Source organism: Geotrypetes seraphini, chromosome 1 (assembly GCF_902459505.1).
Source record: "Geotrypetes seraphini chromosome 1, aGeoSer1.1, whole genome shotgun sequence".
Taxonomy (NCBI): domain Eukaryota; kingdom Metazoa; phylum Chordata; class Amphibia; order Gymnophiona; family Dermophiidae; genus Geotrypetes; species Geotrypetes seraphini.
Window position 1 is genome coordinate 299,453,644 of NC_047084.1, and position 1,074,888 is coordinate 300,528,531.

At 43.3% G+C, this 1,074,888-nt stretch overlaps 7 protein-coding genes and 2 long non-coding RNA genes across 33 annotated transcripts; 4 read left to right on the forward strand and 5 right to left on the reverse strand.

The window, feature by feature from the left end:
* Positions 1–1,152: 1,152 nt before the first annotated feature.
* LOC117364830 (rho-related BTB domain-containing protein 1-like) lies at positions 1,153–195,152 on the reverse strand. 5 transcript variants are annotated; one of them, XR_004540322.1, is made up of 12 exons: positions 194,687–195,152; positions 180,738–180,939; positions 177,730–177,833; positions 112,428–112,613; positions 110,259–111,313; positions 108,443–108,561; positions 42,965–43,115; positions 34,942–35,030; positions 31,779–31,884; positions 27,152–27,412; positions 2,660–3,328; positions 1,153–2,571 (listed from the first exon to the last, which is right to left on the reverse strand). XR_004540322.1 is itself a non-coding variant. In XM_033954491.1 (11 exons), exons 2-11 carry the CDS (start codon positions 180,927–180,929, stop codon positions 3,150–3,152), a joined length of 2,442 nt encoding a protein of 813 aa, XP_033810382.1. In that variant the 5' UTR covers positions 180,930–180,939; positions 194,687–195,152; the 3' UTR covers positions 1,153–3,149. The 5 variants fall into 5 exon arrangements, 3 of the variants coding, with proteins under 3 accessions (XP_033810382.1, XP_033810395.1, XP_033810404.1); XM_033954491.1 differs by having other exon boundaries at positions 1,153–3,328; XM_033954504.1 differs by lacking the exon at positions 27,152–27,412 and having other exon boundaries at positions 1,153–3,328.
* Positions 195,153–284,855: 89,703 nt separating this feature from the next.
* Positions 284,856–524,693, forward strand: LOC117364847 (drebrin-like). 4 transcript variants are annotated; one of them, XM_033954529.1, is made up of 14 exons: positions 284,856–285,110; positions 421,419–421,471; positions 454,594–454,706; positions 458,716–458,790; positions 474,081–474,215; positions 479,455–479,532; positions 493,474–493,625; positions 499,731–499,785; positions 502,529–502,603; positions 505,044–505,167; positions 508,831–509,850; positions 516,644–516,795; positions 518,045–518,093; positions 522,164–524,693. In XM_033954529.1, exons 1-14 carry the CDS (start codon positions 284,989–284,991, stop codon positions 522,232–522,234), a joined length of 2,274 nt encoding a protein of 757 aa, XP_033810420.1. In that variant the 5' UTR covers positions 284,856–284,988; the 3' UTR covers positions 522,235–524,693. The 4 variants fall into 4 exon arrangements, with proteins under 4 accessions (XP_033810420.1, XP_033810450.1, XP_033810441.1 ...); XM_033954559.1 differs by lacking the exons at positions 284,856–285,110; positions 421,419–421,471 and adding an exon at positions 450,855–450,925; XM_033954550.1 differs by lacking the exons at positions 284,856–285,110; positions 421,419–421,471 and adding an exon at positions 450,927–451,030.
* A 10,924-nt stretch (positions 524,694–535,617) lies between these two features.
* On the forward strand, positions 535,618–583,262 carry LOC117364859. Its single transcript, XM_033954570.1, has 6 exons — positions 535,618–535,719; positions 555,776–555,972; positions 556,507–556,559; positions 567,450–567,547; positions 571,478–571,640; positions 577,090–583,262. The coding sequence occupies exons 2-6, from the start codon at positions 555,825–555,827 to the stop codon at positions 578,080–578,082; spliced, it is 1,455 nt and encodes a 484-aa protein (XP_033810461.1). The 5' UTR covers positions 535,618–535,719; positions 555,776–555,824; the 3' UTR covers positions 578,083–583,262.
* Positions 583,263–604,271: 21,009 nt separating this feature from the next.
* RTKN (rhotekin) lies at positions 604,272–850,888 on the reverse strand. 7 transcript variants are annotated; one of them, XM_033954591.1, is made up of 13 exons: positions 770,146–770,162; positions 762,663–762,736; positions 650,519–650,718; positions 646,098–646,159; positions 641,599–641,652; positions 634,684–634,801; positions 631,075–631,305; positions 625,761–625,855; positions 620,910–621,016; positions 617,908–618,039; positions 611,657–611,822; positions 607,987–608,091; positions 604,272–605,039 (listed from the first exon to the last, which is right to left on the reverse strand). In XM_033954591.1, exons 3-13 carry the CDS (start codon positions 650,677–650,679, stop codon positions 604,498–604,500), a joined length of 1,773 nt encoding a protein of 590 aa, XP_033810482.1. In that variant the 5' UTR covers positions 650,680–650,718; positions 762,663–762,736; positions 770,146–770,162; the 3' UTR covers positions 604,272–604,497. The 7 variants fall into 7 exon arrangements, with proteins under 7 accessions (XP_033810482.1, XP_033810514.1, XP_033810474.1 ...); XM_033954623.1 differs by lacking the exon at positions 770,146–770,162 and adding an exon at positions 767,773–768,090; XM_033954630.1 differs by lacking the exons at positions 762,663–762,736; positions 770,146–770,162 and adding exons at positions 606,917–607,022; positions 850,655–850,888 and having other exon boundaries at positions 604,899–605,039.
* A 3,060-nt stretch (positions 850,889–853,948) lies between these two features.
* Positions 853,949–867,932, reverse strand: LOC117364934. Of its 2 annotated transcripts, none has more exons than XR_004540331.1 (2): positions 867,850–867,932; positions 853,949–854,499 (listed from the first exon to the last, which is right to left on the reverse strand). It is a non-coding gene; the product is annotated as an uncharacterized LOC117364934 (long non-coding RNA). The 2 variants fall into 2 exon arrangements; XR_004540332.1 differs by having other exon boundaries at positions 867,778–867,917.
* Positions 867,446–900,819, forward strand: MOGS (mannosyl-oligosaccharide glucosidase). Of its 5 annotated transcripts, none has more exons than XM_033954646.1 (5): positions 867,446–868,009; positions 871,191–871,547; positions 891,967–892,187; positions 895,159–895,352; positions 896,730–900,819. In XM_033954646.1, exons 2-5 carry the CDS (start codon positions 871,199–871,201, stop codon positions 898,474–898,476), a joined length of 2,511 nt encoding a protein of 836 aa, XP_033810537.1. In that variant the 5' UTR covers positions 867,446–868,009; positions 871,191–871,198; the 3' UTR covers positions 898,477–900,819. The 5 variants fall into 5 exon arrangements, with proteins under 5 accessions (XP_033810537.1, XP_033810565.1, XP_033810555.1 ...); XM_033954674.1 differs by having other exon boundaries at positions 871,191–871,288; XM_033954640.1 differs by lacking the exon at positions 867,446–868,009 and adding an exon at positions 868,010–868,091.
* A 36,215-nt stretch (positions 900,820–937,034) lies between these two features.
* On the reverse strand, positions 937,035–998,841 carry WBP1 (WW domain binding protein 1). Of its 6 annotated transcripts, XM_033954703.1 has the most exons (6): positions 998,681–998,745; positions 994,913–995,000; positions 994,145–994,332; positions 986,374–986,476; positions 944,493–944,654; positions 937,035–939,433 (listed from the first exon to the last, which is right to left on the reverse strand). In XM_033954703.1, the coding sequence occupies exons 3-6, from the start codon at positions 994,205–994,207 to the stop codon at positions 938,712–938,714; spliced, it is 1,050 nt and encodes a 349-aa protein (XP_033810594.1). In that variant the 5' UTR covers positions 994,208–994,332; positions 994,913–995,000; positions 998,681–998,745; the 3' UTR covers positions 937,035–938,711. The 6 variants fall into 6 exon arrangements, 5 of the variants coding, with proteins under 5 accessions (XP_033810594.1, XP_033810601.1, XP_033810608.1 ...); XM_033954710.1 differs by lacking the exon at positions 994,913–995,000 and having other exon boundaries at positions 998,681–998,824; XM_033954717.1 differs by lacking the exon at positions 998,681–998,745 and having other exon boundaries at positions 994,145–994,328; positions 994,913–994,935.
* A 17,047-nt stretch (positions 998,842–1,015,888) lies between these two features.
* INO80B (INO80 complex subunit B) lies at positions 1,015,889–1,057,862 on the reverse strand. The gene is made up of 5 exons (XM_033954746.1): positions 1,057,733–1,057,862; positions 1,057,036–1,057,231; positions 1,047,794–1,047,912; positions 1,028,700–1,028,866; positions 1,015,889–1,019,353 (listed from the first exon to the last, which is right to left on the reverse strand). Exons 1-5 carry the CDS (start codon positions 1,057,758–1,057,760, stop codon positions 1,018,856–1,018,858), a joined length of 1,008 nt encoding a protein of 335 aa, XP_033810637.1. The 5' UTR covers positions 1,057,761–1,057,862; the 3' UTR covers positions 1,015,889–1,018,855.
* A 13-nt stretch (positions 1,057,863–1,057,875) lies between these two features.
* LOC117364980 lies at positions 1,057,876–1,062,371 on the forward strand. Of its 2 annotated transcripts, XR_004540338.1 has the most exons (3): positions 1,057,876–1,058,035; positions 1,059,634–1,059,892; positions 1,061,117–1,062,371. It is a non-coding gene; the product is annotated as an uncharacterized LOC117364980 (long non-coding RNA). The 2 variants fall into 2 exon arrangements; XR_004540337.1 differs by lacking the exon at positions 1,061,117–1,062,371 and having other exon boundaries at positions 1,059,634–1,059,903.
* The last annotated feature ends 12,517 nt before the right edge of the window (positions 1,062,372–1,074,888 follow it).

Sequence of the window (1,074,888 nt, forward strand, 5' to 3'; positions counted from 1 at the left end):
TGAGAAAGATGGCCCTGGAGGTAAAGCTAGATGACTAACAATGGGTCCAGTTGCAGTATATTTATTAGCATCTTCCTTCAAAGTCTAGTGAAATTTCAGTTCCTGTACCACTGGACCTCTGTCTTAGGCAATAAGCATTCTTGCTATATCAAAAAGTAAAGCTGATTCTCAAAGATCAGATCCAGACCTATACTAAAAGTAAAACCTGAAGCAGGCATCTATTAAAAAAAATAATGATCAAGAATTAAACCTCAGCTGCCAAGTGTACAACCTACAACAAAGAATTAAACACTTGCAGCTTTAAACCAGAAACAGAATCTAAAAACATCAGAAGAGAGTACTTAAAGCTCATCTTTGATATGAGAAAATCTAAATTATTAAAGGAGCTCGCCTTCTAAGTGCAGAGCAAATGTATCTTTTGAATCCAGAAATGAAAGAAACAGCAATTTCACTCTGTCTCTCAGAATCCTAGAAAAGCCACACAGACCTGATACTAAGAATTTATAGTACAGTACTATCAAGTTTAGACTGAAGATTTCCATTTCCTCAAATGAGGCACTGGCAGAGGCGTACCTAGGGTATGTGACACCTGGGGCCCATTGTTTTTTGACATCCCCTGCCATCATTTTTGACACCCCTCAATGTAAAAAAATATTTTTAGTGATGTTCCCCCAGGTGCAAGCCATGAGGGAGATGTTCCCGGCCTGGGAGTCATGGTCTGGGAACTTCCCTTCTCACGGCCCGGTGCCAAGGCTCTGGATAGTCCCCGTGGCCCAGCATGTTCCCAGTCTTCTCTCCCTTTACCTTCCGTGAAGCTGAAAAAACTGCCGGCCTCGACAGTGATTCAGCTACGTCGGCCGCGGCTCCCCTTCCTGCTTTCCGCGTCTGCCTCTGCAATCCACCCGGGCGGAAACAGGAAGTTGTGTCATTGGCAGACGCGGAAAGCAGGAAGGGGAGTCGCGGGCGACGTAGCTGAATCACTGTCGAGGCCGGCAGTTTTTTCAGCTTCACGGAAGGTAAAGGGAGAGAAGACTGGGAACATGCTGGGCCACGGGGACTATCCAGAGCCTTGGCACCGGGCCGTGAGAAGGGAAGTTCCTGGACCATGACTCCCAGGCCGGGAACACCCCCCTCATGGCTGGCACCCAGGGCGGACCACCCCCCCAACTCCCCCTTGGTACGCCACTGGGCACTGGTACCTTCTATGTCTGAGCCAGATGTATGAGATGTTTTCCCATTCATCACCAGGGCTGAGAATTAAAAAAAGCTAATTTTTCAAATATAAATGAAAATTTGAAAAGGCTCAAATTTCAATACCAGAAATAGGATCTGAATCCTCATAGATACTTCCAAAATAGGGTACAAGATAGCACCTTCACAATTTTTTTTTTTCACAATCGAGGCATGGGGTGGAGGAGGAAAGGAAACTTGGGACAGTTAAAGGAGTTTAGAATAACAAACTCTCCACCTTTGATCCTGTCTTCATCAAACCCATTATCTCACATCCCTGTACACGTTTTCTCCCTTCTCTCAAATCCAACAGTAAATGTCCTTAAGATGTGCCAGTTAACAAAGCCCTGTTAAACACATTTGCAAGGAGTTTGCTGGGCAGGCTTAGGATGTGAAGAGACGGATCTGGGAGAGTGCTTGCAGATTCCACAGCTCCTCAATGCATAGCATTCTCTCTACCTGCTCTAAAGGCACTATGAGGTCACAAGGAGGTGACAGGAAGAAAAGGGCTATGGGCTTGCTTTGTAAACGAAAACCGGACTGGTAAATACCTGTAAACAAATGATACCAGGTTTAAATTGAAAAGGTCATCACAGAGTTCAAAATTTAAGTTCATACTGAGGTTGGAAGTTTTTGCTCTCACGTTTGTATTCCATATAAACAAAAAAACCCACTTTCTTCCTGCTCTGGAAGCCCCTGCAGCGGTTTTTGTAGGTGTTTTGGCATTGACATAATAGAGGCGACCCTTGATAGGACTGAAGAGAGGTACTTATATTGTATGTGCGACTTTAGTATGTGGAGCTTAAGCATAGCAGTGTGTAATTATTTTGTACTGTAAATGTTTGTAACACTGACTTTCTTCCCTGTTTTCTAGTATACCATTCCAAGGAAAGTCTAGCTACGGGCATTCTTCCCTTCCTTTCTCAGACATGTTCAGGCCAGCATGAGGCATTTTTTTCCCAGTCCTCAAATAGAGGTGCAAATTTTAGAACTAGACACTGTCCTATCCACCCCTCCAAACCTCCCCCCCACCCCGAAGAATCCAGATACTAACCCTTCTACTGGATATCACACATTTTCTAATTAACACTATCTTTCTTCATGTTTTATAAAACATAACATATCCTTGATACTGGATAACCTTACTTTTTTCTCTACATACGTAATCAGAGTGCCTACTGCTCAGCAGGAAATCCAACTCTTTGAAATAGACTGGGACTGTCCAAGTCTGGCGAGTGAAGGCTATCCTGGTGTATAGTGTTCATTGTCTTAGATGTTCCTGCCAGTGAGGACAGCCCTTTGGTCCACATGATCCCATCTTCATCTTGTGCTTTCTGTGGACTAAAGAAAACATTGATGAGTCCTGAAGAAATAAGCATAAAAGAGGAGGAGAAGGTACAGTTCAAACCAGTCAGTCAAAAGAACGTACTGATCACTGAAAATGTCTGCGTTCGCTTGCTTTTCGGAGAACGTCGATTCCTTAATTGATTCTTCCTTTCTAATGCTGCCATCTTTTAAAGACTGACGATCTGGTTCCAAGGCCTGGACATCTATGTGTCTTTAGTTACCAGACACCTTTTCAATATGCGCTTCTTGTGCTCTTCTAGCACATCGCTGGAAAATAACTGAGCAGTGGCGATCTCTGTCATTTAAGTAGAATCCAGACGTTTGCTTTCACAGTATGGAGAGAAGTCATCGAAACTGGTTCACTCTAAATCCAGACTCAGTCACAGCAGATGAAATGTACAACTGCAGCTGCTGGCTACAGGATTCTGCTGTCCCATCTTCTTTTTTGATCCTTATCAGTAAAGGCACAAGCGACTCATTGCCTGATTTAAATCTTAAAAAAAAAAAAAAAAAAGCTTCCCCTCACCCACATGAGTCGTTCACCTTATCACCATCATCTTTCTCTCATGGGCTCAGGATACATGGGAGGAGGAGGAGGACGGTCGCCAGAAGCACCACTTGTTCTTGCTGTGCTGCTTCTGAAGCAGCTCCTCTTCCCGCTCTCGTTCTTTCTTTGAGCGCAAGTAACGGTCCTCTTCTTTCAGATACCAGACAGGGGGCCAGCGATACTTCTCAAAATGAGCTTTATTCTCTGGAAAAAGGAAGGAAGGAAGCAAAATGTTAGAGGAACAATGCTATTCATGTGATTTCTCATATTCCATGTTGCCAAAATTATACAGAAAGTTTATTCTACATGTTATATATTCAACATCCCAGAAAGTAATCAAAATCTGAGCTTCCATGCTCTAAGGATGTTAGTTTGAGGTCTACATGGCTCCTAAAAATACTGCCTTATAAGTCTTTGCGCCCTTGTACATTTTTCATATTCACATTAAAGTGAATATTCAAAAAGCAATCTAAGACTAAAGTCCCTCTTTTATCAAACTGAATAGCAAGGGCCGGCGTGATAAATGCACCAAAGCCCACAGTGATTGAATGGGCTTTGGTGAATTTGCCATGTGGCACTTGCTACCGCAGATTCATAAAAGAGGTCCTAAGAAACCAAAAAGTCTCAACTGCATAAGTATTCAAACCCTTTGACACAGAAAACCCAAATCACTTCAGTTTTCAAGAACTGTCTTAACATCACCTATAATAAGTTAAATAAAGTTCACTGAATCTGAAGCAAAGGTCTATATATACGGAACATACAGTTTCTCTCTTTTTTAAATTTATTTATGCATTGTAAAGAAATTTGGAGAAAAATATACTTTAGAAGGAAAATATACAAATTAACAAGAAACACAAATCACATATATAAACCCAAGTCCAAAACTACAAAAGGGTGAATTGCATAAGATCATATAGAATAAAAAATAATCAAACAGAATTACATTGGGTTAGAGTACAATTACAAGATTTTGAATAGAGAATGACCATCTCCACAGGATCTCCACAGGATCCATCTCCATCCCTATCCCGTCCCCATGAGTTCTGTCCCCAACTGCACAAGCCTCAAAACAGTGGACATAGGAAAGAGCTTGCAGGGACAGAACTTGCGGGGCAGGATGGGGATGGGAGATAGAACCCGAGGGGGATGGGGACAAATTTGTCCGTGTGCCATTCCCTAATTTGGAACTTACTGAGATTACCCTACAATTACAACAAGTGCACCAAGTACATTTTGAGTTTGGAAATAAAGCTAGTAGACAACTAGCTTGGAAACTTAAAAAAAAACTTTGAGAAACCATAGCCCTATGATTTATAATGCCAATGGTTCTCCTTTAACAGAGGACTTACCGTATTTTCACGCAGATAACGCGCACCCGTGTAAAACGCGCACACGGGTATAGTGCGCAGAAACCACGATTTTATGTACAAAAACTTTTGTATACCGCGCTCACGGGTATACCGCACATGCTGCCCGACTGTCCTTTCGCCCGCCCCGACTCTCCTCTGGCCACCCCGACTCTCCTTTCGCCCTCCCCGACTCTCCGTGCGCTGTCCCGACTATCCGTTCACCCTCCCTGACTTTCCGTGCACTGCCCCGACTCTCCGCGCCACCAGGTGGGACCTAAGGCTCCAGGGCCTATTCTGATTGGCCCACGTGCCTTAGGACCCACCAGTAGGTGGAGCTTTGGGACGGATGGGCCAATCCGGCCTCATTCCGTCGTTGGCTGCCTGCTGGACAGGCGGGTTTGGCTCCCGTCTGTCTGGCCAACTACCAAAGGTACGGGGAAGGGGGGTGGGGGTGTCGTGGGGGTCGGCCAGGGGGGTCGCGGGTCGGCTGGGGGGGCGGTCGGAGGTTCTTGGGGGGGGGCGGTCGTTGGAGGGAGGGGGGTTTGCGTCGAGGGCAGGAGGGCCTGGGATCCCTCCTGCCCGTAATGTAGTGCGGGGTGGGGGTAGGGGGTCGCCGTGGCCAGGAGGGTTTGGGCTCCCTCCTGGCCCGATATTGTCGGGGAGTTGGGGAGTCGGCCGGGCAAGAGGGCTTGGGCTCCCTCTTGCTCCGATCGTGGATGCGGGTGCGGGTGGGAGCGCGTGCGAGCGGTCGTTCGGGGTAGGGGTGCGAGCGGTCCTGCTGGGGGGGTGAATCGGGCGTCGGGCGGGGTGGGAACTATGTAAAAAAAATTTTGTATACCGCGCTCACACGTATAACGCGCGAGGGGTATGCGCGGTAGGTAAAAAACGCGTATAACGCGCGCGTTATATGCGTGAAAATACGGTAGATATCCAGAAATAATTTTTAGCTTATTACACCAAATTATACATACCTGAACATAAGATATCCTTATCCCATAACAATTAATACATGGACCAGATATCCCTATCACATTTGGCAATGACAGCGATTCTCCATTTATCACAACCTATAGCTGTGGGGGAAACACTGCAAACTATTAATCGAGGCCATAGAACTCCCACTCTCTTGGAGACTCGCATCTGTTACTATGGGCTCCTTTTACAAAGGTGCGCCAACATTTATAGCGCACGCATAGGATTAGCGTGCACGAGCTGAAAAATTACCGCCTGCTTAAAAGGAGGTGGTAGCGGCTGGTGCGTGCGGCATTTTAGGGCATGCTAAAACCACTAGCGTGCCTTTCTAAAAGGAGCCCTATATTACCTAAACCAAATAAGGATCACCCTAAATGTAGTTCACATCGTCCAATATCCTTATTGGGAACCAACTATAAAATCTTCACTAAAATCTTCGCCACAAGATTACAGGATCACATGCCCTTTTTAGTCTATTCTGATCAAACCAGATTTATATGGCGTAGGCATATCTTTTACAATATGAGAAGGGCTCTACATGTAGTGGAGGGAACGTCCCAGTCAAAATCTTCAACTTTGATACTTTATTTAGATGCAGAGAAAGTGTTTGACTGGGTCTCCGGTTTCAAATTCTTAATAAATTGGGAAAACAGGGCCAATTTTAACTTTGATTAGCTTAACAATTAATGGCTAATACACTGAAAACTTTGAATAGGGGAACATGCCAGGGATGTGAATTGTTACCAATTCTATTTGCTTTATTCATGGAATCACTAGTTCAGCAGATTCAGGTTAATGAGATCATGAAGGGTGTTCACTATAGGAGTGAGACTCACAAAATTATACGCTTTGCAGATGATATACTTTTGACATTATCTAACTCTATAAACTCTCTACCAGAGGTGATAGAAGTATTACAGCAGTTTGGTCAGATCTCAGGTTTCCAAATTAACATGACTAAATCAGAAATTTTAAACTTTACCACCAACCATACATTTCGATGGGTATCTCATAATATAAAATATCCGGGGGTCCATATTTCTAAAATATTGCTGATTTATATCATTTAAATTTATCCCTTTTGATTAAGGAATTATTTACAGAACTGGAAAGATGGGAGGGTCTTAACTTCTCATGAAGAGCCCTCTGGAGAAGAAGGAGTTGAAAACCTGGAATGGATTCCTTTTTCATGGCTTACGAGCATGGGGAGAATACCCTATTGTCTAGAATGATACACCTATTGCACTAGAAATGATAATACTGCCTAAACTGTTGTATTCATTTGTACCACTAGAAATAACTTTTCCAAAGTTTTGGTTTTTTTTTTATTTTTATAAAACACTTACTTAAAAAGCATTTCACTTTATTTGTTAACAGAACCCACCCAAAGAAAAAAAAGGACAACCTTATATCAACCAGTTCAGGTGGCATGGGGATACCACATTTTGACTATTATCATAAAGCTGCTTAATTGAAAATGGAAGTAATTTGCTAGAACTTTCAGCATAACATATAACATGTTGCCTATGAGACAACCAAAGAACTGTGGATGGGGATGTCCTGAATGATGATTTTATTTATCACTCTTCACAATAAACAAATAAAAACAAATACAAATCCGAGTTTATAGTTCACATATATTTGTCTTACCGGACCCTACACAGTCTGTGTTTCAGCGAACACGCCTTCCTCAGGACCCCTGAGGAAGGCATGTTCGCCGAAACATGGACCGTGTAGGATTTGTATTTGGTTTTATTTGTTTATTGTGAAGAGTGATAAATAAAATCATTATTCAGAACATCCTCATCCACAGTTTTTGGGTTTTATCGTTTGGATTGTTCTCACTGTGGAATATTGGGTCTTCTTTTTGTTTTTTGGTTGTTTTGCCTATGAGACAACCACATGACTCTGGATTTGTCTGCATTCAAAATCAAATCATGTTTACACAACCAGTCAGAATTTGAAGTATCGACTTCCGGTGACGTCACCACCCTGAATGGCGGGTTAGAGCCGGAGCTCTGATCCTCGAGCGAACGTTCCCCCGATCAGGAGCAGGCAAGCCGCGGTAGCGAGCGGGGCACCCGGTGAGCTGTGCGAGTGCAGCGGAGCGGCTTCAGAATATGCCGTCTAAAAAGAAACCCGACGAAGGGAGACCGCACGAGAAGGCGCCAGAAAAGAGTGGCCTGCGCCAATCGCGCGGAGCCTCGTGCGCGTCCCAGCGTGAGTCCGGGGAGAGCGGGTCCGATGAAGAGTCGGAGAGGGGGTCTTCTCCGAGACTGCGGAGAATGGATTCATCTTCCGCAGCTGTGACTAAAGCAGACCTCCAGCAATGGGTCTGCGACATTAAGCAGGAAGTTGCTGGAGTCAAAGGGAAAATCCGGGATGCAGTGAAAGAAATCAAGAGGGACATAGCGGTGGAGGAACCATGTGGAAGAGGCGGAGCGGGACCTTCCAATGGCACTGGCGAGTGAGCAGTGGCGAGTGAACAATGGCGGATCCTGCTTGGCTGCACTTGGACAATTGGGACTGTCAATGCCTTGACTGGGCAGATGTGTGGCTGGGACTGTGTGGGGGGTTGGATGTGAGGGGTTTTCTTCATGGGGGTGAGTGTGAGAGGGTGCCTATGGGAGTGAGACTGAGGATGAATGCTTGTTGGGGGGCTGGGGAGGGGAGGGGGAATGGATGAGGGGTTCATGAGCTGGGGGGGGGTCACCCGGAGTCATGGAAGGGCTGAGGAGCAGGTGGATATGGGTAGGGTTGGGAGGGGGGGGGGGGCTGGTGGGGGGTGGGGATAGGGGGATGGGTAGGTGACAGCATGGGCTTTTGGATCTGGAGTGGGGGGAAGGGGAAGAGGGGTGCAGGGTGTGGGGCAGGATTCTTGGGTCATGGGACCTGATTCTTTGAGATTGGGCAGTTTCAATGTTAAGGGCCTCAATATGCCACGTAAACGCCAGCTTTTGTTGAAGGAGTTGAAAAGGCTGCGTATTGATATCAGCTTCATTCAGGAAACGCATTTTGTGCGTCCTGGGGAGAAGCTGGTACAATATAGAGAATATCCGGGAAGGGTCTGGGCCTCTAATAGGACAGAAAAGAAAAAGGCAGGGGTGGGCATTTTGTTTGCTAAACGTCTTAAAATCGTGCCTGAACGGGAATGGAGGGATGAGCGGGGGCGCTGGGTGATTTGGGTGGGGCAGATAAATGGGGAGGTAGTCACCCTGGTGAATTTATATGCCCCGAATTCTAAACAGGGTTCTTTTTTCGATGAGGTATTGGCCAAGGTACTGCAGGTTAAGAAGGGGTCGGTGATTGTGGGAGGGGATTTTAATTTAGTTATGAATCCCAGGTGGGACTCTACGGGGGTTGGAGGGGACCGGCTTAAGTCCGATAGGAAACGCCTTAGACATTTGGTTGACGTACTCAATATTGTAGATGGGTGGAGATCTCAGCATTGCCTGGATAAAGATTATACATACTACTCCCATGTTCATGGGGTCTATACTAGAATTGACATGCTATATCTGGATAAGGGATGGGGGGGTAGACTACTGGGGTCCTCCATTGGGGACATTGGCTGGTCAGATCATGCTCCCATTTGGATGGATGTGCGATGGGGAGCTTCGAGAGTAGGGGATCACTACTGGAGATTGAATGATAGTTTATTGAAAGATCCGCAGATGGTCCGCAAGGTGGAACAGGTTATTGAGGACTTTTTGGAGCATAATAATGTTGATTCCTACTCTCCGATAACAATATGGGAAAGTTTGAAGGCCGTACTGCGGGGGGAGCTTATTTCTATGGCCGCTCATAAAAAGAGGCTTCAATTGCAAAAGGAACGGAGTCTGAGAGAGACTTTACGTCAACTGGTAGATCAACATAAGAGGGGCCAGGGGGGAGCTCCCCTTGGGCTTCGGATAAGGGAAGTTCGGGCGGAATTGGGGAAGATGGAGGATGAGGAGATTCAATTCAATCTTGAACGTCTTCGTTTAAGGTTCTTTGAATCTGGTAATAGAGCGGGGAAATTGCTGGCTCATCGTCTGCGCCTGCAGCAGACGCAGTCTAATATTATGGCTATTAAGGATGGCTCGGGACAAACATTGACAGCTGAGGGGGCTATTCATGCACGATTTCGTGAATTCTATCAGCAGCTTTATACGCCAGAGAGTCAGGGGTCGGGGGAAGAAATTGGGAAGTATCTTCAGGATTTGGGCTTAGCATCCCTTACGGCCTGTGAAGCGCAGGGGCTGGATGAGGACATTACGTTGGAGGAGGTACATACTGTGATTAGACAATTGAGACCGGGGAAATCACCGGGCTTAGATGGGTTCACGGGGTTGTTTTACAAGAAGATGTCTACATTGGTGGCTCCATTGTTGGTGCGTTTATACAATAATCTGAGAGAGGGAGCCCAATTGCCCTTTTATATGCGGCTGGCTGGGATCACGATTTTACCAAAGCCAGGGAAGGATGCCACTCAGTGTGGGAGCTACAGGCCTATCTCACTGTTGGGTATTGATACCAAAATTCTGGCTCGAGTGCTGGCTGATCGTTTATCCCCTCACATGCCGACACTTATTCACCCAGATCAGGTGGGATTCATAGGGGGAAGGCAGGCGGCAGATGGAATCCACAAAGTCTTGAACTTGATTTGGCAGGCCCGACGCAGTGGAGGTCCTTGGGTAGCAGTGGCGGTGGATGCCGAGAAGGCCTTTGACCGCGTGGATTGGCGTTTTATGGAGGCAGTTCTTCACCATGTAGGTCTGGGGGCCAGATATGTGTCTTGGATTCTGTCTTTGTATAACGGACCTCTGGCGTGTGTGAAAATTAATGGGGTATACTCTGCTCCTTTTGAGCTCAGGCGGGGAACGAGACAGGGTTGTCCGCTCTCACCTTTGCTTTTTGCTTTGGTGATTGAGCCTCTTGCGCAAAAGATCCGACTAGCCTCTGGGGTGAAGGGCGTACGGGTTCAAGGGGGTGAGCATAAATTGTCCTTATTTGCTGACGATATTTTAGCAATTGTGGAGGGCTCGGCGGAGTCCCTTAGATCCCTTCAGGATCTTATGACAGACTATGGGGCTTTATCAGGCTTTAAAGCCAATATGACAAAAACGGAGATACTTAATATATCGGTCCCGGTAGTGGATATTCCGTGTATTCAGAGGGTGGTGCCCTTTCGATGGGTTAAGGGCCCTATACGATATCTGGGTATTCAGTTGGGGGTGGATTGGACATCCCTATTTCAGCTTAACTATATTCCTTTGGTAGCATCCCTAGCTAGGGATATGGATCGGTGGGCCTCATTATATGTGTCTTGGATGGGGCGAATGGAGGTTATTAGGATGTTGGTACTGCCGAAGTTCTTATATTTTTTTCAGGTTTTGCCTATTGAGGTCCCTAGACAGTATCTTCTCCGATGGCAGCGGAACCTTTTACGATTCGTGTGGGGAGGTAGACGACCCAGGGTGGCTCAATGGGCCATGTTCAAGTTTAAAGCGGAAGGGGGTCTGGGACTCCCCCATTTGGAGCATTACTACCGCGCGGCTCAACTCCGAGCGGGAGTGGAGTGGCATGCGCCATCTTTGAAGTTGTGGGTGCAGGTAGAGCAGGGAGTTTTGAGTGGCTCGGGTGGGGCTCGTACCCTAGGGTCGCTTATGTGGGGGGACTTGGGGGCACGGGAGTTGGGAAGCATTTCTAACCCGTTTACTAATTGGACAATGAGGGTGTGGAAGGGAGAGGCTGGCAAACTCTTGGGTCGTAGTAAGGGGTTGCATCATTTACCATTGTGCACTGCCTCTGATTTCGTACCGGGCAGAGATGGGGGGATATTTGTGCGGTGGGCAAGGAAAGGGTTGCAGTACTTTGGCCAATTTATAGAGGGAGAGTCCATTCGTGCTTTTCCAGAGATCCAAAAGCTTTATCAGCTTGATTCTAAGGACCTCTTCCCGTATCTACAAGTGAAAAGTTATTTGCAGAAGGCTAAAAGGGCAGATGTTGCAGCTTATAGCTGTTCTGACTTTGAGCAGCTTTTGGGGTCCCCAGTGCGTAGAGGTTGCATTTCGCTGCTGTATAAATGGGTGCATCAGGATAAAGGCCGGAAGCCTTCGTATTTACTGGCTTGGGAAGGGGACTTGGGGCAGGTGTTTGAGGCATCTCTGTGGGAAACTATCTCGTATAGGATACATCATTTAGCTGTAGCCCCTATGTTGGTGGAGAATGCGCTTAAAATGCTGGTGCGCTGGTATCTCACCCCAGTGACTCTGAGCAAGATGTCCGCTACGGGCACAGCCTTCTGTTGGAGGGGATGTGGGCAGCGGGGAACATTCTTTCATATGTGGTGGAGTTGCCCCTCCATTCAAGACTTCTGGAGCCAGGTGTTTAAGTATGTGGGGGCTCTCCTTCAAGTGCCTCTCGCGAAAAGAGCTGAGGTGGCCTTGTTGGGGTTTCCCTCTGGAGGGGTAGATGACACCCAGGATAGATTGGTGCGCTTGGCTTTTACAGCGGCTAGGCTGACTGTGGCTCAACACTGGCGCAGTACTGCTTCACCTACTTTGGCTCTGGTGCGAGAGAAATTGGGATGGGTGTGTGAGAAATATCGGCTCTCGGCCCTGTTGACTAGAAAATGGCAGCAATATCACGATATTTGGGGGAGATACCTGGCAATGGAGGGTTTGGGGATGAATAGTTCTGTTGTCAGCTGAGTTATTGGCTTCGGCCGGATGGGTTTTGTGGGGGTGTGTCTTCTTGGGGTTCTTACTGGGGGTCTGTGACCTTAGGTCCACTTCTTTTCTGATTTTTCTACTTTTCCTCACGTTGGGGTGTAATTGTGCCTATTGGTGGTGTTCTTGGGTTTTTGGGGGGAGCAGGGGGCTGTCACTAGGGGGGGAGGGGGGGAGGGGGTGGGGGGGTGACATCAGGAGATTTGTTGATCTGCAGATTGTCTGCCTGTATTGTAGTTGGATATTCCTGATGTTTTGCTGTGATGTTTTTCTCTTGTCATAAATAAACAGTTACAAAAAAAAAAAAAGAATTTGAAGTATCTGATTTAATTTAAATATGTCATCTTCTGGTCACCCTTCATAAAGATGATCAGCTGAATGTCATCAGCAAAATTTTGTTTCCCATGTACTCAATAATTTGGCTAAAGGAGCCAAATACAAATCAAAATGAGTGAATGAGAGGAGAAGACCCTAAGATACCCCTCTCACCAGCTCCCTTTTTGATGAAAGTTCCTGATTCCAACACACCAATCCCCAAATTCTAAATACACTTTCCCCTCAAAATCTGTGGGAGTTAGGGACAGAACCAGCTCACGAATATGGAAAAATCATGAATAACTGTAGCGCCGACTCTGACCCACCCCCACCTCCCTCCCGCCTCTCGAACCTCTCCACACCTTACCTAGCAGTGAAGCGAGGCAGGAACAAATTTTCCTATGCTCCTGCCCCATGCAGAGCCGTCAACAAAAATGGTTGCCACAAGTTCCCGTGGTCTTACGAGACTGCAGCGAGAACTCACAACAGCCATTTTTGTTGACAGCTCTGTATGGGGCAGGAGTGTAGGAAGATCGCTCCTGCCCCGCTTCACCATTAAACCTGTAAATTTAGAGGGAGAAGTGTATGGCGCTTTGAGTCAAGCACCCAATTTGCAAGTGCAACTTAATTGACTAATGAGCTAATTAGCACTGTTAAATGGTTCCTTAACAAGCAATTATCAGCATTAATTGGATTTAATTTAAATGTGTAAATTTAGGCATGTGATCTATGCTTAAATTTTATGCACAGTGCCAAAAAGGGGACATGGATATGGGAGGGTTATGGACATCTGGAGGGTGCTGCTCACACACACGTAATTATAAAACAAGGGGTATATGCACCTAACTTTAGGAACAAGGATATGCACCATTTTCTGTTGGTTCAAGTGGCTGCACCTAAACGCAGTTCTATAAACCACAGCTTACTTTAGGTACTGCTTATAGAATAGCACTCAAGCGAGATTTTTTTGACATCAATTTTTTTAGGCATAGTGCATAGAATTCAGCCCCAAATGTGTGCATTTTTCAAAATAAGAAGACTTAGTCCCAATAGAGGTCTCCCTCCATATTCGCGGGTTTGGCATTTGCAACTTTGGTTATTTGAGAGTTTCTAACACAAGCTAGGTCTTGGAGAAATACCATAATCTGTAATAAATAAATAAATAAACAAAAGCATTTGATGTGAAATACTGAAAATGGAAAGGAATCACTGTGTTCCAAGCCTCTTTCTGACCAGTACCCAACCCTGCCTACGCGCCCCCCCCAGTACATCTACTTCTCAAAATGAATCTAAGGAGAGACTCCGCCTTCTTTTTCTTAGCTTTAATGACTTTCAGGAGACGAGCAGATGTTGCTGTTTGAATCAATGGGCATTAATATTTGAAAGTTGATATGGTTGGCTTGTGTAGAGCAGTGATTCCCAACCCTGTCCTGGAGGATCACCAGGCCAATCGGGTTTTCAGGCTAGCCCTAATGAATATGCATGAGAGAGATTTGCATATGATGGAAGTGATAGGCATGCAAATTTGCTTCATGCATATTCATTAGGGCTAGCCTGAAAACCCAATTGGCCTGGTGTTCCTCCAGGACAGGGTTGGGAACCACTGGTGTAGAGGTATTGTGAGTTAGTGAAGTTTTTCTCATGGGGGCCACTGAAAAGTGGGGAAACGGGGGTCAAGATTTGCACTGGAGCGTATGGCTGCTCCTAAGCCATGCTACAAAATGGACGCAAGATGGACAGCAGGTCCAGAATGGCTGAGCAGTGCTGCTCTGCGCTGATGGGAGGATTGTGTCTTAGCTGACCCACTGCTGCTACACAGACTTAAGTGACTGGGTGGAAGAGCAAAGAAGAGTGAAGCAGGCTATTGCCATGGTTGCCTCTATTGTAAGGCGTTAAAATTCCTCATCAGCTCCTGAAGTAAGCTCTAGGATGGTGGCTGGAAGTTTCTCTTATTTACAAGTTCTTGAACTTTGATACAATATCAATCTGCATATAATATTTGCAAATTTATGGTATTCGTGAGAGTATTCGTGAGAGTGAATATGGAGGGAGACTGTTGATTCAATAATTTATCATATGACAATGTATCGAAGGCAGCAGTCAGGTTAAGTTGTTTACATAACGCATTGAAAACCTGATGAGCATTTACCAATCTCTCATCTACAATTGCCATTGGTATGGTGGGATCTATATCCAGATTGACAATTATGTAGTATATGATTACTGTCCTAAAAATCATTTTGTTTGTTTAATACAACTTTTTCCATGACTATAATCAACAGAGACAAATTTGGAAGTTATCAAAAAGCTGTGTAACTATCACTTAGGCTTTTACCTTTCTTATGAACGGGTGTAATAGTCTCTTTAAGAATCTTGAATTACTCCAGCCGTCAATGAAAGGTTCACCAAATGAGTTCAATAACAAAATGGTGTCTGATCTAGTAATATTCCAGATGATTAAAGAGACCAAAAATGTCCCATAACCTCAGTCCTGTACAGATACTACTTGAAACCTGATCCATTCATCTAGAAAATTACTGCTCAATTTTGCCACTTTTCAATATCCTCAACAACACTTGATGGAAATAGATTATTTATTTTGCCTTCAAAGATGTCTGCAAAGCCAAAACTGGTGATGCTGCTTCCTCAGAGGAGAAAAAAGAGGGAAGAAAACATTCTCTTTTTAAGAGGACAGGAGAAGAGGACACATCTTTCTGAGAGGAGAGGCGTAGAGGACATATCTCTGGTTAAGTATACATTATTTTTCTCTAAGCTTTGATAAGTTTGGGGATAAAAGCTAAATTGAAGGTTCCTTTATTTACAGTTTAGATCTTAAAAAGAACAAACTTTATTTAGCTAGTCTCCATAGTTTTTAAACTTGAACTTTCTGCTAAAGATAGTCTCTGGCAGGCAAAGCAGGATCTGGCTCATTCCCTCCCATGCCCCCAACCCTAGCACATTTCTTTACTTATAGTCAATTATTCTAATTAAGACAATAGAACTCTATTACATATTCTTACTATATTTCATTACCTGCTAATCAAACACTAAATAAAGCATACAGGCTCTCTATACTAGTCTAATATATTCCCAGTTGCTTAATAAGGTTTAATTAATCAAACACTAAATAAAGCATACAGGCTCTCTATACTAGAGGAGACCTACAGGGATGTTGTAGAGAAATCCCTCCTCCAGTCTGGAAGCCTCTGTGCTGCCTTGGAGGAGGGCGGTCTCCTAATAGGAGATCACTCTGGTGAAGTAGGAAATAATCCTGTAGCCAGGACCTGCCCACCAGGGGATGCAATATCCTCTTGCACCAAGTATGTGTCTCTAAGGGCTTCTGCTTAATAGGGAAGGATTAGGACATCTGTTGTAGTTGGTGATTTGATCGTTAGTCATATAGATAGCTGGGTGGCCGGTGGGCGTATCGCCTGGTCACTTGCCCACGTGGTATGAAGGTGGCGGACCTCATATATCACTTAGAAAGGATTTTAGATAGTGCTGGTGAGGAACAGGCTGTCTTGGTACATATAGGTGCCAATGACATAGGAAAATGTGGGAGGGAAGTTCTGGAAGCCAAATTTAGGCTCTTAGGTAGAATGCTGAAAACCAGATCCTCCAGGGTAGCATTTTCAAAAATGCTCCCAGTTCCACACACAGAGGCAGACAGAGTTCCGAAGTCTCAATGAGTGGTTGAGATGATGGTGCAGGAATGAGGGATTTAGATTTGTTAGGAAATGGGTAACCTTTTGGGAAAGGGGGAGCTTATTGCAAAAGGATGGACTGCACCTTAATCTGAATAAAACCAGGCTGCTGGCACTAACATTTAAAAAGATATAGAGCAGTTTTTAAAGTGAGATGGGGGGAGCCAAGTCACCCAGGAGCAGACGGTTCGATGTGGAGTATCCTTGAAGGATACTAATGAAAGAGGATATTTAGGAAGTCCCAACAAGTCAAGGGGCATGGTCCTCTGATTTTTCAAAGGAAAAAAACCCTGTCTATCCTTCTCTCTCAGGGTTTCTGTGACTGTTACAAAGATTGTTTTGCTTTATTGCTATTTTGAAGATAAGTTAATGTTTATGAAAACAGGTTACCAATCTATAGCTCAACTCTCAATTTGGAAGATCTGTGGCTCAATTTTTGGGAAGTTGCTTAAGACCCGTTAGCCAAGGGTTTCTATACTGGAGTCTACATTACAGCAATATAGATCTCAGGATAATCTTGAGTACACAAGTCTCCTAACCAACATCAAGGTCAAGATTCCAAGGGGACTATATGAGAACTCACTAGTACTAAAAATAATATAATTAAAGTCACTATGGGAGCTAGTGGGGAGATGCCCAAAATGCAGTCCCATTAATGGAAGCATGAGTGAGACTGAATAAGCAAATGTGATTTTCATTAATGTGGTATGCTCAATATCTGGCTGTAGGAATGGAGGGAAGTGAGAGGAAGTTTAGGTGCTTGTAAAGGTATAACAGTTGCAAGCAGAAGAAAAATGTTGAGAGGTTTGGTCTTGGAGGAGGACTGTCTCTCAATCTCTCAGTCATCAACTGAACTGGAACTTCCTGCACAGGTGGAAGGAATATGGTATATTAAAACAGAAGGAAACTGGTGATGCAAGGTAGTAAAGGAGTGAAACAATTAGTTTTAATCTTTTATGTTAAAATTGTTATTGTATAAAGAGGAAGCTTGTCACAAAGCCACAACTATTATTTAGTTTGTACTTTTGAGTCACTCATCAGTGACACAATAAAAAAAAAAATTATCAAGATATGGAGGGGCATTTTCGATAGGGCGTCTAAGTTCAACTTTGGATATATCCCTCAAGACGTGCAAATATCTGGGCAGAGAAACATCCATTTTCAAAACTACTAGACATCCAAATTTTTTTTTTTAATGATCTATTTGGACATCTTGGCATTTAGGACATCTAACTTTTTTGGGCCATTTTTGAATACCAAAATGTTCATGTTCAAAATGTCTTAATCCAGACCATTTGGACTTGAGAGAGGTCAGCATATTAATGGATTGGCCACACAGGCATTCCAACAGAGTAATGGGGCACATTAAAGGGAATGTAAATTATCATGTCTGGTGGAATAATGTTTGTCTGATAGCTAAATTTGAACGTATATATGCTGAGAGAACTGGTTCCCTGATTCGTTTTGAACGGATCTGGGCTCTCCTCATTGCCTTTACCAAACTACCACTAGACACGGCCCTTTGAGTTTCTTGCATATACTCTGGTCATGTATTATTGTACGATTGCTTATTCGGTGTTGTTGTCAAACTGTACTCTTTCTTTCTACATGCTGTGTTTGTTTGACATCCATGGTATTATGTTACCTAACATGCAGATGCTGCTTTATTTTCAATAGATGTATCGAGTTTGGATTCTTTCTCCACATTTCTTTTATACCGTTGTCCTTTTAACTGCCTCATTACTGTACATTGAATTTGTAAAAAACGTTTTCATTTCCTTGATTTGTATTGAAATTTCAATAAAAAGTTATTGAACTTAAAAAAAAAGGGCACTGCTATGAACTTCAAATAAAGGGTGTCAAATGTATCGCACCATAATGCCCTTATAATTTATGGTGAGCCCTCCAAAACCTACTATACCCACCTGACTACCACCCCAATAACTTTTCTGGTTGCAAGTGGGTCCTATATGGCAGTATGGAAGGGTTTGAGTGGGTTTTGATGGGTCCATACTTAATACCATAGATCAGGGGTGTCCAATCTGCGGCCCCGTAAAGTATTTTGTGCGGTCCCGGTCGAGGGCAATGCAGTGTTTTCCTCTGCTGTCCCTGGGTGTTTACCGTCTTGACGGCTCCCTCCTCTGTCTTGCTGCAGCGTTTGTGCAGCCCCAGAAATTTTTTTTTCGGCCAATATGGCCCAGGAAAGCCAAAAGGTTGGACACCCCTGCCATAGATGATGTGGTTAAAGTGCCTTATGGGTCCTCCTCTTTATGGTTCACTAGCCTACCCACCAGTTTGTTTGTTTGTTTATTTCTCACCCGCCCTTATCCAAGGCGAGTTACATATTAATATACAAAATAAAAGATTTACATTTATCGTACAAAACACTTCAGAGCCACACTATAACAAATTACATACTTACATATCAAATCAAAATACATACATGTTGCATGAACGACAAATTTAATTTAAGACCAAAACTGGCCAAACCCACACATACATCAAAATATAAGATCCATAAGTCATACATGATGCCTCAATAACAGACATCAATAAATCAAATAAAACAAACCAGACCATTGAACATCTTCGTGACCAGCACTCAAGAGTCATCACTCCTTCACCCTCAACCAAACTCAAACCCTATATTTCATTTTACAGAACAGATGTCTTTTCAGCAGTTTCTTAAAGTTCTGAACATTTTGCTGCTGGCGAATCTATCCTGGAGGACTGTTCCACTACCAGGGGCCGATGCAGTGAAAGACACTGTTTCTGGAAAAGGAAAGCCTTAACTCCCGCACAGATGGTACAGACAGATCACAATGCTCAATTGAGCGGAGCAGTCAAGCCGGCTCATGTGGCAAGATGCTCTGGACCAGGTGTTTAGGGGCCAACTTCTGTATGCACATAAAGACATTCACCAGTAGCTTGTACCGGATCTTATTCTTTACTTTCAGCCAATACAACCTTATAAAATATTCTGTTACATGCTCACGTCTGTCCAATTTAAACGGAAGCGAACCACTGAATTCTGGGCCACATGAAGCGCCCCCAAGACTTAGTACTCCCAAGAACACCAGACTGCAATAGTCAAAAATGGACAAAACCATCGACTGTAATACCATACTAAACAATGTGGCCGCTAGATAAGGTCTCAATCCATTAACTAACCGAAGATGAAAATATACCTTCAGAACTACAGCAAGCAAACCCGATGCTCTACAAGGCTTCCCCATACCAGATGCTGCTGTTCTAAAGTCAGGTATGTACCTCTTTGATCTCATTTTTGTGTGGTAGAAGGGGGTCACTGAGCACTGGGGAAATGTGGGAGTGTCTTATCTTGATGCATGCAGTGGTCATCTGGTCACCTTTGGGCACCTTTGTGGCACTAACGACACTTCTAAAACAGGTCTAGCTCCGAATATCAAAGTTCCATCCAGGACATCTTGCAAACGTTTGATTATCACTGCAGGATGTCCAAGTCTACCCCCCCCCCTAATGTATGCCAAAGCCCGCCCAAAACACGCCTTCACTATGCCCATCTTGAGCTCTAGACACACAGAATGGGCCGGACACCCCACAAGACGTCCAGAAAGGTGGTTTTGATTATCAGCACTTGGACGTCCTGGCAATTAGGACATCCAAGTGCAGATTTTGGTTGCTTTTTAAATGTTTATATTTTTTGATTATGAGTCCATACAGCACAGTTACTTACCATAACAGATGTTATCCAGGGACAGCAGGCAGATATTCTCTACATGTGGATGACATCATCAACGGAGCCCTGAGCGGACAGTCTCACAAGCAAACTTGCTTGAAGATCTTCAAGCTTACGAGTGTACCGCGCATGCGTGTGTGCCTTCCCGCCCGAGTCACGGGGCATGTCTCCTCAGCGTGGCCTCAGTTCAGATAGCTAGCAAAGAAGCCAACCAGGGGAGGTGGGTGGGTTGTGAGAATACCTGCCTGCTGTCCCTGGATAACACCTGTTACGATAAGTAACTGTGCTTTATCCCAGGACAAGCAGGCAGAATATTCTCTACATGTGGGTAACCTCCAAGCTAACCAAAAAGGGAAGGTGGGAGAGTTGGCAATTTAGGAGAACAGATTATGCAAAACAGACTGGCCAAACTGGCTGTCCCGTCTGAAAAAGGTATCCAGACAATAGTAAGGGGTGAATGTATGAACCGAGGACCAAGTGGCAGCCTTGCAAATTTCCTCAATAGGAGTCGATCTGAGGAAAGCCACAGATGCCGCCATCACTCTTACTTTATGCCCCATGACCCGACCCTGCAGAGGGAGACCAGCCTGAGCATAGCAGAAAGAGATAAAAAGCAGCCAACCAGTTGGAGATGGTTCGCTTAGAAACAGGATGCCCCAACCTATTCGGACCAAAAGATATGAAAAGTTGAGGAGCATGCCGATGAGCCTGAGTGCGCTGCAAGTAGAAAGCCAATGCACGCTTACAGTCCAGAATGTGAAGCGCCACTTCTCCAGGGTGAGAATGAGGCTTAGGGAAAAACACTGGAAGAACAATGGATTGGTTGAGGTGGAAATCTGAAACCACCTTAGGCAAGAATTTAGGATGTGTACGGAGAACCATCTTGACATGATGAAAAACTGTAAAAGGTGGATTCGTAACCAAAGCCTGTAACTCACTGACCCTGCGAGCGGATGGGAGAGCAATAAGGAACACCACTTTCCAGATGAGAAACTTCAAATGAGCCTGATCGATCGGCTCAAAGGGAGGCTTCATTAACTGAGCAAGGACAACATTGAGATCCCAAACCACCGTAGGCGGCTTGAGAGGAGGATTGACATTGAAAAGACCTTTCATAAAGCGGGACACCACCGGATGGACCGAGAGTGGTTTCCCCTCTAACGGCAGATGGAAAGCAGCAATGGAACTGAGGTGGACACGAATAGATGTAGATTTGAGACCCGACCGAGACAAGTGCAGCAAATAGTCCAGCACAGAAGACAGGGAGGCGGACTTCGGCTCCACGTGTAACGTAGCACACCATGAAGAAAATCTGGTCCACTTTTGGGAATAGCACTGCCTAGTGGACCATTTCCTGGAAGCCTCGAGAACATCCTGAACAGATTGAGAGAACTGGAATGAAGCAGTCAAGTGACGAGGTACCAAGCTGTCATGTGCAGAGGCTGCAGGTTGGGATGAAGAAGAGAGCCTTAACTCTGAGAAAACAGAGAAGGAAAAACTGGCAAAAGCAGAGGTTCTCTGGCACTGAGTTAAAGTAGCAGGGAGAACTGGGGTTGTCTGGGCCACCAAGGAACGATCAAAATCATGGTGGCATGGACGGACTTAAGCACCACGAGAGTCTTCAGAATCAGAGGGAATGGAGGGAACGCATAGAGAAACAGGCCCGTCCAGTCCAGAAGGAAAGCATTCGCCTCAAGTTGATGAGGAGAATAAATCCTGGAGCAGACACGAGGCAACTTGTGGTTGAGGGGGGATGCAAACAGATCTACTTGCGGGGTCCCCCATCGAGCAAACATCTGACGCAGAATCGACAAATTAAGGGACCATTCGTGAGGTTGTAGAAGGCGACTCAGTTTGTCGACCAAGCAATTCTGCTGTCCCTGAATGTAAATCGCTCTGAGAAAGATGTTGTGACGGATCGCCCAATCCCAATTCCTCAGAGCTTCCCGGCAAAGCGACAGGGAACACGTACCTCCCTGCTTGTTGACGTAATACATGGCCACCTGGTTGTCTGTACGAACGAGAACCACGTGATCGGAAAGCAGATGAAGAAAAGCCTTGAGTGTTGAAAATGGCTCGAAGCTCCAACAGATTGATGTGACAGCGCCGCTCCTCCCTGGACCAAGGGCCCTGGGTCCGGTGGCCATCAAGGTGAGCCCCCCAAGTGTAGGCGGACGAGTCCGTCGACAGGATCTTCTGCGGAGGAGGCGCGTGAAACAGAAAACCTCTGGAAAGGTTGGAAGAGAGCATCCACCAGCAGAAAGATTGTTTCAATAAAGGAGTCACCGCGATACGGCGAGAGACCGGATCGCAATCCTGTCGCCACAGTGAGGCCAAGGTCCACTGAGGCACTCGAAGGTGAAATCTGGCAAAAGGCATCACATGAATGGTGGAGGCCATGTGCCCCAGCAGGACCATCATGCTCTTGGTCGAAAGAAGAGACACACTCCGGCAAAGGCAGAGAGCCTCCTGATGAGGCCGAGGCAGAAACGATCGAAGACGAAGCGTATCCAACACCGCTCCGATGAACTGGAGAGACTGGGACGGACACAACTGGGACTTGGGGAAGTTGATCTCGAATCCCAGACGTTGAAGGAACAGAATAGTCTGTTGGGTCGCTGAAATAACCTTCGGTCGAGACGATGCTTTGATGAGCCAGTCATCGAGATAAGGGAAAACCTGAAAACCCTGCGTCCACAGTGCTGCAGCTACCACCACCAGATACTTCGTGAAAACCCTCGGAGAGGACGCGAGCCTGAAAGGGAGAACACGATACTGAAGATGGAGATTCCCCACCCGAAATCTCAGAAACTGACAAGGCCTGATGAATTGGGATGTGAGTGTAGGCCTCTTTCAGATCCAGGGAGCACAACCAGTCCCCCTTGTCCATCAGAGGGTACAAAGTCGGAAGAGAGAGCATGCAAAACTTTTCCCGGACCAGACATTTGTTGAGAGCTCTCAGGTCCAGAATGGGGCACAAGTCCCCGGTCTTCTTGGGAACCAGAAAAAAACGGGAATAAAATCCCGAGTTCTGCTGGCACGCCAGAACCTCCTTCACTGCCCGGAGACGGAAAACAGCCTGAGCCTCCCGAAGCAGAAGAGGAAGATTCGACCTGTCGGAAGGAAACTCTCTTAGGGACTGAGCTGGAGGCATGTGCCAGAAGCAAAGAGAATACCCCTCCCGAATTATGGTGAGAACCCAGGAGTCCGAAGTGATCAACTCCGACTGATACTAAAAATTTTGGAGCCGACCCCTGATGGGCAGGGGGGAAGGTTGGTGGACGAAAGCAACCGGCGAGCTCCAACTGGAATTGTCAAAAAGACGGCGATGGCTTAGCCGCCACAGGCATCTGAGGTTTAGAGGGACACTGCTGCGGCCATCGGGGAAGCAGCCAGGAGAGAGCCAGCTTAGACTTCTACGGGTAGCGCCGTGGAGGCTTTGCAGTGGGGGCTCGCGCCTTAGGCCACACCAGAGAAGTGAAGGACTGTTCGTGTTCCAAAAGGCGTTTCGTGGCCGCCTCAATTGAGTCATCAAAGAGCCTGTTCCCCACACAAGGAAGATTCACCATACGGTCCTGCAAATTAGGATCCAAATCCACGATGTGCAGCCAAGCCAAGCGGCGCATCGCCACCGCAAAGGCCATGACCCGAGATGACAGTTCAAAGGCATCATAAGTGGCCTGGAGCATATAGAGACGAATCTGGGACAGCGTCTCCAGAAGGTGACGGAAGTCCGTTCGTCGGTGAATGAGCAAGTCAGGGAGAAAAGACTGCAAGGACTTCAGGCAGTGTTTGAAATAGGAAGTGAAATTAAAGTTGTAATTAAGGACCCGGTTCTCCATCATTGAGTTTTGATAGAGATAGAGGCCAAATTTGTCCATCGTCCGGCCCTCCCTGCCCGGAGGGACAGCAGCGTAGACCCTGGAGGGATTAGATTTCTTCAATGAAGATTCCACGACCAAGGACTGGTGGGAAAGCTGCGACTTCTCAAAGCCCTTACATGGAACCGTGCGATAACGAGATTCCATCTTGGAAGGGATGGCAGGAATGACATAGGGGGGTCTCCAGATTCCTGAAGAAAGTCTGTTTCAACTCCTGATTCAGGGGAAGACGCAAAGACTCCCTGGGTGGATGAGGGAGCTTCAACTCATCCAAATATTCCTGGGTATACTGGGATTCAGACTGGAGATCCAGCTGAAGAGCCCTACCCATGTCTGAAACAAACCTCGCGAAGGAGGCAGTCCAAGAAGAAAGGTCCTTGTGCGGTGAGGAAAAACCGGAACGTTTAGCCGAAAAGGAAGGGGACGCTTCCCGTGAATACAGAGCAGGCAAATCAGAGTCTCGAGAAAAGGACAACATTACATTACATTAGTGACTTCTATTCCGCCTGTACCTTGCAGTTCAAAGCAGATTACGGTATAAGATAGCTGGACATTTCCAGGAAGTTACAATTTAGGGGATGCTTACAGTTTTAAGTGGATTATAGTATAAGATAGCTGGGCATTTCCAGGAAGTTACAATTTGGGGGACGCTTACACAGTAGATGCAGGGGAATTACAATTTAGGGGACGCTTACATGGTAGATGCAGGGGGGTTACAGTTTAGGGGAGGTTAAATAGAGGAGGCAGAGGGGAGAAGTTGGGGAATGGAGGAGAATTGAGGAATACTAGTAGGGAAGAAGAGTTTAGGGTTGGTTACTTGTTAGGGTCCCTAACGAGGAAGTCCTGCTCCGCGGCTTCGGGGTGGGGGGCGGTTGAAGAACGCCCACGCCACATCATGCTGGGAGAAGATCCCAGAGTTCGAGGAACAGGAGAAGAAGGATACCTCCCAGACATCTTCGACGGAGGTGTGCTCGACCTCGACAAGCCGCGCCCCAGTGAGACAGGAGGGGAAGGCGGCCGTCAAGAATGAGACCCCTGCCGAGGCAGCACAGAGATCTTGAATGACTTTGAGGCATGCGAGATCGGAGATCGTCCCCGCCGAGGTAAGCCCCTCAGCCGCTTAGGCGGTGGGTGCCTCAAGATCGAGGCAGATGGAGGCTGGTGCTTCGATCGATGCCCATGGGCCGGGGACCCAAGCCTCGAAGCAACAGGAGAAGAATCACTGGAAGACAACCGGAGAGACCTGCGAGACCGACCTCGAGGGGATGCTCACTCTGGCCTGCCAAGAGCAGGGTTAAGACAGGGGCCAGTTGACTCAGGGCCGACGAGAGCTGAGTCTTCAAGATGGCCTTTAACATGTCCTCGAACATTGGCACCGAGACCATAGGGGCTGATCAGATTGGTGCAGCAGTGCGCTCCAACGAGGGCGACCTTGAGGAAGAGTATTCCCTATGTATGGAGGCATGCTTGGAGAAATGTCTCGAAGAAGACTGTACCACCGTACTCGCTTGGAATCCCGTGGAAGGCTTCTTTGCCAGCGCACCTGAGGGAGGAAGAGGAGACTTACCCGAAGCAGGTGTCTTCGCCAGGGCAGTCACCGAGGCCTTGGAGGTTGAGGCGACTTCGAGGCCTGTGAGGCTGAGGCCGCACCGACCGGAGGATCCTTAGCTCCGAAGAGTTCAAGGATCTTCGCTCGATGCCGACAAAGGGCCCGCGGCTGAAGAGTAGCACAATGCAGGCAGGATTTGGTCCTGTGGTCGGCTCCCAGGCACTCCACACACCAACGATGAGGGTCGGTAATGGAAATCACCCGACCGCACTTTTTAAACCCGGTAACAGGCCGGGACATAGGACAAGACTACCGCCACAACCGCACGAGGCCTGGCCGAGACCCGGGTCTCCGGGTCAAACGAAGGAGAAAATTAAAGCTTGTTTTTTTTTTTTAAACGCATTGTACAGCGACTCACCCGATCCTTGAAAAACAAAAAAAGGGAACAAGTCACGGTGCAAGAGGCACATAGAGATTGTGCAGAGCAGAGGAACAGGGCTTCTTCAAGCAAGTTTGCTTGCGAGACTGTCCGCTCGGGGCTCCGTTGATGATGTCACCCACATGTAGAGAATATGCTGCCTGCTTGTCCTGGGATAAAAAGTGGAATTGAGAAATACAGGTCGGGGTGACTTGTATTCCACTAGCATTTTAGAATAAGATCCGATAAGCCTGTTCCAAAATACAACCAAGAATAGTTGTGTACGCACATTTATATGCAGACACAGTGCCCTCTTCACAAGCATCAACATCTAAAATATCAATGGACACAGAACAGCGACACTATAATTGTGCTTGCACGGGTTGGCACATTTACGGGTATGTCAGCTAATTTACAAACATACACATCTATATTGCCACAGCTGTCAAGACCCCAATATTCTTTGCCAACATCACTTTTGGGGAAATAAGAAACATTGTGGGAGTGAGGGGGTAACCTCCCCTAATCCTCCAGTGGAGAACCATTACATTACATTGATATTTTCTATCCCGCCAAAGGTCCATCAACCCCCAGTATTCTGTTTCCAACAGTGGCCAATCCAGGTCAAAAGTATCTGGAAGATCTCAAAATGTAAAATGGATTTTATGCTACTTGTCCTAGAAATAAAGCAGTGGATTTCCTCACATCTATCTTATTAATAGCTTAGGGACTTCTCATTTAGGAAGTTAGCCAAACCTTTTTTAAACCCTGCTAAGCTTACTCCTTTCATCACATTCTCTGGCAATGAATTCCAGAGTTCAATGACGAAATATTTTCTTCTTTTAGTTTTTAAATCTATTACTTAGTTCTGGGAAGCAGGTGTAAATACTGATGTTGAAGTTTCAGGCATATGCGTGCATCCCCCTTCTGAAATAGGGAACTTGGGTTTTTTGTTCACCCCAATCCTGTTCAAAATACACCCAGACCATGCTCCTTTTGCCATCTGCACATTTCTGAATTTTAGATGTGTATATCCTGGCTTTGTAAATTCAGGATTTAAATGTGTATACAACATTTACGTATACTGTAAATACCACTTTACAGAAGTCTAAAACACATAGGGCTTCTAAAGTAAGTACCATAAAGATAATTACTAACATACATAGTACAATATTTGACAAATTTATTCCTCTCCTATAAAAAGAATATTGGTCTAGGCATGGTTGCCAGACTGAAAACTCTGTTGATGCCATTTGTATATATTTTCCGGAATATTTATAGTACCTCTGGAGCCAGTAGAATATCCACTTCTGACTGTATTTCTTCTTTTGGGTAATTCTATTATTCCTTCTTCATCATTAGAATTCTTTTAAATAAATGGAGAATAACGGTGGATTCTATATACCTGTTCCTATAAGATATCCACTGCTTTCAACAACTCCCAACAAGTTCTCAGCAACTTCATCCACCCAGTTCTCTGAGCTCTCTGCTTGCTCTTTTCCAGAACTTTCTTCTTCTTTTATCCTTCTTCCAGAATGCTCTGCCTCTTTAATCCTTCTAGAAGTCTCTGGCTCCTTCTCCATCCTGTTCTGAGTCACACAGCTGTGTGCTTCTTTTGTCCATTCCATCTCTATCCTCACCTTTGATCTTGGTGGAAAATCTTCTTCTAAAGCAAAAGGGAAAATTTAATTTCCATTGTCATTCCATGCAGGGCTTTTTCATACTGCTTTAACTCAGGACCCCAGAGGCAGCCTTCTCCTGAGTTAAGGAGAAAAATTCAATGCCCATGCTTCATGCAGGGTATCACACATACTGCTTTACTAGCTTAGATGTTTACTGTGACCTGGACAATTCACCATCTTCTGGAATTCATGAGCAATTTAGAATCTACTACATTCTTTAGATGTGGACTTCAATAATCTACCAGCAAAGCTCACTTCTGCCTTGGAGATCAACCGTTGTCTGGGGTGAAGAGAAAAACTAGTTTCTGCAGCGAGTTAATCCCAGACTTGCCTCCAGTGGTTCAAACCATGTACCTCAACCCTTTTATTAAATGAAGGTTCCATGCTCATGCCATCCTGAATTTCACCACATTTGCCAACTAGAAGATTGCAAAGCTGATCCAAAATAGCCACCGATTCTGAGGCCTGGAGCATAAACTAATCTTAAGTTCATCCACCAAGCATTTATTCATATGCTACATCAGGAGACGAAATCACAAACCAAAATGGACTGTCTCTTCCTATGAAGCCTGAAATCAGTTCCTATGAATGCCTTGTCAAATGCCTCTATAATTTGCCTCTAGTGATACCATTAACATCAGATATTTATAATATAGCAAATGAAAAACATGCTCTATTCAGAGCCTTATAAATTAAACTTCCATAGAGGCTTTGCTGTATAAGTTAAAAAAAATCTCCATCTGCTATACTGGCATAAAAAATACCATATTTTAAGCTTCTAGCCTTTACAGAAGCTGCATCACACAATTGCTCATCACATGACACGCAAATCACATAGCAGATACCACAGCCAAATCAGCAGGTACATGCATCTGTCATATGTAAACACTATATATTATTCCCAGCACATATCAGGAATTTGGACAGAATCTATTAGGGTATTTGAGGCCCCTAGTAGAATTCAAACTGGATATCTCCCATTCCACAGTCAGGTAACTATGCCACTTATGCTAACCAAAAATCTTCATTTATTGCAGTTACAGTAACACTAATATTTAATTTGAAACCTCCAGATGATTGGTAGGGGCTCTATCACTCCAAACACTTGAAAATGCATGAATGAGAACTCCCAAACTGTCTAGATTGTACATGCAAGACAAAATGTAAGCAGACACCCTTTTGGTTGTAGCTATTATCTCTCAGGCCTATTCATACATGTCTTTTAGGAAACTATTGAAAAGTGATTTATTTGAAAAGTTTATAAACTGATGTTTCAGAATATTGATGGGAAATTTGCACATTGATTTTACAGTTGAACTTTTTAAAGAATATCTATCAATTTTCGTGAATGCATTTTATTTAATTATTGTATAATCTTAGTTATTCTTAGATTTTGTATTTTTTTTTCACTGTTTGTATACTTTTAGTATGCGAACCACCTGGTAGGGCGGTATATAAAAATAATAATTATTTCCAGATGGGAATGTGCATTCATGTCTTTTCAAGCATTGGCAGTAATAAAATCTCTAATAATCGTACACACTAATGACTCTGAGAACTGTGCAATGCTTTCAAATTCCTGAGAAGTGCCCTCTTATCATGGAACCACACAATCTGGTGACCAGTTGTGACCATCTCTGAGAAAAGGTGACTAAAGCCTCAGATCCAAAATGCTGAGAATGGCCAAATCTTCATGTCATGGGTTCATAAGCAGTCTGAAAAAGTTACATTTTTGAACTTTATAATTTTTTTTCACATGAAAGGATGGGGGTTTGGTCAGTTGTATTACAAATTTGTTAGCTCCAACATAATTCATTAAAACTACTTTTTTTCTGGAGACTTTAGTTTCCTTTTCCCAGAGACTGATACATCTTTGCTCTTGTAAAACAGGCTAATAGACTAAAGAAAAAAAAATTTCAAGGCAAAAGTGAGCTAATATTTATGGATTCATGAAGGGCCTTCAACGTTTGTACTCCAACGAGAAGAAAATCACACATTGGATTCCTTGTACTTAAATCCCTCAGCTTCCTGTCCGGCTCAAGGCTCAGGGGTGGATTTGGTACCCAAGCTTTTGAAATTCTGTGGTACATATAAATTTGAATTGTTTTATATATTGACTAAAAATGAGGCAAGTTTTCCAACCTGTTTTGTGTTTGGATAATGTATCTTGGGAGTTGAGTGAGCAGTGACATCCAGATATTGATGTGTTGGGAGTAGAGCAAGACAAGATTTCAAAGATGGAGAAGGATTGTGGATAGGGAAAGGAGAGAGAGAGAGGATCAGAGATAAGAAAAGAAGAGTACTCTTTTCCACCCCTTACACTCTCTTCCTCTCACCAACTTAGATGCCCTCCCTCTCTGTCATTCTGTGTTAATATAACAAAACCATACTCTTTTTATCATACACCCCCTAGTCCCCTTTTCACACACACATATCCACCCCTTCTTTCAACCAACTTCTGGCTCTCCTTAATACAACTTAACCATCCGGCAAAAGCAATCTTGACTTGACTCCCTCTCATGTCATCAAGAGCCCAGGGCCTGTTGTGCACCATTCTCCTGTCTGTTGGGAGTGAAGACGGTTTGCTGGAGTCTATGAGTCTTGGCATCGGGAGATCTTTTGTGGCCAGCCTGCTCTCCTGTCTTCGGAGATCGGATGATAGTCACTCTATATGGACTGAACTAAGCTTTTATTTTTCCCATTGACTGGAATTATATTTTCTTTGAGCTTATTATAGTTTGATAATTTACACTGAATTCTCACATTATTTTTCTTCGTGTTAATCTTTTATACCTTTCCCTCTCAGGTATATTTCACTTTCTACCTGTTTGGTGTTTTAATATATAGTTTATACCACTACTTCTTAGGCACTTTAGCTATATTGTAATCCCAATTTGGGACAGATAGGGAAATCCTACATACCTTAATAATAATAATAGCAGCTTATATACCGCAGGACCGTGAAGTTCTATGCGGTTTACAAAGATTAAAAGATGGTACAAAGATTAAAAGATGGTACAGGTTGAATGAACTTGACAGAGGAGAGAGATCGAGTTCAAGGTAACCGATATTGAAGAGAGAGAGTTGTATGGGTCAGTTGTTTAGATACTTACTACTTCTTTAGATACTTACTACTTCATACAAATGGTTTCTATTTATTATTATTGTCAAAATTCTCTTCTTGTTGAATTTACATTTTTGAAACTGCATCGAACCAAAAGGCATTTTGCGGTATATAAAGTCTTATGTTATGTTCTTTCAAACCTCCATCCCATCTTCACTTTTTCAATCCCTGATCCTCTTCCACTCCTCTGCTTCCAAGAAGTGGATAAGGCCCCAATCTGCTGTCAATCTCCTCTTCCTCCTTCAGCTACCAAATCAACACATTGACTGGGGTAGGAGGGAGTAATTGTCTCATTAAACAGCTTTGAGCTGTGTGGGAGTCCTCCATATGTATTCCTGTCAGTTGGGGGAAGAGGTGGGGTGCGATGCAATAATGTAGTACCATCCCCCACCAGCAGGAGTGCTGGAAGAAGACTTCCACACAGCTTAAAACTGCATATTTATTTATTTATTCAATTTTCTATAATGTTCTCCCAGGGGAGCTCAGAACGGTTTACATTAATTTATTCAGGTACTCAAGCATTTCTCCCTGTCAGGAACAGAGTTTGAATAGGCTGTGGGATAGTCTCATAGGCGCCCCATATAAGAGTCTTGGGGAGGCTAAGTCTCCCCGGCCCCCAAGCACTAACTTCCCTTTCCTGCCTGAGTCTGTGATGAAAAGAACAAATAGGAAGGGTGATCATCATTTTCTCTTCTCTGCTGATGTTTACCTGATTCCGAAGGCTGCAAAGAATATTAAATCACGTGTGAGGCCAGAACCCTGTGCATGCCACTGCTGGCTCTGTTCCTGTTGGATGTGCAAGCAAATGGACACATACTCCAGCAAGTCCTAAGTAGTTTACAAAATGCTCCGTATTCATCAGAACCTTATGCAAAATAAAAAGAGAACTGTGCACATCCTTACCTGGATGTCTCAATTCCCCTCTTCATGACTTACATAAAATGAGTCTTTTTTTTTCTCATGTTACCCTTACCAGAAACTTGAAACAAACTCACCACTGGTAACATCTCTATCCATTGATTTTCACATGGCTCTGCACCATTTATCTGTCTTTTAACACTTCAAAAGTGTCCAGGGCCTCATATCACATAAATATCCAACAGAACAGAATCTCACAACTTGTTTTCTAAGCAGCCACGTGAACATGCACCAGTGCATGCAAAGGCAAACATGTCAATACTGCCTAATCCACTGACTGCAAACTTGTGTACTTAGATCCAAGTTACCTGGCGCCATGTACTTCATATCCCGAGGGAATTTGCGGCAGACACTGTTGTAGTTGGTGCAAATGTAGTGCAGGCACCAGTCTGCAAGCTGCTTGGCATTATGGAACTGGAAGAGATAAACAAGTGAAGAATAAAAATGATTTCCAGACAGCACACGTATCATCAAACAAAATCCCCTCCTCCCACCAAAATCCTTTGTACTACATTGCTTTCCGTCCACTTTTAGACTGATGAATGAGGCAAAAATGCAGAGATACATATACCCAAATGATTGGTAACAGTATGGCTATCTCCATTTCTAAGCCAGCAATGCCCAAATTGGTCTTCATGCATTCAGTAGCCTGTTAATTTAATGGATGAGATATATTTGCATACACTGTAGGGCTCATAATCAAAACAGAAATACATCCAAAAACCCGCCCAAATCGGCACTTGGACGACCTAAAAGACAAGTCGCCCAAGTGCCAATAATTGAAACGGGGTTTTAGACTTATCCAGAGACTTTTTAGGCCTCTGAATCCTACTGTGTGCCCAGAGCTGAAAGGGGCATTTTTGAAGGAGTGGATAGGGCGGGATATGGGCTGACTTAGACTTAGTTATCCTTTAGGAATAGTCAAAAGTTTTATGAGGCTGCCTGGACGGAACTTATACATTGTGACTTAGGCGATCTAAAAACAGGTCTAGTGCCCAAAAGGTATCAAAAGTCACCAGATAACCACTGTAGACACAAAGTACAGACCCCCACACACTCCCCCCCTCAACACCGCCATAAAAATCAAAATCAAAACGTGCATACCTTCCTTCAGAACATCAGCACCTGGTGTAGGAAAGCCTAGTAGTGCTGCAAAGAGGTGGCTTAAGTAGTCTGGGGGTGGGTGGGCTAGTGAGAGGAGGACCCAGGCACATAAGCCACTCTAACCACTGCATTCATTATGGAAAATGTGAGTCCACCAAAACCCTATTGTACTGCCATATAGGTGGTACCTACCGCCATAAGGGCTATTGGGGTTGTAGACAGGTGGGTATAGTAGGTTTTGGGGGACTCACCATGACTTGCAAGGGAGTTGTGGTGAGATGTTTATGTGGCTCCCTTTTTGTGAAGTTCGCAGCAGTGCCCTGTAAGGTGCCCCACTACTCTGTTGCCATGTCTGGGTTGCCAGTCCATCACTTTGCTGGCCCCTCCCATGTCCAAAAGGTCTTGTTCTAGAGACATTTGGGATGTGGATGATTTTTTGGACAAGAATGTAGTATAAAGATAGACGTACTAGCAGTCTGGATGTAGAAGTAGACAATTAAAAAAAAAAAATTTTGGATGTATTTTTCGAGAATGGACTTTGGGTGACTAGTGCCCTAGGCCCAAACAGACTAGTTTGTTTTGATTATGCCCCTCTGTGTCTTGTGTATGCAAATATATGTTGTACATCTTTCATTAGGGATATCCTGAAAAACTGATGGTTTAGAGGTGGTCTGAGGAGCTATGTAAACACCACCAACTTAAAACTAGTACTTCTCAACCTGTGGCAGAGACAGGTAGGGAGAAAAACGGGAGCAGGATACCTGTCCAAAGTACAGAGCAGGTGTCATACACAAGCTTAGGGAGGAATGGTAGAAACCTTCCCTGAAGCAAGAGATTTACAAATGGTCATAAGCTGAAGGAAAATTAAGATATAGGGTTGCTTGACAGTAATACGCTAGATTTTACATTTTTGTTATAAACTGAACGTGAAGGAAATCACTCGTGGTATGCGCCGAACGCCTCTTCCTGTAATAAAGTTGGGCCTCACCAATCAGGAGCTGCGTGTCAAAGCAGCTCCTGATTGGTGAGGCCCGACTTTAGTACAGGAAGAGGCTGTCGGAGCATACCGTGAGTGATTTCATTCACTCGCCAGTGCTCCGGCTGCCTTCTCCTGTCTCCCCTGCTAAAAACGGTATTCGCAGAGGTTCCTGGAACGGAACCCCTGTGAATATCGGGGGAGTACTGTACATACATTATACATGCATCACATCATCACAACTGAGCTGATGGTTCTCTCTCTGATGCTGCGGGAATGTAGTGACTGTTCTAAACAAGTGAGGTCTTGCTATACAAATACATACAGTATGCTATCACAATGATAGGATACCAGAATGGATTTCCATCCGTGAGCTGGTTGTAGAACGAATCATCTGAGTTTCCATTATTTCTTATGAGGAAATTCACTTTGATACAGTAGGTCTTGAGTGGGTTTTAGAGGGCTCACCATCCTCTATAATAAAACCGTAAGCACGCATGCGCACTTACAATGCCATGATCTCCAAAAGAGAGCGAGAACTAAAGGCCTTGAGCATGCACAGATGCTCAAGGCCCAGCCCAAGCAAGAAGGAGGATCTTTGGGCACTGGCACTGGCATGTCCTGTGCGTTGGTGCTGGTGCCAGATCGGGGTAAGAGATTGTGTTTGGGTGGGTGAGTGGGGGATGCCGGATTGCTGCCGGGGGGGGGGGGGGGGCTCGCAAATCCTTTACTGCAGCTTTGTAAAAGGAGCTCTAAGTAAGATAAAAATATGCATTGAAAGCCACTGAATTAGTAGATGTAGAAGGCCCCTTTTAAACATTTGAGTTCTAGACATGTACATAGGCTGCATTTGCCTTAATCCTGGCTTGGTAAAGGTACTGAGTCAGCTGAATTGTTTTTCTACTGTTGAGCAACACACATCGATTAGATTATATGCATGTTGAATTTTGCTGATGAAAGAACATATGTTTAAACTTGCTGCTACATAATTAACAAGGTCATAAAGCCATTTAATTTTGCCAAGAACAAAAACCAACATTCATATAGACAAAGTGGAACACCAGTGGCAAATTTCTGGAGTCTGGCCAGCAAGACATCTTACAAAAGTAACAAGGCAGGCAAGAAGAAGCAATGCTACTGCCTCTATGAAAATACAATTACGGGTGGGAAAAGAGAGGCCCTGGGAGATAGACAGACCCGATAGCCCTCACAGAGAATTGACAGCAAAGGAAATGGTACATTTTAAATCCCAGGATTACCACCCCCCCCAAAAACACACACACTAGAGTATCACCTTCCCAAGAAATGTTTCTTCTCCTCCCTTTGTAATTCATCTCAGGCCTGCTACTCTAATCGGAGAACAATTACCCCTCTTATGTTCCCATTTTTACCTGGGCCATTTCCAGGTATAACAGCACTTGCCCATCGATATCCACTCCTTGTACATAGGCCCTAAGCAACTCATCCACTGCATGCTGCTCTAGAAAATCAAAAAGAAAATGCCAATTAGCATGGTACTCATTTCATCGCAGGGATAATGGAGAGACAGCACTGGAACAGTACCAAAATATCACCAGCTGACATGGTAAGATGGCAGTTGAAAGGCATTAGCTATTCAAACCACAACAGAGCACATATTGTATTTATAAAATCAACCTTCAAGTTTGGTTTCAAAAATTTAAGCAGCGACCTGTAACCAATGATTTAAAATTGGGGAATGTAATTTCAGATGAATACACATCCCATGTTATTTTTTCCAAACTTTTCTCTATGTTATAAACCCTATTTGCATCTTTAGTACCCATGTCCGTTTTAATCATTATCACAATAAATAACTCCCTAAATCCCTTCTTTGTCCCTCCTTGGAAGGGGCCTGAGGTGCCTGAGCCAATCTGGGCATTAGGCTTCTCCCTGTGCATCACATGATGCACCAGGGCGGGGCCTAAGACCCAGGCAGATGAGTTGGGAGGAGTGGGAGGGACTGAGCATCCCTCCTGCTCCCAACTTGGAGGTACGGGGGGCCAGGCAGGGGGTGGGCCGGGCTGCCTACGGAGCAGGAAGGACTGAGCACCCCTCCTGCTCCCAACTTTTAGGTAGGGGGTGAGTAGTGTGCCGGTCAGGGGTGACTCGGGCCGGTCGGGAGGTGACTCGGTTGGTGGAAGGAGGGAGTTGACAGGGGAGGGCAGCATCGGGTGGTGGCAAGAGGGAGTGGGCATACCTCCTATTTGTGCCGGGGGGGATCACATTTGTTGGGGGGGGGGGGCCCTTGGCTGTTTTTTGACAAGTCTGCCTTTCTTTTCATTTTTTTTTTTTAATGGGGCAGATATTTTGCATGTGAAACACATGCAAAATATCTGTGCCATGGAAAAAAATGAATAAAAAAAAAGACAGGCAGGCCTGTCTAAAAACCTGCAGACCTGTTGGTAACTCAGTTACCGACAGGTCTGCTGCAGTCGGGTTTGCCAATAGTAAAACCCGATTCAAAATAGCCAAGCAGTTGTTAGTGAATCAATCGCTTGGCTATTTTGCATGGGGTTTTACTAATGTGCATGGGAGGAACGGGATCAGATCGCTACGCGCGTTAGTGAATTGGGTTGGAGGGAATTCAGGTCGCAAAGGGCTCGCATACCGATCGGCTTGCCTAGTGAATCTAGCCCTATAAGCTCTGTCAAGCAGGAACCATTTCTTCCATGTTTACCCCCAAATGATGCCTTCAGTTGTGCACACAAATTGATGCACATTGCCGACTTGCATGCGCAACTTAATTGATCAAATAACCTAATCAGTGCCAATTACTGGCCATTAACACCTCATAATTGACACCGACACTAATTAAAGTTATACAGACTTGGAAAGTGCAGTTCTATAAAAAGTATGCGCCAGTTTTAGTGTACAAATTTGAAAAGAGGGTGTGATCAGGGTAGAGGCATGGTTGCATTGTGGGTGTTCCTACAAATTATTCACATGGTTATAGAACATGGCTGACCCATGCACAACTTAGGCACAGGCATTTAAGCCTGTTTTTATCTGGGGTGCACCTAAAAGTTATGTGATGCACAGACACTTAGCACAATTATATAAAAGGTACATGCATCTTGTAGAATCAAAGTGGCCAACCCAGGTTCCAAGCACCTAGCTAGATCCCAAGTAGCAAAACAGATTTCTATGCTGCTTAATCTAGGAGTAAGTAGTGGATTTCCCCAAGACATCTCAATAATGGCCTATGGACTTCTGTTTTAGGAAATTATGCAAACCTTTTTTAAACCCCAGTAAATTGATTTTACCACATTCTCCGGCAACGAATTCCAGAGTTTAATTACACGTTGTGTGAAGAAATATTGTCTCCAATTTGTTTTAAATCTACTACTTAGTAGCTTCATCGCATGTCCCCAAGTCCTAGTATTTTTGGAAAGAGTGAACAAGCAATTTACATCTATCCTTTCCACTCCACTCATTATAGACCTCTATCATATCACCTGAGCCACCTCTTCTCCAAGGTGAAGAGCCCTAGCCGCTTTAGCCTTCCTCATAGGGAAGTCATCCCATCCCGTTTTCGTCATCCTTCTCTGTACCTTTTCTAATTCCGCTATATCTTTTTTGAGATATGGCGACCAGAACTGCACACAGCATTTGAGGTGCGGCAGGTACCATAGAGCGATACAAGGACATTATAACATTTTAATTTTGTTTTCCATTCCTTTCCTGATAATTCCTAACATTCCATTTGCTTTCTTAGCCACCGTTGCACACTGAGCCGAGGGTTTCATCGTATCCTCAATGATGACTCCTAGATCCTTTTCCTGGGCAGCGACTCTTAACATAGAACCCAGCATCATATAGTTCGGGTTCCTCTTTTCCACATGCATCACTTTGCACTTGCTCACATTAAATGTCAACTGCCATTTTTAATTGAAGTCTGAACAAAAAGTATAAAATGATAAATTTACCATCGTATCATAATGCTGTTTTTATTTTGAAGATGGAATTGGACTTGATATATTTTTAGCAACTGACTCCACATCCATGACTCAAACTCCAACTTCACAGCTCTGCTTAGACTGACATTGTTACCCAGTCCAGGAGGCAAATGCCTGCTTATAGCACAAGACTATGATCAATAGGAACCGATGAAAACATTAAAAACTTGCCCAATATAAAGATGTACCCTTTATGACTAGTGCTGTAAGGATATTCCCTGATGTATCTCGTACTACACAAAAGAGAAGGAAACAATTCCTCAGCTTGAGACCCCAAGCATTGCAGTTGGGCGCAACATTTGTCCTGAGGTACCCTGTAAATGTGTTATGGTCTATCAAGACAATCGATATGTTTTCTATGAACCGCAGTAACTTTCTAGATTTATATCTGCACATTTGCAATCTGTAATTACTAAGTGAACCTGTTTCATCTCAGTATAAGCTCAGAGAGGATATGCTCTGACACCTACTAGCTCCATCTTAATTTTCCTTTGTCAAAGTTTCCTTTTAAATTTTCAGTCTATTTACAGCTCCTCCACCTTTATCAAGGACTAACTATACATTGCGATTTATTATTTCATTGTTTAAATTTCTAAGAAATTTTTCTTGTAAGAAATATTTCTGTTAACACTGTATTTTTTCTTATTTGACTGATGATAATGTCAAAATCTAAAACTTTATAAAGAATTAATTATATTAAAAAAAACTTGCCCAATGAACCTTGTCATCCTGCTGACAGTTTACATAACAGGCATGTGCACATCTAGCCAGAGGGGTGATCACATAGAGCAAAATGCAGGAAACCCTTCTAGGTAGTGAGCTGCTGTACATATTCACTTGATATTATTATTTTTGTATGTTTTGCACTTTTCACACTATATGCATAATAGAAGACGCTATGATGGTGTGGTGTTTGGGCTGGGGACCATACACAGGTTGAGGTATTAAACGTTTTACGTTTGTCTGACTTTTCAATTAACTGAGTTCTTTTTATTAAATTGAATGTGACAATTTCTTATAAGTCTCATAAACATATTTTTTGGGTCAAATGGGTATGTGCCATCCAATTTGTTAAACTTCCATCACCTTGAACTATTGTTGATGATTACATATGAAAGCAACAGATGTCCCGTGAGGAGGGCAAAGTCTGTCTCTTGTTTATCCATCAGTAAAAGCTGGCTCATTGCATTAGTTCAGAATTGGAAGAGAATGTCTTAGTACAAAAGTAATAAAAACCCAGAAATTGATATTTTTACAGCGCTTTTTATTTAATCATGATCCCTAATGCACTTTACTTCTTACATCACTTCAAAACACACTCAGATATCAGTGGGCTGTGTGGAAAAATGATCCTTTTCAGTAAATGAACTGCATAACGACCTTCAAAAGGGAACAGTGAGTATTACATTACATTACATTAGGAATTTCTATTCCGCTATTACCTTGCAGTTCAAGGCGGATTACAAAAGAATTATCAAGGAAGTATTACAAAAAGATCTTACCAAAAATAAATTTGATCATTTTCAAAGAGAGTAAGAAATGAGTATGGCTATTTGTTTAGGGTAGTTGGCTTTAGTGAGAGGCGGTGTTTGATACTTGCGGTGTTATTTCTTTTTCAGGGATTTCTTGAAGAATATGGTCTTTATTATCATTATCCAAATTTGTTCAAGGCTGTCAGGCACATAGGCTATGGATTTAGATGTATGTCTGATTGGCTCAGACACCTAAGGCTCTTCGAGGGCCCCTCCCCGTGTTTCACCTTGGTGAATGTGCGGGGTGCTGTTGCCAAACCAAAGGGGACTGATAATGTCTCTCCAGCACATGGAATCTCAGGAATATCATGTGTTACAGAAATATGGGAATGTGCAAGTAGGCTTCCATCAAGTCTAGGGAAGCTAGAAATTCCCCCAGATCTATTGCTACAATGAATTACTGCACAGTTTCCATGTGAAAGCATGGAACCTTTAGGGTCTCGTTGACAATGCGAGATCCAGAATGGGTCTCCAATCTTCTGAGCCATTCTAGGGCACTATGAAGTATATGGAGTATCTGCCCGAGCCTGATACTTTAGGCAGCACTGGCTCTATGGCCTGAATTTCTACAAATCTCTGTATTGTTGCTAAGACTCTGTATAACTTTTCTGGGCACCTCACTTGTGTGTCCACAATCATCTGTTAAGGGATGTGTGAACTCTAGCTTGAATCCTCCCCAAATGATTTCCAGCACCTAGCAGTCTTAAGAGATTTGCGCCCAGACCTTTGCAGATGCTGAGAGCCTTCTTCCTATTCTCAGAGGGAAGACTTTGGCCCTGGCATCATTGCGCTTTCTTGAGAGGTTGATGTGGAACAAGAACTGGAGGCTTCACTTCGCCTAGGTCCTGTAAATTTCTATCATGATCCCTGATAGGATCTCCAAGATGAGGCTCCTTCTGAGTACTGTCAAAAGCACTTGGAATTATGAAAATTAGACCACCCAGAACCTCTAGAGGTTCACGGTATGCTGCTAGGCAGAAATTTTTGCTAGCAATCTGCCACACTGGCCATCAGATCATCCAGACCCCAGGAATATATCTGCTATATGTGGATAGAGCTATATATGTTGCTGATTCCAAATGAACTTTTACCAGGTTAAGTGGACAATTTTCATTCAGTCAACGCATCCAGGTGGCTGGCTTTTGAAAATTTCCCTTGCCACGTGTGCATGCTGTTCATACACGTGAAAGACCTACATTTGAGGGAACAGGGGACTTAAGTATATGTATAACAAAATCTCCCACATTCCCAGGTCCAAAATACAAGGGGCTCTGTTTGTGCTGTCTGAAGGGGGATAGCAAGGTCAGAATAGATTTGAAAGGAAGAACAGTGAGCTCAGCTAAAAGGCTCTAGAGCAGGGGTGTCAATCACATAAGGGGCCGAAATCTGAAAACAAGTCTAAGCCACGGGCTGAATTTTTAATTAAGATAATTAGGGGTCCTTTAATTAAGGTACCCTAAACGATTTAACATGCACTAAATGCAGAAGTATAGGGTTACACTGTCTTCAAACCCACACCAGCTCTGTGGTGTAAACAAAATAAATATTGTAATCACAAAACAGAAAATAAAATTATTTTTTCTATCTTTTGTTGGTCCCAGGCTCTGGTTGTCTTCTGATAACTCACTTGCCAGGGTCTCCTACCCATTTGTCGTTTTCTTCTTTCTTCGTGCTAACTATCCATCTTCCATCTCTGTTCTCCCCTTCCATTTCCCTTCCCTTTCCGCCCCGGAGGTCTGACATCTTTCCTTTTTTTCGTGTCCATATCTGCAGCTGCAGCAATGGACCCCACCATCCCCAGATCCATCATCTGTTATTTTCTCAACTACCCTTTCATCCAGTATCTCTCCCTTCTTCCCTACCATCCCAGGGTCCACCATCTCCTCCTATCCAATATCTCCTATCCAGTCCACCAACTACACTCTTATCCCGTATCTCTATCCCCCCCTCCACACCATCTCTTGTGTCCAACTTCTCTCTCTTTCTGTTCCTTCCTTCTCTCCCTCTCCTCTGTTTTATTTCTTCCCCACCCCACCCTCCACTCAGTTCGGCATATGCACATCTGGACCCCTTCTTCTCTCCCTCTGGGTACTTCTACACCAGGGCCGGCCCCTGTCCCGAATGCCTGTAGGTTTTCCCCCTTCTTCTTCCCGGTCTCACCTTCAGATTTGGCCTGCCATTCCTACTCTCCCTCCATCCCAGCTTCCTGGTCTCCTCTGGCCTGCTGGCATGAACCGCTGCTGCTCTTCATTTGCGTCTGCCTTCACCTGGCCTCCTCTTCAAAGCAGTCTGATAAGGATTGTCGGCCGGCTGTAGCATGTTCCCTCTGACGCGATCCTGTCCCTGCTCTGACGTACGGGATCGCGTCAGAGGGAACATGCTACCGGAGGTGGACAGCGGCCTGCGAGGTTCGCTCCAGTCGGCCAGCAATCCTCAGCAAGCTGCTTTGAAGAGGAGGCCAGGTGAAGGCAGATGTGAGTGAAGAGCAGCAGCGGCGGTAGCGGTTTATGCCGGCGGGCTAGATTTACTGTACTATAAAATGTCTGGCCGGCCAATTTTTAACACACCGCGGGCCAGAGTTGGCCCGTGGGCCAACGTTTGACATGTCTGCTCTAGAGTAAGAACAAATCTTTAAGTTAGGATCATAAACAGAAAAGAAAAAAATAAAGAGACCAATACAGTTTTCAAAAGAGGTAGCAGAAAAAGTAAAGGCAAAACAATTACCACTTGTACCACTGAAAGGTAAAAGAGATCTTTAAAAAAAAAAAGTCAACAGGGAGAAAGCTGAAAGAAACAGGAAGGTAGGAATACATGAAGAGAAAAAAAAGTAGCTAAGGAGAATGTAAAATCAAGAAGGCAAAATCTTTTTTCAGGTATAATGATCAAAAAGAGAAGGGATTTTAAGACAGAGCTGCAAAGCAGAAACTTTAGGAACATGATAATAATTAGCTAAGCAGTTTACACTATTTATATGCAATATACTAAATAACTTAAACCTATAATTCATAAAGGACACACTGGACGAATACTTAAGTGCTCACCAGGAAAGGGAATGAAGGAGGACTGGTAGTTGGCAGGAATATATACAGTACATTCCAACTGCAAAAACAAAAACGTTTGCATGGAGCTGGCAAAATTGAAGCTGGACAAGGTACTGGGGCCAGATGGGATACATTGTAAGATATTAAATGAACTCAGAGAGGTTCTGGCAGCTCTGGCTCCACAGATGGTTCTGTTAATTTGATCTGTGGAAACGGAAATTTTTCTGGAGGACTAAAGAAAGGTAAAATTGATCCTCTTTATTAAGAGTCACAATACAAAGGTTAGTAGCATCAGAAAATACAGTATTACTTCAGAGAGCGTGGTGTAATGGTCTATTCAAAAGAGCAGAGACAACTACAATGATAGGGTTTAGGAGGGTAAGGGATTCACAGAGAGGGTCCCTAGCCACAAAGAAGTGAAGGGAATCCTGAGAGCAAATCAAGATTACAGCAAATAAAACCTTTTGGGCAGACTATTAAGGGCCCTGTGGAAGTCCAGGAATTGGTTTCACACAGTTTGCTTGTGGACATCTGTTCTTTTGTGGTACCCAGGTCCATTGCTGTGGGAGTCTGGACCGTTCTTGTGGTGTCGACCACCCCACAGTGTTGTTTGTTTCTTCAAGAAGGCCTTTATCTGCAATACCATTCTATGAGACAGTTTAAACCAAAGGTGAAATCTAAGCAGAACACAAAGTTGATGCTACCTTCTTGCAATCTGCTCATTTTAGAGAAGTCTTATCACAATGACACTTGATCATGGAGTTTTCACATCAGTCATACTAAAAGAAAAAAATAACTATACCAGCAGAAATTATGCAATTTTCCAACAATCAATTCCATAGACGACATCAGAAAGTGACACACCTGTTAGAGCTTGCAGGCGAGGCAGACAAAGACGGTTGGTCAAGATCAAGAGCTCCATGGCATCAAGATCTGTGGCTGGGCTGAGGAGCCCTGTATACAAATACTCAAGCACAGCTCCCAAACAGGAACGACTGGTACCCGGGAGAGAAACCTGAAGAAAACAGAAGAGAGATCTAGTATACTGTGACCCGAGTGTGTCAGCTCACTGCTATCAGAAAGAGCTCTCATACAAAAAAGCAAAGAGGATTATTCTACTACGCCCCTTTTAAAGGGATTCTTAAAATTACTAGTGTTTCCACTGTTAACAAGGTAGTTCTAAGACATTTCTTTTTCTGCATTTTATTTATTGTATGGAAATTATAAATGTATATCTACTTTTATTAGTTAAGGGAGGGAGGGGGGAGAAAATGAGTGGTTTTTTAATTATTTGCATATTTAAAGTGCGTTTCTTGATTTGTTTATGTTTAAATTCATTGTATTGCACTATTTATATTTTAAAATTAATAAAGATTTACAAAAAAAAAGAAAAAAGAAAAGAAAACACTATCAGTTGAAAAGAAACCAGGACTGAAAGCAACATAAAACCTAACAGACAGAGAGGAGGTAAAAGTATTCCAATTAAGGCTGTAAAATCAACCCATAATTCCCATGTTCAGCCAGGAATGGACTATTTAACTTTTAACATTTATCCCCCAATTTTTTTGCTTTCTTATCAAGAGAGAAATCCCTTTTCTACAGGTGCAGTAACAATCATAATTTTCTGACCAATCAGTACCACAGACAAATGATATAGCATCTCTTTGGAAGAGCCAGATAGATAGACAGATTTCTCTAAATCAGGGGTTTTTGACCCAGTCTTCAGGACACACCCAACCAGTAAGGTTTTCAGGAGACCCACAACGATCAGGCATGAGATAGATCTACATACAAAGGAGGCAGGGCATACAGATCTGCCTCATACATATTCAATGTAGAGATTCTGAAAGCCTTACTGGCTGTGTATGTCCCGAGGATTAGGTTGAAAGAGAGACTTCAAATGCCTATTTGACAGTGCTCACCAGTATTATAGTTCCACCACATAGTTTTCAAAATATGAGTATAATTTGAAACTGTTCACTAAATAATACAAGCTATAAAAAAATGAACTAAAATGGTTTAACTTTATTTATAGTGTTTTGATCCCAGTGACATAGCCAGGACTGAATGGGCTCTGAGCTGAAAATTTAAGATAGGAGGTCCCCCCACCCTAACACCATCTCACCCAAGATAGTGGTTTGGGAGGGGGAGGGGAGAAAGGGAAAATCCTTCAGAGTACCAGTAAGTAAACCCTACAAAACACAACACATTCCAGACCTACAGTATATTGAAAACTTGTCATAGTAAGACAAATAGAAACTGAAATGTAAGTTATGTATCAAGAGATGTGAATACCACAAGAAAACTAGGCATGAAGTGAGAAAATCAATCAAAAACAAGAAAACTTCACTCAAACGTTTCTTTGTCACAAATCAAGCTGACATTAATAAGAAAATTTTTCAGGAAGGAAAAGCCTCAGAGTATGAACCAATATTATCGTGCTCACATTCAAATAATCATAGCAAAAAACTTTCCTTTGTTTTACTAATCAAAAAAATGTATAAAGTTCATAAGAGTCACTTAACTTAAGCTGCTGTATCTGTATCCAATGTTTTCCCAAAGCATTTGTGCTATCTCCTTTCATATGGGCATTATTTTCACCTTTCTAAAAGCTCATGAAAGATTTCTTTGAACTGTCCTGATTCTGAAAAATTCCACACATCCCTCCTGAAGGGACTTTTCCATCTTATGAGCCTGATTTTTTAAGGTTTGTTCTCCTGACAGAGGCAGACTGGGAAAACCGCTGTATTTAATCAGAGCCTGTGAGTTGAACAGGAGTATACAGTACAGTTGAAAACTTCCCAATTAAAAAAACGAATTTAGCATCCTGTCAAAAACAATAAATTAAAACAGTATGCTCCTTAAAGCCTGCTACCATTTGGTGCAGTGGTAGATAAAACCAGCCTAAGAGGACAAGCTCTCAAATTGCTGCTTCTGGCCAGCTTACACTAACTCTCTGACTGCCCCAATGATATCATAATGAAGCTGCTCAATGAAGCAATCATTTTGGGCCTCTGATGATATCATCAGGGCAGCTGTGGAGCTAGAAGGGGTTTCTCCTATATTTTGGCAATGAATCTCAAAAGAAGGGAGAGCAAGTCAACCTGTAGCTGAAGCTGATGGTAGCTCATTGGCTAGAAAGAAGGAAGGTCGATTAGTGCTGTCCAATTCACGATTTGAATCAATTCACCAATTCAGTTTGGCTTAACTGATTCGAATCAATTTGTTAAAAAAAAACCAACAAAAACTCACCACCATAGATTCACAGATTCAGGCCTACTCTTGGGCTTTCCCTCTGCCAGGGTCCTTCCTTCTGATGTAACTTCCTGTTCCGTGAAAGGCAAAGGGAAAGCTCAAGAACAGGCCTGTGAGGATTGGTGGTGAGGGCTGAGAAGGTAGTGGGGTAGGATGTTGTGCTGCCTCCTCTACTGCTGTCAGACCTGCAGGGATGGGCTCTGCTGCTGCCTCTATTGGACAGGGGAGGGGTTGCTGCTTTCAGCCTCTGCTACCGCTTATGGACCCAGGGGGGAGGGGAGCTGGAAACTGGAGGGAAGAGAGAGAAGATGCTTGACTCGCGGTGATGGGGGGTGATTTGACTGGTTGAGGCTGGAGCTGGTGGGAAGGAAAGAGAAAGAATGCTGGCCACATGGGGTGGAGTGGGGGCTGCAGGGAAAGGAAGAAACAGGGTGCTGGCAATATAGAGTGGGAGGGGCTAGAGGAAAGGGAGAGTGTATTGGCCATATGGTGTGCGTGGGGGAGGGTTGGAGGAATGAGAGAGTATGCTGGCCATATTTTTTTTTGGGGGGGCGGAGGAAAGGGAAGAAAGAGAGTATGCTGGTCATATGGTGTGGAGGGGGCTTAACTATTCATTGAATAAGAACATAAGAACATAAGCAATGCCTCCGCTGGGTCAGACCTGTGGTCCATCGCGCCCAGCAGCCTGTTCACGCGGCGGCCCAACAGGTCCAGGACCTGTGCAGTAATCCTCTATCTATACCCTTCTATCCCCTTCTCCAGCAAGAAATTGTCCAATCCTTTCTTAAACCCCAATACTGTACTCTGCCCTATTACATCCTCTGGAAGCGCATTCCAGGTGTCCACCACACGTTGGGTAAAGAAGAACTTCCTGGCATTTCCTTCCATTTGTTTTATCTCCATATAACTTCATTGAGTGTTCCATAGTCTTTGTAATTTTTGAAAACATAAAAAATGGATTCCCTTTTATTCATTTTACACCGCTCAGGATTTTGCAGACTTCAATCATATCTCCCTCACAGCCATCTCTTTTCCATGCTGAAGAGCCCTAACCTTGTTAGATTTTACTCATTAAGAGTTCCCTCTCCTTCATCAGTTTTGTCGCTCTTCTTTGAACCTTTTCTAATTCTGCTATATATTTTTTGAGATATGGCAACCACAATTGAATGCAATACTCAAGGTGAGGTTACACCAAGGAGCAAAAGATGCATTATAATACTCTTAATTTACCATCCCTTTTCTAATAATTCCTAGCATCCTGTTGCTTTTTTGGCTATCACCATTCACTGAATGGAAGATTTCAGCGTATTGTCTACGATGACACCTAGATCTTTTTCTTGAGTGCTAAACTAAACTAAAACTTGGCTTTATATACCGGGTCATCAACCAGAGGAAGCTCGACTCGGTTAACAATAATTAAAAAAGATAAACTAAAAGAAAACAACAAGAATTAAGAGAGGATTAATTTCCAAAATGTTTAGCGAATAAAAAAGTTTTTAAAGATTTACGGAAGAATAAGAAAGGGCTTCTCAAAGCTAAAGGGAGTTCGTTCCATAACTGAGAAAATTTAAAAACCAAAGAAAGACTGAAGTTCTTGATTCCTTTAATTCCTTTTATAGATGGAAGAGAGAGAGTTTGAATTGTTGAGCACTTCTAGCATAGGAAAATCTATAAATGTTCCATAGCAGAGGGACAAGAGGAGCGAAAATACCATGTAAAATTTTGAAGGTAATGCATGCACATTTGAATTGAATCCTATGATAAACTGGGAGCCAATGAAGTGCTGACCCTTAAGGTGGACCCTAGTATCTGTGAACTATAATTTGGATTATTCTTCCTATTTGGGTGTCCTGCTATATGTTCTTATGTTCTTAAAGAAGAAAGAGACTTGGTCTGAAATGGGGGTATTAGAGAAAATGAAAGGAAGACAGGGATTTGTAAGCCGTTCAGACATGGACAGGGTTAACTCTTAATAAACTTGGAAACTTGGATAAAGAGAGGACCAAAGTTGATGGGGATAATAAAGAAGGATGTCACATCATAAAATCTGCAGCTAATAAATTTGCTATTTCATATCCCAATAAGAATCTATAAATGTATAAAACATAAGATTTCATCAACTAATTAGTTCAAATGTCAATTTCCAGTAGTTCTATTAGATTCTGAGACAGACTCCAGGATGTTAAGGAACAGATGCATACTGTGGAACTTTACAACAACCATGAGCTCATATGGCAGCTCCTCCTGCCTGTGTCTGGCAAGAGTCGCCACATGAAATATTTTACTCCTGTGTACTTGAGCCACGATGGATTAGCACTTCCTTTAAAAAAGGTCTGAGCCAATTCAAGTTTCCAAGTTCACACAAAATTTAATATATTGCCCAATGCCACGAACTTCTAAGTGATTTACAAATGTTATTATATGCAAAAAATAAAATAATGAAAAATAAAAATAGTAGTTAACATTCTAGACCAGGGATGAGCAAACTTTTTGACTCGTGGGCCACAATGGGTTCTTAAATTTGCCAGAGGGGCCGGGTGACCGGGGGGTGGCACCGGGCGATTGGGGGAGGGGAGGGCGGCGCTGGGCGACTGGGTTCTGATGCACCGCAGAATGATTATGGTAAGAGAGAGGGCTAAGGCAGAAAGAACCCCCCCCAAAAAAGGGCAGACTGTTGTCTCTGGTTTCTGCTTTCATCTTCTTTTCACTCTCTTCCTTCCAGTGTCTGCCCTCTCTGTCTCTTCAATCCAGCATCTGCCCCTTCCATCCACTGTCTGCCCTCTCCCCCTTCCATATGGTATCTGCCTTCCTTCTATGCCCCTCTCCCCTTTCCATCCAGCCTGCGCCCCTTCTCTCCTTTTTTCATGATTCATTCCAGCTTCACTGCTCTCATTTTTATCTCTCCTACACCAGATCTAGCATCTTTGTCCCTCTCTCCTTATTTCTCTGCTGACCCCATTCCCAGCATCAATCTCTCTCTACTTTCTCATTCCTTTGTCTCTCCCCTTTCCCTCATTTGATCTCTCCATTCCACACTGACTCCTTCCCCTCCTCTAATCTCCCTGCCAGCTGTTTCCTTCCTTTTTTCCTCCTCCCTTGTCCAGCAGTACCCCATCTCCCTTCCCTCCTCCCCCTATCCAACAGTAACTCTCTTCCCTTCCCTTTCCCTCCTCCCCTCCCAGCAGCATCTCTCCTTATCCCTCCCTCCAGGTCCAGTAGCAGCTCTCCCTTATTTTCCTTAGTCCATCAGCTTCCCAGCCTCCAACCCTTCCCTCCTGGTGCAGTAGCAGCTCTCCTTTATTTTCCTTAGTCCAGCAGCTTCCCAGCCCCCTACCTTCACAGTCCAATAGCAGCTCTCCCTTTATTTTCCTTAGTCCAGCAGCTTCCCAGACCCTTTCCCTCCCAGTAGCAGCCCTCCCTTTATTTTACTTAGTCCAGCAACTGCCCAGCCTCCACCCCTCCTGGTCTAGTAGCAGCTCTCCCTTTATTTTCCTTAGTCCAGCAGCTTCCCAGCCCCCTCCCCTCCCAGTAGCAGCCCTCCCTTTATTTTCCTTAGTCCAGCAGCTTCCCAGCCCCCAACCCTCCCCTCTCAGTTCTTGCCTGGACTAGCAGTGCTGGTGCTTTGCACGGTGGCCTCACTGTGCAGGAGGAAAACCAGGGAGCATCTCCTCTAAAGCGTTGCAGCTCGCGCCTTCCACAAGTGCTTCGTCCACTCAGGCGCAAGGCCTCCTCTCAGCAATGCAAAGATTGAATCCCTACTCAAGTCTAAATGAATGTGCCTGAAAGAAGGTATCACAAACAAGTTTAGGAAAACTTTTATTTCTATTTCATAGACCTAGAATAAAACCTTATAGGAAATGCAGTAATGTATGTGCTTGTACAGGTAAAGGTGTAACATGACCAAACTTTTTCACTCCTAACAGGAATACATTTATTATAAAATGTCCAGGCACCTAACTTACACAAGAAAATTATATTGTTTTCCTCTTGGGTGGACTCCTTACTTGGTTTTGTTAATTACAAATCACTTAATTTTCCAGTTAACTAATTTCTTATTATAGGAAAATAGACTATGGGACATGGTTCTCTAGCAAATAGCAAAATTAGAATGTAGCTATCACACTGCAGTTCTAATCTCAATATAGTCCATAGGCTATGTGTAGGAAACTGCATCCTTGTTAAGAGGGGGGCCCCTTCCACTTGGCACAAAAAGTAGACTGTGGATGATATGATGTGGGAGCATTTCCCCCTTCACGTGCAAGTACATGGATTATCTTCCATAGAAAAGTGCCCTCTAGAGCAGTCCTTGGGATATACCTAACCTGTCAAATTTTCAGGATATCCACAATGAATATGCATGAGATATATTTGTATATAGTGGAGGCAGTGCATATAAATCTATCTCATGCATATTCATTGATATGAAAACCAGACTGGCCAGGTGTGTTCCAAAGACTGGGTTGAGAACCCCCTGCTCTAGAGTGAGAGTTTAGCAGAAAGCACTACAAAGCTGAAAATGCAGTCAACATATTGGCAAGGGTGGGGTGGAGGTGCTAATTACAGAATAGCTTTTCTTTGCATGTAAAAGGCCTCCTATACCCCCTCCCCCACATAAAAGTATGAATGATGACAGATAAGTACATACAAATGTGACATGAATATAGACATATCAGGGGGTATAGTTTGGACAGAAAATGGTTGGAATTGTGATTCCTGAGCAGGTATAAATGGACTTGGTTCATCTTACCTGCAGTTTCTACAAGTTAACATAAGAATTGCCATAGTGGGACAGACCAAAGGTCCATCAAGCCCAGAATCCTGTCAACAATGGCCAACCCAAGTCCCTAGCAAGATCCCAAGTAGTAAAAAAGCTTTTAAGCTATTTATCCTAGGAATATGAAGTGTATTTCCCCAAGCTATCTCAAAAATGGCTTACAGACTTCTCTTTTAGGAAAATATAAAAAAAGTTTTTAATCCTAAGCTAACTGATTTCACCACTTTCTTTGGCAATAAATTCCAGAGTTTAATTACACGTTGTGTGAAGAAATATTTTCTCCGGTATGTTTTAAATCTACTACTTAGTAGTTTCATTACATGCCCCCTAGTCCTAATATTTTTGGAAAGAGTAAACAAGTGATTCACATCATTCTCAAGCCATCCATGCTGAAGAGCCCTAACCGCTTTAGCCTTCCTTATAGGGAAGTTATCCCATCCCTTTTATCATTTTCGTCACCCTCCTCTGTACCTTTTCTAATTCCACTATATCTTTTTTGAGTTATATTCTGATATTTTATAAAGATACATAGGCACCCATATGTCTTCATAAAATAGATATCTATTTGGCCTCCCCACCTAGGCAACCTGTCATATTATTCCGAGTATATAAAAGGGTCAATGTTAGAAAATCTTAGAGGTCTTTACCAAATATTTGTATTAACAGAAAGATAAATCACATTTCAACAAGGGTCTCAGCCGAGTTGTTAAAGCAGTATATGCCAGAACACTGAACTAGAACTTTGAATAATGTTTAACACAGATTCATCGATGGAAATATGTTATTAGACAAATCAATGGAGCATGATGACTCAGAGTGAAAGTTACAACGCTGCTGCTGATGTACTAAACCTGTTCTAAGTTTCTGTCCCTAGGATAGAGTTTAAAGTGCCACCACATAACCTACAAATCCAAAGCAAGTAACTGAAAAAATAAAATTTATAAGGCATCAGAATCTTGAGTGTCATTTTAACTGAAGCCTTTGTAAGAATGCAAATTAATCAAAACAGATTTGCATTTGAATGTTGTTCAAAGAGCACTTGAAAAATTAGCTCACTTGCCATGAAACTTCTAATTCAAATAGGGTGCCCTGAAATTCTTGAACTCTGTAACATGTGATCTTGAATACTTCAACATTGCAAACCATTCTTTTTTATGCCTCTTATTGGAAAAGGTCTACCAGTCAAGGTCTACATCAGGGGTGCCCACACTTTTTAGGTTTGCGAGCTACTTTTAAAATGACAAAGTCAAAATGATCTACCAATAATGAAATTAAAAAAAAACAAAACACAAAGCACACTGAAAGGCAGAGAAAATATTAATTATCATTCATATTCCGGGGTTTTTTCAAAGAGGTCACGGCAGATGACTCTATGCAATGTCACCTCCGTAACAACCATACAAAAATAGACAAATATACCACCCTCCCTTTTTACTGAACCACACTAGCAGTTTTTACCACAGGGAGTTGAATGCCCCGCGCTGCTCTCAATGCTCATAGGTTCCCTGCGCTAAAAAACGCTATTGTGGTTTAGTAAAAGGAGCCATAGTGCAAAATATAGACAGCAGATATAAAATTCTCAAAACGGACCCATTTTGATCACTAAGTTGAAAATAAAATAATTTTTCATGAGTCTCTGGTTGCACTTTCTTCTTCTGACTGTGCATCCAATCTTTCTTCCCTTCTTTCAGCCTCCTTTATGTTTCCTCTCCTCCAGAGCTCATTCTCTCCCCCAACTTTTTTTTTCTGTTTCCTTGCCTCCCTTTCTTTCCGTCTCCCTGTTCCCCCTTCTTTCTGTCTCCCTGCCTGTCCCCTTTCTTTCCTTCTCCCTCCTCTCCCCCCAAGCCACTCAGTTTGCCGCCATCAGGGAACAGCCCCCAAGCCACCGCCACCCCAAGCTCTCCCTGCAAAAGCGTTGTGCTGACCAGCATTCTGCTCCCCGACGTCAATTATGACGTAGGAGAGGAAGTTCCGGGCCAACCATGCATTTCTCCCCATTCCATCCAACCTGAGCCCCATCTCTCCTTGATCCAGCATTTCCCTTCTGTGTCTGTCAGAATTACCATTCCACCTATTTTCCAGCATCACCCTTCTTTGTGTCCATCTCACCTATATCCCTATCTCACCACTTTTTCAGAATCTTCATTTGTCTCTGTCCTTGTTTTTACCCCATGTTCACCATTTGTCCTTTCAATGTCTTTATCTCCCCCCCCCCTTTTCAGCATTACTTCTATGTCTCTATTTCACCTCCTCTTCATGTCCCCTCTGTATCTCTATCCTTATTCAGTAGGTCCTGCTTACCCTTTCTCTTCTTTGTGTCACTATCTCCATTTTCAGCTTTCCGCCCTTTTCTTGTAGCCAGAATTTTTCCACCCTCCCTCCACTCCAGCCCAGCCCAGCCCGGTATGAAATATTTCCTTTTGTTTCCCTCCCCTCTCTCTCGTTCTCCTCCCTCACCCACGAGTCCTGCATCTGGCCCTCTCCCTTCCACCTGCATCCAGCCACACACCCTGCCCTGCGGCCCTCTTCAGCAACGGTGTTCAAGACAGGCTGCCGACATTGAGGCCTTCCCTCTGCGAATCCCGCTTTTGTAGAAAAAGGAAGTTGAAACAAGTGGGACTTGCAGAGGGTAGGCCCCGACGTCAGAAGCTTGTGTCAATCGCTGCTGCTGAGTTGCCGAAGAGAGCCACGGAGCAGGGAGTGTGGCCGGATGCAAGTAGAAGGGAGAGGGCCAGATAGGAAGAATGTAGAAGCTCCGGAGCATGACACCGACCCCAGCCAGGATGATTTCTTTTTCAGGCTGCTGCTGCCGCCACCACCCCCCCTCCCGAAATGACAAAAAACAGACTAAACTGGATGCCCGGCGTCATCGTCTTTGATGAAGAAGGCTGATCGGCCGGTAGATTGGGACGGCAACATGAGTCTATCATGGGAAGGGCTCCGCGATCGACTCACGTTGCCTTCCCGATCTACCGGTCGATCGTGATCGACGTATTGGGCACCCCCGGTCTACATCATAGTCACTCTGGAGACCCAGCTATATTTATGCTTTTAAGATTTATTTGCTGCCTTTAACAACAACAACAACAAAATTCACCCAAGGTGCATGTACAGCAAGTATAAACTGGATATAGGCAATTTACAGTTATCATAAGAGCATGTCTATTACACCGGTTTTGTCAGTGGGTGAATTAGGCATTCAGCTAGGGCTATAATATTTAGGAGTGAAGCCATGGCAGGCAAGCATCCTCATATTTTCTCTTCCTTACATTGGTCATATGGCCAGCATCTCCCCCCTCCTTTCTCTTGCTGCTGTCACCCTAGCTCCTCCTGAGCCCTCCAAAAGCACTTCCTGTAGAGGTCTGTGCTCAAGTGCTGCTGGATCTTATCCTCTCCCACCCAACAGGGGAGATTGAGATGTGTCAGTGCTTGAACACACACCTACACTAGTGACGAGAACCTTTGGAGCAGCCTTTGGAAGAGGTATGAAGACAGCAGCCGGTTGAAAATTAAGGAGCTAGACATGGGATCGAGGGAGGGGAGGGGTTAAGGAAGGGAATGGGAGATGCTGGCCATCTTGGATGGATAGGAAGGGGGAAGGGTGAATGCCAGTCACCTGAGAGGATAAGAGAAGGGAAAGGAGATTACTGGCCACATGGGGGGGGGGGGGAGAAGGATGCTGGCTACTAAGATGGGAGGTAAAAAGGAGATGCTGGACTATAGTGGGGTGGGAGGGGATACAGTCAAGCTCTAAAGCTGTCCCTGGGGGCAGGGGCGAGATGCATGTCTGAAATTTCACCTAGAGCAGCAAATGAAACCCTGGGGATGGTCCAGATGACCATAATAAAGGCTCAAACAACACATTATAGTTAGAATAGGAATATAAAATTGGAAAAAGGCATATTAAATCTTAGTATTAACAATACTATGATATGATACACATTAAAATAACAGTAAAACATTCATATAAATAGAGCATCACTATTGAAGGGGACAGACAGAAGTGTAACATGTAGACAGAGAAAACAGTATAATAATTGAGTTAGGTGACTAACCTAAAGGGAATGTTGCATACTTAAGGTGTGCACAGCTGAGCTCAGAGTGCGTGCCGTATGCTGGTCCTGCTTTGGTGTTTGCAGGGTGTGTGATACGGGTTAGTCAAATACCTCACCCACTGAAAGCTTTTATATCTCCTGCAAATTCAACTGACTTTGGGAACCACTGAATTAAGACATTACTCACCAAAAAAGCTACGTGCCTCTTTGCAGACTCTTCACTTTAATGCGTTTCATGAGTGAGGCTTTGGACTGATTCTGAATTCATAGAAGCACAAGTAATAAGCATATTCCAAAATTATGTCTGCCAAAAGCAAAAAAAATCTTTTCTATGGCTGTTCCAGGAAATATTTTGCCAGCAAAGCCACGTTTCACTCCATGACTGCTCCCAGGATTTATTGTTTTGCTGTTGGCACAGGATCTGTCCTACTTTCCATGTACCCGGTAGATATAGAAATACAGAGCAATACAGTTTGATGAAGTCAGCAACCAATAATTTAATTTTTTTTTTTTTTTTTTTTTTTTGAAAGTTCCCATATCTGCTTCCTGTTCCTTAACTGCAATATCAAGATATTACAGAACCTAGGTTGTGAGTTTGATTCCCACTGCAGCTCCTGGTGACTCTGGGAAGTCACTTAACACTTCATTGGCCCAGATACAAAATAAGTACCCATCTAAAATATGTAGAAGAATGAGGGTGAAAGAGCCCTAGTGTACGCCAGTAACTGCTATAAAGTCAAGGTGACTGATCGAACGAGGTATTAATGGAGGATGGCCAAAGCAGATGTTTAACTGTAACTTACCTGAAGTTCTTACAAAGTAATGTGACTACTTAGATGGCCTTGGCCCTGGGTCAGCGTATTAAATTTTAATAAAACTTGAAACTTAATTCTACAAGAAAGATCATACACACAAAAAATATCTTTGTAGCGTAAAAGAGCCTGGAAGACATGCATATAAAGAAAGATTAGGTTCTTACTTCAATAATTTTCTTTCTTGTAGATGTGCCCATTGATCCTGAACATTAGGGTTATGCAACTGAACCCAAAAGTTGCTGTCAATCATCTTTTGAATTCTGCCTTTTTCCCAGGGAGCCACTCCTGCACCAAAGCAATCAAGTAGCACTGTAATGACAAACATAATTGGAAGGAGGCAAACGAGGAAAACCCCGACACTACAATTCTGTTCTGCTCTATAATAAACATATCCATTAACCTTATAAAATTCAAGTAACAGATCAGCAGATAAAAACCTGTGTGCAACCAGCACTAATCTTAAATAGCAGGACATGCGAGTAGCTACAAGCTCTATCAAGCAGAGACTTAGACCAGACTTTACTCTCCTGAGTGTTTTCCTTTTTTTTAAAACCCTCTCAGTTCATCTGAAAGACATAGAATTCTCCAAATTTGGACTGATCTCAAGGCAGAAGGCAGGCAAATCCCATGGAGCCACAGGGCGGGGCTTCAGGACCACTAGATACATCTACAAAAGATTATTATTAAGGTAAGAACCTAATCTTTTCTTTCAACTGCAATGTGTCTAGTGGTCTTGAATGCTAGGGATATACCAAAGCAGTCCCCGGAGTTCAGGACGGGCTCACTGAGCTTGCCTTCAAAACGGAGGACCCGAAAATGACATCTTTCCTGGTTGCTATGTTCACCCTATAAGAACCTGGCAAAGTTACGAGGGGTAGACCAAGTAGCTGCTCTACAGATTTCCTCAGGTGAAGTTTCTGCTCGTGAGATAGCAACTCCTCTAGTGGAGAAAATAGCCATTTAAATCCATCTGGAAATTGAAGCTTTAGACGCCGTCCTCTCTTTCTTGGCATGACTGATCAGAACAAAAGGGTGATCTGATATGCAAAACCCATTGGTAACTTTGAGATATTGGAGAAGCACTCGTTTGACATCCAGCAAATGCAGCAGGCAAACGGACTTCCTGATTGATATGGAAGGCTGAGACTACTTTCAGTAAAAAGGACGGAACCAGGCACAAGTAGAGCCCTGCTTCTGTAAACTTAAGGAATGGTTCCCTGCAGGACAGAGCTTGTAACTTGGAAACTCGTCTCGCAGATGTAATTGCCATCAGATACACTAAGATCCAGAAGGGAAGCATCCCATAAAAGCTTTCAATGCTGTACTGAGACCTTGTAATATAATGTTAAGATTCCAAGAAGGGAAAGGGAGATGCACCAGAGGGCACAACTGAAGAGCCCCTTTAATGAACTACATAAGAACATAAGCAATGCCTCTGCTGGGTCAGACCTAAGGTCCATCGTGCCCAGCAGTCCGCTCACGCGGCGGCCCAACAGGTCCAGGACCTGTGCAGTAATCCTCTATCTATACCCTCTATCCCCAATTCCAGCAGGAAATTGTCCAATCCTTTCTTGAACCCCAGTACCGTACTCTGCCCTATTACGCTCTCTGGAAGCGCATTCCAGGTGTCCACCACACATTGGGTAAAGAAGAACTTCCTAGCATTCGTTTTGAATCTATCCCCTTTCAACTGGGTGACATCTGGGTGAGAGGACAGCCTTTCATCCCCCCTAAGCTTAGAAAAAGGAAAAGCCTGCTATCTGCACCACAATCCGACTGACAGACCCTTCTGAAGTCCCCTCTTGCAAAATGTCCAGTACTAATGAAATCAGAGCTCATAAAGTCTCTACATCAACCACAGCACACCAGTGCTGAAAGGACTTCCAGGCCTTGGCACAGGATGCTTCTGTTAACAGTTTCGTAGTTCTAGGCAGAGTTGAAACGACCACGTCTTGAGTAACCTTTGCCCATCAGGGCCATCTGCTCAAGAGCCATGCCACAATACCAGTGTGCCGAATTTTTGATATGGACTGGGCCCTGAGTGAGAAGATCCACTTCTACCAGCAATCTGAGGCCTTCATCCCTCTGGAGGTGAAGTAGGTTCGCATAACATGGTCTGCAGGGCCAATCAGGTGCCACTAGAACTCACAATCCTGTGGATGGCTCGCTCTAACAAAGGGCCTTGGGGGAAACATGCACAAGAGCCCCTTCTCCGGCCACAGTTGGATTAACACATCCAACCCAGCACTTCCAGGCTCGTATCTTCGGTTGTAAAAGCAATTCACCTTTGTGTTTACAGCTAAAGCTATCAGATCTATCTGTGGATGCCCCCACCGCTGAAATATGGAGGTACATGCCTGGGGGCACAGAGACCATTCCCCCGGGTTGAGAGTCTGCAGACTGAGAAAGTCAGCATGCACATTTTCCACTCCTGCAACATGTGCAACCGAAAAGGTCTGCAAATGAGCTTCTGCCCATTAAAAGAGGAGTTGAACTTCCAGGTATAACAGGGCACTTCTGGTGTCTCCCTGCCTGTTGATATAGGTCACCGCTGTTGCATTGTCTGAGAAGAATGACTGCCTTGCCTTCCAGAGACTTCTCCAGTGCTTGAAGCGCTAGTTGACTTATAGACCACTTTTGCTGAGCCATTGTTCAATGACCCAGAACTGGGTGTCTGTTGCAATGATCCCCCAACCATAAAGGCATCGGTTGTTAGAATCTCCTAGAAGGAAATACGGAGAGGCATGACCCTTAAGAGGGCATTTGGCTGAAGCCACCACCGCAGACTACTCTTCGCTTCCCTTAACCAGCGAAGCAGTTGCTGAAGCAAGTCAATCTGAGGCGACCATCGAGAGAAGAGAGTCTTGGAGAGGCCTCATGTGCACTCTTGCCCATAGGATCTCCTCTATGGTTGCCGCCATCGACCCAAGGAGTTGCATATAATGCCACACCATGGGAGTTGGACTCTGTAGCAGGTTCAAAATCTGCTTCCGGAGTTTCAATCTGTGAGGCCCTGGAAGATCTGGCCCAAGGCCATGTCAAATAAAATTTCCAGGTATTCCAGTCACTAGGTCGGCTCTAGCTGGCTCTTCTTGAAATCAACGATTCATCTCAAGTCCTGGAGGAGTTGGACTCCCAGTGGTCTATGTCTAGCTTTGTGATGTTCAGATGCAAGGGAAAGAATGCAGCTGGAGCAACCAAGCCACTCATAATTGAGCACTCTGACAAGGGGACTGGAGGAACTTACAGCTTCAATTCTCTTAGCAAGGTAGAAATAATGCTCAGAAGTGCAGAGGTTTGGAACAGCAGGTGAACTGTAGGGTCTTCTCCCTGGTTAAGGGCCACTACTGCATCCTGGGACAATAGTGGCATTGAATCTGACTTTCCATCCTCCCAGTCTAAGTCAGACTGAACCTCCTGGTCAGTCTCTGTACCCTTGTCTGGTTGGGTCACATGCTGAGGAAAAGTCCTCTGCACCACAGTCACTGTCAAACTAAACGCAGACGCTAAGGACCCTTGTCAATTCAAATAGGAATTCCACACAAGGCTCATAAAATCTAGGGTGAAGCCTTGTACTGGGGGTCTCGAAGACCCCAGCAGGGACCCTGCTGGTCCTCCTGGGCATCTCTGCTTGGCCAATGCACCATCAGAGGGTTCTGGAAAGGGTCTCTTCCCCTTGGAATGTGCCCCCTGCAGATCCCCAGCCCTGGAGGACTGAGAGAAGACTGAGCACAAGGATCCTGCCCCTCCCTCACACGTTCTGTGGCATGTGAGACTTGGATTCTCCTCAGCCAGCCAGCACAAACTTAGCATGATATAGGGGTAGGAAGGTCTGAGGGGTCTATTCCTATTGATTTTAAGTAGAATCAAGGGATTTTGAGGCAGATGGAAACTTTAGAAAAAAAGATTGTTTAAAATCAAAGATGGCTGCCACCTAAAAATTGCACCAAAAACGGCCCATGGGGACTTTCCTAAAATACAAAAATTGCACAGAAAGGGTTTTTAGAGATGGGAGAGCTTGGCTCAGGTTGCAGAAACCTTTAAATTTCAGTTTTGAAGACATTCCTGCCCCCCTCCCCTGATTTTCCCTATAGGCTATAATAACCTTATTCATTGTGCCATATGCCTGTCTCAGCTTAGGAATGCAGATGAGAGAAAAATTCTGCCTCACAGGTTCTCTAGACCACTGTTCTTCAACCGCCGGTCCGCAGGAAATTTTTGCCAGTCCGCGCAGGGCCGGCAAGATCAACATCTGAAGTCTGCGCTGGGCCGGAGAGATCTTGGGGAGCCTCAGACAGTGGCTTTCTCCCCTCTCTGCAGCTCTCCTTTACTTCCCAGCGCAGCGATTCACGAAGGCAGCCTCGGGGCTTTTGCTGAGTCGCGGCTGCCTCTGATGATGCAACTTCCTTTTTCCTCAGAGGCGGCGCGATCCAACAAAGAACCCGAGGCTGCCTTCCTGAATCACTGCACTGAGAAGTAAGGAGAGCTGCTGGGAGAGGAGAAAGCCACTATTGGAGTCTGGGAAGCTGCTATGCAAGGGGAAACAGGGACAGCTACTACTGGAGAGGGAGAAGGAAAGATGCTGCTAGGAGGGGAGGAGGGAAAGGAATCTGGGAAGCTGCTGGGTAAGGGGAAAAAAAGGGACAGCTGCTACTGGAGAGGGAGAAGGAGAGATGCTGCTGGGAGGGGAGGAGGGAAAGGAGTCTGGGAAGCTGCTGGGCAAAGAAAAAAAAGGGACAGCTGCTACTGGGGAGGGAGAAGGAGAGATGCTGCTGGGAGGGGAGGAAGGGAAGAGAATTACTGCTGGACAGGAGGAGGAGGGAAGGGAGAATGAAAAAAGGAAGGAAACAGCTGGCAGGGAGATTAGCGGAGGGGAAGGGGAGACACAGGCATGAGAAAGTAGAGAGATTGATGATAGGAAGGGGTCAGCAGAAAAATAAGCAGAGAGGGACAATGATGATAGATCTGGTGTAGGAGAGATAAAAATGAAGAGAGCAGTGAAGCTGGAATGAATCATGTAAAAAGGAGAGAGGGGACGCAGGCTGGATGGAAAGGGGAGAGGAGCATAGAAAAAAGACACATACCATATGGAAGGGGGAGAGAGGACAGACAGTGGATGGAAGGGGAAGATGCTGGATTGAAGAGGCAGAGAGGGCAGATGTTGGAAGGAAGAGAGTGAAAAGAAGATGAAAGCAGAAACGACAAAAGGTAGAAAAAATAATTTTATTTCTATTTTGTGATTAGAATATATCGGATTTGAAATATATATCCTGCTAGAGCTGGTGTTAGACATAACTGGGGACTGCAAAGCCCAGGCAGTGGCTTAGGGCTCTCTCTGACCAGGGGGCAGTTGCCCTAGTTACACTCCCCTAACACTATTCTGTTAGCATGATATTTCTGTGTAGCATTCTGTAATAATTTGGCTTGTTCAGTTTTCTTGATAGTTGAGGGGATATATGTGAAGGGGAGGGGAGACAGGGGTTTTGTTGATCCTTGCTCTGTATTATTTGTAGTTATAAAATGACAATTGTACAGAATATTGTTTCTTTTTATACTTTAATAAAATACAATCAATATAAAATCATAACTGAGGCTTGTGTGGATGGGATCAGATGATTTGTGGGGACGAGCTCGTGGAGATGGGGCGGAAACGGGGTTTTTAAATTTTAGTCCTAGTAGTTTGCCAGTCCACAAAATAATTTTTTTATTTCTGCCGGTCCATGGGTGTAAAAAGGTTGAAAAACACAGCTCTAGACAAACTTGATCTTTGGGCTGCCAGTTGGACCAAGGTAGGACTGAGCCTCAACTTCCAGAAAACCTTGCGCCACGAAGGAAGAAAGGACAAAGCAGCAGGCCCATTATTAATCCCGGCCAAGCTGGGAAGGAGCACAACAGTCTACGCTCAAGCTCCTGATAAATCAGGGATGTGAGCAGAGGACAGCATCTGAGCTCAAAACATACAAAAATACAAAAGCAGGCTGGCTAGCTAGGTGTCCCTGAGGGATGATCCTGTAGCAGCAGACTTCCGCAGTGCAAGTCTGCATCTTCTCCTAGGCAGAGGTCCCAACAAGTGTAAACCTCTGGACACTGAGCCTCCGACCAAAAGCTTAGAAAAAAATACTCCGAAATAATAAAACTACAGAGCAAAGCAGAAACGCTTCTGAGCAACTTGCTTGCAGAAAAACAACAACTGAGGAGCAGCTCCCTGAGAAGGAGGTGGAGTTGAAAGGATGATTGACAGCATTCTACAAGCAACTTGCGGGTTCAGATGCATAACCCTAGTATTCATGACCACTAGACACATTGCACTAGAAATCTTCATTTCTGTTGGGGGGGAGGGCACCGATTAAAGGAACTGTGTGGATATAAAGTAAAAGGTTGCTGCAAGTAGAATGAACTGCAGTCGAATTAAATGTATTCCTTTCTTCAAAGTACAGTATTAGCACAAGCATTCAGAAACACAAGCGCTGTATCTGAATTTAGGAAAGAAAGGGAAAAGCATAACTCAGAGGGAAAGGGATTGTAGGACTGAACAGTTTTATTTTTTGATTCACCATTTACTATACCGCTACAACTGACTTGCAGAACTGAGCGTTTTTCAGGCTAGTTGACTCTGTGTGCCAGAAATAGTGTTTCTAGTTTGATATCACCAGGAGTCTGCATTCATGAAAGCAAATATTTGCTGTTTCAGAGTCTGGATCGTCTAAACTATTTATTCTTCTGTGAAGAAACTGTGCAGCTCATATGTGACTGGAACTCGGAGCCACAGACACATACACTTGTTTCTGATGAGACTATGCCACTTACAGTAGAGATGCAAAAAGAAGGGAGCCCAATTAGCCAATGTACAACTCTGTTTTGTGGTACAGGGTTTGAGGGCCTTAGCAACAGCAACAAAGAGCCCTGGTTCACCTCAGTTTTTTTTGACCCAGAGTGAGCAAAGAGTGGAATTAAATCAAACAGAAACAGTGTTTACATGGCTGTACGCACGTGTAAATGCATATGCTGTGTGCTCTCATAACAGCATGGTTACAGTATTTATTACATATATATATAAGCCCAGTTACATTAGCAAATATTTACTCCAATTCTCTGCCAGTGTTCTGTTCGTGGCATAGATGAGGCTGTTGCTTGGCTGTTTTCCATCTCTTTCCGTTGGGTGAGTATTTCATTCTGCTCTCTTGCTGGTGCAGATGTAGCTATGCTCTTCAAATTGCTCTTGGCTTTTCTTCTTCCATTCACAGCTATAGCATGATACAGCCCTTCATTATAGTGTTGAAGCTGCTAACTTTATCGTCTTTCCACTATTATGGTTTCTTTCTATTCTTGTCTATTCATTTTGCCTGCTTTTGCCTCTTTTCTTTAAGTAATATTTTTTTAAGATGGACTTCATGGCCGATTAGGAAATGCTAAGGTATTTATATTGCCGCCTTTTTCGTCTTCAGCTGCACTACAACATAGTTCCCGCAACAACAGAGGAGCCAAAGCTGAGGCTCTGGGCCCCACAACTACAAGTGCAAGTACTGACTGCCCATAGCCAAACGCTGCCTCTTCAAAGGCCTAGTGCTAGCTTATAAATCCCTCTACAATATGGTTCCTAGATACTTCTCAGACAAACTTCCTCACTACACTCCAAAAAGAGTGCTACAAATCCAGGATGAAATACGCCTACATACACTCTTAGGACATGCCCTCCAGTTCCTAACAGCACAGAAACGATCCTATTCCCATTTCTACCAAATTTCTGGAACAGTCTTCCTCCTCACATCAGATCTCTTGAAGGTCTCCTAAACTTTATAAAAGCTATAAAAACCTACCTCTTTGCCAAGCCTTTCCCTCTACCCTCTTCTACCCCATCCTATCTTTCATTATTACCTCAGCAAAATCTTCCAGGAACTGCAGCTAACTGATTAGTCACGCAAAAGGCTGATTTTTTTTGTGTATCATCTATACTCGTGCATTGATCAATATGATGCTCAAATCATATGTCTCATGCATGCTATATGCCATTTTTACTTGCTGAAATTATGTGATTAGGCTGTACTTTGTATCTCCACCTTATCCACTTGACTCTAAAGTGATCCTATCCAAGATTCCTCTAAAACAGGGGTGTCAAACTCAGGCCCAAGGGCCAAATTTGGCCCGCAGGCTAATTAGATTTGGCCCACAAGTAAATGCCCTCTGTTCCTTCCCTCCCTCCATCCCATTGTCTACCATCTCTCTCCCGGCTTTTCGATCTCACCTTTAAAGCAGCCTGCAGGCTGCTGTTGACCTCCACAGCATGTTCCATCTGCCGCAGTCCCGTACGTCAGAGGAGGGATGGGACCATGGCAGAGGGAATGTGCTATGGAGGCTGATGGTAGCCTGCTAGGTTTACTACAGTCGACCGGTAATCCTCTGCAGGCTGCTTTGAAGGTGAGACCGGGAAGCCAGAGGATGCTAAAAAGGAGGAAAACATGTAGGCTTGGGGGGGGGGGAGGGCAGAAGGCCCTGGTGTAGAAGTATACAGAGGGAGGGAAGGAGGGGTCCAAAGAGATGTGCATATGCCATACTGAGGGGGGAGGGGAAGAAATAATGGGTCTAAAAACATAGGAGATGGAGAGAGATGGTGGACAATGGGAGGGAAGGATCAGAAAGGGAGAGAATTTGGACAAAAGGGATGGTGTGGATGGGAGGGATAGAGATACTGGATAGGAGGGCAGTTGGGAAGAGAAAGGGAACGATGGTGGACCCTAGGGTGGTGGAGAAGGAGGGAGAGATGCTGGATGAAAGGGTAGTTGAGAAAAGGAGAGATGGTGTATCTGGAGATGGTGGGGTCCTTCATTGCAGTTGCGGGAATGGAGACGAAAAAAAGAAAGATTCCAGACCTCCGGGGGAGGGAAGGGAAATGGAAGGAAAGGACAGAAATGGCACGTGGATGGTTAGCACGGAGAAAGAAGAAAACAACAAATGGGTAGGAGACCCTGGCCAGCAAGTTATCAGAAGACAGCCAGAGCCTGGGACCAACATGATTTGAATAATGACCAGACAACAAAAGGTAGAAAAAATAATTTTATTTTCTGTTTTGTGATTACAATATGTCAGATTTGAAATGTGTATCCTGCCAGAGCTGGTGTTAAATAGCAAGCGTGAACTAGGACATAAAAGAGAGAGGAAAAGTCTTTTTTATTTATTTTGTTTACATCACAGAGCCGGCGTGGGGTTGGAGAGATTGTAACCCTATACTTCTACTAAGACTAAGGGGTCCTTTTATTAAGGTGCGCATTTAGCGCATGTTAAATCGGTTAGCATATCTTAATAAAAGGACCCCTACGTAGCTTAATAAAAAATTTGGCCCGCAACTTAGTCTATGTTTCAGATTTTAGCCCCTTATATAATTGCTTAGTTTTAGAGCAGGGGTGTCAAACTCAGTGTCTAGAGAATAACCTATGTAATGTTATGTTGTAACGCTATGAATAAAACTATATAATGTGTTCTCAGTTTTTGCATAATACATTCCAAATAGCTCTTGTATATTCTAGAAGGAATGACCGCATGTAAGTGGAGATTATGTATATGCTTTGAGGAACAGATGTTTTTTTTTTTTTAACGTATGTTTATTGACAGCGAGAAAAATACACCGCCCAGTAGGGCGTAACAATAACCATCAAAAAGACAAAGAATAATCCATCACTCAGAACAAGCAGGAACAATCAGGAGCAATAGCAAGACTTCCCCAAGTGTACCCCCATATGCGTGTTATATACAAAAACAGTACAATACAAAAAGAGCAGTGGGGGCAAAAGTTGAGAGGTACAAATGGAAAGGTGAGCCGCCCATCTGGAACAGTGATCTCCCGCCTTTTTCCATTAGAAAAAACCCCCAAAAACCACACAACACTCAGAACACCAATCGCACTCATCATCGTCCATCCCATACAAACCAGTCACTCATATCCCGGGTAGCTCCCTCCCCCCCCCCCCTCCCCAGGGCACCAAAGTATGAAAAGAGAGAAAGAGAAAGAAGGCTATAAAGAGTCAGTTAATGGGGCAAACCACCGAGGGCCGGCCAAGAAAATGTAAAGTCAATTCCCTGTTAAGAGGGCCCCTGGTCCCCCTCTCGTGCGGTCGACGGCACCAAGTCCCGCAGTCTCACCCATAAGCCAGCGTAGTGTTGCTTAAGCACGCTCGGTGCTCTCTCATGGGATCGAATTTCAAACAGAGCCACCTCTCGAAGCCGACTCCTCCAATGCGGCAGCGGAGGGGGCTCCTCAGACATCCAGTATGTCAAGATTAATTTTTTCACTACTAAAATAGCGTTATAAAGAAATCTGCATTGGGGTGTGGTGAATCCCTGGTCCTGGAGGGATGTCTGCAGACCCAGGAGCAAGAACCCATAGTCCCATTCCACAGTACGCTGCACCGCTTGTTCCAACAAGGGGAGGGCTTCCCTCCACACATCCAGCCGGGGGCACTCCAAAAAGGAATGTATATATGTACCAACGCTGCTCTTGCACTTAATACAAAAACCGCTCTCCCAGAGTCCCATTCGCGCTCCCCTCTGTGCCGTGAAGTAGGCCCTATGAAGGATCTTATACTGGAGTTCCTGGTAGTCGGCAGATTTAGTGTAGGAATATAGTGTAGTGAAGCAGGCAGTGAACTGTGATTCAGAAATATCCTGTCCCAGGTCTCGCTCCCAGGAAGTACGCACCGGTGTGAGTACCGACGTGGCCAGAGACGACTTAAGGACGCGATACCAGTGCGCAAGAGAATTTAGCGCGGGCTGGGTGGCCGAGAACAGGGTATCCAGAGGGCCCCTGTCCCAGGCCCCCGCCACTCCTCTACGCTCCGTCTCCCAGTAGTGACGAACCTGAAAATAAGAAAACATATAATTCGAAGGGAGGCCCCACGCGTCCCGAACCTGCTGAAAGGTGGGAAATCCAGGGGGAGACAAATTAAGTATGTCTTCCATCGACTTACAACCTTGAGCCGACCAAAGCTGAAATACCGATCTACCCCTGCCTGGCGTGAACCTGGGGTTGCCCTCCAGACGCATAAAAGGGGATATGTCCGGAGGCAAGTGCTGTCGTCGCCTCCACCAACGCCATGCCAGTCTGAACGGGCGCAGAAAACGAGAACAAACAGTGTAGCGCCTCCCTGGATCATCATGTCGGTGAATGAGATTCATAAATTGAAAGGGGGCACTCCAGCCCGTCATCCATCCCCGAGGGGAGTAGCGGGAGCACTCAGTGTAGCCCTCGTGGATCCAACGGAGAAGAGAGGCAACATTGTAAAGCCGAATATCCGGGACATTGAGTCCCCCCAGGGATTTATCCAAGATAAGCTTGGACATCGCTATCCGAGGAGTGCGAGACCTCCAAACAAAGCGAGAGATAGTAGATTTAAAGACAAATTCATCCCTCCTGGTGAGCCAAAGCGGCATGGCCTGCAAGGGGTACAAGAGTTTTGGTACCAGAATCATTTTCACCAAGGCTACCCGACCCAGAATCCCCAGCGGCAGGTCCTGCCAAGCTTGGCACAGTTTTGCGACGGCCTCAAGGGGCCGGCGGAGATTTGCGTTGTAGAGCGTGGGCAGATCAGTGCTGAGGTATATTCCAAGATATCTCATTGGTTTAGTCGTGGGCGCGATGGGCAGCACCGCATGCCAGGGCACCGCCCGGCCCCCGGCTAGTAGCAGAAGTTCCGATTTACTACAATTAACTTGTAATCCCGACAGCGCTCCAAAGGCTCGAATCACCTCCAGAGCTATGGGCAAATGCATAGAAACATGGTCCAAGTAGAGTAAGATGTCATCTGCAAACAGGCTGATTTTGCATTCCTGTCCCCGCACCACTATTCCCTGAATTGTCACATCCTGCCGGATTTTTGCCGCAAGGGGTTCGATAGCCAAGAGGAAGAGGAGCGGGGAGAGCGGGCATCCCTGTCTTGTTCCTCTTTGCAAGACGAAGTCTTCCGTTAAACCCCCATTGATTATTAAGCGCACCCTGGGGTTGTGATATAGGGCCGAGGCCCAGGCAAAAAAATCACCCTGAAATCCACCCCGACGCAGGACCCAAAAAAGATAATCCCAAGAGATGCTATCGAATGCTTTCTCCATGTCCAGTCCCGCCACCGCCTCCTGTCCACCCCTGCCTACCCTGTCATGGATCGCTCCCAGGACCCTCAGTAAATTCATAGAGGCGTATCGACCCGGCACAAACCCAACCTGATCTGGGTGAATAAGATCGGGAAGAAGACCATTCAAACGTCTCGCCAAAGTCGCAGCCAAAAGTTTAATATCCTGATCTAGTAGGGAGATCGGGCGGAACGACCCCACCAGGTCCGGGTCTTTACCCGGTTTAGGGAGTAGGACTATGTGAGCCATGTTATCCGGAAAGGAGCCCCTCGATGTCGCCACTTCGTTATACATTGCACTCAGGGGCTTTGCCACCAGATCTTCTAGAATGCGGTAATATTCGGGCCCAAACCCATCTGGGCCGGGCGCCTTCGCCAGTTTAAGGGACCGTATGGTGACACGGAGTTCAGCCTCGGTAATCGGCAGGCTCAAAGATGCAGCTTGATCCTCCTCCAGGCGTGGTAATGATAACCCCCGGAAGAAATTCTGGAGGGCCACCTCATCCAGAGGTCTCTTACCGTATAGAGTTTCATAATACTTAACAAATTGTTCCGCAATTCGTCTCTCCCCTTCGTGCCGAGTGCCCCCAGCATCACGGATTGCCGTAATAATTTGACGTTTCTTATAGGGTCTCACTAGGTTCGCCAGAAGTCTCCCCGTCTTTCCCCCCCATCTATGCAAGTTATACCGTTGAAACACAAGGGTCTGCTCCGCTCGGTGATGAAGCAAAGTCTCGATACGATCACGTATTGTCTTGTACTCCTGTCTCTCCGTATCCGAGAGAGAGGAGATATGGGCCCTGCGAAAACCGTGCAGTTGTCTCGTGAGTGACAGGAGCTCTGCTCCCCGGGCCTTGCGTTTAGCCGCAGTGTATGCGATCACATGCCCCCTCAGGACTGCCTTGGAGGCATACCAGTAAGATATCAGTCCAATATCCGGGGTATCATTAGTAGCCTGATAGTCCGCCCATCGTGCCCGGAGAAATGTCCGGAATTCCCGGTCTTGGTACAGGTGTAACGCCATTTTCCAAGAGGAGACCTTACTGCCAGCCGCCAGTGTCAGGGTGAGATCCACAGCAGCATGGTCCGAGATCGTGGAGTCCACTATCTCCGATCTAGTAGCCCTAGAGAACAGCCGTTGGTCTAGTAGTATATAATCCAGGCGGGCATATACTTTGTGTACGTGAGAGTAAAAAGTAAAATCCAAATCATATGGGTGCAATGTCCGCCATACGTCCACCAGACCTAGGTGCTGCGTCAGGAAGCCCACCCCCTTGTTATCATGGTCCTTCAGACTGCGCCTGGGAGGTTTGCAATCCACCCCCGGGTCTGCAGTGATATTCATATCCCCCCCCAGGACCACCTGATAATCCGGGTGGGCCGATATTAGGGAGAGAACTGAGGAGAAGAATTTATGACAGTAAGAGTTGGGGGCATACAAATTACAGAGTAACAGTTTTAAGCCCCAAAGTTCCCCCAGCACTAGTACATATCTCCCCTCCCGATCAGTCAGTTGTTTATGCAAGATAAAAGGTAGCCTCTTGTGCAACAGTATTGCCACCCCACATTTCCTGCCCCCCGAGGTGGAGGAATAGACATCCCCGACCCAATTTCTCCGCAATTTAGAGTGTTCAATCTGAGTGAGGTGGGTTTCTTGCAGGAACGCTACGTCCGCTTTCAAATGTCGCAAGCTGGTAAGAATACGGGATCTCTTTACCGGGGACCTGATGCCGTCGACATTAAAGGAAACAACTCTTAAATCAGCCATAACAGGGAGAGAGTAGCTCTATGCAGTACAACAAACCAGAAGGAAACACTCCTCCCAGAGTCTGTGAGCTCATCCATTCTCCACCAGCCAGACACGCATGCGTCCCATGCAGAAAGAATAGTTGGGCCCAGACGAAGCCTCCCAGCTAAGCTTCGCTGCCCCTGTTTTCATTGTGCCCTCCAGTTCCACCCCCCAGACCTCCACCCATCCCCCCTGCCCACTCATCCCATACACAACCACACACTCCCACTCCCTCCCCCCCCTGAACTCTCCCTCCACCCTCCCCCCCCCACACTTGCCTCCCAGGCTGATCCCATCCCATCAGCATACAAACCCATATAGTACCCCCAACCTGCCCGGAGCCCTCCCCCCCCACCCACTGAACAATACCCCTAGCATATAGTTCCTGCAATTAGTAAGAAAAACAGGAAGTGAAACACAAACATTTAACAGTGAAGAGGTGATACCAACAAGTCCAAGTAAGTTCTCCAGAGCTGCCGCATGCCGCTTCAAAAGGGATCCCCTCCAGCCAGGGCGGCCCGCACCAAGGTCAGAGAGATTCTTTCAGGGGCTGGTGTAGCCGGTGGGGATACAGAAGTCCACTGAAAAGTCGTAAACACCACAGCCCCTCAATGCCTTGCACGTATCACTCAGGCCGCTCCAGCCACTCGGGTTCAGGATTCAAATCCAAGGGGAGAAAGTAAGCCCCACCATCGCAACAGCGGCAGGGTCTCGCGGGCCCACGGAACGCGCAGAGGGTAGTGTCAAAAGGACTCCAACACAGCTCCCGGAAATAATGAGCCGCAGCTGCGGGTGAGTCTCAAAGCAGCAACCGCCGGTACAGGGTGACATTAGGCGGGTAAAGTCGCCAGAAACGCCTTGGCCTCTTCTCCGCTGTTAAAGGTGAGAGATTTGCCCTCATGCCAGACTCGTAGCTTCGCCGGGTAGACCAGCGCGAATTTAACTCCTCTGTTGTGGAGGTCAGTGCATGATGGCGCCATAAGCTTGCGTTGGGCCGCCACCCGCACAGAGTAATCGTTGAAGACAAGCACTCGGGATCCTTTGTAATCCAAGGCGCCCGCCTTTCGGAAAGCCCGGAGTATAAGTTCTTTTTCCCTCCAGTTGGAGTAGCGGGCTATGGCAGTCCTCGCCCTTCCCCCCTCCAGGGGTCGGTTTCCAATGCGGTGCGCCCGTTCGCAGGCGAAGGCCTCCGCGCCCCCCGACAGGTTCAGGGTCTCAGGGAGCCACGTGCTGAAAATCATATAAAGATCCTGTTCACTCACCGCCTCCGGGAGCCCGACCAGCCGCAGATTGTTCCGACGGCTCCTGTTCTCCTGCTCCTCCAGGGCCGCCAGTAGCTCCCGGGACGTTCGCTTGAGGTCTTCCACCTGGGCAGTCAGCGTCACACACGTGTCCTCCTGGTCGGACACGCGCTGCTCTACCTCTGTCAGACGCTGGCTGTGGGAGTCGAACTTCTCATGCATTTCGTCCACCGCTGATTGAATTTTATTAAGTTTGTCCGCCAGCGCCGCCGTGACCGACCGCGTGATGTCGGTGATCCAGTCGCCAGCGGGGATGGTGAATGTGGCCTGCTCCGCCGCCATCTTGGAGGGGGTAAGAGAGGGTTTGTCCCGGGTGCCTTTCGCCGGTTTAACGGGCATGCCCCGTGCCGCTGCGGTCACTCCTGAGGATCCAGATAAGAAGAGCGGGTTGTTAGTTCCCGTCTCGTCTGCTCGTTTCAGCAGTAGGGACAGAGAAGGGTCGGTATTTACGCCGATTTAGCAGGGATGAGGCAGGAGCTCTCCTTCGTGCGACCACTCAGGCAGGCTGCATCACGTGACCCCCGCCTGAGGAACAGATGTTAATAAAATGTGTGTTGTCTTGCATTATATAGATATGGGTGTGCATAGTAGTCAGTGTGCTTATATATAGCTTAGCACAGCTCTTCATGCTCCTTCGATTTTCAGAATGGTGCACCGACTCCTAGGAGAAGTACTGAGCATTTAAAAAAAATTATGTAACAGACTGCCACAATATTCTTTCCTGTGCAACGTTTTGTGCCCCTGCTCCAGAGAAGTGCCAGTCAACTCTGAACAAGGCGGTGGTGGTCTGTTCTAAGGAACTGGCCCAGTAGAACTGATGTCTCTGGCTTTTAGCATAAAGCTGCCATGGAGGATCCTGGCTTCCTCTCCTAGACTGAGGTCCAGCAAAGAAGGGGCCTTTCTCCTTGGAAGAAGTTCAGAAAAAGCTTGTAGAATTATAGTAGGTGGGTTAGTCCACTCTAGGATCTATCTCAGCCTTGGCTAGGGGAAAGGAGCAAAGCACAGAGGCTGCCAGTCTGGTCAACAGTTGTCCCTTGAGGCAGAATGTGTTGGCAAGAAGAGGAAGGCTAGATCTTTAGGGAGCTTTGACCCTGATCCTCAGAAGAGAGATAAAGAGTGAAACTGCTGCTAGCCAACACTTCTTACTGGAGAAAGGATTGGACACCAGGGAATAGAGGAGCTAGTGCAGGGGTAGGCAACTCCGGCCCTCGAGCGCTGGAATCCAGTTGGGTTTTCCCAATGAATATGCATTGAAAGCAGTGCATGCAAATAGATCTCATGCATATTCATTGGGGAAATCCTGGAAACCCGACTGGATTCCGGCACTCGAGCACTGGAGTTGCCCACCCCTGATCTAGTGAGTGCTGAGAACCTGAGGGAGACAAGAGATAGGATCTAATTAAGTGTTGCCTGACCTGCCTGAACTAAGAGAAAGGAAGCACCAGTGAACACACATCTATAAGAGCGAGAAAGAGAGAGGGAGAGGATTGTGTTTCCAGCACAGAAGACCTGTTTGCCTACTACAGAAAGAGAGCAATATGAGGCTTAATCTAAGCCCCAGAGTTAGAGTACTATTGTGAAGGACTGATAAAGAAGAGAGACTACTGACAACTTAAGAGGCATAAAGGCACAATACAAAGGAGTATGAGGTGTAACAGCCATCTAATCTGTTAAAGCAGTGGTTCCCAACCCTGTTCTGGAGGACCACCAGGCCAGTTGGGTTTTCAGGATAGCCCTAATGAATATGCATGAGAGAGATCTGCATATAATGGAGGTGCCAGGCATGCAAATCTGCTCCATGCATATTCATTAGGGCTATCCTGAAAACCCGACTGGCCTGGTGGTCCTCCAGGACAGGGTGGGGAACCACTGTGTTAAAGGTATGGTTATGGCGTAAGTCAAATAATTAGTGTCGCCCAGAACAAAGAGAACTGTGCAGAAAAGACCAAGAATTACAAATCAGCGGAAACTGATACTTTTGGCAACTTATGGACTCTTTTCCTAGCTGGTTTTCCTATCCCTTCTTTTGTATGTATTTGTAGAGGTTTTGGGGAGCCCAATAAATGGGAATTTTATTATAATTCAGAACAGTCTCCTTGCTACATAATTTCTTTACTGTGCCTAGTATTACCTTTTACTATTGAAACCTGCCTTTGTAAGATATGTGCATTGGGACAGGACTTTTAGGAAGAGCTGTACAGTTTGGCCACAGACCCTAACAATTTTATTTGTGCACTAGCCTCTGGGCACAGGTGTCCCTTAGCCCCACTGAGCTGGGAGATCCACTTCAGATAAAATATAAACCACTTTGACTCTCTAGAGAAAAGGTAGTATATAAAGCAAAAATCAATTTCTGAAAACCGACACAGATTTTTTTTTTTTCCTTTGGCAAGAAAGGTTCTGTATGTATTTGCTTTTTGAAATCGCCCATCTTGACAACACTGGAAACTTGTGGTTTGCATGCTTTTCTTAGCTGTGCTAAGAACTAATAACAGGTCCATCATCCTGCCCTACTTTTTTTAACTCTTTGTTTGCTTTCGTGGTGGTGTCCAGCCAGTTTCTTCATTTGGACTAAGAACTAATAAACCATAACAAATTAATTTTATTTATATAACATCTATTTCTCTATATCTGCAGCTTTTCTTCACCTAGGACAGAATTAAACATTTGGTGCCCCCCCTCCCAGCCTACCCTGTTTCCCCGAAAATAAGCCCTAGCATGATTTTTAAAGATGCTCCTAATATAAGCCCTATCCCCAAAATAAGCCCTAGTTAAGATCAACCGCCGAATGCACCCCCCCCTTGAATGTCCCTGACACTTCCCGACTCCATCCCTGACACTAGTGCTGCTTGATTCACTGGAAAAAGCAGAATCGTCAATACAGCGACCCCCACCCTGTTGAGACCTTACATACCTCCACTCCGAGGCCTCCTAAAGCAGCAGTGGCGGCAGTTCTCTGAATGAGCTGCTTCATGGTCTTCCCCGCTGGGGCTTTCCCTCTGCTGCATCATAGTGGGAGGGTCGGTGGGGTTTTGCTGCACATGAGGATGGGAGGGAGGAATAGAAAGATGCTGCAGAAGGAAGGCCCAGCCCAAGCGGGGAAGACCGCGAAGCAACCCGTTTAGAGCGCTGCCGCCGCTGCTGTTTTTAGAGGCCTCGGAGCGGAGATTTGTCAGTCTCACAGTAGGAGGGTCAGTGGGGTTTTGCTGCACAGGGGGATAGAAGGGAGGGATAAAAAGATGCTGCACAAGGGGATGGGTGAGAGGGGAGGAAAGATGTTGGACTTGGGGGGTAGGAGAAAGGAAAGAGGAAGAATTGTGGTGGAGGAGAGGAAGGGAGACATGAGTGTTGTACATGACAAAAAAAAAAAAAAATAAGACATCCCCCGAAAATAAGCCCTAATGCATTTTTTGGACCCCAAATTAATATAAGACACTGTCTTATTTTCAGGGAAACACGGTATTTCATGTACATGCAAATACATGTTAACACAGGGCTGACTGCAGAGGAAGCTAGCAAAAGAAGAGGAAGGTGAGAAAAGCTGCTCACCAATTTCTCCTGCTGACTGAAAGACAATGCACAGGGAGTGAAGAGAAAAGACATACCACTGACAGTGCTAGCTTTGGTCTCTCCACTCATCTTTCTGTCAGCAGTTGATTGACAAGGGTACAAATTTGCTTTAGGAGCCACTGAATTAACAGAGAGCCCTTCCTAAATACTTGGTCCTAGGCCTTAATTCTACTACTACTATTTATTATTTTTATAGTGTTACCAGATGCACACAGCACTGTACATTAAACACTCAAGAGACAGTCCCTGCTCGAAAGAGCTTACAATCTAATTAAGCCTGCCATGCAAACCATGCTTTAAAAAAACCCAAACAAACCACACCTTTATTAACAGTGAAAGTTTCCCTTCAAGTTCTCTCTCTGCTTAAGCTGCAGGTCTTCACGTAGATTGCATGCATTTTCTTGAATTATTACTATAATTTTAATATTCAGCTGGTCATGTCTGGATCAAGTTAATTTTATCCAGATCTCCAGTATGAATCTACTCAGGTTAAGTATGAGGGGCGTTCAATAATTTATCTACCTCAGTAGGAAAGAAAGTGTTTTAAAAAATTTGTTTTATTTTTCAATATAGTCTCCTGATATCTCCATACACTTTATTCATTTTTCTTGCAATGACTTTAACCCCTTTGAAAATAATTCTTGTTTGATCTTCAAATCAGGATGTCACAGCTTCCTGGACATCTTCATCACTTGAAAACTGCTGTCCTCGGAGAAATTTCTTCAAAACTCGGAACAGGAAATAATCCGAGGGAGCCAGATCAGGACTGTAGGGTAGATGGTTCAGTTACTGAAACCCTGTGATTATCATGACATATGCACTGGTGCATTGTCATGAAGATGCAGCATATGTGCTGTGAGTTTTTTGCGTCTTTTCTCCTTGATTGACTTCCGCAAAGCGATCATTATGTTTGTGTAACTGTAACTGGTTATGGTTGTCTTGTGTGCCATAAACTCCAGAAGCAAAAGTCCATCATCCCAGAAGACAGTTGCCATAACTTTGCCTGCAGATTTTTCTGTCTTGAAATTTTTTGTGTTTGTTTCAGAGTGGATAAAAATCCTGCAGAGAAGTTTTTTGGCTGCTCCTGAAGCCAAATGAGCACTGCTTCCTTTACTTCATTGTGCTTTGTCTTTTGCTCTCTGGGTCGCAGTGATTCACCCGGGTCTCATTACTGGTGACAATTCTCTCCAGAATACTCGGATCTTCTTGTTACCATCTCAGGAAATGTGTCACAACCTCCACACACTGTTGCTTGTGCAGCTCAGTAAGTTGTTTGGGAACCCATCGTGCATAGACATTCTGTATCTCAAGTCATCATGCATTATGGCAAATCTGCAGCCAATTGAGACACCGTTATCCGTCGGTCTTCTCTAATCAAGGCATCCACTCTGTCAATGTACTCTTGTGCGCGCGATGTTGATGGGCGACCAGAATGACCCTTCGTCGGTTACACCTGTTCTTCCCGCTTTAAATCTTTTTACCCACTCATAAACCTTTCGTTGATTTATGATGCTATGTCAATATCTGACAGTGAATTTCCACAGGTTTTACTCCCTCTGCCCAAAGAAAGTTGACTACTGCATGTTGTTCTTCGATAGTGCAATCTTGCAATGGAGCATTTTTGACCTTGTGGCTGCCACATGACTAAAAGCTGAGCGCTGCATTGTGTGTGGACGAACTATCCAACAGGCAATGTACGAGTACATATGTTGCATTTCACTAGCTCTGTAACGGTTATCACGTAATTTAACAACTGCCTTTGATTTTTGATTCACCCTTGTACTAGTATACATATGCTATAATGCTACAGTCAAACCTCGGTTTGCGAGGAAAATGGTTTGCGAGTGTTTTGCAAGACGAGCAAAACACTTCAGCAAACTGTGACTCGCAAAACGAGCATTGCCTCGATAAACGAATTCTCCAAACCAGAGAAGAGTTAAAAGACGCATGCGCTGAATTTCCCAACGTGGTAAAGTAAACTAAAGAAAAGTCGCATGTGTGCTTTCCCCTCACCTTCCCTTCAAATTTTTATGCCCTTCTTTTCGGTGGCCTCTGATTGGTAGAGAGCGTCTGTCCCTGGATGCTGGCTCTGTGGGTGCATGCGCAGTCGAGGTGTACCAGATGGCGGTGCAGGTTGAAAGTGGCACAAATCAGCTCAGGGATCTGGGAAGGGGACGCCGGACCAACCTACATTTGAGCCAGGAAGAACACCGACTGGGGCTGGCTTGTCGTTCCCAAGCTGCTGGCGTCAGATGGATCCTGCCGGGAAGAAGACCGACTGGGGCTGGCTTGTTGTTCCCAAGCCGCTGGCGTCGGATGCATCCTGCCGGGAAGAAGACCAACTGGGGCTGGCTTGTCATTCTCCAGCCGCTGGCGTCGGATGGATCCTGCGCTGAAGGAGAAGGAACTAAGGCCTGAGATGGCCCATGAGAGAATGGCTAATAAAGACAGTAAGTGCACTAGGTGATCTGCACTGCTCCCACGGGCTGGGGGGTGAAGTTGGGTGTTGTGAGTAGAGGCAGAGAACAGGCATGCAGAATGTGGGTTTCATTCCAGAGGAAATCATACCAGAGCGCGATGGAGCAGGACTGGGGGAGGTGAGGGCAGACTAGGAAATGGTGTGCAAAGATTACAGAGGAAATGATGACCCAAGACAGAGTAGTACGCGCAGTTAGCCTTACATTGGGTTGTGGATCGAAAAGTTTTTGTTTCCATTATCTTCTATGGGGAAAGTTGCTTTGATATACGAGCACTTTGGATTACGAGCATGCTTCTGGAACGAATTATGCTCGTAAACCAAGGTACCATTGTATTGTTTTAGTTAAAACTATTTAAATTGCTATTAAGATGATTATTTTTCTTCTTTCAATAAAGTACAGCAGAAAAGTTGTCCAAATATGAATGATTAACCTATTAAACTGGAAATAGACAAATAATTATGAAATTATTGCGAAGTGAACTATGCATTTCTAATAGTATAACCAAATCAGTCAAAATCATGACCGGGATAACCATGCACATGGTTACCCGTAATTGGAAGAACTACGACCATTTGAATTTTCCTTTCTGGTGGGCAAATCTGTGCTCCAGCTATAGATATGAAAAGATGAATACCGATAGTTTGGGGCACAGTAATTTCTTTAAATTGGTTTGGGGCCCGTTGACATCTTAAATAAATAAACAAAATAAACAAACAAAAACTGACTCACAATCAAAGACCTACTATAGTGAAGTAATATGAGTACACATCCAGGAAAGGGTGGGAGGGGGGCTATTTCTGTCCTAATTTGTCCTTTGAATATATACATTGGGGGTGGGTGGGAGGATGGGAGGGTATTATTAATTTGAAATGGGTAAGGTTATTGGGAAAATCTTTGTTTCTGTGTTTTATTGAATAATCACTGGGTGAGTGAGTGGGAGAAAATGGTTGGTTATGTATATTTGTAAGTTGAATGTGCTTTCAATGACTTCTTATATGTTATTTATCTGTATATTGAAGTTTGGAAAATCAATAAAGAATTAAAAAACAAATAAACCCTATTAAACTGGAGATAAATAATTATGAAATTATTGTGAAGTTAACTATGTATTTCTAATAGTATAACCAAATCAGTCAAAATCAATTATTTTTTGATATAACTGTAAAACTAATCTGAAAAGTTTCCCCCCCCCCAAAAAAAAATGAAACCTTCATCTGGTTGTAAATATCAAGATTATACCAGCAAGAATGAGTCAGAAAACCATGATTTAAATCAAGTCTTTCTGATACTGATTTAAATCAAATCCACCCTGGCTTGTGTACAATGTTGCATACATTTATTAGCATCTATTATAAAATGTAGTAGGGGTAGTTATAGATGGAGATGGGGAGATAGGGGTTAGTTTTGGGGAAAACAGCAGTTTTCAAAGAGGTGAATTATCATGAGTAAATTAGCATAAGAAATTAGATGCATGGAATGCAGTATTGTTACCATGGCCATGTTAACTTTAATGCAACCATAGTAATGCTCCCACATTCCACATATTATTAGTTACATCGGACATTAAAGACAGAAGTACCAAGAACATCAAAACCAGCAGGTATGCGCACATTCCCATACTGGTTTAAAAAAAAAAAAAAAAAGCTTTTGCATAGACCAAATAGCTAAAGTTGCAGAATTTTGCAAACAGAATGCAGAGAAGCCCATTGTTGAAAGTGAAAACACCTAAAGCTTTTCACAGAAATTTGGGCTTTTAATGGACTACACAATCAAGCCATTGGTAATTGATTTGAACTTGTGTCCTAGAGGTTTCTCTCCAACTTTCTCATGAACCTGTCCAGGAAGAATGCCTTCAATCTGATCTCCAAACCCTCCTTTGCTTCCTCAATCTCATGGCTTAAACTGCATCAGCAGCAATAGAGGGAATGTTTCCTGCGAACTAACTCCAAGGAGGTGAAGCCACTATGGGTTAGAGGGATTAGGGGGTTGCATTTGATATTCCATCCTTTCTGTAGTATGCAAGTCCTCTCTCTTTCCCTAATGGGTTCACAATCTGGTTTTGAACCTGGGGCAATGAAGAGTTGGTTATGCGACTTGCCCAGGGTCACAATGAGGCACAGTTTGAATCAAACCCAGTTCCTCAGCCCATTGCCCTAACCATTAAGCTACTCCTGGCTTAATCCTCAGAATTCATTAATTGCTGCAGATACTGTCAATGCAGAGCCATAAAGTGTGTTAAAAAAAGAAAAGAAAAAAGATCAAAGGTCCACAGGGGTTGAAGTGGACAGGGAATTGGAGAGGGGCACTCAAGGGCAGTACCTGCAAGAAGATGAGCTCTCCAAGCACAGGGAAATACCTACTACACATGAATGTAAGTTACCTTGAGCTACTATTGAAAAAGGTGTGAGATATAATAAAATAAATGGGCCAAATTTCGGGTCCTTTCCCAGCCAATGCGCATCTTGCATTCAACCCAGAAGGAACTGTTATAATTATCCATTTAGTTTGAGCTTATCGCATTCTCGACCTCAACTAGATAAGCTTCTTGCTATGCTGGTCCTCACCTGTGGAACACCATCCTACTGGAGATTAAGGAAGAATTCAAATTACCTTTGTTTTTGTTAGAAATTGAGGGCTTTTTTGGGGGGAGGAGTTAAGATGGCGTCTCGCCGGTAACCACGCTGAGGAAGGCTACTGTTGGAGTCTATTTTTCTTCTGCGGTTTAAGCGCTTTGAATTACATCAACATGGGTAAGAGAAAGGGGAAAGTAAGGACTTACCCCTCCGAGTCCTGTCCTCTTCCCCTTTCCACCACGGAGAGATTTGTGGTCCGAACAGCGAATATCCCCGGAGCGGGTGCTGGCGAAGGGGCAGCCTTACCCGAGCTCAATGTCACGCTGAGCCTGGAGGAGCGACTTCCATCCTCTGACCCAGGCATGGTGACACTGCCGGAACAAGCGTTGAGCACGCAGGCTATGATTGGTGCTGTGGATTTCTCAACGGAGGAGGGCGGTATCCGGAGCATGAGAGGAGAAAGCAGTTCGCTGGGAGACAATATGGGAGCGAGTTTTGAGCTCCACCTGGTTCCTGAAGGTGCCGTAGGAGGTGTAGAGGAGAGGCACGGAGAGAGTTCCAGGTCTGAGAATTTTGGTCAGCGGCAGGATATTGGTGAGCAGCAAATTACACCTCTGGTTAAACCTCCCCATGTTACTTTAGACTCTATCTGGGACGCTGTAGCTCGTTTAGAGAAGATTTTCATTGGAAATAAGGTCTTGGTGGACAATTCCTTGCAAGACTGTAAAACACGTATTGTCATCCAGGAGGCAAAGAATTTTGAGCTTGAGAAAAAAGTAGAGGAAGTTCAACAAAGTCTTAAGGATTTAAGATCTAATACCTTGATATATGGACAAGGTATGACTGGACTGAGGAATAAAATGGAGAAAATGGAGAATTATACCCGTAGGTTGAATCTGCGTTTTATCAATTTTCCTCAATCCAGGACTGTAGCCCCCATTGAACTGCTTAAGAAATATCTGATGGAAGTTCTGGGGGTCCCAAAGGAAACTGTGCCTCCATTTTCTCGAGTCTATTCTATGCCGGGGAAGAAACGACAATCTTCTTCCCAAGGAGAATTATCGATGGACAGTTTAAATGTAACACAACTATTAGAAACATCTTTGGAAGAAGAGTGTATAAGAGCTACACTCCTAGTTACATTTGTTTTTGAATCTGACAAGGACTGGGTGATGAGAATGTTTTTTCGTAACTCTGATAAATTGTTTTTGGGAGGAAAAATTTGGGTTTTCCCTGATGTCTGTGGAGACACTCAGGAGAAAAGGAAGAAATTTTTGGCTCTACGACCTCAGGTGATAGCCCTGGGTTCTCATTTCTTTTTGCGTTTTTCTTGTAAATGTTTAATATTATATGAGTCAAATAGATATCTTTTCTTTGATCCCAAACAATTGGAGGCTTTTCTTGAGAATAAGCGTAAAATACAGGTACAGGTATCGGGTCAGGGGGAAAGAGTATAATTATTATAATAATTATTAAAGTGGAAGATTGTAGTAGTTTAACTGGCGAGACGTTGTCATTATTGATATTATTGATTTAATTAAGTTATTTTCTTTTTTCTGAGATGTGCCTCTTTTTCCTTATCCTCTCCCCAGTTTAATTGAGGACTTATAGAGAAAGTTGCTATAATATATTTGCTTTTTGAATTTCAATGGGAAATAATGTTTAGTGATTTGTTTTGGAATTAGCAATATGCTTTCTATTTCTTTATGCATTTTTATGGTGTATGTTTATTTGAAATTCCATAAATAAATAATAAAAGAAAAAAGAAAAAAAAAATTAAAAAAAAAAGAAATTGAGGGCTTTAATTTTTACTTGAAATTTATGCATGCAAATTACCCTTTGGTTTCTTTATATTTTATAGTTCTTCATTTTGATCTGCTTTGATGCAACTTGTTTGAAGGTAGAACAAATGAAATAAAAATTAAAACAAATCAATCTCCTTTTAGTTTCAACATCACCATCAGTTTCATGAGTGCAACAGTTCAGGAAAATTATGCTCAGTCTGTCCTGAAAAACATTTTTGTAATCTAGAGAATACCAAACTAGAACTGTGAATTCACAGCTCACACACAGTGACATGTGTGATGAAATGTGATTTATAAATGAAAGAGCAAATGGAAATTATTTTTAGACTGTTTGCATATACATTACAGTGTGCTAATTCTGTACCACAGTGACAATGGGGAAAGCTAAAAATAAATTTATCAACAGAAAAAAAAAAAAAAATCACTGTTCTCAATCAGAATTCTTTTCAGTTGTTACTGTGAGACTTATCCCCTCTTCTACGAAACTGTGCTAGCAGTTTCTAGTGTGGGGACCCACGCTGATTGGCCTGTGCTGCTCCAGACGCTCAAAGGAACTCAATGAGCATCGGGAACAGCGCGGGCCATTCAGCGCAGCTCTCTGTGCTCTCTCTAGTGCGGTTTCGTAGAAAAGGAGGTTAATAAAATGAAAAAGTCAACAATAAGGGTTTCACCCACAATATACACACATGCAACACAGTCTCTCATTATACAGTATAGCTACCTAAACCAAATCACACTCCAGGCTCTCTCTATAAACTATTCTCTTAAGTCTTAATATGAAAACACTACAATGGCTGATGCAGAAAGCACTTTTTAGCTTGCCTTTAGTGTACTATGCAAAAAAAGTTTTGCTTATGAACTATACACAAAGTCTTTCTTTGACACCAACGCACATGATGTTTAAAGTAAATCCATGCTAATGAAACTGCATCGATACAGAGAAGTGCACAGAAGACCAAAAGGCAGAGTTTGAGGCCAAAGCTTTAATGCAAGAACTACTAGTATTACTTTTCTATATATGGTGGTGATTGTGACTCCCAATTAAATTTCAGAGATTTATACACTGTAGCATTTAATGATAGGCAGGCTGAGACTTGGACCTGGATTCCTGTTGAAATTTCTGGTGTAGAGAGGTAGATCTGTGAGTCACCAGCATAAAGATGATACTGAAAACCATAGGAGGAGATCAGAGTACAAAGAAAATAAGTATAGATGGACATTGATTTGAATACGATGTAATGAATGGTGGATATACTGTATAACATATGGTTGTCTTATATAGACCCATTTATGCCATTTTGTCTTGCAGCTGTACAGTTCCAGTGAAAGAAGAATATACTGTATATTAGTGCTGCCCGATTCAGGGGAAAAAAATTTCGATTCGATTCGGCCTATTGAATTGGTTTTTCGATTCGATTCGATTTTCCTGTCCAATTGGGTGTTTTTTTCAAACATCCTGGTGGGTTTATTTTATAGCTTCTTCACCCCCTTTGGCTTCTCCTAACCACACTGGCGCTGTGGTGTAAACAAAATAAAGAAACAAAAAGGACTTTTCCTCTCTCTGTTAAATCCTAGCTCACGTTTGCGGTCTAACACCAGCTCTGGAAGGATACATTTCAAATCTGACATATTCTAATCACAAAACAGAAAATAAAATTATTTTTTCTACCTTTTGTTGTCTGATCAATATTCAAATCTTGTCGGTCCCAGGCTCTGGTTGTCTTCTGATAACTTGCTTGCCAGGGTCTCCTTCTTTATCCGTGCTAACCATCCATCTGCCATTTCTGTCCTCCCCTTCCGTTTCCCTTCCCTCCCCCGGAGGTCTGGCATCTTTTCTTTTTTTTGTCTCCATCCACAGATCCACCTTTACTCAACTACCCTTTCATCCAGAATCTCTCCCTCCTTCCCCACCACCCCAGGGTCCACCATCTCTCCCTTTCTTTTCCCAACTACCCTCCTATCCAGTATCTCTATCCCCCCTCCACACCATCCCTTGTGTCCGACTTCTCTCCCTTTCTGTTCCTTCCCTCCCTAAATCCTATTGTCCATCATCTCTCTCCCTCTTATCTATTTTTAGACCCATTATTTCTTCTCCCCCCAAAGTCCGGCATATGCATGTCTCTTTGAACCCCCCCATCCCTCCCTTCCTCCCTCCCTCCCTCCGTGTACTTCTACACCAGGGCCCCCCTCCCCTGAAGGTCTGTCCCTCCTGAAGGCCTGTGCCACCATCCCTGAAGGCGTGTCCCCCCATGAAGGCCTGTCTCCCTCCCTTGAAGGCCTGCATCCCATTCCTGAAGACCTGCCTGCCTGTCCCCCCTGAAGGCCTGTCCCACCCCCCCTTGAAGGCCTGTCTCCCCCCCTTGAAGGCCTGCCTGCCTGCCTCCCCTGAAGGCCTGTCCCACCCCTTGAAAGCCTGTCCCACCCCCCTTAAAGGCCTGCCTGCCTGTCCCCCTTGAAGGCCTGCCTGCCTGACCCCCCTGAAGGCATGCTCCACCCCCACCCCATCCCGAAGGACTGCTCACACCCCCCCTGCGTGTTCCCCCTGGCATCTCACTGGTGTCCGGCTTCCCCCTGGCCTCCCCGCACCGTTTACCTTTGAAGACCAGCCTGCAAACAAGACCGCGGTTACAGCATCTTTCCAAACTGCTTCGGAGCCGTTTCCTCTGCAGCGGTCCCGCCCCTCCTCTGATGTCAGAGGAGGGGCGGGACCACTGTGGAGGAAACAGCTCCGTAGCAGTTTGGAAAGACGCTATAACCACAATCTTGTTTGTAGGCTGGTCTTCAAAGGTAAACGGTACGGGGAGGCCAGGGGGGGAATCCGGACATCAGGGGAGAAAAACCCCCTCACACTCTAAAGCAGATGTGGCAGCGGCCGGCCAGCAAGAGCAGCGCTGCCGCTCCTGCTTTAGGGGGCGAGGGGGGAGGGTCAGCCGAATTGGGAAGCCGATTTTTTTGTGATTCGAATCGTGAATCAGGCAGCACTACTGCATATTAGCATGGGCAGAGCAGTTTTCAGTGGACTCCCTGACATGTAGCAAAGGCTCAAAATGTAGTAGTGTCTTTTTTTATTTAATTTTTTTAATTTATATTCTTTTACAAATTGTTAAACAACAATTTAGTGGAAATAAACAATTGAAATAAGAAACAAAAGAACAAATTATAAAATAATTCCACATTAATGACTAATTCAAAGTCCACAAACTGAGGAGAGAGGATCCGTCACCTCCAAGGGAAGTTGGTTTTCAGGAATATGTAGTAGTGTCTTATAAGAATCCTAAGGGAGGATCACTAGACAAGGTTTGTATGATATTCCTGGTGCAGGCTGCCTTTCAGTACGAGTCTGGTACTCAACTGATGAGGACTGTTTTAAGCTTTTGTTATATGTCAGGAAGTCTACTCAAAACTACTCATATCATAATTTTCCTTCACTAGAACTCTGCAACTACAAGACAAAAATGAGACTATCACCAGAGGTTGTGGCAGCCATTTTGAAAGAAGAGCCGGCATGGACAGGAGCAGCTGAGGATCAAAAGATAAACCTGGGGGAGGGGTTGCTATGCTTGGTTGGGGAGGTCAAGTGGGGAGGCTCCTGCTTATTTTATATTTTTTTTTTGGGGGTGCAGCCTATAGAATCTTGGATTATCCAACTTTTGGGTTTACTAATATCCTATCAGTTCCATGTATGTTGGATAATTCAGACTCTACTGTAGTTAGAGTGCACTTTACATAAATTGTGAGTGTATTATGAGGTCTTGCCCCTACTCTATCCTCATACTTCTTGATCTGCTGCTTTTAGCAGTGTTGATCACCACCTACTCCTTGATACACTGTGCTGGCATGGATTTCAGGACTCTGTTCTTTCTTGGTTTTCTTCCTATCTCTCCCATCACACTTTTAGTTAGTGTACAATCTGGTGAATCCTCTTCGAATGCAATCCCACTATCAATTAATGTACCTCAGGACTTTGTCTTGAGACCTCTTCTTTTTTCCCTCTATACTTATTCTACTGGTGCTCTGATCTCCTCCCATGGTTTTCAGTATCATCTTTATGCTGATGACTCCCAGATCTCTCTACTCTAGAAACTTTTACAAGAATCCTGGATCGAGTCTCAGCCTGCCTGTCCAACATTGTTGCCTGAATGTTTCACTATCATTAAAGACTGAACATGGCCAAGACCATCCTAAACCTACATCTCCTCTTCCTCAATTCTCTATTTCTGTGGATAACACTCTCATCCTATTACTAATCATTTCTATAGTGTTACTAGGCAGGTACTTTCTCTGTCTCCTTAGTAGGTTCACAATCTAAGGTTTTTATTTATTTTTATTTTTTTGGGGGGGTTGCTATGTGGGGCAATGAAGGAATAAGTGATTTGCAATGGGAATCGAACTCAATTTCCCAGGATCAAAGTCTGCTGCACTAACCACTAGGCTACTCCTCCCTGTCTCTTCAGCTTGCAAACTTGGAGACATCTTTGACCCCTCTCTTTTTCTGCACAAATCCAACAAATCATGTCTTTCTCTGTATCACCAAAATCTGTCCTTTCTTTTCTGAGAACACTATCAAAAGCATATTACCTCATGCTTTAGACTACTGCAACTTGTTTCTCACAGGTCTTCCACTAAACCATCTCTGTTCTCTTCAAACTGTTCAAAATTCTGCTGTACAGCATATTCCGCCAGACTCACTACGCTCACATTAGCTCTTTCCTTGAGTCATTTCATTGGCTTCCTATCCATTTCCGCATACAGTTCAAACTCCGATCTTCACAAAGACAATGGGCCTTTAGCCCCTCCAATGGGAGGGGCCTAAGGCCCTGTTTGGCTCAGATGCCTTGGGCCCATCCCAAGGGAGAAGCCCAAGTCATCTGAGCCAATCAAGGCCTAAGGCCCCTCCCTGTGTATCACATGATGCACCGGGGAGAGGCCTAAGGCCCAGTGTCGTCAAGAAAATTGGAGGAGAAGGAGGTGTTTTCAGTACTTCTGCTCCCAACTTCAAGGTACGGGGCACGGGGGCCTGGAGGGGGAGAGGGCCTCCAGTGGCAGGGGCGAGTGGGCATCCCTCCTGCCTTTTTCTTTGGGGGGAAGGGAGAGGAGGGGGAGGTCTTTCCAGGCAGGAGGGACTGGGCATCCCTCCTGCCTTTTTCATTAGGGGGAGAGCAGGGGATGGGGAGGTCTTTCCAGAAAAGAGGGAGTGGGCATCTTTCCTAATGTTTATTTCGGGTGGGGGGATGGGAGGAAGTAAGCATCTTCGTGGCAGGAGGGAGTGAACATCCCTCCTGCCATTTGTTTTAGGGAGGGTCGCAGGGTTTGTCGGGGGTCACTGAGGGATGGCCGTTGGTAGTGGTGGGGAAGTTTTTTAATTTTTTTTTTTTTATGGGGCAGATATATTTGTACTATTGAGAAAAAAATAAATAGGCAGACCTGTTGGCAACACAGTTACTGACAGGTCTACAACAATTGGGTTTTAGGATCGGTAAAACCCGATGCTAAATAGCCAAGCAATGTAAGTGAATCAATCGCTTGGCTATTTTGCATTGAGTTTTACTAATTTGCATGGCCGGATCGGAAAATGGGCAATCAAGGGGAAAAACACACGGTGGGCTGTTCAGTGAATCGGATTGGTTAGAAGCAATTATCGCTAAACCTGTGAAAACAAGTTTAGCGACAATTGCTGACTTTAGTGAATCTAGCCCTTAATCTCTACATATCTATCAGTTTGGGTTCCTCTTTCCTACATGCATCACTTTGCACTTGCTCACATTATATGACCTCTGCCGTTTTGATGCCCAGTCTCCCAGGGTCCTCTTGAAATTTTTCACAATTCTCTTGCGATTTAACAACTTTAAACAAATGTGTCATCAGCAAATTTAATTATCTCACTAGTTATTCCAATCTCTATATCACTGAATATGTTAAAAGGCAGCGGTCCCAGCACAGACCCCTGGGGAACCCCACTATTTACCCTTCTCCATTCAGAATATTAAACCTACTCTCTTGTTTTCTGTCTTTCAACTAATTCTTAATCCATAATAGAATATTACCTCCTATCCCATGACTTTCTAATTTCCACAAAAGTCTTTCATGACTTCTGAAAATCCAAGTACACAATATCAACCAGCTCACCTTTATCAAAACATGTTCATTCACCCCTTCAAAGAAGTAGATTGGTAATGCAAGATTTCCCTTGACAAAATCCATGTTAGCTTTCTCTCATTTTGTTCTTTATAATAGTCTCTATCATTTTGCCCGGAACTGACATCAGATTCACCAGTCTATAATTTCCTGGATCACCTCTAGAACCCTTTGTAATAATAAGCATCACGTTGGCCAACCTCAAGTCTTCTGGTACTATGCTGGATTTTAAAGAAAAACTACAAATTTTAACAATAGCTCTGCAAGTTCATTTTTCAATTCTATCAGCACTCTGCAATGTATATCTTTTGGTCCAGGCAATTTGCTACTGTTCGATTCGTCAAACTGACCCATTACATATTCCAGTGTTACAGAGATTTGTTTGAGTTTCTCTGACTCATCTGAATTGAATACCATTTCTGGCATCAGTAACTCCCCCACATCTTCCTTGATGAAGACTGAAGCAAAGAACTCATTTAATCTCTCCGCTCTGGCCTTGTCTTCCCTGAGAGCCCCTTTTATCTTTAAGTCATCTAATGGTCCAACTGATTCTCTTCCCAGCTTCTTGCTTTCAGTGCAATCTTCTTTTTTATTAGCTCCTTGCATTTAAGTTGCCATTCCTTATGCTGTTTACAATTATTTGCAGTCGGATCCTTCTTTTACTTTCTGAAAGATTCTCTTTTAAATCTAATAACTTCCTTCACTCCGCTCGTTGACCACACCGGCTGCCATTTGGTCTTCTTTCCTCCTTTTTTTTATACATGGACTATATCTGGGCTTCCAGGATGGTATTTTTGAATAGCATGCATGTCTGATGGAAATGAGACCTTTGCAGCTGCTCCTCTAAGTTTCTTTTTTACTATTCTTCTCATGTTATCATAGTCTCCTTTTTTTTAAAGTTAGAAGCTGTTGTATTGGATTTCCTGTGTGAACTTATTCCAGGGATTATTTCAAATCTGATCATTTATGATCAATGTTATCAAGCAGTCCCTGCACCATTACCTCCCACATTAATTCATGTGCTCCACTAAAAACTAGGTCTAGAATTGCTTCACCTCTTGTCAGTTCCTAAACCAGCTGCTCCATAAAGCAGTCCTTGATTTCATTAAGGAATTTTATCTCCCTAGCATGCCCTAAGGTTACATGTACACAGTAAATATCGGGGTAGTTGAAATCACCCATTATTATTCTGTTATCCAATTTGTTAGCCTCAATAACTTCTGATAATATTTCAGCATCTGTCCGTTCATCCTTGTCAGGTGGACATTTCTATCACTATCTTTTTCCCCTTTACACATGAAATTTCTACCTTTAGGGATTCCAAGGTGTGTTTCTGCTCCTGTAGAATTTTCAGTCTATTCGATTCAAGGTTCTCCTTAACATATAGCACTATGCCTCCACCAATTCAATTACCCTATCACTGTGATATAGTTTGTATCATGTACCAACCACTCTCTTATGCTACCCTATAGAGCAGTGTTCTTCAATGCAAGACCCAAAGGCCAATAATGGTCTTTGGAGAACTCTGCGGTGAGCCCCATTATCTTTCTGTGGTTTTATTCTATTACTCTGCCTCTCTATCCATGCTCAGGACAGAAAGGGGATACTGGATGGGGTGGGAAGAGCTGGTTGCTCAATGCAAAGAGTTCCTAGCTCTCGGAGACCAAGTATTTTCTCTTGAAGCTAAAGAAGCAATTTGGAGGAGATGAGGGAGACAAAGTAGTACATAGAGGAGACCTACAAGGATATTGTAGAGAAGTCCCACCTCCAGTCTGGCAGCCCCTCTGCTGCCTTGAAGGAGGGAGTATTTCTTGAGAGCATCACCCTGGTGAAGTATGAAGTAATCCTGTATCCAGGACCTGCCAACAGGGGATACAATATCCTTTCACACCGAGGATGTGTCTCAAGGGGCTTCTGCCAAGGAGAGAAAGGTCATGACAGTTGGCAATTTGATCATTAGGCATGTAGATAGCGAGATGGTTGGTGAACATGAGGATCACATGGTCACTTACCTGCCTGGTACAAGGGCTGCATAAGTCATGCATCACCTAGTTAAAATTTTAGATAATGCTGGGATGGAGCCAGCTGTCTTGGTGCATGTGGGTACCGATGACATATGAAAATGTGGGAGGGAAGCTCTGGAAGCCAAATTTAGGCTCTTAGATAGAAAGCTGAAATCCAGATCTTCCAGGATAGCATTTTCATTATATGTTAAAGAAAGAATTGAGTAAAATTAAATAAACATTCTACATGAAACAGATGGTAGTGTGGAATCCTTATGGATAGAAATTCTACAAATGATGGGAAGAAGTATATTGATAGAGCAGTACAACCGTCCATTGAGACAGAACGAACAGACAGATCAAGAAAGAAATTAGAAAAGCTGACAAATTGGACAACAGTATAATAATGGGCGATTCAATTACCTAAATTGACAAGAGTTATAGATATTCAATCATACAATTCACAAATACAATATCTACTATAGAGAGCCAATGACTACTTAGCCAAGGAACAGAACTCTGAATACAATTGAAAAACTAATGGAGAAAAAGACTCAGTTTTAAATGAGCACCAGCTCAGTATACCACACAAGCTTGCTCTCACTCTCATCAGCACAAAAAATTCCACTAATGTATCCTTTAGAAAGGTAAACACTCTTTACATAAAAAAAATTTAGTTCAAACATTCATCCCAATAAAACAGTGCAAAAAAACAGTTGCATAGAAGAAAAACTATGCTAATCTTTGTTTGTTTTGAATAAAAAAAAAAAAAAAAAAGGAATACAAGTGGAAATTAAGAAGTAAATAAGAAAACAGATTAATGGGTGTGGGGTGTGGGTGGGGCAGGGCCAGGGGGGCCCAGTATACTTTTGAGCCTAGGGGCCCTCGAAGAATTAATCCTGCCCTGATCACTGATAGGTACATCACAAAAGTCCCTAAAATCAAAGCTTAGTCCTGGAAAAAAGTTAATTATTGACACCAAGAATATTCTCATTTTTATTCCGAGAAGCTTCTTATGAACATATTTGGAAACTGTCCAGGTGCAAGGTAAATATTATTTCCATTATCTTTTTTTTTTTTTTTTAGAAAAATATTCAATTTTTGCACAATTTATAATATGAGAGATATTTACTAAGAAACATTAGCTGTTAATGCAGCAACCAACACACACGATAATTAACACTGAACCTTGGTGGTTAGTATGCAGTTAATATTCACACTAACCACCTAATATGAAAAGGAGGGGGGCAGGGAAGAAACAGGGTTTGAGTCTCACTCTTAATGTGAAAGAGGTTTGCTACGAGTTAACATGATGGATAACAGGGCACAGTTAGCACCTCTTCAAGAGAACAGTACAATTCACTATTTGGTTAATGACTTAAAATTTTCAACGGTTTAACATAGAGGTTTTGCATTTACCGCACACATGAGTTTTGACAGTTACGCAGAAAGGGCCCGATTCTGTATAGGATGACTAACTTTGGAATCCAAGCGCAACTTTTTATTTATTTTTATTTTTTTAAATAAGCGTGAAAATTGACCTCGTCAGTTTTTTACCCAATCAGAAATTTTAATTAACAATAAAGAGTTTGGCGCCGAACTCTTAAGATATCTAGGGGTCCTTTTACTAAGGCGTGCTAGTGCGTCTTAGCGTGCGCTAAGTGCTAATGTGTCCATAGGATATAATGCATTTAGTGCGCGCTAAGACGCACTAGCGTGCCTTAGTAAAAGGACCCCTAAAGTAGAGGCACCCTCCGACACCTAAGAATGAGCAATTTGGAGCAGAGAATAGGCGTGGTCTGTATTGCTAGGCATCAGAGTTAAGCACTGGTAAATTAGATGACCTAAAACCTGGCCTGATATACCGGCGCCTACCTCTAGGAGTATTTAGGCAGGATCCTATAAGCGGCACCTAGTGACTTGACAACTGCACCAAATGGAGACCATCCCCCCTCTTCTATTAAACTGCGCAAGCAGTTTTTAGCGCAGAGAGCTGCGCTGAATGGCCGGTGCCGCTCCCGACATAGGAACTCTATGAGTGTCGGAAAGCAAGTGTGGGCCATTCAGCGCGGCTCCCCGCGCTAGAAACTGCTAGTGCAGTTTAATAGAAGAGGCCCTATATGTTTATGTTTATTAAAAATTTTATATACCGCATAACAGCCTAAAAAAGATCTAAGCGGTTTACAATGTATATTTCACATTCATTAAGAAAAGAATTCCATTTAAAAATGGGAAAGGAAAGAATAAAAGCAAAAGTTCTTTTTTTTTTCCAGAAAATACTATAACAATCAACATCTCAATAACAATTCTAATAATAAAAAATTCTAATAATAAAACAGTAAAACAATCAAATCTCAATAAACCATAATTAATACGTACAACTAAAAATTTCCATAACAGAAATTAATCATTACATACAATGTAGGTGCCGAATGGTGCTATTTATGGAAACTGGCCCTAACTGCAAAACCTTGGCTCAGCTTAGTAAGTAAGCCCCTAAATATCTCCCATGCCTGAATATAATTTGCCCTGGGGAAAGGCATGAGCTAAATGTATAAATAAAGTAATTAAATAAACGAGAAGGGTTTTTAAACCAATGATAACAACAAGTGGGAGCTGAGGGCTTTGAAGTGACTAGAACAGTCATTAATGGGGAAAAACACACCTTCCTGAATAACCCACTAGCTTTAAGGGTTTTCCCTTCTTCTCTAGATCCTGTACAGTCTACAGATAAATGTTGATAAAGTTTAAACTGCTGATAATGGAAATTATTCTTTTTTTTTTATCTATAAAAAAATACAGGAACATGGACTAACACTCCACACATTCAGATTACTGATAACACAGTGAAATGTGAAATGCCAGATGCACACCTTTTCACTCTTATCAGTTCCATGTCCGTTCCTTTGGTAAATTAAAAGCACAAAAGCTACAAAAAAAAAAAAAAAAAAGCAATTATCTGCCAGTGTTTGCAGTGTACACTCATTAAGCACACTACTCAGCTGCTGACACTTCTGGAGTATGAATGCAGTGTTCCTTCAGCAGGTCATGGTTGGGTAAATCAGCATGAACAAATCACCAGACACCAGCTTCCTTGATGAAAGCAGCATACACTCAGATCTACTTTGGGAAAGCAACACTCCATACATGCCAGCTAATCTGTACTCATGGGTTCCTATCACAGTCCGATAAACCAAAACTTCCATTCCCTGTCTGGCAGCCCTGTCTAATTGCAAATCACAGCCTCTAAATGCCACAATATAAGGAATGCACAGAGGGGCACAACCAAATTATTCCCATCAAATTACACACAAATGGACAGGGAATGGTTCTGTCAATGTCTGAAAAGCCTTCTTTAAAGCTATGCCCTACTCTTCTAAACGAGTTCCAGCAACAGAATTTTTCTCTATTACAGGGTATAAAATGATAGCCTGGGACACCTTGGTACAATTGAGGGTAAGAATAAGCAGACTTGTGGAATTTACATTCAGTGCTAAGACAGAACACCTCCAGGATGATCTGCAATTAAACACAATTTAACTTCAGAAGTCTCCAAGTTGATATACCACCAACTGGAAATTAGAATGCTGAATAGGCAAAGGATAGGTAGGAAAGTATGTATTATTTTCTATCTAGGCTTTTCTCATTTCTGAAAGTATGACAAGGAAGAATAAACAGGTAAACCACTTGGTACATGAATTATGTTTTAATTCAGGAAAAGAGAAAGGACATTTTACTTTCAAACACTTACTTACTAATGAAAGTTACATGAGGCCTTTGGACAACTCATTGTGGTTTTGCCTTCAAATTCAACGTTTTTGATTTATCATAATTAGATATTTGGCATATCTTGGGGGCATTTAGGTCAAGGAATCACTTGAACAGTTGCTTCTAGACAAATTGGGGGGCCTTTAGAAGGAAAAATATGGGGAAGACTTTTTTTTAAGGAAACTATGCCTAATAGCAAGGAAATGAATTTTACAATCCTGGATTGCTGACTGAACAACAAGGAATCAAATTCATTTGTTGCTTATTTGGGAGATAAGGGAAGTATAAGGATCTCCTAAATGGAAACAAAAGCTTTTGGAAATTCAGGACTGCTATATACATTTGACTCTGACTGGGAGAAGCTTATTTTTATTTAACATGTAATCCCATATGGTGTGATACTGTTGGTTACTGACCGGAACCTCTTTCTGAGGTGTTTTGTTTTTACTGTTTTTTTAAGATGGATGAAAAGGGGGGAGGAAGGGGTGATTAAAGATGACTGGTGGGGGGGTCAAAAAAACCTAGGCCCTAGCCCACTTATCTCTTTGTTGTAGATGGTGGAGGGAGGGAAACATTTTGGAGGAAGGGGATGGGGGGGATGAAGGTGTCAAGGAATTATGTGCAAAAAACTATTGAACCTGGTCACTCTGTTCTATGTATTTTTATTTGTTGGTTCAATAAAAGTGTTACAACTAAATTTTGCAAACGATACCCCTTTAAATAATGGACTCAGAGAAGGAAAGACATACAGTAAAACCTTGGATTGCAAGTAACTTGGTTTGCAAGTGTTTTGCAAGACAAGCAAAACATTTGATTAAATTTTAACTTGATATACAAGCAATGTCTTGCAATACAAGTACATACAGTATACACACATCATAACTGAGCTGATGGTTCTTCTCTCTATGACACTGCAGGAGTGTAGTGACTGTTCTAAATGAGCAAGTCCGTATAGGGCTCCTTTTACAAAGGTGTGCTAGCGTTTTTAGCGCACGCACAAGATTAGCACGCGCTATAGTGCGTGCAAGCCGAAAAATTACCGCCCGCTTAAAAGGAGGCGGTAGCGGCCAGTGCGCGCTCTAAACCTCCAGCGCACCTTTGTAAAAGGAGCCCTTAGTATTTTATATTAAAGTTTTGGGCTGTGGAACGAAATCGTCCGAGTTTCCATTATTTCCTATGGGGAAATTCGCTTTGATATAAGAGTACTTTGGATTACAAGCATGCTTCTGGAACAAATTATGCTCACAAACCAAGGTTTTACTGTATTTTGATTATTTATTCAACAAAAGGTTCTGTGTGAAAGACTGTGAACTCTTCATCCAGTCACTGGTAGCTCCTTTGTGAGCAGCAATAACTTCAATTAAATGCTTTCTATAACCGTTCCTTAGTCCTTTAACCCATTCTTCCATATAGAATTGCTATACTGTAGTTCTGTGGCATTTAGGGCTTTCCTGCACAAACAGCTCATATTATGTCTTGTCAAAACACTTTAATAAGCCAGCAACAAAGCAGCCCACACCCAGATATTTCCACCAGCATGCTTGATAAGTCAGAATGAGATTCCTTCTTGCCATCCTCCCATAAACACCATTTGCACTGACTTTTGATACATGAGCTACTTTGTTATACAGGCAGTCTCCGGGTTAAGAACGAGTTACATTTTTAAAGCTGTTCTTAAGTCGGATTTGTATGTAACTCAGAACCTGTAGATTTTAAGATTCTTGCTGCTTACCTCTGCTCCCAGCTGACAAAAGGGCCCACTGTCCAGTGTTCCCTCTAAGGTACAGCATGCACAACCATACACTGTACTTAATGTGGTTATGCATCATTCCTGAATCTGCTGCAGGAGAAGTGTAGGAGTCTATGACACTGGAAATACTGCTCAGTGAAATCAAATGAAGCCACAACCGCGTTCTTAAGTACGAGTCATACTTAAGTCAGGTGTCTGTAACTCAGGGACTGCCTATATTGGAACATGGACAGCTTGCCTTGACTAATGAAACCACAAATACTACTTCATATCAGAAAATGCTTTCCCAGAGGAAGTAATTGCAGAATCCACCATTCTAGGATTTAAGGGTAAACTAGATGCACATCTCCTTAAGAGTGGCATAGAGTGATACGGGTAAGGGTATATTAGATGCACATCTCCCATGAGAAGCATACAGTGATACGGGGACTAAAATTATGCCAGGGTAGAACTGGCAGGGCCTCCGAATGTGCGGATCACCGGACTTGATGGACCCAGGGTCTGATCCGGAGATGGAAATTCTTATGTTCTTATGTAATTCTAAAAGAGAACATCTTGTCATTTCCATGAAAGTGCATCAAGCAGCAAGATAATGGCCCTATACAGTCAAATACATCTTCTATAAAATGGATGAAGATGCAGAGATTTTGTGTTTTGGACTGGTTAAGACAAAGTCTCAAGTTAAATCCTATTGGTATGATGTGATAAGACCTGAAGCAAGCTGGTCATATAAAGAAGCCCTCAAATGTCATAGAGCTGAAATAGTTCTGCATGGAAAAACAAGCAGACCAAGTCACTAAAAAAATTGAAGTAACTGAAGTTAATATATGTGAGAAGGGAAACGAACAAACACAAAATAATCCACACTTCCTTTAAAAATAACCACGCATTTAACATGAATTAATAACGTGCATCAAATGTGACAATTTTTATATATATATGCTCAGAGCCAGCCATATATATTCTGGAGCCAGCCGTCTTGCTTCAGCCCTTTAAAGGGCTTTGTAACTCCTGCCTGCATCTTCAGCACAGTGAGGGGAAAGAAGGCACCGAGCAGATCCACCGGATACTTTTTTCTTTGGTGGGAAGCCCCACCCTTTTCTCCCCGGAGCCAGCCATCTTTCTTCAGCCCGTTAAAGGGCTGCTGAGTAGGCGGGCCTACCCCGCCGGAGGGGCCTGTTGTGTGGCCTTCGTGCGGACCAAGCAGGGCCAGGCCTAAACCATGCCAGAACCCCACAAGACCCCCAGACAGTCAAATTCACCGGGCCCCATCTCAGCCATCACACTTATACTTCCATAATGGCTTTCCACATCCCTGTTATCACAGGCCAGGGCCGCTATGGAGACCTGACAAACCATTTTCACATGAGACAAATAGCAGTCAGAACCCCCAACCTCATAAAAATTCCAACAAACACAGAATTACCCAAAACAAACTCCATCGCAGTAGCTCTAGTTAATGCCAGATCTGTAAATGGCAAAGACCTCATCCTTCTAGATGCCATAATAGACAACAGATTGGATCTCCTATTAGTAACTGAAACATGGCTAAAAGACAATGACGGGGCCACACTGGGTGCTCTTTGCCCTCAAGGTTACCAAGCACTGGCATGTTCCCGCCCTATAAAAAAGGGGGTGGGGTTGCAGCTATCATAAAATCCAAATTAAACCCAACACATATAAACTCCATCTCATGAGAAGGCCTGGATGGTGTCATTTGCTCAATAAGCCATGACAAAAAAACATATTCATACTAATCTACAGAGCCCCCTCCTCCTCAATGTCTGTACTTGAAGAACTAATAACTATTATAAGCGATCTCTCAGTCAACCACAAACAAATTATCATCTTAGGAGACTTTAACTTTTCGGAATACCCAGAAATCACTGGTGCACCAAGGGAATTCACAAAGACACTGTCCGACCTGGGTTTCATCCAACAAGTCCACTCCCCCACTCATTCCTCAGGGAACACTCTAGACCTGATCTTCACTTCTAAAGGCCCGTACCTCACCTCTAAAGCAACTCCACTGACAAACATTCAGATACCTAGGACTGACCACCATGCAATCTCATTCAACCTATACGTCAAGACCAAAGGGCCAATAAAAAATCCAGCTTCACAAAAAACAACCACATTTGACCCAAAGATAGTTAACCTTCACAATTTTTCCACAGGCATCTCCAAAATAGACCTAAACACAAGTTCCACAACCAACTCACTAGAGGAAAAGGCACAGACATGGCATTCTGGCATAAAGTCACTGTACGAGAAATTGGCAAGAGTCAAAAAAGTCAAAACAAACACAAGATCTTTCTCTTCTCCCTGATTCACAGAAAAAACATGGTGCAAAATGCACAACGGCGAGGACAAATCCACCTGGAAAAGCCTCTTGAAAGAATATAAACTAGCATCACTCGAAACTAAAAAGGCATATTTCACAAACCTAATGTCCAAAATCCCAAACAGATCAAAGGCCATTTTCTCACTGTCAAAAAACTTTCACCTCCTCCCAAGGATCACACTGCATCCAAAAATCAAACCTAGAAAGTGAATCCCTCTAAAATTTCTTACATGACAAGATATCAAAGATACGAGAATCCTTAGACCTAGAAGCCAAAGCTCTACCAAGCACCCTGAAAACTATACAAAACAACCTACACAAGACAGAAACTCTAAACAGCTTCAAACCAGTTTCCATCAATTGACCTAAAAAGTACAATAGCCTCCTTACACCCCACATCAATCCTGGACCCATGCCCACCCACCACATTTCTAGCCACCAGTGAATTTTCCTGAACTCCATCTTACCTTTAATTAACAAATCCCTACAATCAGGCATAATACCACAGATGTGGAAATCTGATGTAGTAAGACCACTCCTTAAAAAACCCACCATGGACCCAGACAATCCAAGCAGCTACAGACCAGTCTCAAATCTCCCATTTATCTCAAAAATACTAGAAAAGATAGTACTACGAGAATTCATGGAAACAAACGTCACCTTATCAAACTTCCAATCAGGATTCCGGAAGCACCACAGCACAGAAACGGTGCTTCTAGACATCGTAGATGACTGCTGGAAAATTCTTGATGAGAGGAAAGACGCACTGCTGATCCTACTAGACCTGAGCGCTGCCTTTAATACTATCGATCATTCAATCCTCCTATCCAGACTACACTCTATCGGAATCCGTGATGTCGCATTGACATGGTTCTCCTCCTTCTTAAACGAAAGATCTCAGAAAGTACTATTGGAATCCTCCTTATTGGAACCAAAACCTCTCGACTTCGGAGTGTCCCAGGGTGCATTATTATCTCCACTCCTCTTCAACTTATATGTCACACCAGTACTCGACATCGCAAAAAAATATCAAATCAAAATACACTCGTACGCAGACGACATACAGCTCTACCTTCCCCTAAGTCAATACCGAGATGCACAAATAAAAAAACTTTACTGCTGCCTAACAGAAATAAAAAACTGGATGACTGCAAATAAACTACAACTCAATGCATCTAAAACGGAACTTCTCTGGATACATAAGAATGCCTGCGCATACCCCCGCCCATCTCTCTCTTGGGGAAATGACACCCTTACAGCCAAAGACAACATCTGCATCCTAGTAGTGATTCTTGACTCAAACCTCTCAGACCATGTATCAAAATTAGTGTCATCATCCTTCTATTACCTCCGCCAACTAAAGTGCATCCATGCTTATTTCTCAGAAAGCGATTTTGCCCAGCTACTATATGTGTTTGTACTATCCCGCTTAGATTACTGCAATGCTCTACTAGTGGGCTTACCCACAAAAACACTCTCCTGTCTCCAAGGTATGCAAAACGCTACTATCCGATTCCTAAAAAGCTTGGGCTTCTGCAACCATGTCGCCCCTGCACTAACATCCATGCGTTTTAGACTGCCCTGCTTGATACCCGCATAAACAGAATTACAGTAATCCAACTGGGCAAGCATAATAGACTGGACCAGCACTAAGTAGTGTTCTTGGTTGAATAGTGATCTAAATTCCAATTATAAGGCAATATACACAAAAAAGTAAATTTATAAGACTGCAATGACTACACACATACAAGAAGAGCGCATAAATGGAAAAATTGTGCACCTACTTTTATATGATCTGTGTATAGGTGTTCTATGGTATGTAGTTTGGGTAGAGAGCAGGTAAAACTTTGTGTATCAACATTTATACAGTACTAGAGCCAATAGGTCTTTGCCATCTGAATGTACAGATTAAAGTCTATTCTGAACTGGCCTCTTATTTAGGTAGAGTGTGGCGCAGTGGTTAAAACTACAGCCTTAGCATCCTGGGGTTGTGGGTTCAAATCCATGCTGCTCCTTATGACCCTGGGCAAGTCACTTAATCCCCCCATTGCCCCAGGTACATTAGCTAGATTGTGAGCCCCCCCAGGACAGACAGGGTAAAATGCTTGAGTACCTGAATAAATTCATATAAACTGTTCTGAGCTCTCCTGGGAGAACGGTGTATAGAAAATTAAATAAATAAAGCATTTTTTTCATTAGCTTAATAGTACTTAGGAAGATTCCAGCTCCTTTGTATGTGAGTTTATACTTACATGTGTGTGTCTTGTATGAAGCCAAGTGTGCACAGCACTGAAATGGGGAGTCACAGGCTGGAGCATTCTCTCTGGAGCAAGACCTGAACTTAGCACAAGTGTCAACATGTAGGCCACTTCTCATGCTTCTCTTATCTCCCCCATTCCCAGGCTCAATAAGCCCAATCACTTCTCTAACCCTCTTGAAATCATATTTGCTTTGCCAGTTTGAAGTCCTTGTGAATGTCTATTTCTGATACTCTCATTTATCTAAATCACAAGTACCAGCAGTTCTAATTCACCCCACCTCCCTTCCACCCAAAGCAGAAACTCCAACTGGCCTGGAGCCCAGACATAAGTCTACCTGCCTGCCAACCAACCAGGGTCCACCCACTCTATACTGTCTGGATGTCACTGGCTAGCTGGGTGAGGCATGAGACATCCACTTCCATTGCCGAGAAATCTTTAGTCAACCCAGTAACCCATAGAATAACATATAAAATATGTCTACTTACCTTTAAAGCAATGCTTTTTAAAACTCCTGCTTTTATCTATAAAACACTGATTCCCTATTCCACAAATAGAATATTGCGGTCTAACGAACAGCATTTATTGACAATTCCATCTCTTAAAATTATAAATACTAGAAGACAATTTATCTTTTCTGTTACTGCACCACAAATGTGGAATTCCTTGCCAATCTACCTAAGAAAAGAGCATGATATTGAAAAAGTCAAGATTAATTTAAAAACGTTCCTTTTTAAAGACGCCTTTGATTAATAACTTATAATCTGGATCACAATAATTTAATAATTTAAAAAAAAAAAAAAAAAAACAACAAATTTTCCCACCTTATGTTTTTCCCCAACCTTCTTTTATTATATTTTGTAGTTCTTATCCCCTGCTCCTTTTACTCATGTTTTGTTAAATATGTATTTAGGATTTTTTTATTCTCTTTTAAATTAATTTTTAAGGTTATGTATAATTAATGTCTTAATTTTTATTTTTTATATTGTAATATTAATTATTTCTATTTATATATATGTATGTTCATCGCTTTGAAAAAAAGACAAAGCGATTAATCAAAAATTTTAATAAACTTGAAACTTGACCCAAAGCTGCCTGGTTTGCAGAGTTGATAGAAAATGAACTTAGGGAAAAATATGCTCCTGCAAGATCCAGGCAACAGTTAAACACAAATGAATGTGATTAGGTTGGTGAAGCAGAGGGCACCTGACCAGTAAATAGGAATGGTTTACTGGAGAGGAGCCCTCCACCGCTCCAATCCAAAACACATTCATCTATGCTGCCTTCTCCCTTTCCTGAAACATGAGGGTCTATTCAAAAGAAATGGATGGGGAAGTGGTTATACCTCACCCTTCTTAATAACTGGGGGTAGGGACATGAGCTTCTGTAAAGCTTTACTGACATTTTGATGGGAAGAAGCAAGAGAACAATTATTTCATTTACTAAGTCATGTTTATTTGAAAACACTGCTTTTGAAACTACTGTAGTTCCTGCCCCAAAATTGGACCTCTGTGCTTTCCCCCAACTCCAGCTACAAAATCCAAACAAGGAGTGATCAAATCCAGCCAGATTTACCAGAAGGCTCAGGACCCCAATGTCAAGCTAAAGGAATGCAAAGAATACAAAACAGGCGGGCTATTTTTTATTTTTAAATTTTATACCCCACCTATAACTAAGCGGCTTACAATATAAAAACGTACATAGAAATATTTATTTATACCGTAATTAGTGGCATAATCAAAACTTTAAAACGTCCAAAAAAGCGTCCAAGTCGGCACTTGGCTGTCCTAATTGTTGGGCCATCCAAGGGCCGATTTTCAAATCCTGTTTTTCTGGACATCTAGCTGCTGTGCGTCCAGAGTTTAATGGGGCATGTTAGGAGGTGTGCTAGGGCTGGGCTTAGGGGGCGTCTTAAACTTGGACATGTTGCAGAGATAATTAGAGCATTCACAGGACGTCCTATATGGAACATAAAACATTTTCCCCTAGACCTGTTTTAAAAGCATCTAAGTGCCACAAAGGTCCCTAAACTGACCAGATGCTCATGGGAGATAAGTAAACATGACCCTTCAACCCACCTCCAGTACTCATTACCCCCTCCTACCCTCCCAAATTTCTGAAAAAAAAGTACATACCTGTCTCTAGAACAGCAACATCTTCTGTGGGAAAGCCTAGTAGAGTAACACACAGGTGTCTTAAAAAAGTCTAGTGGGTGGGCTAGTAAACCATAGAGAGGAGGACCCAGGCACATAAGCCCCTCTAACCACAAGGCTCTCCCCTATCCCCCTCCCTATTCAATATTTACTTGGCCCCTCTGGCACGAACCCTAGCAGACTCAAACCTAAAATCGTTCATATATGCAGACGACATCATCACCATCATTGTTCCCATTACCTCACTCACTCTAGAAACGGAACAACTCATCTCTTCTATCCTCACCAAGTTAGAACTATGGACCTCAAAATTCAAATTAAAACTGAACTCTGAAAAAACCAAAATTTTCCTAGCGAGTCCCAACCATAAATTAACAAACACTTCCCTCAAATTGAATGGGCTAGCTTACCCTATCCCAGTGATTCCCAACCCTGTCCTGGAGGAACACCAGGCCAATTGGGTTTTCAGGCTAGCCCTAATGAATATGCATGAGAGAGATTTGCATATGATGGAAGTGATAGGCATGCAAATTTGCTTCATGCATATTCATTAGGGCTAGCCTGAAAACCCAATTGGCCTGGTGTTCCTCCAGGACAGGGTTGGGAACCACTGCCCTATCCTACCCACCATAAAAATCCTTGGAGTCATCCTGGACCGCACCCTGACCTTCGATGACCATACCAGTGCCCAGGTGAAAAAATGTTTCTGTACCCTCTGGAAACTGCGCACCATCAAACGTTACTTCGACCACCAAGCCTTCCGACTACTCGTTCAATCTCTGGTATTAAGCATATTAGACTACTGCAACATTATTTACCTTGGAACCTATAAAAATACCATCAAACGTCTAAGAATAGTCCAAAATGCGGCCGTCCGCCTCATTTACGATCTCAAAAAATACGACCATGTTAGCCCCTACTACACCAAACTCCACTGGCTTCCAGTAGAGGCAAGGATCATCTTTAAGTTCGCCTGCCTCTATTTCAAAACTCTAACTGGCTCTTCCCCAATTTACCTGTCTGAGCACCTTGAAATAGCAGGCCCCTCTCGCACACGAAACGCCCACTTATTCACCTTTCCCTCCCTAAAAGGCTGCCTCTACAAGAGATTCATTGATAGAACCCTAGCATTCCAAGCGGGCAAATGGAACATTTGCCTAACCGCCCTCATCTCCAACTCTCCGCCCTACCACCTGTTCAGGAAGTCACTAAAAACCTACCTATTCGACAAATTCCGCCAACTCTGCCTTCCCTGCACCCTCCCGACCTCGAAATGCCTCCATTCCCTCTGACTTCGCCCTCCTTATCAAGCCACTTATGGCCACTCTTACCCAATCTCTGTTTTTATCTAATGGCCCTTCAGGCCTCCATAGTATATGCCTTTTCATGGCCATATATTTAACATCGCTGTAAATGTAACACCATTATAATATGTAACATCGCTGTAAACGTACAGTCTCTTCTTTAGTATATGCCTTTTCACTGCCATATATGTAACACCGCTGTAAATGTAACAACGCTGTAATATGTAACTTCGCTGTAAATGTACAGTCTCTTCTATTGTTAACCGCATTGAACTTCCATGGTATTGCGGTATACAAGAATAAAGTTATTATTATTATTACATTTATGGTAGAAAGTGTGAGGCCACCAAAACCCTATTCTATTGCATATATAGAGGTGCCACCTGCAGGCATAAGAGCTACTAGGATGGTAGACAGGTGAGTACTGTAGATATTAGGGGAGTTGTGGGGACTCACTCTAAATTATAAGGGGGTTATGTTGAGATGTACATACGACATCCTTTTTGTGATGTTCACAGCAGGTGCCCTATTGCTCTGCTGGGGTGTCTATGTGGCCTCCTACATCTAAGTGGTGTGCATTTAGATGTTTCTAACTTGGATGATTTTTTTGACTGAAAAAAAGTTATCTGCCCTAACGGCCTAGACATCCAAGGTACAATGAGCATGATGGAGACTGAAGCAATGGAAAAATATGAGCAGGAAGTGAAAAGAGTAAAAAGAGAACAATGCTCATAAAACTGAAAATGAAATCAAGGAAATGATCGAAAAGTCTGCTGTCTAGATGCGGTGTTTTAACTGTAGCAACATTCCATGCTACTGATCCCAGGGCAAGCAGTGGCTTCCCCCATGTCTGTCTCAATAGCAGACTATGGACTTTTCCTCCAGAAATTGTCCAAATCTTATTTTAAAACCAGTTGCATTAACCCTTGTTATTGCACCCTCTGACAATGAGTTCCAGAGCTTAACTATTTGTTGAATGAAAAAATATTTCCTATTGGTTTTAAAAGGGTAAATGAGTAGGAAGGCATGGCTTTATAAAATATGAGAACCAATCCAACAGCAATGCTGCCTACATTCAACGGGAACATTATGCCTGCTTGAGAGCAAGTATTAATATGTACTTTACACATAAATACAGTATTTGAAAACATGCATATATATTATGAGCCTACTCATGCTCTGCCCAATTTCCATCCCTATACATGTTAAAGATATCTTGCCAACCTGCCTTAGCATGTATGTTGAGCATTGTATTTTGTGAATGATTTTAATATTTGTATTGTTTTTCAGGAACATTAAACTCTTGGAGGAAAGTCCTATTGCACAATTAACCCTCACTCATTCTTTTCAAGCCCTGGTCACAACCAGTTGCATATTGAGGGAAACTTGCAACTGGGGTGAAGGTGCCAAGTATAGCCGCGCTGTGTCCCCTCCCCCCATGCATCTTTCCCCTCACCCCCCCACCCCATACTTCAAACTTTTACCAGCCACGAGTAGCATCTCTTACGTGCTGCTCACACCAGCCTCATCCTTCCCTCTGATATCACTTCCTAGTCCCTGCAAACAGGAAGTGACATCAGAGAGAATGATGAGGCCGGCGTGAGCAGCAGATAAGAGATGCTGCTTGCAGCCAACAAAGATTTGAAGAGGTACAGGGGGCAGAGAAAGCTGCATGGGGATGGGGAAGAGGAGCAGTGCTGGCACTCATGAAGGTCTGTCCCCCTCCCCCCTCCTTACTATACTAGTGGCCACAACAAGTACTTTACAGAACGTGCAAAAGCCAACTTAGAAATTTTCACAACTATACATAGATTCCCTCAAACCTGTATATTCCAGGCCATCTCCATATGTGAATAGTGATGTTCTGAATTGTAGACGATAATGCAGCAAGGTCTATTGACCCATGAATCATTTGACAGGGCCAGGATTTCTTGGCATTTCTGGTAGCATTAGGCAACATATGTAGACTTAATTGTAATTTACAATGCTAACGATTACATATGCATATGCTGTCTAAGGCTTCTAAAAGATTTTCCATAACAGGGCTTCTCAACCTGGAGGTCAGGGCAAGCTTGCCATAAAGTCACCACTGCCCTTGCCTTTCTGTGCTCATGCAAATGGGATCATGGCCACTACTAGTACTAATTTATTTTTCTTTTTGTAATTGTATGCAGCACTGTACACATTGGCTCACATTCTGTATAGGATGCCCGGTCTCAGAAGCTGACGGGCGTCCTATATAGAATCGAGCCTAAGGCAACCTGAAGTGAACCCAGGTTGTGAGTAGACGCGGCCACTAAGGGATCTCCCTGCTGCAATAAGTTTAGCAGCTGTGATTGCGGCCGCCAGTTCCCTCCATTCCCCTGAATGGACGCAGCAAGAAGGTGCCCAATCCCTCCTGCCAGAACCCCCCTGCAGATCACCGGCAGGAGGGTGCCCAATCCTTCCTGCCGGAACCCCCCCTGTAGATCTCTGGCAGAAGGGTGCCCAATCCCTTCTGCCAGAAACTCCCCAACCCCCCCCCCATAGATCACCGGCAGGAGGGATGCCCAATCCCTCCTGCTGGACCCACCCCCGTAGATAGAACGGCCCCTCCACCCAGACTCCCCCAGAACTACTCCTAATTCCCCCACACCCTCCCTAACCTGTTACAATGGCCAGCTGGATGGGTCTTCCCTCCGTCCGTCCGGCAGCCCATCTCTGTTGAAATGAGGTGGGCCTGTCCTTTCCCAGTGCACTGTGGGATGCACTGGGGAGAGGTCTAAGGCCTGATTGGCCCAGGCGCTTAAGGCCCTACCCATAGGGTGGCCTGTGCCTAAGGCCCCTCCACATAGGTGGCCTGCCTCAGAAGCTTTTTTTCCTAAAAATGTGTGTCCCGATTGGCTGGTTAGACAGCAGTAGGACGCCTACCGCTGCCTACAATTGGGACGCCGTTTATAGAATCCGGGCCATTATATGCAGATACTTTCTCTATACCAAGTAGGCTCACAATCTAAGTTTTTTTTTTTTGTACCTGATGCAATAGAGGGTTAATTGGTTTGCCTAGGGTCACAAGGAGCTGCAGCAGGAATTGAACCCAGTTCCCCAGGATCTCAGTTCACTGCACTGGCCATTAAGCTACTCCTCTACTCCTGGCCACAAGGTTGACAGACACTGATCCATGATGCACCTGGATTTTCAAAAGGTATTTGTAAAGCCTTCATGAGAGACTTCTGAAAAAAATTAAAAGTCATAGGATATGAGGCAATGTCTTATTGTTGACTGGGAACTGGCTAAGAGACCAGAAACACAGAATAGGACTAAATGATCAGTTGTCTTAATGAGGAAAGGTGAACAGTGGAGTGCCGCAGAGATCTGTATTAAGGCTGGTGCTTTTTTTAAAACACTTAAAAATGATCTGGAAAAGGGAACAATAATGGAGGTATCACATTTGCAGATAACATTGAATAATTTAAAGTTGTTACATCACAAGCAGAGTTTCAGGGGGACAGGGAGACTGTGCATCTAAAAGGCAGATACAATTAATGTAGACAAGTGCACATAGGTAAAAATAATTTAACTTATGGTAAAGGTACAAGATTCTAGACTCCAGATAAAAAGTCACCACCTAACAAAAGGATCTTGGAGTTGTCATGGCTCTCTAAAAGCTCTATTCACACCAGCATTTCTTTCACTTGTACCCCGAATCCTCTCCCCTTTCCTCATGGTCTGGCATCTCTTTCTCCCATTACCACTGGCCAAACATCTCTTCCTCCCTTCTCAACCCCCTTTTCTGGTCTGAATTACTCTTTCTCTCTCTCCCTCCCCCCTCTTGCAGATCCAGCATCCATGCCCACCCAGGTCTGGCCTCTCTCATTCCCCCCCCCCCCCCAAAAAAAAAAAATCTGGCCTCTATCTCTCCTCTCCCTGCAGGTCTGTTATCTTCTTTCTTACTCACAGCCCTCCCAAAGCAGCTGAAATGGCTGGCTGTCAGAGGCAACGCTGTGAACAAGCTTCTTCTGGCCAGCTCCACCAGGGCCTCCTTCTCTGCTGTGTCTTCTACCTCCAGGAAATGACATCACAGACAGACAATGCAGCAAAGGAGAGACCCTGGCAGGGCCATCTGCAAGCAGTCTGTTTACAGTGTTGCCTCTGCTGCTTGGAATGACCACACGTAGGAAAAGAAATGCTGGATCCATAAGAGGGAGGCGGGGTGGTCTTGGTCACGTCAGGAGCAGGAAGGAGAGAAGGCTCTAATACAGTGAGAGGGCAGGAAATGATGTGGGAGATGGTAGGTTTAGAATTCTGCACGGATGGAGAGTTGTGCAGAATTCCGCCAGGAGTAGAACATCATTGGAGTTATACAAGCTACCAAGCACATTTAGGATTTGGTAAACAGCTGCTACTACTTCTTATCATTTCTAGAGCACTGTACATTAAACATATAAGAGACAATCCATGCTCAATAGAGCTTACAATCTAATCAAAACAGACAAATGGGACAAATAGGGGGTTAGGGAATTTATCACAGAGGGAATAATAAAACAGACATTAGAATGTTGCAAGTAAGAGTTAGAAGTTAAAAGCAGCCTTGAAAAAGTGAGATTATTGAGCAGTACTACAGGGAAGGGACTGAAGGGGTTAACACCCCCCTCCAAATACCAAAGTGGGAAAGGAAACCTATCAAGGACAGCATCAAGATAATATCTGGTTATATTTCTTTTTTTTTTCTTTTATTTAAATCTTTATTAATTTTCAAAACTAATACAAAGTGCCAGGAATTATACAGACATTAATAATCAACTTAAGCACATAAATTCCATCAATAACAATGCAGAAGAAAAATATCCCTTTCCTCCCATCCAACAATTTAATCAAGAAATAAACCAAAAGATATCCCCCCACCCACCCTATCCTGGATATTTATAAAAATAAACAAAATTAAAATAAAAGACAACTATGTTGAAGTAACAAAAGATGTATCTGGTTATATTTCTTATGTCGCAGAGATAACCAGTTATGTGCTGGCACGTACCCAGTTATACTACCACTGTACAACATAACTGGGTTATGTACTGGCATTGACCTCATAGATATATAGATATATTTTAATTGTTCTAAACTAGATGTTTATGTAAATATTCATTTCTCCAGTATTTTAGAACAGGCTCTATGTTAGCAGATTATTTTCTAAAACATTGATAAAACTTCAGATGCACTGACTTGCACATTAGAGAATGACACGGGGACAAATTTTTCCCCGTCCCTGTGGGAACTCATTTTCCCACCCTGTCTTCATGAGTTTTGCCACTGTCCCTGTCCCATTCCTGTAAGCTCTGCCTTAACCACACAAGCCTCGAACACTTATGATTTTAAAGTGTTTGAGGCTTGTGCACTTGAGGATGGAGCTTGCAGGAAAAGAACTCGCCGGAACAGGTCGGGAAAATGAGTTCCTGCGGGGACTGGGAAAAATTTGTCCCCATGTCATTCTCTATTACACCTCAGTTATATGACTGAATACTGTATATTTAAATTCTCAGCTGAGTGTGGCAGCAGTCAAAAAAGCAAACAGATTATTATTATTTGAAAAGGCAGGAAAAATAAAAATGTGAGAACATTAAAATGCCTTTGTAGTGATCCACGATGCTGAATTTGATGGAGGACAACTCTGATTCAGTAGGACACATCTTACATTCTAATTTTGAGCATATTTTATGCTGGCCAGTTTTCAATGGGAAACCACATATGTGGTTGAAAATTTACTGTAGCCTGTGTAGGCTAGAAGCATTTGCATATATTGCAAACAATTCTCACCTTTTATGAAGCCGTGTTAGCGTTTTTTAAATCACCGGCCGCAATGGTTAAAGCTCCAACGCTCATAGAATTCCTATGAACGTCGGAACTTTTACCACTGCGACCGGTAAGAAAAAACACTTCGTGAAAGAGGAGGAATATTAACTATTCAAAATTGCCTCCATAGTGAAAATGTCTACTGAGTCTCAACATATTTCAAGAATTTGAGAAACAATCTTTCCAGGAAGTTCGTCTTTTTTTTTTTTAATTAAGTTGAGAATTCAGGCCAGAGAACGAAGCAATCTCAGTCTAAATATCAACTTACCTCCTCAGTGAAACTCTCCCTGAAGGAGCCCCGGAACATGGCCACCATCCAGTCACAGCTTGTGATAAGCAGAGGCTTATGCGCAGGCACACTACCATCATCCACTCTGAACACTACATCTGCAAGAAGGAACAGGGAGATAAGAGACAGAAGAGGTATCAATGAGAGAAGAGAAAAAGAGTTAACACAGAGGAAGATGACAGGTAAAAGAAACAGGAAGAAAATGAGATATAAGGGAGCAATGATAAAAACTGTTTGCAAAGGAACAAATTCCACAGGTACTTTTACTTAAGGGGTTTGCTTTGCACCATTCAAAGCATAACTGGATGTGTAGTTCTGCTTCGATTATAGCTCTGGAGAATATCCTCCCAAAATTTGTACTTGCTTTTCCTACACAAACAGCATGCCTAGGGGTGATAGTGTCTGAAGATCTAAAGGTGAAGAAACAATGTGACAAGTAGAAGAAAGAAGGTGTTGATGCCCCTGTACAGGTCGATGGTGAGGCCCCACTTGGAGTATTGTGTTCAATTTTGGAGACCGTATCTGGCAAAGGACATAAAAAAACTTGAAGTGGTCCAGAGGAAGGCAACGAAAATGATAGGATGTTTGTGCCAGAAGACGTATGAGGAGAGACTGGAAGCCTTGAATATGCACACCCTAGAGGAAAGAAGGGACAGGGGAGATATGATTCAGACATTCAAATACTTCAAAGGTATTAACGTAGAACCAAATCCAGAGAAAGGAAAATGGTAAAACCAGAGGGCATAATTTGAGGTTGAGGGTTGGTAGATTCAAGAGTAATGTTAGGAAGTTCTTCTTTACGGAGAGGGTGATGGATGCCTGGAATGCGCTCCCGAGAGGTGGTGAAGAGGAAAATGGTGACAGAGCTCAAAAAAATGTAGGATGAACACAGAGGATCTCTAATCAGAAAATAATTCGTATACATTGAAGGAACTAAGGCCAGTACTGAGTTGAGGACAGGCTGGGGAGAGCTTCGATGGCTGGGATGGTTAAGATGGGCTGGAGTGAGCTTTGATGGAGACTCCAGTAGATGGAACCTAAGCATACTACTGGGCAGAGCTCTGGGTTTCTGGTCCAGAAATATCTAAGAAAAAGGACCATTTAAACTAAATTAATTTATGGAGCATGACTGGATGGACCACCCGGGTATTTTACTATGCCGTCATTTACTATGTTACTATGTCTGATTATGTGTAACATGCATCTCCTGTCTTCCTCTCTCACCCCCAAGTCTGAAAATGCCCCTAACAATGCAAACAAAATTTTCCAGTGCTGGTCATGAATAATATTGGTAGCATGAGGGTGAGAAATAATCAAAGCCCTCAGTTCCATGGCCAAAACACTATTTTATCCAGAGAAATCCTTCAATTATAAATCTCTGTACTATTTATTCGATATCAAAATTCCCCTTCCCACAAAACTCAAGACAATGTGCAATAATAAAAATTACCGCCAACAACAATGTAATAGAAAAATGCATAAAAACACAAACTTTAACATGACAAAATTTATTATTTATCACTCTCTCTCTCTCTGTGTCTCACATGATAGTGGTGCTGCTCAGTCCGGATGTGCATAATCCTGACCTGCGCACACATCCCACCTCACACCAGAATCCCAACCTTTTTAACATATATACAAATTTAGCAGGCTGGGGCTGGCCTTGAGGAGAGGGGCCAATGAGCTTCCCATGAAAATTCATCAGTCTGCCAACAGGAGTAATAGCAGATGTGCTGGCACATTGTGATAAAATGGGTTATCAAAACTCTTTCCTCACTCCCCAGACACCCCTTACCTGAGAACACGCCTTTGCTCAGGCACTCCTTGATGCGATTGGCACGGCGCACATGGAAGGCCTTGGTGATCTCCTGATTCATGAAGCTTTCTTTATTCAGTACATTTGCAACCATCATCCTAAGATCGAAGACTTCCAGGACTTCTGCCATGGTGGCTATCTGCATGAGATCTGCTCTCCCCTGGTCTAGGCATCCTGTATACAGGTACTCCAGAACAGCTTGCAGTGGGCCCACTTGAATCAGACTGTCCATGCAGACAACAGTCATTAGCTTTTCACGATGTGTCACTGGGTCCTTCACCATTTCTAGCTGCATGCTAACAAAGCCTCGACCCCAGTTTGTCAAATTCTGCCCCACCACACCAAGTTTAAGGTTCCAGCCAGGCATGTTCTCTTTCTGCTGCCACCTCTCTTCATGCTGCAGGGCATCATCGCTTCTGGAAGTCCTAAGAGAGACTTGCGACATCCTTTGCAAGTTGTGCTCCTCCAAGATTTCTTTGTCAATATCTAAACTTTTAGTCCTGGTGGCTGGCTCCTTTGTTCTATTCTGTCCACTGAAGTGTTCCTGGTTGCTCTGTTCTTCACTACTGCAACTGAAGTCACTTGGGGAAGGGTACACAGATGCCTTGCTATTGCTTATAGGTAAGGTGAAGAGGTCATAGAATTTGGAGCAGGAGGTGGCCAAGTAAACCTTGTGAGCAAAAACTTTCTGCCCATCTTGCAAAATAAACACTACATCCGTGCACAGTGGTGTGCAAAACAGAGCAGCAGGACCCCTTCCATCACTCAGTGGTGGGTCTGGAACATGAATTATTGGAGGGGGTGGTTTGGGGGGTAGAAATGGAGCCTGTAACAGAGGCCGCTGCACCTTCTTCAAGTGGGATTTCCAGAACTGCAGATGTCTCCTGGAGATGAGTGCAGCTCGAATTGCATTGTCAAAAACATCCTTGATACCAAACTGGGCTACAACACTAGTCTCATAGTACGGAATGCCAAGTTCTTTGGCCACCTCATGCCCAGTTTCTGGTGGAAGAATATCCGTGGGCTTGATAAGCCTAGGAAGAGACAAAACAGAAGCCATGATGAGTTATTACTGCCAAGTTATATCTATGAGGGATAGAGATTGGAAAATGGGACATGAATGGCGGAAATATACAGAAAGAGATGAGACAAGTCACAGACACAAATAAGTGGGACAGAAAACAGAAATAAGTCATGAAAGAGCAAACAGAGATGAAAAGATGAAGGAAAGATGAGGGACAGTGGCAATGCTACCCAATAACTCTTGAGGTCAGTTTTCAAAAGGGATCTAGTCAGTAAAGTCTGAAAACTGGCTAGGCATACCAGCTAAATTTAATCTAAAATTTCACCAGGTCAAACTCTAGATAAATCTAGGGCACAATATGTTACACAGATAACAGTGATTTCCAGCAGACTTGCATTTGGATGGCTAAGGCTTATCTACCATCATTACCTACAGCCCTAATCTTCCATCTTGCTCCATGCCCAAATGTAAAAGTGTTCTGCAACCCTAATCCTCCCAAACTCTTCATATACAATTTTTTAAAAAAAATTTAACTGCTACCCCAAATCAGGAACATATATTATCTCCCTCGAATTCTAAATAGGGGAAAATGTCATCTAACCAACCTCTTACCAATACCCTGTAATCCCCAATAGGGATAGAGAGAAACTCTCTACAGCTTCTACTTCCCTTTCTCCCATTTCTGGAGGCAGGAGAAGACATGTTACTGCCTCCTTGATCAAGCCTGACCTTTCCATAACCAATGGTATCGAGGGCTAGTCTTCACAGCTAAATTAGTAATTCATTTTACTTTAAAAGGACTGAGATCCCCTATTTAGAAGTTCAGAACAGTGCAAAATTTTCAGTCAGCTATTAAAATTAAAAGGCATGCCTGGTGAAAAATGTTTACTTAACTTATGCATGGATCAATGTATTTCAATTCATGACACCTCTCATAAACTCCTCTCAGCTCCTTTTGAGTCACACACCCATGTTCAGTGGCTGCTCGATTCAGCCAAGGTAATCCCCTATCTTTTCTCAGTTCTCTGAAAGAATAGCACCATGTGCATATTCTTATTGTTCAATGCTGGTATGGTTTCACCCTCCTCCCCAAATTATTATGAGTGTTCAGTTTCTCGCCTTACTTAGCCAGTGGCCGCCGGGCTCTGTTGACTGCATCAAGGTCAGCATAGCGCAAATCCAACTGACACCCTACCAAGATAATAGGTGTACGAGGACAGAAATGCTTGATTTCAGGGTACCACATTGTCTTCACATGTCGCAGAGAGTTGGGATTTGCCAAGGAAAAGCAGAGGACGACCACGTCAGACCTGCAAGTAGAAGCATGTAATCATGAATTTCAACAGACTGGTGCAAGAGTGTTGGGTACCTTCAACTTTATGCTACCCCTCACAATTAAATTTCAGCCTCTTATCTGCCCCCCGCCCCCAGACAACAAGCTTATATATATTAAACGTTGTGTGTATATATATATATATATATGTGAATTTGTATGTAAGTGGCATCTTAGAAAAAGATGGACAAATCAGAATGGAGATATTCAAGTCTGGATGTCTCAAGTTCTAGTAGTATCTTAGAATACGATCTACTGATGTAGGACATGGTGAAATTGTCATTTATACACTGGTTACATGTGGCAGAGGTGTCAATTTTAGAATCATAAAACACGCTCTTCAATCACAACTGGGAAATTTAAATAGACTTCTTCCATTTACTTCACTTGTTTTCACAGACCTCAGGAACACAACTTAGTACTCAAAAACTCTCATTGTCCCAAAACTTTACGTATCAGATCGTCATTGGTTCTTACTTCATTGTTTTAAATACTTTTCTTCGCATTATGCTACAGCTTATATATAAACTTATTTAAATATTTATACATAACTTAGCTTAAAAAGCTTAAATATCTTGCTCCATCCAGCTAGGGGTATTTAGTATCAAACATGTTTCGCAAAAGATTGCTTTCTCAAGGATCTCTCCCTCTTGTTAGCGGAGTATGAGAGGTGTCTGTGGCATGAAGTATAACAGGGTAGTTTCCAAAAGTCATTTAGGAGAGTGTGTGGTCCAGTGGTTAGAGCCACAGTCTCAGCACCCTGAGGTTATGGGCTCAAATCCCATGCTGCTCCTTGTGACCCTGGGCAAGTCACTAATCCCCAATTGCCCCAGGAAAATTAGTCAGATTATGAGCTCACCGGGACAGATAGGGAAAAATGCTAGAGTACCTGAATGTAAACCACTTAGGGCTCCTTTTACAAAGGTGTGCTAGTGTTTTTAGCGCGCGCTATTCCGTGTGTTAAGGCCCTAACGCACCTTTGTAAAAGGAGCCCTTAGGCTATAAGTGGTATATAAATATTAAAATAAATAAATAAAATAAAATCCTTGCCTACCCTTCCAGGAAGTAAAAATACATATTTACATTTCTTTGTGTTATTGGGTTGTCAGGACTTATTGTTTTGCTTTGATTGCAACTGCTCTTTGCTGTTTCTCAGAAGCTGCTGCCCTAAGCAACCATCTAGTCTTGCCTAATAGTTAGGCTAGCCCTAGAAGAAAGCCTCTAACTCTACATGTTCAACCATCCTCTGGGTTTCTGTAACACAGCCTGCTGTATTACCTTCGGGGTCATTCACAATGTATTTCACATGTAACCAAACACTTTCCTTACCATTTAATCAGTTACATAGAAACATAAAGGCAGATAAAAGGCAAAATGGTCCATCTAGTCTGACCATTTGTTTATCATTACTTTTAAAAATTACTATTTCTACACCCACAGACTAAAACAGTATTTTTCTGAAAACAATGATAGATCGGCACAGAAATTCTGAAATAATTATGAATCTTTTTTTTTTTTTTTTTTAATTCTTTATTCATTTTCAAATTTACAATAAGTGTAACAATATATCCAAACAAATTAACAATAAATATAACACTTAATAATCATCAATGGTACAAATAATATGCTCCTAAGAAATGTTACCAAAAATATAGACAGGACACAAAACTTCGACAACTAGGCCCCATTGCCGTCAGGCACATACCGAAGAAATTTTATTTATTTATTTGTTATACCGCTCTTCAAATTCATATCAGATTGGTTCACTACAAATACTACTAACAACAATTATTTCTAGAGAGCTACCAGACATATGCAGCGCTGTACAGAATCACGAAGGAGAAAGTCCCTGCTCAACAGAGCTTACAATCTAAATAGACAAGACAAACAGGATAAACAGGTTCACAAAAAATAATTGTAACTGAAGACAATATCAGACAAATAAATCAACAGGTCTCAACTGAATTCACAAGACTATGAACCAAGCCACAAGAGGAAGGGGAATATAAGAATAATTCATCCAAAAGTCTGTTTAACAACTGTAATGACAAAGTCTATCATTAAAATAATCCTTAAGAAAAATCTAATTGAAAATTTCCTTCAATTCAACTTAAAAGTTGAGCTGCAGTCAAAGTTATTGATAGCTGAAAACAAAAATAGTGAAAAATAAACTCTAATTTCTAACATATAATCCCAATATCTGTATAGTAAACCATTAATTATGAAAGCCTCATGTTCCTTTCTTAACCACCACCACAAAACCACATTGCCAAGATGACATTTACTCATGTTCCACTCTGATCCACCTCCCAATTCCCTTCAGACAAATTCTCCATCTGCCTATTACATTTTCTCAAAATCTTCTATCATGTCTGTCTTTCTCAGATACTCAAGTCCAAAAAGAAAACCAAGTAAAATAAACAAAGAATTTGAACGATGTTTCATATAAAAATTCAGCAGCAACCTTGCAATAACACATAGATAACAAAGCACACTGGTTTCCTGTTCAGAGCTGTGCATGCTCTGTACCAAAAGTGGCAAGGTTGTGAATATTGCCCCAGGGAAAACCTAGGCCAAGGTCAGTCCTAGCTAACAAAAATAAACTGGACATATGTTTCTCTGATTAAAAGCATCCTGGCTATCCAGAGTTTTGGAGCGGGGAAGGGGGGAAGCTTCTTTCTAAGGTCATGAATTACTGACTACAGAGCAGACAGACTTAGGTCTAACACTCCTCATGAATTCAGGCCACACATTTCTTAAGGTATTTATCCTGGCTGGCATTGTCATCTCGATATAGGGACACTGGATCATCTGCTGTTCTATTGTCCCTTGATACTTAAATTCTGGAGATCCATATGGAGTCAAATCAATATGATATTGGAAGTTTCATTGTCATATGACCTAGTGTTATTTGGAACTCTCTTATTACCCAAGAGTCCAATTGACGCAAATAAGAATAGATTACTGCTTATAATGACAGCTTATATGCAGCTTATTACGAAAAAATGGGATAGGATAAATTATAACTTTTGATGGGAAACCTTGTGCCAGTTTTATAAGTTTGAGAGAATAAACTCAATACAATTGGGACACTATAATAAATTCAATGAGATCTGGGGTCCATTGGCAAAGTATTAGCAAGAATTGATCATTAGTATCACCCTTTGATTTCCGAATGAGTGTCATACACATCCAGGATGGGTGGGAGGGAGGGGGGGTGAAATGTATTTTATCTTATTATTATTTGATTGCTATTAGTGCTGTCTATCGTATCACTTATTTATAACTGGTTGCACTTTTTATTGGGTTGTTTAAAAATGAATAAAGAATTTGAAAAAAAAAAAAAGGTATTTACCCTGAATCTGGATCCAGAGCATGTACCAGAAGTTATTATAGACTTAAAACTACTTTAGCTTAAATGATGAAACCTATTTATAGATCATAAGAGAATTTGTAGAGAAGATCACCTGGCACATTCCCATTCTGACTGATAAAAATACCAGATTCAAGAAAACTAGATAAAATAGCAAAGGGTAAAAACACCAGAACAGCAACATCCTGCTCGCTGCCCCATTTCCTACCCCATTAGTTCACGTGAGCCTCCCGCATCCAGCTGCCTACCTCAGGTTGATGCAGATTTCCGCACTGGTGATATCAGCAGATGTCTAGGGTCATTATCGACTGTCACATAGTGATTAAACTCCTCGGCCACCACTCCAGCTGGGAGATCAACAGGTGGCTCATCTGTGTTCATCACGGTGGCCGCAGGAGTTTCAGCATCATTAACTTCTTTCACAAACCAGCCTGCCAGTAGCTGTAGGAAATTGTACTCTGAGCAGTGGCATAGTAAAGGAGGGGGGAGGGGAAGACTGCCACAGGAACCGTCTTTATGGGGCGCTGACTCTTCACCTCCTCTCCACCTTCCCCCCCCCCCCTGGTGTACCTCCTGAAATGTTCACCAGTGTGCACAGCATCTTCTACTTGCTGCTCAGGCTGGCCTTGGCTCCCTTCCAACATCACTTCCTGGTCGCGGGGTCAGGATGCAATGTCTTTTTGTAGTGGACTTGGATGATCAAATTTCCAGGGATCAGCTTTATTGCGGCATTTTGAATCATTTGCAGTCGTCACATCTCTTTTTTTGGTAGGCCAAATTATTACGAGTCCAATGGTGTTAGCTTACAAGCTATTTCAGCTCCTTGCTTGCCTATGTTTGCATCATCATTCATTGTACCCATTAGATGATACAAAACCAACACTGTAATAGTTTCTTGAAATTGGCTACAATACTAGAACATAAAAATAGCCTTACTGGGTCAGACCAATGGTCCCTCAAGCCCAGTAGCCCGTTCTCATGGTGGCCAATCCAGGCCCTAGTACCTGGCCAAAACCCAAGGAGTAGCAACATTCCATGCTACCGATCCAGGGTAAGCAGTGGCTTCCACCATGTCTTTCTCAATAACAGTCTATGGACTTTTCCTCCAGGAAATTGTCCAAACCCTTCCTAAAACCAGCTATGCTATCCGCTCTTACCACAACCTCTAGCAATTCATTCCATTAGCTGAAATGGAGCCAAGGTGGGTAACAGAAATACAACATTGCTGTCCGCTGCATAGTTGTTAGACAGCATCAGAAATTTTACGCCGCTGCCTTCGCACTGAGTTATCCAATTTCTTTAGCCACTAAAGCCAAATCTTGCATCATCCAAGCATTTTTGTTTGCCTCATATGCCACTGGAAGCTGTTTCATGTACCTTTCCTGTCTGTGGCTCTAACTTTTCACTTCTGTCCATACTGCGTGATAGCAGCAATGTCAGTCTTTCCTTTGGCACTTTACTTTCTTTCCAGCCACCTCAGCCTGCTGGCATCAGAAGCTGCTCTCCAATACAGACTTGTTTCATTCACATTAAAATGTTGCATGGTTTGCAATTTTTCATGATGCCTGGAAGAATATCTACAGCCCATCTCTCTGCACCAAAGTCATCTGCATCATCTTGTTTTTCGCCATGCTGCTTCCTGATGTTGTGTCTCGCCTTCCACTGATCCAACCAGCCAACAATTGCATGAAAAGCAGCCATTCCAAGATTCTCTGCCAACTAATTTGCTTTCTCCATCAGCAAAAGACCACCGATAGGAAGCTGTTGGCTTCTAGCTTGTGAAAACCCACTGAAGACGAGCTTCTTCCACATCTTCGCCAATGTTCCCTCTAATTTTTCATAGGCTGTGCATCTGTGCACATTTAAAAAAAAACAACTAAATTTGTGTGTGCTATAAAAATGATTGCCAGAGGGCCCGGAGTTCAGTTATGGGCAGGTCTTTGAATTTAGTCTGAATTAACGAAAACACAATGTAATTTTAGTTACACTTTATGTTAATTACACTTTATGTAACATAAAGTCTCATTTCAATAAACATAAATTATGTTTCATTGAAATGTTTCATTGAGCGCTACCTATAAATAAGGTATCATTTTACTTTATACTTAAAATTTAGAAAATAACAGCAATTTAGTTTTCAAAGTTTTTCCCTGCGATCTTTCATATTTATCCAGTCCGAATAAATTCTGTCAAGATCTGTTGAGCCTCCATCTTGAAGGTGACTCTTAACACGCATCAGCATTTCCAAATGCTCTAAATGTAAACGATTCCTTTGTTTAGTCTTCAAATTGTTCACTAGACTAAAACCACACTCACAATCTCAACTACCGTATTTTCTCGCATATAACACGCGCGTTATACACGATTTTACAAACCGTGTATAACCATGCGCGTTATATGCGTGAGCGCGTTATCCCCTTTTTTTTTTACATAGTTCCCCCCCGATGTCCGATTCACCTCCCCCGCAGGACTGCTCGCACCCGCACCCCGAAGGACCGCTCGTGCTGGAACACGCACCCGTACCAGCACCCCCACTCCAAAGGATCGCTCGCACCCTCACAGCCTCCCCACCCTCCCCCATCATGTAGAAGTTTCCTACCGTCGTCCTGCTGCTTCCTCTGCCGGCGGTTCTGCCCCTTCTCTTAGCCCTGCGTCTACGCTGCTTCCTCTTCTGGTGGTCCCGCCTTTTCTCTGACGTCAGAGAAAGGGCGGGACCGCTGGAAGAGGAAGCAGCCTAGACGCAGCGTAGACGCAGGGCTAATAGAAGGGGCAGGACCGCCGGCAGAGGAAGCAGCAGGACGACGGTAGGAAACTTCTACATGATGGGGGGGTGGGGAGGCTGTGGGGGTGCGAGCGGTCCTTCGGGGTGGGGGTGCGGGTGCGTGTTCCAGCGCGAAAGGTCCTTTGGGGTGCGGGTGCGAGCGGTCCTGCGGGGGGGGGGGTGAATCGGATATCGGGGGGGGGCAGGACTTCAAGGGGGAGAGGAGAGTCGGGGCGGGCTAAAGGAGAGTGGGCTGGCCAGAGGAGAGTCGGAGCGGGCTAAAGGAGGGTTGGGCTGGCCAGAGGAGAGTCGGGGCGGGCTAAAGGAGAGTCGGGCTGGCCAAAGGAGAGTCGGGGCGGGCGAAAGGAGAGTCGGGCTGGCTAGAGGAGAGTCGGGGCGGGCGAAAGGAGAGTCGGGCAGCGACGGGAGAGTCGGGGCGGCATGCGCGGTATACAGGTGTGTGCGGTATATAAAAATTTATTTACATAAATTACAGTTCCCCGCGCGCTATACCCGTGTGCGCAGTATATGAGTGAAAATACGGTAGATGCTAAGAATGTGGCACCAGTGTCCATCAATTTTGCTAAATCTGAAAATTGATCATTCTGAAATGCAAATTTCGCCATATCTGGAAAGCTGTTTATCAGATTGCTTTTGATTTTTTCTGCAACAAGGAATTTAAAGTCATTGTACTGCTGAATAATAACACTTTCTTCCGTAAGAAATTCTTTATACTTTAAACAAAGAGATCTGATATGTCCAATTCCGAAGTCAAAGTCGCATTGTGATATTGCTGTACAGTCAAAAGCAGACCATTCCTCAACATCATTTCAGGAAATCTGTCACCCAGATGCAAACATAGGATGTTGATGAAGGTTAATATGGAATTAGTATCCACTGAAACTTTTTCTCCAGACCTCATCCTGTTGTCAAGAAGACTGTTGACTTTATCATTCCATTTAACCTTGTCGCCTAAGTATTGCATTCGAAGTTTGTTCAGTTTACCCTGTGCAAGATGATAAGCTTCCAATGGTGTCAAACCACGTTTTTGAAATGCCATGGTTAAGGAAGCCAGTTCTTTTTTTTTTTTTTGTAAATCATTTTTATTGAAGTCAAACAGAGGAACAAAGGGCATACAAAAAGGAAGCCAGTTCTGATAAGACATCATTCAAAACTTCAAGTGTAATATGAAATTGTTCACTGTTTAGCTTCTTATAGCAATACTTTGCAATAGGACCATTATCTTTGTCTTCTTCAAAATATTTTAACAGGGGATCATAATTTCGAATAATTGCTTTAAGTGCAAAGTGTCTAGATAACCAGCGCACTTCATTCAGAGGTCTGAAAGCAATTGATTCACATTCAGATGCATCTGCTATTTCTTGAAATTTGCATAGTTTAGTAGAATACCGACAGAACACCGTGTACACAGTTCTCATTACAGTTTCTACTTCTTTCATCAATTTTACTTCTTTCCATGAATCAGAAAGTCCCAAATCTTCCCGATGTGCAACCAAATGTTGCTGCACTAAATGTGGAATGTCTTTTCTCAGCTGTGCTGCAACACCATCTATTTTGCCCAACATAACAGAGGCACCATCAGAGGTGAACATAACCATTTTACTCAGGTCAAGTTCATGTTTCCTATAGAATTCCCTAATTGCTGTTACTATTGATGTAGCATCACATGCTTCCAACTGTAGCATCCCACCAAATGATGTCCTATACTCATTTGAATTGACTGGCCGATACTTAAAGTAGAGTATTAAGTACTTGTTGACAGAAATGTCTGTGCTTTCATCAACAGCTAAAGTATGATACGTTGCTAAGTTAATGTCTGACATATGATCATCTTGCACGATGCCATTGATAATTCCAAGAAATTCAAACGCATAGTTTTTGCTTCTCCAGCTATCAGGTATACTAACATACTTCGCCATGTGCTCATTGATATCTTGAACAGAGAGCATTGAGATATTCATCTTAATGGCCAGCACAACACTGTTGACAAGAACCTTAATTTCATCAGGACTGGAACGCTTCCGTTCATTACTAATTTGCCTGTTTTCTTTTTTGGTTGGGCTTTCAAGCAACATGTTAACCAGTCCCCCTCTTAAATTCGGATTTTTACTTCTGAGTTTCCTAATACTGTCGGTATGAGATTTACTTGATAGATGGCGTTTCAGAAAGTCCAGTTTCCAAACATCATCCCATATTTTTCCAGTAGAGAATTTTCCAGTTGCTTTGGCATCTTGACAATAACAACACACAACTCCATCGTCTTCGTCATATTTCACACAGTCGAACACGCATTGTATTTCGAGATTCCAATGTCTCCGTTTCAACAATTTCTTCAAGCCATTCAGACCTAAAAGCTGTTGCAGCTCTCTTGCATTTTACACTTTTCACCATTCGCGGTTTAGACATTTTAAGAGTTATATCTGGTTGCAATTTAATAAACGAATACAGTTATACAACTGCAGTACCACGCTGCACACTACGATTCCACAAAATAAACAATATGGCGGAACTTCAGGAAGTCAAAGAATCGAAACTGTTTCATATCCTATGGGCCATAGGCTATGGCCCTATGGGGCACGTGACGTGTCAAGTTCAACTGCCAAAGATAACGGAATCACGAAAATGACTTAAAATTTATATTATAGCGCTTCAATAAATGTGATAAATGGGAAATCGGAACAGCTGGTCTTCTGCAACATTTCATTTTAGCAGTAAAAATAATTTTAGGCAAAAAATTTTTTTTTTGTGCGCGCTATTTTAATTTGTGTGCACGGGTTCGGCAAGTTGTGTGCGTGCACACAAGCGCACAGCTTAGAGGGAACATTGATCTTCGCCCTTGCCAGCTCTCTTGCATTTTCTTTCAGGGTTGGTGTTGTCCTGCCAATCCTCAAGGAGCTTGGTCCTCTGCTAGTAGGTACGTGAGATTTGGCTTGGATGGACAGCACACTCGTTGGCAACAGAAGCTTGACTTTCCTTATTGCCCAATCTCTTGATAACTTCTATGCTATCAGCCAGTCTTACATATGATGAAAGGACATGGCCATTTCCACTGCTTAGTGCAAGCTATCAAAGTCTAAGAAATGCTGTCGTGGAGGGGTACAAAATTACACTACCCTAAGTATGGCACACAAGTTGTGAACTTCCAGGACATCCGCTGGACTGATCTGGCATGCCCTTGCATCAAAGGACTGCACTGTTTAAGCGCACAGCGGACCATTCAACTGTTCAGCCCATCCTTTCACTGGTGTGCCACCATCACAGCCATTTGATCCCTCCTGTACTTAAATAAATAAGAGCAAGGAGTGACCTAGGACTGTGCAGCAGTCCCTCATTGGCTCTTAAGCTTTGTGATGTACAACTGGGTGCACCGCGAAGCCAATGTACATCACAGAGCTTGGTGGCGTGATCCTGGCTCATTCTACACTTGTTTCCCTCACTGGTTCCTATTTTTGTGACATACAACTGCTGTGCAGCATTACCTGGATGATACTGCCCAATTTATTCTAATCCTTGCTACTTTGATTTCTTGTTTAGACTATTGTAATATAGTTTATGCGAGTATCTCTGCTGCTGAAATAAAATGCATACAAACAGCCCAAAATACTGTTATGAGGATTCTTTGCCAGGCCCACAAACATGATATCAAGCCCTTATTATTTTAGCATCACTGGCTCCTGGTGTGCTTTAGATTTCAATTCAAGACAGAACTCTGGTCTATAAGTGCTCAAATTATACTTCCTTGCTCAACTTGCACATTGCACAACCTCCCCCCCTATTCCCTACCCCAATCTTGTGTCAGGCTGGAATGTACCTTATTCCTCCTACCCCTTTCTTGTGGTATGGACTGCCCCGCTTCCTGCAGGCCAAATCTCCTATAAGAAATTCCATGCAAGTCCATTTCCCTTACTCTCTCTGGCTCATAGGCATGCCTATGTCCTTGTCCTTTCTTTCTCCTCCTCACTCAAATTGCTCTTATGCTTTCCTATTAAGATGTTCGGAGTTCCTATCCCTGTCAAGTTGTTTGCAGTATGTTTCTTTTTCTTACGTAGTTTACCTGCAATACTTTGCAACGAAAGGTGGTATAGCAAATTAAACCAACATTTATACCTATTCAAGAATAGATACATATACACACAAACATTTAAGCATTTTATATACGCTTGAGTAAATTTTGACTTCGCCCATGCCTGAATGGGTCCACATATGAGTCATCTAGAAGTATGTATCTTCTTGGTACTGTGCATACTTTTATACACCTAATTCCTTTTTACACACATAAAAAGCTTTTAAGGGGGAGGGGGGAACCCCCAACCTTTGAAAAATTTCCTCCCAAATGTTGGCCTCTTATCAATTTTGAAATCCAGATTCCCTTGCACACTCCTCACTAAATCCAATCCAGTATTCAAAAAACACAGGCCTGCAGCTCTGGCTGCTGGAATACCCAGTGTGCAGAACCCGCAGATGCTTTTCTCTAGATCACATGGCAGGACTGCTACCACTGGCAATGTCCGAGTCACCAAGCACTTTGTTGAGGGCATTCTGAGTTCACTAGCATCGGCACTGTGGCAAAGGCCACGTCATCACTTTTGCTATTCACAGGCAGAGACATCAAGAAAACTGAGGAAGAAGCTGTCTTTTCCCACTGGGTTTGAAACTGAACAGCAACAAGAAACAAAACAAGAGGTTCAACCCAAAACTTTCTGGGACATGAATGCACATCGGTGGTTCACCTACCTGGAATTTGAAAAACAATCCTCTGTCATAATCCTTATGTCTCCTCGCAATATATTATTCAGATTGCATGTCAATAAGACATAACATAACAGATACTAAGGGGACACAAAAGAGATCTCATGAGCCTTTTTACCCTTTAGAAGTGTCCTGCAAAGTTGGTCGAGCCAAGGCACAGTAAACATAGTGACTGCGACTCAAGGCATCTAGAAGTGCGCTGACATCGACACGATGATGTCATGCACATGCATAATGTCATGGTCAACACATGCGCAAAAGCCCTCCAGATGGGCCCTGAGCCACCAGTGGTGCCTCTCCTCCTCCTCAGCGTCTCGCGGCATACCTCAAAACTCAGGACCCCGGTACACAGTTTGCAATACACTGCTTTAGAACCTAAGCTTAAAAAAAAACTGCCCTATTCACAGAGTTCAATAAGCATTTTAGTAAGTGTCTTTGCAAACTTTTTATGCAGTTATTTTATACAATAAATTGGATCTGGTTATATTTTGATCTAAAACCAAATCTCATTAGAAAGAAGAATGGCTTTTTTCTCCATCTGGAATCATTTCATTCTCATAGTCAAAACAAGCCCCCAAATTTCCTGCTCCTCTTGTGAACCATTTCTTCCTCCTCTACCAGTGTGTTTCTCTTCTCTGCAAGGCTCTTTATAGTACCCCGTTTCCTCGAAAATAAGCCCTACCATGATTTTTAAAGATGCTCCAAATATAAGCCCTACCCCAAAAATAAGCCCTAATTAAGATCAACATCATCAGTGATGCGGCAGAGGGAAGGCCCTGGCGGTGAAGGCCACGAAACAGCCCGTTCAGAGCGCTGCTGTTTTTGGAGGTCTTGGAATCAGCCTCATGGTGGGAGGGGCAGTGGGGTTCTGCTGCACAGGGGGATGGGAAGGACAGAAAGATGCTGCACATGGGGGGGGAGAGGGGAGAAAGGAAAGAAGAAGAATTGGGGTGGAGGAGAGGAAGGGAGAGATGATTGTTGTACATGAAAAAAAATAAGACATCCCCTGAAAATAAGACCTAATGCGTTTTTTGGACCCAAAATTAATATAAGACACTGTCTTATTTTTGGGGAAACACGGTAGTAATTCATTTTTTGATATCCTACATCATCTATTAAATATAGGTTATTTTTTACCTCACTTTCTTTTTTTTAATTCTTTCTTTATTTTTAATTCCAATACAAAGTGCAAACATATGAACAACCAAGTAATAACACAACCTGCACTCTATTCCAACAAATATTATGCAATTATTGAATCCCCCTCCTGCACCCACCCTCCCCTTCCCTCCTGATGTGTATAACAACCTTTCATAAATCAAAGGGAAATGATACTAATATTTCCTAACTTGCAGTATTTTGTTAATGGGCCCCAAATTTCTATAAATTTACTATGGTGTCCCCTCTGTAAAGAATTCATGTTTTCAAACTTATAAATTTGACATAAGGACTCCCACCAAAAACTATAATTCAAGTTATCCCAATTTTTCATTATCATCTGCATGGCCACTCCTGTCATGATGAGGAGCAATTTATTCTGATTTGCATTTATAGGTTTCTTGGTTAATAATATCGTTTCAAATAATATTATATCACTTTCATGACTTAAGTGGCTCAAGTAAGAAAATAGTTACTGTCCTTGCAGATCTAGAACAGCGTGAACATGGAATACAAGGTGCCATTCTAGCAAACATGCATTAATTAGTATGTTATGGTTTAGCAGAGCTTGGAACTGAATCTCTCAAGGAAGATGTATGCACACACAGCCAGATGCATTCCTTTAAGTCTTCCCATCCTTTTCTGGCATGAAGAATTGTAGCACTGACAAAGTGTCAAAGATCAGTTATTTTGGGATGGTGGGTCACTAGTATAGAATGACAAGCCAACAAGAACAGAACGTAAATATATCAAAAGGAAGAGATGGGACCTGAATGAACTGAAAACTTTCTTATTTGGCGATGAAATGGCTCCTTTTTCCTGTTGTAAGTCTTATCAGTCATGGCTTTACTGGCTTAGTTAAAAGCCCCGAGACGTTTAAATGCCTACGTGCATATGAGTTGAGTCTCTTAAAAGGAAGCTCTGGAATGAGAGGGCATAGGATGAAGTTAAGAGGTGATAAGCTCAGGAGTAATCTAAGGAAATACTTTTTTACTGAAAGAGTGGTAGATGTGTGGAACAGTCTCCCGGAAGAAGTGATGGAGACAGAGACTGTGTCTGAATTCAAGAAGGCGTTGGATAGACACGTGGGATCTCTTAGAGAGAGGAAAAGATAATGGTTATAGCGGATGGGCAGACTAGATGGGCCATTTGGCCTTTATTTGCCATCATGATTCTATACCCTTACTTGTTTTATTGACAATGGCAGAGTTCTTCTACAATAAGATTAAGAAGATTCACCTTGAGCTCTCAACCAGGCTGCTTCCCCCTCCCCCCCATCTGCCCCTTCTACTAACCTCCCCTCAACATCTGCCACCCTCTCCTCTTTCTCTGAGATCAGTGAGGAGGAAACCACATATCTTCTCTCTTCCTCCAAACCCACTACCTGCTCCTCTGATCCGAATCCCACTCACCTACTCAGGGCTATCTCGCCCTCAATCATCGCTCCTATCTATCACATCCTCAATCTATCGTTCTCCACTGCAACTATCCCTGAGGCCTTCAAACATGCCGTTGTCACACCTCTCTTCAAGAAACCCTCACCGGACCCCATGTGTTCCTTCAACTATTACCCCATCTCCCTCCTCCCCTTCTTATCCAAGTTACTTGGCAGTGTTCGAAGCCCAGTTAAAAGCCCACCACTTTGAGAGTGCTTTCATCTCCTAACTCCTCTCACCTTGGGTTCTGCATCCCCAATTCTATATGTCATGTCTGTCTGTCCAAGTTAGATTGTAAGCTCTTCCAAGCAGGGACCATCAATAAATGTCAAAATGTACAGCTCTGCGTACGCTTTTCAGCGCTATATAAGTGATAAGCAGTAGTAGTAGTAGTATTGTGTGTTCGGTCTTTCTATCTGTCATTACTAGATTACGAGTGCAAAGGAACAGTGGCAATTTTTGACAGAGCTTTCCACAGGTAAAAGACTGTTTATCCCTTATCAAAATTGCTCTCTCTCTCTGCAATATCAGTAGTGATAACAGTAGTGGAGCAAGAAGTGGACCAGCTATAGCAGTGCTCTCAAACTCAAACCCTTTGCAGGGCCACATTTTGGGATTTATAGGTACTTGGAGGGCCTCAGAAAAACAGTTAATGTCTTATTAAAGAAATGACAATTTTGCATGAGGTAAAACTCTTTATAGTTTATAAATCTTTTCTTTTGGCTAAGTCTTAATAATAATGCTGTCATTTATAGCTAAAGAGACATATGATCAAGAAACTATTTTATTTTACTTTTGTGATTATGATAAACATACCGAGGGCCTCAAAATAATACCTGGCGGGCCGCGAGTTTGAGACCACTGGGCTAAAGGGTACAGAGGATTTCCTTATGAAATCCTGGTACATTCATTATCCTACACACTTTTTGCCTGCAGGACAACTGATCCCTGTGGTATTGGCCAGCCGGCAGATTTTGGGAATGAAACACTGCGGGGCATTTCCTTTTCAAAATCTGCTTTGTACTACACAAACCGTAACTTCCAGTAGTGAAATTTAACATGAGAAGCAAGCAGATCGAAAGCAAATGGCTCCACAACTTTATGAGCGGTCTGATACCCGCTGCTTAAATTGGTGGAGAGAAAAATTCTCTGCTGTTAAAATATTAGCACCTCCAAAAAGTGCAATAAGCCACACAAAGAAACTATCAAGGGGTACCTAAAACTCAGTAATATCAAAACATTCTTTGCTTAACCTGGTGGTTACTCCTCTCTAGATATGCATTCTTCATTTATTTACTGTTTTAGCTAAAGCTGCATTCACAAAGATCCTCTTAAGCTTTTTCTTTGGACGCTTCTCAGAAAAATTATGGGATTTTTTGGGATATAGTTAATGTATTTAGAAGGGTGTGGAGCCCGTTGACATCATTTGTTGAATCACATTAGTTGTCATGTACCTTTTCTTTTTAGTTAATTTCCTTACACATCCAGGGTGGGAGGGATGGAGGTGGGAAGGCATCATTATTTCTTGTATTTAGTTTATTGAAATTCTATATGTGGTTATACTTTTATGGATGAATGGGAAGAAGGGCGGGGGGGGGGAGAAAATGATTGTTTTCAGAATGTTTGTATATTTAAAGTGCTTTTCCTGATTCGTTTATGTTTAAAATTTTTGCAATACACTGTTAATATTTGAAAATTATTAAATATTAAAAAAAAAAAAAGAAAAATTATGAACCTTATTCAAAAACCCAAAAATTAGCCAAATATGTTCAGCTAACTTTATATGGATATTTAGCTCATATTCACAATGGCAGAATATCTATTCTAAAGCTAACCAGATAACGTAATCTTGCTAGCTTTAAGCCTCTTACCTGTCTGATCAGACTTACCCAGATAGCTTTGGCCTGGCAGTGCTGCTGACCAGTCAGATTTAAACTGTATCCAGGGAAACACCCCCCCCCCCACCCCAGTGCTGTTTTTAATACTATTACATTTTGTAGTCTATACCAAATTTAGGGTCCATCTACAAAGGAGCAGGAAAAAGTAACTTTAGTGCACCCTTGTCCTGCCACTAAGGCTACTTTCTACCTCAGCAGTAAAATGGTCACGTTCCCTTTTTAAAATTTTTTTTAAATAACCACATGCTGATGTTGCTATTAGCACACACCCATTAAAACAAATTAGCATGTAAGTACTTACCACCACCTATTTTGCAGGCGGTGCAGACTCAAACGCTAATCGGCATGTAGCACGTCCACTCACTGCCTCCCCTAAAATGGCCCCCCCGCCACAAAAATGAAAATATTTTTTAGCGCATGATTCATGTGCACCAATCTCCGACTTACTGCAGGACTTCCACAGTAAGCCCCTTTTAACCTACGATAAGCAAGTACTAGCACTTGCGCACTTAGTAAAAGGACACCTTAGCTAGGAGGAGAGGAAATTTTAACTGTGGAGCTTTATCCAGCTTACTCTCAAAGTTAGCCAGTAGCCGTTGGAATGCTGGGTAATTTCATGACATCACCAAAGTTAGAAGTGCACGTAGGCATCTATTTTGAGGCTATTTTACAGAGAACATAGGGGCTTAAGTAAGACTAAAAATCGCAGCTAAAATGCACCTGAATACATTTACTGCTTGGGAGGTACAACAGACTGCTTTTATCAAATCCTAACACTGCTGAAGATTCTCACTAGCAAGGAAAGAGGCATTAATTTCCAATATACAGAACAGACCTTAAGACAATTATTTACAGAAATACATTTGATGAAATGTTCCATTTATTCCATTTAAGAGGCTGTCCAATAGAAAGGAAAATAGTGCACACACAGTGTAATTCTCTCTTCAACCTTGCATAAGAGTGTGCACCTTTTTTTTTTATACGTATGATTTACACACAAAGGAGCATCTGTGATTTTTCAGTAAAATAAAAAGGCTGCTATCTAGACCAGCACATTCTTTGTCACCATTTCTCTCTCAGATATTCAATCGAGTCAAGAATTAGTTTTAATAGATTGCGCTTTGATTCATAAAGCATTGAATAATGAGGGTCCTACAATTCTAGCCACATTACTCCGTCTTTATAGACCTTCACATAATTTACAATCTATGCAAAATTATTATATGAACCGTCCTTTAAACATATGAGATTGATTGTCTATCAAGACGCACAAAATAATTCATCTCTCAGAACCACAATATCTAGCGGCCAGACTACATTATCATACCATGCACTCGAACCAAGAATATATGTTGGAAATACCCTCCTTCAGAAACATCAAATATAAAGGCATTTGGGCAAGAATGTTCTCAGTGATAACTCCAAGGTGGTGGAATTCCCTTCCGAAGGAATTACACTAGAAAAGGACACTGGAAAGTTCAAGAAAGGGATAAAGACCATCCTCTTCACAGACTACTTTAACTAATAAAGCAACAGAGAGGAGATAGCTGACTAGTTTCCATTAGGAACACAACATAGAACATGATACAGGTATTATGTGTGCAAATAAGTAGGATTTAATATGAACACAGTACAGGAGTGTGTAGCGCAGTGGTTGGATCTACAGCCTCAGCACCCTGGGGTTGTGGGTTCAAACCCCGCGCTGCTCCTTGTGACCCTGGGCAAGTCACTTAATCCTCCATAGCCCCAGGTACGTTAGATAGATTGTGAGCCCACCGGGACAGATTGGGAAAATGCTTGAGTACCTGATTGTAAAAACCGCTTAGATAACCTTGATAGGCGGTATATAAAATCCTAATAAACTTGAAACTTGAAACTATATACATAGGATGATTGACTATGGTATACATCAAATTTTCAAGTTTTATTTAAAATTTGATATACCGCTTTAAATAAATTGTTTAAGCGGTGTACAATGTAAAGACTATTAAAATCCAGGGGAAAACATCAAAGACTTTACTGACTTACGAGATACAAATTGGATTAGGGGGAAGTACAATTTATAATAGGAAAGAAAGAACGTAAATAATGCCGCTTTATAGAGTGATGGTCAGACCACACTTGGAGTACTGCGTCCAGCATTGGTCTCCATACCTAAAGAAAGATATAAAAATGCTGGAGAGGGTGCAGAGACGAGCAACGAAGCTAATAAAAGGTATGGGGAATTTGGAATACGAGGAACGACTTAAGAGACTGGGATTGTTCTCCCTTGAGAAAAGGAGACTGCGAGGGGATATGATCGAGACTTTCAAAATAGTGAAAGGAATCGACAAAATAGAGCAGGAAAAAAATTATTTACAATGTCCAATGTGACACGGACAAGAGGACATGGACTGAAGCTAAGGGGTGATAAGTTCAGGATAAATATCAGGAAGTTCTGCTTCACGCAATGAGTGGTGGACACCTGGAATGCTCTCCCAGAAGACGTAATTGCGGAATCCACCATTCTAAGATTTAAGGGTAAGCTAGATGTACATCTCCTTATGAGTGGCATAAAGTGATACGGGTAAGGGTAAACTAGATGCACATCTCCTTATGAGAAGCTTAGAGTGATATGGGGACTAAAACTATGCCAGGGTACACCTGGCGGGGCCTCCGCGTGCGTGGATCGCCGGACTTGATGGACCTAGGGTCTGATCCGGAGATAGCATTTCTTATGTTCTTTGTAAAAGGTCAACACACTGGGAGGGGAATATGCTCTTCCTTCTATATGCGATCTTACATCTACTTGTCATATGAATCTTTAAAAAGGAAAGTCTTTTAAGCACATATACATAGGATGATCGATTATGGTATAAATGTCTGTACTGAAACACCTTTACAGAAGCTCATGTAAACCACTCTGAATTGACTCCCCAGTCATTAGAAGCAGTATTGAAGTTTACAATAAACAATATTTATTTAATTCATTTTCTGTTACGCTCTCCCCAACGAGCTCAGAATGGGTTATGTTGAAGGAACATAAATATGGAATGCCTTACCTTTGGATTTACAGGCCTTACCAGATTTATTGTAACTCAGGAAGCAGTTAAAGACTTTTTTTTTATTTGCACAAGCCTATTTGAGATAAAAAGCAGCGATTGTCATCAAATTGGATTTTCTCACAGCTTTAAATGGCTGCAATTCTGTCATGCAATTGGATGTTCAAAACTTACAATGAATTCATCTGAACCAAGTATTCTTCAGATATGTAAAAGATTTATGGGACTAGGCCATGAAGCATCAAACTGGTATAAAATATTGGTTCAGCTGGCTTGATGAGACTTGGCGCCGCAGAGGTGGTAGGCTGTGTAGTTGCGGATGATGTCGAAGACGAAGGTCCCTTCGAGGTTGATGGCTCCGTCGAGGACTCCATGAACAGCGATTCCCACAAGACGCAACGGTGCTTGAAAGCACGTGCAGTGAGTGTGGAGCAAGGCTGGCATGATTTCGGGAGATGTTCAGGCCCGAGACACCGAACACAGCGTCGATGAGGGCCCATTAGCGAAATCGCGCGCTTGCACTTGTCACACTTTTTAAAACCGGTGATAGGCCGGGACATAGGCCGAAAAAGCTCTGCCACAAGATTGAAGCTGCGGGGCTGCGGCCACATGGCCTGCCCGATCGAACAGAACGAAAATTAAAAAAAAACAAAAAAACAATACAACACGACAAAAGTCAGCGATTAGGATAAAATAAAACCAAAACCGCGGACTTAGAAGGCACAAGTAAAGAAAACTTCGCAACAGAGGGTCGAAGACGAACTTCTCGGCTCCGCAGGAAAGTAAGAACTGAGGAGATGTGCCCTGGTCTTGGTGGGAAGGCACTCGTGCATGCGCGGTGCGGCGACTCGAAACTTCGAGTTTTTTCTTCAAAGAAGCGTCCGCATCGGGGCTCCGTTGGATCACATCACCCAATAGTGAGAATACCTGCCTGCTTGTCCTGGGATAAAGAGTTTTACCTCATGCAAAATTGTCATTTCTTTAATAAGACATTAACTATTTTTTCTGCGGCCCTCCAAGTACCTACAAATCCTAAATGTGGCCATGCAAAGGGTTTGAGTTTGAGCCCACTGCTATAGAGGGACGAGGTTCCCTAAGTTGCTTTAGACAAGGGTTGGCTCAGTTGACCCGTTTAGTAACTTTGAGTTTACGCCCAGCAGTGTCTACGGTGAGCTGTCAAAGCTCAAGGTTAACAAAGCAATGGGGCCGGACAACCTGCACCCCAGGGTGCTTAGGGAGCTGAGTGATGTCTTGGCGGAGCCACTGTCCGCGCTCTTCAACCTCTCCCTTAGTACAGGCAGCGTCCCGTTGGACTGGAGGACGGCTAACATCATTCCACTCCACAAGAAAGGCTCAAAGATGGAGACAGCAAACTACAGACCAGTGAGTCTAACATCGATAGTGAGCAAACTAATGGAAACTCTAATCAAACACCAATTAGATAAGATCCTGGATGAGGAGAATCTACGGGATCCCCGACAACATGGATTTACTAAGGGGAGATCCTGCCAATCCAACCTGATCAGCTTCTTTGACTGGGTAACGGGGAAGCTGGATATAGGGGAGTCCCTGGACATCGTGTACCTGGACTTTAGCAAAGCATTCGATAGCGTACCACACCGCAGGTTACTGAGCAAGATGAGTTCTATAGGATTAGGTAACACATTGACGAAATGGGTTGGGAGCTGGCTTGGAGGTAGGCTCCAAAGGGTGGTGGTGAACGGCACCCCCTCCGAAATGACGGAGGTGATTAGTGGAGTACCACAGGGCTCAGTCTTGGGCCCAATCCTATTCAACATCTTTATAAGAGACTTGGCAGAAGGGCTTCGAGGTAAAATAACATTATTCGCCGATGACGCCAAACTGAGTAATGTAGTGGGCAAATGCACAACAGACGAAGATTCAGTGCCCGACAACATGATGCACGACCTACTCCTACTGGAGCGATGGTCTAGGACATGGCAACTCAACTTCAATGCCAAAAAATGCAAAGTTATGCACCTGGGCAGCCAGAATCCATGCAAGTCTTATACCCTTAATGGCGAGATCCTAGCAAAAACGGTAGCAGAACGAGACTTGGGGGTAATCGTCAGTGAGGACATGAAGTCTGCCAATCAAGTGGAGCAGGCTTCGTCCAAGGCAAGACAAATCATGGGCTGCATACGAAGGGGTTTCGTCAGTCGTAAGGCGGAAGTCATTATGCCATTGTATAGATCCATGGTGAGGCCCCACCTGGAATACTGTGTGCAATTCTGGAGGCCGCATTATCGCAAGGATGTGCTGAGACTGGAGTCGGTGCAAAGAATGGCCACCCAGATGGTCTCGGGACTCAAGGATCTACCATACGAAAAACGGCTTGACAAATTACAGCTATACTCGCTCGAGGCGCGCAGAGAGAGGGGGGACATGATCGAGACGTTCAAGTATCTTACGGGCCGCATCGAGGCGGAGGAAGATATCTTCTTTTTCAAGGGTCCCACGACAACAAGAGGGCATCCGTTGAAAATCAGGGGCGGGAAACTACGAGGTGACACCAGGAAATTCTTTTTCACTGAAAGAGTGGTTGATCGCTGGAATAGTCTTCCACTACAGGTGATTGAGGCCAGCAGCGTGCCTGATTTTAAGGCCAAATGGGATCGGCACATGGGATCTATTCACAGGGCAAAGGTAGGGGAGGGACATTAAGGTGGGCAGACTAGATGGGCCGTGGGCCCTTATCTGCCGTCTATTTCTATGTTTCTATATTTCTAGTGTGATCTAGTGCCTTGATCTGCTGTGTGCCTCAGTTGCTGACAGTTTTCAAAACTTGTGGAGCCTACCCAAGCCTCTTGTATAGGGTGCCTATGTTCAGCAGAACTACCCAGTTAGTGCCGCTAAATATCCCTCTCTCAGGCACTTATCTGGTTAGAAATTTACTATTCCTGGAATTTGTTTTTCTATTTATAATAGCATCTTTTATTATTATTTGGTCTAATTTAATTTGCCAGTAAGTTTACTGTTTGATTTCCCCATTTAAGGTGTCCATATTTATAGACATGTAGCTCAGTCATAGCTCTTTGATTTAATACACATTCACAAGTTTGTGTCTGCTATCAGTTGTTGTTTAAATTTCACCAACACTTGGGAAATATGTATTTTGCAATGCTGGAGTGTCAATTTGGTTTTTTATAGTTGCTATGTTAAAACATTATCTGAACTCATGACTATTTTTGTTGCTCCACAGTATGTTAAGGGCTTTGCTATTAACATCACAGTCCTGCCAGACATGTCAAAGAACACAGAATTCTTTATATAGATTAAATACACCAAATTCAGTGTTTATTTGAAATCACTGTGGGGTTTGAATAAATGAGAACATCATGCTCCTAGGGGTGGGGTAGATGTCAGGTATCAGATGTTCCAATTTCAGTCAATTTTACATTTGGAAAATAAGGCTGTTATGATTATTATGCAACCTGGACAACATTTAATATGTGCCTAGACATTTGCGTGCCCTGGGATCATCAGAGTCCAGACCCTGGGTTTCGATTGCTTGGTTCCCCCCCCCCCTTTTTTTCTTGGGGGGCTTTCAGGCTCTGGGGGTCCTAGGACTCCTGCATGCTCTGGCGCTGCCCTTGCAGTCCTCTCCATCTTGGAAGGGTAGGGGGTGGTGTGGGGACAGGGGAAGAGCTTTGGAGAGTGGGGGGAGAAGGAGGAGTTTAGGGGTTTGTGGGTGGCTGTAAATGACACATGTCTTTATATTGAAGTGCTTTGTTAAGCAGATCTTCTGCCTATGTTCATTGTTTTCTGTAACCTGTTGTTTTCCTCTGGTTCTGCCGGTCTTTTCTGTCAATAAAAAATTGTTTACAATCTAATATGTGCCGAGATATCTATAAAAGATTCAATCCCTTTAACAAAAAGTTCACTCCTCTTTGCATATGTCCCTTTTGCGGCTAAAAGAAAATAATAATTCATTATCATTATTATCATTCTTTAAATGGCATGGAAGAAACAGGAGAAAATGTCTAGTCACCATGGTGATTTGGTACCTGGGATTTATATTACACTATCATAACTGCATTCCTTACATCACCACCCCAGGCAGAAAAGCCTACTTTGCCCACCCAATCTCTCTCTATGCTCAGTAGCATTCAGGTGAGTTTCCTGGGGGGGGGGGGGGGGAGAAAGCAACACCTACTTTTAACAATTTTTTTTTTTTGTTCAAAATTTTGGTTCATTTACAGAGGATATCCAAAAGTTTGGAAAGAAAGAGGAGGTGCTGCTCTTGGGAGATTTCAACCTGCCAGATGCAGACTGGAAAGTTCTATCAGCAGAATCGGAAAGAAGTAGGGAGACTGTGGATGCCTTTCAAGAGGCTCTGCTTGGGTAGGCTCCACAAGTTTTGAAAACTGTCAGCAACTGAGGCACACAACAGATCAAGGCACTAGATCACACGAGGGAAAAAGCGATATTGGATCTGGTCTTCACAAATGGAGAGAGTATATTTAATGTACGAGTGGGTGCTCACCTGGGAAGTAGTGATCATCAAACGGTTTGGTTTGATATAACGGCTAAAGTGTAGGGCGGCTGCATGTTACTAAAAGTCCTAGATTTCAAACGTATGGACTTTAATAAAATGGGAGTACCTGAAGAAAGAGCTGTTAGGATGGGAGGACATAAGAGAAGTGGAAAAACAGTGGTATAAGCTGAAAGGAGCTATAAAAATGGCTACGGAACTTTATGTGAAGAAAATAAATAAAACAAGAGAAAAAGGAGACCGATATGGTTCTCCAAACTAGTGGCAGAGAAAATAAAAGCAAAAGAGTTGGTGTTCCTGAAATATAAAAAAACAGAAAGGACTACCGGATGAAACTGAAAGAAGCCAAGAGGGAGATACGTCTGGCGAAAGCGCAGGCAGAAGAGCAAATGGCTAAAAATGTAAAAAAGGGAGACAAAAGTTTTTTCAGATACATCAGTGAAAGGAAGAAGATGAAAAATGGAATTGCTAAACTAAAAGATGCTAGGAACCGATATGTGGAGAGTGATGAAGAAAAAGCAAACGTGCTAAACAAATACTTCTGCTCTGTGTTCACGGAAGAAAATCCTGGAGAAGGACCGAGATTGTCTGGCAAAGCTACACGGGAAAATGGAGTAGATTTCTGCGCCGTTCACGGAGGAATGTGCTTATGAACAACTTGAAAAAACTGACGGTGGACAAAGCAATGGGACCGGACAGGATCCATCCCAGGATACTGAGGGAGCTCAGAGAGGTTCTGGCGGGTCCTATTATAATGGAAGTGTTGCTGAAAGAAAGGATAGTGAACTTCCTAGAATCTAATGGGTTACAGGCAGTGTTCCCGCTAAGCTGCGCTGGCGTGCACTGGCGCACAAAATATTACATCGCAGCGCACAAGTTTCTCGTCACAGCGCACACACGTGCTTGCAGGCAGGCGAGCTGGCAGTCCATGTAACGCGTCGCAAAGGTAAGGGGAGGCTGGGGGAGGAATCGGACGTCGGGGTGGGGGTGCGAGCAGGGAGGGGGGGCGATCGGAAGAGGCGTACGGCAGATGGCAGGGCGGCGAGAGGAGAGTCGGGTGGGGGGGGGGGAGTAACACCGGAAGAGAGCGGCAAATCCGGGCAAGGCAAGACTTGCAGAGGCGTACCTAGGGGGTGCGGGGGGTCGATCCCGACGGTCCGCTCAGCTCGCCAACAAGGAGAGGCAGCCGGACTCGCGTACGCTCCGACCGCCTCTTCTTGCAAGAAGCCGGGTCTTATTCAATCAGGAGCTGCTTTGACATGAGTGAAGAATTGATTCCATTCCAGTTTCACAACAATTATTCTACAACATATTGAGTGAACTCTTCTCACTGAAGGCAAACTTTGTGCCCAATAAAATGGTTTTCAATATTTTGTTTTAATGTATTTATACTTTTGTGTAGAAGCTGGAATTGATAGATTGTCTAGAAATTGAAAGCATCAAACGTATTGTCTTCTGGACTGTTTTTAATTTACAGTTTACACATATGGATGTAACAGACATAACTACATTTGTTGTAAAACATTTATTAAGATATCATTTCATCCCTACAATTTCTGTAGACTGTTTTAAAATAAATTTGAGTTTTTCTGGTTAAAAAAAAAATAAAGAATTTTGTACTTTCAAGAATTAATGCGTTGTTTTGTGTTCTTAAAAATATTATTTAACGTTATTTAATTTAGCGTGTAGGCCTAAAATTCCTTTGAATACCTCGTCCTCATGTATCAGCAACTTTGACAACATATTTATTTGGCTCATAACTTGCTGGCGCCCGATATTTTTAGCTCACAGTGAAAAAAGTTTGCTCACAACACCCGCCCGCTTAGAGGGAACACTGGTTACAGGATCTGAGGCAACATGGCTTTACTAAAGGTAAATCTTATCAAACAAACCTGATTGAATTTTTTGATTGGGTGACCAGAGAGATGGATCAAGGACATATGCTAGATGTAATTTACTTAGATTTCAGCAAAGCTTTTGACACGGTTCCTCATAGGAGGCTCTTGAACAAACTTGAAGGGCTGAAGTTAGGAACCAAAGTGGAGAACTGGATTAGAAACTGGTTGACGGACAGACACCAGAGGGTGGTGGTTAATGGAAGTCGCTCGAAGGAAGGAAAGGCGAGTAGTGGAGTCCCTCAGGGTACAGTGCTGGGGCCGATCCTGTTCAATATGTTTGTGAGTGACATTGCTAAAGGGTTAGATGAAAAGGTTTGCCTTTTTGCTGATTATACCAAGAATTGTAACAGAGTAGACACCGAGGAGGGAGTGGAAAACATGAAAAAGGATCTACAAATGTTAGAAGAATGGTCTAATATCTGGCAACTAAAATTCAATGCAAATAAATGCAGAGTAATGAATTTGGGGATTAACAATTGGAAGGAGCTGCATATGCTGGGAAGAGAGAGGCTGACATGCACAGAGGGGGAGAGGGATCTTGGGGTGATAGTGTCTGAAGATCTAAAGGCGAAAAAACAGTGCGAGAAGGCGGTGGCTGCTGCCAGAAGGATGCTGGGCTGTATAAAGAGAGGCATAACCAGTAGAAGAACGAAGGTGTTGATGCCCCTGTACAGGTCATTGGTGAGGCCCCACTTGGGAGTATTGTGTTCCGCTTTGGAGACCGTATCTGGAGAAGGACACAAAAATGCTTGAAGTTGTCCAAAGGAGGGCGACGAAAATTATAGGAGGTTTTCGACAAAAGACGTAAGAGAAGAGACTGGAAGCCCTGAATATGTACCGGTATACCTTAGAGGAAAGAAAGGACAGGGGAGATACGAATCAGACATTCAAATATTTGAAAGGTATTAACGTAGAACATAATCTTTTCCAGAGAAAGGAAGATGGCAAAACCAGAGGACATAATTTAAGGTGGTAGACTCAAGAGCAATGCTAGGAAATTCTACTTTACGGAGAGAGTGGTGGATGCCTGGAATGCACTCCCGAGAGAGGTGGTGGAGAGGAAAACGAGGACGGAGTTCAAAAAAGCATGGGATGAACATAGAGGATCTAGAATCAGAAAATAATAGTAAATATTGAAGAACTAAGGCCTTTACTGGGCAGACTTGCACGGTCTGTGTCTATATATGGCCATTTGGTGGAGGATGGGCTGGGGAAGGCTTCAAAGACGGGGAGGGTGTAGATCAGTGGTCTCAAACACGCGGCCCGCGGGCCACATGTGGCTCTCCAAGTTTTATTTGCAGCCCGCGGTCTGGACTGGATCATTCTCTTCCTTTTGGAGCAGCAGCGTGTCTGGCCGGTTTGTTCCGTTCAAAGCAGCGGGTTGGCGGCTCCTCGCGCTATCCACTCCTGTATCGGAAGCCTCTTTGACATCACAATATCAGAGAGGCTTCAGACTCAGGCACAGATCTCGCAAGGAGCCGTCACCCGCGGCTTTGAACGGAACGAACCAGTCAGACACGCTGCTGCTCAGTGGCGTACCATGGGGGGGGGGGGTCCACACAGCTGGCCACCCTCCACTGTTTTCCCTAGAGTGCGGCTCGTCTAGAGCAGTGGTGCCCAACCTGCTTCCCTTCCCTTCTCACCGCTGCCATCGGGGAACAGGCCGGCACCGTGTTCTTTGATCTCCCTGCTTCTCTCGCCGCCCGACGTCAATTCTAACGTCGAGAAGACGTTCTGGCTAGCCAATCGCTGCCTGGCTGCCCGGAACGTCCTTTCCGACGTTAGAATTGACGTCGGGCGGCGAGAGTTGGTCGGCCCCGTGGAGAATAGAAGCGTGGAGATCTCGGCCTGTTCCCAATGGCGGTAGCAGCAGCAGCCTATTCCCCGGCGGCGGTGGCATGGGGGAGGACAGGAAGGAAGAGAGAAAGAAGGGGGGGAACGGGGAGCCAGAAACAAAGCAAAAAATGGGACACGAAATCAGAGAAAAACAGACATTGAAAGAAAGAAAAAGTTGGGGGAGGGAATGAGGTCTGGAGGAGAGGAAGCATACAGGAGGCTGAAAGAAGGGAAGAAATATTGAATGCACAGTCAGAAGAATAAAGTGCAACCAGAGACTGATGAAATTATCAAACAAAGGTAGGAAAATAATTTTATTTTCAATTTAGTGATTGAAATGTGCCAGTTTTGAGAAAGAAAAGATATTAAACTTTAAATGTGAGTGCTGCAGAAAAAATAGAGTACTTGGAGGGCCGCAGAAAAAATAGTTAATGTCTTATTAAAGAAATGACAATTTTGCATAAGGTAAAACTCTTTATAGTTTATATACCTTTCCTTTTAACTGTTAAAGGAAAGTTTTATAAACTATAAAGAGTTTAACCTCATGCAAAATTGTCATTTCTTTAATAAGACATTAACTATTTTTTTCTGCGGCCCTCCAAGTACCTACAAATCCAAAATGTGGCCCTGCAAAGGGTTTGAGTTTGAGACCACTGGTGTAGATGGACTGGAGTGAGCTTTGACAGAGACTTCAGTAGTTGGAACCTAAGAACAGTACCAGGCAGTGCTTTGGATTCTTGCCCAGAAATAGCTAAGAAGAAGAAGAAGAAGAAGAAAAAAAACAAAACCCCTCCCCCAACATATTTTTAGATTGAATCAGGTTGGGCAGACTAGATGGACCATGTGGGTCTTTATCTGCCATCATCTACTATGCTACTATGTTACATTAGAAAAAACAAGGAAGGCAACCAAGTCACATCAAGGTCTTATTAGAAGAGCGTACCGTAGAGCCCGCTATGCTAACCCTGAATTGCTAAGGGCTCCTGTCATTCGGCCACCTCTAGAGCAACAGGTGTGTGTCATATCATTTTCCAATCAAGCCCACCAGATAGCTAATATTGTGAGGAAACATTGGCATGTTTTGGGACATCATACCATTTTTAAGGAGACCCCGTGTATCGCTTTTGCTCGTTCTAAGAACTTGAAGGACCTTCTGGCTACCAGGAGTCGGGCCCACAGTGGGGGCAGACATCAACCATGTGGACATTGTGACATGTGTCATTCATCTTTGTCAATTTCTACCTGGCAACATCCCCGGACCCAATGCACTTACCACCTCAGAGCGCAAACTTCGTGTGATTCTAAATGGGTAGTTTATGTTATTATCTGCCCGTGTGGTTTGTGCTATGTGGGACGGACCAGCAGAAGTGTCAGGGTCAGACTGCAAGAACATAGAAGCCGGATCCGTACTGGATCTCAGTCTGCCCCTCTGGTACCCCACTGTGCTGACTTTGGTCACTGTTTTACTGACCTATCCTGGTTCGTGCTTGAGCAAGTCCCTTGGGACTTTAGGGGGGATCGATAGGCTCACCTGAATCTCAGGGAACAATATTGGATTTTTCAATTACAATCTGTTCAGCCGAATGGCCTTAACAAAAGTGTGGAATGGAATACCATTGTTTAATAGGGTTTTTGGCTCCCTTTGGATAGTGGATTTTGGATGCAGTGTGTGGTGTGCTTGCGTGTGTGTGGGGGGTTGGGGGGGGGACTCTTTTTGATTGCGGTGCTCCTATTGGTGGGTGTTTCTTTTTCCCTCCCCTTTTCCCTCCCTCTTCTCCTTCTCTTTTCTGTGGTGCTGATTGTGTTGAGTGCTGGCACTGTATGATTGGTTGGTTCGTGTATGATGTCACCTGTGGATCTGTTTTAGCCGGTGTGCTCTCCCTCCCGGGCACCCCGCCCTCCAGCCTTCCTCTCTGCTTGTGTTCTGTTGGAGGCCAGGTTCCTGAAGAAGGGCTCCTCCCGAAACCAGCGCGGTTGAACCTCTCCTCCTGGCGCGGTTTTTCTGTTTGTGTGACAGTTTTGGATAAGTATTGTTTCTTTTGGACATGTTTTTCACTTTTTGGTATGGTTTTTGACTTTGTTTGTGATTTTGCGTGAGTTTTTTGAGGGGGTTTGGCTGGCAGGGTTTGTGTGGGGGTCGCTCAGGTTGCTTGTGTTGAGTTTCATTTACTCACTTTGATTGTTGATTGGTTTGATTTCTGCACACACAGGGCGCTCGATGATGGTGTGCGGGTGGAGGCTTATGGCCTTGGCCCAGAAGTGAAGTGTCGGAGCTGTGCTCCTATCACTGAGGGTTCACACTGAGAGCGCCCTATAACATCATATAATGTGACATGTTCTTTGACATATTACACTATATTTGGTTTGCAAGTTGTGAGCCAAGTTAGGCACTTTGAGCTTCCCCCTCACAGACCTTGATGTGACTTGGTTGCCTTCCTTGTTTTTTCTAGTTTAGGATTTGTTTGGCAAATTAGGAGTGTGTTGTTGTTGACTATGTTACATTAGCCATTGATTTTCCAGATTAGTTTCTTCTGGGTTTCTCCACAGTACTTCCAGTTCAGTCTCCTTTGAGACCGCAGAGATCCCAAGCAGTAACATGTTAATATGACAAATCTCTTTTTGTTCATGGTGACAAATCTAGTCACATCTTCAATTCTCATTCATATTCACTACCTCTGAACTTCCATTTATTCATTCAGCTTTCTATACTGTTCTCCCAAGGGAGCTCAAAACAGTTCACATAGGATGAAGTTAAGAGGTGATAGGCTCCGGAGTAATCTTAAGAAATACTTTTTTTTACAGAAATGGTAGTAGATGCCATGGAACAGTCTCCTAGAAGAGGTGGTGGAAACAGAGACTGAATTCAAGAGGGCCTGGGATAGGCATGTAGGATCTCTCAGAGAGAGAAAGAGATAATGGTTACTGTGGATGGGCCATTTGGCCTTTATCTGCCATCAGGTTTCTATGTTTCTATGTATCCTATAAATTAGTTTTGCACATATTATGATAGAAATAAACTTCAATTTGATGTCAGGTGATGGAGATATGCTCCAAGACTTGCGTTGTGCCAGAGAAAGCTCTTTCTGGGACTTTATAAAGGTATAACATATACAGACAACAACCCTATCAAGGCATGCTTGGAAATTATTTTTAAGCCAGCTTGCGGAAAGTATGTATGTGTAGGGTGGGATTGGGGGGGGGGGGTCTGGGCAGCAGCGCCTTAGGCAGGAGGGTGAGCATCCCTCTTGTTGATTTCAGAAAAAAAAAAGTACGGGACTTCGGGGAGATATTTTTTTTTTTATGGTTGTCGGGCCTTTACCGGCAGGATGGGCTATCACAGCCTTACTTTCCTGTCAGTGCTTGAGCCAATCAACGTTCAGGCATTGACAGGAAAGTAAGACTACAACATTTCAGACCTCGTCAGTAAAGTTTGCATGGGAAACAATGCATTTCCCTGCACTAGAATACTAATGAGCTCCTTGTAATGCATTAGTATGGGATTCTCAGTGGCTGCTAGCGACAATTGGTAGGAGCCAAGGAAAACCCTTTTGTGCATCGGCAGGAGAGTTTCTTTGCAGTTAAAACTAGTCTTACTTTTGTGCATCAGGGCATCTGCGTCTTCCAGATTGCATCTGTTGGTAATTGCGAACTTTCATTCTCCATCTGTAGTGCACAATAGTTGCTTGGTACCTACACTTATCACTAATGGGAATGAAAATGCCTCACGTGATCATATCTTAATGACAATTCTGTCAAGTTTGTGATCCCAATGTTTTCTAGCACAATAATATTTAATTATTTAAAGTTTCCAAGTTTATTATAAGATTTGATTAATCGCCTATTCAAGGTTCTAGGCGATGTACATCATCAATTACATATTTAGGGTAAAAATACATATTTATAACAACTTAAAACAAATCAAAATAGTCTGAAATACGTAACATGACTAAACATATACAATAGAACAATAAACATACGTGACAACAATAGGTAAGGTAATGGATAGAAATACAATTCAATATAAAAGAAACATTTAAGGATAAAAACAATAGGGAGAGGGACGGATATTTGATATGGACTGAAAAAAGATTCAATATAAAATGTAAAAAAATCAATTAATCACTAAAAGCATCTTTAAAAAGAAATCCCTTAAGGTTGCTCTTAAATTTATCTAAAATGAGATGTGCTACCTTATTCTACTTATCCTCTGTATGTAAAGGCCTCCTTTTTTGCAAGCTCATAGGTTTTTATTTTGATTTAGAAGCATAAAAGTAGTTAATATAGAAACACAAGTACAACACAGATGGTCAGGATACAATTCAAACACTGCTAGAATTACAGATGATTTCCAATGGTTCCTGTGTTTGGTGACATTTCATTGTTCCATTTTCTGCAGCAAGCATTTCATATTTGTATGATGCACAAATGTATCCACCAAACATTAAACAAACTGCAAGCTGTCATTCCAATTATTTAACATTAATTTTAGAGCTACAGATAACAAATCCAATTTGGGTTTAGCTTTGAAGAGTTACTTAGACTATGTCAAAGATTTCCAAATACTACTGATTTTATACATGCAGTATGTGGTTCCTGCATTTTGGAGGCCATTCAGGTCATAATGTAACAAAGCAGTTATAAAAATACAAACAAACAGCACTGTCTTATTCCTGTTTCCAGTGGCCAACACAGTTCACCTAGCAAGATCCCAAACAGCAAAACAGACTTTATGCTGCTTATCCTAGAAATAAGTAGTGCATTTTCCCAAGTCCATCTTAATAATGACTTATGGACTTTTCTTTTAGGAAATTATTCAAACCTTTTTTAAACTCTGTTAAGCTAACTGCTTTTACCATATTCTCTGCCAACAAATTCCAGAGTTTAATTACAAGTTGAGCGATTTGTTTTAAATCTACGAATAGGAACTTCATTGATTGCCCCCTAGTCCTTATATTTTGGAAAGAGTAAACAAGTGATTCATGTCTAACTATTCTACTCCACTCAGCATTTTACAGACTTCTTTCATAGTCCCCGTACTAAGGTACCTCCACCACCATGCTTAACAATCAGGATGGGGTCCTTACTTTGGAAAACAGTATTTGGGGTCCTTACTTTGGAAAGCAGATTATTACTGTGATCAAAAATTGTAAGTTTAGCTTCAACTGTCCAGAGAACATTTCAGAAGTCTTATGGGTCACCCAGATGTTTATTTTTATTTTTTTGACAAAGCTGAGAAAGTAACGGGTTCTTACCAGCTATCCCCCTATGATCATCATCATCATTTAATTATTTTCCAACTGCTGAAATATGAACCCTCACATCAGCTGCAGAGAGGCCTGCAGATCTTAGATTTAGTATGCCTGGGGCAGGGCAGGGAGTGGTCAGGTGTGTCTGACTCAGTGGCTGATCTCTGGTTTGCTCAGGGGGGGGAGGGGTGTGAATTTGGCAGGATGACTAATCTTGAGTAGAGCCACCATATTCAACTATTTTCCATTTATAGATTGACAGTCGATGGATAGAGTCCCAGGTGTTTAGAAATGGTCTTGATACTCATCCATCTGGATAGGATTACAATTACTCTTTCCTAAGTCCTCTAAAATTTCCTTTAATCTTTTGTATGAGTTCCCACTAACTTATGATTGAACACCAAACTCAAAACCTTTTGGATATCCACAGGATGGCCAAATTTAGTCAGGCGGATTTACTCAGTAAAATGTTTTACTCACTATCCAACTAAACACCTGATTCTAAATGAAGGGCTTATTTCTAAAAATCACTAACTCCATATTAGTTGTATTGGACTTATAGAGGGTTTTGGAAATTAGCCCTTCAAATTTAATTGGCCAATTAATGAACCCCTAGTTTTCTTGGCATAATTATTTCACATACTGATTCAGAATTTGACTTATTTGTTCATTAGAGGAACATGGAATTGAAGGACTGAGTTCCGAAACCCGTTATGTACATTTTTTTCAAAAATGAGTTTATACTGGAAACAGACTTCCTTCAGAGATAGCCATAAGATATGTGACATTTGTACTGAAAAGCATTCATTCATAAGGTATGAGATATTCAGTAGAAAAAATGCAGTCATATGAGCTTCATTATAAGCTTCTTCTCCATATGTATACACATCCAGATTGGGAATTCTCCAGTGATGAAACCTGTCCTAAGTGTGACCTCCCAGCTGCTACCTATAAACATTGAGTTTGGGACTGCCCCCAGATTTTTTTCGCCTGCTTTATGGAATCATTTGAGTGCCTTGGAATTGGGAGGAAGTTTCTCAACAAAGTATCTTGGATTTAATGGATGATATGGTGGAGGGTATGCAAGTATCTAACCTTTTCCTGCCGAAGTCCTGTTTGATTGCAATGTGGTATATTCTACCATAATGGATTGCACAGATCCACCTACTTTAGCTCACTGCATCATGTAACAGGAGAGAGAGAAAGAGCATCCAATTATCGCAGTTTTTTGAAATTTGCGGATGCTCCTGGAATACAATCTCCGTGAATTTCGGGGGAGTACTGTATTTTTATTTTTTTTTAGTATTTATATACCGCTTATAGCCTTGAGGTTTACATTCAGGTACTCAAGCATTTTCCCTATCTATCCTGGCAGGCTCACAGTCTATCTAATGTACCTGGGGCAGTGGAGGACTAAGTGACTTGCCCAAGGTCACAAGGAGCAGCATAGAGTTTGAAGCCATAAACTCAAGGTGCTGAAGCTGTAGCTCTAACCAATATACCACATTATACTCCAGGGTAATGCTGCCCAATTTGAATCGATTCACCAATTCACTTCGGGTGAATTGATTTGTTTTGGGGAAAAAAAAATCTCAAACTTACCGATTCTTCTGCCCCCTTGCTAGAGACTCATTCAGGCTTTCCCTCTGCCACCGGAGTCCTTCCATCTAATGTAACTTCCGGTTTTGCAAAATCGGAAGTTACATCAGAAGCAAGGACTCCAGTGGCAGAGGGAAAGCCCGAACGGACCTCTGCGTGCAGATCGGCGCCAGCAAGGCTCTCTCCTCCCCGGCCAAAGTATTTCTCCTCTCCTCCCTGGCCAGGCAAATGCGGTGGTAGTGAATGCAATTCACTACCCTGCCACTACTCCAGGCATCTTCTCTCCATTCGGCCGCCCAAGCGGAAACAGGAAGTTTTCACTGAGGACGGGCCCCAGTGGAGAGAAGACGCAAGGTGTGGTGGCACAAGTAGATCACTAAATAACTACCGCCACCAGCAACATGTTGTAACGTCAAAATAAAGGTAGATGGGGGGATAGGGGAGATGGACTTGGGGAGTTGGTGAACTGGAGGAAAAGATTAACTTGGTGGAGGGGGGAAGATGGATGGTGGAGGGGGGAGATGGACTTGAGGGAGATCATGGAGGAGAGATGGACTTGGGGAGAGGGAGAGATGGGGGAGTTGGTGGACTGGAGAGGGAGAGATGGGGAGAAGATGGATTGGAGAGATGGGGGAGATAAACTTGGTGGAAGGGAGGAGATAGACTTGGGGGAGATCATGGAGAGGGAGATGGACTTGGGAGAGAGGGAGAAATGGACTTGGGGGAGTTGGTGGACTGCAGAGGGAGAGATGGGGAGAAGATGGATGGGAGAGGTGAACTTGGTGGAGGGGGAAGATGGATGTGGAGAGGGGAGATGGACTTGGGGGAGATCATGGAGAGGGAGATGGACTTGGAAGAGAGGGAGAAATGGACTTGGGGGAGTTGATGGATGGGAGAGGTGAATTTGGTGGAGGGAGGAAGGTGGATGGTGGAGAGGGGAGATGGAATTGGGGGAGATCATGGAGAGAGGAGATTGGGAGAGGGATAGAAGAAATAAAGGATCTAAAAACAGAGGATAGGGAGAGAGATGGTGGACAATGGGATTTAGGAAGGGACGGAACAGAAAGGGAGAGAAGTTGGACACAAAGGATGGTGTAAGGGGGGGATAGAGATACTAGATAGGAGGGTAGTTAGAAAGAGAAAGGAAGAGCTGGTGGGGAAGGAGGGAGAGATGTTAGATGAAAGGGTAGTTGAGAAAAGGAGAGATGGTGGATCTGGAATGGTGGGGTCCATCGCTGCAGCTATGGGAATAGAGACGAAAAAAAGGAAAGATGCCACATCTCCGGTGGAGGGAAGGGAAATGGAAGGGACGGACAGAGATGGAAGATGTATGGTTACCACGGAAAAAGAAGAAAACGACAAATGGGCAAGAGACCCTGGCAAGCGAGTTATCAGATGACGTTTGTTGCAGAGCCTGGGATCAACATGATTTGATACATTACCAGACAACAAAAGGTAGAAAAAATAATTTTATTTTCTGTTTTGTGATTACAATGTGTCAGATTTGAAACTTGTATCCTGCCAGAGCTGGTATTTAGACTGCGAACGTGAGCTAGGATTTAAAAGAAAGAGGAAAAGTTTTTTTTGTTTGTTTATTTTGTTTACATCCCAGTGCCAGTGTGGGTAGGAGAGGACAAAGGGGGTGAAGAGGCTATAAAATAAACCCACCAGGATGTTTGGAAAAAAACACCCAATTGGGCAGGAAAATCGAATCGAAAAAACAATTCAATAGGCTAAATTGAATCAAAATATTTTTTCCCCTGAATCAGGCAGCACTACTCCAGGGTGATGATCCTGCAGCTCTAACCACTACACCACACAGCAAAGAAGTCAGAGCATCATCCCAAAATGTCTTGAATAAAATAGCAGTTTAAACTGGATAGTGGAAATGATGTTCTGTGGGTAACCAGTTAAGGTTAGGTAGGCTAATTTAGAAGATGTACAAGCAGAATTTTTTTGTGCCGGAAGGCTTAAATGAAGAAACAGACTGGATGTCTTTGATATGATCTTATCGTAAGGAGTTGAATGAATGGACACCATTGAAGTGCAACACTATTTGATGTTGAGATGTCATGAGTGGGTCTTTAAATAGGTGGAACTGATGTCAGACGCAGACTAACTACAGAAATTGCAATGTGATGCGCTCTTATTGTGCAACTGGCGGCTCCCATTGAACAGGCCAGAAAATATCCATGAATTTGCTGGTGTCCTTATGTATATTTATAAAAAGCTCTATGTTCATCTGAGGGAACTAAACTTGATTCTCCAATTCCTTCCTTAGCCTTAGAGGTAGGAGCCATAGATGTGTTACAGCAAGCATGTCAAACTTGCGGCCAACAACAAACATCTTTGCTGTCCAGCTCAGTTACCAGGTCCACAATAGCCTCTGGAGCCTCCCTTCAGCCTTCTTCAGCCCTCTCGAGCCTTGCTCTGCTTCCTCAGGCCTTCTCCCCATCTTCGGCACACCGGCGCGTGCACCCATTACGGGCACGCGTTACCGATGCGCCAGTCAGATCCCCAGACTTCTGCACAGCACATGCGCAATTGGGCTTCTCTCTTCCCTCCCGGCTGGTACACGTAACAGTTCTGCCACCAGTGGGAGTTGCATTGCAAATTGGGCGGTCGGCTTCAACAAAGTCAAAGGCTGCATCGTCTGTGCCTTGGCTGCCCCTGAAACTTAAAAGCCTCAGAACACGGCACTGAGCTGGAGCCCAAAAGTGAGGCAAGGCATCTGGATCACAAAAATAAAACAACCCGCTCACCTTCTCCTGGGTGAGTAACTTTAATTTAAAAATTTAATACACTGCTTTCACAATCCAATATTAATAGGTAAATTGATCAATTCAATACAACCCAGATGAATTTCAATCTAAATCACAATTGGCAGCAAAGTAACAATCCAAAATACAGCGCTGAGACTCATCTACTCACTGAAGAAACGCAACCATATTACAGAAGCATACATCGACTCACACTGGCTACCAATTCATGAAAGAATACTATTTAAATTCTACTGCATTCTATTTAAATCGTTAAACGGAGACAGCCCAATCTACTTAAACAACCGCCTCTACCAAACTACATCACCCAGACATAGAAAAACACACACCCCTTTCACACACCCGCCAATCAAAGAAGTCAAACGGAAAAAACTGTATAACGGACTACTGGCAACACAAGAAGCAAAACTGGACAACCAAATCTCCAACCTACTGATAACCACCCCCAAATACAAGTTCTTCAGAAAAGAAATAAAAACGATACACTTCAAGAAATCACTGAATCACTCTTAACATATCAATTACCTACCATCCTCCTACCTTCACCCCGCCCCACAGATACTACCAGCTCTTCTCAATTTCTATTGAATTCATCAATGATCTACTGTATCCCACCATTTATATCTCTTTCTGTAAGCCGCCTTCTCAACTTCTCTTGATTTTACCAATGATCCAATATTGTAACCCTCCTTTTATAACTCTGTTGTAATCCGCCTTGAACTGCAAGGTAATGGCGGAATAGAAATCTCTAATGTAATGTAATCATTCTGGGAGCTCTTGTTACCACCAGCTAATAGAGCTCACAGTTGCTTATGGCTTGACTTGGAAATTTTGGGGGTTCTTGATGAGCTCTTTTGGACCGAGCCAGCCACAAAAAAAATGAATGCTATTGCACGGCTTAATTAGCTGATAATATTGACCTACAAACATTGAAATAAGTAACCTGAAGAGCTTTCAATGATTATTTAAATAAAGTGTGCTTCAAGGGATATCTCACTAGCACTGTTTATTTACTGATTGATTTAACTCACTATTTAAAAAAAACACACACATTGGTGTTCCTGTGATGGTGTGTACCATACAGTTGATATGTCGTTTCAAAGTAAAGCAATTGAACGGGCAAAATTTCTCACATAATCCATCAGCACTGAGCAGTCACCTATCTAAGCCAGTCGAAAACAATGATACAACGCATGAGTATAACCAGTTGTTTATTCTTATTAAGTACTACAAAGCGGATGCCTTTGGTACCTGAGACAAGTTCGCGCCTCTAGTCATAACGCACCATTTTCCCCCACTAATACTAGTAGTGAACCAGACGAAAATAATACCTACCAAGCCATTCGTCTTGTATTGACTTGCTTGGAGCACCTAACAGGAAATATTTTGCATTCGGATTACAATAAAAATATGAGTATAGGTTTACTTGTTACACTTATTAATTTGTGCAATTATTCTGTGTCTGGTAAGTTACCAATGCATAGCACTAAAACGGGACAAGATATATTAAACTGTGTTTATGGACTTTTGCAAAAATACAATTTACCTCTGTCAAAACTAACTTCTGTAGCTACAGATGGAGCTCCTTCAATGGCCAGAAAAAACAACTTTTCGAAATAAACCTAAGTTTCTATGAAAAATGACATTTTTGCGGTCCCTATAAACTTAAACCGTGTTTATTTGGCCCATGACATGCTTGTACTACAGTCATAAAACCAGCTGGCTGGCCCAACTGCAATGATCTCATTACAGTTTGAAAACGGAAATACAAAGAGTCACAGCCATCCATCCAGCATGGTCAAAAATGCTTTTCTAGCTTGTTTTGTTTGTCTTAAGTACATAAGCATTGCCACACTGGGATATAAAATCTTGTATCTTGCTTCCAACAGGGGCCAATCTTGGTCACAAGATCTTGGCAAGGTCCCAAAAGAGTAAAACCAGTTTTTATGCTGCTTAATAAGCAGTGGATTTTCCCAAGTCCGTCTTAATAATGGTTTATGGACTTTTTGTTTAGGAACTTGTCCAAATCTGCCAAGCTACAGTAACTTCTTTTACTACATTGTCTCGATTGCTTTTCTTGCTTGCTGTACTGGCTCTTGGGGCTAAATTTCAAAGCCACTTTTGCAGGCAAAGCAGTGCTTTAGCCATGAATGTGAACTTTTACAAAACTGCCCAATCGATACATGGGTAAAAGTAGGTACCTGGGACCTGTATGCAAGTAATTTTACCTGCAGCACCTACAGGGCTGAGGAGTCGGAGTCAGAGTCGAGGAGTCGGAGGAAATTTTGGGTACCTGGAGTCAGAGTCGGAGTCAGAAGTACAAAAAACTGAGGAGTCGGAGTCGGAACATTTATCTACCGACCCCATTTTTGAACTTGGCATACCAATCACGAGCGATTCTTTCAGCTATAGCACCCACTATATACACAGCACAAATGTTGCAAGCAGCTTCTGCGGCCTTAGAACCTTGATTAAAAGCAAAAAGAAGGTGGTGTCGAAAATGCTCATTTCTCTCAACTTGACATTAACGATCTGAAAATTAACCAGTGCTGTCGGAGTCAGAGTCGAGGAGTCGGAGTCGGAGGAAATTTCAGGTACCTGGAGTCGGAGTCTGAAGTACAAAAAACTGAGGAGTCTGAGTCAGAACATTTATCTACCGACTCCACAGCCCTGAGCACCTATACATGTTTCTGGGGGCAGAGTTTTCTCGTACATGCAAACTTTCTATATTTAAAAGCATTTACTTCTCCCAGAAAAATAATGCATACCAAATAGCAGGTGTAAGTATGTACACAGTTTTCCTGTGCTAATTTTCAAAGCAAATAAAAGCATGTACCTTTGCTCTGAAAATCCCATGGAGTCCACATAAAGGAAAAGAATGCAAATTATAAAAAAGTTAGCACCATTACATACTGTACTCTGCCTTTAGCAGATATCTAGAAAATTACAGAAAAGATTAATATAATTAATCATATGTCAAAGTGAAAAAGTACGCAAAAACAAAACAAAACCCCAAGGCAGCTGCAGGCAAGCAATAATCAGAACACATGCACAAATTTGAAATCTTTGCTTCATGTTATATTCTCATGCCTAAGGCACCATAGTAAAATGTTACATTACCAGCTTGGGACTTTACAGAGGGATTAAAAAGATCGGAGAAATTTGGTCCCACTATTTTCCTCACATTCCTATGGGACTACAGTTAATTTAAAAACGGGATTTCAATTGAGTTTCAATGAGCTTTCATTCATAGGTGTCTGGAGGGAAAAGGAAGGGGGAGATGTTCCTCCTTCCTCTCCATCCTTTTTTTTTTTTTTTTTAAAGCATCTAATTCAGATATGATAACGATAGTCCTTGTTCAAAGACCCCAAACTGTAGTTCTTTCCAGAATCAAATGCAGTATACATCCTAGCTCTACATACTAGGTGTCACCATTGAATGATGAAGACTCCCTGCCTTCAGTACGTATCTCCAGACCGTAGAGTGACGCAGGGACAAAAATTCATCCCCGTCCCCGCAGTCTTTTCCTGCTCAAAGCAGAAACATGATTTTATGCAATTTTATGAGCCCAGGGCATTCCAAATATGGAGCTAATACACCTCCCCCCCCCCCGGTAACTTTATTTAACTGGCAGTGGTCCAGCGCGTTCTCCTTCTTGACGGCTGCCTTTTGTTGCAGAGCGGCACACAACACAGGAGCGCAACCTTTGCGCTTCCTGCCTGGTCCCGCGCCGCTCCATGATTGGCTGAGGTCTCTCGTGCATACCCTCCTATGGTCCAATGCCGACCCGACCCCCCTCTTGTGCCCTACCTTTTAATGTCTCCAATGGTCGAGTGGCTACTTTGGGAGCAGGAAAGAGCCCAACTCTTTCCTGTTCCCATTGCTGCTAGAGCCACTCGCCACTGCCAGTCCGAATATTCTGAAAATGGCTGCTGAGGCTGCTCCATGAAAACTCAGTAGCCATTTTCAGAATCTTCAGACCGGTAGTTCTAGCAGTGGCGGGGGCAGGAAAGAGTTGGACTCTTTCCTGCTCCCAAAGAAGCCAACTATACCACTGAGGACATTAAAATGTAGGCTTGGGGTATTACTGTGGCAGCAGTTCCTGTGGCATTACCATGGAATGGTCAACTGTTGCTGCGGTAATACCGGGTAAAAATGGCAACATTTCCCATTACCACGGGAATTCCTATGATAACCACAGATTTCCCGCGGCAACGGTTACCATGTCACTCTACTCCAGAGCATCCCCAGTCCTAAACAACCTAACAAGCAAAAGCAGAGCTCTGATAAACAAAAATGCGAATTTCGCACAGTTAGCTGTATGCAGCTCTTGCCAATGAGTTAGTAGGCTGGTCTCACATTAGAAGAATAATATGACAACAAATATTAAAATCCTCTGAAGTATACACATTACTAGAATTTAATTTATATAGATGTTACAAATCTAAAGCAATTAAAAAAAAAAAAAAAAAAAGCTTTGGAGAAATGATAGATATTTTAAAAGCCCCTGTTTACTACAGTAATACAAGTTAGCTGCATTTGCCAACCCTGCCATTTTTTTTGTACAGTACAAATCATTAATTCTCGAGTGCTCTGCTGTCACCAGAGCATTAGAGAAACAAAACATGTGCAAAGATCACTGGGAGCTGGCTCAAAGACGCCGATTCAGTAACATGGCACCCAACATAAAACCACGCCCCCGCCTAACATACATAGCGCTTATTTTTTTTAAAGCCGCCTAAATTTTTAGAGGCGCCATGCTACTGAATCGTGTTTTCTTGCTCAGCACCTAAGTTTCAATTATTGCCAATTAAAAGGCTTAGTTGACCTCATTTTTCGATTAAACACGGCGCTTAACTAGGCAGGCGCCTCCAAGCTAGGCACCTTTTACAGAATTCAGGCCAAAATGTCAGAAATGGTGCTTTTGCAAGAAAACAAGAGCAAAGAGTAATCACACAATGAAAAGAGAAGGCAGAAAGTTACAGATCACAGATGAGGGGTGAAAAGCCAGAATCTCACTCAAGATCACAAATTGGACTGGCAGCTGATGAACATATAACATCTCTAATCGTTATCTTCAGAACTTAGTAAAAATCTGACTGTACGGCCTGGTATTAATATCCATTAAGGCGGGACCAGATTTGGGGTACAGCAAGGGTGGGACAAAACATCTGGATAACAATGCTGTTCAACAGGCCTAAACCAAACAAACAATGTGATCATTGTGCTGGCACTGTCTATACATCCAGTGTCAATACCTATATTCAGTGCTGTTCAATTAATGCAAATAATAATTATTTATTTATATGCCGCCATACCAGGGAGATTCTAAGCGGCTCACAGCATGAAAAAACAATACATACATTTCAATAAAAATCTTAATAAAATATAGCAAAAATGGCAATACATACATTTCAATAAAATTGATCAGAATAGAAGCGCAGACCATGCAAGTAAGAAACGTAGGAATAAAATGCATCATGATTGAAATGAAAAGAAAAAGACAAAAACATTACGATATCAGCCTATTAAATAATTGAGTCTTTAGTATTTTCCTAAAATCTAAGTAAGAAGAAGCTTCTAACATCATTTTTCCGAGCCATATATTAATTTTAGCGGCCTGAAAAGAAAAAATTTTCTCGAGGAACCTCTTATAACGGCAAGATTTTATAAAAGGATAAGTAAATAACTGCGCTCCTGGCTGAAAATGTGATGAGTTTTAGCAACAATAATGAATGAAGGCTTAAGATGTACAATTCATTAGAGGCCTTCTACTCCTCTGGCAGGATATTCACTGCAAGAAACTTCCTCCTCATCAGTCATTAGCAACATAGTCCAAAAAAGCAGCTACAGATCGACCTTACTCCATGTCAACACTGCTGAAAGAAAAGTAAACACATCACGGGATGCTTGGCTAAAACCTTAAAGCAATTCCACTTCCTAAGTTGTGTCTAGTTACTTTCCACTAACAGTGATGAAAAGGGAGGCCCAGTGATGCTTCAATACCTCAGTTTGCTTTAAACCTATTTTAATCGATCTAGAAAGTCAGCCTCCTAGCCTGATAGTCTGTAGGTAATGGATGGCAAGTTGAAGGACATTCTACTTAGGAGACTGAAATATTTTTTTAAACTAGCAAGTAGAGCGATCCTTACAGAATTTGAAGGCTGGCTTTTCTGCAGACTACAACTGGTAGAGAACAAATTACTGATTTGCAATGCCATCAATAAATCTATTAGCTAATTTAGTAATGCTGCCTTTTTATTGCAAAGTGCACAGAAGGCTTCAAATAGGATCAATTTAGAGGGGCTTGTTTTTACATTCCAAAAGACAAGAGAAGGTGCTTCTGTTTTTGACATCAGCCCTGAAGTGTTTCTCTGTTGCTAGCCTATCAGACAGTTTAGGGTTGTGAAGTTTCTCTGCTCATTTGGAACTCACGGGTTTTCTCTATTTTAAGGCTTAGCAGGAAGGGAGGGAGAACAGCTGAAAATCTACATGACTGCCACACGCTCAATTGAGAAAAAACAAAAAAGACAAACAGGATTTCTGGATCAGCCCCAATTAAGACAACCCCCCCCTAATGTGGCCACCTGCTGAACAGTTCAGCATGACCAAAGATATAGGAATCCTTTTCCACATAGCCGAGACATACGGAGCAGGCACAAACAGATTGAACTGGCTGCCCCCACTGACAAGCTGTATTAACATTCCCCAAGAAACTGGATACTCTCAAAAGAACAAAATGGTTTGCTCCAAAAATCTAAGCAAAGTAAAACTTCACTTATGCTCCCTATCTTTCACCAGCTTACCTCTCTGTTCCCATTTTATAAGGTAGGATACCTTATAAAATTATAACATTGGTATAAATCCAAATAAATAAAATGAAATATAACTTGCACTGGGTTTTTCTTTATTTCACATCTTTTATGCACCTTAACTCTCTATAAACCTGCTCAATCCTTACGTTCCTCTCAACATGAATTATAAACAGTGTCTTCTTTATCGTCAGATCTGTTTTGAATCCATCCGTACATCAATTTTTAGCATACTAGCACCCATGCTTTGGAACAATCTTATCAAAAGATAAATCAAGATAAAAAATTATTACTTAAAAAAAAACAACCATGAGACCATTTCTGATTCTTACAGTAAATGGTGATGGATTTCTTGAGACATAGGGCTCCTTTCACTAAGGTGCGCTAGCATTTTTAGCGTGCGCAAACCACGCACTAAACAAAAAATACTAAAGCAAGCTCTATGGAGGCGTTAGCGTCTAGCGTGCGTGCTAAAACCGCTAGCGCATCTTAGTAAAAGGAGCCCATAGTGTAAACTGATGGTTTATCTTCTATTCTCAAACTTCTTAAATTGTCATTTTTCTCTTCTAAAAATGTTTATGTTGTAAACTACTAAGATGGTATCTATCAACTGGCAGTATATAAAGAAAAACTTGGAAAGGTTTGGGGCAGGTGAGGCTAAATAATATTGACACTGCCTTGCAAAGTCTCAACACCCTTGCTGTCTGTCTAAAAAGTATAATTTAAAACTAAATTATATATATATAATTTAAAACTTAATTATACATATATTTTCAGCCAGGAGCGCAGTTATTTACAATTATCTACAAAACATATATTCGGTATAAAAGAACAATTATAGCAAAAACTTCTAATATGAAAGTATAGCATTAGATTGTGTAAATCACTGAAACAATTACTAACGAACTTGTATTGTGTTTTTAAACTTAAAAATTGGCAAGTGTGAAGACTTGTACAAAGCACTGTGTAATGACTTTAGATACTGCATTTCTGTTGCTTTACCTAGAATTGCTGATAAGCAACATTCCATCTCCTTTTGAATTGTTCATTATATCTATCTATCTTACACGCACACATACTTTTAAGATAATGCCCATTAGTCCACATTTTGTCAAATTTAGGCCTCTGGTAAGCCTTTCTAGTAGAAAACTGCTAATGGTTATCTATTGTCCATTTCTAACAGGTGGTTAGAGTTGGATATTTACTATATTCTCCATGTTTTTATGCTGGAGGTTTCTGACCAGTGTGCTGTGAAAATTTGGCTTCTGCAGAGGGAAGATAGGGATTACACTCACTGCTGCTGGTGAAGGCAAAGTCTTGCTCTCACTTTCCATAGCAAGGGGGAGCTGGAAAGCAATATTCTTAACTACTGCTGTCTGTTCTTAGTCAGAATGTGGGGCCGATAGGTCTCATGAGAACATAGGGCCCTGTGCAGTTCCATTGTTAGAAGAAGTCAGCAACAGGTTAAAAGGGACCTCTTGCCGGTGTGAAGTCATCCAGAAGGATGAAGAGAAGAGGGTAACAGAGAAATGGTGGACAGAGAAATGGTGGACATGATGGTACTAAATACCAAAGGATGGTGGGGAAGGAAAAGACAATGTTCTTACCAAGGGAGTGGGAAGGAAGGGAAGTTAGTGATGCCAAGAGCTCCGTGGAGAGAGAAGTGAAAGCGATAGTATACCATGGTAAAGGAAATCCAGCAACAAGTCATCATGGCACAGAAAAAAGTTTGGGAACCAATGTCCTAGTTCTGCACATGACATAGCATAGAAACATAGAAACAGACGGCAGATAAGGGCCACGGCCCATCTAGTCTGCCCACCCCAATGACCCTCCCCTACCTTTCTCTGTGAATAGATCCCACGTGTCTATCCCATTTGGCCTTAAAATCAGGCACGCTGCTGGCCTCAATAACCTGAAGTGGAAGACTATTCCAGCGATCAACCACCCTTACAGTGAAAAAGAATTTCCTGGTGTCCCCGTGCAGTTTCCCGCCCCTGATTTTCCACGGATGCCCCCTTGTTACCGCGGGACCCTTGAAAAAGAAGATATCTTCTTCCACCTCGATGCGGCCCGTGAGATACTTGAATGTCTCGATCATGTCACCCCTCTCTCTGCGTTCCTCGAGTGAGTACAGCTGCAACTTATCCAGCTGATCCTCGTACGGGAGATCCTTGAGTCCCGAGACCATCCGGGTGGCCATTCTCTGGACCGACTCCAGTCTCAGCACATCCTTATGGTAATGCGGCCTCCAGAATTGCACACAGTATTCCAGGTGGGGCCTCACCATGGATCTATACAATGGCATAATGACTTCCGGCTTACAAAACTCCTGCGTATGCAACCTATGATTTGCCTTGCCTTGGATGAAGCTTGCTCCACTTGATTGGCAGTCTTCATGTTCTCACTGACGATCACCCCTAAGTCTCGTTCTGCTTCAGTTCTTATTAGGATCTCGCCATTAAGGGTGTAAGTCTTGCATGGAATTTGGCTGCCCAGGTGCATGACTTTGCATTTTTTGGCATTGAAGCTGAGTTGCCAGGACCTAGACCAGCGCTCCAGTAGGAATAGGTCGTGCATCATGTTGTCGGACATTGAATTTATGTCTGTTGTGCTTTTGCCCACTACACTGATTAGTTTGGCGTCATCGGCGAATAATGTTATTTTACCTCGCAGCCCTTCTGCCAAGTCTCTTATAAAGATGTTGAATAGGATCGGGCCCAGGACTGAGCCCAGCGGCATTCCACTGATTACCTCCGTCATTTCGGAGGGGGTGCCGTTCACCACTACCCTCTGAAGCCTACCTCCAAGCCAGTTCCCAACCCATTTCGTCAATGTGTCGCCCAATCCTATAGAACTCATCTTGCTCAGCAACCTGCGGTGTGGTACGCTATCGAATGCTTTACTGAAGTCCAGGTACACGATGTCCAGGGACTCCCCAACATCCAGCTTCCTCGTCACCCAGTCAAAGAAGCTGATCAGGTTGGATTGGCAGGATCTCCCCTTAGTAAATCCATGTTGACGGGGATCCCGTAGATTCTCCTCGTTCAGGATCGTATCCAATTGGCGTTTGATTAGAGTTTCCATTAGTTTGCACACTATTGATGTGAGACTCACCGGTCTGTAGTTTGCTGTCTCCATCTTGGAGACTTTCTTTTGGAGTGGAATGACGTTAGCCATCTTCCAGTCCAACGGGACGTTACCCGTACTAAGGGAGAGGTTGAAGAGCGCGGATAGCATGTTCCATTTCTTTCTGACATATGTTATTAATTCCTTACCAACTATTCTCTACCAATTTCACCTGTTCCTAGACTGGGGCAGCAAGGGTGAAGACCAAGATCCTTCCTAAATAATGAAGACACTCACTCTTTCACCTTATGCCTACTAATCAAGTTATACTTCAAAATCCCTTAATATGTATACAGAATGTATTTTTTATTTTCTCCAATCCAATGGAAGTTGGAAAGAATTATACAAAAAAAGGTAGTCCAAGGGCTAAATAACTTACTGAAAATTTAATATTAATAGGATAAAATGTGACAAATGGGAAGAACTTGTAATACAAGTTCAAAAATGGGCCAAATTGGACTAGGGATTCCTGAGAAATTATCGTACTCCAAAAACAGCCCAATGCTTTTCTACAGGAAAAGGAGTCCTAGCTTCTATAGCACAGAAACTCACGTACAGAGCAATTAGGGAATTTCTCCTTTCAAAATGCTTGAACTCTTTCCAAAATCCCCAAACTACCCCCTGCATTGACCCACTATTCCCCAAACTACACCCCCCCCCCCCCATTGGAAAGAAATCAATGAGCCAGGCTCTGCATAGTTTTTCAACTTGTTTTAAAAGAGGCCTGTTTAAAATGCAATGACCACCCCTGCCATTATTATTTAATAAACACTGAAAAGAAAGAGAGAGAGAGAGAGAGAGAGAGAAAGAAAGAAAGAGAGAGAGAGAGAAAAAAAAAGAAAGAAAGAGAGAGAGAAAGAGCTTAGCTTTCCCATCCTAAGTGCCAGATTCCCCTGGAAAACAACAGGACACAACAGTGGCCATAGCCAAGAATCAACATGTATAAGGCTGACAGGGGGCTGGCCAAAATAAAACTGAAAACTTAAAATTACAAAACATAATGCTGCTTGCCAATATGAACTGAGTCAATAAAAGCTAGGTAAGTTGTTTTTAAATAATGGTTGTATTTTGCTTCTTTTTAAAACTATTCCACATTATAATATCTCAGCTAAAATTTTAGCTAAGTTATAGATGCTGAAGCCACCAATTATTACCATAGCACATGAAAAAGGTCAAAAGGTTTCCATGTGCAATCACAAAATGCAATCTGACAAATCAGAGTGCAGGACACCTTATCAATCAATTTCATGTTCTCGTGGTATGGTCCTGGCAAGGAAAGCTTTGCTGTTCTTGGACCCAGCCAGGTCATGTGACCAAAAGATATGCTAAAGTCACTTGACCCAGCAAGCAGAAAAACAGCTCTTCCGTCAACACTCAGCAACAGTAAGTAGCTGCAGCAGATACAATGTGCCACCTCTACCACACCAGGCTCCAATTAATCTAAAGCATCCCTCTTGCAAATAAAGAGAAACACCCATGAAATGGAGAAATGGTTCCCTGCAGGACAGGGCCTGCAATTCTGATATCCTTCTTACCAAGACAATGACAACCAAAAACACTGGTTTTGACCATAAAGTCCAGCAGGGAAGCCTTCAAAAGAGGCTTGTACAGAGCACGGGTCAGGCTCCTCAAGACTACACCGAGGTCCCAAGAGAGGAGCGGTCTGCACAATGGGGGTCTCAATCTGAGAGCCCCCTTCAAAAACCAAGTGACATCTGGGTGAGAAGCCAGAGACCAGAGGCCACTCCGAGTCTGAAAGCACAAGATACCAGATATCTGCATTGAAAGATACAACTGCAATGCTCTAATGGGAGCCTGCTCTGGCTCTACCTGCTCCTTGGCACACCATATGTGCCAAGGAACGTCTTCCAGGTCTTAGCATAGACTGCAAAAGTGGCAGGTCTAAGGAGAGTTGTGACCACAACCTCCAAATAACCCTTCCGAATCAAGGCTGTATGCTCAAGAGCCGTGCCATAAGACCAAAGCATTGGCTTCTCCATTGGAACTGGACCTTGACTGAGAAGCCCCAAACAGACAGGCAGTTTCAGAGACCTGCCTCTCTGCAGACACACCAGATCTGCATACCAAGGTCTTTGGGGCCAGTCTGGGGCCCCCAGGATCACTAGACCCCAATGGATCACTATCCTGAGGATGATACATAGAAGAGCAGCTCTGTGGGCCAGGGATGAACTAGGACATCTAACCCTGCGCTTTCCCGCTTGGCCCATCACTGTAGAATCAGACTGCCTTCGCATTCTTTGCTGTGCCCATGAGATTCATGTCAGTCTACCCCAAGTCTGAACTATGGGGTAAACGTCCTCTTGGACAGCAACCACTCTCCAGGATCCAGAGTCTGTCTGCTGAGAAAGTTGGTTGGACGTTCTCTACTCCCACCATGTGGGCAGCTGAGAAGGTCTGCAAGTGAAGTTCCACCCACTGGAATAACATCCGTGCCTCCAAGCAAAGAAGAGCACTTCTGGTGCCTCCCTGTCTGTTCATGTAAGTCATTGCGGTGGAGTTGTCTGAAACCACCCTGACAGCTTTCCCTGACATGAACGACTGAAACTGCAGCAAAGCCAACTGAATAGCTCTCAGTTCCAGATGATTTATGGATCACTTGCTTTCCGATAGGGCCCATCTGCCCTGGAGAGGGCAGCCACAGCAGAGGGCACCCCAGCTAATGAGGCTGGTGTTGGTCATGAGGATCACTTACATGTCAATTCTGAGAGGCATGCCTTTCGTGAAATGCTCTCTCTGGAGCTACCAACACAGGTTGCGCTTCGCCTCTGTCCTCCAGGGAAACTGCATCTGCAGGGAATGACATTGTGGAGACAATCTGGACAGAAGGGAGTACTGGAGAGGGCACATATGAGCCCTCACCCAGAGTACCACCTCCAAGGAGGCCGCCATCAAGCCTAGCATCTGAAGATAATGCCAAGCCATGGGGCTCGGAAGACCTCAATATGTATATTTTTGGAGGAAAGGGTAGATGCAATAGAGATGTTTAAATACCTAGGTGACAAATACACTTGAGGAGAGTCTCTTTCAACTGAAAAACTGCAGAGAGAGCATGGGGTGAAGTTAAGAGGTGGTAGGCTCAGGAGTAATCTAAGGAAATTTTTTTTTTTTTTTTTACAGAAAGGGTGGTAATGTGTGGAATAGTCTACCAATAAATGTGGTTGAGACAAAGACTGTCTGAATTTAAAAAAACATGGGACAGGCATGTGGGAATCTTAGGGAAAGGGGGAGATAGTGGATACTGCAGATGGGTAGATAGGATCGGCCATTTGGCCTTTATCTGCCATCATGTTTCTATACGATTGCTTTCAAATTATTACACAGTACAGCCCCAGTTTATTTAGTGAATTCTGTTTAACATCTCATGGAAACTCATTATCATCTTAGGAACCAGATAAGGTTAAGTCTTCTGACAGTCAAAAGGATTAGGTCTCACAAACATGCAGTCATGTAGTAAATTAATTTTAATTTGGAATTCCCTTCCTATTAAAATTAGATATTTAACAGATTGTCATTTAGCATAGCAGTTAAATTATTTTTGTTTAGATACTACTGAATTGATGGTTAATCATCAATTTATTTAATTCTTTATATATCAAGCTGCATCTCCTGGGGTATTCCCAGCTCTTTTTCATGTGATCTGCTTTGAACTGAATAGGTACTTTACGTATATGCAGGCTTTACTACTACTAATCATTTCGATAGCGCTACTGCTTGTACATAGCACAGTACACATTATATGCAAGTACTTGCTCTGTCCCTAGTAGGTTCACAATCTTGTTTTAGTACCCGCAGCAATGGAGGACTAAGGGGTCCTTTTATCAAGCCATGCTTAGGCCTTTTCACTGCCTCTGTACACCCAGAGTGAAAAGGGGCATTTTTGGAGGAGTGGATAGGGAGGGAGGTGGGCCATAATTTAAAAAGTTTGACAGGTTGCCAGACAGAACTTAGACAGGGTGGAGGGGGAATCCGGGGTGACTTAGACAGGGTGGAGGGGGAATCCGGGGTGACTTAGACAGGGTGGAGGGGGAATCCGGGGGGGTGAACTGGGTTGTCTGGCAGAAGGAATTGGGCATCCCTCCTGCCAATGAAAAGCGCAATCGATTGCGCGGGTGTTTGGGGAAGGGAGGGCTCTGGCAGGAGGGATTGGGCATCCTTCCTGCTGGAGAAGAGCGCGATCGATTGCGCGAGTGTTCGGGGGGGGGGGGGGGGGGGGGGAGTCCGGCAGGAGGGATTGGGCATCACTCCTGCTGGGGAACATTTGGAGAGGGTTTGGGGGATCGCGCCAGGGAACATTCAAGGGGTCACGGTGGCTTCGGGCAGGAGGGCCTGGGCATCCCTTCTGCTACGATTGTTGCGGGGAGGGGGGGGAGACACGGTTCCAGAATTCTCTAACCAGCGTTGTTTATGATAGACACCAAATTAGAGAATCATGCTTTTAGGCGAAGGACTGGCCCCTCCTTTGACTAAAAGGTCTTGTTTTGGGCATTTGAATCTTGGGTGATTCTTTGGTTGGGAATGTGTTCTAAACATACACATAGTGGCGGTCTGGGCGATTAAACTGCAGAAAATACAGATAGGCCATTCTCGGAAAAAAAACAACACATTTTGGCCGTAATTTTTGAGAATAGACATTTCCCTGTGCCTAGAGACTTAGGCCAAAAGAGGACTTAAGACGTTGTTTTTTATTATGCCCCTCCATGTGTGCCAATACTGCATTATGCTAGCAACAGGACCTATATGCCTGGGTTCCTTTATAGAAAAGGTATCTACCACCCACTCACTAGCTGGAAAAGATATATCTTAGAGGGGAAGGAAGGAAGGAGGATAAGTGTGGCTGCATTTCCCTGCTGTCTATGGAGAATCCCAGTTACAGGAAAGCAACTTCACTTTCTCTGGTAACAAGCAGGGGAAATTCAGGCACACTTAATGGCAAGTTCCACTACTACTTGAAAAGGGGGGGTGGTGATAGATCAAGGAGCATATAGATTCTGAATAACAGATTGTTGAGAACACATATCCTGTGCTGTGTTCTGATCTAAGCAGTAAAGACCAGTAAAATTGCAAAATGGTGAGCTAGGTTGACACGTCACAGATGTTCTAAATCAGGGTCTAACGAAGGCGGGCCACTGGAGAAGAAGCTGTTGCCTTGAAGTGGTGTGAACCAATACTGTGAAGACCATCTGGAAATGATCTGTTTAAAGGCTGAAGATTCCGTGTTGGCGAGTTTAAAAATGATTAACTGATTGGTATGACAGAGTACTGAGGTTTTCTTGAGATAGAAAAGTAGCACTGCTGGAGAAGTATGTAGAGTTAGATACGAAGGATGGTAGAACGTTGGTTTGGTTGAGGTGAAATTCCAAATAACCTCAAGCAGAAAATTCCAGGAGTGTACGTGGGTGGACACAGTTGGAAAAGAATTGTGTGTAATGATAGTATGTCATTAATGCTTGGAATTCGATTACTGTACTTGCCGATATATGGAGGACCTAGAGCAGATGTGAATATATTTTGTACGGGAAAATAGCAGATACCCGTTAAGTATGGTTATAACTAGGATCTTGGTTGCTAGTAAATAAATATGGTTCTCTGTATTGAATGTGGCCCTGCTGAATCTATATATGGAGAACCTAGAGCAGGTGTTAATATATTTGTACAGAAGAATAGCAGATATTTAAGGCTGCTCAACAAGGCAACAAATTCTGCACAAAAAAAAAACAGAAAACATGTAATAAAAATAAAAAAGAGGTTATTTGTGCCTGAAAATATATAATAATACTTTCAATTGTAATAGATGCTCTATGTCCAATGGTATAATATAGGAACAGCATAGGTTTTATACCAAATTGAAAATGAAGGAAAAAGCCTCAGACAAGGGCCCTCCCACCTCCACAAGTGGTTTACTAAAGGTGCTTAAGCGGTCACCTCATTGGCAAAAAACCTTCAATAAAAGATGAAAAAAGCTCTATGCTGTGCTGTGTTATAGAAAACAAAAAAGATAGAAGAAAAACATTTCCACTTATCTTCCGCTGATCGGTACACCGACGGTGGCCAGCGTTTCACAAATCTGCTGCCTCAGACTTTAAAGTGGAATGCGAAACGCATCTCCTGCATCTGAACATGTCATTTTATAGCAAAGATCTGGACTCTGGAGTAGGGAATGGCAGAGAAGGTGGTAATTTTGCTGGAGGGTTCCTTTCATGCTGGTTGCCATAGAAAAAAAGATTCTTACTAGATGGTAAGGATCCAATTTGTCGTTTCATAAATTTTAATTTTTTTAAATCTGCTGTCTGTTCAGAATACTTGGAGGAGGAAGCAGGTGGTGGTCGACACCTGCAACGAGCTGTGTTTCAGAAACTGCTGCACGGGTACCCTATTGCTTAAAACTTGAGCCAGATACAGAATGTTTAGTCTCTGTGAACCTGCACAAGCTGTGGAAAGGCTCGGTGTTGTGGGGTAAGAGCAGCGGCCCTATGCTGGTAACCTGGCTCTTCCCAAAAAGAGATCACCGCCACCATCACCAAAACTAGGTGTGGGAGGGCGGTAGGTGCCAAGGCTGGATCGGCTCCTGGCTTTACCTCTCCCTGCAGTGCCCTGGGGGAAGTAGCCTGCTATTGCTTAGGTCATTTACCTTTCCATGTAGGCTGCTGCTGCTATTTTAAGGCAGATCATGTGCTGCTTTTCTGTACCACAGATGAAAAAGGCCGGCAACGAGGGAGTTGAATATTGCACCGTGCTGGCGCCTATGAAGAATGCGAGGCAGCAACTTGTAGTGGTATCGCTGCATCCAGAGGTAAGCAAGTGATGGTTCTGGAAGTCTCTCTCTTTTATTCTTCTCCCAGCCCTGTTCGCTGTGGCAGTGCCAATACATGGCCCTGGAAGGAGGGAGCTAGCGGGAGCAGCTGATAGTTACGATACAGACATTTCATAGTCACCTCCCCCAGGGGTGCTGATACAGGACCCTGGGAGGAGGGTACGAAGAGCTGCTGGCGGATGTGAGCCAGACATTCCCTTGTCAGGTCATAGAGCTGAAGAGAACCGCCACTGCTTATGCTGGAAGAGCGTCACTAGTGGGGTCCGCAGGGCTCGGTGCTTGGACCCGTGTTCTTCAACATCTTTATAAACGATCTGGACATGGGTACGATGAGCGAGGTGATTAAATTTGTGGACGATACGAAGCTATTCAGAGTAGTGAAGACACAGGGGGATTGCGAAGATCTGCAACGTGACATAATCAGGCTCAAGGAATGGGCATCGACATGGCAGATGAGGTTCAACATGGATAAATGCAAAGTGATGCATGTCGGTAACAAAAATCTCATGCACAAATACAGGATGTCCGAGGTGGTACTTGGAGAGACCTCCCAGGAAAGGGACTTGGGAGTTCTGATCGACAAGTCGATGAAGCCGTCCACACAATGTGCAGTGGCGGCGAAAAGGATGAACAGAATGCTAGGAATGATAAAGAAGGGGATCACGAACAGATCGGAGAAGGTTATCATGCTGCTATACCGGGCCATAGTGCGCCCTCACCTGGAGTACTGCGTACAGCATTGGTCGCTGTACATGAAGAAGGACACAGTACTACTCGAAAGGGTCCAGAGAAGAGCGACTAAGATTTTTAAGGGGTTGGAGGAGCTGCTGTACAGTGAAAGATTAGAGAAACTGGGCCCCTTCTCCCTCGAACAGAAGAGATTGAGAGGGGACATGATCGAAACATTAAAGATACTGAAGGGGATAGACTTAGTAGATAAGGACAGGTTGCTCACACTCTCCAAGATAGGGAGAACGAGAGGGCACTCTCTAAAATTGAAAGGGGATAGATTCCGTACGAACATAAGGAAGTTCTTCTTCACCCAGAGAGTGGTAGAAAACTGGAACGCTCTTCCGGAGTCCGTCATAGGGGAAAACACCCTCCAGGGATTCAAGTCAAAGTTAGTCAAGTTCTTGATGAACAAGAGCATACGCTGGTAGAGCTAGTCTCAGTTACGGCGCTGGTCTTTGACTAGAGGGCCGCTGCGTGAGCGGACTGCTGGGCATGATGGACCACTGGTCTGACCCAGCAGCGGTAATTCTTATGTTCTCTGGGAGGTAAGGTTTCCGTGGCGGTCTTAAAGGGCTGCAGGATCCACCTATGATGACTCCTTTGTATTTTGAAAGAGTTTTAGTTGAAGAAGTTTATGCTAATACATTTTTCGGATTCATATGTCACTTGCAGTGATAGCAGTTTTGTTTGGCTGTTGATTTTTCTTCTCTTTCATTTATTTCATTTTGTTTTTAATAAAAATCTAGTGAGTGAGGGGAGAGCTGCAACCATTAGGAGAGGCTGAAGAAAAAAAATGGTTACCAAGGGGAGGAGCTACTGATGGCGGGAGTCCCTGCACATGCTTAGTAAGTCAATCTGAGGACTTCACCACCAAGTGTGCCGGCATTTAGGGGAAATGCAAGGGGCTTGTCACTGGAGAATTGCTTCTGACTTCAACTCTGACTCCACCACCCTGCTCTGAACAAAAAGTAGTTTCTCACATTCCCTTTCTTCAGCTTCTCATGATGACTCCTGATCCTCGAGCACTCCATTCCCTGGAAAAAGTTCCCTTCTGATACAATACTCTGATATTGTATTATTTTTGTATTTCTTCTTTCCCTTCTTACTAACAGAATACATCTTTAGCATATCTGTATATAACTTAAATAGGCTATTTATCATTCTGTTGACCCTCCCTTAAACTGCATTGATCTTGTCAATTGCCAGTCTTTTTACTTTCTGCAATTCCTGGATCCTGCTTCCTGAAAAGGCAACACATACCACCACCACCACCCCCGGCTGAGAAGAAAGCATCATCGTGCAACGACGACACCATCTGGCAACTCAAAAGATTGAGATCACAGAGAACTCTCTCTGCTCAAGTGAATCCGATAGGACTAAAAAGGAGTCTAAAAGGATGGCCATTTGGCTTAAGCTCCATAACCCAGCTAGGTGACAGCAGATTCCAAATCCAATTTCATGTTCATTTGGGACAGATAATTGGAGAGGAGGCAGAAGACTCACCTTGGTGTTTGAGCTGTGTTGAACTTGTACTGTGTTTTAATTATGTATGTTTTACTGTAATCTGCTTTGAATAAGAACAGAATAAAAATCATAAATATAAACTATGGAGGGAATGCCTTTGAGTGGATAATGACAGCAGCTACCAACTACTGGGAATGTGGACAACCAAGATTAAGTTTCAGATGACATTTCCTGCAAAGGTACTGAGTAACCTCAGACCTGCTCTCTGGGATAGGGAAGTTAGAAAAAAACTACTATAAAAATACCTTTAGGTAAATAACAAGCTCAAGGTGCCACAGCCTACTTGGCCAGTTTCTGTTAGAGGCAGGACCCAAGAGGAGCAGAAGAAAGGCTGTCAGGTTTATGCAAAATGGAGGCATATTTTGCTGTGCCTCTCCAAATTTCTGAGACCATCTTAAATCTTCCCTCAAGGATCCACTTCTAGAGCTGGGAAAACAGGATAATTAATTGCACTGCTGAAATGTACACACCACTCAATATGTCTCTATTTAAGAATTCTGAATAGGGCACGCAGCTCAATGTGGTATAAAGATAGACGTACTTGTGGTCTGGACGATCAACCACCTGGTCGTCCAGATAGACGATTTAAAAAAAAATAAATAAATTTGGACGTATGATGATTTGCCTTTCAAGAATAGACATTTTCGCAGTGCTGACTTTGGGTGTTTAGTGCAATATGTTCAAATCGGACTTAGACTAATGTTTTGATTAAGCCCCTCCACAGAAATAACTGTTTACTTATTCTTAGTTATATCCAATATAGAGAAGATTTTGCTCTCTTGTATCTGTGCCATGCTGTATCTGGCAGTTCTACAGAAATGATGCATAGAAAGATTATTAGCAGTACATTTCAGAAAATACTTTTTGCTGAAGAGGCAGTAGACATCTGGAATCATATATGGACAGAGGTGTCGGCCACCTCTGAGAGAGAATTCAAGCATGGTTGGGTGAAATACAGAGGGTACCGGGAAGGTCAAGAGATGGGCGGTAAACCATGTGGTCTGTAGTGACATAGTAGGCAGGTCAAGGAATCCCTAATCTACAATGCTAGGAGTTGGGAAGCTTGTATTCAGCTGGCAGAAAAGGCCTGCACTACTGATTTTCTCAGGTGTAAAATCATAAAGCACAGATTTAACAAGGACATTTACCATACCTGCCAGTCAAACAGGATGTTGGAGAGGCCCTGGCTTGATGATCAGGAAGAAAACAGTGTGGTTAGGGAAGTTATTGTACGAGCAGGAGTTGGTCCCGGGCAAAAAAATAATCCAGGATAGTAAATCTATTCTTAATATGCACAAAACCTCACAGAGATCAAGCAATGAGCAGAGTTTCACTCAAAGGTAATCCCTCGACAACCGGCTTTGTGTACAGTACAGATGAATATTAAAACTATGTGAACTTTGCCATACTTTGTGCAGCTGTGTAGTGGAGCTGTCTGCTTTCTGTGCACACAAATTTCTAAGTTCACTTACACACATGCTTCAAAGATTTTTCACCCCCCCTCCCCCAAAGACTACAACCATAAACTCACTAATACAGAGAAAAATTCATATTTTGTATCTGTGAAATTCTCTCTCAAGTATATAAAAAAAAGGTTTTAAAAAAGCTGGATGAGGGAGGGGTACCGCTCTGTAATGCTAATAAAGAGCAACCATATTATGGTATCTCTTTGAAGATTGTTTTTATGTTTATTTTATTATATGTTTTTTAACTATCCATTTGTTTTTATTATGTGTTCATTTTAAATACTGTGTATGTAAATTTTGTAAGGCCTACATCGATGAAGTCATCCAGGAACTGTCCCAGATCACCGTACAGGAACCTGGCAGGACCATCCTCGGGACGCCAATCCTGCTTCATTGGGACCAACAATTGGAATTCAGGAGGAGGCTGACGACGCTGACTCCTGGCAGCTGGTAACCTCCTCCACAGGCAAACACAAAAAACCTTCCTCATATACTGTCTCTTTTTCTCACACACAGGGTAGTTCTACATCAACCCCGCAAATCCCATTGAGGAACAGATTCCAGCTGCTTCAGGGAAGACCTGACAATGAGGAACAGGAAGATATCCAGTAGGAGGTTCCGGTCCCAGAGGCATCAGTACGGCCCTCCCCTAAGAAGCGTAGAGTGGTGGTAATTGGGGATTTAATGCTGAGGGGCACGGAGGGCCCAATCTGCAGACCAGATATTCAATCGAGAGAGGTTTGCTGTTTGACAGGAGCCAGGATCCGGGATGTAACCGCCTGCTTGGACAGTCTCATCAAGCCCCAGGACCACTTCCCCATGCTTCTTATCCATGTCGGAACCAACGATACCGCCAGGAGTACCCCGGAGAGGATACCTGAGGACTTTGGTGCCCTGGGTGAGAAGCTGAGGAGGTTGGATGCGCAGGTTGTGTTCTCCTTGATCCTTCCAGTAAGGGGCAAGGGAAGAGCCAGAGAGAATCGGATCCAGAAGGCAAACGACTGGCTGCAAGGATGGTGCAAGGAGATGAACTTCGGGTTCCTGAACCACGGAGAGGCACTACAAGGACTACAGGGACCAGATGGGTTGCACCTGTCCAGCAGAGGGAAGAACGTCTTTGGACACCGATTAGCCCGCCTACTCCATAGGGCTTTAAACTAGGTAAGTTGGGGGAGGGTACGGGCACTAATAACCTATCTAATGAAGTAAGCTGCAAATACCATTTAAGATCTGAGGTATATACACATAGCAATCATGGATCTGGGGGGGGGGGGGTGCTCACATTTCCGTGTTCGGGGGGGATACTGACATTTTCGAGTCCGGGGTAAGTTCACACTGTGTTTCAGGGTCTAAGGAGAATACACACATTGCAAACAATACCAAAGGAGCCGATGGAGCTCAATCGGGAATATCACTAGATAGCCATAACAAACCTAGGATTTGGAAGGCTATGTACGTCAATGCCCACAGTTTGGGCAACAAGATTCTGGAATTGGAGACGGAAATGAGGGGCGCCGACCTAGATGTGGTGGCGATATCCGAAACCTGGCTTACGGACTCCCACAGGTGGGACATGGTCATACCGGGTTACAATTTGTTCCGCCGAGACAGAGAGGGCAAAATGGGAGGAGGGGTAGCACTATATGCCAAAGATGACATCAAAGTTACCAGAATCACAGATGTTAGGTACACAGGGGAATCCCTTTGGGTAAATTTGGCCAGGGGAAAGGACAAATGCCTGTACCTTGGCATAGTATACAGACCTCCAAGGCAACAGGAAGACTTGATATGGAATTAATCAAGGACATAGAGAATATCACCTTGCATGGGGACACAGTATTGATGGGTGACTTCAATATGCCTGACGTGAATTGGAACACACTTTCCTCTGCAACCGGCAGCAGCAGAAGGCTATTAAACTCTATAAAGGGAGCAAGACTCAAGCAAATGGTTTTGGAGCCAACTAGGGATCAGGCGATTCTAGACCTAATACTTACCAACGGAGAAAGTGTCACAGATGTCTCTGTGGGAGACACGCTGTCATCCAGTGACCACAACATGGTATGGTTTAACCTCAGAAAAGGTTTCACCAAATCCAACACATTAACTAAGGTCCCAGCTTCAAGGACACCAACTTCGAGGACATGGGGGAATTCATCCATCAGTCGCTGCAAAACCAAGCAGAGACTGATAATGTAGAGGAATTGTGGTCAACACTGAAAGCTACCATACACGAAGCAACAAACCGATTTATTAAATCTGTAAGTAAACGACGAAGAAAAAACAAACCGCAGTGGTTCTCTACGGAGGTCTCCAACCTCATAAAAGAGAAGAAAAGAGCATTCATCTCCTTCAAACATTCAGGGAAGCATGGCTCCAGGGAAGACTATCTGGCCAAGTCAAGAACCGTCAAAACAGCAGTCAGAGAGGCCAAATTGCAGGCGGAGGAGAATCTAGCAAAGAATATCAAAAAGGGCGATAAAGCATTCTTTAGGTATATTAGTGATAGAAACAGGAACACAGGAGGGATAGTACGCCTTAGGAAACCGGACGGGAACTATGTAGAATCGGACTCCGAGAAGGCTGAACTGTTAAATGAATACTTTTGCTCAGTTTTCACCCGTGAGGCGCAGGGATCCGGCCCTCAGCTACCAACAGGGGATAGCTCGATAGACCCGTTTTGCAGCTTCGAGTTTACGCCCAGTAGTGTCTACAGTGAACTATCCAAACTCAAGGTTCACAAAGCTATGGGGCCAGATAACATACACCCCAGAGTACTCAGGGAGTTAAGAGACACCTTGGCGAAACCACTATCAACACTCTTCAATCTCTCCCTTAGCAAAGGAAAAGTCCCGCTAGACTGGAAAACGGCTAATGTCATTCCACTCCACAAAAAAGGAAGCAGGACGGAAGCTACGAACTACAGACCAGTGAGTCTCACATCAATAGTGAGCAAACTAATGGAAACTCTAATCAAACACCAATTGGATACGGTCCTTAACGAGGGGAATCTGCGAGATCCCCGTCAACATGGGTTCACAAAGGGGAGGTCCTGTCAATCCAACCTGATCAGCTTCTTTGACTGGGTGACGAGGAAGCTGGATATTGGGGAGTCCCTGGACGTCGTGTACTTAGATTTCAGCAAAGCATTCGATAGCGTACCACACCGCAGGTTGTTGAGCAAGATGAGCTCTATAGGTTTGGGAGATACCTTGACTACATGGGTGGGGGACTGGCTAGGAGGTAGACTTCAGAGGGTGGTGGTGAATGGCTCCCCCTCCGAAACGACAGAGGTGATAAGTGGAGTGCCGCAGGGCTCGGTCTTGGGCCCAATCTTGTTCAACATCTTCATAAGGGACTTGGCTGAGGGGCTTCAGGGTAAATTAACGTTATTCGCCGATGACGCCAAATTATGCAATATAGTGGGCATGAACACAACAGGACCTGAAAACAAATCCAAGACCGATAGTATGGCACACGACCTCCTCCTACTGGAGAATTGGTCCAGGACCTGGCAACTAAACTTCAATGCCAAAAAATGCAAGGTCATGCACCTTGGCAACAAAAATCCATGTAAGACTTACACTCTTAATGGTGAGATCCTAGAGAGAACTGTAGCGGAACGAGACTTAGGGGTAATTATCAGTGAGGTGGAGAAAGCTTCATCTAAAGCCAGACAAATCATGGGTTGCATACGAAGGAGTTTCGTTAGCCGTAAGCCTGAAGTCATAATGCCATTGTATAGGTCCATGGTGAGACCCCATCTGGAATACTGTGTACAATTCTGGAGATCACATTACCGCAAAGATGTGCTGAGACTTGAATCGGTCCAGCGAATGGCCACACGGATGGTCACGGGGCTCAGGGATCTCCCGTATGAGGAACGGCTGAATAAATTGCAGCTCTACTCCCTGGAGGAACGCAGGGAGAGGGGGGACATGATCGAGACATTCAAGTACCTCACGTGACGTATCGAGGTGGGGGAGGATATCTTCTTCTTCAAGGAACCCACGTCAACACGAGGGCATCCATGGAAAATCAGGGGAGGGACATTGCATGGCGACACCAGGAAATACTTCTTCACTGAGAGGGTGGTGGATCGGAATGGTCTTCCGATGCAGGAGATTGAGGCCAGCAGTGTGCCTGATTTTAAAGCTAAATGGGATCGAAAGGTGGGATCTTTTCGCAAAGGGAGGTAGGGGAGGGTCATTGGTGTGGGCAGACTTGATGGGTCTTGGCCCTTATCTGCCGTCACTTTCTATGTTTCTATGTTTAGTTTTAAATGGTATATAAAATTTTAAAATAAATAAATAAATGTTCTCAAGGCTCTGCCCCCTAGATTCTGAATAGAGAGGTCCAACAAAATAACTTTTGAATATAATCATCATCCTACTACTAATACCCCCATTTCCTTTTCATGTGTGCATAAGTTTCCAGTTCTCACTTCAAGTGACAGCATCTAGTTCAGCTTCTTTTCTGGATTGTGTTAGGAGTAACACTGAAGCCATCTTCCTCTCTCCATCACAGAGTACCCTATCTGCACAGCCCCCTCCTCCCCCCCACTGCAGTCTGGTCCCTCTGTTGACATTTTTCCACATGAGCACTCCTCTACTTCTCACATCTCTCAAAAAACACGGAAGATATAGCAGCTTCTCCATCAAGGTCACAACGTTGCCTTGACCTGGTACTTGCATATCTTGACCTGTCCCATCCCATCCCAGGCTTGGTACTTTTTGCTTGGAACCACCTAGTGGCCATATATTTTATATCAATCTCCAGTGCATTTTTTATTTTCAAGAAGGCAAATATTAGTCCCTCCCTTCAAAATTATATGGTTAAGCTGCCAAAATGAACAAATTGAGATAATAACAAAGGCTACAATCAAAATACAAGTTTCTGGTACCCACATTTCAAGACCATGTACTTAGATCTCAAAGTTTAAAATATGAACATAATGTCAAACAAGCTGTGGGTGAGACCTTTACACAGGAGGTTGTAGGGTTGTAGATTTTATACAGGAGGTTGGTAGACTTTATACAGGAAATTCTTCTTTATAGAGAGGGTGGTGGATGAATGGAATGCGCTCCCGAGGGAGGTGGTGGAGAGGAAAACGGTGACAGAGTTAAAAAAAGCATGGGATGAACACAGAGGATCTCAAATCAGAAAAAATTAAGGCCAGTACTGGGCAGACTTGTCCGTATATGGCTGTTTGGTTGAGGATGGGCTGGGGAGGGCTTCGATAGCTGAGATGGTTTACGTTCAAATCTTTTTATTAGAAGGAATAGGAAACATTAAACAACAAAGACAACAATGGCAATGAATAAGCTTCCAGGAATACAAAAGTCAATGCGTTGTAGAAGTAAAACAGAAAAAACAACCCCCCAGCCCTGAACTCTCCCCCCCCAAACATCCAGTTCCACCCGTACAAACCCCCCACCCCCATCCCCAAAAGCAAACAGAAGCTAAAAGATGAAACTCCAAATTGCCAAAGGCCCGTGCTCTGGTGACCCCCGGCAGACCCAATGAAAAGTCCATCCCCCCCTCACCTAACCGGAAAAAAATATTTAAAAAAAAATTGGACTGCGGTGACCGATCCTGGGAGAAAGTGCCACGAACCTCAACACGGCCAAGCCAGAGACTGCGCCCTCTAGGAGTTAAGGAGTCCAGATTGACTCCCCACACAAGCAAAAAACGACAACAAGGGTGGCCAACGGCCTCACGGGCCTCTCACATGGCCAAATTATGCACCATCGCTCTCCAGGTCCAAAAAGAGGGAGGCTCAGAAAACAGTCCAGGATTTCAAAATGCATTTGCGAGCAAGGAGACACACCTTACGACACCAGAGGGGACCCCCTTTAGGAAGGCCGCGAAAGGCCCCAGGAAGATCAAGAACCAACTGCTCCACATTACCCACAATGGTGCTCAAAAATAAGCCACGGAAGTAGCGAACAATAGCCTTCCAAAAAACCTGTATAGTCCAACAATCCCAAAAAGAGTGAGCGGGCTGAGATGGTTTAGATGGGCTGGAGTAAGGTTTGATGGAAGACTTCAATAAATGGAACCTAAGCATAGAACCCGGCAGAGCTTTAGGCTCTGGCCCAGCAATAGCTAAGAAGAAGGAAAATTTAAATTAAGTCAGTAATTTAAAGAGTGGGTAGGGTTGGGAAGACAGGATGGACCATTTGGATCTTTATCTGCCATCATCTACTATGTTACTATTTATGCTTAGCTTTCAAGAACTCATTTTTTCTGGTGTTATTCTGAGCGACTGCGCAACACAGAATTTCTGCAGAATTGCACAGTCATGCAGAATTCCCCATTTCCCTTGTAGAATCTCTGACAGTGTCAGCTATTGGGGTCGCGAAATCAGCAGCGATTCCCACATGCTGCCTGCCGCTAACCTGGAAGTCCCTCCATAGCTGAGGAGATGCTTACAGGCAGGCAGCATGTGTGAATTGCTGCCGGTATTGCAACCCAATGAAGCAAGCCTTACTAGGAAGAGTACTGGTGAGAAGAAGGAAAGATGCTGCCACAGAGGGAGGGAGGGAAAGGGTGAGAGGAAGGAAAGATGCTGGCACAAGGGGAGGGGAGGGAGTCATACATGGTGAGGGGAGAGGGTGAAATGTTGCACATGATAATGGAGAGGAAGAAGGGATAGATGGTGCATTGAGAGGGTTAACCCAGGGCACAAGACAAGGGGAGCGAGAGATGGTAGACAGTGGGACAAAAACAAATGCAGTGGGAGGTAGAGAATGCTGCATGGGGAGGGACGCAAGGGAGGGTGAGAGAGAGGGGTGTTGGACGGGCGGGAGAGAGAAATACACAGGAGGGGGAGGGGGAGAAAGAGGAAGATGTTGGATCCAGGAGTAGGGGAATCTAATAGAATTGATTTCAGGAAATGAGCCCCTTAACCTTCTTAAAATACTTAGGTATTTCCTGAAATCAGCTGCTATTAGATTCCCCTACTGTAAAGAAGGTTAAGGGGCTCATTTTCAAAGCCTATTTTCTTTACTATTTTGAGAAATACCTACAGCTATTTTGAGAAACTAAACTAAACTTTAGGTTTGTATACCGCGCCATCTCCGCAAGTGTAGAGCTCGGCACGGTTTACAGAATTAGGATAGAAAGGAACTCCAGAAAAAGAAGGGTAATAGGAAAGGAACTAAGAGGGTAGAGAGGGGTCAAGGTACCAGAGAGCGGGAGGTGTTAGATTTTTGAAAAGAGCCAAGTTTTCAGGTGTTTGCGGAAGAGTTGGAGGGAGTTTGAATTTCTGAGCGGGGAGGTGAGGTTGTTCCAGAGTTCTGTGATTCTAAAGGGGAGAGATGTTCCTAGTTTTCCTGTGTGGGATATACCTTTTGTAGAAGGGAATGATAGTTTCAGTTTTTGGGAGGATCTGGAGGAGTATTTCTGTTTAACAACTGAAAAAAAAAAATCACATATATATATACTGCATTCAGACACATTACCATAAAGCAAATTAAATATCAGAGTGCAAAGTTTAAATTGCACTCTAGCTTCAATGGGCAACCAATGAAGAGATAAAAATAAAGGAGTAATGGAATCATACTTAGCTGCCTCATTCTGGACAATTTGAATTTTATATTTTTAATCCAAAATCAATTTAAGTCTAATGATCCTATCTACATCCATTTTCTTTCTGACCTACTACCCTCCTTACCCTTTATTATTCTATTAAGCAGAAGTGACAATTATATTATAGTCATGGATACAATTAGCCTGTTTTTAATAAATATTAGCCAAATTACTACAAAATCAGCAATAAAGCCAAATTCTTTAAAACCCAACACTTTCCTACCAGACATATATAGAGATCTTTCTATGGTAAAATCATACAGATGGAAGAAAAGGCCAAAATCAGATTCACCTCAGGTGATGGACAAGAGCAGTACTTCCTACTGTGGAAACAAGTCAATTGCCCAACTAGCTTCTATACCCCATTAATATAGGCATAATGTTGTCTTTTTAAAAAGCGTTTTGTTTAAAACATAATGCTGTCAACCTGGAGACCACACTTTTAATTCCTCTGTCCACAACTCACTGGATGATCCTAAGGAAGCCACTTAACCACCCTGTGCTTGCAGTTAGGTAAGTGGCAATTTGAGGTAAAGATGCTGCAATCATGTATACTGTGATGAACTAAATACACTATGGCATCATGGAAATAATCACCACCAAATGAACAGACTTAGATGAATGTTAGGATGTTAGTTCACCCCTCTGTGGAGGGCTGTTGCACACTTTTGGCACGTGTTTGGCTTGTCTCACCTGCCATAAGCAAAGCGTCTGTCCTTATGATGATCACCGAAGGTGTCCCAAAGCCGGAGAGATACACTGACTTCATCTACTACATCCCGTGACCGTTCCAATACCTGTACAGGGAGGATTCAGAGGCTAGGATCAAAGGACAAATCTCCAAACTGCCTTTCCTTCCTCATTTGGTTGCTGTTTTCCTACAGATCATCATTAACTCCTTTTTCACATTCTCTCGCTCTTTCCTCCATCCATGCCTGCAATCTGCCATTCCCACATCTTCTACCCCTCTCTAATCCTACTTCTGCAATAAAATAAATACATCAACAATGTGACCATATATTCTCTATGAAAATATGTTTCCATATTCTATTTAATTAATTGCTGTAAACACATACAACAGATTAGGTTCTTACCTTGATAATCTTCTTTCCAGTAGAAAGCACATGAGTCCAGAACCTGTAGGTAGTGCATCTTCAACTGCGAGAAATGCAGAAGACATCATCTACTTAAAAGTAAAAAAATTTCAACTCTACCTCCCCATATCACTGGGCACTGCCCTCTCCCCTCAGTTTGTATCAAAGCAAGAGGAGAAACATCAAGGAGGGGCATGGGAAACTCACTGATCACTTACTTTTAATCTGCTCTGCTAGAATACACAAGTAATTAACAAATGAAACATAGCATCAAGAAGGCAGAACAAAACCCACCTGTGTGCAACCAGCACTAACACTTGTTTGGCTCTCACCTTGTCAACAGCAGTGCTATATAGATACTCAGTATCTTTGAAGCCGTAGCTTTGTATTTCTTTGTATTGCCCAAGTGTCATTAGACAAGCCTCTGCAAAAACATATTTGTGTGATGCTAAAAGCAGGCTACACTGAAAACTGATAGGGCAGGGCTTCAGAACTCATGTGCTTTTTCTACTGGAAAGAAGACTGAGGTAAAAACCTAATCTTCCATTCCAGTGCAAAAATCACATGAGTCCTGAACCTGTGGAATATACCAAAGCAGTCCCTTGCGCCTAGGGTGAGATAGAAGAGCCTGCTGCGAGCACTGTGGACCCAAAAGAAAATTCCTTTTGTGTTGCCATATCCACTCTATAGAACAGGGGTGTCCAACCTTTTGGCTTCTCTGGGCCGCATTGGCCGAAAAATTTTTTCTGGAGCCACACAAACGCGCAAATGCTGCAGCAAGACAGAAGAGGGAGCCGGCAAGACAGTAAACACCCAGGGGCAGCAGAGGAAAACACTGCATCGCCCTCGACCGGGGCCACACAAAATACTTCACGGGGCCATATGTAGTAAAGGTATGTAGAATGGACCCTGTAGCTGCCGAGAGAGGTGGTGGAGAGGGAAAACGGCGACTGAGTTCAAAGAAGCATGGGATGAACACAGAGGATCCAGAATCAGAAAATAATATTAAATATTGAACTAAGGCCAGTACTGGGCAGACTTGCACAGTCTGTGTCTGTATATGGCCGTTTGAGGGAGGATAGGCTGGAGAGGGCTTCAATGGCTGGGAGGGTTTAGATGGGATGGAGTAGGTTTTAAAGGAGATTTCGGCAGTTGGAACCCAAACACAGTACCGGGTAGAGCTTTGGATTCTTGCCCAGAAATAGCTAAGAAGAAAAAAATTAAAAAATTTAAATTGAATCAGGTTGGGCAGACTGGATGGACCATTCAGGTCTTTATCTGCCATCATCTACTATGTTACTATGTTGTCATAGTAACTATATGTTACTATGACAACCCCTCCTGCATACTAACTGGCACAATCTTAGCTGGACCAGTGGACTCCTATTACATTAAATAAGTACAAAATCAGAGTCAAAAAGCTGACCTCTAAGACTCCTGTGGCTGTGGAATCCTCACACTTTCACTTTGCTAGCAGCACTGAATCGCATATGCCCCACTTCCTGACCTTTCTGTGATTCAGCCTTGAAGGGACCCAGGGGGGCTAAGCCCACAGCTCTCATCCCCCACCTCACATCCCACAAGCGCTCCTTAGGTACCCATTCAATACAAAATTGGCACAATTATGGTAGTTAAACCACCAGTGGCGTCCATTCTGACTGGATTTAGATCCAAACAAAGTGTTTTGAGGCAGGGGAGAGGCTTTTAAAATAAAATTCAGAAATCCAAGATGGTCACTGTAGCCCCTGAGGAGCTACAATAATGGCCAAAAAAATCTCCAAAAACAGGAATACCCCAGAAAATCTTGAAAACCCACAAATCTATTCCACCTTGATGTCTCCTTTACACAATGATGGACTGTACTCACAGTGTTGCCATGTGATGTGCCTGCATCAGCTCTCACAATAGCTAGAAAAGGGGGAAGCTTTTCTATCTCAGACAAGCAAGCAGGATGTCCAGGGGCTTGTCTCTTCGGGCTGCATTTTACAGAGGCTGAAAGGCCTGAAACCTACTCCACCAGCTTCTACTCCATTACCAATTATTTGAGGTTGAGGGGGAGGGGGAACGCAGCCAGACAGGTGCCCTACAGCAAGGTGCCCAGCTACAGACATCAGAATCCCAAGTCTGCAGTTTTTTCGAGGCAGAGTTGTCCCAGGAATACTGGGAGCCTCTATAGCACTCAAAGCCTCAAACAAAATATTGGATAAAAACCCTAAAATATAAACAGAGCAGATAAAAAGACACCTTCTCAATTTACTTTCAGAAAGAAAAAACTGAGGAGGGCGTGGCCTGGTGATGCAGGGAGGCGGAGTTGAAAAAGTAGATGATGCTTTCTGCATTCCTCCAGGTGAAGATGTACTACCCACAGATTCAGGACTCATGTTTTTTTCACTCAAACTCAGATTATCAATTACACCAAAATCTGTCTCCTTGACTTCCCAGCTATTCTCACTATTTCTAACTACCTACCAAAACTGACTGCTGTTCTCACCCTTATTCTCTCCCTTCTTTTATACGCTCCCTCTTCACAAAAACCTCTCACTTTAGTATTCTTGCCCTTTCCCCAACTCTGGCATAAAGACTTTGCTTCTTTATTTCTGCTCTCACCTCCTGGCACACTCGATACTGGTCAATGGCCCAGACAGTAGGCACATGGGTGGCCAGCAGCTGGTACTGGGTGAGGGTTGCATTGCACGCCCTGGCACAAATGAGACGGGTCTTTCCAACCGCATTGTCTCCAACTACAACACATTTAATGGTCTCAACATTGGGTCGTTCATAGTCCAAGTCAATATCCATCGGATTGCAGCTGTGAATAAGATGAAGGGAAGAAGGATTAGGGCATTGTTTTGGTTCAGCACACACAAAAAGAAACCATCCAGACCCCTAACACATCATAACCTACTTACCTTCTGAAACCCCAATGGATTATACTTCCTGTAAAGACATGTGGGGCTAAACATAAATTTCCTGTATCTCCTCCCATCTAAAACTATATAAGTCCCTTTCCAACTGTGTCACAAACCAACTTTCTAAAAGCTAACGCCATAGCCAGATATATTATAAAATCTTGTGCAAGAAACTCCAAACACCTCCTTTATCCCAACATTTGATACCATCTTAATTAATAGGATCACCATATATATATTATTTCATGGGTTCATCAAGCTATTCCTATGTACATAAAACCTTCGATACCAACTCCTTGCTTATCATTTTCTATTATGGATTTGGCATTTGTGCTGTGTGTGTGTGATCGAAGTATTCTGTTAGCATGATTTTTCTATGCAGCATTTTGTGTAATTTGGCTTGTTCAGTTGTCTCGATAGTGGAGGGGATATCTGTGAGAGAGGAGGGGAGGAGAGAAAGGGGTTTTGTTGATCCTTGCTCTTTGTGATTTATAAAATGACAAGTTATACAGAATATTGTTTCTTTTTATGCTTTGATAAAATGAGTTCAATATAAAATCATAACTATTCGAGGCTTGTGCGGATGGGATCAGAGTTGGCAGGGACATGAACAAACTTTCTCCCCATGTCATTCTCTAGGTGCAATTTTCACTAATATAAATATCATAAAATATTGTATTTTGCAACCAAAGAACTTGATATCATAATATATTTTAAGGTAGCATAAAGAAATAAAACAAAGGAAATAAGGTGATATCTTTTTCATTTGATTAACTCAATGCATTTTATGATGAGCGTTCGAAGATAACCCTTCTTCAGATCAGAAGTAAGCAAAATGTTGACAAATATCAGTTAAGGAACTGGGTCATTAGCATTTAGACTTAGAAACATAGAAACATAGAAAGATGACGGCAGAAAAGAGCTATAGCCCATCAAGTCTGCCCACTCTACTGACCCACCCCAATAAGTCTAGATGCTAGTGATTCGTCCTACGTAGGGATCCCACGTACATGTCCCATTTACTCTTAAAGTCAAGCATGCCGGTGGCCTCGACCACCTGCACTGGAAGCTTATTCCAGTGATCTACCACCCTTTCCGTGAAAAAATACTTCCTGGTGTCACTACTAAATTTCCCCCCTCTGAGTTTAAGCGGATGTCCTCTTGTGGTCGAGGGTCCTTTGGGGAAGAGGATGTCGTCTTCCACCTCGACACGTCCTGTGATGTATTTAAATGTATCAATCATGTCCCCCCTCTCCCTGCGTTCCTCTAGAGTGTAGAGCCGCAGTCTGCTCAGTCTCTCTTCGTACGAGAGATCCTTGAACCCCAAGATCATCCTAGTGGCCATCCGCTGAACCGACTCGACTCTAAGCACGTCTTTACGGTAATGTGGCCTCCAGAATTGCACACAGTATTCCAGATGAGGTCTCACCGTGGTTTTGTACAGCGGCATTATGACTTCTGGTTTCCGACTGACGAAACTTCTATTGATACATCCCATCATTTGCCTTGCCTTGGATGTGGCCTTCTCTACCTGCTTGGCAGCCTTCATGTCTGCACTGATGATTACTCCCAAATCTTGTTCTACTGAGGTTCTAGCTAATGTTACTCCATTTAAGGTGTAAGTTCTGCACGGATTTCTGCTACCGAGGTGCATGACCTTACATTTTGTAGCATTGAAGCCTAGCTGCCATGTCGAGGACCAGTTTTCCAACGTACGAAGGTCCTGTGTCATACTATCCTGTAAAAAGCTTTCACTTACTATGTTGCACAGTTTTGCGTCGTCGGCGAACAATGTTACTTTACCCTGTAGCCCTCGTGTCAAGTCCCTTATGAATATATTAAAAAGGAGAGGACCCAGGACCGAGCCCTGCGGCACTCCGCTGGTCACCTCTGATGTTTCAGAGAGGGTACCGTTGACCATCACCCCCTGAAGTCTACCACTCAGCCAATCATTGACCCATGCAGTTATAGTCTCACCCAACCCCATTGATTTCATCTTGTTTAGTAGCCTGCGGTGTGGGACGCTGTCAAACGCTTTGCTGAAATCCAAATATACTATGTCCAGAGACTCTCCTGAGTCCAACTTTCCTGTTACCCAATCAAAGAAGCTGATGAGGTTGGATTGACACAACCTACCCTTAGTGAATCCATGTTGACTAGGATCCCTGAGATTCCCCTCATCCAAGATCGTGTCCAACTTACGTTTAAGTAGTGTTTCCATGAGTTTACATACTATCGACGTGAGACTCACTGGTCGGTAATTCGCAGCCTCTGCCCTGCATCCCTTTTTATGCAGAGGAACAACATTCGCTGTTTTCCAATCCAGGGGACTCTCCCCTTCTTTAGGAGGGGTTGGTCAGTAGAGTGGGCAGACTTGATGGGCTATAGCCCTTTTCTGCCATCATCTTTCTATGTTTCTATATATAAGGAAAACATGAAAGCATTTCAGGGATAGGAAAAGAAAGGGGAGGGTGGGTGGGTAGGCAGGAGATAGAAAGGTGGCAGAGCAATTTTAAATGTCTTTATAGTGGGAAAGAAAGCCCAGATCTCTGTTAAGTCCTGTCTGGTAGGTTTCAAAATACCTTATCTCCTTAGCTCCATCTGTGCTGACCTTCCGCCAGCCACCTAATTTGAAACATAAATTGGTAAAAAGCAAGCTCTCCACACAAACCCATGAAGAGGAGAATGGCACACATCCTTGTGGTGTGACAAACTGCAAACTGTGCAAGCACATCTCAAAGGATCCCATAGTCACTCATATGGAAAAAACATTCAGCATAAAGGGATCCTTCACATGTTCATCTTCTAATGTGGTATACATCATTCATTGCAAAAAGTGCAAAGAAGCATATTACATTGGTGTTACATCGGTGAAACAAGCCAAATGCTAAAGACCTATATATAGATATCATATTAAGAATTGCAGTACCAACCAGGATGTCACCTCTGTCAGACAACACTTTGGAAAAACTGACCACTGCACTAATGACTATGGTGAGAATACTAAAAGGGAACTTTAAGACAATCCAAAAACGTAAAACCTTAGAAATCACAATAAGGTATTTTGACACCTACCAGACAGGACTTAACAGAGATCTGGGCTTTTTTTCCCCACTATAAAGACATTTAAAACTGCTCTGCCATCTTTCCTGTTCCTGAACCACCCAGCCTTCCCTCTTCCTATCCCTGAAATCCTTTCATGTTTTCCTTATACTGTATACAGCAGTGGTCTCAAACTCAAACCCTTTGCAGGGCCACATTTTGGATTTGTAGGTACTTGGAGGGCCTCAGAAAAAAATAGTTGTCTTATTAAAGAAATGACAATTCAGCATTTGGTAAAACTCTTTATAGTTTATAAATCTTTCCTTTTGGCTAAGTCTTAATAATAATATTGTAATTTATAGCTAAAGAGACATATGATCAAGAAATTGTTTTATTTTACTTTTGTGATTATGATAAACATACTGAGGGCCTCAAAATAGTACCTGGCGGGCCGTGAGTTTGAGACCACTGGTATACAGTATACTGATATTTGTCAATATTTGCTTATATCTGATCTGAAGAAGGGTTACCTTCAAAAGTTCATCATAAAATGCATTGATTTAGTCAAATGAAAAAAGGTATCACCTTATTTCCTTTGTTTTATTTCTTTATACTACTTTGAAAAGTGGACTAACACAGCCACCACACAATTTCACAATATATTCTAAAAGTAAAACATATCCTGAAAAAATGGGTTAATCAAATTATTATCTGTGAAATAAGAAATTTAAGCATTAAAATATTTGAATGACATACAATTTAACTCTATTAGGAGTCAGAATTGGAGTTGGCTCATTTTCACTGACTAGAATCCAGTAATCCAAAAAGTTGTTTCCAACTCAGACTCCACAGCCTTGACTGCCACCCTCCATATAGCTGAGCAGTGGCACTAAAAATCCAGTTAGGACCATCTAGGGCAGTGGTTCTCAAACCCTGTCCTGAAGGACCCCCAGGCCATTCGGGTTTTCTGGATAACCTTAATGAATATGCATGGAGCATATTTGCATGCCTGTAACTTCCATTATATGCAAATCTCTCTCATGCATATTCATTAGGGCTAGTCTGAAAACCCAATTGGCCAGGTGGTCCTCCAGGACAGGGTTGTGAACCACTGATCTAGGGCACTATTCAGCAGATAGATGGATGCCATTACCTGGAAGATCACTTTGGAAAATTTAGGCCTGTATTTTCAATAACCTTGTTTCAGAAACTGTTCAGCGACTAAAGTCCCAGGATCCAACATCAATACTAATACTGCCTTCATTTTAAGGATCTTAGTAAAATCAAACAGGACCTCTAGATCAGTGAGTGTTTCGTATACCCTTAGGGCGGCACTGCGCAGATCTCCCCACCCCCATCCTCCTTAATTGCCGCCGCCAAGGATTCAATGCCCTCCTTCCTGCCTGCCCCCCTCCAACGAAGCACCACCACCGGCAGAGATCCTATGCCCTCCTTCCTGCATTTCCCCCTCTGCCGAAGCTGACCCGAAAAATCTTCCCTCTGATGTCAGAGCTGACATCAGAGGAAAGCCTTCCAGGTCAGCGGGAGATCCCAGTTACCTCCTTCAACGCTGCTCCTTGCAGCCTTTATCCACACAGGCACGCATCAAGGGCAGTGGCTTTTGCATGCTGCACGTGGCTGCCCCAGAAGCCTTCTCTCCGAAGTCAGAACTAGACTGATCTGAAGGAACGAGCGCATTGTAGCAAGTAAGGGAGAGAGGGGGCATGATTGTGGGACAAAGGGAGAAAGGAGGGGGGATAATTTGGGACAAAGGCTGGAAGGCAGAGAAGAGGACATGAACTCAGGACACAGAAGGAAGAGGGCATGAACATGAGACTCAGAAGAGTGTGTGAGTGAGCGGGAAAGAGATGGTGCACATGGGGAAAGGAATAAAGAGGAAAATAGTTGGGCATAGAGAATGAGAGGATTGAGGAAGAGATGCATGGGGAAGAGAAGGATGAGAGGGAGAAATAACGGATATGGTAGTAGAGAGGGAACAGAGGGACAGATTGAAGGGTATGCAAGGGGGTGGAATGTTGGACATAGTGATGGAGGGAGATATGTGACATGGTGCTGGAGAGGGGTGATAGAAGGAGAAATGGGCATGGGGCTGGTGAGCAGTGGCAAAAAAATGCTGCACATGATCTGGGGTGATGAGAAAGGGAGACATGTTGGATGTGGCTACAGAACCCTGGATCTCTCTTTCTTGAGCTCTCTTTCTCCACTCCCTTTGCAGCAAGGGAGGGAATGAAAGACAGATGGGACAGTGAGAGAGGGAGTCATGTTGCCAATGGGGGTGGAGGAGAGAGGAAGAAAAGTTGGACTCCTGGAGGGGCAGAGAGAGATGTTGGTTGGGGAAGGGAATGAGGTCCGGAGAAAAGGACTTGTGCAGGAAGCAGAAAGAAATATTAGATACAGTCAGTGAAGTGCAACCAGAGACTCATGAAATCACCAGGCAACAAAGGTAAGAAAAATTATTTTAGTTTCAATTTAGTGATCGAAATGTGTCAGTTTTGAGAATTTATATCTGCTGTTTATATTTTGCACTATATTTGTTTATTTTTATATAGTTGCTACTGAGGTGACATTGCATATTTTAAAGTCATCTGCTTTGACCTCTTTGGAATATCCCCCCCCCCCCCAATATAAATGATAACATTTTCTGAGTATGGTGTGCTTTGTGTTTTCCATTATGTATTAAGATTATATTGTGTGCATATGAAAAATGAATGGAAGAACATAAGAACTGCCATCTCCGGATTAGACCTTCGGTCCATCAAGTCTGGCAATCCGCACACGCGGAGACCCAGCCAGGTGTACACCTGGCATAATTTTAGTCACCCATATCCCTCTATGCCTCTCGTAAGGAGAAGTGCATCTAGTTTGCTTTTAAATCCTAGAATGGTGGATTCTGTGCATTACAATTAGTACTATTATTATGGTGGTGGGATCAGGGGCAGAGCTTAGGCAGGTGTACTCGATTGATATTTGTTAGACTTAGGGGGGCTTGGCTTGAAGAAGTTGAGAAACTGCTTCAGAGATTGACACGGGGACAAATTTGTCACCGTCCCTGCAGGATTTCAATATCCCTGTCCCGTCCCCGCAAGTTCTTTCCATGTCCCATTCCTGCAAGCTCTGCCTTAACTGCACAAGCCTCAAACACAATCACCAGCCTCCTTCTCCTACCTCAACCCCTACATGAGACCCATGTCTAAGCCCCAGCTCTCTTTTCCCAGCAGCCCCAAACCTCCCTTTCTTCACCTTTCCCATTCCCAGAACTAGCACCTTTAACTTCTCTGCAGACTAATAGGAGCTTTCCACTTTTGCTGCTCTGATATCCTTTGCTGGCTCTGGCCACCAGTACAGTGTGCTTCTTAACATGATAGCGAGCATCTATAGAAGATAGGCATGCTCAAGGCCGCTGACACTTTGCCCCCCAGGAAAGGGAGGTAAGATACTGAAAACCTTGTGGTAGAGGGAGCGAAGGAGGGAGATGGATGCTGGAGATCATAGTGTAAGATGCTGGAGACCATAATGGGGCCACCCTAGGTGGACAGGCCAGCCCTGAGCTCCCTTTACCTCTGCAGATTAACAAAAGGAACAGCTATCTGGAAAACCTTTATAGGGCCAGGTCGCCTGTGGGCCCCCTCCCACATTCTGATGCCTATGTCTACTGCTAGCCTATGTTAATTTGTGCATACCATAATAGGAATGAACCTCTCTTAAAATGGGGTATGCTGTGTACAATCTCAGCCTCTCAGATTTACTGCAACTTCCCTTGTCAGTACTTACAATGTGCCAAAGAAAACCTCCTTCTGGAGCTCACAAGGCCTAATATCTACAGGCAACTTATCAAGGCATGTTTAGAGAGTTTTTTTTATCAGATCGGTGCAGCCTAAGAGAGCTGGGCCTCTAACATATGCTCCCATTCTCCTGAATTTCTCTGCTGCTCACATGAATTCTCTCCCTTTCATGCTTTCTTGGCCTCTTTTGCAGTGCCTTATCTTGGTTTAAACCCCCCCTTTTTTATTTAATAAATGGCTACTTTAGGATAATAGTCCCTGTCCTCTGCTGAAGCCCTGCAACAGGTTGTTCAGGACTTAAATTTTTAAATGTATTTATTTATAGTCATGCCCACTATTTGGATAAACCAGGGAGACCACTAAAAGATTACAAATTATAAGCATGACCAAATTCGTACTGTAGTAGATCATAAATGGGCCACGGATACTCCACTTTTGATTTGTTAACTGTTAAGGTCTGTCTACTATAAAATTTTAAAACTTTTGCTTTTAAAATTGTGTACAGTATGACACCAACAGAAGATAATTAAGTCAAGAATGCACCTACTTGATTTTACAACATAATACCACTGATAAATGTAGGCACAAGCAGACATCAGTTCAAGGGCTGGTGAAAACGTCAGCATGTATCTTTCGCAAGTATGCACATAAATTGAGGAATTTTTGTCTTTTGTTATACATTTTTCTTGATATTGCGTTTTGGATCTCTCTCCCATTCCTGTGGCGACTGGGTATATTAATTACTCTTGGAGGAATTCTGCACAATAAAATTATAAATAAAAGTGCGTATGCTTTACAGAATTCCCTCATTATAAGGGGTGGCCTCTACTCCACGGCAGTTTTCCATCTCAGGTTCCACTTTCTCTTCAGTCCCCAATTTTCTATACCCCTTTTCCAGGTATTCTCCAGTGGAGTGGAGGAGTGGTCTAATGGATAGAACCCCTACCTCAGCACCCTGAGGTTGTGCTCCTTGTTACCCTGGGCAAGTAACTTAACACTTCATTGCCTCAGGTACCATATTAGATTGCAAGTCTGCCGGGACAGATAAGGAGAAATAAAAAGTACCTGAATATAAACAACTTTGAATAGAAGTGGTATATAAGAATTGTAAATATTCTCCAGTGGCAGAATAACTCCAGTTTTTCTTCCTCTCTTCCATCATCTTTGCGTTCATCTATTCTCTACCCTCTAGAAGCACTCTGCCTTCAAGAATTCTCTCTACCTAGGGCTGCAACAGATGCCTGAAATGTAGGAGAGCAAAATGCTGGCCTACATTTCATATAGACGTGGCCGCTGAGCAGATTGTGGCAAGGAAATCCCCTTTCTGTGATCAACTGAGTGGTTGCGGCAGGGGATCTCCCCCACAAGTTCCACCAAAATCAGCAGGAGAGATGCCCATTTCCCTCCAGCCTCTGAGCTCCCGACCCTGGAAATTAGCAGATCTCTCCTCATTGAAGCACTGAAGTCCTTTTTCCTGGTAGCACCAACACCTACTGTACTTGAATACTTTGAGCCACCAATGAAAAGACCTAATTGGCCGAAATCCAAGAAGGTATCGAGGACGGCCATGTAGCGTGGAGCTCTTCCCTACACTAGATCTCTACTTTGGCCGACCCACCTTTTTGCTTAACGGTATTTTCTTTCCTCTTGGATATGGGGAAGTGGAAAGGAAGCACCCGGCCACTTCCTCCAGTGACCGGGAACTCTAGGTATCTAGTCCAAACAACTACAGATGGAAGACTCATACACCAAGCGAAGGAGACACACCCAAATTCGGGAGGAACACCGAACTCTGCGGTGAGCCTTAGTTCTGATCGGGTTTCTTTAAGCCCGATCCAAGGGCAGGCTCCTCTCCAAAACGGAAGAGGAATCCCGTGGAGAGAGAGCCAACACAGTCTTCCCATGAGGGAGGGCAGTTGTTCAGCCTTGGAGGAACAGTGGGAGGAGAATCGGTGGTTGAAGAGGATCCTGCTGGGGCCCTGACATCGGCACTCACCATAGAAGCTGGAGAGACCTTACCTTCTTTGAGAGAGAATGCGCAATTTGGAGAGTTAGTAAAGCCTGCCATAGTCAATATGGACAAACTGTGGAACAATTAAGATCAGGACTCCAGTCTCAGAAAAGCAGTAACCATCGTGAGATCTGATAGTGATTGTGCTTCTATCAACTCCCAGGTAAACATCCATGGAGAAATGTTATAAGAACAAGGTAAGAGTATAAAAAGACATGAAGAGCAGATTAAACAAATTAAGATTTTACAAGCTGAAACTATTAAAGAAAACGCCTTTATTCAGTAAAAGTTGGAATTTATGGAAAATAAACAGAGGAAGAATAACTTAAGATTGTTAAACTTTTTCCAATTGTATCAGAGGTGGAAATGGTTTGGAGATATTTGAAAGAGATCTTGTTAGATTCAAATGGTTTTATTGATGCAAACATCATCAAATACAACATCAAGGCAAAATAATGCATCAAATATAATAAAATAAACATATTCCACTTTCAATAAACCTCTACTTTATTTATATGTGACTATGTGTTTGAACCTTTCAATAATCTCTACCACCCCTCTCCACCCCACCCAATGGTACTCTCTATCCTACCTTATCAAAATATACCAGTATTATTTTCATTCAATTAAATAGATCTTGGTAATACCAACAGAAAGTTTACCGCCGATAATAAGAGCTCAGTATATTTCTCTAGAGCAGCCCTGCACAACATGCGGTGGTGCATCTAAACCAGGGATCTCAAAGTCCCTCCTTGAGGGCCGCAATCCAGTCGGGTTTTCAGGATTTCCCCAATGAATATGCATTGAAAGCAGTGCATGCACATAGATCTCATGCATATTCATTGGGGAAATCCTGAAAATCCAACTGGATTGCGGCCCTTAAGGGAGGATTTTGAGACCCCTGATCTAAACTAATGCTAGGTGCTAGGAGGGGAAGATGAGATGGTGCATGGGAAGAGAGCATGTTCAGTTGGGGGTGGGTGGGAACAAGGGACGTCACTCAAGGACAGAGAGAAAACATGCAGGAGGCAGAAAGTGTTGGACTCATGGATAAGGTGAGATGGATGAGGAGGCCGAAAAGGAGGGAAGGAGAAATGTCACACTCGGAGGAAGGGGGAGAGGGCAGAGAGTGAAAAGTTGGACTCATGGAGGGAGAGAGAGAGAGAGATGTTGGTTAGGGGATGGAAGGAGGACCAGAGGATAAGCATGCAGGAGGAAGAGAGAAAGAAATGTTGGACTGGTGGAAAGGAGGGAGAAATGTTGGACTGGGAGGGAGGCCTGAAAGGAGGAAGATAAGGGCAATGGACTGCAGGAGGCGGAAAAGAGGAAGGAAGAGAGAAATGTTACACTGGGGGGGGGGAGGGAAGAAGAGATGACTAAAGGAAGAGATACCAAACCAGGGAATAGAAGGGAAGGAGGGGAGTCTGGTAGCGCTACAAAAATAATAATAGTAGTGGGAATAGAGAGAGATGCCAGATTATGGGAAGGAGAGGAGAGAGATGCCAGACTGGGAAGGGGGGAAAGGAAGGAGAGAGATGTCAGACCAATGGGAGGAGGGAGGGAAGGAGAGATATGTCAGACCACTGGGAGGAGGGAAGGAAGGAGAGAGATATCAGACCACTGGGAGGAGGGAGGTAAGGAGAGAGATGTCGGACCACTGGGAGGAGGGAGGGAAGGAGAGATGTCAGACCACTGGGAGGAGGGAGGGAAGGAGAGATGTTGGACCACTGGGGGGGGAGGAGGGAAGGAGAGAGATGTCAGACCATGGAAATGGAGAGGGAAGGAGACAGAGAAAGGAAGGGAAGGGAAGACATGGAAAAGTAGATTTTGAGAAGAAAGCAGAAAAATGGAAAATTTTAAGTTAATGTCAAAGATGAGCGCTGTTAAGCAGCGATTTCGAGAGCCTTTGTAAGAAGGAAGAACTAATGTTTTTCAGAAATTTCATCCGCTCTTGCTGACAAACCATTTTCGGACTTTAGAACTCCAGCCTGTATGGTTTCCTGAAGCAGCAATCGAAATGTGCCAAGTCAAAACCAACCATTAGTTTTTCATTTCTTAAATACTTTTGAAGAGTGTTCAAGTTTTTTATCAATCATAAGTGACATTTTGCATAATAAAAAAAAAAAAAATGGAGGATCAAACAATGATTGGGTGGTGAGGTGGTTGGGGTTCGTCCCCCTTGTTGACCCCTCCATGTCTCTGAGCTATATCCTACCAACACATAAAAATGATTTTGTGAATGATTTTTGTTATTTAGATTTATTGTTTGGGAGCCTTTACTTAACAAAGATGAATGCAGGGCAGAAAGTGAAGAAGGAGAGAAAAACAGTCAATGGAAAAGAAGGCCCTGGAAACATAGTTAAAAGCACAGAAAAAAAAGTCACCAGACAACAAAGGTAGGGAAAATGATTTTATTTTCAATATAGTGACTGAAATGTGCAAGTTTTGAGAATTTATATCTGCTGTGTGTATGAAAAATGAAAGGAAAAAATTGCATTACAATTAGTAAAGGGGGCAGGATCTGGGGCAGAGCTTGGGTTTGGGGCAGAACTTGGGAGGTCTGTGGTTGGGGGTACAGCTTGAAGTAGTTGAGAAATACTGCTGTAGGCAATCAGCTGGCACCTGTGCTTCTCCTTCTCTCCCGCCCTCTTCCCTTGTGGCACCCCTTACTGGCGTCTCAGGGCCTGTCTGGAAGGCCTCTACGCATGCATGGATGTCGACGTGATGATGTCACACATGCATGTGATGTTGTTATCACACACTTCCGGGTGCCTCGAGCCGTGGCCACTACCTGTGACTTTGTTGCAGCCCCGGATCATTTTTGAGTTGTGCAGGCCTGCTCTAGAGTAAGCAAGCAAGCAAATTCTACTCCCATTGGAGTAGTGGAAGCAGAAGGAGGTGAATTGAACTTGACTAACTTTCTGGAGAATTCACTGGAAGTAATCATTGAAAGGACTATTCTCATAGTGACATTTGCTTTGGAACTTGATAGAGATTTAATTCTTCGGATGTATTTTAGACATATGAATGATAAATTTTGTGGTTCAATAGTATGTTTGTTTCCCGATATATCTCAAGTGACACCGGAGAGAAGATGACTTTTTGGCATATAGGTCAAGAGTCCAAGCTTTGGGCGTATCCTTTGTACTGGAATTCCCTGCAAAATTCTGTGTTTCACTAGAAGGGAAAAATTTCCTCTTTTTTTAACCGAAACAGTTAGAGTTTATTGTAGCTAAAGAAGAGGTGGGAGAGGGGGAAAGTAATGATGGCGATCATTGCCTATAGTTTAACTAACCGGCTGTTGGATTTGTTCTCCAGTGCTGTCCTTTTGATAATTGTTAACTTTCCTTTCCTTTTTTTTCTTGGGTCCTAAATGTTGTGGATTACATAATTAGTTATAATTTCCTAAATTATCTTGATACTACATTTATGTGGCTGTTTTAATTTCTAAATCAGTATTCAAGTAAGGTTTGCTTGCTTATATTTTGAAAATTAATAAATATAGAAATAATAAAAAAGACCTAAGGCACAAATATAAATTTACTATAGTTCAACAAGGATGGAAGAGGGGAAAATGTTAAAAGGAAACAATCCAATAGCTTCTTTTCAAATGCCAATAAATATATTGAAAGCTGTGGTGGTTTTTGCTACATTTCTGCACAACTCAAATAAAGTTCTTTACATGAAATCTACATATTGTGTCATTTACCCAACTTTACACAATAGGCTTATATTATTACAGGCCAGATAATACTATTTAAATAATGGTTCCCACTTACCATATATAAAACCTATATACTCTCTCTCATGAAGTGCCATCCAGCAAACCAAAATACCACATTACCTGAAACCTTCCCCCTCTCCTCATAAACAACTGCTATAACCTCTTCCCTCTTTCCCAACAAATCCTGACATTTTTTTCTACAGCTCATTTATCTACAGTTACCTTTTCAAGCTTTCCATCCTCCTCTGCTATATAAGGATATGCACTTCCTATAAGTAGTTTTGCCCGCTTTAAATTCCTTTTTGACCTGTGCATCCTGCCCCAGACTTCACCGTCAGAAAGGCCCTACGCTGCTTCTTTGCTCCGATTCACTGAAATTCTGCTTCCAAGTTAAAAAGAATTTACCTGCTGAATGAATGAATCCTACACGTATGCCTCTCAATTCATTCAACAATACTAAAACAACTCCCCTCTGGCCTCATGATTACAGACTTCAGTAACGCTCCCTTCCCACAGCTACAACTTTTGAGTCTAGTTCTAGTATCACTGTTCCAACAAACAAACAGAACAAAAACCCCCATCGATCCAAAATCTACCCATCACTCAAAAGTTATATTAAATAACTCTGATCACTGTACGTTCAGATTGTCACTGATCTCTAACCCCATCCGGTTGTTCAGATCCGGGTTGCGATGGATCGGTTCGAATCCCCAGGAAAGTCAAGTCCCTCACAGGTCCGAACCCAGCACGTCAGGGGAACTCTAGCTGAAACACTAGCACACCCCCCCCCCCAAAAAAAATAAATAAATAAATAAAAATCTGGCTCTGATGCATAAGATGGGGGTGGGGTCCTAAAATGCCCTTACTCTAACAGCACTTACGAATGGACCCCAAAAAAACTGGATGCTGCTCATCGTGATCTTTAAACCCACCCCTACTACTACTGCTTATTCCCATCACCAAACCCTGAAATTCCCAGCTTGGAGAGGACGGGAGGGGAGACACCCCCCTCCCACCTTACCCAAGCCTAGATCGAGGAAGTTTGCAAGCACCGCAGTTGCACTTACCTCTCCCTCCTCCAGGGCTCTCCTCCACCTCTCGATTCTGGTAACCCCGGTCCACTCTTCTCTGCCTCCCCCACCACGGGGATCTCTCCGGTCGGGTCCTTCTTTGCCGCCGCCGCCACCACCCTCTCCTCCCCACACCAGCACCTAGCGATCCTCCACAGTGGTGTTTTCACAGTCCGCTTCTCTCCGCCGCCTCCGGCCCATCATTGTGCCCGCAGCACGCGAGACGCCCTGTCGCCACCGCCGCTGCCACCTGCCCGGAGCCGGGGATCACCGCGCTTCCTCCCCGCCGCGCGCAACCAGCAAACAAAGACCTGGCTTTCTGATTCCCCTACGACCGGGGTAAACTGCCGTCCAGTTCTCCCCTACCAACTGCACCGCCGCCCCCCTAGCAAGTGCGAGCTCCGGTGCCAGGAGGGCCAACTTGCCCCAACCACCACCGCCCCTGCTCGCAACACACTACCCAGACTCCGAGCCACCGCGGCCCCGTTATCTGACACACGCCTGCCAATCTCATCGCAACGTCACAATAGAAAACACAAGAGCTCTACCAACTGCAGAGCGCAGCTTGGCCCAGCCACGCCCCTTTCCCCTTTGCTCCACACCTCCTGTCCAGGACCTAGTACTGGGTGTAAAGAAAGATCCAAGACCCCCCTCCTTTACCCCACATCAGACAGCTGCACGAGAACGGGGGTTGCGGGAATCCCACGGGTCCCATCTGGGAGAAAGAACCACGAGAATTCCACGGGGATGAGAGACGGTCCGATCGCTGTGAGTTTCCCGCGGGAGGGTACTCCAAATCTCTGAAGGCTCCAAAATGAGGCTTGGAGAAAAATTTGAAAGAGGCTATTGGAGCACCAGAGTGAGGCTTGGAATGCACTGAAAGGTTATTAGAGCCCCTTCTGCCCAGGCTTAGTGTGTTTCACTTTCTGAGATTCCAGAGCGGAGAAGGAGTAGGTACGGCTCTCAGTCAGTCTGATGCCTGTCGAAGTTGACTGGCCTACCGAAGATTCCGGATGCAAACCAGTCTGACTGAGGGTAGCAGAGACCGAAGGAACCAGAGCATTACGAGGGGGTCGCTCAGCCAAGAAGAGAATGTTGTAAATGTAAAGTCATGGAACTTACAAGTGAAAAATGTCAAGAAAAGTGTGGAATAACTTCTAAGTTTCATGGCTCCACATTATTTTCTTCGTTGGGTTGAGAACTTTTCAGTGGCCTCTCGTATTGTGATGTCATAATGCCTTATTCCACCAATACCTAAGAGCCAGCCTCATTGGTGATGTCACAATGGCTTGGATTCCCTATACTTGTGCCCATTTACTAGCATTTGAAAAAGTGTCAAGAAAAGTTAGAATAACTTGTAAGTTTCATGGCTCCACATCATTCTCTTCTTGGGCTGAGAACTTTTCAGCGGCCCCTCATAGTGAGAGAGAGTATATATAGTAACATAGTAGATGACGGCAGATAAAGACCCGAATGGTCCATCCAGTCTGCCCAACCTGATTCAATTTAAAATTTTTTTTTTTTTTTTTTCTTCTTAGCTATTTCTGGGCAAGAATCCAAAGCTTTACCCGGTACTGTGCTTGGGTTCCAACTGCCGAAATCTCTGTTAAGACTTACTCCAGCCCATCTACACCCTCCCAGCCATTGAAGCCCTCCCCTGCCCATCCTCCTCCAAACGGCCATACACAGACACAGACCGTACAAGTCTGCCCAGTAACTGGCCTAGTTCAATCTTTAATATTATTTTCTGATTCTAAATCTTCTGTGTTCATCCCACGCTTCTTTGAACTCAGTCACAGTTTTACTCTCCACCACCTCTCTCGGGAGCGCATTCCAGGCATCCACCACCCTCTCCGTAAAGTAGAATTTCCTAACATTGCCCCTGAATCTACCACCCCTCAACCTCAAATTATGTCCTCTGGTTTTACCATTTTCCTTTCTCTGGAAAAGATTTTGTTCTACGTTAATACCCTTTAAGTATTTGAACGTCTGAATCATATCTCCCCTGTCTCTCCTTTCCTCTAGGGTATACATATTCAGGGCTTCCAGTCTCTCCTCATATGTCTTCTGGGCCCAACCCGACCATGTGCCTCAGGCCGTGCCCCCTAGTGGGACCTAAGGCTCCAGGGCCTATTCTGATTGGCCCACGTGCCTTAGGCCCCACCAGTAGGTGGAGCTTTGGGACGGATGGGCCAATCCGGCCTCATTCCGTCGTTGGCTGCCTGCCGGACAGGCGGTTTTGGCTCCCGTCTGTCCCAACTACACAAAGGTACGGGGAAGGGGGGTGGGGGTGTCGTGGGGGTCGGCCAGGGGGTCGCGGGTCGGCTGGGGGGGCGGTCGGAGGTTCTTGGGGGGGGCGGTCGTTGGAGGGAGGGGGGTTTGCGTCGAGGGCAGGAGGGCCTGGGATCCCTCCTGCCCGTAATGTAGTGCGGGGTGGGGGTAGGGGGTCGCCGTGGCCAGGAGGGTTTGGGCTCCCTCCTGGCCCGATATTGTCGGGGAGTCGGCCGGGCAAGAGGGCTTGGGCTCCCTCTTGCTCCGATCGTGGATGCGGGTGCGGGTGGGAGCGCGTGCGAGCGGTCGTTCGGGGTGGGGGTGCGAGCGGTCCTGCCGGGGGGGGCAGAGCAGGGCGGGTAAACGGAGAGTCGGGACAGCGCACGGAGAGTCGGGGAGGGCGAAAGGAGAGTCGGGGTGGCCAGAGGAGAGTCGGGGCGGGCGAAAGGACAGTCGGGCAGCATGCGCGTTATACCCATGAGCGCGGTATACAAAAGTTTTTATACATAAAATCGTGGTTTCTGCGCGCTATACCCGTGTGCGCGTTATACACGGGTGCGCGTTATCTGCGTGAAAATACGGTACTTCCTACTGGTTATTCCTGTCCTTATGCTCCCAAATATGCTTCTAGCTTTTGCTGTTGCTTTTTGTACCTGTTTGATCACTTTAAGATCATTGCATACGATCACACCCCATCCCCACTCCTTTTGTGCACAAATGTTCTTTCCAGTGCAAAGGGCATAGTAGGCTTGACATGTGGCTTTCTTCCCTTCTCCCACAAGGTTTGGAAAAGGCATCATTTACATTTTTCAACTCCATCTCCTTGTGTCACCGGGCAGTTCCTCAGTTTTTCCTTCTGCGAGCAAAAAGGGAAGGTAATTTTAACATGCTTGACGTTGATTAGGGTATCCCTATTGCAGGGTCTTCTTAGACAACCTCCATTGATTGGCAGTATCACTAATAATAAAACCCTAAGCGCGCATCTGCACTTCTACCTGCGTGATCCATGTTCTTAGCTCCGTGGCTTCGCATGCACAATAGAAGGAGTCAGCGGTGGTTTCTTCTGCGCATGAGGAGGCACCTTAAGCAGGGACGCACGGAGCCGACTCCCCCCTCTTGCCCTCACTCTGTCTAACACAGCGCAGCCCGTGGTCTGGCCGGCTCCCTTACAGTCCCTTGCCAAAGTTATTTTTAAGTTCAAAGCTGCCGCTCCGGCTCCTCTCACGAGCCGTACCTGCATCGGAAGCCTCTGACGTCATGTCAGAGAGAAGGCTTCCGACGCAGGCACGGATCGTGAGAGAAGCTGCTGCGGCAGCTTTAAACTCAAAAATAACTTTGGCAAGGGACTGTAAGGGAGCCAGTCAGAAACAAACAGAAATGCTGCTGCACAGGGAAGTGGGGGGGGGGGGGAGGGAATGCTGCTGCACAGGGAAGTGGGGTGGGGGGAGGGAAATGCTGCTGTTGCACAGGGAAATGGAGGGGGAGGGAATGCTGCTGCTGCTGCACAGGGAAGTAGGGGAGGGAAATGCTGGTGAGAAAAGGGGGCTGGGGCTGGAAGCTGAAAGGGAAAAGATGGGAGAAGGGGGCTCGGGGGGTGGGAGGGTAAAAATGGGTTTGGAGCTGGGGCTGAAAATAGGGGACATGTGAGGGAAGGAGGCTTTACTAGCACCCGTTAATGTAATGGGCTTAAACACTAGTATAAATAATAATAGCATTAATTTAACTAGTTCATTTAAATCCAAAAGCAGCTTTTGCAGTGTTTATTTTAATCATTGAAGTCAGTTGCCAATTGTCTAAGATGTGTTAAGTTTTCACATATTGATACTAGTTTCAAGTTTAAATTAGAGAATGACAGAGGGACAAAGTTTGTCCCTGTCCCGATCCAGCATGCTGTGTCTGCATCCCCACCCCTTTTGCTTTGTTCCCATTGGATAACCATAGGTACCCATCCCCGTGTCATTCTCTAGGTGGGCACAAAGTTTTCTCTACCTCACCCTAATCCCACCTCAAAATATAAATAGCTAATGAGGATCCCCAAACTCTGTCAGCTGAAGACTTTATATGAAGGTGGCCAAAACATACTTTTACCAAGCTGGCAGGCAGCAGCAATATCCTTAAGCCACTGATGCTTGCACTCCACGTATGCTTAGTTGTTGGTGGTTCAAGGATGCAGTCACCTACTACTTTTTAAAATTTATCAATGATCTAGAGATGGGAATAATTAGTGAGAGAATTAAATTTGCTGATGACTCAAAATCATTCAAAGTTGTTAAATCGCAAGAGGATTATGAAAAATTGCAAGAGTACCTTGTGAGACTGGAAGATTGGGTGTCAAAATGGCACATGACATTTAATGTGAGCAAGTGTAAAGTGATTCATGTGGGAATGAGGAACCGGAACTATAGCTCCTCTGGAACTCATTCCATTTAAAACAGTCAAATAAAATACTTTTTTTTTCTACTTTTGTTGACTGGATATATTATCTTTCCATCATATTGGTTCCAGTTTCTCTTTTTTGCTTTCCTGTCTGTGGTCTGCTAATTCTTTAAGTGACTGCTGTCCATTTGTTTTTTCTACTCTCTCCTGTCAATTCCCTCATCTTCTTTCACCCGCTAGCTCTCCCATTCCCTATCTCACTCCTTCCTCTTTAATCTAGTCTCATTACCACATTTCTACCCTCTGTAATTACTGTCCTCTCATTCATTTTTTTGCTATCCCTCTCCTCCCCCTCCTGGCATTTCCAATAGGGTTCTGCCATTCCCAGCTTCTTCCACCCCTAGCCCAGCATTGGCTCCCTCTTCCTCCCTACCCTCATAGCCTGACATATCCCTGTCCCTTCTCTTTTCCCTCCTGCCCTGTCCCCCATGGTCCAGCATTTTTCCATCTCTCATCCCTAACTCCTATTATCTACTCCCTTTTGTTCCTGGATCCACCATCTCCCTCTTTTCCTCTCTCCAGCTGTTTATCTCTCCCTCCCTCCCTCTCATATATCCCCATGTCCAACTTCTGTCTCTCTCTCTCCTTTGTGCCCTAGGTCCATCTCTCTTTCACTCTCCCCAAGCAGAATTCTCTCCCTTTTACTGCCATGTCCAATATTTCTTCCTCTCTCCCACTATACACCATTTTTCTCTGTCTCCCTTGTGCTCTGGGTCAAACATTTCTACCCCCTCCTTGCAACATATCTCCCTTCTCCCCCTATGCACCATCTCTCCATCACCTGTATGCCCAATACTTCTCCCTCCATGCAGTATCTATCCCTCCCCTACAACCCATATGCAACATTTGCCATTTCTTGCCCCTCTCCACCCCTTTTTTTCCTCCACCCCATGTCCAACAATCCTCTCACTTTACCCCTCTCATCCCACGTACAGCATTTTTCCATCCTGCCATACCCCGCTCACAACTAACTGTTTCACATGCATAAACGGTCAGCTGCAATGCTTCCTACACACAGCCTACCACTAACCCGGAAGCCTCTCCTCTGCTGCGTCCACCCTCTCTTTCATAACTTCGTGTTTCTGCTTGTGCAGGATGCAGCAGAGAGTCTTCTGGGTTAGTGACAAGAAGTGCTGCCATTTGCCCATTCAAGCACAAGAGAGAATGGAGGGAGATGCAGGGAATTCAGGAACCTAGCCTGTTCCCCCCCAATGCCAGCTTTGTCAGTCCACTGCTGCTGGGCGGGCCTGCACCCAAACAGGATAGGCCCAGGCCAATCCAGGCCCACCATTGGCTACACCACTGATTCAGCCAGAACCCACATAAGACAGTTATATTGGTCCTTGCATAACTCCTGCCTGGAGGGTATCAAAATATTTCATCATTTTAACTTCAAAAATCTTACATTCCTGGATTGTTTTAAAATTATCTTTTAGTATTCTGATTATAAGGTCTTTGATACAGAGCCCAGGTTATGACAAATGCCCACCCATTTATTTGCTTTGCCATTTTTGATGTGGTGCCTTTGTGAGTTGATTCTTTTCTTTAACCTTTGTTCTGTCTCCCAAGTATAGCCTCCTTCACATTTTATGCATTGAATAATATATACAACATTTTGAGGAGGGGCATAAATAAGATCCTTTTATGCTTTTCATGTATAAATGTAAATATTTTGATTGTTGTCATTTTTGATCATAAACAACCCAAAGCATGTCAAAAAACCTTCAAAAAGCATGTCAAAAATGTATTTAGTCCAATAAAAATGGCATCTTCTCATTTTCCTTTTGTTTTAATTCATCAACAGAAAGATTAAGGTGCCTGTGCAAAAGAAGTAAAGTTTTGCTGTACTACTGTCTGGGTTTTACTGAATATAAATGTTTTACATTCAAGCACTAATTGCTGACTTAACTTTGAAACAATAGTACAAGTTACCAGCTCAGAGTTTCTGCCAAGGCTACAACTGACCTAACAAGTCACACGTGATTAGCTTCCCAGACCTCCACAGCGAGCACAAAACAGGGTCAATGTTTGTGCTGGACTTGGGTTCAGGCTGTCAATCTGTAACGCGTATAACCTACTTGTCACAGCCACTCAGTCCTGGGGTGGGAAAAAAAAACAGCTGCCACCAGTGGGGCAGCCCCTGCCAGCCAGCAAGAGAAACTGAGGTTGCAGTTTACAGGGAGATAGCAGGATTAAAGGAGAGAGAAAAGTCATTAGTATTTTTGTCACAATGCCCAGTGTTCTTTAGGACCAAGTTCTTATGTGATTAGTCATAGGATAAACTGTAAATAATTGCTAATGTGTGATATTAGCATTTGTGGCTGAAACTATAAAAAAGTCAGACATCATAGAAGGGTGAACAAATGAGTCCAGGGAGAAGGGATGAAAAGTGTTGGACAACTATCCTGGGGAGATAGAAGAGAATATACTATAAAAGCAGATGACAAAAAATACCCTTAAAATGTCACAAGCTTAACCTAACAGGGCCCTTAAATCCAGCTCTAAACTCCAGAATTCCTCGGCAGACTCTAAATTTTTGGCACTAAGCAGAACAGGAAAGTGAAGTGGGGAGGGGGGTATTTGTGTAGAGTATCACTGTGCCAGAACATGGCTCTACATAAAGCAGAAGCAGGCTTTTCTTTGTCCTATGTATTTTGTGCCTTCAAAATTTGGTGGTGTAGGTAACTGCCTATATTCTTGATGCTGTGGGCTTTTTTTTTTTCAACAGTGCATGCCAGTACTTAGGCCCAGATTCACTAAAGATAGTGACTCAATTGCTGTTGGCCGATTCTCTGGCCGATTTTTAAACAGCAATTGATTCACTATTAAGTTTGCATGCAAATGATTTGCACAGAGGTGCAAATGATTTGCATCCAAACTCCCTGACTCAGTCGCTCAGTGAGCCCTGATAGTAGTGACAGGAGAAGCAGCCTCCTGTCATTGCTGTCAGGGCTTTTGTCGGGAGACTTTTTTGTAATGGCACAGATATGAAAAATGGTCTCCCGACAGCACCCCCTCCCTCCCCCCCAACCCCCCAAAATGGCAGGAGGGATGCCCACTCCCTTCTGCCACCAGACATCCCTCGTTGCTCTTAAATATGGCAGGAGGGGTGCCCACTCCCTACTGTCATCGGCCCACTCCCCCCTGCCTGCTGAACTTATGGCAGGAAGGGATGCCCACTCCCTCCTGCCATCAGCCCACTATTCCCCCTGGCAGAACTTTCCTCCGAACCCCGTCCACCCGCCAGCTGAACTTATGGTAGGAGGGATGCCAACTCCTTCCTTCCATCGGGCTCCCCACAGTCGGGTTGGGTCATTTCCTCCTCCCCCTCCTGCCATTGTCCCCCCCATACTGTTAAGTTGGGAACAGGAGGGGTGTTCAGTCTCTCCTGCTCCTCCAGCGCTATGCGGGTCTTAGGCCCCGACCCAGTGCATCATGTGATGCACCGGGGAGGAGCCTAAGGCCCTGATTGGCTCAGGCGCCTTGGGCTTCTCCCTTGGGAGGAGCCATGCAGCTCCTGATTGGTAAGGCCCGACTTTAGTGCAGGAAGAGGTAGTCGGAGCATACAGCGAGTGATTTCCTTCACTTGCCGGTGCTCCAGCTGCTCTCTCCTGCCTCTCCAGCTGTCCTCTTCTGGTCGGTGGTCGCGGTTGGAAAATATCACGAATGACTGGGACCGCGAACCGCCGACCGCGAATGACTGGGGGAACATTGTACATGAAAAATATCTGTGCCATGGAAAAAAATATGCAGGCAGACCTGTCAAAAAAATGGCAGACCAGTCGGATTTTAGGATCGTAAAACCCGATGCAAAATAGCCAAGTAAATGTTAGTGAATCAATCGCTTGGCTATTTTGCAGGAGTTTTACTCATTTGCATGGGTTAGATCGGATCGTAAAATATATGGTGGGTCATTTAGTGAATCGGTTGGGTAGCAGCGATCGTCGCTAAACCTGTGAAAACAGGTTTAGTGATGATCGCTGACTTTAGTGAATCGGGGTCTTGGTCCCAGCATTTCTTCTCAAGCTATTATGCAGACTCCTTTCCCTTCCTCTCTTTCTATTGTGATTTTTTTCAAGAAAAAAAAGACTAAAAATAAGATTCTTATTTCAACTAAGTTGATATATGTTGTATTATTTTATTGACTATACATTGTTATTTATTAACTGTTTATTTTTACTGAGAATGTACAGTATAACTATGTACTACTGTACTACTTTTATTAATTCACTTAGAGATTGAGAATTACAGACAGACCATCAAATTTCAGAATAAACTAAACTCTCCTGCATTCTGTTAGAATCAGCTCACATGGACCTAAAAGGAGGCAGAGGTGTCATTCCCCACAGGCCACAAAAAGCAGACAGGAACAAACTGTCCCCATTCGCTCCTTCCTTCTTTTGCGTCACTTTCTCATCATGTCCCAGCTCAGCATCTCTTTGAACCTGGTTCTGACAGTTCCTCCTGCTGTGGAGGAGAGTCTCTTCTGTCTTGCAATCTTTGCAGCTCAAAACATCTGTTTGAACCATGCAGGGCTCCATAAATAGAATGTTGCATAATTCATACAGTTGGTTTTATTTGCATGGACTATGGCTTGGAGGACTGGAGAGAATAGGCATCAGAGCTTGCAGCGCAAGGAGAAGCCAGGATCACATTAGCGATCCTTTAGGCCAGGGATCTCAAAGTCCCTCCTTGAGGGCCACAATCCAGTCGGGTTTTCAGGATTTCCCCAATGAATATGTATTGAAAGCAGCGCATGCACATAGATATCATGCATATTCATTGGGGAAATCCTGAAAACCCGACTGGATTGCGGCCCTCGAGGAGGGACTTTGAGATCCCTGTTTTAGGCTGCAGTATGGAGGGGAGGTAGACAGAAGTTATAAACAAATGTAAAAATTTCTTGGGCATAGAGCAGACATGGGCAACTCCAGTCCTCGAGGGCCGGAATCCAATTGGGTTTTCAGGATTTTCCCAATGAATATGCATGAGATCTATTTGCATGCACTGCTTTCAATGCATATTCATTGGGGAAATCCTAAAAACCCAATTGGATTCCAGCCCTCGAGGACCAGAGTTGCCCATATCTGGCATAGAGGAAGGGGATTTGCAGGGGAGGAGAGAACGAGAAACAGCAAGGACTCAGAGGAAGAGTGGTGACTGGGTGTACTGACTCTGCTTGAGTCTGCTTCTTCTAGCTACTAAAGGGGGCTATTGAGTACTCTAGAAAGAAAACATTCTTAATAATTAGATCAGTGGTTCCCAACCCTGTCCTGGAGGACCACTAGCCAGTCAGGTTTTCGGGATAGCCCTAATGAATATGCATGGGGCAGATTTGCATGCCTGCCACCTCCACAATATGCAAATCTCTCTCATGCATATTCATTAGGGCTATCCCAAAAACCTGACTGGCTGGTGGTCCTCCAGGACAAGGTTGGGAACCACTGATCTAGCTCACACCTAGTCAGTCAGGTTTTTGAGATTTACATAGCGCATGCACACCTATCTCATGCATACCTGACTGGCTAGGCAGTATGTCCCAAGGACTGAGTTGAGAACTTCTGCCTAGAGTAATTTGCTGCTATAATTTTGGTTGTTAGAATAGGAAAAGGTTATTTATTCAATTTTCTATACTGTTCTCCCAGGGGAGCTCAGAATGGTTTACATGTTGCATATGGGGTCCTGAGAATGTGAAAACATGACATCAGAAGTAAATTATAAACCTCAGAAAATCGATATTGAACTTCAGTAAGACATGGGTTGGTTAAGAATGTCAGTGAGAAAGGAACAGAAAACGTGACCCATGCTTGTAAGACAATCCGAGGGCCCTGTTACTAAACTGCAGGAAATTTTGCATTATACAGTAGAAAGTTATCACAAAAATTACTGTGCGGTAAGCACAGGGGGGGGGGGGGGGCGCATAGCCTGCATTTACCACACAAGGCAAACTTGAGAGACTAAGATCATACTCCACATGCCCTGGCTTAGGAGTGAGATTCATTCCTGTCATGGTATGCACAAAACTAACCTATTTGGAGAAATTGCCGCCTAAACAAACATTTAACACATTACATGGAGTGCTGGAGTAGCCCAGAACCAGGCTTTATCAGGCACAACATATAACACAGTGGAGGGTAGGGGTTCAGTCCTATAATTATATAAATGAGCAGTACATAGTCACGGTAGTGAACCTACCCCAAACACAGCCCATCTCTTCCCCTCCTCAATCCAATCCTTTCCCTGAATTCAGCTGTCCTCCCACATTCTTCCCCAGTATCAGCTCTCCCTTTTGCACCCTTCTCTGATTTCACCTCTCTGTTCTACATCCTTCCCTGAATTCAGCTTTCTCTTTTGCACTATTCTTCAATTTCAACTCTCCCTTCCTGACAGGTCTTGCTCCACATCACCTCCACCCAGACAGTCAAAACCCATCTCCCAAACCCTGCATTCCCAGACCAGATGTATTCCATGTATCAGCAAAGGTGGAAAGAAGAGGAAATGAGAGCCAGCGTGGTTAAAAGGTGAAGTGAAAAAGGCTATTAGAGCCAAAAAAATCCTTTAAAGAATGGAAAAAGGAGCCAAATGAAGAAAATAAGAAGAAGCACAAGCACTAGCAAGTTAGATGCAAAGCTTTGCTACAGATAGCTAAGAAAGAATATGAAGAGAAACTTGCAAAAAAGGCAAAAACTCATAGCAAATTTTTATAGGTACATCAGAAGCAGAAAACCTGTGAGGGAATCTGTGGGACCGTTGGATGATCAAGGAGCAAAAGGGGTGCTCAGGGAGGAAAAAACCACAGCGGAAAGACTGAATGAATTCTTTGCTTCAGTCTTTACGGAAGATGTAAGAGATCTACTTGAACCGGAAATTGTTTTCAAGGGTGATGATGCGGAGGAACTGAAAGAAATATCGGTGAATCTGGAAGATGTACTGAGCCAAATCGACAAGTTAAAAAATGATAAATCGCCAAAACTGGATGGTATACGTCCCAGGGTTCTAAAAGAACTCAAACATGAAATTGCTGACCTGCTGTTAATGATCTGTAACCTGTTGCTAAAATCATCTGTAGTACCTGAAGATTGGAGGGTGGCCAATGTTAACGCCAATTTTAAAAAATGGCTCCAGGGAAGACCTGGGAAATTACAGCCTCACTTTGGTGTCGGGCAAAATGATAGAAACAATTATAAAAAATAAAATTGTGGAACCTGTAGACAACTTTCGGGACAGCTAGGGAAATCCAAAGTACCATTTTTATTTATTTTATTTTAATGTATCTTCATTGTAAACCGCTTTGAACCTCACGGTATAGCGGTATATAAGAAATCAAATCAAACTTGTGGAACCCACAGACAAATTGTGGAACCGTAAACATGATTTAATGAGACTGAGTCAGCATGGGTTCAGCCGAGGGAGATCTTGCCTCACCAATTTGCTTGACTTCTTTGAAGGTGTAACTAAACATATGGATAAAGGTGAGCCGGTTGATATAGTGTATCTAGATTTTCAGAAAGCTTTTGATAAAGTTCCTCACGAGAGGCTTCTGAGAAAATTAAAGTGTAATGGGATAAGTGGCAAAGTTCAGTTGTGGATTAGGAATTGGTTATCGGATAGAAAACAGAAGGTAGGGTTAAAAGGTCATTTTTCTCAATGGATGAAAGTAAACAGTGGAGTGTTGCAGGGGTCTGTACTGGGACCGCTGCTATTTAACTTATTTATAAATGAACTGGAAATTGGAATGACGAGTGAGGTGATTAAATTTGGAGATGACACTAAACTGTTCAAAGTTGTTAAAACACATGTGGATTATGAAAAATTGCAGGCAGACCTTAGGAAATTGGGAGACTGGGAAATTGGAAGACTGGGCATTCAAATGGCAGATGAAATTTAATGTGGACAAATGCAAAGTGATGCACATTGGGAAGAATAACCTGAATCACGGTTACCGGATGCTAGGGTCCACCTTGGGGATTAGCGCCCAAGAAAAGGATCTGGGTCTCATTGTAGACAATACAATGAAACCTTCTGCCCAATGTGCGGCAGCGGCCAAAAAAGCAAACAGGATGCTAGGAATTAATAAAAAAGGGATGGTTAACAAGACTAAGAATGTTATAATGCCCCTGTATTGCTCCATGGTGCGACCTCATCTAGAGTATTGCGTTCAATTCTGGTCTCTTTTTCTCAAGAAAGATATAGTGGCGAGGGGAAGCAAGATGGCGACTAGAATGGATGTGAGAGTCTAAGCTCCTGCTCCAGAGGCAAATAACTTTACCTTGAAAGTATCTTTTAAACTGTTTTTGATGCCTAAGAGGAGGGGACGGCAGAGGGATATCCCTCTACCTCTGTCCGCGACTTCGACTCCTCGTCAATCTGCAATAACAGCGTTTGCAGTTCCGATGGCGTCGGGCGTATCCGCTGCTGAGCCCCAGGAGTAGCTCAGCTTGGACGGCGATACTTTGCTGAGCCCATTTGGACCTGACCCTCCTCCCCCTCCGAGAGAGGCAACAGTTATGGGCCTTCATGTGGAGGGATTTCGGCAGCAGCTGATACAGGAGGAAATGCCATTGCGGATTAGCTCGGAGAGTACAGCGGGAGGAGGAACACTGCAGTCGAGCGGTGGTGAGCGTGGGGGAGGTGAGGCCCGGGAGGGAGAACGGGATCCCGGGTTGTCTCAGCTCAAACTGCTCGTGAAACCGGCGGTGGTTACACTGGACTCACTGTGGGGAGCAATTGAAAATCTTCAAACAGTATGTACTGGTTTCATTTCTTTAATGGCTGAAGTTTCCACTAAAGTTAAAAAATTAGAAACGGTATATCAAGACCAAGTGAAACAAGTGGGAGACATTGAAAAATCTATAACTGAGTTCGAGTCTGTTAATAAGCAGTAAGCAATGGATAAAGTCTTTTTTCTTCGTAAAATTAAAAATTTGGAAAACCAAAATAGGAGTTTAAATTTAAGGATTTTCAATTTAAAAATCCTAGAGAAACTTTTAAGGACTTTTTGGTTTCCATATTAAAAATTACAGAAGTGAATATACCACCTTTACAAAAGATTTATTATTTAAAAAGGACAATAAAAGAGATTGAAACAACTACTGAACAAGACCTTTCAACACTTTCAGAGTCATCAAGTCTTGAACTGCCTGGACGAGCTACATTAATAGTGTCATTGGTATTTCATCAGGATAAAGAAATGATTTTGAGATTATATTATGGTCTGAGACAAGTTTCCTATTTAGGTGAAAGAATATATATATATCCGGATGTCTCAAAGTGGATTCAATCAAGAAGGAAAGAATTTCTTACATACCGGGAAAAAGTTGTGTCATTAGGAGCCTCTTTTCAATTAAGATTTCCTTGTAAATGCTTCGTTGTATTTCAAAACAATAGATATATTTTTTATGATTCAGATCAATTACGTTTCTTTCTAGAAGGAAAAGGAGTTTCGTTTGCACCATAGTGATTTTCAGGATAACTCAAGTCTATTGTTTGTGCCATCGGTTCTTTCACTCAATTTCCTTTTATTAAATTTAAATATGAGATCTTTCCTGGAAGTTTTTCTCTCCTGCTTCCCTTTCTCCTTAAGATTGAGGACTATGTTTAAATTAACTATGGGTTACCTAAGTAGATATATTATGTTGACCTAATAGAAATTGGATTTATTTTGTATTGCCTTTTTGATTTGGTTTGTTTATTAATAGAAATATTGGATGTATTAATATCGTAATGTTTCCTGTTAAGCACAATAATTGTACTTATCTAAAAAAAAATTTAAAAAAGTAAAAAAAAAAAAAAAGAAAGAAAGATATAGTGGCAGTAGAAAAGGTTCAAAGAAGAGCAATTGAGATGGTAAAGGGGATGGAACTCCTCTCATATGAGGAAAAGCTAAAACGGTTAGGGTTCTTCAGCTTGGAAAAGATGTCTGAGGGGAGATATGATTGAAGTCTACAAGATCCTAAGTGGAGTAGAACGGGTACAACTGGACCAATTTTTCACTCTGTCAAAAATTACAAAGACTAAGGGACACTTAATGAAGTTACAGGGAAATTCTTTTAAAACCAATAAGTGGAAATTTTTTTTCACTCAGAGAATATTTAAGCTCTGGAATATGTTGCCAGAGGATGTGGTAAGAGCGGATAGCATAGCTGGTTTTAAGAACTATTTGGACAAGTTCCTGGAGGAAAAGTCCATAGTCTATTATTGAGAAAGACATGGGGGAAGCCACTGCTTGCCCTGGATCGGTAGCATAGAATATTGCTACTCCTTGGGTTTTGGCCAGGTACTAGGGACCTGGATTGGCCACCGTGAGAACGGGCTCCTGGGCTTGATGGACCATTGGTCTGACCCAGTAAGACTATTCTTATGTTCTTATGACCTAATCCAGGATAGGTTGACCACTCTCTTTCTATGCCCCTTCATCTACTGTCTGCCCTCTTTCGCTGCTCCTTCTATCCACTGTCTGCCCTTTCTCCCCACTTCTGTATGGCATCTTTCCTCTTTCTATGCCCCTTCCATAAACTGTCTACCCCTTCCTCCTTCCATCTATTCTGTGCCCCTTCTCTCCTTTATGCATGATTCATTTCAGCTTCACACTCCCCCCCCCCCCTCTATTTTTCTCTCTCCACCCCCTTCCCCCTGGCATCTCTCTCTTCTCTTTTCCTTCCTTCTTTCTACCCCACTCCATGGTCTGGCATCTGTCTCCTTTACTTCCCTCCCCCATGCTCTGGCATCTCTCTCATCTCATCAGTCCTTCCCCCTCCATGGTCTGGCATCTCAAATCCTTCCTTTCCTCCCTCCCTCCCTCCCTTCCTTCCTTAAGGTCAGGCTTCTCTCTCACCTCTTCCTTCCCTTCCCTAATCTTCCTTCTCATTTCTTTCCTCCCTCTTACCGCTGATCCAGATGGGTATCCCCTCTCTCTATCACCCCCATCCCCCCCTGCCAAAAACTTCACTTCTCTCGTCACCATTGGCAGCCTTCTTAACTCACTGCTCTAGCCAGGGTTGGGTCTTCCTACCAGTCCTGCTGACTTCTTGCTTCCGCGAAATCAGGACCTGGCAGAGAGGAAGGCCCAACACCAGCAGAGCAGTGAGTTATGAAGGCTGTGGTTGGTGCTGCCACTGCCAGAAGGGGAAGACGTCAGCTCTGGAACTCACCCCCCCCCCCCCCAAGCAGAGGAAGCACCTTGAAGCAAGGCTAAGGGGACCCACACCCCCTTGGAATGCCATTGCCATTGCCACTGCCCATCCCTATCATGCCCAGACCTAATCCACTCCCACATTAGGCAGCTAATGCCAAGTTTTTGAAGCAAAGGCTCTCATTTTAGCACAGTAGACAATAGCACAGATTAATTTTATTGTATTTTTTATTATATTGTAATTTTGTGAACCGCTCTGTTATTGTATATGGAAGGGCAGAATATTAAATAAAATAATCCATAAACCACTACTGTCTGCCATGCTGAAAGCTCTGCATTAGATGCTTAATGCAGCTTAGTAAAATAACCCCTAAGTCAGAAGCATGGATCTGCTGAAATAAATAGATGAAAATGCAAGATAATTTAGAAGAGACATGAAAAAAAATTAAACATAGATTTCTCCTTTATCAAAGAACAATAAAGGCATTTTAGACACACGGATGTGATGTACAAAAGATTGCTCTGTTTTTAAGAGTCCCACAAAAAGGTCAAAGGTTCCCAAGAGTGGTAGTGAAACAGTGTCCCCAACAAAGGTTAAATCAATAACCAACACAATAATGTGTATAAGGTAAATAACTATCAGAATTTTACAAGACGTAGGTACCCTCAGTGCGAAGGGACAACGACGGGAGCGTAGCTCCAACGCTTTACGCATCAAGGTGGCGCCGGGAAGGCGTACACCTACATACCATCATAGGGTACCAGAGTGTGTGTTTTTAAATCAAAATGACACTATCACCAACAAAAGCAGTGCAAAATAAACACAGGGCATATTACAGCAACCAATCAGGGAACCCCCCCAGCCAACTCCCAAAAAATGAAAAAGCAAAACTTAGCTTCAAAAGATTTTCATCCAATGTCCAAGGGAAGTGAGACAGGGCAGATGGAACGCCAGAAGACCAGGTTCAACCGCCTGGTTTCGGGAACAAGTCCCTTCCTCAGGAACCCATAACTGCCATTGACTGATTTGTTCAGTTATGGGTTCCTGAGGAAGGGACTTGTTCCCGAAACCAGGCTGGTTGAACCTGGTCTTCTGGCGTTCTGCCCTTTCTCACTTCCCTTGACATTGGATGAAAATCTTTTGAAGCTAAGTTTTGCTTTTTCATTTTTTGGGAGTTGGCTGGGGGGGTTCCCTGATTGGTTGCTGTAATATGCCCTGTGTTTATTTTGCACTGCTTTTGTTGGTGATAGTGTCATTTTGATTTAAAAACACACACTCTGGTACCCTATGATGGTGTGTAGGTGTACGCCTTCCCGGCGCCACCTTGATGCGTAAAGCGTTGGAGCTACGCTCCCGTCGTTGTCCCTTCGCACTGAGGGTACCTACGTCTTGTAAAATTCTGATAGTTATTTACCTTATACACATTATTGTGTTGGTTATTAATTTAACCTTTGTTGGGGACACTGTTTCATTACCACTCTTGACCTTTTTGCCTTTTTGTGGGTCTCTTTGTAAGGTTCTTTGGCAATTCTGTTTTTGGAGTTTGCTGTTTTTAAGAATGGCAAGCTAAGGACCTATAGATATTATAATGTGCTGAATAGTTCGCCACTGTGTTTACACTGGTCAGTTGCTCTATAGCAGAGTTCTGGAAGAAGTGAGCTCAGAGAGAAGTCAGGAAAGTATAAGAGCAACCAGGGCTGAGTACAAGTAAAGATAATTAAATATCTGTGCCCAATGGAGCTGGCTGCTAATGAAATAAAAATGTGTGACTGCTTGCCGAAAGGAAATAGGGAGAGGAGCATAAAAACAAGAACAGCCATACTGAGTCAGAACAATGGTCTATCTGGCCCAGTATCCTGTTTTCTTTTTTTAAAAATGTATTTATAACTTTTCATTATTACATACCAAGTAAAACACTTGTACAGAAAGTGAGGTAGTAAGAATACAACTTCATAAAGTGAAAAACACATTACACCTTAATACAATTATAAAAGAAATAAGAAAACTATTTATATAAACTAACTCACTCAAGTCCTCAACCTGTGATTCCAAGATTACACATAGGCGAAAAAATAAAGGGGAAAATACAACAATATAGCAAGATAAGCTACAGATAGTACTGAGGTAGGAGCGGCTTCATTAACTATTGAGCACTTGATTTTCCTTCATCTAGTCGGGACATTGCAAAAAAAGCACTTAATTGTTGAGGTTCAAAGAAAACATATTTAACTGAGCGGTGGCAAATAATATACTTGCCAGGATGTCTTAAGTAAAATGTTGCCCCCAGTGAGGTGACCCCTGGTCTCAAAAGAAGAAATTCTCTACGACGCTTTTGAGTTTCTCTTGAAAGATCAGGAAACATTTGATTTTTACATCCAAGAAACTCTTTCTGTTTTTTTTAAAGAAAAGCTTAAACAACCACATTTTATCAATTGAGAGAGCTACTGTTATTATCATCGTAGATGGTATAGCAATATCTCGGTCTGACATTTCCAAGATTTCTGATACATTTAATGGTGCTTGATCAGTCATTTTTTTTCTGTATTTGACTCCCTTCTTTATTAGGCAAATAATACACTTGGGAAAAAGGTGGCAAATTTTCCCCTGGAACTTGGAGAATTTCAACCAGGTATCTCCTAAGCAGTTCCCTAGGAGTTACCATTGCTAATCTTGGAAAATTAATTAATCTCAAATTATTGTTCCATGCATTATTCTCAGGTGATTCTAGTTTCTTCCTAAGACTCACATTATCCTTAACTAGGGAGTGTTGGACTTGTTTAGTAAATGATAAATCCTGGTCAAGCTTTTGAACTAAGGATTTCGAAACAGTCAGGTCCTCTTTTAAAGCCTTAAGCTCCTTAGTATGTTGAATCAATTTAGCTTCAACATATTGGAAATTGGGGCTAATAGTTTTTGTGAAGTTTGTAATTAAGTCCCATAAAGACTCCAGAGTCACTTGTGCTGGTTTATCCAAAATTACAAGTTTTTGCTGAGTGTAGAAATGCTCACCCTCAGAGGAATCAGGTTCTTGGCTTTGCTCCAGCTATATATCTTCACCTCCCGTTGCTGAATCCACCCCGATTTCTTCAGCAGAGACACCCTGAACCAGGGGTTCTGCCTCCAAGTTCTCTGATGGTAAACTTCTTGCCTCAGGGAAAAGTTCCTCCCCCATCTCCGGGGTTTCTTCTTCCCCTGGAGAACTGGTAACTCGGGGTTGCGGGGGTGGGGCTCTTACATCGGGGCTGAGCGTAGTATCTGGCCCAGGAGAAACGACTCTGGTCTCGCCGTATCCAGGCATTCTCAGCGGGCTACCCTCCGTCGTCGCGACTGCTGCTCCCTGCATCCACGCAACATCTCGTCTATGGTGCCAAAGGTCAGCACTTTGGGGCACCGCGAGGCATTAGCGGCACTCCTGCCTCTCCTCTTCGGCATTGTCGAGGTAAGGCACACAGGCCTTCGATAGTAGCAGTATCCTGTTTTCATAGTGTCCACAGTGGCATTGTAAGGGGGGATGAGGGGGTGGTGTGCTCCGGGTGCTGGCACCCCTCTTCCTCTCTGCCCCCTCACCTCTTCCCATTATTCCCCTCCATGTGCCCCCCTCCACCATGAAAAGGATTTAGGTCCCAATTCCTGCCCCATACTTTCTCTGTCTCTGTCATTTGGAAGTCAGGTACCTGGGGACACATCTTAAAGACCAGAAATCGTCTTCCAAAACATGTCCAAATTTTATTATGAGTTTCACATCTTTTATACGAATCAGGTTTGTCAGCATGTGACGGCATGTGACGTAAATACAAACCATATATGGACACAGGTCACATGAAACTTTAAACACATCAGCATTTTTCTATCTGGAGACTGAAGTCCACAGAGGGTCAGAAAAAGCCTTAACCAGCAGAGCCCCTAATCTAAATCTGTCTGTAAATACGGCTTAACAAAACAATTGAATTCACTTTACAACATCTCTGTTTAAACATACATGTCAGAGAAGGAAAGACAAACATAGATGTCCTTGTACTATCTCAGCAAGGGAAGGCAAACAGGGTCTGCCTTTACATCTTTAAACAACATATGCCTAAGGACACTTACTAAAGTTCTGATACGTGTCCGTTCAATTCCCCTCTTACGTCATGTAAATGACGTCATAAATACACAGCATGAGCTGGAAGGGAGTGATACTCTAGATATGTCTCTCAAGGAGGGGTTTTTTTAGGAGCTGTAATACGAATAACACAGTACATGAGCAGTCAAGATAAGAGTGCAAATAATAAGAGATTATAACAATAAAAAGGTTTTTTTTCCCAACCCTTCATTCAACTAAAGTGCTGATCCTAAGAATTAGATAAATCAGAGTTACATTTGAACTCAGCAAAGAGGTCTGCTAATTTCTAAATGTCCATAGGAGGACCTATATTGTCAGAAAGAAAAGTACAACAGCATAAAATACTGAGGAGAATTTAACAGAATTCTCAGCTAGAATCATATCTAGGGCCATATGATTTTGAGAACCATCTGAGAAGTGGAGCCTAATTGATCAGTAATACCTTGCAAGGCGTCCCTAGAATAGTTCACAAAGCGTTGCTGATTATAATAATTTTAATTAATCCGATCAACATTCTTACTAATAGTAATAAAGGGAATAAGGAACTCAAACCCAGCCTTAACCTGAGCTCGGGCCTTAAATTCATCTGGGACCCCTCTTGGGACCCCTATAGCATCTTATGTATACATGTGATCAGATTTATATCAAGACAAATAAAAGGAAAAACCATGTGAATAGGAAGGATGCCTTTCAGAAAGAATATGCAGAAGCATAGTAACCTTAACTAAAGTGCACTGGCCTATCCACTGGCTGGGTAGCTTAACAGGGAGCCAAAAGTCTCCATAAAGCCAGTAAATATCAAATCTGATGCAGCAACAATAGGGCATACCTATGAGCCAAGACAGAACAATAACCTGGGGGTAAATTACCTACAAAACTACCCTGTGTCAGATTAGAAACATGACATGTGTAATTGCCCTTATAGATAGTAACGGCAATATCAAGCTTTTGCTGTCCTGGCAACAAAGGGTATTTAGAACATTGCAGTGCACAAAGGGGATAGGTAAAATTAGAGGAGATATTGGTAAATAACCCAAAAAAGCATGGTTGGATACCAGGAGGGAGGTCCAGATGTATGGTTCCTAGATGGGGTCTAGCTTGAGCACATATGTAACAATTACTCTTATTATGTTGATCAGCAGTGAATTTCATCCATTCTAACCAAAGGTTAGGTTCTGAAAACCCTACCTCAACAGCCACAATATCTTCAAAAGTGGGATTGGCAATAGCCATCATGTCAGTAAGTTTATTGAATGTAGGGGCCAGTGGGTTAGTATTTTTTGGGGCCCCCACAAAATGGCGGGAGAGGATGAGTGGAGGTAGATAGATCCCATAAGAAAACTGATGGGTCGGATAGCTAGACCCACCCTTAAACCACATGTCCATAATGTACATACCTTCATCAGTAGGTCTAGGGTTGTCAATAGTAAGAGAAAGCTTAATAATTTGTGCAGGAACACTTTTCCTATAACAGTGTCCAACCTTATGAAGGGTCATACAAGTAAGCAGTGATTTACCATTTTGGTCCACTGTTTTTCAGGGTATTTTCTAGTTTATAAGCCCAGTCAGTATTAACATTCCACCCTACCACTCCCCAGAATGCACACTTAACCCCCAACGTGAGTCAGTAACATATATATATATGTCCTTAGTTTTAGGAATCTCTGAGGACCAATGGCACAGCCTTGGGATATCAATTGATGAACAGTCCACAATGTCACAATACTCAAAGGAGAAGGTGGCAACTTGCACACTGCTGGAAATGTACCAAAGGGTAGCATACTATCAGTCTTTTCTGGATTCCAATTGAAGGACAGCCTTTGCGAGGGAGTAGTCCAGCTTGACGTCGTGTTCGCAAAGAGGTGTCGGGGGTGCTGTTTACAGCAGGAGTGTCATTTACAGATGGGTATGGGCAGAAAGTGTCGTGGACCCAGAACACATCATCCCTGTAGACCCAGTTAGAAATGATCCATACAGGGAGAAAAACGAGCAGCAGCGGTGCCAGTAAGAGAATGATAAAGTTGGTAGAATGCTGCAATGAAATCATCATGTTGTTACACTGGAGGAGGTGAAATCTGCGCAGGGAAGACTTGCTTCTGGGGTTTTAGGTTAACCCTCTTCAAGCGACTTGCGTGGATCCAAACAGGAAACTCCTCAGTGAATGCAGCGGGCCTAGTCACAGCGATCACAGTAGTGGGAAGGCCAAAGGGGTAATCCGTCTGCTTCCGAACCTTGGAAAGCTGCTGGATAATCACCAGGCTGGAAAAAATGGGTAGGAATCTGTGGAGAGAAAGGAGAAGTGCAAGACACGTTTCTTTGAACAAGCCCTAATATTTCAATTAGCTTTTGGACGTATTCCTCCTGTATCAAGGGAAAATCTACCCATGGGGCGGGGAAAGGTCATCCCGTGAGAATCTCAAAGGGAGAGCAGCCAGATGTCTGTGCATACAGAAAGAGATACTTGAAAAGAGATGCTTGAAAAGCATTCCAAATATCATTCAGCAGCTGTACTCCAATGTGATCCAAATAAGAGATAGAAAACAAGAGAAACCATGTTGCCTGCACTGAACGTGGCAACATGCAACAATACCAATTCATTTACTTAGCATAGCTATTGCAAAAGAGAGACAATACTCAGTTACTTAAGGTTCTTAATTGAACAAGCCAAAAAGATATGTTTTTACCGTGCTGCATATAACTATTATGCACCTCAGAGAGACCATACTGATGTACTGAATGTATTCAGAAATGTATATTGAATGGATCATATGTAGGGAACACCACGAAATAAACGCTGTATAAAGTAAAACTTTTTCTTAAACATATAACCCTTAACTAAACTATATTCAGAATATAAAAGCTAAAAGTAAAAGAACATTGCGCAGTTAGGCTAGTAAGAAGTGGGAAAAGAGCTCTAGAAGTGGCCAATAATATGTATCCTGGGGTACCCACTAAACTGAAACAAGTAGACATGACACAGACAAAACATAAAGTTTTTAAGCGTGGAGCTATTACTCCATCTGTCAAGTGTGCAGGGCTGAATTTAACTCTGCAAATAAACACATTGATATAAAAAAACCAAAACTACAAATAATGTATATCATAACCATCTCATATTTGGAAAAAGGGCATAAAGCCAATGTCTCTTTGGAGCGTCTCTATCTCTGCAGTGATAAAGAGGACCCGTGGAAAACATTAGAAATATCTGTGCCAAAACGGATCTGGGATGGCTATGTATAAATCCGGAAAAAACATTTTAAATTAGCAACATCCTAATTTCAGCTAAAACAATAGAAAGGAATTGTATTTTCCAATTTATTTTCAATTCACAACCGTGCCAGCTGTAATTATTGAGCTATATATATCTGTATCAAGGAGCAAAAGGTCAAGAATGAAAATATCACTAGCAAGAAGTTAAAATGTCGAGCGAGCACTACGATAACCAATACCATGATATTGGGCAATGAATAAGGGGGAGCTAGCAGCTGGTATCCAGGGTTTCCCCTCTTTGCACCAAAGTCCGTCTAAAAGGGCGGCTTTGGGCACCTGCCAAACGCCAGGCATCAAATTCAGAGGAAGCTGTGAAAAAAGAGAGGAAGAGAATCCTGTTCACCCGTGAGACCCAAAAGCCCATTTAAAAGAAGGGCTTGAACATCGTGAAAAGTGTGAAGGGTAATGAGGTGACCTAGGGTCAGAGAAGTAACCATCTCTACCACCATAGCACAAGCAGCCAGGGCTTTCTTGAACAGGAGTGACTATAAAAAAAGGCAACAGAGCGTAACTTACCGCCATGTTCTCCCTTCATGGTGTTACAATAGTCCCAAACAAAGAGATAAAACAAACATACATGTCAGAGAAGGAAAGACAAACATAGATGTCCTTGTAATATCTCAGCAAGGGAAGGCAAACAGGGTCTGCCTTTACATCTTTAAACAACATATGCCTAAGGACACTTACTAAAGTTCTGATACGTGTCCGTTCACACCATACCGCTTGTTGAAGTTGTTCACTGCAGTCAACACCATGTTCTTCATGACCCTGGTGGCTCTCCTGCTGATGTCACTTCCAGGTGCCGTGCATAGGAAGTGATGTCAGAGGGAGAGCTGATAGGATTACGAGGAGCACATTGTTGACCACTGCAAGCAACAACTTCAACTAGGGCAGGGGATGTGCGCGGCAGGCGGGATTGAGGAAGGAGCAGGGGGGAACATGTGCAGCAGGGCAATCAGTGGCTTCCCTCATGTCTGTCTCAATAGCAGACTATGAACTTTCCTCCAGGAACGTGTGCAAACTTTTTTCAAACCCAGCTACACTAACAGCTGTAACAATATCCTCTGACAATGAGTTCCAGAACTTAACTATTCTTTGAGTACAAAAATACATACAGAGCTGGGGCTGTTCTCCCTGGAGAAGCAGAGACTTAGAGGAGACATGATAGAAACCTTCAAGATCATGAAGGGCATAGAAAATGTAGACAGGGACAGATTTTTCAAATTATGGGGAACCACAAATACAAGGGGGCACTTGGAGAAGTTGAAAGGGGACAGGTTTAGAACAAACGCTAGGAAGTTCTTTTTCACTCAGAGAGTGGTGGATACATGGAACGCGCTTCTGGAGGCTGTGATAGGCAGGAGCACGTTGCAGGGCTTCAAAGAAGGTTTAGATAGGTTCCTAGAGGACAAAGGGATTGAGGGGTACAGATAAGAGTAGAGTTAGGTACAGGGATAGGAGTGAGAGGCAAGTATAGGAATAACCAGGGACCACTGATCAGGCAATGGGCCTGAAGGGCCGCCGCGGGAGCGGACCGCTGGGCGAGATGGACCTCTGGTCTGCCTCAGCGGGGGCAACTTCTTATGTTCCCCCGGTTGTTCACGGTCGGCGGTTCGCGGTCCCGGTCATTCGCGGTATTTTTGGACTGCGAATCGCTGACAATGAGACGGCAGCGGGAGAGGCAGGAGAGAGTAGCCGGAGCGCCGCGAGTGCAGGAAATCACTCGCAGTTAGCTCCGACCGCCTCTTCCTGCACGAAGTTGGGCCTTATCCAATCAGGAGCTGCTCTTCCTCTACCCCTTCCATTCATTCCATTTTCTCGCTCAGCCCTTCCATTTAGCATCTTCTCATACATTCTCTTTGAGTACAGATCATTTGGTCAACATGTTTTTTGAGTTTCTGAGATTATTTTCTCTTATACTTGAAACTGGAATCTGTGTGATAGAGAATGTGATGCTGAAGTGTGGAAGAGGGTTGATGAATAAGAAGATGAATGTAGAACCATCACAAATGTGGTTGGTCATTGTTCTGTCTGCAATATCAGGTGGTAACTTTCTGAGTTTGATGCTCAACATTCAGGCAAAATTTACATTCTCAAACTTTACAAGTTTACATTCTCAAACTATTTGCCATTCAGAAAATGTCAATAATGCACTGTATACCCATTACTGTGCCATGTGGGTTTTACTATGTAGGGCAAACTGCCATGAAATTTAAAGCTAGATTAATTGAAAATCAGCATTGTATATGTGCCCAGAAATTGTTGGAATCTCTGGTGTCTTACAGTTTAGATAAAATCATGTTTGACTCTTTTATGGGAAAAGTATGGAGCAATTGCTTGTGTTGGATCGCTGGGGCAATATTCACTGCCAGCTCAGACAGCATGAAGAGAAGTGGACATTTGTACTGAACATGGTGGAACCTGTTGGATTAAACATTGCTATAGAATGGAAAGTGCTTTTTTAATGTCTTATAAAGTTTGATTGTCCTGTTTTTAGAAGTTTGTAAGCTGTTGAGTGGGCAGGGTGTATAATGTCATCAATATGAGCTTTTGAATGTTGACATTTTTCTCTTTCTGCAGCCATTTTGAAAGTAACTGTGAAGGAAGATCCAGTGTCACCTCCTGAAGCAACATTCTAGGGACACAGTGAACCCATGTTGGGGATTTATTGATAAGACTTCTGCTCCTCATGTAGACATTGATTGCCTTTATACAGATAAGTATGGTTTAATGGACATACATAATAATCAAGTTTATGTCAGTGAAAGATGAGGCAGCAGCACATTATATTGTGACTTGGAGATATTACAGCTTTGAACTGTTCAAGTTTTGATATATTGAATGTTCATTATAGTGGGTTTGGGTATATTTTTTTGAATTTTGAACTATTATTTTTTGTGAATTATTATTTTTTTTAATAATTGAATTTAAAGTGGAGTTTTTCTGACCAAGGATTATAATAACTCTAAGACAGCTTTGACTGCATATGGTAGAGTATTTTTCTGACGGAAGTCTTTTTCTCCACTTGATTTATTTTTGCAAAAGTGTTTGGACCCCTTAATGAGCATTGAGTAGAGGTGTTAGTGATGGACTTTCTTTGATACTGTATGAGCCTGCTAATCCCCTCTGAAGTATTTTGGTTAGTTCAAATTTTTTTTGGTGAGTGTATAAGAAAGACCCTGTGTACAAATGTCATACTGGCTCAATAAAAATGATCTCATAACCTCCAGAATTCTATTTGTGCTGGGACTAAATCGGCTGCAAATATTTTTATGGAAATAGTAATCTATTGTAACAGAAAACATATTCTAGCAGGCTTCCATATCTAGATCAAGCATTGTGGCTCCCAAGAAAATCTCCCTGTGCATTTTTCATCCAACTACTTCTCTGCAGGTGGCCCCAGGTCTGACCTTTCCCGGCCTAGGTTAAGAGACAACCACCTGGAGTTGTGCATTCTAAGCACCTTGAGCATTAAATGACTGCAGGTTCATTATGACCTTACACTGTAGCTAGCAGCAAAGAGCCTCATCACTTGAGCTCACAAAATGAGAGATTCACCCCCCTCCCCTGATGTTTAGTCAGTGGCGGTGAGTGTTTTGCTGCCCCTCACTGGCGTTGTTTCTGTATATTCAATGCCAGGCCTAGTTCAGGCTTTGACATTAAATATCCGAGTGGGGGGGGGGAGGGTGTTGAGCCAACTAACACATAGTTAAGTCAATATTCAGCCCTTGACTGCATAAATCAAATTGCTTAAAGATAAGACTGCTATTTATGCGGTGGGTAGCTGAATATCAGCACTTAACCTGACTCCGACCCTGGAACGCCTACAATTAGTTGCTTTTGAATTCAGTGCTAACAGGTCACCAAGCTAAGTCGGGCAATCAGGTCACAAAAGAACAGTGAAGAGCTCCAGAGAGATTTGAACCAACTAGAAAGATGGGCAGAAAACTGGCAGATGAAGTTTAATATAGAGAAATGCAAAGTGATGCACCTGGGCAGAAAAAACAAGGAGCACGAATATAAAATGTTAGGTGTAAAATTGGAAAAGTGCGAACAAGAAAAGGACCTGAGGAATACTAATAGACAGGACCCTGAAACCGTCGGCTCAATGTGCAGCGGCGGCTAAGAAGGCAAACAGGATGTTGGGCATGATAAAGAAGGGAATCATGAGTAGATCAAAGGATGTCATAATGCTGCTCTATACAGCAATGGTCAGACCACACTTGGAATACTGTGTCCAGCACTGGTCTCCCTACTTAAAGAAGGATATAGCAATACTGGAGAGGGTCAGAGGAGAGCGACGAAGCTAGTTAAAAATATGGAGAACTTGAGCTACAATGAACGCCTCGGAAAACTGGGATTGTTCACCCTCGAGAAGAGAAGAATGCGCGGGGATCTGATAGAGACTTTAAAAATACTAAAAGGAATCGACAAAATAGAACAAGAAACAACGTTATTCACGTTGTCAAATGTGACTCGGATAAGAATCATGGACTGAAACTGAAGGGAGACAGGACCAGGACAAATGTCAGAAAATACTGTTTCACACAGCGAGTGGCGGACGCCTGGAACGCACTCCCGAAAGAGGTTGTGGCGGAAACTACCATTCTAGGATTTAAGGGCAAGTTGGACGCACATCTTCTTGCAAGACACATTGAGGGATACGAGTGACCAAGGTCCTCGACGGGGAACACCTAGCTGAGCCTCCGCGGGTGTGGACCACCGGACTAGATGGACCCACGGTCTGATCCGGTGTGGGCATTTCTTATGTTCTTATGTCATTTTCAGCAAAGATAACTGGTTAAGTGCCACTTAAAATGACTGGATAGCCACAAACAATTTAACCGGTTGGTAACAGTTTCCAGCCAGTTAAATGGTTTTGAATATTGCCCAGTTAGTTTTTATCACTGAGCTGCTTCTGCATCTCAGAACAAACACATCAGTGAGAGCACAGGAGATGTGTAGTTACCATTGTGCAGGCTAAGCAAAAAGCCTAGAGAATTCCACTGCTATTAAGGGCCACCTGCTGCTGGGCTGAAGGAAATTTTCTTGATTTCTAAACTAGCTATAGAATGGTGGGGTTTTTTCTTCATTTCTGCCACTCTGCCTGTCTTCTGCTAGTTCTTGCCGCTGGCACCAAAGGGCCGTTAGAATCGGAGAACAAATATTTCCTGTATCATACAAGCAGTGTTGTGTGGTATTGTGTTACAAGTGTAATGTTGCATTAGCTAATTACTTTTTCCTAATAATTGACTAAGGGGCTTATTTTCAAAACAGAAAGGTGCCCCCAAAAAGCGACGTTAAAGTGGCACTTGAACATTTTAATTGCCAAAACATCCAAGTGCTAATTTTTAAAACAGACATTTCAGATGTCTTGAAGGGGTTTTTCCCCTCATGTATGTATAAATCTTAAGGGGGCATGTTTTGGGCGGGATTAGGATAGCCTTAGGATTTGGTCGTCTTGAAGGGTTAATGAAACCTTTTAGAAGATGTCCAGGGCATCACTTAGACAATCGAAGTTATAAGAACAAAAGAATAGCCTTATTGGGTCAGACCAATGGTCCATCAAGCCCAGTAGCTCGTTCTCACGGTGTCCAATCCAGGTCACCTAGTACCTGGCCAAAACCCAAGGAGTAGCAATAGTCCATGCTACTGATCCAGGGCAAGCAATGGCTTCCCCATGTCTTTCTCAATAACAGACTATGGACTTTTCCTCCAAGAACTTGGACAAACCTTTCTTAAAACCAGCTACGCTATCCGCTATTACCACAACCTCTGACAACATGTTCCAGAGCTTAACTATTCTCTGTTTTAAAAGTGCGTAAGGGCCAAAAAGATACCCAATCTGATAAGATGATCATTGGATGCATGATGGTATGACCCCCCCCCCCACACACACACAAACACTCCCCCAGTGGTCACTGGCTCCCTCCCACCCCCAAAGATGTGAAAGAAACAGTACATACCAGCTTCTAAGACAGCTGCAGATATTATGGGAAATCCTAGTAGAGCAGCAAGCAGGTGTCTGGAGTAGCCTGGTGGGTGGTGTAATGATGGGTCTCAGAAACTGACTGAAGATCAACCTTATCTCAAAGATCTGAGAATTATTGGTTCCAAGTTTCTATCATTGACCCTGATAAACCTCCCATAAGTGTTTACTTAATCACTTTTAATATTAACCAAACTTATAATTTATCATGTTGAAAAATGATCACTTATCTTAATAATTATGCACAGCCAAGCCCAACGGGACTCACCATTATCATTGATGCTGATGGTAAAGCAGATGCATTGGTTCACTTATATGCTAAGCAGCCTAAAATCATGACCCTTGAAGAAGCTGGTTTTCCAGTGAAATGGGTTGATCCTGAGTTGGTTTCTGAGACCCTTTTCTTCCCCATTATAAACAATGGCTTGCTATTCTAAATAGAGTCTGTCTGTTTTTGTCATTGAAAATTTGAGAGACTCTAATCCCATCTAGTGGTGATAGAGAGTGGTGTAGTGAACCATAGAGAGGGGGCTCCAAGGCACATATCCCACCCTACCCACTACATTTATGGTGGAAAGTATGAGGCCACCAAAACTCATCAAAAACCTACTGTACTGCCACATAGGTGACACCTGCAGCCATAAGGGCTATTGAAGTGGTAGAGAGGTAGGTATAGTAGGTTTTGGGGAGTTTGGGAGGGTTCACCTTACACAATAAGAGGGTTATGGAGAAATATGTACCTGGCATCCTATATGTGCCCCACTGTTCTGTTGGTATGTCTGTGTGGCTAATCCATTAAAATTCTGGCCTCTCCCACACCCAGATGGGCTTGTTTTGGATGTTTTGCATTTGGATATTTGGATTTTTGAGAATGGACAAAAAAGATTGAAGTCCTAAGGGCCAGAACATCATTGTTGAAAAAAAAAAGATAAATGCTCATCAGTTTTGAAAAGGGCCATGTTCCCAACCCAACATTTTGGACATCTTTGCGGATATGTCCAAAGTCGGACTTAGATGTCCTATCGCAAATGCCCCCCACATGTTTAACTACTTATTAACTATAGTAAGGGCATGACTGTACTTAATTAGTTTGCAGTGGTAATGGCAATTATTCAATGAGGATTACAATTTGCATTATTGCCTCTGCTCCCCTGAATCCGGCATAGGCTTAGATGCACTAAATGCTCTAATTGTGTACCGATGGTCACTAAACCAGTTTGGCTGGTTCAGCGACTGACCAAATTTGCCAACCCGATGTTTAAAACGGCTCACCGCATGGTTTTCTGTGTGTTCATACATTCTCCAACTCTGGCATACATACATACAACCTCATTACTATTAAAATGAGGTCATTAATTTGGAGCAGAGAGTAGCATCTACCAGTTATAAGCGCAAGAGATAATTTCTTCATATTTGCAATTCCTATATTCAGTCATTGGCCCCCAGGACACGCAGTGAGGTCCTAAATTTTATTTCCTAATTATGGGGTTGCGCTGGTAGGTGGGCTGGGTTGGTGGGTGCGCGAGAGGGTTTTTTTTTTTGTTTTTTTTAAACCCCTCTGTCTGAGTTGGAGCTTAATTGTAACCACATTCTTCGGAACTGAGGGAGCTGTATCTCGGAAGACTATAAGAGTCTGAATTTTCCGAATTCTTTGTTGATGTTATGTTTCAGGGAGGATTTGGGGAGAGGTGGAGGATTCTTAGTTGTCCTTTGCTATTTGGGAGGGCGATTATGCTACCCTCCGTGGATATGCTAGTTTTGTTTTTTCACCTTTCATACATTGTTCTGATGGTGCTGGGAAGCTAACATACATTCAGATTTGCTCAGTTTTGTGTCATGTTAACTATGGGATTTGTTCCAATATTCTGTTATTGCCTGCATACTAGAGGATCATTTACCTATACCTTGAGTGGGTAGGGGGTGGGGGTTTATGCCATTTCTTGCTCTTGATTATAGTTCCAGTTTTGTATGAAGAATTGATTGTGTATTAGGGCCAGAAGAACTTGTGAAGGTTTTCTACTCTGTTTTGAAAATCAATAAAAATTGTTGCACATTAAAATGAGGTCCTTAATATTCAAATGAGCCATCCGATCGATAGCCTAATATCCACAAAGGCATGCACCAACCGATAATACTGACCTGAAAAAAATGACAGGACTAGACAAGATGTCATGTTTTTTTCATTTTTTCTATGGGCACAGATGTTATGTGTGTGTAACACACGCACAATATCTGCCCCATTTAAAAAAAAAAAATGACCCAGAACACAATAAGGCAGCAGGGATGCCCACTCCCTCCTGCTGCCCACAAACACCCCCATGGAACCACCACCCCCTGCTAGGATCTGACCCAACCCTCCCTCTGCCAGGACCCCCATCCCCTCCCCTTCCCCACCATCTTTGGAAAAAAATCAGCAGGAGGGATGCTCACTCACTCCTGCCTTAGCCCCCCAGGCTCCCTCCATGCTTCTGAAACCACTCCTGTACCTCTGAATGAAGATGACATCAGGGGGGATGCCCAGTCCCTCATGCCCGCAGGCCCGCCACTCCAAAATGGTGGGCCTTTCCCTTCCCGGTGCATCCTGGGATGCATGGGGAAGGGTGGGTTGAGTTCTGGCAGGGGGGGGAGGATTGGTTCAGTGGTGGGGGGAGGTTTCACAGGTGGCAGGAGGGAGTGGGCATCTCTCCTACCTCTCTTTATTTTCCTTCTGGGGTCATCAAGGAAGTTGTCGGGGTGGGGGGGGGGGACAGCTCAACTCGTATATTTTTATGGGGCAGATATTGTGTGTGTGTAACAAATGCACAACATCTGTGCCATTATTTTAAAAAAAAAAGAAAAAAGAAATAAAGCTGAATGGCAGGAGGCTGCTTTGTGGTTTCCCCAAACTGGCTCTGAGTGATCGGATGGGATTAGGGCTGCCCTCAGCAAAACTCATTTGTATGGGAAACCTTTTGAACATCCATCGCCGTTTAGAAATCAGTCAAAAAACTGGCCCACAGCAACCCGCAAAGTCTTAACAACTGTTTTTAGTGCATCTAGCTCCTAGTTTCCTCCACTTTTACCCCCTGGTCCAGTCATTTTTGATTCACTTGTGAGTCCCCCGCTCTTCAAACCTGCCTTAGATCACCAGCGGTAATGATGCTTCATATAAGCTGTCTCCAGACAACCCACAATGCCTTTCATCTGGCAGATCCCACCCACTGAATACAGGAAGTTGCATCAAAAGAACAGAATCTGGTAAGGTAAGGCACCATGGGTCAGCCAAAGACAGCAAAGTGGAGTGCTGTTACAGGGTCTTGCTATTGTAACTGTGGAGGAGAGCAGAAGTAGCAGTAAGAACTGGAGGGCCTAAACATATTGCAGGAAAAGGCAACTTTTCTGCAGGCATTGGGCATCAGCAGAGTTAGCCCAACTTCTTTTGTGATGGCTGCTGCTCTGGCTGGTCCCTGCTTCTCTCTGTTTGAGATTTTGAAAGGCTAAGAAACGGTATGGTAGAAAAGGTTTGTGAGGGTGAGAGTAAAGGAAAAGGGAGAAAAAAAATAAATGAAAAGAGAAACTATTTCAAAAAAGTAGAAAACTGAAATGGGTTAAAAGGAGAAAAAAAAAATCAAGCCAAGGACACAAATAGTAAAAGTTTGTGATCAAAAATTTGCCACATCTCAAAAATGTATGTATAAATGGAAACTAGTTTTAGCAGTCTTAATATTCAACAACATCATAGTATATATATATATTTTCTGTTTATAACAATGTATAATAATGGTCTTATATTAAAGTTGTTGGAACTTGGAACTATGCCAGAAACAGGCATTGTTGTTGGCAGGCCAGTTAACTACATAGAGCTGAAATCTAAAAGAATCTTTCCATACGGCTATTAATCTGAAAAGAATGAGAAGTTTTTCATTTTCTCAAAGTAAAATCTTATCCCACTTGTATCAAAATCAATTACATTAAATTCTTTTGGAACACCAAGAGTTTGTGGGTAACTTTAACAAACCATTAAAGTTATGAAAGGAAAATCCCTAGAACCCTGCCTGGAGTTCACTTTTCAGTCACCAGACTTTCAAGGGCAATAACCTCATTGGCTGAAAAAACCCTTCTATAGCTTTACCCCCTCTTTTACTAAGGTGCGCTAACTGATTAGCACGTGCTAATCAAATTAGTGCGCGCTAGATGCTAACACGTCCATAGACTAACATGCATGCGTTAGCGTTTAGCACACGCTAATAAGTTAGCACACCTTAGTAAAAGAGGGCCTTAGTGGTTTGTTAAAGATTACTACTACTATTATTTAACATTTCTGTAGTGCTGATAGGCATATACAAGTGCTTTACAACAACGTATTTTAGAGATGGTCCCTGCTCGGTAGAGCTTACAATCTAAATTAACAGCGTTCCAGTTTTCTACCACTCTCTGGGTGAAGAACTTCCTTATGTTCATACGGAATCTATCCCCTTTCAATTTTAGAGAGTGCCCTCTCGTTATCCCTTCCTCGGAGAGGGTGAACAACCTGTCCTTATCTACTAAGTCTATTCCCTTCAGTACCTTGAATGTTTCGATCGTGTCCCCTTTCAATCTCCTCTGTTCGAGGGAGAAGAGGCCCAGTTTCTCTAATCTTTCACTGTATGGCAACTCCTTCAGCCCCTTAACCATCTTAGTCGCTCTTTTCTGGACCCTTTCGAGTAGTACTATGTCCATCTTCATGTATGGCAACTAGTGCTGGACACAGTACTCCAGGTGAGGGCGCACCATGGCCCGGTACAGCAGCATGGGAGAGGCCAGCAAAGTAATGGACTGGACACCTAGACATGGCAAAGTAATGGACTGGACACCTAGACATGGCAAAGTAATGGACTGGACACCTAGACATGGCAAACTTCACAAAAAGGGTGCCACATAAGCATCTCACCATAACTCCTTTATAGGTCATGGTGAGCCCTTCAAAACACCCCCTAGGAATGATAAAGAAGGGGATCACGAACAGAACGGAGAAGGTTATCATGATAACCTTCTCCGATCTGCTTGTGATCCCCTTTCATTTTTTTCCCTTAATTGTTCCTCTTTCCTATCTTAAATTGTATTTCTTCCCCAATACCTTCTGTTTCATGTTTGTCCGTTTGTGTATAGTATTGTCTACATTTTTCTTAATTTTTTATAAATGGAATTTTTTTTGTTATGTTTGTTCTCTCCCCTATTTTAATTGTAAATCGCTTAGTAGACTTGATAAGCGATAGTATCAAATTTTTATTAAAAACTTGAAACTTGATGCACATCAGCATTTCATCATCACTCACATCCCGTTTAGCTCTTCCTCCCTGTTGCAAATCAAACACTGCTTCTATGGTGTTTGTGTACCCAGTATACATAATTCACAATGCATTCTGGTAGAAATAGTCCTGCTCTATCTAAGATTCAGAACTCTGATTAACTGTGACTTTGAGTAGAAAAAGGACAATGCCAGTATTCTCAAAAGACCAAAAGGAAAATAGGAGGGTCACATTATTGCTCACTAAGAGAAAAACCTCTAGCTCAATCTCTAGCTCTGCAGCCATCTCATCACAATATTGAGGGAATGCCAGTTACTGTAAATGAAAATATCCTAGGTCTGGCCTAGCTGTGTCAGCTCTATCTCAGAGCCACTGGACAGCTGTCTCGAGCTTATATTTATTGGGTGGACATGAGACTAGGAATGTTCTGTAACTATACCAGACTCTGTTCCTTTCCTGGGTGCAGTCCAGTCCTTGCTCTGTAAACAACATTCACAGCTCCATATGGGAATGTCTTTCAGTTTGCTTGCAATATACATATGTGTGTGGCATGAATATTACATATGTTTATATGTTTCATTCATATGCTTGTTTATATTTAACTGTATGCATATGTATGTGTGGATTTATGTGAATGTATGTGCATGTATATTCTTCTCCATTATATCTGTGTAGGTATATTTTTGCTCCTGCATGTATTCGCATTTGTAATGGCATATATTTCTCTCTCTTTCTTTCTGTATGTAGAAGATTACGGGGCTCATTTTCAAAAGAGAAAACCATCCCAAAAGAGGCATAAAGGGGCAGATGAACATTTTTCTCGCCAAACCCTTCTAATTCGCTATTTTCGAAACCTGTTTTCTAGACGGATAGCTATGCTGTTGATCAGTAGTTCAGCTAAATCTCAAGGGGGTGTATTAGAGGCATAGTGTGGGCAGGACTAGGGAGTAGAGAATGACACGGTGACAAAATTCATCACCGTCCCCGTCCCCGTGGATAACCGCGGAAAATAAACCCATGTCATTTTCTAGTGTCTATTTCAACCTCGGTCCTTCTACACCAGCATTATTCAAAGCAAAGCTTGCGGGTCAGTGGTTGTGGCCATTCATACTCTGATTTTTATGTGAGCCAAGGATAATGAAGCCATTGTGACATCACTGATGTGATTGCTCATAAGCACTGGTGGAATGAGGCATTATGACATCACAATATCTGCTCTGGATACCAGAGACTGTCATTCTGTAGTGTCTGTTTCAACCTCTGTCCTTCTACACCAGCATTATTCAAAGTAAAGCTTGCGGGTCAGTGGTTGTGGCCATTCATACTCTGATTCTTCCCTCTCTCCTTAAAGAATGACATGAAGATGGTTTCCCGCGGTTATCCGCGGGAACGGGAACGGTGATGAATTTTGTCACCGTGTCATTCTCTACTAGGGAGGGTGACCAACTCTCCCATATTTCCTGGGCACTCCCATATTAGAGAGCTCAGCTTTGTGTTCATTTTTTCCACGATACAAGTAGTTTATAGTTTGTAGTTTGTATTTAAAGTCCGCCTTTAACAAGGTGGATCACAAAATCACACACAATAAATATAATAAAACATACATATAAAACAATACAGCAGAACAGTTTATCCTTAGACAATAATGTACATTTTCTCTATTTAATAACTAGTTCCTCATTGCCCATACTTAGGGCTCCTTTTAATAATAATAATAATAATAATAACTTTATTTTTCTATATCGCCATAGTCAGACGACTTCTAGGCTGCGATAGCGTTTTTAGCGCAAGCATGATTTTAGTGCACGCTAAACCTGCGCTAAGCGGCTAGAACTAACGCCAGCTCAATGCTGGTGTTAGGGTCTAGCTTGCGCGGCAATTCAGCGCGCGCTAAAACCGCTATCGCAGCTTAATAAAAGGAGCCCTTAATTTTACAAAATAAATGTTGTTTCGGCAATCTTTTAAAAGTATTCAAATCCCCTTGCTGCCTTGTATAGGCCGTAAGTCGGTTCCATTCTTCTGCAGGGCCCGCGCAAGAAAACGTACTTGCTCTAGTTGTTTGTAATCGCAGTTCCTTTCTTGTTGGTATAGATAAATCGCGGAACATAAGGTGAAATACGATCAATCAAATATGCAGGAGCCAATTGATGTATGCTTAGGCAAGTTAATAAGAATTTATATTGCACTCTATAGTCCATTTTAAGCCAATAAAGTGCTACATAATATTCCGACACATGATGGAATGACGGAAAAAATTATATGATGGCTTCCTAGCCACACAAGCAGCAAAACTCGACAACCAAATCTCCAATCTACTGATTATGACCCCAGACTACAAAACATTCAGAAAAAGAAATAAAGACCCTACTTTTCAAGAAATTCCTGCAAACGACTTAATACTGCTAGCTCCTTCCCACTCCCAATACCACTTCCCAATACCTTCCCAATTCCCCAAAGCAACTTCATCCACTCTTTATCTCCTCCAGAAATTACCAGATATCTTCCTCTTGTAATACATTTTTTTGTAATTCTTTTGTAATCCGCCTTGAGCCGCAAGGCAATGGCGGAATAGAAATCTCTAATGTAATGTAATCATTCTTTGCCAGTGGCGTGGTAAGGGTGGGTGGGGGGTAGTCCATGGAGAAACTCAAGGGTGAAGAAGAGGAATATATAGAAACTGATAAAGATATGGCAGAATTTGCTTAACAAATATTTCTGTTCTGTGTTTACAGATGAAGCGCTGGAAGTAAGACCATAGAAAACAAACACAGATTGTTTATAATTTATTGAAAGATTCTACACCGCTACTAATGACCGGGGAGTCAAATAGGTATGGAACAAATAGATGTGGAACTGTAATAGACCTTGAAAAGGATTACTCCCCCAGTGGTCACTGTCCCCCTCCCACTACCCAAAGATGGAGGAGGGGGGGAACCATTGAAGGCTTACCATCAGCTGATCGCAGCAGGGGAATTCCCATCAGCTAAGCCGGTTTTGGGGATTCCTACCATTACAGCTGATGGGGATTCCCCCTGCCAGGATCAGCTGAACTACGGTGCTACCAGCAATATTTTTCTTATGTATATTTTATAACATGTCACAAGTTTGTATAAAGTACTCATAGAAGATGGTAATTTGAGACCATTGTATGGATCAAGCCCACCAATCAGTGTCTCATATTCTAAGTCATTGCACTTTAAAATATTTATCATTCATGCAGTTACTTAAAACAGATGCATTTCTTGTTCAAAAGAATCTCACTTATCTTAAATGATTATGCTACACTCCTCTCAGGGTCCTACTCTGAGAAGAGTGTAGCATAATCATTTAAAATAAGTGGAATTCTTTTGAACAAGAAATGTACCTGTTTTTTTACATATTTGTGACATGTTATAAAATATACATGAGAAAAATATTGCTGGTAGCATTCATCTTTGCTTCAGCAGTGATTATATTTTATTCCCCCATCTTTCTTAGGATCAGCTGAACTGGCAGGGAGATTCCTCTCTCCCTTCCAGGCACCAATCCCCTCCAGTATACCTCCAAATTAACCAAATAAAAAAAGAGATGTGCTCTACATCCCTACCTCCAACATCCTTGATACCCCTCCCTCGACATCCCCGGATCCCCTGAAATCCCCCCATATCCCCCAAAATTACTAGACCCTCCCGACATTCCCTAACACCCCCGTTTCTTCAGATAACAAATCAGTAGGAGGGAAGCCCACTTCCTTCTGCCTATAGGGCCACATGCTCAGAATGACAGCCCTTCACCTAATGCCCTATAGGCAGGAGGGAGTGGGCTTTCCCTCCTGCTGATTTGTCATCTGAAGGTACGGGGGTGTTGGGGGACCAGGAATGTTGCAGAATGTGGGGGGATCCGGAGATGTCAGGGGGTCCATGAATATTGGGAGATGTGGGAGCAATTTCAGGGTGTCTAGGGAGGTCAGGGGGTTATCCAGGGATGTTGGGGGAATATCGGGGATCCAGGGATGTCGGGGATGTTGAGGGGAGGGGTGTAGGTCTCGGCGGCTCTTTTTTTTATGTGGTTAGTTTGGAGGTGTACTGGAGGGGATCAGTGCCTGGGAGGGAGGGAGAGAGGAATCTCCCTGCCAGTTCAGCTGATCCTGGCAAGGGGAATCCGCATCAGCTGAGCCAGCAGGAATCCTAATCATTAAATATATTTGTGCTTGTAAATTCTCAAATCTTTAATATCAAATGTTGCTTCAAAAAGCAAGACTTATCTTGATGAACTTCAGGGTCCCAATGTGGCCTACATTTCATTTCCTGCCTCAGGGAACCCGAAAACCATTTAATACCCATGAATTCAAAATTTTTCCCTTCTATATAATAATTTTCCTTTATTATTGTTTGATACTGGAATATAACTTGACCATATTCTGTTCACATACCCAGGAACATGATATAAACATATCACCCACCAATCCATTACACCAAAATTCACCACAACTACCAACACTGTACGTCGCTGAATGCTATGTTGGCTGCTATTTCAATGATCATGTTGGTTTGACAAACTTATAAATCACACACCTTATCTAACTGTTGTAACTGGCTTGAATACCTATTGTGACCTTTTGTAACTCCTTTGACTATTTGGTGTAACCCGCCCTGAACTCTGCTCAGAGGATTTGGCGGAATATAAGCTCACAAATAACATAACATAAATAAACCCAGGTTCACTTTTCAATTGAGTGCCATTACCAAGCTTAAATAGGTTTCTTTTTAGAAATATAACAGGTGATTTTCCAAGTTCAGCTATGGTTTGCAGTAGAAGAGAGCCCTCTGGTGGTCAATATGTTCAGAAGAAACAGGATTCCTGTATATAGCCTGTTGCCTGTGAACTAACCATGGAGGAAAATGTGGAATAATCTTATTCTCAGATTTATTCATTCATTCAGTTTTCTATACTGTTCTCCCAGGAGAATTCAAAACAGTTTATATGATTTACTACTAACACTTGATGTGGTATTTGCATAGTGCCACAGACAGCTTCCATCTGAAGCTTATAACACGTATGATATTACAGGCAAGATAAAGAGGCACAGAAAAGTCGCAGCAATAATCCAAAAGAAGGAAAGAAGCAGCCAGGAGGACCAACAAGTAGCTCACCAGTAAATATTAATACAAATAAATCGGAACATATACATAAAATAAAATCATAGTAATCATCATAGTGTCCCGCAAATTTTTCCAGCCAGCGGCACACTAAATACAGTGCCCCGGCCGGAAGTCGACGGCAGAGGCCCGTCTTGCCGCGACCCCGCCGTTACAGGTATCCGGGAGATGCAGGGAGAAGAGGAGAGACGTCGGCCAGGAGGAGAGTCGTTCATGTCAGCTGACTTCCTACAGGACGTGACTCTCGCCGTGAGAGTGTGGTGCAGTGGTTAAAGCTACAGCCTCAGCACCCTGAGGTTGTGGGTTCAAACCCACGCTGCTCCTTGTGACCCTGGGCAAGTCACTTAATCCTCCCATTGCTTCACGCACGTTAGATAGATTGTGAGCCCGCCGGGACAGACAGGGAAAAACTGCTTGAGTACCTGAATAAATGCATGTAAACCATTCTGAGCTCCCCTGGGAGAACGGTATAGAAAATTGAATAAATAAATAAAATAAATATCTTGGGGCCTCAACGTCATTATATGGGGTCTGTGGTGTATATACTAAAAGTCATAAAATGAGTGGACACATGTACATTGAATATTTTAAAAAATGCAATATATTTATTTATATTTATTATTCCAAAGGGAAAATAATAATAAAAGGGAGGGGTATTACCTTAAAATAGGATATTCAGTGCAGAAAAGTTGCTTACACAGGACTTCTTGAGGTCACTGTGTGTAGCTAAAAAAGAATTGCAGATCTTAAGTCATTTAAAATGTAAAACCAGAAACAGCAGCAGTGCTTTCAAATAAGTTCTAGAATTAAAAAGCTTTTGGGGCCATATAGTACAGATCTCAAGGTAACAAGAGGGATACACGCCAATAAACTAGTTTGCCAGAATTGTACGGTGCTGATCTCCCCAAATCCCATGATAGAGCAGGCATGGAGACAAATATTTATTCTTGTCAGAACCTAATGGAATAGGTCTCATTACAGCAAAACAAGTCCAAGCCAGCAAATACCCTGGGAGTATGCAAAAGTTAAATTAATAGGATTAAATCGTATAAATCTTACACCAACCAGGCAAAGGAACTGCTGAGGAATTACAATTCTGCTACTAACAGAGCAGAATTGTAATACAAAAGAGGCCATTCTGTATTCCCACTATGTTTGGTTTCCTTGCATTGAGCTTTGTAATGTGGGAGAGCATACCGGACGTAGGAACACATGGGTTTGCATTAGAGGCAGCTATATTTTGAATAACTGATGTTTCAGCAACTGACCTAAGAGAATAACTGAAATGTAAAATAGCTGTTACCTCAGTACAGATGCTGAAATCAGAGGGAAGGGTACAAAATACTAACCATATCCAAAATGTCCTAAACCAATATTTGAACAACAACAACAGGGACGGTATAAGAAATTTATGGATGTTTGGGAACCATTGACTAAGTTCTGTAAGGAATGATAACTGATTTTATTTTATCGACCCTTAAGCATACACAGGGTGGGTGGGAGGGGGGAGGGTTTTGCACTGGAATTTCATTCAGGGAATATATGGAGGGTTTCCTGTAGGTATATACTTTTTCTGATTATTTGGTGGTGGTGGGGGGGAAATAGTTATACATTAATGTCTTTAAGTTTAATGTGCATTTCATGTAAACTTATGTATATTGAAATAAGATATAACATAATAACATAGTAGATGACAGCAGATAAAGACCCGAATGGTCCATCTAGTCTGGCCAACCTGATTCAATCAAAAAATTTGTTGGGTTTTTTTTTCCTTCTTCTTAGCTATTTCTGTGCAAGAATCCAAAGCTCTGCCCGGTACTGTTCTTAGGTTCCATCAAAGCTCACTCCAGTCCATCTACAGTACACCCTCCCAGCCATTGAAGCCCTCCCCAGCCCATCCTCCACCAAACAGCCATATACAAACACAGACCGTGCAAGTCTGCCCAGTACAGGCCTTAGTTCTTCAATATTTACTATTATTTTCTGATTCTAGATCCTCTGTGTTCTTCCCACGCTTTTTTAAATTTCATCACCGTTTGCATCTCCACCACCTCTCTCGGGAGCGCATTCCAGGCATCCACCACCCTCTCCAAAAAGAAGAATTTCCTTACATTGCTCTTGAGTCTACCACCCCTCAACCTCAAATTATGTCTTCTGGTTTTACCATTTTCCTTTTGCTGGAAAAGATTTTGTTCTATGTTAATACCTTTCAAGTATTTGACCGTCTGAGTCATATCTCCCCTGTCCCTCCTTTCCTCTAAGGTATACATATTCAGGGCTTCCAGTCTCTCCTCATACATCTTTTTTCGCAAATCTCCTATCATTTTCATCACCCTCCTTTGGACCGCTTCAGGCCTTTTTGTGTCCTTCGCCAGATATGGTCTCCAAAACTGAACACAATACTTCAAGTGGGGTCTCACCAACAACCTATACAGGGGCATCAATACCTTTGTTCTTCTACTGGTTACACCTCTATAACACTTTTTAAGATGACACTCTTTTCAACTACAGTGGCAAAATAATGCTCAGAATTAAGGAAGTTGATTGGTTGGGCTGAGATCTTTTCAGTACTTCCTTGTATGATTCATACAATATGCAATTAATATCCAGTTCAAGGGTATTATACTGCCAACATACTCCATCAGGTCTCTGTTCGTAACCAAGAAACAAAATACAAACTTTATTTTAACTAAACAGACACTCTCTCTCTCCCCCCCCCTCCCCCGGATATATAGCTGAGTGGAAATTCTTACCCCTCCTAAAAATCAAAATCTCTGGTGGTCTCTGGTCTTTTGGCCAGTCCAGATTTGGTACTCAGCTGCCTTTTACAACCTTTAAAATATTTAATAACCCTCTGGGTGCCCATTATTCAGATATAGAATTGAGAATAGCAGTTTAGTCCTGCTTCCTTTCCCATCTCATGTAAGGCTAATCATTTGCTTCAGTGTTCCTTTGTGATGGATTCATTGGATTCCCTGTTTCCTTTTATTTCTTCCAAGGAAATGTTCTCCAATTTGATTCTCGCCTACCCATCCCCCTCCCCAAAAAAGGATCTGAAAAAGAAGGAGGAAAAGGTTAAAAGTAGCAAGGATTCCTCTAACATTCATTCAATGAAATAATCTTATATTTTGGACTGCTCTGAAAGGGAACACTTTTAGACTATCATAAATCTGTTGTTGCATCACACTGCTAAAGACTGATTGCACCAGTGGTCCCTGGAACACAAGACAGGAACAGATCCTTGAATCGTTCTATGAGCATTTTTGCTGCCTCAATTAATCCCGACAGTCCAATTTAGTCCTGGTGGTTACCCTGTTACCTTATAAAACATTACTCTCTTGAGATTACAAAATAAAAAAATAAAAGCAACAGATGGAGACTGTAAAGACATTAACTTGATTTTCTCTACAGACGTTTCTCCACAGAATAAATGCTCTGTGAGAAGTTCTTCTTTAGCCACCTGTTCCTATGAATATCATTCTCTTCAACAGTTTTTTCCTATTTCCTTAATAATGTGGCATTATTAGTTATTCCTGGCTATAGATACACCTTGACCTAAGGGGTGGGGAGTTCACCTCAACAATAAACATGCACACAGATGTGGTCAAGATAAGGGATAATTCTCCATATTAACCATTTGAAGCTCAGGGCAAATTTCAATGTCCCAGAACTATTCCTTAACTATCTTTACAGTTCTTCAATACTGGTTCTTCATTCAAGTAACAATATTTTACAAAAACAAGCAAGGGGCTTCAGGCTCTCTGCCTCTGCTGAGAAGGATTCTGCAGTCCAGATTATATATTAGTCCAGCGATTTTCCACTTTTTTCATTCTGTATTTTTCCAACGGAATGAAAGAAATGGAAAATCACTGGACTAAGTAGTCCTTTTACTAAGGTGCAGTAGCCGTTTTAGCGCGCGCTAATGCATCCATAGGATATAATGGACACGTTAGCATGTGTTAGCGTTTAACGTGCGCTAAAACGGCTAGTGTGCCTTAGTAAAAGGACCCCTATAGTCCTCGATGGAGACTGTCCCAACTTTGTTTGTTAGGCAGAGAACTTTTCAGCAGCCCCTTGTAGTATCACAATCGTTAACTACTAAGATTGAATTTCCAAAACAAGACAGTTTTGAGTGCTTTTTTAAAGATCATATGCATTACTATAGATTGTATTTGAATTGGCAAGCTAGACCACACAAAAGATTATAAACACACTGTACCAAATGCCTGATAAGGAAAGGAGATAGCATACAATCTTTTACATACAATTCCCCTTAAACTGGGGAATTGTAAATTCAAAGATTATGAACATTATAGCATTGTCCAGCCAATGGTCTGCAAATTAAATTGTTCATATATAGAGTCAAACCATATAATATTTTAAACACCAAATAGCATTACTTAAACATGGTTCTGGCTTCGATTGGCAACCAGTGGTTTCCCCCATGACTGTCTCATGGACATTTCCTCCAGGAACTTATACGATGGTGTAATTCTATTGGATTTTCTTATTTTATAAATTAACCAAACAGTTGAGTTCTGTACTGTCTGCAAACATTTAAACAAATACTTAGGAATTTCTAGATAAACTATATTACAGTAACCTAGTTTACTTAATATTAGTGCTTATATAACCAATCTAAAATGATCTTGCTGCAAATATTTCCTAATGCTTCTAAGATTTCTTAAAGTCCAAAAACCGCTTCTAACAAGATAATTAATCTGAATTTCCATAGTCAATTTGCTATCTAGAATAATTCCTAACAGTTCTAAAGATGATTCTAACTTGTAAGGAATTCCATCTACTTTTTAAGAATTAAACCTTCCCCTTGTATGTCTTTAGAACCAATTAGTAAAAATTTAGTTTTATATTTGTTCAATTTCAAGTAAGAATCTGTAATCAGATGAAAAAAACTGAAATTTTCTGATTAATATCTTGTAATATGTCAATCCATTAAAACAGGACAGTAGTATCATCAGCATAAATAAACACACAATAGCCTGCCATCTCTATTTTTTTCCCTTATGATGAGAGTAATACATTAAGGGCTCCTTTTACTATGGTGCGCTAGCGTTTTTAGCGCGCGCTGCTTTGCCGCAGGCGCTAACCCCACGCTACGCGCCAAGAACTAACGGCAGCTCAATGCTGGCATTAGCGTCTAGCGCGTGCAGCAATGCAGCACGCACTAGGCACGCGCTAAAACCGCTAGTGCAGCTTAGTAAAAGGAGCCCTACATAAAATAGGAGATAAAGTATGGCAGCCCCGATGGTGGCAACCACTTTCTGTCAGGACTTCTTGCATCTTGACTCTGTAGGATCTGAATGACAGAAACTCTTGAAACCAAGTCAGTACATTTCTAACTAATCCTATGTTTTTTAAAATATTAAGAAGGACGTTATGATCTATTCGATCAAATGCACGTGAAAGATCCAGTTGCATAATAAGTCTGTTTTCCCTTGCCTAAATTTGATTTTATTTCCTCTAATAACAATCTACTATAATAAAACGCTAAGGGGCTCATAATCGAAAGAGAAAAACGTCCAAAAACCGGCCTAAGTCGGCACTTGGATGAACATTTCTCAAAAACGTCCAAGTTCCGATAATAAAAATGGGTTTTGGACGTATTTCTAAACGACCTAGGCCTTCATAGTGCCGCTGAACGACCAAAGCTAAACGGGGCGTTTTGGGAGGCGTGTCGAGGGCGGGAGTTGGGCGGGACATGGGCCGGCTTAGACTTAGTCGTACAGCATGTATAAGTCACAAAAACCCACCTAAAGTCACCAGATAAGCACTGCAAACACATAACACAGACCCCCACACACTACCCCATTGATCACCAACCCCCCTCCCACCCCCATAAAAATTTTAATCATAACTTTAAAATTCTGCCTCCAGACCATCATCACCTGGCCGCCTGGCATAGGAAAGCCTAGTCGTGCTGCACAGAGACGTCTTAAACCGTCTTGGAGGTGGGTTAGGGACCCATAGAGAGATGGACCCATGCCCATAAGCCCCTGTAATCACTGCATTGATATTGAAACATGTGAACTCCCCTATACACCCCCAAAAACCTTTTGTACTGGCATATAAGTGGCTCCTGCAGCCATAAGGGCTATTGGGGTGGTAGATAAGTGGGTCTAGGGGATTCTGGAGGTAGTTTGGGGGGCTCACTGTAACCTATAAAGGGAGCTGTAAGGAGGAGAAGCCATGGCACCCTTTTTGTGAAGTTCACAGCAGTGCCCTGTAAGGTACCCCACTGTTTAGGTGGCATGTCTGGGGTGTGCAGTCCATCACTTTGCAGACTCCTCCCACGTCCAACAGGGCTTGTTCTAGGTGTTTTGGACTTGGACGGTAAGTTGGACGGAAATGTGGTATAAAGATAGAAGATTTAGTGGCTTGGACGACCAGATCGGCAGGACATATAATTAGACGATTTTCAAAACGAAAAAAAAGTTGGAAGTATCTTTCGAAAATGTGTCTTAAGAACTTTTTAACTTTGGACGACTTGCAAGATGGATGTAAACGGACTTAGACGTCCCTTTCGATTATGCCCCTCTAAGCGTGCATGCGCACGCTTACCTGCATGATCCGTGATCAGTAGGTCTGTGGCCAGCAGGAGTGCGCATGCGTGCTTACAAAGGATGCATTGGAGCCGGAGGGAAGGGGAAGAAGCAAAAAATTTGACAGCAGAAAAGGACACATCAGAGCCGGAGGGAAGGGGGGAGGCAAAAAGCTCGGCAGCAGAGATGCCACCCCCTCATTATTTACAGCCTTGGTGCTTACAACTGCCCTATACTCGTGGACCTCCACCCCCACACTTGCAGACCTCCATCTATTTCATCCAGATTAAAAATGATACATCGGAGCCAGAGAGAAGGGGGGGAGGCAAAAAGCTCGGCAGCAGAGACACTACCCCCTCTTTATTTACAGCCTTGGCATGGCGCGTTTCTTTGCAGAACGTTTTTTGCTTCCGGGATGCAAATTTCACAGGCGAACACTCAACCCCTTATTTCAACAGGAAGGGAAGGGGCCGACAAGGGAATAACGGAGCAGGCCAGAAAACAGGAAGGGAAGGGGGGGCTGACAAGGGAATAACGGAGAAGGCAGACCGCGGGAAGGGAAAGGGTCGACAAGGGAATAACGGAGCAGGCCAGACCGCGGGAAGAGAAGAGAAGGGGGGTGGGAGGAAATGCTGCTGCTGCACAGGGACCTGGAGGGGATGGAAAATACCGCTGCTGCTGCTGCACAGAGAAGTGGAGGGGGAGGGAAATACTGCTGCTGTTACTATGTCTCTAATGCAGGAACCCTTAGGCCCTCTTTTACTAAGGTGCACTAAACGATTAGCGTGCGCTAAACGCCGACACATGCATGTTAGTCTATGAATGCATTAGCGTTTAGCGCGCGCTACTCGGTTAGCACACCTTAGTAAAAGAGGGGGTTAGTGTGTCCTGAAAAGGAGGTGGTAAATGCTCCCCCATCAATTTTTTTCAGGTTACATGCGCTAATGTAAACATTAGCACATGACCTGAAAGAGAAACACTGGAAATTGCCCTGTCTCTTACAAATGGGCTTAGTGCATGGGAAAGTCTCATGTTAGCATATGCTAAGCCCATTTACTAGTGCATTTCAGTAGACATAGTTCTAAAGGTTTAAGGTGATAGTATCTTTTATTAATTAGGAAAATGGGGAAAAGCTTGAAGAAAATAAGAACCTGGGCTGCACAAGAATGAAGAAGAACCCTATTACAAGTAAGGCAAAGAGCACATAAGTCACAAAAATAAAGTGGGACATCTGAGAAAAAAATAGAAAAGAAGACAGATACACATACTCATTATTACCTGGTTTGGTCAGGGTCCAAAAGTAGCTGTGATTCTGCTAGAGAGAAAATAGTACAAAGAATCAGTCCTTATTTGGGGCGTTTTTAAACTAGGTTTGGTCGTTTATTCAGAGGAAATATACGAGCACTTATCTGAAATTAATGTATGTTCTAACATTGTGTTCAGAGCCGACTGCTTGAAAAATCTGGGAACAAGTTAGCTTGATAGAAAATAACCTAAGAATCAAGATAAAATGTGTAAAAATTCAGCTGAATTCAACTTTAAGCAGCACTATCCCCCTCTTTTACTAAAGCGTGGGCCGGTGCAGTAAATGCTGTGACATCCATATGAATTGAATGGGCATCGGAAAAGTTGCTGCATGGCTTTGTAAACAGGAGCTTATATATATTAGCTTAATGTAGTTAATATTTATGACTTTAAATAATTTATTCAGAGTTCTTAAACTAATTTATTCACTATTGTACTTTAATATGCCAATAAAATTCCTACGTATTACATCTTATTTTGGGGGGGAGGGGGTTAAAATAAAGAGAATTGTAAACATTTGATTCTCTGAGTGTTTATATACTAATAAACAACCCCCCCCCCCTCCTTTTTTATCGCCAGTCGCTGTGGTAAAAACTCTGATGCTCATAGGAGCTTTTACTGCAATAACTGGCGATAAAAAAAACCCTAACGCATAAGGGGGAAGATATAAGGGGGAAGAGGGGTAGTTAACATTTCTTCAAATATTGTAAATCTTTATTAAATCTCCAAACTACCATAGTGCAAATAAACAATTTCAATATACATAAGTTTACATGAAATGCACATTAAACTTATAGACATTAATGTATAACTATTTCCCCCCCCCCCCACCAATTTACAGAAACGAAGTTCTGTGTTTTGACATTACCATATCATTCTTTTCTTGGTTGGGCTGAGAACTTTTCAGCACCCCCTCATACTTGGTTGTTCATTGAACTCTGTTCTTTTTTTGGACTGCACAGAAAAAAAAGGAGACATAACTGCTGAGATTTGTGAGCAAAATCATAGACCACCGAACTACAGAGGCCCTGACTGCTTCAAGAATATGCATAAGAAAAGATCCCTGCTAAAACAATTAGAACACTATCTGAATAGCGCTGGGACAGTCTGTAATAATTTTCAGCAACTCCGTCTGGATAGTACTGCTGAGCATTTATGGATGGTCCTGGTCAACAGCCATCTGGATAGCAGGTGAACATTGGACCCAAAAGTTTTTTTATTTTTTTCACTATTGTCTAGCTCTTCTATAGGGTCTCTTTTCCATTGCTCTTTCTTCTCTGCCCTCCCTATATGTCTTTAAAATTGATCTTTCTCTTTCTTCTCTTCTGCTTCTCTACTCATAGCTAGATTTAATTTCACCCTTTTCCCTCTAATATTGTCTCCCTCTTTCCTTATCTCACCTGTTTACCAACCAGCTTTCCATCTTCCTTCTCTCTCGGCCTCTCCTATGTCTTCCAATTGCGCCATCTCTTTCTCGCCTCTTTCCCCCATTGTTTAGACCTCTCTATGTGCCTTCTACTCAGCCCTAATCTACTTTCTTCATTTCTCAACCCTTCAGCAGCCCCAGTACTTCCGATTGCTGATCCCCTCCCTAATTTCCAGACCCTCTTCTTTTCTTGTACTGCTTACCTGTTTTCCTGTTTCCTCCTTTATCTCCTCCCCTATCTGATTTCCACCTCTTCTTATCCCTTCTCAGACCCAACTGTCTCTTCCATCTCTCACCTACTCCAACCCCCTACTCATTCCTTTCCACTGCTTTTCAATCCCTTTTAGTCCTTCAGGTGGGGCTGTAGCAAGCTATGTGCAAACAGTGTGACCACACAAGGAAAAGGGGAGACAGGGCTGCCAAAATGGTGCCATGTCCATTGCCTGTTCTACTTGGCTGTGATGCATTGGAAAGGGTAGGGACACTAGAGGGCATGTTGCATAGGGCACATTTTTGGCCCAGCCCTTCTTTCTCTTCCTCTTCCTTTCATACTTCCCAGGCATACCTCCAGCCAATCTAACACTACACAATCTTTCATTGCTGAATCCCTTCTCATGCTTCCAGTCCCCTTTTCCTCCCATCCAATCTCTGAATCTTCAGTCTCATATGTCTTCATGCTCCTGCTCAAACCTTCAGCTTCCAATCTTCCAGGCGATCAGTCTCTGAGCCTGCACACTCTCTTCTTCAACCCCCTTATTTGGAATCCCAACACTTTCCTTTTTCTTCCACCCAAAAGCTTCTAGCCTCTATCCCCTACTTGCCCTTCTGTTCTTCACTGCCCCACTGTAGCTTCTAACATGGTTGTTTCTTTTGTCACAGACTGACCCAACACTTCTCTCAGGACCAACCCAAGGTTTAATTTTTTTTATTTAATGCAAACTTTCAATCATGCCCCTCCCTCTTCCCCACCAAGGCAGCTCAGGGTCTCCCTTTTGTACCCAATATTTTCCCTCTCCTTTCCTACTACTCATGTCCAGCATCTCCTCTTCCTTTCTGTACCATCCCCTTCCCCCCCCCTTGCCAAGAGTCCAGCATTGCCCCTTCCCTTTTGTACCTGGAGCTGACCCGCCACTGCTGCCCTCCACCAGCCTAGCCCTTAATGAAAATGAGAGGCATATGGCAATTCTGAGCATGTACATTTGCTGAAGGTCCCATACCAACCACTCTCACATTGCTTTAGAGCTACCGATGACTGCAGTATTGGTACTGGCCCCAGATTTATGCCACTCTAGGCAGACACCTAGTAGTAGGGCTGAAGCCACCTTCTCTCCTTGCTCTTATGGCAGAGCACCATGTGATTCAGTGATCACCAGCTGTTTGAATCATGAAGTGGGAACTGAACCTGGTTTGCCATGTTCTTAGGTCACTACACTAACCATTGGGCTACTCTTCTCCTCCATAGGCAGGTTAAAAAAAAGGGATGATCCTGTGGTTGAAGACTGGGGGGGCTGATCCTAATGCTGGAGCCAGGGTTTATGGTGTGATAGGAGGTTTGGTGAAAGGGGCTGCTGGACTTGAGGCTATAGGTTGAGAGAAGGGGCCTGATGCTGATGGGGGCTGAAGCTGGGAGATAGAGATTTAAGGAGAACAGGTAGGATCAGTGAATACTGGAGAAGGAAGGAGATGGGTGGATACTAGGGAAGGGGAGAAATAGGTAAGGGGGAAAGCAGGGACAATGGATACTTAAAGGGTCAATATGTACACTTTGGAGGAAAGGTGGAGATATGATAGACACAAAAATACACGAGGCAAATCTCTTTCAATTGAAAGGAAACTCCAGGGCATAGAATGAGGTTAAGAGGTGATAGGCTCAGGAGTAATATAAGGAAATACTTTTTTACAGAAAAGGTGGTAGATGCATGGAACAGTCTCCCAGTAGAGGATATGGAGACAAAGGCTGTGTCTTAATTCACGAAGGTGTGGAACAGTCCCTTGGGATCTCTTAGGGAGAGGAGGAGATACTGAATGCTGTGGATGGGCAGACTGGATGGGCCATTTGGCCTTTATCTGCCATCATGTTTCTATGAGAAGGGAGAAAGAAGCAGAAGGACATATACTGAGGACTTGGGGATACAGAAGAGCAGTGACACACTTAGGCAGAGATTCTAGGATTAGGTACTGGGAGTGTAAGTGGGGCTCAGGGCTGGGTTGAGATCAGGAGTCAGTGAGTTGGTGGGAGAATGAGGCCTTGGGGATTAAATGGGAGGATCATAGGGACTAACAAATTGAGCAGGAATTAGGGAGGTCAGTAGGGTCTAGGTGATTGGATTAGGGGTATGAGTAAGGCTGTGAGATGCTGCAGAAAATGGTACGGGAGATAATTTGAAGGAGCTGGACTGTTTGGGGGAATTTGGGAGGCAGCTGAATGGAACAAAGAGCTATGGAAAGGGTCCAAGACAAAGGAAGAGGGTATAAATGGGGGAGGTAAAAAGGATAAAAGGAATCTAGATAATAGGGTAATACAGTACTTTAGAAATAGAATCAGTGACAGGGAAGGAGCTGGGGTTAGGAGCACAGTACTCCTTTTTATCAGCAACTTCACTGGTTGCCGGTAGAGTCCAGAGTCCTATTTAAGTTCTCTTGCACTTGTTATAAAGCAGTTTTCGGTATGTTACCAGGCTATCTTGCCCCTCACTTCTCTTTGAGTCACTCCAATAAGAGTACACGTAGGATAAACCTGTTTAATTATCCCTCTATTAAATCCTGTCATTCTAAGAAGTTCTTTGAGAGAACTTTCTCATTTCAGGTCGCCAAATTGAATATGTGGCTTGGAAAAATTATGCTAGAGGCTACTTCCTATTTTGATTGTAGAAAACTGTTAAAGACACACCTGTTTGATAGGTTGGTATCCTAATGCGTTCTGTTTTAAATTATCCATGCTTTTAATTGATGTATGCCAATGTTATCTACCTGTTTTTATCTTCATGCTATTTTATTTACAAGTTATGTATTAACTTTTCTTATTGTGAACTGCTTTGAACCTTTTTGGTATGGCGGAATATAAAAAGAAAATTAGTAGTAGTAGTAGTACAGAAAGAAGAAATAGGGTTCTAGAAAGCAAGTGATCAGGGGGAATGGGGGGTAAGTGGAAAACTTTTATTTTTTTTAAATTAGCTCATACCTTTCAATAGTAGTTTAGGAAAAACCTCCAGAGGGTTTACAACCTAATGGAGGACTGAGAGGCATGCCCAAGGTCACCTAATGCATTAGTAGGATGTGAGCTCCAGCTTCCCTGATGCTTAGTCTACTTTGCTAGCCACTATGCTATTCCCCAATGCATCTTAATAGTCCCTTTTTAAGAATTTGCCAGATGTTCCTCTGTTTATCCTCAGAGGTCAGTCTGCACGTCCAGAAAACTTGGATTTGCGGTAGTTGTGTGTGTGTGTTGGGGGTGCAGTGGAAGAGGGGGATTATTCCTGACTTTAGGGTTACCAGACATCCATTTCCTTGGACATGCCTTCCTTTTGAGGACATGTTCGGGGGTCCGGACAGCTTTTCAAAACCCGGCACTTTGGGTTTTGAAAAGCCTCCTCAAATCGCGTTGGGCAGGGAGGAAGTCCACGTGTGCGCGGATGCCACACGATGATGTCACACATGTGCATGTGACATCATCGCGTGGCATCCACTCATGCGTGGACTTCCTCCCTGTCCGACAAGAACAGGCAGCAGGGAGGGGGGGGACTAGAGCGGGACTGGGGGCAGGATTAGGGCGTTACAGGGCAGAACTGGGCAGGCCTGGGGGGCGGGTCTAGAGGTCCAGATTTTACGATTTGAAAATCTGACAACCCTATTCCTAATAAAACAATATCCTCATAGTACTTGTCCTTCTATTCCTCAGCTACTGTCACCACAATCTTCTGCAATCCTGGTGCATATTCTGGTACTGCAGATGGTTGAATGGTGTGGAGGAGTAGACTAATAGCCAGAGTACTAGGCTGAGCTCCAGGAAAGCCTGGTTCAAACCTCACTGCTGCTCCTTGTGGTCTTGGGCAAGTCATTTAACTCTCTATTTCTTCAGGTATAAACATAGATTGTGAGATCTCCATGAACAGGAAAATACCTACTCTATCTCACCCTGAACTACTACTGAAAAAGGTGTGAACTAAATCTAAATAAATAAAAATACTGATTTCATAGGGAGAGTGATGTGATATGTTACTGACGATACATAGCAAATGTTATCTGGTTTTATGTATTGTACTTTACTCTTGTGTTCATGTTTGTGTGTGTGTGTGTTTAAGGTAAAGGGGTAATTCTAGGAGGTGTAAGGAGATAGAAAATTCAGGAGGGACATTTCATAACCCGAGACAGTGCCTTTATTCCCACAAATAAAAACCTCAGCAGGAACGTCATGGCTGAGGCCTGGTTCTGCCCCAGGGGACCCAAGCCTGCTGCATTCTTCCCTTCCTCCACTCTTGGCTGGAGCTCACAAATATTTTAGTGTATGTAAAAAAAAAAAACCCCCACTGTCTGTGTTTTCAGCTGGCTTAATTTACCAAATAAGGGAAAAACTGGTTTGCGAGTCTTTTCTGGGCATTTCCTTTTGCTGAATGATGGCTGAGATAAGTGACAGGGTCCTATATACGGGCTATTCCCCTCCCTAAACACATTAATGTTAATGTACATCCCCTCTCTGCTCCCAGTGCAGTTTGCATCTGTTTGCCTCGTCATCTCTCCTATGAGCCATAAACCTCTCTCCTACATGTGCAACAAGACAAACCCTACTTTATACATAATCCAGCCTTTTTCTGCCTCTCCCCTTCCAAGGAAATGTGCTTTAGTGCCAAAAAATGTAACAAAGTCATTTAATGATAGGTAAAGTACATAATTCCTGTCAAAAGGGATTCCCAGTGTGCTATGTGATTTGCACAATGAGGTCATGACACTCATCATCACGTAGTAAGAGATGGAGAATGAAATGGATTTAGAGGTAGAATTTGGTTGTCCATCAGTACTCTTTAAAAGTTAAGAAGTAAAAAAAAAAAAAGTAACCTGATACTAATTTATTGGACTAATTTTCCCAAGATTCTGTATATAGTGCCCAAATTTGGACACATTGAAAATGTGTTCACAAATGAATTGGCTTATGAGTCAATTAATTGCAATAAACTGATGTTAACAATTATTGCAGTTAATTGGCATTAAATATTTGCGTGTGCATCTCCCTGGCCACTATTCTATAACCTTGTGCACCTAAATCCCGTGTGCAACTGAAATGGATAAACCTAGAAAAATGAAGACAGATAAAGACCATGTGGCTTCTCTGTTGGTTCATTTATTTATTTATCTCCCGCCCTTGTCCAGGGCGAGTAACACTTTTACATACAATATCATCCATGCCATTTATTATCTCCTCTTCTCCTTTGAGACCCAACGTACTTGTCCCAAGCTTTCTTAAATTCAGAGACACATTTTGGGCTCCTTTTACGAAGGTGCACTAAGGGTTTTACCGCACGCACCGGATTAGCGCACGCTAGCCGAAAATCTACTACCTGCTCAAAAGGAGGCGGTAGCAGCTAGCGCGTGCGGCGTTAAGGCCTTAGTGCGCCTTTGTAAAAGGAGCCCTTATGTCTCCACCACCTCCATTGGAAGGTTGTTCCAAGCATTCATCACCCTTTCCATGAGAATGTATTTGTGAGATTACTTTTGAATCTATCCCCTTTCACCTTCATCCTGTGCCTTCTTATTCCAGAGATTCCTTTATTTTTATTAATTCTTTATTTATTCAGTTTTCAAAATTTTTAAACAAGCACATTAATACTTGAATACAGATTTGCAATAAAAATCCAAGAAAATTAATAAAACTAACACTGCTCACAACAGTAATGTAAGGACAAACAGAAGAAATATACATTATTTAGTCCACAAAATTAGGAAATAAAGATCCAAACATTAGAATAAGTATAAAGAAAAATATATCAATTATAAGAGCAGCCCAGGAGACAACGATGTAAAACCCCCAACAGCCTGTACTTTAAACTGCAGGACCAATCAGCACTTCCCCCCTACCTTGGCCAAAATTAATTCCAACAATTGTTTTGGTTCGAAAAATAGAAAAATTTTCCCTTGAAGTGATACACAGCATTTGGCCGGAAATTTCAATATAAAAGATGCACCCAGAGCCAAATCTCTGCGTTTATAAAGCAAAAATTATTTTCACCTCTTCTGTGTCACTTGAGCAATATCTGGAAAAATCCGAATTGCTGAGCCAAAAAAAATCATATGTCTGAAGTAAAGTCTAAAAACTAACAGCCTGTTTTACAAAGCTGCGCTAGCCCCGAAGCCCTTTAAATCTCTATGGGCTTCGGGGCCGTTAACGCGCAGCAGCCGCTAGCGTGGCTTTGTAAAACAGGCCCTAAGTCCTGTTTCTTCCCTGACAATATAGATTGAGCCGCGGTGATAGGTGGTAAATTATCTTTCGGAATCATTAAGCTATCCTTCAAGTATCTACTCACCATCTCAAGTGGAGATAATACTGGAGATTTAGGAAAATTTAATAATCTTAGGTTGTTTCTTCTCTATATATTTTCCATATATTCAAGGTTTTTTTTTAAAATAAAAGATCTTTCTTTAATAATCTCCATTTCTACCTTTTTTATTTGAACAATTTGTTCTTCATGTTTTTTAAATTAATTTCCCTGTTCTTTTAACATTTTGTCATGGGCCCTACCGAGAACTGACAGAGACACAGTACGCCTGTACCTTAGTCGTCACCTTATGGAGGTTAGAGTCCATGATTTCAATAGCTCTCCACAGTTCATCTAAATTTACTACTGCTGGCTTTGTCAACTGTCCAACTGTCCAAACAGAAGTTGAATTGTTTCCTGCCTCTGTTTCGAGAGCCGATGTCTGGGCTCCAGTTCTTCAACCACTCTTTCTCCTCCCACTGCTCCTCCGGGGCTAGACAGCAAACCACCTTCCTGGATAAGCTGGTTAGCCACATTCTCTGCAGGGCTTCTTCCGGGTTGAGCAGGACTTCGCCCCTGGATCAGGCTAAGGGAAACCCGATCATCACTGAGGTTCGCCGAGGTCAGCGTTCCTTCCAGAGTCGGGGGCGTCTCCTTCAGCTGGGGATTAAGTCTTTCATCTAGCGTCATCTGCACTAGAGGCTTGGCGGAGGGGCCCCGATAAAGAGAAAAACAAATTCAATCGCCGTAAGAGAAAGGAGACAACTGCCGGCGATATCCAAGTGCCACGCGGGCAGGCCGTGCTTGAGGGAAGAGGTATTCCCCATTAATGCAGCAGCGCTAGAGAGGAGCTCACCATCCAGCGTCTGCTCTGAACGCCATCTTGAATCTGTCCAGAGATTCCTTTCAAATGAAAGAAACTTGCCTCATGCACATTTATGCCACATAGAGATGTTTAAGTACCTATCATATCTCCCCTCTCCTGCCTTTCCTCCAAAGTACACATATTAAGATCTTTAAGTCTGTCCCCATATGTCTTATGATGAAGACCACTGACCATTTGAGTAACCGTCCTTTGGACTTACTCCATCCTGCTTATGTCTTTTTAAAGGTGCAGTCTCCAGAATTGTACACAATAGTCTAATGAGGTTTCACCAGAGTCTTATATAGAGAAATCAAAAGCTCCTTTTTTGTACCGGCCAATCCTCTCCCTGTACACCCAAGCATTCTCCATCCTTTCACCGTCGCCTTTTCAACCTAGCTAGTTCGCTAGTATTTTATAAACTACATAGAAGCACTGATTCTGTCCCTGCTGTGCCCATTCTTTGTCTCTGAGAAAGTCCATGCCTATATGAATGGGGATCTCTAGTGAAGTGCACCAATGCCATGTGCTGAGCATCAATTCTATAATGGCACCTTTGCATCAAGATGCTGTTACTGAATACTAGCATAAACCTGAATTGGCACACCTACATAGGCATGACTGTTTATGCTAGATCAGTGTTGGTGTGAATAGGTACACATAAGTGTGCTATGCAATGCACGATACCTATAGTATTCTGTATGTTATGTGTGTATGTTGGAGACCTAGTCATGCCCGTCCCATGCTCCACCCACATTTATGCACCCCTTCCAGTTACACACTAAGGCCCGGATACTCTAACCGGCGCTGATTTTTTTAGGCGCCCAAACTCAGTTAAAAATGCCGTTCAAACTGTGTTTTTAACTGAGTTTCAAGGCACCTAGCAGCGCCTAAATAAATCGGTGGCAGAATCGCACCTACATATGCGCTTTAGGCTGTCTAACACTATTAAGGATGTGGCTAATGCTAGAAGAGGCATTAGGCAGCCTACAGCCTGATTCACAGCAAAGATAGGTGCTGGAAATTTAGGCCTGGAAAACCCCGGCCTACATTTCTGGCGCCTATCTTTCACAGAGGCATGATTCCTTATAGGGTGCCGTCATATTTGATATGCATTCAGCGGCCGCTTTCTCAGCACCATATGGAGAATTCGGGCCTAAGACAATTTCAAGCTCACATATAGAATAGAGCAGTGTTCTTCAACCTTTTTACACCTATGGACCGGCGGAAATAAAAGAATTATTTTGTGGACCGGCACCAGTCCACGGACCGGCGGTTGAAGAACACTGGGCTAAGTTGTGGGCCAGACCCCACCCAATCTCCACCCCAGACCCTGCCCCCATAATAGTACTAATTATAACAATTTTTTCCATTCATTTTTCATATATACACACAAAATATCTTATTAACACATAATGGATAACCACAAAATTAAACTACACAAAGCTATATTCCTAAATTTGCCATTGGTGATTAGATTTGTTTCTTGCATCAATAAAAAAAATTGTTTTATTGTAAACTACACAAAGCACACTGCATGCTTCTGAACATTCATTCCTACCAGAAAACAGATAACCTCTTTGCAAATACAGGACCAAAAACTAAAAGTACTAATATACAAACAAACCCTAAGATGCAAGACTCTGCATGCAGTACAACCCCAAAGAAAAAGAAACCAATGCATTTCTTCCTGAATAGTGCAAAATACAGACAGCAGATGTAAATTCTCAAAATTGACACAATTCAATCACTAAATTAAAAATAAAATCATTTCCCCTACCTTTGTCTCCCTCCCTCCATGCTGTGCCTTACCTTCTGGTCTGATCCCGCCTGGCCGTTTTATGCCGCCCATGGTGTTATCTTCAAGCTGGCTCCTCCTTCCTCAATGACGGAGTGAACAAAGCCATGGACAGTGGCTCGTTGTACGTCCCTTGCTTCATCTGGAAGCCTTCCCTCTGATGTTGCGATGTCAGAGAGGCGGCTTCCGGTTCAGACGTAGGAGCCGCTGCCCACGGCTTTGTGCAATACGGAGGAAGAGGGAGGGAGAGTGAGGAAGAGGGAGCCGGCCCAAAGATAAGGCCACATCGATCACACTGTGGACTGGCGGTTGAAGAATACTGTTTCGGGCCCGATGCACTTCCCGGCTCTGTGGACCGGCAGCAAATTTCTGTGGACCGGCATCGGTCCACGGACCGGTGGTTGAAGAACACTGGAATAGAGCATAATGCAGGCTCCCAGTTATAGAATTGCTTAGATACTGCATAGAGCAATGTCTTCAATGCAAGGCCCGGGGGCCAATGGTGGCCCACAGAGACCTCTGGGGTAGCCCCCATTGTCTGTTTTATTGAGGGTTTTTTTCTGCTACTCTGTATTTCTAACCAAGCTTATGACAGAAAGTAGGAAATGGGTGGTGGAAGTGCCACATATTTGAAGGACAAGGCATTGGAAATGTTCAGAACCTTGAGGATATACCCCCCTGCCCTCCCCCCCTGAAGTCTGACGGCGGGCTGGTGGGAATGGATGTCATTTGATACACACTGGTCAGCAATGTCATGGTTTGCATGAGAAGATATGTTGTGGCTCTCCTTCAACTAATTAGAATCCAAATTGGCCTAAGCTTAAAAATTAATGAAGACTACTGACATAGAGGTAGGTGACATACTTCTTGATTGCCTGCTTTTATATATGCATATTCCCAAGATATTTCATAAGCACCTGCTTAAGTGTGTAAAACATGATGATGACATGCTTTTGTTAATTTCAGTAAGTGATAACATATCTTTGTTAAATATTTTCAATTCTATTAAACTGATTGTAAATTACAGTATCATTCATGCTTTCAAACTTAATATAGATAAAACTACGTTACTTTGGTTAAACAATAGCAAAACTTCCATTCCAGAGGTTTTAACCCTATCTGACAGTCTCTCCATCAAATGTTTTGGGAGTTTATTTACATATGATATTATCTTTAGAATCTCAAGTCAATGCAGTAGTTCATATGATTTTTTTTAAAGCTTCGCTAGCTCCACAATATGTGATCTTTATTTTGCTCAGAAACATTTTTTAAAAATTTGGGTCCAGGCACTTATCCTACCCCATGTAGACTACTGCAATGGATTATATTGTTCAATTAATTTCTGTTCAGTTGGTTTCGAAACTTCAAATGCTTTAAAACATTGTTACTGAAATGATTTTTTACCTTAAAAATTTTGTTAGGGCAACTCTCTCTCTAATAAATCTACTTTGGTTACCTTTACAGCTGTGTATTACTTTTAAGTTAGCTTGCTCGGTATTTAAACTATTTGATGGTGTTTGTCCAAAATATTTAATAAGGGTTTGCTCCCATTTCTTTACCCTAATATTTCCTGATCAGAGTCATATAAATGACTTTTCTTTCCTTCTTTTTCACCCTCGAGAAGAGAAGGCTGCGAGGGAATATGATAGAGACTTTCAAAATACTAAAAGGTTTCGACAAAATAGAGCAAAAAACATCGTTATTCACATTGTCAAATGTGACTTGGACAAGGGGTCATGGACTGAAACTGAGGGGCACCAGACCCAGGACAAATATTAGAAAGTTCTGTTTCTCGCAGCGAGGGGTGGACGCTTGGAATGCTCTCCCGGAGGTGGTTGTGTCGGAGACCACCATTTCAGGATTCAAGGGAAAGTTGGACGCACACCTCCTTGCAAACCACATTGAGGGAGACGGGTAAACAAGGTATTAGCAGGGAACGATGGGATTGGCCTCCGCGTGTGCGGGTCGCTGGACAGGATGGACCTAGGGTCTGATCCGGCGAAGGCATTTCTTATGTTCTAATGTTCTTGAATATAGGGCTCCTTTTACTAAGCTGCGATAGCGTTTTTAGCGCGTGCAGAATTTTAGCGTGCGCTAAACCCACGCTACATGGCTAGAACTAACGCCAGCTCATATGCTGGCGTTAGCATCTAGTGCGTGTGGCAATTTACTGCACGCTAAGTGCTCTAAAACCGCTAGCGCAGCTTTGTAAAAGGAGCCCATAGTATAAGAGATTTTGTTTAGAGAAATCCTTTATTTATCAGGCAGTTCAGATTTGGTGTTCTCTTCTGCCTTTATTGAAAAAAAATATTACCTTCTTATTTGAACTTTCAAAAGAAGCTAAAAACATATCAGTTGAAGAAATATATGTTAGGATACGTCTCTCTTCTTTTTCTTTTGCACTGTACTGTCGTATTTTGCAATCCGCTTTGAACCTTGTTTGGGAGTTGTTCTAATGTTTAAATTGATTATAAAATGACCTCTTAAATGATCATGCCAAAGATTCTGCTGTGCCCATCCAGGCTAGAAACGCAGAGGGCTCCTTTTACTAAGGTGCGCTAGCGTTTTTAGTGCTCGCTAAACATGAGCGCGCACTAAATGAAAAATACTAATGCAAGCTCTACAGAGGCGTTAGGGTTTAGCGCGTTCAATATTGTAGCGCGCGCTACGCGCGTGCTAAAACCGGTAGCACGCCTTTGTAAAAGGAGCCCAGAAAGTGTTAGCAGAAAGAGACCATTTGCTCCACTCAGATCTCTCTTGTATCTGTGCCTGTCTATTCTGCTGCCACAAGTCTCACTCGAGCTGTGATCTTTTCCCTCCCAGTAGTAGTAGTGCCCTCTCGTGAAAAAGAAATATCGTTTTATGTTTAAATATCTTTATTAAATGGCAAAGTGCAGAAAAACATTGCAAAGAAAATATAGCAGGTTTCTTTTATATATGCACAAGTTAATCCCCTCCCCCCTTCCCATACAGACAAAATATGCCAGAAGCACACAATGCATAAGCATTCAAATTCACAAATTCAATAATCGGCTTTGAGCTTGAGGAAGATCCATCCAAAAATAGAAATATTGCTGTTTTTTTTAAATTTTTTTATTGATTTTCCAAACGTCAATAGTGGAAGACACAAGTATATAACATATAATAAGTCAATAAAAGCACATTCATCTTACAAATATACATGACTAACCATTTTATTTAGAAATATTGTTTTAAACTTTCTTTTCGGGTTTTCTAGGTAGGAAGGCTGTTCTGGGCACCTTTCTGTACTCACTTTTATACTTGCCTCCAATTTCTGAATAGACTACTTTCCAGACTAACTCACCCCCCAGAATGTTCCTCCTGCTACTGCAGGCATATGAATTTGGCACTTTGGCTATACATGTTAATTAATTATTTCTTCTTCATAGTAGCAACAATGTGTTGGGAAATAAATAAAAGTGTTCAATAGAAATGATAAATATTTTTTTAAGACACAAGTGGTGTCATTAACGGCTTCAGTTATTGCAGCAGATGAAGATCAGGTCCTGAAATAAGACATTAGCTCGGCAAGCTAGTATTCTAGTATCTCTATGGCATTTACAAGCTTATTAAACGGTTGATATAGCACCTAATCAGGCTTCAAAGCGGTTTCCATATTTAAAACAAAGGGGATACATAAAATATTAAAATAAACAAATATACGGAATACAGATAAACATGAATCACACAGACTTGAACAGGAACGAAAGGAAAAAAAAGGGAATAACTAATATTTGGATAGAAAAGAATAGAAGGGAAGAACGATAGGGAAGAGAAACTTAAAGGCCGGCATTGGTGCCGGTAAAAAAAAAAAATGTACAGCATCCTTAAAAGGACGATCATAGGTCAAAGGTGTCGTTGAACAGGAATGTTTTAAAATTAGATTTGAAGGTGTTTAGTGACGTACTTTCTCTTGGGTAGTTTGAGGCTAAGGGCTCCTTTTACTAAGGTGGGCTAGTGTTTTTAGCGCACGCAGGACATTACCGTGCTATGCTTCTAGAACTAACGCCAGCTCATTGCTGGCGTTAAGGTCTAGCGCGCACGGCAATGTAACGCGTGCTGTTCCACGCATTAAAGCCCTAGCGCATCTTAGTAAAAGGAGCTTAAGTTCCACAACATAGGGGCAGTCACAGAGAAAATGCTAGTTCGCATAGTGTTAATGTGTCTTAAAGATGGGACTGAAAGCAGGAGGTGGCTAAGTCTTGCTGCCTTTGCTGTGGGATATTTGATATTCTGGTCAAAAGGATACATCCCTGTTTTCTGTAGGTTGCGAAAAAAATTTAAAAGTTAGAGACAAATCATTAGGAAAAAAACCCCCCAAATTCAGCTGTATAGTCAGCAAAAGTTGCCTAACTTGTAGACATTGCTCCATGTGGTTGTCAGCCGCATGGCGCCATTTATAAAATCACGCCCAGCAGCACCTAAGTGGACTTAGACATTGCTAGACATCCTAAAGGTAGGCACCGGTATATTAATTTACCAGCGCCTACCTCAAACCCCTAGCGATGCCTACGTCTACCATGCCTATTTCTCTGCCCCTAACCACACCTACTTTTCAGGTAGGCATTGATAGGTATTAGAGGGTGCCTCGACTTAGGCGCAACCTAAATTAGTAATTAGAAAAATTGTTTTTTTAATGGCATGGTCAATTACCACGCCATTTAAGTCATTAACAAACAATTAAGTTGCATGCAAATTTTTAGGCCTCCTTTTATAAAGCAGCTGAGTGCTTCGAAACCCATTCAATTCCTATGGGCATCGGACCATTTACCGTGCCGGCCTGCACTGCTGGCTTATGTAAAAGAGGGGATTAGTTAGGTGTTGCTAGGTGTCTGTGATTAAGGCGCCTAGCGGCACCTCACCTAGGCAGTGTTTATAGAAACAGGCCCAAAATATAGTCAATAGACCAGTGTCTTTCAAACTGTGTGCCACGGCACAGTGGTGTGCCACGAGAGATTACAGAATTTTACTTTATTGTCAAAAATTCCCTTCATAAGTATACACTAGAATAGATGACATGTACATCACGTTTGCAAGGGTCTGTCAGTGTTATGAGTGTCTGTGTGTGTAAGGATACAACTGCTAACCATCATTCTCTGATGTGATTGGTCCTTGAAAACTAACACAAGTAATTTTGTTTTTATTTTTTTATGCAGTAGTTATCTAACTTGAGCAACAAAGCAATCAAGGCTTTGTTACCGTTTGGATCTTCTTATCTTTGCCAATTTGGATTTTCAGCTCTGAGAGAAATTAATTTTTTTTAAAAAAAGAGAATAACTGCAGCTGGTGGATGATGAAATGCATGTTTGATTGTCAACTTCCAAGCTGTGTTTTGAGTTAATTTGCGCTCCAAGCACATCCATCGCATTGATTAGCAATTCTAGTCTATCTACTTTCGTTTCACCATTGTTACAATTACCCATACATGGCTTAAAGAACTTTAAATAATAACTCTCAAATTTAACCCCCTCTTGTACGAAACCACGCTAGCGGTTTTTAGCGCAGAGAGCCACACTGAATGGCCCGTACTGCTCCCAATGCTCATAGGAACTGAATGAGCTTCGGGAGCAGCAAGGGCCATTCAGCGCAGCTCTCTGTGCTAGTGTGGTTTCGTACAAGAGGGGCTAAGTGTTTGTTGGTTTTGCAGTTTTATAATTTCAATTATAATGTGCCATGAAAAACATCTGCTCCATTTAGTTCAAGTTCAATTTATTTAATATACAGCAAATATAAAACCAGAAGGCAAATCTAAGCGGTTTACAATAAAAAAATTTTAAATTTAAAAACACAAAAAATCTCCCCAGGAGCTAAAAACGTTTGAGAGGCACCGCAATAGAGAGTGGAAAATTTATAAGGAAGGGGGTAAGAATGGGTGCTTTTTCTCATTTCCTCTTTTAATTAGTCTGTCTCCTCTTTACACGGATGACCTCGATTTTCTCTCTCCCTCCCCCGCCCTCAATTTTGGGTTGTTTTATTGTCATCACCATTCTAAAACTGTTCGCTGGGCAATGTTTAGTAAATGTTAGTGCATGCTAAAAACATGCAGGCATGTAAATTTTAGAAAGGATGAGTAAATTAAAACTGATATATTTAGATCACTATCTGTACAGTTTTCATATAGTTTAGAACAGTTTTTCCATTCTTACGAGAGAAGGATATGATATTTCCTCCATTCCCACTCGGCCTTCTATGCTAACCTTTTACAATTATTTTAAATTATCATTGAACCAAGGAACATAATGATCATGCTTTCTATGGTCATCTTTAAGCGGTGCTCTCTCATCTAAGGATCCTAACAATGCAGTGTTCCAGCAAACAGCAAGGTTCTCAGTATTTAAGGACTGCGATTTCTAAAACTTAGGAATTAGCTTTTAGAGTTGATATTTCATATTGCTTTCATTTCTGAAAGTTATGGCCTATTTCTTTTCTCGTAATTGCAATCTCTAGCCTAGTCTTAAAAACAATAATATGATGATCTTGCCATGATGGAACATTTTGAATCTGATATCTGAGTTCATGGTTGGCTGTTGAATTTTACTTATATATTTTAGAACTCAAAGGAAAGAAAACAGTGGGATGTGGTTCTGCATAGGAATCAAGAGAACAGAATCAAACTGCTTATGGCAATTTTAAGGGTGGACAGCGGTATGAAAATGTAATGGGATTTACATTCCATGAAGACATAATAAGACAAGAAGCAACCCAAATGGAGCAGAGCAGCAAACCTAGAATCAAAGAACAAATAGCAGTAAAGTTTCAAGACAGACAAAGAAACAGACCAATGGGTGTTCCGGGAGGTAAAGTTCTAAAATGGGGAGGGTCATAGCTCCACCCTGGGGCAATAGCACCACCCAGGGGCCTTGAAAAAAACAGCAAGCCTGCAGTCTGTGAGGTAGGAAAAATAAAAGAGAAGGGACAGCAGAAGATCTTTTTGATTGTGGGGGACAAAAACCTCCACCACTCTCACTACCAAGGTAGCACACTTTTAATATCAAAATTTATAAATAAAGTGATGTGCTAGCACTAGTTTGTTTTTTGTTGGGGTTTTTTTTTTTGGGGGGGGGGCTAATAATCCAGTGATTGCAGTTTAATATGAACCACAAACACACTGCTATCTTCAAACATCACATATAAATGTGGAGAGGAAAGAGATCTCAGTTCAGCTTTATGGATCTAAAAAAAATAAACAACTCCACAGATTTAAGCTAACACTATATAGCAGTGATCTTATTTCAGTTCAATTAGTAACTTCATTCTTCAGCCCCACCCAAACTCACACGGTCGGGGGGGGGGGGGAACAAACAAACCAATCAAATATACTGTGTATACAGGTAATCCAATTTAGCTGTAGCAGGTCCCAGTATAGCTCTGCCTGAAGTCCCGGCAGATCTTCTACTCTGAAGTTACACCTCTCCTCCTACTTTGAGTCACACTAGCACCGTCAGGCACCCGGGCACCCCTCTATTTCACCCAACAAAGAAATCCTTGTTTCGCATTTCTGCTGCGTCACGGGTGGCAAAAGCTCCACTGTGTTAACTCCCAGAGACAAGCCAGTTATGACAGTAGCCAAGCTTCCCAGAAATAGTGGCTGAGCTATTAATAGGTGCTGTTTGAAGATAGCAGTGTGTTTGTGGTTCATATTAAACTGCAAATAACTGGATTATTAGCCCCCCCCCCCCCAAACTAGTGCTAACACATCACTTTATTTATAAATTTGGACAACCCCCCTCCCCCCCTGACATTTCTGCCTCTCTCTCTCCCTTCCCTGTTCCCCCATTACTGATGTGTTGGGCCATGGTGTAAGTAATCCACCCCATTCCGTTGCTTATGTGCCAAAAAGAGAGAGAGAGAGAGAGAATTATTTATAGGAGAGCACTACAACAAATTACTGGAGATAGCTCAAGTGAGTTGCAGTCCGGGGGACAAATAGCTGAGTTGGTTCAAGGCTAGAAGTGGTGCTGTCCCAAAAGATTTGCAGTCTGGTGGTTCCAGTCCAGATAGACCACAAAAACTAAAGAAAACGGGGCATTGGATCAGTGTAAGAGGGTAAATCCATGGAAATCTCCAAGGGAACATGACGTTGCGGAATTTGTGAGTTAACCTACTTTGAAACAGTTTTGTTATTTCTGAAAATAATAGATAATTCTTAACTCTCTGAGCTTCTTTCATCATGTCACAGTTCAAAAAGAACAATCAGTTGATAAAAATAAACCATCAGAACACGAGTTGTTTACCAAACGTATAAGGCATGATGGTTTTGTAACCACAAATTTCTCATGGGTCTGGCTCCTCAGTGCTTCACAAGGTGCTGGAACAAAGGAGTAGGGTTGGCTAGAAGACCAGTTCCCAGGAAAACAAGAGCCCTATTGTCTTGGTATTATTTGCCAGGACATTCTTTCCTAGGTTGGGGGGGGGGGGGGTAGAATGGGACAGTTGCTGCAAGTGGTTATTGCTGGTTAATATTGGGCAATACAGCAGAGAACTGCCAGAGTGCAGCCTTCTCTATGGTTTTAACATACATACACATCAAGATCGCCTTTCAGCTCCTGCCAGGTGTCTTGACGTAGGTGAGTGTCAAAGTAGCTCAACCAAAAGATTAGGTTTAACGCTTGTGTTTATGGCCTGAAAGGTAAACAGGGCACATAAATGGAAGAAAAGTATAGGAACAGAGCTGCAAATCTGGAACAATTACAAAATGTAACACAGGTAAATTAGTGAAGGCAGGCACTCAGTGCAAGTCAACACTTTTCTTTCCTACTTTATCCGAATAACATCATATAACATTAGAGCAGGGGTTTTCAACCTAGTCCTGTACAGTCGATGCTGTCAGAAAGCCATGTCCCTTTCATACACACAGACAGATACACCCTCGCCCAATATGGAATAATCACAAACTAAAAATAGAAATATGTAGACAAAAGTTAAACTGAACTGCCAAGAAACCAGACTCTGCATACAATGCAACACCACAACACCACAAAACAGTAATACATGTCCTCTAATACTGTGCAAAATATAAAGACAGTAGATGTAAATTTGAAAAAACTGATACATAACAATCACCACTTTACAAATTAACAAATAAAAATAAAACAAATAATGAGAAATAAGAAAATACCATTTTATTGGACTAATCCCAGTAAGCTAGGTCCTCATCCCCACAAACCACCTGATTCCATCCACACAAGCCTTGAATTGTTTTATATTGAACTTATTGTATTAAAGTATAAAAAGAAACAATATTCTGTACAATTGTCAATTTATAAATCAGCGTCTTTTCCCCAATCTCTCTTCCCCATTTCCCTTCAGCGTCCTCAGCCCACTCTCTCTCCACTTTCCTTCAGCGCACGCACATAAAAACAAGCAAGTAATTTTATATCATTTTCATTCTATTCATTCATAGAAATTAAAGTCTAAATAATGCCAGTCACATAACAAAACACGATTTTACAAAAATAATTCCCTGCACAGTCAAGCCTGCAAGGATTACTAGATGTCTTTCAGTAGCTCCCCTCCCTCCCTCCCCCTTACCTTCGTGGCCAAGTCAAAATGATCTACCAACAATAAAATTTTAAAAACACAAAGCACACTGTACGCAGAGAAAATGTTAATTATCATTTATATTCCGCGGGTTTTCAAAGAGGTCAAGGCAGATGACTTTATGCAATGTCACCTCAGTAACAACTATACAAAAATAGACAAATATACCCCCTCCCTTTTTACTAAACCGCAATAGTATTTTTTAGCGCAGAGAGCTGCGTTGAATGCCCCACATTGCTCTCGATGCTCATAGGCTCCCAGCGCTAAAAACTGCTATTGCGGTTTAGTAAAAGGGGGCCATAGTGCAAAATATAGACAGCATATATAAATTCTCAAAACGGACACATTTTGATCACTAAATTGAAAATAAAATCATTTTTCCTACCTTTGTTTGGTAATTTCATCAGTCTCTGGTTGCACTTTATTCTTCTGACTGTGCATCCAATATTTCTTCCCTTCTTTCAGCCTCCTGTATGCTTCCTCTCCTCCAGACCTCATTCCCTCCCCAAACTTTTTCTTTGTTTCATCCTTTCCCCTTCTTTCTTTCTCTCTCCATGCCCCCTTTCTTTCTGTATGTCTGTCTTTCTCTCTCTCTCTCCGTGCCCCATTTCTTTCTTTCTTTAACCCTGCCTCCTTCTTTCTTTCTCTCTCCATGCCCCCTTTCTTTCTCTATGTCTGTCTTTCTCTCTCCACATGCCCCATTTTTTTCTTTCTTTCTTTCTTTCTTTGTTTCACCCTGCACCTTTTCTTTCTTTCTGGATCCCTGTCCCCCCCCTTTCTTTCTTTCTGGCTCCCTGTCTCCCTCCACTTTCTTTCTTTCTCCCTGCCCTCCCCCATGCCACCTCCATTGGGAAATATGATGCTGCCACCGCCACCGGGGAAAGGCTGCCACTGGCCATCGAAAACAGGCCGGCGCCGAGTTCGCCCTGCTTCTCTTCCCCGCGGGCCGACCAACTCTCGCTGCCCAACGTCAATTCTAACATCGGAGAGGACGTTCCGGGCCAGCCAGGCAGCGATTGGCTGGCCCAGAACGTCCTCTCTGATTTGACGTCGGACAGCTAGAGTTGGTCGGCCCACGGGGAAGAGAAGTAGGGAGGGAGAAATCGGCGCTGGCTTTTTCCTGATGATGGCAGTGGCAGCCTTTCCCCGGCGGCAGCCTATTCCCCGGTGAGTGGGCAGCTGTGCACCCCCTTGGGCCATGCACCCGGGGCGGACCGCGCCCCCCCTCCGCCCCCTTGGTACGCCAATGATGTCAATTTCAAATCATTGACCATACAGGCAGACACAGTTTAATGGGAATGAGTCAGCATGGGTTCAGCAAAGACAAGTCTTACCTTATCAATTTTGTAGATTTTTTTTGGAAGGTGTAAACAAACAAGTAGGTGAATTCATAATATAGAGTACCTTGGTTTGCGAGCATAATTCTTTGCAGAAGCATGCTTGTAATCCAAAGCACTCGTATATCAAAGCAAATTTCCCCATAGAAAATAATGGAAACTCAGACGATTCGTTCCACAACCCAAAAACTTTAATACAAAATACTATACGTACTTGTATTGCAAGACTTTATTTGTTTCGAACAGTCACTACACTCCTGCAGCAAAGAGAGAAGAGCCATTGGCTTAGTTATGGTGATGCGACGCGTGTATAATTTAATCTAGTCTTTGGTTTATATACCGGGCCATCTCTCATTGGAGCTCGACTCATAATGTATGTACTTGTATTGCAAGACATTGCTTGTATATCAAGTTACAATTTAATCAAATGTTTTGCTTGTGTTGTAAAACATTTGCAAACCAAGTTACTTTCAATCCAAGGTTTTACTGTATTTGGATTTTCAGAAGAGATCTGAAGTCTGTCATGAAAGACTCCTTAGGAAACTAAAGAATCATGGGACAGAAGGGCATGTCTTGACTAAATGGTCAGTAATTCACATGGAAAAGAGTAATTCCCGAGCTAAAACTACCCTGTCTCAGATCTATAGTTTCAATACAAAAGTTTTCACTTCATGAACCGCCAGTTTTAGGGGTTTTGAATTTTTCAGCTCTATAGTGTCATTGCTGATTCCATTACGTTTCTTCAGTGGGAGAGTTTCAGAGTATCTTAAGTGTTTTGGCTCAAGCAGATACTTCTCTGTAGGACATTTGGACTCTGCTTAATGAAACTAAAAAACGATACAATGAATTTTACCTCAAGTTGGCATGTTTTCCCAACAAACTATTAGAAATTGGCAGTGGAGGCCTCTAGACTGGATAGTTTAGTATCCCTTATGGATTCTTTAGAGAATCAAGTTACAGATATATGGTCTGCCAATGTATCCATTATAAAAAATAGCTTGTTCTTGCAATGCCAGGATTAACTTCTGGGGATTTTACAACGGGCATAAAAAGCTAAGATTCCTTAATTTTCCTAAATTTCATTTAATAGCTCCTAAAGAACTTCTCATTTAATATTTTATGGAAGTCTTGGGTTTACCTGATGCTGATTCAGTAATAATGTGTGTGTGTGTGGGGGGGGGGGGGGGACTGGTAGATGAGGTGCTGGCTTTTAACAGCTTTTTTGGAGGCATTCCAACATTTAATTGCTACCAGAGCCACTCTCCTGGTATCATTTTTTAAAGAAGAAGATACACTAAAATGGTTGTATTGGAACAGGTTTTCTCAACATAAGGCTGTCTCTTTTTTTTAATGTTATTGGCAAACAAAGAAAAAACATACAGACTATTTCGGGATGAGTCTTTTTTGTGGCCAAAAGATTAACGTTTTCCCTGTTTCCAAAGCAACTCAAGTTCACAGGAGACAATTTTGTCTCTGAGACCTCAGGTGTTGCAACTAGATGCAATTTTCCTTCTTAGATTTCCTTCTAAAATGTCTTATTGTTAATCAAGGAAATAGTCACATGTTATTTATTCTTCACTGCTAGAGTCTATTCTACTTGACAAAGGGAGTACCTGAGATCAGTGGCGTACCAAGGGGGGTGGGCGTGGGGGGAGGTCCGCCCCGGATGCCAAGCCCTGAGGGGGTGCTCCTGGTCCGATCCGGTTCCCCACCCCCTGCGCCGGGTGTCGTGTCTGGAAACAGCCTGCAGCAAGATCGCAATGCCAGTGATCTTTGCCTGCTTCGGCTGTTTCCTCCGCCGCGGTCCCGCCCCTCCTCTGACATCAGAGGAGGGGCGGGACTGCGGCGGAGGAAACAGCCGAAGCAAGCAAAGATCGCTGGCATCGCACGATCTTGCTGCAGGCTGTTTCCAGACGCAACACCCGGCGCAGGGGGTGGGGAACCGAACCGGACCAGGAGCACCCCTTCAGGGCTTCCTCAGGGCGAGCGGTCCTTCGAGGTAGTGGGGGTGGGGAGGGTAGCAGGCCTTCAGGATGGGGCGGGCAGGCAGGCAGACCTTGTGGAGGGGGGAGGGAGACAGGCCTTCAGGGGGACAGGCCTTCATGGAAAACAGGCAGGCAAGCCTTCAAAGGGGGGACAAGCTTTCGGGGGGGGTGCAGGCCTTCGGGTGGGGGACAGACCTTCAAGGGGAACAGGCAGGCCATCGGGGGGGGTGCAGGCCTTAGGGGGGACAGGCCTTCCAGGGAGGGCACAGGCCTTCAGGGGGGGGACAGGCAGGCAGGCCTTCAAGGGGGGGACAGGGCTTCGGGGGGGTGCAGGCCTTTGGGGGGGGACAGGCCTTCAAGGGGGACAGGCAGGCCTTGGGGGGGTGACAGTCGGACGGGGGGGTGCAGGCCTTAGGGGGGGGGACAGGCCTTCCAGGGAGGGCACAGGCCTTCAAGGGGGGGACAGGCAGGCAGGCCTTCAAGGTGGGAGGCAGGCAGGCCTTCAAGGGGGGGGACAGGCCTTCGAGGGGGGTATAGGCCTTCGGGGGGGTGCAGGCCTTCAGGGGGGGTGCAGGCCTTCGAGGGGGGTGTAGGCCTTCGGGGGGTGTAGGCCTTCGGGGGGGTGTAGGCCTTCAAGGTGGGGACAGGCCTTCAAGAGGAACAGGCAGGCAGGCCTTCAAGGGGGGGACAGGCCTTCGAGGGGGGTGTAGGCCTTCAGTGGGATGCAGGCCTTTGGGAGGGGTGCAGGCCTTCGGGGGGGGGCAGGCCTTCAAGGGGAGCAGGCAGGCAGACCTTCAAGGGGGGGACAGGCCTTCAGGGGTGGGATGCAGACCTTTAAGGGGGGGACAGGCCTTCAGGGGAGGGGGGGCCCTGTTGTAGAAGTACACGGAGGGAAGGGGGAGGGGTTCAAAGAGACGTGCATATGCCGGACTTTGGGTGGGAAGAAATAATGGGTCTGAAAATAGAGAGAGAGAGAGATGATGGACATGGGTTTTAGGGAGGGAAGGAACAGAAAGGGAGAGAAGTTGGACACAAGGGATGGTGTGGAGGGGGGATAGAGATACTGGTTAGGAGGGTAGTTGGGAAAAGAAAGGGAGAGTTGGTGGACCCTGGGGTGGTGGGGAAGGAGGGAGAGCTGCTGGATGAAAGGGTAGTTAAGAAAAGGTGGATCTGTGGAGGGAGACAAAAAAAGGAAAGATGCCAGACATCCGGGGGAGGGAAGGGAAACGGAAGGGGAGGACAGAGATGGCAGATGGATGGTTAGCACGGAGAAAGAAGAAAGAAGGAGACCCTGGCAAGCAAGTTATCAGAAGACAGCCAGAGCCTTGGACCAACAAGATTTGAAAAATAACCAGACAACAAAAAAGTAGAAAAACTAATTTTATTTTCTGTTTTGTGATTACAATATGTCAGATTTGAAATGTGTATCCTGCCAGAGCTGGTGTTAGACCGCAAACGTGAGCTAGGATTTAACAGAGAGAGGAAAAGTCCTTTTTGTTTCTTTATTTTATTTACATCACAGCGCCAGTGTGGTTAGGAGAAGCCAAAGGGGGGTGAAAAAGCTATAAAATAAACCCACCAGGATGTTTGAAAAAAAACACCCAATTGGGCAGGAAAATCGAATCGATAAACCAATTCAATAGGCTGAATCGAATCGAAATTTTTTTTCCTGAATCTGGCAGCACTAGTTTGTGCTACTGTCTTAGACTTTAGGACCTGGGATTGGGGAGAGATGGCATCCTCAGTACTTTATAATGCAAGTGAAATGAGGATTTGGTCAGATTTTTGAAGGGTCTGCACTCTGCAGAAGAAAAATATTGTATAGGCCGGGGACATGAGACAACAGGAAATGGGAACTTTTCTTCCTTCTATTTTTGTGAATGGAAAGGCTGAGGATGTCAGAGAGTTCAGTTAAAATATGTGCTTTATAAGAAAATATAATAATGTGTTTTATAAAGTTTATAGCATTGCTGGCCTACCCGGTGAGGTGTTCCTAGTGGTGGTGGCGGCAGCGTGTCAATGTGTTGAGAGGAAGAGGTGATCTGGGAAATTCTACTGAGCAAACTCCGGGCCATTTCCACCCCCCAGTTAGTCTACTCCACTCAACTGGTTCACACACTGAGTGGGTCTTTGGATGTTGTTCCTGGGTAGTTGTTTTGGGATCTCTTCCAGTGGTTTGTCAGTATCTCCTTCTGGTCCAAGGAAGGAAACTTTGTTAACCTTAGCAATGATTTACAGAATATGTTTGTAACAGCGCTGCTTGTGTGGCATTAGTCTATGTAGTGATCGAAAGACAAAACCAGACCTTTGCACATTTTTGCACTATATGGTGGGTGTATGAGGAGATTCACATTTCCTGCACAGCTAAGTCCGTGTGAAGTTACCTTGTGCTGTATTTGACATTTAGCAAAGTCTCTGTTTGGAAGGAAAGATCTCAGCTTAAAAATGAAGTGGCCAGAAGTTATAGTAAAAACAGATAGCGTAGCTGATTTTAAGAAAGGTTTGGACAAATTCCTGGAGGAAAAGTCCATAGTCTGTTATTAAGACATGGGGGAAACATCTGCTTGCCCTGAATCGGTAGCATGGAATGTTGCTACTCTTTTGGTTTTGACCAGGTACTAGTGACCTGGATTGGCTTCCATGAGAATGGGTTACTGGGCATGATGGACCATTGGTCTGACCCAGTTAGGCTATTCTTATGTTATGTTTTCATCTGTAGGGGCCTTTGTTTTCACTTATTTTAATGTATTTTTTTTCTGAGAACTTATCAGTGTTTTTTATAATGGGAACAAAAATGGAAGAGAATTAATGTGTGTGGAATGTGGGGGGGGGGGGGTAACTAATTTCTTCAGCTAAATAATTCAATCCACCTCAACCAGACATAGGAGAACTCACGCACCATTCACACACCCTCCAACCAAAAACGTCAAAAGAAAAAACAGTTCGACATCCTCCTAGCCATTCGAGCTGCAACACTCGACCCCCAAATCTACAACCTATTGACCTCGACCACAAACTACAAAACCTTCAAAAAAGAAATAAAAACCCTTCTATTCAAAAAACACATAAAACCGAACTAACACAATCAGAACTGTCCCAAGCATCACCTGCAACTACTCCATATGTACTTCTGATGTCATGACAATTCAGACATAATTTATGTTATGTTATGGTATGTTTGGAATAATGGTTACATATATGAGGTTCAATAAAAGAAAATTTTCACTGCCTGTTTCTATTATGACCATTTATTCAGTTTCATGGTTATTACAAAAAATATTTTTTTACATGGGGGGGGTGTCAAAAAATTATGGGCCCCGGGTGCCACATACCCTAGGTACGCCACTGCCTGAGATTAATATGTTCTTATTTTCTTTATTTTGGTTTTCTGGTTGGTAAAGGTACATCGGAGTTAGTACCAGTTTGACCCTCTCTCTTTCTTCATGTAGTCTGTTTCTGAAAGTTTCTATAAATTCTATGTTTGCTATTTTTTCTTTAATTGTATATGACACAGAAAATCCCCCAACAGTGGGAGAAACAAATCCTAAAACACTAGCAGAATCTCTCATCACAGTCATACACTCAAAAACACAGACTCACTAGCCCTGATTCTATAAACATGATTGAAATATTTGAAAGGTATTAACATAGAACAAAATCTTTTCCAGAGAAAGGAAAATGGTAAAAACCACAGGGCATAATTTGAAGTTGAGGGGTGGTAGAATCAAGACTAATGTTATAAAATTCTTCTTTACAGAGAGGGAGGTGGTGGAGAGGAAAACTGACAGCGTTTAAAAAAGCATGGGATGAACAGAGAGGATCTCTAATCAGAATATAATGGGTATACAGGCAGTCTCTGGGTTAAGAATGAGTTAGTTTTTAAAGCTATTCTTAAGTCAGATTTGTATGTAACTCAGAACTTGTAGATTTTTTTTAATATATATACTTTATTTCTTTATTGAATTTTAACTTCAATTCACAAGAATAATCTTGTTCCATGCAACACAGAGAAAGAAACAATTTTTAACAAATATACTAACTTATACAAATACAACATTATCCCTTTTTTAGACCACAATGTGTGTGTGTGTGGGGGGGGGGGGAGTGTTAATCACATAATACTGGAGACATTAAATTAAAAAAATAAATTCAAAGGAAAAAGTTTAGTGTGGCACGGCTACCATCTAATTATAGTCCAATCTTAATCAGTCCTTAATGATCTTTTTGACATTTAGGAACTCCTTCAAATGGTCTGGAGAAAAAAATACATACTTAATTCCCAAATACCTCACCAGACATTTACAGGGGTAAGCTAAAAGAAACGTAGCTTCCAATTTAAGAGTTTCTTGACGTAGAGAAAGGAAATCTTTCCTTCGCTCTTGAGTAACTTTTGAAACATCTGGATAAATCCAAATCCGTTGTTCTCCAAATAGTTTTTGAGAATTCTTAAAATATAATCTTAAAATCATATTTAGATCTTGCTCAAAAACAAAGGATATTAGAAGCGTAGCTCTTTCAGTGTCTGAATTCAAAGTTTGTTCCAAAAGAGCAGTAACATTACCAAAATCAATCTGTTTCTCTCGTCCATTGTTTTTCTCCATCTCTCTTTGAGGAATCTTTTTATTCGGCAAATAATAAATATTATTTAAAGGAGGAATATTATCAGGGGAAATTTCCAAATTCTCAATCAAGTATCTTTTGAATAAATCTATAGGCGGAGTTCCAGGTGAAATTGGAAAACTCAAGATGCGAAGGTTTAATCTCCTATTATGATTTTCAATTTGTTCTAATTTTCTATGTATAGAGGAATTATCTTTGATTGTTGCTTGTTTAAACAGTTGCAACTGCTATATATCCTCCTGCATCTGGTTTGGTTTGAGAAATCCATTTTTACTGAGCCAACAGTTTTAGTAAGATTGTCAATCTTAAAGTTAATATCTGTTACCTCCTCAGTAGTTTTAGACATTGCAGTCTCCTAAGCACGCCTCCGTGGGAGCAGGATTAGTTCCTTCTCTCTCTGTTGGTTTCTTCAGTTACCCTGCCATTACTGGCTCAGCACCCTCGCCAGGAAGCCCCATTGATTCCCTTCTGGGATCATAGATCTCCTGCAGCTGAGCCCCGGCCAAGGCTGGACACACGGGGGTTGATGGAAGCGGAGGGGATAAAGATATTTCAAGTCCCGAGAGGGGAAAAGGCTCTCCACCACCTTCCCCCAATGCAGGGTCACTTCCTCTGGTAACCTGAGTAGCCGTCGGTAGAACCGTGAAGAAGTGGTCAATGGTATGCTGTATGGGTGTTGAAGAAAGGGCCGGTGAAGGTATGGCCATTATCACCCCCTTCCTCTTTGAATGCGGCATCGGAGAAACAGGGAACGTGCAATCAGCACAAAACAAGGTAAAATATTCAGAGGAAAGCACTTGCAGTCGTCAGATCTTTAAACCGCTCCGTAGCGATTCTCACAGCGCCACCATCTTGTCATGCTCCCAGAACTTGTAGATTTTAAGATTCTTGCTTCTTACCCCTGCTCCCAGCTGACAAAAGGGCCAACTGTCCCTGCCAGTGTTCCCTCTAAGACAGAGCATGCACAACCACACACTGTTCTTAATGTGGTTATGCATCATTTCTGAATCTGCTGCAGGAGAAGCGTAGGAGCTATGACTCTGGAAATATTGCTCAGTGAAATCAAATGAAGCCGCAACTGTGTTCTTAAGTACAAGTCGTACTTAAGTCATGTGTCTTTAACTCGGGGACTGCCTGTATATTGAAGAATTAAGGCCAGTACTGGGCAAACTTGCACAGTCTGTGTCCCGTATATTGCCATTCAGTTGAGGATGGGCTGGGAAGGGCTTCGACGGCTGAAATGTTTTGATGCAAATAGGGCTGATCTCAGTCACTGGTCTCCAAAAAACTCCACAAAATCCATAAATCCAGAATTTAAATGGTCACATCATCATGCAGCATATTTCACTTAAACATAGGAATACTTCAGGACACAAAACCAAAATTTCATAAATTATAGTACTTCACAATGTGGAGAATCATCATTCATCAAGCATTTCCATTAGCCAGACCCAACAGCAGCCCTGCATTGCAAATAGCTGTCTCAAGAGTACTGGCAAACATTCTCCTCCAAGCCATCCACTTATCAAAAAATAGAAAATATACAAACATCCTAACTACAGACCTGTGAGTCTCACGTCTGTCCCTGGAAAGATGGTTGAGGCGCTGATCAAAGATAGCATAGTCCGGCACCTAGACACACACAACCTGATGAGAGCCAGTCAACATGGGTTCAGGAAAGGGAAATCATGTTTGACGAACCTACTTCAATTTTTTGAGACAGTGAACATACAAATTGATAGTGGAGAACCGGTGGATATTGTATACTTGGACTTTCAGAAAGCGTTTGACAAGGTTCCACATGTAAGACTTCTCAGGAAATTACAAGGCCATGGAATAGAGGGAGATATACTAAGATGGACAGGCAAATGGCTAGAGAACAGAAAACAGAGAGTGGGCATAAATGGGAAGTTCTCAGAATGGGAAAAAGTGACTAGCGGTGTACCCCAGGGCTCGGTACTTGGACCCATCTTATTTAATATTTTCATAAATGACCTGGAAGAAGGAGCATCCAGTGAAATCATCAAGTTTGCAGACGACACAAAGCTATGCCAGGCAATCAGATCACAGAAGGACAGCGAGGAACTCCAGAGCGACTTGAATCAATTGGAGAAATGGGCAGATAAATGGCAGATGAATTTTAATGTGGAAAAATGCAAAGTGATGCATTTAGGCAGAAAAAATAAAGATCACAAGTATAGTATGTCAGGTGTAACTCTGGGAAAGACCAAACAGGAAAAGGACCCTGAAACCATTGGTGTAATGTGTGGTGGCGGCAAAGAAAACAAAGAGAATGCTAGGCATGATAAAGAAGGGAATTACGAGTAGATCAGAGACAGTTATAATACCGCTCTACAGAGCCATGGTCAGACCGCACCTGGAATACTGCGTCCAGCATTGGTTTCCATACCTAAAGAAGGATATAAAACTGCTAGAGAGGGTGCAGAGACGAGCAATGAAGCTAGTGAAAGGTATGGAGACTACGAGGATCGACTTAGGAGACTGGGGTTGTTCTCCCTTGAGAAGAGGAGACTGCAAGGAGACCTGATCGAGACTTTCAAAATACTGAAAGGATTCGACAAAATGGAGCAGGGAAAGCAGTTATTTACAATGTCCAATGTGACACGGACAAGAGGATATAGACTGAAGCTGAGGGGGACAGGTCCAGGACGAATATCAGGAAGTTCTGTTTCACGCAGCGAGTGGTGGACACCTGGAATGCTCTCCCAAAGGAAGTAATTGCAGAATCCACCGTTCTAGGATTTAAGGGTAAACTAGATGCACATCTCCTTGGAGCAAGACTGACCTATGACGCCTTTAGAAAAGCCATAAAAACAGCCTTATTCGACAGAAATATCACCTACACCAAACACTAAATATGTCCTCTCCTGCATATAAATATGAAACATCTGAAACTTCTAACATTTGCTAACAATCTATATATTGTATTTCGCTGCCTTCTAAGCTTCTGTATGCTGTATATATTGTATTTCAACTGCCTATTTTAAGATTCTGTATGCTGTAATTCTCTGACTTCTGCATATTGTAACTCGCTGACTGTCCAGCTCTCTTCAATGTGAACCGCCTAGAAGTCTCACGACTATGGCGGTATAGAAGAATAAAGTTATTATTATTATTATTATTATTATTATTAAGAGTGGCATAGAATGGTAAGGGTAAATTAGATGCACATCTCCCTTGGGAAGCATACAGTGATATGGGGACTAAAACTATGCCAGGGTACACCTGGCGGGGCCTCCGCGTGTGCGGCTCACCGGACTTGATGGACCCAGTGTCTGATCCAGAGATGGTAATTCTTATGTTCTTATAAGGCTTACAGGCAGAGTGCAACTTCTGTTAGTTATTCGACAAGTTAAGTATTCTCCTCAAACTCACAATGCCCAGTGCTGTGTGCTTCAGCACAGTGGTTCCGTATAACTTCTGATGCTCCAGCGTGACATCTAGCGTGATGATGACGTAAATGACTGAATTGAAAACCAGCATGTTTCCTATATGTAACATAAAAAGATTATCTTCAAACCAAAACCCTCCCAAAATAAGTCCTTCAGTGTTCATATACAGACAGTGACTGTCCCTGGGTAATGAACGGGTTACGTTTTTAAAACTGTTTGTATGTAACTCAGAGCATGTAGGTTTTAAGATTCTTGCTTCTTACCCCTGCTCCCAGCTGACAAAAGGGCCAACTGTTCCTACCAGTGTTCTCTCTAAGGTACAGCATGCACAATCACACACTGTTCTTGATGTGGCCATGCATCATTCCTGAATCTGCTGCAGAAGTGCAGGAGTCTAGACCACTGGAAATATTGCTCAGTGAAATCAAATGAAGCCACGGCCACGTTCTTAAGTCGGATGTCTGTAACTCGGGGACTGCCTGTACATATATCCATAATACTTTCCAATATGACATCATCAAGTATAGCCTGATGATATCATCAATCAAAAATAAAAAAAAGCAAAATTAATGAAAAAAATGACAAACTGTACCAAAGTTATATATAGAGAATTCAATATAGGTGTCGCTATTACTTAGGTCGCTATTCACTTAGGGGTTGCTATTTACTTTAATAGTAACTAATCATCTGATTAACTTTAACCAGGCATTTTCAAGAACTCAGACGTAGTCATCTTTTGGAATATCTGGTTAAAGATAAATGGATAATTTATCTGATTAATTGGCTATTCAGCACCCGAAACTGACCTCTAAAATATGAAGACTTTTATTGAGTGACTATGAAGTTGATCCTCCTGGGCCTCCTTCGTTTAATGAAAATGAGTTTGGCCTCAGCAGTTCCAAAAGGTGTGCCCCTTGACCTAAGGAAGTCACAGAAAAGTGGTTACTTTTTAAAAATGTCTCACATGCCCAAATTACTGCAAGATAATTCCTTCTCAAATGAAGCATAACAAGTCTCAGAAGCAGTCAGGGTGCTGAAGCACTATGCCACTGGATTCAGTTCTCCTTTATGATCTGAAAATAGCAGTTTCTCAAAGCCAGAGCTGCTGGCATCAGCACCTCCAACAGTGTGGGGATGTCATCATGGAACATGAGGACCAGTGGTTTTCCAAAGCTGTTTTGCTTTTATGAAAACTAGTTCTCATTTCGCATTGCTAAGCTATATCTGTGTTTAGCGCTTATTTAAAGGGTGCAGCACTTCTGCTAAATGTGGCAAAAACCTGACTAGGGACAGGATTCACTAAAGTCCTGAAATCTATCCGCTTCGTGTCCTATCCGTTTCCGAGTCATTGTAGGCGATCGATTCAGTAAAGTTTGTCCATTGCAAATGATCCAATCGTAAACACGCCGCTATTAGCGCTGAAACATTGATTGATGCGCTTGCGCACTTTATCCTTGTTGGTTTTGAAGCTCATAACGCATGTGCTAGCTCTTTAGGACTTCACTGCGTAAAAATGGGGCGTGGTTTAATCACGGATGTCATTAGCGGGCTCTAAATGCGCCTACCACGAAGTATTGTTGTCAATATAAGGAAGTCTTCTTACCAACCGTTATTTTTCTGAAGTACTGTTGTACGCTATACAAGCTGTGACTGTAGCTTTTTGAAAATTTTTAGCATCGGAGGTTTGTGAGCAAGCTGTTGCTAGAAGGCACAACAGTTAACAGCTGTTGAATGCGCTGGGATCACGCACTGTTATATACAGCCTACGAATCCCAGAAGGCTGTGCGGCTCTATCAGCCGTGAAGCAAGTAGCAACCAGTAGCGACACCCTGACGTCACATGCACGCGACAATCCAGCTGGAAGGAAGGGGGGGAGGGATAGTTGGCCCATAAAAGTTTTATTAGATTTTGGATTTTTTTTTTGTTATTTGGCATTGATATTTGAAATGTACAATGCGCAAGGAGAGCATGGGGATAGCCTGCGATTTTCTCGCCATGCTCATTACAAATTCGAGATTCACTCCCGCACTCGCTATGCGCATTCCAAAAAAAGGAAAAAAAAATATTTCTAATGCTTATGTACATGAACGTTTACATATATTTAAAAGTTTTTATATATTTTGGATTTTTGGAGGGGTAGATATATATTTTAATGGGGTTCTTAACATGCACGCGTCAGATGCTAGGCAGAAATAGTTGGCGAGGATGTAAACGACTGGTCCTCAGCAGTCGTAACTTTTTGGACAGGAAAGGCCAGTCGGTTTGGACGAAATGGTTTCATGAATCGACGCGTTAAGAAATTTACATGCCTTTTTACTCATTTGCATGCGCAGATCGGATCGGGTGCGGATGGGGTCTGGAGGAAGGTTAGTGAATCGAGCCAGAGTCAGAAAGTGAGCACAAACCGAGCGATACACGATCGGTTTGCTTAGTGAATCTAGCCCTAGATAATGTGCTATGCTCAGGAATCTTTTCAACCCTACAACAGGAGGATTGAGCCTTGTGATGGCTTCCACTGACGTCACAAGTGACCTCACACCACATACATGCTGTGAGGGTTTTTTGGTGCAAATATTTTTAAGGGCCTATTTACTGTGGTAAGGTTTTGCAATTACCTTGCATAAATTGTCAAATTTAACATGTGGTTACGTCAAAGTCTCCATTTTTGTGGCATAGCCCAATCTTCCATTTTGGAAGGGCCCAGAGTTAAAATGCCCGAACTGAATATTACAAAATGGTTTCATCCAGTGGAACTCTGTAACTATATTAATTACACTGGTCAACAAGCATTTTTGCGGATATCTTTTGTTTCATGAGTAAATCAAGGAAAGTTTTTGTTGTTTACCTGCAATTACATCACTTTCTTTTCCAGAGATAAATAAAAAAAAGATTTGACATCGATATGTGAACATTTCTTAAGAAAGAACTGAATATTTCATGGGGTGTCCTAAGTTTTTCACATGACTGTATATATTTTTAGCACCACTGAAAGATAATGAGCTGATTCCTTTTTCAAGACTATCCCCCCTCTTTTACTAAGGTGCGCTAACCGATTTGCACATGCTAAACGCTAACACGTCCATAGACTAACATGCGCACGTTAGCGTTTAGCGCGCGGTAATCGTTTAGCGCACTTTAGTAAAAGAGGGCCTATGTATCAGGAAGAGCACTATAAGATTAATTCTTGAAGCAACCGGTAGCCAGTGTAATTGTTTAAGAACTGGAGCGACATGTTGAACAACATGATGTGCTACTGTCTCTTTTATTGCAGCTGTTGCCACCTGGCGAGCTGTAGTTGTTGTGGCAATTAGAGAATGACACGGTGGTTGTTACCCGCGGCTAGTCACGGGTAACCCGCCAAAATGGTGACCAAAAAGAAAAGGTCACCGCGAGATCGGGGACAAGGCCATTCACCGTCCCGTGGAGAGGTGAATGGTTAGCATGCGCGGTGAATGAGCATGTGGTCCGGCAGCCCCCTCTCTCAAGTTTCAAGTTTATTAAGTATTTGATTAATCGCTTACTCAGATATCTAAGCGATGAACAAATCTTTCAATTTACAGATAATACAGGGGTTATAAAAAACAGATGAACACTGAACAAAACATTTTAAATTAATGACTAACAAAATAAACAGAAAAGGGAAAGGCAGGGTAATGAAATACAATAATAATGATAGAAAGAGGGACGATAATGGTAAAAAAACAATAGGAGGGAAATAAAAGAAGTAGCCTTATGAAAATAAGTGAAAATAGGCTGGGACTCCTAAATATCATAAGCATCTTTGAAAAAAAAGCTCTTAAGTTTACTTTTAAATTTATCTAAGTTCTTTTCTTCTCTGAAATAAATAGGGAGGGAGTTCCAAGTTTGAGGAGCTGTAACAGAGAAGATAGAGTGCCGCCGTGTATTAATAACTTTAAGTGAGGGCGTAACTAATAGAAGTTGGTCAATATATCTCAGTGATCTGATTGGGTATAAGGGATCAATAACTTGTAAATGAAAGCTGGGGTTTTATATAACAGGGATTTGAAAGTAAGTAGATTTAGTTTATATTGAATTCGATGCGCAACTGGAAGCCAGTGTGCTTTCTTAAGAAGAGGAGTGGCGTGATCAAATTTCCTTGCTTTCATTATGAGTTTAATTGAGGTATTTTGAATGATCTGCAAATGTCTAATTTCTTTTCGAGCTATTCCCATAAGTAAAGCATTACAATAATCAATTTTTGAAATAACCAGGGAATGAGTTAGTATATTAAGAGACTTTGGGCATAGAAATTTGGATAGTGAAGGAATTTGGCGGAGTCTGTAAAAGGAAGATTTAACAATATTACTAATATGATTATGGTAAGTCAGTTTTTCATCGAAGACCATCCCTAAGATTTTGATATTACTTATTAGTTGTAAGGCGGTACCATTAATCGAAATTGGAAAAAAAACTTTAGAACTATCTTTCCAAGGGAAAAGCATGATGTTTGATTTATTAACATTGAGGGCTAATCTGTTTGTGTCGAGCCACTGATGAATCTCCTCAAGTTTCCTGTTAATTTCTAATGTTTCTGCGGGGTTGGTGGGGTCAAGTGGATGCAAACGCTGAATATTATCTGCATAAGCATAAGTGGTAAAGCCAATATCTTGGCAGAGGGTCATAAGTGGTGAAAGAAAAATATTAAACAAAAGTGGTGAAAGAATGGACCCCTGTGGAATACCATATGTTACTGAAAAACTTTCTGAAGTTGAGTTATTGAAGGATACATTTGAAGTGCGATTTTCAAAATAAGATTTAAACCAGAGAAGAACCTGATCTGTAATGCCAATGGACTGTAATCTATCTATGAGAAGGTTATGGTCAATTGTATCAAACGCAGATGAAAGATCAAGGACTGATGTATGGTGATCTAAAAAGTAAAGTATGGAAGTGGTTAGGCCAATCAGTGAATGTTCAGTGGAATGAGCCCTGGCAATTGCTCACAAGAGAATCTACTCCACCACCCCCTCCTACATAAAATCCAAGCTTCCCATCTACAACCCTACTCGCACCCTCCGCTCAAAGTCAGAGATACGCCCATGCACCCCCCCCCCCCCCGGAAGATCCCTGCTCACAGAAACTGCCCACAAACGATCCTACAGCCACTTCATTCCACACCTCTGGAACCAACTCCCCCCCCAACTTAGACAACAGAACTCATTATTAACATTCCGTAAATCGGTAAAGACCCTCCTCTTCAACTAAAGATCTCCTCTGTCTTCTCCCCCCCTTAAGCCCCACCCTCCACTCTCCTATCACCTTCCCGAAATTCCAGTATGACCCTCTCTTACTCTATCCACTAACAAATTGTACCTAAACGCTTTAACTTTCCTTAAACTAAACTACTGTATTTCCCCCTTCTCTCTTTCTGCTTACTCTCCCTGTATTTAATTCTCTCCAAAAACTATAACTCCAATCACTAAACCTGTTGTACTACTTATATGTCTAGTTACTCCCCACTGTGTATGTTCATTTGTAAACCGTTCTGAGCTATTGGGAGGACGGGATAAAAATCTAAATAAATAAATAAATAACTAAATAAAGCCCGTTTGGTTAGGATGTAAAATGTTTGTTTTTTCTATGAACGTGGATACTTGATTAAATACCAACTTCTCAGTTAACTTTGCCAAGAAGGGGATATTTGCGATTGGCCTGTAATTGGATTTTTCTTCAGAACTAATTTTTTGGTCTTTAATAATGGGTCAAATGACGCCTTCTTTCCATGCTGTAGGCATTACGCTTTTTTGAAGACTTTCTTGAATTAGTGCAAGGATGAAGGGCCCAAAAATGGTAAAATAGCGTTTGAGAATAAAAGGGGGGATAGAATCCACTTGAGAGCCCTTGGTATTAATGGTTTTGATAAGGGATTCAATCTCTGAAAGATTTGGTAAATTAAATTGGGAACATTTTGAGGATAGTGAGAATCTTGAATCAGTTTGATCCTGATCTGATATAGGATATAGATTCATAGTAAAATTTTTCTTAATACTGTTAACCTTCTCTATGAAGTAGGTAGCAAGTTCCTGGGCGGTGGGCAGTTGTTTGATTTTGTTTATTAGAAATTGATTTTAGAATGGAGTAAAGTGCAGAAACATTTTTAGCTTTCAGAATTAGTCCTGAATAATATTTCATTTTTGCCTGGTTTATTTTTAGTTTATATAGATTAGAATGTTCTTTATATTTTTCATGGTTGATCTGGGTCTTATTTTTTCTCCACCTAAGTTCTAGGGAACGAAGCTGTTTTTTAATAAGGGCCAGTTCGACCGTAAACCAAGGATTTAATTGTTTTTGAGTGGAAATGAATCTTGTTTGAGTCGGAGCAAACTCATCTAATAGATGTTTTGTGGATAAATTCCATTGGACTAGAAAATCGTCCAAAAAGCTGGCCTTAAGGTCTGAAAGATTAGTTTAAAGACTGAAGTAATTGAGTCAAATGGTCTATACTTAACAGTATGAGGAATATTATGCGCTGTGTGAAGTGAAGTTATGTGAGTTATCGAAATTAGAAAGTGATCAGACCACGGAACTGGGAGGCAGGGTCCTGTCAGGTAATTGCCAGTTGCAGAAGAAGAAATCAAAATCATGCCAATTGTATGTCCTCTCTCTTGCCAGCCGTCCGGCCATGCATCTCCCTCCCTCCCTTTCCCTTACCTTCTCTTATGGCGAAACTGGCGATTTGTATAAGGCTATGCGCTGTATTACAGCCGGAGCCTTGAAGTCGTGTCACGTTGCCTGCTGGAAAAGTCTCCTCCGATGCAACGTCCTGTTTCCGGGTGCATTGGATGAGACTTTTCTAGCAAGCAACCCGACGCGACTTCAAGGCTCCGGCTGTAATACAGCGCATAGCCTTATACAAATCGCCAGTTTTGCCATAAGAGAAGGTAAGGGAAAGGGAGGGAGGGATGGAAATGCATGGCTGGCCGGCAGGAGGGAGCTGCTGGACCGCGTGAAGGGTGCTGGGGGGTGGGGGGATGGAGAGGAAAAGATGGGGACGGGCGGTGAAAGGGACGGCGGGGACGGCAACAGGGTGGTGAAGGGGATGGAGGACGGGGCAGTGACGGGGACAGAATTTTTCCCCATGTCATTCTCTAGTGGCAATGACGGTGCTAGTGGAGAGGGAGAGTGCAAAATTTGGACAGACTAGGGCCCATATGGCCATATTGTAACAATGTCCTTGAAACCATAAATAATAGGCTCCTTTTACGAAGGCGCGTTAGGGCCTTAACGCGCGGAATAGCGCGTGCTAAAATGCCATGCACGCTAGCCGCTACCACCTCCTCTTGAGCAGGCGGTAGTTTTTCAGCTAGCGCACGCAATAGCACGCACTAATCCGGTACGTGCACTAAAAACGCTAGCGCACCTTCGTAAAAGGAGCCCAATATGTAACTTTATATTTACTATGGTCTGGAACACTTCTAAATAATCACCGAGCTAACTAGAACTCGTATTTATCCTGAGATCAGTAATACAAAAAAAAAAAAAAAAAGGATCAAAAATCTCCACAGTCACAGGATATAAACCCAAATAATGAATAAATTTTTATTTTGATTGCTCCAGATTTATGCTTATATGAATACAAAAAAAAAAAAAAGAAGGATCAAAAATCTCCACAGTCACAGCAACAAAACACAGAAAATGAAGTCCCAGCCAGGGAAGTCTGGAGCAATCAAAGTAAAAATTTATTCATTATTTGGGTTTATATCCTGTTCTCCCAGCAGAGCTCAGAATGGTTTACAAGTTTACATACATATTTATATGTTTTTATACAGAGTGTTGGCAAACATGGTGTGGCAGGACATTGTCTGATAAGAGATGGCAAAACAGTTAACAAAGCATGGCATAACATAACGCGGTATGGTGAGACCTAGCACGACAAGCATTGTATGACAAAACAAAGCATAACAAACACTGAATTACAAGCATGGTTAACATAGCTTGGCAAACATAGTATTATATACAGTATACAAAAGACGGCATGGCAAACATAGCCTAGTATACAAGTGTGGCTAATCTATTATGACATTGTCTTTATTAATATGGATGAATTGTGCCACAAATTTTATAATATACCCTCCCTCTTTTTACAAATCTGCGCTAGCGCTTTTTAGTGCCAGCTGTAGCAGTAACAGCTCCGATGTTCATAGGAATTCTATGAGTATAAAAAAAATGAATGTTTATAAATGTTTAATTTATGGTTATGACATGTATAGTGCATATAGTGCATTTCTATAAACTATGAAAAATTTTATAGATACTTTAATGATAATGGTTGGGTAGGGTGGGGGGAGGGGTATTGATCTGTTTGAATCTTGTAAAACTTTAAGTGATGTTTAAAGTGTAAAATGTTTTTTTTTATATACTGTTTTCACTTATTGAAAGTATTAAAAATGAATAAAGATTTAAAAAAAGAGGAATTCTATGAGTGGTGGAGCTTTTACTGCCGCGACCAACAATAAAAAATGCTAATGCAGTTTTGTAAAAAGGGAGAGGGGGGATAGTTATATTTTAAAATTTGTGACACCATTCATCCATATTGATAAAGACCTTTTTACTCTGATTAATCTTTCCTTCACTGGTTGGAGCATTGTTGGGACTCTATTTTCTGTGTTTTTTTTATATACAGTGGTTCCCTGTCCTTTGAAATTCACCTTCTGCCCCTGTGATACAATGATGGGACCTGGGGTTTAAGAGTTAAATGTTGTCCAAAATACAGATCTTGGGTTTAGCTGTAATCCACAGGCTTATTTATGACACAAATGAATAGTGCATTTCTAAAGTGGTACTGGATATCTGTGCAGTAAAGTGTGAGGATTCACTAATTGTAGTAAAACCTGGCACAACCTCTTCTCCTGTCTATGTATGTGAAGGACTGCTCTTGCTGCCAAGTTCCTCTCCTAGGTAAGTACACTGCACTCTGCTCCATGGGACCTTTATCCTCTGCAGATAGGCTGTAGTGAACTGTATTCCGGTCACAGATCCCAGGGGCCTGATAGAAGGTCTCAGCGACAAGGGCTCCATAAAGAAGTGACACTGTAATCTGTAGTGAGTTATAGTTCTAGTGCAAAGTGTCTAGAGCAGGGGTGTCAAAGTCCCTCCTCCAGGGCCGTAATCCAGTCGGGTTTTCAGGATTTCCCCAATGAATAGGCATGAGATCTATTTGCTTGCACTGCTTTCATTGTATGCAAATAGATCTCATGCATATTCATTAGGGAAATCTTGAAAACCCGACTGGATTGCGGCCCCCGAGGAGGGATTTTGACACCCCTGGTCTAGAGTGAATGCTAGGGTTTTGCATCTGAACCCACAAGTTGCTTGCAGAATGCTGTCAATCATCTTTTGAACACCTCCTCCTTCCCAGGAAGCTGCTCCTGCCCTCAGGGGGGTTTTTGCCTGCAAGCAAGTTGATCAGAAGTGTTTCTGCTCTGCAGCTTTATTATTTTCTGGTCAATTCGACAGCGGTGGCCTATGTCAACAGGCATGGAGGCACTAGAAGCGTCCTGTTAATTCCTAGAAGCTCATTTGTAGGCCCTCTCGGCCATGCATGTAGTAGGAGTGGAAAATGTGCAGGTCAACTTTCTCAGTCAGCAGACTCAACCCGGGAGAATGGTCTCTGTACCACCTGGCGTTTATTCTTATAGTTCTATGGTGGGGGGGCTTCCATAAATGAATCTAATGATCTCATTGGTAGACATAAAGTCGGATCACTTTTACAGTAGAAGATGCGAGCCCGGAAGTGTGGGGCTGGACGTGTTAGTCCAACTGTGGTTGGATAAAGGGCTCTTGTACGTGTTTCCCCCGTGGTCCATGCTAGGGCAAGTCATCCACAGGATTGTGAGTCATCCAGGTTTGATAGTCCTAGTGGCGCCTGATTGGCCCTGCAGACCATAATATGTGAATCCAGTTAACCTCCAGAGGGATGAAGGCCTCAGACTGCTGGTCCAAAGGGATCGTCTCACTCAGGTACTGGTCCTTATTGAGAATCCGTAACATTTTGGCTTATGGTATGGCTTTTGAGCAGGCAACCCTGACGATCAAGGATTACTCAGACATAATTGTTTCAACTGCTTAGTGCTAAGAAGCCAGTGATGTGGATCTTACAATCAAGGCTGTGTTTCTGGTGGTGATTTACATGGCTGGGATGAATTTCCAAATTATAAGCTCTGTCCTGTAGGGAACCGTTCCTTAAGTTTATAGAAGCAGGGCTCTCCTTGCACACGGTTCTGTCCTTCTTACCAAAAGTAGTCTCAGCCTTCCACATTAATCAGGAAGTCTGGGGGGGTCTAAGAAAAAGAATAAAGCACGCATTTGCTGAATATCAAGCGAGTACTTCTCCGGTACCTCAAAGTTACCAATGAATTTTGCATAAACAGAAATCAAGACCAGTTCTACCACTGCCATTCCTTGTGACTTCAGGCAAGTCACTTTGGGCTCCTTTTACAAAGCTGTGGTAGTGATACCCTGCCCCCCCTCCACCAAGGTAACTGTACCAAAGTACATCCAATTACTATGGACTTCAGTGCATTTTCCGTGGAAAAATTGCTACAACAGGCTTTGTAAAAGGGTCCCTTTATGTCCTTTTGTGTCAGGTGTCTCAGTTATGGAATTCGCTACTGTTGACAATCCAAAATAAATTGAGTTTTGTAAAATATATCCTTGAAGTGTTGTAGAATCAATATTAGAACTGAATGGGCTTCAGTGCATTTGGAGTGGGAGAATCACTACCACCGCTTTGTAAAAGGGGCCCATAAATATTATATATATATATATATTTGTTTCAAATAAAAATGTTTTCAAAAATTTTTGTTTGTCCTTAAAGCAACAATTTTTTTTTCCATTCATCTTTTTTGGTTTGTTTATATTAAATGTTCTGTAACTTTTTTTTTTTTTAATCTTATGAAATATATATAGCCCTAACCATTTACACTGGATAAAAGTGTTAAGCTTTACAAGTCCACTAGCCAAGTTCCATTAATTACTCTGGTAAAGGTTGTATTGGAAACGGACGGGCAGGAGCTGGTGTGAGACCTGCCTGGGCACAGGATTGCAGGAATGGGAAACTCAAACACTCTACCTCTCCTGTCACTTCCACCCCTCCCACCGGCTCTTTTTCTCCCTTTCAAGCTCAAGTAGGCACTCCACACACTCTCTTCCTCCTCCTCCCTTTCTTCCTGAGGTCTCAGTTTGTTTCAGGCTCCAGAAAGGGAGGGGCCCTGGCCAAGGTTTGCAGGGAGAAACTTTTGCTGTAACCAGAGGGGAGCTTGGGTCCTGCTGCCTTGCCAACGGCCGGGAAAGGAGAGGGCGACTTAAAAGGAGGGGGGCGAAGGTGAATTCGCTCACCGATGTCAGCTGGAAGCAAGCAGACTCCACAGGGAGCCATGGACGCTGTCAATCTGGAGAAACACAATTTGTCTTTGCTGACGGCCAAGGAGGATATTCTGAACAGCAAGTCATCCACGAACTGGTAAGAGGAGGGTACGAGGGGGGGGGGGTGACTGAGAACGCTTCTCGGTGAAACTTTTGCTGCCAGCTTTTTTCCCCTTGCAGTCTAAACCTGGCGAGTTGGCAGCACAGTCAGCCTAGAGGCGAAGGGTGCAATGACAGGGAGAGAACGGGGGGCCGCACTGAACGGATTCATGACAAGAAGGGGGGTGCTGTCAGGAAGAGGTAAAACGCGGACCTCACGGATCTTAGCTGCACGTCCTTAAAAAGTTGAGGTCCGTGCCACTTTTTGTCTCAGCATAGGGTATGGCTCTGACAGACCTCTATGACAATTTGGTTCTGACGGATCCTAATGCTTTTCCCTCCCTATGCTGAGACTAAAAGTGGCAAAGCTTTTGCCCTGAGGTCCGTGCCACTTTTAGTCTCAGCATAGCTTATGGCTCTGACATACTGGATCCTAATGCTTTTCCCTCCCTAAGCTGAGACTAAAAGTGACACAGACCTCAGGGCAAAAGTTTTGCCACTTTTAGTCTCAGCATAGGGAGGGAAAAGCATTAGGATCAGTCAGTGCTAAAGTGTCATAGAGGTCTGTCGGAGCCATAACCCTAAGCTGAGACTAAAAGTGGCACGGACCTCAGCTTTTTAAGGACGTGCAGCTAAGATCCGTGAGTTCTGCGTTTTACCCCTTCCCGGAGCTGTCATAGACTATGGAGCGAATGATTCGGGCTCCCGATTAATTCTTTCAACCCTTTAGAAACATAGAAAGAAACATAGCACTTTGAGCTCGCGCACGTTTCTGCACCAGCAAAGGCTTCATTGCAGAGCAGGGAAGGTGTTGCTGTTGCATTAAAAGAAGATGAAGAAGAAAAAAAAGTAACTTTTTGGAAGGTTAAACTTAAAAGTTGAATCAATGCGTTTTGCTGTCGCGGCGCCTTTGAAAAGAATCGTCTTCATAAAGACGGATCATCTAAATCCCAAGAAACAAAATAAATCCAGACCTATGCGCCCATTCATTCACTGTGTCCAGGGAAGAGCCATTTGTGTCGAGGTTAGCAGCGCCGGCTGGTTTGTGAAGTTGGCTGCTATGCCAACAAGGAAACGTCCTAATATATCATGAGCTCTGGAGACCACCCAGCTCCCTTTAAAATGTAAGAGCCGCAGCTGAAGACGGAGCCTGTGTGGTCCTTGTCTTGATGCACTTTACAAGGGTTTTATTGTCGCTCCTCGAACCGCTTAAGATTTCAAGTTTTCTGCAGCACCGCTACGACTGCTAGAAGTTCACTCTGAAAAGAGTGGGAGACAGGAGCCAAAGGGTGAGAAACAGTGAGTGAGGGGTGGGGGTGGGGGTGGGGCAGTAAAGTTTGACTGAAGATACACAGCAGTGACAAACAGAGTGTGAGGCGGGCTGGGGTTTGATGCTACAGCTGGAATTTTGCACTCCTGATCACAGCTACCTGTTTACTCACAAAACATACAGTCCCAGCCTGAACAAAGTATTGCTTTGAGTGAACAGAGAGAGGGGGGGGGGGAGGAGTTCCTCCTGCTATGGAAAGATTGATGTAGGCAGTGGCAGTGCCCCCCCCCCCTTTGCAGCCTGAGGAACTGGTTTATGGTAGAAGAGCTGGTAGGCTGAGTCTTCAGATTTCAGTTCTCCCTGCAGAAGTCACCACTCACCCCAGCAAATGGTGCAGGAAATTAGGCTGGGCTCACAGCCCTTCTTACCTCACTGCATAGAGTAATGGTGGAGGATCAGGGTATAGTTAGTAACTCAGAATGAAGAAATATAATGATTGAAGGTTTCAAGTCTTAACATTGCATTCTGTTCTTATGCCTCCCCTAGTCACATTTTAAAACACTTATCCTTCTTGCGTTGTTTTACCAAAGTTTTGAACTTTCCCTCTGCTATGACTGGCAAGTGCAGTGCTATTCTGCTTCAGCTGCTCGGCTTGCATTTATAATTCATGTGTGCATTGTTACCCAGATGGTTGTGTGAGCTGTTTCTGTAAATGCACTGATGGTGTGGGGAGAAGAAAAATGGAGGGTGTGAATCTCATCTCTGTGGCGGCTCTTTGCAATTCACAGGCAGCTGCACATGGCACCAGGCCAACTGCTGGGCAGTGTTGCTTCTTGGATTCTGGGCGGTGCGGTATCCAGTGGTGGATCCCCCTAGAGAGAGAGAGGAATTGTGTAAACAGGGGGAGCAAAGCCTGCTTCCAAGGACAAACCTCTGCCTAAAGCAGAGAGCTGAATGACTGATGTCTCTTATAGACCACAGGATGCTCTAGGCTTGTCTTCGAGCTCCATTTTTAAGGATCCACTCCTCGTATTACACTGCTATATGTATGGACTTGTAGTTCTAATTTTCCTGGGACAAACAGGTCTACAAGTCCATGCATGCAATGGGGTTACCAACAGGAATGGATGAATTTAGCCTGAAGAAAATGGAACCTTCAGGCCACCACAGCACACTGGAAGAAACAAAACACCTGGATTATAACAGAGTAGCAAAATGACCCTTTTAGGTTATTCCCACCTTCAAAGAGTCTTCTGAACATAAACGTAAATGCTTAGAATCTACTGATTCACTAAATCTACACTGAAACTCTTGATCCATTTCTGCTAGTCCGACCTTATTCCAGTGATGTCCATCGTTGGAGAGAGTGAGATGAATAAATAGGAATTTTTCTGTGGCATGGAGATCTGTTTCCAGTGGACAGGTGTCCACATCTGATCTAAGATAGCAGTTTCAGCAGATAGGTCAGAGACTGAATCAGGCTGCAAATTGCCTTCTTTTCTTACACATCTCAGTGGTGGAACAGATGGTTAGAGCAGTGCACTGGTACCAAGGAAAGCCAAAGTCACATCCCAGTGTGGCTTCTTGTGATTTTGGGCAGACACATCACTCTTCACTGCTTTAGGTGCAAGTTTAAATTGTAGGTACAAATACTAATCTAAACTAATCTACAATTTGTGAGTCACTCAATGCTTAGTTCAAATTAACTACCAGCTTCTTTAATTCTTTTATTCAAGAAAACCATTGTTCTTACTTATTTGTGTTTAATTATAAGGACATAAGCAGTGCCTCTGCTGGGTTAGACCAGAGGTCCATCCCGCCCAGCAGTCCTCTTGCGCGGCGGCCCATCAGGTCAAGGACCTGCATAGTAATTCTCTATCAGTACCCCTCAATCCCCTTTTCCTTCAGGAAATCATCCAAACTTCTATCTATACCCTTCAATCCCCTTATCCGTCAGGAATTCATCCAAACTCTTCTTGAAACCCTGTAGCTTACTCTGTCGTATCACACCCTCTGGAAGTGCATTCCAAGTGTCCACCACCCTCTGGGTGAAGAAGAACTTCCTAGTATTGGTTCTGAATCTGTCCCCTCTTAACTTTTCCGTATGCTCCCTCGTTCTTGTATTTTTCAAAATTTTGAAAAATCTGTCCCTCTCCACTTTCTCCAAGCCCTTCATGATCTTGTAAGTTTCTATCATGTCCTCTCTAAGCCTCCGCTTCTCCAAGAAAAAAAGGCCCAGTTTCTCCAATCTTTCAGCATATGTTAGGTTTTCCATACCCTTTATCAGTCGTGTCGCTCTCCTCTGAACCCTCTTGAGTATCGCCATATCCTTCTTAAGGTACGACGACCAGAATTGGACGCAGTACTCCAGATGCGGGCGCACCATTGCCCGATATAGTGGCAAGATAACTTCTGCCGTTCTGGTTGTAATACCCTTCTTGATTATACCTAGCATTCTGTTCACCTTTTTTGAGGCCGCTGATCTGTCTACCATTACTCCTAAGTCTTTCTCAAGGCTACTCTCACCCATTACCAGCTGTACATCGGGTTTCTGTGTCCTACATGCAAGTCTTTGCATTTCTCTACATTCAACTTCATCTGCCATTTATTTGCCCACTCTCCCAGTTTGTTCAAGTCCCTTTGTAAATCTTCACAGTCCTCTTTGCTCCTAACTCCACTAAAAAGTTTTGTCATCTGCAAATTTTATAACTTCGCACTTCAGCCCTGTTTGTATGTTATTTATGAAAACATTAAACAGCAGTGGTCCGAATACCGATCCCTGCGGGACACCACTCGTGACCCCTCTCCAGTCCGAGTAGTGGCCCTTCACTCCTACCCATTGCTTCCTACCCGCCAACCAGTTTTTGATCCATCTATGTACATCCCCTTCCACCCCATGGCTCTTTAGTTTTCTTAGCAGGCGTTCATGTGGTACTTTGTCGAAGGCTTTTTGGATATCCAAGTATACAATGTCAAATTTTCTGAAATTTGAGTTATCAGTGTTTGGTTTTGATAGCAGTTGGGAGGCTGTTCCAGTCTTTGCGATGTAGGTGATAAGTGTGTTGAATATGCGCTTGTACTTTATTACTTTAGGAGATGGAAGGATGAGAAGGAGTTTCTTGATGTTTCTGGTTGAATTGGATAAAGAATTGGTGAAAAAGTTTATGAGAGGTGTTGCTGAGCTTTAATACAAGATGTGGTACATTATGCAGGCTATTTTGAATTTAATGTGTGTAGTGATTGGTAGCCAGTGGAGTTTATTGAAGTAGGGCGAGATGGAGTCATATTTTTGCAGTTTGAAGATTAGTCCTATTGCCGTGTTGTGAATCAATTGAAGTTTCCGGGTGGGGGTGGTGTTTATATACCTGCATATAGTGAGCTACAAAAGTCCAGTTGAGACAGAATTAACATCTGTGTCAGTATTGTGAAGTGATGACTGTGGAAGAAGGGTCTGATCAGTCGGAGTTGTCTCATGCTGTCGAAGGCTTTTCTTCATATGTTGGAGATCTGAAGAGAGTTGAATCTAATATGACCCCTGAGTATCTTGGATGTTTTGTTGATTTCTAATTTGGTCCCTGAAGGCAGGGCGATAGCTGTGGGGACTGTTTGTAGGGAACTGTGAAACCATAGTTCTTTCATTTTTGTTGTATTCGATTTGAGCTTTTTGAGTGTGGTCCACCTTTGTATCTTTTCTATGTTGTTGGTGATTCTCTGCGGGATGTCTTTGGAGTTGTGTTCTATTGGAATGAGGAGTATATCATTGGCAAATGATAGGCTTTTGTTGCTGTTGAAAGTAATGATGCCTAGGGAGCTCATGAATAGGTTGTAGAGTGTAGGGGAGAGGTGGGATCCTTGGGGACACCACAGAATTCCTGCCAACCTTTTGAGAATTCATCATCTCTCAGGACAAGGTAGCGCCTGTTCTGTAGGATATCTTTGAACCAGTTGTATACTGTGTCCATTATGCCTATTTCACTGAGTTTGTTTAGGAGTAGTTGGTGGTTAACCAAATCAAATGCTGCAGAAATATTGAATTTAAGAATGATGGCTTGGGATCCTTTGCTTAGTATTTGTTTGATTTTGGTAGTTAAGGTTAGTAGGAGTAGCTCCGTGCTGTGTTGTGGGTGAAATACAATGACAAAAAATTAGTTGTAAAAGTAATTACTTGGAGAAGAAATTACCCTGGACTTGTTTCTAGTCCAAACTCTCTACCAAGCCTGGTGTTGACTTTGCCCAAATGGTCTACAGGTGATAGGTGACTATTCTGGACCAATCAGGTACCATATCAATCTGTCCAGCAGGTGATATATAGTCACAGATGAGGGGCTCACAGATAGTTCCTTAACAGGACTGGCATAGGCTTCAGAATGGAAAAGCACAGGAATACCTATTTCTTTCTGACATGCCGCCTCCAACAAAAAATATATTTTTTAGCATACAAGTAGTATGCAGATTTGGAATTTACTGAAGTCCTGTGTCCCCTGGTTCACACTAGCATTTACCACAGCTTAGTAAAAAGACCTCATGAATAGAAAATGGAAATAAGGTGATTTTTTTTTACTAGACTAATTTTATAACTTTTTGACTAACTGTTGGAGACCTAAACCTCCTTGAGTTCTGAATTCTGAAACTATTGTAATCCTGTTATGTAAAGTTCCCCCCGACTGTTAGAGGTCCTCTATTGTTGTTATCTGCCTATTTTTTTCAAAATAGGCCGAATATAAGTTTTATGTAGTATTGCGGTGGTCCCCAACCCTGTCCTGGAGGACCACCAAGCCAATCGGGTTTTCAGGCTAGCCCTAATGAATATGCATGAGAGATATTTGCATATAATAGGAGTGACAGGCATGCAAATCTGCTCCATGCATATTCATTAGGGCTATTCAGAAAACCCGATTGGCCTGGTGGTCCTCCAGGACAGAGTTGAGGGATCACTGTAGTATTGTATAGTATAACAGCAGTATACTGTATATGCTGCCTATGAAAACTAACTGAAAAATGTATTTAGTCTAATAAAATTGTATGATCATATTTTCCATCTTATTTGTATTTGTTAACTTGTAATGTAGTGATTGGAATATGTCAGCTTTTGGACATTTACATCTACTATCTGGTGTTGCATTATGGCTTCTTGAAGGTAAAATTTAATTTTAGTCTACGTTATTCTATACTGGGTAAGGGTCTATTTGTGTTCTGTGTTTGTGAAAAATGCATGGTATACATAGTTTTATCTTAGCATTGACTGTGCAAGATTGATCTGTACTGATCTGCTTATTTCGTTTTCTAGTAGATCTATTGATGTTCTGGTGCCCACTGTAGTGTTTGTGGTGCTGTCTTTTCCTAGGCAGGCCCTTAGTGTGTGACTCATATAAGTTATGTTATTATGGTATGATAAAATTGCTTTGTAAATTCTGAATGATATTTGTACTGTCTTGTAGTATACTTGATGATGGATTTTGGTTTTGAGTTTAGATCATGCCTTTCTCAGAAATAGCTCAAGGCAACATTCAGGTACAGTAGGTATTTTCCTGTCTTTGGAGGGCTTACAATTTAAATTTTGTTCCTGAAGCAGTGGCGAGTTAAGTGACTTGTCTAAGATCTCAAGAAACAACAGTGGGATTTGAACCCTAGCTTTCCTGGTTCTCAGCGGGAGGGGGAGGAGGAGGGGGGGAGGTAGGGGAAGAGAAAAGAGCTAGAGATCAGGGTAGGGTGGGCAGTGAAAGGAAGAGGAGAGACCACCAGAGGTAGGGAAGGATACTGAACAACCTGGGGGGAGGGCCTATGACAGTGATGGCTAACCTTTTTGAGCCCGAGTGCCCAAACTGCCGCACAAAACCAAAGAATTTTCTCAAAGTGCCAGCACGTCAATTAAAACTTAATAACAAGATTTTAGTATCTAAAAACTCTTTATAAAGTTGCCTGAACTATGTAACATCATTTTTAAAGGTTGGAATCTTTGTATTGTCAGAGAATCAATTTGATTCATAATCCTTTGGTTTTCATTTCAATTTATTGGCAATTTATAATGTTTTAATGATTTCATTCATGGGCCGAATACAAACATACTTTTCTCTGTCGCCGCACTCTTTGACCAAAAGATTTGTAAGCCTGCAACCACGTCAAGGTAGACTCTTTCAGCAGCTCCCCTCCCTCCCCCTTACCTTTGTGGCCAAGTCAAAATGATCTACCAACAATAAAATTTTAAAAACACAAAGCACGCTGTACGCAGAGAAAATGTTAATTATCATTTATATTCCTCAGTAACAACTATACAAAAATAGACAAATATTCCCCCTCCCTTTTTACTAAACCGCGATAGCGTTTTTTAGCGCAGGGACCTGCGCTGAATGCCCCACGCTGCTCTTGAAGCTCATAGGCTCCCTGCGCTAAAAAACGCTATTGCGGTTTAGTAAAAGGGGGCCATAGTGCAAAATATAGACAGCATATATAAATTCTCAAAACGGACACATTTTGATCACTAAATTGAAAATAAAATCATTTTCCTACCTTTGGTAATTTCATCAGTCTCTGGTTGCACTTTATTCTTCTGACTGTGCATCCAATATTTCTTCCCTTTTTTCAGCCTCCTGTATGCTTTCTCTCCTCCAGACCTCATTCCCTCCCCAAACTTTTTCTTTGTTTCACCCTGCCCCCTTCTTTCTTTTTCTCTCTCTCCATACCCCCTTTCATTCTGTATGTCTGTCTTTCTCTCTCTCTCCGTGCCCCATTTTTCTTTGTTTCACCCAGCCCTCTTTCTTTTTTTTGGCTCCCTGTCCCCCCCTTTCTTTCTTTCTCCTTGCCCTCCCCTATGCCACCACCATTGAGAAAATGCTGCCACCGCCACTGGGGAATAGGCTGCCACTGCCGCTATCGGGAACAGGCCGGCGCCGAGTTCGCCCTGCTTCTCTTCCCCACGGGGCCGACCAACTCTCGCCACTCGACGTCAATTCTAACATCGGAGAGGACGTTCTGGGCCAGCCAGGCAGCGATTGGCTGGCCCAGAACGTCCTCTCCGACATCAGAATTGACGCGGGTGGCGAGAGTTGGTCGGCCCCACAGGGAAAAGCAGGGAGAACTTGGCACCGGCCTATTCCCAATGGCGGCAGTGGCACTCAAGTGGCTAGAGAGATGCAGTTTGCCAGCCTAGGGAGAACACTGGAGGGTGGCCAGCTGTGCACCCCCTTGGGGCGTAAAACTGGGGCAGACCGCCCCCCACCCCCACCTTGGTATGCCACTGTCTGTACCTCACTCCCTCCCTATGACCAAAAATTCTCCTTTCTTCTATTCCCCGTGTACACAACCATCTCTTTCCCTCCCTTCCTCTCTCCCAAGTCCATGCCTTCTGTGTCCAAAAACCCATTCCCTCCCCCACCTCAGCATCTATTTCCCTCCCTTCCTCTCTCCCAAGTCCATGCCTTCTGTGTCCAAAAACCCATTCCCTCCCCCACCTCAGCATCTCTTTCCCTCCCTTCCTCTCTCCCAAGTTCATGCCTTGTGTCCAAAACGCACTCCCTCCCACTTTTGTGTTCCCCGTTTGCCTCCCAGCCCATCTTAGCAACTTTCTCAGCAAAATGTAGCTCGAGCCGCGTAGGCTTGTCTTCTATTTCCTGCCTGTTCCGCCGCGCACACATAGCTGACGTCGGGGAAGATTTCCGATCGGCTGTGTGAGCGGCAGGGCAGTCGGAGTAGAAGACGAGCCTCGCGGCTCGAGTTATATTTAATCCCACGGGTCCCCCATCGTCCCCGTTCAGCTCTCTCTCCTGTGCACCCCTGGTAGTACTGCCCTGATGGCGGCCCTGCGCGTGCCAGCTGCAAGGCTTTCGCGTGCCACAGTTGGCACGCGTGCCATAGGTTCGCCATCGCTGGCCTATGGGATGCTAGGAAAGGGTAGGGGAGATGCTGGAGATGGGGACAGAGCTTGGTTGGAGTTGGGTTGAAGCCTACCTCTCCCAAAACATAAAGATATTATGCTGCCCCTGAGGACTGATACAGTATGCCTCACTAACAAAGGAGTTAGGAATCAGAGTCTTTTCTGTGGTGTACCTCAAGGTTCTCTACTTTTCCCCTCCCTTTTCAATATTTTTATTAGTCCATTAGCCACCCTTATTCAGTCATTTAACATTAAATTTTTCATCTACACTGGCAATATTCTTTTGGTATATTCATGATCACCTTCCATCCCGACTTGTCTCCTTTACAATTTTGTCTCACAGCCCTTGCATCATAGTTGACTAACCAGTGACTTGTCCTCAATACTTATAAAACAGTAGCATGTTGGATTACAGGTTCTCTACGCCCTCCATCTTTAACTACAACTTTATTTGACTGACTAATTCAAATAGTTCCTTCATTCTGTTACTTAGGGGTTATTCTTGATTATTCATTCATTTATTTATTTTATTTTATTGAAAATATTCATATCCTGCAAATCCAACATTGCTAAGCGGGTTACAAAGTTACATACATAATCAAATAAAATACAAAAAATACAACATATACAATATCAAACCATCACCAAAGCCCCCCCCAACACACCCCACAGACAGTAACAACAAACTTAAAACATCATAAAAACTACATTATCAACTTTTTCTGAACATCTCATCTACTGTCAAATCAGAATTCTTTGCACTATGTCAGTTATGTCCACTTTGCTCATTTCTTGACTTTACCTCCTTTAATATGCTTATTTATGCCTCTATTTCATTTAAATTAGACTACTGTAACTATTTATCTTGGACTAATTGGTATTCAGTTGAAACGTTTATAGACTCTTCAAAATACAGCTTTACTATGCACAACATTATGAAAAACTTATTCTACTATTTCTACATTCCCATTGGTTACCTGTCCAGTACCATTCTATCTTTAAAATTCAATGTTTAGTTCACAAAACACCACACTCTGGCCACCTTTTTTATCTTTATCAGTTGCTCACTCCCTTCACATCAGTTGAGGTCCATCGATGTAAATTGTCTGGTTCTTCCAAGTCCATGTCTAGTGCATTTTGTATCAACTAGAAAAGCTACATTCTTTTTTTGTAGCACTGAAATTTTGGAACGATCTTCCCTTCTATATCCATTTGTCACCTAGTTTTGCAAAATTCAAGATTGTGTTAAAATCTTTCTTTTTCAAACAGGCATTTGGCCTTGTGCATCCCTGACCACACATGCCTTCTTTCTTTCTCTGATTTCTTATTCCTGCTTAGTTGGAGTCTGAGGAACAAGAATTGTAATTGTAGCTGTGATTAAGTTGTTTTAATTTGTTTTTTTTAATTTCTAATCTTGTTTTGTTGCAAATCTTATTCTTTCCTATCTTATTTTGGCATTCCTTTCCTAATTTTAAGTTTTTAATTTTGTCAACCGCTTTGACCCATGTGTTGGACTAAGTGATATATCAGACGACAAACATAAGCATTCCAGTTTCTGTGTGAAACTCTCTCCTCCACAGCTTCACAAGAGGGAGACTGCAGGGCCGGTTCAGGCGGACGGCCTATTCTTGGATGATGTCAGCTAGTACAGTGCTTCCAGCAAGCTGTGCAGAATCCATGATAATATTGTTCAGAAAAGATGGTTCACGGCTTACCTCAGGCTTACCTCAGGTCTAACCAATGGTGAAGTACAGGGGATAACCAAAGATAGGAAGATACCTACTGTACCTAAATGTAACTCTTCGTGAACTACTGTTGTGCTGAATTCCTTTCACTATACTATAGAATTCCAGTGCATTCTTAGATGTGTAGAACAATTTATTCCCCCCCCCCCCCCAGGAAATCCAAAGCAGTATAAATCATGAAACAAAGTACTGGATTGACAGTAGTTCAAATATTCCTCTTTGCAAGGGAACATTTAATGAACATGAGGAAATTAAAGAAAATGAATGATTTTCCTAAGAATGCTTGTTAGGAGTAGGGGATTTAAGAGGTACAATAAAGGAGCACTGAAATGACAAGGGATCTTTGTGTCTGGCATGTTAGCGAGGGGAGCAAAAGATGGCTCACCAAATCCAAAAACCCAGAGGACAGGCAAAATTACCAGAATAAACTAAGAGGCAGGGAAAATGTTAGACAGGCAAAGCTCGAAGCCAGGGGGTACAAGGGGGTGCTGAAAAGTTCTCAGCCCAACCAACCAACTTCCTAAATTCTGAGTGTTAGTTTGCTGAAAAGAGTGTTATCTTATTTCGTTAAGTGCCAATTTGCAGAAGCGAAATTCTGTGTTTTGACATTGTTTCAGATTATTGATTGAACCATATCAACGTCATTCTCTTCTTGGTTGGGCTAAAGACTTTTCAGTACCCCCTTGTATAGGCAGGGGGAGCCAATCTTTGTTACTGTACGTGAGAGAAGAAAAACTGGAGGATGGTAGAAATGAATTAGGCCAATGAGTTTAATGACCAGGAGAAGCAGAAGAAATCATAGGCAGTGGAATGGGGTGGGCCACGGGGGCAGGGCCTTTTGTTTGCTTGGCTTTCCCAAGGAAAAAGATGTTCTGCTGCCTGTGGAAGAAAGCAGATATAAGAAAATACAAACAGAAATACAGCGAAGAAGGGGCTCAACATGAAAGGCAAAGACAAAAGGCACTGGGATGAGTGCATTAGTATTGCTGAGGAGATACTGGCACCATTGAAACTGAAAGCAGACCAGGCAATGGGACCACTGAAGGTACTGAGGAGAGGTCAGGAGAGGTGCTCTGGGTGCCAACTTGAGGGGGCCCTGGAGAATGAACTGGAAGGTCAGAAGCAAAAGCTGGCCACCAGGTGCTGGTACCCAAATTGTGCACGCAATTAAATTATATAACAAGCTAATTAGTGCCAATAATTAGTTTCTTAACAAGCAATTACTGGTGCTAATTAAAATCAGTTACAAGCTACGTGCGAAACTTTAGGCATGTGATACATTCCTAAACTTTATGAACAAGTCAAAAAAGGGGGTATGGAAATGGGTGGGCATACCTAAATTGAGACACAGACATTTGCACCCCCTCTTTCCTTGGTGCACATGGCTGCTAAGTTTAGTTGCAGTTACCGGGCCTAACTTTAAGTGCAGCTTCCAGAATAGCACTTTTTTTCCAACACCAGTTTATTGGGTGCCATTCGTAGAATTTAGCCCTAATTACGTAGCGAGCGGTTAACAATCAACAGTTGGGGTTAATTGGCACTCATTTGGGTTAATTGGTATGTGCATCTCAGAAGGGAGTATGGCCATGGGCGCGGAGTATTGCCAGAAATTAGGCACGAGGTATCAGCAGGCATAAGTGCCACACCCAAAGTTAAGTGACAGATTGGCGCTAAGCTAGTATTTTGCAAAGAGTGCTCTGCGCGGAGTGCCTTTCACTGAATACTAATTTTGGATGCCATTTGCTGAATTCTGCCCTATGTGTGGATTTGCTCAGACACTGGAACGGAGTCTGTGAGGGCAATTCTACAACTTGGGTGCTCAGGTTCCGTTATATAGTAGAACCCAAGTGTAACCCGGTATTGGCGTGCGCCTGCATTTACATCAGCCATAGACCTGGCATAAGGTGTGAGTACCTAAATGCAGTGTTCGAGGACAACATTTTGTGGCAGAATACAAGTAGATTGCAGGGCCTTTCTTCTGCGCAGTATAAATTCGATGTTATTGCCATTGTTGCATCAGAACGCGATCCTCCACCTCAAATACTGCCCATCTGCTGCAGCCCGAAGGGGTAGATCATCATTAGTCTGACTTTTCCGCACTCCCCTTTCAAATACGTGATATGAGTTAAACAAGTACTTGGGTGCCCTGCTGTTGCTTTCGTGGGTAAGTATACCCTTACATGCATAAGTGCTAGAATTCTAGGAATTTACAAGCACATGGGGCATATAAACATGGGCCCCTAAAATATAGCATTGCCCTTCATATGAATACTTTTCTCTTTGTGTTAGTGAATGTGTTTAAAAGAAGAGATATCTCTTGGATAATGATAGGTGATTAACCTAGAATAATAGTTCAGAGCTTGTGAGGAAGTCTTGTCTGATAGCTAAAAAATGCATTCTAATCCGCTGGCTAGAAAAGACTCCACTGACATTAGTAACATCGAGAGCAGAGATGCCTGATTTGCTATGGATGGAAAAATGATCAGCTCTGAGAGCCAGTCTGAAACATAGGAAACCCTTCATTACATCATTGACTCCAAAGCCCAGGATTAAGTTGGTGAAGACTTAAAGCTGAAAGAATGTATAATCTTCATTGTATTGGAATGTTCCTGTATGAAAACCTCAAGACCCCATAGTTAGAGGTATGGAAAATGTCATTGTCCAGAGGGAAGCTTTCTGAAACAATAATGCAGTTTGAAGTTTGTGTCCTAGACTTAATAACCTGCTTATATATAAAACTAGTATTTTAGCCCGTTACATTAACGGATGCTAGAATATATGTCTGTCTGTCTTTATTTCTGTCTCTCTCTCCCTCCCGCTGTCTTTCTTTCTGTCTGTCTCTGTCCCTGGCCCCCTTTGTCTGTCTATCTTTCTGTGTATCTCCCTGCCCCTGTGTCTTTCTTCTTTTCTTTCTGTCTCCCTTCCTCCCGCTGTCTGTCTGTCTGTCTTTCTATCTATCTGTCTCTCTCCCTGCCTCCTATGCAGCAGCATTTCACTCCCACCAATTCCCTGTGCAGCAGCCAAAGCAGCATTCCCTCCCCCTCCATTTCCCTCCCCCCACACCACTTCCCTGTGCAGCAGCAGTAGCGTTTCCTCTACCCCCCTTTCCCTTCCCATGGTCTGTCCGGCTCCCTTAGTCCCTTACCGTCCCCCCTTCCCTTCCCTTCCCGCGGTCCGACTACGAACCTGGCGATTCCAGCAGCGTGTGCAGCAGTCTTCACACGCTGCTTCGGGTCCTTCTACTGCCCTGATTTATTCAGATACGTCCCTGATGACATCATCAGAGACACGGCAGAGCAAATCAGAGCAGTAGAAGGGCCCGAAGTAGCGTGTGAAGACTGCTGCACACGCTGCTGGAATCGCCAGGTTCGTAGTCGGGAAGGGAAGGGAAGGGGGGGCGGCAAAGGACTCTGGTCCCGGGCGGCGGGGTCAGCGCAAGAGCCGGGGTGGAAAGTTGCTGGGCTCCTCGGGTCTGTCGCGGAGGCCGGGCCAGCTCCGTTTCTCGGTTCGTCCCGGAGAGGGGAGGTGGGGGGGGGGGTGGCAGGAGGCGCTCTTTCTGCCCCAGCCCTTCGGAGGGTGCGTGTGAGTAGCCGGGAGGCTTAGGCGGTGACAGGGGCTGCGGCGGCCATCTCTGAGTGACACCAACTCTCGCTTCTCCTTTTCTGTCACTCCTGGACCACTGCCCCGCACCCTCTGACGACTATGGTACATTTTTATTTTCCCCCTCTGTGGCTGCCTCTAAATGTCCCGCCGCCGAACATGCCTGTCGTGTCTCCAGCACACCTTCGGATACGTAGTAAGCGCGTATGCGCACTCTTGCCGGCACATCCCGACAGATCAGATCTCAGGGAACACGCGGTGAGAGTGCGCATGCGCGCTTTGCATTTTATTATTATAGATACTTCACTGTGCAAAAGTGTTTTCTAACAGAGAGAGGGGTGTACACCAGCAGAGGTGGTAGCAGTCAAAACATTGACAGAAATTCAGGCATGCCCATAGGCTCAGATTCTACAAATGATGCCTAAAGTTAGGCACCTAACTTACACCCCTCCTTTTACAAAACTGCGCAAGAGGTTTTCAGCGCCGGCCAGCATGCTGGATGCTGGTCACATAGTTCTTATGAGCAGCGGAGCAGCGCAGAGCCTTCAGCACGTCGGCCGGTGCGAAAAACCTCTTCCGTGTTTTGTAAAAGGGGGTGGGGTAATTATTTAAAAAGCTTCATCGGCATCAATAATTGGCAATTAACTTGATTGGATGGTAAACGCTTACCAAAAAGTAAATGTGGTTGGGGGGTAGATCGTGGACATGTTTTACATACTGTTGTGGACTTAGGTGGTATTTAGGTCAAGAAAACCCTTGGCTAAATATGGTGCACCTAAGACCACTTTAGGCACCGCTAGGCATGATTCTATCAAGCGCGCCTAACTTATATAGAATTGTGACTGAGCACCACACTATTCGTGCTACGTTTAATTGCCTGTTTAGCCAATGCAGGTATGTCCCTATGCCCTAGCGCTTGGTCCTATGGATAGCGCTTTATTAGTATGTTTCATATTTTAGGTTTCAACTAATGCATTTTTCCATTGATTTTGTTTTTTTTCCACATGTATTTACATTTCCAATATATGATTTTTAGGTTTTGATTTTTGCATTAACACTTTTGTTTTTTCATCCCACAATATGTTTTTTCAAGTTTAACAGCTTCCGTTGTCGTCAAGTTCAGTTGAGCAGTGGCCATTTTTCATTCAGCTTCCCATTGGTACACAACACACTACCCTGCTTTTTTTGTTGGCGCCATTTTTTTTTAGAAATACTTTGCTCTTTGCCATATAGCGTATGTATTATTTGTTTCTTGATTGAATAGTTCCTGGGTGCTCCATTGACAATTGGAATTTCATTAGGACCTAATAGAGGTAATTTTTATTCTTTATTCTTTTTAATTTTCTTTTTAAATTATTTTTATTTTCTATCATTCTTTTCTCATTTCTTTCACTATTCATTCTTTCGTTTTCATTTTCATTATTATTATTCTTTTGTCCAACGGTTGTATTTTTTTTTCCCAACCATTGCATTTCATATGTACGCATATTTCCTTTGAGCGTCGGGAACAGCGCAGGGCATTCAGCGCGCCGGCCTGAGGTAAAAACCGCTATTGCAGTTTTGTAAAATAGGGGGGGGGGGGGTCCAATGTTTAGAACATTTTTTTCCATAAAAGTTGCATATTGCTAAGTTTTAAATTTATTACATTTCAAATAAATTTAATATAAACAAATGTATTACATTCTAAACACTCCATTTTCTATTTATAGGTTTATTCATACCATTTTTATGTTTTTCTTTATTATCCATGTGTTTGTACACCATTTTGTGATTTATATTCATTAGGTCTTCACATTATGCGTTTTACAATGACCATTTTGTATTTTGTTTTTAGACTTCTGATGCAGGCCTTTGGCCGAAACACAAATCATGTTGAGTCATTTTTAATCACCAAATAAATTTCCTCAATTATAACCTATTGGCTTGCATCTCCTTCACTGTGGTATTGCCTGTTTGTGTTCTCTGGAGGATTTGTTGTCTTCTGTTTTTATCTATAAATCTATACCGTGAGAATTTTTAAAAAATTAAACTTTATTGATTTTCCAAATATGAACAGTGCAAATTAGTCATTAATCAATTGAACATCTAATAAAACAATAAAAGCACATCCATCTTTCAAACATCTATAAATAAGCATTTTAACCCACCTACCCGTCTAATCAATAAAAGCACAAATACATATAATACAAATAATCATTCATTAACACTTCCTTATATAGAATAAGAATGCAATCCCGCCCACCTCCCACCCACTCTGTATGTATGTATTCATGTGAGAATTGTGCTTTAGAATAAACCCATCTTTGTTCAAGATCTGCCATAAACAAATTTGCAGTGGAAAGTGCAAATGAAGCACCCATTGCAACTCCAGAAACTTGCCGAAATTTTTTTATCATAAATAAAATTCCATTTCATTGCTATTGCTGCCAATTTAATCAAGAATGTAGTAGACACCAGATGAGGATGACACCTGAATTCTAATGCTTTTTCAACTTTTAGCACTTCCTGTTGTGGAATACATGTACAGTATATAAGGAGCAGACATCCAAAATGGACATTATATCAGTCTTAAAACTTTTAGATTTAGAAGCTGACAAATTCAGAAAGTGTGTAGTGTCTTGTATATAGGATGGTGTAGTTGACATCATTTCTTTATTAAAAAAAACATCAATATATTTACGTACTCCTTCCAGGAGTAATCCCGAAGCAGGCACAATTGGACAACCCGGAGGATTTGACAAATCTTTATGAATTTTAGGCAAAAAATATATGACTAGAACTTGATGTCAGTCTTGTCAAATATTAATATTCTGCTGATGTCAAAAAGTCTGCCTCATTACCTTCATTCAGAATGGTCAGTAACATGGAGAAAATTATCATAGGAAGGGTCCCTTTCTAGTGGCGTCTAGGTATTTAAATCTGAGAGCTGAGAGTAGGCTTCAGAAAAGTATTTCCCTCTATTCAGTATCATTATAGCCCCTCCTTTATCCACTCTTTGAATGACAATGGAGAGATTAGATTTCAGTGTTTATAAATTCTTGAATTCTTCCAAAGTCAAATTTTTTTTTCTCCAAGATTTGTTTACTTCTAAATGAGTTAAATCTATAAGGATTGAAAATTCATAACTAATGGATTAATTTGTCCTGGTGGTAACTAGGTGCTTTTCTCTTTTACTACAGAGAGATCATAGGAGGATTCATCATTTGAAAAATACTTTTTTAATTGCAATTTACGGAAGAATTTTTCTAAGTCCACCCTTATTTGAAAAGGGTCATAAAGGGGAACAAATAAGTGATAATCAATATAGAAACTTCAGCCTTAGTCAACTGTCGCAAAGATAGATTAATTACTCCACTGGTCCCATTCACTGTGAACCTGTCACTGGACCCGGCTATCTGATTTGTCTGCCTCAGTCTTTTTTGTTGTCTTGTTTTTTGTGCACAGCAGTGAATTATTTCACTTTGAGACATAATGAAAAGTGTGTAGTGGAGTTTTTTTATGCCGATGATAGAATAGAAGACAGCCTGTAGACAATGTATTTGGATCAACTGTCACGTAAGTCTGAGGCTTTTTTCTCCACTGATTTTTAAATATTTGAGTCTCAGGTGAAATTTTCACTGACTATATAGCTATCATTGAGGCCCCCTTTTACTAAGCCACGGTAGAGGTTTCTACCACAGCTCAGAGCGCTAAATGCTCTGAGGCTGCCCTGACGCTCATAGGAAGTCTATGAGTGTCATAGCAGTGTTGGAGCATGTAGCACTCCAGGCCACGATAGAAATCTCTATTGCGGTGTAGTAAAAGGTGTGTGTGGGGGGGTGGGGAGGGGGGGGGGATAATTTTGCACATACCATGAATCTCACTCCTAAGCAGGGGCATGTGGCATATGATCTCAATCTTTCAAATTTACTGGTAACTCTCACCAAACTTGCATTGTGCCAGAGCTTCCTTCTGGAGTTCATAAGATAGAACATGAATAGACAATTTATTTGTGATAAGTGTGGATTTAGCTTGCACAAGCCTCTGGGGTTACGTACTTGTTTTGAAAACACACTCCTTCCTCAGGGGTCTTAGAGAGTATTCAATCCATGATGGGGAACCATAAGGATAACAACTGGCAAAAGAAATAATCTAGACGACTGGAAACCGAGTCGACTGAAAACCTCCACAATGCCAGTTGTTATCCTTATGGCTCCCCATCATGGGTTGAATACTCTCTAGGACCCCTGAGATAGGAGTCTGTTTTTGAAACACGGACCGTGTCGGGTCCCGATTTCCCACATAATTGGACCATAATTTGTATACAAACTGTTCATTGTTTCAAGCATTGTGTTTGATTAAAGACTTGGCATCTTGTACCTTCTTGCTGCAGTTCTCTTTTTTGCTTGTTGCTTGACATATCACTGCAGTCCCGTTGGATATTTTTGTTGGTGTTCGCTGTTGTTCTAGAGACAGGTACGTACTGTATCATTCAGATTTTTGGGAGTGGGAGGGGGTCAGTGACCACTGGGGGAGTGTGTGGGGGCGGTCATTACTTAATCCCTCCAGTGGTCATCTGATCAGTTTGGGTATCTTTTTAGCAGTAAGATTTTTTAAAAACAGATCTAGCCCTGGACATCTAAATTCTGTCCAGGATGTCTTGGGGTAGGTTTGATTGTCGCCGCAAGATGTCAGAGTCTAAGCCCACTCAAAGCCTGTCCAGAACACACCTCCAACATGTCCCTCTTGAGTTTTGGATACACAACAGCTAGGCCGCCTCAAAGACATCTATAAAGATAGTTTTGAAAATCGGCGCATGGATATCTTGGCGATTAGGACATCCAAGTGCTGGTTTATGCTGTATTTTGGATGTCTTTCTTTTTTTGAAAATGAGCCCCATAGGCACCACTTGGCCTTTACATAGAGGCGATCGGTATTAGGCAATTATTTTTAATTTAGTCTTTGAAACACATCGGCTTTGGGGATAGGGATCTCTTATCTTTTTAGTTTTTCAGATTAGACCATGCAATTCTGTTTCTATGTCTCCAGTACTGCACTGTATGCAGACTATAGGGCTCATAATTAAAAAAAAAAAAACCCATCTAAAAACCTGCCTAAATCGGTACTTGGATGATCTAAAAGACAGGTCGTCCAAGTGCCGATTATCGAAATGGGTTTTAGACGTATCTAAAAACAGCTTAGGGCTTTTCAGTGCTGCGTGGGGCGTTTTAGGAGTAGTGGTGAAGGCAAGATTTGGGCGGGATGTGGGCCGACCTAGACTTAGGGCTCCTTTTACTAAGCTGCGATAGCGTTTTTAGCACGCGCTAAACTCGCGCTATGTGGCTAGAACTAAGCATCTAGCATGTGCGGCAATTCTGCGCACGCGAAGCACGCGCTAAAACCACTATCACAGCTTAGTAAAAAGAGCCCTTAGTTGTACTGCAAGTATAACCGAAAGTTTAATGAGACTGCCTAGATGGAACTTATACGTAGTGATTTAGGCGATTTAAAAACAGGTGTAAGTGCCCAGAAGGTATCCAAATTGACCAAATAACCACTGCAGATCCAAAGTACAGCCCTCACACACTTCCCCAGTGATCACTGACCCCCCCTCACACTGCCATAAAAATCAGAAGAAAAGCGTACACACCTGCCTCCAGAACATCAGCACCTGGCATAGGAAAGCCTAGTGGAGCTGCAGAGAGGTAGCTTAAGTAGTCTGGGCGGTGGGCTAGTGAACCATAGAGAGGAAGACCAAGGCCCATAAGCCTCTCTAACTACTGCATTCATGGTAAAACATCTGCACCCACCAAAACCCTATTGTACTGCCATATAGGTGCCACCTGAAGCCATAAGGGCTAGTGGGGTGGTAGACAGGTGAGTATAGTAGGTTTTGGGGGTGTTTTGGGGAGCTCACCATGACCTATAAGGGAGCAGTGGTGAGATGTTTATGTGGCACCCTTTTTGTGAAGTTAACAGCAGTGCCCTGTAAGGTGCCTTACTACTCTGTTGCCATGTCTGCATGGCCAGTCCATCACTTTGCTGACCCCTCCCTTGTCCAAAAGGTCTTGTTCTAGGCGTTTTTGATTCAAATGATTTTTTGAACAAGAATGGGGTATAAAGATAGATGACTTAGTGGTCTGGACGATTAAATGGCTGGACGTACAAGTAGACAATTCTCAAAAAAAAAAAAATTGGGGGACATATTTTTTGAGAGTGGACTTTAAATGCTGCCAACTTTGGGCGACTAGCGACTTAGGCCCAAAACAGACTTAGACGTATTTTTTTATTATGCTCTGTCACGCTTTCTTGGGATTTCTGTTTCACTCTTTGTGCTGCTTTTTTTTGTCTTATTTCTGGTCACTTATTCTGTATTTGGTAAGGAAGGGTTTGCCTGTGTGACCGAAGTGAAATATTCTGCTAGGATGGAGTTTTTGCATACAGGTTTATGGCTGTCCGCTTTATTTTGTTTTCCCAGCGATAGGTGTATTGGCGTTCTAGGGCCCATGATTATATTTTCAGTGTTGCTTTTTCACAGGTTGTTGCTTTTGACTCTCCCTAGAAGTTATTATTATACTACAGTAACTTTGCTACATAGGTTTTGGGTATTTTTGTGGCAGGATTTTGGGCCTGTTGATGGAGGAAGTTCTTGCTGTGTACTAATTTTTAAAGGTGTTTTTGTGGACAAATGTACCTCCTGGATATCCTTTCAGGTCTTATACTACGCGCCACTTTGCTCGTTTCAAGCCATTTTCAGTTAGCTGCTCAAAGACACGTACACTGCTTTTAGTCCATACTTTTATCTGTGTATTCTGTATCATCCGGACTCCTGAGGAAGGCGTGTTCACCGAAACAAAGACCGTGTAGAGTCCGGTTGGACAATCGTATGTGTACTATATACTTAGGGCTCCTTTTAAGAAGCCGCGCTAGTGGGGTTAGCGCGTGTGACATTTAACCATGTGCTAACCCCCGCGCTGGCCAAAAAACTACCGCCTGCTCAAGGCAGGCGTTAGCGGCTAGCGTGGCCGGCAGCGTTAAACCGCTAGCATGGCTTGATAAAAGGAGCCCTTAGACTTATATTTGTGTTTGTATGTTTATACTGTGAAGTGTGAATAATAATAAATCATCTTTCAGAACATCAACATCCACAGTCTTTTGTTTTTATCGTTGCCTTACTCCTTCCTAGAAGAATTGGTCACATGATGCCGTGAATAAGATTAGCTTTGTTGGCTAATTGAAATTGGTCAGTTTTTTAATTGCATATAAGACTCCTGGGACATTTTTCTTTAATGTCTTTTAAAGCGGAAGTTAAAGCACCTTCCTCATCTACCAGCAATATGACCCCCCCCCCAATCTTATGACCCAAAATTAAGCAGTGAAACTAAGTCCATGGACTGAGGCAAAATGGCACCTCTCTCACAATATTTAATATACCCAATCTGTTTCAGCAGGGGCAAAGTCAGGATTCAGTTTTTGTGGGTACCCAGAAATGGACTCGGGGGACAACGCATTTTATGCCTACTGCCCTCCCCCCACCATGTTAATAATTATACCTTTGCTGTTGAGGATGTCCAATCCCCATCCTGCCCAGAATTGCCCCAGTTTTGCCTCAGCAGTGGAGAAGTCGGCAGCCTCTTTCCAGCTTCCAACACCTTGCATGAACTGAGCATGTGCAAAGAGTGCCAGTGTCAGCAGCTGGAAAGGAGGCTACCGGTGCCGCCGTCTTTGCTGCTGAGGCAACACTGCGGAAAATTGTGTGCAGCAGATCTCATCGGTTGGCAGGGATTAGGCACCCAAATGGGTGTGAGGAGGTGGGGGCAGGCCCCCAAGGCTCTTCTGTGGCTATGCTGCTGTGTTTCAGACAGAATTTTTCATGAAGTGCAGCTCCAACACTAGGATGCTGAGGGAGTAACTCTCTAAGGAGCCACAAGTGCGTGGATAAAATCTGGGATTCTAGCTACATGCTATTCTGTAAATGCATGTCATTCTTCGATGGTGTGTACTTCACAGGTAGATGTTCAAATGGGCGGAGTTTGGGTTGATCATGGGCAGGACACACACTTTTATTGATGTTAATGTTAAAATATACTATGATTTACGTGTATACTCACAGTAAAGCACATGCATTTACACCAAGCTATAGCTGGAATAAGTGCTCCCACGTATTTAATCAGTAGGCACCTACTTTATTTAATAGAATAGGCTCTTGCTAGGTGCATTTTTGTCCCCTAAAAATTAGGTGTCCTCTTATAGAACTGTCTCTTAATGACTATGGGGTCACACCAGGATACTGAGAGATTTTGAACTTTCAGTTCGTTTAGAAAATTGTACAGTTCTTTCCATCAAGAACTTCCTTAAAATCTTTGCAAGCGCCTCTTCCATTCCAAACCAGTCCAGAGCGAAGAACCAGAAACCAAAAAAAGTGACAGCAAGCGCAAACCTTTAAATTGGAAAAAATTTTTATTGACTAAAAAACAGGCAGAACTACAGGAAAACTACAATATACAAAAGACAGCGAATGTAGGCGGGAGATCCGCCTAACAAAGCACATCAGTACAAAGGCATGCGTCATTTACATCTACCCCAGAACCCCAAAAACCCCAAACTCTCCACCGTCCCCTCTACCCTCCCAATATGGAAAGGAATGCAAAGGCAGCTCCAGGGCATACGGGTGTCCAAGGACCCCCTGAGCCCGAAAAGCCCCCCCATAAAAGGACCAGGCAAGTCAGTCCTAGGTGGAAAAGGAAACACCAACAAGGTTCCCCCAGGGTCTGGACTCTGATGACCCCAGGGCACTCAGTAGAGCAGGGCATCCCCACCAAAAACAGACCCCCCCCAAACATCCCTCTCCCCCCCCCCAAAGAAATGCAATGATCTAGAACAGACGAAGGGCCAATAACAGTTAAGCTAGGGTATTGAGTATAAGGCTGCCCCCCCCCCCCCCCCTAAGAGACAAGGAGTGCAAATAGGGGTCCCAAAGGAGCAGAAAGCATCGGCGACATTTAAGAGCAAACCTTTAATAGCAAAGGATGGTTCAAGGGATCTAAAATAGACCTGGCCTTGCTCTGGACTGGTTTGCGATTTTTACAACAAAAGCGTGCCCTTCTTGTTTCTCTCTCTTCTATTCCAGCCTGTCTTAGCTTTCTCTCTTTTTGTTGGCTTCCTCCATTTCTTATTTTTTTTCTAAATTCTTATCCTTCCAGTCATATGAGCTCTTTTATGCTTTTTTGTTTTCCTTCTCAAGAGACGGCAAAGCTCTAGTAGTTAATTGCAGGTGTTTGGGGAGTGGTAATGTTAGGAATCGGTTATATAACTGCCATTTTATATACTTTGGCAGCTTTCCATAAATCCTCTATTGAATTAGATGTTAACAAGTACTTACAATAAATATTTATAACTGTTCTAACCTCAGTCTCTTTTTTGACTATGGCAGTTCTTCTGTATGATTCTCAGCGAACATTAGTGGCTTGCTCAGGATTGGAGGAGCAATTAAACCTCTCCCTTTGGGCCAAATGCCTGATGATGAACTGTGAGGAGGTATTTAGGAGTAAATTCAATAAAAGGTACCAAAATTTAGGTTTCAAGATTTACTTATAAACTCACTGTACAACAAATAATACACACACTGTTTTCTTCACAACTGTCTTAACTACGGGGTAGGAAAAGCCTCAGAATTAGAGAATGACACCGTTCCCGTCCCCGCGGATAACCGCGGGAAACCATCTTCATGTCATTCTTTAAGGAGAGAGGGAAGAATCAGAGTATAATTGGGCACAACCACTGACCCGCAAGCTTTGCTTTGAAGAATGCTGGTGTAGAAGGACCGAGGTTGAAATAGACACTAGAAAATGAGATGGGATTATTTCCCGCGGTTATCCGCGGGGACGGGAACGGTGATGAATTTTGTCACCGTGTCATTCTCTACCTCAGATGTAAGGAAAGCTATTGCATGGTGCTTTATAGCTATCATCTACTTTCCAGCTTACAATCATTAGCATAAAAACCTCCCCAAATAATTTTATAAGTTTCTCAAGTGCAGTTCAAAATTCAAAAGTGTCCAAAATACAAAAAAATGACTGATGCTTAAAGCTTGTACTTAGCTTGGATAGTAACCCACAGGAACAGCCAGTGGCATAGCGAGGGTGGGAGGAGTCCTTCCCCTGCCCTCTTCTCCCCCCTGCTGTGCACGCCCCTTCTTTTCCCCCGCATCTCTTCCTGGCACAAGCAGCAGCATCACCAACCTACTCTCCTATTCCTGGTTTTGCTTTCAAACAGGCGCTGTTGGCGTCTTGCATTGCAGCCTGATTTCTGGAGACAAAGAGAGGTCTTGTTGCACATTTTGTCAAGTTATCTATATAGTAGGACATACCAGAACTATTTGGACCCCTGATGCAGGCTTTGTAGCTGAAACACGGTCCATTCCAGGATGGTTTTTGTTCTACACTGTATATATGTTCCAATTAAAGCTTGACGACTTGGTCTTTTCTGCTGTTTTGTGCAGTTTTTTTTTTCTTTTTGGTGTTGATTACCCATGCTTCTCCCATGGCCATACCCCCTAGAAGTTGTATGTGACAGAAATTATGCATGCAGCTTCTACTATAGTGAAGATTAGTTGCACAGGCTACTGCCAATTGGTTCTAATTACTGGCAACACCAATTTAAGGCAATAATCAGCCGTTAACTGCAGTTAACAGCCAATTAAATGAAATTGCGCATGCAATTCACCCTCTTCTATAAATTGGGCATCCAACGTTGCAAAAATTTCCACACCCAGCTGTGCGAGCACATCTGAGATATTCATGCAAATAAAGTGACTAATAAGCTTGGAAACATCAATAATTGGGTGCCAACATCTAATATTTATTTAAAACATTGGTCTTCATGTAGCATCTCCAAGCTCTTCGGACAGCACTGGAGCCTCACGGCCTTCCGACATGGCATCAGCATTCTTGGAACCCATCTTGCACTAACCTTGGACATGAATTATTGGCCCAACTTTTCATGAATTATTTTCCAAACTGTACCTGCCAAGATGCCCATTTCTTCAGCGATTTGGGAATCCTTAATTCATCTGTCTGACAAAATTAAATCCTACATTTTCTCGCACATTTCTGTGGAAATGTGAGGGTCATCTTCAATGGACTCTGCCCCACTTAAATTGCTTGCTCCAAAATTTTACTTTGTAGGATGATGGGGCAGACTCACCACAAACTGCAGTCATGCAATCATGAACCTCCTTTGGCTTTTTCCCTTCTTTTGTGAGAAATTTTATCACTGAATGGCGCTCCAAATCTAGCAGTTTCTTACTTGATTCGCACGAGGACAATCCTGACATCCTGTCTCTTGAAATGTTAGACTCGCACTAAGCCGAAACTGTGCATGAGTAACCTTGAGACATATCATAATATGCAGACTTGATTCAACATGCTATTTCCTTTCATACTCAGGTAGATAAATTATTGAACACCCCTCGTATCACCAGTTAGATGGTGAAGCTGAAATTTTATAGCTTGGTTGCATTTTGAAGCCAGAAAGATACAATGGGGGATTAAGAATTGCTCCTTTAATCCCTCATGAAACTCCTTGGTTAAAATGAGCATTTAAAATCCCCCAACAAAAACATTTGCATGCTTTTGAACTGGTGTAAATCCCAGTGTGGAAATTTTTCACTACACTTCTCCCTCCGTATTCGCTGTGATAGGGGATTAACAGAACCGCAAATACAGAAAAACCACAAATAACTTTTTCATATGTTATTCGCTGTTTTCTATTAAAAACCATCGTGAATATGGTGAAACCGCGAATAACATGGTGGGAGACCTGGCCTGTTTCTGAAGGAGAGGCAAAACACGGTGAAGAAAGTCCTGGGAATCAGTGATTTCTCTATGCAAGCTGAAGTAATTTGGGGGGAGGAGCCAGCAAGCTAAAAACCGTGAGTAATCAAAACCGCGATTGCTGAAACCGCAAATACGGAGAGAGAAGTGTATACTTATGTAGATGTTAGTCCTGCCCAGGTAATGCCCAAAGCTCACCCTCTTGTAATTTCTACATGATGTGAATGTTCCTGTATAAATAGTGGCTCTTTGACATCGATCTTTGTACATGTATGCAATCCATAGATGTGACAGCTCTATTTTTAATGGATATGTTCCAGCGATGACATATATATAGTTTTCCATACATTGTATTTGCAAAGGCAAATACTGTAATATGAAAGTACATGAGCAGCTGTTTTTTTGTTTTTTTTTGCAGAAATGTCTAATTCACTGCTCTGTGCCACATCCAGCTGCAGTGTGACTCTGCTAATCCACCCCAACATTTGGAATATCTGTGTAGTGATATATTTATGTGAAGGGACTGAATGTGACAAACCAGTGCAGTAGTGCTGATTCGTACATACTTTGTCCCATGTAAGTACTGGGAAGTTTTTAAATCAAAAGCGTTCACACACACATTTTCTGGGTTATCACACAAACAAATGTGCAAACCCCTTCACAACCCCGCACACAGCAATACCTCTGCTCATATGCATGTAAGATGTGCAGTGTTAGAAGCAGCTGAGTGCAGAAAGCCCTACTTCACATGCAAAACTGACTTTTATATTGCTAGGGTTACCAATTATCGGTATAGCCCCAAAGCCCTTTAAATCTCTATGGGCTTTGGGGCCGTTACCCTGCGGCTTTGCAAAAGAAGGGGTTAGTATTGCTCTCTGAGCACAGTCGGATGGCATGGTGCCTCAGCTGAAAAGTAAATATGGCAGACCAGATTGACTAATTTTTTTTTCCATTTATTTTAAAATCTGACATCGCAGTCCTGAAAAGGTCCATTGTGCTGTCCTTGAGGGTGACCACATACAAATGTTGACATGATGTGTGGACTCCGTGGGCTGTGGTGGTGTAATAGCAGAAGCAAGATAATCAGGTTTCAAGTGCACTCGGTGGCCTGAAAGCAGGAATTAAGTCCAGGGACTGTGCTGCTCTCCAGCTTTATAAAATCATAGTGAGTCTGCATTTGGAGGATGGTGGACACCGTTTTGGTCTTGTACTTCAAAAAGAACAACTGGAAAATTTACCATATGCATAAAAATTAAGGGGAGCAATTTATATAATTGAGGGCCTCTATTTAGTTATCCTGATGACATTGTGAGAACCTTTTCTATAATGTCATCTGGGCATCTGGATTCCATTATGGTGTAACCTGGCACTGGCGTGCCTAACATTTATGTGCCCATGGTTACACCAGCAATAGCCCTGGTAATGTGGCAAGGATGTGTAACTTACAATATTAGAAACATAGAAATATGGCGGCAGATAAAAGCCAAATGGCCCATCCAGTCTGCCCATCCACAGCTTATGCTAAGAGTGAGGATGCTGTGTAACTCAAGGGGTAGAGGAAGACTTCTAATTAACAAGTTAAGCACTGTTAGCAATACTGATATGTATTTATTTATTTTTAAAAAATTTCTTGTCCGTTTTAAATCAAAGCAGATTACAGTAAAACATACAAATTCAAATATAACACTCAAAAAAACACATATATACAGAAAGTATCCAGGATCAATTAAACAGACTCTACATTATCAATTTCCTTTTCAAGGGGATTTCATTACATTTCTAAAATTAGATGTGAAGGTAGGTAAGACCATTGATTTGGTATGAACATATACCTATAAGTAGGGCGATCAATGTGCTGGTGACATAAGTAGGATGATTATGCCATAATTATGAACATAAGAATTGCCACTGCTGGGTCAGACCAGTGGTCCATCCTGCCCAGCAGTCCGCTCACGTGGCGGCCCTTAGGTCAAGGACCAGTGCTCTAAATGAGTCCAGCCTCACCTGCATATGTTCCAGTTTAGCAGGAACCTGTCCAACTGTCTTGAATCCCTGGAGGGTGTTTTCCCCTATAACAGACTCTGGAAGAATATTCCAGTTTTCCACCACTCTCTGGGTGAAGAAGAACTTCCTTACATTTGTACAGAATCTATCCCCTTTCAGCTTTAGAGAGTGCCCTTTCGTTCTCCCTACCTTGGAGAGTGTGAACAATCTGTCTTTATCTACTAAGTCTATTCCCTTCATTATCTTGAATGTTTCGATCATGTCCCCTCTCAGTCTCGTCTTTTCAAGGGAGAAGAGGCCCAGTTTCTCCAATCTCTCACTTTATGGCAACTCTTCCAGCCCCTTACCCATTTTAGTTGCTCTTTTCTGGACCCTTTCGAGAAGTAAAAAGTCCTTCTTCATGTACAGCAACCAGTGCTGGACGCAGTACTCCAGGTGAGGGCGTACCATGGCCCGGTACAGCAGCATGATAATCTCTGATTTGTTTGTGATCCCTTTCTTTATCATTACTGTACTAGCATTCTGTTTGCCCTTTTCGCCGCCACCGCACATTACGCGGACGGCTTCATCGACTTGTTGATCAGAACTCCCATCTCTTTCCTGGGACGTCTCTCCAAGTACCGCCCCGGACATCCTGTATTTGTGCATGAGATTTTTGTTACCTATATGCATCACTTTACACTTATCCATATTGAACCTCATTTGCCATGTCGATGCCCAGTTCTCGAGCTTGATTATGTCACATTGCAGATCTTTGCAATTTCCCTGTTTCTTCACTACTCTGTATAACTTCGTATCGTCTGCAAATTTAATCACCTCACTCGTCATACCAATGTCCAGATCGTTTATAAAGATGTTGAAGAGCACGGATCCAAGCACCGAGCCCTTCGGCACCCCTCTGGTGACGCTCTTCCAGTCCGAGTATTGTCCATTTACCCCCACTCTCTGTTTCCTATGCTCCAGACAGTTTTTAATCCACGTGAGTATTTCACCCTCGATTCCGAAGTAGTCGTTCATGTGGAACCTTGTCAAATGCCTTCTGAAAATCCAGATATACAATGTCGAATGGGTCGCCTTGTCTATCTGTCTGTTTACTCCCTCAAAGAAGTGCAACAAGTTCGTCAAACATGATCTGCCTTTGCTAAAACCATGTTGACTGGTCCTCATCAGCCCATGTCCGTCAAGGTGATCAATGATATGGTCCTTTATCAGTGACTCTACCATCTTTCCTGGTACCAATATCAGACTCACCGGTCTGTAGTTTCCCGGATCTCCCCTCGAACCTTTCTTGAAGATCAGTGTAACATTTGCCACCTTCCAATCTTCCGGAATCTTTCCCAATTTGATCGACAGATTGGCTATTAGTTGAAGCAGTTCAGCTATGGTCCCTTTCAGTTCCTTGATGACCCTCGGATGGATGCTGGTATTAATAACTCTGTATTGTAACACTTTTTACAGAAGCTCATGCAAACCACTCTGAATTGACATCCCAGTCATTAGTAGCAGTATAGAAGCTAACAATGAACAATCAAAATTTAATCTAGTTAATAAAAGCCTGAATAAAAAGGTGTGTCTTTAACATCTTTTTAAAATTTATTTCATCACCAAACAATCGTAAAACTCCAGGCAATAAATTCCACATAAGTGGAGCTGCAGTTGAAATTGCAGATATCCATGTTTTCGTGGAATGCACTTTGCTAGCTCCCACTGTTTCCAATTTCATTGCACCCTGGGGTCGTAAAGCACTGTCTGGTGTATATCTTGGTTATAACCAAGACTCCATCGTTTTAACTTCCTGTTCGTGGTTGGTATGATAGCAACTAGCCAACCAGTGTTTAAACATGAATGGCTAGCAGCTGCACAGAGTGGTGGGTGTGGCTCTGGCCACCTTGTAAGGCAGAACAGATGGACTGTGATGGTCTTTATCTGCAGTAATTTGCTGCGTTATTGTATTACTGTGCTACTGTGACGATGGGATAAATTTATAAAGCAGGAGTGTGACAGTATACTAACACTGTGAGGAGTATCACTGCTAAGTTAAAATGGAAGTATGAGTGTGATTAGCTGGATTTACTGGAATGGGATCACAGTGCATGACTGAGTATGGGGCAGGGCTGCCCAAGTCTGGTCCTCAAGATCTACTGACCGGCCAGGTTTTCAGGATATCCACAATGAATATGCATGAGAGAGAGATCTGCATACCAAGAAGGCAGTGCAGGTAAATCTCTCTCATGCATATTCATTGTGGATATCCTGAAAACCTGGCCGGCCAGTAGATCCTGAGGACCGGACTTGGGCAGCCCTGGAGTATGGTATGGTATAGTATGGCCCTCGTGCCAAGCAGAGTCAGTAGCCAGCCTGGGATCCCCTCAGACTTCTCAGAATGTCACCAGTGGCTTTTCTTTAGGATCCTGACCTCAAAAGCAAAGACAAAAATATGCCACCAACCAGTTGACCTTCAAACACTTCACGCAACTAGTCTATGAGTCAGTTGTAATTGCAAACGCATACATTAAAGTTTAGCAGGATCTTCAGAAAACTGTTTAAAATAATGATGTTAATTTCAAACAGTTTGACTCTTCATAGATCCCAGATTTTACCAGTTTTTCAATTTTAATTTTATAATTCTTTAATTCTTGAACTGCATTTATCTTAACAATCACTTATCTGAATATTCTTGAAAATTAATGGCACCCCTCTCGACATGAACCAATGTTTCACTTGCTTCGTCAGGGTCGAGGTAAGTTACTTATCAAGTTTCAAGTTTAATATAAATTTGATTGATCGCTTGATCGCTTATTCAAAATTCTAAGCGATGTACACATCAATAAAATTACAAATTTTTAGGGGACAACAAAACAAATGACAAAAACTAAATATTGAAAGACATATTAAAGACTAACCTTACAAACATATTAAAACAAAAGGAAAGAAAGGGAAGAGAAATACAAGTTGTTGATAGTAAATAAGACACTTATGGGAAAAAAACAATGGGAAGGGAGAGATCCATGTACTAGGTTCAGACTTTCATTTCAAAATGGCCAGACCAACCAGTTTACAACATATCACTATCATTTCCCAAACCACTTTGTACACTGGATATCACACTATCAAATTCAGTTTTCCAATATCCTTGTTTCCATATCCCTTATACTGTATATCTTTAACTTGAGAGTAGTACAAATGCTGTATCCCAAAATGTATGTACAGTACATTTTTTCCCTTTGGTTGATGTAGCTTTCTTCTTCTCGGATACAGCCCCTAGTGTACCCTATAGTGATGTTAATCAAGCTTGTCTAATCTATTTTGACCAGTTATTTAGTCTGTGTAGGATGGGAGGAATCCTAGTCTAAACAGTTCCTCGATGACTTGTGCTGATTCCTCACTGTGGTACACCTTCGGTCCCCCAGAGCACCTGACTGAATACAAAATTAATAGGCCCTGACCAAAGAAAGCTCTGAAATGTGTGCTCGATGCTGAACTGCATGTAGCTCTCCAAACTTGAAATATAATAGATCTTGAATTTTCTCAGTAGCTAGAATTTCTAACACTTAGGCCCAGATTCACTAAAGATAGCGACTCAGTCGCTGTTGGCCGATTCTCTGGCCAATTTTCAAACAGTGATTGATTCACTATCAAGTTGCATGCAAATGATTTGCATGGAGGTGCAAATCATTTGCATGCAAACTTACTGACTCAATCGCTCAGTGAGCGATTGAGTTGATGCAGAGCCCTGATAATAGTGACAGGAGAAGTAGCCTCTTGTCACTGCTGTCAGGGCTTCTGCCAGGTTTTTTTTCTTATTGTTTTAATGGCACAGATATTTTATGTATATTACACACACAGAATATCTGCCCAATAAAAAAAAAAGCCCCACCCCAACAAGCCCAATAAAATGGCAGGGGGGATGCCTACTCCCTCCTGCCATTGCCTCCCCCGACACGAGCTGATATAGCAGGAGTGATGTCCACTCCCTCTTGCCGTCGAGTTCGGTTCTCCCTGTCGCCGTCCCCCCTCCTCCTCCCCCTCCTTTTATTCATGTAAGCTGTTATTGATTATTAATAAAATATATTACTTATACCAGCATATTGAGTTGTTGTGAAGTCAGTTATTGAAGGCCTATTAACAGGGTGGTCTTCACCCTCCCTTTAAGTCGGGAGCAGGACGGGTGCTCAGTCCCTCCTGCTCAGCCGCCAGCCGCCGTCAACAATGCGGGCCTTAGGCCCCACCCTGGTGTATCATGTGATGCATGGGGAGGGACCTAAGGCCCTAATTGGCTCAGGTGCCTCAGCCTCCTCCCTTGGGAGGGGCCTGAGGCATCTGAGCCAATCAGGCACTTAGGGGGAAACTGTGCAGAATTATTTTTTTTTGTATTTTGGGGGGGAGTGGGGAATATCAAGAGTGTAAAATGGGCATGAATGCACTAATCAGCTAGTGTGTGCACATTACTGCCATGCACCCATAATGTTGGAACCTTTAACACCATCTGAATAGGAGACAATAAGCACATGTGCAGTAAATTTATTTTTTTTTTGTGCATGCCCAGAAATTCAAATAATAAAAAAATGCCCATTTTTCCAGCCGCACTAAAAATGAGCTTAGCGTATGAGAAAGTCCCACTATGGGCAGAGGGGAGTAAAAGGACCGCTCAGATTGTAAGCTCTCCTGGCACAGGAAAATACCTACTGTACTTGAATGTAACTCATATTGAGCTACATCTGATAAAGGCCTGAGCTAAATCCAAAAATCCTTTCCATTTTGAGAGGGAAGACGTGCATAAGGATTCTTTATCGCCGTGAGTAATCCAGAAACACTTAACATACAGATGGTGAATTTTAAAACTGGATATAAAGAGCCTCTTTGATACATCATTGAATCTGCACGGGTTATTTGTTTTGATGGGTTTAGCCTACGATAAATAGTCAGACACAGGTTACCTGACACAGACTAGTGTTTGATTAACTGAATTATGTTATGCCATCAAACAGTCTTATTTACAAAACAGCAATAAAAGGAGGTCCTCCTAATATTCGGTGTCTGCAAGCTTTGTAAAGTAGGTCAGGTCTCAGATCGAGAGTCCTTCTGCGCAGCTATAGATGAGAATAGGAGAGCAAGAAGCACTTAAATTGACTTCACCTTTGCAATAATCTCTTCATCTTTTTGTGCGACAGCATGTAGAACACTTCTTAATGAGTCAGAGTTTTGGGATTAGCATTCTTGTGTTTCACAGAAAAATTAAATATGTTTTTATTTGAGACCTTATCATCATGACCCCATGTGTCCTTGCCTCTGGCATCTATGAATATAATACAATACAAAGCAATCTTCCACATATATTGCATAAAGAATGACATGGGGACAAATTTGTCCCTGACCCCTTGGGATCTCAATATCCCCGTCCCATTCCTGGGAGCTCTGTCCCTGTCCCATACATAAGAACATAAGAATTGCCACAGCTGGGTCAGACCAGTGGTCCATCGCGCCCAGCAGTCCGCTCACGCGGTGGCACCCAGGTCAAGGACCAGTGCCCTAACCGAGACCAGCCCTACCTGAGTACGTTCCGGTTCAGCAGGAACTTGTCTAACTTTGTCTTGAATCCCAGGAGGGTGTTTTCCCCTATAACAGCCTCAGGAAGAGCGTTCCAGTTTTCTACCACTCTTTGGGTGAAGAAGAACTTCCTTACGTTTATACGGAATCTATCCCTTTTAACTTTAGAGAGTGCCCTCTCGTTCTCTCTACCTTGGAGAGGGTGAACAACCTGTCTTTATCTGCTAAGTTTATTCCCTTCAGTATCTTGAATGATTCGATCATGTCCCCTCTCAGTCTCCTCTTTTCAAGGGAGAAGAGGCCCAGATTCTCTAATCTCTCGCTGTACGGCAACTCCTCCAGCCCCTTAACCATTTTAGTTGCTCTTCTCTGGACCCTTTCGAGCGGTACCATATCCTTCTTCATGAATGGTGGCCAGTGCTGGACGCAGTACTCCAGGTGAGGGCGCACCATGGCCCGGTACAGCGGCATGATAACCTTCTCCGATCTGATTGTGATCCCCTTCTTAATCATTCCTAGCATCCTATTTGCCCTTTTCGCCGCTGCCGTCGCACATTGCACAGATGGCTTCATCGACCTGTCGACCAGCACTCCCAAGTCTCTTTCCTGGGGGGGTCTCTCCCAGTAACGCCCTGGACATCCTGTATTCGTGTATAAGCTCTGCCTTAACTGTATAAGCCTCAAACACTTATGATTTTAAAGTGTTCAAGACTTGTGCAGATGAGGACAGAGCTTGCAGGATTGGGTCAGGGACAGAGGTCATGGGGACAAGTCGGAGATAGAGAGATACTGTGGAGATGGGGAAAATTTGTCCCCGTGTCATTAAGCTTCAATGTGAATCACACAAAGATCATCTGAACAGTCAGCAGAGAATATACAGAGCAAGAAACAAGAGAAATTAGATTACATGGTCAATCAAAATACTTTTTAAAAAGACATTCCTTCAAAGTTTTTCAGAACAATAAGTAAGAGCTAATCCTTCATATTCCCAGAGGAACTGAATTCCAAATATTTGAGGCTTGATAGGCAAAGAAGAATAAAAGATCCTGACCACCTGTATTGTAGAAGCCTGCGGTGGCCACTTGTTTATCTCCAGATTGTCTGCTGTTTCTTCTGTTCCACATTGCATTCCGCTTTGTAAAATGGATATTCATGCTCTACAAATAGGGACAGATAGGGAGAAATACTTAAGTGGTCTATAAATACTAAAATAAAATAAATATATAATCAGCACTTGCAAGTCTATATTTTTGAGGGGCTGCTGAATAGTTCTCAGCCCAACCAAGAAGAAAATGATGCGGAGCCATGAAACTGACAAGTTATTCCACACTTTTCTTGACACTTCATTTTCATGATATGAAATGAAACTAAAGTGTCAATCAAAGTGTGGAATAACTTGTCAGTTTCATGGCTCCACATCATTCTCTTCTTGGTTGGTGTGGAAGAGTAAGGGGTTATCTTCCGCTAATGCTATCATTCCACCTCCATACAGCAGGGGCTGCCATCCCAAGACTGAGTGGACTACATGTCCCAGACCGCACTGGGATTTACAGCTCAGTGCTGAGCTACCTTAGGGGTCCTTTTACTACGCGCTAACGATTAGCACACGCTAAATGCTAAGGCAAAACTGGAAGTTACATCAGAAGCAAGAACTCCAGTGGCAGAGGGAAAACCCGAATGATTTTTTGAACAAGAATGGGGTATAAAGATAGATGACTTAGTGGTCTGGACGATTAAATGGCTGGACGTACAAGTAGACAATTCTCAAAAAAAAAAAAATTGGGGGACATATTTTTTGAGAGTGGACTTTAAATGCTGCCAACTTTGGGCGACTAGCGACTTAGGCCCAAAACAGACTTAGACGTATTTTTTTATTATGCTCTGTCACGCTTTCTTGGGATTTCTGTTTCACTCTTTGTGCTGCTTTTTTTTGTCTTATTTCTGGTCACTTATTCTGTATTTGGTAAGGAAGGGTTTGCCTGTGTGACCGAAGTGAAATATTCTGCTAGGATGGAGTTTTTGCATACAGGTTTATGGCTGTCCGCTTTATTTTGTTTTCCCAGCGATAGGTGTATTGGCGTTCTAGGGCCCATGATTATATTTTCAGTGTTGCTTTTTCACAGGTTGTTGCTTTTGACTCTCCCTAGAAGTTATTATTATACTACAGTAACTTTGCTACATAGGTTTTGGGTATTTTTGTGGCAGGATTTTGGGCCTGTTGATGGAGGAAGTTCTTGCTGTGTACTAATTTTTAAAGGTGTTTTTGTGGACAAATGTACCTCCTGGATATCCTTTCAGGTCTTATACTACGCGCCACTTTGCTCGTTTCAAGCCATTTTCAGTTAGCTGCTCAAAGACACGTACACTGCTTTTAGTCCATACTTTTATCTGTGTATTCTGTATCATCCGGACTCCTGAGGAAGGCGTGTTCACCGAAACAAAGACCGTGTAGAGTCCGGTTGGACAATCGTATGTGTACTATATACTTAGGGCTCCTTTTAAGAAGCCGCGCTAGTGGGGTTAGCGCGTGTGACATTTAACCATGTGCTAACCCCCGCGCTGGCCAAAAAACTACCGCCTGCTCAAGGCAGGCGTTAGCGGCTAGCGTGGCCGGCAGCGTTAAACCGCTAGCATGGCTTGATAAAAGGAGCCCTTAGACTTATATTTGTGTTTGTATGTTTATACTGTGAAGTGTGAATAATAATAAATCATCTTTCAGAACATCAACATCCACAGTCTTTTGTTTTTATCGTTGCCTTACTCCTTCCTAGAAGAATTGGTCACATGATGCCGTGAATAAGATTAGCTTTGTTGGCTAATTGAAATTGGTCAGTTTTTTAATTGCATATAAGACTCCTGGGACATTTTTCTTTAATGTCTTTTAAAGCGGAAGTTAAAGCACCTTCCTCATCTACCAGCAATATGACCCCCCCCCCAATCTTATGACCCAAAATTAAGCAGTGAAACTAAGTCCATGGACTGAGGCAAAATGGCACCTCTCTCACAATATTTAATATACCCAATCTGTTTCAGCAGGGGCAAAGTCAGGATTCAGTTTTTGTGGGTACCCAGAAATGGACTCGGGGGACAACGCATTTTATGCCTACTGCCCTCCCCCCACCATGTTAATAATTATACCTTTGCTGTTGAGGATGTCCAATCCCCATCCTGCCCAGAATTGCCCCAGTTTTGCCTCAGCAGTGGAGAAGTCGGCAGCCTCTTTCCAGCTTCCAACACCTTGCATGAACTGAGCATGTGCAAAGAGTGCCAGTGTCAGCAGCTGGAAAGGAGGCTACCGGTGCCGCCGTCTTTGCTGCTGAGGCAACACTGCGGAAAATTGTGTGCAGCAGATCTCATCGGTTGGCAGGGATTAGGCACCCAAATGGGTGTGAGGAGGTGGGGGCAGGCCCCCAAGGCTCTTCTGTGGCTATGCTGCTGTGTTTCAGACAGAATTTTTCATGAAGTGCAGCTCCAACACTAGGATGCTGAGGGAGTAACTCTCTAAGGAGCCACAAGTGCGTGGATAAAATCTGGGATTCTAGCTACATGCTATTCTGTAAATGCATGTCATTCTTCGATGGTGTGTACTTCACAGGTAGATGTTCAAATGGGCGGAGTTTGGGTTGATCATGGGCAGGACACACACTTTTATTGATGTTAATGTTAAAATATACTATGATTTACGTGTATACTCACAGTAAAGCACATGCATTTACACCAAGCTATAGCTGGAATAAGTGCTCCCACGTATTTAATCAGTAGGCACCTACTTTATTTAATAGAATAGGCTCTTGCTAGGTGCATTTTTGTCCCCTAAAAATTAGGTGTCCTCTTATAGAACTGTCTCTTAATGACTATGGGGTCACACCAGGATACTGAGAGATTTTGAACTTTCAGTTCGTTTAGAAAATTGTACAGTTCTTTCCATCAAGAACTTCCTTAAAATCTTTGCAAGCGCCTCTTCCATTCCAAACCAGTCCAGAGCGAAGAACCAGAAACCAAAAAAAGTGACAGCAAGCGCAAACCTTTAAATTGGAAAAAATTTTTATTGACTAAAAAACAGGCAGAACTACAGGAAAACTACAATATACAAAAGACAGCGAATGTAGGCGGGAGATCCGCCTAACAAAGCACATCAGTACAAAGGCATGCGTCATTTACATCTACCCCAGAACCCCAAAAACCCCAAACTCTCCACCGTCCCCTCTACCCTCCCAATATGGAAAGGAATGCAAAGGCAGCTCCAGGGCATACGGGTGTCCAAGGACCCCCTGAGCCCGAAAAGCCCCCCCATAAAAGGACCAGGCAAGTCAGTCCTAGGTGGAAAAGGAAACACCAACAAGGTTCCCCCAGGGTCTGGACTCTGATGACCCCAGGGCACTCAGTAGAGCAGGGCATCCCCACCAAAAACAGACCCCCCCCAAACATCCCTCTCCCTCCCCCCAAAGAAATGCAATGATCTAGAACAGACGAAGGGCCAATAACAGTTAAGCTAGGGTATTGAGTATAAGGCTGCACCCCCCCCCCCCCTAAGAGACAAGGAGTGCAAATAGGGGTCCCAAAGGAGCAGAAAGCATCGGCGACATTTAAGAGCAAACCTTTAATAGCAAAGGATGGTTCAAGGGATCTAAAATAGACCTGGCCTTGCTCTGGACTGGTTTGCGATTTTTACAACAAAAGCGTGCCCTTCTTGTTTCTCTCTCTTCTATTCCAGCCTGTCTTAGCTTTCTCTCTTTTTGTTGGCTTCCTCCATTTCTTATTTTTTTTCTAAATTCTTATCCTTCCAGTCATATGAGCTCTTTTATGCTTTTTTGTTTTCCTTCTCAAGAGACGGCAAAGCTCTAGTAGTTAATTGCAGGTGTTTGGGGAGTGGTAATGTTAGGAATCGGTTATATAACTGCCATTTTATATACTTTGGCAGCTTTCCATAAATCCTCTATTGAATTAGATGTTAACAAGTACTTACAATAAATATTTATAACTGTTCTAACCTCAGTCTCTTTTTTGACTATGGCAGTTCTTCTGTATGATTCTCAGCGAACATTAGTGGCTTGCTCAGGATTGGAGGAGCAATTAAACCTCTCCCTTTGGGCCAAATGCCTGATGATGAACTGTGAGGAGGTATTTAGGAGTAAATTCAATAAAAGGTACCAAAATTTAGGTTTCAAGATTTACTTATAAACTCACTGTACAACAAATAATACACACACTGTTTTCTTCACAACTGTCTTAACTACGGGGTAGGAAAAGCCTCAGAATTAGAGAATGACACCGTTCCCGTCCCCGCGGATAACCGCGGGAAACCATCTTCATGTCATTCTTTAAGGAGAGAGGGAAGAATCAGAGTATAATTGGGCACAACCACTGACCCGCAAGCTTTGCTTTGAAGAATGCTGGTGTAGAAGGACCGAGGTTGAAATAGACACTAGAAAATGAGATGGGATTATTTCCCGCGGTTATCCGCGGGGACGGGAACGGTGATGAATTTTGTCACCGTGTCATTCTCTACCTCAGATGTAAGGAAAGCTATTGCATGGTGCTTTATAGCTATCATCTACTTTCCAGCTTACAATCATTAGCATAAAAACCTCCCCAAATAATTTTATAAGTTTCTCAAGTGCAGTTCAAAATTCAAAAGTGTCCAAAATACAAAAAAATGACTGATGCTTAAAGCTTGTACTTAGCTTGGATAGTAACCCACAGGAACAGCCAGTGGCATAGCGAGGGTGGGAGGAGTCCTTCCCCTGCCCTCTTCTCCCCCCTGCTGTGCACGCCCCTTCTTTTCCCCCGCATCTCTTCCTGGCACAAGCAGCAGCATCACCAACCTACTCTCCTATTCCTGGTTTTGCTTTCAAACAGGCGCTGTTGGCGTCTTGCATTGCAGCCTGATTTCTGGAGACAAAGAGAGGTCTTGTTGCACATTTTGTCAAGTTATCTATATAGTAGGACATACCAGAACTATTTGGACCCCTGATGCAGGCTTTGTAGCTGAAACACGGTCCATTCCAGGATGGTTTTTGTTCTACACTGTATATATGTTCCAATTAAAGCTTGACGACTTGGTCTTTTCTGCTGTTTTGTGCAGTTTTTTTTTCTTTTTGGTGTTGATTACCCATGCTTCTCCCATGGCCATACCCCCTAGAAGTTGTATGTGACAGAAATTATGCATGCAGCTTCTACTATAGTGAAGATTAGTTGCACAGGCTACTGCCAATTGGTTCTAATTACTGGCAACACCAATTTAAGGCAATAATCAGCCGTTAACTGCAGTTAACAGCCAATTAAATGAAATTGCGCATGCAATTCACCCTCTTCTATAAATTGGGCATCCAACGTTGCAAAAATTTCCACACCCAGCTGTGCGAGCACATCTGAGATATTCATGCAAATAAAGTGACTAATAAGCTTGGAAACATCAATAATTGGGTGCCAACATCTAATATTTATTTAAAACATTGGTCTTCATGTAGCATCTCCAAGCTCTTCGGACAGCACTGGAGCCTCACGGCCTTCCGACATGGCATCAGCATTCTTGGAACCCATCTTGCACTAACCTTGGACATGAATTATTGGCCCAACTTTTCATGAATTATTTTCCAAACTGTACCTGCCAAGATGCCCATTTCTTCAGCGATTTGGGAATCCTTAATTCATCTGTCTGACAAAATTAAATCCTACATTTTCTCGCACATTTCTGTGGAAATGTGAGGGTCATCTTCAATGGACTCTGCCCCACTTAAATTGCTTGCTCCAAAATTTTACTTTGTAGGATGATGGGGCAGACTCACCACAAACTGCAGTCATGCAATCATGAACCTCCTTTGGCTTTTTCCCTTCTTTTGTGAGAAATTTTATCACTGAATGGCGCTCCAAATCTAGCAGTTTCTTACTTGATTCGCACGAGGACAATCCTGACATCCTGTCTCTTGAAATGTTAGACTCGCACTAAGCCGAAACTGTGCATGAGTAACCTTGAGACATATCATAATATGCAGACTTGATTCAACATGCTATTTCCTTTCATACTCAGGTAGATAAATTATTGAACACCCCTCGTATCACCAGTTAGATGGTGAAGCTGAAATTTTATAGCTTGGTTGCATTTTGAAGCCAGAAAGATACAATGGGGGATTAAGAATTGCTCCTTTAATCCCTCATGAAACTCCTTGGTTAAAATGAGCATTTAAAATCCCCCAACAAAAACATTTGCATGCTTTTGAACTGGTGTAAATCCCAGTGTGGAAATTTTTCACTACACTTCTCCCTCCGTATTCGCTGTGATAGGGGATTAACAGAACCGCAAATACAGAAAAACCACAAATAACTTTTTCATATGTTATTCGCTGTTTTCTATTAAAAACCATCGTGAATATGGTGAAACCGCGAATAACATGGTGGGAGACCTGGCCTGTTTCTGAAGGAGAGGCAAAACACGGTGAAGAAAGTCCTGGGAATCAGTGATTTCTCTATGCAAGCTGAAGTAATTTGGGGGGAGGAGCCAGCAAGCTAAAAACCGTGAGTAATCAAAACCGCGATTGCTGAAACCGCAAATACGGAGAGAGAAGTGTATACTTATGTAGATGTTAGTCCTGCCCAGGTAATGCCCAAAGCTCACCCTCTTGTAATTTCTACATGATGTGAATGTTCCTGTATAAATAGTGGCTCTTTGACATCGATCTTTGTACATGTATGCAATCCATAGATGTGACAGCTCTATTTTTAATGGATATGTTCCAGCGATGACATATATATAGTTTTCCATACATTGTATTTGCAAAGGCAAATACTGTAATATGAAAGTACATGAGCAGCTGTTTTTTTGTTTTTTTTGCAGAAATGTCTAATTCACTGCTCTGTGCCACATCCAGCTGCAGTGTGACTCTGCTAATCCACCCCAACATTTGGAATATCTGTGTAGTGATATATTTATGTGAAGGGACTGAATGTGACAAACCAGTGCAGTAGTGCTGATTCGTACATACTTTGTCCCATGTAAGTACTGGGAAGTTTTTAAATCAAAAGCGTTCACACACACATTTTCTGGGTTATCACACAAACAAATGTGCAAACCCCTTCACAACCCCGCACACAGCAATACCTCTGCTCATATGCATGTAAGATGTGCAGTGTTAGAAGCAGCTGAGTGCAGAAAGCCCTACTTCACATGCAAAACTGACTTTTATATTGCTAGGGTTACCAATTATCGGTATAGCCCCAAAGCCCTTTAAATCTCTATGGGCTTTGGGGCCGTTACCCTGCGGCTTTGCAAAAGAAGGGGTTAGTATTGCTCTCTGAGCACAGTCGGATGGCATGGTGCCTCAGCTGAAAAGTAAATATGGCAGACCAGATTGACTAATTTTTTTTTCCATTTATTTTAAAATCTGACATCGCAGTCCTGAAAAGGTCCATTGTGCTGTCCTTGAGGGTGACCACATACAAATGTTGACATGATGTGTGGACTCCGTGGGCTGTGGTGGTGTAATAGCAGAAGCAAGATAATCAGGTTTCAAGTGCACTCGGTGGCCTGAAAGCAGGAATTAAGTCCAGGGACTGTGCTGCTCTCCAGCTTTATAAAATCATAGTGAGTCTGCATTTGGAGGATGGTGGACACCGTTTTGGTCTTGTACTTCAAAAAGAACAACTGGAAAATTTACCATATGCATAAAAATTAAGGGGAGCAATTTATATAATTGAGGGCCTCTATTTAGTTATCCTGATGACATTGTGAGAACCTTTTCTATAATGTCATCTGGGCATCTGGATTCCATTATGGTGTAACCTGGCACTGGCGTGCCTAACATTTATGTGCCCATGGTTACACCAGCAATAGCCCTGGTAATGTGGCAAGGATGTGTAACTTACAATATTAGAAACATAGAAATATGGCGGCAGATAAAAGCCAAATGGCCCATCCAGTCTGCCCATCCACAGCTTATGCTAAGAGTGAGGATGCTGTGTAACTCAAGGGGTAGAGGAAGACTTCTAATTAACAAGTTAAGCACTGTTAGCAATACTGATATGTATTTATTTATTTTTAAAAAATTTCTTGTCCGTTTTAAATCAAAGCAGATTACAGTAAAACATACAAATTCAAATATAACACTCAAAAAAACACATATATACAGAAAGTATCCAGGATCAATTAAACAGACTCTACATTATCAATTTCCTTTTCAAGGGGATTTCATTACATTTCTAAAATTAGATGTGAAGGTAGGTAAGACCATTGATTTGGTATGAACATATACCTATAAGTAGGGCGATCAATGTGCTGGTGACATAAGTAGGATGATTATGCCATAATTATGAACATAAGAATTGCCACTGCTGGGTCAGACCAGTGGTCCATCCTGCCCAGCAGTCCGCTCACGTGGCGGCCCTTAGGTCAAGGACCAGTGCTCTAAATGAGTCCAGCCTCACCTGCATATGTTCCAGTTTAGCAGGAACCTGTCCAACTGTCTTGAATCCCTGGAGGGTGTTTTCCCCTATAACAGACTCTGGAAGAATATTCCAGTTTTCCACCACTCTCTGGGTGAAGAAGAACTTCCTTACATTTGTACAGAATCTATCCCCTTTCAGCTTTAGAGAGTGCCCTTTCGTTCTCCCTACCTTGGAGAGTGTGAACAATCTGTCTTTATCTACTAAGTCTATTCCCTTCATTATCTTGAATGTTTCGATCATGTCCCCTCTCAGTCTCGTCTTTTCAAGGGAGAAGAGGCCCAGTTTCTCCAATCTCTCACTTTATGGCAACTCTTCCAGCCCCTTACCCATTTTAGTTGCTCTTTTCTGGACCCTTTCGAGAAGTAAAAAGTCCTTCTTCATGTACAGCAACCAGTGCTGGACGCAGTACTCCAGGTGAGGGCGTACCATGGCCCGGTACAGCAGCATGATAATCTCTGATTTGTTTGTGATCCCTTTCTTTATCATTACTGTACTAGCATTCTGTTTGCCCTTTTCGCCGCCACCGCACATTACGCGGACGGCTTCATCGACTTGTTGATCAGAACTCCCATCTCTTTCCTGGGACGTCTCTCCAAGTACCGCCCCGGACATCCTGTATTTGTGCATGAGATTTTTGTTACCTATATGCATCACTTTACACTTATCCATATTGAACCTCATTTGCCATGTCGATGCCCAGTTCTCGAGCTTGATTATGTCACATTGCAGATCTTTGCAATTTCCCTGTTTCTTCACTACTCTGTATAACTTCGTATCGTCTGCAAATTTAATCACCTCACTCGTCATACCAATGTCCAGATCGTTTATAAAGATGTTGAAGAGCACGGATCCAAGCACCGAGCCCTTCGGCACCCCTCTGGTGACGCTCTTCCAGTCCGAGTATTGTCCATTTACCCCCACTCTCTGTTTCCTATGCTCCAGACAGTTTTTAATCCACGTGAGTATTTCACCCTCGATTCCGAAGTAGTCGTTCATGTGGAACCTTGTCAAATGCCTTCTGAAAATCCAGATATACAATGTCGAATGGGTCGCCTTGTCTATCTGTCTGTTTACTCCCTCAAAGAAGTGCAACAAGTTCGTCAAACATGATCTGCCTTTGCTAAAACCATGTTGACTGGTCCTCATCAGCCCATGTCCGTCAAGGTGATCAATGATATGGTCCTTTATCAGTGACTCTACCATCTTTCCTGGTACCAATATCAGACTCACCGGTCTGTAGTTTCCCGGATCTCCCCTCGAACCTTTCTTGAAGATCAGTGTAACATTTGCCACCTTCCAATCTTCCGGAATCTTTCCCAATTTGATCGACAGATTGGCTATTAGTTGAAGCAGTTCAGCTATGGTCCCTTTCAGTTCCTTGATGACCCTCGGATGGATGCTGGTATTAATAACTCTGTATTGTAACACTTTTTACAGAAGCTCATGCAAACCACTCTGAATTGACATCCCAGTCATTAGTAGCAGTATAGAAGCTAACAATGAACAATCAAAATTTAATCTAGTTAATAAAAGCCTGAATAAAAAGGTGTGTCTTTAACATCTTTTTAAAATTTATTTCATCACCAAACAATCGTAAAACTCCAGGCAATAAATTCCACATAAGTGGAGCTGCAGTTGAAATTGCAGATATCCATGTTTTCGTGGAATGCACTTTGCTAGCTCCCACTGTTTCCAATTTCATTGCACCCTGGGGTCGTAAAGCACTGTCTGGTGTATATCTTGGTTATAACCAAGACTCCATCGTTTTAACTTCCTGTTCGTGGTTGGTATGATAGCAACTAGCCAACCAGTGTTTAAACATGAATGGCTAGCAGCTGCACAGAGTGGTGGGTGTGGCTCTGGCCACCTTGTAAGGCAGAACAGATGGACTGTGATGGTCTTTATCTGCAGTAATTTGCTGCGTTATTGTATTACTGTGCTACTGTGACGATGGGATAAATTTATAAAGCAGGAGTGTGACAGTATACTAACACTGTGAGGAGTATCACTGCTAAGTTAAAATGGAAGTATGAGTGTGATTAGCTGGATTTACTGGAATGGGATCACAGTGCATGACTGAGTATGGGGCAGGGCTGCCCAAGTCTGGTCCTCAAGATCTACTGACCGGCCAGGTTTTCAGGATATCCACAATGAATATGCATGAGAGAGAGATCTGCATACCAAGAAGGCAGTGCAGGTAAATCTCTCTCATGCATATTCATTGTGGATATCCTGAAAACCTGGCCGGCCAGTAGATCCTGAGGACCGGACTTGGGCAGCCCTGGAGTATGGTATGGTATAGTATGGCCCTCGTGCCAAGCAGAGTCAGTAGCCAGCCTGGGATCCCCTCAGACTTCTCAGAATGTCACCAGTGGCTTTTCTTTAGGATCCTGACCTCAAAAGCAAAGACAAAAATATGCCACCAACCAGTTGACCTTCAAACACTTCACGCAACTAGTCTATGAGTCAGTTGTAATTGCAAACGCATACATTAAAGTTTAGCAGGATCTTCAGAAAACTGTTTAAAATAATGATGTTAATTTCAAACAGTTTGACTCTTCATAGATCCCAGATTTTACCAGTTTTTCAATTTTAATTTTATAATTCTTTAATTCTTGAACTGCATTTATCTTAACAATCACTTATCTGAATATTCTTGAAAATTAATGGCACCCCTCTCGACATGAACCAATGTTTCACTTGCTTCGTCAGGGTCGAGGTAAGTTACTTATCAAGTTTCAAGTTTAATATAAATTTGATTGATCGCTTGATCGCTTATTCAAAATTCTAAGCGATGTACACATCAATAAAATTACAAATTTTTAGGGGACAACAAAACAAATGACAAAAACTAAATATTGAAAGACATATTAAAGACTAACCTTACAAACATATTAAAACAAAAGGAAAGAAAGGGAAGAGAAATACAAGTTGTTGATAGTAAATAAGACACTTATGGGAAAAAAACAATGGGAAGGGAGAGATCCATGTACTAGGTTCAGACTTTCATTTCAAAATGGCCAGACCAACCAGTTTACAACATATCACTATCATTTCCCAAACCACTTTGTACACTGGATATCACACTATCAAATTCAGTTTTCCAATATCCTTGTTTCCATATCCCTTATACTGTATATCTTTAACTTGAGAGTAGTACAAATGCTGTATCCCAAAATGTATGTACAGTACATTTTTTCCCTTTGGTTGATGTAGCTTTCTTCTTCTCGGATACAGCCCCTAGTGTACCCTATAGTGATGTTAATCAAGCTTGTCTAATCTATTTTGACCAGTTATTTAGTCTGTGTAGGATGGGAGGAATCCTAGTCTAAACAGTTCCTCGATGACTTGTGCTGATTCCTCACTGTGGTACACCTTCGGTCCCCCAGAGCACCTGACTGAATACAAAATTAATAGGCCCTGACCAAAGAAAGCTCTGAAATGTGTGCTCGATGCTGAACTGCATGTAGCTCTCCAAACTTGAAATATAATAGATCTTGAATTTTCTCAGTAGCTAGAATTTCTAACACTTAGGCCCAGATTCACTAAAGATAGCGACTCAGTCGCTGTTGGCCGATTCTCTGGCCAATTTTCAAACAGTGATTGATTCACTATCAAGTTGCATGCAAATGATTTGCATGGAGGTGCAAATCATTTGCATGCAAACTTACTGACTCAATCGCTCAGTGAGCGATTGAGTTGATGCAGAGCCCTGATAATAGTGACAGGAGAAGTAGCCTCTTGTCACTGCTGTCAGGGCTTCTGCCAGGTTTTTTTTCTTATTGTTTTAATGGCACAGATATTTTATGTATATTACACACACAGAATATCTGCCCAATAAAAAAAAAAGCCCCACCCCAACAAGCCCAATAAAATGGCAGGGGGGATGCCTACTCCCTCCTGCCATTGCCTCCCCCGACACGAGCTGATATAGCAGGAGTGATGTCCACTCCCTCTTGCCGTCGAGTTCGGTTCTCCCTGTCGCCGTCCCCCCTCCTCCTCCCCCTCCTTTTATTCATGTAAGCTGTTATTGATTATTAATAAAATATATTACTTATACCAGCATATTGAGTTGTTGTGAAGTCAGTTATTGAAGGCCTATTAACAGGGTGGTCTTCACCCTCCCTTTAAGTCGGGAGCAGGACGGGTGCTCAGTCCCTCCTGCTCAGCCGCCAGCCGCCGTCAACAATGCGGGCCTTAGGCCCCACCCTGGTGTATCATGTGATGCATGGGGAGGGACCTAAGGCCCTAATTGGCTCAGGTGCCTCAGCCTCCTCCCTTGGGAGGGGCCTGAGGCATCTGAGCCAATCAGGCACTTAGGGGGAAACTGTGCAGAATTATTTTTTTTTGTATTTTGGGGGGGAGTGGGGAATATCAAGAGTGTAAAATGGGCATGAATGCACTAATCAGCTAGTGTGTGCACATTACTGCCATGCACCCATAATGTTGGAACCTTTAACACCATCTGAATAGGAGACAATAAGCACATGTGCAGTAAATTTATTTTTTTTTTGTGCATGCCCAGAAATTCAAATAATAAAAAAATGCCCATTTTTCCAGCCGCACTAAAAATGAGCTTAGCGTATGAGAAAGTCCCACTATGGGCAGAGGGGAGTAAAAGGACCGCTCAGATTGTAAGCTCTCCTGGCACAGGAAAATACCTACTGTACTTGAATGTAACTCATATTGAGCTACATCTGATAAAGGCCTGAGCTAAATCCAAAAATCCTTTCCATTTTGAGAGGGAAGACGTGCATAAGGATTCTTTATCGCCGTGAGTAATCCAGAAACACTTAACATACAGATGGTGAATTTTAAAACTGGATATAAAGAGCCTCTTTGATACATCATTGAATCTGCACGGGTTATTTGTTTTGATGGGTTTAGCCTACGATAAATAGTCAGACACAGGTTACCTGACACAGACTAGTGTTTGATTAACTGAATTATGTTATGCCATCAAACAGTCTTATTTACAAAACAGCAATAAAAGGAGGTCCTCCTAATATTCGGTGTCTGCAAGCTTTGTAAAGTAGGTCAGGTCTCAGATCGAGAGTCCTTCTGCGCAGCTATAGATGAGAATAGGAGAGCAAGAAGCACTTAAATTGACTTCACCTTTGCAATAATCTCTTCATCTTTTTGTGCGACAGCATGTAGAACACTTCTTAATGAGTCAGAGTTTTGGGATTAGCATTCTTGTGTTTCACAGAAAAATTAAATATGTTTTTATTTGAGACCTTATCATCATGACCCCATGTGTCCTTGCCTCTGGCATCTATGAATATAATACAATACAAAGCAATCTTCCACATATATTGCATAAAGAATGACATGGGGACAAATTTGTCCCTGACCCCTTGGGATCTCAATATCCCCGTCCCATTCCTGGGAGCTCTGTCCCTGTCCCATACATAAGAACATAAGAATTGCCACAGCTGGGTCAGACCAGTGGTCCATCGCGCCCAGCAGTCCGCTCACGCGGTGGCACCCAGGTCAAGGACCAGTGCCCTAACCGAGACCAGCCCTACCTGAGTACGTTCCGGTTCAGCAGGAACTTGTCTAACTTTGTCTTGAATCCCAGGAGGGTGTTTTCCCCTATAACAGCCTCAGGAAGAGCGTTCCAGTTTTCTACCACTCTTTGGGTGAAGAAGAACTTCCTTACGTTTATACGGAATCTATCCCTTTTAACTTTAGAGAGTGCCCTCTCGTTCTCTCTACCTTGGAGAGGGTGAACAACCTGTCTTTATCTGCTAAGTTTATTCCCTTCAGTATCTTGAATGATTCGATCATGTCCCCTCTCAGTCTCCTCTTTTCAAGGGAGAAGAGGCCCAGATTCTCTAATCTCTCGCTGTACGGCAACTCCTCCAGCCCCTTAACCATTTTAGTTGCTCTTCTCTGGACCCTTTCGAGCGGTACCATATCCTTCTTCATGAATGGTGGCCAGTGCTGGACGCAGTACTCCAGGTGAGGGCGCACCATGGCCCGGTACAGCGGCATGATAACCTTCTCCGATCTGATTGTGATCCCCTTCTTAATCATTCCTAGCATCCTATTTGCCCTTTTCGCCGCTGCCGTCGCACATTGCACAGATGGCTTCATCGACCTGTCGACCAGCACTCCCAAGTCTCTTTCCTGGGGGGGTCTCTCCCAGTAACGCCCTGGACATCCTGTATTCGTGTATAAGCTCTGCCTTAACTGTATAAGCCTCAAACACTTATGATTTTAAAGTGTTCAAGACTTGTGCAGATGAGGACAGAGCTTGCAGGATTGGGTCAGGGACAGAGGTCATGGGGACAAGTCGGAGATAGAGAGATACTGTGGAGATGGGGAAAATTTGTCCCCGTGTCATTAAGCTTCAATGTGAATCACACAAAGATCATCTGAACAGTCAGCAGAGAATATACAGAGCAAGAAACAAGAGAAATTAGATTACATGGTCAATCAAAATACTTTTTAAAAAGACATTCCTTCAAAGTTTTTCAGAACAATAAGTAAGAGCTAATCCTTCATATTCCCAGAGGAACTGAATTCCAAATATTTGAGGCTTGATAGGCAAAGAAGAATAAAAGATCCTGACCACCTGTATTGTAGAAGCCTGCGGTGGCCACTTGTTTATCTCCAGATTGTCTGCTGTTTCTTCTGTTCCACATTGCATTCCGCTTTGTAAAATGGATATTCATGCTCTACAAATAGGGACAGATAGGGAGAAATACTTAAGTGGTCTATAAATACTAAAATAAAATAAATATATAATCAGCACTTGCAAGTCTATATTTTTGAGGGGCTGCTGAATAGTTCTCAGCCCAACCAAGAAGAAAATGATGCGGAGCCATGAAACTGACAAGTTATTCCACACTTTTCTTGACACTTCATTTTCATGATATGAAATGAAACTAAAGTGTCAATCAAAGTGTGGAATAACTTGTCAGTTTCATGGCTCCACATCATTCTCTTCTTGGTTGGTGTGGAAGAGTAAGGGGTTATCTTCCGCTAATGCTATCATTCCACCTCCATACAGCAGGGGCTGCCATCCCAAGACTGAGTGGACTACATGTCCCAGACCGCACTGGGATTTACAGCTCAGTGCTGAGCTACCTTAGGGGTCCTTTTACTACGCGCTAACGATTAGCACACGCTAAATGCTAAGGCAAAACTGGAAGTTACATCAGAAGCAAGAACTCCAGTGGCAGAGGGAAAACCCGAATGGTTCTCTAGCAAGGGGGGGGGGGGGGGTCGACGAATAGGTAAGTTTGTTTTTTTTCTCAAAAACAAATCGATTCGAATCGATTCACACAAAGTGAATCGGACAGCACAAAGTGAATGGGTAGTGTTCTGCGTGAGTCTGGACTGGACTCTGCCACATTTGGGCTGAGAACCTTTCAGCGGTCTCTCATACTGTATTTTAGAACAGGATTATATTTAGCACTGAAGATAATGATGAATAATGCAAATGCTCAATAGGTCAGCAGAAGACTGATCATAGTGCAACCCTCCCCGTGTAAAGTACACACACCCCCAACTAAAGTGTAGATATATTCCTTGACTATTATCAGAAATTTAGAGATGCAAAGGACATAGCCCCTTTGCCCTCTCTTTTAATCCAGCCTGTTTAAAGTTCCTGTTTACCACTGCCTCTTGCTCTGCTGGGAACTGGAAGGAAGGGCATTATGGCCTCCATGGTAGGAAATGAGAGGATGGAAGGGATGAAATGTGAAGTGCGATTTCTACAGATCTCTCTGAAGCCCATTGTTTATCCAGTGGTTTAGAAATTACAAACAATCTCATTTTCCCCACTCTCTTCCCTGGGGAAGTTGAAGTTTAATTTGTGTCTGGATGAGGGCTAGAGATTGTCTGGAGGTCAGAGAAGCTGAAAGGAGATTGGGTCTGACCTTGACACAGATATAGAGCCCTACAGGTCATATTCAGCAGTATATCCTATAAATAGAACACATGGGCAATGTAGCAATATTAATATATGTTGCTTTTTTCTTTTCAATCCCATACTCCTTTTTTTTTCTCTATATTAGAGCTACGGGGGAAGGAGCTTGCACGTGCGGCAGGGAGGAGTGAGGAAGGAATGGATGGGGGCGGAGAAAGGGCGCCACCGCCCTGGGTGCCTCTCTCCCTTGCTATGCCATTGTACGTATGTTAGGAATTATCAGGAAAGGAATGGAAAACAAAGATGAAACAGGTTATAATGCCCTTGTATTGCTCCATGGTACAAATAATAATAATAATTAATTTTCTTGTATACCGCCCAACTAGTAGTTCTGAGACATTTCAGCACATGGTACAGTTTCATAGAATGAAAAACTTGTGGACCACACTATTCCCTTCAAACAATAGCTTAATGTTGGATCTAAGCGTTGATACACCTAATTAAATTGAATATATTAGATGTATTAGGATCTCAAGCGCTCGCAGTTAAGAGCTAATAGAACTAATCTTGGCGCATAACCATTTCGCGAGCTATCATCGGTCCTTGCATCTTTTTTAATTCAATTCAAAGTGTGTGACTTATATACTCTCATTTCTTAAGTTTATCTATTTATCCTTGTTTCAATGTTATAATGTAAATATATAATAATACTTAGCTCAGGTGCGTGTTATCATACCCAGCCTTCTGACCACAGCGACACTGCGAGCGCTTGAGATCCTAATACATCTAATATATTCAATTTAATTAGGTGTATCAACGCATAGATCCAACATTAGCCTATTGTTTGAAGGGAATAGTGTGTTCCACAGTTTCATAGAACATAGAAATAATACCGCAAGTCTCAAACTCCACCTCTCACTAAAGCCAACTACCCCAAACAAATAACCTTACCCATTTCTCACTCTTTTTGAAAATGACCAATTTTTTTTTTTTTGTAAGTTCTTGTTGTAATACATCTTCCCCGCTTTCCCATTGTTTCTAGTTTTTCTCTTTTTAAGGATGTAACCCTTGTTCGTTTAGTAATATATTATGTATAAGTGTGTTTTCTTTAAATTCTGATTTTATTTTATGTAAAACGCTTTGTATTTGGAAAAGCGTTTAATCAAATAATTTAATAAACTTGAAACTTGAAACTTACGTTTGTACAGAATCTATCCCCTTTTAACTTTAGAGAGTGCCCTCTCATTCTCCCTACCTTGGAGAGGGTGAACAACCTGTCTTTATCTGCTAAGTTTATTCCCTTCAGTATCTTGAATGATTCGATCATGTCCCCTCTCAGTCTCCTCTTTTCAAGGGAGAATAACCCACCTTTTGTAATCCACCTTGAACTGCAAGGTAATGGCGGAATAGAAATCCCTAATGTAATGCAATGTAATGATAGAGGTCTATAAATACTGAGTGGAGTGGAACAGGTAAATATGAATCATTTGCTTACTCTTTCCAAAAACATTAGGCCTAGGGGACATGCGATGAAACTACTAAGTGGTAGATTTAAAAAAACAAACTGGAGAAAATATTTCTTCACTCAATGTGGAATTAAACTGTGGAATTTGTTGCTGGAGAATGTGGTGAAATCAGCTTAGCAGGGTTTAGAAAAGGTTTGGATAATTTCCTAAAAAGAAGTCCATGATTGAGATGGTTTCAAGTTTCAAGTTTTATTAAACATTTGTTATCCCGCATTTTTAAATTACAAAGCGGCTTTACAATAAATTAAAAAAAACAGAAAGCAGGGTATACAAACACATTAAAATTAGTAACTAATTTTTATCCAATAAATATATCTACACAGTCTCACAAATCAAACTCACACGAGAGGAAAAAGGATAGAACTACAATAAACAGAAAGAAAAGAAAGTTAAGAAAAAAAACAGGAGGTATGAGGTAAAAATTTAACCTGTATTGCTATAATTGCCACAAAAGCTGGGCTAAAAATCTATTTAAATGTCCTTAAAAGGACAGTCATAAAGCAAAAGCATCGTTAAAAAGCATTGTTTTAAAGCTGGTTTTGAATTTATCCAATGTGCAGATCTCTCGTAAGTATGCCGGTGCTGAATTCCAGAGCTTGAAGAAATCCACTGCTTTTTCCTAAAATAAGCAGCATAAAATCTGTTTTCCTACTTGGGATCTAGCTAGATACTTGGTACCTGGGTTGGCCACTGTTGGAAACAGGATACTGAATCTGATGGACTTTCGGTCTGTCCCAGTATGGTAGTTCATACTTTATGTTCTTATTTTCACATGTTAAAAACTACTCATGTTGATTCAAATCGGTGATATCTGAAGGTGAAAACTATTGGGCTCATTTTCATAAAGATAGACTTTCAAAAGATGACATAAACTGGCACTTGGATATCTTACTAGTCAAAACGTCCAAGTGGGTATTTTCAAAACTGACTTTCTAGATGTCTTTCTGGTCATTTTGCCTCCAGCGTCTAAATATTAAGGGAATACGTTACAGGTGTGTTTTGGGTGGGATTAGGACGGCTTTAGCACTTGGACATTTTAGAGCGATAAACATTTTACAGAAATGTTCAGGGCACAGTTTGGATGTTTGGGGCTAGGCCTGTTTTAAAGTGTATAATGGCCAAAAAGGTACCCAATCTGACCAGTTGACCACTGGAGGGATGAAAATATGGCCCCCTCCCCCTCCTTCCCCAAATATCTGTATGAAACATTCAACCAGGTCATTATACTTTGAGGCTTTAACTTCACAAGCTACCCAAACGAAACCGGATTCCTGGCAGACTTCATCACTTCACTATCAGATCTATTTATTTTTATTTTATTTAATTATTTATATTCCACATATCCTACAATTCTCTTTGGATTACAAATTATTCAGATACTCAAGCATTTTTCCCTATCTGTCCCGGCAGGCTCACACTCTATCTAATGTACCTGGTCCAGCCTTGGGGGGCTCCAGGTGGGCTACCTTTGGGAGAGTGGGGGGCTATCTGGCAGGAGAGACTGGGCATCCCTCCTGCTGGCGAACTTTCAGGGGGTTCAGGCAGGAGAGATTGGGTATCTCTCCTGCTTCAGAACTATCAGGGGTCATGGCAGTTGCCGGGCAGGAGGGACTGGGCATCCCTCTTGCCGCTATCATTCGGGGAGGATGCGGCGGGTGCAGCAGGAGAGATTGGGTATCTATCCTGCCGGTGATCATTTGAGGGGAGGGAGGGTCAAGGCAGGTTCCGGCAGGAGAGATTGGTTATCTCTCCTGCCGAAATCATTATGGGAGCGAGGGGACGGGTTGCCTGGACCACTGAGTTGATCGCGGCAGCTGCGATCAGCTCAGCAGCCCAATCCAGAACTTATGCCTGTTTTGACTTGGTCTAAGTCAAAACATATAAGTTCCGTTGAGGCAACCTCATCAAACTTTCGATTATGGCTGCTGGACGACCAAGGGCTCCTTTTACGAAGCCACGTTAGCCGTGTAACGTGCGTAATAGCGTGCGCTAATTTGCCGTCTGTGCTAGCCACTACCACCTCCTCTTGAGCAGGTGGTAGTTTTTCGGCTAGCGCAAGGGTTAGCGTGCACTAAAAATGTGCGTGCGAAAAAGCCGCTAATGCGGCTTCGTAAAAGGAGCCCTAAGTCTAGGTCGGCCCACATCCCACCCACCTCCCGTCCTAACCATGCCTCGAAAAATGCACATTTTCACTCTGGGTGCCTAGCGGCAGTGAAAAAGCCTAAGCTGCTTTTACATACATCTAGAACCCATTTTGAATTATTGGTACTTGGATGACCTGTCTTTTTGATCGTCCAAGTGTCGATTTAGGCGGGTTTTTAGACATATTTTCTTTTTGATTATGTACCTCTTATTGTAAAAACAGAAACACATTTGAGCCCACATTCAGAACCAATTATGCATTTGCTGATGGCTAGTGAAGACATAAATTACCTATCCATATATTTTCAAAAAATATACAGATAATATCAGGTTGTATCAATCACCAAATGACTAGATATACCCGGCCCATGTGCCTAAGGCCCCGCCCACAGGAGGGGCCTAAGGCGCCCGGGCCTATTCTGATTGGCCCAGGAGCCTTAGGCCCCACTTGTGGGCGGGGTTTCTTCCGCCTGGGCCAATCCGGCCCCATTCTGGACCTGGCTGGCCTGCCGGACGGGCAGGCTTGGCACCCGTCCATCTGGCCAACGTACAGGTACGGGGAAGGGGTGGGGGTGGGGGGGTCGTGGAGTCGTCCGGGGGGGTCCGATCAGGGATTTGGGGGGGCGGTCATTGGGGGGAAGGGGGTTGTTTAGAGGGCAGGAGGGCCTGGGATCCCTCCTGCCCGTATTGTAGTGGGGGGTGGGAGGTAGGGGGTCGCCGGGGCCAGAGGGGCTTAGGCTCCCTCCTGGCCCAATCCAGTAGGGGGGTCGTCGGGGCCAGGAGAGCTTGGGCTCTCTCCTGGCACGTTGAATCGGAGGGGGGGTCGCTGGGGCCAGGAGAGCTTGGGCTCTCTCCTGGCCCGTTGAATCGGAGGGGGGGTCGCCGGGGCCAGGAGGGCTTGGGCTCCCTCCTGGCCAGATCGAGTCGGGGGAGGGGCCAATCGCTGGGCCAAGAGGGCTTGGGCTCCCTCTTGCCCCAATGTTGTATGTGTGTGGGAGGGTGATGCATCACGGCAGGAGAGATGCCTCATCCCCTACCGTGATGCCATCACTCCTCTACCCGAGCTGCTGCGACCCGCGGCAGGAAGAGATAGGGCATCTCTCCTGCTGCGGGTCGCAGAAGTTCGGGTAGAGGAGTGATGACATCGCGGTAGGAGAGATGAGACATCTCTCCTGCCGCGATGCTTGCGGTGGGTAGGTTGCCGGACCGCTGAACTGATGGCACCAGCGGCCATCAGCTCAGCGGCCCCTTTTTCGGCACTTAGACCTGGTTTGACTTCGTCTAAGTCAAAAAGGTCTAAGTGCCGACTAGGCAACCTGTAAATGTTTTGGTTATACCTGTTGTACGCCTAGGTGTAGGTCGGACCACCTCCCGCCCACTGCCTGCCCTTTCCCCTCCTTTAAACACACCTCTTTTCTCTCTGTGTGTTTAGAGGCAGGGGAAAAGCCTAAGCTGTTTTTAGATACGTCTAAAAAACAGCTTTGGTTATGGGTACTTGGACGATCAGGCTTTTTGATCGTCCAAGTAGCCATCTAGGACACTTTTTAGACGTTTTTTTTTTTTTTATTATGAACCCCATATTCTACAGATGGACTTTAGGGCCCCTTCCCCAGTTTCTGCTTTGGGCCCCTGAATATCCAACACCAATCCTGATCACTGACTGCCAGTTCATTTTAGATTTGAATTCAAATATGCTAGTATAATTTTTAAAATCATACAATGTATTTTTACACTGTTGTTTGATGTGTCATTTAATTCCCTATGACTTACAAGATCAAGATTATCTCAAATACTGAAACTCTCATTTCCTTCTGACAGAGGTGTTAAGACTATGCGATATATTTCCCGTTCTTTTACATACATTTTTGCGTCTATTTGGAATACACTTTCTTTTTTCTTTCTTTCTTTTTTAAATTTCAAGTTATCATTATATCACAATGATAAGGAAATACTGAAATACAATATTATCAGTACAAGCTGATCTAAGCAAAAAGTTAATACAAAAGTAATATTTCATCTCACATACTCCACAATAGGAGTTGGAGACAAGAAAAGGAAAACAAACCCTTGGGGCAGAGAAATCTCATACAGAACTTTAGGAAAAAGAGCAGTTAACATCCTTCCATTCTTTTAACACCACACCCATCATGATTCAATCTGGGTGTGTAGAGATACCTTTACCTTCTAAAAAGAAACCTAATTGAGCAGGTTCCAAAAATACATATTTAATTCCCTGAAGGGAAACCAAACATTTACAGGGAAATCTTAACTGAAAAACTGCCCCTAATGAAATCACTTTTGCACGGTATGTTAGAAATTATTTTCTTCTGGATTGCGTCCATTTTGAGACTTCAGGGAACATATATACCCCTTTCTCCAAAGTAGGATACTTGTTTCAAATTAAAGTACAATTTCAGCAGCATTTCCTTATCCTGATGAAACACAAGAGAGACAATAAGGTAGCCCAACCCTCTATTTCAATATCAGATGATTGTAATATATCAGATAAATCCATCTGATCCCTACCTCCTCCTGATTCTCATTTTTTAATTGAAATTTCAGGTTATTTGGGAGCCATTAACAAGATACTGTAAAGCAGGGATCCCCAAAGTCCCTCCTTGAGGGCCAAATCCAGTCGGGTTTTCAGGATTTCCCCAATGAATATGCATTGAAAGCAGTGCTTGCACATAGATCTCATGCATATTCATTGGGGAAATCCTGAAAACCCGACTGGATTCGGCCCTCAAGGAGGGACTTTGGGGACCCCTGCTGTAAAGATAGAAATTACTGCATGGAATAAATATTAATTTTTTCCCTTTTGTTCATACACGTCCAGGGTGGGGTGGGGTAGGTGGGAATATTTTATGATTTTTTTTGCTTATGAATAATTGTTGGGTATAAGGGAGGGGGGATATTTGTTGAGAGTTAGAATTTAATGATATATTAAGTGATGTTAAAGTATAAAATGATTGTATTTTATGTTACACTTATTGTGAGTTTTAAAAATGAATAAAGATAAAAAAAAAAAAAAGAAAGAAATTTTCTTTAAGTAATAAATTTTTTGTAATGGGGGGGGAGATCAAATTCTGATATCTTTTAAAATAGTTAACATGAAATTTCTAAAGATTTCCCGGGGTGACATAAACTTGGCTACTGGAAAATTTAAAAGTCTCAAATTCAAACTTTTCTGTTGATTTTCCAAGTTTTCAATCTTCCTCAGGAACATCATTTTATCTGAAATTTGTTTAGTCATCAAATTCTTAGGGCTCCTTTTACAAAGGTGCGCTAAGTGTTTAGCGCACGCACCGGATTAGCTAAAAATCTACCGCTTGCTCAAAAGGAGGCGGTAGTGGCTAGCGCACGTGGCAATTTAGCACGCACTATTCTGCGCGTTAAGGCCTTATCGTGCCTTTGTAAAAGGAGCCCTTAGTCTCAATTGTTGTTTTCTCTAAATTCTTCATCTCTAATTGTTGCTGCTGAAGGGATGTCTCCAATAGAGCTATCTTAGAAGTTGAATTTAATGTTATCGATACAAAGTTTGCACATACCGAGTGCAGGTTCTCCAACGCCGTCCAGATGGAATCAAGTGTAACCACCTGAGGTCTCTCAAGTGGCTTGAGGGGGGAAATAGCAGCCAGCTTTTCTTCAGCATTTTCTCCAGGTGCTAAACTCTGGGTTCCATTACCCTCCCCACCACTTACTCCTCGAGGCATAATGCGCCCAATTCGTTGCAACTCCCCGGCAGGTGTCGGCGTCGATGTTAGAACTTCCAGTTCAACTTCGGGTCTTAGAAGCGTTTCACCCGCTACACTCGGGGAGCCCTCCAACAGCGACCGATCTTTTGAAGCTCCTCCAGGCATTGGGGGCATGTGTGGTCCTCTCGGGCTCAGCGTTAAGTTGCCGTCCAAGCTGAATCCTTCCCCAAACTCAGCAGCAGATCTGCCCGAACTGGTAGGTTGGACTGTAAATGATGTCATTACAGTCTGACGCATAGTAGAGCTAACAGAGGTAGGCGAGGTAATCCCCTCTGTTTCCCACGTCTTTTGGGCATTGAGTAAGGCTAAGAGGCTTTATTTATTCAAAGAAAGTTGTCCCCTAGACGGAGAGTACTCAACTATGTGTACTGCTCAAAACGCCATCTTGTCTCCTCTCCGCTGGAATACACTTTGTTATGAAATCAGATCTATTATCTCTCTTCATCTATTTAGGAAATCCCTGAAAACTCTTCTCTTTCAGCAGGCCTTAGATGAGCACATGACTAATCTAAATTAGTATTATGAGTGCAAATAAACTTGGACTCCTTTTCTATCTTGTTTCTTGCTTTATAACAATAATGTAAACCGAGTCAAGTCCCAGTATCTGGGGATGATTCGGTATATAAATGCAAGGATTGGATTGGATTGGATGATGATGGTCATATATTTGGCGCTGCTTGCTTATTAAAGACCCGAATTGGACAGGGCTATGGATGCAGCAGAGACCTAGTGGCCTGATTTAGGGTCCTTAATTGGAGCGTTCCAGAAAGAGTCCTTGAGTAAGGCTTCTAGCTGACAGGGTTAAATAAGTTTAGAGGGAGGATATAAAAGCAGAGGGGGAAAATATACTAAACCCAGGAAGGCTCGTTCCAGTTGAGCTTGAAAGCCCAAAGGAACAGGAGGCCCAAAGTTCAAAAGAAAATAAAAAACATCCTTGCATTGCTTGCACAGCGGTGCTTCCTTATGGTTTGCACAGTGATCAGTAGGGCTTGTTGTATGCCAGACTGGCTGCAGCGTGAGGCCAAGACAATTGCACGCTCCAAAAATGCAAGGTACAACCTAGAGTGCTAAAATGCTATGATTGTAGGATTATTTTGATTGATAATGTTGAATGTGTCTTTATTTGAAAGTCTATGATAATACCAGGGAGGACATAGTCTCGGTATTAGGCAGGCAGGCATGTGGCAACCTTCTGGCAACAAAGGGCTCCTTTTACTAAGGTGCGCTAGCGTTTTTAGCGCACGCACAAGATTAGCGCGCACTATAGTGCGCGCTAGCTGAAAAATTACCGCCTGCTTAAAAGGAGGTGGTAGTGGCTAGCGCACGCGGCATTTTAGCACGCGCTAAAACCGCTAGCGCACCTTTGTAAAAGGAGCCCAAAGTCCCTCTGGGCACCCAAACACATTCTAATTAGAAAGCAGTCCATTCCTAGGGAGGCTTGTGTGTGCATCCTTGGTAAGACAACCTAAATTAATTTTCTTACAGAATACTATTTAGGCCCAACTTAACTGCACTGTACCCACACTGACCTCAGAAAGGATAGCTCACAAAAGCTTGTCACAAATACTGTATATTGAATTTAATAAAAAATGTCTCACCTGTTTGTTGACATTTATTTTAATATTTTACTTGTAGCTAACTACCTTCCCCCACCCCCAATATCTCCTCCCCCCAATTAATTTACTCTGATACAGGGCACATGCAGGAAGCAACTTGCTAATGCACTTCAGAGAATCCCGAGACACAATGGAGGAGCCAGGAAACACCTCAAGAGCAAAGGAAAAAACAAGAGGCTGAAATTCCAACCCCTGCCAGTGCACAAGCCCCAGGGTGAGACGCAGGATGAGGAGTGAAGGGGGAGGGGAGAAAGTAGAAAACAGCTGGCTATACTTTCCAATTTGCACTGCATGGAACTCTGCAGCGTTCCATCCTGCTGAAGGCCATCTGTTTTCTGATGGGAATAACAAGAAGGAGCATTTTTTACATCATTACAAGCAAGGCTGTTCATGAACGCACAGGCACCATATATACCAGCAGCTGGCAGCTCATGCATGAGCAGGGATGCCGAGAGGTGTTAATTTACTAAAACATACTGGATTCAGAAATGTGCTGGGAGGAGAAATCTCCCATCTAATGAGAAAAATTAGGCCTTGTGTTGCATGTAGAAACCGGGGCAGTAGATGGCCTAGGTCAGTGGTTCCCAACCCTGTTCTGGAGGACCACCAAGCCAATCGGGTTTTCAGGCTAACCCTAATGAATGTGCATGAGAGAGATTTGCATATAATGGAAGTGATAGGCATGCAAATCTGCTCCATGCATATTCATTAGGTATAGCCTGAAAACCCGATTGGCCTGGTGGTCCCCCAGGACAGGGTTGTGAACCACTGGCCTAGGTGAGTTTAAAATAGCACCCTTGTCCCCTCACACAAAAAAAAAATATTAATTAATTTGGCAGTTAAACAAATTCATTAACATTCTCTTTTCTTGCTCTGATTATGAGATCTTCCTGCTTAACTCCTTTCCTATCATTGTTAATCTAATTAAATCATAGGACTGGTGTACTCTTTGAAATATTTTATTCAAAAACACCTCTCTCTTTATACCTCTCTATAATTTGTTGCTCTTGTGTGTCACTTTCCTAAAATTATGGAGTGAATATTCAAAGTGATATAACAGGACAGGTCAGTGATCACTGGAGTAGTGTGTGTGGGTCTTTATGTTGTCTCTGCAGTGGTTATCTGGTTATATTGGATACCTTTTTGCCACTTATACATGCTTTTACATCATCTAAGTCACAACGTAAAAGTTTTGTACAGGAAGTCTTGTGAAACATTCAATTATCCCTGCAGGACGACTGATCCCATCCTGATCCAGTCTTCTGTAATGCTCCTCCAGGAATTCCCTATGACTGTACTCAAGTTATTGTACTACCCAGCCTTGTATTGTATCATATCGCCAAATGTGCTGTCCAATGTTGGCTTGTAACTCGTTCTGAGCTCACGGGAGGATGGGTAGAAATCGAATCGAATAAATAAATACCACCCTAACCACTCCTCCAATAAGCCCCTTTCACCTCTGGACGCACAGTGGCATTCAGAGACCTAAAATGTCCCTGGATATGTCCAGAAATTCGGTTTGAGTATCGGCACTTGGACGACCTGTCTTTTAGGTTGTCCAAGTGCTGCCTTGGGTGGGTTTTTCGACATGTTGCAAGTTTTGATTATGAGCACCACTTTGTATAGTGGAAGAGTGGCCTAGTGATTATAACAGCTGCCTCAGCACCCTGAGTTTGTGAGTTCAATTCCCACTGCAACTCTGTGTGAGTCTGGGCAAGTCACTAAAAACTTCATTGCCCCAGGTACAAAATAAGTACCTGTCTAAAATATGTAAATTGCTTTGATTGTATAACCACACATAAAAAGCAGTATATTAAGTCCCTTCCCCTTTATGTATTTGCAATTATATGGAGATTCTATCAACAGTTAAATAAAGCAGCAGGAAAGGGGTGTTCCCCCCCCCTTGTCTGTGTATCGCAGCCTTCAGTAGGAATAACGAGGCCTCTAAGAACCAAGGATTTATTCAATAGGCTTCCAATTTTACCCAAGAAGAAATCTGTTTCCTTTTCAAGTGTTGGTGTAGTGCTCGTAAACACGCACTCCAATAGGCCTTAAGGTTAGGGATTCCTCTCCCACCCAAAACCAAGAACCTGAATGCTTTAAGCATCTGGCAGTGGAAGGAGCATGTGCTGTTCCTAAGGTGATAGTTACAATTTTGAATATTTTTGTATGGTGAGTTTTAAAGGGAACAGCTTTATTGTTGGAGAACATGGCGTTGTGATACACAGATGGAGCTTCAGGTTTTATATTGGGATTCCGACTAATCCTGTAGAGAATCCAGATGCCACTCCCATAAAAAAATTAGTTGAATGATGCTATTAATTACAATGATGCTTTTACCAGGTAGCTGAAATTGGCTAGAGGGGAAGGATTTCTTTATACACGCAGGCCGTGATGTTATATATTGATAATTTAAAAGTTAAGAAGGGAGCGTGATATAGCGGTGGTCATGATTTGTGGAAATGTCATTTTGGCTTGCACTCCAAGCATTTCCCTCCCTATTCATACACCAAATATTTAGACGCCACTGTTGGCAGCACCCAGAAGCTATCCAGCTACAGCCAATATATATTCAGTGTCATACCTACATAGCAATTTTATGCCCAATTAGCTACTGTATTTATGTGATCCAACATGTTCATTTAATTATCTGGACTGAATATTGCATAATGCTTGGCTCCACTCCCCAGACATAACCCCCCCCCCCTCACAACCACCACCACCACCACCACCACACACTCACTGGAGAGAGTTGCAGCAGTCAGAATGGATATTCATTTAAGTGCTGTCACTGAGGTGGGCAAGAGTAGAGGGAACCAAGGCAGATGCTGGTCAGACCTCTACGGTATGTGTCCTGCAAACGGCTTAAACTTTGGCAATTCTAGTGTTATAGATTATTTTATTGTCACATTCTGTGAGTGAGGGGGGAGGGGGGAAGACATATTGACTGGTGAGTTGAATACTTCATGCTGCCCTCCCTCCCTCCTTTCTGTGTCCCAAGTTCCAGTGGCTTTTTGAAGAGAAGTGACTGTGGTTGAAGGAGGAAGGAGCTGGCCAGAAGAAGGTAAACACTCAAAGGGAGGCACAAGCTTCTGATACAGAATGGAGGGAGAGATGGAGGGAGGGAGAAGGGTGGATTGGGACATGGGAGAGAGGGAGAAGGGCACGTTGGAACAGCGATGGCAGACCGAGGACCCCATTTTGTTAGTACTATTCTGATGTAAGTCAGTTGATGATAAGATGGAGACTGCCTGTAAAATTTATAACATGGAACAACTTGACAGAAAGATCTAAAACTCTGTTCATTTGGATTTAAGCCTGGATTATTGAAGCTGAAAGAGAACAGGGGGTTTAAGGGTTGATGCTTTTCTATGTTCCTATTTTTGTATTATTCAGAGAAACTTTAGATAAGCCAAATTAGAATGTGTGAAATGCAATTCTGGAAACAAGCATCTAAATTTACAAGCTAATGAGACAGGAGAGTTATGATACAGATATTTAAATACTTGAAAGGTATTAATATAGAACCAAATCTTTTCCAGAGAAAGGAAAATGGTAAAATTAGAGGACATAAATTGAGGTTGTGGGGTGGTAGACTTAGGAGTAATGCTAGGAGATTCTTTTTCACAGAGAGAGTGGTTGATGCCTGGAACGCCCACCCGAGGAAAGTGACAGAATTCAAAAAGGCGTGGGATGTACACAGAGGATCTCTAATTAAAAATTGAATGGTATAAAAAAACAACCCCTTAAATGATTACATGTGTGTCAAGGAATTCTTAGATGGCAACCCTTGCTCTAAAACTAAGGATGACACTGGGCAGACTTGCTCAATCTGTGTCCCATTTATGGGAACTCGGTTTAGGCTGGAGTGGGCTTGGACAGCAACTCCAGTAGCTGGAACTTAAGGACAGTGCCAAGCAGACTTCTACAATCTACGTATTTCCCAGAAATATCAAAGAAAGACAGTTTACAAGGTCATACATTGATAGTGTAACAGTTGGGCAGACTGGATAGACCATTCAGGTCTTTATCTGCCGTCATAAAAACATAAGAATTGCCACTACTGAGTCAGACCAGTGGTCCATCGTGCCCAGCAGTCCGCTCACATGGCGGCCCTTAGATCAAAGACCAGTGCCCTAACTGAGACTAGCCTTACCTGTGTACGTTCTGATTCAGCAGGAACTTGTCCAACTTTGTCTTGAATCCCTGGAGGGTGTTTTCCCCTATAACAGACTCTGGAAGAGCGTTCCAGTTTTCTACCACTCTCTGGATGAAGAAGAACTTCCTTTCATTTGTACGGAATCTATCCCCTTTTAACTTTAGAGAGTGCCCTCTCGTTCTCTCTACCTTGGAGAGGGTGAACAATCTGTCTTTATCTACTAAGTCTATTCCCTTCATTATCTTGAATGTTTCGATCATGTCCCCTCTCAGTCTCCTCTTTTCAAGGAAGAAGAGGCCCAGTTTCTCTAAACTCTCACTCCTCCAGCCCCTTAACTATTGTAGTCGATCTTCTTTGGACCCTGTCAAGTAGTACCATGTCCTTCTTCATGTACGGCGACCAGTGCTGGACGCAGTATTCCAGGTGAGGGCGTACCAGCAGCATGATAACCTTCTCCGATCTGTTCGTGATCCCCTTCTTAATCATTCCTAGCATTCTGTTTGCCCTATTCGCCGTTGCCGCACATTGTGCGGATGGCTTCAGTGACTTGTCGACCAGTATTCCCAAGTCTCTTTCCTGGGGGGTCTGTCCAAGTACTACACTGGACATCCTGTATTCGTGTATAAGATTTTTGTTACCGACATGTAGTTATGTTATAATTATGCACCAAGTTTTATAGAATCCTGGATCTTACCTGTAGAATTGGTATAAAGTGATGATGAAGTGTATGTGCTAGAAGCTAGTCTATAAAATTCCCTTAATGCAGACTGCTAGGGGACTCTTGGTGGAGTATGAGAGTGTCATGAACATGTGTAAGTTACAGAATACTGCAAGTTGTTTGCACTGCATGATGAATTGCACCTGCTTTGAATTGGCATAAAGAGGGCACGTCTACATTTTGGTACGCTAATGCTGCCTTGCGCTAGTGTTCTATAATGCCCTAGGCATGCCTAAATGTCATTATGGAACTAGCACTGAGTGGCATTTTCTGGCACCCAAATATTGGCAAAACAAAACAAAAAAAGGGACAGTAAATCTTATTTAATTGCCTTTAAACCTAGACGGTGCTCAGATTCCACGAATGGAACAGAAATTCTCAAAACAGGGGACAAACCCCTAAAAGAGATTTTCAGTCTATCACTGCACCAACTTCTTAAGGTAGAAAGGTAGTTAAAATATATATCATAGTGACACCAATGTGTAGAAAGTTTCTTCCTTTTTTTTTTTTTTGTAGTTTAAATTATATGATGAGTGCAATAAGGTGAAACTTAACTTGAGTGTTCATATAGCATAAACCGGCAAGGTTCTAACGCGTTTCGCCAGGATGGCTTCTTCAGAGAACCTGCTAGCGCTGAATGTAGCTCCAGTCTTTAATTCTTTCTAACAAAAGAAGAAGAAGATCATTTAAATATGTTCAAGCATAAGTAATTTACATAGCACAAACTCACAACGCTGTTGGCGGTCTCCCTCTCAGATGACCCGTAACTTTTCACTTCCTGTAGGGTAAAGGAAGCTGAAGCCCCGGTGTTTTAAAGGGAGCCTAGCTGTCAATCACCGATGTAGAAACACCCACCATCCAACTTCCCGATTTAACCCTGTGGGAGCTACTGTCTTCCAATGAAAAATCCATGCTTGTTCTTTCTTCCACAGGCACGTTTGTTTGTTCCCTCCTCTCTTCAATTTCGGAGCTTCTAGTACCACAAATTTAAGATCTTTAAGTTCATGAGATGCACTCTGCCAGTGTTGAACTAATGGAGCACTCACATCTCCCCTGCAAATTTTACTAAGATGCTCAGTAATTCGAACACGGATGCTCATAGTAGTGTGTCCTATGTATAGCATGTTACAAGGGCAAATTATCATATAAACCACCCCTTGAGTATCACAATCTGTATGTTGTTGTAAACAGTATTGTTTTGGTAATTGTGGATGTACTACTACAGATGTTTCCATAACATAAGGGCATATAGAGCATCTACCACACTTGAAGTGGCCCTTAGAGGGATGAGAAGGGCAAATGGCTGAGCTCACGAATTGAGAAGGGGAAATCCAGTCGCGTAAATTTTTACTCCTCGAGTAAGCAAACATAGGTGGTTGTTCCAACCCGGGGTGAACCTGCAAAATGTGCCAGTGGGACTTGATGATTTTTTTGATTTCAAAGGCTTTGTATGAATAAGGCAAGGTGCAAACCATGCGTTTTTTGACAGGGGTAACTGTATTGGTCAAAAGATGAACACGTTGAGCATATAAAGCTCTCTTATAAGCTTTTTTGATAATGGCATGTGGGTATCCCCTGTCTGTAAATCTTTGCCACATGTCTTTGGAACGCAATTTATATTCATCCTTGTTACTACATACCCGACGCAGCCTCAAAAACTGCCTCACGGGCAAATTTTCCCGCAGGTGACGGGGGTGATAACTATTAGAATGTAAGAGATTATTTCTGTCAGTGGTTTTGCGATATATAGTGGTCTCAAAATGACTCTGACATAAATGAATCTCAATGTCCAAAAATGCAATCTGGGTGTACGAAGTGGACGCTGTGAAATGTAAGTTGAGGTCACAAGTGTTCAACCATTGGTGAAAAACATCCAAGGTATTGGTCCACACTATGAAGATGTCATCAATAAATCGTTTCCATACATAAATGTCAGATTGAAAAATAGAGGTGTAAACGTTAGAACGCGTTAGAACCTTGCCGGGGTTCATAGACAAAATCGTGCGAGACAACGGCGCACCGACAACTGAGCGCAAGGTTGACGGCGCGCCGAAGAAAAGCACTATTTTAAAGGGTTCCGACGGGGGGTGTTGGTGGGGAACCCCCCTATTTTACTTAACAGACATCGCGCTGGCGTTGTGGGGGGTTTAGGGGGTTGTAATCCCCCTCATTATACTTGAAACTGAACTTTTTGCCTGTTTTTAGGGAAAAAGTTCAGTTTTAAGTATAATGTGGGGGGTTACAACCCCCCAAACCCCCCACAACGCCAACGCAATGTCTGTTAAGTAAAGTGGGGGGGTTCCCCCCACACCCCCCGTCGGAGCCCTTTAAAATAGTGCTTTTCTTCGGCGCGCCTTCAACCTTGTGCTCAGTTGTCTGTGCTCAGTTGTCGGCACACCGTTGTCTCGCGCGATTAGTCCCGTCACCCCTTGCCGGTTTATGCTGTATGAACACTCAAGTTAAGTTTCACCTTATTGCACTCATCATATAATTTAAACTACAAAAAAAAAAAAAAAAAAGGAAGAAACTTTCTACACATTGGTGTCACTATGATATATATTTTAACTACCTTTCTACCTTAAGAAGTTGGTGCAGTGATAGACTGAAAATCTCTTTTAGGGGTTTGTCCCCTGTTTTGAGAATTTCTGTTCCATTCGTGGAATCTGAGCACCGTCTAGGTTTAAAGGCAATTTTATAAGATTCACTGTCCCTTGTTTTGTTTTGTTTTGATTTATTCCTTTTGGGACATTGCTTTTGTACTTTTACCCAGTTGTTATATTGGGAACCCAAATATTGGCACCAGTTTAAAGAAATGCCCCATAATATGCATCAATAAACAGCATTATGCGTATGTGTTTAACCTTAAACATGTTAGTAAAAAAATTTCAAAAGGAAAATCACAAAATCTGCACTGTTAGAAGAATGTTAAAATCTTTCTGGTGGCTTGCAAGGCAAACGAATGATGTGGATGATAGGCAAACTGTTTGAAATAGTGGTGCTGCTAGATGTTCAGTTTGGGGTGGGGGAAGGGCCTGAACCCAAAGTGGGTTGGCACAAATTACTCTGCTGTCTGCCTTGATCTTCTGTCCATGCTCCTCCCTCATGACCCCCAACTCAAATTGTAAATACCTAGGGTTGCCATATGGCTCCAGAAAAAGGAGGCTGGATTGAGACATCTGGGGTTTTACTTCCATTGCTTTCAATGAAAGTAAAACCCAGATGTCTTTACCTGTCCTCCTTACTTCTGTTGCTTTCAGTCGAAGTAAAATCTGGATGTCTCAATCCGTTCTTCTTTTTCTGGAGCCATATGGTAACCCTATAAATACCTGAACTGTCAGGGATCCCCCAAGCACTGTGAGTGGAAGTGGTCCTACTTCAGTAGCCAGAACCTCCCTTATGTCAGTAGCACTTTACATCTGCCAAACTGCCCCCCACCCCCTTCACTTATTTATTTATTTCAATTTCTATCCCTTCCAGAAGTTCAGAACGAGTTACAATAAGACACTCACAGAGTAGATTCAAGGACACGACTGGTTACTAACAGGGAGTGAAGGATCCCTAGCTAGCTGACATAGCTGGGTCACGGTGTAGATGAAGAAACTCCATTTTAGATCAGTGGGTCATAATTAGTACAAATCACAACCTGAGACTCCATTTTATTGCTCTGAGAAATCACGTATGCATGCAGGCCTGTTCTATGTATCTGCCTTAGTGCCAGGCACGGCCAGGGGGGCAACAGGATGTTGCTGTTAGCTAGCTTTGATGTATAGATTGTAGGATGGATTTATGGTTTTGTTTTTCTCTCTGCTCTTACCTTTTGGCCAGAGCTGGTTAGACTGGTTTGGACTGGTTAGGACCCTATATAACCTTTGTGTCCGAGATCCTCAGGGTCTTCTGTTTATGCAGCCAGTTCTGCCCAGAAGTCCAGCATATATGCTTGTTTAATAAAAGCCTTTTTACATCTCTTCAGTCTCTGGCTCAAGTCTCTGCACTACTGACGGAGGGCCTTATCCTAAAAGGCACCTTCATTAGCACATAGAAGGAAGCTATAGAGGGAGCTATAGTCTGTCTGCTGATGGTCATTTTAACAGAAGAGGAAGGTTTTCACTGCTCCGTGGAAGGTCATCAGTGAGTCCTGTGACCTGATTTGTGCAGGCAACTGGTTCCGTAGTCCAGGAAGAAAATGGCTGTAGGAGCGTTTGCATGCAGTTTCCATCTGGAGAGATCTTCCTAGGGGGATGCTGAGTCGTCTCTCTGTTTTAGAGCGGAGAGAACAGTTGGGGGTGTATGGATGTTACTTGGTGGCTCTGTAAGTGGGGATGGGGGGGAATCTTTATGACAAGGGCCTTGAAGATGCAGCGCTTGCTGACAGGTAGGCAGTGGGGCTGTGTGGAGTGCTGGTATGATAGGGTTGTGGAAGTTTTTCACATGTGGAAAGACAAAGCATGCACGTAGAAGGTGGGCCAAGCCACTGACTGCAATTGTAGGAGAGTTTCTGGCTGCCAGATAAGGACCTCTTCTGCTGGCAGGGTTTGGAGATCCACTCACCCCAGCCATCACAACAGGGCTGCATTTTTGGGTAGGCCTGAGCCCAAAGTGTAGGTGGGCCCAAGCTCCACTGGTTTCAAGATGGGCTGTTGTAGTTGACAACCAGATGATACAAAGGAAAAGGAAAATTCTATTATTTGTAGACAATTGCCTGGCAAACACTGATGGCAGCAATCTAACTGCAGCAAGCCTAATTTTTCTGCTGCTTAACACAAGCATGATTCAGGCTTGTGACTGGGGTATCATCTATGCATTCAAGCAGCAGTACAGAAAGTCAGTTATTTGGGATTTTCCATATGCAATGGAGCAGAAGTGATTGATCTAAATTAACTTCAAAATCGCCATGGATTCCATGCACACTGCATGGAATACAATTATCCAGGCCACGAGCCTCAGCTTTTTTTCATTTATCACCATTCACCTCAGGACATTGCTGAACGGTTGTCTCTACTTTATTCCTCATATGAGGTTTCCATTTGAGTATCAAAGTCTGTTTTGCAAATCAAGATGTCATTTTACTGTTCTCCCATAGGGCTGTAGTTCTTGTTTTACTTCCCCATTAACATTAGTGGGCTCCTTTTACAAAATTGCACTAGCGGTTTAATGCGCGTAATAGCGCGCGCTAAACCACTGGCCGCGCTATCCGCTAATGCCTTCTCATGAGCAGTCGGTAGTTTTTTGGCCAGCATGGGGGTTAGCACATGATTAAAAGTCTCGCGCGCGCTAAAGCCGCTAACGCGGCTTCATAAAAGGAGCCCATAATGTTGTCTCTAGTGTATCAATGATATTACCACAGTAATACTGCCCCCCCTCATTAGTCCACCTGAATCTCACGGAACTGTGATACATATAAACTATTATCTTTATAATATTGTAATTTTTTCGTTGTTATTTTCTAAAACATGCGGCTTATTCCAAACAGGTCCTCTCGGACATTACCTACCAAAATGTACATCTTATACTTTTGCTAAGCAAATTGTATTTCTATATTCTTCCTTTCCTAAAGTTCTATGCTATCTGTATTTCCTATGTATATCTGCATATTGTGTTTCGCTGAATGTCCAGCTCTCTTGATTGTAAACCGCCTAGAAGTCACAAGATTGTGGCGGTATAGAAGAATAAAGTTGTTATTATTATTATTATTATTAATAAGTTGTTCATGCAGGTTTGTTTACCCAAAGATATATGTTTGATATTTATCTGATTGTCTTTATTCTTAAGGGCACTGTCATTAGGTTGACTTTTCATTTTGTATTAATATTGCATATTGCCAGAGAAATAGCAATTTTAGAACTCATGTCGGTGGTGGAGACTGGTAAAATGACTTTCTGTTGAGCAGGAGTTAAAATATGGAACTCCCTTGTGCGCCAAATACAAAATTGTCGTGAAAGAGGCCTGTTTAAAAAATCTCTAAAGACACAATTATTTGTAGATGCTTTTTTCTAGTCAGTAATTTTTTCTGGTTTAGCTGAAGAATTATTCATGATCTTTTATTCAAGCTTTTGCTGCTATTTTGCAGATATGTTTCTAGGATTGTTTGTTTTATTATGTTCTTTTATAATTTATGTATGTAAATCATGTAAACTGTTTAGTTTTAAACAGTATAGAAGTGTTTAAAATAAATAAATGTGTGTATCTCTGTTATTATCATATGTCTATTTCATGTTTACCTTTAAATATTAAAGGCTTAAACAATACTATTAAGCGTAAGAAGTTTCTAAACTACACGTCTAAATTTAAACCTGATATTCTTTTTATGCAAGAGACATATCTTTGTCAGATGAATCGCAAAAGATATCTACAATTTGGGCAGCTCCTGTACTTTTCTCTCCAGCCAAAGGAAAGAAAAATGGTGTGGCTGTACTCATATGCAATGGATGGATTATGTTGCCAAGTTGGCCACTGACCCCTGTACAGTGAGGAATCCACCCTGTGATATTTCATGGCAGAAACATAGAAACATGAAAGGCAGATAAAGGCCAAATGGCCCATCTACTCTGCTCATCCTCAGTAACCATTATCCCTTTCTCTCTCTGAGAGATCCCTCTTGAATTTAGACAAAGTCTCTGTTTCTACCACCTCTTCCCAGAGACTGTTCCATGCATCTACCACCCTTTCCGTAAAAAATTATTTCCTCAGATTACTCTGGAGCCTATCACCTCTTAACTTCATCCTATGCCCTCTCATAGCAGAGTTTCCTTTCAAATGAGAGACTCGACTCAAGGACATTTATATTACCATAGTAACATAACATAGTAACATAGTAACATAGTAGATGATGGCAGATAAAGACCCGAATGGTCCATCCAGTCTGCCCAACCTGATTCAATTTAAAATTTTTTTTTTTTTTTTTTCTTCTTAGCTATTTCTGGGCAAGAATCCAAAGCTTTACCCGGTACTATGCTTGGGTTCCACCTGCCGAAATCTCTGTTAAGACTTACTCCAGCCCATCTACACCCTCCTCCACCAAATGGCCATACACAGACACAGACCGTGCAAGTCTGCCCAGTAACTGGCCTTAGTTCAATGTTTAATATTATTTTCTGATTCTAAATCTTCTGTGTTCATCCCACGCTTCTTTGAACTCAGTCACAGTTTTACTCTCCACCACCTCTCTCGGGAGCGCATTCCAGGCATCCACCACCCTCTCCGTAAAGTAGAATTTCCTAACATTGCCCCTGAATCTACCACCCCTCAACCTCAAATTATGTCCTCTGGTTTTACCATTTTCCTTTCTCTGGAAAAGATTTTGTTCTACGTTAATACCCTTTAAGTATTTGAACGTCTGAATCATATCTCCCCTGTCTCTCCTTTCCTCTAGGGTATACATATTCAGGGCTTCCAGTCTCTCCTCATACGTCTTCTGGCGCAAGCCTCCTATCATTTTCGTCGCCCTCCTCTGGACCGCCTCAAGTCTTCTTACGTCTTTCGCCAGATACGGTCTCCAAAACTGAACACAATACTCCAAGTGGGGCCTCACCAATGACCTGTACAGGGGCATCAACACCTTCTTCCTTCTACTGACTACGCCTCTCTTTATACAGCCCAGAATCCTTCTGGCAGCAGCCACTGCCTTGTCACACTGTTTTTTCGCCTTTAGATCTTCGGACACTATCACCCCAAGGTCCCTCTCCCCGTCCGTGCATATCAGCTTCTCTCCTCCCAGCATATACGGTTCCTTCCTATTATTAATCCCCAAATGCATTACTCTGCATTTCTTTGCATTGAATTTTAGTTGCCAGGCATTAGACCATTCCTCTAACTTTTGCAGATCCTTTTTCATATTCTCCACTCCCTCTTCGGTGTCTACTCTGTTACAAATCTTGGTATCATCTGCAAAAAGGCACACTTTTCCTTCTAACCCTTCAGCAATGTCACTTACATACATATTGAACAGGATTGGCCCCAGCACCGAACCCTGAGGGACTCCACTAGTCACCTTTCCTTCCTTCGAGCGACTTCCATTAACCACCACCCTCTAGCGTCTGTCCGACAGCCAGTTTCTGACCCAGTTCACCACTTTGGGTCCTAACTTCAGCCCTTCAAGTTTGTTCAACAGCCTCCTATGAGGAACTGTATCAAAGGCTTTGCTGAAATCCAAGTAAATTACATCTAGCATATGTCCTCGATCCAGCTCTCTGGTTACCCAATCAAAAAATTCAATCAGGTTCGTTTGGCACGATTTACCTTTTGTAAAGCCATGTTGCCTCGGATCCTGTAACCCATTAGATTCAAGGAAATACACTATCCTTTCTTTCAGCAACACTTCCATTATTTTTCCAACAACTGAAGTGAGGCTCACCGGCCTGTAGTTTCCTGCTTCATCCCTGTGACCACTTTTATGAATAGGGACCACATCTGCTCTCCTCCAATCCCCAGGAATCACTCCCGTCTCCAGAGATTTGTTGAACAAGTCTTTAATAGGACTCGCCAGAACCTCTCTGAGCTCCCTTAGTATCCTGGGATGGATCCCGTCTGGTCCCATCGCTTTGTCCACCTTCAGTTTTTCAAGTTGCTCATAAACACCCTCCTCCGTGAACGGCGCAGAATCTACTCCATTTTCTCGTGTAACTTTGCCAGACAATCTCGGTCCTTCTCCAGGATTTTCTTCTGTGAACACTGAACAGAAGTATTTGTTTAGCTCATTTGCTTTCTCCTCATCACTCTCCACATATTTGTTCCCAGCATCTTTTAGCCTAGCAATTCCATTTTTTATCTTCCTCCTTTCACTAATATATCTGAAAAAATTTTTATCTCCCTTTTTTACATTTTTAGCCATTTGTTCTTCCGCCTGTGCCTTCGCCAAACGTATCTCTTTCTTGGCTTCTTTCAGTTTCACCCTGTAGTCCTTTCTGCTCTCCTCTTCTTGGGTTTTTTTATATTTCATGAACGCCAACTCTTTCGCCTTTATTTTCTCAGCCACTAGGTTGGAGAACCATATCGGCTTCCTTTTTCTCTTGTTTTTATTGATTTTCTTCACATAAAGGTCCGTAGCCATTTTTATTGCTCCTTTCAGCTTAGACCACTGTCTTTCCACTTCTCTTATGTCCTCCCATCCTAACAGCTCTTTCTTCAGGTACTTTCCCATTGCATTAAAGTCCGTACGTTTGAAATCTAGGACTTTAAGTATCGTGCGGCCGCTCTCCACTTTAGCCGTTATATCAAACCAAACCGTTTGATGATCGCTACTACCCAGGTGAGCACCCACTCGAACATTAGAGATACTCTCTCCATTTGTGAGGACCAGATCCAATATCGCTTTTTCCCTTGTGGGTTCCATCACCATTTGTCTGAGCAGAGCCTCTTGAAAGGCATCCACAATCTCCCTACTTCTTTCCGATTCCGCAGACGGAACATTCCAGTCCGCATCCGGCAGGTTGAAATCTCCCAACAGCAGAACCTCCTCTTTCCTTCCAAACTTTTGGATATCCACAATCAGATCCTTATCAGTTTGCTGCGATTGAGTCGGAGGTCTGTAGACTACACCCACGTAGATAGAAGTTCCATCTTCTCTTTTCAGAGCAATCCATATCGCTTCTTCCTCTCCCCAGGTCCCTTGCATTTCGGTCGCTTGGATATTGATCTTTACATAGAGAGCTACTCCTCCACCTTTATGACCATCTCTGTCCTTCCTAAAAAGATTATATCCCGGTATGTTTGCATCCCATCCATGTGATTCACTGAACCATGTCTCTGTGATAGCAACAATATCTAGATCTGCCTCTAATATCAGGGCTTGCAGATCATGAACTTTGTTGCTTAGACTGCGAGCATTTGTGGTCATCGCTTTCCAGCTATTTTTCAGCGATAATCTCCTTTTTTGTATGGATTTTTGTGTCGTTTCACTTTCCGTTGCAATACTAAGAAATGAGTTGCTGATATTGCTTATGTTGCAGCCTTTACTACTATCACATCTTTTCTTTTGCCGGGGGTGGTCTCTATAATTGTCCTTCATACATACACCACCCCCACCTTCTAGTTTAAATGCCTAGAAAAATATTGTCTAAATTTCTCTGCAAGGTTTCTTTTTCCTGCTGTAGTAATATGTAGCCCATCAGTGCAATAAAGCTTCTTGTCCTTCCATGTATTTCCCCATCCTCCTATGTACCTGAAGCCTTCTTGATGACACCAGGCTCTGAGCCATCTATTAAAGTCCTCTATGTTTTTCACTCTTTGCTCTCCTTTTCCATATGCAGGCAGTATCTCAGAAAAAGCTAAAGTCTTTACAAAAGGTTTCACGCCCTCACCAAGCTCCCGAAAAGCTTTCTGTGCTGCAAGTGTGGAGTTGTTGGCCAGGTCATTTGTTCCCAGATGGATAACAACATCAGTGTTAAAATCCTTAGTTTCTTCCTTAATTATAGTCAGTATTTGCCTGGAACTCCTGGTAGCTGAGGATCCTGGAAGACATTTCACTATTTTGGTCTCCTCGCCCTGTGTTCCAAGGTTAATGCCTCTGATGATGGAATCCCCCAACAGTAATAGTTTTCTGTTTTTGGCTTTTTTATTTGTACTTAGAGTGCGCTTGTTCTCTTGAGTTACCTTCATTGGTTCTAGTCCCACCTCCCTTCTGTTTTCCTGAGTACCGCAGTGCACTAGTGGAGCGAAGGAATTCTGTAAAGGTAATATTAGTGAAGGTGGATGTTTCTGTGTTACATGTCGCAGTCTTCCTGAGCCTACTGTGACCCATTTATTCCTGGGCTGTTTTATTCTTTGAGGTAGAGGTGGTAAGTTGGTATGATTTTGTGGAGTGATGGAAGCTGCTTTAATTGTATTCAATTCCTGTTTAAGTTTGCAGAGCTCCTCCTTAATACTGGCAAGTTGAAGACAGATGGGGCAAGCCTTAAGCCTCCAAATAGTATGTCTTGGAATTAAAGCACCACAGTGATTGCATAGAATAAAGGTCATCTTGATTGGTTGTGAAGTGACTTGATTTGAGTAGTCCTGATTATATGGGTCTCTATATATGAATAGTGGTCCCTGGGGTTGGTGGGACTATAAGTAAGACTACTAGTAAGGCAGAAATATAGGCTCTATACCACCTAAAACACAGTATTTTAAACAAAACTGCAGGTTCTATCAGTGCTACCCTAAAACACAGGATTTATAACAGATTTTCCCTACTTTAGTCACCCTGAGCCACAGGCACCAGAAATATAGGCTCTATACCACCTAAAACACAGTATTTTAAACAAAACTGCAGGTTCTATCAGTGCTACCCTAAACACAGGATTTATAACAGGATTTTCCCTACTTTAGTTACCCTGAGCCACAGGCACCAGAAATATAGGCTCTATACCACCTAAAACACAGTATTTTAAACAAAACTGCAGGTTCTATCAGTGCTACCCTAAAACACAGGATTTATAACAGGATTTTCCCTACTTTAGTTACCCTGAGCCACAGGCACCAGAAATATAGGCTCTATACCACCTAAAACACAGTATTTTAAACAAAACTGCAGGTTCTATCAGTGCTACCCTAAAACACAGGATTTATAACAGGATTTTCCCTACTTTAGTTACCCTGAGCCACAGGCACCAGAAATATAGGCTCTATACCACCTAAAACACAGTATTTTAAACAAAACTGCAGGTTCTATCAGTGCTACCCTAAACACAGGATTTATAACAGGATTTTCCCTACTTTAGTTACCCTGAGCCACAGGCACCAGAAATATAGGCTCTATACCACCTAAAACACAGTATTTTAAACAAAACTGCAGGTTCTATCAGTGCTACCCTAAAACACAGGATTTATAACAGGATTTTCCCTACTTTAGTTACCCTGAGCCACAGGCACCAGAAATATAGGCTCTATACCACCTAAAACACAGTATTTTAAACAAAAATGCAGGAAGAGGAAATAAGATTTAACATAGGAAAGAGAAGGATTTTTTTGTGCTTTTTTATATTTTTTTTTTTAGTAAGAAACAGGGAGGAGAAGAGAAATTAAGCAGATATAATGCTGAAAACCAGTGAAAAGAGCAGAATATGAAATGTTGAGTAACTTAGCTTTTAGATGTTTACAGGGCAGCCTTGCACAGCAATGTCCCAAAGATAATGCAATTAACCTTAGAAGTAAAACAGAGCCCCTCCCTTCCCCACCTAATCAGACACAATGACTAAAAACTAGTGAGTCAGAAATATAGGCTCTATACCACCTAAAACACAGTATTTTAAACAAAACTGCAGGTTCTATCAGTGCTATCCTAAAACACAGGATTTATAACAGGATTTTCCCTACTTTAGTTACCCTGAGCCACAGGCACCAGAAATATAGGCTCTATACCACCTAAAACACAGTATTTTAAACAAAACTCTATCATATCTCCTCTCTCCCGCCTTTCCTCCAAAGTATACAGATTGAGATCTTTAAGTCTGTCCTGTTACGCCTTATCACGAAGAGCACACTCCATTTTAATAGCCTTTCTCTGGACCGACTCCATCCTTTTTATATCTTTTTGAAGGTGCGGCCTCCAGAATTGTACACAATATTCTAAAAATGATGTCTCACCAGAGTCTTATACAAAGGCATCAATGTCTCCTTTTTCCTACTGGCCATACCTCTCTTTATGCAACCTAGCATCCTTCTAGCTTTTGCCATCACCTTTTCAACCTGTTTGGCCACCTTATGATCATCACATACAATCACATCCAAGTCCTGCTCTTCCGTCGTGCACAAAAGTTCTTCAAGAGTAATTTGTCATTGCCTTCTCCCATGCAGTGTAGATCCACTATGTTGCTGCCGCTCAACATAGGGCCCTGACCCTGCTTAGCTTCCGATAGCAAGAGCGGGCTGACCCAGGGCAGCCAAGCTGTAGGGTGCTCATATGCAATAGACATGACTTAAGTATAATTTCTCATACGTGTGATACACATAGGAGATGGATCAAGATAAATCTGCCTATAAACCACTGCCCATTGCAAGTAATCAATATATATGGTCCGAATTTGGACTCTCCCTCTTTTTTTCAAGAAATAGTTGATCTCATATCATCTGACAGCAATGTTCCTTGCATCACTGGTGGTGACTTCAATATAGTATTACATCCAGACATGGACAGAAAGTCTTCTGTTGCTTTTAAGAAAACTAAATTTTGCCATATGTTGCAGGACATCGTTTACCAACTTAAACTTGTAGATCCATGGCGTATACTACACTCTGACTTGCATGAATATACGTTTTACTCTGCTCCTCATTCTTCTTATATGAGGATAAATTTTTTTCTGATTAGTCATTCTTTAATTAAACATATTGCAGAAGCTGAAATTCATGAGATTGTAGTCTCGGATCATGCCACCATTCTGTTGCAGTTTAATAATTTTGGATCACAACCCAAGTTATATACATTACTAGCTGATGGCCCGGCGTTGCATGGGTATTTAATTATAGCAATAACACTGTAAATGGATTCAAATAAAGATACTTTATAGTGGTGAATGAAAATATTTTTTTACTTTATAAAAAGTACAATATTCAAATTATAATGTGAAATATTTGACAAAATGAATACAATACAACTAACACAAAACTTGATTATAAACAACATTTTTAGTTTCACCTCCAGGAGCAAGAACATGTACATTATTGGGTGAACCCACCCTTCCCACGTGTGCAGGTGGGCCGCGAGACCCCCAGAACATATCACCCTAGGTAGTGAGGGATCTGCATACCAAGTTTCGTTCAAATCGGTCCACAGCTTTTTACATTTTTTCCATTGACTTGAATGGGTGAAATCTGATTTTCTGTTTGTAGCTCCGCCCACGTGTGCAGGTGGGCCGCGAGACCTCAAGAACATATCACCCCCGGTAGTGAGGGATCAGCATACCAATTTTCGTTCAAATCGATCCCACAGCTTTTTACATTTTTTCCATTGACTTGAATGGGTGAAATCTGATTTTCTGTTTGTAGCTCCGCCCACGAGTGCAGGTGGGCCGCGAGACCCCAAGAACATATCACCCCAGGTAGTGAGGGATCTGCATACCAAGTTTCGTTCAAATCGGTCAAGCCGTTTTTGAATTACTGTGAGAATGGCAGCTTTTTACATTTTTTCCATTGACATGAATGGATGAAATCTGATTTTCTGTTTGTAGCTCCGCCCACGTGTGCAGGTGGGCCGCGAGACCCCTAGAACATAACAACCCAGGTAGTGAGGGATCTGCATACCAAGTTTCGTCCAAATTGGTCACAGTGAGAATGGCAGCTTTTTACATTTTTTCCATTGACATGAATGGGTGAAATTTGATGTTCTGTTTGTAGCTCCGCCCACATGTGCAGGTGGGCCGCGAGACCCCCAGAACATATCACCCCAGGTAGTTGGAATTACTGTGAGAATGGCAGTTTTTTACATTTTTTCCATTGACATGAATGGGTGAAATGTGATTTTCTGTTTGTAGCTCCGCCCACGTGTGCAGGTGGGCCGCGAGACCCCCAGAACATATCACCCCAGGTAGTGAGGGATCTGCATACCAAGTTTCGTTCAAATCGGTCCCACAGCTTTTTACATTTTTTCCATTGACTTGAATGGGTGAAATCTGATTTTCTGTTTGTAGCTCCGCCCACGTGTGCAGGTGGGCGGCGAGACCCCCAGAACATATCACCCCCGGTAGTGAGGGATCTGCATACCAATTCTCGTTCAAATCGGTCAAGCCGTTTTTGAATTACTGTGAGAATGGCAGCTTTTTACATTTTTTCCATTGACATGAATGGAAAAAATCTGATTTTCTGTTTGTAGCTCCGCCCACGTGTGCAGGTGGGCCGCGAGACCCCCAGAACATAACAACCCAGGTAGTGAGGGATCTGCATACCAAGTTTCGTCCAAATTGGTCACAGTGAGAATGGCAGCTTTTTACATTTTTTCCATTGACATGAATGGGTGAAATTTGATGTTCTGTTTGTAGCTCCGCCCACGTGTGCAGGTGGGCCGCGAGACCCCAAGAACATATCACCCCAGGTAGTTGCAATTACTGTGAGAATGGCAGTTTTTTACATTTTTTCCATTGACATGAATGGGTGAAATCTGATTTTCTGTTTGTAGCTCTGCCCATGTGTGCAGGTGGGCCGCGAGACCCCCAGAACATATCACCCCAGGTAGTGAGGGATCAGCATACCAAGTTTAGTTCAAATCGGTCCCACAGCTTTTTACATTTTTCCCATTGACTTGAATGGGTGAAATCTGAAGTTCTGTTTGTAGCTCCGCCCACGTGTGCAGTTGAGCCGCGAGACCCCCAGAACATATCATCCCGGGTAGTGAGGGATCCGCATACCAAGTTTCGTTCAAATCGGGCAAGCCGGTTTTGCGGAGGCAGTTTTTACATTTTTTCCATTGACATGAATGGGTGAAATCTGATTTTCTGTTTGTAGCTCCGCCCACGAGTGCAGGTGGGCCGCGAGACCCCAAGAACATATCACCCCAGGTAGTGAGGGATCTGCATACCAAGTTTCGTTCAAATCGGTCAAGCCGTTTTTGAATTACTGTGAGAATGGCAGCTTTTTACATTTTTTCCATTGACATGAATGGATGAAATCTGATTTTCTGTTTGTAGCTCCGCCCACGTGTGCAGGTGGGCCGCGAGACCCCTAGAACATAACAACCCAGGTAGTGAGGGATCTGCATACCAAGTTTCGTCCAAATTGGTCACAGTGAGAATGGCAGCTTTTTACATTTTTTCCATTGACATGAATGGGTGAAATTTGATGTTCTGTTTGTAGCTCCGCCCACATGTGCAGGTGGGCCGCGAGACCCCCAGAACATATCACCCCAGGTAGTTGGAATTACTGTGAGAATGGCAGTTTTTTACATTTTTTCCATTGACATGAATGGGTGAAATGTGATTTTCTGTTTGTAGCTCCGCCCACGTGTGCAGGTGGGCCGCGAGACCCCCAGAACATATCACCCCAGGTAGTGAGGGATCTGCATACCAAGTTTCGTTCAAATCGGTCCCACAGCTTTTTACATTTTTTCCATTGACTTGAATGGGTGAAATCTGATTTTCTGTTTGTAGCTCCGCCCACGTGTGCAGGTGGGCGGCGAGACCCCCAGAACATATCACCCCCGGTAGTGAGGGATCTGCATACCAATTCTCGTTCAAATCGGTCAAGCCGTTTTTGAATTACTGTGAGAATGGCAGCTTTTTACATTTTTTCCATTGACATGAATGGATAAAATCTGATTTTCTGTTTGTAGCTCCGCCCACGTGTGCAGGTGGGCCGCGAGACCCCCAGAACATAACAACCCAGGTAGTGAGGGATCTGCATACCAAGTTTCGTCCAAATTGGTCACAGTGAGAATGGCAGCTTTTTACATTTTTTCCATTGACATGAATGGGTGAAATTTGATGTTCTGTTTGTAGCTCCGCCCACGTGTGCAGGTGGGCCGCGAGACCCCAAGAACATATCACCCCAGGTAGTTGCAATTACTGTGAGAATGGCAGTTTTTTACATTTTTTCCATTGACATGAATGGGTGAAATCTGATTTTCTGTTTGTAGCTCTGCCCATGTGTGCAGGTGGGCCGCGAGACCCCCAGAACATATCACCCCAGGTAGTGAGGGATCAGCATACCAAGTTTAGTTCAAATCGGTCCCACAGCTTTTTACATTTTTCCCATTGACTTGAATGGGTGAAATCTGAAGTTCTGTTTGTAGCTCCGCCCACGTGTGCAGTTGAGCCGCGAGACCCCCAGAACATATCATCCCGGGTAGTGAGGGATCCGCATACCAAGTTTCGTTCAAATCGGGCAAGCCGGTTTTGCGGAGGCAGTTTTTACATTTTTTCCATTGACATGAATGGGTGAAATCTGATTTTCTGTTTGTAGCTCCGCCCAGGTGTGCAGGTTGGCCGCGATACCCCCAGAACATATCACCCCAGGTAGTGAGGCATCTGCATACCAAGTTTCGTTCAAATCGGGCAAGCCGTTTTTGCGTTGGCAGCTGTTTTACATTTTTCCTATTGACTTGAATGGGTGAAATCTGATTTTCTGTTTGTAGCTCCGCCCACATGTGCAGGTGGGCCGCGAGACCCCAAGAACATATCACCCCAGGTAGTGAGGGATCTGCATACCAAGTTTCGTTCAAATCGGTCCCACAGCTTTTTACATTTTTTCCATTGACTTGAATGGGTGAAATCTGATTTTCTGTTTGTAGCTCCGCCCACGTGTGCAGGTGGGCCGCGAGACCCCCAGAACATTTCACCCCCGGTAGTGAGGGATCTGCATACCAATTTTCGTTCAAATCGGTCCCACAGCTTTTTACATTTTTTCCATTGACTTGAATGGGTGAAATCTGATTTTCTGTTTGTAGCTCCGCCCACGTGTGCAGGTGGGCCGCGAGACCCCAAGAACATATCACCCCAGGTAGTGAGGGATCTGCATACCAAGTTTCGTTCAAATCGGTCAAGCCGTTTTTGAATTACTGTGAGAATGGCATCTTTTTACATTTTTTCCATTGACATGAATGGGTGAAATGTGATTTTCTGTTTGTAGCTCCGCCCACGTGTTCAGGTGGGCCGTGAGACCCCCAGAACATATCACCCCAGGTAGTGAGGGATCTGCATACCAAGTTTCGTTCAAATCGGTCAAGCCGTTTTTGAATTACTGTGAGAATGGCAGCTTTTTACATTTTTTCCATTGACATGAATGGGTGAAATTTGATGTTCTGTTTGTAGCTCCGCCCACGTGTGCAGGTGGGCCGCGAGACCCCAAGAACATATCACCCCAGGTAGTTGCAATTACTGTGAGAATGGCAGCTTTTTACATTTTTTCCATTGACATGAATGGGTGAAATTTGATGTTCTGTTTGTAGCTCCGCCCACGTGTGCAGGTGGGCCGCGAGACCCCCAGAACATATCACCCCAGGTAGTTGGAATTACTGTGAGAATGGCAGTTTTTTACATTTTTTCCATTGACATGAATGGGTGAAATCTGATTTTCTGTTTGTAGCTCCGCCCATGTGTGCAGGTGGGCCGCGAGACCCCCAGAACATATCACCCCAGGTAGTGAGGGATCTGCATACCAAGTTTCGTTCAAATCGGTCAAGCCGTTTTTGCGTGATCGCGTCACATACATACATACATCCGATTTTATATATATAGATATGGAGATTTAATGCATCTCTGCTAAATGACAATGACTTCCTTACTCTTGTTAATACTGAAATATGTAACTATTTTGATCTCAATAAAGTGGAAGACACATCTTGGCAAAATACATGGGATGCTTGGGCCTTCATCAGAGAAGTTATAATCTCCGAAACAGCTACTAAATCTAAACAAGATAATGCCGGCAACATCAACATCTCAATACTGACTTATATATATTGGAACAATTACAAAAATTGAGGTTTGAATATAATTCTATATTAAGTCACACTGCTCATAAGCAAATATCCATGCAATCTGCAAATTATTACACAAATAATAATAAGAGTGGATATCAGCTATGTTCTTCAGAATCTACTGGAATGTTGCCATCTCCTTTCCTTGTAAATCAACCTTATAACACATTGGAAGAAATCGATAATTAACATCTTAAATGTGCCATAACACTGGAAAAAATTATAACTGCAATTCATAACATGGCAAAATAAAGGCACCTGGTCCTGATAGGTCTATCTGTTGAATTTTATTATGCATTTCAAGATGCATTGTCGCCTTTTTTACTGAAATACTTTGAATTTTAATTGCATCTGGACAAGTGTCTGGCTCTTTCACAAACATTAAGGAGTAACTGGTTTTGCAAAAAGCCAGAAAAGCAGCAGACACTCCTTAATGATAGTTTCCCCTAATGAAGCTTATAATGAAACAGGGCCTTGTTGGGAAATCTATGGACTGATATAATCCTGGGAATGAATATTTATCTTTGCTGACAGTTTGGCTTCTGGTCCCAGGATTTGGATTTTTGCTGAGAACTTTTTGCTGTTGTGGATGCGACATGTCTGCAGATAACTCTACTCTAATCTACACTTGTATTTGAAATTATTTTATATACTTGGGAATGGACTTATTAGAGAGATATAATTTTTTCCCCCCAAAAGTTTTATTGAAGAAATGCAAAAAGATACACAACAAGGAACAATGCAGCCAACAGCCCATACAATCACACCCTTCCTCCCAGCCAAAATTCATACTGGGATTCTTCAGTACGAGATGAAGCAGTTTAAGTCAAATCAAAACCCACCCACAAACCATCCCACCCCATATGTGTGCGGAGAACAAAATATAAACCACAAGAATAGCTGGGTGAGACCACTAGGGAGCCAAGGATCACTTAATGTAGGGATCCCAAACCTTCAAAAACAAAGAGAGGCGATGAAGAAAGATATAATTTTGAAGAATTGGTAATAGATATAATTATGAAGAACTGATAATGGAGTTTTTTAGACCAAGGATGTATTTCCTGTGGCAGCCTTAAGGCTGAAATAGAGGTATCCCTGGAAATACTAAGGTTTTTTTCCTCCATTTACCTGAATATAGACTCAAGGGTAGGATAAGAGTGTGGTGTTCCATTCTTTGTCATATAAATTGAATGATTTTTGGGATTGATATTATTGTTGACATTCAGCTCGAGTGGTTGGGGTAGATTAGAAACCATTAAAATGATGTTGGTCCCGAAAATAAACTACACAAGTATAATACCTATACTGTTTCTGAAACACTTAAGTTGGAATCTCTTCTAACCAAATTCTTGTAGAACAACAAAGCTCCTTGTATAGTCCTGAAAAAGCTTACATGTACTAGAACAAATGGCAGTTTGAACTTTCCAAGTTTTTATGAATACCATATCATTTTTCTTCTGAGACAAGAATCAAGATGGATATTGAAATCAGAAAATAATTTGCTTTCTTGATTCTGGAAAAATGTCATCTACCCGATACTCCTATGAGATATATACCTTACATGTCAGATCTACATATTTCCTCTGAGGATGTGATACTGAGATCTACTAAACAGGCAATATTGGAACTGGACATGTCAAATAAGCATAAATGGAACAAACACCCTGTCTGCTCCAGTTTGGAAGAACTCCACATTTGAAATTCAGGACAGAACTATAAGTTGGAGGATATGGCAACAATGCACAATTTGGCATATTGGGCAACTGTACAATGGAAATTCCTTAATATCTTTTAAAGATCTATCAGAACAATATAAACGTCCTGTGAACCAATTTTAGAGATAGTTACAGCTTTGTCACTGTATTAATACTATTAAAACAAGGAATTTAAAAACTTAATTCCTCACCTTTTCTCAACAATGCTATATGTACATATGCTTCAAAAAAAGTGATCTAACTTCAAACAGCAGTTTTTGTATCATTCAGTATAGTGTCATTAAATGTATACCCTCATACAAAATACTATACTTAACCTATAGCTTATATTACTTTCGGATCTCAGCGATGTAACTACACTGCAATCAGAACTCCATTGCTATTAGGAGATGTTTACATCAAATCTTCACCAATCCACCTCTTTTGGGGTTTTTTTAAAAAGATTTTTCTATATAGTATCTAAGATTTTCTTTCTTTATATTGTATTTATATTATTCATAGTATTTTTCATTTGTATCAATCAATCAATCAATGCTTAAATTGGAAACACTTAGCTTGATTTGTGTCAGTTAACAAAGGGGGCTTTGACAGGATGGGTCTAAAGTGCTGAGAAGAGGCCAATTGGTTATGCTAGCCTTGAGATATAAGGAGGAGAGGCCTAGGAATCACAAAGGACTTCAATCACATTTTGAGAAAATAAAGATAAGGCCTTTCCCACTAGTTTTGGCTGGATGAAGAGGAGTAGGAGGCTGAGAGTTAGCCAAGTTCTGTTATAGAATACCAGCGTAGCCCTGTATCAGCACACCTAACATTTAGATGTCCAAAGTTGTACCAACCATAATGCGATACAGATATGTGCAACCTATGGTATTCTGTAAGTTACACATGAAAGTGGGAGCTTCATGCATGCCCCTCCCCCCCGGGGTATATCCCCTTGACCAGGGGTCCCCAAAGTCCCTCCTTGAGGGCCGAATCCAGTCGGGTTTTCAGGATGTCCCCAATGAATATGCATTGAAAGCAGTGCAGGAACGTCCCCAAGATCAATGTCCCACACATTCTTGGATATTTTTTGAATAATCTATCAGGGCTTCAGACATGCCATTTGGTCACCTCATGCTTTTCTGGTAACCCAATGTTTCTTAATGGCTATGGCTTCTTCATTTGCCCTCTCAATCTGTTAATTTTCCATGTTTTTTATAATAATTTTTCTTATACTTTAAAGTGCTTAGTAGTAATCTAAATATCAATAACTTAATCTTTGTATCTAAAAAACGAGCAATGCAAATACTTAAGATAAGTTTTTAGACACAAAGATTAAGTTATTGATATTTAGATTACTACTAAGCACTTTAAAGCATAAGAAAAATTATTATAAAAAACAAAAAAACATGGAAAATTAACATATTGAGAGGGCAAATGAAGAAGCCATAGCCATTAAGAAACATTGGGTTACCAGAAAAGCATGAGGTGACCAAATGGCATGTCTGAAGCCCTGATAGATTATTCAAAAAATATCCAAGAATGTGTGGGACATTGATCTTGGGGACGTTCCTGTGAATGATTGGTCAATGCCATATGATCGACCGAGACATTTACTTGAAAGCAGTGCATGCACATAGATCTCATGCATATTCATTAGGGAAATCCTGAAACCCGACTGGATTCGGCCCTCAAGGAGGGACTGTGGGGACCCCTGCCCTTGACAAATATGTACTATGTAAGCTAAACAGGTTATGTGCAGAAAAACACATAGGGCTCCTTTTATCAAGGCGCGCTACGGGGGTTAGCGCGTTGGACATTTCATCACGCGCAAACCCCCGCGGCAGCCTAAAATCCTAACGCTTCGTCAATGGAGGCGTTAGGTACTAGCGCGGCAGGTGGTTTAACGCGTGGTATTCCGCACGTTAAACCGCTACCGCGCCTTTGTAAAAGGACCCCATAATCACCCTGCTAGCAGTTATGAGGATGTGTGCACCCCCCCCCACACACACCCACATAAGTGGTGGTATTCTAGACATTAACGCTCACAATTGGTACATAAATGTGGTTGCCTAGATAGATTTGCCATTTCTAAGGGTGTCAAGGAGAACTTGGAGAAAGGCTTCACACTTTTTCTCTGAAATTATGCCTGGGAACCCTTGGGACTAAGGGAACAGCAAGATTTGGGGTGGGGGGAGGGACAGTTCTCAATGAGGACTAGAAGGCAATATGTAGGAATAGTTCAAAAATCTCATTTTCCACAAGTCTGGCATGGCTTCCACAAGTCTGGTATGGCTTCAAGCTACTCTACAAGTGGTATTTGATGCAAGAAAAGCTGCATAACATTTATGACTCAGTCCCTGATAGTTGCAGGTATAAGCATTTTTAGTAGATAGGGGAGACCAATTTACACAGAACTTTTAATACTGTATTTACCTTAATAATTACTTCTCTGCTGATATGGTGTGTATTTTTATGTGTATGTTGTGTTCCTGTAAACTGTGCAGCTGAGAGCTAATCAGTTAACTTGCAAGGGTCATACTGGGTTACCACCCCACTCGACATATTTGATTCCTTATTCTTCTGTGTGATCACTCCGATCTTTCTGACTTCATTTATTTCATGTTCCGTCATTCATGCAGCTTTGATATGAGCCTAGATACCAAAGTGCCTTCTCAGTTTCAAAGCACCAGCCTTAATAGAATTGTCTGCCAGTCGAGTTGTGAGCTGAGAATTCATTCCAAAAAGTTCAGTCTCAAACTCTGCCTTCTCCCTCTTAATGGTGTGCAAGTAAGTGGCTGGCAGGCTTCTTTATTGTGCAGAATTTATTATACCACTCTGTCTAAAGAAGGTCAAAGCAGTTTGCCAAAGTCATACAATTAAAGCACATAAGGTCTGTCCTATCAATGTTATGGTGTTCTTAACTCTTCATTCACAAACCCCCCCAAAAATATAGAACAAAGAAATTGACAGTAAACTACTCGTACCCAATCTACCAGGAGCTCCAGAACCCCACTTAGAAGCGTAAGACCCAAAACCCTATATCAGTTCACAATAAAATGTTTTAAGTTTGTTTGTTTATCTCTTGCCCTTATCCAGGGTGAGTTACATATTTACAGTACATACAAAATAGAAAAAAACATATAACATATAAGTCACATCAACGACAAACATCACTATAACAATAAAACAGTCCAGACCATAGACTACATCAGTGACCAGCATCCTGCACTCAACAGTTTCCACTCCATCTCAATTAACCAATCTCAGACCCTGTATTTCATCTGACAGAACAGGTGTCATGAGTAATTTCTTAAAATTCTGTATATTCCGCTGTTGACAAATATACTTGGGAAGGTTGTTTCATTCTCTGGGGCCAATGCAATGGAAAATACTATCCCTAGATGACGATAGCCTCAGATCCCCCACAGATGGAAACAGCAGATCAAAATGGTTTGAGACTTACCTCAAAATATAGGGGAAAAAGCAAATCACTTTTGAACAGTACTACAAATACACCTCAGGGGGGAGGACATCATACAAAGTTTTGCCAGTTCATAGGATCTCCTAAAACACGTAGTTGTTCCAAATCCCAATCTTGAGGATAATTAATGCAATTATCTGTCCAACCCCACCTCTAGAAAAACTAAGTTTAACGAAACTACAAAATGTGAGAACAAAGAGGATGTCTCCCCAAAGAAGATGAGAAACCCATCTTTGTTGTTCCTGTTCTCCCTGTATTGCCATTATGCTGTGTACGTTTCTTTGTCTGAACCGTTTGCCATTATCAATAAAAACATTAAAAAAAAAAGTGACATCAAAATTGTAAATTCAAAAACAGCATCAACAGCCCTTAGGGCTCCTTTTACTAAGCCGCATTAGGGTGTTAATGCGTGGAATAGCGCACGCTAAATTGCCGCGCACGCTAGACGCTAGCGCCAGCATTGAGCTGGCGCTAGTTCTAGCTGCGTAGCGCGGGTTCAGCACGTGCTAAAAACACTACCGCAGCTTAGTGCAGTGATTCCCAACCCTGTCCTGGAGGACCACCAGGCCAATCGGGTTTTCAGGCTAGCCCTAATGAATATGCATGAGAGAGATTTGCATATGATGGAAGTGATAGGCATGCAAATTTGCTTCATGCATCTTCATTAGGGCTAGCCTGAAAACCCGATTGGCCTGGTGTTCCTCCAGGACAGGGTTGGGAACCACTGGCTTAGTAGAAGGAACAACTTAGCTTCAAGGAGCAACTTTTCCAGTGCTGGTTCTACAACTAATGATTAGTTGGAACCAGCGCTGTATTTGTTGCTCCCGTTTTAAGCGGAGACTGAACCATAGGGAATGTTTATGCTCAACTTGATTTTGATATACCGCTGAAGGGACAGACCATTGCCTCTAGCAACAGTGGATAAATGTGAGTAAATAAACAAACAAACAAACAGAATTGCGTTGTTCCCGTAATACTCATTAGCTGTACTACCTGGCAGCAAGTTAAACCAGTTCAACATCCGTGTGAGAAGACTCATTTGCATAACTGCCAACTGTTTTACCACAAATAAGGAAACAAAGAACTTATTCTCTGTAGTTGAAATCAAGAGGGCCTCCCTGATTGGGTTAATATGTACGATGAGGCCGTCTGTAGGTATTTCAGTTGAACACAGGTGAAAGGATGACGGTGGGAATCCTTTTACTAAGGCGCGCTAGCGTTTTTAGCGCACGCAGGAAATTACCGCCCGCTACGCTTCTAGAGCTGACGCCAGCTCAATGCTGGCGTTAAGGTCTAGTGCGCGCGGAAGTGCGGCACACGCTGTTCCGCGCGTTAAAGCCCTAACGCACCTCTGTAAAAGGAGCCCTATGTAGTCAAAAGCTTGCTTTATTTCTCCTTAATAGAAATCTTGGCCTCAGGACGGGGGTACAATAAAATATTCCGAAGGACTACGGCCCCTAGAGATGATAAGTAGGATCCAAAATTACATCTACAGCTAGAACATGAAAGCAGGAAGATTTCAATGAAACTGAAGGAAATGGGTCACATGCAGCATTAAACCTAGCGCTGGCTTTTACAAAACTGTGGTACCGCAGGCTGGCGAGGTAAATGTTCTGATACTCTCTATGCGTCAGAGCATTTACTTCGTCATCCCGTGGTAGAAACCTCTACTATGGCTTTGTAAAAGGAGCCCTATATTGGTACTTGAATTTATTTGTTATACGAGGGGGCCGCTGAAAATTTCTCAGCCCAACCAAGAAGAGAATGATGTGGAGCCATGAAACTGACAAGTTATTCCACACTTTTCTTGACACTTTTCCTTTCAATGAGGCAAATGCATCTTGTAAATGGGCACAAGTATAGGGAAACCAAGCCATTGTGACATCACCAATGAGGCTGGCTCTTAGGTATTGGTGGAATGAGGCATTATGACATCACAATATGAGGGGACGCTGAAAAGTTCTCAGCCCAACCAAGAAGAGAATGATGTGGAGCCATGAAACTGACAAGCTGTTCCATACTTTTCGTTTCATTTCATATCATTGAAACGAAAAATGTCAAGAAAAGTATGGAATTACTTGTAAGTTTCATGACTCCACATCATTCTCTTCTTGGTTGGGCTGAGAACTTTTCAGCGGCCCCTCGTACTGCCATCGAATGGCCGCACATCATAGCACAGAATCAAAGCAGAGAAACCGGCAGTTAGAAAAAAAATGAATAAACACACAATGTAGGGATAAAGTCACAAACTTGATTTAGAAAAAAATTCAAACTTGGCTTGGGTGAATTTTCTTTGGAAAAGCCGGTTAATAAATCCTAATAAATAATTAAATAGTATCTCAGTTTTGCAGTGCACCTGTGGATGCAGCTATATTGAAAAGAGGCATAAATTAGGGATTCATGAGGATCAACCACACATCTGACTGGCAGGATTTTCCCAGAGAATAACCTAAGAACCTATTTATCTTTATACTTTAGTGACCCTAAAACAAGACTTGTGCGCGTCGCCCAAAGCCAAGCATTGACAGAACATGGCGTAGTGTATGTGCTTCTGTGACATAGGGAGAACAGTTGTGAATGAACCCTGAAGGAATGGAGAGAGCTATAAACAAGAAAAACATTGACTCAAATTATTAACAGGCCCCGTTTCTCACAGCATAGCATTACAATGACCTCATTTTTATTTATTTATTTTTTGTTAATTCTGGAACTTTCCGTATCAGGCATACTCAGCTGAGAACAATGACTTAAAGCAGGGGAGTCCAACCTGCGGCCCCAGTCGAAGGCGATGCAGTGTTTACCGCCTTGCCGGCTCCTTCCTCTGTCTTGCTGCAGCGTTTGCGCGGCCCCAGAAACTTTTTTTTTTGGCCAGTGTGGCCCAGGGAAGCCGAAAGGTTGGACACCCCTGACTTAAAGCATTCTCTGGCATACATAAACCGGCATTCTTGACATAGAAGCCATATTGCAGCACTTTTCTTTGTGTAGCCATTTAGCTACAATGCCAACAATGGCATGTTCAAAGGTTCAGTCTTCATTATAAGAAAGTCATAAAGTTGCTTTGTGTGACAACTGTACTGAGTTCCATTTGTTTTCAAGAGATGGAGTGACTACTTCAGGGGAAAAAAGAAACTAAACTGCTATAAAACCTGTACCTCATTATGCCTCACCAAATACAAAATAAGATGCCAGAAATTAGAAATGTCTAAACAGAAATTAAAAACATAAGAATAGCCTTACTGGGTCAGACCAATGGTCCATCAAACCCAGTAGCCCATTCTCACGGTGGCCAATCCAGGTCACTAGTACCTGGCCAAAACCCAAGGAATAGCAATATTCCATGCTACCGATCAAGGACAAGCAGGGGCTTCCCCCATGTCTCTCTCAATAACAGACTATAAACTTTTCCTCCAGGAACTTGTCCAAACTTTTCTTAAAACCAGCTACACTATCCGCTCTTACCACATCCTCTGGCAACGCGTTCCAGAGCTTAATTATTCTCTGAGTGAAAAAATATTTCCTCCTATTGGTTTTAAAAAGTATTTCCCTGCATTTTCTTTGAGTGTCCCCTAGTCTTTGTAATTTTTGATGGAGTGAAATATCGATCGATCCACTTGTACCTCTAAGTCCCTATTCTTTAATCTCAGAGTTACAGCTATCTCCCCATCTCCATCTTGGAATCCTCACTTTTCCCTAAATCCCCAATTCACGAATACCTCACACTCTTTCTAATTTCAGAGTTCCTACTGCTGTTCCCAGTTTCTCCCACCCACACCCTAAGTCCCCATTCTGCTTACGTTTTTCCCCAGTTCTTAAGTCCCTCTGCTTTCCTTCGCAAAGAGTCCTCAGTCTACCTGCCTAATGCCTACAGTTAATTCGCCCCACCATCCTGAAGCCCCCCACTCTTTTTAGTCTTCTGGAGCAGAGGTGTACCTAGGATATGTGGCACCCGGGGCCCATTGTTTTTTGACAGATCTTACAAGATTTAGTGACTCTCGGCATGGCAAATCATCCGTTTATTTCTACTGTATTTTTCAACATTTTTTTGTGACATATGTTCTTTTCCCTTTTCTACCATGGACCCCTGATGAAGGTTGTCCGAAACATGGACAGTGTTGGGTCCCTTGTTTGGTAAAAAGGTTTTTAATATATTTTGGTTGTCACAATAAAATTTGCCTACATCTTTGTACATTTTCTGCAGTTTTGGTTTGTTTGTACCCCAGGTGCAAGCCATGAGAGGGGTGTTCCCGGCTAGGATTCATGGTCTGGGAACTTCCCTTCTCACGGCCTGGTGCCAAGGCTCTGGATAGTCCCCGTGGCCCAGCATGTTCCCAGCCTTCTCTCCCATTACCTTCCGTGAAGCTGAAAAATCTGCCGGCCTCGGCAGTGATTCAGCTATGTCGACCGCGGCTCCCCTTCATGCTTTCCGTGTCTGCCGCTGCCGCAATCCACCCGAGCGGAAACAGGAAGTTGCGTCATTGACAGACCCAGAAAGCAGGAAGGGGAGCTGCGGGCGACGTAGCTGAATCACTGCTGAGGCCAGCAGTTTTTTCAGCTTCATGGAAGGTAAAGGGAGAGGAGGCTGGGAACATGCTGGGCAACGGGGACTATCCAGAGCTTTGGCACCGGGCCGTGTAAAGGGAAGTTCCCGGACCATGACTCCCAGGCTGGGAACACCCCCCTCATGGCTTGCACCCGGGGCAGACCGCCCACTCCCCCGCCCCCCCCTTGGTACACCACTGCTCTGGAGTACCTACTTTTCCCCCCATCTCCAGGACTGAGTTCACCTTCTCCACCTCCCTATCCCAAGGGGCTTCAAACCTTTACACTGTTCCTTATCCTTCTACTATGTGGCCTGACCTATCACTTCTAGCTGGGCTCTGGATGCTCCTCCTAGCCATGCCTCTTATCTTTCCTACTTGTGTCCCATGTGATTCATACATCACCTTTTTAAGAACAAAAGAATAGCCATACTGGGTCAGACCAATGGTCTATCTAGCCCAGTATCACTAGTACCTGGCAAAACCCCCAAAAGTAGCAATATTCCACGCTACCAACCCCAATAGCCAGTCCTCACAGTGGCCAATCCAGGTCACTAGTATTTGGCAAAACCCCAAAAAGTAGCAATATTCCATGCTACCGATCCAGGGCAAGCAGTGATTTCCCCCATGTCTATCTCAATAGCAGACTGTGGAAGTCTGCTCTAGGAACTTGTCCAAACCTTTTTTAAACCCAGGCATCCAAATAGCATTTGATGTTCAGCGTATGCAGAGGACCATCTGGGCTTAATGTGTTCTATTGTAGGATTTTTCCCACATGAAAAGCCCAGATTTAATGCAGGACTTCGTGGGGCTCCCCCCTCCTCCCCCTCCACCCCCCCGATCATGCACTAATGTTCCCATTAGTGTGTGGAAACTGCAAAAAAAAAAATTAAAGTGGGAGCACGTACACCTCCTATTTAGGAGGTGCTCCGAAACATGAAAGCAGATAAAGGCCAAATGGCCCATCCAGTCTGCCCATCCACAGAATCCACTATCTCCTCCTCTCCCTATGATATCCCAAATGTCCATCCTACATTTTCTTGAATTCAGACACAGTCTTTGGCTCTACCACTCTACCACAAATCTACCACCCTTCCTATAAAAAAATATTTCCTTAGATTACTCCAGAGCCTATCACCTCTTTAACGTCATCCTATGCCCTCTCATTCCAGAGCTTCTTTTTCAAATGAAAGAGATTTGAACTATGGAGTGCTCCACAGAAACAGAACTGCACAGTTCAAGCAGCTGATGATTGAATAATTCAAACTGCAGTTAGAAAGGAGAAGAGCTAATAGATGCGGGCCCTGGCAGTGAGAAGAGCATGGGTGACAGGATTACTGTACAGGCATGGGAATGGGATGCAGGAGCAGAGAGGACTATCTTGGGGCAAGTTGCTTCCACCTTGTTAACCAGGGGGCTGGAATTTCTACCTCAACACAGCCCATGATAGGAGAATGAGTTGGGGTGACTTTAACAGGGGGTGGCCAAGCAGGGGCACTTGCTATCCCTTGATACATTATGGCGTATAAGGGTGTCTTTTCTATTCAAACTAGATTATATAAGCTGTCAAAACTGAGAGATGACTTTAAAACTATAGATTCCTATGGAAAAGAGTTATTTAAGGAAAAGAAGTGAATATATCCTTCTGGATGTTTCAAATGCTACCCAGAGGGGTTAATGTAAAAAGCTTAGCCGCATGGTTACCTTGTGTCATGCGTGAACTTTAATGGCTGATCAGCGCAGATGGGGGGGATTGAGCGTGGGTGCTAACTCGCATGGAAGACACGGCTTCACTTTGCATGAAAATGGTATGATAATGAGGCCATTAACTATTTCAGGCTACGTAAAGAGGTGGCTTTTGCGACACCAACCAGATGAGAACTTTTTTGCCAAGTATGGGGGCCATGTAGAAGGTTTCATGCCAGCTATGTTTCCTCTGCAACCAGAAGTGTCTGCAATTTTAAATTCTGAGAGGAGGTAACAGCCTGTGTCCATATCGGGAGAAAACGAAAGGTTTAGCACACATCGGTGCATGCTCTGCGCAAAATTAGCAGCCTCGTAAAAATTTTATGCGCAAGGACGGGCACTTATGTGTTTCTGACACTTTTTTGTTTTCTTTCTGACAGGCACAGAAGAAGCTGCACTTACTGCAAAACCTTTGTAGGCATGCATCTGGCAGGCTCCTCCTAGTTTCATGCAAGTTCTGCATGAATAAAATTTGCATACGCTTAGCATACTGCATGCCATGGTATTATGCTAGTGGAGAACCAGACATCTATGCATGTCTCTACCCGCTGCCTCAGAGTAAACTAAGCTTTTTCCACCGCAGCAGAGAAGAGCTTAATTGTATCTTAGATTTCAATTTTGGTGCCTTTTGAAGCTACAAAAAGTGAGATATATTTCTTTCAAAATCATAACCAGCTTGACTTATTTTTGAAGAGGAAGGAAGTGATTAATCTATGACCTGGGGCTTGAGACCAGTAAAAAGTAGGCTGCCAGTGGAGGCGAGGAGGGACGATATTGAATCCGTCTGTTCATTTCTTTTTCTTCTTTGATCTTCTAACTGAGACTGAGCTTATAGATAGGGGAGGGGGAGAAGGGAGACATTGTTTTTCTTCCTTACTTTTTTTTCTGCAAGGATCTAAAACCAAAATGTCACCATCATACAATGTATTTTGTTGGATGCAATATTTTTCTCTCTTTTCTGCACAATTAAAAAAGACAAGTTGCATTCATTTTGTTACCACTACTTTTACTATTTATTATCTCTATAGCGTTACCAGCGCTGTACATTATACACGCAAGAAACAGTCCCTCTCAAAAGAGCTTACTATCTAATTATGAAAGACAAACAGGCATTAATTCGTCGAGGGCCCCTAGGCACACAAGTACACTGGGCCCCCTGCCCCGCCCCACCCCACCATGCACCCAGGCGGAAACAGGAAGCTGTGTCAGAGGAAAGCTTTGGGCAAGCAGCTTCACTTGCACAATTACAGTTCCCGTTGTCTTTCTTACCCGTGATGCTTACTTGTCTTACTTTCCGTCGATGGGGGGGAGGGGGGGCCCCGCGTTGCTGATCGGGGGGCCCGCATTGCCAATCGATGCTGGAGGGGCCCATTGCCGTTTGGAAAAAACAATGTTGATGCCCTCCATCGGGCCCCCCCTGACCATTTTGGGCCCTAGGCATGTGCCTACTTGGCCTATTGGTTAATCCTGCCCTGCAAATGGAATAAAAGTGTGAATCTATACACACTGCTCAGATAGGGTATTACAAAGGGGATGATGAGGTATATAGGGTAGGGAACTATAGAGGGAGTGACAAACAGATATGGGTGCTTTATAAGTGGGTTGAGGTTAGGACTAGGGTTACCATATTTTTCTTTGGGAAACCCCAGACACATGACCCCGCTCCATTCTACCTCCAGCCTCACCCTGTCCCGCCTCCATCTCCACTCAGTCCCGCCCCCAAGCCCTGTCCCCACAAAGCCTCCTCTTCCGGATGAGCTCCAGCAGCATCTGGCGGACCTGGAACATGCGCGGATGTGTGTGATGTCGTCCGCGCATGCTCAGAGGCCCTCCAGATGTGGCTGGAGCTCGTCGGGGCTTTCCAGAACCCGGACAAATGCTGGGTTTTGGAAAGTCTGTCTGGGATCCCGGACAGTCCTCTAAAAAAAAGACATGTCCGGGTTTTCCCGGATGTCTGGTAACCCTAGTTAGGACAAATGGAGGGCTAGATTTACTGAAGTACAGCCACCATATTAGTTCACGCAAATTCCTCATTAAGGCATCAACACCCATTTTATGCATTTTAAGATTTACTAATAGCATGCATTAATGCTGGTAGCATGCAATGATGTGTGTTATTTATCTCATAGGTCTGATTCCATGCAATGGGACCCATAAATTGTAAAATGATGACAAGATTTTTGTTTCTCTGAAGCAGAGTTGCTTTGATTTGAGAAACTGGTTACTGGGAGTTAGAAACACAGAACACGGTATTCTGTGGTTCTACAAGGGTGGTTTGAAAAGTTTGGTAAAAAAAAGCGCAAGCTAAACAATTTACCCCCCTCTTTTACTAAGGTGCGCTAACCAATTAGCGTGTGCTAATCGAATTAGGGCGCGCTAAAAGCTAACGTGTCCATAGACTAACATGCACATATTAGCATTTAGTGCACGCTAATTCAATTAGTGTGTGCTAATCGGTTAACCGCTTCAAACTTCACGGTATAGCGGTATATAAGAAATAAATTATTATTATTATTATTATTAGCGCACCTTAGTAAAAGAGGGAGTTAATCTCCATCGAGAGCTATACACTTACCCCCTCTTTTACTAAGGCACGCTAACCGATTAGCGCAAGCTAAACGCTAACACGTCCATAGACTAACATGCACGCTCTAGCATTTAGCGTGCACTAATTCAATTAGCACATGCTAATCGGTTAGCGCACCTTAGTAACAGAGGGGGGTTAGTCCAGCGAGCTTCCAGTTGTTTCGTATCATAGGAAAAATAACTTATGAAAAAACTAGAGACTCGCTGGGTTGAATGTATAGACCTCGATGGAGACTATGTTTAACTTGCGTCCGTAGTTTATTTTCATTTTCGCAATTAAAACATGTCAGTTCTGAGAATTTACTTCTGCTGTCTCTATTCAGGAGGCTTGCGCCAGAAGACATATGAGGAGAGACTGGAAGCCCTGAATACGTATACCCTAGACTAGAGGAAAGGAGAGACAGGGGAGATATGATTCAGACGTTCAAATACTTGAAGGGTATTAACGTAGAACAAAATCTTTTCCAGAGAAAGGGAAATGGTAAAACCAGAGAACATAATTTGAGGTTGAGGGGTGGTAGATTCAGGGGCAATGTTAGGAAATTCTACTTTACGGAGAGGGTAGTGGATGCCTGGAATGCGCTCCCGAGAGAGGTGGTGGAGAGTAAAACTGTGACTGAGTTCAAAGAAGCGTGGGATGAACACAGAAGATTTAGAATCAGAAAATAATATTAAATATTCTCAACCCGGCTGCCTCTGCCAGTTTCCAGAACGACCGGGCCGGCGTGGGAGCCCTGCTCCGCCCCCCCGATCCCGCAGGAGGACAACTTACATAAAAAGACACAGCGCCAGCACTCGCCATTTTCCAGCACGACCGGGCCGGCGTGGGAGCCCTGCTCCGCCCCCCCGATCCCGCAGGAGGACAACTTACATAAAAAGACACAGCGCCAGCACTCGCCATTTTCCAGCACGACCGGGCCGGCGTGGGAGCCCTGCTCCACCCCCCCGATCCCGCAGGAGGACAACTTACATAAAAAGACACAGCGCCAGCACTCGCCATATCCCAGCACGACCGGGCCGGCGTGAGAGCCCTGCTCCGCCCCCCCGATCCCGCAGGAGGACAACTTACATAAAAAGACACAGCACCAGCACTCGCCATTTTCCAGCACGACCGGGCCGGCGTGAGAGCCCTGCTCCGCCCCCCCGATCCCGCAGGAGGACAACTTACATAAAAAGACACAGCGCCAGCACTCGCCTTTTTCCAGCACGACCGGGCCGGCGTGGGAGCCCTGCTCCGCCCCCCCGATCCCGCAGGAGGACAACTTACATAAAAAGACACAGCGCCAACAGCGCGCCGCTGTTCGGCGTGCCGACGAAGGCGCACGACAAAGGCGCCTGCGCCTTAGTGAGCGCCTTCGTGGAGCACCTGAGAGGAGCACCTGAGAGGAGCACCTGAGAGGAGCACCAGCGGACCTTGGAAACGGGAACACCAAAGCCCCAGAGACCACTCCACCAGACCTCCTGCCGACTTCCATTATAAGGTAAGGAGCGAAAGATCCCCGCTCCTCCCCCTCATCCAACCAGGACTCTAAGAGAGAACCATTCACTCTACCTAACACTCCGAACACTCCGAACCAGACATCAAACATGAAGCTCTCCCTGCATACACACAAACTAGCCACCCTCCTGATAATCCTCCTCATCTCTAGCTGGAAAACAACAGCAAACAACTTACCCACCACAACCCCAACCGCCAGTACAACCAACTTCCAAATTCCCAACAGAATACTCACATCAAGAAACCCGAGCCACCACACCAGCACTCAACACCCCATCAATGTAATCTGGAGAAGAAGATCAACACCTCCGAAAACAAAATCTCATCCAACTCCCACAACACTCATATACCCGGAAACAACTTACATTCCCCAGACCAACACGACCTCCCTTACTTGTGCCTATGTTAACATCAGATCTCTAGGACCCAAAACAGAAAACATAAAAAATTGGATAAAAACAGAAAAACTTGACTGCCTATTCCTCACTGAAACCTGGTTAACCTCAGACACAGACCCTAGAATAAAAGAAGTATGCCCGCCAGGATACAAAATAACAGTAACCTGCAGAGAGAAAAAAAGAGGAGGAGGACTAGCAATAATATTCAAGAACTCCCTAACTCTAAACATTCTTGAGAAAACATCCACTCCACAAATGGATTTCCTAGCGTGTCAACTCACAAACCCAACACTAAAAAACTCTCTAAACTGCTTGCTCTGCTACATAACACCAGGAAACTGGACCACAGTGAGACCTGAATTTGAAAACTTCATCTACCTAAACTCACTAACAGCTGAATATAACCTCATCCTAGGAGACCTAAACCTACACCTAGAAGACACAACCTCCACACCAGCAAATAACTGTCTATCCTTCCTCAATGCCTTATCCTTCCAGATCCTAAACCCACAAACCACTCATGAAAAAGGTCATCAACTGGACATTGCTGCCTTCATGTCTCACCAACCATCCAATCCAGCAATCCAAACTCCTAACGGAACATGGTCCCCATCCCTATGGTCAGACCACTACATTTATAACTTCAACATCAATTGGACCAAAACCAAACACACACCTCAATCAAAAAAAACCACATATACCTCACGCAAACATATCGACCCAACCATTTTCTGGTCAAATGTAGACGAAACTATCCAAGACTGCGACCCAAAAAACTTCATCTCCCACTGGAAAAATGTATCCACCAACATCCTGGATGATCTGGCACCCCTACAAACCAAAACCAGAACCAGCAGGAAATCAGACCAATGGTTTGATAATGAATTACTCCAACTCAAAAGACAGTGTAGAAGATTAGAAAGAAAATGGAGAAAAAAGAACCAAGATCAAACAAAAACCGACTGGAAAAAAATCAACAAACAATACAAAAATCTACTAAAAGATAAGAGGAAAAGCTACTATACTAATCTCATAGGCACGGAAACCCAAGATTCCAAAAAAATATTCCAAATCCTGAAAGAATTAACAGACACCAAACCATACACTACCACCACGAACACACCTCCACCATCACCCACCCTCTTAGCAGAACACTTCAAGAACAAAATCACCAACACCAGAGCCACACTCATCCTTAACCCATCCCATCAAAATCCAATCACAATCCACCCTACAGGAAAAGAGGCAATCGCAGCAGACAGAATTTGGACTCAATTCCCTAACATACAATGGTCAGAATTCAACAAATTCTACAAAAAATACAGCCATGCCTCCTGTGACCTCAACCATTGCCCCTCATATCTCCTTACCACCTCTAGTGTAAAATTCCGCACCATAACTCTACAATGGATCCAATTCACGCTCACAGAAGGCACATTCCCTGCTGACCTCAGCGAAATTGTCATCACCCCAATCCAAAAAGACCCAAAAGCACCACAAAACCTCCCATCTAACTTTAGACCTATAGCCTCAATTCCGCTATATGTCAAAATTATAGAAGGCCTAGTAGCCAAACTCCTCACCAATTACATAGAGGACCATAACCTACTCCACCCCATGCAATCAGGCTTCAGAACAAACTTCAGCACAGAGACACTACTAGGCTCCCTTATGGATACCGTCAGACAACAACTTAGTACAGGGAAAAAAATGCTACTCATACAACTGGACCTATCGGCGGCATTCGACCTAGTAGACCACAACATCCTTCTACAGATCTTAGATGCAATAGGCATCTCAGACAAAGTATACTCCTGGTTTGAAGGATTCCTAAAACTCAGAACCTACAGTGTAAAATCAAACAAAGAAAAGTCAGAATCCTGGTCAAACCCCTGCGGCGTACCACAAGGATCTCCACTATCCCCTACCCTCTTCAATCTCTACACTGCTTCTCTAGGAACGCATCTGGATAATCTAGGCATAACCTCCTATAGTTATGCGGATGACATCACCATCCTCGTCCCATACGATCACTCTAAACCTACCATGACAGACAAACTTCACCAAACACTTGAAGCAGTCACAACCTGGATGGAAAATCAAAAACTTAAACTCAACCAAGACAAAACCAAATTCATCCTCCTAGAAAATGACAAGATCCAAACCACAACCATCCTAGACATAAACGCAACCAAATATCCCATCCAAACCACCATAAAACTACTAGGCATGACCATAGACAGATGCTGCACAATGCAACCGCAAATAAATAAAACAATTCAAAAATCATTCGCAATCATGAGAAACCTGAGACAAGTCCGAAAATTCTTTGAAAGAACACAATTCCAACTTATAGTACAATCCCTAATACTAGGTATATTGGACTACTGTAACATACTCTTCCTTCCATGTCCTGCAACCACGATAAGACAACTCCAAACAATCCAAAATACAGCTTTGAGACTCATCTACTCATTGAAAAAACATGACCACATCACTGAAGCCTTCATCAACTCACACTGGCTCCCAATCCAAGAAAGAATCCAATTCAAATTCTACTGCATATTATTTAAAACCCTACACGGAGACAGCCCATCATACCTGAACAATCGCCTCATCCAAGCACCCAGTACCAGACACAGAAAAACGCACTCCCCATTCATACCCCCCCCAATCAAAGAAGTAAAAAGAACAAAACTACACGACGGCCTCCTAGCCACTCAAGCCGCAAGACTGGACAACCAGATCTCCAACCTTCTGATGACCACCCCAGACTATAGGACGTTCAGAAAAGAAATAAAAACCACACTTTTCAAGAAATTCCTGAAACAGCAATAACAACACGACCTCTAAATGCTCTTAAGATCTACAACTTACCTCTCTAGCTAATCATTGTAATTATGTCTTTTTTAAATTAACCTTTTGTAATCCGCCTTGAACCGCAAGGTAATGGCGGAATAGAAATCCCTGATGTAATGTAATGTAATGTAATACCCTAGACTAGAGGAAAGGAGAGACAGGGGAGATATGATTCAGACGTTCAAATACTTGAAGGGTATTAACGTAGAACAAAATCTTTTCCAGAGAAAGGGAAATGGTAAAACCAGAGAACATAATTTGAGGTTGAGGGGTGGTAGATTCAGGGGCAATGTTAGGAAATTCTACTTTACGGAGAGGGTAGTGGATGCCTGGAATGCGCTCCCGAGAGAGGTGGTGGAGAGTAAAACTGTGACTGAGTTCAAAGAAGCGTGGGATGAACACAGAAGATTTAGAATCAGAAAATAATATTAAATATTGAACTAGGCCAGTTACTGGGCAGACTTGCATGGTCTGTGTCTGTGTATGGCCGTTTGGTGGAGGATGGGCAGGGGAGGGCTTCAATGGCTGGGAGGGTGTAGATGGGCTGGAGTAAGTCTTAACAGAGATTTCGGCAGTTGGAACCCAAGCACAATACTGGGTAAAGTTTTGGATTCTTGCCCAGAAATAGCTAAGAAGAAAAATTTAAAAAAATTAAATTAAATTAAAAAAAAAAAAAATTGGGGTTGAATCAGGTTGGGCAGACTGGATGGACCATTCGGGTCTTTATCTGCCGTCATCTACTATGTTACTATGTTACTATTTGCCACTGTACGAATGTAGAAGGAGATGTGAGGGGGAGGACGCTTTATGCGATTACAAATTTTAATTGCAATTAATTGTGATTAATCAATGTGCAGCCCTAATTTCTTCTGTACCACACCCCCAGTATAGGTACTGCCCAAAGCAGTTTGCCACAGAATTCCCTCACACCAACATTTAAAATAACAATGCATTAAAAATACCGCATAATCCTTAAGCGCCTTCCTTCCCACTCTCCACCACACACAAAATTAAATATCAGAGACTTTGACACACTTGAGTAAATGTAGCCCTACAGCTAATTTTTGTGCCATTAGGCACTTCTCAGAGGCTAGTGCAGCTGCTACTGGGATCTCTAGGCATGAGAAGGAAAGGACTCCGGTCTAGAGAATGACACAGGGACAAATTTTTCCTCCGTCCCCACAGGAACTCAATTTCCCCGTCCCGTCCCCGCAAGGTGTAGCGCTGTCCCTGCCCCCATTCCTGTAAGCTCTGCCTTAACCGCACAAGCTTCAAGCACTTATGATTTTAAAGTGTTTGAGGCTTGTGCAGATGAGGATGGAGCATGCAGGAATGGGGCAGGGAGAAAGAATATAGCTCACCAGGATGGGACGGGAAAACAAGTTTCCTTGGGGACGGGGGAAAAAATTTGTCCCTGTGTCATTCTGTACTCCAGTCCCCTCCCCACCCCCCACCTCAGAAACTGCTGCAGTTCAAGAGCTGCTTTGTATTGTATTCTTTTTTGTAGCTGATGCTTGTGGCCTACCCAGAAGCAGAGGTGGATGACTGTCCTAAAAGGCCCTTATAAATGCCCTGGCCGTACCACAAGGAGAGACTGCCTGAGACTCTATCACAACTGCTTCCCCCCCCCCCCCCCTTGATCATTAGATATAAAAAGATGAAAGAGACTGAATGTGGCTTTTATTACGGGTAATGCGCTTAGTAAGACTCTGTATGCTATATGTAAGATTCTAGATGCTGTACCCCGGACCTTTTTGTAAGATTCTATATGTTTTTTTTGTTTTTTGTAAATTTCTATATACTGTAAATTTCTATACTGTCAATTTCTATATACTGTATTCCCTATTGTAACTCGCTGACTGTCCAGCTCTCTTTAGTGTGAACCGCCTAGAAGTCTCACGACTATGGCGGTATAGAAGAATAAAGTTATTATTATTATTATTATTGAAGTAATTTTTATGTCTTGACGAGCTAATACAGATTGGCCTTTCTGCTTTGTAACTTGTGAGTGGAGAGAGTATTGGATTGGAAATATTGGTTTGCATCTTTTTTTTGTCGATAAATCAAGAGATTTAAAAATAGTACTAGTTATAATTGTTTATGGAGCACTGTCAGTATAAACAGTGGTAAAGAAGACAGGATTAGCATTCCTTCCCCCCCCCCAATGCTCACAATTAAGTACTGAATCACAAATAAAGCTTGTTATTAAACTACACACCCTGCGATTAAAAGCACAAGGTTTGGCCAAGTACCATAAGACACGCCAAGGGTGTGTCTACTTTTATTATCAGCATACGAACTCAATTATCTACACATAATTACAAAATAATAGTAAAGGGGGGGGTTGTTGGGGTTTTTTTTTTTTTTTTTTACTCATTACAACAGCATACATATGGAAACTTGGGCTGTGCTCAGTAGAATAGCAGAACATAAGAACATATGAATTGCCACTGCTGGGTCAGACCAGTGGTCCATTCTGCCCAGCAGTCCGCTCACGCAGCGGCCCCAAGGTCAAGACCAGTGCTCCAAATGAGTCCAGTCTCACCAGTTTAGCATGAACGTGTCCAACTTTGTCTTGAAACCCTGGAGGGTGTTTTTCCCTATAACAGACTCCGGAACCATCTGATCAATTTTTATTACCCAACTTTGAGTCCATGGAGGTCGCATGGCTTGCTCAACGCCACGTGGCGAGTGCATTGGTGGAGGTGAAATCACAAGCTCTTTACCCTAATCACAATACTATGGCCTGAGCAATAGAGGGAAGCTACCGTCTCCCAGTTTGCAAGGGTAACCTCAGGTTGGCGCATTCGCTGCCTTATGTGAGCCCCCTAGGTTATGTTCGTTGATTGTAGGATCAAGGCTAGGACTGGAAAAATATCCAGGAGGCCAAATAAGCAGTTCAAACTTAATAAATCTCCACTCGGTAACTCCAATAAGGTTGTTCTGAAGCAGAATTTTACTAACATTCAAAGTCGCTTAAAATTCCAACTGTGGCAAAGACAGTTAATATGTAACAAATAGAACTTTCACTATAGGAGCAGAACTCCACTTTTAAGTATCAATACTGTCCTCCTTAACTCCTATATCCTACTACTGAGAGTTGCAGGGTCAAACACATTTCCCCTGTTCTTTTTCATATTGCTAAGTGGGTTCACCAATTTAGAATTATTATTTCACTTTAAGGTTGCTTGTCACTCACAGTTTGCAGGCGGCAGTTGCGAGACTCGGGAACTCTGAGCTCAAACAGTATCTCCTTGATATAGATTTCTACAGCAGGGGTAGGGAATTCCGGTCCTCGAGAGCCATATTCCAGTCGGGTTTTCAGGATTTTCCCAATGAATAGGCATGAGATCTATTTGCATGTACTGCTTTCAATGCATATTCATTGGGGAAATCGTGAAAACCCAACTGGAATAAGGCTCTCGAGGACCGGAGTTCCCTACCCCCTGCTGTAAGAGTATTAGATGTACTGGGATCCTTTATGATTCCTGCTGAGGTAATAAGGAATGATGTAATCCTTCTGCTGTGTAATGTTCCTGAACCACACAAGTTGTGGCCAGGGTTCCTCGTTTTATTCATAACAGTAGCTCATTTTCCCCTTCGCCAATCTGTGATTAGAAGGAACTCAAAGGGTTCCCCAACCTCTTCCATCCACAAGGGTCATTGGTTCTGTTTCCTGTACTTGAGTATTGTTCTTATGCCTATAGGGCTCATTTTTTTAAAAAAAAGAAAGATGGCCAAAAGACGGCATAGACTGGCATTTGGACATCCAAGTGCTAATTTTCAAAACCAACTTTCTGTACACCTACCTAGGCTTTTTGACCACTGTGTTTCCAAAGTTCAAGGGGGCATGTTGGAGTTTTGTTATGGACAGGCATTGGGTATGCTTGATATTTGGACATCTTACGGTGATAACTGAGCCTTTCCCAAGATGTCCTCTCAGCAATAAATAATAAAATAAAGAAAGAAAAGCAGGAAGGAACAGAGTTGTACCTCCTTTGTTAGATGATTGTCAGCATGTTGAATTAAGCATGGAATATCCCTCAGGGCCACTCAATGGCGTAGCAAGGGTATGAGGCGCACGAGGTAGTGGCGCCTCCCCCATGCCCTCCTCTCCACACCCACTCCTTCCATGCCAATCCCCTACCACGCTCCTTCCACGCCACACTCATGCCCTCCCTTCCCACCTCATAAAATGTTCACTAGCGCGAACAGCTTCTCCAGCACTACTGTTTGCGCTGGCTTTCCTTCTAATGTCAGTTCCTGGTCCCGTGACCCGGAAATGATTTCAGAGGGAGCCAGGCCGATGCAAGCAGCAGGCTAGGGTAGTTGCTTGCGTTGGTGAAGATTTTAAAGAAATATGGGGGGGGGGGGACGACGCGGGGATGAAGGGCAGGAGTGTGGGGAGGGCAGAGAGGTGCCAGCACCCCCACCAAGATGATGGCCAGGGTGGTCTGCCCCCCATCCCCCATACTACGCTACTGGGGCCATTTATCATGCTAACGTCTACTGTGCCGTAACACCCACACTATCTCCTTAAAGCAGCATAGTAACAGGGACCCCAAAGTTCTTCAATAATAGGGTGATTCTTTGAACTCATCAAGCAGGGGGTATATATTGGATATGGGTGAGATTCTGAGGTGGGGCTTGTGTATGTCATGGGTACAGCGAGGGTGTGATGTTTCTGGAATTAGGTGTACATGAAAGCTGGCAGTTTAGGTGTGTGTGTGTGGGGGGGGGGGGGGACCAAGGAGAGAGCTGTCAAGTGCACAGTGAGGGTATAAGTAAGGGGGTCCGGGGAGTAGTACAGAGGGCGTGTCTGAGGTGAGCATCAGGGGATACTGTGGAGGGTTCAGAGAAGATAAGGCAAATGGTGATGGGTACACAGAGAGGGTATGAGTGGGTGAGATCAGGGGTGAAGGTACAGAGGGCTGTTGTCTGGGTGTCCAGAGAGGGTTTAGGAGCAAACCTCTCCCTTCCTCCATCCCACTGTATATCTGTCAATAAAGCCTCCACCTATCTGAAAAGCCAACTATACTTGTGTTACTGCACTGCCTTGGGTCCTCTCCTTTTCTTCCTCATTCCTTAATGGAGCTGGGCAGTAGCAGAAGCCCGTTACGCCCTCATTGCCACAGTGTCAAATCTCCTGGTAACAATAGTGAGATCTCGTGGATATTATCACTAGAGATGAGATCAGACACGCGGTGCCCCAACCTGCCTCTCATCATTAGTCAGCCGTATCCATGACCTTGACATCCAACAGGTTATTCAGAAGACAAGTGGCACTTACTTGAGTCCATAAAACTGTGCTGTACCTTTCTCTGGAAACTGTTCTGATTTAATACTGTACGTCCAGCACGCGTATGTTGCATCTAGTGCAAAAGGCATTCTTAGCTTGCACATGTAGATCGCGTGCCTGTTTCGTGTCAGTCTGCTTATTGAGGGCATCCTTCACATCCCAGCTACAACACTACATTCTTTGCACGATAGCCACCTATAATTCCACCAGTTTCTCATGATCATTTAGATTCAACTTGGTATGTTGCACATAACCTGTGGAGCTTCCTCCTGCAGGCAGTTTATCTCAAACTCTGTTTCCTCAGATATAAATCTTCTTCTTCAGGCCTTCCTTTCTGTGGAAGGTGGTGGCATGATAGTATATCTTAGTCTACTTGATACCACTGTTCTTATTTCTCCTTTCCTACTGATGATTTTATTCTTTTCCTCACTGAATATTTAAATCATAGATCATTTTGCTATGTTCAATGAGGAAAGACAATATAAGAACATAAGAATAGCCTTACTGGATCAGGCCAATGGTCCATCTAGCCCAGTATCCCATCTTCATGGAAGCCAATAAAAGTCACAAGTACCTGGCAAAAACTCAAATAGTAGCAGCATTTCATGCCACTGATCCAGGGCAAGCAGTGACTTCTCCCATGTCTGTCTCAACAGCAGACTATGAACTTTTCCTCCAGGAACTTGCCTAAACCTTTTTTTTTAAACCAGCTGCATTAACCGCTCTTACCACATCCTCTGTTAATGCATTCTAGAGCTTAAAGAGTAGCCCGAGAGCTTGCCTCGACGGGCGTATTGTAACACGGGGCTGTGTCGCCCGCGAGGCAGGCTGGGGGGAGGATCGGTAGTAGGAGAGAATTAGGGAGGTAATAGGGGAGTGGTTCACGCCAAAAGGCGAGTGTAGGATTGGGCAAACGGGATGATGGACAGCGCGGGGGAGTTGATAAAACCGGGACCTTGGAGGACTCAGTTTGTTTAAGGTCCTCCAGGGCGGTTTTTCCCCCACCCGCTCGCCCTTGTGTTGGTGGCTTTGGTAGCTCAGGAGGGCGGGTCTCCCGAGCTACTGGGTGCTGGGGCTCATCCGGCGATGAGCAGTGGGCCGGCTGTGAGCTGTGCCTTGGGGTCAGGTGACCCGGGTTAAAGGGGCATGAGGTCATGCCACCCCTCAGACTCTTGCTGTTTGTGGCGGGGTCGGGGGCAAATGTTGATGTTTACACTGGGTAGCTCGGGAGGAGCTTGCTGATGTTGTTCAATTGAGGTTCAAAGTGTTAATGATGTTAATATATGCAAAGTTAATTTATTGGCTATTGTGGATTAATAAAGAGCTGCGGCTATATTCCATAATAATGTGTGTTGGTTTTATTAGGGGTTGGGGGATGAGAAATGGTGGGTGTTTATGGGCAGCAGCAGGGACTATCCAGATCCCGCTGTTACTATTCTCCGAGTGAAAAAATATTTCCTCCTACTGGTTTTAGAAGTATCACTTTGTAACTTCATTGAGTGTCCCCTAGTCTTTGTAAATCTTGATGAAGTAAAAAAATCAATCCACTTGTACCTGTTCTACAGCACTCAGGATTTTGTAGACTTCAATCACATCTTCCCTCAGCCATCTCATTTCAAAGCTGAAGAGCCCTGATCTCTTTAGTCTTTCCTCATATGAAAGGAATTCCATCCCCTTTATCATCCTAGTCGCTCTTCTTTGAACCTTTTCTAGTGCTTCTATATCTTTTTTTTATTTTTTTTATTTCTTTATTCATTTTAAAACTTTCAACAAGTAATTCATTATACAATCATATACACTGTAATAATACTTATTAATCATACATTCACTGAAATCAAACTATAACTTCGTCCTCCCATCCTTCTTCCAATATAATCATATAATTTTATACATATAAAATCCTCCCCCCCTCCTTATACTTCAATAATCAAAAGGAGAGAAATAAATTATTAATTACTCAATTATAATTAATCCTTACAATAATTTGTTAATAGCTCCCAGACCTCCATAAACTTTTTATAACTTCCTCGTTGGACAGCTATTATTTTCTCCATTTTAAAAATATGGCACAATGAATTCCACCCAAAACTATAACTTAATCTATCATAATTTTTCCAATTCCTCGTAATTTGCTGAATAGCAACTCCTGTCATTATGAGTAAAAACTTATTGTTTTTATTAGATATTTGACTTTTTTTCCTCATTGAAGTTCCAAATAATATCGTATCATATGAAAGTGCTACCGGATTTTCAAGTAAATTATTAATTTGACTCCAAATAGATTTCCAAAAATTATATATTAAAGGGCAAAAAAACCACTATATCCCATTATATCTTTTTTGAGATAAGGAGCCCAGGATGAACACAATACTCCAGGTGAGGTCACACCATGGAGCATGGAGTCTTGATAATCATCCTTTTTAAAATTAATTCCTAGCATCTTTTTGCTTTTTTTGGCCGCTGCTGCACAATGACACCCAGATCTTTTTCTTGGGCACTGACCCCCAAAGTGGACCCTAGAATTTGGTTATTTTTCCCCCAATGTGCATCACTTTGCATTTATGTAAATTAACCCCCGGTTTTACTAAGGTGTGCTAACCGATTAGCGTGTGCTAAATGCTAACGTGTCCATAACCAGTGGCGTACCAAGGGGGGGGGGGCGGGGGGGGCGGTCCGCCCCGGGTACCAAGCCCTGAGGGGGTGCTCCCGGTCCGGTCCAGTTACCCCCCCCTGCGCCGGGTGTCGCGTCTGGAAACAGCCTGCAGCAAGATCGCGATGCCAGAGATCTTTGCCTGCTTCGACTGTTTCCTCCGCCACGGTCCTGCCCCTCCTCTGATGTCAGAGGAGGGGCGGGACCGCGGCGGAGGAAACAGCCGAAGCAGGCAAAGATCTCTGGCATCGCGCGATCTTGTTGCAGGCTGTTTCCCCAGGGCAGTAGCGTACCAAGGGGGGCGAGGGGGAGGTCCATCCCGGGTGCCGCCTTAGGGGGGGGTGCACAGCTGGCCCGGTCCCTATCGCGCTCCTACCCTCCCAGCGAAAGCAGCATCGGCGCCATTATCGAAAAAGGTAATGGCGCCAGGCCTTGGAGCACCAAGGCAGACCGCTTCTCCCCTCTCCCAGCCGAAACCCCGCTGACCATCCTATCTCTCTCCCCCCCCCAAGTGAACCTTTCTGACCCTCCCAGCGAAAGCAGCAAACCTCCCTCCAGTAGCGTCGGCTTTATCCTCCCTCTGCCGCATCACTGATGACGTCATCAGTAACGCGGCAGAGGGAGGAGAAAGCCGCGAAGGAGGTTTGCTGCTCTCGCTGGGAAGGTCGGAAAGGTTCACGGGGGGGGGGGGAGATAGGAGGGTCAGCGGGGGTTCGGCTGGGAGGGGGGAGAAGCGGACTGCCTCGGTGCTCCATTACCTTCTTCGGGCAGCAGCAGCGTTTACAATTCGCTGCTGTTGCCGGCTTCAGGCCTTGTTCTCTGCCGGGTCCTGCCTACGTCCAGTTTTCATGAAGACAGGACCCGACAGAGAGGAAGGCCTGAAGCGGGCAACATCAGTGAATTGTGAATGCTGCTGCTGCCCGATGAAGTTCAGGACATCAGGACATCGGGGAAGGAGCAGGGAGAAATCGGCTGCTGGCTTGGGGGTGAGGGTAGGGAAAGAATAGTGGAAGTGGAGAAATCGGCACGATGGCTTTGTGCAGGCTAGGGGGAGAGAGAAAGAAAGGAAAAAATAAAGATGGGGGGGCCAGGGGGAGAGAGAAAGAAAGGCAGAAAGAAAGAGGGGGACCAAGGGGAGAGAAAGAAAGGCAGAAATAAAGAGGGGGACCAAGGGGAGAGAAAGAAAGGCAGAAATAAAGTGGGGGTCAAGGGGGAGAGAAAGAAAGGCAGAAAGAAAGAGGAGGGCCAGGGGGAGAGAGAAAGAAAGGCAGAAAGAAAGAGGGGGACCAAGGGGAGAGAAAGAAAGGCAGAAATAAAGAGGGGGGTCAAGGGGGAGAGAAAGAAAGGCAGAAAGAAAGAGTGGGGCCAGGAGGAGAGAGAAAGAAAGGCAGAAATAAAGAGGGGAGCCAGGGGGAGAGAGAAAGAAGAAGGATCAGAAGAAGGATCAGAAGAAGGACCAGAGACTCATGAAATCACCAGACAAAAAAGTAGGAAAAATGATTTTATTTTCAACTTAGTGATCAAAATGTGTCCGTTTTGAAAATTTATATCTGCTGTCTATATTTTGCACTATGGCCCCCTTTTACTAAACTGCAATAGAGTTTTTTTAGCGCAGGGAGCCTATGAGCGTCGAGAGCAGCGTGGGGCATTCAGCGCAGCTCCCTACGCTAAAAACCGCTATCGCAGTTTAGTAAAAAGGGAGGGGGAATATTTGTCTATTTTTGTATAGTTGTTACTGAGGTGACATTGCATAAAGTCATCTGCCTTGACCTCTTTGAAAACCCGCAGAATATAAATGATAATTAACATTTTCTCTGCGTACAGCGTGCTTTGTGTTTTTAAAATTTTATTGTTGGTAGATCATTTTGACTTGGCCACAAAGGTAAGGGGGAGGGAGGGAGGGGAACTGCTGAAAGACATCTAATAATCCTTGCAGGCTTGACTGCAGGGAATTATTTTTGTAAAATCATGTTTTGTTATGTGACTGGCATTATCTAGACTTTAATTTCTATGAATGAATAGAATGAAAATGATATAAAATTACTTGCTTGTTTTTATGTGCGTGCGCTGAAGGAAAGTGGAGAGAGAGTGGGCTGAGGATGCTGAAGGGAAATGGGGAAGAGAGTGGGGAGAAGACGCTGATTTATAAATTGACAATTGTACAGAATATTGTTTCTTTTTATACTTTAATATAAACAATTCAAGGCTTGTGTGGATGGAATCAGGTGGTTTGCGGGGATGGGGACCGAGCTTACGGGGATTAGTCCAATAAAATTGTATTTTTTTATATCTCATTATTTGTTTTATTTTTATTTGTTAATTTATAAAGTGGTGATTGTTATGTATCAGTTTTTTCAAATTTACATCTACTGTCTTTATATTTTGCACTGTATTAGAGGACATGTGTTACTGTTTTTTGTGGTGTTGCATTGTATCCAGGGTCTGGTTTCTTGGCGGATCAGTTTAACTTTTGTCTACATATTTCTATTTTTAGTTTGTGATTATTCCATTTTGGGCGAGGGTGTATCTCTGTTCTGTGTGTATGAAAAAGACATAGTTTTCAGTTGGCATTGACTACAGGACCAATTGACTGTGCGGGATCTGGCTTGTTTAGTTTTACAATGTATGTGTTGGTGTTCTAGTGCTCACTGCAGTGTTTAAGATGCAGCCTTTTCCTAGGTACACTCTTGTGGTGCGATATGTAGATTGGTACTAAAAATCATATTTTTCATATAGATGGGGGGGTGTCAAAAAATGATGGGCCCTGGGTGCCACATACCCTAAGTACGCCACTGCCTGCAACTACTCCATATGTACTTCTAATGTCATGACAATATATGAGGTTCAATAAAAGAAAATTTTCACTGCCTGTTTCTATTCTGACCATTTATTCCATTTCATGGTTATTGCAAAAAAAAATAAAAATTTTTTTTACATGGGGGGGGGGGGGGTTGTCAAAAAATGATGGGCCCCGGGTGCCACATACCCTAGGTACGCCACTGCCATAGACTAACATGCACGCATTAGTATTTAGCGTGTGCTAAATTGATTAACGCGCCTTAGTAAAACAGGGCCTAAATTTCTACTGCCATTTAGATGCCCAGTCTTCCAATTTCCTAAAGTCTGCCTGCAATCTATCACATTCTGTATATGTTTTGACAACTTTGAACAGTTTAGTGTCATCTGAAAATTTAATCACCTCACTCATCATTCCAGTTTCCAAATCATTTATTAATAAATTACCCCACGGGTTCCATTGCAGACACACTCACAGCCAACGATCTAGCCCGTTCCCATGGTTTATTCCTCCGGGAATATCTCTCCTCCTGAAGAAGCACTATGTGAAACGCGCAGCATGTTGAGGATGAGGAACAATTTTGCACTTTTAATTCACTGACCTGTTTGCCTTTCGCTTGGGGATTTTTTCATCCAGGCTTAGCTACGTGGTTTTTCGGCATCGCAGGCAGTACTGCCCAAACTGACTGTAAACCTGCTATCAACTAATCATCTGCACCGAGATAATTTTTTTTCATTCCTACCAGCTGGTTTTTCTTAGGTTATGATAGAGGGCCGGTGCTGTGATGTTTTCTCTATACTGCTGCTGCCTGGCAAGTATAGCATACTGAGCAAGTCACTGAAAATTTAATTGTTTTACTTTTAGTGAGATTTTTCTTTATTTTTTTGAAGATCCTATCCTGACCTCATAAAGTTGGGTTTGGTCTCCAAAGATTAGTAAAAATATATGTATTAAAATTAGTCCGATAAAAAAATTATCTTATTTCCACTTTCTATTTATAAACGTTTATCAATACAGCTACAATACTACTTTATTCTAAAGCAACAAAACAAAATCTTTTCTCTACCTTTTGTCGTCTCTGGTTTCTGCTTTTCTCAACTTCTCTTCTCTCTCTTCTTTCCATCCAACATCTGCCCCCTTTCCCTTCCATCCACTGTCCACCCTCTCTCTCTGCCTCTTCCACCCACTGCCTGGCCTCTTTCTCCCTTCCACATAGCATCTTCCCTCTTTCTATGCCCCTTACATAAACTGATTCATTTAAGCTTCACCCTCTCACTATTTTTCTTTCTCCTCTTTCTGTCTCCACCCCTGTCCCCATGCTCTGGCATCTCTTTCTCTTCTTTCCCTCCTCCCCCTGGCATCTCTGTCTCCTTACCTTCCTCCACCCCCTTCCCTTAATAGCACTAAAATTCAAATAAGAGAGATATAATACATACTAATGAGCACAAATCAGAACATTCAAAAACACAGATAATGATGCTAAAGCTTTTCTATAATATAGCTTATCCTATAGTAGAGGGGTCAAATGCAGATACTAGATGGGGACCAGATGGGTGGTACAGCATGCTTTGGGATAAACAGATGGGAGCCTAAATTAAGGCAAGTTTATACAGTTAAATAAAGTATAAGGAATTGTCAGTATGTGTGGTGAGCTAATCCTGATACAGAATGACGTGTATAGTTAATCACCCTATGTATTAAAGGCTTGGGTGAAGAGCCAGGCTTTCACCTACTTCCTGAAGTAGAGGTAACAATGCTTAACCCTGTCTAAGAATAGAATTCTTAACCATCTGGCAGACCTTTTGTGCATCTCTATCTGAAGGCCAGGTGAGAAGGTAATCAGGCCTCTGTTTGCTTTACTTTCCCTTCTCTAGCTATAGAGGCTTTTCCAAGATAACTGGAGTGTTCTAACACCTTTGTCATTTCTCTCTGTATCAGGCAGCAATTTCTTTTGCAGCATGAGCACCTCTCTAGTCAGGAAATCACATGCTCTGAGCTGCAATTAAAAATAAGCTTCAAACCTGTAGACTCAGCCTGCAAGCTGGAGGACATGGCTTAATTCCCAGGCCTTCCCTGTTATACCCTCCCCCCCTTCCCCCAGGACTATATTTCTGCTGGTTTTTCCATTGATTTCATTTTTTTCCCTACCTGAATCGAGCACCTTGTGAGGAGACATTGCAGGCTAACCACTGCCCCGGGCCAGGAGAGGGAAGAAACAATAGCATTTGGTTTACTATAGCTTTAAGCAATTAAATATTATTTTTTTTAAATATTGTTTTGCTCGCAATAGTTCAGTGCCCTATTTCAGTTAGGGTTTCCGGACGTCTGAGAACCCAGACATGTCCTCTTTTTAGAGGACTGTCCGGGTGCCGGAGGGATTTCCAATACCCAGTAGTTTGTGGGAGAGGAGTTTTCTGAGACCACTTGCCTAATGCTTTGCAATGAACAATACCGGTTGACCAGGACATGACATCAGAAGGGAGCTGAGGCCGGCACAAGCAGCAGGTGGAAGATGATGCTCATGCCAGTGAACATTTCAAGAGTTATGTGGAGGGGGGGGGGGGAAGGGGTGCATGGCGTGGCGATGCTGGGCACCACCACTCAGGTGCTAACTTCCCTTGCTATGCTACTGCTGACCATCATCTTATAACCTTCACAACTCAATACTCCCCCCTCAGACATAAATGATCCTCACCAATACATTCAGGAATCTTCAGGCCATGGTCTCCCTCCTCCTCTCCAACACTACGCTATGTAAATCTTTCAATGAAGCAGTCTCTTCTTATAATACTGTGCTCTCCTCTGCTCTTGACACTCTTGCTCCACCCATGTCATGTTCTGTAAGGCGCACTAAACCCCAGCCCTGGTTGACTTCTAAGATCCACTACTTACGTTCCTGTGCATGAGCTGCAGAATGCCACTGGCAGAAATTTCACACTCACTTCAAATTTCCTGCTGACCTCCTTCCAATCTTCCATTTTGCTTGCAAAATAAGACTACTATGCCCGCTTGACTGATTTTCTTGGATCTAACCCTCACTGTCTCTTTACCATGTTGTAATGCTCTACTCAAATTACCCTCACTTCCAACGCCTCCACTTTCTCCCCATGGCTGATTACTTCCACAATAAGGTTCATAAGATTAATCTTGAGTCCTCGACCAAATTGCCACCGCCTTGCCCTCTTCCTATCCACCCCACTAATCCTCCGCTGACCCCTGCCACCTTTTCTTCCTTCTCAGAAATCATGGAGGAAGAATCTGCACATCTTCTCTCCTCTTCCAAACACACTAACCTGTCTCTCTACTGTCATCCCCACTAATTGCCATATCCTCAACCAATTGCTCTTTACTGTGACTGTACCTGACGCCTTCAAACATGCCATAGTTATGATGCTCCTCAAAAATACCATTGTTGGACCCTTCCTGCCCCTCCAATTGTCACCCCGTCTCACTCCTCCCTTTCCTATCCAAGCTACTTGAACATGCGGTCCAGCCTGTTCACAGCACTGCCTCTTCAAGGCTGGCCACTACTATGCTGCTGCTGCTTTGGGAGGCCCAGATTTATGTCAGGTCTCATGGCGGGAGGGTCAATGGGGTGCTGCTTCACAGGGGGATAGGAGGTAGAGATGGAAAACCAATGCACAGGGGGATGGAGGGAGGAATGGAAAGCTGCTGCACAGGGGGATGGGTGTGAGGGGAGTAAAGATGCTGCACATGGAGAGAGGAAGAATTGTTGGGATGGAGGAGAGGAAGGGAGAGATGAAACAGAGGTAGAAAGGGGTGAAAGGGAGAAATCCTGCATATGGTGGAGGGAAGGGAGACATGCATGGATAAGAGAGAGGTAGAAATGTTGGACATAAGGTGGGGGGCAGGGAGAGATGATGCATCAGGAGAGAGAATGAAATGTTGAACATGATAATGAAGGGAAGGAATGGAGAGATGCTGCATGGAGAGGAATAGAGAGGTTTGACTTAGGGCACAAGGCAGGGGGAGAGAGAAAGAGAGAGATGGTAGACAATGGGAAAGAGACAAATGTTGGATATGGCAGTGGAAAGTAGAAAAAAATAATTTTATTTTCTATTTTGTGATTACAATATGTCAGATTTGAAATGTGCATCCTGCTAGAGTTGGTGTTAGACAGTGAGCATAAGCTAGGACCTAATGGAGAGAGAAAAAGCCTTTTTTGCTTATTTTGTTTACACCACAGCACCAGCGTGGGGTTGGAGAAGGCAAAGGGGGTGGGATGGGTGGAAAACCTACCAGGATTTTTGTAAAAAAAGACTGCTCAATTGGGACAAATTGTTTCAATAGGCCAAATCAAATTGAATCAAAATTTTTTCCCCTGAATTGGGCAGCACTAATAAGCAAGCTAGAGATGTTTCTCTTAAGTGCTGCCTGGGACTCCATCTTCCTAAGAGCTGCCTCATTTTTCTCTGCTCTAGTGATTCTATATTTATTTCAGCACATGTGCATGCCTTCCACTCCCCACCTACTTGAAGATGGACATCAGACCGTTTATCACCTAGTAGTCATGCTAAAATAGTACAGGAAATTCTCCCACATATTATATCTGAGCCCTCCTGAAGGCACAGTCAGATACCGTTACTGTTCGTTGACAGAGCTTACTCTGTGCTTGTTAAGCGCCTTATGAACTGAAACAGCTCTTGCGCCAGGCGACGTTTAATATAGCCGCCTTTATTTCTGTGTTTGCTTGTTTTTTGGTTTTTTTTTTTTATTCTTGGCAGTGTTCATTTCTGAAAGAAACATTCTTTTGGCACTTTTCCCCTCAGTTTTCCAATTGGACTGGCTCCGGGGAGAGGCCTCCTGTAGTGCCTGTTATTTGAGGAGATCTTTCTCAATTAATTTTATAACCATACTATTAGGGAAAGAGTGGGATGCATTGTGTTACAAATTTAAATGAGCAGAGGCTTTCTTTCAAGAAGGGAGGCCGGGCTTTTCACACCTTGAAATCAATCATGGCATCTATGCAAGTTATCAGGGCCACCATCAGAAATTTCTGGGTCCCTTACTGAGCAATCCTATTGGGCCCCCCCCACGCACCCCTTCCCCCCCACTTTTGTCCGGGGGGGGGGGTGCTATCAGGAAATCGGCAGGGGACAAAAAAAAGTATGACAGCAGTGTTTATTGTTTATTGTTGTGCACAACAGAAGAATAATACAGGAATTTGTGCTATGGTGGCCTAGGACCAATGTTCCCTCTAAGGATTGATGAGGTGAGTGCAAAAAAAAATATGCATGAGTGACAGGTTACATATTCCACAAATTTATGAGCAGGCGCGGAGGACGCATTTTTAAACAAATGTAGTTTATCCTTGTACTCCTTATGTAATTTTAATCATCTATGGATATGTTTGTATGTTTATTGTTCAAATTGTTTTATTTATTTCCCCAAATTTATTTTTGTTATACGCATTGAAAATATTTGATATTGCGTTTAAATCAAAATCTCAATAAACTTGAAACTTGAAACGAGTGCCCATGAGATTGTCGGAGGGTTAAATACTCAAAACTTAGAAGAATAACAATTTACTTAAAGTTTTTACTTCGCCAGCTTTCTGGTATCTTTACATACAGTGGCGTACCTAGCATATGTAACACCCGAGACCCATCATTTTTTGGCACCCCCCCATCTGTAAGAAAATCATGATTTTTAGTAACAAACCACACGTCACACATGAGTACCTAGGAAAAGGCAGCATCTTACATATTGCAGTGAGCAGTACATCAATACACCCATTGTAAAACTAAACAAGCCAGACCAGCACAGATCAATCCTACATCGTCAATCCTAACAGAAAACCATGTCTTTCAAACACACAGAACACAGAAAACACCTTCGCCTAGTATGGAATATGTCATCACAAACTAACCCCTCCCCCTTTTACAAAACTGTAGTGTGGATTTTAGCCACGGTGGTAACAGCCCTGACGCTCATAGAATTCTGAGCATCAGAGCTGCTACCACCACAGCTGGCGCTAAAAAACGCTCCACAGTTTTGTAAAAGGGGGGATAAAATATTAATACACAGTTTCAACGCTCTAGCTCAGAGATGCCCAAACTTTTTGGGCTTGCGAGCTACTTTAAAATGACCAAGTCAAAATGATCTACCAAAAATAAAATTAAAAAACACAAAGCACACTATACGCTGAGAAAATGTTAATTATCATTCCTATTCTGGTTTTTTTTCAAAGAGGTCAAGGCAGATAACTCTATGCATTGTCACCTCAGTAACAACCATACAAAAATAGACAAATATACCCCCCACCCTTTTTATTAAACCACAATAGCAGTTTTTAGCGCTGCTCTCGATGCTCATAGGCTCCCTGCACTAAAAAACACTATTGCGATTTAGTAAAAGGGGGCCATAGTGCAAAATATAGACAGCATATATAAATTCAGACACATTTTGATCACTAAATTGAAAATAAAATAATTTTCCTACCTTTGTTTGGTAATTTCATCTGGTTGCACTTTATTCTTTTGACTGTGCATCCAATATTTCTTCCCTTCTTTCAGCCTCCTGTATGCTTCCTCTCCTCCAGACCTCATTCCCTCCCTCAACTTTTTCTTTCTTTCTCTATGTCTGTCTTTCTCTAATTCTGTGCCCCATTTTTTTGCTTTGTTTCTTGTTCCCTGTTCCCCCCTTCTTTCTTTCTTCCTTTCTGCCTCCCCATGCCACCACCACCGCGGAATAGGCTGCTGCTGCTGCCGCTGCCGCAATGAGGAACAGGCTGAGATCTCCTTGCTTCTCTTCTGCACAGGGCCGATCAACTCTCGCCGCCCGACGTCAATTCTAACGTCGGAAAGGACGTTCCGGGCAGCCAGGCAGCGATTGGCTAGCCAGAACGTCCTCTCGACGTCAGAATTGACGTCGGGCCGCCGCGAGAGTTGGTCGGCCCAGCAGGGAAGAGAAGCAGGGATATCAAAGACACGGTGCCGGCCTGATCCCCGATGGCAGCAGTGAGAAGAGAAGGGAAGGGAAGCAGGTTGGGCACCACTGCTCTAGACGAGCCGCGAGCCACACTCTAAGGAGAATAGTTGACCGCCCCCCCCCCCTTGGTACGCCACTGGAGCAGCAGCGTGTCTGGCCGGCTCATTCGTTCAAAGCCGCGGGCGGCTCCTTGCGAGATCCGCGCCTGCGTCTCAAGCCTCTCTGATGGTGTGACATCAGAGAGGCTTCCGATGCAGGAGTGGATAGCGCAAGGAGCCGCCAACCCGCGGCTTTGAACGAACGAGCTGGCTGCTGCTCCAAAAGGAAGAGAATGATCGCCTCCAGACCGCGGGCCACAAATAAAACCTGGAGAGCCACACGTGAGCCACGTGTTTGAGACCGCTGCCTTAGAGAACACTGCCTAGGACCTTGGGGAAGCCCGGGCCCCCTGTCACCTCCGGGCCCCTGAATGCAGGACTGATAGTACTGCCCTGATGGCGGCCCTGCAAGTTATGGCATTATTTTGTAGTCATGATTTCTGAGGATTGTTTGTGTGTTTATTTGATCATGTTTTTGTTTTTAAATTATGCATGTAAATTATGTAAACCATTTAGTTTTAAACGGTATAGAAATTTTTTAAATAAATAAATGCTTGTGGTGAGTTTTCTTGTTGACTTTAAAGGCATTAGATAGAATACACCCAAGGAGGCTTGAACAAACCAGTCTTTTTAAGATTTTGATGCTCAAAGGGACTGAACTGTGCAGAGCCTGCATCATTCTGTGGAGGGAAATGATATGAACTGTGAAAAATGCTATCAGCTTGGCTAGCCAGTGTGAAGAATAAAGTAATTTTAGCTATGAAGTGCTAACACTGTTTCCATTTTCTGGCTGTGGCACTCTCCAGGTGTATATGCTTGATACCTCCAGATAATCTAAACTAATCTAGTCTTCGGTTTATATACCAGGTCATCTCTCATTGGAGCTCGATTTGGTTTACAAGTAGTCAGGAGACCAGAACATACATAAAATAAGGAGAAGTAAGGCTAGTAGAAATTAATTTAGTCTATCTTAAAAGTAGATCTTGCAATGTTAGCGATTAGTAGATTCTGCAGGTATTTTGGTATTGTGAGAATAGCAGGGTTTTTTAAGGTTTTTCGAAACAATTGCAATCGGTCTATCATTCTAATAGAACCAGGAAGTCCATTCCAAATTTCTACCAACTTGAAAGCATAGGACTGACAAGGTTTCCCAGCTGATTTAATTCCCTTGAAAGAGGGAAATGATAATTGGTACTTCTGTGTGTTCCTCAAGTAGCGGGATCTGTGAGCATTCCTGTATAAAGGAATCAAAGGATCAAATATTACTTAAAGAAGTTTGAAAATAATACTTGCGCATTTAAATTGGATCCTAAAACGAACAGGAAGCCAATGAAGCTTCCTAAGCAAACAAGAGACATGATCAAACTTTCGGATGGCAGCAGATGGAGGCCTTGGCCTGACCTCTGCTCTTGAGGCACCAAACTATTAAGATCTTTCGGTGCATCACTAAAATTCAAACCACAAAATAATTCTGTAGAGGACAACTAAAGCTACATAAGAACATAAGAACATAAAGCTACGAAAGTGAGATATTATTTCAAGAACAGTAAGAAAGAGAAAATTACCAGGACTCACAAGAAACATTTTATTCTGTAAAGCAAATATTATCTTACTAGCACTATAGATAAGTAGGAAATCACACTGATCAGAGGACAGTTTATGTGCCACTGACATGTCCCTTCATTATCAAGGGTTATCTGGATGATTATGGTAGCATAACGGTACTACCAACATTTTTTTCACAAGTTCAACAGCACTCTTATGCTAAAGCATGCTTTTCACTCATGTTGTGGCTTTCAAACATCAATTTGTTCTGTTAATTGGTTTGCTTATTCCTCTTTTCTAATCACTTGTCAGTCTGCCAAATTTGGGACAACTCAATTCGGTGATGTTTATGAGAACAACCTATTCTTCTTACATATTAACTTGGCAGCAGTATTTTGAATTAACTGTAATCTAGACATCAAATTTTGTTGAAATTCCCTGATAAAGAAAGTTACAATAATCTATTTGGGATAAAATTGTTAACTGAATGAATATTCTAATCTAAAGTGATCTTGAAGAAAATAAGGTTAAACAAGCTGCAGCTTCTTAAGTTATAAAAAAAAAAAAAGCCTTTCTAATGTCAGCATTGACTTCCAGTTCAGTACTCAGAGAAGCATCATAATACCCAGTGGCGTACCAAGGAGGGGGGAGGGGGGGTCCACCCCAGGTACATGCTCCAAGGGGGTGCACAGCCGGCCGGGTCCGGAACCTCCCGCACTGCTCTCCCCAAAGAGATCAGAATGGGTTACAGGTTGTACATACATAATATGTAGTCAAAATAGTTTACAGATTAAGTATGCATCATATACAATCTTATGCATATACATCATATAACCTAAACCATTTTTACAGCAGCATTATGGGAGGGGGATCAGATAGGGTAGGATATGGGACATGTTGGGAAGATCTGAAGGAGGCGATGTGGGGGATAAGAACACAAGAATTGCCGCTGCAGGGTCAGACCAATGGTCTATCTTGCCCAGCAGTCCGCAAGGTCAAGACCAGTGCTCCAAATGAGTCCAGTCTCACCAGTTTAGCATTAACTTGTCCAACTTTGGCTTGAATCCTTGGAGGGTGTTTTCCCCTATAACAGACTCTGGAAGAGCGTTCCAGTTTTCTACCACTCCCTGGGTGAAAAAGAATTTCCTTACGTTTCTACGGAATCTATCCCCTTTCAACTTTAGAGAGTGTCCTCTTGTTCTCCCTACCTTGGAGAGGGTAAACACTCTGTCTTTCTCTACTAAGTCTATTCCCTTCAATATTTTGAATGTTTCGCTCATGTCCCCTTCGCAGTCTCCTCTTTTCAAGGGAGAAGAGGCCCAGCTTCTCTAATTTCTCACTGTATGGCAACTCCTCCATCCCCTTAACCATTTTAGTCACTCTTCTCTTGACCCTTTCGAGTAGTACCATGTCCTTCTTCATGTACGGTGACCAGTGCTGGATGCAGTACTCCAGTTGAGGGTGCACCATGGCCCGGTACAGTGGCATGATAACCTTCTCTGATCTGTTTGTGATCCCCTTCTTGATCATTCCTAGCATTCTGTTTGCCCTTTTCGCTGCCACAGAGGATCAGAAGGGGTCAGATGTTAGGAGAGATCAGACAGAGGGGAAATGTCAAGGGGACAGTTGCAGTGCCACAGCAGGTCTTCATAGATTGACCGCACAATCGCACTGAATGCCTCCTATTGAGGTGGTGTTGTGCAGCTATACTATTGGCAGGAGTGACAGCTAGTGTGTGGTACTGGTCCGCATGCTAACTGTCACTGCCAGTCACTCCCCCGCTCTGCCCCTGACATGCCTGTGCACTGCCCCTACCTGCAGTAAGTAACCCGCTCAGGGTTTTTACTTTGCTGGTGCTAGCTGTTATTGTGGTTCATCAGTAGAGTCTTAACCCGCAGTAAACCCACACTAGCTGCTTAATGCAGCTTAGTAAAAACACTCATTAGGTTATCAGATTCTTGTTTTGCAAATCTTGTGACACTTGAACAGGTCAAGAAGGCAGGGTAGGAACTTTCCTCTATAAAAATTGTAATTTAGTAAAAAATATTCCTTTATATCTTGAAAGTGCATTCTTTCACTTTTATACCATGAAATATTTACTGTGGAATCCAGTACTAAACAACGTCTTAGGCTGGCTAATATATCCCAAAAGACTCCCACATAGAGAAGAATTAATTATGCAATGAAAATACCAAATCAACTGACAAAATGCAGCTGTTCACAACATGTAAACTAGTCAACACCGCATTTAATGTGACTAAAAAGACGCAGTCTTCCTGGTTATCCCTCCCATCCTCTGATGATCTAGCTCAGGGGTAGGGAACTCCGGTCCTCGAGAGCCATATTCCAGTCGGGTTTTCAGGATTTCCCCAATGAATATGCATGAGATCTATTTGCATGCACTGCTTTCAATGCATATTCATTGGGAAAATCCTGAAAATCCAACTGGAATATGGCTCTTGAGGACTGGAGTTCCCTACCCCTGATCTAGCTAATTTTTTTAGCTCTAAGGTATCATCTTTGAGATCTTCCTGCCTACCTTGCTCTTTGAACATTGATTCCTTTCTCAATTCCAAAGAAGAAGAGGTCCATGCAAATTTGTGTTGGTCCATATTTGAAAAGCTAGAATGGAATGATGTTTCTAAATTATTTCAAAGATATGCGCAATCATATTGTTGGCTAGATCCCTGTCCCCTTGATCTGATGGCTGTTGCACCTTTAAACTTTAAATTGAAATTATTTGAGTGGATAACTGACTCTTTAGATGTAGGAAAATTTCCTTTAGAAGATGGTAACATAATTATCTCTCCAATAATTAAAAATACTAAAGAGTCCATTTCATTGCCATCTAATTATAGACCAATTACATCGATCTCCCCCTCTTTGCAAAAATCATGGAGGGTCTGGTTCATATTCAACTGACAAAATATCTTGAGCAACATTCATTACTCCATGACTCATAATCGGGATTTAGATCTCATTTTAGTACTGAAACAGTAATAGCTACATTGCTGGATTATCTAAACAGTTTATTAAGCAAGGGTAGCAGTGCACTGGTACTTCAATTCGATCTCAGCAATGCTTTCGATCTGGTGGACCACACCAATCTATTAATTTGCTTGGATGCTCTATCTACAAGATAATGTTTACTCATGGTTTAAAGGATTTCTAGAAACCAGACTCTACCAAATTAGGTTCAGGTCTCAGCTCTCTTCTACCTGGAAAAACCCATGCGGGGTTCCCCAGGGATTTCCACTCTCACATTATTTAATGTTTACCTTTCATCGTTAGGCTCGTGTTTGAGTAATCTGGATATAAGATTGTTCAGCTATGCTGACGACATTACAATTGTCATACCTTGTAATTCAGTTCTGTCCCAGATTACCATCAAAATTGAGACTGTAATAATGGAACAGATGAATTTCTGGATGCAGCAATTTAAACTCAACTCTGATAAAACAAAGTTTTTCGTGGCATCATCCAGTGAAATTTCTCACGAACCCTCCATTAGTATAAATTCAACATCGTACGTAATCCATCCAACAATTAAAATATTAGGAGTCGCATTGGATCAGCATCTCAGTATGAAAACCCAAATAGATGCAGTGGTATGCAAAAAGCGTAGTTACTTATCTGTAACGTAGGTTCTCCGTGGACAGCAGAATAGTTAGCCACATATGGGTGTTGTCCCAACAGCTCCCAATTTGCGGATAAGCTCTCCAATAGCTCAGAGAGATTTTTTTTTTTTTTTTCTGAGCACATGCAGTGCCCGGGCCCCACTGGGCATGCCCGAGCCCTACCCATTTCCCCCTGCTTCCCCCTAATCCCCAGTCTTTAGTTTCCGCCCGTTCCCATCGGTCGGATTTTCTACAGCTCTCCATTACAACTTTTCTACTCATCACCTTGAAGATGCCTGAATCATCTAAAGAAACAACTGGGATGCAGGAGGAGGATGAAAACACTGGATCCTCATGAATTGTGCACCCACTGATTGGATCCGGCGCTCGAGGTTTCCGTGTTGCTTGCATTGTGCGCACATGTCACCACGTGCACGCAAGCTAAGAAAGAGGGCACTGAGAGACTTCATGAAGAGAAGTGAGGCCCGAGAATCTTCCTCCAGCAGCCATCCTCATCGGAATGCAGCAGCTGGGGATCCACAAGCTACAGTGGCAAGGAGCCTCCAAGATGCCCTGGCTCAGCTAATCCCCCCGCCTGCACTTGGCCCGGTAGAGAAATATCTCCCGGAGTCCCTGCATGTTGCCGCGTACAGCCAGCCTCTGCAGGGCAGCCGATAGGAGTCTCGCATGCTGCTGCGTAAAGCCACAGCCTCTGCAAGCAGCAGATCGGGGTTTTCGCCCTCCAGACTGCATGCTGCCGCGTACAGCCAGCCTCTGCAGGGAGCCGATCGGGGTTCAAAGGTAAGTCCTATCTGCTTGTTTTTGGGAAAACCTCTGATAATCTTTTGCAGCCCCGAGGGCTCTGCCCCACCCTCCTCCCAATCTGAATTTAAGGAGAAAGAATCTCCCATGCTTCTTTCCCTTGGAGGGGACCTGCAGACCTCTCCCACCAGCAGGAGACATGTTGCCCCAGAGTTGTAAAGGGCAAGGGGTTGCCCCTCCTCCCTGCAATCTCCCCACATGCTGAAAAAAAAAATAAAAAAAAAATCAATGCTTCTTTCCCTCTTGGGGTCCTGCAGAGTCAGACCTCTCCCATCTCCCCCTCCCCCTCTCATGTCAGGAATGAGGAGTCTGCCTTTCACAGCAGGGTGCTGATATCATCAGTGATGTGGCATGTCAGACCATGCCTCTCCAAAGGCTGACTCATCCTGCTTGTCCTAGGAGAAAGTGTAGTTACTTACCTGTAACATAGGTTCTCCGTGGACAGCAGGATAGTCAGCCACACAACCCACCCACCTCCCCATACGGCCAACCCGGCCACAGCTAGGAACATCCTGGGGATTAGGGGGAAGCAGGAGGAAATGGGTAGGGCTTGGGCATGCCCAGTGGGGCCTGGGCACTGCACATGCTCAGAGGGAAAAAAAGGATGAGACGCGACCACACCAGAATTTTTAAAATTTTTTTTTTAAATTCTGGTGTGGTCGCGTTGTGGGAAACCAATTCCAACTGAGGGATTACAACTCTGATGAAACCCGTGGTAAGTGAAACATATCGGTGACAGAATCCCTTAGAATGGACCACCTAAGCTAAGCTAAATATTAACTTCATATTTATAAAAAGTTATTTATAAAAAGTTTTACATTCACAACACTGAAAAGCATAATTAAATTGACCCGGTGAGGATGTAATGTTTAAATCCAACCACTGTGAAATGTATTTGAGTGGCTGGTGGCATTTCTGAGGGTCGGCTATGCACAGCTTTATATAACAAGATAAGCTAATTGGGAATATCACGAGGGGGTCTTTACATTGACCAACCTTTGAAGGTCTTGTTGTTACCTGTTTTCCCAATTTAATATACTCTTTTCAACAAAACCAATTCATACTAATCTAGTACTTAGAGAAGCAGCTTCTCCTGAGGTTGTCAGTTTGATTCCCACTGCAGCTCCTTGTGACTCTGGGCAAGTCACTTAACACTTCATTGCCCTGGGTACAAAATAAGTACCTGTCTACTAGATGCCAGTCTACTAAGAATGCTGATCCCTCTTACATCCCAATGGTTATTTTTTGTGCATTTTACATTTGGATGGGTTTATAAGGGGAAGGGGGGGGGGTTCAAAAATGGTTCAAAAAGATAGTTGCACTGAGGACAAATACATCTAGGAAATGACCATTGTAGGAAAAAAAGACAGATGTTTTTCTGGTTTGAAAATGGTCCTTTTCTCTACTGGAGCTTTGGGTGTTTTCCCAAAACGTCCATTATTGGATTTAGAAGTCATATAGAAAATACCCCTGTATGTGTTATTGATGGAAAAACTTACAGCTGAGTTCATAATATACCATATACAATTGAATATAAACCCATACAAGGGTGAAAAAGGTTGACTTGAATATAAACCAAACTTGTTGCAGTCTCACGAGGTTACTGTGGAAACTCGTGTCAGCCATTTTGAGTAGTAAGACTGCATGGGGTAGGAGCATAGGAGCATGGCTCTTGCCCTGGCTCACCACTGGACCAGCAGGGCTTAAGGTAGGCCCGGGGAGAGGCCCGCAATGGGTCCAAATCTGTTTTATCATACCCTCTAAGAAATTCCCTAACCCTTATTTGTCCTGTTTGTTTTAATTAGATTGTAAGTTCTGTTGAGCATGTTTAATGTGCAGTGCTGTGTAAGTCTAGCAGCGCTATAGAAATGTTAAGTAGTAGTAATAAGACTCAATTTTTTTGGCCCAAAAATCTAGGTTTGTATTCAAGTATATGCAGTAGTAATGTAATACCTATGAGGTTCTCTGCTTTTATGTTTCATTAACTTTTGTTTGATTTCGTACATCTGTAGTACAATATAGAGAAGGGAGGACTGCTCAGGGTTGGGGGGGTTAATGGTGAGGGGGAGTGAATATATAGTCTTCAGAGAAATTGTGAGTGTATATAGGCACTGTGTTATATCATTTAACTGTGTTCTCTTTGGATAACGAGTGAACTTTGTATAAGGAATCTCTGATGTTTAATGAACATTTAAGATTTAAAAAAGAAAAGACATTCCATCCTGGGTTAGAGTAAAGGTCCATTTAGGTAGTAGCAATATTCCGTACAATCTCCCCTAGGAATAAGCATTAGCTTTCCCTGGGTTTACCTCGATAATAGTTTATGGAATTTGTCCAAACCAAGACTGCATTAATTGATTTTCCCAAATCCTCCAGCAATGAGTTCCAGAGCTTAATTACTCATTGAGTGAAAAAATATTTACTCTTATGTAACTTCATGGAGTGGGTGTCAGGTCAAAACCGCGGAAGACAAAGGCGCGCGCCGACAACTGAGCGCAGCGCGGAGGCGCGCGCCGAAGAAAATAACTGTTTTAAGGGGCTCCGACGAGGGTGTGTGTGGGGGGAACCCCCCCACTTTACTTTATACAGATCGCGCTGCGTTGTGGGGGCATTGTGGGGGGGTTTGGGGGGGTTGTAACCCCCCACATTTTACTGAAAACTTCACTTTTTCCCTAAAAACAGAGAAAAAGTTAAGTTTACAGTATAATGAGGGGGGTTACAACCCCCCAAACCACCCACAACGCCGCCGCGATCTGTATTAAGTAAAGTGGGGGACTCCCCAACAAAAAACCCCTGTCGGAGCCCCTAAAAACTGTCATTTTCTTCGGCGCGCGCCTCCATCTTGCGCTCAGTTGTCGGCGCGCGCCTTTGTCTTCCGCGGTTTTGTCTATGAACCCATGGAGTGCTCTCCTAATCTATGTATTTTTTGAAAGAGTAATTCATTTGCATTTACTGATTCCATTCCACTCCACTCAGGATTATTGTAGACCTCTGTCATATCTCCCTCAGCCGTGTCTTCTCCAAGCCGAAGAACCCTAACGTCTTTAGCCTTTTCTCATGCGAGACGATTCCTTTCCCTTAATCATAATAATACTCAAGGTGCAGTCGCACCATGGAGCAATATAGAGGCATTATAATGTTCTTTTTCTTATTTTCTCTCTCTAATAATTCCTTACATTCTGTTTACTTTTTGGCTGCCGTTCTATAAAAGAGTGCTGAGAGATTCTCAGCCCAACAAACCAACTTCCTAAATTCTGAGCATTATTTTGCCACTGTAGCTGAAAAAAAAGTGTTCTCATTTCATTAAGTGCCAATTTGCAGAAACACTTTGACATTGTTTCAGATCATTGATTGAACCCTATCCACCTCATTCGTTTCTTGATCGGGCTGAGAACTTTCCAGCACTCCCTCGTACAGTGAGCAGAACTTTTCAACATATTGTCCACAATACCCAGAACTTTTTCATGGGTGATGACTCCAGTTGTGAAAATTAGCATCATGTAACTATAATTTGGGTTTTTCATCCCAATGTGAATCACCTGTGCACATTGGACCTGATATTCAAAGTGATTTAAATGAGAAATTGAGAATCCTCCCAGTTTAAATCATGCTCAGTGGGCCGGCTACAGATATTCAGTGACAACTGGACAGTGCCACGAAATATTGGCACTAACTAACCATTTTGAAGGTGGGCAGGAGCGAGGCATTTCAGGAGTAGAGTTGGGGAAGAGCCATATCTAACTGGGCATGTATGACCGTATAAATTAGCAGTTCTTACTTTGCCTGGTCAGATATGGACTGAACATCAGGATTGGGAAGTAGCCTATTCCAGCTTGTTGCAGCGGTTGCCACATTTTTGCTGGATATTCTGAGCTCTTTTTTTTTTTTTTTTTTTTTTTAGGAGACATGCCATTACATGCCCCCATCTTCTTGCTTGAATTAGCACTAAATCTCAACTGAGACATGAAGTGAAGGAACTTATACGCACATAAAAGGATTTGGATTTACCAGGGCAGTGAATCTTTCAGTGTTGTTAACACTGAAAGTTTCAGTTTTCAGGGGGAGCGGAGGTAACATCGGAAAGCTGACTGATTTACCACTCTCCTCCAGTTTAGGTAACATGAGGAGACAGGGCAGGATTTTTTTTTTTTTTAAGTAGATTGTTATGTGTTTGGGGGAGAATTATGTGCTGAGGAAGGCCAAGGGCTGACATTACTTTCAGCTCACTGGGAAATACTGACAATCCCAGCAGAGCCATATGCCGACAGGTTTTTAAGGATAAAGATGTCCTAAATACTTTTTCCACATTGCTTTGGCAATGGAATTTTGAATGTTGGTGCCATAATGAAACAGCCCAGCTCTAAGCCAGAGGTCTTCATTATTTTTCAAGTGGGAGTTAGTCAAAAAGAGCTGAGTGTGAGAGCTAAGATCATTGCCAGACAAGTGTCAGATACCCTGTCAACCTAGGGTTACCAGACATCTGGGAAAACCCGGACATGTCCTCTTTTTATAGGACTGTTCAGGCTCCAGGACAGACTTTCCAAAACCTGGCATTTGAAGGGCATATGAGCATGACATCACACGCATCCGGATGCGACCGAAGCTTGTCGGGGAAGAAGAGAAGAGGTTTATGGGGGTGGGGCTGGAAGATGAACAGGGAGGGGCTCGGATGAACTGGAGCGAGGCTGAAGGCAGAACTGGGTGGGGGCGTGGCCGGAGGCAGAACAAGGCGGGGCCACGTATCCAGATTTTTGTGGGCTGAAAAATGGTAACTCTATGTCAATCTCCACCATCCTGTCTCCATCCCCATTCTCTTCAAACTAGGTCTCTCCCCTACCTGTTCCAGTTTCTAATCTCCCCCTACACTTTCTCTGGAGACTTGTTTGTGGTGTCACCTTTGAACATCTATTCTGTTTTCTTCCAGCACTACATAGTTCACAGATAGTTTGAACTGCATGGTGTTCTCAAAGTCTTATGAGCAGGGGCGAAGCCAGCCCTCCAGTTTTGGGGGCACCCAGGGGTGGACCAGGGAAGCAGTGCATTCTTTTCTCCTCTTCTCCCCCCCCCCCCCGTCCTCATACGCTAAGCATAGCATTGCTAGTGGGGAGATCATGCCAGCCAAATAAATATAGTGCCACAACTCCCCTCCTCCTCGCACTGCTTCCTGCAGAGGTCAGTGGTGAGCCTTCAGCTATCAACCTCTGCAAGAAGCAGCATAAAGAGGAGGAGAGCTGTGGCACTATATTTATTTGGTTGGCAGGGCTTTGGCTGGAGGTGGCCTGAGCCCAAAGTGGAGGGAGGGGGAGGAGGATAGCGCTTCCTCCCCCCCCCCCATCGCTACGCCCCTGCTTGTGAGTATAGAGTGGGAAATTGGGAAGAATATAGTTTAAACTCAACAAAAGATGGCATGGGTACAGTTTTTAAACAGAATAACTGTTATGGAGGTATACCAGGAGGAAGTCTGTGAAAAAGATGGGAGAGAAATTGTGTACTAAAGAGTCAGCCACTGTCCCCTGGGCCTTCCAATGAAAAAACTTTTCTAATTCAAGGGTGGGCAGCCTTTATACACAGCCGCATAAACATCAGAACTAACCCTAGTGGAAACACACAGAAAACTAACCAATGCATAATATAAAACTCAATATGATGTCTGGATGAACCTAAATTACGACAATGGTCTGTTATTGTATACTTCTGTCTTTCTAACACTTGCAAATACTGTCAAACAAGTTTTATCCATTGTTGTATTGTTCATGCTTCCACTGGCAATAAAACTCTGGATAATGGTCTCATGGACTGCATAAAATTCAATGGTGGGCTATAGGTTGCCCACCCCTGCTCTTTGCTTTGTGTCAGAACAACAAAGACCAGTAAACATATGGAGTGCAATATAGAGAATAACACAGTGACAAAATTCATCACCGTTCTCGTCCCCGCGGATAACCGCGGGAAATAATCCCGTGTCATTTTCTAGTGTCTATTTCAACCTCAGTTCTTCTACACCAGCATTCTTCAAAGCAAAGCTTGAGGGTCAGTGGTTGTGGCCATTCATACTCTGATTCTTCCCTCTCGCCTTAAAGAATGACATGAAGATGGTTTCCCGCAGGGATGGGGACGGTGATGAATTGTGTTTGACATCATTGCATTGTGTCCACGCATGCGCGGATGCCCTATGGGGGCGGGGCTGGGGGCAGAACTAGGTGGGCCTGGGGGGATGGCTATGTGTCCAGATTTTTCTTTTGAGAAAATCTGGTAACCCTACTACTGAGCTATTGTAAGGGAATGGAATATAGGATGCAAAGATGTCAGGTCTCACTCATTAGGAGTATGTCACACTCATTTGAAAGCTTTCTCATTCTCATATTCTATGAGCCCTATTTTTCCCGGGGAGGAGCCTCAAGTGCCTGAGCCAATCAGGGCCTTAGGCCCCCTTCTCAAGATGCACTGGAAGGGGAAACCCGCAATTTTGAAGAAGCGGGCCTGCTGACATGAGGGAGTACACAGTGGCACAGCAAGGACAGGAGGCGCCCAGGGTGGTAATGCTCCACTGCACCCTCCACTTAACTGCTGCTCATGCATGCATTGACTTTCCCTCTGATGTCACTTCCTTACCCTGCGACCAGGAAGTGATTTCAGAGGGGACCCAGGCCGGCGCGAGCAGCAAGCTGAAGAGATTGCTCATGCTAGAGAAGATATAAAGAGGCACGGGGGGGGGGGGGGGAGGGAGGGCACAAGCATGGCATAGGGGCATGGAGAGATGCTGGTGCCCCCACCAAAATGGTGCCCAGGGTGGTCTGCACCCCTTACTACACCACTGGGACTGGGCATCCCTCTTGCCATTCTTCTGTATAAGGAGTAAGAAATTTTGAAAGGGGGTCATAGTTGTGGGGGACCATTACAGCCAGTTGGAAGGGCCACCCCCTTGAGCTTGGAGGGGACAGCCCAGCCCACTAGACTACCAGCGATTTTTGGTGGGGAGGGGAGTTCCCCCCTGCCAGCTCCAGAGGCCCAGCTGATTGGAGCTTCCTCTGCCAGCAGAACTGCAATCACCTAATCCTGGTACATTAGGAGGGGAAGCCCCAATCAGCTGGTACTCTGGCTCCGGTGGGAGGGGGGGTCAGGGAGTCCTGGCACAGTGGTAGGGGGAGGGGCTCAGCAGGAAGGTGGATGGAGGTATGTTTGGCAAGGTCTTTGCCGATAGATGCCCCGATTCACTAAAGTCAGCAATCGTTTTTTGGTTCGGGGTGGGGGGTGCTTTGTCAGGGAAGGGGGGATTTTTTTCTTTTTTTTTATTGGGTAGATATTTTGCATATGTAATAAATGCAAAATATCTGCCTGATTAAAAAAAAAAAAAATGAAAGAAAAAAAAACCCCCCCCCAACGTCAGAAACCCTCCCCTTCTCCTGCTTCTCCTGTTACTACTGTCAGGGCTCTGCACCGACTCAATCGCTCATTGAACGACTGAGTCGGTGAGTTTGCATGCAAATGATTTGCACCTCCTTTTATTCATTTGCTTGCATACTTGACAGTGAATCAATCACTGTTTAAAAATCAGCCAGAGAATCGGTTAACAGCAATTGAGTCGCTATCTTTAGTGAATGTGGGCCAGTCGGCTGTCATAGCCTTACTTTCCTGTCAGTGCTTGAGCTAATCAGTATTCAGGCACTGACAGGAAAGTCAGCTCAGACCCTGCTGGTAAATTTTGCACGGGAAACAACACATTTCCTTGCTGTGCATTACACGGAGTGCTCATTAGAATACTAATGAGCTGCTTGTAATGCATTAGCATAGGATTCTCAGTGGCTGCTACAATGATTTGTGATTTGGCAGGAAAGTTTTCCTTGCAAATAAGACTGGTTAAAACCAGTCTTACGTGCAAGGAAACCTTTTGAGCACTGAGGCCTAAATTTTTAAAAAGTGGCAAAAAACAGAGAAAACTTAGGGCTCCTTTTCCAAAGGTGCGTTAGAGCCTTAACGCGCGGAATAGCGCGCACTAAATTGCTGCGCACGCTAGCCGCTGCCGCCTCCTGGACCTGTTGGGCCGCCGCGTGAGCGGACTGCTGGGCACGATGGACCTCAGGTCTGACCCAGCGGAGGCATTGCTTATGTTCTTATGTTCTTTTAAGCAGGCGGTAATTTTTTGGCTAGCGCACGCTAATCATGTGCGTGCGCTAAAAACGCTAGCGCACCTTTGTGAAAGGAGCCCTTAGTGTTCACAGGGAAACCTCTAATCAGGGCTGGCGCAACTATTAGGTAAACAAGATGATCAGCTAGAATGGCAGCTTCGAGAGGGGAAGGGGGGGTGACAGTCAAAGCAAAACAGTAAAGGTCCTACGACCACAGAAACTCCAAGAATCAGCACCCATCTTGCCCCAAGGAGAGAGAGTGAACAATTTTCAAATCGCACATTTACTTAGATAAAAGGCTGTTGTCTACGGAATTGGCTTTTGGATGTCCTCATTGAGAGCAATTGGGCAATTTGCCTATTGAAAAGTGCTTTTGTAAAATCCCCCCCCCCCTGAGTTGTACGCAGATAAAGTAGGCACAGAGAACATTTGTGTCTACTTTACGTGACCTGAATATAAGTGCATTTAGGGGTGAAGTTTGGCTACAGCATAGGTGACATTATAACCTCCACATGTATTTTATAACATACTAGTGTTTAAGCCCATTACATTAACGGGTGCTAGTAAAGCCTCCTTCCCTCACATGTCCCCTATTTTCAGCCCCAGCTCCAAACCCATTTTTATCTCCTCCCCCCCCCCCCCCCCCCCACAGTCCAACAGCACCTCTTCCCTGCTCCCCCGGTCAGCAGCACCTCTTCCCTGCTCCCCCGGTCAGCAGAACCTCTTCCCTGCTCCCCCGGTTCCTCTTCCTTGCTTCCCCGGTCAGCAGCACCTCTTCCCTGCTTCCCCAGTCCCTCTTCCCTGCTCCCCCAGTCCATCGTCCCTGCTTCCCCGGTCAGCAGCACCTCTTCCCTGCTCCCCCGGTTTCTCTCCCCTGCTACTCCAGTCAGCAGCACCCCTTACCTGCTCCCCCAGTCCAGCATGTAGCCTTGTGAGCATTGCAGCCGACTTTTGTAAACCTCGCAGGCCGCTCTGCACATCAGTAGCACGTTCCCTCTGACGCGATTGCATACGTCAGAGGAAACGTTCTACTGAGGTGCTATGCGCCTTCGAAGTTTGGTACAGCCGGCCGCGATCATCAAGGAAACAGCGCCCAACCCTCTGCTGCGCTTTGGGGAGAGTCTTCAGCGGTTTGACACCTTTCTTCCAGCAGCCACCGCCAGCACCGCTCCGCACTGCATCAAGCCGCAGAATACAGCCACGGAGGGCAATCGGTGCGGCCAGGACACAGGCAGGGAGAGTTGGTGAGTGAGGGCGGGAGGAGGAGAGTGGCCAGAGTGTTCCCTGCCGCCGCGTTCTAATCTAGAATCTGGCCAGGGATCAGAAAACACGGCGGCAGGGAACATGAAACCCTAAGTGCGCATGCACGCTTAGGGTTTTATTATATAGGATGCACATACTCCACTTGTGTACATTTACACCAGTTCCCAAGCAGGAGCCAGTGAACATTAGTGCATTTGACCTGGGCTTGTCACAGGTTTTACGAAGCTATTTTATAAAGGCAGATAGATGCGTAAGTTAATTTATAAAATAACTCCAAATCAGGCATCTATTTGGTGTTCTTATCTAGGTGACCTATCATAGAATTATCCTCATTATAGGCCCCTTTTATACAGCCGCAGTAGTGAGTCCAGGTGCGGAAAATGTGACGCAGCCCATAGAAATTGAATGGGCTGCAGAATTACCTCTTTCCCTTTCTGTCCCAGCAGGCTCACAATCTATCTAATGTATCTGGGGCAATGAGGGATCAGACAACCAGTCCAGGGTTACAAGGAACAGCACGGGCTTGAACCCACAACCTCAGTGTGCCGAGGCTGTAGCTCTATCAATGCCAACCTCTCCTATTGGCAGGAAGAATTGCTACCTGCAGCTTCCTCCTTCTCTGCTGGCTTACATCTGGAGTTTGAAGGCATCTGGAGTTTGAAGGCAACACTTGGCAACCGCACATAGATGGAAGCTGGCAGGGGAGACAACATCCTACAGATAAGAGAGACGCTGCTGTCTGACTCCTCCTGCCAGTGGGAGAGAATCGCAGTGAAAGAAGGAAAATAAATAAGGATGACTTGCTACTCACAATCTGGAATTCCTCATCCTACAACCTCCTCTCTGATGCTTTTTTTTCTTTCTCTTGCAGGGCTGTCTTTGCATATGAAAAGAACTATGACCTCAAACTTTCCGACTCTGGGGGTAAGAAAAGTGATAATTCACAGCTGCCTTGTTTCTCTGTTTACTTCCACGCCGTGTCCTCATGTCTAGTAATTTACTATGAATGTCTATTGCAACTCATTCTGAGCTCCCGGGAGAACGGGATAGAAATCAAAATTAATTAATTAATTAATGATACTTTATTGAACTTTGAAAATCACACCTCCATGCACAATTGCTACAGCAAGTGTATGCCCCTTTCCAAAACGTTGAGCTCTGGTTGTCTTATAGCCTGGAAATAAAGTGCATTATAACTGGTTCTTTCTGTGTATCCACATATCCTACCCTACAATAGTCAAGGAAAAAATACTCTGCAGCATTCTTAGAAAACAAAGTAGGAAAAAAACATGGAACAACTTGGTTTCATATTTATTTATTTACCTTTCTATCTCTCCTCCCCCTTGTAGAAATCCTACATACTTGTAACCATTCACCTTCAACAGCAAATACCAGAGAAGGAATTGTATAAAAGAAAAATTAGTTCTTACCTGATAATTTTCTTTCCATTAATCCCAACAGATTAGTCCAGAGACTGGGATCTCAAAGTCCCTCCTTGAGGGCCGCAATCCAATCGGGTTTTCAGAATTTCCCCAATGAATATGCATGAGATCTATGTACATGCATTGATAGCAATGCATATTCATTGGGGAAATCCTGAAAACCCCACCCTACTTGCGGCCCTCAAGTAGGGACTTTGAGATCCCTGGATTATGTCCATCTATCAGCAGGTAGAGATAGATTGCCAGAGCTCTGCCATATAGCACTCTATATAGCAGTCTCACTCTTAGTTTTTTCAATAACAAAATTGTATAGACAGAAAGGAGAATGAAGAACTCTCCTTCCTCTAAAAAGAACTGTTTAGCAGAAACAAAACAATAGAATACTGCAAGGAAACAGGAGCGAGCATTGCTCTTTAGGAATCAAACCGATTAAATTATGTATATATATATTTTTTAATTGCATTTGTGTTCCAAAAAAACTTGAACTGCAGACTCACAGGAGTCCAAAACAAATATACAAAATACTCCCAGACATTAAACCAGAGATTCTGAAGCCCAGAGTTAGGGAGGGCCTCTGCACTGATCTGCTGGGACAATTGGAAAGAAAATGATCAGATACAAACTAATTTCTCCTTTCCTTGTCAACCTGCAGATCCATCCAGAGACTTTCATATATTAAATTTGAGAAAAAGTCCTGTTACAATACTTTTGGATCAATGAAGAATTTCGAGAAAACCCAAAAAATCTCTGTGGAGTGACGATGTTCCTAAATGGACTTTATTTGAAAGTGTCAAAGTTCCAAAGGTACACTGAAATCATCCACATAAAATAATTCCATCCACATAAGAGCCTTAAAGGACCTAGTCTCACTTCCGGCTCACCACACAATTGTTTCCCATGTACTCACCTTTATAGGACCCCCAGGGACCCCTGAAGAAGACTTTTGTCGAAATGCGGACCGTGTTGGGTCCTGTATCCCTAGCGGACTAGGTCCTTTAAGGCTCTTATGTGGATGATTTATTTTTATGTGGATGGAATTATTTTATGTGGATGATTTCAGTGTACCTTTGGAACTTTGACAGTTTCAAATAAAGTCCATTTAGGAACATCGTCACTCCACAGAGTTTTTTTGGTTTTCTCTGGATTTTCTTCTTTGTGGATATTTTGGGGTCAATTCCATTTGTTTTTTTCAGTGAAGAATTCACCATTTTTTGAGTTATATACTCTAATGGTCATCTGTAGATTCTCAGTATACATGCGGCCTCTTTTACAAAGCTGCGCTAGAAGCCCCACTGCGCTAATGGCCCCATAGCCCATAGAGATTTAAAGGGCTTCGGGGCTGTCGCCGTGCGACAGCCACTAGCGCGGCTTTGTAAAAGATCCGATATTGTTTGTAACAGATGAAAAGTATGGGGATTAGGTTTTGAATAATCCTCTTAAAACTTCACTAGTGGGTTTATTTACACTGTTTAGGTTACTAAAAGGCACTATTGTGTTACCATGTGCTACCATGTACTAACGCAGTGGTCTCAAACTTGCGGCCTGGGGGCCACATGCGGCCCACCTGGTACTATTTTGAGGCCCTCAGTATGTTTATCATAATCACATAAGTAAAATAAAACAGTTTCTTGATCATAGGTCTCTTTAGCTATAAATTACAATGTTATTATTAAGATTTAGCCAAAAGGAAAGATTTATAAACTATAAAGAGTTTTTTACCTCATGCAAAATTGTCATTTCTTTAATAAGACATTAACTATTTTTTCTGAGGCCCTCCAAGTACCTACAAATCCAAAATGTGGCCCTACAAAGGGTTTGAGTTTGAGATCACTGTATTAACGTGTTATTTACTATGGGTCCTATTTTGTGCAATGGGAAGTATTTAATAATAATGTGTGTTAATGGTATTAGCATACAATAATACAGTAGTGCTCTTCAGTATGTGGAGAAAGGGAAATAACTCCTGTACATGAAGATAACTTGTTTTTTTAGGCTTCTGCAACTGGCATCATGCTTATTACAGTTTCCCAGGTCTCACCGCATCTGGTCAGGTAGAAACAACGTTTCAGCCATCATGCTGTGGCTTTCTTCAGGGTGCGCTGTGAGGTTTGCAGTTTATCTTTATATATAGTGAGTCCTCAAACCCGATTGGTTGGGGCTTGAGGTGAATGAGGCAGGAAAGTCTGTTGGTTAGCAATTTGAACTTTGGTGGGAAAATCTGTTTTTCCCGAGAAATGGAAAATTCTCTGGTGAGTTTAAAGATGTTCACCTTGTGAAGCTGGGTTATATGTTCTCTTAGACTTCTATGGCTGGCATCATGCTTGTTCCAGTTTTACCAGACCAGATGCAATGAGACTAGGGTTTCCAGATTTTGTCCTCAAAAAGAGAGAACATGTGGCCCCTCCCCATTCTACCCTGTTCTGCCCATAGCTCCACCCCATTCCACCCATAGCCCTGCCCCTTTCTGACCCCCAACCCTGCCCCACACAAACCCCATCTTTTAGGGGCATCTGCACATGCATGTATGAAATGTGATGATGTCACATGCATGTGTTGCATCTGCACATGTACAGATGTCCTCCAGACACGGCCCCGAGCTCAATGGTTTCCAAAACACAGACAGTCTTCTACAAAGAAAACATATCTGGGTAAATCCAGACATCTGGAGTGGTAACCCTAAGTGAGACATGAAAAACTGCAACAAGCATGAAGATAATTTGCCTTGAGCTATGAGTGAAAAGATGTGAACTAAATCCAAATAAATAAATATATGGATCCATAGGGTTTAAAAAGCTCCCATGAAGCGACATCTTTTAATGGTTCTTATATTTGGTTTTATAAGAGGTCCTGTTTTAATTCAATTTTACATTTCTTTCAGCCATTCCCTAGTAATTTTGTTGACTAGGCTGGTATTTCATTAGTCCATACAAATGAGTTTGATTTTTTGACATTAGTGTAAGACCAATCAGATCCAGTGTGTGAGATAATTATGGCCTCTTTTACTAATGTGGTTTTGCTTCTAGGGCCGCAGGCAAATTACAAAAGAGCTGTCTAAAATCAAATTTATAGAGGGTGTAACTGCTTCTAAAAGATATTTTTCAAATATTGTAAAGTATACAGAAAGTAGTTGGGTTTTGGTTTTTTTCCAACTTCTTTCAACCTTATACAGTAGTATGTACAGTGTACCAATATTAATCCTACGGCAGAATTCATGAGAGAGATTAGTGAATGAATTAATGAAATGAATGATTAATGAAATGAAGAGTAAAATAGGGATTTTGGGGGCCAGTAATTTTCAGTGGCTGAAGGATTTTGCTTTGTTCAAAATTGATCATTTCACTCTTTTACTCACAGCAGATATAAAGAGATTGGGGATAATCCTTGGGTCACATTTATTTACAGTGTTCCCCCGTGAATTCGCGGTTTGCAGACTCAATCATTCACGGTCTGCTCCGAACGCCTCTTCCTGTAGTAAAGTCAGACTACACCAATCAGGAGCTGCGTCTCAAAGCAGCTCCTGATTAGTATAGCCCGACTTTACTACAGGAAGAGGCGGTCGGAGCAAACCGCTAGTGATTTTCTACACCCGCCAGCGCTCCAGCTGCCCTCTCCTGCCTCACCTGCCTTTTGACAGGCAAAAAAACCGCATTTGCGGTTTTTCAAAATTCGCGGGGGTTCCTGGAACGGAATCCCTGTGAATTTCGGGGGAGTACTGTATTTATAAAATTTTTTACATACACAAAGTAAATCTACATTGCATATATACATAATTGTGATAAAAGTAATCATAACTCACAAGTCCCCTCTTTTACAAAAGTGTAGCGTGGTTTATAGCCCCGGCTGTAGGAAATCTATGAGCATCGGAGCTATTACCGCGCTGGCCGGTGCTAAAACCTGTGCTGGGGGATGGGGGGGGGGGATATGTCTGTGCAAACAAAAATGCTTGACATTTTTTCTTAAAACTGCTAAAATCTTGAAAAGTCAGGTATGAGCGTTTACCTCTTAATTTTATAAACTTTTGTACCCAAATTTAGGCTTAGCGCACAAATTTGCATTCATGTGTATAGAAAACGGTCAATTGTACAAACAACTTAATTTAATAATTGGCTGTTGATTGGAATTAACTAAGGTACTACTGTTGCTAATACTTTATTTATTCAGTTTTTTTTATACCATTCTCCCAAGGGAGCTCAGAACGGTTTATATGAATTTATTCAGGTACTCAAGAATTACTTATCATGTGTACAGCACTGCTAGATTAACGCAGCACTCAGTAGAGCTTGCAAAGTTAACATCCAGTTATTGGCTTTAACTTTGGTTAATTGGCACCAATAAATTGCACACACAACTAACTGTAGTTGCTACTCTAGAAGCTGTACATGGTAATTTAACTGTGCACAGCTTCTAAGAGGGAAAGATTTGGGAAGGCATACCTAGGAGTTAGGCACGCAGGTTATTCAGTAGAATACTAGGAGTTATTGCCTAACTGTCAACCTAACTGCAAAAATGCTCATGCCTAGTTTTATTAAAAATAGCCCAATGTTATTTATGACGTTGTCTATGTAATATACACCATCAATCCACAACGGCATATAATAAACTTCAAAGTGTCTACTTTCTAATCAATCTTTTTTTCTTCAGATAATACATGTCTAAGTACCTCTATGGTCTTCAGTTCCAGCCAACCACCAGCCAAATTATTTGAAGGCTTGTTTCTCTTTCTGGCTTTTATTCATCATCAGACCTTAGTCTTTTTTTAAGTGCTTGTGCTCTATATTCTATGTTTTGTGCAAATCAATAAGCTTTTCTTATACAAAACAAAAGGGGGGACCCATTCTTGAAAAAACCTTCGGGCAAAACTGGTTGAACCTTAAGGCCTTTCCCGAGGTTCAAAAAAAGAATGAAGAAATAGCTAAAGTTTTAAAGTTGTATAAGAAAAGCTTATTGATTTGCACAAAACATAGAATATAGAGCACAAGCACTTAAAAAAAACCTAAGGTCTGATGATGAATAAAAGCCAGAAAGAGAAACAAGCCTTCAAATAATTTGGCTGGTTGTTGGCTGGAACTGAAGACCATAGAGGTACTTGAAATGTATTATCTGAAGAAAAAAAGATTGATTAGAAAGTAGGCACTTTGAAGTTTATTATATGCCGTTGTGGATTGATGGTGTATATTACACACCTAGTTTTAGGCACAAAACTGTAGACTTAGGCTAGTATTCTATAATGGCAGAATTGCTTATAGAATTCATGTTTAGCACGTGTCGTCCCAATGCCTAAACTTAGGCTGCTTTCATTTTACTGACTGTGATTAATAAAGGAACAACAATTATTTCTTCATGCTCAAGACCTTAGAATAGTCATGCACATAGTTGTACTGTTACATATAAAATATTGCAACCTCATTTATGCTAGACTTCCAAAGAGTCCAACCAGTGGAAAGACTGTAGCTATCAAAGGGGATCCAGACAATTGGTAGGATGAAATTGGTAGAAAAACAATTCATAGGATATGACAATTGGTAGGAAAATCCTACCAATTGTCTTCTTATGAATTGTCTTCCTATCAGTTGTCACCCTACCTATTGCAGGTACCTCTTTGTGCTCTTCTCACATGGTTTTTTTGTACCTCTCCATGTAGGCCTACTGTGTCAGAACATGAGGCCCTCCCGCGGGGGACCTCTCCCGCAGTATGTACCTCTTTGTGTCCCCCTCCCACAGGTTTTTATTGTACCTTTTCGTGTAGGCCTACTGCTTCGGAACAGGAGCATGGGGAGCCTCTCCCATGATATGTACCTCTTCATGTCCCCCTTCCATAAGTTTTTTGTACCTCTCTGCGTAGGTCTACTCTTCTTCCTCCTCCTCTTACTGGCTATAAGGTCCGCATAGAAATCCACGGGCAGCCTTTCCTCTGACATCAGAGGCTCCAGAAGCATTTCCTCCAGAAGGCTGCAGAAGCATTTCCTCTGACATCAGAGGCTACCTCTGTATTGGAAGTTCCCTCTGATATCAGAGGGAACACTTCCTGGTCAGCCACTGCCTGCAGATATGTGAACAACTGTGCAGGAGGAGGAAGAGAAGGAGTACGCCTACATACTGCTTCTTCTTCTGGGGAGAGGGGGAGGGGTAAGCTTCTTCTTCTTCCAGGGGGTTAGGGGGTCTTCTGGATAGGTTGCCGCCAAGCTGCTTTTTCTTCCAGGGGGTTGTGGAGGAGTAAGCTTCTTCCAGAGGGTTGGGGGGGGATTTCTTCCAGAGGGGTTGCCACCAAGCTGCAGTTTCTTCTGGGGGAGGGGTTGGGGGACATGGCCTCCCATGTTGTCAAGCTTCTGCTTCTTGCAGGGGGTGTTTGTCATTCTGTTGTTGTTGGCAATCCACCGGTTGCCAGTGATGCTTCATGCTCAGGTCAAAATCTGTGCTCTGGCAGGGCACAATCCAAAATACCAGTAAGTATGAACCAGTAAGAGTACTGAAATTCTGTTGGCAAGTATGGCTAGTGGTACCAGGATTGCAAAGCAAACCATTTTAGCTCTGGTGTCCTCACTGTCCTGCTTACTGAACCTGTTTCTAGTGAACCTCAGACCTATTCCACAGAGTATGTGAAATCAGCAACATTTAAAAAGCTCATTGTTCATTTTGATGGCACCCTGAACAGAGTTAGATTATACTATATCATGCTTTGGTCTTATGGATTTTGAGCAAATGTTTATATCCTATTTTATATTGTATATCTTCAATGCATGTTAAGATTTAGAGTTCATAAATTTGAGTCTATTTACATAGCATTTTCATTGTTTTGTATATACGTGTAATGAATTGTTAATGTATCATGAATTGTTTGAGGTGTTCTGATGCACTGTTTGAATTTTCCTCATTATTCCGTAGCTGCCTTGACAGGATGGTTTTATGAAAGGGGTCTGTATAAACATTGTACCTGCCCATTGACTTGGTGTAACTGTTGGTGCCTAACTATAGGTGCATCCAATGCCTATTTACGCTACTACTGTATTCTATAATGGAATCTTGGTGCCAGGAAGCCATTATATACCTGGCATTAAGCACATGGCACTGGGCCACCTAAATCTTGGTGTCAGATTTTAGAATTACCACCATTGCTTATGACTCTGTTCTGATAGAGTTCTTGTCCTCCTGCAAGGATCCCACATTGAGTTTCCCAGCTATGCTGGGCAACAGGAGATAAATAGATAGCTTGGAATAAGATTAGCTGTACGTCTCTATATCCTGATTGTTACTGAAACTGCTCTCCAGCCCCTGTCTTTTGTGACTGGTACACTTTTTGCTGCACCCTATGTATAAAAGATAAGGATTGCTATACTGGGACAGACCGAAGGTCCATCAAGCCCACTTTCCTGTAACCAACAGTGGCCAACCCAGATCCCAAGTACCTAGCTAGATCCCAAGGAGTAAAACAGATTTTATGCTGCTTATCCTAGGAATAAGCAGTGGATTTCCCCATGCCATCTCAATAATAGCTTATGGACTTCTCTTTTAGGAAATTTGACTGGTTTATCAACTGTTGGAATTTGCCAACCCGATGTTGAAAATGGCTCACCGTGTAGTTTTCCATGCAGTCATACAAAAGTCCAACTCTGGCATATAAATGACCTCAAGTAAACGAGCCATCCGATTGATGACCTAACATTTGCAGTGCCATAAGCGGACTGCAAATACCTATGGGCCTTAAGCCCCCTACCCAATGCATCCTGGGATATAGAGGGAAGAGCCTAAGGCCCTGATTGGCTCAGATGCCTAAGGCCCCTCCTATGGGAGGGGCCTTAGGCATCTGAGCCAATCAGGGCTTGAGGCCTCTCCCCATGCATCCCAGGATGCATCGGGAAGGGGAAGATCCACCATTTTGGAGTGGTGGACCTGCAGGCAGGAGGGACTGGGCATCCTTCCTGCTATCATCTTAATGTACAGGTATGAAGTAGTTTGAGAGGTGGGGTGGTTCGAGGGGGCTGGGGGGCATCCATTTGCAGGAGGGAATGGGCATCCCTCCTGCCAATTTTTTTGAAAAGTGGAGAAGGGAAGGGGAGGGTGGGTCAGTTTGGGGGTTCTGGCAGGGCAGATCAGTTCGGCAAGGGCGGGTTGCAACGGCTGGAGGGAGTGGGCATCCCTCCTGCTGATTTTTATTGAAGTACGGGGGGAGGCTCGGCTCAGCATGGGGAGGGAGGGTTGCAGCAGAAGGAGGGAATGGGCATCCCTCCTGCCTGTATTTTGGTTCTGGGGTCATCGGGGGGGACTTCATTGGGGAGTGTGGGTGGCTCACATTTCTTTTAATGGGGACAGATATTGTGCATGTGCAACACATACACATCTGTGCCATTAAAAAAGAAAAAAGCCCCAACAGCTGAGTGGCAGGAGGCTGCTTTGGGGCTTCCCCTGCCCTCAGCTGTTCAGGCTTCCCTAAATACCTCTGCATAGGTGTGAGAGCCAGTTTCTAAGTAAGCTCATTTGCATGGGCAGCCATTTGAACATCGATCACTGTTTAGAAATCGGCCCACAGCGGCCTGCACGGTCTTAGTGACTGTGTTTTGTGCATCTAGCCCCTAGTCGCTTTAGCTTTTCCTCATAGGAAAGTCATCCGATCCCCTTTATCATTTATGTTGCCCTTCTCTATACCTTTTATAATTTCACTATATCTTTTTGCATTCTAGGTCTTCTTACTAGTGTTGCTCAATTCACAATTCAAATCAATTCACCGATTCGAATCAGGTGAATTGATTCGAATCGATTCAATTAAAAAAAAATCGGCCTCCCAATTCAATGGCCGACCCTTCCTCCGTGCTTTCCTACAGCAGGAGTTGCAGCACTGCCTCTTGCTGGCCATCTGCTGCTGCTCCTGCTTGCGGGGGGAGGGTCGGTTAGAAAGGCCTCCCCTAGCTTGCCCGCTCTTGCCTCCCCGCTCTTACCTCCCCCAGCTTCCCCGCTCTTACCTCCTTTATACTAATAGGGCAGCTTGCAGGCTCGCTGGTGTTATAGCGATCCCTGCAGCTGCCCGTGGTCCTCAGCAGCACGTTCTCTCTGCCGCAATCCTGCCTCTGGAGGAAAAGCCAATGCTGGCACAACAGCAGCTTGGAGGTTGCTTTTCGTGCCAAAACATTAGAGATATGGGGGCAGCGGCGCACATGCGTGCACGGCAGGAGGAAGCAGGGAAGGAACATGTGGAGGTGGTGGTGCAGAGAAGAGGGCGGCGGAGGGGCACCACTGATCCAGGCGCCTCTCACCCTAACTGCGCCACTGATCAAATACAGCTTATTTTTCAATTTGATGCTGGGTTCAGGGGAGTGGAGGGATTGTTGGAAAAAGGGAAGCAAGGAAGAGTGTGTAACGCACATTGTAATCCTCCTGGCGTTACCATGACCACTGAGAAAGTAACTAACTGGAGTAACTCCATTACTATAGTTAATTAGTAGTTAAAAGCTAATATGATTATTATGGAAAAGTAACTAATTACTATAACGTATTACTTGTAATCGATATCGCACAACACTACAGTCAGCTGACTGATAATTTAAAGATATCAGGCCTTGATACCAGTAAATATAAAGCTATTTATAGGTTATTGTCCTATAGACAAAGTATCATTAAAATCAGGCATGTACTGTGTGTAGATGTTCGTACTTGTCTACTCATTACTTGCAGTTTTCTTACTGTAACCCAAGTTTCCAAAATAATAATTCTGTCGTTGCTAAGGACGTTGTTGCCGTATCTTGCAAAAGATGTAAAAGGATTGAAAGCAAATCAGAGGAAGGAGATGAAAATGGTATGGGGTTTGCGCCACAAGACATATGAGTAGATACTTGAAGACCTGAATATGTATAACCTAAAAGAAAGGAGGGGTAGGGGAGATATGATACAGATGTTTAAATACTTCAAAGGTATTAATATAGAAACAAACAGTAAAACTAGAGGACATGAATTGAAGTTAGGAGTAATGTCAGGAAATTCTTTTTCACGGAGAGGGTGATTGATGCCTGGAATGCCTTCCTGAGGAAAGACAAAAATGGTGATGGAATTCAAAACGGCATGGGATGAACACAGAGGATCTGTAATTAGAAATGAATGGTCTAGAAAAACAAAACTTAAATGACTGCATGTGTGTTTCATATGTCAAGTGGTGCTTAGATGGTGACTCTGGCTGTGAACAACCAAGGCCAGGGCTGGGGCAGGCTTGTACGGTCTGAGTCCTGTATATGGCAAGACTGTTTGGGATGGTATGAAGTGGGCTTTGGTGGCAGCTCCGCTGGTTAGAACGTATGGACAGTGCCAGGGGGACTTTCACAATCCGTGTCCCAGAAATACCAGTGAACGATCAGGATCAAGTATTTTATGTCACATTCATTGTTGGCTTAATCATGACTTCATAATGAGTGTGGCTGTTGGGCAGGCTGGATGGATCATTCAGGTCTTTATCTGCTGTCTAATACGTTACAACTGAAAACCTGGCTTTTCTCTAACATATAACATCTCTTCTCCTGTTTACATCCCCTCTATTCATATGCTCTTGTAAATCTTTCTCCTCTCTCTTCCTATATTTTTAAGCTTTGTAAACCGCGTCGAGCTCCATTTCCGTGGAGATGATGCGGTATATAAACTTAAGGCTTAGTTTAGTTTAGTTACTAATAGAGGCTTTTCCAAAACACTAAGACATCCAAAAAACAGCATAAATTGGCACTTGGATGTTTTTCTTGCCAAAACATCCAAGTGCCAATTTTTGAAACCATTTTTTTCTGTACATCTTGCGAGGTGTCCTAGCTGCTGTGCATCCAAGACTAAAGAGGGGCATGTTGGAGGCATGTTATGGGCAGGCCTTGGATGGACTTAGACTTGGATGTCTTGTGGTAATTGAGCCTTTCCCAAGATGTCCTGGATGGAACTTAGATGTTGTGAGCTAAACCTGTTTTCAAAGCATCTAAGGGCTAAAAAGTTACCCAAACTGCCAGATGACCACTGGAGGGATTAAGTTATGACCCCCCCCCACTCCATATGGTCACTAACCCCCTCCCACCCCCAAAATCTGAATGAAACAGTGTATACCTGTCTCTAGAACAGCAGCGCCTGGTATGGGAAAGCCTAGTAGAGCAGCACACAAGTGTCTTAAGTAGCCTGGTGAGTGGGCTAGTGAGCCATAAAGAGGAGAACCCAGGCCCTTAAGCCACGCTAACCACTACATTTATGGTGGAAAGTGTGAGCCCACCAAAGTCCTACTATACTGTCATATAGGTGCTACCTAGAGCCATAAGGGCTATTGGGGTGGTAGACAGTTGGGTATAGTAGCTTTTGTGGGAATTTTGGAGGACTCCATACATTATATGAGGATTATGGTGAAATGTACATCTGGCACCCTTTGTGTGAAGTTCAAATCAGTGCCCTCTAAGGTGCCCCATTGATATGTCTATTACAATGATGGCCCCTCCCACATCCAAATGACTGGATTTGGCCGTTTTGAACTTGGACGGTTATGTGGTTGAAAATGGTGAATAAAGTTGGACATCCTAAGGGTTGGATGTCCTGATGGCCAAGATATTTTAGTAGGCGATTTAAGGAAATAATGGGGATGTCATGTGGTGTTGCCAGTTTAAAAAAATGGCTGTTTCTCTGCCTCCAACTTTGGACATCATGCGGGAAAGTCAGACTTAAACATCCTATCGAAAATGGCCATCCATGAGTTCAATGCCTCACAGATTGAAGGGTTGGGTGCACCATTACAATATTAATTTCAGGGGCAGCTTCCCTCAGAAGTCTATTTACAGAGAGGGAAATCCATTTTCATACAGTATACATCGCTGGATAGAGTTATAAAGAGGTATTTCAAATTCTCAGCTGAATAACTAGGATTCTCGAGATTACATTCACAAGATAATTACACTCAGCAAACTTCTTCTTGAAAAAGGCAATGGATAACTCTATGGAGAAGATGAAAATGTGAATCTGTGGAGAGTATTATCAGGGAAATCCATGGCTACTATAATCAGTGGACATCAATATCAAAATGTTCCAGAAACAATGTTATTAGCAGATGTACCATGTTTTATCACGTTACTGTGTGTTAACAACCGTTATCAGTTACTAGGTCCCATTGCATAAATGGGATCAGCAAAGGGAGGAGTTGCCTAATGGTTAGTACAGTGGGCTGAGATCCTGGGGAACTGGGTTCATAGTAACATAGTAACATAGTAGATGACGGCAGATAAAGACACGAATGGTCCATCCAGTCTGCCCAACCTGATTCAATTTAAAATTTTTATTTTATTTTATTTTTTTTTTATTTTTCTTCTTAGCTATTTCTGGGCAAGAATCCAAAGCTTTACCCGGTACTGTGCTTGGGTTCCAACTGCCAAAATTTCTGTTAAGACTTACTCCAGCCCATCTACACCCTCCCAGCCATTGAAGCCCTCCCCTGCCCATCCTTCACCAAACGGCCATACACCGACACAGACCGTGCAAGTCTGCCCAGTAACTGGCCTAGTTCAATATTTAATATTATTTTCTGATTCTAAATCTTCTGTGTTCATCCCACGCTTCTTTGAACTCAGTCACAGTTTTACTCTCCACCACCTCTCTCGGGAGCGCATTCCAGGCATCCACTACCCTCTCCGTAAAGTAGAATTTCCTAACATTGCCCCTGAATCTACCACCCCTCAACCTCAAATTATGTCCTCTGGTTTTACCATTTTCCTTTCTCTGGAAAAGATTTTGTTCTACGTTAATACCCTTCAAGTATTTGAACGTCTGAATCATATCTCCCCTGTCTCTCCTTTCCTCTAGGGTATACATATTCAGGGCTTCCAGTCTCTCCTCATATGTCTTCTGGCGCAAGCCTCCTATCATTTTCGTCGCCCTCCTCTGGACCGCCTCAAGTCTTCTTACGTCTTTCGCCAGATACGGTCTCCAAAACTGAACACAATACTCCAAGTGGGGCCTCACCAATGACCTGTACAGGGGCATCAACACCTTCTTCCTTCTACTGACTACGCCTCTCTTTATACAGCCCAGCATCCTTCTGGCAGCAGCCACTGCCTTGTCACACTGTTTTTTCGCCTTTAGATCTTCGGACACTATCACCCCAAGATCCCTCTCCCCGTCCATGCATATCAGCTTCTCTCCTCCCAGCATATACGGTTCCTTCCTATTATTAATCCCCAAATGCATTACTCTGCATTTCTTTACATTGAATTTTAGTTGCCAGGCATTAGACCATTCCTCTAACTTTTGCAGATCCTTTTTCATATTTTCCACTCCCTCTTCGGTGTCTACTCTGTTACAAATCTTGGTATCATCTGCAAAAAGGCACACTTTTCTTTCTAACCCTTCAGCAATGTCACTCACATACATATTGAACAGGATTGGCCCCAGCACCGAACCCTGAGGGACTCCACTAGTCACCTTTCCTTCCTTCGAGCGACTTCCATTAACCACCACCCTCTGGCGTCTGTCCGACAGACAGTTTCTGACCCAGTTCACCACTTTGGGTCCTAACTTCAGCCCTTCAAGTTTGTTCAACAGCCTCCTAGGAGGAACTGTATCAAAGGCTTTGCTGAAATCCAAGTAAATTACATCTAGCATATGTCCTCGATCCAGCTCTCTGGTCACCCAATCAAAAAATTCAATCAGGTTTGTTTGGCACGATTTATCTTTTGTAAAGCCATGTTGCCTCGGATCCTGTAACCCATTAGATTCAAGGAAGTACACTATCCTTTCTTTCAGCAACACTTCCATTATTTTTCCAACAACTGAAGTGAGGCTCACCGGCCTGTAGTTTCCTGCTTCATCCCTGTGACCACTTTTATGAATAGGGACCACATCCGCTCTCCTCCAATCCCCAGGAATCACTCCCGTCTCCAGAGATTTGTTGAACAAGTCTTTAATAGGACTCGCCAGAACCTCTCTGAGCTCCCTTAGTATCCTGGGATGGATCCCGTCTGGTCCCATCGCTTTGTCCACCTTCAGTTTTTCAAGTTGCTCATAAACACCCTCCTCCGTGAACGGCGCAGAATCTACTCCATTTTCTCGTGTAACTTTGCCAGACAATCTCGGTCCTTCTCCAGGATTTTCTTCTGTGAACACAGAACAGAAGTATTTGTTTAGCACATTTGCTTTCTCCTCATCACTCTCCACATATTTGTTCCCAGCATCTTTTAGCCTAGCAATTCCATTTTTTATCTTCCTCCTTTCACTAATATATCTGAAAAAATTTTTATCTCCCTTTTTTACATTTTTAGCCATTTGTTCTTCCGCCTGTGCCTTCGCCAAATGTATCTCTCTCTTGGCTTCTTTCAGTTTCACCCTGTAGTCCTTTCTGCTCTCCTCTTCTTGGGTTTTTTTATATTTCATGAACGCCAACTCTTTCGCCTTTATTTTCTCAGCCACTAGGTTGGAGAACCATATCGGCTTCCTTTTTCTCTTGTTTTTATTGACATCATGCGGGAAATTCTCACTGCATCTCCCCATGACCCTGGCTAAGGCACTTAACCCCAAGCACAACAATTTAGATTGTGAGCCCACTAGGGACAGAGAAAGTACCTGCAATATCATTTGTACAGCGTTGGGTACATCTAGTAAAATAATATATGTTAATATCATTAATCTGGGCTAATGCAGCAGCTCACATTAGAAACTCCAGCCTCTGAAGCTCACTTCTCCGACAGGGCACCTGATAGGTATCTATTGTATAAAGGAATGTAGATGTTTTCATTATATAATACTAACCTAACCAGATCTATGTGTGCATAAACACTTATGCCAGCCATAGAGATTGTGCAAATGTTAGCGCCTAAGTGTTGGAGACACACTTAGGGGGAAATTCTTTAAATGGCACTCAAAAATAGGTGCTGAAAAAAATCACAATAAATGCTATAAATATTTTTTTGATTCAATTCGTAACTCAATATTCTCCGTTCAGGGTCCAGAATTATGAACACTCTTCCTAGTAACCTCAGACTTCAGACTTCTCTACAATTTTTTAAGAAAGATCTCAAAACTTTTTTATTTTCTGACTAGTGTTAAAGTCCGTTACATTAACGGGTGCTAGAAAGCAGCCCCCTTTCCCTCTCCCCCTCCAGTTCTTCCCTGACTGTCTCTCTGTGGTCCCCTTCTGTCTCCCCTCCCCCAAGCAAAGCTGTCTGCCTCCCAACACACCCCTCCCCCCAAAGCAGCCTCCTTTCTCTCTCCGCCTCCAGTTCCTCCCTGACTGTCTCTCCGTGGCTCCCCTTCTGTCTTTCCCCAAGCAAAGCTGTCTGCCTCCCAGCACACCCCTCCCCCAAAGCAGCTCCCTTTCCCTCTCCCCCTCCAGTTCCTCCCTGACTGTCTCTCCGTGGCCCCCCTTCTGTCTTCCCCCCCAAGCAAAGCTGTCTGCCTCCCAGCACACCCCTCCCCCAAAGCAGCCCCCTTTCCCTCCCATCCGACCCTCCCTTCCCGCGGTGTGGCTGACAAATGTCCTGACTCCAGTAGCGGCCGCAGCACTCTAAACACGCTGCTTCGTGGCCTTCTACTGGCCTGATTTGCTCTGCCGTGTCGGGCAGAGCAAATCAGGGCAGTAGCAGGCTGTGAAGCAGCGTGTTTAGAGTGCTGTGGCCGCTGCTGGAGTCAGGACGTTTGTTGGGACTGCGGGAAGAGAAGAGGAGCGGCGGCAAGGAACTAAGGGAGCTGAAGGGAGGGTCAGATGGGAGGCTGAACGGATGTTCGGGTATGCCGGGGAGAGGGGCAAAGACAATGATGATGACCTTTACAATTGGGGCCTTCACTCCCTTAGTTCTGACCGAAGTTAGTTTTAAGTTCTAATCCGCGGCAGCGGCTTCTCTCACGATCCCTGCCTGCATCGGAAGCCTTCTCTGATGCAGGTGCGGCTCGTGAGAGGAGCCGCCGCCGTGACTTAGAACTTAAAACTAACTTCGGTCAGAACATTACCTTGGGTTCCGCGATCGGGACCTGTTTGATCTGCCACTGCCTGGAGGAGCTGAAGAGCAGGGAGTCCCGCGTACAGATTCTCTTCCAGCCACTGACACAGCTAGGCGCGCATGCACACTCCTGCAGCCACAGACCTACAGATCATGGAAGCACGCAGTTCAGAGTGCGCATGCGCGGCTAGGGTTTTATTATTAAGATGCTTTTCTATAAGCATCAGCCTCTATTTTCTGTACTATCGATCTCTCCAGATGAAGCATATAGACCATCCCTATAGCTCATGTGTTATCCTTCCCTTTACTTTTCTATCATAAATTATATTTCTTCCTTTATCCTCCTGTGTATATATTTTTATAACTATTTTGTTCTAATATTTTAATTTTTTAATTATTTTTTTAATTTTTTAAATATTTGTACTTATTTTATGTAAGCCACTTAGCTGTTCCACAATTTGTAGGTATCAAAAATGAATAAACTTGAAACTTGAAATGCTATACTATAATGGGAAGAGCACAAGTGGGGAGTGGGATAGAACACGTCAACCTTGAGACAGACAATCCTTTATTTCTATAAACTCAAAATCAATTACATGTAAAAACACATGAATAAAAATACATGAAAAAAAGTCCTATAGGTGAAATGTCCTTGTTGTAAAAGGATCCAGTTGATGACCCGACACGTCTGTGTTTCAGCCTCTGGCTGGAGGCCTGCCTCAGGGGTGTGTCAGTTGGTCTTAGAAAATATATATGTACACATTACATGAATAAAAGTCATATATACACACTACAGGGGTCTTTTTACTAACGCACACTATCCAATTTAGCGCATGCTAAATGCTAATGCGCCCATTATATTCTACGGACTCGTTAGCATTTAGCGCACGCTATTATTTAGCATGCGCTAAATCGGCTAGCATGCTTTAGTAAAAGACCCCCTACGTGAATAAAGGTCAAGACTGCATAAATAATATCTATAAAAATATTGAAAGGCATGATAATTTATCTAGCCGTTCTTCTCCCGTACGAAGAACGGCTAGATAAATTACAGCTATACTCGCTCAAGGAGCGCAGAGAGAGGGGAGACATGATCGAGTCGTTCAAGTATCTCATGGGCCGCATCGAGGCGGAGGAAGATATCTTCTTTTTCAAGGGTCCCACGGCAACAAGAGGGCATCCGTGCAAAATCAGGGGCGGGAAACTGCGCGGTGACACCAGGAAATTCTTTTTCACTGAAAGGGTGGTTGACCGCTGGAATAGTCTTCCACTTCAGGTGATTGAGGCCAGCAGCGTGCCTGATTTTAAGGCCAAATGGGATCGACACGTGGGATCTATTCATAGGGTAAAGGTAGGGGAGGGTCACTAGGGTGGGCAGACTGGATTGGCCTTGGCCCTTATCTGCTGTCTATTTCTATGAACACAGAAATGAACATAAAAACATCAATGAATTAATAAATTAATAATATGCCAATGAACATAAAATCAGGTCTGTACAAAAAGTATCTAAGGGAAACAGCCATATAGATGTGAATATAATTAAAATTAAAATGTAACTCATGAGCCTAATAAGAATTGTAATGATAATGATATAATCCATAGCCTAAAAACCATGCATGTAAGAAAGAAAACATCTGGCCTACATCAAGAAAAATTGTCAGCATTGAAAGATGAGGATCCCAGTTTTGATGAGATCAACATACTGCACTGATTCCTATGCCTAACTTTGGACGTCTGACATACACCTGCTGAAACCTGTGGTAAATGCTTGCACCCGATTTAGCCATCTTGACGCAATATTCTATAACTGAATGCACAACCTTTTGGAACACCCCTGAGATATCCATGTCCTTCCCATGGCCATTAAAGGAGATGGTAGCGGCTGGTGTTCTGGATCCTCCAGCCATGGCAAAGGATACACCATTGAAAGATCAGCCCAAATGATAGCAGACTATGAAAAGGGGGAAGGAGACTTAGATGCAACTCTGAAAACTTGCTGAAGAGAATGGATCTGGTGCCAAATGGCTGAGCTTGCACTAAATGAGTTTCACTTTCTGAAGCCAAAGATGGCAGAAGATGCTCTGCATGGAGTGTTTTGTTGGAATAAAGTGATGCTACTGGAAGTTTATTTCATAAGGGGTTCTTATTGATCTTTTGCCTGTATTTATTTGTTGAGATTTATTAGGCACCTTTATGAAGAGATTCATCCATCTTGACATACTGTAAACCTTACAATTTTTTAACAGCATAATAATAGTAAAATAAGTGGGGTATAGTGTAACAGCGACATTGAATAAACAGTTCACAGAATGGATAGAGAATGCCTGGAAAGTGCTCCTGGAGAAGCTGGTGGAGTCAAAAATCAGGATGGATCCCTAAACGGCAAGAGGATGGAAAGTAACCTTTGAGTGCTTCAGCTCCAAACAGTGAAATGACTTTGCACTAAGAATGCATAGTAGGGAGAGTAACCTGCGTGAAGCAGCCGTTAACAACCCTAACTACTAGATAGACAGGAAGGGACATTTTCAGTCTTTATCTGAGAACCAGGGGAGCCTGGTTCAAATCCCACTACCGCTCCTTGTAATCTTGGCCAAGTCACTTTACCCTCCATTGCCCCAGCTACAAACTCAAGATTGTGAGCCCTCCGGGGACAGAAAAATACCTACTGGAAGTCTGCAGGCTATTGAAGCAGAACATACACTGCTTCAATAGCTTGCAGACTTCCAGTGTGCAGCAAAGCTCAGCAGACACAGGGACCCTTTTACTAAAGCTTAGTGTACACAGAATTAGCATGCATTAAATACTAAGAAGACCATAGGTATAAAATGTGCTTTCTTAGCCTTTAGTAAGTGCTAATTCTGTTAGCGTGCATTAAACTTTAGTAAAAGGATCCCACAGTTTGGTACAGCTCTGTTTGACCCAGTTGTAAAATTCTTATATATACAACCCCAGATGCTTTTTAGACATAGCAGTGATAATTGGAAACAGCCCACACACAGTCACAGGAGGGGAGAGACTGCTGGAGCTGAGTATGTGGTAGAATGCTGGCAAAGGTAGCAAAGAGACTGGGGGGTGGGGGGGTTGGCTGTGTGTTTTTAGGAAGATTAAATGGTTGTGCAGCATGAGAGGTGGCAGCATTTTTATCTTGTGGGTTTGCACAGGAAATGTACGGGAAGGTTATGGCAACCCTGGAGGATAAGTTGAACAAACTGCAGTCAGAAGTGGAGGAGACCCAGAAGATTTTGCTCTTTAAATGACCACTTGATGCAGGTAGCACTGAATAGAAGGAAGATGGCATTGATCTGTGTGGCCACAAGTAAAAAGGATCAATGAGTACAAAAACACAAATAAATCATACAAACAGTACACAAGCCTACAGAACTGGGACTATTTGTAGAAACCCGACACTGCCAGTGTTGCGACCAAAGCCTGCCTCAGGGATCCAATGAGATCAGGGTCTGATAATTCTCATCCATCACCTCCCTGTAAAGGTTCTTCTGTTCTTCATCTAAATAACCCCACTCCTCCTGGGAGAAAGAGACAGTGATGTCCTCAAATGTCACAAAATCTCCCTTTGTGAGACTCCTGATCTCTCTCCTGTGTATTGTTTGTATGATTTATTGATCTGTGCAGAATTACACTGCCAAAAGATGGTGCTTACCCTGCTCTTCCTGTGAGGCACAATGACAGAGTTGTCTTTTTGAAACAGTTGAGGATGCAAAGAATTCCTTGGAGTGGCCAATACCTGTGAGACCACTGTTATTGTGATGAACTTTGATAAAGGGACGTGCAATGTTCTCCCTGCTAGGATGTTTGCTTTTTGACATTGTTATTTGGGTCCAAGTTTAAGATAATTTTCAGGATTGCAGGTGGTATATAAAAAGATTACATCATAATAATCTTAAATGTAAGTCAATTACAGATAAACTACTACTTTTCATTGATTTTACGATAGAAGCAGAGCTCTCATAACTAGTCACAAATGTATTAGGTTAGTCCAATAAATTGTTTGTTCACCTTTATAATTTTTCTAGAACTTAATTTTATGAACCTTAGACATGGAGGGTGTAATTTTGTATCATTCATATTTGAAGTTTGGAAGGATAGAAATTTGTCATACTGGCTGTAATGATGTGCTAGTGAGAAAACGAAAAACATACTACACAAAGCAAATAGGAGAAGAATCTCAAGACACAAAAAAACTATTCCAACTACTAAAAGAACTCACAGACACCAAACCCTACCTGACAAGCAACAATGCCCCCACACCCACAGCCACCCTCTTAGCAACATTCTTCAAAGACAAAATCGTAACCATAAGATCCACCTTCAATGGAACACCTATGCACCTAGAAGAGATCACAACACCCTCCACAGAAAAAGAAGCAGTTGTCGCAGACAGAACATGGTCCCACTTCTCACCAATACCATAGTCAGACTTCAAGAAACTCTACAACAAATACAGCCACGCAATTTGCGACCCCAACCACTGCCCCCCATACCTATTGAAAGCCTCCAGTACACTATTTCACACCCTACTCTTGCAATGGATACAAACCCTACTAACTGATGGCCTTTTCCCACAAGACCTCAGTGAAACCATCATCACTTCAATCCTGAAAGACCTCAAAGGAGAAATAGACCAACTATCCAACTACAGACCCATAGCCTCAATACCACTTTATGTCAAGCTAATGGAAGGCCTCATAGCCAAAGTCCTAAACTCATACCTAGAAAACCACAACCTACTCCACCCAACACAATCAGGCTTCAGAACCAACCATAGCACAGAGACCCTACTGGGCTCACTCATGGACACCGCCAGACAACACCTCAGCACAGGCAAAAAAAATGCTAATTATCCAACTAGATCTCTCTGCAGCCTTTGACCTGGTAGACCATAACATCCTTCTACAAATACTGGACTCAGTAGGAATCAGTGGAAAGGTACTATTATGGTTTAAAGGATTCCTACAATGCAGAACATACAGAGTTAAAACAAACAAAGAAAAATCCGAGCCATGGTCTAACCCCTGCAGAGTACCCCAAGGATCACCTCTTTCTCCCACACTCTTCAACCTATACATTGCCTCCCTCGGCTCCTACCTAGACAAACAAGGTCTAACCTCCTACAGTTATGCAGACGACATCACCATTCTCCTTCCGTTTGATCAACCAGCACCATCCATGGCAGACACGATACACAGAACACTTGAAACAATAGCAACATGGATGAAAGACCACAAACTAAAGCTAAATCCGGACAAAACAAACTTCATCCTACTCGAAAATAACAAAATCCCAACTGTAACAAACCTTATCATAAACTCTACAACATACTACTTCCAACCCAATTTAAAACTCCTGGGAGTGCTAATAGACAGAGGCTGTACAATGCAGCCACAAATCAACAAAACAATAAAAAAAATCATTCGCAGTCATGAGAAACCTGAGGCAAGTCAGAAAATTATTCGACAGAAAACAATTCCAACTCTTGGTACAATCCCTAATCCTAGGTCTAATAGACTACTGCAACATACTATATCTCCCATGCACAGCAACCATGATAAAACAACTACAAACAATACAAAACACAGCCTTAAGACTGATCCACTCACTGAAATAATTTGACCACGTCACAAAGGCATACCACGACTCACATTGGCTCCCAATACAAGCGAGAATACACTTCAAATTTTACTACCTACTATTTAAAGCAATAAATGGAGAAAGCCCAGCCTATTGGAACAATCGACTAATTCAATCCACCTCAACCAGACATAGGAGAACCCACGCACCATTCATACACCCTCCAACCAAAAACGTCAAAAGAAAAAAACTATATGACAACCTCCTAGCCACTCGAGTTGCAACACTTGACCCACAACTCTACAACCTACTGACCATGATCACAGACTACAAAACCTTCAAGAAAGAAATAAAAACTCTTCTATTCAAAAAACACATAAAACCCAACTAACACAATCAGGAATGTCCCAAGTATCACCTGCATCACCTACAACTACTACATATGTACCTCCAATATCTTGACAACTCAGATGTAATCCTTAGCAACTCAAAGAAATGTACAAACTACTCCCTAAGTACTTCTAATCTCCGGATAATCCATTTGTAATCCGCCTTGAACCGCAAGGTAATGGCGGAATAGAAATCCCTAATGTAATGTAATAATGAAATTTGCTAATTACACAAAGTTGTTAAATAGCAAGATGATTGTGAAAATTGCAAGAGGACCTTGTGAAACTGAATGACTGGGTATCTAAATGGCAGATGACATTTAATGTGAGAAAGTGCAAAGTGAGACATGTAAGAAAGAGGAATCCGAACTATACTACGAGAGGAGTTTCATTCTCATTTTGGTCACTCTTCTTTGAACCTTTTCTAGTTCCGCTATATCTTTTTTGAGATATGAAGACCAGAATTGAATGCAATACTCAAGATGAGGTCGCACCATGGAGCGTTACAGAGGCATTCTAATATTCTTACCCCCTCCCCTTATCAAGCCGCTTTAGGGTTTTTTATCACAGGCCACAGCGGTTAAAGCTCCGACGCTCATAGGAATTCCACGGCCTGCCTTATAGGAATGGCAAGGCCTATGATTAAAAAAACTCTAATGCAGCTTGATAAAAGGGGAGTTAGTCTTATTTATCATCGCTTTTCTAATAATTTCTGGCATCTTGTTTGCTTTTCTAGCCGCCGTCACACATTGGGTGGAAGGTTTCAGTATATTGTCTATGATGACACCTAGATCTTTTTCTTGGGCGCTGACCCTTAGCATCTGGTAACTATGATTTGGATTATTCTTCCCAGTGTGCATCACTTTGCATTTGTCCACATTAAGGGGTCCTTTTACTAAGACGTGCTTAGCACACGCAAAAATGTCTAGCGTGCCTTAGTAAAAGGACCCCTAAATTTCTTCTGCCATTTGGATGCCTAGTCACCCAGTTTCCGAAGGTTTGTTTGCAGGTTTTCATAGTCTGCATGCATTTTAACAACTCTGAAGTGTTTAGTGTCATCTGCAAATTTAATAACCTCACTCATCATTCCAACTTCCAGATCATTTATAAATACCGTAAAACCTTGGTTTGCGAGAATAATTCGTTCCGGAAGCATGCTTGTAATCCAAAGCACTCGTATATCAAAGCAAATTTCCCCATAGAAAATAATGGAAACTCAGACGATTCGTTCCACAACCTGAAAATGTTAACACAAAATACTGTACTGTATAAAGTAAAAATATCTACAATAAAACAAATAACCTGCACTTTTTCATAGTGGCTAGTGTGAGGGAGGCAAATGTTGCGTTTTGCACTGCACTTTTGTCGTGCTTATATTGTTCTCAGTTGCGATGCTTGTGTTCCATTTTGCTGCGCTCGGCAATGTGACGCGTGCATGTTGTGTGTGCTTCTGTCACACTTATATTGTACTCAGTTGTGATGCTTGTGCTACATTCAGATGCGCTCAGTGATACGACATGCATATGTTGTGCGTACTTGTGTGTGGCATGCTCGTTGATCAAGTTAAAATTTTATAAAACGTTTTGCAAAACACTCGTACACCAAGTTACTCACAATCCAAGGTTTTACTGTATGCTAAATAGCACCGGTCCCAGTATAGATCCCTATGGCACTCCACTATTTACCATCCTCCATTGAGAAAAATGGTCATTTAACCCTACCCTCTATTTTCTGTCCAATAACCAATTCATTGGACTAAAGCAGGCAGGAGGATTTCCAAAAACGACAGAATTGGATTGCCACAGAGTTTCGACAGAAAGGAAAAGAGGCATGAGTTTGCATTCCAGAAAAAAGAATTTTCTAGGGATCCAGTCACAGCAGAGTTGAACTGCAGCCTGCCTGTTAAGGACAAAGAGGGACATCCAAATGAAAACCAAAAGAATCCTTACCACTAACCCGAGGTCACTTATAGAAATTTCACTCAGTAACTGGAATATGAGGGTGAACTGAATCTGGGACCAGTTAGCTCCAGGAAGGAATTCAGGCCAAACGGAGCTCTAAAAAGGGTTATTTCCAGCACAGAGCACACAGAGACAGCATGGTTGAGAAGTTTCTTACCCCAGGTTAAACAATTATTCACCACTGGATTGCTCAATTAACTGCCTAGAAAAACACTAAACCCCAGAATATCACAGGGGCACCAACTGGATTGTGTGCATACCCTGCAGGATGTTTTGGGGGGTTTTCTCTTGTTTGGGGGTAATATGGCCTGGAGCTGGAATTGCTGTCTCATCCTATCCTGTCCTGCCTATTTATTTTCTTTTAAATACCATTACATGCAACCTTGTACAGTACAGTTAACAAGTATATGTTTGTAAGGCTGTTAGGAACAGAGAAACATGGAGGCAGATAAAGACCATAATGTCTATCCAGTCTGCGCCTCCATGCCACCTACTATCTCTTCCTGTTGAATGCTGTCTTTTAGTGAATTATATGGAGTATAAGGGGGCTTACCACAGGACTTAGAGAACAACTGTTTCTTTTGATACAAGCCATCCATGCTTTAGTTGGCACAAGTCCCAGAACCCTGATTCCAGTCTCTGGAGGGCTTAGTCCAGGAAAACTCTAGAAACCTGAAGGTGTAGGGGCCTGTCTTCTGCAGAGCACAAGCAGCTGCAGGGCCAATAGGGTGGGTCCCCCAGTTACACATGTTTGAGCTAGCTTGCAAAATATCATCTCCTCCGGTAATGTGTTAGAAAAGTAAGAAGACTGCAAATCATTAGTTAATGCAAGTAAATCCTTTTGTGGCTTCAGCGGTTTTTTTTTTTTTAGCATGGTCCAAGTTACCGAGATGTAAATTCATCTCTGGCCTTACGAGTTACTGAAGCATGCTCTCGAGCAGAAGTGGTGCCAACAGAAGGATCCTGCCAGATTCAGGGAAGGACCAGAAACTTTTCTGTCTTCTTAATGTGGCTGAAGCCAAATCTAGAGTTTGAAGCGAGACATTTGTTTGCTGTTTCCATTTGTTCCTAATTAGTTGCCATCTTCGATCACTAGTAATTATCCAGCATAACACGTTTGTTCACCCATTTCTTGAGCAGCTTTATGTAAATTCGTCCTACATAATCCTCCAGCCTTATATGGGAACTTGTCTCAACTATACATGTTTGTCATTTTTTTTTTACCATTTCAGTTCCCTTTCTTTCCTGCATTTCATGTGCTAGTTCAACCTTCCTCAAGCCTGTCCTGGAGTACTCTTTAGGTATAGCCTTTAGGTATATAGCCTATAGGGGTAAAAGTACGTAGCTGCATAGCTTTGACATCTGATGATCCAGGTTTCAGTCCCTCCCCTCCCTTCTCCCATTACCCTTTTCTGAGCTTTGATAAGTTACGCAGCTCTTCCCATAAAAAATTATAGACTGCTGTCTCCTTGGGGTAACAGTTACGTGATCAACCTTAAGCAGCACAGACGGTGCTAAATACAAATATGTCATTATTCTGCAGCCCCATAGTAACCTAGTCTGTAAAATAATATATTTTTCTATAACATCAACATTATCTGCTTCACACATCACCTGTTCTTTTTCCATTATCACTGAAGATTATTATTATTATTATTATTATTAGGTTCTTATATCCCGCCATACCCAAAGAGTTCTAGGCGGTTCACATCCGTTACATTAGGATCCGGTCTGAACACGGATTTACAAAAATTTTGTCGGAATTGCGGGTAGCACGGAAGGAGGCAAAGTAGTTTTAGCACAGGTTTATCATAGTTGGGTTAGAAGATAAAAAGGAGGGAGTGGGAAACCAGAAGAGGGGGGGGAGAGGGAGGTGGGGGTGGGGGGGGGGTTGGAGTGTATGCGGGGAGTAAGGATTAAGGGTCTTGTTCGTGGAAGAGGTGTGTTTTGAGAAGTTTTCTGAAGTCTAGGTAGGTCGGGGCCTCTAGCATCATTTGGGCTAGCCAAGGGTTCAGCTTGGCCACCTGGAAGGCGAAGGTTTTGTCGATGAATCTTTTGAGCTGGCATGATTTTATGGAGGGGAAGGTAAACAACTGGATTCTGCGGGATTTCTTGTTGGTGCAATACATATTGAAATGTGGGGAGAGGTATTTTGGTGAGAGACCAAATACTGTCTTGTAACAGATGCAGGCGAACTTGAAGAGGACTCGGGATTCAAAGGGTAGCCAGTGCAGTTGGTGGTAGAAGGGGGTGATGTGTTCCCATTTGTTCAGGCCGAAAATGAGGCGGACAACATGCTATCTCTCTCTCTATATATATATACATAAAGAGAATGGCATTTTTGATAGGACATCTAAGTTTGAATACGGACGTTTCCCACAAGTTGTCCAAAAGTCAGAGGTGGAGAAATGGCTATTTTCAAAACCGGCAAAACCGCTAGACGTCCCCCACCCTCCCAATATTTTTTCTCCCCAAAAATCATCTACTTAGATGTCTTGGCCACCAGGACATCCAACCTTAGGACATCCAACTTTATTTGTCATTTTTGACCACAAAAACGTCAAAGTTCAAAACATCCTAATCCAGACCATTTGGATGTGGGAGGGGCCAGTATTTTAATGGACTGGCCTTACAGATATACTGAAAACAGCAATAGAGACAATAAATTCTGCACGTGAAATATTCAATAGAAAAGAGCAGAATGAGTCTGGTCTTCAAACCCAGTTTAATTGCAACCAATAATACAGCACAAGCACAAGCGTGCGCTAGCTGAAAACTACCGCCTGCTCAAGAGCATTTCAGCGTGTGCTATGCCATGCGTTAAGGCCCTAACGCGCCTTCGTAAAAGGAGCCCTTAGTTTAAAAAATCGACACTTGGACGTCTTGGTGAGTAAGACGACCAAGTGCCACTTTATGCCGTTTTTTGGGTGACTTTATTTTTTTTTTTAAATTAGCCCCATAATATGTGTGTTATGTATCAGAGGTGTCACTAGCAGCCCATTTTTGGAGGGACCCCAGAGTGGACTGGGGGGTCACCCATTCCTCTCTGTCTGTCTGTCTGTCTCTCTGCTCCTCCTCCCACCTCCATTAAAAATTTTACCTTTGCTAACTGAGATGCACAAGCCCCACCAGCCTGAAACTCCCCCATTGCAAAGAACACGGCACTGTGCTTTCTAGCTGCCAAATGCCAGCTTTCTTACACATGCTCACTTCATGCTCATCCAGGCCCACAAAGTCCCTCCCTCCCCCACCCCCTGCTCCTGTGGCTATGCCACAGGTGTATACGTATGTATTCCCCAGTTGTAAAAGCACTTCCAGTCTGTTGATGCTATTTTATAGTTTGTGGTGAATGGCGGGAGGCAGGGCAGGATTAACCATGGCGGGAGGCAGGGCAGGATTAACCAATAGGCCAAGTAGGCACGTGCCTAGGTCCCGAAATGGTCAGGGGGGCCCGATGAAGGAGGGCATCAACATTGTTTTTTCCAAACAGCGATGGGCCCCTCCAACATTGATCATCAACGCAGGACATTTTTAGTATATGGGGAAAGGGATAGAAGTGCTTTAAAATAATAAAATAAACTATTCGGTAGAGAAACTTGAGCTGCCTTATCTTCTTGCCAGTTCAGTGCCAGAGGCATTCTCATGGACAAGCTTTCATCCTTTTCCATAGCTTGTCCAGCACTGCCATGAACCTAGCCAGGAATGCCAGCATCTAGTGCAAACTGTACATGCCTAGTGTTTGCTCTGCTCAGGCAACTGATGCTTCTTCCACCACAGCCTCATCTGGCTTGGGAAGAAAAATAGATCCAAAATGTTGCAGTCCTCAAAATAACCAGAAATGTTTTCCTATGCAACTAGAGATGAACCCCCTCCCCCCTCCCCACACACACAGAATTCCCATCATAGGATCAGTGTTTCCAGGTGATAAGATATTGTAAAAAAGAAATTAAAAAAAAAAGTTATGATAATGCCACTGGATTTTCTAATAAATTATTAACTTGATCCCAAATTGATCTCCAGAATTTTATTATCATATGATACCATTTTATTTGGAACATCTATGAGGGCAAAAAGTCAAATTTCGGCAAAAAATAACATACTTTTGTTTATAATGACGGGGGTTGCCATGCAGCTTATTTTAAAGAATTGGAAAAATTGGGATAGATTAAATTATTCATTCTGGTGGGAATCCCAATGTTATGTCTCTAAAATGGAAAAGTTTATGGCCATTCAGAAGGGATATTATAAAAAATTTATGGAAGTTTGGGAACCATTAACTAAATATTGTAAGAACTGATTTATTTATATAACTGAGGAAAACATGCACATTTGGTGAGGGGGAAGGGGGGTATGTTTTGGCATTGGTTAAAAGATACTGGGCTTCTTTTACAAAGGCGCGCTAGCGGTTTAATGCACGTAATAATGCATGCTAAACCGCCGGACGTGCTAGCCGCTACTGCTTCCTCTTGAGCAGGTGATAGTTTTTGGCCAGCGCGGGGGTTAGTGTGTGATGAAAAGCCACGCGCGTTAATCCCGCTAACGCGCCTTTGTAAAAGGAGTTCACAGATAGATTGTTTTCAGGTATTTTTATGAGGTGTTGGTTAATTGGAAAGTGGGTGGGAGAAAATAAGTCTTGTCTTTATTCTATTAAGTATATTGTGCTGTAACGATAATGTTTTATGTAAATGCATCATGTTTTGTGCACAATTGAAGTTTTGAAAATGAATAAAGGATTAAAAAAACAAAAAAATTAAAAAATGCTTCATGTTCTCATTTTGGAAGGAGTTCATTTAACCAGTACACAATGGCATTAGTGAGGATGAGAGGTGCCTGGGCCGGTGGCACACCTCCCCCGCCCTCATCTCCGCCCCCCGCTCATTTCCCGATCCTCCCTGCCGCTCGTACCTCTAGCTGTTCACCACCGTGAGCAACAAGAACTTCAATGTGCTTCTCGCAACCCCCAACGGCTCTCCCTCTGACGTCACTTCCTATGCGCGGCGCCCGGAAGTGACTTCAGCAGAAGAGACAACGTTGCAAGGAGCACATTGAAGTTGTTGCTCGCAGCGGTGAACAAATAGAGGTTCGGGGCGAGGGGAAGAGTGGGATGAGACGGAGACAGAGGCGTAGATGAAGAGGGATGCTGGCGCTCCACCAACATGGCGCCCGGGGTGGACTATCTTACTATGTAACTGCCAGTACAGATCCTTCCTAAGGCACTAAATCATAGGACATTTATTACAAACTTTCATTTTGTTTGCGCTTGTATAAGTTCTGAAAATGAATAAAGATGTACAAAAAAAAAGAAAGTTTCAAATCCATGAAGGAGATGAAAGAAACCTCATCATCTAGTCTGGATGAGAGGGCTTAGAAGGCTTACTGAGCAAAGCCTTTGCTCTGTTTGCCGTTATGTGGTTCCTGGTGTAGGGGCTCAAAGACCCACACATAAATCAGAACACCACATCCAAGAACTGACACTGGCTCCTATTTTACGTCCACCCCCAAATCATTCCGCTCCGTTTTCAGATGTGTCCTGATGCAGTCCAAATGTCACAGCTCTGCGGTAGACGTTAGTATGCGCTATTATGCTGATGAAGACAGGGGTATGTGGACTGTGTTTGAGAGTGTGTTTCATATTAAGAAAAACAAAAGTCAACATTTCTTATTCCCACAATCATTTCGCTCTGAGGAATCCTTCTTCCAGTACATCACTCTTTGGCCTCCGGTCCTTCCACATTGAACTTCTAGTGAATATACACGTGAGACAGTTGTATGAAGGTTGCCAAAGGTTAGGCGCCAAGGTGAAGCAACGCTGTGCAAATTCTATAATGGTATCTGGATATCCAGATTCTGTTATAGAACACTAGTTTAAATTGGCTTTTAGACACAGGGGTATAGCCAGACACCCAATTATGGGTGTACCTGAGCCAAAGTGGGTGGGTACAACAACCCTACCCCTGTTGCCCCCTCCCCAGCAATCTCTTCCTCTCCCCAGGCAATCAAAGGGGTCATTTAATGTCACCCCCCAATACCTTTAAATCCTTTAGGTCTTTGCCAGCAGTGAACTCAAACTCATTCCCCTTGCTTGCGCCAGTCCTGGCTCCGAGCCTATCCTCCGATACAACTTCCTGGTCCTGTGAACAGGAAGTACAGTTACATCAAAGGGAAAGCTCAGGTCAATGTGAGCAGGGGGAATATGTTGCTGGTCAGTGCCAGCAAAGACCTAAAGGATTTAAAGGTACTGGGAGGGGGGAGGGGGAGATCAGGAGTGAAGTTCAGTGACCCCCAATCTCCTGGAAGAAAAGATGCCAGGAGTCTTCACCTGATGGGGCTTAGGGAGTTGCTCCCCCTCCCCCCCAGCCACTTTGCTGCTATGCCACTGCTGGGTGGGCTTGAGCCCAAAGTGGGCGGGTCTGTGCCTACCAAAGGCTCACCCATGGCAACATCACTGTTTACATGCCCAATATTTAGCTACACCCACTTACACTATGACAGGAGCGCCTAAATAATAATAATAATAATAATAACTTTATTTTTATATACCGCCTGTAATCTTGCGACTTCTAGGCGGTTTACAGTAAACAAAACTGTAAATACAATCAAGAGAAGTTTTACATACAGCGAATTAGAGAGTGTAGCAGTTTACAGTAAAGAAACTGTAAATGCAGCACGTTAGCCCTTAACTTTCAGTATTCTGTAAGTTATGTACGTAATAGGATAAAAACTTGTACTGTAACTATGGCAAATTGTAACCTGTTAACTGTATATTATGCATGTTAACCTGTAACTCGTTCTGAGCTCTTTGGGGAGAACAGATTAAATAAATAAATAAATAAAATGTTGGAACTGCCCATATGTATACTATGCAAGCTGCCTGCTAAAATAACAGCTTCTCGCTTAGAGCCCAGCTACTCAACTAGCACTTATATGCATAATTGAAAGTTGCATAAACCAAAAAAAGGAGTGGGGAAGGGACACAATCAACCAACTGCAAGGATAACCAATTTATGGAAAATATATAAATAGTTAAAACATATATAACATATACAAACAATTGCAAGCCTAACAGAGAGTCCTTTAATCCTTTTTGTACTTGCTATTGTTTGTATATGTTAGGGCTCTTCAGCTTGGAAAAGAGACGGCTGAAGGGAGATATGATTGAAGTCTACAAAATCCTGAGTGGAGTAGAACGGGTACAAGTGGATCGAGTTTTCACTCCGTCAAAAATTTAAAAGACTAGGGGGACACTCAGTGAAGTTACAGGGAAATACTTTTAAAACCAATAGGAGGAAATTTCTTTCACTCAGAGAATAGTTAAGCTCTGGAATGCGTTGCCAGAGGATGTGGTAAGAGCGGATAGCATAGCTGGTTTTAAGAAAGGTTTGGATAAGTTCCTGGAGGAAAAGTCCATAGTCTGTTATTGAGAAAGACACGAGGGAAGCCACTGCTTGCCTGGATCGGTAGCATGGAATATTGCTACTCCTTGGGTTTTGACTAGGTACTAGTGGCCTGGATTGGCCCTGGATTGGCCACCATGAGAACGGGCTCCTGGGCTTGATGGACCATTGGTCTGACCCAGTGAAGCTATTCTTATGTTCTTAACTATTTATATATTTTCAATAAATTGGTTATCCTTGCAGTTGGTTGATCGTGTCACTTCCCCACTCCTTTTTTGGTTTCTATTATTACATGTGGGGTTATTTTATCCTTTTTGTTGTGGGATATAATTGAAAGTCACATACATGACTGCTAATATTCTTTAACTTACACATATGCTTTTGACATCTAACTTTAGGTACTAGAAGAAGGGTTTGTAGTCCACATGGTCTCTGTTGTAACTCCTTTTATTCTGGTCCAGCTCTAGTCCATAAAGAACCGCCTTGCTATGTGATTTTGCACCTGTAATATCCATAAGTGCTGAACTTCCCACCCGACATGTTGCCTTATTGGCTAAAAGTACCTGACTTGAAATTGTATATTCAGTCAGTGTGTCTGAGGCTCGTTTGATTAACTTTTTTTTTTTTTTTTGGTAAATCTTTATTACTTTTCAACTATTAACAGTGCAATACAGTGAATTTAAACATAAACGAATCAAACAAAAGCATTTTAAATATACAAATATTTCAACAACAAACTTTTTCACACACCCCCTCCCCTTAACTAATGAAAATAAAGCCTCATGTATAATTTCAATAAAATAGATATAATGAATAATAATTATGTTTTCCCATCTCCCTCCCTCCCACCCTGGATGTGTAAAGAGGACAGATAAAAAGAAAAGGTACATGACAACTATTGAGGGGGTGGAAGGTGTTGATCCCATAAAATTTTTGGAGGGCTTCTTGCCAAAAGTGCTTCCATTTCAGTTTTCTAAGCCTGTGGAAATAGAGAGGGCTCACAGAGTCCCATCAAGGCGAACAAATGGTTTGATTAACTTTTTGTATACAGTGGCAGTTCACAGGGTAGTGATTTTTTTTTTTTTTGTCTGTTAGTTATATACCTAAAAAGTAAAAATTTGACAAAAAATACCTTTACAATTTGTTTTTAATGGTTCAGTTAGAATTAGCCATAAAAAGTAATTTAAAAAAAACAGTCAACAAGAGCCTCTTTCAAACAGACAAGTAGTTGCGTTTAAAGGAATCTAGCTAAAAGTGCTGCCTGATGCACTGTGCCTTGGTGGACCGCTGGACGACTCTCATGGGAGCTGGTTGATTATGATGAGGATAACAGTGTCTTCCTCTCATTCTGCAGCTGGTGGACTGGCAGAGCTGACCGACAAGTTTATGGAGAACAGAATCTTGTATGCATTATTACGCATGAAGGATCCCAGCACAGAGCAGCACAGAATTATCCTCATCAACTGGGTGAGTGCACAGATGTTTCCACTGGGCAAAATAAGGTGACATGAAAGTGAGGCTAGGAGCAAAGTTCTCTGCCCCCCACCTTGGACATAAGTGACACCAAATGCATTCTGGTTTTACACAGCGCAGTAACCCTTCATTTTGTTTTTTGCTTGCTGACAGACATTTCTGATATAGCTATTGCCTTCCAGTTGCACCCATGGAATTTTTTTTTAGGGGGGAGGGCAGGATAGCATAACAAAAAGGAAGGAAGTGGAGATATGGTGCAGTGAACAAAGTGAAAACAGAAAAATTCAACAAGTCTACAGGTAGAACCAAAAAGAGACTGCAGAGAGGAATGTACAAGTAGCAGGAACTTTATGTTGTATTCTTCTGCTGTACCAGTTCTTTTGTTTCATGATTGGAGTTTATTGTTCGTCTTGACTGCTTTTTCAATAAAAATTATATGATAAAAAACTCAGTAGAATATTTTCCAAAAGATGGCTCTCGCGTGCATGGGGACTGGACCCAACACGGTCCGTGTTTCAGAGAAACACTCCTTCCTAGGGGTCCAAGTTGTCCTATGCTTCACTCAGGGCAGGATTAATTCTTCGAGGGCCCCCAGGCACATAAGTACACTGGGCCCCCCTGGGCCTGCCCCTCCCATACCCCGCCCATGCCCACGCCCTGCCCCCATTAATCTGTTTTCTTATTTACTTTTTTATTTCCACTTATATTTCTTTTTTTAATTCAAAACAAACAAAGATTAGCATACCAGTGCACAGTTTTTCTTCTATGCAACCTCCAAACATCTCTGAACAAATCCCCCTTCCTTCCCTTCCCACCTACTTACCCAGGACATTAACTCTGAACCCTTTCAATACGTATGTAAAAGCATTCAAATATATTGTAAAGCAGTAATACTATCCGAAATATAAGTCTATATTAATAACCAAGTTTACATCGCCTAACTGCCTCACTCTACATCAGGGGTGTCAAACTCAATCACATAAGGGGATGAAATCTGAAAAAAAGGCTAAGTCGCAGGTCAAATTTTTAATTAAGATACTTAGGGGTCCTTTTATTAAGGTATTCTAACTGATTTTGCGCACGCTAAATGTGCACCTTAATAAAAGGACCCCTAAGTGACTAAGGCTTAGTCTTTGCAGGCATATCTCCAACCCCACACCAGCTCTGTGCTGTAAACAAAATAAATATTGTAATCACAAAACAGAAAATAAAATTATTTTTTCTACCTTTTGTTGGCCCCAGGCTCTGGTTGTCTTCTGATAACTCGCTTGCCAGGGTCTCCTGCCCATTTGTCTTTTTCTTCTTTCTCCATGCTAACCATCCATCTTCCATCTTTGTCCTCCCTTTCCATTTCCCATCCCTCCCTCGGAGGTCTGGCATCTTTCCTTTTTTTCGTGTCCATATCCGCAGCTTCGGCAATGGACCCCACCATCCCCAGATCCACCATCTGTCCTTTTCTCAACTATCCTTTCATCCAGCATCTCTCCCTCCTTCCCCACAACCCCAGGGTCCATAATCTCTCCGTTTCTCTTACCAACTACCCTGTCCTATGCCACTTCCGAAACTATATGCCTCTCCCTTCCATCTTTCCCTTCACCCCCATTGGTCTTTCATCCATCTTCTTCCATTCCCTCCTCCAATGATCTGGTATCTCTCTCCCCTCCTCTTCCCTTCCCTCTCCCACCCACCCCCACCCCCACCCCCATGGTCTGGCATTTCACTCTCTTCTCTCTCTTCCCCCCACTTCCATCAATATTAGCCCCCTTTCTTTCCCTCCAACCTAAATCCATCCAGTATCCTTCCTCCTTGTTTTCCCCCTTTCCCTGCACACCAATTCCATCAACATTAGCCCCCTTTCTTTCCCTCCAATCTAAATCCATCCAGTATCCTTCCTCCTTGTTTTCCCCCTTTCCCTGCACACCAATTCCATCAACATTAGCCCCCTTTCTTTCCCTCTGACCTAAATCCATCCAGTATCCTTCCTCCTTGTTTTCCCCCTTTCCCTACACACCAATTCCATCATTAGCCCCCATTCTTTCCCTCCGACCTAAATACATCTAGTATCCTTCCTCCTTGTTTTCCTTACACACTCTTTCCTTACACACCGATTTCATCAGCATATGCCCCCTTTCTCTCCCTCCACCACCCTTTCCACACAGCAACGGCAACGCGCCCCTCCCCCCCATGGCAACGGACACCCACCAGGCATCCACAGAAACCAATGCAGCCAACTGCTGGCATCAACGGCAATGGGGCCCCCCTCTTCCCTCTCTGCATGGCAACGGACCCCCAACCGACGATGACAACAACGCCAGCCACCCACCCACAGTAATGGGCCTCCACCCGATGACAACAACGCCGGCCCTCCCCTCAGCATCGACTGACAGCAATGCAGCCAATGAAGCTCGAAGAAGGTCCTGCGATGACTGCGTCTGCCGGTCCATCCCCTTCCGACGTCACTTACTTCTTCCGGCAGATGCAGTCATCGCGGGACCTTCTTCGAGATTCATTGGCTGCATTGCCGTCCGTCGATGCCGGGGGGGGGGGAGGCTGACATTGTCGGGTGGGGGCCCATTGCCGTGCAGGGAGGGAAGAGGGGGGCCCATTGCCGTCTGGTATGTCGTCCTTCAACAGGCCCCCCTGACTATTTTGGGTCCTAGGCACGTGCCTAGTTGGCCTATTGGGTAATCCGGCCCTGGCTTCACTAGTTGAGAACCATATGGATTACAACGATGTTGAATAAAATCCGTAACCGCTCCTGGGTAGCTGACACTTAGGTCTCCTGTTATTAAACTGCACTAGCAGTTTCTTAGCACGGAGAACTGCGCTGAATGCCCCGCGCTGCTCCCGATGCTCATAGAGTTTCTTTGAGAGTCAGGAGCAGCGCGAGGCATTCAGTGCAGATCCCCACGCTAAAAATTATTAGCACAGTTTAATAAAAGGAGGCCTCAGTGTTAACACCGGATGCAGAAGTGAAAGAAAGAACGCAATGTGCAGGTGAAGACATTGCATCATATTTATGATAGGTTGAGCTGTCTGAAGCACTCAATGTAGAGGCAAAGCATAACCAGAATGCAATGGGATAGAAAAGAAAAGATGTGTTGAAATTAAAATGTTATTAAAATTAAAGTGACCACTGCCACAAGGGAAAAAGATGCTGTACCTACAAGTGGGGGCGGGGGATGATAGAGTGAGGTGGGAAGGGAGACAACTTTGTTTTACATTAGCTTTCACATAACCAGAAACTACAATTATCCGCCACTCACCGATCCCTATGGGAGCCGGATAACTAAGATTCTACTGTATCTAAATTTTCAGAAAGCTTTTGACAAAATTCCTCAAGAGAGGCTCCTGAGAAATTAAAGAGTCATGGGAAGGAGGAGTGTTCAGTTGTGGATTAGGAATTGGTTGGATAGAAAACAGAGGGTAGGGTCAAATGGCTATGTTTCTCAATGGAGAAGGGTAAATAGTGAAGTGCCACAGGATCTGTACTCGGAGGGGTGCTATTTAAGGCCCTCTTTTAGTAAGCCACAGTAGAGGTTTCTACCATGGCCCAGAGTACTTCATACCTGGATATTCACCACCAATATCCAGATATCAGCTGGTACTGAATATTCAGGTATTATGTCTAATGTTGCAGTTGCAGTTGTCTAATATTGACCCAGCTGTATTCCCTCTTAGTGAATTCAAGCAGAATTGTTTTGCAATAACAGAAATTGAAATACGGTAAGTTGCATGAGCCATTGTGAGCTAGAATATATTTGACTCTTGACTGCCACCCAGGGGATAATTTTATAAGAGAGATGAGTGTGTAGAACAGCATCTTACACGCTGAAATATGTTCTTATAAAATTGCTTGGGGGTATATTTGCGCACAGGGCTGCTTTTAACTATTGCAAAAAATAAAAAAAAGGGAAGGTTCCCCAGGTCTCTGCAGAGCAGAAGCCCAGCTGTTCTCAGGAGACTTCATCTGTTCTCATCGCTTCTTCTGTTTCTTCATTAGATTGGAGAGGAAGTTGATGCATTTCACAAAGAAACTTGTGCTGGGCACCTTCCTGCCATCAAGGCCTTCTTTAAGGTAGGAGAGTCTTTGCTTCTGATCCACAAAGAGAAATAATTTTAGGAAATCAGAAGACTGAAATAGTGTTGGAAACGTGTGTTGAATTAGTATTGAAAACTTTGGAGCTGTTAAGAGTTACCGTAATGGTGAAAATATTCTTACTTTGCTTTCTGTTTCTGTGTGTGTTGTAGGTTGCTTGCAACTCCATTTGTCTTGTTTTATTAAAGCAGTGCTGTTCCAGTGTTTGCAAAAAGAACCATCCCTGGCTTGCTGGTTTGTCTTCAGAGGGACATTGCTCATATCACGTCAAATGATGCATATCCCTAATATTTAGCTGTTTTCCAAGTAGGCATTCCAGGAAGCAAACTTGGGTTGGAGAGATGAGTACAGAAATCAAATTGTATTTTCAGTACTAATCTAGTCAACAATCCTAGTACCTAGTGAAACATTCTTATGGTTACCATATGGCTCCAAAAAAAGAATGATGGATTGAAACATCTGGGTTTTTCTTCCATTGCTTTCATTGGATAAAACCCAGATGCCTCCATCTCTCTTCCTTACTTCCACTCAAAGCAATGGAAGTAAAACCCAGATGTTTCAATCCATCCTCCTTTTTCTGGAGCCATATGGTAACCCTAAACATTCCTCATCAACTTAGAGGCCTGTTGTGTTCTTTATGGAGCCTCCCTCCTGCCACTTCTCTGAACTGCTGGTTCTGACTTCTCGGAGGAAAAGCTTAGGTGACTTGGGGAACTCTGCAGCATGCATGAACATGCTAATACAGATATGCACACCCCATCAGTGATCATCAGACAGACCCCCACCGTGTAGCATATTATATATTTAGATGACAGCAAAGAAGTCCAATGGGTCTGCCTAGCATGCCAAGATTAAGACTCTTCCTCTCGGGTAGTTCACCACCTTGGTTAGAGGGACACAAAAAATCCCATTGCACAAACCAGCACCATCTTCCCCCTTCTCCTTCTTGCTCTCGCCCATCCTGTCAACCCTTCTGACCTCCTGTTACCCACGACTATCACAAGCAAATCCCTCTCTTGATTTCTTCTGTCCGTTATTTCTCACCAGGTCTTTGCAAACCCCACTTCTCCTACCCATCTGCATAAAGTGTGCACCAGGTACTTTTTACCTGTCTAATCTTAGCACGCGTTCTAAGAGAAAGCACCCAGGAAGTTTTCCTTTGAAAATCTCATGATTTTTTTTAAAACTTACTTTTTATTAGGTTTCCCACAATTTCTGTCAATCACAGAACATTCCATGAATTTCACAGTGGCTGACATCCCTTGTATTTCTTTTCCACACCTCTCTGCTGCACTCTTATTACACTGTTGTATATGTTTTTGTTGCTTTAAGGCAGGGGTGTCCAACCTGCGGCCCCGTGAAGTATTTTGTGTGGCCCCGGTCGAGGGCGATGCAGTGTTTTCCTCTGCTGCCCCCGGGTGTTTGCCGTCTTGCCAGCTCCCTCCTCTGCCTTGCTGCAGCGTTTGTGTGGCCCCAGAAACATTTTTTTTTCAGCCAATGCGGCCCAGGGAAGCAAAAAGGTTGGACACCCCTGCTTTAAGGCTTACTCAGATTTGTCTAAAGCAGTGGTTCCCAAGCCTGTCCTGGAGGACCCCCAGGCCAGTCGGGTTTTCAAGATAGCCCTAATGAATATGCATGGAGCAGATCTGCATTCCTGGCATCTCCATTATATGCAAATCTCTGTCATGCATATTCATTAGGGCCATCTTGAAAACCTGACTGGCCTGGGGGTCCTCCAGGACAGGTTTGGGAACCACTGGTCTAAACTATGAACTAATGTCTTGACTGGATTGCTGAACTTGCTCACATTCATTCTCCCTCCGGTACTCACAGTTTCTCTTATCACGCTTCTTTCTCCTTCTTCTGACTTTCTTTCCTACTCTTGCTAATCTAAAATGAAACTGTGAAACTCGGTTGTGTTTAATCCATCAGAATTTAGATGTAGCCCAGGGGTCTCAAAGTCCCTCCTTGAGGGCTGCAATCCAGTCGGGTTTTCAGGATTTCCCCAATGAATATGCATGAGATCTATGTGCATGCACTGCTTTCAATGCATATTCATTGGGGAAATCCTGAAAACCCGACTGGATTGCGGCCCTCAAGGAGGGACTTTGAGATCCCTGATGTAGCCCAACTCCATGCTATCAAATCAAAGTTCATTCCTGATTTTCCTATTTTCGTGGCGTGAACTGCAGAAAACATTGGGAAGTGTGTCAAAAAACCTGGGCTGAAGGGATGTTTATAACAGGAGTAGGCTGGCAACGCGGTGCTTTGGAACATTCAGTATTAGAAGAAGTTCAGGGTTTTCACCATGTTATGTTCTGCATCAGTATATTGCATATACCAGTATTAGAGCTGTTCAGTAGGGGATATGAAAAAGGGAAAAGAACAAATTATTGACTTTCTGCTGAAGTTCACTGAAATAAATTCTTCTCTTTTTTCAGTATTGATACAGTAGAAAGACCGCCAGATGTTTTGCTGAATGATTTAGCAATTGTGCTTCACAGTAAACATGGCATTAACAATTCTATCTGCCAATTCACAGACCAATGTCCATGTCTTCTGTTCAAGGGTGACTATATCAGCGACCCCTGGCTTCCTAATGTATTCCCTTGCCTAGCTTGTCAATGTGCTGCAGATTCCAGCCTTTATACAGTGTCTCACAACAGGCCATCTGCTGACTCAGCATTCTGGTCAGCTGCTTCCAGTCTGGGCTGAATTCCTGAGCAAGCAAATGTCATGCCAGGACTTTGTCACATTCCTCAGCATCTTTTTATCACTGGACTATAACCAGAAAGGAAGACTTCTCTCCCACGTGTTTTACAGCTGTGCAAGTGTCAGGGCTATAGTCTGTTCTGTAATTATTGACAGGCTGTTCTAACTCTCTGCTCTTTTTTTAGTCTTTCACATGTGTTTTTAGAGCCTTTTTTTTACAATCTTCCTTTTCCTAGACTAGGGCTGGTTCTATCATTAGGGCACCAGAATTTGTTATTTATTTATTTAATTCGATTTATATCCCATCCTCCCCAAGGATAGGGTTTCCAGACGTCTGGATTTCCCCGGATGGCTTTTCAAAACCTGGCCCTTTGTCTGGATTTTGAAAAGCTTTCCTACGGGCAGGAAGGCATTTGCGCATGTGCGGATACAACTTGATGAAGTCGCACACACGTGACATTGTTGCATCATATCCGTGCATGCCCTGCACGATGAGAGAAGGCAGCAGGGGGCGGGATTAGAGGTGGGCTTGGGATGGGCTTGGGGGCGGGATCAAGGATGTGATGGAGCGAAACCGGAGTGTGACAGGGTGGGGATGTGTGGGACTGTACGGGCCTGGGGGTGGGTCTAGGGTAGGGTCTCAAAGTCCCTCCTTGAGGGCCGCAATCCAGTCGGGTTTTCAGGATTTCCCCAATGAATATGCATGAGATCTATGTGCATGCACTGCTTTCAATGCATATTCATTGGGGAAATCCTGAAAACCCGACTGGATTGCGACCCTCAAGGAGGGACTTTGAGATCCCTGGTCTAGGGGGTCCGGATTTTCCAGACGGAAAATCTGATAACCCTACCCAAGGAGCCCAGAATGGGTTACATGGCAACATACATAACAATTAGCAATAAGACACATAACAATTAACAAGGAATAGAAGCCTAAGGCAATAGGGTACTGTGAGATGTATCTAGTTCAATTGTTCTGGATTAGCAGACACTTGGAGCCTGAAGCATGCACAGCCTGAAGCATGAAGTCAGAAGCATGCACAGTGAGGGAGTCAGTTGAATATCTATTAAGAATACAGTGTTTTGGGAGTAACGGTCTGAATGCTAGCTTGTCCTGAAGAGTCAGGTGAAGAGGTGGTTTTTTATTGCTTTTCTAAAGCTCAAAAGTCCATTAAGTGTATAAAGTCTATAATCCTCTGGGTCCACCCACCTGCATTTGAAGCATAATACTTGTAAACGTGGTCCAGCTCTTCCTGCCTGTTGTTCTGTTGTCTCATGAGATCGGCATTAAAACCATGAGCTGTGCTGGCTCAGGAATCTTACAAATGCTTGCAGTGCTAGTATGGTGGAAGAAAGAAATCCCAGAGCTATTGCCATTAGAAGGGGGCTGAGAGAAAGATGAGACTGGGTGCTAGGGAGGTGTAAGGGATAAAGACAGAGAATACAGAACGGGGGTTGGGATGAAAGAGAGAATGTCGGGGAAGTAGAGAGAAGAAAAGGGTACTGAGCTACTGGAAAGTATGTAGAAGAGAGGATGCTGGGGTAGAAAAAGAGACAGAGCTGGGTAAGGTGGAAGAGAGTGAAAACCAAGGTTGCTGGTTAGCTGAGGTGGGGTGGGCAAAAAGAAAACTGTGGACACATACGGGTGGGGGGGGGAAGAGAGAGATTACTGGATGCTGCAGATTGGGGCAAATTGATTAAGTAATGCTGAAGTCCTGACCAGGATATGCAGGGGAAAAGAAGAGGGTGCTGAATGGGGAGAGGAGGAGAAGACAGATGCATTGGGCACTGTGAACAAAAGAAGGGATCAAGTTTCACATTTATTAAAAAGTTTGTTATACCGCCAAATCGGGCTACAAGGCGGTGTACATCTAATAATTAAATTTAAAATAACAAAGGGGTATAACATAATTCATAATATAACAATATAACCAAAAAAACCCTTAAAAACCAAGCATTATTATATACATATTAATACAGAGATAAACAACAATGAAGGAAAACATACAGAAAACAAAAGAGAATGGGGAAAACTACAATGTATTAAAGTGCAGGATGGAGAAGGGAAGCTTGCAAGAGGGAGGAGAAAACCAAAAGTTACAAGCTGAAAGAATTAAGGGCTGCTTAAGACAGAGGGTGAAAAGGGAAAATGAGGATCCTCTACAAGTAGGTAGGGGGCCGAGACCGAAAGTGTAAATGGGATGCCTAATACCTGTACATCAGCTCAGTTATAGACTCATAACACCACTTGTCTTGTCTGTCTGTCTTTCCCAGTCTCACCCACTGCATCTCCCTTTCTCTGTCATTCACAATCTTGCAGTTGCAGTCTCTTTTTTTTCTTTTCATTCTGCTTGCCCTCTCTTCTCTCTCCTGCACTTACATTGTATTTCACATGCAGTCTCTCTCGCGGTGTTCTTTAACTGCCTTGGGCTCTCATTCTTTGATCTCTCACAAAACGAATCCATTTGTGCTCTCCACAATGCGTTTCACAACCTCATTTATCCCTTATCTAGATCAGAGATGGTAATTCTATAAAGATGTGATTCAACTTTACTAACTCACAAAATCTCTAAATTTAGCACTGCATATCCACCAGCAGAAATGTCATTTTAGCAAATGAGGCCAGATAAAGACCTACATGGTCCATTAGTCTGTCCAACAAAGCAGCCAGAATTGTGACTGCTGCTCCATGCAGTTTAGACTCCTCCCTGCCTTGTTTAAAGTGTGAAGGTCATTTAAATTTTGCTGATTCTATCCCTTTCCTGTATAGACAGTGGCGTACCTAGCATATGTGACACCCGGGGCCCATCATTTTTTGGGGGTTATTAAGATAAGTGCTTAATAATATTTTCTAACTCAAGTATGACAAAAATCATGGAATTGAATTAGTAGTTGCTGGTCATTCAATGCTCATCCACAAAGAAGAAAATATTGACAGAAAATTGACATATATTATATTACTTATTTAAATATTTATCACGAAAGCAAATTCTAAAAATTTAAATTAAAAATATTATATTCAAGGATTTTTGACCTGTGATGATACCCAACCCCGAAATAGTTGTGACTTCATTGATCACACTTCTGGGGTATTTTGAGGTCTTTTTTCCCTTGATTTAAATCACATTATAAACACTATCAGTGTCTCATCAATTTTGTTTGATTGTACCTAGCATATGTGACACCCGGGGCCCATCATTTTTTTTGACACCCCCCCATCTATATGAAAAATATGATTTTTAGTAACAATCCACATATCGCACAACAAGAGTATACCTAGGAAAAAACAGCATCTTAAACACTGCAGTGAGCACTAGAACATCAACACATACATTGTAAAACTAAACAAGCCAGATCCCGCACAGTCAATTGATCCTGCAGTTAATGCCAACTGAAAACAGAGATACACCTTCGCCCAATATGGAATAATCACAAACTAAAAATAGAAATATGTAGACAAAAGTTAAACTGAACCGCCAAGAAACCAGACTCTGCATACAATGCAACACCACAACACCACAAAAACAGTAACACATGTCCTCTAATACTGTGCAAAATATAAAGACAGTAGATGTAAATTTGAAAAAACTGATACATAACAATCACCACTTTACAAATAAACAACTAAAAATAAAACAAATAATTAGAAATAAGAAAATACCATTTTATTGGACTAATCCCCATAAGCTCGGTCCCCATCCCCGCAAGCCTTGAATTGTTTTATATTGAACTTATTATATTAAAGTATAAAAAGAAACAATATTCTGTACAATTGTCAATTTATAAATCAGCGTCTTCTCCCCACTCTCTCTTCCCCATTTCCCTTCAGCGTCCTCAGCCCACTCTCTCCACTTTCCTTTAACGCACGCACATAAAAACAAGCAAGTAATTTTATATCATTTTCATTCTATTCATTCATAGAAATTAAAGTCTAAATAATGCCAGTCACATAACAAAACATGATTTTACAAAAATAATTCCCTGCACAGTCAAGCCTGCAAGGATTACTAGATGTGTTTCAGCAGCTCCCCTCCCTCCCTCCCACTTAACTTTGTAGTCAAGTCAAAATGATCTACCAACAATAAAATTTTAAAAACACAAAGCACACTGTATGCAGAGAAAATGTTAATTATCATTTATATTCCGCGGGTTTTCAAAGAGGTCAAGGCAGATGACTTTATGCAATGTCACCTCAGTAACAACTATACAAAAATAGACAAATATACCCCCTCCCTTTTTACTAAACCGCGATAGTGGTTTTTAGCGCAGGGAGCTGCACTGAATGCCCCTCGCTGCTCTCGATGCTCATAGGCTCCCTGAGCTAAAAACCGCTATTGCGGTTTAGTAAAAGGGGGCCATAGTGCAAAATATAGACAGCATATATAAATTCTCAAAACGGACACATTTTGATCACTAAATTGAAAATAAAATCATTTTTTCTACCTTTGTTTGGTAATTTCATCAGTCGCTGGTTGCACTTTATTCTTCTGACTGTGCATCCAATATTTCTTCCCTTCTTACAGCCTCCTGTATGCTTCCTCTCCTCCAGACCTCATTCACTCCCCCAACTTTTTCTTTGTTTCATCCTGCCCCCTTCCTTCTTTCTCTCTCCATGCTCCCTTTCTTTCTCTATGTCTGTCTTTCTCTCTCTCTCCGTGCCCCATTTCTTTCTTTCTTTCACCCTGCCCCCTTCTTTCTTTCTCTCTCCATGCCCCCTCTCTCTATGTCTGTCTGTCTTTCTTTCTCTCCGTGCCCCATTTTTTTTAAATTTCTTTCTTTGTTTCACCCTGCCCCCTTTCTTTCTTTCTTTCTCCCTGCCCTCCTCAATGCCACCGCCATTGGGAAACATGCTGCTGCCACCTCCACCAGCGATTGGCTGGCCCAGAACGTCCTGTCCGATGTCAGAATTGCCGTCGGGTGGCGAGAACGGCACCCGACGGTGGCTTCCCCACTGGGAAGAAAAGCAGGGAGAACTCGGCGCCGGCTTGTTCTCGATGGCGACAGTGGCAGCCTATTCCCCAATGGGTACCCAGCTGTGCACCCCCTTGGGGCGTGCATCCGGGGCGGACCACCCCCCCCGCCCCCCCTTGGTATGCCATTGTGTATAGGGATTCTCTGTGTTTATACTAACAAAACAAATTTCCACTCAACATTAATGTTGTAACATTCATATGGAATCTCAGCAACACATATTTATATATGAGATTATGAGATTTTCACATAACAAATTATTTATTTATTCATTCATTTTTATAGCCCATCCTCCCCAGGAGCCCAGAACGGGTTACAAGGATACATACACAAAGTTTTCAGGAACAGAGATACATATACTAGAGTCAATAACATGCTACAGGATCAAAGACACAAAGCTATAGAATCAACAAACTTACAACTTATAGAGAATGTTGCAGAATCTAAGAAAATAAATCATAGAGTCACGAATGGGTATTAACATATCTGCAGTGAACGGTAGAAGAACTGGTTAGCAGGCACAGGTGTTCTGAGATAGGGTACGTTGAAGCAAGGTCTGTCAAAGTTTGAGACCAGAATTGATCCAGTCCATGAACAGAAACATCTTTACTGCTTTCCAGAAGGTCAGTAGGTTACCGGTTTAAAACCATGTTGCCTCGGATCTTGTAACCCATTGGACTTTAGGAAGTTCACTATCCTTTCCTTCAGCAACACTTCCATTATTTTTCCAGTAACTAAAGTGAGGCTTACCAACCTGTAATTTCCTGCTTCATCTCTACCTTGGAGAGGGTGAACAATCTGTCTTTATCTGCTGTCTATTCCCCTCAGTATTTTGAATGTTTCAATCATGTCACTTCTCAGTCTCCTCTTTTCGAGGGAGAAGAGGCCCAATTTCTCCAATCTCTCACTGTACGGCAGCTCCTCCAGCCCCTTAACCATTTTAGTCGCTCTTCTCTGGACCCTTTCGTGTAGTACCGTGTCCTTCTTCATGTATGGTGACTAGTGCTGGACGGTGGCAAGTCAAATGCGCGAAGACAAGTGAGTGCAAGACATTTGAGCGCAATGACAATTGAGTGCAATGATAATTGCGTGTAAGACAATTGAACGCAACGACAATTGAGCGCGAAGACAATTGTGCGCAAGACAAATGAGCGGAAGGACAAATCAGTGCAACGACAATCACGCGCACGTTCACGTTACTATGGTTACGTTAGCTCCTTTTTTACGTGCTCAGAACAGTCCGCCTTCCTTTCGCTGCCTGACTGTGTCCGTTATAGGTCTGGTCTAGAGCTTGCTCTATAACAGGTATTTCTCATGCGCGGATTTCACTTGCCTGTGGTGAGAGCAACACTCGCTTTTGGTGAGAGTGACACTTGTCTACGCACTTATGTATTGGCCCAGTTATCTTGCGCTCACTTATCTTGCGCTCACTTGTCTTTACGCTCACTTATCTTTGCGCTCACTTGGCTGCACCCATTTGTCCGCGCACTTATGTCTTGGACGCATCTGACTATGAACCGTGCTGGACGCAGTACTCCAGGTGAGGGCGCACCATGACCCAGTACAGCGGAATGATAACCTTCTCTGATCTGTTCATGTTCCCCTTCTTTATCATTTCTAGCATTCTGTTCACCCTTTTCGCTGCCGCCGAGCTTTGTGTGGACGGCTTCATCGATTTGTCAATCAGAACTCTCAAGTCTCCTTCCTGGGAGGTTTATCCAAGTACCGCCCTGGACATCCTGTATTTGTGCATGAAATTTTTATTACTGACATGCATCACTTTACACTTATCCACGTTGAACCTCATTTGCCATGTCGATGCCCATTTCTCAAGTTTGATTATGTCACGTTGCAGATCTTCGCAATCCCCCTGTGTCTTCACTATTTTGACTAACTTCGTATAGTCCACAAATTTATTCACCTCACTCATCATACCAATGTTCAGATCATTTATAAAGATGTTGAAGAGCACGGGTCCAAGCATCGAGCCCTGTGGCACCCACTGCTGACGCTCTTCCAGTCCGAGTATTGTCTACCCCCACTCTCTGTTTCCTATGCTACAGCTAGTTTTTAATCCACATGAGTATTTCACCCTCGATTCCATGGCTCGCAATTTTCCGAAGTAGTCATTCATGTGGAACCTTGTCAAACGCCTTCTGAAAATCCAGATATACAATGTCGACCAGGTCGCCCTTGTCTATCTGCCTGTATACTCCCTCAAAGAAGTGCAGCAAGTTCATCAAACACGATTTGCCTTTGCTAAAACCGTGCTGACTGGTCCTCATCAGCCCATGTCCGTCAAGGTAATCAATGATGCGGTCCTTTATCAGCGCCTCTATCATCTTTGCCAGTACTGAGGTCAGACTTACCGGTCTGTAGTTTCCCGGATTTCCCCTCAAACATTTTTTGAAGATCAGCATAACATTCACCACCTTCCAGTCTTCCGGAATCTTTCCCGATTTGATCAACAGATTGGCTATTAATTGAAGCAGTTCAGCTATAGTTCCTTTCAGTTCCTTGATGACCCTCAGATGGATATAATCCGGTCCCGTGGATTTATCGCTCTCAAGCCTATCGATCTGCCTAAATACCTCTTCTAGACTGACCGTCAGCCCTGTCAGTTTCCCATCTTTGTTTCCAGCATACAGCCTGATGGGTTTCCGGTATGCTGTGTATATCCTCTTCAGTAAATACAAACGCAAAAAATGTGTTCAGTTTGTCAGCGATTGCTTTGTCCTCCTTTAGTGCTCCCTTTATTCCATGGTCATCCAATGGTCCCACCGCTTCCTTCGCGGGTCGTTTCCCCATAATATATCGAAAGAACAGCTTGAAGTTTTTCGCCTCCTTGGCTATTTTTTCCTCGTAGTCTCTTTTGGCCCCTTATGGGACCTGCAGTGATGTTGTTTGTGCTTATTCCAGTTTTCATCCATTCTTGACCTTTTCCTTAAATTAAGTTTTCTTGTCTCTGATCGCTTCCTTCAGCTCTACAGTGAACCACGCTGGTTCCTTTTTCTTCATCACTCTCCATATAGTGGTTTGTAGCTTTTTCTATGTCTCACAATTCTATTTTTTGCTTTCCTCCTTTCACTAATATACTTGAAAAAAAATTTGTCACCCTCTTTTACATTACTAGCCATTTGCTCTTCTGCTTGTGCTTTCACCAGATGTATTTCTGTCTTGGTTTCTTTCATTTCATCTGATATTCCTTTCTGTGCTCCTCTTCTTCAGTTTTTTTTTTAATTTTACAAACACTAATTCTTTGCCTTTATGTTCTCTGCAACGTGTTTGGAAAAACATGTTGGTTTCCTTTTTCTCTTGCTTTTATTTATTTTCCGCACATAAAAGTCGGTGGCCATTTTTACTGTTCCTTTCAGCTTGGACCACTGTTTTTCCACTTCTCTTGTATCCTTCCAAACTTTAATCTCTTTCTTCAGGTACTTCCCCATTTTACTAAAGTCACACATTTGAAATCCAGGCCGTTGAGTTTTCTGCAGCTGCCCTCCACTTTAACTGTTATATCAAACCAAACTATTTGATGATCACTATTGTCCAGGTAGGCACCAACTCAGACTTGTCTTTCTGAGCAGTAGATCCAGCATCACTTCTTCTCTTGTGGGTTCCATCACCATTTGCCTAAACAAAGCACTTTGAAAGGCATCCACAATCTCTCTACTTCTTTCCAGTTCTGCAGATGGAACTTCCCAATCCACTCCCGGCAGGTTAAAATCACCCAGCAACAGCACCTCCCCTTTCTTTCCCAACTTCAGGATATCTGCAACCAGATCTTTATCAAGTTGCTATGATTGTGTTGGAGGTCTGTAGACAAAACCCATGTAGATAGAAATTTCATTAAGAGTCAGTTTTGGTTTATTTTCATACACATCCAGGAAAGGATGTGTGTGTGTGGGGGGGGGAAGGGGCTATTTCTATCCTAATTTGACTTTTGAGTATGTCCACCTGGGGTGGGAGGAGGGTGGGAGGATATTTTTTTATCTGAATAGGGTAAGGTTATTGGGATAGTCTATGTTTCTGTGTTTTATTGAATAATCATTGGGTGGGGGTGGGGCGGGGGGGGGGGAGAAAATTGTTGGTTATGCATATTTGTAAATTGAATGTGCTTTTATTAACTTACTAGTTTTATAGCCCGCTACATTAACGGGTGCTAGAATATATGTGTATGTGTCTGCCTTTATTTTTTTTCTCTCTCCTTAGCCGCTTTCTGTATTTCTGTCTTTCTTTCGTTTTTTTTTCCTTGGCTGTCCACCACCACCCCTTGCCTGCTCCCCCTGTCCATTCTCCCTTCCTTTTACCTCCCCTGTGTTCTCCACCACCCCATCACTGCTCACCTTATCCAGCAGCAGCCCTTCTCCCTTTGTTTTACCTTCCCCCTATCCATCATCACCTCCTTCCTGCTCCCCCTGTCCAGCAGTAGGCCTGCCTTCATTTTTCTGCCCCCCCATGTCCATCAGCACCTCTTCCCCTGTCCATCAACCCCTTTTTCCTGCTCCCCCTGCCCAGCAGTATGCCTCCATTCCTTTTTCTGCCCCTCCATTTCCCTGTGCTGCAGCATTTCCCTCCCACCCCACTTCCCTTTGACTAAGAAGGTAAGGGGGAAAAGAAAGAGACACCCTGGACCATGGAAGCAAAGGGGGGGGGAGAGAGAGAGATATCCTGGACCAAGGAAGGAGGGAGGGAAAAACAGACAGATGCTAGACCAAGGAGGGAGAGATACATATATCTTGGAGCAAGGAGGGGGACAGAGAGATTCCTTGAAGTAAGAAGGGAGGAAGAGAGAAATCCTAGACCAAGGGGAGAGAGAGAGAGACCCTGGATCATGAAGGGAGAGAAGGAAAGAAAAGAGATGCTGGACTATGGAGGGGGTGGGGGGGGAGGTTCAAGGGTGGTGGTTGCATGAGGAAAGGAAGAGATAAAAGAGAAAGTGAACTTGGGAAGGTTCAGGAAAACAGCAAAGAGATGCTGGAGGGAGGGAGCATAGAAATAGGGACACAGAGAGGCAATACTGGACACAAAGGGAGGAATAGTGGCACAGAGGGAAATGCTGGACAGAGTAAGATAGAGACACAGAGAAGAGATACTGAACATGTGGTAGGCTAGGGAAAGAGATACAAAGGGAAAACATTGAATGGATAGGGATGCAGAGGATAGATTTATAATTCATTGCTGTTGCCGGTTTCAGGTCTTCCTCTCTGGCGGGTCCTGTCTACTGAAAACATGAAGTAGGCAAGACCCACCAGAGAGGAAGGCCTGAAGCCGGCAACAGCAGCAAATTTTAAATGCTGCTGCTGCCCAAAGAAACCAGGCCTTAACCACAAAGCTGGGGGGAGGGTTTTAAAAGGTACAGCGGCGGTGGTGGTAGGGGGGGGGTTTGTAAAGCCATGCCGTCTGGGCCAGCAGCCACCGATAGCCGCCACGGCCGACATCCGCCTTGGGCCGCCGACAGTCGCCGCGACCGACATCCGCCTCGGGGGGGAGGGAGAGAGAGAGCTTCGCACGCATGTGCACTCCTACCGGTGCCCTACAGCGCACGGAAAACAGAACACGCAGATGGAGTGCGCATGCGCGGCTAGCGTTTTATTATATTAGATTATATGATATATGTGTGTGTATTGCACTTTTGAAGTTTAGAAAATCAATAAAGAATTTTTTAAAAAAAAAGAAATTCCATCTTTTCTTTTCAAAATGATCTATACCACTTCTTTTCCCCAGACCTTCTGCATTTCAGTTGCTTGAATATTAATAATAATCATTCTTTATTTATAGACAGCTACCACCAACAAGTTTTAACATAGTAGCATTAGTAACATAGTGAATGATGGCAGATAAAGACCTGAATGGCCCATCCAGTCTGCCCATAAGTTATACCCGTTTTAGATTGTAAGCTCTTCTGAGAAGTGACCGTCTTTAAATATCACAATGTATAGCACTGCATACACTTTTCAGCGCTATATAAGTGATAAATAGTAAGTAAGTGGTTTACAAAAGATTAACCAACAAAAACATTGGGAATGTACAATCTCATACTATTAATATCATTCAAAACATTGTTAGTAAAAAGACCCCATAAAGTGCTACTCCTCCACCTTTTCAGCCATTATAGCCCTGGTATGTTTGGGTCCTATCCACGGAAATCACTGAACTATATCTTTGTGATAGCAACAATATCTAGGTCTGCCTATTAATGAGTGACATTTGTATTTTGCTATAATTTAAAAAAAAAAATTCTAATTCTTATATTGAGGGAACAAACATTCCCTCAAAAGAAATTTGTTAGAGTCTAATGGATCATCAGATATAGAAACATTTTAAAGCTCAATATCTTTCACAGATAGTGTCAGTGAAATTACGAGTCAAATGATGAAAAAAGAGAGTAATTATCCTCAAATAAATATGAGCTAATTCAAATTAACAGAAGCAATTTTATGCTTTCAAGCATCTTTAAATATCTCTCCAGTGATTGTGACATATTGTGCTAACATCATGCTTATCGTATCTGTGTTATACGAATGGCCTAATACATTGCCTATTAAAGGGTTTCATTTATATCGTGATGACATAATGAGTCTCATATCTATGCTATATAAATGTTCTACCATGCTACCTAATATGGTATCATTCGTATTCTGCTGCCATTTATCATTTTTGCTATATGATTGTGCTATTAAATGTGCTTTTTTATACTCAGTCATGTTAATCCAGCTACTAGGATTCAGTTTGCCACCTCATTGATTGTATTTGTGTTTATATTTGGTTGTTGTACTATTGCTGTGCTGTTACCAAAATTATGTTTTATGTTGAGCTGTATTTGCTGTACACCGCCTTCATAAAGGCAGTTAATAAATCCTAATAAATACATCCATTTACAAGTATATTTTCACATAGTTCAGTTTTTGGAATGAGGGGTCACCAGTGGCTGCAACAATTCTTATTTGTTGCCTCCTGCGGCCTCACAGGCTTCTCTCCGCTGCATCCTGCCCTTGTTGACATCACTTCCTGTTTCCTCCCCAGCTAGATGCTACAGAGAGAATGCTGGGCTACAGCAGGCTATAAATATGAATTGCTGCAGCCACCAGCGACTCCTCAGAGGTATACCATTGTTAGGTAAAATGAACAACTGAACTACGGTAATATCCGCATAGAGTGAATTCTTTAAGGTGACTTTGGGACCAGGTTTCATTTTTGATGCTAAAAGTGAGCTTTTTTTTAATATACATTAGTAATGTATGAACATTATAAAAAATTTCAGTTTTTAAACTTTTGGTTTAAATATAGTCAGCCTGGTATGCATAATTGAGTCGACAACACTGTAATGATAACTTGGCTTTTGACATCATCACAAAAATACAAACCTGTATTCAATAATGGAAGGATTTCCCTAAAAGAAAGGGTTGTATAGTAACAGATTCCTGTACCCACAGTAACTTTCGATACCAGAGGGATTCTTTAAAATATAGGCAGTGCTGAAAGAAAAGGCAAAGTGGAAAGGTCTCTAGTGTTTGGTTGCTTATAAATCTCTCCTGCAGTGTATTGTGTCTGACTGTGCATGGTTTCCCCCCCCCCCCCCACAGGAAGCCCATGCATTCTTCACCGTTCACAGAGTGGATGAATTAACCCCTGAGGCCATTCAAGTGATACTGTCCAGGATCTCGATGTCAGGCCAAAGCTCCAGGAGCACTCGAACTCATGGCTCAGAGACGCTTGTGGTAAATTTGTTTACTTATTTAAAAGATTTATATCCCTCTTATCAAGGAAATCTAAGCAGGTTACAACCTTACATACAAATTAAAACATACAAAACAATACAAAATTTTGAATAAAACCAGCAAATTCAAACGAACCACCAAACTGACAGTTCTGATTTGTTTCCATGTCGTACGAATGTTTTTTTTATTTGGGAGGGACAACCAACAAATCGCCTGCAAAAAAAATTCTGGCAAGGGTGGAGTAGATGAGCTGGATGTTACTGGGTTTAGTAATAAAAGAGAAAGTTTATTATGATAATAGAGCAAACATAGAAACATAGAAGATGACGGCAGAAAAGGGCTACAGCCCATCAAGTCTGCCCACTCTACTTACCCACCCCCTGCCTATGCCCAATATGTATAAAAACCAATACAATAATCAATGCACCTATTAGAGACTATTTTGACACCATTGATTATTGTATTAGTTTTTATACATATTGTTTGCTCTATTATCATAATAAACTTTCTCTTTTATTACTAAACCCAGTAACATCCAGTTCATCTATTCCACCCTTGCCAGAATTTTTTTGCAGGCGGTTTGTTGGTTGTCCCTCCTTCTTTGTGGTGGAGGACTGAGATTCTTTTGTTGTTGTTATTTGGGAGCACATGGTTAATCTGAGTTGTAAGCGTACACTCTCCTATAGTTTTTGGTTTTTTTATTTATAAATTTAAAAGTTTACAATATCAAAGATACCAAGAATAAAGGTAAGTTACATCAAATTTTTACAATCATATACAAACACAAACATTCCTTTTCAAGCCCCCAATTCTTAGTTTTCTTCAATTTTTATTTTTTTGGGTTAGATTGTGGTATGCCCCTCCATTTATTTTGGGCTTGAAAAGGAATGTTTGATTGTATATGATTGTAAAAACTCTCCTATAGTTTAAAAGACAACATGCTATAGTTTGGATGTGGTTGCCTATAAAGATAATACAGTAGATTACACAAACCGATCAAGACAAAGAAAATGAAGTACCATTTGTGTAGAAATCCAAAAGAAAATTCATCCCCTCCTTGGTGTAGAGATGTAAAACAGAATACTTACCATATTTCCCCGAAAATAAGACCTTGTCTTATATTAATTTTAGGCCCAAAAAAGACACTAGGTCTTATTTTCGGGGTATGCACATGATCATCTCTCCCTTCCTCTCCTTCACCCCAATTCTTCCTCTTTCCATTTTCCCCTCCCTCCCATCCCTTGTGTAGCAGGACCCTTACCCAGCTTCAGTTTACCCTTCCCTCCCTCCCATGCCTTGTGTAGCAGAACCCCTGAGCACCCTCCGCACCACATAGCCAAAACCCTATCCTTCCCTCCCTCCCATCCAAACCCTGCTGACTGCGAGTGAGCCCTACATACCTCCCTAAGCAGCGTCGGGCTGACAGCACTCCAAACAGGCTGCTTCGGCCTTGTCAGCCCGTGAATTCACTCTGCCGCATTACTGATGACGTTTAGAGTGCTTCCGGCCTGACGCTGCTTAGGGAGGTATGTACTAGGCTTGCTCGCGGTCAGCGGGGTTCAGATGGAAAAGAGGGAAGGATGGGGGTTTGGCTGCATGGCGTGGGCGGGTGCTCGGGGGGAGCAGTGCTTGCTCAAGGGTTCTGCTGCATAAGGGATGGGAGGGAGGAAAGGGGAACTGCCAGTGAATCCTAGGACTAGGGCATGTTTTTAGGATAGGGCTTATATTAAGACCTACCCTGAAAATCCTGCTAGGGCTTATTTTCGGGGAAACACAGTAGTTACCTGTATTTACTCTCTAAAGCAGTGTATTGCAAACTGTGTGCAGCTCAAGATTCCAGGTGCGCCGCCGGATACTGAGGAGGAGGAGAGGCGCCAACTGACTGCCTACAGGACGTGCCTCTCACGGTGAGAGGCACATCCTGTAGGCAGTCAGCCGGCACCAGTGCTTCTCTTTTCTCCAAGTGTCTTCCCTTCCAACACCCCCCTTCCCCCCCCCCCCCCACTGGCGGCTCAGGGCTCCATCTAGAGCACCTTTGCGCATGTGCAGATGTCAATGTGATTACATCACACCTGCACGTGGTATCATCACGTCAACTTCCACTTGCAGATGCCTCAAGCCGCAACCGCCTTGTTTAGTGTGCCCTGGCTTGGCAAAGTTTGTGAGGCACTGATGAGACACACCTGATTAACAAGGGAACCTTCTAGATAGCTTTCAGATAGTTCCTAATTTTTCCCCTAGGCCAACTGCCTCAGTTTTTTGATAATTTATCAAAGGAAAAAGATACTTCAAAGGGGTGAGCAAGACCCATTAAAGAAGATAAAGAGTTATAGTATACCACAAAAATTCCATCTTCAGAGAATAAAAATACTGTACATGTGAGTCATTTATTCCTTCTTCAGAGATAAGCATTTTTAGCATCACACCGATGTAGACAGAGATGTCTGGGAAAATGAAATGCTTACCAGTGTTAAGAAGAAAAAAGGAATAATATAGAGGGATTGTTTATACTTTATAGTCAAGCTATTTAAAAGAGACCAATATTAAAAAAAAAGCTGAGTTCCTAAATTTGTGACATTATTTTAAGCCAAACCTAGAAGCTTAAGTTTTCCACGGAAAATTGATCTTAATCTAGGAGCTTTAAAGTTATGCTTATAAATTTAGACCTGCCACTCAGTTGCCTAGATTTACAAGCCTAATTTACGAGCCAAGCATTGCAAATCAGTACTAAGCTCTTAAAATTTTCCCCACACTAAGGGCTCCTTTTACAAAGCCGCGCTAGCGGGTTTAGCTCGTGTGACTTTTAATCACGCGTTAACCCCCACGCTGGCCGAAAAACTACCGCCTGCTCAAGAGGAGGCGGTAGTGACTAGTGTGGCCGGCGGTTTAGCGCGCGCTATTACGCGCGTTAAACCGCTAATGCGGGTTCGTAAAAGGAGCCCTAAATCTATTCATGTTGCCACTCACATTTGCTGCTCCTAAATTTAGGACTGTGGTGACGTTTTGAGAATGAATTTAATCACTCAGCCCTGGTAAATTTTTTCAAAGGCATCAATTTAGGAGCATAGTTCTTTTGAATATCAGGCCTAAAAGGTTTAGGTACCAGGCTCTATCTTTATAGAGAAGATGCGGTATATAAGCTTAAGGTTTAGTTTAGTGTAAGCTAATCTTCAAAACATGAAGGCCTTGGGAGTCCCAATAAACCAAACCAACCATCCTCCCAACCAACTGCAACATAGAATCAGTAGAGTTTGGTTAGCCTATGCTTCATCTCATACCCTTCCAAATCTCATTCTTTCAGACCAACCTGAGGTAGGCCACTGTTGTAGTCCTATCCCAAAATCTTTGTATTAACTCAGGGTATGGCAGCATATCACACAGTAACTTGACAAATACAGAAGACAGAGCTAAAAAAAAAGTGGTCTGTTCAGACGTCTGTTAACACAGGTAGAAAGAGAAAGGAAGAATAGCTATCTTTACAAAGTTGCTTTGGATCATGGGGCAGTTTTACCTCTCCACATACATACATATTTTAGGTGGATTGCAAAGCTCTTATAGTGGGTCTCAAGAAGCCCCGGTAGATAATATTGTAGTAGGCCAGGGCAGTGATGTAGTGTGTGTGTGTGGGGGGGAAGGATCGCCCTGGGCACCGTCTTGATGGGGACACCAGCACCTCTCCTCCTTTCTGCCTCCCCCCGGTCCTTCCCCTCCCCTGCATCTTTCCCCCTGTGCCTCTTAACTCTTCGCCAGCGTGAGCAGCAACTCCATCCTACTGCTCGTACCCGCTTCGGCTCTCCCTCTGACGTCATTTCCTGGACACGGGACCAGGAAGTGACATCAGAGAGAGAGCTGAGGCTGGCACGGGCAGCAGGTTGGAGATGCTGATTGCTCCAGCAAAGTTAAAGAGTGGAGAATGAGCAGGGGGGCAGAGAAGAGGGCTAGGGGATGCCACCGCCCTGGGCGCCTCCCACCCTCGCTATGACACTGGTGCAGGGGATGTTGCCTCCACTGCATGAAAACCACAGTCTAACAGAGCAGTATCTTGGAGCCTTTGAGGTACTCATCTTTCAGGAATACCTCTGATGTGGTGATTTTAGTATACCTGCTCTATGCTTATTTAAAGGAGGAATTATGATCTTTCTCCCTTTTTTTCTGGTCTTGTGTCCTTGTTAGTAAGACTCCGTTAGTAATTATTTTTATCGTCTCCAGTTTACTTCTGTGATATCAATAGACGTGTTCTGTATCCAGGTCATGTGTTGCTTTATGTTACTGATGTCAGGTTTAACTCATACAGGCCTAGATTCACTAAACCCACCGATCCTACCCGATCCAGGGGCGATTCGTGGCAGGCCGACTGATTCTCAACGCGTCCTCATGCAAATGGGGGTGATCAGAGGTATGCCCCCCACCGACCACACGGATCGCTACAGAGCGATCCTGACGCATGCGCAGATCATCTTCTTTGCCTGTAAATGGTCTGCGCATGCTTACAGAGCTGGAAACTTTTTAATTTTTTTTTACTTTTAATTCGCGAGCCCATGGTTTTAACCCGCTTTAAACCCGCGGGTTAAAACCACGGGCTCACACTGCGGGGAAGGGCAAGCAGGAGAGTAAGCAAGAGCAGGAGAATCGGGGCAGAGAGCAGGAGATGCAGTTTACTGAAGTCGGCAGAGAGCAGGGCAGCAAGAGCAGGAGAGTCGGGGCAGAGGGTAGGGCAGTAGGAAAGGACGTGAGCGACTGGTCCCCAGCAGTTGCTTCTTTCTTCATCGTCCAATCGGTGTTCCTGATTTTGGTTAGTGAATCGCTGCCTTCCTACTTTGCATGCCGTTTCCCCTCATTTGCGTGTGTGGATCGGATCGGAGGATGATCGGCACAAAGGTTAGTGAATCGGGTCGGAGGAAAATTGGGTCGGTACATGATCGCAAACACAATCGGTGGACTTAGTGAATTTAGCCCATAGTCTTTCTCCTAAATCTCAGCATATTTCGCCATCTCCATTCTGTCCAGGAACTCAGCTATCACTTCCTCCAGCTCTGGGTCTCTTACTTGATGGTCTTTGCCTTTTTCTTGACTCTTTCTTGGTCTGTCTTGTGTTACTCTTATCCTCCTGTGTTAAACATTTATCATTCACTTGTTAGCCATGCCCCAGCATCTCTCTACTGGGCCTCTTCACTGGATCTTCTTTCTTTTTTTGTAGTATCTCTCAGTCCTTGACCTCTCGTTCCTTTGTTTCATATAGGGGACTAACTACATAAAGACAAATCCTGCACTGGAGATGAGACGCACCAATCGGGACTCGTTCTGGGCCCAGGCTGAGGTGAGAACTCCATCAAAGTACCTTGAGTGTTAATAATAATGTGAGCTGGCATTCTGAGGAAATTTATTTGGCTGGGTAAAACTGCTTGAATTGCTTTAGTATCCTTACAAAAACCAATTGCGGAGGGTTGGGTAAATTTTCCCAATTTTTATAGATATCATCAAGTTTTATAATGAGTCAGGGTATGTATTGGATCCTTCCTGAGCTCATGGAACATCTCCCTGCTTGGCTTTACTTAGAATGGCAACTCCTGTCCCCGTTGCGATTATGTCACATTTTAAGTATCAAGTTACCAAGGATTTATAAGGACAATAGAATTTTATTAGCTACATGGCAGACATTAAAATTTATTAACAACATAATACCTATGCCAATTTATCAATCCACATGTCAGTCCTTATGGTTAAACTCCAAGATTCAAATTGGCGAGTCTAAGATCCTCTGGAAGCACTGGCTGCAAGCGGGCATACGCACATTGAATGATGTGTTATCAGACGGGAAGATGCTTGACTTTTCACGACTGCAACAATCATTTGGTATTTCAAAGGCTCAAGCAGTTGAAGCAGGCCATTCAGAAGGGGTTCCCTGATTGGCACAATTTAAAAACTCAGTATAGCTTGCCAGGCTTGTGTTTCCAAACAGATTTGCTAGGGCATCAGGCAGCCAAGTGGTATAAATTAATATCTGAGCATCTGAATAAAAAAACAAAAACTAGTCTAAGAGACATTTGGAGCACTGAGTCAAAGCAGCAAATTTCTGCTACTCAATGGCCACGGATTTGGATTTGGAGGATCAGATGTACAGCATCAGCATCTATGAGACAAACCTGGTTATTTTTGTTATATAGAATTTTTGGACCCCTGTTCAGTTGCAAAGGATAGATAGTTCTAAGTCTAATACATGCTGGCATTGTCATCTGGGTATAAGGACATTGGATCATCTGCTCTTCTTTTGTCCCCTGATACTTAAATTTTGGCAATCTATTTGGGGTCAAATCAATAGGAAATTGGAAGTTCCATTGGCATTGACATATGATGCAGTGCTGTTTGGTACGTTATTAATGCCCAAGAGTCCAATAACTTCACATAACAATAAATTATTTCTCATCATGACAGGAGTTGCCATACAGCTTATTATGAAGAATTGGAAAAATTGGGGCAGGTTAAACTATAGTTTTTGGTGGGAAACATTGTGCCAAACTTATAAGTTTGAACGTATGAGTTCGATGCATTTGGGACATTATAAGAAGTTCAAGGAAATTTGGGACCCATTAACACAATTTTGTAAGAATTGATTATTAGTTTTGCCCTTTGATTCTGCACATCTAGGATGGGTGGGTGGGAGGGAGGGGTATGTAATTAATTTATTATTTGATTGCAAGGTGTTTATCTTGATCATTTGCATTCTATTAAGGGCTCCTTTTACAAAGCTGCGTTAGCGGCTTTAGCGCGCACGACTTTTAATCACACGCTAACCCCCGTGCTAGCCAAAAAACTACCGCCTGCTCAAGAGGAGGCGGTAGCAGCTAGCGCGGCCGGCAGTTTAGCGCGCGCTATTACATGTGTTAATCCGCTAACGCGCCTTCATAAAAGGAGCCCTAAGTGTTTTTACACTTTTAGGAAGGGTGGGTGGAGATGGGGAGGAGGTTATGTATTTATTGTATCATTTGAAGGAATTGAGTACTGTCTATTGTGTTAATTGATTGATAATATGCTGCACTTTGTGCTGGTTTTAAAATGAATAAAGATTAAAAAATATATATATTATAATAATGTGAGCTGAGAGACAGGAAATAGTAGTATATCTGCGTCCATGGGAAATATATCTACTGTTGTAAGGCCTATGATGTGGTAAGGTTGTCAGCTCACAAAGTGAGGGTGAGTTATTGGAATGTATTTGAGGAAAGTTTTGCCACTATCTAATAAGGATCAAATTTATTATTTGCATTTTGTCCCTGTGCAAGTTTTAAGGAAGAGGAGGAAGGAGTGGCTTATGAAGTGATGGAGCCTAATCCAGAGTTTGATTTAACTAAGGAACACTTTTGCTAAGCTGCAACAACAAGTGGCCTTAGCCAGTGATGTAGTAGGGGTAAGTGGCACCCGGGGCGGTGGCACCCTTCTCCCACCCTCTTCCCTGCCTTTTTATCTCCAGCGTGATCAGTCACGAACTTGCTGCTCGCATTGGCTTTGGCGCTCTCTCTGACGTCACTTCATAGGCGCTGGTCCCGGAAGTAATGTCAGAGAGTGCGCCAAAGCCAACACAAGCAGCAAGTTTGTGGCTTCTTGTGCTGAAGATAAAAAGGTACGGGGGGGGGGGGAGGGAAGGGGCACACACACAGTGGGGGAAGGAGTGAGACGGGGGGTGGAGAGCAGGAGGGGTTCCAGCTCCCTGAGGAAGACCGCTGGCCTTAGCACACTCTTATTCTGGCCTTAGCACGCTCTTGCGCAGGAGTAGTGGCCAAGTGGTTAGCGCAGTAACCACTGAGTTCAATTCCCACTACAGCTCTTTGTGACTCTGGGCAAGTCACTTCACTATCCATTGCCCCAGGTACAAAATTGTGAGCCCACTAGGGACAGAGAAAGTACCTGCATATAATGAATGTAAAACTGCTTTGATTGTACCACAGAAATCCCATTATCCTTTCCCATGTGCTAAGGCCATTTTTACTGCATCTTTTTATTTTTTTGTATTAATGGCCATGTGCTAATATTCCCACCAAAAATGACCTGTGTTGACTAGTCTAAAGAGGGTAGGAAAAGCCTCAGATTGGGAGCACTCCACCCTATTCATTGGAACACCATATTTAGGTGAAATAGGTCAGCTCAAGCGCTAATCACTGGCATAAAAACCTTCTTCTCCAATTATTTTTTCAAAACAAATTCTATGTGTTTCCCAGGAAATGAAAACTGTATTGTAACACCTTCACAGAAGCTCATGTATTGTAACACCATTACAAAGCTCATATAAACCAGCAGTATAGAAGCTTTCAATAAACAATATTCATTCGTCTATTTTTCTTTTGTTTTTTGTTATCTTTTTCAATTTAATCAACTAATTATACCACACAGAGTCACAACTACCAGCGGTAGAGAGAATTATTTCAAATTCATCAACCAGCTTTAGTTCAAATTCATCAACTGGCTTTAATACTATCAAAAAAAGACTTATCTCTATGAAAATTTTCAAAATTTCCAAGACCCTGGTTCTATATAATTTCTTATCCTTAAAGCCGCCATGTCTTAGAGTCTAGAACCACCACTTCCTCTCAGAGCCGACACGGCCAGCGTTTCATAGCACAGTTATCCGCTGCATCAGGGCCTTTATTAAAGCAACTGGTCCAGGTTTCCAAAGCATATAAATTCTTCTCTCGCTGACATGTACAAGTACACTTAGAAAAAAAATATTTGGAGGGGGAGGTTTTTATGCCAATAATTAGAGCTGGAGCTGACCTATTTCACCTAAATATGGTGTTCCACCGAATAGGGTGGAGTGCTCCCAATCTGAGGCTTTTCCTACCCTTTTTATACTAGACGACACAGGTCATTTTTGATGGGATTTCATTGTTTGTTTGTTGAGTGTCTGTTTAGGACCACCATATTACAATTAGGTTAGTCGTGTGCTAATATTGCCATTAGTGTGTGCCATTTAAATTTTTACTGCACGATCACTTACCACCATCCATTTTGTAGGTGGTAAGGGTTCACAGGTGGTAATGTAGCTTCACTGATTAGCACAGAAATGCTCACTTTCCATCTCCCTGACACACACCCTCAGAAAAAAAATGTAAAATATTTTAAGTGCGCAGTCAGCATGTACTAATTTGGCAGTTACTACAGGACACCTGAGCACATCCCATGGTACATCCCATGGTAGCTGTGTTAGGCGTGTGTTAGTGCCTAAGACTGCATAGTCACAGAGCCCTAAATTTCTTGAAACATCTCTGGATGAAGTCACGAGCCATATTTATTTTCATCGATTAAAGTGACTGTCTTAAAGCCTCTTTTTTTTTTGTGGTCAAAAACTGCAGTTGTTTCTGGTTATGGTTAGGGTCACTAAATTGAAGAGAAAATCATTTTGGTTATTAACATCTAGGACTTTTGCACCGGGAGCCATGTTCTATTTAAAGTTTCCGTACAAACATCTGCTTTGATTTCAGAAAAATAATTATTTTTTTATAAACCCTTCGCAATTAGAAACAGGTTTGTTTGATAAGGAAGTTTGATTGGGTTGATTAGTGCCCTTGTTTGAAGATAAATATATTTATGGCTTGTTTTGTGTGCCACTAGTATTTTTTTTTTTTCATTTTTTCATTTTTTTCACTTTTATTCTTTTCTCATTGCTCTCTTGATGTGGGTTTGTTCTTCAAGTATTTATTTATTTATTTTTATTTAAAAAATTTAAATACCATTTAAAACTAAATGGTTTACATAATTTACATGCACAATATTTAAAATGAACACATAATAAAAACAAATACATAGTCGAATAAACATATAGGGCTCCTTTTATCAAGGTACACTATGGGGTTAGCGCGTAGACTATTAAACAAGATGAAATCTATGGGGTTAGGTGAGACACTAATTGCATGGGTCAAAGATTGGCTGAGTGGAAGACGTCAGAGGGTGGTGGTCAACGGCACCCTCTCTGAGACATCGGAGGTGACCAGCGGAGTGCCACAAGGCTCGGTCCTGGGTCCACTCCTTTTTAACATATTCATAAGAGACTTGACCCAAGGGCTTCAGGGTAAAGTAACTCTATTCGCTGATGACGCCAAACTATGTAATATAGTAAGTGAAAGCAATCTGCAGGATAGTATGACGCAGGATCTGCTTACGTTGGAAAACTGGTCCTCGACATGGCAGCTGGGCTTCAACGCTAAGAAATGTAAGGTTATGCATCTCGGTAGCAGAAATCCATGCAAACCTTACACCTTAAATGGAGAAACACTAGCTAGGACTTCAGAAGAAAGAGACTTGGGAGTAATCATCAGTGCAGACATGAAGGCCGCCAAACAAGTAGAGAAGGCCTCATCCAAAGCAAGGCAACTTATGGGATGTATCAATAGAAGCTTCGTTAGCCGCAAATCTGAAGTCATAATGCCACTGTACAGAACCATGGTGAGACCTCATCTGGAGTACTGTGTGCAATTCTGGAGGCCACATTACCGTAAAGACGTGCTTAGAGTTGAGTCGGTTCAGCGGATGGCCACTAGGATGATCTCGGGGCTCAAGGGTCTCTCGTACGAAGAAAGACTAAACAAATTGCAGCTCTACACTCTAGAGGAGCGCAGGGAGAGGGGGGACATGATTGAGACATTTAAATACATCACGGGACGTGTCGAGGTGGAAGAAGACATCTTCTTTCTCAGGGGACCCTCGGTCACAAGGGGGCATCCATTCAAACTCAGAGGAGGGAAATTCGATAGTGACATAAGGAAGTATTTCTTCACAGAAAGGGTTGTAGATCACTGGAACAAGCTTCCAGAGCAGGTGATCAAGGCCACCAGCGTTATTGACTTTAAGAATAAATGGGATGCCCTAGTAGGATCCTTACGAGGGTCGAGTTAAGGAACTAGGTCATTAGTACTCAGACTTAATGGGGTGGGTCAGTAGAGTGGGCAGACTTGATGGGCTATAGCCCTTTTCTGCCGTCATCTTTCTATGTTTCTATGTTGGACATTTCATCACGCGCTAAGCCCTGCGGCAAGCCAAAAAACTAACGCCTCGTCAATGGAGGCGTTAGCAACTAGCGCGGCAGGCGGTTTAACGCGCGGTATTCCATGCGTTAAACCCCTACCGCACCTTGATAAAAGGAGCCCATAGTAAAATAAACGTAAAAACAATCGTCAAGGAAATACCATAATGTGGATAAAAAAAGATCATGGATAATAGTTCATCAACTTTATAAAAAATAACTAAAAGAAGGCATCTACAAATAGCTGCGTATGGTGGTTTGTTATTTACTTACTGTCTTCCATATTGTTATCATACATGATTTATTTGCATGTACGTCTAGAAACCCAATTTAAAAAAAAGTGCATCATCTCTGTTAGAAAACTCATTTTCTCAGCTCAGGCATAAGCTAACTGCAGAGAGCAGTGAGCAAGTCTGTAACATACTGCCCTCTTGTGGATTTTTTCTGAACCTCAGTGAAAATGCACCATCTCGTAGAGCTGTGAAGGAAGAAAGGGAGTTAAAATATATTGGAACTTGCATTCAGTGACGGACTGAAGGCCAATGTCATAGACTTAGGGCTCCTTATACTAAGCTGGGTTAGGGTTTTAACGCGCAGAATAGCACGCGCTACAATGCCGCACGTGCTAGACGCTAACGCCAGCATTGAGCTGGCATTAGTTCTAGACGCATAGCGCGGGGTTAGCACATGCTAATCTGCTGCGTGCGCTAAAAACGCTAGCGCACCTTAGTAAAAGGAGCCCTTAGAATATCATGCTTGTATCAGGGATTGTTTTCTTTCTACCTGACACTTTATCTGAAAAGTTTCTACTCTTGTATTTTAAGATTCTTATTCATCCCGTTTTCCATTCATTTTTGCCCAAGTACGGGAACCTGAGCATATTGGCATGTGGGAGACTGCATGGGAGATGTCAGTACTTGTTCATTAGCTCTGTAGTCCTAGAAGAAAGGATTCTGTGTCCTTTAAACAACAGTAAAAAGCTTTTCTTCGCTCAGAGCCATAGCATCACATTTTTCCCATTCCTCCAGAAATAGAATTACTTTAATTCTAAAACAATGCCTGGTGGTAAATCAGGTAATCAACCCAAATGAAGAATTAATTCTCATGAAGTGATGAAGTCTATGAAAGGAACCTCCCAGCTCTCGCTGAAGCAAACTCGTGCTTATATAGATGGTTAGAATGAACAAAGTCCACTGAGTCCATTCTTTAAGTAGAAAGGATTATCTAGTCCAATATTTTTTCATGATACACAGGCAACCTTAAATCACTCTTTGTACCTTCGGCTTTCTAAAACCTTTTGGAATGAGTCAAAAATTGACATATGCAGTTACCTTGATATTTGGATAGGATATGGAGAGGAACCATTGTCTAGAATGAATTCCATTTTCACTAAGATTGACAGGCCAATAAGGAATGCAAAGTGGCTTACAATGTCTGAAAGCCAATAATGCTGTTGAGGTTGAAGGCTTGTTCCTTATTACTCTCATTTCCTCATTACTGCCTTTCCTTATCATGATAGAACAAAACACAAAAGACCCCCCTCTCACCAATACTGGGCAAGTTTCTCAAATAATAGCATCATGTAACATTTAAAAGCTTTTAGATATTTCAAGGTGCTCATAAGCTTTTCAGCAAGCTCTTCAACAGTGGTACAACGTCGCTAGAAAGGTGCTTGAATTTTAATCATAACACATTGCATGGAGCAAGGATACTTGCTTCTACTGGAGTGGCAGATGTTATGGCTCTACAAAAGTTGTTTAACAGTAGACCACTTATCTGAAAAGGTCATTTCATGGCTCCAACACAGTCTGTGTTTTGCTAAGCTGCATCAGGAAGCTGGAAGGATAAGCTTTTTATATTGATTTTATTTGCAGTGCCTAAGAAGAACAAAAACATGCTATGAAAATTGTGCTCATAGTTAAGAAACAAAATTCATTATAAATATATAACAACCATGTATTTAAAAATTGTTTTAGTCTGGCTGCCGGGCAGATTACCCATCATGAGGCAGTTCCAGAGGTATTGTTATTCACTGGCCTCCTTTCTGATTGTAGTATGTTTATTAAATATGAGAGCTGGTAAGAGGAAGCTGCTCAGGGCATAAATATTTTTTTTCAAGTTTATTAATGATTTACTACCTCATCCATCAGACAAGATATCTAGACAGCTTATAGACTAAAAAGAATAGTATGAAGGGTAAAAAAAAAAATCACAGAAGATAACAGAAGGGAAAAAGGGGAGAACTACAGTATTAAAGATAGGATAGTGCAGGGGTGGCAGTGAACGTATGAGGTTATAAGTTGTGTGCCAGGAACTCGCATTTTGTACCCACAGAGAGAAGAACTGTGAGAAATGTTCTAAGCGGCGAAATCCCCCCCCTCCCATACACAAAACAAGCCATAAATATATTTATCTCCAAACTAATCAACCCAATCAAACTTCCTTATCAAACAAACCTGTTTCTAATTGCGAAGGTTTTATAAAAAATAATTATTTTTCTGAAATCAAAGCAGATGTTTGCATGGAAACTTTAGATAGAACATGGCTCCCGCTGCAAATGTCCTAGATGTTAATAACCAAAATGATTTTCTCTTCAATTTAGTGACCCTAACCATAACCAGAAACAACTGCAGTTTTTGTGCTTTTCTGGGGTTCACTGTAGGAGCTTATTTTATACAAGGCACTTAGATAGCTTTTTGGACAGTCAGAGCCAGGACCGGCAAGATCTGGAAGGCCAATGGCCATGGTAATCTACTCACTCAGCACTCTACTTTCATCCAATAAGCCAGTCCAGGCCAGAAATTGCAGTTATGAACCATAGGGTTTGCTTAAACTTGGATGAGGGAGCAAACATGGGACAACTTTTCTGTATCAATTAAATACAGTCAGGAGCTTAACAAGATAGTTAAACCATCATCCCTTAATTCTGTAATCTTGCATGCATATTTTCACACTGTATGAAAATGCACATGGCCAGGATATATAATACTGGCAATCACGTGCATAAATTACTTGTTAAATTAGGTGCTAATGGACACTAACGGTTGATAATGGACCATAACTGGAGTTAATTGGGGCTAATTGACCCTATTTGTAGTTTCAAGTTTTATTGAAATTTGATGAATCGCATAATCTTAATGCAAAGCGATGAACAAGTCTAAAAAAAATAATACATCAACAAATACAGGGAGACAGCGTCGATAACATTGACCAATTATTAAACATAAACAGACCCGAAAGGGAAGTGGGGGAAGAAATACAATATATGATAGTAGATGAGACGAATATGGATAAAACAATAGGGTAGGAAACAACATCAACAAAAAATCTAGCTGGAGTTAAAAGTGTGATATGATTCTAAGAAAACTAGCACTCAAAAGCATCTTTAAAAAGAAAGCATTTTAACTTGCTTTTAAACCTATCAATAAGACGTTCTTCCCTTATGTGTATTGGGAGGGAATTACACAGTTGCGGAGCGACGCCTGAAAAAATATAATGCCTCCAAGTGTTAATAGATTTAAGAGAGCAGACGACCAGCAGATTGTTGGTTGTTAGATCTAAGTGACCGGGTGGGAGCATAGGGTATTAAGACTCGATCAATAAAGGCAGGAGTTTTATAAAGTATCGATTTAAGACTTAGGGCTCCTTTTACTAAGCTGCGTTAGGGCTTTAACGCGCGGAATAGCGCGCGCTACATTGCCCCCCGCGCTAGACCTTAACGCCAGCTGGCGTTAGTTCTAGCTGTGTAGCGCGCGGTGTAGCGCGCGGTAATTTCCTGTGTGCGCTAAAAACGCTAGCACACCTTAGTAAAAAGGAGCCCTTAGTAGGCAGATCTCGTAAGTTATGCGTGTAAATGCACTTAGGAGCTGTTCTGTAATATTAATGCCTAAATTCTATAGCAGATAATTGTGAGAGGAGCACAGACATGGGAAGGGCACGGACGTGCGAAACACTTTCAAGCTAATCTTTTAAAATACTGTCGGACCCATAACTGCCACGTTCAGGTGCAAGCATTTATGCCTGCCATTGACCTAGCACACAGGTGTCAAAGTCGGTCCTCGAGGGCCGGAATCCAGTCGGGTTTTCAGGATTTCCCCAATGAATATGCATGAGATCTATGTGCATGCACTGCTTTCAATGCATATTCATTGGGGAAATCCTGAAAACCCGACTGGATTACGGCCCTCGAGGAGGGACTTGGTCCTAGCATAAGCGCTCATGCCTAAAGGTATTTGCCATTCTAGAATATTAGCCCAAGTCTGCATTTATGTACCTACTACGTATATAAATGCAGTCTTAGGCTAGTATTCTAGAATGACAAATACACTTACTATTGTCATTATAGAATTTGTGCTTTAGCACACACAGTTTAGATGATTTTTTCAGACGTAGTCTTTACTGTGGTTTCTCATGATTACTCTGCCTTCCCTTGGCAGAGGTACTTAGTTAAAGTCGTTTCCCAGCTTTACTACTCCCTCTGGACCCTCCTTCAGGGGAGAGCCACTCTGGAAATCCTTTCTCTGGTATTAGAGCTCTCTGAGCCCACATGTACAAAGTCTTTGTAGATGGTCTCTTCGCAGAAGGATACTTTGCTACTGGGGGTCTTCATCCTGTTCTTTCTCCTCCTAGGACCCTCAATTGGTCCCCTCTTGTTAGGCAGGCTTGATCTTAGTACTCTTTCCCCATTTCCTTCTGTAGGAGTTGTGGTGAAAAGCTGGTTTCCCGTTTCAGCTCTCTCCTATTGTGGATTCAAGTGCTTTATAGGCTCTGTTAGGTGCACGCTACTCCTTTGTATTCTATAGGTGCAGTGGCTTAAGTAGCCAAAGACCCTCCCCCTCTTTCAGTATATGTATGCACGTGGGTATCTTCTCTAGCTGCATTGGCTTAGGTTTTCAGGACCTCTTTCCTCTTTCAGTAGATGTACAGTAATTTGACATCTTCTCTTGGGGTAGTATTGTATTGTATCGCCAACTGTTCTGTCCAATGTAACTCTGTGAATGTTGGCTTGTAACCCGATCTGAGCTCCCAGGAGGACAGGATAGAAATCGAATCAAATAAATAAATATAGGCTAGGATTTTACAGGCCTACATTTCTGGCACCTAGGGTCCTTGTAGAATCACAGCTAGCATGCCTAGTGATGTCAAAATCTGGCACTTCCCCCTAAACATGCCCACTTCTAGGCTTCGGCATCACTAGGTGCCACTAGACACCATGGACCCAGTTGCCAGTCCTGTAGTTTCAAGTTTATTAGGTTTTTAAGTTTATTAAGTTTTTATATACAGCCTATCAAGGTTATCTAAGCGGTTTTACAATCAGGTACTCAAGCATTTTCCCTATCTATCCCAGTGGGCTCACAATCTATCTAATGTACCTGGGTCTATGGAGGACTGAGTGACTTGCCCAGGGTCACAAGGATCATTGCGGGGTTTGAACCCACAACCACCGCACCATACACTCTTCTGCCTAGCGGTGCATAATTTTTTTTTTAATTCATTTTTTATTTCTTTAATGGCACAACCAATTGCAACACTTAAAACCAATTAAAACACTTAAGTTATTGTACCGTAGAAATAGAAGTTCTCTTCTGAACTTTTGACACTGGAGTGCTGGGGTGGGGGTTAGGGAGGGGAGGGTCTTTTGATGAGGGGCTTGGATCTTTTAGGTTTTTGTGAAGGATTAACAAGGATGACCTTACTGGTTCTGCTATTGTTTGACTGTTTTATTGTTGTGTTTTGTATGTAATTCAAAGAAAATTTCAATAAAAATTATTTTTTTAAAAAACAAACAAAATCTCTGACATCACTTCCGGGACCCACGGCTAGGAAGTAATGTCAAAGGGTAAGCCAACACCAACGTGGGCATGCTGCTCATGCTGTAAATGTTAATAAGGTATGGGGAAAGGGAAGGGGGCGTGTGCACAGCAGGGGGGGGAAGAAAGAGAGCGGGGGAGGGGTGTCACCCTTACTATACCACTGTTTCTACCTACTGAAATAAAAGTGGGGACAGTATTCAAAGGAATTTCTATATGTAAACACATCTACAGCCACAGAAAAAGTCTTTTCTATATTGCCACCTTGCAATGGGGAAAAGGAAAGTGGCTGGGGTAGGCCACTGAATGTATTTTGAAATCTCTTTGCCTCCCTCTCCTTGCTTTTTCTTGCATACTTTTATGCCTGCACAATGGGGATACAAAGCCCTTACTATTTAGGGAAAAAAAAATGGGAAAGTATGTTTTACGCTATCTGTGCTCCTTTTTCTATTTTACTGTACAGGGTGCCCCAAAAAACACTCCTTGATTTTAAATGGTTACAAAACCAAAATTTATTGGAATATTCTTTCACCTTTGAGGCTACAATTTCATCAACTCATAAACAGATATGGTATCTGTTGATTACATACACATGATGTGTGCCCCCATCTGTTACTCGGCAAACATCGATGTGATAATTGAGCTCATTCCAGACTCTCTGAAGCATATCCGGTGTGATCGCGTTTATAGCTTCAGTGATGTGTTCCTGCAGATCATCCATAGTTGCGGGTAGTGGAAAAGCGTCACAAGTGGAGTGCCGCAGAGTTCGGTGCTCGGGCCTGTGCTCTTCAACATATTTATAAACGATGAGTGAGGTGATTAAATTTGCGGATGATACAAAGTTATTCAGAATAGTGAAGACACAGAAGGATTGCAAAGACCTACAATGAGATATAAACACACTTGAGGAATGGACCGTGAAATGGCAAATGAGGTTCAACGTGGATAAGTGCAAGGTGATGCTTGTCGGTAACAAAAATCATATGCACGAATACAGGATGTCCAGTGCTATACTCGGAGAGAGCCCCCAGGAAAGAGACTTGGGAGTACTTGTAGACGAGTCAATGAAACCATCCACTGTCCACCGTCCACCGTGGCGGCGGTGAAAAGGGCAAACAGAATGCTAGGAATGATTAAGAAAGGGGTCATGAATAGATCTGAAAAGGTTATCATGGTACGCCCCCACCTGGAATTCTGCGTCCAACACTGATCACCATACATGAAAGGACATAGTACTACTTGAAAGGGTCCAGAGAAGAGCGACAAAAATGGTTAAGGGACTGGGGGAATTGCTGTTCAATGAGAGGCTAGAGAAACTGGGCCTCTTCTCCCTTGAGAAGAGAAGACTGAGAGGGGACATGACTGAAACATTCAAGATACAGAAGGGAATTGACTTAGTAGAGAAAGAGAGATTGTTCACCCTCTCCAAGGCGAAGAGAACGAGAGGGCACTCGCTAAAGTTAGAAGGGAAAAGATTCTGTACAAACTTAAGGAAGTTCTTCTTCACCCAGAGATTGGTAGAAATCTGGAACACTCTTCCAGAGGCTGTTATAGGGGAAAGCACCCTTCAGGGATTCAAGAAAAGGTTGGATAAGTTCCTACTGGAACAGAACATATGCAGGTATGTTCTAGACTCAAATAGGGCACTGGTCTTTGACCTAAGGGCTTCCGCTTGAGCGGATTGCTGGGCATGATGGACCACTGGTCTGACCCAGCAGCGGTAAAATCTTATGTTCTTAGTGAAGGTACGTATACTCACGTACCCCCAAAGGAAAAAGTCACAAACAGTAATGTCCGGTGATCTCGGGGGCCACTTGAGGAACACTTGGTCATTTTGTCACGTTGCATTGTCTGAAGGTTGTAACTTCTGTACCAATTGCAGCTTATAGGGGTGAAAGTGATTGCAGCTTTTAGGGGTGCAAGCGATTGTGTAAGATCTTGCTAACCGTGCTTTTTGGGACTTGTATTTGCTGTCATCTTATTTATAAACATATTCCAAGAAGTTTTGATTTTGTAACTATTTAAAATCAAGGAGTGTTTTTGTGGGCACCCTGTATATTAATTCTTTTCTTATCTCACATTGCACTCTCTTAACTTTCACGCTCTTCTCCTTCTCTACTCTACTTCACTTTCTTACTTAAGGAATTTAGAATCTTTTTCAAACCAGTTTTGAAAAAAAATAAATAATAAAAATGCATTTTCAGCCATCGGCTCCTTTACAGGGAGCAAAATTGTAATAAATAGCAATTATTAATTTGGATGCATAAGACCCAAAGAAAAATAAGACAGAATGCCCAATGCCTCTGCATTCCTTTCTTCCATTATAACACAGTCCTAGTGTTTCTGTAGGGGTGTCTGTGTAGGGGTTCTGGGTTTTGTTTTGTTTTCTTTCTGTCCTTTGTCTCTTTCTTGATCTTGTGTGTATCATTATTCTCAGCGAGAAGAGGATCAACGGAAGGAGGAAGAACGCCGGCGGCGACAAGAGGAGAGAAAGCGCTGGGAGCGGGAGAGGATTGAGCAGGAAAAGAGGGAGGCCGAAGAGAGGGAGAGAAGGATCAAGGAGAAGGAAAACATGATTGACGAGCAGAGGTAAAGAAGAAGGGTGGAATGTAACATAGTAAATGACAGCAGATAAAGACCTGAACGGTCCATCCAGTCTGTCCAATAGGTACAACCGTTATAAATTCATGATTAAATTAAATTGACTTTTTTCTTTGATATTTCTGGGCCATAGATCATAGAAGTCCACCTGGTACTGCCCTTAGTTTCCAACTACTAGAGTTGCCATTGAAGCTTACTCCAGCCTATCCAAAGCATTTTGCCATTTGTAGGATACAAACCGTAAAAGTCTGCTCAGCCCATCTTCATGTTCCAAATTACTGGTGTTTCCATCGAAGCCCTCCCCAGCCCATCCTGAACTGAATTGCCATATACGGGGACCCTGACAGTGCAAGTCTGCTCAATGCTGGGCTTAGTTCTTCATTTTATACCATTCATTTTTTAATTACATACATGCATTCAGCGGTACCGATAACAAGACTCTGGCATTTCCACTGTTTAGTAATTGCCCTCTCTGCAGGTAAATGTGGGTGCATAATGTTATCTGCATATTGCAGGGAGAGTGTGGTGCAGTGGTTAAAGCTACAGCCTTAGTACCCTGAGGTTGTAGGTTCAAATCTGCGCTGCTCCTTGTGACCCTGGGCAAGTCACTTAATCCCCCCATTGCCACAGATAGATTGTGAGCCTGCCGGGACAGACAGGGAAAAATGTTTGAGTATCTGAATAAACTCATATAACTGTTTTGAGGTCTCCTGGGAGAACAATATAGAAAACTGAATGAATAAATAAATTGCAAATGCACTTCCAGGGGTGGAACAAAAGGTGGAAAATTAAGCAAACTATAGGCCATGGAATGGGGATGGCCACAGAGACAATGGTTACTAATATTTTTCCCCATACAGCATCAGCAGCCAGGGAGATGGGGGGCAGAGACAGACAGTGGGTGGGGTCGCTGGCACCTGTCCTCATCTCCGTCCCGCTCCTTCCCAAGCCTCCCCCGCTGTGCCTGCCTTCACTTCCCCTCCAGGAAGTGACATCAGAGGGAGAGCTAAGGACACCACAGGCAGCAGGTTAGAAATGCCGCTTGCGCTAGGGAAGGGGCGTGCGCACTGGAGGGGTGGGGGGGTGGGGGGGAAAAGAGCAAGGGGTGGATAAGAGGGCGGAGGGCTTCACCGCCCTAGGCACCTCCCACCGCACAGCACCACTAGAGGCAGGGTTCGGTTTGTTTGGCTTCCCCAGATAAAAAGATGTACTACTGCATAATACCCCTTATCCATTATATTGAATTGCCCCCCTATCTGTTTAGTTGAGGTTAAGCAGACCTAAATAGAACATATATGTGATCCAGATAGCAGCTGAATATTTCTGCTATTCAGATAATTTTAAAGCCTGCCCTCATGCCATCCCAAATTCAGTCCCATATTCTACAGATTTGATATTGTATGAATAGTATCAGGTCAGTCAGTTAGAATTTTGGTTTAATTCTATCTGTATATTTAAAAATAAAACAGAGAAATTAGCAAAATGTATGTGTACCATGTAGTAAGGTTCCATTCAGGGTCAGCTGCACTTTCAGTTCCCCTCTAGTATTTACCCGCCAGCTTCTCAGGACAAAACCACTCAAAGGAAGAACACTAGATGTGGTATATTTAGATTTTAGAAAAGCCTTTCACATGGTTCCACATAGACATCCAATAAATAAACTGAGTGCCCTCGGTATGGGGCCCAAAGTGACAGACTGTCTTCTGTGGTCCCGCTCCCAGATCTTGAGCCATGAACACAGAACAGAAATTATTTGTTAAGCAATTCAGCCTTTTCTTTTTCAGCTTCTACATATTCCTCCCCTTCACTATTGAGTCTCACAGTGCCAGTTTTGCACTTCTTCCTAAAAAATGTCTTGTCTCCCAGTTTTACAATGTCAGCTATTTTTTCTTCCATTTGTATCTTTGCTTTCCTGACTACTCGACCAGCCTCTCTTAACTTTTTTAGATATTTTTGCCTGTCTTCTTTCTGCGATCTTTTGTACTTTATGAAAGCTAACCTCTTATTCCTTACCTTCTCAGTTACTACTTTTGAGAACCAAATTGGCCTTTTTCCTCATACTTTTACTTATTTGCCTCACAAAAAGGTCTGTCGGCCTTACAATAACTCCTTTCTGTTTTTTCCACTGCATTTCTACTCCTTCCAGATGTTCCCATCCAAACAAGTCCTTGACGTAATCCCCCATCAGAATAAAGTTCATTTTTTTAAAAGTCTGGAACCTTTATTTATGAGTAAGCCTTCTCTATACCTGTCTTAATATTAAACCGTATCATGCAGTGATCACTGGATGCCAGAGGATCGCCCACAGTAAAATCAGAAACACTTTCTCTGTTTGTATGCACTAAGTTCAGTATGACCCTATCCCACATGGGTTCAATTACCAATTGCTGAAACAGTTCTCCTTGTAGAGAATCCAGGATCTTCCTACTTCTAGAAGACCCTGCAATAGGGATACCCCAATCAACACCCGGCATGTTAAAATCACCTATTAGTAAACTTCCCCTTTTATAGATATATTCTGAATGCCTACTATTAAATCTCTGTTCACTTCTTCCGTCTGTGAAGGAGGCCTATATATCACACCAATGTAAATATATTTACCAGTCCCTCGTTCCAAATTGATCCACAGTGCTTCTCCCTTGCCCTGCAGGTCCTGCAATTGTGTGGCTTTAATATATGTAAGATAACACTCTCTTCAGTTACAGTGGCAAAATAATGCTCAGAATTTAGGAAGTTGGTTAGTTGGACTGAGAACTTTTCAGCACCCCCTCATATGAGAGAGGTTTTCATGCCTATTGGTTCCATTCTGCAATGCAGAAATCTGAACTCTACACCCATTATTACCAGAACCGGAGGAATTGAAAGAAATCTCAGTGAACCTGGAAGACGTACTAAGCCAAATCGACAAGTTAAAGAGTGATAAATGACCTGAACCAGATGGTATACATCCCAGGGTACTGAAAGAACTCAAACATGAAATTGCTGATCTGTTGTTAGTGATCTTAAACCTATCGCTAAAATCATCTGTAGTACCTGAAGATTGGAGGGTGGCATATGTTACGCCAATTTTTAACAATGGTTCCAGGGAGATCCGAGTAATTACAGATCAGTAAGCCTGACCTCAGTGCCAGGCAAAATAGTGGAAACAATTATAAAAATAAAATTGTGGAACTTGTAGACAAACAAGATTTAATGAGACAGCTTGGGTTCAGCCGAGGGAGGTCTTGTCTCACAAATTTGCTTAACTTCTTTGAAGATGTGAATAAACTCACCAATTTGCTTGATTTCTTTGAAGATGTGAATATAGGCGAGCCAATTGTTGTAGATTGTCTAGATTTCCAGAAATCTTTTGATAAAGTTCCTCATGAGAGGCTCCTGAGAAAATTAAAGAGTCATGGGATAGGAGGCAAAGTTCAATTGTGGATTACAAATTAGTTATCGGACATAAAACAAAGGGTAGAGTAAATGGCCATTTTTCTCAATGGAGGAGAGTAAATAATGTTGTGCCACAGGGATCTGAACTGGGAACGGTGCTATTTAACATACACTATTTATAAATTATCTAGAAATTGGAACTACAAGTGAGTTGATTAAATTTGCAGATCACACTAAACTGTTCAAAGTTGTTAAAACACATGCAGAGTGAAAATCTGCAGGAAGACCTTAGGAAACTGGAAGACTGGGCATCCAAATGACAGATGAAATTTAATGTGGAGAAATGCAAAGTGATGCACATTGGGAAAAATAATCCAAATCATAGTTACCGGATGCTAGGGTCCCACCTTGAGGATCAGCGCTCAAGAAAAAGATCTGGGTGTCATCATGAACAATATGCTGAAACTTTCCGCCAAATGTGCGGTGGTGGCCAAGAAAGCAAATAATATTCTAGGAATTATTAGAAAAGGGATAGTAAACAAGACTAAGAATGTTATAATTCCTCTGTATCAGTCAATGATGTGACCTCACCTTGAGTATTGCATTCAGTTCTGGTCACCTTATCTTAAAAAAGATATATCAGAACTAAAAAAGGTTCATAGAAGAGCAATCAAGTTGATAAAGTGGGTGGAACTCCTCTCATATGAGGAAAGACTAAGGAGGTTGGGGCTTTTCAGCTTGGAAAAAAGATGGCTGAATGGAGATATGACTGAAGTTTACAAAATCCTGAGTGGTGTAGAACAGTGTTTCTCAACTCAGTCCTGGAATACCCCCTTGCCAGTCAGGGTTTCAGGATATCCAAAGTGAATATGCATGAAAAAAATTTGCATATTCAATGTGGATATCCCAAAAACCTGACTGGCAAGGGGGTACTCCAGGACCGAGTTGAGAAACACTAAGAACATAAGCAGTGCCTCCGCCGGATCAGACCATAGGTCCATCCTGCCCGGCAGTCCGCTCCCGCGGCGGCCCAAACAGGTCACGACCTGTCTGAATCACCAGAAGGGGCTCCATTGCCACCTTGATTTCTCATTGAAGTCCTATCTTCCCATCGTAGTCCTAACCCTCTGGTCTTGCACATGCACGACCTGTTGGGTTTCTATACTTATTACCTGGTTAGCTTTCTATACTTGTGTTACATCCCAGCTCCTCCCTCAGTATCCCACGATCCCTGGTGTAGAACATGTACAAGTGGGTCGATTTTTTACTGCATCAGGATTTACAAAGACTAGGGGGAATATTTTTTCACTCAGAGAATAGTTAATGCGTTGCCAGAGGATGTGGTAAGAGCGGTAAATATAGCTGGTTTTAAAAAAGATTTGGACAAGTTTCTGGAGAAAAAGTCCATAAACTGCTGTTGAGACAGACATAGGAGAAGTCACTGGTTGCCCTGGATCGGTGGCATGGAATGCTGCTACTATTTGGGTTTTTGCCAGGTATTTGTGACTTGGATTGGCTTCCGTGAAGACAGGATACTGAGCTAGATGGACCACTGGTCTGATCCATTAAGGCTATTCTTATGTTCTTATAATGGGGTAATACCTGGGCTAGATGAACATGTGCTGGAAATATGGAACCAGTGTGCAGTCCTATTGGAGATATTGTGTTATTGTCTCAGAAGCATTGAGCAATGTGTAGCAATAAAGGCGCTCTAGACCTTTCCGTGAGCAATGGCTTTGTATCTTGTGCCATGTTGGGACTGAGTCTGAAGGATGCCAATGTGATTTTGACAACATATGAACAATAATGGGTGCAATAAAATATTGGTTCTCAAGTTGGTCCTTAACTACTTCCTAGCCCAGGGGTAGGCAATTCTGGTCCTCGAGAGCCAGAGCCAGGTCAAGTTTTCAGGATATCCACAATGAATATGTATGAGATGGATTTGCATGCACTGCCTCCTTGAGATGTAATTCTATCTCATGCATATTTATTGCGGATATCCTGAAAACCTGACCTGGCTCCAGCTCTCGAGGACCGGAATTGCCTACCCCTGGGCTAGGATCTAGGGAGCACTCTTGTAAAAGACAAGGGTCACAAGAGTAGAAAAATATAGAGGGGGAGAGAGAGGAGCAATAACTGTCAATTTTAAAAAGTATGTTGAAATGTATGTTTATTTTATCCTGCTGTATCTCGCTTAGTAATTTGAATAAGCGATTTATCAAATCAAAATAAAACTTGAAACTTGAAGGCTGTACTTCTGTTGAACTCTGAAAAGAAGAAGAGGGTAAAAACATTACAACAGTATTATAGCCAGAATAAAGAAACAGAATGACATTCTTCTAATCTAATCTAATCTTTGGTTTATATACCGGGTCATCTCCCAGTGGAGCACGACTCGGTTCACATATAATTAAGACTAGAGTACATAGCAGAAAACATAGGAGAAGGAAGAACTAATTAAAAACTAAAGTGCATAAGAAAAATAATTATAATATTATCATTTCGTTGAGGCTGTAGTTAAACCATTTAAAAATTGCAAGAACAACAAAGTTTTCAGGAATTTACGAAATAATTGCAGCTGGCCTTAAAGCCTAATGGAGTCAGGAAGTTCATTCCAGATCTCTACAAACTTGAAAACAAAAGATTGACTGAGCTTCCCAGCAGATTTAATTCTCTTAAAGGAAGGGAAGGCTAACTTTCTTCTCTCTCTTCTTACAGGAAGGCACAGGCCAGACTAGAGGCAGAAGAGAGGAAGAAAGAGAAGGCCAAATGGGTGAGCATGGAACTTTTCTGCCTCTGCCAGAGCAAGCAAAAAACAAAAGGAATTGACCCCAAAATATCCACAGTAAAGAAAATCCAGAGAAAACCAAAAAAACTCTGTGAAGTGACGATGTTCCTAAATGAACTTTATTTGAAAGTGTCAAAGTTCCAAAGGTACACTAAATTCATCCACATAAAATAAATTCATCTACATAAAAATAGGTTATCCACATAAAAGCCTTAAAGGACCTAGTCCGCTAGGGATACAGGACCCAACACGGTCCGTGTTTCGACAAAAAGTCTTCTTCAGGGGTCCCTGGGGGTCCTATAAAGGTGAATACGTAGGAAACAATTGTGTGGTGAGCCGGAAGTGAGATACCATACAATTGTTTCCCACGTATTCACCTTTATAGGACCCCCAGGGACCTCTGAAGAAGACTTTTTGTCGAAACGCGAACCGTGTTGGGTCCTGTATCTCTAGCAGACTAGGTCCTTTAAGGCTTTTATGTGGATAACCTATTTTTATGTGGATGAATTTATTTAATGTGGATGATTTCAGTGTACCTTTGGAACTTTGACATTTTCAAATAAAGTCCATTTAGGAACATCGTCACTCCACAGAGTTTTTTTTTGTTTTCTCTGCCAGAGCAAGCTGCACTGATGATTAACCATTTGTTTTCCTAAGAATGAAAATGTGTGCTTTAATTTTGCTTGATGTCCATTTCTCTATCCAAGGTGTGTTCAGCTCTGTTTGGGCTGTGAGGTGTTACAGGCTGCAGTGTGCTTGCAGTCTCTCTGCATCTTTTTGTGGGTTGGTAGGAGGTGGAGTCTTAGTTCTAGGTGTGGTGGCATTGCAGTTTTGGGTGGATTACAGGGGCAGAGCTTCCACAGAGCGAGCCTTGCAAAAAGGCCAGGGCTGCCCAATGGTAGGGGCTACCTGCTGATAGACTTTTCTTGACGTGAATTCAGCAGTTCAGGAGTATGCCTGCCTGTCCCCTCCCTACCCAAGGTCTTTTATCTCCCCTTACTCTCCCATTGTCCAAGATCCAATAACTCTCCCTTTCTCTCAGTTCCTCTCTCCTTACCTATCTTTAAACTTATCCTTATTTCTAGAGATCGAAAGCGGATGCTTCACATCTGCTGCCAGTGGCCTACCCTTTGATGTGTTCTGATCCCCTCTCTGACATAACTTTTGTTTCCAGTTGGGTAGGACGTTTCAGAGGGAAGGCTGTCACTTCTGGCATTCTCTAACTGAAAAGATAGGTTGGAAAGGAAGGTGGGAGGTAGGTAGGGGATTGATAGAAAGTGAGAGTTTCCAGATCATAGGCAGATAGGAGGGAAGGGTAGGAGAGTAGAGGGTAAAAATGCTGGACCACCCAATACTTGAAGGCGCTTTGTGCTTTATTCCTGCTCTTCATGTGGCTTGTACTTTGGTTCCCTCTCTATCTTTCTACTGGACCACAGATGGAGGAAGAAAAAGAGGAAAAGATGTTGGTCTTGGGGGCAGAAGGGAGGAAAGGAGAGATACTAGACAGTTGTGTGGCTTGTACTTTGGTTCCCTCTCTATCTTTCTACTGGACCACAGATGGAGGAAGAGAGAGAGGAAAAGATGTTTGTCTTGGGGGCAGAAGGGAGGAAAGGAGAGTTCCTAGACAGTGGGAGAGAAGAGAGGGAGTGAGATGCTATAGCCATGGGGTGGGAGGGCAGGAAGGAAGAGGGAAGGAGAGATGCCGGGAGGGTGGAGCGATGGAATGCTGCAGCATGGGTGAGGAGAATGAGAGTTATAAGATTGTTACTCTATGCCAGGGTTCCACAATCTGTTGCTCTAGAGCTGATGCTGGGTTTTAGGTCTGACTGGGAAATGAATGTAGAAGAAGGGAGAAAGGGCTGACACAGAGACTGAGAATAGCAAAAGAGGTCTGGTGATAAACACCAACTGGGAATGACTTAGAGAGGGTGATGATGGGGTGGCAGAAGGGGGCTCATACTAGGGATGAGAGAAAGGTTTGATGTTAGAACTGAGAGAAGGGGGCTTGGATCTAAAACAAGGGCTGGGAATGGGAGAAAGTGTGTAGGAGAAGGGCTCTAATGCTGGGCCTGGAGGAAGGGAGCTAAGGGCAGGGAGCTGACTCAATGGCTGGATTGACAACGAGGCAAGCGAGAGAAGGGGGTTGGGGCTTGGAGATGTGTCTGACGCTGTAGCTGGGAGGAGAGGCTAGGGGCTGGAGGTGGGCAACGGGAGAAGGCAGAGGGTGAGAAAGGACTCAGAGTGCGGATGGATGGAGGGGGAAGAGAGAATGGAATGGGCTAGAGGGATGGGGTCACAATGGAAGGAAAGAAGGAATCAGAAGTTACACACCAAAATAGCGTGAAACAGCAGTTACAGTAGGTGCCTTTCTGTATCTGGGCACTTAAAAGTTCTAGTGTGTAACTGCAAAGGGTGAATTCAACTGGGCAGGTCATGGGTGTTCGGACTATTAAGTGTGTGCCTCGTTGAAACCTGTCAGGTGCATAACTGCTGCATTTAGGTGTGCCCATTTACACCCGTCTAAATTAAGGCACCTAATTGCTGACTTACTCTGGTAATTCTATAATGAATTAGGTGCGCAAATGTTCTGTTATAGCCTAGCACCTAGATTTTACAGCCGTTATTCCATCCCCACTTGTCATGAGTGACTGCAACACTATATTCTGAAGAGTGGAGGTTTTTCAACATGTTGCTTTATTTTAAAAAAAACGATTATTCCTTGGGCCAGGAGCAGCAGCAGAGAGAACACGAAGCTGAAATGAGGGACAAGTTCAGACGGAGTGAATCCATTGAGAAGGCAGCCGTGAGTATCCCTGGGAGGCACTCCCGTCCTCCCCACACTCACACCCCGATGCTCGAGCTGATTAGTGCTGGACTAGTGCCAGCATTAATCTGTGCAGAAGGTGTAGAGGGCTGCTGTGCAGGAAACAACGTGTGTGCCAAAGATTAGCGCAAATTGTATTTAAATGTAGTCAGAAGGATGTAAATGAGAGGTCATTTGCTATTCCCTCCCTGTGCTCAGAGAACCAGCGCACAAACAAACCGTGCCCTTACCGCTGGAAACCAATGACACGATGACAGATTTGTCCCCGTCCCCATCCCCGTCCAGTTCCCATGAGTCCTGTCCCTGTCCCTGCCTCATCCCTTCAAACTCAGTTAAAGGCATTGTTTAAACGGCGCTTTTCACTGAGCTTGGGCATCTGCCGGTGCTGAAAAAATCAGCACCAGTTAGAGAATCTGGGCCTAACTGGATAAACTGAAACTCCTCCCTGGCTCTGCACCGGCACCGTCAGATGATGCCACTGAAAATGCAGGCATGGCCCTGGTAAGCGGGTCTTATTTTAATAAGACCCACTCCTACCCGGATAAGTCCCACGGAATATCAGGTCCATAGATTTATTTGTGCTTCTAACTGAAGCAATTTCTTCATGTGGGTTGGTTTTTGATTGGACTGAGATTAGTTTGGCGCATACTATGGGCTCCTTTTACTAAGGTGCGCTAGCGGTTTTAGCACGCACACAAGATTAGCGTGCGCTATAGTGCACGCTAGCTGAAAAATTACCACCTGCTTAAAAGGAGGCGGTAGCGGCTAGCGCATGTGGCATTTTTGCGCGCGCTATTCCGCGCAAAAAAGGCCCTAACGCACCTTTGTGAAAGGAGCCCTATGACATGAATGAGCCTCACCTAAGTGTGAGGATATTTGTATGTTTTCTCCTAATGTACAAAAAGTTCTGCTTTTTCTGAAGTAATCTTCCTGGTTTTTCTTCCTCGATTCATTCCTTCTTTATTGCCATTTTCTTTTCATCACAGATTCCTCTTGATTTCTCTCATCAGTTTCATTATATCTAATCCTTAATCTTATCTAATCTTGACATTTCTATACCATCTTTTCTCAAGAAGTTGGACCCAAAGCAGTTTATAGCAATTGTCAACAGAATATTAATTAAAATACCAAATCAAGATTCAGCTAAAAGCTTTTGAAACAAAACAGTTTTCAAATGTCTGCAAAATAGTAAATAAGAAGACATCTTCTGTAGCAGAAACAGGAAGCACATTCCATACTTGGACTGCTTTTTAAGAGAAGGATTTTTCTAAAACTCTCTTGAAATGAACAGTTCTGAAGGTTGGGAAAATCAATGCACAGTTTTGTATAGGGCTACCAGATTTTCCTTTGGGAAAATCAGGACCCATGGCCACGCCTCCAGGTCCGCCCAGTTCTGCCTCTTTCCCGCCCTGTTCCAGCCCCACCCCCCAGACAGCATCCACGCATGTGCGGACACAATGCAATAATGTCACGCTTGCGTCTACACATGCACGGATGCCCCTTTCCGACGCGACTGTGTCGAGAAGCTTTTCAAAACCCGGACAAAGGGCTAGATTCACTAAGCCCACCGATCGTGTTTGTGATCGTTTAGTGACCCGATTTTTCCCCCGACCTGATTCACTAACCTTGTGGCTGATCAACATCCGATCCCATCCCATCCACGCATGCAAATGAGAGGAAATGGCATGCAAAGTAGGAAGGATGCGATTCACTAAATGAAATCGGGAACACCGATTGAGCTGGCCGATCCAAAGAGAAGCGACTGCTGGGGACCAGTCGCTCACGTCCTTTCCGACTGTCCTGCCAGCCCTGAAATAAACCTTCTCTTTGCCTCTGCTCTCTGCCTCCCCCGACTGTCCTGCTCTCTGTTCCAGAACACGCCGCAGTGCAGCCCCGCTTTAAACCTGTGGGTTAAAACCACGGGCTCGGGAGTAAAAAGTTTTTTAAAAATTTGCCACGGGAAGCAAGCACATGCGCAGACCATCTACAGGCAACAAAGATGGTCTGCGCATGTGTTAGGATCGCTCTTCAGCGTTTCGTCTGGTCAGTGTGGGGCGGGCCTCCGATTGCATTCATCTGCATAAAGGCTGTTGGTGAATGCGTCGGATCAGATAGGATAGGATCGGATCGAGGCAGATTAGTGAATCTAGCCCCTAGTGCTGGGTTTTGAAAAGCCGTCTGGGGAAATGCGGACGTTTGGTAACCCTAATTTTATTGCCACAAGAAAAATTTAACTAAAGAAAGAAACTCTACAGAAACTATACCATTTAACATTTTCTTTTTCTTCTTTGTCTTTTTCTTCTCTTCTTTCTTTTTCTCTTCCTTCTGCCCTTCTATTCCTCTTTCCACACCCTTCAGATTCTTTTCTCGTTGGGCTTTTTCCACGGCTAAATGGTGTTGCTTTATCCTGTGCTTCCAGGAAGCAGCGGTACTTGTGTCTCAGCGTTCCCTAAATCCACGAGACTTCTTCAGGCAAAGAGAACAACGTTCCAATTCCTTCTCCCCTTCCTACTCTCCTACTTCTCCTACCGGTGCTAGAACTGGTGAGTATGAGATCAGTGTCAGGCCTGCGCCCAGCGAAACCCCTGCTTCCCAACTTTATAGAAAGAGATAATGGGTCAGAAGGTCCAGTCCACACTGGCATCCCTAACCCAGGCTCCAGCCAGAGGTAGAGTCAGGGAGCATTAGGAGTATCCGAGACCCTGGTCCCACTGGCCCACCAGGACAGTTTTGTAGGGTAGGAATGCAAGAGGTGGGTAGTAAGGCAGGTTTGTTTTGTTTATGTTATCCACTTTCCTGTAAGTGCTTGAGCCATTCCCCATTCAAGCACAAATAGAAAGGGGAAATGTTTTACTCCCAGTGCAATAAATAGCTGCATATTACTCTGGCACTGTGTGCTGTTTTTCAGGCAGCTCACACTTTTTAATGACGTAAGCTATTACATAAGCCTTTGTTTATATACCGCAAAATGCCTTTCGGTTCGATGCAGTTCCAAAAATGTAAGTACAACAGAGAAAAGAAAATATTTAACAATAAAATAATTGAGCAATTAATATAAAGTAGTAGGCACATTGAATTTCTCTAACTGTCCCAAACTCGGATCACAATTTGAGCTAACGTACCTAAAATGTAATGGTTCGGACTGTATGGGAAAGAAAGAGAGATAAATAAAGTTCCAAAAGGTTAAGAAAGTAAAATTTCTAAAAGGGAGAGAGGTAAGATAAATTAACAGGTAAAATAATTAAGCAAGGATTCGACATAAATCAGCAAAAAGTTAAAAAAACCTCAAAATAAGCCAAAAAGAAAATAAGATTCAGTCAGTAAGGAAAAATAAAAACAGAACATGTCCTTGTTCGATGGCAGGCAGTGGCTGAATCATCTGATCTTCAACAGTCAGCTGCCCCCAACATGGCCGATTCGCCGGGATCTCTGCTTTGGCTGCAAAAATGCAATCCACAGGTGCTGGTGTTGAATATGGCTGATACCCGGCTCATGCACCAGGTATCTCTATACCCAGATATGCAGCACCGATATCTAGATACCAGCTATCTCTGAGAATTTGGGTATATCCTTAAAAGCCATGGGCAGCATTCAAGAAATATGTGAGGGGATAGGGTACAAGGAACGATTCTAGTTCTAGTGTTTGTAAATTATAAATATTGGGCCAATAGTCAACATGTTGATGACTGCCACCAAGGCATTAGGCCGGAAAGTCAATGTCAATGTCGGCCTATGACTGGGCTGCAGCATTGAGTTTCCGGGTTTCTAGGGCCAGCTACACTGTAGTTGGTTAAGTGGATTATTCAGGACCTAACCAGCGCATAAAGATATGACTACCTTTTAAGCCTGGTTGATTAAGTGCTGACTATAACACTTAACACTGCAAGCCGTTTGTTCTCTGCACCAGGAGTAAAAATGATTTTGGTGCATACATTAGAACACTGTTAAGCTGAAGCTTAGCGAAGCGCTCCAACACACTGATGACTGCAGCAAGGTCTTTGAGGGGGTAAAGAGGGGTTAAATGAGGAAACATGTATCTATTGAGAAGGCATGGGTCAGGGAATTCTTTCCAACACCTCTATGAGTTGTGTGTTTGTATCTGTGTTGACTCTTTCTGCCCATATGTATATATCCCTGTTGCATGAGTTGCCTCTGACTTAGAGGCGGAACAGAAAGCATGATTAGAATAGAGCAGCACCCAAACATTGCATTGGTTTGGAAAGAATAATAAAATGAAACCCAACGTGAAACCCAACCATTAGCTATCGCTGCCAACATAGTTCAAAAAATGGATGTTATGTTTTAATGAAGCAGATCAAACACACCAAGCAATGAATGCTGAAGACAATTTATTTGAGAGCAGGTGAATTAAATAGGAATATATAAGCAGTTACATTTTTAAAGCTGTTCTTAAGTCAGATATCTAACTCAGAACTTGTAGATTTTAAGATTCTTGCTGCTTACCTCTGCTCTCAGCTGACAAAAGGGCCAACTGGCCCTAACCACGTTCCCTCTAAGGTATAACATGCTCAACCACTGTATTGTACTTAAGTCTGGCGTTTGTAACTTGGGGACTGCCTGTATATGTTCCCTATTTTAAGGGCTCCTTTTACTAAGGTGCGCTAGCGTTTTTAGCGCACGCTCAAGATTAGCACACGTAAACCACGCGCTAAACGAAAAATACTAACTTTTAAATTGGTGAGAATTTGGAATGGACTTCCAGATTCTCTAAGACTGGTAGATCAATTATTTCAATTTCGAAAAAGTTTAAAAACCTGGTTGTTGTCACAATAGTTAATTTGATTTTAGCTGTCGTATAGTAATTTTAAGCGATTCAACATACTTTTTTCTAACTTTTTCCATCCATCTAATCTAACCAATTCCTGTTTTTATCTCACAGTTTTTACTTGTTATGTTTCATTTTTTAGATTCAAACAATTTTTATTGATGCATACAAAAACAACATAAGAGTATCACATTATGTATAATACAAGTTGAGCTCCTTAGGGAGTAGATTCGGTATATAAAACGAAGATTAGATTAGATTAGATCATTTCTTTGCAACATTCCATTGGTTTTGGAAGAATAAAAATGACTTCTGGTCTGCACATCCATAATTCTATCTGAATCACAATTGAAACATAAATACTTTAAGAAAAAGACTGAAGACAAAATAAATTTACCACACAGATTAAAACCAATACATAGTCCCAAATCAGCAAGAAATCTATATAGCTACTGCATCAGTTTCTTTCAAATGGCAGCAGGAGTCCTTAAACAATTGTTTTAAAGAATGTTTCCTTTATGCGTAAATAAAGAAAAGTATTTAAAATCGTACCCGTTTGAGGCTTTTATATATGCAGCGGTGACGGTGACGGGGCGGTGAATGGGGTTGCAGTGGCGGTGACGGGGCGGTGAATGGGGTGGCAGTGGCGGTGACGGGGCGGTGAAGGGAATGACGGTGACGGGGCGGTGCAGAGGATGGTGAGACGGGGACGGGGCGGTGACGGGGACCAATTTTTTCACCGTGTCATTCTCTAAGCAGGACAACACAGTTATGAAGAAAAAATGTCACTGAGACTGAAGCTGATAATCGGTCATATCACTAATTACAAATGACTAGCTCCTCTAAGACTAGTTATCACTTCAATGTGTTTTCAGTCTGCTGATTCCTTTGATGCAGCACTGTACTCCCACAGCCTAGCAAATGTCCCGCGGCTGCCGCTGCTAGTCCGGGGGTGAGAAGGAGAGGCATCGTCAGAAGTCAACCGGCGTCGGGGATCGGGGCAGAAACGTTGCTGGGGAAACTGCCGCACGTGTTGCAAACCACCGAAGGCTCCTACTGCGCATGAGGTGACACGGAGCCACAGATCATGGATCATGGATCACGGCCGCACGAAATTTCAACTGCGCATGCGCGCTAAGGGTTTTATTATAGTGGATACAATGCCCTAGAATGCTGTGGGGCTAACTGTTCTGTGTGCTGCCATTCTCGTGGCTATTTGTGAGAAATTACTGGAAGGAACAGGGAGTTAATCCCATCTGTAAAAAAAAAAAAAAAAGAGTAAAATTCTTGTTTGTATAATTCATTGACCCCTCATTCTTTTCCATGAAAAGATCGAAAGAACTCAGAGCAGAGAGTCATTTTGATGTGTTTGCTGTATTCATTTGCTTTTTGTGATACTTTTCTCTGTGCTTTATCCTAGGAGTTCCTCGGAGACCGTTCCTGCGGTATCAGCGTAGTCTGACAGAATCTGCCTTTATATTCCGAACACCGGAGAGCCCTGTCTCTCCCTCTAACTCCCTCCGAAATGAATTCTTTTCTTCCATGGGCTCTCGCACTCCTGAACCTACTTCACCCTCCTCAGGTTTTTTCAGTCCAAGTCCCACCAGATATGGGTCTCTGCCCCCTACTGTTCCGCCCAGAACTGAGTCTCTTCCTTTAGCATGCAAATCCCCACCTCCTATCATGCCACGCAAAGCTGGGTCTTTGCCACCTGTTAGCCCACCGAGAGTTGAATCTCAGCCCCCAGTAAACAAACCCCAAACTGGAACACCACCCCCCACCAATCCACATAGCATTGGATCTTTACACCATATTAGCTCACCCACAGATGAGTTTTTGTTCTCTGAGGGTCCATTGAGGGATGAATCTTCACCAACTGCCAGTCCATGCAGAGTAGTTTCTACACCCCCTGCCAGCACACCCAGACATGAGTCCTTACCTTTTATAATATCAAAGGAGGAATCTTCACCAACCAGCAGCCCATTTGAAGTACCACCTGGTGACTTGCCACAAAAAGCTGAGCCTGCACCCGCTGCCAGCTCTTTCGCTGATAAATCTCTGCCCCTGGAGAGCTTGTCAAGTCAAGATTCTGTGAAGCCTCAGCACCTGCCCCAGGAAGAGCCTGATTTGGCTGAAATTCCATCCACCGTAGAGTCCCTGCTTTCTTCCAACAATAGTACTGGAGTCCCTGCTAGTCCTATAATGCAGCCCACTGCCAAGCTTGTTCCTGATGCCACTGTTCAGATACCATACTGCAATGATGCCTATTCAAGCGAGTCAGTTGCTGATGGTTACTACTGGAAGTCACAGCAGGAGCTTGAGTTTCCCTCTGCCATGCAAGGCACATCCTTGGAGACACAACTGGACAGTTCGGAGCCTGTGCAGCAAGAAGAGCCCTCTGAAACCTCGATGCTTAGCTGTGGCAGAGACCCTATACTGGGTAAGGCTTCCAAAGTGAAAAGTTAGCTCTTACCTCCAACAGGAAGGTTTCAACCTTGGGTTTAACTTTATTTTGAAATGTCAAGGTAACAAGTTCATCCAAGGAAATAATCTGATGAAAGTGAAATAGTATAAGGTTAATATTATAGACTAGGATGACCCATTGCACATATATATATATGAATATGTAAGAAGAGACATAGGACATGTCGAAACCAGATGTGCTTTATTAATGGTATATCCAATATTCAAAAACAAGTCCTTGACATACAATGTAAATGTGGTCCTGACTAGGATACGAGTTTTGTTGACTTCGCAAATATTGTGCTGAAGCGCTCCAGCGTCTCTACTAAGGAAAGAAGCACCAGAGCGCTTCAGCACAATATTTGCGAAGTCAACAAAACTTGTATCCTAGTCAGGACCACATTTTCATTGTATGTCAAGGACTTGTTTTTTTTTTTTTTTTTAGTTCAAAGAGTTTTATTGATTTTATAAAAGACTAGCTGATTACCCGGCGTTGCCCGGATATTTATTTATCCCAAAATGTCCAACCCCCTACATGTCCCACCCCACTATGTCCCACATGTCCCACCCCCCACGTTACCCCTCCCACATGTCCCATATGCCCCACCCCCATGTCCCAACCCCCTACCCTCCACATGTCCCAAAGGAATGTCCCTCTCTATGGGGCTGAACTTAGACTTAAACGGCATCGGGAGTGTCGGTATTCATCTCTGCGAGCCCGAAAACTATGGGTTGGACATTAATATCTGTCGCTTTTGATAATTTTAACATATCACCCCCTTCCCACCCCCACAGTATTTTACCCCATCCCACCTGCACAATATTTTTCCCCAGATAGTAAGTCATATGTGTACCAAGTTTGGTTGAAATCTCTCCATGCGTTTCAGAGTTATGCTGAGTATGCTGTGAGCCCGAAAACACTATGGGGTAGATACTAAAATCTGTCATTTTCAATCATTTTTACATATCCCCCCTTCCCACCCCCACAGTGTTTGTCCTCAGATAGTAAGTAATGTGTATGTCAAGTTTGGTTGAAATCTGTCCATGCATTGAAGAGTTATGCTGGAACATACATACATACACACACACAGATATATTCAAATTATAATGTGAAATATTTGACAAAATGAATACAATACAACTAACGCAAAACTTGATTATAAACAACATTTTTAGTTTCACCTCCAGGAGCAAGAACATATAAATTCTTGGGTGAACCCACCCTTGAGCAAGCAACATAGAGTTGTGGGCCGCGAGACCCCCAGAACATATCACCCCAGGTAGTGAGGGATCTGCATACCAAGTTTCGTTCAAATCGGTCAAGCCGTTTTTGAATTACTGTGAGAATGGCAGCTTTTTACATTTTTTCCATTGACATGAATGGGTGAAATCTGATTTTCTGTTTGTAGCTCCGCCCACATGTGCAGGTGGGCCGCGAGACCCCCAGAACATATCACCCCAGATAGTTAAAGATCTGCATACCAAGTTTCGTTCAAATCGGTCAAGCCGTTTTTGAATTACTGTGAGAATGGCAGCTTTTTACGTTTTTTCCATTGACATGAATGGGTGAAATCAGATTTTTCTGTTTGTAGCTCCGCCCACGTGTGCAGGTGGGCCACGAGACCCCCAGAACATATCACCCCAGGTAGTGAGGGACCTGCATACCAAGTTTCGTTCAAATCGGTCAAGCCGTTTTTGAATTACTGTGAGAATGGCAGCTTTTTACATTTTTTCCATTGACATGAATGGGTGAAATCTGATTTTCTGTTTGTAGCTCCGCCCACGTGTGCAGGTGGGCCGCGAGACCCCCAGAACATATCATCCCAGGTAGTAAGGGATCTGCATACCAAGTTTCATTCAAATTGGTCAAGCCGTTTTTGCGTGATCGCGGCACATACACACACACATACATACATACACACATACATACCTCCGATTTTATATATATAGATGAATACAAAGCCAACAATATGCGTGCTCCAACAAGGAGCACATTATAACAATGTCATTAACTTGTTTTTGAATATTGGATATACCATTAATAAAGCACATGTAACTGAAGGTTTGTTTCGACATCTCCTGTGCCTCTTCGTTTGCTGCTCTGTTTTACTTCGAGGCCTGGGACCTTCTTTCTCCTTTTTATGAATATGTAAGATCATGTACTGAGAGCAGGTTAAGTTTCTTTTTTCTACAAACTTGTATGTATAGGAAGATTATGGGCCCCTTTTACAAAGCACCAAAGCCCATTCAATTCCTATGGGCTTCGGTGCATTTACCACAGCGGCATCCCTACCATAGCTTTGTAAAAAGGGCCCTGTGTTGGGAGAGCATGATCCAAGGTTCTCATTTTCAGATTTGTATGTGTATGCAGGTATTAGAGAATGACACGGGGAAAAAATCTGTCCCAGTCACGCCCCGTCACCGGTCCACCATCCTCTGCACCGCCCCGTCATCGCCATTCCCTTCACCGCCCCGTCACCGTCACCGCCATCCCTTTCACCGCCCCGTCACCGCCACTGCCATCCCATTCACCGCCCCGTCACCGTCCCCGCTGCATCCATATAAGCCTTAGTACTGTAATATTTAGCTTTTTCCTTTCTTATAAATCAAAGTTCCTGCTGCTGAACTAGAGAAAGAGATGTTCAGCTGGCAGGGCTTTGTTTATAAATTTTTATCAACACAACTAATATACTATTTTATCCTAAAGCAAAAAATAAATAAATAAATATAATTTTTTTTTCTACCTTTGTTGTCTGGTTTCTGCTTTCCACATCTTCTCATTGAATTCCTTCCATCCACTGTGTGTCTTCTCTCTGCGTCTTCCATTTGCTGTTACTGTGCCTCTCCCTTAACCCCCCCCCCCCCAATTGGTCTAGCACCCATCTTCTTCCCTCCGCTCCCGCATAGTCTGGCATCTGTCTTCTTCCCACTCTGTCTTCCACATTTCCCTTGGGGGTCTGTTCCTCTCCACCCTCCTTCAATGTCTGTTCTATTCCTTTCCACCACCACCCTTCCCTCCCTCCTTTACCATCTGTTCCTTTCTACTACCCTTCAGCTCCTCTCGCGTGGCCTATCTACCTTCCTTCCTCTTATTTTCATGGCACGTTACAATGTAATTTGTGCAAGCCACTGGAGCCTGCAAGCTCGGTCCCTGTCCCATCCCCACAAACCATCTCGCTTCTGTGCTCCTATTTTCTCCATTTCTAATATCTCCCCTATGTATCTGTCATTGCCCCCCCTGTGTCCATATACCATCCCCATGGCATGTCCCCTTTATGTCTCTATCCCTATGCCCCATGCACATAATTTCCCCTCTTTCTGTTACCTTCCTGTGTCCAGATTTCCCCTATCTTCCTCTTCCATACCAGTGTGTCTCTTCTTTTCAACCCCATCTAGCTTTTTTCCCTCTTTCTTCCCCCCCCCCCCCTGCTTCTAGCATCTGGCTCACCTGCCAGTCCTTCCCTTTCTTTCCTGCTGTGGGTTTTTCTTTCCGACTTCATCCCCTTGGCCCAGAATCCTTTTCCCTTTCACTCCCTCCTTCCAATTTGAGCCGGGAACACTAGCGATCGCACGGTCCCCGCAGCCACTACCTGCCTGCCCAATCGATCCTAGTGTTTAGCCAGCTCTCTCCCTTCTCCTCACCTTAGTTTATAGGTTTTCTTTTTCGGCGACCTGCACGCTTTCCCAAAGAGCCGCGCACGCGCGGCTGCTCAGTGTTCAATCTTCTGCTCTGCTGCAACTTCCTGTTTCCGGTTGCGTCAGAGCAGAAGATCGAAACTGAGCAGCAGCAGGTGCGCGGCTCTCTGATAGCGTGCGGGTCGCCGAAAAAGAAAATCTATAAACTAAGGTGAGGAGAAGGGAGAGAGCTGGCTAAACACTAGAATCGATTGGGCAGGCGGGTGTGAGCTGCGGGGACCGCGCGATCCTTCATGCCTCACTGCGGGGACAAGACCATTCACCGCCCCGCGGGCGGTGAATGGCCTTGTCCCCGTCGCCGCAGCGACTGCTAGTTTTCTTTCCCGTTTTCGGCGGGTGACCCGCGGCTAAAATGCGGTGGCCGCGGGTAAACCGCCACCGTGTCATTCTCTAGCAGGTATCTCTGGTGTGGAATTAATATGAGTATGATTCTATGTTTGGTCTTAATTGTGTAGTTGTTCATTTTAAATATTTTATTGTGTATGGTTTTATGTAAACCACGTGGAGGGGCATAATCAAAAAAAGAGTCTAAGTACCCTTTTGGCCTAAGTCCCTAAACGTTCAACCCAGAAGCAGGGAAAGTGTCCATAACCAAAACAAACGTCCATGTTTTGATTATGGCCTTCCTCTGCCTAAACGCCCAATCTCCACTACGTCTACAAGTACCCCCACAGCACGTCTACACTTTTTAGCCATAATGAAACAAAAACACGCCTAGGCCACAAACGTCCAACAGAAGGGCTTTTAGGCAAAGGAGGAGCCAGTCCTTCGCCTAAAAGCTGGATTCTGTAACCAGTGTCTGTCAAAAACATCACCGGTTACAGAATTCCCCCCCCCCACAACGATCCAGGCAGGAGGGTGCCCAAACCCTCCTGCCATGTCAAACCGCGACCCCCCCTCCCAACGCGATCGGGGCAAGAGGGAGCTCAAGCCTTCTTGCCCCAGCCAACCACAGCACCCCCGACACGATCGGGGCAAGAGGGAGCTCAAGCCCTCTTGCCCCCCCGACTCCCCGACACGATCGGGGCAAGAGGGAGCTCAAGCCCTCTTGCCCCAGCCAACCGCGGCACCCCCAACACGATCGGGGCAAGAGGGAGCCCAAGCCCTCTTGCCCCGCCGACTCCCCAACTCCCCGACAATATCAGGCCAGGATGGAGCCCAAGCCCTCCTGGCCCTGGCGACCCCCCCCCCCCCCCCGCTAGTTGTTCGGGCCAGGAGGGAGCCCAAACCCTCCTGGCCCTGGTGACCCCCCCCACTACTTGTTCGGGCCAGGAGGGAGCCCAAACCCTCCTGGCCACAGTGACCCCTTACCCCCACCCCGCACTACATTATGGGCAGGAGGGATCTCAGGCCCTCCTGCCCTCGATGCAAACCCCCCTCCCCCCAACGACCGCCCCTCCCCAAGAACCTCTGACCGCCCCCCCAGCTGACCCGCGACCCCCCTGGCCGACCCCCACAACACCCCCACCCCCCTTTCCCGTACCTTTGTTTAGTTGGCCTGACAGACGGGAGCCAAACCCGCCTGTCCGGCAGGCAGCCAACGACGGAATGAGGCCGGATTGGTCCATCCATCCCAAAGCCCCGCCTACTGGTTGGGCCTAAGGCGCCTGGGCCAATCACTGTCTTGAGCCCAATGGACGTGCCAGCCCTGTGGACCGGCAGAAAATTTCTACGGACAATTCGGCACAAAACACCAGCGCGCCACAGGAAAACTTACTTTTAAAGAGCTCCGACATGGGGTATGAGTGGAGAACCCCCCACTTTATTTCATACTCTTTGCGCTACCGTTGGGGGGGTGGGGGGGTGCATCCCCCCACATTATAGAGAAAACTGAACTTTTTCCAATTTTTTAGGAAAAAGTTCAGTTTTCTCTATAATGTGGGGGATTGCACCCCCCCCCCCAATGGCAGTGTGAAGAATATGAAGTAAAGTCCCCCGTCGGAGCTTTTTAAAAGTAAGTTTTTCCGTGGCGCGCTAGTGTATTGCGCCGAATTGTCGGCACTCCAATGTTGGCATGCTGATGTCTCACGCGCTTTTGTCCCTTCACCCGAATAATATTCAGGCCGGTTCTGCCCCTAACTTCCGCTTCCCCCCGGCTATTTTAAGCCCTGTAAGCCCCCCCCCCTTAAGCCTTACCTGGTGGTCTAGCGGGTTTTCAGGCAGGAGCGATCTTCCCACGCTCCTGACCCATTGCAGATCGCTCACAGGAAATGGCTGCCTTGAGCTCCTCTAGTCTCTTGAGCCATTTCCTGTGGGCGATCTGCACGGGGCAGGAGTGTGGGAACATCGCTCTTGCCTTGAAAACCTGCTAGATCACCAGGTAAGGCTTTAGGGGGGGAAGGGCTTATAGGGCTTAAAATAGCCCCAAAAAAAGAAAAAGGAATTTTAGGTTTAAAATCGCAAATAAGTGAATCCGCGAATACGGAGGGGGAAGTGTACTGGGATTACTGGGATTTTGCCATACTGCTCATGCTTTGTCCCTTCATTGGTTGTGTACCTTGTTCACACTGATGGTAACACAAATCAACAAATATTAGAGAGTACCAAAATCTGGGCTCAGTTTCAGGAGCAGACTTCTGCTTCTGCAGATGAGCAGAGTTTGGAGACGCTGTGGTGAAATCATTAACACCCCAGGAAGGAGGCAGTCTCAAGGTCCAAGTTTCAAATTTTTATTAAAATTTGATAAATCGCTTATCCATTTCCTAATCGATGTACAAAAGATAAAAATAGGGAAATACAATATAAACTGATACACAGACAACAATATTGCAAAATTAAAATAAAACAATCAACAAGAACCGAGAAGAAAGGGGAGAGAAATGCATTCTCATAAAAGGAAAGAAAAACACTTAAGGAAAAAAACAACATAACAACTACTGGCTCTCTAAAGAGAAAACGTGTCTTAGAAGCTCTCATAATTAATCTGTGTCATTCTCCAATGATTTATCACTCAACACCTAGGCGGGAAGAGGAGAGGGGTCATTATTGAAAAAAATATATTGCTACTGTTTTTGTCACTGTTGAAATAACATGACATACACTCCTGAGCATTTCTCTCTCTGTGCCCCTCTCAGACAAAGAGGAAGTGCTCTGTCATGTGGACATTGCCGAGAAATCTTGCAACTCACAGGAGATCCACATGAATAATTTAAAGCACAATGGAATCGGAGGAGAGAATGGGGAGACACCAGAGGATCGGGCAGCCATGGAGGATGAAGCTGAAAAGGTACCAAAGGCTGGAGATGTAGCTCTGCCCCCACCCTGTCTTCTGAGAGATTATTGAAGTCCTTTCCCTACTCGTCCATGTGGCCTTTTACTATGGTAAACTCTCCTTTCAGGAATGCAGTTGGGAAACATGCTGTCCAGTACTGCTTCTTGTTTCCATAATAACCCATATCATTTTTTCACACCCCTTCCTTCCCGATTTCTTTCCCCATGTTCATCCTTTTTTTCACCCCTTTCCTCTTACCACTCCCACCTTCCTTTCTCCACTTTTACCCTCTTCCACACTAAACCTCCTTCTCAAATCCTTTTTCTTCCCACCTCACCCTACCCTACTCTCCTCTATCTTCTTCCCCTTTCTCATCCTTCTTTGCCCACCTTTCCCATTCCTACTCTTATTTCCCCTTTCTGTACTCTGACCCTTCCCCCCCTCTTCTGTTTCCACTATTACCATCTTTCCCAAGTCACTGGCAGCATCTGTTGCCCCAGGCAGATTCATATAGGTAAAAATGTCAGCTAAGCTTGGCACAAAGAGGAGAGGACTTAACAATAGCAGTGGTGGCTTCCGGTAGGGATTGAAGAAAAATAGCAGTTTGGTCAAGGCATGGGATAAAAAAAGAGAGAATTTTAAAAAATGCTAAAGCATCATATTGTCTAAGCAGTGGAGTAGATCAGTGTTTCTCAACTCAGTCCTGGAATACCCCCTTGCCAGTCAGGTGTTCAGGATATCCACACTGAATTTGCATAAACTTGATTTGCATACACTGCCTCCATTATTTGCAAATATCTTTCATGCATATTCATTGTGGATATCTTGAAAACCTGACTGGCAAGGGGGTACTCCAGGACCGAGTTGAGAAACACTGGAATAGACAATGCAGTAGACTAGGGGTGTCCAATGTCGGTCCTCGAGGGCCGCAGTCCAGTCGGGTTTTCAGGATTTCCCCAATGAATATGCATGAGATCTATTTGTATGCACTGCTTTCAATGCATATTCATTGGGAAAATCCTGAAAACCCGACTGAATTGCGGCCCTCGAGGACCGACATTGGACACCCCTGCAGTAGACCATTTCAGTGTGGTAAGGCTTTTACTTGGTTTTAAAAGCAGTAGCCTGTATGAGCCAGCCCCAACTAAAAGGTTGATTTCCCATGATTCCAAAGGAGAGGGCAGCTGCTGCAATCACAGATTCACAGGAAAGCCAGAGTTATGACTACAAGTATTGTGTCTGATATTTTTTTTTCTTCTTGCAGCTCAAGACAGGCTCCCTTCCCAAACGAGTTCTTCAGAATTACAATGCTGGTAAGCGCCTCCTCCTCTTGGTACCACCAGTATGTACCTGAAATACTGTATTTCTTCTCTCATCCTCCTGCCTTATATTTCAGCCTTGTTGAAATTCTGGAGTCAGCTGCCATCTTTCATAACGATCACATTCACGTTTTAGCACTTCTGAATTTAAAAAAAAAAAAAAGCACAGAGAAAGGCTCACTCAGTGGCAGTGTGGTAAACTTCTGTAGAAAGACCGGTGTAAAGTTTCTAAACCCAGCTTTTGCTCCTCATCATGCTGGGGCTGAGGATGCTGTCAAGCAGGGGTGTCCAACCTCAGTCCTTGAGGACCGCAACCTAGTCAGGTTTCAGGATTTTCCCTGTGAATATGCATGAAATTTAGTTGCATGCACTGCCTCTATTGTATGCAAATAGATCTCATGCATATTAATTGTCAAAATTCTGAGGGCCAAAATCCTGCCCAGTTCTGCCTTTATCACGCCCTGTTCCGTCCCCCAGCCCCGCCCCAAACAGCATCCACTCATGCGCGGATGCCCCTTCCTGATGCGATTTTGTCGGGAAGCTTTTCAAAACCTAGACGGACCCCCAGACATGTCCTCAAAAGGAGGACATGTCCAAGTAAATCCAAACATCTGGAAACCCTAGACCGATACATACCACATTTCTGGCAGGATCCATGTCTCCTGGCCTAGGACTATCATTAGAAAGGCTGGGCTGGATGAAAGGGATTGAGGGTTAAAAATTTGAAAAAAAGCTCTAAGCAGTTGAAAATGAAGGCTCATGGCACTGTTGCCCCAATGAAGACCAATTTTGATTGATCTGGCAAACTCAAGGAGCAGAAGGAAGCTGCTAGTTCAAACAAACCAACAAAATAAAACATGAAATAAAAATATGGCTACCACATTATGTAGACTAAGTCAAAAATAGGAGAGGTGAGGATGATTGTACAAACAAAATTTTCAGGGCTGAGAAGTCAAAGCAAAATATATATAACACAGAAAGAAGACTTCTCAGAAGAGAGGTCACAAACTTATTTTTAGGAAAAAATTCAATTACTGTGAAGGACACTTAGGCATACACTCAGAATATGTGTAGTCCGACCAAGAGCCAGAGCTCCTATAGCCGAACTCACCATCCCATCACTGTGTATGGCTATTAAGTGTTGAAAATAAGGTGTTCTGAAATATCTGACTGAATTTTTCAATGGCAGGAAGGATAAAGAAATCCTACTTAACTTAAATTTGTTAGGAGGTCCCGACATGGGCCATGTTTCATGGTCTTTTTCAAGAAACCCAGAGGGAAGAAATGGAAAAAATTCCAATGCCAAAGAAAAGCAGGGTGATGTAGACAGTATGTAGGCAGAAACAATTTATGGCACAAGAAATGTGCTGTTACCACCCAGATGTTCTGCTATTAATTGTTGTGAAAAGCAAGCACTAAGACACAGAAGGAATCAAGTTTGAATTTTGGTTCGGCGGATTAGTCATTATTTAAGGTTCCATAAATCTCTTAAAACACACCTGTTTAGCTCAATTACATGGCAGACTGAGCTTACAGATAAATTTAGATTTGTGATATTCCCTATGTATATAAAAGGTCATCTTGAATGTCATCCACACTGAATCTGATCGGAAAGTTGCAGAATGCAAGAATGTGAATTGAATTAAATTCCATAAATCTGGCCATAGTACCTAACCATTGACCTCTTAGCACTAACTAATCTCATCTGCTGTTTTGGTACATATCACACCAACAGTTCTGCCAAATATGTTGGCTCCCCAAGCTCTTAAAAGCCAAAACTAGAATTTTAAACACAACCTGAGCCTTAATAGGAGGCCATTGTAATGATCTCAAAAGCAGAGTCATATGTTTATACTCCAAAAGCTAACTTTGCTATGCTGTTCTGTAATAATTGAAGTCTCTTTAGACAAAAATAAGGTTAACCTTACTATATACCATAGTGTAATAATCAGTCTTTACTGTCACTGTAGAATGAACCCAAGACCTCAACTTCTTATATGTCAAACATATTTGAAGGCCACAAATTTGACACTAACTTGAAAATTGTGACTGAAGAATGCAGAGATCTGTGGCTGAAAAGTCAAATCCTCATCTAATAGAATTTCTAAATTCCTTCCAGTCCATTTGGTCTTATTTCCACATCTGCAGCAACTTTTCTCTCTGACTAAATAAAAAAGCCTCTGTTGTAATCTAAGATCATCTGGCCACTCTACAATATCTTGTAGATATTTGTTGATATGTTGAATTATTAGACAACTTTTTTGCACCATATATGTCCTTATGGGACAATGAATTGCTGTACATATTATAACCAAATTTTGTTGCCCAAGCAAATATAAATAATGTTTCTCCGATCTGTTGCAACAGTGTTCTCCTTCCCCATCTGATCCCCCCATGCAGCCCAACCCCCTGACCTTCAAGTCCTCCCAACACCCCCAATGACAGCACAGAACTTCCCTAATATCCCCAATGGCAAGGCTAAACCTCCCAACTCCTCCAGTGACAACATTTAACCAAGTCCTACTTACCTGTACCAATGAAAATCTTAGCCATATCCTCTCCCCAACATCCCTGAGAAGTGATCAGTGGTGGTGGTGGTGTGGGCTAGGATGGGAGAGTTCTTTTTCTGTTCCTGCTCTGTCCAGCTTCAGGAAACAAAATGGCCATCTTGACACCCAGTGGTAGTCTCATGGTACTATAGTTAGGGAGCATCTTTAAGTCAGACTACTACTAATGGTCATGATGGCCCTTTTTTTCCATGGAAGCAGAGGGGAACATTTTCCATCCCAGCCTATGAAACAACTACCAACCACCTCTGGGTAAGTCCTGAGGGAGTTAGGAAGTTTGGGGGGGGTGAGAAAGGGTTTCCATTTTGAACAGGACTTGGGTTCAGGGAGGTGGGGCTTAACCAAATGTTGTCATTGAGGGTGTCGGAGAGGTTCATTGCTGGCATTGAGAGTGTCTAGGAGATTCAGTGCTGACATTGAGGGTATCGAGAGAGCCTAATGCTGTCATCAGGGCTGTCAAGGAAAAATGGAATGTGGGAGAAGGCAATGGGAGTCTCAAACCACCACTTGATCTGTGACCTCGCTATGGGGCCATCTTTCTCAGCCCCCAATGACTGATGCTTTAATAGGAATCCTATCTACTAGTTTAACAATATTTAATTAAGCTGTATTCTTCTATATCTAATTAACTCAAAAAGGTGCATGTGGCATCTGAAAAATGAAAACTATCAAGTTACTAAAATATTTATTTTATTATTAATAATGGGCTATAAACAACATATGGGACAGCCCCCTCATGCTCTACAACTCCTCCCCGATGCTTTCCTCTATAGCCCCCCCCCCCAACTCCATGTTCTCCAGCCCTCTCCATGATGCTCTCCCAAGAAGCCACAATGCAATGCTGGAGAAAGAGAAAAGTTGGAAGGAGGAAGAGTACAACCTCGCAGTTTCATTTTCTTCCACAGCAGCAGCATTGTGATGATAGCATTGGTGGGGAGACCCTGCAGGTTTTTGAGGGTGCCATGGCACCTGTGGCTCCCCTGTTCCAATGACTATGAGTAAGGACCAGAAAATATATAGAGGATGAAGGGGTTTGCAGATGGCCAAGGGTCTGAGATTCAAATGGATGTGGCTGCATGGTGGTTTGAATTGTTAGGCTTGCTGAGGTAGACCAGATTCTTTCTTTCTTTCTTTTTCCTTTATGTTTCTTCTCTGACATCCCTTCCCTTCATTTGGTGAATTCATGGTTCCCCTCCCTAAAGAATTATGTGAGGAGTTTATTTTTCTTTGTGGGTTGTGAACAGAAAGGTTCTCTTTTCTTTTTTTTTTTTTTTTGTATTTTTTGCTTAATATCTTGGCAATCCTAAAGGCCTTCAAATCTCTGTTACCCTGTAATCCAGCACATTGCATTGAGTGATGAGGTTTACCTGCTACTGCTTTAGTTCCTGAATTTATATTTCTTTGTATACACCCTCTGCAGTACTGGCAAAAACTTGTGCCCACGTTGTTTCACATGATTTTTACTTCCTGATAATCTTTGCCTTTTGTTTCCTCCAGAAGATGACTCGAAGCTATCACTGGAACGTGGGGACATCATCACGGTGCTGGAGAGGTCTAACAACGACTAATGGGGTGGACACAAGCAGGACAAGCAATGTGGCTTTTTCCCCCATGAATTATGTTGAGAGTGTTTAGATGATGCCATATAGGAAAGGAGGGGGAATGGAGGGAGAGAAAGCATACCCCATCATTGTGGGGAAATTGGGGAATGCAGGGCACACACCCCGATTACTACTGCACCCCCTCCCCAGTATTAATCAATAGGAAAGTACTATTTATAGGGGATGAAGAGGTTCAGGAAGTGAATGTTTCTAGATGTTTTAAAAATGTGAGGCTTTCTGTCCCGTCTAAAGCCTTCTGTAGAGTGACATTCCTTGCTCCAGTATTTCAGTAGAAGAGGTTCTGCAGTCATATTCGGCTGCATCTCCTCCCCCCACATTCTTCTGTCCTCCTCCTTTCATGGTTCCCAGTCATAATGACAGAGTGATATACTCATTTAGAACTGTAATAATGTAACCCCTAAGCAACATCTTCTTTTCTCCTTTCATTTTGCCATCCTGCTGTCCTTTTGTACCTATCCATTGTGTGTTGCCCCCATAGAAAGACAAGGACTCCTATGCACAGTCGGCCTGCAGGTAACAATATCTTTCTGACCCCCAGTAAATTATACAGCACCTTAGTTCCTTCTGCAGTCCTTGACACCACAAAATAAGGAGTGTGGTATTCCCTCAAAAACCAAAACTGGAGTCACATTCAATTAGGCATATAGTAGGCCACACTCCTGGTGTTCAGTGTGACATCCTCCTATTTTCCTGTAGAACGCATCGCAATGGGATCCTTAACCAGAGTCACCAACTTTTCATAATTATTGGGGGTGATAAACCCAATGGAAATTACCTCTCCCTGGACAAAATCAAGGAGTTTGTTAAATATTGGGGGTGCTCAGGCATCCACAGAGCTGGCTTCTATTTCTGTAACATAAGGCCTGAACTAATGTCACAAGATGGGAGGGAGACACATTTGTAGCCCTGTAGATGGTTCAATTAAATTGGTACAGGGACACGGGAACATTTGTGCTGCTGCACTCCGTGCTAGCTCTGTTCCCTGGATAACTCGGTGCTCTCAGGCCCGGATTCAGTAAGTGGCACCCAAATTTGGAAACTAGAAAAAAAATCGGCATGGAGCACTGTTCTTTAAAGAGTACTTTCTGTTGAGGCACCCCAGCCAGTCAGGTTTCTAGGATAATCACAATGAATATTCATGAGAGAGATTTGCATGCTCTCTCGGCACTGCATGAAGATCTCTCTCATGAATATTCATTGTGGATATCTCGAAAACCTGACTGGTTGGGGCAACTCCAGGACCAGGTTTCAGAACCACTGGAATAGTGCTTTAAGCCCATTTCTGCACCCACATTTGGGCGCCAGCTGCATCCTGATGTAAATGTTAGCACCGAATTTGTGGCACTTGGACATGGAAATGGTAGTATTTTATAATTCTGTTCACAAATTTTGGAACGCCCCTACCATGCCCTCTTTCGAGTTGTGTCCCAGGGGATCTCAGCATGCAGGATTATAGAATAGTGCACAGGAAGGTGCACAATCAAAATCTAATTAATACCAATTCACTGCAATAATTGATTGCCCATATCAATTTATTGCTAGTTAATCTCTTGTTAACCTATTAATTTGTGCCTGCATCTTCGATCTATTTGCAAAAGTTAACAAAGTGGCATTGCTACAAATGGGCCTGGGTGTGATGACAGCACACTGTTCTCTCCGCCTCTCAACTCCGGGACGCGACAGAGGGAAGTCTGGGAGGCTGGCGCTGGCAGCAAAAGTGAATTGCTGCAGGAGCCGGGGACACCTGTAAGGTACACCAGAGAGGGACAGATTTTGGAGGTAGGAAAAACGATGCTGGGAGGCCACGGAGTTGAGAGGAGGAGAGATGCTGGATGCCGGGTAGGTATAAAAACCTGTATATATTTTGTTCATATCTCTGTGGTGGAGGGGAGGAAAGGCCCACCCAAGTTAACTGTGGGCTCATCCATAATACTGGGTCTGGCTATGCCACTCTGTTGGTGGCCAGATTCGGGTGCCATATATGGAATCTGAGAGTCAGTGTGCAATCACTATCCATCAGAATTTTTAAAACTTGTCAGAAAATGTCATGTTCTTCCCCCCTTCCACCACCTGTCAAGTACTGCTGCCTTTCTGTAAGGCCCTTTGATGTACAGTGGTACATGATGTGAGTATGTTTGTCATGGATTTATCTTACAAGCACTTAAACATGTTTTCTGATTGTCCATGAAGTACACAGTAACACTGGACAAGGTGCCAAGTTAGCACAGTGATTTATTCAGCACTGAAGAAATTCTATGTATCACGTCACCGAACACGTGAGTGTGTAATTGCTCTTATGAAACAGATAAAATTTTCAAATTAAGAAAAAAAAAAAAATGACAAAAAAGAAGGAAATCAAGGAAATAGCATTAAACCGGGGTAAATACAGTCCTGCTTTTAAATGAGTTCTGTTGTAATAAGTCATCTTATTTAAACTTCCTGTTAATAAGCTGGCTGTTTCAGTTCAACATGCACTGGTGTGAATAACGTAGAAGCTGTAGAAGGGATGAGAGCCTGTGAGTACAGGCTTAAATCCTTCCCCGTGATCTAAGAATTCTGGAGCTAAATGTGAAGATTCATAGGCTGGGAAGAGCTAGGTCAGACTTTTTTTTTCCCCTGATTGCCTTCCATTTCTTTAATATTGAAATCCAGCCACAAAACTGAGGTTGATATTCCAAGTGAGTTAACTGATTAAAAGAGGCTCTTATCTATTTAATTCACGCTGGTTGGGTCCTAAGGGAATATTCAGTGGCACTTACCCAACTGTTCTGTGAGCAGTCCAAGGTCAGAGTCAGCACTTAACTGGATAAAGACAGATTTTTAGGCCTTAACCAGATAAGTTAAACTGGACAAATATGACAGCATAAATAACAGTCCTATCTTTGTCCAGTTTACTGTATACAGTATACTCAAATATAAATCAAGATTTTTGGGCCAAAATAATGGCCCAAAAAGGGGGGTCTCAGTTTATTTTTTAGTCTTACCCCTCCACCCCTGCTGTAAGCTCTCCCCCCAAACCAGCAGACTTTTGCTGCCACAGTCAGCGTATGCCCATGCCCCCCACCACTACCGGATTGGAGCTAGTGTTCCTTCCTTCCCAAGCGAGAGTAACCCCCCCAGGCTTACCATGATTTCCTGGTGATCTAGCAGCGCATTGGGACAGGAGCGATTCCCATTCCCTCCTGCCCATTCTTTCTCCTCAGTAAAAATGGCTACCAAGACTTCCAGCCCAGCGAGATTGCTGCTGGAAGTCTTGGCAGCCATTTTTACTATAGAGAAAGAATGGGTAGGAGTGAATGGGAATTTCTCCTGGTCTAACGTGCCGCTAGACCACCAGGAAATCACAGTATGCCTATGGTGTTACTCTCACTTGCGAAGGAGGGAGGGAATGCTAGCTCCGGTCCGGAGGGGTTAGGAGGCATAGGCACTGGCGAATGCTGATTGCAGCAGCAAAAGTTTGCTGGTTCTCGGGGGGCTTATTGCGGCAATGGAGGGAGAAGACTACGGGGAGGGAGGGAGAGTGGTAGGATACCATGGGGAAGGTAAGGGGAGGAATAATAGAATATGAACCCTCAGTTTATATTTGAGTACCGTAATCATTTTTCCCCTGAAAAGGGGAGGGGGTGGGTGGAAATTGGTATCTCAATTTATATTTGGATAGATTTTTATTTGAGTATATACGGTAACTTACATTACATTTTATTACGACTACTACTACTAATTATTAATTTATATTCTGCCATACTTCAGAGTTCTAGGTGGAGTATACAGTAAAAGAAGCTGATCAACATCAAGAATTACAAAACTAAAATTTTCAAAACATACATCACAATTAGTTAATCATAAACCTTTGAAATAACAATGTCTTTAAAATGTTTAAAAGCAAAAGCAGCACATAACAACCCCAAAACTTCCTCATCCAGTTTAGCTGCCTGGCAAGCACATAAACTGTCCAACATCTTCATTCTTTTCTTCCCTTTAATGGTCAGGTAGCTGAATCACCCATGACCCCTATGAGACTGTGTATTTTCCAACCATTTAAATCTAGAGATCAAATATGAAGGAGCTATATCATAGAGTATTTTCTAAAGCATACAACAGAATTTAAATATCACCTGCGCTCGTATTGAAAGCCAGTGTAGTTTCACATAATTATCTAGTTAAGTGCCAGCCAGCCACATATATCTGAATATTTAATGCTGTTTACTAGACAACGGCCTGGTATTGAATATCTGGGCATAATTTCGACAGTGGTATTGAATATCCAGTTTTGCACTTAACCAACTATGGGTTACTGCTTAAAGATAGAACTGTCTTTTATAATGTTCTATATATGGGATTAACCTGGCTGATTAAGTGAATATCGCAACTGAAGTGGCTAAGGGCTCCTTTTACAAAGGCGCGCTAGGGCCTTAACGCACAGAATAGCATGTGCGCTAGCTGCTACTGCCTCCTTTTGAGCAGGCGGTAGATTTTTGGCTAGCACACGCTATAGCGCGCACTAATCCGATGCGTGCGATAAAACCCATAGCGCACCTTCGTAAAAGGAGCCCTAAGTGTCTAGTGATGGGGGACTGGAATGTTGGGGGATGTGGAGTGATGTTGGGGGGGGGTGTAGGGCTCTAGCTGATCCTGGCAGGGGGGATCCCCTTCATCTGAGCCGGCAGGAATCCCCAAAACCTGCTCAGCTGATGGAGATTTCTCTGCCACAATCAGACAAGGTAGCTGGTTATGACTACAAAACTTGCTTTTTTGCATTTTTCACGTGGACATTTTTATTTATGAAAATGGCCAAAAAAGGTAGACGTCCTAAGGATCAAAACTTATATGTAGGTCATTTTCAAAAATAAAAGATAGGCATCTGGCAGCTTTGAAAATTGACATTTTTTTCTCCTGGGCTTGTGGACGTCCTGCCGAAAATGTCCAGCCTTAGACTTAGACGTCCTATCGAAAATGCCCCTCATAGGACAGCATTAACACATCCCAACATAGTTCCTGAATAATAGGTTTTATTTCCTTACGGAAGGTTCTATAGTCTGACACCATAAAGAAAAGTCTAATAATGTCAGGGTCCAGTTTTGCTGCCTGAAATGACAATAGACCCTCAAACGTTCTCTTTCATTTTATACCCTTAATTGAAGGATAAGCAAATGAGACTCTCCTTGATCTAGACATGTTTTTCAGTGCAAAATGCTCATTCAAGTAGGTTGGAGCAAAACCATTCAAAATTTTAAATAACAGGCAATAAAATTTAAATAAAATTTGTGCCTGTATTGGAAGTCAGTGTGTCTCTAAGTAGGCGAAGGATAATCTAAGAGCTGTATTTTGAATGGTTTGGAGCTGTTTTATCATTACAGTGGGACATGGCAGATTCAAGATGTTGCAAGATGTTGCAATCCCAAAACTAGGGACTGGACCAGAAGGCGAATTGCGCCCTTGCCAAAAATTTCTGAATAATTTTGCAAGTTTCTGTGAAGGATTTCTGAACAATTTTGTTGATCTGTAATTGAAAAGTACAGCATCCATCTATAACCACCCCTAATAACTTCAGAGAAGGCATTTATGGATAAATACCTGAGTTTACCTCTATGTTGGTTATGGTGGGTGATCTATGCTTTTCCAACAGTAAGATCCTATTTTTTATTTTTTTTTCTGTATTCAATTTTAGCCTGTAAGACTTCATCCAGTCGTACAATATTTTAAAAATCTCTTGCAATTTTGCTGTTGTAGTGGTTGTTGAGTAGTCAGTAGGTAAAAGGAGGATAATATCATCGGCATAACTATATGAAGTTATACCTAGCTTGTCTAAGGTGTTACTCAAGGAAACAATATACAGGTTGAACAAGATCATGAAGGGCATAGAGAGAGTAGAGAGGGACAGATTCTTCAAACTTTCAGAACATAAAAAAACAAGAGGGCATTCGGAAAAGTTGAAAGGGGACAGATTCAAAACGAATGCTAGGAAGTTCTTCTTTACCCAACGTGTGGTGGACACCTGGAATGCGCTTCCAGAGGACGTTATAGGGCAGCGAACGGTACTGGGGTTTAAGAAAGGATTGGACAATTTCCTGCTGGAAAAGGGGATAGAGGGGTATAGATAAAAGATTACTGCACAGGTCCTGGACCTAATGGGCCGCCGCGTGAGCGGACTGCTGGGCGCGATGGACCTCAGGTCTGACCCAGCGGAGGCATTTCTTATGTTCTTATAGTGGTGATCCTTGGGGTATGCTGCAGGGATTGGACTAGATGTCTGATTTTCCTCTCTTAGTTTTGACACGGTAGGTCTTTGATTGCAGGAATTCCTGGAACCATGTATACACCCTACCTGAGATACTTATTGCTTCCAGTATTTGCAATAGAAAACATGGTATTAGTTTCTGAAACAAAATGAAAAAAAGTCCAAAAATCAGACAAAACATCTGAAAATATCCAGACAATGAACTGAAAAATGTTTCCATGCTCACCCATGATAAGAGGACATACAGCCAATCGGATCATTGGATCCCATGACTGTTCCAGTCTTAACGCTTTTATGTGGAGGAATAAAAATGGGCGAGGCCAGCACAGGAGCAGAGCTTTCACATTCCAGGGTGCTTTATAGTTTGGCCATAGGAAAAATAGGGTTCCAGATTCTTGAGAAATGAGAAAACACTGATGGATATTAACTTTTTTGTTTCCTATGGGGTTGTTTTTTTTGTTTTTTTTTTTGGGGGGGGGGGGTTTATTAACTAATTTGGTTATATGATATACTTGTGGGTGATCTGCTTCTTTTCAGTTATAACTTATGTGTCATGATAAATTTAAGGGTATTTCAAAATATATATAATAATATGGGCCTGTAAATGGTAAATTTGGTATTGATTCTGTTATAAATTTGTAAGCTCAGAAATCACAGGAATACAGAATTATCATATCACTGGTTTGCATGGCATTTTCCACCGAAATCTTCATTGTTACACAGTTTTCTGCTAAACATCCCCAAAATTTTGAATTAATGTAACTTAACACATCCACGGACACAGAATTTCTTTTGGCTTTCTCTCGATATCAGTGGGTCCCAAACCTATCTAGGGGGACATCAAGCTAGTTGGGATTTTCATGCACTGCCTCTATTGCAGGCTGTCACCCAACTTACCTTATTGGTCATGAGATGAATCTTCACTCTTCTTTCTTCTATCTCATGCAACCAGTTTTAAGCTACAAACTCACCTTCTTCCCTCTCTCTCTCGCTTTTTTTCTGAGCAGATGCTTTGCCTCTCTCCTTACAATGGTGGTGCTGGGCCAGTTCTGTGTCTTCGACACTTTGCTCCATCTTGATACTGTTCATTGGAAGCTGATTGCATCTTACACCTTATGCCACCACTACACAATGTTGTCCATGAGATTTGCTCAGTCTTTTTGTTGGTCTGTTTGCAGAGTTTTATATTGCCACACTGCTCTTGAGTGTATCTAACCACCTTTGCATGCTAATGTACACCTAGCCAGATCACATTGGCTGTGGTTGGTCTACAGACCATCATTTTTACATCAAGGTTCCATTGTAAGCCAAATAATTACCAAGAAACCAGATCCATTCCAGTTACAGCTGAGACTCCTGATGCAGGCCACGAGGCCGAAAGTCAGTTGCGTTGAGTCTTGTATAAATGTTTGAATAAAGGACTTTCAGCACCTCAAGGTCTTTTCCACCGTGCTTGGTGTTTGGTATATTTTGTGAAGCCAGTTTTTCTGTTTCTGTTAGAAGATAATTGGAAAGGAAATTTAAAAAATTCTGATAAAATATGCTGTATTACTTCATCTCTCTTTCTGGCTTTGATTTGTCATAGTGTCTTAATATTTATTGTCATGTTCTTCACTTAGGACCATTATGACTAATTTTTAAAAGCATTTCTACAGGTAGAAGAATGATTTCTCTATGAAAATGTGTGTGTGTGGAGGGGGTGGGATTAAACACATGTCCTGCCCCATATGTAGGTAAAACTGTTTGTACATACTGACTCATCAGGGGCATTGTTAGGTAGGGGGTTTCACTTACACTTGTACTTTTGAAAATTCAAGGTTGTGTGTGTAAATGAACACAAAAAATTGTGTGTGCTAAAGATCCAATGGAAATATAATGCAGATTTTTTTCTAGAGTAATTTTGAAAATGGAAGTTATGTGCATACTTTTGCTTTGAAAATCCAGTAGACTTCACACATACACACAAAAATATGCATGTATTTTTTAGCCATGTGTACTATGATAAAACTATCCTCTTTCAGGGAAGAGGATAAGAGGTCACTTATGTGTAACAGGCAAGCAGGCAACTGTTTCAAGTCTGTTTTATAAAGACACAGGTGCTTTTGTGTCTTTATATAACAATTACCCTACCAAACCCACAGAAATTGTAGCTCTATTACTACTACTAATCACTTATATAGTGCTGAAAGGCATAAGCAGAACTGTACATTTTGACATTTATAGACAGTCCCTGCTGGGAAGAGTTTACAATCTAACTTGGACAGACAGAACCCAAGGTGAGAGAAGTTAGGAGTTAAAAGTACTCTCGAAGAGGCGGGCTTTTAACTGGGCCTTGAACACTGCCAGAGACGGAGCCCGCTGTAGGGATTTCGGCAGCTTGTTCCAAGCATAAGGCACAGCAAGGTAGAAAGCTCAAAAGAAGCTGCAGTCATTTCCAGCTGCTGGTAAATGTTTGCACGTAAAAGTACTCATGTACTCACATATTTTATAAACAACATTCACAAAAGTGCAACTGTGCCTGTGTTCCACCCCTTCTCCACCCCTGGATGCCTACACTCGAGTCGTCTAAAAGTCACCTAAAGTCACCCAAAAGTATGCACATTCTTGACACTTCACATACTTTCAGGACATAGCACATGGGGTAGTTATGTATGCAAAATACCGATAAGTGGTAAATATTTAGTCAGCAGTGGTCAACAATTTTGTTTTTCCTCTGACACTGACTTTATGGCCAGATATTCAATACTGGGTCATGTCTGGGCACCGCCTTTGAATATCCAGATATGTGCGCATGGACATCGCTTGACTGGTTAAGTGCCAATATTCAGCCCTTAACTACTTAACCAGTAGTAGGCAATTCCGGTCCTCGAGAGCCACAGGCAGGTCAGGTTTTCAGGATATCCACAATGAATATGCATGAGATGGAGTTGCTTGCACTGCTTCCTTGAGATGCAAATCTATCTCGTGCATATTTATTGTGGATATCCTGAAAACCTGGCCTGTCTGTGGCTCTCGAGGACCAGAATTGCCTACCCCTGACTTAAACCAGCCAAAAATAGAACTGCTATTTATGCAGTCCTTTTTGGCTGGCTAACCTATCACCCCCCCCCCCCCCCCTCCCGCACACACACTTTTACTACTCACCAGAAAAGGTTTCTACCATGGCTTGGAGTGCTAAATGCTCTAACACTACTCCAACACTAATAGAATTCCTACAAGCATTGGAGCAGTGTTGGAACTTGTAGTATCCCAGATCGCAGTAGAAATCTCTATTGCGCGTTAGTAAAAGAGGGCCTTAACCGGTTAAAGGCTGAATACCTCCACTTAACCAGTTACCCCATGAACCACCACTGAGTTACCAGTTTCAGCTTAAGTGATTAGTGCTGATAATGCTCTTTGTAACATTGGCATGTATACATGTCTGTGTAAAGTACGTATATGCAATATGTAACCCGCCTAGAACTCCACTCTGCTAAGATTTGGTGGGACATAAGACCACGTGTAACATATTCAGTAGAGAATGGCATGAGGACAAATTTTTCCCCGTCCCCGCGGAAACTCATTTTCCCATCCCATCCCCATGAGTTCTTTTCCTGTCCCTGCCCCATTCCTGCAAACTCCGTCCTCATCTGCATAAGCCTGAAACCCTTTAAAATCATAAGTGTTCAAGGCTTGTGCGGTTAAGGCAGAGCTTACAGGAATGGGGCAGGGACAGGGACAGCAACAAAACTCATGGGGAAATTGAGTTCCTGCGGGGACAGGGACAACATTGTCCCCATATCATTCTCTAATATTCAGAGACACATCTGGTTGTGCCATTGAATAACAGCGGTTAGCCCAAACAAGCTATTTAACAGGGCAGGAGACTCTCCCGCCTGGTTAAATCACTTTGACTATTGACCCTTGTGTTTCTATGCAAAAAAATTCTCCTTTATATTTCTGGAAAAAAAAATGTTTAGAACATACTAAACAAGAGACCACATATTCAATAAACTTCAAATCTCAGTTTCTGATTCTTGATTACAGGTTGGTGCTAAGTATCCCCTAGGACTATCTGACACTTAGGTTTTGCATGAGAACACTTAGGTGGGTAGGTTTTGTTTTTGTTCTTTTACTGTATCCTGACTAGTCTTTTCTTGATTGTTTTCTCTGTATATTTATGGCATTGACATCCTGGGGCTTATCAAAGCGTCTTAATCGATAACTGACACGCAGCTCCTGATTGGTAAGGCCCGATTTAGTACAGGACGAGGCAGTCGGAGCATACAGCGAGTGATTTCCTGCGTTCGCTGGTGCTCTGGCTGCTCTCGCCTGCCTCTCCCGCTGCCCTTTCCAGTCTCCCCCATTGAAAAACCGTATTCGTGGTATTTCACAATTCACAGGGGTTTCCTGGAACAGAACCCCCGCGAATATCGGGGGAGTACTATATAACATCTAAAACACTATGGGCTCCTTTTTACGAAGGTGCACTAGCGTTTTTAGCACACACGCTAGCCCCCAAACTACCGCCTGCTCAAGAGGAGGCGGTAGCGGCTAGTGCGCGCAGCATAATAGCGCGTGTTATTTCCCGCGTTAAGGCCCTAGCGCACCTTCGTTAAAGGAGCCCTATAATCACAAAAAATTAAATCAACAACAAAAATAATGGAAAAAATCATGTGTGTGTAAGGAGTGAACTCAGTATCAGCCTTCCCCCACCCCCCACCCCCATGGGAAAATGAAAGGCTATGGCAGCCTTGTTAAAAAGGGTTGCAGATATTTTTGGAGCAGTGATTCAGTATGGTGTGACTGCACATGGCGGCAATAAGGGAGGCCACTGGAAGAATAGCAATGACTAAACAAATAGCAGTGACTTCAGAGGATTACTATAACAATAAAGTCACTGTTACCTTAGGCATTTTGGAATGACAAGAATCTGAGTAGAAGCCCAGCCAGTTTTAATACCTACATGTTTCATGACTGTTCTCAGTTTTAATGCCAGTTTCTTCCTTTTCTCATCCGAGATCAAGATATAATCCAGCAATTTCCAGGTTCTCATCACTTGAGTTCTTCTCCTGCACAGACGAATCCAGCATGGTCTGGGTTCTTTTTCTTACTAAACACATGAAACCTACAAACAGTCTTTACATTGTTTGGAGAGTGACAGTATGGAGCACATATTTGTTAAACTGTATTTTGCCCTTGGAAATTTATTATGTTACATGTAGGAAATACTTTGTGCTGTCCCACATCATCCTTGCTAATGTCCTTGCAGGCTAGGGGGGTCCCATGTTATTATTTACTAGTCTTTAAGCCTGTTACATTAACGGATGCTAGAATAGATGTGTGTGTCTGTCTTTCTTTCTTTCTTTCTTTCTATCTCTCTCTTTCCTCGGCTGTCCACCACCACCCCTTGCCTGCTCCCCCTGTCCAGCAGTAGCCCTTCTCCCTTCTTTTCCCCCCCCCCCACCCCCCGTCCAGCAGCACCTCTTACCTGATCCCCCCTGTCCAACAGTAGGCCTTCTCCTTTCCCCGCTCCCCCTATCCAGCATCCGCTAGCCTGGGCAGTCTCGGGGCTTTTGCTAGGCCGGCTCACCTCGCATTATCGAAGTGGGCTGGCTTAGCAAATGCCCCGCAGCTGCTACGTTTGCTGGTCGGGGGGGGGGGGTGAGAAGAGGCGTCCCGGCAGCGCAGGAATCAAACCGCTGCTGAAATCACCGTCGCAAGCCACCCCACACGACGAAAATCGAATTCAGCACGGATGGACACAGCACAGTGGCAGGGATCACAAAACCCTAAGTGCACATGCACGCTTAAGGTTTTATTATAGAGGATGACATCTCGGTGCAGTCAGGATTCCTCCAACCCAACATACTGAGAGCTAGCATTGAAATCATCACAATCTCTTTGAATGAGACGTTATCAGTTTGGTAATTGCAGAACTGGAAAACAAACAAACCAGACCTGTATAATTTGGTTATTTAATTTTTCTAATTTAGTGTCATAGCTCTAAAGGTTAATAGATAGAAATGCAACATATGTAGACAAAAAATTAAATGGAACCCTTAAGAAGCCAAACAATGCACACAATGCAACACCACAGAAAGAGAAACAGTGATTTGTGTCCTGTTAGGTAGAAAATATAAAAATAGCAGGGAGGGGGAGAGGGAGGACGAGAGGGGATCAGGGGCCCCACAATTACTACAACCGGCTCCTGGTGACAGGTCACATTTTAAAGAGCCCGAGCCTCCCTAGCTACCCTGAACATAACAAGGCACAGTTGACATTAACATGGCACCATGCACTCAGTGTACTAAGCCCAGGGGTTGTTCAGTAGGGTACTAGTAGATTCGAAAGAATTTTCCTGCCACAGCCAGACATCCTGCTGAGAGAGGATGGTCTTTAAAACTTCTGAAAGTCCCGGGAAGCCATTTTGAGCCAGGCAGCTGGGGATGGAAGGGCATTGGGATACGGATACATTACATTACATTACATTAGAGATTTCTATTCCGCCATTACCTTGCGGTTCAAGGCGGATTACAAAAGAAATAAAAAAAACGGAGGGTTACAATGGAAGAACATTTGTCCTTTCTGAAGATGTAAAGAGTAGGTTATGTAGTTTCTGTGTGGCGGGAAGAGGGAGGGGGGAAGGACGGTAAGTTTGAAGATAGGGCTGTTTCAGGAATTTCTGACAATTTGAATGTTTGGTTATTTCAGTTGGTTACATAATAAAGCTGTGGCCAAGTTTGGAATCTGGGTGTCTGTGTGCTTATTTTAACAAAAAGTGAGATATGTTAGGGCTGAGTCAGGGCTGCCTATGTTATGTGAAATACCTGCCCGCAGGGATCTGTAGCCTCTTCAACTTGCTCCTTATTTTGCCTCTACAAAGCACCCTGATTTTTCTTTAAACGAATCAGTGTGTCTTCACTGTATGCCTCTTCCGGGCAAAGCAACGCCTGGGCAGACAGACAACTGTGAGAAAGAATTTGGACTGCAATACAGAAAGGAGGAAATGGCTTTTGCATAAGCGGACTGAGGGAGGTTGGGTGTGGTGCTTTCACTCAGGGAAGCAGGTGAATCACCGCTCTGCTGGTAAACATCCACATTACCTGGTGGAATACAGTCTCTCTTTCAGTTCCCTGCAGCAGGAAGGGACAAGACTGTAGCCCAGAGGTCTAAAGACAGCAGAGAGTCACTGAGAAGCTGTTTGAAACAAGGTAACTAGAAAATATATTTTGCTTATTAATGTAGTGGTTTGGTTTACAGATTACATTGCTGACGGCCAGAGAATACCACACAAAACTGGCTTCAATGAAAACTAGTCTATAAAGTGTGATCCAAGAGTTCACCTTCCAGTCATTGCAACTTCATAAGTCAATGGTCACACTTGAAGACTCTGAGAATAATTGTCTAAAAAAGAAGAAGCTTTGAGTGCAACTTGAGGGGATTGGAAAAGTTGTACTCAAAGCTAAGTGAATATAGTGGTGGCAGTTTTTTTGCTAAGAAAGAGAAGATATGATCTCCTACATGAACGTTAACCTTCTTTTTTAGACAATTATTCTCAGAGTCTTCAAGTGTGACCATCGACTTATGAAGTTGCAATGACTGGAAGGTGAACTCTTTTTTAGGGAGGTTTAGCAGCTTTCCCTTCAGAGTTTCATATCTCTGAGCATTTTTATACAGCCACTTGGATCACACTTTATAGACTAGTTTTCATTGAAGCCTGTTTTGTGTGGTATTTAAAGCCTTTTCTGGCTTATTTTTTGTTTGATATTTTCAACCCTGATTTATTCATAAGGAGACAGCCAGAGAATGGCACCATTATTTTAAGCATTATGAGTTCTGTGTGGCATGAGCAGTGTAAGGAGTGACTGCATCTGCCCCTTCTTGGGATCTCATCTCACAAGGAGCAATAACATCTGTAAAGAAGCTGAAAATTTGCTGTGGCCTGGGAAAGTACATTCATTGTTATATCATGCAATTTGCTTTAAGCATCATTGGGATAAATAAATGGAAATTATAATTGTGGAAGAGACAGGAATGACTAACAGCATGAGCTCATAAACAGGCACTGCCAAACGAGCCCCATTAGATTTTGCAAGCATGTTTGCTATAAACTTGATATGGGAAATATAATTGGAAACCTGGCATATACAAATTCATCCAATGCATATTAAAGGGTATGTCTAAAGCATGTTTATTTATTGAATTCATTTTATATCCCGTCCTCCCCAGAGAGCTCTTTACTTGTAGTAAATAAAGAGCCATACTTTTAAGCAGTCTGATAGAGTTCAGATGGAATAGAAGTGGAGTTATGTATATAAATTAGGACCCAATATTCAAAGCAATTTTTTAAAAATATATATCTTTATTGAGGCAACAATAGAATGCCAATTTAAACAGACAGGAGAGGTTAATTGGCAATATTCAGCAGTATGTAACTTCTGTATTCTGCCAAGAAAACTTGATAATCTACAATGTTATTAGTGATAGAGTCATGTCAATCCATCTACAGGGAAAGCCAATCAATGACAGATGTGGAAGATAAGGATATAGAGTTGTGGTACATACGTCTTCAAAATGAAATAGATCAAACGCCGAAATGAGATCATTAGGGGGGATTTCAATCAGGGCAGGATTAACCAATAGGCCAAGTAGGCACGTGCCTAGGGCCCGAAATGGTCGAGGGGCCAGATGAAGGAGGGCATCAACCTTGTTTTTTCCAAACGGCGATGGACCCTTCCAGCTTCAATCGGCAATGCAGCCCTCCCCCATCAATGGAAAGTAAGACAAGCAAGCAACGTGGGTAAGAAAGGCAACGGGAACTGTAATTGTGCAAGCGGTGCTGCTTGCCCAAAGCTTCCCTCTGACGCAGCTTCCTGTTTCCGCCTGGGCGCATGGTGGGGTGGGGCGGGGCGGGGCAGGGGGCTCAGTGTACTTGTGTGACTAGGGGCCCTCGACGAATTAATCCTGCCCTGATTTCAATGCCAAAGTAGAAAGTACGTCTAAAGATGCAGTGGTTGGAAAGCCAAAAAAAGACAGTGAAGGTGATCTCTGGGTGCTACAGTGCTTTATTCATTCCACTAGAGACTCGACACTTACGTGTTTCAGCCAGAATGGCCTGCATCAGGAGTCTATGGTTCAGGAAACATAAATATATAAATATACAAGTATTCCAAGCATTAAAAACATATGCATTATAAAACAATTAGTATAAATTAAAATTTATTAAAATATACAATGTGTAAATGTATATAAATGATAAATAAGACATCACCTCAACCTATGAATCAAAATACCCCCAAAAAATTAAGCATATGAAATAAACCTATGATATATAACATATCAAATTTAAAAAACTATTAACTCAATGTAAATTAGCAAAATTAATAACAATTAATAATCATTAGACATATATATGTATCGACTGCAACATAATATATCTATATATAAAATCGGAGGTATGTATGTGTGTATGTATGTGTGTGTGTGTGTATGTGCCGCGATCACGCAAAAACGGCTTGACCGATTTGAACGAAACTTGGTATGCAGATCCCTCACTACCTGGGGTGATATGTTCTGGGGGTCTCGCGGCCCACCTGCACACGTGGGCGGAGCAACAAACAGAAAATCAGATTTCACCCATTCATGTCAATGGAAAAAATGTAAAAAGCTGCCATTCTCACAGTAATTCAAAAATGGCTTGACCGATTTGAACGAAACTTGGTATGCAGATCCCTCACTACCTGGGGTGATATGTTCTGGGGGTCTCGCGGCCCACCTGCACACATGGGCGGAGCTACAAACAGAAAATCAGATTTTACCCATTCATGTCAATGGTAAAAATGTAAAAAGCTGCCATTCTCACAGTAATTCCAACTATAAAACACTTTCTATGACACTATAACCACTAGGGACATCGTTTCTATTCTACCACGGACACCATACATATAGAGTTTGTATGTTCTAACTGTGTTTGTAACTGTTTCCTTCATGCACCCCAGTTCATAATGTTATTACATTACATGAGTACTCACATATGCTGAACTAGGAACACAGGTTCCATTCTGAACCGGGAAACAACTGCATGGAGTTTCTTTTCAACCTGAGTTTCCACATATTGAGTTGTTTTAATCAATACTGGAACTTTTGGATGCCACTTATTCCAACAGATCTTCCTTTTCAGTTTAAGAGATTGCAAATTCCAGTGAGTCTTGCATTCTCTATCACAATCAACAAATCACAGGGACAGACTATTACATACTGTGGAGTGGATTTAAGATCCCCCTGTTTTTCCCATGGACAACTCTATGTTGCTTGCTCAAGGCTGGGTTCACCCAAGAATTTATATGTTCTTGCTCCTGGAGGTGAAACTAAAAATGTTGTTTATAATCAAGTTTTGCATTAGTTATATTGTATTCATTTTGTCAAATATTTCACATTATAATTTGAATATTGTACTTTTTATAAAGCTGTAGAAAAATAATTTAATTCACCACTATAAAGTATCTTTATTTGAATCCATTTACAGTGTTATTGCTATAATTAAATACCCGTGCAACGCCGGGGCATCAGCTAGTTTAAAATAAAAATGAGCAACATGAAAGGATGGGCATACAAAGATGCACCAATTACTCATGCAAATATGCATAATATGTGAATACTCTTTTTTATAATTTGTGTATGGAAATAATTTTTTATTTTGGTTCCATTTCTAAATTATTTATTGGAACCAAATGAAAAATTATATGAGAAAATATACCTGAACAGAGGTTTAAAGCTTAATAATCAACCCTCTTTTATAGCGCGCGTTACATTGTCGCGCGTGCTAGACCTTAACGCCAGCATTGAGCTGGCATCAGTTCTAGAAGCGTAGCGCGTGGTGTAGCGTGCAGTAATTTCCTGCGTGCGCTAAAAACGCTAGCGCAGCTTAGTAAAAGGAGCCCCTAAAGTTGGGACATGAAAATAAACATTAACAAAGAAACTCTACATGGGCTGTGAAAATAATAAAAATGTACACAAAAAAATGTGAAAAAGAAAATATCTATAAAAAAATATATGAAGAAAAAAATAAAGAAATCTTTCTTTTCTATTTATCATTTCAAATTATCATTACAAACACAATGATATAAGAAATACTGAAATGCAATATTATCAATACCAGCTGATCTAAGCAAAAAGGCACAAAACTAATATTTCATCTCATATAGTCCACAATAAGAGAAGCCAAGAAAGGAAAAAAAAACAAACAAACCCAGGGACCGGGGAATTTCTTTCAAAACTTTAAGGAAAAGAGCAGTTAACATCCTTCCAATCTTTTAACACCACACAACATTAAGGGCTCCTTTTACTAAGCAGCAGTAGCGTTTTTAGCGCACGCTACAATGCCGCACGCGCTAGACGCTAATGCTTCCATAGAGCCGGCATTAGTTTTTCCGCGTAGTGCCGGGGTTAGCATGCGCTAATCTTCAGCGTGCACTAAAAACGCTACCGCAGCTTAGTAAAAGGAGCCCTATGATTCAATCTAGATGTGTAGAGATCCCTTTACCTTCTAAAAAGAAATCTAATTGGGCAGGTTCAAAAAATACATATTTACTTCCCTGAAGAGAAACAAAACACATACAGAGAAATCTTAACTGAAAAACTGCCCCTAAAGAGATCACTTTTGTACGGTATGATAGAAATTCTTTTCTTCTGGATTGCGTCCATTTTGAGACATCAGGGAACATGTATACCCTTTCTCCCGAATAGGATACCTGTTTCAATTTAAAATACAATTTCAGCAACATTTCCTTATCCTGAAGAAACACAAGAGAGACTAATAATGTAGCCCAGCCCTCAATTTCAATATCAGATGATTGTAGTACAGTGCTCCCCCGGTCATTGGCAGTCGGTGATTCGTGGTCCCAGTCATTCACCGTATTTTCCGACCGCGAATGACCAGGCAGGAGAGGGCGGCAGGAGAGAGCAGCCGGAGCACCGGCGAGTGAAGGAAATCACTCGCAGTATGCTCCGACCGCCTCTTACTGCTTTGACACGCAGCTCCTGATTGGTGAGGCCCGACTTTAGAGAGTGCCCTCTCATTCTCCCTACCTCGGAGAGGGTGAACAACCTGTCCTTATCTACTAAGTCTATCCCCTTCAGTATCTTGAATGTTTCGATCATGTCCCCTCTCAATCTCCTCTGTTTGAGGGAGAAGAGGACGTTTCTCTAATCTTTCGCTGTACGGCAGCTCCTCCAACCCCTTAACCATATTAGTCGCTCTTCTCTGGACCCTTTCGAGTAGTACCGTGTCCTTCTTCATGTATGGTGACCAGTGCTGGACGCAGTACTCAAGGTGAGGGCACACCATGGCCCGGTACAGCGGCATGATAACCTTCTCTGATCTGTTCTTGATCCCCTTCTTTATCATTCCTAGCATTCTGTTTGCCCTTTTTGCTGCCGCCACACATTGCATGGACAGCTTCATCGACTTGTCAATCAGAACTCCCAAGTTCCTTTCCTGGGAGGTCTCTCCAAGTACCGCCCGGGACATCCTGTATTCGTGCATGAGATTTTTGTTACCGACATGCATCACTCTACACTTATCCACGTTGAACCTCATCTGCCATGTCGATGCCCATTCCTCGAGCCTGATTATGTCACGTATCCTCGAGCCTGATTATGACATAAAAGGAAAAGGGAAAAGGAGAATATTTCTTGTTTGCTATCAACGATGGCGTCTTTTTATATATTGAAAGAGTTTTTGAACATAAATGTTTTAAAATTTGATTTGAATTTGGATACTCAGTCTTCTTGTCTGAAGCTCTGATTGGCTTGGACACATAAGGCCCTTACTATGGGGCGTCCGGGCCAGTCAGAACCTTATACCCCTTCATGCAGCATCCGGGGAGGGGCCTGAGGCTCTGATTGGCCAAAGTTGTATAAGGGAGGGGCCTTATACAAACTTGGGCCAATCAGAGCCTCAGGCCCCTCACCGGTGCATCCTAAGATGCACCAGAGAGGGGAAGACCCATTTTAGGCAATGAAAGCAGGCCAGCTGGGAGGAGGGAGTCCGCTCTTTGTACATCTATGTGGAGGTGCAAGGGAGGGGGCTTCAGAGGTGGATGGGAGGTCACATGGCAACGTGGAGAGTAGGCATCTCTCCCGCTGAAGGCGATGCACATGGCTGAGCGGCAGCAGACATGCCATGGCAGTGGAGAGAGTGGGCAGCTGAACAGCAGCAAGTGTGTCTTGGCAGCAGGGAGATTGGACATTTCTCCTGCTGCAGGGGCGGGGTGCATGGCTGAGCGGCAATAGGCATTTCTTGGCAGCAGGGAGAGTGGGTATCTCTCCCGCTGCAGTGGGGTGTCGCCGCTGTTCCAGTTGGGGGTGTTCGCTGCTGCTGCAGAGGAGGAGTGTTGTGATGCAGCGGGAGAGAGAATGGGCATCTCTCCTGCTGCATCACAACACAGGCTTTCTAGCAGTCTCTGATACTGACCAGTACCCCTGGACCAGTCGCTATTTTTGTTGCAAAAAGCCAATGCCACTTTTAGAAAATGGCTCAGCATTTTTTAAGAATCCACCGGAGGGCTCATTTCAATGTTGAAGAGCCTATTTGCATGTTATTGTCGGAGATTGCTAGAAAGCTCACTATTGACAGAGATAATCCGTTTTGATAATCCGCCGCTAAAATGTGTACAGGCTAAACCTTCGGTAAACAGTTTAGTGGCAGTGTTAAAGTTTTGAAAATCTGGGCCTAAACCAGGAGGTGATTGTGGAAGTGACCACATGCAAGATCAAAGTAAAGCTTCGCCAAACATGACATTGAAAATATTCCATCAGACTATTGGATAAAACCGGACCACAAATTTGCTTATCTTGGTACAGGAGACAGAGAGCCCAAAAAGTTATGAAATGACATCAAAACACTCCAGAAGAGAAAGAAAGCCAAGAAATTGCCTTGGCATTCAGAAGAAACCAGAAAATTAGCAGCATAAAGAAGACAAGAAAAACTTTCCAGTGATAGAGAAAAAGTATCACAAATGAACCGAGTGTTTCAACTTCAAGTTCAGCAAGTCAAAGAACGATATCTAAAGGATATTTGTCAGAAAATTTAATTGAAACATGTAAACAGAAAAACATATTAGCGTTTAGCTTATCAGGAGGTTAAGAAATTGCGTCAAAAATTCCAACCTCAATTGGGGATGCTTAAAGACACTAATGGAATGATATTGAATAATCCAGAAAGCATTAAAAAGAGATGGAAAGAATATATGAAAAATGTATACAAAAAAAGGCAATGAGGATAACATTGGGGAAATTGAACAGGAAACTGACGATGAAGAAGAACCAGACATTTTAAAAGAAGTCATAACAGCAATTAAAGCTTTATCAAATAACAAGTCACCTGGTATCGATGGTATTCCAACTGAACTAATCAAAGGCTCAGAAGATGTCATCATGGCCCTTACTCGACTATGTCAACAGATTTGGGAGGAAAAAACATGGCCAACCAATTATAGAAGATCACTGTTCATATGCCAAGGACTATAACAACTACAGAACGATTGCATTAATTCTACACGCCAACAAAATGTTGATGAAAATAATACAACAAAGGCTACAATCATACATTGAGCAAGAACTATCCAAAGTTCAAGCTAGTTTCAGAAAAGGTCGAGGAACAAGAGATATTATTGCCAATGTTAGATGGATAATGGAGAATAATAAAAAATGCCAAAAGTCCCTATAGTATTGCTTCATTGACTACAGCAAAGCTTTCGACTGTGTGAATCACGATGAACTATGGAGAACTCTAGCACAAATGGGAATACCCAAGCACATAACTCAGCTGATAAAGGCCTCAATGAAAATCAAGAAGCTGCAGTGAGAACCAAATATGGCAACACTATTGGTTTCCAGCAAGGATGTATTGTGTCACCTTACCTTTTCAACCTTTATTGTGAAGCCATTTTCAGAAAAGCAAATTTGGAAAAAGAGAGCATTGGTTTCAAAGTTGGTGGCTGAAATATAAACAACCTGAGCTATGCAGATGATACAACGCTCATCACCAGCAGCAAAGAAGACATGCTGTATCTACTTAGAAAAATCAAAGCTGAAAGATTTAATATGGGATTAGAACTGAAAATAAACAAGATGTAGATCATGAACATGGAAAATGATGAAGATTTTGAGCTTGAAGGTGATAGAATTGAAGTTGTAAAGGATGTCAATCTCCTGGGCTCTTTCGTAAACAAAGAAGCAACTAGCAGGGAAGAAATGCTCTGCAGAATACCACTGGGTCGCTCTTCAATGAAGGCTTTTGACAAAGTCTCAGTGGTCAATTATGGATGTGAAATCTGGACACTATGGAAACCAAAACAAAAAAGGATTGGGGAAGGGACACAGTCAGTCAACTCCAGGGACAATCAATTTATTAAAAATATATATACAACTTATATACAAATACATATACAACTTATATACAAAAATATGCAGGCCTAACAAAAGAGTCTTTCAATCCTTTTTGTGATGGACCCCCAACACAGTCCATGTTTCAGCTATAAAAGCTTTCCTCAAGAAACCAAACAGAAAGAAGATTGACTCAATTGAGCTTTGGTGATGGAGAAGGATTTTATACGTGCTGTGAACTGCCAGAAGAACTAACAAATCAATTCTGGAAGAGATCAAACCAGCTATATCACTCAAAATCCAAATGATGAAGTTACAACTGTCTAATTTTGGTCACACTGACAGAACAGAAAGACCATTGGAGAAGGACATTATGTTTGGGAAGATTGAAGGAGCCAGGCGAAAAGGGCAACCTGCAATCAGATGGCTGGACATGTTGAAAACAATTTTGGGGATGATGCTGGAGGACCTTACTGGACTAGCACAAAACCAATTTCTTTTTAGTTCTGTAATTCATCAAGCCAATAGAATTTGAGCATGAGTCGAAGGCACCTAACTAAGTTTAAACTCACATTGGATCTGGCAGACCCCCTTCCCGTCCCTCCTTTAATCTTCCAAAGAAAATAGAAATCTGCTCTAGCTCCCCAGATGTTGCTAGAGGTTTAGGGGGAAATTGGGCAAGAGCGATGTTGACTCGCTTCTGTTTGGTGCTGCTTCCTCTTAAAAATGACTGCTGCAACATCTAGCCCAATTTCCCCAGTAGACCATATGGGACATTTCCAGGTAGGTCCAGGGGACCTACCGAGGTGAGGTGAGGAGCTGGGGCAGCTTTCTATCTTCTTTGGGGGGTAGAAGTATGGAAGGGGAGATTGGGATGATTGAGGACCACCAGACCTGTCCTCTATTATTATTATTATTAATATTATTGCCTGTCTTGGCCAATATTTAGCGGAGGACTTACCGGTATGTGGACCTTGACTGAATATTGGCCGGGATTTACTTAAACATCAGTAACCACCACAGGAACAATTAGACCCAGATATTTAGTGCCAGTGGCTAGGCATGACCCAGCACTGAATATCCAGGGCTAATTTAGTAGGTGACGGCATTTAAAATGTTGACCACTGCTGCCTGAATGTTGACCCACTAGGGATGGTCCCATAAAACAAGTGGTCTGCACAATCCAGGGCAAAAGAAATAGCAAGCAGACCACAAAAGTCAAGATAATACAAAAACACTTTTATTATGCAACTATAGTGGAGGGTTTTGAGCTCAGAACCTGACTTGGTTATAACAATGACTCGAGCGTTTGAGAGGGAAAGACTACAATTGAGCCAGATCTAGTGCATGCCTGTTTTCACACTGGTCTCATTATTTTAGTCCCTGAAGCAGCCATTTGGTGAAACTTGGCCAAGTTGGGCTTTGAGTTCAAAACCCTCCACTCTTGCTGCAGTGCAAAATAAAGGTGTTTTTGTATTGCCTTGTGCTTCTGTGGTTTTCTTGTGGTCTGCTTACCATTTCCTTCAGTAGTGACTCAATAGTAAACGATGACAGATAAAAGCCTATGTGGTCCATCCAGTCTCCCATGAAGGCAGTCAGGATTGTACCTGTTGATTCATGTAAGGTATTCTCCTCTTGGTCCTGTTTAAAGTGCTAAGGTTATTTAAGGTTTGCTTTGATTCTGTCCTCTTTCTATATATAGATCCTCTGCATTTATTGTGCTTGTTTTTGAATTCTGTCACTGTTTTTGTCTCTACCACCTCCATTGGAAGGGTATTTCAGGCATCTACCAACCTCTCTGTGAAAAAATATTTCCTGATGTTATTCTTAAGTCTACCATCTTGAAACCTCAATTCAAGGTGGTAGACTTAGGAATAACATCAGGAAAACTTTTTCACAAAAAGAGTAGCGAATGCCTGAGATACCCTTCCAGTGGCGTTAGTGAAGTGATACACCCTTTCACCTAATCATCACATGTGGTAGCCAACATGTAGCATTCCAACTGCTTATGACAATGGTCTTCATTGCAAGGCCTGTGGGCCAATGGTGACCTACAGAGACCTTCTGGGTGGCCCGCGCTGCAATCTGGGGTTCCATCCACCCACCCCAAACAGGAACATCATGAGTAGCATTACCAATGTTTTTCTTTCTTTTTTTTTTTCCCAGAAAGTAGTAAGCTTATTATTTTGTGCTCTATTAAATAATAGGGAAAGTCAGGCTTTTTCTGGGTTAAATCTGTTTATTTTATTTATACAATCCCCTATTTTTCCTTTCTTCTATCTCTCCTCTATTTCAATATTGGATGGAAGCCTAATGACATTATTATTTTTCTATTATTATTTTTTTGATGTGAAGGTTGCTTTTTGGCAATTCCATTGCTATTCAAATTGTGTGATTTGACGTAAATTAAAAATGTTCTGTAAATATAAAGAAAAAAGCAGCACCATTATATTTTGAAGAACACAAGGCAAATTTAGAAGGTGGGGGGGTCCCCAAGTATGTATGCATATGATATTGCAATGCAGGTAGAAATAGCATAGTGTTAAAGCAAAATAGTCAGACAACTGTTTAGTGTTTTGGGGGGTTGGGGTCTTTTTTTTGTGTGCAATGCATAATTTCACATACATGGGTCTGTAAAAGAGAAAGTTACATGCGCTTACAAGTTTTCAAGTTCACACTGTGCACTGGTCATTCCCCTAGAGAGAAGGACTTTAACAATGGACCAATTAACTAGAGTTATAAAAAGTTTATATAAATAGAAGGTAATGTCATTATTAAGCTTCTGTGTAAGGTAGTGCCATTTCTCTGGAAACAACTTCCTTATCTTCTGTTGAATTGTTTGAATTGGAATGCAATATCAGAGTGTAATTTTTTTTTTTTGCATAACTATTTCCTCTCCCAGCAAATATAGACATATGCTTCAGCTATAATTTATTTTGTCAATGTTATCTATTTACTGTACAATCATTTTTTCAAAATCCCCCAAGGCATAGTTTATGGATGTCATCCATTTTTATAAGTCTTTTGTTAGAGTTTTTCCTTAAGCAAACATGCAAAAGAAATACATTATCGCTACATCAGAGATGAACTTTCAGATTACGCTTTCAATGTAGAACACAACTTTGCCTCTATTACCGTATTTATTTTGTTGAAAACAAGCAGGCTCTTGTCAATTCCAAGTCCAATTTCTCCATGAGGCAGTCATTTTTGGATCTAGAAGCTTTATCTCCCTTTCGTGTCCCAATTAGATATTTATTAATCAAAGAGGATAGAGGTATATCAGCCTCAAAAATCAAATAAAAATCCACTTGAGCAGGATAACATGTTGAATTGCTACGAGTTCAAGGGCAGTATTGCAGACAATTATTCCTGATGCAGCGGCAAGAGAGCCAGAGCTCTTAAGCAAGATTCCTTAACAGATTTTGAGTCAGGTTGGACGATTTAACCATACATTTTCGCTTATTTGCCTATCCTAATTTAAAACATTGTCCCAATATAAGACGTTCCTGGATAGGACACTTGCCTTTCAGGCAGGCAAATCGCAATCTTGGTTAAGCAAAATTATCCCTCAAGCCTTATGCTACTGTTCATTCAGGAAATTAGTTAAGACCTATTTGATAAATGTATTACCTGATGTGATGGTTATATTGCTGTATCTGTGTACTTTTTATACAATTGTATTTCTTCACTGATTGTCCAGTTCTCTTTTATGTAAACCGCCTAGAACTGCTGGTGTTGGCGGTATAAAAGAATAAAGTTATTATTATTATTATTATTCTACACTGCAATTTTCAACTGGAATTCAATGTGGTTCACAATAAGGATTGTTGTGATTTACAATAGGATGTGATGTGGTTCATGAAGATTTTTGATCAGAGTACATGAATTTTGGTTGAAGGTTAGTCAGGTAGAGTGTATGTTATTGGTTCAAGGAGAAAAGGAGAGTCTTTAATCTTTTCCTGAAGATACAGTACGTGCGACTTTGTCGCAGGTGAAGTGGGAGGTTGTTCCACACCTTGGGTCCCTGGTACACGAATGCAGTTTCTTCTGAAGTATTCGTGCAGGGTTGGGAAAGACTAGTTTGAACTATTGTTGTGGTCTGGCAGTGAGAAAGGAGCACACAATTGTGATTTCTCCGCTTAGTCCTGTGGAGTTATCGCCTTGTGGACCATACAAGCAATCTTGTATTGTATCCTCTTCTTTATTGGTAGCCAATTTAAATCATTCAGGAGTGGGGCTGTCAAATTTGGTTTGTCAGATGATTAGTCAGGCCACTGTGGGCTCCTTTTTACAAAGGTGTGCTAGCGTTTTTAGCGCACACACAGAATTCGCGCGTGCTCTAGCGCGCACTAACCAAAAAATGACTGCCTGCTTAAAAGGAGGCGGTAGCGGATAGCACGTGCAACATTTTAGCGCACGGTAAAACCGCTAGCGCGCCTTTATAAAAGGAGCCCTGTGTTTTGGAGGAGTTGCAGTCTTTTGCAATCTTTTTCTGCAATATCACTGTATAAGGAGTTACAGTAGCCCAGGTAGGGGAGGAGGACTGTTTGTGCGATCGTTCTGAAGTTCAATTGTCTTAGTAAAGATCTGATAACTTATAGTTGTCTGAGTAGGATGAAGAATTTCTTGACTGGTGTGTTATTGTGGTCCATGTAGATGAGATCTGAGTATAGGGTTACCCCCTAGTACTTTTGAGCGCCTCTCTATTTAAAGTATTTCTCCAGTTGTCAGCACCAGGTCTGTGTACAGCAGTGCGTCAAAGTTACTGAACCACAGGATGGGAATAAGAATAGCCATACTGGGTCAGACCCGTGGTCCATCTAGCTCAGCATCCTGTCTTCACGGAGGCCAATCCAAATCACAAGAACCTGGCAAAAACCCAAATAGTAGCAGCATTCCATGCTACTGACCCATGTCTGTGTCAACAGCAGACTATGCACTTTTTCTCCAGGAACTTGTCCAAACCTTTTTCTTAAGCCAGCTACATTAGCTACTCTTACCACATCCTCTGGCAACGCATTCCAGAGCTTAACTATTCTCTGATTGAAAAAATATTTCATCCCATTGGTTTTAAAAGTGTTACTCTGTAACTTCAAGTGCCTCCTAGTCTTTGTAAATCATGATGAAATTAAAAAAAAAAAAATCTATCCACTTGTACCCTTTTCTCACCACTCAGGATTTTATAGACTTCAATCATATCTCCCCTCAGCAGTCTCTTTTCCAAGCTGAAGAGCACTAACCTTTTTAGTCTTTCCTAATACGCGAGGAGTCCCCTTTATCATCTTGGTCGCACTTCTGTGAACTTTTTCTAGTGCCGCTATATCTTTTTTGAGATAAGGAGACCGGAACTGAACGCAGTACTGAAGGCGAGGTCATATCATTGAGAAGTACAGAGGCATTATAACATTTTTAGTCTTGTTTACCATCCCTTTTCTAATAATTCCTAGCATCCCGTTTGCCTTTTTGGCCGCCATAACACATTGGGCAGAAGGCTTCAGCGTATTGTCTACAATAACACCCAGATCCTTTTCTTGAGCACTGATCCTCAAGGTGGTCCCTAGCATCTGATAAATATAATTTGGATTATTCTTCCCAATGTGCATCACTTTGCATTCGTCCACATTAAGGGCTCCTTTTACTAAGGTGCGCTAGCATTTTTAGCGCATGCAGGATATTACTGCATGCTACGCGGCTAGAACTAACGCCAGCTCAATGCTGGCGTTAGCATCTAGCACGCAGAGCAAAGTAGCGTGCACTATTCCACGCGTTAATGCCCTAACGCAGCTTCATAAAAGGAGCCCGAAATTTCATCTGCCATTTGGACACCCAGTCTTCTGATTTCCGAAGGTTTTTCCACAGTCCGCATGCGTTTTAACAACTTTGAACAGTTTAGTGCCATCTGCAAATTTGATCACCTCGCTCATAGTTCCAATTTCTAGATCATTTATAAATAAGTTAAATAGCACTAATCCCAGCACAGACCCATGCGGCACACTGTTATTTACCCTCTTTCACTGACAAAAATGGCCATTCAACCCTACCCTCTATTTTCTATCCAATAACCAGTTCTTAATCCACAATTGAGCATTGCCTCCTATCTCATGACTCTTTAATTCACAAGCTTCTCATGAGGAGCTTTGTCATAAGCCTTCTGGAAATCTAGATACACTACATCAACCAGCTTGCCTTTATCTGCATATGTATTCACACCTTCAAAGAAGTCAAGGAAATTGGTTAGGCAAAACCTCCCTGGGCTGAACCCATGCTAGCTCTGTCTCATTAAATCATGTTTGTCTACATGTTCCACAATTTTATTTTTTATAATTGTTTCCACTATTTTGCCCAGCACTGAAGTCAGGCTTACCAGTCTGTAATTTCCTGATTCTCTCCTGAGACCCTTTTTAAAAATTGGTGTAACATTGGCCACCCTCCAATCTTCAGGTACTACAAATGATTGTAATGGCAGGTTACAGATCAGTAACAGTAGATCAACAATTTCATGTTTGAGTTCTTTCAGTACCCTGGGATGTATACCATCTGGTCCAGGTGATTTATCACTCTTTAACTTGTCAATTTGGCTTAGTACGTCTTTCAGGTTATACTACCAGATATTTCTTTCAATTCCTCTGCTTCATCATCCTTGAAAAGCATTTCCAGTTCAGTTAGATTTCTTACATCTTCTTCCTTAAAGACTGAAGCAAAGAATTCATTCAGGCTTTCCACTATGGCTTTATCCTCCCTGAGTGCACCTTTTACTCCTTGGTCATCCAGAGATCCCACGGATTCCCTCACAGGTTTACTGCTTTTGATGTGCCTAAAAAAATTGTTACTATGAGTATTTGTCTCTTTGGCAAGTTGTTCTTTATATTCTTGTTTAGCTTTCTTTATCAGTGCTTTGCATCTAACTTGCCAGTGCTTATGTCTCTTCTTATTTTCTTATTGGGATCCTTCTTCCATTCTTTAACAGATGTTTTCTTGGCTGTAATAGCCTCTTTCACTTCCCCTTTAAACCATGCCGGTTCTCATTTTCTCTTCTTTCCATCTTTGTTAATACATGAAAGACATCTGGTCTGAGCATCCACAATGGTATTTTTAAACAACATCCACATCTGGTTTATACTTCTAACCTTTGCCACAGACCATTTTAACTTCTTTTTAACCATTTTCCTCATTTTATCGTAATCACCCTTGCAAAAATTAAATGCTGCTACAGTAGATTTCTTTAGCAACGTCACTCCAGGTATCAGCTCAAATTTAATCCTGTTATGATCACTGTTTCCTAGTGGGCCTAACATAGTTACCGTACCTCCCGGTACCATGTCCTGCATTCCACTAGGACCAAATATAAAATAGATCCCCCTCTTGTCGGTTTCCGGACCAGTTGCTCCAAGAAGCAGTCATTTTTTGGCTCTAATAGCCTCTTTCACTTCACCTTTTAAACTTGTTGGCTCTTGTTTTCTCTTACACCTTTGTTAATACATGGAATACATCTGGTCTAGGCTGAGGCCAATGCAAGCAGAAGGTAGGAGATGCAGCTTGCTACTGGTAAAGATTTCAAGAAGTAATGTGGAAGAAGGGGGTGCATGGTAGGGAAGGACTGCGAGGGGAGGGGGTAGATGTGACTCTGGGCACCTCCTTCCCTCACTACACCTTTGTGTCAGACAACTGATGCAATTAAGAATTTTAAGAGTAAGCCTTAAATTTGGAATTCTCAGTGAAACGGAAAGGTATTCAAATACTATTCAGCTTTTAAGATAAGGCTGCTAACTGGATGCAAATTTGCAGGACACAGTTGATCCAGTCCTGGGTTTACACAGTTGCATGCAGGGACTTGTAGTTCTGATTTCCCTATTGAATTCCCTAAGAAAAGCAAGACTATAAGTTCCAACATGCACAGAAATTGATCTAGAACTGTACCAACCCTGTCCTGCAAATCCGGATCCTGTTGGTAAGGGAGAAGGATAACAGCAGAAGATGAGTAGGACATGATGACTCAGTGGTGAGGAAATGAGAGTCATTGGAGGATGAGTACAGAGAATGGAAATAGACTAGAGAGGGGTGTTAGGAAACTGGAGAAAGAGAGAACGATGCAGCAACAGTGCTAGAGAGTGGATAGAGAGAGATGGGAATAGCTGGTAGGTAGATGAGAGCTGAAAAGGGAACTAAGGACTAGAGGATGAAAGAAGAATGAGGGTAAAATCAAATGACAGATATAAACACAGAGAAAAGTGGGAAAAACATAAAAAGGAAAGATTAGTGGCAGACAAATGCAGTGAAGGAATGGAAAGGCAAACCTGATAGACAAAAGGAAAGTAGTAAAATGACTGGGGCAAGCCTGAAAAGGAAGAAAAAAATGCCCAGACAACAAAGATAGATGAGACGCTGGATGGAAGGGGCATAGAACAAGGACAGAGAGTGGCTGGAAAGGATAGAGAAGGCAGACACAGAAGGGGGAGAGAGGGCAAAGAGGGCAGATGCTGAAAGGAAGAATAAGAGTGAATAGAAGATGAGGAAAGCAGAAAGCAGAGATGATAAAGGTTAAAAAAAAATCCTTTTTTTTTCTTGTTTTAGGATAATGTAGCTGTTCTAATAAATGTTTATAAATAGAAAATGAAAATAAGGTGATCTTTTTATTGGACTAATTTTAATACATTTTTTTTACTAATTTTCAAAGGCCAAAACCCCCTTCCTCAGGTCAAGGCACTATCGATACTGTAACAGCAGTATGCTCTACTGACCTGAGGAAGGAGGTTTTGGCCTCTGAAATCTATCATAACTGAAACATGTAGTCCAATAAAATGGTGTTATCTTATTTTCCACTTTTATTTCTATTTGTTAATTTTAAAGTGGTGATTGGTATTTGCACCATACTAGGGGACTTGCATCACTGTTTCTATTTCTGTGATGTTGCATTGTATGCAGAATCTGGCTTCTTGATAATTCAATTTAATACATATTAAGCTGCTTAGATTCAGACTGTAAAGTACTTTTTGCCTGTGCCTTTTCTCTCTGCACTAACATGGGCTGTGCAATGGGCTTATGTTTTAATAGGAACATGAGCTAGCTTAGCTGCACTTTTATCAGCATCTGGCTTCTTTAAGTCTTCCTTGGTATATATATATACACTGTATTTTTCGCTCCATAAGATGCACTTTTTTCCACCCAAAAGTGGGTGGAAATGTCACTGCGTCTTATGCAGTGAAGATACCTTTTTTTTTTTTTAAATACCTGCCATCCATCCCGTCGTACCTTTTTAAATGCTCGCACCCGATACGGCTCTCCCAAGCATCGGTGAGTGCCAGGCTGTCTTCCTCGGCTTCCCCCTCAGTATCCTCCAGATTCTCCCCATTAAAACTAATTACGGCTGTCCAGATCCAGCGTCCTGCCAAGGCCCTCGCGATGGGCATAGCCTTACCTCCAAGCTGCTTCCCGCACCCAGCGAGAGAGGTCATCTTCCACGCTGTGACTGCCGCTGAGCTAATTACGGCAACCTGCAGAGCAAACCTAGCAGGCTGCCATCAGTCTCCGAAGCATGTTCCCTCTACCACGGTCCTGCCCTTGACGTCAGGGGCAGGGGCAGGACTGTGGCAGAGGGAACGTGCTTCGGAGGCCAATGGCAGCCTGCTAGGTTCGCTCTGCAGGCTGCTGTAATTAGCTCAGCGTTGGTCACAGCGCGGAAGACAACCTCTCTCCCTGGGTATAGGAAGCAGCTTTGGAGGCAAGGCCCCACCCATCATGAGAGCCCCGGTAGGATGCTGGATCTGGGCAGGGGGGAGGATGAGGCTGGATTGTGAAAGAAATGTTGGATGCACAGTCAGAAGGAAGTCCAACCAGAAACTAATCAAATCACCAGAGAACAAAGGTAGGAAAAATTATTTTATTTTCAATTTAATGATCAAAATGTGTCAGTTTTGAGAATTTATATCTGCTGTGTGTATATGAAAAATGAAAGGAAAAAATTGCATTACAATTAGTAGGGGAGGGTGGACAGGGTGCAGAGCCTGGTATATGTTAGTACACAATTTGTTTCAGAATGTTTTTCTTCTTGTTTTCCTACTCTAAGGGCTCATTTTAGCGTGTTAGCGTGCGCTAAACCGCCGGATGCACTAGCCGCTACCACCTCCTCTTGAGCAGGCGGTAGTTTTTCGGCTAGCGCAGGGGTTAAAAGCCGCTACCACAACTTCGTAAAAGGAGCCCTAATCTGGGGTGCGTCTTATGGAGCGAAAAATATAGTATTACTGGTTAGATTTACAAATTTATGTTAGACTGAATAGCATATGTATTTCTTAAAGTTCTTATGACATAAGAAAGTATTCAAAGCTTTATGAATAAGTAAATACAGTTTAGTAATATACCACTAATACATTTCAATTTCAAAGCAGTTTACAATAATAAAATGCATATATAAAATGAAAGGAATTTCATAAACTTGATATGACAGTGCCCATTTGACCTTACTGTGACCTTTTTTAATGCATGGAATATATTTTATTTGAGATTCCCAAACTGGTCTTTTAAATAATATCCATATTGCATGCAAAATTTTAAACTTTGGAAGCCACCCTCTTTATTTTCTAATATCCTCATTTTATCATAGCTTCCCTTTTTGAAAATGCAGTAGTTTTGGTTTAGCATCTTCCTTCCAGGGATGACATTATCTCTTGCAATGGGGAAATACTGTGAATATGTATACGTTGTTTTAATTGTAACTCACTTTAAACTTACTTGGTAAAGTGAGAAATCAAATCCTGTAAAGTAAAGGTGTGGAATGCCAAGAGTCTATGCTGGGATGTACTGTTTTCACATATTCATACCTGATCTGTGTCACCAGATGACTCCTGTTTAGACCCTTGAGACATTTTTTTCCTTATCATTCTGGTTTGTTTGTTGGGGGAGAATTCTATTTTAGTAAGTTGTAAAATGCAGTTTTTATGGACTACTGATGCAGGTGATTGAGCTGAAACACGGCCCATGTCAAATTCACAGACTAGGACTGACAATAAAGAACACTGATTTATTCTGCCTGGTCATTCCCACAGTTTTTTTTTTTAATTTTTGTTGTTATGATTTGTGGGACTTTGTGGTTTTCTTTTTGATCTGGAGAGAGAAATGATGACTTGAGGCAATCAGATTTATGGATTACACAAAATTATTCAAAGTACTTAAAATGGAAGAAGATTGCACGGAATTCAATACAGGACTATGATACTCTTAAACACCATCAATCTGTGCTTAATTAATAGCAACAGGTTTTTCCTGGGCTCAGTGATGAGCCAGGCCTATCATTTGTGAAAGTCAAATTCTTTCTTCACATTTATTTATTTTTAGTATTTATACACCACCTATAGCCCACGTGGTTTACATTCAGGTACTCAAGCAGTTTTCCCTATCTGTTCTGATAGGCTCACACTCTATCTAATGTACCTGGGACAATGGGGGATTAAGTGACTTGGAACCCTGTCTTCAGACAGATGAACAGCATTTATCAATGCTGTGTAAGGAGGTTTGTTTTTTTAAGCTAGTGAGGTATTTACCCTTTCCATTCTTTCAGCAAGATTTCATCTGTCTGAAGACGGAGTTCTGAGGCTTTTTTCCTCCTTATATTAAATTCAGTAGTTGCAATATTTCATAAAATGATTTTCAAAAAATCTTTTTAGAGTTGGGTTGATATATAATTTTTTGTATTGAAGAAAACCCACTCTCTTGTATTTGGTTTATAGGATTAAGTGACTTGCCCAGGGTCACAAGGAACAGCATGGGATTTGAATCCACAACCTCAGGGTGCTGAGGCTGTAGCTCTAATCACATTCCCCCTACTCCATGCGATGTTAATTTCACCTCTTGATTCATGCTTTCTTCATTTTTTATTCTGTTTAATAGGATTTCCTTGGATGCATTTGGAGATCCTCAAACCGAAGCCTCGCCAACAATGTCCTGCAGCACTACAGGGCCAGGATTGGTTATAAATTCTGATGAAAATCTGCTGACTCAAAAAGACTTTGTGCAGGCTCTGTACCAGTTCATGAAAAACAGGCACACTCCCATTGAGAGGATTCCCAATCTTGGGTTTAAACAAAGTAAGCAATTTGCTATGGATCATCCTCCCTCTAAGCCAGTGGTCTCAAACTCAAACCCTTTGTAGGGCCACATTTTGGATTTGTAGGTACTTGAAGGGCCGCAGAAAAAAATAGTTAATGTCTTATTAAAGAAATGACAATTTTGCATGAGGTAAAAAAACTTTATAGTTTATAAATCTTTCCTTTTGGCTAAGTCTAAATAATAATATTGTAATTTATAGCTAAAGAGACATATGATCAAGAAACTATTTTATTTTACTTTTGTGATTATGATAAACATACCGAGGGCCTCAAAATAGTACCTGGCGGGCCGCATGTGGCCCCCGGGCCGCGTGTTTGAGACCACTGCTCTAAGCACACTCTCCATTCCAACACTCTATCCTAGCCCTGCTACATGTAAATTTCAGTCCAGAAACTTGCCTTTCTTTTTACAGACCAGAAGTATTTCCCCTCACTTCAGCCCTAGGAAGATTGTTCTCATCCATTGTCTGGACCTTCAATTACAATGTGTATTTTTTTTTCTTCTATTTTTAGTCGATCTCTTTCTCTTATACAAGACTGTTATTGGCTTTGGAGGCTACAACCGGGTAAGTCTTGGATTTCTTCATTAAATTCTGTATTGCAATGAATTTGGTATTCCTACAGCCTCAGTACCCTGAGGCTGGGGGTTCAAATCCACACTGCTCCTTGTGACTCTGGGCATTTCACTTAGTCCCGCAGTTCCCCAGGCATATTAGACAGAATGTAAGCTCGCCGGGACAGACAGGTTAAAATGCTTGAGTACCTGAATAAATCCATGTAAACCATTCTGAACTCCCGTGGGAGAATGGTATAAAAAACTGAATGAAGTGGGGAGTGAGTGGTGCAGTGGTTAGAGCTACAGCCGCAACACCCTGAGGTTGTGGATTCAAATTCCATTCTGCTCCTTGTGACCATGAGCAAGTCACTTAATCCCCCATTGTTCCAGGTACATTAGATAGAGTATGAGCCCACGGACACAGACAGGGAAAAATGCTTGAGTACCTGAATGTAAAAAACTTAGGCTATAAGTAATATATCAATACTTAATAAATAATAAAATAAAATAAATAAATAAAGCCTTAAAGTTGGACTTGGCACAAAGGTATGCAGAATTCTTTTGATATTGGTGTAGATTTGGTATTGCATAGTGTGACAGGGTCCCAAGGGCCATCCCCTTATCACATGCACAAAGTCCAGCTCCACAGAGTGCCAATAGCAATAGCAATATTCTCTATGCAAACATCTTCTGAGCCATAATCATTTTCCAGACACAAAAGGTTTTATTTCTTTTCACATAGTCCCATGCTCAAAACTAAAGTGCTGTCAAACATCTCATTGCCAAAAATACCAAACAATCCAAGGCACTAATTTATTATTCAAACAGTTCAGTCTTTTCCAGTTTAGCAAAATAAAAACATAAAAACTTTGCCAACAGTTCCAGCTTATGGGCTGCTGCTGCTGCTGCTTTGTTAGTCTAGGCAGCCTTCTTTACCTGGGACCTAAGTCCACTGCTTCCTGCCCTTAGGCAGTCCTAGACAATGGATATAGGGGAGTCCCTGGACGTCGTGTACTTGGACTTCAGCAAAGCGTTTGATAGTGTCCCACACCGCAGGTTATTGAGCAAGATGGGTTCGATGGGACTGGGTGAAACATTAACCGCATGGGTTTGGGACTGGCTTAGAGGTAGACTTTAGAGGGTGGTGGTAAACGGTACCCTCTCCGATACGATGGAGGTGATCAGCGGAGTGCCACAGGGCTCGGTCTTGGGCCCGATCCTATTTAACATCTTCGTAAGAGACTTGGCTGAGGGGCTTCAAGGTAAAATTACATTATTCGCCGATGATGCCAAACTATGCAATATAGTAGGCAAAAGCACAACAGATGAATGCACAGTGCCCGACAAAAGCTCAATGCCCGACAGTATGACACAGGACCTACTCCTGCTGGAGCATTGGTCAAAGACTTGGCAACTAAGTTTCAATGCCAATAAATGCAAGGTCATGCACCTTGGCGGCAAAAACCCATGCAGGACTTACACCCTAAATGGTGAGATCCTAGCAAGGACTGTAGCAGAACGTGACTTGGGGGTGATCATTAGTGAAGACATGAAGACTGCCAATCAAGTGGAGAAAGCTTCATCCAGGGCTAGACAAATCATGGGCTGTATCCGTAGAAGTTTCGTCAGCCGTAAGCCCGAGGTCATAATGCCTTTGTACAGATCCATGGTGAGACCCCATCTGGAATACTGTCTACAATTCTGGAGGCCGCATTATCAAAAAGATGTGCGGAGAGTCGGTTCAGCAAATGGCCACCAGGATGGTCTCAGGTCTCAAGGATCTCCCGTATGAGGAACGACTGGGTAAGTTGCAGCTATACTCACTCAAGGAACGCAGAGAGAAGGGAGACGTGATTGAGATTTTCAAATATGTCACGGGCCATATCGAGGTGGAAGAAGATCTCTTTTTTCTTAAAGGACCCACGGCAACAAGAGGGCATCCGTTGAAAATCAGGGGTGGGAAATTTCATGGCAACACCAGAAAATATTTCTTCACCGAAAGTGTGGTTGATCGCTGGAATAGTCTTCCACAACAGGTAATTGAGGCCAGCAGCGTGCCAGATTTTAAGAAAAGATGGGATTGGCATGTGTGATCTCTTCATGGAGGTAGTTAGGGGGTGGGTCATTAGTGGGCAGACTAGATGGGCCGTGGCCCTTTTCTGCCGCCATTTTCTATGTTTCTATGTTTCTAATGCTCCTGCCTGCATGTTTTCCCCCAGTGCTTCCTTAGGCACACTACAGCACTGGTCACAGCTCAAACAAACAGTTGCCTTTATTTTCCAATTGAGTAGCACTTAACTGCCCAGCCTCTCCTTAGCTGGGGAAGATATGTGGGGAACATTAACCACCTTTAAGAACAAAATGACCCTGTTCCCTCCTGTAATTCCCATTTGTTTATTACTCAAGGTTTGGTGAAACATGGGAGCTTTTAATATACCCTCAAAAGACTTTTATTTTACACATAGCTTCCTGCTTCAGCTGTGCTGGGGTTTTACACAAAGACACTCCCTCCCCTAAAGCTTTTCATTCAAACCTTTCTCTTAAGGAGAAAAATCTCTCTCATATTTATCAGGATCATCTTCCTAAATATTTCTAACCTTTACAGCAGGGTTGTCAAAGTCCCTCCTCAAGGGCCACAATCCAATTGGTTTTTCAGGATTTCCCCAATGAATATGCATGAGATCTATTAGCATACAATGAAAGCAGTGCATACAAATAGATCTCATGCATATTCATTGGGGAAATCCTGAAAACCCGACTGGATTGCGGCCCTTGAGGAGGGACTTTGACACCCCTGCTTTACATGTTTATTCAAACATCTCTTCATCTGGCATAACTTGTTCTGGTTCAAAATCACATTTCATATCAGATTCTTCCTCATTCACTTCATACTGACTCTTCTATTTCCATGGGATACTCTTCAACACTTCCCAACCCCCCACCCACTCTTCAACACTTCCCAATTTCCCAACCTCCTGCCAGTTTTACTATCATTTTTCGCCAACCTTCTCCTCTCCAGGAAAACTTTTCTCCAGGAATTTGGTATCTCATTAGCCTGGGTTCCTTTTGTGGAACATTCCTATGAGGGAAAGGAATTGATGCTCAGGGTTTTCCAGCCTGTTCCACCCATCTCTGCTTCTGTGCAAGAGAGGACTGGTCCCTTCCCCAACTCTCATCTGAAAAGGGTTTATTTCCCAGGACAGGGCAGCTGTTATCCTAGCACAATTAGATTACTGTAATTCAATCTATATAGGCTTGAGTAAGGGGAATCTAAAACGATTACAACTAATCCAAAATACGGCAACAAAGCTAATATTTGGTAAGAGAAAATTTGATCATTTGTCTCCTCTTTTGAGAAATCTTCACTAGCTCCCTGTCTATCTTAGAGTACAGTTTAAATGCACTTCTATGGTTTTTAAAATCATACATGGGCTATTTATATCTTTGATTCCTCTATCTTTGAATAATCAGAGATCTTCTGATTCAAGAAACTATCAAAAATTTAAACTGTCCTTTCCATCTTTAAAAGGAAGAAAATCTATTGGTATCTATTGTAATATACTATGGTGTATTACAACACTGGAGAAATAAAAACAGATATCCACTTCTTTTTGTAATTTATAAAATAGAGAGACAAGTTTTATGATTATATATAAGAAAATTTGTACTTACAAGGCTGGAGTGAGCAAATCTAGGAGAAACACTAGATTATTGCTCGCATTCTGATGGTCCACATAAATAAATTGAACATTTAAACACTCCATGATAGTGTTTATGGCATATGTTCTAAATAGAATACTTCACAGCTTCTTCAATACAGACAGTATAGCAGTGGCCACCTATGTACCTGAAACCTTTTTGAATTTGCTTCTTCTCCCTTTCCCATTCCATCGGAGTAGAAATCGGAGGCTGCCACCTTTAGGCCCTAAGGATTTATGCATATGAGAGTTATGCTTCTAAATTAGCTTCTTTGAAAATTTACTAAAACTGGGTGCCTAAATTTATACTCACAATTTCACTAAACTCTTAAATTTAGGAACGTAAAAAGTAGTTGCAGGGGGACAAGATGGCAGAGTAATAAGAACATCATGAAGTTCGCTCCTGCTTGATTATATTATCGAGCGAAAATTTTTTCTGGATGCCAAAGAGGAGAGGTAGAGTGGCTACTTCAGCCCAGCAGTCAGAGCCTACCTTAATGCAGCAGGAGGTGATTACGAGTTTTGTTTCTTCTTCGCCTTGGGGCACTCTGGCTGTGCTGAATGTGAAGGAAACTTCGGCCCTTGGAAGCAAGATTTCGCTTAGCCCCGTGGGACCAGTATCTCCTCTGCAGCTATGAGACTGGGGAATGTTGGTTGCAACACAGGATGCGGTAGCAACGCTACCAGGGGACAATTGGGCTTGCCAAATCTTCAGGAAACCGTGACTGGGATATAATTACCAGAGATGGCTGCAGGTAGCTCAGCAGAGAGAGAGGAGAAGCTCCATCGGTTCTACCTCTTATCAAGCCTGTTGCGATTACCTTGGAATCAATTTGGTCTGCATTGGATTCCCTTTACATGGTATATGTTGGGAACTTTTCCCATGGTCCATACGAATCTCAAAAATTAATGAAATTTGAGAAGGGTTTAAAAGCCCAGGAGGAAAAAGTTAAAGATTTGGACCAAAGGGTTCAAGGTCTTCAATCTTCTCAGAACTTAATAATACAAGACAAAATGGTATTATATAGGAAAGTGGAGAATTTTGAGAATTATACCAAACAATTAAACCTCAGACTTTTGAACTTTCCTAAATCAATGTCTCCTAAAGATTTATTTTATAAGTTCTCGAAAGAAGTATTTAAATATTTGGAAAAAGGGCTTCCACATCTCCATAAAATATATTTCCTTTTGGTTTCTTCAAAAAAGTCTAATTCCTCAGTTGCTCAACCTGATATGGAAGTTTCTACAAGTTCTTTGAATCTTACTACTCTTCTCCCTCCGTATCTGCGGTTTCTGTATCTGCGGATTCACTTATTGGCAATTTTTTTGGAAGCTGACTCTGCCCCCCCCCCAAAAAAATTACATTATCATTAAAGTTCTTTTTCCTTTTACTGTACCGATAAAAAAGTGTATCGCTTCCCATTCACTCTAAAAATGCTGCTACAATGCTTTCTCCCACAAATTCGCTGCTTCCATGCTTCCCAGTGTGCACTGAGAAAAACACTGCTTCCCAGCATGCCTGCCCAGAAATCGCTGTAGAAAAGTTATTTGCGGTTCCAATAATAAAACAGAAGGCTTTTTCTAAAAACCACGAATAACATTTTTAAAGTTATTCGGTTTTTTTTCCGTATTCACGTCTATGACCCGCCCGCATCCCCCGCGAATACGGAGGGAGAAGTGTAATATCCTGTAAACTGAAAAAAAAAAAAAAGACTTTAAGGCTCCGATTAGTTCAGAATGATGCTGTCCGTTTGATTTTCGGTCTTAAAAAATATGATCACGTTAGTCCTTTTTATGCGAGACTGCATTGGCTGCCATTTGGGGCCAGAGTGTTTTTTTAATTTGGGTGTATTTGTTATAAGGCAATTTTTGGATTATTACCCTCTTATTTGGTATCTTACTTGAAATTGTCTTATTCAATAAAATGTACCAGAAACTTAGGTATGTTCATCTTCCCTACCCCAAGGGACTGTCGTTATAAGACTTTTTTTGGACAGGACATTGGAGTATTAGGCAGGGAAGATGAACTCCTGGATGAGCCCTTTGATTGCTCAAGCCTATTCTTACTTTACATTTAGGAAATTATTAAAAACTTATCTATTTGATAAACAAGAATGCAGATTTTTTTTAATATTACGATGGTGTTTTATCATTATTTTTTAACCTATGTTTTAATGATAGCAACGAGTTGAAATCACATCTTAGCTATTGCTGCATTTGACTGATGTATGTAGAAGTGTGTTTTTGAAACTGTATGTTCTGCTGAAATGTTTCAGTTTCTTTGTTGTGAACCGCCTAGAACTGTGTGTGGGGTGGTATACAAGAAAATTAATTATTATTATTATTATTATGCTAGTAACATTCGTTTTCCAACAGGATGCACTCCTGCACCTTTTTTTAGGCTGAAATAAGTGATTTCTGTGTTTCCAGATGTATCAAAATGGACACACATTAGGAGAAAAAGATTCCTAGAGATGAAACAATTTGTTATTTCATTAGGGGCTAAATTTAAGTTAGGATATCCCTGTAAATGTATGGTCTTTTTTGATCAGAATTCCTATGTTTTCTATTAGTCCTCTCAGTTACAATTTTTCCTTGGAGGGAAGGGAGTTACAACATCTAGTTCCAATTGATTTTTTTTTTTTTTTTTTTTTTTAGGTTCTAGTAATTTAGGAAGATGAGCCACTGCTATTGTATATATATTTCCTTTTTCCTTATAAAGTAGCTATATCATTCCTTCTGATATTTTGAATTATCCCCTCAAAAATGAGTTCTCTTAAAGGTTTATGTATTGTTGAATTTTTTATGATGCTTGGAATTGTAGATTTTACTTTCTCTTTGTTTAGCAAGACTCTGTTTTCCTATACATTGAATATTTTTGATGTATACGTAAATGATTAAAAAAAAAAAAAAAATGGGTGACAACAGGGGCAGATTTTGTGTGTGGAAAATAAGTTAAGAGCATAGAACTGATTTTCAGCACTAGGCTCATATAGCTAGGCAAATGAATGGCAGTCCTAAATTTATGGTATGCCTTTGGGCTAGATTCACTAAGCAAACCGACCGTGTACCGATCGGTTTGTGACCTGATTTCCCTCCAACCCGATTCACTAACCAGTGTCCCGATCATCCTCCGATCCGTGCATGCAAATGAGGGGGAACAGCATTCAAATGATGGCAGGCAGCGATTCACAAACAAAAACCCTGCAACACCGACTGGACTTGCTGATCACAAACAAGTAACTGCTGAGGACCAGTCGCTCAGGTCCTTAACGACTGCCCTGCCTTCTGCCACCCTCCTCTCTGCCCTGTTTTTCTGCTCTCTGCCCCGAACTCTTGCAGCTCTGATCTCCTGCCAGCCCTGATCTCCTGCCTGTCCTGAATTTCAACAGCTCTGACTCTCCCACCTGTCCCGATCTCCTGCTTGCCCCGAACTCCTGCCTGCCCCGAACTCCTGCAGCCCACACTCTCCTGCCTGCCCCGAACTCCTGCAGCCCACACTCTCCCAAACTCCTGCAGCCCCGATCTCCTGCCTGCCCCAAACTCCTGTAGCCCAGACTCTCCCAAACTCCTGCAGCCCCGATCTCCTGCCTGTCCCAAACTCCTGCCACCCTTCCCATAGTTCAAGCCCGTGGTTTTAACCCATGGGCTTAAAGCAGATTAAAAACATGGGCTCTCAAAAAAGTTAAAAACAGTTTTTTAAAAATTCTCTGCTGGGCTCAGAGGGCCAGCGCATGCGCAGACCATCTACAGATAGTCTACGCATGTGTTGGGATCACTATAGAGCGATCCAGGCAGGCAGTTGGGGTCGTGATTCTGATCGCCCTCATTTGCATGAGAGCAATGCATGAATCAGCCCCCCCGGACATGGATCGGATCGGATCCGTCACGGATCCGATCCGATCCGTGCCCTTAGTGAATCTAGCCCTTTGTCGTTTCAGGGTGTTGTTCTGACACTATGATAACAGTACATGGATGCTCTTAGAGACAAGTGGGTACCCCATTTTTCACAGTTAAGGTGGTTGGCCAAGTTGTCATTATGGCCAATGGGGATAGGCCATTCAACCTAGTGCAAAAGTCAGTGAAATTCATTGGCTTTTACCTTTGTCCACTTGTCCATTGGTAAACATCAATAATTCCACTAAATCCAAAAAGCTGCAAATCAGCTAAATTAAGGGTTAAGCCACTTGTCCATAAGACCAAATTATTTTTCAGAATGTTTTGGGCTATCTTGTCTATAGCCACTATTAAATCATATGAACAACACTGATGGATGGTCTTCCTCTGCCAGGGTGAGATTGGAACTAAAAATTTTTTTAAAGTACCGGGTTTCTTTTCAGGAAACTAGACATGCTGTTGCATGAAGTATTCTAATTTTGCACATGTGGGAAAAGCAGCAACTAGTAATTTATTTTTATAAGTGCTTTCTGTTTTCTCATAGTATATGGCCATCAACACAAGACAAAGATGTCAGTCCTCAGTCTATAAGCCTCTGACATCAAAGTATTCACACATCCATGATGAAATAACCATATGCTTTTCTGGTAGAAATAAGAGGTTTTTTTAACTAGGATACATTTGTCTGGTGAGAACCACTATTTTCAATTTAGAATTCTTAAACAGCACCATATTTTTGGGGTTTAGGGGGGGATTCATGAAAGGGCACTAAGCATGTTAGCGCACTCTAACCACTAAAGATGCCCATTATGGGCTAGATTCACTAAGCCCACCAATCAACTTCCGACCACTTAGCGACCCCTTTAAGACCCAATTTCCCTCTGACCCGATTCACTAACCTCTGTCCCGATCATCCTCTGATCCGCACATGCGAATGAGGGGGAACGGCATTAAAATGTAGGCAGGAAGTGATTCACTAAAATAAAAAAGCAACACCAACTGGGCTGGCCGATCCAAAAATAAGCGACTGCTGAGGACCAGTCACTGAGATCCTTTCTGACTGCCCTGCCTTCTGCGGCCCTGCTTCTCTGCTTTCAGCCCCGATCCCCTGCTCTCTCTAGCCTACCCTGAATCTCCTGCTATCTCCTGCCTACCCCGAATCTCCTGCTCTCTCCTGCCTGCCCCGAATCTCCTGCTCTCGCCCCGAATCTCTCCTGCTGGCCCGACTCTCCCGCCCTTCCCCGCAGTGCAAGCCAATGGTTAAAACCACGGGCTCGCAAAAAAGTTTAAAACAGTTTAAAACAGTGGCGTACCTAGCATATGTGGCACCCGGGGCCCATCATTTTTTGACACCTCCCTTCTGTATGAAAAACATGATTTTTAGTAACCATCCACACGTCACATAAGAGTGTACCTAGGAAAAGGCAAGCCAGACTAGTACAGATCAATCCTACACAGTCAATCCTAACAGAAAACCATGTCTTTTCGAACACACAGAACACAGAAAACACCTTCGCCTAGTATGTAATCACAAACTAACCCCTCCCCCTTTTACAAAACTGTAGTGTGGTTTTTAGCCATGGTGGTAACAGCTCAGATGCCAATGCTAAAAAACACTCTATAATTTTGTTATTGGGGAGATAGAATAAAAATACTTAGACAAAGATTAAACTGAAGCACCAAGAAGCTGGACTCTGCATACAATGCAACACCACAGAAACAGTAATGCATCTCCCCTAAAGCAAAAAAAAAAAATAAATAGAATTTTTTTCTACCTTGTCTTCTCTGGTTTCTGCTTTCCTCATCTTCTTGTCACTCTCTTCCTTTCATCCACTGTCTACCCTCCCTCTGCCCCTTCTATATGGCATCTTCTCTCCTTCTATTCACCTTCCAGAAACTTTATGCTTCCCCCTTCCATCTCTCCCACACCCCCATGGTCTGGCATTTCACTCTCTCCTCTCCCTTCCCCTACTTCCAACAGCATCTGCCCCCTTTCTCACCCTTCACCAAGCTTCCATACCACCCTTTCTCACCCTCCACACCCTTCCTTACCACCCTGACCCCCTTTTTCTCCTTCCACCACCCTGCTATGCTCCTTTCTCTCTCCATCGAAATCAGCAAAGTCCCATGATGACTACTTCTGCTGCTTCTGCTCTGGAAGAGGTAAGTGACGTCGGAGGGGGGCTGGGCCGGCAGACGCAGGGAGTTGCGGCAAGGTCCCGCGATGACTGTGGCAGCAATCCACCCCACTCCGATATCACTTACCTCTTCCAGAGCAGAAGCAGCAGAAGTAGTCATCACGGGACCTTCGTGCACTTCAGCGTGGCTGCCGTATTTATTCCAGAGCAGAGTCGGCAGCCGCACTGAGGTGCCATTTTCAGCAGCGCAGGAGCTTCCAGACCCTGCCGGCTGTGCACCCCCTTGGAGCGTGCACCCGGGGCGGACTTCCCCCCCTTGGTACGCCACTGCTGCCGGGTTTGGAGGGCCAGGGCATGCGCAGACCATCTACAGATGATCTGTGCATGCGTTGGGATCGTTATAGAGCAATCCGGGCAGGCGGTTGGGGGCGAGGTTCCAATCGCCCTCATTTGCATGAGGGCAATTCGTGAATTAGCCCCCCGGACATGGATCGGATCGGATCCATGCCTTAATGAATCAAGCCCTATATTCCTATTGATGTCTTTAGCAATTAGTGTGTGCTAACATGCTTAACACCCTTTCATGAATCCTCCCCCCTAGGGTATTAATGTGACTTGTTCTGCTTTGGCAAAAAATATTCTGAACAATATAGATAATACTCAAATTTCTATAGTATTTCAGTACTTAAGTAAAAGTAAAAATGAATATATGCTTTAATATTTAAGCAAAAGTACAGTGAAGAATACATTAAAAATGTACTTAAGTGAAAGTAAAAAAGTTATTGCCCCACCCCACACATGCTCAGTTCAATTGGTATCTCACACATAAATGCACGGGAATGCCGGTTGAAATGAGCATGTGTGCATGGGGGGTGGGGAGGGCAATGACAATGTCAGCATTTGGAAACACTCTGCTATCTGCTGCAGGAATGAGAGTACTTGGGGAACTCCAGAAAGGACTCTTTCTGGTGGGGCTCTGGGGTTCCCAGAAGCCAAGGTATTCAGTTTTATTGCTTCAGAAGCAGGGGTGGAGGCAGAGAGGAAATATATGGGTCATGTCCATCTAATGCACCCTCAGGCCCACCCAAAATTAAGGTCTGGCTATGCTAGTACAGCAGTATCAATAGTGTCAGTACAAATTAACATGTCTGTCTTCTGTCTCTTTAGGTAACCCTAAAACAGCAATGGAGGCAAGTCTACAATCAAATAGGGGGAAATCCTCGCAGTACCAGTGCTGCAACTTGTACCAGGAAACATTATGAGAGGTTAGTATGATATACGTCACTTTCATACATGTTATTACGTGTAGAGGAACCAGAGAAGTCAGCAATCCTAAGTCTGGCAGAAAAACCCTGTGCTGAAACACTGACCAACTTTTTTCCTCATCTTCCTACCCCCCCCCCCCCCAAAAAAAAAAAAAAAAAATTGTCTTCAGTTTTGAGAAAGAACTGCTGCAATTTTAAACAAGAAGAACATCAAAAGACATCATTAAAAAGGAGAACATCACTCTGGTGATGCAGGAAATAATCCTGTAACCAGGACCTGCTCACCAGGGCCTGCCCACCAGGAGATGCAATATCCTCTTGCACCAAGCAGGGCAGGATTAATTCGTCGAGGGCCCCTAGGCACACAAGTACACTGGGCCCCCCTGCCCCGCCCCACCCCACCATGCACCCAGGCGGAAACAGGAAGCTGCGTCAGAGGGAAGCTTTGGGCAAGCAGCACCGCTTGCACAATTACAGTTCCCGTTGCCTTTCTTACCCGCGTTCCTTGCTTGTCTTACTTTCCGTCGATGGGGGGGGGGGGGTTGCCGATCAGGGGGGCCCGTGATGCCGATCAATGCTGGCGGGGCTCATCACCGTTTGGAAAAAACAATGTTGATGCCTTCATTCATCGGGCCCCCCTGACCATTTCAGGCCCTAGGCATTTGCCTACGTGGCCTATTGGTTAATTCTGCCCTGGCACCAAGGATCTATCTCCAGGGGCTTCAGTCCAGAAGGGAGAAGTTAGGATGGCAGTTGTAGTGGGAGATTCAATCATTAGGCATGTAGATATCTGGGTGGCCAGTGGGCATGAGTATCGCCTGGTCACTTGCCCACCTGGTGCAAAGGTGGCAGACCTCACACATCACTTAGATAAGATATTAGATAGTGCTGGGGAGGAGTTGGCTTTCTTGGTACATGCAGGTACTAATGACATAGGAAAATATGGTAGGGAGGTTCTGGAAACCAAATTTAGACTCTTAGGTAGAAAGCTGAAATCCAGATCCTCCAGGGTAGCATTTTCAGAAATGCTCTGTTCCACACACAGGACCCAAGAGGCAGGCAGAGCTCTGAAGTCTCAATGCGTGGTTGAGACGATGGTGCAGGGTTGAGGAATTCAGATTTGTTAGGAACTGGGCTACCTTCTGGGAAAGGGGGAGCTTATTCAGAAAGAATGGATCCCGGCTCCTGACGCTAACGTTTAAAAAGGAGATAGTTTAAAAGTGGCTCTAAGATGGGGTGGGGGAAGTCAACAGGAGCAGATGGTTTAGTGTGGAATATCCTTGAAGAATACTGTTGAATCACAACATTTAGGGAGTCCCAATAGAGAGGTTTCAATAATGGTGAAAGAAAGCAAAGTGTTTAAAAGAGAAGCAGAGCAAAGATATCAAGTTATCCCTGTCATCTTCTCAGCAGCCTGTAGATACAAGGAAAAAACACAATTTGAAGTGTCTGTATACAAATGCTAGAAGCCTAAAAAATAAAGTAGAGGAGTTAAAGTTTAAAGCACTGAATGATAAGGTAGATACAACAGGCATCTCAGACCTGGTGGAAGGAGAACAATCAATGGTTCACTGTGTTACCTGGGTACAAATTATATCACAATGATACACTAGATCAAATAGGGGGGGGGGTGAGTTGCGCTATATGTTAAAGAGGGAATTGAATCAAACAAAATAAACATTCTGCATGACACAGATAACAGTGTGGAATTCATATGAATAGAAATTCCATGTGTGAAGGGAAGGAATATATGGGTAGGGTTATACTACCATCCCCTAGGACAGAATGAACAGACAGATGAAGAAATGTTTTCAAAGATTAGGAAAGCTGGTAAATTGGGCAACAGTGTAATAATGAATAAGAACATAAGAATTGCTGCTGCTGGGTCAGACCAGTGGTCCATCGTGCCCAGCAGTCCGCTCCCGCAGCGGCCCTTAGGTCAAAGACCATTGCCCTAACTGAGACTAGCCTTACCTGCGTACGTTCTGGTTCAGCAGGAACTTGTCTAACTTTGTCTTGAATCTTTGGAGGGTGCTTTCCCCTATAACACAATCACACTTAGAACCCAAGCACACAGCATTGCCCATCCAAAAGTGGAGAAAAAGCCTCAGATGTAAAGAGCACAACACTGTTGAACCCCCACGGGGAACATAAAACAGAGTGGCTCACCTTCATTCATTGGCTGAAAAAAAAACTTCCCTGCCTGCATCACATAATAGTAGGGTTACTATATGGCTTCAGAAAAAGGAGGACAGATAGAGACATCTGGGCTTTACATGATCGAAATATTCAAGATATTGAAGGGAATTGACTTAGTAGAGAAAGAGAGATTGTTCACCCTTTCCAAGGTGAAGAGAACGATAGGACACTCTCTAAAGTTAAAAGGGGATAGTTTCCACACAAACGTAAGGAAGTTCTTCTTCACCCAAAAAGTAGTAGAAATCTGGAATGCTCTTCCAGAGGCAGTTATAGGAGAACGCACCCTCCAGGGATTCAAGAAAGGGTTAGATAAGTTCCTGCTGAACAGGTAAGGCTATACTCAAATAAGGCACTGGTCTTTGACCTAAGGGCCGCCGCGTGAGTGGACTGCTGGGCATGATGGACCACTGGTCTGACCCAGCAGCGACAATTCTTATGTACTTCTATTGAAACCAATGGAAGTAAAACCCGGATATCTCAATCCATCCTCCTTTTTCTGGAGCCATATGGTAACCCTATATAATAGCAAATATTCAATTTAATATTGCACTAATCAGTATGGGGCTCATAATCAAAAGAGAAAAACGTCCTAAAACTAGCCTAAGTCGGCACTTGGATGAACATTTCCCAAAAACGTCCAATGCCGATAATAAAAACGCGTTTTGGACGTATTTCTAAACGACCTAGGCCTTCATAGTGCCGCTGAATGACCAAAGCTAAACGGAGTGTTTCGGGAGGAGTGTCAAGGGCGGGAGTTGGATGGGACGTGGGCCGGCTTAGAGTTAGTCGTATAGCATGTATAACCGAAAGTTATACAGCCCAGGATCGACGTAACTTGGACGTTGTGACTTAGACCATGTAAAACATGTAAAGCAGGATAGTATTTCAAATATAAGCAAAAACTACCTTTGATGTATGTGATGGGGTATATGTCCTGTCACCAGAGAGCAGGAGCTTGAAGAACACCTCACTGAGAGATCACTACCAGAAGATGATGTGGTTGAAGAAAGAAGGAAACAGAGCCCTTAAAGAAACTGATGCCAACTCATTTGCATACTGGGGAATTGTCTGCTGGGAAAGACCTATAGTTTCACCCTGCTATTAAGAGGAATCTCTTCTGATGACTTCCAGACTGAAAGTACCCGGAAGGGAATTCTTAGCAACAAGAACTCTCTAGGCAATCCTTGGGGGGATACATACTGGTTCCCACCTAACCCCCAGTAAGCCTAATCTACCTTGTGTGGCCAAAGTGTAATCAAAGGCTTAACTGGTGGTGACCCAAGTGACTGGAAGAACCAATAGGCTTGAAGGGCTCAAGTGACTGATAACAGTTGAGAAGATCCTGAAAAATATAATAAAGTTCTGAGAGTCTACCTGAGCAGATAAACAATGACAATGTATTTTAATTACTAATTTAAATGCCTGTATTTAAAATTTTTCTTAACATTGCCTCTCGTACCCTCCATTGCTACCCATTTCAGGTTTTGCGCTCTCCTATTTTAAAACTCTGTCAAACTCTTCTTATTAAAACTGTGGCAAAATGATTATGTCATAACAGTGATGGCTGTCTTGTAGATAATTCCAGTTGAATTCAGGAATATATCTCACTTTCTGTAAACATTGCAGCTTCCTCTCTGTGCCTATGAGTACAGGAAACCTTTCTTTCTCCTGAAACAATAGTATAGTATATCCTGGTCTGCCACTGTTGTTTTATTTTGTGTTAAACCTCAGGATGATTCTGCCATATGAGCGCCACCTAAAAGGGGAAAAAGACCATCCAGAGTTGCTCAGTATGACAGTGAAGCGCTGTGGCCGAGGGCTATACAAGGATCAAGTATCAGAGCAACATGTACAGGAAGAGAAGAAACCAAGACTGGTGAATAATTCAAAGAAGGTGAGCGCTCCAGTGCATTGGTATGTTATATACCAACTCACCTAAGCATTCCTGCTACACTGACTTCTGTAATATGGCAGAAGGGCAAGTCTTTAGCCAGTCACTTGCATCAATACACCAATTGTGTGTTTAAATTTACAGAATATAGATATTTAGGTGAGAAGTAGTAAGGTTAAATAGCTTTTGTCAAACCTAATATGCATATGTTTGATGGGTGGCCATGCCCACTTCTGATCACACCAATCAGAAGTGAGTATCTGCCCAAGCCACACCCACTATCCATCCAATCGCTGCTCATTCCCTGATCCTTTTATGGCTTCAACATCACCCTTAACCCCACCTTCTTTTTGTATAACCTGCCTCAAACCATGCCCCTTTTGGTGACATCACAGGAAGTGACATCATAACTCCACCCAGGCCACATACCCCTTTTCAATTTGGTAGCTTGCATTGGAGGTCCCTATGTCACCTCCTGTTTCACACTACTCTCCACCATCTTAGATGGGTCATTTGACAAGAAAGGACATTGAGTGCCTCAGACTGAGGATCATGTGCAGTTTGTTTTTCTCCCATTGTTTCTTTTCATTTTTTAGCCATCCACTTCTCCCAGCCTGTTTTTTCAGCCCCTCTGTCTTGGTGTGGGGGAGTCCAGAGTTGAAGAGGTCATGCCGCAGGGTCCCGCTGGAGGGGAAGGGAGGAAGGAAAGAAAGAAGAGTATACGCTATATGCCACGGGCTGAGGGTAGGGGATTGGGAAGGCAGGGAGGACAGATGCTGCATGGGCTGGGGGTGGGTGGGAAGGCAGGGAAAAACAAATATTGCTCAGGCTGGGAGGGGGTTGAGAAGGATAGATGCTGCATGGGCTGGGGGGAAGCAGGGAAGGACACATGTTGCACGGGCTGGGAGGGGGTTGGGAAGGACAGATGCTGAACAGTGAGGGGTTTGGGAATTACAAATGCTGCATGGATAGGGTGCTAAGAAGGGAGAGAAAGAGAGATGCTGCCAGAGGGGGAGGAAAGAGAAAAAAAATAAAATTGTTGTACATAGGTGCATGGAGTGGGAGGGAAAGAGAAATGGTATACATGGGGAAAGGAAGAAAAAGGGAGAATTGTTTGACATGATAGTGGTGGAGAAGGGGGAAGGAGAAATATTACACTGGGAAGGAGGACAGATGACTCAAAAAAGGCAGAGATGTCAGATTCTGGATAAGGGTGATGAAAGGAGAGAGAAAGTTGTCAGATCACTGGAGGGGAAAAGAGATGCTAGACCAGAGAAAGGAAGGAGAGGAGAATGAGATACCAGACTGCTGAAAGGAGAGAGATGTTAGACTATGGGAAGAGGGAGGGAAGGAGAGAGAGACACCAGACCATTGGAGAGAAGATAGATGCCAGACCATATGAGTGGGTAAGGGGGAAGAAAGAGATGTCAGACCACGGGAGAGATAGGGAGGAGATGGGACACAGGGATGGAGGAGAAGGGGAGAGAGAGGAGATGTTGCACAGCAATGGATGTGGCAGGGAAGAGAGATAGAAAAATGCTTCTTATGGGATAGATGGGAATAGGGGAGAAGAAAGAGAGAGATGATACACATAGATAGATGGGAAGGGAAGGTACGACATGGAAAAGTAAATTTTGAGAAGAAAGCAGAAAAATATAAGAAAGTTGAATGTTAAAATTTAATGCCAAAGATGAAAGCAGATTACTGAATTACGTTCAGGGATATTATTTGACAAACACTAGGTCAGAAAGAGTCAAAATCTTATCATCCAGAGTCTCACAATCAATGTTCTTCATTATGTGGAATGCGGTATGGACACCCTTTCGGATGTGGAAAGCTAACCTAAAACAAGACTCTATATGTTGGAATTGTATGAAAGAAGCTGGGACTCTTGATCACATGCTTTTCCACTGTGCTAAAGTTCGTTCCTTTTGGACATGCATTTGGGACACCATAAAGTCTATTACCAATTGTTCAGAAGAAATTTCCTTTGACATTATAATTCTCCGATCTCAACACCCTTGTTTTACACAGTCTAACTGTCCTCCTAAACTCATTGATGCAATGTTTGTGACTGCCCTTATGCACATCTTGAAAAATTGGAAGTCCTCTTCATTACTAAACTATACCTTTTGGTGGAATTCTTTGAGCATGTATCATAAATTTGAATCATATGCTTATGAAAAGAAAAATATAATTCGACTTTCCAAAAGTTTGACACAATGTAAATCACCCTGGAAATTCCTAGACTCATATGTTCAATCTATTTCATAGACACTCCTCTCTTCTTCTTCTTCTTTTTCTTTACCTTCATCTTTTTCCTCATTTTATTCTCTTTCTTTCTTCTTTCAATCTCTCTTTCCTCTTATCTTTTCTTTTATTATCTTTTCATGAACAGTCCTAGTACTTTAGATCTTTTAAAACGATTCAATTCTACATTGCACAATATAACTGAATATTTGTTATACTAAATGTTTTGTTTTATTTTTTGATACCCTGTACTTGAACTGTTTCTTATATTTTTTCAAAAAACTCAATAAAAAATATTGAACTAGAAGAAAAAAAAAAATAAAAATAAAAATAAAAAAAAGAAAGAGTCAAAATCCAAAAGACATATAACTGACCATGTAAATAAGACAAGCCTTTGAAGGGTGATCAAGAAATATTGTATAAAATTACTCAGAGATGTGAAACTCTGAAAGGAAGGCTACAAAACCTCCCTTGGATAAAGAGTTTACCTTCCAGTCATTGTTATTCTATAAAAATGTTTTTTGATCACGACCTGGAAAGGCTAAAAAGTTCAAACTGTTTCAAAAGTTCAAAATAACTGGTTTGTTCTTGTTAATATCATGCAAACGTCACTGCACACTTAGCTGTTTAACAGCTAAATGGATTTTTTTTCATCAAGTGTGCAGTGACGTTTTTGAGAATTTATAAGCTGCTGTCTATATTTTGCACTGTTCAGAAATAAATTAATTTCTTTCTATTTCTCTGCTATTATAATACATGTAGAGTCTGGCATCTTAGGGTTTCATTTGTGTATATTAATACTTTTAGATTGAGGTCCTTTGTTTGCATAGGAGGTATTGTCTGTGTTCTGCATGTGTGACCAAGGCCAGGTGTTCTGGTAGGAATGAATGTTGAGAAGCATACAGTTCTGCGTAGTGTAGTTCTGCGTAACTCTGTGTAGTTTAATTTTGTGGTTAACCATCATGTGTTGTTAATAAGATTATATTATGTGTGTATATAAGAAAAATGAATGGACAAAAATGGTATTACAATTAATACTATCATTATTATGGGGTTGGCATTAAGGGTGGAGCATGGGTGGGGTCAGGAGTGGAGCTTGGGAGAGGTCTGGGTGGAGATTTTGTGCTCCCCAAACAAAAAAGCGTTCTGCTGCCTATGCTATAGGGTGGACATAGCAGGCGGGAAGGATGCTGCTTTCATAAAGACAGGCACAGTGGGACAGGTCTTGACTCTGTGGGTCTGTTTTGGTACATCCCTATTATTTCAGGACCACTAGACACATTGCACTAGAAAGAAATATTAGGTTCATACCTTGGTAATCTTTTTGTAGATGTGTCTAGTGGTCCTGAAGACCCACCCTGTGAATGGGTTTCAGCTGCCTTCTGCCTTGGGATTAGTCTGATTTTGAAGAATTCTTTGTCTCTCAGAGAAGCTGAGAGAAAAAAAAAAAGAGATAATTCATAGGAAAATCCTCAATACCATACTGTCTGGATTTAAGTCTCTGCTTTATAGCAGGACATGTGAGTAGTTACGAGCTCTCTATATGGTTAGTGCTGGTTGCACAAGTTTGCATGATTACTATGTTTATTACAGAGCAAAACAGAATTGTAGTGTTGGGGATTTTTCCGTTTCCTTCCTTCCAGTTATGTCTTTATTACAGTGCTACTTGATTGCTTTTATATGAACTGAGGGGGCAGGAGCAGCTCCCTGGGAAGGATGCGGAGTTAAAAACATGATTGAAAGTTTTCTGTAAGTAACTTGCAAGTTGATATACAGAACCCTATTATTTCAGGACCACTAGACACATCTACAAGAAAGAAGATTACCGAGATAAGAACCTAATCTTTCTATATTCCCTTGTTTTCTGGGCCTCCTTTCACTTTCTTGTGTTTTTAATTTATTATGTTTTCTCTCTCTCTCTCTCCTCACTGTGACCTAGTTATGTTTATTTTTCTGGTTCATTTGAACCATCATTTTGATTTGCTTCTTTTTAATTGTTGTCAGGATGTGATGTAAAACCTAAAAGTTTATAGGGCTCAGAATCAAAACTTAAACATGTCTAAAAGCCCATCCATGTGGATACTTGGACGACCTAAAAAACAGGGCATCCAAGTGTCGATAATCAAACCAACTTTCTGGACGTGCCGTGGAACGTTTTATGCCTCTGAATGCCACTGTACACCCAGAGCTGAAAGGGGCATATCTGGAGGAGTGGTTAGGCAGTATGTGGACGGGATGGGGGCCGATCTAGACTTAGTCGTCCTCAGGGATAATCGCATGTTTTACTAGATTTCCTGGATGAAATTTAAACGTTGTGAGTTAGACAATGTAAAAACAGGTATAAGTGCCAAAAAGGTATCCAAAGTGACCAGATAAAGACTGCAGAGATAAAGTAAAGATCCCAAACACTCCCCCAGTGTTCACTAACCTCCTCACACCCCCTCAAAGATCAGAATAAAAAAGTACATACCTGTCTTCAGAACATCAGAACTTGATATAGGAAAGCCTAGTAGAGCAGCACATAGGTGTCTTAAATAGCCTGGGGAGTGGGCTAGTGAACCACAGAGAGGAGGACCCAGGCCTATAAGCCACTCTAACTACTACATTTATGGAGGAACATCTGTGCCCACCATACCCTCCAAAACTCTACTCTACTGCCATATAGGTGCCACCTGCAGCCATAAGGGCTATTGGGGTTGTAGACAGGTGGGTATAGTGGGTTTTGGGTGTGTTATGGGGGACTCGCCATAACCTATATGGGAGTTCTGGTGAGATCTTTATCTGGCACCCTTTTTGTGAAGTTCACAGCAGTGCCCTGTAAAGTGTCCCACTGCTCTGTTGCCATGTCTGGGTGGCCAGTCCATTAAAAGATTGGCCCCTCCCATGTCCAAACGGTCTTGTTCTCGGTGTTTGGGACATGGATGAACAATAGACTGGATTTTCAGATAGACGATTAAAAAAAAAAAAAAAAATTTGAGATGTATTTTTCACAAACGGGCATTTTCCCAGTGCTAATTTTGGGCGTCTAGCACCATAAGCCCAAATCGGACTTAGACGTATGTTTTGATTATGCCCCTATATGTATATATAATTGAACAAGGATAAAACAAGAGGCTTACAGTAATATGAATATGCAAGTTATGTGTTAAACCAAAGCAATTTCCCTACGTGATTCACAACTGCAATCTGTTTCTTTTGGCAGAAATTTCAGAACAGGCCATTCGTGTTTCCACATGAACCAGTGACAGGATTGGTGCCTAATAGAGACCAAAGACAATGGCAGCAGGAACATCAAGAAGTTCTAGCTTTCTCCAGCGTAACTCCATTACCACTATCACCCATCCCTCTAACAGTGCATGCTAACCAGTCGTCTTCTCCACAACATGCTCGATATATTCTTGTGAATGAACAAACCAGAATCAATACTGGCTTTTCAATGCCACAGGAGTCTGAGCAACAATATGAGTACCTGGGACAGCTGAGAAAGCAAAAATCAATTGGTGAAGAAGAGGCACTTCCTCTGAATCTGTCTTCTAAACCAGAAACTTCTGAGCTGCTCTGTAACCCGGATTTAAAATTCAATTCCTCCTCTTCCTCAAAATGTACAATCCCTAAGTTTCTGAACCAGGTTTCCCCACTCTACCCCACTCATCTTGTTAAAAAAGTGGAAAATCAAATTATTTCACCTGGAAACTGTGTCCAAGAAAGTTTGCTTCTACCAGTCATAGGAAATCATACACAACTTAATGCTCAGTTTCTCATGAAGCTCAAAGGGAAAGATATCTCTGAAGCTAGAAGGCAAATCTCAATAAATCTTAATAGCAGTCATTGTTCTAAGAAAATTCCATATGTTGAAAGGTCAAGACGTTACAGCATCCCAGGAGATAACAGCTGCTATAAATTTTCTAGAGTTATATCTCAGACACGGAACCCACTTGAACTCGCTTCATCCACCTCCATTTCACAGGACTTATGCACATTCCTACAACATAGCCCCCACTGTCGAGTTCCTCAGCTGCTTTACAGAGTCGTAAATCGTAAAAGAGAGCACTCACATAAAAAAAACAAAACTACTGAAGGCAGATTATCAAAAGAGCCTTCTTCAGATCTCAGTTTGCATCCATATCCTGAGCAGAAACGAGATAAGTGTTTCAAAGTTAAAAAGTCAAAACCAGTAACCAGGAGCTCCAGTTAATCCCAGTCAAAGTAAGACCAAAACCTGTCTTTGCTTTTGCAAGATTATCAACCTTTGAGAAACTTGCTTTTCATAAAGGGCATGGAAATCCCACCAGCAGCATAGAAGGATCACATCTGTGGGCTATGATAGCTATCCTGATGACACGGTCTGTAGACTTCACAAAACTAACAGCAGCAGTGGAAAACCTGTACAGAATAATTCCTTAGAATATCCTCAATCATGGTACAACCAGTCATCTACCCATATATGTGACAAGAGAGACTTTGGAAACAAGCTGTATCGGATAAATTACATTAAGGGTTCCTTTTACTAAGGTGCGCTAGCGTTTTTAGCGCATGCAGTAGATTAGCGCGTGCTAACCCCGTGCTACGTGGCTAGAATGAACATCAGCACAATGCTGACATTAGCATCTAGCGCGCACGCGCTATTCTGCGCGTTAATGCCCTAACGCAGCTTAGTAAAAGGATCCCTAAGTACTGGAACCAAGTACAACCAATAATGGGATCGTCCTGTTCAAGGGATTGAGGCCATCTAGGTGGGCTATTATAAATAGCCAATCTGACCTGTGAAAGCATCGCATCAAGCTTTAAGATGGAGCTATATAGCATGAAGCCACTCCAGAAATATGATCCCAAGGAATCCTACACTATATATCTACAACCACGTATGCCCTTTGGAGAAAAAACACTAACAAGTCCTGTTCACCAGAAAACCCTTCCACTGGGGAAAGGCCTCACTGAGTTACATGAAATCATGAGCATCTCAGCCATTGAAGTTCACTCTCATGTATGTTGACTCCAGTGGAAATTCGGCAGGATATGCACATGGAACTGGAATGTGCAGCCCAAGATTTATTTGTTACTTTTATTTCAGGTGCATTGAGTCTAATGATTTTTTGTGATACTTTAACATTGTCTTAACTATACTGTGGTCTATGACAGTCCACTTGTGCTGGTACCAGAACTCCATTAGCATTGTCATATAGTATAATTTGTAATGATTGAGAATTGGATAATATCCCCAGTGATTGACGGATGCTCAATGTACAAGTAGATCCCTGGGTCTATAGCCCCTCACCATATAGCTAACTCTATGTGGAGACCATGGGTACATACTTCACAAGAGACAGCTCTCTGCTTGATATAGTGCTCATGGGATGGGTCAACAAGGACTGGAAGGCTCTTAATCCATGGAATCACTTGCTCCTCTCACTCTCCTCTTCCAGAAATGCACAGTCCAGTCAATGCATATGTTTGTTCTCAACCAACATAAGCTTGCTTAAAATCTTTAAATATTTGAAGAAGTAAAACGAATGAATGAAAGATTTCATAGAATGAAATATATGTCCCAGTTCAGTTTTCTTGTGCCTTCACCTCTAGGTAGAGAAACTTCACTTCCTATATCCCTGTACTCCAAACTCCTAAGGCAAAGAAAATCTTTGCCTCCTGTGCCTCCTCCTCCTAAACATTTAGTCAAATAGCTTCAGGAGGTGGGACAGGACTCAGGTGCAGGCTTCAGCCATCATTTTTCTATGGCACTAACACTCCTTAGACTTCCTCTGACATCTCAGATTTTTTGTTAGGATCAGATGGGTTTCTCCCTTCTTCATTGGAGACCTTCTTTAGCCTCTTACCCCTTGTTCAGTACTTTGTGATGGTATTAATGTAATGTATATTGGCTTATGCAGCCAAATCACAATAGCAATGTAGTACAGAGGATCTTGAAAGTTCTGTTTTAGGCAATACTCATTTACTTGATGCAGCCACTAGAGGTCTCTACTGTAACACTACATGTCAAATAACCTAAACCTTGATTACTTAACAATGAATTATTATGGCATTTGTTACAGGCTTTATGAAACTGATGCCACAGAAAACATCTCAGTTTACACAGTCAGATACTTGGCTTTCACTACATTAATCAAGCACTGTTAATAATACTAAAAAAAAAAAACAACAACCTACCCTTTTTGCTATTTTATGACTAAAGTTTCCTAAATTTCAGTTTAATTTAAAAATTCTTACTGAGAGAAGAAAAGATAAAAACAGCAGTGTGTTTCCCATTCTCTTACAATGAGCCAGTGGTGAATGGAGTGAGTGGAGGAGTGGCCTAGTGGGTACAGCTGCTTCCTCATGTGGGTTTGATCCCACCACTGCTCCTTGTGACCATAGGCAAGCCACTTCAACCTCCATTACCCCAGGTATCATAGTTAGATTGTGAGTTTAGACTATACAGTAAGCAGTAAATTTAAAAAAAAAAAGTATCTGCCTCTATGTAAAATTCTTTATGTTGTTAACAAAATTGTAAGTTTTATGTCACACTATACCTTTTATACACCACCTTGGGTGAATCTCTTCATAAATGCAGTAAATGAATGAAGTTTTGGCTGTATCATCTATTGCATAAAATCTGCAACAAATACATTAAGGATTAATTTTTAAGTGACCAGGGTTTGGGTTATGTGACATTTGCAGCATGTAGACAATAGACGCCCCTGCTAGCTCTAGCAGATAAATGAGTGAACACTGTCTAAAATGGAGTGGCAGAGTTTTGGCCACAGTTGAGTGAAGCCAGCAAAGAACCAGGGGCCACCCACTGGTGCAACTGTGTACTGCAGGTAGGTACTCACAGTCAGTGGTGTAGCATGGATAAGTGTTGCCCTCCTCTCCACCCCCACTGTTCCTTCTATGCCTCCACGCCACACTCATGCCCTCTCTTCCCCCCCCCCCCGTACCTCTTTAAATCTTTGCCAGCGCAAGCAGCTTCCTCCGGCCTGATGCTCGCGTTGGCTTTCCCTCTGATGTCACTTCCTGGCCCCATGACCCCAAAGTGATTTCAGAGGGAGCCAGGCTGGCTAGAGTAGTTGCTCATGCTGGTGAAGATTTTAAAGTGGTATGGGTCAGAGGAGGGCACAAGCGTGGCATAGGGAGCGAAGAGATGCCAGTTTCCCCACCAAGATGGCGCCTGGGGTGGTCCACCCCCCTGCCTCCCCTTACTATGCCACTGCTCACAGTATTGTTGCATTGTCTCATAAGAACATAAGGGTTGCCATACTGGGACAGACCAAAGGTCCATCAAGCCCAGTGTCCTGTTTTCAACAAAGACCAACCCAGGACACAAGTACCTGGCAAAATCTCAAGGTACTTGTGTCTTTCCAAGCCCAGACGTGTAGGCATTAGGAGAACCTAGGAACATTTAATAGAAAGGAAGCAAGACAATTAGATGTTAAGATAGATAGAAATTTCAAAAACTGACATTGCAATCAGTACACTACAAATTAGTAAATACAAATAAAATGAAAAATAGATGCCATTTTATTAGACTAAATATTACATTACATTAGTGATTTTTATTCCGCCATTACCTTGCAGTTCAAGGCGGATTAAAATTAGGTTTCAGAGACTAAAAACTCCTTCTTTAGATAAGGAAAGTACACTGCTATTCCGGATGTGAGGAAGGGAGTCTTGTTCTCTGAAAGTAATGTCAAAAATGTATTAAAACTAGTTCAGTACAAAGATCACCTTATTTCCTTTTCTATTTATGTTTATTAATGCAGCTACCATACTGTTTTATTCCAAGCTCCGCCCCCAAAAAAATCAATCCTGTTTTTCTACCTTCAACTGCCCATTTGCTTTTTTAATTGTGTTGGTCCTAGATTCTGATTTCTGCTTGTCTTCACTCTCTTGCCAGGATTCCCTATCCATTTGTCATTTTTCTCTCTCCTCCCTTTCCTTATTCAATTTATTCCCCAGACTCACAAACTCTATCTTCTTTTCCTCTCCTGCTCCATACAGCATCTGCCTTCTTCCCCCTCCATCTAGCATTTGTCCTCTTGCTCCTTCCATTTAATGTATGCTCTTTTTCTCTTCCCTCTCTCTCTGCCCCCTTCCATCCAACATACTGTTATCTGCCCTCCTGCCATTACACTCCCTTTCATTTGGCCTGTTTCCCTCTCTCTCCCTTTTATATCCAGCATCCCCTTTCTTCTGTTTCCACTTTTCTCTGTATCTCCTCTTTCTGTCCTCCACTGCTGCTGCTTCTCCAGACCAGCAACAGCAAACCCAGTTAAAAGATACAGGGCCTGCACTCTGTATACCGACAGCTGTTGGTTGTGCCCTGGAACTGGAAGCTGACAAAGTGGGAAGGAACCAAACTAGCAGCTGTGTCTATGCAGGGCATGGCCCTGCAATGTCTTTAACTTGATTTGCTGCTGCTAATCCAGAAGATAAGCATCAGCACTGACAGATGGGACAGATGGGGCCATGCTGTGAAGAGGAAACTAGCATCCTCTTGCACCTACCACTTTATCCTTGATACACCACTGTCTAGGATTACCATACATAGGGCTCCTTTTACTAAGGAGTGCTAGCGTTTTTAGTGCGTGCTGCTGATTAGCGCATGCCAACACCCGCACTACACATAAAAACTAACACCAGCTAGCGCAGCTTAATAAAAGGAGCCCATAATCTTTTAAGAGGGCATGTCCTCCTTTTGGATTTCTTCAGATATGTCCTCTTTGTTTTCAACCACTTTGATAATGAAAAAAAATCTGTATATCACATCTCATCTCCCCGTTATTATTCATATCAGACACTGCCTTGAAATTATTGAAAGGCAGTTTGACTAATACTGCAAATAAATAAATATACCTTTGGATTCCAGATCCAATTTTAATCTTAAAAAAAAAAATCCCGACACTCATGGCCAGCTGAGGCAAGGAGCTTCTAGGGCAGAGCAGTGCAAGAAGCCTGCCTGGCAGCATATAAACAAAATCTAAGTCCTCCACAGACCTGATTTGAATCCAGCTTTCACTCAGTCCCTTGAGGTAGGGCTAGTGCTCTGTGGCATAACTGTGGCAGCAGGAAGCCCAGTAATATTCTAACCAATTTTTTTTTTTTCAATTTATCATTTCTCAGAATGGATCTCTGTAGTGCCAGCTTAACCCATAATCTCAGGGTGTTTGCATTAAAAATCATAGCCTGTAACTTGTCTATTATGCATATTAGATCCCTAGTATGTGTCGAGTTAGGATAAAAACTTGTATTGAAAAAATTTGTACTGTAACTATTGCAAATTGTAACCCACTAACTTTATATTCTGTATGTTAACCTGTAACCCGTTCTGAGCTCTTTGGGGAGAACGAGCTAGAAAACAAAATAAATAAATTTTAACTTTTAGGAAAATATCCTCTTTTTCTTTTCCGTGCCTATGACCAACACACCTGCTTATGTAATGAGAGAAACCATTTCTTGTCTATTAGTCAGCCTGGACCCAAGGGGATACTAGAGAGAGAAAAGCATTGCTGATCGCCCCTCTGCTGCTTGAATCTGTCATAGGAATTTTGTTCATACAGCACAACTTTAAGCGTAAGTCATACAAAGACTTTGATACAGATCTCAAAAGCCAGCCAGAGTTGATGAGGGATATCTGCTCTTCTACGTACGCTTGGGCTCAGACTCCGTCAAACTCAAATCCAGAAGTATTTGAAAAGATTATCATCTACTGCTCCCCAAAGCCACAGCTTCAGGGAGTCCCAATGGCTCAGCTGATCAAGGGGAAAAATACCCCTGCCGCAATCAACTGAGCAGTTGCGGCATGGGGCCCTCAACAAGTACCCCGAAATTGGCAGTAGGAATGCCCACTCCCCCCCTGCCACCAGCCCACGATCCCCTGACACACCCTGGAAAGCACAGCAGAAAGGATGCCCACTCCCTCTGCCACCATCCCCCAAACCCTTGACCCCCCCTCCCAGAATGTAGCCCGGCAGGATGTGCACTCCCTCCTGCCACTCCCTCAAGAATGCCTGACATCCCCCAACTGGCAACACCCCCAAAACCTCTAGAGCCCTCACTAACATCCCCCAAGCCTCCAGACCCCCCGGCACCCCCCAAACCTCTAGACCCTCACTCCACCCCCATACTTTTAATGAAGAAAGGTCAACCAGAGGGATGCTTACTCCCGCCAGCTGACAGGCCCACCTCTGCAAAATGGCAGATCATCCCCTTCGCAGTGCATCCTGGGATACACTGGAGAGGGGCCTAAGGCCCTGATTGGCTCAGATGCCTAAGGCCCCTCCCATAGGAGGAGTCTTAGGCACATAAGCCAATCAGGGTGTTAGGCCTCTTTCCGAATGTATCCTGAGATGGAATAGGTGTGGCATAAGACTCCGAAGCCATGGCTTCATGGAGGCCTGCCGCTTCAGCTCAAAGATTCCAATGCTACAATCAGCTGAGTTGGCCTTAAGGTTTTGAAATGTAGGCTAGCATTTTGTTGGCCTACATTTCAGGTGTCTGTCACGGCTCTAGGGAGACACCTAGGGTCATTTAATGATAAAGGGGATGGAACTCCTCTCGTATAAGAAAAGACTAAAAAGGTTAGGGCTCTTCAGTTTGGAAAAGAGACGGCTGAGGGGAGATATGATTGAAGTCTACAAAATCCTGAGTGGAGTAGAATGGGTACAAGTGGATCGATTTTTCACTCCGTAAAAAATTACAAAGACTAGGGTACCCTCGAGGAAGTTACAGGGAACTACTTTTAAAACCAATAGGAGGAAATATTTTTTCACTCAAAGAATAGTTAAGCTCTGGAACGCTTTGCCAGAGTGGATAGCGAACCTGGTTTTAAGAAAGGTTTGGACAACTTCCTGGAGGAAAAGTCCATACTCTGTTGAGAAAGACATGGTGGAAGCCACTGCTTGCCCTGGACTGGTAGCATAGAATATTGCTACTCCTTGGGTTTGGGCCAGGTACTAGTGACCTGGATTAGCCACCATGAAAACAGGCTACTGGGCTTGATGGACCATTGGTCTGACCTAGTATGGCTATTCTTATGTATGTCTAGCTTCCCTGCTGATTCTACATTTTTGTTGTTGTGGATTACAACTCATGTCTACTTGAGCCTACCCACAAAGTTCAGTACTAAACTTCAGGAAATGTTAAGTGTTTATGTTGTGTTTGTAAGTGTGTGTTTTGGTGTGAGGTCCTACCAGAATCTGAAAATGCATGGCAGTAATTTGAATAACCTTAATCCCAACTATATCATTGATTGTTCTTGGCTGAGCTGAGGAGAGGAAGGGAGAGATAATCATTGTACATGAAAAAAAAAAATAAGATCGCACCGAAATAAGACCTTTTTTGGGCCCAAAATTAATATGACAGTGTCTTATTTTCGGGGAAACACGGTACATTAAATTTCATCTGCCATTTGGAAGCCTAGTCTTCCAGTCTCATAAGAACCTCCAGCAATTTCTCAGTCTGCAGGCGATTTAAAAACTGAATAATTTTGTCATCTGTAAATCTGATTACCTTATACATCATTCTCATTTCTAGATCATTTACAAAATTGTTAAAAAGTACTGATCCAAGAACGTGTCCCTGTGACCTACTATTCACCTTCCTCCACTGAGAGAACTCTGTTTTCTTTCATTTAACCAGTTCCCAATCAAAAACAGGACACCGCCTCTTATCTGATGTTTTTAAAATTTCCTCAGGAGTCTCTCACGAGGGTGAAGCAGGCTATTCAGAGTGGGCTCCCTGAATGGAAAAACTTAAAAACTTATTATAGCTTGCAGATCCTTTGCTACCAGACATATCTAGTAGGTCATCAGGCCGCCCAGTGTATAAATTGATTTCTGGATTTTTAAATAAGAAACCAAAAAATAGTCTTAAGAGATATTTGGAGCATCGAGATTAAACAGTATATTTCTGTGTCTCGGTGGCCACGAATTTGGACTTGGAGATTACAATGTACATCGTTAGCATCTATGAGACAAACATGGTTATTTCTATTACATAGGATATTTTGGACCCCAGTTCATTTAAATAAAATAGATAAGTCCAAATCTAATAGATGCTGGCACTGTCATATTCATATAGGGACTTTGGATCATCTGTTATATTTTTTTCCATTGATACTTGGTTTCTGGAGGTCAATTTGGGGACAAATTAATTTCATTCTTGAATCATCTATCCCCTTGTCATATGAGGCAGTAATATGTGGTACGATACTTCATTTTAAACCTACATTGGATAAGCATAAAAGTTGTCTTTTTCTAATTCTCACAGGAATAGGGGTTCAACTGATTACTCACAATTGGAAGAACCACGATAGGATTAATTTTACTTTTTTGGTGGGTAACAGTGTGTACCACGTACAAATATGAAAGGATGATGGCAGACCGTATAGGGAATAATAAGTCCTTTAATGATGTTTGGAGTCCATTGACCAATTTTATTGCATTATAATTGGGGTTATGTTTCTTTCTTTCTTTTTTCATTTGATTCCTTGCACATCCGGGAGGGTATCTGGGTGGGGGGTGGGAAATTTATTTGGAGGAGTTAATTTATTCCATTATATATATATATATTGAATTCATAGTTTATTGTATTTTGGATTAGTATTTAAGACAAGGAGGGGAGAAAAATTTTTTTTCAATGTAATAATTGTAAATTGACAGTGTTTTTTGTGCAGATTCTCTGATATAACATTTGTATTGCACTTTTAAAGTTTAAAACATCAATAAAGATTTTAAAAAAAATTGGCATTACATTAGTCACTTTCCAATCTTCAGATGTGATGATGATTTTAATGATAGATTACACTGGCCAACACTCATTTTGAAACCTCAAATGTTAGATCTATTTCTGGGTATATTTGACCTGCAAATTCCAAAAATGGCACCGGTTTTCTCCTATCAGCTCTAGTTTTTGAGATACAGAACATGTGCCATATACCACTCTTCACTCTGCTCGCCCATTAAAAAAAATCAGAATATTTTAATGTAGTGTTAATATCTGTTAAGCATGAAGGAAACATTAAAATTAAAAGAAAAGTACAACATGAAAATCTACTTATTTCATACCAAAGCACAAGTTTATGATACGAAATTTCCAGTCATTCGTCACACAAGAATAGGCTTTAACACTCATGTTACAGCCAAGCCTGTTGAAATGAAAGAGCATATCCTCTACTAATTGTGTGTAGCTGTCTGTCTTCTTGTTGCTAAGAAATATTTTTTTACAACAAGAACAAATGAAGACCAGGCATATAATTTGCTTTCATTCACTGAAGCTATGAAATGTGGGACATTTATAAGTTGTCTGATTTGTGGACCATCAAAAATTCATGTCTTCAGTTTTTCCATTGTAAGTCCAGGTAACATATGCGCTGTGTATTCAATATACAAACTGTCTTTATTCAAAGCTTTTACAAATTGTTTCATCTGGCCTAGCTTTATATGTAGTGGTAGCAGTATGATTCTATCTTTTGCTACCAAATTTGTCCTCCAACCACCATATATTCCCTCGGAGGCCAATCTTTTTTTGCCCAATGTTCAAGTTTGGCTCTACTAGCCCAAATGCATAAAAATTAAGGATACTTTGAATAGCCACTTTGTTGACCAAGAAGAAAATTAACCATCTTCAAGTCTACACAAATCACCCATTGATGTTCTTGATAATTTATCTTTTCTAAGACTAAAGAAATCTTGTTATGCATAGCAATTTTGAAAAAAAAATTTCAACCATATCTAAGAAACTAGAACTGATGTGGTTTATCCAATGCAATTTTCTAAATCAACGCTCCAAATAACCCCAGGAACAGGTCAAAAAACCCAAGGCACCAATAAATTTTGTTTTTGTTGTTGGCCTTGTTATACATTACTAATACGGCTGCAATTTAATTTTTGAGTTCTTTCAGTACTCTGGGATGTATACCATCTGGTCCAGGTAATTTACCATTCTTTAGCTTGGTTTATTACATCTTCCAGGCTCACAGATATTTTTTTCAGTTCCACATCATCATCATTAAATACTGTTTCTGGTATGGGCAGTAAAGACTAAAGCAAAGATGGGACACATTGTTCTGTCCCCACTATTGAAGAAAGCTGACTTAGATCCATCCTCACCGTCTAGCTATTGACCTGTAGCGAATATTCCTCTACTGACCAAAATGTTAAAGTCCATTATATCTGCTCAGCTTTCATCATATTTAGAGAGATTTTCCATTCTTTTATCTTGCCAACATGGATTCAGACCTAATCTCAGTACTGAATCTCTACTGATTTCATTAATCTCTAAGGTTCAGCAATTGCAAGCGCACAATAAGTTTGCTACAATTCAATCTATTGGCGGCCTTCAATGTCGTTCACCATGATATTTTGATTTACCAACTTTCTGAGATAGGTATTGATTCCAGTCTTAGACTGTTTTTCAAAATTCTTACGATATCGCTCATATACTGTTAATATGAATGGCACCATATCATCCTCTTGGAAGCCTCTATGCGGAGTCCTACAGGGATCACCTTTATCACCTATTCTTTTCAACATCTACATGACTACTTTGAAGTTTTTCCATTTAGCCCCCTGCGAAACACTATTTATGTATGAAGACATCTTTGTCCTTCTTGAGATACACTCGAATCTCACTAACCTCGTTGGGAATATAATAGAATGTATAAAGAAACTTCAGTCTTGGGACTTACTGTACAAATGAAACTGAACGAGTCCAAATCAAAGTTTCTTTGGCTTGGCCCAAAATTAAAGCAACTACCTTCGTCTATTCTGTTGCCTTCAGGATCCTCACTCAAGGATCTCCCTTATGAGATCCTCACTCAAGGATCTCCCGTATGAGAAACGACTGGGTAAGTTGCAGCTGTACTCACTTGAGGAACGCAGAGAGAGGGGAGACATGATCGAGACGTTCAAATATGTCACAGGCCGTATCGAGGTGGAAGAGGATCTCTTTTTCCTTAAAGAACCCACGGCAACAAGAGGGCATCTGTTGAAAATCAGGGGTGGGAAATTTCATGGCGACACCAGAAAATATTTCTTCACCGAAAGGGTGGTTGACCGCTGGAATAATGTTCCACAACAGGTAATTGAGGCCAGCAGCGTGCCAGATTTTAAGAAAAGATGGGATTAGCATGTGATCTCTTCATGGAGGTAGTTAGGGGGTGGGCCATTAGTGTGGACAGACTAGATGGGCCGTGGCCCTTTTCTGCCGTCATGTTCTATGTTTCTATGATTGAATTCTCAAGTAAAGTTCTGGATGTAATTATAGATTCAACACTTGGGGGGGGGGCGCTGTGGAGCCCGACTAGGATGGTCGTGGGTTAGATCAGCTCCAGCAGCCCTAACTACTATTTTTCCTCATCTGAGCTAAATTTCTGCATTTTTCATCTTAATTTTCGGCAGAATTTATTCTTTATACTATGGCTTCGTCAAAAGTTGGAAAACGCCACAAGCCTGAACCCTTGTCACCTGCAAAAACTGGATCAGACAAACCTGACAAGCCGGAGGCTCCTACCATGCTTGATCTTTGGGAGGCAATTCGGTCACTCCAAGATATAATGACTGACACGAAGGATGCCTTATCTGAAATGAAAGACGAACTTACTACCATTCATTCTGACATTTCTGCTTTTAAAACTAAGCTTGCAGATCTAGAAATAAAGTCTGCCACTGCCGATGCCAATATCAAAGCCCTGCAGTCCCATGTGAAGCGCACACTTCTCATAGAGCGGGAACTTGAGGACGCCAGCAACCGCTCGCGTCAAAATAATGTGCGGCTGCTCGGGGTACCGGAAAATAGTGAAGGTACTAATATACTGTCATTCTTGGAAACTTTCATTTCATCTCTCCTTCACATTCAATTCGCGAAGGATTTTGAGATCGAGAGAGCCCACCGCACACCCTCGTCTCGGCAACCACGAGACCAACGTCCGAGGCCGATTATTTTCAAAGTTCTCTGGTACCAGCAGGTACTGGAGATTATGCAAAAAGCCCGCTCGCTCGCTCGCTCCGATTACCTTTGAGGGCAACAAAATCTTGTTTCTGTCTGACCTCCACAAGACTACGGTGAAATCCAGGCAACAACTTCTGGCTCTACGTCCCCAGCTAAAAAAAATGGGCGCTCGCTTTGGGATCTACTACCCTGCCAGAATGAGAGTCATGTATCTGAACCAAACACGCGACTTCACCGACCCGGAGCAACTAGCGTCCTTTATAGAAGAGAAATCTCCGACTCCTATTGACGCCGTGTGATGAGATCTCACTAACTCATTCATTCACTGTCTCACTGCCTTCTCCGGATTGCTGTTTACTGCTGCCTTTACCTTCATTTTCCTTCGACGGACTTTCTGAACTGAACTCTACAATCACTCGCTTCCTTCTGAAGTTTAAGCAGCAATTCTACCTACTTTCTTCATTTCCTCCGCTGTTCTAATTGTCCTGCCGCTGTTTGGCTCTACTAACACACTCATTCACCACTTACCAGCCTTCTCCGGATTGCTGTTCACTGCTACTCCTGACTCCATTTTGTTTCGGATGGACGCTTCGGCTTGAAATAGCGTTTATATGCTTGCTGTTAAGAAATTTGCTAAATAATTCTGTATGTTGTCGCTATTGCCTCCTCTGCTTGAATGGTCTGTTCCCCTTGCTTCGGTTTTCTCCTTTCTTCTCCGTCTCTCCATGCTCTTTCTTCCCGCACCCTCCCTCTTGCCTCCATTTTGCCTGCTCTGCTCTGGTCACTCACACACTTGAAGAAGTACACCAGCGTTGTTTTTTGATGCCGATTTGTTTTTTTGACTCTCTCCTTCACCTCCCTTCTGCTACTTTTCTCTGCTGATAGCTGACTCACTATGTTATATAACCGCTACGCTCTTTTTAAGCCTTTAATTGCCTGTGTACACAGCTTATCTCTTCCCCTGCACGGCTCTTCGCATTTCATTTAGACTGCTTCTGGTAAGGTTTTCCCTTCTCTCTTGCATACTCAGCTGTTTACCTTTCTGAAATCAATTAACCTCAATGATTCCTAATTCCTTTCACTTTCCAACTCTTACTTCAATCGACTTTTCTTTTCTTATCCACTATTACTACTGAATTGAATCTAATTAGCCATGCTCCTTGCTACTCTCTTCATCTTCTTCCTTATATCTGTCTCCTGTGGCTGTGTTTTCTACTCTCTCCACTCTCTTTGACCCGGCTTACTACTTCTATTCCTTGTCTCTTATTTACCTCCATTCCTTTCCCAACCCCTCTTGCTTTTCTTGCCACCATTGGGCTTTCTTTGCTCCTCTTTCTCCTCTGCACTTGAGGCAATCCGATGCGTAGCACGTTGTCTAACCTGCTTCTTGGAGTACTCTCTCCAACGCTTTACTGCTGCTTATTTATCCTTGCTTGATGACTCTTTACATTTCACATTCTATAACCAACTTTCCCTCACTACAAACCTTTAATTGTCCTGTTTACTTAGTTTCTTTTCCCTGTCATGCTCTACTGGTTTGTTACTTTTCTGAATACCTGCTTAAAAACCAACTAACTTCTATGGCTCACACTTTCTCTTTTCTGCAAACATCTTTTCAAATGATACTCTCTGGCTCCTCTCATGGCTGACTAAATCTTAATGTGATATGCCTTGTTCTTCCTTTTTACCTCTCTTTCTGCTGAATTTTAAGACATTTGTTAATAGTTTTATTGCAATACCAATTTGACTTATCATGCTTTATTTCAATTCTCAGTTGATGGTTGCTAACAGTTTAAAATTTGGCTGTTGTGTTTAGCTCTCTGCTCGCGGCCGCCTGGCCCGATTCACCAGCCACCCCAGTTTTGTTTCCGCTGCGTTTACAGCTCCCATTGACATCTGTTTTAAGTGCCTCCATTTTTCCCTTTTGTTTATGAATGCATTTTTCACTTGAATGGTTCATGTTCTTTTCTCTATTAACATGTGGTACCTTATCAGTATGTATAACTTTGCAACATCCATCATTTCATTTTTACTGCCTGATTGCATTTGTCATGATTTCTTTTGATATTTTTTCATGCCTATAACACTTACCTCTCTCAACGTCAAGGGTCTTAACAATTGTATTAAAAAACTCAAAATTATTTCCTACCTACAGGATGTCAATTCAGATATTGTTTTCTTACAGGAAATGCATCTTTCTGAATCTGAATCCCTTAAATTCACCCTGAAAGGCTACTCACCACTATGCTCTCCTGCACTCAATGGTAAGAATGGAGTTATCACTTTTATTCGTCAAAACCCAGCCATATCCATTGATTTCTGCTCTCATGACATGAATGGACGCTGGGTGAGCGCTCAGCTTACCATCTCGCAACAACCCGTTCGTATCATCAATATATATGCCCCTAATACAAACCAACCAGATTTCTTTACCAATTTGGCCACCCACATACTCCAAGACCCCACTACTCCTGTTATTATAGGAGGTGATTTTAACCTCATTCTAGATGTGGTTAAGGATAGGAAATCCCATGCGACATATAAGAAGACCCGGTCTTGGTTCACCTTACATGATATCATTGATCAATTACAACTCATTGACCCATGGAGACTCCACCATCCTACTGATGACCGATTTACCTTCTTTTCGAACCCCCACTCCACCTACTCTCGTATTGACTATTTTCTTGCTAGCTCTTCTCTAGTTGACCATCTCTCTTCTTCTACCATTGGAGACATTGCCATCTCTGACCATGCTGCCATCTCCTTGACGTATAATCATTTTACTCTATCGCCCAAATCCAGACAATGGAGATTTAATTCCTCTCTACTTGCGGAACCTGATTTTATCCCCACCATCACTGACGCCATAAACGAATTCTTCTCCACCAATTTGCCAGCCCATACCTCTTGGACTAATACATGGGATACTTTTAAGGCCTATATTCGGGGAATCATCATCCAATATTCCTCTCATCTTCATTCCGTCAGGAAAAAGCAAATCAAAGACTTAGAGCAGCGCATTCACATTGCAGAATCTAAACATGCTTCTGACATATCTAATATCCCTATCCTAACGGATCTTCGCAAGCTACGTTTCGAATATAATTCTTTACTTAGCACTACTGCTGCTCGGTCAGTATTTGTTCAAGCATCTACGTACCACGCGGAAAATAACAAGACCAGACACTTGCTTGCGAATCTTCTAAAAAAATCTTCTACTCAAACCTCTATTCCATCTATCAAGGACCCCTCTGGTACCCTTCTTACTGGGACCTCCGCTGTGGCATCTCAATTTCTCTCCTTTTACCAATCATTATACTCTTCTGATTTATCTTTCTCGGCCTCCTCTGCGGATTCTTTTATGGACATGCCTCATCCGATGGTCTCTCCAGCTGACTTGCCTCTTCTTGACAAAGCATTTACGGCACAGGAGATCCTGGAAGCCATTACTTCTCTAGCCCCCAAGAAATCCCCCGGACCAGGCGGTCTGACCACTGAATTTTACAAAGCTTTTCTGCAGACATTATTACCCCACATGCTAGCCTTCTTTCACTATCTTTGTGCCCATGGGAATGCTACTGGCTCTTTTACTGAAGCTACGCTGATTGTATTCCCGAAACCGGGAAAAGACCCTCAGGACGTTAAAAATTACCGCCCTATTTCCCTTATTAATGTAGATGCCAAGATTTTAAGCTGAATGTTATAAGCTGAATGTTTCTAAGTCTGAAATTATGCCATTAAACTGTATAGACGTGCAGTCGGAGGTCACGAGACAGGATTCCTTTGGTCCCCCCCAAAAATAAAATATCTCGGAATCTTTTTTGGCCCCTCCCTGGATTCCACCTTACAATTCAATATTGAATACCTCATCTCCACCATCCTTACATGTACTCGCAAGTGGTCTCCTCTCAACCTCACTTGGTTTGGATGCCTTTCTACCATCAAGATGATGATTGTCCCTAAAATTAATTATATCCTTAACATGCTTCCCATACTTCTTCCACACGCTATCTACGCTCGCATGGAGAAACTCCTTGTGGACTTTCTTTGGCAGGGGAAACAACTCAGAATTGCGCTTAAAAAATTGAAAGCCCCTCGTGCTTGGGGGGGTGTTAATTTCCCCTGCCTTAGAAGTTATCACATGGCCTACTTACTAACACAAGGTTCTCTTTGGCAGGATTCTGATCCAATTTCCGCCATCCCTAATTGGCTACAACTTGAATTCACCTTGACAGATCCTTTTATGCTTAGGCATGTCCCTTGTTTGCCTCTTATTACGGCCATAAAAACTAATCCTATTCTTCAGAGCACATGGTCCGCAATTTGTTATGCTGACTCCATTGCCCCTCATAAATGGGCTGATTCTTCGTCAGCTCCTATATGGAACAACCCTCGTATCACGATTAATAAGGAGATGGTGGCGTGGAAGAGATGGCAACAACTGGGGATTTGGTATATTCATCATCTCCTCCAGAATGACCAATGGCTCTCTTTTTCCGATCTTATGGTCAAATTTCATATTCCTCAATCTCAATACTTCCTCTGGATTCAGCTTCATCATAGTCTCAAATCAGCTTTTCCATCTTCCTCTTCTCTCACTACTCCCCCTGACTTACCCAACCTGTTTCTTTCCTATTCTACCATGAAAGGTCAGACATCCAAGTGGTACAAATATATTCAATCACACACCACTACACCCCCACACGATACCATAGCTAAATGGGATACTTCATTACATACATCATTCTCTGAACAATCGTGGCTACTCATGTGGCCTAAATTACTGAAGTCTCTTCGTTCAGCCTCCCACGCACAAATAGCTATATTCTTATATCACAGGGCCTTTTGGACTCCGGCTAAATCAGCCAAAATAAATCGGTCATATGATGGTAGTTGCTGGACTTGCAGGTCCCCTGATGGCTCCTTACTTCATATGCTCTATTTATGCACACATGTCTCCTCTTTCTGGTCGAATGTCTGGTCTACAATTACCCGTATCTTACATATCACTGATACTTTCTCCTTTGATTTACTATTTCATGGCTCTTCAATTCTTTCTTCCCCTCTTTCCATCACTCATGAACGATTGTTAATTATACTTTTATTCACCGCTCTCTCCATTATCCTCCACAATTGGAAGGATACCACTAAACTACATGTTACTTAATGGTGGAACTCTATATGTCTCCTGGTGAAATATGAACGTCATTTTGCTGAATGTAATAATTCCATGTCCACTTATGCAAAAATTTGGTCTCCAGTACTTGAGTATTGTAAAGCAGATCCTTGACTTCTACTTTTTCATAATAATGCTTGCTGTAATTTACCTTACCCCTTATCAACTGTTCTCAGGCTTTTCTCTGGTAGTCATATTTCTCTTGTTGTATATACCATTTTCTTTTCTTTTTACATTTTATGATGGATCAATATGTCTGATTACTATGACTCATTATTAGAACACATCTTTTGCTGGGTGTACACCCTTTTCTTGAACTACTGTATACTCATCTTTTTCCTTTTTATGCATTTATTCCTTTGTGATTATTCTTTCATTGTGGATGCACTTCACATTTGTTAATGCTATTGTTATCCTGTGTTCTTTTGAACACCCATATTGTTGGCTTTATATTTCTTCTCATATATAAAATCAATAAAACTTTTTGAACATAGATTCAACACTTTCATTCAATGACCATCTTAATTCTCTAGTAAAAAAAATGTTTTTTTAGTCTCCATATGTTGACGAAAGTGAGATCCTGTTTCCATCATCAACACATTGTTGTCCTTGTTCAATCAATCATCCTTTCAAGGCTGGATTATTGTAATTCGGTCTATTTAAGCTTGACCAAGAAAAGCTTTCAAATGATCCAGAATATTGCTGCTAATCTGATCTTTGCAAAAAGTAAATTTGATCACGTCTCTCCGCTCCTGCAAAAACTTCATTGGCTTCCAATAATTTTCAGGGTTCATTTTAAATGTGAAACACTCAATGGCTAAAGTAGGCAAAGTCTTCTTAATCAAAAATAAGTACAACAGTCAAAACTGAAGACTAATATAAAGAGTTCTTGCTCATATCGCTATACCGCTCTCAGAAACCTGTAAGGTTAAACACAGCTGTGTTCTGAAACCACTTTGACAGGTGATAGGTATCATTCATTGAGCCGGTATATATATATTGTATATTTTTGTGCAAATTACTGCAACCAGCTATACAGCTCCTATAAAGTGCAACGTGTAATAAATATTTAAAACGTATATGAAAAATATATATCAAAAAATTTAAACATTGCACTTATCTCATATGAGCTGGTTCGTAGTTAACGAATGGCTAAACGCCCTACGGGACCCGTTTCACCATGTGTATAGGCTTCTTCAGGGGTCATATCATTGAAAAAGTGCGGCGTGAATTACGTCTGCCAGCGCCATTTTTTTTTTTTTTTTTTCTTGTGCAGACGTAATTCACGCCGCACTTTTTCAATGATATGACCCCTGAAGAAGCCTATACACATGGTGAAACGGGTCCCGTAGGGCGTTTAGCCATTCGTTAACTACGAACCAGCTCATATGAGATAAGTGCAATGTTTAAATTTTTTGATATATATTTTTCATATACGTTTTAAATATTTATTACACGTTGCACTTTATAGGAGCTGTATAGCTGGTTGCAGTAATTTGCACAAAAATATACAATATATATATACCGGCTCAATGAATGATACCTATCACCTGTCAAAGTGGTTTCAGAACACAGCTGTGTTTAACCTTACAGGTTTCTGAGAGCGGTATAGCGATATGAGCAAGAACTCTTTATATTAGTCTTCAGTTTTGACTGTTGTACTTCATTTTAAATGTGCCTGCTTAACATTTAAGATCTTGCATGGCATCCTTCCTCCTTTAATTCCCCTGTCTTGGAATTCTGTAAGATTCTTAATAGATCTACTAAAAAATTTAAATTGTCCTTTCCTACGTTGAAAAGGCGTTACCTACATTGGCAAATTAGGGAAGTCTCTTACTTTTCCAAAATTACTGAGCTGTGGAATAATTTTCCTATTCAACTGCGCGTTCTGGGCTCTTTCCAACCATTTCGAAAACATCTGAAAACTTGGCTATTTTCAAAGTAGTAAATTCCGCTCCTCTCCATACTATGCCAAATCCTTATTGTATCTGTTCTCATTGCTAATTTCTTGTAAACCGTGCCAAGCTCTACTGTTATAGAGAAGATGCGCAATATAAGCCTGTTTAATTTAGTTTAGACTTAGGGCTCCTTTTACAAAGGTGCGTTAGAGCCTTAATGTGCAGAAAAGTGCACGCAAATTGCCATGTGCTAGCCGCTACCGCCTCCTTTTAAGCAGGCGGTAATTTTTCAGCTAGTGCACGCTAATCTTGTGCGTACGCTAAAACCGCTAGCGCACCTTAGTAAAAGGAGCCTAGTCTCTCCCCAATAGATTTGTCCTTGCCCTCTCTGAATGTCCCTTTTACTTTATAATCTAATGGTACAGCTGACTCCTTCACAAGCTTTCTGCTTCTAAACACCTGAAACAAGTTTTACTAAAAGTTTTTACTTCTATGACAAGCTTCTTTTCAAATTCTCTTTTAGCCTTCCTTTTCAATGCTTTACATGCCAGTGATTATGCTGCTTCCTGATTTCTTCATTTGGATCCTTTTTTAAAAAATTTTTTGAAAGATGTTCATTTGGCTAGAATAGCGTCTTTCAACTCCCATTTTACCCATGATGACTGTAGTCTGGCCTTCCATCTTTTTTAAATATGTGGAATTCCAAGATGGTGGGCTTCCATGGTATTTTTAAACCAACTCCAAGCCTGATTTAAACTCTTAGCCTTTGAAGATAATCCCTTTAGCTTTTTTTTTTTTTTTTGGGGGGGAGGAGTTCTTTTTAAATTACCAGTTCCCTCTTTATCATAGTTACACTATCACCAAGCGGATCCAACAGTTAATCTCATACTAAGTCCCTCATTCCACTAAGGCAGGGGTGTCAAAGTCCCTCCTCAAGGGCTGCAATCCAGTCAGGTTTTCCAGGTTTCCCCAATGAATACGCATGAGATCTATTAGCATACAATGAATGCAGTGCATGCAAATAGATCTCATGCATATTCATTGGGGAAATCCTGAAAACCCGACTGGATTGTGGCCCTCGAGGAGGGACTTTGACACCCCTGCACTAAGGACTATATCTAAAATAATCCTTCTCTTGTAAGTTTTTGAACTAGCTGCTTCATGAAGCCATCATTTATTTCATCTGCTACTGGTGATTTATCCCCCCCCCCCAGCTGAAGGGATGCCCACTCCCTCCCGCCGCTGGTGATTCCCACCCCCCACCTCCCTGACACATACACCCCCTCCAGCAGGAGGGATGCCCACTCCCTCCTGTTGCCGGTGATTCCCACCCCCCCGAATCTTGTTCCAAGTACATCTTCAGAACCTTTGATAATACATAAAACAAGTGGCTTTGCTGTTTTTTCCCTTGATCCTGGTGCCTAGGGGGCACTGTACCTTTAAGAGCTGCTTTCCATTTCTCTCCATGGTCTGCCTGATACTTGGCAGCCTTAGAGAAGCCCAAGGCGGAGTTGTATCAGTTTGTCTCAAATTTCCACAGCAGTGATTGGGAATCATGAGTTTTTCACTGAAATAGAGCCTGCATCTTTGATTGCCTTAGGTCAACTGTAGGAAGGTGACTGTATTAAAACAGAGGACTTCTTCTCCAACAGTAATGTATATTTCAAAGTAAAGCCACTATCATTTCCAGACCTTTTTTTTTTTTTTTTTTTTGCTTAGATGCCAATGTCAGTATGGAGGGAGGAGGAAGCACTTTGCCAGTTAGTAACTTTGCCTCCAGAAATGTTTCCTTCCTCTGGTAACTAACTTTAATCCATTGGGAGGAAAGGAAAGACTGTGACACATATATGCACTGCTGCTTTTCCTTTTTTGGAAGTCATTACACTTTGTTTATAATTTTTTCTTTTTGTTTTATCTTCTTTAGATGATAAGGGAGAGTCCTGTCTGTTTGGGCTGGTGGAAAAAAAACAAACAAACTGGGGGGGGGGGGGGGGAGAGGAGGGCTGCAGGTGTGGGACACCTGTGTATGCTCAGAGAGCCTGTCAAAGGCTTTCAGAGCTAGGAAAAAGCTGCACATAGGAGCCTCCTAAGTATGTCACCACATAGGGTGTCTGCAACTCTCCTGCTTGTTGATGGAGAGATATACAAAATTCAGAACCATAATGTAGTCTGATTTTTGTCTTTAATGTTTTAACACATTAGATGCTTGATGTTCTGCTACACTTGGTATTTCTCTACTGCCACAAAATCCATCCATCACTATTTACTGATTTCTTGGCACTCTCAAAATAGAAAAAGGAAGCAAAGAGCTAATGATTTCATTCTTTGTTTTCTATAAATGCATAATGTTGAAAATAAAAAATGACGTTTTTCATTGTTTGATGATAAGAGAGAACTTTTAAATTATTTTCTGTAAATAATGATAACCTTTTCTTTCAAAATTAAAAGCATATTTTTACAATTAGATGGAAGAAAAAATAGTTAAATATATTTGGATGATCAAAATTGTCTTACTCTAACAGATGTGCAAAAGGAGGCTGTGGAGGAGAGTGTGATGCTATAATGGCACCACACCACACATTGGTAGCAGCTGGCCAATCAGAATCCAAGGTCTTCAAACATTCTAGAATCATTCATAATGGCATAACAATGCTTTATTGTAATCTCCTTTATTTGTGATGCAAAAGGCAAAATGGAAATAAAACCCTAAACAAGCAGTTTCACGAATAATCAGAAACAATTTCAAAACTGCTCTATTTTATGGCTGCCTTGTGATAGAAGAATAAAGGTAAGTTAGTTCTAATGTCTGATTTCAGTTACGGGCCACTGGAGATAACTTTGGGACAGTTGTCAATATGCATAATATGAACTGTAGCAGCAATACAACATGCTATCATGTGGAAGGCTGGTAATTATTAAAAACTGAGGTATCAAACCCACAGGCTGGACAGTGACATGGAGTTCAATTAACTGAGGAAGAAAGGCGCTTTGATCACTGCTGAATCAGCAACAACTTAACCATCACTTAAGGAAGTACTGAATAACCGCTGTTTGTTGGGTCTTTCGAGTCTCAGGAAGTCACTGCTGGCCCTAGTGGAGCAGTGGATGAGAAACAGGGAGGGGGATAAAGGCCAAGTACCCCAACTTTCCAAAATGATTCAGATGGTTATGAAACCCTTAGCCCTTGCTGCTTTTTAGTAACCACCCAAGCTGGTGCGCAGGACTGTCTGGCCCAGGGCTTCTCAAATCTGTCCTGAACACCTTACAGCCAGTCAAAGTTTTCAGAATCTCCACAATGAATTACTTAAGACAATATATGCACATTACTCATGCATATTCGTTGTGGAGATTCTGAAAACCTGAATGAATACGAGATCCCCAGGACAGATTTAGGAAGCCCTATAACAAGAGGTCTACTGGTTAGTGCACTGGCCAAAATTTATGTGGCGTCCTTGTACAATTCAGCACTCCCCTCTGCTACTGATTCACTGACTGTCCTCATCCAAGAGGTTTTAGCTCTGTATGCCTCCCAGTGCTGTTAAAAACAAGGCACTTGTCAATCTGATTTTCCCTGTCCTTAGACACAGAATACAAGATCTCAAGGTGCTCTTATGGGTCCTGTGTGCTAACATGTCCATTATATCCTATGGACGCGTTCGCACGCGTTAGCATTTAGCGTGCGCTAAATCGGCTACCGCACCTTAGTAAAAGGACTACTTAGGGTTCTTTTTACGAAGGTGCGTTAGGGCATTAAAGCGCGGAAAAGCGCGCACTAAAATGCCACGCGCCCTAGCCGCTACCGCCTCCTCTTGAGCAGGCGGTAGTTTTTCGGCTAGCGCGTGCGCTAAAAACGCTAGCGCACCTTCGTAATAGGAGCCCTTAGTCTGTACAGTATTTTTGTTTTCTATTGGAAACCAACATATTCTTCTTGCTTTCCAGGATTTGTCCCATACTGTTCCAAAAATCACTGGAACCAGGACCAGCAGTAAGGGCTGACAACCAGGGTATTTGCTCTGGGAAGCCCAGAAGGCATAGCCTAAAGATGAGCTCTGGTATCTCTTTCCTCATTACCTGTCCTGGCTCCTGTATATGTAACAGCAACCTTGACTGGGAGACTACTCCATTACTCCAAGCATCTATCTTCTGGGAAGAAATATTTACTTTGATTGCATATAAAACAGATCCTGTGTTCTAGAACCTCTTTCCTATTGAAAAATGCTTATCATTTGTACAATAAACCTTTCAAAATTTTAAAGTCTTTATCATGTCCCCCCCCCCCCCACACACACACACTTTTCTCTCCTCTGTATTATGCAAATTTAGGTCCTTTAAGTCTCAGGACAAAGCAGTTATGTCGTGGGCTCTCCACTGTATGGGTAGCCCTCCTCTGTACTGACGCCACAGTTTATATCTTTCTGAAGGTGTAGCCTCCAGAACTGGACACTGATTTCTAGAGAGATCTCCAATCAATCCACACACAGGCACCATAACCTGTATTTTTCCCCCTGCTGGTTGTTATCTCTTACCATGTACCTGAGAATTCCTCTGACTTGAGTCAGTGTTTTGGCACGCTGTTTGACAGCCATGAGATAGTTTTATCAGTTTACTTTGAGATCCTACTCCTGTTCAGTCCCACACACTCTACAGCAGTGTCTCTCAAACTGTGTGCCCCAAAGAGATTCCAGGTGTGCCACGAGAGATTCTGGAATTTTACTTTATTTTTTAAAAATTTCCTTTATAAGTAAACACTAGAATAAATGACATGTACATTACGTACATAAGAGTCTGTCAGTGTTATGAGTGTCTGTGTGCGTAAGGATACAACCGCCCACACAAGCATCATTTGACAGGATTGGTCTTTGAAAACTTACATCAAGTAATTTTAGTTTTATTTTTCACACTGTAGTTATTCTAATTTGAGCAACAAAGCAATCAAGGCTTTGTTACCATTTGGATCTCATCTTTGCGAACTTGGATTTTCAGCTCTGACAAATTAAATCGAAAAAAAGAGAAGAACTGCAGATGGTGGATGATGAAATGCATGTTTGCTTGTCAACTATTGAGCTGTGTTTTGAGTTAATTTGCACTCATAAACAAGCTCATCCATCGTATTGATTAGCAATTCTATCTACTTTAGTTTCACCATTGTTACAATTACAAATACATAGCTTAAAGAACTTTAAATAAATAACTCTCTAATTTTATTTTTTGTTGGTTTTGCAATTATATAATTTCAATTATAATGTGCCGTGGAAAACATTTGCTCCGTTTAGTGTGCCAAGCTAAAAAAAAGTTTGAGAGACACTGCTCTACAGTGTGCCACTTGGATTTCTGCATCCCTGATGCATGGTTCTATACTTATTTGCCAAACTTTTGGCCTCTTCTTGATTTTTATGCTCATCTAAGAATCCACCCTACTGCAGGTCTTAATGTCATCTGCAAAACATAAGAATAAAACATGACAGCCCACCACAAGCAATAGAGAATACAATATACTGATCCTGGCAAAGTACAGGTCTCGGTGGACAATTCTGGTTAGGAATGAATTATGAAGGAAAAGCGAAAGCTCCTAAGGGGAAACTAAGTGACAACATTTACACCTTATTAAATAAGATTTTAAAAATTATTATAAAAGTTATTAGCAACATGGGGGTATTACATTTCAATAAGAGAATCTTCAAAGGCTTCCCTTAACAAGCCCAACCATGCAGATCTGGATTTAGGCCTAAGTCACACAGGCAAAAGTCTATGAGCTCCTTTTACGAAGGCACATTAGCGGTTTATTGCACGTAATAGTGCACGCTAAACCGCCGTCCGCACTAGCCACTACCGCCTCCTCTTGAGCAGGCGGGAGTTTTTCGGCTAGCGCGGGGGTTAGCGCATGATTATAAGTCGCGCGCTAAAGCGGCTTAGTATAAGGAGCCCTATATTTTGAAAGTGCCAAATACCCAAAAGAATCAGAGAGGAAACTAAAAAAATTAGTAGTAGAAGTCCACAGTTTCTCAATAAGATACCTTGACATGGCCACATTTTTCCAAACAAGTTTGCATCAGGGGTCACAATCTGTTGGATATTATCTCAATTACAGAAAAACCCATTGACTTTTTTTTATCTGGATGACTTCTTGTAAAATACTAATTTTTGGTGCCAAATACCCAGGCCAAAAAGAAGTTCCCATTGTGCATGTGCTTCTTAAAGGGAAGCCTCTGTGGCACTTTGACTAAAGCGCACCAGACAATCGCGCGCAGACAAATGAGCAGAGACAAATGCACGTTGTCTCACCAATTTTTAGGATCTCTGAACTCCTTTCTCTTCTCTCCCCCCTCCCAATTTCCCCAAGCTCTTTGGGATCTGGCTTTGCTTATGGGGGCCCAAATCTTAAATCCAACCCTTACTCTGTGAAACAAACACATTTAGAAGACCAGATGGTATTGTACTAAATATACCTATGACACAATAAAGTCAGTCAGATTTCTTTGATCCCCTATCCATGTCAGGAGAACAGCCTCTGGGACTCTAGCAAGTCCTCTCTTAAAAATGTGGCTCCTTCCTGGCTGTGATGAGGGGGAATTCAGTAGCAATCTGTTGTCTTGCCCCTCTCCCCTCCCCCTTTGCAGGTTTGGAATTTCTTTTTCTTTGGCTATAGAGAAGCACATGGCAGAGGTCAATGACATGTCTCTACCAACTGAGCTCTCATGGAGCTAAGGCCATTTAAACCTCAGGCCATCACCCAACCTAGGATATAAAAATATAAACCCCCCACAAAAATAAGCCATTCTCCATTATCGTATTCCAAACTATTATAGATTCACCAACATGAATCACCAGCTTAGATAGCAAAAATACCTTCACAGTTCCATTGTCTTCCCAGTTAGCTGTGGAGACACTACACTACTTATTATTATTAAAAATAACGAAAAGCAAAGCTTTCTCATTCTAAGCTGGCTAGGATTCATAGTCCTACCTTTTTTCAATTAAATAATCTGAAGGACTACAAATTGCACAGTATTTTCAAGTGGCAGCTTAAAAACAAACAAACCCGACAAGGCGGCTTCTGATCCTTGAAAGCTCATGCCTCAATTAATTAGTTAGTCTATAAGGTGCCACCTGCCTCTATTAGTTTTGGTACACCAGACTAACATGACTATCTATATAGTGTCTTCCTGGCTGAAGTTGTCCAAACTGGCTTGAACAATCTGTTTCTCTAGTCAACTGTCATTTGTGTTCAATGCCCCTACACAACATATAAATATGCTGGGGTCAATAAGATGACCGTGTAGTGAGATCTGGAGACAGTCACTTTCTGGGAGACTTACTGCTGCAGGCACATTTAGAGCAATCTGTTACTGCATGCTCTACAGTGTAGTGTTACTCGTATCACAGTGCAAACTCTTGCAATGAGGAGGGTACACACAGCCTCACTGCACCCTCCCTCTCAGTCTTTTTCAAAGGATTTCCCACAGAAAAGTTAGTGTTATGCCCCTCCCCCCAGCTCTAGTTCTTTCTCGTCAGTTGACACTGAGACCCTCATATCTTCCCCTTCAGTCTTGCACAAACATGCAATCCTTCCTTTGCTCTCCATTCAGCTTCCTCAAACCTGGCTCTGCAGCCAGTTCCTAGGGTCCAGTTTGGCACGGATTTTGCGGAGACTCCGCCTCTCTGCTGCCGGCCGTGCAAGAGAGATGCTCTCTGAATCTGGAGTGGTGCTGCCACTGCTGCTGGAACTGCTGCAGGGCAGGATCGCTGTATGTTTAGGGACAGAAGCCTCAACTCTTAAAGCACGCTTCTTTAGGGAGGTAAGCTTGGCATCCAGTGAAAGAGTGCGGGGACGGCTCCAAGCCTGATCCCTTGGGTGACCAGCAAGAGCACCCTCTTTGGAAGTCCCATTAGGTGCCAAAGCTTTGCTTGGATGGGAGCGATGCATGCATGGACTGGCACTGTAGGCGCTGTCATAGTCTGACGTGATACTAGCGTTAGACGAGGTCATAAAGGTTTGGCAAGCACTGGACTTGGTGGGGTTCTCAAAAAAAGACAGCCAGGATGGGGGCTCCAGACCTCTCTGCAACTCGAATTCCTTCATCCTCTTGGCCAATATATCCGTGACTGTGCTGATGTCATCCATTGTGTCAATAGCTGAAGCCAAAAGGAAGGAAACACATTAGAACTGCTCTTTTTTACCAAAATTTATGGAGAATTTAGAAAACATCTAAAAACACATTTATTTTTGAAGTACTTAGGTAGTTAATTTGTAAAAATTTTATACTATGTAATTAGATTTTTAGCTATTGGTTCTTCACTCTCTAATCTTCTTCAACTTTTATTGTATTTTAAATGTATTTTAAATTATATAAACCGCATAGAACTTCACGGCTTTACGGTATATAAATAAACTGTTATTATTATTATTAGCATTCCAGAATCCATATCCGCTCTCTCCCCCTTGCACATTTTAATTATATGAGCACTTGCATTTTCAACTTTATAAAACTCCATAACTTTCTGCCAGAATAACATTTGATCTATTTTACCTCTTGATCACCCTAATGGACCTGATGGGCCGCCGCGTGAGCGGACCGCTGGGCGCAATGGACCTCTGGTCTGACTCAGCGGAGGCAACTTCTTATGTTTTTATGTTTCATTTTATTATTGTAAGTTAAATCTCTTTCTTTCCAATTATTTATAAAATTTAACCAGACTATAAATGTTCCAACCAATAACTTCCCTGTAATCTTCTGGATAGAATCTCATCCTTTTGTAATCCGCCTAGAACCGCAAGGTATTGGCGGAATAAAAGAAACTAATGTAATGTAATGTAAATATGTAATGCACCTGGAAAGTGTTACGTGCTGCTGTACTGCTTTCTACTCTTAGTCCCACTGGAAGAGGCTGGGAACTCTAACACTGCCTACAGGAGTTAGCAACCAAGAGAACAATCTGCTAATTGAATTTGAGCATGTGGTGCTCTCAGGATCTTATTTTCCAGATAGGATCTGGGGTCAAATGCAGAGCAAAGCTGAAAAGACAACAGCAGTATATAATGCATGTCAGAGCGCATCAGGAAAGAGAGAAGTACATCTGGAAGAACCACCACTTGCTCACCGCTCACAAGCAAACCAAGAGATCAGGTATTAGATTTACTAAACAGAGCAATAAACATGAAAATAAATTTAAAGAGAGGCTTCCTGATGTCTTTCAGCTAAAGAAAACTGGCATTGGAAGATTAGGTAATCCATTCAGCTACTTTATTATTTAATGCTCAGTTTTTCCTGTGTGAAACCTGGACAGAATTTTCCTCGCAGTTCCAAGGCCCATTCCTAGTTTAAAATTGTATTCACTTCTTAAGACTGCTAGGGTGGATGTATCATATACTAATAAGACGGAAACTGGTGGCATTCAACAAAATTAACCAATTTACTAAATTATGAGTTATCGAGGACAAAAATGCTCGTCATCAGTATTTCCAGCCTCTTTATCACGTTTGCTGCTGCAACCTAACATGGCTAGCAGTCTGGAAATTTCCAGCGCTATACGGCCTTATTAGAGGCACTCCTGCCCAAATCTTTGACCAAGCGTGTGCCACCCGTGGAGGCCAAGAGAGCAGCACAGCACCTGCAGCCGACTTGCTTGATGTAAGTGGCAGGAAAAAGGCCTGAGAGGAGGGTTTCCTACAGGTATCATGTTTCAAGACACTTTCCTTACACTAGAAGAGAGAGCAACAAGAACAGGCTGCAGAACAGAGCTGCCAAGTTGCCGCCTCTGTCGATTCATTCATTGGACTTTGAATCCATAATTTTGCTCTGGAGAATTAAGGCTTTGTGGACTAGCCGAAAGTGCAATGCTTTCCTGCCAGTCACTAGAGAAGAAAAGGGCTCCCGGAACACAATTGCCCATACCTTCTCTGCACTATGGTATATTTTATTCCCTCCCCAAACAATAGAAAGATCTTCCTCTTTTTATTAGGCCTGTGCTTCCAAAGAACTTCCCTATCCCTTTGAAATACTTTACATCACCTGTCACTGTAATAGGAGGAGAGCAGAGCCCGAATCTCAGCTGAGACAGCATTATCCTGAAGCAGCAAACCCTCGGAGGAAGAGGGTACAGCAGGGCCAGGAAGAGCTGGTGCCATGAAGGATAGGAAGAAATGAAAGCCAGGAAAGTTACATAGTAAACAGAAGGAAAAAGGAAACAGAAAAGGAAAAGGAAGGAATGGATGTTAAAAGAGGGATTGTGAAAGAGAGGAAAGGATCAGAAAAAAAGAAAGGAAGATGAAAAGAAAAAAAACAAAGAAGAAGCAAAGAAGATGAAAAGAGTAGGGAAGGAAGGAAAATTAAGATAACAAATGAGAAATAAAAAATGGTTAAGGCAAGAAAAGGATGGGGAAGAAAGATGGAAAAAAACACAGGAAAAGACAAATCAGAGTAAGGTGTTAGGGAAATGCACTCAGAATTAGACAAAATTATTCAAGAAACACAATACAGCATACATCAGAAGAAAGGAGACAGGAACATATCTCCATGGAGAGCTAACCTTCAAACAGAAAACAGGGACCCACGTTCATTTACAAAAACTGGTTTCCTATTTCTAAATGGGTCTATTGCCCCAGTGAAGAGGAACTGAATTGCCCCAGACAGCTGTCACCTCACATCCATTACCCCCTTAACCCCAAGAAAGAGGCATTTACTCCCTATCACTAGCATGATGATAGGATTATTATGTACCACTAAGCACACCCTTTTGGGGCTCTAAGTTACTTTACCTAGCTCCTGCAGCTCTCCTGTTCTGATCCTAGGAATATAACTCTAAAGAAAAGTATATTTTAAAGGGCAGGCAAAATCCCTTCTCTCTACTCACCCACCTTTCTGTCCTAGGATCACTCCAAATTTGGGGGATTCAAATACCCTAACCCCATTCCTTTCTGTAATCCTACTTTGTATGCTCAGTTGTGATTGGCTGAGTGTTACCATAGTAACTGTGGGTAGAGTTAAACAGTGAGCCTGATTCTCCAGACACATCACAGCGTTCCCTGTGCCAGGGATACCTCCTGCCATCCCTAAGCGGCCCAATGCAAGAAGATAATTACCCATCTCGTGGTAGAGGGAACCCTGCTTGGACAGCATTGCCGGTGGTTTCCGAGGTGACGGAGTCTCGATCTTCATCAGCTCGTCACAGCACTGCTTCCACTGACCTGGAGAATGAAAGCAATCCAGCAAGGTCAAACAGAAGACTGAGAAAACAAAGAAAACTTAAAGAGCACATAGATGGAAGATCACCTGAGGACCTGTGAACTTCTCCAGGACACATACATTAGTGGGGTAATCATCCCTCCACAGCCCCATCTTATATGAGAACTCTATTTCAGCATATTGCACTAGACCAGTGTATCGCAAACTGTGTGCCGTGGCACACCAGTGTGCCTCCTGAGATTTCTGGTGTGCCACGGTACACTGGGGAAGATGAGAGGTGCTGGCGTCGGATGACTGTCTACAGGACGTGCCTCTCACGAACAGAGGCACGTCTTGTAAGCAATCTCCCGACGCTGGCGGCCCTTCTCTCCAGCGCAGGTCTTTCTGTCGGCGCAAGGCCTGTTTGAAGGGCCTTTGCGCATGCGCTGACATCACGCATGTTCATGATGTCATCACGCCAAGCCAGCGAACTTCCAGGTGTCTCGAGCTGGGGACACTAGTTTTCAAGTTTCTTAGGTTTTTATATACTGCCTATCAAGGTTATTACATTACAGATTTCTATTCCGTCATTACCGTGCGGTTCAAGGCGGATTACATAAGAATTGTATAGCATTAAGAAGAATTTAAGGAATAGTCTGAACATTTTCTATTTTGCTAAGGAGTAGATAGTATTTCAGGTGAAGTTTGGGACACGTTTGGTTGTGTTATATTGGTTTTATGTATTTTTTGAAGAGTATGTTTTTTGTTTCTTTTTTGAAGGTTTTGTAGTCTGTGGTCGAAGTCAACAAATTGGTGAGTTGTCGGTCCAGTTTTGCTGCTCTGGTGGCCAAAAGGTTGTCATACAGTTTTCTTTGTTTGACATTTTTGGTTGTCGGGTGTGTGAATAATGTGTGGGTTCTCCTGTGTCTGGTTGAGGTGGATTGAATTAGTTGATTGTTCCAGTAGGTTGGGCTGTCTCCGTTTATAGCTTTAAATAGTAGGCAATGGAATTTGAAGTGTACTCTGGCTTGTATTAGGAGCCAGTGTGAGTCATGGTATGCCTCTGTGATGTGGTTGTATTTTTTCAGTGAATAGATAAGTCTTAGGGCTGTGTTTTGTATTGTTTGTAGTTGTTTTATCATGGTTGCTGGGCAGGGGAGATATAGTATGTTGCAGTAGTCTATTAGGATTAGTGATTGTACCACTAGGATTAGTGATTGCACCAAGAGTTGGAATTGTTTTTTGTTGAAGAATTTTCGAACCTGTCTTAGGTTTCTCATAATTGCGAATGATGTTTTTATTATTTTGTTGATTTGTGGTTGCATGGTACAGCTTCTATCTATCAGCACTCCAAGGAATTTTAGCGTGGGTTGAATGGGGTATGAGATCGAGTTTATTACTAGGTTTGCTGTTTTCTAGGAGGATGAAATTTATTTTGTCAGGGTTAAGCTTTAGTTTGTGTTCTTTCATCCATGTTGCTACTGATTCAAGTGTTCTGTGTATTGTGCCTACCATGGATGGCGCTAGTTGGTCAAAGGGGAGGAGAATGGTGATGTCATCTGCATAACTGTAGGATGTTAGGCCTAGCTTGTACAGGTAGGAGCTAAGGGAAGCAATGTATAGGTTGAAGAGTGTGGGAGACAGAGGTGATCTTTGGGGTACTCTGCAGGGGTTGGACCATGGTTCTGATTTTTCTTTGTTTGTTTTAACTCTGTAAGTTCTGGATTGTAGGAATCCTTTGAACCATTATAGTACCTTGCCTGTGATTCCTATTGAGTCTAGTGTTTGTAAAAGGATGTCATGGTCTACCAGGTCAAAGGCTGCGGAGAGGTCTAGTTGTATGATTAGCATTTTCTTGCCTGTGTTGAAGTGTTGTCTAGAGGTGTTCATGAGTGTTCCTAGTAGAGTCTCAGTGCTGTGGTTGGTTCTAAAGCCGGACTGTGTGGGGTGGAGTAGGTTGTGGTTTTCTAGGTATAAGATTAGGGCTTTAGCTACGAGGCCTTACATTAGCTTGACGTAAAGTGGGATTGAGGCTAGGGGTCTGTAGTTGGATAGTTGGTCTGTTGTTCCTTTGGGGTCTTTTATGATCGGAGTTATGATGATTTCGTTGAGGTCTTGTGGGAAAAGGCCATCTGTGAGTGAAGTTTGTGCCCATTGTAGGAGCAGGGTGCGAAATAGTGTACTGGAGGTTTCCAATAGGTATGGAGGGAAGTGGTTAAGGTCACAAGCTGCGTGGCTGTATTTATTATATAGTTTGTTGAGGTCTGCGGTTTTACAATCAGGTACTCAAGCATTTTCCCTATCTGTCCCGGTGGGCTCACAATCTAGTTAACGTACCTGGGGTGTGCCCCGGCTCAAAAAAAGGTTTGTGAGACACTGCACTAGACACATTTTCAGTCTGACAGGGAAAATGACAATTAGAAAGACAGGAGAGCAGAACAGTGTACTCTTCACAGACCTATCCAAGTTTTATTTAAAATTTGATTAAACGTTTATACAAAATTTCTAAGCGATTTACAAATTAAAACCAGGGTAAAACAATTAAGTCAGACAAGACTAAAAACAAGACTGTCACTAACAGGAACAAAATGGAAGGAGGGTAGAACTACTACAATTGTAATAGGAAAGAAACAATATAAGGGCATTAGGATTTTGAATGTTCTTGAAGGAGGAGGAGGAGGAGACGTAGAGCAGCAGCTGTATATGCCTCCAGCTCAAAGAACTTTCTCACACATCAGAACTCTGGAGCATTCTCTGAATAAGCAAGTAAAGCGTCTAGAAAATAAACTAGATACTGTATACAGCAATCACCAAATGTCCATCATTTATGTTCCAGATGCACAAACGGCTGCTAACTGCTCTAATGTTACCCTAGGCTCAGGTCTAACACAGATACAGCACTGTGTCACAGGTCATGGGAATGACAAGCCACTCAAGACAATAATTAGTGAAGGAAACCCTGAAATGCACTACTGTTTGCTTTGAAGAACTGATCTATTGTGGTGTTTATCACCAAGCTGCTTCATGATAGGGCCAAAGGTGCAGATATCTCCTAAAACACATTCCTCCATCAGCTCCAATAGCGAGGAGGGTGCAGCTACTCTTAGAAACTGGATAAGGACTCCAGATCTCTTCTCTGAGAAGATAGTTCAAGGCACTCCCAGAATTTGGTTCCTCTGCTGGATGCATGCTCCCTGGACCAACTGAGGCAGGTAGAATTGGGTAGTTCAGAGATTCCCAAACTCTGGCTATAATCTCAAAGATCAGCCTCTGCAGATTTCCGTGTGGGTCTTGACAAGATGCCCCATTGTGCATAATTCAATCTACGAAGCAGGACGGCAGACTGAAAATTATTGTTGACATATAGACTACACTGGTGTGTTGAACCTTAAAAAGTTGAACCACCTCTCATTTCCTATGGGGATCTCCCCACCCCCACCCCATCGATGACCTGTGAAGGAACAGCACAAAATTTACAGAGAAGATGGCATAGACTGCTGCCACTCTTGACAAACCCTATCATTGAATGCCCTGCATTGTACAGTGCCTTTGAAATCCTTTTCAGCCCCGGCTTAACCTACAACTCACTCATGTCATAGAAATGCTGCCAGAAAGCTTCCATCCAGCGCTGCAGATCTGTGCGACTCTCTGCCAGCAGCATGTGCGTCACCTCCTCACCTCCATACCGATTTGTGATGGACATGCTATGCACCTTGTTCTTAGGATCCTTCTCCGTCGCTCGGATCCGAGTTTCCTGAGGAAGCAAAGGGCAGAGAGAGCTATCATGAAACTGTGCAGACACAGTCAGAAATAAAATCTCTTGGAGAGCAGTGCAATCTGAAAGACTGGCATATGTAATAACAAACACCCTACCTAACAAAGAAAGAGTCGTATGTCACATGCACGCTACACATTCTTCATGTAATCTCCTGACTTACAGCAGTGGTGCTCAAAGCAGTCCTTGACACACCACCGCCTCCCAGATTCCTCCAGGCAACTGGGTTTTCTGGATATTTCTGTGCAAATATATTTCAGGAAGATGTGTTATGGATATCCTAAAAATCAGACTGTTGAGTAACACCTCAGGCACCAGCATTGAATTTCCAGGTATAGGGAAGCCAGTTAAAACATAACAAGTGCGATTTTCAGCATTTAACCAGCTATGACGAACCACTTAAAGATAGGACTGCATTTTATGCAGTGCTGTTTATGAGATTAAGTTCTGAATATCGGCATTTGACCAGTTAAGTACCAACTCCACCTCCAAAATAGCCGGTTTTGGCTTAAGTGGTAACCAGGCATTTTCAGTGGCACTATCCAGTTAAGTCCCTGCTGAAAATGTCCAGTTAGCTGCCTACTCTTCCAGGTTACCTCACTCCTCATTTTACTCTGAGTCACTTCAACAAGAGCTCCTGAAGAGCACACTTGTTCACATATCCTTCAATAAAACTGTCACTATAAAAGGTTCCTAGATAGAACCTTTTCTTTCCAGTCGGCCAAAATGAATACATGGCTTGCAAAAATTGCTTTAGACACTTCCTCCTATCTAGACTTTAGAAAACAAATAAAAACCTATCTATTTAACAAGCTAGGATCTTAATAGTTGTTCTTAATCCTTTCTTCCTTTTAAATTGCTCTTATTTCTCAACATAGTCGACTTTCTTCATGTAGGTCCTTCAGAACTTCAAATCTGATGTTTGCATTTGTACTGTTTATATTGCATTGTATGTATTTGCATTTGATTGTTGTAAACCGCCTAGAACTTTCAGGTATGGTGGTATACAAAAATAAAATTATTATTATTATTTACTCTTTCTTCACAGTGTGAAAGCCACTTTAAAACTTACAGAAACACCCAGGAGAGAATCGATATGGGAGGGGTGGAGCCACATAGGCATGTTCCAGAAAGTATGAAAACTAAGGCCATAGCTAGGTTAAGGAGGCCCAGAGGGAAGCAGTGACATAGTAGATCTAGCCCTAGAAATGTGAGGAAGCTAAAGAAAGAGCGCCGGGGCATGCTAGTAACTCTGCAGTATTTAAGAATAAATGAAATAAACAAATGAACCATCACACGCCATTTTGCTTGTCTTACTTCTGAGATGAATAGAAGATGACAGAATAGAGCAAGTATTTAAATAGATACAACATATCGCACTTGGAGGCTATGACATATCTCCGTTTGGAGACTTAGCCATATTAACATTTTGATTTTCTCTTCACATTGAGTGAGGTGAAGTTTTGGATTTGTCAAGGTTTGAATAGCCTCACTTTCATCTTCATATTATATTGGAAGCAGTGACACCCCATGGCATGTGCCTCCACCACTTACATGTGAACTGCAACTGCTGCAGTTAGGCAGACCAAGCTCCACTCGGAACCTTGCAGATTTTGTACTTTGACCTGAGTAATTTCTAGAGACTTCTCAGCTAACTTTGAGGAACCAGGCCAGGGACAAGAAAAGCATGCTGCTGTTCTGAGGATGACAACAACTGCGCTCAACTTCAAGAAAGGGAACTATGTTGCTAATAGGGAAATGGTGGGGAGGAAGCTCAGAAATATCTTTAGGATGGAGACTGTGGGAAGCGCCTGGACCCTATTCAGGGACACCCTGCAGGAAGCACAAAGAATGTACGTCCCCAGTTTCAGGAAAGGCTGCAAGAACAAGCGATCAAAGGACCCGGTTTGGATGTCAACTGAAGTAAAGAGGGCAATAAATGACAAAAAAGTATCCTTCCGGAGATGGAAAAAGGACCCAACGGAGGAAAATCACCAGGCGCACAGGAAATGCCAAAAGGAATGCCACTAAGAGGTTAGAAAAGCGAAAGGGGAATACGAAGAGGGGCTGGCCAGGGAGGCGAAAAACTTCAAGGCATTCTTCAGTTACGTAAAGGGGAAGCGACCAGCGAGAGAGGAGGTGGGGCCATTGGACGATGGGGATAGGAAGGGAGTGATTAAGGAGGATAAAGAGGTAGCTGAGAGGTTGAACACATTCTTCTCGTCGGTTTTCACGAGCGAAGACACATCTAATATACCGGACTCAGAGGAGCTCATGAGTGGGGAACAGGCCGAAAAATTGGAGCACATAGAGGTAAGTAAGGAGGATGTCCTCAAACAGATAGACAGGTTAAAATGCGGTAAATCACCGGGCCCGGACGGGATCCACCCAAGGGTTCTGAAGGAACTAAAACAAGAAATAGCGGGCACAATCCAGCATGTTTGCAACCTATCCTTGAAAACTGGTGAGGTACCAGAGGATTGGAAATTGGCGAATGTCACACCTATCTTCAAGAAGGGATCGAGGGGTGACCCCGGGAACTACAGGCCGGTGAGCCTGACTTCAATTATAGGGAAGATGGTGGAAGCTATGATCAAGGACGGCATTTGCGAGCACATCGAGAGGAATGGCCTACTGAGAACAAGCCAGCACGGATTCTGTAAGGGAAGGTCGTACCTAACGAACCTTCTGTACTTCTTTGAGGGAATAAGCAGTCGGCTGGACAATGGGGAACCCATAGACATCATTTACCTCGATTTTCAAAAGGCTTTCGACAAGGTGCCACATGAAAGGCTGCTTAGGAAGCTGTGGAACCACGGGGTGGGAGGGGATGTGCACAGATGGATCAAGCACTGGTTGTCGGGTAGACTGCAGAGGGTCGGAGTGAAGGGCCAATATTCTGACTGGCGGGGAGTCACAAGCGGTGTGCCACAGGGATCGGTGCTGGGGCCGTTACTCTTCAACATATTTATCAATGTCCTGGAAAAGGAGGCAAAGTGCGAGGTTATAAAATTTGCAGACGATACCAAACTGTGCGGCAGAGTTAGGTCCAGGGAGGAGTGTGAGGACCTGCAAAGGGACCTGGACAAGCTGGAAGACTGGGCAAACAAATGGCAAATGCGCTTTAACGTGGAAAAATGCAAGGTCATGCATATAGGGAAAAAGAACCCGTTGTTCAACTACAAATTGGGGGGGCATTGTTGGGAGACAGCAGACTTGAGAGAGACTTGGGTGTGCTGGTGGAAGCATCACTGAAGCCATCTGCACAGTGCGCAGCAGCCTCGAAAAAAGTCAACAGGATGCTGGGCATCATAAAGAGGGGCATAACAACCAGGGAAGTCATCATGCCATTGTATCGAGCGATGGTGCGTCCACATCTGGAATACTGCGTTCAGTATTGGTCGCTGCACCTCAAGAAGGACATGGCGGTACTTGAGAGAGTCCAAAGGAGAGCAACGAAACTGGTAAAAGGGCTGGAACACTGCCCATACGCCGAGAGGTTGGATAGGCTGGGGCTCTTCTCTCTGGAAAAAAGGAGGCTCAGGGGAGATATGATAGAGACCTTCAAGATCATGAGGGGCATAGAGAGGGTGGATAGGGACAGATTCTTCAGACTGAAGGGGACAACAAGTACGAGGGGGCATTCGGAGAAACTGAAGGGAGATAGGTTCAAAACAAATGCAAGGAAGTTTTTTTTCACCCAAAGAGTCGTGGACACTTGGAATGTGCTACCGGAGGAAGTGATCAGGCAGAGTACGGTACAGGGATTCAAACAGGGATTGGACAGATTCCTGAGGGATAAAGGGATCGTGGGATACTGAGGGAGGAGCTGGGATGTAACACAAGTATAGAAAGCTAACCAGGTAATAAGTATAGAAACCCAACCAGGTCGTGCATGTGCAAGACCGGAGGGTTAGGACTTCGATGGGAAGATAGGACTTCAATGAGAAACCAAGGTGGCAAGGGAGCCCCTTCTGGTGATTCAGACAGGTCGTGACCTGTTTGGGCCGCCGTGGGAGCGGACTGCCGGGCAGGATGGACCTATGGTCTGACCCGGCGGAGGCACTGCTTATGTTCTTATGTTCTTAAGTGTTTTGAAGACATCTAAGCTAATGGGAAGGAATACTCACAAGTACTGCATTACAATAATCAATTTTTGAGATCAGAAGAGCATGAGATAGGGTGTGGAAAGTGTTGAAATCAAGAAAGGAACACAAATTTGAAGTTTGTACAGAGTATATAAGCCAGTTTAAATAATATGAAAGATACAGATGGAAAGCTGCTTGACTTTTCACGACTGCAACAAACATTTGGTATTGCTAAATCTCAAAATTATAGGTGGTTGCAGTTGAAGCAAGCCATTCAGAAGGGGTTCCCTAATTGGCAAAATCTTTTTTCTTTTCAGTTACGTAGACTGCATTATCCACAGCCATAATTTGAACAGAAAAACAGCAGGCCTTTACCACAACAGTTCATGCTTTTATGTTTTCACATATTGGTTATTATAATTTTTAATAGGTCTTACCAAGAAAGTGAATTAAATGTCTAAAACTAATCCAGAATATGACAGCAAGACTCATGATGGGTGTCGTTTCATGGCAATGGCTGCCCATTGCGGTTTATGTGAAATATAAAATTCTCTTATGGCTCTAATGATGTGAATGGATTGGCCCCAATCTATTTTTGCTCCCAAAAGAAAATATTTGCCAGGAATTATCAGGAAAGAAATGGAAAACACTCTCCTGCCTGAACAACCCCCTGACACCCCATCACCTGATGCCCACTCCCTTCTGCCTGAACGATACACACACACTCCCAAAACCTCCCATACCTTTACTGGAAGACCGGCAAGAGGGATGCTCACTCCCTCTTGCCAACAGGCCCGCCTCTTCAAAATGGCAGGCCCTCCCTTCCCGGTGCATCCTGGGATGCACTGGGAGAGGCCTAAGGCCCCGATTAGCCCAGGTGTCTAAGGCCGTGGTATTGGAGAGTCCTGCTGGCTCAGCTAATCAGGAGAAATTCCCCTGCTGTGATCAGCAGCCGCCAATATTTATTTTATTTATTTATTTTTTCGATTTCTATCCCATTCTCCCAGAAGCTCAGAACGGGTTACAGGTAGACATTTGAAAATAGACTAGTCATGACAACAAATAGGTTACAGTAGACAATAATAGAGCTTATTCTAGAGACCAGACTGGTCATAGCGAAGAGATATGGGGTATGTAAGTGAAGATAGTACAAATATTAACATTTATGCAAGTATGTGCATATCTATGTCATTATTCTAAACATTTGTGCACATTAACAAGTACCTGGTTTAGAGATTTACCCTTCACAGGACTGGTAATGATGAAGTGTGTGGATTACTACAGTTATTTAATTAATGCTGTACAACCTCAACACAGAAAAAGTGTTGAGCAATGCTTGGTTTGCACTTGTCTTCAGTAAACTGAATTGAAACATTCCACATTGGTCTCTGAAGAGACCACCATGCCAGGGCTTTGAAGAAAAATCTATCCCCCCCTCCTTCCCAGAGAGAACTGGTTTCCTTGGAGAAGAGTGTGCATGAACTGGGATTGTGTTCTTATGTTCTTATACTGGGATTGTTCTCCCTTGAGAAAAGGAGACTGCAAGGGGATATGATCGAGACTTTCAAAATACTGAAAGGAATCGACAAAATAGAGCAGGAAAAAAAATTATTTACAATGTCCAATGTGACACGGACAAGAGGACATGGACTGAAGCTAAGGGGAGATAAGTCCAAGACAAATGTCAGGAAGTTCTGCTTCACGCAACGAGGGTAGACACCTGGAATGCTCTCCCAGAGGAGGTTATTGTGGAATCCACCGTTCTAGGATTTAAAAGCAAACTAGATGCACATGTCCTTACGAGAGGCATAGAGGGATATGGGTGACTAAAATTACGCCAGGTGTACACCTGGCTGGGCCTCCGCATGTGCGGATCGCCGGACTTGATGGACCGAAGGTCTGATCCGGAGATGGCAGTTCTTATGTTCTTATGAGAGAGGGTCAAGAGTAAATAGCTTGCATTTGGGCTGTAGTACCTTGTTTATTGCAATGGTGAATGCCGGCTCCACCTTGGTCTCAGCCTCCTCACAGTGTCGGTAACAAAAGAGTTTGGAGCCCTGCAGCACACAGTACATTCGCACCCAATTTTGGTGCTCCCCAACCAATTGCTGCAGATGTGCAAAGACAGAAAGAGAGAAGGTGAATTATTTCAAGTTTGAGTAACCTGAAAAGAAATAAAACACAAATAATTTTTTAAAATCGAGCATGCTCACTTGGGAGGAGTGTAAAGTAATCTACTGAGCAAAATGTGTTCTGACTAGGTGGAAAGGATATCAAGCAATTTAAATAATCAGGAGTTGCTCCATAAAGGATTTAAAAAAATAAAATGGGACAATTTGAATTCTAAATGAACCTGCACCATAAGCCAATGATGTTTCATAAACAAAGGAGTAGCATGACAATTTTTTTTTTCATTTAAAAATCAGCCTACACTTAACACTTGTGTTCTAAAGCAGCAGAATTTTCTTCTATAATTTAATTGATATCCTGTGTCAAAATTAAACTCTGCTCAATAAGACATAACGGTCTCCCAAAAAACATGAACAGATCATTCTGTGCTAACTAAGCCTGAAGATGACCCTTTGTTACCCTGCAATTCTAATGAAAGACAAGAGTCCAAAATAATACCCAATACCTTGGTTATTTAGTCTACTTTCGATATTCATCTGAACCTAATGGTATTTTATCTGGCAAAGGCTCCTGATTACGACCAAACTACAGATCCTTAGTTTTGTTTGTACAGTAAAACCTTGGATTGCAAGTAACTTGGTTTGCAAGTGTTTTGCAAGACAAGCAAAACATTTGATTAAATTTTAACTTGATATACAAGCAATGTCTTGCAATACAAGTACTTATAGTATACACACATCACAACTGAGTCGATGGTTCTTCTCTCTCCGACGCTGCAAGAGTGTAGTGACTGTTCTAAACAAGCAAATTCTTGCAATACGAGTACATGCATACAAGTGTCACATCATCACAACTGAGCCAACGGTTCTCTCTCTGATGCTGCAGGAGTGTAGTGACTATTCTAAATGAGCAAGGGCTTGCAATTCAAGTACGTATAGTATTTTGTATTAAAGTTTTTGGGTTGTGGAATGAATCATCTTAGTTTCCATTATTTCTTATGGGGAAATTCGCTTTAATATATGATTGTTTTCGATTACAAGCATATTTTCGGTGTATTTTGTATTAAAGATTTTGGATTGTGGAACGAATCGTCCGAGTTTCCATTATTTCCTATGGGGAAATTCGCTTTGATATATGAGTGCTTTGGATTGCAAGCATGTTTCTGGAATGAATTATGCTCGCAAACCAAGGTTTTACTGTATTTAGTTTTAATAAATGTAAAGACCAATGTAATTTTGTTGGTACAAGTCAAGATTGGTTTTAAAAAGTCTGGTCCAAATCTGGGCAAACACAAAAATATCATCTACATATGAATAAAGGAGTTTGTTTTGTTGCAAGATAACTTGGAGCACACAATTATACATGTAAACTATAAAATATTATAATTTACACACAATCTAGCATAAAGCTAGGCAAAGTGATTACACCAGCTAGAAGGCCAGAGATTGCACCTTAAATTTAAGAGCATGTTTGGCCACTATGGATCAGATTTTATAAATACTGCTCAAAAATGCAAAAGGTTGGTGCTAATCACGATTCTGTAAAGGGCACATACCCTTTATAGAATCGCACTTAACTTTTTCTCATGGTATTCAAATCCAGGCTAAAACCCCACTTTTTTTGAAACTGCGTTTATGCTTTACTGGCCCAACTTGTAAGGCATCCTTATCTGTTGCCATTCCCTCTTTACTCCCCTACCTCTAGTCCCTTATATTTCCGCACCTAAGTGACATGTATAAGCCTTTGTCCATCTTAATTAGATTGTAAGCTCTTTCGAGCAGGGACCGACTCATGTTTGTTTGTTATACAGAGCTGTGTACGTTTGGTAGCATTTTATAAATAATAAATAGTACTGCTGTAGCACTGATTCCCATGCCCTAACTTTGAGCATTAGACATACATCTGCTGAACCCTGGTGTAAATGCAGATGCCTAAGATGGGTGCACTGACCTATTACTCTGTAACAATGCGTGCAACTTTTGAAAATGCCCCCGACACGCCCAAGTGAAATCTGCCCCAAATCATCTTGTCAATGGATAATCAGATCAAATAAAATCAGTCCTTATTGGTATCACACCCTTAAACCTCCCCCATACACTTGCCCACTCCCCTCCCCTCCAATACCCACAAGAACAGAATTGACAGTTTGTTGACAAGACTCCAATTCACTGGAAACCACAGCTTTAAGGGCTCATAATGCTTCAAGAAAGAATTATTGATGGGAGAGTTGGGTTCTTATACTACCTCCATCACCTTAAAAAAGGGCACCTTGAAGAAAATGTAAACAGACACTCCCCTACTCTCAAGATTGATTCTTCCTTCCTCTCCCCACCTTTGTTTGTAAATCTGAATTTGCACAATTTTTGGACCTACACATTTCTATATTGAGAGTCTCCTCCTTTTTAATTAGAGAATGACACAGTGACAAAATTCATCACTGTTCCCGTCCCCTAGGATAACCGTGGGAAATAATCCCATGTCATTTTCTAGTGTCTATTTCAACCTCGGTCCTTCTACACCAGCATTCTTCAGAGCAAAGCTTGCGGGTCAGTGGTTGTGGCCATTCATACTCTGATTCTTCCCTCTCTCCTTAAAGAATGACATGAAGATGGTTTACCACGGTTATCCGCAGGGACGGGAACGGTGATGAATTTTGTCACTGTGTCATTCTCTACTTTTTATGAACAGTCTCTGATATCTATTCATCCATCTACACTTACATTTCTTCTTTTGTTTGAATTGAACCCCAAATTCTCTTGCCTTGAAAACATATTTCTAGCATCCAAACATCATTCTTTTCCAGAACCATGAAAAAGGAATCTGCTTTCAAGGACTAGTTGTTACTCACCTGCATCTTCATGAAGCCTGCCATCATTTGCTCACACATGCAGCGTGGCTGAGCCACCAGTCGAGAGCACATACTACCATACAGTGGCAACCAGAAGGAGCACTCCTCTGAAAGAGAGACAGAGACATGGTTAGGTATCTGTTAGAGGTCCATATTCAGAGGGTTCTCCCGCTTAAATTTTGGAGGTAGCTGGACATACCCAAAAACTGAAACCTCTCGCCTCTCACCATATAAATTTTGTTGCCTGTTCAAAATTTGCCCAGCCAAACAAGGTGATGCTGTGAGCATTCCCAGGACGTGTTTTCACTTTGGCTGGTGTTGAAGGCTGGCCTCTCTAGGTCAGCTTTCTAAGTCAGGAACCCAGCGATGTCTTCCCTTTCCCATATAAGCCAGGACACTGGTGTACTATTTGCATATTTTGTTTACAAAATTGGGTGAGTGCTTCATCATAGGCTTCTAGTCAGTAACTTTCACAGCTAACAGAGTCTCCTTGTACAACTCAATCCAAAGTGCATTTCCATCAGACAATAAAGTTCATTCTCTCTGCTAGGCTGACATACTACAGCACAGAATACAGCCTATGAGCTCTACTATTCCATCCTGTCAGCTTCCCAGCTACTGATTACAAAAACTATAACCTTATGGACTGACTATGTCTTTTCATTCGTCTGAATCTCTACAATACAGACTTTGGTCTCATGACATTAATTTGTCAAGATACTTCACCATGGGCTAGAGGACAGTGACTTTCCCAGCTCATATATAAACCTCTTCTACAACATAACCTAGGCCAGTGTTTCTCAACTTCTTCAAGCCAAGTACCCCTCTAAGTCTAACATATATCAACTAAGTATCCTTGTCCAAGCTCTGCCCCAGACCCAACCCCCATAATAATAGTACTAAATGTAATGCAATTTCGTCCATTCATTTTTCATACACACAATATAATATTATTAACGAAACATAAAGGTAACCACAAAAACAAACTACACAAAGCACAATGTATGCAGAAAAAATGTTAATCATTATTTATATTCTGGTTTTTTTCCAAAGAGATCAAGGCAGATGACTTTAAAATATGCAATGTCACCTCAGTTACAGCTATAGAAAAATAGATAAATATAGTGCAAAATATAGACAGCAGACATAAATTCTCAAAACTGACACATTTTGATCACAAAATTGAAAATGAAATAATTTTCCCTACCTTTGTTGTCTGGTGATTTTATTTTTCTAATCATCCTTTCCCAGTCTTTGGTTGCATTTCCTTCTACCTGTGTTCTTAACTGTGTTTCCAGGGTCTTCGTATTCACTGACTGTTTTTCTCTCCTTCTTCACTGTTATGTAGACTTGATCTCAATTAGCATTCTTCCATCACTCATCAAACCAAAACATTACTTGTAAGGCAACTTGTCATGCTTTCCAAGTGTCTCATATCTAATGAACGCGAATAGATCTTCATAGTTTTAAAGCCTTCAGAAGCGGCGCTCCTAAGTACTTGAATCTCAAGGAGTTAAATTGCTGCTATGCTTCCTCATTGGCATGTTCAACTACTTTTATAAACTTTTTATATTTATATCTTAATTTGAAAAGGACTTATCTGAATAACCGCATGTAGCATATAGCCTAACTATTAGAAGGCACCGCCACAACTGCATCCATCTTTGGCATTAACTTTTAACATTCAACTTTTTTCCATTTTTCTACTTCTCAAAATCTACTTTTCCATGTCTTACCTTCCCTTCCTATTTCCTGACAAATCACCACTCTGTTATCTTCGACTACAGACTACAAAGCCTTCAGGAGAGACATTAAAACCATTCTCTTCAAAAAACACATAAAACCTATCCAACACAACCAATCCCAACCCAATATCCAACCCTCTATTTACCCTTAGATCTCTCTAATACTCTTTTATCTACCAAACGTTATCTAAAACCCATAATTTCACCTTATTCTTATCTCCTAAAGACCTCCACTTCCCTTTGGTAACTCTTTACCCAATATATATTACCTTAAAAATTCTATGTCATCGCTTATTCTATTCCTTCAAATTTTGAATGTAATTTTGTTTTAGTTTGGATGGAATCCGCCTTGAATCGCAAGGTAATGGCGGAATAGAAATCACTAATGTAATGTAATGTCTGACATCTCTCTCCTTCCCTCCCTCTTCCCAGTGGTCCGACATCTCTCCTTTCCCCCCTTCCCACAGTCTGGCATCTCTCTCCTCTCCTTCCTGCAGTCTGGTATCTATCTATCTCTCACCTCATTCCCTTCCATTCCCTAGTCTGGCATCTGTCTCTCCTTCCTTCCATCATCCTTCTCTGGATCTGACATCTCTCCCTTCCTTGAGTTATTTCTCCTCCTCCCCCCAGTGTAACATTCCTTCCTCCCTTCCTCCTTTCTGCCCCCTGCAGTTCAACATCACCCCTCCCTTCCTCCTTTCTAGCCTCTCTCCCAAGCCAACATTTCTCCCTCCTTGCCCTCCACCAGACCAACATTTCTTTCTCTCTGCCTCCTGCATGGTTCCTCTCCCCCAGACCTCATTCCCTCCCCCAACCAATATCTCTCTCTCCCTTCATGAGTCCAACTGTTCACTCTCTGCCCTCTCCCCTTCCCAAGTATGACATCTCTCTTCCTTCCTTTCTGCCCTCTTCATCAAAAATCCCTCTTTCTCTCTCCATGAGTCCATACTTTCTGCCTCCTGTATGCTGTCTCTCTCTCCTCGCCCCTTCCCTCGAGTGTGACATCCCTCCTTCCCACCCCCCAAAATTTAAGAACATAAGAATTGCCGCTGCTTGGTCAGACCAGTGGTCCATTGTGCCCAGCAGTCCGCTCACACGGAGGCCCCTAGGTCAAAAACCAGTGCCCTAAATGAGCCCAGCCTCACCTGTGTACGTTCCAGTTGAGCAGGAACTTGTCCAACTTTGTCTTGAATCCCTGGAGGGTGTTTTCCCGTATGACAGACACCGGAAGAGCGTTCCAGTTCTCTACCACTCTCTGGGTGAAGAAGAACTTCCTTATGTTCGTACGGAATCTATCTCCTTTCAATTTTAAAGAGTGCCCTCTTGTTCTCCCTACCTTGGAGAGGGTGAACAACCTGTCTTTATCTACTAAGTCTATTCCCTTCAGTATCTTGAATGTTTCAATCATGTCCCCTCTCAATCTCCTCTTTTCGAGGGAGAAGAGGCCCAGTTTCTCTAATCTCTCGTTGTACGGTAACTCCTTCAGCCCCTTAACCATTTTAGTCGCTCTTCTCTGGACCCTTTCGAGTAGTACTGTGTCCTTCTTCATGTACAGCGACCAGTGCTAGATGCAGTATTCCAGGTGAGGGCGCACCATAGCCTGGTACAGCGGCATGATAACCTTCTCTGATCTGTTCTGATCCCCTTCTTTATCATTCCTAGCATTCTGTTCGCCCTTTTCGCCACCGCCGCACATTGCATGGACGGTTTCATCAACTTGTCAATCAGAACTCCCAAGTCTCTCTCACAAGTAATATGCTCCCAATGCCCACTCACAAGTAATATGCTCTTTCCCCATGCACCATCTCACCCTCCCCTCCATGTCCATTTCTCCCTCTCTCACCACTCTCATCCCTCCTGCAAAATTTTTTCCTTCCCTCCCTCCGGGTTTGCGGCAGGCAGTGTGCAGCACCTCTCCCTTCCCTCTCCCTCTCCTTCAAGTCCAGCATCACCTTTCACTTCCAAGATTTACCAAGCTTCTCTCCCCTCTAACCCCTCACAGGTCTCTGCACCTCTCATCTCTCCCTCCCTCCCCCAAACCCAAAGCCAAGGTTCTCTCTAGGAACTGACCTTTAATTTCTTTCCCAATCCCACAATTCCACTCCCTCCCCCCGTGCCTACCGAGACACCTGGTTGTCCAGCGGGAGTCTTTGTAGCAGGAATGTAGCCCTCTCGCTCCTGCCTCCTAGCGGCTGCCTTCTAAAATTGCTGCTGCGACCTCTTGCAGCAGCTCGCAGTACTACAGGAAATGCCACAAGCAGCTGCGAGAGATCACGGCAACTATTTTAGAAGTCAGCCACGAGAGGGCCTCTGACTTAGGCAATAAAGTTACATCTCAACTTGTCTGACTTTTTAGTATAGATTTTCTGCTCAAGTATATTAATATACTATGTGGATGCTTTATCATGGTTTCTAATAAGGACATTTCACACTTAAATGAATCCAGGGTATATACAGTATTTCCAACAGACAGTAATGTTCCTGCTCAGTTGGTCTAACCATCAATAATGCAGATTACAGCCTACAAATTTATCCTCTCTTTCTTAATGACTTAATAAATCTATAGCAGCATATTTTCCATCAAACTTCTATCTCTGTTCAAGGTCTGAGATTCTTAAGCCCATTTGTAACCACATTTCTGTTCCTCCTGCCTATCCTCCACTTCTACAAAAAGTCTGTGGTTGGTTTTTTTTGTTGTTGTTGTTTATTTGTTTCATTCATTCACAGTTTTCCAAATTGGTTCTAGGTGCTCTCCAACCTCCATGTGTCCTGAACCTCAACTGATTTCTCACTGCATTTCCCAGGCAGCTCTTCTCCAGTGCAAGCTCATGTCCTGCCAGTTCAGGACACTTACAAATATGAAGAGCATAATGCTTGGAGAAAAAAATGCAGCCTCTAAAAGCCCAACTTTGACTAAATTTTCTGAGGAAAGTGCTAAAATATACTGCACCATAAAGTTCATCGCTCAAATGTGAGAATGTTGAGAGAGTATTATGTTACTTCACTCCAACAGGAGAGCGCTGAGTGAGCATAAACATGAGTAAACTCCAATAGAAGATTATAATGAGAGATAGCATTGGGATGTGCACTTCCAAACATTGCTTACCATTACTGGTGATAGTGAGGTCATGCGTTCTGAAGCTATCCTGCACATCCACCAAAGAGAGTTGCGTGTGGGCCAGTAGATGGTACTTTGGACCACTAAAAATATTTCCAAAAGAAATAAGCTGTAAAAATGTCAAATAAGAAGACAAGTATTGGTTTACTGGATCAGGCCAAAGGCCCATCAAGCCCAGTAGTACAAAGGATGTAGATTGCACACAACTGATTTGCCAAATTGGTATGCACAGACATATTCTTGAGTTGTGTTGTCCCTGAGACTGTTTGTGTTTTTATATTACAGTGCTTTTATCTTTCTAAAGGAGTCTATATGGCTTGTCATACTTCCTGTCTACCCCTGATGAAAGCAGTATTGGATATTTGACAATAAAAGCACTTTTCTGAGACCAGTTGTGTACTAAGGTAGAGAATGACACGGTGAAAAAATTGGTCCCCGTCACCGCCCCGTCCCCGTCTCACCATCCCCGTCACCGCCCTGTCCCCGTCTCACCATCCCCGTCACCGCCCCGTCCCCGTCTCACCATCCTCTTCACCGCCCCGTCACCGCCACTGCCACCCCATTCACCGCCCCGTCACCGCCACTGCAATCCCATTCACTTTTCTTTATTTACGTATAAAGGAAACATTCTTTAAAACTTTAAAACTTAGTTAAATATTAGTTAATAACTATACAAAAACAAAACACGCAGAGAAAAAATTAATTAATATAAATTCTCAAAAACAAACACGACATGTACTTTAAATGCTTACGGCTGCAAGTCTCCCCTCCCCCCAGCGATCACGGCAGGAGGGCACCCAACCCCTCCTGTAGACCCCCCCAACGGCCCTCCCGACAATCGCAGCAGAAGGGTACCCAACCCCTCCTGCCGGTCCTCCCAATGGCCTCCCCTAAGATCGCCGGCAGGAGGGTACCCAACCCCTCCTGCTGGACCCCCCCCCCCAACGAACCCTCCCACCCCGGAACCCCCTTAGTCTTACTTTCCAAGTTGGACCGGACGGCTCCTCACACGTATGGCCAGCAGGCTTGCCTCCGTCCAAATGAGGCGGGCCCGCCCCTACCCTGCCCAACCCACAGGATCCTAGGGCCTGATTGGTCTAGGCACCTAAAGCCACTCCCGCTATAGGAGGGGCCTTAGGTGCTTGGGCCAATCAGGCCCTAGGATCCTGTGGGTTAGGCAGGGGAGGGGAGGGGCGGGCCCGCCTCATTTGGACGGAGGCAGGCCTGCTGGCCAGATGAGCGAGGAGCTGTCCGGTCCAACTTGGAAAGTAAGACTAAGGGTGGTGTTTCGGGATGGCGGGGTTTGTTGGGGGAGGGACCGGCAGGAGGGGTTGGGCACCCTCCTATTGGCGATATAGGGGGCCGTTGGGGGTGCCGGCAGGAGGGGTTGGGCACCCTCCTACCAGTGAGGGCGATCGTCGGGGGGAGCGGGTTCTATTGGTAGGAAGGGTTGATCTGACAAATGAGGAGCACGGTGAAAACACAGGTAAATTGCGGTTCCTAGAGGGGGGGACATTGGCCTGCGGGGACAAATCTATTCACCGTTTTTGCGGTCGGTGAAAGGATTTGTCCCCGCGTCTGCGGCGATTTGCTAATGAGGTCACCATAACCCGCAGCCAAACTGCAGCCACGCAGCGGTTCGCTGCGGGGATCGCTCCCCGTGTCATTCTCTATACTAAGGGACACTTGATGAAACTGCAAGGAAATACTTTTAAAACCAATAGGAGAAAATATTTTTTCACTCAGAGAGTAGTTAAGATCTGGAACACGTTGCGAGAGGTTGTGGTAAAAGCAGATAGCGTAGCTGTTTTTTAACAAAGGTTTGGACAAATTTCTGAAGGAAAAGTCCATAGTCTGTTATTAAGACATAGGGGAAGCCTTTGCTTGTCCTGAATCAGTAGCATGGAATATTGCTACTCCTTGGGTTTTGGCCTGGTACTAGTGACCTGGATTGGCCACCTTGAGAACGGGCTACTGGGCTTGATGGACCATTGATCCAACCCAGTAAGGCTATTCTTATGTTCTGATTGTAGATTATATCAACCCCTCCTGTTCTGTTTTCCATCAAGCTCAATTTCCAAGAGCTGCTAATTCAGGTCAGAAAACCCTGGAAGAATTGCAAATAATAGCAAGATTCCATGCTACTGACCCCAGGGATAAGCACTGGTTTTCACCAAATCTACGTTAATAATGTGTTATAGATTTTACAAATTGTACATCTAAGCTAAAGATCCGTGTCCAGTTCAATTCTGTGAACAGTGGTTATATGCCCACACTCCCAAATATTAAAGAATTAAAGAAATGGGCTTCAAATCCACAGGGAACTTCAACTCCAACAGAGTTGAATCCTGGCTTCCCTAGTTCTCTGCCTGCTGATCTAACCACTAAGCTACTTCTCTACTTTTGCAATATAGGACCCCTGGGAATCTGGCATTTGGAATGCTTGATCAGATTCACTTTAAGCCACCAACAGCATAAAACCTTTTGGCCAACTTCAGCTGTAGGCAGGCAGACTATGATTGGACAGTTACATCTTCTAGCCTTTTGCCAGGAGCTGTCAGGAAGTGGTATAACATAGGAGTGTTTAAGATAATCAGTAGGAAGAACTGGTGGCAGCAGGAAACCTCCTCTGAATATAAAGCAGGAACTCAATCCTGCTTCTAGGGCTCATGGAAAAACCTTCCTGCATAATACAGTTTTAGCCTGGATACCTCCACAATATATTAGAAAGCCCAGATTATTTTCTTTTCCTTATACAGTATATTATCTATCTATCTATATATAAATAAAATCAGATGTGTATATATATATGTATGTTCCAGCATAACTCCGAAACGCATGGACAGATTTCAACCAAACTTGGTATACATATGACTTACTATCTGGGGAAAAATATTGTGGGGGTGGGAAATGGGTGACATGTGTGACATATGTTCTATATAGATGGAGCTGATTTTGACCAATTGTGTGAAGCTTGGGGAATGATGTCACAAGGAGCTGGGCTGACATTGCTGTAACAATGTCTCCAAGGAAACGTAAGGCAATTGGCCAAGTGCAATCAAAGGCTAAAAAAATGAAACTCCAGCGTATACAAGAAAATCCTGAGGAGAAGCATACAAGACTTGTGACGCTGCGCGACAGAGCTGCTACATCTAGAGCTTCAGAGACAGTATAGCAGCGTGAGGCCAGTTTTATTCCTTTTTCTGTCTAATAGAAGATTAGAATAAATAAATACCCGGGTAACGTCAGGAAATCAGTTAATAAAACTATAATATTGCACTTTATCTCTATTATTTGCTACAAGATGTTTCTTGGATGCTATACTCTACCTATAAATAAATTTTTTTTTTTTAAACCCAGATTTTTGTTAGACCCTTTCTCATCAGTTCCAAAGTGTCTAATCATTTTCACTTCAAAAGGTTGATGTTTCTGGATTGTTTAAAGTTGCCTTTGGGCATCCTAATTATAAGGTCAGTGATGCAGTAAGTGCTCATCCCCCCCAAAAAAAACCCATAAAACCCCCAGCCTCTGGAGGACAATTTTTACTTCTTTCATGGATTTATTCTTGCCCCATAATGCATTGTGGTATTAGTCCTGGGGGAAGCTGAACCCATGACCTCTGGAAGAGGAGCACAGAGCTATCATATCACAGGGCAGTTAGAGACACCTGCCTGGAAACTGCTATAGCTCAATAAGTAAAAGTCCTTTGCTCCTCTTCCAGAGGTCATAAGTTCAAATCCCAACCAGCTCCCTCAGCACATATTTTAATTGTGGCATTCTACCTTTCAGGTGCACCTTGATGATCTCACAATGAGGTCACCATTGTGCAGCTGCAAACCTCCATTTGCAATGCAGTAGAAGCCATGCTAAGGTATGTATCTGTTTTTTTCTGTTTTTAAGCTTTTGCAAATGAAGTTATGTATGCAATCTATATATTTTTGTCACGTGCTTTATTTGCTTTCAAGAATGAGCTGAATGGAGAACTGTTTAGTCAGAAAAAAAGGGTAGCTTTTTAGCAAGAAAACTAAATCTATGTTTTTCATGTGCTGTGCTTCAGTTAATGGATCTTTTCCTCTAAATAGTAAATAGCATTTCTGTTTGTCCACAAAAATAGAAGGTTTTCCATGCAATATATATTTTGATGTGCCCAGTTTATGTGGTGCCTTATTAAATGTATTTTGAGCTTAATAAAGCAAAAATAAAAACCCAGAGAGCTATTTAGCAGATCGCATTAAGGACATCCAAACTGTGCCTAAGTTCCGGAAGAACGTCCAAAGAGTGCCTAAGTTCCATCCATAGAACTCAGGTCTATTTGAAGCACAAACTAAGCTCAAAAGTAGAGCTGGTTTTCATTCGCCTACAATACAGGCATCATATGGACGTCCTAGGTCGCTCAGTGTTATGTAAATGAATCAAAGGATGCCCAAATTGAGTCATTTCCCAAACCACACCCATTCCAGGCCCATGCCTAGTGCGTTAGGCGCAAGTTTTAAACATGGGCATCCATGAAATTGTGGCTGCATCTACAAAGTAGCATCGATGTCCTTTGGACGCCTAAGTACCAATTATCACTTGTTAAGACCCTTAAGTGGCTCATTAACTACTTAGATCGGACGCCTAAAGCACGCCTAACCTTTATAGAATCGGGGCCCAAGTGCTCAGACCTTAGCCATGTGCTCAAAGTATTTGAGCAAAGGTAGCAACGGGACCATCATTGCACTTTAAAGTCCCGTACCACCAAATCAGCAAATATGTTAAAGAAAAAAGATTTTACTTAGCTTATGAAATAAAGGCTGAAAGCTGAAACTGTGTGAAGTTCGGCGGTCTCTGCCCAAGTTGTTACTACCTTGTAACAAACCCTCGTAATGTGACTACTAATAACTAACTTAATATCTTGCATTTAAAAATGTATGTTTCTATAGAAGGTGATTACTAAACCACTCTTGATACCTTCTAGTAAGATTTTACTCTTCAGGCCCTCAGAAATGCCACCAGATGTTCAATAATATTTCATAACAACTGGCTTTACACATTAAGTCTTCACCGGGTCACTTATAAATACTTTCAATATTTTTAATATAGACTCCAATGACATAAATATTATAGATTAATGTAGCATGACTGCTTTCATACTTAACTTAGGTGGTGATAATAAGGGATAAGTGCGCCGACATGTTTCACCCTTAGGGGGTTTCCTCAGGGCTACAATCCCTTAGTTAAGATCTGTTGCACGCCGCACGACCACCCGATATTGTCATGATCTTTATTGCAAAGAATCGCCAAACAATTCAGGAGCACTTACGGCACACTAGGGACAGGAAGCAGGATAGGGCCTCCTCCTCCTCCTCCATTGCTGATAGGGCTCCCTCCACCTCCATCTAGTGTAGCTCGCAGCCTCTTTCCAGAGGAGCGCCCCAAGGAGCTGCTCAGCTTGCTTGCAAGCTTCTTCGGGGTGTTGCCAAGTGCAAAGTCATCCTCCATCCCACAGCTGTAGATCTCCACCTTCAACTCAAATTCAGGACCAGCATCTTGACTGCTCAAAGAAAGAGACAACAAAGCTAAAAGCACAGTATATGCCCTGGATAGGCAAAGAGGATGCAGCCACTGGTGGTTCATACAGTCTTTTACCACACCTCTGAACCCAAGGAGTTTCCATGTGGAGGGGTAACTATACTAAATGACTTGCCTGAAATACTAGAACTTCATGAGTTATAAAATCCTTCTCTCTAATTTTCAGCATAGCTGAGGATCGGTACTAGCACAAAGAAACACAGGATGACCCTGGGCAAGTCACTTAATCCCCCATTGTCCCAGGACAGATAGAGAAAAATGCTTGAGTACCTGAATATAAAACCACTTAGGTTATAAGTGGTATATAAATATCATATTTCCCCATATATAGGCCGTGGCCTATACATGGGTTTTGCAAACCGGTCTAGTGGGTGCGGCTTGCTTAAATGGGACGGCCTATACATCATCTCCCCCACCACCGGTAAATACATCGTGGACGGTTGCTGGCTGCCTTCTTCCAATCACACTGTGCAGGGCAGGAGCGATGTTTGCGATCTCAAGCCTTGCCCTGCGCCATCGAAGGGGCACAAGGCGAGGCTTGAGATCACAAACATCACTCTTGTCCTGATTGGAAGAAGGAAGAAGGCAGCCGGCAGCCATCCATGAGGTATTTACCGGTGAGGGAGGTATTTAGGGGGGGAATGATGTATAGGCCACTTTAAGTTTTAAAACTCTTAGATAAGCCGCAACTAGTAACATGGGGCGGCTTATCTAAGAGTTTTAAAACTTAAATCGGCATTTCCTGCGGCCTATATATGGGGAAATATGGTACTAAAAAAAAGAAATAACAAAGAACAGCAGCGGGATTTCAACCAGGTTCTCCTTGTCAGCTCAGTGCTCTAACAACTAGGATATCCCTCCATACTATGGAACTCAGTTCCAGATTCTATCCGTCTGACCTTTGATTTTTGAGAATTTCAGAAACAACTTGCCTTTTCAAATTTGGTTACTTTGTAATCTTGTAATTGCTTGGCTTTTTATTTCAAGCTGGGACCATTTAAACTAAGTTAATTTGTGGAGCATGTATGGTTGGGCAGACTGGATGGACCACTCGGGTCTTTATCTGCCGTCATTTACTACGTATGCTGTTATTTTAATAATCTGCTATGTTTTGTTTTAATTATGTATATATCGTTGTTATCCAAAAAATGGCAAAAGAACATGCCTGGTCTTTTTTCAAGGACACGGTGAGCGAGGCGCAAAATCTGTGTATCCCCAGATTCAGAAAGGGGTGCAAAAAGAGTCAAGCAAAAGACCCGGCGTGGATAACTAAAATAGTGAAGGAAGCGATAGGCAATAAGAAAAATTCATTCAGGAAATGGAAAAAGGACAGATCTGAGGGGAACTGGGAAGAGCACAGGAAGTATCAAAAAGAATGTCACCATGTGGTTCGAAAAGCCAAAAAAGAGTATGAAGAGAGGCTAGCCAGGGAAGCACGAAATTTCAAATCTTTCCTTTGATATGTTAAAGGAAAGCAGCCGACTAGGGAGGAGGTGGGACCGCTGGACGACGGAGACAGGAAGGGAGTGCTGAAGGAGGAGAAAGAAGTGGCAGAAAGGCATTTACAAACGAAGACACATCCAACATACCGGAACCTGAGCAATTCTTCAATGGAAGCCAAACAGAAAAATTAACATCCATAGAAGTGAGCCGTGAAGATGTGCGCAGGCAGATAGAAAAACTAAAAACTGACAAATCCCCGGGCCCAGACGGAATCCATCCAAGGGTTCTGAAGGAATTAAAGGAGGAGATATCAGAACTACTACAGCAAATTTGCAACCTGTCTCTGAAAACAGGCATGATCCCATAGGATTGGAAGATAGCCAACGTTACGCCCATCTTCAAAAAGGGATCAAGAGGTGACCCGGGAAACTACAGACTGGTGAGTCTGACCTCGGTTCCGGGGAAAATGGTGGAAGCACTGATAAAAGAAAGTATCGATGAACATTTTGAAAGAAACAAACTTCTGATAACCAGCCAACATGGTTTCTGCAAGGGGAGATCGTGTCTAACGAACTTATTGCACTTCTTCGAAGGAATCAACAAACGGATGGACAAAGGAGACCCCATAGACATCATATATCTAGATTTCCAAAAAGCCTTTGACAAGGTGCCCCATGAACGTCTACTTCGGAAACTGAAGAACCATGGGGTGGAAGGAGATGTACACAGATGGATCAGAAACTGGTTGGTGGGTAGGAATGAAGGGCCACTACTCAGACTGGAAGAAGGTCACGAGTGGTGTCCCGCAGGGCTCGGTGCTTGAGCCGCTGCTATTTAATATATTTATAAATGATCTAGAAACAGGGACGAAGTGTGAGATAATAAAATTTGCGGACGACACCAAACTATTTAGTGGAGCTCGGACTAAAGAGGACTGTGAAGAATTGCAAAGGGACTTGAACAAACTAGGGGAATGGGTGACGAGATGGCAGATGAAGTTCAACGTTGAGAAATGTAAAGTATTACATGTGGAAGCAGAAATTTGAGGTACAACTATACGATGGGAGGGATGTTATTGAATGAGAGTACCCAAGAAAGAGACTTTGGAGTAATGGTGGACATGACAATGAAGCCGACGGCACAGTGCGCAGCGGCCGCTAAGAGAGTGAATAGGATGCTAGGTATAATCAAGAAGGGTATTACAACCAGAACGAAAGAAGTTATCCTGCCGTTGTATCGGGCAATGGTACATCTGCATCTGGAGTACTGCGTCCAATATTGGTCGCCATACCTTAAGAAGGATATGGCGTTACTCGATAGGGCTCAGAGGAGGGCGACACGTCTTATAAAGGGTATGGAAAACCTTTCATACGCTGAGAGATTGGAGAAACTGGGTCTCTATTCCCTGGAGAAGAGGAGTCTTAGAGGGGATATGATAGAGACTTACAAGATCATGAAGGGCATAGAGAAAGTAGAGAGGGACAGATTCTTCAAACTTTCGAACAATAAAAGAACAAGAGGACATTTGGAAAAGTTGAAAGGGGACAGATTCAAAACGAATGCTAGGAAGTTCTTCTTTACCCAATGTGTGGTGGACACCTGGAATGCGCTTCCAGAGGATGTAATAGGGCTGAGTACGGTACTGGGGTTTAAGAAAGGATTGGACAATTTCCTGCTGGAAAAGGGGATAGAGGAGTACAGATAGAGGATTACTGCACAGGTCCTGGACCTGTTGGGCTGCCGCGTGAGCGGACTGCTGGGAATGATGGACCTCAGATCTGACCCAGCGGAGGCATTGCTTATGTTCTTATGTTCTTATATGCGGGCTACAAGTGCCTTAAATAAAATAAATAAATAAATAAAATTCCTTAAAATTCCCAGTTCTTGATTTACTCACAATACAATTCCATTTTCAAAGCAGATGTCAGTCAAGGTTCGGTCTACCATCACCATCTCTGTATCATATATTTCTACACCGACTTGAAGGAGGCAGAACACAGCACAGCGATGCAAGTCTGAAACACAATAGAGAATCAGTGACACAGGGTGAAGACTCATAGAAACTCACAAAAAAAGACAATATAGCCTATCCAGTCTAGCCTGTCCACTTGGGATCTGGTTCTAAAGAAAGTAAGTACTTCTTTGTATAAAGACCTTCCAACACCAGCATGTCACATGGACACCCTCACTGTGCTACAGACTCTGCATTTGTCTGGATTTTTAATTTTTTTGGGTGGGGGAGGGGTCATCTGTGTTCACTGTAATCCATCTTGTGCACAGTTCAATGCTCTATGTTGCAATTATCCATCCCTCATATTTTGCAGCAGTGGCATAGTCATGGTGGGGCCTTGGAGACCTTGGTGCCCTAAGTTGGGCTCAGGCCCCTTTCAACAATATGGCAGCTAATACTTGGTTGATAGTGGTGTTCAAGCCCTGCCAGTCAAAGTTCTCCTGCTGGAGCCCAACCATACCACCTGAGCATCAGGAAGTCAGCAGGGTGCTCCGATAGCTGATGCAGCACTTCCGCACATGCTTAGTTCACAAATGAACTGAGCATGTGCAGAAGTGCTATGTGTTAGAGGATGGAGCAGTCTGACAACTTCTGCTGTTCTGGCTGAGGAACTCTTCAGCTGGTGGGGCTTGAGCATCCTTGCAAGCAAAGGTACGAGTTGGAAGGGGGGTTTCAACAATGGTTGCGGTAGTGGAAAGGGGTGGCAATAGCAGCAGCGGTAGCAGCAGTGTGGGGGTGGGACTGAGAGAAAATGCTTGGCCCCCCAGTCCACCCCTGAACCCCTTTTGGCTATGCTCCTGTTTAGCAGAGCTGCTTTAGCTTTGCCAGTCAGCAGCTAGGACTACAACAGCCATTGGTCAGCTTGCGAATGAAATTAGTTCCCTGCTGGATATGCAGCAGCAAGCCAGGGTTACCATGAAATCTTGCTTTAAGCAGTTTCAACTGATTTGGCAGCTCAAAGCATATTTTACTCAGGAAATTTGACTGTTTTCTGCCATCTATTGTTATTAGCCAATTAGATTATAGTGATTTCTTGGCCTTTCTCAGTCTAATTTAAAACAACTTCAGTTTGTGCAAAATATGGGGGCAAAGTTTCTAATGGGAGATAAAGAGATGGGATCATGTTATCTCCTATTGTGAAGTCTACACTGGCTGAGGATTGCCACTGAAATTCCATTTAATGTTCTCTGATGAAGGAGCAAAAGGGGCCGTGAGGGAGGACAAGGCCATAGTAGAGAGACTGAATGAATTCTTTGTTTTGGTCTTTACAGAAGAAGATGTAAGAGATCTACTTGAACCAGAAGTGGTTTTCAAGGGTGACAATGTGGAGGAACTTAAAAAAATCTCAGTGAATCTGGTAGACATACTGAGCCAAATTGACAAGCTAAAGAATGATAAATCATATGATCCAGATGGTATACACCCCATGAAAGAACTCAATCATGAAATTGCTGATCTGCTGTTAGTGATCTATAACCTGTCGTTAAAATCATTCATAGTACCTGAAGATTGGAGGATGGCCAATGTAACACCAATTTTTAAAAAGGGTTCCAGGGTTATCTGGGAAATTACAGACTGGTAAACTTGACTTCAGTTCCGGGCAAGATAGTGGAAACTAATATAAACAATAAAATCACAGAACATGTAGGCAAACATAGCTTAACGGGTGAGAGTCAACATGGATTCAAACTAGGGAAGTCTTACCTGACTAACTCGCTTCATTTCTTTGACTGTGTGAATAAATATGTGGATAAAGGTGAGCCACTTTTTTATCAAGATTTTCAGAAAGCTTTTGACAAAGTTCCTCATGAGAGACTCCTGAGAAAATTAAAGAATCATGGGATAGGAGGCAATGTTCCTTTGTGGATTAGGAATTGGTTGTGGACAGAAAAGAGGGGGTAGGGCTAAATGGCCATTTATTTCCAATGGAGGATGCATAGTGGAGTGCTACAGGGATCTGTGCTGGATCTGGTACTATTGAACATATTTATAAATGTTCTGGAAATTGGAACAACAAGTGAGGTGATTAACTTTACAGATAATATTAAGCTCTTCAAAGCTGTTAAAACACATGCAAACTGTGAAAAACTACAGGAAGATCTTAGGAAACTGGAAGGCTGGGCATTCAAATAGCAGATGAAATTTAATGTGGACCAATGCAAAGTGATGCATAAGAACATAAGCATTGCCTCTGCCGGGTCAGACCAGGGGTCCATCGTGCCCAACAGTCCGCTACCGCGGCGGCCCCCCAGGTCCATGACCTGTAAGTTCTCCACCACCTAAATTGTTTATGCCCTAATCCTGAAGTACCCTGTATAGTAACCCTCTATCTATACCCTGTAATCCCTTTCTCCTTCAGGAAGTCATCCAATCCCTTTTTGAAACCCAATATTGTACTGTGTCCTATCACCTCTCCTGCATGTTAGGAAGAATAATCCAAATCACTATTACCGGATGCTAGGGTCCACCTTAGGGGTCAGCACCCAAGGAAAAGATCTAGGTATCATCATAGACAATAATGCCTCTGATTCGCTTCATGGTGCAACCTCAACTTCAGTATTGTGTTCAATACTGGTTGTCATATCTCAAAAAAGATATAGCGGAATTAGAAAAGGTTAAAAGGAAAGTGACCAAAATGATAAAGGGGATGGAACTCCTCTCATATGAGGAACAGCTAAAGAGGTTAGGGCTCTTCAGTTTGGAAAAGAGATGGCTGAGGGGAGATATGATTGAGGTCTACAAGATCTTGAATGGTGTAGAATGGGTAAAAGTCAATCAATGATTTTTTTTACTCCCATCAAAATTACAAAGACTGGGGGACACTCGATGAAGTTACGTGGAAATACCTTTAAAACAAATAGGAGGAAACATTTTCTTACTCAAAGAATAGTTCTTTTGGGACCCCATTAAATTACAACAATTCTTGTTAGCTCGTGAACAGAAATGAGTTTCCTTTTTCATTTAATTATTTGATGTTTCATCTCTGAGAAAATGGTAGGATGTCAAGGTCTTATATAGTAGGAATGATTAGGATTCATATGAATTCAACCCATTTCTTTGATTTCCTTTTAAAATTTATGGTAAAATATGGTAGTGTGTCTCTCCAGATAGTGGGCTTTAAAAGGATTGTTTGTTTGAGTATTGTACTACATAAGTATTCGTTTTGTGAAACCTTTTTCTTTGATATCATCTGATATTATTAAATGTATTAAATTTATAAATAAATAAAAAAAAAAAGAATAGTTAAGCTTTAGAACTCGTTACCAGAAGTAACAGCAGTTAGCGTAGCTGGGTTTAAAAAAGGTTTGGACAAGTTCCTGAAAGAAAGGTCCATAGTCTGCTATTCAGACAGACATGGGGAAGCCACTGTTTGCTCTGGGATTGATAGCATAGAATTTTGCTGCTATTTTGCTTTCTGCCAGGAATTTGTGACCTGGATTGGCCACTATAGAAACAGGATACTGAGTTAGATGGACCATTGATTTGACCCAGTTTGGCTATTCTTAAGATTTTATGTTCTTATAGAGGCCATACTCAGTTTCTATCTAACAGATATATATAGCCAGCTTGAGTTCATTTAATGGCTGCATATTTATCTCATACCAAGCGTATTTTCCACAGACCCTGCAGAATGAGATTAAAGTACATCCAGTTCAGCAAAAATGTTAAGGCCTGTATTTTATTCAGAAGAAAGAATGTGGAACCAGATCCTGAACTTCCAAGAGTTTAAAATAGTAATGTTTATTCAGGCATTTAGGAATGGTGTTTCATAATTCTATAAATATTTTACTTTATTTGTGTATTAATACTTTGGGGGGTTTGCACTGCATTGGATTTCTTTTCCTTTTTTTACTGAATTTGAAGTGCATTTTTGCTGTATAAATTGTTTTTTGTTTTGTGAACCTTAGCAATAAGGAAGTAACATATTTCCTTCTTAACACACATTTAAACAGCAATATCATGAGTTATATAACTAATGCATCTTAGTGTAAGTTACCATGGGATACATAATAAATACCACATCATTATGTAAACCAAATAACACAAATTGCATTGCTCTTCAGAAGCTATATCATTCCATGAAAAATGATGTAAGTTCAAAGTTAGTATTAGTTTTCCTGCCTTAGAGCATCGAAACACTGCCTGATACTTCCGGGAAGTCATCTTAAAGAGACTAGTATGGTACAAATAGAAGCACAGTGCAGGGGTTCTTTCTCTACTCTCTGCAGCAAAAGACTCATGGTTAAAGCAGTGGGCTAAGAACCAGGGAAGTCCTGTTCATATACCACTTCAACTCCTTGCAACCTTGGGCAAGTCACTTAGGGCTAGATTTGCTAACAATAACGACTCAATCGCTGTTGGCTGATTCTCTGGCCAATTTTCCGACAGCGATTTGCATGCAAACCCATCGACTCCGACAGTGATTTGCATGCAAACCCACCGACTCAATCACTCAGTGAGTGATTGAGACATTCGCAGAGCCCTAACAGTAGTGACTGGGAAAGCAAGTCTCCAAACTCTGCCTCAAACTAAAAACTTGCAAATGTACCTTGGATCCTTTCCTCTCTTACCTATTCGAGAATATCTCTACACAGGCCATCGCTTCCCTCACCAAACTTATAAACGCTGCTCTAACATCGGGCCTTTTCTCCTCCGAAATGGGACATATTGCACTAACCCCTCTACTGAAAAAGACCGACCTTGACCCCTCTATTCCCTCCAATTACCGTCCAATAGCAAATATCCCTCTCCTAACCAAGATGTTAGAATCCATCATATCCGCTCAACTCTCATCCTACCTAGAAAGATTCTCTATTCTCCTACCCCACCAATTCGGCTTCAGACCCAACTTCAGCACCGAATCCCTATTAGCCTCACTAATCTCTAAGGTACAACAACTTCATTCTCGCAACAAATTTGCTGTACTTCTACAATTCGACCTCTCCGCAGCTTTTGATGTCGTCCATCATGATATCCTAATCTTCCAACTCTCTGAAATAGACATAAGTTCACAGTCCTAGACTGGTTCTCGAAATTCCTACGCTTACGCTCCTACACCGTTAACATAAACGGTACCTCATCCCCTCCCTGGAAGCCGATATGTGGAGTCCCGCAAGGCTCACCCCTCTCTCCTATCCTTTTCAATATTTACATGTCCTCTTTGAAACTCCTTCATCTATCCCCCCTGGAAACTCTCTACACCTATGCTGACGATATCCTCATCCTCCTTGAGACCGACTCGAACCTCACTAACCTCGCTGAGAACATATCCGCATGTATAATGAACCTTCAATCCTGGGCACATTCTGTACAAATGAAATTGAACAAGTCCAAAACAAAACTACTTTGGCTCGGCCCAATATTAGGTCATTTACCCACCTCCATTCCATTATCTTCCGGCTCCACTCTTCAGCTTGAGTTTTCAAGCAAAGTCCTTGGCATCATCATAGACTCCTCTCTCTCCTTCAATGACCACCTCAACTTCTTGCTAAAAAAATGCTTCTTTAGTCTTCATATGCTGAGGAAAGTGAGATCGTACTTTCATCATTCTCACTTCGTCGTCCTTGTTCAATCCACCATCCTCTCTAGACTGGATTATTGCAAATCCATCTATTTAAGCCTAACTAAAAAAAAAACTCCATAGACTTCAGCTAATCCAGAACGCTGTGGCCAAGCTTATTTTCGCTAAAGGCAAGTTCGACCACGTCTCCCCACTCCTGTCCAAACTTCACTGGCTCCCAGTTCACTCCAGAGTCCTCTTTAAATGTGCCTGTTTAGCTTTCAAGATCCTACATGGCATCCTCCCTCCCGTTATCCCACTCTTCTGGAACTCCTCTAACCCTAATTCCACTAGATCCTCCCAGAAACTGAAACTATCATTCCCCTCTGTAAAAGGTATATCCCGCGTAGGAAAACTAGGAACATCCCTCCCCTTTAGAACCACAGAACTCTGGAACAACCTCACATCCCCGCTCAGAATTTCAAGCTCCCTCCAATCCTTCCGCAAACATCTGAAAACTTGGCTCTTTTCAAAAATCTAACACCTCCCGCTCTTTGGTACCCTGTCCCTCTTTATCTTCCTAGTTCCTTTCCTATAACCCTTCATTGTAGCTCCTTTTCAACCTAACCCTGTAAACCGTGCCGAGCTCTATGCTTGTGGAGATGGCGCAGTATACAAACCTAAAGTTTAGTTAGTTAGTTAATTAGTCAAGGCTTCTGCCAAGCTGTGGGGGGGGTCATTTTTTTTATGGCACAGATATTTTGTGTGTATTACACATGCAAAATATCTGCCCCCAAAAAAGAAGAAAAAACAGCACCCACCCCAACAAAGCGCCCCCTCCCACTCCCTCCTACCACCAGAAGTTCCCCCAGACACTCCCCACTGAGAATATGGCAGGAGGGATGCCCACTCTCTCCTGACATCGGCCGACCCCCACCCCTCATACCTGTAAGTCGGGAGTAAGAGGAGTGCTGTCAATCCCTCCTGCTCCTCCGCCGGCTGCCATCTGCAATGTGGACCTTAGGTCCCTCCCCGGTGCATCATCTGATGCACGGGGAGGAGCATAAGGCCTTGATTGGCTCAGATGCCTCAAGCCCCTCCCCTTGGGTGGGGTCTTAGGCATCTGAGCCAATCAGGGACTCCCTTGGGCTCCCTCTGTATCCCGGGAAGGAAGAACAATCAAACGTAATGCAGGTTGGAGATATAGAAGTGGAAAAAAATAAACATTCAAGAATCTGAATCCCAAAGGAATCCACATCAATAAAGTCTTCATCTTCATCAGGCTCTCAGTGCTTACTCACCTCCCTTATTCTTAAAGTACTCAGTGTCCTTCCACATCAGAGGGATCCGCAGATCTAAAAAAAAAAAAACAAAACAGAAAGTTGAAATTCAGAAAGATATCTAAATCTGAGAGGTCAGATAAGGGTGAAGCACTGTGAGTCTATATCTGCTTTGACTTTGGCTCAGAGAAATTTTGTTCGTCTCCAGTAAAGCAAAAGCCGGTCTGCCTCCATGTTGCCATCAAGCAATGGTAGCTACCTTCCTTCAGGGTGTCCTTTGCTGTATTTCTCTCACTAGTCTTATTCCTAGATAGTCTGAAAAAATAAACAGGCATATGATCCGCAAGATCCAATATGGCAAAAAAAAAAAAATAATAAGAAGAAGTATACCAGTTGAGAAAGTTTGTATTCAGAATTTATTTGCCACATCAGGGTTAAAAGCATAAAAACATTAAAATCCTGACACAGCCATGTTTCGCCCTCCTACATGCTGCATCAGGGTTAATAAGACTACGTAGCTATCTGTGCGGTTACAAGTTTCAATTGTGATGAAACTGTTTCATCACAAGTGCAAATCATAACTGCACAGAGAGTTATGCTAAGCTTTTAGTGTGTTTATGCTTTTAACTGAATAAGGACTTTTCTCAATTAGTCTTAGATAGGCCTCCTTTATTTTTGTCCTATTGTATTATATTAGTTTATTTTTTGTTCTTTATCAAAATAAAGACTGAGTTTGCTTTACACATGCTTTACCTGAACAAGGCTCTGCTAAAGGATTGGATAAGAAAACCTTTAAATATTAAGTAATGTTATACAGTAATTTTCATCCATAAATGGCCTCATATAAAATACCAACTATCATAAAAGTTCTTGTCATGACGTGTAACATATTGTATATACTTGAATATAAGTTGATCTGAATATAAGTCGAGACCCCTCTTTTCCCCTCAAAAAGGAGGAAAAAAATGGTTGACTCGAATATAGGTCGGGCAGCTTAATATTCAAGTGTCCTGCCCCGTCAGGCTCTGCACCCAGCCCCCTTCATTCCTCTCCTCCCCTGTCAGGCTCTGCACCCAGCACTCTTCCATCCTCCCCTCCCCTGTCAGGCTCTGCACCCAGCCCCCTTCATTCCTCTCCTCCCCTGTCAGGCTCTGCACCCAGCACTCTTCCATCCTCCCCTCCCCTGTCAGGCTCTGCACCCAGCACCCTTCCATCTTCCCCTCTCCTGTCAGGCTCTGCACCCAGCATCTTTCCATCCTTCCCTCCCGCCAGGCTCTGCACCCAGCACCCTTCCATCTTCCCCTCTCCTGTCAGGCTCTGCACCCAGAATCTTTCCATCCTTCCCTCCCGTCAGGCTCTGCACCCAGCACCCTTCCATCTTCCCCTCTCCTGTCAGGCTCTTCACCCAGCATCTTTCCATCCTCCCCTCCCTTGTCAGGCTCTACACCAAGCACCCTTCCATCCTCCCCTCGCCTATCAGGCTCTACACTCTCCCTCCAGAAACACCACACTCCGGATAGAAGAAAATTTAGCTAGGAATATTAAAAAAGGGGAAAAATCCTTCTTCAGGTATGTTAGTGATAGAAAGAGGAATACAGACGGGATAGTGCGCCTGAGGAAATCCGACGGCAACTTTGCAGAATCGGACTCCGATAAAGCCGAACTATTGAACAAATACTTCTGCTCAGTCTTTACCTGTGAGGCACCGGGATCCAGTCCACAGCTACAAACAAGGGAGAGCTCAGAAGTCCCGTTCAGGAATTTTGAATTTTCCACCAGCAACATCTACCAAGAATTGTCAAGGCTCAAAGTGAATAAAGCCATGGGACCGGATAAACTGCACCCCAGAGTGCTTAGGGAATTGAGAGATGTCCTGGCAGAGCCATTAGCCACGCTCTTCAATCTTTCTCTGAGCACAGGAAAAGTTCCATTAGACTGGAAAACAGCTAATGTCATTTCGCTCCACAAAAAGGGATGCAGGTTAGAGACTGCAAATTACAGACCGGTAAGTCTCACGTCAATAGTGTGTAAACTTATGGAAACATTGATTAAACACAAATTAGATACGGTTTTGGATGATGAGAGACTGAGGGATCCCCACCAGCATGGATTTACAAGGGGGAGATCCTGTCAATCCAACCTGATCAGCTTCTTTGACTGGGTAACAAAAAAACTAGATAAGGGAGAGTCCCTAGATATAGTGTATCTGGACTTCAGTAAGGCTTTTGATAGCGTCCCACACCATAGACTTTTGAACAAGATGAGTTTGTTGGGGCTAGGAGAAATATTAACTGCATGGGTTAAAGACTGGCTCAGTGGCAGACATCAAACGGTGGTGATAAACGGTACTCCCTCTGAAAAGTCGAAAGTGCACAGTGGAGTACCGCAGGGCTCGGTCCTGGGTCCAATCCTATTTAATATCTTCATACGAGATCTGCCTCAGGGACTTCGGGGTAAAATTGCATTATTTGCCGATGATGCTAAATTATGCAACATAGTGGGCTGAGGTACCGTGCCCGATACTATGACACAAGACATACTTTTACTGGAGCACTGGTCTACTATTTGACAGCTGAATTTTAATGCCAAGAAGTGTAAAGTTATGCACCTTGGTAGCAGAAACCCATGCAGAACCTACACTCTGAATGGTGAGACCTTAACTAGAACTGTTGCAGAACGGGACCTGGAAGTAATCATTAGTGAAGATATGAAGACAGCCAATCAAGTAGAGAAAGCCTCATCCAAGGCTAGACAAATGCTGGGTTACCTCCGGAGAAGTTTTGTCAGCCGAAAGCCCGAAGTGGTAATGCCGCTATATAGGTCTACGGTGAGACAACATCTGGAATACTGTGTACAATTTTGGAGGCCAAATTATCAGAAGGATGTGCTGAGAATAGAATCGGTTCAACTGCTGGCCACCAGGATGGTCTCAGGACTCAAGGATATCCCATATGAAGAACGTCTAGGTAAGTTGCAGCAATACTCTCTCGAGGAACGCAGAGAGGGGTGTGACATGATAGAGACGTTCAAATACGTTATTGGCCGTATTGAGGTGGAAGAAGAAATCTTTTTCCTTACAGGACCTACGGTGACAAGAGGGCATCCGCTAAAAATCAGGGGAGGGAGATTTCATGGTGACACTAGGAAGTACTTCTTCATCGAAAGGGTGGTTGACCGTTGGAATGATCTTCCACTTCAGGTAGTTGAGGCCAATAACGTGAATGATTTTAAGAACAAATGGGATCAACATGTGGGTTCACTTCAAAGAAGAACTTAGGGGGGCGGGTTATTTGAGTGGGCAGACTTGTTGGGCCGAAGGCCCTTTTCTGCCGTCATATTCTATGTTACTATGTTTCTATGTTTCATAAGCTCTTCCCTCTGTCCCCCCTCCCTGCCCTATCTTCCTACCTCTGCCGATCTGGAGGAGGTGCAGCAGGTCCTCTGACGATCATTGGTGGAGGTGCAGCGGGCAGGAGCAAGCTTTCTGAACTCCTGCCCCGCTGCTAACCGGATGCACGGATCCACTTAGTCCATTTCAGCAGCACAAGCAGCAGTGCGATTTGGCGCTGCTTCTCAGCAGTGAGCGGCTTCCTTACTGGCTCCCGTGAATTCTTGCGAGAATAATGATTTTTGTCCATGCAACGCCATGGTGCACTTCCGAAAGTTCGAACACCTGGCCAGGCCTAAACTGATGTTCTGAAACACGTGGCTCATCCACGTCAGAACATAATTGCATTTAACTGGAATGAACATAATGTGAATGAATAGAGGTAGGACCTATTCATGGGGAGAGTGTGGTGCAGTGGTTAAAGCTACAGCCTCAGTACCCTGAGGTTGTGGGTTCAAACCCACGCTGCTCCTTGTGATCCTGGGCAAGTCACTTAATCCCCCCATTGCCCCAGGTACGTTAGATAGATTGTGAGCCCACCGGGACAGAGAGGGAAAACTGCTTGAGTACCTGAATAAATGCATGTAAACTGTTCTGAGCTCCCCTGGGAGAACGGTATAGAAAATAGAATAAATAAATAAATCAGTGCGCATAAGTGGATTGTGTGCTTATCAGAATTGCAAATATCTGGAGTTTACGTCCACTGATTTTAATGTAAAAAAAATGGGACCATGGTGGTCAGGTGCGGATAACCGAAGCGTGCACTTAACCAATATGCACTTAGGTGGAGTTGGCTGTATTAACTATTTCAATACCTCCATTCTCTACAATGGTACATGCCAAAGATAGGCAAGTACTAGAATTCTTCATTATCTTTCAGGGGTGGAACTGGTTCTGCATAGTTATTGTCCAACAGGTTCCCTATGAGGAAAGATTAAAATGGCTAGGTTTCTTCAGCTTGGAAAAGAGACAGCTCAGGGGGGGATACTCAGGTAGATAAATTATTGAATGCCCCTCATATCCAAGTGAAATAAGGCCAATCAATAACTTGAGCTCTTGCTTGTGTTGTATATTGAGCAGTGTTCTTCATCGGGACATGTTTCTACCTGTGCATGCCAACTCCCCACCTTACCTGAGATGGAGACTCTTCCCCGGCAAGGCAGTCTATCATCCATGGGACCGGCATCTGATGGTCTATAAAGATAAGGAAAGAGCAAATGTAGAACAAAAGAGAGGGAACAGAAACTCCACGTAGAAATAAAGATTGTTTGCCCCAAGGTTGACGTGGTCTATCCCACTCCCCACTTGTTTTTCTTCTGCTTGATTCTACAAAGATAAGGACGCATCTGTAATAATGCATGGGGCAGTGTTTCAAAATTGATCTCGTAGAGAGCAATAGAGACACCACAGCTGGTAGTCCTATTGCCTTATCCTATACATGCTGACCCTACTGGCTCTTGTTGTGTCAATCTCAGATTGAGTGTGTTTATTGCAAATTCTGACCTTTTCCATAGTTCTCATGCTCTAAAAAAAAGAAGAAGGGGAGAGGTGACTGCAGCAGGGTCACCTTGCAATAGAAAAACATACAGCCTTTGAAGCAGACACATTTAGAAGATGAAACAAGAACTTTATTAATAGTTATTCTAAGATATCCCCTTCCTGCAGTTTGGAGGTCCTGTACTGCCTTTTATTTATTCCATTTTCTATACCATTCTCCCACGGAAGCTCAGAACGGTTTACAGTAAACCCTCTTCCTGGTACAGTAGTACCAGGAAGAGGTGGTCGGAAAATGTGCCTGGCTTCGTAAGTACAATTTAAGCATCTGCCGACACTCCACCTGCCTTCTCCTGCCTTCGATCAGCTGAAATACCATATTCGCGGTTTTTCAAAATTTGCAGGTGTTCCTAGAACGGAACACCCCCGCGGATTTTGGGGGAGTACTGTACATAAATTTATTTAGGTACTCAAGCATATTTTTGGGTAAAATGATTGTTATACACCATAAGGTATGTTTTGCTCCTGCAGCAGCACATTGTCAGGTGAAACACAGACATAATCTGGCATCAGTTTAATTCAAAAAAGATGTAGTGGCACTAGAAAAGGTTCAAATAAGAGTGATCAAGATGATAAAGATAAAGAGGATGAACTCCTCATGTATGAGGAAAGACTAAAAAGGTTAGGGCTCTTCTGTTTAGAAAAGAGACAGCTGAGAGGAGATATGATTGAAGTCTCCAAAATCCTGAGTAGAGTAGAATGGGTACTCCGTCAAAAATTGCAAAGACTAGGGGACACTCAATGAAGTTACAGGAAAATACTTTTAAAACCAATAGGAGGAAATATTTTTTCACTCAGAGAATAGTTAAGCTCTGGAACACATTGCCAGAGGTTGTGGTAAGAGCGGATAGCTTAGCTGGTTTCAAGAAAAGTTTGGACAAGTACTTGGAGGAAAAGTCCATAGTCTGTTATTGAGACAGACATGGGGAAGCCACTGCCCTGGATCGGTAGCATGGAATGTTGCTGCTCTTTGGTTTTTTGCCAGTTACTAGTGACTTGAATTGCCCATTGTGAGACAGGCTACAGGGCTAAATGGACCACTGGTCTGACCCAGTAAGGTTATTCTTATGGTCTTAACTAGTAATATTCTTGTTTCATCTTCCAATCGTGTCTGCTTCAACAGTTTCTTTTCTATGTGTGAACTCTTATCGTGCTCCACTCACGTGATCGCCCACCTGCAAAGTACACATCATTGAATCTTGGCACATGCTTACAGAATAGCGCACAACTAGAAAACAGTTACTTATGTGCCAGTGTCCACGTACATGCATAAATTATTAGAATACCGGCATTTGCACATATTCCTGTTACCCAACACTCGGCGGCTCCTTATGCATTTGGGGAGTAATTCTATAAACTTGTACAGACATCATAGGGAAGAGGGATGGAGGCATCACATCTTGCATACCTAAGGTGACCATATGTCCTGTTTTGAACGGGACAATCCCTTTTTCAGATCCCCTGTCCCGTTGTCCCCACTCACAGCTTCATGATGCTGAAATGTCCCGTTTTCAGAGAGGGCGTCCTGAGGCTGTGAGTGGGGACAACGGGACAGGGGATTGCAGCCTGGATTTGGCAGTGGCAACAACATTGCTCAGGCCCCGCTGACCCTCCTATCTCTCCCTCCCATGCAAACCCTGCCGACCCTCCCAACGAGATGACCGAGCAACAAACCTCCCTCCAGCTGCGTTGGCAGCCGCAGCACGCTAAATAGGCTGCTTCGCGTCTTTCTCCTGCCGGTGAGTCCCTCTGCAGCGTCACTGATGGGAAGGGGGAGAAGCGGTTTGCCTTGGGTGCTCCAAGTCCTGGCACCATTACCTTCTTCGGGCAGCAGCAGCGTTTACAATTCGCTGCTGTTGCCGGCTTCAGGCCTTCCTCTCTGTCGGGTCCTGCCTTCATGAAAACAGGAAGTAGGCAGGACCCGACAGAGAGGAAGGCCTGAAGCCGGCAACCGCAGTGAATTGTGAATGCTGCTGCTGTCCGATTAAGTTCAGGACACTAGGCCTTGGGTGACAGAAGGAGGAAAGGGAGCAGAGGGGGAGAGAATTGGGGAGAGTGTTGCTGTACCCAACTGGAGGGAGAAGGAAGATGAGGGAGGGAATGAAAGGAGATGCCAAGGCTTGGAGGGAAGAAGAGATGACAGGGCATGGAGGGACGGAAGAAGGTATGCCAGACCAAGGGAAAAGGAAGGGGGAAAGGAAGGAGATGTCAGAGCATGGAGAGGGAGGGAGAGATGGAAGAAAAGGAAAAGAGAGAGATGCCAGAGAATCAGGGAAGGAATGATGCCAGACTGTGGGTGGGAAGGAAAGAAAGGAGAAGAGAGAGATGCCAGAGCATAGGGGAGGGGGTGGTTACAAAGAGAGAAAAATGGAGAGGTGACAGAGCTGAAATCAATCATGTACAAAGGAAAGAAGGGACACAGGATAGATAGTTTATGGAAGGAGCATAGAAAGAGGGAAGATGCCACATGGAAGAGAGAGAGAGGGCGGACACTGGATGGAAAAAGCAGAGAGGGCAGTGAATGGAAGGGGCGAGACAGAGGGTAAACAATAGATGGAAGGGGTAGAGAGAAACAGACACTGAATGGAAGTGTGGGGGAGAGGAGGGACAGCTTTTGAATGGAAGTGTGAGGGAGAGGGGGAGCAGACGCTGGAAGGAAGTGGGGAGAAAAAAGGGCACATGCGGGATTGAGGGAAGAAGATAGAGTTAGTTATTGGAAGGGGTGAGGGAAAGAGGTGGCAAGCTATAGGTAGACACAGTGAAAGAGGAAAATTGAGGACTGAATAGTAAAAAAGAATTTAGACAGAGGCAGAAAATAAATTGAGAAGGAAGACCAGGGAAGAACAGGAGGAAAGGAGCAGAGAGAGAGATGCCAGAGCAGGGGGGATGGAGAGGAGACAGATACCGGACCTGGGAGGAGGAAAAGAGGAAGGCGACAGATACTAGATCTGAGGGGGAAAAAGGAGGAGAGAGATATGCTAAAATCTGCTGGGAGGGAAGAAGGGAGGAACGAAAGAAGGAGAGAAAGAGACAGAGAAAGGGGGGGTTGTAAACACATTAGAAAGACTACAGAGAAAAAGTTTTGGATGAAAGGGGAAAGACAGGAGGCAGATGCAGGACTATGGGAGGTTCAGACAGAGAGGGAGACCTGGAACAAAGGTAGAAAGGAGAACTGACACTGGATCTGGGGAGGGTAACAGAGGGAAAAGAGAGAGAGACCTGGACCCAAAGGGGATGGGGGCGGACTGTGAAAAAAATGTTGGATGCAAAAGAAAGAAAGATTTGATGCACAGTCAGAAGGAAGTGCAACCAGAGACTCATGAAATCACCAGACAATAAAGGTAGGAAAAATTATTTTATTATCAATTTAGTGATCAAAATGTGTCTGTTTTGAGAATTTATATCTGCTGTCTATATTGTGCACTATATTTGTCTATTTTTCTATAGTTACTGAGGTGACATTGCATATTTTAAAGTAATCTGCCTTGACATCTTTAAAAAAAACCTGAAAATCGTAAATGATAATTAACATTTTCTCTGCGTACAGTTTTTTTTTATATTTTATGTTTACCATTACAAATTAATAAGATATTGTGTGTACCTGAAAATGAATGGAAGAAATTGGGGGCGGGACTAGGGCTGGGGGTGGGGCTAGGGTGGGATTGGGGGTGGGACTGAATAGTAATAGATGTCCCGTTTTGATGAAAAAAATAAATGGTCACATTATCCATACCTGTCTCTCCCACAATTCTCTCTTTAATTCTTTCCTACCTCCTCACCTTTCCATGTGCTTTTCTCACAAGACTTCCCTTCTTTGAGTGCTCAATGTTCCCACCTTAGCAGCCTCAGGCGCTCCATTTTCTTGCTCTGCCTCTCCCTCTTTTGGTCTCTTGTTTTCTCTCTCCCCTACTTTGCATTTTCTTTTCTTGTCTTAGCTGATCCCTCTCATCCTTCTTTCCTGCCCTGTCCAACAGCATGGAACCCAAAGAAGCTCCTCACCGTCTTGTCATGCGTTGCATCACTTGTGCCTCCTTCATGCGCTGCAGCTCAGACATGTAGGCCATGATGCGACTATTGCAGACCAGCAGACTCTTAGCAGCCTCCAGCGCCTGTTCCCTCTGTGTGCAGGCCGCAAGCAGCTTACATGCTCCTTCTCGCATCCGCACCTCATGGTCAATCTTCTTCTGGATGTCCGTGTCCTGTGCAAAAACAGGGTGAGATAACATTGAAGCAACATAACCGTAAACCACATATCCCTGATATACAAATACCTTTGAAATAAAATCCTGAGATATCAAACTGTGGGATTTGTTTAATAAAATCAGATGCTCTGTGATATGTCTGTTTTATCATTTCCCTCTGTGAGAAATTCCTTAACCCCTATTTTTCCTGTTTTGATTAGATTGTAAGCTCTATTGAACAAGAATTGTCTCTTACAGGAACCGTTGTGTTTGGGTATTCCCGTTCCATTTTGTTTAGAGAATTCTTTTGGGAGTAAGTGTTAAATAGACTTGCTGAATCAGCACTTATATTACATTAGGGATTTCTATTCCGCCATTACCTTGCAGTTCAAGGCGGATTACAAAAGAATTATCCAAGATGTATTACAACAAGAAGTTACAAAAAAAAAGGTCATTTTCAAAAAGAGTAAGAAATGGGTAAGGTTATTTGTTTGGGGTAGTTGGCTTTAGTGAGAGGTGGAGTTTGAGACGTGCGGTATTATTTCTTTTTTCAGAGTTTTCTTGAAGAGTATGGTCTTTATTTCTTTTCTAAAAGTCTTGTAGTCGAGGGATGCTATCGACTACAAGACTTTTAGAAAAGAAATAAAGACCATACTCTTCAAGAAAACTCTGAAAAACACTTAGATGTCTGCATGTCATAAACCTCTTTGCATAACAGATTATGGAATCCCTTGTACCTAGAGGTGCTAGTAAAATAGATCAGGAGATCACGTATGTCTACAGACCCAAGAACATTTTAGCAGCCTAGCTAATGCAGTACAAGCATTAGAACTTCCTCTACAAAGTCTACAAAATCCTGAGTGGAGTAGAACGAGTACAAGCGGATCGATTTTTCACTCTGTCAAAAATTACAAAGACCAGGGGGCACTCGATGAAGTTGCAGGGAAATACTCTTAAAACCAGAGGATGTGATAAGAGTGGATAGCGAAGCTGGTTTTAAGAAAGGTTTAGACAAGTTCTTGGAGAAAAAGTCCATAGTCTGTTATTGAGAAACATAGAAACATAGAAATAGACGGCAGATAAGGGCCACGGCCCATCAAGTCTGCCCATGAGAAAGACATGGGGGAAGCCACTGCTTGCCCTGGATCGGTAGCATGGAATATTGATACTCCTTGGGTTTTGTCCAGGTACTAGTGACCTGGATTGGCCACCATGAGAATGGGCTGCTGGGCTTGATGGACCATTGATTTGACCCAGTAAGGCTATTCTTATGTTCTCTGTTCAACAGTCATCTCTGATGTTTCTTTCTTCTGAATGTGAATAGTTATCTTTGCCATACCAGGCACAGAGGATTTCAGGATCCCTCAATTTTTCTGGAATGCCCACATAATTTAATCCAAACCACTAACTCATGAAATCAGGGATTCTGCTGTTGTTATAGTTGCCCCTGAAGGCAGGGTTACCAAATTTCCTCTCTTATCATATGATACTATCTTATTTGGAACATCCATGAGCGCAAAAAGTCAAATTTTAGCAAAAAATAATAAACCTTTGTTTATAATGACGGGGATTGCCATGCAGCTTATCTTAAAGAATTGGATTGGGACAGATTAAATTATTCATTCTGGTGGGAATCCTTATGTTATGTCTTTAAAATGGAAAGGTTCATGGCCATTCAGAAGGAATATTATAAAAAATTTATGGATGTTTGGGAACCATTAACTAAATATTGTAAGGATTGATTTATTTTATATTAATGAGGAAAACATACACATCCTGGGGAGGGGGTATGTTCTGGGACTGATTAGAAGGTATGGTTGGGTTGATTATAGATATTTTTATGATTTGTTGTCCAAATGGATAAATGGGCGGGGGAAAATAAGTCTTCTTATTGTTTTTAAAAGTGTATTGTGCTATAATGTTAATATTTTATGTAAATGTATCATTTTTTGTGCACAATTGTAGTTTTAAATATGAATAAAGAAGTTTAAAAAAAAAAGAGCACAGTGCCTTGCCCCATTCCGCTCCAGCTCAGCTCCGCCCACTCCACCCCCACACGAACCTCATGTCTCCTTCCCCGGGCTCGGGGCCACGTCTGAAGGGCCTCTGTGCACGCGTGGATGTCAATGTGATGATATCACATGCATGCATGTGACATCACTGCGCCAACGTCCACGCAAGCGCAGAGGCCCTCCAGACGCAGACCCAAGCTCGGGGCATTCCAAAACCCAGACAAACTGATGGGTTTTGGAAATCCCTCCGGGCACCTGGACAGTCCTCTGAAAAAAGGACATGTCCGGGTTTTCCAAGACATCTGGTAACCCTACCTGAAGGACCTACAAGTCTACTATTAAGCAGGCATAGTTTCACCCACAATTTATTTATTTCGCTTTCTATCCTGTTCTCCCCAAAGAGCTCAGAACAGGTTACAGACTAACATAATATACAATTTACAGGTTGCAATTTGCCATAGTTACAGTGCAAGGTTTTTCAATACAAGTTTTTGTCCTAACTCAACAAACCAGGGATCTAAAACCATTACACATAATATACAGTGCAAGATTTTTCAATACAAGTTTTTTATTTTAAACACGACACATACCGAGGATCTTGTATCAATATACATTTATTTGTAATCTACTGGTCGTGGGCAGGGGAGTTAGGTGATGAGGTATGTGAGAATAGCTGCCTGCTTGTCCTGGGATAATACAGCACGCTGATTAACCATTCTCCTTAACTATACTCTGCTTATGTATTTGACGACTTTACAGTGTACCTATTTTCGCTGATCATGCGTTGATTGTTCCAGCTCCTCTTATCTCTGTATCCTGCTTACATGTATTCAATGACCTTTCATTGTGCCTATCATCGCCGATTGTCCAGCTCTTCTTATTGTAAACCGCCTCGAACTATTATGGCTTTGGTGGTATATAAGAATAAAATTATTATTATTATTATTATTAATATTTTACTGCTGCTACACTGGTCTGAAAGCATGGATTGAAATGAATTTAGTTTCCTGTTGTCTGGCCTTTGTAAACACTCTGTACTATAAATAAAAGCAGTAGACAGGGTTGCACAGATTTATTCACATGTTTGAGTATTCAGATTTATTCTGCCGCCACCATATGTGTGCATTGCTTTACTTTCTATTTGTGGTTCCAGCATGTAAACTACAATTACTACCTGCTAAATACAATTCTTAATTTCATAGGTCACTCCCTTGCATAGGAACCTTCCATCCTCTCTGAGTGAGACTTCCTTGCCTCAGTCCCTTATCACCTCCTTTTTCTCATTGGTCCTGCCCTTTTGCCTTCTATTACTGCCAGTCACTTCTAGCTTGTGGAAGGAAAAAGAAAAGCTACCATCTTTGCCTCAGCCTGCAAGTGTGGTCTACTTCTTATTCCTCTCCACCCTGCAAATGTATTGCTTTTTTGTGTTTAATATTTATCACTGTTCAGTAGCTAACTCAATAGCCCTTCTGGTCTGAGATTCAACTCCTCTGGTTCAACTATGTCTTTATTCTGCTTTTTTGCATTAAAGAACAGTTAGAAACTAAAGGGGTAATATTCAGCCCACGGTTTCAAGTTTATTAAAATTTTGATATAAACGCAATATCAAATATTTTCAATGCGTATGGTGGTAAGTGGCTTGTAAGCCACTCACAGCTGCAGGCTGAACTAACCCTGGATACTGAATGCCAACATGTGCATATGCCGACCTGGAAATGAACTGTCCTGGTACCTGGTTAAGACAGCTTTTTTGCTTACTTAGGCCCCAATTCACAACGCTCCGACACCATGGTAAAAAATACTATGGTGGGAGCGATTTTTCTTTGCAGGGTGAAGCTCAGCAGTGCACAATAGCATGCAAATTATATGCATGCCATTCATGCGGCACAGCCCCGGTAAAAGGGGGAAGAACTATCTATGCCTCAGAAGTGCAATCGCTAGGCATAGCTCCTTCTGCCTGTAGCCACCGTTCTCCTTTTCTTTGCCCAGCTGATGGTGACTCTGGACAGCAACAGCTGCACCAATTAAAAAGAAAAAAAAAAAAGCCAGCTGTAGCTGAGACAGCAGGCCTTGCTCTCCCAGCCAGCTCCAACAATTTTTTTTTTTTTTTTTTAATGGATGCTGCCGCGGCTGTGTGCCTCACACAACACATGCAGTACAGCTACCGGCAGGTCCAGGCCTGCTGGAAAATTTTGCCCAGTAAAAGGGAGGAATTCCATTTTGTGAATTGCAAAGAGAGCTCATTTAAATTTTAATGAGTTCCTTGTGATGCATTTGCAAGGATCGGTAGAAGCCACGGAGAACCCTTTTGTGCATCAAGAGGAGAGCTTTCTGATGCAGTAAAACCACTTTATCGTGTTTTACTACCACAGAAAGCTTTTAAGAAATGGGGCCTTAGCTGGCTAAGTTGTAGCTCCATCCAAACTCCTTCATCATACCACCCCTAAACTAGCCAGTTAAGAAAACGTATCAAGCAACACTATTCCCAGCTGAACATTGGCCAGCAGTTGGTCAGCTAAGCATGGATTAATTGGCAGAAGCATCTTGTGTTTATTAGTTTTTTATTATTTCTTTGAAATAGCCATTTTATCATTACAGTATCTCCCTACCTGTGGGGTAGTGAATGTGGTGGTGGAGAAGAGAGGGATCACAGTGTATAAATGAATGCATCCTTCCACTTGGGCTGTTTCATATTTTCTATATTTTATTATGGAGTGCTGCTTCTTTTTTTTCTTTTTAAATAATATTTTATTGTAAACCACTTAGCTTTGTTTGACATAAATGACAGTATATTAAGTTTCATAAAAGATAAAACAATGGGCCATTTATTGTTCTAATCATAGCACATCATGTCCAAAAATATATTGAAAGTCCCAAATGTGAAAAAATGTATAAAGAAACTGTTTCACTTATCTTATATTTTACAGATGCAAACCTCAGCCTCGATACTGGCCGTGTTTCACAATAGCTGGTTCAGGAAGCCAAGAAGTTCTAAATCTCAAAAAAGGTGTTCTTCATAACTCAACAATAGCTTTAAAGCAGTGGTCTCAAACTCAAACCCTTTGCAGGGCCACATTTTGGATTTGTACTTGGAGGGCCTTCAAAAAAATAGTTAATGTCTTATTAAAGAAATGACAATTCTGCATGAGGTAAAACTCTTTATAGTTTATAAATCTTTCCTTTTGGTGGGAGATTTCATGGTGACATTACAAAGTATTTCTTCACTGAAAGGGTGGTTGATCGTTGGAATGATCTTCCACTTCCGGTAGTTGAGGCCAGCAACATGCTCGATTTTAAGAAAAGATGGGATAAACATGTGGGTTCACTTCGAGTAAGTGTTTAGTGGGGAGGGTTCTTGTGTGGGCAGACTTGGTGGGCCGAAGGCCCTTTTTTTCTGCCATCATATTCTATGTTTCTATGTCTTAATAATAATATTGTAATTTATAGCTAAAGAGATATATGTTCAAGAAACTGTTTTATTTTACTTTTGTGATTATGATAAACGTACCAAGGGCCTCAAAATAGTTCTTGGCGGGCCACATGTGGCCCCCGGGCTGTGAGCTAGGGACCATAAGAACATAAGAAATGCCTTCACCGGATCAAACCCTAGGTCCATCTAGTCCGGCGACCCGCACACGCGGAGGCCAAGCTAGGTGTTCTCTAATGGACACCTTGTTCACCCGTGTCCCTCAATGTGATTTGCAAGAAGATGTGCATCCAACTTGCCCTTGAATCCCAGAATGGTGGTCTCTGTCACAACCTCCTCCGGGAGAGCATTCCAGGCGTCCACCACTCGCTGTGTGAAGCAGAACTTCCGGATATTAGTCCTGAGTCTGCATCCCCTAAGTTTTAGTCCATGACCTCTTGTTCGAATCACTGTTGACAATGTGAATAACGAAGATTCTTGCTCCATTTTGTCGAAACCTTTTAGCATTTTAAAAGTCTCTATCATATCCCCTCGCAGCCTTCTCTTCTGGAGGGTAAACAATCCCAGTTTTCGAGGCGTTCTTCGTAACTCAAATTCTTCATACATTTTATTAGTTTCGTGGCTCATCTCTGCACCCTCTCTAGTAGGGTTATATCCTTCTTTAGGTAGGGAGACCAGTGTTGGACACAGTATTCTAAGTGTGGTCTGACCATTGCTCTATAAAGCAGCATTATGACATCCGCCGATCTACTCGTGATGCCCTTCTTTATCATGCCCAACATCCTGTTTGCTTTCTTTGTCGCCGCTGCGCATTGAGCCAACGGCTTCAGGGTCCTGTCTATCACTGCTTTAAAGTGAGTACCAGCAACACAGGGGCACATTACAGAGGAAGTACGATCAGTCCGGGAAGAAGAAGGGAACAGCCCAATATTTAAACACTGCAGTTGGCATTTTTGTAAAATGGTGGCTGAGGCACTTACATCATGCACATATATTCAATGCCACTATCGATATAGCAGGTGACACCGGCCATACATGTAAAGTGGTAGCACTGATGCAGTACAGTGAGTAGCGATATTCAGTCTGCTCTCTATATAACTTTAAGAAAATTATTTTGCTGCCTTAAAGTTATCCATATAAACTTTGATAAAACCAGCATATAAATATGGTAAATAAATAACTATACAAACAGTAAACTAGATATCACTTCTTTCTGCTTTCGACCAACACCCACATACTAACAATTCAAGAAAGCACTGAAAACTCACCTTTTTTCCTCAATGCATTGACCCATTCCCATGGAGTCATAAGAACATAAGAATAGCCTTACTGGGTCAGACCAATGGTCCATCAAACCCAGTAGCCCGTTCGCACGGTGGCCAATCCAGGTCACTAGTACCTGGCCAAAACCCAAGGAGTAGCAACATTCCATGCTACCGATCCAGGGCAAGCAGAGGCTTCCCCCATATCTCTCAATAAGACTATGGACTTTTCCTCCAAGAACTTGTCAAAAACCTTTCTTAAAACCAGCTACTCTGTCCACTCTTACCACAACCTCTGGCAACGCGTTCCAGAGCTTAACTATTCTCCGAGTGAAAAAAAATTTCCTCCTATTGGTTTTAAAAGTATTTCCCTGTAACTTCATCGAGTGTCCCCAAGTCTTTGCAATTTTTGACGGAGTGAAAAAGTCGATCCGCTTCTACCTGTTCTACTCCACTCAGCATTTTGTAGACTTCAATCATATCTCCCCTCAGCTGTCTCTTTTCCAAGCTGAAGAGCCTTATCCTTTTTAGTCTTTCCTGCATGATATTTTCCACGTAATTACTAAATATCTACCAGTAAGTCTCTGTAACAATTCTAGTATTGGGTACACCGAAATGATTCCTAGCTGACATTTGTGGGATACAAGAGTTGGTATGGTTCTGTACAATTTGCCTCAATGCCTATGCTCCCCCTCATCTGTCTAGAGTACTTATCCAGATAACAGTTGCCCTTACCCTAATAAGTGAATTAAATACTGACCCAAATGATCCCCCTGCTAGGAAATTCACTTGTAATTCTGGAGAAGCCAGGAGTCTTTTATCATATGGCACTGGTGTCAGGGAGAGTGTTAAGGGAGGGACAGTAAAGGACTGTAGACCCTTCCAGACAGATGGCTTCCATCTCCCTCTAAGACAGATAGGCAACTCCGGTCTTCGAGGGTCGGAATCCAATCGGGTTTTCAGGATTTTCCCAATGAATATGCATGAGATCTATTTGCATGCACTGCTTTCAATGCATATTCATTGGGGAAATCCTGAAAACCCAATTGGATTCCGACCCTCGAGGACCGGAGTTGCCCATGTCTGCTCTAAGACCAACTCTTGAAGCCAATGAGTTTAAGACAAAACACACACGTACAACCCGCATTTTTCCCCTTATATACAAAAGGGGACCATCATTAGCACACAGACCTCTTGTATTCTCAAAAGTAGAAGCCCACCCTCAGACTCATTTATTACATGCTAGACTGTACAATAAAATCTTGAATAACTGTCAGAACAGGGCTGTGGAGTCAGTCAGTAAAAATGTACCAACTCCAACTTAAAAATAAAAACTTATAACATTATAATATACGGTAAGTTTATCATTTGATATACCACAAATATAACACAGCTTACATAAACAGCACTGATTGCATGTCAATCATGCTTAGGCCCCGTTTAAAGAATAGCGGCTAACTGCACCTAACACAAAACTTAAGCGCCTGTAATGTAGGTGCCTTGCTGTAGACGAGATTACGATGCCTTTTTTTTTTTAACAGATTTTTGTTTTTCTAACAGTGTGGTCAATTATCAAGCCAATTAAAACAATTAAGTTAAACGGCGATAGGACACCTACCGTCGCCTAACTTATGGCACTGTTTACAGGTTCAAGCCCTTACAGCATATACAGTACCTAAAAAGTGCCTAAAAGTGCTCTTTTAGCTACATTTAAAGCAGCAGTTCCCAAATTTTTATCCAATATGACTCTATTTTTAACAACTGAAAATTTGTGAGACTAATTTTTAAGCTGGGGCCACTTCGAATCCAATAAGCTGAAGGAAAGCCACCAAATATATTCCCATGGCAGGTCAGTGTGTGTCAATGACATCCCTACCACGTTTATTAGGTATGTCCACAAGGAGCTGGGCATTTCCAAATGCATTTTCTTCACCTATTGAGAAACACCTTATTCTTCAAGCACGAGGTTCTTCCTGCCATCCACACCCCCCTTTCTGTCCTGAACTTGGTCAGAGAGGCAGAGAGTAGCAGAAAATCAGAATGATGATGAGGACCACCTCAGAGGCCTCGTGTTCCAGAGCTTAACTATTCTCTGAGTGAAAAAAAATTTCTTCCAATTGGTTTTAAAAGTATTTCCCTGTAACTTCATCGATGTCCCCTAGTCTTTATAATTTTTGACAGAGTGAAAAAATGATTCACTTGTACCCATTCTACTCCACTCGGGATTTTGTAGACTTCAATCATATCTCCCCTCAGCCGTCTCTTTTGCAAGCTGAAGAGCACTAATCATTTTAGTCTTTCCTCATACGAGAGGAGTTCCATCCCCTTTACCATCTTGGTCGCTCTTATTTGAACCTTTTCTAGTGCCACTATATCTTTCTTGAGATAAAGAGACCAGAATTGAACGCAATACTCTAGATGAGGTCGCACCATGGAGCGATACAGGGGCATTAGAACATTCTTAGTCTTGTTATCCATCCCTTTTTTAATAACTCCTAGCATCCTATTTGCTTTTTTGGCCGCCACCACCGCCGCACATTGGGCGGAAGATTTCATCGTATTGTCTACAATGACACCCAGATCCTCTTCTTGGGCGCTAATCCCCAAGGTGGTCCCTAGCATCCGGTAACTGTGATTCAGGTTATTCTTCTCAATGTGCATCACTTTGCATTTGTCCACATTAAATTTCATCTGCCATTTGGACGCCCAGTCTTCCAATTTCCTAAGATCCGCCTGCAATTTTTCACAATCCGCATGCGTTTTAACAACTTTGAACAGTTTAGTGTCATCTGCAAATTGATGTTTACTCTTTCAAAAAATACAAAGACTAGGGGGCATGCAATGAAGCTAGAATTTTTTTTCACTCAGTATACAGTCAAGTTCTGGAACTTGTTGCCAGAGAATGTGGTAAAAGCAGTTAATTAGCTGGTTAAAAAAAAAAAAAAAAGATTCAACAAATTCCTGGAAGTAAAGTCCATAAACCATCATTAAAGTAGACCCAGGAAATCTCTTTTTCTTTTGAGAGGGGGACTTCTTATAGTAGTTCCATGGGCCACAAGAGTACGGGCCTTTGGGATCTTAGTGACCTCTTGGTCCCTCTTTGTGTGTTTATCGGGGGAGGGGGGTGGTGTTTGCTGGACGGGTGTGGTTGGGGAGCTGAGGGGAGGGTGGGGATTGTTGCTTCTGTTTATCGTCTATTTAAATCCGTTGTATTGTTGGATGCTGTTCTTTTGATTTTGTTCTGCTCCTTGCTGTCTATTGCTTCGCATTCTCAATAAAAAAAGATTTGAACATAAAGTAGACCCAGGAAAGCCACTGATTATCCCTGGGGGGAGGTGGGGAGGAGTGAGTAGCATAGAATCTTAATACTTTAAGGATTCTGCAGGTACTTGTGACCTGGACTGGCCACTGCTGGAAAAAGGATACTGCGTTTGATGGATCTTTGGTCTGAACCAGTACTTATGTATGCAACAAGGCAAAACCAGGAGGGGAAAAGTTTGACTGGAAAATAGAAGGCAGAGAACAATTCTTCTCTTAGCTATGTATTTACTCAATGACCCTAAGATTGACAAAAGCTTGCCTGGGAGAAGCAAAACACAGTTCAACCTAAATTAGTTTTCTCTAGCAATCATTTTACATTGTGAGTTAAGTGGCATGCCTTGCTTGAGTGTCTGAGTACATGTACGTGCAGTATATAGCTGCCTACAGTAGCACATGCCTGGCTCTGTTTCTCCATATCCTATTTAGTCATCTTGTCCTAACAAGTCAGAATCAATTGTTTCCCTTCTGCTGCAGCTGATAACTGCTCTTTCCACCTCATGGGAAACCTCGGTTCCTGTTCTAAGCTTATTGAAACTTCCAAATGGCATGGGACAGTGTGAAATAGCTCACCACGGGTCCCCTAACCCAGTGGTCTCAAACTCAAACCCTTTGCAGGGCCACAATTGGGATTTGTCGGGACTTGGAGGGCCGCAGAAAAAAAAAGTTAATGTCTTATTAAAGAAATGACAATTTTGCATGAGTTAAAACTCTTTATAGTTTATAAATCTTTCCTTTTGGCCAAGTCTTAATAATAATATTGTCATTTATAGCTAAAGAGACATATGATCAAGAAACTGTTTTATTTGACTTTTGTGATTATGGTAAACATACCGAGGGCCTCAAAATAGTACCTGGCGGGCCGCATGTGGCCCCTGGGCACGAGTTTGAGACCACTGCCCTAACCCCTTCTCCTCCAGCTGCAATGTCTAATTTCTGTAGACTCTCTGGGGAGGTATTGGATTTGGAGCATACAGCTCTAAGCCTAAATCCAGACCTCAAACATTCAGTATGTCTTACACTATTACTATGTGATTACTTGTAGATGCCACAGAAAATTTTAGTTTCAAACACAGCACTGAAACTAGACCAGAACCCACTCTTTCCCCCCACCCCCTCCCCAATCTCTCCTGACTACACAGTAACTCCCTAGGCATACCCTAGGAAGCCTTGGTGGTCTAGTGACCTCTTCAGGGGCAGGACTGAACCCCAACTATTCCTGCCCTGTGCCACTATTCTGCTCACAATGGCTGCTAAGACTGCAACAGGGGGTCCTGGCAGCTATTTTGCAACTGGAACCAGCATGAACAGGAGACTCACCTCCTGTCTGTGCTGGCTTCAATCCACAAATTGGCTGCCAGGTCCTCCTGTGGCAATCTCATACGACTGCCGCAGAAAGTCTCGGAAGCCTTTGCCTTGGAGAAGCAGCAGCACGGGGAAGGAATGAGTGGCCTACAGGTCAGGTGGGATGAAGAGACAAAAAGTGAGAGGGGGAGGGCAGCAGGCACTGCTGGGGAGGTGGCTTGGGAGAGGGGCTTTTTTGGTTGGATGTAAGAGAGGGAGTTGGGGGGAGAAATTTAATTTATGGTTTTGGTTTCTCCTAAAACCAAGCAGCCAGTTTCTGGTCACAGATTCAGTTTCATCAGAAGTCAAAGATCCTTGGTTTGGTCAAGCTCTAATTACTTGCCTCACAATAATTCTTGAAATGAAATACAATTTTTAAAAGATTTCATCTAGAGTATACAATTTTTGGAAAGAAAAATGACCTAATAATTATTCTAGATTCTTACATAAAAACATTATTTTTTAAAAAACATGTTTTACATTTTCTTTTAAATGATCCATAACATTAGAGCTCTAGGCACAAAGACAGAACACATAAGACTGGATAAAAACTGAAAATCTAGACTGCCTTTTCCTCACTGAAACCTGGCTAACCTCAGATTTGGACCCTAAGATAATGGAAATTTGCCCGAAGGGATCCAAGATAACAGTGGTCTGCAGGGTAAAAAAAAAAAAAAAAAAGGAGGAGGTCTAGCCATCTTAGTCAGAAACTCCCTAAACTTAAACATACTAAACAAAACGTCCACCCCATACACGGATCTACTAGCCTGCCAACTTTTATGCACCACACTAAAAGGATCCATAACCTGCATGCTCTGCTACATAACACCAGGGAATTGGAACACAGCAAGACCAGAATTCAAAGATTTTATATACCGAAACTCACTAACGGCAACTTACCACCTAATCCTAGAAGATCTAAACCGCTATCTCGAAGACAATATCTCTAAGCAAGTAGAAAACCTACTATCTTACCTTGAAGCCTTAACCTACAAGATCTTAGACCCACAAACCACACACGAGAAAGGTCACCAACTTGACATTGTAGCCTTCATGACCCAACAGAGATTCAAACCTCAAATGGAAAATGGTCTAGATCCATCTGTTCAGACCATTACACATACACCTTCAATATCAACTGGGCCAAAGGCAAAACCAAACCAAAATCCCAAAGCTTAACCTACAAATCATGCACATATCGACTCCTCCAAATTCTGGAATAAAACAGACGTTACAATCCAAGAATGTGACCCCCAAAAACTTCATCTCACAATGGTGCAATATAAGTACAACTACCCTAGACAAGCTAGCCACAATACAAACAAAAACCAGAATCAGCAGACGATCAGACAAATGGTTTGACAACGAACTACTCCTACTCAAAAGACAATGCAGATGACTAGAAAGAAAATGGAGAAAAAGTAACCAAGAACAACAAGAGCAGCATGGAAAAAACTAAACCAACAATACAAACTAAAACTAAAAGAAAAAAGAAAGACATACTACACAAACCAAATAGGCACAGAAGCCCAAGACACAAAAAAACTATTCTAGTTACTAAAAGAACTCACAGACACCAAACCCTAGCTAGCCAAAAACGACAACCCTCCCCCTTCAGCCACCCTTTTAGCTGAATACTTTAAAACCAAAATTACAACTGCCAGGACAAACTTCGCAGGAACCCCAACCCACTTAGAAGAGATCACAATGCCCCTCACAGAAAAAGAATCAGCTGCAGCAGATAGAACCTGGCCCCACTTCTCCACAATACAATGGTCCGACCTTAACAAACTCTATAAAAAATACAGCCATGCAGCTTGCGACCTCAACCAATGCCCTCCATACCTATTAAAAACCTCCAGCCTAAAATTCTGCACTCTCCTCATGCAATGGATACAAACCATGCTCACAAATGGCCTTTTCCCACAAGACCTCTCCAAAATCATCATCACCCCGATCTTAAAAGACCCAAAAGGAGCAACAGATCAACCATCCCACTACAGACCCATAGTCTCAATTCCACTATATGTCAAGCTAATGGAAGGCCTCGTAGCTAAACTCCTCACCAATTACCTTGAAAACCACAACTTGCTCCACCCTACACAGTCTGGATTCAGAACCAACTTCAGCACTGAGATACTACTAAGCTCCCTTCTGGACACAGCTAGGCAACACCTCAGCACAGGCAAAAAAAATGCCAATTACACAACAGCATTTGACCTGGTAGACCTCAACATCCTGCTACAAATACTAGATACAATAGGAATCACAGGCAAAGTACACACATGGTTTCAAGGATTCCTACAATCCAGGACCTACAGAGTAAAGACAAACAAAGAAAAATCAGAACCATGGTCCAACCCCTGTGGTCTACCCCAAGGATCTCCATTATCCCCACACTTTTCAATCTCTACATTGCATCCCTCGACATCTGCCTAGACAAAATAAGCTTGACCTCCTATAGCTATGCAGATAAAACAACTACAAACAGTACAAAACACAGCCCTGAGACTAATCTATTCACTAAGAAAACACAAGCACATCACCAAGGCATACTTCGACTCACACTGGCTCCCAATTCAAGCAAGAATACTATTTAAATTCTACTGTCTATTATTTAAATCCATAAATGGTGACAGCCCAGCCTACTTGAACAACTGCCTAATCCAAACTACCATAGCCAGACACAGGAGAACCCAGACACCATTCACATACCCTCCAATCAGAGACATCAAACTAAAAAAACTGTACGATGGCCTACTAGCCACACAGGCAGCAAAACTTGACCACCAACTCTCCAATTTACTAATCGCGACCCCAGACTACAAATCTTTCAGAAAAGAAATAAAAACCCTGCTATTCAAGAAATCCATGAAGACTAACTAACACCATATGAAACATTTCAATCCTCTGAAGCAACCCACTCTACTCTGTAACACCTATGGACATGTCCAGAAATCCTCTTCTGTAATCCGCCTTGAACCGTAAGGTAATGGCTGAATAAAAATCACTAATGTAATGTAATATACCACTTATAGCCCAAGTTCTTTACATTCAGGTACTCAAGCATTTTTTCCCCTATCTGTCCCAGTGGGCTCACACTCTGCCTAATGTACCTGGGGCAATGGGGAATTAAGTGGCTTGCCCAGGGTCACAAGGAGCAATTCTTTTCAATTTAGCTCCCCAAGGGATTTCTAGATTGAAACGGTGAGGCAGCCGTGTTAGTTCACTCTTAACATAGTATGTAGAAATAAAAGAAAACAAACCCAAATGGGCTGAACGCAGTTGTCTCAGTGCTACATATGCTTTAAAGATATTTTCAAATACGACAGACCATCCAGTTTAAGTGAGATAAATATTAAACATATAATAATTATTATAATCAACACACTACTTGTCATCAAAAACAAAACAAGTACATACGTGTATTACAAACAATAATACAGGGGCACTACAACAAGTGCCCAGAGAAACAGAGCAACCAATAAAATGAAAAATAAGGAGGAAAAAGCCTCAGATTCCAACCTCCACCCTACAGAGACAGGTGACAGGTATAGCCGGGTAAAACTCATAGGCATAAAAAACCTCCTCATATACAAGTTAAATCAGTGCTCTGATACACACTGCTCATGCCAGCCCCACAGCCTTCCTTCTGACGTACTTCACCTATGCAAAACAAGAAGCTGTGTTAGAAGGAAGGCTGTGGAGTCAGCACAAACAGTGTGTATCAGTCTTGCTGCTCGCTGATGATGGAAGATCAGCTCTTTATGCGGCAGGAGAGATTTGGGGAGTTTTTAGTTGGTGGGACTTAGGGATCCCTACTAGCTACATGTAGATGAGCTGCTGCTGTTACTGGGTGGGCCTAAGTCCAAACTGGGTGGGCCTGGACCCACCTATGGCTATACCACTGAAGACAACACCTGCCTAGAGGAATAGACCACTGAATCAGGGATCTTATGGTCAGGATGCTAAATTCCGAGCAATCCAGGAATGTAAGACAGATGAAATCAAAGTGATCAAACTTCAAAATTAACAAAGTCTTGCTATTGGATAGGTAAAATTTCATTGTCTCTCTGAGTTCATCTTATCAGTCTGATATACCAGGATCCTCTTAACTATGGTCCACAGGCTGGATACAGAATGCAGAAGTTTTCCCAGCCTCACCAGCAAAAAGATGACAATAATGCCCTTGAGGAAATGAGGGTGAGTGAGGCAGAGGACAGGGAATAAGGGAAAGGAAGAGTAGGGAGGGGGTGAGTGAAAAGGAAGGTGGAGGGGTGATTGAGAGGTGACAAGTTGAGAGAGGACAGTGAAAAAGGATGGGTGGGTGAGAGAAAGGGCATGTGCCACACACAAACCCAAACCTCTATATCGCCTCTCATTGCGCCTCCAGGGTCAGATGGAGAGAAAGAGGAAGGCAAGGTTGCCAATATTCAAAGACATCTAGAAGTATGCTTACCAACACTCTTATCTGCAACACTCCTGAGAACCCCACCCCCCTCCCTCCACCCTTTACCAACATTTCAAATAAGCAAGCTCTAAAGGGAATCCCCCAGCATGCACACTTTTTGCCAATTGAAGTGTGATATATGGTGCTCTGCACTCAACATTTGGGACCCCTGCTCTAACATATCAACCCCCTTCTACTCCCATTGTAATGTAAGCTACACTTGTTTTCAGGCATCATCGTATTTCGCTCAGATTTGCTCATTCTGTTTGGTCCTGAGGAAGGACAATGTTAGCTCCCTAATGCATGCAAGAAATATATTTGGCATAATAAAAAGGTACCACCTTATATATTTACTGACTTACGGTATTTCCACACATCAAGAAAGGAGAGACTGCCAAAAATTGTTAGTCAGACTTGTGGTAGGTGCTCACTGTATTCACTGGAAATGCTTGCACTTAAATTTACTTTGTGCAGAACAGCACAGGCTGTCAGAGCTATATAAAGACATTCTAAACATAATATTGTAGCAGAGGGGTGAGGAAGGCATATGAATGCATCATTTACTGCACACCATTCCAGGACACTGCTTCACTCAGAGGGAGAAGAGGATAGCAGAGACCGCTCTCTTTTCCACCTATATGGAAAGGGGGAGGGGGCTTTGAAGGCATGGTATCAAAAACAGTTTGAGCCTCCTGACAGAGTGCCAAACGGATTGGAGATGTTAACTAAAACATAACAAATCCAGGATCCCGGGGGGGTCTGACATAATTCACCCTGTTGTGCAGCGTGTTCTCTACCCGGAGTGATGTGGCATAGGAAATGGTACCAACCAAGAAACCCAGCTTGATCCTTAAGCCAAGCTCAGTACCTTTTAGATTAGTTCACAGCATAGACCCTTTTACAAGAAAGCAGGGTAAGGCTAGAGGCTGCAATAATAAGTTTTCTTTAGATGCAGCACATGCCAAAGTAGCCCTGGGACGTTCTTTATCATTTTGTCCCCCTCCTCCATATACCCAAGATATGGCCTGCTGCTATCTGACCTACATACAACCCTTGCTCTCCCCAGGTGTTCCCCCCCTCCCTAATTTTTTAATGTCTGTGACGGTGTGCGAGGAAGGGAAGGGGAAGGCTGGGCCCCACATGATGGTAGCAGATGAGCCCTGCAACTGGAGCATCACTTCCCTGTCTGTGTGGAGCCAAATATATTTAAATATAAGGAGAAAAAAAAAATAGAATTAAAGAATGTGGGAGGAACTCTCTTCATTCAAACCTTCCTTTGCAGTGTAGAAAAATAAATTGGCGGAAAAAAGGGCTGAGGGAAACCAGTTACTAGGCAACCAGCCAGCCTCAACAGTCTGCTGTTTTATCCTCTTTCCCTCCCTCACCCATTCATAAATTCTTTTCATTTCTTCACAAGTCATGGGTGCTGCTGGGCAGGGAAGTTACTCAGCTAAAAACTAATTTGCCGGTTCTTTCCTTCACCAAACACCATGAGAAATAATACAAAAGGTGAACGCTTTGAGCTTCCAGCTTCCATTCATAGTCCTCTTCCTGCCAGGGTTGACACAGGGAAGAGGGGGCAAGCAGGGCAATTGCCTACAGTCCCATTGGTGAAGCTAAGTGGTGCTATATAGGCAGATCTTTGAGCCCCTGGCCCTGACTGGGCACACCTAAGCTTCTGCAATGTGCCCCAAGAATGTCTAACACCAGACTCTGTGTCTGCAATTTGCTGGAGGCTCCTCTGGTGTGGTCAGTTCCTCAAATCAGCAGCTCTCAAGAGTATAAGAAAGGAAGGGAGAACTTGGAAGGGGGAAAATGTTAAAACGGTCAACAAGAGCTTGATCTTAGACTATACACAGGCAAGCGGAGGTTTCTTCCCATCCCTTACCTAAGTAGGCCTACAACATCTCAGCTCTCTCTCATCATCCCGAGGCCAGTAGTTGTACTACTATTTATATACGCTTCCTGTAACTTCTTCCCAGGCTTATCATTAAAGAGAGGGACTCGCACATCTCTCCTAATGCCTTAGCATGGACTCTACTAGGGAGGTTTGTGCATGAATTACATGCTCAATGTGTCTTGAATAGAAATCAGCATTTTTCAAGAATTTAATTGCACATAAAGATTTTTTTTTAATTCTCCGCTTAGCACATATAATTATATTTGAAGTAAGGGGATGGCAGAAACTTTAGCATACCAACACTGATCCATATGGTCATTGCTTTAAAAATTAAGAGCTGCTCAAAGAAATAAAACGATTCTGAAGTGAGTATTGTTTCTGGTATTTGTTCATAGACCTATAGTGGATGTTTGTGGTAATTTGATAACAGCAGCAAGCATCAAACTTCTACTGACACCATCTATGCTTAAAAAAATTAAAAAGATCTCAACCTAAAGACCCAACAAGGCATGGCTGTGCCAGCTTTGAGACCCACAGAACCAGCACCATGTGTAGCCACATACCCACCCAGGAGACATGGCATGAAAAGAGGCAGAGATGACTACCAGCTAAGATCAATGTGTGGCTAAATTTAAAGGTGCCTAATTTTCAAAGCCCTTAAAGGAAATGAGCCAGAACACTTGAAGGTTTGGACAATTTCCTGGCAGAAAAGTCCATAGTCTGTTATTGAGAAAGACATGGGGGAAGTCACTGCTTGCCCTGGATTGGTAGCATGGAATGTTGCTACTCCTTGGATTTTGTCCAGGTACTAGTGACCTGGATTGGCCACCGTGACAATAGGCTACTGGGCTTGACATAGGAACATAAGAATAGCTTTACTGGGTCAGATCAATGGTCCATCAAGCCCAGTAGCCTGTTCTCACAGTAGCCAATCCAGGTCACTAGTACCTGGACAAAACCCAAGGAGTAGCAACATTCCACGCTACCAATCCAGGGCAAGCAGTGGCTTCCCCCATGTCTTTCTCAATAACAGAACCAGTAGGGCTATTCTTATGTTCTTAGTATCTCTTTCTACATGTCTCCAAGAGTATCCCTAATCATACACTCTCCAAAGGACATCACAACCACCAATGAGCCTTCTTTACTGTAGTCCTCACACTCTGGAAAACACTCCATGTAAAGCTATGCTCAACACAAGACTATCTCTATTTCAGGAAGTAAGTGAAAACCTGGCTCTTCTCCTGAGCCTTTAATGAAAAAAGCAACTAACTTGTTAATCACACACACACACACTTTCTCACTTTACATGCAACTTTTCTAAAGTTTTAGATTCACTTATTTTCTCTCTCATTGTACGCCCACTAGGGACAGAGAAAGTAACTGTATATAATGTATACAGAGCTGATTACATCCAGTAGCGCTGAAGAAATGATTAAAAGTAGTAGGAATGGTAAGATGTTTTATTTTGTATTTTGTTAACAGTGTAAGTAGCTGGAGCCAACTATTGTCTCTATCCAGATTATTCTTGCTGTACACCACCCTCGGTGAATTTCTTCAAAATGATGGTAAATAAATCCTAATAAATAAATACCAACTTGAGACCTCCCCCATTCTTTCACAATGTTAGAAGAAATCCTATTCAAAACTTTATTAGCCTCTAGAACAGTGGTTCCCAACCCTGTCCTGGAGGACCACCTGGCCAATCGGGTTTTCAGGCTAGCCCTAATGAATATGCATGAGAGATATTTGCATATAATGGAAGTGACAGGCTTGCAAATCTGATCCTTGCATATTCATTAGGGCTTTCCAGAAAACCCGATTGGCCTGATGGTCGATGGCTATCTTGTCCTATGATCTTCACTGCAACTTTCAGAGACAAGTTAGAAAGCAACATTTTTATTATTAGGATCTAAACATAAATGCCAACATATCCAGTCCCAGTAAAGACATTTTAGGTCTGTCCTAGATTTCTGATGATTTTATCATGATACATTCGGGGACTAGTGGCGCAAATGTCAATGGATAGAATCAAGGTCCATAAATACCACAATACAGTGGAGATGTAAGCTGGAAAGCAGGACTTGCCTAAATGTCCCTACCGGAACTGAAAAGTAGGCAGCTATAGCGATAACTGGCAAGGTATATCAAAGTACCCTGTGGTACAATCACTTGGCCTTCTCCTGATTTAAAAATTGAAGAACTTATTTCCAGAACCTACTAAGTCCATGGTAGTTGCACTGGTTCTAGAGTGTTTTGGAAATAAGCTCTTCAACTGCACTACACCAGGGGGCCCCAGCATGTGACCCCAAAAGTCCTTTGTTGTGGCCCTTAAACACTCCCATGTCTGTGGTTAGCACCCTTCAAACCTTCCTTGTCTTGGCTGCTGCGGTGGCGGCACTGCTACCTCTCTCACTGCCTAAAGCTGCTCTCCATAGTGTCCTGCCTCCTCTGACAGAATTTCCTGTTTCCATGCGAGATGCTACAAAGAAAGGCTTCAGCAAGTAAGAGAGGCAGCATGCGTCTGACAGAGGCACAGCAGCAGCACCAAGGAAGGGAAGGTTTTGGAGGGCTGGGAAGGGTGGGTGGGAAGGTGAGAGTGAGAAGGTACCAGCTGTGGAAGGGGGATTCTAAGCTCTTCATTAAACTGAAAGAAAATGTCCTTTTTAAAGATTAACCAAAATGGAGGGGAGGAGGAAGAGGAAGGGAAGGTTTGGAGGGCTAGGGCTGGCAGATAGAGAGGTGAGAGTGGGAGAGTGCCAACTGTAGGAGGAGGTTGTATGCTTTGCACTAAATTGAAAGAAAATGTTCTTTTTTAAAAATAAGGTACAATTAACAAAAATGGAGGAGGAGGGGGAAGGGGAAGGGAAGGTTTGGATGGCTGGGGTGGGCAGTTGAGGAGGTAAAAGTAGAAGGGTGCCAACCGCAGGAGGGGAATTCTCTGAGGAGTCTGAGTTTGTGACTCTCGGAGCTGTCTTGGAACCCCTTTGTGGCCCTTAAAATCAAAAAGACCCCTGCACTACACCTTCTCGCTATGTGACAAATCTGTCCTCCCCTCATTATCTCCCACCCAAGCAAGAACTGGGGTTGCCATGTTAATCCACTTGAATATGGAGAAATAACATGAAAAACCTCATCCCTTCTGTAACATTACAGACCAGAGACCCTGCCTAATCCCTATTGCTTATCTTAGGTTCATCAGTGAGGATTTAACAGTTTTATCCTCTGTCAAGTGTTAATGTCAAAGAAATTATATTTTATCACCAGTAACTTAGAATAAGTCTCAATGATGCAGAAAGTATGCTTGAAATAAGGTAGGTCATCATCCTGGATGTGCCCAAACTAAACGGAACTTAGTAATCTGCATTAGTTTAAGACTAGATGGACTAAGAATTCTTTCCGTTGACTATGGAATATTAGAGAAAGAAGCCAAAAATTAAAGACATGTATCAGTCTTCAGACACACAGCTGTTACCGGAAAAAAGAGAATAACAGCTCAGTAAGTGAACATTTCTCATAGGAAGATCTCTCCTATAATGATCATAAAATAATAAGGAAGAGTGCCTATGTACATGAAGTTGCCCTCAACATGGTGCATTGCACCCAACTCCATACCATCATTGGGTGGCTTAGGATGGGGAGGGAGAATTGTTTCTGCTGCAGCTGGGCATTCCGCTGTGAGGATGAAGGTTAAGTGGCTTTCCCACATTCAAAAGGAGTAGCAGCGGGTTTAACCGGGCACCCCTGGATGTCAAGTCCAGTGCTCTAATCACTAGGCTACTCCTCCACTGTAAAGTGTTAACTGTGACTTCACTTACAGTCTATCGCCCCACCCCTTTTCACTCAGCAGTACCAACATATACAGAGAATTTAAAATCTAGATGTTTGCACTATTTAAACTCAGTACTACTGCATTATTTCTTAGCTGACTTGATGGAGAGAAAAAATGTTTGTCAAAGAAACATTAAATTAGTCTAATAACTTGCTTGTTGACCCCTATTTCCCTATTCCAAAGACAAAAATTGGGGAAATCTCTTTATTCCACCTAGCTTTTAGTATGTACAGAGTAATCACTGCTAATTTATGGCAATAGAGTTAATGCCCCTGTTGTCCTTAACCAGCCAGCCTCTATGTGAAATAGCCCGGCCTGGAAGGAGTTTCAGAAACTCTGATCATCAATTCTACCAGCCCAGGAGAAATTCCCTCACAATGATTTTCAGCCTGTTCTACCTAAAAGAAATTACTAAGCCAAACGGAGGCAGATGCTGGAGCAGAATTCCGGTGGCAGGGCAGTCGCCTCTACACAGTTGCTTAACATGCCTATTGGGAAATCCACACTTCCAATATAGTGGGCACACTGGAGATCACCACCACTAGCAAATGGCTGGAGTGGCTGAAATAGCAACATGCTTCACTCATCGTACTGAAAAGGCATCAATTTGCCAATGGCAATGCACTGATAAAACCACAAAGACAGTGATTTACTGAAAGAGTATGCACGGGAAATGAGACAGGGATCTATGCACATTCCACAGGAGGAAGGAATGCAAGAGAGACATTTAAAGCATCTAACATGTAAATCATGTAAAAGAAGTGAATCAATCATAATATGAGAGTAACATTAGAAAACTATTTCTTCACAGAAAGGGTTGATAATATGTGTAAGCTTCCCAAGGAAGGCAGTAGAATCCAGGACAGAATGGGATAAGCACCGAGTATTCTTAACTTGAAACCCACTACTCTTGCATTGTTTTTACATCATAAACTCCTCTGATCACAGCCCTTGTTGATTTTAACCATTTTCTTTTCTAATAATCACGGAGGTCAAAATCTCTCTGATGTGTACAGCACTATCTATGCCTTGTAGCACTATAAAAATGATATTAGTAGTTGAGGAATGAAAGTCAGAGTTGAACTGGGAATGCCTAAGACATATCTGCTCTTAACCAACCTGCTATATAGGTTACTTATTGCCATTACTCTTGAACTCTTGTTGTAAACCGCATTAAATCCTTGTTGAAATTTGCAGTATATAAGAAACTGTATGGGATGGGATAAGCTGGGAAGTATTCATATTCAATAGATATATTCAATAGATCTTAGAATTCAGGCATATTCAATAGATCTTAGAATCATTATCTGCTCACATAATGCACTGCAGCGAAACCCAGCCACTTACCATTTCACTCACACTACTTTGGCCTAATCCTGAATGTGGTTATATTCTTGGGAAAAGCTTAGGTGCATTTGGACGTTCCCTGTGTCTTTGTTACTTTTGGATATGTTTCCTCAGTGCTATCCCTAAACCCAAGCACTAGATTTGATTAGTATGTGGGTATACAAATGCTTGCAAGAGAATAATGAAATGCATCCTCTTCCTAGAAGTTTGCACTATTGTGTATCATGAAATCTACAGTCCCCCCATCTGGCTGCCATGTCTGTCATATTAAGAGGGTAATTCTATAACAGGCAACTCTCAAGCTTGTTTTATAAAAAGCGCCTACTGGTTGGTTTTTGTTTTGTTTTTTTTATAAAATCCTAGTGTAACGGGCTATAAATTATATATTTATTTATTTTTTAAAAAATTCTAACCCACTTAAATATAAGAGGTCTACATAAAACATATATAATCAGCATAGAACTAACACATACATAGATAAATAGAAAAATACTATATACATATATGGCATGATCACTCACATTATCTCTAGGGCAGGGGTGTCAAAGTCCCTCCTCAAGGGGCCGCAATCCAGTCTGGTTTTCAGGATTTCCCCAATGAATATGCATGAGATCTATTAGCATACAATGAGAGCAGTGCATGCAAATAGATCTCATGCATATTCATTGGGGAAATCCTGAAAATCCGACTGGATTGCGGCCCTCGAGGAGGGACTTTGACACCCCTGCTCTAGGGTGAGCGTAAATGCCTGCACCAAGATCAAGGGCTCTTAACCCAGTCCCTGGAGCACACCTAGCCCATAATTAATATGTGTGAGCTAGATTTGCTTAGAATAGAGAATAGATAAGCTCTGGAACACGTTGTCAGAAGAAGTGACAGCAGTGGTTAAAGTAGCTAGTTTTTAAAAAAGGTTTAAACAAGTTCCTAGAGGAAAAGTCCATAGTCTGCTGTTGAAACGGACATGGGGGAAGCCACTGCTTGCCCTTGATCAGTGGCAGGGAATGTTGCTACTATTTGGGGTTTTGCCAGGTATTTGTGACTTGGATTGGCCTCCGTGAAGATGGGATACTGGGCTAGATACGGTCTGACCCAGTAAGGCTATTCTTATATTCTTAAGTACATGCAAATTTATCTCACACATTTTCGTTGTGGATATCCTGAAAACCTGACTGGCTGAGTGTGTCCTGAGGACTGCGTTGAGGACCCCTGATCTAGATTCAGCAAGAACACATGTTATTATAGTACTTTATAATTTACTCCATTGCCGTGCCTTTGCTCTGCCCGTGTGCTTGCCCACAGTAAGGGTATGCAGCATGCAAACAAGAGGCAAACATTTATACTGGTCAGTGTTTTGTTTGAGGTCACTTATGTGAAATGATTAAAATATCACTATGTCATACATTCTTGCTGCCAAAAACTAGTTGACTTCCTTTGAAATGACCCTCTTCGTGTGGCCCACTTTCACATGTATACATTTTAAGCTCAGTCACATAATACACTGCTACAAGCTCTTAGCTTTGCACTTTCGATATACTTATACACAAAAACACAGTGACAGGTTTCCACTAAGGCACACTGCAGAGATATGCCCACATACTGTATATTCTGCAGTCATTCTCTGGCACAAATTGAAATGCTGTTCCCAGTACTGGCGCTGACTCCAGTTATACGCTTGTCACAAACACAGACAGGAATGGTCTCACGCACAACACAGAAGCTGCAGGGCACTTACTTTGCTGTTTCTGTATTTGTCCATGCCAGATGCCCTGACTTAGCTCTGTTCTGTCACAGTGGGTGTTGAATCTCTCTGGCTAATGATCTCCTCCCCATCTCCACCTTCCCCTGCCCATTGCCCCAGCTTATGGCATCTGTGCGGTCTTCACAGCAAAGGGGGACGAGAGGGGACAGGGGGGGCTTCACAGCCTTAGCAGAAGAGCTAGGGCTGCAGTCAGTCGGATGGAAAATTCACTTAGCAAAAAAAAAAAAAAAAAGACTGCAGTGGATCCCTGGCAGCAGAAGGGCCAATGACAGCTGAGCTCCTCTGGCTACAGTCCAGAGAAGAGCAGGGGAAGAGGGACGGAGAGATGGACGAAGGAACAAGGAATATGCAGGAAGGAGGGAACTGATGAGAAGGAAGCATTTTCCCAGCTAGCTCCAATTCAGTTCCTGACTCCACTTCTCCAGTTTACATTGGAAGCTGCCATTTAGGAAACAGTGACATCATCGGGAGCTAAAAATCGCAGTTATGAATGTGTGTGTTGGGAGGGGGAGGAGGAGGAGAAATAAGTCAGAGATAAGTTTAACAGCTCAAGCTGACTCAAACCTGACAAAGCGATCAGCTGGTCTTCCAAGGCAAAGCATACATAATACAGGTAAAGAATACTCATTCATCCCCCTCCACCCCATTTTTAAATAACTTAGGCAAGTTTCATTTTAAGAAACGAGTTTTAACACAACATTATAACAGTATAGTAAATGGGCCACAGCTAACAAACCAAACCATTTACACATAACCAAAATTACTGAATTGCAGTATTATTATTCACTTTTGCCCCTTGTCCAATTGCACAGTGCTGAATGTAAGGGACACGGGACAGCCCTGATGAGCTGTTCCACTAATTCTTTTCAAGCACATCCCCAGCCATATTTAAGATAATCTTTTAACTTACTTAGACATGAATACTTTCAAATTTTATTCAGCCACCATATTTGTGGTCTAAGTATTGGGGGTCTATTTTGTAGACTGATATCCCCTCCCCCCCAAGAACTGGGTTGATAACCTCTGCAATAAAGCCTAATTTGTTATGTCAGCAAAAATAAAACTTTCTCCTTCATTAAAATAAAACAAAAAACAACAAGAGAAATCTCACAGCAGACTATGAGAGACCTTCCCTATCACTCACAAGCACCGCTACACCCCGAATCTATGCTCTGCATGTTCATGGTTCATAAGGCTTGTGTCCTATAGGGAACATTAGCAAGCATTCTAGGCCTAACTGCCATAGTCCTGCTGAGTTACACAAAATTCCCATCCCATATGCCAAGAAGAAGAGTGTCTTCTAAAATGAATATGGTAATTTCATAACAGGTACCCATTTTTTTACCAAGATACAGCACCAGGGGCAGTTCTTTCATTAGACAAAATTAAACAGTCGCCTCATGCAGCAAATTTTGAGGGGATGGGGGAGGGAACAGTCCCAAAATGTCCATTGGACAGCGGCCTCACTTTGTTTCTGATCAAGAAATATTCTCTCTTCCTTTGCCCAGGGCAGGAACCAGGTGCTAGAGAACAGGCAGAACAGATGGTGGGAGAACTAAAATGCAAAGTCTTTGAGCCCATGTGTGAACTCAAGGTCTACCATTCCCTTTACCTCAGAACTAGGAAGCCTGTATCATAGGAGACAAAGAAGTGACAGGCCTAGTTTGTGTGATGGGTTCATGGCCCAGCATTCACTTTATGTTTAAAGTTGCTGCTGCCAAGTCCAGACCTGTCAAGTCTCCCACTTTTGTGGGCCATCTCCTGCGCTCCTGCCAAGGAGATGGAATTTCCCATTGAACTGCCTCCCCTTCAGTGGCAGCAGAAGCCTTCCTAAAACATCATCTCCTGCTGCCGTTTGAAGGGGATGCTACCACTGGTGCTGATGTAGGCGGGGCTGGGCAGAGTTATAGGCAGAATTGGAGTTATAGGCAGAGCAGAGTAGGGTCCTAAATCTCCCACACAGGTGGTCAGCCCTCTTGGCAGCTCTGCAAGACTAGTAAAATGCAGTGACAGTAGGGGGGGGGGGGTTAGAAAGGAGAAACTGGAGCTCAAGAAGGGTAAGAGGGAAAAGAGAATGGAGATGATGGACAAAAGGGGACAGACATAAAAGGGAGATTCTGGACATGGGATAGGGAGAGTTAGTGAAAGAATGGAGAAGAAGAAGCTGGGAAAAGGGAACACTATAGGCAGGTAAAGAGAGGGAGATTGAGGACTTGTAAAATCTCAGTTGTCAGAAAGACAGAAAAAGAAATGGAAGAAAGGAGAATGGGAAAGTGATGGATGTAGAGGAGGAAGTAAAGAAAACATAAGAGAAACCCTATAAAAATGTCCCAATAAAAATAAAAGACTTATTGCTAAAGGTCACAGAAATGTGTGAGCAATGGAACCCATTACATCTGTCTTGGTGGGGAAGAGTTCAGATGGTTAAAATGATGATTTTGCCTGTGGTTTGTTATCAAATGGGTATGTTACCTATGTTTTTTCAGGGGTCCTTTTACAAAAAATTAAACAGTATTCTTACAAAATTTATTTGGCTGGGGAAAGCAGCAAGAATTGCTTTAGTATCCTTACAAAAGCTAATTGTAGAGGTAAACTGTGGGGTAAATTTCCCAAATTTTTATAGGTACCATCAAGCCTATATAATGCGTCAGGGTATGTATTGGATCCTCCCCGAGCTCATGGAAAATTTTCATGACTAGTTAAGGTTGGAATGGCAACTCCTGTCTCCATTGAGATTGTGTCATGTTTTGAGTATCAAGATGCCTAGGTTGTATAAGGACAATAGAATTTTAATGGACACTTGGAAGACTTTAAAATTTATAATCAAATTTAACAGATATTCCAATTCATAAATCCACTTCTCAGTCCCTTTGGTTGAACCCCAAGATTCAGATTGGCGGGTTTAAGGTCATCTGGAAACACTGGATGAAGGTGGGCATATGTACTTTAGATGATGTAGTATCGGACGGAAAGCTGCTTGAGTTTTCACGCCTGCAACAAAAATTTGACATTGCTAAATCTCAAAGTTATAGGTGGTTGCAGTTGAAGCAGGCCATTCAGGAGGGGTTCCCTGACTGGAAAAATCTTAAAAATCTGTATAGTTTGCTGTTCCTGTGCTTCCAGGCGGATTTCCTGGGTCACAAGGCTGCTCAGTGGTATAAATGAATATCTGGATTTCTGAATAAGAGACCAAAAACTGGTCTTCGTGACATTTGGAGCATTGAGATAAAGCATCAGATTACTGCGTCTCAATGGCCACGAATCTGGACTTGGAGGATGAGATGTATGGTGTCTGCATCTATGAGACGAACTTGGATTTTTTTGTTACATAGAGCAGTTTGGACCCCAGTTCAGTTACAGAAATTAGATAGTTCCAAGTCTAATAGGTGTTGGTACTGTCATCTCGAACCTGGGACATTAGATCATTTATTATTATTTTATTGTCCCTTGATACTTCAATTTTGGAGATCCATTTGGGATCAGGTAAACAAAGTAATGGAAAATCCAGTGGCACTAATATATGACACTGTGCTATTTGGCACTATGATGAAAGCTAAAAGCCAAATATCATCCCATAATAATAAACTTCCATTTATTATAGAAGGGGTTGCCATGCAGCTTATTCTAAGGAATTGGAAAAACTGGGATAGAACTATTCCTTTTGGTGGGAGTCTCTCTGTCACGTTTTTAAAATGGAACATAATATGGTCATACATCAGGGATATTATAAGAAGTTTCTGAAGATTTGGGAGCCATTGACAAAATTTTGCAAAGAGTGATTGCTGATTATGCCCTTTGGTCATACACGTCCAGGGTGGATTGGTGGGAGGGAGGGTTGGAATGTATTTTTCAATTTCTCAATTTGAGTGTACTTTTTGAATATAATAATGGGGGGGGGGTGATATATCTATTTGTCATAGATTGTAATTGTATTTAAGTGCTTTTATAGAGTTATATGATTGTATCATATTTTGCACTTACTTATGGCTTTAAAATGAATGAAGAAATTAAAAAAAAAAAAAAATAAAGACTGAGACAATCTTAGGACCAGAGGTTAAGACAAATACAATTAAAAAAAAAAAAAAAATCACCATACAACAAAGGTAAAAAAAAAAAAATTTGATTTTCAAATTAGGGCTTGGAATATGCTAGTTTTTAGAATATGTATCTGCTATCTTTATATTTTGTACAATACAAGAGGCAATGCACTTTTGTTCTTATTTACCGTATTTATGTTGCATTGCATACAGAGTCTGGATTCTTGGGAGTTCAGGTTAATTTTTGTTTACATATTTCTGTATTGAGTTTGTGGTCACTTGTTATGTTAAGACTCCTCCCCAACTTTATTTTAAAAATATGTGTTTATTAACAGTGAAGCAACACAAACAGCCAGGAGTCAACAATGCCAGAACAGACAATCAGATACCGCAAGGTATACAAGAGCAGCTGACTAAGGCAAAGCAAACCAAAATACAAGAACCCCCGTTACAATCCTTCAACAGGAAATAAACTTTAATGCAGGGGTGTCCAACCTGCGGCCCCGTGAAGTATTTTGTGCGGCCCTGGTCAAGGGCAATGCAGTATTTTCCTCTGCTGCCCCTGGGTGTTTACCACCTTGCCGGCTCCCTCCTCTGTCTTGCTGCAGCGTTTGCGCATTTGTGCGGCCCTAGAAACATTTTTTTCGGCCAATGCAGCCCAGGGAAGCCAAAAGGTTGAACACCCCTGCTTTAATAATTGATCTAGAAATCTTATTGTAAACTGCAATGAACCCTTGTGAATTTTGTGGGGTATAAGGGGGAGCTATTTTACATTCAAATGTTTTTTATTGTTTCAACAGTAAACAAGCAAATACAATCAGCAGAAACTTCAGTAAACAACATTGCAACTTCCCCCCCCCTCCTTCCCACCCCTCCCCACCCCAAGAGTCCAGTGCCAGAGCAAGAACTGAGAGTCCGAGTCAAACTTAAAGATTCAATAGTCTGCTACGGGCATGAGGGTTAAGATCTTGCCAGAAACATTCCCAGGTCTGACGGAATCTACGACCCGGTCCACGATCCAAGTCTCCCACCAGTCTCCGCTCTAGCGTTGCATGGATTATCATCAAGGATTTCCATTGGGCATAAGTCGGGGGAGCATGGGTCAGCCAGCTAGTAAGAATTGCTTTCTTTCCCATCAAGAGTACTCTGGTTATGAAGGCTGACATTCCCTTGGGTTTAGGTGTGGCTATATTATAATAACCAAATAATGCTCTCGGTTGCGGAAGCCAGTGCCTCCCCCAAAGTATCGTGATATAGTGTCCCAGGTGTCTCCAAAACTGTAGGATTTTGGGGCATGCCCAAAGCATGTGCCCCAAGGAAGCATGAGCCTGGTTACATTTCAGGCATGAATGAGACGGCGTAATCTCCATCCGGGCTGCACGTTCCGGAGGAATATAGAGTCTCAAAACAATTTTCAGTTGCATGGTGGGCCGTAAGTGTGCATTGTAGGTCCTCTGCCCATGCTGTCGCTAAAATGTCCAAGTTGGGGCCAGGTTGGCAGTCCCGGATCCCGATAATGTAAAAACGAAGAGGAATCTTCTGTTGCGTGGATAGGCTGAAGAGTTCCGAAAGGGCATCTCTATTGTCCTCAGTAAGGTGGGCCACTGGTAGAGATTGAACATAATGTCGGATCTGGTAATAGGCAAAAAAGTCATTAGGCTGTAAATCAAATGTTTGACGTAATTCCTCAAAAGTTGCTATTCTCCCCTCCTCCAAGAAAATGTGAAAGAGATATTGAAGTCCCCGCTCACTCCACCTCTGGAAGGAGGTATTTTGCATTCCAGGCTGAAAAGCTCCATTGCCCTGGATTGGTAGATATAAGGAGACCCCAGAAGACCACTTAGCCGTTTTGGGGGAGCTATTTTAAATTTGGTCCTTAATGGAATGCAAGGCATAGTACAGGAGTTAACTGTGTTGGGTCTGCTTTGGAAACAGTGATCATAATGTGAGCTGATACCTGGAGTGACATCGCAAAAGAAATCTGCTCTAGAGGCATTTAATTTTCAAAAGGGAGACTATGATAAAATGAGGAAAATGGTTAAAAAGAAGCTAAAAGGATCAATTGCAAAGGTTAGCATTGTAAATCAGGTGTAGATGTTATTTAAAAATATCATTGTGGAAGCAAAGGTGGAACGAAGAGGAAACGAAAGCCGGCATGGTTAAAAAGTGCAGTGAAAGAGGTTATTAGAGCCAATAAAACAATCTTTAAAGAATGGAAAAGGATCCGAATGAAGAAAATAAGAGGAAACACAAGCACTGGCAAGTTAGATGCAAAGCATTGATAAAGAAAGCTAAGAAAGAATATGAAGCTAAACTTGCCAAAGAGGCAAAAACTCATAACAATTTCTTTAGGTACATCAGAAGCAGAAAACCAGTGAGGGAATTCATGGGACTGTTGGATGACCAAGGAGCAAAAGGGGCACTCAGGGAGGATAAGGCCTTAGCGGAGAGACTAAATGAATTCTTTGTTTCGATCTTTACAGAAGAAGATGTAAGAGATCTACCAGAACTGGAAATGGTATTCAAGGATGATGATGCAGAGGAACTGAAAGAAATATGTGAATCTGTAAGATGTACTAAGTGAAATGGACAAGTTAAAAAGTGACCAGATGGTATATATCCTAGGGTACTAAAGGAACCTAAACATGAAATTGCTGACCTGCTGTTAGTGATCTGTAATCTGTCACTAAAATCATCTGTAGTACCTGAAGATTGGAGGGTGGCCAATGTTACACCGATTTTTAAAAAGGGTTCCAGAAGCGATCTGGGAAATTACAGACCGGTAGGTCTGACTTCAGAACTGGGCAAAATTGTGGAAACAATTATAAAAAATAAAATTGTGGAACATGTAGACAAACATGATTTAATGAGATAGAGTCAGCATGGGTTCTGCTGAGGGAGATCTTGCCTCACAAATTTGCTTGACTTCTTTCAAGGTGTGCATACACATGTGGATAAAGTTGAGCCGGTTGATATAGTGTATCTAGATTTTCAGAAAGCTTTTGATAAAGTTCCTCATGAGCGGCTCCTGAGAAAATTAAAGAGTCATGGGATAGGAGGCAAAGTTAAGTTGTGGACTAGGAACTTGTTATCAGAAAGAAAACAGAGGATAGGGTTAAATGGTCATTTTTCTCAATGGAGTAGAGTAAACAGTGGTGTGCCGCAGGGATCGGTACTGCGACCAGTGCTATTTAACTTATTTATAAACGATCTGGAAATTGAAACGATGAGTGAGATGATTAAATTTGCAGATGACACTAAACTGTTCAAAGTTGTTAAAACGCATGCAGATTGTGAAACATTGCAGGCAGACCTTAGGAAATTGGAAGACTGGGCATCCAAGTGGCAGATGAAATTTAATGTGGACAAATGCTGTTACTGGATGCTAGGGTCAGCGCCCAAGAAACGGATCTGGATGTCATTGTAGACAATACGATGAAACCTTCCGCCCAATGTGTGGCGGCGGCCAGAAAACCAAACAAGATGCTAGAAATTATTTTAAAAGGGATGGCTACCAAGACTAAAGATATTATAATGTCTCTGTATCGCTTTATGGTGCAACATCACCTGGAGTATCACATTCAATTCTGGTTGCCTCATCTCAAGAAAGATATAGTGGCACTAGAAAAGTTCAAAGAAAAGTGACCAAGATGATAAATGGGATGGAACTCCTCTCATATGAGGAAAGACTAAAAAGGTTAGGCCTTTTCTGTTTGGAAAAGAGACAGTTGAGGGGAGATATGATTGTATCATACAAAATCCTGAGTGCAGTAGAATGAGTACAAGTGGATCGATTTTTCACTCTGTGAAAAATTACAAAGACTAGGGGACACTCGATGAAATTGCAGGGAAATACTTTTAAAACCAATAGGAGGAAATATTTTTTCACTCAGAGAATAGTTAAGCTCTGGAACACGTTGCCAGAGGTTGTGGTAAAAGCAGATAGCGTAGCTGGTTTTAAGAAAGATTTGGACAAATTCCTGGAGAAAAAGTCCATAGTCTATTATTAAGACATGGGGGAAGCCTCTGCTTGCCCTGGATCGGTAGCATGGAATGTTGCTACTCTTTGGGTTTTGGCCAGGTACTAATGACCTGGATTAGCCACCGTGAGAACGGGCTACTGGGCTTGATGGACCATTTGTCTGACTCAGTAAAGCTATTCTTATGTTTGGTATGGTGAGGGTCTTTGTATGTGACCAAAGGTATGTATTCTGATAACATGGAGTTTCTACATAAGGATCTGTAATAAACTGGCTTGTATGGTTTTCCAATAGGTGTGGGAAGTGTTCTGCTGCCTTCTCTTAGTGAGGCAACATGGATTCAGTAGAGTTAGGTCTCGTCAGACAAATCTGATCATTTCTTTGACTAGGTGACCAGAGAATTGGATAGAGAGAGTTCGCTAGATGTGGTGTATTTTGATTTTAGCAAAGCATTTCACAGTGTTCCACACAAGTGTCTAATAAATCAATTGCATACTGTTGGGATGGGCCTTAAAGGAATGGGCTAGGTCATGAACTGGTTAAGTGGAAGGTGAGAGAGGGTAGTGGTCAATGGATCTAGATGAAAGGAACAAAATCTGGAATTGGCAGTGGAGGAGAAGGGTACAGCTAAGAGCGGCTTATCTGAGGAACAGAATTCTCTGGGAGGTGTATAAGGAGACAGGAGGAAAAGTCCATAGTCTGTTATTGAGAAAGACCTAGGGGAAGCCACTGTTTGCCCTGGATCGGTAGCATGGAGTGTTGATACTCCTTGAGTTTTGGCAAGGTACTAGGGACCTGGATTGGCTGAGAATGAGTTATTGGGCTTGATGGACCATTGGTCGGACCCAGTAATGGTATTGTTATATTCTTAAGTTAATGTGATGGCCCAATGTGCAGTGTGAATGGTCAGTAACTTATATTATAGTGCAGGTTACATAATTTAACTACTACAGTTTTTGCTGAGCATAACCAGGATTGCAAAGTTTTCTTTTTATTAATATTATTAGCAGTAGTAGTTTATAGAGTGGGCATAAGTTGCGTTCTCTTCTATTGGGACAATCATCTGGCTGGTGTCCTGAGAGAGTGATTCCCCTCCTCTCTGTCTTGCTCTCCAAGAGGCCCCCACCATTTTTCACAACCCTCGAGGGACATAGAAACATAGAAACATAGAAATAGACGGCAGATAAGGGCCTACGGCCCATCTAGTCTGCCCACCTTAATGTCCCTCCCCTACCTTTGCCCTGTGAATAGATCCCATGTGCCGATCCCATTTGGCCTTAAAATCAGGCACGCTGCTGGCCTCAATCACCTGTAGTGGAAGACTATTCCAACGATCAACCACTCTTTCAGTGAAAAAGAATTTCCTGGTGTCACCTCGTAGTTTCCCGCCCCTGATTTTCAACGGATGCCCTCTTGTTATCGTGGGACCCTTGAAAAAGAAGATATCTTCCTCCGCCTCGATGCGGCCCGTAAGATACTTGAACGTCTCAATCATGTCTCCCCTCTCTCTGCGCTCCTCGAGCGAGTATAGCTGTAATTTGTCAAGCCGTTTTTCGTATGGTAGATCCTTGAGTCCCGAGACCATCCGGGTGGCCATTCTTTGCACCGACTCCAGTCTCAGCACATCCTTGCGATAATGCGGCCTCCAGAATTGCACACAGTATTCCAGGTGGGGCCTCACCATGGATCTATACAATGGCATAATGACTTCCGCCTTACGACTGACGAAACCCCTTCGTATGCAGCCCATGATTTGTCTTGCCTTGGACGAAGCCTGCTCCACTTGATTGGCAGACTTCATGTCCTCACTGACGATTACCCCCAAGTCTCGTTCTGCTACCGTTTTTGCTAGGATCTCGCCATTAAGGGTATAAGACTTGCATGGATTCTGGCTGCCCAGGTGCATAACTTTGCATTTTTTGGCATTGAAGTTGAGTTGCCATGTCCTAGACCATCGCTCCAGTAGGAGTAGGTCGTGCATCATGTTGTCAGGCATTGAATCTTCGTCTGTTGTGCATTTGCCCACTACATTACTCAGTTTGGCGTCATCGGCGAATAATGTTATTTTACCTCGAAGCCCTTCTGCCAAGTCTCTTATAAAGATGTTGAATAGGATTGGGCCCAAGACTGAGCCCTGTGGTACTCCACTAATCACCTCCGTCATTTCGGAGGGGGTGCCGTTCACCACCACCCTTTGGAGCCTACCTCCAAGCCAGCTCCCAACCCATTTCGTCAATGTGTTACCTAATCCTATAGAACTCATCTTGCTCAGTAACCTGCGGTGTGGTACGCTATCGAATGCTTTGCTAAAGTCCAGGTACACGATGTCCAGGGACTCCCCAATATCCAGCTTCCCTGTCACCCAATCAAAGAAGCTGATCAGGTTGGATTGGCAGGATCTCCCCTTAGTAAATCCATGTTGTCGGGGATCCCGTAGATTCTCCTCCTCCAGGATCTTATCTAATTGGTGTTTGATTAGAGTTTCCATTAGTTTGCTCACTATCGATGTTAGACTCACTGGTCTGTAGTTTGCTGTCTCCATCTTTGAGCCTTTCTTGTGCAGTGGAATGACGTTAGCCGTCCTCCAGTCCAACGGGACGCTGCCTGTACTAAGGGAGAGGTTGAAGAGCGCGGACAGTGGCTCCGCCAAGACATCACTCAGCTCCCTAAGCACCCTGGGGTGCAGGTTGTCCGGCCCCATTGCTTTGTTAACCTTGAGCTTTGACAGCTCACCGTAGACACTGCTGGGCGTAAACTCAAAGTTACTAAACGGGTCAACTGAGCCAACCCTTGCCTGTAGCTGCCTGACATGCGAGACGTGCAACCACACGTGGGTGTAAGGGAGACAGGGACGCAAAAATCTTTCCTCATCCATCATCTCCCTTGCTTGGCTGCTACGAAGTGGGTGGGGGCAGAGGCATATCACAAAGGCCCCAATTCCAACTGGGGATGCTCCCGTCTTGAGGCAGCAAAATGCCTTTGAGTCACTCCTGCACACCATTTAATCCAGCTGGAAGATAAACCAGATTATGGTGGATATTTGGAGCTCCTCCAGGTCTTTTCCCTTGCTATTTTGGCTGGAGGGGCCTAAAATTAAAATTGTCACCGAGTCAACATTCATACCTTCCTGCAGCTTTTGCTCCTCTTTTCATTCACCTACCACCACACCATTACATTCACACACCGCTGAAGAGTTTCAATTGCAGTTTATATTTTCATAATCAAAGTTCGTTCCTGCAAATTTACAACACTCACCCGAGCTAAAAGACCCTTGTCAGACAGTTATTTGTCCTTAAGGGAATTAGCTTAAAAGACACAGTAGCCAGATCCTGGCACAAATGTGGTGATCTGCATGCTCCCTTTCCCCTGGGACAAAGCAGGAAAGTGAAAAGCCCTTGGGGTCAGTGCAGATCGATTCTCCTTGGATTGCGTACTACATTCCAGGGCATTAATGATTAGTAAGTGCTAAGACACCTCAAGCGCATGGTAAGGCATAAAGCCAGGAGACACAAATTACTACTGTACCACACACCCAGAAAATATAGAATTATAAAAATATTTTCATTAATTTACATAAGAACATAAGAATAGCCTTACTGGGTCAGACCAATGGTCCATCTAGTCCTCACGGTAGCCAATCCAGATCACTAGTGCCTGCCAAAAACCCAAAGAGTAGCAACATTCCATCCTATCGATCCAGGGCAAGCAGCGGCTTCCTCCATATCTGTCTCAATAGCAGACTATGGATTTTTCCTTCAGGAACTTGTCCAAACCTTTTTTATAACTAGCTATGTTAACCGCTGTTACCACATCCTCTGGCAATGCATTACAGTGCTTAACTTTTCTCTGAGTGAAAAAATATTTCCTCCTATTATTAGTTTTAAAAGTATTTTCCTGTAACTTCATCGAGTGTCCCCCTAGTCTTTGCAATTTTTCATGGAGTAAAAAAAAAAAAAAATCCACTTGTACCTGTTCTGCACCATTCAGGATTTTGTAGACTTCAATCATATCTCCCCTCAGCCGTCTCTTTTCCAAGCTGAAGAGCCCTGACCTCTTTAGTCTTTCCTCATACGAAAGGAGTTCCATCCCCTTTATCATCCTGGTCGCTCTTCTTTGAACCTTTTCTAATTCCGCTATATCTTTTTTGAGTTAAGTCGACCAGAACTGTACGCAATACTCGAGGTGAGGTCGCACCATGGAGTGATACAGAGTAGAGAATGACACGGTGAAAAAATTGGTCCCCGTCACCGCCCCGTCCCCGTCTCACCATCCTCTGCACCGCCCCGTCACCGCCATTCCCTTCACCGCCCCGTCACCGCCACTGCCACCCCATTCACCGCCCCGTCACCGCCACTGCAACCCCATTCACCGCCCCGTCACCGTCACCGCTGCATACATAAAAGCCTCAAACGGGTACGATTTTATATACTTTTCTAATATCTCCCCTATGTATCTGCCATTGCCCCCCCCTGTGTCCATATTCCATCCCCATGGCATGTCCCCTTTTTGTCTCTGTCCCTATGCCCCATGCACATAATTTCCCCTCTTTCTGTTACCTTCCTGTGTCCAGATTTCCCCTATCTTCCTCTTCCATACCAGTGTGTCTCTTCTTTTCAACCCCATCTAGCTTTTTTCCCTCTTTCTTCCCCCCCCCTGCTTCTAGCATCTGGCTCACCTGCCTGTCCTTCCCTTTCTTTCCTGCTGTGGGTTTTTCTTTCCGTTTTCATCACCTTGGCCCAGAATCCTTTTCCCTTTCACTCCCTCCTTACAGTCTGAGCCGGGAACACTAGCGATCGCACGGTCCTCGCAGCCCCCACCCGCCTGCCCAATCGATCCTAGTGTTTAGCCAGCTCTCTCCCTTCTCCTCACCTTAATTTGCAGGCTTTCTTTTTCAGCGACCTGCACGCTTTCCCAAAGAGCCGCACACGCGCGGCTGCTCAGTGTTCAATCTTCTGCTCTGCTGCAACTTCCTGTTTCCGGTTGCGTCAGAGCAGAAGATCTAAACTGAGCAGCAGCGGGTGCGCGGCTCTCTGATAGCGTGCGGGTCGCCGAAAAAGAAAATCTACAAACTAAGGTGAGGAGAAGGGAGAGAGCTGGCTAAACACTAGAATCGATTGGGCAGGCGGGTGTGAGCTGCGGGGACCGCGCGATCCTTCATGCCTCACTGCGGGGACAAGACCCATTCACCGCCCCGCGGGCGGTGAATGGCCTTGTCCCCGTCGCCGCAGCGACTGCTAGTTTTCTTCCCCGTTTTCGGCGGTGACCCGCGGCTAAAATGTGGTGGCCGCGGGTAAACCGCCACCGTGTCATTCTCTAATACAGAGACATTATAACAGTCTTATTTACTATCCCTTTTCTAATAATTCCTAGCATCTTGTTTGCTTTTTTTTTTTTTTTTTGACCCAGCCTGCACTGTTATGCTGGACCCTGGTCGAGGTAAGATCCTCTGCAGTTTCTCACATTTCTACCACTGTGCAATTATGAATAAAAAGTGCTTTTGTTCTGGTGACTGGGGAATTCTTTATATGATGAGGAGGATGCTAGGCTGGCAATACTGCAGCAGTACAGATGGTGATGGAGGCGAGTGAGGGGGGGTGCAGTGCAAAGAGGTCTGTTGAAAGGAATCTGTGTGAGCACATATTTCTATTAAAAAAAAAAAGAACAAATGGTGCATGGTTGCCAGTGATTTGCAGATCACATCTGAATGTAGCCACAGACAGGAGCAAAGCCAAAGCTCTCTATGCAAGAGATAGAGGAAGACAGAAAACAAAGAGCCGTTTGAGAAAATCTGATCAAAACTTGCACGTGAGCAACAAGAGAAGCTACATTTATGGATAGAAATGTTGATTTTTTTTTCTCATATTATTACTTTAGGCCCAACAGTTTCCTGCTGGTTTCTTTCAGCTTTCGGACTACTGTATTTGGAAACTCTGTAAACAAGCCCAGCTGTCCGTGGTAGGACTTGAGTGGAGGGGCAGAGACCATGGCTCCCTCTGGAGTTTAGTATGTGTGCACCCTGACTACAAACTTCCTGAGGCATGACAGTCTCTCCTTCCACAGCATGCACAACCCCTGCCAGCCTGGGTATCAAACCCATATGAACTGCTGTCCTAAAATCATCAGGCTGCCATATAGTAATAAGAGGGACCTCTGAAAAGTTTTCAGCCCTGCCAACAAAGTTGGGGCAGTCTCCATCAAGGACTATATACTTAGTTCAGTGATTTTCCACCTTTTTTGTTCCGTCAGAAAAATATGGACCAAAACAAAAAGTGGACTAAGTGCATAGCCCTCAATGGAGATTGCCCCAACTTTGAGGGTTGGGCTGAGAACCTTTCAGCGGCCCTTCGTAAACCTCAATAGAAATTTCAGTTTTCCTAAACAGTCCATTCCACTGCCCTAGGATAACAGTGGTATTACAAAATAAATCCAAAAAGCGACTGGTGTATGCAGCAAAGCACCTAGCACAGCTTATTGGGGTGGTGTGAGTGCTTCTCATAGGCCAGGTATCAGGTATCTAACTGTACAGCATATATTCCTAAACCTTTCCATTTGCATTCCACCAAAGAGCTCCGACAATCCCAACGTCATTCTTACACTGCTTATAAACAGACATGCCAAAATGTGGAGCTTTTCAGCAGTCAGTCCCTTGCGAATTAACTGACCAATTTATCCTGCTTTCTCCCCTTCAATTTTTTCAACAGGTGTTCCCAATCCTTCCTTTACCTCAGCCAGTGGTTAAAATAGCAGTATGAGAACCAGGGTTCAAATCCTGCTCCCTCTACTGACAATCGCTATGACTTGCCCAAGGTTATAATTTTTTTGGTTTTTTGTTAATACCTGAGACACCCACTTAAAGTGTAAACACTTTGGGGAAGTGGATCATAATATCTGAATTTTATGAGAATTGTAAGCAATCCTGAATATCATTTCAAAAGGTATGATAAAGATACAAAAAATTTTCTTCCCCATATGCCTATACTGCCCCCATCTCATAAACAAGCCTACAAGACTTCTGCAACCCACAGTTCAGTAACCATTGTAAAATATCTTGATTATTTCTGCTCTGACCCTTACAGACACCACCTGACACCAGGTCACAAAGAAGAAGTCCTCAGAATTCTTTGAAACAAGATTGGAAGAGGCACAGGATGGGAAGGAAAACTGGGTTTCAAAACACCAGGCTTTAAATCTTCACCACTTAAAGGCATATGACCTTCTAGTTCAGTGCTTTTCAACCTATGAGCCACCTGTTGAGGTACACGGGCTGGCCGGCACCTGGGATCTCTCGCTGCCTGCGCTTCCCACTGAAGCCGCCACCACCGATTCCTCCCTGCCCCACCTCCAAAGCTGACCCTGCCACCCTACATGCTCCATTCCCACCCTCCATCCCCATCGCAGCAACAGGGATGGGCCAGGCACGTGCAGCGACTGCACGCGGCCAGCCCACTTCTGAGGAACTAAGTGTGTCATGAACACTTGCACAGTGGTGGTTTGATTTCTGCTCCCAGTGAATGACATAAGTGTCCAGTGTGAGTCTGAATAGCAAAAGATACTTGGAGTGAGTGGAAGTTTCGTGTTGGGCTTTCTGACAAAGAAGTCTATGGAGGGTGTACTCCAATAACAAAGCAGGTCTTTGTTGGGGGGTCTAGGGATTATTTGTGGAGGTCCAGCTGGCAGCTCAGGTTGTTTGTCAGGGTGCTGAGGTCCCCAAGTGAATATGCAGTATGGATGAATCATCTGCTAGAGAAAGAGTAAACCTCCAAATCCTTGCAGAGCTGAAAAGAATCAGGTCACCTTGTTTGTTAATACTGCTACCTTTGTCTGGAAGAATATTGTTATGTACTTGATCCAGGACCTGAAAGCCTTAAGGGCCAGTCAGCAATGAGGAGAAGTTTGAGGAGAACCTCAGACATCTGGAACTCTTCTTTCTGCAGCAGAGGAGGCTAAAAGGCTATTGTTAGTGATTTGTAATTTATCTTTAAAATCTAGCATGGTACTGAAAGACTGGAGAGTGGCCAACATAATGCCGATTTAAAAATGGGTTCCAGAGGTGATATGGGAAATTCTAGTTTGAAGTCAGTGCTAGGCAGAATGGTAGAAAATATTATAAAGCCCAAAATACAGAGCATAAGCATGAATTAATGAGACAGAGCCAAAATGGATTTAGTCAAGGAAATTCTTATCTCACCAATCTACTACACCAGTGGTTCCCAACCCTGTCCTGGAGGAACACCAGGCCAATTGGGTTTTCAGGCTAGCCCTAATGAATATGCATGAAGCAAATTTGCATGCCTATCACTTCCATCATATGCAAATCTCTCTCATGCATATTCATTAGGGCTAGCCTGAAAACCCGATTGGCCTGGTGTTCCTCCAGGACAGGGTTGGGAATCACTGTACTACACTACTATGAACATGTGGATAAAAGTGAGCCAGTCAATATTGTGTTTCTGGATTTTCAAAAGGCATTTCACAAAGTACCTCATGAAAAACTTCTGAGGAAATTAGAAAGTCAAGGGATAGAAGGTAACAACCTATTATGGATTAAGAACAAGTTGAAAGACAGAAAACAAGAGTGTAGGATTAAATGGTCAATATTCTCAATGGAGAAAGGTAAATAATGGAGTTCCCTAGGGGGGTTTGTGCTGGGACCGCTTCTTTTTAACATATTTATCTGTGATCTAGAGATAGGAATAACTAGTGAGATAATTAAATTTGCTGATGACACAAAGTTGTTCAAAATTGTTAAATCACAAGAGGACTGTGAAAAATTGTAAGAGGAGCTTGTGTGACTGTGAGTCAAAATGACAGATGGCGTTTAATTTGAACGAGTCCAAAGTGATGCATGTGGGAAAGAGGAACCCAAACTATAGCTATGTGATGTAGAGTTCCACGTTAGGAGTCACCACCCAAGAAAATGATCTAGGTATCATTGTTGAGGATACATTGAAGCCCTCAGCTCGGTGTGCAGCAGCAGCGGCTAAGAAAGCAAATGGAATTAGGAATTATCAGGAAAGGAATGGAAAACAAAGATGAAAATGTTATCATGGCCACACCTCGAATACTGTGTGCAGTTCTGGTCGTAGCTCTCAGAAAACATATAATGAAATTAGAAAAAGTTATACTTTGTATACTTTGGAGTAAAGGTGGGAGAAGGGATATATGATAGAGACATTTAAATACCTATGCGGCATAAATATGCATGAGACGATTCTCTTTCATTGGAAAGAAAGTTTTGGAATGAGAGGACATAGGATGAAATTAAGAGGTGGTAGGCTCAGGAGTAATCAACGGAAATACTTTTTTACAGAAAGGGTGGTAGATGCGTGGCATATTTTCCCGGTATAGGTGGTGGAGACAAAGGCTGTCTGAATTCAAGAAAGCATGGGACAGGCACATGGGATCTCTTAGGGAGAGGAGGAGATAGTGGATGGCAAGAAAAGTGTGGAATAACTTATAAATTTCATGGATCCACATCAATCTGTTTTTGGTTGGGCTGAGAACTTTACAGCAGCCTCTCATAATTGTATGAATTAAATGAAGTTAAATTATTCATCGGTTAAAGGAGTGAAAAACAAAAAACTGTGCTTTTTCATTCCTATAGCAAGCAGTTGTAGCATGGAATAATCTTCAATCAGAGACGAGGCAGATCTCGAATTACCTTATTTTTAGAAAGATGATTAAATTGGTTCTATTTGAGAAATATCTATGCTGAAGATTTTGTTGGTAGGACATGACTAGCTCTGAATTAGGCCAAACTTAAATTATGTAATAATCTTGGTGTTTTTGTCCAGTCTCTTAGAATTTGTTATCTACATAAAGCTGTAGAGGTATTGTCCAGAATACAAGAACTGAAATTGTATTGTATTTTTCTGTGCCTGCTCATTTGCTTCTTAAGAGCAATCCCAGAGAGGTTCAATGAAGCTAGGGCCTTAATAATAATAATAATAATAACTTTATTCTTCTATACCGCCATAATCTTGCGACTTCTAGGTGGTTTACAACTGAAGAGAGCTGGACAATCAGCTATTTACAGTATGCAAAGCCCAACACATACTCCAGGTAGGGAGTTCCACCCCTTTCCCCAAAAACCAATGGTTTCTTGAAAACCATGAGGTATCCTCAGGGTTACCAGGGTGGATAAAAATCAATTATTTTTAAAAAAAATTTAAAATCTGATTTTTCTGATTTAAATTGGAATTTTTTATTTAAATTGGATTTTTTTTTTTAATAGAATGCGTTTTTGAGGGAAAAAAATCTATCTAAAGATAATTTTCTATTTAAGATACCTTATAGTCCAAAAGTTATTCATCATGAAATCAGGATTTGTTTTTAATTATGTAGCATGAGGCTGTATATTCATGCAATGTTTACATTTTTGGGGGGTAAATGAATTCCATCACTCCATTCATAATGTCATGGGCATGATTTAAATCAAGTCTTTCTGACTAGTGATTTAAATTGATTTGATTTAAATCAAATCCACCCTGAGGGTATGTGATACGAATGTGAAACGTATGATATGAAAGGATTATTAATATTGAATGACACTGCCTAGGATCCATGATAGCTGTTACAGGGAAACACAAGTACTATGAGAACGAGCAAGGCCAGAAATTTTCAGCACCTGATGATAGGTGCTTGACAGAATCACACCCTCCCCGCACGAGATAAGCAAAGGGGGTAGGGGAAAAAGTATCCAATCCATAAAGAGGGGCTGGGTATACAACCCACGAGCTAAGCTAGTTGTTTTCAAGACATGCTGATTGGGGATTACCCTCTCAACATGAGGTAAGCACGCGTTTGTATATCCAATCTGGAAAAAGGGGATGGGGAAAAAGTACAATTTAAGGGAGGAAAGTTACCTGTAAAGCAGGGACATTTCCGCTGCTGATACGCTGTGTGATGACATTTTGTGAGTAAGCCTCCTGATCGTGGACAAGAGTAATGATGTAATAACCGGTAACGTATTAATTCAAACTCTGTACTTAATCAATGATTATGGCTAGAAATATTGTATATATGTAATAAAACTTAATTTGTATACTATTTTGATTTCCTGGCATTCTGTCCAGTGCGGAAAGTGACTGAAGGTCTAAAGTGAAGCCTTTTTAAATAGTAATACAGGGTCACACAGAATAAAGACTAGACTAAAATCTCAAGGTGACATTGAGGCAAGCTGAGAACCAAGAAGATGCCAGAAGAATCTCCATCTTAATGGAGAGCTTCATAATACAAGCAATCCATTCCCTCTCACTGGAATGTGAACACAATTTATAAAGGTATTGTATGCATATGATGTGTGTGTGTGGGGGGGGGGGGTTACATGTGAGCTCATGTGAGCAAGTTCTAAAAAAAAAAAAATTTGTGTGTGTGAGCAACAAGTTCAAAAAAACAACAATTTTTCACATTTGCAAGTATTTTTTATGATAAATCATGTCAAATCTATGAATGAGGAGCGATTTGCTCATGTGCTCAGCTTGGTGGGAACATAATTCTCCATCCCCAGTCCTTTCTACCTCCTTCCCTTCACTCAATCCCCAGTTCTTTTTGCCTTGATATACTAGTGTCCTCCCCTCTCCAAAAAGCCTGAATCATCCTTCTCGGTGGCCCTAGCCTCAATGTCCCTCCCTCACAACCTCTTAGAATTAATTTTAGCTTCTTCCCCCATTTCAATCTACCATACCCCTCCTCTCACCTCCACCAGCAGCTCATTCTTTTCTTTTAGCAGAATGAAAATTCACCTTAGACCTCAACCCCTTCCTCAATCACAGCCTCCCCTCAGCCTCAGCTCCTGGTAGGCCTGTGAAGCTCTTTTAATAGCTCAAAGAGATACAGGACAGTCTGGCTGCCAGATTGCTTGGCAACAGGTTCAAAAGCTGGTTGGTAAGAAATAGACTGTATGAGGTCACATAACTTTATTGAAGTGTGACAGACACAGGGAAGGATAAACACTGTCTTTATTATATAGTTTGTATGGGTAGGGAAGGTAAAAAGGGAAAAGAGATTGCAGCATGTTAGTGAGTATGCTCTTTATTTCTTCCCCCTTTCAATGAAAGATTAGAATGAAAGGAGATACAGAAAGGGAAGGGAAAGGATGGACCCAACCAGGATCTCAAGGAGGGGTATATAGCAAACAATTCAAAACAAACAAACGAGCAAACTCTCCTTTCCAAAAATAAGCTAAATAATAATAAGATGATGATGAAAAAATACACAAAATAACACAGACATAAAAGAAGAAAATGTAGGTCCAGCATGTCTTAGTTCCCAAAGGGTGTATATTAGAAACAGGCACTGGGAGGTGAGAAGTGCATTACAACTTTCTTCATAGCAGTGGTTCCAGCAGGGGTAACTGCAATAATACAGCTGCAATCCTTGACTGGGGCAGAAAGCAGAGACTGGTGGCTTACAGAGTGTTCCAGAACAGGGCGAAAGTGGGCTGAAGAGGCACCTTTTCTTTACAGGCATCTCTTGTTCCTTTCAAAGACCATTATGCCAATGGAGGCACAGAGAATGGTTTCCATTGTTCCCCCAACACATTCTCCTCATTCATAAATCCCACGCCACAAAACATTAAGGTCTCTGGAGCTCTGCTCCACATCTCCTAACCCGCACTCATCTCTCAGCACCCTGCCAGAGAGAGACTATGGCACAATGAGCACTCCCCTAATGAACTCAAAGAGACAGACTCACACACAGCTCTCTAACCTAACCCAAAAATACAGAGCCTGTGGCACACAGCGCACTCCCTAACGAATCCAGAGACACAAAGGCACATGAAGCTCCCTATTCTAACCCAGAAAAACAGAGTCTATTACACAGTGAGCACTTCACAAGAAACCTACTGGCACATGGAGCACCCTAACCTACCCCAAAGAGACAGAACCAGTGGCATGCAAACTCCACCACTTTAATCCAAAGACTGCAGCCCATTCCCCATCCAATCCAATGACAGAGATCATAGTATGATGGCCAATCCTGCCTTTGGTAGTGCACCTTTGTATCCCTGCTGTCCCAAAGGCAAAGCTAGCAGTGAAACTTGGTAAAACCACCTTGGTGACCCATTAGGAATACAACCATTTTGAAGTCTCTGAAGTCCTCCTGCCCTACTCATCATACTTAAGGCACCCTTGATGCTGTTGTAATCCTCTTTGAGGTGCACTGAGTAAGCCAGTGGAAGAGACACAGGTATTTGTTCATATTATGGAGCTTTGATGCTCCTGGATGAGCTGTCAATGAATAGATGTCACTCTCTCAGGTTACAGGCTATTTCAATTGCCTCAAACAGGCTGGTCACATTGTGGCAGATGCAGAGCCCATTTTGATGGGATAAAGGAGGTGCAAAAAGCTTGGTGACGCTTTCTCTGAGCTGTAACTTGCACACTTTCATCCTCTAGACATCAAAAGCTCGGCACCTGGCGAGGTTTAGACAAGGTGGCGACTTGGTGACCTGCGATACCGCCAGCTTACAGCAATGGTGAAGAGGAAAGGAAAGCCGCGCTCTTACCCAGCTGAGCTGGCTTCCTCCCCGGTATTGGTACAACATACGCTGGAGGGATTCCTCCTGCCGCATAAGAAGCAAGAACCTGTTTGGGAGCAAGAGCATACATCGGAGGATAGAACTCTCAGCATTGTTGACATCATGCTAAACCCCTGAACAGGAAACTCCCTCTCAGCCTCACGGTGGAGTGCAGTTTCAGTTGAGGAGTGAGACTTCAGATACTGAAGGGGTTGTCGGGTCTTGCTCTAATGATGGGACGCTGACTGCTTTTCCACACGACGGGATGGGACACCCAGCAATGGAGCAATGTGCTAGAGCTGAAGGGGGAAGCTCTGAGGTCAGTTTTTTCCTTGACGCGGAACCTGTAAACTCCAGAGGCTCAGACGCTGGAGTTAGAACTGCCCCCAGGCTGAAGAAAAGACCAGAGAAGATAACACTAGAGGAGGTATGGGATGCTGGAAGTTTATTGGAGGCTGAATTGACTGTACGTTTAGATACTGTGCTGCAAATTCCAGAACTGGTACAAACTCACTTAAAGCAATGTGGGGACTCAGTTACTAATTTAGAGACTAGAGTTCGACATATAGAGAGAACATTTGAGAAAGTACAATCTAATCAACTGGCTTTAGTTAAAGATAATGTGAATATCCATCAAAAATTGGAAAGGTTGGAAAATTATGAGTGTAGGTTGAATTTGAGGTTGTTGAATTTTCCACAATCTCCTATATTGTCATCTATTGAGATGCTGAAGTAGTATCTAAAGGAAGTTCTTTCAAATACCATCAGTGTCGATACCTCCAATTACCAAAGCCTTTTATATGAACTCAGGAAGTCCTATGGTTAATTCAGTACAAGAACAAAAGCAGAGAGCCAATTTTGACCTTACTAGCTTCCTAGAAGATTCTAGATTAGTGGTGACTAAGTCTACCCTCATTGCAACATTTGCTTTGGAATATGATAGGAATTGGATCCTTTATTTGTATTTTCAGTTTAAAGATGTTCAGTTTCTGGGACATTCAGTGATGATTTTTCCTGACCTTTGTAGGGCCATGCAACTGAGAAGAAAGGCTTTTTTAGCTTTTAAATCTCAGGTTTTGGATCTCAAAGGGACCTTTTTTCCTACAATTTCCATGTAAATGCATTGTTAAGATATTGGAGAGAACATATGTATTTCTAGACCTAGAACATTTAAAGAATCCCTAGAAGCAAGGCAACCTCCAGTTCCTATGGCAATATCTACTCCTTCAGATGGCGATACGAATTACGCACTAGAGAAGTGAATTCTGTTTAGTCTGACATAAAAATTTTCTTGTATGTTTGTTTTATATTTTTTGGTCCTCCATGATTTTCTGTAATCTTACCCTACTTTTTTCTAATTTTTTAAAATTGCGGTTTGAATAGAGACACGTTATTGGTTATTTACTTTAATCTATAATTTCCTGGAAAATTTCTAAATGTAACTCTATTTCTTTAACAAGTGTAAGCTTGTAATATTTGAAAATTGTATTTTAAAAAAGTGGCACTGGACTTAGTGAGATCTCTGATTAAGTCGTTAAGGTCTTTTTGGTTTGGATAGTATGGGTTTCTCTTATCAGTTGACTCACTGATATTGTAGACTGGTTCTACAATATCTCCTTCACTCTCTGACTTGTTGCTTTCTTCTGAAAACAGCTGCTCTCTCTCTGGGGGAATGGATATGGAGAGCTCAGAGCAATGTGGCACTGGGAAAATAGATGCACAATCGCTCATTCTCCAAACCAACCAAGCAAATAAGTTCATTAATATTGAAATGCCACATAAACTAGCAGAGCGATTGATGCATTTAAAAAAGTGATCACTTTTAATGATCCAAAAAAAGCGACTGGTCGAGACCAGTCGCTTACCTGTCTAACCATAGTTTAGCCCTTTTTTTAATATGCACAGATACTGTGCAAATTACACATGAACGATATCTGCCCCATTAAAAAAAAAGAAGAAAAAAAGCACCCCCTGCTGTTGACAGCCCTCCCAGAAGTCCCTCCCCCCCGACACACCGGGAGCCGATACCCTCCCTTCCGTGGCAGTGAAAACTGCAGGAAGGATGCTCCTCCCCCTCCCCCTCCACGAGAGAGAAAATTGGCAGGAGGGATGCCCACTTCAGCCTGCCAATGGAGGCCTCCGCACAAACCATTCACTACCCTACCCCTGTCCCTCCCTCCCAAAAAAAAGGCAGGAAGGGTGCCTGCCAAAGAAACAAAAAAAAAAAACTTGTGGAAAAACGAAGTCCAAGTTGACGGTTTTATTACGGCAAACAATTAATCCACATAAAAATATCTAGGGCCGGAACCTCTAGAAACATATGGATCCACACGGTCTGTGTTTCAACACATTTGTCTTCTTCAGGGGTCCCTACTGGTCCTAAAATTGAACTTGTGAACTAAAACAAAAATCTCTACATAAAACCGAAGCGCTCGAAACAACAGCATCACGCTCTAAGCTCCCAGGCTCAAAAGTGAAAGGGATTACACACTACTCCCTCCTGCCACCAGATGCTCTCCCAACCCCTCTCCCCCAGTACATTTTTCCGAAGTTTGAAGCAGGAGGGAAGCCCAATCCCTCCACCTTCAAGGCCCGCTGATCCAAAATGGTGGGCCTTCCCTCCTCTGTGCATCATGCGATGCTTGGGAAGGAGCCCAAGGCCCTGATTGGCTCAGACACCTATAGGGAAAGGGAAACAGATTGGGACTTGTATTCTGCCTTTTTGTAGTTTTACAACCACACTCAAAACGGTTTATTTACAGTTACTTCAAGCATTTTCCCTATCTGTCCCAGTGGGCTGACAATCCATCTAATGTACCTCGTCTATTTTCTCTCATGGGAGAGGGAGTTGCCATGTCACCCCTCTACTGGAAAAGGCTTACTGGTGCCCAATAAAATACAGAATTTCTTATAAAATTTCACTATTAACATTTAAAATATTAATAATGAAGACCCCTCAATTTGTTGATAAACTGCTCATTTCCTATGAACCATCCCGAACACTCAGATCTTGAATTATTGACCATTCCATCATTAAGAATAATTTGTACCAAAAGCCAGGACATCTTCTCTGTTGTTGCTCCACAATATTAGAATTCGCTTCCCACCAATCTGAGAACTGAAAAAAATTTCTAGACTCTGTCCACAAACTATCAAGGAAACAGTCTTGCCCCGGTCCTTTTGTCCTCACCTTGAGTGTCTTCTTTTCCTTTCACAATTGTACTTTACCCCCTCCATCCTTGTGTTTCCCGTTAGTCAAATGTCTAATTTTAGTTCTGTATTTGTATTGTAATTTTTTTTTTTAACACCAATCCTGCTATGCGATTTTATCAAATTTTAATAAATCTTGAAACTTAAGTGGATATCCCTCCTGCCATTCGCTGACACCGGGGAGTGGGAGGGGGGGTGATCAGCATGGCAGGAGGGAGTGGGCATTCCTACTGCTGATTTTTGCTAGCAAGGGAGGGGGAATTCCCAATGCCACGTTCATTGGGGGTTGTCAGGGAGGGCAATCATCGGCCGGGGTGGGGGGGCTTTTTTTTCTTTTAATGGGGCAGATATTGTGTGTGTGTATGTAACATGCACAGCACCTGTGCACATTATTTAAAAAAAAAAAAAAAAAAAAGGTTTCCTGTCCCGAACAGCTGAATGGCAGGAGGCTGCTTTCGAGGCTTTGCCTGCCTCAGCTATTCGTGCTTCCCTTGCCAATTCTGTGCATGTGTGAAAGTTGCTCTCACTGCGATCAATCAGATGGGAGAGTCTGAGATTACAATGAACCTCTTTGTGAATCATTTGCATGCAAACGTTTTAGTGCATTAATAGCTCTTTTTGAATCGGCCAAAAATCAGATTGAAGCCAATCCACACGGTTTTACCGATCCTCTTTAGTGTCTCTAACACTGAGCCAGCTCTGCCTCATGTATTTCGGCCTAGGCCCCTTTATGTGCTTATTTAGCTGGATAGCGGACTGAATATCACTGCTAACTGGCCAAGTGCTGACAGCTGGTCAGATCAGAGAGTATATTCAGGCAGAAACCTCTCCTGTCTGATTAAACCTTTTTGAATAATGTCCCTATAGTGTAGCACATTCCTCACATTTGTCAAGGACAGCAGTGCAAATGAAGTCTGTGCAAGGCCAAGTACAAAGTGACAGTGGTATAGAGAATACAGATATTAGCTTTGATTTAATTTCTTTGTGGGGATTACAAACCTGCAGATAATCTAGAAGCCATTCTAGTCAGGCAAAGATATGAACAGACCTGAGCTGGAACTATGAGAAAGAACGGTAGAGCAGAGGTTCTGGTAACAGAGAACCCAAATATAGGTTTCTAGACAAATACATGATCCTGAAGGAGGGGGCAAGGTTGCAAAAAAAAATTTTTTTTTAAACCCTGGGGTCTATTTTACTAAACAAAAGAGAAGAGGGAAGGAGAAGTACAGGCAGCTCTTGGTAAGCTTTTCTTTTAGAGTACAAAATGAACATAACAACATAAGAATTGCCGCTGCTGGGTCAGACCAGTGGTCCATACTACTCAGCAGTCCACTCACACAGTGGCCCTTAGGTCAAAGACTAGTACTCTAAACGAGTCCAGCCTCCTCTGTGTACGTTCCAGTTTACCAGGAACCTGTCCAACTTTGTCTTGAATCCCTGGAGGGTGTTTTCCCCTATAACAGACTCTGGAAGAGCGTTCCAGTTGTCTACCACTCTCTGGGTGAAGAAGAACTTCCTTAAGTTTGTACGGAATCTATCCCCTTTTAACTACCTTGGAGAGAGTGAACAATCTGTCTTTATCTACTAAGTCTATTTCCTTCAGTATCTTGAATGTTTTGATCATGTCCCCTCTCAGTCTCCTCTTTTCAAGGGAGAAGAGGCCCAGTTTCTCCAATCTCTTACTGTATGGCAACTCTTCCAGCCCCTTAACCATTTTAGTCGCTCTTTTCTGGACTCTTTCAAGAAGTAACATAGTAGATGACGGCAGATAAAGACCTGAATGGTCCATCCAGTCTGCCCAATCTGATTCAGTTTAAATTTTTTAAATTTTTTCTTCTTAGCTATTTCTGGGCAAGAATCCAAAGCTCTACCCAGTACTGTGATTGGGTTCCAACTGCCGAAATCTCCGTTAAAACCTACTCCATCCCATCTAAACCCTCCCAGCCATTGAAGCCCTCTCCAGCCCATCCTCCCCCAAACAGCCATATACAGACACAGACCATGCAAGTCTGCCCAGTACTGGCCTTAGTTCAATATTTAATATTATTTTCTGATTCTAGATCCTCTGTGTTCATCCCACGCTTCTTTGAACTCAGTCACCGTTTTCCTCTCCACCACCTCTCTCGGGAGCACATTCCAGGCATCCACTACCCTCTCTGTAAAGTAGAATTTCCTAACATTGCTCTTGAATCTACCACCCCTCAACCTCAAATTATGTCCTCTGGTTTTACCATTTTCCTTTCTCTGGAAAAGATTTTGTTCTACGTTAATACCCTTCAAGTATTTGAATGTCTGAATCATATCTCCCCTGTCCCTCCTTTCCTCTAGGGTATACATATTCAGGGCTTCCGGTCTCTCCTCGTACGTCTTCTGGTGCAAGCCTCCTATCATTTTCGTCACCCTCCTCTGGACCGCTTCAAGTCTTCTTATGTACCGTGTCCTTCTTCATGTATGGCAACCAGTGCTGGACACAGTACTCCAGGTGAGGGCGCACCATGGCCTGGTACAGCGGCATAATAATCTTCTACGATCTGTTCGTGATCCCCTTCTTTATCATTCCTAGCATTCTGTTCGCCCTTTTCGCCACCACCACACATTGCGCGGACGGCTTCATCAAATTGTCGATCAGAACTCCCATATCTCTTTCCTGGAAGGTCTCTCCAAGTACCACCCCAGACATCCTGTATTCGTGCTTGAGATTTTTTTTTACCAAAATGCATCACTTTACACTTATTCACGTTGAACCTCATTTACCATGTCGATGCCCATTTCTCGAGCTTGATTATGTCACGTTGCAGAACTTTGCAATCCCCCTGTGCTTCACTACTCTGAATAACTTCATATTGTCCACAAATTTAATCACCTCACTCTTTGTACCAATGTACAGATCATTTATAAAGATGTTGAACAGCACGGGTCCAAGCACCGAGCCCTGCGGCATCCCACTGGTGACGCTTTTCCAGTCCGAGTATTGTCTATTTACCCCCACTCTCTGTTTCCTATGCTCCAGCCAGTTTTTAATCCACGTGAGTATTTCACCCTTGATTCCAGGGCTCGCAATTTTCCAAAGTAGTCATTCATGTGGAACCTTGTCAAGCGCCTTCTGAAAATCCAGATATATAATAGAAGGAAGATGGGACAAATCCCTAATGGTCTCAGACTATCTGAGGAAAGCTAGAGGCAATGCAGCATCCAGAGTTGCTGGTTAGAGCAGAACATGGAAAGTTAGAGCTAGCTTACATATGCCCCTAAAGCAAAGGAGGCCCAGTGGGAACACAAGGCTAGGTCCAGAGACAAGCAGAGAGAATGCCCAACTACAGAATATGCAGCAGCAGCAGCCAGATTAATCACTGCCTTGAGTGAATCTCTTCATATATCCCAGTCCATAAATCAATAAAATAAATCAGGCTCTGCCTCATCAGAAAACTGGAAAATCATCTTTGGGCTGCTAGCTGCAAGTTTCGTGCCCTAGGAAGATGCAGAACTGGAAGCTGATCTTGCGAGGTAGGACATGTGCCACACTGTGTTCAGGACACCCCGCAGCCACAAGACACAGCCAGACTATCCCATGCTCCAACTTTAAATAAAAAAAGACTGTTTCAGGATTTGTTTTGTTTCAGATACACACAATATATAGTGAACTACTTTCAGGGAAAACTAAATATTCCTAATACTGTAAATTTCCAGCAATTGAACAGGTATAGTTCACCCACGTACTTTGTGAGGGGGAGGGGGGAAGGGTAAGAAACTCATATTGGTAATGGAAGAATGGGACCAATTTAGCATTAGCAGCCATATTTTAAAGGTGCTGACCTCCCAAACCCTCCTCAAATTATGCCTACTGTATGTATGAGAGTCATTTCACTACACTAGAAATGCAAAGAAAATACTTTCCAGACACATAACCAAGTGAAGAGCAGGCACATGGGTTTAGAATAAAAGGTCTGCCTAGCTTCCAAGGGCTGTATCCGTTTTGCAACCAGAAGATGAAAGATGGGAAAGATTAAAGAGCCCTGTAAAAACATGACATCTGCAGAAAATGAAAAACATGCCCATATGTGCCTGAGATAGACACAGGGTGATATGTCAATCTGAAGATCTGGGCAGCAGTCATTGGTTGTTGATGTGTGCATCAAATAATGCAGGAAAAGATGTTGTGTTATATAAAAACCATAGAGAGCAGTGTGCAACCAAGAATCCGTGTTATCAAACGCGGATGATCTTATTTTGCATATAATTATTGGTTCAAATTAACTCTTTAACAATGTGAATTTGAACCAGAATTATTTGCAAAATAATCATCTGAGTTTGATAACATGGACTGTATTTGTTAACTTGGGTTAAAATGTTGAGATTTACCTACTATTGTGCAACCAGTCATCTAAGCATAAATTTCGGTTTTGTTATGTTTGATATTTTTTTAAATAAAACTTTACCCTGTGTACTACATAGTTCAGTAACAGACATACCTAAGGGGCAATAAACATAACAGAGTTGAAATCACCTTTCCTAAGCTACACTGGGGGCTGGGCCATAAGCTACTGAAGGTTTCACTACATGCCCCATAATGCCATGAACCAGATCCGCATAGGAGGCCCTTAAACAAACTGCATGAGCTGAAATTAGGGCCCAAGTCGTGAACTGGATTAGAAGCTGGTTGACAGTTGGAATTCGCTTGGAGGAGGGAGTGCCTCAGGGTTTGGTGCTGGGACCAATTCTGTTTAATATGTTTGTGAGCAACATTGCTGAAGGGTTAAGAAGTAAAGAGGGCGATAAAGGACAAAAAAGTATCTTTCCGGAGATGGAAAAAGGACCCAACAGAGGAAAATCACCAGGCGCACAGGAAATGCCAAAAGGAATGCCACCGGGAGGTTAGAAAAGCAAAGGGAAAATACGAAGAGGGGCTGGCCAGGGAGGCGAAAAACTTCAAGGCATTCTTCAGTTACGTTAAGGGGAAGCGACCAGCGAGAGAGGAGGTGGGGCCGTTGGACGATGGGGACAGGAAGGGAGTGATTAAGGAGGATAAAGAGGTAGCTGAGAGGTTGAACACGTTCTTCTCGTCGGTTTTCACGAGCGAAGACACATCTAATATACCGGACTCAGAGGAGCTCATGAGTGGGGAACAGGCTGAGAAATTAGAGCACATAGAGGTAAGTAAGGATGATGTCCTCAAACAGATAGACAGGTTAAAATGCGGCAAATCACCGGGCCCGGATGGGATCCACCCAAGGGTTCTGAAGGAACTAAGACAGGAAATAGCGGGCACAATCCAACATGTTTGCATCCTATCCTTGAAAACTGGTGAGGTACCAGAGGACTGGAAATTGGCAAATGTCACACCTATCTTCAAGAAGGGATCGAGGGGTGACCCCGGGAACTACAGGCCGGTGAGCCTGACTTCAATTATAGGGAAGATGGTGGAAGCTATGATCAAGGACGGCATTTGCGAGCACATCGAGAGAAATGGCCTACTGAGAACAAGCCAGCACGGATTCTGTAAGGGAAGATCGTGCCTAACGAACCTTCTGTACTTCTTTGAGGGAATAAGCAGTCGGGTGGACAATGGGGAACCCATAGACATCATTTACCTCGATTTTCAAAAGGCTTTCGACAAGGTGCCACATGAAAGGCTGCTTAAGAAGCTGTGGAACCACGGGGTGGGAGGGGATGTGCACAGATGGATCAAGCACTGGTTGTCGGGTAGACTGCAGAGGGTCGGAGTAAAGGGTCAATATTCTGACTGGCGGGGAGTCACGAGCGGTGTGCCAAGGGATTGGTGCTGGGGCCGTTACTCTTTAACATATTCATCTCATGACCATCCATATCATGACCTGGAAAAGGAGGCAAAGTGTGAGGTTATAAAATTTGCAGACGATACCAAACTGTGCGGCAGAGTTAGGACCAGGGAGGAGTGTGAGGACCTACAAAGGGACCTGGACAAGCTGGAAGACTGGGCAAACAAATGGCAAATGCGCTTCAACGTGGACAAATGCAAGGTCATGCATATAGGGAAAAAGAACCCGTTGTTCAACTACAAATTGGGGGGGGGGTATTGTTGGGAGACAGCAGACTCGAGAGAGACTTGGGTGTGCTGGTGGATGCATCACTGAAGCCATCTGCACAGTGCGCAGCAGCCTCAAAAAAAGCCAACAGGATGCTGGGCATCATAAAGAAGGGCATAACAACCAGAACACGGGAAGTCATAATGCCATTGTATCGAGCGATGGTGCGTCCACATCTGGAATACTGTGTTCAGTATTGGTCGCCGCACCTCAAGAAAGACATGGCGGTACTTGAGAGAGTCCAAAGGAGAGCAACGAGAATGGTAAGAGGGCTGGAACACTGCCCATACGCCGAGAGGCTGGATAGGCTGGGGCTCTTCTCTCTGGAGAAAAGGAGGCTCAGGGGAGATATGATAGAGACCTTCAAGATCATGAGGGGCATAGAGAGGGTGGATAGGGACAGATTCTTCAGACTGAAGGGGACAGCAAATACGAGGGGGCATTCTGAGAAACTGAAGGGAGATAGGTTCAAAACAAATGCAAGGAAGTTTTTTTTCACCCAGAGGGTCGTGGACACTTGGAATGCGCTACCGGAGGAAGTGATCAGGCAGAGTACGGTCCAGGGATTCAAATAGGGATTGGACGGATTCCTGAGGGATAAAGGGATCGTGGGATACTGAGGGAGGAGCTGGGATGTAACACAAGTATAGAAAACTAACCAGGTAATGAGTATAGAAACCAACCAGGTCGTGCATGTGCAAGACCGGAGGGCTAGGACTTCGATAGGAAGGCAGGACTTAAATGGGAAACCAAGGTGGCAAGGGAGCCCCTTCTGGTGATTCAGACAGGTCGTGACCTGTTTGGGCCGCCGCGGGAGCGGACTGCTGGGCAGGATGGACCTATGGTCTGACCCGGCAGAGGCACTGCTTATGTTCTTATGTTCTTATGTTAAGGTAAGGTTAGCCTTTTTGCGGATGACATCAAGATTTGTAACAGAGAGGACACCCCAAAGGGAGTGGAAAACATGAAAAAGGATCTGAAAAAGTTAGAAGACTGATCTAACATCTGGCAATTAAATTCAATGTGAAGAAGTACACAGTGATGCATTTGGGGGGTAGAAATCCGAGGGAACAGTATGTGCTGGGGGCTGATAGGCTGATAAGCACTGATGGTGATGGAGAGAGGGACATTGGAGTGATTGTGTCTGAGGATCTAAAGGCATCTAAACAGTGTGATAAGGCAGTGGCTGTAGCCAGAAGGATGCTAGGCTGTATAGAAAGAGGAATAGCCAGCAGAAGAAGGGAGGTGTTGATGCCCTTGTATAGGTCGTTGGTAAGGCCGCACTTGGAGTATTGTGTTCAGTTTTGGAAGCCATAGCTGGTGAAGGATATAAAAAGACTTGAAACGGTCCAGAGGAAGGTGACGAAAATGGTAAGGGGTTTGAACCAAAAGAAGTATGAGAAGAGACTGGAAGACCTAAATATGTATACTAAGGAGAAGAGGAGGGACAGGGGAGATATGATACAGACATTTAAATACTTTAAAGGTATTAATATAGAACCAAATCTTTTCCAGAGAAGAGAAAATAGTATAACTAGAGGGCATAATTTGAGGTTTTGGGGAGGAAGACTCAGGGACAATGTTAGGAAATTATTTTTCACCGATCCCAGAGGCACTCCACTAGTCACATTTCCCTCTTTCAAGCGAGGGAAGGGGTGGAGAGGAAAATGGTGATGGAATTCTAAAAAGCGTGGGATAAACATAGAGGATTTCTAATTAGAAAATGAAGAATGTAAATTAAAGAGACATAAGAACATAAGAAGTTTCCTCCGCTGGGTCAGACCAGAGGTCCATCGCGCCCAGCAGCCCGCTCTCACGGAGGCCCATCAGGTCCATGACCTGTAAAGTGATTTCTGTCTGAAACCCTTCATTCCCCTTTTCCATTCTATCTATTAACCTTCTTAGTCCTATCTCTATCCCTATCTGTATCCCTCAATCCCCGAGTCCTTCAGGCCGGTACTGGACAGACTTGCACAGTCTGTGTCCCATATGTGATGATTTGGTGTAGGACTGGGCTGGGGAGGGCATCAATGGGAACTCCACTAACTTAGAACATGAGGATGTTACTGGCCAGACAGGATGGTCGGACAGGCAGGAGTGAGCTTGGACGGCTTCAGCATTTGGAACCTAAAACAATACCAGGTGGACTTTACAGTCTATGACCCAGAAATATCAAAGAAAAGACAAGTTAATTTAATCATGTATTTTTAATGGGTATAACTAATGGGCAGACTGGATGGACCGTTCAGGTCTTTATCTGCCGTCATTTACTATGTTACTATCATCCTGTTGGCTCTTGGCTGAGTTCTCGCAAACATGTTGGGGGTTCTTATTGGTTCATATCAACTACAATGTCACTAAAGAAGCCCCATGTGCTGCATTAACAAATTGGAACTTATTCCATGGAAGGGACTTTGTGACTCACAGCTGTCTTCACAGCAGAACAGAAACAAAAACATTAAAAAATTCACTTTCTACAGAATGAGCTTCAATTCCATTTTGAAATTTTGAACAATGCACAAGGGATGCAGGTTTCTTTAAAACAGTTCTCTTGGGATCTATATTCAGAATCATATACCAGCTGACCTCATACACTGTTTGCCTGAGCCCCATTTGGGTATATATGGGTAATGACTCCACAGACAGCACAAATCAAATCCTACTGTATATAACCAAGGCATACAATGGTGGCCCTAAGAGCCAGACACGGATTACAAAGGAAGCAGCTGCTCAAAATATGGTCCTGACCACACACATTTTGTAAGTAAGTGTAGCAGGGTGGCTAGAAGTACTGTAAGTACTGTATGTACCCAGCACACAGCATGTGAATGGAACAATTCCTGTCCCACTCCCTCAACAAGATCATTAGAACAGAATTTGTGCCCTTAAAATACAAGAAATTGACGTCAGAAGTCCTGAGTACTCAAGAGTAAAGAAGACATGAAGGTAGGGTGTGAAATATATTTCCATCGCCCATAAGCAGGAGCTGGTGCTTAAAAGAAAAATGTTTGTGGTGTTTGGCCACAGGGGCATGGCCAAACGAGTATACCATGTTCCTTTGGAACCCAAGGAGTGAGTGCATTATTCCATTGCTACTGGTGTCTATAATATTTGAACCCTCTAAATCAGGGGTAGGGAACTCCGGTCCTCGAGAGCTGTATTCCAGTCGGGTTTTCAGGATTTCCCCAATGAATATGCATTGAAAGCAGTGCATGCAAATAGATCTCATGCATATTCATTGGGAAAATCCTGAAAACCTGACTGGAATACGGCTCTTGAGGACCGGAGTTCCCTACCCCTGCTCTAAATGAAGTATAGGATTAAGGATGAACCTAATGGTTAGACAGAGCTGACAATGGGAGAGCCCGGTTCAAATCCTACTGCAGCTCCTTGTGATCTTAGGCAAATCACAAACTTAGATTATGAACCCTCCAGGGACAGAAAAATACCTACTGTACTCTCAATATACATTGCTTAATAGCTTTTCGGCTTGCAGGCAATATAGATAGAAAATTAAATAAATAATAAATATACACCTCTGGTGGGTACATCTGGATTTCTTGTGCTATGGTTAAACAGGTCTTCCAATCAAAAGGACCGCTCCTGTTCAATATATTTATTAATGACCTGGAGGCGGGAACAAAATGTGAGGTTATTAAATTTGCGGATGACACTAAACTATACAGCAGGGTCATAACCATGGAGGACTGCGAAGACCTCCAAAAAGATCTGACAACGTTGGAAGAGTGGGCCAAAAAGTGGCAAATGAGCTTCAACATAGGGAAATGCAAGGTCATGCATGTTGGGAAAAAGAACCCGATGTTCACTTACAAGATGGGGGGATCACCGCTAGGGGTGAGCAACCTTGAAAGAGACCTGGGAGTGATGGTAGACACAACATTGAAGGCGTCAGCGCAATGCGCCACAGCCTCAAGGAAAGCGAACAAAAAGCAATGTTACTTACCGTAACAGTTGTTATCCAGGGACAGCAGGCAGCTATTCTCACTAGTGGGTGATGTCATCAGACAGAGCCCCGGTACGGACGTCTCACAAGCACGTGTTGCTTGTAGAAACTTAAAAGTTTCTAGATGCCCGCACCGCGCATGCGCCGGTGCCTTCCCGCCCGGAGGTCCGGGCGTGTCTCCTCAGTTCAGGTAGCTAGCCTGAGAAGCCAACCCAGGGGAGGTGGGTGGGACGTGAGAATAGCTGCCTGCTGTCCCTGGATAACAACTGTTACGGTAAGTAACATTGCTTTATCCCAGGACAAGCAGGCAGGTATTCTCACTAGTGGGTGACCTCCAAGCTAACCTCAGCGGGATGGAGGGGGAGTTGGCGACTTAAGAGAATAAATTTTTCAATACTGTTTGGCCAAACTGTCCATCCCGTCTGGAGAGAGTATCCAGACAATAATGTGAGGTGAATGTGTGAACCGAGGACCAGGTGGCAGCCTTACAAATTTCCTCGATTGGTGTTGATCTGAGGAATGCTACTGAGGCTGCCATTGCTCTGACCTTATGGGCTGTGACCTTACAAGGAAGTGATAATCCAGCCTGGGCATAGCAGAAAGAGATACAAGCCGCCATCCAATTAGAGATGGTGCGCTTTGATACGGGTCTTCCCAACTTATTAGGGTCGAAGGAGACAAAAAGTTGAGGAGTGGTTCTGTGTGGCTTGGTGCGATCCAGGTAGAAAGCCAGCGCACGTTTACAGTCTAGAGTGTGAAGGGCCGATTCTCCGTGGTGAGAATGGGGCTTAGGGAAGAATACTGGAAGTACAATGGATTGGTTGAGATGAAATTCTGAGACCACCTTAGGCAGGAATTTCGGGTGAGTGCGGAGGACCACCTTGTCATGATGGAATACTGTGAATGGTGGATCCGCCATCAGTGCCTGGAGTTCGCTGACTCTGCGAGCGGACGTAAGGGCTACCAGGAAAAGCACTTTCCAGGTGAGGTACTTAAGAGGGGACCTGTTGAGTGGTTCAAACGGGGGCTTCATGAGACGGGAAAGGACTACATTGAGGTCCCAAACTACTGGGGGTGGTTTGAGAGGAGGGTTAACATGGAAGAGTCCTTTCATAAATCTGGCGACCACCGGATGGGCCGAGAGGGGTTTCCCTTGTAGGGGCTGGTGGAACGCCGCAATAGCGCTCAGGTGGACTCGTATGGATGTAGACTTGAGCCCGGATTGAGATAGGTGTAGGAGATAGTCCAGCACGGAGGATAAGGAAGCTCGCTGAGGTTCCTTTGATTTAGAAACACACCATGAGGAGAATCTAGTCCATTTCTGGGAGTAGCACTGTCGAGTGGCGGGCTTCCTGGAAGCTTCCAAGACCTCCCTCACTTCTTGAGAGAAGTGGTGAGGGGTTACGTTGAGAGGAACCAAGCTGTCAGGTGGAGAGACTGCAGGTTGGGATGAAGCAGTGATCCTTGATGTTGAGTAAGTAGTGAAGGAAACACTGGAAGTGGTACTGGTTCCCTGCTGCTGAGTTGAAGTAGGAGGGAGAACCAAGGTTGTCTGGGCCACCGAGGAGCTATTAGGATCATGGTGGCCTGTTCGAGTTTCAGCTTGACCAGAGTCTTCTGGATCAGCGGGAATGGTGGGAACGCATATAGAAATCGTTTCCCCCAGTTCAGTAGAAAAGCATCTGCCTCGAGGCGATGAGGGGTGTAGATCCTGGAGCAAAACTGAGGCAGTTTGGAGTTGTGGGGAGCCGCAAAGAGGTCTATCTGAGGCGTCCCCCACTGTGTGAAGATTTGGTGAAGGGGGCTGGAATGGAGAGTCCATTCGTGCGGTTGTAGTAGACGACTCAGTTTGTCTGCTAAGACGTTGTTCTCCCCCTGAATGTAGACTGCTCTGAGGAAGGCGTTGTGGCGCACCGCCCAGTCCCAGACTCGTAGAGCTTCCTGGCAAAGGAGGGCCGAGCCCGTGCCTCCTTGCTTGTTGATATAATACATGGCGGCCTGATTGTCTGTGCGAATGAGGATTACCATGTCGTGAAGTAGGTGTTGGAAAGCTTGGAGCGCATTGAAGATGGCTCTGAGTTCCAGTAGATTGATTTGGTGTAGTCTTTCCGCACTGGTCCAGAATCCTTGGGTGCGGAGACCATCCAGGTGGGCCCCCCATGCATAATTCGACGAATCGGTTGTGAGAACTTTCTGATGGGGGGGAGAGTGCATCAGCAAACCTCTGGATAGATTCGAAGAGGTCATCCACCAAAGTAGAGACTGCCGAAGAGCAGGTGTGACTAAGATGTGTTTGGATAGTGGATCGGACGTCTGATTCCACTGTGATGCCAGGGTCCACTGGGGGATCCTGAGATGGAGTCTGGCAAAGGGTGTCACATGTACTGTGGAGGCCATATGGCCCAGGAGCACCATCAGTTGTCTCGCCGGTAGGGTTTGGCGAGTAGACACCAACTGGCAGAGATGAAGAAGAGACTCCATGCGTTGCAGAGGCAGGAATGCTCGGAGTCGGGTGGTGTCCAGGACCGCTCCGATGAAGGGGAGGGACTGGGTGGGTTGTAGATGAGACTTGGAAAAGTTGATCTCGAAGCCCAAATTCTGGAGGAAGTAGGTTGTAGCCAAGGCCGCAGAAGTGACCTCTGGGGCTGACGGGGCCTTGATGAGCCAGTCGTCGAGGTATGGGAACACCTGTAGACCCCTGTCCCGGAGTGCCGCGGCCACTACCACCAGGCACTTTGTGAAGACTCTGGGGGACGAAGATAGGCCGAATGGTAGCACTCGATATTGTAGGTGCAGATTTCCCACCCGAAATCTGAGGAACTTTCGGGAGGCCGGGTGAATGGGGATGTGAGTGTAGGCCTCCTTGAGATCCAGGGAGCATAACCAGTCGTTCTGCTCGAGGAGGGGGTATAGAGAAGCCAAAGTCAACATGCGAAACTTCTCTTTGACCAGAAACTTGTTGAGGGCCCGAAGGTCTAAAATGGGTCGCAGGTCGCCCGTTTTCTTCGGGACGAGGAAGTACCGGGAGTAAAACCCTCGGTTCAATTGGTCTGACGGGACCGGCTCGACAGCCCGAAGCTGAAGTAAGGTTTGGACTTCCTGAAGAAGAAGGGCGGTCTGCGTCGAGCTTGAAGGATACTCTCTTGGAGGATGGTCCGGGGGGACCCGATGGAATTGAAGGGAGTATCCTTCTCTTATGATGGTAAGGACCCATAGGTCCGTGGTTATGGCCTCCCATCGATGGTAAAAAAGATGGAGGCGGCCCCCTATGGGAGAGGCTGAGTGCAGAACGGTGTCGGTTATGCTCCCGGGAGGGGAGTCAAAAGGGCTGGGGAGCCTTAGGTGCAGCCGGTGGCTGAGGTTTTTGTTGAGACTTCTGGGGAGGTTGTCTCTTCGCAGGTTGTCTCGCAGCAGGCGTTTGTCTGGGCATGTAACGCCGCTGGTAAATCAGGGGTGGCCTGGAAGGTCGAGACTGTTGAGGTTTGGGTTTGGGCCGCAGGATGGATTGAAAAGATTTTTCATGATCCGACAGCTTCTTGGTAACAGTTTCGATAGACTCATCGAACAGGTCAGCTCCAGCACATGGTACGTTGGCGAGTCTGTCCTGGAGGTTGGGATCCATATCGACTGTACGGAGCCATGCCAGGCGACGCATGGCTACCGCGCTTGCGGCAGCACGTGCCGAGAGTTCGAATGCATCGAAGGAGGATTGCATCAGCTGGAGGCGTAATTGGGAGAGGGAGGCTACCACTTCCTCGAACTCGAATCGAGCTTGGTTGTCTATGAACGGAGTGAACTTGCGGAGCACCGGCAAGAAGAACTCCAGATAGGAAGAGAAAAAGAAATTGTAGTTCAGCACCCGTGACGCCATCATGGAGTTTTGATAGAATTTTCTACCAAATTTGTCCATCGTTCTCCCCTCTCGGCCCGGCGGTACAGAGGCGTAGACCTGGGAGGGATGAGAGCGTTTAAGAGAGGACTCGACCAGTAGGGATTGGTGGGAGAGTTGAGGGCCCTCAAACCCTTTATGGTGCACGATGCGGTATCGAGCATCGAGTTTGCTGGGAATCGCCGGTATGGAGTACGGTGTTTCGAAACACTGCATGAAGGTCTGATCCAGCAATTTATGCAGGGGGAGCCGAAGCGACTCCGTTGGAGGGTTAGGTAAATGCATGGTGTCCAGATACTCTTTGGAGTATCGGGAGCCCGTGTCAAGGGTCACATCCAGATCATCCGCCATTTGTCGGAGGAATGATGAGAAGGACAATTGATCCGCCAGCGTCGGCCTGTGGGACGGGCTGGAGGAGGAGGAGGCCTCCAGGTCCATGGACATCGGGGAGTGGCAAGGAGAATCGGGCACCGGTGTCTCCTCGTACTCCGGGCCCCCCGGAGGGGACACCTCTGATGAGGAGTATCCCCTACGTTGCAGTTTTTTCTGCGGTGACACCTCCGAATGGCGTGAAGAGTGCCAGGATGAGTGTCTTGATCGGTGCCCGTCTCGGTGGCGGGACGGGGATCGGGATCGTCTGTGCATAGCATGGTCTCCCGAGGCCCCCAAGTGGTGGATAGGGCTGGAAGCGGTGGATCGCAACTGGGGTTGCGATGCGGATTCTTGCGATGCTACCCAAGTCTGGTAAGGAGTACGGAAGAACTCTTCCTGACTATGCCCAGGGCTTTGAGTATCGATCGGAGGTCTGGTCCCATGTTGGCGCGGAGGCGTAATGGGTTCTAATGGTGGCATATCGGTAAGCGAGGCTTGCCGCGTGGGCATCGCTGCCCTCCCCCGTTCGTCCTCGTCGGTTTTCGAGGTCGAACGGCGTGGAGGAGGGGGAGGGGGCGGACCGCCCCTTTGGACCGGTACCGGGAGGTCACCCTGTATGGCAGCGATGAGCCCGGGTCCGATGGTCTGCATGAGCTCAACGAATTGAGCTTCCAGCACGGACCGTAGCGAAGCCGATAAGGAGGGATCCGCACCGAAAGGGGGTCCTCCTGCACGGTCATCGCGCTCCTTCGAGGCCGAGTGCTTCTGCTTAGTAGCTTTCGGCACTTTGATGACCACTGGTGGCACTGTGGAAGGAAGAGGTACCTGAACCGAGGAGACCGGGGCAGGCACCGACGTCGAGCTCGTGGATGGTGTCGGGATGAACGATGCCGGTTTCACCACACTCGATGCAGGAGGGGTCGATACCGGTTTCGCCCGAACCGGGGAGGTATCAGATGAAGTGGAGGCTGAGGGATCCTTAGCTGCGTCCATCTTGAACATCGATTCCCACAATAGGCAACGCCGCTTGAATGAGCGTGCCGTAAGGGTAGAGCAAGGCCTGCACGATTTCGGAATGTGGTCAGGGCCCAAACACTGCAAACAGCGCCGGTGAGGGTCCGTGAGTGAAATCGCGCGTTGGCACTTGCTGCACTTTTTAAACCCGGTGATTGGCCGGGACATAGGCCGGAAAATCTCCGCCGCGAGGTCGAAGCCAGTGGGCCTGAGCCACGTGGCCGGCCCGTTCGACCCGCCGGAGGAAATAATCTTCTTTTTTTTTTTTTTTTTTTTACTGAAAAAGAAAAGTACTGTTAACTGTAATTAAAAGAAAGCGAAAACGCGGACAAGGAAGGCAAATTTAACTGAATTCAGCTAGCGCATGATGAAGTTGAACTTCTCAGCTCCGCGGAAAGAAAAGAACTGAGGAGACACGCCCGGACCTCCGGGCGGGAAGGCACCGGCGCATGCGCGGTGCGGGCATCTAGAAACTTTTAAGTTTCTACAAGCAACACGTGCTTGTGAGACGTCCGTACCGGGGCTCTGTCTGATGACATCACCCACTAGTGAGAATACCTGCCTGCTTGTCCTGGGATAATGTTGGGTATCATTAAGAAAGGTAACACGACCAGGACGAAGGAAGTCATCCTGCCACTGTATCGTGCAATGGTACGCCCGCACCTGGAGTACTGTGTCCAGTACTGGTCGCCGTATCTCAAGAAAGACATGGCGGTACTTGAGAGCGTCCAGAGAAGAGCAACTAAGCTAATAAAGGGTATGGGGGACCTCTCATATACTGACAGACTGAAAACGCTGGGGCTTTTCTCCCTGGAAAAGCGACGACTCAGGGGAGACATGATAGAAACCTTCAAGATCATGAAGGGCATAGAAAAAGTGGACAGGGACAGATTTTTCAAACTAAGGGGATCCACAAGTACAAGGGGGCACTCGGAGAAATTGAAAGGGGAAAGGTTTAGAACAAACGCCAGGAAGTTCTTTTTCACCCAGAGGGTGGTGGATACATGGAACGCGCTGCCGGAGGATGTGATAGGCAGAAGTACGCTACAGGGCTTCAAAGAAGGTCTGGACAGGTACCTAGAGGACAAAAGGATTGAAGGGTACAGATAGGAGTAGAGGTAAAGTTATAGGGACAGGATTAGAGGTAAACTATAAAATTAGTCAGAGACCACTGTTTAGGCAGTGGTCCTGATGGGCCGCCGCGGGAGCGGACCACTGGGCAGGATGGACCTCTGGTCTGCCCCAGCGGAGGCAACTTCTTATGTTCTTATCTCCCAGTGGTGAATCAGGGGCCTCTCTAACTTCTGGGATTGGCTTATCTATCTCCTACCTATAGCTTTCTTGTCTCCTCTTCGGGTGGGGTTTTCCATGATGGTTCTTTGCTTATAGAGAGGCTGGTGATTACTTAAGTCTTCTGCAGTTTTCCCAATTGCCTAAGTGTTCAGGCAATTTGATGCCCCAAAAGCACAGTTACTTACCGTAACAGGTGTTATCCAGGGACAGCAGGCATATATTCTCACATGTGGGTGACGTCATCTAAGGAGCCCCGATGCGGACAGCATTTCAAGCAAACTTGATTGAAGATTCAAGCTTGCTGGCTGCACCACGCATGTGTGCCTCCTGCTCCACTAGAGGGCGCATCCCCTCCTCGTGGTCTCCAGTTCACATATCCAGCAAAGAAGCCAACCCCGGGGAGGTGGGCGGGTTGTGAGAATATATGCCTGCTGTCCCTGGATAACACCTGTTACGGTAAGTAACTGTGCTTTATCCCAGGACAAGCAGGCATGATATTCTCACATGTGGGTGACCTCCAAGCTAACTGATAAGGGATGGAGGGAGGTTGGCAATTTAAGAAAATAGGTTACGTAAGACCGATTGGCCAAACCGGCCATCGCTCCTGGACAGTGTATCCAGGCAGTAGTGTGAGGTGAAAGTATGAACCGAAGACCACGTGGCAGCCTTGCAGATATCCTCGATAGGCGTGGACCTGAGGAAAGCTATCGAAGCTGCCATCGCTCGGACTTTATGTCCCGTAACTCGACCGTGCAGCGCGAGACCAGCCTGAGCGTAGCAGAAGGAAATACAAGCAGCTAACCAGTTGGACAGGGTGCGCTTGGAAACTGGGTGCCCCAACCTGTTAGGGTCGAAGGACAAAAACAACTGGGGGGCCGTCCAATGAGACTGGGTGCGTTGGAGGTAGAAGGCCAACGCCCGCTTGCAGTCGAGAGTGTGAAGCACCACCTCTCCGGGATGAGAGTGGGGTTTGGGGAAGAACACAGGTAGAACAATGGACTGGTTGAGATGAAAATCAGACACCACCTTAGGCAAAAACTTAGGGTGAGTGCGGAGGACCACCTTGTCATGGTGGAATACCGTGAAAGGTGGGTCCGCCACCAAGGCCTGCAGCTCACTAACCCTCCGAGCAGAAGTGAGGGCGAGTAGGAAGATCACTTTCCAAGTGAGAAACTTAAGATGACACTTATCCATAGGCTCAAATGGAGGTTTCATCAGTTGAGCTAGAACCACATTGAGATCCCAAACCACCGGAGGCGGTTTGAGGGGAGGATGAACATTCAGGAGCCCCTTCATGAAACGGGAAACTAAGGGATGGAGTGAAAGAGCCTTCCCTTCCAGGGGTTGATGAAAGGCAGCGATGGCGCTGAGATGGACTCGAATGGAATTGGTCTTCAGGCCAGAGTGAGATAAATGGAGTAAATACTCCAGAACCAAGGACACAGGGACCGACACTAGGTCCTGGCGGTGAGAGGAGCACCAGGACGAGAATCTAGTCCACTTCTGAGAATAGCAGAGTCTAGTCGAGACCTTCCGAGAAGCCTCCAACACTTCCCTGACCGACTGAGATACAGGGAAGGAAGTCAAGGGGAAAGAAACCAAGCAATCAGATGAAGAGACTGAAGATTGGGATGTAACAGTGAACCCCGACTCTGAGATAGCAGAGAGGGAAAGACAGGCAGAAGTAGAGGTTCCCTGACACTGAGTTGAAGTAGCAGGGAGAACCAAGGCTGGCGGGGCCATTGAGGAGCGATCAGGATCAGAGTGGCCCTCAGAGATTTTAGATGGACCAGCGTCCTCGGAATCAGAGGAAACGGTGGGAACGCATAGAGGAACTTTCCCTCCCAATCTAGAAGGAAGGCATCGGCCTCGAGACGGTCTGGGGAGTATATCCTTGAACAGAAGAGAGGCAGTTTTTGATTGTCGGGGGAGGCGAACAGGTCTATCTGGGGAGTCCCCCACGTGTCGAACATCTGTCGCAGCACCTGAGAGTGCAGGGACCACTCGTGTGGCTGGAGGAGGCGGCTGAGCCTGTCCGCCAGGCAGTTTTGTTCCCCTTGGATGTAAACCGCTCGAAGGGAGATGTTTTGGGAGACGGCCCACTCCCAGAGCCGTAAGGCCTCCTGGCAGAGGGGCCAAGACCCCGTCCCTCCTTGCTTGTTTACGTAGTACATCGTCACCTGGTTGTCCGTGCGGATGAGGACCACCCAGTCGTGAAGCAGATGCTGAAAGGCCACCGCGGCGAGGTAAATGGCCCGAAGCTCCAGCACGTTGATGTGGCAGTGACGGTCCTCTGTGGTCCATAGGCCTTGCGTGTGTAGACTGTCTACATGAGCCCCCCAAGCGTATTCCGACGAGTCTGTAGTTAGGACCTTGTGGTGTGGCGGGGCGAGAAAGAGCAAACCCTTGGAAAGATTCGAAGAGTCGGCCCACCAACGGAGCGATCTTTGCAAGGAAGGAGTCACTGTCACGTGGCGGTAGATCGGGTCCCGATCCTGTCGCCATTGTGATGCCAAGGTCCACTGTGGTAACCGCAGATGGAGGCGGGCAAGCGGGGTAACGTGGACTGTGGAAGCCATATGGCCGAGGAGCGTCATCATCTGTCGTGCCGAGACTGTAGTCGATCTCGAGACTTGTCGGCTCAGATTTACCAATGCCTCCCGACGCTGAGGAGGGAGGAAAGAACGCAGACGGACCGTGTCCAGCACGGCCCCGATGAATTGTAAGGACTGAGAGGGGCATAGCTGGGATTTTGGGAAGTTTATCTCGAACCCCAGACACTGAAGCGCAGTAATAGTCTGTTGGGTCGCTGAGATAACCCCCTCCCTGGTCGAGGCTTTGATCAGCCAATCGTCCAGGTAGGGGAATACCTGCAGACCCTGGGAGCGCAAGGTAGCCGCGACTACTACGAGGCACTTCGTGAAGACTCGGGGGGACGAGGACAGGCCGAAGGGGAGGACCCGATATTGCAGGTGGAGGTCGCCCACCTGAAAGCGCAGGAACCTGCGGCAAGCAGGGTGCACCGGAACATGGGTGTAGGCCTCCTTCAGATCGAGGGAGCAGAGCCAATCGCCTTCGCTGATCAAGGGGTAAAGGATCGGGAGGGAAAGCATCCGAAACTTTTCCCGTACCAGAAACTTGTTCAGGCGCCTTAAGTCCAGGATCGGGCGCAGGTTTCCCGTCTTCTTCGGTACCAGGAAGTAGCGGGAGTAAAATCCTTGGCCCCTTTGATTTTGGGGGACCGGCTCCACCGCCCGCAGGCGGAGGAGGTCCTGTGCCTCGGAGAGGAGGAGGGGCAACTGCGCTCGGTTTGGAGGACACGCACTCGGTGGGCTGTCGGGGGGTACCTCCCAAAAGTTGAGCGAGTACCCTGATGAGATCACGCCAAGGACCCATGAGTCCGACGTGATGGCTTTCCAGCGAGGGTAGTAGGCTTGAAGGCGGCCCCCGATGGGGAGGGGGCCGGATGGAGGAGCGGAGGGGGCCCGCCCCCGTCCGCTCATTCCGTCAAAAGGACGGAGATGGCTTCGCCGACGCCGTGGGCTGTGACTTTGGTGGAGCCCTAGAGTGAGCCTGGGGGCGTCGCGGCGGCGGTCTTGAAAAGGTCGGTGTGGACTTCTGGGGGTAGCGTCGAGGTAATCCCCGGAAGGGGTGAGAGGTCTGTGGTTTAGGCTTCTGTCGGACAAGAGACGCGAATGAGCGTTCGTGTTCAGACAGCCGTTTCGTAGCAGCTTCGATGGTATCGTCAAAGAGTTCCTTCCCGACGCAGGGGAGGTTGGCTAGTCGATCTTGCAGGTTGGGGTCCATATCAACGAGTCGTAGCCATGCCAGCCGGCGCATGGCCACCGCGAAGGCTGCGACCCTGGAACATAGTTCGAAGCCGTCGTAAGCGGCGTGGAACAAGTGTAGCCTGAGGTTGGAAAAATCCTCGAGGAGGAGGCTGAACTCTGTCTGGCGAGGGGTGGGTAAGCTCTCCGAGAAGGAGGCGAGCCGCCCAATGAGGTGCTTCAGGTAGGAGGAAAAAGTGAAGGTGTAGTTCAGGACTCTGGCGGTCATCATAGAGTTCTGGTACAACCGGTGTCCGAATTTGTCCAGTGTCCGGCCTTTGCATCCAGGGGGGACCGCCGCGGACACCCTCGAGGGGTGAGCTTTTTTCAGAGATGATTCCACCAGCAGGGATTGGTGGGACAGCTGTGGTTGCTCAAACCCCGGGTGAGGTACCGTCCGGTACTTAGACTCCATTTTGGATGGGACCGCCGTCACCATGTAAGGAGTCTCGAGGTTCCTGATAAGGGTCTGCCCGAGTACCGGGTTCAGTGGTAGCCTGAGGGACTCTCGGGGCGGGGAAGGCATATCCAGCTCCGCCAGGTATTCCTTGGAGTACCTTCAGTCAGATTGTAGGTCCAAGTCAAGGGCACGTCCCATGTCCTGGACGAACCTCGTGAAGGATGGTCGATGGGGTCCCGTGGCCCCTTGCGGGGACGGTGACCGAGACCGCCGATTGGCTGAGAATGAAGGAGAAGCCTCCCTCGAATAGCGGGGCTCTCGCTCCGATCCTCGGTCCGATACCGGAGACGTGCTGTGAAAGCGCTCCGGGGTCAAGGACCTGCGTCACCTCGAGGAGCCCCTCGGGGACGACGCCGGGGTTCTGGGGACCGACCGGTGCCTGGTTGGGGATCCCTCCCCGGACTCCCTCGGCGAAAGCCTAGGGCCTCGGGCCGGAGCTCCGGACTGAGGGGGAGTCAATAGGAGCTGTGGGATGGTGAGAGACAGCTCGGTGACCCTTAGCGGCTCCCCCGATCGAGTAGAGGGGGTGCGCCCTCGTACCGGAGGGGAACTCTGGGCTTTCTTAGAGAGGGGTCTCGATTTTCGTTTTGAATGCCTCGAATGCTTCGAATGCCTCGGGGAGGAATCTGATGAAGAGGAGAGGCGACGAGAACGGCGTGGTTTTCCTCGAGGGGTCTCGGCGCGTTGCTCAGGCTGGTCCGGCGCATGCAAGGTCGAGGCTGAGGCCGGTTGAAGGTGAGCCATGGCAGCGGATAGCTCCGTTGTGATCATCGCTCGGAGCAGGTCCTGGAATACGGGCACGGACAGCATCGATGGCATGTCCAAGGCCGCTGTGCTCTCCACCGGGGGCGATCTCGCTTCGGAGCATTCCCGAAGGGTGGAGGCACGTCCCGAGGTCTTCGGGGATTTTGCCGGGGCCGTGGGTAAGGAGTTTCCACTCTGTGCGGCCATTGTCCCCGAGGTTGGCTTCTTTGACGATGTGGAACCTGAGGAAGGAAGAGGGGACTTACCCGGGGCAGAGGACTTATGAGAGCTCGAGGTCTTCGAAGTCGAGTCCCGAGGCGGGGCCGATGTACTCGAGGCCGAGATCGAGGCCGGGGCCGAGGCTGGGGCCGATCTCGAGGCGGAGGTCGAGGGTTGATCGGTAGCAAATAGCTCTGCCATGCGGGCCCGGCGGCGGCGGAGCGCCCGCTGTTGAAAAGTTGCACACCGGGGGCAAGTTTCCGTTGGATGGTCGGCCCCCAGACAAAGGATGCACCAGCGATGCGGGTCTGTGAGAGATAGAAGACTCTCGCACCCAGTGCACTTTTTAAAGCCCGTAATGGGCCGGGACATCCAGGCGGCCGCAGCCAATCAGGCCTCGCGGTCGCGGCGATCCGGGAGCCCCCGGATCGCGAGAAAAAGGCGCAAAAAGCGTGATGAGCAGGAAGAAAAATTTTTCGTTATGCACAGCGACTTTTACGAAGAAAGGAAAAAAAAAAAGTAGTAAATCGCGGTGCAAAGAAGGCACTAGGGCAGCGCTAAGAAAAACGTGTCTTCTTAGCACAGCGGAAAAAAATCGAACTGGAGACCACGAGGAGGGGATGCGCCCTCTAGTGGAGCAGGAGGCACACATGCGTGGTGCAGCCAGCAAGCTTGAATCTTCAATCAAGTTTGCTTGAAATGCTGTCCGCATCGGGGCTCCGTAGATGACGTCACCCACATGTGAGAATATCATGCCTGCTTGTCCTGGGATAACTGTTTTTTTAATGAACGGTGTGGATACTATGAAAGTGAGAGAATTGCCCCAAGAAGTTGCCAGAGGATGTGGTAAGAATGGTAGCATATCTGGTTTTAGGAAAAGTTTGGACAAGTTCCTGGAGGAAAAGTCCATAGTCTGTTATTGAGAAAGGCATGGGGGAAGCCACTGCTTGCCCTGTATCGGTAGCAGGGAATATTGCTACTCCTTGGGTTTTGGCCAGATACTGGTGACCTGGATTGGCCACCATGAGAACAGGCTACTGGGTTTGATGGACCATTGGTCTGACCCATTAAGTCATGTTCTTATGTTCTTAAGTGTCCTTGTTTAATGTGTAGAAACAGTGAGAATACATTTCTCATCAAGTAACTGCCAATTTGGAGGATTTAGACTAGTGTCCTAAATGGAAACTTGATTGCAGTCTGTGGAAGCTCAAGTTGGAACTTTACAGGTTGTTGGAGCCACAGGGATTGTATGGCAACGGGAAACCTTGTAGAATCAAATTGAGAAAAAGAACTTCAGATTTAAAAATTTTCCTATCTTCCACTTGTCACCTATTGAAGATGTATTTCAAGAAAGTTTCATTATTATCTAATTCTGACAAAGTAATCATTTCTAGCTGTTATTATTTGTCTTCAGGTATTCTTAAGGAGAATATGGAGGAGAAGGTTTACGGTGAGTTGTCACATGAAATCTTTTGATTTGTATAAATTTTTAGACATATCACAGGCTACCCTCCTTGTTAGTTTCTCCTATGAAACTGACAAGCTGGCTGTTTTGAAAACTTATTTTAAAAAGGATTTTCTATTTTGTGGAAGGAAAATTCAAGTGTTTCCAGATGTGGCTACAGTTGGCCAGCTATGAAGAAAAAGAGTTTTTACAATCAAAACCAAAAGTACTTGCAGTGTAAGCTAGTTTCTTTTTGGAAATCCCCCCTCCCCCCCCCAGTAAGTGTCTAATTAAATTTTCTGATACCAATTATGCATTTGGTGACATTGCACAGTTTGAACTTTTGCTTAAAGATAAATAAGTGAAATGATTAGATTTCCTTGGGTTGCTAGATGTTTAAGTGTGTTTTTAATTTTATCATGGCCAAAAAGTGGCCCAGGCTTTTGCTTTCCATATTTGCAATTTATATTATCCCCTGACCCCACTAATGTGGGCTTGTTGGGTTGTTGTTGTTGTTTTTGAGGGGGGGGTTGTTGATTTAAGGTACTTTGTACTTATATATACAGTGTTCCCCCGGTTCGCAGTCGGCGGTTCGCGGTCCCGGTCATTCGCGGTATTTTCCGACCGCGAACCGCCCACAAGGAGAGGGCAGCGGGAGAGGCAGGAGAGAGCAGTACTTTTAAAACCAACTCCAGGGGACCAGGGCAGGACTGGAGAGAAAGGGGCTAGTCGGGGATAGGTGGGGGGAAGAGCGGCGGAAGCTTTAAATAAGTGGCCTCTGTACCTGCTTCACTTCGGCTGCGGCTTTCAGTCCCGGAGAGCAGAGCAAGCAGAGCCACGGCGGCAGAAAAAGGAAGAATGAACAGTCTGAGAAGAGCGGGCATTTTAAAATTACATCTGGCGGCGATAGTGGCTCATGACAGCTGTACTCTGCTGGAGAGCAGAGCACCTTTGCATCTGGCAGCGTCCCGCTAGTAGCGCGTGGCAGCACTGGGGCTGGAGAGCAGGTACAGAGAGCAGATCTCCAAACGACCAACAGCGCTGAACCCAACGGACTAAAAAAAAAAAAGTACGGGGAGTGTGTCAAAGCAGTCTCCCCCATGAAAAACCATATTCACGGTTTTTCAAGATTCACGGGGGTTCCAGGAACGGATCCTCCGTGAATATCGGGGGGAGGGGGGGTACTGTAATTTCAATATAGATTTTAAAAATACAACAAGCAGCTATTTTAGTAAACTGGACAGAGGTTTTCACCCTCCTACCATGCAGAGGGAGAGAGTTGAGTCTTCATCTAAAATGCTGAAAGAGTTGCATTTAAGGGCTTATAGGGCAGATTCTACAAACAGCGCCTTTAGTTATGCAGCAGTAGGCGCCCTACCGCTGTCTAACTTAATTGTTTTAATCGGCACACTAATTGACTGCGCTGATTAAAAAACCAATTAAAATTCTTGTTAAACAAATGTAGGCTCCCAATGGCATAGTGGGGGTGAGTGGCGCCTATCTCCCACCCTCTTTCTTGTCACCCCCCCAACACGTGCACAACCCTTCCCTGTAGCTTTTTATCTTTGGCACGAGCATCCAGGAACTTGCTGTTCCCATCAGCTTCAGCGTTCTCTCTGACATCACTTCTTAGACGCAGTACTCGGAGAGACCCCCCCCAGGAAAGAGACTTGGGAGTACTGGTCGACAAGTCAATGAAGCCAGCCGTGCAATGCGCGGTGGCGGTGAAAAGGGCGAATAGAATGCTAAGAATGATTACGAAGGGGATCACGAACAGATCAAACAAGGTTATTATGCCGCTGTACCAGCCCATGGTACGCCCTCACCTGGAATACTGCGTCCAGCACTGGTCGGCGTACAGGAAGAAGGACACAGTACTACTCAAAAGGATCCAGAGAACAGCGACTAAGATGGTTAAGGGGCTGGAGGTGTTGCCGTACAGTGAGAGATTAGAGAAACTGGGCCTTTTCTCCCTTGAAAAGAGGAGACTGAGAGGGGACATGATCGAAACATTCAAGATAATGAAGAGAAAAGACTTAAATACAGACAGGTTGTTTACCCTCTCCAAGGTAGAGAGAACAAGAGGACACTCTCTAAAGTTAAAAGGGGACAGATTCCGTACAAATGTAAGGAAGTTCTTCTTCACCCAGAGAGTGGTAGAAAACTGGAACGCTCTTCCGAAGGCTGTTATAGGGGAAAACACCCTCCAGGGATTCAAGACAAGTTCCTGCTGAACCAGAACGTACACAGGTAAGGCTAGTCTCAGTTAGGGAACTGGTCTTTGACCTAAGGGCCGCCGCGTGAGCGGACTGCTGGGCACGATGGACCACTGATCTGACCCAGCAGCGGCAGTTCTTATGTTCTTATGTCTGTGATTGCTTGCACTGAAGTGAAAAAGGTGCAGAGGAAAGGGAAGGGACTGGCATGCCCATGGCAGCGGGAGGAGTGGGAAAGAGGAGCGGAGAGAAGGAGGGATGCCAGCGCCCCGAGGAAGATAGCACCCAGGGTGGACAATCCCCCCTCACTACGCCACTGGCACCTGAATTGCATGCACCTAGGTCAAAGTAGGTGTGGCTTGGGCAGGAAATGACCTTAGGCACCAATAGGCGTGATTCTTCGTCAAAGGTTGGTTCTTGTAATGTAGACCTTTAAAACTCTGGCCTACGTTACCGGCGCCTACTTTTAACATGAGCCGCGATTCTATGAACGGCACCATAGCAGGATTGATGCATGAACAATGCCATTTTTTTAGGCAGCCTCTGATCATGGACCAGTTTGCAGAATCTGCCCCTATATGTCTTCAAAATACTTTGGTGAAGTCTGGACAGTGTCTGGTGAAGGAGCTTCTGGAGAAAGGGTCAAGATGTGAGCATACTGATAATAGAAACTGCTCAGCGCCTTGTGCGGTGCATTAGGGGTGTAATCAGTAGCTCCCAAACCTGTCCTTGTGACCCCAGTTTGTTGAGTTTTCATATCTCCACTGCATATGCATGAGACAGATTAGCACATGGAGACTTGCTATGCAAATGTTTCTCTTATGCATCTTAATGATGCATATCCTGAATACAAAAAACAAGGGAATAGAGTTTATATGAATGTTGACGCAAAAGGACAAGTTTCAAGTTTAATAAAAATTTGATTTGATCGCAAAATCTTAGTTAAATGCGATTTACAAGTACTAGTAAAGTTGGGGTAAAAAAGAAAAAACATATTGCTCAAACCAGACAATTAAGACTACTGTGGACCAGACAAACACAAGACGAAAAAAATAAAAAAGGATTAAATACAATTTATAAATCAAATTAAAAAAGGGCAAGGTATGAAACAAAAGGATGGGGAAAGGTTACCCGCTCGATTTTTGCTTAACCTCCTACTATTACTCGAATGAGCATCCTGAAAATATAAAGTATGCATAACTCAGTTAAAAGCATCTTTAAAAATTTTGATGGCAATGAGAAATTAAAGCTTTCACTTTGCCATCAGCCAATGCTATCAGCCAAGCAACATGCTCTTGATATGCCTCTAAACACACATAACACTAATCCATGAAAGTGCTCAGAGAAACAATTTGTCATGATTCTCCTGGAGGAAAAGGCCATAGTCTCTTATTGAGAAAGACATGGGGAAACCCACTGCTTGCCCTGGATCAGTGGCATAGAATGTTGCTTCTCCTTGGGTTTTGGCCAGGTACTAGGGACCTGGATTGGCCACCGTGAGAACATAGAAACATAGAATATGACGGCAGAAAAGGGCCACTGGCCCAACAAGTGTGCCCACTCTATGGATCCTCCCCCCTAAGCACTTCCACGAAGTGAACCCACATGCTTATCCCATTTTTTCTTAATATCAAGCATGCTGCTGGCCTCAATTACCTGAAGTGGAAGATTATTCCATCGATCAACCACCCTTTCGGTGAAGACATACTTCCTAGTGTCACCATGAAATCTCCCACCCCTGAGTTTCAACGGATGCCCTCTTGTTGCCGTAGGTCCTGTAAGGAAAAAGATATCTTCTTCTACCTCAATACGGCCAGTTACATATTTGAACGTCTCTATCATATCTCCCCTCTCTCTGTGTTCCTCGAGAGAGTATAGCTGCAACTTACCTAGACGTTCCTCATATGGGAGATCATTGAGTACTGAGACCATCCTGGTGGCCATTCGCTGAACCGACTCCACTCTCAGCACATCCTTTTGATAATGTGGCCTCCAAAACTGAACACAATATTCCAGATGAGGTCTGGAACGGGCTACTGGGCTTGACAGACCATTGGTCTGACCCAAGTAAGGCTATTCTTATGTTCTCAATCACTGCACTTCACGACTTTTTTTAACTGTGCTCAATTTCAGTGTGAACAACAATCTAAGTTCAAAAGAAAAAAATTTCACTTATCTCATGAAACACTTCTCTCCAGATCTGGGTTCTGACCCGTTTTGCAAATAATTGCTGCCTCAGAGAACCCATTCAAACAACATTTCTTCGTACACATCAAAGAGGTCTCTGCTATACAGTTAATACCAATTCAAAAGAAATTGACTAGTGGGCTTGACCTACACCATGGTCTCTAACATCTACCAATTTCTCTGAGCAATTTCATGGATTAGTATTGTGTGCGTTTAAAGACATATCAAGAGTAAGTTGCTTGGATGATAGCATTGTTTATATTAGAATTAATTCTGAAAACTCAACAGGTTCTGGGGCAAGAGGGCAAAGTTCAGGACATACTTAGGCTATATTCAGTGAGTGGGTGAGTCATCTAGTATCTGCTTGCTTCTCTGGCCTATGCTTGTTTTCTCTTGACGCTGTTATGAAGAATGACACAAACACTTCTAACTAAACTCCCTACTTCTGAGAAAAATATCTGGGCATTTCCCCTATACCCTCTGGTGGTTGTGCCAAAGACATAAAGCATAATATTTTAGCCAAAATTTAAAAATGCAAGAACTAGGATTTACAATATCCCTCTCCTTTAGTTATTTTTTCTCCTCTGATACTGCCTGATGTTACAAGGGATATAGACAAGAGAACCTGTTGGGAGTAATGTCTCCAAATGCATTCATTTTGGGCACACCATGATAGCAATGAACTTTACTTCACTCCTAAGCCGGCGCATATCAACCTCTCAGATTTACTGCTAATACTCATTGTAGTACTTGCTTTGTGTCAAAGACAGCTTCTTCTGTGATATGTAAAGACAGCCTATTGTGCTGGAAATTCCTTTTAATCAAGCCCAGTGTCTCACAAACTTTCCGAAGCCTTGGCACACTAAACTGGGGGCCGTGGCGCGAGGGCATCTGAAAATGTGTCGACATCAACGCGATGATGTCACGCACATGTATGATGTCATTACATCGACATCCGCGCATGCGTGAAGGTCCTGAGCTGCCAGGGGGGGGGTGCTGGAAGAGAAGAGGCGCTGGCACGTCCTGTAGGCAGTCAGCAGGCACCGGTGCCTCCTCCTCCCTAGCGTCTCGCAGTACACCCCAGAATATCGCCGCGGCACACCAAAATGATGGGAAATATTTTAATATCTTTCTGCCACATTTTCTTCATTTCTGACTGCATTTCTTGGTATCTGACAATCTTCTCGCTCAACATATCTCTCAGAATAATCAATTTACATTAAAACCTCTATTATTAATGCAGTTCTTGGGTTATTTGTCCTCCACCACTTTTTATCGATTGGAATGAAAATATCCCACATGATCACAACTACTTCATGCTCCATAATTCTGTTCAGTTTAAAACCCCAGAGCTTTTCCAGTACATCAATATTCTAACATTTACAAAGTTTCCAGTGGATGACACATGCAACCTTCTTGGGCTTTTCTGTATATAAAGTTCTGCCATTAGAACTTCACAGCCAGATGTGAGATGAGTAACCATTTCCAGCTCTTTCTTATAGAATCTACCTTTTTTTCCTATGCTTGCTGTTAACCATCTTGTAATCTGCCGTCCTGGGCTACAACTCTTAATCACTGATCTTTAGGTTTCAATTAACCTCTCCTTAACCATTCCTGTATCTAGTTTTGAACAACAAATGGCTCCCGTAGGCAGTCAGCTGGCGCCAGAGCCTCTCCTCCTCCTTAGCGTCTCGCAGCACACCCAGAATCTCGCCGTGCCACAACGCAGTTTGCGATACACTGATCAAGCCCATGGCATCCAAAGTGATGGGAAATATTTTTATATCTTTTTGCCACATTTTCTTCGTTTCTGACTGCATTTCTTGGTATCTGACTTTGCATTTCTCACTGCACTTATGCATTTGCCATTTGTTTATACTTTGATGTTGATCTAATTCTCTGAAGATTTTTTTTTTCTTCTTCCTTTTATACTTCTGTTGTTTCCTTCCCTATTGGAACCAGTGGATTCTCGCTGTTTTGTTGTACTCATCCGAGTACTTGTCCAGGTTTAATCCAGGAGACGAATTCTGGAAGTTTACTTTCATATTTAAAAATAAGAGAAGTATTAAATTCTGCACAGGAGCAAATCAATCCAAGCAAAACAAATCTTTAATAGCAACCATACAAGTGGTAACAGCACAAGGGCTTATATGGTTGCCATTAAAGATTTGTTTTGCTTGAAGACCAGGTCTTCTCTACCAGTTCTGCACTTTGTTTTTCCCACCAAAATTCAAATTGGTGAACAATGGACTGTCCTGTTCTCAATCAGGTCAGTGGATCTATTATTTATAAAAACAAACTACAGACCTCACAGCATATCCTGAAGAAAGCCACAGCACGATGGCTGAAACATTAGTGTCTACCTGACAAGACGCAGCGAGACCTGAAAATCTAAAACAAGTACGATGCCAGCTGTGGAAACCCTGAGAGAACATATAACCCAGCTTCCACAGGGAGAACATCTTTAAACCAGAGACTTTTGCATTTTACGGGAGAAAAAAAAAAAAAAAAGAGTCCAACTGATTTTCCCACCGAAACTCAAATTTGTGACTAACTGACTTTCCCACCAAAATTCTAATTGGTTACCAATGGACTGCCCTGTTCCCAGTCAGGTCAGTGGACCCACTATTTACAAAGACAAACTGCAGAGCTCACAACATACCCTGAAGAAAGCAATAGCATGATGGCTGAAACATTGGTGTCTACCCAACAAGACGCAGCAAGCCGCAGAAACCTGTAGCAAGCACAATGCCAGCTGTTTTCTACTGATCTCTTCCACCAGCCTGGATCTTCTCTCACTTCCTATGAGATCACCGATGCCAACCCAATCCTCTTCTCCCTCACCTTACACCAACCACTGCAAGTATGAGCCTGCTCTCCTTTTTCTTGCCACACCCACCCCCCCTACCACTGATGATCACTGCAGATTTACATATTTATTTATCATTGAATCTTTTAGAAATATAATAAATATGCAGTTTATTAGGTTTGAGTAGTAGTTTCCTTTGGTTACTTTTTAGGCTTGTGTGCATTTGACTGCTAAAATGGGACCACATCAGAAAAAGTTTGGGAAGCAGTGTTATAAAGCCCCTGGGAACAGGAAAATACCTACCGTACCTAAATGAAAGTCATTTTCCGCTACAGGCTGAAAATGTGTAAGCTAAAAAAAAAATAAAAAAAATATATCCAAGAAAATCTTTAATTCTTCTTAGGGAGAGAGATTTTGTGTTATATTCAGCATCCCCAGCTGTTCTGCTTTCAGCGAGAAAAGTGGGATAAGAAAATCATCAAGGACAGAAACCAGTCGCCAACTGTTTCAACATTTTTACTGCTTCAACAAGAAATAGTGGGGCAAACTATAAGGAATGACCACAGAGGGGGAGGGGAAGAGAGAATAATCTTATTAAGGGCTCCTTTTACAAAGGTACGCTAGCGTTTTTAACGCATGCACTGATTAGCGCGTGCTAGCCAAAAATCTACCGCCTGCTCAAAAGGAGGCAGTAGCGGCTAGCGTGCGCACTATCCCACGCGTTAAAGCCCTAGCGCGGCTTTGTAAAAGGAGCCCTAAATGTTCCTATATGTACAAAAATGGGAAAAAGACAGTATTAGGCCGTAAGTATGGAGTTTCCGTACAGTCACTTACTGCAACTTGGCAAAGGTGGCTCCTGTCTTCCAGCTACTCTATCACTGCTTGTGACAGCAGAGGTGAGATGAGGACACAGACACAGCCTGGGTTCTGCATCTCCCACCACTCGCTGCCTCGGCTGGGCCAGTGCATGTGATTCTCATTACTCAGCATTCTCCATCCATGTGTTCTTGCTTCTCTCTCCCTGTTCTTCCCTTCCCACCCCTGCTTTTCCTCCTAGATCAGGGGTGAGCAACGAGGGCCGCAATCCAGTTGGGTTTTCAGGATTTCCCTAATGAATATGTATGAAATCTATTTGCATGCACTGCCTCCATTATAAGCATATTCATTGGGGAAATCCTAAAATCCCGACTGGATTACGGCCCACGTTGCCCACCCCTTTCCTAGATTGTCCTCTCACTTGCTTGAAGTAATCAATTACCATATAAGCTTTGTTTGATTGTTTATTTTTATTGTTAGCAAATAGGAGTATAACTGGCTTATTTGATGTGTAGGAGGAGGGTAATATTACCCAGCGGGACTATATACTCTATATTATTCAATAATACATGTGACATATATCCATATAGATCATTTTTTTATGTATCCTTTGGGGAGAACTGGGATTCTCCTACACTGGAAATATCACCTTTTTTGATTATGTCCTTGCTAGGTTGAATTCTTAGATCTTCAAGAAGACACAAAGGAGAAGCATTGGTCCCTTAATAACTAAGGGATGACACAGTACTTAAGGAGCACAGGGACCTACTCCGTGACTACTTGGAACAAAATTTGAATTTGGGACCTCTGTTTTATATTATATGGGATGTAATAAAAGCAGTATCACAGGGATTTTTTTTTTTAATTAAAATTGCTGCTTAAAAAAGAGACAATAGGAGGCACTCAGAAAAAAATATTTAGCTCAGACTGACTCTTTAGAAATCTAACATAAAACTACTGGGTCTCAGCAGGTGTGGAGTAAATTACAAGCAACTCACTTGTCTTTGGAAAGCTTACATCAAAAAGACCTTAGAGTTTAACAAAGGTAAAGCAGCGGGTAAGGCAAGTAATCTTTTGGCTTACCAGTTGCACAAGGCTCAATAAGACTGTATTGGTAGGAAAATTTAAAGCAAGCAGTGGCGTACCAAGGGAGGGGGGCAATCTGCCCCAGGTGCACAGCCAGAACACCGGGTCCACAACCTCCTCTTTCCTAAACCAGCAGTAACAGCAGTAAACTTTAAATTCGGCTATCATGGGACCTTCCTGCACCTCCCTGCGGCTGCCGATTCACCCCTCCAACTTCATTTCCTTGTTCTACAGCAGAGCCGGCAGCCGCGGGGAGTTGCAGGAAGATCCCATGATGGTTGCATTTAAGTTTACAGATGCTACTGCTGGTTTGAGAATCATACAGCAGCAGTGGGGAGGTGAGGGGACAGGATACTGGATTAGGCTTACCAGATGTCTGGGAAAACCCTGACATGTCCTCTTTTTAGAGGACTGTCCAGGTTCCCATATGGACCTTCCAAAACCTGGTAGTTTGTTCGGGTTTTGGAAAGCCCTGAGCTACGGACGCATCTGGAGGGCCTTCAACAAGCATGCGCAGATGATGTCGCACGCATCCGCGCATACTGGAGGCCCTTCAAATGCAGGCTGGAGGTCAGGAAAAAGAGAAATGGCTTTTTGGTGGGCAGAGCTGGAGCTGGAATGGGGTGGAGCTGAAGGCGGAATGGGGTGGGTTGGAGGCAGAACAAGGTGGGGCTATGCATCCAGGTTTCTCTGTCTTTAAATCTGGTAACCCTATATTGCATGGTATTGGGTTGGAGGGAGAGAGAAAGGAGCAGGCCACTGGTATGGAAGGGTGGTGGAGGTAGAGGGAAGAGGGGTGAAGTAGAGGGAAAAGGAGTGTAGGGAGAGAAAGAGGAAGGATATTGGATGGAATGGGGTTGGAGAAAGAGGAGGCAGATGCTGATGGAAGTTAAGTGAAGAGAGAGAGAGATGGGGCAGATGCTGGTGGAAGTAGGGTGCATGGAGAGAGAGAAGGGGACAGACACTGGATGTTAGTGGGGAGGGGAGAGGAGGGAACAGATGCTGGACAGCAATGGGGATAGGAGAGAGAGAGGGGAGCAGACGTTGGATGGAAATGGGGAAGAAAGAGGGGAGCACACACAGGCACAGGAAAGAAGTGGGGAGGAGAAGAAGAGGGAAGCAGACACTGAATGGAAGTAGAGAGGACAGAGAGAGAAGAAGATGCTGGATGGAAGAGGTAGAGAAAGAGTGCAAATGAAGGAAGGAGGGGATAAATAAAGAAGGACACATGCTGGATGGGGAAGAGGATAGAGTTAGATATTGGAAGGTGTGAAGGAAAGAACTAGCAAGCTGTAGGCAGACACAATGAAAAGAGGGAAATTGAGGACTGGATATTAAGAAAGAATTTAGACATGCAGAAAATAAATTGAGAAAGAAGACGAGGGAAGAAAAGCGAAGGGAGAGGAGAGAGATGTTAGACCATTGGATGAGGGGAGGGAAGAGAAGAAGATGGATGCCAGACCAGTGGGGGGTGGAGGAAGAGATGGAAGGGGAAGGCAGACCATTTCTGGAAGGGGCATAAAAAGAGAGATGTCATATGGAAGGGGCAGAGAGAGGGCAGACAAGTGGATGGAAAGAAGAGTGATGAGAAAATGAGGAAAGCAGAAACCAGAGACGACAAATGTAGAAAAAAATGTTCTATTTATTTTATTTATTTTTTGCTTTAGGACAAAGTAGTATTGTAGTTGTATTGATAAACATTTATAAATAAAAAATTGAAATAAGGTAATCCTTTTATTGGACTAATTTTAATATGACGTGTGGACTATTGCTAAAAATCATGTTTTTCATATAGAGGAAGAGGAATGATGGGCCCCGGGTGTCACATATGCTAGGTATACCACTGAAAGCAAGTCTGGCAATCTGCTGTATCACAAATTCAAGAACATTTTGGGAAATTTTTAGAGGAGCTATACACCAAAAATCTTCAAATACAAATAGATAAAGTACTTTGGTTTGGTGATTTCGATTCACTACCGTATACTGACCTGGTGCTGGCCACAGGTGAGACACATAAGATTCAGAATAGATCAAAAATTCTAGGCATCACTCTGGACTCTCATCTAACTTTGAGAGACCAGATTGACTCCTTAGTCAAAAAATTCTTCAGGCTAAGACAATTAAGAGCAATAAGATCCCCCCTAAGTCAGTCCAGCTTTAGAACAGTCACTCAGGCAGTCCTTCTCCCACACTTGGATTACTGCAACTCTCTATACCAGGATATCAATGAAAAGGAATATAAGAGGTTGCAACTACTTCAGAACACAGCAGCTAGGCTAATATTCAGAGTTGGCAAATTTGAAAGTGCACATGCTGAATTTGGGGAAGAGGATAGATTTAGTGAGATAATGGAAGGGATGAGGGAAAGAGGTGGCAAGCTGTAGGTAGATACAATGAAAGGGAAATCGAGGACTGGAAAGTAAATAGACAATAGGTAGAAAACAAACTGAGAAGGAAGAGCAGAAAAGAAAAGGAAGGGAGAGGAGAGAGATACCAGAGCATTGGGGGAGGGGGAGGAGACAGATACCAGACCTGATGGGAGGAAAGGAGGAGAGGGATGCTAAAAAAAACACCTGGGGGAGGCAGTGAGAGATGGAAGGGAAGAAGACAGAGATGTCACATCATGGGGGAAGCGGAGGGAAAAAGATAGATGCCAGACCAATGGGGGGGGGGGGTGTGGAGGGAGAGACAGTTTCTGGTAGAGGCATAGAAATAAAGCAGATGCCATATGAAAGAGGCAGAGAGAAGGCAGACGATGGATGGAAGGAAGAAAATGACAAGAAGATGAGGAAAGTAGAAACAAAAAAGGTAGAAATTTCTGTTTCTTTTTTGCTAGAAATGCAATGTATATTGTGTATAAAACTGCCCTACGAACCCGCCACGAATCCCCCTTCCCATTGGTACCTGGAAAAATTTGCTTCTATAAAAGCGGTCCTTTGTGTCAAAAAGGTTGGGGACCACTGATATATCCCCTCTCCCGTCTTTCCTCCAAAGTATACATATTGAGATCTTTAAGTCTGTCCCCATACGCCTTATGATGAAGACCACGCACCATTTTAGTACCCTTCCTCTGGACCGACTCCATCCTTTTTATAACCATTCTCATAAACTTTGAATTGGTATAGAGCAATAGGGGGACAGTTAAACTGAATTATTTAATGTGGCATCCAAAACATAGCTACACTTTAGGAGAGGACACCAGCAATGCTGATCACAATGGGCTCAAAACCACTTCCAATTATCTAAACATAACACCTATTCGGAACAATTCCCTTTCAAACCTGAATTATCGTCATCCATCTAAGCAATGGGAGAGGCCCAGGGATTGGCATGGTGGAGACAAATTGTTGAGGACTCTATTTTGGTAGTCTTTGATACTCTGAAGCAGAATTATCAGATCCTCCAACACACTACTAGTAATCCAGTTTAGACACTTTCAGAAGGAGAAGCCATCTTCTTTGAAGAGGTATGCAAGGGATTTAGAGCCATTAAGCATTTAGGGATTGATATATTCAAAGCAATTTAACTGACCAGAAACACTTCCTGGCTGGTTAAATTACCTGTTCAGGCTAACTGCTAATTATCAACGGCATTTAACCAGTTAAGGCTGGATTCTATAAATGTCATCATTATTGGCAAGTGCCTCCAAAAATGGCTTTGGTCGCATGTCAATCGCACAAAGGCGCCGTTTGTAGAATCACAGCCACCATCAAACATGGGCACCAGAAATGTAGGCCAGGGTTTGGAAGGCCTACATTTCTGGCACCTATGTTTGATATGAATCACATCTATGGAGGCACCTAAGGGTGCCTCAGGTCATTCCAGCGTTAACCACGCCTTCTTCGACCTTTGGTGCCCCTTAGGTGCTTCCATGGACGCAATCATGAAGCCTTTTTTGGAGGTGTGGCCGGGTGCCTACATTTTGTGGGATAATTACTTTTTAATCAAGTTTCAAGTTTCAAGTTTTATTGAATATTTGATGAATCGCCTATTACAAAATTTCTAGGTGATGTACATTAACAAAATAAAAGTATTCAAGAGGCTAAAATATAGTTTTTAAATGATGCAGTCAATTACCACACTGATTAAAAACAACTAAGTTAGGTGGCAGTACAGCACCTACTGCCACCTAACTTACAGCACACTCCAGAGAATTTGGGCTTTAGTGCCGTTGAAAATAACAAACTGAAAAATGGCTATTTTGGGGGGGGGCAAATCTGGAAGTAGAGTCAGCACTTAACCAACCAGGTTAACCACAGAAAAAAGTATTTATATAGTAACCCATGACCCAGCACTGAATTTCTGGATTTAAGACCAGCAGTGGTCAGCAAACACTGATAACTGCCAGTTGTATTGTATAGATAGATACCTTAGAGACCAGAGGCTCTCTGACTTGCGAGATAGAGATAAATGGGAAAGGAAACTTGGAATCAGTTATGAACTCACTGAATAGCAGACTGAATAGCAGACTATGGAAACTCCTTTGGCTAAAAATGAATGGTAGCGACTAATGTTCAAGAAAATAACATTAAGATAATGTACCATTAGTATAGGACTCCAAATCGTACCCCCCTACCCCCCAGGTATCTTCAGCCTGTTGGCAACAATGCGGAACTTAAAGTACTTTGGGACACATTTGGTGGGCGTGCCCTAAAACTAAAGCCTATTGAAAATGCATTCAATTTAAAATAGGCTGGCTGACAGGGCTGCAAATTCCTTGGTATCCTAATAGAGACATTTCTGGATTAACTAAGGCACAAATATCTTGAAATTGTTTTAACACAGCTAAATTGACCTTGGCTACTGCCTGAAAAGATGTGGGAGTCCCTTCTTTACACAAGTGGTAACTAAACTTGGTTATCTATATCAACTGGAGAAATTAACAGCAATTAGGCCTAAGGCCAAGGTGAAAAAGGGGTCATCACTTAAAGAGAAGTCTTATTTAAGTTTTGTTGTATTCTTCTTATCTAAGCCCAAAACATGCAGTGAGGTGACTTTATGTCTATTTTGAATGTTATATACTGCTTTTCTTTTGACAAAACAAGGTGGTTTACACATAAAACAATCACATACTTTATTTTGGGAGTTACGGAATATCCCCTTCTACTTTTTTCCTTTAAGAGAAAAAAAAAACCTATAAAGGAGGATTTTCATTGAGGCAATTAATCAATTATATTGTTTCTGGCACATGATTAGCAGCTAAGGCCAACAGACAAGTCTGAAAGAGCTCCACTGGTTTGCTCTGCACCTTGGCCCTTTGCCCCTGCTGGAAGATCAAGATGGAGACTGCAGACCTTTTGGGACACCACTAGAACATAAGAATAGCCTTACTGGGTCAGATCAATGGTTCATCAAGTCCAATAGCCCGTTCTCACAGTGGCCAATCCAGGTCACCAGTACCTGGCCAAAAACCAAGGAGTAGCAATATTCCATACTACCAATACAGGATATAGTAAAACAAACTGGCTTCAATAGAAGTAAAGGAGTGATTGAGAAGTGACCCAATTAGGCTTGAAAAACTGCTCAGAAATATGAAACTCTGAAGGGAAGGCTGTTAAACCTCCCTTGGAGAAGAGTTCACCTTCCAGTCACTGCAAACTTAACAAGTTTATGGGCACACTCAAAAACTCCAAAGATGTTTGAAAAAACAAAGTTTCAAAAGTCTTTCTGTTTTATGCAAGAAATGTCTTCATTGCTGGCAATTTGAGTTTGTTACATGTCAGTCTCCAGAGCCGTGATACAACTGAACATCACGACCAGTGTGCAATTCTGGAGGCCGCATTATCGCAAGGATGTGCTGAGACTGGAGTCGGTGCAAAGAATGGCCACCCGGATGGTCTCGGGACTCAAGGATCTACCATACGAAAAACGGCTTGACAAATTACAGCTATACTCGCTCGAGGAGCGCAGAGAGAGGGGGGACATGATCGAGACATTCAAGTATCTTATGGGCCGCATCGAGGCGGAGGAAGATATCTTCTTTTTCAAGGGTCCCACGACAACAAGAGGGCATCCGTTGAAAATCAGGGGCGGGAAACTACGAGGTGACACCAGGAAATTCTTTTTCACTGAAAGAGTGGTTGATCGCTGGAATAGTCTTCCACTACAGGTGATTGAGGCCAGCAGCGTGCCTGATTTTAAGGCCAAATGGGATTGGCACATGGGATCTATTCACAGGGCAAAGGTAGGGGAGGGACATTAAGGTGGGCAGACTAGATGGGCCGTGGGCCCTTATCTGCCGTCTATTTCTATGTTTCTATGACCAGTAAAAGTATTTAGCTAATGAAGAACTGTAGATTCACACATGTCCACATTTGTTACTCTCTGATTTTCATTTACATCGGGTCTCCTGAAGCAGGATTCGAAACGGGGCCACATTGTGACCCCCAAAGGCAATAAACAGAGCTAAGTAACTCAGTGGTGGCAGTTTTAACTTTTACCAAATGAAGACATTTCTTGCATAAAACAGAAAGTCTTTGAAACTTTGTTTTTCAAACATCTTTGGAGTTTTTGAGTGTGCCCATAAACTTGTTAAGTTTGCAGTGACTGGAAGGTGAACTCTTCTCCAAGGGAGGTTTAATAGCCTTCCCTTCAGAGTTTCATATTTCTGAGCAGTTTTTCAAGCCTAATTGGGTCACTTCTCAATCACTCCTTTTCTTCTATTGAAGCCAGTTTGTTTTACTATATCCAGTCCTCTTTCTGGTTTCCATTTTGTTTGTTACACTTCACCCTGTACCTTGCATCTTTGACCAATACAGGATAAGCAGTGGCTTACCCCGTTTCTTTCTCAATAACAGACTATGGACTTTTCCTCCAGGAACTTGTCCAAACCTTTCTTAATCAGCTACGCTATCTGCTCTTACCACATCCTCTGGCAAAGCAAATTAAAACAAGAACAGTGCCATCCATTAAAGACACATATGCCACTAAACTCCCCAAAAAGATGAAAAAGTGGGAGGTCAGGCAGATTTGCTGCTTACTTGAGCTGAAGTTTTAGGGACATCTGAATCCAAGACTACTGTGAATACACTGTGCACCAGACTTCTGCAGGAATTTTGTGAAGCCAAATAGCAGAAATATCTGGAAATAGCAGAGATGGTCATAGCCCAGACTGAGGAAAAGTTCAAAGCCTTTTCACCCATTTAGATACCACTGAAGTGAGCTGGAGAAGGATATTGCTGATAAAAAGAAAGACACTGCTTGTTTGCAGGAGATTGGAGGAACCACAAGACAGGATTAACATAAGAACATAAGCAGTGCCTCCGCTGGGTCAGACCACAGGTCCATCTTGCCCAGCAGTCCGCTCCCGCGGCGGCCCGAACAGGTCACGGCCTGTCTGAGTCACCAGAAGGGGCCCCCTTGCCACCTTGGTTTCCCATTGAGTCTTATCTTCCCATCGAAGTCTTAACCCTCTGGTCTTGCACATGCACGACCTGGTTGGATTTCTATACTTATTACTTGGTTTGCTTTCTATACCTGTGTTACATCCCAGCACCTCTCTCAGTATCCCACGATCCCCCTATCCCTCAGGAATCCGTCCAATCCCTGTTTGAATCCCTGTACCGTACTCTGCCTGATCACTTCCTCCGGTAGCGCATTCCAAGTGTCCACGACCCTCTGGGTGAAGAAAAACTTCCTTGCATTTGTTCTGAACCTATCTCCCTTCAGTTTCTCCGAATGCCCCCTCGTGCCTGTTGACCCCTTCAGCCTGAAGAATCTGTCCCTATCCACCCTCTCTATGCCCCTCATGATCTTGAAGGTCTCTATCATATCTCCCCTGAGCCTCCTTTTTTCCAGAGAGAAGAGCCCCAGCCTATCCAACCTCTCGGCGTATGGGCAGTGTTCCAGCCCTCTTACCAGTTTCGTTGCTCTCCTTTGGACTCTCTCAAGCACTGCCATGTCCTTCTTGAGGTACGGCGACCAACATTGAACGCAGTATTCCAGATGTGGACGCACCATAGCTCGGTACAATGGCATGATGACTTCCTGCGTCCTGGTTGTTATGCCCCTCTTTATGATGCCCAGCATCCTGTTGGCTTTTTTCCGAGGCTGCTGCGCACTGTGCAGATGGCTTCAGTGATGCGTCCACCAGCACACCCAAGTCTCTCTCAAGACTGCTGTCTCCCAATAGTGCCCCCCCCAATTTGTATTTGAACAACGGGTTCTTTTTCCCTATATGCATGACCTTGCATTTTTCCACGTTAAAGCGCATTTGCCATTTGTTTGCCCAGTCTTCCAGCTTGTCCAGGTCCCTTTGCAGGTCCTCACACTCCTCCCTAGACCTAACTCTGCCGCACAGTTTGGTGTCGTCTGCAAATTTTATAACCTCGCACTTTGCCTCTTTTTCCAGGTCATTGATAAATATGTTGAAGAGTAAAGGCCCCAGCACCGATCCCTGTGGCACACCGCTTGTGACTCCCCGCCAGTCAGAGTATTGTCCCTTTACTCCGACCCTCTGCAGTCTACCCGACAACCAGTGCTCGATCCATCTGTGCACATCCCCTCCCACCCCGTGGTTCCACAGTTTCCTAAGCAGCCTTTCATGTGGCACCTTGTCGAAAGCCTTTTGAAAATCAAGGTAAATGATGTCTATAGGTTCCCCATTGTCCACCCGACTGCTTATTCCTTCAAAGAAGTACAGAAGGTTCGTTAAGCATGACCTTCCCTTACAGAATCCATGCTGGCTTGTTCTCAGTAGGCCATATCTCTCGATATGCTCGCAAATACCATCCTTGATCATAGCTTCCAGCATCTTCCCTATAATTGAAGTCAGGCTCACCGGCCTGTAGTTTCCGGGGTCACCCCTCGATCCCTTCTTGAAGATAGGTGTGACATTCGCCAATTTCCAGTCCTCTGGTACCTCTCCAGTTTTCAAGGATAGGTTGCAAACATGCTGGATTGTGCCCGCTATTTCTTGTCTTAGTTCTTTCAGAACCCTTGGGTGGATCCCGTCCGGGCCCGGCGATTTGCCGCATTTTAACCTGTCTATCTGCTTGAGGACATCCTCCTTACTTACCTCTATGTGTTCTAATTTTTCAGCCTGTTCCCCACTCATGAGCTCCTCTGAGTCCGGTATATTAGATGTGTCTTCTCTCGTGAAAACCGACGAGAAGAACGTGTTCAACCTCTCAGCTACCTCTTTATCCTCCTTGATCACTCCCTTCCTATCCCCATCGTCCAACGGCCTCACCTCCTCTCTTGCTGGTCGCTTCCCCTTTACGTAACTGAAGAATGCCTTGAAGTTTTTCGCCTCCCTGGCCAGCCCCTCTTCATATTTCCCTTTTGCTTTTCTAACCTCTCGGTGGCATTCCTTTTGGCATTTCCTGTGCGCCTGGTGATTTTCCTCCGTTGGGTCCTTTTTCCATCTCTGGAAGGACACTTTCTTGTCGTTTATTGCCCTCTTTACTTCTGTTGAGATCCAAACCGGGTCCTTTGACCGCTTGTTCTTGCCGCCTTTCCTGAAACTTGGGATGTACATTCTTTGTGCTTCCTGCAGGGTGTCCCTGAATAGGGTCCAGGCGCTTCCTACAGTCTCCATCCTAAGGACGTTTTTGAGCTTCCTCCCCACCATTTCCCTCATAGCAACATAGTTCCCTTTCCTGAAGTTGAGCGCAGTTGTTGCGGTCCTCTTTACTGTGGGTGTCCCCCTTTCTAATGTGAATCGGATCGCGTTGTGGTCACTGTTGCCTAGTGGTCCTCCCACTTCTACCCCTCTTGCAGGCCCCCCTAATCCGTTTAAGATGAGGTCAAGAGTAGCACTCCCTCGCGTCGGTTCCTTGACTAGTTGCTCCATGAAGCAGTCCCTCACAGCTTCTACAAATCCTGTTTCCTTAGTGCAGTTGGAGTGACCCGTACTCCAGTCAATCCCCGGGTAGTTGAAGTCCCCCATCACTGTTACACTTCCAGTCCTGCATTCTTGTCTTAGTTCAGCTTCCAAGTCGTGTCCAAGTCGTGTCCGATTTCCTCCGGCGTACCAGGTGGGCGATAGTACAGCCCCAGTTTTATGCCTGTACCCTTGTTTCCCGGCAATTTGACCCATAGCGATTCCAGCCTCTCTGCCTTCTTTGCCATATCCATCCCGACCGAGTAGATAGAGTCCTTTATATATAGATTAAAGATCAGGAAAATTACAACAGCAGGTCTGAAGGGGGATTCCCAGTAACTTATGTGCAGAAACTGTTGAAAATGTGCTTCCCAGTAGAGCGGGCTGTCCTTCATAGGGCAGGCAGGGCTTCCCTTTCTCCACATTTGGTGGTCTTGTCCTAAAGTTATAGCGTTTTGGAAACGGGTTATGGATTTTGTTTCCGAGGTACTGGGCGCCTCAATGGACAAATAAATTGAATGCTGTCTGCTGAACATCACCCCTGCGGCATTACTGCCCCGCCATCGCAAATGGATTACTCAAGTAGCGACGGCTAGCTGCCTTGTAGTGGCGGCAGCCTGGAAAAAGCAAGAACTCCCCCTTTTGAATAGTGTCCTTGAGAGAGTAAACCGCATGGCTTCGATGTCCAAATTAATAGCTCTTTGTAGAAGTAGGCTCTCTCATTTCCAGACACTTTGGGCTCCCTTTCTTGCTCGGAGTGAGAAATTTCAACCCCTGATGCTTCAGGATTTTCACCTATTGCTGGCACTCACACTACACACACTCACTATTCTGAGCTTGTTCTATCATAGGGGGGGAAGGGGTGACTGGGTAGAGGGATATTTTAAGAATTGACTTGTTAGGTTTGTAGACTCTATTTAGGTGACATTGTTTAGCCATGTACTGAAGAGTTACAGTCTCCCGGAAGAGGTGGTGGAGACAGAGACTTGTGTCTGAATTCAAAAGGGCCTGGGATAGGCACGTGGGATCTCTTAGAGAAAGAAAGAGATAATGGTTACTGCGGATGGGCAGACTAGATGGGCTATTTGGCCTTTATCTGCCGTCATGTTTCTACATTTCTAAGTACATCATAAGTGGAACCCATGGTGTTATGTTGGTTGTATTTTTATGCCCTTTTGCTACTGTCTGGTGTAACATTGTCTGTGCTTCCCAAAAATGCTGGCTTTCATCCTATCTGAAATTAAGAGGGAACACCAGGAGCTCTGACTCAAGCCATCGCCCAGACTCTTCATCTTACAGCTCCTTTCTGCCAGCATTTCTACTTCCAATGAAAGCAATGAAAGTAAAACCTGGATGTCCCAATCCATCCGCCTTTTTCTGGAACCATAGGGTAACCCTATGTCAGAGCAGCATTGTCTCTCCTAACCAGTGACCCCTTTCCATTCCTTCCTTGCCCCCTTTATTCCTCTCCCAGTATCTCCCAAGTTTTATTTTTGGGGGGAGAGGTTGGGGGGAGGTTGTTTTTTTACTTTAACCGCTACAGTAATTACTTTGGCAAAAGGAGCCCTTTATCATCTAAAGTTACATCATTCTCCGCTCCCTATCACACCATGTGATGGAAATCAGTTGCCTCAAAATCTTCAAAGTCATATTCAGGATCTGTGTCAATCAATACTTTTTCCAGCCATTTGTTAAAGTTCTTACTTTCACATCCTTCCACACAGTTGCAAGAATGTGAATTGCCAACTGTATAATTTCTGATGGACCCCACATGAACGTTGTTGAACAAACCATTTATACACCACCTCTTCCTAATTTATTTATTTATTCACTTGTTTAGTCCTCCTCTCGAAAGAGGTAACACACTGCAATTTCAGAACAAATATGGACAAGACGTATTTAGGAAGTGAATGGTACAAAGACTGAGTTATGATAAATAGCGAACATCAGAGATACAATAGGTGATTTTACATGCTATAGTAGAGATAAACAGCCGAGATACAGACAAACACATGCTATAGTGGGTATAAATATCCGAGAACACTAAACAACTATACAGTGGAACCTCAGTTTGCGAGTAACACGGTTTGCGAGTGTTTTGCAAGACGAGCAAAACACTCAGCAAACTTTTGTCTCGCAAACCAAGCACTGCCCCGATAAACGAGCACTCAGCAATGGTGGCCCGGGGTGGGTGGGTACCTGCCTGTGGGTGCTGCAGCGCTTTCAGCGTGGTGGCTTTCTTCCCTCGGGGTCCCCGTGCGGCTGCCCTCCTGCTTTGGCCGATGCCTCCCGGCTTCTTATTCAAGCCAGCCGCCATCCTGCAGAAGCATGTGCAGGACCTCTCATCTCCCGAGTCAAGCCGGCGGCGCCCCAACAACACGCTCACCACGTACAAGCATGCAGGAAATGCAATATGGACTTAATTCTAAATGGATTGCGAGGACTGGTGCAAGGTGTAGAAGTAGAAGGGAAGCTGGGAAACAGCGATCACAACATAATCCGCTTCGACCTGGATGCACTGAACTTCCGAATAGGGAATTACGAAGGGATGAGACTCATGGTGGGGAAGAAGATTAAGAAGAGGATAAACACTGTAAAAACGCTATAGCAAGCATGGTCCCTCTTTAAGGACACGCTCACCAAGGCGCAAAATCTATACATACTGCATATCAACAAGGGATCCAAGAGGAAAAGAAACCAAAAAACCGGCTTGGCTCACTGTAGCAGTGAAGGAAGCGATCAGAGACAAGAAGACTTCGTTTAAGGAATGGAAAAGGTCAAAAATGGATGAAAACTGGAAAAAGCACAAACAACATCAACGCAGGTGCCATAAGGCAGTAAAAGTGGCCAAAAGAGACTATGAGGAAAAAATAGCCAAAGAGGCGAAAAACTTCAAGCTGTTCTTTAAGGGGAAACGACCTGCGAAGGAAGTGGTGGGACCGCTGGATAACAAAGGAATAAAGGGAGCACTAAAGGAAAACAAAGCAATCGCCAACAAACTGAACACATTTTTTGCGTCTGTATTTACTGAAGAAGATATACACAGCATACCGGAACCCATCAGGCTATATGCTGGAAACGAAAAAGGGAAACTGACAGGGTTAACGGTCAGTCTAGAAGAGGTTTGCAGGCAGATTGATAGGCTTAAGAGCGATAAATCCCCTGGACCGGATGGTATCCATCCGAAGGTCATCAAGGAACTGAAAGGGACTATAGCTGAACTGCTTCAGCTAATAGTCAATCTGTCGATCAAATCGGGAAAGATTCTGGAGGACTGGAAGGTGACGAATGTTACACCGATCTTCAAAAAAGGTTTGAGGGGAGACCCGGGAAACTACAGACCGGTGAGTCTGACCTCAGTACCGGGAAAGATGGTAGAGGAGCTGATAAAGGACCGCATCATTGATCACCTTGACGGACACGATCTGATGAGGACCAGCCAGCACAGTTTCAGCAAAGGCAGATCTTGTTTGACGAACTTGCTGCACTTCTTCGAGGGAGTAAACAGGCAGATAGACAAGGGCGACCCAGTCGACATTGTATATCTGGATTTTCAGAAGGCGTTTGACAAGGTTCCGCATGAATGACTACTTTGGAAAACTGCGATCCATGGAATCGAGGGTGAAATACTCACGTGGATTAAAAACTGGCTGGAGCATAGGAAACAGAGAGTGGGGGTAAATGGACAATACTCGGACTGGAAGAACATCACTAGTGGGGTGCCGCAGGGCTCGGTGCTTGGACCCATGCTCTTCAACATCTTTATAAATGATCTATACATAGGTACGATGAGTGAGGTGGTTAAATTTGCACACGATACAAAGTTATTCAGAGTAGTGAAGACACAGGGGGATTGCGAAGATCTGCACAGTGACATAATCAGGTTGGAGGAATGGGCATCAACATGGCAGATGAGGTTCAACATGGATAAGTGTAAAGTGATGCATATCGGTAACAAAAATCTCATGCACGAATACAGGATGTCCAGGGCGGTACTTGGAGAGACCTCCCAGGAAAGAGACTTGGGAGTTCTGATCAACAAGTCAATGAAGCCGTCCCCCAATGTGCGGCGGCAGCTAGGAATGATAAAGAAGGGGATCATGAACAGGTCGGAGAAGGTTATCATGCCGCTGTATTGGGCCATGGTGCGCCCTCACCTGGAGTACTGCATCTAGCACTGGTCGCCGTACATGAAGAAAGACATGGTACTACTCGAAAGGGTCCAGAGAAGAGCGACTAAAATGATTAAGGGGCTGGAGGAGTTGCCGTACAGCGAAAGATTAGAGAAACTCGGCCTCTTCTCCTTCGAACAGAGGAGATTGAGAGGGGACATGATCGAAACATTCAAGGTACTGAAGAGAATAGACTAAGTAGATAAAGACAGGGAACTCTCTAAAATTGAAAGAGGATAGATTCCGTACGAACATAAGGAAGTTCTTCACCCAGAGAGTGGTAGAAAACTGGAACGCTCTTCCGGAGGCTGTCATAGGAGAAAACACCCTCCAGGGATTCAAGACAAAGTTAGACAAGTTCCTGCTGAACCGGAACGCACGTAGGTAGGGCTAGTCTCAGAGCACTGGTCTTTGACTGGAGGGCCACCGCGTGAGCGGACTGCTGGGCACAATGGACCACTGGTCTGACCCAGCAGCGGCAATTCTTATGTTCTTATGACTTTGACACCCCTGGCCTAGTTGATGAGTTCAACTGAGATCAGTTTGGCTTGGACCTTTTTTCATGGGGTTGGATTTGTGAAGAGGAAGGTTTTCATGGCCTTCCTAAAGTTCCATAGGTTGTCCAGTATGGGGGGATGAGGTTCCAGAGTTTGGGCATGAAGTGCGAGTAGGCATGCCTGCGGGCTGATTTTGTTTTGAGGGCGGGTCCAGGGGGTAAGGACATTCTGGGATCTTAATGGGTTATAGATTGGTATCTTGGGAATCATATAGACTGGTACCAGTTTCTTGAAGGTTTTGAATGCCAGGACTAAGGCTTTGAAGAAGCAATGCTTCTTGATAAGTAGTCAATGAACCGATGCTAGCACTGGATGCTGAAGTTTTTTAATAGGCGGACTGCAGCATTTTGGACACTTTGGAGGTGAGAAAGGTTTGTGACAGACAGGCCTACTAGTAAAGCATTATAGCAGTTCATGCGAGACAGTATGAAGGCAAATTCAGGTTCAGAGAAGTATGTATGGATGCTCCTCAGCTGCCAGAGGAATCTTTCTCTCGTTACTTTTATATGTTTTCTTACACCTTTGACATTATACTTAAGAGCAACATAATTTCGGCTTTGATTTTTTAATATCTGAAATGGGAGTGAGGGGTGTTATGCCATATTCAGCACAAAGTTGGGCTATATTAAACAGAAACTCCATTTTCCAGTTTCTTGATCAACTCAAGTTTCTGCCACACACTTAAGTTCAATCATTTTCTCTTCTCTCCGCTCCTACCGCAGAGTTTGGAAGCCATCATTGATCACTTAGCATGTGGGCTTTTCAGTGCATGGCTACCATTAAACAAATGCTACGCCCAAAAACAAGAGCACGTGCAGGAAGGAAGAGCAAATACATCCTTGTCAGGTGTTTTCTGCTCCACATAATCCAGTGTGTTAAATCCAAAATCTGTTATATCCAGGTCCGTAAAATTGAGGGTTGACTGTATTGTTCTTGCTCACAATAAGACCCTTGTTTGAGTCTGATTGTACAATTGATAGAAACAATTTTTTTTATTTTAATGTTTATTAAGTAGTAGTTATTCTATTAAGCTCTTCTTGTGTGGGATTCAAACACAAGATAGGTTATTGAATTATACTTGTTCTATTTGAACATTCTATTATTTTCTTATTGAACCATTGGTGTTATAATAAAAGACCTCCTTTAAATAAAAAATATATATATTTCCTATTATGCTTTGCAAAATACAAAGAGAGCACAAATACACAGAAAATGAGAATGTGCACACCATTTACTATTTCAGATACACTGGCTCCCTATTAAAGAGGGTTGTCAATTTAAATTGCTCCAGTTATTGTTTAAAGTTCTTCATAATTCAAGGCCATAGTACTTGAAAGAACTTACTTTTTATATTCTCAATATTCTTTAACAAAAAGCTTTTAGTCCCAGGTAATGAGGAAGCGAGAAATGTGACATGGAGGAAGCAAATGTTCAGAATTAGTGGTCCTCAGCATTGGATCATCTACCGTTGGAGTTGAAGAAATAACAGTCTTTTATTTTCTTTTAGAAAAGATTTCAAGATGTTTTTATTTGTTCGCTTACTTTCTTCTGAAAATTCTTTTAACCTGCATTACTTTATTTGTATCTCTGGTATAAATGGTACAAATTAATTAATTTCATTTCCCAAAACAGAGAAAATCAAAGACTTCACAAAAAAGAATGAGCAGGAAAAACTATAATCCTGGGGGAAAGAGAACAGTAGCTATAGCACAAAAAAATGTTGTATCATGCAATTGGACAAGAAAGATGTTCTGACCAGGGTCTATGCAGACCTCAACCAGAAACAGAACGGTTCCTGTTATTAACAGAGAAAAAACACCGAAGGACATTATTTTTACTATCTACCAGTAAATGCATTACTTTGGCAATATATATATTTGTTAGTTAATAGTGTAAACTTCATATAGGTAAACCCTGATGTTAGAGGGGGTAGGTATTGAAGAAAGCTAATTAAATATGTATTGCTAGTATATATAACATGCCAATAAAGATATGTGAAATAACATCGACCTATATAGTAAAGCCCATAGTATTTGAGAAGTCAAAATAATGATGCACATAGACCAGTGACACTCAGGAAACAGGATCCCAGGGTTACATGGCCTATCACACCCTGAAAGAGATAACAGCTTTAGAATTCAAAGCACCAGCTGCTGATCCAGCCTCCCTGGGGGGTCACTTATTGGTTGGCAATCTGTGCCTCTGTGCAATTAACCCCATAATAGAGGTCACAGAACTGCAGACGTGTTAACTTTTTTTTTCTCTCGTTTTACATTTTAAGTGGGTTTGTTCCCCAGAAGGGCAATATAGGTTAATATGGCAATTTTAGAAGTGGCATCCCAGCCCTCTACCATTCTAGCCAGCTGAAGCACCGACACGAGCAGCTCAGAAAGCTCAGCAAACAGGCAGACTTTTCAGGATGAGAATCCCTAGAAAATCACGAGTTGAGGATTCCCAGTTTCAACCTCAAGCCTTGCTAGCACCTCATGACAAAAAAGTAGCCAAATAAGCTGACTAGCTAAAATACAAATGTGCAGAAAACACACAAGACCCTACTATTCAAGAAATTCACCCAAATGTCCTAACCCCTTCCTTTTCCCCTCTCGCCCCCCTCTTAGAATCCTCACATCAAAATTATTTTAGACCTTACGCCTTTAATTGTATTCCTCTTACTGGAAAAGTCCAGCTATCTTTTTGTTGTACTAGGTCCAACTTCTTTAATTGTATTTCTCTTCCTGGAAATGTCCAGTTATCTTTTTGATGTAATCCGCTTAGAACTGCAAGGTACAGGCGGAATATAAGCCATTAATGTAATGTAATGTAATGTAATCTTCCATAATACACCAAGCAAAGCTGTGAGCACCATTAGGAGCTATGAAAACATGAAGAAAGATGTGAAAGTCCTCCATTTACACTTAGAGAAGGGGTTCTCAACCCATCCTCAGGAAATACTTAAGGATATGTACAATGAATATGCATTAGATAGATCTTCATACAATGGAAGTAGTGCACGCAAATATATCTCATGCAAATTTACTGTGAACATTCTGAAAAAAAATGACTGGCTAGGTGTTTCCCGAGGACTGGGTTGAGAATCCCTGCATTACAGCTATGTGTTGAAATGTCAGTGCCTATGTGATGTCCAATATGCATTTTTACTGGATTATTCTGGAAGGATAGATATTGAGACAATCATCAAAGTCTTGGGGGAGGAGGGAATGGTTAGAAGTCTAAGGCCTATATGCTCAAAACTCACCTTGCCTTTAACGATCAAACCTGTTTTAACCAGTTTAGAGGCAAAGTATTTCGGCTATCGATGCCCAAAATGGCTAATCCCGTTTTTTTCTGTGGTTTGCAACAGCCTCCGATAATCATATGTAAATGGATTACAAGCTCCTCAATATTAAAATGAGCACTCCAATTGATGCCTAAATGATGCAGAAAATGAAGCACTGGTTTTTAACGTTCAAAATGCTCCAAAATCTCTGATAGGGCTGGAGGTGCCAGCAGAGTTTTTAAAAAGCACTGATGATAGCCCCCTCCCCACCTTCGAACTTAAAAAAATTGGAAGGATGGATGCCTACTCCCTCCTGCTTTGACCACCCAGACCCCCACACCCCCGTACCTTATACGACTAGCAGGAGGGATGCCCGTTCCCTCCTACCAGCAGGCCCACCTCTTCAAAATGGCAGATCTTCTCCTTCCCGGTACATCCTGGGATATACTGGGAGGGGCCTAAGACTGATTGGCCGAGGGGCCTTAAGTATCTGAACCAACAGTGACAGAAGGCTGCTTCGGGGTTTCCCCTGCGCTCAGCTGTTCAGGGCTTCCCCTGCTGGTTTTGTGCTTGTGTCAGCATCCCCTATCAGCATTGCACATGTTAGTCGCTTTCTCCAACGACTGATTGGATGGGATTATGGCAGACCTCCATGAAACTTTTTTGTTCAATTCCCAGGTCTGGACTTCTGTTCCCCAGATCAACTTAAATTGAGGATGGTGAAGAAGGAAGGGGAATAGGGCTGTAGCTATAGATGGCTCAGGTTACTTGGATTCTGAAGGGAATAAAGGCAGTCCCCGAGTTACAGACACCAAACTTAAGTATGACTCATACTTAAGAATGTGGTTGTGGCTTCATTTGATTTCACTGAGCAGTATTTCCAGTGGCATAGACTCCTACACTTCTCCTGTAACAGATTCAGATGGCAGATGAGATTCAACGTTGATAAGTGTAAAGTGATGCATGTCGGTAACAAAAATCTCACGCACGAATACAGGATGTCCGGGGCGGTACTTGAAGAGACCTCCCAGGAAGGAGACTTGGGAGTTCTGATCGATAAGTCGATGAAGCCTTCTGTACAATGTGCGGTGGCGGCAAATAGGGCAAACAGAATGCTAGGAATGATAAAGAAGGGGACCATGAACAAATCGGAGAAGGTTATCATGCCGCTGTACCGGGACATGGTGTGCCCTCACCTGGAGTACTGTGTCCAGCACTGGTCGCCGTATATGAAGAAGGACACGGTACTACTCGAAAGTGTCTAAAGAGCGACTAAAATGGTTAAGGGGCTGGAGGAGTTGCCGTACAGCGAGAGATTAGAGAAACTGGGCCTCTTCTCCCTCGAAAAGAGGAAATCGAGAGGGGACATGATCGAAACATTCAAGATACTAAAAGGGATAGACTTAGTAGATAAAGACAGGTTGTTCACCCTCTCCAAGGAAGGGATAACGAGCGGGCACTCTCTAAAGTTGAAAGGGGATAGATTCCGTATGAACGTAAGGAAGTTCTTCTTCACCCAGAGAGTGGTAGAGAACTGGAACACTCTTCCGGAGTCTGTCATAGGGGAAAACACCCTCCAGGGATTCAAGACAAAGTTGGACAAGTTCCTGCTCAACTGGAAAGTACGCAGGTGAGGCTGGGCTCATTTAGAGCACTGGTCTTTGACCTGGGGGCTGTCGTGGGAGCGGACTGCTGTCTGTGCACGATGGACCACTGGTCTGACCCAGCAGCGGCAATTCTTATGTTCTTATGTTCAGTAATGATGCATAGTGTGGTTGTTCATGCTGTACCTTAGAGGGAACATGGGTAGGGTCAATTGGCCCTTTTGTCAGGTGGGAGCTGAGGTAAGCAGCAAAAATCTTAAAATCTACAAGTTCCGAGTTACATACAAATCTGACTTAAGAACAGCTTTAAAAAATCTAACTTGTTTTTAATCCGGGGACTGCCTGTAGTTATATGTCTTCTAGCCCATAATGGTCATTACAATGGCCCAACTAAGTTACTTGGAGGTGGGTATTTGAGGTTAAGGATATAAAATAGGGGGAAAAATACAAAGGCTGAGCAAATGAAGGTTCATGGCACCAAATCAGCCTGGTGCCATCAGTACTGGAAAAGAAAGGAGCTAGCGAGAATTGCCAGATCAAAAAAAGAGTCAGCCCTGGTAGAAGTGTGGTGTTCAGGTGATAGGAATAGCCACGTTAAGTTCAAATGGTAAGTGATACAAATATCGCCAGAAATCTTCTCCACAGGCTGTATTATGACTTTGTGAGTCCTAGACATTTTTACCTTCATGGGCCCCTCCCTTGATGACATTTAATAAGTCTGAGCTTTTAATTTGATTTCTATGTATATTTGATTTTGTATTTGATTTGTATTTACGCATTATGCATTTGTATTCTATTTATTTTGCATATTTTCACGGCCAAAAGGCATGAAAATAAATAACTTCTACTTCATTTTTATTCTCTCTCGGTTTGTTTGTTTTTAATTAATATATTTTCTTGGGCCCTAGGCCCTTTACCTATTGTGCCTAATGGAAAAGTTTGTACTGCTTCTACCTCAGATCTATTACCTCGTCTAACCATGCAAACAAAATTCACTCTCAGCTCGGTTCAGAAATTGAAGCAAATCCAAGATATGAATACACAAGAGGCCTTCTGCAAGAAGATGCGTTTTCCATGTGGGAAAAATTGTTCATTTTGAATAAAGTCCAAAATCAGTTAATAAAGAAGAGTTGGCCTGCTGACATACAGTATATTGTAATCAAATCTGTCTCCATATTCCATACCTAAGAACTTTTGAGTCATGACGTAGGGGTGCACATCAGTTTTTTCTCTTATACTCCCTACCTTCAACACTTTCTCACATACATTTTTCTGTGTTTTGCTGCCCCCCCACCCCTCTTCCCAACATGAGCAAGTCAGAACAGATCTCTAATCTAGCTCTTCTAATCCCATGCAGGGCAGGGAACAGAAGGGGAGTGGTCAAGGCTGGAACAGATACAGCAAAGAGAAGAGCCACTTGGATCCCTCATTCAACCTCTTTCCTCCCAACCTGCAGGTAACAGGAAAGAAGGGGTTTGTTACGCTGCTCCCTAAGCCAGCCTATCCCTTTCTGTCCTGCAAGAAACAGGAAAGAATGGGGGGATGAGGTTGGAGTTAACACTGCTACTCTGCTACCTAATCTGTCCCCTCTCTTCCCCTCTTTTTGTTTCTCCCTATGGTAAACTGCCTGTAGGGAACAGAAGAGGGGCTGGCACCCAAAATTTGGCAGTTCACTCAAGAGACCATGTTAAAAGATTCTAAATCTCCAGGCCAGATTCAAGAGAGTTCCCAGCTCGAAAGACAAAGGCGCGCCCAGACAATTGAGCGCAGCGCGGAGGCGCGCGCCGCTCAAAATTACTGTTTTAAGGGGCTCCGACGGGGGGGTTTTGTTGGGGAACCCCCCCACTTTACTTAATAGACATTGCGCCGGCGTTATGGGGGGTTTGGGGGGTTGTAACCCTCCACATTTTACTGTAAACTTAACTTTTTCCCTAAAAACAGGGAAAAAGTAAAGTTTTCAGTAAAATGTGGGGGGTTACAACCCCCCACAACGCCCCCACAACGTGGCACAATGTCTATTAAATAAAGTGGGGGGTTCCCCCCCACGCCCCCCCCATCGGAGCCCTAAAAACATTAATTTTGAGCGGCGTGCGCCTCCGCGCTGTGCTCAATTGTCTGGGCGCGCCTTTGTCCCGGCGCACTTTTGACCTGACACCATTCATAGCTACAGGGGATCTCTAATCAATACTCTGCAGAAATTGCTGCTGCTGTTCATTAAATGCAGGAAAACAAGTTTTCCTCATTATCCAAATCTCTCTCTCATTTTCTCACCCCCTCCTCCCACCTACTTCAGATCTTTTCCTACAGTTTCCCAAATCTCTGGCATCTAGAAAGCTTGTAGCGTTCAAAATCACTGAGCCCAGTCAAAATAAAAGCCAGTCGCAGTCTGATGGAAAACAGCTCCCCTGCCTGCTAGCACAGAGGCCTTGTCGGCACTCACACAGTGCAGTACATAAGAGGGATAGCCTATGATACTCTTCATCTCTCAGCCAAAGAGACAAAAATAATTCCAGAATCAAAGTAGGCAGACTGCAGCAGGATACCAGTTTGCAGGGAGTTGGGAGAAAACCAGCTTCTGCGCACACTGCGGTATGCACTTTGTAACATATCACATTTAACAGAAGTAGCAGTCAATGCTAGACATGCCGGGTAAATCAACTGGGTTTATCTGGCAGATCTGGAAAAAAAAAAACCCCAACAACCCTGGAATAGATGTATAAAAGTCCAGAATGCAATCCAAATATCCAACGAAATCTGATTCAGATTTCCTGAAGCGCTGATGCAAATTTTGGACAATTTCACATAAACCCCAATATGTAATTCCCATCACCTATACCAAACCAGACTTCCACAGCCAGTTTGAAATCTGAACACTTTTTTTTTATCTCTCCTAAAATTAAATCTGTAATATTTAATCCCCATGCAGCAGAGCAGACAAGAAGGTCCTATCCAAAACAACAGTTTGCTTAAAATTAGTATAACAGCAAGAGAAAATATACAGTTATTTCTGTATGTATTTTGCTCTAGGCTGTTCCTAAAAAGCTATCAGACTGGTCTTCGTGACATTTGGAGCATTGAGATAAAGCATCAGATTGCTGCGTCTCAATGGCCATGAATCTGGACTTGGAGGATGAGATGTGTGGCGTCTGCATCTATGAGACAAACATGTTTTTTTTTGTTGTATAGAGCATTTTGGACCCCTGTTCGTTTACAGAAATTAGATAGTTCAAAGTCTAATAGATGCTGTCATCTTGAAGCTGGGACTTTGGATCATTTACTATACTATTGTCCCTTGATACTTAAATTTTGGAGATCTATTTGGGATCAAGTGAACGTTATATTAGAAAATCCAGTGGCATTGACGTACGATACCATCTTATTTGGTACGTTAATGAGGGCTAAAAGCCAAATATCTGCTCGAAATAACAAACTTCTCTTTATAATGACAGGAGATGCCATACAACTTATTTTGAGGAACTGGAAGAACTGTGATAGATTAAGTTACACTTTCTGGTGGGAATCTCTCTGTTATACTTTTAAAATGGAACGTTCAATGGCCGTACAACAGGGACGGTATAAAAATTTTATGAATGTTTGGGAACCATTGACTAAGTTCTGCAAGGAATGATAACTGATTTTATTTTATCGACCCTTAAGCATACACAGGGTGGGTGGGAGGGGAGAGGGTTTTGCATTGGAATTTCATTTGGGGACTATATCGAGGGTTTCCTGTAGGTATGTACTTTTTCTGATTATTTGGGGGTTGGGGGAAATAGTTATGAATTAATGTCTATAAGTTTAATGTGCAATTTGTGTAAACTTATGTATATTGAAATTGTTTGTTTGCACTATGGTAGTTTGGAAATTTAATAAAGATTTACAAAAAAAAAAAAAAAAGCTACCAGTTCATATATCCAGTACGTAGCTGGCAGATTTCTTTAGCTGACAGTTTAGAAATGTACCGTACATCATTAGCGTTTTAGTTTTCTTTCAGCTACCTGCAGTTCAAGTAATTAGAGGCTGTCCTTTTGACCTCATGTTTTCCTGAGATTTCTGCACCAGCTTTGTGAGGGGGTGGAGGGGCCTTGCAGATATTCTGGCACCAGTAGCTGTCAGGGGCGCTCATATCAAGGCTTCTGGTAACTTCTGGAATTAGACTAAATTAGAAATTAAGTTGGTTATTGGATTTTCTGAAGAGAGTTCCTGGTGAAGACCCAAAGAGGGGTGAAGACACGTCCCTCAAAGCTCTGTTTTTGGTGCTAAAAATTTTTCTTTGGAACCTTTCCCACCACTGACCGTACAGCTAAGGAAGTGTCCCTGTATGCCTATGCCTGAAGCAGACACCTGAGAGAGTTAAGATTCAGCCTATCTATACCACTTAGGTTAGACATTATAAGGTGAAGGGTAAAACGCGGACATCATGGACCTGACGACCTCGCGGATCTAAAACCGCACGTCCTTAAAAATCTGAGATCCATGTCCGTGCCGCTTGTAGTTTCTGTCTCTTACAGACCTCTATGATATTTTAGCTCTGACGGATCGGTCTCAGCATAGGGAGGGAAAAGTATTAGGATCCGTCAGTGCTAAAATCTCATCGAGGTCTGTCAGAGCCAGAGACTAGTGCTGGAGCAGCAGAGCAGAAGCCTTCTTATGTATAGGTTTAAGTCTGCCGGATCTTATTATTACCGTTTTGCGCTCTGCTTATCCTTTAAGCCCGACATAGAATTTGGCTCTGACACACCTCTATGAGATTTTAGCGCTGACGGATCCTAATACTTTTCCCTCCCTATGCTGAGACGGATCCGTCAGAGCTAAAATGTCATAGAGATTTGTAAGAGACAGAAACTACGAGCGGCACGGACATGGACCTCAGATTTTTAAGGACGTGTGGTTTTAGATCCACGAGGTCCGTCAGGTCCGTGTTTTACCCTTACCCATTATAGGCACTCGCAGAAGGAAGGAATCAGAGACAGGCAAGTTCCAGGCTTGAAACGTGGTTCTGTCTTGCTATAGTGAGAAGGTGCTGGAATACTTCTCACCCCGTGGAGTCTTATTAGAAGAGGGAGTCTCAGATTGGACAGCACTACCATTTAGGCAGCCCATAATCCATACCTATGAGAATTTACATCTGAATCAGAGAGGAGAAATTAATAAGAACTTTGCACAGAATAAAAGGTTACTTGTACCAGACCATTACACCTAAGGTATTGGATTTACATCTATATGAACAGCACTTGACACCTGATAGGAACTGTGCTAGTCTTGGAACTGTTATTTTTCTGAATACAATCAGCCTACTCTGTGTAAAGATTGCTAACTTTTATTTTTGTAACACCTTTTTGAATGGAAGAGAGGAGAAAAAGTTTGTCCTGTGTAAATTCTGTGTAAATAAGTTGTTACATCTTTCATCAACTCGGAGAGTAAAGTTCAAGTTTGGAGTTTACAAATCTGGTGTGGTCTACATTATTGGTGTGAGCGAGTGGACAGTCTTCAAAGCTTGCAAAGCTCCCACCAGCTTCCAAGTTGGCCCCGGCCTTGATCCAGACAAAAAAATGCTTTATATGCCCCTTCTACCACCATATGGGTAGGGTCTAGACATCTGCCTAGAACCCCTAATAAGAAGGGGGCTTATATTTTAATTTTCTCATCTCTTGTCAGAACACCCTGGCTCCATTGAAAAGGATATCGAACAGGCTAGGGAGGGGGTGAGGGAGTCTTACTTTTGCCTAAGCAGAGTTTCTCAATCCAGTCCTCAAGGAATCCCAAGCCAGTCTGATTTTCAAGATATCCACAATGAATAAGCATTTCTTTTGATCACTTAGAAGCCATAGATTTAACTACATTTATCCATATATTCATTAATTTATTACTCATTTTCACCATAAATCTTTAAATAATCGTCACTGAATACTATAAATATAATTACCATTTTACCCTCTAAAAATGCTACATTGCAAATCCTCCCCCCGTCAACCCAAGGATGGATACATTGAAGAAGATTGTGGAAAAAAAAATGGGACACTGATTGAAACATTGACTGAATACTTGGGTTGACGGGGGGAGGGTTTGCATTGTAGCATTTTATTAGGGTAAAAGAGGATCATAACCATGAAGACCACTGACTATTTTAGTAGCTGCCTTCTGGACCAATTCCCTCCTGTTTATCTCTCTCTGAAAGTGCAAACTAAATGAGGTCTAATGAAGGGCATTATCGCCTCCTTTTTCCTGCTGGCCATTCCTCTCCCTATGCACCCAGGCATCCATCTTGCTTTCACCAGTACCTTTTCTACCTGTTTGGCCAACTTAAGATCATCACATATGATCACATCCAAGTCCTGCTCCTCTTTTGTGCACAGAAGTGCTTAGCCCCCTAAACTGTACCACTCTGTTGGTACAGAACTAAAACTAAACTAAACTGCAAAAACTAAACTAAAATGCATGACCCTGTTTTTTAGCGTTAAATGTTAGTTTCCGAATTCTGGACCATCTTTCAAGCTTTAGTAGGTCCCTTCTCATGTTATACACACCATCAGAGGTGTCTACCCTATTCAGATTTTGGTATCTTCCACAAAGAGACAAACATTACCAAATAGCCCTCCTATAATATCACTCCTAAAAATGTTAAAAAGAACCAAAGCAAGAACTGATCCTTGAGGCACACCACTTGTAGTGAAAGAGATAAGAACTCAAATTTGCTTGATGCTCTCATCTCTTTTGATAGGATTCATTATGGAGTTTATATTACTCATGGGATTACAAAGATATGAACTGACCACAACCTCTGCATCCATCACTATGAGGCTCTTTTACCATGTAACCTTAGCATATCCTTAAGTGAGTCATTCTCACATGCTAAGGCCATTTTTATGAAAACAAAAACTGTGGATACAGATGTTCTGGAGATAATTTATTAAACACTGACATATAAAACCATGAAAATTCAATTTAAAAAGTACAATGGTAAAAAATACTGTGATAAAAATCCAAACGGACCCTACACAGTCCGTGTTTCGGCGAACACACCTTCCTCAGGGGTCCAATGGTTTGTAAACTCACATATAAAGAATTGGACTGAAAACAGTCTATTGTCTTTAAACATGTGAGCAAAGAACACCGCATTTTTTTTGCTACTTCAGCTTGTCTGCGGTGTTCTTTGCTCACAGGTTTAAAGACAATAGACTGTTTTCAGTCCAATTCTTTATATGTGAGTTTGCAAACATTGGACCCCTGAGGAAGGCATGTTCGCCAAAACACGGACCGTGTAGGGTCCGGTTGGATTTTTATCACAGTATTTTTTACCATTGTACTTTTTAAATTGAATTTTCATGGTTTTATATGTCAGTGTTTAATAAATTATCTCCAGAACATCTGTATCCACAGTTTTTTGTTTTCATCGGTGGATTATTTTCACTGTGGATCATTAGGTCTCCCCATTTTTATACCAGGGTAAATGGCCTATTTTTCTATTTTCACTATTATGGCCATGAGATAATTTTCCCATTTAGCGCATCGTCCCCTACCACCACCAATTATGTAGGCGCTAAGAGCTTACACAATAGCACAGAACCAGCCCACTCTTTGCACTCCCCCCTCCCTAGACTCACCCCAGCGCTAAAAATTTTATTTTTTTAGTGCATGGTCAGGATGCACACATCTGAAAATTACCACAGGATGCCTCAGCGTGTCCCATGGTAAGCCATATTTTGTTGCAGTAAGCACGTATTAGTGCTTATCACAGCTTAAAAGAAAGGATTCCTATGTGACTAAGGGCAAGTCACTGTGGGCCAGATGCACTAAAGATAGCGATTCAGTCGCTATAGGCCAATTTCAGGCCGATTTTGAAACAACAATTGATTCACTATCTTTTTTGTATGCAAATGATTTGCATGGAGGTGCAAATCATTTGAATGCAAACTCCCCAACTCAAGAAAAAAAAAAAGCCCCTTCCCTCCCCCCACAAAAAAATAATGCCTGCCGCCACAAACGAATGTCAGAAGAGATGCCGATGCCCTCCTGCCACCGGAAGCAGACGCCCCCCTTCCTCTTCCCCTCCCTGTACAAAATTTGGGAGCAGGAGGGGTGCTCAGTCCCTCCTGCTCCGGAGGCCTCAATCCCGATCTGCGGGCCTTAGGCCTCGCCCCGGTGCATCATGTGATGCACGGGGAGGGCGCCTGAGCCAATCAGGGTCTTTCTTAGGGAGTAGACTAAGGAAATCCCTGATTGGCCATTGCATTCGACATGGGTGGATTGGATCGGATCGTTAAGTGGGCTGTGGGCCGTTTAGTGAATTGGGTCAGGGAACAGGATCGGAAGGTTTAATGAATCTAGGCCTTTGTCCTCATGTGCCTCAGTTCTACTGTAACTAGGAGGTAAGCTTTTCCTCATCCCCACAGGAACTCAATTTCCTCATCCTGTCCCCATGAGTTTTGTTGGTATCCCTGTCTCATTCCTGAGGCTTGTGTGTTTGAGGCTTGTGTAGATGAGGTCTGAGCTTGCAGGAAAGGAACAGGAAAAGAACTCTCCAAGATGGGAAAATGAGTTCCCGCGGGTCAGGGAAAAATGTGTCCCCGTGTAAGCAAGACAGGCAACCACTCAGGATGCCAAGTCCAATTAGGAGTGGAAAATAAGCTGAAAACACACATCAGAAACAGTTCAGAGAAAGAGAGAAGGACAGAGGAAGTGAAGGTGGAACTCAGCAAAAGAAAGAGGTAAATATAAAGTTCTAGGCACGATTTTTAAGTCCTTGCATTCTGATAAGCAATTTATCTATGGGAAAGTGTATTCAATTTAATACAGACATTTAATAGTTTGTTTTACCAGAACTGTTCAGGGTAGATTCCACTATTAAACAACCTACTGGTTGCACATCAGTTAAATATATCAAATACTGTTTTAAAATAAAACAGTAGTTTAACAAATGTATTTTTGAAACAGTCAAGTTTTTGGTCACTGTAGGATGATAAGGACCTCACGGTGGGAAGCAAACAATTCCAAGTTTCTGAATCCTTTCTCGCATTAGTCCTTTTTTTCTTTTATACTAATAAGCACAATATTAAACTAATAAAGCACAATATTATGTTATGTAATTACTTAGTCATTGGTAATATCAATCAAATTTCATGTATCAAATGCAACTGTCATAACAAACAGAACATAAAGAGACAAAATCATTTAAATATATCGGAACCAATCAATACAGCATTTGGAATGCAATCAGCAACTTGGAATATGATCCTAATCCTTACCAGGAACCAGTACAGTTGAATCAGGTATGGGGTGGCCCAATCTGTCCATCCTCCTCCCAAGACCAATTTTGCTACAGTCTAGATATTTGCCTATCTGGAATACCCAAATGTACAACAGTATATTAATCCAAATAGGGTAAGACCAAAGCTTGGATAATCATCCACAGATATTTGGGTTTACTCCAACAGATCAACTCCAGTTATAGAAAAGTTGATGTCTTCAAAAACTTATGAAAAAATGCATTGTTAGTCCATAAAAAAAAAGGCAACAGCTCATTAGCAAGAACATCCTTGACTTCCTCTGTCTATTTTAAATACAGTAAAACCTTGGATTGCAAGTAACTTGGTTTGCAAGTGTTTTGCAAGACAAAACATTTGATTAAATTTAAATTTGATATACAAGCAATGTCTTGCAATACAAGTACGTACAGTATACACACATCACAACTTAGCCGATGGTTCTTCTCTCTCTGATGCTGCAGGAGTGTAGTGACTGTTCTAAACAAGCAAGGTCTTGCAATACCAGTACATACAGTATTTTGTATTAAAGTTTTTGGCTTGTGGAGTTTCCATTATTTCTTATGGGGAAATTCGCTTTGATATACGAGTGTTTTGGATTACAAGCATGTTTTCGGAACGAATTATGCTCGCAAACCAAGGTTTTACCGTAGTTGTATACACTGTACAAAAAACCAAATGGTCATGGTATTCCTACTTTGGAGTACAGGCAGTCCTTGAGTTATAGAAGCCTGACTTAAATACGACGCATACTTAAGAACACGGTTGTGGCTTCATTTGATTTCACTGAGCAGTATTTCCAATGGCATAGACGCATACACTTCTCCTGCAGCAGATTCAGGAATGTTGTATGGCCACATTAAGAACAGTGTGTGGTTGTGCATGCTGTACCTTAGAGAGAACACTGGTAGGCACAGTTGGCCCTTTTGTCAGCTGGGAGCAGAGGTAAGCAGCAAGAATCTTAAAATCTACAAGTTCTGATTTACATACAAATCCGACTTAAGAACAGCTTTAAAAACATAACTCGTTCTTAACCTGGGGACTGCCTGTACCTTCACAAAAAAAGAGTACAAGACAAAGCAGCAAGTATCTCAAAACCCTTCAGTTTTTATACTTTTGGAAAGTGTTAATTCTTTTACCACTCCCACCCCCTTTTACTAAACCACGATAGCGGTTATAAGCACAGGGAGCTGCGCTAAATGCTCTGTGCTGCTCACGACGCTCATAGGAACTCTATGAGCGTCGGGAGCAGAACGGAGCATTCAGCGCAGTTCCCTGGCTAATAACCGCTTTTGTGGTTTAGTGAAAGGGGGGGGGTTAAATGGTTTAAAAAAACTGGTGATTTTAACATTTAACAAGAACATACATTTTTTAATTTAAAAATGAGAAATACATAGGACAACTGGGGGAAAATAAAAAGTCTCCAGAGATGGTGTCATTATTTTCAAAGTTTCAAAACTGCCTCACCAGTTTTGAAAATGCATCTCTGTAATACTTCAGCTGATGTAGATTCCCTGGGTCTGGTGGTTTTCTACCGACATCTAAATACAAAGCAAAAAATAATTTAAAAATTTTTTAGCTTCCACCATCTTGTGCTGCCACTGCGTCTCCTAAAGATAAGCATGCTCTGATTTTATGGCTTACTCAAAGCCCACAGAAGTTTGAGCACTAGTCATTTCCTGCAATCAAAGGGGTCCTCTAGCAGTTTCATGCAGCTTGAATTCAGGAAATCTCTGCAGTGGGGACTGTTACCCGTTAATGAAGGCTACTTCTCAGAAAAACAATATGATCACTGTTTGTTTGCACGTTAGTCACAAATGCAGCGCATATAGCTTTCCTTCCCTCCCCCCCACTCTATAACCCAAAGAGCGTTAAATATAGATCGCTAGCAAGAAATGAGAGATTGATGCGTCTCATTTAACTCCAATAAATTCACTAAGTCCAAAAATGGAGGCAATCAAGACAGATTTGTAACATCAATTATTTGCAGGGAATATGGCATGGTGAAAGGCAGAACATTAAATCATAAAGGATGTCAGAGCGCCACACCACATGCTTTTAACACATGGTCAGATCATGCTACCGAGCCAAACAGCTGAGCTCCTCTATCATTTTAGATCCTTCCAAACGGAAACAAATATACCCACCTTTCATATTCTAGGCACCTTAAAGACAAGAAAGAGAGCAATTCTATTAAGTGAGCACCTACTACTACTAGTACTACTATTTCTCAAGCACTACCAGACATATGCAGCACTGTACAGAGTCACAAAGCAGATGGTCCCTGCTTGAGTGAGCTTACAATCGAAACAACCAAGGCAGACCTCCTTTCAGGCACCTCAGTGAGAGTCTATTGCAGCAGGGGGCAGTCTTCGTCCTCAAGGGCCGTAACCCTGTCGAGTTTCAGGATTTCCACAGTAAATATGCACGAGTCCCATTTGCATACAATGGAGGCAGTGCCTGCAAACAGATCTCATGCAAATTCATCAGGGAAATCCTGAAAAATGGACTGGGTTGCAGCTCTCGAGGACTGAGATTGCCCACCCCTGGTCTATTCAATACTGGCATCCGGTCACCCAGATTCCATTATAGAATACAAGCATAACCTGGCATCAGTGGCGTGGCGGGGGCGAGAAGCGCCCCTCCCCTGCCCTCTTCATCCCACCCCATCCACTCTTTCCCTGCCCCCTCCTGCCACGTGCACATACCCCTTCCCTTCCCCCCATACCTCTTTAACTTTTCAGGTGCGAACAGCAACTCCAACCCGCTGCCCACACCAGCGTCAGGTCTTCCTCTGACGTCGCTTCCTAGGTGTGTGTCTAGGAAGTGATGTCACAGGAAGAGGTTGGAATTGCTGCTCGTGACCGGAACATTAAAGAGGTACGGGGGAATAGAAGGGACGCACACGGTAGTGGGAGGGGTGAGGAAGGAGAAGGGGGTGGAGAGGACAGGTGCTGGCGCCCCCACCAAGACGGTGCCTGGGATGGACCGCCCCCCCCCCCCCCACCTTACTACGCCACTGCCTGGCACCAGCTTGCCTAACATTCATTTTTCTCATTTCTGCTTATTAGATTCTTTCTGTGGGCTCACAACCTAAGTTTTTATAGCTGGGGCAATGGAGGGTTAAGTGACTTGCCCAGGGTCACAGAGAACCACAGTGGGAACTGAACCCGGTCCTCCTGATTCTCAGCCCACTGCACTGACCCTGAGGCTACCCCTCCACTTCCGCAGTTACACCACCGACCCTTAAAGATGAGCACTTAGGGAAGCATTCATGAAGCAGCATTACGGCCTTCACATGGGCTTTAGGTCCTTAATGCGTGTCAAGAGAATTAACGCACGCTAAATACTAGGCCCATATGTGTAAAATGAGCTTTGTAGTATTTAGAAACATTAATTCCCTTAACGTACATTAGGACCCTAATGCCCACACAAAGATCCTAATGCTGCTTGATGAATTCCCCCCCTTACTCGCTCTGCCACATCTTATGTGCATTACACTTATCCGCGAAACTCTGGTGTTTCGTATATTTTTGCAAACAAATGGAGTATAAACATAGGGGCCTTGTTATAGAAATGCCAGTTAAGATTCTAATATGATGGCCAGTATGAGGAGTAAAGCTGGTTGTTCCTGAATTTGGGAAAAAAAACTTCCCTAGAGTTAACAGGGCCATAATTTCAATTTCTTTACTTGGCATACTTCCTGCCTTTAGCCCTTAACTGTTCCTGAACACAGTGGCATGTGAAGGCACGGATTATGAACAATAAATGGAATGAAAGTCATGCGCTACTATTTTATAATCATTGACTTACTGTGATTTGCAACTCCCTAGACCAGTGTATCGCATACTGATGAGTAAGAGAGTCATCCACGCCTGCTGACTGCCTACAGGACATGCCTCTCGCGGCGAGAGACGTGTCCTGCAGGAAGTCAGCCGGCCCAGATTACTCTCCTCCTGGCCGGCTTCTTTTCTCCTCTCCCCGCACCTCCCAGATCCCTCCACCGAAGCGGGTCGCAGCCAGGTGGGCCTCCGTGCATGCACATGACATCATCGTGTCAACTTTCGGGTGCCTTCTGGCTGGGGCACTAGATTCAGTGTGCCGCTGGCCGGAAAATTTGCAAGACACTGCACTGGGCAAATTCTTTTTTTTTTTCATTCACGCTGGGGTGTTTTGGTTTGCAGTGGAACATATATACTGTATTTATTATATGTATGATATAAAAATTACATATGATTGCTGGGGGAGGGGTAGAATTTAGGAATATGCAAATAGAGGTAATAACAAACAAAAGCTCTCCTGCACTTATTGTCACTAGATCCCTCTCTTCCTTCCCCCAGCTTCACACCTTTCCCAAAGGATTGATTTCTATACTCTAATTGTTTATATTATTCTCTCCATTCATTGTGTAATATACATATGTATATGCAATTGTGATTACTAATTTGCTAAAGGGTCAATAGATCAGCACAAATTGCTAGCCCAAATGTACTTCTAACTGGCCACACAGGCTGTACAATCTGAGGTTCTCCATCTTGCCAGTTCAACTGATCAGACTTGAGAATTTTGCAAATGTGACTTTTTCAGTATGGGGGACGTATGCTTGGCCTCAGCGCACAAACAGCCCTATACCAGCTCTATATGCTTATCTCCCCAAAATACAGTTACTTTGATGACTCTCACCAGAAGAATAGAGGAGAACAAGAGAATAACATTTTATCCTAGTACCCAAATGTGTCACTGCATTCAAAAGAAAGGGGACCTATGCAATGAAAAACTGTGCCCTTAAAAGTGCTATCAGCATGCAGACTGAGAGATGCTAATCTCCTTCCCTAACCTCTGCTCCTGGTCCTGATACAGGCAGAGAGACCAGGGAATAGGATACAGTTGAAAGTACTAAGGGCATCGCTTATTACCAGATATTGAGGCACAGGGGCCATCTCCTCTGGGAAGACGACACCTCTGTGATGCAGAATAGCGGAGCCATGTGGGGTACTTGAAAGGAAAAAAAAACCCCAAAAACAAATCTATTCTGCAATCAAGATTTAAAAAGCCACAAAGGAAAACATATATTCTACTAATTAAATGCTTAACTGGTAAAACAACAGTACTGTATTAATTTCCACAAAAAAAGTTACTGCTTGTTTGGTCTTACTCAGTGGATTCCTTTCTTTTTTATTTTTACTATACTTTGATCCAGATATTTTAATATATTTTGCAATACTAAATACTGTATACACTTTAACCACCCTGTTATAAAATCGTCTTTCCTCAAATTTATTTTTCATATTGGTGTTTTATTCCTACTTTTTTCTCACTTTGAATTGTATAGGCCTAAGTCTACTTGGCGTTCTGGTTTATTCACTTTCCCTAATCCCAAAAATTGTCGCTATAAAAAGTTTTTGGATGGATCTTTGGCCTGTCAAGCAGGTAAAGTTCAAGTATGGTTAGATGATTTGATTCAACAGACTGCATCTTATTGCACTTTTAGAAAATCAGTTAAGACCCATTTGTTTAAAAAAATTTGTTGCTTGATTGTAGATATTTATATTGCAGTTTTATAAATGGAATATTGTATTGTGCCTTCTTGAATGCTTTGTATTGGGAAGGGGTAAAACTCGGACCTCACGGACCTCGCGGATCTAAAACCGCACGTCCTTAAAAATCTGAGGTCCGTGTCCGTGCCGCTTGCAGTTTCTGTCTCTTACAGACCTCTATGACATTTTAGCTCTGACGGATTCTAATACTTTTCCCTCCCTATGCTGAGACGGATCCGACAGAGCTAAAATGTCATAGAGGTCTGCAAGAGACAGAAACTACAAGTGGCACGGACACGGACCTCATATTTTTAAGGACGTGCGGTTTTAGATCCGCGAGGTCCATGTTTTACCTCTTCCCCTTTGTATTCACTGAAATGTTCAGTCCTCTTACTTTGTGAACCGCCTAGAACTTTTTGGGTGTTGGCGGTATAGAAAAATAAAGTTATTATTATTATTACTTTACATACACCGATTACCCTCTGATGTGTGTGTGTGTGGGGGGGGGGTTCTAATTTACTTAGCTCTCCCCCCCCCCCCCACCTCCCCATCATTACAAAGTTTAAATGTAAGCAGCATTCATTCTCATCAATAATACATTTGTATGAAAAAGGAGGGCTTTAAATTCTGTAAGAATGTCCCCTGCAAACCAACCCAACACCAGCCAGTTGTGCATAAAACCACCAGGTTACCACACTCCGGGGGTTCACGGGATCTTTCTTGTGTCCTCAGCTGTGAAGATCAAGCCAACAGACTCAAGAGAGTGTGCCTGTATTTGTTCGGTGGGCGTGAAGTAACTTCTCTGACTGCTGAGGGCTCAGAGATCCTGTCAAGAACTTTCTTTCTCCTTTTTTTTTTTTAAACCACCTTAAACTGTGTCGCTGATTTAGGGCGGGCGCAGTGGGCTCCTTTTGATAGCTGAGCTGGGCGCCTGGGGCTCTGCTGACCATTTAGCAGCATTGCAAGAGCTGTGAAAGCGGAGGCACCTGCAGTGGACGATCCGCCGCGCGGCTGAAAAGAAGCAAAGAGAAGAGCCCTACCTCCAAACTCAGCGCGATCTGCCGGATGTACAGCATGTTCAAGTCCTCCAGGATACGCAGCCGGTCCTCCATCTTCGGCTCCCTGTCCCGGGGAGCTTCCCGCGGAGCCCTCGCGCCCCTTATTGCGGCTTAGCGCGCGGCATCCCGCGTCCTCCTGGGCAGCGCCTTCTCCTCCATCTCCAGTACGCAGAGAGCACCGCGCGCCCTCACAGCTCGGCGGGCTCCCCGCCTCCCGCTCCCCCACCAGCCAGTCCCAGACAACAGCTGTTTCCTGCTCCAGCCAAAACGCACAGTTCCTTTCCTGACGAGAAAACTTTTTTTTTTTTCCCGCTCAGATTTCCACTACCTCGCGACGCTCGAGGAGTTCACCGAGTCCTTACAGTTGGGGCAGACACCTCCAGAAGTGAAGTCTAGTCCAGGAGTGACTCCCTTCCTGTGCTCCGCTGGGCTACTGGTCTTCTAAGGCGCTGTTCTTCTGGCGGGTTCCCCCTCTTTTTCCATCCGCGCTCGGAATGTGCCCGCGCTCCCAGTTGCAGATGAAAAAGGCTCTTTCATTCCTTGTTCCAGTGTGGCTTCCACATCCCCCCACCCCACCCCACCTCCCACAGAACCAGCAGCTAGTAGGGAAGGAGAAAGGGGAGTGAGGGGTGAATGACACATACACAAATACACTGTACATAGAAAGCCATACTGTACTGTCACACAGATTCAAAGAGCTCTCGGTGCAGGGATGGGGTAAGAGAACAGGGTTCAATTACCCACACTTTGTCTCTCTCTCTTTCCCGTTGCAAAGTAAGGAGAGCCCCTAAAGCCTTTTACCTTGAGTCTTAATCAATTGTAGAGCATGACATTAACTAGTTAGTGTATGTCTGTAATAAAGGTTAACAAATAAAAAAATGGGGGAGGGGGAATCTCCATAACACCAGGATACCTTTTTACTGGATTAAATCATTTTGTTGCCCAATCCAGGGAACTTACTACTGATCATTTCCATAATGCTACTAGACATACACAGAGTTGCGCATCAAAACACAGAAGAGAGAGTCCCTGCTCCAAAGAGCTTACGATCTAGTCATCATTAATCCAACTGAATCATAAAAAGCCGTTCAATGATATTCTGAAACAGGAAGATGGGGGGAGGGTGAGACAATCAGAAGGTATGGGGGCTGGGGAATCTTGGGGATCAAAGGAAATCAATTTTCAATATGATTGGGGGGGGGTACAAATTACTCCTCCCTGGATAGAGTAAAAAAAAAACTTACACAATACTTGTGGATCCCCACCAGCCACATCACTGCTCTGCCACTGCTGGGTGAGCCTACCTCCAAAGCGGGTGGGCCTGGGCCTAACATAGTTATTCCACTGGTTTCTTAGTGGGTGTTTTGCCATTATCTTTCTTGGCTATCATTATCCACCTACCCCCTGCTAAGGTCAGATAATCATTTACCAACTGAAAGTGGATGGATGGCTGAGTTGGCCAAAGACCAGCTATTGGACAGAAATCCCAGTCTGGTATTTAACGTATGCTAGATGCAGTAGGCAAGTGACCTACCAATTGCACCATGAGGCTTCATGAGCAACTTGAAAAGTGTCTCTTAAAGAAGATGAAGTGGATCCAGCATAAGGCCTCTGCTGCAGGCACTATGAGAAAAGTGAGGGGCAGAATCCAATACTCCCAGCAAGGCCGCTAGACAGAGCATGGGCCAACCCACTGCCAGCTTTCAATTTGGGATGCTCTGGAAATCATTTTCTACCCAGTAGCCTCTCGCTTAGTAAGACAGCCAAGACCCAGCAAACAGTATGACTGTTAAAGAGAGCTGTAAAACAGCAATTTAAATACAGTTGAACCAGGCGTTCTGAACCCAGTCCTCAGGACACACCAAGCCAGTCTGGTTTTCAGGATATCCACGATGAATATATGCATGAGATAAATTTGCATACAATGGAGGTAGTGAATGCAGTTTTATCTTATGCATATTCATTGTGGATATCCTAAAAACCAGAATGGCTGAGTGGGTCCCTAGGATTGGTTGAAACCTCCCCCCACCCCCAGTTAAACTGATCTGCAGCAGATAAGAAGAATGCTAGGGGCTGTCTTTACCATTAGGCAAACCAGGCCGTCACCTACAGTGGCAGTTGCAAGTGAAGCGAAATAAGTCCTGAGAGTCACACAAACTCAAGAAACCATCAGCACTTTTTACTTGCAGGAAGGATGGACCAATTTCAAATAGGCCATTTACCTGGACAAAAGGCTTCTGGAAGCTGTCCTCATTATATAAATACAGCCCTCCCCCCCATCCCCCCGTATCCACGGTTTACCGATCGAGTGCCAAATACTCTCACCCAACCTCACCCACATCCACCCCAGCATACCTCCACTGGCAGCGAGCAGCATCTCCTGCTTGCTGCTCACAATGACCCGAGCTCCCTTCTTCTGAGATCACATCTGAGTCACGGGACAAGGAAGTGACATCAGAAGAAGGGATTTCAGGCCAGTACGAGCAGCAGACAGGAGATGCTGCTCACTGCTGGTGAAGATGAGGCGGTACGCTGGGGAACTAGGGACACGGAGGGGGTAAAGTGCGGGCAGGTCAGGCGGTAAACCGCAGTCTAACAGCATTCACTATTATCTGCGGTTTCACATATCCACTGTAGGTCTTGGATATGAGGGCCCCCCCTGTATATACAAAATAGTATGATCTCTGTTTATCATAGCATTGTTCTGGGAAGGGTAATGCTGGGTAGGGTTGATTGTGATTGTTGAGTTTATTTATCAAAATCTTAGTGGAGAGGATTGAATATGTGACAGTTCATTTGAAGGGGGGAGCAACAGAGCTTAAGGCATGCCTAGGCCAAGTGCCTAATATCTTTGCACTGACTCTGGACCATACTGTATATACTGTGTTCAAGATCCGTGAAAGTTGTGGGAGGACTGAATTTGTATGTATGATTGTCCCAGTGTGGCATCTTCCACAACAGCTCAGGATGGTATCAAATCCTGAATCTTACAGTACAAAAAAAAACAAAACTAAACCAGGCCACAGCACCACCCAATAAAGCTTTAGCAATGTGTCCCTGATATCCTGAGAATACATCCTCCTCTCACTGTCTCTTTTGGGCACCCTGATACAAATATGGGACTGGTTCCCTTAGTCCAGAGGTCCTTAAGGTTTTTGCACCCCTTTAATAGATCAATTAAAACTTCTGTTCTGCCCCCTAAGACAGGGCATATTGAATGTGTGAATAAGGATTATGGCTTTAAGACAAGCTCCCCCAGTGCACTGTTGTATCCCTTGTGAGCTGCCCCCTTGCCCTTCTTGCTTGTTTTGTGTAATCTATTAGTAGACTCCATTTTAGCTAGCACAGGGACACAGGAAAAGTATTGTTTCCACCTAGTTACACCTTTGAATTTACTAGCTGAAACACAGCTTAGTAAGATAAGTTGGAGCATAGTACTACCACATCATAGTGTGTGAAAATACATTCCCGTCATGCCCTAACTTTAAGAGGTGCTGGTTGAACAAATCCTTAAGAACAACTGGACTGAAGTTTGTTTATTTCTTTGTTTTAAGTTGATACAAATATTCTTCAAAAGGTTTGCACACTATTATATTTTCACAGGAAATGGTTGGACAGGAGAAGTGGTAAGATGGTGTGTCGTAGAATGTCCTGTGGCTAGTCAGTCAGGCAAGCCGGCTAACCTTGTATTTGAGGCAGGCAGGCAAGCAGGCCTCAATTTGTGTTTGAGATATTTAATAAATAGTGTTTTAAAAAATAAAAGTGTGGAAACTTTTTGAAGATCCCTTGTAGTTAAGAAATATGTTAATGGAACCAGAGTCTAGGCTGCTAATATTATAAACTACAACAGGGGTGTCCAATAGGTTGATCGCGATCGACCGGTAGATCGCCAAGACAAAGTGAGTCGATCGCGGAGCCCATCCCAGGCTCTGTGATAGACTCACTTTGCCTTGGCGATCTACCGGGCCGATCAGCCTTCCTCTCCATGACATCAATTCTGACGTCGGAGAGGAAGTTCTGGCCAGACTGGCTGGGCTGGAACTTCCTCTCCGACGGTAGTATTGACGTCGGGGACAGGAATGCTGGTTGGCCCGATGCAGGGAAACAGGGAGAGCTTGGGGCGGCAGTGGCTTTGGGGCCTGTTATCCGATGGCGGCAGCTTGGAGGCCTATTCCCCGATGGCAGCAGCAGTGGCTTGGGGCAGGCAGGGAGACAAAAGGAAAGAAGGGAAACAGAAAAAAAAGAAAGGGAGGCAGGAAGAAAGAAAGGGCAGGGAGAGAGGAAGAAAAAGTTGGGGGGGGGAATGAGGTCTGGAGGAGAGGAAGCATAAAGGCTGAAAGAAGGGAAGAAAGATTGGATGCACAGTTTGAAGAAGAAAGTACAACCAGAGACTCGTGAAATCACCAGACAACAAAGGTAGGAAAAATTATTTTATTTTAAATTTAGTGATCAAAATGTGACTGACTTTATATTTGCTGTCTATATTTTACACTATGGTCCCCTTTTACTAAACCGCAATAGCGTTTTTTAGCACAGGGAGCCTATGAGCGTCAAGAGCAGCACTGAGCATTCAGCACAGCTCCTTGCACTAAAAACTGCTATCGTGGTTAGTAAAAAGGGAGGGGGTATTTGTCTATTTTTGTATGGTTGTTACTGAGGTGACAGTGCAAAGAATCATCTGTCTTGAACTCTTTGAAAAAACCCTAGAATAGGAATGATAATTAACATTTTCTATGCGTACAGTGTGCTATGTGGTTTTTTTTTTTTTTATTTTATTGTTGGTAGATCATTTTGACTTGGTCATTTTAAAAGTAGCTCGTAAGCACAAAAGGTTTGGGCACCCCTAGACTACAAGTTCAATGAGTTTATGCTGAAAGTTGCAGCTCCCTCTAAGAGAGAGCCAGTTACAGTGAAAACTAGTATCAGCAATGCTTAATTAAACTTGCTGAAGAATGACACTGCTATGATCCGGGGTCATTGCACATTTGAGCTGAAGAGCTTTGTGGAAACTTGAAGGGAATAAAGAACTTGTGGCATGAACAAGTCAGTGAAATTGCCTATATCTTTGGATCAAATCTGGTCTCACACAAACTGCATGAAGTTGCATGAATAAGTAACGTAACATAATACTCAATTTCTATACCACATAACCAGTAAGTTCTATGCAGTTTATAAAATTAACAAAAAAGACAATATTAGAAATGTTCTCTAACAGCTGGAGCAACCTTTATGGCCCACCATTGTCCCCTTTATTATTTAATATTTACTTAGCATCTCTAGGAGATAGATTGTCCAACTTCAAGATTAAATTATTTAGTTATGCAGACGATGTTACAGTTTTGATTCCTATTTTCACTTCTTTTTCCCAGATTAATCAAATTGTTACAGATATCTTGTCAACCACTGAATCATGGATGGTAAAATTTAATTTAAAAATTAACACTGAGAAGACTAAATTCTTTTATGCTTCCCCAAATTTGAAGGAAGACGTTACATCAATTGTTATTCTTCTATTAAGATACTTGATGTAATTTTGGATCAAAATTTAATAATGAAAAATCTGGTCGATTCTATGGTACATAAGGGTTTCCACACATTGTGGAAACTAAGAACCATTGGAGCATACATTACATTAGTGATTTTTATTCCGCCATTACCTTGCGGTTCAAGGCAGATTACAAAAGGAGTTATCTGGCCATTTCCAGAGGAATTGAAGAGTAGCGCGGGTTGCTTCAGAGAATTGGGATGAGTCATGCGGTGTTAGTTTGGCTTCAAGGATTTCTTGAATAGCATGGTGTTTATTTATTTTCTGAACGATTTGTTCTTTGATATAAACTCATTCCGCTTGAATTATTGCAACATCGTGCAACTTGCTGGAGCCCAAAAAAATCTTCAAAGACTGCGCATTATATAGAATGCAGTGGTTCGCTTGATTTATAATCTGAAGAAGTATGATCATGTTACATCTTACTGTTGTCAACTACCATTGGCTACCGATTGAAGTGTGGATTAAGTTTAAATTTGGATGTTTCTATTTCAAGGTACTGGCAGGCTTAATCCCAGAATATCTCTTGGAATCATTTACAATTAATAGCTCTAAGCACTCCAGGAAATCTCACACACTATTTTCTGTTCCATCCGCTAAGGGTTGTAAATTTAAAAGATTTCAACAGCATCTGCTGTCCTTCCAAGCAGCATTAAGGAATAAGGATTTTAATTTCTTAATTTGTCTGTTGATTCTTATCACAGTGCTAAATAAAGACTCCGCAATGCAAAATAAATGAATGAATTGAATATCTAACTTGGAAAATAAGTAAATTGAATTTTCACATACACTCAGAATTGTGTGATCCGACCAAGAGCCTTAGCTCCTATAGCCGAACCCACCGCCCCATCAATGTGTATGACTTAAGTGGAAAAACTTTAAATGAACGTGCTGTTCAAACAATAAAACTATTTTCGATGACAAAAGGAGGAAAAAAACATTCCCGCTTAGCTTTCTGATGTTTCAACAGGTCCCAACATGGACCATGTTTTGAGGTTCTTTTTCAAGGAACCCAGGAGATAATGTAAGCAACTTAAATGCCAAAGAACAGGTAGTAGTGTGATTCGGGCACACAATCTTGTAGTCATATATGAAGTGAAGTGGAAAATATTTCTTTACTTCTTTACATTTTTGACGTGCTTTCAAAACTTACCTTTTCATAGCATCTTTTGGAAATTAGGGCATAGAACTTAGCGGTAATTGCAGTATAGAAGTGAGTTTTATGTTGTTATGTTATGTTTTGGCAGCTGGATTTGTGATTGTTGGTGGACTGCCCTGTTCCCAATCAGGTCAGTGAACCCACTATTTCCAGTCACACTGCAGACTTCAAAGTATACCCTGAAGAAAGCCACAGCATGATGGCTGAAATGTCAGTTTCTACCTCACAAAGACGCAGCAAGATCCGGAAACCTGCAACAAGCACAATGCCAGCTGCGGAGACCCTGAGAGAACATCTAACCCAGCTCCATGGGAGTACAGCCAAGCATCCTGTGACCTCAACCACTGCCCACCATACCTCCTAACAACGTCCAGTACAAAATTCCGTACTCTACTCCTTCAGTGGATACAAAACTTACTCACAGACGGCCTTTTCCCTACTAACCTCAGCAAAATCATCATCACCCCGATCCAAAAGGATCCAAAAGGTCCAACTGACCATCCTTCCAACTACAGACCAATCGCCTCAATCCCTCTATATGTCAAACTAACAGAAGGACTAGTAGCTAAACTTCTCACCTCCTACCTAGAAAACCATAACATACTCCACCCCACGCAATCTGGCTTCAGAACCAACTTCAGCACAGAGACATTACTAGGCTCCCTTATCGACACAGTTAGACAACACCTCAGCACAGGAAAAAGAATGCTTCTCATACAACTAGACCTGACCGCATCATTCGATCTGGTAGACCATAACATACTATTATAAATTTTGGACACAATAGGTATCTCAGACAAAGTTCTCTCATGGTTTGAGGGTTTTCTAAAATCCAGAACATACAGAGTAAAATCAGATAAAGAAAAATCTGAACCTTGGCCAACCCCTGTGGAGTACCACAAGATTCTCCTCTATCTCCTACTCTATTCAACCTCCCTCGGAATATACCTGGAAAAACTAAGCATAACCTCCTACAGTTATGCAGACGACATCGCCATCCTCATACCTCTGGATCAGCCAAAGATCACCATAACAGACACAGTCTACACCGAACTCTGGAAACAGTAGCGAACTGGATGGAAAACCACAAACTGAAACTCAGCCCAGACAAAACAAAATTCATCCTCCTCGAAAATAACAAAGCCCCAACTATTACCAACATAGAAATCAACTCGATCAATTACCCCATTCAAACCACCCTAAAACTACCAGGCATGACAATAGACAGATGCTGCACCATGCAACCGCAAATAAACAAAATAATACAGAAATCTTTCACCGTTATGAGAAACCTAAGACAAGTACGTAAATTCTTCGAAAGAGCACAATTCCAGCTCATAGTACAATCCTTTATCCTGGGTATATTGGATTATTGCAACATCCTCTAACTCCCCTGCCCTGCAACAATGATCAAACAATTGCAAACAGTTCAAAATACAGCACTAAGACTCGTCTACTCCTTAAGGAAACAAGACCACGTTACTGAAGCATTCATGAACTCACACTGGCTACCAATCCAGGAAAGAATACTATTCAAATTTTACTGCACACTATTTAAAACCATAAACGGAGACAGTCCTTCCTATCTGAACAACTGACTCATCCACAATACCTCAACCAGACATAAAAAACCTCACACCCCATTCACACATCCTCCAATCAAAAAAGTGAAACGGAAAAAACTTTACGATGGCCTCCTAGCCACTCAAGCAGCAATATTAGATAATCAAATCTCCAATCTACTGATAACAACCACAGACTACAAATTATTCAGATGAGAAATAAAGACCATACTCTTCAAGAAATTCCTGATTAAATTTTAACATCTCGAATATTTCCTTCCACCTTTCTTCTTCCTCACTCTCTGAAAATACTTGCCCTCTTCTCTACCTTCACTTGTCATGACCACTGATCTCTTATTGTAACAGACCAACCTTAAATTCTTTTGTAATCCACCTTGAACCGCAAGGTAATGGTGGAATAGAAATCTCTAATGTAATATAATGTAATATAACATCTTTAAATCCACTAGAGACTTTTCCATTCTATGGACTTTCTCAACAAAATTCAAATTTCTGACCAACTGATTTTCCCGCCACAATTCAAATTGGTGGCCTGCCCTGTTCCCAATCAGGTATGGGAACCACTGGTTAGAACCCCTGCCTTAGCTTCTTAGACAACAAATAAAGACCACCTCTAACAACACCCCCAAACACAACCTCTCAGGACCAAAGTTCACAATCCAGCACCTATATTATTCACACCTTTATCACCCTGAAAGATGGAAATTCTGTTAAGAGCTTCTTCCACACTGTCAAAAGAAAGAGGGGCAAGGTCAGTGACCCCTGCCAACTACCTCACTCAGATTCTCCAAGCTACTCAAAAATGCTTTGACAGAGATTTTTAAAAATAATCTTTATTTCCATACTTTCAAGCCGACTACCACAGCAACCACACTCATATTCAAGAAACATTATTGACATGACAGTGTATATTGCTGGAGGAACACAACCAGATTCTCCTTGCCTCGGTGCCTAGGCCCCCCTCTTTAGTTCACCAGCCTGTCTTCAGCCTCACTTGCTCACAAGTACCTACCTCACATACACATCACTTTGAAACTGATTTCATTCTCTCAGATTTTTAACTCTTTCATTATTTGCTTACCTCAAGCTAACCACTTCTGGGTCTCACGCTTCTCCTCTTTCACTAGGCAGTGCTGAATCAGTCCTTTTCAGCATCTGCCTCTGTCTAGGCAGCTGTCCTCTCTTACTCCTCTCTCCATGTGCTTTTAAGGAACTCCTCTGGTCTCACCCACTTCCCCTCCCCCATTGCTCTCACACAGGCACTGCAGAAAAGCTTTCCTGCTTCCTTCCTCTGCTCTCCCTCTCCCTCAGATGCTCCATACCCTCTCCATCCTTACACAAACACACAAATTCTCACTTACTGGAAACTTGGAAGATCTATCCTTCCTGAAGCAGAGTATAGGAAAATGTCCTGGGCACCCCCAGCCTTCCCAAACAGAAATGGGGAGGAATGGGTCATGTTGAAAAAATTACCCTCAACCTGATCCTCAGCCTTGACAGGCTGCAAATCAGAGGAGCCATCTGTTTAAAATCTGCTCCCCCTCACCACCCCTAGGTGTAATGAACCATTAAACAGAGAGAGAGAGAGACAAACTCCCTTAAGGAGAGCTGAAGGGGCATGGCACAACCTTTGGGCAAGTTTCTTCAGCATATGAGTTTTAAAGTCAGCTTTAAGCTAGTTTAAAACTCAAACTGCTTTAGATTACTGAAGTTCAGCCAGGATTGAAATCCCACTTCTGAGCCAGAGCTACTGAGTTACTCAGTTCCCAGAGGGAGAATTTTTGGTCAGTCCTGGTTTTAAACTGACATCCCAAAGCAATGTGGGATTTGTAGTGCCTGATTCTACCCACTGAAATCAGTGCTGCAGGACTCATCCATAACGCAGACTTGCCAAGTCTCTGGCTTTCAGCAGTAGACTCATGCTTTGACAGATCATCTCATCCACTCCCACCAAAGCGGGAAATTCTCCCGCTGAGCCACTACCACCACTGAATCAGCCACTACCACTGCTGCTGCTACTTCTTCCAATGAACAGTAGCGGTGATGGCAAAACAATAAAAGCAGGCGTGGAGCTGCAGTCTTCAGGCACAATCAGGCACAGGTGATTAAATTTGCAGATGACACTAAACTGTTCAAAAGTTGTTAAAATGCATGCAGATTGTGAAAAATTGAAGGCTGACCTTAGGAAATTGGAAGACTGGACATCCAAATGGCAAATTAAATTTAATGTTTACAAATGCAAAGTGATGCGTACCGGGAAGAATAATCCAAATCATAGTTACCAGATGCTAGGAGCCACCTGATGCCCAAGCTGGATTCCGTAAGGGCAGAGGGACCCGTGATCACATTGCAAACTTGAGGTGAATCATTGAAGAGGTGAGGGAGTACCAGAAGAAGCTCTACCTGTGCTTCATTGATTGTACCAAGGCTTTTCACTGTATTGAGCATGACAAGCTTTGGGAAGCACTGAGTAAGGTAGGAGTGCCAGCGTACTTGATCAAGTTAATCAGACTGCTCTACAACAGTGGTCTCAAACTCAAACCCTTTGGAGGGCCACATTTTGGATTTGTAGGTATTTGAAGGGCCTCAGAAAAAAATAGCTAATGTCTTATTAAAGAAATGACAATTTTGCATTAGGTAAAACTCTTTATAGTTTATAAATATTTCCTTTAAGACAAGTCTTAATAATATTATTGTAATTTATAGCTAAAGAGACATGATCAAGAAACTGTTTTATTTTACTTTTGTGATTACGATAAACATACCGAGGGCCTCAAAATAGTACCTGGCAGATCGCATGTGGCCCCCGGGCTGCGAGTTTGAGACCACTGCTCTACAGCGATCAAGAAGCTACAGTGCAAACCAGGTATGGAGATACAGAATGATTCAACGTCAAAAAGGTACAAGTCAAAGAGACATCCTCTCTCCTTTTCTTTTCAACCTCTAGGCAGAAGTAATTATGAGGACGCTGGACTTAGAAGATTCATGTGTTGGGGTGGAAATAGGCAGAAGAACCATCAGCAATCTGAGATACGCAGATGACACTACCCTGCTGGCAGAAAGAAGGACCTCATGAAGTTGATCCTGAAGCTGAAAAAAGAAAGCAAGAAGATGGGACTTTACTTGAACATCAAAAAGACCATAAATCATGACTACCGCTGATAAGAAAGTCCACATAAAGCTCAACAATGAAGAAATAGAAGTGGTTGACAGCTTCATTTTCCTTGGGTCTCTCATTAACCACAGTGGCAGTTCGACAGCAGAGATCAAGCTTCGATTAGCATTGGGGCACGACATGTACAACACCGATGATTGACGTTATGCGCATCACACGCAACGCGCAGGCGGGACAGCACCCGGCCACACAGGCCCAGACAGAGGTCCTCCAACGTGCAGAAGGCACCCGATGTAGAAGGCTGGCCGGAAGACGGAAGAGGAATCCCCCGAAGCGGCGCTTCCTGGACTGTAAGTGCTCGTTGATCGGGGCAGTGCTCGGTTTGCAAGTCAAAAGTTTGCTGAGTGTTTTGCTTGTCTTACAAAACGCTCGCAAACCGGGTTACTTGCAAACCGAGGTACCACTGTACTTCATTTGTACAAGTCTTTGATTGTAGACAGAAACCCAGTGAACTGAAACCTAGGGTAAATTTTGCATTTAAGATATAAATGTTACTCAAGGTCAAGTATCCTGATGGTTTAAAGCAGTGGTCTCAAACTTGCCACATGCAGCCCGCTAGGTATTATTTTGAGGCCCTCAGTATGTTTAGTGTTCAAACTGTTTATTAAATTTTCAATAATAACATACAGGAGCGGCAGAAAACATAGATAGATCAGGAAAAACAGGGAAAGCGATAACATACGTCAGGAAAATTGTCCATAATCGCATAAATGAAATACAGATATGTTACTGGAAATCAGCATTGACGGAACAAAGAAAACACGAGAAAGGCACAGTAGAGAATATACAACAACTCCCCCAACGCTCCCTCTCACTCCCAACTCCCTCCCCAGCCCACCCCCCCTACCCAGACCAAAAAAAAAACAAAACAAAAAACCAACCAACAAACAAGGGAACGGAAAGGGGGAAAACAACACTATGCAAGGCTGATACCCTCAGTATGTTTAAAATAATTACAAAAGTAAAATAAAACAGTTTCTTGGTCATATGTCTCTTTAGCTATAAATTACAATATTATTATTAAGACTTTTACGAAGGTGCATTAGGTCTTTAATAAGACATTAACTATTTTTTCTGAGGCCCTCCAAGTACCTACAAATCCAAAATGTGGCCCTACAAAGAGTTTGAGTTTGACACCACTGGTTTAAAGGTTCCAAAAGGAGTGGCAATTCAGCTGGTGTAGTGGATCAAAGGACAAAGCACCAAGATGGAAAGATTTATTTATTTAGTAAGCTTTGATTTATTGCCCTATCCAAAAGAGTCCAAGGCAAGCTACAAAAATACAGCCATATGAACTCTTTATAACCCTTTTGTGCCCATAAATACTTAACTTTTTTCAGTTGCATAATATAAAAAAGTTGCATAATATAAAAAAGAAATATTAAAAGCAAATTTCAATACAATAGCACTAACAATCTGACGCACTGACAAATAATGACTTACTAATACGAGAGGTACCTGGGCAGAAATACAATATTTAGATAGAAAAAAAGATGGGAAGAGGGTAAAAACAAATGGAAGGGAAAAATCTAAAATAATAGGCGAAGGGAACAGACTTCCATTTCCATCCTTAAAAGGACTATATATCGTGTGCATCTTTAAAGAGAAGGTCCTTTAAGCTGCTTTTAAATTTATCAAGGGATGTAATTTATCTTATGTGATTTGGTGTTGAATTCCAGATTGTAGGAGCCGTAACAGAGAAAGTACTAGTATGCATGGTGTTAAATGTATCTTAGTGAAGGGGTAGATAGTAAGGTTTGGTTTGAGGAATGTAAAGTACGATGGGTAGTGTGAAGGATTAATAGCCTGTTGATGAATTCTGGTTGGGCAGCAATTTTTGTTTTAAAGGTCAGTAACATTATTTTATAAGTGATTTGGTGCTCAGTGGGGAGCCAATAAGTATTGTGTTCAGTTTTAGAGGTCATATCGTGCAAAAGACATAAAAAGACGAAGTTGTTCAGAGGAAAGCAACAAAATGTCATGGGTATTGTACCAGAAGATGCGCAAAATGAGACCTGAACACCTGACTGTATACCATAGAGCAGGGGTGTCAAAGTCCCTCCTCGAGGGCCGCAATCCAGTCGGGTTTTCAGGATTTCCCCAATGAATATGCACAAGATCTATTTGCATGCACTGCTTTCATAGTATGCTAATAGATCACATGCATATTCATTGGGGAAATTCTGAAAACCCGACTGGATTGCGGCCCTCGAGGAGGGACTTTGACACCCCTGCCATAGAGGGAAGAAAGGATAGGGGAAATATGATTTTGACATTTAAATATATAAGATAAACACAGGGGATTCCTATATGGAAAGAAGGTGGAATTAAAACAAAACATAGTGGTGCTTAGGTGATAACTCCAGTAAAAATGAGGCCAGTGTTGAGGAGACTTCTATGGTCTGTGTCCCAAAAATTGGCAAAGACAGATCAAGATAAAAAATGCATATTGTAGATACATTCATAGCATGATGTGGATTGTTTTCTTTGGGGGGGCCCATTTTGAGGTTGAGATCAAGTAAAATGTTGTCAGTTTACAACATTGTTGGGTTGTTAATTTACTGAAACATTGACAATGAATGTGTTTATAAAAAAACCTGTTTGCCTGCAACCCTGGCTCCCAGGCTCTATTGTTGGCTCAAACGTTGTGTTATCAAGGGCCTGATGCTAGCTGGCATTCAAATCCTTACATGACAATCAAGCTTTCTCCTTACGTGCCTAACAGGTCCCTCCATGCCCAAGATGAAATACGCCTCAAAATGTCCCCGTCCCCCCTGGTCGTGCCCTTCAACTGAAAACCACCAAATGATGTTCCTACTTCCACTTCATACCAACCCACTGGAATCAACTATCCACACAGATTAGATCCCTTGAAGAGCTCCTCAACTTTAGGAAAGCACTAAAAACATACCTCTTCACCTAAGTCTCCCGCCCACCACCAATAGATTACAAAGAAATGTATGTTGATACAAGATCCTCGGTATGTATCGCGTTAGGATAAAAACTTGTATTGAAAAATCTTGCACTGTAACTATGAAAAATATAACCTGTAAACTATATATTATGTGTATTGGTTTTAGATCCCTAATGTGTGTTGAGTTAGGATAAAAACTTGTACTGTAACCATGGCAAATTGTAACCTAACTGTATATTATGTATGTTAACCTGTCAACCGTTCTGAGCTCTTTGGGGAGGAAGGGATAGGAAATTAAATAAATGCTTTCTTCTGTGAACCGTACAATATCCACTCCATTCTCAGATATACCCTCGGATGCCAACCGCGGTCCTTTTCCGGGGATGTTCCTCTGTGAATACTGAAGAGAAGTACAGTGGTACCTTGGATTATGAGCATAATCTGTTCCAGGAGCATGCTCGTAATACAAAATGCTCGTTTATCAAAGCCAAGTTCCCCATAGACAATAGTGGCAACAGCAACGATTGGTTCCAGAACCCGGAGTCTGTACCTGTCGGTGCCGGGTGCTGCAGTGCCGCCTCCTCCGTCCGTCATTGGAAGAAGAACCCAACGGTGCCGCTTCGTGGGGGGGGGAAATGCGTGTAATGTCCGCCAGCCGCCGGAGAACCCCGCAGTGCCTTCAGAGGGATGCCTCCTCCATCTGCCGACCAGCCCTCCACGTCGGATGCCTCTCGCATGCTGGAGAGCCCCCACCCGAGCCCACACAGCCGATCACCGCCCCACCCACCCGCCGCGTACGATACGCACAACGCCGATGATTGACGCTGTGCATGTCACACGCAACGCGCAGGCGGGACGGCACCCGGCCGCGCAGGCCCAGACAGAGGTTCTCCAACCTGCAGAAGGCACCCGATGTGGAAGGCTGGACGGAAAAGGAATCCCCCGAAGCGGCGCTTCCTGGCCTGTAAGTGCTCGTTTATCTGGGCAGTGCTCAGTTTGCGAGTCAAAAGTTTGCTGAGTGTTTTGCTCGTCTTGCAAAACACTCGCAAACCGAGGTTCCACTGTATTTATTTAGGACGTTCGCTTGTCCTTATCACTCTCCACATACTGTAGATTTTCTCAGCATCTTTCAGTCTTACAATTCCATTTCTAGCCTTTCTCCTTTCTCCAATATATCTGAAAAAGGTCTTGCCACCTATTTTAAAAGTCTTTAGCCATTTCTGTTCAGCCTGTGCTTTTGCTAGTTGTATTTCCCTTTTTGCAACTAAAATAATAAAACCACTCTTCCAAGATTGCAAATATGTAGTTGGCATTGTAGGGATTTAGTGACTGCTCTATTCGTGATACCAGGAGTGGCTTTGGCTGCCTTGTTGAGCAGACTGGATGTACCGTGTGGGTCTTTATCTGCTATCATTTACTATGTCACTATTAAAATCAGAGAGGTAAGGAGTTGTAGGCCAGGTAGGTCACAGGAGAGTTCAGTTGTGCTGGATTTCTTGTGGCATTTCCTTTATGAATTTGTTCTAAACCTCGGGGTTTATTGATATCATTCTACTTATCTGTTTAATAATAAAAGGAGTTAATCTAGATTATAATAATGTCTTGTACTGGAGGCCGTCCCCCAAGAAAGATTTGAGATGGTCTCAACTTTTATAAAACACAGCAGCACAACTTCTGTTAGGAAAGCATATGATCCTACCACACCCATATTATTTAACTAAATTGTCTTCCTGTGGAATATGGATTAATCAGTTGTACAATAAGACAAAAATTTGTAGTAGAAGTCTTAGTCAAATTATTAAAATATGTTCAGAATCATGAGGCAGACAAATAAAAAAATGCTCTAATAAATTACTTTAACTTTCTTTCTGAATAACACAGAGTTTAATTGAAGACAGCATTTAAGAGAGATAGAATTCCAAACCACCAGGATGACATAACTAAAAGCAGTCTTTCAAATGATGACTGTTCTCACATAAGTGACCCAGGCACTTGAAGTGTGTGGGGAGGGGGAGGGGGGCTGCTGAAAACAGTAAAACCCTCTAGATTAGGGAGAGGCAATTCCAGTCTTCGAGATCCGGAGCCAGGTCAGGTTTTCAGGATATCCACCATAAATATGCATGGGACAGATTTGCATCTCAAGGAGGCAGTGCATGCAAATCCATCTCGTACATATTCATGGTGGAGATCCTGAAAACCTGACCTGGCTCTGGCTCTCTAGGACCGGAATTGCCTACCCCTGCTCTAGATGAACGAGTGGAGGAGAAGCCCAATGTTTAGAGCAATGGAATCCGGTTCAAATCTCACTGCAGCTCCTTGTAATCTTGAGCAAGTCGTTAAAACCTTTCATTGCCTCAGGTACAAACTTAGATTGTGATTTGTGAGCCCTCCGGGGACTGTACCTGAATGTAAGTTGCCTTGAGCTACTGCTGAGAAAGGTGTGAGCTAAATGCAGAATTCGTTCCGTTTCCCCTAGAAAGAGCACAGTGCGTTAAACAGTCTGATAAATATTTCAGAGATCTTAACCCTTTCATCATACAATTGCTTTTTTATACTATGTAAAACCGCTTTGATATTTGATAAGGCGGTATATCAGATTTTTAATAAACCTGAAACCTCACCAACAACATGTGCAGGGATAAAACACCTCCTTCCTTTTGCTGGTTATACCTCTCTGGCTAAAGCCACTATGTTGTTACATTGTTTTGCTGCTTTGAGATCCTCAGTCATTATCTCCCCATGTCTCTATCCTGAACTGTGCTCAGTCTCGTATTCCCTAATACATACATCGCTTTTGGATTTCTATATTCCGAATACATCACTCTGCATTTCTTCGCATTAAATTTTAGCTGCCAGACTGTAGACCATTCTTCTAATTTTTACAGATCTCTTCTCATGTTTTCTACTCCCTCTGTTCTACTCCGCTTTGTTGGAAATCTGAGGGTCATTCACAAAAAGGCAAACTTTTTTCTTTCTAACCCTTTGGCAATGTTGCTCACAAAAAATATTAAGTAGAATCGGTTTCGGTACTGATCCCTGAGACACTCTACTACTCACTTTCCTATCCTTTGAGTCAGACAGAGATATCTAATGAGCAAGAATTAAGACTAAGCACTGTGGGCCACAGATTGTCCTTGACTGCTCTCCATAACTATATAGCAATAGCATACTGATAGCAGTCAAGGCCATACTTTGTCACTAAGGATGTAACTGTCCCCAAATAAATGTTAGAATGATGAGGCACTCTGCTGAATAAGCTTCATTACTTTTGATCAAATCTTCCTCCACAACTGTAACCTATTTTTATTAAAATAACCCCCCCCCACACACACAAATCATGACCAATCCAAAACAGAATACAGCAAAAAAGCAGAAAGAACCTCAATGAAAAGGGACTTGTCTTTATTGCACTGGGAGGGACCTAAGGCTCCTGAGCCAATCAGAGCCTTAGGCCTCTCCCAGTCCATCCCAAGATGCACCAGGAAGGGAAAGGCCCATCATTTTGCTTGCCTTCTATATAAGGTAAGGGGTGTGTTGGGGGGCCTTTACAGCCAGTTGGGAGGGTGGGAGGCAGGATTGGGGCCCTTGAGATGGGGGGCCAGGCTCTGATCCTTGAGGGGGAATGGCCTGGCCCAGCCCACTAGACTTCAGGAATTTATTTTTTAGGAGGGCCCTTCCCCTGCCATCTCTGGAGCCCTAGCTGATTGGGGCTTTCCCTGCCAGTGGAGCCACAATGAGCTAACAGGGGGTTTCCTTACTGGTTCCATGCAAGGGAGCTGGCAGGAGAAGCCCCAATCAGCTGACCATGGCTCCACTGGCAGGGGAAGCCTCGATTAGAAGGGGCACCAGAGCTGACAGCTTCTTCTCTTTCCTCTGCCGGCTATTATCTGATTGTGGCTCCAGAACCGCCATCAGCTGGGCAGAGGGAGAGCGATGGATGCAGGCAGGCAGGAGGAGCTAGCTATACCTAGTGATTGCTCTTCTGAGCAGGCATCACTCCCCCTTTTACTGGTGCTGCTCTGGGAGAATAGCATGCATATAATTTGCATATTATTGTGCTGAGCATCACCTGTAAAACAAAAATCACTCCTACCATGGTATTCTTTACTTTGGCTTCAGAGCTTTCTGCATCCAGCCCCGAGTGTGTGCTTGTGGATAACAGAAGTCAGTGGAAAGAGTTGGAGTCCCTTTGCTTGACTAGAAGGGGGAATAGTATTAAATGGAAATGAGGACCAAGATCAAGGCTTTTGGTTATCTTGATTCTTCTGCAAGAGCCCTAGTACTACTTGTGGAGGGAAAATCTGTGAGGGTTTGTCAAAACAAACAACAAAGTAAGAGGAGAGAAAGTAGAACCTAGAGTTTCACCAAGAGAGAAGATAAGAGAACAGAACAAGGAGTGTATGGAGACCCATCTCAAAGGGAAATCGTGTGAGTGAAACACTCGAGTGCAGTATTTCAGCTTGGCGGGAAAGATACAGTGGTCCCAGGCTGCGGAAAGAAGGTGGGAACCTAGAATGGCTCACTACGTGTATTAAGGAATTGTATAAAGAGATTGGGGAATATTATTGAAGTGTTTCTGAAGTGACTTATTATAGATAGCTTGCAAAACAGTTTCAGTATTCACACCAGAAGGAGTTGTAAATAGTTTATGCATTGATGCTGCAATCAAGTTCAAGTAAAGTTCCAGTTATCAATTGTACCTTGATCTCAGCTCGATTCCTTTGGTAAAAGAATAGCATGAGTATGGTGATTGAACTCCGGGATTGTGATCCTTCAGCCTACTAGAGTAAGTCTGGCCCCAGCCTACGTCCAATTCATACACAAAAAAAAAAACTGCTCCCAAATAATTGTCATTTTGTATGCCCTGGTCACAGGTGCCTGATCCGAAGAGCTGGCTGGTCCCACAGACTGTGTGTGAGACTGGGGTTACACAAGTATAAGATGCCTCATAATGGAATCAGTAGCCTCCTTGCCTATTATACCCACAACCTCAGTTTGAATCCTGCATTGAGATTTCTATCAAGTACCTGCCATTGGCCAGCTCAGTCATCCTCCATGTTTGGTCAGTAAGAGCATATCCTGCCTTAGAAGGGGGTAAAGTTGATAGAGAAAGGCAAAGGTAAACCACACCACTAAGGGCTCCTTTTAAGAAGGTGCGCTAGCGTTTTCAGCGCACACATCGGAATAGCGCACGCTAAAGCCCGCACTAGCCAAAAAACTACCGCCTGCTCAAGAGGAGGCGGTAGCGGCTAACACACGCTATTCCGCACTTTAAGGCCCTAACGCATCTTTGTAAAAGGAGCCCTAAGTGTCTCCCAAAAAACCGTCACATAAATGATGGTCACTATAGGACATTCACGACATGGTAGTTGCCTAAGAGGACTACGTTTACCTTTTTAATGCAAACATATTTTTGGGAATTTTGAACATATCTGCTAAATGTTGAGATCTCTGAATATACCATTCTTGTGATCAGTTGTAAGTCTGGTTTATTAAAACAGGTTCCTCGAGACTTACTTTGGCTGCAGGGTTTGGAGGGAACTTTGGAAGTTTCAGAATAAACTCTTTGTGCTATTTCTTTAATCAGCTGTAAATATGACTTCAACTCTTTCGCTGGAGGCCCAGAGGTGTTATTGCTTTGAAGAATAGCTGGAAAGATCTTGTGCTTTTTTTGAAAGCACATGCCGGATCACAGACTTTTTTTCCCATGAAAGATTCTGTGTCTCATTTAGAACTAATAAACATTCTTTGTTCCACTAATTGGACTTTAGAAACAAACCTCTTTTCAGTATTTTTTTTATTAATTTGAGGGGAAGTTAGGGAGTTCGTTTTGAGGGGGGTTTAATTTTTTTATATATATAATTTGTGCCTCCTATGTAATCTGTCTTGAGTTTTGTGTCAGTTAAGAATCGGGACATTTTGGAAATAATTTTGCATATATTTATAAATTTTTAAGTTTTCTGTATAAAGCAGATTTATAAAAATTCATTTTTTTTATTCTTTATTCATTTTCAAATTTACAATTAGTGTAACAATATATCCAAACAAATTAACAATAAATATAACACTTAATAATCATCAATGGTACAGATAATATGCTCTTATCTCCCACCCTTTCCTATCATATAATCAATATCTTATACAATATATAACCAGACAACAAAAGGTAGAAAAATTATTTTATATTTTGTTATTAGTATAAAAATTCATTTTTGATGAATGATTATTGATTAGTCTACTACTAGTAACACAGTCTGAATTATCTAGACATGTATTTGGATACTGTAATTTATGGGCTCTAAGGCCGATTCTAAAGTCCGTTTAAAGTTAAACACCGATATAGGTGCCTAACCTAAATGAGCAACAGGCTTATTCACTGCCGATATCAGCACTCAACACCTCATAATCAGCTTTAATTGGACTCAATTGAAAGATAGGCACATAACTGGATAACCTTGATTCTATAAAAATTAGGCGCCTATCCCAAAGCGCCTCCATTAAAAGTGGGCATGGTTAGGGGTGGATCATGGGTATGTTTTCAAGTTAAGTGCCTCTTCGTGAATCAGGTGCCTGAAATCGGCGTCGACTTTAGGCATAGAAAACAGTGGCATAAATTGGGAACACCTAAATGTAAGGATGCCGAGTGCCGCTTAAGCAAGCTTAGGTGATGCTAAGAGGGGCATAATAAAAAAACTAAAACGTCCAAAAACCCAAGTCAGCACTTGAACGTCCTAATCACTGGGATGTCCATGTGCCGATAATCAAAACCATTTTCCATGTCATCTAGTGAGATGTTTCACCTACTGTGTTTCCAGAGTTCAAGGGGGCATGTTAAGAGGCGTGTTATGGGCAAGCTAGACTTGGATGTCTTGAGGGGATAATGAAACCTTTTGCAAAACATCCTGGACGGAACTTAGATGTTTTGAGCTATATCTTTTCTGGAAGCATCTAAATGCCAAAAAGGTACCCAAAATGATCAGATGACCCCTGGAGGGATTAAGTAATGACCTCTCCCCCACCCCCCTGCACACACACACCCAGTAGTAATTGACCCCCTCCTACCCCCATAAAATCTGAAGAAAGAGTACATACTGCTGCACCTAGTAAGGGAAATCCTAGTACACTCCCCCTCCATATTCGCAGGTTTAGCACTCGCGACTTCAATTATTCGCAGTTTTTATCCCCCTACCGGACCTCACTTAGAACTTACTTTTAAAGCCTCCACAATTTACTTAGGGCTGACTGACCCTCCCACGCCTCCCAGACCCCTCCACAACTTACTTTTTAAAGCCTGGTGGTCTAGCAGTGAAGTGGGGCAGAAGCGATCTTCCTGCACTCCTGCCCCGTGCAGAGCCGTGAACAAAAATGGCTGCCATGAGTTTCTGCGAGACTAGCTGTGGAGGTGGCAGGAAGGGTCAGAGTTGACCCTAAAGTTATTTGCAATTTTTTCTTATTTGTGGGCCAGCTTTACCCCTAACCCCCGCAAATATGGAGGGAGGAGTGTAGAGCAACATACAGGTGTCTCAAGTAGCCATGTGGGTGGGCTAATGAACCATAGATAGGAGGAGCCAAACCCATAAGGTACTCTAGTATTAAATATGAGCCCACCAAAACCCTATTATACTGCCATTTAGGTGCCACCTGCAGCCATAAGGGTTATTGGGGTAGTAGATAGGTGGGTATAGTAGATTTTTGGGGAGTTTTGGGGGGCTCACAAAAAATTATAAGGGATATATGGTGGTATGTATATTTGACACCTTTATGTGAAGTTCACAGCAGTGCCCTCTAAAGTGCCCCACTGCTCTGTTGGCATGTCTAAGTGGCCAGTCCATTAGAATGGTGACTCCTGCTACATCTAAATGGTGCTGATTTGATGTTTCTAACTTGGACAGTTTTGTGGTTGAAAATGGCAAATAAAGTTAGACGTCCTGGCAGTTTAGCCATTTTGCTGACCAAGACATCCAAGTAGGCGATTTTCAAAAAAAACTTTATTTGGACGTCCCATTCAAAAATGGACATTTCTGTGCTTCCAAATTTGGATGTTTAATGAGAAATGTCAAGTCAGACTTAGACATCCTTTTTTTGAAAATGGCCCTTCAAGTGTGATTCTATAATGGGTGCCTAAGTTTTATAGAATCGGTGCTTATATCAGCGTCTAACTTTAGGCAGACTTTATAGAATCAGGATCTAAGTACAGTAAAACCTTGGTTTGCGAGCATAATTTGTTCCAGAAGCATGCTTGTAATCCAAAGCACTCATATATTAAATCAAATTTCCCTATAGGAAATAATGGAAACTCAGACGATTCGTTCTACAACTCAAAAACTTTAATACAAAATACTATATGTACTTGTATTGCAAGATCTTACTTACTCGTTTAGAACAGTCACCACACTCCTGCAGCGTCGGAGAGAGTAGAACCATCGGCTCAGTTGTGATGATGCGACGCGTGTATACTGTATATACTCGTATTGCAAGACCTTGCTCATTTAGAACAGTCACTATACTCTTGCAGCGTCAGAGAAAGACGAACCATCGGCTCAGTTGTGATGTGTGTATACTGTATGTACTCGTATTGCAAGACATTGCTTGTATACCAAGTCAAAATTTATTAAAATGTTTTGCTTGTCTTGCAAAACACTTGCAAACCAAGTTACTTGCAATCCAAGGTTTTACTGTACTTTGAAAATGAGCCCTTAGTTTTCTCTTTAGATAATGTTTCAAATTTAGCTACCCCTGTCATTATGAATCTGAGGGGGCTCTTCTGTTCCTGTCTTCATTCCTGTCTTGTGCATCTCAGTCATACATGGGAAGCAGGAATATAGCATGGATAGTTGGAGAGAGGATACAGGAAACAAAATTTGTGTAATCAAAAGGAGCATAAACAAATATGTTGGGATAAGAAAGGAAAACCAGGATTATTAGATGATACAACCAAATGGAAAAACAGCCAAGTGTATTTTTTCAGACACAAGCATTTTAACAACAACAACAAAAACTCCTGTCCCCCTTAGCTGGCATGCCTGGGTAATGCTGGACTAGCAGAATGTATTTTAGCTGCCAGGAACTGCCCACGTCCAACATTCCAGCACCACCTCTCACTGCCCTGCCACCAGACCTCCCTTCTGAAGGACACTGGCCCTCAGGAAACCACCACAAACCCTCAACAGAAAATAACTTCACAGCCGTTTCTTTTTCTTCTGCCACAAAGGAAAATCCTCCCGGAACACACATTCCTCAAACAATGTTACAAAACAACCCCAAAAGCATGCAATAAACAATCCAGTTTTTCACATGTACCTCAGCCACGAAACTTTCTAGATTCAGAATCATTCCTGAGCTTTCCCATCCTGAACACTGAATACCACAACTTTCACACGTATCCCAGCCAAAGAACCCAGGCTAGGAAGGAGACCAAAGTTTCCCCTAAACCAAACATACTATTGTAATCCTGGTTTAGGGCAGATGAAGTGAAAGAAGTCCAAACTTTTGACTGGTTACTGGAGTTCTTTAAAAGCCATCAAACAGTATAGTGGACCACGTCTAAGGTTATTTTCTGCCCTATAAGTTGATAGTTTCTTCCTCATTCAAAGCTTGGAAATGAGTTCAGTCCAAGCCTGGTCGTTCCAATTTGCCAATTTATTTAACACACAAAAAAGTAGTTATACAAGTGTGTCTCAAACTTTTTTAGATCCGGCACACTAAACGGAGCAAATGTGTTTTGCGGCACACTAAACGGAGAAAAATGTGTTTCGCAACACCCTTATGATTCAAATTATAAAATTGCAAAACCAACAAAAAAATTAAATTTGAGAGTAATTTATTTAAAGTTCTTTAAGCTATGTATGGGTAATTGTAAAAAGAATGATGTGGTTGTATCCTTGTGCACACAGACACTCATAACATTGACAGACTCTTGCATATGCAGCAAACATGTCATCTATTCTAGTGTACAGTATACATTATGAAGAGAATTTTAAAAAAATAAAGTAAAATTCTGGAGTCTCTCATGGCACACCCAGAATCTGGGCACAACACTGTGCTGTGGCACACAGTTTGAGAGACACTGAGTTCAAGTCATAGGCTCCACAGCAAAAATCTCCAACAGGTAACAAACACATCATAAAGACTCCACTGGTCACGACCATCTCCTGACAAAATCAATCCAGTTCCTCATCAACAGTAACTTTCGTTTATTGTATTACGACTATCTGATTAAGACAACAGATGAATTTTTCCATATGTTGGAATCTCCTCTTCCAATCCCTACTGCAGTGGTTCCCAAACTGTGGTCATGATCCTCCCAGTGGCTCTTTTAGGAAGGACAGGTCATAGGCCTAGGAGCAGAGTACTTCAAATTGCCTTTTCTTCCCATGTAAGGATGGCATCCAACTAACTTTCCCAATCTGCATAGACAACACCCCAGTCAATGAGGTTACCTCTGTCAAAATCTTGGGCATAATCATCGATAGTAAAATAAATTTCCACAAACAAATTGGGGCAGTGGTCAGAAACTGCTTCTTTAAACTTTGAATGATCAGGTCCTTAGCTAGTTTTCTTAAGTCTTCCTCTCGAAAACATATTCATCCATTCACTTGTAATCTCCAAAATCGATTACTGCAACGCTCTTTACAAAGGGATGCTGCAAAAAGATATTAGGCGTCTTTAACTGATCCAAAATACAGCCATTAAAATCATTACTAATTCCAAAAAATATGACCATGTCACCCAGCTGCTGAAAAAGGCCCCATTGGCTTCCCGTTCCCCACAGAATCACTTAAAAAATTGCCTTACTCACCTTTAAAACACATAAAACCAGAGAACCGGCTTTCATTAATACAATACTCATTCCTCACGCTCCGCCCAGAATTCTCAGATCTACCTCCCAACATTTATTTTTTGTCCCCTCGCTTAAGACAATCAGCACTCGCCGTACAATATTCTCAGTAACCGGCCCCCTTACCTGGAACTCCCTGCCCCTTCATTATCAGAGAGGAAATAAACTTGGATAAATTCAAGGGGGCTTTGAAATGCTTCTTATTCAAAGACGCCTTTGAGCACTGACATTAGCCCACCTCTTTCTTACAAGGAAATGACAGCTATGAAGAAATCCACCCCTCCCTTTTGTTTTTCCCCTTTTCGGTCTTTCTTCTTGATTTTATTGTAGTTCAGCCCTTTTCCCTCTCGTTTTTGTTGGTCCGTTTTTGTCCATGTAATCAATTTATATGTTGGTTTTTATTTTAAACTTGTATTCCCATTTTATATTGCAAATCGCTTAGCATTCAAGATAGGCAATTAATTAAATGTCTATTAAACATGAAACTTGAACTTGAAATCCCTCCTCCGTAAGGAAAACTACATTTATACACACACTCTCTCTCAAAATACCTTAAGTTTATCACATACTATCAAAATACACTATTCACAAAACAGACAAGAAAGGAAGAAACAGTACTACCCTTTACTGTTTGCCAGGTATATTCAAACATTATGACAGGAAATACCATCAGTTCTTAATACTCCTCTTCCCCAAACCTGTGTCCCCAGCCAGTCAGGTTTTCAGGATATCCACAATGAATATTCATGAGAGAGATTTGCATGCGATGGGGCCACCCAATATTAACATCTAGAGCAGTAATTCCTAAACTGTGAGCCGCGGCTCCCTGGGGAGCTGTGACTGAAGTTCAGGGGAGCCACAGATTATTCTTATATTAGCCATCTTTTACAACCTTAAGAAATTAAAAAGTATATAGAAATAAAAGTACAACAACTGAATCTTCAGGTTATTCGTTAGTTACTGTTTGATGTTTATGGCCGGTAAAACAGTTTGTTTTTTGTTATCGTGTGAATTTAATCACTGCGGGGGGAGACACTCTGCATATGACTAGTGCACATGCCTATTGGCTTTACGCATGGCTAGTGACCTCTATTTGAATGTAAGTGATCAGTGGATTGTTGGAGCAAACTCAGCTGTTATACTCGTATTTATCAAACTTTACTGGTAAAATAATAATACTAATATAAGTATTTTACTCATATATTATCACTGGCTGACAACCCGGCGTTGCCCAGATATAAATTCCCTTCAGGAACATTCACTTGAGGATTAACATCACACAAATTTTCAGTTTCTGTTTAGGCTTCACCACACTACAGCTGCACTTCCTTATATACTGTTGACTATGACATCATTCTGACTGTGTGACATCATTCCTCAAGCTTCACACCATTGGTCAAAGCAATATCTGTCTTTTTTGATGATTCTTTACATGTCACCCTTCTTCCCACCCCACAGTATTTTTTCCCAGATAGTAATTGATATGTATACCAAGTTTGGTTGAAATCTGTCCATGCATTTCAGAGTTATGCTGGAACATACATTCATACATACATTCATATATATATATATATATATATATATATGAGACTGAGTTAGCGTCTTTCTGTGTGTCAAGTTCTGATCAACATAATTTTTAAAATTTGTTTTTTGAGAACCCTAAAAATAGACATATTCTTTTTTTTTTAATTTTAATAAGCATATGACAGCACAAAATGAAGAGCATGCACCACAAACAAGTAGCGGGTGTGCAGAAAAGAGAAAATATCATAAATATGATGATAGTTATTTGGATTTTGGCTTCATGTCAACAAATGTTAACAGAGAAGAAGGATCACAATGTGTAGTATGTTTGAAAATTTTGGTGCCAGAACGTATGCTTCCAAGTAAACTGAAGCGTAATTTAGAACTAATCATTCATATTCATGACTTCTTTACCAGAAAATTAAAAGAACAGCAAGGTACATTTTCTCGGCTTTTGTCAATACCAAACAATGCCCTGTTAACCTCATACAAGGTTGCATATAGAGTTGCTAAGTGTAAAAAAAACCCATACTATTGTGGAACAACTGATTCTACCTGTAGCTATAGATATGGTGAACATTATGATTGGCGAATCTGCTGCGGGGAAAGTACTTTCAAATGTACCTTTAGATTACAGAACTATCGTTTGACCTGGGGAGCTATGGAAAAATTTTGAAACAAACATTTAAGAATAGTTCAAAATGCTGCTGTCCGCCTCATCTTCGGCCTCAAAAAATATGACCACGTTAGCCCCTATTACACTAAACTCCACTGGCTGCCGGTGGAGGCAAGGATCATCTTCAAATTCGCCTGCCTCTGCTTCAAAACCCTAGCAGGCTCTTCTCCAATCTACCTCTCCGAGCACCTTGAAATTGCTGGCCCCTCTCGTACACGAAACACCTACCTGTTCTCCTTTCCTTCCCTGAAAGGCTGCCTCTACAAGAAAGTTTTCGACAGATCCCTTGCTTTCCAAGCGGGCAAATGGAACAAATGCCTCACAGCACTCATCTCCAATTCCCCCCCTTACCAAATGTTCAGGAAGTCAATCAAAACCTACCTTTTTGATAAATTCCTCTAACTTCTCCTCCCCCTCTTCCTTGCCTCCTCCTCGGACCTTGACTTACCTCAGACTTTCGACTCCTCCTTTCCTGTCAGCCACCAAATGGCTTAACAAAATGGATCACCCTATCCAACTTATCACCCCTTCTTCGTTACCTCCCTTACTAAATGCCTCTGCTCTGCTTTATTGAACTCCGCAGTATATAGCACCGCCGTATGTAACACTACTGTATGAACTCCGCTATATATATGCAACTTACAACAAATGTAACTTCTCTGCAATAGTAACCGACCTGAAAAATAACTTCACTGTAAATGTATTGTCGCCGAAAATGTAAATGTAGCTATGCCAAAAAAAAAAAAAAAGTGTAACTTCGCTGTAATGTACAGTCTCTTCATCTGTTAACCGCATAGAACTTCCATGGTAATGCGGTATACAAAAATAAAGTTATTATTATTATTAAGGGCTCCTTTTACGAAGCTGCATTAGCAGCTTTATCGCACGGGACTTTTCATCATGCGCTAACCCCCGCAATAGCCCAAAAACTAATGCCTGCTCAAGAGGAGGTGGTAGCGGCTAGCGCAGCCGGCAGTTTAGCACGCGCCATTATGCGCGTTAAACCGCTACCGCGGCTTCGTAAAAGGAGCCCTAAGTGCTCCTTTTACAAAGGTGCACTAGCGTTTTTAGTGCGCGCTGCCGATTAGCGTGCGCTAACCCCTGCGCTACACATAAAAACTAACGCCAGCTCAATGGTGGCGTTAGCCTCTAGCGCGCGCAATTTAGTGCGCGCTAAAACCACTAGCGCAGCTTAGTAAAAGGAGGCCTAACTGAGCCATGAACAGAAAAAGTTTGGGAACTACTGATCTACTGTAGAGAATCACTGTTGGAAGCAAAATCAAGTGCTTCTTACATTTGTGATACCATACCAAGCATTTTCTTAACATCTTAAATGAAGTAGATCTTGATGATTTCTCTTTGATTATGGTCACCCTAGATATGCCATCACTTTGCACTTCTATTCCTCAAAATGAAGCGCTACAGATAATGCATGATGTTTTAGAATCAAGACCAAGGCCTCATGAGATTCCAACAGAATTTTTATTAAAACTCTCAATGTTGGCAATGAAAGAAAGCGGAGCTTTGTAAAAGTGACCCATTAATTACTCCAAATAACCAAAAATCATAAGAGCATAAGAATTGCCGCTGCTGGGTCAGATCGTGCCCAGCAGTCCACTCATGCGGCGGCCCTTAAGTCAAAGACCAGTGCCCTAACTGAGACTAGCCTTACCTGCATACGTTCTGGTTCCCAGGAACTTGTCTAACTTTGTCTTGAATCCCTAGAGGGTGTTTTCCCCTACAACAGCCTCCGGAAGAGTGTTCCAGTTTTCTACCACTCTCTGGGTGAAGAAGAACTTCCTTACGTTTGTACGGAATCTATCCCCTTTTAACTTTAGAGAGTGCCCTCTCGTTCTCTCTATCTTGGAGAGGGTGAACACCTGCTGCTCGTGCCAGCATCGGCTCTTCCTCTGACATCACGTCCTAGGGGCAGGTCCAGGAAGTGACATCAGAGGAAGAGCTGATGCTGGCGCGAGCAGCAGGTTGAGGTTGCTGCTCATGCCAGGAACGTTAAAGAGGTTTGGGGGAAGGGGCACGCAATAGTGCAGGGGTGGGATGGAGAGGAGGACAGGTGACGGCGCCCCCCCCAGGCAGCGCCTGTGGCGGACTGCCCCCTCCTTACTAAGGTACTGCGTGTAAAATAGTTCTCTGATTGAATGAGATGGGTACATAAAGGCTCCTTGCCTTAGGTGGGCGCATGGACAATTCATAAGCTAAGATCCTGGCGAATCAGATGACTAAGCTGACCAGACGATAATAGTCATTAGTTTAGCATAGGAATGCTTGTTGTATAGATGATATGTGAGGCCCCTGGCCTTGCAGATGTTTCTTCTTCTCTCTTGGGGGGGGGGGGGGGGTAGGAAATAGCAGATGATATGGATGAGCAGACTGGATCGGCCATATGGCCAATATCTGCCGTCATTTTCTCTGTTTCCTAAACTAATATGTAGTAATACAGATCCTCTGTGCTTCTCTCATACATTCTTCAACTGAATGGCTGCACAGAGACTCTTACTCACCCTCCATTATTTCATGTAATTGGCAATCTGTGTTTCATATATGTAGAAAGCCTCATGCCCACTGTACTAAGGACTTTATCCAGGACACATCAGAGACTAAAGTATCAACAGAGATATTATACAATGAGCTGCTTTAGGATGTAGGACTAATGCTTCAGACAATCCAAAGTTTGAGTGCTTTATCTGGTGTTGAGAATGGGCAATAGGCTAACAGAAATTCTGCATTTCCAGGTGCCTACAATCCTCTCTTTAAACTCTGGTGCCCTCTGCAGGTGCTGATTGGAATAGACTTCACATTTTCAGGCTACCTGTGACTGACTACCTGACAAGGGCTACAGGGGAAGAGCAGCTCAAGTCACCCTGCCCAAAGCAATGATTTGGGAATGTTTTGCAAAACTGAATACAAATAGTAACAGCTTTTGGATTCTGCTGTCTAGCTAAAGTGCTGAGACTGCCTTACTTGTGCTGGCTACTGGGCTTCTCTGGTGTTAAAAGTTATTCTAGAACTTCAAGGCCTTCTTTTGTGCTCTGCAAATAGCTCTCTCTCCCTTTCTGCTGCCAAGTTACCCAGCTTGCAACCCCTCTACTCGAGTTTCGCATGTGCTTCGTCAGGAGGGGGCATTGGCTGAGGTCCGAAAGGAAAACCCGCAGAGATCTTGTACGATTATTTGTACTATTAAGTACTTTAGGTTGATGATCTGAGCACTTTATTTGCACTTTATGTGTACTTTTACAGTACATTTTAGTTTTTTTTTTTTTTTAATTTCTTTATTGAATTTGACTTGGAGTATTTCTCATTTCATGTTATTTACACCATCCGGGGTGTCTACTCTATTGCAGATTTTGGTATCATCCACAAAGAGGCAAATCTTACCCGGCAGCCCTTCAGCAATATCGTTTATAAAAATGTTAAAAAGAACAGGCCCAAGAGCAGAACCTTGAGGCACACCATTGGTAACATCTTCCTCAGAGTGATCTCCATTGACCACTACCCTCTGTCGCCTTCCACTCAACCAGTTCCTGACCCAGTCTGTCACTTTGGGGCCCATCCCGATGGCACTCAGCTTATTTATTAGACGTCTGTGTGGAGCACTGTCGAAGGCTTTCCTAAAATCTAAATACACTCCCTCTGTCCAGTTCTCTGGTCACCCAATATCTCTTCTTATACACCTACTCTTCCCCTGGAACTAGGAAAAGAAGCAGCCAGATGGACAAAGGGGAACCCATTGACATCATTTATCTCGACTTCCAAAAAGCCTTTGACAAGGTACCCCATGAGCGGCTACTTAGGAAGCTGCAGAACCACAGGGTGGAGGGGGACGTGCACAGATGGATTAAACACTGGCTGGCAGGCAGAAAGCAAAGGGTTGGAGTGAAGGGCCACTACTCGGATTGGCGGAGGGTCACGAGCAGTGTTCCCCAGTGGTTGGTACTCGGACCGCTGTTGTTCAATGTATTTATAAATGACATGAAAACAGGGACGAAGTGTGAAGTTATAAAATTTGCAGATGACACTAAACTCTGTAACAGGGTCAGTACAGTGGAAGATTGTGAAGACCTACAAAGGGACCTAAGCAAACTGGAGGAGTGGGCAAATAAATGGCAAATGAAATTTAATATAGAGAAATGCAAGGTCATGCACTTGGGGAAAAAGAACCCAATGTTCAGTTACAAAATGGGGGGATCAGTGCTAGGGGTAAGCAACCTTGAAAAGGACTTGGGTGTGCTGGTGGATACAACAATGAAACCAGCGGCACAATGTGCAGCAGCCTCAAAGAAAGCAAATAGAATGTTGGGCATCATTAAGAAGGGTATTACAACCAGGACGAAGGAAGTCATCATGCCGCTGTATCGTGCACTGGTGCGCCCGCATCTGGAATACTGTGTCCAATATTGGTCACCTTACCTCAGAAAGGACATGGCGATGCTTGAGAGGGTTCAGAAAAGAGCGACGAAGCTGATAAAAGGTATGGAAAACCTTTCATATGCTGACAGGTTAGAAAGGCTGGGGCTCTTCTCCCTGGAAAAGCGGAGACTCAGAGGAGACATGATAAGAGACTTTCAAGATCATGAAGGGCATAGAGAAGGTAGAAAGGGACAGATTCTTCAGCCTATTGGGAACCACAAGAACAAGGGGGCACTCGAAAAAATTGAAAGGGGACAGGTTTAGAACAAATGCTAGGAAATTCTTTTTCACTCAGAGGGTGGTAGACACCTGGAATGCACTTCCGGAGGTTGTGATAGGACAGAGTACAATAAGGGGCTTCAAAGGATTGGACAAATTCCTGAAGGATACAGGGATTGAGGGATACAGATAAAGGTAGGGACAGCTTATGAAAAGGGTAAGGATACAGGGGATCCAAGGGTATAGACAAGGATCTCCTTAAAGCGGAAGCGGACCCCTGGGCACGATGGACCTCTTGGTCTGACCCAGCGGAGGCAATTTCTTATGTTCTTATTTCATATATCATACATGATAGGATATTGCTTTATAGTCATTTTCTAAAACCATTTTCCAGAGCTGTTTATAATACTGTATTTTGAACAATTCTGTTGAGCATGTAGCTCCAAGGGTAGTATATCAAATTTGAAAAAAACAAAAATCTAAATTTTATTGGGCAGAATCCAGACTGCAAATGGTGGCATGAATTTGAATGCAGGGCCCCCAAGTAAAATTTTGCAATCTCACGACGCGATCTGATTTGGAAGCAGCATGTATAAAGTGTTAGTAAATGCATAAAAATATTCCTTCCACACACAAGGGGCTCCTTTTATCAAGCCGCGCTAGCGGTTTAACGCGAGTTAAACCGCCGGCCGCGCTACCCGCTACCGCCTCCTCTTGAGCAGGCGGTAGTTTTTGGCCAGCGCGGGGGTTAGCGTGTGATGAAAAGTCACACGTGTTAACCCCGCTAGCACGGCTTGATAAAAGGAGCCCATAGACTGACTGAAGGGATGGTATGTAAGATTGAATCTCAAAAAAAGATATAGCAGAATTAGAAAAGGTTCAAAGAAGAATTGGAGGGGGAAATAGATATATTTTGAATGGGAGGGGGGTTCATTATTCTTCCCTAATATGTTTTATTAGTTTTGTAATTAACAAGATATACAGATAAAACAGAAGCAAAACAATCCAACTGTACAAATCATGGGTGATATACAAAGCAAGGCAGAGCCAAACCAAACAAAAAAAAAAAACCAAAACACACCTATAATTACATATATATAAAATAGGGTCAATACACACATTAGGATTTATAGCGAAATTACATAGTGACTTAGAGCTCCTTATACTAAGGTGTGCTAGTGTTTTTAGCGCACACAGGAAATTACCGCGTGCTACGCTTCTAGAACTAATGCCAGCTCCATGCTGGCATTAAGGTCTAGCGCGCGCAGCAATGTAACACGTGCTATTCCACGCGTTAAAGCCCTAATATGGCTTAGTAAAAGGAGCCCTTAATCTTTTTAAAAAGGGGGATGATCGATATATATATATATATATATATATATATATATATATATATATATATATATATATTGTGCAGAATACTCTGAATTACTATCTGTCAATGGCCTAAATCACAGTAAGTTTGGACAGGGCTCCAGATTTTAAGGAAGGAGCTGGTGGAGTGATGTTTTTCTGCAATCATCCTTTCAGTGAGAGGGGGTTCATTATTACCGTACTTGTTTGTGTGTTATGTAAGTTGCATTACTTAATCATTAATTAAAAAAAAATATTTATAGTAAAAAAAATAAAAAGTTTCAAAAAAGGGTGACCAAAATGATAAAGGGGATGGAACTCCTCTCATATGAAGAAAGGCTAAAGAGGTTTAGGGCTCTTCAGCTTAGAAAAGAGACAGCTGAGGGGAGATAAAGAAATGAGGAGTAGTAGTAAATGATTGAGGTCTACATAATCATGGGTGGTGTAGAATAGATAGAAATGAATCAATTTTTGACTCGCTCAAAAAGTATAAAGACTAGGGGATACTCAATAGTTACATGGAATGCATTTAAAACCAATAGGAGGAAAAATCGTTTCACTCAAAGGATAGTTAAGCTCTAGAACTTGATGCCAAATGATGTAGGAAAAGCGGTTAGGCGTAGCTGGGTTTAAAAAAGGGTTGGACAAGTTCCTGGAGGAGAAGCTCATAGTTTGCTATTTTTTATTATTATTATTTTTAATATTCTTTATTCATTTTTGAAACTTTAATTGCATACAACAAATGATGCATTTACATAAATTATCATCATTATAGCACAATATACTTAATAAAAGAAAGATAAGACTTATTTTCCCCATCCCCTTCCAATTTAAAAACATCTCATAAAAATACTTATAATCAACCCTTTTGCTATTGAGATACACATGGGGAAAGCCACTGCTTGCCCTGGGATCATTAGCATGGAATATTGCTACTATTTGGGTTTCTGCCTAGTATTTGTGACCTGGATTGGTCATCGTTGGAAACAGAATATTGGGCCATTTGTTTGACCAGTATGGCTATTCATATGTTCTTATGGTATATCCACAACGCTCAACACAGAACTCAGACACACCATGCATACTCTGTCAGAATCACTCCTACTAACACCACATAAACCCATAGCATTACACACAGCCCACAACCCATAATCCCTAAAAACCATAAGCCCACTACCCACAAAATACCTCCACAGCACTCACACACATTACCTACCGTACGTACTTCTCCTACACCTCCCACATTATCTCACACTTCCATTTCCCTAAAATATAATATCCACTACAATTCCCCTCTACAAGTCTATGTTGAAAAGCATTCTATAGCTGTATCCCTGCATGCTTTCTTTACTTGCTTTTAATTTTGGTTGCTTATGTTAAGCTGTTTCTCTCAGGCAGTGAAGATAGACAACCAAGTCTCCAACCTGTTGACAACAACCCCAGACTACAAGATGTTCAGAAAGGAAATAAAAACTATACTCTTCAAGAAATCTCTTAATAAAGCTTAATACCATGATAAAGCTTACCCCCCCCCCCCCTCTTACCATCCCCTCTCTAACCCCAGATCCTACTTTTCCCTCTCTTGGAAACCTTCTCTGATCTAACGTTGTAACCCTTCTTCCATAACTCTTTTTGTAATCTGCTTTGGACCGAAAGGTAATGGCGGAATAGAAATCTGTAATGTAATAAGCAGTCAACATCCAGAGAGAGAGAATATTCAGCGATGGAAAAGAAAGTTTCTCAAACAAGTCAGTATAGCCTTTCTAGTGAAATGGTCAGGCTGCTTTACCGCCACCATCCCTTACTCTGCCAGCATGATTGCAGTTTTGCATGAAGAAGGGGATTAAAAATTAATTCAGTAAAAAAGCAGAAGTTAGAGTTAAGGTCCCCATGGCCAGATTGAACTTACTGAAATTGTGAAGATAAAATGGTCAGACAGACTGACTGGACCCTGGGGATCCAGATGAGAAATGTAAATGACAGGACAGGATCACATTCATCATGCTTCATTGCTTCCAAGTCACGCAAAGGACATTTCTATTGGATTCCAAGGTTTCAAGGTTTATTAAAAATTTCTTATACCACTTAATCCAAAATTAAAAGCGGTGTACAATAAAATCCATTATCAACATACAATGGAACAAAACAGATTAAAAACAAAACAACATAACTGGGGATTGGTTAGTAAACACAAAAACACATACACCGGACAAACAGAAGTAAAACATGAGGGAAAAGGGAGGAACTACAATAAGGAAAGGAAAGAACAAATAAGGAAAAAACAATAAGGAAAGAGTTGACCTGAAGAACAGTGAGATTATTGCCTTTACGAGGGCAGTTATATATTGAAAGCGTCTAAGAATAGAAAAGTCTTCAACTTTATCTTAAAAGGGCCTATGGAAGTTTCTTCCCTTATGTAATTGGGAATGGAATTCCAAAGGGAGGGTGCTGTCACTGAAAAATTATTGAATTTTAAAGTGTTAATATACTTTAAGGATGGAATATTAAGGAGATTTTGCACTGCAGAACGGAGAGACCTGGATGGGCTGTATGGAATAAGGAGTTTATCGATAAATTCTGGCCGATTATATAATCGGGTTTTGAAGGTTAAAAGGAGGATTTTGTAGCTAATTCGGTGCTCAGTGGGTAGTCAATGTGCCTTATGCAGAAGGCAGGGAGACGTGAAACTGAAGAAACACGACCACATCAAAGCGGCTTACCTCGATTCACACTGGCTCCCAATACAAGCAAGAATACTATTCAAATTCTACTGTCTACTATTTAAGACCAAAACAACCGACTAATCTAAACAACCACAACCAGACATAGGAGAACCCACACTTCATTCAGGCACCCTCCAATCAGAAACTTCAAACAAAAAAAAAATGTACGATGGCCTCCTGGCCACACAAGCAGCAAAACTAGACTAACAATTCTCCAATTTACTGATCACGACCCCAGACTATAAAACCTTCAGAAAAGAAATAAAAACCCTGCTATTCAAGAAATCCTTAAAGACAAACTAACACTGCAAGAATCATCTCAATCCCCAATAACAACCCGCTCCACTCCATAATACCATGAGAAATGTTCAGATAACTCCTTATGTAATCCGCCTTGAACCGCAAGGCAATGACGCAACAGAAATCACTAACGTAATGTAATATTTCCACAGTTTCTAATACCTAAACTACAAAAGGCAGATGGGCAAGTGCAAAAGGAAAATTCATGAAGCCTCAGGCACTCCCCCCCTTCCTCCATCTAAGTGGCAATGAAGGAGCATACTTCAGACTTGAGTCCTGACCTTCCATGATGAGAGAACAGCCCAAGGTAGTAGGAGCTGATGTGCTTGCAAGACAGTTCTGCTGCATAGCTGCAAGGACCAAAAACCCGGATTTGGGAGGTAGCTCAGCCAACAGAGTGGATCTAGGAGGGAACACATGTGCACTGGGTTTTACTTTTGCATTTGGAATGCTGCTGATCATTGGCCTCCACTGTCCCCCTTTTCTCCCCCACACTGTGGGGCTGCTTGGGCAGATACCATTCCTTTGGGATAGAAGTTCAAAAGTAGGACCGGCCAAAAAGTCTTCCTCCTGGAACAAAGAAAGCTTAGCTGCTCTGCACTCAGTTCCCATACCATAACAAATGGAATAAGCCAGCCATCACTATACCACGACTTTCCTGACTACATCTATTATAAACAAACACATCCTGACATTCCTACTCTAGTTTCTCTGTACAGTAACAAAGTATGTACACAAAGCATGAAACCTACAAAACCAACGGGCATTTAAAAAAAAAAAAATTCTGAACAGTCCTGTTGATACAGCATCCAATTTTCTTTTATTTTTACATCCCCAAGAAAAGGGTTAAATTAGCCCCCATTAATGTCAAGGCTTCAATCCTGGCCACTGGCCATTTACACATCTTTAAAAAAAAAAAAAAATCTATCTAAAGCGGCCAGTCTCACTCACGTTTGCTTGCATTATTGCTTTTTCAATTATACATATGTAGAGTTCACACCATTTACTTCTTGGGCACTTTAGCTTAGATTGTGAGCCCATCTGCTACAGCTAGGGAAATTCTATGTGCCTTAATATCACCTACAGAAATGGTTTCAATTAATTTTAATGCTAATTTTATTGTATGTAACCTGCGCAGAATTGTAGAATGCAGCAGGATATAAGTCTTTAAATAAATTAATAATTATTAGATAAGGAATGCTTTCTTGGGAAATAGGTTTGTGGTGGATGAAACTGTCCAGGCATTTTTCAGACACAGTGTAAGAACCCACATGGTGCTGACTCAAGACAAAACTCTTGAGAAGTTGTACATCCACTTTATATTTTTTTGCTGAATCACAGCAAAACAAATACCTCACATTGTTTTTGTGATGAGTGCTCCCTAAAGGCAATGCGTCAGCATGCTCAAGTTCCACATGCCCATGCATTTGCCACCCCTTTCCATAGTCAATTATATCCACTTGGTTTAAAGAGACACCAAAGGTATGTCACATGAATAGTAACAGAACAATTAGTGCGTGTCATAAGGTACATCCTTGGGAGAGGTGTGCAGACCACTTAACAAAAGAGATGGCACTGCTGCTATATTAAGTTATATAGCTACAGCAGCATTTGATAAAAAGATATCACATTTATACAGTAACATGTCACCAGAGAAATACAGTATAATAGCTGGAATGACCACCTATCTCCCTTGACCCCTCTTCTCTGTATCTTGTTACGTACATATTACTCCATTCCTGGCTGAATTGCAGTGGCCGCCTGTGGTCTGAAGAATGAAAAGTAACATTTTGTCTTTGATCTATCATGATCTGAGAGGGAATGTCCCTCAGGATATTAATACTTAATAAACTGTACATCAACAAAAGTCTACGTGATCACTGTGGTACGAAGGCTCCTGCCAGCTCCATATTCCGTCAGTGAGATAGTGTCACCCAGCTGAAACATGTGCCTGTGTCTTCTTGATAGCAGGACAGATGAATGGAACGGATTGTCACGGGAAACGGAGAAAAACTGAGAGCGGTACAGACTTTTAGGAAGAGGTTAAAAGCCTGGCTCTTTACATGAGCTTTCTCAATTTGAGAGGTTTCCATAGGGCTTTGAGTATGGAATTGATGCCTCAGTATAGAGACAGAGGTAAGCTGTGGTTTTTAAGTTATGAATCACAGTTGCAAAATAGGCATCACAGGGAGGCTTCAGGTTTATTCTTGGAAACAATGTTCAGAGACTACGTAATACAGATGTCACAGTGTCTGCATTGACTGTCTGTCTATGCTTTTAATATTATGTATACACACTGTTACCCACTCAGTACAATAGATGATGTGGGCTAAGTTCATTAGTGGTGAACAGAGAAGACTTTTTTGTTGGGTTTGTTTGGGGTGGTTTCTTGTATTTTTTTAATTTCATCCAATCTTGTTTCATCTTGATGTGCCCTAACACATAACAAGCCCTAGAATAAAATAATGTGTTTCATTACATGTATAGACAAAATGATGTTACAGCAAAACTCAGCAAAATGAGATGAGGCTTCCTCACTACTTATGACTATGTTTCTGCTCTTCTTTTTCCAGTCTAGAGCTGCTGTTACTCAGTAGCACTCTTCTTCTGGGGCAGTGTCTCTCAAACTGTGTGCCACGGCACAGTGGTATGCCCCGAAGCGATTCCAGGTGTGCCACGAAAGATTCCAGAATTTTACTTTATTTTTAAAAATTCCTTTCATAAGAATAGATGACCTGTATTTTGCGTACGCAAGAGTCTGTCAATGTTATGAGCATCTGCGTACATAAGGATACAATCGCCCAAACAAGCATCATTCATTGATGTGACTGGTCCTTGAAAACTAACGGCAAGTAATTTTATTCTTATTTTTTAAAGCAGTAGTTATCCTAACTTGAGCAACAAAGCAATCAAGGCTTTATTACCATTTGAATCTTCCTATCTTTGTAACTTGGATTTTCAGCTCTGGCAGAAATTAAATTAAAAAAAAAAAAGAGAATGACTGCAGATGGTGGATGATGAAATGTGTGTTTGCTTATCGACTATCAAGCAGCATTTGAGTTAATTTGCACTCAAAAACAAGCACATCCATTGCATTGATTAGCAATTCTATTCTATGTACTTTAGTTTCACCATTGTTACAATTACCCATACATAGCTCAAAGATTTTTAAATAACTCTCAAATTTAATTTTTTGTTGGTTTGGCGATTTTAAAATTTCAGTTATAAAGTGCCATGAAAAATATTTGTTCCGTTTAGTATGCCGGAGCTAAAAAAGTTTGAGAGACGCCGTTCTGGGGACTCGGTGATAGGTACCTCTATTTCTCATTACTTGAGTTGACTCTACTCCCTGAGCTTGGCATTGGGGAGAACTCACCTGGGTCTGGCCCTGTGTACTATTTGGGGTGTGTTATCCGGACTGTTTAAAGCACAGTTGTCAAAGTCGGTCCTCAAGGGCCACAATCCAGTCGGGTTTTCAGAATTTCTCCAATGAATATGCATGAGATTTATTAGAATACAATGAAAGCAGTGCATGTAAATAGATCTCATGCATATTCATTGGGGAAATGCTGAAAACCCAACTGGATTGCGGCCCTCGAGGACTGACTTTGACACCCCTAGTTTAAAGCAACAGTTCTAATCTCAACCCATCCTCAGGACACACCTAGCCAGTCAGGTTTTCAGGACAACCACAATGAAAATGTACGAGACAGATTTGCATTCAATGGAGGCAATGCATGCAAATTTATCTCATGCATATTCATTGTGGATATCTTGAAAACTTGACTGGCTTGGTGTGTTTTGAGGAACCGATTGTGAATTCTTGATCTTTTTTTTTTTTTTTTAATCTTTATTCATTTTTAAACTTATAATAAGTGTGATAACATATCCATACAAATAACCATAAATATATCACTTAATAATCAACAATGATACATATAATATTCTCTTATCTCCCCCCCTCCCCACCCTTATCTATCATATAATCAATACTTATACAACATGTAACAATAAAAATACCCTCCCTCCCACCCCATAATTGAACATGTAAATTCTTGATCTAAAGTCATTCAATACCGTCCTTGTGGGTCATGGCAGCTTTCCCTGGACTGATGTAAAAATGATCTAAAGGTGATGGGGCATACAGGTTTTTGAGGTGGTCTGGAAAGATGGGATCTAAAAAGTCAGCGAAGTTCATAAGAACTTGAAGCAGACAATTGAAAATTGAGCCCAGCATCTTGTCGCCAACAGTGGCCAGTTTGGATCACCTAGAACAATGATTCCCAGCCTGTGGTCTACAAACCTCTGAGTCTCTGTGACACCATTACAGGGGATCCATAGGACACAGAGAAGCGAACAATGCCTTTTCCTGTTGCTATGATCCATATGAGAGGAATGTAGAGAATATTGTGGAGATAAGAGAAGCAGTGGCTATGAAGGTGGGAGCAGCAGCTGAGGGGGCTGAAAGTAGGAACATGGGGACATACATCAGACTGTGGGCACATACCAGCAAAGTAGCACCAATGGTGGGGACTAACTGAAGACTGAATGGAGGGAGAGAGGGAAAGAGAAAGAAAAAGGCTGGTATGAATTGGCTGGGAGGGGACGAAAAGAGATTGGAAGGGATAGGTTAGGGAGATGGAGATAGGGAGAGACATACTGGTGGGGACTGTGTGGAGGAGAGGGACTGCTGGGGATTGCATGGGGCAGGGAGAGAGGGAGACTGGTGAAGACAGGAGGGGAAGAGTGATGAAGAAGGCTAGTGGGACAGGCCTGGTGGTGAAAGGAGGAGTCTGGGAAGAGTAGTAGGGATGAACTAGAGATCCCTGAACTATAGTAGACATTAATAAGGGATTCATACAACCAAACCAAAGAGATTGGGAAGCTCTGCCCTAGAAGAACTCTGTTAATAGAAAGACCATTTCCTATCATTCAGTTCCAAAGGTATCAAAGTCTGAGCAATAATTACATATAGACCAGTCCTCCATGAACTTGTCCAATTTTTTTTTCAAACTCAGCTATATTTCCAGCCTATAACAATAATTTCCACAAGCACAATTCAATTGTTTCTTAACTGAAAAAAATACTTTTTCAATGGTTCTGGTTTCTGTTTGGCTTCTATTAACTCACTCACCAGGGTCTTCTGCCCATTTGATGTTTTCTTCTTTCTCCATACTCACAATTCATCTTTCATCTCTGTATCTTCCCTTTCACTGCCATATCCAACATTCCTGTTTCTTTCCCACTATCTACAATCTCTCTCTCTCTCCCTGCCTTGTGTCAAACCTCTCTATTCTCCTCCATGCAGTCTCTCTCCCTTCCTCCCCTCCATTATCATGTGCAACATTTCTTTCTCTGTCCCCATGCACCATATTTCCCTGCTCTGCCCTCCCCCTATGTCCAACATTTCTCTCTCTCTTCTCCATACATGTTTCTCTCCCTTCTACCATATGCAATATTTCTCCTTCTCACTCCTTTCTACCTCTGTTGCATCTCTCCCTTCATCTCCTCCACCCCATATCCAACAATTCTTCCTTTCTCCTCTCTCTCTTTCCTATGTGCAGCAGCTTTTCATCCCTCCTATACCCCTTTTCAGCAGCTTTCCATCCCTATCTCCCATCCCCCTGTGGCATTAATTTTCCATCCCTCCCTCCCATCCCTTTCTGCAGCAGCCTTCCATCCCTCCTAACCCCCTGTGAAGCACTTCCCAATCAACACCCCCACCACCACCATGAGACCTCAACTTTCGGGTCTCCTATAGCAGCAGCAGCAGCAGCAGCAGCGGTAAACATACTGTTCTGGCCTCCCAAGGCTTCCCTCTACCATGTCATCAGTAATGCCATCAGTGACATGGCAGAGGGAAGGCTAGGATCAGCCTGTTCTGAGCACTTCCCTTCCCGCCGGCCACCGCCACTGCTGCTTTAGGAGACCCAGATGTATTTCAGGAGACTCAGGACTCACTGAATCAATGGGTCTGATTTTTTTTAAGAAAATTAATCCATTTTAATTGATTCACCAAAGTGAATCGGTGAATCGATTCAAATTGGTGAATTGGGCAGCAGCATTAGTGCATACTTTTACCTGCCTCTGGTGTAGGTGTGTTCCGAGACAGGTTTTGAGCAGAGTCACAATTTACAAGCATTTACACTTGATTCTGATGATGTGTAAAATGTCCACAGCTTTATTTTAGTAGTCATATTGACTACTTTTTTGCTGTTTTTTTCATAAGAGCATGTACCTAGGTGTCTTTATTGTCTTTATAAAATAGGTGCTTGCTTGGCCTCTCAACCTAAGCCCAATCTGAGACAAAAATTGTTCTCGGTATTAACTAGTTCACCCTCATCTCCATATTTATTTGCACTTACAAATTAGTAAGGTAAGACTTCCCTTTGCTACATCTATAAAGACTCTTCTGGCACACCAGGTTTATGTATCATCTCTCTAGCAAGCGCTATCTGTAGAGGCTTTTGTGAGCCTGCACCAGGAGAAGCAGCTTCATAAAATATTGATCTACTTACATTAAAATATTAACAGTAGTTCTTTTGTAATATTAATATTTAATGTTAATCACCTCACACCAGAGCAATTAAGCTCCTGGTGTGAGACAGAGAAGATTCTGGGATGCTGGAAATGTCATCACATTCTCTAACACAGGGAGCACTGAGAGTTAAATTATCACTATAGTAATTAAAAAGGAAATGAGAAAGTCAAAAATCTCTGGCCATTCAATTTAGGACTTTATAGTACTCGTAAGCTATCTTTATCCTCATGCCCAGCTCTGAATAAGGTCTACCATGCGGCCCAGCATCGACCTCAGGCCTGCTGGAGCACCTCTTGGGTTCCTTCTCAAAGCTGCACTGGTCACCTTCCAGTCTTCACAATGTCTGATTTTTATTCCAGATTACTGGGGAAAATACCATCTCTTCCCAGCAATTTGTTAATCTTTAATTTGTCAATGTGTTCTATTAAGAGTTTCACAGTTATTTGCTTCAGTTCCTCTAAGTCACCATCCACAAAAGCATTACTAGTATAAGTGTATGGTCAACATTCATTTCAGTAAATACCAAAGCAAATAATTAATTTAGCTTTTTTCCTGATATGGCCTTGTGCGTCCCAAATGCTCCTTTGGTCATCCAGTAGTCCAGCTGACTCCTTCATTAGTTTCCTGCTTCTGTTGTCATTGAAAAGGTTTTCATACTAGTTTCTGCTTCCGTGGCAAGTAGAAAAGTAATTTAATGGTTAGAGCGGTAAGTCTGAGAACCAAAGAGCAGAAGAGCGGTTCAAAGCACACTGTTGCTACTTATTTAATCATAATATTTATTGTTTATTGTGAACTTCTATACCGCTTCTAATGACTGGGGAATCAATTCAGAGCGGTTTGCATGAGCTTCTGTAGAGGTGGTACAATAATACAGAGTTACAGGGGCTTCTGCAGCGGTGTTACAATACAGAGTTATTAAGATCGGCATAATTATGGCATGGAATCATCCTACTTATGTTACTGGCACATCGATCATACTACTTATTTGCATATGTTCATACCAAATCAATCGTCCTACACATCTAATATTGGGTTTACTATTGCAGCTAGACCACAACCTATATTCCATCCAAGCGGAATGCATGAACAATTGCTCATACATTCTAGGAGCGTTGCTTGCAGATTTTACATGGTCACTCAAAAAATACTTACAATTCTGGTTTTTAGAACTTGTTGCTCACACAAAATTTATTTATTTATTTTTTTTTTTAAATTTACTCTCACAAAAAAAAAAATTTGCACACACCCAGTCAAACCTTAGATGTAGCAATGACTGCAACTATCCACTGTTCTACAGTGAAAATGTAACCCTCTTCTACCTTAGGTACAAACCTAACCCTCATTCTAAGATACCCACTGTGTGCATAAGTTGTAGAATACTAAGCCCTGTGCTTGTGACTTGGTAGGCACTGTTCTATCATGTTTGCATACAAATTGCTTAGGGGAAATTCTATATATGGTGTCAAATGTTAGGCGCTACCGCCACGCCAAAATTTTGGCATGAAAAAGCATTAGAATAGATATACAAGAAACCAAAATGGGGCAAAAATGGCAGATCTGCGCGAAAACACAGTTATGCGCCCATTTCTAGAACAGCCCATGTTTTTGTGCAGAACAGCAAAAGGGGCATGGTCACAGAGGTTCTTCTAAAATGCCTGCAGTGTGTTACAGCACTTGGGGGGGATCCGCGCCCATCTAACGCACCAGGATTTACACCTGGTTTCAGCTGGTGTGATGCCTCGCGCCCAAAGTTGAGCGTGAATCATGGCACTACGCACTATTCTATAAAGGGCATCAATCCCAGAATGTCCACTATGGAATACCGTTCAGCGAGAATTTTTCTGTCACCAAATTTTGAGCACCATTTACAGGATTTCCTCCTTAATGTGAATCTGTGAGAGTATGAGTGGGTCTCTCAGTTTTACAAAGGTGCGTTAGGGCCTTAACACGCGGAATAGCGTGCGCTAAATTGCCGCGTGCGCTAGCCGCTACCACCTACTTTTAAGCAGGCGGTAATTTTTCAGCTTGTACGTGCTAATCCGGTGCGTGAGCTAAAAACGCTAACGCACCTTTGTAAAAGGAGCCCTAAGTTACATGTTAAAATGCAGCATTTAAGCACCAGTAATTACACCTACCTTAGACTAGGGTTGTACCAAATATTCATGTTTGATTCGATTCAGCCCTGAAAACATTATTTGCATTCAGATGAATAGAGATTTAAATCTGAAAACAAATTTGAGTAGTTTCAAGAAAATGTTGATGAAATATCTTATCTGTAAAATGAGATATGGGATTTGATTTAAAGCTTTTTGATATGAGGCGCTGGTAGCCTCTCTGTAATTTTACAAGGCTTTACGTTATTATTATTATGTTTTATTGATGTTTTATCTGTTGTAATGTATGTGATTTTGCTTATGCATGTTGTAAAACGCTTAGAAGTCTCGATTTGCATTTTATCAAAATTTTAATAAACTTGATCCTACCGATTCGCTATCCCCTCTTGTCTGTCCTATCATATATCTTGCCGCCCCCTTTTCTCGTCCCCTTCTCCTTCCTCCGCTGTATGGTTGGGCAGACTGGATTGAACCATTCAGGTCTTTATCTGCCATCATTTACTATGTTACTATGAGTCAAGGCAGCTCTTTCCAGGCATCTGGTGCATAACTGTCCCTGCCTACATTTGGAGGCACCAATGCCAAATTACATTAGTATTCTCTATCTGTATCCAGACGTAGATTCCATTACAGAATTACCGTGTTTCCCTAAAAATAATCCCTAGTCTCGGGATTCGCCAACAACTCTTCAACTTGGCCCCCTCCCCGCCACTGCCACTGCCCCCCACCACCACCACGCAACCAAACCCCTGCTGACCCTCCATCCTTCCCTCCCTGCCGACCGCGAGTGAGCCCTAACTTCAACTAAAGCAGCGTTGGGCCGGCAGCGCTCTAAACAGGCTGCTTGGCCTTGTCCATCGGGAATTTCACTCTAACATCATCAGTAACGCGGCAGAGTGAAATCCCCGACGGACAAGGCCAAGCAGCCTGTTTAGATTGCTACCGGCCCAACGCTGCTTTGGATGAAGGTAGGGCTCGCTCGCGGTCGGCGGGGAGGGAAGGATGGAGGGTCAGCAGGGGTTTGGCTATGCGGTGGGGGGTGCTCAAGGGTTCTGTTGCACGAGGGAGAGGAAGGAAAGAGGAAGAATTGGGGTGAAGGAGAGAAAGGGAGAGATGATCATGTGCATACCCTGAAAATAAGACCTAGTGCCTTTTTGGGACCCCAAATGAATATAAGACACTGTCTTATTTTCAGGGAAATTGTGGCACCCAGTTATAGAACTACCCCCTGGCAGCCTGTAAACTCTCCGGGGACAGGAAAATACCTATTGTACCTGAATCCTATTCACCTTGAGATGAGAAAAGTACAAGCTGTTCAAATTCCCTTCCTTTTCTTCTCAGATTTTCTTAGTCTGCCTTATCAGTGTGTTAACATTTCTCTGTTGCCAAAGCTTATGCTGTTGCATATTCTCCTCACCAGGATCTGCTTTTCATTTTTCAAAAGATCATTTTGGTCTTCAATAGCCTCTTTCACGTCACCATTTTAGCATGCAGACAGTTCTTTGGTTTTCCTTTGACCTTATTTTAATGCTTGGAATAATTCTAATGTTAGTTCCTTCAAAGGATTATATCCTAGAAGACACGGAGAAGTCTGCTCTCCCCGAAAAGCTGAGGTTTCTTCCCTTGTTGTGGTTTACTATTACTGTATAGCACTACTGCCAAGGATTTGTTTAGCAACACACCCTTGGCTTCTTTTTAAAGGAGCAATGATAAGGAGGGGAAAACTGGAAATGATATGACTCTCTCCCTGTCCTGGAATGGGAATTACATCATTCTAGGTAGGCTGCATGCCTAGAAGCCCTCCTCAAAATGAAATCAGTCAGGGCTGGTTGCTTCCAGGAATCTAAGTGTGCTGGGAAGGGAGAGTCCAGAGGCAGAGAATGAAGCCATTGTTCCACCTGTGGGGGAAGGAGGAAAGGTGGAAAGGGAAGTGCGCTGAGAGGGAGCCCAAAGGTACAGGGTGTATCTGATTTCAAAAGGAGGTGAATGATGAGACAGGGTGGCAAGAAGGAAGCAGGGTCCGTATCTCCATTTCTTTCCTTTCCTCCTCATTATCATGCCAGCCCCATTTGGCTCTGGTATCCAGTCTGTCTAAACACCAATCAAGGCAACACAAGTCTGTCTAAACACCAATCAAGGCAAGATGAGAGTAAGGGGCTAAAATAACACAAGGTGGCTTTAGAGCTAGATTCACTAAACTCACCTAAGCGATCTGATCCGTGGCCGAGTCTTCCCGGGCAACCGAATCACGATGCCTCTTCATGCAAATTAATTCGATCGGAGGAACGCCCCACAGCAACTGCACGGATCGCTGCAGAGCGATCCAGACGCATGCGCAGACCATCTTCTTTGCCTGTAGATGGTCTGTGCAAGCGCTTGCTCTCCTGACTTCCCTCTCACCGGCTCCAGAGACCGAGCCCCGAGCGCAGTTTCCCGGTCCCCCGCCGCCACCTTCCCCAGCTCCAGCGAGGAAGTCCCGCCCGTGACCACTTTGCCTCTCCCGGTTCCTCTGCCTTTTGTCCCTCCTGGCTCTGGCGCCCGAGTTGTGGCGGCAGCGCCCGCTGCTCTCCCGTTCCGCTTCTTCGGCTCTCGTGAGGAAGTCTCAAGAAAGAGGCAGTTTCTTTATAGACTGTTCAGGTGCCTTCCTCCTAGAGAGGACGGAAGTGTTTTAAATGACATGTTGGTGGCTGGCAGACCATGTATTTGTTTTCTCTACTAAAATTTCTTACACAGAAACTTTCAGATTTGTGCACGTTCGAGGGCAAGATCGGATATGCTGCAGGGAAGGGTTACTCATGAGCCCGTGGTATTTTTCTATTTTCTCCCTACTTATTCAAATAAATTATTTAGGGCTCTTTTTACAAAGGTGCGCTAGCGTTTTTAGCGCACGCACCGGATTAGCGTGTGCTACCCGAAAAACTACCACCTGCTCAAGAGGAGGCGGTAGCGGCTAGCGCGTGCGGCATTTTAGCGCGCGCTATTCCGCGCGTTAAGGCCCTGATGCACCTTTGTAAAAGGAGCTCTTAGTGTAGGAGAGACCAGCTACAATTAAAAAAATTTTTTTTTACATTAAATAAAACAAGAGCCGCAATCAAACAAGTGGCAAAGAGATGCAAACAAATGTATAAAGTATATCAACAAGACATGTGATTTTTATTTAAACTTTTTTTTCCTCTCTCTCTGTAACTAGGCCATGAGTCACTATTGCAGATAAGGACATACCATCAGATTATAATGCAAAACAATCCACTCTTTACTAGCCACCATCCTGCCAGTCTGAAATGGAGATGCACACTAAGTTTCAGCATTAGAACATTTTAATTGACCATATGCGCATTACGGAAATTTAATCACAGATTAGATAAAAACTGTCTAGCTTTGGAAAGTTCCTTCCCTGTTTTCACAGCAAGCGTGCAGTGCACTGTGTAACTAATCACTGCACAGTCTGGCCTGGAGGAGGTAAGTCTGACACAGAAGCCTGACATTCTTCTTCACCTATAAGCAGACCTTTACACACTGTAAGCTCAATTTGTGGCCGATGAGCCTGTAGCTTGGTCAAAAACAAAGTGGCAAAGGCTTCAGGGCTGAATCAGTAAGGCATTTAGAGCATTTAGCAAGTCAGGCCTTTAGTCAAATGTGAAATCATTGTGTATGGTTATTCACATGCACTTGTCCGTCTGCTTAGTGTCTGCCTTGAGGTTCTTGTTCTGGCTGTATAAATACAGATCCCGTGCATGAATCTGTAGCTCACAGGGGACTCTGCAGTAAGTTTCCTGTATTCACACAATTCAGAGAATAGTTACGCTTTTGAACGCATTGATAAGAGCAGATAGTGTAGCTGGTTTTAAGAAAGATTTGGGCAATTTCCTGGAGGAAAAGTCCATAGTCTGTTATTGAGAAAGACATGGGGGAAGCCACTGCTTGCCCTGGATGGTAGCATGGAATGTTGCGAAGCTTTGGGTTTTTGCCAGGTACTAGGGACCTGGCTTGGCCACCGTGAGAACGAGCTACCTCTGGTAATGGGTTCCAGAGCTTGACTATTCTCTGAGTGAAAAAATATTTTCTCCTATTGGTTTTAAAAGTATTTCCCTGTAACTTCATTGAGTCCCCTAGTCTTTGTAATTTTTGACAGAGTGAAAAATCAATCCACTTATACCCGTTCTACTCCACACAGGATTTTGTAGACTTCAATCATATCCGCCCCTAGCCATCTGTTTTCCAAGCTGAAGAGTCCTAACCTTTTTAGTGTTTCCTCATACGAGAGGAGTTCCATCCCCTTTACCATCTTGGTCGCTCTTCTTTGAACCTTTTCTAGCACCGCTATATCTTTCTTGAGATAAAGAGACTAGAATTGAATGCAATATTCCAGGTGATGTCGCAAAATGGAGCGATACAGACTGAGACATTATAACATTCTTAGTCTTGTTAACCATCCCTTTTTTAATAGTCCTAGCATCTTGTTTGCTTTTTTGGCTGCCGCTACACATGGGGAGGAAGGTTTCATCGTATCATCTACAATGACACCCAGATCCTTTTCTTGGGCGCTAACCCCCAAGGTGGATCCTAGCACTCGGTAACTGTGATTTGGGTTATTCTTCCCAATGTGCATCACTTTGCATTTGTCCACATTAAATTTCATCTGCCACTTGGACGCCCAGTCTTCCAATTTCCTACGGTCTGCCTTCAATTTTTCACAATCCGCATGTGTTTTAACTTTGAACAGTTTAGTGTCATCTGCAAATTTAATCACCTCACTCATCATTCCAATTTCCACATCATTTACAAATAAGTTAAATAGCACCAGTCCCAGTACAGATCCCTGTGGCACTCTACTATTTACCTTCCTCCAGTGAGAAAAATTACCATTTAAACCTACCCTCTGTTTTTCTATCCGATCTTTAAGTCTGTTCCCGTACACCTTATGATGTAGACCACCAACCATTTCAGTCGCCTTCTTCTGAACTGGCTCCGTCCTGTTTGCATCTTTTTGAAGGTGCAGGCTCCAGAATTGTACACAGTACAGTGGTGCCTCACACAACGGACGCCTCGCACAGCGCACGCTGCGCACAACGAACTTTATGTCTTGATTCGTACAACGAACTTCGTTTCACACAACGAAGTCGCCCGAGCTGCATCCTTCCGCGCAGGCACTGCGCTTAACTGCCCTCTCTCCGCCTGGCTCCCTCTTGCCCCCCCGACTCCCCGACACGATCGGGGCAAAAAGGAGCCCAAGCCCTCTTGCCCCGCCGATTCCCCAACTCCCCGACAATATCGGGCCAAGAGGGAGCCCAAGTCCTCCTGGCCACGGCGACCCCCTAACCCCACCCTGCACTACATTACGGGCAGGAGGGATCCCAGGCCCTCCTGCCCTCGACGCAAACCCCCCCTCCCTCCAACGACCGCCCCCCCCAAGAACCTCCGACCGCCCCCCCAGCCGACCCGCGACCCCCCTGGCCGACCCCCACGACACCCCCAACCCCCTTCCCCGTACCTTTCTGTAGTTGGCCGGACAGACGGGAGCCAAACCCGCCTGTCCGGCAGGCAGCCAACGACGGAATGAGGCCGGATTGGCCCATCCATCCCAAAGCTCCGCCTACTGGTGGGGCCTAAGGCGCCTGGGCCAATCAGAATAGGCCCGGGAGCCTTAGGTCCCTCCTGGGGGCGGGGCCTGAGGCACATGGGCCCAACCCGACCATGTGCCTCAGGCCCTGCCCCCAGGAGGGACCTAAGGCTCCCGGGCCTATTCTGATTGGCCCAGGCGCCTTAGGCCCCACCAGTAGGCGGAGCTTTGGGACGGATGGGCCAATCCGGCCTCATTCCGTCGTTGGCTGCCTGCCGGACAGGCGGGTTTGGCTCCCGTCTGTCCGGCCAACTACAGAAAGGTACGGGGAAGGGGGTTGGGGGTGTCGTGGGGGTCGGCCAGGGGGGTCGGCTGGGGGGGCGGTCGGAGGTGCTTGGGGGGGCGGTCGTTGGGGGGAGGGGGGGGGTGCGTCGAGGGCAGGGGGGCCTGGGATCCCTCCTGCCCGTAATGTAGTGCAGGGTGGGGTTAGGGGGTCGCCGTGGCCAGGAGGACTTGGGCTCCCTCCTGGCCCGATATTGTCGGGGAGTTGGGGAATCGGCGGGGCAAGGGGGCTTGGGCTCCCTTTTGCCCCGATCGTGTCGGGGAGTCGGGGGGGCAAGAGGGCTTGAGCTCCCTCTTGCCCCGATCGTGTCGGGGAGTCGGGGGGGCAAGAGGGCTTGAGCTCCCTCTTGCCCCGATCGTGTCGGGGAGTCGGGGGGGCAAGAGGGCTTGAGCTCCCTCTTGCCCCGATCGTGTCGGGGAGTCGGGGGGGCAAGAGGGCTTGAGCTCCCTCTTGCCCCGATCGTGTCGGGGGTGCCAGGGACCACACGGAGTCACCCACCGTACCACCCGATTCGGGTAAGCGCAGGTATCGGTGGGTGGCTTATTTGCGGGGGGGTGCCTTATTTTACATTTTTTTCTAAAAAGGGGGGGCTGTCTTATTTGATGGCCCTGCCTTATCATCGGGGAAACACGGTAGAAAAAAAAAAAAAAAATGAACAGTTAAGTCCCAGTTTTTGCCGCTGAGACTCTGCCCTCTCTCACTGTAAAATTAGACTCTACTTAGTCTGTCTTTAAATTTAAAAAATGTGTGTTGTTTTAAAAAAACAATTATGTTTTTAGATGTATCTAAATAAAAATAATAACCAAAAATTTATATTTTTTTATGTCATCTTAGCATATTTTATGCTACAGAACGAATTATTTTTTTTAACATGTATTGTTATGGGAAAACGCGTTTCACATAACGAACTTTTCGCATAACAAACTTGCTCCTGGAACGAATTAAGTTCGTTGTGTGAGGCACCACTGTATTCTAAATGAGGTCTCACTGGAGTCTTATATAGGGGCATCAATACCTCCTCTTTCCTACTTGTCATTCTTCTCCCTTTGTAAAGGGCTCATTACTCATCTCATAACTGGATGCAAAGTTCTGATGGCACAAAATTTCGTACAGAAAGACACAATAGAATGGCATGTCTCATTCGTTGGAAATTGTGCAAACATTGCACAGGATCAGCAGCAGTCACAGTAAAATAATAGGTCCTGACAACCAGACGAACTGAAAGAACTGTCAAGTGTGTACTTTCAGCCACAAAGAGAGAATAGCAAATTTTCAAACAACCCATTTATCCAAGTAACTGACTGTTAGAAATTGCCTTGTGCATACTCGTACATATACCAAACAAAGCTCAATGTTTAAAAATATGGAGGTTAATAGTCAAACAACGAACAAGGGAAAAAACTGCAGGGATGATGTACAAGACGCCAAGTCTTTAATCAACAAACATAGATCTGAACATAAAACAGTTTGTATCCAAAATATGGTCCAAGAAAGCTGATCAACCAGGACCCAACACGGCCTGTGTTTTGAAGAAACACTCCTTCCTCAGGGGTCCTAAAAAGTATTAAAAATCACATACTGGGGTACCATATGGATTAGAACTGGATAAAAGGTGATTTTGTGGACAAATGAACAATCTGGGTTAGCTCCTTCACAGTGCATTTTGGTTAATATTCAAAACAGTTTAGCGGGCAGGAGAGTCTCGTGACTGGGTAAATCGCTTGTGTGGGACTACCGTGTTTCCCCGAAAATAAGACACTGTCTTATATTAATTTTGGGCCCAATAAAGGCACTAGGTCTTATTTTTTACCATGTACAATGATTATCTCTCCCTTCCTCACCTCCACCCCAATTCTTCCTATTTCCTTTCTCTCCCCCACGTGCAGCATCTTTCCTCCCCTCTCACCCATCCCCTTGTGCAGTATCTTTCTATCCCACCCCTCCCTCCCATCCCCCTGTGCAGCAGAACCCTTGCAGCCTATATCCCTCCCTCCCCTTGTGCAGCAGAACCCTTGCAGATTCTATCCCTCCTTCCCTCCTTCCAATCCCTTCTGCAGCAGAACCCTTGCAGTTTATATCCCTCCCTTCCTCCCATCCCCCGTGGAGCATTTTTTAACCCCCCCCCCCCCCCCCCCGCACCATCCCTCATTTCTCCCACCCATCCAAACCCCGACCGAAATACAGTACCTTATAACAAATCGTCGGCAGCACAGGCCCATGTGCAGCTTTCTCACACCAGGGTGTTCCTCTGCTGTGTTGCTGATGACATCGCGGGGAGAGTGCTGCTGCCGCCGGTGATGGGCTTATTTTCGGCGGTAGGGCTTATATTAAGACCTACCCCGAAAATCATGCTAGGGCTTATTTTCAGGGAAACACGGTATCTGCTGATATTCGTAGGCAGTAACCAGTTAGTGCCGCCGAGTATCGCCAGACTCTGCTTAACTGAAAACCAGCTTTTTAGTGGCAGTCCAGGCATAGAGTCAGCACTTAAGTACTGATATTCAGCATTTAACCTCCTAAGTTAGCCAGCCAAATCGGTCCACATAAAACACAGTCCTGTCCTTATCCAGTTTCACTTAGATGGTTAATTGCTGAATATCACAGTTAACCAGATAAGGGCCAGCTGGCTATAAAAACACAGATTTAAAATGTGCTGTGCCCGGAAATGGCCCAGCATTGAATATCCGGATATAACACCAGTGGCAGCCAAAAGACAGTGATTGCCACAAGCTGAATATTCCCATGATGCCTAATTATTTTATTTTTTTACTGGATTGTTGAGTTTCTCAAAATCTCGGGAAGGGGAGGCTATGGGTTTGAGTGAATTGAGAAGTTGAGGCTGGGTACATAGTTGAAAATCTGCTACTTGGGGCATTTTATACCCTTGCTCTGGCCCCTGAGGGAAAGCAGAGAAGTTGGGGCTGAAGAAAGTAGCAGTGAAACTTTGAAAGATGGACACGGTGGGGTGAAGAAGGAACAGCATGCTCTCTCAGCATTCCCATCCTCCATGTTGGCACTGCTGAGGTAGGCAGGTGAGACAGAGGATTCTCAGTGACACACAGAGGGGACTGAAGTCTTCCACAAGCAAGAGAGAGATTAGGGACTGACAGAGGTGAGCACCCACAGGGAGTTCTTAACAGTCCAGGGCACATAGTGCAACAGATGTGATTCTTATTGGGTAAAGAGTGATTTTCACAGAGGCACATGTGCTGTGGAAGAGAAGGAAAATCATTTTATCACCCCACCCCCTTTTTTTTTTTTTTTTTTTTTTACTAAGTCATGGTAGAGGTTTCTACTGTAGCCCAGAGCACCAAATGCTCCAAAGCTCATAGAATTCCTATGAGTTTTGGAACAGCATCGGAGCATTTAACGCCCTGGGACATAGCTGAAACCTCTACCGTGGCTTAGTAAAAGAGGGACAAAATTCTATTTTCTAATAGTGTTCCTTGAAAGTTCAGATGTTTCCTGATATAGCTGAAGCCGCACCAAAAACCAAATTCAGTTGATGCGGCTTAAGAGTTTTAGCTCTAGGCAGCCTTTTTTTTTTTTTTTTTTTATTTCCCTGTAAATGTGTGGTACATATTTATTTGATCTCTCAAAATTGACTATGTTTCCGAGTAACAAAATGGTATCTCTGGTACAGAGTGTGCCTGATAGAGGGAATCTTTGCCAGATATCTTATTTCATCTCACATATATGGCCTCTTTTACAAAGCCGTGTGGCAACAGCCCTGAAGCCCTTTAAATCTCTATGAGCTTCGGGGCCGTTAGCGCAGCGCAGCTAAAAGAGGCCAATAGTTTAATAACCTCTTTCTAAGGATCTTTTCTTTATGATTTAAGAATGTTGGACATTTTCTTTTATTTCCTAATGAGACAGTAATCTTTTGACCCCCCCCTACTTTATTGTGGACTGGTATCAGCTGTCACTCAAAAGTTATGTGGGTTCATTTTTGATTTTCCTTTTATATTTTCTTGAACTTCTGATATTTCTTTATCAGATTTACATTGCTTGAATTGTTTGTTATTAATTGTAGTCAATGAAAACGAAAAAATAATTCTGTTTTTCTGATAAGTAAAGAGAGAATGATAAAGACAGAATTTTGTGTTTTCATGAAGAGGTGGTGTGGTTGCACAGTGATTGTTGGGGTCAGATGCGTGATTTTCTTTTCTGCTTCAGAACAGACTTGGGTGACATTTCTTCCAAAGCCGTTTATTTGAGCTTGATATACTGCCTTCAAAACATGAATCAAAGTCTACGGAGGCAATGAGTAATCTAGCAGAATAAATAGATGTTGAATCTGCTGCCTGGACAACCCTAAGCCACAGCCAGACTCCTGATACCTTCTTTCTAAATGTCTGCAAACATGCCTGCCTCAGAAAAGCAATATTTGAGTCCAGTGGGGTGCTGGTGGAGCCTCCAGGAGAAGTGGGGAGAGGACTCTGGACAGCTCCTATTTACATAATTTTTCTGAAAGATAAGAAAATCTCACTGAAAGGGACACAGCTGGCAGAAAAACCTTCATTTAAAAAAATATCACTGTGTTACAGCTGAGTAAACAAACCTTTCAATTCAGGCCTACAGCATCCTCTCAATTCCAGGGAATATCTACCATGCCAAATTCCTCTTGGCATCTCACTTCCTCTAGGTCCAACCTGTGACTTTTGAACTTCAATATTGATAAAAAGCAATTTTACAAAGGTCAGGCAAAGATCTTTCTGCACAAAGGGTTTGAGATTACACTTCTCCCTCCGTATTCGCAGTGATTGGGGATTGACTAATCCGTGAATACGGAAAAACCACAAATAACAGCAACATATATATATTTTATGCTAGCAGGCTCCAGAGGGCGGAACGATTCGGGCACTGGGCAGAAAAGTGGTGCACAAAACGGGGATAACCCGTGCAAGACGAGGGTTCACTTATTTGCATAGGGTTAAGGGTCGCCATGTCTCACGCAGGCTAAACCCAGGCCCCTCGCGGCAGTGAGGAGAATAAGAAGAGCCACTGCCTGACTCCCGGCATAGAGCCTCAAGCAGAGTCTCCGCGGTCACCCTACCTCTGCTCCTCCGCCCATCCATCGCGTCCTCCGTCAGCCTCATGTTTCACCTTCACCACCACCTCCCCGACACCCCACCTTTCGCCATGCCAGTAACTACCCCGGGCAGGCAACTAGCACCTAGATCTGCGAGAGCAGGTCGTTGCCTAGGAAACCGCTGTTCTGTCGCCAGGCACGGAAGCATCCTGTGGGGGGAGTTGGGGAGTTAAGTGGGAGGGTGCAGAATTCAAAATGCTAAAAAAGCCTTGAAACCTCGTGCTCTGTGAAAGCTGGTAAGCAGTGATTTTCTCTGAATGAAGTGCTTGGAAAAACGCGCCAAAATTTTTATCAGTACCATACTGTGCTCATGGATGATATAATTTGGGGGGAGGAGTCAGCACGCTAAAAATCACGAATAATCAAAATTGTGATTTCTGAAACCGCAAATACGGAGGGACATGTGCTTATTCTTGCAGAAGAGATCTTTCAAGAAAAACCCATTGCCCTGTTAGAGAGCACAGAGGAACAGGAATCAGCTGCAAGGTTTAAAAGGGGGCGGGGGGGGGGGAAGGTTTGGAAACTTTGTTCCTGGTTTTCTCCCTCAGCAGCCTCTGCCACCTCTTCCGCTAAGACCTCATGCCCAGGTTAGCAGCGGCATAAGTATCCAAGCTGAATGGGCACCAAGCCCTGAACACGTCTCTCCCAACCTCCTGAACAGAGCTGTGGTCCGAGTGGCAAAGCCAGCCCCAAAGAGATCTACAAACATTTTTTTGTAGAAACTGCCTAATGCTGCCCCTTGTGCTCTTGGGAAAATTACTTAACCCTTTCAGGACCATAAGGATCGTAGGCCAATTTTTGTGGTTTTGACGACATTTTTATGGTAAAAAGGGCTTGCAGATGCCAAAAAATTGATTTTTTTTGCGAAATATCATTATTTTTATTTTTAAAAAAATCACACTTCTGGCTTATGGACAGTGTGGCAAGTGAATCTTCTCGTCAATCTGGCAACGACGCTAATGAATGAATGTCGGAACCAGTTTGTTTACATAAAGGCAGTATCATATGGAATCCGTACATATCAAATTTAGAACTGTAGACTATCCCAATCAAAATTTATAGGATTTTAAAGTTATGGGACAAATATGTCCCTTGGTCCTGAAAGGGTTAACCTTCCATTGCCTCAGATACTGACCTAGATTGTGAGCCCTCCAGGGACAGAAAAATACAGAAAAATACTGTACAGTACCTGAATGTAACTCATCTCTGAAAAAGCAGGAACTAAACCCAAAACCCCTTCGCCTTTATGCTGCTAATCTTAGAACACAGCCTGCACTGTCAGCAGAAAATTTTTTTTACTCCTTCCCCTGCACAGCTGCTGTTGCTCCATTCCACATGCTGCTTCCCTTCAATGTGCTCAGGGCATGGCAAAGTGCTCACCTTAGTGCGATTCGATATCCTTCGCATGCCAGGACAGTCCCCACACTTCCATCAGAGCCCACAGTAAGCAAGTGACCAGACAGTATCGTGAGAGCAACGTTCTCAGAAGCAAATCATATCACTCAAGGATAAAATTTGTTTGGTGTGGGAAAAGACCAAGAATCGCTTTAGTATCATTACAAAGACCAATTATGGAAGGGGGGGTAAATTTTCCAAATTTTTATAGGTATCATCAAGCCTATATTTTAAGACAGGGTATGTATTGGATCCTCCCAGATCTCTTAGAAAATGTACCAGATTGGCTGTATTTAGAATGGCGGCTCCTGTTCCCTTTAAATCCAGAACATTTAATTTCTATATCAATGCCTATAAGATACAAAGAACACAGAATCTTATTAGATACTTGGAAAACATTAAGATACATAAATAATCTGACACCAGAACCAATTGCTAAATCCCTAAATCAATCAATATGGGTAAACTCCAGGATCAGAATTGGCGGATTTAAAATCGTCTGGAAACAATGGATAACTGCAGGAATAAGAACATTAAATGACGTCATATCAGAAGGTTCCTTGGTTAGTTTTTCACAATTGCAAAATAAATTTAGACTAAATAAAACACAATTTTTTAAATGGATGCAATTGAAGCAAGCCATTCAGGTAGGGTTCCCTGAATGGAAAATTCTCAATACTCAATATAGTTTGCAAGTTTTATGTTTCCAGACGGATTTCTTGGGTCACCAAGCAGCAAAATGGTATAAATTAATAAATGGATTTCTAAATAAAAAAAATAAAACTGGACTTAGGGATATTTGGAGCATTGAGATTGGACAGACAATTTCTGCATCTCAATGGCCAAAATTCTGGTCCTGGAGATTAAGATTAACAAAGTCAGCATCTATGAGTCAAACATGGTTATTTTTATTACATAGAGTGTTATGGACCCCGACGCGCTTGCAAAAGATAGATAATACTAGATCTAATAGATGTTGGCATTGTAAAATAGAAGTAGGGACATTGGATCATTTAATTTTTTTTTGTCCCTGTATAAAAGCTTTTTGGAATTTAATTTGGCCCCAAATAAATATATTACTAGAAAATCACGTAGGACTCTCATATGATACCATATTATTCGGTACTGCAATGAGAACACAGAGTCCAATATCAGCAAATAATAATAAATTACTTTTAATATTGACAGGAGTTGCCATGCAGCAAATCACACAAAATTGGAAAGATTTTACCAAACTAAATTATACATTCTGGTGGAACTCGGTATGTCACATTTACAAAATGGAGAAAATTTTGGCTTTACAACAAGGAAATATTAAAAATTTTAAGAAAATATGGGATCCATTGACTAATTATTCTAGAGATCAGATATCTTAACACATTGATAATAGTAATATAGGGTTAGGGTGGGAAATATAGATATTAATATGAAAGAAAAATGGAAAAACAATTAATAGGGGAAGGGATGAATATCTATGATATGAATATGTACATACATATATATTTTATTATACATTTTATAATATGTGATTCATGTATTGAAAGAATGAAAATTCTATAAATAAAAAGTTAAAAAAAATATCACTCAAGGACACCACTCTTCCGAAGCATTTTGCTATTTACTGCACATTGTGACCCCCCAGCAGTGATTCTCGTGAGGCCTGATCTCTTGCCAATGAACAAAGAGCAGAGCTGCTTATATACTGCAGCTATGGTGAGCGGGTGTTATGGGCAATTCCCAGGAACAAGTTACATACTAACTGCGCAGTAACTCAGTTAGACAGCGGGTAAAGTTGGCCACCTAGTCTGCTCAGCTGAGATTTGTCCCCATGGAATAAATGTACACATAAATCCCCTTATGCGATCCCACACCAACAATCCCCTCTCTCCCTCCATGTTTTTAACCTGAACCCTCACCCCTTTCCTCATCCATTACTCTTCATGAATATCCCAAGCACTACAGTGAAGGCCTCTATCACCTTGGTTGGTGTGCCATTTTAAGCCTTACCATCTTCATTTCTTGTAAAAACCAATACATAAGCCAGCACCTAGGCCTTATTAGCAAGTTTTGTACACTAAACAGAAATTTGGTTTTCTTTAATGAAAACCTCCCACTCTGAAATCTTGAATAAGCTACAGAAATGACTTTCAGTTTCCTGTTATCTAACACTGTAATGTTTCTCTCATTCCTTCCTATCCACTTCTCTTGCAAGGAGTTACACACTGCTTGCAGAACTTCCAGCCACTGCTATGACTTTCTCTGGCTGAAAACAGGATGAGGCCATCTCCTCAAAAGCTACTACAAATATACCTCAGCTAGCTGCTAGGTACTGCTGACAGATCAGTCTTGCTGAGACCTCAGCAGCCCTTAATCCAGGCCTAGTCAGCCCACACTGTAGCACACCCCACCTTCTGTGACAGCACTAACCACTGTAAGCTCTTATTAACAATGAAAAAAAATGTCCTGCAACAGTCCATTGGACGGTTCATAGACAAAACCGCGGAAGACAAAGGCGCGCGCCGACAACTGAGCGCAAGATGGAGGCGCGCGCCAAAGAAAATGACAGTTTTTAGGGGCTCCGACGGGGGGGTTTGTTGGGGAGCCCCCCCCCCACTTTACTTAATACAGATTTCGGCGGCGTTGTGGGTGGTTTGGGGGGTTGTAACCCCCCTCATTATACTGTAAACTTAACTTTTTCCCTGTTTTTAGGGATAAAGTGAAGTTTTCAGTAAAATGTGGGGGGTTACAACCCCCCAAACCCCCCACAACGCGGCGCGATCTGTATAAAGTAAAGTGGGGGGTTCCCCCCCCCCGCACCCCCACGTCGGAGCCCCTAAAAACAGTTATTTTCTTCGGTGCACGCCTCCGCACTGTGCTGTTGTCAGCGCGCACCTTTGTCTTCCGCGGTTTTGACCCGACACCCCATTGGACAGATAGTGAAGTTTTCTTGTCAGATAAAAGCAACTCTGCCCCTTCACTTCAGCGCTCCGATGATGCATGGTGAGAACTCATTGAAACACAGCATGTTAGGTGCCATCGACTAATGGTCAAGTCCTAGCGATGAATTACAGATCTTAAAAGAACTTGGTTATGTGCTAGTCCGGTAAGGTCCTCCAGCATCATCCTCATGGATGTTTTCAACGTGTTCAGCCATCTGGTCGCCCTCTTCACCTGATTCCTTCGAGCTTCCCAAACATGATGGCCTTTCTCCAGTGAGCTCTCTTTTCTGATGGTGTGACCAAAATAAGACAGTCGTAACTTCATCATTTGGGCTTCGAGTGACATAACCGGTTTGATCTCTTCCAGAATCGATTTGTTAGTTCTTCTGGCAGTCCACGGCATGCCTAAAATTCTTATCTAGCACCAAAGCTCAAATGTTTTCTTTCTGTCTTGTTTCCTTTCTTGAAATCAGACACTGTCCCGTCTCCACCACCTCTACCAGGAGACTCAGGAGCAGCCCCATAATGAAGCCAACCGAGTGCTCAGGGAGCACTCTTGAGGGAGTGGCATTTTGCTGCTGGTCAGCCTACCAGCTCTCTCTGCCACAAACCTTCCCCAACTACTCCTTTTATTCCCTTCCCCCTTGTCTACCTTTAATTTGTTGTAAAAGTTTCTAGGTGACAGCAGCAATTCTCAAAGCTGCCATGCCACAGCACCTCTCTCCACTGCAGCCTGCCCCAGCAGAAACAGGAAGTTATGTTACAGGGAACAGGTTGCAGTGGAGAGCATGCACCATGGCTGGCAGCAGGATAGTTCTGTGAATCGATGCCGCTACCCGGCAAGTTTTATAACAAATTTAAGACAGACATAGAGGGAGGGGGATAAAAAGAATAGATGTCAGGAAAGGAGTGCAGCAGAGAGACAACCAGCAGTTAGGATGGCCAGCAGCAAGATGCCAGAGTGCTGCCTGAACAAACATATTGGGCTCAGGGAAGCCTAGAAAGAAGGCCCCTCCAGAGACATGTCAGACTTGGGGGAAGGGTAGAAGGCAAAGAGGGAGAGATATTGGTCTTGGGGAAGGAAAAGACTCAATTGAGGGAAGGAGGTAGAGATGGAAGGGGAAGGAGAAAGATGTAGATCTGTGAGGGGAAGGGCATGGAGAGGTGGACTCAGAGGATGGAGGAGGCAGGAGAAGGAGAGATGGAGGACAGAGGGATGAAGAGAAGGAGTGATGTATATGGAGAGGGCGGAGGTGGTAAAAGGGAGAGATGGACTCAGTTGAGGGGGCAAGGGAAGGGGGGAAAAAAAGGAGAGAGGGACTGATGGAATCAGGGAGAGCAGAGGAGGACATATGAATAAGGAAAAGTGGAGGGGAGGTATATTCAAGTTCAGAAGGGGAAAGGGAGGGAGAGATGTCAGACTTGGAAGGAAGGGGTAGAAGGGCAGGAAGGAGAGATATTGGACTTGTGGGAGGGAAAGAGAGAAAGGAAATGCTGGAGTAAGGGACAAGGAGAGGAGATGCTAGAAATGGTGGATCCATGTGGGAGGTGAATGAGAAGTGAATGAGTATAGAGGGTAGATATGTGATAATGGGGAGCAGATAAAAGGGGATGGGTAATGTGAAAGCTAGGGGATGAGAGAAGGAGATAGAAAGTTGATTTGATAAAAAGTGAAAAGGAATAAAGAAAAGGGGTAACATTTGTGTGGATAGAGGCAGACAAGAGAAAAATGGAAGAGAACACTTTAAGAGAAAGATTAGAATGTCAGACAGGTGTAGTGAGGGAATGCAACAAGACAGGAGAGAAGAGAAATAACAAATAGACAGTGGCCACTGGAAATAGAATTAGCAAAAAACAGGAAAGAAGAAACTGGGACAAATGTAATGGAAAAATAAAATGCCCAGTCACACAAAGGTAGAAAAAAGTATTTTATTTTGAATGTATTAACTAGAATATATTTGCATTGGGAATTGTGCTACACAGATATTTTATGTATTGTGTTCAGTACAAAATGAATTGCATTTATTTTTGTTTCTTCAGTAGAGCATTGTATGCTGAGTTTAACTTCTTGGGGTTACCAGTTCAATTTTTGTCTTCATATTTCTATCTCTAATTTGGGATCCCTTGTTCTATATTTGTTTAGGGTCTGTCTGTGTTGTGCATGTAACTGAGGTATTTACATATAATTTCTGTGTTATGATTTGTAGCAGTCCCTACAAAAACTCACACTTTTTTCATCTTTCCACCAGCTAATCGCTGCTAATACACAATATTCCTCCATGAGCGTCTACTCGCTTTTCAAGCTGCTATGTATGACAATGATCTCAGGCACTTGTTTTCCATGTCTCATTCATATCTTCACTTTAGAAGGCAACTAAAAACTTATCTTTTTAATAAGTTTATAGGTAACTAGCTTTTTTCCTAGCTGCTTATTCCTTTGTATTATTTTATTACTCTTTTGTGAACCGCATTGAACTATCTGGTTATTCAGTCTAGAAATCGGTTTATTGTATGGTATTATATAGATGTTTTGGTGTTTTAGGGTCCAGTGTAATATTTGTAGTGCTGCCTATTCATAGGTTACTTCTGAGGAAATTCTGCACCACTGCACAATGCAGAATTTGTTTAGAATTCTGTAATTTTGCCTTGCAGGATTCTCCATATGGGAGAGAAAGGAACGAACCTCTTTCTACTCCTCTTATGTGCATCATCTACCAGCTGCCACTCTTAAAATGACTGGTTCAGCTAAAAAAACTAACTAGCATCAGATCCATGGAAATCTGTGACTCGGTTGAATCTGCACCATGATACAAATGCTGGTAGGGTATGCACAAAAGAAGGGAAGGAGAGGAAGTATTCCATTGAACAGATTAGAATGGGATGACCATTGGGGTGAAGGGCCAACAGAAAGGGTAAGGCAGGTTAGGTAGGCGGGTTAATGAGTTAGGATGGGGAGTGTAGGTAAAATGTGTGGCTCTCTGGTCCCAGGGCAGAGTCTCTCTAGTTCACAGGGACATGTATGTAAAACTGTAACCCATTGTGAGCTCTGGTGGGAGGACGGGCTAAAAAAACAAACAAAAAAAAAATCAAACAAGTACACTCTGCTAGATGTAGAAAGTAAGGGTAAAATGGTACTAAAATTGTACTGTACTTCCGTTTACAACACACTATCCTATGTTAAAATGTATACTAAGTTTACTGTAGATTCTTATAGGCCAGGGGTGTCCAATGTCGGTCCTCGAGGGCCGCAATCCAGTCGGGTTTTCAGGATTTCCCCCAATGAATATGCATGAGATCTATGTGCATGCACTGCTTTCATTGTATGCTAACAGATCTCATGCATATTCATTGGGGAAATCCTGAAAACCCGACTGGATTGCGGCCCTCGAGGACCGACATTGGACATCCCTGTTATAGGCTCAATACAGAGCGTGAGTGTGTGTCAAAAACACTACACAACAAATATCCACAAACAATGTTCAACAGGTAAACTTTTCCTACATTGTGTAACTAATGTATGCAAATATATCTAATGTATATCCACTATGAGTTTCCTGAAAAATTGACTGACTGTGGCAGTGGCATAGCGAGGGTAGAAGACGCCCAGGGTGGTGGCCCCCCCATGCCTTCCTCACCGCCCCTTCCACACCACACTCACACCCTCCCTTTCCATCCCCGTACCTCTTTAAATCTTCGCCATCACAAGCAGCTTCTCTGGCCTGCTGCTCGTGCTGGCTTTCCCTCTGATGTCACTTCCTGCCCCTGCGACCCAGAAGTAATTTCAGAGGAAGCCAGCCTGGCATGAGCAGCAGGCTAGAGTAGTTGCTCACTCTGGCGAAGATTTTAAAGAGATACGGGGGGCCGAGAAGGGAGGGCGCGACTGTGGCGGGGGGAGTGGAGAGCTGCCAGCATCCCTACCTAGACAGCACCCAGGGAGGCCCCCTCCTTACTATGCCACAATCAAATGGCATCACCTGCACAGTCTGGGCAGCCTTGCACTACTTTTTTTTTTTTTAACCTTACCTTCATATCTTATGGATTAGAGAATAAAATCTATTACAAAAGCAGATTTAAAAAGTGAACCATAACATCTATGTAATATTAGAATTGTGTTACTGTTCTCTTTCGCCATTCCTGAAAATACAATGTGAAAAAAACCAGCAATTTCCCCAAAATCACTCTTCACTTGCAGGATGCATTGCCCTAAGGGTCCAACCAATTACCCCATCTAAGGAAGTCAGGAGGGAGTGTTTTTTTAAATCTACAGATTGGCAAATCTGGCTCACCCCGGTATAAAATCCAATTAGAAAGCAGACTATGTGTGGAGCGCCTCTCCCATCCCCCCTCTTGCCCTAATTCCTTCTCCCTCTGCATTCCCAAGCATTTCCAAAACAATGTAATGCACTTTGCAGAGGAGGGAAGATATACCGGTAGGTTCAGTGTTGTTTTTAGTACTCAGCAGTTGAGTAAACTGAGCCACAAGAAAGAAAACAGCAGGCCCACCATCACCTTAAAGACAGAGACAGATTGGTAGGGTTACTTCTACTACTTTCAATGGAAGTAAAACCCAGATATCTCAATCTATCCTCCTTTTTCTGGAGCCATATGGTAACACTACAGATTGGGGCTGCTTAAACCGAGGTCAAAAAGGCAGAGGCGCATGGGAAAGGGTCAGCTGGGGACAGGGGCAGGAGTAATGTACACTTCCAGGAACCAGTCTGAGAAGCAGAGTTAATCATTTCCCAGCTCAGTCTCAGCAGAAGCTGCCAGCCAATGGAAGGCGAGGAAAACTCAAACCCAGCCAGGGCACCTCTGAATTCCGACATAGCCAGCTACTTGTAACAAGATCACTGAAATCAAGCAAGACCGCTGAGCGGCCCAAGTGTTCCACAGAGAAAAATACACCTAAAAGCAACTACACTCACCATAATACTATACTACAGAGGAGATGCTTCTGCTAAACTACAAAATCTATCACTGAGCCTACAAAATGACTCGGGGACGCCACTGTCCCTTGCAGTTAACCACAGGAAATCATCCCCATGTCATTCTTTAAGGATAGGGTTACCAGATGTCCAGATTTCACCAGACATGTCCTCTTTTGGGGGGCTCCATCAGATGTCCAGGCGGCTTTTCTAATTTGATGTTGTGGTCCGGATTTTGCCATTTTTTTTTGGGGGGGGGGGGGGACGGTGGCAGCAGCCTAAAAAAGAAATCAACCCACCCGGGGTGGGCGTTATGCTCCGGAGCTCCTTCCTCTTCCGGCAGCCTTCCCATCTGTCCCTTTCCCTTTCCCTTCCACCTGCACCCCACTTTGGCGACTGCAGCAGCTGCAATCAAGCCAGACTGCCGACATCAGGGCCTTCCCTCTGCGAGTCCCACCTATTTCTTACAACTTCCTGTTTGAAGGGAGTGTGTGTGTGTGCAGGTGGAAGGGAGAGGGCCAGATGCAGGACTCATGGGTCAGGAGAAAGAGGGGGAAAGGGGGGGGACACTGAAAATGGAGACAAATAGTGACACCGAGAAGGAGCAAGTGGGAATTATAAGGATAGGGATACAGAGGGAAAATTCTGAAAGGAGGGAGGAGTAGACAGGAACACAGAGGGAGCAATGCTGAAAGGGCACCAACTCCCCCGGCACCTCCTTCCCTTCCATTTACAGGTATACCTCGACTCAACTAGGTGATCATGATTTAGTGTAGTGGCTCCCACACTCTGGAATTTATTTTAAGAAGTTTAAGGCATGTTTTAAATCTAATTATTTTGTGCAGGCTTTCCATGAAATTAGAAACTAGTTTTCTCTGACATTTCTGTCTCACTGTTTTGTCCTTATTTTCACTTCCGCACTTCCTATCGTACTGTATATTATTAAATAATATGATTGTATACTGTAACCTCTTTTTCATTTAGATGTACGTTTGATGATTGCAAACTAGGTGTCCTTATATGTTATCCTTTTTTATTTTATCCCCTATACTCCTCATTGTTAACCACTTAGATATTTTATATTATTTGCAATATATCAAAGTTGAAATGTGAAATGAAAATTTTCTGTCCTGTAACCTCTTTGTAAACCTGTCTAGGATTGAACCTGTTGTCTGCAAAAAATTGTTTTTAAACAAACTTCGCTATAAATGGAGGCTGGCTGATACAATGGCAAACTATGCCAACCTAATCCATTACCCTTAATAATTGGTTAAATACCAGTCTGCTTCAGTGTTTCCAGGGGTCGGTGCTCGGACCGCTGCTATTCAATATATTTATAAATGATATAGAAACAGAGACGAAGTGCGAAATAATAAAATTTGCAGACGACACCAAACTATTTAGTGGTGCTCGGACTGCAAGAATTACAAGAGGACTGCAAAGAATTACAAAGGGACCTGAACGAGCTAGGGGAATGGGCGATGAGATGGCAGATGAAGTTCAATGTAGGCAGAAGCACGCTACAGGGCTTCAAAGAAGGTCTGGACAGGTACCTAGAGGACAAAGGGATTGAGGGGTACAGATAGGAGTAGAGGTAAGGTTATAGGGACAGGATTAGAGGTAAATTACAAAATTAGTCAGAGACCACTGTTCATGCAGTGGGCCTGATGGGCCACTGCGGGAGCGGACCGCTGGGCAGGATGGACCTCTGGTCTGCCCCAGCGGAGGCAACTTCTTATGTTCTTAGAGAAATGTAAATTATTGCATGTGGGAAGCAGAAACCCAAGGTACAGCTATACGATGGGAGGGATGTTATTGAATGAGAGTACCCAAGAACGGGGCTTGGGGGTAATAGTGGATAAGACAATGAAGCCATCGGCACAGTGCGCAGCGGCCGCTATGAGAGCGAATTGAATGCTGGGTATAATCAAGAAGGGTATTACAACCAGAACAAAAGAAGTTATCCTGCCATTGTATCGGGCGATGGTGCGTCCGCATCTGGAGTACTGCATCCAATATTGGTCGCCGTACCTTAAGAAGGATATGGCGATACTCGAGAGGGTTCAGAGGAGAGCGACACGTTTGATAAAGGGTATGGAGAACCTTTCATACACTGAGAGACTGGAGAAACTGGGGCTCTTTTCCCTGGAGAAGAGGAGAATTGAGGGGATATGATAGAGACTTACAAGATCATGAAGGGCATAGAGAAAGTAGAGAGGGACAGATTCTTCAAACTTTCGAAAACTACAAGAACGAGAGGGCATTCGGAAAAGCTGAAAGGGGACAGATTCAAAACCAATGCTGGGAAGTTTTTCTTCACTCAACGGGTGGTGGACACCTGGAATGCGCTTCTAGAGGGCATGATAGGACAGAATACGGTATTAGGGTTTAAGAAGGAATTGGATAATTTTCTGAAGGAAAAGGGGATAGAGGGGTATAGATAGAGGACTACTACACAGGTCCTGGACCTGTTGGTCCGCCGCACGAGCGGATTGCTGGGCACGATGGACCTCTGGTCTGACCCAGCAGAGGCACTTCTTATGTTCCAAAATCTATAGGCCAGTCATGTGGTCAATAAATGAAATACCAAAGGGGCCACCCATTCCTTGCCTTCTTAAAGAAGATCTGTTGGAACAGGATCCAACTGTAGCTCTTGCTTCATCCAACAATATCTCCTACTTCCCCCACTGACATTGGTGAAAATAGTCCAACAAGCAACTCCAGTTCACTCTCTTCTAAGCTTCCATTGACATCCTCCTGGGTAATTGTAACCTGTTCTGAGCTCTCTGGGGAAAACGGGACAGAAAATTAACGAATTAAATAAATAAATAAATCCCCATTCCTTTTGCTCCCTGTCAATTTTCGTAGTTAAAAAACTGATACACTTCCGATCTACTCCACCTGCAACATTTGATGCTAAAGCATTAGTAAACTTCTTTAGCAGACCCTCTTGCATTTAGTTGTTCAAATATATAACTTCCAAATCTCCTTTCTATACAACCATAAATGCTCTTTAAATTTCCTTAAGGTCTCCATAACATGCACCTTTTTCCATTTCCTTTCTAAATACACAGTTTGCCTGCATTTCCAACACTTGGCTTTATTTCTCTCCTTAGTACCCACTAATAATAAACTCACAGTTTCAAACTTCAACTGAGACTCGGTTTCCTTGCCCTGAAAATCTTCCATCCCTAGTTCTACCATTCCTCTCAAGGGGTCTTAATACACCCTTCTCCTTCAGGTGTACCCCTCTAGTGACTGTCCCACAAGAACAAAACATTGGATACATTTATATATGATAATTTCATCAGATTTAATATATTTTACCTTTGTTATTGCTAAGATGACTGCTTGTTTGCATTAAGACTAATGTTTGTAGAGACTACGGGCCACTATGAGTGTTTGAGAACTGCTTAAGACAGTTCATTCAATTAGCTGATTAACATAGACACTGGAAAATGTAATTACCCAGGTCGATGGTGGCAGGTTGGAAGCAACTAAGCAGCATTGGGGACACAGGCAGTTAAGATGTTAGGACAGTTCTGGAAGCTGCTTAGATTACCACAAGGAAGCAACCAAAAACTATGCCTTGGGAAAGAGTGATATAAGAACATAATATGGGCTAAACTGATCAGAGACATGGTCACCAGCAGTGGCCAATCTGAGTTACAATTAATTATACAGCATATCACAAAGAATACCATTAGCAGTAAATTTGAGACAAGTTCTTACACCACAAACCCTGGAGAAGGAGCAAGGTTCATTACTGTCACATTTGGAAACATGATCACATTTGGAAACATTGCCCCGAAAGAGCAGTCACGCTCCTTGGCTAGCAGCTGGACTATATCTCTTCAAAGCTGGCAGCAATAATTGAGCAGACCAGATAAGCAAAGTAGTGTTTTGTTGTCCTCATCTGTTACTGTCTCACAAAATAGGCCAGCAAAGAACATGTACTTCACTTCATTTCTACCCACAGTTACTGAGAGTTTAAAAAGGATTGACTATTAAAGTCCTAAACTGAATGGCCAGAGACAAGGATTTTTGTGACAATCTAACTCTCAATGCTCCCTGTGTTACAGACTGTGAAGACATCTCCTAGCCTCCAGCATCTTCTCTGTCTCACACCAGTTCAATTACTCTGGTGTAAGGTGATCAGCATTAAATATTAAAATTACAAACGAACTGCAGTTAATATTTAAGGTTCACTAGACATAATAATGTTAAGTAGACCGATATTTTATGAAGTTGCTTCTCCTGGTGCAGGCTCACACACGCCTCTAGATAGCGCTTCTCAGAGACATGATAACATAAACCTGGTATGCCAGACATATGAGACTGGAACATGCGTATCACTCGTGCCTCATCCAGAGTCTGATTCTAGAGGAGTTCCCCGAGCTAAGAAGAAGCCAGTTCCCATAAGAGCACTCATGCATCAACACAACCAGCAGCAACATTAATAACTCCCTCGCCCCGCTGCCACAGCACTCCATGCACTCAGAGGCCCAGGAAGAGAAGTAGACCCTGGAAAAAGACAACACCCCACCCACAGCTAGCCTGTGCAAGATAAGCATTACACACATCCCCTGGAGCTATCCATAACTCTGCTTAGCATCAAGTCAAAGGCTGTAAAGAAAGCAAAGCAAGAGAGAGAGAGAGCTCATTATTCACAGCTTTCCTCTCCTGTCAAAATATTTAAAAGAAAAGCAATGAACATAAGAATTGCTGGTTCACAGACAACGGCGCGAAAGACAAAAGCGCGCGCCGACAATTGAGCGCAGCGTGCGCCGCCGCACCGCTCTAAATTACAGTTTTTAGGGGCTCCGACGGGGGGTTTTGTTGGGGAACCCCCTTAGTTTACTTAATAGACATCGCGCCGGCGTTATGGGGGGGTTTGGGGGGTTGTAACCCTCCACATTTTACTGTAAACTGAACTTTTCCCCCCATGCCCCCTGTCGGAGCGCTAAAAACAGTAATTTAGAGCGGCGCGGCGGCGCGCACTGCGCTCAATTGTCTGGGCGCGCCTTTGTCCCGGCACGCTTTTGACCTGACACCAAATTGCCACACTGGGACAGACCGAAGGTCCATCAAGCCATCCAACAATGGCCAACCCAGGTCCCAAGTACCTAGCTAGATCTCAAGTAGTAAAACAGATTTTATGCTGCTGATCCCAGGAACAAGCAGTGGATTTCCCCAAGCCTTGTCAATAATGGCTTATGGACTTCTCTTTTAAGAAATTATCCAACCCTTTTCTAAACCCCGCTAAGCTAACCGATTTCACCACATTCTCCAGCAACAAATTCCAGAGTTTAATTACACATTGTGTGAAAAAATATTTTCTCCAGTTTGTATTAAATCTACTACTTAGTTGCTTCATCACATGATTCCCAGTCCTAGTATTTTTGGAAAGAGTGAACAAGTGATTCACATCTACCCCTTCCACTCCACTCAGTATTTTATAGACCTCTTTATCATATCACCTCTGAGCTGTCTCTTCTTCAAGCTGAAGAGCCCTAGCTGCTTTAGCCTTTCCTCATAAGGAGGTTGTCCCATCCCTTTTATCATTTTTGTTGCCCTTCTCTGTATCTTTTCTAATTCTGCTATATCTTTTTTGAGATATGGTGACCAGAACTGCAAACAATATTCAAGGTGCAGCCGAACCATAGAGTAATACAAGGGCATCATAACATTTTCATCTTTGTTTTCCATTCCTTTCCTGATAATTCATAACATTCTACTTGCTTTCTTAGCCACTGACACATTGAGCTGAGAGTTTCAACATATCCTCAACAATAACACCTAGATACTTTTCCTGGGCAACATCCACACTGCCTTTAACTCCAAAACTGGGAATAAGGGATGTGCATTTGCTAGTGTACCTAAAATAAAGTTTGCACAATATTAATCGTATACATATGAACCCACAAATTTATGCACACAAAAATAACACGAGGAAAAAGTCTCTGCAGATAATTGGATGAACAAAGGAGTGGTAACAACCCAGAAAAGGACATTGACACCAAAGATGTTCCGAATAAGATGACTATTTTCAATCCAGACAAAAGAAACCCCAGCATTTGGCTGTATTTGAAATATAGTGACCAAATGTAGCCACGTTTAGGCTAAACAGCCTACCTCAGGGGTCAAAACTGATTGCTACAGCCAGTAAAAGCGAAATGTTTCCACAAGGGATCTTTCATAGGCAGCTCAACACATACAGTACACTCGGGAAAATTACACTAGAAGTTTCATGTAATGCTTAGAATACCTCGCTGCACTGACACGGAGCTGTGGAACTCAATCTAAGAATTACAGGAAACTTCTGGTGTAATAATTTTCCTGATCGTATGTATTGAGCTGCCTATGTGGATACACTTAACTTTTACTGACTGTAGCAATCAGTTTTGACCCCTGAGATAGCTGTTTAGCCGAAATGTGGCCACATCAGGTCCCTGTATTTCAAGTGCAGCCAAGCCCTGATTTTAATCTGGATGTAAAACAAATTCTTATTTTGGAAACTTTGTGATGTTAGAGTCCCTTTCTGTATCGTCACCAATCCATTGTTCATTCCCCAAGTGCACACATATAGAAACATGATGGCAGACATAGGCCAAATGGCCCATCTAGTCTGCCCATCCGCAGTAACCATTATCTCTTTCTCTCTCCAAGAGATCCCAAGTCCTCTTGAATTCAGACACAAGTCTGTGTCTCCACCACCTCTTCCAGGAGACTGTTCCAGGCATCTACCACTCTTTCTGTAAAAAGTATTTCCTTAGATTACTCCGGAGCCTATCACCTCTTAACTTCATCCTATGCCCTCGCATTGCAGCGTTTCCTTTTGCAAGTTTAAAAAAAAAAGTTTTAATGCACCTAAAAATGTACTAAGACAATCTGAAAAGTAAATTCTGAAATTCAGAGGGAAAGTCCAAAAATGAACTGAAAAGATTGTGCCCGTGTTCATCCTTACCAGGCAAAAACATTGCATTTCTATTCTACTCTACATGCTTGGCCAGGGGTGGAGGCTTGTGTATTATATTTATTTTTTTATTTATAGACCACTTATAGCATAAGTGGTTTACATTCAGGTACTCAAGCAAGGTACACTCTATTTAATGTACCTGGAGCAATGGAGGAAAAAGTGACTTGCCCAGGGTCACAAAGGGCAGTGTGGAATTTGAACCCACAACCTCAAAGTGCTGAGGCTGTGGCTCTAACCACTGCGCCACACACTTACAGAATGAATTCTTCCCAAAACTCCAGGTGTGTCACTTAACCGTCCCAGCCTCTCACTGCTGAGGTTGTCAGACTCTTAATGCAGAGCTAATCCCACACCATTCTGACAGCTTCAAACACAATCTTGTCTAATTCTCTTTCAGAGTTTCTCTTTCTATGAGCGATTACTTTGATCTTTCTAAGCTCTCTCTTAATAGTCCAAAATGACTCCACACTCTCTAATTTGGATCAGGATTCTTATGTCTTTTCTTCTTTATTTTTACCTGTAATTTTTCAAAGCATTAAAATAAAGAGAAATATCTTCAATGTGCCAATGAAAGACTTCTTCATAAATATTTGCATGTGACTTGAGGTGAGCTCAGGTGACAGCCTGACTGCAGTGATGTCTGATAATGATCATTTTCCCCTGTTCTATTGAAGTCACTTTTCTCCAGAACAGCAGATTAACCTGCTGAAGTGGTTCTTTGATCCAATTTCCAATTTACTAGATAATTTTACTTTATACAGATTTTATTTGTACATTAAAGCTTCCATAAGGAAAAACCAAGCACAAGTTTAAGAAGAAAATATTTCACATACAAGTTCAAAAATAAACAGCGCCCAGGTGACTAAAGCCTGACTCACTCAAGCTTTTCTCAAAAGCTTAATAAATCAGAGCCTTTGTGCTTTTAATTGGCTTATGTAATACCCGCCACACAAAATCAATCCACCACTAAGTTCCTCTCTATCAAAACACTCTGACTCAACCTCTGGTCCCGCTGGGCTCCGTCATCTTGGTTTTTATAGTATTTGCTGTAACTGAATAGGGCACTTTTGAATCTACATCCGTATTTCTCAATGTTTTCAAGCCCAAGGCATTAATTACAAAAATGTTGTGCAACTCACTAACCTCTGTGTAGCAGGCCAAACAAATTTAAAATAAAAGGGGGTGGGGGGTGACAATGGATGGATGACAGTAAGAGGCAAGTGTGAGAGCAGAGGCCTGTGAAATACCTGATGAAGTCTAAAAGCACACTGCCATGGCACACTGGGTGGGAAGTGCTGCTCTAGAGCAGTGTTTCTCAACTCGGTCCTGGAGTACCCCCTTGCCAGTCAGGCTTTCAGAATATCCACAATGAATATGCATGATAGAAATTTGCATATAATGGAGGCAGTGCATGCAAATCAAGTTTATGCATGTTCATTGTGGATATCCTGAAAACCTGACTGGCAAGGGGGGTACTCCAGGACCGAGTTGAGAAACACTGCTCCAGAGAGCTCACAAAAGGCTCTGGAGATGCATTCATGTGCATGGCAGATCTTCAGACTGTTCTGATGGGAGCTTCTTGTTTGTCCCCCTTTCACTAAACCACATTAAGCTTAACGCAGGTAAAAGGACCTAGCACAAGATGCATTAAAGCCTCTTAGCATGTGCTAATCGCACACTACTTATTTTTTAAAAAAAATATTTGGAGGAGGGGCATGACATGGCAAGGAATGGGTGTGGAAGCACTATTACTACTACTGTACTATCATTTTATAGCACTGAAAAGTATATGTAACACTGTACATTTAACATGCAATAGATGGTCCCTGCTCGGAAGAGCTTACAATCTAATTTGGACAGACAGACATATAGGGGTTCGGGAATTTCTTGCAGAGAGAATGACAGGATGGACATAGGTAATTTTACAACAAGTGGGAGTTAGGAGTTGAAAGCAGTCTCGAAAAAGTGAGCCTTTATCTTGGATTTGAATACGGCTAGAGACGGAGCCTGATGTAACGACTCAGGCTGTCTGCTCCATGCATGTGATGCAGCAAGACAGAAGAGACCGAGCCTGGAGTTGACAGCAGAGAATAAAGGTACGGCTAGAAGGGACTTGCCTGATGAATGGAGGGGGAGATAAGCATGGATAGATATTGAGGGGCTGCAGAGTGAGTGCACTTGTAGGTCAGTAGGAGGAGTATGGTCTATATTCTAATTAACGTACACCAGGGGTGTCAAAGTCCCTCCTCGAGGGCCGCAATCCAGTCAGGTTTTCAGGATTCCCCCAATGACTATGCATGAGATCTATTTGCGTGCACTGCTTTCATTGTATGCTAATAGAGCTCATGCATATTCATTGGGGAAATCCTGAAAACCCGACTGGATTGCGGCCCTCAAGGAGGGGCTTTGACACCCCTGACGTACACTAAGCGGATAACGCAGGAGCATGGTAGTAAGGCCCCAACTCTATATATGTCACCGAAAAATCAGTGCTGACTAGTGCGACACTAAGTGCAATTCTACAAAAGTTAGGTGCACTTTTATTTATTGGCAGATTCACCCAAAGCGGTTTACAATGCACTGAATAATAATCAGACTTAGTGCTGCCTAAGTGGCCCTAGGCATCCTAACGTACATCAAATTACCTTATCCGTCCAGTATCACTGAGCAAAATTGCTGGAACCAACCACCATTTACACTACAATCTTGTAATCACTATCTCAGGTTCAGAAAACTTTTTAAAACTTCTGTTCCAAGACAGGGAGCCAACCCTGAAGTAACTGAAACGGGAACGGTAAAAGACAATGCCTAAACTATCTAATGCAAATCCTAGGACAGAACAAAGAGCCAACAATAATAATAATAATAATTTTATTCTTATATACCGCCATACCGAAAAAGTTCTACGTGGTTCACAACACGCTGAGCTAGTACATACGGGTTACAGATAAAATACAACAGATTGGAATGACAGAAGCTTGTAACAGATAAAAGCAGAATGCATTAACAATACAATGCAGGTAAAATACTTCGGATTAAAAATAAAAGAAACTTATAGACAGTTAAAAAAATGCATTTAAAATACCAACCTAACAAGCCAAGCTGATACAAATAGAAATCATCAAGTTGAAGTTTGAAGAACTTATTTAAAAATGAAGCAGAAAGCATTAGGATACCAACCTATCGAAAAGTTGTGCCTTTAGCAATTTTCTAAAATTAAAGTAGGAGGAGACCTCTAACATAGTTTTTCCAAGCCATACATTCAGTTTGGCGGCTTGAAATGCGAGGGTTCTCTCAAAGAACTTCTTATAACGACATAATTTTATGGAAGGATATGTAAACAACTGTACTCTATGTGTAGTCTTATTAACGTGACTCAAGGAAAGTGATGCACAAGATAACCTGGTGATAAACCAGAAACTGGTTTATAACAAATGACCTGCCTGTACCTATGTATTTGAAACTATGACCTAACTGCATTAATAGTTGTACTGATCTACCTGTACTAGCAAACCTATTGAATGTCCGAGTCAAACTGTCCATTGCAACTTCCTGGGTAACTGACTCAACCTCTTGTAATCTGACCATGAACTGAATCGGCAAAGGAGGAATATAGAAAAGCCTGATTAACATAACATTGTATTTGTGTCAGTGTTTTTCTTGGCCCAAATACCTGTGCCTATGTCAAAAACAGGCACCTAACTCAGAAACATGCCCGTGATCCTCCCCTGACCACACCCATTTTAAATATACACTTTGGAGTATGTGCCTACTTTTTATAGAATCAGTTTTTTCAGTTAGGCGTCTGTCAATTAAGTCCATTTGATAGCAATTATGAGGTGTAACGTGTCAATTTTTGGTACAAATTAAGCCTATTAATCAATTACATTAGGTACCTACATCAGCTAGGAGCACCAATGTCAGCATCAAACTTTTTAGGTGGACTTTACAGAATTTGGGGCTGTGCTCCCATGCTATTTATTTTATTCTTTTTGGCAAATCCTGCATGCTAATAGAAAAATTAGCAAAGGAGCTGCAAAAATAAATCCTTAAAAAAAACTGCTGCGGTAAATTTGGGCTTAGCATACAGGAAAAATACTATTATTGCTACTAATCATTTCTGTGCTTTACACATTAAGGGCCTGATTCTGGAAACGGCACTTGCCCATGGTTGGCATCTGCAAAATGGGCGCCTACTGCATGCCAATCACCGGTAGGCACCATGTCCAGAATTGCATCTATTTGTTTGAACAAACACCTATAGAAACACCTAGGCATGTCTATGGTCGCCTAAGGCTACTTCCGGCGTAAGCCATGCCTTCGCCGGCCTTTGGTGTCCGTAGATGTGAGTCAGATACCTATATTGTCCCTCATCACATCAATTTTTTTTTTTTTTTTAATGTGCGTCCCGATTAGTTGGCTGTAGGACGCTTACCGCCGCCTACAATCAGGACACCATTTCCAGAATCAGACCCTATATGTAGATACCTTCTCTGTCCCTAGTGGGCTTACAGTCTAAGTTGTTAGGGAAGGGGGGTTGGGGAGGGGGTGCACCTGGGCCAATGGAGGGTTAAAAGTGACTTGACCAGGGTTACAAGGAGCTAGCTGCAATGGGAATTGGACCCAGTTCCCCAGGAGCACAGTCCACTGCACTAACCATTAGGCTAGTCCCATGTTAAGGTCCACTAAGCCAAGTTTTGCCATGGTTTAGTAACAGGGCTCTTAACTGGCGTGCAGAAGAAACACAAGGTAGAATGCAAGCGGAAACAGACAGATAAACCGCTGCGCTCCTGTGAGGAACTGCAGAAAACCTCTGCGCCATGACCACTCACAAGGCCCTTCTCTTTTGGTACATTTCATTGTGAATGGAACTGTCTGCCATGCTTTGCCTAGCTTTGTAGACATCTGCCCATCTGTCCATTTTCACATTTCCGCCATGCTGTGCTTCAATGGATTTTGTGACAGAAATTTATTTATTTAATTCGTTTTGTAGCCCGTTGTCCCCAAAGAGCTCAGAACTGGGTTTAACACGCATCATTTCTGTACAGATTTTTATCCTAACTTGATACATGCTAGGGGCTACTGGTTACAATTTGCTATGGTTGTCCTTACGATGCAAGGTTTCCAGTACAAGTTATACCTAATTCGACACACTGAAAGTTACAATGTATATAATACATTAGCACAAATGTTTCTAGCCAATGCTTAGCACAGCACTTCCCAAACTTTAGTGGCTCCAAAATTCAGACAACCCATCTCTACCTTTCTCCCCATACCTCTGTTTCAGACTGACTTTTGGTATTGCTGATCCTACACAGGTTGAGTTATAAAATCCTATTAGCCTACATAGGGCTTTCTTTTCTCAGCTTCAGTGACGGCTCTAAATTAGGATTTTGTGACCACATATGGGATATCACAACCTCCAGTCAAGGAACCACTAGTATAGCATACATATTTGCTGGGTCTTGTAAACCTCACTACTCCTCAAGGTTACAAACTGATGACACAATGTTAGCTCCTCCTACTCAAGAGACTCTACCCCAGGGGTGTCAAAGTCCCTCCTTGAGGGCCGCAATCCAGTCGGGTTTTCAGGATTTCCCCAATGAATATGTATGAGATCTATTAGCATACAATGAAAGCAGTGCATTCAAATAGATCTCATGCATATTCATAGGGGAAATGCTGAAAACCCAACTGGATTGCGGCCCTCGAGGAGGGACTTTGACACCCCTGCTCTACCCTCACCATATAATGCGCTGTCTTGAGCTCACAGTGACACCCCATTGATGCCTTAGTGCTGGCCCCTCACACAGCCTTACACTTTACTGCTGCAGCTGACAATCTGCTGATATCACAGCCAGGTATCCTGTTCACATCATAACCTCTGCTATTCAGGTCACACACTCCTTCCACAACTCAAGAACGGCCCGGTGTTACAAACTGACATTTCCTTCTCCATACCTAGTCCGGAGGAAATTACTCTTTGAGTCCATCTTTGAGTTCCAAGGCCCCAAACCTGCTCTTGTCAGATCACTTCCTACCTTCAATTCAGGAAGGCACTAAAAACACATCTTTTCTCATTATAGTCCAGCACTGAAGCTCTATGCTGCTGTAAACCTTAATCTTATGCACACTGCAATGATTCCTAGTAGATATTTGCAGGGTGTAAGAAACTATGGTATGGTATATACTTCACTGTCTGTGTAGAGCCACATGAAGACCATGAAACATCTACTTTGTGTTACAATGGAAGCATGCACTTCAGGAAAAAAAGAAAGAAAGAAAACAGGTTGATCAGGTACTTTCCTCCTGCTTCTTTTGTGCTTCCAGCTACAGTACCATAACCTGTTATACAGAAATACCAGGAGATTCCTTCCTCCAGCTCAAAGTGACATTTGTTGAATGGGAGCCTTGCATCATGACAACTGACAGCATTCTACGGTTAAGGGTCCTGTGTGGTATTTTTGCATATCGAGTAGGGTACGATAGCCTGACCCAGGAATTAAACCTGGTCCTCAGCATAGCAGTGTACAAACTGGACTGGCCCTGAGGCCTGTTACACAGTGAAATTCCTAGGAAACTATTTCACAAACAAGGACCTAAGTGAAAATGAAGAATAAGAGCACCAAGCCCAAATTCTGGTTCATAGACAAAATCGCGCGAGACAACGGCGCGCCGACAACTGAGCGCAAGGTTGACGGCGCACCGAAGAAAAGCATTATTTTAAAGGGTTCCGACGGGGGGTGTTGGTGGGGAACCCCCCTATTTTACTTAACAGACATCGCGCTGGCGTTGTGGGGGGCTTGGGGGGTTGTAACCCCCCCTCATTATACTTGAAACCGAACTTTTTGCCTGTTTTTTAGGGAAAAAGTTCAGTTTTAAGTATAATGTGGGGGGTTACAACCCCCCAAACCCCCCACAACGCCAGCGCAATGTCTGTTAAGTAAAATGGGGGAGTCCCCCCCCACTCCCCATCAGAGCCCTTTAAAATAGTGCTTTTCTTCGGCACGCCGTCAACCTTGCGCTCAATTGTCAGCACGCCGTTGTCTCGCGCGATTTAGTCCCGTCACCCAAATTCCGTAACCAGCGCCTAAAGTTAGGCACTTATTTTGAGGGCGCCCAACTAGATAGGCGCTTATCTAAATTGAATAACCAGCGCAATGGAGCTTTTTTAAATCAGCACCGATTGAAACCTAGGCGCCTATCAAGAAAGCGCGAGTCCGTAACAAGGCGCCTCTAAAAATTTAGGCGGCCTTCAAAAATATAGGCGCTATGCACGTTAGGCATGGGCGTGGCTACGTGTGAGGCACCTTGTTACAGAATCACTGCTCTTAAGCGTGCTTATGCGCTGAGCTAGGCGCCTAACTTTTAGTTGTGCCTTGAGCTGGTCTGTTTCTCGGGCGCCTCCAAATTAGGTTCCGCTCAGCACGATTCATTAAACAACACCCAATTTTACTTGAATCGCGTTGAACAGTGCCTAACTTTTGGGCACTTCTTATAGAATTTTGCCCGCAAGGGTTTTCCAGGACCATACCTCATGCACTCAAATGCAATTTACCTTGAGCTATCCGTGGAAAGGCATGAGCTAAATCCAAACACCAGCTATCAGTCGAGAGCAGCTGCTCATTTTTTAACCCACTAACGGAGCCAAAATACGAGTGCAGTTAGAGTGGTAATGAAGGACCAAGTTACTCCGAGAGGTATGTGGAACATGCTGGAGTGGGCTCTAGATCCATTTCTGGATAACAAGATATGCAAATTATTGGAGACTCATCCAATACATGTACATACAACCAGACCTGCTTGTCAATCTCGAGACCTAGTACTGGAGAGACCAGCCATACTTTTAACTCATTCACTGCTGCTGCTCTTTCGCTAAATGGCAGAATCCTTCAGATGACGGGTGCACTTAAATCCTGACCCAATCTTAGGTTAAAACACAGAGAACTCCACAATTAACCATAACTAGAAATACATAATAAAAAAACAAAAATTGGCTAACCGAAGCAGAAAACTGCATTTTGAAATCAAAATGATGATGAATCTGGCAACCTCGTTGAGGAACTATGTGGTTCAGAGATATTTGAGAAGATGAAGCAGGTAATGTGTTATTTGTATGCCTTTAAAACCGCAGCACTGCTTCCATAGTCAGTTGTGCTCAAATTTGAGAGATAAATGCAGTGATCTAAGGCATTTCTAGTAACCCAACCAATTTCTCTGTTCCCATGTTTCTAAGAATGAATATAAAATCACTTAAGGTTCCAGACAAATACAGCCACCAGTGCACTTGGCTAATTTGACATTATGGACTGAATTCTATAAATAGCACCTAAAAAATTGGCACTGAAAAAAAATGCTTATGCGCTATTCTATAAACAACATCTAAAATTAGGTGCAGTTTAGAGGTCGGTGCTTACTCCAAGCAGCTGCATTTAACTTTAGGTCCTCTCTGCAGGTCCTGCCTATGCAGGAACGGGAAATCGCTGCAGAGAGGCGACAGCTGGCTCACCTCGCTGCTGCTGCTGCCAGTTGCCCAAAGATTAAATTACAGTGGCCAGAGCTGGGGAAGAGGTAGGTGGGGGAGTCTGGAGCTAGAGAGGTCTTGAAGGGAAGCAGCATCGGAGGTCGGAGAAGGGAGGGGAGGGGGCTGGAGAAACAGCATGGAGGGGGGAGGGCTGGAAAACAGTATGGGGAAAAGGCTGGAGAAACAGCATGGATGGAGGGAGGGAGGATGGGACTGGAGAAAAAACTGGGCGGGAGGGCTGGAGAAGGATTATAGAAAGGAGAGAATGCTGGATTGGAGGGGAGAGACAGAAACAGCAGGAGAGGAGGTTGGAATGGAAGGAGAGAAAGGGGCACCCCTGTAGGGGGTTGGAAGGAGAAAGAGAAAAAGAAAGAAAGAAGCACCCACTGGAGAGGGGAGTTGGAAGGAGCGAAAAAGAAGCACTAAAATGGTCCAGATGATGGGAAGGGGGAACTAAGGAAATGGGTGGGGTATGAGCGGGGTTGCTTGTCACACATAATGTCTCCACAAATATGGAACCCTTTCTAAAATTAATCATGGAATCTTTCGAGATAACAGTAAAACACTTTCTGAAAGTGAAGAAAAACATTTAGATAGCTTTTTGGAAGGTCTCCAGGAGGCACTGCTGGTATTTGCAAATGCCCCAGTTTGCCTATAGAAGATCTTGCATGGTGTCTATTCGTGCGCCCCGGTTAAGATTATCACATGGGATTTTTGTCAGGTTTCTTAATTCTTTCTGATTCACTTTCAGCATGTTTTTATCATGACAAGAGGTATGATTACAGACGATTAAACATGGGAAGGGGTAAAACGCAGACCTCACGGATCTTATGGACCTCACAGATCTAAAACCGCACGTCCTTAAAAATCTTCATTCGTTTATTCACAGGTCCACCTTTTAGCATATTCCACCGCTTTCCCCGCACGCTCAGCTCTGGTCCCTGGCTCTGCTTTCCCTAATGGTTAAGGAGGTAGGAGGCGTGCCGTGGCTTTAGCTATTTAGCCCGATCATCCCTTCCTCCAGATCTCTCCCTCCGCGCCAATTCTGAGAACCCCCACGATATGACACTGGATGGCAAATAGCTGGGGTGGGGGGGGGTTTATGTGTGAAAAGGCCTGTAGTACATCTGACCTCACGGATTTGAATTACACGTCCTTAAAAATCTGAGGTCAGTGCCACTTTTAGTCTCAGCATAGGTTATGGCTCTGACAGACCTCTATGACACTTTAGAGCTGACGGATCCTAATGCTTTTCCCTCCCTATGCTGAGACTAAAAGTGGCAAAACTTTTGCCCTGAGGTCTGTGCCACTTTTAGTCTCAGCTTAGGGAGGAAAAAGCATTAGGATCTGGTCTGTCAGAGCCATAACCTACGCTGAGACTAAAAGTGGCACAGACCTCAGGGCAAAAGTTTTGCCACTTTTAGTCTCAGCATAGGGAGGGAAAAGCATTAGGATCCGTCAGCGCTAAAGTGTCATAGAGGTTTGTCAGAGCCATAACCTATGCTGAGACTAAAAGTGGCACGGACCTCAGATTTTTAAGGACGTGCGGTTTAGAGGTCCACGTTTTGCCCCTTCCCATTAAACATGACTATTATGGGATCCCACTTTTATAGGGTGAAGGTAAATTTGGTTGGTTGAAAATCGTGTTACTGATCGCAAATCCCTAAGTATTTGTATATAACCACAATTTAATGTTCTGCCAATTGCACTCACAAATCAAACACCGTGAAGCTCCTACAAATCAGCTTTGGCAATAAACGCATTGGAGGTAATCAGGCAGGGCAGATTAAAGATTAGGTGCACATTAAAAACTCAGAACTGTTCCAATGAAAATTTCGCAAGCCTAGAGAATACATGTGGGACACGGGAGAGGGGTTAGAAACTTTGATTAATGAGGATCATGGGAAAAGACTGAGAGGACAGAAACTTGCATAGAGTGGGGCTTTAGGACAGGCAGGGTGAAAGGGGACAGGCGAGGTGGGGGGGGGGAGTAATAAACGCGCCCTCTCCTTTCCCTACCTGGGGAGTGTCTACGAAAACGCTCCTGCGGAATTTGCCCCTCTTGATCTCCATCTCCAAGGCCGAGCACCGGGCCACCGTGACCCTGCTGCTGTGGTTCCGGCAAAACATGCTGCCGTTCCGGACCCCGAGCCCGATCCGCCCCGCCCGTAACCCAACTCCGGCCGCGCCTGCCCCCCGTCTCTCTGTCTCCCGCCACTCTCCGGAGCTCCCGCGTCCGTCCTGCTCTTCCTGCAGTTTCTCGCCAGCTCCTCCTCCCGGCCCCGGGGAGACACCTGGCGGGGAAGCGCGGACACTGCACCCACCGCCGACGGGCGCCAAATTTCGTACGTCCTGCTCCTTCTCGCCAGTCACTGGAGGCTACAGGGGGGAGGAGCCACTTTCATTCAGCCAGAGATCTGATCCAAATAGAGCAGTCGCAGTCAAACATAGAAAAAGTATGAGTATATTTAGTTTCCTCTATCAAAGTGTTTTGATCTTTGATGTGTAAATGAATTTAAAAAAAATAGAAAAAGTAGGGAGGTATATTGAGGAAAAATAGCGTGTAAGAATATGGAGATCAAAAGAAATCCTGAATCTGAATACAAATGGTCTCCAATTGAATATTCCTTAACTTGGAAGTAAAGTTTAACCTTAAATTCACATACGCTCAGAATTGTGTAATTCAGCCTAGGACCGAAGTCCCAACAGCCGGATCCACCACCCAGTCACTGTGTATGGAATAATATATAAATACTTTATATCATTTGAAAAAAAATTTCAATTAATTAATGAATAAATAAGCATTTGCAAAAAAATGTTTTTAAAAAACTTGTGACTTAGCTTATATAGTCTCATGGATCCCGACTATATATAAGCTAAGTCACAAGTTTTTAATGATATAAAGTATTTATATATTATTCCATACACAGTGACTGGGTGGTGGATCCGGCTGTTGGGACTTCGGTCCTAGGCTGAATTACAAAGTTCTGAGTGTATGTGAATTTAAGGTTAAACTTTACTTCCAAGTTAAGGAATATTCAATTGGAAACCATTTGTGTCCAAATAGAGCAGTGCCATAAGAGGTTTTCATCTAGGCAAGACTACCGCAGGGTTTTGGCGGAGAGGGAGGAAATAATCCGATCTGGGAGCCTAAAGAGGCAAACTTTAATCTATTTTCTACATTAGCAGCTGCAATTAAGGTGCCTCTAGAGCCAGAACAACCTATACCAAGCATCAGATAATGGAAAATACTGTACACATCTTTAATTAAAGGCTGCTGAAAGCATATTAGCTCTTGGCTAGGGCTGTATGGTTTACATAAGGTGTTTCTCTTGTTGGTTTGGGATTTGATTATTGTCTGTTACGTAATCATTTGTGCTAATCTGGAGGATTTACCCGTCAAACCTCACCTTGTTCTGAAAAATGACTTCACAGAAGCTGTTCTAGATAGGGTTTCTTCAGCAAAAGCACCGAACATCTACTAGGTAGTTTGTTTTGGGGGTTTTGATGCAACCGATAGAAAGTAACTGCTCGGATTCGCTGAAGTAACATTGAAGGACAGGAGTGGAATAGCCTGTACTTGGAGAGACCTTGGGAGCTCTGATCGACATGTCAATGAAGCCGTCTATGCAATGTGCGGCGGCAGCAAAAAGGGCGAACAGAATGCTAGGAATTATTAAAAAGGGGATCACGAACAGATCGGAGAGGGTTATCATGCCGCTATACCGGGTACTACTCGAAAGGGTCCAGAGAAGAGCGACTAAGATGGTTAAGGGGTTGAATGAGCTGCCGTACAGCGAAAGATTAGAGAAACTGGGCCTCTTCTCCCTCGAACAGAAGAGATTAAGAGGGGACATGATCGAAACATTCAAGGTGCTGAAGGGAATAGACTCAGTAGATAAAGATAGGTTGTTCACCCTCTCCAAGGTAGGGAGAATGAGAGGGCACTCTCTAAAGTTAAAAGGGGATAGATTCCTTACAAACATAAGGAAGTTCTTTTTCACCCAGAGAGTGATGGAAAACTGGAACGCTCTTCCGGAGGCTGTCATAGGGGAAAACACCCTCCAGGGATTCAAGACACAGTTAGACCAGTTCCTGCGGAACTGGAATGTACACAGGTAGGGCTGGTCTCGGTTAGGGCGCTGGTCTTTGACCTAGGGGCCACCGTGGGAGCGGATTGCTGGGCATGATGAACTACTGGTCTGACCCAGCAGCGGCAATTCTTATGTTCTTTTTAGAAAGTGGTTTCCAAACCTGTCTTAGGAACCTCTAGCTAATGAGTTTCAGGATCTCCACAATGTATATTCATAAGAAATCTGCATGCAGTGCAGGGTGTTTGCAACATATCTCATGAATATTTATTAAGGAAATCCTGAAACCCCCAACTGGCTGGGGATCCTCCAAGACATGCTTGGAAACCATTATTCTAGATTATTATTTTATTTAGAAATATACATAGTAACATAGTAAATGACGGCAGATAAAGACCTGAAGGAAAAGTATAACTTTTTAAGCCTAATTGATATCTTTAGAGGTGTTTAAATACTATATCTTTAGCATATCCTTGATTTGATTTATTTACTTTATCATTTCCTTTCGAGGAATAAGAGGCAAGAACTGAGATGTGAGAAGTTCAGAAAATGACAGCAAATAATGACCATATGGTTATCTATACTAATAAGTTTTACAATCCTTTCTCTCTTAGAAATCCTCCAGGAAGTTGTTGTATGTCTTGGAAATATACTTCTGTATCCTGTTTTGTAGTTCTAATATACAAGAAATTCTCATAAAATATCTCTCATGCAAGACTGAAATGTTTCCAGATTGTAGAATCAGCTGTAGAGTTTGGTCACTCCCACCAAAGAAAAGCAGCATAAAACAGCTTAAAAGCAACAAAGCCATAGGTGGGAATATGGGAAGCTTAAACATACCATTCCTTGTCTGAAATGGATGGGCACAGTTTAGACATGCTTTAAGACACTGAATTAGTAAGGGCAGAATTTCACTCTGCTCCATTTCTAGAGTCTGAACAAAGCAGCTGGAACAGGATCATAAAATATAATAGACACCTACAAGTATTTAAATAGCTGTAGAACAAGGAAATTGTATGATTATGTTAGGAGGGACTCTGCCTACACTATATGTAGCCATTTACTCTTTAGCATGCACCACCCAGTTTAAAGAGGCAAATGGTTTCTCCACAGATTTGAGCTGCTGGAATGTAGGGTAGATGACACCCACAGCCAGCAGAGGTTATGCATAATTAAGATGATTAAAATGCCAATTATAATCACAATAACACATAAAAATAGATATAGGAAAAAAAAAGGATGACCTTTTAATTTTACAGAATTCTCCGGCATGCCTGTAAATTAATTGTTACTTCAATTAAGAAAATTATGAATGTAAATGCAAACATATAGAATGTATTATTAGTATGGGCTTGCATAATCTCTTGAAGATAGAAATTTTGAATGCCTTCAATTATTCAGTACAAAGTGCATTCACAATCACATCAATGAGCAGGATAATTTGCTTTGTTTCTTACAAGTGATTTACTCAGGTTTACTGTATTCTAACGAGCCCTTTTGTGTACAAGTCCACCAGCAGGCACTGAAAGTTCTGTACACTCCAGAGTTGTGGAGATCCTGTTTTACAGCATGTCTATGTGCCTTTGTTCTTGTAGCAGCCCGGGAGAGTGGCGAGGGGACGGGGGAGCTGCCCATGAAAAATGGTAGCCAGCAGATTAACCATTCCTCCTAACTGTATCCAGGGCATCTGTTTGTCTGTCTTGATTGTAAGCGTCTTCAAGCAGGGGCCGTTTCCTTTGTGACTCCGTACAGTGCTGCATACTTCTGGTAACACTATAGAAATAATTAATAGTAGTAGTATTTCAGATATCTAAAAGCATGCTGTTTAAGGTTTAATCACAAAAAGTTTTAGGACCCAATATAAGGTGTCACCAGACATGTCCTCAAATGCCTCTGCTTTACGGATTCCATGTTATCTACCAGTTTGGATTTGAACAACAGAGCAATTTACCTTGATTTGAACCCCATCAATTAGAGAAGCCCATATGCCCATCACTTAGTCTTATGTTTCGTCAATATAGGTGTGAGGAATTAGACTTCAGAGGACAAATAGTCTTGGAGGTGTCAGTACTCCATACACTTATGTCTAACAGACAATCTCAAAGATACACAAAACATTCACACCACAGCTTGTACATAGTTATAATTCCCTTTATTATGGTTAGTTCACACACTCATACAAGTATAAAAAAAGGTTATACAAAATAGGAATGAATAGTAATGCAGCCACTATTACAGCATACAAAGATCTCTCATGAAAGCTATTACAAATGAAGATAAGGACAAAGAGGGGGTTTGTACTCCTGGCAGAGTAATGTCCTCTAAGAAACAAGAAAACAAAGCCCACCTTCTGAACTTAGGGGTTCACTTTTATAGGCTTCTCTGTAACATGTACACATTAGGAAAATGCATATTAATTAGTTAAAATAGCCTTAGTGTAACTCAGATTAGGGTAATATACATTCCTTTTGTTCTTTTCATATTCTTAACCAGTCTCCAGATAATGCCTTGTACTTTGTAAATAACAAAACTTAAACTGGCCCTTAATTGGAGGGTCATGATTGATGAGCAGGGGGTAAATTGCCATCCATATCCCTTTAGGTCATGGGAGTCATTCTGCACTTTCCCTGAATGAAGAAAAGATCAGAAAGAAAACTGATGGGAACATTTGGGGAGTTGGGAAGGCATGCAGCTGGAAAGATTGCTGTTAGCCCTAGATAACTATTTATTGTAGCAAGTAAAGAATATAAGATTGTAAAAGTCAGAGCAAGATTCAGAGGAAAGGAGTTACACCTCAAAGAACAAATGTACTTGCTGTATCCTGAGGCTTTGAATTCAAACATCCTGCATCCCCAGTTTGGCCAGCTAAATTTATATCGGTTCTTTTGTATGCAAGAGGGAGTTTACAGTGAGGACAATTGTATTCTATAGATTCCCAAAAAAATTAAGGGCTTCTTTTACGAAAGTACGCTAAACGTTTTAGCGCACGCACCGGTTTAGCGTGCGCTAGCCAAAAATCTACCGCCTGCTCAAAAGGAGGCGGTAGCAGCTAGCACGTGCAGCAATTTAGCGCATGCTATTACGTGCGTTAAGGCCCTAGTGTGGCTTTGTAAAAGGAGCCCTAAGAATCCGTCACTATAAAACCATGTCTTCTTACTGAACCAAGAATCTGGAACTCATTGCTCTCTGATGCTCAGTCAAAAAAGATCTGCTTCTTTATGCATAAAATGTCTTTTTCTAAATTAGATTTATAATAATAACATACAAAGATTTAAAATAATAACATATGAAGAGGAAAAAACAAAAACCAAAAACTAAATATACAAGTATTAACTATGACATGGTATAACTAGGTATTCAATCCCAACCCACAATCCAGGAATTGCAGAAATCCAACACTTTTCTGAGCATATGCTCCTTCCCCTTAGACTGAGAGCTAGAAACATAGCCAGTTAAGTCCCAAAGCCAAGCAACATACCTGAACAAATCCATGACAAGAGTATAAAGGGAAGATCCCCAGCAACATAAACAATTTCTGAACTGGTCTGCTCTGCACTGCAAAACATGAACATGTAATAAACATTGAGGAACAATGTAGAACCAAACTGCTGTGTGTAACGAGCACCCACATGAAACAGCCTTCAGGCAAGCATACTCACAGAAGTGGAAACTCCCCACAGGTTCCGTCAACTGGCTGGAAAGTCATCAAGCCTGCAAGGAGAATAATCAAGGCAGAAAGAAGCAGGCTATTCCAAACAACTGAGTGTACACAGAGAGTGCGGGTCATATGGAATCCTACAGGGACTAAAAGAAAGAAGATTATCAAAGGTAAAATCCTAATCTTCCATTCTGTTATGTCCCTTCTGGATTCCATATGCTAGATGATGTACCAAAGCAATGGTAGCAGCTAGGGAGGGACAGAAGAGCCAGCCCTTGAGGTCCAAAAAAACGACATCAGAGCGAGCCGTCACATCCACTGGGTAAAAGTATGAAGAGAGGACCAAGTAGCCACCCTGCAAATTTCATCTGGATGAATTGCACGAGACACCGCCCATGACACAGCAACATGTCTAGTCGAGTGGGCCTTAAGAGAAACCGGCAGCTGCTTGTCACAAGCAATGTAAGTCGTGGAAATGGCCATTTGAATCCATCGAGCGACTGAATACTTGGATGTCAGCCAACCCCGGCGAGGAGCAGCAGTCAGGACAATTAGGTGATCAGACAGCCAGAAATCATTAGTCCTTTCCAAATAGTGGAGCAAGACACTCCTGACATCCAACTTGCAGAAGATCCGATCCTTTCGCTCTGAGCCTGTGGAAAAAAAAGCAGGCAAATGAACTTCCTGGTTGACACGGAAAGTAGAAACCACCTTCGGTAGAAAGGAAGGAAGATACAGTACGGAGAACAACTCCCACGTCCATAATACGAATAAAGGACTCTCTGCACGAAAGAGCCTGAAGCTCTGAAATATGCTGTGCCAAGACAAAGGTGGCCAGAATGACAGTCTTAATCATCAGATCCAGAAGAGTAGTATCCTTCAACACGAAGGGATAGGAAGATGCAAGGGAGGTCTCAAATGAAGTGCCCCTCTCATAAACCTGGTCACATCTAGATGAACAGCAAGCAAACTAGCACCTCTGCATGCTCTAAAGCAGTGGTTCCCAACCCTGTCCTGGAGGAACACCAGGCCAATTGGGTTTTCAGGCTAGCCCTAATGAATATGCATGAAGCAAACTTGCATGCCTATCACTTCCATCATATGCAAATCTCTCTCATGCTTATTCATTAGGGCTAGCCTGAAAACCCGATTGGCCTGGTGTTCCTCCAGGACAGGGTTGGGAATCACTGCTCTAAAGCATGAAAAGTCTGCCACTTGAACTGTAAGGGATGCCACTGCTAAACCCTTCTCTAGGCCCGCCTGAAGAAAAGCTAGGACCACTGAATTGGGGGCTCTCTCAGGCTCCACCTGGTCCTTAGCATACCACTGATGGAAAGCCTTTCAGGCTTTGGCATAAGAAGCCATAGTAGAGGGTTTCGTTGAGTGCAAAGGAGACAAGATAACTACATCTGAAGAACCCTGCTCCATCAAGGCTGAGCACTCGACAAAAATGCTGTGGATTCTCCATGGACACTGGCCCCTGACTAAGAAGGTTTCGATGAAGAGGGAGCTGGAGTTTCTCATCCCGCTGAAGACAGACAAAAACCGCTTACCAGGGGTGAAGTGGCCAACCCGGAACTACTAGAATCACAAAACTGGAATATGTTGCTATTTGGCAGATGACCCGACTGGCCAGAGGCCATGGAGGGAATACATACAGGAGCTCATGAGCCGGCCAGGGCTGAACCAAGGCGTCCAGCTTAGGCTTTCACACTGTGTTCATCAACTGAAAAAGTGCTTGGCCTTTGAGTTTTCTGTGGAAGCCATCAAGTCCATCTGGGGCTAACCCCAGTGCTGTACGATCAGATGGAATGCCTTACATAGAAACATAGAAGATGACGGCAGAAAAGGGCTACAGCCCATCAAGTCTGCCCACTCTGCTTACCCACCCCCTGTCTGCCCTAATGACCCAATTTTCTTATCTTGACCCTTGTAGGGATCCCACATGAGTATCCCATTTATTCTTAAAGTCTGGCACGCTGCCTGCCTCGATCACCTGCACTGGAAGCTTGTTCCAATGATCAACTCTCTCTGTGAAGAAATACTTTCTGGTGTCGCCATGAAATTTTCCGCCCCTGAGTTTGAGCGGGTGCCCTCTTGTGGCCGAGGGTCCCTTGAGAAAGAAAATATCATCTTCCACTTCGACACGTCCCTTGAGGTACTTAAATGTTTCGATCATGTCTCCCCTCTCCCTACGTTCCTCGAGAGTGTAGAACTGCAATTTGTTCAGTCTCTCTTCGTATGAGAGACCCTTGAGCCCCGAGATCATCCTGGTGGCCTTCCACTGAACCGATTCAATTCTGCGCACATCTTTACTGTAATGTGGCCTCCAGAATTGCACACAGTACTCCAGATGAGGTCTCACCATGGCCCTGTACAACGGCATTATGACTTCAGGCTTTCGGCTGACGAAACTTCTATTGATACAACCCAATATCTGCCTTGCCTTAGATGAAGCCTTCTCCACTTGATTGGCAGTTTTCATGTCTGCACTGATGATTACTCCTAAATTTCGTTCTGCTGAAGTCCTAGTTAAAGTTTCTCCATTCAAGAAGTACGTCCTGCATGGATTTCCGCTTCCGAGGTGCATGACCTTACATTTCTTAGCATTGAAGCCTAGCTGCCAGGTTGAGGACCAACTTTCCAATATAAGCAGGTCCTGCGCCATATAATTCTGTAAACTGCATTCACTTACTATATTACATAGTTTGGCGTCATCGGCGAATAGTGTTATTTTACCTTGAAGCCCTTGAGTCAGATCCCCTATGAATATATTGAAAAGGAGTGGACCCAGGACCGAGCCCTGCGGCACTCCACTGGTCACCTCCGATGTTTTAGAGAGGGTACCATTAACCACCACCCTCTGAAGTCTGCCACTCAGCCAATCATTGACCCATGCAGTTAGTGTCTCTCCTAATCCCATTGATTCCATCTTGCTTAGCAGCCTGCGGTGTGGGACACTGTCAAAAGCTTTACTGAAGTCCAGGTACACAACGTCCAAAGACTCTCCCAAGTCCAACTTTCTTGTTACTCAGTCAAAGAAGCTGATGAGATTGGATTGGCAGGACCTACCCTTGGTGAATACATGCTGACTGGGATGCCGAAGATTCCCTTCATTCAAGATCGTGTCCAATTTGCTTTTAATTAGTGTTTCCATGAGTTTGCACACTATTGATGTGAGACTCACCGGTCTATAATTCGCAGCCTCTGCCCTTCAACCCTTTTTATGCAGAGGAACGACATTAGCTAATTTCCAGTCCAGGGGAACTTTCCCCTTACTTAGGGAGAGATTGAATAGCTCAGCCAACGGTTTCGCCAGGACATTGCTCAATTCTCTGAGCACTCTTGGGTGCAAATTGTCTGGTCCCATGGCTTTGTTCACCTTGAGTCTTGCCAGTTTTCTGTAAACTTCACCTGGTATGAACTCAAAATTCTGAAACGGATCTTCTGTGCTTTGTGTTGCCTTCAACTGTGGACCATGTCCCGGTGCCTCACAGGTGAAGACTGAGCAGAAGTATTCATTCAGTAGTTTGGCTTTATCGGAATCTGCTTCCACGTAACTTCCGTCCGGTCTTCTAAGGCGTACTATCCCGCCTGTGTTCCTTTTTCTGTCACTAATATACCTGAAGAAGGATTTGTCCCCCTTTTTAATGTTTTTGCCAGAATTTCTTCCACTCGAAGTTTTGCCTCCCTAACTGCCATTTTGACCGCTGTAGACCTGGTCCTATATTCTACCTTTGCCTCTCTTTTCTCCGTGCGCTTGTAGGAGAGAAACGCTTTTTTCTTCTCCTTAATGAGGTGCGAGATCCCCGCTGTGAACCATTGGGGTTTATTGTTTCTTTGTCGTTTATTTACTGATTTTATGAAGCGGCTAGCTGCTTCATGTATGGTTGATTTCAGTGTTAACCACTTAGCTTCTACATCATCAGTCTCCGCTTGGTCCTGCAGCGTCCGATGGACGAAATCTCCTATGCGTGCGAAGTCTGTGCCCCGGAAATTGAGTACCTTTGTTTTCGTGTTTGATCTAGGGAAGCCTTTCCTAAGGTTGAACCATACTATGTTGTGGTCGCTGGAGGCTAGCGTATCTCCTACTGATACCTCTGATACGCTTTCCCCGTTAGTGAGTACCAGGTCGAGGATCGCCTGGGCCCTAGTGGGCTCCGTTACCATTTGTTTGAGACGTGCTCCCTTTATGGAGGTTAAGAGCCTCCTGCTACCGCTGGTTGTCGCTGAAAATGAGTTCCAGTCTGCATCAGGCATATTGAAGTCCCCTAGCAGTACAGCTTCTCCTCGTAGAGTGATATTCTCTATGTCTTCAATTAATTCTGCGTCCATGTCTTCCAGTTGTCTTGGGGGTCTGTATACCACACCTAGATACAGCCATTTTTCTCTGCCTCTTGCCAGGTTTACCCAGAGGGACTCCCCGGTGTACTTGACATCTGTGATCCTGGTGGTTTTGATGTCCTCTTTAATGTATAGGGCTACCCCCCTCCTAACCTGCCCTCTCTGTCCTGACGAAGTAGATTGTAGCCCGGTATAGCCATATCCCACCCATGTGAGTCCGTGAACCAAGTTTCAGATATTGCCACCACATCTAGGTCGGCATTCCTTATTTCAGCCTCTAATTCTAGAATTTTGTTACCTGAACTGTGTGCATTGACATACATGGCCCTCCATATCTTGTGTTTGCTAAGTCCCTGTGAGGCGTATCCTACCCGAGTCGGTGTGACTCCTAAAGAACTGTTTGCAATGTGGGCACTTACCTTGGACATGGAAGCGGAGTTTCGACTCACCTCATCAGGATAATTCCTTTCTGCACTAATATGTAATTGGGTACCCTCCCCCCGACTTACCTAGTTTAAAGCCCTGTGAAGCAGGCGGACTAGTCAGTGTCCGAAGACGTTCTTACCCCTACTGGTCAGATGGAGTCCGTCTGGTCCCTGAAGTCCTTGTAGCGCCTCCCCATGGTTTAGGAATCCGAAGTTCATATCCCGGCACCATCCCTGTAGCCACTTGTTCGTCCTCAGGATACATTCATCTCTGGCTCTTCCCTTGCCTCTAACAGGGAGGATCAATGAGAAAACCACCTGCGCTCCTGTCCGCTTCAGACTCTCACCCAGTGCTCCAAAGTCTCTGGTGATGGTCTCCGGTGTGTTCCTGGCAGTGTCGTTGGTTCCTATGTGGACAAGAAGATTAGGAAAGTGGTCTCGGGGCGTGAGTAGTCTATCCAGACTGGCGGTGACATCTCGTATCCTGGCTCCAGGCAGACAGCAGACTTCCCTAGATTGCATATCCGGTCTGCAAATTGGTCCCTCGGTGCCCCTCAGCATGGAATCCCCAATGACTATTACTCTGTGCTTCTTTGGGGGGAGCCGGTCAGTTGTCCCTGGAGATGGAGCTGTGTGTTGGGCCTGCTCCTGTTCCTGCTCCTGTTCCTCATCGGCAGTTCCTTCCTGAAGAATCTGGAATCTGTTCCGCAGGGTGAGTTGAGGGGTTGATGTATAGCTGCCCTGTTTGTAAGAAGAAGGAGAAGATGAAGAGATTGAAAAAGGGGGGGGGGGGTCTCCTATGTTTGCCCGTGGAGGAGGTCACCAGCTGCCAGGAGTCAGTGCTGCTAGCCATTTCCTGTATCCCAATTGTTGGTTTCAAGCTGATGATTTGGGCGTCTCGAGGATGGACTTGTCATGGGCCTGCTCGGTGATTTGGGACAGCTCCTGGACGACTCCATCGATGTAGGCCTCGTCCTCTCGGATGCTTCTCAGGCGTATCACCTCCTCCCTGAGGCTCCTTAGTTCCTGCATGAGATCTCCATTCTCCCAGGTCCAGGACTTGTCGGCTGAGGAAGTCTACCTGAACATTGCTGACTCTGGCCACAAAGGCCGCTGAGAGAAACAGGATGCGTGCGTCCACCCAGCGAAACAGCATGCGAGCCTCTTGGTCCAAGGGAGCACTACTTGTGCTCCCTTGATGATTTACATACACCACTGCCATGGCATTGACGGAGAATATTCGCATCATCTTTCCTTCCAGAAGGAGCTGGAGAGTAACTCCAGCTGAATTGCCTGGATCTACAAATGATCAATCAACCAATGTTTCTGACATGCAGTCCACTGTCCCTGAATGGAGCAGTCCCCGCAGCGAGTACCCCAACCCGAAAGGCTAACATCCATCATAAGAGTCATCTACTCTGAAATCCGAAGAAGCCTGCCCAGGCAGAAGGCCTTCCCCTGAAGCCACCAGCTCAAACTGCTGTGAGTTGGCTCTGTCCAGGGGAGCGGCATCTGAAGGGGATGATACTGCGGAGACCACCGAGAGAGGAGGGACTCCTGTAAAGGGCGCATGTGCTCTCTGGCCCAGGGGACCATCTCCAAGGAGGCTGCCAAGGATCCCAGAACCTGCAGATAATGCCAGACCATGGGAGCCAGACAGTCCAGGAGATCTCTGATCTGTCACTGAAGTTTCTGTCTACATGCTTCAGGAGGAAACACACAACCCTGTCTGTGCTGAAGAGAAAGCCCTGGGAGGGCATCAAGGGACTCTTCCTGAAGATGACAAGCCAACCCAGCATCTGCAGCAGAGACACCACCATTTCCACTGTACGTTCGCACTCTTGATGACAGAGCCTGGAGTAACCAGTCATCCAAGTAAGGATGGACGAGGAACCTCTGCCGGCAGAGAAAAGATGCCTCAACTACCATCACCTTGGTGAAAGTGTGGAATGCCGTCATGAGGCCAAAGGGCAAAGCTGCAACCTGGAAATGCTATTAGAGGACATGGAAATGCGGAAACCTATGATGCTCCAGGTAGATTGAAATATGGAGGTAAGCCTCTGTGAGATCCAAGGATGCCAGAAATTCTTCTAGAGAGATAGCAGCTATGACTGTGCTGTTTCCATGAGAAAATGAGGAATCCGCAAGAAGTGGTTGACTGACTTTAGATCCATAATGGGTCTCTAGTCCTCTGAGCCTATCTTTGACACGATGAAGTATAAGGAGTATCTGCCTAAGTCCGATTCGTGTTCTGGAATGGGTTCTATTGCACTGATGTCTAAGAGACGTTGCAGAGTTGCGCAGACCCTGGACTCCTTGTCTGGGCAACCTGCCGGAGAATCCAGAAACACATCCAGAGGTAGGCAAAAGAAGTCTATCTTGTGCCCCTCCCGAATGATGTCCAGCACCCACTGCTCCGAGGAAATGCGAGTTCACTCCTGAAGAAATTGATAAAGTCGGCCTCTGATATGAGGAAGTCCCACCTGACCCCTGGAATCATTAGGGCTTTTTAGATGCAGTTGCTGCTTGGGAATCTGAGGCCTGAGGATGCCTGGAATTGGACTGTTGTAATAAGGGTGGAAGTACAAGCAGAGTGGTGCCACAAAAAGGCAAATTGATGGCGCCACTCTGCTCATACTCACTGTCTTTTGGAGAGTCGTTTAAAGACACTTACATTGTTTTTAGTCTTCAATTGTTTTTTTGAGACCATACATCCAACTGGACCTCTGAGGAAGCCGTGTTCGCTGAAACACAGACCGTGTAGGGTCTGGTAGTATTACACATGTGGACTATTATATCTGTATTTATTTGTGGTTTTTTTGGAAGAAGAAATAAATCAATCATCTTTTTAGAACATCATCATTCACAGTCTTCTGTTTTTATCATTTAGCCTTGCGTTTGGAGCCAGTAGATACCCTACCAGCACCTAACTTAAGTGTCAAAGCTGTTTAAGAATGACTAGAAATTAGTTTAAAACCAAAAATGTAGGTGCCCAGAGGTGCCTACAAAACTGGCACCTAGATCGCATTTATGACCTTAGAATGCCTAAGGTCAACGTAGGTGTGGCTAATGCCGGAAACATCCTTAGGCGCCTCTGTAGACGTGATTCATGTCAAACATAGGCGCCAGAAATGTAGGCCTTGAAAACCCTGGCCTACATTTCCGGCGCCAATGTTTGAGGTAGCTGCAATTGTATAAATGGCACTAGTGCGTGATTGACATGCAATCGGCAGCCGATTTCTAGGTGGCCACTGATATGAACATCGTTTGTAGAATCTGGCCCTTCATGTCTAACTTTGGGAGCGCCTTTTCAGTTAATGCTCTAAGACAGTGTTTTTCAACCTTTTTACATCTATGGACTGGCAAAAATAAAAGAATTATTCTGTGGACAAGCATCGGTCCGTGGACCGGCGGTTGAAGAACACTGGGCTAAGTCGTGGACCAGACCACGCCCATCTCTACCCAATCTCCACCCCAGACCTCGCCCCATAATAGTACTATTTGCACCTTGCACGTCCCGTGCCTCATCTGGAAGCCTTCCCTCTGACGATGCAACGTCAGAGAGAAGGCTTCCAGTTCAGGCGCAGGATGCCCGTAGGAGCCACTGCCCGTGGCTTTGTGCACTGAATCAGTTAGGAAGAGGGAGCTGGCTCGAAGATAACATCGCATCGATCACACCATGGACTGGCGGTTGAAGAACACTGTTTTAGGCCTGATGCATGTGCTGGCCCTGTGGACCGGCAGGAAATTTCTGTGGACTGGCACTGGTCCATGGACCGGTGGTTGAAGAACACTGCTCTAAGATATTATATCTTATTCGACCTCCTTCATTTCTCATACATCACACTCATATATGCTGTCTAGCCAAAGACCTCAGAAACCCCACTCCTCCGTCCCATATAGGTGCAATTTTCTGGGGAGAATATTGTGTTAAATCCTCACTGGTCAAGGCTCCCAGCTTTATCAATTTTATATATATAAGTCCTCAATCATTAACTTCATAAATTACTATACTTCTTCATTTATATATATTTTTTATATTTTTATATTTTTGTTATTGAACAGTAACTTTGGGAGGAAGCATTTACACCTACTAAAGGCTGAAGTAAAGATGAATGCCCAAGGGATTTTATTTTTTTGTATTGATTAAAAAAAAAAAAAAAAAGTAAACCCCACAATTCTAAGTGGGTGACTATAAATACATACACAGCAGTTTCATGTACCTCCTACTAGACAAACATTACTGACTATAAAACACATTAAAATTGCATCAAATTTCAAAAGCTGTGACAAAAGATAGACTTTCATCTATTTCCTAAACTATTAGCAGAGCTGATTTGTCTAATTTCCACTGTCAGAGCATGCCACAATATTGAACCTCCTACATTTAAAAAACGGAGGATTGGTAGGTGTTTAATTCTTGAAAGAGGGGTAAATCCAATAATAGCGCAGATTTCAATTCGGATAGTAGATTTTCAGACTACTAGCTAAACTTAGAGGAATTTCATTATTTAAAGCCTTGTGAATCAATAACAAATCTATAGGTTTAGTGCGGGGGAGGGAAGACACAAATGCACAAACACATTTACTCCATATAGGGAAGGGGAACCCAATGTACAGCTATACGATGGGAGGGAGGGTACTGGGGGAAGGCAACCTAGAAAAAGACCTGGGGGTATTGGTGGACAAATCAATGAAGCCGGCGGCGCAATGTGCAGCGGCCTCAAAGAAAGCGAACAGAATGTTGGGCATTATCAAAATAGGTATCACTACCAGAACAAAGGAAGTCATCCTGCCACTGTATCGAGCAATGGTGCGCCCACATCTGGAATACTGCATCCAATACTGGTCACCATACCTTAAGAAGGACATGGCAATACTCAAGAGGGTCCAGAGGAGAGCAACAAGGATGATAAAGGGCATGGAGAACCTTTCATATGCCGAACGGTTGGACAAGCTGGGACTCTTTACCCTGGAAAAGCTGGGACTGAGAGGAGACATGATAGAGACTTATAAAATCATGAAAGGCATAGAGAAGGTGGAGAGGGACAGATTCTTTAGACTAGCGGGGTCAACAAAAACAAGAGGTCATTCAGAAATACTGAGAGGAGACAGATTCAAAACAAATGCAAGGTACTGGTAGTTCTTCTTCACTCAACGGGTGGTGGACACCTGGAACTCGCTTCCAGGAGAGGTGATAAGACAGAGTACAATAATGGGGTTCAAAAAGGGACTGGATGACTTTCTGGAAGCAAAGGGGATAGCAGAGTACAGATAGAGGGTTACTTCACTGGACATTAGGCGAACAGGGTATGGAAGTTGTAGGGCAAAAGAGGGTCAGCTGCTGAAATTGCTGAGGGCAGAAAAGGGTGAGGTGCTGGAATCACAGAAGGAGAACTCAGGGCAGAAGAGGAAGCTGTCTGAGAAGTTGAAAGAAAAAGAGGGAAGGTGGGTGAGCTGAGGGAAGATAAGGGAGAGATGATGCCTCGTGGGGGAAGGATGAGAGGAAGTAAAAGAGGTGTTGGCATTGAACCCGTAACAGAGGAAGTGGAGGGATGGGGAAGAAGTGCTGGACTTGCAGCGGGACAGGTACAGGACATAAGAATATAAGAATAGCCTTACTGGGTCAGACCAATGGTTCATCAAGCCCAGTAGCCCGTTCTCACGGTGGCCAATCCAGGTACTAGTACCTGGCCAAAACCCAAGGAGTAGCAACATTCCATGCTATCGATTCAGGGCAAGCAGTGGCTTCCCTCATGTCTTTCTCAATAACAGACTATGGACTTTTCCTCCAGGAACTTGTCCAAACCTTTCTTAAAACCAGCTACGCTACCCGCTTTTACCACATCCTCTGGCAACACGTTCCAGAGCTTAACTATTCTATGAGTGAAAAAAAAAATTTCCTTCTATTAGTTTTAAAAGTATTTTTTCCCTGTAACTTCATCAAGTGTCCCCTAGTCTTTGTAATTTTTGACGAAGAAAAAAAATCGATCCACTTGTACCCATTCTACTCCCCGCTAAGCTGATTTCACCACATTCTCCAGCAACAAATTCCAGAGTTTAATTATACGCATTTTTGTCCAGTATGTGTCTGTGATCCAGACTGGTCCATCGTGGATACCCTGAGTGCTGTCTTGGTGGGGGCACGGCACCTCTCCGCCCCCTCCCCTACACTAGGGGGAGCAACTACTCTGGCCTGCTGCTAACGCCGGTCTGGCTCCCTCTAAAATCACTTCTGGGTCGCACGGACAGGAAGAGATATTGGAGGGAAAGCCAAGGCAGGAGGGTGGGGATGGCACCAGTGGGGTGGGGGTGCCACCACTCCAGACACCTCCTACTCTCGCTATGCCACTGATTGTGACCCTTCAGCTTGGAAAAGAAACAGCTGAGGAGTGGGATATGACAGTAGTCTTCAAAATTCTGAGCGGAGTAAATGGACAAACAATTTAAGGCGCACCGTAAGGAGTTTCAGAATGATGATGAGGAGGAGACATGCCGGACAGGGGAAATCGAAAGACAGACTGTATGCAAAGAAGGGGAGGGGTCCCCGGATGCGACTGAAGAGGAACACTCGGCATGTGAGAACGAGGGCAGTAAAATTGAACTTGGTATTTTGCTACTAACTCTTTAACAGTGCAAATCCCTCCCGAGAGACAAAGCCCCCACCACAGCTGGCCTGTAGGAAACATTCCTCACGTTTCATACATGTTCCCGATCTCCAGAAAACAACCACAGAACGCTAAAGACACCTAAATGTCAACCAGCATGTGACACTGACGTATGCAAAAGCGCCGGGCACATGGCATGACGCAATAAGCAAGCGCCACTCAGGAACGGTGACGCGTCAGTAGAACAGGTGAGACCCGGGGAAATGAAAGGAAAAAAGAAGGCGAGGGGCTTGACTGTGCATACGCTTTAGTGAGGGATGGGTTGGACAGGTGCGTTGATATCGGAAAGGGGCCATCCTAAAGCGCAGGTGTGGGGGAGAGATTAGATCTAGGGCAGTGGGGCCCTGTGGCGATTGGCTGAATTAGAGGTGCCTTTGTCTTGCAGTTATTCTTTTTTTTTTTTAAATTCCTCTTCAAAGCTGCCCAGATATTTCTTAGAGGCTTTTTGATCAGTCCAGGTTTAAAACGTGCCTGTTAAAAGTAATAGGGTATACGGATTCTTTGATTCTACCCACTGAAATCAGTGCTACAGGGTCCATAATAATGTCAGATAAATTAAGGTTACCAGATATCTGGGAAAATCCAATCATGTCCTCCTTTTAGAGGACTGGCAAGTGCTTGGAGGGTTTTCCAAAACCCTGCAGTTTGTCTAGGTTTTGAAAGTCCCCGAGCTCGGGGCCCTGTCTGTAGGCACGATGCACATGCGCAGATGTTGATGCAATGACATCATATATAGTGTGATGTCAACGTCCGTGCATGTGAAGAGGCCCTCCAGACTTCGGGGAAGGAGACAGGAGGTTCAGATGGGGCAGAGCTGGGGGCAGAACAGGGCTGGGGTGGAATGGAGCGACACCAGGTACATGCTTTTTTAATAGGAAATCTGGCAACCCTAAGATAAGTTTAGGGTTAAACCCCTCCATTATCATACATGTGCAACATTTCTTTAGCTCCCCATTCACCATCTTACCCTGCCCTTTACCCTATGTCCAACATTTCTCCATCTCTCTTCTCCACGCATGTGTTCCTCCCCTCCACGATATGCAGGATTTCTCCTCACCCGTTCTACCTCTGTTTCATCTCTCCCTTCCTCTCCTCCACCCCAACAATTCTTCCCGTCTCCCCCTTGTGCAGCATCTTTCCTCCCCTCCCAACCCCTGAGCAGCAGCTTTCCTCCCCTCCCACCTACCCATCCTCCCTGTGCAGTCGTTTTCCATCTCTCCGTGCAGCAGCACCTCACTGACCTTCCTACTGCAAGACCTGACATACCTCTGGGCCTCCCAAAGCAGCAACCAACAGCAGCAGCATGGCGGTAGTCGGCCTTGAAGGGGCTGCGCTGTGAACATGCTGATTATGGCTTGCCCTGCCAGGGCTTCCCTCTGCCACGTCATCAGTGATGTGGCTGAGGGAAGGCTGTCTCTGCTGACTGGCCACTGCCACTACTGCTTTAGGAGACCCAAAGGTATGTTAGGTCTCACCGGGAGGGGGAGGGGGGGTTGTTTGCTGAATTGGTGTATCCAATTTTTTGGGACAATGAATCAATGCACCAAAGTGAATTGATTCAAATCAGTGAATCAGGCAGTCCTATCTTATACATATCAGTTCCTCAAGATGAGATACTTGAAGTAGTGAGAGAATGTCTAGATACAAGAAGTAGGTCTATGGACATTCCATAGTAAATGACGGCAGACCTGAATGGTCCATCCAGTCTGCCCAAACATACACTCTATAATTTAATGATTTAATTCAAATTGTTATTTTTCTTAGATATTTCTGGGCCAGAAAGCCAGAGCTCTGCCCGGTACTGTGCATCTACTGGAGTCTCCATCAAAGCTCACTCCAACTCATCTAAACCATCCCAGCCCATCCTCAACTGAATGGCCATATACAGGAAACAGACTGTGCAAGTCTGCCCAGTACTGGCCTTAGTTCTTCAATATGTACCATTATTTTCTGGTTCCATCAGATTTTTTTAAATAAATTGCCCAGAATAGCTTTGAAATAAAATTTCTTTTTGTTCTCAGATGAATGTGGCCATGGGCAATACCAGTTTTTATATGACCACATTTGAGAAAGAGTAGATAGAGAATTCTCCTTTTATTGAAGATATTTCTCTTGATACGTTACATAGATGACCTGTTTTTATTATGAACAGGTAATATTCTTCAACTTAAGATGTTTGTAATGACAACATACAGTTTACAGGAAATGGTCTGATGATATAGTGCATTATTTAGATGTGGAGATCCGAAGGGTTGGTGCCAAGTTTTCTACAAATGTTTTCAAAAAGCCTACAGACCGTAATACCATCTTGCACTATTGTAGTTGTCATTCCTGAGGGTTAAAAAATAGTCTACCATATTCTCAGTTCCTGAGATTCAAATGTATATGTGATAAAGACAAAAAAATTAAAAACCCAATTCAAAACTGTACAGGATACGTTGAAGAGGGGATACTCTAAACACACGTTAAAAAGAGCATACCAGAGAGTTAAATTTACCAGTTGTTATCTACTGTTAAGTCAACATTAAAAAAAAAAAAGATTAATATATCGTCAGTTGAGGATGAATGTTTGACATTTGTTTTGAAATATATGACAGGAGGGGAAGTGATACTTAAAATATTAAAGAAAAACTGGGATATGTTGAAGACTCACCATAATAGGATTGCCATACATCCCGGACTTTCTCTTTCCTTGTGTCAGACAGCCCCAGCCCCTCTGCTTTCTCCACAGACATGTCTTTTCACTCCTCGCGACTGGATTTCTCTTTCCACAAAGGTAGTCAAATTATATTGCTAGTTAAATAAAAATATATCACTATACATTTTTTAAGTACTGTGGGAGGGAAGTTCTGCAAATATTTTGCATTTCATAGAATTCTCATGCGCACACCATATGTAATATAGCAGTGGTTCTTAAATCTGTCCTGGAGGACCCTCAACCAGTCGGGTTTTCAAGATATTTGTTGTAGTTCGAGAGAGCTGTATTACAGTGGTTCTTAAATGTCCTAGGGGCCCCTAGCCAGTCAGTTATTCAAGATATTCCTAATGAATATGCATAAGGTAGATCTGCATAATAGAGGTGACAGGCATGCAAATCTGCCTCATGCATGTTCATTAGGGATATCTTGAATACCTGACCGGCTGGGGGGCCCCTAGGACAGATTTAAGAACCATTGTAATACAGCTCTCCCGAACTACAAAAAAAAAGGAATCTGCATAATTTTGTGAAGGATTCATTTTACTACTCCTTTGCACTACTCACAGAGTAATACTGAGGAAAAAAACCATTTGTGATAGGTAATGCCCATTCTGTAATCAGAAATGCTTCAGATTTAGTTGATTGATGATGCTTTTTTGATGAATGTACAGGTTGTAGAATGGCAAGAGAAAGACGACGGAAACCAGTTGAAGGGGCTGACAGAAGACGACATGAAAAAGATCTGAGGGGCATGCAGCCACAAAGCAAGGTGAAAGGAAAGGTGGATTTAGCACATATCTGTCTGGCACTCGCTGGCATCTGTTGTGTACTGGGCTTCAGCGCCTACTTCTACAACTTATATGTGCAGTGGTGGCTGTCAAGACGTTTCATCACTCCTCATCTGTCCCCTCGGATCCTTGACTCAAACTACAGCAGCCCAACAGTGACTCCTGATAAATTCTGGGGTTCGTACAGGCCGCAGGTCTATTTTGGGATGAAGACACGGAGTCCCATGTCTTTGGTTACAGGTAAAACAGAGTTCATTTACTGGTCTTCAAGAAAACTGTAGGCTGCAAAATTTGCCTTTGGCCCAGTAAAAGAATAATCCAGACATGATGTGGTATATGAGCTTTGCAGAACACACAGGTCCCTTCCTCAGCTGTGACTGAATAAAGGAAGAAGCATTTACCTCTAGAGCTTGTGGTTGGATATGAATTAGCACAGCAGAGGTCAGTAGGAAATATGGAGTAGAGATTGGATTAGCATCAGTTGCTATAGGTTTCCAGAAACTTGGTTACTGAAGGAGTTACTAGTTATTGTGAACAAGATATTGAGGTAACACTGCTTCAGGTCTGCAAGCAGATGATATTAGAATCTCTCTGACAAATCATGAATCCATTATCTTGGTTTAGGCTGATTTTAGAATTCCTCTAAAAGACTATATTAAAATTTCCACGTACTACTACTGCATGATACACATAAAGAGATTTCCTACTCCCTAGAACAAATTTAGAGCAGTGCTTCTCAACCTAATCCTTAAAGCACACCTAGTGCCTTCAGGTTTTAAGGATATCCACAATGAATATGCGTGAGTTAGATTTGCATATACTGTCAATAGGAGCCAGCTCTGTGGGTGCTGTGGTGTCTGATTACCCCCAATATTTTTCATGTGTGGATTGTGCTGGATTACCGACAGAGGAGCCTCCGTGTACCGCATGCTGCTGCTTGAGCTTTGAACCTCGCGTCTTCAGGGTCCTCCAGGGCTGGGGAGCCAGATTGGGTCCAGGAAATGGGCAGAAAATCTCACCCAGTTTCTGGTGGTGATGCGAAATGCAGGTGTACAGAGTCTGGGGACCTCTTGCAGCCCTTGTCTGGGTCTCAGAAGGAGCCGATGTCAGCCCTGATCTGTGGCTTTTCCCCAGAATTTGTTCAGCTCATGTGAAGAGCATATCTCATGGACCCCACCCATGCAGCGCAGCTGATGGGCACTGCACCAGCTTCTCTGTCAGGGCCTTCCCATGTGGGAAGGCCCCCAATACCCCTATCGTCATGGATTCAGATGGCCTGACCTGACACGCTGATACTATAGATATTGCATCCACCCTGGATACCATTTGCGATACGGTTAGCCTGCTGGTCTCTGACAGTCCTGATATGGGTGATGACCCTTCCATCATTTTTTTGCGGATGCCATAAAGGAACTGAACTTGGAGGCTCAGCCCTTCACTTCTCAATGTACTGTCATGAGTTGTTCTAATACTCCTGACTTCCTTTTTCCATCATGTTCGGATCTTATGTCTCTGGTTACTGAGTAGTAGGAGACTCTGGAGAGTTCCTTTAAGCTGACTAAGACCATGGCTAAGTTTTACCCTGTGACACCGGATTTTCAGCAGCTCTTTGAGCTGCTTAAGGTGGATTCAGTAGTGGTTAAGGTGACCAAGCATACTGCCCTTTCCCACTGAAGGAGGAATTATTCTGAAGGATTCTCAGGATCGCAGGGTAGACCTGGCTTTGAGGAAGCTTTTTAGGGTGGCTTCTTTGGGTATTAAGGCAGCTTCATCTGCCTCTTTTGTGGCACGTGCTTGTTACATGAAGTTACACTGTGATCCTTCAGTGGAGAATGATGCCTTCCCCCCAGCTGTTGCTAGAGGGGGTTGATTATGTGGCAGATGCCTTGTATGACCTTGTTCAGGTGTTAGGCAAAGTTTCGGCGTATGCTGTTTCAGCTTGCATACACTTTTTACCCACAATGCCTGACGTACTCAATAATAGAGAACCTCATGTCCCAAAATTCCCACAACAGTGTAGTTTGCCAACTAAGATAGCTAAGAGAGAAAGTACAATCATTGTTTGTAAAATTTATCCCAAATATCGAAGAATGCGAGACCAAGAGCATTGAATAATTGAACATAGTCAAAGAGCATAAGAGAATGTATTGTTGGCGACCCCATACTTCCTACACACAGGGGAAGCTGTAGAACCTGCATGACACGCGTGTACCTGTGAAAAATAGGCTCTGGTTAAAGTACAACAATGGCATTCTCAATGATAAACACTATGTACCAAGGTAGGGATGCATTGACTAATGTGATTGATATCAGTAGACTGTGAATGGGTCCCTAACTCTGTATTCCATTTCTGTGATATAGCAAGATAGTTCTTATTTGGAATTATGGAACAAAGTGCCTTATATAGATCTGAAATGAACATCGTGGCCCGTATTCTGTGAGCAGTGCCTGCTCCAGCAGACACCTACTATACGGGCACCTGCCGCATGACAATCACCAACAAGTGCTGCTTCCAGAATCATGGCTCTCAGGACCCTAGGTGACGGCAATGTAGACCAGGGTTTTACGAGCCTACATTTCCTGTGCCCAGGGTCCTTCCTGAATTGCAGCAAGTGGTGCATAGCAACACCGAAGTCCGGCGCCGCTCCTAACCATGCCTACTTCTGAGCTTCGGTGTCGCTATGCACTGCTAGCTGCCAGGGACCTAGGTGCTGGTCCCAGAGGCTATTTATACTGCTCCCTCCGTATTCGCTGTGATAAGGGATTAACAGAATCGCAAATACAGAAAGACCGCAAATAACTTTTTCATATGTTATTCGCTGTTTTCTATTAAAAACCATTATGAATATGGTGGGAGACCTGACCTGTTACTGAAGGAGAGGCAAAGCATGGTGAAGAAAGTGCTAGGAATCAGCGATTTTCTCTGTAAACACTTGGAATCGAGGATTTCTCTATGCAAGCTGATGTAATTTGGGGAAGGGGCCAGCAAGTTAAAAACCGTGAATAATCAAAACTGTGATTGCTGAAACCACGAATACGAGGGAAAAGTGTTTCCTTAGCAACAGCAGCAGATGAATCCAGAGACCAATGGAGATAGCACACATCTACCAGCAGGTGGAGATAGAGAAACTGATTAACAGGTGGTCCTATTGGCTGGCACTCCTCCAGTATCTCCAGTATGCTCTATCTCCCAGCGGGTGATGGTCGCTATTCGAATAGCTCCTGGATTCTGGCTATGACTGGAACTTTATTTTCTCCTGTTGAGGTTTCTCTTCAGTGAGATGGCAATTTTATTCTCCTGTTGAGGTTTCTCTTCAGTGAGACTGCCATTCTATTTCTCCTGTTGAGGTTTCTCTTCAGTGAGCTGGCGTTGCTATTTCCCCTGTTGAGATTTTCTCTTCAGTGAGACAGGGGTGTCCGGCTGAACGGTGCCAACTTTAGGGGTTACACCTGAGTCCCCCTAGGTCCCTGCCTCACCCTCCCTCAAAAAGGGAGACCACAGTTGCTACATTCTGCCCTGTTAGTGCTGCACAACCAGCTCTTACTGGCTTCAACCAGCCCTAACAACAAGCTTGTGAGTATGTATGTGTTTTTTACTGTTGTTTGAACTTCAGGTTCTGTTTGGGAGTCTTAGTACTGTGGGTTCAGTCAACGTATGTTTAAGGAATGGATATTTTATTGAGGCTAAGTTTTATGACTAGAAATCTGTTGAGGGAGCCGGGATTTTCCCGCCCTTTGCATGCACGTGCTTGTTTCCTTGTTGGTTACAGCGTGGCAGTAGCAGTGTGATTTCATGCTCACACTTGTTCTCCTTGTTGGGTTTCAGTGCAGCAGTAGTAGTTCTGTTTATTCTGAGACTCTCTTTCATTGGTGTTTGTCATGGCCATGTGCAGCTGATTGTGCAGGTGCCGGTTTATTGCATCGCGTATGAGATGGATCATGTTTTTCCGGCACTGTGGGAAGCACCGCATCGTTCTGGTTATTCCCGAGTCTGATTTTCTTTCTATGCAGGCCGCAGCAGGGTAAATTTTGCGGGGCTTGAATCCGACTATGTTTCTAGGAGCGTTGATGCAGCGGCCATGTGTCAACGAGAATCAGGCGTGCGCTTGGGTCTCCGGCGATGGCGGGAGAGCTGCAGTGTTCCGGTAGTATATTTACAGCTGACTTTGGTCAGGGTATGCCGCGGCTTCTCTCTTTTCCGGTTCAGACAAGTTGTACGTGTTTCACCAGCTTTGGGACAAGCTTGGGCAGATTTATATGTCTATGTCTGTGCACTGTATTCTCTTGAAGGAAGCTACTAGTTTAATCGGACTCTGGGGTTAGCACTCAAGGGGATTACCAGAGAAACTCTGACCTGTGCTAGGTCACCCAGTCTCGGTTTGTCTCCGGACTGGGTCGACATAGGGCAACTCACGGCACAGTGAGATCAGTAGTAAGATAGTGCCCTGTATTTCACACGGGTATCTCATTGTCTCTCTTGGGGTCCCTGCAGATTGAGCCTTTGTCTGTTGGTAACTGTCCTTCTTATTTGGGCCTCTGTGCTGCGCTGCATGTGTCTAGTAGTGGCATCTAATATAATAAAATGATAGGCCGCGCATGCGCACTAAAAAAACGTGTTCCCTGATCCGTCGCGAAAACACGAGTGCGCATGCACGGGTTTTACGTCACCACCTGCTCGCTTAGTACGTCACAGCCTCCCTGCTCTACACAAGCCCGACCGCAGCCAGACGACGATCTCCGTTCCTCCTGCCGCCGCCGATCTCCGTTACTCCTTTGCCACCCACCCCCTTCTCTTCCCCACAGCCTCCCTGCTCTCCACAAGCCGGACCGCATCCAGACGACGATCTCCGTTCCAAATGCCGCCGCCGATCTCCGTTCCTCCTTTGCCACCCACCCCCTTCTCTTCCCCACAGCCTCCCTGCTCTCCACAAGCCGGACCGCAGCCAGACGACGATCTCCGTTCCAAATGCCGCCGCCGATCTCCGTTCCTCCTTTGACACCCACCCCCTTCTCTTCCCACGGGCCCGAATGGCGATTCAAGCAGCGTGTGCATCAGTCTTCACATGCTGCTTCAGGCCCTTCTACTGCCCTGATTTGCTCTGCCGCGTCTCTGATGATGTCATCAGGGACGTGCCAGAGTAAATCAGGGCAGTAGAAGGACCCGAAGCAGCGTGTGGAGACTGATGCAAGCGCTGCTGTAATCACCACGTTTGTAGTCCGGACCGTGGGAAGGGAAAGGGGGGGGGGGTTTGAGGAAATGCTAATGCTGCTGCACAGGGAACTGGTGGGGGGGAGGGAAATGGAGAGGGAGGGAATGCTGCTTTGGACAGACAGACAGAGAGAGGAAGGGAAACACAAAGAAAATAAGAAAGACACAGGGGCAGGTGCACAGGGAACTGGTGTGGGGGAAGGGAAATGGAGGGGGATGGAATGCTGCTTTGGACAGACAGACAGAGGGAGAAAGAAGAAAGACACAGGGGCAGGGAGATACACAGAAAGACAGACAGGCAAAGAGAGCCAGGGACAGAGACAGACAGAAAGGACAGCGGGAGCCACGTCAGGAGGGGTGCGGGATGCGGCAGTGGGAACTTTTCCAATGGGTGCAACTGGGCGGCTGTCGGGAACCTCTGATCAGGGACAGAGCAAGGTAAGAGTATCATAGGGATAAGAAGGAGGAGGGGGGATAAAAAAAGGAAGGGATGCCTACTGTTGGACAGGGGGAGAAGGAAAGAGATGCTGATGGACAGGGGGGGTGAAGAAAAAGGAACAGAGGACAGCCAAGGAAAAATAAAGGCAGAAAGAAAGAAAGCGGCTAAGGAGAGAGAGAGAAAGAAAGAAATAAAGACAGACACACACATATATGTTCTAGCACCCGTTAATGTAATGGGCTTAAAGACTAGTTGGATATATATGTCTAAAGGTAGTACTAACAGTTTCCAAGTTCAGGCTGTCTCTGTGAGCATAATGACACTTCGCATCTTCCCGCGGCCAGGATTCTCTTTCTCTATTTCTGAGAGGGCCTGGACTTCAGATTTCCATGCTTATCACGCTGGTTTCTCCAGTCGCCATCTTCTCATGGCACATGCTAGACGGACCCCCCGACCAGACAGGAAGAGCTGTGCAGCTCCTTCTAACCAGGAGCCAATTACCTATTCTATCAAACCCGCGGAGGAGCGCGCGCTATGTGGCTGTTAGCCTCATCCCTGAAGCTCTCATTAGCAATTTGAGCTTTGTCTGATACCTGTTAGGATGCTGTTGTTTTCCACGGGGTGGTAGATGCAGCATCTTGATTGTGTTTAGTACGTATTCACTTTAAAGGACATACGTATTTCGCTCACGTTGCATGGAGTTAGTAGTTTTCATGGTTCCAGTATACTCCTCTTTACATTGCGAAACTTGATTTTTCCTAGGAGAATTTCTTTCTTCTTACAGATCCTACAGTTCTCATCCTGCCGTTCCCTGACCTTCTGCACTTCATTCTGAGGGGATCTTGACTTCTTCCAATGACTCTTCAGGCTTTCTCATGAGGAAGAAGATGCTATAATGTCAGGTCAGGAGGCTGTGAACATTTTTCAGGATGCTTGCAACTTTGCATCCTTCTCAGGTTTCCGGTTCATTCTTGGAACTTCAGGAACTAAGGGATGTTGTTCTACTTACTGCATGGTGCCCAAGACAGGCCCTGCATTGGGCAGGCTGGATCCAATTCTGCTGAATTAGTTTCTCAGGGTTACACATTTCTGCAGAAAAACTGGGAGAATATTTACATTTTCACTGTGGACTCCGAATCGGCACTAGGTTTGCTTGCCTCTCTTGGAGCAGCGCTTTCAGTTTTGGCACATGCCATTTCGCCTACCCAAGGCTTCACGAACATTTTAGAAAATATGGGCAGTGGTACCGTTTTGGTGCTACCAGGCGATTCACCTAATTTCTTCTTGACTGACTGCTTGATTCGGACGTCTTCCAGTCGGGCCATTTGACTGACACGAAAAGGGTGGTTTCTTTTCCTCAGTTCTTTGGACGTGAATCTTCGAATTTGCACAGTGCTCTTTTCTCCTGTACTATTTATAGGTATATCGGGGAGATGTTTTTATTCATATAGGAGAGAAATGTGTTTCTTCCCAGAGACTAGGGCAATGGGTCACAGTCTCAGGTTTGCATTCTTCTTCGGTAACTATGGCCAAGAGTATGGGATTCTGTACAGGTTCTAGGATCCATGTTGCTGACTCCACTGGGAACTTCGGCTTGCTTTCCCATTATAAAGCTACAGCAGTCACTTTTGTTCCGGTGGTTCCCGGTATTTCAGGGCTCTAATTATTTGGTAGGCTCCTCAAGCATCGCTCTGTATGATTTGGTGGCTCAGCGAGATTTCTCTTTTCAAAGGCATGCCTCGGTCTTTGCTGGACTAGCTCATGGCCACCAAACATCCCGGGCTGTCGGGTTGGGGGCTCGGTGCCTTCCATCCTCAGCTCCAGGAGTCTGGTCTTAAGAGGTGACTCAGTACTTGTTCATTCTTCTACTCTGGAGCATGGTCAGGCTACCGTTTCTGGAGCTTCAGACCATTCTTCCGGAATGACGCTGAAGGTCTTTTCAGTCAGTATTATGATGGGGGTATTTCTCTACAGCCTAGGCAGTAGGTGATGTACTCAGTTGGCGGGTAAAGTTGTGGTTCTACTTCAATGGGTGGACCCTCATCTTCCTCTTCTGTTGGCAGATAATTTTATGGGTCAGGAAAAGAGTTTGGATAGACTTTCTCGCTGCAAAATCTGAGCATGGCCCATTTATTGTATGTTATAGTGTACAGTGCTGTGTATGCTCTAGAAAGTGTAAATGTTAGTAATAGTGAAATCTTTTACATCCTGGATATTGAGAATTTTGGCTCAGGCGTTCCAGCTCTTTTTATGGAAGTGAGACCTCCTGGAACTAGACCTCATGGCCTCGTCTCAAAATTCTAAGCTTCCTAGCTTGTTCGGCGGGCACAGGGAGTGGGAGTCAGAGGGTGTAGCAGCGTGGCTTCTTTCTCGCCTCTGGTTTCTCTTTTTTTCAGTGTTTTCCCCTGGCTGATGATGGCTTGGATTTGCCATCTCAAGCTCGCTTTCAGGGCACAGTATTTGTAGAATCTCTGGATTGGCTGCGCCATCCTTGCTATGCGGATCTGATGAGTCTTTCGACAGCCGGACTGTTGAGTTTCCTGGTATCTCCGGATTTGCTCACCTAGGTCCGATCAACATGGATATTCATACTACTTTGGTATTGCGACCTAGGTTTTGAAAATTCATGGCTGATGTGTAAGGGTTATGCGAAGCAGGTTGTTTCTTCTCTTATCCAGGCGATACAGACGTCTTCACCTGTGGCTTCTGCTTCCTTTTGGAGGTTTTTCCTTTCTTGGGTACTTCTCAACATTTGCACCCTTCCAGAGTTCTTTTTTGGCACAAGTGTATTGCCAAGGGCTTAGCGTTCAATTCCCTTCAGCGACAAGTGCCATTCTTAGCTTGTTACAAGGGCTAGGTATATTGCTCTTCGCTTACTTCTCAGCTTCATGTAGTTCAGTTCCTAAACGGAGTACGGTATATTCATACACCTCTTAGAAAGCCCTGTTTGGAGTACAGTCTTAAGGTACTTCTTCGCAGTTACCGAAGGCTTCATTTCATCCTTGTCTTTTGAGACTCTAAAGGGCTGTGCTGTTGAACATGGGGTTTCTTGTGGCCATGGCTTCAGCTCAGCGGTTTTCAGAGTTGTAGGCCTTGTTCGGCAGGGATTCCTATTTCTGATTTACAAACTCTGGGGTGTCAGTTCGGACGGTACCACAATTTCTTTCTAAGGAGGTGTCATCCTTTCTTTTATGACACTTTCACTTTTCCTTCCTTCTTCCTGGGAGGAGAAATGGGGAGATGTGCCTTTATTCACTGCATTTTTTTGAAAGTGCTTAGCGTTCTCCGCGAGCTAGGTTTCTAACAACTTTTAGTTGTTTAGATCACCTTTTTGTATTCTTCACGGGACGCCTCAAACGTATGGCGGCATCCAAAGCCTCCATCGCTCGATGGGTCCAAGAGGACATTCTTTAAGCTTGCTTGATGGCGGGGAAGTGGTTGGCGAAAGAACTTCATATGACCATTCCGCCAGAGCGATGGCTACTTCTTGGACTCGGTACAGAGGTTTTTTTCCTTGGAGGAGTTTTGTCTCGCGGCTACTTGATCTTCCGAGAGTGCTTTCTCTCTGCATTACTGGTTGGTTGTGGGGGCGCATGCGGTAGATGCATTTAGTGCTTCGGTTGTTGCGGAGGCGGCGTTTGCTTCCCACCCAGATTGAGGATTGCTTTGCTACATCCCATTAGAAAAGAAAAAAACCGACAGACAATATCCAGAAAGGGTGGGTCTCTGGATTCATCTGCTGCTGTTGCTAAGGAAGGAAAAATTATGTTCTTACCTGTTAATTTTCTTTCCCTTAGACGCAGCAGATGAATCCAGAGCCCCACCCTTTCTGGATATTGTCTGTCGGTTTTTTTCTTTTCTAACTTTCAAAGTTTGTTATTATTGATGGGTGTATTCTGTATTATTGCCTTTTGAGATTTGTTATGGGAAAGAAGTTTTTTACATGCTATGCCTATTGATGGTTACGGATGCTTGGGCAAGGAGCTATACTGGAGATACAGGAGGAATGCCAGCCAATAAGACCACCTGTTAATCAGTTTCTCTATCTCCGCCTGCTGGTAGATGTGTGCTATCCCCATTGGTCTCTGAATTCATCTGCTGCGTCTAAAGGAAAGAAAATTAACAGGTAAGAACATAATTTTTCCATTTTTATGAGGTTTTAATGACGTGACCAATTATCGAGCTACTTAAACATAATTAAACCAATTAAATTGGGCGGCTGTTGTAGACTCCAGCCCCATATGCTCATTAAAAAAAAAACTCATCTAGTTTGCCTAGCAGACCAAAATAAAAACTCTATGTAATAACTATATATAATGACTAATTTGCATATATGCAAAAAATATCCCTTCTCAATACCTCTTGTAACAGTGTGGCAAAAGGTCGAATAGTCCTGTTTGGTTGAACTATAGAAGTCAAATACACAATCCCATTCTGAGCCCATCTCTGAAAGATCTCATCTGTTCAGAAGAAAAATCTGCATTTCCAACAATAAGTACAAAAAAACTGTATTATGTTTGAGATTATCCCAAAATACTAATAATGTATGCCACACTTTGTGCTAGGGTCTCAAAAGTACATTACATTTAATGGAGCATGGGATCTTATCTACAAAGGCCTGTAAAAGATAATGTGGATGCAGCGGTGAAAACAAGACTCATTCAGCATCCCAAGGAGTATAATCATCGGTTACCAATACCGAGTCTCTAACATGTCTTAAAAGACAGGCCATATTATATAAGTGCCTATCAGGGAGGCACAGTCCTCCCATTTTCCAATTCCCTTGCAAATACAGTAGGCTAACTTCAGCTTGGATTTCCTCCTGCCCCCCCAAAGAATTTAATTAAAGCTTGGTTCAGTAGGAAGAAGGTGGGGAATTTATGTATGGCTTTTAGGGGGAGGGGGATATGAGGAATTTACTTAACGTATGACTGACAGGTGCATTAAAGAACCCACATGCTCCTGGATTGTTTGGTTTTGTATGCTTTCTGAACATATTAATAGAGCTTTAATTAAAAAAAAAAAAAAAAAAAAAGCCTGGTCCAGTTTCCTGAGATCTTTATATAGAATCCAAAGAGGGGCATGTTGTAACACATAGAACAGCGGTCTCAAACTCGTGGCCCGCCAGGTACTATTTTGAGGCCGTCGGTCTATACGCGATTGTCTTCTCCACTTCACAATCGTGTACAGACGCAGGAAAGCGCTTGTGTGAGGTTACAGCAATGAGGCGGGCAGAGTGTAAGGTAACCATTGGAGCAATGGTTGGAGGCAGTGCAGCTTGTGCGTGTGTCCCGTGCTGGAGGAGGTGAGAACTGAAGGCGGTTAAAGGAAAGATTTATAAACTATAAAGAGTTTTACCTCATGCAAAACTGTCATTTCTTTAATAAGACATTAACTCTGCGGCCCTCCAAATACATATAAATCCAAAATGTGGCCCTGCAAAGGATTTGAGACCACTGACATAGAACCATCTTGGAAATAAGGTCATATAAAAAAATTAATTCTACCACTTAACGATCATGGTAAGGAATACCAAATCTGAAGCTGCTGCTTGGTAGATTTAAGTAAATAATTAATATTACAAGAATATAAATGGCTAGGATTAGCTGGGAGATGAATCCCCAAGTTAGTAAAGGATTCCAAAGCCCAGCACAAAATAAATGGCCCATCCCAAAAGACTCTACATGATTGAGTAGTAGCTAACGCTTCTGATTTCTTCATATTCAATTTAAAGCTGGGGAAGTCCCCAAATTCCTGAATTCTCTCTAAAAAGTGTTGGAAGTGATTTCTTGGGGTGTATTAAATGGACTAAGAGATCATCTGTAAAAGCAGAGAATTTAAAATTTTGTGGCACACCCTTAATATCCTGGGTGTCCATTATCTCTCTGATAAGAGAATCTAAATTGAGTACAAATAACAAGGGTGATGGGGACATTCCTGTCTTGTTCCTTGTTCAGTATTAAAGATAACAGATGCCATCCCATTTACTCAAGTATATTCTTGTGGACGATAATATAATGTCTGAATCGTCTCTCCAAACTAGAGAGTTGCATGGGGACAGAAATCCCACCTGTCCCCACAAGGAATCCCCTCCGTCCCCGCCCGTCCCTATAAACTTCAGAAATAGTTATTTCATTTAATTATGCTACTGAATTAAAGGCTCTGGTAGAGACCCATTTACAAATAAGCAAAGACACTTTATTAATTTGGAAATATTAATTGGGAATAATACATACTTTGTGAACGGGTTTCTACCAGAGCCTCTAATGTAAATATAAAATATAAATACTCAGCTGATGAGAACCTCCAAGGTGTCAGCTGAGGACTTCCTTTGCAGTTGGCTGGGGGTCCCTTTTGCCAAGCTTGGCAGGCAGCAGTAGCGTCTCTGAATCACAGATGCTGGCACCTCAGTGGCTCATGGATGTTATCGGCGACTGCTGTGCTTGGTGGAGGGGAGTTCTGGCCGTCTCTAGAGGAGGTCCTCTGCTGGTGGTGCTTGGGGATCCCCACCAGTCACAGCAAGTACTTCAACACTGTAGAAATAAAAACAGAAATGCATTTATTTTTCTTTTGAACACAATACAAAGACATCTGCTATATATATTTCCCAAAGCTAACATATTTTAGTCAATAAATTCCATTTTTTACCTTTGTTGTCTGGAGACTTATTTTTCCATAAAGTTGGTCCCAGTTTCTTTTTTCCGCTTTCCCATCTTCTGTAAATTCTTCTGTTGCTGTCCATTGGTTCATCCTTCCATGGTCCAGCATTTATCCCTTTCTCATCTTTCACCCCTGCCCACCAGTCCCATGCCCATCACATCTCCTTCTATCACCCCTCTCCAGCACCATGCCACATCTCTCCCTCCATTCCCTTCACCACTATGTCCAACATTCCTCCCTCTTGCATCCATTTCAATCTGTCCCACTGTTCCCTTTCCACCACAATATTTCTCCCTCTCATCTGTACCTCCCTCCCTATGACCAAAAATTCTCCTTTCTTCCATTCCCCGTGTGCACAACCATTTCTTTCCCTCCCTTCCTCTCTCCCAAGTTCATGCCTTGTATCCAAAAATGCACTCCCTCCCCCCTTTTGTGTTCTGCGTTTGTCTCCCAGCCCTCATCTGCAAGCAAATTACCTTAGCAACTTTCTCAGCAAGACATGAAGGTTGCCAATCAAGTGGAGAAGGCTTCCTCCAGGGCAAGACAAATGATGGGGTGTATCCGCAGAGGTTTCGTCAGCAGGAGACCTGAAGTTATGATGCCGTTGTACAGAGCCATGGTGAGGCCTCACTTGGAGTACTGTGTTCAGTTTTGGAGACCACACTACCGAAAGGACATGCTGAGGATCGAGTCGGTTCAGCGAACGGCCACCAGGATGGTCTTGGGGCTCAAGGATCTCACGTATGAAGAAAGATTTAAAAAATTGCGGCTGTACTCACTTGAGGAAAGAAGAGAACGGGGAGATATGATTGAAACATATAAGTACATCACGGGACGCATCGAGTCAGAAGATGATATCTTCTGGCTCATGGGACCCTCGACCACCAGAGGGCATCCGCTGAAAATCAAGGGAGGGAAGTTTCATGGCGACTCCAGGAAGTACTTCTTCACCGAAAGAGTAGTGGATCATTGGAACAGACTCCCACTCCAGGTGATAAAGGCCAGCAGCGTGATGGATTTTAAGAGAAAATGGGATACTCACGTGGGATCTTTAAGGGAGTAAATTCAGGGGAGAGGATACTTGGAATGGGCAGACTTGGTGGGCTATAGCCCTTTTCTGCTGCTTTTTTCTATGTTTCTATGTTTCTAATGGAGCTCGAGCCACGAGGCTCGTCTTCTATTTCCTGTCTGCCCTGCCCCAGCACACATAGCCGACCGGAAGTCTTCCCCGATGTCAGCGCTGATGTCGGAGGGACGGCTTTGCTTAAGCCCTCCCTCCAACGTCAGCGCAGACATGGGGAAGACTTCCGGTCGGCTATGTGTGCTGCGGCAGGGCAGGTAGGAAAAAGAAGACGAGCCTCGCGGCTCGAGTTGTATCGTACCCCGCAGGATCCCCCGTGACTTTAGGAGGCGTCCCCACGAGATTCCTGCGACCCTAGGGGGTGTCCCCATGGGATCCCCGTGGCCCGAAGGGGGAACCCACGGGATTTCCGCGGGAGCCGCGGGATTCCCGTCATCCCTGTTCCCGTGCTGCTCTCTACTCCAAACTGGCCTATCATTCCATATTCGGCCAACACTGCATGTATAAAATCCCAGTCCACACAATCAAATGCTTTCTCAGTGTCAAAGCTAATCAACAGGGAAGGCTCCCCTTTAGAATGAACTGTTTCCAGGGAAGCCAAGATTTTTCTAAAATTCCAAACCATTCGATGTGTATGAAGACCATTTGTAGATCAGCAACCGTTTTTGGAAGCAGCAGTAGTTAGGACATGCCTCCCATCCTGCTTATGTCAGACCTCTTCCTATCTTCAATTTAGGAAAGAGCTAAAAAGCACATCCATTCTCATTATAGTGCTATGATTCATAATGTCCATGTTGCTAATCCTATTAATCTTATGTAAGCCGCAATGATTCCAAGTTGACATTTGCCAGGTATAAGAATCAATATAGTATGGTACAGTATAACATACTGGAGAGACAGAAACATAGAAATAAGATACTTTCTTGAATTCAGACACACTCTTTGTCTTCACCACCTCTACCGGAAGACTATTCCACGTTTTCACCACTCTTTCTGTAAAAAAGGTATTTCTTTAGATTATTCCTAAGCCTATCACCTCTTAACTTCATCCTATGCCCTCTCACTCTGGAGTCTTCTTTCAATTTAAAGATACTTGCCTCGTGTATTTAAGCTATGTAGGTATTTAAATGTGTCTCCCAAATCTCCCCTCTCCTGTCTTTCCTCCAAAGTATACTGTACATATTGAGATCTTTAAGTCTAACCCATATGCCTTCCCCATATGCCTTATGGCAAAGACCACCGACCATTTTAGTAGCCTTCCTCTGGACCGATGTCATCCTGCTTATATCTTTTTGAAGGTGCAGTCTCCAGAATTGTACACAATATTTTAAATGAGGTCTCATCAAAATCTTAAAAAGGGGTATCCCAGATTGGTTATGGTTGGAATGGCGTCTCATGTTTCCTCTGCGATTATGCCATGTACTTAGTATCAAATGCCTAGATTATATAAAGAAAATAGATTATTTGTAGACACATGGAAAACAATAAGATATGTGAATAATTTATCACCTATTCCAATTCATAAATCAACAAATCAAACTATATGGCTGAACTCCAAGATTCAAATTGGCGGATTTAAGGTCATCTGGAAGCATTGGATGATTGCAGGTATACGTGTATTAGAAGATGTTATTTCTAATGGTAAACTGTTTGAGTTTTCACAGTTGCAACATAAATATGGCCTTAATAAATCACAAAATTTTAGATGGATGCAACTGAAGCAGGCCATTCAGGCGGGGTTCCCTGAATGGAAAAATCTTAATAGTCAATATAGCTTAGAGTTCTTATGCTTTCAGGTGGATTTTCTGGGACACCAGGCCACTCAGTGGTACAAATTAATATCTGGATTTGTGAATAAAAAACCAAAGATTAGTCTAAGAGACATTTGGAGCATTGAGATTAAGCATCAAATTACTGTGTCTCAATGGCCACGAATTTGGTCTTGGAGGATGAGATGCACAATGTATGAGACAAACATGTTTTTTTCTGTTACATAGAGCATTCTGGACCCCTGTTCGTTTAAAAAATTAGATTGCTCTAAGTCTGATAGATGTTGGCATTGTCATCTTGAAGCAGGGACTTTAGATCATTTATTGTTCTTTTGTCCATTTATTATGGATTTTTGGAAATCAATTTGGGGCCAAATTAATAGTTTATTAGAAAATCATGTGGCATTATTGTATGATACAGTATTATTTGGTACTAGTCTTATAGCCCGTTACATTAACGGGTGCTAGAATATATGTGTGTGTGTCTGTGTTTATTTATTTCTCTCTCTCTGTCCTTAGCCGCTTTCTGTATTTCTGTCTTTCTTTTTCCTCGGCTGTCCACCCATTCTCTCTTCCTTTTACCTTCCCTGTGTCCACCACCACCCCTTCACTGCTCCCCTTATCCAGCAACAGCCCTTCTCCCTTTTTTTTATCTCCCCCCTGTCCATCAGCACCTCTTTCCTGTCCCCCTGTCCAGCAGTAGGCCTCCCTTCCTTTTTCTCCCCCCCCCCGGTCTGTTCCCCTGTCCAGCAGCACCCCTTACCTCGCGTCTGGCCTCAAGTCAGCTGCCGCAGCCTGCAGCCGCCAAAAGCCTCCAAGAGCGACAGTCTCGATCTGCATTGCCCCGCCGCCAAGAGCCGTCAAGAGCCACCGCGGCCGACAGATTCCACCTGCATTGCCCCCGCCGTGCCACTCACCAGCCCGTCGCTCTCCACCAGCGATCCCGCCATCTTGGGAGTGCCGAGTAATGACGGAGGCGACAGTGGATTAACCGCTGGAGGAGGAGACTGGCGGGGAACGGAGAACAGGTTCAGGGCTGCCAGGGGGGAGGGAAGAGGGGAGGAGTGAGCCCGGCTGAGACTGGCAGGAAGAGGAAGGCAGGGCAGGTGAGCCGCCACTGCAGAAAACTTTAGGGAGCCAGCCAGACCGTGAGTGTGGGCCGTTGTAAGCTTGCATGTGCACTCTTGCCGGCCACGAACATACGGATCATGGAACATGCTGGCAAGAGTGCGCATGCGCGGCTAGCATTTTATTATATAGGATGCCTATGAGGGTTAAGAGCCAAATATCTTCCAAAAATAATAAACTCTTACTTATTTTAACAGGAGTCACCATACAACAAATAACTTGTAATTGGAAAAATTGGAATAGATTAAACTACAGTTTTTGGTGGAATTCAGTGTCATATTTATAAATGGAAAGAACATTAGCTAATCAGAAAGGAAATTTTAATAAATTTCAAGATGTGTGGGGGCCATTAACAAATTATTGTAATGAATAGGTATTATTTTCCCTGATATGTACAAATGAAAGAATGGGTGGGGGGAGGGGGGACTTTATTATATGGTGTATGCCAGGGGTCTCAAAGTCCCTCCTTGAGGGCCACAATCCAGTCGGGTTTTCAGGATTTCCCCAATGAATATGCATGAGATCTATGTGCATGCACTGCTTTCAATGCATATTCATTGGGGAAATCCTGAAAACCCGACTGGACTGCGGCCCTCAAGGAGGGACTTTGAGATCCCTGGTGTATGCATTATGAGGTATTGAAGGGAAGGGAGGAAACGAGACAATTCTATGTAATTTAAAGAATTGTAGAGTTTCAAGTGATGTATTTAAGTCAAAATGGTGTTACTTTTTGATGCACTTGATGTAATTTATAAAAATGAATAAAGAATTTTTAAAAAGGGGTATCAATACCTCCTTTTTCCTCTATGTATGCACCTAGCATCCTTCTAGCTTTTACCATCACCTTTTCAACCTGCTTGGCCACTTAAGATCATCATATACTATCACTCCTCTTTCGTACACAAAAGTTCTTCACCCCCTAAACTGTACCAGGTATTTGCAGGCCAGTCACATGACCTTACATTGCTTAGCATTAAATCTTAGCTGTCAAATTTCAGACCATCCTTCAAGCTTTGCTAGGTCCTTCCTCATGTTATTCACCATCAGGGGTGTCTACTCTATTGTAGATTTTGGTATCATCCACAAAAAGGCAAATCTTACCTGACAACTTGCACATGGAACCTCTCCCTCTGCTTGGGTAGCATTTTCTGTCAGCACAGAGACAGAAGCTGTAACCTGAGTAACCACTTTGGTCACACAATGCTTCCCAGCCATACTGTGGTTGCAGAAGTACTTGCAACTTTTCCCAAGTTTGAATGCCAGAAGGTAAGTTATTTCAATGGAGTTTTTCTTCCCTTTAGCAGATCCTCACTCACCACCTCTATAGGTGCTGACTCTGGTGGAAGTGGATCCTTATCTGGTTTTGGGAACGCAACTATCTTTGCCATATTTTGCTGATCTATAATGGTATTAAATGTTACCACAAGGATAAAGCAACTTTCTCCTCAAGCAATTTATAAAACTCTGCTCGATATCCATCAAGCTGGTTTTGAACTCATATATCTGAGTAGTGTTTTAGTTGCAGTTATTTATTCCTTTGAAGTTTTTATCGTTTTGATATTCCTGTTGGCTTATGTGGTTGAATTTGACTTTGAGAGTGGAGGAGCATGTGGTGGGAATGTCAAAGGGTCCAGAAGTTTTGGGAGCAAGTATTTCAGTATGTAAGCAGATTCATTCAGACTCCACTTAAGCTGAATGTTGAAAGGGCATTGTTGGGAGTAAAAATAGAAGGTTTAACACTATCTCAAAGTAAACTTTTTGATTTGGCATTCATAGCTGCTAGATTGACACTAGCTCAGCAATGGCGTATGCTAAGTGTACCTATTTTAAGAGATGTGAGGGAACGTTTAGGAACTGTGTGAAAAATATAGACTTTTGGCCCTTTTAACTAATCAATGGGCACAATTTAATGATATATGTGAGAGCTATATTGAATTGGAAAAAGAAGTTCTATAAAAGAATTATCCTACCTCTATGGTTTTGGAACCAGGTCTCCTGGGAAGGGAGGGGGGGTGAGATAGGGATTGGGATTGTTTTAACTGTAGTATTGATAAGATGCATTATTCTTATTAGTTTATTAAGCTTGTAAATTATATGTAATGCTAATTGTGTGCTGTATTGAGATTATTGTATTAAAATTATTAAATAAAGAATTTTTTTTAAAAAAGAGAGTGGAGGAGCATAAAAGCACAACTGCTAGTATGCTTGTCAGACATTGATTTATCAAAGTGAATGCTGCCATCTGTATGTGAATTCCAAACACTTCTGGGTGAATTGCTACCTGTATTTCTTTTATGTGTCTTTTATTTATTTATTATTGATGATTATATTTATTTATTTATTATCCATTTATTTGTTTTAGCTGACAAATCTTTCAGAGATTTACATGTTCTTAATTTGATGTCCTATGAGTATGCATGTTTTGTTATGCATATTATGTATATGTCATGTATATGCATATTATGTATATGTCATGTATATTATGAAAGATTTATTTGAATTGGTTTAATTTTGATCTTTTATTTGTATGTGATTTATAAGTTTGATATTGTAATATCTGTAGCTACTCCTTTGGGCAAAACTTGGCTACATTGGGCTTTTTATTGTGTGAGATCCCATTGTTGAATAAATTTTATGGTTTATTAAACTTGATATGCCACTTGGCTCTGTAAGAGATCATAGTGGTGTACAAAATAAAATATAGAAAAGAACTACAATAAAAATAGGAAAGCATAGTTATACCATAAGAATTGCCGCTGCTGGGTCAGACCAGTGGTCCATCCTGCCGAGCAGTCCGTTCACACGGCGGCCCCCAGGTCAAAGGCCAGTGCTCTAAATGAGTCCAATCTCACCTGCGTACGTTCCAGTTTAGCAAGAACTTGTCCAACTTTGTCTTGAATCCCTGGAGGGTGTTTTCCCTATATATTCCAGACCTTTCATACAAAAACCACCCATTAAAACAAGGTTTACTTTACTTTACTTAGCAAATATCAGTCCTAATCCTTGATGTGCAGGTAGAAAAGTAGCAATAAAATAATGAGCCTTCAATAACCACTTAAAACATTTCAAGGATTTCTTATCCCATAATTTCTGTGGGAGAGCATTTTGTAACCCGCATAGATTTTTCAATTTGCCAGATATAAATATTTTAAATAAATAAATAAATTTTGGAACGCCTGTTGAGTGATCTGCTTCTTCTGACCCCCTGTGTGCAATCTGCATATTACTGGCACTTCTAATTCTCACCCAGCGTGTACTGACTTTGCTTTAGCTAATCTGTTGAATGAGAGGTGGTATATATCGCACTTTCCTTGTGGTCTGTCAGAGCTGTTTTCTCTGTCAGTATTAAGCCCCTGCACAGCTCGGAAAGTATAGAATGGCCTGAATATGAACATGCTTCTCTGTGTCTTAAGGGGTTAACCTGAATTTTGTTTTACACTTTTCCCTCCGTATTCGCGGTTTCAGCATTCGCGGATTTGATTATTCATGGTTTTTAGCTTGCTGATTCCTCCCCCCCCCCCCCAAATTACGTTAGCTTGCGTAGAGAAATCGCTGATTCCAAGGATTTACAGAAAAAAAAATTGCTGATTCCCAGCATTTTCTTTACCGTGTTTTGCCTCTCCTTCAGGAACAGGCCAGGTCTCCCACCATGTTATTCGCGGTTTCACCATATTCACGATGGTTTTTAATAGAAAACAGCGAATATGAAAAAGTTATTCACGTTTTTTCTGTATTTGCAGTTCCGTTAAGCGAATACGAAGGGAGAAGTGTACAGATATTTTTATGCTTGAAGTTAGACTGGGGAAATGAAACTAATTTAATTTGCAACTGAAGCTGACTTTCACCCTGCATCTTCATATAAAGATAGATAAGTGCAAGGCCTGTCCTCGAAGCAGCACCACATAGCCTGCCCACAGTGTTGTAGCGAGGGTGAGCAGTGCCTGGGGCGGTGGTGCCCCTCTCTTGCCCCCCTACCGTGCGCACACGCCCTTCCCCGTACCTTTTTAACTTCGGTGCAACTTGCTGCCGGCTTCGATGCTCTCTCTGCCATCAATTCCTAGGTGCAGGTCCTGGAAGTGACGCTAGAGAGAGTGCTGAAGCCGACACGGGCAACAAGTTGGTGGCTGCTCGCGCTGAAGTTAAAAAGGTACAGGGGAAGGGGCGCGCGCATGGCAGGGGGAGGAGTGAGAAGGGGGGGGCGGAGAGGAGGAGGGGTGCCAGTGCCCCCCCTTACTACTTGCTGCGCATGCGTTGCTATTATCCTTCTCAGATGGCCCCCAAATGCATATATTGACACAAGCTTATTTCTGTTTGCCTCCCCTCTCTGTCTTTCCCCCATTCTCCCTCCCCCTTTTCTTCCCCTTTGACAAAAGGCTTGATGTGGATGCAGCAGACAGAGCTGGATGTCCGCCTGCGACACACATGTGAACAAAGTGATGGACTATCCAGTTATGGCTGGCTCATGCATGATGGCGTAAATTTTGGGGTGCAGGAGATCTTTGACTTCGGCTTCTCACTCAAGACAGAGTTTGTGAAGAGGACTGGAGGGCAGCATGGAGGTGACTGGAGTTGGAGGATCACTGGCAGAGCAGAGGTAAGTGGAAGCGAGAGAGGCAGAAACTTTTTTTGTTTTTTCAAAAGAACCTTACCTAACGGCAAGTCTACAGCAGAGCCAAACTTCATTCACTCCTGCTCCTTAGGCCTAAATTAGGAAAAAATGCAGAGGGAGGACAGAGATTCACATGTTGTGCAGCAGCAGCTTCCAAACAATATGCTTATCTCGGGTTGCAGAGGGGGGGACTCAGCCTCGATCTGTGGTTTGTTGCTGTATTGACTGAACTAATTGGAAAATAAGCCAGGTGGAGAAAATAACAGGAAAAAACCTAGAAGGTTGGCTATGAGAGCCTATAATGACTTGGCCTCATGTGATTGGTCAAGAAGCCTGTGAGTTAAAGGGAGCTATTTAGTATCTCTCCCCCCTCCTCCTCCCCCACATACACACTTCAACCAAACATCCACCTATATCCTTCCCTCTATTCTGACAAACATAAAGCCCAAGGATCAAAGCAATGGTTCCCAAACCTATCCTGGGGGGGAAATCCAAGTCTTTCAATATTTTACAATATCCGCAATGAATATTCATGAATGAAATTTGCATGCACTATCTCCATAGCATGAAAATCTGATTGACTGGAGTTCCACCAGGATAGGTTTGGGAACAACTGGTTCAAAGTTTAACAAGATGTTTTCATTAAACAGGGCTGAATAGGCATAGGGATCCTTCACAACTGCTGCTAATGATACAAAACCTAGATTCAGTGGATGGTTTTCTGAGCCCAGTTGTTTTGTCCTTTTGTCCCTGTTAAGATTTCAGTGCTATCGCGAATCCAAAGTATCTGTGGTTATAGACCCCCCATCTCTAAGATGTGACTCTCTTGAGTAGATATTGTACCCTCTATCCTACAAGCCTGGGGCTTATCTTATTGATGCCAGTGATGGGCCCAGTTCTTCCATGTGGCAGTGTGCTGCTCCTTGCCAGGTCTTTCATGATACTGGTGCTCTTCTGTACTGTAGGTGTATATAAATCTGCCTGCCTACAGCCCTTATGCAAGTACGAGGGCTGATTGAAAAATAATGAGACTGCCTCTGGGGGTTTTTTCCAAGTGGCAATGCTGTGCTGGTTCTTGTGAAGTTCACACATTGACATTTCTGAACCTACAGTTAGACTTCCATAGTCTTTCATTGTTGGGTCATAGCGAGAGTAAGAACTTTGTCATTTCAGAGGTGTGTGATTGAATTTTTTGTTAAACTTGGAAAGAGCGGTAATGAAACTTTTTTTTTTTTTTTCATTTTTGAATTCTTTATTCATTTTTTTTTTAAATCAAAAACATAGTGCAAATACATGAACAGTCAAGTAATATAGCATACAGCACTCTATACCAATACATAATATACAGCTATTTAAATCCCCTCCCCCACCCCTCCTGGATATATATAACAATCTTTCATGAATCAAAGGGAAATACTGCTAATAATTCACATTCACATCTTACAATATTTTGTTAATGGGCCCCAAATTTCCTTAAATTTGCTATGGTGTCCCCTCTGTAAAGAATTAATGTTTTCAAACTTATAAATCTGACATAAGGATTCCCACCAGAAACTGTAATTTAAGTTTTCCCAATTTTTTTAATTTTTCATTATCAGCTGCATGGCTACTCCTGTCATGATGAGGAGCAATTTATTCTGATTTGCATTAATCGGTTTCTTAGAAAATAATATTGTTCCAAACAATATTATATCATATGATAGCGATAGTAGAACTTCCAATATTGAAATAATTTGTCCCCAAATAGATTTCCAGAATTTGAGTATCAAGGGACAAAAATATAGCAAATGATCCAATGTCCCTATACCAGATGACAGTGCCAGCACCTATTAGATTTAGAACTGTCCAACCTTTGCAACCTAACCGGGGTCCAAAAAGATTTATGAAACAAGAAAAACCAAGTCTGTCTCATAGATGCTGATGCTGTACATCTCATCCTCCAATTCCAAATTTGTGGCTATTGAGAAGCAGAAATATGCTGCTTTGTCTCAATACTCCAAATATCCTTAAGACTAGTTTTTGGCTTTTTATTCAAAAATTCAGATATCAATTTATACCACTGGGCAGCCTGATGTCCCAGGAAATCCACCTGGAAGCACAGGATCGGCAAACTATACTGATCTTTTAAATTACGCCATTCAGGGAACCTCTTCTGAATGGCTTGCTTCAACTGCAACTCTTAAAATGTTACGGCAAGCATGAGGAACTGCGCAGAAAGAAATTCTCTTCAGATGATGACGTGTAAAGCACCACAGCTGCAGTGCTAAAAATGATGTCACAAAACAGTCTACTGTATGTCTTTGAATTGTTTTTGTAGTGCTGCAAAAAATATATTGAATGTGAAGGATGCTACTTTGAAAAAGAAAAATGTTCAGATCTCTGGAGTCGTCTGATTTTGAATTTGAAAAAAATCAAAAAAACAGTCTCATTACTTTTTAATCAACCCTCGTATCTTGGATCAGAAATGTACACCTCTCACTTGTAATGCAGTGTAAAGTAATGTGTCATTTATACTGTGACAACTCCCAAACAAGGTTCAAAGTGGATCACAATTGAAACAAAATAACAAGGAACATTACATCTAAGCATAGTGTTGACAAAAGTATTTTAAAGATTTCCAGTAAGAATAATAAGAAGGCATGGTTCGCAAGTCATAAGGTAATGAATCCCAGTCTCGAACAACTTGATAAAAAATTGAATTCTCCAAAAATTTTTATAGCATATTCTAGACACGGAGGGGAAGTAAATAAGTCAAAATCCAAATGCCTTAAATAATCTGTAGCTACCAGGGAACGAGAACAATTTACTAGATATTCTGGGCTGGTACCTTTGAATTTTTGTATATCAGCTTAAACTCAATCCTGGCCTGATTTTGCTCCCATTAGTTTTGCTTGTACTGTGAGTGACTGCGCACTGGATCTTTACAGATTATCATGTCCTCTCTTTCCTTCTGCAGAATGCAGAACACCAAGTCTCGCTCATTTCTCTCCTCTTCTATGTGGCCACTGATGGGCAAGGCGTGCTACAGCCGCACCTGGAAGAGAGAACACGCTTAGCTTTTCTGACGGGATCAACGGAAGAGTTGGGGCACTTCAAGATCACCTTCCATAAGCCCTGGGCTGGGGAAGGCAAAGGGCCAAAATATGCCAGGTACTAATGTATATCCCACAGTCAAAAGTCAGACATTGATAGACCATTCACATCAGTATATACCATTCAATGTCCTTTAGCCTCTTAAATTCCTCATTATATTCTATCAGGGCTTCAGATATGCCATTTGGTCACCAAACATTTTCCATGGTTGCCAAATGTATTTTTTATGGCTATGGCTTCTTCACTAGCCCCGTTATATTCTTATTTTCTTCATGTTTTTTGTTTTTATCAAACTTTTAAAGTGTTATGTGCAAAAGTCAATAACTTAATCCTTATATAAATTTTAAAAACTTATCTTGGTTTTATCTTTTACGTTTGTTCTTTTATCTCATCGGGAAGGGACTTGTCATTTCGACATGTTTCGCTGTTAGGCTGCTTCAAGAAAAGTCCCCTAAAAACAGGAAGAGAAAATTAAAGGTAGTAATAACCTCACATTTTGTTCCTGCTTCCAGGTCGTTAATGAATATATTGAATAGGAGCGGTCCCAGCACCGACCCCTGTGGAACTCCGCTCGTGACCCATTGCCAGTCTGAGTAATGTCCCTTTACTCCAACCCTCTGTTTCCTGTCCGCCAGCCAGTTTTTCAGATATGCCATTTGGCAACCATGGAAAATGTTTGGTGACCAAATGGCATATCTGAAGCCCTGATAGAATATAATGAGGAATTTAAGAGGCTAAAGGACATTGAATGGTACATACTGAGGTATTAATGTATGACAGACCTTGCGGTCAAATATTATTCCATAGTGACTACACACCAAACAGTGTCAGGCCACTTCATTGCACATGCTTCAGAACCTAGGAGCAACTTTTGTCATCCTTGTAGTGATCTGCCAGGGACAAGTCCTTAAATACTAATCAGTAAGGAATTTGATCCGGGATTCATGAGCTGGGGGAGCATGAAGGGGTTAGAGCAATGCGTTGTGGTTATTGTACCATCTAGATATTGTACCATCTAGGTATTGTACCATCTAGGTTCATTGTTTGAAAGAAGAGATGGGGTGTGTAAATATTGTTAATAGGCACCATTCTGTAGGGTTAAGAAGTGAAAGGAATTGTACTGAGCTTTGCCTCGGTACGTTTACTGTTATTGTAGATCAGTGTTTCTCAACTCGGTCTTGGAGTACCCCCTTGCCAGTCAGATTTTCAGGATATCCATAATGAATTTGTATAAACTTGATTTGCATACACAGCCTCCATTATATGCAAATTTCTTTCATACATATTCATTGTGGATATCCTGAAAACCTGACTGGCAAGGAGGTACTCCAGGACCAAGTTGAGAAACACTGTTGTAGATCATTCCCAGCTTTAAGGTTCATAATGTAATGCAGGTCATCAAGTAAAATAATGCTTTCCTTTTATGCCCTACAGTTTTAATCACCTGAAAGTTGTCGGCCCTGGTTTGCACCAACTCACAGATGTTGTGAAGAGCAGCTTAAGTAACCACTTCATCTATAACCCCCCCGGGGGCAAGAAGAAACGCTACTTTGCTGTGAACACCTATCAGCCTCCCCCAGGCAGCACACCCCTTAACGAGAACAGCCAGGTTCTCATCCACCAGGTGACACTACAGCTCCCCTTCCAGGTAGAGGTTGTCTTTGAGTCGGGCAGCTTCATGGACCGCCCCAACCAACTGTCGGGAGAGGTTTTGTCTGCAGCGCTCACACAGCACCAGACTTCTTTTGAGGATAAATTTAACAGTATTTTCCAGTTGAGGAAGAAGGGCTTCAGCACACCTCAGGAAGAGTTTGCCATGGCCGCACTAAGTAACATGATTGGTGGCATGGGTTACTTCTATGGGCATTCAATTGTGCAGTCCAAGTACAATGATCAGCCAGTACTATACCCAGAAGGCCCACTGTTCACAGCCGTGCCTTCTCGCTCCTTCTTTCCTCGTGGTTTCCTCTGGGACGAGGGCTTCCACCAGTTGCTGGTGAGCCAGTGGGACACAGCCATGAGCCAGGAAGTGATTGGATCCTGGCTGGACTTGATGAATGTGGAGGGCTGGATCCCTCGTGAACAGATCTTGGACAATGAAGCTCGCAGCAAAGTACCATCCGAGTTCATCCTGCAACGTAATGAGAATGCCAATCCACCTACTCTGTTCCTGGTGCTGGAGAAACTTGTCCGGGGCATGGAGACAGCATCTCTGGTGCAAAAGAATGAGCTTTACTTAAGGAAGCTGTTGCCCAGATTGCGGTCTTGGTACGACTGGTATAATACCACCCAGGCAGGACCCCTGCCTTACACCTTCCGCTGGCGGGGCCGGGATGAAGACACCGATATGTACCTCAATCCAAAGACACTTACCTCTGGGCTGGATGACTACCCACGGGCATCGCATCCCTCATCAGATGAGCGACATGTGGACCTGCGCTGCTGGATGGCACTGGCATCTGGTGTCATGGCACATGTGTCTGCATTGTTGGGTGAGCCAGCAGAGGAATATCGGCGGATGCAGCGAGTTCTCAGTGACAATGCTTTGCTGGAGGAGCAGCATTGGTCAGATCAGCTAAATTCCTTTGCCGATTATGGAAATCACACACAATCAGTGATTCTGGAGAGGGAGAAAATTTACATTCCACCAGGTCAGCCACCGCACCATTACCCATCTCCTAGGCTGGTGCGAGTCATCCGTAAGCCCCCAAAACTGCAGTATGTAGGGGCTTTGGGCTATGTGAGTCTGTTCCCTTTTCTGCTACAGGTACTGCAGCCCAATTCTCCCCGCCTTGAAACCCTCTTCAAGGACATGAGGAATGAGAAGAAGCTATGGACCCCATATGGACTTCGCTCCCTGTCCAAATCCAGCCCACTATACCTAAAATACAATACAGAGCACGATGGGCCTTACTGGAGGGGGCCCATCTGGATCAGTATTAATTACTTAGCGGTGAAGGCCCTCCATTACTATTCCAATATTGAGGGTCCCTTCCGTCAGGAAGCTGCAGACCTCTACCAGCAGCTTCGGAGCAACCTAATTACCAACATCTATCGCCAGTATCTAGAGACTGGCTACATTTGGGAGCAATACAACGACAGCACAGGCAAAGGGCAGGGCTCCTATCCCTTTACAGGCTGGTCTGCACTAGTAGTCCTCATGATGGCAGAAGAGTATTAGGGTGCTGTAAGACTACCTCACAAAACCAGTGTGGAGTGGAGGTTTTTTTTCACTTCCCTGGATTTAGTTCCTTCCTCTCTCTCAACTTGTGACAGAGTGGAAGAGGAAGACAATATGAGTGGGGTCTCTGATATTAAGCAGAGGAGTTTAAGCTTTTGAGGGGCCTGATTGATGTCTCTTTGTCCTCTCCCCATTATCTATTTCATTAAAGGTGTTGATTATAGAGAGAGGATAATAGGGGAGGGCAACTGGCTAAGAGAAGCAGTATGTTTATAATGATGATAATACAAATGAAAGGTCTAATTCAAGGGAGAGTAAACATTTTGGCCAAAGGACTGGGTGAGCTGACAGGGGTCTGTGGTCTGATGAGGAGGAGAGGTCCTTCCACCTCAGTGGAGGTCAAGGGCAAGGGGCAGACAATGAAGAAGGAGAAAGCAAGAGGGAGGGATAAAAGAAAAAAAGCAAACAAAATCCTTGCTGAGAAATAAGAGAATATTTTTTCTCTGCCTCTTCTGTTTCCTGTTTTTTCAGCTCCCACTCCAACCATTGTGCTTCGGTTGAGAGGTTTCTGATAAACACATAACAAAGTCCCTCTTTCCTCAAACTGGTCTAAAGAAATTAGTATACTGTATTGAAAATAAGGGAATCCAATCTAATTGCCAAATATAGATAGGGAGATGATGAGGCAGTGACCATAACTCCTGCCTTTCTTTCCCTTGTTAAATCAGACAGTAATGGGTGATTGTTCTATCTAGTAATATGTTTATGTATATTTCATTTGGTACTGGTGATGCTGCTGCCACTGGCAAAAGGAGAGATATAGCAGAAGCATGATAGCTTTGCTTCTATCATCATTTAGAGCCCTATATGTCTTCCTTTAATGACACACTATTTGTGCATCACTTACATTGCACATTCTGGGCTCTGATGGATGATGTCATCAGATCCACTGCATGGTAGGTGTGGCAAGGTATTGGTAATTACAAATTGATGGTGTGGAGCAGGCCCAAAATTAAGTGCCAGTGGACCAGGTTTTGTTTGTGTGCTGTAGTTTGCCCACCACTAGTCTAGTTCATTAACAGCATTTAATCTTGCTGGAATGAGCTTTAGAGTAGGATTCTCTGTGCCTCATATCTTCTGCAGGCAAGGAACCACTAGAAGAAATCCCAAGGTATAATATCAGGAGGAATTTTGTTTGGTAATTTCTCTGGCAGTCTTCCATTCTCTTTCATACTTGGTCTCTCTCCATCATGGTATCGGGATTTGGTTCATTAAGGCTTTTCTCCATACTCCCATTGAGACAGCCTTTGATAAATTAGGTCCTCTGTTATGTTTTACTCACATCTGATCTCTCTGTGATGCACTATGTCCTTCTCTGTCTTTTTTCTGTGATCTTGCTTTTTCTCTGTTGGATCCAACCCTCCGCATATAGGCATGATCTCTTTATTATTCTCTTCCATCCTTTCTGTTCCACATTTTCACTCGCTGTTGTGATCTCCTCGTATTCTGTCTCGTGTGCTGGACAAAGTGAATTTTTATGGGCTCAGGTGCTATGATGTATCAAACTTCTGTTATTACCAAGGAAGGGAAGAAAAAAGTGCTAGTGGGGCCAACATTGGCAGGGCTTCACTTTTGGTTGGGAATGTTGCATCCTGTGTGTCCATAAAATTAACCAGGTACTATTGGTTTACCATCCTTTTGTGAGTGCCTTCTCATGTGCATTTTCCTGATTCCTTATGGTCTTGTACTCCAGCATAACCAGTGGTGTACAAGATTAATGTAAACATTCTCTATTTGGAACTCATCACTGTGCAGGAAATACTTCAAACTAGCAAGGGATTAAAAAAAATTAGGCACACAGAAAAGGAGGAGAACAGGATTTGGGAATTATGGAGAGAAAATGGGCAAGACTGAGGTTCAGAAAAATCCAGTTTTTAAGTTCTCCTTTCCCAAGCACCTAAATTTCGGTTCTAAAAATGTGGGCTAAAACCAAGCTGAAGGAATGAAGTTAGGCAGTCATCACTGGGTGTCTGGCATAAGCACCTCAACTTAGCAGAATCAGTAGCTGGCCTACATTTGAGGACCTCATTTTTAGGCACCTAAAGTTAAAGTTGGGTGCTTAAGTTTGAAATAGTTGCCTAAGATAGTCTATAAATACTGTAACTCCTAAATTGAGGCACTCATTGATTTTTTTTTAATATTGCTTATAAAATGAGAACTGGATGACCTGATAGCAGAGGATGCACACATACACTATATAGAAATGTGCCTGACTTGTAAGTGTTAAGAACAACAAAAAGAGGCACTGGAGATGTCACAGCCAACTGATGGTCACTAATCTTTTATTTGAAAACAAGTCTCTAAAATATGTAAAAACAAACAAAGTCCTGACTAGGATCCAAGTTTCAGCGATAGCATCAAACGTGTTGGCGTCTCTGTTTGACAAATGAAGCGCCAAAAGTGAAACAGAGATGCTTCATTTGTGAAACAGAGATGCCGACACGTTTGATACTGTCCCCTGAGGAAGGCGACGCTGTCGGCCCAAACTTGGATCCTAGTCAGGACTTTGTTTTTACATATTTTAGAGACTTATTTTCAAATAAAAGATTTGTGACCATCAGTTGGCTGTGACATCTCCAGTGCCTCTTTTTGTTGTTCTGTTCATTATAGTTCGAGGCTTTGACTTAAATTGCCTTTTCACACCTGGTGCCCCCCCTTCCTCCAAGCTTACATGGAGGGGATGATCTTTAAAGGTTTTGGCAGGCTGGTGCTGTTTCATAAAGGTGCACAACTATAAGTGCTTCTTGTCTTCATTGAATTCCTGAAGTCTGGGTTATATTTTATGGGTTTTTTTGTGAGATTATTTTTGTATTACATTTTTTTTCTGCTAGAGCATTTCAGAAAAATGACTGCTTAGTATTCTAGGACCACTAATACTCAACTCAGTATAAATCACTTGTCTTTAGAGTTCGGTGAGTCAGGATGGCAAAAACTGCTCTTCTAAACAGCTGTTAAACATAATTCTGTGATTAAACCATGAGATGTGTCTCAGTGCAGAGGACCAGAAATTGGGAGTTATGGAGAGTGAACCGAATTGGACTCCGATTCCTCATGCCACTCGGACAAAATCTAGAATAGACCTTTAAATTCTAGGTATTTTGAGCAAGTGTTTTTAATTTTTCCAGTTTTTGTCTGCATGGGGAAGGCTTACAAGCTAGGCCTCAGTGATCGCAAGGCTTTCCCTTCACACATCACTCTCTCAGGATTCATAACAGCAATCTCAGGGAATTTGAAATTCCTCTTGAAACTGGTCAGTGTGGCTCTCAGTATATTTACATTGTTTGTGTGCAGGGTTGGCTTTAGGGGAGGGGGTGCAAACAAGGCATTGGGCGCCAGGCCAAGGAGGTCTCAAGCCTGCTTAAAGCTGCAAAAGAAAGTACCTGCCTGTGTGCTTTGGGGTCTCCTCCCAAATTTCAGCATGTATAGCATTGGTCCTGTTTTTGTGGTGTTTCTTCTGTACCTGGTAAACCTAGTCTGTCCTGCTGCTGCCTATACACTGAAGGAACTAAATGATGTGTGTGAAAAGGTGAGATGGAAGAAGAGACAGTTGGACCATGCAGTGGCATAACAAGGGAGGTTAGCATCCAGGTCAGTGGTGCCCAGCATTGTCAAGCCGTGCGCCCCCCCCCCCCCCCTCCACTCTTCGCTGCCGCTTAAGTACACCCCACCCCACTTCCACGTACCTCTTCAAATATTCACTGGCACAAGCAACATCTTCCACCTGCTGCTTGCACCAGCCTCGGCTCCCTTCTGACATCACTTCCTGGTCCCATGTCCAGGAAGTGATGTCAGAAGGGAGCCGAGGCTGGCGTGAGCAGCAAATGGAAGGTGCTGCTCGTGCAGGCAAATATTTAAAGAGGTATGCGGGGGAGAGGAGAGGAGAGGCACCGGCGCTCCCATGAAGATGGTGCCTGGGGCAGTCTCACTCCCCCCCCCCTTACTATGCCACTGGGACCATGCGCTTCTGTGTGAAGGTTATGGGGAAAGCCATTGAACATACCTGAAACTCCATTCCTTGCTGTTTTCAAAATTGATTTTAGTGTGTTCTACTTCCTGTTTAAGTGTGAATCAGGTTTTATTACTGATGGAAAGTGTGACGGTATTGTGCCATCTTTTAAAAATTGTGGGCTGTGCATTTTTTTCTGTATTAATGATTGCATTAAACTTCAGCTTTTCCAGTTGGCTCAAAATCCAAAAAGCACAGGTGATCAATGTATGTTTAGAAAGCAGAACAGCAGATGATTAAATCAAGGGCTTTGAATGTAAATACAAACATTTTATCAATAGATGTTTCCATCTCTCACAGGGGCTTGAAACCTATGTGGTATAAACTGGTGGAAGAATATCCACAGCTTGGTTTTCTGACTCATGTGTGCCCCAAGGATCTTCTTAATGTTTACATGACATCATTAAGGACTCCTTTTACTAATGTACGCTAGTGTTTTTAGCGCATGCTAAAGATTAGCGCGCGCTAAACAAAAAATACTAATGCAAGCTCCATGGAGGCATTAGCATTTAGCGCACGCGGCATTAACATATATATAGTAACATAGTAGATGACGGCAGATAAAGACCCGAATGGTCCATCCAGTCTGCCCAACCTGATTCAATTTAAATTTTTTTTTTAAATTTTTCTTCTTAGCTATTTCTGGGCAAGAATCCAAAGTTTTACCCGGTACTGTGCTTGGGTTCCAACTGCCAAAATCTCTGTTAAGACTTACTCCAGCCCATCTACACCCACCCAGCCATTGAAGCCCTCCCCTGCCCATCCTCCACCAAACGGCCATACACAGACACAGATTGTGCAAGTCTGCCCAGTAACTGGCCTAGTTCAATATTTAATATTATTTTCTGATTCTAAATCTTCTGTGTTCATCCCACGCTTCTTTGAACTCAGTCACAGTTTTACTCTCCACCAGCTCTCTCGGGAGCGCATTCCAGGCATCCACTACCCTCTCCGTAAAGTAGAATTTCCTAACATTGCCCCTGAATCTACCACCCCTCAACCTCAAATTATGTCCTCTGGTTTTACCATTTTCCTTTCTCTGGAAAAGATTTTGTTCTACGTTAATACCCTTCAAGTATTTGAACGTCTGAATCATATCTCCCCTGTCTCTCCTTTCCTCTAGTCTAGGGTATACATATTCAGGGCTTCCAGTCTCTCCTCATACGTGTTCTGGCGCAAGCCTCCTATCATTTTCGTCGCCCTCCTCTGGACCGCTTCAAGTCTTCTTACGTCTTTCGCCAGATACGGTCTCCAAAACTGAACACAATACTCCAAGCGGGGCCTCACCAATGACCTGTACAGGGGCATCAACACCTTCTTCCTTCTACTGACTATGCCTCTCTTTATACAGCCCAGCATCCTTCTGGCAGCAGCCACTGCCTTGTCACACTGTTTTTTCGCCTTTAGATCTTCGGAAACTATCACCCCAAGGTCCCTCTCCCCGTCCGTGCATATCAGCTTCCATCCTCCCAGCATATATGGTTCCTTCCTATTATTAATCCCCAAATGCATTACTCTGCATTTCTTTGCATTGAATTTTAGTTGCCAGGCATTAGACCATTCCTCTAACTTTTGCAGATCCTTTTTCATATTTTCCACTCCCTCTTCGGTGTCTACTCTGTTACAAATCTTGGTATCATCTGCAAAAAGGCACACTTTTCCTTCTAACCCTTCAGCAATGTCACTCACATACATATTGAACAGGATTGGCCCCAGCACCGAACCCTGAGGGACTCCACTAGTCACCTTTCCTTCCTTCGAGCGACTTCCATTAACCACCACCCTCTGGCGTCTGTCCGACAGCCAGTTTCTGACCCAGTTCACCACTTTGGGTCCTAACTTCAGCCCTTCAAGTTTGTTCAACAGCCTCCTATGAGGAACTGTATCAAAGGCTTTGCTGAAATCCAAGTAAATTACATCTAGCATATGTCCTCGATCCAGCTCTCTGGTTACCCAATCAAAAAATTAAATCAGGTTCGTTTGACACGATTTACCTTTTGTAAAGCCATGTTGCCTCTGATCCTGTAACCCATTAGATTCAAGGAAGTACACTATCCTTTCTTTCAGCAACACTTCCATTATTTTTCAACAACTGAAGTGAGGCTCACCGGCCTGTAGTTTCCTGCTTCATCCCTGTGACCACTTTTATGAATAGGGTCCACATCCGCTCTCCTCCAATCCCCAGGAATCACTCCCGTCTCCAGAGATTTGTTGAACAAGTCTTTAATAGGACTCGCCAGAACCTCTCTGAGCTCCCTTAGTATCCTGGGATGGATCCCGTCTGGTCCCATCGCTTTGTCCACCTTCAGTTTTTCAAGTTGCTCATAAACACCCTCCTCTGTGAACGGCGCAGAATCTACTCCATTTTCTCGTGTAACTTTGCCAGACAATCTCGGTCCTTCTCCAGGATTTTCTTCTGTGAATACAGAACAGAAGTATTTGTTTAGCACATTTGCTTTCTCCTCATCACTCTCCACATATTTGTTCCCAGCATCTTTTAGCCTAGCAATTCCATTTTTTATCTTCCTCCTTTCACTAATATATCTGAAAAAATTTTTATCTCCCTTTTTTACATTTTTAGCCATTTGTTCTTCCGCCTGTGCCTTCGCCAAACGTATCTCTCTCTTGGCTTCTTTCAGTTTCACCCTGTAGTCCTTTCTGCTCTCCTCTTCTTGGGTTTTTTTATATTTCATGAACGCCAACTCTTTCGCCTTTATTTTCTCAGCCACTAGGTTGGAGAACCATATCGGCTTCCTTTTTCTCTTGTTTTTATTGATTTTCTTCACATAAAGGTCCGTAGCCATTTTTATCACTCCTTTCAGCTTAGACCACTGTCTTTCCACTTCTCTTATGTCCTCCCATCCTATTAGCGCTTTCTTCAGGTACTTTCCCATTGCATTAAAGTCCGTACGTTTGAAATCTAGGACTTTAAGTATCGTGCGGCCGCTCTCCACTTTAGCCGTTATATCAAACCAAACCGTTTGATGATCGCTACTACCCAGGTGAGCACCCACTCGAACATTAGAGATACTCTCTCCATTTGTGAGGACCAGATCCAATATCGCTTTTTCCCTTGTGGGTTCCGTCACCATTTGTCTGAGCAGAGCCTCTTGAAAGGCATCCACAATCTCCCTACTTCTTTCCGATTCCGCAGACGGAACATTCCAGTCCGCATCCGGCAGGTTGAAATCTCCTAACAGCAGAACCTCCTCTTTCCTTCCAAACTTTTGGATATCCACAATCAGATCCTTATCAATTTGCTGCGATTGAGTCGGAGGTCTGTAGACTACACCCACGTAGATAGAAGTTCCATCTTCTCTTTTCAGAGCAATCCATATCGCTTCTTCCTCTCCCCAGGTCCCTTGCATTTCGGTCGCTTGGATATTGATCTTTACATAGAGAGCTACTCCTCCACCTTTATGACCATCTCTGTCCTTCCTAAAAAGATTATATCCCGGTATGTTTGCTTCCCATCCATGTGATTCACTGAACCATGTCTCTGTGATAGCAACAATATCTAGATCTGCCTCTAATATCAGGGCTTGCAGATCATGAACTTTGTTGCTTAGACTGCGAGCATTTGTGGTCATCGCTTTCCAGCTATTTTTCAGCGATAATCTCCTTTTTCGTATGGATTTTTGTGTCATTTCACTTTCCGTTGCAATACTAAGAAATGAGTTGCTGATATTGCTTATGTTGCAGCCTTTACTACTATCACATCTTTTCTTTTGCCGGGGGTGGTCTCTATAATTGTCCTTCGTACAAACACCACCCCCACCTTCTAGTTTAAATGCATTGTAGTGCACGCTAAAACCGCTAGCGCATCTTAGTAAAACGAGCCTTAAATGTTCTCTCTTTAGGTCTAGGTGAATTTCTTTTTATAAATGCAGATGATATTTTTATACTATAAGCAGTTAGTCCAGATTTAAATAACTTTGCCTCTAATATTTGTTTTTGTATTACCAGATTGTTACAGTAGTCAATTTTGATCACGATGAAGCTAAACTCTGTGAAGACTAAATTGTTATGGTTAGGGTCTGATTGTCCGAAGCTTCCTAATAATATTTTTTTAGGCTCTGGAGAAGCCTTGACTATTGAAAAATCATAAGAATATTGGGTATTACACTAGATTCTAATTATCTTTTTGGCAACAGATAAATAATCTAGTTAGAAAATGTTTTCAAAGTTTGCATTACCTGAAGTTGGTACAGTCATGTGAAAAAATTAGGACACCCCATAAAATATTCAATTCTTTATTAAGAAATGTTCACATGTTGATGTCAAATCTTTTTTTTTTTATTTATCTCTGGAAAAGAAAGTGATGTAATTGCAGGTAAACAACAAATATTTTCCTTGATTTACTCATGAAACAAGATATCCACAAAAAAGTGTATTCTAACAGGAATAAATTAGGATATCCTACACCCTAATAGCTAGTGTTACCCCCTTTGGCTGAAATAACTGTAGTGAGACGCGTCTTGTAGCCATCTACCTCTCTCTGACATCAATCTGAGGAAAGTTTGGCCCACTCCTCAATGCAGAATTCTTTCAGCTGTGAGATGTATGAGGGATTTCTTGCATGTACAACCCGTTTCAAATCACCCCACAGTATCTCAATGGGACTAAAATCAGGGTTTTGACTCGGCTACTCCAGGACTCTCCATTTCTTAGTTTTCAGCCAGTCCTTGGTGGATTTACTGGTATGTTTTGGGTCATTGTCATGTTGCAGGGTCCAGTTCCGCTTCAGCTTTAATTTTCTTACAGATGGTCTCACATGTTCCTCAAGCACCCTCTGATACACAATAGAATTCATGGCGGATTCTGTGATGGTGAGCTGGCCAGATCCTGCTGCAGCAAAGCATCCCCAAACCATGACACTTCCACATCCATGCTTCACAGTTGGTATGAGGTTCTTTTCCTGGAATGCTGTATTTGGTGTATGCCAAAAATATCTTCAAATAATTAAATTTTAGACTCATCTGTCCATAGAACACTATTCCAGAAATCCTGGTGTTTGTCTACATTCTCTCTGGCAAACTTCAGTCTGGCCTTGATGTTTCTCTTAGAGAGCAAAGGTTTCCTCCTTGCACACCACCCATGCAAGTTAAATTTGTGCAGTTTCTTTCTAATTATAGAGGGATGCACTTTTCCCATCAACAGTAGCAAGAGCCTGCTGTAAGTCCCATGATGCTCGGGTGGTCAACTTGCTTGGATGGCCAGACCTGGGCATGTTGGCATTATCCCAGGACAAGCAGGCATGATATTCTCACATGTGGGTGACGTCATCTACGGAGCCCCAGCGCGGACAGCTTTTCAAGCAAACTTGATTGAAGTTTCAAGTTTGCACACTGCACCACGCATGTGCTAGCCTTCCTGCCCACTAGAGGGCGCATCCCCACCTCGTGGTCATCAGTTCAATTTCATCCGCGGAGCCAGAAGCCCTGTGGAAAATTGTGCTCTTCAATTTGCCTTCTGTCGCCGCGGCTGTGTCCTGTTTTCGACGCGGTCGCTGCGTTTTTCTGTGTTCTTTTGTTGTTTGTTTTCCATTTTCGTCGAAAAAAAAAAAAAAAGTTTTATTTTTCTTCTGTCGCTCCGGGGGCTCCCGGTAGCCGCGGCCGTGGGACCTCGTCTGTTCCCGGCCGCTTTTTGGGCCCATGTCCCGTCCTGTGACGGGCTTTAAAAAGTGCAGTCGATGCGACCGACTCTTGTCCATCACAGACCCTCACCGGTCCTGTTTGCGGTGCTTGGGCCCTCAGCACCCGACTGACTCTTGTTCCCGGTGTGCCACTTTTCAGAAAAGGGCTCTCAAACGCCGCCGGGCCCGCATGGCGGAACTTTTCGCCGTTGATTCCCCGGCTGGGAAGGCCTCGAGACGGCAGGAGGGTCTGCCTCCGCCCAGCCCAAGGTGTCCAAATCGATTGCCCCGAGGGAATACTCGAGACCGAGGTCGCCCTCTGAGGAGCATCGATCGGCCTCGGTGATACCGCCGGGGATGACGAACCCTGCTTTCCAGGACCTGCTCTGGGCTTTGATCGCCTCGGAGCTGTCCGGGGCCATTGAGCACCTGCAGCAGGCTTCGGCCTCGACTGCTTCGGTCTCGGCTGCCCCGCAGTTGGCGACCTCGGCCTCGGGTACTGGGGCTTCGGCTCCCGAGGTTCGTACTGCCTCGACCTCGGCTTTACCCTCGGACCCGGCATCGGTGGGCCAACCTGAGCGTAGCGTGCGGCCCCGTGACAAGATGCGCCGGGTGCGGAGGCTCTCGTCCACTTCTTCCTCGAGGTCCTCGCGAGGCTCCTCGCCTTCGGGCAGGCCTCGGCCGAGGCGCCGTCCGAGGAAGGCCAAGCGATCTCGGGCCTCGCCTCGGAGGCGCAGTCGCTCGTCGCCGCTCGGGGGCGAGACCTTACAGGTCTCGGAGCTCCGCCTGGATAACCCCAGTCTTTTTCGCTCCCCTGTCGGAGAGAGTTCCCGTGCCTCCTCGCCGGGGCAGAAGGGACGGGCCTCGATACCTCGTACCCCGGGGGGTTCCCCCAAGGGTTCCTTCAGGCATGATCGGTCCCCGACCCCCTCGAGGTCCCGGGAGCGTGCCTCGTGGGGATCGGGGTCGGGTAGAGAGCCGAGGTATTCCCGCGAGGCCTCCCCCTTCGGCTCAGTGGGGAAATCTCGGTCTCCTTCTCCGCCTGCCAGACCTTCGTCATTCTCCAGGTTTGTGCAGGATATGGCGGGGGCTTTGGGCGTGGACTTGTTGGCAGGTTCCCATTACACCAAGGAGTTTTTGGAGGAGCAGGATCTTCCTGCTCCCCCACGGGAATCCCCTCGCCTTCCGCTGAATAAGGTCCTTCATCTGACCTTCCTCAGAAATTTGGAAACCCCTCTTACGGTCACGGTGGTGCCGTCCATGATGGAGTCGAAATACCGGACCCTCCCTCCTAAGGGGTTCGAGAAGGCGCAACTCTCCCACCAATCGCTCCTGGTGGAGTCGGCGCTTAAGAGGACGCAACCTTCCAGGGTGTCTGCAGCGGTCCCGCCGGGGAGGGAAGGACGGACCCTCGACAAATTTGGTCGTCGCCTCTACGCTAACTCTCTTATGGCGACGAGGGTCTGGAATTACGCATTTTCATATTCTTCCTACTTGCGTAACATGGTGAAGGACCTCCCAAGTTTTCGGGAGGTCATACCTGATTCCCATAGGGAGAAGTTCGCCACCTTTATGTCAAATCTATCTCAACTACGCTTGTACCTATCCCATGCTGTGTACGACGCCTTTGAACTCGCCTCGAGGGTATCAGCCTGTGCGGTGGCTATGAGCCGGCTGGCGTGGCTCCGTACCCTCGAGATGGACCCCAACCTGCAGGAGCGTTTGGCGAACTTGCCCTGCGTGAGTTCTGAGTTGTTTGACGACTCCTTGGAGGCGGCGACCAAACGTCTGTCGGAGCAGGAGCGCTCTCTTGCCTCCCTGGTCCACCCTAAACCTAAGGCCCCGCTGCAAAAACCTTTTCGGCTGCCCCCGAGAAGATACCCGCAGAAATCTACGCCGGCCTTCTCGAGACCTCCGCCCCGACGCCCACCCCAACAGGGTAGGGGAGGTCAGTCAAAACCCCCAGCGCAGGGAGCGTCCAAGCCTGCGCCATCTTTTTGACGGGATTTGCGGTTGGGGGCGGGCCCCCTCCGCGGTATCGCCGGACCCCCTCCCCATCGGGGGTCGACTCAGGTCCTTTTACGGGGCTTGGACCGAGATTACATCCGACGCATGGGTGCTCCGGACAGTCTCCGAGGGCTATTCGCTCAACTTCTTAGCGCAGCCTCCAGACATGCCACCCAGCGCTTGCCCGTCCAATCGGAGCCAGTTGGCCCTTCTCCTGGTTGAGGCCAGGGCCTTGTTGAGCCTACGGGCGGTGGAGCTTGTCCCTCCCGACCAGCGGGGTCGGGGGTTTTATTCCCGTTACTTTTTGGTCCCGAAAAAGACCGGGGATCTGCGCCCCATTTTGGACCTCCGGAAGCTCAACAAGTTCCTGGTCCGGAAGAAGTTCCGTATGTTATCGCTTCCGGTTTTGTACCCCCTGTTGGAGGAAGGGGATTGGATGTGCTCCCTGGACTTGAAGGAAGCATATACCCATGTTCCGGTGCATCCCGCTTTCCGCAAGTTCTTACGGTTCCAAGTGGGAGAGTTGCACCTTCAGTATCGGGTCCTTCCCTTTGGTCTGGCGTCGTCCCCTCGGGTATTCACAAAGTGTATGGTGGTAGTCGCGGCGGCCCTGCGCTCTCGGGGGCTACAGGTCTTTCCCTACCTGGACGATTGGCTGATCAAGGCCACGACCAGGGAGGGAGTTATTTTAGCGACCCAACAGACTATCATCTTACTTCAACGTCTAGGGTTCGAAGTGAACTTTCCCAAGTCTCAGTTGTGCCCGGCTCAGTCTCTCCAGTTTATCGGAGCCGTGCTGTACACGGTTCGCCTCCGCGCTTTCCTCCCCCCTCCTCGGTGGGAGGCCTTGCTTCGGTTAAGTCGCCAAGTTTTGGGGCAATCCGTGGTGTCGGCGTAGCGTATGATGATCCTTCTGGGCCATATGACATCGACGGTCCACGTCACTCCCTTCGCCCGCTTGCATCTGAGGCTTCCTCAGTGGACTCTGGCCTCTCAATGGCGGCAGGATCTCGACCCAGTCTCTTGTCCGATAACAGTAACTCCTTCTTTGAGTCGCTCGCTCCGTTGGTGGACCAACTCTTCCAGTCTTTCAGGGGGTTTGCTGTTTCTCGTTCCTCCGTGTCGCAAGGTCCTGACCACGGACTCCTTGGAGTACGCGTGGGGGGCACATCTCGACGGTCTGCGAACGCAGGGTCTATGGTCGGCCGAGGACCGTCTGTGTCACATCAATGTGTTGGAGCTTCGTGCGATTTTTCTGGCTGCTCGAGCTTTCAGCCACCTACTGCACGATCAAGTAGTGCTCGTGCGGACGGACAACCAGGTGGCAATGTACTATGTAAACAAGCAAGGGGGGAACGGGCTCTTGGTCTCTGTGCCAGGAGGCCCTGCGCCTTTGGGAATGGGCAGTCTCCCAGAACATATTCCTGCGTGCGGTTTACATTCAGGGAGAGAGGAACTGTCTGGCAGACAAACTCAGTCGTCTTCTCCAGCCGCACGAGTGGTCGCTGAACTCCCGGGTTCTACGCGAGGTCTTCGACCGCTGGGGGACTCCTCAGGTGGATCTGTTTGCCTCCCCGGAGACTCACAAACTACCCCTCTACTGTTCTCGGATGTACTCCCGGGACCGTCTCGAGGCCGATGCCTTCCTTCTCGACTGGGGGGGAGGTTCCTTTATGCGTTCCCTCCTTTTCCTCTTTTGAGAACCCTGGTACATCTCAAATCGACCAGAGCCACTATGATTCTCATTGCGCCTCGTTGGCCCAGACAGCACTGGTTCTCCCTGCTTCTTCAACTCAGTGTCAGGGAACCTCTGCTTCTGCCTGTCTTTCCCTCTCTGCTGTCTCAGAGTCGGGGTTCGCTGTTACATCCCAATCTTCAGTCTTTACATCTGACCGCTTGGTTCCTTTCCCCTTGACTTCGGTTCCTGTTTCTCAGTCGGTGAGGGAGATTTTGGAAGCCTCGCGCAAGGTCTCGACTCGGCTCTGTTATTCCCAGAAGTGGACCAGATTTTCATCCTGGTGTTCCTTGCACCATCTGGACCCGAGTTCAGTTCCCGTGTCTTCGGTGCTGGAATATTTGTTGCATCTGTCTGAGTCTGGACTGAAGACGACTTCCATTCGGGTACATCTCAGTGCCATTGCGGCGTTCCATCGGCATCTCGAAGGTCGATCTCTCTCTCTTCATCCTCTGGTGACTCGTTTCATGAGGGGTCTCGTGAATGTCCATCCTCCTCTGAAACCTCCTCCTGTAGTTTGGGATCTTAATGTGGTCTTAGCTCAACTGATGAAGCCTCCTTTTGAGCCTCTCGACAAATCTCTTCTTAAGTTTCTCACTTGGAAAGTGGTCTTTTTGATTGCGCTCACATCCGCTCGTCGGATTAGCGAGCTGCAGGCTTTGGTTGCGGATCCACCTTTTACTGTGTTTCATCATGACAAGGTGGTTCTTCGCACCCATCCTAAATTTTTACCTAAGGTTGTGTCTGATTTCCACCTCAATCAGTCCATTGTTCTTCCGGTGTTCTTCCCGAAGCCCCACTCTCATCCTGGTGAGGCGGCGCTTCACACGCTTGACTGTAAGAGGGGGTTGGCCTTTTATCTCCAACGTACCAAGTCTCATCGGAAGGTTCCTCAATTGTTTTTGTCCTTTGATCCTAATCGGTTGGGACTTCCTGTTTCCAAGCGCACCTTGTCCAACTGGTTGGCTGCTTGTATTTCTTTTTGCTACACTCAGGCTGGTCTCACGCTCCATGGTCGAGTCACGGGGCATAAGGTCCGGGCTATGGCAGCTTCTGTTGCTTTCCTCCGGTCTACTCCTGTGGAGGACATTTGTAAAGTTGCCACTTGGTCTTCGGTTCATACGTTCACCTCCCACTACTGTCTGGACACTTTGTCCAGAAGCGACGGCCAGTTTGGCCAGTCAGTGTTACGTAACCTGTTTTCCTAAATTGCCATCCTCCCACCTGCCCTTTTTTGGGTTGGCTTGGAGGTCACCCACATGTGAGAATATCATGCCTGCTTGTCTTGGGATAAAGCACAGTTACTTACCGTAACAGGTGTTATCCAGAGACAGCAGGCATATATTCTCACAACCCGCCCACCTCCCCGGGGATGGCTTCTTTGCTGGATATGGAACTGAGGACCACGAGGTGGGGATGCGCCCTCTAGTGGGCAGGAAGGCTAGCACATGCGTGGTGCAGTGTGCAAACTTGAAACTTCAATCAAGTTTGCTTGAAAAGCTGTCCGTGCTGGGGCTCCGTAGATGACGTCACCCACATGTGAGAATATATGCCTGCTGTCCCTGGATAACACCTGTTACGGTAAGTAACTGTGCTGTTTGGAAAGTCCTCCACTTGTACACTATTTTCCAGATCGTGGAATGGCTAATGTCAAATTCTATCAAGATCTTTATAAATTCCTTACCAAATTTATAAGTTGTTACAATTTTCTTTCTGAAGGCCTCAGCTCTTTTGATCTCACCATGGTGTTCACTCTCACCGCAGCAGTCATGAGCACACCAAACTAAGTGTCTGAAGTTTAAGTGGGGCAAACCTCCTTCAAAATGCTGAGTAACGATGTTCTAATTATGTGCACCTGATGTGATACACCTGTGTGTGATCTGAGCCACTTTAAATGGGAGGATATGTGGGGGTGTCCTAATTTATTCCTCAGAATACACATTTTTGTGGATATCTTTTGTTTCATGAGTAAATCAAGGAAAAGTTTTGTTGTTTACCTGCAATTACATCACTTTCTTTTCCAGAGATAAATTTAAAAAAGATTTGACATCAATATGTGAACATTTCTTAAGAAAGAACTGAATATTTCATGGGGTATCCTAATTTTTTCACACGACTATATGAGCCCTATTTTATCATTTTTCCACGATTGTTCAGTTGACTGTATTAGCTCAGTTGGGCTAGTGTAATTCAGTTTATTGTAGTATTAGTAAAGGTAATTTAAAACGTCTATATCTTGGTTGATTTTTTTCAAAAATAAATTTAAACATGTCATGCCCCTCTTGAGATCTCTACATTGGCTTCCTATTCAGTCAAGTTTTTAAAATATTTTATGGACAATTGGGTGGCTTAGATATACCATTGCCTTTAGGTCTGCCATGATAAAGTGCTATAGATCTTCTACTGCTTATAAACTGTCTTTTCCATCGTTTAAAGTTGTTTAGTCAAGGAGTCAAGTCTTCTGTTCCTGCTCTTTTCTATTTACTCTTTTATGGAATTAATTACCCCTCAGTCTGTAGTCATGCACTACCTATCAAATCTTTCGCAAAAGATTAAAGTCTTGTTTTCTGCTATTTCAGATTAGGGTTTATTTTAAATTAATATACTGTGCAAAGTCTTAATGTAAACCACATTGAGCCCTCTTTTCCAGGGATAATTAAGTATATAAAATGAAGGATTAGATTAGATAATGTTTCCTTAATGCAGTGATCACCTGTCACAGTCCATATAGTAGAAATATTTGACTGCTATACATATATCCTATGCAATTTACTTTAGGCCTGCTTTTCTATGCCTGCCCTCAATCTGCTCAGGCATAGTCCAGATCGTGCAGAAGAGGTTAGTGACTTCAGCCTGCATGATGGGGTGCCAAAAGGCAGTGTGCTGAGTGCAACTTCTATAATGGCACCCAGATTCCAGTATAGAATACTAGTGTAAGTCAGCCTAAAATGTGGCACAAAATTGCCATGTCTAAGGCAGGCATAAATATGGCACTTTAGTATGTAAATGACTGTCCTATAACCTAAAATAGTTTGACACACCCCCTTGCAGTTTCACACTATTGCGACTTGCACACTCACATTACAGAATCCCATTTTGTATGCATTTACACAGGTAAATGCTATTATTCTATAATCTTAGTGCACAAGTTGTGCTTACATTTAGATGCTATTGCTATAGGGGGTATTAGTATAGTGCCTTCAAATGGTGGTGACTTATGCAGTTATATATTTACTGGTTATTGGTAAACATATAACTCCTTTTGAACATTGCCGCTTATCAGTTCATTTAAAGTAGGGCCTATTCAGTATTGGAACTAATGGTGCCCTTGCTTGAATGGTCAGGAACAAAAGACAAAAAATCCTCCGCACAAAACAAGCACACAAAAGCACAGTGCAAGAGACAGCAACCAATGGATTGGAAAAGGAACACTTCCTTAAATATCACAGTGTGTTATTTAATAAAGTTTTCCTATTCCACTCCATTGGTTGCCGTCTCCTGTGCTGTGCTTTTGTGTGCCCCTGCTGAATGAACATGTGAAGATAGACTCGGTTTAAAATTCTCGTTTTCCTCCATATGCTGCCCTTTGCTCCTTCATGCATTTTTTTTTCTCACTAGAGTGATCATGGTTCATCTGTCTGCTTCGGTATGCTAAATTGTCAGACATTTTTGCCCAACATTATATTATGTGTTAAGCCTGCTGGAAGTAGTCTTACAAATGCTGAACTTGTCTTCATAACAGAAAACCTGTACTATTTGGGGAGGGGGGCCTTCTTTTTCTTTTCACTTCATTATTAAATGGAAATTAGAGAGCTGAGCACAAAACCTAGCCAGATAAGTTGAGGAGAATTTTTCAACCATAACCTAGCTAGTGAAGTTATGGTTGAAATTTTGATTTAGGTTTAATGTAGCCTTTAAAAATATAACAGGCTAAAAACTCAGGTGCACAAAAGGTTTTTAAAATTGATGTGAAAATCAAACCCTCTCCTGGTATCTCTGAACCTTTCTGTAAAATTTAGCGCTCCTCAGCAGGTGATCTCCTATCTCCTAAAGAGCAAGATGTATGCTTTCCTTCATTTCCCACTGCTCTCACTTTGAACTGAGCAGAATACATCAGGGGTGGGGAACCATGGTCCTCAAGGACCAAAACCCAATTGGGTTTTCAAGATTTCCACAATGAATATGCATGAGATCTATTTGCATACAATTGAAGCAATACATGGAAATTCACTGTGGAAATTTTGAAAACCCAAATGGATCCTTTGAGAACCACAGAGAAGTGGTGTGCCTGAAGGTTCTGTTCTTGGGCCTGTTCTTTTTAACATTTTTATAAATGATACTGCTGAAGGGTTGTCGGGTAAGATTTGCCTCTTTGCAGATGATACCAAAATCTGCAATAGAGTAGACATGCCGGATAGTGTGAATAACATGAAGAAAGATCTGGCGAAGCTTGATGAATGGTCTGAAATGTGGCAGCTAAAATTAAATGTTAAGAAATGCAAGGTCATGCATTTGGGCTGCAAAAAACAGAGGGAACGGTACAATTTAGGGGGTGAAGAACTTATGTGCACGATGGAAAAGCGGAACTTGGGTGTGATTGTATGTGATGATCTTAAGGTGGCCAAACAGGTTAAAAAGGTGACGGCGAAAGCTAGAAAGATGCTAGGTTGCATAGGTATTGATGCCTCTATATAAGACTCTGGTGAGACCACATTTAGAATATTGTGTACAATTCTGGAAGTCGCACCTTCAAAAAGATATAAAAAGGATGGAGTCGGTCTAGAGAAAAGGCTACTAAAATGGTGTGTGGTCTTCATGATAAGGCATATGGGGACAGACTTAAAGATCTCAATCTGTATAAAAATCTCAATCTGTATATGATAGAGATGTTTAATATAAATATGCATGAGTCAAGTCTCTTTCATTTGAAAGGAAACTCTGCAATGAGAGGGCATAGGATGAAGAGGTGATAGGCTCCGGAGTAATCTTAGGAAATAATTTTTTAAGGAAAGGGTGGTAAATGCGTGGAACAGTCTCCTGGAAGAGGTGGTGGAAACAGAGACTGTGTCTGAATTCAAGAAGGCCTGGGATAGGCACATAGGATCTCTCAGCGAGAGAAAGAGATAATGGTTTCTGTGGATGGGCAGACTAGATGGGCCATTTGGCCTTGTATCTGCTGTCATGTTTCTATAGTTGCCCACCCCTTGCACACCTCCCATACAAGTTAAATTTGTGCAATCTCTTTCTTTTTTAGAGACATGCATTTTCACATTAACAATAGCAAGAGCCTGCTGTAGATTCCGTGATGACATTTTAGGGTTTGTGGAGACTTCTTTTAGCATCTTGCGGTCTGCTCTGGGGGTCAGCTTGCTTGGACGGCCAGACCTGGGCATGTTGGCAGTTGTTTGGAAAGTCCTCCACTTGTACACTATTTTCTGGACCACAGAATGGCTAATGTCAAATTCTTTCGAGATCTTTTTAAATCCCTTACCAGACAAGCTGCTACAATCTTCATTCTGAAGGCCGCAGATAGCTCTTTTGATCTCACCATGGTGTTCACTCTCACCGCAGCAGTCATGAACACACCATACTAAATGTCTGAGGTTTAAGTAGGGCAAACCTCCTTCAAAATGCTGAGTAACAATGTTCTAATCATGTGCATCTGATGTGATACACATGTGTGTAATCTGAGCCACTTTAAAGTCGGAGGATATGTGGGGGTGTCCTAATTTATTCCTCAGTTAGAATACACATTTTTGTGGATATCTTTAGTTTCATGAGTAAATCAAGGAAATTTTTGGTGTTTACCTGCAATTACATCACTTTCTTTTCCAGAGATTTAAAAAAAAAAAAAAAAAGATTTGACATCGATATGTGAACATTTCTTAAGGAAGAACTGAATATTTCATTGAATGTCCTAATTTTTTAATATGATTGTTTAATAAGTGCCTCAAAAATCACCACTGGTATCTTGATTCTGACCATAAATTAAAAATAGAAATAAGGCAGACCCTCAATATTTGCAGGGGTTAGGAGCAGAGCCGACCCGCGAATATTGAAATATTGTGGATAACTTTCAGGGCCACCTCTGACCCACCCCCACCTCCCTCCTGCATCCTGGACCTTCCCTAGACCACCAGGTAAGGGCTAGGGAAGGTCCATGATGCAGCATTTCTTAAAAAAAAAAAAATTGTGAATAACCGAATCCACAAGTACTGAAACCGCGGATTCGGAGGGGGTACTGTATATGAACATATTACACCCAACCTTCAAGAAGCCCATCTTTCCGTCTCTCCCATTTCCCTCTCTGTGTCCATCTCCCCTTGATCAAACATCTGCCTTCTATGCACTTTGATTCCCTCCACCCATTTTCAACATTTCTATTTGGTTTCTCTTTGCTCTCCCCATATCAGCATCTTCCCATTTACCCTATGGTCCAATATCTGACCCTCTCTCTTTCCTTCCTTCCTTTTCCCCCACTCCATAGTCAGAATTTTTTTTTTTTTTTTCCTTTCTTCTTTCCACACCAAGATCTGACATTTTTTCCTCTCCCATCCCTCCTTTCCCTCCACTCCATGATCCAACATTTGTCCCTCCCTGAACAATAATAGCTAACAACTGACCTTAAAGCTTTCAAATTCCTGTTAAAAAACATTTCTGTTTAAAGAGGCTTACCCAGCCTGCCAATATAAGACTGGAAACAGATCCAAAGAAGCAGAAACCAATGCTTTAATATGCTTTTGAACTAAATGCTTAAATATAACAGAGCATCTCTTACTCCTACATATAATGTACCCCATACTGCTATGTAGACCTTGCAATGTCACATCTATTATGTATGTAACACTGTAATCTGCCTAGAAATTTACTGATAGAGTGGAATATAAATGCTTCAAATAAAATAAATAAACTGAAAGTGGACAAAACCATGGTGCCAGATGGACCCATCCCAGAATCTTGAGAGAACTCAGAGGGGTTCTAGCAGGTCCTCTTACAGATTTGTATAATAAATCCATGGAGACGGAGGAGGTTCTGCGGGTTTGGAGAAAGCACAGTTACTTACCGTAACAGATGTTATCCAGGGACAGAAGGCAGATATTCTCTATTTGTGGGTAACATCACCAACGGAGCCCCCTAGCGGACGTTTTCGCAAGACTTGCTTGAAGACTTTCAAGCTTGCAATTGGCCTGCGCATGCACGCGTGCCCCTCCCGCTCGGTCTAGGGCATGCGTCTTCTCAGCGTGTCCTCAGTTCAGATAGCTAGCAAAGAAGCCAACCATGGGGAGATGGGTGGGTTGCGAGAATATCTGCCTGCTGTCCCTGATAACACCTGTTACGGTAAGTAATTGTGCTTTATCTCAGGACAAGCAGCATATTCTCTACATGTGGGAGACCTCCAAGCTAACCAGAATGGGATGGAGAAAGAGTTGGCAATTTAGGAGAACAGATTTTGCAAAACGGACTGGACAAAATGGCCATCACGCCTGGAGAAAGCATCCAGACAGTAGTGTGAGGTAAACTTATGAACCGAGGACCAAGTAGCAGCCTTACAGATTTCCTCAAGTGGAGTCGAACGGAGGAAAGCAACAGACACCGCCATCGCTCTGACCTTGTGGCCAGTGACTCGACCCGGGAGGGAGAGACCAGCCCGAGAGTAACAAAAAGAGATACAAGCGGCCAACCATTTAGAAATGGTCCACTTAGAAACAGAATGACCCAAGCGATTAGGATCGAAAGATATGAACAGCTGGGGAGCAGTACGATGAGCGGTGCGCTTCAAGTAGAAGGCCAGCGCACGCTTACAATCAAGAGAATGCAGAGCGACTTTTCCAGGGTGAGAATGGGGCTTCGGAAAAAACACAGGGAGAACAATGGATTGGTTGATGTGAAACTCAGAAACAACCTTAGGCAAGAACTTAGGATGGGTACGGAGAACCACCTTATCATGATGGAAGACAGTGAAAGGAGGGTCCACTACCAAGGCTTGAAGCTCACTGACCCGATGGCCAAAGTGAGAGCAATAAGAAACACAACCTTCCAAGTAAGAAACTTCAAGTGAGCCCACGCTAGCGGCTCGAACGGGGGTTTCATCAAGCGAGCAAGGACCACGTTAAGATCCCAAACCACAGGAGAAGGTTTAAGGGGCGGATGAACGTGGAAAAGGCCTTTCATGAAGTGGGAAACCGCAGGATGAACAGAGATAGGCTTCCCGTCAATCGGCTGATGAAAAGCGGCAATGGCACTAAGGTGGACTCGAACCGAGGAGGACTTGAGTCCAGCGCCAGATAAGTGTAACAGATAGACCAGGACAGCGGATAAGGAAGCAGACAGCGGCTCCTGCTGTCGAGTAGCACACCAGGAAGAAAAACTGGTCCACTTCTGATGGTAACATTGGCGAGTGGACTCCTTCCAAGACGCCTCCAGGACATCCAGCACAGGCTGGGAGAACTGGAACGAGGGCATCAAGTCTTGAGGAACTAAACCGTTAAGTACAGAGACTGTAGGCTGGGATGAAGCAGAGAACCCCGACTGCATAAGCAGTGAAGGAAAAATAGGCAGAAGAAGAGGCTCCCTGGAGCTGAGTTGTAACAGGAGGGAGAACCACAGCTGTCGGGGCCACTGAGGAGCTATCAGAATCATGGTGGCACTCGTGGACTTGAGCCTGACGAGAGTCTTCAGAATCAGAGGGAATGCATACAGAAACAGGTTCGTCCAATCCAGCAGGAAAGCATCTGCCTCAAGTATGAGTGGGGTGTAGACCCTAGAGCAGAAGCGGGGTAACTTGTGATGGTGGGGGGACGCGATCAGATCAATGTCCGGAGTTCCCCAATGAGCAAATACCTGACACAGGGTCAAGGAATGGATGGACCATTCGTGAGGCTGCAGAAGACGACTCAACTTGTCCGCCAGACAATTATGCTGGCCCTGAATGTAGACCGCTCAAAGGAATATGTTGCGGCGGATGGCTCAATCCCAGAGCTGCATCGCCTCATGGCACAGGGACAGAGACCCCGTTCCCCCCTGTTTGTTGATATAATACATGGCGACCTGGTTGTCCGTGTGGACCAGCACCACTCGGTCGCGAAGCAGGTGACAAAAAGCCTTCAGGGCAAGGAAGATCGCTCGAAGCTCCAGCAGATTGATGTGACAAAGTCGGTCAGCACTGGACCAAAGACCCTGAGTGCGAAGACTGTCCAGATGAGCCCCCCAAGCGTAGGCCGACGAGTCCGTAGTCAGGACCTTCTGCGGGGGAGGAGCATGAAACAGAAAACCTCTGGAAAGATTGGAAGAGAGCATCCACCAATGGAGACTGCCTCAACAAAGGAGTCACGACAATGAGTCGAGAGACAGGGTCCCGATCCTGGTTCCATTGGGACGCTAGAGTACATTGAGGAGATGAAGTCTGGCAAAAGGAGTCACGTGAACCGTGGAGGCCATGTGACCTAGGAGGACCATCATGAGCTACCCTCTGGCATAAGCGAACAAGGGCCTCCTGTCGAGGCTGAGGCAAGAAGGAGCGGAGACGAGCCGTGTCCAGGACTGCTCCGAAAAATTCCAGAGACTTGGTGGGCAGAGCTGAGACTTGGGGAAGTTCACCTCAAAGACGAGGCTCTGGAGGAGCAAGATGGTTTGATTCATCGCTCGCAGAACTTCGTGGTGAGAGGACGCTTTGATCAACCAGTCTTAGAGGTAGGAAATACCTGCAGGCCGCAGAGATGCAGGGCCACAGCAATCACCACTAGACATTTCGTGAAGACCCTCGGAGAGGCCGCCAGGCCGAAGGGAAGAACACGATACTGGAGATGGAGATCCCCCACCCGGAATCTCAGATACCGGCGTGTACGCCTCGAGGTCCAGTGAGCACAGCCAGTCCCCCTCGTCCAAGAGGGTGTACAAAGTAGGAAGGGTGAGCATTCTGAACCGTTCCCTGATTAGAAACTTGTTCAGAGCACAGAGGTCCAGGATTGGACGCAGATCCCCTGTCTTCTTGGGTACCAGAAAGTACCAGGAAAAAAATCCGGTGTTCCACTGGTCCAGGGAAACCTTCTCGACCGCCCAAGGGCAAAGAAGGGCCTGAGCTTTCTGCATAAGGCGAGGCAGCTGAGACCGAGTAGAAGGAAACTCTCTTGGAGGCAGGTCTGGGGGTACGTGACTGAAGTGAAGGGAGTACCCTTCCCGGATGATAGAAAGCACCCAACTGTTGGCGGTAAGACTTTCTCACTGGGCATAGAAATGATGGAGACGACCCCCGATGGGGAGAGGGGAAGGCTCCAGGAGGAAGGGAGCCCGAAGGCTTGGATTGGAATTGTCAAAAGGACGGCCCAGTCTTCGCCAGAGCCAGCGGCTGGGTCTTAGTTTGATGTTGCTGCTGCTGCTGTGGCTGCTTTGAAGGAGGCCGAGAGAAGGCAAGCGTAGATTTCTGTGGGTATCTCTGGAGAGGAATTTTGTTTGGCTGAGCCGGAGGGGCCTTCGGTTTAAGTTTCACCAGAGAGGCGTTCATGGTCCGAGAGGCACTTGGTGGCCGCTTCGATGGCATCATCGAAGAGCTCATGACCCACACACGGGAGATTGGCAAGACGATCCTGTAGATTCGGATCCATATTCACAATGTGGAGCCAAGCGAGGCGACGCATGGCGACTGCAAAAGCTGTGACCCTCGAGGACAACTCGAAGGCATCGTAGGCCGCCTGAAACATATAGAGGTGGAGCTGGGAGAGGGTCTCCTCAAGGAGACGAAACTCTGATGCCGAGAATCCGGTATGTCCTCCCGGAACGAAAGGAGGGCGTCCACACAGAACCGGAGGTAGGACGTGAAGATAAAGTTATAGTTAAGGACACGATTCGCCATCATTGAGTTTTGGTAAAGACGGCAACCAAACTTGTCCATCATATGGCCCTCCCGGCATGGAGGGACGGCAGTGTAAACCTTAGAGGGGTTGGATTTCTTCAAGGAAGCCTCAACCACCAAGGATTGATGAGAAAGCTGAGAACTTTCAAACCCTTTTACCGGGATCATCCGGTAACGGGACTCCAACTTGGAGGGAATGGCCGTGACCGCATAGGGGGTCTCCAGATTCCGGAGAAAAATTTGCTAGAGAACCTGGTGCAATGGCAAGCGCAGCGCCTCATGGGGCGGATGATCAACACCCATTTCTGCCAGATATTCTTGGGTATAACGGGACTCAGACTGGAGGTCAAGTTTCAAGGCCCTACCCATGTCAGAGATGAAACAAGTAAAGGAGGAGTTTCGAGAAGAAGACTCATCCTCCTGAAGAGACTCCGAGCGAGATCTGGGGGCAGCCAAGAAAGAGGGAGAAATTTCTCTCGAATAGTAAGCCGGGGCCTCGGAGTCCCGCAAATGGGAGACTGAAGAGGCTCTACTAATGTGTCTGAGGGGTGTCGAGGAATGACCCCTCGATAGGTGGGCCAGGGAAGACCCCGGGGTCCGAGGAATTAGTGGGCGATGCCTCGGGTAAAGGAAAATTCCTCCACTTAGAGGCTGGTAGCTGCCTCGATGGGGAACACAACCCAGAGTCCAACTCAAGGACAAGCGTGTGTCTAGAAGATTTCACGGTTAGAGACCTGCCCCAAAGGGGCAGAGAAGACCAGGGCTTTTTAGGAGGGGCAAACCTCGACAAAGTAGCGGGGGAAAATCGGCCCCCTGGCCTGAATCCCTGAAAAGTTACAGGGGACTCGGGGGGGATGAAGAATCGCTCGAGGGAACCCAGCAAGTTTTACGGGCAGGGCCTCGAGAAACAAGGGGACGCTCAGGCTGGTCAGACTGAGACTGGGTCGAGACCGAGGTCAGAGGTGTCGAAGTCGGGACCAGTTGGCTCACCACTTAGGAAAGCTGTGTGGTAAGAATAGCCTTAAGTATGTCCTCGAACATGGACACCAAGACCAGAGATGGTTGGGTCTTAGGTGCAGTAGTGCACTCCTTCAGGGGCGACCTCGAGGAAGAGTATTCCCTACGTGAGGAGGCACACTTAGAATGATATCTCGAAGATGCCGACGAGGCGCCACTGACATGAGACTCTTTGCCGGCACACCTGAGGAGGAAAGAGGAGACTTACCCGAGGCCGGAGTAACAGGAGGGGCTGAGGCCGGAGCCTTCGAGGCCGACAGGGACTTGGAGGCTGAGGATTTGGAGGCCGAAGCACCCAACGAGGGCGCCGAGGCCGAGCTTGAGGCCTGTCCCACATGGGGCCAAAGAGTTGGAGAATCTTGGCCACCCTCCTACGAAGAGCCCGCGGTTGCAAAGTCGCACAATGGGGGCACGACTCAGCGCGGTGCTCTGCAGCCAGGCACTCCACACACCAATGATGAGGGTCGATGATGGAGAGAACCCGGTTTCATTTAGTACAGTTTTTAAACCCGGAACGAGGCCGGGACATAAAAAAAGAGACGGCCGCAGCCCCGCGAGGCCAGGCGGCCAGAGTAAGATTGGGAACCCGGTCAAAAAGATACGAACTGAAAAAATCAAACAAAAAGAAAGAAAAACAGACGCGAGCACAGCGACTCAAAATAAACTAACCAGACAAGCCGCGGTGCAAGAGGGACAACGATATCGCGTGAAGCAAGGGAGCAGTGCTTCTAGCTCTGCGGAAAACAGAGAACTGAGGAGACGCATGCCCTAGACCGGGCTGGAGGGGTACGCCAATCGCAAGCTTGAAGGTCTTCAAGCAAGTCTGCTCGCGAAAATGTACACTAGGGGGCTCTATCGGTGACGTGACTCACATGTAGAGAATATGCTGCCTGCTTGTCCTGTGATAAGAGCAGATGTGGTCCCTCTTCACAAAAGTGGAGACAGATAAGAGGGGGAAAATATAGGCTGGTAAGCCTTACTTCAGTGATTGGAAAGGTAAGGGAGGCGCTGCTCAAATAATTGATAGTGAGTTATCCAGTGGGTTATAAGATCCTAGACAACATAGCTTCACCAAAGAAAAATTGTGCCAAATGAATCTGATTGATATCTTTGACTGGGTGACTAGTAGAACATAAGAATTGCTGCTGCTGGGTCAGACCAGTGGTCCATCGTGCCCAGCAATCTGCTCACATGGCGGCCGTCTGGTCAAAGACCTGCACCCTGAGACTAGCCCTACCTGCATACGTTCTGGTTCAGCAGGAACTTGTCTAACTTTGTTTTGAATCCCTGGAGGGTATTTTCCCCTATGACTCCGGAAGAGCGTTCCAGTTTTCTACCATTCTCTGGGTGAAGAACTTCCTTACCTTTGTATGAAATCTATCCCCTTTTAACTTTAGAGTGCCCTCTTGTTCTGTCTACCTTGGAGAGGGTGAACAACCTGTCTTTATCTACTACGTCTATTCCCTTCATTATCTTGAATGTTTCGATCATGTCCCCTCTCAGCCTCCTCTTTTCAAGAGAGATGAGGCCCAGTTTCTCCAGTCTCTCACTGTACGGCAACTCCTTCAGCCACTTAACCATTTTAGTCGCTCTTCTCTGGACCCTTTCGAGTAGTACATGTGCTGGATGTAGTCTACTTGGATTTCAGTAAGGCTTTTGATGTGGTCTCTCACAGGCAGCTCATAAATAAACTCAGTGGGCTAAAGTTAGGATATATAGTAATGAACTGGATTGAGAACTGGTTCATGGACAGATGGCAGAGGGTGGTAGTTAATGGAGTTTTCTCAGAGATAGAAATGTAAGTAGTGGAGTGCCTCAGGGATTTGTACCGAGGCCAATCCTATTGAACATATTTGTGAGCAACATTGCTGAAGAGTTGGAAGGTAAATTTTGCCTTTTTGCAGATAACAGCAAGATTTGCAAGTTTCCAAGTTTTATTTAAAATTTGATAAAACACTTCTAAAAAATTTCAAAGCACTTTACATTTATAAAATTAGGCGTATGGAAGCATATAATAAACAGACATAGACCGTGACTAACTAGAAATTCAGGTAAAAGGGTGGAACTATAATTTTGTAAAAAAAGAGGAATGAATAGAGGAAAAACATTAAAGGAAGGGGTAGCTGGTTGCCAAAAACACTAATTTATAAACATCACAGAATTATGATCATAAAGTAATGTTTGCCTCAAGATATAAAGGAAGGTTTTGAGGGAACTTTTAAATCTTTCTAATACTGTTTCTTCTCTAAGGTGGATTGGTAAGTGATTCCATTGCAGGGGAGATGTAATAGAAAAAAAATTTTGGTTCACCTACTGGACTCCCAGGTGGGTGTGGATAATATGAAAAGGGATCTACAAAAGTAGAATGGTCTAAGATTCAATGTGAAGAAGTGCAAAGTGATGCACTTGGAGTGCAGAAATCCAAGTATATGCTAGGGATGAGAGACCGACATGCATAGATCAGGAAAGAGACCTTGGGGTGATGGTGTCTTTCGCCACCTTGAGAATTTCAATGTGACAAGAAGGTGGTGGCTGCTGCCCGAAGAATGCTAGGCTGCATAGAGAGGTGTAACCAGCAGAAGAAAGGTGTTGATGCCCTTGGGCCTTACATTAAAGAACACTGACCTAGGTTGTCACTTTACCCTTCATTGTCCCTAGCACAATATACAGTAGATTGTAAGCCTTCTTGGGCAGGAAAAAAGTTATGTAGCTTGGCTTGGAGTTTGGATTGGGGAAGGCAAGCAATCTAACATCCATATTGCAGTGTGCCAGATTTTGAAGACTGCAACTATCTTGGACTAAAGCAGTGTTAACAGGACCGAGGAGGTGGATAAGCCCCCCCCTGTGCTGCCAAGGTTAGAGAGTACGGAGGAGATACTGTTCATAGCCGTCGCTCTCTAACCCTTCCAGTGGCTACCGAAATCATAAATACATGCATGGCTATAAATATTACCTCGGCAGCAAGTCCTCTGCCCATGGCTACAAATGCTACATGAGCATGGAACGCAGCCCTCTGCACAACATTGCTACTGAATCGTGGTGGCTCAGTACCAATGCTGTGCAGAGGGCTGCGTTCCACCACCACAGTAAAGTAGTAGTCTTTAATAAGAATCTTACATATTTGTATTGGCAAGGTTAAAACAACACTGTTGGCAGCATAGAGGGATAGGAATGGCACCACTGCTGAAAGTGTTTTTCTAAACTACTGCAAAACAGGTTTTGTGTGTTTTCCTTGTGCTGTATCTGTATGTGGGGCAGTTTCTGTAAATTGAAACCAGCTGTCAGATGGCCAGAGTGTGGTTTTTTAGCATTTCTTCTTCTGGACTGAGTGTTCTTACGTAGCTTCCAAATGGATTTTATACAATATAATTATCAATAACTGTTTGGCTAAGGCAGTCTGACAAGCAGGTTCAAGGTACTTTACAAATGGACTTCTGTTAAGTCTTTAATCATTTTATAGTTTGTAATGATTTTTTTTTTTTTTGTGTTAAATCTTGTTTGAAACTAAAATTGAGATCAGAGTGACAGAAAGAGGGATGGATTCTAATTATAGCTGTGTTCCCTGTAATTTGTTTCAGTATCTGGAAAGGATGTGACATAAGTACAGAAGATTAAGCCCAACAGTGGAAGAGATCTGGGAACAACAAACCAGTAAAATAAAAATAAAAAACCCTAGGCCAGCATTCAAAAATACTGCATAAAAAAACTTGAGCTATAGTTTTATAACTAATATAACATCATATATAAATCAAGCCTGCTTTGTGCTTGACAAGGAAAGGCTATAGCCTACAAGGATAGCCCAATACAAAAAAAAGATAAGAGTTGCATCCAAGCTCTGCAACATGTCATTCTAATCATGCACCCTGGATTGTCTCACAAGACCACATATAAACAGGAACTACTGGTATACACCAAGTTAGTTAGGTGCCACTGGCTCGTGTTCAAGTCCTAGCGACTTGATAAATTACAGATCTAAAAATAAATCAGTTTTGTACTAGTCCAGCCATCTGATTGCAGGTCACACTCTTTGCCTGGTTCCTTCAATCTTCCCAAACATGATGTCCTTATCCAATGATCTTCTGACAGTATGACTACTTCATCATTTGGGCTTTGCGTAACATAGCTAGTTTGATCTCTTCGAGAATCAATTTGTTCTGGCGATCCATGGCATGCATAAAATCCTCCAGCACCAAAGCTCAAATGAGTCAATCTTTCTGTCTTTTTTCCATAGTGTCCAGCTTTCGCATCCGTAATGGACTACTGAGAAAATGAGTGTGTGAACAAGTCTGAGTTTGTTTAGAGTGTTATTTCCTTGCCTTTGAATACTTTGTTTAGAGCCTTCATTGCAGAGCAAACCAAGTGCTATTCTGTGGAGTATTTCTTCCCTGCTAGTTGCTTTTTTGTTTACAAAAGAGCCCAAGAGATTGAAATCTTTTACTACTTCTTTACTACTTCTGAAAATCTTCATCATTTTCCATATTCATGATCTTCATCTTGTTTATGTTCAATTTTAATCCCATTTTGACTTTCGACTTTGACTTTCTCAGTAGATACAGCATATTTTCTTTGCTGCTGGTGATGACCGTTGTATCATTTGCTTAGAGCAGGTTGTTTATATTTCAACCACCAACTTTGAAACCAACACTCTCTTCTTCCAAATTTGATTTTCTGAAGAAGGTAAGGTGACAAGATGCATCCTTGCCTGATGCCACGTTTTATTGGAAACCAATCAGTGTTGCCATATTCTGTTCTCACTGCAGCTTCTTGATTTTCGTAGAGGCTCTTTACCATCTAGACTAGAGTTCTCCATAGTTTATCATGATCCACACAATCAAAATTTTGAAGACTATACAGGGAGGATACGCACAGTTACGTATCCTATATAGATTGAAACCAATGTTAACATCTTATGATTTCTGGTCAGTATTTCAAGGCCTAATTTTGTCAAAATTAAATTATTGTAACTCACTATAACTGGGTTTAACAAAATGAAGTAAAGCGTTGCAGATACTGATGAACTTGGTTGCTAGGTTGATTACTGGAATTTCTAGGATGGCATATATCACTCCTGTTTTGAAACAATTACACTGACTTCCTCTGAAACAGAGTGCAATATAAAGTGATGTCTATAGTGCACCAAGTTTTATATAGACAAGCCCCTAGTTGTTTTCATAAGTTATGGGAGATCTATCGACCAGGAAGGGTATTGAGGTCAGAAGGAGGAATAAGACTGATAGCACTCAGGGAATTAGGAGTGCATTATGTGGTGACGAAGGCAAGAATGCTCGATTGCCGTTGTAAATCTGTGGAATGCACTTCCTGGGCATTTAAGACTATGTACCAATTGTGCAACTTTTAAGAGATTATTAAAAACACAGCTATTTGTTGATGCCTATATGTAATTTTTGGTAGGCAGATAGTGAAATGGTATTTCTGGTATTTTATACAGAATGTCTAAAGCAGTAGTTAGGCTGAGAGAGATCAGATAATGTTATGTATGAAATGTTGTTATGAGTTTTATAATATGTATGTTTATTTTAGAAACCGCTTAGTTTTAGGTGGTATATAAATATTGGTATTCTTTGCTTTTCTCCAATATCCATCTAACATTGGTAATAATGTCTCTAATTCCTCGACCTTTTCTGAAACCAGCCTAACACTTCGAGTAATTCTTGCTCAATGTATGATTGTAGCCTTCATTGTATTATTTTCAGCAGTATTTTGCTGGCATGTGAAATTAATTCAATTGTTCTGTAGTTGTTACAGTCCTTGGCATCACATTTCTTTGGTATAAGTATAAACAGTGATCTTCTCTAATCGGTTGGCCATGTTTTTTCCTTCCAAATCTGTTGACACAGTTAAGTGAGGCCATGATAGCACCTTCTGAGCCATTAATTCAATTGGAATACTGTCGATACCAGGTGACTTGGTTTTCGATAAAGCTGTAATTGCTACTATGACTTTTTCTTTTAAAATATCTGATTCTTCTTGAGTATCAGTTTCCAGTTCAATTTCCCCAATGTTATCCTCATTGCCTTATTTTGTATAGATTTTCTGTATATTTTTTCCATCCCTTCCTAACGCTTTCTGGATCATTCAGTATCATTCCATTGGCATCTTTAACCATCCCCAATCGAGGCTGGAATTTCTGCTACAGTCTCTTAACCTCCTGATACGCTAATCTGGTTTTCTATTTACATGTTCTGATTCAGTTTTCTGACAAATATCCTTTAGATGTCATTCTTTGTCTTGCTGAACTTGACATTGAAACACTTGGTTCATTTGTAATACTTTTTCTCTACCACTGGAAAGTTTTGCTTGACTTCTTTGTTTTGCTAATTTTCTGGTTTCTTCTGAGATCCAAGGTGATTTCTGGCTTTCTTTCTCTTCTGGAGTGTTTTCATCACTAATTACGATTTTGATGTCATTCCATAACTCTTCGGGCTCTCTATCTCCTTTATCAAGACAGGCCAATCTATTGTCTAGTTTTATCCAGTAGATTGATGGAATATTTTCATTGTCATATTTTGGGAGATGTCTAATGATCTTCTTCTGAAGCTTTACTTTGATCTTGCATGTCAAAATCTTGTGGTCGCTTCCACAATCAGCTCCTGGTATGGCCCTTCCAGTCAAAACTGCAGATTACTATTTCTGTTCTATGCAGATGTAGTCAATTTTATTTCGATACATGTCATTTGGAGAGGTCCATGTGTACTGATGTTTATGATGCTGGAAATACGTATTCATGATTGATGGTTCTTTTTCAAAACTGTACAAAGTTATCACTAGCTTAATTTCTTTCTCATATACTGTGCTTTCCAACCACTGCATCTTCAGGTGTACTTCCTACTTTTGCATTTGAAGTCTCCCATAATGATCAGTAGATCTTGCTTCAGCATCTGATCTATTTCATTTTGAAGTTGCTTGTAGAACAACCCTACATCGAGCTTGTTGTACCCTCCCCAAATGATCTCCAGCACCCAGCTTTCTGATGAGATTTGTGTCCAGATCTCCACATTCACTGAGAGCCTTCCTCCTATCCTCAGAGAGAAGACTTTGGCCCTGGCGTCATTGCACTTTCTTAGAGACTGCTGTGGGACAACAACTGGAGGCTTGGCTTCACCTAGGTCCTGTGAATCTCTGTCTTGATCCCTGATAGGATCTCTGAGATGAGGCTCCCCAGTACTGTCAAAAGCATCTGGAATTATGAAAAATAGACCGCCCAGAACCTTTTGAGGTTTGCGGTCTGCTGTCAGGCAGAGATTTTGGCCAAACATCTGTCCTTTGAAAGGGAATCTGCTGACAGTAGCCTTAGAGGTGGAATTTCCTGCCCACTGCCTGATCAAGAGCATTCTGCGGGCTGAAATGGAATAAGCTGAGACTTTGCTCATGACTCTGCTCATTTTGTAGAGAGCATCGGCTACATAATCCACCCCTGCTAGCATAAGCTGGGGCAAAGGCTCGCATCTTAGTATAACAAGCATATACCAAAAAAGAGCCTACTGCAGCTGCTTTGATCCCTAAGGCCAAAGTTTTGAACTGCCTTTTCAGTACCACATCCACTCTGCAATCCTGTGTATTCTTTAATACTATACCTCTTTCACTTGGCAGGGACGTGCACTTAGTTACCTGAGCAACCAAGGAATCTACCTTAAGCTGAGCAAACATCTGTTGACATTCCTGTGCTATAGGATATAGCCTGGTCATTGTCTCAGTGTTCCGTGACTAAAACACTCATATGATACCAGGCGCTAGAAAAGGTTCAAAGAAGAGCGACCAAGATGGTAAAAGGGATGGAACCCCTCTCGTATGAGGAAAGACTAAAACAGTTAGGGCTCTTCAGCTTGGAAAAGAGACGGCTGAGGGGAGATATGATTGAAATCTACAACATCCTGAGTGGAGTAGAACAGGTACAAGTGGATCGATTTTTCACTCCGTCAAAAATTACAAAGACTAGGGGACACTCGATGAAGTTACAGGGAAGTGCTCTTAAAACCAATAGGAGGAAATGTTTTTTCACTCAGAGAATAGTTAAGTTCTGGAATGCGTTTCCAGAGGATGTGGTAAGAGCGGATAGCCTAGTTGGTTTTAAGAAAGGTTTGGACAAGTTCCTGGAGGAAAAGTCCATAGTCTATTATTGAGAAAGACATGGGGGAAGCCACTGCTTGGTAGCATGGAATGTTGGTAGTAGCATGGAATATTGCTACACCTTGGGTTTTGGCCAGGTACTAGTGACCTGGATTGGCCACCGTGAGAACGGGCTACTGGGCTTGATGGACCATTGGTCTGACCCAGTAAGGCTATTCTTATGTTCTTATGATAAGATGTGGGCTGCACTCTCACTCTGCTCAGGATAGATCACTAAATAGAAGGAGCCTGCTGGGAGTTTAACTGTAACTCCCACAGGGAACCAGTAATGAGCAGCCAGTATACTATGGGATCCTCCCCTTGGTCGAGGGCCACCAGTACTTCCTGCATTCTTGCTCCTGTTTGCGACCCTATATCTCCCAGCAAGAAAGATTCTCTCTGTGATAGCAAGGGCATACAGACTGATCTCTTGCCATCCGAGTCCCTGTCAGAAAGGTCCACAGGATCCTGATCAGCTGCTGCTAATGACTTGGATGTGCCCTGGAAGCCCAAGCCCCCTTGCGTGACCCCTGGCTCGCTGCCAGACCGCATCTGAGGATCCCAGCTATCCAAATAATATCTCCACATCAAAACAAATTCATGAGAAAAGACTTAACTAGGCATCACTGAGTCCTCTTTAGGTAACTCCATTTTAGATCTCATGGGCTCCGCAGCTTCCACGCTGTTATGCTTTCAGTCTTAAAATTCCATTCCTAGCCTTTCTCCTTTCCCCAACATATCTGAAAAAGGTCTTCTCACCTCTCTTTACATCTTTAGCTATTTTTCTTCTGCCTGTGCTTTTGTAAGCCATATTTCCCTCTTTGCTTCTTTAAGTTTAATCCAGTAATCTTTTCCATGATCCTTTTGTTGCATTCTTCTGTATTTCTTGAACGCAGCCTTTTTTTACCTTTATTTCTTCAGCCACTTGGTTGGAGAACCATATAGGCTTCCTGTTTTTCTTGTTTACTTTCCTTTTTAATAAGGGGGGAACTTAATTATCTTGAAAGATCTTGGTCCTGACCATATTGAATAAATGGTGCTCTGCTGCACTGTTTAAAGAAATAGGGACCCTTAAAAAGAACAAAGTGCTCATCTACAGCTACACAAGAACATTCAGGTGCTCCATAAATAACAAACATCACAAAAAAAGCTGAAAGCTTTGATTCCACTCATTGAGTTTCTGTGAAATCTCACAAATGAGTTTCATTGGATCACTATTTGTATGGCTAGGTAACATGCTACATTGGGCAGTTTACATTCACACAGAGCAAACCATTTATGGCAACTATTTATTCTTTGAAGAATCTGGCGAGTGGACTGATCAAATCAAAGGCATTCTGAAATGTTGGACTTCTGACGCTCCTCCTGGGTTTTGGCTTTGGAGAGCGGATGTGCACCAACTGGCCTGTTGGGAAGCCAGAGACGCAAAAGGGTCTCGGAAGAGGGGGCAGCACTTTCTGAAGGTCTGGGATCCATATATTCGGCAGTTGCACCCCAAGGGTCGCAGTCTTCTTCTGAATGATTTGAGAGGTGTGAGGAGGGAAGGGAGGTTTGGGGTGGGGAAGAGAGGCTACGGCGTCTAAGGGGCATGGTGGGCTAGTGCAGGTAATGATAGGGGTGGGTTTTTCCCAGTTCTGAGGGGTGGATTGAAGGATGGGAGGTAGGGGGGTGGGTGGTTTTGAGGAAGGGGGAGCAGGAGGGGTGTTGGGGATGGGGGGTTGGTATGGGGCCTGTTCTCCTTATGAGTGAGAATTTTTGGTGTGCAGCTTACCTGCTTTTTTGGGTTCTGAAGGTTCTGTGGGTCCTGGGCTAACCCTTCCCGATGGATTGCTGTGGAGGGGGGGGGTTCTGGGGATATTGTTAGTGTTGTTCTTTCTGTATATCTTTTTGTCTTAAGAATTTTCAATAAAAACTGTTTCAACACTAAAGTACAAAAATACAATAACCTTGGAGTTACTGCACAAGATGTGCAGATGAGATAGGAAATCGCTCTAGACTAGGAGATTAAGGTTTACATTGGGACTGTACTGAATATTTGTATTTGATTCAATCTGGCCCTGAATAGTGCCCCAAATACATTATTCATAATCAGCTAAATAGTGATTTAAATTCAAATACAAATAATACAGGGTTCTACTGTGCTAAATCCTACTGAAATAAAACACTTGAGCTCTGATTTCATGTTGCTTCTTTTATTATTTGTTAAGTTAAAGCACAATGCCCATTCATATCTGGCCAAATAATATATTTTTCATTATTTGTATTCAGCCAAATAGTAAAATATGCTATTTGGTACAGCTCTAGTTTAAATATGTGTAAAATCTGTTATTGCAAAACTTATTTGATGTGTGTCCCTATCAAAAAACATGCATGAAACGCACTCTAAATGTTCCACACCCACTTTTATGTTTTGATTTAAACTTTAAAGTAATTCCTGATACCCAAAATTCATACCAAGTCAACCCTCAACACTAAGCTGCTACTCAAATGTTTGATCAAATTAATAAATGGTTTTATTCAATGCTCCTTGCTTTAGTAAAGCCAAAATCACTCTTTCTGCTCCCCTTTGTAGGGGGGGGGGGCTGTGGTTGTCAAGAATTTATCCAGCTTCCTTTATCTGAATGCTATTTTGTGTAGCATGGTTATCATCTGTGGAGAAACAATAATGAAAGTAAACTGAACTCTATTGCATCGCTAGATTTTTGCAGCAGAGATATCACCTCCACTATCCTGTTCCCACAGTTGCTTGTGCATGTTTACCTCCGTTTTGTTATTTCTAGTTACAGCATGTTAACCAAAGTTATGAGTTTGTAATGTCTGTTCTCATAGGTCCAACCTTGCCTGTGACCAATGTTCTCCAGTCATTGGGAAACTTACCTGGTTCAGGATTCAGCCCAATGCACATGCTCATGCTCTAACTCTACTGGTCAATCCATAGCCTCCCTAGCCTTTTGCGTATTCTTTGCTTCCCTCCCTGGGATCAATGGCAAACCATCCACAGCTTCTCTCTCTCTCCATCCTCTAGAACAGGGGTGTCAAAGTCCCTCCTTGAGGGCCACAATCCAGTCGGGTTTTCAGGATTTCTCCAATGAATATGCATGAGATCTATTAGCATACAATGAAAGCAGTGCATGCAAATAGATCTCATGCATATTTATTGGAAATCCTGAAAACCCGCCTGGATTGCAGCCCTCGAGGAGGGACTTTGACACCTCTGCTCTAGAAAATATATCTTCCTTTTTTCCTGATGCCTTACAGTCTTCTCTCACTGAAACCCAACATCCATCCAACAGCCTTCTCACACTGAAGCTTAATCCATCTTTGATCTGATTTAGAATCTATCACTCCAGTCACTGAATATTTACACTCTCAGGGGCCCATGCAGAAAGCAGGGGGTTTAGCAACAAAATGAGCTCATGCAATAGACATCAGCATATTAAAATGCAAAGTATATAGGCTTTTAGCTAATCACAGCAATGCAGACAAGCTAATAGTCTGTATGGTGATGTCTACAGTCCAAGATATTTACTGCCAGGTCTGAGGCAGCATAAGTTTAAGGCAGCAGTCTCAAACTCGTGGCCCACCAGATACTATTTTGAGGCCATCTGTATGTTTATCATAATCACAAAAGTAAAATAAAACAGTTTCTTGATCATATGTCCCTTTAGCTATAAATTACAATATTATTATTAAGACTTAGCCAAAAAAGAAAGATTTAAAACTGGAAAGAGTTTTACCTCATGCAAAATTGTAATTTATTTAATAAAACATTAACTATTTTTTTTCCTGAGGCCCTCCAAGTACCTACAAATCCAAAATGTGGCCCTGCAAAGGGTTTGAGTTTGAGACCACTGGTTTAGGGGGAGCTCCCAACAGTTTTCTATATGGTTCCAGCGCTGCTTCTTGTGACCCTGGGTACATGTGTAAACCACTTTGAATGTATACCCACAGAAAGGCGGTATACAAGCCCCATTCCCTTTTCCTAGTAGTATAGTGCTCCTTCCTTGCTACCCCCAACATAACCAAAAAGCCCCAGTAGTCTAGTGGTCCGTCCCTCCAACTCCCCACAGCCACCAGCATTACACATCCCTAGTAGTTGTGAACCCCCTCCTGACCTAGCCCCCATCCCCAAATTTAGAGAAAAAATATGTTCCTGGTGTATAATGGCATCCCAACACCTCCCCTAGCTTTCCCAACCCCCATACCTCAGATGAAGAAGCAATGCCAACTCCTGCCTCCACTACCACCCTTTTCAAAATAGCAGTGTGATGCACTATATATGGACAGTCTACCATATAAGGAAGAAATTCCCTTACATGGTAGACTGGCCCTGACAGCGCTGGAGACAGGAACAAGTGGACATTGCTCTTGCCATATTTAAAGGTATGGGAGTCTAGGGGGCTTCGAAGAGGGGTTGAGGGATCCCCACTGGACCCAACAGACTATTTTATTTAATTCAGGTTGGGCAGAGAGGGGTACCGCTAGACTCCAGTGACAATATTTTTAGTGGTGAGGGGGTAGTGGAACGCACAATATACCAGGGATGCTCATCAAACAGGAAAGGGGGCAGGTCAGGTGCTATTTTTTTATTGCTGTTTTAAAAATGTCAGTCACTGCTCACTGACAGATAGGATGATATTTTTTTCAATGAGTTGTGGATTACTACCACAATTTTAAACACAACAGTAATTTGCATGCTCATTGAATGCTGCATCCTGTGGCTAAGTTTTTGCAGAAAGCTTGCAGTAGAAGCCTTTTAACATAGTGGATCAGTGGCTCTACCATGCAGCTTTCTACAAGGGCCTCTCAGTTTGGCAGTCGTGTCAGCCAATTGCTCAGCATCCGGTTACAAAGACTCATTCTGCCTGAGCAGAGCTCTTTGTTTTGACTACCCGTATGTAATGAGTTATTTGTTTACTTATCTATAATGCACAGCTGGAAAGCAAGTCTTCCTTTTGGATTTGTTTAGTAATGCACAACATATGTTATGAGAACAGCATACCTACACTGTAGTGATTTATTGGGGGGGTTTTAAACAAAAGGCATCGGGGCCTCTGTTTCACAACATCCCTGGCTTCAGAGAACCACATAAGCACCCAGAAGACAATATGAGGCTGAATGATACTGAAAACTAATTTTTATATATCTCTTTAATAGTGAGATTATGCTACACGAGTGACTGCCTCCCACAGTACAGAGTAAAGAATAAAAGTCAGAATCAATTCTAGTGTCCATGAGAAATCTCTGCACTTGTGACACAAACCTGTGGTGAGTTCTCCCATCAGCAGGTGTGGTTAGCTGAATCACTTCATCCATAGGAAGAACATCTGAGCAGCATTTGAACACAGTGCTACTGAAGACCACTACAAGAACAGGAAGGGAGCAGAACCAATCCATATATGCTCCCCACCCCTCAGATTCACAAAACAGTCTCTGAGAAGTGCATCCATGATTCAAGGGAAGAAAAACAGGCCACAGCGCTTGTCCACAAAACCCAACCCTGGAGAGGACAAGAGGTTCAGGGAAAATAGCACAATCATCATCCTTTTCATTCTCACATAGGTTATTAATCCTGACACTTCTTAAGAAACAAACAACATGGAACAGGTATCTTTAAAATCAGAAAATATTGATTACAGATATATATAATCACATGGCATGGTTGGAGGGAATAAACGGAGGAATCTGAGAGGTACTCACTGTAGAAGTCTACAATTGCCTCACATCCAACCTTAACTCTCTTCCTTTCACTTGAGTGACTCAGGATCCAGAGACAAGTGACTCATCTTTCCGCCTAATCTATGCATCAGTTCTCTTTCATGAGAGTGATGCAAACTCCCTTATGCCTGAGTGCATGGCAGAATGCAGCCTTCTTCTTTAACCCCGGCCTCTGGATATAGCAGGTGAGCAACACTAGGTTTCTTTGTACTCTTTAAGGACCTAATTCAAATGTTTTACATCAGTTGGTGGCTCTCCTCTGGATCATCTATATGCAGTTTATATTTCTTCAAAGGCTCAGGGCAGCAAAGAAAGAAGAATTCAGTTACCATTCTGATTCAATCCTTTCCGTCTGCTATGACTAGTACCAATAATGTTAGATATTTACTGTGACTTTTAAGCCTACTTACTAGTAACCAGACTCTTGACCACTGCTCGATTTCACAAATACCCCAAATGGCCATGAGATAGGACTCCATGCCATCATCATTTCATATGACTCCACAGAAGTTGATGAAAGACCTCTATACCAATTAATTGCAATTTAGGAAAGTGTGTGTTGTTAAAAGGAGAAAGACATAATCCACTGTGTTAAAAGGAAGGAGAAAGACATAGCCTATATTGTGGGAGGGCACATGGAGCTATAAAAAAACAGTAGTCTAATGTGAAGATGATTCACCTTGAATAGGGTTTGCTCAGCCAAAGCCCAAATCCAGGAAGAGTATAGGATAACACCTCCTATACAGAGGTAAAGTACAAATAGAGCTGGGGTTGGGGGAAGAACAGATTTTAGGATGAGATGGAATACAATGCATAGAGCTGGGGTGGGCAGACACTGCTTGGTGAATAACCAGACACTGTTGGTGATGATCTTATGCAGTATGACTCTGGTTTTTAGGGGCACAGATCAGCAGCTTGCCCACCCAGTGCTGAGGTTAAGAAGCTCTCTGTGCCACAGAAACAGGACAGTAACAACTGGAAAGTCAGAGCCGTTCAGCAGCAGATCAGGCTGTAGAAGGGATGTTCAGCCATTCTGTTCACAAGTAGCTGCATTGCCTGCTTTTACGGCTTGTCTCACTTTTCAGACAGATTGAGCTGGAGAGCCTAGCTCCTCGCTATCCTGATATCCACACAAGCTTTCGCACTCTGAGGGCTGTGCAGCCTCCCCATGCTGCAGGTCGTTCAACTCTTTCACACGGCCTGAGCAGCCAGGGCTGTCATGCAACAGGTGGAGTTCCTCCTCACTCTCCTCTCCCTGCACTTGGCAACGGCACACTTCAATCCCAGAATCCCCTGTTAACCGTCTATGACGAAAATGCTCTTCATCTCCTTCTTCTTCCTCTTCATCCACCTCCTCTATATCGGAGCATCGATGGCAGTCCACCTCAAAGAAATCTACATAGGAGGAGAAAATGGTCTGCTTGGAGGATGGAAATTCTTTGATGGTGGTAGGCTCTTTGGGGGCACCAGCAACATCCTGATCCTCAAGCCCGGGGCTAGCACTCAGAGTGTCAGCACTGGGAGCTCTGCTACCGCCCTCGCTGGGAGTGCTGGCGTGGCTGGTGTCCGTTTCATCTGTGATCTGCACAGAGAAGGAGGTGCTGCTGGGGGATGTGACAGTGCTGGACTCACAGGAGCAGCTGCTGTAATTCTCTGAGCTTGGTGAGGGTGTTACCACACTTGTGTCCAAGTGGGAGCGAGACCCACCCACATGGGCCAGAATGGTGCTGTAGGGTGGTGGTGGGGTGCTAGGACGATGTGCCACTTCTTCATACGCTGGCAGCTTAAATGAAGCCAACATCCCTGAAAAAGAAGAACAAAAAGGAATAAAACAGGTATACAGGGAGCTAGATCTGGCTCCACTGCAGCTCAGGGATTGTACATGATTCCTGAGTTGTTTAATATGACTGTTTTGTTATGATTTGTTGCAGGGAAACGATCCTTGATAAAGCATAGTCATGCGCAACATGTCGGACCATTTAAATATAAGATAAGTACTACTTTAGAACAAGCTGAAAAACAAAGAAATTTGCACTTTAAAGCACTCTTTCAAATATGATGCACTTTAAATATTGTGAAAATTGCCAGTAAAAATCTCATGTAAGACCAGGGAAGAGGCAACACGTTAAGCTAGCTGCTATGATTACACTTTGAGCAGCGAGTTGTGTTTCTGAGGTCTGAGTTAAGGTAAAAACTTATATAAGAAAATAAGAGTTATCTGAAAAATCAAAGTTTTTAATACTGACTTGGGAATGGTGGTTGGTTTGAGTGCATATTACATATGCACAATATCTGCCCAATTAGAAAAAAAAAGAAAAAAAGCACATACCCCTGCTGATGACAACCCGGCACACACCATCCCTGATGAACCGGCACCGTGAACCGCTCCCCCCCTAAGCCAAACCCCCCCCCGAACAAAAATTTACAGGAGAGATGCCCACTCTTTCCTCCCAGGCAATTTCCCCGCCCTCTGCTCCCCCGCAGCAGCGAAACAGCAGGAGGGATGCCCATGACCTCCTGTCACTAACTGCTCACTCCCACACCAGGCGCCCCCCAAACATTCCTTACCCTCCCCCTTTCCCCCCTGAAAAATCAGTAGGGATGCCCACTCTCTCCTGCCACTGGAGGTCCCCTGAAATCCCCCACCCCTACCTTTATAGAGAAACTGGAGCAGGATGGAAGCTCAGTCTGTCCCGCTTGCAGTCCAAAATGGTGGGCCTTTCCCTCCCTGGTGCATCATTCCATGCACGGGGAGGGGCCTAAGGCCCTGCCCATTGGGAGGGGTCTTAGGTGTCAGAGCCAATCAGAGCCTTAGACCCTTAGCCCTTAGGTTCTCATTGGCTCATGCACCTAAGTTTCCTCTCAAGGGGTGGGGCCTTAGGCATCTGAGCCAATCATGGCCTTAGTCCCCTCCCCATGCATCACATTTCAACAAGGGATCCAAGAGGAAAATGAATAAAGAACTGGCGTGGCTCACTGTAGTGGTGAAAGAAGCAATCAGAGACAAAAAGACTACATTCAAGGAATGGAAAAGGTCAAAAACGGATGAAAACTGGAAGAAGCACAAACAGCATCAACGCCGGTGCCATAAAGCGGTAAAAGGGATCAAAAGAGAATGAGGAAAAAATAGCCAAGGAGGCGAAAAACTTCAAGCCATTCTTTTGATATATTAAGGGGAAACGACCCGCAAAGGAAGCAGTGGGACCGTTGGATGATCATGGAATAAAGGGAGTGCTAAAGGAAGACAAAGCCATTGCCGATAAACTGAACACGTTTTTTGAATCTGTATTTACCAAAGAGGATATACACAACATACTAGAACCCGACAGGCTATACCCTGGAGGCAAAGACGGGAAACTGACAAGGTTGATGGTCAGTCTAGAAGAAGTATGCAGGCAGATTGATAGGCTTAAGAGTGACAAATCCCCAGGACCGGATGGCATCCATCCTAGGGTCATAAAAGAACTGAAAGGGACTATAGCTTAACTACTTCAACTAATAGCCAATCTGTCAATAAAATCGGGAAAGATTCCAGAAGACTGGAAGGTGGCGAATGTTACGCCGATCTTCAAAAAAGGTTCGAAGGGAGATCTAGGAAACTACAGACCGGTGAGTCTGACCTCGGTGCCAGGAAAGATGGTAGAGGCGCTGATAAAAGACCGCATCATTGATCACCTTGGTGGACACAATCTGATGAGGACCAGTCAGCATGGCTTCAGCAAAGGACGATCTTGCTTGACGAACTTGCTGCATTTCTTCGAGGGAGTAAACAGGCGGATAGACAAGGGTGACCCAGTCGACATTGCATATCTGGATTTTCAGAATGCATTCGATAAGATTCCACATGAACGACTACTTCGGAAGATTGCGAGCCATGGAATCGAGGGTGAAATACTCATGTGGATTAAAAACTGGCTGGCGGACAGGAAACAGAGGGTGGGGGTAAATGGACAGTACTCGGACTGGAAGAGTGTCACCAGTGGTTTGCCGCAGGGCTCGGTGCTTGGACCTGTGCTCTTCAACATCTTTATAAACGATCTGGACATAGGTACAACAAGCGAGGTGATTAAATTTGCGGATGATATGAAGTTATTCAGAGTAGTAAAGACGCAGTGGGACTGCGAAGATCTGCAACATGACATAATCAAGCTCGAGGAATGGGCATCAACATGGCAGATGAGATTCAACGTGGATAAGTGTAAAGTGATGCATGTCAGTAACAAAAATCTCAGGCATGAATACAGGATGTCCGGGGCAGTACTTGGAGAAACCTCCCAGGAAAGGGACCTGGGAGTTCTGATCGACAAGTCGATGAAGCTGTCTGCACAATGTGCAGTGGTGGCAAAAAGGGTGAACAGAATGCTAGGAATGATAAAGAAGGGGATCACGAACAGATAGGAGAAGGTTATCATACCACTGTACCGGGCCATGGTGCGCCCTCACCTGGAGTACTGTATACAGCACTGGTCGCCGTACATGAAGAAGGACATGGTACTACTCAAAAGGGTCCAGAGAAGAGCAACCAAGATGGTTAAGGGGTTGGAGGAGCTGCCTTACATCGAAAGATTGGAGAAACTGGGCCTCTTCTATCTTAAACAGAGGAGATTGAGAGGGGACATGATCGAAACATTCAAGGTACTGAAGGGGATAAACTTAGTAGATAAGGACAGGTTGTTCACCCTCTCCAAGGTAGGGAGAACGAGAGGGCACTCTCTAAAGTTGAAAGGGGATAGATTCCGGAAGAACGTAAGGAAGTTCTTCTTCACCCAGAGAGTTGTGGAAAACTGGAACGCTCTTCCAGAGTCTGTCGTAGGGGAGAGCACCCTCCAGGGATTCAAGACAGGGTCGGACAGGTTCCTGCTGAACAAGAAGTGCGCTGGTAGGGCTAGTCTCAGTTAGGGTACTGGTCTTTGACCTGGGGGCTGCCGCGTGAGCGGACTGCTGGGCACGATGGACCACTGGTCTGACCCAGCAGCGGCAATTTTTATGTTCTTATGATGCACCGGAGAGGGAAAGGCTCTCCATTTTGGACTGGTGAGCCTATGAGCAGGATGGACTGAGCTTCTGTCCTGCTCCAACTTCTCTAAAAAGGTACGGGGGATAGGGGGGGTAGCAGGAGGGAGTGGGCATCCCTCCTGCCTTTTTTTCAGGGGAAAGGAGGAGGGTAGAGGATGATTGGGGGAGCGCCTGGAATGGAGTGGGCATCCTTCCTGCCATTTTTGTCTTGCGTGGGGGGAGGTCGTGAGTGGCAGGAGGGAATGGCCATCCTTCCTGCCGATTTTTGCTAGTTCATCGGGGTTCGTTGGAGAGGGCCATCATTGGCGGGGGGGACTTTTTTTAATGGGGCAAATATGGTGCCTAGGGCAAACCTTCAAAATGCTGAATAACAATGTTCTAATCATGCACCTGATATGATACACCTGTGTGTGATTTGAGCCACTTTAAGTGGGATGATATGTGGGGGTGTCCTAATTTATTCCTTAGAATACACATTTTTGTGGATATCTTTTGTTTCATGAGTAAATCAAGGAAACATTTTGTTGTTTACCTGCAATTCAATCACTTTCTTTTCCAGAGATAAATTAAAAAAAAGATTTGACATCGATATGTGAACATTTCTTAAGAAAGAACTGAATATTTCATTGGGTGTCCTAATTACATGACTGTAAGTGTTATCTATGAACACTTTTTTTCCAGTCTGCATTAGTTCAATTGCATAAGAGATCTATATATATGCAGTATATATACTGTATTAATGTGTGTGTGTATACACATACACACACGCTGAAGTTTGCACTGGAGTGTCTGATCCTGACTCTTAAAAGACATATGGGAATCTTACATGCATATGCAAGTAATAAATTTAAACAAGAACACAGCAAACTTTCAGCTGCATATAGTCATTTTGCTTGTACACTTGGGGCCTGATTCTCTAAAAGTGCGTCCCGATTTTAGGCAGCTGTAGGCGTCCTACAGCTGTCTAATTAGCCAATCGGGATGCACGTTTTTTTAAAAAAATGCTCCCCAGGCAGGCCACCTATATTGAAGGCGAGGCCCGCAAGACACCTAGGCCCTGATTCTGAATAGGACGCCCGGGAAAGGCGTCCTATTCAGAATCGGCCTAAACTAAACCCCGATTCTGTAACCGGCGTCCATGTTACAGACGCGGGTTAGAGAAACAGGTTAGATTAGACACGGCCCGCTACACTTATCGCGGCAAGGGATCTCTCTGCCGCTATAAGTATAGCAGGCCGCGGCCCCCTGACCAGGAGGGTGCCCAAACCCTCTGCCCAAAGACGCACCCCCCCCACTACCGACCGCCCCCCCCCCCCCCCGACACTACCGACCGCCCCCCCGACATTACCGATCTCCCCCCCCGACAATATCTTTCGCTGGCAGGAGGGTGTCCAATCCCTCCTGCCCGAAGACGCACCCCCCCACCCCCGGTGCTAACAACCCCCAAACCTCCACTCCACCAAACCTGTTCTTAGATGGGTCTTGCACGTCTTGAGCCGGCAGGCACGCCTCGTCGAAATGAAGCGGGCCCGCCCCTTCCCGGCCCATCCCGCCGAAGCCTAAGGCCTGATTGACCCAGGCTCTAGAAGCCTGGACCAATCAGGCCTTAGGCATAGCGGGTCCGCCCATCCCCACTAAGTCTAAGGTCTGATTGGCCTACAGCTGCCTAAAATCGGGATGCACTTTGGAGAATCAGGGCCTTGGTTTTCCTGAAAAACTCCTTGCTCAAAAACAGCCACCAGGATCCAGCAGGAATGAGGGGTAAAATTAGAAGTGGTGGGGCTGGGGGGGGGGAAGTGGAGATAGGATTGTATTCAGGAGTCTGTCCAAACACAGATTTACTCACTGAGATCCAACATGGAAGGAGGGTAATTGCAGGCACCATGGTAAGCAATGAGGTTGATCTCGCGCTGGCGCTGTTGCTGCTGCAGGCGCATTTTGGCACGTCGATGCCTGTAGGCACAACAGCAGCTGAAGAGGATGAGCACTGTCCAGAGAAGCCAGAACCCTGAGAGAAAAAAATAAAAACAAACACACTTTAATCAGAACTAGGGGCAAACCCACACAGCTGCATTATACAAAGAGAATCTTAAAACAATTTTCACAACTCCTAATGCATACCATCCTTCAATTAGGTACATTAGAGATGACTCACTATTTCAAAAAGAGGTACAAAAGGCTGCCTTTTGTCACCCACTGTGATGAAACCTCTGAATGAAAACTTTAGTACTAAATAGATAAATAGGATAAATTAAGACCCAGATTCACTAAAGATAGCGATTCAATCGTTGTTGGCCGATTTTGAAACAGTGATTGATTCATTATCTTTTTTACATGCAAATGATTTGCAAGGAGGACTTGATTGAGTAGGTCCAGAGCTCTGAAAGTAGTGACAGGAGAAGCAGCCTCCTATTACTGCTGTCAGGGCTCCTATCAACCGCCCCCCACTGAACTTATGGCAGAAGGGATGGCCGATCCCTCCTGCCATCGGCCCCCCTCCTCCCCCACCCACCCGCAACTGGCCAAAAACTCACCCTCGCCCACCCGCTGAACACCCGCACCTAAACATATGGCAGGAGGGGTGCCCACTCACTCCTGCCATCGGACCCGGACGCCCCCTCCCCGTACCTTTAAAAGTTGGGAGCAGGAGGGGTACTCAGTCCCTCCTGCTCCTCCGGCCTCCTGCGATGCAATGCGGCCTTAGGCCCCGCCCCGGTGCATCATGTGATGCACCTCCTCTTTTGGGAGGGGCCTGATGCACCTGAGCCAATCAGGGACTTCCTTAGGGATGAGTCTAAGGAAGTCCCTAAGTGAATATTTATTTATGAGGGTGAGGACACAAATAAAAGTTTTCTATTTGCAGATATCCTGTTGTTAAATACTCTGAACTTTTTAAACTATTTCAAAATTGTTGGAGGCTGGAATGAGTTTGTCAGCCTTTCTGGATTCAGAATATTCTTCAGCATATCACCAGAAACTATGCCCATAATTCTCAGGAGAGAAAGCAAGTTGTTACTAAAAAAAAGTTTATTTCCCCTGAAGTGGGCAGATCTAAAATTAGTATCTAAAGCTATGGATACGAGGGGATACTGAAAAGTTCTCAGCCCAACCAAGAAGGGAATGACGTGGAACCATGAAACTTAAAAGTTGTTCCACATATCCACCCCTAAGTTCAATGCACTTGGCACATCCAAAAAATACTCTGATGTCTGGTCACTGAAATACTGCTCCACTGCTGCAATTACTTCTGAATCAATAGAGAATTGTTGCCCTTTCAAATTCTTTTTAAGATTTGGAAACAGAAAATGGTCAGATGGAGCAAGATCTGGTGAGTAGGGTGGATGATCTATGCACTGAAACCCCAACTACGTCAAAACATCCATTGTTTTGTCAGCCTTGTGAGCAGGTGCATTGTCTTGCAAAAAGAGAACTTCTTTCTGTAGCTTCCCTCTCCTTTTTTCTTTCAATGCCTTCTTTAATTGACACTACACAGTTACAGTATTATTCTGCATAAACTGTTTGGCCCATTGGAAGATAGCCATTACAACACCTTCCTGATTCTAAAACACTGTGGCCATGACATTTCCTGCTGACTTTTGGGTCTTGAATTTCCTTGGCCTTGGATAACCTGAGTGCTGCCATTGCATGGATTGTTGTTTTATCTCAGGATCATAGTGGTGTAACCATATTTCATGAACAGTAACTAGTCGTTCCAAAAAGTTGGCACCAACTCGCTGAAAATGCTGCAAAATCAACTTGGATGTGTCCATTCAACATTGTTTCTCGTCAGCATTCAAACATTTGGGCACCCACTTGGCTAACAGCTTCTGCATACCCGCTGCTCATGGATTATACACCCAACACATTCCCTGGATATTTGTAGTGTCTCAGCAATTGTTTTAGCTGATATTCGCTGATCTGCCAAAATCAGGCCATGGACATGGTCAACAATATCAGAAGTTGACACCGTTTGAGGCCTCCAGGACCTTATTACATCTTCAGTCTCAATCTCCATGCTGAAAGTTTGCACACCACTTTTTCAGGGAAATAGTTCAAAGAATATTTGCTCTCATAAAAGATTTTCTATTAAATATAGTGCTGTTTGGAAATTCTGAAACAATATCAAAACATAGCATTACAATTCTGCAAATTGGCACGCTGCAAAATAAAATAACACTTTTCAGCTACAGTGGCAAAATAATGCTCAGAATTTAGGAAGTTGGTGGGGCTGAGAACTTTTCAGCACTCCCTCATATATCAAAGAATTTAACCTTTTAGTAGTATGAGGCAAAATTTTCACCTCTCATTTGTAAAGACAAGGAAGATTTGCGACCTTAGTGATGATTCTTAATCTCACAGCTGGGCAAAGTGGCCTCAGTAAAAATGAGCCTCCTAGCAAGCCTAAGTTTTCTTTTTAGTATTTATTAATATTTATCAGTTGTCTCTACAGGAAATGAATAAAACCATGTACAACAATAATACTCATCTCAATAATCAGAAACAGATAATACAAATAAAACAACATTAAATCAGGAAAAAGAAAACCTACATACCCTTCTCTCCTGCAGGAACTAAATCCATCATCAGTTAGCCAACTATTCGGAGTCCAAATACATAATGCTATTACCATACTGTTACTGGTACCAGAGGTTATACTTAAGATATTGCTGAAAATAATTAGGGATTCTATGTAGACAATGGTAAACCAAAAGCCACAAAAAATCATTAAAGAGAAGCAAACTGGATGGTGAAGTAGGCCTACCGTTGTGATGTTCTTTGATACAGCCTTTCAGATAAGATGTGTATTTGACTACTCAATAATACCACAACCCATCAATAAAAAGTTTACCATTACTGATCATTCAGGGAAGCACTGAATACAGAGACAGGAAACATCAATTCCTTTTTATTTGAAAGAGGGCATTTGTGAGATTTAACAGAAAGATAGCTTCTTGGTATTTTGGGGACATAGGTTTACTTATGATACAGCCAGAATTTGTAAAAACCAGCACTTTTTTCATGTTAATAAATGGGCAGTGGTGGGTATATAATAATTTTGCCAGTTGTTGAAAGAGCTTCAAGACTGGTATATTCTGTATGAATAACTGTTTCCCGGTACTGTATGCAATGTAGTGAAGACTCGTTATACATTATGAAACTGTTGGGTTTATTGTTACTGTGGTAAAATAATTTTTTTCAATAAAAAAACAAAAAAAACAACTGTTTTCCAACATTTACACTGGAAAGCAATCTTTTATGAATGTAAATAGAAAAATAAAAAGTATCATAGGTATTACAAAAGGATACACAGCATAGCACTCATTTTCAAAACAGATAAAGGAATTAAGGTGGAATTTGTAGCTTGATCCTGTTGTTTAAAATCCACTGAACTGATCACTGCCAGGATGTCTTTGTGGCCATTTTTCTACAAATTATGCCAGAGAGACATTTTTATGCCTGCTTTTTTGGTGTTCATATTTTGGATGGTTCATTTTAGACATTTTAAACGCAAGAATATCCTTCTCACATTTTTGAATAGTAAATCCCAATTTTTTTTTCTGTACAAAAATGGCTGCGAGATGAAATTTATTATTTTTTTAAAATATATTATGAGCAGGATGTCCCAATTCTGATTTAGAGTTCTTTTTAAAAATGCCCTTCCACGGGGTTAATTGCAGTCTACCTTCCTACTCAGTATCTGCAAAGAACTGATAAAGGATGAATAAAATCCAACAAAATCATCTTTACATGCTATAATGCCCCCTGAGAATATCTAACAGCAGGAAAATTTACTAGATGCTGGCATAATAGTGAAATGGATGGTCCATCATTTCATGTGGGATTGCGATCCACAGTTTGGAAAGTGTTGATCTAACTGTAAACTGCTTACTGGAATAGTGATATAGGATCTATCAATAAAATTCTTTTTCATCTTATTTGGCTGGTTCTGGCAATGGAAAAGTTAACCTATGGTCAGGGCTTAATTTGTGCCAGAACAGGGTGTAATGGTATTCTGGCACTTGTGCTCAGGAAGTGATGTGTTCTACCCCTACCCACAGTTCCTCCATCCAACTAACTTCCTTCCTCCCATGGTTCAGCTTCTCTCCCATCTATTAAAATATTTTATTGCGTACTTTTTGACATTATAATGTAGCCTAATATGCCATTCCTTGTATTGTTATTTGAATATTTTTACTGCTGTAATTCTCTACAGCCTATGGGGACACATGCAGCTAAAATAGACTCTGACATCTCAAAATTACTGACCAAAACAACAGACATAAAAGAGTTCCGCAAAGAAATAAAAACACTACTGTTCAAAAAATATCTCCCATCACTCTAACCACCACCCAATGAGTTCCCAACCAACGACTTCGGAAACACCCATCTAAACTATCTCTTTGTCTGTGATCTAAAATGTACTGTAACTCTTCTACATTACACCCGATTTAAACGATCGAGTTGCCATGTATTACCTCTGCAAAATGCATTATCTTCTGTTATATGTAATAACTTCTGTGATAAGTATTATCTTCTGTGAACTTGAAGTATCATAACTCTTTACTGTTACTGTAATATACTCCTATCCTGAAATGTAATTCTACTGGAACTGCCCAGATATCTTCCATAATGTAATCCGCCTAGAACCTCAAGGCACAGGCGGAATAGAAATCCCTAATGTAATGTAATGTAATAATTGATCGGCACTTGGACGATCTAAAAGACAGGTCGTCCAAGTGTCAAAACAGCTTTTTAGATGTATCCAGGGACTTATTAGACCTGTGAATCCCACTGTGCACCCAGAGCTGAAAGGGTTGTTTTCGGAGGAGTGGTTAGGGTAGGATGTGGGCCGACCTAGACTTAGTTGTCCTGCAGGGATAATCGAAGATTTGACAAGACTGCCGAGACAGAACGTATACGTTGTGAGTTAGACAAGGTAAAGACACGTATATGTGCCCAAAAGGTATCCAAAGTGACCAAAGAACCACTGCATGGACAAAGTAAAGACCCCCTCCCCCATATTCACTGACCCCGCTGCAGCCCCACAAAGTTCAGAATAAAAACATACATACCTGCCTCCAGAACATCCACACTTGGCATAGGAAAGCCTAATAGAGCTGCACAGAGGTGGCTTAAGAAGACTAGGGGGTGGGCTAGTGAATCATAGAAAGGAGGACCCAGGCCCATAAGCCACTCTAACCACTACATTCATGGTTGAACAAGTGAGCCCACCAAAATAATCGCAAATCCTACTCTACTGCCATATTGATACCACCTGCAACCATAAGGGCTATTGCGGTTGTAGACAGGTGGGTATAGTGAACATAAGAATAGCCTTACTGGGTTAGATCAATGGTCCATCAAGCCCAATAGCCCATTCTCATGGTGGCCAATCCAGGTCGCTAATACCTGGCCAAAACCCAAGGAATAGCAATATTCCATGCTACCGATCCAGGGCAAGCAGTGGCTTCCCCCATGTCTTTCTCAATAACAGACTATGGACTTTTCCTCCAGGAAATTGTTCAAACCTTTCTTAAAACCAGCTATGCTACCCACTCATACTACAACCTCTGGCAATGCGTTCTAGAGCTTAACTATTCTCTGAGTGAAAAAATATTTCCTCCTATTGATATTAAAAGTATTTCCCTGTAACTTCATCGAGTGTCCCCTAGTCTTTGTAATTTTTGACAGAGTGAAAAATTGATCCACTTGTACCTGTTCTACTCCTCTCAAGATTTTGTAGACTTCAATCATATCTCTCCTCAGCCATCTCTTTTCCAAGCTGAAGAGCCTAACCTTTTTAGTCTGTCCTCATACGAGAGGAGTTCCATCCCCTTTATCAACTTGGTCACTCTTCTTTGAACCTTTTCTAGCACCGCTATATCTTTCTTGAGATAAGGAGACCAGAACTGAACACAATATTCCAGATGAGGTCTCACCATGGAGCGATACACAAGCATTATAACTTTCTTAGTCTTCTTAACCATCCCTTTTTTTAATAATTCCTAGCATCCTGTTTGCTTTTTTGGTCACTGCCACACATTGGGAGGAAGGTTTCATCATATTGTCTATGATGACACCCAGGTCCTTTTCTTGGGCGCTAACCCCCAAAGTGGACCCTAGCATCTGGTAAGTGTGATTTGGATTATTTTTCCCAATGTGCATCACTTTGCATTTGTCCAAATTAAATTTTATCTGCCACTTGGACGCCCAGTCTTCCAATTTCCTAAGGTATGCCTGCAATTTTTCACAATCCACATGCATTTTAAAACTTTGAACAGCTTAGTGTCATCTGGGTTTTGGGGGGCTCACCATGACCTATAAGGGGGTTCTAGTGAGATGTTATGTGACATCCTTTAAGGTGCCCCACTGCTCTCTTGCCTTGTCTAGGTGGCCTATCCATCACAATACTGGCCCTTCCCATGTCCAAAAGGTCTTGTTCTGAGCGTTTGGGACTAGGATGAATTTTTGGGCAAGAATATGATATAAAGATAGACATAGTGGCAGTCTGGATGATCAATGCAAGGACATACAGATAGATGATTTTCAGAAAAAAAGGATATTTTTGAGAATGGACATTTTGCCACTGCCAACTTTGGGCGACTAGCGCCTACATCCAAATTGGACTTAGATGTTTCTTTTGATTATGCCCCTCTATGTGTGACTTATTCTAACTGTATACCACTTTGAGTGAATTTCTTCAAAAAGACAGTAAATAAATCCTAATAAATAAGCAAGCAAAATGTTGTTCCAGTTTTTGCCAATTCATATGGTTTACCAAGGAATTGTCATTTATGTCTCTGTGTTTATTTTTAACTGCAAGCGTCAGATGTAACTAAGTAAAGTAGTAAAATTTGGTGAAATTCTCCGATGACAAGGCATATTCTCACAGAACCCAGTACAGACACTGCCAAGTGCACTGTCACTTTAGATCTTCAGGCATTGTGTGCATGCAGATGTCTTCCCACCCTATGTAAGCATGCGGGACAAACAGTTCTATGGAGCTGAGAAGCTGTGTCTTTGGTTTCTCCGTAACGCGTCAAACAAGTTGTTTTTGTTCTTCCAGTTATTTTATTCTTATTTTCTATATAGTTCTTAATTTCTATTGTTTATTAGTACTCTGTTTGAGTTTGATTAATTTCAGACAATTTTTGGCCCTTTTTCGCCCCAGGGAATATCAATATTTTTTGGTATATTATTCACGCAAGATACCCAAGCCTTTTGACTTCACGTCATCCATTTTCTCCCCCATGTCAAATAGTGCTGTGCTTTCAGTGAGTTCTCAGCTGCACTTCTTTTTCCTTTACTTTTTGTTTGGTGAAGTTTGATTGGTTGAGCAGGCTGCTGGCTCAACCAATCAATCTATACCAAGCAAAATGTAAACAAAAACCCCCCAACAACATGGCTCTACGATTGGGATTTGCTCAAGCTCCTGAATTTGACTGGTTAAGTGGGCAGCAGGCAGAAGTCTGCTCAACCAATCAAACTGCAGCAAGTAAAAATGGCACGTCTTCAATGAATCCCCAGCCCTCAACCATATTTCTTTTTTTTTTTTTTTTTTGCTTGGTGCAGTTTGGTTCAGAAGTGCTCCCTGTTCCACGCACAGGTCCCAAAAGACAGGCAGAGCTCCAGAGTCTCAATGTGTGAATGAGGAGATGGTGCAGGGAGGAGGATTTTAGATTTGTTAGGAACTGAGCAACATACTGGGGAAGGGGGAGCCTATTCTACAAAGATGGGCTCCACCTTAACCAGGGTGGAACCAGGCTTCTGGCTGGAACATTTAAAAAGGAGATAGAGCAGCTTTTAAACTAGAAACTGAAGGAAGGTTGACAGTTGCTCAAAAGAGTATGGTTCAGGACAAGGTTTCTTTAAAAGATATCATCATAAAATGGAAGACAGAGCATCCCGATAGTGAGGTTGCAATACAGGCCACAGTAGACCAGGTTTTCTTGAATATAGAGCAGGCTGGTTTTAAAGATTGCAAATTATCTATGCCAACTACTGAGAAAATAGATATGACAAACACTATTTGAAATGTCTGTATGCAAATGCCAGAAGCATAAGAAACAAGATAGGAACGTTAGAATATATTGCACTAAATGAAATTATAGATATAATAGGCATCTCTGAAACCTGGTAGAAGATAACAAATGAGACACTGTCATACCAGGGTACAAGTTATATCATAGTGATAGGGTGGATTGAATAGGTGGAGGCATAGCACTATATGATAAGGAGGACCTTGAATCGAATGGACTGAAAATTCTACAGGAGCAGAAACACAGCTTGTAATCCCTATGTGTTGAAATTCCATGTGTAAGGGGGAAAAGGATAGTAATAGGAGTGTACTACCATCCACCTGACCAGGATGAATGGACTGATGCTGAAATGTTTTCAGAAATTAGGAAGGCTAATAAATTGGGTAACGCAGTAATAATGGGTGATTTCAACTACCCTGATATTGACTGGATAAATGTAACATCAGGGCATAGGAGATATATTTTTTGATTGATACTGTGGAATCAAAAGGGTTGAATGGGGAGCTTGAATGGGCGTCACTGATAGGTTGAAGAATGATCCAATAGGAAGTAGGGGGTGGTAACTTTCAATGTAAATGAACATTTAAACCCTGAGGTAAAACGCACCACCATCTTTCTCTTCCAAATACTATGCAGAATCGGATGACAATGACACCCTCGGTAAGAATTAATTGAAAGATAAGGTAGTTAAATAATTTGGAAGGTTTAAATAATGTGGAAGGTTAGTGTTTTATAAGGCAGCTGAAATGTTTTCCTTCTACTTTTTAGGGAGACCCTTGATAAAGCACGGGAGTGCAAAACATGTCGGGTCGTCTCTCCTGAGTCATGTTAGCAAAAAGATAATACATATTGGCTACAATAGAGTTTTATTAGAATTTAAGAACAATATTAAAGAATATTTAAATATAAAATAGATTAGATTGGAAGCCGGTGATGAGAACAACGTAATTCTTCTCGCTGTCAAAACTAACTAGCGATGGAGTGTTGGAGCTGAGGCTTCCTTAAAACCCAGATAAAGGTTTAATATAGAGTTCTATATTCGGGACTCAAACATTGGAGAGAACATATACGTAAGCATGAATTAATGAGAGAAAGCCAACATTTCAAGGCAATGGAGGGTTAAATGACTGTGGTGGGATATGAACTTGGGCCCTCTGATTTCTCAACTACTGCTCTAACCATTACGCTACTCCTCTACCCTGTCCTAGACATTGGTGTTGCTTTTGGACATTGATGCTTTCAGGGTCAGATTTTCTGAAATGTTTTTTGTATTTTGCAGTTTGGCTACTGGAGCTTTTTCTAGAAACACAGCTGTTATTAGAAACACAGAAACATGACAGCCGATCAAGGCCAAATGGCCCATCTAGTTCGCCCATCCGCAGCATAATCATAGAATGTACATACATATGACAGATTTTACTTCTGAAATGGCAACCCTAGTGCTGACAGTTGGTTGTAGTGGGGTGGGAGAAAGATGCAACAGTAGGCGTGGTACAGAACTTGGAATGGGCCATGAGTGGAACAAGGGAGGGGTAGGGTTTGAAGCAGGGCAGGTGTCAGGTTTTTCTTTGTCAAAAAGTTGGCAACTGTATGTCCCTTTGTCACTCAAAACAAAGTGAAACCTTGCATGGGGCCTTAGTCCTCTGTGTGTCGCTGCCAACTTCTCACCCCAGATGTACACAGGACTGTGTCATTTTACTTTGTTTTGAGTGGCAGTGGGGAAACATGAAAGCAAGCCAACAAAAGAGGCACAGCAGGAAAGCTCTTGGTTCCTCCAGGCTGCTACCAGTACCAGAAGGAAGTGGCCTGGGGAGGTTTGAGTGAGTGGTCAGGGGTGGGATGGAGAGAGGGAGGTAAGATAATGGTGGGGTGAGGTGAAGAGAGATGGAATGATACTACTTTATGGGGGAAGAGAAAAAAAAAGAGAGAGATGCATTTGGGGGAAGAGATAGGTGATGCTGAATGGAGGGGGAGAGAGGCAGGGTAATGCTGGGAGACATAGATAGGGGTGATGTTGGATTGAGGGGACATAAGAGAAAGAAACAGGAGATCCTGAATGCCCAGGGCAGGACAGGATATATCAGGGCCAGATATATCACAACCTTTTCAAAGTTTCCCTGATAGAAGAAGCCTACAAGATGTTGTTTCAATGATATTATACTCCTGTCAGAGGAAACAATTTCTGGCTGGTTCAGGACTGTGCTGGTGGGGAATGTGACCAGGATGGGACATATGTACATATCTGGTGGTACGACAGGAAAATGAAGGCATATTGGTCTATGGTCAGGAAACTACTGGAGACTGACAAAGATCCTTATTCCTTTGGAGATACACATTTTTCTTTTAAATTGAGCACCTGTCAATTTGGGAATGGAGGAGAATTGTCTTATGGCACTGGTTGTTGCCCGACTATGTTTAGTTTCTCTCTGGAAGCGAGTTGAGGTCCCTACTAGAGATCAACTTCTAGTCAAGCTCGATCATATATACCTTATGTCTAAACTGACTTCAACAGACACTCAATTAGGTTCTTTCAACATGTGTGGCTCTCTTATAGTACTTGACAGGGAATCAAATAGACTGCCCCTTTTGTGCTTTATTTGCTACACAATCCATCATCAGGAGGTTTTTGCTTTGGTTGGGGGGGAGGAGGGAAAGTGGCAGGAGAACTGTTCCAACCTCTGTAAGTTTCTGTTGGCATTCAGGCTGCCTCTATTCTTGTATTTTGTTATCAATAAAGTGTTTGATATATAAAAAAGAGAAAGAATTGAAGGTTGGTTTGTAATGAAATCTGGACAGAGAGGCAAAAAAAAAAAAAAATGGAGAAAACTGGAATGAAAATATCAATACGAGATGGATGTAATGAAGGAAATGAAGAAGACAGGAAGAAAGAGAGAAAAATGACAGAAAAACCAGAAACTAGAGGCCACAATCAACGATTAGAAAAATTAAGTGACCAGACCTCACCAGTAGAATTAAAAAAAAAAAAATTTAGGATAAAGTGGTTTTGTACCTGTACATCCTATTCTAAAGGTTAATAAAGAAAAATAAAACAAATAAGTAGACAAAAATTAAACTGAAGCCAGACTCTGCACTGTGTTGTGTACTCTTGTACTGTAGAAAACATAAAAATAGATATACATTTCAAACACTGGCACATTACAAATTAAATATGGAAGATAAGGTGATAGCTTTCTATTGGACTGAGTTAATTCATTTTTCAGTTAGCTATCAGAGGCCAAAACCACTTTCTTCCAGTTAGGACAGTATACCATATTTAGGGATCCTTTTACTACAGCGCACTAATGGACTTAGTGCACACTAATGATTAGTGTACTGTACACCAAATGCCAATAACCCCATAGATATAAAATGGTTTTCTTAGTATTTAGTGCCTGCTAAATCAATGAGTGCACCATAGTAGAGTGTGGAGCAGTAGTTAGAGCTACAGCCTCAGCACCCTGAGATTGTGGGTTCAAACACTGCAATGCTCCTTGTAACCCTGGGCAAGTCACTTAATCCTCCACTGCCCTAGATACATTAGACAGATTGTGAGCCCACTGGGACAGATATGGAAAATGCTTGAGTACCTGTATGTAAACTACCTTGAATGTGGTTGTGTAACTATAAAAAGGCGGTATAAAAGTCTATAAATAAAAATAAAAGGACCCCTTAATTTGTAATATGTCAGGTCTTAAAATTTATAGCCAAAAAGACTCATATGTGAAAACCAACAGTAATTAATAAAACACTTCCACATCAGTACGATGGTATATTGATAACACAGTGCAGGCTGAAAGACAATTTTCAAACGGAGGAAAAAGCCTCAGACAAGGGCCCTCCCACCTCCACAATGGTGGAATAGCAGTGGTGGAGTGTTCACCTCACCGGCTAAAAAAACCTCCTTAAAATGAAACAAGCGCTGTGCTGTGTTATGCATAGCTTGGAAGATATTTCAAGATAGATGAAAAAACATATTCAACTTATCTTCTGTTGATCGGTACACCAAAGGTGGCCAGCGTTTCACAAGTCTGCTGCCTCAGGGTGTAACGTATCCGATCAAACTTTAATTCGGACGCTGAACGCGTCTCCTGCATCCAAAGTGATAATATGTTTTTTCATCTATCTTGAAATATCTTCCAAGCTATGCATAACACAGCACAGCGCTTGTTTCATTTTAAGGAGGTTTTTTAGCCAGTGAGGTGAACGCTCCACCACCGCTATTCCACCATTGTGGAGGTGGGAGGGCCCTTGTCTGAGGCTTTTTCCTCCGTTTGAAAATTGTCTTTCAGCCTGCACTGTTATCAATATACCATCTTACTGATGTGGAAGTGTTTTATTAAATAAAGGTCTTAAAATTTATACCTGTTTTATTCTGCACAGTATAATTGGACACACTATGCTTTCTCTGGCATTCTATTTTATGCAAAGTCCAGCTTCCCGGGAGTTCAGTTTAATTTTTATCTACATATTTTTATTTTAAGTTTGTAATTACTTATTCTGTATTTGGTGAAGGTATAGTGGTACCTCGGAATCCGAATGCCCCAGAACTCAAACTTGGAATCTGAACTATTTTTTTAAATTAAATTTTGCTCTGGAATCCGAACGCTGCTTTTGAATCCGAACGTACGGAAACTGCAAGCTTTCCCTCTGACGTAGCTTCCTGTTTCCGCCTGGGCGGTTTGCGTCAGAGGGAAACTTTTGGTTGAGCACCGCTTGCAGTTGCCGATTTTGCTGGCTATGCTGGCGAGGGCCCAATCATGCTGTCTATGCCGGTGGGGGCCTGATCTTGCTGTCTATGCCAGGGGAACCCGATCTTGCTGTCTATGCTGGTGGGGGCATAATCTTGCTGTCTATACCGGTTGGCAGGCACGATCCAGTGTGTTTACTGTTAAATTTATTTGAAAATCTGAGTTTGTTGGACCAAGGAATGGATTAATCCAGTTTCTATTATTTTCATTGGGAAAAATTGTCTTGGAACTTAAACGTTTTGGAATTCGAACAGGGTTCTGGAATGGATTAAGTTCAGATTCAGAGGTACCACTGTATATTTGTGTTCTGCATGTATGGAAGCGACCAACTATTCTGCTTGCAACAGCTGTGCAAGTTCAATCTGTATTAATCTGGCTTTCTTAGTTTTCCAATAGGTATATTGATGCTCTAATGCTCACTACAATGCAACTTTTTTCTTAGGTTGGCCCTTCTTGTGTGACCCCTGGAAATTACTGCTATTATGTTATGGTAGAATTGCTCTATGACAACCAGTAGCTACTTTCCAGATGTCCTCAATAGCTGTAGAGTGGAAATGAGCTATTGAGAATAGTCATAGCACATATGTTGTGGGCTATTAACACAGCCTTGCAGGGTCAGCCCAGCCTGAGCATACATGAAGGAGATACAGTCCGCTAGCCAAGTGAAGATGGTTCTGAGTGATATTTTTAGGGTTTTGTATTACTTTGAAATATGCCTGATACTGGATTTTTTATCTGAATTTAGATTACACCTTTCTTAGTAGCAGCTCAAGGCAGGTTACATTCAGGTAGATATTTCTATTTCCTTGAGGGCATGCAGTCTAAGTATGTACTTGGACAGTGGAGTGTTAATGACTTGTTCAAGCAATCAAGGAACAGTAGTGGAATTTGAACCCTGGCTTCCCTGATTGGTAGCCTGCTGCTCTATTCATTTGGTACCTTGTATAGCTAATACAGATGACACCTATTCCAAATGTTTGGTAACCAGCTATAAATTAAAGACAGATCTGAAGCCTGGTGGCCATTTGGTAACCTATTACTAGGCAAATCAGAAAAACAAGAAGGGTTTGGCAATCCCAACATACCACCTCCCATTGAGAGATGATGTGAAGGAGCCCCCAAGCCTTTTTTGCTGTTTCTCTGGGAGAGGTGATATACTGGGGCCACTGCGCCTCTCTTTTTGCTTCTCAGGGGGTGTATAGATGTTGAAATTTTGTTAACTGGTTCTGTTTCATTAGTTAAGGAAATATTCATAGATGTTGAAGCCAGCTATACTATCATTTCAGCGCAAAGCTTGTGATCTTGTTAACTGGTTTGGTTTTCATTGTTCTTGGATGTTTCAGACAACTGTACCATCAATTTGTCTCATAGTGACAATGACTTTGCATTGGTTACTGCCACTCCTATGTGACGGAATGGGTGACAAAGTAAAGCTTATTTTATTTTGTTGTAGGTCATATGTCTGCTGCTCTCTGCTTTTGCCTCATGTTTGTGGGTCCACAATAGCTTGCTGCTTCAGCCTCAAAATATCACTACGTCTGTATTATTCAAAGTACTTTTTTAATGGAATCTGCAGTTCTACATCACATAATCCTAGTTTGCGTAACTCTGAAGGATAGATTTCAGAAAGGTGGGAATGATACAGAACTTAAGGCAAAAGGAGACATAGCAAATGTTATAGGTGACTTTCAGAAAGAGACCAAGACATGATATCATTCAACACAAATAGTAAGCATATCAGTCTTGGTTAAGGGTATGTATTGCACTAATGTTTAGCACTTAACAGCAGCACTTAATCTAGTTGAGTTTTCAGAATTTCACCAATGCATATGAATGAGATTATTTGCGTGCACTGCCTCCACTGTACACAAATAGATTTAATGCATATTCACTATGGAAATCCTGAATATCTGACTTGACAAGGGCCGAGGTTGGTCGCAGGCAGTGTTCCCGCTAAGCTGCGCTGGCGTGCGCTGGCGCACAAAATATTACATCGCAGCGCACAAGTTTCTCGTCACAGCGCACACACGCGTCGCAAAGGTAAGGGGAGGCTGGGGGAGGAATCGGACGTCGGGGTGGGGGTGCGAGGGTTCACGGAAGTTTCGCCCCCCACATTTCGCCCCCAGCAATTCGCCCCTCACATTTCGCCCCCCACATTTCGCCCCGGCTGTGCACCCGCCCTAAGGCTGCAGTCGGAGAGGAAGTTCGGGTCAGCCAATCGCTGCCTGGCTGGGCGGAACTTCCTCTCCAACGGCAGAATTGACATCGGGGGAATGCTGGTCAGCCCGATGGGAAGCAGAGAGAGCTTGGGGCAGCCGCGGTGGTGGCTTTGGGGCCTGTTTCCCCCGATGGTTGCGGCGGTGGCTTTCGGGCCTGTTTCCCCCGATGGTGGCAGCAGTGGCTTTGTGGAGGGTAGGGAGAAAGAAAGGGGGCAGGCAGGGAGACAGAAGGGAAATAGAAAAAAAAGAAAGGGGGCATCAAGAGGAAGAAAAAGTTAGGGGAGGGAATGAGGTCTGGAGGAGAGGAAGCATACAGGCTGAAAGAAGGGAAGAAAGATTGGATGCACAGTCAGAAGATGAAAGTGCAACCAGAGACTCATGAAATCACCAGACAAGGTAGGAAAATGATTTTATTTTAAATTTAGTGATCAAAATGTGTCTGAATATATGTATGCTGTCTATATTTTGCACTATGGCCCCCTTTTACTAAATCGCAATAGTGTTTTTTAGCGCAGGGAGCCTATGAGCTTCGAGAGCAGCGCTGGGCATTTAGCGCAGTTCCCTGCGCTAAAAACTGCTATTGTGGTTTAATAAAAAGGATGGGGGTATATTTGTCTATTTATGTATGGTTGTTACTGAGGTGACAATGCATAGAGTCATCTGCCTTGACCTCTTTGAAAAAAAACCCAGAATAGGAATGATAATTAACATTTTCTCAGCGTATAGTGTGCTTTGTGTTTTTTAATTTTATTGTTGGTAGATCATTTTGACTTGGTCATTTTAAAGTAGCTCGCAAGCCCAAAAAGTTTGAGCACCTCTGAGCTAGAGCGTTAAAGCTGTGTATTTCTATTTTATCCCCTCTTTTACAAAACTGTGGAACGTTTTTTAGCGCCAGCCGTGGTGGTAGCAGCTCTGATGCTCAGAATTCTATGAGTGTCAGGGCTGTTACCACTGTGGCTAAAATCCACACTACAGTTTTGTAAAAGAGTGAGGGGTTAGTTTGTGATGACATATTCCATACTAGGTGAAGGTGTTTTCTGTGTTCTGTGTGTTCGAAAGACATGGTTTTCTGTTAGGATTGACGGTGTAGGATTGATCTGTGCTGGTCTGGCTTGTTTAGTTTTACAATGGGTGTATTGATGTACTGCTCACTGCAATATGTAAGATGCTGCCTTTTCCTAGGTACTCATGTGTGACGTGTGGTTTGTTACTAAAAATCATGTTTTTCTTAAAGATGGGGGGGGGGGGGTGCCAAAAAATGATGGGCCCCGGGTGTTACGCATTGTATATAAAGATACCAGAAAGCTGGCGTAGCAAAAATTTTAAGTAAATTGTTATTCTTCTAAGCTTTGAGTATTTAACCCTCCCACAATCTCACGGGCACTCGTTTCAAGTTTCAAGTTTATTGAGATTTTGATTTAAACGCAATATCAAATATTTTCAAAGCGTCTAACAAAAATAAATAAAACCATTTGAACAATAAACATACAAACATATCCATAGATGATTAAAATTACATAAGGAGTACAAGGATAAACTACATTTCTTTAAAAATGCGTCCTCCGCGCCTGCTCATAAATTTGTGGAGTATGTAACTTGACGCTCATGCATATTTTTTTTTGCACACACCTCATCAATCCTTAGAGGGAACATTGGTCGCAGGTGCCAAGTAGCTTTAAGAAATGCACTCAATGAAACCAGACCATTTCAGGCCATAATTGGTGTGTTCAGTGACTAGGTCCTGAACGTCAGGTCATTCTACGTGAACTTGCCTACATATGCAAAAGAGATCACTGAAAGCTCAACAACTCCAGTGTGATAAACTTGTCAGTTTGGCATCAACATTGGGCATGGCAGGGGATTTGGGGCCAGATGCTCAACCTGCATTGATACCGCTATGGTATCAACACTGCGTGCACCAATGCCGCATAGACAGCATCAAACTTTAAGCTCGATGCAGAGATAAAATTTGACATCATCTTTGTCCATGCCTCTTGCATCACGAGACAGTTCATGTAAGAAAGCTAAGAAGTTTAAATATTCCTCCTCTTATAGGTTTGACACGGCATCTTTCTAGACGTCCTTCTCAAGACACAAGAAGCATTAGCTCACCAGGGATTGTTTCCCATCGCTGTAGATCATATCTCCTCTCAGGCGTGTCTTGACATTGAAGTCTCCCATGCCCAGACAAGCAGCACAGCAGATTGCTTCCACACCAATGTCTTCCGGTGTACATGCCAATGCTCCATGAGGAGATCCAGGCTATGCTCAAGCAAGTGCTTTTGGGGATACTACAGAAACAGCCTTTACAGGCTTTAAAGGCATTCATACCTGCATCAGCCCAGCCCAAAGATATGCCAAAGTGTCAATTCAGAACAAGGTCACACACCTATGGATCAACATCGAGCATTGGGGTCGGCATGGACCCATTCCACGCTCACCGCATCAGCAGAGGAGGTATCTCCTGGATCAGAGCATTGATTCCTGCCTCAACATTCAATGCACAGTTGATGCTCCTCTTGACACACACTTCCTGATTCACCTAGGAGACAGTATTTTCAGGAGGCTGACTCAGATATCTCCATCCGCTCAGAGGAGGATTTGCCAGACTTGTCAGCCGAGGAATCTTATGGTATACATTCTGATCCTTCTCCACCTCAGAGGCAAAAGTCTTTACCAGAAAGCATAGCTTTCACTGGCTTTGTTAGATAGATGGGTCAGGCTTTACCCATTAAAATGGAGACAGAGGAAGAAACTTGCTCTGAATTTTTTTGAGCTTCTTGACTACGAATCACTTGTTTCCAAAAGAACCATCTCCACTTGGATAGCGGACTGTATCTCCTTCATGTATGTTCAGGCTGGGCTGTGTTAATAGCCCACAACATATGTGCTATGACTATTCTCAATAGCTCATTTCCACTCTACAGCTATTGAGGACATCTGTAAAGTAGTTACTGGTCTTCAATATATACATTTACCTCTCAATACTGTTTAGAACACAGCTCCAGAAAAGACAATTGGTTTGGGCAAGCAGTTCTGCAAAATATATTCTCTACCTAAAGCCAACTTTCTCTCATACCCTATTGGATTTCATCAGGCTCCTGTTTATTTAATGTCTAACCTCTTCTAGAATATATTTTAAAATCTCAGCTTTATTAGTTTTTCTTCATTAAAAATATATTTCAAAAAACTTTCTTCTATATAAATTAGTAAAGTGCTCAGTCCATGAAATCAATCATATTGTTAAGATAACATGTGACAGTGGTTTATCCAAGGACAATATATTCTTCTTAGCCCTTCTCCAACCTTCTATTCAATAATATGAACGAACTTATCTACAGGCTGGATTTCCATCAGAACCACTGTTAAGTTAGTGATTAAGTGCAAATGTGCTCAAAGTGTTATAGTGCTGTAAACTTGACTCCTTTAGGTTTCTTCTACCCCCCAACGCGAGTTTCGAGCGTATCTTCTTCAGGAGGGGTACTAGGAGCATAAAAACAATAAATTACACTAAATTATTATCAATTCTAAAACACAGATTATCTACTCTATTAATAGACCATTAATCTCTTCCTAATGTTCAAATCATTAAATTTCATAAGTCCTACTTAACAACTCAAATCTACTTTCATACCTGTTAGTCGGCTCTCATACATTTGGGGCGAACGAACCAAACCAGCGACTCTCTACTCAAACCTGGACTTTAAATACCCTATCTACTTACCCCAACCGGAAGGACTCACTCTGAACCGGAACAGCTGCCTTCACAAAGCTGTCCATTCTACCTCCAAGTTCAACCCTGTATCTGTAAATGTTTTCCAGTTAAATATAAATCGTTGTTCCTTATAATGTAAAAGTTTACCTAAGTCTCCTTGGTAATTTGTTATATGTATTAAAACTGTATACCGTAATGAGTCCACTGTGTGGGATTCCTGTAGCCAATGGGCCACAAGAGGGGCGATAACCCGCGCACAACGTATATTACTCAGGTGCTCCGTGATTCGAGTCTTTATCATCCTACTCGTCTGACCAATATATAATTTGTCACACGGACATCTGATACAGTATATCACACCTGACGACTCACAATCTGTGCCCGATGAAAGTTTAAATTGGTTACCGTGAGTATGGGGAACTGCAATCTGGCCCTGCTCCATTACATACTTGCAGTTACAACAGTGACCACACTTACGGTGTGCTGGTAAATGCTTATATTTATTATTGTTGTATTTACAGTATTTGAGTTGTTCCCCTAAATTGCTAGATCTTCTAAATGCAAATGTGGGATTATGTTTCAGATCTGGGTAAACTTGTAACACTGACCAATGTTTTAATATTATATTTTTAATATTATTACTCATGACATTATAAGGTAAAACACAAGCTATTCGTGTCTCTTGATCATGAACCTCTGGAAGGAGGAGCCAGGGTCGATAACAACTCCTTGCTCTTCTAGAGACATGATCCTGGCAGTTTGTAAGTCCTACATATGAGAATATTATGTGTGCTTGTCCTTAGAGATAGCAAAGATAACTTACCTGTAGCAGGTGTTCACTGAGGCAGCAGGCATATATTCACACAACCCACCCACCTCTCTTAGTTGGCTTCTTAGCTCCCCCCCCCCTCCCAACTGTTGGTCCTGCATGCCAATGTTGGGTAAGAATGCACCTGCACACACACAGTATGGGCACTACCTGCAGATTTGGTGTCAGCATACTTGGCAATATCAGTACTGGGTTCCATAGATAGTGTCACCCACATTTGAGACTATATGCCTGCTGTTCTCAAAGAACACCTGCTACAGTATCTTTGCTTTAATACTTCGGTAAAAGTAGAAAAATGTTTCTTTATTAGTAATGAAACCTTTACTTAAGTACAATAACTAGTTACTTTTACATAGTTACCATATAATTCTGGTGCTAACCTGATGTCAAGTTGATTGCTCCCTGATGGTGTGGCTGTTACAGTAGGCTGCTGCAAACATTCACTTGAAGCCCTCCTAAATAAGTGCAGCAGTATTATCTGTCATATACAGTAATTATATTTCTCCTTAAACCAGCCAGCAGTATGGACATATTAACTGTGGCTGAATTTCTGTATGAATAGTGCAATCTTCTCCAATAACAGAAGCTCAGGGACCGGCACCCTCTCACTGCAAAGTTAGAAGAGTCACTCGCATGGTATGCTATCCAAATCAGAGCTCTGAAGCTCACATATTTTCAGCTTAGGCATGCACTAGTCACCTTCTCCGTAAAGCTTTATATTCTTGATTTTCCAGTCTTCAAATCATAGATTGTATCATAATTTTGAGATACACTGTGATCCAGCATAGTCTGGTTACTCCGGTCCGCTTCAGCCACTCAACTCTGCTTCAGTCACTGGTTCCAAGTCACTTTGCCTTTCTGGTCACTTCTAGAGCCTCTAATCACTGTGGTCACCTCTGTCCACTCTGATCACCTTCAATCACTTTTCCAGGCTTACTGAGGGTTAGGTCTGAGATCAGCATTCCTCTTCTTGCAGGTGACCTGTAGGAGCCAAATCTCTAATGAAACACCCAGAGATCAATCTAAAAGGAAAAGGCTAAAATCAGCCAAAGGTCCTTCATCAGAGGCTTCTTTACTATTAGGGTGAGAAAATTACTACTAAACAAAATTTAATCTCTTAGTATTTTGTATCAGCTCCCAAGGTCTACTTCAGAATCTCTCAAAGTCCCAAAAGTTCACAGCACAAAAGAGAACAGTCTCCCAGAGGAAGTGGTGGAGACAGAGACTGTGTCTGAATTCAAGAAGGCATGGGATAGGTACGTGAGATCTTTTAGAGAGAGGAAAATAATAATTACTGTGGATGGGCAGACTAGATGGGCCATTTGGCCTTTATTTGCCATCATGTTTGTTTCAATAAGTAGTTTTCTCCACAGGCAAATATATGCAAATCAGCATTCAAATCAGTCCATCTCAATTTGGCAGATGGAAAACAATCAGTCGTCTCTTAGTCTCAGGGAATCAATTCAGGTCAGTGTTGAGGTCTTGACTCTTCCTGTCACCTCCCACGTAGTTTTCCCTGTCTAGCTACATCCACCCACTAGTTACTCACCGTAATATTACAGGACTGCACAGACCTAACTTTAGAGCCAGGTTGTCTTTTATAGGTTCCCTCCCCAAAGGAATTCTTGCTAGGATACCCCCCTGTACTCTGTAATGGGTCGTATACCCCATCACATGCACTTAAATGATACAAAAATTTATTGCACTTTAAAATTTATTCAAAATGGATCAATGAATAATGAGTTTGCACTGATGCTAAGATTTTGTACTTGGGTTGAACTTTTGACTATTGTGACAGATCCAACAAAAATTGCTTCAATTTGATGCTTTGTAGTCTTTCCCTATTGTGTATGAGTATTTAGTTTTTTGTGCACATATTTCTTCTTGATTGCTTTTCCCTAGTTTTATGTTCATTACTCATTACAAAGACTGAATTTCCTTTTGAATGTAACTTTATTGACAATATATATAAAAAGATAAAAACAATACAAAAGTCGTAAACTAGTAAGACTGTCATTTCTGATCCAAAGAAATTTCCAAAATTCAAGGAAATATCCCAGTTTAATGATTGTTTTATGATCTAATAGTTTCAATGCAGCTGATTTCTGGGCTTGGCAGGGTAGATTTGATTTAAATCAAATTGATTCAAAATAGAAAATGACAGGGAAAAATTTTGTCCCCATCCCCACAAACTCAGTCCCCGTCCCATCCCCACAAGCCTTGAACAGTTTTATACTGAACTTATTTTATTAAAGTATAAAAAGAAACAATATTCTGTACAATTGTCATTTTATAAATCACAAATAATACAGAGCAAGGATCAACAAAACCCCTGTTTCCCCTCTCCTTCCCCTCACAAATATCTCCTCCATTATCAAGAAAACGGAAGTCAAATTACTACAGAATACTACATAGAAAAATCAAGCTAACAGAATACTTCAGTCACACATGGCAGGAATAGTGTTTGGGGGAGTGCACAAGGGCAACTACCCCCTGGTCAGAGAGAGCCCTAAGCCAGCTGGAAGCTAAAGAAGCACAGCATTGGCTTTACAGTCCCCAGTTATGACTAACACCAGCTCTAGCAGGATACATATTTCAAATCTGATACATTCTAATCACAAAATATAAAATTTTTTTCTACCTTTTGTTGCTGGTCATTTTATCCTTCATGTCACATTGGTCTCAGGCTCTGGTTTCTGTTTCCATCTGTCTACTCTGCCAGGGTCTCCTGCCCATTTGACATGTCTTGTTTTTCCATACTCATTATTCATCTTCCATCTCTGTGTATGTTTTTCCCCCCATTATCAGCAAGCATCTCCCTTCTCTGTCTCCTATACTTCCCTTTCTAGTATTTTCCTTGTGTCCATCTCGCTCTCTTCATCAACTCACCATTCTATGATCCTTTCCTCCTGTGGACAGTATCACTCCTCTATATCCCTATGGCCCCCTGTCCAGCATCTTCCTTCTATGTTCTTATTCTCCCCCATGTCTAGCCATCTTCTGTGTCCATATACCCTCTCATGTCTAACATTACCCCTCTGTGTACATATACCACCCCCATGTTCCTATGCCCCATCCATGTCCACATCTCCTCTCTTTTTATATGTCTTCCTGTGTCCAGCTTCTCCCCTCTCTTATTCCCCTAAATTAATGTCTTTCTCACACTCTCTTTCCTCTCATCCTCCACTATGTTCAATATTTCACTCACTCTTCCTTCAGCCCTTTGGTTCGGCTTTTCTCTTTCCCTTTCCTGCACCTCTCTCCCTTCCCTTCAGTGCCCAGGTGTGGGTCTGGCACCTCCCCCTTCCCTCCAGCTCCACTCTACCCACCACATGGATCCAGCACCCGTTTCCCTTCCCCTCAATCCCCAGAACAGATCAAGCAACTGTCTCCTTTCCCTTCAGCTCCAGCCAGTCCAGCAGCCCAAGCAACTCCCTCCTTCCTTCGTGGGTACAGCAACAGCTCTCCTCCCTCCCTTCTTCCCTATCGCTAGTCCTGATGGTGTGCAGAAAAAAACAAACCTGCAACTCTCCTGGGTAGGCCCCTTTGCGCCTCCTGGAGAGGGCCTACCAGCCTGTTAGAAGCTTTCTGCACGCAGGACTGCTCCGACTGAAACATTCTTGCTGCCAAGTCCCTCCTTCTGATATAACTTCCATCCAGAAGTTACATCAGGAGGGACTCGGCAGCAAGAAGGTTCCGGTCAGAGCAGCCCTGCATATAGGAAGCTTCTAGCAGGCTAGTAGACCTACCCCAGGAGGCGCAAGGGGGCCTACTTAGGAGAGTCACAGGTTTGTTGTTTTTTTAATTTTGCCACCTGCCATCGGGAGGGAAGGTGTGAGGGAGGGGGACTGTTGGACCCGCAATAGGGAGGGAGGGGGCTGCTGGACTCACAAGAGGGGCTGCTGCTGCACCCGCAATGGTGAAAGGGGGCTGCTAGAAATGCGATCACAAGGAGGCTGCTGCCTGGAATGGGTGGGAAGGGAGGCAACTCACAGCAGATACTTTACTGCAGGGACAAGGCCATTCTCCACTCCACGGAAAATGGCCTTGTCCCCATACCCGCAGCAACCAGTCTTTCTCTCCCCCCCCCCCCCCCCCCCGGTTCCTGCAGGCTAGCCGTGGGTAACAATCACCATGTCATTCTCTAATTTAAATCACTAGCCAGAAAGAGTTGATTTAAATAATGGTTTTCTACAGAGACTAATTTTTGCTGGTATAATCTTAATATTTACAACCAAATGAAGATTTCATTTTTTGAAAAATAACTTTTCAGATTTGTTGTATAATTTTATCAAAAAATTACTGATTTAATTAAACTATTAGAAATACATAGCTAAATAATTATAAAATTATTACGAGGTGAACCATCTCCAGTTTAATAGGTAAATCATTCATATTTGAACAACTTTGCTGCTGTACTTTATTGAAAAGAGAGAAATAATCATTACCTTAATAACAATTTAAATACAATAACATTTGCACAGCATTTATATTTTTTTATTTGCTTAAACATCTATTTTAATTGATATGGCTGAACAAAATATCTTTAAAAAAAGAAAAAACTATCAGGCCCATGCATGAAAAACTTAAAATGCTGTCTGCTGTAGTTCATCGTCATCTTCTTGTTCATAGTCTGGAACAGAAAAACAAGCTTTCCTGCTTTATTGGGTCCAAAACAATTTTTCAATTTAAAATGAATGAGTCCAAAGGAAGAGAATATTCTTTCTATGCCAGCAGAGGAAAGTACTGCTGTTAAAAATGAAATCATTACTTCAACAGTCTCTAAATCCAAGCATTTAATAAGTGACCATCATCTGTTCACTAGTTTGACTTTCTTTAAAACATCAGCAAACATATTTCTTTTTTTATTATTCTTTATTTATAATTTCCAACAATTTTACAAGAAAATAAAGTTCTTGTCAAAGAAATACAGCATGAATTTTGTTACTTATACAATCAAAATAACAGTGGTATAAATGATTATCCTCCTTAGACCACAACTACAGGGGGAGTTAAGCTGAAAAAAACAAGAGGCTATAAAAAAGAAAAATAGTCCAAAGAAAAGCTATAATGCAACACTTTACTTGCTATTTCTTTAACAGTGGGTCAACTTCAAGCCATTTTTTTCAGCTCCAGGAAGGATTTTAACTGATCAGGAAGAAAGAATACATATTTAAGTTGTGCATATTTTATAATGCACTTACAGGGGTATGCTAATAAGAAGGAGGCACCCAAAGCTATTGTTTCCTGCCTCAATGACAAAAACTGTTTCCTTCTCTCCTGGGTGATCTTCGTGACATCCATATATGCCCATTTTCTTTTCCTATAAAACAAAGATTTTGAAAACCTAAAATACAATTTCATAAATGAGTCCAAGTCTTGTTGAAAAACAACGGAAATCAGTAGTGTAGTTCTCTCCGCCACATCAGAAATAGATTCTTCTAGGATTGCAGATATATTATTTAAACCTGTCTGAGGGACCTGTATCTTCTCTCCTTCCATAACTTCCTGGGCAGACTTTTTAAGCAATGGAAGATAATAAATTTTGTTCAATGGGGGAATATGTTCAGAAGAATAGGACAAAACTTCCACTGCATATTTTTTAAACATTTCATGTGAAGAAATACCCGGAGTTTTAGGGAAGTTCAAAATCCTCACATTTAACAGTCGATTGAAATTTTCTGTTTTCTATTTTCCAGTGTAGCAAAACACTATCTTCTATTGCAGCAATCTTGTATATTAGCAAGGAATGTACTTCATTTTGTATTTTAGTTAAAGTATTCTTAGTTTCAGTGTTAGTTTGTTCAGATATTTTTATAAAGTTATCTAGCTTCATCTCTAAAGCTTTTAACTCCTCTGAAGTCTTCCTGGTAGCAATATCCACTCTCTGGAGCATCTTCAGAATGGCTGCCAAAATGTCCTCTCTGTCAGGGACTAGCTCCCCAAAGCTAGTAAACATCGGCAGAAGCTTATCTGCCATGGGTCCTTCCTCCGCTGGTACCTTGGGTGCGTCTTCAGCCACTGTGTTCACGGATTCCAGGGCAGCAGTGTCAGCTGGACAGGGAGGCGGGACATCCGGTGCGGGTGAGAACGAGATCTCCAGCCCCAGCAGGATCGATCACCCCTGTATCTCTCCCGGAGCAGGCCTTAACTCACCCGCTCTCTGAGCAAGTGTCGTTAGGCACTGTTCAATCATTCACTGGTTATGTGCAGCCACGAGTGTGGAGGAGGTAAGCACCCTAACGCTGCCTTTTCTTTTAGTATGCGGTATAACAAAGAAGAAAATTTTCCCCACGAACGAGAGCATTCACAGCATGCCTAGCTTAGTGCTGCCATCTTGGCCACTCCCCCCAGAAGGCAAGCAAACATATTTATTAAAGGTTTCCCCTTAGCTCTGAAGTTTATTATAGTTGGCATTACAGATGGATGATTCCTAGATGCACATGTCATAGCTAATTCCTCTTCTTTAGCACTCACGTTTTGACTCTGGTACTGATATTGTCCCAATTGTTTTTTAATGATTGTAATTCTGGCATTGTGAGGTTAAATTTTTAAGTGCCCACTCAGTTCCTTCCAAATGTCAACAGCATCAGCAATATAATAGCTATTTTTCTGTATTTTGTTATCTTCAACATTTCTCTTAAGGCCAATGTTGAGGTTTTGGGCTGTAATAGTACCATATATTTTCTCTCTATTTTGTTCACAAACTGTCATCAGAATAGGTTAGTTCATATACTGCTCAAAACGGATCACTACAGAGTTCCATTTAACATCTTGTGGTGGGGCGTTAGCTTGGTTTCATCCATTCTTTTCAGAGCTGCTGTTACAAAGTGATTGTTACGGAAGTATTTAGCAGTTTCAACAACATTAGTCTTTATTTCCGGAACACTGAAGTCTTTGGCTAGGAGGTGCAGCAAATGAGCACTGCAACCATATGTTAGTAACTTGGTATTCTTTTCATGCTCTTCTAAATTTCTTCTCACCTTGGATACATTTGCAGCATTGTTCACATTTTATTATAGCTTATACTGCTACTTCCTGGAAGTTTTCTGCTGTATGTGCATTTCCTGAGGTATCAATTGTTTCTGCAAGAAAACATTCCCTTCTTCTGTTATACAAACACATATAACATGATCATTGTGGGACATTACTCTACCCATCAAGACTTAGATTAGTAATTTTACCCTCTAGACCTGTTACACATTGTTCCTTTCTCTGACATATAATTTATCCAGCAGTTTCCCTGCAACATCAGCTCTGCTGGGTGGACTGTATCCTGGTCTCAGTGACTGAACCATATTAATGAAGTGTGAGTTTTCAATCAGATGGAAGAGTTTTGTCATATAAACTGGACAATTATTTTTTATCGATTACCTCTTTATCTAATCTGCTGGTTTTTATTACAAACTTATCTATGGTGGTTCCCGGATGGTTGGATTTTTTTCTCTTTTAGATGATATACTGTGGATATGTGATGTATATGATGTGACTGAAACACTATCCTGGACAGATAACTCTGAAACTATAGAACAGGAAGCTGGTGATCTTGAAGGTGGATAGTTTCCAGAATCCTTTAGGCTGATAAGAGTCTCCTAAACAAAAAATTCAATGCTGTTATTTTTTTATTGATACCATTTCTGCTGATTTAGTATTACTCATAGTATTCATTGCCACTTAGTACTGCCCAAAAATGAATATTTGCTTGTTTCAACTCTATTTCTTCACACAACTCTTTCAAAATGATGGGTAACATGCAGTATATTAACAAATATATTTTTTGCTCAAATATGAGTTCCTCAAGGCAGTCTTTAAGAAATATGATGAAATCAAAACATTTACAAACCTGAAGATGCTGCCTGTTCAAACAAATTCCTTTTGTCATATTTATCAGAGCACTTCTCATGATGTTGTTTCATTTGGGCCACCAAGCCATGCACCAAGTACCTATCTTACTTATAATTTTAATGTACCAATATATTCATTGTAACCCGTTCTGGGCTCTTTTGGGAGGACGGGCTAAAAAATCGAATAAATAAATAAATAAAATTCTTTGTTGTAGCATTTGCCTTTTGCATGCATGCCAGCCTTACCCATAGGCAGAGGAACTTCATTAAAATATTCCCAAATGGGTCTCTTTTATGGCCTGTTATGGCCTCCAAGCTGAGAATAATATGATAAACCTCAGGCAATACACAGAAAGATCCCAAGATTTGTGGAGTATTTTGCTCACAAAGTTTTTTCATTTTTACTGCTTGCCCCTGCCTCGTCACATTTAGCTCCTTGGGCAGATATATAAACTTAGCACTTAAGTGGTACGGAGTTGATTCTGTATACATCGATTTGCAAAGGAACTATGGGGTCAAGGTCTTTTTCTCAACTCAGTACCTGTGACATTATGAATGGATTAATGGAATTCCCACAAAATTTAAACATTGAATAAATGTACAGCCTCATGCTACATAATTAAAAACAAATCCTTATTTCATGATGAATAAATTTTAGACTATAATGTATCTTAGGCCCCCTTTTACAGAGCGGCACTAGCGAGTGTTGTGCAGCAAATACTCTGATGCCCATTCAATCCTTATGGTCATCGGAGTACAGTGGTGCCTCACACAACGAACTTAATCCGTTCCAGGAGCAAGTTTGTTATGTGAAACGTTCGTTGTGTGAAACGCGTTTTCCCATAAGAATACATGTAAAACAAAATAATTCGTTCTGCAGCATAAAATATGCTAAGATGACATAAAAAAAGATAAATTTTTGGTTATTATTTTTATTTAGATACATCTAAAAACATAATTGTTTTTTAAAACAACACACATTTTTTAAATTTAAAGACAGACTAAGTAGAGTCTAATTTTACAGTGAGAGGGCAGAGTCTCAGCGGCAAAAACTGGGACTTAACTGTTCATTTTTTTTTTTTTTCTACCGTGTTTCCCCGATGATAAGGCAGGGCCATCAAATAAGACAGCCCCCCCTTTTTAGAAAAAAATGTAAAATAAGGCACCCCCCCGCAAATAAGCCACCCACCGATACCTGCGCTTACCCGAATCGGGTGGTACGGTGGGTGACTCCGTGTGGTCCCTGGCACCCCCGACACGATCGGGGCAAGAGGGAGCTCAAGCCCTCTGGCCCCCCCGACTCCCCGACACGATCGGGGCAAGAGGGAGCTCAAGCCCTCTTGCCCCCCCGACTCCCCGACACGATCGGGGCAAGAGGGAGCTCAAGCCCTCTTGCCCCCCCGACTCCCCGACACGATCGGGGCAAAAGGGAGCTCAAGCCCTCTTGCCCCCCCGACTCCCCGACACGATCGGGGCAAAAGGGAGCCCAAGCCCTCTTGCCCCGCCGATTCCCCAACTCCCCGACAATATCGGGCCAGGAGGGAGCCCAAGTCCTCCTGGCCACGGCGACCCCCTAACCCCACCCTGCACTACATTACGGGCAGGAGGGATCCCAGGCCCTCCTGCCCTCGACGCAAACCCCCCCTCCCCCCAACGACCGCCCCCCCAAGAACCTCCGACCGCCCCCCCAGCCGACCCGCGACCCCCCTGGCCGACCCCCACGACACCCCCAACCCCCTTCCCCGTACCTTTCTGTAGTTGGCCGGACAGACGGGAGCCAAACCCGCCTGTCCGGCAGGCAGCCATCGACGGAATGAGGCCGGATTGGCCCATCCGTCCCAAAGCTCCGCCTACTGGTGGGGCCTAAGGCGCCTGGGCCAATCAGAATAGGCCCGGGAGCCTTAGGTCCCTCCTGGGGGCAGGGCCTGAGGCACATGGTCGGGTTGGGCCCATGTGCCTCAGGCCCCGCCCCCAGGAGGGACCTAAGGCTCCCGGGCCTATTCTGATTGGCCCAGGCGCCTTAGGCCCCACCAGTAGGCGGAGCTATGGGACGGATGGGCCAATCCGGCCTCATTCCGTCGATGGCTGCCTGCCGGACAGGCGGGTTTGGCTCCCGTCTGTCCGGCCAACTACAGAAAGGTACGGGGAAGGGGGTTGGGGGTGTCGTGGGGGTCGGCCAGGGAGGTCGCGGGTCGGCTGGGGGGGCGGTCGGAGGTTCTTGGGGGGGGCGGTCGTTGGGGGGAGGGGGGGTTTGCGTCGAGGGCAGGAGGGCCTGGGATCCCTCCTGCCCGTAATGTAGTGCAGGGTGGGGTTAGGGGGTCGCCGTGGCCAGGAGGACTTGGGCTCCCTCCTGGCCCGATATTGTCGGGGAGTTGGGGAATCGGCAGGGCAAGAGGGCTTGGGCTCCCTTTTGCCCCGATCGTGTCGGGGAGTCGGGGGGGCAAGAGGGCTTGGGCTCCCTTTTGCCCCGATCGGGTCGGGGAGTCGGGGGGGCAAGAGGGCTTGAGCTCCCTTTTGCCCCGATCGTGTCGGGGAGTCGGGGGGGCAAGAGGGCTTGAGCTCCCTCTTGCCCCGATCGTGTCGGGGAGTCGGGGGGGCAAGAGGGCTTGAGCTCCCTCTTGCCCCGATCGTGTCGGGGAGTCGGGGGGGGGCAAGAGGGCTTGAGCTCCCTCTTGCCCCGATCGTGTCGGGGAGTCGGGGGGCAAGAGGGAACCAGGCGGAGAGAGGGCAGTTAAGCGCAGTGCCTGCGCGGAAGGATGCAGCTCGGGCGACTTCGTTGTGTGAAACGAAGTTCGTTGTACGGATCAAGACATAAAGTTCGTTGTGCGCAGCGTTCGCTGTGCGAGGCGTCCGTTATGCGAGGCACCACTGTATTTACCATGTTGGCCTGCACTATCAGGCTTTGTAAAAGAGGTCCTTAAACAGAAAACTATCTAGACTTTTCCTAAAAAAAAGCATTTTATTTTTTAAAATCCAATTTAAATTAAAAACATCAGATTTAAATGAAAAATAAATCAGATTTTTAAAAAAATATGTTGCAGTGAACATATTTAAACTGAATATTGCTAAGATCCAAATTTTATACTTATTAAATAATTTTACTTTGAAGAAGGTTCCTTCCTTTGCTAAACTTGACATACTAAGATAAAAATTGTGTCCAAATATAGATACCTTGGGATTTTAAACAAAGGTGTCACCATGGGGTGGCATGTGCCACCCCAAAAACATTGCTTTGCCACCCCAACTAAAGTCAAACAGCTCTAAGCAGGTCTGGCTGGGGCTGCGCTGCACCAATGCCTCTGTCTTCTCATTGGGGCCGGGTTGTGCGATTTCTCTGTTGCTCTTTGACCCACAGGGTTCATTCTTTCTTTTGTTAAATATTATTCATTCCAATGTGAGCTCTATTCTGAGCTTGGGGGAAGTACCAAGACATTAGGAAATAAGAATAGACAATTCATTAACATATATCCATAAGAATATAAACAGGATGGAGTCATCCCAGAGGGCAGCTACTAAAAAAAAAAATCACTATCATAATCCATATGAGGACAGACTTAAAGACCTCAGTTAAGTGTACTTTGGAAGAAAGGCGGGAGAGAGGGGATATGCCATAGAGGTATTTTAAATACCTCTGCCATTAAGTGTACAGGAGGCAACGCTTTCCACTGAAAAGAAATTTTAGAACAAGGGACACAGGGGTAATCTAAGGAAATATTTCTTTACAGAGTGCGATGGATGCATGGATGTCCTTCTGGTGGAGATGGTGGAAACTGACTATCTGAATTCAAGAAAGCATAGGACAAGAATGAGCATGTTTGAGGGACAGGAAAGGATTATAAAAGTTACTAGTGATATGGATGGGTAAACTGGTTTGGCTGTCTCTGCCATCATTTTCTGTTTCTTTTTTTGGTGGAGAATGATCTCCTCTTCCACTTACAATATTCTTGGGGTATACAGTGGGTAGTGCTGTGCAGATAGCCTGCCTGGCAGCCCCTGGTGCACTAAGCTAACAACTTGTATGCACTTCAGGACCCTCAGCTTCTGCATGTAACAGGAGTTTCCATCCATGAAGCCACGCTTCTTGTGGAATGTGCTTTCAAAAAGACCGGCAATTGCTTGCCATAGGCCATATATGCTGATAAGATGGCCATTTGTATCCATCTCGAAATGGTAGTTTTAGACACCAGTCTACTGCATCTAGCCTGAGTGGAGAGCACAAATAGACAGTCCGACAGTCAGAACTCATTGGTGACCTCTAGATAACATAGGACTCTCCTCATATCCAGCCTTTTCAGAATCCGGTCTTTTTTCTTTGACCCTGTGCTCTAGAACCCTGGTAATCTTACCTCTTGATTAACATCAAATGCTGAAACGACCTTTGGCAAAAAAGATGGACCCGTATGTGAGAAACTCCCATCTTTGTTATCTTGAGGAAAGGCTCCCTGCATGACAAGGCCTGCAGTTCTGAGACTCATCTCGCTGATATAATGACCACAAGGAAAATGGTCTTGACTAGGGCTGCCCAAGTCCGGTCCTCGAGATCTACTGGCAGGCCAGGTTTTCAGGATATCCACAATGAATATGCATGAAAGAGAGAGATTTGCATACCAAGAAGGCATTGCAGGCAAATCTCTCTCATGCATATTCATTGTGGATATCCTGAAAACCTGGCCTGCCAGTAGATCTCGAGGACCGGACTTGGGCAGCCCTGGTCTTGACGGTAAGATCCAGCAAGGACACATCCTGAATAGGCTCATATGGAGCCTGACCAATGCCATGCAAAACCACATTAAGGTTCCATGATGAAAATGGTTGTTTTACTAGTGGTCTGAGCCAGATTCCTAAAGGGGGCACTAAGGCTGTATCTGGATGAGAAGCCAGGGGAGCTTTGCATCCACGAACTCTGAACACAAGAGGCCCACCAATTGCACTCTGAGTGATGCCACTGCAAGGTCTCTGTCAAGACCTGCTTGGAGGAAAGCTAGCACTACCATGATAGGAGCACTAAATGGCTCCACCTTCTCTGTTGTACACCAGTGTTGAAACACCTCCCATGCCTTAGCATAAGCAGAGATTGTCATAGGCTTCTTGGATCCGAGGAGAGTAGCAATGACTACCTCTGAGTATCCTCTGCGCTCTAATGCCATGCACTTAAGAGTCATGCCTTAAGACAAAAGCGAACCAGATCTTCTATGACCACTAGGCCCTGAGACAGAAGATCATGTTGTACCTGCAGTCTGAGACCCTTGTCCCTGATGCGTGGAACAGTCTCCCGGAAGAGGTGGTGGAGACAGAGACTGTGTCTAAATTCAGGAAGGCGTGGGATAGACACATGGGATCTCTTAGAGAGGAAGAGACAATGGTTACTGCGGATGGGCCAACTGGATGGGCCATTTGGCCTTTATCTTCCATCATGTTTCTATGTGTACCAGCTTGCATGGTCAATCCGGTGCTATGAGGACCACTGTCTCTGGGTGGTTTGCTATTCTGTGAAGAATCTGCCCTATCATGTGCCATGAAGGAAACACGTATAAGAGCTCACTCTTTACCTACGGCTGGACTAGGGCATCCAGGCCTTCACTTCCTGGCACAGAACTTCGACTGAAGTGGTTCACCTTCTTGTTCTTCACTATAGCTATCAGAAGAAAAGTTGACTGTCCCCATTGACAAATGATGGACTTAAATGCTGCTGCAGATGATGCCCATTCTCCTGGGCCTAAGGTCTATCTGCTAAGGAAATCAGCCTGGATATTGTCCACTCCTGCAACAAGCACTGCAGAGATCACTTATAGATATAGCTCTGCCCACTGGAACAATAAGTGGGCTTCCAAGCTCAACTGCACACTCTTTGTGCCTCCTTGGTGATTGACATACGCCACTGCTGTAGGAAGACTCAGACTGCCACCTTCTAGACTCTTCTCCAGCTTCTGTAATGCCATTCAAATCCATTTTCTCTGGGAGGCCAACCACAGACCCTGGACTGGGTATTCCGTTACAATGGCCTCCCCAGCCTAACAGATTGGCATCATTGTGAGAATCACCCATGAAGTTATTCCAAGGGGCATGCCCTGTAATAATGATGTGGATAGAGCCACCAACTCATACTGTGGCAGAATTCCAGAGACCACAGAAGAGTCATTTGAAGGAAGTCCATTTGTGGGGACCACTGAGACAGAAATGTATTCTGAAGAGGGTGCATATGAGCCTTCACCAAAGGGACATCTATACTAGCTGCCATGGAGCCTAGTACTTGGAACAGACAGAGCAGGAATGGCTATCATGTCCTTTATCTGAAACTTCTGTTTGCATGCCTCTGGAAGATAGACCTGGCCTTCTACCATGTTGAAGAGTACTCCCAAGTATTGGGAAGGGTCCAGTTGTCTATTTTGAAAATTCACTATCCAGCCCAGGCTCTGCAAGACCTGAACCACTTGAACCACAGCTTGATCCCCTTCTGATTATGACGGAATGGAGCTCTGATTAGCCAGTTGTCCAGATATGGATGCACTTGTAATCCAGCCCTGCGGAGATGTGCTGCTATCAACACCATCACCTTGGTGAAAGTGGGAGTGCTGTTGCCAACCCAAAGGGAAGCACCGAGAACTGATAATATCTCTTCAGCACATGAAATTTCAGAAATTTCCTGCATTCCAGAAATATGGGAATGTGCAGATAGGCTTCCGTCAAGTTTAGGGAAGTTAGACATTCCTCCGAGGTACCACTGCGATAACTGACTGCACAGTTTCCATGCAACAGAGTGGAACTTTCAGGGCCTCGTTGATGTGAGAGCCAGAATTGGTCTCCAATCTTCTAAGCCTTTCTTGGTCACTACTCCAATCTTCTAAGCCTTTCTTGGGCACTATGTAGTATATGGAGTATCTGCACAAGTCCAATTCTTCTGGTGGCACTGGTTCTATGGCTTGAATTTCTACAAGCCTCTGTACTGTTACCCAGACTCTGCATGACCTTTCTGATCACCCCACTGGGGAGTCCACAAAACAGTCTGTTAAGGGATGTGTGAACTCAAGCTTGTACCCTCCCCGAATGATCTCCAGCACCCAGTGGTCTGACAAGATCTGCGCTCAGACTTCCATTTACGCTGACAGCCTTCCTCCTATCCTCATGGGGAAGACTTTGATCCCTGCGTCAATTGCACTTTTTTGGAGGCTGCTGTGGGACGAGAACCATAGGCTTGGCTTCGTCTAGGTTCTATGAATTTGTCTTGATCCCTGATAGGATCTTTGAGATGAGGCTCCTCCTGAATACTGCTGAAAGTACCTAGAATTACAAAAATTAGACCGCCCAGAACCTCTAGAGGTTCGTAGTTTGCTGTCAGGCAGAAATTTTGGATGGCAATCTGCAACACTGGCCATCGGGTCATCCAGACCCTTTCCTAACATTAACTGTCCTTTGAGTCTGCTGAGAGTGACCTTGGAGGTGGAATCTCCTGCCCACTGCCTTATCTAGAGCATTCTGCGGGCTGAAATTGAATAAGCCAAGACTTTGCTCATGACTCTAATGTCATCGTAGAGAGCATTGGCCACATAATCCATCTTTGCTAGCAGTTGGGGCAAAGGCTCACCCTCTGCCAGGGTAAGCCCATGCATCTTGGTACAACAAGCACATGCCACAAAAGAGGCTGCTGCAGCTGCTTTGATCCCTAAAGCCAAAGCTTCAAACTGCCTTTTTTAGGAAGACATCTACTCTACGATCCTGTATATCCTTTAATACTATGCCTCCCTTACTCAGCAGTGATGTGTGCTTGGTTACCTGAGCCGCCAAGGAATCTACCTTAGGCTGAGCGAACATCTGTTGCCACTCCTGTGCCATAGGATATTGTTTTGGCTACCTTTAAAGCAACCTAAGGAACATTCCAGTGCTCCGTGACTAAAACTTCCTGGATATTTAAAACTAGACTTATAGAGCATAGATCATGTATTGCTAGAGAGCGAGTTGAAGCCCCATTGGTTCAGCACTGTTTGGATCTACATCATAGCTTTCAAGATTTGCACTGTTGGGTTCTGGAGTGTGTGACTCCTTCTGCCCGAGGAGGAGACTTTAAACAACTGCTGCTATGTAGAGAACACCGCTGGATATTTGCTTTACAAACCTGTGCACCCATTGTGTGGAATGGAGAGCGTGTTTTTGATTCGACTGTTTATGAGTGCGAAGGCACTTTTTTTGACAATGCAGTCTATTGGAAGTATTGTTGAAATGTTATGACGTCATCGCATTTGTCACATGATGACGTTTGAAGCTTTAAGTCAGTGAACACCGAGGGGCTATTTTTTGTATTTTGTTTTTTGGTTGTTTGTAACTTATGTTGCGAAACAGGGAGTCCTGTTGGAGATTGTGGAGATAAACTGCAAGCAGTGAGGAGTTTTTAGCCGCTGTGCTTTTGGCTCATGCTCCACTGTGCGGGTTTTTTCCTGCTTCTCCATCCCAGTGCTTCTATTAAGACTACTATGAACATTACGTTTTCAAAGATAAGTATGATGTTATTGTGATATACTACAGACGTTAATGATATTTAGTAATATTTCTCCACTTATCTTGGAGTTTTTGACCAAGGATGTGTCTGCCTGTCTCAAAATTGGGATTTTGAGAGTGGCTTGTCTATTTGGGCAGTGATTTTTTGCACCCTTATTATACACTGAGGTCTTTTCTCCATTTTTGAAGTATGAATGTCTGTAGTGCTGGGTAGATATCTGGATGTAGTTTAGGTGTGTACAGTTTTTTGGACATCCTTTCTTGTTTGGGAGTTTTTTGTAAAAATTATTTCTAATTACTTTACATTTACTCCCAACTTACATAATACCTCCCAAGATCATAGATTATAAACTTTTATTAGAAACTCATAAAGCTTTACTATTATTAGACAAATGTCTAAAAATTGGTTGTTGGAACTCGCTTAATATGTCACTTTGGTATAATCCCAAATTTAAAATTGATCACTCGATTATATTCTGGCCTCTTTGGCATTCTCATGGTATTTGATCCTTGAAACAACTTTGCTCTACCCATATCTTTTACTCTTTTGAAGAATTTTCACAAAAATATGAAACTAACTTAAAAAAAATACTTTAATTGGTTATGCCTTATACAAACAATGGGCTCCTTTTACAAAGCCAAGGTAATGGTTTAATGCGCGTAATAGCACGCGCTAAACTGCTGGCCGCGCTAGCCGCTACTGCCTCCTCTTGAGCAGGCCGTAGTTTTTCGGCTAACGCAGGGGTTAGCGCGTGATTAAAAGTCACACACGTTAAAGCCGCTACCGCAGCTTCGTAAAAGGAGCCCAAAATGTTGAAAACTCACAAGAAACATCTTCTATCTATGATCTAACCCCCTCTTTTATGAAACTGCAATTTGTAATTTGGGGGAACAGCGCTGAATGGCCCACGCTGCTCCCGACGCTCATAGAAACTCAATGACCGTCAGGAGCAGCGCGGGACATTCAGTACGGCTCCCCGTGCTAGAAACTATTGCAGTTTTATAAAAGGAGGCCTTAGTAAAAAATGATTAATGGATGCAAGTTTGTCTCGCCCATCTACAAAATTCTTAATAATTTCTCTTTTCATGTACACCTTGGACTTACAAAAGTTTGGGAACGATAGCTAGAAATTTCTGATCAAACTGTAGACTGGGAACACTCTTGGTATAAAGTTAACAGACCTACACAATCATTTAGCTTATCTCTATATTTTCTAGTCCACAGGGCAATACGTCTGCTTAAAGCGTGGAAAGCGAACATTGCCAATACCAAATTTTGCTGGCATTGTAATCAAAATGATGGCACTTTAGCACATATTGCTCTTCGAATGCTCATGTATTAATACTTTCTGACAAAAGCTATGGTCAACTATCCCAAAAATTCTGAAAATCAACAATTCAATTTTGCTATCTGTCATCATCTTACATTCAGCAGATCCTTCTTTTTATAATTAGATGATACACAACAATCTTTATTTGACATACTAAATAGCGCTTGGTTGTTGAAAGACTGCCACAACTCTGAATGATATCTTTTGATGGCAGACAATTTGTCTCATCTATAAATACAAACTTAAGGCTGCAGAAAAAAAACAATAGATACCATAAAATTTATAAGATATGGAAAACTTTTGACACTTATCTTTCCCAGATTTAATATACTCTCTCATCAATGGGTATTACGATTGTGGTTCTGTTAATTATAAACTGATAATGATTGTATTATTTCTTCCCTTCTGATAATGACAATATTATGTTTAATTTATGTTATATTTTTATATAGTTCTCCTTATTGTATTTTGTCTGTTATAAAAAATTTTATAAAATGTTTGAACTGAAAAAATATATAAAAGTTATAATTCTAAGATATAAAACATTTAAAATGGAAATAAAATTAATAAAAAATTGTCAAAATTAATATCAGGTTGGCTAAATGCTTAAAAGTGAAGAGATTAAAAAGGATTCTTACCAATTACAATAGTGCCTGTGGATATCCTAGATATAAAACGGTGCTTAAGAAAAATAACGATTAAGGGGTGTAGCTTGATTCCAAGGTGAGAACACAGATAAATTAAAAATGTGAGGAGAATCACTGTGATACACGGCAAGTCATTGCTGTTATTGAAAATATTCAATGCACAGTCACAGATGAAAATATGCTAGATCAAAAGTGAAATTACAGATAAAGATGCTACGTTACAAGGACAACTTTTCAATGTTTTACTTAATCTATTACAATTCTTGGTGCAGGTGAACTTTGATGCACAACACTGATAGCAATGCTCAGGCTTCAATAGAACTAAAACAGAGCAAAATGAACACATTTGCCCAATTTTACTTAAATGCAGGTCTCACTTAGATACATACCCCTCATTTTATAAAGCTGTAGTAGCGGCTGCGCAGCAAACGCTCTGACGCCCAATAAATCCCTATGGGCGGCAGGGCGACTACTGCGGCTTTCTAAAAGGAGCCCGTATTCTTAAAAGCAAAATGTGACAGGCTAAAAGGATCTTGTAGTGATTAGAATTAAAAAGTAAATTAGAAACTTACCAACATTTAGGGCTCCTTTTACTAAGCTGCGTTAGCGTTTTTAGCGCATGCATTTTAGCGCGCGCTAAACCCACGCTACGTGGCTAGAACTAATGGCAGCTCAATGCTGGCGTTAACGTCTAGTGCGCATGGCAATTTAGCATGTGCTATTCCGCGCGTTAATATCCTAACGCGGTTTAGTAAAATGAGCCCTTAATTATCAAAGTGCTCAGCTACTAAAAAAAATGCCGAGACTGGAGTGGCATGTCTGCTCACATAATGTAAATCCCATGAAGTAGGCAAGTGTCTATACTTTACTTTTTTAGTTCTAATCAGTATGGGATCCTTTTTAGCCCAACCAACATATTTTGCTTTTAAGAATATTTTATTTATTTGGATTCATTAACCACCTTTATGAAGTGATTCACCCAAGATGGTGTACAACCAGTACAATTCAACATAAAACTTATAATTTTATTAACATAACAGTGGCAAGAAGATCAAAAATAAAGAATTATGAGTGACGTCAACTCAAAATCAGCAAATTGAAGCTTAATAATAGGACTACCATGAAACAGTTTCAAAAACATACTTATAACAGCAGTGAAATTTAAATGAGACATAATACAATGTCAGCGTAATACTTATGAAACTAATAAGTACACATCAGAGCATTCAAAACAACATAGATACGGCTCTAATGCTTTCCTACAACAGAGCTTATAATATGAAGGAAGTAGATCAGTGCTCTAAGGCCCTGACCCAATGCTACACATCCTAGCGAGGGCAATGTATTCTGATCCTCCCCAGACCCTAGCTAAGTATAGTGAAACCTGTCTGGATAGCAATAACTGTATACATACTTATGTTCCTAAGAATGTCATTTTTTTTGTTCACCGTTTCATAAAGTTTGTTACTAAACTTTTCAGATTAGAATCTATGTGTATGTGACTGCTTAGAGATCCACATTATTGTTTTGTATTTGGTCTGTTTCTTAACATACAGGTACTGTATGATCATCTAGGCTCTATGAGGGTTTCAGTTCCCCTAAAAACCTCTAAGAAATAGTTGCAGGATGGGATACTTGTGTTCAAAAACACTGTTTGCTGGTTGAAGGTTACTAGAAAAGAGCCATATAAATTAGGAATACCTGAGCAATGCCCACAGGTGAATGGATGTTAAATGTAGCATTGAGATGTTATATGACAATACAAGATAATATGTGGAAACATTACAAGGCACAGCAAACACCAGGTGCATCATGGTTCAGTCCAAACCAGGGATACCAACTCCAATTTCTCTTTCTTTCTTTGTGTCTACAGAGCCCTGCGCAGGTCAAACATCATCTATTTGAAGTGCGCAGGGCTCTATAGACACAAAGCCTTGTGGGTCAAAGTGCAGCAGAGAAATTGTGCAGCCTAGGCCCCCCCCCCCCACTCCAATCTGACAAGAAGGGAGCCTGCCTGCCGGCAGAAGCACAGAAGGTTAGGTTGGACAGGCCTCAGAAAGAGTCTATGTGCAATGGTGACACCTAGTGGTTAGATTAAGGGCCCATGACTGCAAGATTCTGAAATGAGCCCTGGTGCTTAGCTTTTGACTAAGAACTGTTTACTGCAGTGAGCAAATTAAAGTTGGAATGAGATACAAAAATAAGGGCAAGCTGTCCTCCCCAAAGTAGCTGAGAAAGGCTCAAGGTGCTACACCTCAACTATTGTTCCAACCGAGCTGCAATCCATAGCAGCAAGAGGAAAATGAGTAGAAAAAATAAAATATTACAGCATAATCATTTTAGTATAAGCTTTGAAATGCGTTCACAGTTCTATTCCTTAATTTTTATTCCCCTGAGAACCTCTTAATATGCCATGAATCATTGTTCCTGTTTTTATGCCAGTTCAATCCTTGCTCCCTGCCCTCTGGGATCAACCATTCCCCCTCTTACTATTCACAGATCATTTCTCCTGCTTGCAGTTAATCCAGTACCACTACCTCTTTGTACTACTGTGTCTTGATTTTACATCCTGGGATTCTGTGAAATGGCTCAGATAGATCAGTTCACTTGGCTCAAGATATTTTCTGTTCCCCCCCCCCCTTTTTACAATTCCATTTCTGTAAGCAAAATGTAATTTGAGTCAAGAAAGCATGATGTAATACAAGTGTAGAGCCAGATTTTCACATGACTAAGCGCACTCCAGGATCAGCCTGGCATCTTTCAAAACAGCTCATGGAGCCTACACTAGCCACTGGGAGCAGGATAAGCTGACGGTCACGTAAGTCTGCTGCTCTTACACAAAGTTCCATACCTCTGCCTTAGCCTGCGAGTGCTGCTGAAAGTACAAACAAGCTGTTTTATTTTACCTTTTGCTGTCAATTGTGTCACCATATAAACCTCCCTTACAGCTTTAGAAGGGAAACTACAATTTCCCTAAGTTTAGCTTTGGAGCAAATCATACACATAGATTACTGCAGCATTTCAAGCACTAATATTTCCTCCTGTTATCAGTTCCTGTCCTTGACTATGGAGCTCTTTCTGGGTGCTACCACTGTTACTGATCCCTGCAGGGCCTGCTGAATAATTGTCATGCATGGTGTTAAAACAAAAGCTTACTGTACTCCACTATTTTTGGGAGGACCAAAAGAAATAAAGCAAATCTTTCTCAATATTTGAAAGAAAAAAAAAAATCTATTTGGAACCATAAGATTCCAAGTTATCCAATAGCTAAGCTGCACAGTTTCTGGGTTCTCTCCTTCCTGACTGTACACAGTTAAAGTGTTCCTCTTCTAAAGGGATAACCTACACATGTAAATGCAAATGAACTCCTCTTGCTTATATATTTATTTTAACTTTGACTGAACTGATTGTTCTTTTCCTGTACTTCCCAAAAGACTTCAAACAAGGGGCCGTTGGAAAGTTCTCAGCCCAACCAACAAAGTTGGGGCAGTCTCCAGCGATTTTCCATTCTATTCATTTCATATTTTTCCCCTCATATATTTTACATGTAAACAGAAACACAGGATATAACAGAAATTATGTACTACTACTACATGGCTATTACAATCCTTATCTGGACTACAATGAAATCTTAAAAGAAAAAATACACAGACAGGTATCCACACACATATAGACAAGTACAACTGAAAGCAGCAACAGAAAATATGTGCACAGAACTCCTACCTCCATTCGGAACATAGGATTTGAGCTTCCCAAAAATCACCACTAAGCAAACACACTCACACCAAAATAACACTGTACTCCCTGCTATTGCTCAATCTCAAACACTGCCAAGGAAGGACAGAACAACAATGTCAGACTTACACCACAGCTCATAGTAGTAGGTGCAGCAACCAGTCTCTCCACAGCAGTGACCTGTTTCACAGATATACGGCTGGTTGTTCACCCCCGGACAGTACTCCCGATCCTGCAAAAAACAAACAAACAAACAAAAGTTCCAATGTGAGAGTACACCAGTAATTGGCAAATCACCTTCCTGTCTATCCTGTTGCAGCCTATGAACAAACTTCACTACTTATATACATCACTGACCCACTGCCTACCCAAACCCCAATCCAACCACCCCACTGATACCCAATACGCCACAGCACCCTGTATTTACTCATAAAACTCACCCAAATCACCCACATTATCTGCACGATCCAGTCAGCACCTGCAGCCCAACCCAGCCCAGCCAAACACTACCTACCCAAACTTAACAACTGCACATGAACCCTAACCTCTTCGTATACATAAGAATTGCCATACTGGGAAAGACCAAAGTATCTTGTCGCAAGATCCCAAGAAAAAAAAACAAATTTTATGCTGCTTATTCAGGAATAAGCAAAAGAAATTGACCCTATTCACTCCACAAGGAGAACACACAAGAAAACTAGGGTCCATATGTTTCTAGAGGTTCCGCCCTAGATGTTTTTATGTGGATTACTTGTTTGTTTCAATAAAGCCATCATCTTGGACATTGACTCTCCATAATTTTTGTTTTCTTGCATATTCAGGAAAAAGCAAATTTCCCCAAGCCATGTCAATAATGGCTTATAGACTTTTGTTTTAAGAAATTATCCAAAACTTTTTAAAACCCTGCTAAGCTAACTGGGTACTAAGAATGTTATAATGCCCCTGTATCGCTCCATGGTGCGACCTCACTTGGAGTATTATGTTCAATTCTTGTCTCCTTATCTCAAGAAAGATAGAGCGGCACTAGAAAAGGTTCAATGAAGAGCGACCAAGATGATAAAGGGGATACAACTCCTCTCGTATGAGGAAAGACTAAAAAGGTTAGGGCTTTTCAGCTTGGAAAAGAGACGGCTGAGGGGGAGATATGATTGAAATCTATAAAATCCTGAGTGGAGTAGAACAGGCAGAAGAGGATCAATTTTTCACTGTCAAAAATTACAAAGACTAGGTGATACTCGAAGTTACAGGGAAATACTTTTAAAACCAATAGGAGGAAATATTTTTTCACTCAGAGAATAGTTAAGCTCTGGAACACATTGTCAGAGGTTGCTAGCATAGCTGGTTTTAAGAAAAGGTTGGACAATTTCTTGGAGGAAAAGTCCATAGTCTATTATTGAAAAATACATGGAGGAAGCCACTGCTTGCCCTGGACCAGTAGCATGGAATGTTGTCACTCCCAGGATTTTGGCCAGGTACTAGGGACCTGGATTGGCCACCATGAGAACAGGCTACTGGGCTTGATGGACTATAGGTCTGACCCAGTAAGTCTATTCTTATGTTCTAACTGCTTTTACAGCACAACAAAGGAGGCTCCCTCTTTGGTGCTAACTGCTTTCACCACATTCTCCAGCAACAAATTTCAGAGTTCAATTACTTGTTGGGTGAAGAAATATTTTCTCCTGTTGGTTTTAAATCTACTACTTAGTAGCTTCATCACATGCCCCCCTAGTTCTGATATTTTTGGAAAGAGTAAACAAGCAATTCACATCTACCTGCTCCACTCCCCTCAGTATTTTATTGACCTCTATCACATCTCCCCCGAGCTGTCTCTTATCCAATCTGAAGAGCCCTAGCCGCTTTAACCATTCCTCACAGGGAAATCATTCCATCTCAAATGAACTCAAAACCACTTACACAGCCTATGATATCCAAGCTCATATACCTCTCTCTGCAGGACAACCAGATTTGGGAAATGGGAGAACATGTACTAGAAACCTGCATCTAGAGAGCTGCACGGGAACGGGAGAAGTGGGGATCCCCTCCAGAACCTCTGGGATCCTGTGGGGATGGATCTGCTTTGTTTGGGGCTCTTGCAGGTATGGTACCTTTCTCCGGCATAGGGTCATATCCAGCCACAATCGCTTACTCTTTTCAGGCTGCCAGCAACATTCCTTTCTCCATGCTGCTGCGGCTGATCCAGAAACCTTCCCTCTGAAGCATTTTGCATTAGAGGAAAGGCTTCCTGGTCAGCTGTTGATAGCATGGAGGAGCAAAGTGACGCTGCCGTCGGCAAGAAGAGAAAGGCTGGTAAGACACTGCATGGGCTAGGGGGGATGGAAAGAGATGCGGCATGGGATGTGGGGAGGGAGGGAAAAGATGTTGCATGGGCTACCTGCGGCTCTTCTCCCATGCCCCCCCCCAGACCTACTAAAGTACTTGGTGGTCCAGCAGGGGTCTTCGTAGCAGGAGCACAGCCCACTCGCTCCTGCCTCCTCGCAGCTGCAGTGACCCACGGTACTACAGGAAATGCCACGAGCACCAGCAAAAAGTTGTGACAGCCATTTTAGAAGGCAGCTGCAAGGAGGCAGTGAGAGGGCTGCGCTCCTGCCACAAAGACACCCGTAGACCACCAGGTACCATGGTAGGCCTGGGGGGGACCCTACCTATACATGGTGAAGTGGAGGGGTACGGGGATACTGTAGGCTTGAGCTGCCATGAGAGGGCCATGCTCCATCCCCAAAGATCCCCCCTGCTAGATCCAGTATCTAGATAGGCCCTTGGGGTGGGAGGGGGAATTGTGGGTCGAGAGGGAGATCAAAGGTTCGGAGCCTGGAGAGGGGAGAGAGCCTTGGTTATGGGTTGGGGAAAGGGAGAGGGGGAGGGATAAGAGGTGCAGGAGCTAGACCTTGGGGAGGGAAAGGCCCTGCCTGTTAACAGTGCTTCCTCTGCTCACCGGCTGCCTCTACTGCTTCGGGTGAGGGGGTTGTCAGGATTGTCTCTGCTGCTGCGGATGAGGGAGGGAGTGGGTTGTCAGGTCTGGCTCTGCTGCTTCGGGCAGGAGAGGGGCTTGTTGTCAGGACCAGCTTTGCTGCTTTGGGTAAGAGATGGAGGGGATATTGTCAGGACCGGCTGCCATGGATTATGGACCCATAAGTGTGAAGGGGGGGAGGAGGAAAGGACATGGATACTGGTACTGCAGGGTGAAGGGCAGGGGAGATGGATAGATGTTGGACCCATAAGTGGGGGGGGGGGAGAAAGTGACCCAGAAAGGGAAGAACAGATGCTAGACTCACAAGTGGGGGTGGGGGGATGATAGAGTGAGGTGGGAAGGGAGACAAAACTATTTTTACAGTAACTCTTAAGCAACCAGAAACTACAGTTATCCACCAATCCCCATGGGTGCAAGATAGCAAAGTCTATTGTACATCAAATATTAATAAACAGGCCTCAAAGCTCCACAGGAATCCAACAATCAAACATTGGATCAATCTCCCAAAGGAATTCCCAATATTCTCATTGGCCAAACAGGCCATTGGGAAACAGGCTGGGAAGAAAAATACTGTCACAAAATCAGTTAATACTGTAATACAAAATACTCAAAAATTCAGTCACTACATATAAAACAAAAAATTCTCAAACAGAGCACATTACAAAAACAAAAAGGAAGAGACCATCAAACTTATCATATATTGCAGTCTTCCTTTCGCTTCTTCATGCGAAAGCTGATGATTGTAATCCACAAAGGCATTAAGATATTCAATCTATACAGACTTCTGCATCGGAATTTCATACACTCTCCAAAACTCGACAAGGGACCTTGTTTTGCTAGCTGCTGCATCAGGAGAAGGAGACTAATACACATCATTATCAGCTCAATAACTGCAAAATGGCCCCATATTTAACACATATGCCAATATTGAGGTCACTCCAGATACAGAAATAGTTTTTCTGGATGTGTTAATTTGAAAACAGAATGGTAAATTATCTACTTCTATTTACTCTATTGACAAACCTTGACCGTCGAAGCAATTCTTCTGGCTGCTGGTCAGATGGATCACGATTGATCATGATCATGGACTCCCAGCCCTTGAGATTCCTCATGCAGCAACGGGAGGAGAAACTACACTATACTCAGGGGCCACACAACCTGCATTCAAGCCTCTGATGAAATCAGCAAGTGAGTCACTCCCAGGAGGATGGACCCAAAGCTCCTGAAGGGATGGATACAAAGCAGGCTGGCTACACAGATACTCAATGAGATGGCCTGGGAGCAGCAGTCCACCAATGTGGGACTTCGTCCCCTCCCGGCGGAGTAAGCCCAAGAAGGGGACCTTCGAGCAACAAAGCCATGAAGAATTTCAAAAATCTGATGGAAAAATACCCAAAATTAACAAAAAGAAGCAGAGTAGAGTAGATCAGAATACACCTTCTGAGTTTGCTTTCAGAAGGAAAAACTGAAGAGGGAGCTGGTCGACACTGCTCGTATTATTCGGCATTACTCAACTTACCAGCATGCATTTGAAAGTCTCCGATGTACAGTAATTAAACAATTGGATATGACAAATTGTGGTGGGAACTTGAAGAAATGGTTAAAACAAATGGAACAAAGGATGATTTTTCAATTGGGTATGGTTGAACCTTTTGGATTAAATACTACAATAGAGTGGAAAGCTTTTTTTAAGTAAATTGTAGGAAAACCCTGGTAAGTTAAAAGTGTCCCTTTAAAGAAGGCTCTCTTGACCAGCTGACTGGAATGATGTCAGTATTAAATGTGGGGTTATTTGGCAATTATTGAGCCAATATGATGTGTACTATTCTCCTTCTCCTGACGCAGCAGCTAGTGAAACAAGGTCCTACGTTGAAAAGTTTCGGATACTGTATGAAATTCTGATGAAGAAGTCTGAATATCTTAATGCGGGGGTCTCCAAAGTCCCTCCTCGAGGGCCAAATCCAGTCAGATTTTCGGGATTTCCCCAATGAATATGCATGAGATCTATGTGCATGTACTGCTTTCAATGCATATTCATTGGGGAAATCCTGACTGGATTCGGCTCTCGAGGAGGGACTTTGGAGACCCCTGTCTTAATGCCTCTGTGGAGTACAATTATTGGCTGATGCATGAGGAAGCAGAAGGAAGACTGTGTAATATACAATGATTGATGGTTTCTTCCTTTCTTTTTGTTTTTGTAATATGCTCGGTTTGAGAATTTTTTTGTTTTTTGTTTTGCATCTATTGACTGTAAATTTTTGAGTATTTTATATTACACTATTAACCGGTTTTGTGCCTGGGAATATTTTCTCCCCGTTGGTAGATTTTTATTCCCAACCTGTTTCCGGTTTTGGCCAATGAGAATATCGGGGACACTTTTGGGAGACTGATCCAATGTTTGACTGTTGGATCACTGTGGAGCTTTGAGGCCTGTTTATTAATATTTGATGTATATTGTTCATGGTCACTAACTGCAAAACATAAGTAGGCTGGTTGTTTATTTATAATGATTAGCACTCAGTCACATCATTGGATGAGATTTTAAGAGAAGTAAATTCACAGTGCTTTATATGAACTCTAGTCCAGCCTGAAATAAGATTCCAGTGACACAACAGTATGCAAAAAGCAATGAAGCTGACCTAGTCATTTTTTTAAAATCAAATATTTTATTGGCATCTCTATATAAAACGTACAATAAAAACAATGAATTTTAAAAGCATCATTAAGGTGTAACAAAAGTACAAACGAGGAAAAGACAGAAAAAATTCTAAAATATAGGAAAACTGCAGTTTGCTGCTGTAGGGGTTGAACCTTTAAGGCAGTGTCTCTCAAAATTTTTTAGCTAAGACACACTTAGGGCTCCTTTTACAAAGGTGCGTTAGGGCCATAATGCGCAGAATAGTGCACGCTAAAATGCCCCGCATGCTAGCCACTATCGCCTCCTCTTGAGCAGACGGTAGTTTTTCGGGTAGCTCGCACTAATCCGGTGCGTGCCTAAAAACACTAGCGCACCTTTGTAAAAGGAGCCCTAAATGGAGCAAATGTTTTTTGCGGCACATTATAACTGAAATTATAAAATTGTAAACCAACAAAAAATTAAATTTGAGACTTATTTATTTAAAGTTATTTAAGTAACAGTGAAACTAAAGTAGATAGAATACAATTGCTAATCAATGTGATGTATGTGCTCGTTTTTGAGTACAAATTAACTCAAAATGCTGTTCTATAGTCGACAAGCAAACACGCATTTCATCATCCACCATCTGCAGTCTCTCTCTTTTTTTCGATGTAATGTCTGTCAAAGCTGAAAACCAAAGTTCACAAAGATAAGAAGATCCAAATGGTAACAAAGCCTTGATTGCTTTGTTGCTCAAGTTAGGACAGCTACTGCATAAAAAATAAAAATTACTTGACGTTAGTTTTCAAGGATCAATCATGCCAAAGAATGATGCTTGTCTGGGTGGTTGTATCCTTACACACACTCATAGCATGAACATGTCATCTAGTCTAGTGTATACTTATGAAGAGAATTTTTAAAAATAAATAAAATTCTGGAATCTCTCATGGCACACCGTTTGAGAGACACTGCTATAATGGTTCCAGGGCTTCTGTCTACTCAGCGCAAAGGGCTGAGTTTAAGTGGAAAGCAACTTCAGCAGCATTTTGTCTGGTCTTGCTTCAAGTCTCAAGGTATTTCTTATGGCAATTTAATATCCCATTCCCTACCCCCTTGAGCACCACAATTTCAAATCCAAACTGGACTGATAACCAACAACCTAAGCTCTATACCAAGTTCTTTCAAGTCAAATGCAACTGTTCAAAAGATAGTGGGAGGAGGGGGCTGCCATGAGAGAGGCACAGAAACAGAGACTAGAACTAGGACTTCTAGTTTTCTTGTTCTTGATAATAGCTGGGAAATCCCAATGCAAACACTCCTGATCAGGAAACTAGGTTTTCAGGTTGACAACTGCCTTATTACCGAAGGAACCATCCTCTCTCTCCCTCCACGGTCCTGCCAAATTCAGAGGCAGTGGCTGTTCCCACAATACTGAGCAGAAGGAAAACCCAGCCACAAGGAACAGAAATCTGAAACAGTGTTGTGTGGAGCAGGAGACAGAGTGCCAGAGGAGATTACTAAGATGACTGAGGGAAAAGATGCTGGAGATTGAGGACTGAAAGAAAACCTAACTGCAAAGGATGAGGCAGCTTCAAGACTGCAGGCAGACAACCAAGACAAGAGAGACTGGATGAGGAATGAGAGTAGCCTGGAACAGTGAGTGGGGAATGTGATGAGGGTGAACATGAGAGTAGATACCAATTTTTAACTCTGAGACTTGTCATGTCAAAAATAGAATAACCTAAGCATATTCCTAAAATTTAATCTCATGTGGGAACACCAAACACACAGAATTTTAGTACCCTCCTCAAATCCCTAGTTAATGTGAAAAAACATCTAAATTTACTGTTTACAATTCAGAAGCCCTTACCATATCACAGAAAGCCATCCATATGATCTGATAAGCCTGATCAAATTGAAGTTAAAAATCAGAGTTGGAGCGAACCAATAGTTAAACAGAGTTTTGTGTCTTCCTTCAAGTTTTGGCAGCCAGTATTCTTACAAACTTCAATGCATCCCTTCTTATTGGAGACATTCACACAGCTCCCATAGATACCCTCATGACAGGAAATGGTGTTACATCTGTAGGATGCCAAAGATCTCCATGGCACAGTGCTTCATTTACAGATGGCAGGCATCAGACAGGCAAGTAATCAATTCAGCAAGCAGTGAGGAGCAGAAGAGAGCCAGAGTGCAACCAATGAAAATCATGTTAGACTGCACTGATTTCTCACCACTCTGCTGAAATACATCCTTTTGTACTATTAAACAAAATCAGAAGGGTGGCAGCATACCAGGTAGTGAGAAAACTGAAGACATTTCCTTAGCACAAGCACTTTCTTCCCACTCGGATTCATGGCTCCTGCTTGGAGCAGCGGAACAACAGTTATGCAGAGAATATTCTGGTTAAGAAGATTCACCAGGGTGCATGAGTAGATTCTTCACCCTAGAGGGTCAACAAGAACTGTCTGTGGAGTTCTGACTAACAGTGAGAACAAATGTAAAAAAAAAAAAAAAAAGATAAAAGCGTTAAAATGAGGGTTGTAGAGGCAGGAAGCAAAGACTCTGAATAGAAAGGTTTCCTTTATCAGCATTCCTAAATATGTGTATGTCTATCTGTGATGATCCAGTGACCTGATGGATAAAGCAGAGCTCCAAAAATATGTCCAGAGGACCCTGAGCCAGTCACATTTTCTAGGATATCATATGAATCCACTATAAATATGCAGGAGATTAAATTTACATACACTGGAGCCCAACTGTATTCCATGTGAGTATCCTGAAAGCTTGACTGGCTGTGGCTTCTTCCGAACATGTTTCAGAGGCCCTTGCTAGAGCCAGGCACTGTGAATTCCAGTCCCAAGCAGGTCACATATGAAATTCTACTTAGTGAACCTGCTGTTAAGTCCTGGTATAGAACACTACATAATTACTTGAATACATAAAAGTAACTAAATCTTGCCCAACCTCTCTTATCAAGCTCTTATCTTACACCACATCTCTCTGCTACCCACTGAATGATCCAGCCTCCCATCCCTAAACTAAAAGAAAACCCAGGTCACCTTCTTCACCGATGTCAGACTGTGGCAGGTCAAATTTATTCCAGTTCATCATGTACATCAACTGAGCGAGGAAGGTGCCTCCCTTGTGCTGACAAGAAAATAAATTCAAAATAATGAGCACCAAGTAGCAGCAGCCATTTGAACTGTTCAAGAAAGGTTTGGGAACAGGTCTGAAAGAGAACCAGCTTGTGAACTCCTGCCTCCAGAAGCCAGCATCAGTCTGACCTGCCTAGATCAGCCTCAGCTGGCTCAGTGTCAACTCTGTTTTGCCTCAGTCTCATCCCATTCTCTGACAGCAGCTGTAAGGGAATAAACTCCTTGGTGACTTGAAAAGCTGTTCCCACAGTGCACTGGAAGAAAAACAACTCGGGTTCTTCTATTCTCAGCTTTCCAGCTCACCCCCAAACATGAGGCTCAGAGTGCCTGCTTATCCCAGGAGGGGTCCAGAATGCACAAATACTCACGTATAGGCTCCAAAACAGGTCTGTCTGCTGCTAACTCAACTGTGATAAATGATATCAACATTCAATCGATACAAGCAGAAAACCAAACAGCTCTTTTGATGTGGTCCACCAACACTGGAACAATTCCCTTGGGTCTATGTTCAGCTCTCTCAGTGAAGAGGAGAAGTGCAGAATGAATTAAGCACTCGCCCAATTCAGGAGTTTCAGACTAAGGCTGTCTGGACTGACCCACAGACTGTATACCAGATAATGAACTGGTAGAATCACTTGTTGAAAGGATTCAGGAACAAAAGGCAACATTTACACAAGGACTACAAGAATGCCATGAAAACCCTTTCTTCCTCCATTTACAGGAGAAAGCACTGCAGCATATTTAGCTTAAAATTGTGAATTATTATACTTGGTAGCAGGTCTCTGAGAAGCAGATACTCAATGAAAGCTTAGTGGCAACAGCTCTTCCTCCTCTCTTACCGCTAGGACAAATGACCCTCTTTGGAAGTTCGGAAAGCTGGCTGCTGCTCACAATGTGCAGGGAAGAGAATTTTACAGGTGCTAAGCAGCCATCATGAACGTTCCATGCATGTTCTGACCCCAGCTTGCTAACTCTCTGCCACCCCTCAGCCCCATCCAATAGATTTCATGTGGCAACAAACGCAGATCACAGCTGGCAAATACAATTTCATGTAAATCCACTAGGTTGTATCACAGGAAGGCATTATATAAAATCCTTTTTTTTTTTAACTCTTTAAAATGCCTGTCTGAACTTACTGTCAAACTGTGAAAGGGATTTTGACCAGCAGGAAATTGAACTGAAAGCAACAACATTAATTTCAGGTCAACAACATGCACTTGTCAAACAAAAAGGGAACTGAAGAAAATGTTTCTAATTGCTGGGAAGCATTGTTTTTGGCATAAGTGGAATTCTTACTCCAATCCTGCAGATATGGAGACCACAGAGCTTGCATGGAGGGAGATGAAGCTATGTCTTCCTTTCTAAGTCCTTTAAGAAAAACAAGACTCCATCTTCTAGCATGCAGTGAGCTAAAGCCAGGGCTGGATTAACTTGGTCCCCTTTGGGTTGATGCTAAACATCAATTACTTGGATAGTGAACAAATGTTCAGCTGCCTTCTGATTGGCTTGCCTGGGACTCTGGTTACAGACCAAGGAGCCAGAGACTTGCACTCAGATAATTTTATTTAAAAGGAAGGCCTAGAAACATTCAACATTTGTCTGTGCTAGAAAAGCAGGGAGAGATGCAAGCACCAGCACACAGCGTTGTGTACTGCATAGTTGAACCTGTATTCCTTGAACACCGTCATCACTCTACCACCAGAGAGAAGTAAGAAAAACAAGGTAACATTAAGGTCACTTTTCTCTCTGCTTGGTCTCCAAAGCTACAGAAATCCTTTTTTTGGCACAAATTCAACTGGCATCAGAAAGGCAGAACACTTTCTCAGTACTCCTCGAAACACCACTCCACAATGCCAGACAGACACTGGACATTTCCCCATGTGCCAAACAGTCCCCACTTTGTAACAGCGAAATTGCAATGAGTAGAAATCATTAACTTATTTCAGAGGGCATGTTTACATCAGTCCTAAGCCAAAGCTTTAAGTTCCTTGGGCTCTCTTCAGGGAATGCAAGCAAAGTCATTCCTTCAACCACTGCTCAGCAAACATAGCAAGCCACAGAGCAGAGGAAGTAAATAACTTATTACTGGCTCCTATTCAATCGGAGCTCCTCAGTTGAATCATCCTATCTCAAGTGAAGGCATTGCAGGTTGTGCAAAATACTGCAGCACAACTGATTTCAGAGGTATCTAGTTATGTGCATGTTTCGCCAGTGTTAAAACAATTACACTGGTTACCAGTGGAGTTCAGGATTGAATATAAAGTTCTGACAATTGTGCATCAAATGATCTATGGAAAAGTGCCTTGGTATTTTAACACAGGTACTGAGGAGATATCTGCCAACACATTCTCTAAGATCTGAAACAACAGCTGGAGAGACTCATTATAAGAGGAGAGACAACAGCAACATCAGTTGTAGGTCCACACATTTGCCAGGTTATCTAAGATTATGTAAGAAGCTGAAATCTTTCAAAAAGGAATTGAAAACTTATTTGTAGAAACATTTTTTTAGAGCAAAATGCTATTGAAGCATTTTTTAGATTGAAATGTTTTTGCAAGACTTTTGTACTTAAATATTATTTGAAAGAGGGAGTGACCATGTGTGGTTATTTGATGTAGTTTTGTCTTGTTATGAAAATTATGTGTAACATTTTGTGTTTGTTTTATTGTAATGCGCTTAGGCTATAAGCGGAAAAGAAATTTCAAAAATAAATAAATGCTAGTCTCCTCCCCACCAGTAGTACTGCTTTCACATTTGATAATGCCACATCATTCTGTAAAGCTTTTAACCAAGCACCAGTATAAAGAAATAATTTTCCTATTTCATCTCTTCAGTCATCCAGCACGATCTGGTTATACACATCCTCTTACTACTCTAATACCCAGTGTTCTCTCTTATCCCCAGGGGGTCTTGTGCTGCCTCCTCTCCCCTCTCTGATCACTGTTGATTTTCCATACTCAATGAAAAGGAACCTGCACATCAATAATATACCCTGAAACATTAATATGTTGTGATAGCTCACTAGATCAGGCCAGTCCTTCACCAGATTAACGGGTTTAAATAGGGATGTGCAAGGACAAAAACAATTTGATGCGTTTTTTTAAATTTTCCAACGATTTCCAGATTCCAGGGTATTATTGGGTTGTTTCACATATTTATTTTTAATGTACATTCATGCTCTCTAGACTCCTTTTTAAAGCAAGTATAAATCAATTGTACGTGCATGAATTCACAGGGATATATACACATGTTTAGTCGATCTGTATACACTAACGTTTTTAGGTGTTTAAGCTAATAAACGCGCATTCCTACATTTTATGTCCACGATGCATGGAATAAATGAGACTAGAAAATATGTTTGCCAAGGAAAACTAGTACAATGCCGCGTTACTATGCTTACACCCAAGCTACCTTTCACAACAATTTTTTTTTTTTTTAATATTTGCACTGAATGATTCTCAAAAATACCAAGTCCCTCGCATTCGACAGTCCTCCCACTTTTACACGCCAAGCACTCCTCGGCACCGAGGACCCCCCACCCCCGCCCGTCCTCACCCCTCCCCCGCGGTCTGCCTGCCATCCCTCCCTCCCTCTCGCTCCTCTCCCCCGTCCAGCTTATCTCCACGTCCGCAATCTAGCACCTCTCCCTCGATCTCCAACTGACCCTCTTACCTTTAAACTCATGTCTGAGGTCGCCCGCGACCAGCCCCGCCGTTTTCTTCCTCCGGTACCCCCCACCCTCCCCCCCAGTGCAACTTTTCTCCTTCGGCCGCGTCCGGCCCTGCCGGAAACAGGAAGTCGCATCAAAGGGGGTGGGACGCCGGAGAAGGAAGGAGCGCGTCGCAGGTGGCGGGACGCAGAGAGGTAAGAAAGATGCGGGGCCGGTCGTGAGTGAACTGGAAGACAAGCTAGAACGGGAGGGAGGGAGAGGGGTGGGGCTTGGGTTTGGGAGACAGAGTCGCCTGTAAGTTGTGTGTCTTCTTCTTTCGCTTTGCCTTTCACCGGGGGGGAGGAGGGGGGACGTTGATACTTTGGAGTGGCTTTTCACCTTGTTGAGTCCGTGTTGAGGTTGTGGCGGAGCTGCCTGGAGGAAGGGTGGCGAGATCCGTCCTTAGAAATTCCTAAGGAGCGAACTCCCGTCCCGTTAAATCCAGAGCCTACTTTGAACTCCGCCTGACACCTGTCCGGTAAAGGTATCTGTTCGCAGGCTGGTGATGCTCAGGTTACCCGATTTCAGGTGGCGATTTAGGGACATCCTGGATCTTTGAGCAACCTAGTGGTGGGAACAAGGATTTTTAGGGGGCAGGATCCGGTACTACAAATCCCACACTGCTCTGGCACGTAAGTTTAGAACCAGGATTGGAGGGGGAAAAAGTCTCCAGCCTGAAATTGGGTAACTTGGTATCTCTGTGTGAAGGGTCTCTCTCTCGCCTCCTTCATTGCGCTCAAGTTTACACAGGCCTACATCTATACATTTTCACACGTATTGTCATGGAATAAATACAATACTTTTCTATGCCCTTAAGCTTTATTTTACTGTTGTTGCAATTTCGAAAAAAGATTTTTCAATTTTAACCACAGTTTGAATATAATTTCCAGAAACACTTTGTGTGTGTGTAGCATGTTTTTCACATGTGGAAATGCTGTTATAAAACTGTTTTGAATGAATATGCATGTGGAGGTTCATGTGCCAGTATTTTTAAGAGGTTTGCCTATAGGTGTTCCTGACATCTGCATTTGGTTGGAGCTGTTCTATAACCTGTATATTTTATTTTTGAAATTACAAGAAGTATAATTAAGCAGAGAACATTTGTACAGAAAAGGACAAATAATTAAACATAATTTACAGGAAATCAGAATTATGCATCTGAAAGGACCCCCCCTCAAAAAAACCCAAACAAACAAACCACAACATCTAAATCATGTCCATAACATATAAGGAGGAAAGATTTCAAATATGCAAACTATGAAATATAAAAGAAATTCTGTAGAAAGATAAGGGCAGATTAATTAAACTTCTCTAATACAAACTTCATTGTGATAACCTATCCATTACCCTAAACAGGCACTAAAACTGTGGTGTTTGCAAGTGTTTTTGCTGCCAAAAAAACTCAACTGTGCCAATTGAAAATATATATATATATATACTTAGTATAGTAACACAGCAGATGACAACAGAAAAAAACGCTCTTGGTCCATCTAGTCTGTGCAACAAGGTGACCGTAATCCTGCCCACCACTCCATGTAGGCTTAAGTCAACCATATTTAAATGCTGGTTGTTAAGTCACCATTATGTCAACCAAACATGATGGGGTTGATAAGTTGAATACTATGTAGAGAATGAAACAGGGCCACATTTTCCCCATCCCTGTGGGATCTCTCTATTCCCATCCCATCCCTGTAAGCTCTGTCCCTGCCCCATTGCTGCAAACTCTGTCCTCATCTGCCCAAGCCTCAAACACTTTAAAATCATGTGTTTGAGGCTTGTGCAGTTAAGGCATGGCTTGCAGGGATGGGGATATTGAAATCCCTAAATTTGTAGTACACCACCTATCAGTCAAGATACCTTCTCCTCCCTCCTAAGCTGCTCCGTCTCCCTACTTGCAGTATGTGACAATAAAATGATCAATACACTGGAGTTGTCTAACCACATGTCTCTAGCCAGGTGTGGGACTCTGTTCCCCCATGCTGGATTTGGCCACTCTTTTTTGTGTCTCACCATGTGCGGGACACAGACCCTGCAAGTCTGTCCAGCTTCAGCCTCTGTTCCCCCATGCTGGATTTGGCCACTCTTTTTTGTCTCTCACCATGTGCGGGACACAGATCCTGCAAGTCTGTCCAGCTTCAGCCTCTATTCCTCCATGCTAGATTTTGCCACTCTTCTTTGTCTCTTGCCATGTGCAAAAGACATACTATACAAAGCTATTTGGCATCAGCCTCTGTTAAAAAATCTAAACTGCCTAAACTTAACCGCAGTGAAAGTTTGAGTCTCAAGTGGTGTTGCTGAGGTCTTTGGAAAATGAAAACATTTAAATAAATATCAAATATTGAAGGATTGATTTAACAGAAATTTAAAAAGTATTGATATATAGACTGCTGGAGATAAGATTATTTGCCAGTATTTGTGTGGATTCCCAAAATATCTGAAACCTTAAGATCTCCCCCATCTCCAGATTCATTGGATCTATTCCACAGTTGTCTTCTTAGCTATAGGTTGAAAACATGCTTGAACAATTGATGGAAGATTATCAGGAGATAACTTTTAATGCCAACTTTTAATGCCTTAGTCATATGTTGTTTCAAGAGTTCCCTACTGGACCTCAAAGAGACCCTTGGAAAACTTTAACATCCACAAGTTAGTAGACAACACTTGATTTTTCAAATGTTCTAACATTGATCTCAAATTAGTAGTATCTTTTATAACCATACTCTCAGTATCTTTCATTATTGAAGCTTTAGTTTTTAAATCTTCCACTTTTATCCCAGGACAAGCAGGCAGGCTATTCTCACATATGGGTGATGTCATCAGCGGAACCCGGATATGGAAGCTCGCAAGCAGACTTGCTTGAAGAAACTAGAAGTTTCGAGTTGACCGCACCGCGCATGTGTGAGTGCCTTCCCGCCCAGCGCAGGGCGCATCTCCTCAGTTATCAGTTTTCCACAGAGCCGAGAAGTCTGTCTTTGACTCTCTGCGTTTAACTTCGTTACTTTGTGCCTTCTCTGAACCGTGGTTTGTCTTTTTTTCTTCACAAATCGCTGTTCTTATTTTATTTCTTTTATTTCTAGTTTTAAAAAAAAAAAATTTTTTTTTTCAATCTTCCGTCCGACTGCTGGGGCAGACCGCTCGGCCGCAGCCCAAGGGCTTCGATTTTGCGGCGGCCATTTTTCCTTCTATGTCCCGGCCAGTAACGGGTTTCAAGAAGTGTAGCCAATGCCAGCGTGCAATTTCCCTTACGGACCCACACCGTTGGTGCCTCAAGTGCCTTGGGTTGGATCATCAACCGAAGTCGTGCGAGTGCTGTGCTATTCTTAAACCTCGAGCCCTTAAACGTCGTCATCTTTTGGTGGAGAAGCTCTTCGGGATGGATTCTTCCTCCGATCCCTCGACTTCACCTTCGACCGAGACTTCTACTGCTTCCACCTCGAGCCTCATCATACCTTCCTCATTTGCAGCGGCTCTCTCTTCGACGACATCTGCTGTATCTTCCCCTGTTGTCTCAGGTCAGATAGCTCAGCAGAAAGTTCCAGCGGTGGTGCTTAAAGTGCCTAAGATTTCCAAGTCAAAGCACATTTACACTGCCTCGGTGGAGCCTCCAGCCAAAGCAGGTGGTCCGGTTTCAGACGCAGATCCATCCTTGCCGGCTTCTTTCCAGACCATGTTGGAGAAGCAATTAATTCAGTCCCTTATTAATAAGGGACTGAAGCTTCTTCCTCTCATCCAGCCTGGGCATTCTGCAGACTCCCGCGAGGTCGAGTCGCTTCCTCTGTCTCAGTCTGAGCTTACACACTCTTTGCATGGAGCTGAGTCTCTGCGAGTGTCTGGTCTGGCATCTAAGCATGTGAAGCAAGGAGCAGAATCTTTGCAAGTGCCTCGGCAGGAATCCTCACGCTCTATTCAAGGAGCAGAGTCTTTGGGAGTGCATCGAGGTTCCTCCATCAAGCCTCTGGAGCTTCAATCTACAGCCTCCAGTCCTATCCATTCTTTGGTGGCATTGGCTGCTTCTGTCTCAGAGGTGAAGTCTCCTCGATCTTTGAGATCTGCTTCCAAGCACCGTTCTCACCGACGATCGAGGCCTTCATCGAGGCATACTTCAAGACATAGTTCTTCTTCAAAAGAATGTCCATCTTCCACTAAGCCTCGATCTACTCCTACTTCGACTAGACCGCCAACTCCTCGATTGAGGTCTCCACTTCCACACCTCGAGGATGCAGCTGTTTCCATTGCTTCATCCAAGTGTCCATATTCTTATGATGACTTTTTTCCTGCCGAAGCTTCATCTTCGACCCACGCTGCCTCGACGACCTCGAGTCCTTCTCAAGGCAAAGCACTGGCGGATCAGCTATCTTTCTCAACTTTTCTTCGTCAGATGGCTGTTGACTTGGATCTTCAATTAGATGCTGATTCCAAATACTCTGAGGAGTACCTCTAAGTCATGCATCTACCTCAACCTCCGGCAGAGTCACTTAAGCTTCCTCTTCACAAGCTTTTGTCTAAGGCTTTTGCCAGATGCCTAGAGACTCCTTATACCATACCAGCCATTCCAGGCAAATTGGACTCTAGGTATAAAGGGTTTGACAACTCACAGTTATCTCATCAATCCCTGCTTGTGGAGTCCTCCTTAAAGAGGTCCCATCCTTCCAAGGTTTATGCCACCGTTCCTCCTGGAAGGGAAAACTATGGACAAATTCAGACATCGCATCTATCAAAATTCTATTATGTCTTCTAAAGTCCTCAATTATAATTTTCATTTTATTACTTATTTTATTATTTAGAGTTCCTCATAACTCTTTTACCTAAATTTATGAGTTATTTGGATACTCAGAAACACTTTGAATTTCAAGAAATCATTGCTTCTTTATCACAACTCAGATTACATCTCCTTCAGTCGTCTTATGATGCCTTCGAGTTGTCTGCCCAGGCAGCTGCTTGCTCTGTAGCCATGCATCGCCTTATCTGGCTTCGTACCATTGACATGAACCCTAATCTCCAGGACTGCTTGGCCAATATTCCTTGTGCAAGCAATGACCTCTTTGATGAATCTATCGAGGCAGCCACCAAGAAATTGTCTGAACATGAAAAATCCTATGCTTCTATTGTCAGACCTAAGCCAAAGCCAGCTCCTGCCAAGCCTGCATGCCCTGCTCCTATTTACCAGAGGCGTTTTGCTCCAAGGATGGCTCCTTACACTTGCTCTCCTCCTAAGAAACAGCAGCCTCAGAAGCAACAAAAATCTCAACCTTCTGCTGCACCTAAGGCTACTCAGCCTTTTTGACTGTTTAAAACAGAGCATAACCTCCACCATTCTGACTCTGACTTCTTTTCCCCCTATAGGAGGTTGTCTCCATCATTTTTACCACCGATGGATAACAATTACATCCGACCTCTGGGTACTGACCATCATCAAGGAAGGATACTCTCTTCATTTCACTCAGGTTCCACCAGAGCTTCCTCCAAGAGAGTATCCTTCCAGTCCATTCCAGACCGCCCTTCTTCTTCAGGAAGCTCAAGCTCTGCTTCATCTCCATGCCATCGATCCAGTTCCTTTGGAACAGTAGAACAGGGGATTTTACTCCTGTTACTTCCTTGTTCCGAAGAAGACGGGCGATCTGCGGCCCATTCTGGATCTCAGGGCTCTCAACCAATTTTTGGTCAAGGAAAAAATTTGCAAGTTCTTCCAGAATTAATCCAGCTACCTCTCCTCTTTTGTAACCAAAAAACCCCCCCATAAACTGTTGTAACTTCACTGGAAATGTCCAGTTAGCTCTTTTGTAATCCGCCTTGAACTGCAAGGTTTAGGCGGAATAGAAGTCCCTAACATAATGTAATGTTATCCCTGGCATCCCTTTATCCCCTTCTCGAGCAGAACGACTGTTATGCTCTCTGGATCTCAAGGAGGCCTATACTCATATTCCCATTCATCGGCCTCCCGTCAATACCTCAGATTTCGGGTGGGGAATCTGCATTTTCAATACAGAGTGCTGCCCTTCGGCCTGGCTTCATCTCCCAGGGTGTTCACCAAGTGCCTCGCAGTGGTAGCAGCAGCTCTACGGAACCATGGTCTTCAGGTATTTCCCTACCTCAACGACTAGCTCATCAAAGATTCAACATCTCAGGGGGTTATTGTAGTGACCCGATGGACTACCTGGTTCCTACAAAGTTTGGGATTCAAAATCAACTTTCCCAAATCTCAACTTCAGTCCTCACAGAATCTACAGTTCATCAGAGCTGTTTTGGATACTATCCAACTAAGAGCATTCCTTCCACAACGTCTGGAGGCTCTACTTCAACTCTGTCATGCAGTGTCTTCCCGCTCTTCCATCTCAGCGAGACACATGATGGTACTACTAGGTCACATGGCCTCCACAGTACACGTGACTCCTTTTGCCAGACTTCACCTCAGAATCCCTCAGTGGACCCTGGCATCTCAATGGACGCAGGTTTGCGACCCACTTTCTCAACACATAAGTCACTCCTTCCTTGAAGCAGTCTCTCTGTTGGTGGATGCTCTCTTCCAATCTCCAGAGGTTTGCTTTTTCAAATGCCCCCTCATCAGAATGTCCTCACGACAGAGATTGGAAGGCAGGATGGGAGGATTGAGATATATTAGACATTATAAGATAATTAAAAATTTTTTTAGTATTTACTATGAAAGATATACTGTATAACAAATCAATTAATTGTTTTGTATACAACTGTACAAGTTCAGATGTTTTTAATTGCATTATTTTTCAATAAAATTTTAAAAATGTTTAAAAAATATGTCGGTCACAGTGGTCTCTGAGGTACAGCTGAGTAAATTTCCATTTTGAGGATGTCTTCTAATTAAGAAAGACTTGGAGAATCTGGTAAAGGATCTAAGCAAAGTGAAACCTCAGTAGCCAAAGGCATTGGTTCATCCTGGGCCTGGCAAATCATGGTCATGAGATTGAGGGATATTTTTTCAGAATAGGAAGCTAAGCTGTGGTTCCACTGCCCCCAAGGACATTAAGGGGCAATCCTTTCCCATGTGTAAAAAGGCCTAAGCTCTCTGAACCCTCCTCTGGGATTTTGCCCTCCAGGAACATACAGCAATATTTAAGCCAGCTCCTTATGCTGGGGTTGGGGGGCAGGATATGCCTCTTCCAACAAGAGTGGGTCCTTATCTTAGAGTGGATTCTAGAGGTGTTAAGTCAAGGTTATGCCTTCAAGTTTGCAAAACCTGTTTCCCATTTCAGATTCCCTACAAAGAGGAAGGTGGTCCAGGCTCTGCTGGTCGCTATCCCACCCCTCAAAATAAGGAAGTAACTTCAGAGGGGGGGGCAGGATCGAGCGGCAGAGCCTATAGCAATTTGGCAAGAGGAAAGGCTCTTGATTCATCATTGCCAGCCCATTTAGTGGGACTGGGACCAAAAGCAGGGCTATCTCACTCCATATGTGCCACTGACTCCTCACTCTCCCCCTACTCCCAGCGGCTAGTAAACAGCATGGACAACTGCTGCCTGCCGCGCATGTCAGACCTGTCCTTAACCCACAACTCCATTCCCCACAGCCAGACCACCACTAGGTTTAGATTTTAATATATTTTTTAAACTAGTTAGAGAAGTACTCGAGTGTAGACTCGCATATAAAATGATACCACCATTTTTAAATTTATTTTAAAATTTATTAATCACGCCATCCTCTAGTTCTGTGCAAGTTACATAATTACATTCATAATTAAAATACAAACAACAAAATCTTTCACATACTATACAACAAATCTAAAAATTAACTGCTTGCTAACCACACCCCAAAATATTGGTTTATACTCTACTATATATGGTAATAGTGGGCGAACAGCAAATTATGTTATTTCTACCTGGTTTGTTAATCTCAGTGATTTGAGAATTGAATTAAATTAAAGTCACAAATATAAACACTAAAAATTATTACAGAATCACTATGGGATGGGAAGAGTCTAGGGACTATAAGAAAAAAATAAATATAATGGAAAATTAGGTTTTCACCTTTAATAATCTTTTTTCTGTTAGTCCCTGGAGAATTCAGTACACTAGGTGTTCAATCCCTTCCCGCAATCCAGGAGTTGCAGAAATCCAAACACCTTTCTGAGCACATGCTCTTCCCACCTCAGAGTTAGAGCCCCCTGTAGTTCAGTTCCAAAGCCAAGCAACATACCTGAACAAATCCATGACAAGGAAGGTGTACTGGGGAAGCTCCCCAGCAACAAACAATTTGTGAACTGGTCTGCTCTGCAAAACATGAAAACAAGCAAACAGGCACAAAGACAACACAGAAAAACATTGAAGAACAATGTAGAACTAACCTGCTGTGTGCAACGAGCACCCACCTGAAACAACCTTCTGTAATATGCATACTCACAGAACAGCGAACTCCCCACAGGACCCATCTACTGGCTGGAAGATCCTCAAGCCTATAAGGAGAATAACTGAGGCCAAAGAAAGCAGACGATGCAGAACAACTGAGAGGGTGGACCGTACGGAATCTTCCATGGACTAACAGAAAGATTATCGAAGGTGAAAATAATCTTCCATTCTGTTACTTCCCTTCTGGATTTAGTACACTAGGTGATGCACCAAAGCAATGGCAGCGCCTAGAGAAAGACAAAAGAGCCTGCCCGCAATACCAAGGTCCCAAAAGCGGTATCAGAGCAAGCCGTCACATCCACCCGGAAAAAACTTGGTAAAGATAAGAAGAGAGGACCAAGGAGATGCCCTGCAAATTTCATCTGGAGAAAATGCACAAGACTCTGCCAACAAAGCAGCAACACTTCCAGTGGAGCAGGCCTGAAAGGAAACTGGCTGCAGCTTGCTGCTGGGGACATAAACCGCAGAAATGGCCACATGAATCCATCAGGCGATCGAAGTCATAGACGCCAGCTGACTATACTGAGGTGGAGCAGTCAGAAGAAAGAGCAGATTAGATATCCAAAAATCATTAGTCCTCTCCAAAAGTGAAGCAAGATTCTTGATGTCCAACTTGCGTAAGATCTGATCCTTACACTCCGAGCCTGTGGAATGAAACACAGGTAAACGAACCTCTTGGGTGATGTGGAAAGCAGAAACTACTGTCAGTAGAAAGGAAGGAACAATATGGAGAACAATTCCAGCATCTGTAATATGGAGAAAAAGTCTCCACCCGAATCTTCAAAATATGCCACACTGAAACAAAGGTGACCAGAAAGACAGTCTGAGCGTCAGATCCAGAAGGGTAGCAGCCTTCAGTGGCTGAAATGGGCTTCCACAAGGCCCTGTAGAATGATGGTGAGACCCCACGAAGGGAAAGGATGATGCAAGGGAGGCTACAAATGAAGCACCCCTCTCGGAAAACTGGTCACATCCAGATGAGCAGGAAGCGAACTAGAACCCCTGCGTTCCCTGAAGCACGAAAAGCCTGTTTCCTTATCAACGGCAGCAGATGAATCCAGACTAGTGGCAATAGCACACATCGACCAGCAGATGGAGTTAAGAACTGATTAACAGGTGGTCGTCTTGGATGGAACATCTCCTGCAGCTTCAGTATGCTCTATCTCCCAGCAGGTCATGGTCGCTATTCTTATAGCTCCTGAATTCTGGCTGTTTATGGTCGTCTGCTCTCCTGTTGAGAATTCTCTTCAGTGAGAATGGGGTGTTCGGCTGAATGGTGCCAATTTTAGAGGTTACATCTGGGCCCCCCCAGTTCCCTGCCTCACCCTCCCCTCAGAGCCAGTGTGGGGTATTAGCTCCCTGTATTTCTTCTTTCCCTTTAAAAGAAAAAAAAAAAAAAAATCAGGGAGCTTACAAATGTGAGTAGCTGTCTTTTACTTTGTAAACAGTCTACAACTACTACTTTATTCATAGCTTACTGTGTGCAGCGATTTAGTCACTTCGAGTAAGTCTCCTGTTTTGTTCTGTTCGTTGGGTTTTTTTTAGGCAGTTGGCCGACGGTTCTTGTGCGCTGCGGGTGAGCAGTCTTATTTTTTGTTTGGTGGCTTAGCATGGCGGCAGAAGCTGTTAAACGGTGTTCCCGCTGTGGGAAGCGTCGAACATCATTGGGTTTATGCTCCACAGGGTATGCAGACGCAGCTGGGGAATATGTAATTTTGGCGCCGGTGCAGTCAACGCTTTCCCGCCCAAATGACGCACGTACGTTTTTCCCTGCTGTCAGCTGCTGTGGCCTCGTCGGCAGTTCAAAGCAGTACGCCGATGGGTGCGCTTTCGATGCTGACGGGTTTCTCTTCTAAAAGAGGCGTCGGATTTAGAAGCAGCGCAGGAGTCGGCTGTAGTGGCTGGACAGAGTTCAGACATGAGTGCGGGGCAAAAGTTGGCTCCAGTGACAGCGCTTCAACCGGTTGATACGGCTATGAGTTTGCCTGCTGTGGCTTCTCAGTCACAGCATTTGCAGTTTTCCCCCGAATTTGTAATGCTTTTGCATGAAGCATTTATTTTGCAGAGCGCTCAGCCGGCTCTTCAGGGGAAGGTTACTGTGGGTACTTGTCTTCAACCCCCGGTTACCCAATCTCAGCAGTTTCCTGGCAGCTAAACGGCACAGAGTGGCCCCTATGGATGGAGGGGACGATCCTTTGGATTCTGCTTTATCTCTTCCTCCTAAATCTCTACCAGATAGGGATGTGGCAGATTTTGAGTTGGAGGAGGATGATCCCACAGTTCTCCGTCTTTTCCATAAGGAAGAGTTGTCTTACTTTATTTCCAAAGCCTTACAAGGTTTAAATATATCTCAAGCGGATCCGCAGGTCTCTGACTCGGCTAACCCTCTGATGGCGGGCATGAAAAAACCGCCTAAGGTGTTTCCGGTACACGAAGCTATGACGGAACTTATTTCCGCCCAATGGAACACGCCAGAGGCAGGTCTCCGTGTGGCCAAGGCTATGCGGCAGTTGTATCCTGTAGGACAGGAATAGCTAGAGAAATTTAAGCTCCTGAGGGTTGACGCTTTGGTGGCTGCGGTTACAAAGAAGACTACTTTGCCGATTGAGGGAGGTGTGGCGCTCAAAGACTCCCAGGATAGGAAACTTGAATCTACGCTGAAAAACTTTCCTTTGATATAGCAATGCTTACTTTGCAAGCGGCAGTTTGTAGTTCCTATGCAGCGAGAGCAATGGGCGCAGCGAATGGCGGATGCCATGTTGGAGTCAGGGCTTACTGTTCCATCTGAATTTCCAGATTTGGAAATAGGGTTAGCTTATTTGGTGGATGCCTTATATGATATTATACGTGCGTCTGCTAAACAAATGTCTCTTTCAGTAGTTTCTCGCAGATCTTTATGGCTCCATCATTGGGCAGCGGATGCGGCCTCTAAACTTCGGCTCGTGAGGCTTCCTTTCAAGGGTTGTCTTTTGTTTGCTGATAATTTAGACAAGTTGGTCAAGGATTTCGGTGATTCCAAAACGCAGATTGCCGGAAGATAAACCTAGGAGTCTTTTGAAGCCTTTAACTCCCAAGCCCCACTTTCGGGATATTAGAAGATATAGACCTGGGAAGCCATACTTTCCGCCATCCTCTGGGTCCTCTTTTAATTCCAAGCTGAATTCCAACAAAAGAATTCCTTTCGTCCTCTGAAACCCCCAACGGCTCAACCAGCCCGTACTCTAGCCTTGCGAAATGCTCAATGACAGGGACTCAGCTCTCTCTGCCATTCCATCGGGGGTCGGCTGTCTTCCTTCTTGGCGGAGTGGACAAAGATAACATCCGATCAATGGGTGTTGGACATTATTTGAGAAGGTTACAAATTAGAATTTTCTTCTCCCGTTGCTACAAATGAAGCACCCCTCTCACTAAACTGGTCACATCCAGATGAGCAGGAAGCGAACTAGAACTCCTGCGTGCCCTGAAGCACGAAAAGCCTGCTTCCTCTAAGGGAGGCCATCGCTAAACCATTATCTAAGTCCGCCTGAAGAAAAGCCAGGACCACTGAAATGGGAGCCCGCTTAGGCACTACCTGGTCCTGAGCACACTACTGTAAGGAAGCCTTCCAGGCTGAGGCGAAAAGAACCATAGTTTAGGGTTTTTTGGACTTTAGAGTGACAAGAGGAACTCCTCTGAAGAACCATGCCTCATCAAGGCTGAGCATTCAAAAGCCATGCCAGAAGACCAAAGCGCTGTTGGTCTCCATGGGCATAGGACCCTGACTGAGAAGGTTGCTAGAAAGAGGGAGAGTGAACTTCCTGTCCCACTGAAGACCGATGAGATCCGCAAACCACAGACTACGAGGCCTGTCTAGAGCAACTCAAATCACGAAGCTAGGATGTGTCAGTATCTGGGGGATGACCCAACCAACTGGAGGCCACAGAGGTAACATATAAAGGAGCTCATGAGCTGGCCAGAGCTGAATCAAGATATCCAGCCCTGAATTTCCGCACTGTTCTTTGACTGAAGAAGCGCCCTTCGAGTTCTCTACTAACACCATCCGGGGCTGACCCCAGGACTGTACAACAGATAGAAACGCTTTCCATGAGAGGGATCATTCTCCTAGGTCCAGGACTTGTCAACTAAGGAAGTCTGTCGACTCTAGCCATGGGCGCCAAGAGAGACACAAGACGTAACTCTGCCCAGTGAAACAGCGAGCTTTCTGGCCCAAGGAAGTGCTTCTTGGGCCCCTTGACAAATTATATATGCCACTGTTGTGGCATTGTCTGAGAGCACTTGCGCTGCTTTTCTTTCCAGAGTGGGCTGGAAGCCAGTAGCACCAGGTGAAGCACCTGAAACTCCAAACGATGGATCAGCCAACACCACCGATGACCATTGCCCCTGAATGGAGCAGTCCCACAGTGATCACCCCATCCCAATAAGCTGACATTTGTCATAAGAGTTAACCACTCTAAGATCCAAAGAAGCTTGCCCTGGCAGAGGACAGCATCTCCATGAAGCCACCAGCACAGACTTCTACACACTGGTTCCTTCCAGGGGAGCGGCCTTTGAAAGGCATGACGTTATGGAGACCATCAAAAGAGGAGGGACTCCTTTAGAGAGCTCATGTGCACACTGGCGCAGGGGACTGCCTCCAAGGAGGCTGTCATGGACCCCAGCACCTGTAGATAATGCCGGACATGGGAGCTGGAAGGTTCAGATCATCTCTGATCTGCTGCTGAAGTTTCAGACTGCGTGGCTTGGGAAGAAACACACTACCCTGCCAGGTGTCAAAGAGAAGGCCCAGATACTCCAAGGTCTGAGATGGCATCAACAGGCTCTTTTGAAGTTGACAATCCATAGAAACATAGAATATGACGGCAGAAAAGGGCTGTAGCCCATCAAGTCTGCCCACGCTAATGACCAACCCCCAGACTTCACCCGGCTAGAGATCCCACATACATATCCCACACACAACCCAAGCTCTGTAGCAGAGAGACCACTGTCTCCACTGTAAAGGTGCACTCATGTCGAGCCTGGACCAACCAGTCATTCAAGAAAGGATGGACCAGGATACCCTGCCTGGGGGGGGGGGGGGAAAAAAAGTTACAAACATCATCACCATAGTGAAAGTGCAGGGAGCTGAGGCGAGCCCAAAGGGAAGAGCCACAGACAGGAAATGCTTTTTTCAGAATATGGAAATGCAGAAATCGATGATGGAATATGGAAGAAAGCCTCCGTGACATCCAAGGACGTTAGAATTCCCTATGACAACAGTAATGACTGTGCTCACGGCTTCCTGTTGGAAATAAGGAATGTGCAGGAAGTGAGTGACAAACATGATATCCAGAATGGGCCTTCAGTGTAAAGAGTATCTGCCAAATCCATGTTCTGGAACTACTGCTTGCTAGTGCAGACATTTGACTCCTTTTCCAGCTGACCTGCCAGTGAGTCAAGAAATGAATCCGGAGGCAGGCAAAATAAATCTATCTTGTGCCCCTCCCGAATGATGTCCCAGCACCCATTTATCCAAGGAAATGCGAGCCTACTCCTAGTAAAACTGAGCTAGAAGGTCCTCTGGAGGGCTGTTTAGGATCATTAGCTGCCCGGGTTCTGGATGTCGGCTGGAATTGAAGTGTTGTCACGGGGACTGTATCCCTAGGAATATCTCTGGGAGGAAGAGCCCAAGGATCTCTGACAAAAACAGCCGGAGGGACTAAAATTACAACCGTCACCTTCCAAAGTCTGGTGAGACTTGTTCACAGGGAGAGACTTAAGGTGGCTATCAGCAACACCAGCCATGAGGTCAGCCAGACCTGTCCCAAAAAGAAGCTGACTCTTGAAAGGAAGTCTGCTTAAAGTGGCTTTGGAGGCAGTGTCCCCTGCCCAAGGACAGATCCAAAGAGGCTGGCACACAAACACTGCATAAGCAGCAAGAATTCGAATGAGACCAGAAAGGGCATCCACCACATAATTCACACTGTCCACTTCCACAGAGGGCACCCTGCGTAATCTCATGTGACAGGCACGCGCCACAAATTCTGGGAGTCCTTAAACATTAAACCTCCATCACTAGGGAGGTCCGTACGCTGGGTATCCTGTGCCGCTCAAAACTGCTGAAAAGCAGGAGCCTGCGGAGAAAGCTTATACATAGTTTGGGAGAGCCAGAAAGAGTAACCTGGGCATCTATTGTTTTGTAACCAGACCAAGAAGCTGTGGATGGGATGGGGAAGAAAAAAAAAAAAGGGACAGCACAATTTTTTTTTTGCTCTTCCAGAACCCCAGTAATAAAATGGTGGACAAGGCAATGCTTAAAAAGGCTGCTGACAGAGGGATCCACTCTCAGGGTGACCGTTCTGAACTAGTCCCAGTAAGGGTATCAAGGGAATCCAAAATAAAAGCAGTGGCATATCATCTGTATGGCATAATGCAATCGAGTTCTGCCATAGCCAGATGAGAGGGTTCCCGAAAAGGGACCTCTGCCACTGGCGCAAGTGGTTTAGAAGAAACAGACATGCCCGCCAGCTGCATCCGAAGAATACACTTTCCAGAGGGGCCGAAACAAAAAGTCTGGTGAAAAGTCACACTTTGTCGACTGCAGGGCACTGCTGAGGTGCTCGAACAATGCCAAGAGTCCTCAGACTCAGAACACAGGCATTTGGCACCAAACTCCAGAAAGGCCTCTGGGTGAGATTTTTCCGAAAATACGGACGTATGCCGGCTCTCCGGCCCTTGAGGACCTGAAGGAGGTGAAGCCTGAAGCTCCCGCCCTCTCCCCCAGAACGCTGAGGTATATGGTTGCTGATTCGGTGCAATCAATACACACATTCAACAGATTAGGGGCTGGGGAGACCATCCCAAATGATTTTCAAATCAAATCAGGTTTGAGGCAGAAATAAAACTTTGAAAAAAAGATCAATTAAAAATCCAAGATGACCGCGCCCCACATATTTGCAAATAAGCAAAATCCAAAAATATAAAATAGCAATTTGGGGAGACAAGAGACCTGAACCCTACCCTCAGAAACTCAAAAATGAGTTTTAGAGTCACGGAGAAAAGGGTTTTCTACCTCAGAACAGCTCCAAAATGACCAGATTTGAAGATCTTCGGACTGCCACTCGAATGGGCACCGACTGTAACCTTCGCCCCCACAGATCCTCTCCACGCAACCAGGGGTGAGAAATGCAGCCTGCGCCCTGAAACTTGGAAGATTTTTTTTCTCAGGACGCATACAGCCTGCACTTAAACCCCTGACAAGGTCAGGGCAAGGCCAAGTCCAGGAAAGGTGGTACACAGCAGGCTGGCTCCATAGATCCACCTAAGTTTATCAGTGAAGCAGCAGTCTGGCTCAGCGGGACTGTGTCCTTTCTTCTGACAGAGGACTTCCACAAAGGGGTTTCAAGGCATGCAAGCCACCAAAAGATGAACTTTTAAGTGAAAAAATAAGATAAAGGATACAAAGCAATTCAAAAGACTTCTGCCAGGATTTCTTGCAGAAATTAAAAACTACAGGGGGGCTTTTAACTCTCTTTCTGAGGTGGGAGAAGCATGTGCTCAGAAAAGTGTTTGGATTTCTACAACTCCTGGATTGTGGGAAGGGCTTGAACACCTAGCGAACTGAATCCAGAAGGGACATAATGGAGCTATGTTTAAGTTGAGAAGCCACAAGTATGTGATAGGTGTTTTGATGAGATTATTTATTTGTAAATTCCTCTAAATTATTTGTTGTGAAAATGCAGTTCAAATCAGATTTAAAATGTTTCTTTAAACATTTTATTTAATCCTCCCAAAACACCTACCCAAAGCCATCATTATGAATAGTAATCATAACAAACATACTCAAATAATCTATTTAGAGGATATGAAAGATAACACAGGTTTCAAGGTTTATTAAAAATTTGTTATACCGCTTAATCTGAAATTCAAAGCGGTGTACAATAAAATTCATTGTCAGCATACAATGACATAAAACAATAAAATTCATTATCAGCATACAATGACATAAAAACAATTGATTAAAAACAGAATTTATCATTACGGGGGATGTATCAGTAAAAACAAACGTAACAAGAGGAAGAAGGGGAGAACTACTAAACTAAACTAATCAGTAAAGAAAAGAACAAATAAGGGAAGAACAATAAGGAAAGGGTAGACCTGAAAAATAACGAAGAAATTGTTTCCCTAATGAGGGCAGTTATGTCTCAAAAGTGTCTATGAATAGGAAAATCTTCAGCTTAATCTTGAAAGAGCCTACGGAAGTTTCTTCCCTTATATAGTTGGAGGGAAGGTGCTGTCACAGCAAAATTATTGGATCTTAAAGTATTAATATATTTTAAGGATGGAATGTTAAGGAGATTGTGAGCTGCAGAACAGAGAGATCTGGATGGGCTATATGGAATAAGTAGTTTATCAATAAATTCTGGTTGATTGTATAATCGAGTTTTAAAGATTAAAAGAAGAAGTTTGTAACTGATTCGGTGCTCCATAGGTAGCCAATGTGCCTTATGCAGAAGAGGGGAAAAGTGGTCATATTTCTTATTTTATTTAACATTTTTTTAATTAATTTTTTCATATAACAACAAGTGTGTCATAAAGATTCATACAATTACCTTAAGTATACACTTGATATCTCCATAACATATTGTACATACAACATATCTTATATAATCCTTACTATAATTTTAGACATCATATAAAATTTAATAATTTTATCAACTATTATTCAATTATGAATCCCTTTCCCTCCCCTTATTTTGTTAGTTGCACACAATATAACAACTATTATGATAATTTATTTATATTTTATGATAAAGAGAATAAACATACCCCCCTCCTTTATCAAGTATCTTATTATGGGAAAAATTATATCAATCATTACAAAAATCTGTTAATGGTCATATTTCTTTGCGTTATAAATGATTTTTACTGCTGTATTCTGCACAATCTGAAGTCGCCTAAGTTCTTTTTTTGTTATTCCTTTAAAGAGGGTATTGCAGTAATCTATACGTGAAATAACAAGGGAATGAATTAGGATGTTCAAAAATGCAGTATCCAAAAGATTAGAAATTGATCTAATCATCCTTAGCCAATGAAAACATCGCTGGACAAATGTACTAATATGGAGATAAGAAAATTTGCTATCTAAAGTGATCCCTAACAGTTTTAATTGAGGTACAGTTTTGATGGGTGAAGGGTGAAGAATCAAGTTTCAAAGGGGCCTGTATGGATAATCCATCTTTGAATGGGAAGGTCATGACTTTAGACTTATCAACATTTAAGAATAGCATGTGTGAGTCCAACCAGAGTTTAATTTTCTCAAGTTTTTCATTGATAATAGTAATAATTTTATTCTTATATACCGCCAAAGCCATGGTAGTTCAAGGCGATTTACAATAAGAAGAGCTGGACAATCAGCGACATAGTTACAATGTAGAAAACAGCGAATACATGTGTACAGAATAGGAGAGATAATGAACAAAAAATTCTTAGGTAACAAATCGGTTAAACAGTTTCGTTTTTACTAATTTTCTAAAACTAAAATAGGATGAAGAGTGCATGATAATGTTACCCAGCCAGCCGTTCAGTTTGCCTGCCTGGAAAGATAGAGTTCTGTCCAGGAATCTTTTATAACGGCAGGCCTTTATTGTTGGATGGGTAAACATGTGGATTCTAGCACAACTCAAATTAAAGTGGGAAACCAGGTACATGGCCAAACCAAAAATCAGTCATACTGCCGAATTTTGAATAACTTGGAGTCTTTGAATGATAACTACCTCACCAGAATTGTTCAGATCTATAGAATGAATAAGCTGCACATTGTCAGTGTAGGCGAACACTGTAAAACCAATAGACTAACCTAAGGTCAAGAGGGGTGCCATAAAAATAAGGAGTAAAGGAGATAATATAGAACCCTGAGGTATACCGTGCTTGTTTGTAAAAGATTCAGCCCTGCAGGTGAAATACATAAATACAGAATTAAGGTTCCACTCTTTAAAAGTGCATAAACAAGGTGGAGTCTGGATATAAATACAAAGGGTTAGGGAGAAAAATGCTAAGTAAAACAAAAAGGTAACAACAGAACTCAGGGACTTACCTACGGTAATGGTTTGGAGCATTCCCTGTATCTTTCCATACAATTAATGCACAAGAAAATACAGTGACTTTCTCCAGTGATTTAAATCAATTTGATTTATATTAAGTCTGCACAGGTCAGAATCCTACTTTAGTTAAAAGCTCAGCAGAAATGCAGCATGCAACCTTGCAGGAGACCTGAAACAGATTCCTAAACCAGGTTTCTACTCCCTGGACCAGGGTAATGGCTGCGGATATAGTGCTCGCAACTCCTGAGGAGCAGATCAAGACTCAGCTCTCACTCAATAGCAACACCTAATGGTCAGACTTGGGCTCTGGCTCAGGATTGCTGCTGAGATGGCTGGTTTGGAGGGGGAAGGAGAAGGGAGATTGATGTTGAGATATAAAAACAAAGGAAATATCCTGGGAAGTAAAAAGTAACTGAGACCAACTGAACTGGAAGTCCAAAGGAGGAGAAAAATGTCAACCCCCCACCCAAAAGGCTGCATTCAAAATACGTTGGGTAGAGGTAGATATTTCTAGTGCAAAAGCTACCCAAGCCAAAACTAGCTGCATTTCCGAGGGAACCTCAAGAGTTATTCCTGAAATTTATTTTAGAAGCCTCTAACAAGCACTAGAACTGCAGTTTGTTGAAATAATACCACCAGCTGCCTGAGTACGAAGTATCCGGCAGCTCAGTGCATGTTCAAATCATAGTGTATCATGCACTTCTAGAGAACCAACAACTTGGCCTATCCCCTACATTGGTGGCCACTTACAAAAATGGCATTGTCCACGTATCACTCACGCGTAGGCGCCATTACCAGACTTATGGCTACCGTTAAACATATGTCTAGGAAAAAGACTGACTTCAGTGAAAAAACTATCTCCAGAGAGTGATCAGTTTATATGTAATATGCTCAGAGATATGAAACTGCAAAAGAGAGGCAAGTTGCCACCCTTGCGGAAAGAGTTCACCTTCCGGTCATTGCGACCTTATATATATATATATATGATCACTCTCTGAGACTTGATGGAAAAATATGTGTCTTATACGTCTTCAATTATTCAAAAAAATTAATTTCTTCTCTTCATATTTTTAAATAATTTATGTGAATTATAATGTGCAAATAAATGAAGAAATCACTGGATTGTTTAAATGTAATAAGCAGTTCACTTAGCTTTTAGCTGCAATCTAAGGAATCTGGAAGGTGAACTCTTTCCACAAGGGTGGCAACTTGCCTCTCTTTTGGAGTTTCATATCTCTGAGCGTATTACATATAAACTGATCACTCTCTGGAGGTAGTTTTTCACTGAAGTCAGTCTTTTTCATAGACATTTTGGACTATTTTCTGACTTCCATCTTTAAATTTATGATCCCTGGTTTTTTCTAAGGTACCGTTAAACATAGGCTCTAGTATAGGCCAGGGTTTTGAAGGTCTACACCTATGTTTCACATGAATCGCATTTACAGAGGCGCCTAAGGTCATCTTCGTCTGAAACCACACCTACTTTGACCTTAGGCACAGTTTCGGTGCTCTTTTTGTAGGCGCCTGCATTTTTTTTTAAATGAAGTTTTAATTGGTTTCAAACTATGCAGTCAATTACCACACCAATTAAACCAATTAAGTTCGGTGGTGGTAGGGTGCCTACTGGCACCTAACTTACAGTGCTGTTTATAAAATATGACCCTAAGTACACAAAACACCAGTCTTACAGTTCACTATTATTAAAATTAATAAGAGATGGCTCAAGCTGCAGCAAGTTCTTTCTGTAACATTCCAGGCTGCACAGGGGTACTCCTGTTTTAGAGCAGGAGTACTTCTTCAAATTTAAACAATTTCCAACTCCACAGGTCACAGCTGCTGTTGCCACAACTCTGGGTTCAGAAGGGATAGGAGTAGGGACACCCACAGGGAAGGAAACGGTGATTCTCTCTATGCTGTTAGAGTAGCGGATCATTGGGCACTGGGCCTGCTTTGCTTTCCTCTCTCGCAGAGTCTTCACCTTGGTTTTATTGGTTTTGGTCAATCGTTCAATAGTCTGGTTTTTGTTTTCTTCTGCTTTTTTGGCAGCCTGCAGGCGCCGCTTACGTGCACGCTCCTCACGTTTTATCATCATCTCCTCTGTCATCTCCTTCTCCTTGTAGCCCATCGGCAGCTCTAAAAGGGCAGGGGGCTGTTGGCTCTGCTGTTTGTGCAGAAGAGCTTTCTGAGAAAAAGATAACACATATAGATCATTCTTCAATTTGCTGTTTAATTTCTTTTTAACACACAAGAAGATTTAAGGGAGAAATTTTAAAAAGTGAGGAAAGCATGCATAGATAGCATGGCTCATGGAATATTTTCCAAACTTTCTCCATATAAACATATGGGGGGGGGTGCTTTGTGTCTCTGATCATGTCAGAAGAGGGAAGGATAGTTTGAAAGATGCAATTCCTTAAAATGCTATGGTACAGTTAATCATCTGTTTGAACTGCTTCTCACATAGAAATGTATTGGACCATTTTTTGGAGGGGATTCATTAATCTTCCACCTCCCACCAGACGCAGAAACTTCCTTTAATCACCTGCTCCCTTCCTGTGACTACAGCTGCCTTCCCACTGGCTGGATCCTACCTAGAGTCTGCTGCTAGGTACAGGGGAAGCTTACACATTTAAGTGGGGAGGAGAAGTGTCAAATACATAGATACAGTCGACTCCACCCAAGTGCACGTCGGATAAGCGCACATTGGTTATCCACACCCTACCACCACGGTCCTGTTTTGTTTTTTTTACATACATTAAAGTCAATGGACGTAAACTCCGGATATTTACACTTCTGATAAGCACACAATCCACTTATGCGCACTGTCATAGATCCCATCTCTATTCTTTCATGTTACATTCACTCCGGTTAAATGCAATCACAGGTCCTCTGTATTTATTGCACCGCATTTACTATGTCCCGCCCCCCTCCACGGAGCGTCACAGCATCGCAAGCCATCTTAGGCAGCAAGTAGACAGGACTCACCAGCACCTTCCTCTCAGCACTGCTTGCTGTCGCCACCTTCACCCCAGGTAGCTGCCAATACTGGCTAAACGATTGCCTGACTCCTATTAAGCGCACACTCCACAGTCCAGAGGCCTTGCACTTAAGCGGAGTCGACTGTATACGTTAAGCTCAGAAAATCTGACGCACATGTATAACCCACTCTACCTTCTGGAAAACCCACCTTTTTGAGATACCCTTCAACTCGTAACTCTATTCCCCTCTACTCACTACCTTAGCCAGCAATTTAACCATCCCCTCTAACTGTAACCCTTACCCTAGCATCCTGTTTGTCTGTCTTGATTGTTTAGATTGTAAGATCACTCTGTACAGCACTCTAGAAATAATTAATAGTAGTAGTAATGTAAAATTCTGAAGACAGCTGGCAATCCTAACCTTGTGTCCTAAGTACACTCATAAGCCTCCCCTACATACGTATTTTATGTACAAAGTCTGGCAATGGTTTAATCTGGTCCTGAAAACAAAATGTAGGGTAATTGAAGTGTTGTGTCAGTTTGGGGAAAGTAATTTTTTAGCTGCGAGGACAATTTGTAAGAGTAAGGGGGTCCTTGATTGTGGAATCCTCCTCCTGACAAGTTTAATTCCTACTTTTTTAGCTTTTCAAAAAAGTTTTAAAGCATAGAGCGGCATAATAAAAAGACCTGTCTAAGTCCGTTTTGGGCCTAGGGCGCTAGTTGTTTAAACTCCATTCTCTAAAAATATGTCCAAAATAATTTTATTTTTCAAGAATTATCTAATTATATGTCCATCCATTTGATCATCCAGACCGCTAGTATGTCTATCTTTATACCACATTCTTGTCCAAAAAATCATCCAAGTCCAAAACACCTAGAATAAGACCTTTTGGACATGGGAGAGACCAGCAAAGTGAAGGGCTGGACACCCAGACATGGCAACTAGTGCTGCCCGATTCGAATCGATTCAATTAAAAAAAAAAAAAAAAAAAATTGGCCTCTCGATTCAATGACCGACCCTTCCCCCGTGCCTTCCTAAAGCAGGAGCTACCTCTTGCTGGTCGTCCGCTGCCGTTCCTGCTTGAGGGGGAAGAGTCATTCAGAAAGGCCTCCCCCAGCTTCCCTGCTCTTACCTCCTTAAGGCTAACACGGCAGCCTGCAGGCTCGTTGGTATTACCCATTGTCCTCAGCGGCACATTCTCTCTGCTATGTCCTGCCCCTTCTCTGACGTCAAGGATAGGATCGCGGCAGAGAGAACGTGCCGCTGAGGACAATGGGCAGCTGCAGGGATCGCTATAACACCAACGAGCCTGCAGGCTGCCGTGTTAGCCTAAAGGTAAGAGCGGGGAAGCTGGGGGAATATACAGGCTTGCGGGGGGAGCAGGCCGAAGAGGGCCTTCACGGCAGGGGGGCAGGCCAAAGAGTGCCTTCATGGCAGGGAGGCAGGCCTGTGCAGAGGGAAGAGGAGGAAGAGTTCCTTTGCGGTGGGGAGGCAGGAGGGAGGAGGAGGAAGGAGTAAGAGAGGGGAGGGGAGATGCCAGACTTGGGGTGAAGGGAAGAGAGAGATCAAACCAAAAAGAGGGGGAGCAAAGGAGAGGTGCTGGACTAAAGGAGAAAGGGAGAAGAAATGCAAGACCACAAGAGGAAGGGTACAAGAGGGACAGATACTGCTCCAAAGTAGGTGGGCAGGGTGCAGGATGGCAGGAGAGATAGTAGGAGAAAGCCTGTACCTGGGGAACGGGATACAGGAGGTAAGGAAGAGAGAAAGAAGAAGCTGGGGAGAGATAAGATGCTGGGCATGGAGGGAGCATAGGGACAGGGACACAAGGGGGACATAAGAGAGATGCTGGATGAAAGGGTAGTTGATAAAAGGAGAGATGGTAGATCTGGGGATAGTGGGGTCCATCTCTGCAGCTGCAGTGGGATAGAGATTTAAAAAAAAAAAAAAGATGCCAGACCTCTGGGGGAGGAAAGGAAAACAGGAGGGGAAGACAGAGATAGAAGATGGATGGATAGCACAAAGAAAGAAGGAGCCTGATCAGAAGACAACCAGTCCAACATGGGACCAACATCATTTGAAAAATAATTTTATTTTCTATTTTGCGATTACAATATGTCAGATTTGAAATGTGTATCCTTCCAGAGCTGGTGTTGAACCGCGAACGTGAGCTAGGATTTCACAGAGAGAGAGGAAAAGTCTTTTTTGTTTACACCACAGGACCAGTGTGGGTAGGAGAGGGCAAAGGGGGTGAAGAGGCTATAAAATAAACCCACCAGGATGTTTGGAAAAAAACCACCCAATTGAGCAGGAAAATCAAATCAAAAAATCAATTCAATAGGCTGAATCGAATCGAAATGTATTTTCCTGAGTTGGGCAGCACTAATGCAACAGAGTAGTGGGGCACCTTACAGGGCATTGCTGAGAACTTCACAAAAAGGGTGCCTCAAAAACATCTCACTTCAACTTCCTTACAGGTCATGATGAGCCCCCCCCCCAAAACCTACTATACCCACCTGTCTACCATCCCAATAGCCTTTATGGCTGCAGGTGCCACCTATATGACGGGTTTGGTTTGTTTGTTTTTTGGGTGGGCTCATATTTTCCACCATGATTGCAGTGGTTAGCATAGCTTATGGGTCTGGGTCTCAGTTCATATTTTCCACCATGAATGCAGTGGTTAGCATGGCTTATGGGTCTGGGTCTCAGTTCATATTTTCCACCATGAATGCAGCTGTTAGAGTGGCTTATGGGCCTGGGTCCTCCTCTCTATGGTTCACTAGCCCACCCCCCAGAGTACTTAAGCCATCTCTGTGCAGCTCCACTAGGCTTTCCTATGCCAGGTGCTGATGTTCAGGAGGCAGGTATGTACGTTTTTATTCCGATTTTTTAAGGGTCTGTACTTTGTCCCTGCAATGATTGATTATCTGATCACTTTGGATACCTTCTGGGCACTTATATCTGTTTTTAGATCACCTAATGCAGTGTTCTTCAATCTTTTGACACCTATGGACCGGCGGAAATAAAATAATTATTTTGTGGACCGGCACCAATCCGTGGACCGGCAGTTGAACACTGGGCTAAGTCGTGGACCAGACCCCACCCCCATAATAGTACTAATTGTAACACCATTTTTTCCATTCATTTTTCATATATATACACACACAATATAATTGTATTAACAACACACAATGGTTAACCACAAAATTAAACTACACAAAGCACACTGTATGCTTCTCAATATACATTCCTGCCAGAACACATATACCATGCAAATACGGAACTAAAGGTACTTATATATACAAACAAACCCTAAGATGCAAGACTCTGTATGCAGTACAACCCCAGAGTAAAAGAAACAAATGCATTTCTTCCTGAACAGTGCAAAATACAGACAGCAGATGAAAATCAATCACTAAATTCAAAAATAAAATCATTCCCCCTACCGTTGTCTCCCTCCCTCCATGCTGTGCCTTGCCTTTTGGCTTGCTCCCATCTGGCTCGGGCCAGCTCCCTCTTCCTCAGTGCACAAAGCTGTGGGCAGCAGCTCCTTGCACGACCTATCTGGAAGCCTTCCCTCTGATATTGCGATGTCAGAGAGAAGGCTTCCGGTTCAGGCACAGGACGTGCGTAGGAGCCTCTGCCCACGGCTTTGTGCACTGCAGCACTGAGGAAGAGGGAGCCAGCCCAAAGACAACGCCGCATCGATTGCACTGTGGACTGGCGGCTAACACTATCTCGGGCCCAATGAACGTGCCGATCCGCAAAAGGGTTGTAGAAACAGTATATATAAATGTTTGTATATTTGATTTATTCTACTTATTCATGTTTGTCCAAATTGTTTTGTCTATTGTCTAACTCATATAAACTATATGTATTACCACAATCTGCTGGTTTTTAAATTGTACATCGCTTAGATATTGTAATAAGCGATACATCAAATGTAAATAAACTTGAAACTTGATTTATAAATGTAAATGTTGTAACCCGCATAGATTTTTGGATATGTTTTAAATAAATAAATACCTTTTAAAACTGCCTTGAAATGTTCTTTAACTGCTACATTTTACTGTTAATTTTAGGACTGTACATCAATAAAAATTTTAAACACAATTAATCATAGCGATTTAAAATTTTTAAATCATGTGATTAATTGCATAAAGGCGACGGTCAAAGCCAGGAGGATGCTTGGGTGCATAAGGAGAGGAATGGCCAGTAAGAAAAGGGAGGTGATGCCATTATATAAGTCTCTGGTGTGGCCCCATTTGGAATATTGTATGCAATTTTGGAGACCCCACCTTCAAAAATATATAAATAGATTGAGTCGGTCCAGAGGGCTGCTACAAAATTGGCTAGTGGTCTTTGTCATAAATCGTATGGGGACAGACTTAGAGACCTTAATATGTATACTCTGGAGGAAAGATGGGAGAGGGGATATAATAGAGACATTTAAATATCTCCGTGGCGTTAATGTACAGGAAGTAAGTCTTTTGTAAATGAAGGAAAACTCCAGCAGGAGAAGGCATAGGATGAAGTTAAGAGGTGACAGGCTCAGGAGTAATGTAAGAAAATACTTCTTTACAGAAAAAGTGGTAGATGCATGGAATAGTCTCCCGATGGAGGTGGTGGAAATGAAGACTGTATCTGAATTCAAGATAGCATGGGACAGGCATGTGGGATCTCTTAGGAAGAGGAGGAGATAGCGGATGTTGTGGATGGGCCATTTGGCCTTTATCTGTCATCATGTTTCTATATAATGCAAGATATACATAGCAGATGTAAATTCTCAAAACTGACACATTTCAATTCAATTGTCCCATGGAAAGGTGGTATATCAAATCCCATTACCCCCCTTACTAAACTAAAAATAAAATAATCTTCCCTTTGTTGTTTAGTGCGTTTATCTTTCTAATCATCTTGTTCCACATCTCTGGTTCTGCTTCCCTGTGCTCCGTCTATTCTCTCTCTCTCTTATTTTTTCTCCTCTTCCTGCCCTATATCCATCTTTTACAAGCAATTTTTCTTCTATTTTTCTTCCTCCTTTTCAAATCTGTCTAGTTTCTATCTGTTCTCTCCCCTTCCCTTCCATGGGCACCTTCATCTCTCTCCCCTTCCCTTCCATGGGTACCCTTATCTTCCCTCCCCACACCGTGCTCACCATTTCTCTCCTTCCCTCCTGTCATTATATCCCTTGTTTTATCCATCCCTACTTCCAGAAGCTGTCCCTCTCAAACATCACCCTAATCCCCCCCCCAGTCTGCACCTTTTTCTCCCAGCAAATCTTCCTGTGCTACCATCACTCCCCACCCCCGTAACTGGATCTCTCTCTCTCTTCTCCCCTTCCTCCCCCCATATGACTGGATATCTCTCTCCCTGCCCCACCCCCATCCCCATCGTGGTTAGGCATATCTCTCTCTCCTTCCATCCTCCCTTCCCCCCCCATGTCATCTCTCTCCACTTTCTCTCCAAACCTTTAATAACCACTGGCAATGATAGAGAGTAAAGCACAGCACTGCCTGTAGGCTAAGTGGCTCCAGTCTCTTCAGTCCCTGCTCCACCAGAACAGCTGATGTAACTTCCTGTACTGGTGTAGCAGAGACATAAGAACATAAGCAATGCCTCCACTGGGTCAGACCCGAGGTCCATCGTGCCCAGCAGTCCGCACACGCGGCGGCCCAACAGGTCCTGGACCTGTGCAGTAATCCTCTATCTATACCCCTCTATTTCCTTTTCCAGCAGGAAGTTGTCCAATCCTTTCTTAAACCCCATTACCGTGCTCTGCCCTATTACGTCCTCTGGAAGCGCATTCCAGGTGTCCACCACACATTGGGTAAAGAAGAACTTCCTGGCATTTGTTTTGAATCTGTCCCCTTTCAATTTTTCCGAATGCCCTCTTGTTCTTTTATTCTTTGAAAGTTTGAAGAATCGGTCCTTCTCAACTCTCTCTATGCCCTTCATGATCTTGTAAGTTTCTATCATATCCCCTCTAAGTCTCCTCTTCTCCAGGGAAAAGAGACTCAGATTCTCCAATCTCTCAGCATATGAAAGGTTTTCCATCCCTTTTATCAGATACGTCGCTCTCCTTTGAACCCTTTCGAGTAACGCCATATCCTTAAGGTACGGCGACCAATATTGGACGCAGTACTCCAGATGCGGACGCACCAACGCATGATACAACGGCAGGATAACTTTCGTTCTGGTTGTAATACCCTTCTTGATTATGCCTAGCATTCTATTTGCCTTCTTAGCAACCACTGCGCACTGTGCCGCAGGCTTCATTGTCATGTCAACCATTACCCCCAAGTCCCTTTCTGACTGACGAGACCATGAGAGACTGAAGCCATCTAGCCTGCAGACAGTGCTCTGCTTTAATTGCTAGCACTGCAGGCAGCTATAAAAGGTTAGAGAAAGGGACAGAAGAAGAGAGAGCCAACCATGGGGAGAGAGGGAGGGAGAAGAGAGACCCAACTAGAGAATGACACGGGGAAAAAAATTATCCCCATCACTGCCCCGTCCCCGCAACCACCGACCTTGTCCCCGCAGCATCCATACAAGTCTCAGTACTACAATATTTAGCTTATTCCTTCCTTATAAATCAAAGTTCTGGCTACTGAACTAGAGAAAGAGATGTTCAGCTGGCAGGGCTTTGTGTTTATAAATTTTTATCAACACAACTAATATACTACTTTATCCTAAAGAAAAAATAAAATAAATATAAATACTGTATATAATTTTTTTTCTACCTTTGTTGTCTGGTTTCTGCTTTCCTCATCTTCTCCTCATTCATTTCCTTCCATCCACCGTCTGTCTTCTCTGTCTCTTCCATATGCTCTGTTACTGTGCCTCTCCCTTCCATCTCTCCCTCCACCCCCACCCCAATTGGTCTGCCACCCATCTTCCACTCTCCCCATAGTCTGGAATATCTATCTTCCCCAGTTCCCTCCAGCATCTGTTCCTCCGCACCCCATCTTCCCCAGTTCCCTTCAACGTCTGTTCCTCCCCACCCCACCTTCCCCAGTTCCCTTAAGTGTCTATTCTTTCCACCCCACCTTTCCTCCCTTTCTCCCTCCCTGCTCCTTACCTTCGTGGCAGGCAATTTCTCTAATGTACTTCCTACCAGCAGCCAGAGTGTTGAAATAGCGTGTGGCTGCAGGAAAGGTAGTCTCTGATGCAACTTCCGGTTGCGTCAGAGATGACCTTCACGGGAGGGAGGGAGATGCTCAGGTGGCAGGGATCGGGTGGCAGCGATCAGTATGGAGGGAGTACAATTGGTGACAGCGCGCGTTCCCTCCCTTCACTGCAGAGACAAGGCCATTCACCGCTCCATGGGGCGATGAATGGCCTTCTCCCCGTTCCCAAGGCGACCAATCCTTTTTTCTCCCCTGTTTCGGCGGGTTACCTGTGGCTACCAGCCATTGTGTCATTCTATAGACTCAAACAGACCTTGGGGGGAAGGAGAGAGGAGACCACGTCAGGTGGTAGGCAGAAGCAGCTGCAGGTAAAGGCAAGTAGCAGTGGCAGCAAGGCAGCTCCCCAGGGAGGGCAGCGGTGGCAAGGGCGGCTCTCGGGGGTGGGGGGCAGTGACAGCAAGGGTGACTCTGGGGGGAGGGGGCAGTGACAGCAAGGCAGATGTTTTTGGGAGACAAAATGGCACAATTTATAATGTAGGGTAGTAGGAAGAGAGCAATCCTGGATGGGCACAGGAGGAAGAGAGACTGATTTTGTTAAATGTTTTAACATGCATTAATTGCGTTATTAATGTGTTAAATATACAGCTCTAGTTAAGTTTCTGTGTTGCAAGAGCTGAACTCTTTTTTCCAAAGTAATATATTGGACCACGTTTTAGGAGGCTGATCTCTGGAATTCCCAAGCTATTTTGTCACTAACTTGGGAGTTTTTTTTGTGTTTATTTTACCAATTTATCCTTTATGCCAAATTTCATCCCAAGCTGTTAAATTTTCAGAGAATTCTTTTGCACCCAGACAGACACTCTGACATCTTTGTGTAATTCTTTCCAACTTCCATTTGGTTGAAAAGAATAAAACCTTGGCAGTACAGTACGTCCAAAAGAGGTAAGGAAGATGGCTTGCTGCTCCGACAGTGATCGTTGCTGGTCAGAGTAAGACTCCCTCTAGTGCTCAGGTTCCCTAGTGCAATCTGAATTTGCTCTGAGGTAGCGAATGACATGGGGACAAATTTTTCCCCGTCTCCGGGAGAACTCATTTTCCCATCTTGTCCCTGCCTCATTCCTACAAGCTCCGTCCTCATCTGCACAAGCTTCAAACACATTAAAATCATAAGCATTTGAGGCTTGTGCGGTTAAGGCAGAGCTTACAGGAATGGAGCAGAGACAGGAACTGCGACAAAATTTGCAGGGACGGGACTTGCGGGGACAAATTTGTCCCTGTGTCATTCTCTACTCTAAGCATAAACTCGCGTTATACTCGTATTTTCTCTACTTCTAGATGTTAGATGTGCTTTATTTTTTTTTACCTCCTTGACTAGGCATTGGCCTTTGTCCCTCAGATATAAGCATGGAAGTCTCCCATTCTCACCTGCCTAGCTGTGAGCAGCGATTCATCAATTGTTTTCTTCAGTTCTCCATTATCATCCAGTTCGCCCTTCTCCAATGCATCCAGCCAACGCTCCTCTTCATCTACTTCCACACCCAGGAAACTCTCAGAGTCCATGTCTGGGAGTGGAGATGGGTTACTATCTTCATCTAAAAAAAAAAAAAATAAATTCAAAACAGGTTCTTTGAAAAGTAATATTCTAAAGGCCACCACAGAAACTGAATGATTCATTTCTCTTCGTTAAAAGTTCCCTTCTGTATCCAAAAACAGAAGTACAAGCTACAGTCATGTGAAAAAATTAGGACGCCCCTTGAAATATTCAGTTTTTGGTTTTTTTTAATTGATTTTGAAAAACATACATAAAGTGCAATCAAATGCAATAAACTAATCTCATAAAAGCATTTATATATAACAATATAATATATTTCAATGCCCTTTAATATTAATTTTTTGGAAATCCATATGGAGCAAGTTTCCCATTCCATTAACATACAGAATAATTATGTTTGGAACTTCTATAATAAGAACCCTCCTTAAAAAAACATAAGGACAAACTCCTTTTGATAATGACGGGTGTGGGTCTACAAATAACTAGAAACTGGAAGCAATGTGATAGGTTAAATTTTCCATTTTGGTGGGAAATGCTATGTACATACTATAAATTTGAAAAAATTCTAGTAGAATTTAAGGGCATTACCCGGAAATTTGGGATGTGATAGTCACAACCCATAAGCCTCCTCAGGCCTCTCTGCTGCTTGAACAGAGACTGCTCCTTATTTACCTGTCCCTGTGAAGTAACAGGATGCAGGGTTTTCTTTATGGCTTTGACTGTGTCTGGCTGTGTAGGCAAAGGCCCAATCCCAAACCCTGCTTGTGCTTTTATACCATCCTATAAAAAACTGAAGCCATATATATTTAAATCCCATTCCTTCTTCCCCAGCATGTTGGAAGGTTGGCTATAGCAATTTATGCTATGACTGCCACTTCCATTGTGGAAGCAACAAGTGCTACAGCACTATGTGAGACTAGCACCTCTGTGCCATCCAGTCCAGCTGAGAACCCTCTGGGTTATGTTATGGATGGCATCCTACTGATTCAAGCCTTCAGCATCCACCTGAGCAGAGCAGCTGCACAGAAATAAGGTGTAAGGATATCTGTCAAACCTGCATGAGCACCAGTGTCTGCCAGAACACGACTGCTCCTTTCAATGTAACTGACAGTATGCTTATAAGGAGCAGTAGGATGGGGAAAATTTCCCAAATAGGCAGAATGGACAAAAAAGTCTTTGTGATCACTTGTACACCCCATTCAATCCAAAAAGTTTATGTAATGTGCAGTCCCAACATTTCAGATAAACTATTTGTGCTCAAAACCTCAGTATCCCACTGCTGCCCCTTGGCAAGTCATGTCACCCTCCAATGCCTCCAGTACAGACAAATTGTGAATCCTCTGGGGCAAGGATACTATAAACCTGACTGAAGCTCACATTAGCTCATGCTTCAAAAATTGAGCCATTAAAACCAAAATCCACATTGAAACACGCCTAGGTTACAGCAAGAGGCTCTGGCTGCTTCCTCACACCAGCAGGTGTATACATTTCTCCATACACTTAAAATAGATGGAATAGAGCATAAATATTTTGAATAAATAAGTAAAAATAAATTTTAGAGTTTGTTAGAACCTCCTCTTACCACAAGTAAACAGATTTTTCAAACAATAAATTCTATGAAAAGCATCAGATATCCAGTCCTTAAAGAGACAGTGGGAGTCTTGATTCTACAGCTATTGTTTGTAGCCAAAGATTTGACTTGATATTTATTATTGTCCACCTAGGATGATAATCTCAGAATGCTTATGTTTACTATGATTTCATGTGCCACCAAAAAGTCTGACAGGACAAGAACCCACGGTAACAGTGAAGCAAGAAAAGCAGTGGGAACTGACAATGAACAATCCACGGGAGCCAGCAGGATGAAATAAAGACTTGCGTTGCACTGCCGTTTGCTTTATACCATTTTTATTGCAGTTATCAATAAACCTTATAAATAACCTTATCAACCATGGACCCGTGAAGAAGGCGTGTTCTCCGAAACACAGACCGTGTCGGGTCCCTTGATTTGTAATAAGGTGATACCACTAACTGCATTAATATTTGGTACAATAAATATAGCCTACATCTTGTACATATTAGTCTGCAGTTTTTTCCTTTGTTTTTTACTTGCTGTAATTGTACTGTAGACCCTGTTGGATCCTTTTTGTTGTTTGTCTGTGATGTAGACCCGACACAGTAATGTCTGTCTTCAAGTGTAACAATATTTTTAATGAACCTAAAATACAGGTGTGCTATGGCATCCTTTTTCGTTTTCATTGATTTCAATTCTTACTGCTATTTACCCAGGTGATATGCATTTTGGTTTATATGCATCTTTACATGTTTTTTAGAATTGTTAATTCAGGTTTTTGTTTTTATTTGTATTAGTGACCGCTGATGTAGGTGGCTTTGTCTCACCAAAACACAGTACTGTGTCGGGTCTAAATCACTGTACATCCTGGACTAAAATAAACAAGTTTTGATTTCAACCTGCTGGCTCCCATGGATTGTTCATTGTCCGTTCCCACTGTTTTTCTTATTATGATTTGATGAAATCACCATTTTGACAAAATCAAATCAAGAAAAAGCTTGACATATGGGGAATAATTCAATTCTAGTTAACTATATTATAAATAATATGAATAATCTTTTTCCAGAACATCCTCATTTTAATATTATATTATACCATATCATAGGAATACGATAACCTTTAATCTCATTTGCCACATGGAGGGGAAAGAAAAAACAAACACATTATACAACTTTAGTGGTCTAAAATTAATTATTTTACTTTAAAAGGTGAATTAAGATTTTGCAGTTTTAACATAGACTTGGACAATATACTACATCTATTTGGGGCAGGCGATGGTTTCCTACGCCAAGAACACTATTCGGATATTATAACATAGTAACGCCAAAACCTACAGGGATGACAGCCTTTGTGACATGAGTGTTGCTTCTAGGCAAGAAAGCTATATTGACTAACTGGTTGTCACAGGACCCGCCTTCTTATAATCAATGGAGATCCTTGATGATTGTACATGCCTCTTTGGAGAGGAGACAGGTTGGAGATCTGGACTGTGGTCCGGGTCGACGTTTCTGTTTGACTTGGGGAACATTTCTGGATGGACCTTACTCCCCATGCTCGAAGTAGATTACTTAATTTGTGAAGTTGATCACGGGCTACCTGCGATGCTACTGGACTCTATTCTTTTATATGCCGGGGGGGGGGGGTAGAAAGGGGATGGGGGGGGAAAGGTTTGTGCACATGTAAGAGAATTTGGTGTACCTATTTGTATAATGTTTCATGCACTTTGTTGAAAATTTAATAAAAAATGTTTAAACATAAAAGGTAAATTAAGTCAAAGATAGGCACTGATCACTGTCCAGGCCTTCCCTACACTTAGCTGATCTTGTAGCAAGTACTGTAGTTCCAGTCCAGTCCACATTTGGTAGACTACATCCTATTTTATTTTTTGTTCCGTGTGGAACCAAAGATAATCTGATTCAACCACAATAATAGATAGCTACTTGTTCCATTGTGCTAAGCACCGCTTTTACCCTTGGCCTTCTAGTAACCAAAAATTTAAGGCCGTAGTCAGACCTTTGTTTACAATCATAGTTCTATGAAAAACTGCCATGTTCAGCCTCAATTCCAAGAAGCTTCTGATGCTGCAGAGGTGTGTAAAAAGATACAGTGGCACCTCCTAGAAACAAAGCACTTCATCAGCTGCTCACCCAGCTTGAAGGCCATTCATTGGAGTCAGATGGATGCGTCCTAAGCAGGGCCCCAGTATGGACGTCCTTGGTTGAAAGACCTGCTCAGCAAGGCTTAGTGACTGAAGACAGAGACAGTGTGTCTTGGGAGGACAGTAATCTAGACTAGATTTTAATTTCAGCTCCAGAACAAATACAAAATGTTCACAACTAAACAAAAAAACACCTACAAAAAGTAAAAATCATAAAAATGAAGGTAACCTGGGAATAAGGGAAGAGATGAAAATTCCTAGTCAACTACAGTGTCATATAAAGCAATAGCTTATTTGTTATTTTGACAAACATGATATCATAATCACAAAGATGTAGTAATTATTCTTTTGTGACATCAGGCTGCTGCTTTTTAACATATTTCTCAATGATCTTAAGATGGGAATAACTAGTGAGATAAATTTGCTGATGACACAAAATTGCATTCACCACCCTTTTAGTGAAACAGTATTTTCTAAGGTTACTTCTTAGTCTATTCCCTCACCTTCATCCTATGCCCCCCCTCATTCCAGAGTTTCCTTTCAATTGAGACTCGCCTTATGTGCATTTATGCTATGTAGGTATTTAAATGTCTATCATATATCCCCTCTCCCGCATTGCCTCCGAAGTATATACTGTATATTGAGATCTTTAAGTCTATCTCCATACACTTTATGATGAAGTCTACTGACCATTTTAGTAGCTGTCCTCTGGACTAACTCCATCCTATTTGTTTATATCTTTTTAAAGGAGCGGACTGCAAAATTGTACATAATATTCTAAATGGAAACCCACCAAACTTATACAGGGGCATCATTACCTCTTTTTTCCTACTAGCCATTCCTCTCCCTATGCACCCAGCTTTCATCTTTGCCTTTTCAACCTGTTTGACCATCTTAAGATCATCACATACTATCACACCCAAGTCCTGCTCCTCTTTCGTGCACAAAAATTCTTCATCCACTCAGCTGTATTGTTCCCTCAAATGCATTCCTTAGCATTAAATCTTAGTTGCCAAGGGGGAACAGTTGAGCAACTCTTGTTGGATGTTCCTGATACATTTTGGGGATTGACCAAAGGGAGAGTACTGCTGTGTAGTAAGTGTATACTACAATCCTGGAAATCCACAGAATTGCCCTCTTACCGGAAATGGAGAGGTCAGATTCATACCCTGGCTGTATGGGAAGCTGGGGCTGTGGAAGGCTACCCTAAAAGAAAGAAAACTTTTTTGCTTATTTGGGGAGCTTTCCTGGATTCTTTAAGCCCCAGGGGCTGGAGCTTGATCTTGAATACACTGTAGAAGGGCTAGCACTGATGTTAGAGGGAACAGATCCTTTTAGTTCACAATTTCTTCCTCCCCCTTTCGTTTCTCTTTTTAAGGGGGGAGGGGAGAAATCCTGGAGGCTTTAAGAGCTCAGTCCTCTGGAATAATTATTTCATGGGATGGGTTTTAGGCCCGGCCTATTAGAGAACGTATTTGGGAGATGGGGATGGATTAGTTTGGAGGGAGGGAGAGTCCTGGGGATTTTTTCATTGTTATTTGTGAAGGGAGATAAGATTGGGGGAGGGTTTATTTGTATAAAGATGATGCACACGTCTGTATTTTTGGAAATCTTTATTATTGCCCCTTTTCAATGCAGTCATCCATAACAATTGTTTGTCAGTAACGTAAAGTAGGGGAGAGATAGGTAATGTGTAAAACTAGATGACACGTCCTGTACCATTGTATTTTCTTCATTGTTGTACAGTTATAAGTCATCAATAAAAACTGTTGAATATAAATCTTAGCTGCTAAATTTTGTTTTGTTCTTCAAGCTTTACTAGGTCCTGCCTAGGTTCTCCATACTATTAGGGGTGTCTTCTCTATTGCAATGTGCTTTATTTTATTTAGGATTGTGCATTATCTCCACACTGTAGACCAGTGCCTGGACTCCTTTACCCTATTTTAGTAAGAATCTATATCATGCTTGTTCTTTATCTGTTTTATGACTAAATACAAAATGGGCAATATCTCAATGCTACTTTCTCTTGATACTTGTGCACAGTTTGGGTAAGCATTAAAAAACTGGCAATCATGATTTTCTTTTTACATGTTCTCACAAATATAAATGTCTAAATCCAATTGGTGAAATAGGACTGTACTTTAATTTGGGCCTTGAATTCAAAAGGACTTGGGCTACCTTTTGTACTATATGATTACAGGACTGCAGATTCAGCTAAGTACCTGGAGGGATAAGTGATTGAGATTTACATTTCTTCTTCTTGGGTCAGCGGGCTCAAGCATTTGGGGCATTAAAGTACAGTTGATTCCCTGCCTTCCTATTTGTATTTCATATATTTATTTAATTATTTATTTAGCATGTGTTTGCACTGAAATTGCATTTATTAAGCACACAGAAGCACCTAAATGTGGTGTGCAGCTGGTGGGAGTAGCATTGCCTGCTCTATGTTTGCCAGCTCTGCTTTTTTAAGCATCAGAGCGGCTCTGCTAAGCTGCTCTCAAGAACTTACAAACTCACGCTGAAGGTGCTCCTTAATTTATAAATTTGAATTTAAGCTTTTGCTGTTTTCAAGTGTGGAGGCTAGGGAACCATATTGCCTGTAATGCCTTAGGGCAGGGGTGCCAAACTCAAATCACATAAGGGGCCAAAATCTAAAACATGGGTTAAGTCGCAGGCCAAATTTTTTTTATTAAGAGATACCATATCACCCGCCATCCTCGTGAATTAATTTATGTTCTGAAAATAACACCAAGCATGGTCAGGCACTTGTGTGTAGTGCCCTGGCTTTTACACTGGGACTGGGTCCTTCTGCCTGTAAATGGATATTGAGGCAGTGCAGTGAGGCGGTTGGTGCACAACTAAGGCAGTGCGTTCAGGTGCTTGGAGTAGAGAATGACACGGTGAAAAAATTTGTCCCCTGTCACCGCCCCGTCCCCACAGCATCAATACAAGCCTCCATACAAGTACTGCAATATTTAGCTTATTCCTTCCTTATAAATCAAAGTTCTGGCTGCTGAACTAGAGAAAGAGATGTTCAGCTGGCAGGGCTTTGTTTATAGATTTTTATAAACACAACTAATATACTACTTTATCCCAAAGCAAAAAAATTAAATTAAATAAATAGAAATTTTTTTTCTAACTTTGTTGTCTGGTTTCTGCTTCCCTCATCTTCTCATTCAATTCTTTCCATCCACTGTCTGTCCTCTCTGCGTCTTCCATTTGCTCTTTTACTGTGCCTCTCCCTTCACCCCCCCAATTGGTCTGGCACCCATCTTTTTCTCTCCGCTCCCCCATAGTCTGGCATCTCTCTGTCTTCTTCCGTTCCAGCGTCTTCTCCCCACTCTCTCTTCCCCATTCCCTTCCAGCGTCTTCTCCCCACTCTCTCTTCCCCATGTCCTTTCAGCATCTGTTCCTCTCCATCCTCCCTTCAGCGTCTGTTCCTTTCCTCCGCCACCTCACCGCCCTTCGGCACCCCTTGCGCAGCCCCCTCCCTCCTTCCTACCTACCCGATTCTATATATCTCCCTCCCTCCCCTTTACCTTTGCGGCGCGCTTTGAGTAACTTCTTCAAAGCTGTCGGAGTCTGCAAACAGTAGTGTGCGTGTGTGGGCGGAAGCTTCTCTTCTGACACAACCGGAGAAGCTTCCACCCGCACACACTCGCTACTGCTTGCAAGTCCGATGGCTTTGTGAAGAAGTTACTCAAAACGCACTGCGAAGCTAAAGGGGAGGGAGATAGATTCGGGTGGTAGAAAGGAGGGAGGGGCCACACGCATTCCTTTCCTTAACTGCAGGGACAAGGCCATTTACCACTCCACGGGGCGGTGGATAGCCTTGTCCCCATACCCACAGTGAGCACTTCCCCCCCTCACCGTTTTGGCGGGTTACCTGCGACTAGCCGCGGGTAACAGCCACCGTATCATTCTCTAGCTTGGAGTACCACTGGGGCTGCATAGTCAGGCACCTGGACACGGCACAGTCACCGCAGGCCACATAAAATGGCCAGGCGGACTGAATTTGGCCCACAGGCCTTGTGTTTGACATATGTGCCCTAGGGCATACCCTGCTTATATTTTTGTGTCTTAAGTACCTGGTTTTTCTTTATGGGACTATTTTTGTAAATCCAATTTTGGACATTTTGGAAAAAAATGCACAAAAATCCAGTGTCAAACATGGTCATTTTCTAAACAGAAAAACATCTATCTTTTTGGTTTGAAAATTGCCCTATTTTAGACACTTTTATGCTCAATGCTTCTTTAAGGGCCAATTTCAAACAAAATATGTCCAAGGGAAATGGACATCTGGGGGTTAGCAGTCTTATTAGACTGGCCACACAGATATCCCAGCAGAGCAGTGGGGCACCCTAAGTGGGGGCACTGCAGTTAACTTCATATAAAGGTCCCATCATAACCTCCTTCCATTAATAGCAAAAAATGTATTGTACCCAACTGTACACCTCTATAATAGCCTTAATGCCTGCAGGTGTCACCTATATGTAGGTTTAGTAGGTATGTCATGGTTTTTGGGGTACTCACACTGTCTATCACAAGTGTACGAGTGGGATATGAGCCTAGGTCCCCTTCTCCACAGTCCACTAGGCTACTCCAGGGACCTATTTGCCTGTTTATCTGCAATTCACCTATGTATATCTGCAACTGTCCTAGAGCCTGGTATGGATTGTCACTTTACCTCTTAGAGAGGTGGGAGGGGATCAGTGACCACTAGGGAATTAAGAGGGGGGGGTCATGCCTTTATCCCTCAAGTAATCATCTGCTCAGTTTAGGCACCTTTTTGGCACTTAGTTATTAGAACAGTGTAGCCCAAAATGACCTTTTTTGTCCTGCATATTTTTCTGTGATAATGGAATATTGTAATAACATCCAACTTGTAAGTCTGCCCTAGGCTCATCCACATATACCTCTAACAAGCCCTCCCTTAAGATTTAAGCAAACTGCAGAGAAAAGAGTCTTAAAAATGAATTTTGAAAATAAAAAATATATTCATGTTTTTGCAACAAAAAACAAACAAACAAAAAAGGGTAAAGTCTACCTACCACTTTAAGTCATTTTTTTGGATATATTTCTGTTTTGAAAATGAGCCCTAAACATTTATTTATTTATTTCAATCCCATTCTCCCAGAAGCTCAGAACGGATTACAAATTGACATTCACAATCGTTTGACGACAACTAGTCATGACAACAAATAGGTTACAGTAGACCAGTGTTTTTCAACCGCTGTTCCGCGGCACACTAGTGTGCCGCGAGATGTTGCCTGGTGTGCCGCAGGGCCGCCATCAGGGCAGTACTACCAGTCCTGCATTTAGGGGCCCGGAGCTGACAGGGGGCCCGAGGCAGGGGCGCCAGTAGCTCGCCAAGGCAAAGTGAGTCGATCACCCAGGACTCACTTTGTCTTGGCAATCTAATCTATCGAGCCGATAAGTCTTCTTCTCCCCGACGTCAATTCTGCAGTCGGAGAGGAAGTTCGGGCCAGCCAATCGCTGCCTGGCTGGGCGGAGCTTCCTCTCCGATTGCAGAATTGACGTCAGGGAGAGCATGCGTCGGCGTCGGCTTTGGGGCCTGTTATCCATTGATGGGTCCTGTTCCCCGATGGCAGCGGCAGTGGCTTGGGGAACGGCAGGGAGAGAGAAAGAAAGGGAGAAGGCAGGGAAACAGAAGGAAAGAAGAGAAACAGAAAAAAAGAAAGAAAGGTCAGGGAGAGAGGAAGAAAAAGTTGGGGGAGGGAATGAGGTGTGGAGGAGAGAAAGCAAACAGGCTGATAGAAGGGAAGAAAGATTGGATGCACAGTCAGAAGAAGAAAGTGCAACCAGAAATCACCAGACAAGGTAGGAAAAATGATTTTATTTTAAATTTAGCAAAGTGGAGGCAGTATTACCACAGTTTTCAAAGGAATTTGCCCAAATAACTTAATAGTTAACTGGGTAAATTCCCAGAGATGAAAACTTCCCTTCACTTACTATGCACAGTTCTGAATTTATATCTGCTGTCTATATTTTACAATATGGTCACCTTTTACTAAACCGCAATAGTGGTTTTTAGTGCAGGGAGCCTATGAGCGTCAAGAGCAGCGCTGGGCATTCAGCGCAGCTCCCTGCGCTAAAAACTGCTATTGTGGTTTAATAAAAAGGATGGAGGGTATATTTGTCTATTTTTGTATGCTATAAAAAACAAATACAGAGAGAGACTGAGAGCTGTTGACGAAGAGCTACGTGTGTGTCTTTCTTCGATTCCAGCCAGAATATCAGCTTTGTGTTCAGCCAAACAGGCCCAGGTTTCGCACTGAATAAAGTATTTTATAATTTTTCACTATTCTGTTTACTTAATATTTCATAATAAAGTAATTATAAAATACTTTCTTTGTGTTTATTTGATTCCTATTCAAGAGAATTACTTTATATATAGTCAATATAGGCACAGAGTTAAATTTTTTAACATTTTCTAATGGTGGTGTGCCTCGTGATTTTTTTCATGAAACAAGTGTGCCTTTGCCCAAAAAAGGTTGAAAAACACTGCAGTAGACAATCACAGAGCTTATTCTAGAGACCAGACTGGTCATAGCGAAGAATACTTGGAGAAGTATATTGAGGAAGCAGTCGTTGATGGCCCAATTGGCGGAAGAGGAAGGTCTTTACTGCTCATTGGGAAGTCTTTGTTAAAATAGCTCTACCAATTGTCAGCCTGTACCTGCAGTTCCAGGAACGGGAGGGTAATCTCCTGTAGGTTTAGCAAAGGGCTGCCACCTGCTGACAATCCCCAGTGGGCCTCAGTGGTTCATGTTCACATAACCAAACTTTAGTTTTTGGTTTTCAGTTTTGGTTTTGGCCGAAAGTGTTTAGACAGCTTCAGTAGCAGTTTCAGATTCAGACAAAACTTTAAAAAAAGCAGTTTCAGTCCACCTCTATGCTTACAGTACAATCTTCTAGGATACTTTTAGCATTTACTGTAATTTGTGATAAAAATTATAGTGGCATAACAGAAAACCAAGATCAGATTGCAAAAGGCAATCAATTTTAAACTAACAGGTAACAAAATGGCCCAGTGGGGTTCAAAAGAATTTCAGCTTTTATAAAAGGGGCACCAACTGGTTTTGGGTAGAACATTGTTCAGCAACAGCTATTGAAGGAGTTGTGGCTGTTTGTGTAATGGGGGGGGGGGCGAGAGGAAGATGTACTGAGGGAAAAGGAGGCATACAATATGTTCTTGAAAGTTACTTTCATTTTAAGTCTATTGATGGATTTTTGTTAATGTTATATTAGGGAAAGGAGGAGATAGTGGATGCTGCGGTTGGGCAGACTGGATGGGCCATTTAGCCTTTATCTGTTACTAGGTTTGAAGTTCACTGGTGTAAATGGAAAGGAGGGTTGGTGAGTTAAGGGTTTTGAATGGGACAGTATTCAACTTACTAAGAGCTCTTTGTACAGTGTAGCTAAAGTACAATACAATGGGTACCTGAGTAAAGGGATGGTTAGTTTTCTGTATGATAAAGACATTTTATATACAATTCCTTATATTTATGTAAAATACAGACAACCACCTGGGGATGGCTAGAGTTAGAGGTGACATCATTAAATCTATCAAAACACAGCCTAGTATATATATTTTGTTTCTTAAATACATGGGGACCCCCTCAAACACATCCTCTCACCTTCAAGCTCTTAATAGGTGTGCTATATGGCTATCCCTAATGCAGTTCCAAAATCACTGGGTTGATACCTCTGAAAAAGCAACTCTGCTCTCTACCTCTCTGGAAGCCACAAGTACTAATTTAAAACTCCAGTCCTTATGGTTATTTTAATAGATTTCAGGATGTGTGGGGGCCAATAATAAAATATTATAATGATTAATGTTAATTTATTATTCTTTTTCCTTATGTGATAATTGAAGGAAGGGAGGGGTGGGGGAATTAGGGAGAATTGCATATATATATATTGCATATTTTTAAATGATTAATATACATATGAATTTTATTATTTGTGTATGGTTATGGGAGGGGGTGGGATAGCACAGTTACTTACCGTAACAGATGTTATCCAGGGACAGCAGGCAGATATTCTTAACGCATGGGTGACGTCACCGACGGAGCCCCGGTACGGACCTTTTTAACTAGAAAGTTCTAGTTGGCCGCACCGCGTATGCGCGAGTGCCTTCCCGCTCGACGGAGGAGTGCGTGGTCCCCAGTTAAGATAAGCCAGCTAAGAAGCCAACCCGGGGAGGTGGGTGGGACGTAAGAATATCTGCCTGCTGTCCCTGGATAACACCTGTTAACGGTAAGTAACTGTGCTTTATCCCAGGACAAGCAGGCAGCATATTCTTTACGCATGGGTGACCTCCAAGCTAACAGAGAGGGAGGAGGGATGGTTGGCCATTAGGAAAATAAATTTTGTAACACAGATTGGCCGAAGTGTCCATCCCGTCTGGAGAAGGCATCCAGACAGTAGTGAGTAGTGAACGTGTGAACTGAGGACCAAGTGGCAGCCTTGCAGATTTCCTCGATGGGCGTGGAACGGAGGAAAGCCACAGAAGCAGCCATAGCTCTGACCCTGTGGGCCGTGACAGCACCTTCCAGTGAGAGACCGGCCCGAGCATAACAGAACGCAATACAGGCAGCAAGCCAATTGGAAAGTGTCCGTTTAGAGACAGGACGACCTAGACGGTTAGGTTCGAAGGTCAGAAAGAGCTGAGGGGACGAGCGGTGAGCCCTGGTACGGTCAAGGTAGTATGCCAGGGCACGCTTACAATCCAGCGTGTGCAACGCCTGTTCCCCAGGATGAGAATGGGGTTTAGGGAAAAAGACAGGCAACACAATGGACTGGTTGAGGTGAAAAGCCGAGACCACCTTGGGAAGGAATTTAGGATGGGTACGCAGAACCACCTTGTCATGGTGAAAAACAGTGAACGGTGGATCGGCGACCAGTGTATGCAACTCACTAACCCTCCTGGCAGAGGTGATGGCGATGAGAAAAAGCACCTTCCATGTTAGAAGTTTGAGCGAAGTTGTGGCAAGAGGCTCAAAAGGGGGTTTCATGAGAGCTGATAAAACCACATTCAGGTCCCAGACGACAGGAGGAGGCTTCAGAGGTGGTTTGACATTGAAGAGGCCTCTCATGAACCGGGAAACCAGTGGATGAGCCGTGAGAGGTTTTCCGAGGATAGGCTCATGAAACGCAGTGATGGCACTGAGGTGGACTCTGATTGAGGTAGACTTGAGGCCAGCGTCGGACAGAGAGAGCAAATAGTCCAGTACAGTTTCCACCGCTAATGAGGTGGGATCGTGATGATGCAGTAGACACCAAGAGGAGAACCTGGTCCACTTCTGGTGGTAACATTGGAGGGTGGCCGGTTTCCTGGAGGCATCCAAAATGCGACGGACAGGCTGAGACAGATTCTCTGGAGAGGTCAGCCCGAGAGAAACCAAGCTGTCAGGTGGAGCGAAGACAGATTGGGATGCAGTAGAGACTGACGTTGCTGCGTAAGTAGAGTAGGAAACACAGGAAGAGGAATGGGCTCCCTGGAGCTGAGCTGAAGCAGGAGGGAGAACCAGTGTTGGCGAGGCCATCGAGGAGCGATGAGAATCATGGTGGCCCTGTCCCTGCGGAGTTTGGATAACGTCCGCAACATCAGAGGTAGTGGAGGAAAGGCATAGAGGAACCAATCCGTCCAGTCAAGCAGGAATGCATCTGGGGTCAGACGATGAGGAGAGAAGAGTCTGGAACAGAACTGGGGCAGCTGATGGTTGTGAGGTGCTGCAAAGAGGTCCACCTGCGGGGTGCCCCAGCGAGCAAAAATGGAGTGGAGTGTTGGAGGGTCCAGAGTCCACTCGTGAGGTTGAAGGATGCGGCTGAGATTGTCGGCCAGGGAGTTCTGTTCGCCCTGGATATAGACAGCCTTGAGGGCCGTGGCCCAGGTCCAGATGCGGAGAGCCTCCTGACAAAGGAGGCGAGATCCGGTGCCGCCTTGCTTGTTTATGTAGTACATGGCGACTTGGTTGTCTGTGCACAGGAGAAGAACCTGAGGGCAGAGAAGGTGCTGGAAGGCCTTGAGAGCATAGAACATGGCCCGGAGTTCCAGGAAATTGATGTGATGTTGACGCTCCTGAGGAGTCCAGAGTCCCTGGGTGCGTAGATCTCCTAGGTGAGCTCCCCACGCATAGGGGGAGGCATCCGTGGTTATGATCATGGAGTGAGGGGGCAGATGAAAGAGTAGACCCCTGGAAAGATTTGAGGAGTTCAACCACCATTGAAGAGATTGCTGAAGAGACGATGTCACAGAGATGGGATAAGAACATAAGAACATAAGCAATGCCTCTGCTGGGTCAGACCTGAGGTCCATCATGCCCAGCAGTCCGCTCACGCGGCGGCCCAACAGGTCCAGGACCTGTGCAGTAATCCTCTATTTATACCCCTCTATCCCCTTTTCCAGCAGGAAATTGTCCAATCCTTTCTTAAACCCCTGTACTGTACTCTGCCCTATTACTCCCTCTGGAAGCGCATTCCAGGTGTCCACCACTCGTTGGGTAAAGAAGAACTTCCTAGCATTCGTTTTAAATCTGTCCCCTTTCAACTTTTCCAAGTGTCCTCTTGTTCTTTTATTTTTCGAAAGTTTGAAGAATCTGTCCTTCTCTACTCTCTCTATGCCCTTCATGATCTTATAAGTCTCTATCATATCCCCTCTAAGTCTCCTCTTCTCCAGGGAAAAGAGACCCAGTTTCTCCAATCTCTCAGCGTATGAGAGGTTTTCCATCCCTTTTATCAAGCGTGTCGCTCTCCTCTGAACCCTCTCGAGTAACGCCATATCCTTCCTAAGGTACGGAGACCAATATTGGACGCAGTATTCCAGATGCGGGCGCACCATCGCCCGATACAATGGCAGGATAACTTCTTTTGTCCTTGTTGTAATACCCTTCTTGATTATGCCTAGCATTCTATTTGCTTTCTTAGCGGCTGTTGCGCACTGTGCCGTCGGCTTCATTGTCATGTCCACCATTACCCCCAAGTCCCTTTCTTGGTTGCTCTCATTCAATAATATCCCTCCCATCGTATAGTTGTACCTCGGGTTTCTGTTTCCAACATGCAATACTTTACATTTCTCAACGTTGAACTTCATCTGCCATCTCGCCGCCCATTCCCCCAATTTGTTCAAGTCCCTTTGCAATTCTTCGCATTCCTCTTTAGTCCCAGCTCCACTAAATAGTTTTGTATCGTCCGCAAATTTTATTATCTCACACTTCGTGCCTGTTTCTAGATCATTTATGAATATATTAAATAGCAGCGGCCCGAGCACTGAGCCCTGCGGAACACCACTCGTGACCCCCATCCAGTCCGAGTAGTGGCCCTTCACCCCTACCCTCTGTTTCCTACCCGCCAACCAGTTTCTGATCCATCTATGTACGTCTCCGTCCACTCCATGGGATGAGAAAGAAGATCCGTGGTCTGTGACCATTGGTTGGCAAGAGTCCATTGGGGTGTCCTGAGGTGGAGTCGTGCCAGAGGCAGCACATGTACCGTCGAGGCCATGTGGCCCAGGAGGACCATCATCTCTCGGGCTGGAATGGCGTGATGAAGGAGCACCCGACGACAGAGGCGGAGCAGGGTCCGTTGACGATCGGAGGGGAGAAACGCCCTCATTAGTGTGGTGTCGAGAACTGCTCCAATGAACTGAAGTCGCTGAGTAGGAAGCAGATGCGACTTGGGGTAGTTGATCTCGAATCCCAGGAGATGGAGGAGAGAGATGGTGTGATGAGTGGCTTGTAGCGCAAGTGGCGATGTAGGTGCTTTCACCAACCAATCGTCCAAGTAGGGGAACACCTGGAGGTTGTGAGACCTGAGGAAGGCCGCCACCACAATAAGGCACTTGGTGAATACCCTGGGCGATGAAGCGAGGCCAAAAGGTTGCACTTTGTACTGATAGTGACAGTGTTGTATCTGAAACCGTAGGTAGCGACGTGAAGTCGGATTGATTGGGATGTGAGTGTAGGCCTCTTTGAGGTCCAGGGAACATAGCCAGTCATGTTGAGAGAGAAGAGAGTACAGCGTGGCAAGGGAGAGCATTCTGAACTTCTCCTTGACCAGACACTTGTTGAGGTCCCTGAGATCGAGGATGGGACGAAGGTCTCCTGTCTTCTTGGGAACCAGGAAGTAGCGGGAGTAGAATCCCTGACCCCTTTGGGCCTGAGGCACCTCTTCGATGGCATTGAGAAGAAGGAGGGATTGGACCTCCCTCAGGAGGAGGGGGGTTTGGGAGGAGTGAGAAGCAGACTCTACGGGAGGATTGTCCGGCGGAAGAGTCTGGAAGTTGAGAGAGTAGCCGTGGCGGATGATGTTGAGGACCCATTGGTCTGATGTGATGGCCTCCCAACGGCTGAGGAAGATGTGGAGACGTCCTCCGATTGGTTGAGGAAGAGGCAACGAGGGAGGAAGACTGGCTATGCCCTGGAGAGAGGAGTCAAAAGGGCTGAGAAGGTTTCGAAGGAGGGAGAGGCTTGGCAGGTTGATTAGACTGAGAGCGAGCCTGAGTGTGCTGATGTTGTTGACGGGGCCGCCGAGGTTGCTGAGAAGGCGGATTGAGGGGTCTGGCAGAGAACCTGCGTTGGTACGAGGACTGTGGTCTGTAGGGGCGAGCAGGTGGAACCTTTTTCTTAGGTTTAACAAGGGTGTCCCATCTGGTCTCATGGGCAGAGAGCTTCTGGGTGGTTGAATCTAAGGACTCCCCAAAAAGTTCATCCCCAAGACAGGGAGCGTTGGCTAGGCGGTCTTGGTGGTTGATGTCCAAATCAGATACCCTCAACCAGGCCAGGCGGCGCATGGCAACGGCCATGGCAGATGCACGGGAGGTCAGCTCAAAGGAATCATAGATAGAGCGCACCATAAATTTCCGCAGTTGAAGGAGGCTGGAAATTTGCTGCTGGAAGAGCGGAACTTTGCGTTCTGGGATGTATTTTTGAAGGGCGGACAGCTGTTGTACTAGGTGTTTCATGTAAAAAGAGAAATGAAAGGTGTAATTGTTCGGCCTGTTGGCCAGCATTGCGTTTTGATAAAGGCGCTTGCCAAACTTGTCCATCGTTTTGCCTTCTCTGCCAGGAGGGGTGGAGGCATAAACACTGGAGCCCTGAGTTTTCTTTAAGGTAGATTCAACCAGGAGAGACTCATGGGGCAGCTGAGGTTTGTCAAAACCCGGGATCGGGATGACCCTGTAAAGGCTATCCAGCTTCCGGGGGGCCCCGGGGACGGTAAGTGGGTTTTCCCAGTTTTTATAAAAAGTTTCCCGCAGTATGTCATGCACGGGTAACTTGAGAAACTCCTTGGGAGGCTGTTCAAAATCCAAGGCCTCCAGAAAGGCCTGGGATTTTTTGGAGTCAGACTCGAGAGGGATAGAGAGAGCCGCTGACATCTCCCTGAGGAACCTTGAGAAAGAGGATTGCTCAGGCTTAGAGGTGGTATCGGGGGCTGAGGGCTCTTCGTCCGACGACGATGCATCCTCCTCGGTACCGGGAGGGGAGTCTTCCCATAAGTCCGGGTCCCTAACATCAGTGTGCGCATGCCGAGATATCGGGGTGGAAGGCTCAGTATGGTGTATCTTAGACAGAGACTTGCCAGAGCGCATCGAGATATTACCGGGAGAGGAAGATCGGTGCTGGTCTCGGTCCTGGGAAGAACGGTGCCGGTCTCGGTCCAGGGAGAACCGGTGCCCAGCCTGGTACCGAGGAGGATCGGCATCAGCGTGGGTATGACCTACGGGATGGGCACGAAGGTGTTCAGCCGAGAGAATCGGCATGGAGGAGTTCAGTGGTACCGATGGAGTGGATACCGGTTGGACGGCGCGAGGCTCGGGCCGGTCTGGCACCAAAAGGAGCGGTGCCAGGAGGGTCGGTAACAGGTGCTGGAGTTGTTGCTGCAGCTGATCCTGTAATTTGTCTTGGAGGATGGTCGCGATGCGGTCATCCAGGGGTTGCACCGGAACCGCTTTTTTCTGCTTCGGTTCCTTAGGTGCCGCTCCACGCCCCGGCGATGAGGAGGCCGATGACGAGGCACTCACCGAGATCGGGGCGGAGCGTTTCCGGGGTCGGCGTGAAGCCGGTAGGGTCGGTGTCGCCACTGTGGCCGGAGGGCGCTCAAGGGATGTGGAAGGCTTCTTAGCCGGCTTACCTGGCGCCAGCGACGCCGATGAGGGATCGGGCGTCGTCGAAGTGGTGGGTGCCGATTTTGGCGGTACCGTAGTCGACGCAATCGGTTCCATAGCAGATGCGGTGCCGAAGAGGATGTTCTGCTGGATTTGTCGATTTTTTAGAGTGCGTTTTTTAAGAGTGGCACAGCGGGTGCAGGAGTCCGCCCGATGCTCAGGACCCAAACACTGTAGGCACCAATTGTGTGGGTCAGTGAGGGAGATCGGGCGTGCACACCGCTGGCACTTCTTAAAACCCGGCTGCGGGGGCATGAATGGAAAAACGGCCTCCGCAAAATCAAACCCGGAGGCCTGTATGGTGACAACAGGCCCCGCCGGGGCTGGATCGAAAGAAAGTACAAAAGAAACAAAAAAAATTTTTTTTTTTTTTTTTTGAAAAATGAAAACAAGAGAAGAAAAAATAAGAGAAATTCGCGAGCGGGAAGGCAAAAAGTAGATTTTTCAACGGCCGTTGAAAACACATGCGACTTCTTCGCTCCGCGGAAACGAAGAAACTGGGGACCACGCACTCCTCCGTCGGGCGGGAAGGCACTCGCGCATGCGCGGTGCGGCCAACTAGAACTTTCTAGTTAAAAAGGTCCGTACCGGGGCTCCGTCGGTGACGTCACCCACGCGTAAAGAATATCTGCCTGCTTGTCCTGGGATAAATAAAGCTTTTAGATACACATTGTGATGGAATTTTCAAGTGATAATGTATTATGATAGTTTGTATTTAATGTACACTTGATGTATGTATTAAAATGAATAAAGATTTGGAAAAAAAAACCAAAAAACTCCAGTCCTAGTTTATCTGGGGAAGGCAAGTGAAGAATCAATTAAAGAACCTGTTAAAGGTAAGATGTGGTCACAGTGAGAAGGGGCATCTACTTCGAGTTACTTATCCAAGTTGTACAACTTGTTACCCAGCTGCCATATTAAATAAGCAAGTTAAGAATTCCTACAGATATGTAGCAGAAATCTTATCTAAAGAAAACAGTGTAACCTAACACTGATATTGCTATGTAATATCATGATGACAGTGTGTGGTACAAATGTCACTTACCTAGCCAGGCTCGATACTGCTCAATTGGCACGCCCTCCATTGGCTCATCATCATCATCTAGAGCCATCAAAGGTGATGGAGACTGTGGAACCTCAGGAATCACAGTGAAGGTTGGAACACTATAGGAAGGAGGAGCAAGACAATGAGTTTAACAAAAAGAGCAGCAGCCAGAGCTCAGCAACAGTACACACATATATATCACACCTTCATTTGTAATATAAAGGAGGCCTCAGTCCCCGTACCAAACACTCACCTGTACTTTCACATACTTCTCCCTTGCAGAACCAGCCACCTCATTGTTTTCAAAACCCTCATGATCCCCTTTCCCCTCTCTACCCATGTTGCTACCCTTAAAACAAAAAGTACTACTAGTATTACCGGAAGGACAATGGTATAGGAAGGATACTACACAGATATCTCTACCTTGCCAAATCTGGTTAGTGCTTTAAGATATGGGGGGAAACCTCTGCTTGCCCTGGATCGGTAGCATGGAATATTGCTACTCTTTGGGTTTTGGCCAGGTACTATTGACCTGGATTGGCCACTGTGAGAACAGGCTACTGGGTTTGATGGACCAGTAAGACTATTCTTAGGTTCTTATGACACAGGAATGGATATATTTATGTATTTATTTTACTTATCACTTTCTCATACAACCAAACTGCACAACACCAAGACAAAATAATTCATCATGTATGTATTTCTATCTATGGGTGCTGAATGTGTAGCTTACATTATCCCAGGACAAGCAGCAGCATATTCTTTACGCATGGGTGACGTCACCGACGGAGCCCCGGTACGGACCTTTTTACTAGAAAGTTCTAGTTGGCCACACCGCGCATGCGCGAGTGCCTTCCCGCCCGACGGAGGAGTGTGTGGTCCCCAGTTTCTTCGTTTCCGCGGAGCGAAGAAGTCGCATGTGTTTTCAACGGCCGTTGAAAAATCTACTTTTTGCCTTCCCGCTCGCGAATTTCTCTTATTTTTTCTTCCCTTGCCTTCGGGTTCTCTCTTGTTTTCATTTAAAAAAAAAAAAAAATTTTGTTTCTTTTGTACTTTCTTTCGATCCAGCCCCGGCGGGGCCTGTTGTCACCATACAGGCCTCCGGGTTTGATTTTGCGGAGGCCGTTTTTCCATTCATGCCCCCGCAGCCGGGTTTTAAGAAGTGCCAGCGGTGTGCACGCCCGATCTCCCTCACTGACCCACACAATTGGTGCCTACAGTGTTTGGGTCCTGAGCATCGGGCGGACTCCTGCACCCGCTGTGCCACTCTTAAAAAACGCACTCTAAAGAATCGACAAATCCAGCAGAACATCCTCTTCGGCACCGCATCTGCTATGGAACCGATTGCGTCGACTACAGTACCGCCAAAATCGGCACCCACCACTTCGACGACGCCCGATCCCTCATCGGCGTCGCTGGCGCCAGGTAAGCCGGCTAAGAAGCCTTCCACATCCCTTGAGCGCCCTCCGGCCACAGTGGCGACACCGACCCTACCGGCTTCACGCCGACCCCAGAAACGCTCCGCCCCGATCTCGGTGAGTGCCTCGTCATCGGCCTCCTCATCGCCGGGGCGTGGAGCGGCAACTAAGGAACCGAAGCAGAAAAAAGCGGTTCCGGTGCAACCCCTGGATGACCGCATCGCGACCATCCTCCAAGACAAATTACAGGATCAGCTGCAGCAACAACTCCAGCACCTGTTACCGACCCTCCTGGCACCGCTCCTTTCGGTGCCAGACTGGCCCGAGCCTCGCGCCGTCCAACCGGTATCCACTCCATCGGTACCACTGAACTCCTCCATGCCGATTCTCTCGGCTGAACACCTTTGTGCCCATCCCGTAGGTCATACCCACGCTGATGCCGATCCTCCTCGGTACCAGGCTGGGCACCAGTCCTCCCTGGACCGAGACTGGCACCGTTCTTCCCGGGACCGAGACCAGCACCGATCTTCCTCTCCCGGTAATATCTCGATGCGCTCTGGCAAGTCTCTGTCTAAGACACACCATACTGAGCCTTCCACCCCGATATCTCGGCATGCGCACACTTATGTCAGGGACCCGAACTTATGGGAAGACTCCCCTCCCGGTACCGAGGAGGATGCATCGTCGTCGGACGAAGAGCCCTCAGCCCCCGATACCACCTCTAAGCCTGAGCAATCCTCCTTCTCAAGGTTCCTCAGGGAGATGTCAGCGGCTCTCTCTATCCCTCTCGAGTCTGACTCCAAAAAATCCCAGGCCTTTCTGGAGGCCTTGGATTTTGAACAGCCTCCCAAGGAGTTTCTCAAGTTACCCGTGCATGACATACTGCGGGAAACTTTTTATAAAAATTGGGAAAACCCACTCACCGTCCCCGGGGCCCCCCGGAAGCTGGATAGCCTTTACAGGGTCATCCCGATCCCGGGTTTTGACAAACCTCAGCTGCCCCATGAGTCTCTCCTGGTTGAATCTACCTTAAAGAAAACTCAGGGCTCCAGTGTTTATGCCTCCACCCCTCCTGGCAGAGAAGGCAAAACGATGGACAAGTTTGGCAAGCGCCTTTATCAAAACGCAATGCTGGCCAACAGGCCGAACAATTACACCTTTCATTTCTCTTTTTACATGAAACACCTAGTACAACAGCTGTCCGCCCTTCAAAAATACATCCCAGAACGCAAAGTTCCGCTCTTCCAGCAGCAAATTTCCAGCCTCCTTCAACTGCGGAAATTTATGGTGCGCTCTATCTATGATTCCTTTGAGCTTACCTCCCGTGCATCTGCCATGGCCGTTGCCATGCGCCGCCTGGCCTGGTTGAGGGTATCTGATTTGGACATCAACCACCAAGACCGCCTAGCCAACGCTCCCTGTCTTGGGGATGAACTTTTTGGGGAGTCCTTAGATTCAACCACCCAGAAGCTCTCTGCCCATGAGACCAGATGGGACACCCTTGTTAAACCTAAGAAAAAGGTTCCACCTGCTCGCCCCTACAGACCACAGTCCTCGTACCAATGCAGGTTCTCTGTCAGACCCCTCAATCCGCCTTCTCAGCAACCTCGGCGGCCCCGTCAACAACATCAGCACACTCAGGCTCGCTCTCAGTCTAATCAACCTGCCAAGCCTCTCCCTCCTTCGAAACCTTCTCAGCCCTTTTGACTCCTCTCTCCAGGGCATAGCCAGTCTTCCTCCCTCGTTGCCTCTTCCTCAACCAATCGGAGGACGTCTCCACATCTTCCTCAGCCGTTGGGAGGCCATCACATCAGACCAATGGGTCCTCATCATCCGCCACGGCTACTCTCTCAACTTCCAGACTCTTCCGCCGGACAATCCTCCCGTAGAGTCTGCTTCTCACTCCTCCCAAACCCCCCTCCTCCTGAGGGAGGTCCAATCCCTCCTTCTTCTCAATGCCATCGAAGAGGTGCCTCAGGCCCAAAGGGGTCAGGGATTCTACTCCCGCTACTTCCTGGTTCCCAAGAAGACAGGAGACCTTCGTCCCATCCTCGATCTCAGGGACCTCAACAAGTGTCTGGTCAAGGAGAAGTTCAGAATGCTCTCCCTTGCCACGCTGTACTCTCTTCTCTCTCAACACGACTGGCTATGTTCCCTGGACCTCAAAGAGGCCTACACTCACATCCCAATCAATCCGACTTCACGTCGCTACCTACGGTTTCAGATACAACACTGTCACTATCAGTACAAAGTGCAACCTTTTGGCCTTGCTTCATCGCCCAGGGTATTCACCAAGTGCCTTATTGTGGTGGCGGCCTTCCTCAGGTCTCACAACCTCCAGGTGTTCCCCTACTTGGACGATTGGTTGGTGAAAGCACCTACATCGCCACTTGCGCTACAAGCCACTCATCACACCATCTCTCTCCTCCATCTCCTGGGATTCGAGATCAACTACCCCAAGTCGCATCTGCTTCCTACTCAGCGACTTCAGTTCATTGGAGCAGTTCTCGACACCACACTAATGAGGGCGTTTCTCCCCTCTGATCGTCAACGGACCCTGCTCCGCCTCTGTCGTCGGGTGCTCCTTCATCACGCCATTCCAGCCCGACAGATGATGGTCCACCTGGGCCACATGGCCTCGACGGTACATGTGCTGCCTCTGGCACGACTCCACCTCAGGACACCCCAATGGACTCTTGCCAACCAATGGTCACAGATCATGGATCTTCTTTCTCATCCCATCTCTGTGACATCGTCTCTTCAACAATCTCTTCAATGGTGGTTGAACTCCTCAAATCTTTCCAGGGGTCTACTCTTTCATCTGCCCCCTCACTCCATGATCATAACCACGGATGCCTCCCCCTATGCGTGGGGAGCTCACCTAGGAGATCTACGCACCCAGGGACTCTGGACTCCTCAGGAGCGTCAACATCACATCAATTTCCTGGAACTCCGGGCCATGTTCTATGCTCTCAAGGCCTTCCAGCACCTTCTCTACCCTCAGGTTCTTCTCCTGTGCACAGACAACCAAGTCGCCATGTACTACATAAACAAGCAAGGCGGCACCGGATCTCGCCTCCTTTGTCAGGAGGCTCTCCGCATCTGGACCTGGGCCACGGCCCTCAAGGCTGTCTATATCCAGGGCGAACAGAACTCCCTGGCCGACAATCTCAGCCGCATCCTTCAACCTCACGAGTGGACTCTGGACCCTCCAACACTCCACTCCATTTTTGCTCGCTGGGGCACCCCGCAGGTGGACCTCTTTGCAGCACCTCACAACCATCAGCTGCCCCAGTTCTGTTCCAGACTCTTCTCTCCTCATCGTCTGACCCCAGATGCATTCCTGCTCGACTGGACGGATTGGTTCCTCTATGCCTTTCCTCCACTACCTCTGATGTTGCGGACGTTATCCAAACTCCGCAGGGACAGGGCCACCATGATTCTCATCGCTCCTCGATGGCCTCGCCAACACTGGTTCTCCCTCCTGCTTCAGCTCAGCTCCAGGGAGCCCATTCCTCTTCCTGTGTTTCCTACTCTACTTACGCAGCAACGTCAGTCTCTACTGCATCCCAATCTGTCTTCGCTCCACCTGACAGCTTGGTTTCTCTCGGGCTGACCTCTCCAGAGAATCTGTCTCAGCCTGTCCGTCGCATTTTGGATGCCTCCAGGAAACCGGCTACCCTCCAATGTTACCACCAGAAGTGGACCAGGTTCTCCTCTTGGTGTCTACTGCATCATCACGATCCCACCTCATTAGCGGTGGAAACTGTACTGGACTATTTGCTCTCTCTGTCCGACGCTGGCCTCAAGTCTACCTCAATCAGAGTTCACCTCAGTGCCATCACTGCGTTTCATGAGCCTATCCTCGGAAAACCTCTCACGGCTCATCCACTGGTTTCCCGGTTCATGAGAGGCCTCTTCAATGTCAAACCACCTCTGAAGCCTCCTCCTGTCGTCTGGGACCTGAATGTGGTTTTATCAGCTCTCATGAAACCCCCTTTTGAGCCTCTTGCCACAACTTCGCTCAAACTTCTAACATGGAAGGTGCTTTTTCTCATCGCCATCACCTCTGCCAGGAGGGTTAGTGAGTTGCATGCACTGGTCGCCGATCCACCGTTCACTGTTTTTCACCATGACAAGGTGGTTCTGCGTACCCATCCTAAATTCCTTCCCAAGGTGGTCTCGGCTTTTCACCTCAACCAGTCCATTGTGTTGCCTGTCTTTTTCCCTAAACCCCATTCTCATCCTGGGGAACAGGCGTTGCACACGCTGGATTGTAAGCGTGCCCTGGCATACTACCTTGACCGTACCAGGGCTCACCGCTCGTCCCCTCAGCTCTTTCTGACCTTCGAACCTAACCGTCTAGGTTGTCCTGTCTCTAAACGGACACTTTCCAATTGGCTTGCTGCCTGTATTGCGTTCTGTTATGCTCGGGCCAGTCTCTCACTGGAAGGTGCTGTCACGGCCCACAGGGTCAGAGCTATGGCTGCTTCTGTGGCTTTCCTCTGTTCCACGCCCATCGAGGAAATCTGCAAGGCTGCCACTTGGTCCTCAGTTCACACGTTCACTACTCACTACTGTCTGGATGCCTTCTCCAGACGGGATGGACACTTCGGCCAATCTGTGTTACAAAATTTATTTTCCTAATGGCCAACCATCCCTCCTCCCTCTCTGTTAGCTTGGAGGTCACCCATGCGTAAAGAATATGCTGCCTGCTTGTCCTGGGATAAAGCACAGTTACTTACCATAACAGGTGTTATCCAGGGACAGCAGGCAGATATTCTTACGTCCCACCCACCTCCCCGGGTTGGCTTCTTAGCTGGCTTATCTTAACTGGGGACCACGCACTCCTCCGTCGGGCGGGAAGGCACTCGCGCATACGCGGTGCGGCCAACTAGAACTTTCTAGTTAAAAAGGTCCGTACCGGGGCTCCGTCAGTGACGTCACCCATGCATAAAGAATATCTGCCTGCTGTCCCTGGATAACACCTGTTACGGTAAGTAACTGTGCTTTACATGGTATATATAGAGTCCAACTACAAAAAATATAAATGTAATAAGAGTCTTGTAGGCGGTCTGTCATTAGCGACTATAGGAATCACACTTAAGTGGAGAAAAAAGCCTCAAGTATATATCCTGGCAGCACTTTACAGCATGTAAAACAAAGCTGCTTGTAGTCACTAGTGACGGGCCACCTATGGAGACACTTCAAAAGATTAGGTTCTTACCTTTGCTAATCTTCTTTCTTGTAAATCCACACTCTATTCCTGGACAAGTGAGTTATGCCCCCCCCCCTTGGTACACCACTGAACAGAGCAGAGAAGACTCAGCACACCTCACAGAAACCAGACAATGTCCGGATGAGGCTTAGGACCCAGATAGGAGAGACCAACAATCTGAACCCTAAGACAGTCAGTCCCTTCACCAACCTATCCTGAAAGAACTCTAGCAGTCAAGGCACTGACAGCATAGACGGATCTTCTTTTTTCTGCACCCCCCCACTCCCCCCCCAAGAACACAGCGATTATTGGATTTTAGGGCTGGGGGTAGAGCTCACTCCCAAACTGCCCAAAAAACACTTTTGAAGACTCCCCAAAATCACTGAAACAGGCCCTATACTCACTGTGCAATGTGGTGCTGGAAACTGCCATAAGGGAGCTGAAAACAGCTTACAGGAAGATCCTCTATCTCAATAAGAATGCAAACTGGACTGCTGGTCTTCTGATTGCCCCTCCAGCCCCACACCAAGGGCCGGAGACCTCCACCACCACTGGACACCCCCATGTGTAAGACCTGGTGGAGGAACACTGTCAGCCCTGATCCCAGACATGCCTCCATGGAGCCTGCACTCAGACCCACTAGCAGACGAACTTGGGGTGAGCAAATTCCCAAGGGAATAGTGCCTGAGCCCTGATTCAAAAGTGCAGGCTGTCCAGAGGGTGCACTGCCAGGCAACCGACCCTCTAGAAACAGACTTTCCACAAATTCTACAATCTCCCGCAGTCAGAGCTGTCCCCACGGGGAACCTCTGCGATATAAAGGTATGAAGCGCGAACAAAAAGACTTGAGTTTAAAGAAAAATAAACATGAGCAGAAAAGACAAGCTTCTACTGTCTAGCTTATAGGAATGCAACTGGAGTCCTGGAGTCCTGAGGTAGGAGAGGAGAGAAGAGACTGAAAACATGATGTATTGTAAATGATGCTACCTACAAGCTGCCTAGCAATTATAGATGCATAATCCACCTGTCCAGGAATAGAATGGGATTGTACAAGAAATGACATTTATATTTTTTGTAGTTGTGATATTGCAGCAGATTGATTTTTTTTTTTGTGTGTGTGTATGCGATTATGAGTGCAGCCATTTCTCAGCATCCCTACATCCATTAATAATCCCCTCCCCACATTCACTTTCAGATCCCTTCAAACCTAAGAATTCAATTTTAGCACTAAAACAATGTCACTCACCTACAACAGGTGTTTTCCTTACACAGCAGGATTGATAGTGCACAGATGACACCAGGATGAGCTGCTGTCCCAGAGTTCAGAACTTAGTGTAAAGTTCTGAGCATCTGTGGCCTTTCCTATATGCTCTTCAGTTGATTTCAAGGCTAAAAATAAGCAACTCTTGGAAAGGAGGCATGGACTGTATCCTTTAGCAATCCTGCTATCCACAGAAAATACCAGTTATAGACTTGAGCAACACTGCTATCTCCATCCAACAAGCAGGACCTTTTAGGCACACAAGTATGTGATCTGCAAACTTAAGGCTCCTTTTCAGTTTTGTATTGTCTTAAGTCCTTGAAGCAGCCCACACAGAGAGCCACCAGCCAACAGGAACAGACTGGCCAGAACCGCTTGACCAGAGGCACTCACCTGTGCTGGGGTCTGCAATAAAAGTATGAAGAGAAGAGCAGGTAGCTGCTTTGCAAATGGTATTCAGCAAGGCAGGCTTTAAGAAAGTCATTATCGCTTTAGTAGCTTTAATTCAATAACACTTTAGAGCTGAGAAAACATCCACTTGTTCACAGAAGAACTGTACACATGCAAACCAATTTGCTAAAGTCCTTTATGCAAATGGAATACCAGGTTTATTAGGATCAAAGGGAAAAAAAAGGTAATTTCCAAAAACGATTTGGTTTTAAAGCAGCAGACAAGAGCTTATTTACAGCAGAGTGTGAAAGAAGGGTTTTCTAGTAAGGATTTCAAAGGGACTTTATACACAAAGTAGGAAGCACTATTTCTTCATTTAGATAGAAAGATGTCACCACTAGGCAAGAATGTGGGATGTCTTGAAAAAGCCAATTTTTTGCTCTCTTTGGACTGCTGTTCAGGTAGGTTATCTATTTTGTTTGCTTTTCAGATTAGATTATAAACTGCTTTGATAGTTGGTTATGATGGGTAGTATTCTACTTTATTAAAACCCTTTCAGGACCAAGGGACATATTTGTCCCATAACTTTAAAATCCTATAAATTTTGATTGGGATAGTCTACAGTTCTAAATTTGATATGTACGGATTCCATATGATACTGCCTTTATGTAAACAAACTGGTTCCGACATTCATTCATTAGCGTCGTTGCGAGATTGACGAGAAGATTCACTTGCCACACTGTCCATAAGCCAGAAGTGTGATTTTTTTTTTTAAAAAATAATGATATTTCACAAAAAAAATCAATTTTTTGGCATCTGCAAGCCCTTTTTACCATAAAAATGTCGTCAAAACCACAAAAATTGGCCTACGATCCTTATGGTCCTGAAAGGGTTAATTAATCAAGTCAAGACTAGCAGTAAGTCTTGCAGAAATAAAGCAGACCTTTGCCCTTACCTTTTAGTACCCAGAATCTGTCCACCCAATTTAATTTTAAGTTTCAGCTGAGGTTTTGGAAGACCAGAATCAGACTCCAAAGTCTCTGGTGGAAAGCCATGGCTAGGCTCCTCCTGATGATGCTTCTTCTTATGTTTCTTGTGCTTCTTATGTTTTTTCTTATGAGACCCATGTGTGCTCAGTTCAAAGTCAGTTCCTATGAAAAGAAGGCAAATGTGAGGACTCCATAGGAAAAGCCACCAATCCTTAGCACCATCTGGCAATGCACATATTATAGTTATTAGGATAGATCTTTCAACACGAGAGCTGTTGCAGCAGATCAGAAAACCAGTCAGGCGTGGATTTTCAGTTTTCGCTTCAAATATATATATATTTTTTTTAATTTCCTAGAATATTTAAATCATTTGCATTTTAAAATCAAACACTAACAGGGTTTTAACAGACATGGAGTTTTCCAGTAGCTTTAAATTCTGAGGTTTGCCTCCTTGAGTTTGTTCATCCCTCTGTAGATCCAATCCAATCCCAAAACAACCCCTAACCTCACCCCATCCCATCCATTACCAAGCAAAGGTACGTCTAGTAGCTCTCGCGCTCACACACCTTCATAAACGGCCTACCGTTCCCCTTCAATTCTCTCCAGTGCGCAGCCTGGCAGCTCTCTCCGTCATCCTGAAACTCTCCCATCCCCACCACCTACCTTCAAACTTATCTTTCAGGTCACCCATAACCGTCCCGCAGTCTTCCTTCTCCGGCGACCCGCCGCCTTAAACGTAACGTCTTTCCCACCCACCTCTGAAGCAACTTCCTGTTTCCGTCCAGGGCGGGGAAAAGACATCGGGTTAGGTTGGGCGGCGGGAGGCTGCAGAAAGCAAGCTGCGAAGCAGGTCACGGATGGCTTGGAAGGTAGGGCTGGGGGGCGGGGGAGTTTCAGGATGAGGAATAGATGCCGGGCCAGTCGCTTGAGAGGGAAGAAGCAACACCACACGGGAGAGAATCGCCTGTAAGTGGTCGAGCGCCTGCTTCTCTCGTAGCAGGGGGACGTTAATACTTTGGGGTGGCTTCACCTTGTTGAATTCCCGTGTTTGTAGTACTGTAGCTTCCTGGAGGAAGAGTGGCAGCATGAGTCCACTAACGTGACCATTTTTTTTTTTTTCATCAAAACGGGACATCTACTGATTTTTTCAGACACGCCCCCAACCCCGCCCTAGCCACGCCCCCAATTTCTTCCATTCATTTTCATATACACACAATATCTTATTAATTCATAATGGTAGCCATAAAATTTAAAAAACCCACAAAGCACACTGTATGCACACTGTATTATCATTTATATTTGGGGGGTTTTCAAAGAGGTCAAGACAGTTGACTTTAAGATATGCAATATCACCAGTAACAACTATAGAAAAATAGACAAATACAGCAGACCCTCAATGTTCGCGGGGGTTAGAGGGCAGAGCCAGCCCGCAAATAGGGAAAAATCACGAATAATTTTTTGAGCTGGCTCTGACCCACCCCCGCCTGCCTCCTGTGTTGGATCACTTACCTCACCAGCCTGCAGTAAAAAGCTCTGTGATTTAGTTAAAGGAGCCCTTAATTAGTAAATTGGCTTCAATTATGAGCTGAAACAAGCTAATAATTGAAAAAAAAAAATTTAATTGTGTGATAGGCGCCTACCTTCTTAAGCACAATGCTACAAAAGATTAGAGCCTAGCAGCGCCTAACATCAAAGTAGATGTGTTTAGGGGTGGAGAAACACTTGGGTGCGGCTCTCTAAAGGTTTTAGGCACCTATAATGTAGGCTTTTAAAACTCTGGCCTATATTATAGGTGCCTAAGTTTTAAGTTAAGTGCTGCTAAGCGTGATTCTGTAATGGGTGCCTAAGTGTGATTGACATGCAATAGGCACCTAACTTTAGGCTCCTGTCTTTTTAGGCATCCATTACAGAATCTGACCCTGAGTTTCTTAAGTTCATCATATTCTTACATGACAACACTTTAAGAAAGCCTATGAGAGATTTTAAGATAAAGTAGAGTTTCCCATCTGTGGGACTCATTATAACACCTCATCTGCAAATGTGCTCATGAAGTCAAACCAAAACAGAATGTAAACTAATAAGAATTGGAAAGGGTTATGGAAGCACAACATTTAGATGAGGAATCTTTCTCATGCAACATCGTCATCAGCATTTGTCAAAATTACAAAAACAGCAGAAGTGCTTTTCATTGTTTATATTGACAAGCTATCATTGGTCAACTTAAATTCTTAAGACAAACATTTAGATTATGTCTGTACATTTTCGGCCTCTTTTACAAAGCAGCGCTAGTGGCTGCCGCGCAGCAACAGCCCGGAAGCCCTTTAAATCTCTATGGGCTTCGGGGCCATTAGCGCAGCCACCAGCGCGCCTTTGTAAAAGAGGCCGTTTGTTAACCATTTAGTTGTAAACAGTATAGAAATTTATAAAATAAATAAATGGAAGCTGAATTTGGCATTTATTAGTCATTTGTGTAGTTAACTAGATATCCGACAATATTTATATGAGGACATTTCTACTGTACTTCTGCTGTCTGAATTTAATATTTATTTTTCTTTCTTTTCTAGGATGCCCTATGCAAAGCTGGGAGTGATGGACTAGGACAGATATTTTTTTTTAAATCAGGTTGGCCTTTCTCAGATGATAATCCACACTAGAGAATGGCATAGGGACAAATTTGTCCTCGTCCTCACGTGATCTATCTCCATCCTTATCCTGCCCCATCTCTGCCCTCATCTGCACAAGCTTTGAACACTTCAGATCTGAAGAAGGGGTTACCTTCAAAAGCTAATCATAAAATGCATTGAGTTATAGAAAATTAAAAAGGTATTACCTTATTCCTTTGTTTTTGTTTTATTTCTATGTATTTATTTAAAAGATTTATTACCCACAACATCCAACAGTTCTGTGCAAATTACAATAAAACATACATATCCTTTGCAAATCACTTTCCACAGCCAGCAACATTTAGTATAGATTTAAACTTTCTTTTCCTTCTAGGAAAGGAATTCAAGGAGTTAAGAATTTTAGCAGCTCTCTGGTGTTTAAATTTCCCCAACTTTGGAATGAACTTCCCCTAATTTTGAGGTGTCCCAGTTCCTTCCAACTCTTCTGTAAACTTGTAGTGTAAATTGTTTTTAATTGTTGTACAACAAACAAGCAAACACAGGAAACAAGTAGCACAACAAGCCAGAGAAAACACGTACAACAATAGGTAGGTTTGTTTCCCTTCCCGACCCAACTCCCCCCCCCATTCCCTTGCCCCGTGCCCCATCTACCCCCAACAAGCCCTATCCAAACCAACCCCCCACAATTACCTCCCCTTCCCCAGGACAGAGCAAATCAGGAGTTAGGCTGAGCAAGCTGTGTTCTTATGCCACTCAGCAAACATGTAACAGAGGTTACTCCCCATCCCCACCCTCACAGAAACCGCCTCCCCACCTCTCAATCCGCCTTCTGTAAATTTCTAAGAACTTTTTTATTTGCTAAACATTTTGAAAACTAACTCTTGTATTTCAGTTTACTTTATATATTTTTTATTTATTTATTGTTAACCGCATCGAGCTTCCTTTGGTTGAAGACCCGGTATATTTGAGGATGTATGGAGGCCAGTAATAAGCTATTATAATGATTAATATTTTTTGTTTATTCTTTTCCCTTATATGAACATTTTTTTTGGAAGTGTGGGGGGTGGGTGGGTTATGATAGTTTAAATATACATAAGTATAAGTATAATAAATATGTTAATTTATATATGATGTATAGTATCTGAATAAGGGAGGAGGGTGAGGATTAAATTTCTTAGATATTTGTTACTGAAGAATTTTCAAGTGATGATGTACTATAATTGTTTGATTTTATTGTACACTTGATGTAAATTATAAAATGAATAAAGATTTTGAAAAAAAAAAAAAAAAGTTTTAGTTTAGTTTAGGTATTTTCCCTGGACATAAGATATCTCTAAAAGCTAATGTTTGTTGCAGTTTTTTTCTCATGTTATAACCTGGATGACCACGGCAGCTGTCCACTGACATCCATCATGTTTCACAGGTTTCGGTTCTGCTAAAGACAACTTGGCTGACCTGCATTCATAGATCAGTGTTTGGAACCCTGCCCAGCAGGGCCATTTTGTTCTGGGTGTGCTATGTGAGTGGTATGCTTGGGTCCCTAAAGGGAAGTAAGATTGCTGCAAGTACTCTGGTATTGAGGATGTGATTCCAAGAAGATATTCCTCCAGCACAGTCCACTGCAAGAAAAAAGGAAGTAAAGTCAAAAAGAACTAGATAATTCAGGACTGTTAACTAAGTGTTTTGATCAATGATTTCAGTTTCCGTTAAAATTGAAACCACATACTGGTAATTTAACACACCTTTAAGTAACCTTTTCATTGTCTGTTAAAGGAAGCTGATATATGTTTAAGTTCTACTTCTTAGCCTGAAGTAAAAGCAACTCAGCTTCTGTTCAAGAGAATTTTAAGGGAGTACTCTTTGTATTGTGCCAAATATTAAAAGGACCAAGGTGACTTGGCTTCTCCCTTCCTTCTGTTATAAGGAAATACGGTATATATATTTGGTGATATATACAGAAGTTTGAAAAGCCTTTTTCAAATTTGAAAATATTAATTCATTTGAAAGACTGAATACTAAGATTGTCTCTTGAATTAATTAGAACAGTCTTATTTAATACCTGAGACTATATTTAAAAGAAATATTTGGGATTCTTTTTGACTGCTTTGATGATTTGTAATTGCTGAGGGTGGTTCAGTTTAGGGATCCCTTAATTATCTATTTATTTTAATTACCGTATTTTTCGCTTTATAAGACACACCTCACCAAAGACGCACCCCAGATTTAGAGAAGGAAACCAAGAAAAAACCCCATTCTGAACCAAATTGTATAGTAATATATACCCGACACCTTTAAATTCCGTCCCAGCCCCCCGGAAGTACCTTTAAATTGTGGAGATCGGTGGACAACTGCCTGCTGATTGTTGGGGCCCACGGTGCACAAGTGTGCTAATGCCTGGGCCAAGCAAAACTTCCAAATTTTGCTGGTTGCTGGTGCTTTGCTAGAGGGCTGCCTGCTGATTACTGGCCTGTCGGGGCCAGCAGCGTACAAGCGTGCTGCTGCGTGGGTGCACCACTTCTGAATGTCTGCCTCAGTTCTCATGAGGAGCTAGCAAGAACTGAGGCAGCTATTCATTACATTACATTAGTGATTTCTATTCCGCTTGTGCCTTGCGGTTCTAAGCGGATTCAGAAGTGGCATGTGCCCACGCAGCTTGTGGCGCCACTGGCCCCAACATGCCGGTGAACAGCAGGCAGCCGTCCAGCGAAGCACCAATGACCGGCACAATTAGGAAGTGTTGCAGGCCCAGGCATTAGCACGCTTGTGCGCCACGGGCCCCAACAATCAGCAGGCAGCTGTCCACCAACCTCCACAACTTAAAGGTACCACCCGGGGGGGGGGGGGTGGTATATTCGCTTCATAAGACAGACCCTTATTTCCACCCACTTTTTTGGGGAGAAAAAAGTGCATCTTATGGTGTGAAAAATACAGTAGTTATGGCCAGAAGTACAAATTATTGACGAAAAGAAATACATTTAAATATTTGCTTCATTAAAAAAGACATAGGGTTTTGCTTTATTGATTTATTTAAGATAGGTCAGTAGGTATCAGATGACTACTATCAAGCAGGTACCCTCCGCAAGACAGATAACAGGACCTACAGGAGAAATACACCAGAAAGAATCAAAGATACTTTTAATATCTTTGGGCCTCAGAGTTGAGAGAGCTATATTTAATAGAAAACCTTTAGAAAAGTACTTATCTGATTCAGATTTTCTTTACTGAGAGAATTAGTTTTGTATTTTTAGGATTCCCTGTAAAAACATAAAACCTAAGTTGAAAATGCTATTGTAATTCCCTGAAACTGTTTAGGGAAATTCAAGAGATTGAATTTCCCTAAATTTGAATTTTACATAAGAAAATAAAATATACTTTTCTATTTTCCTTGAATCCTAATTAGTTTATTTCCTCCTGCTATTTTAGTCACTGGTGGCCGAGGTTAATTTTGTTTTATTTGTACTTCACCCCCATTTAGGGTTTTACAGGGCAATTATCTAATCTTGTAATTGCCTTGCAGCCACTAAAAACTATCCTGGGGATGGGGTACAATAAGTATTCACAATACCCCTGGTACAAGTTGGCAAACTCTGTAAAGCACCTGTTATGTATAGTAGGGGCTTGTGCCCCTACAGTGACCCATCTTAAAAAGAATGAGATTCATCATTATAATGAGTAAAATTGAAGATCAATTACTGAGGTTTTGTAGGAGAGCATGGGGTATATGTTTTGAAAGATGCTGCCAATGCTTTAGATCAGTCCTGGAATACTCCCTGACCAGTCATGTTTTCAGGGTATCCACAATGAATATGCATGAAAGAAGTTTGTGTACACTGCTATTATATCCTGAGTATAATGACTTGGGAAGCTCTGCTCTAGACAATAGGGCAGGGGTACCCACACTTTTTGGGCTTGCGAGCTACTTTTAAAATGACCAAGTCAAAATGATCTACCAACAATAAAATTAAAAAAAAAACACAAAGCACACTGTATGTAGAGAAATGTTAATTATCATTTATATTCCAGGGGGGTTTCAAAGAGGTCAAGGCAGATGACTCTATGCAATGTCACCTCAGTAACAACTATACAAAAATAGACAAATATACCCCCTCCCATTTTACTAAACCACGATAGCAGTTTTTAGCGCAGGGAGCTGCGCTGAATGCCCCGCACTGCTTTTGACACTCATAGGCTCCCTGCACTAAAAACCGCTATTGCGGTTTAGTAAAAGGGAGTCTATGAGTGTCAAAATATAGACAGCAGATATAAATTCTCAAAACGGACACATTTTGATCACTAAATTGAAAATAAAATAATTTTTCCTACCTTTGTTGTCTGGTGATTGCATAAGTCTCTGGTTGCACTTTCTTCTGACTGTGCATCCAATATTTCTTCCCTTCTTTCAGCCTTCTGTATGCTTCTTCTCCTCCAGACCTCATTCTCTCCCCCAACTTTTTCTATCTTTCTCCCTGCCCCTTCTTTCTTTCTGTCTCTCTGCCTCCCTTTCTCTCTCTCTCCATGCCCCCTTTCTTTCTTACTCCCTGCCCTCCCCCAAGCCACTAGGTTTGCCGTCGTCGCTGCCGCTATCGGGGAACAGGCCCTCAAGCCACTTGGTTTGCCGCCACCATCAGGGAACAGGCCCCCAAGCCACTGCCACCCCAAACTCTCCCTGTAGAAGTGTCGTACTGACCAGCATTCCGCTCCCCAACATCAATTCTGATGTCGGCGATTGGCTGGCCCAGAACTTCCTCTCTGACGTCAGAATTAACATCGGGGAGCGGAATGCTGGTTGGTCCGACGCTTCTGGAGGGAGGGTGGTTGGGGACGTTGGGGAGAGGAAGGCTGATCGCCCAGTAGATTGGGACGGCAACACGAGTCTATCACGGAACCCGGGATGGGCTCCGCAATCAACTCACATTGCCTTCCCGGTCGATCGCGATCGACGTATTGGACACCCCTGGTTTAGGGGCTCCTGACATAGAGAAAGTCTTACATTCCCCCTCTTCCTCCCCTCTGTGGTGCAGTGTCTCTCTTTCTCTATCCTCCCCTCTGTGGTTCAGCCTTTCTCTGTCTCCTACCTTCAAACTAGTAGTTAGTGTAGAGGTGACCAGCAGCAGCAGCAGCAGCAGCAATTCAGACACTGCCTGCAACCAACCTTGGAGCCTTCTGTCTGCCACATTCTGCCCTATTGGATCAGGAAGTTGCATTAGATGTGATGGATTGTAGCAGGGAAGGCTCCAGAGCTGGCTGCAGGTAGCTCCGTTTTATATGGTTAATAGATTCTCTCTAGTATTGTATAAAAATAGTAGAAAGTCTCATTCCCTATTCACCTTTCCATCAGTACAGGGTTGTAAAAGTAAGAAATTTCTGGACCATACTTTAGCATTCCAAGCAGCTTCACATGACGGAGAATTTCGATTGATATTGCTTGGAGCTTGTTCTTATAAATATTTCAGAACACAACTGAAAACTTATCTCTTTTTAAAATACTTGGTCAAATTTATTTTTTTTTTGTCATCCTTAAATTGTTTTTAGTTTATAATCTTTTGTAAACCGCGTAGAACTCATGGTTACGCAGTTAAGAAGTATTATGTTATGTGTGAAGTGCTGATTAAACCAGTAACTTCTAGTGCTAAATACAACTTTGGAAGGTAGGAAAGAACAAAGAGAAAAAGAGAGGGAGGTAAGTGGAGGAGCAACACTGGACCATTGAGAAGAGGTGGAGAGTGGAGTTTTTTGACCAATGACTGGAGAAGCTCCTATATATAAAATATATTCAGTCTTATGAAGTTGGGACTTGGTGGAGTGATGTAACTACCTTTAAATGGTGCGAAAAATACAGTAGGTACTTGGAAGACAAAGGGATTGAGGGGTACAGATAAGAGTAGAGGTAGATTATAGGGATGGGATTAGAGGTAAGTTACAAAATTAATCAGGGACCACTGTTCAGGCACTAGGCCTGATGGGCCGCCGCGGGAGCGGACCGCTGGGCAGGATGGACCTCTGGTCTGACTCAGCGGGGGCAACTTCTTATGTTCTTATGTTCTTAAATATAAATTGGTGAAAGTACAACGGTATATAGTAGGGTTCCCAAATAACTCCACAACCAAGGGATTCAACAAGAAAAAAGTGTAGGATTTATTAAATAGAAATAGAAGAGCATTGGGTAAGCCCTTCAAATGGGTACCAATTGGTATAATTAGAGTTCAAGCTGTTAATACTTTAGGGTAAATTATAGAGGTAGTAGAGTGTTACACTTTACTCCTTCAAGTTGTCAACAGTTCAATAGTTTCATACACTCACACCCAAACCATTCACATTTAACTGGGATTTCTTCATGTAAGTATATACAGCACACACTTACTACTACTTTAAATGTTCAAAATCTAAGGTGTGTCATTTGCATAAATGAAGACTACTGCAGTAAATTTGTGCGCACACTGTTACCAGTCTAAGAAAGTCTCTGGAAATGTTGCAGCTATCCTGTATTGGGTAACGTACGCTCGTGTTCTCGGCATCCGCATCTCCACGGATGCTGGTGTCAGCTCATTTTCTAACTGGGCTTCTATCTTGAATGGCCTCATCTTCAGCAAGTGTAAGAACAGCAGATTCATCTCTCCATCCCCCACCTCTTGCTCTTGCAGTCAACCTCTAGGCCCTCCCCTCCCTACTGCTTCTGACCAAGCACTCAGGTGATCTCACCAGCCTTGCTATTTAATCTGAACCCTCTTGGCGCTAGCGTGATGGAGAATGAACAAGGTGCACGTGCTCCTTCATGTGCCTCCTGAGGGCACCTCCCTATTCTCACTACCTCACTTCTTGTAAATTCTATTTCCTTTCTCTGTTCCTCTCCTTATGACTCCAATTCACTTTCTACTTCTCATACTCACTCTCACCAATTTTACTCCCTTTCCCTCCTCACCACAAGTCCTCACTATCCTTTTCATCTACCTTATGCACTGCATTCTCTCTCTTCCATTCATCCATCTCTTTTCTCTTTGAACCCCACCCATCTCCATCATTGCCGTTATTATTCCCCTTTGCTTTGGCATTCTCTTTTACTCCTCCTGCTCACTGCAAGGGATGTCAATCCCAATCCTGGCCCTCCACGCCAGCTGCTTCCCCATTAGTGTAACTTTACTTATTTTATTCAATTTTCTATACTGTTCTCCCAGGAGAGCTCAGAACAGTTTACATGAGTTTATTCAGGTACTCAAGCATTTTTCCCTGTCTGTCCTGGTGGGCTCATTATCTGTGTGTGGCGCAGTGGTTAAAGCTACAGCCTCAGCACCCTGGGGTTGTGGGTTCAAACCCACGCTGCTCCTTGTGACCCTGGACAAGTCACTTAATCCCCCCATTGCCCCAGGTACATTAGATAGATTGTGAGCCCGCCGGGACAGACAGGGAATAATGCTTGAGTACCTGAATAAATTCATGTAAACTGTTCTGAACTCCCCTGGGAGAACGGTATAGAAAAATTGAATAAATACAAAAAATAAAATATTAATGTACCTGGAGCAATGGGGGGAATTAAGTGACTTGCCCAGGGTCACAAGGAGTAGCATGGGTTTGAACCCACAACCCCAGGGTGCTGAGGCTGTTGCTTTAACCACTGCGCCACACTCTCTCCCCCCTAACCTTATACCTATTTCCCTCTTTCAGTCCTCTCTCATTTGCCCTGTGGAATGCTCATTCTGCTTCCAACAAATTGCCATATATTCATTACTTCTTTATCTCCCAGTCCCTCCACCTATTTGCTCTAACTGACATGGATTTGCCCTGAGGACTCCACTGTAGCTGCTGCTCTCTCCCATGGTCCTGTATCCCTTTAAGGCTCTTTATGTGGATGATTTATTTTTATGTGGATGAAATTATTTTATGTGGATGATTTCAGTGTACCTTTGGAACTTTGGCACTTTCAAATAAAGTCCATTTAGGAACATCGTCACTCCACAGAGTATTTTTTGGTTGCCACTTCTCCCATACACCATGCCCTACTGGTTGAGGCAGAGGTGTTGGGCTTCTCGCTCCTTCTTGCAGATTCCAACCTCTTCTCCCACGTCAATTCCACAGCCATTCATCATTTGAACTTCACTCCATCTGCCTATTTACTCCTCTACCTCATCAGATAGCAGTCATTTATCATCCCTTCTTGGGGATTTTAACTTTCACCCTGATGATTTGACCGCCAGCTGTGCTCCACTACCCCCACTCACCGGGATGGCCACTGCCTTGATCTTGTCTTTTTCTCCAACTGCTCCCTGACCTCTCTACCACACTGCTCATCTCTATCATCTGATAACCGTCACAATTACTTCCCCTCAGTCACATCCAGTCATCAACAACATGTTTCAAAATCTTCAAGCCCTCGATCCTTCCTTGCTCTCAACCAGTTTCACCTCTCCTTGCCTCCACTATGTTATCCAAGTCTGTCCACAAGGCTGTCTCATTGTACAACTATTCTCTACTCTGCTCTGGACACCCTTACTCTGCCTGTTCCACGCTCTGTCAAGCATACCAAACTTCAACCTTTGCTCACCCCCAGTATCCATTATTTACATTCCTATACTCACTGTGCTGAGCACATGTGGCTGAAATCTCACACACATGCTTTCTTCACTTTAAATTTATGCTGTCCTCGTAGTAATTCTGTGCTTACACTGGTCAAGCAAGACTACTACATCCAACAAACTCCCTTTCTTCCAACCCCTGCCATTTCTTGCCACGCTGAACTCCTTCCTCAAAGTGCCTCCACCTCCAATCCCTCCTCTCTCTCTCCAGACTATGACTGATTACTTCCATGACAAGGTCCACAAGATTGCCCTTAAATTCACTGCAAAGTCACATTCTTCTCCCCTATCCACCATCCACTCTCCTGACCTTCAAACTTACTACTCCCCTTCATTCTTCAACCAAACAACTCAGGAAACTCCCCTTGCCTGGTCCCACCCTCTCGAACCTCCATCAACGACCACTGACATTTTCTTCCTTCTCTGAAATCACAGAGAAAGAAACCACACTTGTCTTCAGCCAAGCTTACTACATGCCCCTCAGAGTGAGTGGTGCAGTGGTTAAAGCTACAGCCTCAGCACCCTGGGGTTGTGGGTTCAAACCCACACTGCTCCTTGTGACCCTGGGCAAGTCACTTAATCCCCCCATTGCCCAAGTGCATTAGATAGATTGTGAGCCCACCGGAAAAATGCTTGAGTACTTGAATAACTTCATGTAAACCATTCTGAGCTCCCCTGGGAGAATGGTATAGAAAATTGAATAAATTAATATTCCCATCCCTCTACTTGACCCCCATCTCATATACTGTTATCCCTCCCATCTGCCATATTCTCAACCTTTCCATTTCCACTGCAACTGTCCTTGCTGCCTTCAAACATGTGGTGATTAAGCCACTTCTCAAAAAAACTCTCATTGGACCCCTCATGTCCATCCAACTATCACTGTCTCACTTCTTCCATTTCTATCCAAGCTACTTGAGCATGCTGTTCTCCATTGCTGCCTTGACTTCATCTTGACAAATTCTTGATCCTCTACAATTAGGCTTTTGCCCCAAACACTGCAGAGACTGGCCTCACCAAAAGATGCAGTGACCTGTTCATGGGCAGATATAAGGACCTTTGCTCAATCCTCATCCTTCATGACCTGTCTGCCGCCTTTGATACTATTAATCATAGCTTATTCCTTGATGCATGGTCCTTGCTTGGATTCCACAGATCTGTACTCTCCTGGTTTGACTCCCACCTCTCCTATCGCATCTTTAGTGTATGTGTTGGTGGGTCCTCTTCTGCTGCCACCCTGCTAGCGGTTGGTGTACCCCAGAATACTGTCTTAAGACCTCTTCTCTCTCTACACCTCTTCCCTTGGTGCCCTGATCTCCTCCCATGACTTCCAGTATCACCTATATGCTGACGACTCCCAGAACTACCTGTCTACACCCAAAATTTCACTTAAAGTCCAATAAAAAGTCTGCCTATTTGGCTGATATTGCTGCCTGGATGTCTTGCCATCATCTGAAACTAAACATGTCCAAGACTAAGCTGCTCTTCTCCCTCCGTCTCCGTCATTATTCCAGTCTCCTCTGCTTGCAACCTTAGAGACGTCTTCAATTCTGACCTCTCATTTTCTGTACCCATACAACAAACTGCTAAGGCATGTCACTTTTATCTCTACATCACCAAAATTTGCCCCTTCCTCTCTGAGCACACTACCCGTACCCTTGTCCACACTCTCATAACCTCACGCTTAGATTATAGCAATCCACTTCTAACCGGCCACCTTTCCCCTCTGCAATCTGTGCAAAACTACTGCACGACTCATCTTCTACCAACCATGCTACATTCATGTCACCCCTCTCCTTAAATTACTTCACTGGCTTCCTTCGCATACTGTTCATGCTCCTCTTGCTGACCTACAAGAATGTTCATTGTGCTGCCCTTCAATATCCGTTCTCTCCTTATACACATCCCAGAGAACTCCATTACTCAGATAAGCTGCTCTTAGCTGTACCCTTCTCCTCTACTGCCAATTCCAAACTTTGATCCTTTCATCTAGCTGCCCCCTATGCCTGGAATAAATCTCCTGAGTTTGTCCACCACGCCCCTTCCCTTGTTTAACAGCAAACTGAAAACCCACCTTTTTGATATAGCTTTCAATCCATAACCCTACTCCCCACTGCCCACCACCCTAACCAGTAGATGGCCCTTAACTGTATCCATGAAATTGTTTATTTGTCTGTCTTGTTTGTTTAGACTGTAAGCTCCTCCAAGCAGGGACTGTCTTCTTCGTGACTCTAGAGCATTGCGTACGTTTGGTAGCACTATATAAATAATTAATAGTAGTAGTTGGTGTTGGAGGAAGATATCTGGTCTTTTCTCTCCATAATTTGAAATGTGTGCAGTCGCTTTTATCATTGCTAATGTGCTTAGCCTGTTTTCTGGTTATACTCTATACCAGTGGTTCCCAACCCTGTCCTGGAGGAACACCAGGCCAATTGGGTTTTCAGGCTAGCCCTAATGAATATGCATGAAGCAAATTTGCATGCCTATCACTTCCATCATATGCAAATCTCTCTCATGCATATTCATTAGGGCTAGCCTGAAAACCCGATTGGCCTGGTGTTCCTCCAGGACAGGGTTGGGAATCACTGCTCTATACAGTACTCCCCCGTGAATTCATGGTCCGCGGTCCCGGTCATTCGCGGTATTTTCTGACCGCGAAGGGAAAGCAGGAGAGGGCAGCCAGAGCACCGGCAAGTGAAGGAAATCACTTGCAGTATGCTCCGATCGCCTGTTCCTGAAATAAAGTCGAGCCTCACCAATCAGGAGCTGCGTTCAAGAGCTTAACAATTCTCTGATTGAAAAAAAATTTCCTCCCATTGGTTTTAAAAGTATTTCCCTGTAACTTCATCGAATGTCCCCTAGTCTTTGTAACTTTTGATGGAGTGAAAAATCGATCCACTTGTACCTGTTCTACGCCACTCAAGATTTTGTAGCCTTCAATCATATCTCCCCTCAGCCTTCTATTTTCCAAGCTGAAGAGCCCTAACCTTTTTAGCCTTTTTTTCAATACGAGAGGAGTTCCATCTCCTTTATCATCTTGGTCGCTGTTCTTTGAACCTTTTCTAGTGCCATTATTTTTTTCTTGAGATAAGGAGACAAGAATTGAACACAATACTCCAGGTGAGGTCACACCATCGAGCGATACCATGGGGCATTATAACATTCTTAACACCTAGTTAGCTCAGCAGGGTTTAAAAAAGTTTTGGATCATTTCCTAAAACAAAAGTCCATAAGCCATTATTGACATGGCTTGGGGAAATCTACTGCTTATTTTTAGAATAAGCAGCATAAAATCTGTTTTTCTTCTTGGGATCTTGCCAGGTACTTGTGATGTGGGTTGGCCACTGTTGGAAACGGGATTTTGTAGACTTCAATCACATCTCCCTTCAGCCGTCTCTTTTCCAAGCTGAAGAGCCCTAACCTTTTCAGTCTTTCCTCATACAGTGAAGAAAACAAAATATAAAGTAAAAGTTACTGTATTTTTCACTCCATAAGACACACTTTTTCCACCCCCAAAAAGGGAGTGGAAATGTAAGTGCGTCTTATGAAGTGAAGATACAAATTTGCTGCATATTTTTAACCACGCCCCCCCCCCCCCCCCCCGCATTTAAAAAACCAAAAACCAAAAACCACCACCGCTGCATCTTTAATCCCACCCGCCCGCTCTCTCACTACCATTGTACCTGGTGGTCCAGTGAATTTCCCAGACAGAAGTGAAGAGATCAGGAGCAAGCCCTCCGCGCTCCCGCCTGGGCCCGCACCAATCTTCGAATAGCTGCAGTCAGCTCTCGCGAGAACTGACTGCAGCCATTCGGAGACTGGCGTGGGCCCAGGCAGGAGTGTGGATGACTTGCTCCTGATCTCTGCGTTTCTGGCCTGTGCGCCGCTGGCTGGGAAAGATGAGAGCCATCTAAGGAGGGAGGAATTAAAAAAGGTACCAAGGGGGTATGATTAAAGGTACGGGGGCAGATGATTAAAAAAGCTATTGGGGGTATGTGGGGGATGATTTAAGGTACTGGGTGGCACGTTGGGATGGGGGATGATTTAAGGTACTGGGGGCACATGGTTGTATGGGGGGATGATTTAAGGTACTGGGGGCATGTGGGGGTATGGGGGATGATTTAAGGTACATGGGAGTATTGGGAATGATTTAAGGTACTGGGGGCATCTGGTTGTATGAAGGGACGATTTAAGGTACTGGGGGGGCCTGCCTGCCTGCCTGTCACTAGGCCTACCTGCCACTGGGCCTCCCTGATCTGTGCCCTGCCCTGGCCTACCACTAGACCACCAGAGGGGGGACAGGGTACAGAGCTTGGCAGGGAGGAGGGACAGGGTGCAGAGCCTGGCAGGGAGAATTTGGTTCAGAATGGTTTTTTTCTTGTTTTCCTCCTCTAAACCTAGGGTGCGTCTTATGGAGCGAAAAATACAGTATTCCCTACTTCTAATGCTTTTTGAGCAAAAAGAAAAAGTACCATCACTACAATGTATGTAACTATTGTAAACAGTTTTGTCCCAATTTTATTGCTCTACAATTTAATTCACTTTTTCAATAAAACTAAATTTTTGAAAGTGACTATCACATATGCAAATGCACATGCGAGTCATCAATGCAGCACAGCTTAAAGGTGTTCAACAACTGTACTGGCAGAAAAGTGGATTGTTCAGACTGATAAATGTTCTCTCAGATCAGACCAGGTTTCAGTATTGCTTATGTCTTCACTAGTCTTTAAGCCCGTTATATTAATGGGTGCTAGAATATATGTATGTCTGTCTTTCTTTCTTTCTGTCTCTCCCTGTTCTTGTGTCTTTCTTCTTTTCTTTCTGTCTCCCTCCCTCCTACTATTTGTCTTTCTTTCTATCTGTCTCTCTTCCTGCCCCCTATGCAGCATTTATCTCCCCCTTTCCACTTTCCTGTACAGTAGCCATATCAGCATTCCCTCCCCCTCCATTTGCCTGTGCAGCAGCATTTCCCCCCTCCACACTTCCCTGTGCAGCAGCTAGTAAAGCCTCCTTCCCTCACATGTCCCCTATTTTCAGCCCCAGCTCCAAACCCATTTTTACGCCCCTCCCTCCCACCATGGTCCAACAGCACCTCTTCCCTGCTCCCCCGGTCCCCTTCCTATATCCTTAATGCCCACAGTGCCTCCTTCCCGTGTCCTTAGTGCCCTTTCCTATGTCCTTAGTGCCCCCAGTGCCTCCTTCCAATGTCCCCCTCAATGCCTTTTAGACTTTGTTCCACCCACACCCTCCCCCCGAAGCCAGCCTGCCTGCCTGCCTCCCATCCCCCTGTGCAGTAGAACCTTTAATTTCTACCCCCCCCCCATTCTCCCTTACAGTAGAATTCAGCATTTGCAGCATGTTTCTATGTACCCCCCCCCCACGCCACTACTGCTGCCATGCAGCCGACCCCCACTGACCCTCCCATCGTGAGACGAACACAAATCTCCGGCCTGCAGCAGCTTCACAGCACTCTAAACATTCTGCTTCGCGGCCTTCCACTGTCCTGATTTCCTCGGCAGTGAAAATCAAGACAGTAGAAGGCTGAGAAGCAGAATGTTTAGAGTGCTGTGGAGCTGCTGCAGGCCGGAGGTTTGTGTTCATCTCGCGGTAGAAGGGTTGGATGGTAGGTTCAACCCGCCGGCCCCGGGGTCCGCCCGCAGGCACGACTGGTGGCCGTGTAGACATCTCCTTGGGGAGCAAGGGTCGGACGCGTATCGCCACGCGCACGGAGCTGTCGACCCGGGGCTTCGGCGCCATCAATGGAGGGAAAGAGCGCAGTCAAAGAAAGCGCAGCCGCTTCATCTTGTTTGTACGGCGGCGGTGGCCGCCCCCTCCCCTGGCCCCACGGCTGCGATGCATCTGAGGTGGGGGAACCAACATCAACCTTGGATTCAGTGTCAGCATTAGGGTTTCGCCGGCCGCCAGCGCTCAGCCGCACCGTGAGAGACGGGTGAGGAAGGCCGCCGCAGCCTTACGGCTTCCCCTTCTATCAACTTCATTTTTAAGTTCAAAGCTGCCGCCGCAGCTCCTCTCTCGATCCCCGCCTGGTGCGGTTCGAGAGAGGAGCCGTGCCGGCGGCTTGAGCATAAGCCCAATGCGCAGACCTCGGCTGGCTGCAGCGGTGGTAAGCCAGATGCATGTAAGCGCGCATGCGCACTCTCATGCTGCGGCGGCGGCTTTGAACTTAAAAATGAAGTTGTTAGAAGGGGAAGCCGCGAGGCTGGGGGGAAGCCGTAAGGCTGCGGCGGCCTTCCTCACCCGGCTCTTCTGTTTGTAAATCTAACTTTTGTTGGTATAAAAAGCGGGCCTTTCAGTTCAGGACTAGACAAATTCTCTCCAATAGCTATTAAACAATCAAGATAAAGTCTATGGGTATTCTTGGCAGCCAATGTGTTAAGTCTTGACCAGCAGCATGTAACACTGCTGTGCAATAACTGGCACACAATTTTACCAATGGTATATTTAGTATCTTCATATACATGCATAGAACAAAACATAAACAGGGAAACAAGTTGGTGTTGAGCGCATAACATGACTGTATAAAAAAGCCCCAAAACCCCTGTGCTCCTGGCCAGGAACAAGTGCAAAATGCACAACAAACAGCATGACCCCTTCTATTCCCCAAGTC

Coding starts and splice junctions, on each gene's coding strand:
- LOC117364847 (XM_033954529.1), top strand. CDS start 284,989: ATGTCAGCTGGAAGCAAGCAGACTCCACAGGGAGCCATGGACGCTGTC. Junction 421,472..454,593: donor CAAACTTTCCGACTCTGGGG/GTAAGAAAAGTG, acceptor CTCATTCTGCAG/CTGGTGGACTGGCAGAGCTG. Junction 518,094..522,163: donor TCTTCAGAATTACAATGCTG/GTAAGCGCCTCC, acceptor TGTTTCCTCCAG/AAGATGACTCGAAGCTATCA.
- WBP1 (XM_033954695.1), bottom strand. CDS start 998,812: ATGCGACTTCCTGTTTCCGGCAGGGCCGGACGCGGCCGAAGGAGAAAA. Junction 986,477..998,680: donor CCTCAGACATGAGTTTAAAG/GTAAGAGGGTCA, acceptor TGTTTTTTGCAG/GATCGGGAGTACTGTCCGGG. Junction 944,655..986,373: donor CTACTACTATGAGCTGTGGT/GTAAGTCTGACA, acceptor TTTTTCTCTCAG/GGTTCTGGCTTCTCTGGACA.
- MOGS (XM_033954640.1), top strand. Junction 871,548..891,966: donor TCCCATGTCTTTGGTTACAG/GTAAAACAGAGT, acceptor CTTTGACAAAAG/GCTTGATGTGGATGCAGCAG. Junction 892,188..895,158: donor GGATCACTGGCAGAGCAGAG/GTAAGTGGAAGC, acceptor TTCCTTCTGCAG/AATGCAGAACACCAAGTCTC.
- RTKN (XM_033954583.1), bottom strand. CDS start 850,765: ATGTTTTGCCGGAACCACAGCAGCAGGGTCACGGTGGCCCGGTGCTCG. Junction 650,719..850,654: donor TTTTCGTAGACACTCCCCAG/GTAGGGAAAGGA, acceptor GTTTTTGCACAG/GACACGGACATCCAGAAGAA. Junction 634,802..641,598: donor GTACTTTAAGAATAAGGGAG/GTGAGTAAGCAC, acceptor ATTGTGTTTCAG/ACTTGCATCGCTGTGCTGTG.
- INO80B (XM_033954746.1), bottom strand. CDS start 1,057,760: ATGGGTGACCTGAAAGATAAGTTTGAAG. Junction 1,057,232..1,057,732: donor CCTGAAAGATAAGTTTGAAG/GTAGGTGGTGGG, acceptor TTCTTTTCATAG/GAACTGACTTTGAACTGAGC. Junction 1,028,867..1,047,793: donor GCAGTATCGAGCCTGGCTAG/GTAAGTGACATT, acceptor TTTTTTTTTTAG/ATGAAGATAGTAACCCATCT.
- LOC117364830 (XM_033954491.1), bottom strand. CDS start 180,929: ATGGATATTGACTTGGACTATGAACGACCCAATGTTGAGACCATTAAA. Junction 108,562..110,258: donor GAGCAAAGGCGTGTTCTCAG/GTAAGGGGTGTC, acceptor TCCTTCTTGCAG/ATGTAGTGTTCAGAGTGGAT. Junction 43,116..108,442: donor GGGAGAGTTTCACTGAGGAG/GTAAGTTGATAT, acceptor TGTTTTCTTCAG/GTTTCTCTCCCGGGTACCAG.
- LOC117364859 (XM_033954570.1), top strand. CDS start 555,825: ATGTCCTGCAGCACTACAGGGCCAGGATTGGTTATAAATTCTGATGAA. Junction 556,560..567,449: donor GCTTTGGAGGCTACAACCGG/GTAAGTCTTGGA, acceptor CTGTCTCTTTAG/GTAACCCTAAAACAGCAATG. Junction 567,548..571,477: donor ACCAGGAAACATTATGAGAG/GTTAGTATGATA, acceptor GTTAAACCTCAG/GATGATTCTGCCATATGAGC.